This window comes from Geotrypetes seraphini, chromosome 12 (genome assembly GCF_902459505.1).
Source record: "Geotrypetes seraphini chromosome 12, aGeoSer1.1, whole genome shotgun sequence".
Lineage (NCBI taxonomy): Eukaryota > Metazoa > Chordata > Amphibia > Gymnophiona > Dermophiidae > Geotrypetes > Geotrypetes seraphini.
Window position 1 is genome coordinate 59,251,945 of NC_047095.1, and position 1,126,006 is coordinate 60,377,950.

The 1,126,006-nt window shown below is 43.0% G+C and overlaps 7 protein-coding genes and 1 pseudogene across 12 annotated transcripts; 5 read left to right on the plus strand and 3 right to left on the minus strand.

Annotated features, from left to right (window-relative positions):
* The first annotated feature begins 12,565 nt into the window (after positions 1 to 12,565).
* On the plus strand, positions 12,566 to 162,520 carry RAB3B (RAB3B, member RAS oncogene family). The gene is made up of 5 exons (XM_033915214.1): positions 12,566 to 12,811; positions 47,289 to 47,516; positions 153,648 to 153,766; positions 160,268 to 160,392; positions 162,138 to 162,520. The coding sequence occupies exons 1-5, from the start codon at positions 12,725 to 12,727 to the stop codon at positions 162,323 to 162,325; spliced, it is 747 nt and encodes a 248-aa protein (XP_033771105.1). The 5' UTR covers positions 12,566 to 12,724; the 3' UTR covers positions 162,326 to 162,520.
* Positions 162,521 to 188,911: 26,391 nt separating this feature from the next.
* Positions 188,912 to 317,705, plus strand: NRDC (nardilysin convertase). Its single transcript, XM_033916700.1, has 31 exons — positions 188,912 to 189,393; positions 195,083 to 195,344; positions 198,128 to 198,209; positions 200,101 to 200,254; positions 204,460 to 204,533; positions 212,459 to 212,554; positions 218,946 to 219,068; positions 223,969 to 224,026; positions 226,756 to 226,829; positions 228,038 to 228,107; positions 230,398 to 230,475; positions 241,677 to 241,797; positions 241,979 to 242,037; positions 242,127 to 242,181; positions 250,615 to 250,719; positions 256,763 to 256,886; positions 260,468 to 260,554; positions 261,683 to 261,802; positions 268,775 to 268,826; positions 270,322 to 270,472; positions 272,397 to 272,524; positions 275,943 to 276,105; positions 277,687 to 277,718; positions 278,517 to 278,655; positions 286,161 to 286,208; positions 290,951 to 291,003; positions 297,326 to 297,409; positions 299,981 to 300,071; positions 302,926 to 303,042; positions 314,134 to 314,223; positions 316,605 to 317,705. The coding sequence occupies exons 1-31, from the start codon at positions 189,122 to 189,124 to the stop codon at positions 316,803 to 316,805; spliced, it is 3,363 nt and encodes a 1,120-aa protein (XP_033772591.1). The 5' UTR covers positions 188,912 to 189,121; the 3' UTR covers positions 316,806 to 317,705.
* A 14,613-nt stretch (positions 317,706 to 332,318) lies between these two features.
* OSBPL9 (oxysterol binding protein like 9) lies at positions 332,319 to 519,379 on the minus strand. The gene is given in 26 exon segments (XM_033915815.1): positions 332,319 to 333,005; positions 337,156 to 337,291; positions 338,431 to 338,522; positions 340,576 to 340,654; positions 350,881 to 351,021; positions 356,011 to 356,074; positions 360,472 to 360,582; positions 363,358 to 363,442; positions 366,889 to 367,060; positions 367,653 to 367,738; positions 371,282 to 371,400; positions 371,509 to 371,621; positions 375,696 to 375,855; positions 378,137 to 378,232; positions 383,200 to 383,293; positions 401,773 to 401,811; positions 409,539 to 409,589; positions 414,438 to 414,467; positions 426,939 to 426,986; positions 434,893 to 434,988; positions 466,312 to 466,337; positions 466,340 to 466,366; positions 466,369 to 466,386; positions 490,337 to 490,415; positions 510,797 to 510,847; positions 519,329 to 519,379. Coding segments are annotated over 26 exon segments (2,121 nt in total). The 5' UTR covers positions 519,368 to 519,379; the 3' UTR covers positions 332,319 to 332,936.
* LOC117346737 lies at positions 449,123 to 460,556 on the minus strand (annotated as a pseudogene).
* An 8,419-nt stretch (positions 519,380 to 527,798) lies between the features above and the next one.
* On the plus strand, positions 527,799 to 587,623 carry LOC117346395 (calreticulin-like). The gene is made up of 9 exons (XM_033915885.1): positions 527,799 to 528,049; positions 538,788 to 538,889; positions 562,118 to 562,321; positions 568,920 to 569,014; positions 570,491 to 570,700; positions 574,775 to 574,888; positions 575,370 to 575,513; positions 581,809 to 581,901; positions 586,019 to 587,623. Exons 1-9 carry the CDS (start codon positions 527,965 to 527,967, stop codon positions 586,307 to 586,309), a joined length of 1,338 nt encoding a protein of 445 aa, XP_033771776.1. The 5' UTR covers positions 527,799 to 527,964; the 3' UTR covers positions 586,310 to 587,623.
* On the minus strand, positions 568,832 to 647,167 carry LOC117346394 (zinc finger BED domain-containing protein 5-like). Of its 2 annotated transcripts, XR_004536573.1 has the most exons (3): positions 647,016 to 647,167; positions 570,509 to 570,680; positions 568,832 to 568,968 (listed from the first exon to the last, which is right to left on the minus strand). XR_004536573.1 is itself a non-coding variant. In XM_033915884.1 (2 exons), the coding sequence occupies exon 2, from the start codon at positions 635,266 to 635,268 to the stop codon at positions 633,835 to 633,837; it is 1,434 nt and encodes a 477-aa protein (XP_033771775.1). In that variant the 5' UTR covers positions 635,269 to 635,406; positions 647,016 to 647,167; the 3' UTR covers positions 633,415 to 633,834. The 2 variants fall into 2 exon arrangements, 1 of the variants encoding a protein (XP_033771775.1); XM_033915884.1 differs by lacking the exons at positions 568,832 to 568,968; positions 570,509 to 570,680 and adding an exon at positions 633,415 to 635,406.
* On the plus strand, positions 646,364 to 958,479 carry EPS15 (epidermal growth factor receptor pathway substrate 15). 3 transcript variants are annotated; one of them, XM_033915879.1, is made up of 25 exons: positions 646,364 to 646,516; positions 676,308 to 676,349; positions 690,308 to 690,397; positions 701,956 to 702,003; positions 707,308 to 707,403; positions 730,842 to 730,907; positions 739,371 to 739,496; positions 745,791 to 745,850; positions 776,146 to 776,355; positions 780,029 to 780,174; positions 785,069 to 785,225; positions 797,783 to 797,868; positions 830,583 to 830,655; positions 846,143 to 846,304; positions 848,201 to 848,398; positions 855,234 to 855,440; positions 870,553 to 870,636; positions 883,522 to 883,615; positions 891,549 to 891,584; positions 898,279 to 898,418; positions 899,695 to 899,767; positions 912,062 to 912,141; positions 912,859 to 913,021; positions 923,998 to 924,185; positions 955,914 to 958,479. In XM_033915879.1, exons 1-25 carry the CDS (start codon positions 646,472 to 646,474, stop codon positions 956,058 to 956,060), a joined length of 2,817 nt encoding a protein of 938 aa, XP_033771770.1. In that variant the 5' UTR covers positions 646,364 to 646,471; the 3' UTR covers positions 956,061 to 958,479. The 3 variants fall into 3 exon arrangements, with proteins under 3 accessions (XP_033771770.1, XP_033771768.1, XP_033771769.1); XM_033915877.1 differs by lacking the exon at positions 646,364 to 646,516 and adding an exon at positions 647,312 to 647,700; XM_033915878.1 differs by lacking the exon at positions 646,364 to 646,516 and adding an exon at positions 647,312 to 647,700 and having other exon boundaries at positions 899,695 to 899,761.
* Positions 958,480 to 974,790: 16,311 nt separating this feature from the next.
* Positions 974,791 to 1,124,976, plus strand: TTC39A (tetratricopeptide repeat domain 39A). 3 transcript variants are annotated; one of them, XM_033915880.1, is made up of 18 exons: positions 974,791 to 974,965; positions 1,009,486 to 1,009,590; positions 1,039,933 to 1,040,064; positions 1,057,084 to 1,057,160; positions 1,064,205 to 1,064,272; positions 1,068,440 to 1,068,504; positions 1,074,856 to 1,074,955; positions 1,076,184 to 1,076,249; positions 1,077,637 to 1,077,745; positions 1,083,276 to 1,083,343; positions 1,083,451 to 1,083,510; positions 1,091,035 to 1,091,196; positions 1,094,988 to 1,095,079; positions 1,103,776 to 1,103,896; positions 1,108,814 to 1,108,925; positions 1,110,893 to 1,111,007; positions 1,117,039 to 1,117,155; positions 1,121,768 to 1,124,976. In XM_033915880.1, the coding sequence occupies exons 1-18, from the start codon at positions 974,913 to 974,915 to the stop codon at positions 1,121,928 to 1,121,930; spliced, it is 1,785 nt and encodes a 594-aa protein (XP_033771771.1). In that variant the 5' UTR covers positions 974,791 to 974,912; the 3' UTR covers positions 1,121,931 to 1,124,976. The 3 variants fall into 3 exon arrangements, with proteins under 3 accessions (XP_033771771.1, XP_033771772.1, XP_033771773.1); XM_033915881.1 differs by lacking the exon at positions 974,791 to 974,965 and adding an exon at positions 985,416 to 985,449; XM_033915882.1 differs by lacking the exons at positions 974,791 to 974,965; positions 1,009,486 to 1,009,590 and adding an exon at positions 1,036,956 to 1,037,003.
* Positions 1,124,977 to 1,126,006: the final 1,030 nt, after the last annotated feature.

Here is a 1,126,006-nt window from a genome sequence, read left to right on the forward strand (position 1 = left end):
CATTATGCAGTTTTGGGGAAGTATTGCCATTTCTTCTAATAAGGACAAACCAAAAGGAAGGGAATACCTAATTACAAAAACATCAATGAATAACGCACAGAGCACTCAGGATCAGAACTATAGCCTTAATGTAGTTTTGGGTTTTGTTTATAACTATACCGTAATCTAATTGTAATCTGCTTTGAATCCTAATTAGACATATAGGCCCAGATTCCCTATAGGGTGTCGATACTGGCAGCTGCCGATCGCATGTCGATCACATAACAGCGCCCTACAGAGAATCGCGCCTCCACAAAAGATAGGGTGCCAGAAATATAGGCCCGGAAAAGCCTGGCCTACATTTTCAGCACCTATCGATGCTGTGAATCGCACCTACATAGGCACTTTGGGTTGCCTAACAACACTCTGGAGGGGTGGGGGAAGGGGTGCCAGCAGGGAAGACACGTAGAGAGAAGGAGAGCCACTAGCGCTGGCTGACCACGAGAGGCACGTCCTGTAGGCAGTCGGCCATTGCCGGCGCATCTCCTCCCCAGCGTCTCGTGGCACACCAGTGTTGCATGGTACATTTTGCGATACACTGCTCTAGAGAATATTATATCTAAGAACATTTACTTCCTAAATTTTTCATATACGAGACTGGGGATACTATTGAAGAAATTTTGTATTGAGGTGTTTATAACCCTAAACAAAGACTTGGCGAAGTGTTTACCTGCGTGGACCAGCAGATTCAACTCTAGCTACTTTACTGGGTGGGCTGGATGAACATTACTGGTCTTTTAGCTGCAGCCATTTATTATTCGAAGTGCGAGGCTGAAGCTTTGCCTAGGGCACTGATATCTTTGCACAAGCCCTGGAGCTAAACTCCCAAGAGATTAGATCATAGTATACCACTGACCTAGGGCACTGCCTGCGCTCCATCTCGCATCCGTTTGCTAAAATGCCTTTCTGAAGCCCTTCAGACTGATATATATGCTGCCTGCCTTTCACTAAACACATTGAATTTAAAAATAGGGGAAGAAGTGTCTGTAGATTTTATGATAATTAATACACTTGGTGTGCATGTATCGATGTCTACTTTATTACAGCGCCAGAAGACTATAAATTACAAGACATGACTTCTGGGCTGTGTGCCCTAGACTCAAGGACAAGCTGGGACTTAAAGCAGGAACAGAAGCCAATCTATTGTTTTAAATTGAGTTTTGAAGATCCTAATGCGTAGTGCACAGTGCTGGGATATCTCCATTAAGCAGTTATCATGCACGTCTCTCTGCCAACATTAACCCTCTTCACCTGCTGAACATTGTTAATCTGGTGTCTCCTCTTTGCACACCTGGGATATCCGCAAAGAATTATGCATTGGACAGGAGGTCCTGCCTGTAGCGCGGCTAAAACTATGGCACAGACCAAATATATGGGAAATTTTGCAGCACTGAGGCCCAAAGACAAAAGCGGGTTTTGTTGAAAGAGGACCAGTGCTCCATCGCTTTCTCAGTGTTTAAAATTTATGATAATCCAGGGGCAGGTGAGGACATAGAAAACTTCCATCAGCCCCAGATCTAAGGATCAGCGCTGTTCCTGAAAACTTAAATGGGCCCAAAATTGCTGCTATAAAATGGGAAATGAATGAAATATGACAAGATTTGCTTTGTTTAAAAGATAAGGTTTAAGAAGCTGCTGCCTTCCGACCACTAGGTGGTGCCATCCGCTTACTGCTAGCATCTGCCTGGCTGCTCTTTCAGTAAAGGGAATAAAAAGAGTAATTTGAAAGGTTTCCCTATTGAGTTAAGCATATACTACACTTCTCCCTCCGTATTCGCGGGGGTTAGGCGCAGGGCCGGCCCGCGAATAGGGAAAAATCATGCATAAGTTTTGGGGCTGGCTCTGACCCACCCCCGTCTCCTGTGTCCCTGGCCCAGACCTTACCTAGTGGTCTAACGGTGACGCGGGGCAGAAGCAATCTTCCTATGCTCCTGCCCCGTGCAGAGCTGTCATCAAAATGGCTGTTGTGAGTTCCCGTTGTAGTCTCAAGACTACAATGGGAACTCATGGGGCAGGAGCATAGGAAGATCGCTCCTGCCCCATGTCACCGCTAGACCACCAGGTAAGGTCCAGGGAGGTTCGGGCAGCCTGCAAAAAGAAGAAGAAAAAAAATCACAAATAACCAAATTTGCGAGTAGGGAAACCGCGAATCCAGAGGGAGAGCTGTAATTGCTATAGCGCTGCTAGACGTACACAGCACTGTACATTAAAACATTCAAGAGATAGTCCCTGCTCAGTAGAGCTTACAATGTAGCAAACAAACCGGACAAGTAGGGTGTTAAGGTGGTCTCTTAGACATGGGTGCTTTACAAGCGAATGTGGGTTTGGTGTTAAAAGCAACCTCGAAAAAGTGGGCTTTTAGCCTGGATTTGAATATTGCCAAGGCTGGGGCTTGACGTACTGACTCTGGCAGTTTGTCCCAGGTATATGGTGCAGCAAGAGTGAAGAAATGTAGTCGAGTTGGCAGTAGAAGAGAAGGGTACAGATAAGAGAGACTTTCCCGATGAACAATATAGGGCCAGATTCTATAAATTAGGCCCAGGGGAAAAAAAAAATCTGCACCCGGTGCCATTTAGTAAAGGGTATGGATTTCTGTGCCCAACTTTGGGTGGAAGGACTTACACCTGCTGAAACCTGATGGAAATCCTGGCACGCCAGTTGGGCACAGACCTCTGCTGTTCAGTAACACTGCCCCTATCCTTCCATGCTCCCCACACTCGCTGTTACAGAATAGCTTAGAGCCAGATCTGCATGCCAGTCATAATTAGGGCCATTTCAGTGCAGTTTGTTAACACTAATCTTTGGACCTGATTGATTAGTTATTTTATGTCCAGATCTGGGATCCGTGTCCAGTTTTGGGCAGCCTTTATAGAATCTAGGGATTATTTTATTTAAAATAATTTATATCTACAAATCTAGGCGGGAAACAATAAAACATACAAAAGGAGTGACACAAACTCGCATTCAATGACAGCAAAATACAAATTATGTAAAAACATAAAACCTACAATGTATATGTACAGACAATCAAGTCTTCAAAAAGACATCAAGAAAAAACCAACAATAAACTACAGCAAAAATTGCACTGCCTTGTACTAAAACAGCAGAGGAAATCATCCATCCCTTGACATTAGTCACCTTCACAGACTTTTTACGCCAGGGGTGTCAAATGTCGGTCCTCGAGAGCCGCAATCCAATCGGGTTTTCAGGATTTCCCCAATGAATATGCATGAGATCTATTAGCATACAATGAAAGCAGTACATGCAAATAGATCTCATGCATATTCATTGGGGAAAACCCGACTGGATTATGGCCCTCGAGGACCGACATTTGACACCCCTGTCTTATGGCATCACTCTTCCCAAATGTCAGACTTTCCTCTTTCTGAATATGGATGGATGGACCCAAACATTTTTGCCCGGTCTAGTAGCTCAGTTGCAGTGGATGTGTATGACATAAAAAAGAATAGCCATACTGGGTCAGACCAATGGTCCATCTAGCCCAGTATCCTGTTTTCACAGTGGCCAATCAAGGTCAAAAGTACCTGGCAAAAACCCAGATAGTAACAACTTTTCCTCTAGGACAGGGGTGTCAAAGTCCCTCCTCTAGGGCAGCAATCCAGTTGGGTTTTCAGGATTTCCCCAGTGAATATGCATGAGATCTATTTGCATGCACTGCTTTCATTGTATGCTAATAGATCTCATGCATATTCATTGGGGAAATCCTGAAAACCTTACTGGATTGCAGCCCTCGAGGAGGGACTTTGACACTCCTGCTCTAGGAACTTGTCCAAACTTTTTTTCAAACCAGGCTATGCTAACTGCACATCCTCTGACAATGAGTTCCAGAGCTTAACTATTTGTTGAGTGCACAAATATTTCCTCCTATCGGTTTTATAGCTATTTCAATGTAACTCCATTGAGTGTCCCCCACTCTTTGAAAATTTGGTAGAGTAAAAAAATCAGTTCACTTGTACCCGTTCTAGACCACTCAGGATATATAGGGCGGGCTCCTGACTTGATCCCTGACTCAGCTCTTCCACACTCCAGATTGTAACAACTTTTCCGCTAGGACAGGGGTGTCAAAGTCCCTCCTCTAGGGCTGCAATCCAGTTGGGTTTTCAGGATTTCCCCAGTGAATATGCATGAGATCTATTTGCATGCACTGCTTTCATTGTATGCTAATAGATCTCATGCATATTCATTGGGGAAATCCTGAAAACCTTACTGGATTGCAGCCCTCGAGGAGGGACTTTGACACTCCTGCTCTAGGAACTTGTCCAAACTTTTTTTTAAACCAGGCTATGCTAACTGCACATCCTCTGACAATGAGTTCCAGAGCTTAACTATTTGTTGAGTGCACAAATATTTCCTCCTATCGGTTTTATAGCTATTTCAATGTAACTCCATTGAGTGTCCCCCACTCTTTGAAAATTTGGTAGAGTAAAAAAATCAGTTCACTTGTACCCGTTCTAGACCACTCAGGATACATAGGGCGGGCTCCTGACTTGATCCCTGACTCAGCTCTTCCACACTCCAGATCAGTTAGGACTGGATGGAGTCATTTTGACTCCCAGCCTTAGGACTGTTTCTACAATGATCAGAGTAATAATAATAATTTTATTCTTATATACTGCCAAAGCCATGATAGTTTGAGGCTGTTTATATCAAGATGTGCTGGACAATCAGCGAAGTGGTCGCAATATACAGTCATCGAATACAAGTCATGATGGTTCGAGTAGGTTTACAACAAGAGGTGCTGGATAATCAGCGAAGTGGTCACCATACAAAGTCATTGAATACAAGCTTACAGAATGGAAGAAGTGAAAAACTATAAAATTCTTAGGATGCAAATCGATTAAATAAATTCGTTTTTACCGAGCTTCTAAAATTGAAGTAAGATGAGGAATGCGGGATGATGTTACCCAGCCAATCGTTCCATTTACCTGCCTGGAAGGCGAGAGTTCTGTCCAGGAATCTTTTGCAGTGGCAGGCCTTTATTGTTGGATAGGTGAACAGATGAATTCTACGTGTGGGCCTAATAGTACTATCCAGATTAAAATGAGAAACCCAGTACGTGGGGTCAGACCAAATATTGATTTAAAGTAGGAAAGTTGGGAGGGAGGATCTAAAATGTTGGGGGAGGGGGGGTTAATCCCCTGGGTAGTTGTGAAATTATGCTCCTGACCAGAGAATGACATGGGGACAAATTTCTCTCCGTCCTCACAAGAACTCAATTTTCCTGTCCCATCCCCACAAGTTTTGTAGCGCTGTCCCTGCCCCATTCCTGTAAGCTCTGCCTTTACTGCACAAGCCTCAAACACTTATGATTTAAAAGTGTTTGAGGCTTGTGCAGATGAGAACAGGAATGGGGCAGGGACAGGAAAAGAACTAGTGATGGGATGGGAAAATGAGTTCCTGCGGGGACAGGGAAAAATTTGTCCCCGTGTCATTCTCTACTCCTGACCTCAGGATCCCAGCCATGGTTTGATTAAAAGGGGTAGTTGGTTAGCTGAAGTAAGATGTAATACTTTATTACAGCAAAATGTAGTCCTTCACTTGTGGTCGCTCAGATGATGTACATAGTAAATTTCATTTTAGGTTGCACGCCTCAAGGCAAGGGCTTATCTTTTAAAAGGCTGATGCTGTATAAAAGACCTTCCACCCAATCCCCTGATTCAGTATCCCTCCCCCTCTGTTTAGAAGCGTGACCCTCTAGCAGTGGTATTATGAGACTTCCACTAGGGGGCTTTGGTGACAGTTTTGAACACAGGACTTGATGGAGCTGGAATATGCAAGGACTGTTCCTGCCCCCCCCCCCTTAGGCATCAGGGAGATGCCCAGTAGGTACTTAAGGGATTAGGGTGGGGGTGGGGATTGAATAAAAGGAGTTTGGATGAATATGAATTTAAATGTAAAGGAGAAACTGGATGTTGTCAGAGAGGGCAGGCCACAGTGGAGAGAAGCACTGGGATCAGTGGAAGGGCCGCTCTGTGAATCACTGCCACCACCACCAAATCTAAAGGTAGATGTGTGTTTATGTGTGTGTGTGTGTGGGGGGGGGGGGGGTTAATGGAAAAAAAATGCCGATCAGAGGGTGAACGGATTAGATGATCAAAAGATAGGCTGGCCAGAAGCAAGATGCTGCTCCCTCAACAGTCACTGATATTAGACTCGGGAGCAGTGGGTACCAAGGGGTGGGGGTGGGGGGAGTGGAAGGAGCATAGAAAGAGGGAAGATACCATATGGAAAAGAGAGGGAGGGCAGACTATGGATGGAAGGGGAAGAGAGAGGACAGATGCTGTATGGAAAGAGAGTGAAGAGCAGATGATTAAAGCAGACACGACAAAAGGTAGAAAAAAACATATTTTCTTGCTTTAGAATAAAGTAATATTGTAACTGTATTGATAAAAGTTTTTAAACAGGAAATGGAAATAAGGCAATTTTTTTATTGGACTAAACCCCCTTCCTCAGGTCAGGACAGGATATTGTAACAGTAGTAGCATGCTGACCTGAAGAAGAAGGATTTGGCTAATTGAAAAAATGAATTAGTCCAATAAAATGTTATTTTCTTATTTCCAATTATTTGTTTTATTTCTGTTTGTTAATTTGTAAAGTGCTGATTGCTTTTCTCAGGGTTGGTTTTATTTTTCAAATTTAAATTCTGCTATCTTTATATTTTGCACAATTTTAGGGTAGAACAGAGTGTTTTATTTGGAATGTATTAACTGAAATGTGTTAACTTTGAGAAATATTAATTGCAAATGTCTTTATACTGTATTCAGTAGAAAATATGGAGCCCAGCCCCTTTTCAGGTTTTGTATTTCACAATGTGGCTGGTAATGGAGAGCTTTGTGTTGCTATTGCTCAGAAAAACAAAAAAAATTCACCAAATAGTTCCACAGTAGAAAGGGGACAACTGGAAAACAAACCACCACTGTGGAAACGATGATCTCGATAAACAGTTTATTGTGTAAAAAGTCTTCACAGGTAAAAGCGATGCAAATCCAAATAGTACACAGTATCAAATCTTTGGACCCGACATGGTCTGTGTTTCGGTAATAGACAACCTTCTTCTGGGGTCCATTCTAATTAAACCACAGAAGAATAGAAACGCTTAAGGCATCCAAAATACCATCCGATAAGGATCGGAGAACAGCCAACGCAGTCCGAACCCAACAAAGGCGGCGTTGGCTGCGCTCCGATCTTTATCACACAGTGTTTTGGATGCCTTAAGGTTGTCCATTACCGAAACGCGGACCATTTCGGGTCCATACCCCAGATTTGATACCGTGCACTATTTGGATTTTTTCCACGTATCTGCATCGCTTTTGCTCAGAAGACATGAAAATCGGGATTTTATTTTTTGTATGGCGACTTCTATGGAGAAATGTTCTAGTTCTGATCTGCACGTTGTGGGGAGGTAGACTATCAGCTCCCATGTAACGAATTCCCCTCTCCCCCCCCTTTTACAAAACCGCGCAAGAGGTTTTTAGCGCCCGTCAGTGTGCTGAATGCTCTGTGCTGCTCCCACGCTCATAGGAATTGTATGACCGGCGGAGAATTTAGAGCGCCAGCCGGCGCTGAAAGCCTCTTGCACGGTTTTGTAAAAGGTGTGTGTGTGGGGGGGGGGGGGAAGTTATTCCTCTAACTAAATTCCTAATTCTAAATTCCTCTAACTTCTCCCCCCCTCTTCCTTGCCTCCTCCTCGGACCTTGACTTACCTCAGACTCTTGACTCCTCCAATCCTGTCAGCCACCAAAAGGCTTAACAAAATGGATCACCCTATCCAACTAATCACCCCTTCTTCGTTACCTCCCTTACTAAATGCCTCTGCTCTGCTTTATCGAACTCCGCAGTATATATCATCGCCGTATGTAACACTACTGTATGAACTCCGCTATATATATGCAACTTACAGCAAATGTAACTTCTCTGCAATTGTAACCGACCTGAAAAATAACTTCACCGCAAATGTAGCATTGCCGAAAATGTAAATGTAGCTATGCCAAAAAAAAAAAGTGTAACTTCGCTATAATGTACAGTCTCTTCATCTGTTAACCGCATAGAACTTCCATGGTAATGCAGTATACAAAAATAAACTTATTATTACTATTATTATTATTAAGTTATTACTATGGTGTCTTAAACTGAGCTTTTTCTTTTGCTCTCTTTCTCATTTTACTCCTTGTTTGAGCATCATATAAGAACATAAGAATTGCCACTGCTGGGTAAGACCAGAGGTCCATCGTTCTCAGCAGTCTACTCCTGCGGCGGCCCCTAGATCAAAGGCCAGTGCCCTAACTGAGACTAGCCTTACCTGCGTAGGTTCTGGTTCAGCAGGAACTTGTCTAACTTTGTCTTGAATCCCTGGAGGGTGTTTTCCCCTATTTGAATCCCTGGAGGGTGTTTTCCCCTATTTGAATCCCTGGAGGGTGTTTCCCCCCTATTTGAATCCCTGGAGGGTATTTCCCCCTATTTGAATCCCTGGAGGGTGTTTTCTCCTATTTGAATCCCTGGAGGGTGTTTTCTCCTATTTGAATCCCTGGAGGGTGTTTCCCCCTATTTGAATCCCTGGAGGGTGTTTTCTCCTATTTGAATCCCTGGAGGGTGTTTTCTCCTATTTAAATCCCTGGAGGGTGTTTTCTCCTATTTGAATCCCTGAAGGGTGTTTTCCCCTACAACAGCCTCCGGAAGAGCGTTCCAGTTTTCCACCACTCTCTGGGTGAAGAAGAACTTCCTTACGTTTGTACAGAATCTGTCCCCTAAAAGTGGCATGGACCTCAGATTTTTAAGCAAGTGCAGTTAAGATCTGTGAGGTCTGCATTTTACCCCTTGCCCTTTTTTTTAAATTCTGTCAGAAGGGGTGAGGAATGGATATGGAAGCATTATCCAGGAGCGTGCTACATTTATTATGCTCTAACTGGCTAACACTGTTAACGCAGAGGCAGTAAGTGGTCCCGCATTAACCCTCTCCTTTACAAAGCTGCGCTAGTGTTTTTAGCGCCGGCTGCCGTGGTAACAGCTCTGACATTCATAGAATTCCTATGAGTATTGGAGCTGTTACCGTGGCTTTGTAAAGGAGGGGGTAACTCTTAGCAGTGCATGACCTGCAATTAAAAAAAAAAATCCTGGGAATCCTCCCCCCCCCAAAAAAAAAAGATGCCATGTAAATTTTCCAGCTATCACACAGTATAATTCCACATTATGCTGTGGAAGCTACAGATTTTAGAAGTTATTTTGTCTGTGTGAGCACGTTCCTTCTTGAACATTTAAGCAACCAAATTTTTAGGGGAAGTAATTTGTATGCGGACACAAGAACATATGAATAGTGCCCCTACTACAAAAAATTGCACTGGTTGCCAGTGGAGGCGCGAATTAGAGAATGACACGGTGACAAAATTCATCACCGTTCCTGTCCCCGTGGATAACCGCGGGAAACCATCTTCATGTCATTCTTTAAGGAGAGAGGGAAGAATCAGAGTATGAATGGCCACAACCACTGACCCGCAAGCTTTGCTTTGAAGAATGCTGGTGTAGAAGGACTGAGGTTGAGATAGACACTGAAGAATGACAGTCTCTGGTATCCAGAGCAGATATTGTGATGTCATAATGCCTCATTCCACCAGTGCTTAAGAGCCAATCACATCAGTGATGTCACAATGGCTTCATTATCCTTGGCTCACATAAGAATCAGAGTATGAATGGCCACAACCACTGACCCGCAAGCTTTGCTTTGAAGAATGCTGGTGTAGAAGGACTGAGGTTGAGATAGACACTGAAGAATGACAGTCTCTGGTATCCAGAGCAGATATTGTGATGTCATAATGCCTCATTCCACCAGTGCTTAAGAGCCAATCACATCAGTGATGTCACAATGGCTTCATTATCCTTGGCTCACATAAGAATCAGAGTATGAATGGCCACAACCACTGACCCGCAAGCTTTGCTTTGAAGAATGCTGGTGTAGAAGGACTGAGGTTGAGATAGACACTGAAGAATGACAGTCTCTGGTATCCAGAGCAGATATTGTGATGTCATAATGCCTCATTCCACCAGTGCTTAAGAGCCAATCACATCAGTGATGTCACAATGGCTTCATTATCCTTGGCTCACATAAGAATCAGAGTATGAATGGCCACAACCACTGACCCGCAAGCTTTGCTTTGAAGAATGCTGGTGTAGAAGGACCGAGGTTGAAATAGACACTAGAAAATGACATGGGATTATTTCCCACGGTTATCCGCGGGGACGGGGACGGTGATGAATTTTGTCACCTTGTCATTCTCTAGCGCGAATACTATTCAAATTTGCATGTATCTGTTTCAAACAAGTCTGGGACTAGCACCTTCCTACCTGCTACCACACTTCACGCTACACAACCCCACACGAACAACCAGAAACAGAAACATCTTTACATACCCAAAGATCACAGGCTGCAAATACAAATCCTTCCTGGACAGAACCTTCATGTTCCAAGCAAGCAGATAAGCAAAAAACAAAAGGAATTGACCCCAAAATATCCACAAAGAAGAAAATCAAGAGAAAACCCAAAAAAAACCTCTGTGGAGTGACGATGTTCCTAAATGGACTTTATTTTAAAGTGTCAAAGTTCCAAAGGTACACTGAAATCATCCACATAAAATAATTTCATCCACATAAAAGCCTTAAAGGACCTAGTCCGCTAGGGATACAGGACCCAAAAGTCTTCTTCAGGGGTCCTATAAAGGTGAATACGTGGGAAACAATTGTGTGGTGAGTGGAAGTGAGCTCACCACACAATTGTTTCCCATGTATTCACCTTTATAGGACCCCCAGGGACCCTTGAAGAAGACTTTTTGTCGAAACGCGGACCGTGTTGGGTCCTGTATCCCTAGCGGACTAGGTCCTTTAAGGCTCTTATGTGGATGATTTACTTTTATGTGGATGGAATTATTTTATGTGGATGATTTCGGTGTACCTTTGGAACTTTGACACTTTCACATAAAGTCCATTTAGGAACATCATCACTCCACAGAGTTTTTTTGGTTTTCTCCAAGCAAGCAGACAGCAATCCTGGCTGGGAAACTACATAAATAGAGCCAGACAGACCTACGGCGCATACCGAAAATCAATTAAAACTGTTCTATTTGACAAATTCATCGCCTAAACAAATGACCTTCTCTCACTATGATACTTCCCTTCACAAACCTGATGTAATTTCTCATGTAACACTTCTCATATAACCCCAGTTTATATGTAACATTTCTCCTCTTGCATTCTGTAATTCGCTGATTGTCCAGCCTTCTTTCAGTGTGAACCGCCTAGAAGTCTTTCGACTATGGCGGTATAGAAAAATAAAGCGATTATTATTATAGTGGAGCAGGCCATAAGGACCTGGCAGAAGCCCAGCTAGTAGCAAGATTCCATGCTACCAATCCTGTTGTCAAAAAGGTTGGAAAAACTCTCCTCCCAGAGTCCCCACCCAATAAAATCTCAATTTTAAGTAGAACATAAGAATAGCCGCTGCTGGGTCAGACCAGTGGTCCATCGTGCCCAACAGTCCGCTCCCGTGGCGGCCCCCAGGTCAAAGACCAGCACCCTAACTGAGACTATCAGTGTATATCCTTGTTCATTATGAACTTGTCTAACTTTGTCTTGAATCCCTGGAGGGTGTTTTCCACTACAACAGACTCCGGAAGAGCGTACCAGTTTTCTACCACACTCTGGGTGAAAAAGAACTTCCTTAGGTTCGTACGGAGTCTATCCCCTTTCAACTTTAGAGAGTGCCCTCTCGTTCTCTCTACCTTGGAGAGAGTGAACAACCTGTCTTTATCTACTAAGTCTATTCCCTTCAGTACCTTGAATGTTTCGATCATGTCCCTTCTCAGTCTCCTCTTTTCAAGGGAGAAGAGGCCCAGTTTCTCTAATCTCTCGCTGTACGGCAACTCCTCCAGCCCTTGTCTAAGTTCGTCTTGAATCCCTATAACAGCCTCCAGAAGAGCGTTCCAGTTTTCCACCACTCTCTGGGTGAAGAAGAACTTCCTTATGTTTGTACAGAATCTTTCCCCTTTTAACTTTAGAGAGTGCCCTCTCGTTCTCCCTACCTTGGAGAGGGTGAACAACCTGTCTTTATCTACTAAGTCTATTCCCTTCAGTACCTTGAATGTTTCGATCATGTCCCCTCTCCGTCTCCTCTTTTCAAGGGAGAATAGTATTGACTTGAGACACGTTTTAGTTGATAGAAAATGGCACCCTTGGATAACAGATATACTTGACTTTCCAACTTTTCTGAACTAGTAGGATTTTTTTTTTTGGAGGGGAAGGGGTGTTTAAAGCACCCTCGTTATAATCCTAATATCAAAATGAGAGCTATTGATTTCCTGAGCTACTTCCAGAAAACAACCAATTAAGGGAGGGGTGGAAAATTGGAAAATCTGCTTTCAAGCTCTTCCATTCATTCTAAATGATCTAAGTTCACCTCGTGAATGGTCTGGGGATGGGGTGCAAGCACTTTTCTTTTGGACGCCAACGTGACGCTCCGGGCGTGGGAGGGTCTCGAAAATGACCCCGCCCCCGAAGTGCGTCAGCGCCTGGGGAAGCCCCGCCCCCAGCGGGCGTCTAGCGTGCCTGGGCTCTGTGGCTCGCGCTGCCGCTTCTCTGACCTGAGCAAAGTTTTAGACGCGCAGCGCTGGCTTGCATTTTTATGAATTTATTTTTTTTGCTCTCTGATCGCGGAGCTTTCCCAATTGCTGAGAAAACGGAGAGGGCGTTGCCAGGGACCACTGGAAAGGTAAAGGATCGAGCCCACTATCCCCCCCCCCAACTCCCTTCGGATTGTTGTGTCTTCTGCTTTGATGCTTTGCCTGGGTTTCTCTGGTTGACCATTGATTGCATTAAAAGAGCAGCCTGGCAGATGCTATTGTTGTTCTGCCGTTCTGATGTGGTTTTTTTTTTTTTTTAACACGATTTTATAGCTGCTTGGCGAGATAAGAGTCTTATTTCCCTTGCCACCTAATTTCCTGTGTCTGGGATGCAAAAGAGTACCTTTCTCCTTTTTATTTTAAAGCTTCATCCATTGCAACCTGCTTTTCCACTTTGTTGTAAAGTTACTCTCTTGCACCCAGAGCGGTTTGGGAGGTGTTTGCATTCATTTTGGATGCATAATGTGTGCCTTTTGCGGAAGGAAAACGGCTCGGGCAGCTTAGCTTTTCCCCGACGCTGGGGGTGGAAGAGGTAAAGGTAAAACAGAGATCACTTTGGGAGGACTTAGCTCCAGTGCTAGAGCAAAACAGACCGATAAGCATCAGCAGTCCATAAGGGAGCCTTTCTCCCTGCAGTTAAGCAGCATAGCACAGCCTGTCCGGGAAGTTCCTTTCATGACACTGATGTAAGAAGACTACCGAGAAAGGGTTTTCAGACCGAAGCCCTTTGAAGGGTACCTTTATCTCTGCCCTAGCTTTTATCCTATCTGTTTGGGACTTCTGCATAAAATCAGGCTGTCCAAAAGTAAAGGTGAAATAACTATATCCGTGACATCCTGTTTGCCTGTCTTGGCTGTTTAGATTGTAAGCTCTTTCGAGCAGGGACTGTGCCTCTGGTAGCGCTATAGAAATAATTCATAGTAGTAGTGTGAAGAGTTTCAGTCTTTGGGAAGCAGAGCTGAGATTGTGATGTCATAATGCCTCATTCCGCCAATAAGAGCCAACCTCATCAGTGATGTCACAATGACTTGATGGTCCTGTACTCCTCTCTGCCCTCCAACCCAGCCAGCAGATTAACCGTTCCCCTTAACTGTCTGTCTTGGCTGTTTAGATTGTAAGCTCTTTCGAGCAGGGACTGTTTCTTCTTCTTTGTGACTGTGCAGCGTTGCGTGCGTCTGGTAGCACTATAGAAATAAGTAATAATAGTAGTCAGTATCTGATGGCACAGTGCAAACTTAACGGGAAAGGTGTGGACTGTTGCATCCAGAATCCCAGAGATTTGTTAATATCATACTCTTTATTATATTTTATTCCTAGACCATGCATCTGCCGTGGGAGAGGAGGTGGGGGCTCTTTTCCCTTATTACTCTTTGCTATCCTAATTTGGTTCACTTTCTTATATTTTTACCTCTCTCTGGAATAAAATGTATCCACCATATATTGGATTACCCTCATATGTTTCTAAAAAGTCTTCTGAGGTCACATCATCAGCTAATCACGGATCCTTTTACTAAAGCAGTGTTCTGCAAATTTTTTTGCAGCCGCGGCACACTTAACTCTGGGACGTGGCTGGAGGGCATCCGGAAATGCACGGAAGTCAATGCGATAAGGTTGCACGCATGCGTGAAGTCATCACGTCAACATGTGCGCAGAAGCCCTCCAGACAGGGCCCTGAGCGTACAATTGCTACGCCGGTGGGGGGGAGGGGCGCTGGTGCCGGCTGATTGCCTAGAGGACATGCCTCTTGCCACGAGATGTACATCCTGTAAGCAGTCAGCCAGCGCCTCTCCTCGCCAGCATCTCGCGGCACACCTGAAATCTTGCCACAGCACACTAAAACTCCACGTGCACTAACGGAATTAGAGCACGTTTTATGCTGCAAAGTTCATAGGTATAAAATGGACTTCTTAACATTTAGCACACACTAAATTTTAGTTAAAGGCCCCCCCCCTATTAGGTTGAGGTGGGGGGGGGGTCTGATAAAATGGAGGGGCATTTTTGATATTGGGTCCAAGTCGAATTGTAGATATTTTGGTGACAATGTCTAAAATTCTCATCCTAAACATAGCAATTTTTGATCTTATTATTTTGTTTCAAAAATCTATCTTTTTTAAATAAATCTTTATTGCTTTTCAAAGCTAATACAAAGTGCCATAAATTATATATACATTAATAACAAAATGAGCACTTAAATTCCATTAATAACAATGCAACAAATAACAATCTCTCCCTTCCCATCGAACAATTAATCAAGAAATAAACCAGAAATGCATCCCACCCCATCCACCCACCCTGTCCTGGAAATATATAAAAATAAAATTCAAAAATCTCTAATTTCCAGATGTTTTTGTGCCCAGGACCTATTTCTTTAGATACTGTGAAAAAAAAAAGTCCTAGATAAAAGCATACAAAAAGAATCCATAAGAATGACTGTTGCATCATTGTTAGGAAACTGGCTGCATAGACATCCCCATAGATCAGAGGGACAGCCTCAATCTCTCTCATCTCTCCCTATACTCTGCCCCGGGGAACTCTGTTTGTCGGGCAAACCTCCCTTCTTCTCTACTGCCAACTCCTGACTCTGTCCCTTCTGTCTTGCTGTGCCCTATGCCTGCAACGACCTACCTGATTCGGAACGTCGGGCTCCGTCTCTGGTGGTATTCAAATCCAGGCTGAAAACCCACTTTTTCAAAGCTGCGTTTTAAGCCCTAACCCTACCAGCTTCTAAACCACCATATTTGTTTGTCATTTCCTCCGTAGCCCTGTACCCTCTCTACCTCTTCAGCCCTCTCTACGTGAGCACTGGTTTTTTATTCGCCGTTTTTGTGCAGTGCGTCTGTCTTACTTAAATTGTAAGCTCTTTCGAGCAGGGACCGTCTCTTGTGTGTTTAATGTACAGCGCTGCGGGAGCGCTATAGAAATAATAGGTTCATAGACAGTAACGCGGAAGACAAAGGCGCGCGCCGACAACTGAGCGCAAGATGGAGGCGCGCGCCGAAGAAAAAGACTGTTTTTAGGGGCTGCGACGGGGGTTTTTGTTTGGGGAGCCCCCCCCCACTTTACTTAATACAGATCGCGGCGGCGTTGTGGGGGGTTGTAACCCCCCACATTTTAGTGAAAACGTAACTTTTTTCCCTAAAAACAGGGAAAAAAGTGAAGTTTTCAGTACAATGTGGGGGTTACAACCCCCCCAAACCCCCCACAACACCCCCACAATGCGGTGCGATCTGTATAAAGTAAAGTGGGGGGGTTCCCCCCCACACCCCCCGTCGTAGCCCCTAAAAACAGTCCTTTTCTTCGACGCGCGCCTCCGCGCTGCGCTCAGTTGTCTGCTCGCGCCTTTGTCCCGGCGCGCTTTTGACCTGACACCAAATAATAAATATTCGTAGTAGAGGTCAGTAAAGGGACTCTGGGACAAAACGCACCTTAACACCCTTTTTTTGTACTGTGAGCCCTCCAGGAAGCTCTTAAAAACTTCCTGTACCTAACTTGTACACCGCTGCAAAAGCCCTCAGGTTGTAGGCGTCTCCTATCTACAGGTACAGTTGGCATTTTGTGGTGGTTGGAACGCTCGCAATGTCTACCACATGTGCTAATTAAGAGTGGGATATGGACCTGGGTCCCTTTCTCTATGGTACAGTTTCTTTGCAGTGACCACTAGCCTACTTTTGGGACCTGCTTGCTGCTCTGATAAGAATGTCCATATACCACTTATAGCCTAAGTGGTTTACATTCAGGTACTTGAGCATTTTCCCCTATCTGTCCTAGGGTGCAGTAGGCTTCCTACTAAAAAATAAAAAACAAAAGAAAGAAAAATTTTACCCTTCCTTATGTTTTTTTCCCTCTATGGCTCTTTTCTTTCTCCAAAAGTATTAATTTTGTAACTTTACCCCTTTACTCCCCTCGTATTCAGTTCTGTCGGCATGTCTGTTCGTCTAACCCATTTTAATTAAATTTTAAATTGTATGTTGATTAGTATGTTTATTTTATATTTTACTGTAATTCGCTTAGTAAATTATGGATAAGCAATTTATCAAATTTAAAATAAAACTTGGAAACTTGGAAGTGACTTGCCCAGGGTCACATGGAGCAGCGTGGGTTTGAACCTACAACCTCAGGGTGCTGAGGCTGAAGCTTTTTTTTTTTTTGTTTAATAATTTTTATTAGCTGAAGCTTTAACCACTGCACCACTCTAGAAATCAAAATGTAGTAGAAGTGAGCCAAGTATAGGACAATCAAGCTATTGTGACATCACTGATGAGGTTGGCTCTTTGACATTGGTGGAATGGGGCATTGTGATGTCACTATCCCAGCTCTGGTTATCAGAGGCTGAAACTTTTCACACTATTTTTTTATTTATTCAATTTTCTACACCGTTCTCCCAGGGGAGCTCAGAACGGTTTACATGAATTTATTCAGGTACTCAAGCATTTTTCCCTGTCTGTCCTGGTGGGCTCACAATCTATCTAATGTACCTGGGGCAATGGGGGGATTAATTGACTTTTCCAGGGTCACAAGGAGTAGCATGGGATTTGAACCCACAACCTCAGGGTGCTGAGGTTGTAGCTCTAACCACTCTGCCACCCACTCCTCGCTTTGACAAGGTGTATTAAGCAGTTTACAGCCGGGTACTCGTGCGTTTTCTCCATATGTCCCGTCACAAGGAACAGTGCAGGGTTTGCACCCACAATCTCAGGGTGCTGAGGATATAGCTCTAATCACTACGACACATTATAATAATAATAATAACTTTATTTTGTATACCGCCATACCCAGAGAGTTCTAGGCGGTTCACAGCAATTAATAATATTACAAAAGAAAATAACATTGGGAATTAACATTTTTTGGAATGAACATGTCATTTAAGTTGACAAGAATTAACATTTTTTGGGGTGTACAGGTCAATGAAGTTGACAGAATATACAATGAAGTACAATTGGAATATACAAGCGTGTACAATAGGAGGGAAAAATACCGGTCCGTGAAGTTAGTTGGTTAGGAGGGGAAGGTGGAGGGTCATGTGTATTGAAGGGAGTAGAAGGAGCGAGTGGGAGTGTTAGGGATTCTGTCCATGGAATAAGTGAGTTTTGAGTTTTTTCTGAAGTCCAGGTAAGTGGGGGCATCAAGTATAATTTGGGCGAGCCATGAGTTTAGTTTGGCCGCCTGGAGGGAGAAGGTTTTGTCGACGAATCGTTTGAGTTGACATAGTTTTAGGGAGGGGAAGGCGAATAGATGAATTCTGCGAGAGTTCTTATTGTTGTGATCTAATTTAAAGTGGGGGGGATGAGGTAGCTTGGGGATAGACCAAACACCGTTTTGTAGCTGAGGCATGCGAACTTGAACAGTCCTCTGGATTCGAATGGTAGCCAGTGCAGTTTATGGTAGTAAGGGGTGATATGTTCCCATTTGTTTAGGCCAAATATAAGGCGGTACGCAGAGGTCGACTATTTCAGTCGCAGGTCCACGTTTGTGGAATGTACTGCCAGGATACCTAAGGTTATATAGGGACAAGATGTCTTTTATAAAACCCAATTAGAAACCTTGTTATTTGTCAAGGCTTTTTATTAACTTAATATTGAGAAAGCTATTTTAGAGCTGTGTTAGCGCATTTTTGTACGGAAAAGGTCTGGTGATAACTGTTTTTGCTCTATTTGTATGTGTCAAAATTGTGCATGTTTCTATTGTTGTTCGCTTAGGGGTCGTTTTAACGTGCACTAAAATGGCTAGTGTGCCTTAGTAAAAGGACCCCTTAGTTTTTAAGCGGAGAAGACATGTTTTAAAATAAATAAATAAACATGCTATAATCTCCTCTAAGCTGAGTACCGTCACTGTCGCATATTTAAGGGGTGGGAGGGACTCGGGGACCACTGTTTGTTTGTTTAGATTTCTCTCCCGTCCTCCGCAAAGAGCTCAGAACCGGTTACAGGTTAACATACATAATATACAGCTAAGAACATAAGAACATAAGAAGTTGCCACCACTGGGTCAGACCAGAGGTCCATCGCGCCCAGGGGTCTACTCCCGCGGCGGCCCATCAGGTCTGTGACCTGTGAAGTGGTTCCTGACCATTTCTGTAACCCTCAATCCCCTCTATCCTTTAGGAACCTCATCCTTTAGGAACCTTCCTTGAAACCCTGTAGTGTGCTCTGGCCTATCAACAACCTCCGGAAGCGCGTTCCATGTGTCCACCACCCTCTGGGTAAAAAAGAACTTCCTCGCATTTGTTCTAAACCTGTTAACGGCGAAAGATTAGAGAAACTGGGCCTCTTCCCCCTCGAACAGAGGAGATTGAGAGGGGACACGATCGAAACATTCAAGGTACTGAAGGGGATAGACTTAGTAGATAAAAACAAGTTGTTCACCCTCTCCAAGGTAGGGAGAACAAGAGGGCGCTCTCTAAAGTTGAAAGGGGATAGATTCCGTACAAACGTAAGGAAGTTCTTCTTCACCCAGAGAGTGGTAGAAATCTGGAATGCTCTTCCGGAGTCTGTCGTAGGGGAAAACACCCTCCAGCGATTCAAGACAAAGTTAGACAAGTTCATGCTGAACAAGAACGTGTGCGGTAGGGCTAGTCTCAGTTAGGGCACTGGTCTTTGACCAGAGGGCCACCGCGTGAGCGGACTGCTGGACATGATGGACCACTGGTCTGACCCAGCAGCGGAAATGCTTATGTTCTTAGAGCGCGCTAATTCGATTAGCGCACCCGAGTAAAAGAGGGGGCTAGTTCGATGAGACGTCATCGGCTCCCAATTAAGGCCCGGATTATCTTTAAACTATCGTGTTGGGTGTATAAGATATTTGCAGGAATTTGCCCTGAATATTTTAATTTCCTTATTTTCATTTCCTTTGTCTCCTATGTCTTCACAAGCTGGAGAAATTTTGTTTAGTTTATTTTCCTTCATTTGTTAAGGTTAAATATGTTTTTGTTTTTTTTTAAAAAAAAGGTCTATTTCTACATCATTTCCTTATCGAGCAGTTACAGCTTGGTGCCCTTAACCAACTGAACCGTGATTTGGTTTCTTCTGATTTGCTTTTCTGTAAGGAGCTCAAGACTTATCTATTTAGAAAGTTAATAATTGAACGTTTTCTATTACCCTGTTACAAGATACATATTTTATATATAATATTTCTTTATTGAGCAAACCAGTATATACAAAATAGAACAGAGTAAAGGGACATCCAGTAAGCCATCAAAAACTGCCCCAGCGGGCATACAGAGAGCCAATGGTAGAACATAACCAGAATCAGATGGCTCAATAACCAGAGGTGCTCAATACATTTTTCCATGTAAGACCCTCCAAACCCCCCCCCCCAAGAACAGAGTGGAACACCCCAATATCATAACACTCAGCAGAATACGCCGTAAAACACCGGGTCCAATCCCCCCCCAACACCCCCACCCACCCCCTCTCCTGACCTGTGGAAGACATAGACGGAATACACCAAATAGACAACCCTGAGACAAAAAACAAATATGGACAAAGAACATGCACAAAATAGACAAAATATAGGCACAATATAGACACAAGGAGGAGGAGAACTAGATCACAAAGGGGAAAAAGAGGAGACAAGATAGAGAAAGAGATATTAGAGAATCCAAGGCAGAAGGAGTCTGAAGAGGGAAAGTACCGAGGAGGACAGAAGACCCCTAGTTAGGCTAACAGTTTAAGAGTAGACTCCTCTCGCGATGGGGAAGGGACAGCCAAAACTCCTCCCAGACATCCTGAAATCGAGACCACCTGCGTTCATCCCGGGTACCCGCAGCCCGTCTTTCCAAGAGAGCTAAGTCATAAAGAGACCCCAGCCATCGAGAGAAAGAGGGAGCATGCGGCTCTCGCCATAGAGTCAAAATGGCTTTCTTAGCCAGCAAAAGGGCCTTAGACAGCAGCTGCCGCTGCCCAACAGTGCAACCATGAAGCTTCGCCTCCTGGTAAAAAAGAGCTACACAGGGGTTACAGTTCGGAAGCCCATGAACCAAGGAGGACAAGTAGGTCCAAACACGCTGCCAAAAGGCTCGCACAGGGGGGCACTCCCAAAACATATGCCCCAGGGAAGCAGGATTTGCAGAACATTTAGGGCACCCCGCATGAGCAGCAATACCGGCCCGGTGTGCTCTATGAGGGGAAATAAAAGCTCTGTGAAGGAATTTATATTCTTGTTCCCTATGTAGCATGTTACATGATATGGTGCCCAAGTGGACAAAACAACGAGAAATCAATTCAGACGGAACCATGCAGCCCAAATCAGCACTCCACGCCCCCGCCAACCAATCAGCTCGTTTGGTCTGTAGGGGTGGGCCCAGCACGGCAACGTAATAGCGAAGACGTGGAGCCGCGTCCTCCCCCAACGCCAAACACCTCCCAAGAGCCTGTGCTACAGATCCGCTCAACCAATCCCCAGAGAAGCTGCGAACATAATGTCGGAGCTGGAAGTAGCCAAAAGCATCCACCCTATCCAGTCCATACAGCGACCCCAATTCGTCAGAGGAAAGGAGAACGCCCCCATCGGAGAGAGCATCCCCAATTCTGCGAATTCCATGTGCATGCCAAATCCGAAACACCTTGCTATCACTACCCGGCTTGAAATGCAAATTACCCACCAGCGGGAGAAGAGGAGTGATGTTAGAGTTGATGCCCAGATGCTTGCAAAGTAATTTCCAAATGTGTCTCATATAAGACCAAACGACATGTCCCCTATAGTCGGCGTCCAACTGGGCAGCTGGAGCATGTAACAAAAACAAACCAGATATAGGATGTAAAAAATCCCTGTCCACGGAAAACATTAAAAAAGAGGAGCTCTCCATACACCAGTCCCTAATCAATCTAGTCCCACAGGCCAGATTATAGGCGCGAATGTCGAGCAGTCCAAATCCCCCCTGCGACTCAGGCAACATCAAAATCCGAAGAGATAGCCGAGGCCGCCGCCCACGCCACAAGAAGGTCCTCAAAGCACCATACAACCGAGCTAAGTCCCCAGTCCGCAACCACAGCGGAAGAGTTTGAAACAGATAAAGCCACCGAGGGACAATCATCATATTATACAAAAATATACGCCCCGCAAGGGATACCGGCAAATCCCTCCACAGGCGGAGGAGCTCAATCGTTCTTCGGAGCAGGGGTTGCACATTAATCTCATAAAGTCGCGTGGGGGATGACGGTACCAGAACCCCCAAATATTTTACCTGCTGGGGTGCCTCCCGGAGCGGGAAATCGGCCCACTCATGCGAGATACTAATATGAAGAGGTAGCGCCTCCGATTTAGACACATTGAGCTTGAGGCCTGAAAGTTCCCCAAACCGGTGAAACAGCTCCAATATTCTAGGGAGGCCTGATACCGGGTCAGTCAACATTACCATAATGTCATCGGCAAAAGCCATGCAACGCAAAGAAGAATTCCCCAACTCTACTCCTGCTATCTGAGGATGGCAGTGAAGGGAAATCAGAAATGGTTCCAAAAACAATATATAAAGCAAAGGGGACAGGGGGCAGCCCTGGCGAGTGCCCCGCTGAAGCACAAAATCCGGAGAGGCCACCCTATTAACCAATACAGCCGCTACCGGGTGGGCATATAGGGCCCCAAGAGCTTTCATAAAAAACCCCTCCAACCCATAACCACGCAACAAGGGAAATAAAAAAGCCCACTCCACCCTATCAAAGGCTTTTTCAGAGTCAAAACTAATAGCGTGGGTTGCTGCCTAGAGACACAGTGAGCCAAAGTAATGAGAAGCTTCCGAACATTATGACCTGCTAATCGCCCCCGCACAAAACCAACCTGATCAGCCCCCACCAGAGAGGGAACAAACTGGGCCAAACGGTTGGCCAGGACCCGAGCCAAGATTTTGAGATCAACATTGATAAGCAAAATAGGTCTATAGGATCCCACAAGCAAGGGGTCTTTTCCCGGTTTAGGCAATACAGTAATCAGCGCTCTATTCGATCCCAGAGGAAACTGCCCTACTGCCACTGCGCTCTCAAAGTAGCCCCGTAACGGGTCGGCCACAAACCCCTGAAGAAGACGATAGAATTCCCCCCAAAGCCGTCAGGGCCTGGAGATTTACAAAGAGGTAGATGCTTGAGAACACCCAGCACCTCCTCTCTTGTTATTGGGGAAGCCAAGACTTCCGAGTCCGTCTCCGACAACCTAGGTAAGGGCAAGGATTCCAAGAATGCCCGGATCTGCGCCTCCCGACCGACTACTTCCGCAGTATAGAGAGATTTATAAAAGGTAACAAATAGCTGTTCCATCTTAGACTGATCCGTTACCAACCCTCCCCCGTCATCTTTAAGCGCGGTGATCACGGTGGCACCACGCCTCGCCTTAGTCATCTGGGCCAACATTCTACCCGGTCTATTACCAAAACAGTGTAATCTGTACTTATAATAAAACAGAGATTTATGGGCTCTCTCATGAAGAAGTGCATGGAGTGCTCTACTATCTCGCACCTTGCGCTCAAGAACCAAGATTTTTTCCGCAAGCAGTTTCTTACGTCGCGCGCAGTAAGCTATCACAGCCCCACGGAGCACTGCCTTGGCGGCCTCCCAAAACAAAGTTCCATTATCTGCATGGTCCCCATTAAATTCCACATAGTCCCGCCACTGCTGCTCCAAATAAGAATTAAAGTCCGGGTCCAGATAAAGCGCTATCGGAAATCGCCAGTGCTTCCCTCCCCCCATGGTGCCAGCTGAGAAGCTAATATCCATCCACACCATAGTATGATCCGAGACAGCCAGTACTCCAATCTCAGCCGCTTGAACCGCATAAAAGGAGGATCGCGAGAGGAAAATATAATCTATTCGAGAGGAGGAACCATGCACTTTGGACGTGTGAGTGAAATCCCGCTCCCCTGGGTGTAGGGTCCGCCAGACATCCACTAGGTCCAGAGCCTCCAGCCAAGCGGCAAGCCCATTATCTGACCTACTGGAGGAGGATCCCTTAGAGAAATCCAAAAGCGGGTCCAGTATAGAATTAAAATCCCCAAGAAAGATTTTCTGAGATTCATGGATTTGTGATATAGACAATAATACCCCCAAGAGTTTCTTATAAAAGGACCGCTGTGCACTGTTGGGCGCATATACAGACATCAAAATTACAGGGCGCTGATGAAGAGAACCCTGGACAATAACTTAGTGTCCCTCTGGATCTGAGAGAACCCGAGATGCAGTAAAAGACGCCGATTTGCGGATCAGCAGTGCCACCCCAGCCCTAGTGTTAGAGGAGGAGGCCGAGTAACACTGCCCCACCCAGGATTGACACAATTTACCATGTTCCCGTTCATTGAGCTTAGTCTCCTGCAGGCCCGCTACATCAGCCTGATGTCTGGCTAGGCACTGCAAGATCTTAGTTCGCTTGATAGGAGAATTGATACCAGATACATTCCATGACACACACCTCAACCCCTTCTTAACAGGCATAAGAAAGAAAGAAGAACCAAACATACCAAAAGAGACAAAGAGCACATAACAGCTGCCGAGGGTCCCAGCCCAGCCCCCAGCAGCCCAGTCTCCACATCACCTCCTCACACGAATCGACAGCAGACACACAGGTCAGGAGCCGCCCCCCCCCCTCCTGATCTCCCCACGCCCTCCTCCCACCCAACCCCCCCAACAGACCAAAACCCACATCTTCAACACCCCCCTCGCAAACCCCCCCCAGTCCCACCCGCAACCAGTCCCCCCTCCCGCCCCCCCACACCAAGAACCCCCTCCCCCCTCCCATACCCCCCGAAACACACCAATCCACCACTCCAGAGAGGGTATACCAAAGGGCCCAAAGTACCCCCCCTCCCCCGCCTCCAAAACAGCCACCAAGCCGGAGATATTCAATATAAACTCACAGAAATAGCCCAGGGGCTAAACGAATATCATAAAACCAGAAGAAAAGGCAAAATCATACAGGACCCCGTCAGTCAATAAGTCCACAAGGAGCCATGGCAAAGAACTGTAAACAGTATCCGAAGCAATACAGGCAGATCCCCCTAACGGGGATCCACAGACAGAGTACATGCACAACAGGTGCTAAGTAACAGTGCAAGTGAGGATACCACCCGCTCCCCGCAGGTTGCCCCACTCAAATCAAACTGAGAACACCCAAAGTAGTGTCAGAGGGCATCAGGTGCCAGACCCCAGATCAGGGTACCATTGAAGAACTTGCGCTCTGGCCGCCGCACTTGTGTCAAATAGATGAGGTTGGCCATCATAAATCACCTGAAGCTTAGCAGGGAACTGCAGCGTGAAGCGAAGCTTTTTCTCAGTAAGTTGCTTGCAGACAGACGAGAAACCTCTCCGCATAGAAGCCACCTGTGCAGAATAATCCTGAAATATTAGGATACGCTGATTCTGAAACTGTAAATCCTTGCGCTGGCGATAATTGCGGAGAATAAGATCCTTGATGGCAAAGTTCAATATGCGGAGAATCACCACACGCGGTCTGGTCGCTCCCTCCTGTCTTCTACCCAGCCGGTGCGCCCTTTCGATGCGTAAAGGTCCCAGTCCCCACGTGCTCATCAGTTCCGCCGCCAGCCAGGTCTCCAGCGTGAGAAGCAGGCTCCCTCCTGCACAGATTCAGGGACCCCCACCAGGCGCAGATTGTTCCGTCGGGAGCGATTCTCCATATCCTCCAGTTTTTCCTCACACTGTCCCACCTTGCATCGCAACTGTTGAACTTCTGTCTGCAGTGTAACAATAGAGTCCTCCGCGACTCCAACCCGCTGTTCCACCTCGGTGACCCGAGAGTTAAATTCTGCCACTGTTGTGGACAAGGCAGCCAGTGACTCCTGCACTTTGTCCAGGCGCGTCCCCAGCACTGAAACAACTGCCTCAGTGAGGCGCGCGATTAAATCCGCTCCCTCTGCAGCCGCAGCAGCGCCCGGATCCGCCATCTTGTCCTCATGGCTGGGCCCCGATTTCGCGCGTTCGCGGTCCTTTTTGCCTACCTTAGAGGCCGTATCTGCCGTGCCTCTGTGTACAAATCTGTCCATAGAGCCCCCGGGGAGCTGAGGAAGGCACTCGGTGGTGATAATATTCGCCGAATTTTGTTCAGGGAGGCCGAAGCAGGGGGAGAACAGCGGAGCTCAGGGAAAACGCGTCCTCCCCGCTCTCTGCACGGCCCCGCCCCCCCTAAGATACATATTTTAAGTTTGTGTTATGCGCTTTGAACCTGGTTTTTCAGGGAGTTGGTGGAATATAAGAACTATTACTATTTCCATTTCTTTTCCACTTAACCAGTGGCGTAGCGAGTGTCGGAGGCACCTGGAGCGGTGGTGCCCTCCTCTCCACCCCCGCTCCTTCCCTGCCCTCCACGCCACACTCATGCCCTCTCTTCCCCCTTCTAGACTTTCTAATTTTTGATGGAGTAAAAATTTGATTCACTTGTACCACTACTGATACTATTAATTATTTCTATAGCGCTATCAGTCGTACGCAGCGCTGTCTAGAGTCGCAAAGAAGTCAGTCCCTGCTCTAAAGAGCTTACAGTTGAACACAGGGCTTCCTTATATGAAGGCGAGTTAGGGCCTTAACGCACGGAATAGCGCGCATTAAAATGCCGCACGCGCTAGCTGCTACCGCCTCCTCTTGAGCAGGCAGTAGCACGTGCTAATCCGGTGCGTGTGCTAAAAACGCTAGTGCACCTTCGTAAAAGGAGCCCACAGTGTCTCTCAAACTGTGGTGAGCCCTCAACAGATTCCGGGCCACGAAAGATTCCAGAATTTTACTTTATTTTTAAAAATTCCATTTGTAAGTATACACTAGAATAGACGCAAGAGTCCGTCAATGTTATGAGCCCAGACAAGCATCATTTTACGATGTGATTGGTCCTTGGAAACTAACTAACTAATTTTGTTTTTATTTTTTTATGCAATAGTTAACTTGAGCAACAAAGCAATCGAGGCTTTGTTACCGTTTGGATCTTCTTATTTTTGCAAACTTGGATTTTCAGCTCTGACAGAAATTAAGTGGAAAAAAAAAGAGAACGACTGTAGATGGTGGATGATGAAATGCGTGTTTGCTTGTTGACTATCGAGCCACATTATGAGTTAATTTGCCTCCCAAAAACAAGCACATCATCTCATTGATTAGCGATTCTGTCCAATCTACTTTAGTTTCACTGTTGTTACATAGCTTAAAGAACTTTAAATAAATACTGTAACTCTCAAATTTAATTTTTTTTGTTGGTTTTGCAACTTTATAATTGCAATTATAATGTGCCATGAAAAACATTTGCTCCATTTAGTGTGTCGGAGCTGAAAAAGTTTGAGAGAGGCTAATTGAAACGAACAAGATCCGTTTCTTGGTCCCGAAATCGTCCTGCAAACATTCTATCATCTATTTCAGACATCTGGAGGCAATTTCCTTAGGTAAGAAGGATTCACAGAAGGCCCAAAGAAATTACCCGTTTTATTTTCAGAATACCTTCAGTTATATATCTTTCACATGGGTCAGTGGTAACCATCACAGGAAAAGGGGGATGGACAAGAGAGGGGAGGGGGTGCGTGAGCAGGATATGTACATGGCAGGGGGTTTGAGCCAGTATTGTCTTAAAGACGAAACTTTATTAACATGATTAAATGACCTCTTCCCAAACCATCGAGAGAGTAAACACAAAACATTCTGCATCTGATTACCTCCAGCACAGGCAGGAACAAAAGACATCCTTTTAGACAGAGACAGAAAACTTATCCATTAAAATGTGTCCTTTCACTGATCTAACAGATAAGACGGACAAACTGGATGTCATGGATACAGTTAAGGGGAACGGTTAATCTGCTGGCTAGGTGGGTGGGCAGTGGGAAGTAGGGTTAAGAATTGAAGGTTATATCAAAAAAGGTGGGTTTTCAGTCTGCTTTTAAACAAGGGAAGGGGCTTGGCGGACAAACTTAGATAATTTATTCCAGGCACAGGGGGAAGCTAGATGAAAGAAATGAAGTCTAGAATTGGCAGTGGAGGAGAAGGGTAACGCTAAGAGTGACGTATCTGAGGAACGGAATTCTATGGAAGGTGGATAAGGAGAGAGAAAAGAGGAGAGATTTTGAGGGGCAGCAGGATGAACACCCTTGTAGGTCAGCAATAGGAACTTGAACTATATGTGAAGGTGGATGGGGGAGCCAGTGAAGTGACTTAAGGAGAGGGGTGACATGAGTGTAGCGAGGTTGGTAGAAGGTGAGTCGTGCAGCAGCGTTTTGCACAGATTGTTTGGGGGAGAGGCGGCACTGCGGGAGACCAGTTAGACGTAGATTGCTGAAGCATATGGGCAATTGGCTGATCCCAAAATTTATAGGGACTTGAAATTGGATCCCACTGAAAGGTTACTTGTACCCGTTCTATACCACTCAGGATTTTGTAGACTTCAATCATGCCTAGTAGACTAATGAATTTCACTCCCAAGGGGGAAAGGATTAGAGAGGAAGGACCTTAGCAGTTCTGCGACCTGGTGATCATGTGATCTTTCTGGTAGATAGATAGGAAGGGAAGCCTTTAGTGAGTTCCCCTTGCGCTTGATATTGTCTTGCACTTTGCTGGCACATTTTGGAACCTCCAGCATGACGCAACTACAGGGAAAGTCAGCAGGATGGCCGAGTGCTTTGGAGAGGCTGTGGCATGATATAGTGAAGGTGGGCACAGTGATGGCATGCTCATTATTTTACGATGATCCCTGCCAATTAATGTCTTTATAATTCTATGAGGTAAAGAAAAGATTTGCTCACCCAAAGTGTTATCTGACGTGGTGCCCCAACAGCAAAGCAGTAAACACAGCTCCCCCTCTTAGCTCGAATTCAATCTGAATTCTAATTACTTACCGCAAATATTATTTTCATCAGATGGTCTTACGTTCATTCTCTGTTGCTCATATAACATTCCTCAGGGGTGACCTTTTTTCTTGTTTTTGTGTGATTTAATTCTTGCAGAACTTTTTTCATCGTTTGCCTATAATCCAGTAATTATTATATGACCCCGGCATTGTATGTTCCACAGTAGGCCTCCTATATTACAGGTATTTGTGTCATCTCAGTAATTACTGTAATGGTATGTAGCTGTAAAGCTTTCTTGCTAATAATAATTAGTATGAGTAAGTCATTCACGTGTGGAGTGGAAGGCTTGTGCCTTTGTTAGTTTTCAGATAAATAAGGTTTCAGTCCTTCAGGGATTCACAGCAGCTTCAGTGACAAACATAAGCCAAAGGTGTATTCTTTATTTCTTGTTTAAATTCATTTCTAAGAGGCGTTTTGAAATCTGGGCTTAGGACTCAGTTCTATAAATGGCACCGAAAAATTGTCACGGACATAGAAACGTAGAAACATGATGTCAGATAAAGGACAAATGTCCCATCCAGTCTGCCCATCCGTAGCATCCACTATCTCCTCTTCTCCCTATGAGATCCCACACGCCTGTCCCATGCTTTCTTGAATTCACAGTCTGTTTCCACCACTTCTACCGGGAGACTATTCAAGTTTCAAGTTTCAAGTTTATTAATTGGCTTGTTCAATCGCTTAATCGGATTTCTAAGCGATGTACAATAAAATATACATGTAAGGAAACAAAAACATTACATACATTTAATTAATTATAACGTAAACAAAAGGTAAGAGGGGATGAAATACATTTTTTTATAGTAAAGAAAGAACATACAGGGAAAATACAAAAGGAAATTGAAAAAAACAAAAGAGAGCAAAATAATTCACTAAAATAACACTTTATAATAAAATTTAATTAATTTGCAAATGCATCTTTAAACAAAAAGGTTTTTAATTCGCTTTTAAATTTCCCAAACACCTTCTCCTCCCGTAAAAACATGGGAAGCGCATTCCAGATCTGGGGAGCTGTACATGAGAAAATAAATTGTCTTCTTGTGCTAATAACTTTTAACGAAGGAATTGATAGAAGGTTCCGTTCACTAGATCTTAAAGTTCTTTTAGCTGAATATGGGATAAGTAATCTGAATAAAAATGCTGGAGTCTTATTTTCTAATGTTTTAAAAATAATTGTACATAATTTATGTGTAATTCTATGTATGACTGGAAGCCAATGAGCCTTTTTAAGGAGTGGTGTCACGTGATCAAATTTTTTAGATTTTGTTATTAATTTAATAGAAGCATTTTGAATAATTTGTAATCGTTTAATTTCTTGTAACGCAATTCCTGTAAATAATGAGTTGCAATAATCGATTTTAGACATCACCAGAGAGTGAATAAGAATATTAAGTGCTTTGGGACAGAGAAATTTAGAAATGGATCGAATTTTCCGCAACCTATAGAAGGTGGTTTTAACAATACTACTAATGTGATCATGATAATTAAGTTTATTATCAAAAATTACTCCTAGAATTTTAGTATTTTTAACTAATTGAAGAGGAATATTTTGAATCAAAATAGGAGCAACTAAAGAAAAATTTTCCTTCCAAGGAAACAGCATGATATTTGTTTTTTTGATATTGAGGGCCAATCTGTTTTTGTCTAGCCAATGATGAATTTGCTCAAGTTTTTCATTAATTGTCAAAATTTCATTTATGTTGTTATTGTTTAGGGGGTACAATAACTGTATATCATCAGCATAGGCAAAAACATGAAATCCTATAGATTGACATAATGTCAAAAGAGGTGCCAAAAATATATTAAAAAGTAAAGGTGAAAGTATTGATCCTTGAGGAACCCCATGTGATATTGATGAAGTTGAAGAAGAAGAATCATTAAAAATTACTGTAGATGTGCGATTACTGAAGTAAGATGTAAACCATGCTAGAACATCATCTGTAACCCCAATAGTTTGAAGTCTAGCAAGGAGTAATTGGTGATCAATCGTATCAAACGCTGCTGAGAGATCAAGAGATGTTAAAAGCACCGATTGATGATGATCCAAGAAATATTGAATTGAAGTTGTCATACCAATTAGTGAATGTTCTGTACTATGGTGTTGTCTAAAACCAGTTTGATTGGGGTGTAACACATTTGTTTGCTCAACAAACTCTGAAATCTGGTTAAAGACAATTTTTTCTGTTAACTTTGCTAAAAATGGAATGTTGGATATTGGTCTGAAATTAGACAAATCATCATGATTAGCATTTTTATCTTTAAGAATAGGTCGAATAAAGGATTTTTTCCAATCTAGTGGAACTGTTTGTTGTTTTAAACTTTCTGTTACTAATACATGAATCCAAGGTCCAAAGATGTCAAAGTATTTTTTGAGAAGAAATGGTGGTATTTGGTCTGCTTTTGAGCTTTTGATGTTCAGAGTTTGAAGAGTAATTTCAATCTCCTTAAGGCTCGGTATTTTAAATTTTGAACATTTTGAAAATAATACATCTTGGTTAATCTGATCTAATTCAATTTGAATATTAGCATTTTTGAAGGATTTTCTTATGTTAGAAATTTTTTCATTAAAATAATCAGAAAGTTCCTGAGCAGTGGGAATTTTACTATTTAAATCAAATTGTTTTTTATTGTTTGGTGTGATTCCACGTACCTATAGCATTAAGTGCTATTCTACAAGGGTGGTTTGAAAAGTTCAGTAAAAAGTAAGTTAAAGAACGTAGTCTCCATTGTGGGCTATGCATTTAGTCCAGCAAATTTCTAGGTTTTTTTTGGATCGTAGGAAAAATAGCTTACAAAAGGAACTGGAATCTCTCAAGACTAAGTGTATAAGCCCTCGGTGGAGAGACTACATTATTTAACTTGCTTTTTTACCAAATGTTTTTCAAAACAACCCTTATATAAACAGTGCTTAAAGTTAGGTGCCATTTATAGACTAGCACTTAGGCCCGGATTCTTTAAATGGACTTAGTAGATAAAGACAGGTTTTTCACCCTCTCCAAGGTAGGGAGAATGAGAGGGCACTCTCTAAAGTTAAAGTTAAAAGGGGATAGATTCCGTACAAATGTAAGGAAGTTCTTCTTCACCCAGAGAGTGGTAGAAAACTGGAACGCTCTTCCGGAGGCTGTGGTAGGGGAAACACCCTCCAGGGATTCAAGACAAAGTTGGACAAGTTCCTGCTGAACCAGAATGTATGCAGGTAGGGCTGGTCTCAGTTAGGGCACTGGTCTTTGACCTGGGGGCCGCCGCGGGAGCAGACTGTTGGGCACGATGGACCACTGGTCTGACCCAGCAGCGGCAAATTCTTATGTTCAGTACTCGAGATTAACAAAGAACCCTTTTCATAGTATTGGGGAGTATCCTGCACAGCCCTGGACTTTCAAACAGATGTGATAAGGACAGATACTTAAGGAATTCAGACACAGGATGGCTCGCAGCTACCTGCTCTTAAAGACAGCTGCTTCTTGTCAATTGAGAGCCACAACATCATTCATACAAACTGTCTTTTCTCTCTCATTGACCAAGAGCAGAGAAGCAGTTCTGTAGCTCAGCAGTCCCCAACCTTTTTTGAAACATGAACCGGTTTCATGGAAGACAATTTTTCCATGGATTAGGGATGGAGGTGGGGTGAGGGGAGGGATTCAAATGCATAATCAATAAAGTGCATAATATAATTTAATTATTACATATATAATGTAAATGTAATTATTATATTTTATATTATGCACTTTGTTTCTATTATTATTACATTGTAATAGTCCTCGTGGTTTTGGGGATCCCGCGGGGTTGGAGGGAGCTCGGTTGGTGCACACGCCTCCTTTTCCTGCCCTCTATCTGGTCTTCTATGCAGCGTGCAGCGCTCCCAGCACACCACCTGTAGCCGACCCGGATGTCTTCCCCCCGATGTCAGAGCTAACGTCGGAGGGAAGGCTTCGCATCAGCCACGTGCAGCGTGCAGGACCTGCTGCCCTGCAAGGAAGTGCAGCTGGGAGGGACAGTCTTGTGGAAAGTGGGGGGCAGAAAAGGAGGGAGGGAGAGAGCAAGCGGGCATGCACGCGTTGCAACAAGGAGGAAGTGCATTGGGACATGGGAGGGGCCCAAACGTGAGACACAGAAGGGAGGGAATGTGTTTCTGGAGACAGAAGGCATGAACTTGGGAGAGAGGATGGAGGGAGGGAAAGAGATGCTGAGGTGGGGGAGGGAATAGAAAGGGAGACTTGGGCTTGAGTGTGTCAATGAGACGGAAAGAGAGATGGTATACATGGGGAATGGAAAAAAAGAAGATAATTTTTGGTCATAGGGAGGGAATGAGGTGCAAATGATAGGAAGAGAAAGATGAGAGGGAGAAATGTGGTGGTGGAAAGGGAACAGTGGGACAGATTGAAAGAGATGAAAAAGGGAGAAATGTTGGACATAGTGGTGAAGGGAATGGAGGGAGAGATGTGGCATGGTGCTGGAGAGGGGGTGATAGAAGGAGAAATGTTGGGGTCTGGGGGCTGGTGGGCAGGGGCAAAAGATGCTGCACATGGTCCGGGGGATGAGAGAGGGATAAATGCTGGACCATGGTAAGAGGAACCAATGGATAGCAACAGAAGAATTTGCAGAAAACGGGAAAGCTGAAAAAAGAAACTGGGACCAATGATGGAAAAATAAGTCTCCAGACAACAAAGGTAAAAAACGGAATTTATTGACTAAAATATGTTAGCTTTGGGAAATGTATACAGCAGATGTAAATAGGGCTTGAATGGGTGGAACTGGGCGGGCCTGGGGGGGGGCAGGTCTAGGAATCTGATTTTTACTATAGTAAAATCTGGCAACCCTAGTCCTGACTAATACCACTTTTGACTGCAGCTTGGTAAAAGGGACCAGTGTTATTGCTAAATGTGGAGCTAGTACACAAAGCTATATCTGATCTGTGCTCATCTATCCTATATTGTTAGGGTTTTGTGAAGGCTTTTATCCCACTGTATCCAAGGGAAAAGACATCCTTCAGGCTGATAAACGATTGTACAGTATAGAACTGTAATACAGTTTAATTACGGCAGAAAATGACAGGGCTTGGGCTTACGACTGCTAATGAGGTTATTAAATAATATCAAAGCTGGTGACGGTCTTAGTAATTTGGGGTTTTGGTTTTTGTTGGTTTTTTTTTTTTCAACTTTGGGTGGCACTTATTGTCCCTGGAGACAAGAATCTCTGTACGCTGTCTCAAAGTTCCTTTGCACAAGGCTGTCAGCAGATGAAAGTGTAGCGATGACCTCAGGAAGACCAGGAGAGCCTGCTGCTGCTTGAAGAGCAATAATGTGCTGGAAAGAGCTCCCAGAGGCCTCTTGTGAAATTATTTTATGAAAAGAGAATGGCTCGCTATTCAGTGCAGAGTAGAGAGATGCGCGGGGACAGAAATCCCACCCGTCCCCGCCAAAATCCCACCCGTCCCCACCCGTCCCCGTAAGGAATCCCTCCGTCCCCACCCGTCCCCGTGAGGAATCCCTCCGTTCCCACCCGTCCCCGTGAGGAATCCCCACCCGTCCCCGCGAGGAATCCCCTCCGTCCCCACCCGTCCCCGCGAGGAATCCCCTCCGTCACCATCCTTCCCTATAAACTTCAGAAATAGTTATTTTATTTAATTATGCTACTGAATTAAAGGCTCTGGTAGAGACCCATTTACAAATAAGCAAAGAGACTTTATTAATTTGGAAATATTAATTGGGAAGAATACATACTTTGTAAATGGGTTTCTACCAGAACCTGTAATGTAAATATAAAATATAAATACTCAGCTGATGAGAACCCACAAACTGTCAGCTGAGGACTTCCTTTGCAGTTGGCCTGGGGTCCCTTTTGCCAAGCTTGGCAGGCAGCAGTAGCGTCCCTGAGTCACAGATGCTGGCACCTCAGTGGCTCATGGATGCTGCCAGCGACTGCTGTGCTTGGTGGAGGGGAGTTCTGACCATCTCTAGAGGAGGTCCTCTGCTGGCGGTGCTTGGGGATCCCCACCAGTCACAGCAAGAGCCAACAAGTACTTCAACACTGTAGAAATAAAACCAAAAATGCATTTCCTTTTCTTTTGAACACAAAACAAAGATATCTGCCATATACATTTCCCAAGGCAGATGACTCTATGCAATGAACCACAATAGTAGGTTTTAGCACAGGGAGTTACGTTGAATGCCTCGCGCTGCTCTCAATGCTCATAGGCTCCCTGCGCTAAAAAACGATATTGCGGTTTAGTAAAAGGGAGCCATAGTGCAAAATATAGACAGCAGATATAAATTCTCAAAACAGACACATTTTGATCACTAAATTGAAAATAAAATCATTTTTCCTATCTTTGCTGTTTGGTGATTTCATGAGTCTCTGGTTGCACTTTCTTCTTCTGACTGTGCATCCAATCTTTCTTCCTTTCTTTCAGCCTCCTGTATGTTTCCTCTCCTCCAGACCTCATTCTCTCCCCCAACTTTTTCTTTCTGTCTCCCTGTTCCCCCTTCTTTCTGTCTCTCTGTCTGCCCCCTTTCTTTCTTTCTCCGTGCCCTCCCCCAAGCCACTCGGTTTGCTGCCACCGCCATCGGGGAATAGCCCCCAAGCCACCGCTGTCCCAAGCTTTCCCTGCAGAAGCGTCGCGCTGACCAGCATTCCGCTCCCTGACGTCAATTCTGACGTAGGAGAGGAAGTTCTGGGCCAACAAGGCATTTCTCCTCATTTCATCCAGCCTGAGCCCCATCTCTCCTTGATCCAGCATTTCCCTTCTGTGTCTGTCAGAATTACCATTCCACCTATTTTCCAGCATCACCCTTCTTTGTGTCCATCTCACCTATATCCCTATCTCACCACTTTTTCAGAATCTTCATTTGTCTCTGTCCTTGTCTTTACCCCATATTCACCATTTGCCCTTTCAATGTCTTTATCTCCCCCGCCCCCACACACACACTTTTTCAGCATTATTTCTATGTCTCTATTTCACCTCCTCTTCATGTCCCCTCTGTATCTCTATCCTTATTCAGTAGGTCCTGCTTACCCTTTCTCTTCTTTGTGTCACTATCTCCATTTTTAGCTTTCCCCCCTTTTCCTTTGTTACTGCACCCTGTAGCCAGAATCTTTCCACCCTCTCTCCACTCCGGCCCAGCCCAGTATGAAATATTTCCTTTTGTTTCCCTTCCCTCTCTCTTCTCCTCCCTCACCCACGAGTCCTGCATCTGGCCCTCTCCCTTCTACCTGCACCTGGCAACACCCCCCCTGCTCCGCGGCTCTCTTAAGCAACTCGTCAGCAGCAGTGATCAAGACAAGCTGCCGACATCGAGGCCTTCCCTCTACGAGTCCCGCCTTTGTGGAAAAAGGAAGTTGAAACAAGCGGGACTCGCAGAGGGTAGGCCCCGACGTCAGAAGCTTGTGTCGATCGCTGCTGCTGAGTTGCCAAAGAGAGCCGCGGAGCAGGGGTTGTGGCCGGAAGCAGGTAGAAGGGAGAGGGAGATAAGAAGGCTGTAGAAGCTCCGGAGCATGACACCGAACCCGGCCAGGATGATTTCTTTTTCAGGCTGCTGCTGCCGCTGCCCTCCCCCACCCGAAATGACAAAAAACAGCCTAATGCCCGCGTCGGGAAATAGCCATGCTGAGCAGTGAGCTCAGCACGTACACAGATGAAAGCCTTGCTTGCTGATTGGTCCGGCACTGTTCACCCTCTCCGAGGTGAAGAGAATGAGAGGACACTCGCTAAAGTTAGAAGGGAAAAGATTCTGTACAAATGTAAGGAAGTTCTTCTTCACCCAGCGAGTGGTAGAATCCTGGAATGCTTTTCCGGAGGCTGTTATAGGGGAAAGCACCCTTCAGGTATTCAAGACGAGGTTGGATAAGTTCCTACTGGAACAGAACATACGCAAGTAAGGCTAGACCTGAGGGCCGCCGTGTGAGCGGACTGCTGGGCACGATGGACCAATGGTCTGTCCCAGCAGGGGCAATTCTTATGTTATGTTCTTATGTTTTCAGTTTCTTTGGCTTATTTCCTCAATGTTTGAGTGTTTTGTGTTGGGGTGTTTTTTTTTATAATGTTAATGTAACATATTCATTTTAATGGACATTTTTAATGTGTTTTCAGTAGCTTTTTAACACTCACTAATTAACTTAGGGGCCCTTTTTAGGCTTTAATGTGTGCTAATGTAGGTTTTTAATGTCTGGCAAGCCAAAAACTAATGCTCCATTTTACACCTATTCCAAAAGGAGCAGACTTAGATCAATCCCAAGCAGCATAACTTTTACGACAGAATTGATAAGAGTTTGTAGTTGCCTCCCAGCTAAAACTGGAATTGGAATAACAAACTGGAATCTACTATTACCCTCCCAACATGGGTTTAGAAACCTACACATACTTGACAGATCTGGTATCTAAGTAAAAATTTAGACTCATGGTTGTGTGATGTACTAACATATCCATTGATAATTGTTATCCATTTTTAGTCAGATATCTACCTCATTAATCATGATTTTTTTAAATTTATTCACGTAATAACCTCTGCATTTAAGGTTTTCTATAGATACGTTATTACTTATTTTTAATTATTTTATATATTTTATGGTAATGTCTGTGTTTCTATTTATTGATGTATGCTATAGATACAATTCTTATGTAATGTTTGTTCATGTTTTATCATTTTACATGCAACAAGATCTAATATGTTTTATAATATAGGGTTGACGTCTGCATATTATCTTACACCTTTATGATCATTTTGCTTTTTTATTCTATAGCTGCTACTCTACAATTTTTTGTGACTTTTTTTGTTATCCTTTTTTTACCATGGTATGTATTTTATTTTCTGTTATTGTTATTGTATTTTTTCACACATCTCTTTCTTTCTCTCTCTTGTCCTTTCCTTATGGGTCACGTTTTCCATGTGTCTTTCTCTGCCCCTATTTCTTTTTTACAGTCAGTAATGCACTTATTGTAATATTGATGTTCTTTATCTTACCAAGATCACTTATTCTGTTCTGCATGCAGTTCATTGAAACTGCCATGCCATTGTTATCTTATTTTGATTTATTTTATTCTTTTAATATGCACACTTGTCCTCTTGTTGTATTTATCACAATTTTGGATAGCATCGTTTAAACATCATCATGTTTGTTTTTTTTTAAATTTTTTATCTTTTATTATGTGTACATTTGTTGTTTCATAATTTTTTTTTTATTTTTTTATTTTTTTTTTATAGTTAAATCTTTTTTATTTTATGAAATAACAATATCAGAACAAATAATCCAGCAACACAGTCAAACGAGACTTCCAGTACCAGTAAGTCAACCCCCCAATGAGCCATCCTCCCACCCACCCACCCACCCACTCCCACCCATGGGAACAGCCAGAGTAACACATCAATTAAGCAGTCTACTGCGTACTACTGGGGTCAGAGTATCGCAAAAAGGCAGCCAACAACGTAAGTATGATGCTCCTAATTTAGAGTTCAAATCAGTAATGGCCAGTCGTTCATAACCCGCCAGTTGGATCATCTGGGCACGCCAATGTGCTAATGTTGGGGTGTGCGATGACAACCAGCACTGAAGAATAGTTTTAATGCCCATGAATATTGTCTTTTGAACAAATGCTGCCGCTCCTGGACGTTTGGGCATTAGAGTAAGTTTCAACGTGAAAAGAAAAGTGTTTGTGGGCGACCAAGTACAGTTCCAAATGGATTGAACATGTAGACAAAGTCTCTTCCAATATGCCTGAATTCCCGGACATAGCCAAAACATGTGACCTAGGGAGGCCCTCGGGGCCGCGCATCTCGGACAGCAGTCGGTAGCACTCACCTGCGCCCGATAAGCCCGAACTGGGGCAAAGTATGCCCGGGCAAGGAACTTGTAGTAGCGTTCTTTTTCAGCAGGAGATACCAACAGTCTCATTCCCAATGAAAAACTTCGTTTAAGTACCTCTTGTGTAACAGTAATATGTAAGTCCTGAGTCCATTGACTAGCCAAAGAAGCATAATCCAGGTCACCGGCTAGGTCTTGTAAAAAGTGGTGATGAAAACGTAATGGTATAGGTTCTTGTGTCGTCAAACAAAGGGCTTCGGACAGTTTTTCTTGAACTTCCTTTGTCAAGTCTGATTTGGGCAATGTGCTGACATAATGATGTAATTGGTTATAAGAAAACCAATCACCAGGCTCCAGCATAGAAGAATCACATAAAGATTGAAAAGATTGGAGAGACCCATTGGATTGCAACACATTCCACAAATAATACATTCCCCTCCCCTTCCACCAAATGCTAGCAGTCAAGGGCATACCTGGGGCAAAGGCTCCATTGCCGGCGACCGGAAGACACGGGGTCATATCATAACGAACAGCCAGTCGCCGGCAGAGAGACCTCCAAAGTTTTCTCAAAGGGAACAAAAACAAGTCCCCGTAAGTCACCTCCCTTGTAGGTAAGCAACCAACATGCAATAAGTAACTAAAGTGGTAGGGAGTAAACGCTGAACATTCCACCTCGGTAGCTGTAAAATGTGACGTACTACAAAACCAGTCATTTAAATGTCGGAGTTGACATGCCTCATTGAATCTACCTATATGCAAGAGACCCAGACCCCCTTGGGCGGTTGGTAATGATAAAGTATGTAAAGGGATCCGTGACCTCCTACCCCCCCAAAGAAATCGTGATACTGATCTATGATGTTGTCTGAGGTGGGCGTGCGATATTAGTATAGGTAATGTTTGTAGAATGTAAAGCCATTGTGGGATCACCATCATATTATATAAAGCAATCCTACCCATTAATGTCAATGGATACGCTCGCCATGCCTGCAGACGCCGTTCAGTTCGAGAAAGTAAAGGCAACACATTCATGGAATAAATAGTGGCTAAGTTCTCGGGAATGAGGACCCCCAGATACCTAATGGATGAAGTTGCCCATACGAGTGGAAAAGGTTCCGGCCAAGTGTCCCTAATCATAGATTGTAATGGGAGTACCATAGATTTCTGCTTATTCAATGTCAGTCCAGAATATAAATGGAATTCATCCAATATCTCTAATGCGCGTGTCAAGGAACGGTGCGGTTGAGCCAGTGTTAGTAAAATATCGTCCGCAAACGCCAGCACTCTTAGTTGGGAGTTCCCTTCCGACAATCCCACCATAATATCATCCCTCTGTATTGTACGTAATAGTGGTTCCAAATAAATCAAGAAAAGTAGAGGGGACAAAGGGCAACCCTGACGAGTTCCCCGGCCTACAGTAAAAGTCCGTGTCAGGATACCATTCACTAATAGGGAAGCAGTTGGATTCGTGTATAACACCCTCAAAGCTGACCAAAACCAGCCTTCCACCCCCATATAGGACAACACCCCAAAGAGATAATTCCAGTTAACTTGGTCAAATGCCTTTGCCGCATCTAAACTGACCAGAATTCCTGGTGTAGATGTCGCTTGCGCTCTAGACATTGCCAATAATACTCTCCGGACATTTACCACAGAATGCCGACCCCGGACAAATCCCGCCTGCGCATGCGAAATTACATGTGGCAGGATGGGAGCCAATCGGTTAGCCAGTAAGCGAGCTAGAATTTTTATGTCAACATTAAGAAGGGATATGGGTCGAAAAGAGTCGACCTCTTCTTTTGATTTGCCCGGTTTATGGAGTAGTGTAATGGTGGCGGTATTAATATGAGATGGAAAAGTCCCTTTCTCCAATGCCGCCACATAATAGCGGAGAAGAGGTTCGCACACCTGCAGTGACATGGCTTTGTAAAATTCAGTAGAAAACCCATCAGGGCCCGGAGCTGTACCAGATCGTAAATTTTTAATCGCTGTCTGGATCTCCGTTCCCTGAATAGGTCTATTTAATACCGATCTCTGCAGGTCCGTGAACTTTGGCATGCCCGCATCTTCCAAAAAATCACAAACATCAGGGCCTACATAAGCACCAGGACTTTTGTAAAAGTTAGAGAAATGTTGGTAAAATGTCTCTGCAATGTCCGCCGGTTTAGTACAGTAAGTATTGGGGCCCAATTTAATTCGAGGAATATAACGGTCGTCCTGCCAATTTTTGGTCAATGTGGCTAATAATTTACCTGTTCTGTTTCCGAAACGATGGAACTTATACTTCCTATAAAAGAGGGAGCGCTTTGCCCGATCATGCAATAAAGCATTTAACGCTACTTGTGCTGAGTGCATCTCCTCACCCAGTAGCCGAGTGGGATGAAGAATATAACATGCTTTCAGGCGAGTATATTGATTTTCCAATCTAATAATGCCGTGGGAAATACGTTTGCGACGAGCAGCGACAAAGGAAATTATAGCTCCTCTGAGCACGGCTTTGGCCGTGTCCCAAAAGAGATCTGGAGTGGATTGATGTTGTCCATTAGTTATCAGGAACTCCTCCCAACAAGAACCCAAGCATGTCAGAAAAGAGGGATCATCCTTTAAGTAGGAAGGAAATCGCCAACGACGGCTACCCGAAGGAGGCAATCCCCAGGACACATCTAGCCAAACAGGACAATGATCAGATATCGCCAACGGCCCAATGGTGGCCTCAGTTACCCGAGAGAAGAGAGATTCAGATATGAAGATATAGTCTAAACGGGAAAAAGTCCCATGTGCCCTAGATTGGTGTGTATAGTCCCGCTCAAATGGATGCAGCAAGCGCCAGGAATCTACTAGGCCCAGGGACTTACAAAGGAAGGGTAACCCCTTAGTATTAGCTGTCGAGGTAGAAGTGGAGTGACCCGAACGGTCTACCGTAGCATCCATTACTTGATTAAAATCCCCCACTACCAATAAGGGAATGGAAGTATCTTGGAGTCCCAGAGAAATTAATGAGGCAAGATAGGATTGCGAATAGACATTGGGCCCATACGTGATCAACAGTCTAAATTCTGTTCCCTGTAGTGAAATGTGTAGTAGTAGAGTCCTACCCTGTGTATCTGCATGGCAGGAGGTGACAGCGCACTTCAAACCCTTACGGATCAGTAAACACACTCCAGCACGTTTACCCGAAGAGGAGGCGTAGTAGACTGAGCCCACCCAGCCTCTCCTCAATTTTTCTGATTCAGCGGCAGTCAATTTAGTCTCCTGCAAACAGGCCAAATCTGCACGGTGATGTTTCAATTGTTGTAAAATTTTTGATCTTTTCACTGGTGATGATATTCCGGAAACATTCCAGGAGACTATTCGAAGTGCGCTGTCACCCAGGATCCCTCAAAAAACCATTTACATAGAAATATACATTCCAATACCACGCCCAGGCTCCCAGCCTTACCCGAGCGTGGATAACACAATGCCAGGCAGTACGCAGAAAAAACAAACAATAATACAGCATGAAATTAGCAAAACAAACCCAAATGAAAAACTTTGCTATAACAATTTGTAGCTCCATAGGCTGTTCCCATTCCCCCCCCCCTCTCCCCAATCCCTACCTGAACAATCCCAGATACCTTACTAAACATATCCCGTCCGGAATATGCCAGAGGCCCGTAGGACACCAAACGGGGCCCCAATCCCCTCAATGAACATTAATCTGAAGTGTTCTTTGAGCTTTGAACCATAAACAGTGAAATGTCCATCCCAGCCAGAAGTGAAGATTGATTGACCCAGGGATACTCAAGGAGGGTCTCCCAAAGACTTAAGGCGAGTGTTGATGAATTCAGCTGCCTCAGACGCTTGTGAGAATAGGTGCCAAGCACCCTCATGGTGTATTTTCAACAGAGCTGGGTAGACAAACAGAAATCGCTGCTTGAGTGCCACCAAACGCTTGCAGAGAGGATAGAATTCTTTTCTCTTGTCTGTGAGGGCCATCGAGTAATCCTGGCTGATTCTGATAGTTGACCCATGGAGTGTTGGAGAATCCATTTTTGCCCGGTACTGGCGTAGAATGGCTGCCTTATGTTGATAGTTCAGAAATTTTGCTATCACCACTCGTGGCCTGGCATCATGCGCGGGTCTCGCTCCCATTCTATGGGCCCGTTCTAAGCAGAGGGAGCTGGAGCTCGTGGCATCCGGAAATTCTGTTTCAAGCCAATGCTCCAATTCTGCCGGTAATCGAGCATCAGGGATTGATTCCGGAACACCCATAAAGCGAAGGTTGCTGCGACGCGACCTATTTTCCAGGTCGTCAATCTTTTCGGCTTGCCTGTGCACAGTTTCCTGTAATGCAGCTATATCCAGCTCGTGAGAATTCACAGTGTCCTCTGTTGTGGAGACCCTCTGCTCCAATTCTGTCGTGCGCGCCGCTGTGTCCGTGAGCAGCTGTTCAAGGCGAGCCATGGTATTGGTGAGCACCTCCAGTTGCGGGCCCAACACTTGAGCCACCGCCGACTTTATGTCCGCCAGCGCCGCGTCCGTGAACTCGGATACCGCCGTGCTCGAGGCGGCCGCCATTTTGTGTGTGCCCGAGTTTTGTTTCTGCATGCTAGCCCGCGCCTCTGTGGATCGTGCCGCTTCTTGCGATCGGGTCAGGTATTTGTCCATACGTGCCCGTCGCTGCGCTGAGCTAACAGAGCCGGCCAGGATTAAAATTGAAAAAGTTGGCGCTCAGGAGAGAGGATCGGGGCCCGGAGCCGATGCGGAGCACGTCCTCAGCGGCTCATAGCGTGACCTCTCTTTCATAATTTTAATAATAAATTTTATATTATATTTGTGCCTATTAGGACCCCTGACGAAGGTTTGTCCGAAACACGGACCGTGTCGGGTCCCTTGATTGGTAAAAGGGTTTGCATATAATTATTTTGTCACAATAAATTTTGCCTACGTCTTGTACAGATCTGCAGTTTTGTTTTGTTTGATCTAAGTAGAGTTACCAGACGTCCGGATTTTCCAGGGGTCCGGACAGCTTTTCAAAACCCGGCACTTTGTCCGGGTTTTGAAAAGCTTTCCTTCGTGCAGTAGAGCATCTGCGCATGCGCGGTTGTCCTGCTTGACGAGAGCAGGCAGCGGGGTCGGGGCTGGGGCAGGACCGGGGTGGAACTAGGTGGGCCTGGGGGGCGGGTCTAGGCGTCCGGATTTTCCAGACGGAAAATCTGGTAACCCTAGGTATCTAGGGTAAGATTAGTGTTAAGTACAGGTGAACAATTTGATGTCTCGGCAGCTTTATGGTAAATCACACTCTATTACTAAATAGACTACCTGAAGTAGGAATTTCAGGACTGGTATTACAGCGTCGGCTCTTCCTCTGACATCACTTCCTAGGCGTAGGTTCAGGAAATGATGTCAGAGGATGAGCCGACACTGGCGCAACAGCAGATTGGGGGTTGCTGCTTGTGCCAGGAACATTACAGATGTATGGGGAAGGGAAGCAGCATGCACATACTGCAGTAGGGGGTGGGGGTGGGCAGTGAAGGAGCAGGGGGCGGAGAAGAGGATGGATGCCTGCACCCTCACCAAGACACCACCTCCTGCCCCCTTGCTTCGCCACTCTTCACTGCCCAAAAAAGCAATATTTGCTTGTTTCAACTTTTTATCTACAATAATAAAACCCTAAGCGTGCATGCGCACTCCTACTTGTGTGTTCCGTTTTCCGTGATCAGTCGGTAGATAGTAGTGCGCATGCGGGAAACTACGAGGTGACACCAGGAAATTCTTTTTCACTGAAAGGGTGGTTGATCGCTGGAATGGTCTTCCACTGCAGGTGATTGAGGCCAGCAGCGTGCCTGACTTTAAGGCCAAATGGGATCGACACATGGGATCTATTCACAAGGCAAAGGTAGGGGAGGGTCATTAGGGTGGACAGACTAGATGGGCCGTGGCCCTTATCTGCCGTCTATTTCTATGTTTCTATGCGCGCTTAGGATTCTATTTCCGTGTGAGCACACTTGCGGACCTCAAGGTGTTGTTCAGACTGGCCTGCTCCCTGCTCCCTTAGTGCCTTGCCGTAGTGTATTTTTAAGTTCAAAGACGCGGCGGCAGCTCCTCTCACAATCCCCACCTGCGTTGGAAGTCCAACGCAAGCGGGGATCGTGAGAGGAGCTGCCGCAACAACTTTCAACTTACAAATAATTCTGCCAAAGTCGGCCAGACAGCAGGAGATGAATGGCGAAGGTGTAGGGGATTCTTAGAGGGCTGGGAGAAATGTAATGGGGGAAGTTAAGGCGAGAGGGAGGGCCATAACAAAAACAGAGAGGGGTGGAAATTTGAATTAACATCGGGGAGGTGGCAAAGGGGAAAAGTCCAGGAAATCAGAAAGTTCAGGGTAGGAGGGAAAGAAGGAAGGAGAGGGTCCGGTTAGTTCCTCGGCCTGGAGGAGGGAAGTAGATAATAAGTGATGTTGTATCGATTGGAAAGGAAGGGGTGCAGCTGGACAGGGGGGGGGGGAGATAAAAGTAAGGGAGAAGGGCTGCTAGCACCCGTTAATGTAACGGGCTAAAAAACTAGTTTTTTCATAACAACTGTATCAAAATAATGGTAACATTCAATAATAACAATACAGTGGTGCCTCACACAACGAACTTAATTCGTTCCAGGAGCAAGTTTGTTATGCGAAAAGTTCGTTATGTGAAACGCGTTTTCCCATAACAATACATGTTAAAAAAAATAATTCGTTCTGCAGCATAAAATATGCTAAGATGACATAAAAAAAGATAAATTTGTCAAAATGGTGAAAATGGTGGTCTTGCTGAGGCCAAACTCTTTGACGAGGTCACACTGTTTGACCCCACATTCACTCCTTCTAATTATTTCCCGTTTCATTTCAACAGAAATCACCTTCCTGCTTTTTTTAGAAGCCATGATATATAAAAAATATTGAGTTTATCTTAAAAGGACGACTGTATACAGTGAGAGAGGGCAGTTAAGCGCAGTGACTAACGACTGCCTGCAGTGCCTGCGCGGAAGGATGCAATACATCGGCAGCTCGGGCGACTTCGTTGTGTGAAACGAAGTTCGTTGTGTGAAACGAAGTTCGTTGTGTGAAACGAAGTTCATTGTGTGAAGTTCGTTGTGTGAAACGAAGTTCGTTGTGTGAATCAAGACATGAAGTTCGTTGTGTGCAGCGTTCGTTGTGCGAGGCGTTCGTTATGCGAGGCACCACTGTAAATATATTTTTTGCTCAAATATGACAGTTCTTCAAAGCAGTCTTTAAAAAATATATTAAAATCAAAACATTTACTAACCTGAAAATCCTGCCTGTTTAAACATGTTCCTTTTGTTATCTTCATGAAAGCACTTTTCATGATGTTGTTTCATTTTCATTTGGGCCACTAGGTCTTGCATTTTTTTGGATGCAGTGTTTGCATTTTGCACATATGCTGTCTTACCCATTAAAATAGTCCCAAATTGGGTCTTTTTTATGGCCTGCTGCCATTATAGATTTTCTCCTCCAAGGAGAGAATAATATGTTAAACCTCAGGCTATACACACAAAGATCCCAGCACTTGTGGAGTATTCTGCTCAAAAGGTTTCACTTTCATTTTTTCTGCTTGCCCCAACCCTCTCACATTTGGCCCCTTGTGCACATATATAAATTTAGCATGGAAGAGGTAAGGAGTTGATTCTGTGTACATCGATTTGCAAAGGAACAATGGGGCTAAGGTCTTTTTCTTACCCCTGTATATTTTCTAAGATTTTTGCTGTAAAGAAGAAACATGTTATCTCTGCAGACACAAATTCACAGCTTTGAGAAATGAAAAACCAAGCATCTTTGGTAATATCTTCTAGACAGAAAAATTTCCCATATGTTATGAATGGATTGATGGAATTCATTTTCTCAAAAATGTAAACATTGCATGAATATACAGTCTAATGCTACATAATTAGAAACTAATCCTTATTTCATGATGAATTACTTTTGGGCTATAATGCATCTTAAATAGAAAACTATCTTTAGATTGATTTTTCCTCAAAAAAACATTTTATTACAAAAAAAAAAAAAAATCCAATTTAAATATAAAAAAGTTGATTTTTATCCACCCTGTGGCCCAGTATTAAATATCCAGGTTTAACATCAGTGGCAGGCAGTCAAAGCGCTGCCCACTGCCGGCTGAATATCGGGTGATAAATGTTTCACACTATAGGTAAGGGGCCCCATAATGCATTTTAATTAGTCAGCTAATGCACGTTAACATCTGTTTGGTCTGCACTAACAAATGTGCATCTTTGCTCTTCAGAGAGATGGGAATTGCACAGTAGAGAATGACACGGTGACAAAATTCATCACCGTTCCCGTCCCTGCGGATAACCGCGGGAAATAATCCCATGTCATTTTCTAGTGTCTATTTCAACCTCAGTCCTTCTACACCAGCATTCTTCAAAGCAAAGCTTGTGGGTCAGTGGTTGTGGCCATTCATACTCTGATTCTTATGTGAGCCAAGGATAATGAAGCCATTGTGACATCCTTGATGTGATTGGCTCTTAGGCACTGGTGGAATGAGGTATTATGACATCACAATATCTGTTCTGGATACCAGAGACTGTCATTCTGTAGTGTCTGTTTCAACCTCGGTCCTTCTACACCAGCATTCTTCAATGCAAAGCTTGAGGGTCAGTGGTTGTGGATATTCATACTCTGATTCTTATGTGAGCCAAGGATAATGAAGCCATTGTGACATCACTGATGTGATTGGCTCTTAGGCACTGGTGGAATGAGGCATTATACTCTCATTCATACTCTGATTCTTCCCTCTCTCTTTAAAGAATGGCATGAAGATGGTTTCCCACGGTTATCCCGCAGGGACGGGAACGGTGATGAATTTTGTCACCGTGTCATTCTCTACTGCACAGCTAAGCTCTGAGCATTAGGCTGCAACTTCTGCCTTTTGGAGTGATTTGATGTGCTCTTAAATGACATATTTCTCTTGTTTCAGATGGCTTCAGTAACAGATTCCAGATACGGACCCAAAGATGCATCGGACCAAAATTTTGATTACATGTTTAAGCTCCTCGTCATTGGTAACAGCAGTGTGGGGAAGACGTCTTTCCTCTTTCGATATGCCGATGACACGTTCACCCCGGCTTTTGTTAGCACCGTGGGCATTGACTTCAAAGTGAAGACTGTCTATAGGAACGATAAGCGAGTCAAACTGCAGATTTGGGTAAGAGCTGGTTTGCTTACTTTAAACTTTTTTTTCTGTTTTTACCAGTGGCTTAAAAGACTTGGTAGGTTCAATAAGAATGCCATACGGGATCAACCCAGTATCCTGTCTTCACGAGTGGCCCATATACTGTAGGTCAGGGGTGTCCAACCTGCGGCCCCGTGAAGTATTTTGTGCGGTTCCGGTCGAGGGCGATGCAGTGTTTTCCTCTGCTGCCTCCGGGTGTTCAAGTTCAAGTTCAAGTTCACGTTTATTTGATTAATCGCCTATATAAGAAATTCTAAGCGATGTACAGTTAAAACAAATTAAGGGAAGACTAACTGTCTAATTATTAAAAAATTAAAAAACGTATAACAAATTGTTAACAGCTTATATAAAAGAAACAAGTTTAAATAAAAACCATATATCTCGTTAAAAGCACATAAAACAATATTAACCTGCAATTTAAAAAAAAAACACTGTACTTTTAGTTTTATGACAAACATGATTAAGAGGGAAGGAGGGAAAAGTTACAAATATTGCTCAGAAAGAAGTGAAAAACATGTAACATGTGTTTACAGTCTTGCCGGCTCCCTCCTTTGTCTTGCTGCAGCGTTTGCGCATTTGTGCGGCCCCAGAAACATTTTTTTTCGGCCGATGCGGCCCAGGGAAGCCAAAAGGTTGAACACCCCTGCTGTAGGTCGTAAGTGCCCAAAGAGCAGCTCATTTCCTTCCTGTTCACTTCCAGGGGTAAGCAGTTGGCTTTTCCTGGGAACTAATCGGGATTTGTGGACTTTTCCTCCAGGAACTAGTCTCAGCCCTTTTCAAAGCCAGCTCTGCCAACTCCGTTGAACACACATCCTCTTTCAACAAATTTCACATCTTAATGCGTACTGCATAAATAAAAAAGCGTTCTCTGATTTATGCAAATCTCCTTGCTGTTAGTATCGTGTAATGTCCCTTAGGGCTCCTTTTGCAAAGGCGCGTTAGGGCTTTAGCGCGCGGAATAGCCGCGCACGCGCTAGACCTTAACGCCAGCATTGAGCTGGCGTTGGTTCTAGAAGCGTAGCGTGGGTTTAGCGCGCACTAAAATCCTGCGTACACTAAAAATGCTAGCGCACCTTAGTAAAAAGAGCCCTTAGTCTCAGTACCATTGGAAAGGATAAGTAACCTTTCCAATGGTCCTCCCTCCTCAATGATTTTAGAGATTTGTATTGTATTTCTTTTCACTAGTCTCTCTTCAAGCTGAACCGCCGCAAACCATTTGCCCTTTCTTCATAGGGAAGCTGTTCCATCCCTTCTGTCATTTTTGTTTTCCTTCGCTGCATGTTTTGTAGTTCTGCTATATCTTTTTTTGTGTGTGGGGGGGGAAGTTGGAGTAATCAGAACGGTACATAGTACTCAATTTGTGGTCATACACGGGAGCCCGAGACCACCATGTCGATGGGCAGAATATAACCCGGGGCTGGTTGGCCCTCGTGTCGCCCATCGGCCGGGGTTTGTTAGGTTTAGTTAGGCTGGGGGAGGGGGAGTAAGTAAGCGAGGATTGGGCGATGGGCCTGTCGATGTAGGCAATTTTTTAAAATTGATTGGTGGGAGGCAGGGAAGCGCGCGGGGGTGAGGTTTTAAAGCTGGGACCCTGGAGGACTCGGCTCCTTCCGGGGTCCTCCAGGACGGCTTTTTCCCCACCTGCCCGGCCGCTGTTTTGGCAGCTGATAGTCACTCGGGGGGTGCAGATCTCCCGAGCTACTGGTCATGGGCTCATCAGGTGACGAGCCGTGGGCCGGCGGGGAGCCTTGCCTGGTGGGTCAGGTGACTTGGATTAAAGGGGCATGAGGGACACGCCACCCTTCGGACCCTTGCAGAGGTGGCGGAGTCGAGGGCACCGAACTATGCATTTTGGTAGCTCGGGAGGAGCTCTTTGGTTATGATGTGTTAATGTGTTTTGGATTAATAAGCTGAGCCGCGGCTAATTTTTATCATCAAAAGACTGTAGTGCGTTTGTGGTTAAAGAGGGGTGGGGGAAGTTCATGAAGGTAAAAGGGTGGGGATGTGAGTATATAGGCGGACAGCAGGGCCTATGCAGACCCCGCTGGTATATGGATTTGGTAGAGCATTGTAACGTTTCGCAAATGATTCTTAACATTGCTGTTTTTGACTACTGCCACACGTTGTCCATGGTGGGCCGGATTCTAGAAACGGTGCCTAATGGTGTCTTAACTTGTAGGCGCCGCTAAGCGAGGTGGTCAGTCAACTGCTAGGTGCAGGTTATTGTACATTGTGCATTTTGTGTGTGACATCATTTGATTACCCACGCCATATGCTCTGAACTGTCTCCTGGACATCTGTTTTGTTTTTTTTAAATTTATAATTTATTCAAAGAGCAATACAAACAGACAAAATCCTTTTCATTTAGAAGAACATATCAAAACCTAAACAGATACACTCCCCCCCCCTCCGAGAAGACAAACTCCATTGGCCACTAAGGTGGTTTCCACGAGGTCCCACTTCTAACACCAAATATAAGGTGGACTGCTCGGGTCTCCCTGGTTCTCCTGGTCTCTTTGGTCACTTCCAGTCCTCCTTGGCTACTTCCAGTCCTCCTTGGCTACCTTTAGTCACTCTGGTCATGTCAGGTTATTTTGGCCCTTTGGCCATGTCTGGTTGCTTTGGGTCCTTGGCCACATCAGGTTACTTTGGCCTTTGACCACGCTCTTGCCACACAGGTTTAAAGGCTTACTGAGGGTTAGGCAAGTGCCAGCATTCATTCCCCCAAGGGTCACCTGAATACCTGTGGTTTTGAACCTGGGTGTCTTATTAGTCACCCCATGTGTTAGTTAGGGTGAAGGCCTGATTCCCTCTTCGGTACTAAGGAACTCGACGGAGGGTGGAACAACCAAAGACTCAGTCAAACTCCCCTGCAATTTTTTTTTCCTTTTTACCCAGCCCCTCCTGGGCTGGGTTTACCAGGTTTTCCACCCCAAACCTAAGCAAATGGAAGTTTTTTTTTTTCTTTCCACTGGCTAGTGATCCACAGGAAATTCCCTTGACCCTAGCAGATGAGGAGGTAAGAAGATGTCAGCTGGGAGAAGTGAGGAAGCGGAGGCCTGCTGGAGGAAAGGGAAGGGAAGGTGAAGATCTGATGTTCTGTTTTGGTTGTTGTTTTGGGATTGATTTTTATTTTTTTTACTATTTATTTATAAGTTTCCACATTTACATATCAAGTAAAACACTTGTACAGAAAGTTGGTTAGATGGAACAATTCTCTCAAAGTATAAAAACCTTCATACCTTGATTATTTAAGGAAATAAAAAATAAAAAAAATTAATAATTTCATCTAGCACAGCTCAAGTCCTCAACTTGAGATCCAAGAATTCACATAAGCGAGAGAGAGAGAGAAAAAAAGGATAATAATCATACAAGAGATATGCTAAGCATAGTGCTGAGGTAGGAGATACTTATTAAAGGTGTCAGGTCAAAAGCGCGCCGGGACAAAGGCGCGCCCAGACAATTGAGCGCAGTGCGTGCCGCTGCGCCGCTCTAAATTACTGTTTTTAGCGCTCCGACGGGGGTGTGTGGGGGGGAACCCCCCCACTTTACTTAATAGACATCGCGCCGCGTTGTGGGGGCGTTGTGGGGGGTGGGGGATGTGGGGGGTTGTAACCCCCCAAATTTTACTGAAAACTTCACTTTTTCCCTGTTTTTAGGGAAAAAGTTCAGTTTACAGTAAAATGTGGAGGATTACAACCCCTCAAACCCCCCCTAACGCTGGCGCAATGTCTATTAAGTAAACTGGGGGGGTTTCCCCAACAAAACCCCCTGTCGGAGCCCCTAAAAACTGTAATTTAGAGCGGCGGGGCGGCAGGCGCTGCGCTCAATTGTCGGCGCGCGCTTTTGTCTTTCGCGCCGTTGTCTATGAACCCTTATTAAACTTCTAGAGCACTTGTTGTTGTTCCGCCATCTATTCGGGACGTAGCCAAGAAAGCAGTTAACTGACAAGGTTAAAAAAAAACCCATATTTAACAGAAGGGTGGCATATAATACACTTACAAGGATATCTCAGGTAAAAAGTTGCCCCTAACAGAATGACCCCTGTTCTCATAAGAAGAAATTCTCGACGACGTTTCTGAGTCTCTCTTGAAAGATCAGGGATTGATTTTTCAAGTGTTGAAATAGGATCATTCTATATTTTAAAACGTGTGGCGATGCAGCCTCGCTGTTGTTAAGGCTTGTAATATGTAATATTATCGGGGCAACACCCCAGCCTCCCAGAACCTCTTGCCCAGTTAACACTGATCACGCAACAGGTTTGTTTGGGTTTTTTTTTTTTTTTTTCCCAATGAAACGCCAGCATTCGAAATTCCACCGCAAGGAAAAAAAATGTGCTTTCCCCTTTCAACACATCCTTGCAAGAATGAAAAGAGGCTTTCTGCTGAGCAATTTCATTCCTACTTGAAGCATCTCCAGGACAGAATTCTCTTGAATTTCTTTCTGTTTTTGGTTGTTTTTTTTTTTTGAAAATCATTTTTATTATGAGACAACAAGAGAAACAAGCAGAACACAGAAGTAAAATAAGCTAACAATGGTAATCAGGAGAAGAGAATAACAAGCAGCACCAAGAAAAGAATATGCAACATGACACTGCAGAACTGGCCAAGAAACAAAGGCTGCCAATTTCTCATGTCGGCTCCATCATTTTCGATTCCCCAGAGAACAGGACAGCCCCCCCCCCAAACACCAATAGGAGGGAGAAAGCACGCCCACCAGACAGCACCACTCATACAGACAAACACACTCAGACCAAGATCACACCACAGTCACACACACCCCTATCCCCTCCCCCAACCCCATTCCGAGAGACCAGAGGCAACTGCAAAAACACCCTCCATAATGCCAGGTATGCCAGCACCTCAGGGTTAGTTGAGTGAGCATGATAACACAGTTCAAAGCGGGCCAATTTGATCATCTATACGATGGGAGCTATACGATGGGAGGAAGGGAGATGGGGAAAGGCACCCTAGAAAAAGACCTGGGGGTATTGGTGGATACAACAATGAAGCCAGCGGCGCAATGTGCAGCGGCCTCAAAAAAAGCGAACAGAATGCTGGGCATTATCAAAAAAGGTATCACTACCAGAACGAAGGAGGTCATCCTGCCATTGTATCGAGCAATGGTGCGACCGCATCTGGAATACTGTGTCCAATACTGGTCGCCGTACCTTAGGAAAGACATGGCGATACTTGAGAGGGTCCAGAGGAGAGCAACTAGGATGATAAAGGGAATGGAGAACCTTTCATATGCCGAAAGGTTGGACAAACTGGGGCTCTTTACCCTGGAAAAGCGGAGACTGAGAGGAGACATGATACAGACATATAAAATCATGAAAGGCATAGAGAGGGTGGATAGGGACAGATTCTTCAGACTAGCGGGGACAACAAAAACAAGAGGTCACTCAGAAAAACTGAGAGGGGACAGATTCAAAACGAATGCAAGGAAGTTTTTCTTCACTCAGAGGGTGGTGGACACCTGGAACACGCTTCCAAAGGAGGTAATAGGACAGAGCACAATACTGGGTTTCAAAAAGGGACTGGATGACTTCCTGAAAGAGAAGGGGATTACAGGGTATAGATAGAAGGTTACACTACAGGACAAAAGCGAAAAGCATATGTGAGTTTTAGGGTAGGAGCACTATCAGGTCCTGGACCTGAGGGGCCGCCGCGTGAGCGGACTGCCGGGCACGATGGACCTCCGGTCTGACCCGACAGAGGCAAGTCTTATGTTCTTATGTTCTTATCTGATTGATCCAGTATGTCAAAGGAATTAGAGCCCTCCTGAGTCCAGTGATGCAGAATTGTTCTCCGAACCGCCAGCACAGTCAGGTAAATGAAACGCCGCTGAGGTATCGTGAAACCCTGTTCCTCCAACAGGATCTGATCCCTAACTGCCCTGCTGGGAATGAAACTTCTGTGCTATAGGGATTCTTACAAGCAGAACTGAAGTATCTGCCCAGCGCCGAATGCTGAACTTGGGGGTCCTTTTACAAAGCCGCGCTGGCGGGTTTTATCGCACGCACCGAATTAGCGCGCGCTAAACTGCCGGCCGCGCTAGACGCTAACGCTAGCGTTAGTTCTAGCCACGTAGAGCGGGTTTAGCATGCGCTAAAAAGCTGCGTGCACTAAAACTGCTAACGCAGCTTCGTAAAAGGAGCCCTAAAAGTTTGTTGTATATATTTTGGAGACCATAATACACTTAGGGCCCCATTTACAAAGCCCGTGATAAACGCACCAAAGCCCTTTCAATTCCTATGGGCTTCGGTTCGTTTTCTGCAGCGGTGTCAACGCTGCAGCTTTCTATAAGGGGCCCCCATATATTTACAAAGTCTCTCTAAGGCAGGGGTGTCCAATGTCGGTCCTCGAGGGCCGCAGTCCAGTCGGGTTTTCAGGATTTCCCCAACGAATATGCATGAGATCTATGTGCATGCACTGCTTTCAATGCATATTCATTGGGGAAATCCTGAAAACCCGACTGGACTGCGGCCCTCGAGGACCGACATTGGACACCCCTACTCTAAGGCTTTACTCAACTTGCTGGGGCAGGAATTGGCCTTTGCTGGAGGGGTTTTATCCAAACTAGTATTCAGTGGGAATCACATTCTTGAAATGGTGCAGCGAGGGTGAAAGGTGCCCCTCCCTGCCCTCTTCTCTGCCTTCCCCCACACATTCCTTCCCTGCCCCCTCTTGCCGCGCACATGCCGCTTCCCTTCCCCCATACATCTGTAACGTTCCTGGCGCGAGCAGCAACGCCCAAGCTGATGTCGCACCAGTGTCAGCTCTTCCTCTGGGTGATGGGACAATCGGATGCCAGACACCAGTGCGCTGACGATCGAGTGCCGGCAATTTGGCACAAGACACAAGCGCGCCATGGTAAAACTTAGTTTTAAAGAGCTCTGACGGGCTGTGGGGGGGAACCCCCCCACTTTATTGCATACTGTTCGCGCTGCCGTTGGAGGGGGTGCGGGGGGTGCAACCCCCCACATTATAGAGAAAACTGAACTTTTCCCGAAAAAAATCGGAAAAAGTTCAGTTTTCTCTATAATGGAGGGTTCCAAACCCCCCCCCAACAGCAGCGCAAACACTATGCAGTAAAGTTGGGGGGGTTCCCCACTCACACCCCGCTTCGGAGCTTTTTAAAACTAAGTTTTTCAGCGGCGCGCTGGTGTCTTGCGCTGAATTGTCTGCCCTCCATTGTCGGCGCGCTGGTGTCTCGCGCGTGACTATGAACCCTTCCTCTGGCATCACTTCCAAAGCGTGGGCCCGGGAAGTGATGTCAGAGTATTCAGTGGAGAAAACCCAATGCTAAAACCTCACTGTAATAGAGCACTCCACTCTGTGGTAGGGTAGATGGGTTCGGCTGGCCTCAAACAGGTGGACTGCTGGGGTAAGAGACTAGAGCAGACATGGGCTACTCCGGTCCTCGAGGGCCGGAATCCAAATGCATGCAAATAGATTTTGTGCATATTCATTGGGGAAATCCTGAAAACCCGAGTCATTGTGTAGCTGTGTTAAATTGATGCTGAGCAGGATGAAAAGAGTTTCTCTGTCCTTCTCAGCTCAGATCAGGAATCATGTCTTGGAAGACTGGTTTGGTTTATTTATAATCCGCCCTATACAAGGTGAAGTACATCAACACATTCCTTTTTTTTTTTGTAATTTTATTGATTTTCCATACTTGAAATAGTGCAATACATAATATATATATCTCATATATCATATATAATAAGTCAATATTAGCACATTTAACTTTCAAATATACATAACCAACCATTTTCTCCCATCCATCCACCCACCTAATGATAATTTAATAAAACACAGAAGCATAGATTTCCCCAATAACCTTACCCTATTCAAATAGACATATCCTTCGATCTTCCCACCCATCCCAAGTGTAAGTAATTAAAGATCAAATTATGACAGAAATACCACCCTTCCCTGGATGTGCACCAAAATAAACAAAAACTGACTGACTAATCGAAACCTACTATAGTGAAGAAATATAAGATGTTAACGGACTCACAGCAACATATTAAGAAATAGACATAAATAACATTTCAATTATTTTACCAAAAAATAAAAATTGACCACACCAAATTACATAATCAGACTGACCTATCAACATTAACATCGTCGGACCATCCTGCCATCCCAAGAGGATCAATTCACTGTGCATAACATGTAGTAGTTGAAGTCATACAAATGACGTTTTAACAATTTCTTGAAAGTTTTGGTGGAATTCAGTATGTCACATATATAGAATGGAAAGATCAATAGCGGTATAGAATGGAAATTATAAAAATTTTATTAAAATTTGGGAGCCATTAACATCCTTTTGTCATGATTGAGGCCATTTTTCTAATATTTTTCTATTAATTATGTAAGATTTAGGGTTGGGTGGGGGGTGGGTTTCCATTATATGAAAATAAAATAATAGAGGGATTCGAGGGTGGGAGGGGGAGGGTTATATTTATAATTATAAGATATAATGATAAGATGCACAAGGGCTTAGATTTATGTTTATTTATTATAAATTTTTGTACACTTGATGAAAGTTTTAAAATGAATAAAGAATTAAAAAAAAAAAAAAGAAAGCCTGCAAATTTTCTTGCTGCTTAATGAACGAAGGAAGCTTATTCCACTCATCTGGACCACTACATGGGAAAAAACCTTTTCTCTCACTGTCCGCAGACTTAACTCCTTTCTAGACGGTATAGTCAAGTTCCGCCGTGTTGCCAAACGAAGCTTTTGCACGGTGATAGGCAATCTGTCAAACCCTTGCACACTTGAGTAAACCAAGAGCAATAATTTGTACTTAATTCTAAACCCACTTTTTAACCAATACAGCTTACAATAATGCTCTGGCCTTTAGGCATTTGAAAGTGGCTTCCTGAAAATAACCAATACAAAAATTCCCATTTATTAATTTAAGAACAATAGCCTTATTGGGTCAGACCAATGATTCGTCTAGCCCAGTATCCCATCATCACTGAGGTCAATCCTAGTCACAAGTACCTGGCAAAAACCCAAATAGTAGCAGCATTCCATCCCACCAATCCAGGGGGAGCTCAGAACGATTTACATGAATTTTTTCCCTGTCTGTCTCGGTGGGCTCACAATCTATCTAATGTACCAGGGTGACAAGGGGCAGTGTGGGTTTGAACCCACAACCCCAGGGTGCAGAGGCTGTAGCTTTAATCACTGCGCCAAACCAATTATAGTGGTACCTCGGTTTCCGAGTGCACCGGTTTGCAAATGTTTTGCAAGACGAGCAAAACATTTGCAAACTTGGTGCCTCGTAAACCGAGCTTGCCTCGCTGTACGAGCGCCCCCCCCCCGCGATTCGGCATCCCCCCCAGCAATCCGGCATCCCCCCCCCGCTCGCGTCTGCACCCCCCCGTGATCCTACATCCCCCCCCCCCCGAGCATGGCAATGACATCCCTTACCCCGACTGGGCACCAGTGCCGGTGCCCGAAAGATCCTCCCTCTTCTGGCGCGGCCTGGGCTGGGCGGTGCGTCAGAGATCCTCCCTCTTCTGGGCTTGGCCGGGCTGGACTGGCTTTGAGCATTTGCGCATGCTCAAAGCCTTCTGGTCTCGCTCTCAGATTCAGAAAAGGTTACAACATCACTTTCATCAAATTACATTAAAGTCTTTTAATCCCCACTAAAATTCAACTCAAAGCAATGACTTTCACAGACATGAACTTATCTTGGTTGCCTTGCTGTAATTGCCGTTGTTATGGAGAACATATTTATATATTGTGCTTTAATTAACAAGGTGCAGAAAACATATTTTATGTTTTCCTTCTTAACAACAGCAATTACAGCAAGGCAAGCAAGATAAGTTCAAGATAAGTCATTGCTTTGCGTTGAATTTTAGTGGGGAATAAACCAGAGTCAATAAGCTAATATTAAAAGGAATGAGTTAAACATGCACCTTGGTGATAACTCAAAGTGGAAATGAATGGACTTACAAAAGGACCGATGCTGAAATCCGGTGTGCAGAATTCTCCCAAAGTGATTTAGGGGAGCAGCCATTGTTGACTGGTCCTAAAATTCAAACGTTTTGAAATCTTTCATCTGATAGGATGTTGCAACCTTTAAATAAGTTTAGAAATTGATAGAGCTGGGCATTTTTCGGTTATTGCATTCCTCCGCTTGGTTTCCTATTTTGAGACCTTTTAACAGTGGCGTACCAAGTGGGGGTGTCTGCCCCGGGTGCAGACCATAAGGGGTTAGAAACATAGAAATAGACGGCAGATAAGGGCCACGGCCCATCTAGTCTGCCCACCCCAATGACCCTCCCCTACCTTTCTCTGTGAATAGATCCCACGTGTCTGTCCCATTTGGCCTTAAAATCAGCCACGCTGCTGGCCTCAATAACCTGAAGCGGAAGACTATTCCAGCGATCAACCACCCTTTCAGTGAAAAATAATTTCCTGGTGTTCCCGTGCAGTTTCCCGCCCCTGATTTTCCACGGATGCCCCCTTGTTGCCGTGGGACCCTTGAAAAAGAAGATATCTTCTTCCACCTCGATGCGGCCCGTGAGATACTTGAATGTCTCGATCATGTCACCCCTCTCTCTGCGTTCCTCGAGTGAGTACAGCTGCAACTTATCCAGCCGTTCCTCGTACGGGAGATCCTTGAGTCCCGAGACCATCCGGGTGGCCATTCTCTGGACCGACTCCAGTCTCAGCACATCCTTATGGTAATGCGGCTTCCAGAATTGCACACAGTATTCCAGGTGGGGCCTCACCATGGATCTATACAATGGCATAATGACTTCAGGCTTACGGCTGACTAAACCCCTGCGTATGCAACCTATGATTTGCCTTGCCTTGGATGAAGCTTGCTCCACTTGATTGGCAGTCTTCATGTTCTCACTGACGATCCTAGGGTTGGCGTCATTGTTCAGGAACTTCACTGCTCTGCCGGTGTTGGGCCTTCCTCTCTGCCTGGTCCAGCCAGTCGGGTTTTCAAGATATCCCTAATGAATATGCATGAGAGAGATTTGCATATCTGTCACTTATATGCAAATCTGCATATTCATTAGGGATAGGGGGTCCCCTAGGACAGGGTTGAGAACCACTGCTCTAAAGGCTGTTTCCGGGCTGACTTCTGGTTGCGCTTTTGGGAGCGCTTTGTCCACTGTGATGTCACATTTACACTGGCTCTCTGTGTGGTTTTTGTTTTTTTTACTTAGATGCACAATTCTTTGCCCATTGTTTATGTTGCTGCATAGGGTAGGACCGGTCTGTCACTTATGTGCAAAATTGGCCACTGAGGAATGCTAGCAACTTTTTTTTTTTTTTTTTTTGCGATGTGTTCCTCTAGTTAAGAATGGCATACTCGCTAAACCAGATCAGAGGCTTTTGTAGGCATAGACCCAACTTTTTAGAATTCACTTTCCCATGGTCGAAATTGGAGAGTTACTATCTCAGCTGCAGTCCCTGGTTTCCTGTGGCAGATTCTCTAAAAGTGGGTACCAGTTATTTGGTTCATCTGTACACATTTGGATCTGCATATTAGGTGATTTTGTATTTTACTTTATAAAAATAGTTTGCTGACATTTTGGGAGATCTTCATGATCAGTACTAGGAAGACAATGATTTAGGAGAGGAGATATGGGAAATGGCTCCCAATTATTTCTAGAGTCTACTTCAAATGTGCCTGCTTTACATTTAAGATCTTGCATGGCATCTTTTCTTCCTCTATTTTGGAATTCTACAAGATCTGAGATTACCAGATCTACTCAGAAACTTAAATTATCTTTTCCTACGCTGAAAGGCGTCATCTATACAGTACTGGAAAATTAGGGAAGTCTCTTCTTTTCAAAACTACTGAGCTCTGGAACAATTTTCCTGTCCAGTTGCGTGATCTGGGCTCTCTCCAATTATTCCGGAAACATCTGAAAACTTGGCTTTTTTTTTTTTTTTCTTCTCCAAAAATGTGATCTTCGCTTCCCTCTATATTATCCCTATCGTATTCTTTTTAATTTTCTGTAAACCGTGCCAAGCTCTATCTTTATAGAGAAGATGCGGTATAGAAGCCTAAGGTTTAGTGAAGGAAGAAGGAGGGATCTTTGGGAAGAGGAGGAAGGAGAGGGAGAGAATCAGGGGGCAAAGGGAAGAGGGAATGAAAGATGGACAAATTGCAGCTTTCATGGAACAAGAGGGAGCAGGAGAGGAAAGCAAGGAGGGCATATCCACTGTTGTACACCTGGTCCTTTACTTCCTGCCCCCTCCTCCCCCCCTCCTCCCTCTGAACCTTTCACACTCCCCTGGCACTTGCTCCAAACCTTTTACTGCCCCTCGGTCACTTTTATCTTTTAGAGCTTCTCACCCCCTCAAACTCTCCATTCTCCACATTTTACCAGATGACTCCAGGGCACTAAGGATTTTAGCGCTCTCTAAACCCGCGCTACGCTTCTAGAACCAACGCCGACTCAATGCTGGCGTTAAGGTCTAGCGCGCGGGGCAATTTAGCACGCACTATTCCACGCGTTAAGTCCCTAACGCACTTTTGTAAAAAGAGCCCTCAATATTTTAAAATTATTTTTAAAAGTCTTCAGAGTGCCAACCAGCAGCCAAATAGTTTTAGGCTTAGTTACTCCTTATGGCATATTTGTCTTCATCAGACTTGTTTTTATTTTTATTTATTTATATTCTTTTTACAAGTTGAAAATACATCACTTGAAAAGAAATATAATGATCTAATAAGGAAAATATTAAACATAATATAACACACAAAATAACAACAAATAGACTTATTTTTAATTTTTACTATTCCAGTGCTCTGTGTTTTAAATATATCTTAAACTTGACTAAAAAAGAAAAACTTTTGAACTTGCTCTATCTAAGCATAAGAGCGTTTTTTCCTAATGTCGGGTGAGGACCTGTCAGCTCGATATGTTTCGCCCGAAGGCTTTTTCCAGAACGAGTCCCCTATAATAAAAACAAGATGATAAAGATCTTCTCCTAGTAAAAAGTTTACATAAGCAGATTTAGAAAAAAACTATAAAAGATTACGAGAAGTTACCCCTTCACGTTTCCTCTGCTGCATCCCGACTGAAAGTCTTTAATTCAAAGATGGCCATGGCGTTTTTTGGGGTCATTTAAATAGCATGAGTCATCAGACACGTCGTAGATGACATCAGTGACAACAGGAAGAAGTTACCTGAGTGTCATCCATTCTAGTTCTAAATTCAATCCCAAGGGAGTTCCCATGTCGAGGGTAAATATCCAGCACTGCTCACTAAAATTCAATCTCCTTTCATAATGACCTCCCTCCCTCCCTTCTATTATTTGATCAATAATCCGCCATCCAATGTCTTCTGTAGTATGAGATTTGTCCAACCAGTGTTCTCTGTTCTTCCTCAGGGTGTCTCCCCCCCTTCTGTCTGCACATCCCATAGTCCAACATCTGCCCCCCTCTCTTCTGCCTCCTCTTTTTTTCTGTTTCTCCCTTTTCTGTTAACATTTTGAGTCCTCCCACCTTTGGTCCAGGTCTTTGCCTCTCTCACTCTCTTTGTCTTCCACCTCCCCAGGGCCTGGCATCTCTCTGTCCTCAGTTCAGGGTGTTTTCCCTCTCTAACCCCTCTAGTAGTCCAGGATCTGCCCTGTCTTCCTCCTCCCTTTTGATTCAAGGCTGCTTTCCCGCCCCTCCTCAAGGTCCTTTTGTCTCCTCCCCCCCAATCCAGCGTCTCTAAGGCAACCCCCGTCCTGCCGGGGCCCTCGCGACGGGCACAGTCTTTCTCCAACGTGCAGTGCCTTACCTCCGCTGCTTCCCGCACACAGTGACTGTCAGGACCTCAGACTGGATTATCGAGCAGGATTGCAACTCAGTTCTCGCCTCCGTTCTTCCCTCTGGGCCTAACTATCACAGTTTAAAGTTAATTAACGGCAGCTTGCAGAGTGCACGTATCAGGCTGCCGTCAGCCTCTGTAGTACGTTCCCTTTGCTGTAGTCCCACACCTCCTCTGATGTCAGGGGCGGGACCGCGGCAGAAGGAACGTGCTACGGAGGCCGATGGCAGCCTACTAGGTTCGCTCTGCAGGCTGCCGTAATTACTTTAAAGGTGAGACAGTGACCATGGGGGAATGATAAAGATGCCAGGGAGAACACTGGCTCTGCGATCTACCGGCGTTGCCTTGGCATCCCTGGCATAATATTCAGCATTTAATTAACTGAGGGTATTCAGTGGTTTAGATGCAAATGTAACTCATGCGTATGTAGTAAGGGCGGGGGGGGGGAGGGGGCGGGAGGGGACAGTCCGCCCCAGACGCTGGCACTCCTCCTCCCCTCCGCCCCTGCCTCTTCCCATTGCTCCCCTCGAGACTGGCAGCCCCCCTCCCCCATACCTCTAGTTGAAGTTGCTGCTCGCGGTGGTCAACATCGTGCTCTTCGCGACCCTGTTGGTTCTCCTACTGATGTCACTTCTGGGTGCCGCATATAGGAAGTGATGTCAGAGGGAGAACCAATGGGATCGCGAGGAGCACGTTGTTGACCGCCACGAGCAGCAATTTCAACTAGAGGTATGGGGGAGGGAAAGGGATGGGAAGGGGGGCAGGCGGGATTGGGGAAGGAGCAAGGGGTGGCTCTCACCCTCGCTACGTCTCTGCATATGGATTACAGATATCCTGAAAACATGACTAGCAGGGTGTGTCCCAAGTACTGGGTTGAGAATCTTAAGAACCTAAGAATAGCCTTACTGGGTCAGACCAATGGTCCATCAAGCCCAGTAGCCCGTTCTCACGGTGGTCAATCTAGGTCACTAGTACCTGGCCAAAACCCAAAGAGTAGCAACATTCCAGCATCTCAAAGAATAGCAAGATTCCGGAACCCCAGAGAGTAACAAGATTCTAGAATCCCAAAGAGTAGCAACATTCCATGCTACCAATCCAGGGCAAGCAGAGGCTTCCCCCATGTCTTAATAATAAACTATGGACTTTTCCTCTGGGAACTTGTTCAAACCTTTCTTAAAACTAGCTACTCTATCCACTCTTACCACATCCTCTGGCAACGTGTTTCAGAGCTTAACTATTCTCTGATTGAAAAAAGATTTCCTCCTATTGGTTTTAAAAGTATTTCCCTGTAACTTCATCGAGTGTCCCTTAGTCTTTGTAATTTTTGACGCAGTGAAAAATCGATCCACTTGTACCCGTTCTACTCCATTCAGGATTTTGTAGACTTCAATTCTATCTCCCCTCAACCATCTCTTTTCCAAGCTAAAGAGCCCTAACCGTTTTAGTCTTTCCTCATACGAGAGGAGTTCCATCCCCTTTACCATCTTGGTCGCTCTTCTTTGAACCTTTTCTAGCGTCACTATGTCTTTCTTGAGATAAGGAGACCAGAATTGAACACAATACTCCAGGTGAGCGATACAGAGGCATAATAACATTATTAGTCTTGTTAACCATCCCTTTTTAATAATTCTTAGCATCCTGTTTACTTTTTTGGCTGCCGCCACACATTGGGCAGAAGGTTTCATTGTATTGTCTACGATGATACCCAGAACCTTTTCTTGGGTGCTATTTCCCCAAGGTGGACCCTAGCATCCGGTAACTGAGATTTAGGTTATTCTTTCCAACGTGCATCATTTTGCATTTGTCTACATTAAATTTCATTTGCCATTTGGATGCCCAGTTTTCCAATTTCCTAAGGTCTGCCTGCAATTTTTCACAATCTACATGCATTTTAACAACTTTGAACAGTTTAGTGTTATCTGCAAATTTAATCACCTCACTCGTCATTCCAAATTCCAGATCATTTATAAATAAGTTAAATAGCACCGGTCCCAGTACAGACCCCTGTGGCACTCCACTGTTTACTCTCCTCCATTGAGAAAAATGACCATTTAACCCTACCCTCTGTTTTCTATCCAATAACCAATTCCTAATCCACAACTGAACTTTGCCACCTATCCCATGACTCTTTAATTTTCTCAGGAGTCTGTGATGAGGAACTTTATCAAAGGTTTTCTGAAAATCTAGATACACTATATCAACTGGTTCACCTTTATCCACATGTTCATTCACACCTTCACAGAAGTCAAGCAAATTTGTGATGCAAGATCTCCCTCGGTTGAACTCATGCTGACTCTGTCTCATTAAATCATGTTTGTCTACATGTTCCACAATTTTTATTTTATATAATCATTTCTACCATTTTGCCCGGCACCGAAGTGAGTCTGTAATTTCCCAGATCTCCCCTGGAGCCCTTTTTAAAAATTGGTGTAACGTTGGCCACCTTCCAATCTTCAGGTACTAGAGACAATTTTAGCGACAGGTTACAGATCACTAACAGCAGGCCAGCAATTTCATGTCTGAGTTCTTTTGGTACCCTGGGATTAAAACTACAATCGATAAAATAATGAAAATATGAACACATGAAAATGCAGCAAGCATTGATAGCTGGAGGCATGGCTTCCACTGAAACTCTGAAGGGGGAAAACGACAGGTGTTGGTAGCGGCAGCACCCTGCTTGGGTCTGACCGAGCTCGACAACCCTTCATTATTCTCGGTAGCTGCTTTCATTAGAAATCAGACCCGGCTCAGTTGAATGGAAACAGCATAAAAATAGAAAAGGTGGAATTAGGAGGTTAATGAGAATGTGCTCTTGGAATACAACTGCATCTTTGGAGGGGAGAGCAAGGAGGCATAATGAAATTTCAGATATTATCAAACACGACATTATAAGGTTAGTACCTAACCTAATTAATAGGAAAGGGCGATCTGTCAGTTAATTTATTCACCTCCCCCAGTGGGCTAGTCTTCTTATAGCCTCCAACAAGAACATAAGAGTTGCCATACTGGGACAAACTAAAGGTCCATCAAGCCCAGTCAGTATTCTGTTTCCAACAGTGACCAACTCAGGTCACAAGTATTTGACAAGTTCCCAAGGAGTAAAACAGATTTTATTCTGTTTATCCTAGGATTTTCTCAAAGCCATCTTAATAAAAGCTTATGGACTTTTTTCAAAAAAAAGATTCACATTTATAATATTTTCATACATATTTCTATCATTCCTCCAAAATATATTTCCATATGACCCATATCGACCCCCCTACTGCCCCCCACCTCCCTTCCCCACTTCCCCCCTCCCCTTCCCACTTCCTATTCACATTGTATTGAAGTAATTAATAAAACTATAAAATAATATGAAAGTTTTCATTCCTTCAATATACATTTCAATATGACCTATTTCATCCTACCCCTGCACTCCCCAATTCTCCCCCCCCCTTTTTGAATGGAAGATGACACATATTACCAGGTATTACAAAGTTATAAATGTTTCCAAAGCTTCAAAGGACTTTTTTTGTAAGGAAATTATCCAAACCTTTTTTAAACCCTGCTATACGGGTACAAGTGGATCGATTTTTCACTCTGTCAAAAATTACAAAGACTAGTGGTCACTCAATGAAGTTACAGGGAAATACTTTTAAAACCAATAGGAGGAAATATTTATTCACTCAGAGACTAATTTAAGCTCTGGAATGCATTTCCAGAGGTTATGGTAAGAGTGGATAGCGTAGCCCTTTGTCTGTGCTGTTTCCTCCTTTTTGGTAAAAAGAAGAGTCTTTTATTTCAGAAGGCATGTATGATTGGACATAAATGCATAATGCAATTTTGGTTATTGAAAGAAACGCCTAGTTTCTGTCATTGGAAGAACCAGTTTCATCGTTTGTTGTTATTTGAGACTTGGGAGGTTAGGTGTTCGTCTAGGAAAACTCGTCTTTTTTGGAAATTTGGGATCCGTACATTCAAAATCTTTCATCTAAGGCAAGAAGTTTAATTCTCAATGATTTACATTGAAGCTATGGTGATTTACATAACATTCCAGTTCTTTATTCTTATTATTCTTTATTTTTGTCAACGTTCATCCGGGTTGGGGGGATTAGTTTATGGGTTACTTTATTTCTTTAATAAAATGTTTGAACATAAATAAGGGGGGTAGGGAAAAGGGGAGGAGGGAATAGAGGAATGGAAAGGGGGAATGAGATTGGAAATATATTGAGGTAGATAATATGGAAATGTATTTTGGAGGAATAATATAAATCTGTTTGATAAATACTTTTATGAATTTAATTGTTATGAGAATATTATGTATTATAGTTCTGTATACTTGTACATTTGTTTGATTCCTTCAATAAAATATTACAAACTAAAACTTATGTCGCTGTAACATGGTAGATTTACTTAGCGGTGTAGCGAGGGAGGTTGGCGTCCGGCATCGCCACGTTGTGTGCCCCTCCTCCACTCTTTCCTGCCACGTGAGTGGTCCTACCCTCATGTACCTCTTGAAATGTTTGCCGGCATGAGCAGTATCTTCCACTTGCTGCTTGAGCCAACCTTGGCTCCTTTTGATGTCACTTCCTTGTTCCAATGACCAGGGAGTGAAGTCAGAAGGGAGCCAAGACCGCCATAAGTGTTCAAATACATTACTGGCCGTATTGTGGTGGAAGAAGACATCTTTTTCCTTACAGGACCTACGGCAACAAGAGGGCATCCGCTAAAAATCAGGGGCGGGAGATTTCATGGTGACACTAGGAAGTACTTCTTCACCGAAAGGGTGGTTGACCGTTGGAATGATCTTCCATTTCAGGTAGATGAGGCCAGTAACGTGACTGACTTTAAGAACAAATGGGATCAACATGTGGGTTCACTTCAAAGAAGAACTTAGGGGGGAGGGCTATTTGAGTGGGCAGACTTGTTGGGCCGAAGGCCCTTTTCTGCCATCATATTCTATGGTTCTATGTTTCTATGAGCAGCAAGTGGAAGATGCCGCTTGCTCCAGCGAATGTTTAAAGAGGTACACGGGGTGGGAGAGTCAGAGAGGAGGTGAGGCACTAGCACCCCCTAGGAAGATGATGCCCGGGGCAGTCCGCTTCCTCTGCTCACTCCCTTACAACGCCTTTTGGTTTACGTCTGTGTTAAGCTGTACCAGCTTAGGGCTAGACACGCTCAGCCTGAGTGAGAAGCCTTTTTGCACTGCAAGGACTGTTTTTCTCTTTACTCAAGTCCCACAGCTCAACACATTTTATTGTGCATTTCCCCGTTTATTTCAGAGGTCAAAAAAAAAAATCCAATATCTGACCCGTGGCTATTGGCAAAAAGATTATTACAGCCTTGGAGTGCAACGGTGCTAGTTGCTAGCAGGCTGCAAATTAGACTGCTTCCCCATCACCTTTTGGCATTCATTACAAGAGCATTCTCCCCCTGGGGTTGTTTTCCTCTTAATGAAATTTAGATTTTACCCAGCAACAGAAGTCTACTCTTCCAGTTTTTAATGAGGATCAATCTACTGGTATTTTTTTCAGAAACCTCTTTAAATGTAAGTGCTGGGAGGGATGTGGGTCTTTCTGTGGTTACAATCAAAGCAGTTTACATATTATATACAGGGTCATAACGAGGAATGTGCAGGCAGTACGCACAAAAACTATTTGGGCGTAAACTGCAGCCAGTGGTGTACCAAGGGGGGTGGGGGTGTGGCCGTCTGCCCTGGGTGCAGACCATAAGAGGGTGCTCCACGGGTCAGCTTCATGGTCCAGGAACTTCACTGTTCTGCTAGCTTCAGAGGCCTAACTCTCTGCGGGGTCCTGCCATTGCGGAAGTGGAAAGAAGGCCCAACGCCAGCAGAGCAGTGAGTTAAGGCTGCTGACAATGAGAGAACGCTTTTAACAGGCTTCTTATGGACCACCGGGGCCTTCCCTCTGCCGCGTCACTGATGACTACTACTACTACTATGAATTATTTCTATAGCGCTACCAGACGCACGCAGCGCTGCACAGAGTCACAAAGAAGAAGAAAACAGTCCCTCCTCGAAAGAGCTTACAATCTAAACAGCCAAGACAGACAAAGTCTGAGGAGTGTGTGGCGCAGTGGTTGGATCTACAGCCTCAGCACCCTGGGGTTGTGGGTTCAAACCCCGCGCTGCTCCTTGTGACCCTGGGCAAGTTACTCAGTCCTCCATGGCCCCAGGTACGTTAGATAGATTGTGAGCCCACCGGGACAGATAGAGAAAATGCTTGAGTACCTGATTGTAAAAAACGCTTAGATAACCTTGATAGGCGGTATATAAAATCCTAATAAACTTGAAACTTGACAAACAGGATGTCATGGATGTCAGTGATGACACGGCAGAGAGAAGCCCTGGCGGAGCAGGCTGCAAAGAATCTCACGGTGGAATGGGGTGTGGGTGTGGGTGGGGGGAGGTTGATCGGGTCTGGAGGGGTTGCACAGGGGGACAGGAGGGAGGGATGAAAATCTGCTGCACATGGAGGGAAAGAGGAGAGAGGAAGACTTGTTGAACTTGGGAAGGGAGATGTAATGAAGAGGTAGAAAGGAGTGAAAGGTAGAAATGCTGCATAAGGTGGAGGGGAGGGAGACATGCATAGAGAAGAGAGAAAGAGAAATGTTGAACATTGGGTGGAGGGCAGGGAGAGATGATGCATGGGGAGAGAAAGAAATGTTGTACATGTTAATAGAGGGGAGGAAGGGAGAGATGCTCCATGGAGGGGAATAGAGAGGTTTCACCCAGGGCACAAGGCAGAGAGAGAGAGAGAGATGGTAGACAGTGGAAAGAAACAGAAATGTTTGATATGGCAGTGGAAGGGAAGGTACAGAGACAAAAGATGAATGTAGCATGTTATTGACTCTGTAATGTATGTTCAGGTACTCGTCGACTTACGACCTACTCAAGTTACGACGGTTTGACTTTACGACGCATTTACGACAGTTTCCCCCGCCAGCTGTTAGCAGCCCCAGTCTCCCGCACGCCCATGTCTTGCTACGCAGCAGTAATAATATAAAGAGGAGGAGGCGCCACAACAAATGTTCACCACAAAGGGATTGTGCTGTGCTTGACTTTGAAAGTAAGAAAATGTTGATAAAATATTACTTTAAGATGATTACAATATCATTACCCAGTCTAATACAGTATTAGTCTAACATAGGCCGACTTACATCCCGATTAACTTACGACCTGTCAGTCGGAACCAATTACAGTTATAAGTCGACGAGTACCTGCATCTCTGTTCCTGAAAACTTTGTGTATGTATCCTTGTAACCCATCCTGGGCTCCTGGGGAGGACGGGCTAAAAAAATGAATGAATAAATAAATAAATGGCGAGCGCGGGGAAAGAAGAAAACGTCAAATGGACAGGAGACCCTGGCGAGCAAGTTAACAGAAGACAAACAGAAACCAGAGCCTGGGACCAACATGATTTGAATAATAAGAAGACCAGACAACAAAAGGTAGAAAAAAATAATTTTATTTTCTATGTTGTGATTACAATATGTCATAGCTGGTGTTAGAGAGCTTGAGCTAGGCCCTAACAGACAGAGGAAAAGTTTTTATTTTATATTTCTATCCCGCAAGTCCAAAGTTCCAAGTCTTTGTTTGTTTTGTTTACACCACAGCACCGGCATGGGGGTGGAGAGGGCAAAGGGGGTGGGGGTGAAGAGACTACAAAAAAACCCAAAAATGCTGGGCGTTTAAAAAAAAAAAAATTGCTCGATGAGGCAGGAAAAGTGAATCGAATCAAATGGAAAAATTTTTCCTTGAATTGGGCAGCCCTAGGAGATGCTGCATTGTGTGAAACAGGAGGCTTGCAAAGAAGCAGTCTGCGCAAGGGGGAGGGGGAAGGGGCACCATCATGTGCCATTGCATAGGGCACAGCTAAATCTTGCTACGGCCCTGATTATATACAAGTGTTTTATTTTTTGCCTGGGGCAGTGGAGGGTTAAATGACTTGCCCAGAATCCAACAGTCCAAACGTCCCGCGTTTTTAGATAGACTCTTAATTCCACACAATCCCAGGTACATAGATGAAACCGCTGAGACCATCACGCGCGGCAAACCCACCCAGACAATTGCGCGCAGGACGCGTTAGCATTTATCGCACCTTAATAAAAGACCCCCTTAGTACCACGGCTAGCTCCCTAAGCCGAAAGTGACAAATTCATGGGTGAGCTGGGAGTATAGCTGGCACATATTGGATTGGATATATTTATTTTGATTGACCGCTATTGACAGTAGTATCAAGTGGTGTACGATACAGATTTTACAGATCGAAAAGTAATACAATATAACTAATCCATTACAAACATACGTAGTCATCCTATGAAAAACTCTCCAGAGAATCATCGACTATACATCAAGCTGAGATACACCAGTTATCTATCAAAATCTGTCTGTTGAAACAGGGTTGTTTTAAGTAATTTCCTGAAGGAGAGGTAGGACAAACCATCGCAAAAGGAATCAACTAATGCATTCCAAAGATTTGGTCCAGCATATGAAAATGCCCTTTTTCGCATTGATGTAAGTTTAACCTGGCAATTGAAACTGATCCTTTTGAGAAGAGTTTAAAGCTCACTGAGGCAAATGTCATCTAGGGCAGTGGTTCCCAACCCTGTCCTGGAGGAACACCAGGCCAATTGGGTTTTCAGGCTAGCCCTAATGAATATGCATGAAGCAAATTTGCATGCCTATCACTTCCATCATATGCAAATCTCTCTCATGCATATTCATTAGGGCTAGCCTGAAAACCCGATTGGCCTGGTGTTCCTCCAGGACAGGGTTGGGAATCACTGATCTAGGGGGTAGGCAATTCCAGTCCTTGAGAGCCACAGGCAGGTCAGGTTTTCGGGATATCCACAATAAATATTGTCACGGGGAGAGCCCTATGCTGAGAGAAGAAACCCTGCAGTGGACTGAGGGGCAAATGTCACCAGTCAGTAGTCCTAAGCCTGCTCCTAGAATCGGGCAGGGAAAGGAAATAACCTTGTCTATTAAACCCCAAAAGAAGGGCAGCACTGCAGGGACCCGCTTATCCTTACCTGGTAATAGTTTAGAAACTACTAGGGTAAAGAAACTAAAAGTCCCAGCAGGCACTAGGCAAAAGAAAGAGAAACTGAGAGCTGGATTAGCTCCTGCAGTTAGCCCAGCTGGAACCAGGGATAATCAGCGGGGAAGTTACCAGAGCACAGCAACAGGGAGAGCTAGAATCTCAGCTGTCCTGTAGGGAATCACCCCAAAAGGGTGTGTCCTCTAGGCCAGACGTGGGCTGCCTGTTGGGAGTACGCGGGCTGCCCGCTGCCCGGGCTCTCTCCCTGCCTGCCCCCCTCACTGAAGCCACCACCACTGCCGCTGCCACCGATTTATCCCCGCCCCACCCCCAAAGCTGCCCTGCTCCATTCCCCTTCTCCCTCCCCCACCGCCACTGATGCAGCAACAGAGATGGGCCAGGCACGTGCAGCGACTGTACAAGAGGCCGGCCCACAAGCCTTCTCCCCCTCCCCCCCTGACGTCAATTCTGACGTCAGAGAGGAAGTTCCAGGCCAACTTTGTCAAGTATAGTGGCGATTTTAAATGACATGCTTTGAAACATCAAACATATCAGCTTGAAACATATACGTTTGGAAGCTGGTAACCATTGTAGATCGGTTAAGTCAGTGCTTAAATAGAACAGTATAAAAAACAGTCCTGTCTTTGTGGTTCACCTTCCGTGCTTATTATATACAGAATATTGCACTTATGTGTTAGCTGGCTACCTATGCCGGGATATTTAATGCTGGTTCCAGGGATAAAGCCTATGGCAGCCCAAAAACCTTTACCATTGCCAGATGAATATTTATCCCTAGATTTTTATCAGGTTTGTGATGACCTGTAACTGAAGTAGCGTAAGAAAACATTGCAGTAGGTGAACTTTCCAGACCACACTGACCTTTCTTCGGAGGTAATTATTTCTGGGTTTGCATCACGCCAGCCAGATGCTATTCAAGCAAGTAATGGATGGTAATTTATATTCCATCATCAGCCTCTACTTTCCTTTATCTTCTGCTTTTTAATCTGAACATGAATGATTATAAGGACAAAATATAATGAAAGCATTACATGTTATAATCATACCCATCAAAACAGGGCGTGATTAGCCATGAAAACCTTGAGGGGGCAGCGATGTTCAGTCTTTTTAAGAGGATAGCCTTTTACTGAGATCTTAGCAGCCATATTTAGGAGGGCTAAGAACATCGGAATATCCATATTGGATCAGACCAATGGTCCATTTTCCTGCTTCCAGCAGTGGCCATTCCAGGTTACAAGTACCTGGTAAAAACCCATGTGCATTTCTCGGCATGTATTTGGTTTTAGTGCTTGCAAGTCTACTGTACATATGTGTATATAACTAAATTAATGTGCATATAATCTATACGAAGTGCTACCCAAAAGTTCAGGGAATTCAATTGTAAAAAAAAATTGCTTACCGAAACTCCTAGTTTCCACCGTCTCCTTCAAAATAGTCCCCTTGAGAATGTATACAGTGATCCCAGTGTTTTTCCCATGAGTTCATGCATCTATGGAAGTCATCTTGGGTGAACGCCTTGAGGACCTCCTGCAATTCTGCCTGGATCTCTTCAATCGTTTTAAAATGGTGCCCTTTCAATTGTAATTTCATTTTGGGGAATAGGAAAAAAAATCACCGGGGGGGCAAGGTCAGGCGAATAGGGAGGGTGATGTTTCTGGAAGTTCTGAACAGACAGAAACGCGATGAGCTTTCTGTTCATCGTTTAGCAGTCTTGGTACAAATTTCACAGAAATGCGTTTCATGTTCAATTCGTCCGACAAAATTTGTTGAACTGTCCCAAATGACTGTCCTACTACTCGTATCTCACAAACATCGCAGATAGTTTGCCTACAATCTGCAAGGATAGTCTCATGAACTTTTGCTATAGTTTCCAGTGTTGATGGTCGTTGACGGTCATCCAGAATGGTTATCGTCGTGGACAGATGTTCGTCCGTCTTTGAAACGTTTATACCAAAGAAAGGTTTTGCTATGGCACATGGGCATTATCGCCAAAGGCTTCCTGGAGCATACGATGGGTTCCTGCAACAATTTTTTTTTTTTTAAGTTTGAAATAAAATCTGATGCAGATTCTTTGCTCAGTAAAATCCGTCATATCGAAATCCGCTGAGTCGCCGAAACACAACCTTACAAAATCGCACAGAACAACACAGCGTGACCACTCAGCTGCATGCCTGTTGGCACACTGATTCACAAAGCATACTGCTAGACACCTCTAGTGGCGGAAGGGCATACTATATCCAGTTCATGCGCGCTGTTCGCATTCCCCAAACTTTTGGGTAGCACCTCATATGCATGTGCAAACATTTTAGTGCACATAGCACCCAGTAAAAGCAAATGTGTGAAATGACCTTGCCAACTCTGCAGAATTCAGTTGGGATATTTATAATAACATATAAGTACCGATTTAGGGGGGTTTAAGAGTTGTATGGGGGTGGGGTGGGTTGGGTAAAGGGAAGAAATAGGAGGGGGGGCTGAGAATACTGTTCTATTTTATATTATAGGAAGATATAGAAGAGGGTCAAAGTTCACCATACAAACCAGACACAAAAAGCACCAAAGGCCTTCAGAATTTGAGACAAACAGGGTGTTTATTGTAGGACCTGACACGGGCCGTGTTTTGGCATAAAATGCCCGCGTCAGGGGTCTGTACATAACTCTGGCAGGCTGACTGGCTATAGCAGGCTGGTCTGAATTGCCAGGAGAGATCAGCACTCAGTATACTGATAGAAAGTATATAAGGGATCTCAAAGTCCCTCCTTGAGGGCCGTAATCCAGTAGGGTTTTCAGGATTTCCCCAATGAATATGCATTGAAAGCAATGCATGCACATAGATCTCATGCATATTCATTGGGGAAATCCTAAAAACCCGACTGGATTGCGGCCCTCAAGGAGGAACTTTGAGACCCCTGGTATATAACATAAGCTTTATTGTTCACAGTTTTGAATTTAATAACATTGGCTTACCTCGGCCAAGTCACCAATAGTCCAGCCAACAATTGTCTCCTCTGGACAGTCACTCTCTTAGTGGGAGCTCTCCTCCTGGAATGTCTTTGCTTCCCAATGCTTGTATCAGCCTCTAGCTAGGGAAGCTTTCTCCCTCTCCCAGGGACCTTTCTCCCATTAACTCCTGTCATGCTATTTATCCCTCATTTTGGCTGAACCCCACCCTTCTGACTTGGCAGGATTACATCAGTCTCCCAGAGTCCTTAGTACTGGGCTGTAGAACTCGGGGCACTCTGGGACATGTAGTTCACTTTCATTTCCTAATGGATATATCTGTTTACTTATCAAAGCAGTCCCAATAATGTGGGCTTGAATTTATGCAATATTGTTTAGAATACAATTCCTGTATTTAATTTTTTCTTTATTTCTGTAATTTTATTATGTTTATGTAATAAATGAATAATTATATAAAAAAAAGCCTAATGTGGCTTTGTAAAAAGAGAGGGGGGGGGTTATATTCTACAGTACCAGTACAGGTATTAGCTGCCTTCTGTGATCGTCATTGAGGAACACCACTCGTGAAAGCCGGAGTGAATTATGTGTGCATCTCATGTCCTTTTGCTCTGATGCGGTGCGTTGTAATAACTGGGGTTCTCAGCTGGAACTGGGAAATGAGAAAACATAGTGGGTTCTTCCCATCAGGCACTTTAGACAGCTGTATGTGGAAGCCAGCATGCTGTCAGATAGCACTAATTGGACAGGAATTATTCCTGCTCAGCTCAGCTATGCTAATTAGCTTTAAGTCTCCATAAGTTAGGGCATGTCACATCGGTACATCTCCACCGAAAGGGCTCTGCTTTCTGCTCTGTGGTTCATCCCAGGTTCCGCCATGATTCAGCAGGAAAACCCCCAACTGACAGAGAAGGTGAATGCCTGACCATAAATTAGATCGTCACTGATCCTTTTATGAGTTCATTTCATATGTTTCATCTGTCATACAGGCAATTTTGCCATTTTAATAAATAATTATTTCTTCAATAAAGTGCAAATAACTTATCCTCCCTCCCTTTGCGTTAGTGGTTTTTATCATCAGTCGTGACGGTAAAAGTTTCATCGCTCATAAGAATTCCATAATCGTCAGAGCTTTTAACACTGCGGCCAGCGATAAAAATCCCTAACGCAGCTTCATATAAGGGGGGGGGGAGGGGAGGTTAGCTTTTATTCTTTCCAGGTTGGTCGAGGCCCAGAAGAAAAAACTAATTATAGACCAATCGCTAACATTCCTTTCTTAGCAAAAGTTACCGAAAAAATTGTCTTTAATCAAATATCAGAATACATTGAAAAAACTAATATTTTACATCCAAATCAGACAGGATTTAGGCTTAATCACTCTACAGAACATTCTTTAATCGGAATGACTTCATCCATTCTGTATCATTTAGATCAGGGGTGCCCACACTTTTTGGGCTTGCGAGCTACTTTTAAAATGACCAAGTCAAAATGATCTACCAACAATAAAATTTAAAAAAAACACAACGCACACTGTACGCATAGAAAATGTTAATTATCATTCCTATTCCAGGGTTTTTCAAAGAGGTCAAAGCAGATGACTCTATGCACTATCACCTCAGTAACAACCATACAAAAATAGACAAATATACCCCCCTCCCTTTTTACTAAACCACGATAGCAGTTTTTAGAGCGCAGGGAGCTGCGCTGAATGCCCAGCGCTGCTCTCGACGCTCATAGGCTCCCTGCGCTAAAAAAACTCTATTGCGGTTTAGTAAAAGGGGACCTTAGTGTAAAATATAGACAGCAGATATAAATTGAGACACATTTCGATCACTAAATTTAAAATAAAATCATTTTTCCTACCTTGTCTGGTGATTTCATGAGTCTCTGGTTGCACTTTCTTCTTCTGACTGTGCATCCAGTCTTTCTTCCCTTCTTTCAGCCTGTATGCTTCCTCTCCTCCACACCTCATTCCCTCCCCCAACTTTTCCTTCCTCTCTCCCTGCCCTTTCTTTCTCTCTGCCTCCCTTTCCTTTTTTTCTGTTTCTCTTCTTTCCTTCTGTCTCCCTGCCTGCCCTTTTTCTTTCTTTCTCCCTGCCCTCTCCCAAGACACTGCCACTGCCATCGGGGACCCAAACTGCCATCGGGGACCAGGACCCAAACCGCCACCAATAACAGGCCCGAAAGCCGACGCCAATAACACGCCCAAAAGCCGACGCCGCCCCAACCTCTCCCTGCTTCGGCCGACCAGCATCGCGAGGAACTGTTGGGGGAAATGCTGCCGGGTCCTGCCTTCGCGGAAACAGAAAGTAGGCAGGACCCGGCAGCAAGAAGAGGAAATGCTTCAGTAACATGTCTCCCGCCTTAGCCCGTAGCGAACGCTTGCTTCAGGGCTCTCAACATGTGCGTGCAGGCTTCCCTTCTCCCCCCCCTCCCCCTCCCCGGGCATAACTTCCGGTTTCGGAGGGAAGAGAAGAGAAGCCTGCACGCACACGTTAGAGCCCGGAGCATAAGTTCGCTAGGGGCTGAAATCGTAGATCAGGACGGCAACACGAGTGCGATCGACTCGAGTTGCCTTCCTGAGCTACTGGTCGATCGCGATCGACGTGTTGGGCACCCCTGATTTAGATCATCATACCTCTGTATTGTTAATCTCACTCGACCTATCATCAGCATTTGACACAATTGCTCATACCCTTTTAATAAACAGGTTACAATCTATTGGCATAACAGATCAAGTATTGCTATGGTTTAAGTCTTACTTCGAAAACCGTTCATCAAATGTTTTCTTCAATAATTCATCTTCAGATGATTTTTCATTTCCCTATGGCATACCTCAAGGATCAATACTTTCACCTTTACTATTTAACATTTTCCTTGCTCCACTCATGACTCTGTGTCAATCTATTGGATTTTCTATATTTGCATACGCAGATGACATACAGTTGATACATCAAATTGATCCTAACAACTTACAAGAAATAACAGCAATTAATGGGAAACTTGATCAAATTCAATACTGGCTAGATTCCAATAGACTAGCCTTGAATATTAATAAAACGAACACTATACTTTTCCCATGGAAGGATTGCCCTAGACTACTTTCTCCCATTTCCATTAAGGGCATTCCTTTGCACATGGCTCACAATATTAGGATTCTCGGAGTGATATTCGATAATAAATTAACGTATCATGATCACATAAGTTATGTGGTCAAATCTACTTTCTATCGACTCCGTCAAATTCGTTCAGTGGCAAAATTTTTATGTGCAAAATCTCTGAATACTTTAATTCATTCATTAGTAATATCCAAAATTGATTATTGTAGTGCATTGTTTAAAGGTATATCGCAGAAAGAAATCAGACGTCTGCAAATTATTCAGAACGCCTCTGTTAAAATAATTTATAAAGCTAAAAAATTTGATCATGTCTCTCCACTTCTCAAAAAAGCACATTGGCTCCCAGTTGCACACCGAATCTTATTTAAAATATGTCTACTTACATTTAAATCATTATTATTTAAAACCCCCGCTTTTATTTTTAGAGTTTTAATTCCTTATCGTACTTCAAGACAGTTAAGATCGCAGGATCAACACTTATTGGCAGTGCCCTCACTGAAAGTTATCAATACAAGGCGTCACACCATTTTTTCAATAACAGCTCCCCAATCTTGGAATGATCTCCCACTATTTCTTCGAGAGGAAAGGAACTTAGATAAATTTAAATCCAAACTTAAGAGCTTTCTTTTTAATGATGCTTTTAATGCATAAATTTTATATTTTATATTTTAAAAACTTTTTTACTTTCTACTTTATATATTAAATATAAATTTTATTTGTTACCCCTCCTATTGTTTTTTCCTTAAATGTAATTAAATTAAATTAAATTAATATTGATTGTAATCCTTTAAAAATCTCTCCTTTGCCTGGAAATTATATGTAGAAATTATGTATAGTAATATCTGTAATTATTACTTTTAACTCATTTTGAATATTGTTTGTCAGATTTGTCACCCCACATGATTTCTTATGAAATTGTACATCGCCTAGAAAAAGTGATAGGCGATTAATCAAATTTTTCTAATAAACTTGGAAACTTGGAATGTCACATGTTTTGCCATCCAGCTGTCTCAAGTTGAACTGGCTCCTAGAATAGTAAAGAAATCACTCAGCTTAACGATCTTAAGATTTCCTTGCAATATATTTTCCATGGTTTTTTAATTACCTTATTCTTATACCGTAACCATTCTTTGGCATAATTTCATTCCTTCAAAATGGCAGGAAGGGAATTTGAACACTACTGGGTAACATCGCTGAGATCTAAGAAATAAGATAAACTTAGTATTGTGTGTTGACTTATATCAACGAATTGAGTATATTCGTATAAAATGATTTAAATTTATGTGAGTTTGAATTGATTATCATAAATCAGAACCCCTCACGATTCGCGGTTTCACCACTCACAAATTCGATTATTCATGATTTTTTGCCCCTAGACCTTAGCTCCCTCCTGTATCCCCGAACTTACCTGGTGGTCTAGCAGTGATGCGGGGCAGAAGCGATCTTCCTACATTCCTGCCCCGTGCAGAGCTATCACCAAAATGATCATCAATGTAGTCTTGAGACAACAATGGGAACTTATGGCAGCCATTTTGATGACAGTTCTGCACAGGGCAGAAGTGTAGGAAGATCGCTCCGGCCCCGCCTCGCCACTAAACCACAAGGTAAGATTAGGGACACAGGAGGGAAGCGGGGGTGGGTCAGAGCTGGCCCATAAACTTATTTGCAATTTTTCCCTATTCGCGGGCCGGCTCTGCGCTTAACCCCTTTGAATATTGAGGGTCTGCTGCACATTTTTCCACCAGCATGCACAAGGTGAAGTGCAGCCTTCAATTTAAACAATAAGCAACATTAAAACAATTTGTTTAAAATAAACATAGTAACATAGTAGATGACGGCAGATAAAGACCCGAATGGTCCATCCAGTCTGCCCAACCTGATTCAATTTTAATTTTTTTTAAATTTGTTCTTCTTAGCTATTTCTGGGCAAGAATCCAAAACTCTACCCGGTACTGTGCTTGGGTTTCAACTGCCTAAATCTCCGTTAAAACCTACTCCAGCCCATCTACACCCTCCAAGCCATTGAAGCCCTCTCCAGCCCATCCTCCCCCAAACGGCCATATACAGACACAGACCGTTCAAGTCTGCCCAGTACTGGCCTTAGTTCAATTTTTAATATTATTTTCCGATTCTAGATCCTCTGTGTTCATCCCATGCTTCATTGAACTCAGTCACCGTTTTCCTCTCCACCAACTTTCTCGGGAGCGCATTCCAGGCATCCACCACCCTCTCCGTAAAGTAGAATTTCCAAACATTGCTTTTGAATCTACCACCCCTCAACCTCAAATTATGTCCTCTGGTTTTACCATTTTCCTTTCTCTGTTAAAGATTTTGTTCTACGTTAATACCTTTCAAGTATTTGAACATCTGAATCATATCTACCCGTCCCTCCTTTCCTCTAGGGCAGTGGTCGGCAAACTGCAGCTCGCAAGCGGCTCTTTAGCCAGTTGAGTGCGGCTCTCCCAGTAGCCAAAATTTTCCTGCACAGAAGGGCCCCTACACAGCAGCTGTTCTCACAAGCTGCCGGCGGCTACCCCGAAGTTTTCCCTCTGCCACAACTTCCTGTTTCTGATAGGGCAGATCGCCGCAGAAGGAAAGCTTTGGGGCAGCCGCCGGCAGTTTGTGAAAACGGCTCCATCAGAGCTAGATTAAAGGATAGGGCCCAAAATGGTCAGGGAGGCACGCTGGTGCAGTGCTTTAGGGCCATTTGGGCATCTCCCTCACCCTCGCTGGATTCGCAGCAGAGTCATTGCCCGACCCCCCCCCCCCTAGCGTCATCATTGCTGGCTCCCCCCAGTATCATCATCCTGGGCCCCCCCCCCCAGCGTCTTCATCCCGGGCCCTCCCCGTCAACCCTCCCACCGCGAGAAGACCGACAAACCTCCCTCCAGCACTCGTCAGCAGCCACAGCACTCTAAACAGGCTGCTTTGCAGTTCGCGGCCTTCTGCAAGTGATTCCCTCTGCCTCGTTTTTGGTTGGAGGGTGTGTGAATGGTGCGTGGGTTCTCCTATGTCTGGTTGAGGTGGATTGAATTAGTCGATTGTTCCAATAGGCTGGGCTGTCTCCGTTTATTGCTTTAAATAGTAGGCAGTAAAATTTGAAGTGTACTCTCACTTGTATTGTGATAGGGGATTAACAGACCCGTGAATATAGAAAACCGCAAATAACTTTTTCATATGTTATTCGCTGTTTTCTATTAAAAACCATCGTGACTATGGTGAAACCGCGAATAACATGGTGGGAGACCTGGCCTGTTCCTGAAGGAGAGGCAAAACACGGTGAAAAACGTGCCGGGAATCGGGGGGGGAGGAGCTAGCAAGTGAAAAACCGTGAATAATCAAAACTGCGATTGCTGAAACCGCGAATACGGAGGGAGAAGTGTGCTACCAAAGGCAGGGATAATAGATGCCCACGGCCCTATCTCCCGGGCTCTGGTGTCGGCTCACTGGCTGCCTGTAGTCAAACGTTATGTCTTCAAGGGCCTGATGCTAGCGTTCAGATCCTTGCACAACCTGGCGCCAGGCTACATGACAGCTAAGCTTCCTCCGTACGTGCCGAACCAGTCCCTCCGCTCCCAGGACAAAATACTCCTCGAAAGGCCCCTCCACCCCCCCCCCCCCCCGGTCATGCCCTTCAACTGCAAACCGCCAAGTGATGGTCCTACTCCCACTTCATACGGAGCCCCTGGAATCGATTGACCCCGCAGGTCAGATCCCCTGAAGGACTCCTCAGCTTTAGAAAAGAAATAAAAACATACTTCTTCACCTAAACCCCTGCCCATGACCGATAGACTACAAAGAAATGTATGTTGGTACCAGAACCAGTGCGTCACGCAAGGAAAACTTGTATTGTAAAATCTTGCACTGGAACTACGGCAGATCTAACCTGTAAACTGTGTGTGTGTGCCAAATTAAGGTAAAACTTGCACTTTAAGGATAACTAGGGCAAATTGTAACCAGTAAAATGTATATTAATATTAGACCCTAGTAGGGACATTTCTTTGATGTTTCTGGCATCTTCAAGATGGTAAGTAGAAAAAGTCTTGATGGTAGAACAGTTGTAATGGAGAGCTTGTTGAAAATCCGACCGATGGGAAGGGGCGGAGACTAAAGACTGGGGATTAGGGGGAAGCAGGGGGGAAATGGGTAGGGCTCGGGCATGCCCAGTGGGGCCCAGGCACTGCACATGCTCAGAGAGAGAAAAAAAAAAAAAATCTCTCTGAGCTATTGGAGAGCTTATCCGCAAATTGGGAGCTGTTGGGACAACACCCATATGTGGCTGACTATCCTGCTGTCCACGGAGAAACTGTGTGTGTGTGCCAAATTAAGGTAAAACTTGCACTTTAAGGATAACTAGGGCAAATTGTAACCAGTACATTGTATATTAATATTAGACCCTAGTAGGGACATTTCTTTGATGTTTCTGGCATCTTCAAGATGGTAAGTAGAAAAAGTCTTGATGGTAGAACAGTTGTAATGGAGAGCTTGTTGAAAATCCGACTGATGGGAAGGGGCGGAGACTAAAGACTGGGGATTAGGGGGAAGCAGGGGGAAATGGGTAGGGCTCGGGCATGCCCAGTGGGGCCCAGGCACTGCAAATGCTCAGAGAGAGAAAAAAAAAAAAAAAATCTCTCTGAGCTATTGGAGAGCTTATCCGCAAATTGGGAGCTGTTGGGACAACACCCATATGTGGCTGACTATCCTGCTGTCCACGGAGAAACTGTGTGTGTGTGCCAAATTAAGGTAAAACTTGCACTTTAAGGATAACTAGGGCAAATTGTAACCAGTACATTGTATATTAATATTAGACCCTAGTAGGGACATTTCTTTGATGTTTCTGGCATCTTCAAGATGGTAAGTAGAAAAAGTCTTGATGGTAGAACAGTTGTAATGGAGAGCTGTTGAAAATCCGACCGATGGGAAGGGGCAGAGACTAAAGACTGGGGATTAGGGGGAAGCAGGGGGGAAATGGGTAGGGCTCGGGCATGCCCAGTGGGGCCCAGGCACTGCACGTGCTCAGAGAGAGAGAGAGAAAAAAAAAAAATCTCTCTGAGCTATTGGAGAGCTTATCCGCAAATTGGGAGCTGTTGGGACAACACCCATATGTGGCTGACTATCCTGCTGTCCACGGAGAAACTGTGTGTGTGCGCCAAATTAAGGTAAAACTTGCACTTTAAGGATAACTAGGGCAAATTGTAACCAGTAAACTGTATACAGTGGTGCCTCACACAACGAACTTAATCCGTTCCAGGAGCAAGTTTGTTATGTGAAACGTTCGTTGTGTGAAACGCGTTTTCCCATAAGAATACATGTAAAACAAAATAATTCGTTCTGCAGCCCTACATTTCCCTCCCTCCACCTCACCTTATATGCAGAGTTTGCCAGCTTTCTTTTTCACCCAGCCGCACGCTTTCAAAAAGCTGTGCACGCGCAGCTGCTGAAGTTGATCAATGTTCTCCTCTCCTGCAACTTCCGGTTTCCGGTTGCGTCAGAGGAGAAGATTGAACAACAGAGCATGCGCGCATGTGCTGCTCTTTGAAAGTGTGTGGCTGGCCGAAAAAGAAAGCCGGAAAACTCGGCATCTAAGGTAAGGTGGAGGGAGATGATGGAACACTGCATTCAGACAGGAGGGTGCTGCTGTTCCCGGCTTCGGCGAGAGTAGTTCCGCCCCCCCCCGGGCCCCTCGGGCGACTTCGTTGTGTGAAACGAAGTTCGTTATAGGGAGCAAGACAAAAAGTTCGTTATGCGCAGCGTTCGCTGTGCGAGGCGTCCGTTATGCGAGGCACCACTGTATTAATATTAGACCCTAGTAGGATAAAAACTTGTATCGTACACTTGTACTGAAATTATGACTGATTAACTTGTAACCCGTTCTGAACTCTTTGGGGGGTCAACGGGACAGAAAAGGGATTAAATCACTAGGCCATGAGATTCTATCTGCTTTCATTTCTTTCTGTGTTTTCTACGAACAGACTTTTCAATTTATTTTTAGTGGTGACATTTCAGAATCCCCCCCTTCCTGATTTTTAATCAAATGCTCCCCAAAGACATTTCATTATTTGTTTACAACTTTCTGGATTCATCATCATTGCATGATGTCTGAGTGTTAATGAAAGCCAGGGCTCGTGGGGGGGGGGGGGGAGGGAAGGGGGTTTGATTCAAGAGCAACTCTGTGCTGAGAGAGAGGAACTGTAGCTCATGCTTGACTTTGCCCAGTGGTTAAAATAGCCCTGTGCAATCTAGATGTAGTCCTCAGCCATGGCACATGGATTTGTCGTGCCACTGGGGCCGGCGCGCATCTGAGAAGCTGAAAGCTATGCCGTCGGTAGTTTCACTCCCGGCAGGGTCTCCCGAGGCAGACAGGTTTCAGCAGAGATGTCAGATTAACGATGTACCTCCCGTCTGGGCAGCGGTAGATGGGCAGCGTTGGAGGTGGAGGATAGCAACGCCGTCGAATTTATAGTCAAATATATTTTATTGAGCAAACAAAGATGCAACAAAGCAATGACACCAATAAGCAAAACAGCTCAACAGTTTGGAAAAAATACCCCCCAAAGAACCCCCCCACACCCGCCCTCATTCAAACCCAAACAACCCCCCCCCCCGGGTCCTCCATCCAAATATACAGTAACAAGGAAATATCAAAGAAAGCAGGTGTACCAAACTAAACAAAAGGAATCCTAAAACAAGAATCAACAGTTAAGCACCCGGTTGCGAGCCAAAGGAGTCAAGGTAGTCCAAAAAGGTTCCCAAGTACGCTGAAAAATGTGGCCTGGGAGAGAAGAAAGATCCTTCACATCCCTCCTCTCCCACATCAGGAGAGTAATCATTCGGCATCGCCATAGAGAATAGTCCGGAGCATCAGCCTCAAGCCATTTCAACAAAATGCATTTTAGAGCAATCAGGACGGTCCACTTGAGGAGAGCTGCAACTCCCTTCGAGCGAGGGAAATAATGTGGAACAGTTCCAAATAAGAGCGAATGGTAATATTCCAAATGCCCTCCACAAAGACAAAAATAGCAGTCCAAAAGTCTTGAACAGCAGGGCAAGACCAGAACATATGTCCCAAGCCCGCCCCCGGAGCCTGACAGCGAAGACAGGCAGCAGTCTCCCAGAAGCGTGACAAATAAGCCCTTTTAGGAGAAATATACAAACGAAAGATCAACTTATACTGTTGCTCCCAAAAGGTGGTGTATTTTCGAAAGGCAGGCAGCCAACGGACGGCCTGCAAAAGTACATCAGCTGGCAACTCTACAGCAAGATCGCCGTCGAATTTATACTGTGCAGAGGAAAAGCCTGGCAATCTACTTCCAGAAAAACTTGACGATGACGTGGATACGAGTTAATGGTGCCCAACACACAATCTAGATGGTCACCTAAGGTGGCTGCTTTTGGAGAGTAGCCAAAATGCAGCCGCATTCATAGCGAAACAATAGATTCTGGGAGCCACAAAAAACTCCAAGCCATCGTCAGCATGTTCAGTCGTTTTTCCTTTACGATATAAATCTCGCTTTGTAATCCTGGATCCTACAACTTGAGGACTTGAGTTGAATTTAAGCATAAAACAATATTTTGACTGGAACATTATTTCTTATTTTTGTGTAATGCTCAAATTCGCTTTCTGTACAAATTTATACATGATTATGTAATTGAAAATTATAAATAAATATATATATTTTTTTAAAAAAATCATGTTCAGTCGTTTTGGGCCTTGTGGGCGAACGGCTGTAAAGTTAATTTCCAAAATGAATAGGCCATAACTGCACAGTCTCTGTATTGACTTTGGGCCTGATTCTGGAAGCAGTGTCTGTCGTTCCTGTGCTGGTTTTTTTTTTAGACGCCGGTAGTTGCTTTGAATTTTAATTTAAGTTGCATTTCAAACAGTTTCCTTCTTACTATTTATTATTGCTATAGCACTGAAAGGCCTACGCAGCACTGTACATTTTAACATACAATAGACAGTCCCTGCTCAGAAGAGCTTACAATCTAATTTAGACAGGACATTTCAGGGTTGGGGAGATTATGGTAGAGGAAATGATACAGTGGGTCTAGGTATCTGACATTTTAACATACAATAGACAGTCCCTGCTCAGAAGAGCTTACAATCTAATTTAGACAGGACATTTCAGGGTTGGGGAGATTATAGTGGGTCTAGGTATCTGACAGCAGTGACTGGGAGTGAAGAGTTGAAAGCAGTTTCAAAAAAGTGGGCCTTTAGCTTGGATTTGAACACTGCCAGGGAGCCTGTTCCAGGCAACGTGCTGCAAGAAGGAAGGGATGGAGTCTGGAGTTAGTGGAAGAGAAAGGTACAGATAAGAGGGGTTTGCCCAATGAGCGGAGATCACGGGGGGGGGGGGGGGGCATGGAGATAAGTGAGGAGAGATATCGTGGGCTTCAGAGCGAATGCATTTGTAAGACAACAAGAGGAGTTTAAACTGTATTCAGAAATGAACGGGGAGCCAATGAAGCGACTTGAGGAGAGGGGTAATGTGAGAATAGCGGTTCTCACGGAATATGAGTAACGCAGCAGAATTTTGAATTTTTAAATTAAGCGCCGGTAGGACGCCTACCGGTGCCTAAGGTTAAGGCATTGTCTATTGAATTTCCCCCTAAGGGTCCCTTATACAAAGGCACAGTAGCAATGTTGACACAGTAAATGCACCAAAGTCCATCGGAATTGAATGGTCTTCAGGTCAGGGCTGTGGAGTCGGTAGATAAATGTTCCGACTCCGACTCCTCAGTTTTTTGTACTTCAGACTCTGACTCCGACTCCAGGTACCCGAAATTTCCTCCGACTCCGACTCCACAGCACTGGTTAATTTGATGATCAAAACAACAGACATTAAAGTGTTTCGAAAAGAAATCAAAACATTTCTATTCAAAAAACACTTCCCTACATACTAACCTCCACCCTAGTCGCACATGCATACTCCCTCGTGAATACCACATTAGTCAACTCCTCAAACCATACCCCCAATATACATTCAGATACCTAAATAAGCAACCACCATCTGTATCCAGTAAACTTCTTCCTTCAATGTTATGTAATTATCTTCTGTTACCCGAATGTATTGTTATTCTCCACTGTATTCTGTAATTACTTGAATCTTTGTTATGTAATTCTCTCGGAAATGTCCAGATATCTTCTAATTTGTAATCCGCTTAGAACCGAATGTATTGTTATTTTCTACCGGATCCTGTAACATACTTGAATCTTTGTTATGTAATTCTCTCGGAAATGTCTAGATATCTTCTAATTTGTAATCCGCTTAGAACCGCAAGGCACAGGCGGAATAGAAATCACTAATGTAATGTAATGTAATGTTAAAATGGAATGTCAAGTTGAGAGAAATAAGCATTTTCGACACCACCTTCTTTTTGCTTTTAATCAAGGTTCTAAGGCCGCAGAAGCTGCTCACAACATTTGTGCTGTGTATAAAGTGGGTGCTATAGCTGAAAGAATCGCTCGTGATTGGTATGCCAAGTTAAAAAATGGAGTCGGTAGATAAATGTTCCGACTCAGACTCCTCAGTTTTTTGTACTTCTGACTCCGACTCCAGGTACCCGAAATTTCCTCCGACTCCTCAACTCTGACTCCACAGCCCTGCTTCAGGTATTTGCCATGGCAGCATCACTACAGTGGCTTCGAAAAAGGGGCCCTAAAGATATAGAATAATACTGAATGTGCAACCTTACACTTATGCACTTAACTGAAAGTACTTATAACCAGGCTGTGGAATCGTTAGATAAATCCTTCGACTTCAACTTCTCAGTTTCTGGTACCCACGACTCCGACTCCGAACTTCACACTAGTAGGAACACAACTATGCACTGGGCTTTATTCTGACATCTTAACGCATTGTTGGCGGTAAATAAGTAAACACGTTTTTCGCATACTATCACTAGAGAGCGGGAGCTGACAAAACTCGGTTTCTACAAATTAGCGCTGGGGTGCGGCAAAAGTGTAAACACGGCTATTCACGAATTAAAAATTACGCATTATCTATCGTTAGATGTTAGGCAATGAAGAGATACCTGACGATTCATGGGATTAGGCTCAGAAGGGAGATCAAAATCGTAAATAAAATAGCGATAAATTCAATTGTCTTTCCTTAAATTTCTTTAGTATAAAAGAGTAGCTTTTTAAAATTTTGAAATTAACCTTGCAATTGTTTATAACAAAAATAATTTTAAAAGGTGTTCAAATTATAATAAAGAATTCAATATAAGAAAAGAAACAGAAAATTTTATTCAGAAATAAGCAATGGTTCAGAAGTTACAGCTATTTTACGCAAAACGTAATTTCCTGTGCAACATTTAAAAAATTTGCCCGCTTTTTGGCATAGATCAGCAAAAAATGTGTTAATTATGACTGTTATTTTGATTACCGTATTTTCACGCAAATAACGCGCACCCGTATAAAACGCGCACACGGGTATAGCGCGCAGAAATCACGATGATATGTACAAAAACTTTGGTATACCGCGCTCACGGGTATACCGCGCATGCTGCCCGACGCTCCTTTCGCCCGCCCTGACTTTCCGACTCTCCGTTCACCCCCCCTGACTTCCGTGCACTGTCCCCCCTTGAAGGTCTGTCCCCATCCTGAAAGCCTGATGCCCCCCCCCGACGTCCGATACATCCCTCCCCCCGAAGGACCGCCGACTCCCCAACAATATCGGGCCAGGAGGGAGCCCAAATCCTCCTGGCCACGGCGACCCCCTAACCCCACCCCGCACTACATTACGGGCAGGAGGGATCCCAGGCCCTCCTGCCCTCGACGCAAACCCCCCTCCCCCCAACGACTGCCCCCCCCAAGAACCTCCGACCGCCCCCCCAGCCGACCCGCGACCCCCCCTGGCGACCCCCACGACCCCCCCCACCCCCCTTCCCCGTACCTTTGGTAGTTGGGCCAGAAGGGAGCCCAAACCCTCCTGGCCACGGCGACCCCCTAACCCCACCCCGCACTACATTACGGGCAGGAGGGATCCCAGGCCCTCCTGCCCTCGACGCAAACCCCCCTCCCCCCCAACGACCGCCCCCCCCAAGAACCTCCGACCGCTCCCCCAGCCGACCCGCGACCCCCCTGGCGACCCCCACGACCCCCCCACCCCCCTTCCCCGTACCTTTGGTAGTTGGCCGGACAGACGGGAGCCAAACCCGCCTGTCCGGCAGGCAGCCAACGAAGGAATGAGGCCGGATTGGCCCATCCATCCTAAAGCTCCGCCTACTGGTGGGGCCTAAGGCGCGTGGGCCAATCAGAATAGGCCCTGGAGCCTTAGGTCCCACCTGGGGGCGCGGCCTGAGGCACATGGTCGGGTTGGGCCCATGTGCCTCAGGCCGCGCCCCCAGGTGGGACCTAAGGCTCCAGGGCCTATTCTGATTGGCCCACGCGCCTTAGGCCCCACCAGTAGGCGGAGCTTTAGGATGGATGGGCCAATCCGGCCTCATTCCTTCGTTGGCTGCCTGCCGGACAGGCGGGTTTGGCTCTCGTCTGTCCGGCCAACTACCAAAGGTACGGGGAAGGGGGGTGGGGGGGTCGTGGGGGTCGCCAGGGGGATCGCGGGTCGGCTGGGGGGCGGTCGGAGGTTCTTGGGGGGGGGCGGTCGTTGGGGGGGAGGGGGGTTTGCGTCGAGGGCAGGAGGGCCTGGGATCCCTCCTGCCCGTAATGTAGTGCGGGGTGGGGTTAGGGGGTCGCCGTGGCCAGGAGGGTTTGGGCTCCCTTCTGGCCCGATATTGTCGGGAAGTCGGCGGTCCTTCGGGGTGAGGGTGCGAGTGGTCCTGCCGGGGGGGGGGGATGTATCGGACGTCGGGGAGTCGGCCGGGCAAGAGGGCTTGGGCTCCCTCTTGCTCCGATCGTGGATGCGGGTGCGGGTGGGAGCGCGTGCGAGCGGTCGTTCGGGGTGGGGGTGCGAGTGGTCCTGCCGGGGGGGGGGGATATATCGGACGTCGGGGAGTCGGCCGGGCAAGAGGGCTTGGGCTCCCTCTTGCTCCGATCGTGGATGCGGGTGCGGGTGGGAGCGCGTGCGAGCGGTCGTTCGGGGTGGGGGTGCGAGCGGTCCTGCTGGGGGGGGTGAATCGGGCGTGGGGCGGGGTGGGAACTATGTTTTAAAACTTTTGTATACCGCGCTCACGCATATAACGCGCGAGGGGTATGCGCGGTAGGTAAAAACGCGTATAACGCGCGCGTTATATGCGTGAAAATACGGTACTGCAGGAACAACGGTTTGATCGTTTTGTTTTAGAGCATATTTATCCATTTGATACCCAAAGACTCCTAAGGTATAATCTTTTTTTGTATTTTTTCATTTTTGCTTTTTTAACAAAAGTATGTCCCTTCATCGTTTTATTGAACAAGTTTATATATGTTTTATATAATATAGGTTTTGTATACCCCCCCTTTTGTAAAGTTTTTTTTTAAAGTTTTTCATACGTATACTATTCTTTCCATCCATTATGTGTATTAACACTGGTGTTCATTTATCTCATAACACTGAAAATAGTTAATTCTATTTTATATGTTTGCTTATTCATTGTTATTTTATGTTTTGGCTCATTTTTAACATATTCACTGTTTTTTTGTCCCATATACTCTTTATCTTATTGTATATTTTTGATTAGTTGATAATCAATAGTTTCAATGCAATTTTTATGTAAGCATGATTAGTTATATCTTTTTAGTGTATTATTGATGCAGAGTTATTATATATTTGGTTAATTTATGTTTTGCATAAAGCCTTTTTTGGTCTTTATAAGGTCTTTATTTTTAACCATGCTGGTCTTTATACGTGTTTGTTGTTTGGATTCTTTGCTGTTTTTACAATATATTTTACACATAACATTTTTTATATAACATCATTCATATTTTTAACATTTGTTGTTTTTATACATGATTATGTTTATTTATTCATCATTATTTATGTATAAAATTTATAGACTCCTGATGCAGGCCGGGTGGCCGAAACATGATCATGTCGAGTCATTGAGTTACTTTGGATGAAAGAGTTATTTTGGATGAATAAAGACATTTGGATTTATCAGATGAGTTGAAAGACACTTTTTGTGCACCATTCTGATTGGACATTTCCACGTTTGCTCTTGCTTATCTCCATGTTGGCTGTGCACACTTTATGCTTTTTCTGTACGCGCTATCCTCGTCAGAGTCCAGCAAGTCACTTAATCCCCCCATTGTCCCAGGTACACTAGATACATAGAAACATAGAAACATAGAAATAGACGGCAGATAAGGGCCCACGGCCCATCTAGTCTGCCCACCTTAATGTCCCTCCCCTACCTTTGCCCTGTGAATAGATCCCATGTGCCAATCCCATTTGGCCTTAAAATCAGGCACGCTGCTGGCCTCAATCACCTGTAGTGGAAGACTATTCCAGCGATCAACCACTCTTTCAGTGAAAAAGAATTTCCTGGTGTCACCTCGTAGTTTCCCACCCCTGATTTTCAACGGATGCCCTCTTGTTGTCGTGGGACCCTTGAAAAAGAAGATATCTTCCTCCGCCTCGATGCGGCCCGTAAGATACTTGAACGTCTCGATCATGTCCCCCCTCTCTCTGCGCTCCTCGAGCGAGTATAGCTGTAATTTGTCAAGCCGTTTTTTCGTATGGTAGATCCTTGAGTCCCGAGACCATCCGGGTGGCCATTCTTTGCACCGACTTCAGTCTCAGCACATCCTTGCGATAATGCGGCCTCCAGAATTGCACACAGTATTCCAGGTGGGGCCTCACCATGGATCTATACAATGGCATAATGACTTCCGCCTTACGACTGACGAAACCCCTTCGTATGCAGCCCATGATTTGTCTTGCCTTGGACGAAGCCTGCTCCACTTGATTGGCAGACTTCATGTCCTCACTGACGATTACCCCCAAGTCTCGTTCTGCTACCGTTTTTGCTAGGATCTCGCCATTAAGGGTATAAGACTTGCATGGATTCTGGCTGCCCAGGTGCATAACTTTGCATTTTTTGGCATTGAAGTTGAGTTGCCATGTCCTAGACCATCGCTCCAGTAGGAGTAGGTCGTGCATCATGTTGTCGGGCACTGAATCTTCGTCTGTTGTGCATTTGCCCACTACATTACTCAGTTTGGCGTCATCAGTGAATAATGTTATTTTACAGATAGATTGTGAGCCCACCGGGACAGACAGGGAAAAATGCTTGAAGTACCTGAATAAACTCATATAAAACCGTTCTGAGCTCTCCTGGGAGAATGGTATAGAAAATTGAATAAATAAATTAATTCAGCCTACAATTTGAGAGATCCAGCATCGGTGCCATATAATAAACAGATAAATAAGACTATGAGCATTAATCCCCCCCCCCTTTTTACGAAGCCACGTTAGGCTTTTTTATCGCCAGCCGTGGCGGGATTAGCTCCAACACTCATAGAATTCCTATGAGCATCGGAGCTAATAATGTTGCGGCCAGCGATAAAAAAGCCTAACGTGGCTTCGTAAAAGTGGGGGGGGGGGAGGGGGGTAACCTAGGGAGCACATAACAAATGGAACAAGAATCAAATAACACGTACCAGAGATCAAACACTGAATGAATAGGACTATATCAGAAGTCTATGCCAACATGGAGATAAGAACATAAGCATAGCCTTACCGGGTCAGACCAATGGTCCATCAAGCACAGTAGCCCGTTCTTACGGTGGACCAATCCAGGTCACTAGTACCTGGCCAAAACCCAAGGTGTAGCAATATTCCATGCTACCGATACAGGGCAAGCAGTGGCTTTCCCTGGGTCTTTCTCAATAACAGACTATGGACTTTTCCTCCAGGAACTTGTCCAAACCTTTCTTAAAACCAGCTACGCTATCCGCTCTTACCACATCCTCTGGCAACGCGTTCCAGAGCTTAACTATTCTCGGAGTGAAAAAAAAAGATTTCCTCCTATTGGTTTTAGGAGTATTTCCTTGTAACTTCATCGAGTGTCTCCTAGTCTTTGTAATTTTTGATGGAGTGAAAAATCGATCCACTTGTACCCGTTCTACTCCACTCAGGATTTTGTAGTCTACAATCCTATCTCCCCCTCAGCCATCTCTTTTCCAAGCTGAAGACCCCTAACCGTTTTAGTCTTTCCTCATACGAGAGGAGTTCCATCCTCTTTAATAATAATAATAATAATAATAACTTTATTCTTCTATACCACCACAATCTTGCAACTTCTAGGCGGTTTACAATCAAGAGTGCTGGACATTCAGCGAAATACAATAAGTAGATATTCAGAGGAAATACAGAGATCAGAGACCTCAGGAGGCAATAGTATAGAAATACAATTTGCTGAGCGAAAATGTAATATGTACATTTTAGTAGGTAATGTCTGACAGGACCTGTTGGGGATAAATAGCAACGTAAAGTTACGATAAGATGAAGATAACAGATTATATTTATAACAGTGCTGTAAGTTCAGGTGGAATAGGGAGGGGGGAGGGAGAGGGCCGCTCTTTTTTGAACCATTTCTAGCGCCACTGTATCTTTCTTGAGATAAGGAGACCAGAGCGGTCAGTACTGGATGTATGGTACATCAATATGGAACTGAAGATTGTTTTACTCACAGCAACTCTAGAACAAAAACCCAGTCATCCATTGGCTGTGCACACTTTATGCTTTTTCTGTACACGCTATCCTCGTCAGAGTCCAGTGAGTAATATTAATAATGTACTTTAGTCATCATGCAAGCCAGAGATAGAACGCTCTCCATGGTGCTGAGGTCAAATTAAGGCTTACAGACCGTCTCGTGGAATGGCAGTGACAGTTTCGTGACGAGGGAATGGAACGTTCTTATGCCGAGTCCGTCGGTGTAGCAGTGACTGTTCTCATAAATGTCTACAGCAGACTTCACTTAGAGCATAACAGGAAAGTCAGTCTTCATTAACAGGCAGCCTCACTATCTCCCACGTGACGGAGGAACTTGTCTTCTGCCCATCTCAAGAATATAGAAAATTGCCTTGTTAAAAAGGAAGGAAAAAGTATTTTATTCTCATCTTGACCTACTACATCATAAGACCTATCTGGTTTCGGAAATGTGAAGCGTGAACAGGGACCTCTGGGAAAATCTGTACGGGCATGAAAGAGTCTCTAACACAGCAGGGTGCCACTAACGGACATTTAGGAGCAAATCTAAGAAACATCCGGAATCTAAGCTTTTTTTTTTTTTTTTTTTTGATACCTCTCTGGCTGGGTCAGATAATTACGCTTGGCCACACAACAAAAATTTGTTTAAATCACTACATTGAAGCTCAGGTCAGTGATGGGGGCGAGTATGTCTCTCCTCAACAACCGTCATCTGTTTTCCATTTCCACATCAGTGAATACCAATTTGGTGAAGCCTGAATTAAACCCCAGTAGGGTAAAAACCATTTATTTGCAATTATTGGTTTTGGCTATTGTTTATGCTTTGATTTACATGTTTTAACCACAATTAAATTTGTTTATCTTACCTTCTAAAGTTTTTTTTCAATTTTTAACTTGCACCCTAACACATACACACACTATATGAAAGGTTAGAGGCCTCCCGTCCGGGCTTCCCCCCCACCCCCCCAATCTCTTACCTTCCCCAGTAACAGGCTGATGGAGGAGCTGCTATTACTCTTCAAAAGTTTTGTATCCCCAGGAACTCCTGAATCTAGCAGAGGAAGAGTTTCTCCAAGGGTTACTTATGTATTTACAGTAAGAGATTGCCCCTGAAGCAGCCACTCGGGCGAAACAAGGCCATGTCTGGCATGCATATGTAAATACCCAGGAGCATGTGTGCTGAATAAAGTCTACTGTCATATAGGACTGATCGGTTCTTCTTTATTGCTCATGTTGGATGTTACAAACAGTTTGCCTTGCTGGTTTATCAGACCGCCCAATTCAAAGGATACAGGAGGGGAAGAGGTTTCATGTGCAGTAAATGGTGCCTTTTTGTTTCGGATGGAATGTCGTATTTTTTTCTTCGGCTTTCACAGGTGAAATGTATCACGTACCTTTTAGTCTGAAACAGGTCCTTGGAAATAGAACCCACATCATTGGTGAATCTAAGGGTCCCCTATCTGTGGATCAGCAAAAATACCCCAGTCAGGGTTCTTAAGGTCCCTCCAGACATGTCCTGAAAACCTCACACACACACACACTACCACTTTCACTGTTATGATCCTGCTATTAAGATATGCTGCTGCATTTTCATCCAAACTAGCAGCAATTTTCTGTACCATACATGTCCTGGTCAGACCTTAGGTACCAGCAATACAGCATATCCTGCTCTGAATACAATGAAGGAGCTTGCTGAGAATTGGGGTGCTCTTCCTCAGCACCCAGAGGGCTGGCTCTCATGAGTCAGACTCTTGCAGAGTTCATGAGCTTTTCTTCTTCTTTTCTCCCCCAGACCCAGGTTGCTATTTCCAGCGCTTTTCACAAGCTTCATCGGTCTGTTTATCTCACTCATAGAAACCTGACATCTTCTGTATCTCTCCCAGCGTGTAGCAGGCTTAAAACCCTCATACGAAAACCTCCTTGAACTGCACACACAGGGGTCAACATTTAAAACCACTGCTGCAAAAAGATATGTGGATGATTCATTTTAAAGCCTGAGTCAGAAATGTTGTCCCTCTCTTTATAGATTTTTTATTATGTGGTTTAAAATATATTGATAGTTAAGAAATAAAAAAAAAAATAGAGAGACAACATTTCTATTACGTAGTTTAAAATATACAACCAAGCTAATGACTTCTTAATCCCAAAAATATACCCCCCTTTTTACAAAACCACAGCACAGTTTTTAACACCTGCCGCGGTGGTAACAGCTCTGATGCTCATAGTATTCCTATGAGCATCGGGGCTGTTACCGCCATGGCCGGCGCTGAAAACTGCGCTATGGTTTTGTAAAAGGGGGAATAGGAAGAAAGTAGGATTACTACAATATAAAAAAATTAGTGTTTAAGCCCGTTACATTAACGGGTGCTAGAGTAGATGTCTATCTGTCTGTTGTTTTTTTTCTTTGTCTTTCTCTCCTTGCACGCTGCCTGTCTGTCTGTCATTTTTTCTGTCTGTGTCTTTCCCTATGTCCTTAGTGCCCTCAGTGCCTCCTTCCTATGTCCTTAGTGCCCCTTCCTATGCCCTTAGTGCCCCCAGTACCTCCTTCCTGTGTCCATAATGCCCCCCGTGCCTCCTTCCCATGTCCTTAGTGCCCCCAGTGCCTGCGTACTGTGTCCTTAATGCCCCCCGTGCCTCTGTCCTGCTTAATGCCCCTTTCTAGGTCCTTAGAGCCCCCAGTGCCTCCTTCCTATGAGCAGCATGTTTCCATTTAACCCCCCTGCCACTACCGCCGCTGTGCAACCGACCCCACTGACCCTCCCATCCGACCCTCCCTCCGCTAGTCGTCCGACAAACCTCCCGGCTCCAGCAGCGTCCGAGACACAGTAAACATGCTGCTTCGCGGCCTTCTACTGCCCTAATTTCCTCTGCCGCGTCTCTGATGTCATCAGGGACGCGGCAGAGAAAATCAGGCCAGTAGAAGGACGCGAAGCAGCGTGTTTACTGTGCCTCGGACGCTGCTGGAGCTGGGAGGTTTGTGTTTGTCTCACGGTAGGAGGTTCAGCTGGGAGGGTCAATGGGGGTTTCAGGTGTGCCGGGTAGGGTCGGCGGTGTGGGGGGGGGGAATCGCAGCGTGTTACCTGCCAGCAGTCGTATTTCCTAGAATAGAACCCTAAGCACACATGCGTACTCTTACCTGCCACGAACATATAGATCAGGGAACACGCAGGTAAGAGTCTGCAAGTGCGCTTAGCATTTTATTATACTAGATAGTAAACCAACGCCCCCCTTTTTACAAAACCACGATAGCGGTTTATAGCGCAGGCCTTTGTGCTGAATGCTCTGTGCTACTCCCGACATTCATAGGAGCATTCAGCATGCCAGCCTGCACTAAAAACCGCTATCGTGGTTTTGTAAAAGGGGTGGGGGGGGGGCAAATTATTGATATAATCAAGTCCACAAAGCTTTTTGGATCCAAGAGTTATAAATCAGAGGATCTGGGGAGAATTAACATCAAAGCTATGACTTAGCTTCTGGCCCCTTTTACAAAGCCACAGTGGCGATGCTGCTGCGTTAAATGCGCCATCGCGTGAAACGGTGCCGTCGCATGATTGACACGCAATCAGCAGCTCTTAATACTCTCTCTCATGCTTTGTGGCAATGTCCTCGTATCAAGTCTTTCTGGTCTGCCATCCTATTATATCTGGGTTCATTATGGGATAGACCATTAGTGGAGTCTCCAAGGGGGGTGCTATTTGGTAAAGCTGATGCTTGTGGGGTATTTGGACAAGAAAGATGTATTCTATTTCAAAAGGTATGCATGATTGGTCACAAATATATTTTGCAATATTGGTTACAGAAAGACCGCCTAGTTATTGGCATTGGAGGAACCAGCTCCATTGGTTACTTTTATTTGAGGTGTGGGAGGTTCTTAGATTTCCTAGATGAACTCGTCTCTTTTTTTTGAAAATCTGGGACCCCTATATTCAAAATCTTTCCTCTAGAGCACGCAGTATGATTCTTAGGGCTCCTTTCACAAAGCCGTGTTAGCGCACACAACTTATAGCGCACACAACTTTTTGGCGCACGCTACACCCGTGCTACGCGGCTAGAACTAACGCCAGCTCAATGCTGGCATTAGTATCTAATGCGGCTGGCAGTTTAGCGCGCGCTAATATGCGCGTTAAGCCGCTAACGCGGCTTTGTAAAAAGAGCCCTTAATGTTTTACATTGAAGTTTTGGAAACTTTCATTGCTTTCCAATACCTGATAATTTGTGTCACCTTCCATTCTGGGGTGGGGGATGATAGTAATATGTATGGAAATTTGTTTATTTGCTTAATTCCTTCAATACAATGTTATAAATAGAAATAAAAAGAATGAGGGGGAAGGAGAGGGGGGAGGGGGAAAGGATCAAGGGGGGTATAGAAAGGAATGGTGATATGGAAATATATTTTGGAGGAATGATAGAAATATGTAAGGAAATATTGTGAATCTAATTGTAATGGATATTTCTTTGCATTAAATTATTGTATATTTATTTGATTCCTTCAATAAAATGTTATAAATTAAAACTGATAGAAAGGTTGTGGATTCTTTTATCAGATGTGTAATGAATAGCAGACAAGTGTTCCTCGTTAGCCGACTGATCTAATTTGCTTCCTTTGGAAGTGCTGCAGGAAATGAAGAGCCCTGGACAGAATTCATGGTAAAAGCCTCCAACCAGGGGCAGACAGACCACCGGGATAACAAGGCGGTGCCCGAGATCCCACTGCCGTAAGGAGTCCTCTCTTCCCTAGCTTCCATTTAGTTTAATCATATCTAATGGCTGGTTTGTGGCCTGTGACCTTTATTGCCCTGCTGCCATCCCCCAAAACTTTCTAACAGATTTGGACTGGAAAAGATTAAAACACATTACTGTATTCGCCGACACCTCATGGAAATGGATGGCGATAATTTTTGTAGTGAGGAAATACAAAGGGATCTAAACACAGCAATCCGCCTCCTGTACAACCTCAGTCATCATGATCCCACCTCCCCAGCCCTCCTGGCAGAGCACTGGCTACCGATCAACAAACGCTGATTATTTAAGGCCCTGGTAATAGTTCACAAATGATTCCACCTCAGCGCACCAGGCTACATTATCTCCAAACTACGTCAGTACACCGCTGCCCCCTCCGCTCTGAGGCAGGGAGGCGGCTATGTGTCGTCCCCCCCAGGGAGATCTCTCCAGATGGAAACCGACCGTAAATGCTCCTATAGCCATTTTGTCCCACGGCTGTGGTGGAACCAACTGCCTGCACAGATCAGATCACTGAACTCACTGATGACCTTCTGAAGAGCAGTGAAAACCTTCCTCTTCAACTGAAGTACCTTCAGCAACCAGTTCCCCTATACTCACTTCTTCTGGTGAATGCTATTATACAATCAGTCATGTCTTTGATTAACAGGATTATTTAATGAACTTCTATGGAGCGCAACAGATAACTAATAAGACAAATGCAGCTAAGGGAGCCTCGACCCTGAAGAAATAAATAATGAAACATGGTTGCTCCCTAATAAAAACTCTCTACACTAAAGAATTTTCTATAAAAAAAAGATAAGTTATTATTTTAAATATCACAGTATTGATAAGCATATCATATAGAAAAACAAAAGGCAGTCATTTGTGGAACATTATTACATGTTAAGCCCCCTATGGATCAATATAAAGGCTGTCTTTTCCTTATAATGACTGGGATAGCCGTCCAGATGATAACCTGAAACTGGAAGAACTATTATCGTTTAAATTTTCCTTTCTGGTGGGCAAATCTTTGCTCCAGTTATAGATTTGAAAGGATGAACGCTGATAGTTTGGGGCATGGTAATATATTTAAATTGGTATGGGGCCCATTGATATCTTATGTTACCTCACTATAATAGGTTTTTGATTGTGAGTCAGTTTTTTTTTTATTTTGATACACTTCCAGGGAAGGGAGGGGGTTATTTCTGTCATAATTTGATTTTTAAATACAGTCAAACCTCGGTTTACAAGCGCACCGGTTTGCGAGTGTTTTGCAAGATGAGCAAAACATTTGCAAAATCGGTGCCTCAGAAACCGAGCTTGACTTGATTTACGAGCGCCCTCCCTGCGATCCGGCATCCCCCCACGATCTGGCATCCCCCCCCCGCTCGCATCGCCCCCCCCCCCGCGATTTGGCATCCCCCATGTACCCACCCACCCATCCAAACACGTTGGCTTACCCCCATATGGCACCAGCACCGGCACCAATGCACAGGACATGCCGGTGCCCAAAGATCTGCCTTTTGCTAGGCCTTGTATTAGATAGAAAAAATCACTCTATGGACCTGTTCAAAGGGTAAAGTTAATTGAATGATGTAACACAGTTCACCAAAACTTGCTCAGAATCAAGGAGGGGAAAACTGGGGCGAACCCCAGAAAAACCACCTCACAGCCCAATCATCGCATGAAGGGTAAACGGTATCATTATATCATTCCATGTATGCTTGTAAGTTGAAAAAATAAACACTATAATGATTGAATAGATTTTAAAGTCCAAGAACTAAGCAAACTTAACTTGTAGCTTGCGGGTTCCGACGTGCACGTTTCGATCCTGCCTCAGGGAACACACAGGAATTGTTGAAAAAAACATGCGATGGGTGTAGAGTTTCTGAGAAAAACAAAGTTAAAACGTCAATACTTTATTCAAAAATTAAGTAAAAGGCTTTCTTCACATAAAAGTTAAAGCAATTTAAACTTAGCTCACGGCTAACATGGAGATAAGAACATAAGCATAGCCTTACCGGGTCAGACCAATGGTCCATCAAGCACAGTAGCCCGTTCTTACGGTGGACCAATCCAGGTCACTAGTACCTGGCCAAACCCCAAGGTGTAGCAATATTCCATGCTACCGATACAGGGCAAGCAGTGGCTTTCCCTGGGTCTTTCTCAATAACAGACTATGGACTTTTCCTCCAGGAACTTGTCCAAACCTTTCTTAAAACCAGCTACGCTATCCGCTCTTACCACATCCTCTGGCAACGCGTTCCAGAGCTTAACTATTCTCGGAGTGAAAAAAAAAGATTTCCTCCTATTGGTTTTAGGAGTATTTCCTTGTAACTTCATCGAGTGTCTCCTAGTCTTTGTAATTTTTGATGGAGTGAAAAATCGATCCACTTGTACCCGTTCTACTCCACTCAGGATTTTGTAGTCTACAATCCTATCTCCCCCTCAGCCATCTCTTTTCCAAGCTGAAGACCCCTAACCGTTTTAGTCTTTCCTCATACGTCTTCTAGACTACTGCAACATACTCTATCTCCCCTGCCCCACAACCATGATAAAACAACTACAAACAGTTCAAAACACAGCATCTATTCACTGAGGAAACACGACTACATCACGGCGGCATACCTCGATTCACACTGGCTCCCAATACAATTCAAATTCTATTGCCTACTATTTAAAACCATAAACGGAGACAACCCAGCCTACCTAAAACAAACGCCTAATCCAAACTACCTCAACCAGACACAGGAGAACGCACAAACAATTCACGCATCCCCCAATCAGAGACGTCAAACGAAAAAAACTGTACAATGGCCTTCTAGCCAACTCTCCAATTTACTGATAACGATTCCAGACTACAAATCGTTTAGAAAAGAAATAAAAACCATGCTATTCAAGACATCCTTGAAGACAAACTAACACCGCAAGACTCATCTCAATTCTCTGAAGCAACTCGTTCTTCTCTTCAATTCCTCTGGAAATGGCCAGATAACTTCTTTTGTAATCCGTCTTGAACCGCAAGGTATTGGCGGAATAGAAATCACTAATGTAATGTAATATTGTCTCTTTTTATACTTTAATAAAATAAGTTCAGTATAAAATCATAACTATTCAATCTAATCTAAACCTTAAGTTTATATACCGCATCATCTCCATGAGTATGGAGCTCGACACGGTTTACAAGAACTTAAAATAGTGGGTAGAGAAGAAGAAAAAGGATTACATGAACTTATGTGTAGAAGGGGGGAGAGAAAGGGGGGAAGGATAGAGCTACAATTTGCTGAAAAGCCAGGTTTTCAGTTGTTTGTGGAATAACTGAAGGGAGCTCAGATTCAAGGCTCGCGGGGACGGGGCAGGGACGGGGACTGAGTTCGCGGGGATGGGACAGGGACGGTGACGAGCTCCTGGGGACGGAGTGGGAACGGTGATAAATTTTTGCTCTGTGTCATTCTCTATTTCAATCCACAGACCCCCTTCACAAAACACAGGAGCATACAATATAAACTAACAAACAAGTCATTACCACATTGGAGCTGATTATTATCATTGCTGCCTGCACTGCAGGTGAGAGCTGAGTTCCACCAGGGTGCTGATTTAGGGGAGCCTTGGAAATTCTGGTGATTCGGTTAGCAAAGTACCCTGGGTTACAGCTCTATCCTGGCAATCTCAAACTGTAACAGCCTCATTACTCCAATAAGCAGGTGTTAAGAAAGTCCATGCTTGTAAAATAATAAAAGAAACAAAACTTACATTACAGCATTACCTAAAACATTCTTAGAACTGTTCTATAGCTCCACAGTTATTCCCAAACCAACTATACTGGGCATTTCCTTCCCTGCTGGGTCTCAGTATCACTTGGCAAAAATAACCAAACCATATCCAGAAAATAAAGCACATAAGAAAGAAAACCATGTCCAGCTTGGCAACACAGTTCATTCTTTTTATCTGGCTCTCAGCTGTCCTGATTAACAGTTCATAAAAGAAAAACCAAAACACCAAAATAACCCTCTCTTCAGCAGAGGTTTGTGCCTTTCTAGCATAGAAAAATAAAGTTTCAACAAACAAGGTTATTACTTCTCACTTTCAAGCACCCACTTCCATGCACTCTGGAAGTGCTGCTGGCTCCACTGGCCACTCTGCTATGTCCTTCTCCTCACAGGCTTCTGGACTCTTAGTGGCTTGAGGCAGGGACAGTTCTTCCTCTGCCATTTCCAGCTCCTTGCCTAGTCAGAGCTCAGGTGAACAGCTCCGCTCTTCATGTTCCTGCCTCCCTTCCTGATTCAGGGCTTGCCCCTTATGTCTCTCATAGCCACGCCCCCTATACCTGGGAAGGGGGATGGGGCTTGGCTCCCTTTGCTGCAGAGTATAGCTTCCCTTGTATTCCCTGCATTGAGATTGTCTTAAAGGGCCAGGCTTTTTCTTATAGGCAGTGAACCTCGCAGGCTTTACTACAGATTAATTTTGTTATGAGCTTTCCTGCCTGTTATTATCAGACCAGTCTCTGTCCTGCTCAGCCTCACTGTCTGAAGAGTAGATAATTGGCTGATGATTTTTAACATTTACCTGGTCAGCTCTTCTGGTCAGGGAATGGATGTTTTTACTTATTTTTCTTGAGACAAAGCCAGAGCTGGCACTGGGTTTGCCATAATATAGGTCTGTGTTTTGAACCCTAGGCTTCACCTATTTTCTCCCTGCTTTTCCTCGGTTCAAGGGGGATTTTCACTCTGGTGAGATTACCTACCTACTGTGGAATTCCCCTTTGAGGCTGCCCTTTAAGTACTTTTCTAGAGATGGTCAGGATCCTACCAGCCTTTATGGACTATAGACTGAATTTTCAAGGTTGTGTATAAAGTAGAGACCAGTTCCAACTGAGCTGTAACCCCAGCGGAACAGGAAGGAAATAGAACCAGACACACAATGAAATCATATCGTTTTCTATGTTACTCTGCAACTTCAAATAGGATTCAGAGTTCGTTAATTCCACATAAAAAGGCAGGATGGCTTGTGAGCAGTCAGCTGGCGATGGCCATAGATCATGTAATCTCCAGGCAGGACAACTAGATAAAGCTCCGCCACAGGAAGGCATGGAGCTGCCAAATCTGAATGACAGCAATTACAACAGCCGCTAATCTCTTTGATCTTTTGTGGACAGAAGGCAGCTGAGAAAACTGTGAGGTCATGGTAACGAGTATATTCTGCCGTCGTGAATATTATCTGATGATAAGGGCGAGGGTAAATGTTTGACCTGGTGACATTGCGTTTACAGAAACTCCTGCGCAAACCCTTTGGTTTCCTGCTTTCGCAATATCGGGCAACATGTTCTGTGACACTGAGCAAGCCGCAGTCATAAGAAAACAGATCTGAAATATTATTATCAGCACATCTTTATTCCTCTGGAAAATCTTCACTCCTCTCGTCCTTGTTGCTCCTGGGAGACTTTAATTAAGTTTGGCTGAGGATGCATAACCAAACCCAAATATCTCAGAAAACCTGGTTTAATCATTTCCAGTCTATCATTTCTGATCAGATGGAGATATGGGTTCTCTTCCTCTGGTAGGCTTGATATTTAACCAGTTCTTTACCATGCACTGTGCTCCATCAACTTTCATGCTGTATAGTGGGGAGCCATGTCGTGGAAGCGCTTAAAGGTGATAGTCAGATGTTTGAAGATGGCCGTTTTCCTATGGGTAGCAAATGTACTTCATTTAGAGCTGGGGTAATGGGATCGAAAGGACCGAGGTTTTTCAGTAGTCTGACTGCAGCATTCTGGACTCTTTGTAGTTGATGTTGTCAATGTACAAGCTATTACAGTAGTCTAGGCAAGTTGGGTGAAGTCTATGTCGGAAAAGTATCGCCGGAGATGCTTTAGTTGACATAGGTGGCAGAAGGATGAGGATACTACCCTGGAGATCTATGCCAAAAATATGAGGTTGGCATCTAGGATGATGCCTAGACTGCATACTTGGTTTTTAGGTACGAGAGTGGTGTTACCCCAGGTGAGGAAGGGTCGAGAAGCTGTACAAGGCTCTCTTCGGATCCATAATAGTTCAGTTTTGGATGGGTTTAGCTGAACTAAAAAGGTAAACGAGAAGGACAATGGAATAACCTGAAGTCCAAGTTTTACCTTTTCTTAAGTTTCACTGGTTGTCAGTTGTTTGGAGAATACAATTTAGGCTTCTAACCTTGGTATTCAAATCTGTCCGGGATCTATTGCCCAAGGTGATTGCTTCTCTGCTGCAGACTTATGTGCCTTCTCGTTTTTGAGATCACAAGACGGAGCTTTTTTGGCTGTTCCCACTCTTCGTTCTGTCTCCAAAGTTGCAAATCGATCATGTATGTTCCAAACAGCCGGACCTTTACTATGGAACTCGGTTCCAGATTCTATCCGTCTGACCTCTGATTTTTTGGCATTTCGGAAAAGTTTGAAAGCCCATTTTTTCAACTCGCCTTTTTCAAATTTGGTTACTTTGCAATCTTGTAATTACATGGCTTTTTCTTTTAAGGCACATGTGTAAGTTGTTTATTGCATGCTGTTATTTTAATAATCTGCTATGTTTTGTTTGATTATGTATGTAATATTTTGTTTTAAATATTACAAATATTACGCTAGCGTTTTGTTTTAAATATTACAAATATTTAGAGTTGTCATCGACCACAGACTACAAAACCTTCAAGAAAGAAACTAAAACCCTACTCTTCAAAAAATACATAAAACCTATTTAACATGACCAGTTCCTACCCAAACCCCACCTACACACTCTATACCCTTAATATACTCTAATATGCTTCTAATTACCCAACAAATTCTAATATGCTTCTAATTACCCTCATTTATCACCTTAAGATCTCGACAACTCTTTGGTAATTTCTTATGTAACTCTTATGACATCTCTTATGCTATGTCACAATTCTTGTAACCTCTTGAAAACCTTTATGTAATCCACCTTGAACCGCAAGGTATTGGTGGAATAGAAATCACTATAATGTAATGTTATCTGCATAGATGGTTGATATGCGGGCTACAAGTATCTTACATAAATAAAATAAATAAATGCTAGCAGGTAAGATATTCTACATTTCAGGCACCTATCGCGGCCCTAGGGAGATACCTAGGTCTGCCTAAGCTTGCCTAAGGCCACTTCCAGGTGAAACCACACCCAGCCTTGGGTGAGCTTAGGCGGCCCTACGCATCTCCCAAGACTCTTGAAAACACCTACAATGTAGGCTGCCTGCCCTGGAGTGTTTTTTTTTGTTTGTTTGTTTGTTTTTAAAAACCAACATGTACCCCTACAATCGGGACACCGTTTATAGAATTTGCCCCTGAATGTCTGGGTTATCCACGGACCTAGACAGACAGGGAATATCTATGCGCCGTGGTATGGATCAACCTGTCTTCAATGCTAACAGTGTTCCTTGATGTATTTTTGTTGTTCACCGCCTCAAATGCGTGGAGCTGGTAAGAATGCTCGAGCGTAGACTGGAGAGAGACACACGGAACTTGTAATATTCTTGACACTTTGCGCATGCCGTGAACACTGACCTGCAAAGTGTATGGTACACCGACAAATCCGTGGACAATTCCGCTCTGAGAAATACACCCCGACAAGTGCGCGCAGGACAATTGCAGCCTCCCAAGGGACGGGGCCTGAGGAGTCTCAGCAAATCAGGGCCTTCCAGATATCCACTAAAAGGGTTCCTGTAATCATGCTGTAAACCTAACCCTAACAGTAGATAGGAAGTGAATATTTTAAATGTAGTGGAGGGCGTAATTGTCAGCGCGCGTTTGTCCTGTGAGCATTTGACGGGTCACCGCAAAGTACACGCTAGCAAAGATATAAGACTGCTAAGGGCTCCTTTTACTAAGGTGCGCTAGCGTTTTTAGCGCATGCAGGATATTACCGCACGCTATACGGCTAGAACTAACGCCAGCTCAATGCTGGCATTAAGGTCTAGCGCGCGGGGCAATTCAGCGCACGCTATTCTGCGCGTTAAAGCAGCTTTGTAAAAGGATCCCTAAGATCCATCAGAAAATACTTCGAAACGGAGGCTTTCTGAATCTTAGTGCAATCCCTAATTCTATCTTGACTAGACTACTGTAATGTGACTCTAGCTCTCTGCTCTAAAACACTGCTATCGTGTCTTCAACTAGTTCAGAATGCAGCAGTTAAGAGTCACACGCAGATTATGGAAATCAGAACATCTACTGCCCGACTATATGAAACTACATTGGCTGCCCACAACCACAAGGATCAAGTTTAAATTAGGCATCAATGCCTTTAAGATCCTAAAAGGGAATACCCCCGCCTGTCTTAACAGAGTTGGCCACCCTTTTCCAGAGTGCCTCCAACAGATATTCCACCAGAAATCTTTTCTACCTAAAATTTGTGGATTAATTATATCGCCATCTGTCCTCCATTACCATCATTGTCTTTTCATCATTTCATTTCACCTCACACAGTAATTCCTCATTCACGCATTCATTTTTATTACATGTGTGCCACCACTTATTCTTGGTTGTTTTAAATAAATAAATAAAATATATATTTTTTTCTAAATCTTTTCTCTTTCCATCTTGTAGGAGACCCCATAAGACCCCTGAGGAAGGCATTTTAATTTTGCTGAAACAAGGCCTGTGTTGTCATTTGTATTTTATACATTATTTGGTTTTTATCTTGTGGGTCACTTGCGACAGTGGATTGTTTATAAGAAGACTATTTTAAGTTTCAAGTTTAATTAAATTTTAATATACCGACCATCGACGTGCACCTGGCCAGTTTACAAAGCTAAAAAAGGTTAAAATAAATTTTTTGTAGGGGGGTAGGAGGGGTAAATGTGAACATTAATTAGACAAATTAGGCATGGGTGGAATGAGGCATTATGACATCACAATCTGAGCTCTAGAATGTTGCTACTTATGATTTTAAAGTGGTTGAGGCTTGTGCATAGGAGGATGGAGCTTAGGCATTGGTGGAATGAGGCATTATGACATCACAATCTGAGCTCTAGAATGGTGCTACTTATGATTTTAAAATGGTTGTGGCTTGTGCAGATGAGAACAGAGCTTGCAGGAATGGGGCAGGGACTGGAAAATAACTTGCAGGGACGGGAAGGGGAACAATTTGTCCCCATGTCATTCTCTACTATAGAGTGCATGCACTTGTTTATGTTTCTGTGTCTCTGGAGAGGACAGTTTTATATAAAGCTTCCCTTTGAAAATCTGGGCTTGCATGGAGAGGTTCATTGGTACCTATGCACATCATAAGTGGAGGGGAATTTTTCAGCCCACTATGAAATTATTTGGGCAAATTCCTTGAACACTGACCTAATACTGCCTCCCCACTGTCTATATTCTATTAGATAATCACTCTTCTAATGGCTTCAAATGAAGTAGCTATGTGAAGCAAACAACAGACTAAATCTCCAATATACTTCACCTCAATTCATGATTCACTTCACCATTTACTTCATTATATCTCATTTCATCAAGTACTCATATATTCATGAATGCAGATATGCATATAAATTCTTCTATTGTATATCAAAAGAATCAATTAATGAATAGTCCTCTCATCTCAGAAGATGATTTCGTACATTGATTAAGACCAATGAGGAAGCTTGCTACGTGAATCTCAAACTATAATGTAGCCGCTGAAGTCTATTTTGAATTTATATGAATATTTGCATTCATGAATATATGAGCACTTGATGAAATGAGATATATTGAAATAAATGGTGAAGTGAGTAATGAATTGAGATGAAGTTTATTGGAGATTATATCCTTTTAGAAGCATTACAAAAAAACAGCTAAATATTTTATATGCTTTTCCCATTTGTGAACTTTTTTTTTTATTTGTAAAACTTTATAACTTTATGTATATTGTGTATATATTGCCCTTAATTCTCACTCTTTTAATAGTCCACCCTTGGAATCTGTGGTTTGAGCTCAAGGTGATGGAGAATGAAAATGACTTGCCCAGATTCCCCGACTCTCAGAGAGAGAAATAAGCCAAAGTCCAGAGAGAAAAAGAGAGGGAAGATTTGTGTGTGTGAGTTGAAGATAGAAAGAAGGAAGGGCTGGGAAAAGCAGGCAAGAGGTTTTATCTGAATGATGTGTGTGTGTGTCTACATGGGTGAAGGTATACGAAGTGTGTAACAGAGAGCAGCAAGGGCTAAGCTTGCCATCATAGACTTGGGTGTGTAATTTTCCAGTATCTTTCTGTGACAATTGGCTTATGATTAACAATAACTATCTGTCTTTAAAAACATACAGTTGAAACCATTCTGTGCTTTAAACATCAGACCTTAGCACCTCTGTTGAATTTCTGGATCCTCCCTGCCTTCTGTTAAGGTTCTTTGTTAAGCTCAAGTACTGGTAATTTAGAAGTAATTTGGTAATTTAGAAGTAATTTAGTGGCATTCCAATGTCTCTTCTTAGGTCTGTCTGCACTGACATGGCCAAGATCACATCTGTTTAATATAATATCATATAGGCCTTTGCTGACATTGGTTAATAATAATAACAGCTTATATACCGCAATACCGTGAAGTTCTATGCGGTTTACAAAGATTAAGCAAAGGTACAAATTGATTGACTTTAAGAGGGGAGGAAGAAAGAGGTTTAGTAGGACAGGAAATCCATTTTTGAGGAGAGAGTGATCAATAGAACAAGTTAATCGCTATAGAGGGGAGAGAGAAGAGAGGATCAGTTGTCTAGATACTTTAGGAACAGGTGTGTTTTCAGACGTTTCCTAAATTCCTCATAAGTAGTGGGTGAAAGCAATTGTTCTAGGTCTTTACCCCATGATGCTGCTTGGTGCGAGAGAAGATGTTCATGGTGCTTTTTCAGTTTACAACCTCTCACTGGGGGGAAACGAAGTTGGAATGTGAGCTTCTCTTGTGTCTGTTGGCTGAGAAGATGAAAAGGTCAATTATATATTTAGGGGCAAGTCCGTGTAGTGCTTTGAAGCAGAAGCAGGCAAATTTAAACTTTACACACGCCTCCATTGGCAGCCAATGCAGCTGCCGGTACTAGGGTGTCACTTGGTCAAACTTCCTTAGCCCAAAGATCAGTTTGGCCGCTGCATTTTGCATCAATTGTAAACGCTGCATGTTCTTTTGGGAAATTGCTAAATAGGCGATGTTACAGTAGTCAAGTAGACTCAGTACGAGGGATTGGACTAGGGTTCTGAATGCCGCTGTATCGAAATAAGCTTTAATGGATCTGAGTTTCCAGAGAGTGAAAAATCCCTTTCTGATCAAGGAGTCCACCTGGTCTCTCATGGTTAGGCACTGATCCAAAGTTATACCTAGTATCTTTATGGTAGGTTGGATAGGGTAATTAAGATTATTGATACATAGTGGTGATTTGGTGTCAAGCGGATATGGCGAAGCAACGAAGAAAGTTGTCTTTTCTGAATTAAGTTTGAGCCTAAAGGTTGTCATCCAGTGCTCCATCACGTTTATGGCTTCTGAAGCTTTAGGAATAGTTTCAGAGATAGAATTAACGAATGGGATGATGATCGTAAAATCATCTGCATAACTAAATAGTTTTATCCCTAATTGGGTTAGCTGCATGCCTAGTGAGGACATGTAGACGTTGAAGAGCAATGGAGATAGCAGAGACCCTTGTGGCACACCGGATGGATTGCTCCAGGTATCTGAAAGTTCATAATTAAAACGTACTTGATAAGTGCGGGACATAAGGAAGCCACGGAACCAATTCAGCACCTCGTCTCTGATACCAATGGCGTCTAGGCATTGCAGCAGTTTCCCATGGTCTACTAGATCAAAGGCAGAACTCATATCGAATTGCATAACCAGGGCATTAAGGCCCTTACTAAACAGTAGGCGCAGATTGTCTAAAATAGCTGCAATTACTGTTTCAGTACTGAATAATGGTCTAAAACCGGATTGAGTTTCATGTAGGAGGGAGAACTGATCCAGATAATCCATCAGTTGGTTAGGCCAACAGAAAATGATGCTGACAACCAGCACTCAGCAATTCAAGGCTGACAGGGTGCTCCTTCTAGTGGGGTCCATCCATGTATCCCCCCCATAAGAGTCAAGTACACGGGGGAGGGGGGTGGATACAGGGATGGACGCGTGGGGGAACGCTCCTACTTTGCGAGTGTGGAGTCACCGGATGATTCAACGTAGTCAATTCAGTGATGAAACAGTCATGCTGAATTAGCCATGATGAATCATCCTAGACCCCTCTCAGCTAGTGGTTAAATGGAAGAAGTCTTGATATTGCAAAAGAAGTGAAAAGACTGGAATCTAGCTATAGGAGATTTCCATCTTCTTGACTCTCCAACTCTCCAACATAGGAATAGCCTTACTGGGTCAGACCAATGGTCCATCAAGCCCAGTAGCCGGTTCTCACAGTGGCCAATCCAGGTCCCTAGTACCTGGCCAAAACCCAAAGAGTAGCAGCATTGCAGCATCTCAAAGAATAGCAAGATTCCGGAACCCCAATGAGAGCAACATTCCAGAGCTGAGATTGTGATGTCATAATGCCTCATTCTACAGTGCCTCAGAGCTAACCTCATCAGTGAGCTTACAATGGCTTGATTGTCCTTACTTGGCATACGTAAGAGGATAAGAACAGACATACTGGGTCAGACCAATGGTCCATCTACCCTAGTAGCCCTCACGATGGCTAATCCAGGTCACTAGTACCTGTCAAAAATCCCAGAGAGTAGCAACATTCCATGCTACCAATCCAGGGCAAGCAGTGGCTTCCCCCATGTCTTTCTCAATAACAGTCCATGGACTTTTCCCTCTAGGAAATTGTCCAAACCTTTCTTAAAACCAGCTATGTTAAGTGCTCTTGCCTCACTCTAGATATCAGCTCAGATTTGATCAAGATATGATCACTGTTTTCCAGCACAGTTACCTCCCGTAATATGCCCTGCATTCCACTAAAGACCAAATCTAAAATATCTCCCCCTCTTGTCGGTTCCTGGACCAGTTGCTCCAAGAAACACTCATTTATGACTTGTAAGAATTTTACCTCTCTGGCACTCCCTGAAGTAACATTTATCCAGTCAATGTCATGAGACCGGTGATGATTATGATCTTACTGTGGCTGGTTATCCTGCCGTTGTATCGGGCGATGGTGCGTCTGCATCTGGAGTACTGCATCCAATATTGGTCGCCGTACTTAAGAAAGACATGGCGTTACTAGAGAGGGTTAAGAGGAGGGCGACACGTCTGATAAAAGGGATGGAAAATCTTTCATACGCTGAGAGATTGGAGAAACTGGGACTCTTTTCCCTGGAGAAGAGGAGACTTAGAGCGGATATGATAGAGACTTACAAGATCATGAAGGGCATAGACAGAGTAGAGAGGGACAGAAAGAGAGAGAGAAAGGGAGACAGAGAGAAATATATAGAGAGAGAGAAAGAAAGAGAGAGAGAAAGGGAGAGAGACAGAAAGAGAGAGAGAGAGAGAGAAAGGGAGAGAGATAGATAGATAGATAGATAGATAGAGAAAGATTGGAGAAACTGGGTCTCTTTTCCCTGGAGAAGAGGAGACTTAGAGGGGATATGATAGAGACTTACAAGATCATGAAGGGCATAGAGAAAGTGGAGAGGGACAGAAAGAGAGAGAGAAAGGGAGAGAGAGAAATAGAGATAGATAGATAGAGAAAGATTGGAGAAACTGGGACTCTTTTCCCTGGAGAAGAGGAGACTTAGAGCGGATATGATAGAGACTTACAAGATCATGAAGGGCATAGACAGAGTAGAGAGGGACAGAAAGAGAGAGAGAAAGGGAGACAGAGAGAAATATAGAGAGAGATAGAAAGAAAGAGAGAGAGAAAGGGAGAGAGACAGAAAGAGAGAGAGAGAGAAAGGGAGAGAGATAGATAGATAGATAGAGAAAGATTGGAGAAACTGGGTCTCTTTTCCCTGGAGAAGAGGAGACTTAGAGGGGATATGATAGAGACTTACAAGATCATGAAGGGCATAGAGAGAGTGGAGAGGGACAGAAAGAGAGAGAGAAAGGGAGAGAGAGAAATAGAGAGAGATAGATAGAGAAAGATTGGAGAAACTGGGACTCTTTTCCCTGGAGAAGAGGAGACTTAGAGGGGATATGATAGAAACTTACAAGATCATGAAGGGCATAGAGAGAGTAGAGAGGGACAGATTCTTCAAACTTTCAAAAAATAAAAGAACAAGAGGGCATTCGGAGAAGTTGAAAGGGGACAGATTCAAAACAAATGCTAGGAAGTTCTTCTTTACTCAACGTGTGGTAGACACCTGGAATGCACTTCCAGAGGACGTAATAGGGCAGAGTACGGTATTGGGGTTCAAGAAAGGACTGGACATTTTCCTACTAGAAAAGGGGATAGAAGGGTATAGATAGAAGAGTACTGTGCAGGTCCTGGACCTGTTGGGCCGCCGCGTGAGCGGACTGCTGGGTGCGATGGACCTTGGGTCTGACCCAGCGGAGGCAATGCTTATGTTCTTATGTTCTCCTTGTTTACAAATGAGGTTTTTTTTCTTCTCCACTATTTGAATGTGGTTTGGAGGTTTTTCCCCCATTAGAAGAGAGTAATTTTTATATATAGACTTCTTGTAATTGAAATCACCCTTTAATTATACTGTTGTCCGATTCGCCAGCTTTCCTAATCTCTGAAAACATTTCGACTGTCTGCTCATTCTGTCCCGGGAAGACGATAGTATAACTTTACCTGTGTATTCTTTCCCTTCACTCTACCAGACCCGCCCAAAGGTATAAACTATCCTTCCCCTCTCTACACGGTATTCGCTATGCAAGCAAACTGGGAAAATCCCTTCTCTTCAGAATCACAGGTTTTTGGAACGACCTCACTACCCCGCTGCGGAACCTGGGCTCCCTCCAATTATTCCGCAAGCAACTGAATACCTGGCTTTTCACGAAAATGTAATTCTATCCCCCCTTACTCTTCTCTTCTATATATAAGTTCATGTAAACCTTTTGTTTTTCCTTCTCTTCCTATATTTTAAGTTCTTGTAAACCGTGCCGAGCTCCACATCCGTGGAGATGATGCGGTATATAAACTTAAGGTTTAGTTTAGTTTAGTTCACATATGGAATTTCTATCCCTATGGATTCCATCTGTGTTGTGCAGGATGTTTCATTTTGTTTGATTCAATTCCTTCTTTAACATAAAGCACACTCCCCCCCCCCAACAAATAATGAATTCAGATTTACACCTTGTTTTAAATCTAAGTTTAGTATGTGATGTTTCTTTTTTTTTAATAATCTTTATTAAATTTTCCAACTACAATTGTGCATGCAAATAATTCATGTACATATAATATTACAAGAAAAGCATAATAAACTTACATATAGTAATAAGCAATTATTTTCTAATCTAATCTAAACCTTAAGTTTATATACCGCATCATCTCCACGAATATGGAGCTCGACACGGTTTACAAGAACTTAAATAATAGGTAGAGAAGGGTAAAGGTTTACATGAAACTTATGTGTAGAAGGGAGGAGGAAAAGGGGGGAGGATAGAGTTACAATTTGGTAAAAAGCCAAGTTTTCAGTTGTTTGTTTTCCCCCACTCTCCCACCTATTAATCAAGAAAATAAATATGTGATGTTTCTTACTAAATGCAAATTTTATTCATCTCGTAGCAAGAGTGGTAGGGTACAAGTCCATCTGATGAAATGCCAGTAGACTGGGAAATCAGTAGCTGCAGTAGGGAATATGATTACTAAGGAGGTAAATCCATCTCGTACATATTCATTGTGGATAGGGTTACCAGATGTTTGAATTTCCCCGGACATGGCGCTTTGTCCGGGTTTTGAAAAGCTTTCCTTCACCTCCACCTACTCCTTCTTATTTTACATTCCTAATCTTGTTAACTTCAAGGACTTGCTCCTTCCTATCCTGTTAACTTCAAAGACCTCATTGTTTGTAACTTTGGATTAACTGATGTGAACCGCCTAGAACTCCCTGGTATGGCGGTATACAAAAATAAAGTTATTATTATTATTCAGGCAGGAGGGCATCCACGCATGTGCAAATATGACGTGATGATGTCATGCGTGTGCATGCGACTTCATTGCATCACATGCGCAGAGATGCTGCCTGACGAGAACAGGCAGCAGGGGGCGGGACTGGAGGCGGGGCAGGAGTGGGATGGGGGGCATGACAGGGTAGAACCGGTACGTGATGTGGCGGGGATGGGTGGGACAGGTCAGACCTGGGGGCGGGTCTAAGGGGTCCAGATTTTCCAGACGGAAAATCTGGTAACCCTAATTGTGGATGTCCTGAAAACCTGGCTGACCTAGTGGATCCAAGGATAGGTTGAGAACCAACTCCAGACTCCATCCCTTCTATCTTGCTGTATCATATGCCTGGAACAGACTGCCTGAGCCAGTACATCAAGCTCCATCTAGGCTGCTTTTTTGAGGCTGCCTTTAACTCCTAACTCTTACCAATAAGAACACATGCCATACTGGGACAGACCGAAGGTCCATCAAACCCAGTATCCTATTTCCAACAGTGGCCAACCCACGTCCCAAGTACCTGGCAGAAACCCAAAGAGTAGCAACATTCCAGAGCTGAGATTGTGATGTCATAATGCCTCATTCCACCAGTGCCTAAGAGCCAAACTCATCAGTGATGTCACAATGGCTTGATTGTCCTACACTTGGCTCACATAAGAACATAAGAATTGCCATACTGGGACAGACCGAAGGTCCATCAAACCCAGTATCCTGTTTCTAACAGTGGCCAACCCAGGTCCCAAGTAGTAAAACAGATTTATCATTTTACTGTCTGTCTTATCATTCCCTCTGAAAAATTCCTTAACCTCTTTTTGTCCTGTTTGTCTGTTTTAATTAGATTGTAAGCTCTATTGAGCAGGGGCTGTCTCTTACACGTTTAATGGACAGCGCTGCATACGCCTGTCAGTGCTATAGAAATGATAAGTAGTGGTTGCAGTAACTCCAAAAGGTGTGTCTTTGTTTTGACTTTAGTAAACATGTTCTGGTCAATACGCAAAGCAATTTAAGCAGCCAGAAGAGACACCGAGCCGGTTAAATTCCTGTGCAGGGCTAACCACTGATATTACAGGGTACTTAACCGGTTAGTGCCACTGAATATTACCACAGACCGGTTCATAGACAATTGCGCGCAAGACAATTTCGCGCAAGACAATCGCGCGCGGACAAAATCGCGCAGACAATCGAGCGCGAGACAACTGAGCGCAAGACAAATGAGCGTGAAGACAACTGAGCGCAAGACAACTGAGCGCAAGACAATTGAGCGCAAGACAATTGAGCGCAAATTATTTTCACAAATGTGCACGAGCGAGACAACTGAGCGCAAGACAACTGAGCTCAAAACAACTGAGCGCAAGACAACTGAGCGCAAGACAACTGAGCGCAAGACAACACGTTGACGTGATGACGTGTTCACGTGCTGTACGTGCGCGTGTCCTCCGATGGTCAAGCGGCCTCTAGTGGCGCGCTCAGTTGTCTTGCGCTGAGTTGTCGCTGCGCTGAATTGTCTTGCGCGCAATTGTCTTTGCGCTTATTTGTCTGCGCTATTTTGTCTGCGCGCGATTGTCTTGCGCGTTTTTGACCTGTCACCCCACAGACCGCTTAACTACTTGGAAAAACTAACGCCAGCTCTATGGAGGCTTTAGCGTCTAGAAACCGCTAGCGCAGCTTAGTAAAAGGAGCCCAATGTTTCATCGCGTTTTAGGCTATAGCTCCAATGAATGTTAGTGGATCTCTCTTTGTAATCTATTAAAGTAAACCGAGTCGAGCTCCTATTTCTAGGAGATGATTCAGTATATAAGACTCAGGGCTCGCTTCACTAAACCCACCGATCAAGTCCCGACCACTTTGCGACTCCAACTCGATTCACTAACCTTCCTCCCGATCCGATTCTGATCCGCGCATGCAAACGAGGGGGAAGGGCATCCAAAAGTAGGAAGGCCGCCATTCGCAAAACAATTTCAGGAACACCGACTGGGGCTGCTCAATCAAAAAAAAACACAAGCGACTGCTGAGGGCCAGTCGCTTGTGCAAAAACCCTGCTCTCTTGCCCCGACTCTGTGGGTTTAACCCGCGGTGCAGCCCCGCTTTCAACCCGCGGGTTAAAACCACGGGCTCGCGAAAGTTTCCAGCTCTAAAAAAAAAAAAAAAAAGTTTCCAGCTCTTCCTACGCGGTGAGCATGCGCAGACCATCTGTAGGCAAAGAAGATGGTCTGCGCAGGGAGCCGTGCGGTCGGTGGGGGGGCATGCCTCCGATCGCCCCCATTTGTGAATCAGTCGGCCTGCCTCAGATCTGCCACAAATCGGACAGGATCGGGCAGATTATTGAATCTAGGCCTATGAATTAAATTAGATTAGTGGCAGATATATTTATTTATGTATTTAACATTTATAATACTGCTGCAATTGTACAGGATAGAACTAAGCAGTTTACAATCTATAATTTTGGATGGGAAAGATGTACTCTCAAAGACCAGTAGATCATAAAAAACATGAGAATAGCCGTACTGGGTCAGACCGATGGTCCTTCTAGCCCAGTATTCTGTCTTCACGAAGAACAATCCAGGTCACAAATACCTGGCAAAACCCCAAACAGTATCAGCATTCCATGCCATTGATCCAGGGCAAGCAGTGGCGTCTCCCATGTCTGTCTCAACAGCAGACCTATGGACTTTTCCTCCTGGAGAAAGCATCTGAACAGCTAGCAAGTGGCTCCAAGTCCTCCTTCAGCAGGACCACAGAGATCCCAATAGCCTGCATCCATTACCCACTCTGCATCTCATCCTCGGGCACTTCCAGTAGAGTGAAAGAAACATTTGCCCCTGTCTACCCTCCCCTGCCCAGTATGAGGAGATGCCTATATAACTAGGGATGGCAAGGCCTCTGATGTTCTCTGCATTTGCATGTCCTTTGAAAATGCAGAATGTATAGCACTGGGGGTATCAATGTCCCCACCGTTAGTCACATTTCTGTTAGAAAAAAAGTAGCGAGAAGAAGTCCAGAGTAATTAAGCTGTAACCCAAAAGGTTATGCCAACACACACGAGATGTTTTTAATGTGCACTCTACTGTCTACGAATCCTGCCTTTGCCATGTCGGAACATAAGAACATAAGAAATGCCTTCACCGGATCAGACCGAGGTCCATCAAGTCCGGCGATCCGCTCACGCGGCGGCCCGTTTAGGTTCTCTATTATGAAAACCTGAAATTACCGTATCCCTCAATATGATTTGCAAGAAGGTGTATATCCAACTTGTGCTTGAAACCCCGAAGAGTAGTCTCCGCCACAACACCCTCAGGAAGAGAATTCCAAGCGCCCACCACTCGTTGTGAGAAGCAGAACTTCCTGGCATTCGTCCTGAACCTGCTGCCACCCAGTTTCAGGCTATGACCTCTTGTCCGTGTCACATCTGAAAATGTTAATAATGCTGCTTCTTGGTCAGGATTCCCCTTTTCTCGATGTCCATAAAACCTATATCTCATTTGCACTAGAGAATGACACGGGAACAAATTTGTCCCTGTCCCGTCACCGCGAGTTTTGACGCTGTCCCCGCCCCATTCCTGTAAGCTCTACCTTAACTGCACAAGCCTCAAACACTTATGATTTTAAAGTGCTCAAGGCTTCCGCAGATGAGGACCGAGCTTGCAGGAACGGGGCAGGGACAGGAAAAGAACTCGCCGGGACGGGGCAGGGAAATGAGTTCTTCACCCTTATCGTAATGTGATCCATTTAACACAGCGTAGTTTTCCTCATTCCTCTGCTCTAATTGTTGTTTTGCATTTGTCTTCAGAAAACTAGGGGAATCTGTTTTCCTCTGGTGTATTTTTCTTTGTCTATGTCTTACAACCATCGGTCAAATGGCAAGGATGGATTTTTCACTGAGCCACAGCTGGCCTCTTAATTTCAAAAGCCCACCACAGGGCCAAATCACTGTGCTGTAACTTGGACAGAAATAGATTTAAATTAGCCACTGCTCTCGTCATGGTAATCCAGCTGGAAACAGCAATAAAAAGGCAGATTTCCACAGGGAGACCTCCCAGCTTTTCACCAGAAAGCAGTGAACGGTATATGAATAGTCTTCTATCTGAGAATCTCTCTCTTAATGAAATCTGTTTATGGCATTATACCTGCATTGCAAAAGAAACTCGGATATGTGAAATATCAATGAATATACTATGCCACACTTTCACAAGAAATGATGATGTCACAAATAAGTGAAGGCAGTGCTGCTTTAGTTTAAAGGGGATCTTTTTTGATCAGAGGAGGCGTTTTTCACGTCCCGTTTAAAAGTTTGATCGGATTCTGTTACACCCTGAGGCAGCAAGTTGGTGAAACGCTGGCCATCGTCGGTGTACCGATCATAGATAAGTTGAAAGTTTTTTTTCATCTATCATTTGCAGAGACAGCCCTGCTTATAGTTTACGGAATAGGGAGTGCAATGGAGGTTTTCTGCCAATGAGGTTACCACCCAACCACCTTTATCCACCATTGTGGTGGTGGGAGGGCATTTGTCTGAGGCTTTTTCCTCCGTTTTTGAAACATACACCCCTTTAAACTAAAGCAGCACTGCCTTCACTTATTTGTGACATCATCATTTCTTGTGAAAGTGTGGCATAGTATATTATACCTGCATTGCAACAGAGCTTTGCAAAACTAGGTCCCAGAAACTTTCAGGGCTCTCTGCATTTTTTTTTTTTTTTTTTAAATTTATGCATTTCAAACTAAATATCACAAGCATTTCCTTCGTTAACAGCAACACAGAGTAAAAAGTACAATAATATTGAAGAAAACAGCAATTCCCAAACCAAAGAGAAAAAGAAAAATCAAGTTAAAATAATTTACCATATACAGTCAAACCTTGGTTTGCGAGCATAATTTGTTCCAGAAGCATGCTTGTAATCCAAAGCACTCGTATATCAAAGCTAATTTCCCCATAGGAAATAATGGAAACTCAGACGATTCGTTCTACAACCCAAAATCTTTAATACAAAATACTATACATACTCTATTGCAAGACCTCGCTTGTTTAGAACAATCACTACACTCCTGCAGCGTCGGAGAAAAACCATCCTCAGTTGTGATGATGTGAAGAGTGTATGTACTTGTATTGCAAGAACTTGCTTCTATATCAAGTTAAAATTTAATAAAATGTTTTGCTTGTCTTGCAAAACACTTGCAAACCAAGTTACTTGCAATCCAAGGTTTTACTGTAATCATTTTTAAGTGGCAACAATTTGACTCTCGTAGACCTCAAAAAGGAGTTTGGGAGAAAGAAAAAGTAAGAGATAAGAAGAGCTCATCTTATAAGGATAACTAAATTAGTACAGAAAAGGCTCACGCGTGTATTAACAACCGCTTAAACATGTATATTCAATGCTACCCTCAACTATGAATGAAGTTCTTAACATCCACAAAACTTCAAAGTTGCTCAGGCACAAAGAAAATGTATTTAGTCCAGAAAATGTATTTAGTCTGCATTTGAATCATCTGTTTTCCTTGGGACCTTGGCGATATGGCTTGAAAGTATGGGTCCCAAATAGAAAGATAAGTATCTGCCCCCCCCCCTCGCTTCCCAAAGGGTCAGGTCATAAACACGGGCTTTCCTTTCCAAACGGATGGAGGTTAACTGGAAATAATTTTTAGACAGCTGCATAATGGGATGCAACTTGACCTTGCAAAGATGAAGGCGATCCTTTTCGCTCTTGAGCCCTGTCGTAAGCCTCGCGGTTCCATTTCCAGTTCTGTCGTGCAGATTCAGATCTCTGCTGTCATTCCCATGCTTTGGCTATAAGCTTTTAGAAGCTATGCCAGATCTGTTCACTCCATCCTTTCGTTCAGTTTATTTCTAGTTCGCCTATATTCAAAGCGGACTACAAAAATAAACATACACAATTAAAACACATATCAGACAATATTAACAGGTAACAAGTCTGCTGACTTATAAGACCCAACGCATTACCAGATAGCATATTTCATGTACGGAGCAAATCTCATTTAAACAATCACTTACGCTATCCCACACTGAGTACCATATTTCATAAAGCAAAACAAATGTTTCTTTAACAATTTCTTAAATTCTTGCAAGTTTTTCAGATGTCATAAATTCACAGGCAACTTGTTCCACTCCATGGGACCTGCATATGAAAATACACTTTTCCTTGTACTATCCTAATGCAAGCTTCTCAAAGCTGGAACAATCAAACATGCCAGTGTAGAAGATCTCAATTGTCTCACAGGAGGACGTAATCAGACGTTCCAACGTATTAAATTGACGTGGACAACCACCATTTCCTTTTTTGGAAAGTTTGAGTAGAGATGGAGGACAACATCTGCTTCTGTGACTTGCTGTAAAACAGTTTAATCAAAAAATTGGGACAAAAAAAAGAAATTTGTACGATTACTCGAAAGACCCCTGAAGCAGGCTAAAAGCCGAAACACTGACAGTGTCGGGTCTTGTTCTTCTGGAATAAAGAAGAATGTATGTCAAGTTTCAAGTTTATTGACTTTTAATATACAGACCATCAACAAGTATCTGGCCGGTTTACAATAAAAATTTTAAAAAAAGATAAATATTTTAAAAATAATAAAAGTGCATACCAAGGACATTAACTAGACAGACTTGAAGGTGAGGGAGGATAAGAAGGATGGGGGGGGGGAGAGTTACATGTTAGAAGAAGAAAAGAAAGAGAGGGAAGAGGGTAAAACATATGGGGTGGGATCGCTTTATAAAAGCGATTGGCTGAATATGAAAAGAAGAAAAAGAAGAAGAATGAAAGAAAGAGAAGAAAAAAAAAAAAAGGGAAAATCTAAACGCAGGAAAAGGCATCGCTAAATAAGAAAGTCTTCAGGCTTATCTTAAATTTATCAAGTTGATGTTCAGATCGGAGTAGCTGTGGCAGAGCATTCCACAAAGTTGGAGCTACTACTGCGAAGTTTATTTTCCTAGTGTAAAAGAAATCTTTTATAGAAGGAATTGACAAGAGTTTCTGATCGGCTGACCTCAGTAGACGTATTGAGCGTTGTGGGATGAGGAGCTTATCTAGGTATAAAGGCAGGTGAGAAAGTCTGATTTTAAAGGTGAGCAGAGTGGTTTTATAAGTGATACGGTGTGTAATGGGGAGCCAGTGTGCTTCCTTCAAAAGAGGGGTAACATGGTCAAATTTGCCAGTTTTATAGATGAGTTTTGTTGCTGTATTTTGAATTAATTGTAAGCGTCAAATTTCTTTTTGAGGAAGTCCGTTATAAAGAGAGTTACAATAATCGAGGTGAGAAATAACTAGAGAATGAATTAGAATTTTGATTGCATCTGTCTCTAGAATCGAAGTTAGAGAACGGATAAGACGAAGTTTGAAGAAGCAAATTTTAGCAACCGAGCTGATGTGATCGTGGAAAGTGAGATCTGTCCCAGCTCTTCAAGCGTCTACACTCTTTATTGGGTAATATAGGCCCAAATTCTGTAACCGGCACCTATTTTGGAGGCGCCAAACTAGTTAGGCGCCTATCTAAATTGAATAACAAGCTCAATTAAGCTTTTTAATCGGCACTAATTGAAACATAGGCGCCTATCAAGAAAGAGCGATTCTGTAACAAGGCGCTTCTAAAAATGTAGGCGGCCTTCTAAATAAAATAGGCCCTATGCATGTTAGGCATGGGCGTGGCTTCGTGTTAGGCGCCTTGTTACAGAATCGCTACTCTTAAGCGTGCTTAATTGCTCACAGAGGCGCCTACGTTTTAGTTGTGCCTAGAGCTGGCCTATTTATTGGGCGCCTCCAAAATAGGTGCCGCTCAGCATGTTTCACTAAATGGCACCCAATTTTACTTGAAACGCGCTGAACGCACCCTAAGTCGGCGCCTAATGTTTGGGCGCTTCTTACAGAATTTGCCCCATAGTGTCTAGTAACATGTTCAAACTTATACTCCTTCTTTGAGACGCTTTACTTTTGTCAGCGATTCTCGGCGAACTGAACATACAGGCATTTTGTTGTTATCTTCAATTTTTTTGTAGTATATTTTAGACCTTATTTACCATGTAATTTTGTAATGTAATTTATTTCTTATATACCGCTAAACTCCGTTAGGATTCTAAGCGGTTTACAGAAAAATAGACAATAGGGTGCATTAAAATTATAAGTAAAATAGGTACTTAGATATTCCCTTACTGTCCCAAAGGCTCACAATCTAACTAATGTACCTGGAAAAATGACAATTAGTAGAGTAATGAAGAAATAAAATAGAGAATAGATGAGAAGAATAAGAAAATAAACATTCTAATAAGACTACAATGATCTAAAGGACTTTGAAAGGTTGAAAAAAGAGGGGAGATAAGAATAGATGCAGAGGGAGAACCGTTGAAGCAATAGAAATTTAAATGAAATTTGAATGATAAAATAAAACAAAATAAGTGGTAAAACAATAAGTGAGATTAAAAAATATATCATAAACTAAAAAGAAGAAGTGAAAATAAAATAAAAACAGGACCCCTGACGAAGGTTTGTCCAAAACACGGACCGTGTCAGGTCCCTTGATTGGTAAAAGGGTTTTATTTTTTGCATTTTAATTTTGGCACAATAAATTTTGCCGGCATCTTGTACACAGTCTGCAGTTTTGTTTGTTTTTCCAAACTTATTGGTTCCACACAACATACGTATTACGGAATTCTGAGCTACCTGTAAAGCATGTAGACACGTTACTGGAAGTGCCAAAAACAAGATTATAATAATCCAACCCAGCAAGAACTTTCTTAAAGTCATACCTGGACAAATATGATCGAAGCTGGCTTAACATCCGCAGTTTAAAAGAAGTTTTTAAAATTATATTCTGACACGTAGCCAAAAACTAAGTAGAGAATCCAACAAAACACCTAATAGGTTGCAATTTCAACTTGGCTGTTCAATGCATTGATTGTCAAAGAAACATCATCAGCTTATTCTCTTGACATTAACGTGACTTTGGTCTTAACAACATTCAACATCGATTTGTTATTAGTCATCCAATCCCTAACTGAGTCAAAAATTTCATTCATTCTCATTTCTGCTTGCAATAACGTACTCTGTTGGAAAGAAAAATTGAATATCATGTGCGTATATCCTGTAGGATACCCCATGATGCTTCATCAACTTACAAAGCAAAGTCAAATATAAATTGAACAAAATGGCTGACATATGCAGAGCCCTGCGACTTTCTTGGAAACTGATGCCCTTTGAATTCTGGTGTATGCATGGGTGCTCTCCCAACTAGATTACTGCAGTTCACTCTTTAAAGGACTTTGCCAAAATGAAATCAGGCATCTGCAGTGTGTCCTGAATATAGCCACTAAGTTAATTACTGGAGGATGCAAATACGAGGGGCTCTACACTTAGTCCAGTGATTTTCCACTTTTTTCGTTCTGTTGGAAAAATACAGAATGAAAAAAGTAGAAGATTACTGGATTAAGTGTATAGTCCTCAATGGAGACTGCCTGTAATCGGGCCAAGAAGTCATTACCCGTCACTTCTCCTTCGCCAGACATTTCTGGTCTTCTTTCCTGCTATCACCAGGCTCTGTTAAAACAATAACACTACTCTTCATTCACACACTGTTAAAACACATGACCAGGTCCCTCCATGCCCTTCTGATCATCACCAGGTCCTCCCTGACCCTCATTCTTCTCTAGGTCCTCTCCAACCCTTCATTGGCTCTCTGGGTCTTCAGGGCAGCTTCCAGTACCATTTACCAGACTCTCTGCTGGTCGCCTCCAGCCCCGCTGGTCCATCCGCCAGTCACTTTTGGTCATTGCTCTCAGGGTCTACAGGCTGCTTCCTCTTGGGTCTTCTGGCAGCTCCCGGTACCATTTACCGGTCTCTCTGCTGGTCCCTCCACTGGTCACTCGCCAGTCCCCATCAGCCTTGGACCTTGAACTCTTCCAGCTACTTGGGCCACTGCTGATCCTCTGATCCTCTGACCTTTTCGGTCCCCAGTGGTCCTGTACACTCTTCACTGGTCCCTCCACTGGTTAGCAAGCTTGAGACCCCCCTGGACTCCAAGCTCTACCGGACCCTCCAGCTACTCCATCTTCCAGACCCACTCCCAGTCACTCAATCATTTTTTCCCGGACTCGCACCCTGAGGACTCTCACAGTCCCTCAGTTGTCTTTTCCCAGATGCAAACCCTGAGGACTCCTTCCAGTTACTCAAACTTCTCCACACCCTGAGGACTCTTCCGGTCCCTCAGCCGCTCTCCATGAGGACTCTTCCAGTTGCTCACTTTCCTGGTCACTCACACATTTTCCACCATGCCCTCTGCTGGTCGTCAAGCTTCAGACCCTCTTGGATTCCAAGCTCTACCGGGCAGACCGGCCTATAAGGCTTACCAAAGGTTAGGCTGAAGCTAGCATTCCTCCCCTGGGCTCCCAAAGGAGCTCCTGCTTTCCTGAGCTCTTTGCTCTGGAACTGTCCTTTTCAGCACCTTACTTCACTTAGAGTAAGTGGACAGCTCCTAGGTGCCTTTGTAGGATTTTATGCAGATTGGCTCCTAATATCTGCTGCTAAGGCTTCCCCCTGCTGGCCCATGACAGGAACTTAACCCTGTCACACTGTCCCAACTTTGTTGGTTGGGCTGAGAAAGTTTCAGCGGCTCCTTGTATGACCATGTCTACCCCCACCTTCTCAAATCTGAACACTGATTTCCTGTTGCATTGCATATAAAATTCTAACATTGGTTCATAAAATTCATCTCTCAGGGCAACCCTCCCTCCCTTGTTCTGTGATTTTATATTCTAATAAGTGAGCCCCTCACTCTTCACAGTAGAACATTCTGCCAATCCTTTCCTTTTGTCAGATCTTCTTAGATGTCTTTCGGCAGTCTAAGTTTAATGTTACAGGGCCCACTCCATGGAATAACATAGAAATATGATGACAGATAAAGGCCAAATGGCCCATCTAGTCTGCCCATCCACAGTAACTATTATCTCTTCCTGTCTCTAAGAGATCCCACGTGCCTATCCTACACCTTCTTGAATTCAGACACAGTTTGTCTCCACCACTTCTTCCAGGAGACTGTTCCACGCATCTACCATCCTTTCTGTAAAAAAGTATTTCCTTAGATTACTCCGGAGCCTGTCACCTCTTAACTTCATCCTATATGCCCTCTCATTCCAGAGCTTCCTTTCAAATGAAAGAGACTTGACTTTTGTGCATTTACACCATGTAGATATTTAAACATCTCTATCATATCTCCCCTTTCCTGCTTTTCCTCTGAGGTGTACATATTGAGATCTTTAAGTCTGTCCCCATACACCTTATGATTAAGAGCACTTACCATTTTAGTAGTCTTCCTCTGGACCGACTCCATCTTTTTTATATCTTTTTAAAGGTGTGGCCTCCAGAATTGTACACAATATTCTAAATGAGGCCTCACCAGAGTCTTATACAGAGGCATCAATATCTCCTTTTTCCTACTTGCCATACCTCTCCCTATGCACCCTAACATCCTTCTAGCTTTCACCATCACCTTTTCAATCTGGCCACCTTAAGATCATCACATACAATAACACACAAGTCCCGCTCTTCCACCGTGCACATAACCCCCTAAACTGAACCGTTCCCTTTGGTTTTTGCAGCCCAAATGCATGACCTTGCATAATGTTATGCCCAGGGGGTAAATGGACTCAGTATAATACGTGACATGTCTCCTCAAGTCTGCTTATCTGAACTCTTTGTCCTGAGTGTTACCTTGACCACACCAAAAGGATAGTAAAGACAGATGGCCTCTGTAACACCTTCTTGATAGCATCAAAGAGACAGTGCAACACCTATCCTGACTTCCTTTGTCTACGTGTTGCTCAAATGACATCAGTAAAGACAGATGGGACTCCTGGGTTACATCAAAAGGAAAAGGAAACAGAACAAGTATCTGCTATCTTGACCTCTTTTGACCTGGGTGTTGTCAAAACAGATAACAAAAGACCACCAGCTGTCTTACTAAGAGGCCAGTAACATCAAAAGGACTGAGAAACCAAACAAGTATCTGCTATCTTGACCTCTTTGACCTGAATGTTGTCCAAACAACTTCAAAGGGACCGACCAGGGTGTGCCTGAATCAAAGGACGCTGTTTACTGCAGGACCAGCTGTTTATGCTTTTGAACACAGCAGCTTATAAGGACGGAATTCTGCTCCTGAAATCAGAATCCATGACGTTTGAAGAGAGAAGCCACGACGTCTAAAAGGGACAGTCTCACGTATTTCTTCCCACCTATCAATTGCTGCAGGGGTTTCCAATTGTGAAGGAGGTCGATGCCTGGAATTACGGTGAAGTTATTTACTTGCCTCTAACCTGAGAATCCATGACGTTTGAAGAGAGAAGCCACGACGTCTAAAAGGGACAGTCTCCCGTATTTCTTCCCACCTATCAATTGCTGCAGGGGTTTCCAATTGTGAAGGAGGTCGATGCCTGGAATTACGGTGAAGTTATTTACTTGCCTCTAACCTGAGAATCCATGACGTTTGGAGGGAGAATCCACGTCTCAAGGGACAGTCCTTTGGTCCACCCATCTATCTATTGCAGGGATTCCCAATGGTGAAGATGGTCGTTATATGGGGTCAAGGTGATGCTATTTTATATTTAATTCTTATATATGTATAATAAAGTGTTATTGTTTATTCTTTATATTGTCTGTGTGCTTTTCTGAGTGTCACTGATCATCCCACTTGGCAGAAATAAGTGGCGGAACAAATTGGCACCAGAAGTGGGGTTGATCAAATGTCGTCAGAAAAGCTAACTAGAAAACAAGGGGTGGAGGAGCAGGCTCCCAATCCCTCCATACCAAATGGGAATGACAGTATAGGTAAATTAATGGCCACTGAATGGTCTGTAGAAGCAGGATTAAGTGAATCCTGTACTTTTGGAAGTGGGGATCCACATGAATTATGTGCCTCCTTACAAAAGGTGAAAATCTCAAAAGGAGAAGAGCAAGAAGGAATTTCTAGACAAGGAAGGATGATTTTGTCAGACTGGAGGAATTTGCATGAAGCTAAACAGGAATTACAATTGAAATTAGAAGAGCTGGAAAAGAAAAGGAATAATCAGCAGCATGCCATTACAATGCTACAATGTCAGAATAAGTTGTTAATGGATAAGGTAGAAACCTATCAAATTGTAACAGAAAAGTCAGCTATGCGATATGCACGATATAAATACAAGAAACGGAGGTGGAAAGTGAGTTACAGAAAAGTTAAAATCTTAATTTATCGTCTGCCGAATGATTGGAATCCAAACAAACGGGATGGGAATATTTGGGATTCAAATTCTAATAACAGTGAGGAGGATATAGGTGTTGAAGGAGAACAGGCAGAAAGTTTAGAAGCAAAGCCTGTGAGGAAACAAAGATTACAGGGAAATCTGCAAACAGGAGAAAATCTAACTAGAAATAATGTTAGGGAGAATGTTACTCCACATGAAATCATGGATACGATGGCACGCTTTACACAGCAGCCTGGGGAACCACTAATACAACAGGTAATTCGGGTGCAGGAGCTGGGCGCAGCTGGGATTATGTGGGATGCCACAGATGCCCCTAAATTTGTTCAAATTAGTCAAGAAGTAGCAGTACAAAATGCGTTACGGGAGGATCCTTATCCTGCAAAAAATGCCCAAAGGTCTTTATTAGAGATAATTAGTAGGGGTGTCACGAAGCGATATCCACTTGAATCTGATTGGCCCTCAAATGATAAAATTTGGTATACATTAAAAGATGCTCAAATGAGAATTAAGAAGGAGACTATGAAGGTAGCCTTAGTAATAGGTCACGCTGACAGTGTCCATTAGAAATAAAATTATTAAGTGTGCTGCACCGGCATACACACAGGTAATGATACCTTTGTTGATCAATCAAATAGACAGGACTATTTTGGAAGCCTTAGAAGCGGTCCGACAGTTAGGAGATCGGGGGGACTGGGGACCTCAAAATACTTTTGATAAAAAGAGAAAAGGACCATCCAATTCAAACAGGGCTAATCAGATGTCTCGGAGGAATATGTTTTTGGCATTAATAAAAGATGGGGTAAAGGGGGAAGAAATAGAGGGAAAAATAAAAGGACATTAGGGGAAATGTATAAAAATAGAAGACTGGGAAAGAAATCTATGTCTCAAGCACAAATGAACAAAGGAGAGAGGGAGGATATTTTGGTGCCAACAGCTCCCCCTGAGGAAACTGCTTCCATTCTTTATCCTGATTTAAAAAAGCGGAAGTGTTGGGAGGATCAATGATGTGAATGCCAAACCTCAGTGTCTGCCTGTAGAGATAAATATTTAGTGGAAATCTGGGGAGCAAAAGGTACAAGCTGTAGTGGACACTGGGGTGTAGGAATATAAATATCAGGATTGGGGGGAAAATTATACAAGCAGGAAGAAAAAATTTTTACAAATTTTAAAATTGGACAATTACCAATTTGGGAATATACTGTATTAATCTATGGGATTCCCTAAAATATAATAGGGCCAGATATCCAAAAAGGGTTAACATGACAGCTTTCCGATGGAATCTATAGTTTTGGTAAATTGCTAGACATTCCTATGAGATCAGTAGTGGTGGGGAAACCAATAGTAGTACCGATCTCCACAAAAATTGTAAACATGAACCAATGCATTTTTACTATTCCTATAGTGGAGCAATGTCCAGAACAATTTGCATTCACTTGGCAAGGGAGGCAATATACATATACCAGACTATCACAAAAATACTTACATAGTCCCACTTTCTATCACAAGATTAAAGCAGAAAGTGGGCAAAAGGATGCCGAAAGGTGATAGAGAAAGCTAAACTTCCCTTCTCCCCAAAGTAAAAAACAGACTTGGGTCTTTTTGGATTTTGGAGGCAACATATTTCACATCTGGGGTAACATATGGGGTAGGTTGGACCATAAAAAAGTAGAAATAGGACAATAATGAATAAAGTTTTGTTAGATAGTATAAGGAAGTTGCACTCCAAGTAATTTTGCAAATGTGTCTTTTACCTCAAACACTAACATTGTGAACCACTGTACCTGCACGTAAACCTCTCTTGTATATTTTATAGATTAATACTTCCCTGCTTGCATTCTCTTACGATTGTGTGACAGAGCTTTGAAATGGAAGAAAAATAGAAAAGAAGACCAGTAAAACTATATGGAGCAATTAACTTAAGTTTCTATCTCTCTTTCTTTTAGAAGCTTAGTATCCAGATATGGTCAGGAGAACCAATCTCACTGTGTCATCTTTAAAATACGTCCAGCACTGTGACCTGATAGTGGGAATCCAATGGATACCACATTTGTTTGTGACTCTTTTGATTAATAGTGTGCTTATTTACAGATTAAATTCAACCCTGAATCATTACCGATGGAAGAAAGCATGCCGGAGCTCTGTGTTTGTCTGTTTCTGTTATGTGTTGTCTGTTTTAGCTTATGGGATACCCCAACATTGCACATTGGCCATTTCCAGAGTTTATTCCACACCTTCTATTAGTCCAAATGGTACCATTTCCCTTTCCAAAAAAGATTCCCCCACTTACAAGAAAGAATCTTAATAAATGGGACGCCCATGTGGGATCCCTACGTGGGTCAGGGCAAAACATTGGCTAATCTTAAGGGGAGGGTCTATAGAGTGGGCAGACTTGATGGGCCTTGGCCCTTTTCTGCCGTCATCTTTCTATGTTTCTATGTTACTATACAGCCCAATGATAATTTAGTTAGGGGTTATATTATAAAAGGATATCTGAAGAGAAAAAATTAGAAAGCTTTATACCTGGTAAAATGGTGTTCATTGGTATTTGATATTTACTAAATAAAATAAAAAAATAGTCTCTCTTTATTTAACTTACCAGGTATAAACAGTGCAGTGCACATCTCTGACAAAAGTTATTTTGGTATCACATTCTGTACGTGTGTATGGTCTCTCTTAAATGACATAATAATTAGGTCCAGCACATAAAAAGGTGTATTTTCTGAATTTCCTACAGAATACTTTTAAGTGCATTAGTGTTGTTTCTCTTATCTCACACAAATACTACCTTACACACAAGTATTGTGTCAAATGTTATCACATTCTGTACGTGTGTATGGTCTCTCTTAAATGACATAATAATTAGGTCCAGCACATAAAAAGGTGTATTTTCTGAATGTCCTACAGAATACCTTTAAGTGCATTAGTGTTGTTTCTCTTATCTCACACAAATACTACCTTACACACAAGTATTGTGTCAAATGTTATCACATTCTGTACGTGTGTATGGTCTCTCCTAAATGACATAATAATTATGTCCAGAACATAAAAAGGTGTATTTTCTGAATGTCCTACAGAATACCTTTAAGTGCATTAGTGTTGTTTCTCTCATCTCACACAAATACTACCTTACACACAAGTATTGTGTCACATGTTATCACATTCTGTACATAAAGTGGGGTTTTTTTTGTTTTTTTTTCTCGTATACCACTAGGGGTGCTTATTGTAACTAAAGCATTGAAGCTAAACAGTCATGATGAAATATTTTCCTTGGAAAATCACGTACTGGGAAATGTTATTCCATATAGACTTTCATCCCTTTGTGATAGAATTGGTCAGCTCTGCTCTCTTATTCTTATGTTCCAATTGTGAAGGAGGTCGATGCCTGGAATTACGGTGAAGTTATTTACTTGCCTCTAACCTGAGAATCCATGACGTTTGAAGAGAGAAGCCACGACGTCTAAAAGGGACAGTCTCCCGTATTTCTTCCCACTTATCAATTGCTGCAGGGGTTTCCAATTGTGAAGGAGGTCGATGCCTGGAATTACGGTGAAGTTATTTACTTGCCTCTAACCTGAGAATCCATGACGTTTGGAGGGAGAATCCACGTCTCAAGGGACAGTCCTTTGGTCCACCCATCTATCTATTGCAGGGATTCCTAAAGGTGAAGATGGTCGTTATATGGGGTCAAGGTGATGCTATTTTATATTTAATTCTTATATATGTATAATAAAGTGTTATTGTTTATGCTTTATATTGTCTGTGTGCTTTTCTGAGTGTCACTGATCATCCCACTTGGCAGAAATAAGTGGCGGAACACATGACTTAGCATTAAATTGTAGCTGCCAAATTTCAGACCATTCTTCAAGCTTTGCCAGGTCTTTCTTCGTGTTATTCACACCATCCAGGGTCTACATTCTTTCATATTTGCACATTCTGTCATCTCACCAGCAGTTTATGGTAGCTCCTAAGACCCCGTTTTTCAGCAAGCTTTTGAGTCTTCTGACTAGGTCTTGTTCCCCTCTCCTAGATCATTTAATATACTTCCCGGTTCTTAATTTGCTTCTCCTGCTGGCACACCGAACCTGTGGTACCTGTTTTATCTACTGTACCTCTTCTCTGCCATTTCTCCTTTCCTATCGAAGATCTCTAATTCCCTCTTTCTCTCTACCTGTTGTTTTGATGATTGGCTGTATTTTTATTTTTGTAAACCACCTAGACGGTGCGTCCTTTTGGCGCTATATCAAATGAAGATGAACTTGAACTTATGAAGACACGTAGGTTGTGGAACAGAAAAAAAGCATTCCTGATTCTTTAGAGAAATTAAGAAACTTTCATTTTCCCTTCTCTCAGAGCAAATGCCAACCCTAAATATAATAATTTTCCCAATTAGTGCCTGCTGAGCTCTCTGACATCTTTTAAGGTACTATTATTGACTTAACATATCTGAAAATGTGAAATTGCTCTGCTCCCAACTGTGCAGTACCATAGCACTGAAAGGTCACTTCCTCTTTCAAGTACAAAATATGGGAAAACAGCTGTTTAATGGGAGTGTCAGTGGAGTCTGTCTTAATGCTCACATTTCCACAAGTGTCTCATGCGCTCAGATCTGCCCTTTCAAAGTTTTATTTTTACTTTTCCATCAAATGCTGTATCACAGTTTTTCAAAATTTCATAGTCCCCATCCAGGTTAGCTATCTATGTCTCTTCAAATAAAAAGGGAGGGGCTATAACCAAGAGCTGATAACCTGATAACCTGCTTTTAAGGGAGCCTTAGTGCCTATTCTTTTAAGATACTTTCTTTATAAATTATTGCATTGGGGAGTCCTTTACAGTAGCTTGGAGACTTATATCCCAACCTGCCCTGCAGTGATGACATCACTTCTGCAGGTCTAAAGATGTCCTCTCCCATAGGTCAGTGAAAGTGGGCCAGAAAGATATCTGCGGGCTTTGTGTCGCTCCTCAAGATAACCTCTGCCCAGACTGATGTATATAAATGTGGTAGAAGTTGGGAATTACTCTACAGTATACCTAAGTTATTATATATGATTTGTTGTAACACCAGCAGGGCAGGATTAACTAGGATAGAATTTGTTAGGCAACTGTGTAGGAATCAGGGGGGGGGGTTCCTTCTCAGGCCAGGAAATGCCACTCAGAGGTACTTTTCCCTTCTGTGTTGTGGGTAGGGAGGGAAGATGTCAAAAGATACTGTTTGAAGCTAGATTTAATAACTTACCTATCCCAATCCAAGGTCAAAGCAAGTTCCACTCACAGTGCTTCCTTGCCCAAGGTAGTTCCTCAACTCATCTTTGGGGACCTCCAATTGGTTGGGTTTTCACGCTTTCCACAATGAATATGTACGAGGTACAGTAAATTGGTATACAGGAGAGGTAGTGCATTCAAATCATTCTTATGCAACGTCATTGCAGATGTCCTGAAAGCCCAATTGGCTAGAGATCCCTGAGGACAGGTTTGGAAACCACTGAGCTGAGGCACTGGAGGGTGAAGTCATTTGCTTAAAATACATCAGTGGGAGAGCAAAGATTTGAACTGGCTTCTCTGGTTCTCAGCCAATCCCTCTAATCCAGTATATCTCAAACTGTGTGCCAAGGCACACTAGTGTGTCTCCTGAGATTCCAAGTGTGCCGCGGCACACTGAGGAGGAAGAGAGGTGCCTGCCAGCTGACTTCCCTACGCGGTACAGCGCCAGCGCTGCCCAATTTGCTGAAGGCCTGCATGTTTCCCCCTTCTCTCTAGCGGCCTCCGGCCTCCTGACCTCCCAGCCTCACCTTTAAAGCTAATTACAGCAGCCTGCAGAGGATTGCCGGTAGGTAAAATGATTTTATTTTCAATATAGTGATTGAAATGTGTCAGTTTTTAGAATTTATATCTGCTGTGTATGTTGTGTGTATATGAAAAATGAATGAAAAAAATTGCATTAGAATTAGTAAAGGGGATTGGATCTGGGGCAGAGCTTGGGTGGGCCTAGGGTGGTCTGTGGTTGGGGTACTCAGTTGATATTTGTTAGACTTAGGGGGTACTTAGCATGAAGTAGTTGAGAAACACTGCTGTAGGAAATCAGCTGGCGCCAGTGCCTCTCCTTCTCTCCGGCCCTCTTCCCTGCTGGCACCCCCTACTGGCGTCTCAGGGCCCATCTGGAGGACCTCTGCATGTGCGCGGACATTGACGTGATGATGTCACGCATATGCGTGATGTCACCATGGCGACGTCCACGCACTTCTGGGTGCCTCAAGCCGTGGCTACTACCTTTAGCGTGCCCCGGCTCGAGAAAGTTTAAGAGACACTGCTCTAATCACTAGACTAGCCCTCTACTTTGTCAGGAAGGGATTTCTAAAGGTTAGGGGGAATCCTTTGTTTATTTAGGTCTAACCTTTGCTAATTCACACTATCCATATAGTAGTTCTAAGCGGCTTACAATAGCAAGAAACAAGCATAATTCAAATGACAATAAAACACATCAAGCTTTTTTTTATCAGCTACCAAGCATGAATGACATAGTTTAACATTTTCTACTGCAAATACAAGTATATAAGAAGCTTCACCGGGTAATATCCCATCCTGACTGTAACCTGAACCTCTGTTGAAGGAGGGTTTTAAAGGAGGCAGAATTCTGTGCCGTTTTTAAAGATAAAGGTAAGGCATTTAAAATCCGTCAAGCAAAACAACCTGAATTTCTCGACAAATTTCTCACTCCATACGCTCCCCCTAGGATATTAAGATTGACAGACCAGCATCTCTTATCAACACCATCTTTAAAAATTATTGGATCCTTCCTGAACTCATGGAGCATCTTCTGGATTGGTTAATATTAGAATGTCAACTCCTGTCCCCATTGCGATTGTGTCATATTTTAAGTATCAAGTTACCTAAGATTTATAAGGACAATAGAATTTTATTCTCCACATGGCAAACATTAGAATTTATTAATAACCTAATACCTATTCCGATTCATCAATCCACGTGTCAATCCAATATTCAAATTGGTGAGTCTAAGTTCCTCTGTAAGCATTGGCTGCAGGCGGGTATACGTACATTAGATGATGTACAGGATCATTGTCCAATCCCTTGTGCTCAGCATTTTAGACTACTGCAACAGCCTCTACTTACCATGCCCAAGCAACATGATAAAACAACTGCAGACCGTCCAGAACACAGCCCTCAGACTCATCTACTCGCTTAGCAAATTTGACCACATCACCAATGCATACTTAGACTCTCACTGGCTACCGATAAAAGCAAGAACTCAATTCAAATTCTACTGTCTTCTATTCAAAGTAACCCATGGAGCTGCACCCAGTTACCTAAACAACCGCCTATACCGTTACCTCCCACCCAGAAAAAGGAGAACTTGGAACCTTTTCACCTACCCTTCTCTCAATGGTACTCGACGCAAGAAACTATACGACAACTTTCTAGCGACACAGGCAGCTAAAATTGACCCTTCCATCTCCAAAATACTGATCAAAACAACAGACATTAAAGTGTTCCGAAAAGAAATAAAAACACTTCTATTCAAAAAATACTTCCCATCACTCTAACAACCACCTATTAGCTCATGATTATTCCCTCGAGACTATCACCCCTATAGTAACACCTAGTCAAATCTTCAAACTAATCATCTCTTAAAACTATATCACCAACAAATATTAAGAAACCTAAATAAGCAATCACTATCTGTAACTAGAAAACTTCTTCCTTCAATGTTATGTAACCATCTTCTATAACTTGAATGTGTTATTATTCTCTACCGTAATCTGTAATATACTCACTTCCTGTTATGCAATTCTACTGGAAATGCCCAGATATCTTCTAAATTGTAATCCGCCTAGAACCGCAAGGCACAGGCGGAATAGAAATCACTGATGTAATGTAATGTAATGTAAATGGGAAAATGCTTGATTTTTCACGACTGCAACAATCATTCGGTATTTCAAAGTCTCAAGCGTATAAGTGGTTGCAGTTGAAGCAGGCCATTCAGAAGGGGTTCCCTGATTGGTAAAATTTAAAAAAATCAGTATAGCTTGCCGGACCCATGCTTCCAGACAGATTTGCTAGGGCATCAGGCATCCAAGTAGTATAAATTAATATCTGACTTTTTGAACAAGAAACCTAAAACTAGTCTAAAAGACATTTGGAGCATTGAGATTAAGCAGCAGATTTCTGCTACTCAATGGCCACGGATTTGGTCTTGGAGGATGAGATGTCAGCATCTATGAGACAGACTTGGGTTTTTTTTGTTATATAGAATTTTTTGGACCCCTGTTCATTTGCAAAAGTTAGATAGTTCTAAGTCTTAATAGATGCTGGCACTGTCATCTTGCTATAGGGATACTGGATCATCTGCTATTCTATTGTCCCTTGATACTTAAATTTTGGAGATCCATATGGGGTCAAATCAATATGGTATTGGAAGTTTCATTGTCATATGACATTGTGTTGTTTGGAACTCTTTTAATACTCAATAGTCCAATTGATGCAAATAAGAATAGATTACTTTTTATCATGACAGGAGTTTCTATGCAGTTAATCACGAAAAATTGAGATAGGCTAAATTATAACTTTTGGTGGGAAGCCTTATGCCGAGTTTATAAGTTTGAACGTATGAATTCGTTACAATTGGGACACTATAATAAATTTAAAGAGGTTTGGGATCCATTAACAAAATTTTTAAGGATTGATTATTAGTATTACCCTTTGATTTCTGAATGAAGGTTATACACATCCAGGAAAGGGGGTGGATATGAACTTATCTTGTTATTTGATTGTAATGAGTGCTGTTTTATTTTTGTACCATTATTGTTGCACTTTGTGTTGGCTGTTAAAATGAATAAAGAATTGGGGGGGAAAAAATGATTAATACAAGGTGCGTAGACATTTTCATGGTCACTGCCCCACAAATGTGGAATCTTTTACCAGCCTATATTAGAGAAAAATCTACTTTAGAAAGATTCAAGGGCTCCCTGGAGAGTTTTCTTTTCAGCGATGCCTTCGAGAATGATCCACTTGTCATCTAATCCTTACGCCGCATAAATCACTAGAAATTTGCCTCTCGGACTCCAATCAGCTGGTTTTAACGCCATGCCCTATTGTTGTTAACCCTTTGATGGTCTTCTTTTTTTATAATAATTTTGTAGTTCTATCCCTCCCTGAGCCTCAAGTAAATAATGTTGATGTCAGTTACTTCGCCTATATCCCAGTTTTTATTATTATGGAAATCGTTTAGAAATTTATAAGCGTTGTATCAAATTTTTAAAATAAACTTGGAAACTTGGCATTTCACCAAACTGGGCCTATGACTCTGAATTTTGCTTTCTGATATTCCCCCAGTTGTATTTCATATATACAGAGGGAATCTAATATTTTATACCTAAGCAGATTTCACAAAACAAACAAACACAATCGTAAGAAAAAAACACCAAAACCCCCCAGTATAAAACAAAACAAAACAGCTAACATTTCCATTAATCACTTCATTCCTTCAGTCACTGCTTCTTCATCACTTGTGATGACGATCTCAAGTTCTTAGTCGGTTTATATAGTCTGATTGCGGTGGAGGGAATAGGTCTATTTTAACTTTTTTTTTTTAATCAATTTATTGTAAACCGACCAGATACTTGTGATGGTCAGTATATCAAATTACAAATAAACTTGTCTTCGGAGGAGGGCCACTTGGAGCTAAGACCTTCTTTATTCATTGCAGATGAGATCTCTTAATGTGGCAACCGTTTTATGCCCTTCAGTAAATAAACAGGATCCAGCTCTGTGGGCAGGGATGGTGTTAAGAGGTGGCAAACAGGGCAGCTTTCCAGTCTGATCCTGAAAGGAGACAGGCGGAGAAGTATCGGATATTTTGAAAGATTCATTGCAGACTAATCTTATTGCATAAAAACATAAGAACTGCTATACTGGATGAGACCAATGGTCCATCAAGCTCAGTATCCTGCTTCCAATAGTTGCCAAACTATATCACGAGTTGTGCTAATTCTGTAGGACCATCAGACTGCTTGCCAGTGAATCTTGAGCATATTGGGAGTGGATTGCCTCCTGTTCTAGTCTTTGTACATAGCGTAGGTCACCATCAACCACAGTATCATCTTCTGTGGAATTGGCAGATTATTTTTCTTCCCTTGCACCTATGTACCTGAAGGAGCCAGCTGCACCAAGCTGAAAAATCTTTAAAGGTCTGTGTTGAAGGCTTCCTTCTGCTGACGCGCCCTTCCTTGGTGTAACTTATGGCGGTGGAGTTGCCGCTGACACTATCGCTGTACCCACGGGAGCGGGGGTGCTGGCTGGCTTGAGCTAGAGCTGAAGTGAGGGGCGCCACGATGAAGAATCTTCAGAAACCTGTTCCCAGGGCCTGCCTTCTGCCGACGAGTCCCTCCTTGATGTAACTTACCGTTTAGCGAAACTGGAAGTTACATCAAGGAGGGGCTCGTTGTCAGAAGGAAGGCCTCGGAACATACAAGTTTCAAGTTTATTTAATTTCTTTGAATAATTTGCATAATCCAAATCCAATGCGATTTACATAAATTCAAAAATTAAAAACCGACAAACATAACATTCACTACTAATGTAGGGTCATGAAATGGTTAACTGTTGTTTAAAATATTGCTCTGGCCTACATAGCTGAAAACAGTGTATAATCTATTGACTTCATCTGCCTAAAATGTATGTCCCTGCCTTACCACATTGTAAGCTGAATAGATAAGAGTTTGAGCCATGATGTACCCTGCCCTTCTGTACATTTAACTGTAAGAGTTAGATAAGTGTCCTGCTAGTGACCTGCTAATGTGAGCTTAGAACCAATGAGTGTTAAGAAAAGTAACACGTGAAAAGCTTTTTCTAGAATTCAGTTGTATAGCCAGAAAAATGAATAAATATCTCTGTAACTTCCTGGTTTCGGCACTTCTGAGCCAGCTTGGAGCTCAGGGGTCCAGCATGCATGCCGTGAATAAAACTTGATCCCAATATAAACAACTGGGTATAATTCAAAAAAATGTTCCTAAAGGGCCGTGACAACAGTAGTAACACATAAAGGAACAATGACTACTTCAAACGTCTTTTATCATAAAGTGGTGCTCAGATTCCAAGATGGAGAATTGAAGAACTCAATAGGGGCAAAAGCCCTTAAGAGACTTATATGGTATCGATCATGGTGCAATGATCTATTGAGTTCTTCAATTCTCCATCTTGGAATCTGAGCACCACTTTATGATAAAAGACGTTTGAAGTAGTCATTGTTCCTTTATGTGTTACTACTGGTGAATAAAACTTGTACTTTCTTCACGCCTCTGACTTTGTGTGTCCAAGTGACCTTTCACTAATACAGTAATACATGTAAGGAAGGAGGTGGTTGACAGCAATTGACATAAATACAATTCTAAAAAAATAAAAGTAAAAATAAAACCAGGGGAAGGTCCAAAGACACAGAAGGTTGGGGAACAGATACCCGCTTAATTCTATTAGATCGTCTTCCTAGAACTATTATAGGTTAGAACAAATCTATTGGAAAGCGTCCTTGAATAGCCAGCTCTTTAGGAGACTTTTAAACTTGCTCAGTGATTTTTCTTCTCTTATATTAAGTGGAAGTGCATTCCAGATTTGAAGGGCTGTGGCAGAAAAGATCATATCTCTCCTAGAATATATAACTTTTAAGAAAGGAACTACTAGTAGAGCTTTATCTTCAGATCTTAAAAATTTTATGGGGGGAGTATGGTATTAGATATCTTTCTAAAAATGTGGGAGCTTTATTTTCACCATTAACCTTTGACTTTTATAAAATTGCATGTGGTGACAAGAAGGTGTATACTTTTATGTGACCTGACCTCCTGGGCACGAGATTTAGGACTGTGTCCCAGCTCTCCATCTCCTAGGGTCAGTATTGTTAAAAGGTTACAACCACACATTCTCTCTGTTTTGAGATTTCAGTGTTTCTAGTTCATGTTGCAGAAGTTGTCTCTGTTTGAAACCTGGTTTATTTTTGTCTTAGATGTTAATGGCCCTGTGTTAGGGCTGCTCTGATCCCCGCATCAGTGAATCATTTCTTATGCCTCTCGTATTAGCATAGCGACATAGAAAAATGATATTGAGGAGCGAGGGTGCTGAATTAATATCCCTCCTGAGTAGCTCAATTTCATAGACACAGTTCCAAATTAACAATCTTCAGCCTATAGGGTCATAAATCTGACTGACCTCATTGTTGTGGCCAGAGAACAACGAGAAGCCTCATACAGGAAGTGAAAGGGGGAGGGGGAGGAATGGATGGATCAGACTGAGTAATCTGAACTCTGAGGCACTGTTCCCTTAGCATGCAATGCAGTAGAGTTTGTATTCAATGACTTCAGACTGAAGTGCAAGGTTGCCACACCTCACAATAGAACAAAAGCATTGCTATACTGGGACAGATAGAAGGTCCTTCAAGTCCAGTATCCTGCTTCCAACAGTGGCCATTCAGGTCACTAGTACCTGGCAAGATCCCAAGAGTAAAACAGATTTTATTCTACTTATCCTAGAAATAAACAGTAGATTTTCCCAAGTCCATCTTAACAATTGCTTTTTAAACCCTGCTAACCTAACTACCTTTACCATATTCTCCAGCAACAAATTGCAGAGTGTAATTACATGTTGAGTGAAGTAATATTTTTTCCAATTTGTTTTAATTTTACTATTTAGTAGCTTCATCGTGTGCCTTTTAGTCCTAGTGTTTCTGGACAACGTAAACAAGCAAGTCACATCGACCCATTCCATTCATTCAATATTTTATAAACCTCTATCATATTTCCCCTCAGTCTTTGCTTCTCCAAGCTGATAAGCCCTGTCTCCTTAGCCTTTTCTCATAGGAAAGTTATTGCATCCCCTTTATCATTTTCATCTCCTTTCTCTATACCTTTTCTGATGCCGCTGTATCTTTTTTGAGATGCAATGACCAGAATTGCACACAATATTCAAGGTGCAGTTGTACAATGGAACAATACAAAGGCATTATTATATTCTCATTTTTGTTTTCCATTCCTTTCCTAAGAATGCCTAATATTCTATTTGCTTTCTTAGCTACCTCTGCACACAGAGCACAGGGTTTCAACGTATCATCAATGACAACACCTCCTAGTCAGTGACTCCTAATGTGTTTCTGTGGACATCATGTAGTCTGCGTTCCTCTTTCATAAGAACATAAGAATAACCCTACTGGGTCAGACCAATGATCCATCAAGCCCAGTAGCCCATTCTCACGGGGCCAATCCAGGTCACTAGTATCTGGCCAAAACCCAAGGTGTAGCAATATTCCATGCTACCAATACAGGGCATCTGCCATTTAGATGCCCAATCTCCTATGCTGCTACCTGAAGACTAATGACGGCTTGCAAAACTTTTGAATACAGGCAGTCCCCGTGTTAAGAACGAGTTCCATTTTTTTAAAACGTACTCAAGTTGAATTTGGATGTAACTCGGATCCTAACAGTACACAGTCTATAAAAACATTAAATATTATAGAAACGGTCCTCAAAACAAAATACAGCCAAACCTCGGTTTACGAGTGCTGCGGTTTGCGAGTGTTTTGCAAGAGGAGCAAAACATTTACAAAATCCGCACCTCGGAAACCGAGCTTGCCTTGATTTGTGAGCCCCCCCTGCGATCCGGCATCTCCCCCCTCCCGGCCACGATCCGGCATCCCCCATTCACCCACCCACCCAAACACAATCGCTTACCCCGCTCTGGCACTAGCACCAACGCACAGGACATGCTGGTGCCGGTGCCCGAAGATCCTGGCTCAAGGCCTTCTAGTTCTCGGACTAAATGGCTCGGACTGAGTAGAGAATGACGCTGGGGAAAAAATTGTCCCCATCCCATCTCTGCAGACTCTGTCTGATCCCATCCACACAAGTCTTGAATAGCTATTTTATGCTGAAATCATTTTATTAAAGTATAAAAAGGAACAATATGCTGTACAACTGTCATTTTATAAATCACAAAACCCATCTCCCCTCACAATATCTCCTCCACTATCAGGAAAACTGAACGCTACGTAGAAAATTAATTCTAACGGAATATCTCGGTCACACACACAGAACACAAAAACCAAATACATACTGTAATAGCTAACTAAAAATGATAAACATAAATTAAATTAAAATCCCAAGAAGCCACACCTTCCATGAAGTACAACACCAAAGAATTAGAAAGATCCATTTCCTCCTAAGCTGTGGCCCTGTTTCCTCATAGGATTGATATTTCCACTGAAGTTTCTCAAACACAGCCTCCTATTCCACTAGTCTGCCCCTGGCTTGGCTACATTCTTTGACACGCAGTAACATCCTTTATCAGAACCACAGTTCCAATAGCCAAAGGATAATTAGCCACCCTGGGCAGTCTTTGGTTACCTCACTTGTGATCACACAACCTTAGAATCCCTGGAAGCATAGACTTAAGACTTCTTATCACAGAAGAGTGCAAAGGCCTGAGGTTGCCGCCTAAGAACCTGTGGAACTGGGTTCAATTCCCACTGTAGCTCCTTGTGACTCTGGGCAAATTATTTAACCCTTCATTGCCCCAGGTCCAAAATAAGTACCATTGAGACCATCAAAAGGCAGTACAGTACTCGCGAATATGGTTTTTATAGGCAGGGGCGCCAAGGCAGGAGAGGACAGCTGGGACGCCAGTGGGTGTAAAATCACTTGTGGGATGCTCCGATCGCCTCTTCCTGTTGCTACAGTCAGGCTACACCAATCAGGAGCTGCTTTGACACGAAGCTCCTGATTGGTGTAGCCTGAATTTAGTACAGGAAGAGGCGGCCAGAGAATACCGTGAATTAGTGAGTTCGCGATTCGTGAACCACAAATTTGCGGGAGAACACTGTATATCAAATCCTATCCTCTTTCCTGAAGCTCTCCTCAGGCACTGTAGCCAGACCAGACCTTCTTGAGATGATCCTTGCTCATAGGGTTGCCAGATTTTGTCCTAAAAAAAGAGAGGATGTGTGGCTCCTCCACGTTCCAGCCCTGTTCTACCCTGTTCTATAGCCTTGCCCCATTCGACCACCCTCCAACCCGGGCCCCCCCAACCCCATCTCTTCAGGGCTGCATCTAAAGGGCATCTGCGCATGCGTGGATGCCTTTCAGACGCGGCCCTGAGCTCAATTGTTATCAAAACCCAGACATAGTGCTGGGTTTTGAAAACTTATCCTGATGCCTGGACAGTCCTCTAAAAAGAGGGCATGCCTGGGTAAATTCAGACGTCTGGTATCCCTCATAGAGCACTTGGAAGTTACCCCATCCCCCCCAAAAAAAGAAGGGAGAAGGTAGCCTCATATGTTTATGTTGATACTAGTTTTGTAGCCCGTTACATTAACGGGTGCAAGAATAGATGTGTAGACTTAGGTATTTCTTTCTTTCTTTCTGTCTCTCTCCCTGCCCCCTTTCTTTCTTTCTGTCTCTCTCCCTGCCCCCTTTCTTTCTGTTTCTTTCCCTGGCCCCCTGTCTGTCTTTCTTTCTGTCGCTCTCCCTTGCCCCTGTCTGTAAAAGGTACTCGGCTTAAGTTCATTTTTTAGTTCAAAGCCAAGACTGCGGCTCCTCTCTCGATCCCTGCCTGGTGTGGTTTGAGAGAGGAGCTGCGGCAGCGGCTTTGAGTTAAAAAATGGCGAGGAGAGTCTCCACTGCTGTCACAGGCCTGCTGTGAGGGGAGAGGGGAAGTCCGCTGTCTTTTCTACCTCCAGTGACGAAGTAAGCGCGCATGCGCACTCTTGCCGGCACATCCCGACAGATCAGATCTCAGGGAACACGTGGCGAGAGTGCGCATGCGCGCTTAGCATTTTATTATTATAGATACGTTCTTTTAAAGGGGCATGGAGCCATAAAAAGAAATAACTGATGGACAATCGATCCTCCTTTGATAAGTGAAAATATTTCAGTAAGCCTCAGAGGACACTGTCTATAAGAGAGATGGTTAGTGAAATCATGTTTTTTAAGTTTACCTATTCATGGAGGCTATTTTAGCCCCTCTATAATAAAGCTTAAAGGGCAGAGGATTGGACCAGCTAAGATAAGCAGCTGTGCACTGGAATTGACACACAAGTAACAGGGTTGGATAGATGTTATTAGAAACCTACACTTAGGCTCTTAGCAGGCTATGACGTCCTTTGCTGCACAAGATAAGAAGAATCCAGAGATTTTCTGGTACAGGAGGTTTTGAGATTGCGTGGGTTCCCTCCTTCCTCCATGGAGGGACCTGGATGGTTTTGAAAGCTGTGTCGGAACTTCTTGCAATAATTCGTATTTTGGTCTATATGAAGTATCTCAGCCTGAAGAAAACGTGGCAATCATTGTGGAACATAAGGCTGGCCTATAATGAGATAGGAGAAGAACATGGCATACTGGGGCTGATCTTCAGACTGCATGAGGCTGGTCGGCTAACTCCTACGGTTGGCACTGACCATGGATATTCAATGCTGGGCTGTTTTCCGTGACCGCCATTGAATATCTGGGGGTTGCAAGGGGGAGGTGGCCACTAAAACTGAACCAGCTAAGTCAATATTCAAGACAAATGGCCAAAGACAGGACTGCTATTTCTGTGTTCCGATCTGGCTGGTAAAATTAGCTGGTCAGCCCTGAAAATTACAGCTATTGCGTGATATATCCAGTTAACCTTTAGTCACCAGCCGTGAATTAGAGAATGACACGGGGAAAAAATCTGTCCCCGTCACCGCCCCGTCACCGGCCCACCATCCTCTGCACCGCCCCGTCACCGCCGATCCCTTCACCGCCCCGTCACCGTCACCGCCATCCCTTTCACCGCCCCGTCACCGCCACTGCCATCCCATTCACCGCCCCGTCACCGTCCCCGCTGCATCCATATAAGCCTTTTTCCTTTCACTCCCTCCTTCCAATTTGAGCCGGGAACACTAGTGATCGCACGGTCCCCGCGGCCACTACCTGCCTGCCCGGTCGATCCTGGTGTTTGGCCGGCTCCCTCCCTTCTCCTCACCTTGGTTTGTGGGTTTTCTTTTTCGGCAACCTGCGCGCTTTCCCAGGGAGCCGCACACGCGCGGCTGCTCAGTGTTCGATCTTCTGCTCTGCTGCAACTTCCTGTTTCCGGTTGCGTCAGAGCAGAAGATCGAGGCTGAGCAGCGGCGGGTGTGCGCGGCTCTCTGGTAGTGTGCGGGTCGCCGAGGAGGAGGTCTGCGGACTGGGGTGAGGAGAGGGGAGAGAGCTGGCTGGACACTGGAATCGATTGGGCGGGCGGGTGTGAGCTGCAGGGACCGCGCGATCCTTCATGCCTCACTGCGGGGGACAAGACCATTCACCGCCCCGCGGGCGGTGAATGGCCTTGTCCCCGTCACCGCAGCGACTGCTAGTTTTCTTCCCCGTTTTCGGCGGGTGACCCGCGGCTAAAATGCGGTGGCCGCGGGTAAACCGCCACCGTGTCATTCTCTACCGTGAATATTCAGCAGACATAACCAAATAGCTCACACTGAATATTCGCTTTTAACTGGCTAAGCACTATGTAACCGGTCAGTGCTGTTTCTGCCAGGTTAAATAGCACTGAATTTCTGCTGGACTGAGTCAGGATGAAGGCCCATAGAGCCCAGTAAGTATCCTACTTTCAGCAGTGCCCAATCCAGATCACAAGTGCCTGGCAGAATCCCAAAGAGTAGCAAGATTCTGGGAGGGAGGGAGAGATAAATTATATTATGATTTAACATATGTATGATTAAAAAGTGATATTAAAGTGTATATGATTGTTTTATAACTTGCTTGTTGAAAGTTTAAAAATGAATAAAGAATTATTTAAAAAAAAAAAAAAGAGTAACAAGATTCTGGAATCCCAAAGAGTAGCTAGATTCCGTGCTACCGAGCCCAGATGTAGGCAGTGGAGCGAGTCTGAATCAGCTCTATGTAATTTCTTTTTGTTCATGGAAGAATAATGCATACGTATGTACCGTGGCATAGCGAGGGTGAGAAGCCCCTCCCCTCCCCTCATCTCCACTCCCGCTTCTTCCCCAAACCCGCCTGCCATGAGCGCCCCCCCCCCTCCACAGCTCCTTCCCTGATCTCATCTGCCGCGCACACCGGTTTAGTGTGGAAGTATTCCACTGGCCAATTCTCAAAATGGCTCACCAAGCTTCCTGGCAGATTCCGACTCTGCCAAGCAAATGTATTATAATGAGGTCATTAATATTTAAATGATTCTCTATTATCGCTAGGTAATTCCCTAACCTCATTGTCCTACATTTGCGGGTAAAATTTTCCGGCATGCCTGAGCTGTCGTAGCCTTACTTTCTGGTCAGTGCCTGAGCACCGATTGGCTCAGGCATTGACAGGAAAATAAGGCTTGACAGCTCAGACCTGTCAGAAAATTTTGCCCCTTCTCCTTCACCCCTGACACCCCCAGCAGGAGGGATGCCCACTCCTTCCTCCTGCCACCATCAAGTTATATCTGTTTTTTTCCACGCCTGAGTTAAATACCGTGTTTCCCTGAAAATAAGAGTGTCTTATATTAACTTTAAGTCCAAAAAGTGAATTAGGACTTATTTTCGGGGGATGTCTTTTTTTTTTCATGTACAACAATCATCTCTCCCTTCCTCTCCTCCACCCCAATTCTTTCTCTTTCCTTTCTCCCCCCAACCATCTTTCCTCCCCTCTCACCCATCCCCTTGTGCAGCATCTTTCTATCCCTCCCTCTCATCCCCCTGTGCAGCAGAACCCCACTGACCCTCCCACTGTGACACGGCAGAGGGAAAGCCCCAGCGGAGAAGACCACGAAGCAATCCGTTCAGAGCGCTGCCGCTGCTTTAGAAGGCCTCGGAGTGGAGGTGTGTCAGGTCCCACCAGGGTGGGAGTCGCTGAATTGACGAGTCTGATTTTTTCGGCGAATCGGGCAGCACTAGTATCAGAGATGGAGTCGAGCAGCATCAGGGACATTCGGGGGGAAGGCTTAATCTTAATTAGGGCTTATTTTTTGAGGTAGGGCTTATATTAGCAGCATCTTTAAAAATCATGCTAGGGCTTATTTTCGGGATAGGTCTTATTTTCGGGGAAACAGGGTATTTAGGGCCTGATATTCAGCTCACAGGAGACAGCCTGGTTACCTCCCGCGGGCTACAGCAATCCCAGATATTCAGTGCTGGGGCCATTGAATATCCAGGGCAAAATTTGGCAATGACTGGCTATGTCAAGCAATATAGCCAATTACCAGACTAGCCAGCATACTCGATATACAGTGGCAGAGAACTGGCTATCTCCCACTGAATATCCCTGGATAGCCAGCCAAAGGGGACTTAGCTGACTAGGAATTGTAAAATTCACGCACGGAACGAAAATAGTGGAAAATCTTTGGACTAAGTATATAGCCCTCAATGGAGACTGCCCCAACTTTGTTGGTTGGGCTGAAAACGTTTCAGCAGCCCCTCGTAAATCTAAAAGAACATAAGAACAGCCTTTCTGGGTCAGACCAATGGTCCATCAAGCCCAGTAGCCTGTTCTCACGGTGGCCAATCCAAGTCACTAGTACCTGGCCAAAACCCAAGGAGTAGCAATATTCTATACTACCAATCCAGGGCAAGCAGTAGCTTCCCCCATGTCTCCCTCAATAACAGACTATGGACTTTTCCTCCAGGAACTTGTCTGAACCTTTCTTAAAACCAGCTCTGCTATCCGCTCTTACCACAACCTCTGGCAATGCGTTCCAGAGCTTAACTATTCTCTGAGTGAAAAAAAATTTCCTCCTATTGGTTTTAAAAGTATTTCCCTGGAACTTCATCGAGTGTCCCCTAGTCTTTGTCATTTTTGATGGAGTGAGAACGTTTCAGCAGCCCCTCGTAAATCTAAAAGAATTCTGACCCTGCTGAGCAGATGTTTACCAGATCTCTTTGCCGGCATTACAGTCAACGCCGTTCGCTGGAGATTAGGGTACTAAATCATGCGCACGATCAATATTAATGTGGCCTCACAAAAATATTTAATGGGCATATAATAAAACCGCTTAATGACTGCCACAAAAAGGTTTAACCCGCTTTTGCTAATGTCAGAAAGAGGGGAAATCACAGAAATAAACAATTTTCCAGGGACTCCATCACCATCAAATCTGCAAAAAAATTGCTGGACAACAAGGATCCAGCTTGTGCAGTCAGGGCATTCAAGGTTTCTTAAAATGTTGATTAATCGCCTGTTAACTTTCTAGGCCAGGGGTAGGCAATTCCGGTCCTCGAGAGCCGGAGCCAGGTCAGGTTTTCAGGATATCCACAATCAATATGCATGAGCTAGATTTGCATCTCAAGGAGGCAGTGCATGCAAATCCATCTCGTACATATTCATGGTGGAGATCCTGAAAACCTGACCTGGCTCCGTCTCTCGAGGACCGGAATTGCCTACCCCTGTTCTAGGCGATATACAATGCAATTAAATTGAAGGGAACAAAATTAAAATAAATAAGGAGAACCAAAATACAAAGCAAGACCTACTGACAAACAAGAGGATAGAGCAGGGATCTCCTTGAGGGCCGCAACCCAGTCGGGTTTTCAGGATTTCCCCAATGAATATGCATTGAAAGCAGTGCATGCACATAGATCTCATGCATAGTCATTGGGGAAATCCTGAAAACCCGACTGGATTGCGGCCCTCAAGGAGGGACTTTGACACCCCTGGGATAGAGGGTGAAATACAATAATTTTAGAAAAGAAGACATCTAAGGATAACACAAAAGGGTGGGGAAAAGTTAATTGAGAGCTGCTTTTTCATAGATTGTAAGAGAGTCCTGGATGATGGATTAAAAGTGTCTCTGTAGAGCAGGAGTGTCAAACTCAGTCACATTAAGGGGCCGAAATCCAAAACACAGGCTAAGTCGCAGGCCAGACCCCGCCCAATCTTCATCCCAGATCCCGCCCCCATAATAGTACTAATTGTAACACCATTTTTTTTCTATTCATTTTTCATATATACACACAATATAATCTTATTAACAACACATAATGGTTAACCACAAAATTAAACTACACAAAGTTATTGGACCCCTGTTCGTTTACAGAAATTGGATAGTTCTAAGTCTAATAGATGCTGGCACTGTCATCTCGATGTAGGGACACTGGATCATTTGCTGTACTTATTGTCCCTTGATACTTAAATTCTGGAAAACCATTTGGGGGTCAAATTATTACGATTTTGGAAGTTCCTTTATCGTTGTCATATGATATAATATTGTTTGGAACGATATTATTCCCCAAGAGACCGATCAATGCAAACCAGAATAAATTGCTCCTCATCATGCAGCTTATAATGAAAAATTGGAAAAGTTGGGATAACTTAAATAGTTTCTGGTTGGAATCCTTATGCCAGATTTATTAAGTTTGAAAATATTAATTCTTTACAGCTTTAAAGAAATTTGGGGCCCGTTAACAAAATATTGTAAGATGTGAATCTGAATTATTAACTTTATTTCCCTTTGATTCATGAAAGATTGTTATACACATTTAGGAGGGGCGGAGGGGGGGGTTGGTTTAAAAAGCTGTATATTATTTGTTGGAATAGAGTGCAGTATGTTATATTACTTGATTGTTAATCTGATTGCACTATGTATGTGATTTCAAAAATGAATAAAGAATATATTTTTAAAAAACACCAAAAACTACACAAAGCACACTGTATGCTTCTCAACATTCATTCCTACCAGAACACCTGCCCTTGGTCACACATGCAAATATGGGACCAAAAACTAAAAGCACTCATATATATATATAAACGAAACCTTGAGATTCAAGACTCTGCATGCATTACAACCCCAGAGAAATAGAAACAAATGCATTGCTTCCTGAACAGTGCAAAATATAGATAGCAGATGTAATTTCTCAAAACTGACACAATTCAGTCACTAAATTGAAAATAAAATTATTTCCTCTACCTTTGTTGTCTCCCTCACTCCATACTGTGCCTCAACTAGGTGCCTCCCTCTAGCGGGTGACTTACCCACACCTCACAACGTGAGAGAGAAGGCTTCCGGTTCAGGTGCAGGACACGCGTAGGAGCCGCTACCCATGACTTTGTGCACTGCGGCAGTGAAGAGGAGAAAGCCGGCTAGAAGATAACACCGGGGGCGGCAATGTACAAAATGTGGTGATCCTGTAAAGCCTTGGCCAAATCAAATCATAATTAAAAAACCCATCTACAAAGTGGCCTAAATGAGTACTTGGACGATCAAAAAGCCTGATCGTCCAAGTACCCATAACTAAAGCTGGTTTTAGACGTATCTAAAACCAGCTTAGGCCTTTCCCCTGCCTCTAAATGCCTAGAGCGAAAAGAGGCGTTTTTAGAGGAGGGGAAAGGGCGGGAGGTAGGCCAACCTAGACTTAGTTGTACAGCAGGTATAACCAAAAGTTTTAACAGGTTGCCCAATCGGCACTTATACGTTTTGACTTAGACCAAGTCAAAACAGGTATAAGTGCTGAAAAGGGGCCGCTGAGCTGATTGTGGCTGCCGCAATCAGCTCAGCAGCCTCGGCAACCTGTCCACTGCAACGATTGTGGCAGGAGAGATGCCTCTTCTCCTCTGCTGCGATCCTCCCCCCGAAGTGCTGCGGTTCCAGGGAGATCGCCATCACAGCAGGAGAGATAGCCAATCTCTCCTGCCGAGACGCGACCCCTCACCCCCCCCGATCCGATACGGGCAGGAGGGAGCCCAACCCCTCCTGCCCCTGCGACCCCCCCACCCCCGATCCGATACGGACAGGAGGGAGCCCAAACCCTCCTGCCCCGGTGACCCTTCCACCCATTCCCAATCCAATATGGGCAGGAGAGAAAGCCCAACTCCTTCTGCCCCGGTGATCACCCCACCCAATCCCAATCCGATACAAGCAGGATGGATCCCAGGCTCTCCTGCCCATGATTCACCTCCCCCATGACCATCCCCCCGAACCCGTGGAGTATCCGTCAGGGGAGATTGGGCATCTCTCCTGCAGCAATCGCGATCACCCCTCTACCTGAACTGCCACGAACCGCAGCAGGCGAGATTGGGCATCTCTCCTGCCGTGGGTTGCGGCAGTTCAGAGGTGGGCCGATCGCCATAACGATCACGGTAGGGGAGATGAGCCATCTCTCCTGCTGAAATCGTAACAGGGGGAGGGGGGATGGATTCTGTAACCGGTGTTGTTTTTGACAGACACTAGTTACAGAATCCAGCTTTTAGGCAAAGAATTGGCCCCTCCTTCGCCTAAAAGGTCTGGTTTAGGGCGTTTGGGGCTTAGGCTGTTTTTGAGTTGATAATGTGTAGGCGTGGTGGTGGTATGGCCATTTAAACTGCTGAACATAGAGGTAGGCCATTCTCAAAAAAACTTCATTTTCCCTGCTTCTACTTTTAGCCTTTCAGCGTTTAGGGCCTAGGCCAAAAGGGGACTTAGACTTTTTTTTTTTTTTAATTATGCCCCTCCACATGCCTAGCCCAAAGCGCCTACACTAAAAATGGGTGTGGTTAGGGGCAGATCATGGCTGTGTTTTTGAGTTAGGTGCCTTTTTGAGAATTAGGTGCCCTTTAGGCTTCAATATTGGCACCTAACTTTAGACAGACTTTATAGAAGCAGGGCCTATCTGTATAATGTCTGAAAATATATGAATAAGCAAATTGTATTTTTGCCTGTTGGCAAACACATACTTTGCATTAAGCGCTCTGCTCATTTCAAACATTTACCTGTGCTTAATGCACTATTCATGTGATAGAGAAATCATCCTTTGAGACTCTTGACAATGGTATTGACTCCGAAACACTGTCAGTGTCGAGTCTTCACAGTGCCAATAAAGCGTACTTTGAACTGTATACCCATGGCTGAATTATTGACATCTTATCCTCAACGACTCCTCTGTTGTGCCGTGCTTCTGTCGTCGTTGAGGCCTTTTCAAACTTTCTCTTCAGTGCCAGTGCCAATGAGAGCCAGTGAAGTTTTCAAGAATTTTGCGAGTCAGTTGTTAAACATAGCCAGAGCCCTCGCTAGATACAGTGAATCTCTGAGCGCCCATCGGAGGCTCTCATTATTTCCAAGCGCACCTCCCTCTTCCGTTGGATTTTTGTTGTACAGGCCAACCGATGTAGATGCCACCGTGGACTGTGCGTGTTGCTGCCAGATGAGTCATGTGCCAGGGCCAGTGAGGGCACAGGCAGAGAGGCAGCGGCAGTGGCCGGTTCCCAGGGTTTCCTTTCTGCTAAGCATGATAAGGGAAGGGCAGTGATGCTCTGGGTGCGCCAGCAATCTGGGTACACCATTTTTATTTTATGGAGAGAGAGAGATCATTGTTAAACATTTACCAGCACAATACGGTATAAGGGCTATTTTTTTTTTTTTTTTACCAGTGTCTCCATTTTCTAAAAGTGCTTTTCAGATGGAGATGCTTCTGATTGTTTTCTGAAAGAGTCCCTGCTGCTAATCGCAGCTGGAACCCTAGTAGCAGTGAAACGCATTGTGACAGATGAAATGAGTCCAAAAGGGACTAAGCCTCGGCTGCGCCTGTGTTTCAGAGATAAGGGCCCTGTTCCCTGATTCCTGGCCCAAGTCAATTGGAGGGGAAATTTCTACTCACTGATGGATGACATCTCCCTGAAAAGGACAGTTTATATTTTCCCGTTTTGCTCTGATAGGAGTAAATGTAATTCTAAGTCAGAGGAGCTGGATGCAGGAGACGGAGAGCGATAGGCGCAGCCCTGAGCAGTGCGCACATGGATGCATTGAAACAGCTTTGGTCACTCCATTTCTATAAATTTGTTATCCTCGAGTCTGGGAACTGGCAAGATGACAAATCTCAGCTCATTATGGGCAGCAGTTAATAAAGAAGCCTGGAAACAGATGTCCCTGAAGATATAACACTGTCTGCTCGCTTTATCCAATGGCTGAAGGAGATCATCTTTTCATGGGGGGGGGAAAGACAGGGACCAAAATATAAAATTTTCCTCTTGTAGTGGCAGCAAGCCATCCTTTGACTAGTGATCTCATATCCTGCTCTTCACTCAGCTCGAAATGTTGGCATGGTGAATTCTGCACACAATTCCTATTTTGGGTGACCTGTGGGAGGAAAGTAGACAGAGGTGTGTTTAGAGTGGATTGCCCATAGAATCTCTGTACTCTGACCATTCTGGATTTTATGGTCTCTGGGGGAGGATTTTGTCATTGTATCCAGCAGGATGCAAAAAACCCCCCAGCATTTCTAATTGTATTGGCACAGGGCAGTGAAGATTTTGCCTCTTCTGCGCCACTGGCAGGTAACCATCTGGTTCTCAGGGGCACAGATTTTACTTGCTTGTAAACGGTTCATTGCCTTGCTTAATACCGTTTGGGTTTAGATGAAACGTGTGGCTGTCGCAAAGGAAGAACGTATAAGCGCCTTAATGAAATGACTCCCTTGCTCTGTCATGGTACTGACCTGCAGCCGCCTTCATTCGAAAGGGATCCGGTCCCATGAATTAACCAATTATGAGTTATTTTCTGTTAAAAAAAATAAGTCAAGTAGTTGGATCATTAGAATCAAGGATAGGCTAATTAGATAGGCCATATGGCCTTAGAAACATAGAAACATAGAAAAAAGCAGCAGAAAAGGGCTATAGCCCACCAAGTCTGCCCATTCCAAGTATCCCCTCCCCTGAATTTACTCCCTTAAAGATCCCACGTGAGTATCACATTTTCTCTTAAAATCCGTCACGCTGCTGGCCTTTATCACCTGGAGTGGGAGTCAGTTCCAATGATCCACTACTCTTTCGGTGAAGAAGTACTTCCTGGAGTCGCCATGAAACTTCCCTCCCCTGATTTTCAGCGGATGCCATCTGGTGGTCGAGGGTCCCATGAGCCAGAAGATATCATCTTCTGACTCGATGCCTTTATCTGCCTTCATTTTCTCTGTTTCTGTCCCTTCATGACCATTCCCCGAAACCTCTAATAAATGCTATGGTGCTCGCATTGAGAGTGGAACATGAGACTGATTAACCAACTGGGCAGCGGTTCCAGCATTTTCAGCTAAGTAGTCATTCACTGTCTGTTGAACAAATTTGAATGCCAATTGTTTCTTTTCCGTCGGCTCACAAGTTGGGGCAGAGAAAACTCTTTTTCATTGCTTATTTAATTTGAAACACTTATTGCACCTTTAAGGTCACTATATGAGTACACATTCGGGGAACCTATGATGGTGTGTGGCAGGAACCTTGGGGATTTTTGCCTTGGGCTTTAAGCATCTGCAGCTTACTACCTCACACTGAGGACCCCGTATTAAAATTACCGTACTATCTCATGTATAATGCGCACTTATTTTCCATCCAAAGAAATGTCAATCTTTGGGTGCGTATTATGCATAGGTATACACACCGTGATAACTGGGCTGGATCAGAAGGTGTTGAATTACCTATGGTATTACTGTAACGTTTGTAATTTATAGAATATAATGTCTAGAATTCATATCTAATACTTACAGGTAGTTCAATGAGTTCTGAATTTAAATTCCCTATCCAGTAATTATAGCACTTGTCAAAGATTTAACATATATAGCTTATGCTGTGCCACATTTACATTAAAGGGACAGCAACAATTATGCCTGCACATTATACATAGGTATACAGTTTTTTGTATTACATTATTTTTAAAAAGTTGGGGTGCGCATTATACACAAGATAATACGGTAATAATAATATATTTAAGTGTGTATATTTTGTGTGTTTCTTCTGCCCACAACCTGTGTCCCTTTAAGCTATTGTTGTGCATCTTTTTTGAAGTATTTTTGTGGTACTTATTGGGTGTTTGACACAGGCAGAATAATGAACTTTTGGAAAGGGTGCATTTGCGATGTGCCTGAAGGACTGAACCTTATCAAAACCACATGCATTGACGTTATAATCGTGAAAAATTGCAGGCGGACCTTAGGAAATTGGAAGACTGGGCGTCCAAATGGCAGATGAAATTTAATGTGGACAAATGCAAAGTAATTGGCCGTCAGAGGAAGCTACTTCTCTGGATGTCAGTTTATGCATTGCAGTTGAGCACCTTGTAATGAAATTACACCCCAAAAGAGTATTTTATAAATACACATAGGCAGCTAAATGTCTGTAGAAAATACCAACACAAATCCTGCCGAAATCACACGTAGATTGATGATGTGGAGCAACTGGAAATATATCCAGGCTCCGTCCAAACTCCACCCGTGTCTACCTGCTCTACAGGTATATGTCAGCAAAAAATTATTCATAAAATTTCCCTCTATTTTGGGGAGAGGCCAGATATTGTGGTGAGATCTTTCTGTGGGAGACTGAGAAAATGTTTCTTAAGAGAGAGAATAAGGAAGAGATTTGGTAGCGTTTCATAACAAATTGTCCGTCTTTCTCACTTTGTGTCCGTCCCCCCCCCCCCCCACTCTTTTACAAAACTGCGCAAGAGGTTTTTAGCGCCGGTCGGCACACTGAATGCTCTGCTCCAATGTTCACAGAGTTCTTATGAGCGTCGGAGCAACGCAGAGCATTCGGCGCGCTGGCCGGTGCTAAAAACCTGTTGCGCGGTTTTGCAAAAGGGGGGTGAGTTGGCCAAACAAGGTAACCCCCACAGGGCAGCCCACCATTATCTCACAGCTGATTCTCTTCTTTTTAGGACACAGCTGGGCAAGAGAGATATAGGACCATCACTACGGCTTACTATCGAGGTGCCATGGGCTTCATCCTCATGTATGACATCACCAACGAAGAGTCCTATCATGCGGTCCAGGACTGGTAGGAAGTGGTCATTTTTATTCATCTCTTCCACGAAAGCCTAGCTCATTCTAACAGATCGGATAGAACATAGCAAATTGTGTGCCGTGGCATCGGGGAGGAGGAGAGGCGCCGGCTAACTGCCCACAGAGTGTGCTGCTCGTGGCGAGAGGCACTTCCTGTAGGCAGTCAGCTGGTGCCTGCGCCTCTCTCCTTTCTGCGTCTCTTCCCTTCCAGCCCCTCCCCCCCCGGCGGCTCAGGGCCCCGTCTGGAGGGCCTTTGCGCATGTTCAGATGTCGACATGATAATGTCACACATGCATATGACGTCACTGCGTCGACGTCTGCGCAGTTCCGGAAGCCTCGAGCCATGGCCAAGTTTCAAGTTTATTAGTTTGTGAGACGCCGTGATAAAGTGACTCCTTTCTTTGTCCGATTGAACTGGCTCCTGATTGAGGCTTGTATAAAATTAAAGACCTGTATGATTGCTTTCAAAATATTATACAGTACACTCCTCCCTCCTTATTCGCCATTTCAGCATCCACGGTTTCGACTATTTGCGGTTTTTGGTGCCGAGACCCCCCCCTAGTGAATCGACCTTACCTGGTGGTCTAGCGGTGACGCGGGGCTTGAACGATCTTCCTACACTCCTGCCCTGTGCAGATTCATCATGGAAAATGGCTGCCTTGAGTTTCCATGGTCTCACAAGACTACAACAGGAACTCACGGCAACCATTGTCGATGACGGCTCTGCACAGGGCAGGAGTGTAGGAAGATCGCTCAAGCCCCGCGTCACCGCTAGACCACCAGGTAAGGTCCGGGAGGCTGGGGTGGGTCAGAGTCGGCCCAAAAGTTATTCGCAAATTTTCTATATTTGGAGGCGGCTCTGCCCCTAACCCCCGCGAATATGGAGGGAGGAGCGTACAGCCCTAGCTTATTTAGCGGGTTCTTTTTTTACCATCTCATGGTAACTCTCACTATTACCTTAGGAACCACATGAGGTTAAGTCTCCCAACAGTCAAAGGGACTCGATCTCAAACACGCCGACTCCTTGTTCGTGTATCCAATGTGTTCAATTTGGAATTCCCTTCCTATTGAAATTAGATATTTAACAGATTACTTGTCATTTAGAAGAGCAGTTAAAACATTTTTGTTTAGAGAATATTGGATCGATGGTTAATTATATCAATTCATTTAACTCTTTTTATACAGTGGCATAGTATGGGGGGGAAGGGCAGTCCGCCCCAGGCACCATCTTGCTTGGAGCACTGACACCCCTCCTCCTCTCCGCTCGCCCCTTCCCCCGTACCTTATTAACTATGACGCGAGCAGCCACCAACTTGCCGCCCGCGTCGGGCTTTGGCACTCTCTCCGACGTTGCTTCCAGGACCCGTGCCTAAGCAGTGGCGTCGGAGAGAGCGCTAAAGCCCGACACAGGCGGCAAGTTGGCGGCTGCTCGCACCAAAGTGAAAAAGGTACGGGGGAAGGGGCGCGTGCGGCAGGGGAAGAGGGCCCCACTGCCCTGGGCGCCTTTCACCCTCACTACACCACTGTTCATACATCCAGCTGTATCTCCCGGGACCTTCCCAGTTCTTTTTTTATGTAACCCGCTTTGAGCTGAATGGCTGTTGTATGTGGACATAACAATCAGTGGTGTTGTGAGGTGAGAGTTGCCCCTCCCCCACCCTCATTTCCACCCCACCCCCACTCCTTCTCCGATCCCGCCTGCCAGGCGTGCCCCCCCTTCCCTTCCTCTCCCCCGTATCTCTAGTTCAAGTTGTCCGCGGTGGTCAGCAACACGCTCCTCGTGTCCCCGTCGGATCTCCCTCTGATGTCACTTCCTGTGCGTGGCACCCGGAAGTGGGAGAGCCGATGGGGTCGCAAAGAGCACATGGTTGACCGCCATGAGCAACAACTTCAACTAAGGTACAGGGGAGAGGGAGGGAAGGGGGGGAGCACACGTGGCAGGTGGGATCGGAGAAGGAGTGGGGGTAGAGATGAGGGTGGGGGGCAACTCTCACTATTACTACGTGTGGAGGGGAGGAATGGGAAGAGGTGGGAGTTGCCAGCTCCCCGCCAACTTGGTGCCCAGGGCATACTGCCCCCCTCGCCCTCCCTTACTATGCCACTGATAAGGATAAGTCTATTTTTCAAAACTTACCCGCAGTTATTTTCCTACAGCATCTTCACCAACAAGCATCGCATTTCTAGCAATTCTGTCTATCATAGGGAAGACAATTAGTACTGACAGAAGTGTTTTGATGTATCATGGCAGACTTGGTGATCCATGTAGGCCGCTGCAGTGGGTCATGATCTGTTATCAAGTCCAGTTAGCTGGAGAAATTATGTTAAGTGGTTCAAAATGGGCTTCATTGTTCTATTCTAAGAAGGCTACCATAGAAACATGGAAATTGCTAGAGTAACATTACCATCTAAAAGCAAGCAATCCCTTCTCCGTCCTGTGTAGATTTTCAAGTACATTTGACTAACGGTAACATTCAGTCTCATATCACAGATATTAAAGCGTTTTTTTTCATGCATCCTTTATGCAGTGTTTTGCAATTCACAGGGACCAGCTTTAAGATTCTGGCACCCACAGGCAGGACTGGAGCAAGCAGAGGTAGAGGATGGTGAGGGTTAGAAGGTCATGGTGACAGCCCATTGAAGCGCATGGCCCTGAAGCGAAGAGCAGGCCTCTATTTAGACTGTATGTTTGGTGACCTAGGCAGTTGCCTGTGTTACAGATCCGGGCCAGGCAATTGCTGTGAATTTCTAGGAGCAGCTGTGTTGGCAAGGGAGTCTTATTTTATGTGTGGGCCATGTTGTGTCCTGTTATTTACATATATTTTTTTTAAAATTCTGTAATTGTCTACAGATTGTTCTGGATTGTTCTTGCTATACAGGGCCTTGGGTGAATTTTGTCAAAGAGGTAGCAAATAAATTCTAATAAACTAATATTTTAGTACATTCTGTGTGTTGCTTTTATGGATGTGATTTTTCATAAATCACATAGATTTGGTATTTGTTCGTAAAACGGTATAGAAAGATTTTAATAAAGATAGATCACTCCATGTTCACCAGAGCTTATTGGTCCATATTGCCTTAAGGGTCATTATTTCTAATCTAATCTAATCTAAACCTTAAGTTTATATACCGCATCATCTCCATGAGTATGGAGCTCGACACGGTTTACAAGAACTTAAAATAGTGGGTAGAGAAAAAGAAAAAGGATTACATGAACTTATGTGTAGAAGGGGGGAGAGAAAGGGGGGAAGGATAGAGTTATTTGCATGTCTTATGGACCAATTTGATCCCATTCCTTCTGAGGGCATGTGCTGCCCTCAGATGTTTGGAAGAATTACAGGGGACCCCTGTGTGAATAGTGCCACAATTGGCTGGCAAAGTTTACACATGACAATGGAGTAGATACCACACTGTTCACGGAAGAGAGTGTTTATGAACATCTTGAAAAATTGAAGGTGGACAAAGTCATAGGACCGGATGGGATCCATCCCAGGATATTGAAGGAGCTCATAGAGGCTCTGGCAGGTCCACTTAAACATTTGTTCAATAAATCTCAAGGCGGTGGCTGCTGCCAAAAGGATGCTGGACTGTATAAGGAGAGGCGTAACCAGTAGAAGAACAAAGGTGTTGATGCCTCTGTACAGGTCGTTGGTGAGACCCCACTTGGAGTATTGTGTTCAGTTTTGGAGACCATATCTGGCGAAGGACACAAAAAGGCTTGAAGCGGTCCAGAGGAGGGCGACGAAAATGATGGGAGGTTTGTGCCAAAAGACGTATGAAGAGAGACTGGAAGCCCTGACTATGTATACCTTAGAGGAAAGGAGGGACAGGGGAGATATGATTCAGACGTTCAAATGCTTGAAAGGTATTAACGTAGAACAAAATCTTTTCAAGAGAAAGGAAAATGGTGAAACCAGAGGACATAATTTGAGATTGAGGGGTGGTAGACGCAATGTAAGGAAATTCTTGTTTACGGAAAGGGTGGTGGATGCCTGGAATGAAAACAGTGATGGAGTTCAAAAAAGCGTGGGATGAACACAGAGGATCTAGAATCAGAAAATAATAGTAAATATTGAAGAACTAAGGCCAGTACTAGGCAGACTTGCACGGTCTGTGTCTGTATATGGCCGTTTGGTGAAGGATGGGCTGGGGAGGGCTTCAAAAGCTGGGAGGATGTAGATGGACTGGAATGAGCTTTGACAGAGACTTCAGTAGTTGGAACGTAAGAACAGTACCAAGCAGAGCTTTGGATTCTTGCCCAGAAATAGCTAAGAAGAAGAAGAAAAAAACAACAAATTTTTAGATTGAATCAGGTGGGCAGACTGGAAGGACCATTCAGGTCTTTATCTGCTGTCATCTACTATGTTACTATGTTTTGTGAGATTAGAGAAGAGCAGATGTGGTTCCTCTTCACAAAAGTGGTTGCAGAGATGAAGCAGGAAATTACAGGCCGGTAAGCCTCACTTCAGTTATTGGAAAAATAATGGAAACATTACTGAAGGAAAGGATGGTACATTTCCTAGAATTTAATGGGTTAAAAGAATTTAATGGTTTTACTAAATAGTATCAAACAAATCTAATTGAATTCTTTGACTGGGTGACCAGAGAATTAGATCTAAGATGTGCACTAAATATAATTTACTTAGATTTCAGCAAAGCCTTTGACATGGTTCCTCATAGGAGGCTCTTGAACAAACTTGACGGGCTGAAGTTAGGACCCAAAGTGGTGAACTTGATTAGCAACCAGTTGACGGACAGACATCAGAGGTTGGTGGTTAATGGAATTCACTCAGAGGAAGGAAAGATGAGTAGTGGAATGCCTCAGGGATCAGTGTTGGGGCCAGTTCTATTCTATTTGTGAGCAACATTGCTGAAGGGATAGAAGGTAAGGTTTGCCTTTTTGCAGATGATATCAAGATTTGTAACAGAGTGGACACCCCGGAGGAAGTGGAAAAAATGAAAAAAGATCTGAAAAAGTTGTAAGAATGGTCTAAAATTCAATGCAAGGAAGTGCAGAGTGATGCATTTGGGGAGTAGAAATCTGGGGGAGAGATATGTGCTGGGGAAGTAGAAGGCTGATATGCATTGATGGGGAGAGGGACCTTGAAGTGATAGTGTCTGAGGATCTTAAGGCAACGAAACGTGTGCCAAAACAATGGTTGTAGCCAGAAGGATGCTAGGCTATATAGAGAGCGTATAAGCACCCAATCAAGTACGTCACAATGATCAGGTAAAAAATAGTACTTGTGAAAGAATGAGAGTCACTAGAGACACTACTCCATAAATCAAAATTCAATTTAATAAGTGTTTGTGTAGCCTCAGTGTGATTGTTAAGCTGCCACAACGGAAGTCCCAGATTGAATTAATCAGCAGACTCTATTGCAAACCACGCCCACACCATCATAGGCTTACACGTGTGTGGTGCAAAAAACACAAAAGTGCTTTAAGTGGATTTCATAAATAAAAATAGAAATATATAAAAATCTCTCTAGTGAATCTCATCCAAAAACTCATCAAATTACTAAATGTCTTCTCAACGTTCACAATTAATAGTACTTAGCTCAAAAATGGCATTCAGATTTCATCCATAATTCATTCAATTTCTTTAGTCCATGACTCTTTCATCTTCAATTTAAATTGTCCCCACTGGAAAAGTGTTTTTCAGGCTCTACTAAGCCTAGTTTCGGGTAAATCCCTTCCTCAGGAGCCTTCCGTTTATCACCATCCAGCCAAGGGCTAAGAAAATCAAGGTGTGAGTGAGCTGGGTTATATAGAGAGACATTACCAGCAGAAGAAAGGTGTTGATGCCCCTGTACAAGTCATTGGTGAGGCCTCTCTTGGAGTATTGTGTACAGCTTAGGATATAAGAAGACTTGAAGCGGTCTAGAGGAAGGCAACGAAAATGGTAGGGGTATCATGTTTAGTTATAGATCCCTCAACCCTGAAGAACGTTTCTTTGAAACCTGCATGTTGAGAGAGGTGGCAAGCTGATGATTTAATGCACTGGAAAAAAAAATGCACAAGATAAGTGGTGTAGAAGTTTTATTTTTTGCACAAAGAAAAAAAAGTATATGTCCCAAAAGAAAAATAGTGATTAGTAAGCACATCAATAATTGGATAAAGCAGTCGGGAGCACTTTATCCCCAACGGCGTTCTGAAGAGCCATCCATAAAAACTGTGCAATGTCAAGAAGTCTGTTTATAAATATATTTGTGAACAGTTGGGAATATTGTCTAGCATTTAAATACTGTTGAGCTAGTACCTTATACAAGTCATCTCCAATGCAGGCAGTTGCTGAAACGAGGCTGTGTCAGGCTTCATTCTGTTAATAAACCATGTTCACCATACTGGTAGATCCCTGTTGGGGGTTTTTTGTTTGTCTTCCTGATGCCTTCACACCAGGTAGTGTTCCATTTGACCCTACATTTTGACTGCCTCTCTAGTCATTGCCTAATGGTTCTTTGGGTCACTGATAATTTATTCCGGTGTTTTCTTGTAGGGCCACTCAGATCAAGACGTATTCATGGGACAACGCACAAGTCATCCTGGTAGGAAACAAATGTGATATGGATGAAGACAGAGTCATTCCCGCTGAAAAGGGAAAACACCTGGCCGATCAATTAGGTACTTGCTGTACTTCCACTCTTCGTACTGTTGCTTATCGCCTAGTAATTGGCCTCTGCCAAAAAGTAGGTTACACAAATCTACAGTTATTGCTTTTGTGGTTCATAAAATTCAAGTATAGAATGAGGTAGTTTCTAGAAAGTGCGCAAAAAATATGGATGCTAAGTGCCAAGTCTACAACAGCATTTGCATGGGAATTCTATTATAGAACTTTGTGTAAATCAGCATAAGTGCACCAAACTTTAGATACAGCACTTACGCCATGACAAATGCTGGTGTAAATGGCTGCACCTAAAGTTGGCACATAGGCATAATTTGGCAGTTCCATTTGAAGGGGGGGGGGGCAGAAGGTGGGCTGTGACATACGAAGGGCTCCTGAAAAGTTCTCAGCCCAACCAACAAAGTTGGGGCAGTCTCCATTGAAGGCTATACACTTAGGGACTGATTCTATAAATGGGCGTCCTGATTGTAGACAGTGGTAGGCGTCCTACTGATGTCCAATCAGGACGCATTTAAAAAAATAACAACCCCGAGGCAGGATGCTTACACTATAGGCATTTGTCGCAGTCGCTTGAGCTTTGCCCAAGGCTGGGCTTGTCCAATTCGTAAGTTTCAAGTTTCAAGTTTATTTAAATTTAATGGTTCGCTTAAGAATTCTAAGCGAATAACATTACAATAAATATTGGGGTAAAAACAGTTGAGATCATTTTTGTGAATTAAAAAAAACATATTCGTGACCACATAACAAAACAGACACTACTGGAGAGGTTGGGAAAAACATGAGGGATGGAAAGTTACAATATTGTTGTTTCCTCATAGATAGGCGAAGAGAATTGGATAGGTTAGGATAGAACATTAGGATTGGGATACCTGAAGGTAAAAAGTTTTCGAAATTTATGATATTTTAAATTGATGAAAGGTGATTCCTATTTAAAGGTTAAAGGAAGCTTTAAACAGAAATGTTTTTAGATTAGTTTTGAATAAAGTGAGATCTTTAATATTTCTAATGTGTAAAGGGAGAGAATTCCAGATAAGCGGGGCTTTGACTGAAAAAATATCGTGTCGCCTAGTTCCTATTATTTTCAATGATGGGACCATAAGTAACTCCTGAGTATTAGACCGGAGAGAGCGATTTGAGAAATGTGGGATTAATAAGCGGTTAATAAACTGAGGTTCGTTTGTAGTTGTTGTTTTAAAGACTAGTAATGCTATTTTATATATTATTCTTTGATTAATGGGTAGCCAATGAGATTTCATCAGATATGGAGTCACGTGATCGTATTTCTTTCCATGATGTATTAATTTTATGGCGGTGTTTTGAATTATTTGTAAACGTCTTTGTTCCTTGTTTGTTATGTTTAATAGTAATGAATTACAGTAGTCTAATTTGGATATTATAAGTGAGTGGACTAAAATATTTACTGATTTTGGCTCTAAGTACTTAGCCATTGAACGGATTAGACGCAAGCGGTAAAAACAGTTTTTAACTGTGTTGTTAATATGTTCTTGGTAAGAAAATTTACTATCGATGATTACGCCTAAAATCTTGAGTGAAGTTGCTAATTCAATTGGTGTATTGTTGATCGAAAAAGGGATTGAGAGCTTTAGGTCTTGTTTTGAAGGAAAAAATAAAGCCCTTGTCTTGGATACATTTAGTGCAAGTTTATTTTGTGCTAGCCAACTTTTAATTTGTTCTAATTTTTGGTTAATTTGAATTATGTCATTTCTAAACATTTCTTTATCAGGGTTTGAATTTTTCGAAGCCAGTGCCAAAGATAACATCCATGTGAAGCAGGTCTTTGAGCGTCTCGTGGACATCATCTGTGAGAAAATGTCTGAGAGCATCGATTCAGACCATTCCATGGTTACTGGGGCCAGAAGCCTGCGATTCACAGACAACTCTCCCTCCATCCAGCAGAACTGTTCTTGCTAGTTCCCTGCAGCACCGAGAACAACTCCTCAAAACCTTCTAGCCTTTATCTTCTCACCCTTTAGGGCTCCTTTTATCAAGGGGCGGTAGGCGGTTAACACGCGGAATTCCGCGCGTTCAACGCCTACCGCGCTAGTCGCCAATGCCTCCATTGAGGAGGCGTTAGTTTTTTGGCTTGCCGCGGGGGTTAGTGCATGATGAAATATCTGACGCGCTAACCCCCGTAGACCACCTTGATAAAAGGAGCCCTTAGTCTCTGTTAGGATATAGGTCACAACAGAATTCATTGTTTGATGCCCTGTGGTGGAGACAGATGTGTTATATTTCTTGAAGTAATTTTGAGATGTGTTTAATATTGTAAAAAAAAATGTCCCCTGGTGTTGCAAAGAATGCTAAAAAGAGCTCTAATGTATATTTTTGGGTTGTACATGTAATTATTTCATTCTTTTCTTCAATGGGAATTTTTGAATTTTGCAAAGAGATTCTTCTGCTGTGGGAACTGCATTTACTTATCCGATATCAAAAGTGAATTAAAAAAACTACAGATTGCTGACAAGTAAATATACTGATCTGTTAAAAAGGAAACATAATATTACTCCTTCATGAAACTCTTAGGTGCTTGTTTTTTGGGGGTTTTTTTTTTAAGTACTTAAATATTATAAAACACTCTTGTTACTGTACAAGGGGGTGCTGAAAAGTTCTCAGCCCAACCAAGAAGAGAATGACGTGGATATGGTTCAATCAATGACCTGAAACAATGTCAAAACACAGAATTTCATTTCTTCAAATTGGCACTTAATGAAATAAGATAACACTCTTTTCAGCTACAGTGGCAAAATAACCCTCAGAATTTTGGGAAGCTGGTTGGTTGGGCTGAGAACATTTCAGCACCCCCTCGTACCGTAAATTAATAAATGTTATTCACAAAAGGTACCTCTTATTGTATCAAGAATGATTTTTCAAATACATTTAGGATTTTAGAAGCATTCCCTTACCTTTCACTCACTTGCGCAAAGTTACACACTTAAGAACATAAGAATTGCCATACTGGAACAGACCGAAGGTTTTAAGAAAGGTTTGGACAAGTTCCTGGAGGAAAAGTCCATAGTCTGTTAGTGAGAAAGACATAGGGGAAGCCACTGCTTGCCCTGGATCGGTAGCAGGGAATATTGCTACTTCTTGGGTTTTAGCCAGGTACTAGTGACCTGGATTGGCCACCGTGAGAACAGGTTACTGGACTTCATGGACCATTGGTCTGACCCAGTAAGGCTATTCATATGTTCTTAAGCCTAGTATCCTGTTTCCAACAGTGGCCAACCCAGATCCCAAGTACCCAGCTAGATCCCAAGTAGTAAAACAGATTTTATGCTGCTTATCCTAGGAATAAACAGTGGATTTTCTCAAGTCATTTCAATAATGGCTTTTAGACCTTTCTTTTAGGAAATTATTCAGACCTCTTTTAAACGCTGCTAAGCTAAATGATTTCACCACATTCTACGGCAACAAATTCTGTGACTCCAGAATAAGGCTTGGAATGTACAGAAAGGCAACTGGAGCACCAGAATGAGGCTTGGAACATTCATTGGTTGAATAGAGAATACAATCCCCCCCAAACATTGGAGGCTGCTGGGATTGGGAGGAAACAGAGGGCTGCAAGAAGTAAATAATAGCATCATCTCCTGTGGATGTGGGGCTGGAGGAGACTAACCCCCTCTTCTATTAAACTGCGCTAGCAGTTTTTAGCGCAGAGAGCCACGCTGAATGACCCGCGCTGCTCCCAACGCTCATGGAAGAGAGGGGTGGGGGGGGATTTGTGTGGATGGAATGGAACTTAGTGGAGATGGGTGAAATTTCTGTCCCTGTGCAACTCTCTATTACAGACTCGCCCAGGCCCCTCCCACAGGTATGCCCCCTGGCGGTCGCACAGTATCTTAGGGTTGGTCAAACTCAGTTGTGAGGGCCACAACTCAGGCAGGTTTTCAGGATTTCCCAATGAATATGCATGACATCTATAACATAAGAACGCCTTCACCGGATCAGACCCTAGGTCCATCTATTCCGGCGACCCGCACACGTGGAGGCCAAGCCAGGTGCTCCCAGATGGAGAACCTGATTACCCGTATCCCTCAATGTGTTTTGCAAGGAAGTGTGCATCCAACTTGCGCTTGAAACCCAGAATGGTAGTCTCCGTCACAACCTCCTCCGGGAGAGCATTCCAAGCGTCCACCACTCGCTGTGCGAAACAGAACTTCCTGACATTTGTCCTGAGCCTGCTGCCCCTCAGTTTCAGTCCATGACCTCTTGTCCTTGTCACATTTGACAAAGTGAATAACAATATTTCTTGCTCTATTATGTAAAATCCTTTTAGTATTTTAAAAGTCTCTATCATATCCCCTCGCAGTCTCCTCTTTCGAGGGTGAACAATCCCAGTTTTCTGAGGCTTTCTTTGTAGCTCAAATTTTACATACCTTTTACTAGCTTCGTGACTCGCCTCTGCACCCTTTCCAGCAGGGTTATATCCTTTTTAAGGTATGGAGACCAGTGTTGGACACAGTATTCCAAGTGTGGTCTGACCATCACTCTGTAAAGCGGCATTATAACGGCCGCCGATCTACTCTATAAGCAAATAGATTCATGCTTATTCATTTGGAATCCACTCGTGAGTGGGCCAATTCTCATTTTGTGCCAAAGTTCTGGAACCAGATTCCCTCTATTATTAGAACATTAGATGAGTTATTATTGTTTCAGAAGGCATTGAAAACATATATGTTCTGATTTTGGTTCCGTGAATGTTATAGAGTTACATGTATACAGTGGCATGGTAAGGGGTGGGGGCAGAGGCCCTGGGCTTCATCTTGGTGGGGGCTCCAGCTCCCTTCCTCATCTCCACCTCCCCGCTCTTTCCCACTCTTCCCCCCCCCCGTCATGTACTTCTTCACTCCCCCACCCCCAATGTAACTCTAGCTCTTACCCGGCGCAAGCAACTCCAACCTGCTGCTCGTGCTGGCGTCGGCTCTCCCTCTGACATCACTTCTGGGTCCCATGCCAAGGAGAGCCAGCATGGGCAGCAAGTTGATGCAGCTTGCACTGGAGAAATGAAAGCAGTACGGGGGGGAAGGGGGAAGGGAAGGGGGGCATGCACACGGCGGGGCCCTGGACACCTCTCCCCTCGCTACTTCACTGTATGTCCAGGTACATTCTTATTCACTATTGTACTGGAATTTTGGCTTTCCACTGTATTCATATTGATCGGCTGTTTTGATAAGAGTTTGGAGCAAAGTAAATGACAAGATGAGTTTTTGTTATCTTGCAATTAAAGAGGGCTTTAATGTGTTATAATGTATGTCTTATTATTATGTATGTAACCTACCCTGAGCTCTTTGGGGAGGACAGGTTAAAGAACTAATTATCCAAGGGCTCCTTTTATCAAGCTGTGCTAGAGTTTGGGTTTTGGAGGGTTTTTTAAAATGCATTTTTATTAAAGGTAATGCAGATAACCATACAAAGATCACAGTCAAAATATAACTGCACTGTATGAGAAAATAAGCAAGGACAGACACATTTTAAAAATTTCTCCCTCCTTACCCCCTGATGCCCAAAAGAATGTTCAAGCTTGCTCTAAGACAGGGGTGTCCAACCTTTTGGCTTCCCTGGGCCGCATTGGCTGAAAAAAAAAATGTTTCTGGGGCTGCGCAAACGCTGCAGCAAGACAGAGGAGGGAGCCGGCAAGAAGGTAAACACCCGGGGGCAGCAGAGGAAAACACTGCGTCGCTCTCGACCGGGGCCGCACAAAATACTTTACGGGGCCACTTGCGGCCCTTGGGCCGCAGGTTGGACACCCCTGCTCTAAAAGAAAAAGACATGACTCTACAAACTGATCACGGGTTGAGTAATCTACTTCGGGTAGTTGGTGTCAATGAGTTCCAAAATGGTTCCCAAGTAAAACTGTAGCCGTCTTCCTCCAGGAGTGTCTAAGTTAGGTGTTCTCCGCCGTTCCTTCAGCAAATGCTGTATACGGAGTGCCGTATAAGTGTGCTAGAGGTCTTTAGCGCGAGCCATTGTGGTAAATGTTCTGACGCTCATAGACCTCCTATGCTCATGCTAAAAACATCTAGCGCAGCTTGATAAAAGGTGTGTGTGTAAATAAATAAACTGTCTCTGCCTTGAGTGGTAGGAAGAAGGATTTTCGGGGCGGTCGCTAAGCAAGGAGGGCTGAGATGTTCAGCCTGCTGGGCAGTTTTGGAAAGAGCCAGCCCATGTGAGTAGGACCCAGAAGTAATAAAAGGAACTGTGTCTTTAAAAAAAGAGGTCTTTGGTCACTCTCTCAGAAACATCAGGCATTGTAGTTTCAAGAAGGTCCTTATGTTCAAAGGTTCTCCAGCAATTGTGTTTTGAACACCTTCTTCTGGAGTGGCTCCTACTTCCTTAGGAGGTATATAATATATCTGATTAACAGGCGGAATATTTTCAGGGGAATATCTAAGTACATCAATCAAATACTGTTTCAACATTTCCTTGGGAGTCACTCCTAAAGATATAGGAAAATTAAGGAGATGCACATTGAGCCTATGGTTATAATTCTCCAATTGTTCTATCTCTCTGGTAAGCAAAACTCTATCTATAACTATTCCAGAGGATAAGGTCTGAAGATCTTCCACCTTCTCTTAAACATGGTTAAGTTCTGAATTAAATTGTTCTTTAGCTCCTTCAAGCTTTTCAGGCAGAGAATTAACAGTACTCACGAGTGTCACCAGGTCCTGTGAAGAATTGTCAACAGAGGCGTTAAGCTTCGGGAGAGCATTCCATATGCTCTCCAATGTTACCACTTATCTTCAAGCCATTCAAGTCAAGTTTCATGTGTATCCCACAATGAAAATCCCAACGGTACCCTGCTAGGTGCCGTAATTGTGGATGTCTTGCAACGTCTAACTACATTTCACACGCAACTCGATTGGTTTTTTTTTTTTAAGTTCAGAAAGTTTTATTGAAAGTTTTGCATAACAAAAGAGTAAAATAATACAAGTATGTAATAGGAGATCTTGACAATAATACTAATCAGTTAAATCGCTTGGTAATTTATGCTATAAAAAAATGATGGAAAAACAAATTTTAAATTACCAATTAAGGTTGCGCATGAATTATCAGTACGATGCCTAGTGCTGCCTAAATCCAGGTACCCTCTGATGTCTAATGACGCCTAACTGAAAAGTAGGCATAATTGGGGCGGAGAATAGGCATGGTAAACTTAGGCATCGCTAGGCGAGCAAGTTAAGCGCCAGTAAATTAGGCCAGTAAAACCTAGCCTAATCTACTGGCGCCTAGCTCAACACCTAGTGATGCGGTGACGCATCAAAACCGCGCCGACATTTGAGCACAGGACAAATGCACGCTGCCGCTTCTGCCACTTTGAGGCCTTCCCTTTTGCGCTCTAAGGAGGGATGTGGGGGAGGAACCCCCATTACACTTAGAAGTCCTCACGCAGGACAAATGCGCTCCACCGCTTTGAGGCCTTCCATTTTACGCTCTGAGGCAGGGTGTGGGGGGGGGGTGAGGGGGGAACCCCTTACTGAAAACTCCTGACGAGCGAAAATGGGAAGGAGAATGGGAGTTTTTGGTGTAACAGGAGTGTGAGGAGTTCTAAATGTAGTTGGGGGGTTCCCCCCCCCCCACACCCTGCCTCAGAGCGTAAAACGGAAGGCCTCAAAGTGGTGGAGCGCATTTGTCCTGCGCTCAAATGTCAGCACGGGATTGTCGGTGCACCGTTGTCCTCCGCGCTTTCGACAGTGTACCTAGTGACACCTAAGTCCACCTAGGGGCCACTAGGCATGATTCTATAAAGGATGCCTGGCAGTTGATTGACAACCACGCAAACTGGTACCTACAAGTTAGGTGCGGTTAGTCACCATTTATAGACTCAGGCCCTAACTGTGGATATACACTAGAGCAGTATCTCGCCAAGTTTGCCAAGCCGCGGCACACTAAACGTGGTGGCCACGGTTCGAGGCATCCGGAAGCGTGCGGACGTCAATGCGATGACATCACGCGCATGCGTGTTGTCCATCACATCGATGTCGATGCACGCTGAAGGCCCTCTAACGGGGCCCTGAGCCTTCAGTGGGGGGTGCTAGAAGGGAAGGCGTGCGGAGAGCAGGAGAGGCGCGTCCTGTAGTCAGTCACCTGGTGCCTCTCCTCGGCTTCTCGCAGCACACCTGGAATCTCAAGCGGCGCACAGTTTGCGATACATTGCACTAGAGAGTTGTTGGTCTATCTCTACAAGCTGCACGTATGTCTAAACATTTACCCAAAGCCAAGGAGTTACATGGTTTTTTTCCCAGTGCTTGCAATCTTTTTCAAAAAAATATGCTATACAATAAAGCCTTATTTCCTATCTGTGAAAGGAACAAGCACAGTGATTCAGCAATCACTAGAGTTTACTCTCATTTCTAGATACTCATCACTTTTATTCCATTTCTAATTACTGCACAACTACAGTACTCAGAATGGCTGTATTGCGGAGATAATTAACGCATACGATTAAGATGTGGAACTGATTACACAACAGACGGAGGCATGACATGCTTCTTGGGTTCCATCTGGTGGCAACATCTGTCCTGAAACAAAATGTTATATCCTGTCCCCAGAATTCACAGCAGAGCCCGGGCATGTTACAACACAACCTGAATTCCCAAAGCCGGTTGAGCATTTTTCCATCAGATTTCCATCTCTTCAAACGTTGCTTTCCGTTGCACTGCTTCCAATCTAAAATCCAGAAATTAAATTCAGATGAAAATTGGTTTTAACCTTGGCACTCGTACCTTCGCTCCCACTTCACAGCATTTACCAAACGCACATAAATTGCAGAAATGCCAATCTTCATGGATGTAATTTGGCCGCTGCTTGTTTTATTCAAAACTCTTAACGTCCAATTTTAACAATTAGCAATCTTTCATCATTTATCAAACAGCCTTAACCTCCACCCGAATCCTTCTTATTAGAACACTAGTTGGTGACGACCTAGCCTCCATCCCCCATCCCATATCACTTACCCCAAACCCCAACAGTTATATTAACTTACTCAGACTTCCATTAGAGCGAGCCTTTTGGTGATGCAGAGACTTTGCCTCAGCTGGACCGCAGTGTTGCATCCAAGCCTTTACTCTTTACACACAAATTCAACTCATTTCACATTTCTTTTTAATACATATCTTGCCCACCTTGGTTTATACCCTTCAATCCCCCACCAAAACTGCAACCTCCGCCCAAGAAACCCACAGCATCTCCCGCTATCTGAACCCCACTGCACCTCCCATGAACTTGTGGCAATTCTAGTGACATCCCCGACTTGCCACAGGGGAATTATCAGGGCAAGCCAGGATCAAATGGGTTTAGAGCCCATCAGGATAGTTTCCCCGATGAGCAGAGTAACAGGGCTGCCTATCTTAGGTCCAATTCCTAGAGCCTGGATCGTTGGCAAGCAAGCCCAACATAGGACAAAGGGAAAATATACACAAACAGGCAGGGAAGCCATTTTGTCCCTGTTCAGAAAACAGTTATTTTTTCCTGACTGCATTCTGCAGTTCCGCCAAAGGGGGAGGCAGAGAGAGAGAGTACCTGCCCATTCCTATCCCTCAGAGGTGTAGGCAGACTCTCTCCTATTTAAACCTGACCCTGAAAGCAGAAAGGAGGCCAGCAACAGAGGAACCAGCAATTGGGAAGAAGTAGCATCCTTGTCACTGCCCAGAAGGAGCAGAGCAGGACCTAAAATATTGCCTCCTAACAGCCATCAGCCTGAGGGAAAACCTGATGAGGAATTACCTGCTTTAGAGCCGACTGCTCCACAGGAGTTTATGGAGGTGGGTGACATGCTTCCCTATGAAGAAGAGCTGGTAGAAGCCATGGAGCTGGCTTAAACCTCTGGGCTTAGTAATGAAGATATTTGCTGCTGTGTGAATTATTGTTTAAAGCTGCTCTTACTAAAGCCAAAATGAATTATATAGTAGCCTTGGCAGAAAGCTGTGCTCAAGTAAGCTAATCGGCTGTAGCACCTGTGTGAAACAGGTTGGAGTTTTGGGCATTTTCCCTGTGTTTTTGAACCTTGGGACGAATATAATTATCTGTACCAGAAGGTACTGCTTTGCCACCGGTCAAGAGCTTTGGAAGCTGTGTGGGGACTGTTTTCAGAAGGATTTTTGCAAGCTAAACTTTTGAATGCTGGGGGGGGGGGGGGTCTTTTCCTTTTTGAAAGGGTTTTTTTTTTTCTTTGTACTGAAAGTTTTCAGCTAAACCATTTTTCTGGACTGTAATGTTTCAATTACTTACCTGTTTTTGGATAAAGAACTCCTTTTTGGACACTTATATAAACTGCTCAGAGATGCACTTAAATGTTTATTGATTTATGCCTTTTTCTTGCTTAGAGAAAAACCCTGCAAGTTACTGAAAACCGGGTGTGGCCCAGCAACAAGCTGCCAGAACTACAGCGGCCATCTTGGAACCTAGCAGATCCTGAAAAGTCTTTCCCTATTAAGGAGTGAACATCATAATTTGTTTTCTGCTGTTTTAAATCCAGCCACATTAACTGCTCTTACCACATCCTCTGGCAATGCATTCCAGAGCTTAACTATTCTCTGAATGAAAAAATATTTCCTCCTATTGGTTTTAAAAGTATTACTCTGCAACTTTGAGTGTCCCCTAGTCTTGGTAAATCTTGATACAGTAAAAAAAATCGATCCACTTGTACCCATTGTACACCACTCAGGATTTTGTAGACTTCAATCATATCTCCGCTCAGCTGTCTCTTTTCCAAGCTGAAGAGCCCTAACCTCTTTAGTCTTTCCTCATATGAGAGTTGTTCATCCCCTTTATCATCTTGGTTGCTTTTCTTTGAACCTTTTCTAGTGCCACTATATCTTTTTTGAGATAAGGAGACCAGAACTGAACGCAGTACTCAAATTTCATCTGCCATTTGGATGCTCAGCCTTCCAATTTCCTAAAGTCTTCCTGCAGTTTTTCACGGTGTCAGGTCAAAAGCGCGCCGGGACAAAGGCGTGAGCAGACAACTGAGCGCAGCGCGGAGGTGCGCGCCGAAGAAAAAGACTGTTTTTAGGGGCTACGACGGGGGGTGTGGGGGGGGAATCCCCCCACTTTATACAGATCGCGCCGCGTTGTGGGGGGTTTGGAGGGTTGTAACCCCCCACATTTTAATGAAAACTTAACTTTTTCCCTGTTTTTAGGGAAAAAGTTACGTTTTCACTAAAATGTGGGGGGTTACAACCCCCCAAACCCCCCACAACGCCGCCGCGATCTGTATTAAGTAAAGTGGGGGGGGGGCTCCCCAACAAAACCCCCGTCGCAGCCCCTAAAAACAGTCTTTTTCTTCGGCGCGCGCCTCCATCTTGCGCTCAGTTGTCAGCGCGCGCCTTTGTCTTCCGCATTGCTGTCTATGAACCGTTTTTCACAGTCCGCGCGTGTTTTAACAACTTTGAACAGTTTAGTGTTATCTGCAAATTTAATCACCTCATTCATAGTTCCAATTTCTAGATCATTTATAAATAAATTAAATAGCACCAGTCCCAGCACAGATCCCTGTGGCACACCGCTATTTACCTTCCTCCACTGAGAAAAATGGCCATTTAAACCTACCCTCTGTTTTCTGTCCAATAACCAATTCTTAATCCACAATTTAACATTGTCTCCTATCCTAAGACTTTCATTTTCTCAGGAGCCTCTCATGAGAAACTTTGTCAAAAGTCTTCGGGAAGTCTAGATACACTACATCAACTGGCTCATCTTTATCCAAATGTTTATTCACACCTTTAAAGAATTCAATCAAATTGCTAAGCAAGACCTCTCTCAGCTGAACTCATGCTGACTCTGTCTCATTAAATCATGTTTGTCTATGTTCCACGATTTTATTTTTTTATAATTGATTCCACTATTTTGCCTGGCACCAAGGTCAAGCTTACTGGTCTGTAATTCCCCAGATCCCCCTTGAAATCCTTTTTAAAAAGCTTCGTCACATTGGCCACCCTCCAATCTTCTGGTACCACAGATGATTTTAATGACAGGTTACAGATCACTTGCAAACCGTGTGGCAAAAGTATTTGTTTGATATAATCCAGACTAATAACGTTACAAACCCGACAGCCAATGATGAGGCACCCACATCAAACTTCCCGCTCTCTAAACTGAATATTGCGGTGGAGTGGTGGGGCTGAGGCGTCAGGTTTTGAAAAATTAAATGCAATCTAGACATATTTTAGACATACATAGGTTACAGATCACTAACAGCAGATCAGCCATTTCATGTTTGAGTTCTTTCAGTACCCTGGGATGCATACCATCCGGTTCAACCGCTAGTTGGCACCACCTTTTACATCAAAGTGAGCAACGAGGGATATACAAGCTGAATACGGTGACACCACACAGGCTTAATGCCTGTATTGGATGGTCTACATTCTTCTAATGACGTGTGTGCATGCTTATGGTGATCAGTTTCAAAGAATCTGTGATGACGGAGCTGTTCACAACCCTAGATGACATCAGTATTCATGGGACTGGTTAAATTGTCGAAAGGAGGTTGATAAGAGTTTGAGTCTGGTGTCGAGAAGTTCTGCCGCCATTTCCAGGAAGTAATGTTACACGCCGGATTGAGTCTGCAGCAAGGATTTTTGTAATTCAGACTTGTCACCCTTGACGCAGCAGATATGCGAAACAGAGATTCTTCTGTCAGGTGAGAAAGTTTGGAGTCCTGAGTATCTGCTTTTGGCAGTAAATGTGACACTGAACACCCAGGAGGAGAACTGCGGCAACGAGCACCGGGTTTAGAACTAGCGGTGCAGTGGCGATCTGGAAATTATTGACAACCAGCGTGGGACCCGCAGCCAGAGCAGGCGAGGACAGAGTTTCAGCTAAGTCTGGATTTAATTGTTTGACTTAATGAAAGCACGGCTTTATATTTGCTTCTTTTGTAGCATGGGAATGGCTGAAGACATAAACTGTTAAACTGAAGATTGGGGCAGAGAGACGTCTGAAACATTAACAAAAGAATTACACATTCAATTTTGGATGTGGAGTTGTTGGGTTTTTTTTTAAGATCCCTAAAGCCAAGCTAAGATCTTTTTCTCCACATTCATTTTTCGTCCTGGTTTTGCTTTTGTTTTATCTTTTGGAGTTTGAGGCCCAAATACTGTAACTGGCACCTATTTCGGAGGCGCCCAGCTAGATAGGCGCCTATCTAAATTGAGTAACAAGCTCAAGGGGGCATCCGCTCAAACTCAGAGGAGGGAAATTCGATAGTGACGTAAGGAAGTATTTCTTCACAGAAAGGGTTGTAGATCACTGGAACAAGCTTCCAGAGCAGGTGATCAAGGCCACCAGCGTGCTTGACTTTAAGAATAAATAGGATGCCCTAGTGGGATCCCTACGAGGGTCGAGTTAAGGAACTAGGTCATTAGTACTCAGACTTAATGGGGTGGGTCAGTAGAGTGGGCAGACTTGATGGGCTATAGCCCTTTTCTGCCGTCATCTTTCTATGTTTCTAATTAAGCTTTGTAATCAGCACTGATTGAAACTTAGGCGCCTTTCAAGAAAGAGCGATTCTGTAACAAGGCGGCCTTCAAAAAAAATAGGTGCTATGCATGTTAGGCATGGGCGTGGATTCATGTTAGGCGCCTTTTTGCAGAATCGCTGCTCTTAAGCGTGCTTAAGCGCTCGCAGGGCTGCCTAACTTTTAGGGGAAAAGTTTTCTGTATAATGGGGGGGGTTTACAACCCCCGAAAACCACCCCCAACGGCAGCGCCAACACTATTAAGTGGGGGGGGTTCCCCCCCACTCCCGTCGGAGCCCTTTAAAATAAGCTTTTAGAGCGGCGCGCTGAAGTCTTGCGCTCAATTGTCCGCTCTCAAAATGTCGGCGTGTGTTTATCTCACGCACTTATGACTGAACCATTCTGCGCGTGTGCAAGTTGCTATCGCCAGCAACTCATCTCATGTACATTTGGCAAACCTCATCTGCATGTGCAGTTTTTCCAAGAATGACTCGTCTTTTTGAAATCGTTACATTTACGGCCGCAACAGCGGCCCGTCGGATTTTATTGCTTTACAAAGGGGATATTTTTAAGAAATTTCAGGATGTGTAAGGATTAAGTAAAATTGTTTCCCTTATATTTATCAGTAGGGAGGGGGTATTTTATTATTACATATATTATATGGTAATGGAATATATGGTTGGGAGGGATGGGAAAGGGGAAGGGATAAGAATTTATGTAATGTACCAATGATTGTTTATAAGTGATGTATTTATTGTTACTGGGAATGAATATATTTAACACTTAATGTAATTTTGAAAATGAATAAATTTTTTTTTTAAAAAAGATTTTACCTCCAATATTAGAGAATCTAGCCCTCAGTCTTAAAGAGGTGTGGTTGGTTGATCAACAGCTTTTTGTCCTGACTTGGACGTCCCTTTTCCCACCTAGGCAACCTGTGCCACGGTGGGCTGTCTATGAATTACCATGATTGCATGGAGTTCAGATAAGGACAGCTTAACAACTTCTTGGTTTGTACTTGGGTTTGCAATGCTGGAAAATCAGCAAAGCAGGAAGAGCTTTCAGAAACTCTTCAACATGAGTATTTTGAAAACAAGCCAATCTTAATGACTTCTTTTATTGAAAAATGGATTATCAACAAGGTCTTGCTAGCATCTGTTACTGCTTTAAGATTTTTCTCCATTCATCTTGCATTGAAGTCTCGCAATGGCAACAGCCATGTTCCCTGTCTCTCTTCCAGACAGATGCCCAACAGCCCAACTAAACAATCCATAGAAACATAATGGCAGATAAAGGCCAAATGGCCCATCCAGTCTGCCCATTCACAGCATCCACTATCTCTTCCTCTCCCTATAGGCTAAGTCTCTTCACACTTGCATTATGATGTCATAGAAACAGAAACATGATGTCAGATAAAGGCCAAATGGCCCATCCACAGTAACCATGATCTCTTCCTCTCTCTAAGAGATCCCACGTGCCTATCCCAGGCTTTCTTGAATTCAGGCACAGTCTCTGTCTCCACCACCTCTTCCAGGAGACTATTCCATGCATCTACTACCCTTTCTGTAAAAAAGTAACATAGTAGATGACGGCAGATAAAGACCCGAATGGTCCATCTAGTCTGCCCAACCTGATTCAATTTTAATTTTTTTAATTTTTTCTTCTTAGCTATTTCTGGGCAAGAATCCAAAGCTCTACCTGGTACTGTTCTTGGATTCCTACTACCAAAATCTCTGTTAAAACTTACTCCAGCCCTCCCCAGCCCATCCTCCACCAAATGGCCATATACAGACACAGACCGTGCAAGTCTGCTCAGTACTGGCCTTAGTTCTTCAATATTTACTATTATTTTCTGATTCTAGATCCTCTGTGTTCATCCCACGCTTCTTTGAACTCAGTCACAGTTTTACTCTCCACTACCTCTCTCGGGAGTGCTTTCCAGGCATCCACCACCCTCTCCGTAAAGTAGAATTTCCTAACATTGCCTTTGAGTCTACCACCCCTCAACCTCTCCTGAGCCTATCACCTCTTAACTTCATCCTATGCCCTCATTCCAGAGCTTCCTTTCACATGAAATAGACTTAACTCATGCGCATTTATTCCATGTAGGTATTTAAATGTCTCTGTCGTATCTCTCCTCTCCTGCCTTTCCTCTAAAGTATACGTATTGAGATCTTTAAGTCTGTCTCTAGATGCCTTATGATGAAGACCACGCACCATTTTAGTAGCCTTCCTCTGGACCGACTCCATCCTTTGTATATCTTTCTGAAGGTACAGTCTCCAGAATTGTACACAATATTCTAAATGAATAAATGAAAAGTGTTGTAGTTGCAATTGGAGATTTACCTCCCACTGCTTCTCCTTTGGAACTGCTGAAAATCCATTTGTCAGAATATGACCGCCAAAGCCATTTTCAAACAATCAGCAAAAGGCATCGCCAGATCCTGGATACGAGAATACACCTCATTCATTTTCTGCAATGAATAATGCTCAGGTCCTCTGAGTTTCCTGCAAGTACCCCAGGAGTGGGGCAATAAAATTCGAAAGCCTCGTTTAACGAGCCATCCTGGCTGCCAGGCACTTTTAGTAACACTGCTGGCTGCATCACTTTTTCCCTGAATGTGCAATCAAGCGAGCATGAAAGCAGCCTCCAGGCTTCTGATTCATAGACTTACAAGTGGGAAAGTTAAAGTACACATTTTAAAAATGGGTTGAAAGTCTAAGAATTTTCTGTACAGAACGGAGATGAGTTGGGTTATGAGTCATGACAATTGGGATGAGTTCAGCCCTTTAGAGAAAACAGTTACTTACTGTAACAGGTGTAATCCAGGGACAGCAGGCAGATATTCTCACGGAGCCCAGATGTGGACAGCCTCGCAAGCAGACTTGCTTGTAAAACTTTAAGAACGTTCGCGACTGCCACACCACGCATGTGCGAGTGCCTTACCGCCCGAGGTAGGGTGCGCGCCTCCTCAGCGTCTCCTCAATTCTCAGTATTCCGCTTAGCCAACAAGCCACTCGTTTCGACATTCTGTGCCAGACTTAGTTCTACTCGTGCCTTCTCTCACCGCGGCTCATATTTTTTTTTACAGGGTCGCTGTGTTTATTTGCGCGTTTCTTTTTATATATTTCTTTATATAATATTTAGTTTCTTTCTTTTTGCTTCAGCGGGGCATACTCGCGGCTTCAGCCTGCGGGCTTCAATTTTGCTGCACCCATGTTTCATTCCACTTCTGGCCGGTTTCAGGGTTACGAAGTGTAGCCTAACCTCGGTTGGAGTCGGGCGCCCGCTGTGCTACATTTACCAATGTCGTCGAGTCCGGAAATGTCAGAGCCACGGTGGCATCGGTAGCTTTCCTTAGATCTACTCTTATTGAGGAAATCTGCAAAGCTGCCACTTGGTCCTCAGTTCACACATTCACTTCTCATTATTGTCTGGATTCTTTTTCCAGACGGGATGGCCATTTCGGCCAGGCAGTTTTACAAAATTTATTCTAAATTGCCAACACTCCCACCACCCCATTCTGGTTAGCTTGGAGGTCACCCATATGTGAGAATATGCTGCCTGCTTGTCCTGGGATAAAGCACAGTTACTTACCATAAAAAAAAAAAAAGATTTTACATTTGCCACGGGGCAGTGAAGGGAAATTGATGCTCAGATTTAAAGTGAAATGAAAAACACGATCATAATGGCACGTGCTGTAGGGAAGGGGTAAAACGCGGATCTCATGGTTGTTTGAGCGAAGGTAGTGGACAACCACTGTATAACATTATAATGATCCAGGTGAGAGATGACAAGATCGAATCAAAAGGTTTTAACCCTTTCAGGACCAAGGGACATATTTGTCCCATAACTTTAAAATCCTATAAATTTTGATTGGGATAGTCTACAGTTCTAAATTTGATATGTACGGATTCCATATGATACTGCCTTTATGTAAACAAACTGGTTCCGACATTCATTCATTAGCGTCGTTGCTAGATTGACGAGAAGATTCACTTGCCACACTGTCCATAAGCCAGAAGTGTGATTTTTTTAAATAAAAATAATGATATTTCACAAAAAAAAATCAATTTTTTGGCATCTGCAAGCCCTTTTTACCATAAAAATGTCGTCAAAACCACAAAAATTGGCCTACGATCCTTATGGTCCTGAAAGGGTTAAGGAAATCAAGTCGAGGTTAGGGCAGCTGTCTCTCGGGCCCTGCTGATCTGGGTTCAAGACCGGGTTGAACCAAGCCAAAATACATTTTTCTGCCGCAGCTCTGGGGTAAAAAAAAAAAAAAAAAATAGTAATAATACCCTTCTCAAAAACTTTAAAGAAATCTTTATCAGCATCACTCGGGAGCGTTGTTCTGCAATGAGAACTCTTAACTATTTTAATTATCTTTGTTTCTTTTAAAACGAAGGCAGTTCCTAACTTTCCCGCCACAACATCGCTCCACAGCCCTGACGCAGCGTGAAGGCGAAACGTCAGCAGCAGGAGCAATAACGACCTGCACGGAAACATTCAACTTTCCACAAACCCTGCCCTGAAGCTAAAGTTAAGTCCTTTGATTTTTTTTTCCCCCCAACATTTTCTCAGCATTGTTTATTATTTAGAACCAGATCCGATGAAGGGCAGGAGGGGGGCGGAGCATGAGCCAGAGAGGTTGATTCCCTATCCAGTGCGGTTGTTAAAGTTTCACAAGGCCCAGGGATCTGAGGCTTTGCCCCCTTTTAAAAGAAACCATAGTTAAGAGTTCTCCCGAGTGATTCTGATAAGGATTTCTTTAAAGTTTTAGAGAAGGGTATTTTTTGAGAGATTACTTTGGGCTAGATTCACAAACCTGCCTGATTGTGCCCGATCCGGGCAGGTCTGATGAATTCTCCAAAGCCCAATATGCAGATGGGGGCGATCGGAGGAACGTCCCCATCTGCCTGCCCGGATCGTTGTAAAGCGATCCCAGCGCATGTGCAGACCATCTACAGACCAGCGAGAGTCCTGACAGAGAGGGGGGGGGTTCTTCTTTTTTTAAACTTTGGAGCCCGTGGTTTTAACCCGCTTTAAGCCCGCGGGTTAAAACCACGGGTTTGCACTGCAGGGAAGGGTGGGAGAGTCAGGGCAGGCAGGCAGGCAATCGGGGCAGGCAGGCGGCTTACAACTATTTTGCATGCTGTTGCCCTCATTTGCATGCACGGATCGTAGGATGGTTGACAGAGAGGTAAGTAAATCAGGTCGCAGGGAAATTTGGTCGCTAAGGGGTTGGTCGCAAACCGATCAGTACACGATCGTTTTGCTTTGTGAATCTTTTGTTCTTTCTCATTCCTGTATATATTTTTGGTGGTAAAATGCAGACCTCCCTTAGCTGAAGTATTTCCTCAAATTAAGCACAGATCCGTGGGGGTCAGAAATAGTTAACGGTGGAACAAGGGGCTAAAACGCGGACCTGCAGACATGAAATCTGAAACCTCAGCTGTCAAGAAATAAAGATTTTTAAGGACATGCAGTTAAGGTCCGCCAGGTCCGCATTTTGCCCCTTTCCACAGGATCATTTTAGCAGCTCCAGCAAGAACTAGAACTTGCCAAGAAGACTTTGTAAGGGCTAGGACAACAATAATCCCTATGCCTCCTCCTCCAAACCCATTCATATCAGAAAAATAACCTCATAAGAACATAATATAAGCAATGCCTCTGCTGGGTCAGACCTGAGGTCCATCGTGCCCAGCAGTCTGCTCACGCGGCGGCCCAACAGGTCCAGGACCTGTGCAGTAATCCTCTATCTATACCCCTCTATCCCCTTTTCCAGCAGGAAATTGTCCAATCCTTTCTTGAACCCCAGTACCGTACTCTGCCCTATTACATCCTCTGGAAGCGCATTCCAGGTGTCCACCACACGTTGGGTAAAGAAGAACTTCCTAGCATTCGTTTTGAATCTGTCCCCTTTCAACTTTTCCGAATGCCTTCTTGTTCTTTTATTATTCGAAAGTTTGAAGAATCTGTCCCTCTCTACTCTCTCTATGCCCTTCATAATCTTCTAAGTCTCTATCATATCCCCTCTAAGTCTTCTCTTCTCCAGGGAAAAGAGACCCAGTTTCTCCAATCTCTCAGCGTATGAAAGGTTTTCCATCCCTTTTATCAGATGTGTCGCTCTTCTCTGAACCTTCTCGAGCAACGCCATGTCCTTCTTAAGGTACGGCAACCAAAACTGGATGCAGTATGGTGTGGGCACACCATCGCCCGATACAGTGGCAGGATAACTTCTTTCGTCCTGGTTGTAATACCCTTCTTGATTATGCCTAGCATTCTATTCGCTCTCTTTGCGGCCGCTGCGCACTGTGCCGTCGGCTTTATTGTCATGTCCACCATTACCCCCAAGTCCCTTTCTTGGGTACTCTCATTTAATAACATCCCTCCCATCGTATAGTTGTACCTCGGGTTTCTGTTTCCCACATGTAGTACTTTACATTTCTCAACGTTGAACTTCATCTGCCATCCTGTCGCCCATTCCCTTAGTTTGTTCAAGTCCCTTTGCAATTCTTCGCAGTCCTCTTTAGTCCGAGCTCCACTAAATAGTTTGGTGTCGTCCGTAAATTTTATTATCTCACACTTCGTCCCTGTTTCTAGATCATTTATGAATATATTAAATAGCAGCAGCCCGAGCACCGAGCCCTGTGGGACCCCACTCGTGACCCTCCTCCATTCCAAGTAGTGGCCCTTCACTCCTACCCTCTGTTTCCTACCCGCCAACCAGTTTCTGATCCATCTATGTACGTCTCCTTCCACCCCATGGTTCTTCAGTTTCCGGAGTAGGCGTTCATGGGGCATCTTGTCAAAGGCTTTTTGGAAATCTAGATATATGATGTCTACGGGGTCTCCTTTGTCCATCCGTTTGTTAATTCCTTCGAAGAAGTGCAATAAGTTCGTTGCACGATTTCCCCTTGCAGAAACCATGTTGGCTGGTTATCAGAAGTTCGTTTCTTTTAAAATGTTCATCGATGTTTTCTTTTATCAGTGCTTCCCCCAGAACTGGTATGGGAATTGCTCATTTAGAGGAATCGCCAGTGCTAATGATATATTAGCTGACACTTTCCTAGATCCTTTGTCTCCGGAGACAGCTGCCAATTCTGGTCCTACTTTTAGTTGAGAATTACGGAGCTTTTGGGTCAACAAATCAGCTCTGACAGCCGAGTCCACGTTTTAGAGCTTTAGCAGGTGTTTTCAATAGCAGCCTGCAAGTGGCAGATATAATTGGAAGAAAACGATATGTTAGTTGTCTCTCAGACAGATGCAGAATCAAAAATTGCTGAGGCTTGAAAGACATCCGAGTCATACCTTTTAAAGTGGGATTTCAGATGGGGAGAGGTTTTCAGACTTGTACTTAGGCACAGAAACAGAACAATTTACGGCAACATAATTAAACCTTCTTTTTCAGTCCAGTCAGTCCGCACAATTATATCTCCAAGCCAATAATACCCAGGCTGTACAGTGCTGTTACCTTGAAATCATGTGCACCCTAGTGTGGGCAGATAAAGATATGTTTACAAGGCTCCCTTGGACTGCAGAGGGAAAGGAGATGCAAAGCCATGCTTATGATGGTGCACACAAGTTTCAAGTTTATTAGTATTTTATATACCGCCTATCAAGGTTATCTAAGCGGTTTTTACAATCAAAATGTAGTAAAAGTGAGCCAAGTAAAGGACAATCAAGCCATTGTGACATCACTGATGAGGTTGGCTCTTATTGGTGGAATGAGGCATTATGATGTCACAATACCAGCTCTGGTTACCATAGGCTGACATTTTTCACACTATTCATTTATTCAATTTTCTATACTGATCTCCCAAGTAGAGAATGACATGAGAACAAATTTTTCCCCGTCCCCGTGGGAACTCATTTTCCAGTCCCATTCCTGCAAGGTCCGTCCTCATCCATGGAACTATAGACGACTTCAAATACTTTAAAGTCTTAAGTGTTTGAGGCTTCTGTGGTTAGGGCAGAGCTGACAGGAATTGGGCAGGGATGGGGAAATTGAGTTCCTCCGGGGTCGGGGACAAATTTGTCCCTGTGTCATTCTCTAGCATGAAACCATTGGGTCTCAGAGGATGCTTTCCTGTCAGCAAAGGCACCTGACTATCCCAATCCCTTGTCATGGGAAAGTGGAGAGAGGAAAAGAGAGAAAAAATAATTCCCTTCCCATTTACTAAATATAGTCATATCTCCTCTTCTGCCCCCTCATTTTGCACTTTTTATTTTGAACTTGAATTGTCCTTATGATGTTTTGTCATATATATATATATATATATTTTTTTTTTTAGCTGAAAGAAACTGCAGCATTTAGCTGAAATATAAAGTCCTGTTATCCAATTGCATTTTTCATCATTAATGACTTGTCTAAGTACAAGATTGTAAATTTCTATATTTTATTGTATAGGTTCTCAGTTGTTTACATAAAACCTACATAAAAATGCATGAAACAAAAATCAAACATAAATAGCAAAACACCATCAGTGCTTCATAAACCCATTCACCAACCATTCTTAGTTTTCCTTCCAGCTCTAGACGTTTGCTAAATGATAAAGCTTTCAGCTTCTTGCTATAAGATAATTATGCACCAATTGCAGTGTTCTATATTGAAAAAACAGGAGCCTAGCCAGACTCCCAATTTTAAGTGCACCTGAGCCCGAAGCATCCCCTTGCCTCTGCACCGAGGTTGTGAGATCAAATCCAAGTGCTGCTCCTTGTGACCCTTAATCCTCCAGTGCCCACCACTTTGAATGCCAAAGCCACAAAAAGATGGTATACAAGTCCCCATTCTTTCAAAGTGCGTAGACATGAGAGCCCCACTCCCCACCTAGCATCTCTCACTCCCTTCTCCTTCCCCCTCTGGCAATCAGGGATATCTTACCTCCACTCCCCTAAGCCCCAAGTACCTTTTTTCCCCTTAAATTCAACTGGTGGGAATTGGGGATCCCTGCTATCCATATAACAAATGTACCATTGCTGGATGGGCTTGAGGCCAAAGAGGGCAGTGGCCTAGCAAGGGTGAATGGTGCCCCTCCTTGCCCTCTTCTCTGCCCCCTTCCCTTTCCCCCTACCTTTTAAATTTTCCAGGCAGGAGCAACATCACAAACTTGCTGCCCGCATCATGTCAGCTATCCCTCTGATGTCACTCCCTAGCTGCGGGGCCCAGAAGCGGTGTCAGAGGGAGGCAACACTGATGCGGACAGCAAGTTCGGAATATGGTACGTGGGAAGGGGAGCACATGCACAGCAGAGGGGATCGGGAAGGAGCGGGGGCGGAGAGGATGGGTGTCAGCCCCATATCAAGACCGTGCCCGGGGCAGACCCCCCCCCAAATCCCCTTACTATGCAACTGAAAGTGGGTAAGCCTATGCCCACTTTGGCCCACCTTTGGCTATGGTTAATGTAATTAAGTCAACTGTACTTAAGTAAAAATTTTGTCACGTTTACTTGTAAAGAAATACAGGAAACATTTGTTACATTTACTTTTACCTAAATAATAATTTCACCAATTTTTACTAATTTTATTGAGTTACACCTGATGCCCACAGTTAAAAGTAAAAAGTTTAAAGTGGAAGCAAGATGTAAACGATGATTCCCTGGTAAACCAAATGAAACAAACTCTGGAACAGGATTTTGCTATTGCAAACCTCATCGTGCAAATTGTGGATCATCTCACGTTTTGCTGTTTATTTTATTTACAGTAGAATCTCAGTTACCCGGTTTTCAAATCAGCACTCTCAACCAACGCAGCAAAGCCAGTCCTAACAACCTCCTTCCCTCCCTCCATCACTTACCCGATGCTGTAGTGGCAGCTGGTGAGCAGTGGAAGTGCAACGTTGGCTAGAAAGGGGGCCCCGTGGGTTAGGGGGGGACCCCCGCAGGACCCGCGGGATTCCCGCGATCCCCGTTCCCATGCAGACCTCTAGTTCAGATATCATTGACGTCATAAGAGCGCCACCTATTGGATGTTTCCTGTACCTGAGGGAGGTTTTATGCTGAAATATGGACCATGTCGGGTCTACAACACAAACTGAATTGAATATATGATAGAGACTGTTTTAACTTTTTAATAAATATTTATTCACTTAAGTGTACGGTTCCATCCCCACTTGTACCATTCCCATCACCATGCAGCCTCTTGGATCCAGTGACAAAGAGGAACCAGGATGGTCTTACATATGTAGATGGACAAACACAGATTGTTATTATTAATAATCTGACGTGAAAATATACTGAAAGCCACACAGTCACCCCAAAGTGCAACAACACGCGCAGCATCGGGTCTCCGACAGTGACTGGTCCAGGTCACAAGTTGCAGATCACCAAAAGATCAAAATTCTCAAAGCTCATTTCCAAAGATAAGCAATGGCTTTGTGGTGATACGGCCTCAAAAGATGTGAATGAAGCTCTAAGAATTAAACTGGTCATTTTTAAATATACGGTAATGATATTTATTTATTTAATTCATTTTCTAGCCTGTCCTTCTCAAAGAGCCCATGAAGGGTTACAGATCAACATACACAATATACAGTTAACAGGCTACAATTTGCCATAGTTGTACTACATACTAGGGATCTAATACCAATATCCATAATATACAGTTTACAGGTTAAATTTGTCATAGTTACAGTGTAAGATTTATCAAAACAAGTTTTTATCCTAACTTGACACATACAGAGGATCTTGTATCAATATACATTTCTTTATAATCTATTGGTCGTGGGCAGGGGAGTTAGGTGAACATGTATGTTTTTATTGATTTCCTAAAATTGTGGAGTCCTTCAAGGGATCTAATCTGTGGGGGCAGCTGATGTGGTCAGGATAAGCAGAAAGCAAAAAAGAAAGAATAAAACCTTTCACTCTTCTTAAACCCCCCCCCCCACCTTTTATTTCTATTATTAACAACATTTAAATATGAGGGTAAAATACTAATGGAAGGTAACAGCGCCCTCTCCTGCCCGTATGCAGCACAAAACAAGGCAATATTTCCACTGTAGCAGCAGAGCCTGTACTCTGCACAAAACAGAACTATTTTAGGGGGGGGGGGTTACATTACTTTCCTTCTCTAAGCTTAAGGCACATTGAATTCAGGTACAGTAGGTGATCCCATACCCCAGTGGGTTTACAGACTAAAGGTTCTATTTACTAAGCTCCACTGTGGAAATGATGGCTGTTATTGTCATAATTCCCATAATTGATGTGAACAAATATTTTTCATAACATGTAAAAATTTGCAGTTACATTTCCCTATGAGTGCTACTTGCTTTCATAAAATATGCTAATTCATTTACAGAATATGTATTTATTAAAATCACAGCTTGATACCAGTTCAATTTATGCCTTAAATACAAAGGAAGAATCTTAGGCCCCCTTTTTTCAAACCGCATTAGGGATTTTTATCCCCGGCCACTGTAGGCAGACATAGTGAAAAGGGAAATTGAGGACTGGATAGTAAGAATTTAATCTAGATAGATGCAGAAAATATATTGAGAAGAAAGATAAGGGAAGGGAGAGGAGAAGAGAGAGTGAAATGCCAGAAGATGGGGGTGGGGTGTGTGGAGGGAAGGGAAAGAAAGGAGAGAGTGAAATGCCAAACTATGGGGATGTGGGAGAGGGAAGAGAAAGAGAAGAGAGAGATGCCAGATCATTGGGGGAAGGGAGGGGAGGGAAGAAGATGGATGCCAGACCAATGTGGGGTGGAGGGAGAGATGGAAGGGGGAGGCAGACAGTTTCTGGAAGGTGCATAAAAGAGAAGATGCCATATAGAAGGGGCAGAGAGAGGGCAGATAGTGGATGGAAGGGAGTAAGGAGACTATGAGGAAAGCAGAAACCAGAGAAGACAAAGGTAGAAATTTTTTTTTTTTTTTGCTTCAGAATAAAGTAGTATTATAGCTGTGTTGATAAATATTTATAAATAGAAAATGAAAATAAGGTGATCCTTTTATTGGACTAATTTGTAATACATTTTTAACTAATTCAGAGACCATAACCCCCTTCCTCAGGTCAGGGCAGGATACCATAAAAGCAGTATACTTTACTAACCTGAGAAACAAGGTTTTGGCCTCTGAAAACTAATTGAAAAATGTATTAGTCCAATAAATTAGTATTATCTTATTTTCCATTTTTGTTTTATTCCCCCCCTCCCTTTTATAAATCTGTATTGAGCTTTGCTATCACCAGCTGCAGCGATATTAGCTCCAATGCTCATAGGAATTCAACTTCAAATTATGCCCTCTGGTTTTACCATTTTCCTTCCTTTGGAAAAGATTTTGTTCTATGTTAATACCTTTCAAGTATTTTAACATTTGACTTATATAAAGGTCAAATGGCCCATCTGCAGCATCCACTATTTTCTCCTCTCCCTACAAGATCCTACATGAGATCTTTAAGGCTGTCCCCATATGCCTTATGACGAAGACCACTGACCATTTTGTAGCCTTCCTCTGGACCGACTTCATCCTGTTTATATCTTTTTGAAGGTGCGGCCTCCAGAATTGTACACAATATTCTAAATGAGGTCTCACCAGAGTTTTATACAGGGCATCAATACCTCCTTTTTCCTAGTGACCATACCCTATGCACCCTAGCATCTTCTAGCTTTCACCATCACCTATTCAACCTGTTTGGTCACCTTAAGATCATCACATATTATCACCCCCTAAACTATACTGTTCCCTCAAAGTTTTTCAGCCGAGTATGGAATAATCATAAACTAAAACCAGAAATATGTAGACAAAAGTTAAACTGAACTGCCAAGAAGCTCTTGCTGGCTTTGGGCCTTCCTCTCTGCTGGTCTTGTTTATTTCTTGCTTCCACAAAGGCAGGACTTTGCAGAGAGAAGCTGCTGCTGCTGCTGCTGGAAGGGGAAGACGTTCCTAGACCATGACACTGACCTTGGGGGCACCCTCTTATAGGATGCACCTGGGCTAGACACCCCCTTCCCCTTGGTACACCACTGGGCCTATGGTTTGAGGTTTGTTGTTTTTTTTTCTTCAAGGGTTAAGTGACTTGTCCAGAGTTACAAGGAGCTGCAGTGGGAATCAATTCTGATAGTATTTATATACCACTTATTGCCTAAGTACCGGTAGTTTACATTTGGGTACTCAAGTATTTTCCCCATCTGTTCTAGTGGGCTCAGACTCTTGGCAAGAGGGTCGGGACTTTAATGACTGTGGTTTACTTTTTTGAATGTTATCTGTGAGAGGTCGTACTGGTTTGTGGATTAAGTGACTTGCCGAGGGTCACAAAGAGCAGTGTGGGATTTGAGCCCACAACCTCCGGGGGCTGGGGCTGTAGCTCTAACCACTGCGCTACACATTCTCTATTACCTTTCATACAGTTCCTCATAGGAGGCTGTTGAACAAACTTGAAGGGCTGAAGTTAGGACCCAAAGTGGTGAACTGGGTAAGAAACTGGCTGTCGGAGAGACGTCAGAGGGTGGTGGTTAATGGAAGTCACTCGAAGGAAGGAAAGGTGAGTAATGGAGTCCCTCAGGGATCAGTGCTGGGGCCAATCCTGTTCAATATGTTTGTGAGTGACATTGCTGAAGGGATAGAAGGAAAAGTGTGCCTTTTTGCAGATGATACCAAGATTTGTAACAGAGTAGACACCGAAGAGGGAGTGGAAAAGATGAAAAAGGATCTGCAAAAGTTAGAGGAATGGTCTAATGCCTGGCAATTAAAATTCAATGCAAAGAAATGCAGAGTAATGCATTTGGGGATTAATAATAGGAAGGAACTGTATATGCTGGGAGGAGAGAAGCTGATATGCACGGACGGGGAGAGGGACCTTGGGGTGATAGTGTCCGAAGATCTAAAGATGAAAAAACAGTGTGACAAGGCAGTGGCTGCTGCCAGAAGGATGCTGGGCTGTATAAAGAGAGGCGTAGTCATTAGAAGGAAGAAGGTGTTGATGCCCCTGTACAGGTCATTGGTAAGGCCCCACTTGGAGTATTGTGTTCAGTTTTGGAGACCGTATCTGGTGAAGGACGTAAGAAGACTTGAGGCGGTCCAGAGGGCGACAAAAATGATAGGAGGCTTGCGCCAGAAGACGTATGAGAAGAGACTGGAAGCCCTGAATATGTATACCTTAGAGGAAAGGAGAGACAGGGGAGATATGATTCAGACATTCAAATACTTGAAGGGTATTAACGTAGAACAAAATCTTTTTCAGAGAAAGGAAAATGGTAAAACCAGAGGACATAATTTGAGGTTGAGGGGTGGTAGATTCAAGAGCAATGTTAGGAAATTCTACTTTACGGAGAGGGTTGTGGATGCCTGGAATGCGCTCCCGAGAGAGGTGGTGGAGAGTAAAACTGTGACTGAGTTCAAAGAAGCGTGGGATGAACACAAAGGGTCTAGAATCAGAAAATAAGATTAAATATTGAACTAAGGCCAGTACTGCGCAGACTTGCACGGTTTGTGTCTGTATATGGCCGTTTGGTGGAGGATGGGCTGGGGAGGGCTTCAATGGCTGGGAGGGTGTAGATGGGCTGGAGTAAGTCTTAACAGAGATTTCGGCAGTTGGAACCCAAGCACAGTACCGGGTAAAGCTTTGGATTCTCGCCCAGAAATAGCTAAGAAGAAAAATAAAAAAAATTGAAATTGAATCGGGTTGGGCAGACTGGATGGACCATTGGGGTTTTTATCTGCCGTCATCTACTATGTTACCATGAAACAATATCAAAACAAGTCTATTCATAAAAAAATGGCTAAAGTAATAATTGTTAATTCCTCAATCAAAACTGTTTATACTGACTGAGGAGCAGGTGAGTGCGAATGATTCTTGCGCACATTTTGCAGCATGAACAGCGGTATCGTATGGGGGGGGGGGTAAAGATTAACCAAATGGCTACTTGTTTAAAGTGCGATTAATAGAGGAACAGAGCCCAAAGCTTTTCCCTGAGCCCCCGCGAGCCAAGCTCTCCCGGAGCAGTCTCTCCGGAACACCCAAGCCCGTCCCTCGCGACGTCACGCCGTGGCGTCACAAAGCTCGCGCCAGGCTCACAGCGCTTCCGCCCAGGAGGCTGCGCCCTCACACGGGACCCAAGCCGGCTGAGCGAAAGCCTTCTGAGTGGCTCGCGCAGGAGCCACGTGGGCAGACGTCCTCCTCCGGTTGGCTGGCCGGGAGGCGGCAGGGGCGGAGTCGCTGTCCCCGCGGCTTCCAGTGGGGCTGGTTGAGTCGCGTCAGCTGCCGTCGGTAGGGTGGCCGAAGGGCGGCGGGGATGTGTCTTCTCTCCGCCTCGGTGAATGTTTAGGAGCGCCGCTGCGTGGTTCCTGTGTAACCAGGTCGGGAACCGAAGGGCTACCTTCTTCCTCTGCCACTCGTGCGCGCGTACCGCCGAAATGCCCGAAAGGAACAAGGCTCAGAGCGTGAGCAGCAGCGGCGCGTTGGCCGCGCGGGCCCCCGCGCCGGAGGAAGCGGTGGGCGCCGAAGCGGGGGAGCGGGGAGCCGGGGACATCGGGCCCGAGGCCGGCGACGCGGATATTGTCAAGTCTCCCAGCGACCCTAAGCGCTACAGGTAAGCGCGCGCGCGAGAGAGGGGGGCGGGGCGCCCGCGAGGACAGCTTTGGCGGCGGCGGCGGCGGCCCCGCGTTTAATTATTATAACATTTTATTGAAGGAATCAAATAAATATACAATAATATGATACAAAAAGATATTCATTACAATTAGATTTGCAAACACATTTTATCATTCCTCCAAAATATATTTTAATATATCAAAACTATTTTTTCCTATATCCCCTTTATTACTTTATATATATTAAAATCATCATTCCTATTTCCCTCCCTACCCTAGAATGAAAGGTGACATAAAATACCAAATAAATAAAAATATATATAAAAAAAAACAAAAAACATTTATTTAAATTTAATATAAAGTATTAAGAATCATACTTCTTGCTTTCCAGGATAATTTTTGTATATAAGGATCCCAGATTTTTAAACGACTTGGCTTGAATGTTGTGGGAGGAGAAGGTGGGGAGGGTCCCATGGCGCTTCGCTCAGGCTTTGCTTGCTACGTCCTTCCTTAGCACAAATGGGAGACCAGTAACGTCGTTTTAGTCTCGGGGTGATCTGGGCTCCTGATATTTATTTATTGGCATTTGTTTGAAACGCCCAAGGCGGTGTTCAGCAAGTTAAAAAAAAAAAAAAAAATCAGATCCTCCGTTTGTGTCGCGTTAGGATATGATAAATCTTGTACTGTAACTATGGCAGATTTAACCTGTAAGTGTATATTGGTATTGGATCCCTAGTATGTGTCAAGTTAGGATAAAAACTTGTATTGCAATAACTTGCACTCTAACTATGGCAAATTGTAACTTGTTAAAGGTATGTTATGTATAGAAACATGGTAGCAGATAAAGGCCAAATGGCCTATCTAGTCTGCCCACCCACAGTAACCTAGTGTCCCGCAAACTTTGTCGAACCGCGGCACACTAAATGTAGTGGCCGCGGCTTGAGGCATCTGGAAGTGTACAGATGTCGATGTGATCATGTTACGTACATGTGTAACATCATCTCATCGACATCCACGCATGCGCAAAAGCCCTCCAGACCCTGAGCCGCCAGTGGGGGGAGGGGAGGGAGGGAAGACGGGAAGACGCCCGGAAAGACGGAGCGGTGCTGGCGCCGGCTGATTGCCTACAGGATGTGCCTCTTGCTGCGAGGGGCATGTCCTTAACGCAGTCAGTTGGCGCTGGCGCCTCTCCTCTTCCCCAGCGTCTCGCAGCACAGAGTTTGCGATACACTGCTGTAACCCATTCTGAGCTTTTTGGGGAGAACAGGCCAGAAAATGTATTAAATAAATTTCCCTATCAGTCCCGGTAGGCTTACAATCTAGCTGTTGTATCTTGGACAATGGAGGATTAGGTGACTTGCCCAGGGTCACTCAATTCTCTGATTCAACTTGAAATCTCAGGGTGCTAACCACTAGGCCACTCCTCCACTCTCAAAGGATGAAGAAGCTAAAGATTAGGACTAGAGAATGACACGGTGGATGTTATCTGTGGCTAGCCGTGAGAAGCCAAGGGTAACCCGCTAAAGCAGTGGAGGGGGAAAGGCGCTCACCAAGGTATGGGGACAAGGCTATCCACTGGCCCGTGAAGCGGTGAATGGCCTTGTCTCCTCAGTTAAGGGAGGGAATGTGCGCAGCTCCCTCCCTCCTTCCTACCCACCCACCTGAATCTATCTATCTACCTCCCTCCCCCTACCTTTGCGGCATGTTTTAAGGTTTCAGACTTGTTGAAAGCTGCCGGAGCGTACGTGCAGTCGTGTGCGTGTGTGGGCAGTAGCTTCTCCTCTGATGCAACTTCCGGTTGTGTCAGAGGAGAAGCTTCCGCCCACACATGCACGCGACTGCAAAAACACTCTGGCGGCTTTTAACAAGTCTGAAACCTTAAAACGCGCCGAGAAGGTAAGGGGAAGGAGATGCACGAACCACTCGAGGGGTGCCAAAGGGCAGTGAGGTGGCAAGAGGGGGGGAGTGATGACGACGAACCCTGCCTTACAGTGAGTATGGGGGGATTTGAAGTGCGCATGCGCACTTCTACCTGCCACGGACATACGGATCATGGAACACGCAGATAGGAGTGTGTGTGCGCGCTTAGGGTTTTATTATTATAGGTTAACAATACATAATGATAACCACAAAATTAAAAAAACACAAAGCACACTGTACACAGAGAAAATAGACAAATATAGTGCAAAATACAGACAGCAGATTTAAATTCTCAAAATTGACACAGTTTGATCACTAAATTGAAAATAAAATCATTTTCCCTACCTTTGGTTATTTTATTAGTCTTTGGTTGCATTTCCTTCCGACTGTGCATCCAAGATTTATTTCTTTCTGCCTCCTGCATGCTTCATCTCCTCTGGACCTCATTCCTTTCCCCAACCAACATCTCTCTCTCTCCATGAGTCCAGCTTTTCTTCTTCTCTCCTCCAGCCCCATTGGTAACATGTCTCCCTCTCTCTCTCATTGTCCATCTGTCCTTCTCTCATTCCCTCCCTTGATGCAAAGGATGGAGTGAGGAAAGAGAGAGAGATCGATCCAGGATGCATCTCTCCCACACTCTCTACTGCCACATCCAACATTTCTCCCTTTCTCATCCTCCGGATCATGTGCAGCATCTTTCACCATTGCCCATGCCCAACATTTCTTCCTATATCACCCCTCTCCAGCACCTGCCTCATCTCTCCCTCCATTTCCTCCACCACTATGTCCAACATTTCTCCCCCTTGCACCCTTTTCAATCTGTCCCGCTGTTCCCTCTCCAACAGATTTTGGTATCATCCACAAAGAGGCAAATCTTACCAGACAGCCCTGCAATAATATTTATAAAAATGTTAAAAAGAACAGGCCCAAGAACAGAACCTTGAGGCACACCATTAGTAACATCCCTTTCCTCAGAGCGATCTACATTGATCACTACCCTCCGTTGCCTTCCACTCAACCAGTTCTTGACCCAGCTCATCACTTTGGGACCCATCCTGAGAGTATTCAGTTTATTTATTAGGTGTTTGTGTGGAACACTGTCAAAGGCTTCGCTAAAATCTAAATACACCACATCTATCCAATTCTCTGGTCACCCAGTCAACGAAATTGATCAGATTTGTCTGACAAGACCTACCTATAGTGAATCCATGTTGCTTTTGGTCCTGTAATCCACCGGATTCCAGAAACTTCACCGTTCTCTGTTTTAAAAGTGGTTCCATTAATTTGCTTATCACAGAAGTCAGACTTACTAGCCTGTAATCCCCCTACTTTTTCCTTACTTTCTCGGACCACATCCGCCCTTCTCCATTCCTCTGGTACCACTCCTGACTGGAGAGGTGGTGGTCTAATTTTGCTGCTTGAGTGGCAACTAGGCCGTTGTACATTTTTTTGCATTGTATGCCTTTGATTGGGAGGTGAGTAAAGGGTGCCTGGATGTGTTGTTTTGGGTTAGGCCAGGGGTAGGTAATTCTGGTCCTCCAGAGCCGGAGCCAGGTCAGGTTTTCAGGATATCCACAATAAATATGCATGAGATAGATTTGCATCTCAAGGAGGCAGCGCATGCAAATCCATCTCATACATATTGTGGATATCCTGAAAACCTGACCTGGTTTTGGCTCTCGAGGGTCAGAATTGCCTACCCCTGGGTTAGGCAATCGTTCAGGTAGTTTGGTCCATCACCATTTAGGGCTTTGAATAGTGTGCAGTAGAATTTGACAAGTATATGTGCTTGTACTTTGAACCAGTGTGTGTCTAGGTATGCGGTGGTAATATGGTTGTATTTTTTCAGCGAGTATATCAGTCTGAGAGCTGTATTTTGCACTGTTTGTAATTGTTTTATCATGATGATGGGGCATGGTAGGTATAGGATGTTGCAATAATCTAGAAGTTCCAAGATTAAGGAGTCTGAATTGATTTCTGTCAAAGTATTTTCAGATTTGTCTTAGGTTGCGCATGACTCCGAAGGATTTCTGCACTGTTTTGTTTATTTGGAGTTGCATGGTACAGCCTTTGTCTATCATCACTCCTACCATGTTTCCCCAAAAATAAGACGTACCTCGAAAATAAGCCCTAGCATGATTTTTGGGTAGGTCTTAATATAAGCCCTACCTGAAAAATAAACCCTAGTCGGGATTTGCCGGCAGTGCATCCCCCTGCATCCTCCACGCAGCCATCCTTCCTTCCCATCCAAATTGCCGACCGCGAACAAGCCCTACATACCGGTACATCATCAGTGACACAACAGAGGGAATTCACTGGCGGTCAAGGCTGAAGTAGCCTGTTTAGAGTGCTGCCAGCCCGACACTGATTTGGAGGGAGGTACCGGTATGTAGGGCTTGCTCGCGGGGGAAAGATGGGAGGGTCAGGGGGATCGGCTGCATGGTGGGGGGTACTCAAGGGTTCTGCACAAGGGATGGGAGGGAGGGAAGGATAGAAGCTGGGCAAGGGTTCTGCTGCATGGGGGATGGGAGGAAGGGAAGGAAGGATAGAAGCTGGGCAAGGGTTCTGCTGCACAAGGGATGGGAGGAAGGGAAGGAAGGATAGAAGCTGGGCAAGGGTTCTGCTGGGATGGGAGGGAGGGGAGGAAAGATGCTGCACATATGTGGGAGAGAAAGGAAAGAAGAAGAATTGGGGTGAAGGAGAGGAAGGGGGAGATGATCATGTACATACTCTGAAAATAAGACCTAGTGTGTTTTTTGGTGCCAAAATTAATATAAGATACTGTCTTATTTTCAGGGAAACACGGTAGTACTTTTAGGTTGGGTTGCGTGGGGTATGTGACAGTTTATTTCAAAGTTTGTTATGATTGGGGTTTCGTTGTTTTTTTTTTTTTTTTTTGAGAAGTAGGAATTTAGTTTTCTCTTGGTTTAGCTTTAGTTTGTGGTCTTTCATCCATTGTGGCACTTTCTCTAATGTTTTGCGTAGTGTGTCTTTTGTGATGGGGGTAGGTTGGTCGAAAGGAAGGAGGAGGATGATGTCATCTGCGTAGCTGTATGATGTTATGCCTAGTTTATCCAAGCAAGTACCAAGCGAGGCTATGAAGAGAGATTGAAGAGTGTTGGAGATAATGGAGAACAGGGGTTGGTCCAGGATTCTGATTTTTCTTTGTTTTTACTCTGTAGCTCCTGGTTTGTAGGAATCCTTGAAACCATGAGTGAACCCTAACTGTAATTCCTGTTGCTTCCAATGTCATGATCTACCAGATCAAATGCTGCAATGAGGTCGAGTTGTATGACTAGCATTTTTTTGCCTTTGCCTAGGTGCTGTCGGGCTGTGTCCTAGAGGAAAGCTAGAAGTGACTGTGCTGTAGTCGGTCCTGAAGCCTGATTTTGAGGGGTGGAGGAAGTTGTGGTTTTTTTAGGTAGTCGATGAGATGTTTTGCTACAAGGCCTTCCATAAGCTTGACATATAACCGTATTGACACTATAGGTTTGTAGTTGGATGGTTGATCTGTCGCACGCTTTTAGTCTTTCAAAATGGGGGTGATGATGATTTCATTGAGATCTTGTGGGAATAGGCCCTCTGTAAGCATGCAGCTAATCCATTGCATGAGGTGGGTGTGGAGTTTCAAGCTGGAGGTATGGGGGCAGTGGTTGAGGTGGCTGACCGGATGGAGTACAATTCCTATACTAACACACATTAAAAGACTTTGTCATTTGATCTTATTTTCTGATGGCCATTGTAATGAAAGATTTTTGTTTTATGCAGGTACATCAAGCTTGAAAATGGATTAAGAGCGCTACTCATTTCAGACATAAAGAGCTTAAATGGTAAACATTCTGGAACCTCAGATGAGGAGGAAGAATCTGGGGAAGATGATGAAGAATATGACGATGACGACTCTGATGGCGATTCTGAAGATGAGGATGATGACGATGACAGTGAGGAAGGCGGGGATGATGATTCAGAGGACAATGATTTGGAGGATAACGCTTATTCAAGAAAGAAGAGAGTTCGCATAGAGAAACAGGTATGAGTAACGACATTCTTCTCACTCTAAAACCCACTATGCACAATGAAATGTGCATAAATAATGCTAAAAAAAAAAACCTCTGGCAGGTTCTAAATATTGTAGTGAGAAATATATACTTTACCCCCTCCTTTTTTTTTTTCTGGCCGGGGCGTTAACAGCTCCGACGCTCATAGAATTCCTACTATGCTAAAAAAACATGCTGTGATTTTGTAAGAGGGGGGGGGGTTAGTCTCCATGGCACTCTTTTTCAAAAGAGAACAATATCTTAAAAGTGTGTTGTGGAGGGGAGGGGCTGACGAGTGCAGGGTTGGAGCAGAGCCTGGGGATCTGACTAGCTTGCTAAGTGATATATGGTGACTAAATGGTTGCTGAGGTGGCAAAGGCTTGCTAAGGAAAACTCTCAAAAACTTGTCAGATACTTTTTTACTGGACTAGCAAATGCATTGCCTACAATTTGGTTGTTGATTTATCCAAGTGGACTAAAACTGCAATTGCAGTTCTCTGCTACTTACTTATTTTATTTCATAAAATTGAATATACTGTTTTACAACCAGATATATCAATCCAATTTATCAATCAGGCACTCATAAAAACAATACGAGAAACAATTGGAGGAGGGGTATTTGTCTTTTTTTTCATAGTCTTTTGGAAGAAACAGTTGTGTAATACGAACACAATAGGAGAAGATTGCAGACCCATCCTGTTTTCTCAACTAAGTAAAAAACTGACAGGGCAGGAGGGAGGGGGATTCTTTGTCATAAATTGATTTTTGAATATTTATAATTGGGATGGGTGAGAAGATATCATTATTCAGAATAGAGAGGATATTTATGATAATATATGTTTGTGTTATACGGAATGATAATTGTTTGGGTGGATGGGGGGGGAGGAGGATTATGAACATGAGAAAGATGAATGTGCTTTTATTGTATTACTATGAGTTGCATTGGTTGTATTGCACTGTTGTAGTTTTGAAAATTAATAAACAATTTAAAAAAAACTGCCAAAACAGCCAAGTTTTAAGCAACTTCTTAAATGCAAGAACTTGTTATGCAAGGTTCAAAGATAAAGTATTCCACAGCTTAACAGCAGCTACACTAAATTTGCCAGCACTTACAAATTATGTAAATGGTGGATGTTGTAAGCCTGCCTGCACAAGAGCAGCTAATTAGAGACTCCTGTTCAAACTCTTTTCTCTTTAGAGAGATGGTTTTGACTACAAGAGGGGTAAGCAAGGCTTCATCTTTCTCCTCCCCAAACACTTCCTCAAACTCCCAAGTTCAATCCTGAAGTTAACTGGATACACACATGCTGTGAAAGACTGCCCAATACATGCTCTTTTAAATCTCTATATGCTGGCACGTAGAAATAAGGCCTTTTTCTTATGTATAATGTATATATGAATCACATTATATTCTTTTCAACCCAATGGATGTTGGAATAAAATTACACATTGAGTCAAGAATATCTGTTTTGGAGGCAACATAACTTTCTGAGCATTTAACAGAACTAGACTAATGGCCTTTTTATTAAGCTGAATAGTGTGGACTGGCGCAGTAACTGCACTGAAGCTCATAAGAATTGAATGGGTTTTGGTGCATTTGCCGCAAGGCAGTTGCTATCGTAACTTGATAAAAGGCTCTAAATTTGTCATGGAGAAAAGATCGTGAAAAGACACATTTAGTTAAAAAATGGCCCAGATCAGAAATAAGATCCTGGGACAATTGGTATAGTTTGTACATTATAGAAATGTTGATTATAGTTGAACATAATAGTTAAGAAATTACTTCTGTCAAATTGCTTTCACCTCTTCTGTACTCTTCAGTGACAGGCTGACACAGGGATTAGAAACAATTCCATGTGGCATGCTTTCCCTACCACACATTCTTCTGTACTCCTGTCGCTGATGGATTGCCTGTGGTTTTTATTTCTTTTTCTGTGTTGTAGATTTTACTGTAAAACCTACTGACTGAACCATTTTGCTTTCTTAATAGTTGTTTATTGTACTTTCAAGTGTAGAACAGTAGTACCTTTTGGGAAAACTAAATCTTATCTTTTGAAATCTGTGGTTTGATATCTTATCACATTTAGGAGGGAAGTTATCAATGTAGGTTATTACTAACCTGGGTTATTAATAACTACCGTAGTTTCACCCGTATAACGTGCACCCGTGTAAAACGCGCACACGGGTATAGCGCGCGGGAAAAATAAATTTATGTAAATAAATTAATATATAGCGCGCACACACGCGTATACCGCGCATGCTGCTCATTGAATTAAAAACTCGTTCTGCCCCCCTTGAAGTCCTGTCCCCCCTTAAAGGTCTGCCTGTCCCCCCTTGAAGTCTTGTCCCCCTTAAAGGTCTGCATGTCCCCCCTTGAAGTCTTGTCCCCCTTAAAGGTCTGCCTGTCCCCCCTTGAAGTCCTGTCCCCACCCTGAAAGCCTGATGCCCCACCCCGAAGGACCGCTGGCCCCCCCACCCCGAAGGACCGCTGGCACCCCCACCCTGAAGGACCACTCGCACCCCCCCCCCGACGTCCGATTCATCCCCAAGCCCACCCCGCACCGTTTGCGGTGGAGAAGCATCCTACCGTGGTTTCGCGATGCCAGTGAGCCCTGCTGCTTCCTCTGCCGGTGGACCCGCCCCTTCTCTGAGCCCTGCGCTGCTTCCTCTGCCGCGGTCCCGCCGCCCTTTCTACCAACTTTGGATGTCTAGCGCTATATGTCCAAACCAAATTTAGATGTATGTTTTGAAAATGCCCCCTTTGTGTTTATTGCAGTCAGCAGCTGCCCTCTGTGTTGGAGTTGGAAGTTTCAGTGATCCCGATGACCTCCCTGGATTGGCACACTTCTTAGAGCATAGTGAGTATTAAGTACTTATTATGAAACTGTTAAGTAGGTTAAAACATCAAAGAAGCATGGGATGAACACAGAGGATCTAGAATCAGAAAATAATATTAAATATTGAACTAAGGCCAGTTATGGGCAGACTTGCACTGTCTGTGTCTGTATATGGCCGTTTGGGGGAGGATGGGCTCTTCAATGGCTCTGAGGGTATAGATGAGCTGGAGTAGGTTTTGACAGAGATTTCGGCAGTTGGAACCCAAGCACAGTATCGGGTAGAGCTTTGGATTCTTGCCCAGAAATAGCTAAGAAGAAAAAATTTTAAAAATTTAAATTGAATCAGGTTGGGCAGACTGGTTGGACCATTCGGGTCTTTATTTGCCGTCATCTACTATGTTACTATGTAAGTGACCTAACTCATGTCTTGATATTCTGCAGTCTGATGCTTTGGGACTCAGGTTCTGTGCTTAAATGTTTTATTGCTGATATAATATCTGGATAAATATGAAGCTTCATGATCTTGTTTAATTGAATCCTTAATTTTTTTTTAAATTGCTTGCTTTTTTTTTTCTTGTCAAAGAAGAGGAAGAACCATTTAGCTTTTTAACAAATATTAGGTTTTAGTAATATATGAGAGGTGCCTATGCCTACATTTAAAAAAAAAAAAAGTATATGTTTATAAAATGGACACCTAGACCAATCCCCATTTGAGCACAAATGCTGTCTCAAAATGACACCTGCTCCAAGGCAGGCAAAACTTTTGTGCACGGTACCATATGATAAAGTGCTTTTTGTCAGCATGCCAGCTTGTGTGTGTACACACACATGCAGTTTTCTAACATACAACATGCTTGTCATACGGAAGGCTCGCAACAATCTGTATGATTTTTCATGCAAAGATAGTATAATGTGGGTAGGAGGAAAAGGATAAGATTTGGTTTAACCTTATTAGACGAAGCACTGCTCTTTCCAGTGGTTATTAATTCTGTTTGTATGGTGAACCTTGAATTATTCTGTAATTTGGAAAGTCTTACTTTCCAAGTGGACTAGAATACAGGGCTGCAGAGTCAGAGTCAGTAAAAATGTACTGACACCGATTCCAGCTTCAAAATAAAAACGTATTAAATTTACCATATATTATGTTGTACCTTTTAGATCTTTGTCCTAGATCTAATGTACTGGTAAGTTGCAAGTTATATTTATCAGTTCTTTAGCTCTAGACAAAGGGGTGTGTGTGCATATAAAATCTCCCCAAAAATTTAAATTCTAATATTAGGAGGAAGTCAGTCCCACAGTAGAAAAATAGAGAAGTTGGAGTCGAAGGTTTGATATAACAACTCCAACCGCACTGCTAGAATATCTAATTAGTTAAAAACTTAAGGGCTTCTTTTATGAAGGTGCGCTAGTGTTTTTAGTGCACGCACGTTATCCGAAAAACTACTGCTTGCTCAAGAGGAGTCAGTAGCGGCTAGCGCGCACGGCATTTTAGTGCACGCTATTCCGCGTCTAAGGCCCTAACATGCCTTCGTAAAAGAAGCCCTAAGTGTATTATTTTTTTATATAACTCACAGAATGTTATTATGGTGGTTACATGGATAAAAATAAGAAAAATGATTTCTGTTGTATCTAAAATGCTCCAGAAGTTATTTTGAGCATGGGAGCTATACTGGGGATTCTGCTAACTCTTTACCTGTACAGTTGTAGTGTGAAACTCCTACAGAACTCTTTACAGCCTGTCCAAACTAAGGATCAGAAGCTTTGAACCTCTAGACCAGGTCTTCTGTTTGACTGTACACTGTATTTTAACCTCAAGTATGTTGAGAGAATTTAAAAAAGTACGACTTTTTCTGTTCTTATTTTGAGTGCAGTTTGTGTTTTGTTACTCACTTCTTCTGATGCTCTCTTTCAGTGGTTTTCATGGGGAGTGAGAAGTACCCGGATGAAAATGGATTTGATGCCTTTCTGAAGAAACATGGTGGTAGTGATAATGCTTCAACAGATTGTGAACGAACAATATTTCAATTTGATGTCCAAAGGAAATATTTCAAAGAGGCACTTGATAGGTAATGAATTAATTGTAGTCTAAGTATCGGGTTAGCCTGGTAGTTTACTCTGTTGAATTTTAACCTTAATCAGAACAGGTCTCTCCACTTGTCTATGGAGCCATGAGTTTTCATGCACAAATATAAGGGCTTTTTCATCTCCCTTCTAACACAGACCAACCATTGCAGAGGTCAAGGATCAAAACCATGATTACCTCCAGAACTCTATCTTTTATTGAACAGTGCAATAAAAAGTACAATCAGCCATCCAACATTCAATGTGTTCAAGTTTAACCACATCCTTTTAACTTCCAGCTCACCTTCCATAACAAAATATCTTTATACAGAAGCAAGCTGAACATAGACAACTGCACGAAGAAATTCTTGACCAAGATGAGAAGCTTATCTCACTAATAATCTCTCATGATATCAACCAGTTATCTAATACCATACCCTTGTATACTTATACCTGCCCCCTCCCCCAAGGTTGGCCCCAGAAAGGACTCTGAGTAGGCTTTAGAGGTCAAAACTGTTAATTACCTCCAGAATTCTAATTTGGACCCTGAATGTGGCCACCAGGTGTCATAACTAACTGTTAACTTTATTATCAGGAAGATACTTTACTGGTTGTATTGATATCTACCTGAGCTCAGCTGGAACATATGTACCAATTTGCTTTCTATCGTCTAGTGTCCCTGTTGTGTATCTCCTTGCCATAAAAGATCTGTCTTGCACTCTTTTTTTTTTTTCTTGTCAAACAGTATTTTTGGAATGAGTAAACAAGTGATTCACATCTACCCTTTCCACTCAACTCAGTATTTTATAGACCCATAAGAACATAAGAAATGCCATCTCCGGATCAGACCTTCGGTCCATCAAGTCCGGCGATCCGCACACGCGGAGGCCCTGCCAGGTGTACACCTGTCGTAATTTATAGTCCACCATATCCTTACATGCCTCTCTTAAGGAGATATGCATCTAGTTTGCTCTTGAAGCCTAGGACGGTCGATTCCGCAATAATCTCATCTGGGAGGGCATTCCAGGTGTCAACCACTCTCTGAGTGAAGCAGAACTTCCTGACATTAGTCCTGAACCTGTCCCCCCTTAGCTTCATTACATGTCCTCTAGTCCGTGTCAAATTGGACAACGTAAATAATCTTCTCTGCTCTATTTTGTCGATTCCTTTCAGTATTTTGAAGGTCTCGATCATATCCCCACGCAGTCTCCTTTTCTCAAGGGAGAATAATCCTAGTGTTATAAGTCTGTCCTCGTATTCCAGTTTTTCCATACCCTTCACCAGTTTTGTTGCTCGTCTCTGCACCCTCTCCAGCAGTTTTATATCCTTCTTTAGGTAGGGAGACCAATGTTGGACGCAGTATTCCAAGTGTGGTCTGACCATTGCCCTATAAAGCGGCATTATAACTTTCTCCGATCTACTCGAGATTCCTTTCTTTATCATGCCCAACATTCTATTTGCCTTCTTTGCCGCTGCCGCGCATTGTGCCGACGGCTTCAGGGTCCTATCTATCAGTACACCCAGGTCCTTTTCTTGTTCACTCTTCCCCAGAGTTGCACCTGACATTGTATACTCGTATTCCTTATTCTTATTTCCTAAATGCATTACCTTGCATTTCTCCACATTGAACTTCATCTGCCATTTCTCCGCCCATGTTTCTAACCGACACAAGTCGCTCTGGAGTTTCTCTCTATCCTCATGCGATCTGATCGCCCGGCATAGTTTTGTATCGTCTGCAAACTTGATGATCTCACTGGATGTTCCTTCCTCCAGATCATTGATATAAATATTAAAAAGGATCGGCCCAAGTACCGAGCCCTGGGGTACACCACTAGTCACTTTCTCCCAGTCGGAGAACTTCCCATTTATGCCCACTCTCTGCTTTCGGTTTTCCAGCCATTTGCCTATCCATCTTTGTATATCCCCCTCTATGCCATGGCTTTGTAGTTTCCTGAGAAGTCTTTCATGTGGAACTTTGTCGAACGCTTTCTGGAAGTCCAAGTATATTATGTCCACCGGCTTCCCACTATCAATTTGCTCGTTCACGGTCTCAAAAAATTGGAGTAAATTCGTCAAACATGATTTCCCTTTCCTGAATCCGTGTTGACTGGGTTTCATCAAGTCGTGTGCGTCCAAGTGCCGGACCATGCTATCCTTGATCAGTGCTTCAACCATCTTGCCGGGGACAGACGTAAGACTCACAGGTCTATAGTTGCCCGGTTCCCCTCTTGATCCTTTTTTGAAAATTGGGGTGACGTTCGCTATCCTCCAGTCGTCCGGTATCTGTCCAGTTCTGATTGTCAGGTTTGCAAGTTTTTGCAATAACTCTCCGATTTCAACCTTCAATTCCTTTAAGACTCTCGGGTGAATTCCATCCGGTCCAGGGGATTTGTCACTTTTAAGTTTGTCGATCTGATAGTATATCTGGTCTAAGTCCACTTCAACTGTGGTGAGGCTGTCTTCTATTTCTCCTGCAAACACTTTCTCCGCTTCAGGTATTGTTGAGGTGTCCTCCTTCGTAAAGACTCATGAGTCGTCTCTTCTTCAAGCTGAGGAGCCTTAGCTTTTCCTCAAAGGGAAGTCATCCCATCCCTTTTATCATTTTTGTCACCCTTCTCTGTACTTTTTCTAATTCCGCGATATGTTTTTTTGAGATATGGTGACCAGAACTGCACACAGTAGTCGAGATACGGTCGTACCATAGAGCAATACAAGGGCATTATAACATTTTCATCTTTGTTTTCCATTCCTTTCCTGATAATTCTTAACATTCTATTTGCTTTCTTATTCGCTGCCGCACATTGAACTGAGGGTTTCAATGTATCTTCAACAATGACACCTAGATCTTTTTCCTGGGCAGTGACTCCAAACATAGAACCCAGTATCATGTAGCTGTGGTTCGGGCTCCTCTTTCCTATATGCATCACTTGCTCACATTAAATGCCATCTGCCATTTTGACACCCAGTCTTTCACATCGTCTTACAATTCTTCACAATCCTCTTGCGATTTAACAACTTTGAACAACTTTGTGTCATCAGCAGATTTAGTTTCAAACAATTTTATTGATGACAACTGATTTCCATGAAACAGTAAACATGTCTTCCAGAGGATAATGCAGCCAAGTTCTCCATCATAGTTGATATGAAAGTAACCCATAGTCACCAATTTTTTTGAGACCACCATGCTGGGATTCAAGGGCAAGTTGGATGCACACCTTCTTGCAAAACAGGGTCTTCATCAGGGAACACTTAGCTTAGCCTCTGCGTGTGCAGGTTGCCGGACTAGATGGACCTAAGGTCTGATTTGGTGAAGGCACTTCTTATGTTCTTATTATTATACCTACCCCTTCTCACTAGTTATTCCCATCTCTAGATCATTGATAAATATATTAAAAATCAGCAGTCTCGGCACAGAGACCCCTGGGGAACTCTACTATTTACCCTTTTCCATTGAGAATATTGACTGTTCTCTGTCTTTCAACCAGTTCTTAATCCATAATAGGATATAACCCCCTATTCCATGACTCTCTGATTTCCTCAGAAGTCTTTCATGAGGTACTTTGTCAAATGCCTTTTGAAAATCTAAATACACAATATCAAACGGCTCACCTTTTATCCACATATTCATTCACCTCTTCAAAGAAATGCAGTAGATTAGTGTGGAAAGATTTCCCTTGACTAAATCCACATTGGCTTTCCCTCATTAATCCATGCTCATGTATATGTTCTGTTATTTTGTTCTTTATAATATTCTCTACCATTTTGCCTGGCATGGAATGTTGCAACTATTTATGTTTCTGCCAGGTACATGTGACTTGAATTTGCCACTCAGCATATTAATATAGCTGTAAAGTTTCATATTGAAATTCCAAGCTGTTGCTGAGAAAACAGCAAAACAAAACCTCTAGGGCAGGGGTAGGGAACTCCGGTCCTCGAGAGCCGTATTCCAGTTGGGTTTTCAGGATTTCCCCAATGAAGCAGTGCATGCAAATAGATCTCATGCATATTCATTGGGGAAATCCTGAAAACCCGACTGGAATACGACTCTCGAGGACCGGAGTTCCCTACCCCTGCTCTAGGGGGTTACTTGCTTTTTGCCTCACCCTGTATTTATTTACTTTCTGACCTTTTAGTAAAACAGTTAATTCTGAATTATGATGTAATCATTCCTAAAGCTGTTTAGAAAAATTACTATTCTCTCTTGTTACAGATGGGCGCAGTTTTTTATTTCTCCATTAATGATCAGGGATGCGATTGACCGGGAAGTGGAGGCTGTGGATAGTGGTAAGGACGGTGTTGAATTCTCTTGCAGGATTATTCTGCTATTAATAACTTTCTGTTCTAAATTATTCAGTGTGCAAAACCTCCCTATTGCATTGGATATGGAAGAATTGATTATTAGCTCTCTAGACATCAATTCTAATTGTTAAGGACTGTCCTAGAATGTGGTTTTTTAAAAAAAATTTCCTCCAGTTTTTCTGTATCTTTGTGGTAATTTATTTCTCTCCTCATTGCTGAAATTTTAAAAACCTATTCTGCAGTAGTAAGGGAAAGCGAATAGGGGAAGTATTATGTGTGTGTTGTACTTTACCTTGTAAAAGGTGGATTATAAATAAATCAAAAGATTTGATATACTATCTTTCTGTGGTTACAAGCAAAGCAGTTTATGGACTCGTACAGGTGCTTATTTTGTATCTGAAACAATAGAGGGTTAATTGACCTACAGAGTGGTTATGGTGGTTTGGCTTCTTTCCTTTTTATTATTTTGTTTTATTTTATTTTTAAGCAATTTTAATAAAGATTTCAAGAATATCCTTGATTCAGAAAACATAGGTAATCACCTTTAAAAATATGAAGAGACATAAGAATTCAGTAAAATAAAATACAAAACACACTCCTTATATAACAAAGAAGAAATGGTAAATTGTCCTTTCTCTAGCTTTAGTCCACTAAAAATGAGGAGGTAAGGCACAATTCTGGTGGAAATTTTTAAGGAAACATAAAGCACATATCCTTATATTATGGAATGCCAGCTGCAGCAAGGGAGAAAAGTTGGCTTAGAGTCCAAAAAGGAAGCTAAGGGCCTCTTCTTTCAAACTGCGCTGCTCCCGATGCTTATAGGAACTCTGTGAACATCGGGAGTAGCGCGGGCCATTCTGAGCAGCTAGTGCAGTTTGATAGAAGAGGTCCTAAGTATACAGGTTCAATATATATTGAACTGAATGTTGATCCAAAATATTCTTTTTCTTTAATTTTAATTTGCACTGGTGCAGATTCCCTCTTAACATTTTTGCAATGAATTAACAATGAGTTTCTCCAAATATTTCATTTTTCTACTGTAGTAAAAGCTTTTTTTTTTTTGTCTATTAAGGTGCTTTATTGTTCATCAGGTTTCTCAGTGTAATTAAACTCATTGGTGCTTTGTCTTCAGCTCTGATGTATTGTTTTCCAAAATGGAGGTGAACATAACCTAGCCCATCAAAACTTTTGCATTTCTTTCTTTTGCCAGAAGTGGAACTGGTTTGGGATATTCTGACGCCTGTTGTTCCTATCTGGTGTCTTAGTATGGTTCAGGCAAGAAGTGTCATGAGAATGAATATTCTAAGAACTGCTGTGGCTCCTCTCTTGGTTGATGGTATTTTCATGCAGAAAGTGGAAGTGTAGACCAAACCTCAGTTAGAAAGAAACTGGCTTTGTTTTTCTCCTCCTTTAGGTGCATAAGTTTCAAGATAGGGATTTTTTTTTTGTATCCAGTTTTTTATTATCATTCCTAAAAATATCAAGGGCCGATATTTAGTTAGTATGGTGACTGGATTAAGATAAATGATAGCTGTGCATTTGTTTGATCTGTATATTCAGTATAATCTGTATAGGTAGCAGTGCTGTATGTATATTTGAAGGAAAAAAAATATCTATAGTGATATAAAAAAGCAGCAATAATGCATTTCTGTACCAAGACAGGGAGCCAACTCTGAAGTAACTGAAATGGTAATTTATAAAAGCCCATTTCTAAACTGTCTAATGCAACTCCTGGGACATAACTATGAGCCAACAATGGCCTACTTGAACGTGTAATTATGACCTAAATAACTGTACTGATCTACCTGTACTAGCAACTCTATTGAATGTCCGTGTCAGATTGTCCATTTTAACTTCCTGGGTAATGACCCGACCTTTTGTAATGTAATCCAACCTTGAACAAAATAGGTAAAGGCGGACTAGAAAACCTGATTAACATAACATCTATTTCTTTAGCACTCTCCAGACCAGTAGAGGTTAACTTTACGATTGGGTATATATCTAATCATGACCAGCAGGTGGAGACTGAAAACAAAACTTTGGGACAGTATATCCTAGCCCCTCCTCTCTATTTCCCTCAGTCTTCTTTCAGTCTCCAGCAGGTGTTGAGTGATCTGTACCCATCTCCCTTGGTAGGGCTGTTGGAATTTGTTTAGAGGTTTATTGTCCCTGTTTTTAGCCGGACGGAGCTTGGACGGACTCTGTTTGGGGGTTCGTCCGACCTCGGGGGTGTCAAACCCGGCGGGTCACGAGCGGGGTCCCTCCCCCCACTTCCTCCACCTCCCCATATTTTTTTAGAGGAGCCTCAGCAGTAAGCCTTGCCCCCTAAATCAAGCAAGGCATATTGCTTCGAGAGCCTGTGGAGTCTGTTCTGTGTAAAAAAAAAAAAAAAAAAAAAAAAAATCCTGAGGTAGTGCTGGTCTGGAGGGTTGTATCCCTTTAAGAAAACTGTATTTTACTGTATTTTTTCAACTAACCGGCACTTTTTTACAGCTAGGTCGCGTATGGAGCAATGAGCACTTCTAAAGGGAAAAAGTGCTCATTGTGCTCCAGACGCGAGGCACTCGCGGCCGGCCTGTGCAAGCGGTGTTCAGGCCGGTGCGGTGGAGGAGCTCCGTCGGCAGCGGCTGCAGGCGCCCAGAGCTCCCCGCCGATGGTGCCTCGCGAGTCGGCAGGGAACGGTGGAGAAGCCCGGTCTTCTCCGTCCGCCCACGGAGGGATTCCCCGAGCCGCCGACGGTCGGGTTTTAGAGGATTCCCTCTCAGCTGATATTTTGACAGCTGATGCCGGCTTGCCTGTTTTAGCGGCTGAGACTATTCAGGTCTCTCAGCCGCTGCAGGCTATGGAGGGAGCTGTTTTGGCGGGAAAGACGCCATCTTCTCTGTCTGGCCCCTCCATTTTGTCTTCCACCTCAGGTGACCTTCCCCCTGTTTTGGCTAAGCAGGGGCAGGTTTCTGCTGGGTCCCCTGCTGTGGCAGGGAGTCCCTTGGGACCCTCGGGGGGTTTTTCCCCTGATTTTTTCTTTTCATTATGCAAAGCCTATTTTCAGGCGGCTGGGGGTCCCGGTTGCGCCCAGGGGGTCTCGGGGGGTGGGGTTTCCTCCGCGCTCCCTGCGGCTTTGCCTCTCTCGTCTGACGTGACGTCCCCTCCGCCGCCTCTCTTGTCCAAGCGTCCGCGGGTGTCGTGGGACGAGGATTTGTGGTCGGAGGAACGTGTCGGTCTGGAGGAGGACCTGGACCCTTCTGAGGAATTCCAGGACCCTCTGGAGGGGACGGAAGCTGGCGGCGGGTTGTCGGGTTTCCCGTTCTCCAGTGACGAGGCGTCCGTGGTGCGCCTTTTTCAGAGAGATGAGCTGCCTGACCTTATTCAACAGGTTTCTTCGGCTTTGCGTTTTGAGGACGCGCCGCCGGAGACTTCGCGTGTGGGGGACCCTCTGTTACGAGGGATCCGTTCCGTTTCCCGCTCTTTTCCTATGCATCAGGATATTCGGGATATTATTCTTGAGCAGTGGAAAACGCCGGAGACGCCGTTTCGGCTGGCGCGCAGCATGGCTCGCCTGTATCCCATTCCTGAAGGGGATCGGGCTACGTTAGCTTCGCCAGTCGTGGATGCGGTGGTCTCGGCTATTTCCAAGCGGCATACCGTGCCTGTTGAGGGCGGTTCTGCCTTGCGGGACTCTGAGGAGCGCAAATTGGAGACCATCCTTAAGCAAAATTTTCAAGTCTCTGCCTTTGGGGTCCAGGCGGCTATTTGTGGGGGACTAGTCGCTCGCGCCGTGTTTCGGTGGGCGGAGCGGGTCTTGGATCGCGAGTCTGACGACTGGTCTCTGGTGGATCAGGAGGTAGCGAAGATTGAGATGGCTGCCTCATTCCTCTCGGATGCTCTGTATGACTTGGTGCGGATCTCGGCTAAGTCCATGGCTTTTGGCGTGGCCGCAAGGCGTGTGTTGTGGCTGCGCGCTTGGGCGGCGGATGCTGCGTCCAAAGCTAAGCTTACTAAATTTCCCTTTCGGGGGTCGTTTTTATTTGGAGAGGACTTGGATAAGTTGATTCAGACTCTGTCGGACTCGAAAGTTCCCCGTTTGCCGGAGGACCGTGCCCGCCCGGCGTCTCGGGGTGGTGCGGCCCGGGGGCGTTTGCGGGAATTTCGCAAGTATCGCCCTGGGCGTGGGGCTGCTTCTTTCCAGTCTCCGGGGTTTTCCCGGGGTCGGTTCTTCCAGCGCATGCAGCCCTTTCGGGGGGCCCGTCGGGGGGCAGGGAACCCCTCCGCCGGTTCCCCCGCTTCCCGTCCTGCACAATGACGCCTTGCCAGCGCCCCCCTTGGTTCCGGTGGGGGCCCGGCTGCGCGACTTTTTTCCCAAATGGGCCGAGATCACGTCCGATCAGTGGGTCCTGGAGGTGGTGCGGGACGGTTATGCCCTGGAGTTCGCCCGCTCCCTGCCGGATTTTTTCCTCGCTTCTCCGTGTCAGACTCCGGGGAAGACGCAGGCTTTTCGCCAGACCCTTCAGCGCTTGCTAGATCTCAGGGCAGTAGTTCCAGTGCCCCCCCCGGAGTGGGGCACGGGCAGGTACTCCATTTACTTTGTGGTGCCCAAGAAGGAGGGGACTTTTCGGCCCATCCTCGATTTGAAAGGGGTCAACAGGGCTCTCAAGGTTCCCTCTTTCCGTATGGAAACGCTGCGGTCGGTCATTCTGGCGGTTCAGCCGGGGGAGTTTCTCACTTCTCTCGATCTGACGGAGGCCTACTTGCATGTTCCTATTCGGGCCTCTCATCAGCGTTTCCTGCGCTTTGCGATCTTGGGTCGGCACTATCAGTTCTGTGCGCTTCCCTTTGGGCTGGCCACGGCTCCCCGGACGTTCACCAAGGTGATGGTGGTCGTCGCGGCAGCCTTGCGGTCGGAGGGCATCCTGGTACACCCCTACCTGGACGACTGGTTAATTCGGGCCAAGTCGTTGCAGGAAAGCTCCCGGGTTACGGCTCGGGTGGTGGAGTTTCTCCGGTCGCTGGGCTGGGTGGTCAACCTTTCCAAGAGTCGGTTGGTTCCGGCTCAGCGTCTGGAGTACCTCGGGGTGCTGTTCGACACCTCCTTGGGGAAGGTCTTCCTCCCAGAGGCCCGGGTGAGCAAATTGCAGTCTCAGATTCGCCTGCTTTTGGCGTCCCGGTGTCCTCGGGCGCGAGATTTCCTCCAGGTCCTGGGGTCGATGGCGGCGTCCCTGGACGTGGTGAGGTGGGCGCGGGCCCACATGCGTCCTCTCCAGTATGCTCTGCTCCGGAGGTGGTCTCCCCAGAGGCACGGGATGGATGTTCCGGTTCCCCTGCGAGGCTTGGCGCGCTGCAGTCTGCGTTGGTGGCTCCGGACCCCTCACCTAGTTCAGGGGGTGGGTCTGGATCTTCAGCAGTGGACGGTGCTCCTTACGGATGCGAGTCTCCTGGGTTGGGGGGCCCAGTGTCTGGGTCACTCAGCTCAGGGAACCTGGTCCACGGAGGAGGCCTCCTGGTCGATCAACGTGTTGGAGACCAGGGCGGTCCGGCTGGCGCTGTTGGCTTTCCACTCCCTTTTGTTGGGCAAGTCGGTCAGAGTCCTGTCGGACAATGCCACGGCGGTGGCTTATGTCAATCGTCAGGGGGGCACCAAGAGCACTCTGGTGGCGCAGGAGGCGGCTCGGCTCATGGTTTGGGCGGAGTCGCATCTTCTGGACCTCTCGGCCTCTCACATTGCCGGGGTAGAAAACGTTCAGGCGGATTTCCTCAGTCGTCACTTCTTGGATCCGGGAGAGTGGTGTCTCGGCGCCGAGGCGTTTCAGTTGCTAGTGCGTGCTTGGGGGCAGCCCCTGATGGATCTGATGGCTACAAGTGGCAACGCCAAAGTACCCCGCTTCTTCAGTCGTCGCAGGGACGGTCTGGCCGAGGGTCTGGATGCTCTGGTCCAACCGTGGCCAACGGAGGGGCTGTTGTATGTGTTCCCTCCTTGGCCATTAGTGGGCAGAGTGCTGCTTCGCATTGTTCGCCATCCGGGGCTGGTGGTCTTGGTGGCTCCGGATTGGCCTCGTCGTCCGTGGTATGCGGATCTGGTGAGGCATCTGGTGGCGGATCCTCTTCCTCTGCCTCTCGAGTGCGATCTTCTGACGCAGGGTCCCATTCCCATGTTCGACCCGTCTCCCTTTTGTCTTACGGCTTGGCTCTTGAAAGGGGCCGCCTGAGTAAGAAGGGATATTCCGACAAGGTGATCTCTACACTTTTGGGGTCCCGGAGGCTTTCTACCTCTCGGGCTTATGTACGGGTTTGGCGTCTTTTTGAGGAATGGTGCCGAGCGCGGGGAGTGGTCTCCTTTCGCGCTTCTCTGCCTAACATTCTAGAGTTTTTGCAGGATGGCCTGGATAGGGGCCTGGCCTGGTCTTCTCTTCGGGTTCATCTGGCGGCCCTGTCGGCTTTTCGGGGGCTGGTGACAGGTCAGCGGTTGTCAGCCATTCCTGATGTGATTCGCTTTCTTAGGGCGGCCAAGTTGATCAGGCCTCCCATAAGGCCCTCGATTCCCTCTTGGGATCTCAATCTGGTTCTTTCTGTTCTAGTGCGCCCTCCTTTCGAGCCGTTGGATGGCTGTTCGTTGAAGGACCTTACGCTGAAGTCGGTCTTTTTGGTGGCCATTACTTCCGCTAGACGGGTGTCTGAGCTACAGGCTTTCTCTTGTAGGGCTCCCTTCCTGGAGTTTTCGAAGGAGCGGGTTGTTTTGCGGCCTGTTCCTTCCTTTCTGCCGAAGGTAGTTTCTCCTTTTCATGTCAATCAATCGGTGGTCCTCCCGGTCTTGGGTAGTCGGGAGGGTTCTTCTGAGCAACGACAGCTGCGCAAGTTGGATGTCGGTCGGGTCCTCCATGCTTATGTGCAGCGGACCCGGGATTTTCGGAGCTCCGATCATCTCTTTGTGCTTCTGGCGGGTCCTCGTCGGGGGGCTGGCGCTTCTAAGGCTACTATTGCGCGTTGGATCAAGGAGATGATTGCTTCCGCTTATCTTCTGAGTCAGAAGCCGGTTCCGGAGTTTCTCAAGGCTCATTCCACTAGGGGTCAGGCGGCTTCTTGGGCTGAGTCGTCGCTCGTGCCTCCGGTGGATATTTGTAAGGCTGCGGTTTGGTCCTCCTTGCATTCATTTGTTCGGCATTATCGGGTAGATGTTCAGGCGCGTCGGGACGCGGTGTTCGGTGAGCGTGTTCTGGTATCGGCCCTTCGGGGGTCCCGCCCGTGAGAGGGACTGCTTTGGTACGTCCCAATCGTAAAGTTAACCTCTACTGGTCTGGAGAGTGCTAAAGAAGGAGAAATTAGGTTCTTACCTGCTAATTTACTTTCTTTTAGCTTCTCCAGACCAGTAGAGGTCCCCACCCTGTCTGTTGTTGTTGTTGTTGGGGCTGTTGCGCGGGCAGTTTTTGGTTTTTGCTGCGGGTTCTAGTATTTTTCTAGGGCCGGGGAGAATTGAAGAACAGCGGCTGTGGCTCGGCTGGCTTAGCTGGCGAGCTGTGGGGACCTTATTCCTTCGGGAATTTCTCCTCTGCATTTTCCAACAGCATTTTTGGGTATGTTATTTGTTACTCCTTTCGGAGTATTGTTTTTTCTCTCTGTTGTTTTCCAGTTCTTGGTTCTGCTTGGCTATTCGGCAGACTGAGGGAAATAGAGAGGAGGGGCTAGGATATACTGTCCCAAAGTTTTGTTTTCAGTCTCCACCTGCTGGTCATGATTAGATATATACCCAATCGTAAAGTTAACCTCTACTGGTCTGGAGAAGCTAAAAGAAAGTAAATTAGCAGGTAAGAACCTAATTTCTCCTTTTTTGGTATGATTTATATACAAGTTGTGTGTGTGTATTTTCTCTTTTTAATCATACTTTTACATATGTTAGATTCTAACTTAGAAATCTCTTTCAGAGTACCAGCTAGCAATCCCCTCTGATGCAAACCGGAAAGAAATGCTCTTTGGAAGCCTTGCCAAACCTGGCCATCCTATGGGAAAGTTCTTTTGGGGTGAGTACTGTCTATGCTGTTTGCCATTGTGGGGAGGGGGAAGGAAGAAAGGATCAGAGAAGTTGAGACTTGAGTGTACATGCTTATTTGCCCTTCTTTTATCTGTGACTAGGGTTTCAAAGTATGTTGCAAAAGTTGTCTCACTCCTGTGCATTTTTTACATTCTGTTGTTTAAAAAAAGAGTGCACTTCTCCCTCCGTATTCGTGGTTTCAGCATTCGCAGTTTTGATTATTCACAGTTTTTAGCTTGCTGGCTCCTTCCCCTCCACCATTACCTCAGCTTGCATAGAGAAATCGCTGATTCCAAGCATTTTCTTCACCATGTTTTGCCTCTCCTTCAGGAACAGGCAAGGTATCCCACCATGTTATTCACGGTTTCACCATATTCATGATGGCTTTTAATAGAAAACGGCAAATAACGTATGGAAAAGGTATTCAAGGGTCTGTTAATTCCCTATCACAGCGAATACAGAGGGAAAAGTGTACATTAAAATAGGTGTTTGTTTCACTGATATACACAACATTCTCTGTACTTTCAATATAAAAGAATATTCTAGAAATATATAAAAAAAGTAATTCCTTAACATCTAGACCAGACCAGGCCAGAACCTAAGGGTTATACCTGTTGACCAGCAGATGGAAATAGAGAACAAGAGCTGTGAGTTCTGTCCTATTAGGGCATGTGCAGCCTTAGCTCTTCGGTAGTTCTCTGTTTCCAGCAGCTAGTGATAGTCTAACTGTGCTGCTTCCAAACTGTTGGAATAACTTCTGAGCTAGTTGGAGAATTGTGTCTCACTTGAGAATTTTAAGCTATATTATATTAATAATAAAAATAAATACAAAAGAGAAGAATAGAAGAACTATTATGGTAGATCAGGAAGGACTCGGAATTCTGAGTCTGAGTATCTCTACCCACCAACCCCAACTGGTTGAAATGGGAGAAATGGTGTATATAAAGAGAAAAAATTTGTTAATCGAGAGAGCCAGTGAGCCAGTGCTTTCAGGGAGATTTTTTTTTTAACTCATTGTTTTAAAGGAGATCTGCCTGATTATTTTTCCAAGGGAGATTTGATCACAAGAACTATTTAATTCTTTTCTAAGGCCAGTATTCTCAAAAAACCGCCATTTTAATAGCAAATTCAAAAAAGCTAGTCTCTCAAAAAATTGCGCAGCGAAGATTCGCTAAATTTATATGTGTCGAGTTGCTGGTGATAGTGATCGGCATATGTACAGAACATACAAGGAAAGAGGTGTGAATGTGCACATGTCCCGGGAAAGCAACGCAATACAATTAGCATGTGCCTTGTTTGAGCATAAAATATGCTTATGTCATATGTGCGCGACACACGTGGCTGTAGCAGTTGGTTGCAAAAGGTGTGGTGTTGCAAAACCCGATAGAATCCCAGCACAAGTAGTTTGCATTTCAAGGCTAGTGCGGAAATATCGTTAATCATCATTAGTCATCTTTGCTTCAAATGTTTTCAATCGGTTTGTGAGGTTTCCCTGCTGTAAATCATCTGTGGCACTATATAAGCCATAAAGCATCATCCAGTATAGAAAATATGTGAGCTACAAACACTTTTCAGGGGCGGTATGTCAGCCATAGGCATGGCAGAGCTATTGGACAAAAGGAAGGGAGAGGAGGGGAAAAGCAACATCTGCTTTTGACAAGCACGCATAAAACATGCCTTTCTCTCCCCAAAACTATAATTCAGGTAAATCTTGCAATTTGTTTTTAATGTAAAATTTTATCATGAACCAAAGCCAGCAACACATAACACGAGTATCATACATGCACTCAAGAAGTGTGCTTTTACCACTTCCCTAAAAATATGTTCTTTTTTTCCATTTGCCACAGTCAACACACACACACCACAAAAATGCACTTTTCACAGTGCTGGCACTGTACAGGCACCCCTAAACTAGTCATTATTTTTGGCCACCAAAAGCAGATGCTGCTCTTAGAAAATGCTTTGGCGATTTTTAAGAATCCACCGGAATGCTCATTTCAATGTTGAAGAGCCCATTTTTATGCCATTTTCAGAGACTGCTAGAAACCTCGCTAAAGATAGAGATAATCCGTTAATCCGTCGCTAAAATGTGTGCACGCTAAACCGTCGGAAAACAGTTTAGTGACGACATTAAAGTTTTGAGAATCTAGGCCTAAGTTCTTTTACATAAGAACATAAGAAGTTGCCTCCGCTGAGGCAGACCATAGGTCCATCCTGCCCAGCGGTCCGCTCCCGCGGCGGCCCATCAGGCCCATTGCCTGAGCAATGGTCTATACCTATCTATACCCCTCAATCCCTTTTTCTTCTAGGAATCTATCCAAACCTTCTTTGAAACCATTTAATGTTTTCTTGTCTACAACAGCCTCTGGAAGCGCTTTCCATGTATCCACCACCCTCTGAGTGAAAAAGAACTTCCTAGCGTTTGTTCTAAACCTGACCCCTTTCAATTTCTCCGAGTGCCCCCTTGTACTTGTGTTGCCTCTTAATTTGAAAAATCTGTCCCTGTCTACCTTCTCTATGCCCTTCAGGATCTTGAAGGTTTCTATCATGTCTCCTCTAAGTCTTCGCTTCTCCAGGGAGAAAAGTCCCAACTGCTTCAATCTGTCGGTATATGGGAGATTTTCCATTCCCTTTATCAGTTTAGTTGCTCTTCTTTGTACTCCCTCAAGTACCGCCATGTCTTTCTTGAGGTACGGTGACCAGTACTGAACACAGTACTCCAGATGCGGCCGTACCATTGCACGATACAGTGTGCAGGCTGAAGCAATGGGCTAAATTTAGCAGCCGGTCGCCTGCATGAGGCAAACTTTGGGCATCCTACTCCAATGGAGACTCCCAACAGAGCATAATAAATGCTGTTACTGTGGAGGCTGTTGTGCCTCTTTTGGCCATTGTATCTCATGTCAGATGGGTTCTGTTCTCTTTCAACCTATTTTAGAGTAAGAAACTGAAATGTCAGTGGTATTTAGAAATATGTGGGTTTTTTAAAAATTTTGGTGAGGGGGCAGTGCTATTTGAGAACACAAATGCAGAGGGAATATCAGGCTCTTGATGGCTTATGTACTTAGGGACTGGCAGCCAATTAGTGTAAATTTTGTAAGGAGACTCTGGAGCAGGTGGCTTTTATGGATCCTTGACGACAGACAGTTTCCCCCTCCCCAGAATTTGTGCTGCTGCTTCTACTGCACAAAGCCTTTATGATAAAAGTGGTTTCCAGCTGTAGACTCTGCCTTCCATTTCAAATCTTTTAACCTGGTCGTCCAGCTTCTAAGAAGAGATGTTTAGAACTTGCTGGTGAGCTGTGAATCGCAGTCTGTAGTTTCAGCTGCAGTTTCCAATTTAGATGGTTCTCTGGGACAGTTGGAGGAAGAAATCCCAGTGGCTAAGGGGGAAGACCCCTCAATAGTTTCTACCTTACTTCAGGAGTATTCTCTGTTTAAGCTCAGGCTATACAGGCTCTTATCTCAGCAGAATGTGGGATACTCTGGCAGCTGAATTAAAGGTGGGATGAGCTATGGCAAAACTATCTCTGGGAGTCTGATTTGAAAGAAAACCTGAAACTTTAGGTAGATGCCTTAACAGTCTGTATCACTCGATGAAGTTATGCCTAGTTTGTCCAAGCAAGTACCGAGTGTGGCTATGTAGAGATTGAAGAGTGTTGGAGATAGTGGAGAGCTTTGGGGGACTCCGCAGGGGTTGGTCCAGGAATACGATTTTTCTTTGTTTGTTTTAACTCTATATCTCCTGGATTGAAAGAATCCTTGAAACCATGTGTAAACTCTACCTATGATTCCTATTGCTTCCGTTGTTTGTAGTAGGATGTCATGGTTTACCAGGTCGAATGCTGCAATGAGATGAAGTTGTATGACTAGCATTTTTTTGCCTTTACTTAGATGTTGTCTGGCTGTGTCTAGTAGAGAGCCTAGTAGTGTCTCTGTGCTTTAGTTGGCCTTGAAGCCTGATTATGAGGGGTGGAGTATGTTATGGTTTTCTAGGTAGTCAGTGAGAAGTTTTGCCACAAAGCCTTCCATTAGTTTGACGTATAACGATATTGAGGCTATAGGTCTGTAGTTGGATGGCTTATCTATTGTGCCCTTTGGGTCTTTCAGAATATGGGTGATAATGATTTCATTGAGATCTTGTAGGAATTGGTCCTCTGTAAGCATGCAGCTCATCCATTGCAAGAGTTGGGTGCAGAATTTTATGCTGGAGGTTTTAACAGGTATGGGGGCAGTGGTTGAGTTCACATGCTGCATGACTGTATTTTTTGTATAGTCTGTTTAGGTCAGACCATTGTATATTTGGGAAATCTGACCAGGTTTTATCTGCTGCACAGGACTCTTTGTGAGTGTGTGGGGGGAGAGGGGGGTAATGTGATCTCGTCAAGGTGGTTTGGGGTCCCGGTGAAGGTATTCCTGACTGTTGAGATTTTGTTTCTAAAGAATTCAGCCAGTTTGGGGGGGGGGGGGGCAGAGTCTTTTGTGGCCAAGTAGCATTTGGTGTCTATGCGTTCCCTTAGTAATTTGAAAAGTTTATTGGTATCTTGGATTTCTGTGCCTATTGTTTGTTTAGTGTCTCCAGGCTATTTTTATTTGTTCGTGGTTATTTTTTCTCCATTCTCTTTCTAGTCGTCTGCATTGCCGTTTGAGTTGGAGTAGTTCGTTGTTGAACCATTTGTCTGAGCGTCTGCAGATTTTGTTTTTAGTTGAGTCATATCCTCAAGGAGAGTTGTACTTAGTGTGATCCAGTGGGTAATGATGTCTTTGGGGCACATGGTGTCTGCCAGAATTTGAGGGGGGTCGATCTTTTGATGTGCTTCATAGGTTAAGCTTTGGCTATTTTGTTTGGGTTTGCCCCTTGGCCAGTTTATTTTTAAGTTGTATATGTAATGGTCTGACCAGAGGTATTGGATCCAGGCTCTGTTCGTGGTGTGAATTTCTGGTGTAGTGGGTTGTTGGGACATGAAGGCCGCTATGTCAAGTTGGTGGCCTCTCTCATGTGTGGTTTGGGGGTCTAGAATCTTGAAGGATAGGGCTTTAAGGAAAGATAGAAGGTTTTCTGTTTGCTTGGAAGATTCGTCTTCGATGTGAAGGTTTAGATTTCCTAAGATTAGGTTGTATGTTGATGTGAGGAAGTTTGAAGATAAATTCTTTGAATTCTGGCTTTGCTGTATTCCATTTCCCTGGGGTTATGTAGCATAGGAGGCAGGTCATGGATCCCTTTAGTGTGGAGCTTGGTAATTGGAAGGCTGGCCTGGAACTTCCTGTCCGACGTTAGAATTTGCGTCAGAGGTGAAGTCTTGTGAGTCCGGCGCTTGTACGTGCCTGGCCTGGCTCAGGGAAGCAGCAGGGAGAAATCGGCGTGGTTGTTTAGGGGATAGGGAAAGAATCGGGGAAGTGGAGAAATCGGCACGATGGCTTGGGGGGCAGGGGGAGAGAGAAAGAAAGATAGGCAGGGGGAGAGAGAAAGACAGGCAGGCGGGGGGGAGAGAGAAAGAAAGAGAGACAGAAAGAAAAGAGGAGGGGCAGAAAGACTCATGAAATCACCAGACAAAAAGGTAGGAAAAATTATTTTATTTTCAATTTAGTGATCAAAATGTGTCCGTTTTGAGAATTTATATCTGCTGTCTATATTTTGCACTATGGCCCTCTTTTACTAAACCACAATAGCATTTTTTAGTACAGGAAGTAAAAAAGTAAAAAAATTAAAATAATTCAAAAGTTCTGTAAGCACGCACAGATGGTGGTCTGTGCATGCGTCAAGATCACTGTTCAGCAATCCGTGTGGTCAGATGGGGGCGTGATTCCGATTGCCCCCAATTGCATGCGATCGCGTTGTGAATCGGGCAGCCAGCAACCTCATGGATCGGATCGCTAACGGATTGGATCCGTGAGGTTAGTGAATCTAGCCCACATCTGCAGCACAGTGAAAGGAAGGGAAGCCAGTCACCCCCCTCGCTGCACCCAGACAACATCTTTGCAAAGATGCTGCTCACGGATTCCTCTGCTACTTTAGAAGGGCCTCTTTCATGTGTTCTAATTTGATTATTTCCAAGGCAAACTTTTGACCTGATAAGTGAGAGTGAATGTATGTGTAATTGGGGGGAGAAGGAATGACAGGAGAGAGCCAAAACTCCTGCTGCCTCTAAAGGTGTCTGTTTTCCCCACGACTAAGCATTGGCCTCCAATTGGCAAACAGCAGTTCTTACCTGCTGCTTCCTTCTCTGCAGTCAGAACTACACATGGGATCTGTTAGGTGGATTTTAAAATGTATTGATAGCTTGTTTTGCTTAGAGTCCACCAAAGGTTTAATCCTGATCTGATGCTTTCCATTTTAAAACCCAGGTAATAATCTCTCTTTTCTTAATCATTCATTTCTAGGTAATGCAAAGAGCCTTAAGTATGACCCTAAGAAAAAGAAGATTGATGTGTATACCAGGCTGAGGGATTTCTGGAAGGCTCACTACTCCTCACACTACATGACTGTAGCAGTTCAATCCAAAGGTAAAGAGCTGTTGTGTATAAGATCTTGCTTCAAATTATGATATTTTTTTTCTTTTTGCTTGGGGCATCCTGTGAAGCCTTTTGTGAAATATCTATAAGGTTGCAAGAAGTACAAATATATTCAGTGGTATTCTCAGCTGCAGCCAGCTGTTTTGCAAAGAAATATTCTGAAAGAATGGCATGTGTGGATCTATGTATGTTAGTAATAGATTTTATAAAATTAGACATCTAGTAAGAGCCAATTAAGAAACCAACTGAATTTGTTTTTATAGAATATTGAGGTGATTTTTTGACACCAGAGAGGTAAGCATAATTACCCCTTTCAGTTCAATAGAGATAGTATACTGAACCATAGAGTTATCCATCTGTGCTTGCGAGCATACTGCATAAGATACCAATCACAGCTTTTCAACTCCTTCTCCTTCTCCACAGTCTCTATTGCCCCCTTCAGTTCTTTTTTCTGTAGGCGAGCACAAAGGTGTCTCCTCTGATCTGCTCTGTTTATTTCTTTATTGTTTAGCAGATGCATTCTATGATATAATCAGATTCATGGTGAAAGTCTCGGCATATTTGATCTCCACCCATTGTATGCTTTGGATCAGACAATGGGTGATTCAACCTCTAAAGCAGCACTGAGCAGGCTCTCATTCGGAGGATAGATGATGTTTGATAAGGGCCTAGATGATCTTATGGCTAGTATACCAGATTGCCGGCCAAGATTTTTACCAGACAGAAGATCCTGAGCAGCCAGAGCTGAGGGTCCTTTCGTGGGTCCTGGCACTCTCACCAGTACTCGACAGGAGCCTCTACCCAGAGAGCCTTTTAAGGTTCCAGACAAAAGTCCTCCAGGAGCCGGAGGAACTAAGGTTCAGGTTCCTGCTCTGCAGTGCCAGCCTAAAAACGGCAATGACACCAACCTTCAAGTTGTTCCTCTGAAGATTGGAGGTTGGCTCTTGGACTATCTGGAGACCTGGAAACAGATAATGACCAACTGCTGGGTCCTGGAGATAGTAACAAGTTAAGAGTTTGTGCACCCTCTCTGACTGATTTGTGGATTCGCCAGCAGGCCAGCCAGAGAAGGCAAAAAAGATTTGGACAACATTATGAAGGCTGCTAGATATTCAAGCCATAGAATCATTCACTCCAGAAGACTTGAGCTCTGGCAGATACTCCATATACTTTGTTGGGTCCAAGAGTAGAGACCTATTCTGGATCTCAAAACATGTCAAATGTAGCCCTGAGAGTTCCTCAGTTCTGTTCGTCATCACAGTGGTGGAGCCAGGAGAGTTTCTGACTGATTTGATGGAAGCTTACCTTCACATCCCAATCTTCCTGGAATATAGAAAGTTCCTGAGATTCCATGTGTTGGAGAATCACTATCAATTTTCAGCGCTTCCCTTTGGGCTGGCAATGGTGCCTCGGACTTTCACCAAGATTATGGTCGTGGTGGCCGCTCATCTTCACACCTGAATGGGAGGAGAAAAAGTGGTAGTGGTAATTGTGAAGATATTGCAGAGTCTGGGATGGATTGTGAACTTTCAAAAGAGCCACTTACTTCTGACACAGTCCCTAGAATATCTGAGGGTCTTATTCAACACATCAGAAGACTGAATCTTTTTTCCAGAAGCTCGCAAACAAGTTTCATGGTCAAATTACAGACCTGTTGGCCAAGCCAGCACCCATTGCGTGGCATTACCCATGCCTTGTCTCATTGGTCTCCTCAGAGAGACTCCTGCAAGTGCCAATCCTCTGGATAGTGACAGCCAGATGCATCATGAGCTAGTTGACAGTCTCTAGCAAAGGGACTTCCACTCTGGATCATCTTAATGACAGATGCCAACTTGTTTGGGTGGGGGGCTCATTGCAACAGTCACCCAGTTCAAGAACAATGGTCTGTGTCTCAGTGGATTATCAAAAGACTGGCACTAAGATCCGTTCATCTGTCACTGCACCGACTGCAGTCTTTGCTGGGGGACAAAGCAGTCATTGTCTTTTCTGACAATACCACTGCAGTGGCCTATGTCAACAGGCAGGGAGGCACCAGGATCACTCTTCTCTGGCAGGAGGTGAAAGTATTGTTCTTTTGGGCAGAAACACACTTGTAAGTGATCACTGCAGTGCACGTGGGTGGGGTGGACAATATTCAAGCGGATTATCTCAGCAGACAGACATTGGACCTGGGAGAGTGGTTGTTGTTGCTGAAAGCATTCCAGGCCGTTGTGAGATGATGTAGTTGTCAAACGTTGAACATCTTGGTGACTGCAAAGAACAAAAAAATGGCTCTGTTCTTTGGCCGAAGATGCAAACTCAGAAGTGCAGAGCTAGATGCCTTAGTTCAGCCATGACCAGAGACCAGGCTACTGTACATGTTCCTTCCCTGGCCCATTATAGGCCAGGTGATCCGCCAAATAGCAAATTACCTGGGAGCAGTAGTTCTTGTAGCACCAGATTGTCCCAGGTGCCCATAGTATGCGGATCTCGTACGACTACAAAAGGAGCAAAGTCTCAGACTCCAGGTACATCCAAACTTGCTCTCGAAGAGGCCGATTGCCCTATAAGATCCAGGATGCTTTGGTCTTACAGCATGGCTCTTGAGCATGTAGCGCTAGTCCAAAAAGGATATTCAGAAGTAGTCGTTGCTACTCTCCTTAGAGTCAAAAAGCCAACAACAGTTTCAGTGTATGCTAAGGTATGGGAGACATTTCAGCGCTGGTGCAATAGTGAGTAGCGATTCACATGCGTGTGCTGCGCTTTGCGCCAAGAGGTCCTTAGGAGACCCTTTTCCATCCTGGAATCTTAATATAGTCTTAGAAGGACTCTTCAAGAGATCCTTATGAGCCTTTACAGGAAGCATCTCTCATGGATCTATCGGTCAAAGCAGTCTTCTTGGTGGCAATTACATCTGCCAGGAGAGAGTCAGTATTGCAGGCACTGTCATGCAGAGTTCCTGGCTGGCCTGGAACCTTCTTTTCGACATCAGAATTAACATTGGGGGGAATGCTTGTGAGCCGCTGGCTGCATGTAGCATGTAAGTTGCGTGCGCCATGGCCCGTCCCTGCGCAGAGTTGCTGTTAGGGTGGGGGTGGGAGAATGGAGCGTGTTGGCTCTGGCGAGGTGGCAGGGTTGGCTTCGAGGGGGTTGGGGTAGTGCAGCAGGCAGGAAGGGAGCCATCAATTGGCGGCGGCTTCAGCGGGAGGGAGAGAGAAATGTGGCATTGTACTGGAGAGGAGTGATAGAAGCAGAAATGATCATGGGGCTGGTGGGCAGTGGTGAAAAATGCTGTACATGATCCGTGGAATGAGAGAAGGAGAAATGTTGGATGTGACAGTAGAGGGGGTGGGAGAGATGCCTGGAGGGACAGAGAGAGAGAGAGAGAGATGTTGGTTGGGAAAGGGAATGGGATCCAGAGGAAAGGAAGTGTGCAGGAGGCAGAAAGAAAGAAATATTGGATGCACAGTCAAAAGGAAATGCAACCAGAGACTCATGAAATCACCAGACCACAAAGGTAGGAAAAATAATTTCATTTTCAATTTAGTGATCAAAAGGTGTCAGTTTTGTGAATTTATATCTGCTGTCTATATTTTGCTTTATATTTGTCTATTTTTCTATAGTTGTTACTGATTGCATATTTTAAAACCATCTGCCTTGACCTCTTTGAAAACCCCCCCAAATATAAATGATAACTAATATTTTCTGTGCGAGGGCACTGCGGAGTCCGCCGACTGTTGGCAGCACCACCCTGGCGTGGCTCCCAAAGAGGGAAGACCCTACATAGTACTTTAGTTCACTGGTGTATTAAGGATACTAAATCAACATCAGATACACCACATATGGCCAACAGTTTTAATTCAAACAAAAAAACCCAAAGTAACAAAGCTGGCTTTCTGCCTCAGCACAGAGATGGCAACAGCCAATACTTCTGCCAAGGTTCTGGGAAGCTCAATCAACCAAAATAAATCAAAATCAAAATATCCTGTCCCAGGTAAGTATTGTTAAGTTCTGAGTTCAGCACAGTCTATAACTATTCTTTCAGGTTAAGCAGAACTCGTAGTCATCAGTTCATTATACTCCAAGGATCCCTGGACTTCAGCTTATCCCAGTCCTGGTCTTCACCAGGTCCTTGGGGTTTTTGAACAAGCAAAACAAAAACTCCAGCACTATGCAGCACTCCAGTCCTGGTGTTGCAGGAACAGGATTGCCGGGTTCACTCTCGCAAAAAGCTTTGCACAAGCACCCACAAAATTACCCAACCCTAATCCTGTAAGTTCCCAGTCTTGATCCACTACTAACACTCGCAACACACCAGCTTCTCACAAAGCTCTCTCCCAGCTGGTGTGGAGTAACTTAATTAGTGCTAAGCACAAGTTCAGTACTGCTTCTAGCCCAGCCCCAGCTGCTGTGCAACAAAAAAAAACAAAACAGTTTTCAAAACCTTCTTTGCCAGGTCCTTCTAATCAAAAATGTGTATATGAAAAATGGATTGATGAAATTACAATTAATACTATTATTATGGGGCAGCGCTTGGGCAGGTCTGGGGTGGAGCTTGGTCGGGTGGGGCTTTGGTGGGTCGGGGTGGAACTTCAGCGGGGGGTACTCGGTTGGAGTTTGTTAGGCTTAGGGGATACTTGGCTTGAAGAAGTGAGTAATACAAAGCAATGAAGAGGTAAGAGAGGGTGGGGGCTACAGAGGGAAATGAGAAACGTATATAGTGTATTACAAGTTGGAAGCGTTGGAATCGAACTCTGAATCTTTATTTCAACAGACCTTGATGCACTTTGTAGAGAGAGGCTATGTTGCAGTTTTACAAATAGTCAGATGGGGTGGGGGGGGGGGGCAGTGCAGTGACAAAATAAGTACATGCTCACTTGTTGGTCTGTTTTATTTATCCCCTTTATTGCAGAATCTCTGGATACATTAGAAGAATGGGTGAGAGAGATTTTCTCCCAGATTCCAAATAAGTAAGATTTTTACATATAACTTATTTTAAACATTTCTTTGGCATGCAGAATATTCTTTGTTTTAGTTATTCATTGTGCTTGCCTGTAGAATCAAAACCTTGGAAGATTGCTTCTCCTCCTATTTACTGTGCACCGTGTTCAGACGTTTTCCTGGCAGCTTGTAAAAGTCTATCTGCTTGGGTGGCTGTAGTATCACAAATAGCATGTCTCTCAGTCAGCTGGACATTTTTTGCCAAGGGTTTAAATTTAGAAAGCTGCTTTGGAAAGATTTATAAGCATGTGGTTCAGCTGTACCTCTGTGCCATATGAAATCCATGCATGGTAATTACGTTTTGTAACATGCACTGTCAACTGTTTAGGTTTTCAGGAGAGTTTTCTTTAGGGGATCACTGGTTATATATAAATCACATAAACTAAAACCATTTTGTGTGAGTGTCATAAATAAGTATGTATAATCCTGAAACCTACTAATTACCAGATAATTTATCATGGACTACCGTATTTTCACGTAGATAACGCGCACCCATGTAAAACACGCACACGGGTATCGCGCGCGGGGAACACAAATCTATGTAAAAAAATTTTAACATAGCGCGCACACGCATATATCGCGCATGCTAAAACCTCCTCCCGCCTACTCCGAACCGGCATCCTCCCCCCCGCTCGCTTACCCGCGTTTTACAACTTTTTTTTTTCAATCCGATCCGGCATCCCCCCTACGAACCGGCATCCTCCCCCTCCAGCACTGCAAAACATGTCTTACCCGATTGGGCACCGGCACCAGCACCAATGCACAGGACGTGCCAGTGCCCGAAGATCCTCCCTCGTTGGTTTGGGCTGGGCGGTGCAGGAGAGATCCTCCTTCCTGTGCCAGGCTGGACTAGGCTTTGAGCATTTTCGCATGCTCAAAGCCTTCTGGTCTCGCTCTCTCCGAGATTATCTCGGAGAGAGCGAGACCAGAAGGCTTTGAGCATACGCAAATGCTCAAAGCCTAGTCCAACCCGGCGCAGGAAGAAGGAGGATCTCTCCTGCACCGCACCGCCCAGCCCAGCCCAAACCAACCCAAACCAACCAGGGAGGATCTTCGGGCACTGGCACTGGCACATCCTGTGCATTGGTGCTGGTGCCGGTGCCCAATCGGGTAAGACATGTTTTGCGGTGCTGGGGGGGGAAGATGCCGGTTCGTAGGGGGGAAGCCGATCGGATTGAAAAACAAAAGTTGTAAAACGCGCACAGTTATGCACGGTTTGTAATATCGTGTATAACGCGCGCGTTATATGCGTGAAAATACGGTAATCAAAATCCATAAAGCTCACAACATTTATCAATAAATTATATTGTATGAATCACTCACTCCACTCTTCATTGGTCCATTTTTTCAGACTTTCTTGCGGTCAACACTATGCTTAGAAACATCCAGAACAGTTTTATATATTTTTATATTCCACTTATCTTGGATAATCTTAAAGCTGTTTTTCAGTTATCCAGCTCATTCATTCGTATTCATAAATGCTGTTCAATCTTCCTGAGGACACCCCGACATAGTGCCATATTTCACAATTGGCTGCATAAGGGGCGTTTTGTTTCAGGAACCAATGCAAACATTTCACGTTATCTCCTTATTCTTTTTTGAAAGAATGAGGAGATGTGTGATTTAACTAATTAGACACATGCATGTTGCTTTGGGATTTTCTTGAATTCTCTCATTACCCTTACTGTAGAGGATAGCCAAAAAATGCTTTCAGTGAAGATTTTGTGCTTGTAGGATGGACCCAGTGGTCTGTTTTTTAGCACTGTTGCAGGGATATGTCAGCTAGAGCAGGGGTAAGAAATCATGGTGCACGAGGATCATAAACCAGTTGGGTTTTCAAGATTTCCACCGTGAATATGCATGAGATTTGATTTGCATGTGATGCTTCCATTGTATACTTTCGGACAGATATTGTATATGACACGCACAACATCTATGACCATTAATCAAAAAACATGTGCATTGATTGAAGAGTAAATTTACAGACGCTTTGAACATTCGGGTTTTCGTCCGATGTTTGGTCTGACAATCAAGAGAAACTGTGAGCACTGTTTTTGAAAAGTATCGAATGCTAGTTATGTTTATTATGAGAGTTTAAGTGCCACTTTGATTTTTGATTATTCTATACCAATAGCTCTGGTACATATTCTGCCCTGCCTATTTTTACTGAGGCACTTGCTTTCTTTAGCCATTGCAAACAGTATTCTTTGTGGAAATCTTGAAAACTCAAATGTCCTGTGAGCGCTGTGGTTGTGCCCGCCCCTAAATTAGAGTCTCTTTGGCAGTATCGGCCTAAATGACGGCTTCCAGAGGCAGACGGTGGTGTGTTGGTCAGTTGGGGAGTCTAATACAGGTTTCATGCCTTCATGTAGCCTTTAGGTGAGTTGAGCACCTGGGCTCGTTCTGCATCCCTTTCTCTTCAACACTAATGCAGTATATTTTGGCCTTCAACTTTTTCCTCGACTGTTTACCTGCAAAAATAGTTTTCCTTGGGTAGCCTTGGCTTGTCTGGATATGAATACATGGGGGATCCATAGTAGGGTGTTGGCATTAGTTGTAAAATATGGTGAAACTTCATTTGTAAATAAGAACTTGAATTTGACGAAAATTGTTTCTGGGATTGGAGAATCATTTTTCCTAGGACTTGTTTTAGCTGTGAACAATAATTGTTTCTCTGTATCTTTTTCTCTTATTAAAGTGGTTTACTCCAACCAAATTTCAGTCATCTGACTGAGCCTTTTGACACACCAGGATTTAACAAGCTCTACAAAGGTAAGACTTTTCCCAGTTCCTGTCTTTAAAATTTCTTTTAGAGTTGGATGTAAGCCCAGGATGAGTATTGCACTTAGGGGTCCTTTTACTAAGGCGCGCTAGCCGTTTTAGCGCATTCTAAATGCGAACGTGTCCATTATATTCTATGGTCGCGCCAGCGTTTAGCGTGCGCTAAAATGGCTAGCACGCCTTGGTAAAAGAGGGGGTTAATAAATTAGGATACTGCATTTTTTGTTAGGTAAATTAATTTTGACACCCTTAGGGCTCCTTTTACGAAGGCGCGTTAGCTGTTTAATGCGCGCTAAGCCGACGGCCGTGCTAGCTGCTACCGCCTCCTCTTGAGCAGGCGGTAGTTTTTTGGCTAGCGCAGGGGTTAGCGTGTGATGAAAAGTTGCGCCCGTTAAACCCGCTAATGCGCCTTCGTAAAAGGAGTCCTTAGTTTTTTCCCATCTCAATTCTTTATCTGCAAGATAAGGTTAGTTATATAAACTAAACTAAACCTTAAGTTTATATACCGCATCCTCTCCATAAAGATAGAGCTCGGCACGGTTTACAGGAACTTTAATAATATAAGGAAGGAAAAGCATAACAAAAATTAGTGATTATAAAGAGGGTAGCGAGATTTACATTTTTGAGAAAAGTCAAGTTTTCAGGTGCTTTTGGAATAATTGGAAGGAGCCCAGGTTCCGCAGCAGGGCAGGAAGGTTATTCCAAAGCTCAGTGATTTTGAAGAAAAGAGATTTCCCTAATTTTCCCACATAGATAACGCCTTTTAACGAGGGGATAGATAGTTTAAGTTTTTGGGTGGATCTAGTAGTGTCAGGTATCGTAGAATTCCAAGATAGTGGAATTAGGGGGGGGAGAATGCCATGTAGGATCTTGAATATTAGGCAGGCACACTTAAAGTGAACCCTAGAAATTACTGGAAGCCAGTGAAGTTTTGGCAGAAGTGGGGAAACATGGTCAAATTTACTTTTTGTGAAGATCAACCTAGCCGCAGTATTGTGGATCCACTGAAGTCTTTGAAGACTTTTCTTGGTTAGACTTAGATAGATGAAGTTGCAATAGTCCAGCCTGGAAATAATGATTGATTGTACAAGGACAGCAAAATGTTGTTTTTGGAAGCGGGATCTCACTTTTCTCAACATGTGAAGACTAAAAAAGCAGAATTGTACCAACAGTAGTAAATAACAAATTTTTTTGTTTAGTTGTTCCTGTTAGGAAGGTTCATGCTTTGACCATCAGCTGGGCCCTACCTTCTCAGGAGCAGTTTTATAGGTAAGGTGAAAAGAGTCTTTCTTTAGCATAGGGGCTTTCAAGTTTTTTCAGTAGTGGGCCACATGATTATTTGTCTGGCTGCATGAATATTGTAGCAAATGTGGAATAATTTATACTTGTGAGTCTCATTTGAAATAGAGACTGCAGTTCTTCAAAAGGTGTGTGTGCTAGTTAATTAGGTAAACAAAAATGTTTCGCTAAAAGTCTCAGGCTGCATTCTGAGATTACAGGTTGCAATTGTTCTAGATGTTGATTGCTGGACACCCTTTTACCTTAGCATAATATGATATGATATGATCTGTATGTGGCTGTAATGAGCAGAGCTTGAAATTGGAATTTACAGCTTTTCAAGCATGCCAGTGTAAAATCTTTCCTCGCTCTTCAATATGGGGCCTATTTACTAAGCTAATAGTTAACACGGGGCCAGTTGCATAAAAAGTGTCATTAAAATCCTGTGCAATGGGGCAGACAAATTGTCCGATTTCAAAACGGTGATTGACGTTCAAATAATTTTGCATGTAAATGAGTTTCCTGGCGTTCCATTTGATCAGTCATCGTAGAAAGGAACTGACATATGTGCAGGGCCAGCAGGGGAAGCCCCAAACATCTGAGAGACAGGGGAAGCCCTGAAGGAGCCTCCTGCTGTTCGGGGAAGAAAGAGTAGTTTTTTTTAATGGGCACTGTTGTGCATGTTCTAGACATGCACAACATCTGTGCCCATTTAATTTAAAAAAAAAAAAAAGTTGTGCCGGGACACCAATCCCCCCTCCTGATGACGGCTCATACCCCTAAACATATAAAAAAACAGCAAGAGGGAAGTTCACTCACTCCTGCTGCTGACCCCCTCCCCCCCACCTGTACCTTTTAGATGACAATCTGGCAAGATGGATGCCCACTCCCTCCTGCTACCAGGGCCCCCAATGAACCCCCCCCCACACACACACACACAACCCGTACCTTTTAGGTGATAGTCCGGCAGGAGGGATGCCCACTTCTTCCTACCATCAGGCCTGCCTCTTCAAAATGGCAGGTCTTTCTGCACTGGGAGGGGCCTAAGGCTATGAATGGCTCAGGCACCTAAGGCCTTTCCCATAGGAGTGACCTTAGGCACTTGAACCAATCAGAGTCTTAGCCCCTCCCAGTGCAAAACCTGCTGTTCATCACTTTTTTTTAATGCTACTGGCACCTCTAGATCTGTCAGAGATTTCAGAGCATTAAAAAAACAGCACTCCATTTTGTGTATCATGTGGGCATCAATTGGAGTACTGATTTTAATATTTAGCTCATTGTAATGCATTTACATACGATTATCAGAGGCTGCTAAAAGACCAAAATTTGTCATTTTGTGCATCAATTAATGCAATTCTTTGTTGCTAAGCCTGTTAAAACTGGTTTAGTGACGATTGTTAAACGCACAGTGAGTTTTGTGCCTAAGGGCCACAGTGCCTTATCAATTAATATGATATCTGCTATGTTAAGAGCAAACACATAATGGGGCAGGGAATGAGCGGGAACTGCATTTTACATGTAGCGTGAGTAACTACCTCTGCCTAACAAGCAGATAACATGATGTAATTAATGCCATCTCACTTCAGCAGGTATAATTTACTGCAACATCCTATCTGTAGTGCAGTTAATGTCCAGTAACCAAATTTCTTCCTTAACTGAATGGGAAACTGCTCGGAGCTCTCTTTTTTACCACTCGAGTTTTGCAGTTATTATACATGATTTGGAGACATTAACTCATGGTGACTGCAAAGTTTTACCCCTCCTTGTGCAGTGTCCAGCACATTAATTTTAATATCTCTGGTGAAGGTAAAACAAAGTGACTAAATAACTTGGAGAATGAACACTGTAGAGTTCTATTAATATCTAACAGTAAAGTGGGGGGCAATGTGGCATCCTTTTTCATCTAATGTAAAATGCATTCTGTAATACATTGATTCTCAAATCCAGTCCCCAAGTGCCAGCAACTCAGGTGTTAAGGGTAATTTAAATATTCAAAGTAACGTACTTACTAGAGCACAAGTGTGCAAATGTCGCTTGTTTTTGAAAACTGAATTTGTGAGCCATTACTTTGACGCACAGTCCTCACCACAAATGTTGACCATATCTCCCTCAATTTTTAGGTAAATAATCAACTGAAACAATATAACATGTACAGAAATTCTCTTTGCTTCAATTTTTCCAAACCGGGTAGAAGATACAGATCTATTGCAGTGAAGATTTATAAACATTATACATTGAATCCTCTAATTTTTTGCCATTACTTTCCCCTCTGAATTATTAGGGTGAAGCCACTTCATTATATCTCTTGGCTGATAGGACATGAAGGTCAAGGTAGCATCCTTTCCACCCTCAGGAAAAAGTGCGTATCCTACACTCCTCTCAGATATGTCTAACATAAGCAACATGACTATTTTTGTGGTATGTGGTATATCGAGATAAATAACAACTAGGGGCCTGATATTCAGCCCGGAGCAATCGGCATTTTGCTGACTGATGCTGACATTATACCTGAAAGTTTAATGCTGGTCCATGTTCCAGCATTGAATTTCTAGGTATATGTTGCTGGCAAAAACATAGCTGGTTAATCTAATCTAATCTAATCCTTAGGTTTGTATACCGCATCATCTCCACGTTTGTAGAGCTCAACGCGGTTTACAGTAGGAGAAATAGGAAGGAACTACAACAGAGTCTCACCTGTCCCCACCCGTCCCCGTGAGGAATCCCTCCGTCCCCACCCGTCCCCGCGAGGAATCCCCTCCGTCCTCGCCCGTCCCCGTGAGGAATCCCCTCCGTCCCCATGAGGAATCCCCTCCGTCCCCGCCCATCCCTATAAACTTCAGAAATAGTTATTTCATTTAATTATGCTACTGAATTAAAGGCTCTCGTAGAAACCCATTTACAAATAAGCAAAAAGACTTTAATTTGGAAATATTAATTGGGAAGAATACATACTTTGTAAACGGGTTTCTACCAGAGCCTCTTTTGTTTATAAATTTTTATCAACACAACTAATATACTACTTTATCCTGCAGCAAAAAAAAAAAATAGAATTCTTTTCCTACCTTTGTTGCCTGGTTTCTGCTTTCCTCATGTTCATTCAGTTCCTTCCATCCACTGTCTCTTCCTTCTGTGTCTTCCATTTGCTCTGTTACTGTGCCTCTCCCTTTCTCCCCCCTTCCAAATTGGTCTGGCACCCATCTTCTTCCCTCCGCTCCCCCCATAGTCTGGTATCTCAGTCTTCTTCCCTGCCAGCGTCTTCTCCCCACTCTCTCTGCCCCATTTCCTTTCAGTGTCCTTCTCCCCCCCATCTTCCCCATGTCCTGTCAGCGTCCTTCTCCCCCCTCTGTCTTCCCCATGTCCTTTCAATGTCCTTTTCCCCCTCTGTCTTCCCCATGTCCTTTCAATGTCCTTCTTCCCCCTCTGTCTTCCCCATGTCCTTTCAGTGTCCTTCTCCCCCCTCTGTCTTCCCCATGTCCTATCAGCGTCCTTTTCCCCCTCTGTCTTCCCCATGTCCTTTCAGTGTCCTTCTCCCTCTCTGTCTTCCCCATGGCCTTTCAGCGTCCTTCTCCACCCCCCCCCCCGTCTTCCCTATGTGCTTTCAGCGTCCTTCTCCCCCCCCCGTCTTCCCCATGTCCTGTCAGCGTCCTTCTCCCCTTTCGTCTTCCACAAATGCTTTCAGTGTCCTTCCCCCCCCCGTCTTCCCCATGGCCTTTCAGCGTCCTTCTCCACCCCTTTCTTCCCCAGTGCTTTCAGCGTCCTTCTCCCCCCTCCTTCTCTCCCGCCCCGGGTGCAGCACAGCCGGCCAGGTCCCCTTACTTTTGTGGCACTTCCCCGACCGACTGACCGACAACAGCCCCGGTCTGACAAACCTCCCTGCCCTTAACCGCGAATCTAAATTTCCTTCTTACAGCTGCTGTAAGAAGGTAATTTAGATTCGCGGTTAAGGACAGGGAGGTTTGTCAGACCGGGGCTGTTGTCGGTCAGTCGGTCGGGGAAGTGCCACAAAAGTAAGGGGACTTGGCCGGCTGTGCTGCATCTGGGGCGGACCTCCCCCCTCCCTTGGTAGCCACTCGAGCCGCGAGGCTACTCCTCCTTACCTACCCTGCCTGCAGCACAGAGCCGAACGGAAGTCTTCCCGACGTCAGCGCTGACGTCGGAGTGAGGGAGGGCTTTGTTTAAGCCCTCCCTCCCCTCCGACGTCAGCGCTGACGTCGGGAAGACTTCCGTTCGGCTCTGTGCTGCAAGCAGAGCAGGTAGGGAGAAAAGCCGCGCGACTTAGTACATCCAGCCCCGCAGGAACCCCGTGACCTTCTGAGGCGTCCCCACGGGATCCCCGCGACCCTAGGGGGTGACCCCATGGGATTCCTGCGACCCGAAGGGGGAACCCGCGGGATGCCCGCGGGTCCCGTGGGATTCCCGTCGTCCCCGTTCCCGTGCAGCTCTCTACTTGGGATGCCAAGATATAAGAGTTTCCTTGATTCCTAAGTTGGAGGGAGACTTACATTTTTTGAGAAAAGCCAGATGTTTGCGGAAAACTTGGAGAGAGCTCAAGTTCCGAAGAGGGGAGGTAAGGTTGTTCCTGTGCGTTGGTGCCGGTGCCCGAAGATCTGCCTCCTCTTCTTTGCTGGGCCTTGAGCATCTGCGCATGCTCAAGGCCTGCAAGTTCACGCTCTCTCCGAGATGCTCAAGGCCCAGCAAAGAAGAGGAGGCAGATCTTCGGGCACCAGCACCAACGCACAGGACATGCCAGTGCCGGTGGCCAGATGTAAGTAAGAAGCCTGTTCGGGTGAGTCTCGGGATTTCAGATCGCGGCGGAGGGGGGTGCCGGATCACGGGGGGAGGGTGCCGGATGATGCAAGGGGGGGGCCTTTGGGGAGAGCAATGCCGGTTCTCGGGAGGGGGGGTAGAGCAGCGCCGCTGGCCTCGGGAGGTGGGTGTGGGTGGAAACGTATCAAGCGAGTTTCCCTTAGTTCCTATGGGGAAACTCGCTTTGATATACGAGTATTTTGGTTTATGAGCATGCTTCTGGAATGAATTATGCTCGTAAACCAAGGTACCACTGTATAGGAAAAAAGGCTTCAAGTCCATCATCTAATGCAGTTATGCACTCACACTGCTATGTAATATCAGGACTGCTATGTGGTATCAGGGATCTTTAAAGATAAGTGTTGGCTATTTTGGATATACAGTATATTTATTATAGTAGACTTCAATGTATCCAATGGTGTTTTTTGGCCAGTTAATGATCACTAATCCTGATATTACACAGCAGTGTGACAGTACATAACTGCATTAGATTACGAACTTCTGAGGCCTTTTTTCCTCCATATAGAAAAAGTTTTGTATGGTAACCATTAGATCTCTTGGGGTATTTATTCACTTTATATTTTGAAGATCCATCTTTTTGTCTTATTTATGTACTATCTTATCCTTTTAGGTGCTGCTGAAAATGTCCGGTTAGCCCTGGACAGGTGATTTAAACAGCCAGGAGCCTCTCCTGGCTGTTTAAATTGTTTTGAATATCATCAGGCCTATAATCTGTAAATTTTTTGGTTAAGTAGAGATGCCGTATTTTCATTATTCTTTTGTTGTAGTGTTATACAATTTAACCTATCCAGTGTGTTAAATCTAGTTGTCCATCAACTATTGTTGGGTATCCTGGATGGTTTAAGTATAGGGAAAAACATGTGAAAAATACTTTGGTCTGCTAGATCTATAATGATTTTGAATTACCTACCTCCTCTGTCTGTCTTTTTGGGAAATCTTTACCAGTAAGATCTTCTTTTAAATATTTGGGTTTGATAATCGATATGGCTTTGACTTTTACTGCCATATGGACAATGTCATTAGACAGGGATTTCTTGTTCTGCTTATGCAACGGGCAGTATGGAGCTAGATTGATGATGATTCTTTTTGACCTTGATTCATTCACTATTTATGACTTGTCTGAATTATGCCAATGTGATTTTGCTAGGGCTTTCAGGGTGAAATTTGGCTAAGCTTCAGACCTTACAAAATGTAGTACAGGTCAGTATGATCACATAACCCCTTTGTTAATTCAAAACCATTGGTTAGCTTTATACTACAGAATTTGGTCATTTGGTGGTCATTTGGTTTAAGCTTGTGGTCATTCTGTATAAAGTTTTACAATCTGTGTGGCCTTGTATACTGTTTAACAACTGTGATAAAACAACTAAAGACCGTTCAGAACACAGCCCTCACTCATCTACTCGCTTAGCAAATTTGACCACATCACCAATGCATACTTAGACTCTCACTGGCTACCGATAAAAGCAAGAACTCAATTCAAATTCTACTGTCTGCTATTTAAAGTAACCCATGGAGCTGCACCAAGTTACCTAAACAACCGCCTATACCGCAACCTCACACACAGAATAAGGAAAACTCAAAGCCTATTCACCTACCCACCTCTCAATGGTACTCGACGCAAGAAACTTTACGACAACCTTCTGGCGACAAAGGCAGCGAAAATTGACCCTACCGTCTCCAAACTGCTGACCAAAACAACAGACATTAAAGTGTTCCGAAAAGAAATCAAAACTCTTCTATTCAAAAAACACCTCCCATCATTCTAACCTCCATCCTACTCGCACATGCATATTCCTTCATGAATACCACCCCTATAGTATCTCCTAGCCAATTCTTCAAACCATATCCCCAAAATTATATTCAGAAACCTAAACAAGCAACCTCCATCTGTAACCAGAATATTTCTTCCCTCAACATTATGAAATAATCTTCTATAACCTGAATGTATTGTTATTCTTACCTGATATGTAAACTTGATATGTAAACTTAATATGTACTTGATATGTAAACTTAATATGTACTTGATATGTAAACTTCCTGGAAATGTCCAGATTTCTTCTAATTTTGTAATCCGCTTAGAACCGCAAGGCACAGGCGGAATAGAAATCACTAATGTAATGTAATGTAAGCTGCTCACACCTTATGTTCCTTTCTGGACATTTTGTTCAAGAGAGGCTCGGTTACTACAGTTTCCAGCATTATGTAAAGGGTCTTTCTTTTATCTAGACCCTGTTTTGTGGATTTTTTTTTTCCAACAAGTTCTCAGAGAGGAACCATCTTTGGTTCGTTTTCATAAATGCTTAAAAACTTATTTGTTTCATTGAGTTTTTGTGGTTACATTATCAGATGGGTAAAGTATAGGAGCTCTGTTAAGTTCAGATTGAGTAAATGTTAGTATTGATTGTATATCCAACAAGACGAGGCACTGGAGATGTCAAATCCAACTGAAAGGTCAGAAATCCTTTATTTGCAGTTTGTATCAAAGTTTAAAACAAGCAAAGTTCCAATCTGTTCTTGTTGGATTTGCTTTGCTTCAAAGCTTGATACCTTCTTTCCCTTTCCCAGTATTGATTGTATGGAATTTTTATCTTTTAACTGAGGCTCTACAGGGGTTGTCTATTTTTATTCTTTGAGGAGGTCTTTGGTGGTGGTGGTGGTGGGGGGGGCTGTTCTATGAATTATGGAGTTCCTTTTGATTTTTCAGAGCTTTGAAGCAGTGTATTAAGTTTAATAAACTTGTAAATTTGTAGGTTGGTTCGTAGGTTTTCTCACGTCCAGAAGATACAAAGTAAAGTTCAAAGATGTCATGTAGAAGAATGGCAACCTTAAAACAGGGTCTGACAGGGATCTCTGCTTTTACTAATGCTATTTTCTTTCCAAAGCCACATTCTCATTTTGGAGAAGCAGCCTTTCACACCTTAGACTGCATGCTCTGGCATAGTACCTGCATCTCATTAAGCCATATAGGGCTAGATGCACTAAAGATACCGACTGGATCGCTGTTTGCAGGTTCTCAAGCAGCGATTGATAAGCTATCAAGTTTGCATGCAAATGCGACCGATCAATTGCTCAGTGATCGATTGACACATGTGCAGAGCCCTAACAGCAGTGACAGGGGAAGCAGTCTCCTGCCACTGCTATTAACGGCTTCTTTTTTTTATGGTTACATATTCACAATCAGCTCCATTTAAAAAAGAAAACGCCTCCCTCCCCCGCGCCACTGACTCCCCCGAACCAAAAATAGACAGGAGGGATGCCCACTCCCTCCTGGCGCCATGGCCCCCCCGCACCAGGCACCCCCATGCCACTGACCCAAACCCCCCAAAAATGGTAGGAGGGATGACCACGCCCCCTCTACCCCCCAAACCTCTCTTTTTAAAAAATTGGAAGCAAGAAACTTGCTCTGAGGCTCCTGTTTTGGACCGCCAGTCCTAAATGACAGGCCTTCATTTGAGCCAGTCAGGCCTTAGGCACCTCCCTCTGTATACAGGATACTGAGAGAGGAGCCTAAAGCCCTGATTGGACTAGACCAGTCAGTTTTTCGATCACTAAAACCCCCTTTTTTTTCCCTGGAATAAGTGATGTTAGTGCATCAATTGCTTGGCTACTTTGATGGGTTATAGCTAAAATGGCTGGATTGGAAAATGGGTGATCGAGGGGAAACACGCAGTGGGCCGTTTTGTGCATTGGGTCAGTAAAAACGATCATTGCTAAAGCTTTGAAAACAGGTTTCGTGACAATTGCTGACTTTAGTGCATGTAGCCCATAAAGGGTCCTCCAAGTTCTTTCGCCTAATAAGGTAGGAGTTGCTGCAGGGTAGATTTGATTTAAATCACTAGTCAGAAAGACTTGATTTAAATTGTGCACGTGACTGACATTATGAATGGATTAATGTAATGAATATGTAAATGTTGCATGATTATACAGTTTCATTCTACATAATTAGAAACAAATCCTTATTTCATGATTAATAGCTTTTGAACTATAATTCTATCTTAAATAGAAAAATATCTTTAGATAGATTTTCCATCCAAAAAGCATTTTATTAAAAAAAAAAAAATTTGATTTCAGATTTTTGAAAAAATCATTGATAATTATCCACCCTGAGTTGCTACATCCAAAAGAACCATCTCCACTTGGCAAAGAGAGAGTGTGGTGCAGTGGTTAAAGCTACAGCCTCGGCACCCTAGGGTTGTGGGTTCAAACTCGACCCTGGGCAAGTCACTTAATCCCCCATTGCCCCAGGTACTTTAGATAGATTGTGAGCCCTCTGGGACAGACAGGAAAAAATGCTTGAGTTCTTGAATAAACTCATGTAAACCGTTCTGAGCTCTCCTGGGAGAATGGTATAGAAAATTGAATAAAACTCGGGCTGGGTTGATGTTACAAAGTTGAGTGACAGCCCAAAATGTACAGGTTATGGCTGCCTCGATGGCTCATTTTCTCTCTGCATCTACTGAAGAAATCTGCAAATCAGTTACTTGGTCCTCAATCCATTTGTTTACTTCTCACTACTATTTAGAGAACAGCTCCTGAAGAGACAGTCGGTTTGGGCAAGCAGTTCTGCAAAATCTATTCTCTACTTAGTCAACTTTCCCTTCAAACCTATGGGATTGTGCCAGGCTTCTGTATATTCAGTATTTAATCTCATCCAGTGATATGATCCTGGCAGCTTGGAAGTTCCACATGTGAGAATATTATGTCAGCTTGTTCTCAGAGAAAGCAAAGATACTTACCTGTAGCAAGTGTTCTCTGAAGACAGCAGGCATATATACTCTCACAACCCACCAACCTCCCCTAGTTGGCTTCTTAGCTTTTTACTGAATTGAAGGTCCTAAAAGCTGTTGCTGGATGGGAAGGCACCGGCACGCATACATTATGGGCAATACCTAAAGATTTAAAGTGACAGTGCACTTTCCAATGACCATACCGAGTTCTGTGGATGTCGTCATCCACATGTGAGAATATATGTCTGCTGTCCTAGGAGAACACCTGCTACAAGTAAATATCTTTGTTTTACTGGCACTTACACATGTAGTCTACGTGATGCCACTCTAATTGGATGTATTTTTGTGAAATCAGTGCTCCTGCTGTATGTGCCAGGAAATTCACATTTTATTTCCAGTATCCTTGTACATATTTTCTGAAAGACTCAGTGTTCAGCAGAACCCTTTTGTACCGTATTTGTGAGTGGGGGGATTTTAAGGGCAACCACCTTGATATTGTATGCAAAATGAAGCTTCATATCATTTAAGGTGTTTATTCTCCTAAGCATTATGAATTTCTCTCTGATTACCCAGTTACATAAAGTGATTCCTCTATTTTTATTTATTTATTTATACTTTTATAGATATACATAAACCAGTATATACATAAAAGGAAAAAGAGAGATTTTACATACAGATTAAAAAGGAAAAAGAGAGATTTTACATACAGATTAAAAAGAAACAAAAGCAAATAAAACTCAATATAAGCTTACCAATCTCTCAAATAAAGCCCACAATCTGGGAGAGACAATTCACATTATCATGAGATCTGATATTTAACAAGGATAAAGAAAAAACATCATCAGTGTAGTGTTATATCTTCTACGTTATTTTTAAGGACCTATGTCACTTACTCCCTTTCCCTCTAGAAAAACCGTAGCTGAGAGGAGTCGAAAAAAGTATATGAATGTTGATCTAAAAGGATCAAACATTTACAAGGATATCTAAGCTGAAATTTAGCCCCCAAAGAAAGTACAGATTGTCTCAATTGTAGGAACCCTTTCCTTCTGGTCCTAGTTAACTTTGAAACATCTGGGAACATGGAGATCTTAGAATCCATAAAGGTTACTTCTTTAAGCCTAAAGAACAGCCTAAGAAGTGCCTCTTTGTCTTGTTGAAAGACAAAGGTTACCAGAAGTGTAGAGTATGAAGTAACTTCGTCCTCTGAGGTTTCCAATATTCTTTTTAAATCCATTGGGCCCGATGAATCAGATGAGACCTCAGGTTGAGAAGCCTTCTTAGATACAAAAAGGTAATATATTCTATGTAAGGGTGGAAAACCAGTCTCTGGGTATTTAAATGAATCCTTAAGAAATTTATAAAATAAATCTCTAGGAGACATTGCTAGAACTTTAGGAAAGTTAAGTATTCTCAAATTCAACATTTTAGTATAATTTTCCAAATTCTCAACTTTCCTTACTAGCAAAAGTCTATCTTGCATTAAGGTAGTTTGAGTCTTTTGTAGCTCTTGAACCCGTTGGTCCAACTGGTCCACTTTATTCCTTCCTGAAGAGAATCAATTCTTTTTTTCTGTGCATTAAGCAGTGGTAGAGTTCCTGCACACAATTTATAAAATGAGTCTAATGCCGTCCAGATAGACTCCAAAGTAAACTCCGCTGGCCTTACCAACTGTCCTCCAATTTCTGGAGCCAGCTCTGCCTTCTCCTCAGTTGGTCTCTGCCTGAGAGTTCCGTACAACACATAAGAACATAAGAAGCGCCATCTCCATCAAGTCCGGCGATCCGCACACGCAGAGGCCCCGCCAGGCGTACCCTGGCATAGTTTTGGTCCTCAAAGCTAGATATATATTAAATAATAATACCATAAATATAATTTTATCATATTTAAATATTCATAATTTATTAAACGTTACATACACAGTAAATTCATACTGATATCCTATACCCACTCAGCTATTCCAGAGATGTACTAAAAAAGTCATTTAAAAATTTTTTTAATCTGGATACTTAATAGAAAAAACAGCATTCAGTATGCTTGTAACTCTCGTTCTCACAAGTTCAAAGTTATTCCATGTAGCATACGTATAGTTGATTTCTTGATAACAGTTAATGTCTCCTTCACACATGAAGAAATTTCATCCAGCTCGACACAAGACCGTGTTTCGCCAATCGGCGTCTTCAGGAGCTAGTACTGGTCACGGCTCCTCTCCCATTTATCACTTGTCGTTTCATCATACTTGTTCTCATCATGCAGTTCAAGCGGTCGGAGTGTCCAAACCACGATCTCTCTCCCTGCTATACCCTAACAGGAAGTGACGAGAGTTCTGTGACGCCAGTAAGCCCTCCAGCTCAGCAAGGGAAACTGCTTCTTGTCCCTTTGAGCTGCCGTAGTTTCCCTCTCGTGCGGCTGTTGGGGAGGCACTGGTCCTGCAGAGCTGAGCAATACCTTGCTCCCGAGCGCCGAGACTTCCCTCTGACTCGGCCCAGCCGGTTCACCCTGAGGGGAAGATGTAAAGAAGCCCACAATAGTCTCCTGTCTTCGTGGCAGCCGCTCTTCCCCTTCTTTTAGGCATTTGAGATAGGGTAACCCCTATAAACAGGAACGAAAAAGATTTTTGGCAGGAGAATGTGTTGCAAGCATCCTCACTGCACCGCGGCCATCTTGCCTCTCCTGTGATTCCTCTTTTTAATTAAACTTCACTACCTTTTAGACTTTTGGAAGATAAATTTATAAGATGCCTGCTTTTAGCTTGAAAGTAGATGACTACTTAGGTGTTATTTTAATAAAGAAAATTAGGTGCTTTTCTTTATAAAATATTAGTATATGTAGGCACAGACATTTTAAACCAGTCCTAGAAACTCATGCCTGTGGAGTTGGTACACCAAACCTTTGACTGTGACTCCGACTCCTCTGTTTTTCTACTGTGCGACTCCTGCTATATATAGTAAATCTAAGAGAAATTTGATTAATTACAGAAACATAGGATGTTTCTTTATATACAAAATTAGGATTAATAGACCACAAAATGTATTTATTTTAAGTCTGAACAAAGAATTGAAACAAAATAATATACCATATATAATAATGTTGTAAGTTTTAATTTTGAACCTAGAGTCTGATTTGGGGCATTTTTACTGACTCCTCCACCCCAAATTGCTTCCAAATCTGACTTTGACTTCTGAACCCTGCTAGAATTTGTATAAATGCCACACCTAGATTTCAAAAGAACGCATGCAATAAGTTTTTATGCACTTAGTTGTGCATTCCACACATGCATATACCCATTGGCAGGGTATGTGCCATCAATTTTACATACATACTTAAGAAATTGTGCCCAGAGGAAAGGAGCTCATTTACATGTGACTAGCATATCATCATTTATGTGCATTCTTAGCACATATTATCAAGGTGCCTCATTATAAAATTGCTATCTTAAATCTTCTCCCTCCCTGAATTATCTCATCTGTCGAAGCATTGTGAAGCAGGAACTCTTATGCGAGTTGTGTAGTGAAGTGGTTGGAGCTACAGCCTCAGCACCCTGGGGTTGTGGGTTCAAACCCCGCGCTGCTCCTTGTGACCCTGGGCAAGTCACTTAATCCTCCACAGCCCCAGGTACGTTAGAGAGATTGTGAGCCCACCGGGACAGAGAGGGAAAAATGCTTGAGTACCTGATTGTAAAAACTGCTTAGATAACCTTGATAGGCGGTATATAAAAATCCTAATAAACTAAACTAAACTAATCACTGCTCCTTGTGACCCTGGCTAAGTCACTTAATCCCCATTGCCCCAAGTACATTAGATAGAGTGGGAGCCCACCCGGGACAGTTAGGGAAAAATGCTTGAGTACCTGAATAATTTGTAATCCGCATAGGATATGTGGAATATAGATGATTTTTAAAAAATCTAGCAGTAGTATATAAATATTTAATCACAGTGCTTCAATAGCTTATTTTCTGCAAGATTAAAAAATTAAGTATTTCCTCGTATTTTTTTTTTCCAATAGGTTTTGGGCTCTGGCGTTATTTGGGGGCAACAGCGAGATAGGATTTGAACAGAACACCACATACTCCATCTTTTGTGTTTCCATCACATTGACTGATGAAGGCTATAAGCACTTCTATGAGGTATCTGCCTTGTTTCTCTCTCTGAGCTACTCCTCCTTTGTGATACACACTTTCTTATATGGGAGCCACGGGAGTTAAATTCTTTCTTTCCTTACTGATGAGGAATGTTTAAAAGATTGTGGCATACATGAAACAAAGTACTGCAAAATCTTGTTACAGAGTGTGTTGTCTCATTTTTAAGGTCACACACATTGTGTTCCAGTATTTGAAGATGATACAGCAAGTAGGGCCGCAAGAACGGTAATGGTCATAAAACTTATTTTTCTTTTTCTTAGGGTTTTCTTTTCTAATAAAGTATTATAATAAATGTGCATGTCTTATTTTTACAGAATATTTGAGGAAATTCAAAAGATTGAGGCCAATGAATTCCATTACCAGGAGCAGGTATGAAATTGTGTACAGTTTTTTTTTGTGAGAGAGTTAGGATTCTCTGAAACTACTTGAGGATGGGGAAAATGATTTTAATTTTAACTTAGGCAGAATTCTTATATACCATCATTGCCATGAGCTCTGTGTAACACAAAAATCATCAGTACAGAGGGAATATAAGAACATAGAAACATGACGGTAGATAAAGGCCAATTTGCCCATCTGAAGCATCCACTATCTCTTCCTCTCCCTAAGAGGTCCCATGTGCCTAACCCATGCTCTCTTGAATCTAAAAATAATGTTTAGAACATCTTCATGTAAAATACTGCTTAAAAAGTCAAGTTTTTCAATAATATTCTAAATCTAAAATTACATTCGCACCTTCAAAGGTAATGGCAGTGAATTTCACATAGCGGTCAAACAGTTTTTTATGGGTAGAAAATAAGGGAATAACAGAGCAGAAGGAAGCGCTAACTTATCTATGAAGTAACATTTTAGATACTTGATCAAACCTGGTCAAATTTAACTCGTCATATAAGAATAAGATGGAGTGCTGTCATAAAGGCTATAAAATCTTAAAACCAATGCATGCCTAAATTAGGAATCAATGAAATATTATTAAAAGTGGGGCCATTTTCTTTTTGGTCAGGATTAATCTGGTGACCATGTTCTGTTAAAGCTGCAGCTGGATCCAAAGTACCTTGGTGCTCCCTAAATAGAATGAATTGCAGTAATCAGTTTTAGAGAGCACAAAAGCATGCACTAGATCTAATCTGCCATATAAAATTCTCTGGTGAGTTTAACGATGTTTTCCCCGTGAAGCTGGGTTATATGTCCTCAAACCCGATTGGCTGAAGGGTTGGTTCTATCTAACCAGACATTTCAACTAATTGGGTTTGAGGACCCTCTATATATAATATAAAGACAAACTGCAAATCTCACAGCATACTCTGAAGAAAGCCACAGCATGAAGGTTGAAACATCTGTTCTACCTGACCAGATGTGGTGAGACCAGGAAAACTGTAATAATCAACACCGGCTGTGGAAGCCTAAAAGAACATGTAATCCAGCTTCACAGGGAGAACATCTTTAAACTCACCAGAGAATTTTCTATTCTATGGGAAAAGTGATCAATGGATTTTCCCGCCAAAATTCAAATTGGTGACTAGAGGACTTCCTGCCCTAACCAATTGAGTTTCATGACCCACTATATATAAAGACAAACCTTAAAGCATACCCTGAAGAAAGCCACAGCATGATGGCTGAAACGTCTTTTCTACCTGACCAGACATGACAAGACCCAGAAAACTGTAAAAGCATGATGCCAGCCGCAGAAGTTTAAGACAACAATTAAAAAATAATAATGGAACTCTTGAAAATGTATTTGAGGGAGATATTACATTATAATAAAGTGGAGACCTTTGAGGTCGATAATTTATATTACATTTCAAGAGATTCCAAAGAAAAGGTAGAGGAAGGTGGAATGGATAGAATAGTATCACCTGAGAGTTTGAATGTATCACAGTTTTTGGAGTCATCTAAGGACATAATTGAGAAACGAGCAACTCTTCTCGTGACCTTCAAGACAGAGCTTGAGAAACAAGATATTTTGAAATTATATTTCCTGAAAAAGCAAGAGATGTTTTGTGGTCAACGGGTGATAATTTTTCCAGATGTCTCTAGACAAACCCAGTTTAAGAGGAAACAGTTCCTTCAGCTAAAGCCAAAGGTTTTGGCAGTCGGAGCTACTTTCTTTTTAAAATTTCCATGTAAATGCCTGATTTCATATGGAAATGATAAATATGTGTTTTTTGATCCAGCCCAGGTGGAAGATTTTATTAAAGAGAAACCTTTGTTGAAAGTTTAATTTCTTATATTTAGTTCATTTTTGGAGGATGATGTACAATACATATAATAGCCATTTGCCTGTTCCTAGATAGTAGATAGAAAGATTTGCTTTGATGTTTTATTTGTACTGGCGATCAGCTTTAATGTGGACTAGGATACGGTTGAATTAGTTTCCTTATATACTATGTTAATTCCCGTTTGGGAATTTACATTTTGTATTTTTTTTTGTGTGTTCATTCATGCATGTTTGTTACAAAGATATTGTAATGAATAATCAAATAAATAAAATAATAAAAAAAAAATAATAATAATAATAATTTATGTTAGCTAGGAGCTTTAGATTGCAAAAAGTCCATCATGAATTGAAGGACTTGGATCCAAAACACGGACGTTAATGCAATCTAACACACTAAGGTCATCAACTGTAACTGGAGAAAAGTTAGTCCACCTATGGTCCCTAGTAACAGCTTTGAGGTCCAAAGAGGATGTCAGCATGACATCCTCTGCAAGACCAAGTTCCCCGAGAAGTCAAATGTCTCTGAATAGTTGTAATTTACTCATTTAAAGTAATTTGCTAAATCCTATACAGAGGGACAGATCACTATCTCTGGACATGGAGTTTTAAACAATGATTAACAATGGGGGGAATGTCACTTGTTACACATTCAAAGTGGTTTACATATTGTATATACAGGTACTTAATTTGTACATTGGGCAATGGAGGATTAAGTGATTTACCCAGGGTCACAAGGAGCAGCGTTGGGATTTGATCCCGCAACCTCAGGGTGCTGAGGCACTAGTTCTGTGGAGTGACGATGGTCCTAAATGGATTTTCTTCTTTGTGGATATTTCGGGGTCAATTCCTTTTGTTTTTTGCTTGAGGCACTAGTTCTACCACTTAGCCACTCCTCACCTCCAATAGAAATAATTTAGGTTATCACACTAATAATAAACCCACTATACTAGTGTTATCGTTTAGTAGATATTATTCTTAAAATCTATCTCCAATTTTTTCAATCTGTTTTTCTTTTTTTCCCAATCTACTATTCTTTAGAGAAAAGGCTCAGAGTTTGAGCTATTAATCCATTCGGGTCACAAAAAGTGACAAATTGACTTAGCTCACCTTTCAGTCATTGGCGAAAAACCCTTAATTACTTTTTTTTCTCTCTCTATTTCTATTTTTTTATATATATAAATTGTTCATTTTCTGTTATTTCTAAAAACAGTCACTGTCTTGCAACCCGTGTTTATATCCTGTTAGAAATTCATCATTAATTATCTTCAGTAGTTTCACCCCACTGCTAAACTGATAGCACAAAAATCAAGAGCAGCAGTTCTGTTGCTACTATTGTTTAATACGATTCAGTCTTTTCCTTTATATAGATAAAGTATGGAAGAATTCGACTTATCTTTAGATGCTTTGTTTGTAAAGTTCACCAAACACTTCTATCCCGATGATGTCTTCAATGTTTGGCGTATTCCCAAGGCCATTATTTAACAACCAACGGACCTGCGTCTCGTGGGGTTTATTCTTACCCACTGCGTCAGGGTATTTTTCTCAGCAGCCTAAATCTGTTACAGTCTTCAGCGACAGGGCAGCAGATCTGGGGGATTGACTGGGAAATTACATTACATTGCATTACATTACATTAGTGATTTCTATTCCGCCATTACCTTGCGGTTCAAAGTGGATTACATCCAAACTAAAACAAAAATTACATTCAAAATTTGAAGGAATAGAATAAGCGATGACATAGAATTTTTAAGGTAATATATGTTGGGTAAAGAGTTACCAAAGAGAAGTGGAGGTCTTTAGGAGATAAGAATAGGGTGAAATTATGGATTTTAGATAACGTTTGGTAGATAAGAGTATTAGAGAGATCTAATAGAGTGTTGGATATTGGGTTGGGATTGGTTATGCTGGATAGGTTTTGAAGAGTATGGTTTTAATATCTCTCCTGAAGGCTTTATATAGTCTGTAGTCTAAGATAACAGAGTGGTGATTTGTCTGTCCAGTTTAGCTGCTTTGGAGGCTATTAGGTTATCATAAAGTTTTTTTCATTTGACATCTTTGGATGAATAGTGAGTGGGATTTTCTGTGTCTGATTGAGGAGGATTGATTTAGTCGGTTATTCCAGTAGATTGGGCTTTCTCTGTTGAGAGCCTTGTAAAGTAAGCAGTAGAATTTGAAGTGCACTCTTGCTTCTGTTGGAAGCCAGTGCGAGACATGGTATGCCTCTGTGATATGGTCATATTTTTTAGGAAATAGACTTTGCTACTGATCTCTTAGTCTGCAGTTTGACTGTCAGCATGATGTGACCATAAACCTGACAACCCCTTGGCCCCTACTGGGATGGGAAGACACTGCTCCTGGAAGGTAACTTTGCTTTGCTCTGTTAACAGGCACTGTGGTAACTTCCAGGACAGAAGGAGTTTCTTTCTTTTTCTATGTGTGAGATTTCTCTGTTCCTTCCTGCCTTTTCTGGTCCCGTCAGAAAGGAAAGAGTTTGCAATGTAGCCGTTTTGTTACTGTGGATGCTGAGTTTTTCTCTCTGCCCATTTACAGCTCAGCATAAACTTTAATATGCTGCCCCATTCTCTGAATTATTGCTTTACTCCCCCGCCTCCCTTCACTTTGCTGAATGGTAATTAATTGCTGTTTAGCAACTTTAATTGCAGAAAGTTTCTATAAACCTTAATATTTCTATAGGTCAGGATTTCGCTTTAAAAAATTGTCAATCCCCACTCACATGGGTAGAGAGTAGTGCCATATATCAGCTCTCAAAAATAAATCAAGAAAGTAAAGTAAACAAATATAAAAAAATTAAAATCAGTAATGGACAATCACAAGGTGACATTTTAAAATCAAAACAACCTTTCAGGATCTTCAGTCTTCTTTCTCTTAGCTCTATTACCTTCTTGTCTGTCTTTTTGTTCATTTTCAGCATTCTCCTTTCTCCATCTCTTCCTGGCCCTCTAAGACATGTCCTTTGATGTCAGACAGATAAAGATTTAAGACATTTTATTTGCATCACAGTTTCTACGTGTGTTGCTGAAGTAATCATATGAAGATGTGGAGATTATATAATAGGTTAAATACATAACACCAATCTCAGTAAAGGGGGATTTGTTTTGACTTGGAGGAGAGATGGGAAAATGAAGGTAGAGGAATGTGAGGGAAGGAAAAGAGTAGATCCTGGGTTAAAAAGAAATAAAAGGAGTGCTGGATGCTCAAAAATCACCGTTAAAATCCTGTGGGTCACTGTGATGCCAATAAATGTTCTAATTTGAAAATGACGATGGATGTTGCAACAATTTCGCATGCAAATGAGTGCAGAGGTCCACTATAATTATATTCGATCAGTCATTGGAGAAAGCGACTGACATTTGCGCAGAGCCGGCAGGGGACCCCTGAAGCAGTCTCCTGCCGTTCAGCTGTTCAGGGCAAGAAGAGTAGTGTTTTGTTTTGGTTTTAATGGCCAGAGATGATGTACGTGTTTTACACACACACATACATATGTGCCATTAAAGTCATGCCAGGACAGCTTAAAAACCCCCCAACAAAAAACCTTGGCAGGAGGGAAGCCTACTCTCTTCTGCCCCGGTTACCTGACACCCCACCCCAATACCCCTGAACTCCCCCTTCTTTAAATTGAAGATCGGCAGGAGTTATGCCCACTCCACCCCCCCCACCCCCACATACCTCTAAATTGAAGATTGGCAGGAGGAATGACCACTCCTTCCTGCCAGCAGGCTTGCCTTTTCAAAATGGCGGGTCTTTCCGGTGCATCCTAGGATGAACTTGGAGGAGCCTAATTCTGGTTCAGATACCTAAGGCCCCTCCTATGGAAAGTTCTTTAGGTGCCTGGGCTAATCAGTCTTAGGCCCCTCCCAGTGCATCCCAGGATGCACTGGGAAGGGGCAGGCCTGGCATTTTGAGAAGAAAGGCATTTTGGCAAGGGGGAGTAGGCATCCCTCCTGCTGATCTTCAGTTTAGAGGTACAGGGTAGGGGGATTCGTGGGTTTGCAGCAGGGTTCCGCCAACAGGAAAGAATGAGCATCCCTCCTGCTAATCTTCAATTTCAGGGGAGTGAGGGGTCTGGGTGCCGAGGCAGGAGGGAGCCGACTTCCCTCCTGCCAATCTTTTCTTTTTAAAGTTTGGGAGGGGGGATGTTGTCGAGAGGGGGGGGAGGCCCTACACAATGTATATTTTATTATCTTTTTTTTTTTTTTTTTTATAAAAATCTTTATTCATTTTCAGAAATTACAACAAGTGTACAATAATCACTCAGAAATATATTAATTAATCACTTGACAATCTTATTTGTAATCCTCCAAATATATAAATATAAAAGAATCCCACCCATATATTAATAATTAACAATTATCAATTATTGTCATTCATATTCCCACACCCCCCTTTATCTTAACCAATACTGAGTATTGGTTTTATTATCATTTTTAATGGGGACATGTATTGTGCTTGTATAACATATGCCCAACTTCTGTGCCCATTAAAAATAAAAATTTTAAAAAAGGTGCTGTATCAGGAAAAGAAGCCAAGCAAAGAGGGAGAGAGGTACTGACATTGGGGGGTAAGCAGGGAGATAGAGATGCTTAACTCGGGGAGGGGGTGGAGAGGAAAAAGAGAGATCCAATGAGGGGATTGAGGATGAGAAGGGGAAAACTGGATGTAGAGTGGTTTGGAGGCAACAGAAAGGAGAGACAGGATAGAGCTGAGAGGGTGAGTATAGAGAAACCATCAGCTCCAACATCCATTCCATACCCATCCCATTAGTATCAAACCCAGAGTCCAGGAACTACAGTCTAGAAATAGAAAAAGGGGTCACAGCAAGGTCAAAAATAGCAATAAGGGAATCACAGGTTAACAAGAAAAACCTGAAAAAGCAAGCGATTCACAGAAAACAGGACAACATTCAGTGCCCCTAGGGAGATGTATCCTCCAATCTATTCAGTATCTGACTTCGGGCTCTCAGTGTCTGGAATCTGCAAGTATGGCTCGCAAAGGGACAAAAATAGCTTCCGTCTTTTATAGGGTATAGTACTAAGTATTGTAGATTACTGTAACAGCCTATACCTATCATGCCCAAACTACATGATAAAACAATTACAGACAGTTCAGAACACAGCCCTCAGAATCATCTACTCACTCGGCAAATATGACCACATCACCAAAGCATACCTAGACTCACACTGGCTACCAATAAAAGCAAGATCCCAGTTCAAATTCTACTGTCTACTATACAAAGTAATACATGGAACAGCCCCCAGCTACCTAAACAACAGACTACACCGTAACCTCTCACACAGACTAAGGAGAACTCAGAGCCTATTCATTCACCCCCCTCTCAAAGGAACACGACGAAAGAAACTATACGACAGCCTTTTAGCGACACAGGCAGCAAAGATCGATACTACCATCACCAATCTACTGACCAAGTCAACAGACATTAAAGTATTCCGAAAAGAAATCAAAACTCATCTCTTCAAAAAACACTTCCCATCATCATAACCTCACAAAAGTATTAGAAAATGCTCTCATGACCACCTCCATCACCACCACCAGCAACACCCTGAATCCAGACAGTATTATCTCTATTCGTCTAAACAACCTATCACTATCTACTACCTGCTATCAATTTCTCCTGGAAAAGTCCAGACTAACAATTGTAACTAGACACATTCCTGATTACATGTACTGCAATGCTACTGGAAATGTCCAGTCCTCTAACTTGTAATCCGCTTAGAACCGCAAGGCACAAGCGGAATAGAAATCACTAATGTAATGTAATGTAATGCAATGTAATCTAGCATCCTGCACGTTCCAATTGATAATTGAGAAATGTGTACTCTCCAGGTCCAATAAGTGGGGGACTGCAAGGTGGTCCAGACCTGCAATATGGTTTTGTGACACAATAAACTAAGTTTCCAAATCCATGGTAATGTTCCCCTCCCCCGAATAGTAGAAGTTCCTGGCAAGCCCAATAACAGCAATTCAGAAATGCAGGGTACTACTTGGCCCAATATGCGTCACGTGTATGCACATACCCTCTTAGGGCTCTGTTTTACTTTATTCCCTCTGATTTCTTGGAAAGCAAGCCTTTCGTAAAGCATTTTTAATAAGAACATAAGAATAGCCTTATTGACAAAGACCAAAGTGGTCCATCTGGTCTGACCATTAAGGTGCGTAGTATAGTAATGGGCTCTCTGTGCAGATTATCATCTGTTTGATCTTTTCTCCTTTAGTCCCACTTTTGGGGTTTTGCTTCTCCTTACAACTATGATCCCCTGCCACTGGGACATAAGAATCAGCCCTTTTAAAACTGATTGGCTTCTGAAGCTTACTAAAAGATCATTGAAGCAGGTGTTCAAGGGTATACAGGACTGTGTATCAGTAACATCAGTTATCACACTGTTTTTTTTTCTTCTGAGCTATCGTAATTGACGCTTTGTGTGTAGATCAGTGAAGACAGAGGAAGAAACATAAATCTTTGGAAGAATTTGAATTTTGTCTGAGATGAGAAGCAACTGCATTACAATTTCACTAAGTTGGAATGAAATTATACCCTTTTTTTACAGACCGATCCAATAGAGTATGTGGAGAACATGTGTGAGAACATGCAGCTGTTTGCAAAGGAGGACATTCTGACTGGGGATCAATTACTGTTCGAGTATAAGCCTGAGGTGAGCAGAGAGCATCACCATGTTCTTAAGTCTTTGTTTTTCAAAAAGATTCTGCAATAAACTGTAATGTTTTATAGAAATTTGTTTTGGTAAATGCAACAGTGTTTCTGTAATAGATAAGTCAAAAATAAGAATTAGTACCTTCTTTGACATACCAATTTTCTATTCTTAGTAAATCTGTCCTTCAGTTAGATGAATTCAGGTTCAGTAATCCTTGATTTCTGAAATTCCTTATTGGTCTCCTAGAAGAACTAGTATCTCTTCATAAGGCATTCAATAAAAAGTCCACTTTTAAATAAAACATTGTTAATATTCATTAATGCAAGACCACTGTCCTACACAGATACTGCAGTATGTTTTCATATCTCTTTTAAGTCTACAGGTGAGCTTTGTTATTTAAGCAAAATGGTAGGCTTATTGGCATCAGTGGAGAATCTTGGCATTGTTCTTTAATGATACAATATTAAATTTTGCTGCATGAATGAGAAGTCAATATCTTAGCTTTTTTTTTTTTTACCTGTCAGTCTCCTTCTGCTCCTTTTCAGTTCAGTCAAAGCCAAGTCTTGTATCTGAAACCACAAGTCTTCTTTTGCAGCTGTCTGGTGATTTCCCAGCTCATTATAACTTACCCACAGGCTTGTCTGCAAAATAATGTGAAATAGTAGCATAGGTCAGTGGTTCCCAACCCTGTCCTGGAGGATCCCCAGGCCAATCGGGTTTTCAGGCTAGCCCTAATGAATATGCATGAGAGAGATTTGCATATAATGGAAGTGACAGGCAATCAAATCTGCTCCATGCATGTTCATTAGGGCTATCCTGAAACATCAGCTGAGCACAAGGAAACATCAAACAAGAAACTTAAAGATCAATCTACAAATCACGTCCAATTATCAAATCCCCCCCCCCCATTCTGGGATATCAGTGATCAAAGCCTGCAATCCCAAAGAATTTATATCAAAATGGCGATCACTAAGTGAAGTTATCCTGGATGAATTGGCCCTAGTACATACAAAGAACAGAATCGGCAGACAAGCCGACAAGTGGTTCGACGGTGAGCCACTCCTATTCAAAAGGCAATGCAGACAATTTGAAAGACAATAGAGAAAGAAGAGCCAGGAGCACACAAAAACAGCATGGGAGAAGCCTAATCAAACAATACAAGGTTAAACTAAAGGAGAAGCGGAAAGCATTCTATTCAAACAGGTAGGTCTGGAAGTTCAAGACACAAAAAAACTATTCAAACTCGTAAGAGAGCTCACAGACACCAAACCCTACCTGGCCACCACTGGAAAAAAAAACCCCCTCAGCCACCCAACTAGCAGAATTCTTTAAAAACAAGATCACAACTGCCAGGACCACCTTCAATGGCACCCCAAGCCTCTTGGACGAGGTAACAATACACTCCACGGTAGGAGAGTCAGTTGCAGCAGACAGGACAAGGATAAACTTTCTAACAATACAATGGCCTAACCTGAACCGACTCTATAAAATATACAGCTGTGCAGCATGCAACCTTACAACTGCTCTCCTTACCTGTTAAAAACCTCCACTCCAAAATTCCGAACTCACCCGATGCAGTGGGTACAATCAATGCTCACAGAGGGCCAATTCCCTTAAGAACTTAGCAAAATTATCATCACCCCAATCATGAAAGACCCTGAGGGTGCAACAGATCTTCCTTCCAACTACAGACCTATAGCTTCAATACCATTGTATATCAAACTAATGGAAGACCTAGTAACACAATACCTCACAAACTATCTAGAAGACCACAGCCTATTTCATCCTTCACAATCTGGGTTCAGGACCAACTACAGCACAGAGACACTGCTAGCATCTTGACTTGACACAGCCTGACAGCACATAAGAAGAAGCAAAAGGATGCTAGTCATACAATTTGATCTCCACAGTATTTGACCTGGTAGATCATACCACGGGAATCAATTTTGCCGTCACTGCCCCTACTCTCTGGAATTCGCTGCCTAACCATTTGCGCAGTGAATCCGATATAAAACAATTTAAAGCAAAATTAAAAACATTCTTGTTCCAGGATGCCTTTGGACAACAACTGTTCTCTTAAGGACAAAAAAAAAAATAAATTATTACTTTTTACCCTAACCTATTGTATTTTCCCTTTTTTGTTGCACTTTTCTCTTACGATTGTAGTTCTTCCCCTTTTTCCTATTGTCTATATGTCTTATCAGTGTTTATTATGACACTTAGATTTTATCCAGTATCCCCAGCAGAGGGAAAAAGAGGAAGTAATAGCTATAGCAACTCGTTCTTGCATTGTAAGCCTACCTTCTAACATGATAGAAATAAAGGTTATAAGAAGTTGTAGTTTATAGTCCCTCAATTGGACGGACTTGATTCTTTGATTAGTGCTGAACAATGCTGCCTTTATCTGTGCAATAATCACCTGTAGCGTGTTTTTAAAATGTTAATTTTTAGCCCAAGCTAGCAACATGAGAATCAGCTCTTGAAGAAAGCATCTATAACCATTCATTAGAGTGCATGTACTGTACAAGCTGTTGTAACATCAAAGCAGTGAAATCAACCTCCTGATGTACGTTATAGGACCCTACAGTACTGCACTGAAATGTACAGTTATAAAGTCCTTTTACATGTTATAGATAGGAATGGTTTAAGTGGCTAGTAACATGAGTTGTGAATGATGGGGTGAGATTGCTATGAAGGGGGCGATTGGGAGAGTGAATATTTGGTTGTGGAGGTGAAAAACTTCAAGCCGTTCTTTCGATATATTAAGGGGAAACGACCCACAAAGAAAGCAGTGGGACCGTTGGATGATCATGGAATAAAAGGAGTGCTAAAGGAAGACAAAGCCATTGCCAATAAATTGAACATGTTTTTTGCATCTGTATTTACTAAAAAGGATATACACAACATACCAGAACCCGACAGGCTGTATGCTGGAGGCGAAGACTGGAAACTGACAAGGTTGACGATCAGTCTAGAAGAAGTATGCAGGCAGATTGATAGGCTTAAGAGTGACAAATCCCCAGGACCGAATGGCATCCATCTGAGGGTCATAAAAGAACTGAAAGGGACTATAGCTGAACTACTTCAACTAATAGCCAATCTGGAGAGATTCCAGAGGACTGGAAGGTGGCGAATGTTACGCTGATATTCAAAAAAAGTTTGAAGGAAGATCCAGGAAACTACAGACCGGTGAGTCTGACCTCTGTACCGGGAAAGATGGTAGAGGCGCTGATAAAAGACCGCATCATTGATCACCTCGACGGACACAATCTGATGAGGACCAGTCAGCATGGCTTCAGCAAAGGACGATTTTGCTTGACAAACTTGCTGCACTTCTTCGAGGGAGTAAACAGGCAGATAGACAAGGGAGACCCAGTCGACATTGTATATATGGATTTTCAGAAGTTGTTCGACAAGGTTCCACATGAACCACTACTTCGGAAGATTGCGAGCCATGGAATCGAGGGTGAAATACTCATATGGATTAAAAACTGGCTGGCGGATAGGAAACAGAGGGTGGGGTAAATGGACAGTATTCGGACTGGAAGAGTGTCACCAGTGGGGTGCCGCAGGGCTCGGTGCTTGGACCCGTGCTCTTCAACATCTTTATAAACGATCTGGACATAGGTACAACGAGCGAGGTGATTAAATTTGCAGACGATACAAAGTTATTCAGAATAGTGAATATGCAGGGGGTCTGCGAAGAACTGCAATGTGACATAATCAGGCTCGAGGAATGGGCATCGACATGGCTAAGTGTAAAGTGATGCATGTCGGTAACAGAAATCTCAGGCATGAATACAGGATGTCGGGGGCAGTACTTGGAGCGACCTCCCAGGAAAGGGACCTGGGAGTTCTGATCTACAAGTCGATGAAGCCGTCTGCACAATGTGCGGCGGCAAAAAGGGCAAACAGAATGCTAGGAATGATAAAGAAGGGGATCACGAACAGATCGGAGAAGGATATCATGCCGCTGTACCGGGCCATGGTGCACCTTACCTGGAATACTGTGTACAGCATTGGTCGCCGTATATGAAGAAGGACATGGTAGTACTCGAGAGGGTCCAGAGAAGAGCAACCAAGCAGCTTTGGTTAAGGGGTTGGAGGAGCTGCCGTACAATGAAAGATTGGAGAAACTGGGCCTCTTCTCTCTCGAACAGAGGAGATTGAGAGGGGACCTGATCGAAACGTTCAAGGTCCTTAAGGGGATAGACTTAGTAGATAAGGACAGGTTGTTCACCCTCTCCAAGGTAGAGAGAACGAGAGGGCACTCTCTAAAGTTGAAAGGGGATAGATTCCGTACGAAAGTAAGGAAGTTCTTCTTCACCCAGAGAGTGGTGGAAAACTGGAATGCTCTTCCAGAATCTGTCGTGGGGGAAAACACCCTCCAGGGATTCAAGACAGGGTTGGACAGGATCCTGCTTAACAAGAAGTGCGCTGGTAGGGCTAGTCTCAGTTAGGGTACTGGTCTTTGACCTGGGGCTGCCGCGTGTGCGGATTGCTGGGCATGATGGACCACTGGTCTGACCCAGCAGCAGCAATTCTTATGTTCTTACTAGCTGATGCCCCGGCGTTGCACGGGTATTTAATTATAGCAATAACACTGTAAATGGATTCAAATAAAGATACTTTATAGTGGTGAATGAAATTATTTTTTTACAGCTTTATAAAAAGTACAATATTCAAATAATAATGTGAAATATTTGACAAAATGAATACAATACAACAAACACAAAACTTGATTATAAACAACAATTTTAGTTTCACCTCCAGGAGCAAGAACATATAAATTGTTGGGTGAAGAGACCCCCAGAACATATCACCCCAGGTAGTGAGGGATCTGCATACCAAGTTTCGTTCAAATCGGTCCCACAGCTTTTTACATTTTTTCCATTGACTTGAATGGGTGAAATCTGATTTTCTGTTTGTAGCTCCGCCCACGTGTGCAGGTGGGCCACGAGACCCCCAGAACATATCACCCCAGGTAGTGAGGGATCTGCATACCAAGTTTCGTTCAAATCGGTCCCACAGCTTTTTACATTTTTTCCATTGACGTGAATGGGTGAAATCTGATTTTCTGTGTGTAGCTCCGCCCATGTGTGCAGGTGGGCCGTGAGACCCCCAGAACATATCACCCCAGGTAGTGAGGGATCTGCATACCAATTTGCGTTCAAATCGGTCCCACAGCTTTTTACATTTTTTCCATTGACTTGAATGGGTGAAATATGATTTTCTGTTTGTAGCTCCGCCCACGTGTGCAGGTGGCCGCGAGACCCCCAGAACATATCACCCCAGGTAGTGAGGGATCTGCATACCAAGTTTCGTTCAAATCGGTCCCACAGCTTTTTACATTTTTTCCATTGACTTGAATGGGTGAAATCTGATTTTCTGTTTGTAGCTCCGCCCACGTGTGCAGGTGGGCCGCGAGACCCCCAGAACATATCATCCCAGGTAGTGAGGGATCTGCATACCAAGTTTCGTTCAAATCGGTCAAGCCGTGTTTGCGTGATCGCGGCACATACACACATACATACCTCCGATTTTATATATATATATAGATGTAGGCTGGGTGGGAATCTTCTTCATGTAGCCTTGTTTGTTTAGGAGGGATAGGATATTAGCTTTTGAGGGTGTGGGGTTTTGGAAGGGAAGTGAGGAGTTCACGCTGCCTAGCGTGTCGATTTTGGTTTGCTATTGTGAGATTTAGTTTTTTATTTGTACATGTGGTCCCTAGCTTATCTTTCTTCTTTATTGTTGGACTTCTGCAATGTTTGTGTTTATATATTTTTTCCTTTTTTGGCAGAATGAAGGGTGTGGGTGGAGGGAGAGTGGGGGATTCCTGGTATATTTGTATTGAAGATTGGCTGCACCTTATTCTTGCCAAGGTGATCATGTTAAATAATATATGAACTGACTTCGCATTCAACACAAACCTGTCTATGAAGGTGATCATGTTAGGCATATTTATTATGAGATTCTCATGCTGCTTGTTGTATGAAGGATATTTGTTGGCGAGTAACATGACATGTTGCTTTCAATCTAGATAATTGCTGCTGCCCTTAATGAACTCACACCTCAAAAAGCCAATTTATTTTTGCTATCTCCTACTCATGAAGGAAAGTGTGAGCTGAAGGAAAAGTGGTTTGGGACAAAGTATAAAACAGAAGGTAAGGCAGTCCTTTTTCTACAACTGGATACACTGTGCCTGCATGTTTGGGTATTGTACTGTGCACACCTTGGAGCTACTTTCTGTATATAGTGGAGTCTTGGTTAACTGGGTCTCAGTTAACAAAAAAAATCGCTGGTGGAAAGAAAAAAAGTCTCCAAAGCACCAGCAGCAACATCCTGAGCCACAAATCCTCCCACCCCTAAGCACCAGCACGGCATCAGAGCTCTCTTCCCTCCCTCAAACCCTGAAGTGGCAGAAGCAGGAGGCGGTCCTGAGCTGCAAACTCCCTCCCTCCTCCTCTCCCTTCCTTACCCGAGCACAGCCGGTCAGCAGGAGGCTTCAAAACAGGCTTTCCTAAATTCCTCATAAGTAGTAGACGAAAGCAATTGTTCTAGGTCTTCACCCCATGATGCTGCTTGGTGTGAGAGAAGATGTTCATGGTGTTTTTTCAGTTTACAACCTCTCACTGGGGGGGAAACGAAATTGGAATGTGAGCTTCTCTTGTGTCTGTTGGCTGAGAAGACGAAAAGGTCAGTTATATATTTAGGGGCAAGTCCGTGTAGTGCTTTGAAGCAGAAGCAGGCAAATTTAAACTTTACGTGTGCCTCCATTGGAAGCCAATGCAGCTGCCGGTAGTAGGGTGTCACGTGGTCAAATTTCTTTAGCCCAAAGATCAGTCTGACTGCTACATTTTGCATCAATTGTAAAGATTGCATATTCTTTTGGGAAACTGCTAAATAGGCGATGTTACAGTAGACAAGTAGACTTAGTAGAACTTCACGATATTGCGGTATATAAGCTATTATTATTATTATTCAACAGGAAAAATTGTTCAGTCCCGCTATGCCAGATAAATCCTTGTCATCGGCATTGACATCGGACCTTGCATCCACAAAACTTGTTAAGAAGCCCTCTACTTCCAAACCAGCGTTTCAGGCCTCCTCAGCATTGAGTCCTTTGATGCAGGCCAAACCTCCACATCAATGCTTACCTTCTGTGCCAGAGTTGTCTCCCATGGGGCGTGCATCCTCTTCCAGGTCTCCTACCCCCAGATGTCCAGCAGTACCATTGATACCCGCTCAGTCTTGGGTATCGGTACAGGATTTTAGATCTCAGGTTGATGTCTTTCTGCACAAACAGTTTGGAAGTATATTTAAAATAATCTCTGTGCCAATGTTGGCACCGACCTCATCGGTTCCAACTAGGAGGAAGGTATATCATACAATGTAAACAGATCTCAGTTCATAGGACCTCCCATAACATACGTTATCCCAGGTACATATTCTGTCCAGTTTCAAATAATCATCTATACCAAACCAACGTTAGACCAGCAAAATGCTGTTAAAATATGTGTTGCTGATATAAATATAAATTTAAGTTTTTTAATAGCTATATAGATAGATAATTAATCAATAAACATTATAGTAATGAATTGTTGACATCATATTAGAATCAATTGGGAAGAAATTTAATTAATTTTATACATTAAAAAATATATTTTTAATACAATATAATTAAAATAATGAACTTTAATAAAGGTAGTAGTTAATTAAGGGAAGGAAAGGAGGTTTGGTATAGATGATTATTAGAAACTGAACAGAATACGGACCTGGGATGACGTATGTTATGGGAGGTCCTATGAACTGAGATCTGTTTACATAGTATGATATACCTTCCTCTTAGTTTAAGGGCTCCTTTTACAGAGGTGCGCTAGGGCCTAAATTCCCGAGCGCACTAGCCACTGCCACCTCCTTTCTGGTTCAGGTAGATTTCTTACATCTTCTTCCGTAAAGACCGAAGCAAAGAATTCATTCAGTCTTTCCACTATGGCTTTATCCTTCCTGAGCGCACCTTTTACTCCTTGATCATCCAATGGTCCCATGGATTCCCTAACAGGTTTTCTGCTTTTGATGTACCTAAAATGTACAGACTCTAGAGTGGATGGTTTAGATGGTGAAATACACATTTTCAGATGCTTAAACCCACATGTGCACCGGTGCATTGTCATGAAGAAGCAGCATGCCTGCTGTGAGTTTTCCTTGTCTTTTCTCCTTGATTGTCTCCTGCAAAGTGATCATTGTATTGGCTCTTCCCGGATATGATTGTCTTGTGTGGCATGAACTCCAGGAGCAAGAGTCCTTCATCATCCCAGAAGACAGTTGCCATGATTTTTGCCTGCAGATTTTTTGTTTTGAACATTTTTGGGGTGAGGATGGCTTGTGTTTTCACTGTATTGACTCCATTTTGGACTCAGGATCTCTGTGATAGACCTGTCTCATTTCCAGTTACCAAATGATGAAAAAAATTCACTTGGTTTTTCACAGAGCATCTCCAAGTTCTCCTGACAGCACTGGAGCTTCGTGGTCTTCTGCCATGGTGTTGGCATTCTTGGAACCCATCTTGCACTAACCTTGGACGCACCCAACTTTTCATGAATTATTTTCCAAACAGTACCTGCCAAGATGCCCATTTCTTCAGCTATTCGGGAAACCTTAATTCGTCTGTCTGACAGAATTGAATCCTCAACTTCCTTGCATATTTCTGTGGAAGTTGCTTCCATAGGCCATCCAGTGTGAGGGTCATCTTCAGAGTAGACTCTCTACCCCACTTAAACTGCTTGCTCCAAAATTTTACTTTGTAGGATGATGGGGCAGACTCACCATAAACTGCAGTCATGCGTCATGAATCTCCTTTGGTTTTTTCTTTCTTTTGTGAGAAATTTTATCACTGAACGGTGCTCCAAATCTAACAGTTTCTTACTTGATTCACATGAGGACTCTCCTGACATCCTGTCTCTTGTAATGTTAGACTTGCACTGAGCTGCAACTGCATGAGTAACCTTGAGACATAATGCTTAAGTACCTGAATAAATTCATGTAAACTGTTCTAAACTTTCCTGGGAGAACGGTATAGAAAAATTGAATAAATAAATGTTACAACATGCACAGACTTATTTCAACTTGTTTGCTACTTTCTTTCATACTCGGATAGATAAATTATTGAACACCCCTCGTATCTTTATTTTTTTGGGGGGGCGGGGTGCTTGTTTCAAATAGTTAAAAATGCTGCATTAAGAAGAAGAATATGTAAGCTAAAATACCTTCATATCTCTACTTTTCTGTAACCAGTATTGCTATCTTGTGATCTAGTGTCATATGTAAACTAGTGTTTACTTAATCATGCATGCCTACCTGTATCCTTTAATGTAGATGTAAAGAAACCCACCAATTCATCTGATCACAAACTCGTACATTCACTCAACCTTTCTGCTGCCATCTTCTCCATTCCCTCTGTTTCCTTAACTGTTGGTAGTAAGCTGGTATCTTTCCATGTAGACAGCTTTCAAGAAGCCCACTTCATGAGTAAAGTGCTTTTATGCCATTGGAAATGGCTTTGGAAATTGCCCCCAGTCTCGCTGAGCAACATTTTCTTGTCTTCAAATTCATATACAATGCTAATCTTGCAGTCTCCTTTTGCTGTCTCCTTTGCTGTTTCTAGAGAACATTTCTTTTTTTATGACTGATTTAAGGCAAAGAAATGGATACTAAATAATAACTTATGGTAATTGAATGCATACAGATATTGAGGAAAACTGGATAAATACATGGGCCAGTGATTTTCCACTAAATCCAGATCTACACCTTCCAGCTGAAAACAAATATATAGGTAAGTGAAACATTTTGTTTCTTCAGCTCTTCAGAAGTCTGACTTCTACAGTGAAAAATGGCGTTATAGGTAGGGACAAATGTACAGAAGGGACTTACACAATTTTTCTTAGACTATTTTTAATGAGGCACACTTTTATTCTTGGTGGCTTGTAGTTGTGAGCTTATTGGCATACATCTTAACTATGTAAATGTATAGTTTGGAACTTAATTTATTACATGAAATTTCTCCATTAAAATAACAAAACACCCCCCTCAATAAAAAACACTCAACAGCCATTTCCTTGTCTATTAAAAAAAACAAAAAAAACCCCAAATCAAAGATCGGCAGGAGGGATGCCCACTCCCTCCTGCTGCTGCCATCGCACAACCTCCTGACTTCCCCCTACCCCCTACCTTCTTCCCGAAGGCCGGCCAGAGGGATGCCTAGCTCCTCTGGCTGACAGCCCCACCTCTTCAAAATGGCAGGCCTTCCTCCTTCCCAGTGTATCCTGGAATGTGCCAGGGAGGGGCCCAAGGCTTTGATTGGCGCAGGTACTTAAGGCCCCTTGGGGTTGTCGGGGGTTTGGGCGGCAGCAGGAGGGAGTGGGCAGGAGGGGGAGGAGGATGTCAGGGGGAGGGGGATTGTGTGTCAGCAGGAGGGAATGAACATCTCTCCTGCTGCTCTTTGATTTGGAGTCTCTTTCTCGTATTCTGTGCATGTGCTGATCGCTATCACCAGCGACTCATCCCAAGCAAATTTAGCAATCCTTCGTGACTCCATGAACCTCATTTGCATGCTTGGTTTTTAGAGAATGACTTGTGTTTTTCAATTCGTTACATTTACATCCATGACAGCGGCCCGTTGGATTTAGCACGAGTGTTAGAGAATCTGCTTCTGAATCTCTCTCTCCATCTTCACATCTGCAATATCAAGGGGTAATCTTGTTTGTACAGCAGGAGAGAGAGAACATACCTCTATTTGGTATCCCTCTTCAGCTAGAAGGTGCCAAGTCAGAGCAGTTAATGGCATGTTAATAGCCTCCATTCTGCATTGAGGGGTTAAAATGCAGCTGCAAAATTTTGATTCAGTATAATTTAAGTATTCTGCATGAAATTCTTACTTACCTGTGTGTTAATTCCAACTCAGCTACTGATTTTGCCCTGAGGACCTCAGACTGTTCTGACACTGAGTATCCAGTCAAAATATTGGACAAGCAACAAGGCTGCTTGTGGTATAAGAAGGATAACAAGTTCAAGATTCCAAAAGGTAAAAGACCTATTGTAATATTCAGTCCTACCATAATTTATCTCCCCTCCTCCCAGTCTTCTCCCTTTTATTTTTATTTTATTTTATTAACTTACCTATTTTCTCTTCCCCCTAGTTTCGTGTACGTCAGTCCGTTCATGTTCTCTTTTTATTTTTACTTTTAACTCTAGATATGTTATATCTTTAATTTAAAATTTTTCTTTTAAAATTCATTTTATTGTAAACCGTTTAGATACCTGTTTGATAAAGGTATATCAAAAATAAAGACATTTGACAGTAAGTGTTAGCACTGATGCCTTGATGCTCAAAAGGTTTCCATACCAGTAAGACTCATTAAAACAGTCTTTATCCCAGGACAAGCAGGCAGCATATTCTTAACGTATGGGTGACGTCACCGACGGAGCCCCGGTACGGACCTTTTTAACTAGAAAGTTCTAGTTGGCCGCACCGCGCATGCGCGAGTGCCTTCCCGCCCGACGGAGGAGTGCGTGGTCTCCAGTTTCTTCGTTTCCGCGGAGCGAAGAAGACGCATGTGCTTTCAACGGCCATTGAAAACTCTATTTTTGCCTTCCCGCTCGCGATTTTTGATTCCTTTTTGTTCTAATTTTTCTTGTCTTTCGACTTAATTTCTTAAAAAAAAAAAAAAACCTCGTGTCTTTTTTCTTTGCTTTGCAGCCGGCCCCGGCGGGGCCTGTTGTAATCATCCAAGCCTCCGGGTTTGATTTCGCGGAGGCCGTGTTTCCCTTCATGCCCCCTCAACCGAGCTTCAAGAAGTGCCAGCGGTGTGCACGCCCGATCTCTCTAACTGACCCACACAACTGGTGCCTTCAGTGTTTGGGTCCAGAGCATCGGGCTGACACCTGCACCCGCTGGGCTACACTTAAGAAACGCACTCTCAAGAACCGGCAAATACAACAAAATATTCTTTTCGGTACCGGTTCTACCATGGATCATGCCCCGACGTCGACGGCACCGCCTAAATCGACACCGACCACATCGACGACGCCTGATCTTCCTTCGGGGTCAACAGCGCCAGGTAAACCGGCTAAGAAGCCTTCCACTTCCCTTGAGCGCCCTCCAGTTACCGCGGTGACCCCGGTCCTTCCGGCGTCCCGCCGACCCCGTAAACGCTCCGCTCCGATCTCGGTGAGTGCCTCGTCATCGGCCTCCTCATCGCCGGAGCGTCGAGCAGCACCTGTGGTACCGAAGAAAACTAAAACGGTACCAGTGCCCCCATTGGAGGACCGCATCTCGGCCATCCTCCAGGACAAACTCCAGGAGCAGCTTCAACAGCAACTCCAACAGCTCCTTCCGACCCTACTGGCACCGCTCCTTCCGGTACCGGTCCGGCCCGAGCCTCGCACCACTCCACCGGTGTCCACCCCCTCGGTACCGATGGATACTTCCATGCCGGTCTTATCTGCCCAGCCTGCACTTCAGACTTGCGCTGCAGAGGACCCCTCCCGGCCCCAAGATCGACACCGGTCGTCTCGGGACCGGGATCGGCACCACTCCTCCCAGGACAGGGATCGACGCCGGTCTTCATCTCCCGGCACCGTATCCATGCGATCTGGCAAGTCCCTTTCTAAAACCCGCCATACTGAGCCGGCCATCAGGGACCCAGACTTATGGGAGCAATCCCCACTCGGTACCGAGGAGGATGCCTCTTCTACAGATGAGGAACCCTCCATGGCTGAATCCACCTCCAAGCCTGAGCAATCCTCCTTCACTAAATTCCTTCGGGAGATGTCTGCGGCTCTCTCCATACCACTTGAGTCCGACTCCAAGAAGTCCCAGGCCTTTTTAGAAGCCTTGGACTTCGACCAACCTTCCAAGGAATTTCTTAAACTGCCCGTACATGATATCCTACGGGAAACATTTTATAAAAATTTGGAGAATCCCCTTACTGTTCCAGGTGCCCCTAGGAAACTGGACAGTTTATACCGGGTCATCCCTATTCCGGGATTTGATAAACCCCAATTGCCCCATGAGAGCCTCCTAGTAGAATCCACTCTCAAAAAATCTCAAGGTTCCAGTGTTTATGCCTCCACCCCTCCTGGCAGAGAGGGAAAAACAATGGACAAATTTGGAAAGCGCCTGTACCAGAATGCCATGCTGGCTAACAGAGCCAACAACTACACCTTTCATTTTATATGAAATACCTGGTGCAACAACTTTCTGCTTTACAAAAATATGTACCTGAACGCAAGGTCCCACTGTTTCAACAGCAAATTTCCACCCTCCTTCAGCTCAGAAAATTCATGGTGCGCTCGATTTATGATTCCTTCGAGCTCACTTCCCGAGCTTCTGCACTGGCAGTAGCCATGCGACGCCTTGCCTGGCTGAGGGTGTCTGATCTTGATGTGAACCACCAAGACCGCCTCGCCAACGCGCCCTGCCTTGGTGATGAACTTTTTGGGGAGTCTCTGGATACCACAACACAAAAACTTTCGGCTCATGAGACAAGATGGGACACCCTCATTAAGCCTAAAAAGAAGACTCCACCTGCACGACCATACAGACCTCAGTCCTCTTACCAACGTCGCTTTTCTGCTAGGCCGCTTAATCCTCCTCAACAGCAATCTCGTCGGCCTCGCCAACAACAGCAAGCTCAGGCTCGCTCTCAGTCTCACCAGGCGACCAAGCCTCTCCCTCAGACTAAACCTCCTCAGCCCTTTTGACTCCTTTCTCCAGGGCATAGCCAGTCTCCAACCGTCGATGCCTCTTCCTCAACCTATCGGAGGCCGCCTCACCATCTTTCTACAACGCTGGGAGGCCATCACATCAGACCTGTGGGTCCTCAACATCATCCGTCACGGATACTCACTAAGGTTCCAGACTCTTCCTGTAGATCATCCTCCCGTAGAGTCTGCTTCTCACTCATCCCAAACTCCACTCCTCCTCAGGGAGGTCCAATCCCTCCTCCTCCTCAATGCCATCGAAGAAGTTCCTCCAGACCAAAGAGGTCATGGATTTTACTCCCGCTACTTCCTGGTACCAAAGAAAACGGGAGATCTTCGTCCCATCCTAGACCTCAGGAACCTCAACAAGTGTTTGGTCAAGGAAAAGTTCAAAATGCTCTCCCTTGCCACACTTTACCCTCTTCTATCTCAACACGACTGGCTATGTTCCCTGGACCTCAAGGAGGCCTACACTCACATTCCAATCCATCAGGCTTCACGTCGCTACCTTCGATTCCAGATACAGAATCACCACTATCAGTACAAGGTACTGCCTTTTGGTCTCGCATCATCACCCAGGGTGTTCACCAAATGCCTGATTGTGGTAGCGGCTTTTCTCAGGTCCCACAACCTACAGGTGTTCCCCTACTTGGACGATTGGTTGGTGAAAGCGACTACATCTCCACTTGTGCTCCAAGCCACCCATCAAACCATCTCTTTCCTCCATCTCTTGGGATTCGAGATCAATTATCCCAAGTCGCATCTGCTTCCCACACAACGCCTTCAGTTCATCGGAGCAGTTCTCGATACCAATCAGATGAGGGCGTTCCTTCCTGCCGACCGGCACCGCACCCTACTTCACCTTTGTCGACAGGTGCTCCTCCATCCGTCCATCCCTGCTCGGCAGATGATGGTCCTTCTGGGCCACATGGCCTCGACAGTCCATGTGATTCCTCTGGCGCGACTCCACCTCAGGATACCTCAATGGACCCTTGCCAACCAATGGTCACAGACCACGAATCTTCTTTCTCATCCCATCTCTGTGACATCGTCTCTTCAGCAATCTCTTCAATGGTGGTTGAGCTCCTCAAATCTTTCCAGGGGACTTCTCTTTCATCTACCCCCCCATTCCATGGTCATAACCACGGATGCTTCCCCCTATGCATGGGGGGCTCACTTGGGCGATCTCCGCACCCAGGGACTCTGGACCCCTCAGGAGCGTCAACATCACATCAACTTCCTGGAGCTCAGAGCCATGTTTTATGCTCTCAAGGCTTTCCAGCATCTCCTCTACCCCCAGGTTCTTCTCCTGTGCACGGACAATCAAGTCGCCATGTACTACATCAACAAGCAAGGCGGCACCGGATCTCGTCCCCTTTGTCAGGAGGCCCTCCGAATCTGGACCTGGGCCACGGCCCACAATCTTTACCTCAAAGCTGTCTATATCCAGGGCGAACAGAACTCCCTGGCCGACAATCTCAGCCGCATCCTTCAACCTCACGAGTGGACTCTGGATCCTCCCACACTCCACTCCATCTTTGCTCGCTGGGGCACCCCGCAGGTGGACCTATTTGCAGCTCCTCACAACCATCAGGTGCCCCAGTTCTGTTAAAGACTCTTCTCTCCGCATCGTCTGGCCCCGGATGCATTCCTGCTCGACTGGACGGATCGGTTCCTCTATGCCTTCCCTCCACTTCCTCTGATGTTGCGGACCTTGTTCAAACTCCGCAAGGACAGGGCCACCATGATCCTCATCGCCCCTCGGTGGCCTAGACAGCACTGGTTCTCCCTCCTGCTTCAGCTCAGCTCCAGGGAGCCCATTCCTCTTCCTGTATTTCCTACTCTGCTTACTCAGCAGCATCAGTCTCTACTGCATCCCAATCTGTCTTCCCTCCACCTGACAGCTTGGTTTCTCTCGGGCTGACCTCTCCAGAGAACCTGTCTCAGCCTGTCCGTCGCATTTTGGATGCCTCCAGGAAACCCACCACACTCCAATGTTACCAACAGAAGTGGACCCGGTTTTCCTCTTGGTGCCTCCTGCATCATCACAATCCCACCTCATTGGCGGTGGAGACCGTACTGGACTATTTGCTCTCTCTGTCTAATGCTGGCCTCAAGTCCACCTCAATCAGAGTCCACCTCAGTGCCATCACTGCTTTTCATGAGCCTATCCTCGGAAAACCTCTCACAGCTCATCCTCTGGTTTCCAGGTTCATGAGAGGCCTCTTCAATATCAAACCACCTCTACAGCCTCCTCCGGTCGTCTGGGACCTCAATGTGGTTTTGTCAGCCCTCATGAAACCTCCCTTTGAGCCTCTTGCTACTACTTCGCTCAAACTTCTCACGTGGAAGGTGCTTTTCCTCATTGCCATCACCTCTGCCAGGAGGGTCAGTGAGCTGCATGCACTGGTCGCCGATCCACCGTTCACTGTTTTTCACCATGACAAGGTGGTTATGCGCACCCATCCTAAATTCCTCCCCAAGGTGGTTTCAGCCTTTCACCTCAACCAGTCCATTGTGCTGCCTGTCTTCTTCCCAAAACCCCATTCTCATCCTGGGGAACAGGCGTTACACACGCTGGATTGTAAGCGTGCCCTTGCTTACTACCTTGACCGTACCAGGGCTCACCGCTCCTCTCCTCAACTTTTTCTGACCTTCGATCCTAACCGTCTGGGTCATCCTGTATCTAAACGAACGCTGTCCAATTGGCTTGCTGCCTGTATTGCGTTCTGTTATGCTCGGGCCGGCCTGTCACTGGAAGGAGCTGTCACGGCCCATAGGGTCAGAGCTATGGCTGCTTCTGTGGCTTTCCTCCGTTCCACGCCTATTGAGGAAATCTGCAAGGCGGCCACTTGGTCTTCAGTTCACACATTCACTACTCACTACTGTCTGGATACCTTCTCCAGACGGGATGGACACTTTGGTCAATCTGTGTTACAGAATTTATTTTCCTAATGGCCAACCATCCCTCCTCCCTCTCTGTTAGCTTGGAGGTCACCCATACGTTAAGAATATGCTGCCTGCTTGTCCTGGGATAAAGCACAGTTACTTACCGTAACAGGTGTTATCCAGGGACAGCAGGCAGATATTCTTACGACCCACCCACCTCCCCGGGTTGGCTTCTTAGCTGGCTTATCTTAACTGGAGACCACGCACTCCTCCGTCGGGCGGGAAGGCACTCGCGCATGCGCGGTGCGGCCAACTAGAACTTTCTAGTTAAAAAGGTCCGTACCGGGGCTCCGTCGGTGACGTCACCCATACGTTAAGAATATCTGCCTGCTGTCCCTGGATAACACCTGTTACGGTAAGTAACTGTGCTTTCTGGCACAGAAACTCTCCTCCCAATCCTTGTAGCAGCCACCGAGAACCCTATTTAAATGCATTATAAGGAGCTCATTAGTATTCTAATGAGTTCTCCTTGTGTTGCACTAAAGGGGATGCTTCTCCTTTTAGGATTGTAATTTTCTGGCAGCTCTGGAACTGCCAGTAACTGTTGTGTGCTCAGAACACACACACAACACCCTCTTAAAAAAAACAAAACAAAAAACCCCCTCATACAGCCTGCAGCTAGCCACCCTTCTCCTTTCTTCTGCTCAGTTGATGGTGGCTCCAGAGCCTTGATCAGCTGAGAGTCGGCAGAGGGGAGAGCGGCTTCCCTTTCTGACTCAGAAGCTATGATCAGTTAATTGGGGTTTCCCCTGCCAATTCCAAAACAGGAGCCAGCAGGGGAAAAAACAAATCAACTGATCAGGACTTCCCTTGCTGGCTCCTGCTTTGGAGCTGGCAGGGGAAACCCCAGTGAGCTGATTGTGGCTTCAGAGTCAGCAGGGAAAATAGCAAATCAGTTGAGCTGGCAGCTGCCGCTCTCCTCTCTGCCGGCTCTCAGCTGATCACAGTTCCAGAGCCACCATCAGTTGGGCAAAAGAGGAGAACGGTGGTTCCAGGCAGGAGGAGAAGCTGTGCCAGGCGATTTGCTCTTCTGAGCTGGCATCAGGCACAGTTCCTTCCCTGTTTTACTAGGCTACTCTGCATGAATAGCACTTATATGATTTGCATGCTATTTGTGTGAGCATAGCCTGGTAAAAGTAAATCACTTCCAACTCAGTATTTTTTACCAGGTTGATGGAGCTGTGTGCATTCTGCCCTGAGACAGTAGTGAAAAATTGATGTTGATAGTTCCTTGAAGATTACAACATGTGTGGTATTTTAAGGTGATGATGGGGAAATTCAGAAGAACCAGCGTCCATTGTTGGACTATTTAATTAACTTCAAATAAATGTTTGTTTTTCAGCATATATACGTTTCCATTTGATATCACCTTTGATACAACAATCACCGGAAAAGTAAGAATATATATATATATTTTTTTGTTTTGATATTTTTATAAATTTACAACTTGCTGTCTATGTCATCTTACAAACTACTTTTACAGAGACTCAGAAACTGAAAAAATACATAATACAGAAAACAGGTTGTTAATGTAAAACTTGCCTGTCAAGTTTCAAGTTTTATTAAAATTTGATAAAGCGCCAATCATACATTCTAAGCGTTTGACAGTTAAAAAATTAAAAAGGGGACAATTAACAAACTTATTGGTGACATGACAGTACGTACATGGAAACAACAACGGGATTTCAGTACTGTCCCTTTCAAAAGTTTTCATACCTTTGCATATTCTTCACACGCTGCTGACTAAAATAAAATAATATACCTTAGTGTTCATACCAGACTACTTGTGGGTTGTAGCTGCCAACCAGCAGATGGAGACAGACTAAAAGCTTGTGGGCACTGTGCTATAAGGGCATCAGGTAGACCAGTGTCTCTCAAACTTTTTCGAGCCAGGGCACATTAAAGGTAGTGGCCATGGCTCGAGGCACCCAGAAGAGCGCGGACATTGCCATGATGACATCATGCTAGTGCCCCTGGAAAAAGTCATTGACAGCCTACTGTGAGCTATCAAAGATTCAACAGGCCCAACCCCCCTTAAAATGAGGGTCTTGAAGCATAGGCATATAATTACCCAGATAGTCATGACAGAAGGGAACCTTGTTATCCCAGGACCCTAATTTGATGCTCTGGCTACAGAAAGCAGACGTTTATCAAACAGGGTGCGTGTCACTAGAAAAGGGAGAGGTGGCTTTCAAGCAATGCTGGAGGGTTTGGCCTCAAAGGAATTCCCTTCTAATTCTCAGTCATTGAAAGTGGGGAATCATTTGTGACAGCCTTATTGGAAAGAAGTTGGAAAGATTTTTTTTTTTTTTTTTCTTTTAAACGTTCTGACCCTGGAACTTTTATTTTTTGGGGGCCTCACCAGTTATACAGTAGGGTTGATAAATGTTCATATGTGCTTATTAGAGAACGACACGGGGACAAATTTGTCTCTGTCCCCGCAGGAACTCGATTTCCCCATCCTGTCTCCGTGAGTTTTGTCCCTGCCCCATTCTGTAAGCTCTGCCTAACCGCATAAGCCTCAAACACTGCTGCTGATTTTAAAGTGTTTGAGGCTTGTGCAGATGAGGTCAGAGCTTGCAGGAACGGGGCAGGGACAGGAAAAGAACTTGTGGGGATGGGACGGGAAAATTTGTCCCTGTGTCATTCTCTAGTTCTTATGCTTTTTAGGCATGTTTCATTTTATTCAAAAAGAGTGCATATATGTATGCATATGTGCATAGCCTCATCTTAATTGGAGAGAGCTACTGCAGTTCCACAAGAAGATGATGTTTTGGAATGACTGGATGTTGGACTGTTCTCATTTCCCCATAGAAACACTATGAAGCGTGTTATGTGCGTGCATCACCAGTGAGCACATTTCCAATTTCTTTATTTCCTTTCTTACAGTCTGGTACTGTTTGATATCTTTATGAACATCTTGGCTCACAACCTTGCTGAACCTGCATATGAGGCAGATGTTGCTCAGCTGGAATACAAGCTAGTAACTGGAGAACATGGTTTGATCATTAAAGTGAAAGGATTCAATCATAAACTAGGGGTGAGTAATCATATTGCTTTTCCGTTTTTTTTTTTTTTTTAACATTAATCACATGTACTGTATTTTTCACTCTTTAAGATGTACTTTTTCCCCCCCAAAAGTAGATGGAAATGTCTGTACGTCTTATGGAGCGAATATTGCATCTGGTGGTCTAGTGGTAGACCGGGCCAGGAGGGATCCGTCCCACCAACTAACAATTTTCTACCCCCCCCCCCTTCCCGGTACCTTTTTAAATTCTGGTGGTCCAGTGGTGTATTGGCAGGAGTGAGCATTCTGCGCTCCTGCCCCACACTGAGCCCCTCCCTCGCTGGACAGCTGCCTCAGATCTCATGGCCAGCGGCGCACAAGGCAGGAACGAGCTTTTCGCCTGGGCCTAGGCCGCTCCCTGAATGGCTGCTGTCAGTTCTGAAATTGTGAACATTTTTATAGAGGGATCATTCAAAGAAGATATACTATGGGCTAGATTCACGAACCTGCCCGATCAGGACCGACCCGTGCCTGATCCGGGCAGGTCCGATGGATTCTTCAAAGTCCAATATGCAGATGGAGGTGATCGGAGGAACGCCCCCATCTGCCTGCACGGATCACTGGTGTGCAATCCTGATGCATGCGCAGACCATCTGTAGATGGTCTGCGCATGCGTCTACACCCATCCAGCCGTGAAAAGTCAAACCTTCTTTGAATAGGCGATCGTGAAGAAAATTAGTTTGAAAAGCGGGATATATGTATGAGTTTGGAAAAGAAGGTGAAAATAACATGTGCACCATTTCCCAATGAATGGGAGATTTTTCTGTGCCAATTATCCTCCCCCCCCCCCCCATTTTGTTCTTTTATAGATTCCAGGAACGGCTACGTGTTCACATTTCCCTGCCTAATAATAACGGCTGTGCGCCGACACCATCTGATTTGCTGGCTTGATTTTGGAGACACATGTCTCCAAAATCCACACAGGCTGATCTGCCTTGCCAAAAGCCGGGTCCCAGATCAGACCCAAACTTTACTTCTCCTCTTTGCGGACGGCTAAGTGCACACGGAACTGAGGAATTGGGGCTGTGCAGTATGCGGGAGAGGCAATTAATTTAAATGCGCTCTGAGCTTTTTTTCCAAAAAAAAAAAATTTTTTAACTTTTTAGCCCAGAGAACCCGTGGTTTTAACCTGTGGGTTAAATCCATGGGCTCGCAGTGCGGGGAAGGGCAGGAGAGATTTGGGGTGGCAGGCAGGAGAAAACCGGGGATGAGCAGGGCGGCAATTCGGGGCGAGCAGGCAGGAAAGATTGGGCAGCGCAGGGTGGAGGAGAGAAGGGCAACGAACAGGGCTTCTGGAGCTGGAGAGTCAGAAAGACGTTTTCGACTGGTTCCCAGCAGTCGCTTCTTGGGTTGATCAGACAGCCCAGTCGGTTTTGAAAATTTCTTTGGTGAATTGCGTCCCTGTCCACTTTGCATGCGTTTCTCCGCATTTGCATGTACGGATTCGAAGCGGATTGCAGGAGAGGTTAGTGAATAGTGCAGGAGGGAAATCTGGTCGCAAAGAGGTCACAAACCGATCAGTACACGATCGGTTTGCTTTGTGAATCTAGCCCTATATGAAGATATACTATTTTGAATTAGCGTTTCAAGTGACAATCAGTGAGGAATGGAATATTTATTAGTGCTCTGAAAGCACATGGATATGAATGTATGGTATGTTTTTCTTCTGGTGTGAGTGTGTTATAGATTTTACATGATCCCTCTATGGGTCTCTACTATTCTTTTCCTTTTTTTATTTTTTTATTTAAGTGTTCACTTGTATCCTGATGGGCTAGGTGGTATATCACATTTTAAACAAACTAATTCCTTGTTAATCTTGTTTTCATGCAAGGTTTTTTCATATACTCTTTTCCTTAGATCTTTTTCTCACCCTGCTGGTTTTTGTCTTTGTTTCCAGCTGCTGTTTCAGCTCATCATTGATTACCTGGCTGATTTCACTTCAACCCCTGCTGTTTATGAGATGATAACTGAACAGCTGAAAAAAACCTATTTCAATATCCTCATCAAACCAGAGAAACTGGGGAAGTGAGTTTAGAGGCATCAAGTACACAACCTGAACAGTTTATCTGGGTGAAGTTTTTAAATGATCTGGGATCACAGATGGTATTTGTGACTGTAATAGAATTAAACCAATTTCATCCTGAATTCTGCCCCCAGACAGCTGGATTTACCTGGATATGACCTCTGGGGGAGAGAGAAGCACCATTCCGCTGGGGGGTGGGGGGGACATTGGAGAGAGAGAGAAGCACCCGCAGGAGAGGGGGTTGTTGTAGAGAGAGGGAGAAGCACCCACAGGGGGTTGGAGGAAGGTTGAGGCTGGCATGTTTACCCCTTCTCTCCACAGTCATCCCACTGGCCTCCCAGTCTCACTTTAAAAACTAATTACGGCTTGCAGAGGATCACCGTTGTTGTAGCAATCCATCGCATGTTCCCTCTTACTGCGCCCCTCCTCTGACATGACGTCCTGTTTTGGTCTGTGAAGGACCGCGGCAGAGGGAACATGCAGCTGAGGCTGACGGCAGCCTGCCAGAATCGCTACAACACTGGAGATCCTCTGTTGCCCATAATTAGTTTTTAAAGTGAGACCGGGAGGAGAAGGAGAAAACATGCCGACTTTTGGGAAGCCCCCTAAAACTGTGGGGCTGAGGGTGTCACATGAGGTCCCCAAAATATTGGGGGTGCTCGGGCACCTATGCCCCTATGTAGCACTTCTAACCAACGTTCTCCCTTCTCCCACCACCGTGAGCTCTTACATTGGGTTGAGGGGGGAGGGTTGGATGGAGGGAAGAAAGAAGCACTAAAATGGTACAAAAGATGGGAAGGGGGACTGGGGTGAAAGGTGGGGGTGTCAGATACGAGATTGGTGAAAGGTGGGGGACAGTGCAGGGACGAAACTAGTGGGAAGCAGGCTAGGGGTGGGGTCATGTGTCCTCTCTTCTGACTTCACAAATATGGTAACCCTAAATAAAGCTTCCCTTTGAAAATCTGGGCTGGAATGGAGAGGTTCACTGTGCATGTACTAAATGGATGGTAGTTTTCAGTCCAGGGAATTTACCCAGTTTACTAGTAATTTAAATTGGGCAACTTCCTTTGACACTGTCTTAATACAGCCCCCACTCATATCCTTTCAGAAGCATCAAAAAAAGCTAATACCTGTATTTTATTTTGCTTTTCCCATTTTCAGTCTTTTTTACATGTAAACCTTTGTAAATTTTATATCTTGGACACATGGTCCTTAAATCTCACTCTTTCAGGCAGTCCACTCTTTTAAGCAGTGGAGAATGATATTGACTTGCTCAGCTTCAGGTGGTGCTGCAGAGGGAGACGTATTGGTTTGTCCTGTTTTGTAAAAGACTCCGATACCACCAATTGAAATTGGCACTTCATGTCCCTTAATGCACCAGAATAGGGTTGAAGAAATCCTGGAACTGGGTAACTTGGTAGATCTCCAGCTCTAACCATTAAGCCTCTTCATTCAAAGCATATGCTTGCTTTGTCCCCAGATTCACTCGCAAACCATTACTGCCCTGCCCCTGCTACTTCTGGAGAGATGAAATGATGGTAGGGGATGGGGGACCCCATAAAACATATGTTTGCCTTTGATCCAATATAGTTTTAATCTGACCCTGCTTAGATGTGTTCCTGGGGAGGAGGGGGAGTTTGCACATGCAGAGTTGTAATACTCATTGAATGTCCGTGTCAAACTGTCCATTGTAACTTCCTGGGTAAGTGACCCAACCTCTTATAATGTAATTCAACTTTGGAAGTGAATAGATAACCTGAGTAACATAACATAACACGTTTACATTCAGATTTTCTTGAGTATATTTAAATGTCTGTAGCCTCAATACAGTTCTTGTTACTGCTACTACTACTAATCATTTCTATAGCACTACTAGACTTACGCAGCACTGTACATCGGAACACAAAAGAGGAAGTCCCTGCTCAAAAGATCTTGGTCTAGTCAAGGCAGATTCTATCTACTGCCCACTGGGACAGACAGGGGAAAATGCTTGACTACCTGAATAAACTCATGCAAACTCTTCTGAGCTCCACTAGAAAATTGAATAAATAATCAAACAGGAGAAGAAGGTGCATCACTACATTTTATTTTATTTTTTATTTATCATTTCTATACAACCAATAAATAATGGTACAAGAAATACTGAAATACATATATTTAGTCAATACAGACTAAAGAAACTACACAAAGCAAGATACTAACTATATAGTCCTCAACTAAGGAGGTAGGCAAGACATAAAAGAAAACCCCCTGGGAAGAAGGGATACAATTTCAATGAAACATAAAGAAAAGAGCAGTAATTAGATATTAACCTACTATTAAAACTAAATTCCACACTAATCACTTGATTCATTCTGGCTGCACTGGAATCCCTTTACTCTCTAAGAAAAAACCTAATTGGGCAGGCTCAAAAAATATATATTTACAAGGAAATCTTAACTGAAAAGTTGCCCCCATTGAGATCACTTTAGGTCGAAATTGCAAAAATTCTTTCCTCCTGGATTGTGTCCATTTCGAGAAGTCCGGAAATATATATACCCTTTCACCTAAAAAGGTGACTTGTTTCAAATTAGAATGCAATTTCAACAGCATTTCTTTATCCTGTAGAAATACAAGAGAAACTAATAATGTCGCCCCACCCACTATTTCAATTTCAGAAGATTGCAATATAGCTGATACATCTAATTGCTCAGTTCCACCTTCTAAAACTTTTTCTTTTTGAGCATTCTTTAAATAATAAATTCTCTGCGTCGGGGGGAGATTCAGTTCTGGTACTTTTAAGACTGTCATAAAATTCTTAAAAAGTTCCTGAGAGGACATAAATTTACATTTTATTTTATAAAGTGACCCAAAAATGACTCTCTTTGGCTCATTTTATAAAATACCGACTGGCAATAAAATTTTATTTATTTTAAAAATTTATACTCCGCATATCCTGAAATTCTATGCGGAGTACAATAAAACATTCAAATAATAAAAACATATTCCTGCCTTATCATACTAAACATGTTACAACAAAAAAAAAAAGTAAAAAACAATTTTTACCCCCCCCCCCCCACCTATAATGGTGCATATTTTCTGGTGTGGAGTTTGAGTAGAGCACTCGTATGTACCTAGATGATGTATACTGCACTAATCTATACATGGACATTTATGTCTGCTCAAGGGCAAGTGTGAATTATGCTAGGATTTTATGACAAAACTAGGCACCTACTTGATTTCATAAAATTGATCTAAAAAGGAGCCCCTATATAAAATTGCCTTCTATGTGTTTGTTACTCCCGGAGTAATTTTATAAAAGACCGTTGCCACAGAAAACACAGGTTTTTCCATAGAAGAAATTTTAGAAAATTACCCATGTGCTGTTTGGCAGGAATTGAATCTGGTCCTAACTTTTTCCTTTTAAACTTTGTTTCATAGAGATGTGCGTCTTCTAATTCTTGAGCATGCCCGTTGGTCAATGACTGAAAAATACCAGGCTTTGATGAAGGGTCTTGGCGTGGAGTTGTTGCTCGCCTTTGTTAAAGATTTCAAAAGTCGACTCTTTGTGGAAGGATTGGTTCAAGGAAACTTCACAAGCCAAGTAAGAATTTCATAGCTTTGTAAACCTTTAAAGACAGACTTGAGAAAATCCATTGCTTATTCTTGGGATAAGCAGCTTAAAATCTTTTGGGATCTTGCCAGGTACTTATGACCTGAGATGCCCAAAAACAGGATACTGGGCTCGATGGACCTTCGATCTGTCCCAGTTTGGCAGTACTTGTGCACTGATAAACATATGCAATTGCCTTTGTGTTCCATCTTTCAGAAGCTTTCCAAAATCATTTATGTGCACATCCTCTCATCCATCTCCCAATTGATTTGTATTTTGAAGCTGAGCTGACCCAACAAATATTGTGCACTTTATTGGGGAGTTTTAGGTTTTGGTTTCTTGATGCTTTTAACTCAGCCTTTTTGTAAAGGGAAAGGGAATGGATAAGTGTTGAAGAAATGTCATGCTGACCCTTTGTGAGCAGAAGCAAGAGGGTCAGGACCACTACCCCAGCCGCTGCTGCTTACTGTAAGTGAGGGAGGGAGGGAGGTTGATGGGTTAGGACAGCTGCTGCTGCTTCAGGGGTTGTAGGGAGAGACGGAGGGGGGTTATCCGGTCAGGACTGCTGCTGCTTTGGGGGCTGGAGGAAGGACAGTTTTGTTTTTGCCAGTTGCTTGAGTCCTAGATAATTGGGATTCTACTGTCCATGCATATTTTTATTCAGAACTTTGCAACTGCTTTCAAAGGAAGAATTTGAGAATATTTTCCTCTCTTGAAATTGCGTCGGAGAAAAAAGTGCTCTGACATTTGCATCTACTTTCTGTCTGATTATATTTTTCAAAGAAACCAGTGCACTTTGAAAATGCAGAATTGTACTTATTGCTAACTACCCCCTCCCCACCACCACCAGTAATCTACCCTTGTCCTTAAGACTGTGTGTCCACATAATTCCAGTACAACCACATGCATAGTTGGATCTCTAAGGTAGAGGAGAGGATAGTGGATGGCAGACTAGATAGGCCAGTGGTCTTAACCCTTTCAGGACCAAGGGACATATTTGTCCCATAACTTTAAAATCCTATAAATTTTGATTGGGATAGTCTACAGTTCTAAATTTGATATGTACGGATTCCATATGATACTGCCTTTATGTAAACAAACTGGTTCCGACATTCATTCATTAGCGTCGTTGCTAGATTGATGAGAAGATTCACTTGCCACACTGTCCATAAGCCAGAAGTGTGATTTTTTTAAATAAAAATAATGATATTTCACAAAAAAAAATCAATTTTTTTGCATCTGCAAGCCCTTTTTACCATAAAAATGTCGTCAAAACCACAAAAATTGGCCTACGATCCTTATGGTCCTGAAAGGGTTAAGTATCTGCCTTTGTTTCTCTCTGTTTCTCTGTAATCTGCATCAGGGTTGTGGATTTTGCAATTCTTAAACACCTAAGTAAATTGCTTTTCAAAATAGACTTTATAAATAGGGTCCCAGTCATTTAGCAGCTTATCCTTTAGAAAATAGCTCCACCTCTCAGAAGAGAATTTTTGTACCTAACAAAGCTACCTTCATACATAGTCAAAATCAGAACATTAAAACACTGTTTTAAAATTTGTTTCCACTTTTTAGGAATCAACAGAATTTCTTAATTATGTTATCGAGTAAGTATTTGCTCTTTCCCTTTCTTTATTTAACTAAATTGTGACCGTTGGTACAAAAAGGCATAGATAACCTTAGGAATCTGTTTCCTGTAACTGCACTAAATCCTGAAAATGTCCTGTAGGAAATGGCAATTGTAACTAACCTCTCAGAAATGACAGTCCTTACTAAGTGACAGATTTTACAGTCTGGATTGTCATTTTTGGTGCACAAAAGGGAGAAAGAAAATCCAACGTAGTCTGCAGTAAACAACAGCAACCAGAAAACACCGAACAGACTGCAGATAATGTACAAGATGCAGGCGTTGTTTATTAGTAAATGCAGTAACATATACAACCTTATAGCCAACCAAGGGACCCGACATGGTCCGTGTTTCGGATAATACGCCTTCCTCAGGGGTCCATGGTGGTTAAGGTATAAAGCAAACTGCATAAAAGACTTGCTTGACCCCATTTGATCGTGATTGGCGTGTGTTTGTTATCTTTTATGCAGTTTGCTTTATACCTTAACCACCATGGACCCCTGAGGAAGGCGTATTATCCGAAACACGGACCATGTCGGGTCCCTTGGTTGGCTATAAGGTTGTATATGTTATTGCATTTACTAATAAACAACGCCTGCATCTTGTACATTATCTGCAGTCTGTTCGTTGTTTTCTTGTCACATCAAATATTGAGTCTTAGTCTAGGTAAGTGTGTCACTTAGTAGCCTAGACTGCAGTTTTGCTGCTTGTGAATGAGATGGCAGAATAGTGTACGATGCCAGACTGTCAAGACTAAGTGTATTTTATGGCTTCTCAGGAAGCTCCACTTTCAGCCTCTGGAGGAAGAAATGCATGTACAGTTTCAAGTGGTTGAGCTGCCCAACACTCACCATCTGTGCAAAGTAAAAGCCCTGAACAAGAGCGATGCCAACTCTGAGGTCACGGTTTATTATCAGGTAAATTCTTCTGCATGTCTTTCAACCAGAATGTCCTCTCCTCACTAAAGTGAGAAGATTTCAGGTTCAGGATGCCTATTAAGCTGATGTACAAGTTTGCCTGTTCCTTCTCTTATCAGTCCTGTTACTTACTAATAATCTTATTTGGATTTAGCTCACACTTTTGTCAGTAATAGCTCAAAGCATGTTATAGTCAGGTACAGTAGATAATTTACAGGCAGCAAATTCAATAAAATAAACAATAATCTCTGATTTTACAAACCTTTGGGCTGTGGTTCTACCTAGTGCATTTCAGGCATTTTAATAAATGCTCCATATTTATTTATTAGGATATTGGACTGTACAGTTTCAAATTGGTCTGAATTTTCAGGGTAGCCACAGAAAGCATGTGTGAATTATATTTGTACATGTTTTGGTTTGGGAAGCAGGTTAATGTACCTATTTTGTTGTTTTAGTACCAGACCTGATGGTGGCTTTATCCCAGGACAAGCAGGCAGCATATTCTTGACTGATGGGTGACGGCACCGACGGAGCCCCGGTACGGACACTTTTAGAGTGATTGCACTCTAAGAACTTGGAAAGTTCTAGAGACCGCACCGCGCATGCGCGAGTGCCTTCCCGCCCGACCCCGACGCGCGGTCCCTCAGTTTCTTAGTTTCCGCGGAGCTAAGAAGTCGCATTTTCAACGGCTGTTGAAATATTTTTCATTCGCCTTCCCGCTCGCGTAAACTTTTTCGGGTTCTTTTTGCCCTTCCGTTTTTCTTTCTTTAAAAAAAAAAAAAAAAAATTTTCTCTTATTTTTGTCAAGTTTCTTGATTTGACCCGGCGGGGCCTACTGCCATCATCGAGGCCTCGGCCTTCGATTTGGCAGAAGCCGTTTTTACGTTCATGCCCCCCCAGCCCGGGTTCAAGAAGTGCCAGCGGTGTGCACGGCCTATTTCCCTTACAGACCCGCACAACTGGTGCCTTCAGTGTCTGGGTCCGGAACATCAGGCCTCTACCTGCACCCGCTGTGCCACTTTGAAAAAGCGGACTCTCAAAAATCGAGAGATACAGCAGAGACTGCTTTTCGGCACCGACATGTCCGACCCCGCGTCTTCGGCGCCGGTCTCGGTACCTGTTTCGTCGGCACCCACCTCATCGACGCCACGCGATACCGCGTCGGCGTCGCAGCATGCAGGTAAGCCGGCTAAGAAGCCTTCCCCGCTGGAACGTCCTCCGGTCTCCATTGCAGAGAGTCCAATCCTGCCGACCGTGAGGCGCCAGCGGAAGCGCTCCGCCCCTATTGAGGTGAGTCCCTCGACATCGGGCTCCTCATCTCCGGGGCGTCGAGCGGCACCGCAGGTACCGCAGAAGAAAAAAGCGGTACCGGTGCCCTCCCTCGATGATCGCATTGCGGCCATCTTGCAGGTACAGCTGAAGGAACAGCTCAAACAACTCCTTCCAGCTCTCCTGACACCGAGCCCTCCGGTATCGGTCCCCACTGAGCAACCGGTACCGATCGTGGAACAGCCAGTATTGTCACCATCCACTCCTTCGGTACCGGTACACCAGACCTCATCGGCATCGATGCCTGTCCTCGCACCGGAGCCTAGGTCTCATCACCAATCGGTGCAGACATCGGCTCCGGTGCGACCGATAACATCGCCCGGTACCGCGTCGGTGAGGTCGGGTAAGTCGGTACAGAAGTCCCGACACCGAGAACCATCCACCCCTGAGTCTCGGGACCGTGGTCCCCATGTTCGAGACCCTGATCTGTGGGGCGACTCTGAAGAACCTCTTCAGTCAGAAGGGGAGTGTTCTTCAGAGGAGGACGAGCCTGTTCTGCAGGATATTTCCTCCAAACCTGATTCCACCTCTTTCTCTTCTTTTTTAAGAGATATGTGTGAATCTCTTTCCATTCCTTTGGAGGCTGAGTCTAAAAAGTCCAAAGCTTTTTTGGACGCTCTTGATTTTGACCAGCCTCCAAAGGAATTCTTGAAACTCCCTTTACATGACATCCTGAGGGAGACCTTTTACAAGAATCTGGAGACTCCTCTTACCATCCCGGGAGCCCCTCGCAAATTGGATTCCCTTTATAAAGTAATCCCTATTCCTGGTTTTGATAAACCACAGCTCTCTCATGAGTCTCTTCTTGTAGAATCCACCCTCAAGAAGTCCTTAGGAGCTAGTGTCTATGCCTCTGTCCCTCCTGGCAGAGAGGGTAAAGCCATGGACAAATTTGGTAAGCGACTTTACCAGAATGCGATGCTTGCTAATCGTTCTGGTAACTATGCTTTTCATTTTTCGTTTTATTTAAAGCATCTCCTTACCACCATGGCTTCCTTTGAGCAGTACCTTCCTGTGGGGAATCGTGAGGCTTTCCATCAGTGCTCTTCAGCTCTTTTCCAGCTCAGGAAATTCATGGTAAGGTCTATATATGACACTTTTGAGCTTACCTCTAGAGCAACAGCCATATCTGTAGCCATGCGCCGTTTGGCTTGGCTCAGAGTCTCTGAGCTTGATGTTAATCATCAAGACCGGTTGGCTAATGCCCCGTGCTTAGGGGATGAGCTGTTCGGAGATTCTATGGACTCAACGACCCAGAAGCTCTCGGCTCATGAAACCCGCTGGGATACCCTTCTTAAGACCAAGAAGAAACCTCCACCTTCACGGCCATTCAGACAGCAAACGGCCTATCAGCGGCGTTTTGCGGCTCGCCCCTTGCAGCCTTCCACTCAGCAACCTAGGAGGCAGCGTCAACAGCAGCGGCAAACACCTAGACCTCAGCAGCAACAACCAGCTAAGCAGCCTCCTCCACAAAAATCGACTCAGCCCTTTTGACTTGATCCTCGAGGGCATAGCCAGCGTTCAACCATCTCCTCTCCTCCCTCAACCGATAGGAGGACGACTGTCTTTCTTTCTCAGCCGGTGGGAAGTTATCACCTCGGACCAGTGGGTCCTCAACATCATCCGCCACGGCTACTCTCTCAACTTTCACACCCTTCCGGGCCAAAGTCTACCAAAAGAGTCTGCTTTGCACACTCCTCAATCTGCCCTCCTTTGTCAGGAGGTTCAGTCCCTCCTACTTCTAAACGCCATAGAGGAAGTTCCTCTGGACCAAAGAGGGCAAGGATTCTACTCCCGGTATTTTCTAGTCCCCAAGAAAACAGGAGACCTCAGACCAATTCTAGATCTGCGAGATCTCAACAAATGTTTGGTCAAAGAAAAATTCAAGATGCTATCTCTAGCTACGCTTTATCCTCTCCTCGATCACAACGACTGGCTATGCTCTCTCGATCTCAAAGAGGCCTACACTCACATTCCAATTCATCCGGCCTCCAGACAGTACCTTCGCTTCATGATAAATCACTGTCATTACCAATACAGAGTGCTCCCCTTCGGTCTTGCCTCCTCTCCGAGAGTGTTCACAAAATGTCTGGTAGTGGTGGCAGCGTTTCTACGCTCCCACCACCTTCAGGTTTTTCCCTACCTGGACGATTGGTTAATCAAGGCCATTTCATCTCAGACTGTTCTTCTGGCCACCAACCAGACCATCTTTTTTCTACAACTCCTGGGGTTCGAAATCAATATACCCAAGTCTCACCTTCTTCCTACGCGGAGACTTCAATTCATTGGAGCGGTTCTGGACACGGTCCAGATGAGAGCCTTCTTGCCGGACAACCGTCTTCGCAACCTCCAATCGCTCTGTCAGCAGGTGCTGTCCCAGCACTCCATTTCTGCAAAGCAGATGATGATTCTCTTGGGTCACATGGCCTCCACAGTTCATGTCACACCCCTGGCACGGCTTCACCTGCGCACTCCTCAATGGACCCTGGCTCTCCAGTGGTCTCAAGCGACAGACTCTTGCTCACGACACATATCTGTGACATCGTCTCTTCGTCAGTCTCTGCAATGGTGGTTGATATCCTCAAATCTCTCCAGGGGCCTTCTGTTCCATCTGCCTCCTCATCATCTGATCATCACCACCGACGCCTCCCCTTATGCATGGGGAGCTCATCTGAACGAGTTCCAAACTCAGGGCCTTTGGACTCCTCAGGAAAAGAAGCATCACATCAATTTCCTGGAACTCAGGGCAATGTTCTATGCCCTCAAGGCCTTCCAACACCTTCTATTTCCTCAAGTCCTTCTAATTTGCACAGACAACCAGGTGGCTATGTACTACATCAACAAGCAGGGGGGAACGGGCTCTCGCCTCTTATGCCAGGAAGCCCAGAGAATCTGGTCTTGGGCATCCTCGCGCCGCTTATTCCTGAAAGCGATTTATATTCAGGGACAACAGAACTACTTAGCAGACAAGCTCAGCAGAGTTCTCCAACCCCACGAATGGACTCTCGACCCATCGACTCTACAGTCCATCTTTGCACAATGGGGCACTCCTCAGGTGGACCTTTTTGCAGCTCCTCACAATCATCAGTTGCCCCAATTTTGCTCCAGACTTTACTCTCCTCACCGTCTGGCAGCGGACGCGTTTCTTCTGGATTGGTCCAATCTGTTCCTTTATGCTTTCCCTCCTCTGCCTCTCATGCTTCGGACCTTGTTCAAACTAAAGAGGGAACGAGCCACCATGATCCTGATTGCACCACGGTGGCCCAGACAGCATTGGTTCTCCCTTCTACTTCAACTCAGTTCCAGGGATCCATTTCTACTTCCACTGTTTCCATCTCTGCTTACACAAGATCAGGAAACTCTCCTCCATCCCAACCTGCAATCTCTACACCTGACAGCTTGGTATCTCTCGGGCTGACTTCAACTGATTCTTTGTTATCTCAGCCTGTTCGCTCCATCCTGGACGCCTCCAGGAAACCAGCCACTCTACAATGTTACCATCAAAAGTGGACGAGGTTTTCTTCTTGGTGTCTCCTCCATCATCATGACCCCAGGTCTCTTGCTGTGGAACCTCTATTGGATTATCTGCTTTCTCTGTCTACTTCTGGTCTCAAATCTACTTCCATCAGAGTTCATCTCAGTGCCATTACGGCTTTTCATGAGCCAGTCCAGGGGAAACTCCTTTCAGCTCATCCCCTGGTCTCCAGATTCATGCGAGGTCTTTTCAATCTGAAACCACCTCTCAAAGCACCTCCGGTGATCTGGGATCTGAACGTGGTTCTCTCCACCTTGATGAAGCCTCCATTTGAACCCTTGGCTACTGCCTCTTTCAAGTTTCTCACTTGGAAGGTACTTTTTCTTATTGCTCTCACCTCTGCCAGGAGGGTCAGTGAGCTACATGCACTAGTTTCTGATCCACCTTTCACTGTCTTTCATCACGACAAGGTGGTTCTACGTACACATCCAAAGTTTCTCCCTAAGGTTGTTTCTGAGTTCCATCTCAACCAATCTATTGTACTACCTGTTTTTTTCCCTAAACCTCACTCTCATTCCGGGGAACAGGCTCTTCATACTTTGGACTGTAAGCGGGCTTTAGCTTACTATTTAGACCGTACTAAGCCCCACAGATCATCTCCCCAACTTTTTTTGTCCTTTGATCCGAATAAATTGGGACGTCCTGTTTCTAAACGTACGCTATCTAATTGGCTTGCTGCGTGCATTTCATTCTGCTATGCTCAGTCCGGACTGACACTGGAAGGTTCTGTCACGGCACATAGAATTAGAGCTATGGCAGCATCTGTAGCTTTCCTCCGTTCCACGCCCATTGAGGAAATCTGCAAAGCTGCTACGTGGTCCTCAGTCCATACTTTTACATCTCATTATTGTCTGGATGCTTTCTCCAGACGGGATGGACATTTCGGCCAATCTGTTTTGCAAAATTTGTTTTCCTAATGGCCAACCTTCCCTCCATCCCTCTTTTTGTTAGCTTAGAGGTCACCCATCAGTCAAGAATATGCTGCCTGCTTGTCCTGGGATAAAGCACAGTTACTTACCGTAACAGGTGTTATCCAGGGACAGCAGGCAGATATTCTTGCGTCCCACCCACCTCCCCGGGTTGGCTTCTTAGCTGGCTTATCTTAACTGAGGGACCGCGCGTCGGGGTCGGGCGGGAAGGCACTCGCGCATGCGCGGTGCGGTCTCTAGAACTTTCCAAGTTCTTAGAGTGCAATCACTCTAAAAGTGTCCGTACCGGGGCTCCGTCGGTGCCGTCACCCATCAGTCAAGAATATCTGCCTGCTGTCCCTGGATAACACCTGTTACGGTAAGTAACTGTGCTTTCACTGACCAGAGTTGGGTCAGTGTAATACGATAAGTAAAAGATTTGTGGATCTTTTTCATTGTATAAAAGGTTAAGGAAAGGTATCTTTGGAGTAGTGGGCCTGCAAGCAGGAGGGATTAGGCGTCCTACCTGCTGTCGGGTATGGATGTGGTTTGTGGGGGGTAGTTCTAAGAGGGCCCGGGGGGCATCCGGTAGCAGAAGGATGTGGACATCCTTCCTGCTGATTTTTTGTAAAATGAGGAAGGGGAGGGATCCTGGAGGGAGTATCACGGTGGCAGGAGGGAGTGGGCATCCCTCTTGCCAATTTTTTAATGAAATGGTGGGGGGGTCCTGGCAGGGGTGCATGGTGCAGTTCAGCTCAGGAGTGTGTAGGCATCCCTCCTATTTTTATTCCGGGGATCATCGGGGTGGGGGGTGGGGGGGGGTGGCAACTGGACTTTTTTTTTTTTTTTAAATGGGCTAGATGCATGTGACACACACAGCCCATAGAAGAAAAAAAAGCAGGCAGACCTGTCAGTATTTGCGGTCCTCTTATGACACTGCAAATGTTAGGCCATTGATGGTCATTTTAATATTAATGAGGTGGTTTACATGCCAGAGTTGGACTTTTGTGTATGACCGCACGGAAAACCATGCGGTGAGCTATTTTCAACATCAGGTTGGCAAATTCCAACAGTCAAACTGGTTTAGCGACCATCATACCCGATCAGAGCATTTAGTGCATCTAGCCCCAGGAGTTTGTTTTTAAAGGAAGAAGCAGAGAGAGGAGCAGAGAAGGCGGTGCTAGCAGGGGAAGAGGCGCGAGCTAACTCCGCCCACCCCTGACATCACCAGCCAAACCAGCCAAACTCCCCCCATAAAAGGGGATGAGCCAACGGCGCGCAGAGAGAGGGGGGACATGATCGAGACGTTCAAGTATCTTACGGGCCGCATCGAGGCGGAGGAAGATATCTTCTTTTTCAAGGGTCCCACGACAACAAGAGGGCATCCGTTGAAAATCAGGGGTGGGAAACTACGAGGTGACACCAGGAAATTCTTTTTCACTGAAAGAGTGGTTGATCGCTGGAATAGTCTTCCACTACAGGTGATTGAGGCCAGCAGCGTGCCTGATTTTAAGGCCAAATGGGATCGGCACATGGGATCTCTTCACAGGGCAAAGGTAGGGGAGGGACATTAAGGTGGGCAGACTAGATGGGCCGTGGGCCCTTATCTGCCGTCTATTTCTATGTTTTTATGTTTCTAAATCAGTCCTGTTTTTATATTTAGATGTGTGATTTAGGCTTTTGCTGTTAGTGTGGTTATTTCTGTTTGGGCTGATAGTTTTATTTTCATTTAGTCAGGTGCCAAGAACTTGCAAGAATACTCTCTCATGGAGCTGCTTGTGGTAGGTATTTTTTTTTCACTTTGATACAGTCTGCTGCTTTTAGAAATCCTGAGGACTCTTGATGTTCATGTGGAAGCCCATAATATAAGCCTAGGATTAAGAAAATAAGGCTGAGGGACCAATTTTAGCATTCCTTGCTGCTTTAATAAGTCCAAAAATCCTGTGTGTTTTGCTTTCCCTTCACTTAAGAACAAGATCTGACCCCTTTAGTAGGAGAATAAGGGGATCCTTAGGTAGGCAATCGGTGCTGGAGCTGAAGGAAGAGCTAGAGGAGCGAGTCCTCACAGTCAATAAGGAGTTGATTTTACAAAAAAGACATTTTTAATGAAATTAAGTAACCATGTGTTTTTTGGCAAGAGAAAGGAGTACGGGCTTGATTCCATAAATGGCACCTAGAACAGCAGGTGCCTCGTAAAATGGTATCTACTACATGTCGATCAAATCTAGGCGCCATTTATAGAATCAAACCTACCTGTGCCTAAAAGCAGTTGGGTGCCAGTAGGCGGGAGTATTGCAGGCGCCTGCAGCATAAACATGGGTTTTCATTACCTACATTGTAGGTGCCTAAGTCTTTCTTTGCCTGCACCCCACCCCTAGCTACACCTATTTAGGCATTAGGCGCTGGCAGGTGCCTACTGACATCTATATTTTGTTGAGTTCCACGCGGAATTCAAATTAATTTTAATTATAATTTTTTTAATGAGCTTTTAATGTCATTCACTAATAATGCCAATTACGCTTATTAAAAAATTACGTTCCGATTCCGAACCGCTCTCTTGCGAGTCTGGTTGATTTCAAGATGAATATGAGTAAGTCGGATTTCTTTAGCACCTCTCCAGACCAGTATAGTTCGCTGATGGGTAATAGCTCACCATGACCAGCAGGTGGAGACTAAGACAAAACCTTTTGGCTGTAATACAAGTAGCTTTGCTTCCCCTTAAGCTAACCAGTCTGTTCTCAGTCTCTGCAGGTGGTAAGCTGTTGTCAGGCTTCCCTTGGTTAGTATAGGCCTGAGTGTGTGTGTGTGTGGGGGGGGGAGTGCGGCAGACGAGCAGATGGAGGCATCGCCGCTGGCAATGGCTTCAGCCGGAGGCAGACAGGGATCCCCAGCAGGAGGCAGGGAGGGATCCCTGGTGGCAATCAGGCTCCGGACCCCCAAGGGTACGCGTACCGCATGTTGAGAAACACTGGGCTAAATGGTGGAAACAATCTACATTACCATCAATGGATAAAGTATTTGTTAAATTAGATTATATTTATTTGATGTCCAAATTGACTGCGTTTAAATATGGATATTTTACCCTTTCCATTTTAAATATGTGACATAGCGAATTCCACCAAAAGCTTTAACAAAAGCCATACAAAGGGGGGGCATTAAGAATTTCAGGATATTTGGGAGCCATTAACAAAATACTGTAATGATTGAATATCAAGTTTTTCCCCTTAAACATGCACAACATCCAAGAAGGAAGGAAGGGGGTGGGGATTTTTTGGTTTTCTTTGAGAGTAACAATGTGGGGAGGGAGGAGGTTATTATATGTTTGTCTTGAGTTGACGAATGTTATTGAATAGGGAAGGGGAGGGATATGGAATTTGAAATTGAGCTTTGTATAATATTAAGTGATGTATGTAAGACCAAATGGTTGTTATATACTGTTTCACTTATTGTGAGTGTTAAAATGAATAAAGAATTTAAAAAAGGATGTGTTTTTGTAGCTTTTCATAAAATTTGGGACCTATATCTTACCTGGCATACATAAGGAATAGTACACAAAACTCACCTCTATGTATAAGTCTTCAAATTTAGAGTAGACTGATAGGTTTTGCATTTGAGCATTGCTAAATTGGATTCATGTGCTTTCTAAGAGATACTCTTGCAGGTACTTTATTACATTATTTTTCCTGTAAAGATAGTTGAAAGTGGATTCCATATAAAGAAACCTAAAGTCCATTTCTTGGAGCATGTAAAGCACATCAGACTTAAGATCTAAACAATACTAAAATAATCTTAGGCAGGTAAAAGTCATCCTTCAACTCCACTAAGTAGAGACTACATATTTTCTAAATAACATTGTTTTTTAACAGATACCACAAAATCATAATTTGTTTCCTGACAAGCAAATGCCAAAGAGAAAATTCTCTTTTTTTAAGTTCTTTATTCATTTTTTCATCTTACAAGTGCGTCAGAAAATAACAGTTGAACTTATACAATCACTTGAATATATCATTATCTTTTTTTTTTAATTCTTTATTCATTTTATAACTTACATCAAGTGCACATTAAGTATCAAACAATTATAATACAACATCACTTGAAAAATCTTCAACATCATACACCAAGAAAGATTTAACCCCCACCCCCCTCCCAAATTCATATATGACTAAAATATACTACCTGAAAATAATATCTTATGCCATTCATATAAATTTTCTTAATGAAAAAACCAAACCCCCACCCCACCCCAAATCCACATGTGTATTAAACTTGGGAAAAGTGTATCTATCATTATCAATTTCATTATTACACATGTGATTGCATCCTATATAATAAAAGGCTAACTCGCGCATGCGCAGTCCTATTTTCGTGTTCCGTGCGCTGTAGGTCTGTGGCCGAAGGAGTGCGCATGCGCGCGAATACGTCACCACCCGATCGCCTCCATAAGCCGGACCGCAGCCAGACGACGTTCTCCGTTTCTCCTGTCGCCGCCGCCGATCTCCGTTTCTCCTTTGCCGCCCTTCTCTTCCCGCGGGTCCGAATGGCGATTCAAGCAGCGTGTACATCAGTCTCCACACGCTGCTTCGGGCCCTTCTACTGCCCTGATTTGCTCTGCCGCGTCTCTGATGATGTCATCAGGGACGTGCCAGAGTAAATCAGGGCAGAAGGGCCCGAAGCAGCGTGTGGAGACTGATAAAAGCGCTGCTGGAATCACCACCTTTGTAGTCCGGCCCGCGGGAAGGGGAAGGGACAGGGGCGGGTAGAGGAAACGCTAATGCTGCTGCACAGGGAACTGGTGGGGGGGGGAGGGGAAGGGAATGCTGCTTTGGACGGACAGACAGACAGAGAGAGGAAGGGAAACACAAAGAAAATAAGAAATACACAGGGGCAGATGCACAGGGAACTGTTGTGGGGGGAGGGAAATGGAGGGGGATGGAATGCTGCTTTGGACAGACAGACAGAGGGAGGAAGGGAGACAGAAAGGAAAGAAGAAAGACACAGGGTCAGGGAGATACACAGAAAGACAGACAGGCAAAGGGGGCCAGGGACAGAGACAGACAGAAAGGACAGCGGGAGCCGCGTCAGGAGGGGTGCGGGATGCGGCAGTGGGAACTTTTCCAATGGGTGCAACTGGGCAGCTGTCGGGAACCTCTGATCAGGGGCAGAGCAAGGTAAGAGTATCATAGGGATAAGAAGGAGGAGGGAGGATAAAAAAGGAAGGGATGCCTACTGCTGGACAGGGGGAGAAGGAAAGAGATGCTGATGGACAGGGGAGGTGAAGAAAAAAAAACGGAGGACTAATGTTGGACAGGGGGAGAAGGAAAGAGGTGCTGCTGGACAGGGGGGAGGTAAAACAAAGGGAGAAGGGCTGCTGCTGCATAAGGAGAGCAGTGAAGGGGTGGTGGTGGACACAGTGGAGGTAAAAGGAAGGGAAAATGGACAGGGGGAGCAGGCAAGGGGTGGTGATGGACAGCCAAGGAAAAAGAAAGGCAGAAAGAAAGAAAGCGGCTAAGGAGAGAGAGAGAAAAAAAGACAGACACACACACATATGTTCTAGCACCCGTTAATCTAACGGGCTTAAAGACTAGTATATATAATATTTTCTATTAATCCAACCCATCAATATATCATTAAAGTCCTTATACAGTATGTTGGAAAAAGTAATTTTGACTGAACACGCATGAAGGGAAGGGAATAGACTTAGTAGATAAAGACAGGTTGTTCACCCTCTCCAAGGTAGGGAGAACGAGAGGGCACTCTCTAAAGTTAAAAGGGGATAGATTCCGTACAAATGTAAGGAAGTTCTTCTTCACCCAGAGAGTGGTGGAAAATTGGAACGCTCTTCTGGAGGCTGTGTGGTGGCAAGAGAGATTGGGCATCTCTCCTGCTGCTGGGGGGGGGGGGGGGTGCGGCTAGAAGATACACTTTTAACAGTGCTGGCACTATATTGGCACCTCTGGACCAGACACTGATTTTTGTTGCCAAAAGCTGATGCTCTTGGAGAATGGCTTGGTGATGTTAATCCACCTGAGTGCAAGTTAGACAAGTTCCTGCTGAACCAGAATGTAGACATGTAAGGCTAGACTCAATTAGGGCACTGGTCTTTGACCTAAGGGCTGCCGCGGGAGTGGGCTGCTGGGCACGATGGACCACTGGTCTGACCCAGCAGTGGTCCATTTTTAGACCTTGTTTTATTTGTAAAACATTTTTAATTACCCTCCTGATGTTGTTTTTCCTTAAATATTCTCTTACTTTCTTTAATAATTGTAGTTCAATCCTTTTTCCTTATGTATCACTTAATTGTGTACATTGATGGTATGTTTGCCTGTTAAAATTGTTTTATGTTGTCCTCCCCCCCATATTTTTTTTTATTGTTATACGCATTGAAAATATTTGATATTGCATTTATATCAAAATTTTAATAAACTTGAAACTTGAATCTTTAGTAAAATTTGAGAAATTAATTAATCTGTACATGAACAGTTTATGTAATTATCATCTTATTCTGATTTCAATTTTATTTCAGATGCACATGGAAGAGCCATGCTTTGACTTCCTAAGGACCAAGCAAACCCTGGGGTAAGGTTCTTAATTTTCAATATCATACTGGATGTTCATAGAAGAAGCAAGCAAGGATTCTCTCAGAAATTAAAATTGTCCTTTCCATCTTTAAAAGGAATAAAATCTATTGGTAATATTACTCGATCTTTCAAGTTTTATTTTTATTTTGATATACCGCCTATCAAGCCTTCTACTTTTACAATGATTTGGAATGGGATTCCCTCTTGGGTTAGAACTCTTCTTCTCTCCTTCCATATTTTCCATAAATCTATGAAAACACTGTTATTTCAACAGTTCTTAGAAAATTGTTTTAAGGAAACTCTATAGGATGTTAGATGAGGGTCTTTATTAATAAGTTATTTTCGCTCTAATCTAACTACTTTCACCTTTTGGGGAGATGACACAGTATATAAATCCAAGATTTAGGTTAGATTAGATTCTGATCATATATCTCACATGTAATCCATGTATTTTCCAACAAACTGGGTTTATCACATCAATGTCTTTAGTTTGCGGTAAATGCCACCCATAGAAAATCCCTTCAGTTTTAAATGGAGTTTGACCCGTTATGTCTAGAATAATAAGTAACATAAAATCTGCTTTACACTTTTGGGATCTTGCTAGGTACCGGTACATGTGACCTGGACTGGCTACTGTTGAAACAGGATACTGGGCTTGATGTACCTTTGGTCTGTCCCAGTATGGCAATGTTTATGTTATTATTTTTCATAAAACTAAAATATTAGTGTAAAATGACAAACAGAGGTGGTGTTTCATGTTTAAATTACTGCCCTTACTACCACTTATTTTCTGGGTAGTAAGATCTCCCGCACTAATTAGCCAATGTATCTACGCTAACCAATTAGCGCAGGGCACATCTATTCTTACCCCCAAACACATCCTTTGCACTAAAAAAAATCTTAAGTGCGTGGGAAGCGCACACCTATCCCAAAACTGCCTCGCAGCACATTAGTGCTTACTGCAGCTTAGTAAAATGACCTCTTATTATTTTATCTGCAACATTACAGTCCTCCTCCCCATGTAATGAGCCAGTCCTTCCAGTTTCTAGTGTCACTGGCAGTAGAGAATTTTGGTAGGATCCAGCCAATGGTGTAAAAGCAGCAGAAGGCAGCTTTAGTCACAAGAAGGGAAAGGGAACATAAGAATTGCCGCTGCTGGGTCAGACCAGTGGTCCATCGTGCCCAGCAGTCCGCTCACGCGGCAGACCTCTGGCAAAGACTAGGACCCTAACTGAGACTAGCCCTACCTAGTCCTGTTCTGTGTAAGCAAAGCTGAGGTGAGGGAAAGGAGACTGAACTCTGCAAGAGGCACTGGTCTGAGAAAGCCAGTGAGAGCCATGGGCAAGGCTGGTGCTTCCATTAGATGAATTAGGTGGTCAACTGGAGCACCAAGATTGGGAAGCTTCAAAAAACAAAAGGCAGATATTTTTATATTTCCTCCTTACCCCAGTCCTTAATGTGATGTCTTGGTCCCAATGGAATTTAATGGGCGAGTTCCTCTGCAGTTTGGGGTTAGTTTTGTGATATGAGCTGCGAGATCTATAATTTTGTGGCTCTTACCTTGAGATTGACCCCAAGCAGGAGAGGAAGTTGACGCTCTGTTAAGTCCCCTTCTTCTGTAGTGTCCCTCCAGACGGGCACAGACAAATGGATTATGTACCACTACCAGCAGGTAGAGATGGAGAACCACTGACATCCAAGGTATCTCTATGAGCCAGTCTGTTCTCAGTCTCCAGCAGGTAGAGGTGGTAAGTACGAGTTCCAGTTTGGAGCTAGGGATTTTCAGAGGAAGGGGTGTGTTTTCTTTTTCTCCTTTCTCAGGTCTTGTCTTTGTACATTATCTTAAAAAATAGAGTGGCGACAGGCTTTATTTTTAGATAGTTACCTTCTCAGCACTGTGTTCTTTCAGGACTGAGATGGTGGCCTATGGGGGTTCCTTGGCTTTGGCAGTTGTTTCACTTGGGTGGCCAGGTCCTTCCCCCCTCCTCCCCACACCTCTCTGGTTTTAGTGGTGCCCAGCTGCCTGGCTTTGTTTAACACAGACAGCAGCTTTTAGAGTCTTTGGGGATCTGCCTGTATAAAAAAATAGAAAAAGATCACCCAAAATGGACAACAGACTCTTGTCTGAGGCAGCAACCTGCTCTCTGCAGCCTTTACTTTGGTTTGCGCCTTTGTTTTGATTTCTCTGCACAGGTCTTAGACTTATGGGTTCTCTATCAGATAGCCGATTTCACTCTCATTGTCTCTCATTGAATAGAGAGCAGCTAAAGAGGTGCTCAGCGTGTTCATGTAGGGGTTTGATGCAACGGGAACCTGTAAGCTTTGTACAGCTTGTGTGTGTGTTGGGGGGAGGGGAGAGGCGGGTGAATCAGGTCTGGAATCAGAGCTGGGATTGTTGGGGGATGCCTCTTCCCACAGGGACTCCTTGATGGCTGCAGAACTTCAGAAACCTGATCAATGAGCTCCTTGTGATGAAAGATCTGCACCACGGAGGCAGGTCTTCCATTTACCCATCTTTTCCCTGAACCTGAAGGTCATCTTCAGGCCAGTCCCTCTCATTCTCAGAAAAAAGGAGTTTCATCCTCTGCTAAATCTTCTCTCTCCCAAGTCAACCACTGTTGCTTGGAAGGAGAAGGAAGATATGGGGGTGAAGAAGAAACACTAAGGCCTCCCCATTCTAAACCTGACTGAACTCCTGACTTGCGAATGCAGAAGGCCCAGTACATAGCCAAATTAAAATCATTTGCTCTTGGGAGCAGTGATTCTAATTCCCATGCAAGAGAGAGAAAAAGGTATTCCATTTACTTTATGGTTTCAAATAAGGAAGGGCCCTTTTGAATCATCCTCGATCTAAAGAGGGTAAATCAAGCTCTGCAGATCTCCCACTTCTGAATGGAAACCTTGATTTTGGTAATGAGGCAAGGAGAGTTCTTCTAAATGAGGCCTATTTAAACATTCATATTTCAGGACATCAGTGATTTAAGATTTGATGTTCTAGGGAAATATCTCCAGTTTTGGCCTGGCACAGCTCTTTGCACATTTTCTAAAATCATGGTAGTGGTAGTATCCCTAACCACACCCTTTCCAAAGGATATCACATGATGTGACACTACCAATAAGCCTTGACTGGAGTAACCCCCCATACTCTAGAATGCACTCCTTGTAAAGCTTCACTCAAGTCTGTGCCGGACTGCTTCTTTTTAAAGTATTTATCAGTGATCTAGAGATGGGAATAACTAGTGAGTTAATTAATTTGTTGATGACACAAAGTTGTTCAAAGGTGTTAAATCACATGAGGATTGTGAAAAATTGCAAGAGGACCTTGCAAGACTGGGACTGAGCATCAAAATGGCAGATTTCATTTAATGTGAGCAAGTGCAAAGTGATGCATGTGGGAAAGAGGAACCTGAGCTAAAGCTAGGTGATGCAAGGTTCTATTAGTCACCAACCAGGAAAAGAATCTTAAGTGTCATCGTTGAGGATACCTTGAAACTCATACAGGGCAGTTGTGTACAGTACATGCTAAGAATTATGCATTTCGAGCATATACACACACAAATGCCAAAATTCTGCCTAAATGCTCTTCTGTGAATACAAGTGTAATCCTAATTAGAGAGTTGCGCGGGGACAGAAATCCCACCCGTCCCCGCCAAAGTCCCACCCGTCCCCACCCGTCCCCGTGAGGAATCCCACCCGTCCCCGCGAGGAATCCCACCCGTCCCCGCCCATCCCTATAAACTTCAGAAATAGTTATTTCATTTAATTATGCTACTGAATTAAAGGCTCTGGTAGAAACCCATTTACAAATAAGCAAAAAGACTTTATTAATTTGAAAATATTAATTGGGAAGAATACATACTTTGCAAACGGGTTTCTACCAGAGCCTCTAATGTTTATAAATTTTTATCAACAACTAATATACTACTTTATCCTGAAGCAAAATAAAAAAAAAAGAAATATAATTCTTTTCCTATCTTTGTTGCCTGGTTTCTGCTTTCCTCATGTTCTCATTCAATTCCTTCCATCCACTGTCTCTCTTCCTTCTGCATCTTCCATTTGCTCTGTTACTGTGCCTCTCCCTTTCTTCCCCCTTCCAAATTGGTCTGGCACCCATCTTCTTCTCTCCGCTCCCCCCATAGTCAGGCATCTGTCTTCTTCCCTGCCAGCGTCTTCTCCCTACTCTCTCTTCCCCATTTCCTTTCAGCGTCCTTCTCCCCCCTCTGTCTTCCACATGTGCTTTCAGTGTCCTTCTCCCCCCCTCTGCTTCCCCATGTCCTTTCAGCGTCCTTCTCCCTCTCTGTCTTCCCCATGGCCTTTCAGCGTCCTTCTCCACCCCCCCCCGTCTTCCCCATGTCCTTTCAGCATCCTTCTCCCCCCTCTGTCTTCCACAAGTGCTTTCAGAGTCCTTCCCCCCCTTCCCATGGCCTTTCAACGTCCTTCTCCACCTCTTTGTATTCCCCATGTGCTTTCAGCGTCCTTCTCCCCCTCTGTCTTCCACAAGTGCTTTCAGAGTCCTTCCCCCCCCCCGCCCTTCCCATGGCCTTTCAGCGTCCTTCACCCCTTTGTATTCCCCATGTGCTTTCAGCGTCCTTCTCCCTCCTCAGTCTTCAAGTGCTTTCAGAGTCCTTCCCCCCCCTCCCGTCTTCCCCATGGCCTTTCAGCGTCCGTCTCCCCCCTCCTTCTCTACCGCCCCGGGTGCAGCACAGCCGGCCAGGTCCCCTTACTTTTGTGGCACTTCCCCGACCGACCGACAACAGCCCCGGTCCGACAAACCTCCCTGCCCTTAACCGCGAATCTAAATTACCTTCTTACAGCTGCTGTAAGAAGATAATTTAGATTTGCGGCTACAGGGCAGGGAGGATTGTCGGACCGGGGCTGTTGTCGGTCGGTCGGGGAAGTGCCACAAAAGTAACGGGACCTGGCCGACTGTGCTGCACCCGGGGCGGGGTGTGGCGGGGCGGACCGCCCCCTCCCTTGGTAGCCACTCGAACCGCGAGGCTACTCTCCTCCTTACCTGCACTGCCTGCAGCACAGAGCCAAACGGAAGTCTTCCCGACGTCAGCGCTGACGTCGGAGGGAGGGAGGGCTTTGTTTAAGCCCTTTGTTTAAGCCCTCCCTCCCCTCCGACGTCAGCGCTGACGTCGGGAAGACTTCCGTTCGGCTCTGTGCTGCAAGCAGAGAAGGTAGGGAGAAGAGCCGCGCGACTGAGTACATCCAGCCCCGCAGGAACCCCGCGACCCTCGGAGGCGTCCCCACGGGATCCCCGTGACCCTAGGGGGCGTCCCCACAGGATCCCCGCGACCCTAGGGGCGTCCCCACGGGATCCCCGTGACCCGAAGGGGGAACCCGCGGGATGCCTGCGGGTCCCGCGGGATTCCCTTCGTCCCCGTTCCCGTGCAGCTCTCTAATCCTAATGGTGTAGAAACAATGCCACCCAACTCCTGAACATTTGGTATGTGAAAAAAAAAAATCAATTGGCAAAAATACTAATTCGCTCCCTGCTGGAAGAACACAGTGGCAGACTCTTTGAGCCTGGTGCTTGTCATCTATTGAGTCCCTGCCCGGGGCTAATGGCTCGTACTGATGTTTCTATTACTTATTGAGTAGTGATTGATCTTTCTGTATTGAGTCTGCCACTGTGTTCTTCCAGCAGGAGCGAATTCGTATTTTTGCCAATTGTTTTGTCTGTTGTTATTTGGCTATTGGCATTTTTCAAGGTTTTTCTTCACCATTTGGTATGTAAACCATACTAACCCCCCACCCCCCCTAACAACCCTTGCAATAAATTCTGAAATAGTGACTTTATTTCATAAAAGAATGTAGACGCCTATATTCTTTTATGAAATAAGGGCCAAATTCTCCAAATGGTGTCCTGAAGTTAGTGGCAGGCATCCTACCGCCGTCTAACGAAACAATCGGATGCATGTTTTTTGTAAAAATAAAAAATAAATAAATAATAATAATAAAATGTAGGCGCCATTCTTAGGCACCTGTCTTGCACCCAAAGACGCTTTAGGCCGGCGTGGGCATGGGTGTGCTTTGCGCTGGAAGTGGCCTTAGGTGTTCGTAGGCATCCCTGTGTGCCTTTGTAGGCGCAAGACAGGCGCCTTAAATGTAATTTAAGGCGCCTATGTTAAAAATAAAAGAAAAAGACACGATTCTGGTGATCAACATGCAGCAGGTGCCTGTTTTGCACCGCGATTTCCAGAATGAAGCCCTAAGTGCCCAGTTATAGAATTGCCCCTGTAGTGATGATATTCTTTCTCCTTGCCTATCGGATTTCATCTTATGCAGTTTCTGGTTTTATTTTCCCTTTCAAGGTATCATGTTTATCCCACCTGCAGAAATACACATGGTATCCTTGGATTTTCTGTCACTGTTGAAACCCAAGCAACTAAATTCAAGTAAGTTTTTAATGCTTTTTTTTTTTAGGGGGGGGCAGTTTCTTCTTGCTTCTTTAGTAGAGGCGTGGCCTAGTGGTTAGAGCAGCTGCCTCGGCACCTGAGTTCAATTCCTACTGCAGCTTCATTGAAGTGGTCCAGAGAAAGGCGATGGAAATGGTAGGAGGTTTGCACCAAAAGACATATGAGCAGAGACTGGAAGCCCTGAATATGTATACCCTAGAGGAAAGGAGGGACAGGGGAGATATGAATCAGACGTTGAAATACTTGAAAGATATTAACGTAGAACAAAATCTTTTCCAGAAAAAGAAAACTGGTAAAACCAGAGCGTATAATTTGAGGTTGAGGGGTGGTAGACTGAAGAGTAATATTAAGAAATTCTTTACGGAGAGGGTGATTGATACCTGAAATGCACTCCTGAGAGAGGTGGTGGAGAGAAACTGTGACAGAGCTCAAAAAAGCATAGGATGAACACACAAGATCTCTATTTTTTCTTTTTTTTTATATTTATTTAAACTTTATTGAATTTTAAATAATGGTAGTGCATTACAGAAATTATAACATGAAAAGCTTACATAAAATGCACCTTAATACACAAAATATAATGAAACAACCATTTTCCCCCTATCATTCAACTATCTATACCTTAAATCCTATTTTTATTACAAAAATATACTCATCTATTTAAACCTTCAAAATATCCCTCCCTCCCCTCCCCCCCAACATGGATGTGTAAGGAAATCTAAGAAAAAAACCCCAACAATTACAATATCCTTATTTGTTAACAAATGCAGTCAATGGGCTCCATATTTTATTAAATGTATTACTCAAACCTACGCATTCCGCGTTCATTCTTTCATATTTATATGTACTGCACACACTCGCCCACCAGAACGTGTAATTAAGTCTATCATGACATTTTCAATTTCTTGTGATCATTTGAATGGCTATTGCTGTCAAAATCAAAAAAGGACGGCTTTTATATTTATCCAACACAGGCTTTACCTGTAACAATGTGCCGCAAATTATAACTTCATACGACAAAGGAATAGATGACTCTAATATAAGATTAATTTGTCCCCATATAGACCTCCAGAAACTAAGTATAATTGGACAAAAATATAACAGATTATCTAATGTCTCAATATTAATATGACAATGCCTGCATCTATTAGATTTTGAATTATCAATTTTTTGTAACCGAACTGGGGTCCAAAAAATCCTATGCAACAGAAATAACCATGTTTGTCTCATAGATGCTGACGCTGTGCATTTTAACCTCCAAGACCAAATTCGTGGCCATCGAGATGCAGAAATATACTGTTTTATCTCGATACTCCAAATGTCTCTAAGACTATTTTTTGGCTTTTTATTTGAAAATTCTGAAATTAATTTATACCACTGCCTGATGGCCTGTTAAATCTGTCTGATAGCAAAGGATTTGCAATCTATAATAAGTTTTTAAATTTTTCCATTCAGGGAACCCACTCTGAATAGCCTGCTTCAACTGCAATGATCTATAATGTTGAGAATTTAAAATACCAAATTCTTGTTGCAGCCGTGAAAACTCAAGCAAGATCTCTAATCAGAAAATAATGGCTATATGTTGAAGAACTAAGGCCAGTACTGGGCAGACTTGCACGGTCTGTGTCCTGTATATGGCCATTCAGTTGAGGATGGGCTAGGGAGGGCTTTGACGGTTAGGATGCTTTATATGGGCTGGAGTGAGCTTTGATGGAGACTCCAGTAGATGAAACCTAAGCACAGTATCAGGCAGAGCTCTGGGTTTCTGGCCCAGAAATATCTAAGAAAAGGACAATCACGATGACATCACTGTCGCAAGGAGTATCGATGGAAGAAGCAGGATTTGAACCCTGATTTATCCTATTTTGAAAGCTGATTCTCTAATCACTAAGCAACTCCTCTACTAGCTCTTCATAGCAATATACATTTTGTCACTTCATAACAGCATGAAAAGACATAAAATGAAATATTTCTGCATGCACAGCCCTAGCTCCTTTCGATATCATCTTTACACTCTGTTTATATTAAGTTGTGTATTACGATGATTTCACACACTTCATGGGTCTTGTGACTGGGGCATTTTAGTGCCATCTTATGTATTCCGTGGCAATGGATAACAAACGGGAATTGGGGAGACTTCCAGAAATCCGTGATCCTATTTTCTAAATGGGTTCTATCATGTTTAAGGGCAGTTCTCTAATTGCAGTATAAGTGCACTATGGTTTCTATAAGGTAGCTCTTAAGTGCATTAGCCATTAACTGCATGGAGGTGTACAGGTAGATGAAGCATAGGCGTGTCTTCCACTGATACAGGTAACTTATAGACATGTTGCATTTAGGCATGCCCATTTGCACCTGCCAGAATTCTTTAATGACAACTCAACCCTATCCCTCTCCACTGCAACTATTACTGATGCATAGCATGTTGTCATTTAATGGTTTCTAGATATCTGGATAAAATGAGATCTCATATGCATCTTCCCCTCTTGGTTTCACTGAATAGCCACATATTTAAACTTTGCCAATTTTATTGTTGTGTTTTTCCTTCAGCACTGAAGTGGTCGATAAGAAAATTGAGGATTTCCTTAAATGCTTTGAAGAGAAAATTGAAGGTTTAACAGATGAGGCTTTCAAAACCCAGGTAAAAATGCTGCCACTGTTCCTTATGTGTGTCCTAGTTTCATGGGACTGCATGGTTTATTCTCCAGAAGTCTCTGAAGACTGAATGCAACTGAGCTGTCTCCATCCTATGTCTTTTTTTTGAAAATGATAGGAACTGAACGGACTGCTTAATCTTGAGAGTTAAACAGCATAAAATCTGTTTTACTCTTTTGGAATCTTGCCAGATACTTCTGACCTGAATTGGCCACTGTTAGACACAGGCTTTATGAAACTTTGGTGTGTCCCAGTTTGGCGATGCTTATGTACTTATGTAACTAAGGGAAGTGAAGGCAATTATAAGATTAAGGTGGTGTTATTTGGGCTTCTTTTGTACTAGTTGTACTAGTTGCTGAGTGATCTTTTAGATCCACTGTCTGTTTCTTGTATACTCTGGTTCTTTTGTAGAAATGTATCATCACTGGAAAAGTATATCATAAATATAAAACGCTCAATAAACAATCGGTGATATACAGCTCTCCCTCCGTTTAGGTGCAGAGCCCGCCCTTGAATTGCGAAAAATCGCAAAAAAGTTTTTTGGCCAGCTCTGACCCACCCCTGCCTTTTACCTGGTGGTCTAGCGGTGATGCGGGGCCAGAACGATCTTTCTATGTTCCTGCCCCGTGCACACTGCAGAGCCGTCATCAAAATGGCTGCTGTGAGTTCCCGTTGTAGCAGCCATTTTGATGACTGCTCTGCATGGGGCAGGAGCATAGGAAGATCGCTCCTGCCCCGCCTCACCGCTAGACCACCAGGTAAAATCTGGGAGGCTCGAACAGCCGAAAAAGAGGAAAACTTAGACAAAAAAAAAATTGCGAATAACCAAATCCACAGATACTGAAACCGCGGATACAGAGGGAGAAGTGTAACAGTGTAATCCTTGGATTCTTCATTCAAAAGCAGGATGAATCGGCTAAGCAAGTGGTTGACACCATTGGACTGTGCTGACACAAAACTTGTACTCTCAGAAAAAAAACTTAGAGATCTTTCTGAGCATGCAGGCTTCCTCACTCAGTTTTTTGTTACCAGGGCTACTGCTAGGTGTGTACTCATTTGATTTTTTTAGATCATAAAGAAGGGGGTAAAGGACCTAAGTGATCAATGCTAGGAGGAAAGGAGGAGGATAGAAAAAGGGGGGGGGGATTTAGGGAAGGGAAAGGGGATCCTAGAGGGTTCTTGGGTGAGACAAGAAGAGAGGATAAGATATGGAAGAAAGGGGGAATTGGGGAGCAGAAGTAGGAAGCATCACAAGGGAAGGGAAGGGGACTGAGGAATAAAGAAAGGACAAATATAGGGAAGGAGGAGGACAGAAATGGAAAAGAGCAGGAGGAAGAGAGGGTATTGGAGGTTCAGGGATTGATTGAAGGGAGGAAAAAGAAGGGAGGTTATGAAAGTGCTGGATAAGAAGAATGAATAAACAAACCCTAACCTTCCAATACTAAGACATCACATTTTAACTTTCTCAATTACCGTATATTTCCTCATTAAAAAAAATGGGTGGAAATAAAAGTATGTCTTATGGAGCGAATATACCCTCCCTCTCCCGGTACCTTTAAATTCTGGTGGTCCAGCAGTATATCGGCAGGAGCGAGCTTTTTGCACTTCAGCCTGGCCCTGCGCTGCTTCCTGAATGGCTTCCGTAAGTTCTTGCAGTCCCATGTGGCTGATTGTGATTGACATATTTACCCCCATAGGTCTGGTCTGCCATCTGGAAGACCACAGCTGTGAGGTTGAAATCAATGGTGATGGTGGTGGGAAGGGTCTAACTTTTTTTTTCTTTCTTTCAGGGTTTGTTTTCACTTGGTGAGTCTTGCCTAACACTAAAGACAAAGCAAAGGGGAATTTCCCACTCCTCTTTTGTAAAATTTCCAGCACTGATTTAAAATCTTTATAATTAAGCAAACTAAGCACAGAAAGATCCTGGAACACCTGGACTGGAGCATCCTGAAAATTTAAAGTGGTGTTTTGATGAGCTTGCTGATAGATGCTCTCCTTCAAAACTTGCTGGGCAAACCTCACCACAGTGTCCCTAGCGCGGCAGGAGTAGGCAGTTCCGGTCCTCGAGAGCCACAGACAAGTCAGGGTTTCAGGATATCCACAATAAATATGCATGAGATAAATTTGCATCTCAAGGAGGCAGTGCATGCAAATCCATCTCATACATATTCATTTTGGATATCCTGAAAACCTGACCTGCCTGTGGCTCTAGAGGACCGGAATTGCCTACCCCTGCCCTAGGCATTTTGGGGGTGGGGGGGCAACCCATTGCATGATGTGTGCACTCAAGCTCAACCAGGGCTGCAGCCCCATCTCCACCAAGAAGCTGAGTGCAGAGCAGTTATCAAGGGCAGGAACATCCTCCACTCTTGTTGCCTCAGGCACGTTGTGGAGTCTTGAGGGAGCCGCCTAATGTTGAGCCTCTGATTGCAAGGACTCTGACTCAGACAAGGAATCAGTGCCTGGGGACATGTGGCACGAGGAACATTTGGGCCCTAGCTTATGGGTAAGCTTACAGTCCTCCTTAGTAGAAAATTTAGTTTGAGAAGCCATAATAGCTTCTTTCCAACACTTCAGAAGCACAGGTAAGGCTAATGCAAAAGTGGATGGCAAAGAATTAAGCAAATTAAGTTAGTGGGGAAGCAGGAGTTTAGGGATCAGTCTGCCATCCAGAGCTGTGATGTCACTTCCTCTCATGTGTACAAAATTTTTGTCCATTCCTTGGACTAAATCAGCACTTCGACTGTTGGGTTGGCCATGTTTTTAGTACAGTCCATCTTTTGAGCTCCTGCATTTGATCAGTTCTGCTAACACTAATCTTTTGCTGTTTGTTCTTTTAGGTCACAGCTTTAATAAAGCTTAAAGAATGTGAGGACACACATCTTGGGGAAGAGGTGGAGAGGAACTGGAATGAAGTCCTTACCCAACAGTATCTCTTTAACCGTCTTACCCATGAGGTAGGAATTTGGAAGAGCTGTCATTTGCTCTACTTCTTTAATGCAGCCGACATATCTGCTGCCTCCTATTTAACAATTTTTTTTAACCTTAATGTTCTTTTTAAGTGAGTTTGCAATAAATGAATGAATTGCTGAGAAAAGAAAAACTCTCTGATCTCAGATTTTTAAAAATGTGGACCCCTCCCTACTTCTAGGTCCCTCTTCTTGCTTCTCCATGCCCCCTTCCTCTTTGATCTGTCACCTTGAGCCTGTATAGGTATGTGTGACTCACAAATGGAAGATTAGATTAGACTTCTTTGACAATGTGTTTGCCAAGCACGTTCTAAATTCACTTCCTGTAAAATAATGTTTTGATAGTTATATAGTTTTTGGAGGGAGGCTGGGGTAGATATCTTGAATTGTTGAGGGGAGTTAACATTTAACTGAAAATTCTGTGGGGTTTTGATTTTGAAGCAGCTGCACTATGAGTTGCTTTTCTCATGCATCTGACAGGGAAGCTATGTACCGACACCAGTGCTTCACCCTTTAAAGCAATTTTGGAACTCTTTTCCTGGAATGCCCATCAGAGCTGTTGTCGTATTACCCTTGATGTCCTGAATGTCATCAAAATGTCTTTCTTTCAATATTTCCTTTATCGTTGGATAAAGAAAAAAGTCATTGGGGGCCAGATCAGATGAGTAGGGGAGGGTGTTCCAATACAGTTATTTGTTTTTTGCCTAAAATCTTCCTCACACTAGTTCCCTCTAAGCTGAGCAGGTGTCCTCCAGCTGCATTGCTACCACTAGGGGGTGGAATATTTTCAGTCGCTAAGGACAGGTATGTTCCCTGGAGTCCTGCAGAACTTGCATGTCCCTCACAATTGAAAAATGTGACAGTAAAACAGCACCCTCTATTGGTGAGACTGTGGGTGGAGGACTCCTGCTCAGCTGGTGAAAAGTTCAGGTCGTTTTCCTCTAACTTTTTCATGCAGCCTTTTCAGCACTTCCAAATAGTAAACTTGGTTAACTGTTTATCCAGTTGATACAAATTCATAATGAATAATCCTTCTGATATCAAAAAAGGTTAGCGGGGTCCAAAAAACTCTATGTAACAAAAATAACCAAGTTTGACTCATAGATGCTGACCTTGTAGACCTTAATCTCCAAGACCAAAACTGTGGCCATTGAGAGGCAGAAATTTTCTGTCCAATCTCAATACTCCAAATATCCCTAAGACCAGTTTTCTTTTTTTTAACCAAAAATCCATATAATAGTTTATACCATTTTGCAGCTTGGTGTCCCAAAAAATCCACCTGAAAGCAGAGGAACTGCAAACTATATTGAGTATTAAGACCTTTCCATTCAGGGAACCCTACCTGAATAGCCTGCTTCAATTGCAACCATTTAAAATATTGTGTTTTGTTTAAGCCAAACTTATGTTGCAATTGTGAAAAGCTAAGCAATGATCCATCTAAAATAACATCATTCAATGTCCGTATACCTGCAATTATCCATTGCTTCCAGACGATTTTAAATCTGCCTATACGTTTACAGAAGTTAGATAACACTCGATCCAATAGATGCTGGCATTGTAGATTAGAAGTGGGGACTTTAGATCATTTAATTTTCTTCTGTCCATGTGTAAATGCCTTTTGGAAACTAATTTGGCCCCAAATTAATAAATTATTAGAAAATCATGTAGGACTCTTATGACACTATATTATTTGGTACAGCAATGAGAGTTCAGAGTCCGATTTCTGCAAATAATATCAAGTTATTATTAATATTGACAGGAGTCGCCATGCAACAAATTACTTAAAATTGGAAAGATTATACTAAGTTAAATTATACATTTTGGTGGAATTCAGTTTGCCACATATATAAGATGGAAAAGATGATAGTGTTACAACAATGTTCATAATTTTAAAAAAATATGGGGACCATTGACTATTTACTCTAATGATCAGATATCTTAAGCACATGGTTAGTTTATATTTGGGTTGGGATGGGGAATATGTATCATATGGTCATGGGAATATTGATAAAGGGGGGGTATTTATTTATTTTATTATTTTAAAAAAAAAAAATCTTTATTCCTTTTTATTTCTTTCAACAAGTGTACAATATTATTACAATTAATTCACATAACTCACTTAACATTCTTAAACAATATTATTATACATGTTTTAATTCCCCCCTACCCACCTCCCATCCCTTCCCATATCAACAAAATAATCTATCCAAACATATACATACTTAGACATCCCTCTTCTATAATACAATTAATCTTACATTAACCTATCCCTCCCCCCACCCTTTCTTCCTCAAACTCTTTGCTCATTTTATTATATAAATTAATGCACAACAAATATATCTCATCATATTACATATATCCCCTAATATTTCATAACAACATATTTCCAATAAATTTACCCCCTTTCCTTTTCTATTCATACATATATACCATGTTTCTTATATCCATTAATCAGTTGAAATATACCGCTGTTTAATTAGAATATCCTATCCCCCCCACCCATCCCCATTTCTACAAATTATCCCCTAAGGAAAAAGAATAAACCTTAATCATTATAATATTCAATTAATGGCCTCCACACCTCCTGAAACCTTTTAAAATGCCCCCTCTGTACTGCAAGAAGTCTTTCCATCTTGTACATATGACATACTGAGTTCCACCAGAAACTACAATTCAGTCTAGAACAGTCTTTCCAATTAGTCGTTATTTACTGAATTCCCACACCAGTAAGAATCATCAGTAATTTATTATTTGCTGCAGGTATTTGGCATTTGGCCCTCATACACATTCCAAAAACGTTCAGAGCGGTGTACAATTTTTTTTATCAGGTACTCTTAAGTATTTTCCCTATCTATCCCAGTGGACTCTCAATCTAACTATAGTACCTGGGGCAGTGGAGGGTTGGGTGCTGAGGCAGCGGCTCTAACCACTAGGCCACTCATCCACTCCAGAAGCAGCAAAGTGGTGCATATAACATTAGTAATTTTACAATTTAAAACCCTTTTAGCATATTTTTGTAAAGATTTAATATATTAACAAATTATACGAGGATGCACAGCATATAATATGTTCATATAATGATTCAAAATGTTGTGTGATCGTGGCACCGAGGTACCCCCCTCTTCAAACCCAGCATGCACCCAAAAAGAGGGAGAAAAATCTCAGACTAGCACTATAGAACCAAAAGGTACAAATCAAAATTGCTGTTGATACTTTCACTGGCAAAAAAAACAGAACAGCTCAGGTTTAGTAAAAGGGCATGTTCAAGGACTTAGCTGAGCTCCAACTCTATCACATCTTTTCCAATCTTTCCAACAAGCAACCTTGTTTCACCAATGTTTGGCTCATCAGGGGAACAAACATACAGCCTTGAAAAGTGCAGCCACGCTGAGGTCAGGCATCAACAGAGAAAATGATGGCTATAAGATAGAGACCACATGGCCTATCCATATATATATATTTTTAATCTTTATTGAGTTTCAAACAATCATAGTGCATAGCAATTATATACACCTATAACAGTACAATAAAAGCACTTTGAAGTAATAAATATACCTAAACAATCATTTTAACCCTCCCACCCCCTAATTAATAATCAACTACTAATAACCAATTTAAATTCATCTTGCACATCCCCACCCCCCTCCCTCCTGGATGTGTATAATGAAATGACCAAAATAAGATCAATCCGTACAATAATTTATCAATGGCTCCCAAACCACCAAAAAGTTTTTATAATTTCCCTGCTGTAGAGCTAACACCATCTCCATTTTAAAAATATGGCATAAAGATTCCCACCAAAAACTAACTCAGCCTGTCCCAGTTTTTCCAATTTCTCAAAATCGGTTGTATAGCAACCCCTGTCATTATAAAAAAAAGTTTAGGGGGCGTGGCTTGGACGCGCATGGGGACGGTCGGCTGATAAGAGAGCTCCGTAGAAAAAGACCGTGAAAGTATCTAAAGTCGTCAGAAAATTAAATCAATTTTAAAAAAAAAATATAGGATTTATGGTAAATACAGAGGTTAAGAAGATGGCGTCAGGAAAACAAAATAAAAATGACTTTGCAGTGTCTGGCAGCAGTAAACGAGCGAAACCTGAACAGGAGACAGGGCTAAAAATGGCAGATACTGAGGTAATGAAAGAATTAAAAGATATAAAAGAAATGCTTTCAGTTTTAACTAAAAAAGTTACTGATATATCGGAGGAAGTATCAACTTTAAATAAGAAAATGGATCTAATGGAAGTTAAATCAAACAATCTGGAAGAAAGAATGATGGTTGTTGAGGAAGAAATTTCTTATATTCAAACGGATAGGAAAAAAATTGAAATAATTACTCAAGAGCTGGAGGATTATTCGAACCGAGAAAGAAGAAGTAATGTCCGTTTGCTTGGCTTGCCGGAAGGAGCAGAGAAAGGAAATCCGGTTGATTTTATTGAAAATTTACTACCCAAACTACTTCCGTTTAAAACAAAGTTTCCCATAGAGGTGGAAAGGGCACATAGAGTGCCGCAAAAAAGAGCAGAAAATCAACATGGACCGAGACCATTTATCTTTAAATTATTGCGCCACCAGCAGGTCATGGAAATATTTCAAATGGCAAAAAAAAATAAAGGTTTGAAATATCAAGATGCTTCTATTCACTTTGTTCCAGATTTCGCAAAGAGCACAGCTATAAAAAGGAAAAAGTTACTGGACTTAAGGCCAAAATTAAGAGAATTGGGGGCAAAATTTGGTTTAGTTTATCCGGCAAATATGAAGGTTACCATTGGAAATAAAACTTTAACTTTTAATGATGCAGAGAAGCTGGATAAATTTATTCAATCTCAAGAAGTGCCAATGTCATCTTAATTCTTTGTTATATCTAATTTTGGATCTATATTTATTGTAATATATTATTTACTATATTATATTATTTTTGTTTAAAAGAAATCTTATTTGAATATATGAAAAAGTTAAAACAAATTCAAAAAATAACAATATAGAATGTTATCAGGTAGCTTCAAATATATTCCATTTCAACGTTTTTCTTGCTTAGAATAGTATGAATTAGACATTCCATGATGGAACAAGAAGTTTTTTTTTTTTTGTGGCTTGAGTTAGTATGTGAATATGGATAAATAATAGAAAGTACACTATAATATATAAAGATAGAGAGAAAGTAAATATTTGGTGAAGGAATTTAATAAAAAATTTTCTTAGTTCCCAGAATATAAATTTGAAATGTTGTCAGCAAGGGGAAAAATAATAAGGGGAAAAGGAAAAGAAAGAAAGAAAGAAAGAAGAAAAAAAAAGAAAATATTAAGGACATGCGTTGAAAAAGGGAATGATGTTGTGGATTGATGTATTTCTGGGAGGAGTGTCTTTCGCATGGAGGGGCTGATGCGGGTCATACATTAGTCTTACTTATAGGTTTATTAACTGCACTTACATCCCTGGAAGGATCAGCAAGAGGAAATCGATGAAGTGGATATTTTACAGGTACCGGAAGAAGATTTGAGATATGGATTTTATGGTTGTGTGTTATATTAACAATGACATATTTATTAATATTTCCAAGAAGAAAATAAACTATATTTAATCACATAAGGACAATATACCACGTTGGAAATAAGAAGAAAGAAGAGGAATTGGAAGAACAGAACTTTACTTTAATTGTAAGAGCATGTACCGAAGAGGGGGAAAAAATGGCTGGTGTGTGATTCTGTGTTGGCGTCTTCCGTGTGGGAGGGACTCTTTACTCGGAGGTTCATCAATTACATAACATCATAATCCCAAATTAATATTTTCTGCTGATAATATTTATAATAGCAGATGGGGAAAATGATTTATTGATTTCAGCTGATATTAAAGATTGTATATTTTATTCATATTTAAATTATTTTTTTGCACTTCATGATTTTATTTGAATGATAATTGAAATATATATATGACTTAAGGGAAAGTTATAAAAGAATAGGTCTTCTCGGGGTATCTTATTGCCGATCTATGATGCGTGTGGCCAAGTTTACACAATTTGTCTTTAATGGGGAGGGGAGGGAGGGGGGAGGGAATAGGGGAAGGGAAATGGGTAAAGAAAGTTCCAAAGATAAGGGTTTAATAGTAAGAAAAGGAATAAATGATACATATGTGCGGATATCTGATCAAAAACTTTATAATAGTGTTTCATGTCAAATATTACTTGTTAATTTAGATGGCACTTAAAATCTATTCTATTAATGTCAATGGTCTAAACCATCCTGTTAAAAGAAAAAAAATAATGGGTTTTCTTCATAAGCAGAACGCGGATATTTACTTTTTGCAAGAGACGCACCTATCAGTGGTTGAATCTAATAAGCTAATAGGGGGTTGGGTATCCAAATGTTTCTTCGCTCCTGCTGTTGGGAAAAAAGCGGGAGTAGCTATCCTGATAAATAAGAAATGTATTGCTGATTTTAAGTTAATAAAATTTGATGCTTTAGGAAGATGGGTACATATTAAAATGAGTCTGAGAAATACAACCCTGGATTTATTTAATTTATATGCTCCTAATGTGGGTCAAATGGAGTTTTTTAAACAAATTCAACAGATATTACTACCACTGGCTGCCTCTAATTTAGTAGTAGCTGGGGACTTCAATGCTGTAATGGATCCTATTTTGGACAAAAAACCAAGTAAAATTATGAAATCACTAGGATTAGATAATTTAATACAATCTTGTAATTTAGTTGATATATGGCGTATCCTTCATTTTAATGATCAGGAATACTCTTTTTGTTCACAGGTCCATAAATCCTTTTCAAGAATTGATTATATATTTGTTTCTAATAATATAGCACAAAAAGTGATAAAAGCAATTATTGATCCTATTATTATTTCTGATCATGCTGGTGTGTGGATTGATCTGCAGAATGATATATCAGTTTATTCTAAACCAATTTGGAGATTTGATAATGCGTTGCTTGCTGACATGAAATTTATAGAAGATATTAAAGTAAAAATGCATGAATTTTTTTCAAATTAACAATTCGGATAATATAAATATTGAAATTTTATGGGACGCTTATAAAGCAACAATGAGAGGAAATATTATATCATATTCTGCATTTCTGAAAAAACAACTTAAAAAACAATTTATAGAACTGGAACAAGAAATTAAATTATTAGAACAAAAATTAATTAATAAATGGGAACATGATATATTACAAAAATTATTAAAAACAAAAGTTAAATATAATGAGATTTCTTCTCAATTTGTAAGGAAAGACATGTTCTGTCAACAGGTACAGTATTATGGAAATTCAAATAAAGCTGGAAAATTGTTAGCAAATTTTATTAAAGCAAAAAAAAGAAAATCTAAGATTATTGCAATTAAGGATAAACGGGGCAACACACACACTAGCAATGAAGATATTATAGAACAATTTCTTGATTTTTATAAGGATTTATATACTTCTGATACTTATGAAAATAAAGAACAAGATGGTATAGAATTTTTAAAATCATTTATTGGACCAAATATTCCGGATCATATAAAAGGAAGTTTAGAAGAACATATATCTTTAAAAGAAATAGAGTCAGCATTGAAGTCTCTTAGAGTTGGATCCGCTCCAGGTGGAGATGGATATACTGTTGAATATTACAGAACATTTCAAAATATATTAATACCTTATTTATTAAATTTATATCAATATCAAATAAAAAATGGAAATATATCAGGAACTATGGCTGATTCTGTTATAATTGTCTTGCCAAAACCAAACAGGGATCCGACGTTGATAACAAACTATAGACCTATATCTTTGATGAATGTAGATGCTAAATTAATTGCTAAAGTATTAGCTATAAGACTGGCAAAAGCTCTTCCTTATATCATTGATGTACACCAAACAGGATTCGTTGCTAAAAGACACTCTTCACATAACACTAGATTAGCATTTCATTCTCTAAATCTAGCAAAAAATATTAATGATCCAGCTTTTCTAATATCATTGGATGCAGAAAAAGCATTTGATAGAGTAGAATGGAAGTTTATGTATCAAGCTTTAGAATGGTTTGGTATAGGACCTGGTTTTATTAAAATGATTCAAACATTATATAGTTCCCCTGGAGCAAGATTAAATATAAACAATAATTTATCTAATAAATTTAACTTGCTAAGGGGAGTTAGACAAGGTTGTCCTTTATCTCCCTTACTTTTTGATATTGTTTTGGAACCCTTATTAATTGCAATAAATCAAACTAAGGGAATAAAGGGACTTTCATTTACCAATTTTGAATTTAAATTATCTGCATATGCAGATGATATTTTATTATATTTAAGAGAACCAGAAGACACCATTCCATATCTACTTAACTTAATAGAAAAGTTTGGAAAATTTTCTGGTTATAAAATCAATTGGGAAAAATCTGAAGTTCTTCCAATTAATATTCATTGTACCAAAGGATTATTTGACTCATATTCATTTAAATGGAAAGAAGAAGGTCTAAAATATTTAGGTATTATTATAAAAAATACAATTGATGATACAGTAAAAGAGAATGAAAAACTTTTATTAAAGAAAATAACAGAAATGTGTGAGCAATGGAATCCTTTACATCTTTCTTGGTGGGGGAGAATCCAAACAATTAAAATGATGATTTCACCTGTGGTTTGTTATCAAATGAGTATGATCCCAATATTTTTTCAGGGGTCTTTTTATAAAAAGTTAAACAATATACTTACAAAATTTGTTTGGTTCGGGAAAAGACCCAGAATCGCTATAGCATCATTACAAAAAACAATTAAGGAGGGAGGGGTAAATTTTCCAAATTTCTATAGGTACCATCAAGCCTATATTTTAAGACAGGGTATGTATTGGATCCTCCCAGATCTCACGGAAAATATACCCGATTGGTTATATTTAGAATGGCGACTCATGTTCCCTTTACATCCAGAGCATTTCATTAGTATAACAATGCCTAGGAGATATAAAGATCATAGAATTCTAATAGATACATGGAAAACATTAAGATTTATAAGTAATTTATCTCCAGATCCATTGGCTAAAACTTTAAATCAATCTATTTGGGTAAACTCCAGGATCAAAATTGGTGGGTTTAAAATAGTATGGAAACAATGGATAATAGCAGGCATACGAACTTTAAAAGATGTAATAGTAAATGGATCACTGCTTAGTTTTTCACAATTGCAACAAAAATTTGGATTAGATAAATCGCAATATTTTAAATGGATGCAATTGAAGCAGGCTATTCAGGAAGGGTTCCCTGAATGGAAGAATCTTAATGATCAACATAGTTTGCCAATCCTTTGTTTTCAAGCAGATTTTTTAGGACACCAAGCCTCAAAATGGTATAAGATTATATATGGATTTTTAAACAAAAAAAAGAGGACAGGACTTAGGGACATTTGGAGTATTGAGATAGGACAGACAATTTCTGCATCTCAATGGCAAAAATTCTGGTCCTGGAGAATACATACTACAAGGTCAGCATCTATGAGTCAAACATGGATGTTTTTATTACATAGAGTTTTATGGACCCCTACAAGATTACAGAAAGTAGATAGTAGTAGATCTAATAGATGCTGGCATTGTAAGATAGAAGTGGGTACATTAGACCATTTATTATTCTTTTGTCCCTGTATTAATTCCTTTTGGAAATTAATTTGGCCCCAAATTAATAAATTATTAGAAAATCATGTTGGACTATCATATGATACAATATTATTTGGAACAGCAATGAGAACACAGAGTCCGATATCTGCTAATAATAATAAACTTTTATTGATTTTAACAGGGGTCGCCATTCAGCAAATTACTCAGAATTGGAAAGATTATACAAAATTAAATTACACTTTTTGGTGGAATTCCACTTGTCATATATATAAAATGGAAAAAGCTATGGCGCTACAACATGGATATATTAAAAAATTTAATACAATATGGGGACCATTGACAAACTTTTCTACTGATTAGATATCATTGCACATATTTAGAGTATATAAAAGGGATAGGGTGGGAAAATTACTGTAATAATATGGTGTTATAAAATTATATTAAAGGGGGGGAGGGCGTTAAATTATAATGAACAAACATTTACTAATATTTTCAAGTGTTTTTCATAATTGAATGTATAAACTGTATTTCACTTGATGTAAGAATTTTAAAATAAAAATTTATTGGAAAAAAAAAAAAAAAAAAAAAAGTTTATTATATTGTGAGGTGAAATTTGACTTTTAGCTTTCATCATTGTGCCAAATAACATCGTGTCATACGTTAAAGCTGCTGGATTCTCCAATAATTTATTTGATCCCAAATAGATTTCCAAAATTTGAGTATCAGTGGGCAATAAAACAGTAAATGATCCAATGTCCCTGCTTCAAGATGACAGTGCCAACATCTATTAGTTTTAGAACTGTCCAACTTATGTAACTTAACTATCTGTTCTCTCTCCCTCTCCTTTAGAGTTTCTCTGCACTTGTCCCATGCTTTCTTGAGGCCCTTTTCAGGCATCCACCACTCTTGCTGAGTCTCTCCTTTTTTACCATTGTCCTATGATCCATGTGTTACAGATTAAGTCCCTCTGCTCATATCCTTTGTAGAAAGCCATAGAGTAACTGTAACCTCACAACAGAATTTTGATGGCTTCAGAGGATACAAACACAGGAGAAAAAAATCCTCACAGCGAAGAATCAAAGGACAAACAGTGAAAGCAACATCTGTGTCTAATTTGTTGAAAACAGAGGTCACCGTTGCTGTTTGTCCTTTGATTCACAGTATAACCACCAACACTTGCTGATGGTCATATTCATAATTTTTTCTAAAATACTGTTACTGTCTTGTTCCCTTTTCTCTCTAATCAGCCCTCTTAGTCTCTTCACTCCCCCACTCTTCCAAGGTTGTTTTCAGCTCTTCTGACTGAAGCTGAGCCTGAGGCAACACAGAACCCTACCACTTAACCCTGATTCTTGAGGAAAGAAATCCATTTTCCATTGAAGTATGAGAATCAACTGCTTAAACATTGTTTCTAGCTACAAACATCAATCTGCTTTGGGCTTTGCTGAAAATTATTTTCCTTTTTTCTTATTTACCCTTTTCAGATCGCTGCCCTGAAATCCTTCACTAAATCTGAAATGGTTGACTGGTTCAAGGCTCATAGAGGACCTCAGAGTAAAATCCTTAGTGTACATGTGAGTATGAAACTGGCTTGGGCATTCCTTGTTCATCTGTTTAAAGCACAAGATGCTTAATAATGGACAAGAATGATACAGGATTTCCCACCATGGTCCTGGAGCTTTACCTAAAAGGACAGGTGTGCAGCATAATCGCCATATATATATATATACTGGATATAGATGTACGCATGCTGCCTTTCCCCTATATGTTTATTTCCCAACTACCATACATACTTGAATATAAGCTGACCCAAATATAAACCGAGGTAACCTCCCCCTCCTGACTCTGCACCCAGCCCCCCTCCCTCTCTGCCAGGCTTTGTACCCTGTCTACCCTCCCTTCCTGCTCTGACAGTCTGTGCATCCTGTCCCCCCCCCCTCTCCCAATGCCTTGCAGGCCTCCACCGGGCCTGCCGTAAGCCCTGGTGGTCCAGCAGTGGGCCAGGACAGCAGGAATCTCTTCTACCTCCTGTCCTGGCTGAGTCTAAAAATTTGCACCTCCCTCCTGCCTCCCCAATTAGTAAAAGGCGTACCTTTAAAATCCTTGGTGGTCCAGTGGTGAAACGGGGCAGAAGCAATCTTCCTACACTCCTGCCCTGTGCAAAGCTGCAATCTGAATAACTGCTACAAGTTTTCTATCAAATTCTGAACCATCAAACTCAATTGATAACTCATTCATCCATCTCTCCCTCTTATTAGAATGCTTTTATGTTTCACTTGTATATTTTAATATTGTCTTTTACTTTTACTGTTCTGGCCTGAGGTAGATAGCTTGGGCTTCCAAAAACTAGTCAAAAATATGTATTGTTAGCCCTAATAAATGGTATCATTTTATGTTCCATTTTTAGTTTTAATTATTAACTTTTTGTTGATGACATTTAGACTTTAATCCATGTTTCCTCTGATGATCCAATAAGTTTAGTTAATATAACCAATGTTTGAGGCATGTGACCTACCATTAAAGCTGTACAATTAAAGTGAAGTTTAGAAGTCAAATGTTACAGGGTTTTATAAGGCTTTTAAACCGATATTATATGGTGCAAATGAGTCCTTCACAAAAGGTTCTTGCACTGATAATCCATGTGCTTAGTGCTAGTCAGCTGGACTATTGTAAGTCTTTTAAAACAGTAGCAGCTGGACCAGACTACTGGTGCAAGATAACAGACAGGAAAGAAGGACGGAGATTAAATTTCTACAATTCTTTCTCTTCATTGGCTCCCAATTAAACATTAGGCACAGAACTTTCAAGTGAGCGCAGTCTTTGGTGCAGTTCATTCGGACATTCCTCAGTATTTGGCTTCAGAGATGTTTTCTTTGGTTCTCTTGCCATTGTATGAAGTACCAGACATTGCAAAACATGAGCTAACATGAAATCCTCCTTTACTAGGAATCCATCTAGAAACAGATTCTATACAGTTTCAGACTTGGTTAAAATGTGGATATTTCTCATTGATAAATGAACAAGATATTTTTAAATTAATAATAGTTATCTGTGCTTTGGTGATAAGTTGGCTGCTGGGCATTGGATTGGTCTGATTAAGTATAACAAGAATGGGCTTTAAGCAGATCAGTCTCTACAATAATGCTGACAGTGGCATGGTATATTATATATACAAGATAAACACCAGCCCAAAAATTATTGTCATTTTGGTCCATAAAGCACTGCATCAAGCTCTATCTTTTGTAGTGGCTAATGCGATCCCAATCTAAACAGCTGTTGGAAGTACCATCTTTACAACAGATTTACAAAGTGTGTAAGACCCTTGTATAACTTAAGAACTGTGTGTGTTTATATGTAACACATACAGATTTTGGGATGTGTGGGAAATAAATATGCAGAGACCTAAGGACAACTTTCTCTCTGTCCTATGTTATGGAATATTGCCACTATTGAGACGTTCCAAGAGTGCTCTGGCACAGCAAACATATGGAGAGGATATGCTGGTCAACAGCAATTCCTAGTAACCATGGAGTCAAGTATTCAAAAGCTATCAAATTATTCTTTGCTGCATACTGTGTTCATTAGTTTTTGGTAAGATGTGGAATCATCAAATCAAGGTTTCGGTTCACCCTTTCAATGTTTTAGCTATAATTACAAAGTATTTCTAGTTTTACTCATATGCATGTCATAATTGGTTCAAAATGCTTAATCGGACCCTGGGTTTGAGTGTAAAAAAAAAGGAGGGGGGTGGGGGTAGAAAGGTGGATGAGAAGTGTGCACGAAGCAAAGGTTTTTGAAGGTAGAAATGTAAGTTTTCATTGCAAAATTGTTGGAGATTTACACACAAAGTATACAAATTCAGAGCTACATGTTTGAGACTTATTTCATGTAAAAAAAATAGTTCCCCCCCCTCCACTCAATTAATTTCATGGTCTTGTATGGCTAAATTTTTCAGGTGGTTGGATTTGGCGAGTATGAAACAGACAGTTCACCTGATACAGCGGTGGCAGAAGCACAGAACTCTTCCAGTGCGGAAGCTGCTGAGCTCACCTTCCTCCCTGCTTCACCCCTGATGGCTGAAACTGTGCCCATCACTGATATCCGGGCATTCACGGCAACACTTAACCTGTTCCCGTACCATAAGATAATAAAGTGAATAAGTGCTGAACCTGAAAGAATAGTGTCTGATACATTTAGTTAACAAATCATGACTACAGGAAGTAAGACTACCAGTGCCAGGATGGCCATAGCTCTGGCTGCTCTTGGACAAAAGGCTTGATTTGTCCACCCTTGGGTTTGCTTTTTATATCAACCAACTGGAGCTTCACGTGTCCATGAAGGGCTTTATGACATCAGGAAACCTGCCTATGCGTTTCTCTCATGCTAACTTAAAGTCTTTCCACTGACAAGTCACTATATAAAGATGTGCCTTGGGTTTGTATCTTAAGCTACATGCCTTGCTCCATTTTATTAATTAAAATTATTTGTATATAATTTTGTTTTAGTAAAAGACTTATCACTGGATTGTGAATTGCTGCTATGAAAGGAAATGTTTTTATTATGCAGAAAGACAGCATCAGATTTTTAACATTTTCTTTGTTTGCTTGGGCTCCTTTAAATATTGAAAGGGACATTTCTTCACCTTACCATGTTCTAAGAAAATTATTTGCAGTCTCCTGGCTGGAGCTGAAAGATGAAGTAGTGGTTACTGCAGCAGTAGGAATTTTCCAAGACCCTTGTGGAAACTTCCTTCCCCCAGAACAAGCACCAGCAGTAAATATGTTCTAAATATTCCAATGGCACTGTTTCTAAAAATGTTTTTCTGAACAAGTTTATATTTTAAAATCGGGCAAGGAGAAGATAAGCCAAAATAGAGAATCTCCTCTTCAACTAAAGAGTCTCATTTTTACAAAGTGACTTGTCACTGCTGGTAGAAAAGATGTACACAACTATTGCTGTTAAGATTGCAGTTCTGGGGGTTGTAAGGTGAAAAAAGTGGCATGAGTGCATTCTAAGGTAGGAAATATTTTAATTTTAAATAAATTTGTATTCCTTTAATTTTTGTAGCACAATTTTTTTCTGTATGACTCTTTAATTTATAGTTTATATTCTGCCTTTATATTACAAGGTGGATCACAACATTATATACATAATAAAATAGCAAAATAGCCAGCATGCAAAACAATCGCTGATATGCAGACATACTCATCATGGAAGAGCGCCTAGGTTCTGACCCTCTCCCCTCCCTTTGGACCTCTCTGCTTTGACTTGTGCCAAATAAGGGCAATCAGGATCGAACCTGCAGATCCAGTAATCCCTGCCTTCCCCTCTATCCTCCTACAGGGACCTAGGCAGTGGACTGGGGTCTGCCTATACCTTGACTTACAAATGCTGACTGCTACTTTCCTGCTTTGGCTAAGTATGTGGACAAGAGAGGGGATTGGAGGTCTTTTGAATGTAAGTTTTAACATGAGGTCACATTGGATAAATGTGTGGTGGCAATCTTTTGACTCGCATGCTGAGGAACTCTGCCCAGGTCCAAAGGAAAACCCCCCCAGTGATATTCCCACAACTGAACACAATCAAAGAAACCAAAAAGTAAGGGTAAAAAAATGACTCTGCGGCTGGAGAAATGTCTCTAAAATAACTTTTATTATGTCTCTACATGTGATCACATAATACAGTGGTTATTTTAGAGCCATTTCTCCAGCCGCAGAGTCACTTTTTACCCCTACTTTTGGTTTCTTTGACCTCTGCCCAGCAACACCTAGCCACCATTTAAACTCATTGATTGGGATCAGCCTGTTCTTTTTCCAGAGCTGGTTCATTGCTAGGGAACAGGTTTCCAGGGTACCTCAAAGGGCAACAGTTCAAGAAGAATTTAAAAACTCATTCTTGCAGACTTTTCCATCTACTGTATATATGATTGATTGGGAAAGGCAGAAACAACTGAGATTCTTTTGATGCTGGAAGCTGCTTACTGCCCCTTGTGTGGGGTGGGGTTTGGTTCTGAGCATTGGTAAGTGGACGCCAGCGCACTCTTTAAGCAGCAGTTGCCAATTGAACTGTTAGCTTTCACTCAAGGTGTGTAAAATAAAAAGTATATGGAAAATGACTCATGATGCAAGTTTTATATTAAAATAATTATTACCTTTATTTCCATCATGGAACTCAAGATTAGTTGTGTCATCAGGAGCTCTTTACAGTGCCAGAACGCTGGCCTTCTGATAAAGATCTCAACTTGATAATTCGTAGTTCCCCAATATATACCTTTTGTCCTGCATGACATCATTGGCTGTCAGCCAATCCATTAACAGAGGCTGTCCTTAAATTTGGACAAAGACCTTCTTTTTAACATGGCATATAAGTTCCAGAAAATCATATTTTTTGTTTACATTCATTTCTGAATATACATAAACATATAACATAGCCAAAGAAACTTTAAATCTAAACCTACTTATCTGTTCAGGAGAAACTGCATTTGAAGTGCTGAAAACTTCATGGCCCCTGTTAGTACCATAGAAAAGAGGGGCTGTTCGCCCCTTCTGCTCTGAGCTTTACAGAAACTGACAATTTCAAGTTACACTGACACATTTCTAAGTGTGGGCTACCAATGCCCCCCTTCCTATGCTGGAGACTGATACAGCAATTTCTGACTATAATTATTTCCAGATGTTGCCTCAGGATTGCTTCTTAGAATTTCTTCATGTTTAAACTATATAAAATACTAGCTGATGCCCCGGTGTTGCATGGGTATTTAATTATAGCAATAACACTGTAAATGGATTCAAATAAAGATACTTTATAGTGGTGAATGAAATTATTTTTTTACAGCTTAATAAAAAGTACAATATTCAAATTATAATGTGAAATATTTGACAAAATGAATACAATACAACTAACGCAAAACGTGATTATAAACAACATTTTTAGTTTCACCTCCAGGAGCAAGAACATATAAATTGTTGGGTAAACCCACCCTTGAGCAAGCAACATAGAGTTGTGGGCTGAGAGACCCCCAGAACATATCACCCCAGGTAGTGAGGGATCTGCATACCAAGTTTTGTTCAAATCGGTCAAGCTGTTTTTGAATTACTGTGAGAATGGCAGCTTTTTACATTTTTTTCCATTGACATGAATGGGTGAAATCTGATTTTCTGTTTGTAGCTCCGCCCATGTGTGCCGGTGGGCCGCGAGACCCCCAGAACATATCACCCCAGGTAGTGAGGGATCTGCATACCAAGTTTCGTTCAAATCGGTCAAGCCGTTTTTGAATTACTGTGAGAATGGCAGCTTTTTACATTTTTTCATTGACATGAATGGGTGAAATCTGATATTATGTTTGTAGCTCTGCCCACGTGTGCAGGTGGGCCGTGAGACCCCCAGAACATATCATCCCAGGTAGTGAGAGATCTGCATACCAAGTTTCGTTCAAATCGGTCAAGCTGTTTTTGCGTGATCGCGGCACATACACACACACACATACATACACACATACATACCTCCAATTTTATATATATAGATTGGAAATTAAGTATACACCATTCCTTCACATATCTTTCACATATCAATCATTCATTTGTTCAGTCGGGGCCCCTTCATCCATCCAACACACTTAATACATGTTATATCTCAGTTTAGAATATAGAAACTAATATGTTCTTCCTTTCTGGAAACGTCAATCGCTCCTCCTAAACTTACTTGCTCCATTTCATCACTGACGCTGAAACTGTGGATTGAAGACAAAGTTTTATTTTATTTTTCTTTCCAGCTTATGATTTATCTTTAATCTTATCTATTGTTTTGCTTTTTGTCTTTGTTTTGTTCTATTTCTATCATTTAAATTTCTCCAGAATTCTACTGTTCAATGGCTCCCCCTTCTGCTTCTATTCCTTTCTCTCCTCTCTTCTACCTTCCAAAGTATTTAGATCAATGCTGTCTTGTTAAAATGTTTATTTTATTTTTATTTTTCCTCTAACTCTACTTTTCACTTCTCTATTACCCTCCAGGTACTTTAGTTAGATTGTGAGCCTTTGGGACAGTAAGGGAACCTTTCTTATTTCTAATCTTAATGTATATTTTCTGTAAACCGCTTAGAACCTAACGGATGTAGCGGTATATAAGAAATAAATTACATTACATTACATTAACCAGCCTAAGGCACATCTGGTATCAATTAGAACCACGAAGTTTAAAGGTGGCAAGCTGAACAAAGAACCAGAGAACATAATGGAGTCACTACCTCAAGATGGAGTTCATGTATATCCTGATTTCCTCTATGATCTGGCTTAATAGCAAAATACATAAAAAGAATATTATGCTTTTCCTTAATATTAATCTATGGTGTGTTTTTCTGGCCTTGGCTATATCCATATTCAGATTTTTATTCACCAACTTTTTGTATGCTTCTATTGGGTGTGGCCTTAACTAACACATATGCTTATATCTAACTAGAGTTACCCAGAATCATACAAAAAGCAGGTGCTTTTGTAGAAAAACTACACAAAATACTGCACCATCATGTCAAGTTTCAAGTTTATTAGGTTTTAATATACCGACCATCAAATAAATATCTGGCCGGTTTACATTACAATAAAAAATAGTTAAGAAAGAGGAGTTAATATAATAAATATTTAAAAGTACATATAGTGTATATTCAAACATAAACAAGACAAACTTGATAGTGAGGGAAGAGGTTATTGGGAGGGTAAAGTTACATTGTTGAGAGAAAAGGGAGAAGGAGGGAATGGGAAAAAACATTTGGGTGGGGAAAAAGTCTGACGTCCATTCCATTAACGTACCATAGATATTGCCCCCCCCTAGAGGCCACGAGCCACTACTGCTCAGTTCCCAGGGCACAGTCGTTCTCTGAGCACAAGCAGTGTCTATATTATCTCAACAGGTGTCCTGACTATTGGAGGGACAGTACCCAGCAGTCTAAATTTTTCAGAAGCTTGTACACATGCCTGCCTGCTTCAGTAACATAAGACCACAGGTTTTTGTCTTATGGTGCAGCTGAGAGAACATTTTCTAAGTGCTCTCTCGGGCAGGATTTGTAGTAGAGAATGTCACAGGGACAAATTTGTTCCCGTCCCCTCAGGAACTCAATTTCCCCATCCTGTGAGTGTTGTTGCTGCCCCATTCCTGTAAGCTCTGCCTTAACTGCATAAGCCTCAGACACATGATTTAAAAGTGTTTGAGGCTTGCAGGGATGGGGAAAAATTTGTTCTCCTGTCATTCTCTAATTTGTAGCAATCGTGTGACCTTCCTTGTCACTTGGCTACCAGAGGAGAGAGTGCAGAAAGAGTTTCAGCAGGGACTCCTTTACCACAATTGCATTTAAATGCAAATACTGTACATATCTTAGTATATGTAATGCAAACAAAAAAAACCCACCTTTACATGTGCAACTACTGTGGGGAAAATAATACCATGGTCCAGGGCTGCATAGAAGTTGGGTGAGAGGAGGGGTCTGCATCTATCCTCCTCCCCCCCAAACACACACACTGTCTTCCTGTGACTAAGCCTTTTCCCACAATCCTATATAATAAAAAGCTAGCCGCGCATGCGCACTCTTATTTGCGTGTTCCGTGCGCTGTAGGTCTGTGGCCGAAGGAGTGCGCATGCGCGCTTATACATCACCAGCCGATCGCCTCCACAAGCAGGACCGCAGCCAGCCACCGATCTCCGTTCCTCCTGCACCATGGCACACCAGGCATGTCCCTGCCTCCCCCGCCGCCAGCCTCGGGCTCCTGGGGGCCGGCGGTGCGAGCCGCCCGGCTGGTGCTGAGGCCCCGCCTCCCCACTACACAGCGCCACCAGACCCGACAAAACGGCCCTACACTCACAGACCCGCGAGCAGGGTTGCCATGGAAACCCAGCCGGAATAACATGCAGTCGCGCAAGGGTCAGTGAGAGAGGATCAGGAGCTAAAGAGATATTGAAAAAAAAACAACAGTGTACAAGGAGAGAGAGACACACAGACACTCACAGAAGGACAGGGGGCTAAAGAGACAGATTGAAAAAATAACAAAACACAGAGGACAAGGAGAGAGAGACACACAGACACTCACAGAAGGACAGGGGGCTAAAGAGACAGATTGAAAAAATAACAAAACACAGAGGACAAGGAGAGAGAGAGACACAGGGAAAAAAATGACAAACAGACATACAGCAGCCAAGGAGACAGACAGAGAGACAGTGGGCAAGGAGACAGCAAAAAAAAAATAAAAAAAATACAAACAGCCAATGAGACAAACAGAAAAAAATAAAAAATACAATGCCCAAGGATAAATTCAGGAAAATAAACCATACAGACATACAGTGGCCAAGGAGTTAGACTGCAAAAAAGACATACAGCAGCCAATGAGACAGACAGACTGACAGCGACCAAGTAGACAATCAGCAAAAAAACACAGAAAGCAAAAAAAGAGAAACATACAGCGGCCAATGAGACAGGCATGCAACAAATAGGAAAAATATAAAAACTTTTAATAAATCAACCATACGTGAAGAAGGAATAAAAAAAAAAAAAAAAAAGGAAGAGACACAAGCTAAGCAGTAATGTTACAGCTCAAGAGTGGAGACTGAGGAAGAAAGCAGAGACAGCGCTACACAGGGAAATGGAGGGAGGAAAGAGACAGAAAGAAAAATACAGACATAAATTCTAGCACCCGTTAATGTAACGGGCTTAACGACTAATAAAAAATAAATCCCTGTTGTCTAATACCACCCTCTCATACCCAGCCCACCTGCCAGACCTCACAGGAGCAGCAGCAAAGTTAATTTAATCACGGCTGCCATCTTGAACAATGGCAGCATGCCTTGCCCCTGCTGGGACCTGTGAGGTACCTCAGGTGAGCTGGGGGTGGGAGGGTGCCATGAGACACCATGACTTTATTTGTCCTTATTGGAGGGAAGGGGGTTGGGTCCCAAGAAAAGAAGGGGGGGGGCTTTACCAGAGCAGTAGGTTGGGGAGGGAAAGGGTCTCAACAAAGGGTTTGAAAGGGAGATGCTTGTGTTTTCCTTTTTTAATGACATTCTTCCTGTTAAGAGCTAATCAGACTACATTGAGTCCACCCAGCTTTTTGTTTGGGGAGGGGGGGGGTAGCCTAATGGTTAGTACAGCAGACTGAGATCCTAGGAAACTGAGTTCAATTTGCCATGCAGCAGCTTCTCACCTGGGACATGTCACAAAAAAGCAACCCCAACTTAGATTGCAACTCTAACTTAGATTGCAACTCTCTAAGTACAGAAAAAGTACCTGCATATGTCAAATAGCACTATAGAACTGTTTAGTGCTTATCCATTTGGCTAGCACCCTGCAACTCTTTCATTTATGTTAAGGCTTTGCTGACTCCAGAGCAATAAAGCTATGGCTGCAGTGGCGTACCTAGGGGGGGGCGGGCCGCCCCGGGTACCAGCCCTAAGGGGGTGTTCCCGGCCTTGCCGTTCAGTCCCCCGCCACCCCCGAAGGACCGCTCGCCCCACTGACCTTCCTGCACCACCTGTGAAGCAGCCCGCAGCAGGATCGCGAAGTCAGCGTCAGCATCCCTGCGCTGCTTCCTGCGCCGCGATCCCGCACCTCCTCTGACGTCAGAGGAGGGGCGGGACCGTGGCGCAGGAAGCAGCGCAGGGATCGCTGACGCTGACTTCGCGATCCTGCTGCGGCTGTTCATAGGTGGTGCGGGGAGGCCAGGGGGGCGAGCGGTCCTTCGGGGTGGGTCGGGGCATCAGGCCTTCAGGGTGGGGCGGGCGGGCAGGCAAGCAGGCTTTCAAGGGGGAGGGGGTGACAGGCAGGCAGGCAGGCCTTCAAGGGGGGACAGGCCTTCGGGGGGGGTGCAGACCTTCAAGGGGTGCAGGCCTTCAAGGGGGGCAGGCAGGCCTTCAGGGGGGTGCAGGCCTTCGGGGGGGGGGTGTAGGCCTTTGGGGGGGGTGCAGACCTTCAAGGGGGTGCAGGCCTTCAAGGGGGGGAACAGGCCTTCAAGGGGGGAAAGGCAGGCAGGCCTTCAAGGGGGGCCAGGCCTACAAGGGGGGGGGGACAGGCCTACAAGGGGGGGGGACAGGCCTACAAGGGGGGGGGGGACAGGCCTTCAAGGGGGGGTGCAGGCCTTCAAGGGGGGTGCAGGCCTTCAAGGGGGAGACAGGCCTTCAAGGGGGGGGAAAGGCAGGCAGGCAGGCCTTAAAGGGGGGACAGGCCTACAAGGGGGGGACAGGCCTACAAGGGGGTGGGACAGGCCTTCAAGGGGTGGACAGGCCTTCGGGGGGGTGCAGACCTTCAAGGGAGTGCAGGCCTTCGGGGGGGGTGCAGTCCTTCAAGGGGGTGCAGGCCTTCAAGGGGGGGAAAGGCAGGCAGGCAGGCCTTCAAGGGGGGGGACAGGCCTACAAGGGGGGGAGAAGCTACAAGGGGGTGGTACAAGCCTTCAAGTGGGGGACAGGCCTTCGGGGGGGGTGCAGACCTTCAAGGGAGTGCAGGCCTTCGAGGGGGGTGGTGCAGGCCTTCAAGGGGGTGCAGGCCTTCAAGGGGGGGACAGGCCTTCAAGGGGGGGAAAGGCAGGCAGGCAGGCCTTCAAGGAGGGACAGGCCTACAAGGGGGGGGGAGAAGCTACAAGGGGGTGGGACAGGCCTTCAAGTGGGGGACAGGCCTTCGGGGGGGTGCAGGCCTTCGGGGGGTGCAGACCTTCAAGGGGGGGGACAGGCAGGCAGGCCTTCAAGGGGGGGGACAGGCCTACAAGGGGAAGGGACAGGCCTTCAAGGGGGGTGCAGGCCTTCAAGGTGGGACAGGCAGACCTTTAAGGGGGGACAGGCCTTTGGGGGGGGACCATGATTTAGAAGTACATGGAGGGAAGGGGGTGTTCAAAGAGACATGCATATGCCAAACTTTGGGGGGGGAAAGAAATAATGGGTCTGAAAATAAAGGAGAGGGAGAGAGATGATGGACCATGGGATTTAGGGAGGGAAGGAACAGAAAGGGAGAGAAATTGGACACAAGGGATGGTGTGGAGGAGGGATAGCGATACTGGATAGGAGGGTAATTAGGAAAAGAAACGGAGAGATGGTGGACTCTGGGATGGTGGGGAAGGAGGGAGAGATGCCGGATGAAAGGGTATTTAAGAAAAGGTGGATCTGTGGAGGGAGATGAAAAAAAGGAAAGATACCAGACTTCCTGGGAAGGGAAGGGAAATGGAAAGGGAGGACAGAGTTGGCAGATGGATGGTTAGCATGCAGAAAGAAGGAGACCCTGGCAAGCAAGTTATCAGAAGAAAACCAGAGCCTTGGACCAACAAGATTTGAAATATAACCAGACAACAAAAGGTAGAAAAATTAATTTTATTTTCTGTTTTGTGATTATAACATGTCAGATTTGAAATGTGTATTCTGCCAGAGCTGGTGTTGGACTGCAAACGTGAGCTAGGATTTAACAGAAAGAGGAAAAGTCCTTTTTGTTTCTTTATTTTATTTACACCACAGCGCCAGTGTGGTTAGGAGAAGCCAAAGGGGGTGAAAAAGCTATAAAACCCACCAGGAGTTTTGAAAAAAATCACCCAACTGGGCAGGAAAATCGAATTGAAAAACCAATTCAATAGGGCTGAATCGAATCAAAATTTTTTTTTCCTGTATCTGGCAGAATTAGTTTGCGCTACTGTCTTAGACTTTAGGACCTGGGATTGGGGAGAGATGGCATCCTCAGTACTTTATAATGCAAGTGAAATGAGGATTTGGTCAGACTTTTGAAGGGTCTGCAGAAAAAAAATATTGTATAGGCCGGGGACATGAGACAGCAGGAAATGGGAACTTTTCTTCCTTCTATTTTTGTGAATGGAAAGGCTGAGGATGTCAGAGAGGTCAGTTAAAATATGTGCTTTATAAGAAAATATAATAATGTGTTTTATAAAGTTTATAGCATAGCTGGCCTACCCAGTGAGGTGTTCCTAGTGGTGATGGTGGCAGCGTGTCAATGTGTTGAGAGGAAGAGGTGGTATGGGAAATTCTGCTGAGCAAACTCCGGGCCCATTTCCACCCCCCAGTTAGTCCACTCCACTCAACTGATTCACATACTGAGTGGGTCTTTGGGTGTTGTTTTGGGATCTCTTCCAGTGGTTTATCTCCTTCTGGTCCAAGGAAGGAAACTTTGTTATCCTTAGCATTGACCTACAGAATATGTTTGTAACAGCGCTGCTTGTGTGGCATTAGGCTATGTAGTGATCGAAAGAAAAAAACAGACCTTTGCACATTTTTGCACTATATGGTGGGTGTATGAGGAGATTCACATTTCCTGCACAGCTAAGTCCATGTGAAGTTACCTTGTGCTGTATTTGACATCTAGCAAGGTCTCTGTTTGAAAGGAAAGATCTAAACTTAAAAATGAAGTGGCCAGAAGTTATGGTAAAAGCAGATAGTGTAGCTGGTTTTAAGAAAGATTTGGACAAATTCCTGGAGGAAAAGTCCATAATCTGTTATTAAGACATGGGGGAAGTGTCTGCTTGCCCTGGATCGGTAGCATGGAATGTTGCTACTCTTTGGGTTTTGACCAGGTATTAGTGTCCTGGATTGGCTACCATGAGAATGGGCTACTGGGCATGATGGACCATTGGTCTGACCCAGTTAGGCTATTCTTATGTTATGTTCTCATCTGTAGGGGCCTTTGTTTTCACTTCTTATTTTAATGTATTTTTTTTCTGGGAACTTATCAGTGTTTTTTATAATGGGAACAAAAATGGAAGAGAATTAATGTGTGTGGAATGGGGGGTAACTAATTTCTTCAGCTAAATAATTCAATCCACTTCAAACAGACATAGGAGAACTTGTGCACCATTCACACACCCTCCAACCAAAAACGTCAAAAGAAAAAAACTGTTCGACAACCTCCTAGCCATTCGAGCTGCAACACTCGACCCCCAACTCTACAACCAATTGATATCAACCACAGACTGCAAAACCTTCAAAAAGAAATAAAAACCCTTCTATTCAAAAAACACATAAAACCGAACTAACACAATCAGAACTGTCCCAAGCATCACCTGCAACTACTCCATATGTACTTCTAATGTCATGACAATTTAGACATAATTTATGTTATGTTATGTTTGGAATAATGGTTACATATATGAGGTTCAATAAAATAAAATTTTCACTGCCTGTTTCTATTCTGACCATTTATTCCATTTCATGGTTATTGCAAAAAAAAAAAATAAAAATTTTTTTTACATGGGGGGGGGGGGGGGGGTGTCAAAAAATGATGGGCCCCGGGTGCCACATACCCTAGGTACGCCACTGTATGGCTGTAGCAGTAGCCCACTTGAGGTTAGCCTCCACTGAGATTTGCAAAGGTACAACCTGGTCTTCAGTCTAAGCATTCATATCAAACTACTGCCTTAAGCAGGCAACAAGGTGCAAGGGCTGCTTCAGGCAGACAGTCCTGCAGAATTTGTTCAGTTTACAGAATCCAACTCCATCTCTCTAGGGCTATCCTGTACTGCAGCTATACCAAGTTTGTTTAGACAATTCAGTTTGATTGGCTTTATATGTTGCAAGTCCCTAGTGACCCTGGTAGCTAGAGATTTCATATGTGGTCATATGGAGGTCTCAACAGGTGTAGCTTGGTGGGATCAAGGAAAGCAGTTATGCCTCCAAATGAAATTTTCAAAAATAGCACCTCTGCATATGCTTTGCCAGTAGACCCTTAAATCCAGAACCTAAAAAGCCAATGGGGGGGGGGGGATTTTTTGGCTACTTGGCATCCCACCCCCATTGTTTCAGTTTTCAACTTCTAGGACAACAGCAGCATAGACACCTACTAGAAGAGGCTTGGGGAGGCAACTTCCTGCAGCACAGGGAAGACCTAAAGGAGGATGATTGTAAGCTCTGTTAAGGAGGGATTTTCTCTTCATGGCTAAGGTAAACTGTAGCACTATAGAATTTAGTAGTAGTGCTTGTAGAGAGATCATGCTGTCATCCTGTTTGTTTTGTGTGCTTTATAGCTATTTTAGAGTACGGTGTAATAGTTTTTGCACATAAGGTTGTCTTTTGGTCTAAGGAGTTAGTGATGTTAAGGCATAGTAAGGTTGTGTAGTGGAAGGATTGGGTATTGTCCTTACTAAGGTAACATCAAAATAAATTTTAGTTTGTCATAATATCAGACAATTTTAGTAGGGTTACTATATGGCTCCAGAAAAAGGAGGATGGATTGAAATAATAGGGAAGATGGTGGAAGCTATGATCAAGGACGGCATTTGTGAGCACATCGAGAGGAATGGCCTACTGAGAACAAGCCAGCACGGATTCTGTAAGGGAAGGTCGTGCCTAACGAACCTTCTGTACTTCTTTGAGGGAATAAGCAGCCGGATGGACAATGGGGAGCCCATAGACATCATTTACCTCGACTTTCAAAAGGCTTTCGACAAGGTGCCACATGAAAGGCTACTTAAGAAGCTGTGGAGCCACGGGGTGGGAGGGGATGTGCACAGATGGATCAAGCACTGGCTGTCGGGTAGACTGCAGAGGGTTGGAGTAAAGGGCCAATATTCTGACTGGCGGGGAGTCACGAGCGGTGTGCCACAAGGATCGGTGCTGGGGCCTTTACTCTTTAACATATTCATCAATGACCTGGAAAAGGAGGCAAAGTGTGAGGTTATAAAATTCGCAGACGATACCAAAATGTGCGGCAGAGTTAGGACCAGGGAGGAGTGTGAGGACCTACAAAGGGACCTGGACAAGCTGGAAGACTGGGCAAACAAATGGCAAATGCGCTTCAACGTAGACAAATGCAAGGTCATGCATATAGGGAAAAAGAACCCGTTGTTCAACTACAAATTGGGGGGGGTATTGTTGGGAGACAGCAGACTCGAGAGAGACTTGGGTGTGCTGGTGGATGCATCACTGAAGCCATCTGCACAGTGCGCAGCAGCCTCGAAAAAAGCCAACAGGATGCTGGGCATCATAAAGAAGGGCATAACAACCAGAACACGGGAAGTCATCATGCCATTGTATCGAGCGATGGTACGTCCGCATCTGGAATACTGCGTCCAGTATTGGTCACCGCACCTCAAGAAGGACATGGCGGTACTTGAGAGAGTCCAAAGGAGAGCAACAAAAATGGTAAAAGGGCTGGAACACTGCTCGTACGCCGAGAGGCTGGATAGGCTGGGGCTCTTCTCTCTGGAGAAAAGGAGACTCAGGGGAGATATGATAGAGACCTTCAAGATCATGAGGGGCATAGAGAGGGTGGATAGGGACAGATTCTTCAGACTGAAGGGGACAGCAAATACGAGGGGGCATTCTGAGAAACTGAAGGGAGACAGGTTCAAAACAAATGCAAGGAAGTTCTTTTTCACCCAAAGGGTGGTGGACACTTGGAATGCGCTACCGGAGGAAGTGATCAGGCAGAGTACGGTACAGGGATTCAAGCAGGGATTGGATGGATTCCTGAGGGATAGAGGGATCGTAGGGTACTGAGTAAACCAACCTGGTCGTGCATGTGCAAGACCGGAGGGCTAGGACTTCGATAGGAGGGCAGAACTTAAATGGGAAACCAAGGTGGCAGGGGAGCCCTTCTGATGATTCAGACAGGCCTTGACCTGTTTTTGGCCACCGCGGGAGCGGACTGCTGGGCAGGATGGACCTGTGGTCTGACCCAGCAGAGGCACTGCTTATGTTCTTAAATATCCAGGTTTTACTTTCATTGCTTCCACTAGAAGTAAAACCTGGGTGTAGCAATCTACCCTCCTTTTTCTAGAGCCATATAGTAACCCTAGTTTTAGAAGAATCTGGTGTGTGTTGAGGTAGTGGTCTTCATAGCAGACATGTGTGAGCACTGTTTAATTTTGTCACTTCATTCTTCAACATTAGATTTAGAGATCAAGATAATATAGATTATCATCTGTAACTATTTTGCTGATCTTTCTTCATTTTTCAAACAATAAGGACTCAGGCCCCAACCCCCACCCACCCGACACTTTAGCCTCCCCAAACTGCTGAGACACTGCCTATCTATGGATGGCAGCCTCACTCAGCTTAAAAACACATTGCCTGTAGTAGCTAGTCCCACCGACGTGGGACAGGAAGTTGACGAGGGAAAGCTTCTGGGACACCGAAGACAGTGTGTTTAAGGTAGCTGATGCTGCCTGTGCCTGAAAAAATGAAAGCTGCAAGGAGAAAATTAGGAACAGATGCACCAGATCTCAGGGGGAGGTAGCAAAAGTAAAAAAAAATTGCAAGGGGTGGGGGAGAGTGCAGGGTTCCAGTGGGCCATGCAGTGATGAAACAGGATCAGAGGTCCCACATGCACAGCCTAGAATTTTTTCAGTTTATAAAATAAAATGTAAAAAGGGGATATATTCTAGGCTGACAAAATAGGCCAGGAAGGAAACAGAAAATAAAATGCTAAATGGAGGGGACGAGTTGCTGTGGCTTATAATACCCCTCTGGCACCTATTTTACAAGTCTGCTGCCTCAGACATCAAATCTTAGCTACTCCGCTGTAACAGATATGCTCCAAGGACAGGACATCATTATTACCATATTACAACCTCACCAACGTTGTATTCTCTAAGCTTTTGGACTGTGCCCTGCACAACTGAATACGGGTGGGCAGACCTGCCAAAACCACCTGAAAAACCCACCACAGCTTCCCCATCAGCACTCCACTGGTGATGGCACAACTGAGCAACTTCAGTCTCTGGCTGGGCTGGGAAACCTCTTGTTTCTTAAATGCATTGCTTAGGAAGAAGTAGACTTTTTGTTCAATTTCTACTATAAAAACCTCACAAAGCTTAGTGCAGCACTTTACTCAATTGTGCACTTGTCTTGGTTTTTAAATTCCTGCTGCATTTATGTGGTTTACTGTAGCTTGAGTTTACTTGATTTATAATCCATGAGTGTAGGGTAAGTACCTCTTTTTTAAAATTTAATTATTTTGCCCTTTATTAGACAAGGCCAAAGGGTAGGAAAAAGGCATACAGTGCTCGTCTGTAATTCGTGGTCCCGGTCATTTGTGGTATTTTCCAACCACGAATGACCGGGCAGCCAGAGCGCCGGTATGCTCCGACCGCTTCTTTCTGTACTAAAGTCAGGCCTCACCAATCAGGAGCTGTGTGTCAAAGCAAAGGAAGAGGCGGTCGGAGCATACCGTGAGTGATTTCCTTCACTCACCAGCTCTCCGGCTGCCCTCTCCTGTCTCCCCTGCTAAAAACTGTATTTGCAGTTTTTCAACATTCGTGGGGGTTCCTGGAACAGAACCCACACACATATTGGGGAGTACTGTATATGACTGAAGTCTGCTGGGACTGGTTGTTAATGCAAATAGTTATGGCTGGTAAAATGAGGTACATTACCACAGATGGCAATGCAAAAACTGAAAATGTAATTCACTGAAAGCTGAACTTAATATGCTTTTTCACTGTTCTAATAGGTAACGAGCTATTTTTGCATCTCAATACTTCAGCACCACTAAGGAATAGGCCATGTTCAGAGCTTAGTGACTGCATATGCTAGATGGTACAGGCATGTTTCACACTGGCTCCTTATTTCTGCCATTATTTTTAATTAACCAAGAAAAGCAGACAACTGAATGGAACCGTTTCAAAATAACTGGCAGAACACAAGTAAGGATAAAATATCACTGCTTGTAGGTTAACTGCTAAACATAGTTTAAGAACCAGTAACAAGGCAATTGTGGTAATTTTTTTATTAAGAAATAAATACAAATCCATAAGTTTTGAAAAATTAATTTTATGAAGCTTTTAAGATGTACTGAATAGAATTAAATTGCAATCTATGGTTACAGTTTAAACAATTCAGTCCTAGAAATTAAAAAAAATATTTTTGATTTAAACATGGAAATGCCAAAAAATTAAATCAATTTTATAATACAGTTGCTAGATAACATTTATGCATAATTTTCTAATAAATTGTCCACTTCGTACTCTATTTACATATTGAAAATAGTGACTGGCTACATATATATATAACTCAATTGAAGCTCAGCATTTAGGTATGTATAAATATGTATAGAACCATGAATGAAATCTGATATTTTGAACCTTTGACAGTGCTAGGTAAAGAGAATGAACTGCTCCCTCCAAGATGGCTTCCATCTGAGTTCAATGATGAGAGATGGCTTGGAATCGTTGATCTGCCTAAGTCCAGTATCCCTGAGATCGGAAGCGCTGTCATTGAAGGGGGATGCGTTTGAAATCAAAAGACTACGGTAACACTGGTGTAAACATTACTTTGTTGATTTGTCCCAAGGCATGAAGTTTGTGGATTTTAGTTTTCTTCTGTAAACTACTTAATGCTTTGCAATTCTTTTCAAAAGTGGCTCATCATAAACCCAACATTCTCCATCTTCGTGGAACAGCTAGAACAAAAAGATATGACTATTAGCTCAATAGGTTTTTAATAGGGTATTTTGGAACTCCAGATGAAGTTAGGAAAAAGTAGCAAACTAGCTAAGGGAAAAGAGCCGATAAAAGGAAATGTGCAAATAGCAGCATAAATCCTGAGGTAAACTTGCAAATGGCAAATTGAATCCTAACATGAATCACCACAAATTTAACAGCAATATAGAACAATTCTATAACACACAGCATGGAAAACCATTCAAACAGATGTGTCAGCATCTGGTTACAGCCTTTTCTTGGCTGTCCATATCATTTTGCCTTCAGTTTAACCACCCCTTTATTTATTCCAACTTGTCCCTATTTGTCTCAACTGCCCTTTCTCCTTTGGCTACATAGTGACATGTTTCATTGGACTTTACATCTGTGGGCTTATTAAAGGTTTAAAACTTGCAACTGGCTCATCATGATGTGAGGTACAAGGAGAATGTTAGAGAGCCGTTTTCAAAGGTATTCAAGCAGTTCTGATGTTGGATAGGAAAAAGAGACTAGGGTCTTTCCCTAATGACAGAGAATCTATGCTAAAAGCCAGAATGCTAGGAATGATCACGAAGGGGATCACGAACAGATCGGAGAAGGTTATCATGCCGCTATACTGGGCAATGGTGCGCCCTCACCTGGAGTACTGCATCCAGCACTGGTCGCCGTACAATACTGAAGGACACTGTACTACTCAAAAGGGGCCAGAGAAGAGCGACTAAAATGGTTAAGGGGCTGGAGGAGTTGCCGTACAGTGAGAGGTTGGAGAAACTGGGCCTCTTCTCCCTTGAAAAGAGGAGACTGAGAGGGGACATGATTGAAACCTTCAAGAAAATGAAGGGAATAGACTTAGTAGATAAAGACAGGTTGTTGACCCTCTCTAAGGTAGAGAGAACGAGAGGGCACTCTCTACAGTTAAAAGGGGATAGATTCCGTACAAACCCAGAAAGTGGTAGAAAACTGGAACGCTCTTCCAGAGTCTGTTATAGGGGAAAACACCCTCCGGGGTTTCAAGACAAAGTTAGACAAATTCATGCTAAACTGGTGAGACTGGACTCATTTGGACCTAGGGGCCGCCGTGTAAGCAGACTGCTGGGCAGGATGGGCCACTGGTCTGTCCCAGCAGCGGCAATTCTTATGTTCTTATGATTAAAGACATTTTGTAAGTCAGATTCTGTCAAATTAATAGGTAGATGCTGGCGAGACCCAGACAACTGAAACCTAAAACAACTGAATGTTACCCTCAGTGCCAAGGCTGAGAAACCTAGAAATTTATATTGATATTTAACAAGAGTTCCTTAAGCGCTGCCTGATTAGAGACAGAATGAACCTTGAGCAGATTGGATCTTTGAAAGATTATTACCATAAGAACAGGAACTAAATCTGTTCTAGCTCCTTCTTGGAGTATCATAATAGAGAATGACACAGGGAAAAAATTTGTCCCCGCAAACCATCTGATCCCATCCATACAACCTCAAATAGTTTTATACTGAACTTATTTTATTAAAGTATAAAAAGAAATAATATTCTGTACAATTGTCATTTTATAAATCACAAATAATACAGAGCAAAGATCAACAAAACCCCTGTCTCCCCTCTCCTCCCCCTCACAAATATCCCCTCCACTCTCGAGAAGACTGAAGTCAAATTACTACAGAATGCTACATAGAAAAATCAAGCTAACAGAATACTTCATGGCAGGAATAGTGTTAGGGGAGAACAACTAGGGTAAGTACCCCCTGGTCAAAGAGAGCCCTAAGCCAATTGGAAGCTAAAAACGCACAGCCTGGGCTTTGCAGTCCTCAGTTATGTCTAACACCAGCTCTAGCAGGATACATATTTCAAATCTGATATATTCTAATCACAAAATATATATATTTTTTTCTACCTTTTGTTGTCTGGTCATTTTATTCTTCACCAGGCTCTAGTTTCTGTTCCATCTGTCTACTCTTAACTCACTTGCCAGGGTCTCCTGACCATTTAACATGTCTTCTTTCTCCATGCTCACCATTCATCTTCCATCTCTGTGTATGTTTTTCCTCCCATATTCAGCAAGCATCTCCCTTCTCTTTCTCCTATACTTCCCTTTCTAATATGTCTCCTGTGCCCATCTCCCTACCTTCATCATCTCTCCATTCCATGATCCCCTCATGTATACAGTATCACTCCTCTATATCCCTATGCCCCTCCCGTCCAGCATCTTCCTTCTACGTTATTCTCCCCATGTCTAGCCATCTTTTGTGTCTTTATACCACTCTCATGCAGCATTCCCCTTTTTGTCCCTGTTCTATGCTCCCATCAATGCCCACCATCTCTTCTCTTTTTGTATATCTCCATGTGTCCAGCTTCTCCATTCTCTTACTCCCTTACACCAATGTGTCTCACACTTTCTCTTTCCTCTCTCCTTCCGCTATGTTCAATAGTTCACTCACTCTTCCTTCATCCCCTTGGTTCAGCTTTTCTCTTTCCCTTTCCTTCTCTCTCTTCCTCCCTGCTGGTCCTGCACCTCTTTCTCTCTCTTCCTTCTAGCCCCCTTCCCATGGGTCCAACACCTCTATCACCTCTCCTTAGCGCCCAGGTGTGGGTCTGGCACTTCTCCCTTCTCTCCAGCTCCACTCCACCCACCACATGGGCCCAGCACCTGTTTCCCCTTCCCTTCAGCTCCAGCAGCCCAAGCAACTCCCTCCCCTCTTTGCGGGTGCAACATTACTACCACCCCCTCGTGAGTCCATCAGCCCCCCTCCCTCCCTCTCACAGGTCCAACAGCCCCCCACCTTGCCTCCCTTCCGATCATTGGTAGCAACCCCCTCCCCCTAAAAAAAACCCTGCAACTCTCCTGGGTTGGCCCCTTTGCACTTCCCAGGGCAGGTCTACCACCCTCTTAGAGGCTTCCTGTAATTGCTGTGATGCTTACAGGCAGTAATTTAGCACTGTTGGACTGCAGGGAGAGAGGGATAGATGCCGACTTTAAAACTTGTGGCAGTTCTACTTGCAGCTGGAGAAGTTTAGACTCCCCAAGTCTCTTATATGGGGCACCTATGATGTTTGACGCTGAAGGACAACCAATATTTCCTCAATGGCAATGCATGCACAGTGTCTGGTACAACTCCAAGGTCCTTGGAAGTCAATGGTGCTAACGGACTTTAGATTAGACTTAGAAAAACCAAAAAATTTCTTCCCCCAACCCCCCAAAAAAAATCAAATAGAGAAAGACATCTAGGGGGCTCTGCAGAAAAAAAGTGGAACCAAGGTTGTCCAACATAGTTGCCTAAAAGTTTTATTGGATGATATCAATTACTTACGGTGTAAAGAACCAGCACATGACTAGAGGTCTGCACGGGAACGGGAATCGTGGGGGTCCCGCGGGAATCCCCCCTAACCCACGGGACTCCCACGGGGACCCCCCTCTGGCCCACGGGACTCCCAAGGGGATGGAAGGCTTTGGAAGCAGGGTTCGTCCATATAATATAATGGACACGTCAGCCTTAGTAAAAGAGGGGGTTTATAAGTTAATTACCTGAACAGAAAACTAAAAAAGGGTTCCACCAAAGAGATTCCACAAGGAAAACAGCAGCGCAAACACAAAAGAAACTGTGGAACTGATGATCCTGTCAGAAGTAATTGCTTCTTTTTATGGGAACGGGCGGGGATGGAGGTAATTCCTGATGGGGATGGGTGGGGACGGAGAGGATCCTGACGGGGATGGGTGGGGACGGAGAGTATCCTGGTGGGGACGGAGAGGATCCTGGCAGGGATGGGGGGGGGATGGGTGGGATTTCTGTCCCCGCGCAAATCCAGAGAGATATCAAGAATAGCAGTGGGAGACTATTGATTTAGATACTAAAATGTACATATTGAATGGCAGATATCAAAAGCTGTAGCAAGTGGTTCCAGTTATAAATCTCAGTTCTATTGTGTGCAGGAGATGTTTGTCTACACTGTGCACCTACCACAAAAAAAAATATAGCCAATATGGAGGCAGGCAAGCTTAATGGTGAGCTAATGGTCGGGCAACTGAGCAAGTCAAATGGACCTCATCTACCAGCATCAACTGCATCTTATGTTAACCAGATATTTCAAGGTTCAATCTCTCAATCCCTGTGTTTTGAAGAACCTTTCTCAGTTACTTACCCTGGTTTCCCACTGAATCTCTTTTTCCTTCCTTTCTCTAGCTTCAGCTCTTTGCCTCTCTTCGAGCCTGTGCTTTGCTTCTGTGGCTGCATCAATATCTTTGATTTTTAAATTGTTGGTTACATCTTTCCATAGCCTTAAATTAAAACAATTATAGGACTGTGAGATAAAGGAAGGTATGCTCCTATGGCTTTAATAATTTAGGCAACCAAGAAAAATACTCTGGAAAACTGCCAAAACCTATAATATAACAAAAAGAACAACTGGCAGAACCCGATATTAACTTCTCAAAGAACATATGCTGGCCAAAGTTGAACACTAATACTACTATGTAACTTTTATATCCCCGGGCCGCTAGGGATCCCTGCCTGCCTGCCTTGCCCACCCCCACCCCCCTCTCTCATAGCCGTCCCGTCCACAGCTGGTAACATCAACTTACAACTAAACAATAAATGTATTTGAGCAAAACACGGCTATCGTTTTATTTACCTATGATTGCATAGAGAGATGAATATCAAGTTTTACTCCCCAACAAATTCATTTCAGACTTAATGTTCAAGTTATCACCACCTTTTCTCCCTACTAACATCAATTCTGTCTTACTTACATTCAATTTCAAACAATGATTGGTCCTCCAATCTGTCACATGTTTCAAATAATCATTTAATCAAACTAATTTGCAACCAGTAAGGCTAGCATAACCCGTGTTAGCATTTTTGCAATTTAAGATAAGTTTGAAGACCTTCTTATTCAGCGATGCCTTTTCCTGTGATTAGATTTTCCTTTCTATACATATTTAATCTTTTTTTTTCTTTCTCTCCTTACTTCCATTCTTCATCTTTTTCTTCTTTTATATTCAACCAACCGCTTTTATAAAGTGATCCCACCCTATTTGTATTACCCTCTTCCCTCTTTCAACATGTAACTTTCCCCCATCCTTCCCATTTTCCCTCACTTTCAAGTCTGTCTAGTTAATGTCTTCAGTGTACACTTTGATTATTTTATATTTATTTATTTAACTTTTCTTTTCAAATTTTTATTGTAAACCGGCCAGATATTTGTTGATGGTCGGTATATTAAAAGCCAATAAACTTGAAACTTGATCACACTTTATTGAATAGCTCCAATAATATAGACTGCCCTTTTATTATGACATACTTGAATTTAACTATGTATTTATAACATATTATATAATAGATACACATCAGGATATATTCTTGTGGTCTGGACACATAATATTAATTAGAACCTTCTCACATTTAGTAGCATTCTTACCTTCGAGACTCAAAGTCCTCCTGATCCTCCAGTTTTCTCACCTTCTTCTTATCTATAGGCATTTTCTTGGTATCTATAAATAAAACATTCTCCTACATATAGGAATAAGAATTGCATAGTTACACAAACTCCAAAAGCTGCAGTTTCCAATTCTCTACTTGCTCATTTCTTGAATCTTTTGCTTCCTAATTTAGTCTTGTAAATTTTCCTTCTTATAAGTAACATTTTGTGGTACCTGTAATTACTGACATTACTTCCTGTCTTCAATAAAACTCTTATGAGCCTGCTGTTTTGTTGGTGTGGTCTCATGTCAATCTGCACACCACCACCTCAATCAGCTTTCCTTATTATTATTCCTGGGGAAAATCTGTGCAACTGTGCAGTGTAAAATTCCCCAGCCATGCAGAATTCTGCAAAGCTGCCACCATCAGATCTCTTCCCAGTCTGTCTTCCCCTTCACCCAACACAGATGGCAGGAGGAGGAGAGAACTGCTGCACATTAGGTCACTACTTCCTTCTCTGCCAACTTAGATCCAACTATTTATTTGGGAGTTCCTGGGTCTAAGTTGGCAGAGGAGGAAATGACCCAATGTGCAGTGGTTCACTTCCTGCCCACAATCTTTGTAAGGGAGGGAGAGAGCTGGCATCATCTGTTCATAGTGTACAATGGGTGGATGTAAACAGACAAAGGTAAATTCGCCATGGGAAGGGGAAGGCAGAACTAGGTGAATATGCCATTAAAGAGGGTGGGATGGTGTGGTGGGGCAAACAAAGGTACATGTACGTTTCAGGAGAGTGGGAGGGTGCAGAGCAAGGCAAGTGTTCCATAGAAGAGGGACAGAACATGGTGAATACATGCCATGGGGAGGGTTGGAGGGCAGACAGAGCAAAGTGGAATGCCATGGAGAGGGAGGCATGACAGCAGAGCTGGGATTTGGGGGATGGGAGCACCAAAACCTGAAGGTACTAGTGGGATTTTTGGGAAGGAACAGAGAAAGCTAAGAGTGTCAACTAGGGTTGGGGGAATCGAGCTTGAAGGTGTGACATTGGGGAGGGGATGGGAGAGATTCAATGGTAAGAACATAATAGCCATATTGGGACAGACCGAAGGACCATCAATCCCAGAATCCTGTTTCCAACAGTGGTCAACTCAGGTCCCAAGTAGCTAGATCCCAAGAAGTAAAACAGATTTTATGCTGCTTATCCTAAGAATAAACAGTGGATTTCCCAAGCCATCTCAATAATGGCCTATGGACTTCTCTTTTAGGAAATTATCCAAACCTTTTTAAAACCCTGCTAAGTTGGGGAGACAAAGAATAAGAGGGGTATATGCCTGGGAAGGAAAATGAGAGTTTGGACATTGCATGCAGAAGATGAACTGGAGGATTCTTGCTGAAAGTTAGAGGGAGACAAAAGTGCAGTTGAAGTACGAGATGGAACAGGGGAGGCTGAAGCTTGAAGGGAAACAGGAGGAGGAAATACAGTGCAAACACAGTACAAATGGTGCAGAGCAGAACATGAACGTTGAAAACTAATATCTATTATGGAGGTCCTCAATGAGCCCATTGAAGACTTTGGCTAATACTTTTGCTTTAAATATTTCTGTCTAACCTAACACTTTCAGCCACAGTACAATTAATTCCCAATTGTCACAGCAATTTTGTGTTTTATTTCCAGGAAAAGAGAGACGCTGATACTAATATTTAATAGTTTTACTGTGTTTTTTTTCTTCCAAATATTAACTATAATTTAATGAACAAACTCTTGAAGTCCTATATAATTTATACTTTTGAAATCTGGTCATATTAAGTATCAATTCAAAACTTATTTTAAGTTTTTGGCATTTTTTGTGGCATCCTAAACCAAGGGAACCACATAAAAGGCAGAATTGCATACAAAAGTGAGTGATGAAGTCAGCAGTGCTTGAAGAGTTCTACCGGGAAACCTTGTCAAGATTAACCCTGTAGGAATGTATTGGATCTTTTCAATAGCTCCTCCCCAGAGCAATCATTCTCAGCCTCATCTGCATCTGACTTTCAGGATATCCATAACCCATCTCGTGTGTATTCATGATCACACATTGGTATGAAGCAGGAAAAGCTGCTGATGCTAGAGTTAGCATTAGCAGGAAAAGTCTAAAATTACCCCTGTTGCATATTTTGCATACATAACACCATTCCATTCTCCTTCGATTGAACACAAGGACTTCTTGTCATTAGGAGGACTACATGGGGGAAACAAAAACAAAAAAAATATTTTACTTTCATATGAACACAGCTAAACTTACATGACCAAAGTAACTTAAAGTTTCCTTTTTAAAGATGCTTTTAATCTTTAAATTATGTTCAAATTTTACATAGTCTCCTTCCAGGTTTCCACTTTTCCCTCCCTAATGATCTTTCCATTTATGGTTCTCCTCTGTACTTTAAAGCATTGAATTGTAGTTCTGTCCCTTCTTACCTTGTGTATTGATTAGTCTGTAAGTCTGTTGGTCTAACCCATTATTTTAAATTTTAAATGATATGTCTAAATATATGCTTATATTTTTTTTTATTATCTCACTTAGTAAAACCAAATAAGCGATTCATCAAACTAAAATAAAACTTGAAACCATAAAACATCAAACGTTAACCAAAACAACAGATCAGGGATGTCCAAACTATAACCTGGGGGCCCGATGTGACTACTGATTCAATTGCTTATGGTCTTCCATGCTTTTCCTATCCAGATTCAAGTGAATAAATTTACAATTTGTAGGGCAAAGCTGCTATACTAAAAAAATCATTATACACAAAATTAAAAGACCATAACTTACTGCCATTTTAATGCACATGGGCTATGTAAAATAAAAATAATAATAAAATCCACCCAAAAGAACATATTCTCAAGAGTACAAAACAAAGGCCCCCTTAAAGAGGTACACAGAGGGGTATGCACCTCTCTTGCACTCTTTTGACAGCCTGCCTCATTTGTAGCAACATTTTAGGAGAATCAGTAGAGCTCGTTGCTCATTTCCAGTCAGAAAATAATTGTTGGTTTTTTTTCCATTTCTTTATTCATTTTAAAATCAAACAAGAAGTGCACATAAATATATCATACATTGATTCCAATATAGCACTTTAAAATCTAACACATAAAATCTAATAGACCATTAATGATAAAAACCCTACCCACCCACCCTTCATCAGTTAATCTATATAAAATATATTATACTATTATTATAAACATAATTATAAAATTTCCTCCCTAAATCCTCCCTCCCCCCTGAGTGTGCATATAATAAATCTAAAAAAGGAAGAAAAATGATGCCTATTCATTACAATACTTTTCCAATGGCCCCCAAATCTTTACGAAGTTATTATATAATTCCCTTTTTGCAACGCTATTGCTCTTTCCATCTTAAAAATATGACATAACGAATTCCACCAGAATGTGTAACTAAGATTATTGTAATTTTTCCAGTTATTGGTAATATGTTGAATGGCAACCCCTGTCATAATTAATAAAAGTTTATTGTTGTGTGATGATATTTGACTATTTTTTCTCATAATCATTCCAAATAAAACTGTATCATAAGAAAGCGCAACATGGTTTTCCAATAGATAATTTACTTGAGTCCAAATTGAATTCCAAAATAACTTAATACAACTGTGTTTTGGAGATGGTTCTGAATTGGGGCGAAAGGTAATGTCTCGTATAAAGTTGGTCTCTGCACTTGTGCATCAAGCATAGCCCAACAAATATGTAGCAACACTATCACACCTGAACTTATTAAGGTTCTCGATACCTAAAATCATCAAGAATAGGAATCTGTATAAGACAGAACTGTAGATTCCTGGAGCACCTTCCCAGAATGGATGATGGAAGCTAAAATGATGAACTTCAAAATGTTACTGAATAAATACAGAGAGGATGGATGCTTGAAAAATGAAGGAAGCGCAGGAGACTAGCCAAGTGGCACCCTAGACCATAGACAGCAAGTTGTCCAGAGGGAAAGCACAGTTACTTACCGTAACAGGTGTTATCCAGAGACAGCAGGCAGATATTCTTAACGTATGGGTGACGTCACCGACGGAGCCCCGGTACGGACCTTTTTAACTAGAAAGTTCTAGTTGGCCGCACCGCGCATGCGCGGGTGCCTTCCCGCCCGACGGAGGAGTGCGTGGTCTCCAGTTAAGATAAGCCAGCTAAGAAGCCAACCCGGGGAGGTGGGTGGGTCGTAAGAATATCTGCCTGCTGTCCCTGGATAACACCTGTTACGGTAAGTAACTGTGCTTTATCCCAGGACAAGCAGGCAGCATATTCTTAACATATGGGTGACCTCCAAGCTAACAGAGAGGGAGGGGGGATGGTTGGCCATTAGGAAAATAAATTTTGTAACACAGATTGGCCGAAGTGTCCATCCCGTCTGGAGAAGGTATCCAGACAGTAGTGAGTAGTGAACGTGTGAACTGAAGACCAAGTGGCCGCCTTGCAGATTTCCTCAATGGGCGTGGAACGGAGGAAAGCCACAGAAGCAGCCATAGCTCTGACCCTGTGGGCCGTGACAGCTCCTTCCAGTGACAGGCCGGCCCGAGCATAACAGAACGCAATACAGGCAGCAAGCCAATTGGACAGCGTTCGTTTAGAGACAGGACGACCCAGACGGTTGGGATCGAAGGTCAGAAAAAGTTGAGGAGAGGATCGGTGAGCCCTGGTACGGTCAAGGTAGTATGCAAGGGCACATTTACAATCCAGTGTGTGTAACGCCTGTTCCCCAGGATGAGAATGGGGTTTCGGGAAGAAGACAGGCAATACAATAGATTGGTTGAGGTGAAAAGCCGAAACCACCTTGGGAAGGAATTTAGGATGGGTACGCAGAACCACCTTGTCATGGTGAAAAACAGTGAACGGTGGATCGGCGACCAGTGCATGCAGCTCACTGACCCTCCTGGCAGAGGTGATGGCAATGAGGAAAAGCACCTTCCATGTGAGAAGTTTGAGCGAAGTAGTAGCAAGAGGCTCAAAAGGAGGTTTCATGAGGGCAGACAAAACCACATTTAGGTCCCAGACGACAGGAGGAGGCTGTAGAGGTGGTTTGATGTTGAAGAGGCCTCTCATGAAGCGGGAAACCAGAGGGTGAGCCGTGAGAGGTTTTCCGAGGATAGGCTCATGAAACGCAGTGATGGCACTGAGGTGGACTCTGATTGAAGTAGACTTGAGACCAGCCTCGGACAGAGAGAGCAGATAGTCCAGAATGGTCTCTACCGCCAATGAGGTGGGATTGTGATGATGCAGGAGGCACCAAGAGGAAAACCGGGTCCACTTCTGATGGTAACATTGGAGCGTGGAGGGTTTCCTGGAGGCATCCAGAATGCGACGGACAGGCTGAGACAGGGTATCTGGAGAGGTCAGCCCGAGAGAAACCAAGCAGTCAGGTGGAGGGAAGACAGATTGGGGTGCAGTAGAGACTGATGCTGCTGTGTAAGCAGAGTAGGAAACACAGGAAGAGGAATGGGCTCCCTGGAGCTGAGCTGGAGCAGGAGGGAGAACCAGTGCTGTCGGGGCCACCGGGGGGCGATGAGAATCATGGTGGCCCTGTCCTTGCGGAGCTTGAACAAGGTCCGCGACATCAGAGGGAGTGGAGGAAAGGCATAGAGGAACCGATCCGTCCAGTCGAGTAGGAATGCATCTGGGGTCAGACGATGCGGAGAGTAGAGTCTGGAACAGAACTGGGGCAGCTGATGGTTGTAAGGAGCTGCAAACAGGTCCACTTGCGGGGTGCCCCAGCGAGCAAAAATGGAGTGGAGAGTAGGAGGGTCCAGGGTCCACTCGTGAGGTTGCAGGATGCGGCTGAGCTGGTCGGCCAGGGAGTTCTGTTCGCCCTGGATATAGACAGCCCTGAGGGACAGATTGTGAGCTATGGCCCAGGTCCAGATTCGGAGGGCCTCCTGACAAAGGGGACGAGATCCGGTGCCGCCTTGCTTGTTGATGTAGTACATGGCGACTTGGTTGTCCGTGCACAGGAGAAGAACCTGAGGGTAGAGGAGATGCTGGAAAGCCTTGAGAGCATAAAACATGGCTCTGAGCTCCAGGAAGTTGATGTGATGTTGACGCTCCTGAGGGGTCCAAAGTCCCTGGGTGCGGAGATCGCCCAAGTGGGTCCCCCATGCATAGGGGGAAGCATCCGTGGTGATGACCATGGAATGAGGAGGCGGATGGAAGAGAAGTCCCCTGGAGAGATTTGAGGAGTTCAACCACCATTGAAGAGATTGCTGAAGAGACGATGTCACAGAGATGGGATGAGAAAGAAGATTCGTCTTTGGTTGGCAAGGGTCCATTGAGGTATCCTGAGGTGGAGTCGTGCCAGAGGAGTCACATGGACTGTTGAGGCCATGTGGCCTAGAAGGACCATCATCTGGCGAGCAGGGATGGATGGATGAAGGAGCACCTGCCGGCAAAGGTGAAGTAGCGTTCGGTGCCGGTCGGCAGGAAGGAACGCCCTCATCTGATTGGTATCGAGAACTGCTCCGATGAACTGCAGGCGCTGCGTAGGAAGCAGATGTGACTTGGGATAATTGATCTCGAACCCCAAGAGATGGAGGAAAGAGATGGTTTGATGAGTGGCTTGCAGCACAAGCGGAGATGTAGGTGCTTTCACCAACCAATCGTCCAAGTATGGGAACACTTGCAGGTTGTGGGACCTGAGAAAAGCCGCTACCACAATCAGGCACTTGGTGAACACCCTGGGTGATGATGCGAGACCAAAGGGCAGCACCTTGTACTGATAGTGGTGATTTTGTATCTGGAATCGGAGGTAGCGACGCGAAGCCTGATGGATTGGGATGTGAGTGTAGGCCTCCTTGAGGTCCAGGGAACATAGCCAGTCGTGTTGAGATAGAAGAGGATAAAGCGTGGCCAGGGAGAGCATTCTGAACTTTTCTTTGACCAAACACTTGTTGAGGTTCCTGAGGTCTAAGATGGGACGAAGATCTCCCGTTTTCTTGGGTACCAGGAAGTAGCGGGAGTAAAATCCCTGACCCCTTTGGTCTGGAGGAACTTCTTCGATGGCATTGAGGAGGAGGAGGGATTGGACCTCCCTGAGGAGGAGAGGAGTTTGGGAGGAGTGAGAAGCAGACTCTACGGGAGGATGATCTATGGGAAGAGTCTGGAACCTTAGTGAGTATCCGTGGCGGATGATGTTGAGAACCCACAGGTCTGATGTGATGGCCTCCCAGCGTTGGAGAAAGATGGTGAGGCGGCCTCCGATAGGTTGAGGAAGAGGCATCGAAGGGTGGAGACTGGCTATGCCCTGGAGAAAGGAGTCAAAAGGGCTGAGGAGGCTTAGTCTGAGGGAGAGGCTTGGTCGCCTGGTGAGACTGAGAGCGAGCCTGAGTGTGCTGTTGTTGGCGAGGACGGCGAGATTGCTGCTGAGGAGGATTCAGCGGCCTGGCAGAGAATCGACGTTGATAAGAGGACTGAGGCCAGTATGGTCGTGCCGGTGGAGTTTTCTTTTTGGGTTTAATGAGGGTGTCCCATCTGGTCTCATGAGCCGAACGTTTTTGTGTTGTGGTATCAAGAGACTCCCCAAAAAGTTCGTCACCAAGACAGGGCGCGTTGGCGAGACGGTCCTGGTGGTTTACATCAAGGTCAGACACCCTCAGCCAGGCTAGGCGTCGCATGGCCACAGCCAGTGCGGAGGCTCGTGAAGTAAGCTCGAAGGAGTCGTAAATCGAGCGCACCATAAACTTTCTGAGCTGAAGGAGGTTGGAAATCTGCTGTTGGAAGAGTGGGACCTTACGCTCAGGTATATATTTTTCTAGAGCAGAAAGTTGTTGGACCAGGTGTTTCATATAAAATGAAAAATGAAAGGTGTAATTGTTGGCTCTGTTAGCCAGCATGGCATTCTGGTACAGGCGCTTTCCAAATTTGTCCATTGTCTTTCCCTCTCTGCCAGGAGGGGTGGAGGCATAAACGCTGGAGCCTTGAGATTTTTTGAGAGTGGACTCTACAAGGAGGCTCTCATGGGGCAATTGGGGTTTGTCAAATCCCGGAATAGGGATGACCCGGTATAAGCTGTCCAGTTTTTTAGGGGCACCTGGAACAGTCAATGGAGTCTCCAAATTTTTATAAAATGTTTCCCGGAGAATATCATGGACAGGAAGTTTAAGAAACTCCTTGGGAGGTTGGTCGAAGTCCAAAGCTTCTAAAAAGGCCTGGGACTTCTTAGAGTCGGACTCAAGGGGGATGGAAAGAGCCGCTGACATCTCCCGAAGGAACTTCGTGAAGGAGGATTGCTCAGGCTTAGAAGTGGTTTCAGCCATGGAGGGTTCCTCATCTGTAGAAGAGGCATCCTCCTCGGTACCGAGTGGGGATTGTTCCCATAGGTCTGGGTCCCTGATAGCCGGTTCAGTATGGCGGGTTTTAGAAAGGGACTTGCCAGATCGCATGGATACGGTGCCGGGGGATGAAGACCGGCGTCGATCTCTGTCCCTGGAGGAATGGTGCCGATCCCGATCCCGAGACGACCGGCGTCGATCTGGGGCCTGGGAAGGGTCCTCTGCCGAGCAAGTCTGAAGTGCAGGCTGAGCAGATAAGACCGGCATGGATGTATTCAACGGTACCGAGGGGGTGGATACCGGTGGAGCGGTGCGAAGCTCGGGCTGGACCGGTACCGGAAGGAGCGGTGCCAGTAAGGTTGGAAGGAGCTGTTGGAGTTGCTTCTGTAGCTGCTCCTGAAGCTTGTCCTGGAGGATGGCCGAGATTCAGTCCTCCAATGGGGGCACCGGTACCGCTTTAGATTTCTTCGGTACCATAGGTGCTGCTCGACGCTCCGGCGATGAGGAGGCCGATGACGAGGCACTCACCGTGATCGGAGCGGAGCGTTTACGGGAGCGGCGGGACGGCGGAAGAACCGGGGTCACCGCTGTAGCTGGAGGTCGCTCAAGGGAAGTGGAAGGCTTCTTAGCCGGCTTACCTGGCGCTATCGGTCCCGAAGGAGGATCAGGCGGTGTCGATGTGGTCGGTGCCGATTTAGGCGGTGCCGTCGACGTCGGGGCCTGATCCATGGTAGAACCGGTACCGAAAAGAATATTTTGCTGTATTTGCCGGTTCTTAAGAGTGCGTTTCTTGAGAGTAGCACAGCGGGTGCAGGTGTCAGCCCGATGCTCTGGACCCAAACACTGAAGGCACCAGTTGTGTGGGTCAGTTAAAGAGATCGGGCGTGCACACCGCTGGCACTTCTTGAAGCCCGGTTGAGGGGGCATGAAGGGAAACACGGCCTCCGCGAAATCAAACCCGGAGGCTTGGATGATTACAACAGGCCCCGCCGGGGCCGGCTGCAAAAATAAGGAAAAAGACACGAAAAGAATTTTTTTTTTTTTTTTTTTTTAGAAGAAGAAAGTCGAAAGACAAAAATAGAACCAAAATTGGATCAAAAATCGCGAGCGGGAAGGCAAATTGAGAGTTTTCAACGGCCGTTGAAAAGCACATGCGTCTTCTTCGCTCCGCGGAAACGAAGAAACTGGAGACCACGCACTCCTCCGTCGGGCGGGAAGGCACCCGCGCATGCGCGGTGCGGCCAACTAGAACTTTCTAGTTAAAAAGGTCCGTACCGGGGCTCCGTCGGTGACGTCACCCATACGTTAAGAATATGCTGCCTGCTTGTCCTGGGATAATGTTACATTACAGATTTCTATTCCGCCATTACCTTGCGGATTACAAAAAGAGTTATAGAAGGAGGGTTACAAAGTTAGATCAAAGAGTGGGTCAGGTAGGATCAGGGGTTAGGGAGAGGATGGCAAGAAGGAAGGTATTTGTGGTTTTAAGCCTTATTCAGGGATTTCTTGAAGAGTATAGTTTTATTTCCTTTCTGAACATCTTGTAGTCTTGGGTTGTTATCAATAGGTTGGAGATTTGGTTATCTAGATTTGCTGTTTGAGTGGCTAGTAGGCCGTCGTATAGTTTTTTCCATTTTACTTCTTTGATTTGGGGGTATGTGAATGGGGTGTGTGTTTTTCTTTGCCTGGTAGAGGTAGTTTGGATGAAGTGGTTGTTTAGGTAGATTGGGCTGTCTCTGTTTATAGTTTTAAATAGTATACAATAAAATTTAAATTGTATTCCTTCCTGGATAGGAATGTTATGACCAAAGCAGCATTATAAGTCACCAGCAGTGCTATGGCTGCACTAGTTTTTCAAGAAGGCACTAAGCTAGCCTGCATGGAGTGACCAGGTTACAGTTCAAACTTCATTGAGCATAGGGTGGTTGGGTGTTTTGGATAATAGTTTTGCTAATTTTGGCAGCTGTACTATTAGAAAACTTGATATGCGAGTAATTTAACACCTATTCCAATTCACAAATCAACAAATCAAACTATATGGCTGAACTCCAAGATTCAAATTGGTGGATTTAAAGTCATCAGGAAGCATTGGATGATTGCAGGAATATGTGTATTAGATGATGTTATTTCTAATGGTAAACTGCTTGAGTTTTCATAGTTGCAACATACATATGGCCTTAACAAATCACAAAATTTTAGATGGATGCAACTGAAGCAGGCCATTCAGGTGTGGTTCCCTGAGTGGAAAAATCTTAATAATCAATATAGTTTGGAATTCTTATGCTTTCAGGTGGACTTCCTGGGAAATCAGGCCGCTCAGTGGTACAAATTAATATCAGGATTTATGAATAAAAAACCAAAGACTGATCTTCGAGACATTTGGAGTATTGAGATTAAGCATCAAATTACTGCGTCTCAATGGCCACAAATTTGGTCTTAGAGGATGAGATGTACGATGTCTGCATCTATGAGACAAACATGGTTTTTCCTGTTGCATAGAGCATTCTGGACCCCTGTTTGTTTACAAAAATTAGATTGCTTTAAATCTGATAGATGTCGGCATTGTCATCTTGAAGCAGGGACTTTAGATCATTTATTGTTCTATTGTCCATTTATTATGGCTTTCTGGAAATCAATTTGGGGCCAAATTAATAGTTTGTTAGAAAATCATGTGGCATTATCGTATGATATACTATTATTTGGCATGTCTATGAGGGCTAAGAGCCAAATATCTTCCAAAAATAAAAGCTCTTACTTATTTTAACAGGGGTTGCCATACAACAAATAACCTGCAATTGGAAAAATTGGAATAGATTAAACTACAGTTTTAGGTGGAATTCAGTGTGTCATATTTATAAAATGGAAAGAACATTAGCTATTCAGAAAGGAAATTTTAATAAATTTCAAGATGTCTGGGGGCCATTAACAAATTATTGCAATGAATAAGTATTTATTTTCCCTGATTTGTACAAATGAAAGAATGGGGTGGGGGAGAGGGGGGACTTTATTATATGATGTAAGTGTTATGAGATGTTGAAAAGATGAGAGGGAAAGGGATATTTCTATTTAATATGAATAATTGTAGAATTTCAAGTGATGTATTTAAGTTAAGATGGTTGATACTTTATGATGCACTTGATGTAAGTTATGAAAATGAATAAAGAATTTAAAAAAAAAAGAAAAAGAAAACTTGATAAGTAAACCTATGCAAGTGTTTAATGTTGTATCTTACCCTTTAGAGATGGTATTCCTTCTCTAATTGATCTCTCCTTGCTAATACTGATTAAATCATAGCATGATATCTTCAGGAGTTTGATAGTGTCACTATATGCATGTAGGGATGCACAAATATAAGACAAAACTCTCAAGATTGTCTTCATTATCAATTTCTGGCAAAGTTCCATACTTTTTCTGTTCAATATATATACAGAAGAAAATGGAATTGGAAAGATCATACTAAACTAAATTATACTTTTTGGAGGAACTCAGTGTGCCATATTTATAAAATGGAAAGGGTATTTGCTATGCAGCAAGGCAATTATAATAAGTTTAAAAAGATTTGGGAGCCATTGACTATTTATTCTAATGATCAGACATCTTAAACACCTGAATATTGGATAAGATAAAGAGGGGTGGGATTATGATTGATAAAAATTGATATATGTTAAGTATTAGTATATGGGTGGGAGGGGTGGGTCTCTTTTATAAATATTTATTTGGAGTAATACAAACAAGAATGTCAAGTGATTAATTAATGTATTTCTGAATGATTATTGTACACTTGTTGAAATTTCTGAAAATGAATAAAGATTTATAAAAAAAAAAAAAAAAAAGAAAATGCACATGCACTCTCCCCTCCCAGATATCTACAGTAATCCTAAATGAAATAAGGCAGAGGCAGAACCAAAACCAAGACATCTATCGAGAGGCAACCATCAAGATTAAAAATTTTTAAAGATTAAAGATTAAAAATAGTTTTTATAAAATGTGTTTTCTAAAAAAAACTTTACTAAATGTCCATACATTAACATCATTGGACACTTTAACTGTAACAGCATTTCCACAAAGATTTCGGAAATCTTTATTACAGTTCTTTTTCCTAGAGAAGGAGAAATAGATGAGATATACATACAAGATTTCTGCAGTAATCCGGTGTTTCTTTCCCCCATAGAAAGGCTTTGTATGAAAGTTGATGCTTGCACTGTAGCCAGTTTTAGAGCAGTTTATATTGCATTCCCCTCCCAGTTCCACCCAAGGCACTGTGAGAATTGATCTGTGGGAAATAAAACAAGGTCATCAGTCAATGAACCACTTAAGTGAGTAGTGTGTACAGTTCGAGTCACTTCATCTCAAAACAATACAGCAGAATTAGAAAAGAGTGACAAAAAGCTGAACGGCTTCTTTATGAAGAAAGGCTTTCTAGATTCAGGCTCTTGGAGAAATGGTGAGAAGGAGATATGAAGAGATGGAGATAGGCTACAAACGTATCAATAAGAAGCAGTAAAACTAGAGGACCTAATATGAGGTGGGGGTAGACTAAGGAGTAATGCAGGAACTACTTTTTCACAGAGAGGGTGGTGGATGTCTGGAATGCCCTTCCTGTAGAGGTGATGGAGGTTAAAACAGTGGCAGAGTTAAAATAAAATGTGTGGGATACACACACAGGATGATATTGACACAAAACTCATTAGATCAACAACCATATCTTTGTTCATGATGTGCAGGAGCAATGCTTTAATGCAGCCCCAGAACTGGGGAAGTGAAGCTGATGCCGGATGGACTTCCACGGTCTTTGTGCTGTATATGGCAAGACAGATTGGGATGGGCTGGAGTTACTTTGACAGCGACTCCAGCACTGGAGCAATGTGGCCAATGCTGGATGGACTTCTACGGTCTGTCTCTCGTAAATGGCAAGACGGATCAGGAACAAGTATGCGCACTTTATACCACATTCATATTATCCGAGTACAGGTCCTGCCTATCGCAGGAGGAAGGGGAGGATATCTTCTAGAGCAGGGATCTCAAAGTCCCTCCTTGAGGGCCGCAATCCAGTCGGGTTTTCAGGATTTCCCCACTGAATATGCATTGAAAGCAGTGCAAGCACATAGATCTCATGCATATTCATTGGGGAAATCCTGAAAACCCGACTGGATTGCGGCCCTCAAGGAGGGACTTTGAGACCCCTGTTCTAGAGGAACTTAGCAAGTAAAATCAATTACTAGATTGTTGGTTCAACATTGCCTTGATGATGAATGTGACTGTTGGACAGACTGGATGGAGCACATTTACTATGTTACTATGATAAAGGTTTAAAAAATCATGAGAGGTATGGAATAGATTTATTTGACAAAGCTTTTTATCTCTTCATTTTAACGTTTTTGCATTTTTTTCTAAATGTTATTTATTTTACTAAAACAAATTTCTTCAGGCTACAGATTAGCATGTGCTGAATGTAAAGAAGCCCAAGGGAATCGAATGAGTTTCCTCGCATTCAGCACACCGCTAATCAGTAGCGCTGCTTGTAAAAGGAGTCCTTCATGTTCAAAACATTTCTAACCAATTTCTTTACATTTTATTTATTTTCCTCATCTTTATAGCTTTAGACAGATATCCCCTCCCTTTTACAAAACTGCAGAAGTGTTTTTTAGCACTAGTCGGCATGCTGAATGCTGTGCGCTATCATATCTCCCCTCTTCCCCATTTACTCCAAAGTATACATATTGAGATCTTTAAGCCTGTTCCTCTACGCCTTATGATGTAGATCACAAACCATCTCCATCCTGTTTATCTTCTTCTTTAGGTGCCATCAACTTGTGCCTGAGTCCTAGCAACTTGATGAATTTCAGATCGAAAAATAAATTGATTTTGTGCTAATCCGGTAAGGTTCTCCAGTGTCATCCCTCATGGCTCTTTTCAACGTGTCCAGCCATCTGATTGCAGGTCACCCTCTTTCAATCTTTCCAAATACGATGTCCTTTTCCAATGATCTTTCTCTTCTGACAGTATGACCAAAATAAGACAGTCTTAACTTCATCATTTGGGTTTCTAGTGACATAGCTGGTTTGATCTCTTCCAGAATTGATTTGTTAGTTTTTCTGGCAGTCCACGGCATGTATAAAATCATTTTCCAACACCAAAGCTTAAATGAGTCAATCTTCTTTCTGTCTTGTTTCTATAGTGTCCAGCGTTTGCATCCATAATTGACCATGAGTGCATGAACAAGTTTGATTTTTGATTTGAATGTTTTTTCCTTGCCTTTGAATACTTTGTCGAGAACCTTCATTGAAGAGTGACCAAGTGCTATTCTGTAGAGTATTTTTTCCCTGCTAGTTGCACCTTTGTTTACAAAAGAGCCCAGGTGATTGAAATCCTTTACAACTTCTATTCTATTGCCTTCAAGCTCAAAATCATCATCATTTTCCGTGTTCATGATCTTCATCTTGTTTATGTGCAGTTCTAATCCCATGTCATGACTTTCGGCTTTGACTTTTCTCAGTAGATACAGTATGTCTTTTTTGCTGCTAGTAATAAGCATTATATCATCTGCATAGTGAAGGTTGTTTATATTTTGGCCACTAACTTTGAAACCACATTTGCTTTTCTAAAGATGGCTTCGCAGTAAAATTTGAACAGATAAGGTGACAAGACGCATCCTTGCCGACACCATGTTTTATTGGAAAGCAATCAGTGTTGCCATATTCTGTTCTCACTGCAGCTTCTTGATTTTCGTAGAGGCTCTTTATCAGCTGAGTTATGTGTTTGGGTATTCTCATTTGTGCTAGAGTTCTCCATAGTTTATCATGATCCACATAGTCAAAAGCTTTTCTATAGTTAATGAAGCAAAAGGGGCTTTTGGTATTCTTTGCTCTTCTCCAATATCTATCTAACGTTGGCGATAATGTCTCTTGTTCCTTGACCTTTTCTGAAATCAGCCTGAACTTGCTCATCATATGATTGCAGCCTTTGTTGTAGCCTGTTTATACCTTTTGAAAATGTGGTCTCTAAAATTGTACACAATATTCTAAATGAGGTTTCAATAGAGTCTTATACAGGGGCATCAATACCTCTTTTCTCCTGCTGGCCATTCCTCTCCCTATACACCCAAGTATCCTTCTATTTTTTTGCCATCACCATTTCAACCTGTTTAGCCACTTTAAGATCATCACATACTATCGTACCCAAGTCCTGCTCCTCTTTTAAGAACATAAGAATTGCCATAGTGGGACAGACCGAAGGTGCATCAAACCAAGTATCCTGTTTCCAACAGTGACAAACCCAGGTCCCAAGTACCCAGCTAGATGCCAAGTAGTAAAACAGATTTTATGTTGCTTTTCCTAGGAATAAGCAATGGATTTCCCCAAGCCATCTCAATAATGGCCCATGGACATCTCTCTTTAGGAAATTATCCAAACCCTTTTTAAACCCTGCTATAACCTGGATGACTTCTAAATATGTCACTGAATTTTGCTAAAATATAGAGTCTCTGATCCCAATCAGCTTCTGTGCAGCTGCCTTTGAGCTTTTGTTTTGAGGGTATACATTCTCCTATATGAATTCAGTTAAAAACTTGGTAGTGATTTTAGATTCATCTTTATTTGAGTCACAGCTTTCTTTTTTCCCCAAAAAATTAGATTAATCAGAAGATTAAAATATCTTCTATTTGTAGACAATTTTCAATGTCTAATGCAAAATGCCTCATTGTGACTACTATAATGCCTTTTTTTGTGGTTTGACTCAAAGTTTGTTACAGGCTGTACAGGTAGTTCAAAATTCTACAGTAAGTGTACTTGGAGGATGGCTAGGACTGATCACATTACACCCCAACTTATTACCCTTCCTATTGTTTGGCAAATTTGATCCTAATATTTTACTGTTGGTATTTAAAGCATTGCATGATGATACACCTCCAAGTATTGCTGCTTCTCTGAAGGCATATTGTCCTCATATATTAAGATCTTGAAGAAATTTGCCAGTTTCAATTAGAAGAGGATCATTCACATATGTTTTCAGTGGCTGGTCCAACTATGTGGAATGATGTTCCTCTAGAGCTGTGTCTCTCAAACTGTGTGCCCTGAAGAGATTCCGGATGTGCCACAAGAGATTCCCAAATTTTACTTTATTTGTAAAAATTCCCTTCATAAATATACACTAGAAAAGACTACTCGTACGTCACATACACAAGTCTGTCAATGTTATGAGCGTGTGTATTTGCAATGATACAACCACCCAGAGAAGCAACATTCTTTGACATGATTGATCCTTGAAAACTAATGGCAAGAAATTTTAGTTTTATTTTTTATGCAGTAGTTATTGTAATTTGAGCAACAAAACAATCAAGACTTTGTTACCATTTGGATCTTCTTATCTTTGTGAAGTTGGATTTTCAGCTCTGACAGAAATTAAATTTTTAAAAAAGAGAATGATGGGGAGGAGTCAAGATGGCGGTTAGAATTTGACGGCATCTTTCTCTCTCCAGCAATTACTTCTTTTAACTCTAATTTACTTACTTTTTCAGATGCTAGATGAGAATTTGTCCTCAAATGCCACATTCCAAGAGGAAAGGGACAGTTAAAGCCATTCCACCATCAGCAATAACGTCTTCTCCAGTGCAGCTGACAATTCACCAATTCCAATTCTCGGCTGTAGGATCGGAAGTTGCGTTCGACCCTTTGAGACATGACATCTTGCTTTCACCTTCGTTAACTAATGCACCACCATGTCCAGTAGTGACGAGGGATTTGGCATCAAGTCCTGGGAGATCTGGAGAGGTCATCCCGGAGCTGGACTCGGGTGGAGCCTTACTCTTAAGAGAATTGCATGGAGCTGGGGATATCGGAGAAGCTGAGAATTCCGCTTCGGAGCCTGCAGTGACCCTGGGAATGCTTCTGAATGCCATTAGGAAGTTGGATGTTACAGCAGGGAAAACTGCCCAAGATATGACTAAAGAGGACTCTCTTTCCTTGAATATGAATAAAGTGCGTCAAGATTGCTTAGAAAAAAATTCTCAAATTCAGACAATCTACCAATCTCAAAGAGATTGTCTCAGCAGTAATAAAAGATCAAAAGTTTATCTTGAGGAAAACTGAACAAATAGAAAACGGTTAAATTTGAGAGTATTACATTGTCCCAAAATTTTGGGTATGTCCCCTGTGTAAGTATTTAAAAAGTTTCTTCTAGAAAATTTGAAATTTCTTCTTGATAATATTCCATCTATTAATAAGGCTTATTACTGCCTTTTACTGTTGGTAAATATCATACTTACCTCCCATAACCATTGGGGAAAGTGAGAATGTAATGTTCATCATAGTCCAGACAGGAGACACAACCTGTAACGCAAGAGCAGAGGGAAACCAAGCACTAGCATTCAAAGTAGACTAGGTTACAGAGAACAAGCACATCATTTGATAAATTCTGGAACAAAACTACTTGCAGTAAGCTAAAAAATAAGCACATTTTGGTTTAAAGAAATATCTCAGTACTGTTCATTTGTAATGGGTAAAATCTGGGTTTTTTTGGTTTTCAGCTCAAATCAAATCTGACATTGGCTGGCTACAATGCCATGAGGCTTTATTTACAGCTATTCTGGAGGCTTGAGCATAGGGGAGTAGAGGTTTCCCCATTTTATGACTTATTTGCCCCCCCCTCCCAATATTCAACATCATTCCAGCAAAAGTTCTTAATCCTTCATGAATTTTCACCAATGGCAACCTAAGTCTGGCCACTGAGTGATGACTGGGGCTTTGCCTCCCACCCCTCAAGGACTGTGAGTGTTCTCTCAGCAACAGGCCCAGGCAGAGGATGACCTAATCTTGGTATTAAACTCAAAGAAGAGAAATGAGCAGTAACTGACCCATTATGCCAGTTCTACATTTCTATTACTTTCAAACCATGCTTCTTTTAAATAGTGATGTTAAAAAATGGCTGCACTCCTTCCCCCCCCAATATCTTCTGTTATTCCATATATGTCACACAGAATGATTTCTGATCCTTAAACAAATAATTAGGCATGAGGAACCAGATAAGCACATAACACAATTTTTATTTGGATGGTAAATGAAGTAGTAATGTAAAAACTTTGTTGTGTGCTTACTCTGGTTCCTTTAGCCTACAAAGTATTCAAAGGACAGACACTTTTTCTTATGCAGATGATCTCTTTCTCCTCTGTAGCCAACGACTCAACACATATTAATTCTGATTGAGGATCTAAGTTCTTGGTCACAGCTGAACTTCCTTAAATTAAACAAGCAGAAGATGAAGGTACTATGGTTTGGTGATCACAACTCAATACCTCACTCTTAACCCTATCCTCAGGTGAGAAGCTCATGATTAATACAACATCAAAAGTATCAGGAGTAGTGCTGCCCAATTCAAATCGGTTCACCGATTCACTTCGGGTGAATCAACTCACTTCGGGTGAATCGATTCAAATCGATTTAAAATCACAAAAATTCGGCTTCCCGATTCAGCTGACCCTCCCCCCTCGCCCCCTAAAGCAGGAGCGGCAGCGCTGCTCTTGTTGGCTGGCCGCTGCCGCACCTGCTTTTGAGGGTGAGGGGGGAGGGTCAGTTGCGAAGTGCTGCTGTCCGGTACCCACCCCCCTGGCATCCGCTTCGCCCCCCCCACCCTTGGCGTCTGGCTTCCCTGCACCCGTTTATCTTTGAAGGACATCCTGCACAGAAGATCGCGGCATTAGCGATGTTTGCAAACAGCTTCGGAGCTGATTCCTCTGCCGCGGTCCCGCCCCTCCTTTGATGTCAGAGGAAGGGCGGGACTGCGGCAGAGGAAACAGTTCCGAAGCTGTTTGCAAACATCGCTAACACCGCAATCTTCTGTGCAGGATGCTTTTCAGAGGTAAATGGGTGCAGGAAGGCCAGGGAGGAAGCAGGACACCAGTGGGAGGCCAGGGGGCTCTCGCATGCCTTCCGGGGTGGGGAGGGGGTGAGTAGTCCTTCGGTATGGGGGGTGGGACAGGCCTTCAGGGGGGACAGGTAGGCAGGCCTTTAGGGGGGAACAGGCAGGCAGGCCTTCAAGGGGGGAGACAAGCAAGCCTTCAGGGGTGGGAGACAGGCCTTCAAGGGGGGGGAGACAGGCCTTCAAGGGGGGAGACAGGTCTTCAAGGGGGAACAGGCCTTCAGGGGGGGGACAGACCTTCAAGGAGGGGGCCCTGGTGTAGAAGTACACGGAGGGAGGGAGGGAAGGGGGGGTTTAAAGAGACGTGCATATGCTGGACTTTTGGGGGGAATAAATAAAGGGTCTAAAAATAGAGGAGAAGAAGAGAGAGGATGGACAATGGGATTTAGGGAGGGAAGGAACAGAAAGGGAGAGAAGTTGGACACAAGGGATGGTGTGGAGGGGGGATAGAGATACTGGATAGGAGGGTAGTTGAGAAAAGAAAGGGAGAGATGGTGGACCCTGGGGTGGTGGAGAAGGAGGGAGAAATGCTGGATGAAAAGGTAGTTAAGAAAAGGTGGATCTGTGGAGGGAGATGAAAAAAAGGAAAGATGCCAGAGGACAGAGATGGCAGGTGGATGGTTAGTACGGAGAAAGAAGAAAGAAGGAGACCCTGCCAAGCAAGTTATCAGAAGACAACCAGAGCCTGGGACCAACAAGATCTGAATAATGACCAGACAACAAAAGGTAGGAAAAATAATTTTATTTTCTGCTTTGTGATTACAATTGCAAGATTTGAAATGTGTATCCTGCCAGAGCTGGTGTTAGACCGCAAACGTGAGCTAGGATTTAACAGAGAGAGGAAAAGTCTTTTTTGTTTGTTGATTTTGTTTACACCACAGCGCCAGTGTGGTTAGGAGAAGGTAAAGGGGGTTAAGAGGCTATAAAATAAACCCACCAGAATGTTTAAAAAAAAAACACCCAATTGGAAAGGAAAATCGAATAGAATTGAAAAACCAATTCAATAGGCTGAATTGAATCAAATCAAAAAATTTTTTCCTGAATCGGGCAGCACTAATCAGGAGTAATTCTTGATTCCACTCTCACTGTGGGCGAGCAGATTACCTCACTGTTCAAAAGATTTTTCTTCAGATTGGGGCATTTGAGGACGATAAAATCAATCCTGAGCCCGACTAGTTTTCGGACAGTTACTCAAGCAGTTCTAATTCCATATCTACATTACTGCAACTCTTTATATTGCAACATCACAAAGAAAGGACTTCAGAGGTTGAAGCTACTCCAGAACACAGCGGCTAGATTGATTTTCTGTAAGGCTTGATTTGAGAGGGTCAGTCCGCTGCTGATAGAACTACATTGGCTGCCAGTCAAGTATACCGTATATACTTGAATATAAACTGAGATTTTTTTATTTTTTTTTTAAATTCTTTATTTATTTGATTATTCATTACAATACCTCAGTAACAAACATTCATGAATGAGCACAAAAAATGCAAATGTAAATTCCATATAAGGAACAACAAAAATATTTAAGGAAACTAATCAACCATGTCCTAGTCCACATTATTGCTGATCGCCAGTATTTTAAAAATAAAACATCAAATTAAATCTATCTGTCTACTATCTAGGAACAGGCAAATGGCTTTTATATATATTATACATCATCCTCCAAAAGTATAATCAATATTAGAAATTAAACTTTCAGCAAAGGTTTCTCTTTAATAAAATCTTCCAGCTGGACTGGATCAAAAAACACATATTTATCACTTCCATACGAAATCAGGCATTTGCATGGAAATTTCAAAAAGAAAGTTGCTCCAACTGCCAAAACCTTAGGCTTTAGCTGAAGGAACTGTTTCCTCTTGAACTGAGTTTGTCTAGAGACATCTGGAAAAATTATCACCCGTTGACCACAAAACATCTCTTGTTTTTTCAGGAAATATAATTTTAAAATATCTTGTTTTTCAAGCTCTGTCTTAAAGGTCACGAGAAGAGTTGCTCGTTTATCAATTATGTCTTTAGATGATTCCAAAAACTGTGATACATTCAAACTATCAGGTAACACTATTCTATCCATTCCACCTTCATCTGCTTTTTCCTTGGAGTCTCTTGAGATGTAATATAGGTTATCAACCTCAAAGGTCTCCACTTTAGTATAATGTAATATCTCCCTCAAATACATTCTCAAGAGCTCCATCGGAGACAGATAATGTGTGATTGGAAAATTTAACAAACGAAGATTTTTAACTCTGATAGAATTTTCCATTTTTTCTAATTTAGCATGAATCATCATACTATCCTTTATATTAGAAACAGCACTAGCTTGTAGAGTACCTACTGCCTGATCTAGCTTTTCAACCTTCACAGCTGTTTCTCCAATTTTAATATCTTGCTCTTTAATTTTCACAGTTACATCAGATGAAAATTGACATAAGTTCAAAACGTTTTTTTGTAATGATGACTCTATTCTATTAATGCTAAGCCAAACATCATTTAGAGTGATCACTTTATCCCTGGGGAGAGCGTCCGATCCTTGCCCAGTAATCATCTGTACTGGGGTTAGTTCTTTAGCTTGCCCCAAGGATTGTCCTGAAACCTCCAGTCCAGATAATAACGATAATTGAGGGGAAGAAGAAATTATTCCTTCCTTAAAAGGGGAAGGAGATTCTTCTAACCGTGAAGAATATAATGGTTGAGGAGGTGGTGTTGGGTCCCCAGAGGATAAAGAGACAGCTTGAATGTTAGAGGTTACCTGTTCTAAATATACAGTATATGATGCATATATTTCAGATAAGCAAAGTTGTGCATTTCTTACCTTGCCCAATATTATGAACACCAATAGACATTCCTAAGAACTTTGACTTGGTCCAGATGTGAGCATTGAATTGTATTCTCTTGTTATAGCATTCGGCATAAAAGGCTGAAACTTCAAGAAAAAAAATCTTTTTCAGAATGGTTAATATAGTCTACAGGGAAGCAGTGATAAGACCAGAGCATTGGCATTGCTACAAAGAACTGAAGTTATAAGAAGTTGGCCACTAAAGAATGTCAAAGTGCATCTTCATCACAATGATATAGAATAAAACAAAATGGCCAAAAGCATTGAGACTTTCAAAATAATGAATTTCTGTGAGTATAAAAAGAAATCTAAATCTACACTGGATTAATGCAACTGTTACACAGTGTAGCTTGTATGTGGTTCTATTGGGCTTTTTCTGTAATATGAGGGGCGTTCAATAATTTATCTATCCAGTAGGAAAGAAAAGAGTTTTCAAAAAATTTTTTTTTTATTTTCAATATAGTCCACTGATAGCTCTACGTTATATACTTCATCACTTTTCCTGCAATAACTTTAACCCGTTTGAAAAGAATACTTCTGTTTGACTTACAAACCAGGACATCACAGCTTCCTTGATGTCTTCATCACTTGAAAACCACTGTCCACTGAGAGATTTCTTCAGGAAATAATCCGAGGGAGCCAGGTCAGGACCATAGGTGGATGGTTCAGTTGCTGGAAACCCACATTCTAGGATGGCAGCCTGTGATCATCATGACATGTGCACCAGTGCATTGTCATGAAGAAGCAGTATGCCTGCTGTGAGTTTTTAGCATAACTCTCACTGGTTATGGTTGTCTTGTGTGGCATAAACTCCAGAAACAAAAGTCTTTCATCATCCCAGAAGACAGTTGCCATGACTTTGCCTGCAGATTTTTCTATCTTGAACTTTCTGGGGGTGGGGGATGACTTGTGCTTCCATTGCATAGACTCCATTTTGGACTCAGGGTCTCTGTGACAGACCCAAGTCTCGTCTCCAGTCACCAAACGATGAAAAAAAAAAATTAACTTGGTCTTCAAGGAGCATCTCCAAGTTCTCCTGACAGCACTGGAGCCTGGTGGCTTTCAGACATGGTGTCAGCATTCTTGGTACCCATCTTGCACAAACCTTGGACATGCCCAACTTTTTATGAATTATTTTCCAAACTGTACCTACCGAGATGCCCATTTCTTCAACTATTCAGGAAACCTTAATTCGTCTGTTTGACAAAATTAAATCCTCGACTTTCTTGAATATTTCTGTGGAATTTGCTTCCACAGACTGTCCAATGTGAAGGTCATCTTCAATGGACTCTCTACCCCACTTAAAACTACTTGCTCTAAAATTTTATTTTGTACGATGATGGGGCAGACTCACCATAAACTACAGTCATGCGTTCACGGATCTCCTTTGGCTTTTTTTGTGAGAAATGTTATCACTGAACGGTTCTCCAAATCTAGCAGTTTCTTACTCGATTCACACGAGGACTCTTCTGATATCCTGTCTCTTGGAATGTTAGACTTGCACTGAGCCGCAACTGTGTATCAGTAACCCCGAGACATATCACAACATCAACAGTCTAGTTTCAACACTCAGATAGATAAATTATTGAACATCCCTCATATATTCAAAATAGAAACATGCTGACGACTATATAAGTTAGTCTTTTTCTGTAGCAGGAAGGAAAGATCAAACCATAACAAAACCCCATGCATATGGATTTAGAGTTTGCACATATTTAAGCAATATCCTCACTGGTTCCATTAAGAAGTGAAAATGCCTTTCTAGCAGATTAAATGGAGCAGCAGAAATCAATGCTACTGTTAGTACCTAGTAACAAAAAAAATAGGTTAGTCTAACCACAGGAAAGTGTCTGCATTCTTACAGAGGTAATATGAAGGTCATTTCATAAATAATGCACACTATTTTTTTAAATTTACATGGTTTTTTTTTTCCAAGTATTTCTTTACAATTTTTCAATATAGTCTCCCTGCTTTGCAATGACTGAGTCCCAACGTCCGGGAAGCTTCATTATTCCATCCAAGACACCGTTTTTGTTCAGTTGCCGAAAGCTCTTCCAGAGATGCAAAACGATGTCCACACATAGGTTGTTTCAACTTCGAAAGAAGGTCAAAGTCTGGTGGTCTCATGTCTGGACTGTAGGGAGCATGAGGGTAATACTTCCCAGCCGTATTTGTGTAGTTTTTCAATGACGAGTGGAGAGCTCCATCTTCCCCACGACCAAAAAAATTTCAATGAGCTCAATCAAAAGTCAAACAGATGATAATTTTTGCTTATGATCATGAAGGCATCATCATCACAGACAAAGTTCCATGTGGAAAAAGTGTCATGATTTTTTGCAAAAAATGCATAAAACCCGACCTCAGTTGCTCTTGGCTGGGCCACTCATTCTTCACGATAACACTCGCCTGCACATAGGGAATGTCGTCATTGAAAAATTACGCAAATATGGCTGGGAAGTGTTACCCTCATGCTCTCTACAGTCCAGACATGAGACCACCAGACTTTGACCTTCTTTCAAAGTTGAAACAACCTATGTGTGGACATCGTTTTGCATCTCTGGAAGAGCTTTTTTCCGCCGGTACCTGAGTCATTCGGCAACTGAACAAAAATGGTGTTTTTGGATGGAATAAGGAAGCTTCCCGGATGTTGGGACTCGGTCATTGCAAAGCAGGGAGATTATATTGAAGGATTGTTAAAAAAAAATACTTGAAAAAAACAAACAAAAAACATGTAAATTAAAAAAAAAAAAAATAGTGTGCATTATTTATGAAATGACCCTCATAAAATGAAGGAAAAGAATGAAAGTAGACTGTGGTAGAATACGAACAATAAGAGTGTGCAACATAATTTTACCAACTTACTCGGGGGATGGTGCGAGACCTGCTCTGCCACAAACGTTACATTGTTTTTGGAAGCCCATGGAATTGGCCCCTCTGAAACCATCTCCTGTACATAAATGCAAAGCAGTAGTTTTTGATACCAGACAAACTATTGTCAAGAGCCATGAAAAAGTTATTCTATTATAGCCTAAAGAAAATAGGTCGTAACACCTCGTCATAAGCGAGTCCTCACTTAATGAAGTACAGGCAATTCTGGAGGCCACATTCCCAAGGATACTGAACTATAGGCAATCCAGATGAGGGCTACCAAAAAGGTGCAGAGACTGCACTTGATGGGAAGGTGAGAAAGAGGCATGCTTTAAAGGAGAGAGGGGGTCAGGCATATGATATCGAGTGACATTCAAAACAGATTAGAAGTATAAAGCAATGCAAAAATAAATCAAGCATTATTTCTAATAGGAAAGTTCTAGAACCAGGGATCATGATATATGGAAATGAAGACTCCAGAGAAAGAAGCTTGTCAAAATAACCTCTTGATGGAAGTAGTAGGGCTAACTGGGCCTTAGAAACCAGAAGAACACTGGGATAAGCACAGAGGATCTTCAATGGAGGTAAAACAAAGACAAAGCTGGAGAACAAACAGATTCTCAATGTTGTGATAGACAGGGTTGGCTCTACCACTGAGCAACTGTTTGGTGCACATGGCCCTGCTTTATTGTCCCTACAGACATGCAAACGAGGCCCCATATCCTGAATCGCTGATGGGCTGCTCCTTGTGGTAGGCAAGGCTAAATAGGCCTTGTTTTGCTTATCTGCTACCATAATTTTCTTTATGGATGGGATGGCCACCCCAAATGTTTTTTTTCCAAAGTGAAACAAAAATAAAATGTAAACACAAATGAACCAATTCAACTTTCATGTTATTCTTAATAGCATGCTGTTTTTTCCACATATTTTGAGAACCGGGCAGATTAGCAATGATGCAGAAGCTGGGAACAAAGTCTTTAACAGGGATGTCTCCCAAATGTTAGTAGATTTGACTTTCAGGCACTGTGCTGACAGTCCTGGATAATCGTGTATAATCTCTGCTTGATGGCATGTATACTGACAGCAGAACAAGAAATCAAAGTAGCCTCCTGTTAACTTGCAATACAAGTAAGGTCTTGCACTACGAGTAGAGAATGACACGGGGAAAAAAATCTGTCCCCGTCACCCGCCCCGTCCCCGGCCCACCATCCTCTGCACCGCCCCGTCACCGCCGATCCCTTCACCGCCCCGTCACCGTCACCGCCATTCCTTTCACTGCCCCGTCACCGCCACTGCCATCCCATTCACCGCCCCGTCACCGTCCCCGCTGCATCCATATAAGCCTTAGTACTGTAATATTTAGCTTATTCCTTTCTTATAAATCAAAGTTCCTGCTGCTGAACTAGAGAAAGAGATGTTCAGCTGGCAGGGCTTTGTTTATAAATTTTTATCAACACAACTAATATACTATTTTATCCTAAAGCAAAAAATAAATAAATAAATATAATTTTTTTTTCTACCTTTGTTGTCTGGTTTCTGCTTTCCACATCTTCTCATTGAATTCCTTCCATCCACTGTGTGTCTTCTCTCTGCATCTTCCATTTGCTGTTACTGTGCCTCTCCCTTCACCCCCCCCCCCCAATTGGTCTAGCACCCATCTTCTTCCCTCCGCTCCCCCATAGTCTGGCATCTGTCTTCTTCCCACTCTGTCTTCCACATTTCCCTTCAGGGTCTGTTCCTCTCCACCCTCCTTCAATGTCTGTCCTATTCCTTTCCACCACCACCCTTCCCTCCCTCCTTTACCATCTGTTCCTTTCTACCACCCTTCAGCTCCTCTCGCGTGGCCTATCTATCTATCTACCTTCCTCCCTCTTATTTTCATGGCACGTTACAATGTAATTTGTGCAAGCCACTGGAGCCTGCGAGCTCGGTCCCTGTCCCATCCCCACAAACCATCTCGCTTCTGTGCTCCTATTTTCCCCATTTCTAATATCTCCCCTATGTATCTGCCATTGCCCCCCGTGTCCATATACCATCCCCATGGCATGTCCCCTTTATGTCTCTGTCCCTTTGCCCCATGCACATAATTTCCCCTCTTTCTGTTACCTTCCTGTGTCCAGATTTCCCCTATCTTCCTCTTCCATACCAGTGTGTCTCTTCTTTTCAACCCCATCTAGCTTTTTTCCCTCTTTCTTCCCCCCCCCCTGCTTCTAGCATCTGGCTCACCTGCCTGTCCTTCCCTTTCTTTCCTGCTGTGGGTTTTTCTTTCCGTCTTCATCCCCTTGGCCCAGAATCCTTTCCCCGTCTTCATCCCCTTGGCCCAGAATCCCCCGTGGAGCAGTGAATGGTCTTGTCCCCGCAGTGAGGCATGAAGGATCGCGCGGTCCCCGCAGCCCACACCCGCCTGCCCAATCGATCCTAGTGTTTAGCCAGCTCTCTCCCTTCTCCTCACCTTAGTTTGTAGGTTTTGTTTTTCGGCGACCTGCACGCTTTCCCAAAGAGCCGCGCACGCGCGGCTGCTCAGTGTTCAATCTTCTGCTCTGCTGCAACTTCCTGTTTCCGGTTGCGTCAGAGCAGAAGATCGAAACTGAGCAGCAGCGGGTGCGCGGCTCTCTGATAGTGTGCGGGTCGCCGAAAAAGAAAACCTACAAACTAAGGTGAGGAGAAGGGAGAGAGCTGGCTAAACACTAGGATCGATTGGGCAGGCGGGTGTGGGCTGCGGGGACCGCGCGATCCTTCATGCCTCACTGCGGGGACAAGACCATTCACTGCCCCACGGGGCGGTGAATGGCCTTGTCCCCGTCGCCCCAGCGACTGCTAGTTTTCGTTCCCCGTTTCGGCGGGTCACCCACGGCTAAACGCGGTGGCCGCGGGTAAACCGCCACCGTGTCATTCTCTAACTACGAGTACATACAGTATTTTGTATTAAGGTTTTTGGGTTCTGGAGTTTCCATTATTTCTTAGGGGGAAATTTGCTTTGATATATGAGTGTTTTGGATTACAAGCATGTTTTCAGAACAAATTATGCTCGCAAACCAAGGTTTTACTGTATTTATTTATTATGATATCAGCCAAGGTAAGCGCTAATAGCTTGCCTTGTGAAAAGCAGTGTTGCTAATATATTATTTAATGTCTTTAGACATTAATGCAGATGTTCTCAACCCAGTCCTAGGGACACACCCAGCTACTCAGGTATTCACAATACCCACAATGAATATGCATGAGAAAGATTTGAATACAACGATGGTAAGTGCATGCAAAATTTATCTCATGCATATTCATTGTGGATATTTTGAAAACTAGACTGGCTTGGTGTCCCCCCAGGACTGGCTTGAGAACCTGTGCATTAAAGTGATGCCAAAATCATGTCTATTTTTTGGAAACTGGAATAAAAAAAAAAAGCTGGAAAATTATTCCAGGCTTTGATCTCCAGCTTTTGCTTTAGTTAGCCTCTCTTTCTGTGCTACCAGTTTTCTTGTCTGGCCCCAAGAAGAAAAAAAAATATTTTTTTTTGCAAGAACTTACTGAATTCTCTTCATTTTCTGTGCCCAAGACCCAATGGCACTGAAAGATCTCTCCTAGGATGGGGTTATAAGGTTTCTTAGCCACAGATCCTTTCCTTCCAGCATGGAAGGCTGAGAGGTACCATTTCAAAACCTGTACCATTCGGTCCTTAGGGTCCTTGTGATCACCAATACTATCATCAATAAAGAATAGAGAATCACTAATAGTTTAACATAAATACCACTGGCAGGATGTTGCACCTTTCTGTCTGCTAAAATTAAAACTTATGTTGCTTTTGCATTCTTAGGGAGTCTGATCCTGCAGCCTTTTGTGTTTCTAAGCTAGCTGAAATCCTTTAGGCCTTTGGCCCTTGCTTCCTCCTTCTCCCAAATTAGACCACTAGCATCCCAAACTATACAAGGCACCACTTTTCCTAGTGTTATTTATCTCTAAATCAGGGTTCTTAACTGGGGGGTCCATGGTCAGGGTGTAATTTGTCAATCATTTTAGACTATACGGGAGAGATATTTTTAAATAAACTGTATGCAGATATTTTATAAAATATGTGCATAAATCATGACTATGCCTGTGATCTGCTCAAATTCCATCCTAACACATGCCTTCACTAAAGATGTGGAGTTTTACAGGTGGGGTAATTTTATATATGCACAAAAATAACCCTCAAAGTGTATGCAATGTGTTTAACAATAAGCAAGGACTAAAAGCATACTTCTCATCTAAATTCCCTGCCATTTCATTAACTACTGTACAAACTCAGCACTCACCTCACAAACAAATCTGGATGTGCAAAAAAATCTGCATACATTTCCAAAAGTGATCTTCTTTCAAGGATAAAGGTTGGAAGAACCACCTTTAGAGAAGAACATAAGCAGAGGGATCAATGGGAGAGCAATTCATCTGTACAGTTGCCTTTCTTTAATGGACTCTGAAAACTAAACCTCAACTTTCATGGAAACATGATGCAGTTTTTTTAAAAACAATTTCTGAAGCCTGAAGGAATGGCTTTCTTTAATATTATTTTAAGGCTTTTTTTTGTGATGGATGCCAAGTCAGGGGTTATCAATCAAGATCTTTAAAAAGATCCCATGCTGCAAATTTTGAACCTTACAGACATAAGGGGAGGAGAAGAACACACTGTGACCTTACACCAAAAGTTTCAAACTGTTCCTTCTAAGAAACTGTGTCTAAGAGAAGGGAGAAAAGGAGGGGAGCTGTGCTTATATTCCAGGAGGCTAAAATCTGGCTGATGGGAATTCTGCTTTACCGGCCTGACTACTGACAATTACATTTGCAGGATGTGATGAACTGAATGTAGTGGTCATTTATTGCCCACCCAAGTCAGTTCTACCACCACATAAAACAACTGGAAAAAGATATTTCTGGATGTGATAAAGTCACAAAGCCTTTTTCTTGAACAGTAAACAAAAAAAAAAGAAAATGGGGAATCTTCACAATAAGGACAACCCCAATTGAATCAATGGGGATATAGTGGCTCCCAATGTAAAAATCAGATTACAGTACAGTGGAACCTTGGTTTACGAGCATAATTCGTTCCAGAAGCATGCTCGTAAACCAAATTGCTCGTATAGCAAAGCAAGTTTCCCCATAGGAAGTAAGGGAAACTGCTTTGATTGGTTCCACCTCCTCCCCCCCCTCCACGAGGCTACCGGCGCTGCTCCATTCTCCCCCCCCTTGAGAAATCCGACGCTGTTCCAAACCCCTCCCCGCGATCCAGCTTTCCCCCCCTGCGAACCGGCATCCCCCCCTCCCTCCCCGCTCGCGTTGCCTCCCTCCACCGCGATCCTACTTCCCCCCCTCCCGAGCAATCATTGGTGCCTCGTAAACCGAGCTTGCCTCGCTGTACGAGCGCCCCCCCCCCTGGCGATCCGGCATCCCCCCCCCAGCGATCCGGCATCCCTCCCCGCTCGCATTGCCCCCCCCCTCCACCGCGATCCTACTTCACCCTCCCCCCGAGCAGTCAATGACACCCTTTACCCGACTTGGCACCAGTGCCGGTGCCCGAAGATCCTCCCTCTTCTGGCACGGCTGGGCAGTGTGTCGGAGATCCTCCCTCTTCTGGGCTGGTCTGGGCTGGACTGGCTTTGAGCATTTGCGCTTTGCTCAAAGCCTTCTCGTCTCGCTCTCTCCGAGATTGAGAGCGAGACCAGAAGGCTTTGAGCATGCGCAAATGCTCAAAGCCAGTCCAGCCCAGCCTAGCCCAGAAGAAGGAGGATCTCCAACGCACCGCCCAGCCCAGGCCGCGTCAGATGAGGGAGGATGTTCAGGCACCGGCACTGGTGCCAAGTCGGGTAAAGGGTGTCATTGACTGCTCGGGGGGAGGGTGAAGTAGGATCGCGGTGGAGGGGGGGGGGCAATGCGAGCGGGGAGGGATGCCGGATCGCTGGGGGGGGATGCCGGATCGCCAGGGGGGGGGGGCGCTCGTACAGCGAGGCAAGCTCGGTTTACGAGGCACCAAGTTTGCGAATGTTTTGCTCGTCTTGCAAAACACTCGCAAACTGGTGCACTCGTAAACCGAGGTACCACTGTAATTGTGTAAAACAGTATTAAAACAAATAAGCCAGTCCTCTAATAATCCCCTTCTCAATATGATCAAATCGATCATTTAAAACCTGATATGGTCATGTCTTGGCATAACATGATCATGGAAAACATCATACAATGCACTATTACAATGTAGTGCCCATATACACAGGAAGCACTGTGTGCATTTTACAGCAGCAAATCAATTGTATCTGAATTGTACATTAGCAGCTGGCTCAAGTATATTTTAATATCCATGCCACTACCTCAATGCAGTCTAAACAGTTAATAACACAAGAAACAGAAAGATAAATGGTACACTAAGAATGAATATATACTGTAAGCCTTTATGCACTCTGAAATATCTTGTAGCAAACCCATACAATATAATACATCACAGATCTTAAAGATTAGCCATCAGAGCAGTTAGTCAAGGCCCCTCTGATTGCATATTTAAATTGCAACCAGCCTAAGTTTATTGATCACACAGGCTAGAACATTTTAAAAATATTCATGATAAGTAATAACAACAAAAAAGGGTTTAAGCCTTTATCATTTTATAAGCAATTCTATGTTATAATGGGTCAATAGTGCACAGCCACTGATCCTCAAGCCTTGATTGAAGAATGCTGGTATAGAAGGACTGAGGTTGAAATGACATGGGATAGTTTCCCACAGCTATCTGCGGGGACAGTGACAAATTATGTCATTCTCTCTGAGTCAATTTGCCACCATTCCCTTCATCAAGGCTTCTCTCATTCTGCTTTAGTCTTTGGGTGGGAAGGAGTACAGGAGTGGGCCAAGGAGCACAGTTCAGATCTGCAGGTCCTTGTAATCTTGGACAGATCACTTAATCCTCAGGTACAAACTTAGATTGTAAGCTCTCCAGGGACAGAAAAGTACCTGAATGTATACCACTTCAATAACTTTCAGGCTTGCAGGCAGTGTAAAAGAAATAAAAAAAAAATCTGTTCCGTTGGGTTCTGCCACTTATGAAAAAATGACTAAAGAAATTTAAAAAAACCCAAAAAAACCAGGTATAATCACTAGGGATGAGTGTGGGGAGAGAGCTGGAGTGGCCTTTGGGGCTCATAAGAGTTCAGGGCCTCGGGGTATCATACCACTGACTCTGGCCTCGCTTGCCATAGGCAGAGTTGACAGGGGGGGGGGGGTCTGTTGATGTTAATCCTAAATTGTTGATACTTGTATTAATGTTGAGGATGATGCCTCATTGTTGGAGCTGTGAACCCTTCTATGCCACTGGTTTGCTTATTCTGTTGCTTGCATCAATAAAAATTGTTTGAACCGTAAAAAAAAATAAAATAAAATCTAGGATATGCAAAGCCTTTTCTCCAATGAGGGAATACAGAGTTAGAAAAAACATGGAGGAAAAGGTATTTTGGATTTTGCTTATAGTTTTCAGCTCTAACTCAAGGAGAGTTACATTCAGATTTAATAAGTATATACAAAGGTGAAACACTCGGTTTTCTAAGCCTATATCACAACAGTGTTCTGTGACTATAAATAGGTATGGAAAGGATGCCACAAATGACCTGGACTCAGCTTGATAGCAGTATAGCACATGTTAGCAAATGCTGATTACCAGTCATCCCTGCGAACACTTGTTTTGCTCTGGTTACCATCTTTACCGCTAATCTTTAAACAATCTCCTAGATTTCTAGTTTTAGTTTTATATAAGGTACTATAAAGCACCTTAATTAGCCAATTTGGAATTTTTTATGGGCTAGGCGTTCAGAAAAAAAAAATCAATTTTTTAGCATTAAGGTTACAAGGAATATACAAATTTCATTCAAACTCAGTTGACCATAAAAGAAATACACCCGACTCATACCTTTGTGAGGTCCATTCCCAGTCTAACTTGTGATAAAAGGTGCATAATAACACTTTTGTGTTCTTCAACTGATTCCCCTTCACCATCGTCGTCTCTGTCATCATGTGTATCAAAAAGATCTAGAAGTGATAGCAAAGCCCTCATTAGTTGGTTAGATTAGAGCAAGCACACAGCGCGATTTTACCGACATCATCTACTTCTGAATGAAACAAACATGTTGCATATACCTGCATCATTTGTGCCATTAGACATGGAGGAGTTAAGAGACTCAGTGGTGTCAGGACGCTTTAGACTGGTTCCAGTGCTGCTATGTGATAACACTTCTCCAGAACCTGAGGAACTAAAGGAAAAGAAATGCAATAATCATAAATAAAAGCTTTCAGCTGATGAGCTGGTAAGCACAAATTGGGAAAGAAATACAAAGGTGGTAGACAATTGCAAGTTACCCAAACAAGATGTATTTTGGGGACTTTCCCCTTTTCCGTGGTCCAAATCCAAATTCTGCTTCAAGGTCTGGAGCCAAGGAAAGAAACTAAGATGTGGGCCCAAACAGTGTCAGGACTCTGAAACTGTCTAAATGTCAATACTCGGCTTAAGACAAAGACCACATACCATTTTAGTAGCCTTCCTCTCGACCGACTCCATCCTGTTTATATCTTTTTGAAGGTGCGGCCTCCAGAATTGTACACAATATTCTAAATGAGGTCTCACCAGAGTTTTATACAGGGCATCAATACCTCCTTTTTCCTACTGGCCATACCTCTCCCTATGCACTCTAGCATCCTTCTAGCTTTCGCCATCACCTTTTCAACCTTTAAAATCATACCCAAATCCCGCTCTTCTGTCGTGCACATAAGTTCTTCATCCCTTAAACTGTACCATTTCCTCAGGTTTTTGCAGCCCAAATGCATTAAAATTTAGTTGCCAAATTTCAGACTATTCTTCAAGCTTCACCAGGTCTTTCTTTATGTTAGTCACACCATCCGGCGTGTCTACTCTATTGCAGATTTTGGTATCATCCGCAAAGAACCAAATCTTACCCGACAACCCTTCAGCAATATCGCTTATAAAACTTAAAAAGAACAGGCCCAAGAACAGAACTTGAGGCACATCACTGGTAACAACCCTTTCCTCAGAGTGATCTCCACTGACCACTACCCTCTGTCGTCTTCTACTCATCCAGTTCTTGACTCAGCCCATCACTTTGGGACCCATCCCAAGGGCACTCAGTTTATTTATTAGACGTCTGTGTGAAACACTGTCAAAGGCTTTGCTAAAATCTAAATACACCATATTTAGTGCACTCCCTCTATCCGATTCTCTGGTCACCCAGTCAAAGAAATTGATCAGATTTGTCTGACAAGACCTACCTCTAGTAAATCCATGTTGCATCCGGTCCTGTAATCCAGGATTCCAGAAATTTCACCATTCTCTGTTTTAAAAGCATTTCCATTAATTTTCTTACCACAAAAGTCAGACTTACCGGCATGAAATTCCCTACTTCTTCCTTAATTCCACTTTTGTGGAGAGGGACCACATCCAGCCTTCCCCACTGCCGACTCTAGAGACTCATTGAAAAGGTCAGTCAGTAGAGCCACCAGAACTTCACTAAGTTCCTTCAGCACCCTCAGATGCTGGCCCCATCACTTTATCTACTTTTATTTTAGCTAGTTCCTCATGAACACAACCCTCTGAAATTCGATCAGGGTCTACCACTCCTCTATCCCTATTCATGTTTGTCTTCGGTGGTCCCGCTCCCAGCACTTCAGCCATGAACATAGAACATAAATATTTGTTAAGCAATTCAGCCTTTTCTTTATCAGCTTCTAAATATTTCTCCCCTTCACCTTTGAGTCTCACAATGCCACTTTTGAACTTATTCCTATCACTAATATATCTAAAAAATGTCTTGTCTCCCTGTTTTACCATTTCAGCTATTTTTTTCTTCCATTTGTATCTTTGCTTTCCTGACTACACGACCAGCCTCTATTAACTTTTCCAGATATTTTTGCCTGTCTTCCTCTCTCTGCGATCTTTTGTAGTTTATGAAAGCTAACCTCTTATTCCTTACCTTCTCAGCTACTACTTTTGAGAACCAAAGCGGCCTTCTTTTCCTCTTACTTTTACTTACTTGCTTCACAAAAAGGTTTGTTGCTCTTACAATTACTCCTTTCAGTTTTGACCAGTTTTGCCTTAAACAACTAGAAGAGGGAACCCGATTCCCAGACCTAATAAATTTTTTATTTTTTGTTGGTTATTTTTTTAAGCCCTGGAATATTGGGAGTAGTTCCAGACAGGAAAAAGAATACAACGAAGAAAAAGACCACAGCCAGGAAGAGCTCCATAAGGCAAGGTGGGAACCGAGGTTTCAGTAAGAGCTCTGCCGAAAACCATCGATGCCCTCAGTAAGGCTGAAATCAGAAAAACTGACAATAGGCCCAAAGTTAAAAACAAAGAAAAATTTTGCTGAATGGCTACCCCCTGTTAATATTAATAGAAGTTTATTATTATTCGCTGAAATTTGGCTTTTAAATCTCATTGATGTACCAAATAGTACAGTATCATATGAAAGGCCAACATAATTTTCTAACAATGAATTAATTTGGGGCCAAATTACAGCAAATTACAGGCAATTGGAAAGATTATACTAAACTAAATTATACTTTCTGGTGGAATTCAATATGCCATATTTATAAAATGGAAAGGGTGCTTGCTATGCAATAAGGTAATTATAATAAGTTTTAAAAGATTTGGGGGCCATTGATTATTTATTCTAATGATCAGACATCTTAAACACCTCAGTATTGGTTAAGATAAAGGAATCAGGAATATGAATGACAATAATTGATAATTGTTAATTATTAATATATGGGTGGGAGGGATGGGATTCTTTTATATTTATATATTTGGAGGATTACAAATAAGATTGTCAAGTGATTAATTAATATATTTCTGAGTGATTATTGTACACTTGTAATTTCTGAAAATGAATAAAGATTTAAAAAACAAAACAAAGAAATTAAAGCGGGAAGGCAAACTAGACTGGACATCATCTTCACTCTGTAGAAAACAAAAAACTGACGACTTCGCGCGCCCACGTCAGGAGGAAAGGGACTTGCTAAAAGCTAAAAGTGACAGTACACTTTAGCACTGTCTGTACGGGGCTCCGTGGATGATGTCACCCCTCTGTGAGAATATGCTTCCTGCTTGTCCTGGGCTAATAGGTTTAACAGCCTAATAAAATGTAATTTAAGTTGGCAAATAAACAAAGAAGGCCTAAATTATAGGCTGAAAAGTAATCTAATTTAAAGTGTCTAATTTTAAGCCTGTGTTGGATTTCTTAAATATTTTTGAAGTCTGGTGTTAGAAATCAGTATTCAGTGCCATGGACCCACCCCTGAAGTTACCTACTCTTTAGGAACCTAAAGAAAATAGGTTCCTGAATTTAGGAACTCCACTCTCAGCTATTCTCAAAGAGACAAAATTGGATGCATAATTCTTCTAAAGCCTTTGAATGTTTAGCTGCTTGACATCAAATACAATCACATCATCCAACTGTATGACTAAAATGATCAAGTCATCTATAAAAAATGTTGCTAACAGATAATCATTTTTCTAAATGTTTTAAGATTACTTTTACCTTACAAAGTACATTTTTGTATTTACTTGGTTTCAACATATGTACTGTATTTTTTGAAATCTATTTTTAAATTTGTCATAAGCCTTGTTTTTGGAGAATAAACCGTTAGATCTGAATAGATGTGATATTAAAGCAAGCCAACATAAAAGTCAAAATCTGGTCCTTGAAAGCTTGCAAATTAATCCGATCTTCAAGATGTCCACAACATATATGAAAAACTACTGGGCATACTGGATGGACCATTTAGGTCTTTTTTTTATTTTTTAATAAATCTTTATTGATATTTCAAACTTTATAATGTATACAACTGAAGAATCAGAAAAACTGTATGAAAATACATTATCATCGGAATTATTACATTCAACAATTTTTATCCCCTTCTTATCCTAACATTGTGATAGAATTTTCAAGTGATAATGTATTATGATAGTTTGTATTTAATGTACACTTGATGTATGTATTAAAATGAATAAAGATTTGGAACAAAAAAAAAATATTGTATATTATACTATCAATATTATAATAAAATAAATAAATAAATTTACTCTTTCAAATAAATATTCCACCCCCCCACCCTCCAACCCACCCTGGATGTGCAAAGGAATCAGGTCTTTATCTGCTATCATTTACTATGTTGTTATGTTAACATTATCATGAAACATCTCAAGGTATTTTCTAATTATAACTTTCTAATCTTTATGGGGCAATAATCACAATTACTATTTCCTTATTAAAAGAGTAACCAGGGGTTTTGGAAAAGCATGGGCTACTTACTCTATACAGCGTTTTGGAGAAGAGTTGCTCTGATAGAACTCATCAGCATCATAAAATTCATCTTCACTGCTGGAGTAGGAGTAGTCGGGGACTGTATTTGGAGAAAGATTTACATGGCTTGGAGAAGTCAGACTGCTGCTAGGTGCTGACTGTCCACTTCCTACATTAGAAAAGGAGGGAAAAAGTTTCAGTTTTAGCTTGGCAAAAATTGTGAACATTTAAGCAGTTTCTTTATTACATAGGTGCTGTAATAGAAATGAAAATAAAGATTAATATTGTCTTGGAGCGAAGGAGTAGCTTAATATTTAGTGCAGTGGCCAAAGAACCACCATTGCCCAAGATACAAAATTTATCTTGTAAGCCTAGTAGGGACAGAGTACCTGTATATAATATATGTAAACTGCTTTGATTGATTGTATCACAGGAAAGGCAGTATATGAAATCTCATCCTCTTTCCCTTTTCAATGGATGCTGCAATTATCTGCAGCAAAGGAAGAAAGAGAAAACTTAGGAGAAACCACATTTTGCGGGGGGGAGGAATATGAGCCACACAGTGGCTACTAATCCTACTGCAGACAATACTAACCTTTACCTTTGCTTTTGGCTCAGTGTATTTATTTTTTTGCCTTTGTTTAATTCTGTTTCTCATGGGAAATCCAGAGCTCCTGCCTTTGAGATTTTACACGCCACTCTGTTTATTTCAAGCCAAAGGAGGGAGATGGGGCAATAGTTGGAGGAGGATGTGGGATCTAGTGATGGTTTTTTGAGGAGAGGTGAGACTATGGCATGTTTGAAGACATTAGGAACAGTGGCAGTGGAGAGTGATAAGTTGAGACATAACAGTGGAAGAGCACCGAGTAAGTTGGTGGGAATCGGATCAGAGGCAGGTAGTGGTTTTGGAGGAGGAGAGAAGATGTGCAATTTCTTCAGTAATTTGAAAAAAGGAGGAAAGGTAGCAGTGGTTTGTATATCGGAAAATGTGTTTGGTGTGATAATGCAAGAAGGAAGGGAAAGGATTAGAGAGAAGTCTGAACATCTGAGCACTTATGTGAAGACTAACAAAATATTTTGAACAGAAAATAAAACTCAGCTTTTTAAATTTTATGAAGATCCTGGTCATGCACCTCACTCAAATGCATTTACTGTGAAGAACATTTTGTAGAGTCAGTTAAATAGAGAGGTGAGGGAAAGAGGTGGCAAGCTGTAGGTAGACACAATCAAACGGATATTGAGGACTGGAAAGTAAGAAAGTAGACAAGACTTAGAAAACAAATTGAGAAGGAAGAGCAGAAAAGAAAAGGAAGGGAAAGGGAGAGGAGAGAGAGATACCAGAGCATTTGGGCAGAGGGAGGAGACAGATACCAGATCTGAAGGGAGGAAGGGAGGAGAGCGATGCTAAAAACCACCTGGTGGAGGGAGTGAGAGATGGAAAGGAAGATGACAGTGATGCAAGATCATAGGGGGAGCGGAGGGAAGAAGATGGGTGCCAGATCAATGGGGGAGGGGGAGATGTAAGGGAGAGGCAGACAGTTTCTGGTAGAGGCATAGAAACAGAGCAAATGCAATATGGAAGAGGCAGAAAAAAAGCAGACAGTGGATGAAAAGAAGAAAATGATGAGAAGATGAAGAAAGCAGAAACCCGACAACAACAAAAGTAGAAAAAAATTTCTATTTTTTTTTTTTTTGCTTTAGGATAAAGTATTATTGTAAATTTTGATAAATGTTTATAAACAAAGCCCTGCCAACTGAAGATCTCCTTCTCTAGTTCAGCAGCCAGAACTCTGATTTATAAAATGACAATTGTACAGAATATTGTTTCTTTTTATACTTTAATAAAATAAGTTCAGTATACAACTATTTGAGGTTTGTGCGGATGGGATCAGATGGGTTGTGGGGACTAGGTGGAGATGGGGACCGAGATTATGGGGACAGGGTGGAGGCGGGGACAAAGCTCACGGAGACAATTTTTTTCCCCGTGTCATTCTCTATTCATGAGTCAATACATCAAGCTCCATCTCTAGCAGTATTCAAATCCAAGATTAAAAAAACATTTTTTCAAGGCTGCTTTCACTCACCAAAGATACCTATGTCCATCCTACCATTCTCTCTGCAAGAAATTCCCCAAACTTATATGTCCTGTCTATCTGTCAAAATTAAATTGTAAGCTCTTCTGAGAAGGGACCGTTTATTGCTTGTTAAATGTACAGCACTGATATGCCTTTCAGCGCTATAAAATTGATAAATAGTAGTAATAGTAGCATATACAGGCCTGCTGCATACTCCTGTGATATAGCAAGATGCAGATCTGCTCAGACAGCAGCACCCAACTCTGATACAAATATTTTACTATGAAAGTTATATATCTTAAGTATAAATGAAATAGTATATATTCTTATGCTAAACAATTTTATTCAGAAATTGCTAATGAAAGGACTACATACCAGTACTATTGGGTGTTGGTGTTCCCAATGATGATACTACAGGCCCAACTGGTAAAGATGATGGACGCTGCTCTGCTTTGCACACTTGAGAAGGTTCTAAGAAAAGATGCAAAGTACAGTCAAATGCTAAAAACATTGATTTCACTATATTGCCAGAGTTAACTTACTTATATGGGACAATGGGTTTTATCTTATACTGTGGGCCTGATTCTATCTAGTCACCTAAAAAATTGGTACTTACTACTGCGGCACTATGCGTGACTCTCAACTGTATAGAATCAAGCTTGGCATCACTAGACATCCTAACTTTTAGGCGTACCGTATTTATGTCAGAATTTTCTTGACCTAAAAGCATGCACCAGACGTTGGACAAAGACATAGCACAGGTAGTAGGGAGGGAGAAACTAATTACAATAAAGTGGAACCTTGGTTTATGAGCATAATTTGTTCCAGAAGCATGCTCGTAAACCAATTTACTCGTCTATCAAAGCGAGTTTCCCCATAGGAAGTAAGGGAAACTCACTTGATTCGTTCCACCTTCCCTCCCCCCTCCCGAGGCCACCGGCGCTGCTCCACAACCCCCTGCGATCCAGCATCCCCCACTCACGTCGCTCCCCCCCCTCCGTGATCCGGCACCCCCACTCTCAGAGAGAGCGAGAACTAGAAGGCCTTGAGCATGCGCGGATGCTCAAGGCCCAGTACAAGCAACAGGGAGGATCTTCGGCACCGGCATGTCCTGTGCGTTGGTGCTGGTGCCGGAGCCAGAGTGGGGTAAGCGATTGTGTTTGGGTGGGTGGGTGGGGGGTGCCGGATCGCGGCATTAGGGGATGCCAGATCGCAGGAGGGGGCTCGCAAATTGAGGCAAGCTCAGTTTCTGAGGTGCGGTTTTTGCAAATGTTTTGCTCGTCTTGCAAAACACTTGCAAACCACGGCACTCATAAACAGAGGTTTGACTGTATATGCCTAATAACCAACACAAACAAACAAAAAAAAAGGAACAACACGATAGGAAGGGGGGAAATGTCTGCACAGAAGAATTGAAGAGACGAAAAAAGAAGAAGAAGAAGAAAAAAAATTTGAGGCGGGGAAGTTAAATATAAAAGTCTTATGATTAGATTTAAAGTTGCTCAGGTTATCTTCCTTTCTAAGATAATTCGGAAGGGCATTCCATAAGTTGGGGGCTGTAACTTCTACAGCACTGAAGATTCATCTAATTACACATACTCAGTGTGTTACATCTCAACAGTTGAAACCAAAAAAACACTGTGGGGTGGCAATGTTCTTGAAATGGACTTTATTGAAAATGTCAAAGTTCCAAAAATACAATAAAATAATCCACATAAAAACCTAAAGGACCTAGTCCACTGAAAGCGTAGGACCCAACATGGTCCGCGTTTCGACAAAAAAGTCTTCTTCAGGAGTCCCTGAGAGTCCTATGGTAGTAGATACGTGGAAAAACTGATATGTGGAGAGCCATGGAAAAAACACTGCTTGAAACCAAAGCAACAGTTGACAGAACAGTTAGTATCTCATTGTGTCTCTGTGCAACATGACTTTGGTGCCTTCCAATGTGTAATAGTGGAAGAAGTGCTATGAAAGCACTTCCAAAAAGGAAGAACTCCATTGGTGAGTATTCTGCCTTTTAAAATTGAGCTTTATGAATGGATTTCCACTTTAATGCATAATGGAAAATTTCCTGAAGACTTAGGTCATATCATTATCACCCCTATAACAAAAAACCACAAGGAATCAGTATCATCTATTACTAATTATACATTACATTAAATTGATGTCTTCTGTCCCGCCAATACCTTTCAGTTCTAGGCAGTTTACAACAAGAAATTAGCCTGGGCATTCCCAGGGAGATTACAAGGTTGATAGCTATAGTATGCGTCAGGATCTGGGAATGGTCGATTATAGACCTATTGCTAGCATTCCATTTTTTGTCAGATTGCTGGAAGGTCTGGTAAATGTCGACCTGATGAATTTGATTTGAGTAGTGCGTTTGATCTAGTTGATCACAATATATTACTTAAATGTCTTGATGCAATTGGAATTTCAGGCCGTGTGTTAAACTGGTTCGAAAGTTTGTTAAAAAAAATCGAACCTATCAGGTCTACAGTGAAGAAGTATATTCTCAGGTTTCGAGTAACACTTGTTAAGTCCTGTAGGGTTCTCTACTTTCTCCTTCTCTCTTCAAATTGTCAAGGTTGCGGATGATATTACCATCGTGAATCCTATTACTTCATCTCCAGAGACAAAACATTTAATATCATCTATACTTGGGCTTAGACAAAAGTTTTTGGGGGGCAAGTCCAATTAATAAAATTAAAGAGACTTCTTTGAAAATGAATGGAATGTTTGAACCCGAATATAAATTCCTGACAATAAGAGGCGAAACGGGTCCCGGACATTGGATTTAGGCAGCTTCAAGGGAGATACGGACTCCGCAGTTCGGACTATTTAAAGAACTACCTACAGCATTCGGAGCCATGAAACACTAAATAAGTGGCTTTGTCTATTTGTTTTGTGCACGGGACTTGTTTGAGTTTCTAGTTGATGATTTTTCACAAGTTCTGAGGCTATGTAAGCAATGTTAAAATAGTAACAGCACTTTATGAATCAGCACCTATCAAATAACAGAGGCCTATAATTGCAAGTTAATTTATTAGCGTTTTAAAAAATAATAACTAAATTTTTAAAAAGTAAATAAGTTTAAAATAATGATAATATGAGAATGTGAAGGTTTTTTGAACAATGAAAGAAACCTACTACCACTTAATCATTACAGGAGAACGATATATGTTCCCAAAGTGGTGTTCTGAGATCTTTTTCCTTCACTTAGGCATTTAATATAGATTGTCAATCTCTCCCGCTGCCAACCTACAACCCCCCCCCCCCCCCCCCCCCCCCCGCAGCAGGAGAGATGCCCAATCTCTCCTGGCACAAACAACCCCATTGCAGCAGCGGTGACCCCCTCTTGCAACAGGAGAGATGCTGATTCTCTTCCACCGCAAACAATCCCCCCCCTGCAGTGGGAGAGATGCCCATTCTCTCCCACTGTCGAGCAAAGCCACTGCCCACCCCCCTCCCTACAGCGGGAAAAGTGCCCCCTCTCTCCCGCTGCTATACAACACCCCCCTGCCTCCGACGCCCTCACCCATACCCCCACCCTTACCTCCATGTAGATGTCTGACCTGAGGGATGTGGACACCCACCCAGCTGGCCTGTATCTTCCAAAATGGGCCTGCCCCTCCCCGGTGCATCCCAGGATTAAATCACTCTATGGTGTATTTATCAGAACATGTTTTGATGTAATTTTGTTGTGTTTTAACAGCTTCTTTTGTTGTGAACCGCTCTGAACTGTAAGGTACTGTGGTATACAAAATAAAGATCGATTGAGACAGGCTGACGAGAGGATTTTCTTGATTAAAAACAGAGCATGTGTTTTTTGGAATTAGGTGGTATATCATGCTCTCTCCTATATTTGTGGTAATTGAAATCATTATACTGTTGCCCAATTTGCCAGCTTTCCTAATCTCTGAAAATATTTCTTCATCCGTCTGCTCATTCTTCCCAGGGGACGTAGTATAACCCTACACATGGAATATCTACCCATATGGATTCCACATTACTATCTATGTTATGCATAATGGTTAATTCAATTCCCTCTAACTTATAGCGTAACCCCCTTCTAATTTGGTCAACTCTATCCTTGCAATATAATTTTTACCCAGATAATGCAGTATTCTATTGATTGTCCTCCTTTCACCAGGTCTTCGAGATGCCTAATATCTACCTCATTATGCAGTGCTATATATTCTAACACTCCTATTTTATTTTTTAGGTGTATTGTGTTTTTCCTTGTATCTACAGACTGCTGAGGAGATGACAGAGATAATCGTTTAATTATCAAAAACGAGGTATTTTGAGGCAGATAAAGGCTTTTTAAAATAAAATCAGGAAACCCAAGATGATCACTGTGGCAGCATTTTGGCACCAGAAAATAGCCCAGGAGAGCAATATAAAAGTTCAAAAAAATTCAGAAAAGGGGTTTCTGGAGAAGGGTAACCCTATGGGAAGCCCCAGAGACCTTTAAACATCCAGTACTTGCACCACCCCAAAGTCTGCCTGCATCAACTCATACTGCAGCTGGACAATGGAGAAGATTTCTGCTTCAGACAAACCCTCTAGGATTCTTCAGCCACTTGTCTCTTCAGGCTGCTTTTCAGACAGACTCTAAAGAGTCTGAAACTGTTGATCCCACTAGCTCTCTATCTAGCTATCTATGAATTAGTGCAGGTCAGTTAGGTAGGTGCCCTACAAAAGGGTTGGCCCCCCTCCCCCGCTACATCCCTCTGATCCAGAGGACTGTATTTTCTCCCAATCAGAGCTGTCTCAGGAATCCTGGGAATCTCTGCAGCACCAGAAAACCTCAGAAGTCAAATAAAAACTCAAAAATAATAAATCATATGCAGAGCAGATGAAAAGATACCTTCTCTTCTCGCTTGCAGAAGGAAAAATTGAGGCACTCTTTGGGTTTTGGCTAGGTACTAGTGAACTGGATTGGCCAGCATGAGAATGGGCTACTGGGCTTGATGGACCATTGGTCTGACCCAGTAAGGCTATTCTTATGCACAGTGATACAATGAGGCTGAGTTGAAAAAAAAAAGAGATGATACCTTCTGCAAACCTCATGGGTGAAGGGAAGAAATCCACTTGTCAAGCCTACCGTACCCTTTACGAGTTTCCACACAGGAAATAATGGAAACTCGCTTTGATACGTTCCCCCCCCCCCTGCGCGCGAACCGGCACCCTCCACCCGAACTTGAAGTTACTTACCCCCCCACCCCCACCCCACCACCCCGTCTGGCACTGGCACGCAGCCCACAGGACATGCCAGTGCCGCTTGAAGATCTTCCTGCCTCTGCCGGGCCTTGAGCATGCGCATGCTCAAGGCCTTCTAATTCTCCCTCTCGCCGAGATTTTCGAGATTATTATATTATGCAATATCAGTGAATGAAATCGGTTTGTGGCAATAAGTGTTATTTTTTGCAGCGTACCTGGAGGTAAGGCGGTCTGAGTAGGCATTGTGCTGATCACAGATGAATCTAGGGAACTGGGTTGATATATTGCATCCACAGGATTAATTGTACTCTAATGAAAAAAAACAACAATAATCAAAATTACACATTACATTGTAGTAAGACAGTAAAATGTGTTCCAATGCCACTACTACTACTAATCATAATTTATATAGCGCTGAAAGGTTTACTCAGCACTGTACATTTTGACATTTATAGACAGATGAGAAACACCTCCTAATTCTTTAATAGAATGCCTAGATAGCAATTGTGTGCACATGTTCATAGGATACCAGCACATACATGCATTTATGCGATTCACACATTATGTGCAAACTGAGTTTTCAGCAGAATTCTATAAATCATGTGCACAAATGCCTTAGTGCATATATGCAAAGGGTGTTCACTCGGAAGGAGCATGAAAAGTCCAGCAATATAACTGAGATGGAATAATAAGACCAAGATAAGTTTACACTTGAACAAAATATTGTTGCATGTTTCTAATAAATTATTAGGACACTATTGCATTAGTAAGTTTCAGAAGGAATCAGTAAGAAGCATTAAGAGTGGCAAAATTTTTTTTAAAATTTTAGCTGCATTTGTGGTGCCTCGGTCCTTAGGCATTCCCCGGACGAAACATGCTCCGTCGGGAGTAGACTGATATTCAAGATAAGTTCACAGGCACTACTTAGCTTTACAGTCAACAATTAATGGCCGCTTTGAGAAGTTGATATTTATGGTTGTTCACTGCTATGTGCGTTGACATTAGAATTTTTCAGCATTTCAATAGTAAGGAAATGAGATGTATTGATGAAAAATTCTATAAGAAAAGAAACTTTAAAAAATAGTGATTGAGATAAAGTAGAAAAAAACAATGATTTATTAGAAACACACAACACTTACTTTATTTATTGATTTAAGTTGCATATACGAGGTTGTTGCTGCTAATGTTCATGAGAGTTTTTTAGGGTACATGATTGGAACTGATATAAGTCTCAGATTTAAATCTTTATGATTTCCATCAGTCTCTGAGCAGCTTTCTGAGACTTTTTTTCCTCTTATTTAACTAACATCTATTTCTTGGTTCAGAATAAACCAATATTTTGTTCAAGGAGAATGATAAGCCAATATTTTTGTGTGTAGCTTGGAGAATAACACTAAAAGAGTCACATAGGGGCATTCCAAGTTTATTTAATTTTGATATACTGACAATGACAATGTCTTAATGGTGGTTTACAAAAATAAAACTACAGTAAAGTGCTCTGGTTTTGTGACTATAACTCACTAACATACATAGACCTAGTGCTGGGCTTCAGGAGAGATCCTCAAGATTGAGAAAACGTCAAAAATACTGGGCATTACTCTGATTTAACTTTTGGAGATCAGACTGACTCCATGGTCAAAAAGTTATTTTTCAGACTAAGACAGCTAAGAACAATAAGACCCGTTTTAAGCCATGCTAGCTTTAGAACAATTGCACAAGCTGTCTTATTCCCACACTTAGATTATTGTAACTGGATTGGCAACCATAAGAACGGGCTACTGAGCTTGATGGTCCATTGGTCTGATCCAGTAAAGGCTATTCTTATGTTCTTATGTTCTACTATCATATCACTGAGAAGGAATATAAGGGACTGCAACTACTCCAGAATACTGCAGCACATGGCATGGAAGCACATACAAGAAGCAGAATGTGCTTCTGAGTACATGCGGCGATTGCAACTAGTTCAAAATACAACGGTTAGACTACTTTGTGGACTGAAGAAGTTTGATCATGTGACACCTTCCTATCGACTTTTACACTGGCTACCGATGGAGGCACATGTGAAATTCAAGTCTGGTTGTTTTTGCTTCAAGGTACTCTATGGTTTAGCCCATAAAGTTATATGCCTCTCAATGAAGTCTTTCCTGGAAGCAAGCAGACCCTGAGACACACCTTCAAGCAGATGAAAGATGCAAATTCTAAGTTCTCAACATCTAAGCCATGAGGACCAGAGATTGGAGTTTGGGATGTAGAAGAGACCCCTTATTCTGAATGATGAAGGTTGGAAAATAGTCCAACCTCCAAAGCATTTTGGAGAATAAATGCAGAAGCAAAAGGAATATATCTGTCTCGGTCAATAGGACACATGCAGTTCTTCTTGAGCTTCAGCAAAGCATTCCCCACTAGAAATATGGGAAGATACAGAAGATACCAAATTGAGAAGAAAGGCATACGATGCTAGTCTGCTCTGTAATCTCTATCTGGAGCAGAAAGGGACTTTGTTGAGTGAGTGGCAAAGTTGATCCACTAAGGGGGTGTCCCGCTCTCAGAAGATCTTCCAGGCTATGCTCATGTGGAGAGACCACTCGTATGGTTGCCAGCACTCTGCTCAGCATGCTACCAGACTGTTGTCTTTTCCTAATAGTAAGTTTCAAGTTTATTATGGTTTGATATACCGTTTTAGTACCAAAGCAGTTTACAATATAAAACAATTTTAAAACAAAAATAATTAAAAACCAAGGAAAGGACATATCTATGCAAATTTGAATTGTCAAGACATGGCACAAGAGTCAAAAAGGAAATGTGGCCCTGAGCACCATGCCATAGTTGGTTGCCCAGAGTTGCATCCTAACTGCTTCCTAAAGCAAGACATACTATACCATGCTTCCCTGTTTCTTGGTATAGTACACTGCAACCTGATTTTCTGTTTGAATAAGCATTATTTGATTCAGAAGTCAATCTCTGAAAGCTTTCAGAGCATTCCAAATGGTCCTGGGCTCCAGGAAGTTTATATGAAGCTGGTTCTGCTGAGACGAATGAACTTTGGTGCAGAGTACATCTACATGAGCTTCCCAGTAAAATTAGATACATTTGTTATAAATGTTTTGTGGTGTGGAGGAATTTGAAAGAGCACTCCTATCATTAAATTTTGGCAAATTGTCTACCAAAAGAGCGACTGAGTACCAAAGTGACACTGATTACATTTTTCAAGTTCCCTGTGGCCTGGTATCACTAGGAAGCCAGAGTCCATTGAGCCATCTCAAATGAAGATGTACCAAAGGTATGAGATACACAGTAGAGGTCATGTGACCTAAGCTGATATCGGGATTGTCTCCAGCTTACCTTTTTCCTCATTTTGTGCTGCATAGACCATCAAGAGAAACTAGAAACTTATTTTCTTATCCAAAAATGAATGGGTTTAGATAGGACCTTCTTAGATAGGACCTTAGCATTTCAAGCTGGTAGGCAACAATCTTGGTTAGGTAAATGTATTCAGCAAGCTATGTTATCCTATTGCTGTTTTCGGAAATGAATTGAGACCACTTTGTTCGATAAGTTTATTACTTAATGAAAGTTTTATTATTGAAATTCTATTTTACAAATATTTGTATTTTTTACTGTATTATTGTATTTCGCTGAGTGTCCAGCTCTTTTTAGTGTAAACTGCCTAGAACTTTTGGTTATGGCGGTATAAAAGAATAAAGTTGTTATTATTATTATTAACAACCTTAACATCTGGTGGGTCTCTCAAATCTGTTAGGTGATGGCAACCATGGCATCTGCCTTTGGAGCTGGTAAGAAGGCTGGAGCTTGAACCATGTCTAGCAGGGCTCCCGTGAATTCCAAATGTTGCGCTGGGAAGGGGTGGAACTTTTGGTAGTTAGTAACGAATCCTAGTAACTCCAGCACCCAAATAGTTCTTCGTACCGATTCTTGACCACCTTCCTTTGATGTACTCTTTATTAGCCAATTGACCAAGCAGGGAAAGCATGCACTCCCAGCCTGTGTAGCAACACCGCAACTATGGCAAGACATTTTCTGACTACTCAAGAGTGAACCTGAGACCAAAAGGCAATATGCAATATTGATAACTGTGTTTCCCTACTTGAAATGTAACTGGGATGTATCTATATGTGGGTGTAAGCATCTTTTAAGTTCAGAGAGCATAGCCAATCATTTGCCTGAGAGCATAGCCAATCATTTGCCTGAAGTAGAAGCAAGGTGCCCAGAGAAATCTCCTTGATCAACTGTTAAGTGTAGTTCACCGACTAAGGCAGTTTGAATAGTCTCACAAGTGTGACTCATGTGAAACCTGGATTGATGAGGATGTAATAGATTTTCTCTTTGGCTGAAAAACAACTCTTTTCGTGAGTTTTGAAATAGAGCATAGATTTAAGATGGGATGCAATTGGATGGGGATGAAATATCTAAAGGTTTTTAAAGAACTGGTCAAACAACTGTGTGTTTTCAGGCAGACGGCACTGTTGATAATCATAAGTAGTGCATGTGCAAAAAGACCACAGCAAGGCAAAGATTGCTATTAAGATAGGACTTGATCCAGGAAACATGTATTAGCTCGAATAGCCACCACATGATACTGTTATACAAGTATTTTCTGGGTTTTCTCTGTTCAGCATTTGCTGTTGCTAGTATTCAATCCTGCTATATATGCAGCTGAGCAACAGACATGCAATGGAATTACAGGTTGCAAATGTGCTAAATATTTGTTAAACTAGTTTCTTGCACTCCATATTTTCATTAGATTATTTCATTGTTCATATTGACTCCTACACCCTTTATCTTTCTATTTTTTTTTTTTTTTTGTAAAAATGGGAATTTATTAGCCTATACTACAGTTCTCCAAATAAGAATAAAAGAACAAGAAAGTTCATTTAATATTTTAAAATACTAGTCAGAGTTAAAAAAAAAAAAAAGATAAAGTGAAAGTGAAAGGATTTTTACATGCTCAGACGGGGGGATGAAACTAGTTCCCTTTGTAACAATATTCATGCAGAATCAGTTGCAACATCAAGTTTTGAAGGCAAATCATTCACTGCACTGCAGTGATCAATCATACTGTTATAGTGTGAATCACTCACTGAAACCTTCCCGGCCCAAAGATGCTGAAGACAACAGAATTGTATTGTCCCTTCATGGTGATGCAGACATTCAATAAAATTGTACACATTCAGGGGAGTGGATAAATGAATATACTCGTACTGCAGCACACTACACTGTAGACCTCAGACAGGTCAATACAAGATGTAAGTCAAGCTTCCAAGGTTGTTTCAAATAATCAACCTCCAGAATAATAAAATAATTATTCCTTCCACAATGTTTTGTGCATACTTTGCTTTCATATAAGGAAAATCTCATTTGTTTCCATTTAAAATATTTTGCAGGCTATTACATGTATGATTACCTATTTTCTTCATTTCCAGCAACAATATTCTAAAGCTGAATACAGGCAGTCCCCGGTTTAAGTACGCCTGATTTATATCAAACTCATACTTACGAACCAAGGTCCTGCCTCTACCTTCCTGTGCCAACGTGCCACTTCTTGTCAAAATGCAACCTTCCTACTCCCTTCGGAATCCTAACGTGCCTGTCATCTTTCCCTCTGTTCAGCGTACCAAATTCGTGCCTCTCGCAGGTGTTTACCTCCTCTGGCCGGCTCTTGCCTCCCAGTTACATTACGCAAAGCCCAGTTACATTACGCAAATCCCAGTTACATTACGCCTTTGGTTCCTGAACACAGCTTGCGGCTGACCCAGAAGTGACAGAAGGCTTCTGGGTCAGCCGCAAGCCATGTACAGGAACCAGCAGCCGTGACTTTGCGAAGTGCAACTGGGAAGAGAGAGCTGGCCAGAGGAGGTAAACATCCGCGAGAGGCACAAATTTGGTATGCTGAACTGAGAGAAAGACGACGAGGAGCGCATTGACACAAAAGGGAGGAGGAGGGTCACTTTTTGACAGGAAGAGAGAAAGAAGGGGTGCGTTAACAGGAAGAGGCAGGGTCGCATTGGGACACAGAAGGAAGGGAGGGAGAACAATCTTCGTATAAAGGAGGAAGGGAGAGAGCATGGACATGGGATAAAGAATGGAGTGAGAGAAGGGAGCATGAACTTGGGACATAGGATGGAAGAATGGAGGGAATGAGGGAAAGAGATGCTGAGATGGGGGAATAGAAAGGGAGGGTTGTTGGGCATGGGTTTCTGAGTGAGAGGGAAAGAGATGGTGCATATGGGGAAACGAAGCAAGCAGTGAATTGTTGGGCATAGCGAGGGAGAGAGAAATATTGGACATGGTGGTGGGAGAGGCGTGAGGTACAGATGCATGGGGAAGAGAGAGATGAGAGGGAGAAATGTTGGATGTGGTGGTGGAGAGGGAACTGTGGGATGGATGAAGAGCAAAAGTGTAAACCTATCTTTCCTTTCTATTTAAACTACATTACTGTTTCTTTAATGTTTACAGGATCCGAGTTATACACAAATTCAACTTAAGAACGGTTTACAAAACGGAATTCGTTCTTAACCCGAGGACTGCCTGTAGTTTCTCCTGAAGGACCGTAAGGGGCAAGCCATACATTCTTTTGCATTCAGAACAACATTTTTCACTAGCTCTACAGAATTAGATTAAGTGATTAAAATGACCAGATAGACAGATAGATACTACTAATTCTGTTTTCCTTATGAAGTCAAAACACCTCCATATATGTAATAAAATTAAACTCTGATAGCTGCTAATGGTAAGGAACAAGTTGAGGCAATCTCGTTTAAAGAAGAATGCTTACAGCTTTTTCTTCTTACATTTCTTCAACCTTAAACCATACAGAACTCTTGTTTAGGCAATTTTGAGGCTTTGGCAACTGCAGAATGAGGCTTGCCAAAGAATCACAGAAAAGAGTACAACTGAAGTCAGATTCTTTGGCCTCCTTTACTTCAGTACACTACCTTCTTCTGACAATTACTTCCTTTCCAATTTGCTAGCTGCCAGTGTTTTCTTCTAACACACATTCCCTTCTGCAACGATATGATCTACGCAGCAAATCCATATGTACAACTGAATCTAGAAAACTGTGCCATAGCATTTTCCAATCCTCACAACAGAATCTACAGTAATTCTGATTTGTTTTAAGGACCTTTCTGTATGCCTCCTACAGGCAATTCAAGTCTCTAAACCAGGGGTAGGGAACTCTGGTCCTCAAGAGCCGTAATCCAGTCGGGTTTTCAGGATTTCCCCAATGAATATGCATGAGATCTATTTGCATGCACTGCTTTCAATGCATATTCATTGGGGAAATCCTGAAAACCCGACTGGATTACGGCTCTCGAGGACCAGAGTTCCCTACCCCTGCTCTAAATTGTAAAATCACTTTTGGTCTCTTTCATGACATTTCAAGATAATTAGACTTAGGGGTCCTTTGATTAAGGCGTACTGTTTTAGTGCACGCTAAACACTGTGTCCATAGAATATAATGGACGTGTTGGCGTGCATGAGAACAGCTAGCGCGCCTTAGTAAAAGGACCCCTTAATTTGGAGGATCTGCTTGGCGTTTCTTTAGTACTAACAATACCCTGCTTTCAATGGCTTTGAATGAAAGACCGGCCTCCTCCCTCCCCCCTTTCCTGGACTAAATTCATACTTTATTTTTGTGAAATTCTATTCTTCATTTTACTTGTCAAATAGATCATTAGTTAAAAATTGAGCAAATGGTTAAGTTTGATTTGCAACTAATTCCAGATCTCAAACATGCTGGCACATAGTTGATTCTAAGCACATTATTTAGAGATTATGAATTAGAAATCAGTGTGAAAACTTCAGAACCTGAAAACTCTGTTACTTATTTTCAGCTTTCCATATAGAAAAACGCCCCAAAGTATAAAGAAAAACAGGGATCATTCTTCAGCTTATTGATACTCTATAATGAATCAAGTTGCTTACCTGCAGCAGCAGTTCTCTAGCACAGAATCAACCTCAGAAGTGGGTGGTAGCAACCAATAACAATGACACAGAAAAGCTCTCTCAGAGCTAGAGAATGACACGGAGACAAATTTTCCCTGTCCCATCCCCGCGAGTTTTGTTGCTGCTCCTTTCCCATTCCTGCAACCTCTGTCCTCATCTGCCCAAGCCTCAAACAATTTGTGCAGTTAAGGCAGAGCTTACAGGAATGGAGCAAGGGCAGCGACAAAACTCGCGGGGATGGGATAGGGAAATTGAATGCCTGCAGGGACGGGGAAAAATTTGTCCCCGTGTCATTCTCTACTCAGCCAATTAGATAGATTTGTGTATAACAGAGATTGCTGTAAAAAACAACTCTCAAGAATATTCATTGTGGATATCCTGAAAATCCAACTGCCTGGGTGTGTCCTGAGAGCCAGGTTGAACCACTACCCTTGTCTTCATTATCAATTCATAGTCAATCTGGTTTCAATGTTCTCTGTCTGGTTCATACATATAAGTATTGTTTTGGCTGAATGAAGAAAACGTTTACAATGAATAGGGCAATGGCTTCATAAGTCAAATAGCTTTGGGCTTTACGGAGGCTCCCCCCCCCCCCCACACACACACAATAAGGGGAATACCTGCTAAGGGAATAGGGATTAGTGCTGCCTGATTCAGGAAAAAAAATTTCGATTTGATTCAGCCCATTGAATCGATTTTTCGATTCGATTTTCCTGCCCAATTGGGTATTTTTTTAAAAACATCCTAGTGGGTTTATTTTATAGCCTTTTCACCCCCTTTGCCCTCTCCTACCCACACTGGCACAGTGGTGTAAACAAAATAAACAAACAAAAAATACTTTTCCTCTCTCTCTGTTAAATCTTAGCTCACGTTCGCGGTCAGCTCTGGCAGGATACACATTTCAAATCCGACACATTGTAATCACAAAACAGAAAATTAAATTATTTTTTCTACCTTTTGTTGTCTGGCCATTATTCAAATCTTGTTGGTCCCAGGCTCTGGTTGTCTTTTGATAACTTGCTTGCCAGTGTTTCCTTCTTTCTCCTTGCTAACCATCCATCTTCCATCTCTGTCCTTCCCTTCCGTTTCCCTTCCCTCCCCCAGAGATCTGGCATCTTTCCTTTTTTTTCGTCTCCCTCCACAGATCCACCTTTTCTCAACTACCCTTTCATCCAGCACCTCTCCCTCCTTCCCCACCACCCCAGGGTTCACCATCCCTCCCTTTCGTTTCCCAACTACCCTCCTATCCAGTATCTCTATCCCCCCTACCCCATCCTTTGTGTCCAACTTCTCTCCCTTTCTGTTCCTTCCCTCCCTCCCTAAATCCCATTGTCCACCATATCTCTCCCTCTCCTTTGTTTCTAGACCCATTATTTCTCCCCCCCCCCAAGTTCGGCATATGCACGTCTCTTTGAACCCCCTTCCCTCCCTCCCTCCCTCCCTCCGTACTTCTTCACCAGGGCCCCCATCCCCTGAAGGTCTGGCCACCCCCCCCCAAAGGCATGTACCACCATCCCTAAAGGCCTCTGCCACCCTCCCTGAAGGTCTGCCCCTGCCCTTGAAGGCCTGCACCCCCCCAAAGGCATCTGCACCACACCTCCTGCCCGAAGGACTGCACCCCCCCCAGAAGGCCTGCGTGTTCCCCCTGGCCTCCCGCGCATCCATTTACCTAATATCAGCAGCCTGCAGAGATCACCGGTGCTAGCGATCTTTGTAAGCTGCCATAGGTCTTCGGAGCTGTCTTCCCTCTGCCGCAGTCCCGCCCCTCCTCTGACATCAGAGGTAGGATCGCGGCAGAGGAAACAGCTCCAAAGGCCTATGGCAGCCTGATATTAGGTAAATGGATGCGTGGGAGGCCAGGGGGGAAGCCAGACACCAGCACTTCCTGACTGACCCTCCCCCCTCGCCCTCTAAAGCAGGTGCGGCAGCAACTGGCAAGCAAGAGGCAGTGCTGCCGCTCCTCCTTTAGGGGAGGAGGGGGGAGGGTCAGTTATTGAATCAGGATGACAATTTTTTTTTGTTTTAAATCAATTCAAATCAATTCACCCGAAGTAAATCGGTGAACCGATTCGAACCGTGAATCGGGCAGCACTAGTAGGGATACTTAAACTAATATAAAATCCCTTAAATTTATTAAATATAGTCTATACTATTACTTTACATTTGATTCTCAATGAACTGCAAAAGATCTAATATTAATCTATTTTTTAGGGTTGATCACTTTCTGATGAAAATCCCCAGTTAAGCCATGTGGTGAAAAATGTCCTCTTATTGTCTTTATTGGCTTATAAATGAAACACTGAATCTAGAGTATATTAGGGAGTTGGGTTTTTTTGTGTTCTTGGGGTTTTTTTTTTTGGGGAGGGGAATGGGAATACAGGCAGAGATTTTTAACTACCCTACTACTAGTTTACTTTTGTGAGCATGGAAAAAATGTTGGTTATGCATATGAACTTAGGAGTGTATATCATCATTGTTATGATAAAAATTAGTGTTAGGTGTACAAGTTACTAAGGTCTAGAACTTACTCACTCTGCATACTGAAGTGACTACATCCAAAATTATGATCTTACAGATTGAACATCTGAGCCCAAAAAAATTTAGAAAATCAAAAAGGATTTTCATCAGCTCTAATGTCCCAAGACAAAGTGGATAGCTTAATAGAAGGTGCATAAATCTGACAATTAAGGACTGCAGAAAAATAGATTTTTCTGTATATAAACACCAAGTGCACTATGGTTAACCCTGAATGAGTTGTCCTTTAAGACAGACTTCAAAAGAATTTGAAGGTACTAGAGTCTTGCTCTCACATCGGGTAGTAAACCTCCATTTCACCCTATAAGATTTTCTAGTGAATTCTCTTCTAGAAGCCATACAGCCTGAGACACACTCTCAGAGGAACACGATAGCTAAGGATTATTTTTCATGAAGCAGTTATTCTTGGACCTACCTGATGAAGTTGAAAAAGCCAACCAAATTCAGTCTCCTGTCCAGCAATTTCAAAGGAAATAGAACCAAATGTTTCTTGGTTAAATAGAGCTATGAAGATTATAGTTCTTATTCCTTTCCAATTTTTGTTAAGGTCTTTGTAATAAGAAATAAAAGAAAAAAATGCATATGGAAGACCTTTTTCTCTAATGGAGAGAAAAAATGTTTGATGCTAGTTTGCCTTCTGGAGCAGAAGTAGTGGATTTTCCTGAGAAGACTGGCTTCAAATAGCTCTTGTTTAGAAGTTTCCTAATCAAGAAATATCTTGCCAGAGATTAGTCAAGAGGGTCTAAAATCCAACTTAGTTAGATGGTGTAGAATGGGATAGATTTTTTACTGCATCAAGATTTACAAAGACTAGGGGACACTCGAAGTTACAGTGTAATACTTTTAAAACCAGTAGGAGAAAATATTTTTTCACTCAGAGAATAGTTAAGCTCTGGAACGCATTGCCAGAGGATGTGATAAGACCAGTTAATGTAGCCGGCTTCAAGAAAGGTTTGGACAAGTTTCTGGAGGAAAAGTCCATAGACTGCTGTTGAGACAGACATAGGATGGTAGCATAGAATGCTGCTACTATTTGGGTTTTTACCAGGTATGTGTGACTTGAATCGGCCTTCGTGAAGACAGGATACTGGGCTAGATGGACCATTGGTATGACCCACTAAGGCTAATCTTATGTTCTTACAAGACTATCTTACACAAACTTCTCCTCAATTCCTCCTGAAGATCAGATGATACAACTTCATGAGTCTCATGAGGTAGATCTTTCTGAGTCACCAGAAAGAACACATCAATGGCTAACATAGGGGAATCCAAAAATTCATGCAGACCTAGTACTCTCTAGAAGGTGAACAACTCTATCAACAAGGCCACTTAGGAGGACATATGACAGATGCTAGTATCCCTCTGCCTTTGGCATCATGCATTAATAGTGAACAATGCTGATTTCTTAGGCTTTACCCAATGCCTGACATCGGTAGCCTCCAATACTAGAACATATGTAGCAGAATCCTTTGCATGCATTGAGTGTCAAGAATGTGATAAGCTCCTATCTTCCCCATGCCTTCTACCAGTGTTGTGTCCCAAGTAAGAAAAGAACATAAGAATGGCTTTACTGGGTCAGACCAATGGTCCATGAAGCCCAGTAGCTCGATCTCATGGTGACCAATCCAGGTCACTATTACCTGGCCAAAACCCAAGGTGTAGCAATATTCCAAGCTACGGATACAGGGCAAGCAGTGGCTTCCCCCGTGTCTTTCTCAATTACAGACTATGGACTTTTCCTCCAGGAAGAGGTGAAGCACCTGAGAAGCATCTGGGATGATGAGGCCTTCATTGCCGGAGTCATCCAGGAGCTGTCACAAATCACCGAGCAGGCGCAAGACAAGACCATCCTCGAGATGCCCAAACCAGCCAAACCTACAAATTTGGAGCCAACGAATGGGGTACAAGAAGAAGCTAAAGACGCTGACTCCTGGCAGCTGGTAACCTCCTCTACAGGCAAATACAAAAGACCTCCTTCTTCTTCTTTTTCCTTTCCTTGCAAACAGGGCAGTTTTACATCAACCCCAAAAATCACCTTAAGGAACAGATTCCAGATTTTGCAGGAAGGACCTACCGTTGAAGAACAGGAAGTAGTCCAACAGATGGCTCCAGCTCCGGAACCAACATATCATCTTCCCCCGAAGAAGTGCAGAGTACTAGTCATTGGGAACACCCTGCTGAGAGGCACCGAGGGACCAATTTGCAGACCAGATTTGCAATCCAGAGAGGTTTGTTTTCTACCAGGAGCCAGGATCTGGGATGTGATAGCCTGCTTAGGACGAATTATCAAGCCCCAGGACTACTTCCCTATGCTTCTCATCCACGTCGGAACGAACAACACTACCAGGAACACCCCGGAGAAGATACATGAAGTTTTTAGAGCCCTGGGTGAGAAGTTGAGGCGGATGGAAGCGCCAGTGAGAGGTAAGGGAGGAACCAGGCAGGATCGTATCCAGTGGACAAACGAGTGGCTACATGGATGGTGCAGAGAGATGAACTTCGGATTCCTGAACTATGGAGATGCACTACTAGGACTACAGGGACCAGATGGGCTCCACCTGACCAGAAGGGGTAAGAACGTCTTTGAACACCGACTAGCACGCCTGCTTCGCAGGGCTTTAAACTAGGTAAGTTGGGGGAGGGTACCCACTCACGCACTGGTGAGGTAAGCAACCATCCTGGCGAGGTAAGCTGCCACTCCAATTTGGAGTCTGAGGTAAGTACACACATAACAAATAGTACTGTAGGAACCACACTAATTCACGCGGAACAATCATCACGGAAGCCGAACAAACACAAAGTATGGAGGGCTATGTATGCTAATGCCCACAGTTTGGGTAATAAAATTCTGGAATTAGAAACAGAAATGAGGAACGCCGACCTAGATGTGGTAGCGATATCCGAGACCTGGCTCACGGATTCCCATGGGTGAAATATGGCTATACCGGGATACAACTTACTTCATCGAGATAGAGAGGGCAAAACAGGGGGAGGGGTAGTACTTTACACTAAGGAGGACATCAAAGTTACCAGGATCACCGACGTCAGGTACACCGGAGAATCCCTGTGGGTGTACCTGGCCAGTGGGAATGACAAATGCCTATATCTTGGGGTTGTATACAGACCTCCAAGACAACAGGAAAACATAGACATGGAACTAATCGAAGATATAGAGACCATCACTTTGCGTGATGACACGGTGTTGCTAGGGGTCTTCAATATGCCTGATGCTGATTGGAACAAACTTTTCGCTACAACCTGTGGCAACAGAAGGCTACTGACCTCTATAAGGGGAGCACAACTCAGACAGATGGTGTTGGAGCCCACTAGGGATCAGGCGATACTGGACCTGGTACTCACAACGGAGAAAGTGTCACAGAGGTTTTGGTAGGCGATAAGTTGGCCTCCAGTGACCACAACATGGTGTGGTTTCACCTCAGGAAAGGATTCACTAGATCCAACTCATCCACAAAGGTCCTCAACTTTAGGGGCACTAACTTCAAAAACATGGGTGATTTCGTTTATCGGGCACTGCAAAATCAGGCCGCAACTGATAATGTAGAGGTAATGTGGTCAGCTCTGAAATCTACCCTACACGAAGCAACCAACCTATACATAAAAATGGTAAGCAAACGGTGAAGGAACAATAAGCCTCAGTGGTTCTCTGTGGAGATCTTGGACCTCGTAAAAAAGAAGAAAAAAGCATTTATCTCCTGCAAACAATTAGGAACACGAGAGAACAAAGAAGACTATCTGGTTAAATCGAGAGCCGTCAAAACAGCAGTCAGAGAGGCCAATCTCCAGATGGCAGAGAATCTAGCAGAGAACATTAAAATAGGGGATAAATCCTTCTTCAGGTATATCAGTGACAGAAAAAGGAATATGGATGGGATTGTGCGCCTTAAGAAACCAGACGGGAACTATGTAGAATCGAACTCCAATAAAGACGAATTGCTAAATGAATACTTCTGCTCAGTCTTTACCTGAGAGGCGCTAGGATACGGCCCACAGCTGCAGACAAGGGAAAGCTCGGAAGACCCGTTTTGAGACTTTGAGTTTACGTCCAGCAGTGTCTACTGCGAACTTTCAAGGCTCAAAGTGAACAAAGCCATGGGACCTGACAAACTGCATCCCAGGGTGCTTAGAGAGTTGAGTGATGTCCTAGCGGAACCATTATCCATGCTCTTCAATCTTTCCCTGAGTACAGGAAGAGTACCATTGGACTGGAAAACAGCTAACGTCATTCCACTTCACAAAAAGGGTTGTAGGACAGAAGCTGAGAATTACAGACTGGTGATTCTCACATCGATAGTGTCTAAAACTATGGAAACACTAATCAAGCACAAACTAGATACGATCATGAATGACGAGAATCTACGAGACTCCCATCAACATGGATTTACAAAGGGAAGGTCCTGCCAATCCAATCTGATCAAGTCAAGACAAAAAATGTGCAGGGGTAACTCTTTGCACAAAGGTTACTTTTGAGTGACTAAAGAAATCAGTAGCACAAAAAATAAAGTCACCACATACATCAATATGCTTAGTAAGCTTATTTCTTACTTAGAACTCTGCTCAGAGACATGAAGGCTGATTACTCGGCCTCACCTACCAATCATTGCAGTGTTCAAAAAGAAAGCTTTTATCTCCAATAATCTTTTAATGCGCTAGCTTGACCGCTATGCTAAAGATGGTAATATTTTCATAAGTTTCTTGTGAACTATACAAAAGTACTTATCTTTAAACAGTGACTGGTTCCGACGTGCACGTTTCGTTTGCTGCGTCAGGGAACCGACAATAACAGCTGAGTTTTAAAGCTGGTAGTGAAGTCACATTAAATTACAAAACTGGATATCTCAAAAAATGTGTTTCTTCTTGGTCGTTTCAATCCAATCTGATCAGCTTCTTCGACTGGGTAACAAAAAAGCTGGATATGGGGAAGTCCCTGGACATCGTGTACTTGGACTTCAGTAAGGCTTTTGATAGTGTCCCACACTGCAAGTTATTGAGCAAGATGAGTTTGATTGGAGAGAAATGTTAACTGCATGGGTTAACTGGGATTGGGAGAAACGTTAACTGCATGGGTAAAAGACTGGCTTAGTGGTAGACTTCAGAGGGTGGTGGTGAACGGCACTCTCTACGAAACATCGAAAGTGATCAGTGGTGTGCCGCAAGGTTCGGTCTTGGGTCCAATCCTATTTAATATCTTCGTAAGGGACCTGGCTCAAGGGCTTCGAGGGAAAATTGCATTATTCGCCGATGATGCAAAACTATGCAACATAGTAGGCAACAGCTCAGTGTCCGACTGCATGACGAAGGACCTGGAACATTGGTCAACAACTTGGCAACTAAGTTTTAATGCCAAAAAGTGTAAGGTCATGCACCTAGGCAACAGAAATCCATGCGGAACTTACACCCTAAATGGTGTGACCTTAGCAAGAACCACTGCAGAAAGGGACTTGGGAGTAATCATTAGCAAAGACATGAAATCTGCCAACCAAGTGGAGAAAGCTTCATCCAAGGCTAGACAAATGATGGGCTGTATCCGAAGAAGTTTTGTCAGCCGGAAGACTGAAGTTATAATGCCGTTGTACAGATTCTTGGTGAGACCTCATCTGGAATATTGTGTACAATTCTGGAAACCGCATTATCAAAAAGATGTGCAGAGAATGGAGTCGGTTCAGCGAATGGCCACCAGGATGGTTTCAGGACTCAAGGATCTCCTGTATGAGGAAAGGCTGTGTAAGTTACAGCTATACTCACTTGAGGAGCATAGAGAGAGGGGGGGATATGATTGAGATGTTCAAATATGTCACGGGTCGTATTGAGGTGGAAGAGGATATCTTTTTTCTTAAGGGACCTACGGCAACAAGAGGACATCCGTTGAAACTCAGGGGTGGGAGATTTCATGGTGACACCAGAAGTACTTCTTCACCGAGAAGGTGGTTGATCATTGGAAAAGTCTTCCACTGCAGGTGGTGGGTCATTAGAGTAGGCAGACTTGTTGGGCCGTGGCCCTTTTCTGCCGTCATCTTCTATGTTTCTATGTTTAAACCTTTCTTACAACCAGCTACGCTATCCACTCTTACCACATCCTCTGGCAACGCGTTCCAGAGCTTAACTATTCTCTGAGTGAAAAAAAAAAATCCTCCAATTGGTTTTAAAAGTATTTCCCTGTAAATTCATTCAGTGTCCCCTAGTCTTTGTAATTTTTGACGGAGTGAAAAATCAATCCACTTGTACCCGTTCCGCTCCACTCAGGATTTTGTAGTCTTCAATCATATCTCCCCTCAGCCGTCTCTTTTCCAAGCTGAAGAGTTCCATCCCCTTTATCATCTTGGTCACTCTTCTTTGAACCTTTTCTAGCGCCACTATATATTTCTTGAGATAAGGAGTCTAGAATTGAACGCAATACTCCAGATGAGGTCGCACCATGGAGCATCTTGTTAACCATCCCTTTTTTAATAAATCCTAGCATCCTATTTGTTTTTTTGTCCACAGCCGCACATTGGGCAGAAGGTTTCATCGTATAGTCTACGATGACACCCAGATTTTTTTCTTGGGCACTAATCCCCAAGGTGGACCCTAGCATCCGGTAACTGCAATTCAGGTTATTCTTCCCAATGTGCATCACTTTTTGCATTTGTCCACATTAAATTTAATCTGCCTTTTGGACGCCCAGTCTTCCAATTTCCTAAGGTCTGCCTGCAATTTTTCACAATCCGCATGCGTTTTAACAACTTTGAACAGTTTAGTGTCATCTACAAATTTAATCACCTCACTCGTCGTTCCAATTTCCAGATCATTTATAAATAAGTTAAATAGCACCGGTCCCAGTACAGACACCTGTGGCACTCCACTGTTTACTCTCCTCCATTGAGAAAAATGGCCATTTAACCCTACCCTCTGTTTTCTATCTGATAACCAATTCCTAATTCACAAATGAACTTTGCCACATATCCCATGACACTTCAATTTTCTCAGAAGCCTCTTGTGAGGAACTTTATCAAAAGCTTTCTGAAAATCTAGATACACTACATCAACCGGCTCACCTTTATCCACATGTTTATTCACACCTTCAAAGAAGTCAAGCAAATTGGTGATGCAAGATCTCCCTCGGCTGAACCCATGCTGACTCCGTCTCATTAAATCATGCTTGTCTATGTGTTCCACACTTTTATTTTTTATAATCATTTCTACCATTTTGCCCCTCCCTCATCAATGCAGCTTTTGAGTCTACCAACACCAATGCATCTGATGCAGACACAGGGTTACTGGGAGGAGCGGGGAATTTTTAAGGCCAAGCTATAGACAAGGAACACTTTTTTCCTGGAAATCTTGGCATCTTTCAGAGAGGTGTCACAACCCAGGATATAGCATCTGAGCCTGAGACATTGATATAAACTGTCATGGCAGCATATGATTAGACACTGTGGAACTGCAACATACACATTTATTAGTGGTTGCTGGTATGCCTCTCTAACACTGATGGAAAAAATATACAATGTAAAATCAAACAATGCAATTCTGTCAAAATTTGACCAGTGGTGCATACCACAGCCTACAATAATTGCTTGGAACTGCAGCTGCAAAGAAAGATGGAAACTTGAGTAAGGTTCAGAAATCCTAAGTCTAATAGGGTAAAAAATTGTTTATGGAGAGCTGATAACAAAAAAACAAATAAATAAAACACACCCACTAAAAAGGAGCCCTCCATGAGAGATGCAGGTTCTAGGACATGAGAAAAGCTTTGGAAAAACTCCCATTCCAGGTTTCATCTAATTAAGTCACTCTCTTTTGGGGACTGCTTCCTTGGTTGTCCTTGGGGAAAAATATATACAAAAAAAAGCATAAAACAAAAACAGGAAAAACTCTCCAGTGAACATAGTACAGATCCAACATATTCTGAAAGAGAGGAAGAAATGAAACTGAGACCTATCTGATGCTGATTCATGTCTAAGGAAACAGACATGCAGCAAAAATGTTTACATTTCAACAGTTTCTACCAAACAAAGTGAAGAACTATTTCAACACTCCTTAAAAAACTATCACCGCGAGCAAAAAAAAATGGTAACTACAGAAGAATCTATACGCAAAGAAAAGATGATCACTTTCAGAGCAGGTTAACCTATGAAAAGTGAGCAACAATTTAAAAAGGACACATTAGAGCACCGGAAAGCAGCAGAAAGAAAGCACGCTGTAGATGAAGGAAAAAGCAGGTGTTTCTGTGCTCAGATGACTGAAGCTAAAATGTTCTGCAAATACAGATAGATTAGATTGAAACTTACTAGAAGTCCATCTGCGTGCTTCTCCTCATTACTTTGGTCCTTAAGAAAAAACGTTAAAATGTAAACATGCATCAGTATTCTTAGTGTTTCATCAGCTGTTACAGGTGTTAAATGACTATCACATGCTTGCTCACACACTAAACACTTCATAGTGCACTTTCTCCAGATTCACATCAAACACGCTACTTTTTTTTTTTTTTTTTAATAAACCTTGGTGCTTTTGCTTATGTTCACATAGCATGTGCTAGTTTGCATTATTTCTAGTTCTTGTGCTTGGCATAACACTGAAGTACAGGCAGTCCCCGGGGTTAAGAACGAATTACGTTTTTAATGTTGTTCTTTAATCAGATTTGTCTTTAACTCAGAACTTGTAGATTTTAAGGTTCTTGCTGCTTCCCTCTGCTCCCAGCTGTCAAAAGGGCCGACTGTCCCTACCAGTGTCCCCTCTAAGGTACAGACTGTTCTTAATGTGGCCATATCTACCACAGGAGAAGTATACCATTGGAAATACTGCTCAGTGAAATAAATGAAGCCGCAACCACGTTCTTAAGTAGGGCGTCTGTAATTTGGGGACTGCCTGTATGCAAAAAAGTAGCTACTGACCAAAACCAAATAAAGCAATCCAAAAGATTCACATACTTTTGCCAAACCACAACATGTATTTTTCTAAACAGATTTTCTTATTCAGATTATGGTATAGTGAGAAATTCCCAGATTAAAAATAGCAAATTGATTCTGAAAAAAAATCATGCTCCATCTGCTGAGAAAATGATAAAATAAATAGCAAGTAGTATTACTACTAAACACACAAAAAGCAGCTGTCAACTTACATATTCATAAACAAACTAAAGTAGTATTTGAATACAGTTCTCCAAAAATATGAGGATGCCAAAATTCTGTCCACTTTTGCATTGTACAAAAAGATCGTTCAAAAATGAAGCTGAAATGTGATATCCTTTTCGCAGGAGGGTTTCCGAATACTATTTATTTGTGCTATTAAATGCATAAGCTTTCTTGGTGCTCAAGTGGGTTGTATGCTTTTAGATTTCTCTAAACACCCAACAGTTTTCTCCATATTTCCATGGTTTCGTCAAGGTACTGCTGTTTTAACTGGTCTATTACCATTTAATGGGACAGCCCAAGCTTACTAAGTTACTTTACTTAAATTTTAACATTACATCTGAAAAAGTATATGTGATCCTCAGTTCTTATTTAATGACTATATCCCCCACTCTGGCATCCTGTATGTTTGTTTCGAGCAGGGGCTGTCTCCTTTATGACTCTACAGCGCTGCGTATGTCTGGTAGCGCTCCAGAAGCAATAGTAATAGATTAATAGTAGTAGTAATGTTCACAAGGCTTCATTTAACAGGGAATGGCATCGAATGCAATTACATCAATTCTTTTAAAACTCCAGAGCAGTAGGGAGCATCATGCTTTACCCCTCCCTGCTGAAGTGGGAAAGGGTGCCAAGTCTTTTTAAGCTGCTTCTTGTTCTGACCTGTCCATCCCCTCCTTCAGATCCATATTCTACATTCTTTATGTCTACAGATTAAGCCAGACAATTCATAATTCAGAACTAATTGACCCTACAGCAATGGTAGAGAACTACAGCCAAGGTGGCGCATAAAACAGGGTTTGGGGGGGTTTGTTTTTTTCTAATCTTGGCTTATTTGGGATACTTAAAGATTTTAACTCAAAAAGGACTTTTCATAAATATTTTACTTCATAGTGAAAATACAGTGAATTAGCTTTTTAAAAGTCCTACTTTTTTTTTTTTTTTTTACTGTAAGGTTCAAATAAGAAAATTAATTTTTAGGATAGTTTCCTTTAAATTCAACAAGAATGGGGCAATGTTTTCAATGGTATGACTTGGAACAAAGTCTGAGCTATTTTTTATTTGTGGACTTTGCACCAAATTTCAAAGAGATAATACACGTTTTCCTCTGAAAACTGGCCAAGTTTGCACCTGCTTTTAATGTGGAATAATTCTGCCCAAAAAAACCGCATGTAGACTTGAATCTTCAATCTATGCAATGTTTTTGCAACCTGCACAAACACATCCCAGTACGCACATTATGGAACCCCAAATGCACTTTTGAGAATATTGAGGAAGACCATTTTCAGCTAACAATTTAACTAGATAAATGGCTACTTACCCATATAAATGGATTTGAAAAATTTCAAGCACACAAAAACATTTACGACCATAGCAAAGGAGGAAGAAAACAAACAGCTAACAGTACACTTAAAACAGACAACCTGCTATTTTGATCGTTCAATCAGTAAAACACAGTACAGAAAATTGTCAGCATCCCAAACACTTGCGTGCAATCACTTCTTCAGAAAAATGTTACTTCAAGGTATGTGCCACAACAATTATGCCATAATATGAAGAGATCAGAACGCTTTATGAAAAATTACTTATTTTTCAGAATCATGAAAATCATAAAAAGTTACAATATTTAGATTTAGGAAAACTATTATATAGTGTTTCTTTTATTTTTGCTTAGCTAATAGAATTCTCTCTCCCACTACAAAGCCTACCTGACTGATTTCAAAGGCAATCTCTGGAAAAAAAAACTCCAAAAGATTAATCTTCTCTGATGCTGACTGGCTGCTTAAATATTATAAAAAGTCAACCTGTATTTTTTTCATTTACTATCAACATATGGAAATGGACTACCGTACACTGTTTGATCTTTCTAATTCTAAAATGGTGTCAGCATGGTAGAGATCTGGAAATGTGTTCTCAGGAGCAAAACGCTCAATGACTGTACAGTTGAGAACATTCATAAAACGTGATACAAATTCTATAATCTTTAACTTGTTCCTCATTGAGCGAGAGGAGCAAGCCTAAAAATTATACTTACAGACTAAGTCATAATGTGTTTGCTTCTGCTCCTTGTCATCCTCTTAGATCATCCATTCCTTGTGAGATCATAAGCATTCTAACTCACCATTCATTGTGAGAGCGACAGCTAAGTAAGGCAGCTTCTCCAGAAAACACATCATGCACCTTCCTAAAGAATCACAAAAATCCCTCCTTGCTTATTGAATCGGCAGGGTAAGAGGAATAAGGCACATGTACCATTATGCCACAAGCAAATGAGAATAAGCTCTGGAGGGAATAAGCACAAAGCAGGTGACAAAAAAACAAACAAACTCAGCTGTCCTTACTAATAAACAAGGGAAGAAAATACTTTATGAGTGATGCTCTGTTACAAATGTCAGCCTAGGAAGCTATTTTAAACAAAGCATCACCCTTTTATATATGAAATATAGAAATAAAGAAACATGATGGCATATAAAAAACCATATCTACTTATTTGAAAATTGATATCCTAAAACAAATTATATACAATTATAATTAGAATATCCATTCCAATCCAGCCTGGCCCATCCATACCACCCAAAATCAGGTGGGATGACTTATTTTTCTAAAAAAGGGAACATTATGTTCCTCTCCACTTCGCTTTCAATTTGAGATGACTATACAACCTCTCCATAAAAGAACTTTTCCAGACCAAGGCATCACATGCTGCCACAATTCCCTCTGTTCCCCTATGTCCTTTCAGTAAAATAACATATTTATCCTGGTGGCTGTAGGGATGGAGAAAGACAAAATATCAACTATTCCCCACCCTTGCACAGAAATCTATTTTGTTTATAGGTTGTCTTCCATCCTGTCTCTGCTTACTCTTGGTCTTCTCTTAGGCTTCCTCTCTGCCTTCAAATTCCTCATCTTTTTATGAATTCTCTTCCAGTTTTCTCCTCATATCTTCTTTATTCCATGTGTTTGTCTTTCCATAACCTCTCTCATCTCACTGCTAGACTCACCCCCACTCATGCCACTCTCAGCTTTGCCCCAGCTCCTCTTTTCTGAATCCGCCACACAGCTATACACCATCTCTTTCAGATATTCCTTCCTCTGCAATCTGTGTACCCTCTATCTGCTCTTCTTTCTTTCTTTCAGATCATGTCTCCTTCCATCTCACTTTCCTCACGTACCCATGCTATACCCATGTTTCTTCTCCACTCACAGTTGCTGTCCCCATCGTTCAGCTTTGCTTCTTTTTAGAGCTGCATTCAACTGTTTCTAGCTTCTTAGAGCACAGTTATTTACTGTAACAGTTGTTATCTGGAGACAACAGGCAGATATTCTCATATGTGGGTGGCGTCATCCACGGAGCCCAGTACGGACCGTGAAAAGTGCACTGTCACTTTAAGCTTTGTGAAGCTTTAAGAATGCCCGTACAGCACATGTACGAGTGCCTTCCTACCCGATGTCGGCTTGTGGTTCCTCAGTTCCGTACGCAAGCTAAGAAGTCAACCAGGGGAGGTGGGAGGGATGTGAGAATATCTGCTTGCTGTCTCTGGATAATACCTGTTACGGTAAGTAATTATGCTTTATCCTAGGACAGCAGGCAGCATATTCTCACATGTGGGACTCCCTAGCTTACTGAAAATGGGATGGAGGGTGAATTGGCCATTAGGAAGAAAATAAATTCTGCATTACTGCTTGGCCGAAACAACCATCTTGTCTGGAATAGGATTCTAGATAGTAGCGAGATGTGAATGTGTGAATTGAGGACCAAGTATCTGCTTTGCAAATTTCATCAATAGGAGTTGAACTTAGGAAAACTACCGACGCTGCTATAGCTCGGACTTTGTGTGCTATAACACGTCCCTGGAGCTGCAGCCCAGCCTGAGCATAGCAAAAGGCTATGCAGGCCGCTAACCACGAGGAAATAGTTTGTTTGGTTACAGCTAGGCCCAATCAGGGTCAAAGGAGAAGAACAGTTGAGATTAAGATCTGTGTGGCTTAGTTCTTTGAATGTAGTAAGCCAAGGCATGCTTACAGATTGGGAGGTAAAAAGAGATCCTTGGGAGGTAAAAGAGATTCTTGAATGAGTGAGTAAAGATGGAAATATCTGCAATGGGATTGGATCCTTGGCACTAGAGAATGACATGGGTACAAATTTTTTCCCGTCTCCATGGGAACTCATTTTTCCATTCCGGCGAGTTCTTTTCCCAAAACTGCCCCATTCCTACAAGCTCTGTCCTCATCTGCAAAAGCCTCAAACACTTTAAAATCATGTGTGAGGCTTGTGCGGTTAAGGTAGAGCTTAGAGGAATGGGGCAGACAGGGACAGTGACAAAACTCACGGGGATGGGGAAATTGAGTTCCTGCGGGCACAAATTTGTCCCCGTGTCATTTTCCACTTGGCACTCACTCGAAGTAGAAGGAGGAACCAATGCTGCCTGGGCCACCAAGGAGCTATCAGGATCATGGTGGCTGACTCTTGTTTGACTAAAGTCTTCAGAATGAGAGGGATTGGTGGAAACACATAGAGGAACTTGTTTGTTCAATCTAGAAGAAAAGCATCTGCTTCAAGACGATGAGGAGAGTACTAGGTGCCTGGGCCAATCAGGCCTTAGGGTTAGTGGGGATGGGCGGACCCGCTATGCCTAAGGCCTGATTGGTCCAGGCTTCATTTCGACGAGGCGGGCCTGCCGGCTGGACGGCAGCAAGACCCAGCCGGCCGGCCAACACTTTAGAGGTTAGTTGGTGGGGGAGGTTAGGAGGGTCATCGGGGGGAGGGGGGAGTGATAGCACAGGGGAGGTAATTAGTATCGGGGTTCCGGAGGGGGTGCGGCTTTCCGGCAGGAGGGGTTGGGCACCCTCCTGCCTTCGATCGAGAGTTTTGGGGGGTAGCCTGCGTTCCGGCAGGAGTGGTTGGGCACCCTTCTGCTGGCGATCAAGAGTTTCGGGGAGAGGGTCGGCGTTCCGGCAGGAGTTGTTGGGCACCCTCCTGCCGGCAATCGGGAGTGTCGGGGGGGGGGAGCTTTCCGGCATGAGGGGTTCGGCACCCTCCTGCTGGCGATCGGACAGGCGGCCGCTATACTTATCGCGGCAGGGAGATCCCTTAATCAGATGTTTTACCTGATGATGGAAAGAAAGAGAAGAATCTAAAATGATTCCCAATACTCTAGAAGAGAACTCTATTGGAAGAACTTCCCCATTACTAAATGTAACTGTGCTTGGAATATTTGCAAATTTGGGACCAAACCAAAGCAATTTTGTTTTTGCTGTTTTTAATTTCATTTGGACCTGAAGTGGCCAATGGTGTAGTTTGGAAATACATAAATATTAGCATAAAAATTGCTCAAATTCAGAACTACTTCCTGTAAAATAAAAATTTCATCGGCATATGAGAATAAAGTTTCAATAGAGCTTAATGGAAAGAAATTTAATGTAGTCATGAATATTACAAAGAACAGGAAACAATGGTGAACCTTGAGGGACCCCAGAGTCTGAAGTCCTCATGGTATATGTACCATTGAAATTTACCATGTGTGATCACAATGACAGAAATCCTTTGAACCAATTTAACTTATTCTATTGTATTGTATGTTGTTACATGAAAACAGCTGAAACTCCAGGCGGTATATAAATTTTTTAAATAAATATGAGCTGCCTTCAACTTTGGCAACCCTATCTATTCGCCCCAATGATGTTATACTACCCATCTACCCCTCACGACCAACCGGAAACAATAACATATTTGCATACCCAAGGACCACCGGCTGTAAATACAAATCCTTTTTGGACAGATCTTTTATGTTTCAAGCAAGCAAACAACAGTCCTGGCTGGGCTACTATATCAATGGAGCCAGGCTGTCCTATGGCGCATTTCGAAGAGTAATCAAAACCGTACCGTTTGACAGATTTAACTCCTAAACAGAAGCCACACTAAATTCATAAATTCTTATTTTCCGTCTATCAATAATATTTTGTACCCTCTCTGTTTGCATTCGGTAATTTCGCTGACTTTCCAGCTTTCTACTTCAGGTTGCATACCTGAGATTCATAATGTACACTTGAGACCCATATCTCCCTCATGTCTATTTCTTATGCAAAATGCTGTAATATATCCATTTCTTATGTAATATGTTATTATATGTCTATTTCTTATGCAAAAATGTTTGTACCCTCTCTTTTTGCATCCTGTAATTTGCTGATTGTCCAGCCCTCTTTGTTGCGAACCGCCTAGAAGTCACCTGACTATGGTGGTATAGAAGAATAAAATTATTATTATTATCTTGTTGCATCTACATATTTCAATTGCATTTGCCCCCTATGAAAATATTTCATTATATTGTACTAACAGCTTGGGCATCATATCCATGTTATCTGAATATTCGAATGTGTGCATTTAAAGTGTTTCATTTGAGTTATGCTGTGCTGTATGAATGTTTTTGCATGCTACTATAATTTTATTCATGTTATGCTAATATTTATTGTTTTACAGTGCTATTAAAGTTTTACATTTCTGATACTCTCGTGTTCATCCCATTACTAGGATTCAATTTGCTATCTCCAATTTTATCTCATTAATTTTGCATCGTTTTATTTGGTCATTTACTACTGTTATGCTGGTTAAGTTTTACGTTAAACAGTACCTGCTGTACACCACCTTGACCCAATCTCTTTATAACACCAGTAAATAACTCCCAATAAATAAGATACCCATGGTACTTTGCCACCAGCCAAACCAGTTCCCCATCCTTTACCGTAGAAAAATTAACCCTCAGCAAATTCTGAGATATTGCTTGGCTAACTTGATTTGAGGAAAAACCCACTTAGAACTCAAACTTCAGATTTTGTCATACATCACATTTAACAATGTCAGTGCAGCTTTCATTGTTTTCTGCCAAACATAGTAGTTTTAACATTCATTAAAAAAAATATAATGGACTTACTTTAGCAATCTGCAACAACACAATGCAGTGTTTAATTGATTCTACCATGCTCTAGAAAACAAACAAGATCATGGGCGTTGCAAATTAGAAAATATTTACCAGAGGAAAAAATGCATTCCTGAAATTGTTAATTCCCAATAACAATATGCCTACAGTTTTAATATTTCATTGAAGGTACCTCATCGAAATTCATCATTATGCCCCTCCCACCAATATTTTTAGGATTCCTATTATACTGAACACCGTTTTTAGGCCAAGTGCTGAAACAAGCTTCAATAGCAATGGTGCAATTCCTTTTGGAAGGCTCCTTCTGAAATCACTTAATTCAGTCATCTCCCAAAAGATTGAGAATGCTGAGTCTGCAGTTCTCTTGGCCTAGAAAGTCTCTACAGCAAGTGCTTCAACTAGCCAGCTTAACTAACATGAGACACGATAGCTGCAAATTTGCCAAAATATTTTCCTATAGGAAACCAAAATGCTTTATGTTGAGAAAGATGTCCAGTTAATTCAATAGGTATAAGTCACAGAACACTAGTAGGTATATCTAGTCAACATAACTCCCATCACACTACTTTATATATTTATACAGTAGATTGTTGATAAAATTCAAAGTACTCATGAGTGTAGTTTGGGGCAAATGCTGCTGGATTGAGTGTTTCATTCTTAGTGTGACCATATGGCTCCAGAAAAAAGGGGACGGATTGAGACATCCGGGTTTTACTTCCATTGAAAGCAATGGAAGTAAGGAGAACAGATTGAGACATCTTAGTTGCTTTCAATGGAAGTAAAACCCGGATGTCTCAATCCGTCCCCTTTTTTCTGGAGCCAGATGGTCACACTATTCATTCTCCCTCCCCTTCCCCATATGTTCTAGTATCTCCCCTATGTGTTTATTCTTCTTCCCCGGTCAGCTTTGTCCCTTCTTGCCCTCCACCCCCTCAATCTTAGTTCTGTAGCTCCTTCCCAGTGCAGCCACTTTGAGCAAGAACTAAAAATGGCCAGTGCAAAATCTTGTGCTGCAGAGCTTATAGCCAGCTCTACTGGACTGGCCCTCTCTGATGCACTTTCTGCTGCTGTGGGTGTGGTTCCAGCAGAAACCAACTGGAAGCACTACAGCGGAGGCTCTCTGCCAACCATTTCTAGTTCCTGCTCAGAGCAGCTGCACTGGGAAAGAGTTGCAGGTCTATAACAGGCTTGAGGGGAGGGAGCAAAGATAAGACGGGGGAGGAAAGGGGAGGGGGTGATGCTGAAACGTGTTAGGTAGGGGAGGGAGAAGGGAAAGGGATTGGGGACTTGTATACCTTCTTTTTTGTAGTTATACAATCATATTCAAAGCAGTTTACATACAGGTACTTCAAGCATTTTCCCTATATGAGGCAACTAAAATTCAATGGAAAGAAGTACATAGTAATGCATTTGGGGAGTAGAAATCAGAAGGAGCCGTATATGCTGGGAGGTGAGAGGCTGATATGCACGGATGGGGGGGAGGGACTAGAGAATGACACCGGAAAAATTAAGTCCCACCGTCACCGCCCCGTCCCCGGACCACCATCCTCTGCACCGCCCTGTCCCCGCTGTCCCTTTCACTGCCCCGTCCCCGTCTCTGCCGTCCCCTTCAACGCCCCGTCACCGCCCCGTTGTCTCTTTCACCGCCCCGGCCCCATCCCCGTCTTCAGCGTCTTCTCCTCTCCATCCCCTCACCCCCAGCACCCTTCACGTGGTCCAGCAGCTCCCTTCCACCGGCCAGCCGTGCATTTCCCTTCCTCCCTTCTTTTCCCTTACCTTTTCTTGTTAAAACGCACCTTCTTTTCTATAAGGCTAGGAGCTGTATTACAGCCGGAGCCTTGAAGTCGCGTCGGGTTGCCGGCTAGAAAAGTCTCCTCCAATGCAACCGGAAACAGGAAGTTGTGTCAGAGGAGACTTTTTCCAGTGTGCAACGCGACTTGACTTCAAGGCTCCTAGCCTTATAGAAAACACGCGTTTTAACAAGAAAAGGTAAGGGAAAAGAAGGGAGGGAGGGAGATGCATGGTCGGCCGGCGGGAGAGAGTGGGCTGCCGCTCGTTCACCGCACGTTCCAGATGGTTCACTGCCCCGTGCTACCATTCACCGCCCCACGGGGTGGTGAATTGCCTTGTCCCCGAACTTGCGGTGATCATTTTTTTTTGTCACTGTTTTGGCGGGTTACCCGCGACTAAACGCGGCTAGCCGCGGGTAACCGCCACCATGTCATTCTCTAGGAGGGACCTTGGGATGATAGTGTCTGAAGATCTAAAGGTAAAGAGCGAATGGGACAAGGCGGTGGCTGTTGCCAGAAGGATGCTAGGCTGTATAGAGAGAGGCATAATCAGTACAAGAAAGAAGCTGTTGATGCCCCTGTACAGGTCATTGGTGAGGCCCCACTTGGGAGTATTGTGTTCAGTTTTGGAGGCCTTATCTGGCTAAGGACATAAGACTTGAAGCGGTCCAGAGAAAGGTGACGAACATGGTAGGAGGTTTGCGGCAAAAGATGTATGAGGAGAGAATGGAAGACCTGACTATGTATACCCTAGAGCAGAGGTAGGCAATTCCGGCCCTCGAGAGCCGGAGCCAGGTCAGGTTTTCAGGATATCCACAATAAATATGCATGAGAGCAAATGCCCCTTCCATTCCTCCCCTCTCCCCCACTTACAATATTTAAGGTATACACCCTTATACTTTGCTCCTTTTACTGTGAATGCTCCTCGGTCCTCTCTCCTCCCAGCAGTACATGTATACTAAGACACTGATTATATCATCTCAACCCTTATTCCTGTATCCCAATCATTGTGAATGGACTACTGTAACCTGTTCTGGGCTCCTGGTTAGGACAGGATATAAAATTGAAATAAATAAAATAAATAAGAAGGGAGGCACACAAATGCTGGAGAAGGGGGTATGAGGAAGAGATGAGGAATAGATGCTAAGAAAGGGGATAGGTGAGGCAATGGATACTGGGGAAAGGGAGAATAAGGTAAAGAAGCTGGATATGGAAGTGAAAAGGAAGAGCCTGGATATGATGGTAAGATGTGAGAAAGAGTCTGGAGGTAGAAAAGGATGAGTGATAGGAGAGGAATGGGATTGGTGAGGGGATGAAAGGTAGAGGATGAAACTATGAGTTCAAGGGGTGTAAGTGAGGGACTATAAGATGGCTGAAAGATGGGAATGAGAGACAAGTAAAAATGGGAGGACTAGAAAAGCAAGCATATAAAGTGAAGAGACATAGCTGGAGAAAGAGGAGGAGAAATAAAATCTAGCTAGAAAGATAAAAAGGTAGATAAGAAAAATAAAGAAAAAAGCTGAAACAGAAAGATTAATGAGAGAGAGAAATGAAGGGAAGAACATGGGCGATGTGAAGAAACCGAAAAAGGACGCGAGATCTTGGGAAAGGATTTAAGCAAAAACAACTGGAAAAATAAAATGAGCTGACAAAGGTACAAAATACTTATTTTTCAATTTTTAGAGAATGAAAAAGGTCATCTTTGAAAATGTGCATTAACTTATATTTTGTTCTGTACAGGAGAAAATGCATTTGTGTTTCTCTTCTTTCAGTGTTTTACTGTTAACAGACTTTCAATTAAATGTTGCCTACATATTTGTTTCTTTTTTAAAATTTATTTATATCATTTTCAAACTTATATCAAGCATAATAACTTGTACAGAAAGAAGTTAAACATAAGAACAAATTCCATCAAAGTTGATATTGCAACAAGCAGAAAAAAGAAAAAAAAGACATATATATGTTTAACTTTACTCAAGTCCTACAAAGGGATCCAAGATTAATAAAATGAGAGAAAATTAAGTAAAAAGTCAAGGATATAAAGCTGAGAGCTAATACATATTTGTTTCTAACTTGAAGTCTGTTATTTTTATTAGGTGATGCTCGTGTATGTTTTCCATGTATCACTGAGGTGCTCATATGGTAAGCTTCACAGTGCTCATTTGCAGGGCTCTATGTTGCTTCATTAGTCTATGCCAGCAGAGAGGAGGAGAGAATGCTTGATAAGCAGAAGGGATAGAAATGGGGCTGGGTCCACAGGAATTGTGACCCTACCAATTTTTTGATCCACATAGCATGATCATGAAATAGGGATGGGGAAGAAGGAACAGAGCATGGTTTATTTGGCCTTCACACACGCAAAAAAAAAATAAAATTCAACTAACTCTGAATAAAGTGCCAGGAAAGGAGCCCAGGGTGGGGGGGAAGATGGAGAAAAGGTGGGCCAGAAAGGATTACAGAGAGAGCGAGCCAGGAGGAAGAGAGAGAAAAGAGAGTATGTGCTAGGGGATGGAATGCGAGAGCAAGGGGAGTGTGTGAGGAATAAGGAAAGAGTTACGAGAGACGAGAGGACAGAGGGAAGAGATGGAAAAAAGCAAGAGGAAAGGGAGGAAAAATTGTAGAGATAAGGGTGGGAAGGAAAGATGTGGGAAGAGCCAAAAGAAGAAAGAAGGAAGGAGAAGAGGTTGGTATGGAAGAGAGAAGCAAGAAGGGAGGGGTGGAGAAAAAGGTGAAGGATAAAGGAATTATAGAGAGGTGGAGAGAAGCAAGGGGTATGAGGAGGGAGAGAGGCAAATGGAGTAAATAGGGGGATAAATGGGAAAAAAAATGACGGGAAGATAGTAAGCTAATAAATGTCCATTTTAGGGGAAGGATTCTCCCTACACTATTAATCTGACCCCTATCCCTTGCCCGACCCACCAAACAAAATAGGGAAACTACACCTACGCAAGGCACCCAATGAGCTTGATAAAATATGCAACATCTAGTCAATATGCACAAGTTCACTTATAAAAATGTTAAAAAGGCAGGTAGGAAAGGGCTACATACTGTATGTTCTCCAAGAATCTAATAAACATGATGTGTAAATAAATAAGGAACTTACACAAGTTGTCTCCTTGAGATTTTCAATTTTCTGTTGGAAAACAAGTAATTTACACTGTTATCTCTGCTTCTTATGTAATATTTCTGGGTCACTGTAAATTGTTTGGGATTATTTCTCATCTACAGATCTGAGATTACTGGCTGTTTTACATATCAAAGTTGTTACTGTGCAATACCACATGCTTCAGTGCTAAGGTAAACAAAATGTGGCTTTATGACAGGAGTGTCATGTAGATCTAAATCATAGTAATATAGTGAATTCCACTTTTAATTACTCAGCAATGAAAATAAAAGCCTGAAAGCCCATGGCACAAATCAACATTTCTGATCAAGTGTACAATCACTTCCAAATAACAGTGAATTAAATTCCACTATGAGGGCAACCATCAACAGAAAATTGACATAAAGGAGATGGAATTTAAAATACAACCTTTCTATGGTTACTATCAAAGTGGTTTAGGTGACACTTTTTTGAATCAGACCTTATAAATGGATTACATCGCTTTGTTTAGAAGGACTGTAATGATTTACACTTTCACCTCCCCATTCGCGGTTTTGGCAATCACGATTTCACATATACGCGATTTTTTGGGAGGGGAAAAAAACCCATAGTTTAGCCTTCCCCCTGGCGTCCCGGCCTTACCTGGTGGTCTAGCGGGCTTTCGGGACAGGAGCGATCTTCCTACACTCCTGCTCCGTGTAGATCGCCAATAGGAAATGGCTGAGGGGAGTTCCCGTTGTAGTCTCAAGAGACTACGGGAACTCACAGCAGCCATTTCCTATTGGCGATCTGCACGGGGCAGGAGCATAGGAAGATCGCTCTTGCCCTGAAAGCCCGCTAGACCACCAGGTAAGGCCGGGATGTCAGGGGGAAGGCGGGAGGGAGGCGGGGGTGGGTCAGAGCCGGACCAGAAGATATTCACGGTATTTCACCATTTGTGGTCCGGCTCTGCCCCTATCCCCCGCGAATCCGGAGGGAGAAGTGTAAACCTAATTGAAGATTGTTTATTAAAAATCTTGCTATATTCGTTCAGTTCTGCATCTTTTAAAGATGTTAACTGCTAGAGTTTTGCAATAGGATGTAATTTTCTTGCAAGTAAATTAAACAGAAATTCAACATACAAATTCTCCTTTGTACAAGATTAACAGTGTATGTAGCTTGCAACTACTTTTGATAATCAGGTGCCATTAATATTGCAAGGACAACATTAAAGACAAAGCCTCACTCTTTCTTGGAGGTAGGATAAAGTTCAATTATTAGACCGGTACACTTCTCTCTCTGAATTCGCTGTGATAATAGAACCGCAAACACAGAAAAACCGCAAATAACTTTTTCATACGTTATTCAATGTTTTCTATTAAAAAACATCCTGAATAACATGGTGGGAGACCTGGCTGGGAATTGGCAATTTCTCTATGCAAATTGATATAATTGGGGGGGAGGAGCCAGCAAACTAAAAACCGTGAATAATCGAAACCGCGAATACGGAGGGAGAAGTGTACACATAATACAACTATATGCTTTTTATTTGCAAGACGAAGGCACTTAAGAGGCTTGTCAAAATACAGAATACTGCCAGAGTTTAGTTTGATTTGTTTTAATACTTAATATACCGCTAAAAACCAAAGTGTTATAGCAGTTTACAATTCTAAAAACAGTTCATTATAACAAGTTACAAACTTAAAAATAACTGATTGTGGATCAACAATTATTATTATATCATCACATCAATGGGACCCACCCATTATCAAATCCACTCATTAACTATAAAAGCGACCCCAATAAATAGCTGTTACCCCAAGCATTCTGACTCTCCTTACTGCTTGGTTGAACTCTCTTATTCCTTCAGCCGAATCTTATTACTCTTTTAGGAAGATATTAAAAACTAAATTATTTGAAAAAAATGTGAAACTTATATGAATTTTAACTGTTTGTATGCTTCACTGAATATAGTGTTCATTCTTAAGTAAATTTGATGGGTTTTTCCATTGTTTGTATGTATCACTGAATGTTCAATGTAAACCGCTCAGAACTTATGGCAGGGCAGTATATAAGAATAAAGTTTGTTATTATTATCTATGTTATAATTTTTTATTTTATTTTGAAATTTCAAATAATGTTTACAAAGAAACATAACAGGATATAGAAACATAACAAATCATTTTACATAATTATTATCATTACAAAATCAGAAATTCATTAAAAGAAGAGGTGCACTATTTAATAACAGAAATTTATTTCAAAGGAAAATTAAAAGAAGAAAACATCTTCCTTCTATATAAACATCTTTTTCAAATCAGGCTCCTCAATTATTATCTATGTTATAATGCTCATTCCACAATACATAAATTTTCAGTAAAAAGCCATGTTTTCAATAATTTAAGAAAACCCAAGTAACTTTCCATCAATTGCAATTCAATTGGCAGCTTATTCCACAAGTTAGGTCCAACATAACAGAATGCTCTTTTCCATGTTCCAGTCAATCTCACTTTATCCAATGACGGTAATTGAAGCAAGTTCTTCTGAGATGAACGCAGAACTAAAGTCTTGCATTTTTTTTTTTTTTTTTAAATCTATTGTTCTACATTCATTTATATATTGGACCCTGTAGCAGTTTTCATGGGGTTTATTCCTGTCACTAAAGCATCTATCCTCCTTTGTATGCTAGGAAGTCTATTACATGTTACCTAGCAGAGAGAACTGCGTGGGCCTCAGAGCATATACAATTCAAAGAGCAAAATAGAAAATGCTTCCATACATGCAGCACAAAACAAAGTGAGTGGCATGCTTCGATGGAAGTTGAATGACTGGTACTCACTTAAGAGATAAAAATGAATCACCAATATGTCATGTGTATTTCTTCCTTTTTCAAAGAAGAACTGCTTTCTGTTCTGGTTTTATTCACGTGCACTGTGTAATGACAAAAGTATTTTAGCTATCTGATTAATCTAAAATTTGTAAAGATTTTCTTTACAAATTAACCTTCAGAAGTGTGAATTTTTGTTTTAGCATATTCAAAAATGAAAGAAAACTAGAAAACATTGCGGATTAACGATGAGAAGAAAGTAGTAGGGCCTAATTTAAAACACGTACAACATGCTACTACTATCAATGGTGCTTTGTCAGCTGTTGGACCAAAGCTGTGGAATGCTCTTCCAAGGCACATTGCGGGGCCTCTTAACCTTTCAGCAGTTTAAGAAAAAGTTGAAAACATATTTGTTTAGGCAGGCTTTCTTCATTTAAGAGGAAAGACTTTTTGGATGTTAGTGGTAGACAGGGTGAAAAAGATGCTGTTTTTAGTATTATCTTTTATGCATGGAAAAAAAAAAATTTTGTACACCGCAGTGGTAGGTGGTTTATAAATGTAGCAAAAATATAATCACACATCATTTCAATGTTAACACCTACTATTTTATGTTAGCTGCTAAAATTAAACAAAATAATCCATATAAACTCAACAGAAATGATTTCCTCTTATGCCTCTGTTAGACTTTGATATGCAATCTAGTTAACACATAGAACAAGTTGTGTAATAATGATGTAATCAATGACATAGTTTTTATCTCACTTCCATATAGGTTCGTTGGACTGCTGAAAAGCTCTTAGCCTAGCCAATAAAGTTGGTGCAGTCTCCATCGAGGATTACACACTTAATCCAGGGATCTTCCATGTTTTTCGTTCTGTCGGAAAAATATGGAACGAAAAAAGTAGAAAATCGCTGGACAACCCCCCCACACACAGATAAATCGAGGCGAATTTGAACCCGCCTTTGCATAACTTCAGCGGCAGCATCGGGGAGAACGGCGATCTGAGGGGGGGCGGCAAAAAGAGAAGCCTTTATGTAATGAAAAAGAAGAAGATCCTCTCGGCACATACCGATTGCGCGTGCGCGGCCCCCTCCCTACCTACGGCCAACTCTATCTCCCTCCCCCTTACCTGCGATTTGGCCAGAGGGAGGGGGCTGTGCGCGATCGGTGACCGCGCACCTTCCCTCCCTTAACTGTGGGGCCAAGGCCATTCACTGCTCCATGGGGCAGTGGATGGCCTTGTCCCTGTAGTGAGCACTTTTCCCCCCCACCGTTTCAACGGGTTACTCGCGGCTAGCTGTGGGTAACTGCCCCCGTGTCATTCTCTACCCCTTATCAAGCTAAGCATTTTTCATAACGACTAGATTTTTTTTAGAGAATCTAACTTTGGTCTTGGGCCTATGAAACTGCAGAGTTATATATGGCATATGGTTTAGTATCATAAAACTGTTTCCTCTCATGTTGCAAGAGACACATGTGGACCAATTTGGGAATATTTGGCTGTCCTCAGAGGTATGTGCATTATTTTCTTGGCATCTACTTTCTAGAACAGCAACCACTGTGCCTGTTGCCTTAGGGTGTTTTGCAGAATTTTGTCTCTAAAATCGAACAGTTGCTTAGCAGCGACTAATGCAGATTGCTACCTGGAAAAAAAAAGGTTGTGATCCTGTGGGAGAAGGGGTTGTTCCATGTGCAAGGCTGAACAATAAATGTCTGTTGATCATGAACATAAATTATGGTAGTTGTAAGAGGACAAAACAAATCCCTTAAGAAAATATTTTGTCCTTATGCTGTACCTCAGTTATAATTAATAAAAGAAACTACTCCACCAATTGCATCAATATGCCTTCTTTTCATGCCTAAAAAGCATGACTATTGTTTGTTCCACTACTGATAAAAAGGATAAAGAATATTAAAAAAAAAAGATAAAAAGGAGATAACATCTGTTTAAAGCACTTCTCACTGTTGAGTCACTTTCTGGGGAAGAGATGCTTGATTTTCATGTACATGAGACCTGCAGAGCCTTTAAGTTGCTCCACTTGCTACATAAAATCACCTTTTTACTCTCTCTTTTAGTATTTATTGAAAATGAATCACTCAGCTCAAGCTATGCTCCTATATAAGCCAGAAAATGTGGTACAAGAGCTCAGCCAAGGCACTCACATTCATGTAAAACCATGGAACCCAAAATTTACAGCTTATGTAATCTTACTCAAAAATAAGAGACACGTTTCCAAATAAGTTGCTCATCTCTGATGCTTATACTCTTTCAATTCATTTTCTTCTGCCATATCTTTAGCTCTACTCCAACTCCTCCTTTGTCTCCTCCCATATTTTTCTTCACTCCTAATTTATTCCTTTTTTCAGTCTCTTACCTATGTAGCATACGTGATACAGCTAAATTCACGACTGTAGGACATATGGGGTTTAACTCAGGATACTTGGCTTTTGCAGGCTTTGTGATAGAGACTGCTTTAGTGCACATGGTTGAACAACGGAGAAGATTTCTAAATAGTAGAGCTGATTTCGTTTTGGTGTCTTTAGATCTCTCTTCATGTTAACGCCAGTTATTAGACCCTATACTAAACAGATTTATTAAAATTAGTGCCATTTGCTCTGCCGCGAGAGAAGAGGACTCGGAGGCAGCTGCGTCCAGCGAGGGAGGGCGCCAGAATTTAAAAAAGGTACCTGCTGTTGGTTCTCATGGGAAGCGGTGAGGGACCAGCAGGCAGCCTTATGCTCTGCGGCAAGAGAAGAGGACTCAGAGGCAGATGCGTCCAGCGAGGGAGGGCGCCAGAATTTTTAAAAGTTACCGGGGGGAGGGGGGTATGATTTAAAAACATACGGGGGGCTGGCTGCCACTACACATGCCTACCACTAGATGTGCCCTGTACCCTGTCCCGGCCTACCACTAGACCACCAGAGGGGGAACAGGGCACACCATTTGGTTCAGAATTTTGTTTTCTTGGGTTTTCCTCCTCTACAGGTGGGTCCGCCTTATAGAGCGAAAAATACGGTAACTGGGGACTGCAAAGCCCAGACCATGCTTCTTTAGCTTTCAGCTGGCTTAGGGCTCTCTCTGACCAGGGGGCAGTTGCCCTAGTTGCACTCCCCTAATACTATTCCTGTCATGTGTAACTGCAGTATTCTGTTAGCGTGATATTTCTTTGTACCATTCTGTAATAATTTGGCTTATTCAGTTCTCTCGATAGAGGAGGGGATATATGTGAAAGGGAGGTGAGACAGGGGATTTGTTGATCCTTGCTCTGTATTATTTGTGTTTATAAAATGACAATTGTACAGAATATTGTTTCTTTTAATACTTTAATAAAATAATTTCCTTAGAAAATCATAACTATTCCAGGCTTGTGTTGATGGGATAAGATGGTTTGTGAGGACCTAGATCACGGGGACTGGGTGGAGACAGGGACAAATTTTTTTCCAGTGTAATTCTCTACACAGAACTCAAATGTTTCCAGTATTTCTATACAGATTTCTTGATTTTACCAGACAGACGTGATACATGTGGATTTTCTAGTTGGCATCCCTAGTAATGTGAGCTTTCCTTGACAAGACATTGACTGTGGCTCTATTGTCTATACTAGGTTGTTTATAGCCCAGTCACAGTTATTTACTATTTCAATACTCCTGAGGTGAGAAAACCTGAGCAGAAGTGTTTTATTTGGAACTGCTACAACCATTTTTGAGTTTGAACTCTAAAGATCCAGTTCCCCATATTTTAATGTGCCAAACACTTAGCTTGCTTTAGGATATTATAAGTGGCTGATGCTAAAAAGTCATATTTTGCCTCAGAAATAGCCAAGCACACATTTGACATTAAGAAACTTTTCCAGATAATACGCACCATTACTGCCTCCCCCCCAAAGATCAGATGCTGCGACTTCGAACACCCAACACACCACCCAAGAGCTAGCTAACTACTTCCAAGACAAAATCAAGAGTGTACGAGCAGAAATCAACAAGGTATCAAGTACTATACAACCAAAGATTCAAGCTGACCTGCTATCACTGATCCCTGCAAAGTAGACCAAATCTAAAACACCTTCAAAATTCTCTCCCCTGAAGAGATTCTCCCTCAATTATACAAGTTATCTACCAAAAGCAGCATACTAGACATATGCCCGTCTCATTTATACATCCATATTCCACATGAACTTATTCACTGGCTGTCTTCGATGATCAACAACCTCCTACAGAAAGGCCAACTTTCCACCCAAATGGGTCATATCATTCTCACTCCCATCCCGAAAAATCAAGGAGGTGACCTATCTGCTCACCAAACTATTCAAAACACTGGTCAGTAAACAACTCGCGAACTACCTAGAGAAATTCTCCTGCTTACATTCCTTCTAGGATGGCTTCAGCACAGAAACACTACTGCTCACACTAACCACCAGAATACATCAATCCATCTTCCTACAGTTTGACATATCTGCTGCATTCAACTCTGTTGACCATCAGCTACTACTGAATAAACTCAGCGAGCTATGTCTAACTGGAACCATCCTCAGCTGGTTCAATGAGTTCTCGACAAACAGAGAATACTGTGTATGGAAAGATGGAACCTACTCCCAAAGCTGGAAAGTGGACTGTGGGGTACACCAGAGATCCGCACTCTCACCAGTGCTCTTCAACATTTTTAAGAGCTCCCTAGATCAGGGGTGTCCAATAGGTCGATCGCGATCGACCGGTAGATCGCCAAGGCAAAGTGAGTCGATCACGGAGCCCATCCCAGGCTCCGAGATAGACTCACTTTGTCTTGGCGATCTACCGGGCCGATCAGCCTTCCTCTCCCCGATGTCAATTCTGCTGTCAGAGAGGAAGTTCGGGCCAGCCAATCGCTGTCTGGCTGGGCCGGAACTTCCTCTCCGATGGCACAATTGATGTCGGGGAGAGGAATGCTGGTTGGCCCGACGCAGGGCGGTTGGGGCGGCGGCGGCTTTGAAGCCTGTTTCCCGATGGCAGCGGCGGCTTGGAGGAAGGCATGAAGAAAGAAAGAAAGAAAGGGGGCAGAGAGACAGAAGGACAGAGAGACAGAAGGAAAGAAGGGAAACAGAAAAAAAGAAAGGGGGCATGAACAGAGAAAAAAAAAAAGGGAGAAAGAAAGGTCAGGGAGAGAGGAAGAAAAAGTTGGGGGAGAGAATGAGGTCTGGAGGAGAGGAAGTATACAGGCTGAAAGCAAGGAAGAAAGATTGGATGCAAAGTCAGAAGAAGAAAGTGCAACCAGAGACTCATGAAATCACCAGACAACAAAGGTAGGAAAAATGATTTTATTTTAAATTTAGTGATCAAAATGTGTCTGAATTTATATCTGCGGTCTATATTTTGCACTATGGCCCCCTTTTACTAAACCACAATAGTGGTTGTTAGCACAGGGAGCCTATGAGCGTCGAGAGCAGCGCTGGGCATTCAGCGCAGCTCCCTGCGCTAAAAACTGCTATTGTGGTTTAGTAAAAAGAGAGGGGGTATATTTGTCTATTTTTGTATGGTTATTACTGAGGTGACAGTGCATAGTCATCTGCCTTGACCTCTTTGAAAAAACCCCAGAATAGGAATGATAATTAACATTTTCTCTGCGTACAGTGTGCTTTGTTGTTTTTTTTTTTTTTATTTTATTGTTGGTAGATCATTTTGACTTGATCATTTTAAAAGTAGCTCGCAAGCCCAAAAAGTGTGGGCACCCCTGCCCTAGATAATCTCACCATCACTAACAGAGAAATTTATTTCTCTTAATCCTTCTTTATACCAATGCTGGGGATTCCACCAAAAAAGTGTCCAAAGGAATTGAAAAAATGTACTCCTGGGCAACATCTAACAAACTGAAACTAAACACAGCCAAGACCAAGCTTCTCTGGTTCCAAACTACCACACCTGCCACCCTTACTCTACCAACCGGTACAACACTAAACATCAAAAGGACCTCAAAGTTACTAGTAATCCTACTAGACTCCACACTATCCTATGCACCCCAAAAATTCAATCTCTGGGGAAAAAAACCTTTTACAGCTTAAGGCAGCCAAGACTGGTCAAACCATACTTCTACAATAACCACTTTGCAATCCTGGTTCAATGCTAATCCTAACCCAACTTGACTATTGAAACTCCCTTTACACAGGCCTATCCTCTACGCAAATGTACACGCTCCTACTGATCTAGAACACTGAAATCAGGCTGATTTTTGGCTTTAAAAAATATGACCATGTTTCTGCTCATTACACACATTCCACTGGTTGCCTATAAAGGCCTGAATCTTGTTCAAACTAGAGAATGACACAATGACTGTTTTCTGCGGTAGCCTGCAGGAACAGGGGAAGAAATCCACTAATTCCAAGGGTATGGGGACAAGGCCATTTCACTGTCTCGTAGAGCAGTGAATGGCCTTGTTCCCACTGAAAAGGATCTGCTACGAGTTGCCTCCCTTCTCACCCCTCCAGGACAGTAGCCCCCTTCACGATTGTGGGGGGAGCAGCAGCCCCCCTCGCGAGTCCAGCAGTCCCCCTCCCTCTCTATCGTAGGTCCAACAGCCCTCGCATCCTCCCTCCCTGACTCCCTGAAACCTCCCCCCCCAACAACAATTATCCTGGGTTGGCGCCGGGGCTGGCCTACCAGCCAATTGGAAGCTTCCTGCATGCAGTGCTGCTCCGGGAACCTTCTTGACATCAAGTCCCTCCTTCCGATGTAACTTCGGCAAGAAGGTTCCCGGAGCAGTACTGCATGCAGGAAGCTTCCAACTGGCTGGTCAGCCCGCCCTGGTAGGCGCAAAGTGGCCAACTCGGGAGAGTTGCGGATTTTTTGTGTTTGGTTTTGGTTTTATACCGCTGGTGTTCGGGGTGCTAGGGAGGGAGGGTGAGAGGGCTGTTGGATCTGTGAAAGGAAGGGAAGGAGGGGGCTGCTGCTGCACCCGCAAAGGAGGGAGGAGTTTGCTAGGGCTGCTGTATGGCTGGAACTGAAGGCAAGAGAGACAATTACTTGATCTAGTTTGGTGATTGAAGGGAGAAGGGAAATGGGTGCTGGGCCAATGTGGTGGGTGGAGTGGAGCTGGAGGGAATGGAGAGGTGCCAGACCCACATCTGGGCACTGAAGGGAGAGGATAGAGGTGTTGGACACATGGGAAGGGGGCTAGAGGGAAGCGAGAGAGGTGCAGGACCTGCAGGGAGGAAGAGAGAGAAGGGAAAGAGAAAAGCTGAACTAAGATGAAGGAAGAGTGAGTGAAATATTGACATTAGCAGAGGTAGAGAGGAAAGAGAGAGTGAGAGATGCATTTTTATAAGGTAGTAAGAGAGGGGAAAAGCTGGAGACAGGGAGATATACAAAAAGAGGGGAGATGGTGGGCATGGATGGAAGCATAGTAACAGGGACAAAAAGGGGAATACTGCATGGGGTGGTATATGGACACAGAGGGGTAATGCTAGACATGGTAGGGTATATGGAAACAGAGATTGTTGCTTGACATAGTGGAGAATAAGAATGCAGAAGGAAGATGCTGGCCTGGGAGGATGTAGAGGAGTGATACTGCACACAGGGGGAGGGGGGTCATAGAATGGAGAGATGAAGAAGGCAGAGAGATGGGCACAGGGGAAATACTAGAAAGGGACGTATAGGAGACAGAAAAGGAAGAAGCATGCTGAACGTGGGGAAAAACATACACAGAGATAGAAGATGGATGGTGAGCATGAAGAAAGAATACATGTCAAATGGTCAGGAGACTCTGGCAAGTGAGTTAAGAGTAGACAGACGGAAAACAGAAACCAGACCCTGAGAACAATGTGATATGAGGAATAAAATGACCAGACAACAAAAGGTAGAAAAAAAATTTCTATTTTGTGATTAGAATATATCAGATTTGAAATATGTATCCTGCTAGAGCTGGTGTTAGACATAACTGGGGACTGCAAAGCCCAGGCTGTGCGTTTTTAGCTTCCAATTGGCTTAGGGCTCTCTTTGACCAGGGGGTACTTACCCTAGTTGTTCTCCCCTAACACTATTCCTGCCATGAAGTATTCTGTTAGCTTGATTTTTCTATGTAGCATTCTGTAGTAATTTGACTTCAGTCTTCTCGAGAGCGGAGGGGATATTTGTGAGGAGGAGGAGAGGGGAGACAGGGGTTTTGTTGATCTTTGCTCTGTATTATTTGTGATTTATAAAATGACAATTGTACAGAATATTATTTCTTTTTATACTTTAATAAAATAAGTTCAGTATAAAACTATTTGAGGTTGTATGGATGGGATCAGTTCAAGCTCTCAGGCATAATACACATATGTGAAACACCAATGCTCCTGAGCACATAATCCACCTGTCCTCCTCTTCATCATTTGCCTCAACCAGGGTACGTAATACCCACCAACTGATTATCCCCTCATCTAAAGGAGTGAAGTACAAACAAATTTTCAACACCCTTTTCACATACACCGCCACAAAAACCTGGAACTCTCTCCCATCCTCCATAAGAACAGAGCCAAACTATCTCATCTTCAGGAAAAAGCTGAAAACCGACTTATTTGACAAACTCCTTGCAACTTAGAGCCACTGCAGCAGCCCCTCACATGGTAACTCAGTTGTTTTCTACCTGAAGCTTACAAGCTTCCCTAATAAGGTATCGTATCTTCCTTCTCTGTATTGTAAAATTTTGCTACATGGGCCTCTTAACCTGTAAATCGCCTTGAATTTGTTCTGGAAAAGTGCGATTAAGAAGTCCTGATTAGATTAGATAGTTCACGCTATAGCTGGATGAAGGTTCACGACACAGATACTTGGAAAATGCCGGAAGGATAATTCTATAAAACAAAAGTTAATCTTATAACATCTCCTTTAATGAGGTTCTCAGTTTGATAGAGTCAGTTATTCTGCTCCTAAGCTCAGCTGGGTTTGGGGATGTTCACAGCCCCTCGTGAGAAAGGTATGTTCTTACTTCACAATGACATTTAGTGGCCTCATTCAAAGTTTAACATTACAGGATTCCAAGCAATCTCCAAAAGTCATTTATTCAAATAAATCAGCTATTTGATATCTGCTCACAGTTTCTGCAGGTAAAAAAAAGATTGATCTCGCACACAAACACAAAATGAAGTTTAATAATTAAAATTTGTATGATGTCCCATTACACTGTTTTATAGGGTTTAATAATTGAGTTCCTATGAGCATCGGGAGCAGCGCAGGCCATCCTGCACTAGAAACTGCTATCGCTGTTTCGTAAAAGAGGGGGTAAGTGTTAACTAAGACCCCTGCACCAATTCATGGTAACTTGGTTTATTCCTTATTCTTCTTACAATGTGTAATTATTCTAGAACTAAATGTAGAATAACTGCCAATTGTGTTATGTTAGTTAGCCATTCCAGCCCATCTAGATATGTCTAGCCACAATTAGGACATACACCACAGAAGTCTGCCCAGCACTGGTCTTGTTTTCCAATTACTGGAGTTACTTCTAAGCACTATAGGACAACCCAGCCCGTCTAGCTTTCATGATACCCCGAATGAATATGCATGAAATAATTTTGCATGCCCTGCCTCCACTGTATACAAATCTATTTCTTGCATATTCATTGTGGATATCTGGGTTAAGAATCCTTTTTCTAGAGTGAATACAAAGAGCAGTGAATCTGGTGGGACAGAACATTCACTGATTAATTAGAATATATGCATGAAAAGAAGAATAATATACTGTACTTGCCTTCCTCTGGTCATCATCTTTGCAGGACTGAAATTTGTCATCAAACAACTAAGAGAAAGAATGCACGGTTAGGATGCTAGATTTACCACACTGATGTACAGCAGCTATCAATTAGGTTATAGTAACTTCCAAAAGGGTCTTTATTTCAGTCAAACCTTGAAACAATGCACATACTAGGCAATTTTAAGGCAATGGTTGATTTATTTGAAAATGTGTGGCACACCTTGTTTAAATGTGTTGCAATATATGCTAACAAAAGAACGTATGTATTTTGTGCCACGTTCAATGCACACTATTTAAACTTTTGACTTCTTAAAGGTTTTAATTAGATGGCACGGTCTACTTTAAGTAAATCAACAAAACAGAAGGAAAAGAGCTGGCACCAAGTCACAAGAAAGGGAGTGTAGTGAGCTAACAGAAGGATTGGAATCTATCATCCTGCTTTCTCAAGTTATTTCATTATTTTTATCCATTTCACTCTATAGGATCTTGCAAAAAAAACAAAACACCCCAAAAAAACCAACAAGCAACAGCAGCATCACAACAGAAATGTAAGGTCTTGCACATAGGGAAGGGGAACTCCATGTACAGCTATACGATGGGAGGGAGGGTACTGGGGAAAGGCAACCAAGAAAAAGATCTGGGGGTATTGGTGGATAACACAATGAAGCCGGCGGCGCAATGTGCAGCGGCTTCAAAGGCGGCGAACAGAATGTTGGGCATTATCAAAAAAGGTATCACTACCAGAACGAAGGAAGTTATCCTGCCACTGTATCGAGCAATGGTGGCCCACATCTGGAATACTGCATCCAATACTGGTCGCCATACCTCAAGAAGGACATGGCAGTACTCGAGAGGGTCCAAAGGAGAGCAACGAGGGTGATAAAGGGCATGGAGAACCTTTCATATGCCGAACGGTTGGACAAGCTGGGGCTCTTTACCCTGGAAAAGCGGAGACTGAAAGGGGACATAATAGAGACTTATAAAATCATGAAAGGCATAGAGAAGTTGGAGCGGGACAGATTCTTTAGACCAGCGGGGACAACAAAAACAAGAGGTCATTCAGAAAAACTGAGAGGAGACAGATTCATAACGAATGCAAGGAAGTTCTTCTTCACTCAATGGGTGGTAGACACCTGGAACGCGCTTTCCCGGAGAGGTGATAAGACAGAGTACAATTCTGGGGTTCAAAAAGGGACTGGATGACTTCCTGGAAGCGAAGGGGATAACAGGGTAGAGATAGAGGTTTACCTTACAGGACATTAAGCGAACAGGGTATGGACATTTAGGTTAGGTAGGGAACACTTACAGGTCATGGACCTGGGGGGGCCGCCGCGGGAGCGGACTGCCGGGAACGATGGACCCCTGGTCTGACCCGGCAGAGGCAATTCTTGTTCTTAGTAACAGAATACCACATAGTGCATTCCAACTACATGCTACATGTATATACAGAGACAGTATGCACAGACCTAGAGAAGGAGGTTTGACAACTAGTGTTGCTGCTGCCAGCCAGTGAGTAGCCCTCTGGCCAGTGATGCTGCTCAGAAATGCTCAGGTAGGTCATCTGCACTTTATTCTGGAAGATCAACATTTTCTGCCTGCCTGGAGGATACTGTAGAAAAATGGCTAGGATGCTGAGCCTGGCCCCACCCACAGCAGGTACTATTGCTTATCTGAGCCATTATAACTCCTATTTAGGGTCAACCGATAGGGCCAGTCCCTTTACGATTCCCTTTGCGTTGCCAGTTCCAGTACGCAGGAGACTGACTGTTCTATTAGGTAATGTTTATTTTTAGTTTGGTTTATTTTCTGACCTGGCATTAACATAAAGGTTAAATACTATAATCTTTATTTTTTGTTTGGTTATGGAGTGGCTGTCGAGATGTCTGACCAAAGTATACCTGATACTACTGCTATTATTTCTATAGCGCTACCAGACTTAAGCAGCGCTATACAGTCACAAAGACAGACAGACCCTGCTCGAAAGAGCTTAAGGCAATACCTGTGCTCTAGAGCAGTGTTTCCCAAGTCAGTTCTTGAGTACCCCCTTGCCAATCAGGTTTTCAGGATATCCACTATGAATGTGAATGAAACTGATTTGCATACACTGCCTCCATTATATGCAAATCTCTTTCATGCATACTCATTGTGGATATCCTGAAAACCTGACTGGTAAGGGGTAACCCAGGACCAACTTGGGGAAACACTGCTCTAGAGCAGTGGTTCCCAACCCTGTCCTGCAGGACCACCAACCAGTCAGGTCTTCAGGATAGCCCTAATGAATATGCATGAGAGATATTTGCATATAAAGGAGGTGACAGGCATGCAAATCTGCATATTCCTTAGGGCTATCCTGAAAACCTGACTGGCTGGTGGTCCTCCAAGACAGGGTTGGGAACCACTGCTCTAGAGGACTGGGTCTCGACTTGGATTCAAATTTGAGTAGGCCAATGTCAAGACCATCTGGTGATATGTTCATCATAACTGCAGGATAGTCATACTGGGAACAGAAAGGAAAATAATTTATAAAATAGTGTAGGATTAGGAATTATAGTTTTTGTACAAGGCAGATCACAAAATCAAATACACAATACGTGCATTACCATACCACAAAGCAACTGATTGAAAATGAGCACCTGTCGTATGTCAATCGCTACTTACAGAATTGTAGCTAGCAAGGACCCTAGGCACGGGAAATGTAGGCCAGGGTTTTACAGGCCTAATGATGCTGAAGTCCAGTGCTTCCATTAAACATACCCATTTCTGGGCTTTGGCGCCATGGACTCAGATGCCGGTCCCAGAAGGAGTCCAATTTTTTAAATGAGTTTTTAATTGGTTTTTAATGGTACAACCAATTATTATGCCACTTAAAGAAAATTAAAACACTTAAGTTAGGTGCAATCTAGGCATCTACTGGCGCCTAACATTTGGCAACTTTTTGAGAATCTGGTCGTTAGTGTCTAGATCCAACCCCTGTGCATTTTTTGGGATGTACCTTAAGAGGAAGCACACTTAAGACAGACACACTGGTGCCAATCCTTTGCTACTATTTTAGAACTAAGACAGGTCGATTCTATTCAATTTATTCATGAGCCCACTGGGACACATCAAAATGGAAGATGAAACTGTACTAACTTATGCCGATGACATTCTCCTCCTCATCCCCATAACCAAAAACTATCCTAACATTGCTTAAAAATCTCAAACAATATAGATAAAAAGTCAAACCTGGGCAATGAACAAGCTGAAACTGAACGCCACTAAGACCAAAGCCATTGGTTTCCGTACTGCACAACAGAATGTAATTTCTAACCTCACTCTTCCATCAGGCATCACTCTCATCATGGAAAAATCCACCCAGGTACTAGGATGCATCTTAGATGACACTCTCATAATGGAACCACAAATTTCTAACCTTCGGAAAAAGACCATCTACACTATGCGTCAACTGCGACTCACAAGACCATACTTCCACCCACACCATTTTGCTCTGATCGTTCAGATGATGGTCCTACCTCAACTGGACTATTGTAACTCCGCCTACCTTGGCATCAACACTACTCTCATCCGCAAACTGCAACTCATCCAGAACACAGCCGTTAGACTAATCTACAAATTAAAGAAATTTGATTCACTAATAACCTTCATCAGGCAACTACATTGGCTCACAATTTCATCCCGGATAATTTTCAAATTGTCATGTATCCTACACCAGATTCTATACGGAAACTCAGCAGCCCCTCTTATTCAATTATTCTCTGCTGCTTGGTCAACATCAAAAAGAATCCTTAACAGAATCCAACTGAACCTGCCATCCACAAAATACCTCCACTACAAATGAATTTTCCACTCTATGTTAACTTATCTGGGTGTAAAAACCTGGAATGACCTACGAGAAACCATCAGGAAAGAAACAAACTACACTACATTCAGAAAAAACCTGAAGACTCACCTCTTTGACAATTAATTGTCTTCAATTCTATATAGCACCCCCTACTTCTAGGTCCCTCCTCTTTCTTCTCCATGCCCCTTTCCCCCACTACTTTCCCCTTCCTCTTTGATCTGTCGCCTTGAGCCTGTATAGGTATGTGTGACTCATAAATGGAAGATTAGATTAGATCATCATAACACACATCATTCAGAATCCCGTAGGAGATTCTCAAATAGGATCAACTTTTATTCCATTATGTTGGTTACCAGCTTCTGAGGGACCTCAACTAGATAGGATTTGTCCCCCTAACTATAAAATCAGTCACTGCCTGAAATTTGGCAAGAGAAGGGGAACTGGTTGTCTGTATCCTTAAGGCATTCTTGCTCTATAACAGATTTGGAATGCTTAACAGTGGATATATGTCTACTTTGAAACTTCCAATTATCTCCCTTTGAAACATTATACACATATGCAGATGACATCTTTGTCCTTCTTGAGATAGATTCCTCACTGAGAATATAACAGCATGCATAACGAAACTCCAATCCTGGGCCCTCACTGTACAAATGAAGCTGAATGAGTCCAAAACAAAATTACTTTGGCTTGGCCCAAAATTAGATCAGCTACCCACACTCATTTCATTACCTTCTGGTCCTACACTGCAGATTGAATTCTCAAGCAAAGTTTTGTGCGTCATTATTGACTCTACGCTTTCATTTAATGACCATCTCAACATGTTGAGTAAAGTGAGATCCTGCTTCCACCAACAACAATTTTGCTATCCTTGTACAATCAATCATTCTTTCCAGTCTGGACTACTACAACTCCAGCTATCTAAGTCTAACCAAGAAAAGTCTCCAAAGACTTCAGCAGATCCAGAATACTACGGCTAGGTTGATCTTCGTAAAAAGTAAATTTGATCATGCTTCCCCGCTTCTGTCAAAACTTCACTGGCTTCCAGTAATTTCTAGGGTTCACCTTAAGTGTGCCTGACTAACATTCAAGATCTTGCATGGCATTCTTCCTCCTCTAATTCCACTATCTTGGAACTCTACGAGACCTGACACTAGCAGATCCATCCTAAAACTTAAACTATCTTTCCCCTCGCTAAAAGGCATTATCTATGCTGGAAAATTAGGGAAATCTCTTTTCTTCAAAATCACTGAGCTTTGGAATAACCTTCCTGCCCTGCTGTGGAATCGGGGCTCCTTCCAATTATTCCAAAAGCATCTGAAAACTTGTCTATTCTCAAAAATGTAAATCTCGCTACCCTCTTTATAATCACTAACTTTCATTATGTTTTTCCTTCCTTATATTAAAGTTCCTGTAAACCGTGCCGAGCTCCATCTCTATGGAGAGGATGCGGTATATAAACTTAAGGTTTAGTTTAGTTTATTAGTTTCTATTTCAAGAACTCAAAAGGTCTGTCCAGAGTATTGCTTCCAGTATATCCTCAGTTGGGTGGTTTGGGGTGTTTCAAGACCTATCCCCACTCTCTTGGTTTGGTATTATTACATCTTACAGCTCATTTCATGAGCTATCTGAATTGTCTGGAACATGGTATATTAACAAAATACCTGCTTGTTCATTATACTGAGGAGGGAGGAAGCCAAGATGGATAGAAAAAGTTTTAACTTGCTACCCCACCCTTAAATCTTGTGAAATAAAGTACAGGCAGTACCTGGGTAATGAACATGTTTATGTTTATTAGTATTTATAGACCGCTGTTCGATACATCATCATAGTGGTTTACATAGTACTAAACAACTCCATCATCAATAGGAAAATAAAAATACAAAAAATAATAAACAGTGTAAGATTCTAATTAAAATAGAGAACCACCCCCAAAAAAAACACAACCCATAAGATTATAAAACTTAAAATACGATTATAAAAGCAGCAACTGCAAATCTCTCCCCCCAATGTTTGTATCAATATAATAATAACTTTATTCTTATATACCGCCCATCCATAAGGTTCCGGGCGGTTCACAAAGAAGAAAAACTGTACAATCAGTGAAGTATACATAAAATTCTGTAAAGCATAATAGTAAAATAGTACTTTATTTAGCAAACTTGTCAAACAAGTATGTTTCTAAAAACATTATAAAAATACATTTGAAAAATCAAACGGCTTAACCAAAAATTTATTTTTTCTAATTGAAAGCAAATGTCTTATTCAAAAATCTCTTGTAACGACAAGCCTTAACAGAAGGGTACATAAACATATGATACTAAATATCCCCAAATATTCCTTCCATGTCCCAACACGCTCCTCTCCCTCCCTCCATTCTGAGTCCCAAGTTCGTGCCTCCCTCCCATGGGCATTTACCTTTTTCTAGCCGGCTCCCTCCTCTTCCTTCCAGTCACACACTTGTTTCTCTTGACAAAGCCACGGGTAGTAGCTCTTACACGCTGCATGTGGCTGACCCAGAAGCCTTCCCTGATGTCAGAGGGAAGGCTTCCAGGTCAGCCTTGGGCAGTGTGTAAGAACCGCTACCTATGGCTTTGCCAAGAAAAACTTGTGCGCAGATAGAAGGAAAGAAGAGGAGGGAGTCAGCCACAAAAGGTAAACACCTGAACTTGGGACACCGAGTGGAGGGAGGGAGAGGGGCACGTTAGGACATGTTTATAGCTTGGCATGGGTTTTTTGTAACTACCAGACACATACAGTGCTGGATTGTAGAACTTGGGGTATGAATGGAGGGAAGGAAGGAAAGAGGGACAGGCCATGAATTTGGGACACAGAATGAAAGTAGAGAGGGAGGGAAGCACACTACCAAAACCCTTATCGACGCCCTCATCACCTCACACTTATACTACTGAAACTTGCTACTATCAGGCCTTCCGCTTAGCCATCTTGCTCACTTCCACTCTGTCCAGAATTCAGCTGCATGACTCATATTCCATGAGAGTCGCTATACTCACATTACCCCTCACAAAGTCACTTCATTGGCTTCCCATCCATTTCTGAATGCAATTCAAACTCATCTTACTGACCTACAAATGCACTCATTTGGCTGCCCCTCACTATCTCTCTTCACTTATCTTCCCCTATGTTCCCTCCTCGTGAGCTCTGCTCAGCTGCTATGTCTCTCCTATCTGTGCCCTTCTCTTCCTCTGCCAACTCCAGACTATGTCCCTTCTATCTTGCTGTGTCCTATGCCTGGAACAAGCTGCCCAAATCCCTACAGCGGCCTCCATCTCTGGCAGTGTTCAAGGCCCAGTTAAAAGGCCACCTTTTTGAGCCTGCTTTCAACTCCCAACTCCTCTCACCTTGGGCTCTGCAAACCTTAACCCTATATAATCACGTCTATCTGGCCAAGTTAGACTGTAAGTTCTTCTGAGCAGGGACTGTCTTTAACTGTCAAAATGTACAGTTCTGCGCAGGCCTTTCAACGCTATATAAGTGATAAGTAGTAGTAGGAGGAATGGAGGGAGGGAAAGAGATGCTGAGGTGGCGGAGGGAATAGAAAGGGAGAATTGTTGGGCATGAGTGTCCGAATGAGAGGGAAAGAGATGGTGCACATGGGGAAATGAAGAAATAATTATTGGGCATAGGGAGGGAGAGAGAAGAACTACAGTACTGTACTTTATTTTGTACTTTATGTTTCTTTAATGTTTTTACAAACTGTGTACTGTACAGGAAAACAAACAACACACATCCGAGTTACCTACAAATTCAACTTAAGAATCATTTTAAAAACGGAACTCGTTCTTAACCCAGGGACTGCCTGTACATAAATACCATTTAAACTACAGAATAATTTAAAATTTTCCAGCAAGAACAAAAGATTATTGACAAACTGTTTATTTCTGCTTTTCCTATTCTTGAGGTCTAATTTCTGAAGGCTTTTCTCCCAATGTGTGTAAGGTTAAAAAAAAAATAGCAAAATTTAGAATATTAGATTGCTATGTCTATTAAAACATAAGTGTGTTTTCTTACAACTAAGAGAGCCTAACTGAAAACTAGGAGATTCTAATCATTTTATTACCGTCAAATTTAAGGAAGAAACTACTGTACCTTTAGCTGATCTATCAAAATCTGCAAATAGGCATCAGATTCTGTAAGTTTCTTATCAAAATCCTGAACACTGGGAACAAATCCTGAATCTATACCCTGCAAAAACAAAGATTCAATTAGTGACAATAGCAGCAAAAACCACATAAGCCCCGTCATGTCAAAAGTTTATTAGTTGATACTAATAGAACTATCTATTTAGCAGTAATCACTAAAAATAACTTTTAAACACTGCACAACTTAAACCTATATAAACACATACCTTCAGCATTTATGTAATTTTATAAAGCATTTTTTATGTAAAGTATGCTTAACATGCAGAGAATGGCTCTTCTCAAAATTATGTGGCTGAATACATGCATACAAGAACATATACATAAAAACTGAAAAATGAAGGCAGATAAAGATCATATGGCCTTTCCAGCAGTGACATAGCCATGGGTGAGCCTAGGCCCACTCAAAATTCTCACACCCTTCGGTGTTCTCCCCAGAAATTTTTTCCAGCCGCGTGGCATGAAAAAGTAGCCGGGTGGGGTGGGATGGAAAAAATTAACCCCCTCTTTTACTAAGGTGTGCTAGCATTTTTAGCGCGCGCAAACCCCCGCGCTAAGCGAGAAAACTAAAGCCAGCTCAATGCTGGCATTAGCATCTAGAGCACATGGCAATTCTGCACGCGCTAAGCGCACACTAAAACCACTATCGCAACTTAGTAAAAGGAGCCCTAAATGTATACTATTTTTTATTAGTTTATTATTATTTTCCAATGCTCAATATGACTTACTTTTTTAAGGTTTGACACTTGTGCTAGAATATTTTTACTAAATTTAAGAAGTATCCAATTCTAGAAGGGAATAATTAGATATTTGCCCTCTTTCAAATGGTATAAAGGTTTAAAAAAGGGAAAGGTGTTAATGAAGTCATTAGGTTCAATCTAGCCATTTATTTCTGTATGAATTTAAACAATTAAAAAAAAAAAGGTAAATAAAGCTCATCCAGTTATACAAGAATGGCTCTACAGCAGGAGTGCCCACACTTTTTGGGCTTGCGAGCTACTTTTAAAATGACCAAAGTCAAAATGATCTACCAACAATAAAATTTTAAAAAACGCAAAGCACACTGTATGCAGAAAAAATGTCAGTAAGGAATCAGGGAGGGGGCACAAACTTGGGATACAGAAGGAAGGGAGAGATACAAAAGAAAGGGGCATGAACTTGGGACAAAGGAAGGAAGGAGGGTGGGAGCATGAACTTGGGACACAGAATGGAGAGAGGGACATGTTGGGACACAGAAGGAAGAGAGGGGACACAAACTTAAGACAAAGTCTGTAAGGAAGGAGGGAGGGGCACAAACTTGGGATACAGAAGGAAGGGAGGGAAGGGGCATGAACTTGGGACATAGGATGGAAGGATAGAAGGAAAGAGATGCTGAGGTGGAGGAGGGAATAGAAAGGGAAAATTGTTGAGCATGGGTGTGAGGGAAAGAGATGGTGTACATGGGGAAAGGAAGAAAGAGGAGAATGTTGGGCATAGGAAGAGAATTGTTGGACATGTTGGTGGGAGAGGAGTAAGGTAGAGAGAGATGAGAGGGAGAAATGTTGGATGTGGTGGTGGTGGTGGTGGAGAGGGAACAGTGGGACAGATGCAAGAATGTTGGACTTGGTGGTGGAGGGAATGGAGGAAGAGGTGTCGCATGGTTCTGGAGAGGGATAATAGAAGGAGAAATGTTGGGCATGGGGCTGGTGGGCAGGGGCAAAAGATGCTGCACACAGTCCAGGGGGGATGAGAGAGGGAGAAATGTTGGATGTGGCACTAGAAGGAGTTGGAGCGATATAGCCTGGATCCCTCTATCTTTCTTTCCTCACTTCCTTTGCAGCAAGGGAAGGAATGAGAGAGAGATAGTGGACGTTGCACATGGGGGTGGAGGAGAGAAGAAGAAATGCTGTGCAAGGTGGGGAGGGGTAAAAGAGTGTGCTTTGTGTAGTTTACAGAAATCTGCTAATGGTCCCCAAATCTTCTGAAACTTGCCAAAATAACCTCTCTGTGTTGCTAATGCACGCTCCATTTTATATATATGGCATACGGAATTCCACCAGAAGTTATAGTTTAACCTATCATAATTTTTCCAGTTATATGTAATTTGTTGAACTGCTACCCCAGTCAATATAAATAAAAGTTTGTTATTGTTTGAAGAAATTTGACTTTGCTCTCATTGCTGTGCTTTCATCTGTTAGCCAGCAGGCTCTCTCACTCAGAGAATAGTTAAGCTCTGGAACGCGTTGCCAGAGGATGGGAAACAGTGGTTAGCATAGATGGGTTTAAGGTTTTGGACAAGTTCCTGGAGGAAAAGACCATAGTCTGCTATTGAGACAGACATGGGGAAGCCATGCTTGCCCTGGGATCAGTAGCATGGAATGCTGCTACTATTTGGGTTTTTGACAGGTACTAGTGACCTGGATTGGTCACTGTAGAAACAGGATACTGGGTTATTAGTCAGACCCAGTATGGCTATTATGTTGAAAATAGTCCTTAAGGTAATTTATTGATTCCTTTTTTTAAATGTCTATGCTGCACTTGTGCCTCCTCCATCTCCCCATAACTCTTTCATTCCTAAAGGGAGTTACACCCCCAGCATTAATATTTTCTTAAATCACTTGCTTTTATTTCAGGATTGTTAAGGCTGTGAATTAGCTGTTGATAAGATCAACAAACCAATGATTTATTTACACATGAGTGCTCATTCCCTGCTTTATCTCACATGGAAAATTCCTCATTCAAGACTAGAAAACCTATCATTCTCAAGGAGGTGTCTTACTATTTATGTCTCACAATAAATTACAACAATAGCACACTTCTGATGAAAAGGATGTTAATTTTGTCATTGCCTTGGCCTCTCTCTAAATGCAATAATAAAAAAAAATATTTCTGTACAGCTGTGCAAACAATATTCAAGCACTCTAATTCTTGATTCAACTCCAAATTTCCAACCATCATCTGATTTTAATTGTTTCCATGAAGGCAAAGTAAGCGGATAGTACAAGAGGGAGCACTTCCTTAGAAAATGAACCTGTACCTCCACGCTATAATGCTGACATAACACTACTTTTCAAAATTAATACATCTACAAAATTAATCTTAACATTCCCAAGGTCTTATATCGTTTTATGTATAGTCATTTCATCATATGAGAAATTAATAGCCACAGGTATAATTTGGATTTCGAGAAATAATTATTGTGAGACCCGGACAACTGCAACAATCAAAAAAGAGATTATGTACTTACCCTGGCAAATTCTTTTCCAGTAGATAGGCGAGACATTCTAGACAAGTGGGTAGTGCCATCTGCAGAAGGAATCCAGTTTGGATTTTTCTCTGTGCCTCTTCTGTACTTCACTGAGCTTCTTAGCTTCACCTATAGTTAGTTCCCAAGCACAAGGGCCACCAAACCAATGTGAAGTAGAGACACCCATACCAATCAAGGTCATCAATAACCGTTCTGCTCAAAGGAGTAACATTTAAAGGCTTTTAAATATTTAAATGTGCTCATAAACTCTTCAGCAAGGCACCATAACAGCGGTACAACGTCGCTGGAAAAGTGCTTGAATTTTAATCATAACACATTGTATTGGGCAAGGAATCTTGCTTCTACTGGAGTGGCAAATGTTATGGCTCTACAAAAGCTGTTTAACAGTAGACCACTTATCTGAAAAGGTCAGTTCACGGCTCCAACACAGTCTGTGTTTCGCTAAGCTACATCAGGAAGCCGGAAGGATAAGCTTTTTATATTGATTTTATTTGCAGTGTGCAGTGCCTAAGAAGAACAAAAACATGCTATGAAAATTGTGCAATGCAGTGGTTAGAGCTATAGCCTTGGCACCCTGAGGTTGTGGGTTCAAATCCCACACTGCTCCTTGTGATCCTGGGCAAGTCACTTAATCCCCATTGCCCCAGGTACATTAGTTAGAGTGGGAGCCCGCCAGGACAGGGAAAAATGCTTGAGTACCTGAATAATTTGTAATCTGCATAGAATTGTAGGATATGCAGAATGTAAATTATTTAAACATTATTTTAGTCTGCCTGCCAGGCAGGTAACCCGAGTCCTTTGATCTACACACTTGATGTTGAAAAAAGACGCCCTGGGGAACGGCACCAAACAAAGGCTGCAAAAAAGAAGCAGCTCAGCTGACGTCAATAACCACAGGGAGCATGAGGACCCGTCTCTCTTACTGTGATTGTTCAAAGTTGTATGCTGCTCAGGAGAGAAGACTCTTACTGCGATTGGTCAGGATGTTATACTGCTCAAAAGAAAAGACTTTTGCTGTAATTGGTCAGACTGATATGCTGCTCAGGAGAGAAATCAAATATGTGACAGAACGAGTGTAAAAAGCTCAAAAGCAGAGAGAAGAAGAGCCAAACGTTAAGAACCAATAACTTTGTAAAAAAACATTATAAAAAACCCTCCCAGACAGGAAAAAATCACCAGGACAGAATAAAAGATTACAATAATGCACACCACTCAACCTCTTTGTTTAAACCTGCAGGGTGTATGGATTGTAAGCGGTGAATCCACTGCTGTTTGTTCTTCTTAGGCACTGCACACTGCAAATAATATCAATATAAAAAGCTTATCCTTCCGGCTTCCTGATGTAGCTTAGCGAAACACAGACTGTGTTGGAGCCGTGAACTGACCTCTTCAGATAAGTAGTCTACTGTTAAACTGTTTTTGTAGAGCCATAACATTTGCCACTCCAGTAGAAGCAAGATTCCTTGCCCCATGCAATGTGTTATGATTAAAATTCAAGCACCTTTCCAGCGACGTTGTACCGCTGTTGTGGCGCCTTGCTGAAGAGCTTATGAGCACATTTAAATATTTAAAAGCCTTTAAATGTTACATGATGATATTATTTGAGAAACTTGCCCAGTATTTATGAGAAGGGGGTCTTTTGTGTTTGTTCTATTTTGAAAGTATTGCCCCCCTCAAGTGGACTGGGAAACAGCTATCACAATATGATCTGCTTTGACCTGGACACTGGGGCGAAACATCGGTCCAGCACAACGGCCATGGCACTAAACTTCCGAAAAGGGAATTACGAAGGGATGGGATGCATGGTGGGGAAGAAGATTAAGAAAGAGGATGAACAATGTAAAAACGCTAGAGCAAGCTTGGTCCCATTTTAAGGATACGGTCACCGAGGTATAAAATCTATATATACCGCGTATCAATAAGGGATCCAAGAAGAAAAAGAACAAAGAACCGACGTGGCTCACTGTAGAGGTAAAGGAAGTGATCAGAAACACAAAAAACTTTGTTTAAGGAATGGAAAAGGTCAAAAACTGTCAAAAACTGGAATAAGCACAAACAACATCAACGCAGATGCCATAAGGCAGCAAAAGGGGCCAAAAGAGACTATGAGGCGAAAAATTTCAAGCCGTTCTTTCGATATATTAAGGGGAAAACGACCCGCGAAGGAAGTGGTGGGACCGTTGGATGACCAAGGAATAAAGGAAGCACTAAAGGAGGACAAATCAATCGCCGACAAATTGAACACATTTTTTGCGTCTGTATTTACTGAAGAGGATATACACAGCATACCAGAACCGGTGAGCCTGACCTCGGTACCGGGAAAGATGGGAGAGGCGCTGATAAAGGACCGCATCATTGATCACCTTGATGGACACGGTCTGATGAGGACCAGCCAGCACGGTTTCTGCAAAGGCAAATCTTGTTTGACGAACTTTCTGCACTTCGAGGGAGTAAACAAACAGATAGACAAGGGAGACCCAGTCAACATTGTATATCTGGATTTTCAGAAGGCATTTGACAAGGTTCCGCATGAACAATTACTTCGGAAAATTGCAAGCCATGGAATTGAGGGTGAAATACTCACGTGGATTAACAACTGGCTGGAGCATAGGAAACAGAGAGTTGGGGTAAATGGACAATACTCGGACTGGAAGAGCTTCGGGCTGGAGAGGGTTTAGATGGGATGGAGTAGGTTTTAACGGTGATTTCGGCAGTTGGAACCCAAGCACGGTACCGGGTAGAGCTTTGGATTCTTGCCCAGAAATAGCTAAGAAGAAAATCTTTAAAAAATTTAAATTGAATCAGGTTGGGCAGACTGGATGGACCATTCGGGTCTTTATCTGCTGTCATCTACTATGTTAGTGGGATACCGCAGGGCTCGGTGCTTGGACCCATGCTCTTCAACATCTTTATAAACGATCTGGACATAGGTACGACAAGTGAGGTGATTAAATTTGTGGACGATACGAAATTGTTCAGAGTAGTGAAGACACAGGGGGATTGCAAAGATCTGCAACGTGACATAATAAGACTCGAGGAATGGGCATCAACATGGCAGATGAGATTCAACGTGGAGGAGAGTGTGGCGCAGTGGTTGGATCTACAGACTCAGCACTCTTGGGTTGTGGGTTCAACCTCGCGCTGCTCCTTGTGACCTTGGGCAAGTCACTTAGTCCTCCATAGCCCCAGGTACATTAGATAGATTGTGAGCCCACCGGGACATATAGGGAAAATGCTTGAGTACCTGATTGTTAAACCGCTTAGATAACCTTGATATGCGGTATATAAAAACCTAATAAACTTGAAACTTGATAAGTGTAAAGTGATACATGTTGGTAACAAAAATCTCATGCACGAATACAGGATGTCCGGGGCGGTACTTGGAGAGACCTCCCGGGAAAGAGACTTGGGAGTTCTGATTGACACGTCGATGAAGCCGTCTGCGCAATGTGCGGTCGCAGCAAAAAGGGTGAAAATAATGCTAGGAATGATAAAGAAGGGGATCACGAACAGATCGGAGAAGGTTATCATGCCGCTGTACCGGGCCATGGCGCGCCCTCACCTGGAGTACTGCATCCAGCACTGGTTGCCGGACATGAAGAAGGACACGGTGCTACTCGAAAGGGTCCAGAAAAGGGCGACTAAGATGGTTAAGGGACTGGAGGAGCTGCCGTATAGCGAAAGATTAGAGAAACTGGGTCTCTACTCCCTTGAACAGAGGAGATTGAGAGGGGACATGATAGAAACATTCAAGATACTGAAGGGAATAGACTTAGTAGATAAAGACAGGTTGTTCACCCTCTCCAAGATAGGGAGAACGAGAGGGCACTCTCTAAAATTGAAAGGGGATAGATTCCGTACGAACGTAAGGAAGTTCTTCTTCACTCAGAGAGTGGTAGAAAACTGGAACGCTCTTCCGGAATCTGTCATAGAAGAAAATACTCTCCATGGATTCAAGACAAAGTTAGACAAGTTCCTGCTGATCCGGAATGTACGCAGGTAGGGCTAGTCTCAGGGCGCTGGTCTTTGACCAGAGGGCCGCCGTGTGAGTGGACTGCTGGGCACGATGGACCACTGGTCTGACCTAGCAGCGGCAATTCTTATGTTCAAAAAGGAAACTGCCGTAAAAGCGCTGTACTTTTCTCTCTTTTGCAATACAAGCACCTAGCAGCTACAGCCACATGCGACGCGCGCCTATGATGTATACTCATACTGCACTCCAAAAAGGCATGCCCATGATATATGTGCCTACGGTGTAGCTTTTCCTGCACATTTACGTCTCTTTCTGTGAACTATTCTGTGCGAGTGCCGATCGCTATCACCAGCAACTGATCTCATGTAAATCTGGCGACTCTCCATGAATCTCATTTGCATGCATGGTTTTTTGTGAATGGCTTGTCTTTTAGGAATCATTAGATTTACGGCCGCTACAGCGACCGGTCAGGTTTTACCTATGATATTAAAGAATCTGTCCCTCAGTTCCTTAAGATGCTTCTGCAATTCAACTGCAAAGAGCATGCTGTCACAGACAGTGAAGCAAAGAGGCAATTGGCTGTTTCACCTATCACCATAGACTAACTCCCCATCAGTTTATTTCTCATATCCTCTTTCCTACAGCCATCACCCAATCTGTTCTTTTCTCCTCTCATATCCCCCATCTGAAACCTTCACCCAGTCTGTATGTCTCTTTCTCATACCCCCCATACAGCCTTTGCCCAGTGTCTCTCATACCCCCATATACTTCACTCAGTCTCTCTCTTTCCTATACCCTTCCTCAAAGCCTTCACTCGGTCTCTCTCTCTCTTGTACCCCTCTCCTATTTCCAACTGCTTCTTTCAGCCCTGCATGGTAGGAAGTAGGGGGAAATCCCGAGACTTCCCAAATCCCCTGCATCACGTGACTCAAGTATATGCAGAGTCCGGCTGCTGTGCAGGGTCAAGAAAAGCGGTCTGAAGTAGTGCTATAGAAGAAGAAAAATACAATTTGAACTTTAATCTTTATTGAAAAAAGAAGTAGGTTACAGTTAATCCCTTCCTGGTGATAAACACAAACATCTTGCCATTCCAAAATCCCTCTTCCCTCCAACATGGTGGAGGTATGTACCATATTTTTTGCTCCATAAGACGTACCTCACCATAAGATGCACCCCAGATTTAGAGAAGGTAAACAAGAAAAAAAAACCCCATTCTGAACCAAATTGTATACTCCTTCCCCCGATCTCTCCTTTCCTCCCCCTCAATCCAACACTTCCTTCCTTCCTATTTACCCCTCCCCCCGGCACCCTCCCGTAACCGATACTGGTTGCACTCTCTAGCCATTCACCACTCTGTATCCTTGCTATATATGTAACTATCTTTGCATAGTAATCCACTTAACCGCATTATATAGTCTCTTGCATCGTATCGTGCTCTACAAGTCTCTCGCACTGTATTTTCACTGTATAAATATCTCCGCTGTTTATGTACAGTCTCTTGCATTGTAAACCGCTCTGAACTGTTTGTGGTATTGCGGTATACAAAAATAAAGTTATTATTATTATTAATATATACCAGATACCTTTAAATTCCGTCCCAGCCCCCCATCATCACTTTTATATACCCCCAGCACATTTCAATTCAATTCCATTCCCCCAGCACCTTTAAATTCTGACCCAGTGCCTCCCCCCCCCCCCCGGCGGTATCTTTAAATGTTGGTGGTAGTAGAACTGAGCAGCCATTCAGAAATGGTGCCTGTACACGCAGCAGTGCGCTTGCTCGCCACTGGCCCCGACGTGCCAGTAATCAGCAGGCAGCAGCCCTGCAAAGCACCAGCGACCGGCCCAATTAGGGAAGTGCCTGGGCCCAGGTATTAGCGCGCTTGTGTGCCGTGGGCCCCGACAAGCAGCAGGCAGCCGTCCATCGACCTCCTAACATTTAAAGATACTATGGGAAAAAAATGCGCCTTAGGAAGCGAAAAATACAGTAATTCCAGGCACAAGGATGCAAATTCTAAACACCTTGGCAACCTAATGCTTGGGATTTGTTGACCCTGTTTTAGAATATAGTTCAGCATTTTACTATTTTAAAGTTTTATATAAAAGTAGCTTAAAGCATGCATAGGTTTACATACTCCTTTTCCATTGCAAAGTAACTAACAACTCACCAACACTACGATGTAGTCAGCAGTCCTTTGCACTGAATGTATTTTATTATCTCCCAGTTGGTGAGAAGTCATTTATGTGTACCTAGTACAAAGAGCTCCTAGCACTCAGGGTATCAGTCTGATCCCTGGAGACTAGAATAGTAGACTAGGAGGAGTTGAGGCAGACAGATATACAGAAAAGACCTTCAAGAAGATAGTAGAGAAGTCTGACCTCCAGTCTGGCAACTTCTTGCTGCTATAAAGAAAGGTTACCTGAAAGGAAAGCATCACCTTGGTGTGGCAAGAAGTGATTCTATAACCAGGACCTGTCATGCAGGGAATACTGAGGATATATCTTAAAGGCCTCCTTCCTGGGAGGGAAGGGTTAGGATGACTGTTTTGGTTGGAGCTTCAATTATTAGGCATTTAGAAGATGGATGGCTGGTAGATGTGAAGACTGCTTGGTCACTTGCCTGCCTAGGCAAAGGTGACAGATCTCATGCATCATCTAGGTAAGATTTCAGACAATGCTGGAAAGGAGACTGCTGTCTTGGTACATATGTACCAACGACATAGGACAATTTGGGAGAGAGGTTTTGGAAATTAAATTTACCCTCTTAGATAGAAAGTTGAAATCCAGAATCCCAAGGGTAGAATTTTCAAAAATGCTTCCAGTTCCATGAATAGAACCCAAGAGGCAGACAGAGCTCCAGAACCTCAAAAGGCATGGATAAGATGATGGTATAAGATGAGGGAATTCGGTATGCTAGAATATGAGCAACATTCTGGGTTACAGGGAGATTACTGTACATACTCTAATATAAACCAAGATTTTGGGGCCAAAAAAATGGCGGTCGGGTCAGCACTCACTCACCCTCCTCTCAGGCCTGCTGTAAAACCTGAAAGCCCAGCAATAGGCCGGGACAGGAGGGACCGCTCCTGCATCCTGCCCTGGCCAACTCTCACCTCCCTCCTCAATTAGTAAAAAGCATACCTTTAAAATCCCTGGTGGTTCAGCAGTGAACCGGGGCAGAAGCGATCTTCCTACACTCCTGCCCCATACAGAGCTGCTATCTGAATGGCTGCCATGAGTTCTCGCAATCACCATGGTCTCATGAGGTTGCCGTGAGAACTTGCAGCAGATAGAGGCTCAGCATGGGGCAGGAGCGTAGGAAGATAGATCTTGTCCCATTCACCACTGGACCACCAGGGATTTTAAAGGTATGCTTTTTATTAATTGGGGAGACAGGAGAGAAGTGAAAATTGTTAGTCAGCCGAGATAGGAGGGATCCCTCTTGTCCCGGCCCACCAGGGATTTTAAAGGAGACGGGAAGGATTAGACTTGATAAATCTCGGCAAGCTCTCCCTAACATTTTGAAGTTTGGCAACAGGCAGAAAGCATACCTCATGGCAATGATACACTGGAGCAGTGGTGTACCAAGGGCGGAGGCAGGGACAGTCCACCCTGGGTGCAGGGAAACTTCGGGGGTGCTGAAGTGATCGGAGGCTTGCCTGTGTGCGGCCACTGGCACCCACTCTCTCTGAATGTCAACTTCCTGTTCCAAAGCGGGGTACCAGTAGAGCCAACAGCTGTGTGCAGTCAGCCCGCAACCCATGACTAATCCACACATCTTCCCACTGCCTGGAAAGGGGAGGGGGGAAATGTTTCAGCCAGAGGAATAGGGTGCACCACCCCTGGTTTCCGCCCTGCCAGGTATGCCACTGCACTGGAGTATCTACATTATGTGAAGATCCTGCCCAAAATAGTGGTACGATTGCATATTTCAAAGGCAGAATAAGGCACAATGGTATGACTATTAAAGGCCTGCACAAAAGCAATGAGCAGTGATGCATTTTGCTCAGAACAATACAGCCACATTAGATTTCTAAAAGGGCTGCAGAAATTTGCCACTTCATGGTAAGAACCAGGACTTCATTGAGCATGGGGAGGTCAAATGTCTTTCTATTTTTTAACTACAGCTATGGGGTTATGGGGTTGCTACAAGCTTGATAATAATCTATGAAAACAACCCAAGACTTAGATGAGCTTATACCAGACATGGGCAACTCCAGTCCTCGAGGGCCAGAATCCAGTCGGGTTTTCAGGATTTCCACAATGAATATGCATGAGATCTATTTGCATGCACTGCTTTCAATGCACATTCATTGGGGAAATCCTGGATTCTGGCCCTCGAGGACCAGAGTTGCCCATGTCTGGCTATACTATTTCAACCCAGCATAACTGCATTGTTTCTTGACTGACCTAATGGAGCGGATAACACTTGAAAGCTTGTCAAAGAAATATCGATATTTAGTACAATAAATAGTGTCACCTATCACTCATTTGTTCATCCTTATTTCTATGCCTTCTCCTCAATAAACATTTAGAGCATTTTTACACAATAACTGACCTTGTAGATGTGTTTACAGAAAGCTTTTGTTTTCAATATATAAAAGGTATCTTCCAGCTCTTTAGCAGAGCTTTTATTCTGTATAATACTTAACCCTAGGCTACAATTAATTTCCTTTGTTTTTTTTGTTCTATTTCTATATATTACCTTCTGTAAAAAAAACACCAACCTATGTGCACGGACATATATGTTTTATTACAAACCTACACACACACACACACACAAAATTAACATAAACCTTGCTTTTGCTGGCTAGCATTTGGAGTTCAGATAGGCATCAGAAACATATATCTCACTTTATCAACTGGAGTCAATGTATACAGTACACACATTCATACATCCACATAAAGCTCCTTTGTTTTACTTACACAGTTGAATCCTTTTTCAGCCATTTTCTTTCTACTGCTACCATCATGACAAACAAAAACTCACTGAATGAGAAAATGTTGTTGTTTTTTTTAAATTTTCACCCTGCTTCCTCTAACTACACAAAAGGAGTCTGTATCATCGTCTGACTTCCTCAGTTTCTTCACAGACCCATGATATTGCAGCTCCAATTTGCTGTATTCTGTTAACTTTTCAAGAAGCTTTGCCGTGACTGGCTACCTGCACATCACATGCTGCCACGTACAGCGTAGCTGGCTTTTCAGTTTGGACCTTTGCCAGCCTGTATTTACATCGGCAGATTTAAGTTAGTTTCTTTCAACGAGCTGAAACAATGAATGCTAACAACGCGTTTTAAACCCAGATTGATTTGTTATCTATGAATCACAAATCTTATTTTACCTTACTCAAATTGGTTTATTAAGGTGGTATCTTTTTTTTTTTTTTCAATACGAAACCAACCAATGTAACAATACTACGGTAAAAGAGGCCGTTTGTGATAAATGAGTCATGGACAAATCTTTGTTACTACTGTTGCTGTGGCTGGAAAATCTGGTTACAGCCTGAATGGATTTCCTTAACCCTTTGTTAGGCACTCAATGGGTTTCGGTTTCTAAAGCACATAATTACTCAGCTGAATTTCAATGGATGGATACCAAATGAAGCCAAGCTGAGACAGTCTTGATTTTTCCCCATATGAACTTAGAGCATAATTAAGTACAATGATATGAAAGTTTTTGCCCCAACTTCCCTTGATTTCTCCAATTTTTGCATGTATCACCTTGAATGGCTTTTTTTTTTTTTTTTTTTTAAATATCATGTTTATTGAGACAAGAGGCAGCTGGATAACAAGAACAAAACACTAGGCAACAAAGCAAGCAGTGTAACAATCATGAACAAAGTGGAACAACCAGGGAGGGAGACACAGAGGTACTGAAAAGATACGTTATGAGCGAAGAGAAGTGCGAAAAGCAGCTCGCCAGCCAGCAACCCCCATCCATTTTAGAAATAGAAGAACAATCAGAATCCCCAAACGATTCAACACAGGCAATCATCACCCTGTCACAGCATATACAATCCAGACATAAACACACCCTTACACCCCAAGGCACACCCACACACATACACACACACACACAGACACTTACACACCATCTCCCCACCGGGGAATGACCTTGAATGGCTTTTGATCTTTAAACAAACAGAACCTGAGTACTTTTTACATTACTATCTTCATTTATTTATGGAACAAAATTAACCAACACCCAAATTACACGTCAAAAAGCACACAGGTAAATAATGGGCTTTTAGCACTAAGCGCATGCTAATATCTATGCACACTAAGCTTTAGTAAAATCATCCCTCAACTGCCCAAATTTAATTGATAGATTCAGCTAATTTAAAACTGCCAAAACTTGAATTGCAGCCAGCCTTTTTTTAAAAAAAATTTCAAAACTTTAAATCAAGGGGAAAGGACTAGAGACCCAGCTTTTGAAATGTTACACAAATGTCAAAAGTTGGTTCTTGTTCTTTTTTTGCCCAATAAACCCCCAATGACCAGAAAAGATCCACTGCCTTCTTTCTGTGGTTAATGAGCAACCTGACTGAGGCAGTGAAGCTCAGACACCTTTTGTCCTGGCAGCCAGTGCTGAGGATTTTTCAAAGTCAGCTGCCTGATTTCATCAACAACGCTAATGTTTCTCCTTCTCGGGTCCTTAGAATAGTCTCCATTTTATTTGATGCCAGGAGGAAGAGACCCAAAGGAATACTTTGAGTTTTCTCTGCTTAGAAAGCTTGAGTAACTGACTGCAATGTTCAGGTAGAAGGGAACGACTTGCGCTGCATTCACATAGGTATGGGTAGAGAACTTAGGGCTCCTTTTACAAAGCCGCACTAAGGCCTTAACGCGCCGAATAGCGTGCGCTAAATTGCCCCGCGCGCTAGCCGGTAGATTTTCGGTTAGCGCATGCTATAGCACGCGTTAATCCGGTGCATGCGCTAAAATTGCTAGCGTGGCTTTGTAAAAGGAGCCCTTAATCATTTATCATAGCTTCTTTCATTTTCTTCTTGGCTTCTTTTGATGCTTTCCAGTTCATTACAAATTGTCTTGCCATTTCTTGTATTTCTTTCCCATCAAGAATGTCTAAGGTTTTTGAAACTATTATTAGTCTATCTTGGTACTTGGCTGAATGGCAAACTGGATTTCCTCTAAGGTCCAATTAACATAAGAACATAAGAATTGCATCTCCGGATCAGACCCTCGGTCCATCAAATCCGGCGATTCGCACACGCGGAGGCCCAGTCAGGTGTACACCTGGCGTAATTTTAGTCACCCATATCCTTCTATGCCTCTCATAAGGAGATGTGCATCTAGTTTGCTTTTAAATCCTAGAACGGTGGATTCCGCAATAATCCTCCTCTGGGAGAGCATTCCAGGTGTCCACCACTCATATCAGGAAGTTCTGCTTCACGCAACTTGTCCTGGACTTGTCCCCCCCTTAGCTTTAGTCCATGTCCTCTTGTCCGTGTCACATTGGACATTGTAAATAATTTTTTTTTCCTGCTCTGTTTTGTCGATTCCTTTCAGTATTTTGAAAGTCTCGATCATATCCCCTCGCAGTCTCCTTTTCTCAAGGGAGAACAATCCCAGTCTCTTAAGTCGTTCCTCATATTCCAAGTTCTCCATACCTTTTACTAGCTTCGTTGCTCATCTCTGCACCCTCTCCAGCAGTTTTATATCCTTCTTTAGGTTGGGAGACCAATGTTGGACACAGTATTCCAAGTGTGATCTGACCATTGCCCTATAAAGCGGCATTATAACTTTCTCCAATCTACTCGTGATTTCTTTCTTTATCATACCTAACATTCTATTTGCTTTCTTTGCTGCTGCTGCGCATTGTGCCGACGGTTTCAGGGTCCTATCTATCAGTACACCCAGGTCCTTTTCTTGTTCGCTCTTACCCAGAGTTGCACCTTGTTCTTTCTGCCTAAATGCATCACTTTGCACTTTTCCACATTAAACTTCATCTGCCATTTCTCTGACACAAGTCACTCTGGAGTTCCTCACTATCATTCTGTGATCTGATTGCCCGGCATAGCTTTGTGTCGTCTGCAAACTTGATGATCTCACTGGATGTCATTGATGAAAATATTAAATAAGATGGGCCCAAGTACCGAGCCCTGGGGCACACCGCTAGTCACTTTCTCCCAGTCTGAGAACTTCCCATTTATGCCCACTCTCTGCTTTCTGTTCTCCAGCCATTTGCCTATCCATCTTAGTATATCTCCCTCTATTCCATGGCTTTGTAGTTTCCCGAGAAGTCTTTCATGTGGAACCTTGTCGAATGCTTTCTGGAAGTCCAAGTATATTATGTCCACCGGTTCTCCACTATCAATTTGTTTGTTCACGGTCTCAAAAAATTTAAGTAAATTCGTCAAACATGATTTCCCTTTCCTGAAGCCATGTTGACTGGCTCTCATCAGGTCGTGTGTATCCAAGAGCCGGACTATGCTATCTGTAATCAGTGCTTCAACCATCTTTCCAGGGACAGACATAAGACTCACATATACCGACAGATTAAAACAGCTAGGACTTTTCTCCCTGGAAAAGCGGAGACTTAGAGGAGACATGATAGAAACCTTCAAGATCCTGAAAGGCATAGAAAAGTAGACAGGGACAGATTTTTCAAATTAAGGGGCACACAAGTACAAGGGGGCACTCGGAGAAACTGAAAGGGGACAGGTTTAGAACAAACGCTAGGAAGTTCTTCTTCACTCAGAGGGTGGTGGATACATGGAACGCGCTTCCAGAGGCATGTGGTAGACAGGAACACATTAAATGGTTTCAAAGAAGGTTTGGATAGATTCCTGGAAGAAAAAGGGATTGAAGGGTACAGATAGATATATACCACTGCTCAGGCAATGGGCTTGATGGGCCACCGCGGGAGCGGACCGCTGAGCAGGATGGACCTCTGGTCTGCCTCAGCGGAGGCAACTTCTTATGTTCTTATGTCTGTCCCATTTGCTCATGATGAATTCCAGGTCCTCTATGTAATTGAGTTTATTGTCCACTGCTTCAAACTGTGTTAAAATTTTCCAGAATTGCCAGCTCTCTCAGTTCATCAATATTGTTATTACTGATAGTCAGCACCAAGAGGGATTTTGCCAGGGATTGAAGAGTCCTTGGATCAAACAGTAGCTTCTCTTCAGAAGGAAGCCACCGACTATCAATATGTAATTCTCAAAGTACTTCTAACCCTTCCAATCTTTCTAGGACTGTGATATAATTACCACTCAGATAAAGTTCTTGAAGCTTTTTCAGAGCTGTGAGATTCTCTGTGCAAGAAATGGTACCAATGTGTTAAGTTTGAAGCAAACTCCAGGTTGTGGATTTGAGTAATACTGTTGTCATACAAATATAGGACATTCCGGTTTTTGCACAAGGAGCTGTCATCAATGTTTCTATTTGAAAAGTTCAGGTGTGTTATCTTCTTCAAGCTACTGTACCAGAGGCTCTTCCCTATGACTCATGATGCGATTCGTGCTTCTAGCCAATTAGATCCACAGTGAGCCGAACCACGTTTCATTCACAAACTAGGTATTTTCAGCCAAAGTTATTTCCAGGGTGTTGACTCAAATCCTCTCATTATTGATGTTTTAAAGCTGCTGCTATGTACAGTTGGATTGTGGGTCTGGGAATCCGCTGGCAACTGGGGAAAGCCTTTTTAAATCTAAACCTCACTATACTAGATATTGAGCCTTACCATGAGAGAGAAATAGTCAATACAAAATTTCTACAAGAATACTCTGGATTGGGTCCACTTAGCTACCAAGAATGGCGGATGGATTCCTGGGCTGTTTGGGGTTTGATGTTTAAGGTTGATACGTTTAAAGCTTGAGCTATTCCGTTTGTTATTTGGAATAAAGCTGTGGCCAAGTTTAAATCATATTAGGTGTGGGAAGGAGATATATGCCATGTTTCTAGGTTTGTGTGCCTGCAATGCACATTGGCAGATAGAATTCTCTCTGCTCACTCAGACAGGGACACCAAAGCTTTGGTTTTTTGGTGCGTTTTATCAGACCTGCTAACCCCGGGTCCTTCTGCAGGGGGGGGAGGGGTCCCTGGTGGAGCCCTAGTGTTTTTTTGTCTCCAAAGCTTAACTCAGATGCTGAAGCAAGCTCTGCACAAGTCCTCTCTTGGGACTAATCCTAGCCCTTACTCTAATCCTCATCTTTTTGGGGGACCTCTACGGGCCCCATTTTGAGGTATTACATAGAATCATAGAAATAGACGGCAGATAAGGGCCACGGCCCATCTAGTCTGCCCACCCCAGTGACCCTCCCCTACCTATCTCTTTGAATAGATCCCACATGTCTATCCCATTTTGGCCTTATTAGTGTTATAAAACATATCTGGTCATTCCGCAGAACCAGAGGAAGAGCGATCTCATGTTCGGCTGTTTTTGGTAAGAGAAGTTTAGCTTTCAATGCCTAGCCAGAAATATATCAACTTAGTAAAATAAACATTTTGGGGTTCATAATCAAAAAATAAAGACATCCAAAAACTGTCATAAGCCAGCACTTGGATGTCCTAATTGCTGGGACGTCCAAATGTTAATTTTTGAAACCATCTTTCTGCTCTGTGTCTTATCATCATTTTCGAAGGCAATTGAAGACACATTTGTTTATTAACTAATCAAATCTTTCTAACCTGTGTAACTTTTTATATAAATATTTGTAAACCGCACTGAACTTACCGGTTATGCGGTATAGAAATAATTTATGTTATGTATGGTCAAAGATCCAGAAGGCGTGTTAGGAGGTGCATTCTGGGCATGCTTAGACTTGGATGTCCTGTACCTATAATTGAACCTTTCCTAAGATGTCCTGAACGGAACTTAGATGTTCTGAGCTACACTTGTTTTAAAAGCATCTAAGTGCCAAAAAAGTGCCAAAAGTGACTAACCCCCTTCAACCCTCCTCAAAAAAAAAAAATAAATAAATAAATAAATATATATATATATATATGAATGAAACAGTACATTCCTGCCTCTAGAACAGTGGCCTCTGGTATGGGAAAGGTTAGTAGAGCATCACACAGGTGTATTAAGTAGCCTACTGGATGGGCTAATGAGCCACAGAAAGGAGGACCCAGGTCCATAAGCCCCTCTAATCACTACACTTATGGTAGAAAGCATGAGCCCACTAAAATCCTACTACACTGTCACATAAGTGCCATCTGCAGTCATAAGGGTCAATAGGGAGGTAGATAGGTGGGTTGTTGTTTGTTTGGAGGTTTTTTTTTTTTTTTGGGGGGGGGGGTATTTATTTAAAACATTTCTAACATTTTTGTAGACCTAAGCTGTTTACAAACATAATCATCATGTAACCAACATAAAAATAAGTAAACAAACATATCTGGAACATCTTCAATCAAGATCCCAGGTCAATCGAGAGAATGCCTCATCAAACAAAGAAGTTGTTTTCAATAGTTTCTTAAATTTTTTAATATCAGAAAGCAATCACAGCTGTCCTGTTAGATTATTCCAAAATAAAGCATCTTCAGCTGATATTATAGATGGTCTCATATTGGCATAATATACATTCGATAATCCATCTGTTGATGGTCGTAACTTTTCCTCTGATCTTAATGATCTAGATCAGGGGTGGGCAACTCCAGTCCTCGAGGGCCGGAATTCAGTTGGGTTTTCAGGATTTCACCAATGAATATGCATTGAAAGCAGTGCATGCAAATCTCATGCATATTCATTGGGGAAATCCTGAAAACCCGACTGGATTCTGGCCCTCAAGGACCGGAGTTGCCATCCCTAATCTAAATGGTTGATTGTGTTAGATACCAAGGGATCTTATAATGAATGACTTTAAAAATTAATACCAGGACCTTGAAAACAATACGAGGGCTCACCATAAAAAATAAGGGGGTTATAGCGTGATGTACATATGGCACCCTTTTTTGTGAAGTTCACAACATAAGAACATAATGAATTGCCGCCTGCAGGGTCAGACCAGTGGTCCATCGTGCCAGCAGTTCACTCACGCGGCGGCCCCTAGGTCAAAGACCAGTGCTCTAAATGAGCTCAGCCTCACCTGTGTACTTTCCAGCTGAGCAGGAACTTGTCTAACTTTGTCTTGAATCCATGGAGGGTGTTTTCCCCTATGACAGCCTCCATAAGAGCGTTCCAGTTTTCTACCACTCTCTGGGTGAAGAAGAACTTCCTTATGGTCGTACGGAATCTATTCCCTTTCAACTTTAGCGAGTGCCCTCTCGTTCTCCCTTCCTTGGAGAGGGTGAACAATCTGTCTTTATCTACTAAGTCTATTCCCTTCAGTATTTGATCATGTCCACTCTTTTCAATGGAGAAGAGGCCCAGTTTCTCTAATCTCTCGCTGTACGGCAACTCCTCCAGCCCCTTAACCATTTTAGTTGCCCTGTGTAGGAAGGACTCTAATCAGGGTTGTCAGATGGCAAAAAGTAGTCCAAAAGGTAGCCCAACTTGTCCTTGGAGTTGCCCCCAAATATCCCAAACAATTGCTGCCAGAAACCCCTCTATAATTTATCAATCAAATGCTTCATACATATACAAACATTTATTTATACATTGCACATATCCCAAACAGTACATAATGATGTACAAAATAGAAAATGACACTGTGGAAAAAAATGTGTCCCTGTCCCCATGAGCTCAGTCCCTGTTCACGCCCCATCTCCGCAAGTTCGGTCTGTCTCCGCCCCATCCTTATGAGCACAGTCCCTGCCCTGTTTCCGCAAATCGTCTGATCCCATCCACACAAGCCTCGAATAGTTATGATTTTATATTGAACTTGTTATTAAAGTATAAAAAGAAACAATATTCTGTATAATTGTCATTTTATAAATACAAATAATACAGAGCAAGGATCAACAAAACCCGTTTCCCATCCCCTTCAAAAAATATCCCTTCCACTATCGAGAAAACTGAATAAGCCAAATTATTACTGCATGCTACATAGAAATATCATGCTAACAGAATTCTGCAGTCAAACATGACAGAATTAGTGTTAGGGGAATGCAACTAGGGCAACTGCCCCCTGGTCAGAGAGAGCCCTAAGCCAGCTGGATGCTAAAGAAGCACGGCCTTTATGGTCCCCAGTTATGTCTAACACCAATTCTAGCAGGATACATATTTCAAATTGGATATATTGTAATCACAAAATAGAAAATAAAATTATTTTTTTCTACCTTTTGTCTCGTCATTTTATTCTTCAAATCATGTTGGTATCGGGCACTGGTTGGTTTTCTTTTGTCTTCTCTTAACTCACTTGCCAGGGTTTCCTGACAATTTAACATTTTTTCTTTCTCCATGCTCACCATCCATCTTCTATCTCTGTATGTATTGTTCCTCATGTTCAGCATCTCCCTTCTCTATGTCTCTTATACATCCCTTTCTAGTATTTCCCCTGCCTTTATCATCTCACCATTCTATGACCCCCCCCAACCGCTGTGTACATTATCACTCCTCTATATCCCTATGCTCTCCTTTCCTGCATCTTCCTTCTGTGTTCTTATTCTCCCCCATGTCTAGCCATCTTCTCTCTGTGTCTATATATCTCTCCCACTCTCTTCCCTCACCCCCCATTTCCAGGCATCTAGCCATCATCTCCCTCCTTCTCCCCTTCCACCTCATGTGTAATTTCTCTCTCCCTCTTACCTACCCCCCATGTCCTATGTCAAATCTCTCTATCCCCCCTCCATGCACCATCTTTCCCTTCTTCCCCTCCATTATATGAAATTTCATTCTCTCTCTTCACCATGCATGTCTCCCTCTCCTCCCCCCGTGCCACCAACTTTCCTTCCTCTTACCTCTTCCCTCCCCCAGTGCCACCAGCTTTCCTTCCTGAAGTTCCTTTCACTCATTTTCTCCCCTATGTCACCAGCTTTCCTTCCTCTTCCCTCCCTCTGTACCAACAGCTTTCTTCCTGAAGTTCCTTTCAGCCCTTCCCTCTACCTGCGCCACCAACTTTCCTTTCTCTTCTCCCCTGCACTCCAAGGGTTGCTTCTTTGTGCTTTCTCAAACATCTTCAGTGGAGTCGGATGACGGCAGCGACCTTGGGAGACCCTTGATAAAGCACTTTTTTGCGCGAAACATGTCAGGTCAGACTCCCAGGTTTTGGCTGGAATTGAGCTAAATACTCTTGCACTTTATATTTATTCACTTTACAAATATTTGTTTTACAATATTTAAATATTTATTGAATTAAGGAAAGACATTAATAAGCACTTGAATGGACAGCCAATTATGAGGCACCACATAATTCTTCCCACAGTAGTGAGATAAATACAGCGGTGGAGTGGTGGGGCTGAGGTGTCCTTTGCAAACAGCTAAAACTAATGATGAATGTGGAATATATCCAGGTCCTGTTCTCCTTTAATTTTGATTCATGAATATTGAGGCTGGATAAAAATATTGAAGAAATATTAGCCATAAAGTGTTACTCTTAAGGAGATGTGCATCTGGTTTACCCTTAAATCCTAGTACGGTGGATTCTGCAATTACTTCCTCTAGGAGAGCATTCCAGGTGTCCACCACTCGCTGCGTGAAACAGAACTTCCTGATATTCGTCCTGGACCTGTCCCCCCTCAGCTTCAGTCTATGTCCTCTTGTCCGTGTCACATTGGACATTGTAAATAACTGCTTTCCCTGCTCCATTTTGTCGAATCCTTTCAGTATTTTGAAAGTTTCGATCAGATCCCCTCGTAGTCTCCTCTTCTCAAGGGAGAACAACCCCAGTCTCCTAAGTCATTCCTCGTAGTCCAGGTTCTCCATACCTTTCACTAGCTTCGTTGCTCGTCTCTGCACCCTCTCTAGCAGTTTTATATCCTTTAAGTATGGAGACCAATGCTGGTCGCAGTATTCCAGGTGCAGTCTGACCATGGCTCTGTAGAGCGGTATTATAACTTTCTCTGATCTACTCGTAATTCCCTTCTTTATCATCCTAGCATTCTATTTTGCTTCCTTCGCTGCAGCTGCCACATATTGCGCCGATGGTTTCAGTGTCCTATCTATCAGTAAACCCAGGTCCTTTTCCTGTTCGGTCTTTCTCAAAGTTACACCTGACATACTATACTTGTGATCTTTATTTTTTCTGCCTAAATGCATCACTTTGCATTTTTCCACATTAAAATTTACCTGCCATTTATCTGCCCACTTCTCCAATTAATTCAAGTCGCTCTGGAGTTCCTCGCTGTCCTTCTGCGATCTGATTGCCAGGCATAGCTTTGTGTCGTCTGCAAACTTGATGATTTCACTGGATGTTCCTTCTTCAGGTCATTTATGAAAATATTAAATAAGATGGGTCCAAGTACTGAGGCCTGGGGTACACCGCTAGTCACTTTTTCCCATTCTGAGAACTTCCCATTTATGCCCACTCTCTGTTTTCTGTTCTCTAGCCATTTGCCTATCCATCTTAGTATATCTCCCTCTATTCCATGGCCTTGTAATTTCCTGAGAAGTCTTACATGTGGAACCTTGTCGAATGCTTTCTGAAAGTCCAAGTATACAATATCCACCGGTTCTCTACTATCAATTTGTCTGTTCACTCTCTCAAAAAATTGAAGTAGGTTCGTCAAACATGATTTCCCTTTCCTGAACCCATGTTGACTGGCTCTCATCAGGTCGTGTGTGTCTAGGTGCTGGACTATGCTATCTCTGATCAGCGCCTCAACCATCTTTCCAGGGACAGACGTGAGACTCACAGGTCTGTAGTTGCCTGGCACTCCTCTCGATCCTTTTTTAAATATCGGCGTGACGTTCGCTATCTTCCAGTCATCTGGTATCTGTCCTGTTTTGATTGACAGGTTGGCAAGTTTTTGCAATAGTTCTCCGATTTCAAATTTCAGTTCTTTTAGGACTTTCAGATGAATTCCGTTCGGTCCAGGAGATTTATCACTTTTAAGTTTGTCGATCTGGTGGTAAATCTGGTCCAAGTCCACTTCTACAGTGGTGAGGCTGTCCTGTACGACTCCCTTGAAAATTTTCACTGTGTCAGGTATTGTTGCGGTGTCTTCCTTTGTAAAGACAGACACAAAGAAGGAATTCAGTCTGTCTGCAATTTGTTTGTCATCTTTGACGCACCCTTTTCCTCCCAGGTCGTCCAGTGGTCCCACCGCCTCCGTGCAGGTTTTTTTCCCTCTCAATGTCTATTTTTCTCACTTTTCTTCAGGTCTCACTATTAGCCTCTTCTCCAGCCTCTTCCCCCCTTCTTAGCCAGGATGCCTTCTTTTGGTTATAATACTGCCATGAGACTCTAGGGAAGGGGTGTCAAAGTCCCTCCTCGAGGGCCGCAATCCAGTCGGCTTTTCAGGAATTCCCCAATGAACATGCATGAGCTCTATTTGCATGCACTTTTTTCATTGTATGCTAATAGATCTCATGCATATTCATTGGGGAAATCCTGAAAACCCAACTGGATTGCGGCCCTCGAGGAGGGACTTTGACACCCCTGCTCTAGGGGTTATTCTCCTAGCCAGTATCCCCTTTCTACAGCTAGCCTCTCCTCTTCAAGTCCCTCTAACATCTCCTCCACTAGCAGTTCTCTTGAATTCCTCACATGTTCTCTGCCTTTTCATGCAACCTCACTCCCACGTTTTGTCACCCTTCTCACTTTGCCATTCCTTTCCCTGCAATTTCCCCCCCAACCATACATTCCAAAATCTTTATAAAATGGAACAGGCATCCTGGACATTTTGATTTTTGTATTATCAGCAGTTGTTTATAGTAGTTGTTAGGACTGATGAAAAACGCCAACCTTTTAGGTTTTCATTCTGTCACTCATGGCAGTCCATTAGTGATCATGTGATTTGTAGAACATCCATCAGGCATATATTTACAGAAAATCAATGATTTATATCAATACTATCCACTCTGCTTCTGAATTCATACCCCATGGATTGTCCACATCCAACTTACAGATCCAAAACAGTTCTCTTCAATTGAGAAAACCATCATGATCCCCTCCTCATCAGTGTGGTGTAACTTGGTTGATGGCTCGCCAACTTTCACATACACATATATCTTTGAATTGTGGAAAATATCATGCAACATTTAGAAGAAGGTGTAAAAAGAACGTTTTCCTTACAAAGCAGAAATACTAAAGAGCTCAACATTTAACAGCTACCAACATCATATCAAACCAAGAAATAAGTCAAAGCCAATGTAAAAACACAATCCCCAAATACCCAAAAACTAAATTTTATCAACTTTTATTGGCTAGGTTGTTAAGGTTTTAGTAAGTTATTTATGTGTATATTTATATGAAGTATTAACACATGTGTGGGGTGAAGAAAATTTTTTTAAAAAAGCATAAAATAAAAAGAAGTGATTAATGAATGTGTGGAAATATGCATATTCATTAGGGATATCTTGAAAACCCAACTGGCTGAGAGTCCCCCAGGACAGGGTTGGGAACCACTGTTCTAGACCATAGGGACATGCAAAAGCAGTCCCCCAAGAAAGCTAGGGTGGGCTTTCTGCACCAGCCCTTAAGACCAAGGACCAAAAGGCAGAGTCCTGTCTGGCAGCAACATCCACTCTGTAGAACTTGGCAAACGTGTGCATGTCGCCGCCATGCAAATCCCCTCAGGAGAAAAAGATCTAGCTTCCACCCATGAAGAAGATACACTTCTGGCAGAAAGCGCCTTAACATAAATAGGGGACAGTTGCCCTGCAAGAATGTAAGTGGACTAAATGGCTCTATACGGATCCTCCTGGAGATCGTAGCCTCAGAAGCGAGAGAACCTTGCATAATAAAATGAGCCATCTCAAACAGGAGGTCAGAAAACAAAACTCGTTAGAGACCTGCCAATAATGCAGGAGCACCCTGCACACGTCCAAGTTCTTTAGCAGTCGATCCTGATGATTGGAACCCGTCAGCTGAACATATTATCAGATGGACAAGGAAAGCCGAAACCACCTTCGGAAAAAAGGAAGGAACTGTCCCAGGAAACTCCAGTCTCAGGATCTTGAAGCCAAAGGGTGTCGACACGACGACGCCTGCCCTTCAGAAACTCTACGGACCCAAGTGAGAGTGACCAGAAAAAATGGTCTGGAGTGTTAAATCCAGGAGAGAAGCATCCTTCAGAGGTTTAAAAGGAGCCTTGGTGATTTTTGTAGGGGGAGTGGCCAAGATGGTGGCCACTCCCCTGGTGTGCTGCAGGCGAGACTTCGTTCGACTTTTCCCTGAATTATGTCTCATACAAAGCGTAAGGGCTCAGTTAGGTCGGTTCCTCCACTGGCTGGAACTTCAACACCTTTACGTCAGACTGTCCTGGACTTCCCCACCAGAACTCCTCTCTCGTCTGGACCGCGAGGCTCGGTGAAGTTTTGGGCCCCAGGACTTGGGCTTTACCTCTGAACTGGAAGTTTCTCTCTCACCTCCAAATCCCAGTTCCTCCATGTCCCACAGCTGATGCATCTGCACTTCGGAGCGGCCCTGATACTGAGGCGGTTTGCAGGTGACCCCTCTATGGAGGAGAGCGCGACAGAGTTAGGAGCAGCTGGTTTTGAAAGACAACTAGGGGCAGAAGGAATTTTGCTGACCCCTGTGGATGTAACATTGCTTGACGTCTGGAAAGTGCTCCATAGGTTGGAAGGAACTGTTCGGAAGACTTCTGATGAGACTTCAACACTTCTTAAAAAGGTAGACTCTTTAACTAAATCTTTAGAGGATATAAAAATTGAAAATGAATCAGGTGTTGGGGCTCTTAATCAAGAAATAACTGTTCTAAAAGTTGTCAATGAAAGTTTAATTAAGGACAAAATTGTTAATCCACAGAAAAAGAGCAATTAGAAAATTATAATAGACATTTAAATCTGAGATTCTTAAATTTCCCCAAAACACTGGAAATTTCCTCGGTTGAAATGTTCAGGAACTATCTTCAGCAAGTACTGGGCTTCACTCCTGAAGGTATTCTGCCTTTAAACAAAATTTATTATTTGCCTGGTTCCAAAAAACATATAGGGAGTGAAATACCAGGAGCTACTCAACGAGTTGTGGAACAACCACTTGATCTGGGAAATTTATCGGAAATTCTAGAAACAACTACACCAAAAATTGATGAGAAATCTACCTTGCTTGCTTCATTTGTATTTCAGCAGGATCTTAATGCTGTAATGAAGTTATACTTCGGTAATGCCTCAGACTCCTTTCATGGGTCAGCGTATTTGGGTTTATCCTGATGTTAATAAAGAGACACAAGAAAGGAGGGAAACTATTTCTACTTATGAGGCAAGACGAAGAATTTGGGGGCTACTTTTTAATTGGCATATCCATGTAAATGCCTCATTAAATATTTGGGGATGAAATATACTTTCTTTGTTCCAGAACATCCTCAGGAGCTTTCTAGACCTGAAAAAGATTGTCAAGGAATAAGTAGACTGTATTATATATAAAAGGAACTGATCACGTTAAAGCCAATTCTTAATTATTTTCTTACTTTTATAGTATTAAGTCCCTAATTGGACCCCTCCCCTCTATGGTTTCTGTATTGGGGTCTAAGAAGAACTGAATTTGTTTCATTGTAAAAATTATATGCTTGAAAATTTATTTTGTTCATGTTACCTGCACAAGTGTATTGCTTGTTATGATTTTCAAATAAATAAATATTAAATAAAATAAAAGGAGCTTTGGCAAAGCCAGACAGCACCACATTAAGGTCCCAGACTGGGAACAGATTCTTAATGGGTGGCCAGACCCAAAGATATTTTTGCTAAACCAAGCAACATCCAGATGCAACTCCAAAGAGAACTGACAATCCTGGGATCTAAAAGCAGATAGACCGGCCACCTGAATCTGCAGAGACGCCCCCGTGAGGCGAAAAGCAAGGACCCACGACACCAGTCGAATAGGGTCCACCTGTTCCTGGTCACAACAATGCTGGAAGGTCATCTACATCAGTGTTCTTCAACCTTTTTACACCTATAGACCAGCGAAAATAAAAGAAATATTTTGTGGACCGACATCAGTCCGTGGACCAGCGGTTGAAGAACACTAGGCTAAGTCATGGGCCAGACCCCGCCTATCTCTACCCCAGACCCCGCCCCCATAATAGTACTAATTTTAACAACTATTTTTTCCATTCATTTTTCACAGATACACAATATAATCTTATTAAAAACACATAATGGTTAACCACAAAATTAAACTACACAAAGCACACTGACAGCAGATGTAAATTCTCAAAATTTACATAATTCAATCACTAAATTCAAAACTAAAATTATTCCCCCCTATCTTTGTTGTCTCCCTCCCTCCATGCTATGCCTTACCTTCTGGCCTGCTCCCGCCTGGCCATTTTATGCCGCCCCCGGTGTTAGCTTCAGGTCGGCTCCCTCTTCCTCACTGATGCAGTGCTAAAAGCTGCGGGCAGCGGCTCCTTGCGTGTCCCGTGCCTCATCTGGAAGCCTTCCCTCTGACATTGCAACGTCAGAGAGAAGGCTTTCAGTTCAGGCGCAGGACGCACGTATGAGCCACTGCCCATGGCTTTGTGCATTGAATCAGTGAAGAAGAGGGAACTGACTCGATGATAACGCCGCATTAATCGCACCACGGACCGGTGGTTGAAGAAACACTGATCTACATCTTAGCATAAGCGATACAGTGGACGACTTTGTAGACCTATGAAGCGTAGCTATGACAACCGCCGAATAGCCTTTATATTCTAAAACTGTGTGCTCATGAGCTAAGCTGTAAGGGCAAAAATGACCCAAATCCTTCATGGCAACTGGGCCTGGGTGAGAAAGTCAGGAAAGATGCTCAGGTGCCGACCTCATTTCACCACAGCCGCATCAGATCCATGCATCACGACCTTCAAGGCCAATTGGGCGCCACCAGAAATGGCACGGCCGGGGAGAGTTGCAAACTTCCGAAGCACCCGGCCGATCAGCGGTCAAAGCAGAAAAAAACGGTTCATAGTTCATTTGCGCGCGAGACACCAGCATGCCGACAATCGAGCGCAGACAATTCGGCGCAAGACCCAGCGTGCCTCGGGAAAACTTACTTTTAAAGAGCTCTGAAGCGGGGTGTGAGTGGGGAACCCCCGCACTTTACTTCATACTGTCCACGCTGCCATTGGGGGGTTTGGGGGAGTTGAAACCCTCCATTAATAGAGAAAACAGAACTTTTTCTGATTTTGGGGGGAAAGTTCAGTTTTCTCTATAATGTGGGGAGTTGCACCCCCCACAACACCCCCAACGGCAGCGTGAACAGTATGAAGAAAGTGGGGGGTTCCCCCCACACCCCCCAGCAGAGCTCTTTAAAAGTAAGTTTTCCTGCGGCGTGTCCTCCCTTCCATGCCGGTCCAACGCCACCAGCCTCGGCAGTGCTGTTCGTAGCTTCCCCTCCTGCCCTCCATCCGCCTTGGTCCACCCGGGCAGAAACAGGAAGTTGCGCGTCATTGGAGACAGACCACGCAGGCAAAAAGCAGGAGGAGGAGCCATGCACAGCACTCCCGAATTGCCGAGGCCGGCAGATTCCCCGGCCCGGCAGCAACATCGGACCGGCGCCGGAGGGAAAGGGCACGACGGGCTGTGAAGAGAGTGAGATGAAGGGAGAGAGGTTGGACCTGGGGTAATGTGGAGAAAGAGAGAAAAAGATACTTCAATGGAGAACCACTGGGAAGAGAAAGGGAGAAATGGTGGACCGGGGGGATGGAGGGCAGGCAGACAGGGGGAGAGATGGGATGGGGGGGCAGTTGGAAGAGAAAGGGAGAGAAGTTGAATCTGAAGATGGAAGGGGATGGAGAAATGTTAGGCCTGGGGGTGGAAGGGAGAGAGATATGCAGCATCTCTTTTTTTTTTTTACTTCCATCTCATTGTTCAGCATCAAGGGGGAAGGGAAGAAGAACAACAGAAAAGAGATGGAGCAAAATGTTGAGCCAAGAGGAGAGATAGAAGGAAATAGGAGGCTGGGAAAGGAGTGAGATGGGAAATGGGAGAGCTACAGAATAAGAGAAGATGGAAAATTGATAGGTAGCTGAAAATTTAAAAAGGAGAAGGATGAGAAAGGGCAAGATTTGAGTGGACAGAGGCAGAAAAAGAAAAAAAGGAGAAAAGTTGAGAAAGGGAAAAATCAATATGTTGGAGACAGAGACTGGAGCAAGAGAAAAGAGGAGAAAAAAAAAAATGGACAGCAGACACTGGAAAGAGAATTAGAAGATAGACAAAATCAGAAAGAGAAACTGGGACCAAAATCAAAACAACCAGACAACAAAAGGTAGAAAAAATAATTTTATTTTCTATTTTGTGATTACAATATGTCAGATTTGAAATATGTAATCCTGCCAGAGCTGGTGTTAGACAGCAAGGCGTGAACTAGGACCTAAAAGAGAGGAAAAGTCTTTTTATTATTTTGTAGCCGGCGTGAGTTGAAGAGGTTGCATCCCTATACTTCTACTACGACTAATCCCCTCCTTTGCTGGTGCACAACGTGGGTTTTGGCACCGGCGATTGATCCAATGCTCACAGAAGTCCTGTGAGCATCGGAGCTGCCACTGGCGCTGGGACCCACACTGTGTATCAGCAAAGGAGGGGGCAAGTATCTTAATTAAAAATCCGGCCCACAACTTATCCTGCGTTTTAGATTCTGCCCCTTATGTGATTTGAGTTTGACACCCCTGCTCTAGAGCAGTGGTTCCCAACCCTGTCCTGGAGGACCACCAGCCAGTCGGGTTTTCGGGATAAGCCCTAATGAATATGCATGGGGCAGATCTGCATGCCTGTCACTTCCATTATAATGCAAATTTCTCTCATCCATATTCATTAGGGCTATCCCGAAAACCCGACTGGCTTATGGTCCTCCAGGACAGGGTTGGTAACCACTGTTCTAGAGCACTGAGTCTCTCACTTCCAGGCCGGAACTGCAACTGAAAAAGTGTGGTGCCATCTATTTTGCGCCATGGCCATGAGGTCAAGGCAGGGTTGCCCCCAGCACCTCACAAGCGCCCAAAACACCTACTGCGCTAGGGTCCACTCACCCGAACTCCAGACAGACGGCTGAGGAAGTCTGCTTGAATGTTGGCCACTCCGGCCACAGGCAGTGCCATCAGCATTAGGAGATTACATTCCCCCAAAAGGAAAAGAAGTCAAGCCTCCTGAGCCAAGGGAGAGTTCTTGTTCCTCCCTGACGATTAACAGAGGCCACTGCCATCATTGATCGACCACTTCTTTGGTGACAGAGTCCAACAGTCCCTGAAAAGGACGACGACCGAAGTGAGCCCCTCCCAGCCACGAAGGCTGGCATCTGCGGTTACTACCATCCATGAGGTAATGTTTAACGGAACGACTCTGGCAGAGTGATTGAGGACAAACCTAGGTCGAATTAAAATAATAAAATGGGGAGAGCAGAATCTACACAACTACAGTCATGCTTGCAGAAGAAAAGACTGCTAGAGGGCGCTAAACTAGCCTGTGAAGTAAACTAGAGGCTGAGTGAAAAACCTGAAATGGATTTCTTCTGCAGCTAAGGGAGTAAGAGGAAATAACCCTATGGTCTAGAAACAGGGCTGTCCGGTCTTTCGAGATCTACTGGCAGGCAGGTTTTCTGGATATCTGCAATGAACATGCATGAGAGAGATTTGCATACCAAGAAGGCAATGCAGGAAAATCTCTCTCATGCATATTCATTGCGGATATCCAGAAAACCTGGCCTGCCAGTAGATCTTGAGGACCGGACTTGGGCAGCCCTGGTCTAGAATGTCTCACCTGTCGCACTGGAATAAAAGTTATTTTAAGAAACATCAAGAAGTTTTTTTTGAAGAGTGACCACTTCATTCCACTTTAAACCCAGAGATGCTGAATCTTCAAAATGTTCCCTTTAACTTAACAATCACAATTTAAATACTAACACTCATGCAATTCTGTGCAGTTTTGAAAAAAAATCTGTGGGTTAAACAAAGACACACCAAAGGCCTTTAAACATCAGGTAAAAAAAATTATCCCCTTATTCAGCTTATCAACTTTCACCACCTTATAGTGGTCCTCCTCACGGAACCCAAGCAGATTACAAGAAAATAATTTGACCTTTAAAGAAAATATTCTGCATGTGTCATACCAGGCAAATTCTACTATATCCATCTCTCTTTATAATGAATGTATTGGTTCACAGTTTCTTGGGAACAAATAGAAAGAAATTCCATTCAATAAATGACCTGTACCTGAAGCTGAAGAGTGTGCCGAAGAAGGTTTCCTCTAAAGCATGGATCCACTTTCTCTCTCATCTGCATCACGAGCTACAGAAAAATCAAAATATAGTGTATTAGCCTCTGCCCCCAAAGGCTAGTTCTTCTTTATTTCAGCAGCTTATAAAATGAAGGAGGTCTGTATGATGATCAGATGACCTACTACTACTACTACTACCGTACCATTCATTATTTCTCGAGTGCTACCAGACATATGCACTGCTGTATAGGGCCATGAAGGATATTGCCATACGGGTACATTGCTATAGGATAAAGGGGAAAAAAAATGTTTGGGAGTAGTTGGTGGATGAGCATTCAGGTGACCTTTTTCATGGCGTGAAATGACAGGAAGTCAAGGTTGTTGAAATGCAAGGGGGTATAGTATATGAATTAGAGAATAACATGGTGGATGTTACCCGCAGCTAGCCGCGAGTAGCTGCGGATAACCCGCCAAAACAGTGGAGGGGGGAAAGGTGCTCACCACAGGTTCAGGGACAAGGCCATCCACCGCCCCGTGGAGCAGTGAATGGCCCTGTCCTCGCAATTAAGGAAGGGAACACGTGCGGTCACCGATCGAGCGTGGCCCCCTCCCTCCTTCCTACCTACCCACCCAAATCTATCAATCTGTCTCCCTCCCTCCCCCTTACCTTTGCGGCATGTTTTAAGGTTTCAGACTTGTTGAAAGCCACCAGAGCATACGTGCGTGTGTGGGCAGAAGCTTCTCCTCTGATGCAACTTTCGGTTGCGTCAGAGGAGAAGCTTCCGCCCACACATGAACGCTCCGGTAGCTTTTAACAAGTCTGAAACCTTAAAATGCACTGAGAAGGTAAGGGGAGGGAGAAGCACGAACCACACAAGGGGTGCCAAAGGGCGGTGAGGTGGCGAGAGGGAAGGGTGGATAATGCAGGGACGGGGCAGTGAAGGGGACGGTGGTCCGGTGACGGGGCAGTGACGGGGACAGATTTTTTCCCGTGTCATTCTCTAATATGAATGTATTTTATTGAAATTATAGTGATATAGAAACTAGTATGGATTTAATCAAATGTAGAAGTAAACAATTTTACTCAGACATCTCTACCCAAACAAAACACTCCATAAGGAAAGGAGAAACAGGTTACAGCAATGCAATGAACGGTTCCATTAAGATTATGTTCTGATTTTAAATCTTTTTTAAAAACTGCTGAAAACTCATCTATTTGTTAACTCATTTTACAAATAAGGAGATGTTGGTAGACTAAATCTTGAAAACATGAAGGCTTGATGCTTTCATTTTAAACTGTTTAGAGATGTAGAATTTGTACATTTTATGTATGTCATTCTTAAATTATGTATGTGAAATTTTTTTAATAAATGTCTAAACGTTATATAAAATTAGCTTATAATTAGAGCGAATAATGGAAGTCTTGATCATTTTATGGCCCTTTCACTAAGCTGTGTTAGGTCCTTATGTATGCCTACATAGCAAAAATGGCTCAATGCAAGATGTGCAAAAGGATTCTGTATTAATTTTGCCATCTATATGTGCTAAGCGAGCACTAATTTATTTTTTTTTTTTTAGGAAATGTGGCTAGTGGGGAAGAATGGATATGGATGCACTTATCAGCTAATGTGCTGACTGGTCAGCGTATCTATAACTGCTCCTATGGTAATTTTTTTTAATGGCTGCACACTACAACTAACATTAGCAGGTGGCCATAAATGAAACAAATATTTTAAAAAAGCCCTTTTTAACAGCTGCGCTAGAAATGGGCTTCGCGCACCAGAAAGGCCCATGTAAGGACATGTTAAGGCCATTTTTTAGCACAGTTTAGTAAAAGGGCCCTTTTGTTTCAATATGGAAAAATTATGTTCTTACCTGTTAATTTTCTTTCCTTTAGACCAGTGTTTCTCAACCTTTTCAAGCCAAGTACCCCCTAAGCCTAACAAATACCAACCGAGTACCTCTGGCCAAACTCCGCCCAAACTTCTCCTGATTCCACCCCCATAATAATAATACTAATTGCAATGCAATTTCTTCCATCGATTTTTCATATACACACAATATAATCTTAATACATAATGGTAACCACAAAATTAAAAAAAACAAAGCACACTAAGCAGAAAAAAAATCTTAATTGTAAAAATCTATACCTGTTTTGTCCCCCATTATATGGGGCAGCTTGTGTTATCTGTGACTAACAGATTATATGTCTGTACATTTATTAAGCTGTGTATAATGAGCCAGGTCTCTGTATTTCTGCAATCCTCTGTGATTAGCCTTTATGAACACCTGTGTTCTGTTCTCAGTCTTTTGGTACTTTGTTATTACTGCCTGTCTCAGGGTCCGCTGGGAGAAGCAGAATTCCCCCTCCCTCTGACTGCTCTTAAGGTAATTTGAGAGAGATGGTAGCTGTACATCAAAGTGAAGTTGCTTATCTGTAACATGGGTTCTCTGTAGACAGCAGGGGAATGTGGTGTAGTCCTCGAGAGCCGTATTCCAGTCGGGTTTTCAGGATTTCCGCAATGAATATGCATTGAAAGCAGTGCATGCACATAGATCTCATGCATATTCATTGGGGGAATCCTGAAAACCCGACTGGAATACGGCTCTCGAGGACCGGAGTTCCCTACCCCTGTCCTAGACTGATCCTATGCGTTGGTGCTCTCCCCTAGCTAAAGTAAGCTTTAACTTACTGAGCATATGCAGGATCTCCCGCCTCTCATAGGTCCTCCCCTGTGAAGCCAGTTTTGTTCCTAGCTGAAGAACTATCTAAGCAGTTAAAAAAAAAAAAGGGGGAAGGAGGAAGGGAAAGTGTGGCTGCATTCCCCTCCTGTCTACAGAGAACCCATGTTAGAGGTAAGCAACTTCGCTTTCTCCGAAGACATGGAGAGATGCAGGCACACTTTTTGGCGAGTCCCTAGCTAGAAAGTAAAAATGGGTGGAGGACAGAAATTATGGAGCAAAAAGGTTCCTGAGGACAGATTGACCAAAACGAATGTCCTGAGTTGTACTCTAGTCTAAGCAGTAATGCTCTGAAAAGTGTAACTAGAAGACCAGGTTGCAGCCTTGCTGATATCCTTATGGGTACTGAGCAAAAATTTGCTATTAAATAGTTATTGCACTTAATTGATATGCTCCTATGTTTCCTGGACTGGGCAGATTTGCTTTTTTTTGTAGCAGAAGACAATGCAGCTCTCCCTCCAGATTCGCGATTTCTTTTTGCAGGCTGCCCGAACCTCCCCGGATCTTACCTGGTGGTCTAGTGGCGACGCGGGGTATGATCGATTGTCCTATGCTCCTGCCCCGTGCAGAGCCATCATCAAAATGGCTGTCGTGAGTTCCTGTTGTAGTCTCGAGACTACAACGGGAACTCACGGCAGCCATTTTGATGACGGCTTTGCATGGGGCAACAGGATAGGAAGATCGCTTTTGCCCCACGTCACCACTAGACCACCAGGTAAGATCGGGGGACTTAGGAGGGAGGTGGAAGTGGGTCAGAGCCAGCCCCAAATCTTATTAGTGATTTTTCCTATTCACAGGCCAGCTCTGCACCTAACCCCAGCGAATATGGAGGGAGAGCTGTACAGCAAGAAATCCTAAGGAAAGAGCACATCTAGAGGCGAGTTTCCCTGTAGTGGCCAGATTATAAGCAATGAAGAGTTGGTTAGACTGACGTAATGGTTCTGTTGCTTTAAGATAGAAAAGTAGTGCTCTTCTGCAATTCAGGATATGGAGTAGTTGCTCTGCAGGAGAGCTATGTGGATGCAGGGAAAAAAGATGATAGAATTATGCTCTGGTTAAGGTGGAACCAGAAATTACCTTGGGTAGAAACTTAGGGTGGGTCTGTAGTTGCACATGCTTTTGGAAGAATTGTGTGTAAAGATCGTAGGTTACCAATGCCTGAATTTCACAAATTCTTCATGCTGAAATGATGGCTATAAGAAAAACTATCTTCCATGAAAGAAAGGAGAGAGAGGCTTCACCTAGAGGTTCAAAAGGCTCTTTCATAAGCTGGTCCAAGACGATGTTGAGATCACATGAAGGAGGTTTCAAAGTGGAGGACAGAGGCCCTTAAGGAAGCGTACTACTAGGGTTGCTTAGAACTTGGTTTGCTGTCTATTGGGGTGTGATAGCTAGATATTGCTGAAAGATGAAAATGTATTGAGTTTGTTTTCAGACCTGAATTTGAGAGGTAGAGGAAATAAGATAGTATATACTGGAGTGGATACAAAATGGGATCTTCCTGTTGAGAAGCCGCCCAATGGGAAAAACGTGTCCATTTCAACTGATAAGAATTTATAGTTGAAGGTCATCTAGCAGCAAGGAGAACCAGCACCACTGACTGAGAAACAGGAATTGTTTTTAGTGATTGCCATTCAATTTCCAAGTTGTCAGACCCCAGTTTGGGGTGCAGAATTTGGCCATCTTGTTGCGTCAGGAGGGCTAGATGGGATCCCAGAGGGATTGGTGATGCATCGAGACGATCCAGAAGCAGAGTGTACCAGATCCTGTCAGGGACAACATGGAGCTATTAGGATGAGCTGTGCTGAATCTCACATAACCTTTTGAAGAACTCTGTAAATGAGAGGGCTCAGTGGAAAAGCATATAGCAGTGGACCTGTCTGGGAAATGGAAAATGCATCCTGTGCAATAGCCCAATATGTCGGTAGAAGGGAACAGAACTGACTGCATTTTGCATTGCTTGGGGTGGTAAAGAACCCCAAAATTGAAACAGCCTTTGAAGAACAGCAGGATCTAGGTACCACTCGTGAGGCATGAGTTGGCAGCTGAGTGAATCTGCGAGTACATTTGTTTGTCCTGGAATGTAGACTGCCTGCAGGTCCGCATGAAGGGAGAAAGATCCAGAGATGGCAAGCTCGATTTGTCTGTTTTTGTGGCAGACCAGTGACTGAAAAGTTTTCAAGGCTGGGACTCGACTACTATAACTGCAAAAGACCAAGTGTGCAGCCTAGGAATAGAACTTGACGGCAACCTGTCGCTTTCTGACTATATCTCTCAGATGTTATCTTCCTGATTTTACTACCTAAAGCAACTCTGAAAAATAAAGAACTACTTTTCAGAGTTCGACTTCACCCAACTACTCTATGCCTTAGTACTCTCCCGCATGGATTACTGCAATGCGCTATTCAACAGTCTCATGGTAAAAAACATACATCATCTCCAGTGTGTTTAAAATGCAGCGATCAGGCTTCTAAAAAACCTCTGTGCCCACGACCCTGTCTCCCAGGCTCTAGCATCGGCTCACTGGCTGCCCGTAACCAAATGTTGTGTCTTCAAGGGCCTGATGAGCATTCAAATCCTTGCATGACAGCACCAGGCTACGTGATGGCTAAGCTTCCTCTGTATGTGCTGAACTGGTCCCTCCGCTTCCAGGATGAAATATGCCTCAAAATACTCTTTGGTCATGCCCTGCAACTGCAAACTGCCAAACAATGTTCCTACTCCCACTTCATACCGAGCCACTGGAATCAACAGCCCCCGCAGATCAGATCCCTTGAAGGACTCCAACTTTAGAAAATCAATAAAAACATACCTCTTCACCTAACTCTTCTCCCCCCCCCTTGACCGATGGATTACAAAGAAATTTATATTAGTACCAGAACCCAGTATGTGTCATGTAAGGAAATCTGTATTGTAAAATCTTGTGCTGTAACTATGGCAAATCCAACCTGTAAACTGTATGCCATCTAGGATAAAACTTGTACTGGAAAACTTGCACTATAAGGGTAACTAGGGTAAATTGTAACCAGTAAACTGTATACTATGTACCGTATTTTCGCGGATATAACGCGCACCTGTGTAAAACGCGCACAGGGGTATAGCGCGCAGAAATCACGATGATATGTACCAAAACTTTTCTATACCGCGCTCAGGCATATAACGCGCATGATGCCCGACGCTCCTTTCGCCCGCCCTGACTTTCCGTGCGCTGTCCCGACTCTCCGTTCACCCCCCCTGACTTCCGTGCACTGCCCTGACTTTCCGTGCGCTGTCCTGACTCTCCGTTCACCCCCCCTGACTTTCCGTGCACTGTCCCCCCTTGAAGTCCTGTCCCCCCTTGAAGGTCTGTCCCCATCCTGAAAGCCTGATGCCCCCCCCCTGACGTTCGATACATCCCCCCCCCCGGCAGGACCACTCGCACCCTCACCCCGAAGGACCGCCGACTCCCCAACAATATCGGGCCAGGAGGGAGCCCAAACCCTCCTGGCCACGGCGACCCCCTAACCCCACCCCGCACTACATTACGGGCAGGAGGGATCCCAGGCCCTCCTGCCCTCGACGCAAACCCCCTCCCCCCAACGACCGCCCCCCCCCCAAGAACCTCCGCCCGTCCCCCAGCCGACCCGCGACCCCCCTGGCCGACCCCCACGACACCCCCACCCGCCTTCCCCGTACCTTTGTGTAGTTGGGCCAGAAGGGAGCCCAAACCCTCCTGGCCACGGCGACCCCCTAACCCCACCCCGCACTACATTACGGGCAGGAGGGATCCCAGGCCCTCCTGCCCTCGACGCAACCCCCCCCCCCCCCCCCACCGCCCGCCCCCCCCCAAGAACCTCCGCCCGTCCCCCAGCCGACCCGCGACCCCCCTGGCCGACCCCCACGACCCCCCCCACCCCCCTTCCCCGTACCTTTGGAAGTTGGCCGGACAGACGGGAGCCAAACCCGCCTGTCCGGCAGGCAGCCAACGAAGGAATGAGGCCGGATTGGCCCATCCGTCCTAAAGCTCCGCCTACTGGTGGGGCCTAAGGCGCGTGGGCCAATCAGAATAGGCCCTGGAGCCTTAGGTCCCACCTGGGGGCGCGGCCTGAGGCACATGGGCCAAACCCGACCATGTGTCTCAGGCCGCGCCCCCAGGTGGGACCTAAGGCTCCAGGGCCTATTCTGATTGGCCCACGCGCCTTAGGCCCCACCAGTAGGCGGAGCTTTAGGACGGATGGGCCAATCCGGCCTCATTCCTTCGTTGGCTGCCTGCCGGACAGGCGGGTTTGGCTCCCGTCTGTCCGGCCAACTTCCAAAGGTACGGGGAAGGGGGGTGGGGGGGTCGTGGGGGTCGGCCAGGGGGGGGCGCGGGTCGGCTGGGGGGGCGGTCGGAGGTTCTTGGGGGGGGGGCGGTCGTTGGAGGGAGGGGGGTTTGCGTCGAGGGCAGGAGGGCCTGGGATCCCTCCTGCCCGTAATGTAATGCGGGGTGGGGGTAGGGGGTCGCCGTGGCCAGGAGGGTTTGGGCTCCCTCCTGGCCCGATATTGTCGGGAAGTCGGCGGTCCTTCGGGGGGGGGGGGGGATGTATCGGACGTCGGGGAGTCGGCCGGGCAAGCGGGCTTGGGCTCCCTCTTGCTCCGATCGTGGATGCGGGTGCGGGTGGGAGCGCGTGCGAGCGGTCGTTCGGGGTGGGGGTGCGAGCGGTCCTGCTGGGGGGGTGAATCGGGCATCGGGCGGGGTGGGAACTATGTTTAAAAACTTTTCTATACCGCGCTCAGGCATATAACGCGCGAGGGGTATGCGCGGTAGGTAAAATCGCGTATAACGCGCGCGTTATATCCGCGAAAATACGGTATATTAGTATTAGACCCCTAGTATGTGTCTAGTTAGGATAAAAACTGTTATTGAGAAAGACATGGGGGAAGCCACTGCTTGACCTGTATTGATAGCATGGAATGTTGCTACTCCTTGGGTTTTAGCCAGTTACTAGTGACCTGGACTGGCCACCGTGAGAACGGGCTACTAGACTTGATGGACCATTGGTCTGACTCAGTAAGCTATTCTTATGTTCTTGTATCGTAAACTTGTACTGAAATTATGGAAAATCTAGTGTAAATCATAACATGTTAACTGTATACTATATATGTTTAAGCTGTAACTAATTCTGAGCTCTTTGGGAAAAACAGGATAGAAAACTAATTAAATAAATAAACTGCATGAAGCTCCAAGTGATTGATATGTTGTCCTTGCTCCTTGTGATTCCAACGACCTTGGGTCTTGAGGGATCCTAGATATGCCTTTCAGTCGGTACTGGAAGCATGTGTTGTGATTGTAATTTGTGGTCGAAGAGGTTGAAAAAGGCAACCTGCCTGAAGCAAAGGAAACTTGATCCACCATAGAAGAGAAGTCTTGATGCACGTCGGTAAGGGAATCTGCCAGGAGAGTGGCTGAGTGCACTGATTCCATTCCAACTTGATATGATATTGCAGAGGTCTCATTCTGAGTCTGGCATGGGGTATGAGGGATAAAGATGCTTCAATATGACAAGTTTCAAGTTTTATTTAAAATTTGATGGATCGCTTAATCAGTCTTCTAAGTGATGACATGACTAAAAATTTACAACAATCAAGGGGTACCATATGTCAGTGTTCTTCAACCACCGGTCCATGGACCAGTGCCGGTCCACAGAAATTTCCTGCCGATCCACAGGGCCAGCATGTGCATCAGGCTCAAAACAGTGTTCTTCAACCGCCGGTCCACGGTGCAATCGATGCGGCGTTACCTTCGAGCCAGCTCCCTCTTCCTAACTGATTCAGTGCACAAAGCCACAGGCAGTGGCTCCTACGGGCATCCTGCGCCTGAACCGGAAGCCTTCTCTCTAACGTTGCAACGTCAGAGGGAAGGCTTCCAGATGAGGCACGGGACGTACAAGGTGCACTTAGTACTATTATAGGAGTGGGGTCTGGGGTGGAGATTGGGTAGAGATGGGTGGGGTCTGGCCCACGACTTAGCCCAGTGTTCTTCAACCTCAGGTCCACAGACCGATGCCGGTCCACAGAATAATTATTTTATTTCTGCCGGTCCATAGGTGTAAAAAGGTTGAAAAACATTGCCATATGTCAAATGTACAAAAGACGAACAGGACTGACTGTACCAAAGGGAAAGGAGGGTAAGAAATACAATATTGGATAGGAAAGAAGACAAGTAGGGGAAGGACAACAGGATGGGTAAATAGGAATCAAAAGAAAACGGAGAGGGAAGCAAGCTGGAAATGAAGTGAAGGAAATTAGAAAGAAGAGGAAAAGAGAAAAGAAGGGAAGAGTAACTCTGCAGGAAAGGAAAAGTCGAATGTAATGGAGAGAGCCTGTCTTAACCCTTTTAGGACCATAAGGATCGTAGGCCAATTTTTGTGGTTTTGACGACATTTTTATGGTAAAAAGGGCTTGCAGATGCCAAAAAATTGATTTTTTTTGTGAAATATCATTTTAAAAAAAAAAAATCAAACTTCTGGCTTATGGACAGTGTGGCAAGTGAATCTTCTCGTCAATCTGGCAACGACGCTAATGAATGAATGTCGGAACCAGTTTGTTTACATAAAGGCAGTATCCTATGGAATCCGTACATATCAAATTTAGAACTGTAGACTATCCCAATCAAAATTTATAGGATTTTAAAGTTATGGGACAAATATGTCCCTTGGTCCTGAAAGGGTTAAAGAGCTAGAGATCAAAGGCATCTCTGAAAAGAAAACATTTTAAATTACAGTACTCCTCCCGGAATTCACGGAGGTTCAGTTCCATGAACCCCTGTGAATTTCAAAAAACACGCAAATGTGTTTTTTCACCCGTCAAAAGGCAGGGGAGGCAGGAGAGGGCAGCTGGAACGCCAGCGGGTAAAGAAAATCACTCACGGTCTGCTCCGACTGCCTCTTCCTGTAGTAAAATTGGGCTACACCAATCAGGAGCTGCTTTGACTCATTTGCAGTCTGCTCTGACCGCCTCTTCCTGTAGTAAAATTGGGCTACACCAATCAGGAGCTGCTTTGACACGCAGCTCCTGATTGGTGCAGCCCACCTTTACTACAGGAAGAGGCGGTCAGAGCAGACCGCAAATGAGTGAGACCGCGAACCGCAAATTCGCGGGGGAACACTGTACTCTTAAATCTATCCAAAGAGCGTTCTTCTCTTAAGAGGGTAGAAAGTGGAGGCAATATCCTTATGAAATGATATTTAATACCCTTTTGTCTGTTGTAATGGCCTGCCAAGTAGGAAGAAAGTGACTGAGCCGGCCCGCTGACTGGGAGGTTGTCAAAAACAAGTTATTTTTGAGAATACACGTCTGGGTGATGGGAGCTTGTTTTCGATCCCTCTGTCATTACTTTTGAGTGAAGGAAGCAGATTGAGATAGTTGAATATTAGGCCTGCTGTTTGGAATATTGTTGAAAAAATTGATGATATGATTTGCAAAAATTGGAGTAAGAAGGTGGCTTGTGATATTCTTGAGTTTGGTCTGGAAGATGAGCTGAGAGTTCATGCAAGGCTGTGTTATCTTCCTTTATTTGGGATACTGTATCTTTAACCTTAGCCCCAAATAAATTGTCACCTAGGCAGGGAGTATCTGTCAAATGGTCATGCAAATTGGAATCGGCCCAGAGATATGAGGCTTTAAGCCAAGCTGTGCAACATGCTCCAATGGCTACTGCTGCTGTCCTGGAAATCATGTCATAAGCATCATAGTTAATTTTGATAAGATGGTAAGTGATTTATGAACAGCAGTAAAAATATTTGCGGTATCCTCTGGAGGAGCTCCTTCAAGCTGTTGTAGAACTGAATGTTGGTAATGAAGGATCTGAAGCTGATATGCAAGGATTTGGGTTAAATCATAGCGCCCAGATGAAGAAATTGGATCACGCAGCCAGTTAGCAGCGGGGCAGGAGTTTGGAAAGCTTGCTCCTGCCTGCTGCACCTCCACCAGGGATCGACAGAGGTATGATAGGGCAGGGAGGAGGAGGGGGGTCGAGCCTGGCAGCGGCGGCCTTAAAAATTCTGGGAGGGGCCAATGACCCGAATATAAACCGGGACCCTCATTTTTGGGCCAATTTTTTGGCCCCAAAATACTAGTTTATATTTAAGTATATACGGTAAGTAGGAAACTTAGCAGTAAATTTGCAAGCCTGAGATCATAATCCACATACCCTAGTTAAGAGCAAGGTTCATTACTCTTTCGATATTTACAAACCTAACCCATTTGGAAACACTGATTTCCTTCCCTCTGAGGAAAGACCAGAGATTTATACCTTTATCAGTCTGACCATTGAGCTCATCGTCTAATCACTAGTCTGAAAACACTCCTTTATATACTTTTTATAGAGCCGTCTTTCAAATCTTTGAAAACGCCCAGTCCACTGAATGGATTTACAACTGAGATAAGCAGCTTTGGAGCTATTTATAGATTTAATTGACACTTTTTGCACTTTGGAATCAATATTTAAAGTCAATTTGAGGTACATTAACTATGAGAGTGACAAGAAAAGCCATATTACATTCTACATAGTGTTTGCAAAAAAAAGAAAGGAAAAAAAAAAGATCCTGCCTTGAACTATATCACACGAACAGGGTTGTTTGTTTTGTCACGTAGAGTATGCAAACTAAGGACCTTAGTTTGCGTACTCTACTTGACGAAAAACCAACCCTGTAGAGAGACTTTCTATATTCAATAAAATTTCTACTGTTTGATTTGGACATCTCACTTGTCTTTTCTGTTCGTGCGAAAACAACAACAAAAAAAACAACCCTCCAACACTGCAGGTACACAGAATAAGGTTTTGTGGTTTGATAAGATTAAAGAAGAACTTTTTGGTCTCAGTGCTAAGCAAAATGTGGCATAAAACAGCACCATCATCCTGCTAACACCAATTCTACCATAAAGCATGGTGGTGGCTGGTTATGTTGCTGGAATGCTTCGCAGCAGCAAGGACAAAGATGCTTGCGACGATCAAGGGAAAGATGGAAGGTGACTGGAGAAAAGATTCACCTTTCAGCACAAAGCAAAAGCAACAATGAAGCACTTAAATAGAAGGCTGATGTCCAAGCAGTCCAAATCAAAGCACATATATGAAACCAATACAAATGCTTTTACTAATTGATACATGACTCTTACTGCTACCACAGAAGCTTCTACTAAGTCTTATGTCAAGGGGTGTGGAAGAATTACACAAGGCAGACTTTTTGATTTCTTATTACCTTATTTTCACCCATATACCGCGCACACGGGTATAGCGCGCGGGGAACAGAAATTTATGTAAAAAAATTTTACTATAGTGCGCACACGCGTATACCATGCATGCCGCCCCGACTCTCCTCTCGCCGCCCCGACTCTCCTTTCCGAAGGACCGCTCGCATCCCCACAGCCTCCCCCCTCCCCCTCCCGCATGGAGAAGCTGCCTACCGTTGTTTCCGGATGCCAGTGAGCCCAGCTGCTTACTCTGTCGGCGGTCCCGCCCTTTCTCTGACGTCAGACCTAGTGGTCCAGCGGTGGGCCGGGACAGAAGGGTTCCCTCCTGTCCTGGATGACTGAGAATTTTTTACCTCCCTCCCATCTCCCCGGTGTGCCTTTTGAATCCCTGGTGGTCCAGCAGTGAACCACAACAGGAGCGATCTTCCTTCGCTCCAGCCCCAAGAAGAGCCACTAGCTGAATGGTTGCCACAAGTTCTCGCAGAAAGCGGGAGACTGCGGGAACTCATGGCAGCAATTCAGCTAGTGGCTCTCCTCTGGGCAGGAGAGAAGGAAGATTGCTCCTGCCACAGTTCATTGCTAAATCACCAGGGATTCAAAAGGTATGCCAAGAAGATGGGAGGGAGGTAAAAAGTTCCCAGTCAACCAGGACAGGAGGGATCCCTCCTGTTCCGGCCCTCCGCTGGACCACTAAGTATTTAAAAGGTACACCAGAGAGGCAGGAGGGAGGCAAAAATTCTTAGGCAGGGCAGGGAGGGTGGGGGCTAGGTGCAGCGCAGGGAGGGAACATAAGAACATAAGAATTGCTGCTGCTGGGTCAGACCAGTGGTCCATCGTGCCCAGCAGTCCGCTCAATTGGTCTGGCACCCATCTTCTTCCCTCTGCTCCCCCCACAGTCTGGCATCTCTGTCTTCCCTTCCAGCGTCTTCTCCCCACTCTCTGTTCATCATTTTTTCCTTCATCTTCTCCCCACTCTGTCTTCCCCATTTCCCTTCAGCGTCTTCTGCCCACTCTGCCTTCCTCATATTTTCCCTTCAGCATCTTCTCCTCACTCTGCCTTCCCCATTTTTTCCCTTTAGCGTCTTCTCCCCACTCTGCCTTCCCCATTTTTTCCCTTCAGCGTGTTCTCCCCACTCTGCCTTCCCCATTTTTTCCCTTCAGCGTCTTCTCTCCACCACCACCCTTCCCTCTTGCCACCTCACCGCCCTAAAGCACCCCTCACGCGGCCCGGGAATGAATGAATCTATCTATCTATCTCCCTCCATCCCCTTACCATCGCGGCCGAGCCTGCCTGCAATCACGTGTGTGTGTGTGGGCGGAAGCTTCCCACACACAAGAGCCTGTCGGCTTTGAGCAAGTTACTTTACTAATGCCGCAATGCACCATAAAGGTAAGGGGGAGGGAGGGAGATTGATTCAGTAGGAAGGGAGCCACGCACGATCGGTGACCGTGTGCGTTCCCTCCCTTAACTGCGGGGACAAGGCCATCCACCGTTCCTTGGGGCGGTGGATGGCCTTGTTCCCGTGCCTGCAGTGAGTACTTTTTCTCCCTCCACCATTTCGGCAGGTTACCCGAGGCTAGCCGCAGGTAACAGCCACCGTGTCACTCTCTAGTCTCAAACTCATGGCCCGGGGGCCACATGCGGCCCGCCTGGTACTATTTTGAGGCCCTCGGTATGTTTATCATAATCACAAAAGTAAAATAAAACAGTTTCTTGATCATATGTCTCTTTAGCTATAAATGACAATATTATTATTAAGACTTAGCCAAAAGGAAAGATTTATAAACTATAAAGAGTTTTACCTCATGCAAAATTGTCATTTCTTTAATAAGACATTAACTATTTTTTCTGAAGCCCTCCAAGTACCAAGAAATCCAAAATGTGGCCCTGCAAAGGGTTTGAGTTGGAGACCATTGATTTAGGGTGTCAAAGATTAGGAACTTGCTCAGAGCTCTTAGGTCTGATGGAATGGAATCCCTCCATATTTTCCATGATCAGTAAAATCTCTTCCTTCTTTCCCTTAGTGGAACAGATTCAGCCATATTTGCATCTCAGGGGCTAGACCAGTGTTCTTCAATGTAAGGCCCAGGGGACAATGGTGGCCCCTAGAGAACTCTGGCACAGCTCCCCATTGTCATTTTCTTGTTGTTATTGTTGTGCTGTCTCTCTACCTAAGCTTGTGACAGAAAAGGGGAAGTGAAATGGGGGAAAAGCTGTTTGTTGGAAGGACAATGCATGAAGAGGAGAATGGATTTGGAAACACCCTTTGAGGATACCCCCCAATGAAACATTTGAAGGTGGACTAAAACGAGATTATGTACTTACCCTCATAAGCTCTTTTCCAGTAGATAGGTGAGACAATCTCTAGACAATAGGGTTATTTCCCTTTACCCGCATGGACTGCAGAAGAGATCCATTCCAGCTTTTTCACTCCGCCTCTAGTGTACTTCACAGGCTAGTTTAGCTCCTCCCAGCAGTCAGTACCCAAGCATAGAGAGGCACACTCATCTGTGAAGTACACTCACCTAAAACACTGTTCTGCTCAAAACAACTAAATAGTACCAGTAACCGCCAACATAGGCTTATGTACATTTTTTTCTAGCCCAAAGGGCTGACTTGTCTCCAAGAAAGATTGGAGAAGAATAAGTAGACTGAACTCTGAAAGCAGGCACAGCAAGAATAGGGTGGGGAGTCTAGAATGTCTCACCTATCTACTGGAAAGTGCTTACCAGGGTAAATACATAATCTCTTTTCCCAGTTCAATAGGTGAGACATTCTAGACCATAGGGACGTAGAAAAGCAGTCTCCCAAATAGTCAGGATGGGCTTGCTGCACCAGCCCTTAAGACCGAGGACCCGAAAGCCGAGTCCTATCTGGCAGTAACATCCACTCTGTAGAACTTGGAAAATGTGTGAAGAGACAACTACATTGCTGCCCTGCAAATCTCCTCAGGAGAAACAAACCTAGCTGCGGCCCACCAAGAAACCACAATCCTTGTAGAATGCGCCCTAAGAGAAACAGGGGACTGTTTCCCCACAAGAATGTAAATGGACGAAATGGTTCTACAGATCCACCTAGAGATTGTGGCCCTAGAAGCGGGAGCACCTCGCTTAAGAAAATGAGTCAACAGGTCAGAAAGGTGAAACTCATTAGTGACCTCCAGATAACAAAGAAGCACCCTGCGCATGTCTAATTTCCTCAGTAGACGATCCTGATGGTTGAGTTCAGAAACCCTACAGGCAGAAGTGATGGCAACCAGATAGTCCTGAGCGTTAAATCCAGGAAAGAAGCATCCTGAAGAGGCTCAAAGGGAGCTCTGGCAAGGCCTGACAGCACCACGTAAAGGTCCCAGCCTGGACTCGCAGAGACACTATCATGAGGCCTTTATCCAAACCAGCTTGGAGAAAGACAAGGACCTGGGACACCAGAGCCGAATAAGGGTCCATCTGTTCCTGGGCACATCTATGTTGAAAGGATTTCCGCCTTAGAGTAGGCTGACACCAAGGACGACTTCTTAGATCTGAGAAATGTATTGATCACAAGCCCCAAACTGTCTTTATGTTCTAAGGCTGCAAGCTCACGAGCCAAGCCTTAAGAGCAAAGTGACCCGGATCTTCCATGGCACTCGGATCCTGAGTAAGAAGGTCGGGGAGGTGCTCAGACGCATACTGCATTCTACCCGCATCAGATCAGTGTACCATGGTCTTCAAGGCTAATCGGATGCCACCAAAATGACGTGGCCTGGATGAGTTGCAATCCTCCAAAGGACCAGACTGATCATCGACCAGGGCAGAAAGACGTAAAGAAGAACATCCGGAGGCCACGGCTGCATGAGACCATCAAGCCCCTCGCTTCCGTGCTCAGATCTGCAGTTGAAGAAGCGCAGCGCTTCCTTGTTTTGTGATGTGGCCAAGAGGTCGACACGGGGCTGCCCTTAGGACCTTACAATCGCCTGAAACGTCTGAAGCAACAGGATCCACTCTCCGGGAACCAGAGGAAGTCCACTTGAATGATATCCACTCTAGCCACATGTGCCGCCATCAGCGCCAGGAGATGACACTCTGCCTAAAGGAAAAGAAGGCAGGCCTTCTGAGCCAAGGGAGAACTCTTGGTTCCTCCTTGCCAAGTGACACAGGTCACTGCCATCGATTGCCAGAAAAGACCTGAACAACCTGTCCCTCCAGAGACCTCTGCAATTCTTTCAGGGCCAGATGAATGGCCCAGAGCTCCAGCCGGTTGATGGACCATTTCCTCTGTGACAGAGTCCAACATCCCTGAAGGGGACGACAATCGCAGTGAGCCCTCCAGCCCTGAAGGCTTGCATCCGTAGTTACAATCCAGGAGGCAATGTGTAATGGAACGCCCTGGCAGAATGACTGTGGGCGAAGTCACCAGGTCATGCTTGTTCTGGCCTCCGAAGTCCACAGTTTCACCTATATGGCATCTCGGTGGGGCACCAATCGAGGGAGCAAGGCCTGCTGAAGGGGACGCATGTGCGCCCTTGCCCAAGGGACCACATCCGGCGTGGCCATCATGGAGCCCAGAACCTGCAGGTAGTCTCACGCTGAAGGCGCTGACTTCAACAGATCCAAAAACCGGGCACAAAGCTCCTGCTTGTGAGGCTTGGGCAGATAAACACAGCCTGCTGCCTTATCAAACAGAATCCCTAGGTATTCCAGCGACTGCGTGGGCATCAGACAGCTCTTTTTGGAGTTGATAATCCATCCCAAGTCTTCTCGTACCCGGAGCACCTTTTCCACCATGGAGCTCCCCTCTTCCAATGAGGGCACCCTGATCAACCAATCGTCCAGATACGGTGGCTTCAGAATGGCAAACATCTAGAGATGGAGATATGCTAAACAGGCATCCAGAACAGCACCCTACATTGAAAGATGGAGATGCGCTAAGTAGGCATTCAGAGCGCCATTCTACATTCAAAGATGGAGCTGAGTCAAAGTATGCAAATGGAGCCGCGCTCTACATCCAAAAATGGAACTGTATCCAGTAGGCAAATAGAGCTGCACTGTACAACAGAAGATAAAACTGTGCCCAGCAGGCAAATGGAGTTCTCTACCTCCAAAGGAGTTGTACCAAGCAGGTAGATGTAGCCGCACTCCACATGCAGAAGTAGAGTGCAGAAGTGCAGAGTGCAGAAGTAGAGTGCAGCCCTAGCTGCATGGTCAGCAAGGTTCCATTTCTGAATGTTCAGCATGGTTCCAGCTGCAGGTGGGCCACAGCTCTATTGCTGGATATAGAGCACATCTCTGGCTTCATGTGTGCCAAGGTTCCATCTCTGGATGTGCAGCAGTTGTGGCTGTATGTGTAGTGTGGCTCCAGCTGCATATGTGATAAGGCTCCATCTGTCGAGGTACAATACAACTCTGACTGCATGTGGACCACAGCTCCATCTTTGGATGTAGAGTGCCAAACCTGTATCCTGTAACACTGAAGTGGAACCTTGGCACACATGAAGCCAGAGATGTGCTCTATATCCAGCAATAGAGCTGTGGCCCACCTGCAGCTGGAACCATGCTGAACATTCAGAAATGGAACCTTGCTGACCATGCAGCTAGGGCTGCACTCTACTTCTAGCAAATAGCTGTGCTGAACCAGTAGAAGGTGCTCTGTCCTGCTTCCAGGAGGGAGCTGTCCTAAACATGCAGGAAGTGATATGCTCTCCATGCAGAAATGGAGGGATCCACAGAAGGAGCCGTGTCGGCAGAGATGGAGTTAAATTATAAATGGACCTGGGATGAACCATCAAAAGGTTCCCCACTCTATGTCCATACACGAGCCAGACTTCCAGAAATGGAGTGAACCTATAGTTGGAGTCACCCTGGAGAGGTAGGGGGATCCACATACTGTATGTACAGATGGAACTGGGTCCTAGCTAGAGTAATGCCGAACTGGAAGGAGGTGCTCTGCAGTACATCCTGAAATGGAGAGGAATTGGAGAAGTGGCTGCGCTAAAAAGGCAGGAGGTGCCATGCTCTCCATCGAAAAGAGGCGCCATTCAATAGATGGAGCTGAGCCGGATAGACTGTAAGTGCTACCTTCCATAGCCAGAGATATAGTTTCTTCAGAGATGTTCAGGCATGAAGCAAACCCTGGGAATGCACATGCAAAGAGCCAGCGGTCCCAAGAAGCCGGTATAGAACATGGTACTGGAGCAGAACATGCTCTGCGTTACACTACAGCTGAAGGAATGGCTCAATGCTAGAGAAAACAGACTGCAGCATCTGGCACAATACTGGAACAGGGTAGAATGCAGCAAAGGCCCTCCTGCAAACTCTAGAGCTTAAAAATGGCTGCGGCCCATCTATATACAAAGTTACTTAATAGCACCCCCCTGCTCCCCAGTATGCGAAGGCCTATGCCTCTGCTGTGGATAAGATCACAGGAGTGGACAATATCGGTGAACTCCCGAGGGTAGACCTGCCATGCAAGTCACAGTTACCAGGATCAAGGCCATATTTGAGGAATGTAGGACTGTGAAATCAAGACATGGAACAAGGAAATGCAGGAAGGGCAACATTTGTGATCCAAAAGTTTTCTGTTGCGTAGGTGTGCTATGAGCAGGCTCCATATCTACTAAGTCCTAATCTCCTAGCAGGTTGTACAAGCCAGAGGCAAACCCTGAAGTTGAAGAGTAAAGCACCTTGCAGACAAACCACAAAAGAGGAGAAGAATCTTGCTAAAAGAACACCAGAATGTCTACTAGAGATCAATGCCAGAACATGCTGCAGGCAAACAATAACGGAGAGAATGGCAGAGGTGCAATACAGAAGAGGCACATACCTCTTAGTGAACTGAAGTAATAAGATGCAATCAGAATAAGCAGTGCTGTATAAAAACTAGAAGCCAAAACTGTCTAGAAAAAATAAGAAGGTCTGGAACAACACAATAGGAGGCTGAAGAAAAGGAGGCAAGAGCCAATTTGTAGCCTCCCTTGTCAGTGTGCACCTTCTGATTTGCCTAGGAGGCTGTGTTGAACTGGAAGCAAAGAAATGAAAACAGTAAGACCATCTAGGCTAGCTGAGTCCCAGCCTTGCTCTGACAGAAACTACCCAGAGGCTGGGAACCTCTTAACAAGGACCAGGCTAGGACAGCCATAAAGAGCAGCGAAGACAACACAGACCCCATAGGTCAGCATCCCAATGGAGATCCTCAGGCCACAATACTGGTCCCATTGTTTGTGGAGATAGAGAATTACCAGTGTGCTTACCATCAAATATATGACAGCTCAGCTTGGTGCTCTCTATCTCCACCTGCTGGTAGATGGACACAACCCATTGCTACTGATGACAAGGAAAAAAGATTTCCCTACCAAGGACAATGCCTCCCTCTGAAGCACCAACTGAGCAAGTGCTGCAGAAAGGCAGAGGACAGAGGGTAAAAACACCATCCAGACTTCTCCAGGAAAATAGCAGGAAAGGTAATGGAAGCCGCAGCTTACCAGACCAACACCTCTGATTGTCAGCAAATCTCTTTCTGCAGTGCTCTCTGAAAAAGTGTTTTAGCTGTAAAAATCTGTTGGTCCTCTCTTCCTAAGATCACTGCCATCAACCTGTTGGTCCTCTGAAATAATTTTTATATGGAAATCTAACCACCACCACCACCACTTAGGTGGAAAGGAAGGGACTCAGATTCCTCTGAGTATCCCCAACTAGCTAAGGAGGCATTTGAGCTACGTTCCAGCTCAACTATAACCAGTATTACTGGAACAGAAGCAGTTGCACAAAGTTGGAGACAGTCATCCACCACTTGATAGAGATGGAGAAATACTGAACTGCTGCTACTTCAGAGTGTCCTTTACAGGGCAGAGCTCACAATTCTGTATTCTTTATCACCACTTGTTGGTTGATGGACACAACCCACAGGTTTTTGGACTGGTCTGATGCCAACGCTAAGGAATATTGAACTTCTACAAGGGTGTCGCTCAACCATTAATGTGTGTCTATTAGAAACACAACTTTAGGGAAAAATATACACATTGGAATTATTTAAAGTTATCTTTGCAACCAAATAGGGACATTGAATAAATTTCCTCTGTTCAATTTAGAGCTGCATGCTTTTAGTATTTTTTTGTTCTAAACACTGTGGGATGCACATTAAGGTTCTGGCTGGCTGAAGGTCAGTATAGGCTCTCTGTCTTCCCTGTTCTCTCCAGTACTTACATCAAGGGACTCTCTAAGTAAGCCTGAAAAAAAGATAATGTATCAGCAAATGAAGCCAAAACCCCTGAGAAGTGGTACAGAGATCTCAGCACTCAGCAACCACCAGTCCTTTACAATTTTCACTGCTTAATCAGACCACGGGGCTATGGAGACAAACAAAGAATTACAATGTGGATCTAGCAAAGCTATCTTGCTATAAACAGGACTTAATTTCATAGAAACAAAGAAAAATGAAGGCAGATAAAGACCATATGGTCCATCTAGTCTGTCTAACCAGGCAATCTATTATCCCCTCCTCTCCCTTAGAGATCCAATGTACTTCTCCTAAGCTTTCTTGAATTCAGATATACTTTTTGTCTCCACCACCTCCATCGGGAAGCTGTTCCAAGCATTCACCACCATTTGGGTCTTTATCTGCCATCATCTACTACATTACTATGTTACCCCTTCTATGAAAAATATTTAATGAGGCTACTTCTGAGTCTACCCTCTTTCACATTCATCCTATACCCCTTCATTCCAGAGTGTGCTTTCAATTGAAAGAAACTCGCCTCGTGCATTTATGCCAGTAAGCATTTAAACGTTTCTATCACATCTCCCCTCTCCTGCATTTCCTCCAAAATATATATATATTGAGATATTTAAGTCTGTCCCAAAACACTTTATGATGGAGGCCACGGACCATTTTAGCAGCCTTTCTCTCGACCATCCTGTTTATATCTTTTTGAAGGTGCGCTCTCCAGAATTGTACACAATATTTTAAATGGAGTCTCACCAGAGTCTTATACAGAGGCATCAATACCTCCTTTTTCTACTGGCCATTCTTCTCCCTATGCACTCAAGCATCCTTCTAGCTTTTGCCATCGCCTTTTCAACCTGTTTGGCCACCTTAAGATCATCACATATGATCACATCCAAGTTCTGCTCCTCTGTCTAGTGCAAAAGTTATTCACCCCTTAAACTGTACCATTCCCTCGGGGTTTTGCATGACCTTAGACTTCTTAGCATTAAATCTTAGTTGCCAAATTCCAGACCATTCTTCGTTAGGTCCTTTCTCACATTATCCACACCATCAGGGGCATCTATTCTATTGCAGATTTTGGTATCATCTGCAAAGAAGAAATCTTATCAGACAGCTCTTCAACAATATCACTTACAAAAATGTTATAAAGAACAGAATCAAGAACTGAACCTTGAGGTACACTACTGGTAACATCCCTTTCTTCGGAGTGATCTCCATTGACCCTCTGTTGCCTATCTCTCAACCAGTTCCTGAGCCAGTCTGTCACTTTGGGGCCCATACCGAGGACAGTCAAGCTTATTTATTAGATGCCTGTGGTGGTACACTGTCAAAGGCTTTTCTAAAATCTAAATATACCACATCTACTGCTCTCCTTCTATCCTACTGTCTTTTCATCCAGTCAAAGAAATTGATCAGATTTGTCTGTCAAGACCTGTCTCTAGTGAATCCATTGGATTCCAGGAACTTTACTATTCTCTGCTTTAAAAGTGTTTCCATTAATTTACTTAATACATAAGTCAGACTTACTGGCCTGTAGTTCCCTACCTCTTCCTTACTTCCACTTTTGTAGAGAGGGACCACACAAACCCTTCTCTAGTCCTCCAGCATTACTCCCAACTCTACAAAAGCATTAGAAAAGGTCATCCTGCAGGGACAATCGGATATTTGAAGAGACTGCCTATGTGAAACTTATACGTTGTAAATTAGACGATGTAAAGACAGGTATAAGTACCCAAAAGGTATCAAAAGTGACAAGATAACCACTGCAGAGACAAAGTAAAGACCCACACACACTCCTCCCATGTTTAATGACCCCACAAAGTTCAGAATAAAAACATAAATACCTGCCTCTGGAACATCAGCACCTGGAAAGCCTAGTAGAGCTACACACAGGTGACTTAAGTAGTCTGGGAAGTGGGCTAGTGAACCACAGAGAGGAGGACCCAGGCCCAAAAGCCATTCTAACCGCTGCATTCATGGTGAAAAATGCAAGTCCACCAAAATCTTATTGTACTGCCATATAGGTGCCACCAGCAGCCATAAGGGCTATTGAGTTTGTAGACAGATGGGTATAGTGTGTTTTGGGGGGCTCACCATAACCTATAAGGGAGTTCTGGTGAAATGTTTATGTGGCACCTTTTTTGTGACATTCACAGCAGTGCCCTGTAAGGTGCCCCACTGCTCTCTTGCCATGTCTAGGTGGCCAGTCCATCACAATGCTAGAACCAGACAGCCTGGAGTGCAGAAGCCTTGCTCACATTTAACCTGTATCTTCTTAACTTAGACGATTATTATGTAATATTTTGAAGTCATCGTGCATATTTGCTTTCTCCTCATAATGACATAACTAAACACTTCTATAGTTATGTACAGCAAAACTACATCTACAAAATTAAATAAAATAATCAATTATTTAAAAAAAAACTAAGACTTACACCTGATGAGATCCATCTCAGTTAGCTTTAGTACTAAAACACCAGCGTGGAAGTGGGCAATATTATATAGAGCAGATAGGAACTGGGCTGAGGTGTTTCCCTAGTAACTGAAGACACAGGAGAGTTCTCTCTTTTAGGCTCTTCCTATATATGTCTTATTAAATATGCATTAAAAATATGCAGTCATTATGAGATGTTATTTCACATACTATCAATTACTTTTACTAATATATACTCTGAGTAGGTTTGATGTTTTTCAGTGTAGTGAAATATAAAGTAACCTAATTAAAACATACTGAGCATTATTTTAAAAATTAAGAGCAAAACACACCAAGGATAAGACTCCCCATTTCATCTTACACAAAGGCTTTACAATAAGCTTTTTTATGAACTGCATTTCTTAAATGCCACCCTTTGAAATGTATATAGCTCCTTCTGTTCACAACATCACTGATAACCTAAATTATGTAGTAGAGCGGAATCCATAATACTACACGGAATAGATTGGAAGGGGTCACTAGGTCTTTAGACTTACCACTGCTAATAGAGAACAAAAGAGAAGAGACTTGCCGCAAAGGAGACTTAAATCTTTTACCGCAGCAAGAGCAAAGTTGCAGACTGCAAAATAATCACACTTCAACAAGAAAGAAACCAACCTCTTTAAAAGTGTTAACTTTACAACAGAAGAAATAGGATAATAACTTATGCGGTTTATAGCCATGGCAAAACAGTTATTTGCAAGCTGTGCACAGACTTAAAGAGGAGCAACACAGAGAATGACAATCTAACATCTTACCCTTTCTACCGGTGAACCATAGCATGCAATGCCGAAACATAGCAGTGCTAGATGGCATTGGAGTTAGTTACTATGCACAGATTAGCAGAATGGCAGCAGAGAAAATGATGACTGGCAGACAAGACACAGAAATGCAGATGAAAGGAATGTTAAATGTGAGTTCTTGAAGCAAAGCTCCACCTTTAAGTCAAATCTTGCTTCTAGTTCTGTTATAAATTTGGGGCTTGACATGAGCTGCAACCTTCCCACCAGTCCTGCGCCTCTCTTCGTACAAACCAATAGAAAAAAAAAAAATCCTGCGTCTTGATACGGATGATCAGCAAGGTTTTGTCAATATAACCCATCAACAGCAGGCCACCATGCTCTCACTCTCCCTTGACCGATTTATCTTTATTCATTTTTAATCTGAAAATCCTCCCAAAACTACAGTCTATCCTAGCATATATGTATTCACTGCAGTTAGATTTAATTCCCTGTCTAACCTGCAGCACTTTGGGATCCAGAATGTTCCCCATGTACTCATCCGTGTAATCCAGCTGTCCATGTTAAAAACATCCATCAGCCATCAAAGAACGTAAGAGAGCGGCAGCTGCATCAAATTACAAGAAGAAAAAAAAAACCCTCTGCTTTCAGCTCACCCTGGAAATGGAAGGTTTTCTGATCAACAGTGATTGTGAAGGTACTGTCGTCCTCATCATCTATACCAATCACAGCTCCCTGTGAAACAAAGACAGCAGAAATCCTGATAAGGCAGCAGCTACGTCATCAAGTGTACACTCCCTCCCATGCAAAGCACTTTGCTTCAGCAGCATTAAGAAAATAAAACTCTACCTGGCATTTCTGCACAGAGCACCAAACAAGCATTTCAAGGTTATTGTGAAACAGGAAATAGGGAATTTTGCTTTGCTGCCAAACAAAACTGCATTGGTTTTTGTTTTTTTTTTGTAAATCTTTATTCATTTTCAAATATTACAACAAGTGTATAATAGTCAATCAGAAAAATTTTAACAAATCACTTAACAATCTTACTTATACTCCTTAAAATATATAAATATAAAAGAATCCCTTCCCACCCACCCATATACTAATAATAAACAATTATCAATTATTGTCTTTTCCACTCACACCCCCCCCCTATATCTTATCTAATACTAAGGTGTTTTAAGATGTCTGATCAGAAAACCCCGTCAGGTATATAGCAAAGAAAACGCTAACATGTTTTAGCTGCTGGAAGAAATACAAATGGCTGTGTATATAGATATATTTTTCTGTGTAGAACAATATTAATATCATACTATCAAACATCATTGAATACAAGCTATCAAAATATGACAGCAAGTCTACTGAAAAGTATTTACTAAAAATAAAAGGAAAATTCCATATAAAGAATAAAGTTAAATAAGTTAACCAGTGTAGTTAAAAATAATGCTATAAATGTCTAGTGATCCAAATACTTCACTACTGTACTACATTCCTTGACTGATGCAAAAATAACCAATCAAGATACAATATTTATATATTTTTTAACCATTGGTAAATGAAACAAAACAAGTAGCCATGTTTACATCTGTATTTCAAGAGAAGCAGCCTTCAATGAAGACTATTTACTTCCTGCTTGCTAACATTTCTGGAAACACTACACAGCTTCTTAGTAGCATTTAGGAAAATGCATTTCAGAAATATATCTTTCACTACATATATAAAACATGAGCACAGGAAAAAATGCTTCACCTTTCAAATCACAGCAAATAGGGGGGAAAAAAGGAAAAACCCAATGACTACTTACCAAGTCCTCAACTAAGGGGGGGAGCATTAAAAAAAGGAGCCACTGATACCTTTACAATAAAAACAAATAAATCAGATACACTATTAAAGGCCATAGCCCATCAATCATCAAATTATTGTGGTCTCTAGTTCACTAAACCCATATCATTTAGAAAAGGCTGCTAAATTTAATACTGTACATTATAGAGTGGGGGAGGAAAAAAAAAGAAAAACAGATTGATCTCAAAGAAACACTTATAAATGACAGAAATCCCAAAACTGGTAAAACTATGTTTCACCCAATAAATTTTCATTCCTTCATCAGCTATATTGTTCTGCACGAGTGTGTGTTACTTCCTCCTACCAGAAGATGGAGGTAAAGTAAAAGCTGATCTTCACCGGTCCCAGCATAACCTAGCAGATACAGTATAAATCTGCTAAAGTAGCAGAAGGTAATGACACCCATGTCCCATCAACCACTGCAGCTGCAATGAACATCAAGTGAGCAAAACACCACAGAGTGGCACTCACTACTCTGCATACTCCAGGAATGTTTGAAATAAATTATCTCGCCTTTTTTAGTGCAAAGCACCCTAAGAGCCTCAGGTCTTAGTCTTCTGAGGGTGAGGTGCAGAATGTAAGGAAATCAGTTAAGACAATTTCACATTTCATGTCATCTAGGTCAATATCATTCTGCAAAAGTGGGATGTACCAAAGCAACTCTACTGGGCGGGGTAAGACAAAGCCCCTTTAATGATGGTTCTACCAAAATCAGAATGGGCCCTAGCCAGCAAATCCAACCTAGGGTTACCAGATTTCCTCTTTAAAAAATGAGGATATGTGGCCCCGCCCTGTTATGCCCCAGTCCCACCACCACATGAGCTTTGTGTCTCCTTCCCCAAGCACCGGGCCACATCTAGAGGGCCTCCATTCATGCGTGGATGTCGACTTGAAGACATCACGCTCATGTGCGCATGCATGTGATGTCATCACACTGATGTCCACACATGCGCAGAGGCCCTCGACACACGGCCCAAAGCTCAGAACCTTCCAAAACTTGGACAAGCTGTCTTTCCCATCCCCTCCCCCTACCTTAGTCTGGAATTTCTGCCTCCTCCTTCCTTTCCCTAGTCTGGCATCTCTTTCTTCTTCCCCCCCACCTCCTCATCCTGTGGTCTGACATCTCTCTCCTTGCCTCCCTCCACCCATGGTCTGGCATCTCTCTCCTTGTCTCCCTCCTCCCATAGTCTGGCATCTCTTATCTGCCCCTTCCCTTTTTTTCTCCTGGAAGTCTGGCATCTTCCCTTCCCTCATCATCTCCACAATCCAGCACCTCTTACCCGCCACATGCTATTCACACCCAACCCCCATGGGATTCGGTGCTTGCTCACTGTTCTTCCCAGCAACATTGCTGTAACTCTTCAGGCTGATGACAGCCCTGCCTATGCGGGGACAGGAAAAAGTAGCATAGAGAAAGCTTCCAGGTTGCCAAAGGCAATGTGTACTGCCAACAGCACCTGTAGGTGACTCTCTGCTCAACAACTGAGGTATGCTGCTTTCCCTGCCATCATCTGACTTTTGGTGCTCCCTGCTTGTTAATAAAGGTCACTGTAATGGCATTAGCTAACATCACTCTGACTGCTTTCCCTTAGAGAGGTGGCAAAATTTTCATCAGGACCAGGCAGATCATTAGAGTCTTCAAGTGGATGATAAGATCATACTGACTGCTGAGCAGACCAGGCACCACTTCCAGCATCACAATCATGGACCCCAAGGGCTGCAGGAAGTCCCAAACCTTGGGGACCGGACAGCTTGTACAACCTGTGATTCTACATCTTAACCTTATCCACTCCTCTGGAAGGGAAACCATCCCCTGAGCAATGTAGAAATGAATCCCAAGGAATTCCAGGGTATGAGATGGAACCAGATGCCAAGTCAATTCATAACCCAGCCCAGGAACTTTAAAAGAGCAATAACCTGAGAGATTACCACACTGGTCTCCGCATCCAAATCAGCCCGAATCAGCCAGTTTTCCATGTAGTAAAATGCCCTGTTGCCACAGATTCATAGCCACCATGACCATTACCTTGGAAAAGGTGCAGGGTGCTGTAGCCACACCAAAAGACAAGACTTGAAACTGAACATGCTGCCCCAACACACAAAAGTGAAGATATCTCTTCTAATGGACTATGATGGGACCATGTACAAAGGGGCTCTGTGAGGTCTAAGAACATCAAGAACTCCCCTGGACTGGCCAAGGTAATCACAGCATAAAGCAATTCCACACAAAAATGCTGGATTCGCAGACAAGCATTCATTTGAGGTCCAGAATGGGTTGAAAGGCGCTGCATTTTTTTTGGGACCAACCTGCTCTACTAGCAGGGCACATTCCACCACCCCTAGATCACACAAATGCTGCAGAGTAAGAGCAACAGCGAGCCACATGGGGTAAACATGAAGGCATCAGGAACAGTGAAGGTGAGCTTCAAGGATTAACTTCTCGGCCACCTCCAAAACCCAGTTAGCACCCTCATTCAGCAGGTCTAGTCAAAGCAACACTGCCCGAAAGACCTAAAGTACCAGCTCTCTTAGGACAACAAAAGGAACCCAGTTTAAAGGATCTATCCAATTCCACAGCCTGAGTCAGCAAAGCAACCAGTACATCTAGGAGCATCCTCTAGAGCAGGGGTGCCCACACTTTTTTGGCTTGCGAGCTACTTTCAAAACGACCAAGTCAAAATGATCTACCAACAATAAAAATAGTAAACATATACCCCCTCTTGTACTGTGGTGCGCTAGCCGATTTAGCGTGCGCCCATTGTATTCTATGGACGCATTAGCATTTAGTGCACGCTAAATCAGCTAGCGCGCCTTAGTAAAAGACCCCCATATTTATTTATATATATATCGAGTGCACCTCTTCTGTCCTCCAGACCTCGCTCCATTCCCCAACCAACATCTCTCTGTCCTTCCAGCTTTTCTTTCTCTCTCCTCCACCCCTATTGGCAACATTTCTCCCTCCTCTGTTCTGATATTGCAACTCTTTGTTCTTCCTCAGGGTCTCTCCCCTTCTGTCTCTTCTGTCCCATAGCCCAATATCTGTCCCCTCTCTTCTGCCTCCCCTTTATTTCAGGTTTCTCCCTCTCTATCTTCCTTCTGCTAACATTTTGAGTCCTCCCATCATTGGTCCAGGTCTTTGTGTCTCTCACTCTCTTTGTCTTCCCCCTCCCCAGGGCCTGGCATCTCTCTCTCCTCGGTTCAGAGTGTTTCAACCTCTCTAAGCCCTCTAGTAGTCCAGGATCTGCCTTATCTTCCCACTCCCTTTTTGTTCAAGGCTGCTTTCCTGCCCCTCCTCAAGGTCCTTTTGTCTCTTCTCTCTCCCCCCCCTCCCCGATCCAGCGTCTCTAAGGCAATCTCCCTCCTCCCTCGCAATGGGCCCAATTTTACCCCGACATGTGGGACCTTATCTCCGCTGCTTCCATCAGACTGGATCATCGAGCTGCTTCCCTTAGACTGGATCCCTCACCTCCGTTCTTCCCTCTGGCCTATCACAGTTGAAAGTTCATTACGGCAGCCTGCAGAGCGAACGTAGCATGCTGCCATCAGCTTCTGTAGCACGTTCCCTCTGCCGTGGTCCCGCACCTCCTCTGACGTTGGGGGCGGGACAGCGGCAGAGGGAACGTGCTACAGAGGCTGACAGAAATCTGCTATGTTCGCTCTGCAGGCTGCCATAATTCCACTAGTTTAAAGGTGAGACAGTGACTGGAGGAATGCTAGGGAGAACATTGGCTCTGTGAGCTACCGGCGTTGCCTTTGCGATCGACCGGTAGATCGCGATCGACGTTTTGGGCACCCCTGCTCTAGAGGCAAAGGAGAGCTGTCATTTTCTGTGTTACTATGTTTACCTTGGTAATCTTCTTTCTTGTAGGTATGTCTAGTAGTCCTGAAGCCCCGCCCTGTGTTTGAGCTTTGCCTGCCTTCTGTCTTAGGATCAATCTGGATATAAAGAATGTTCTGTCTCTCAGAGGATCCGAGAGAAAAATAAAATAAAAAGAAAGATGATGCATAGGTAAAGCATCATGACTATATAATCTGTTTTAAGTCTCTGCATGTCAGCAGGTCATGTGAGTAGCTAGGAACTCTATATATAATTGGTGCCAGTTGCACAAGTTTGGATATTATAATGTTATTTCCTATGTTTGTTACAGTCAGAACAAAATTGTAGTGTCAGGGATTTTCCCTGTTTTGTCTTTTATTACAGTGCTACTTGATTGCTTTTGTACAAACTGAGGGCCTAGGAGCAGCTCCCTGGGAGGGAAGTGGAGTTGGAGGACATGACTGACAGTTTTCAGCAGGCAGCTTGCTGGTTCAGGTACAGGACCCTGGCATTCGGGACCACTAGACACATCTACAAGAAAGATTTCCAAAGTAAGAACCTAATCTTTCTTTGGCCCAGTGTTCACAGCAGTGGTCAGTATTTGTTTTAAATGCTGCCTACTGTAGTCAAGCTATACCCAGATACTCAACACCACTATCTAGGCATTTGCCAGCACTAAATGCCCTGGTATAGAAGGCAGCAACAGGAGATAAGTGGATAATGGTGAGATTTAGCATCATTACCCATGTAACCATCTAACTAACACAGGATGGCTTTTTTGCACCGAATGTCACATGTTCAATTATCTCCCAGTTGGTGAGGGGTCTTAAGTGTGTGCTCGGTGCAAAGAGCGCCTAGCACTCAGGGAAGGAATCCGACCTCTTGGAGGAGCTGAAGGAGACAGAGAGGTACATAGAGGAGACCTAGAGGGATGTTGTAGAAAAGTACCACCTCCAGTCTGGTAGCCTCTGTGCTGCTTCAGATGAGGGAGATCTTCTTAAAAGAAAAGTATCACCCTGGTGAAGTAGGAGGCAATCCTTTGGCCAGGACCTACACATCAGGGGATACAATGTCCTTTCACACAAAGGATGTGTCTCCAGGGTCTTCTGCCCAGGAGGAAAACGTTAGAATGGCCATTATAGTGGGAGATTCAATCATTAGGCATGTAGACAGTAGCTGGGTGGCTGGTAGAGGTGAGGATTGCTTGGTCACTTGACTGCCTGGTGCAAAGGTGGTGGACCTAACGCATCACCTAGATAAGATTTTAGACAGTGATGGGTAAGAGTCTGCTGTCTTGTTACATGTGGGTACTGTAATCTTTCATGTTTAAAAGTGTGTTTTTAGCTAGTCTTTTGTGGGTGTGAGGTGTGGGGAATGGGAGGCAATAGGAATCCCATGGAATTTGCAGGTATCCCTTAAAGACTCACGGGGAATCCCACGTCTTTGTTTGGGGATCCTGCAGGTGTGGTACCTTCCTCCAGCAACAGGTCCAATGTAGCCGCACTTATTTGCTCTTTTCAGGCTGATGACAGCATTCCTTCATTCCTCCACATTATCGGTAGCTGACCCAGAAACCTTCTCTGACAAGCTTTGTGTCAGAGGGAAGGCTTCCAAATCAGCTGCCGGTAGCATGAAGGAATGCTGCCATTGGCCTGAAGAGAAAGGCTGGTAAGACGCTGCAAGGGCTTGGGGTGGGTGGGAAGAGAGGGAGGGAAAGGGGAAAGAGATGCTGCATGCATTGAGAGGTGGTGTGGGGAGATTAAAGAGATGCTGTATGGGCTAGGGCGGGGTCGGCAACCTGCAACTCTTCTCCCATGTCTCCCCAGACCTATTGAAGTACCTGGTGGTCCAGCAGGGATCTTCATGGTAGCAGCGTGGTCCTTTCACTCCTGCCTCCTCACGTGACTGCCTTCTGTAATAGCTGCCGTGACCTCTCACAGTACTATAAGAAATGCCACAACCACCCGTGAAAGGTCGCAGCAGCCCCAAGGCAGGAGCGAAAGGGCCGTGCTCCTGCCACGAAGACCCCCACTGGACTTCCAGGACTCGAGGGTGGGGCTACCTAAATATGGCAGAGTGGAAGGGGCAGGAGTATTAAAGGATTGAGCTGCCACGAGAAGGCCATGCTCTTAGCCCCTGCTGGACACAGTACCCAGGTAGGCCCTTAGGAGGAGAAATCATAGGTTGGGAGGGAGAAAAAAGGGTTGGGGCCTGGAGAGGGGTTGGTTATGGGTTGGGAGGGAGGGATGAGAAGTACAGAGACCTGTAAGGGTTAGAAGGGGAGAGAAGCTAGACTTTGGGGAGAGGAGTGAGAGACTTGGTATATCTTAAACCCCCTTCTCTACCCATTGAGGCTCTTTGTAAATCTTGTGAGAATTGTTGGACATGGTGAAGGAGAGGAGAGAGAAATATTGGATGTTGTGATGGCGAGAGAAGGGTGGGACAGATGAAAAGGGATGCAAGAGGGAGGAATGTTGGACATGGTGGAGGAAATGAAGGGAGAAATGCAGCATGATGCTGGAGAGAGGTTTTAGAAGGAGAAATGATGGGCCTGGGGTTGGTGGGGAGGGGCAGAAGATACTCCCTACTCCCTTTGCAGCAACTGAGGGAATGAGAGGGAGAGAGACTTTGCACACAGAGGTAGAGGAGAGAGGAAGAAATGCTATGCAGGAGTGGGGAGGAGAAAAAGAGGGAGAATGATCTAGGATAGCAGGGAGTGAGGATACTGTACAATGGGAGGGAGAGATGAGAGAAATGCTAGACCATGGTAGGACGAACCAATGGACAGCAACTGCTTGAAGAACAATTTGCAGAAGACAGGAACGCAGCAAAAAAAGAGAAACTGGAACCAACTTGATGGAAAAATACATATCCAGACAACAAAAGGATTAAAAAAAAGAATTTATTGACTGAAATATGTTAGCTTTGGGAAATGTATATAGCAGATGTTTTTACATTGTGTTCAAAAGAAAAGGAAATGCATTTCTGGTTTTATTTCTCCAGTGTCACTGACCTGCTGTTAGTGATCTACAATCTGTTGCTAAAATGATCTGTAGTACTTGAAGATTGGAGGATGGCCAATGTTACACCGATTTTTAAAAAGGATTCCAGGGAAGATCTGGGAAATTACAGACCGGTAAGCCTGACTTCAGTGCTAGGCAAAATGGTGGAAACAATTATAAAAAAATAAAATTGTGGAATACACAGATAAACATGATTTAATGACACAGAGTGAGCATGGGTTCAGAGAGATCTTGCCTTACCAATTTGCTTGACTTCTTTGAAAGTGTGAAAAAACGTGAATAAAGGTGAGCCAGTTGATGTAATGTATCTAGATTTTCAGAAAGCTTTGATGTAATAATCTATCTAGATTTTCAGAAAGCTTTTGATAAAGTTCCTCATGAGAGTCTCCTGAGAAAATTAAAGAGTCATGGGATAGGTGGCAAGGTTCAGTTGTGGATTAGGAATTGGTTATTGGATAGAAAACAGAGGGTAGGGTTAAATAGTCATTTTTCTCAACGGAGGAGAGTAAACAGTGGAGTGCCACAGGGGTCTGTACTGGTGCTATTTACCTTATTTATAAATGATCTGGAAATTGGAATGACAAGTGATGTGTTTAAATTTACAGATGACACTAAACTGTTCAAAGTTGTTAAAACGCATGAGGTTTGTGAAAAATTGCAGGCAGACCTTAGGAAATTGGAAGACTGGGCATCCAAGTAGCAGATGAAATTTAATGTGGACAAATGCAAAAAGTGATGCACATTGGGAAGAATAACCCGAATCAGTTACCAGATGCTAAGGTCCACCTTGGGAGTTAGCACCCAAGAAAAGATTCTGGGTGTCATTGTAGACAATACAATGAAACCTTCCACCCAATGTGTGGTTTTGGCCAAAAAAAGCAGGATGCTAGGAATTATTAAAAAGGGATGGTTAACAAGACTAAGAATGTTATAATGCTCCTGTATCCCTCCATGGTGCGACCTCATCTGGAGTGTTGGTGTTCAATTCTAGTCTCTATCCAATGCCTATTTAAGTGCCTTGGGTCAACATATCACCGACCCCAACGTTCACATCTTCTCCTATGCAGACAACCTCTACCTCCTATGCATAGCTAAAGACTCAGTTCCAGACACAATTCAGTACATTACTACACTAATAGAAGACTTAAATTCATGGTCTCGCCAGCGCTTCCTTAAATTGAACAAACAGAAAATCAAGGTGCTCTGGTTTGGCAGCCAAAGCACACCACCTCACTGGGAGATCACCTTGAACATGGGTGAGCAAATACCTATAAGTAGAACATCAAGGGTGCTGGAAGTAACACTCAACTCAGAACTGACCATGAGAGACCACGTCAACTCACTGGTCAAGAAGGTCTTCTTTTGATTAAGACAGCTGAGAACAATCAGATCAGCCCTAAGCCCAAAAAACTTCAGGACAGTGGCCCAAGCAGTCCTTCTCCCCTACTTGGGCTACTGTAACTCCATCTACTGCCACATCACAGAGAAGGACCTTAAGAAACTGAAGGTGTTCCAAAACACAGCAGCAAGGCTTATCCTGCCCAAAACCAAATATGAGAGGGCAAGTCCACTACTTAAGAAATCATACTGGCTACCAGGGTTCAGTTCAAAATTGCATGTATGGTTCATAAAGCCATATATGGAGAAAATTCAGCTGGACTTACTTCTGCTATCCCTGTCTTACAGTCTTTCAACGACTCAAGGACAATTCAATGCTGGAAGTTGTCACTCCCCTCCCCACGCTAGGTCTGGAGAAAAGCCCTCTTTTCAAGACCACCCTTGAATTCCAAGGACCCAAAATCTGGAACGAACTCCCAAGCAGCTTTTGACGACTTACCACACACTTCCAATTTAGGAAGGCACTGAAAACGCATCTATTCACTTCACTGCACTGACCTGTTAAAACGTGTATCATTTCTAATATTATGTAAGCCACAATGATTCCTAGTTGACATTTGTGGGATACAAGAATCAGTATGATATGGTGTCCTTATCTCTATATAGTGGCACTAGAAAAGATTCAAAGAAGAGTGATCAAGATGATAAAGGATAAATAACTCCTCTCGTATGAGGAAAGACTAAAAAGGTTAGGGCTTTTCAGCTTGAAAAAGAGACGGCTGAGGGGAGATATGATTGAAGTATACAAAATCCTGAGTGGAGTAGAATGGGTACAAGTGGATCGATTTTTCATTCCATCAAAAATTACAAAGACTAGGGGGACACTCGATGAAGTTACAGGGAAATACTTTTAAAACCAACAGGAGGAAATATTTTTTCACTCAGAGAACAGCTAAGCTCTGGAACGCATTGCCAGAGGTTGTGATAAGAGTGGATAGCATAACTGGTTTTAAGAAAGTTTTGGACAATTTCCTGGAGGAAAAGTTCATAGTCTGTTATTGAGAAAGACATGGGGGAAAAGCTACTGCTTGCCCTGGAATGTTCCTATTCTTTGGGTTTCTGCCAGGTACTAGTGACCTGGATTGACCACCGTGAGAACGGGATACTGGGCTTGATGGACCATTGGTCTGACCCAGTAAAGTTATTCTTATGTTCTTATCTCCAAGTACCACCAGCTGAGGACTTCCTCCATAGATGGCCAGAACTTCCCTCCACCAAGCGTAGCAGTCACTGGCAGAATCCCTGAGTCACTGATGTGCCAGCATCTGTGACTCGGGACGCTGCTGCCTGCGAAGCTTAGCAAAAGGGACCTCTTTTGCCACCTTCAGAAGAAGTCCTCGGCTGTCATAGGTTGAGGTTCCTCATCAGCTTGAGTATTTATGTTTACATTAGAGGCTCTGGCAGAGACCCATTTACAAAGTATGTATTCTTCCCAATTAATATTTCCAAATAAGAACATAAGAATTGCCATCTCCAGATCAGACCCTGGGTCCATCAAGTCCGGTGATCCGCACACGCGGAGGCCCTGCCATGTGTATCCTGGCATAGTTTTAGTCCCCATATATGCTTCTCAAGGGAGATGTGCATCTAGTTTACCCTTACCCGTATCACTCTATGCCACTCTTAAGGAGATGTGCATCTAGTTTACCCTTAAATCCTAGAACGGTGGATTCTGCAATTATTTCCTCTGGGAGAGCATTCCAGGTGTCCACCACTCGCTGCGTGAAACAGAACTTCCTGATATTCGTCCTGGACCTGTCCCCCTCAGCTTCAGTCTATGTCCTCTTGTCCGTGTCACATTGGACATTGTAAATAATTGCTTTCCCTGCTCCATTTTGTTGAATCCTTTCAGTATTTTGAAAGTCTCGATCAGATCCCCTTGTAGTCTCCTCTTCTCAAGGGAGAACAACCCCAGTCTCCTAAGTCGTTCCTCGTAGTCCAGGTTCTCCATACCTTTCACTAGCTTCGTTGCTCGTCTCTGCACCCTCTCTAGCAGTTTTATATCCTTCTTTAGGTATGGAGACCAATGCTGGACGCAGTATTCCAGGTGCGGTCTGACCATGGCTCTGTAGAGTGGTATTATAACTTTCTCTGATCTACTTGTAATTCCCTTCTTTATCATGCCTAGCATTCTATTTGCTTTCTTCGCTGCCGCAGCATATTGCGCCAACGGTTTCAGGGTCCTATCTATCAGTACACCCAGGTCCTTTTCCTGTTCGGTCTTTCCCAAAGTTACACCCGACATACTATACTTGTGATCTTTATTTTTTCTGCCTAAATGCATCACTTTGCATTTCTCCACATTAAAATTAATCTGCCATTTATCTGCCCACTTCTCCAATTGATTCAAGTCGCTCTGGAATTCCTCACTGTTCTTCTACGATCTGATTGCCCAGCATAGCTTTGTGTCGTCTGCAAACTTGATGATTTTACTGGATGTTCCTTCTTCCAGGTCATTTATGAAAATATTAAATAAGATGGGTCCAAGTACCAAGCCCTGGGATACACCGCTAGTCACTTCTTCCCATTCTGAGAACTTCCCATTTATGTCCACTCTCTGTTTTCTGTTTTCTAGCCATTTGCCTTCCCATCTTAGTATATCTTCCTCTATTCCATGGCCTTGTAATTTCCTGAGAAGTCTTACATGTGGAACCTTGTCGAATGCTTTCTGAAAGTCCAAGTATACAATATCCACCGGTTCTCCACTATCAATTTGTCTGTTCACTGTCTCAAAAAATTGAAGTAGGTTCGTCAAACATGATTTCCCTTTCCTGAACCCATGTTGACTGACTCTCATCAGGTCGTGTGTGTGTCTAGATGCTGATCAGCGCCTCAAACATCTTTCCAGGGACAGACACGAGACTCACAGGTCTGTAGTTGCCTGGCACTCCTCTCTACTTATTTGTAAATGGGTCTCAACCAGAGTCTTTAATTCAGGAACATAATTAAATGAAATAACGACTTATGAAGTTTATGAAGATGGGCAGGGACAGATTCAATTTCCAGCAGGGACAGGTTTGATTTCTGTCCCCACACAACTCTCTAAGGTCAAGGCCCCAAGAGGAACAGCGGAAGGTAAAATTATGTTTTTATTAAAGAAAAACATTCAAACAACAGTATAAAAACAGACTTATCTCAGCACAATTATATCAGAAATCCCCCCCCAAGAGAAACCCATCCCTAAACTCCACCACCACCCTACAAAGCCACAAATTAACCATCAAAACACATCACAGAAAGGAAAAGCAGCAAACAGAAAGTTCAATAGCAAAATAATGATACCAGCCCAATAAAATCTACAAAGTAGACCACCATAGCACCCAAATCTCCAAACCCTCCCAAAAATATTAGACTAAATAGCTAGGAGACAGAGCCTAAAAAAAGATACAAAATAATAAATATCTAGAAGGAACCCATTATAAAAGGGGAAACGTAAAGAAAGAGACCCAAAGAAAAGGAACAGGGCACACTCCCTTTAATACAAGGATCTTCCAGCCTATTCAATATCAGACCTGGGAGAAAGTGACTGCAAGTAGGGTTCCCAGATTGATAAAAATTTATTTAGTCATTTATTTAGCCCGTCCTCCCAAAGGAGTCTAGAACAGGTTACAGTAGTACATTCATAGTATGGGTAGGACAAACTTTAGCGAGACACAGACTCTTCAGCATTTACAGTATGGAGAAGGGGTTTAGATTATAGCAATTACAGTATAGACATAACATGCAGACTTACAAATACAAACTTAGTGGACATAGGGTGGTTTAAATTGCAGCCTTTCCAGTGTAGATATACCAGGAAGTGAAATAGCTTTCTTTGCAGGTGGGTGCATCTTTGTTGTCAGAGAAAAGTGGTAGCAATTCAGGTTATATTTGCGGTGGCATGCGAGTTTTAGTGAGATTCCATTTGGTATATTAGGTGGTGTCTTTGGGATTCTATCCATCCGGGGTGTAGACATGGGTCTTCAAGGAGCTGGGTTTGTAAAGAGGAAGGTTTTCACAGCTTTTCTGAAGTTCTTGCATTTATAAGTGGTCTTAGCATCCTGTGCCTCCCAGTTTACCAGTTCAGAAATGTGTGCCCTCCAGGTCCAATAAGAATGTGGCTGTGGAGTGGTCCAGACCTGTAAGATTGATTTGTGTCCCAATAAGTTAAGTTTCCTAATCCACTGCAGGGTCCCCCACCCTCTAAGGCCACCAGTACCTAATAATCCCAATAGCAGCAGCTCAGGGGTACAGGGCACTACCTGGCCCATTATCCGCCTCATATAAGCACATACCCTCTTCCAAAAAGTGCACATCCAGAACACATGGATAAAGGAAGCACTTTCCAGGGAGCATTGGAGGCATAAATCTCTGGGTAAGTAACCAATCTGGTGAAGCTGTGACGAAGTGATATATACCCTTTGAAAAAAATCTATACCTACACTCATGCAGGAGCACTATAAGCTGTCTTAGGTATATTTTTCAGACTAACCTCCACATCCCAATGTTCTAAGGAAATGCCCAAATCTTGCTCCCATCTATGTTTTATCAAAGAAAAATTTCTTAGCAGCTGTCGTGAAACCAAAGCCTTATGAATGCCTAAGATCGAAAGACGATTAGGAGAGACAGCATCAAACACATCCCGCAATTTAACATCTAAGTGAAATGCTAAGGCAGTTGAGTCTAAAGAGAAAAAATAATGTTTGAGTTGGCAAAAGGCAAACCAATGTCCCCAGCCTGGTGGGGTCCTCTGAGAAAATTCATGATAAGAGGAAAAATTGCACGCAGGATCTAACAGATGTTCTAGGGAAGAAATCCCCGAGGCCTCCCAAAGAGAAAAAGCTTTATTTTCAATCCCCAGAGGGAACTCCAGGTTCCCCCAAATGGGTAAAAGATCAAAGACTGGGGCGGGGGGGGGTGTTTCTCCTCCCAAACATATGACCAGCATTCACCACACAACTCTCAACGGCCTCACCACCCAATTAGATCTAAGGTGAGATGGGATAGAAACATGATGGCAGATAAAGGCCAAATGGCCCATCTAGTCTGCCCCTCCATAATAACCATTATCTTTTTCTCTCTCCGAGAGATCCCACATGCCTATCTCAGGCCCTCTTGAATTCAGACACAATCTCTGTTTCCACCACTTCTTCTGGGAGACTGTTCCACACATCTACCAAACTTTCTGTAAAAAAGTATTTCTTCAGATTACTCCGGAGCCTACCACCGCTTAACTTCATCCTATGCCTGCAGTATAGAAGCAAAGTAATAGGGGGCCAAGAATGCCCGCTCAAAAGAAAGATAGCCATAGTCCTCCTGACTCTCCCTCAACTAATCACAAAGATGCCGCAACAAGCAAGCTTCAATGTAACTCTTAAGATCAGGTAGCTCCAGCCTGCCCATATCCCAGACACCAAACCACTGGGATAATTTAAATTTGGGTTTTTTTTACCCGCCCAACAAAACCTGCAAAACAGTTTGCACAAACTGGACACATCCACTGCCTATAACTTAACAGGAAGCACCTGCAGTGAAAACAACCACTTAGGGAATATAGACATCTTATAAAGACTAATCCGGCCAGCTAACAATAACAGGAGAGGCATCCACATCCCCAACCTCCTCCTGATACTATCAAGTTTCAAGTTTAATTAAAATTTCTTATATCGCCTAATCAGCCTTCTAGGTGGTGTACAAAATCATAAAAGCTTACAACAGCTAAAAAGAAAGGGGACGACAAAGACTTTTGGAGACATAAAACCATAACGAGTAGAAACAAGAGGATAATAGGCAAGAACTACAATTTTAAAGATAAAAGATAACAATTTAGGGGAAAAATAGTAGGAGGGGAAGTAAAAATAAAATCACTCATAAGAACATAAGCATTGCCTCTGCCGGGTCAGACCAGGGGTCCATCGTGCCCAGCAGTTCGCTCCCGCAGCGGCCCCCCCAGGTCCTTGACCTTTAAGTTCCCACCACCTACATTGTTTGTGCCCTAATCCTGAAGTACCTTGTATAGTACCCCTCTATCTATACCCTGTAATCCCTTTCTCCTTCAAGAAGTCATCCAAGCCCTTTTTGAAACCCAATATTGTACTCTGTCCTATCACCTCTCTTGGAAGCGCATTCCAGGTGTCCACCACCCTCTGAGTGAAGAACTTCCTAACATTCATCTTGAATCTGTCTCCTTTCAGTTTTTCTGAATGCCCTCTTGTTTTTGATGTCCCCGCTAGCCTGAAGAATCTGTCCCTCTCCACCTTCTCCATGCCTTTCATGATTTTAAAAGTCTCTATCTTGTCCCCTCTAAAGGGGTAAAGAGCCCCAGCTTCTCTAGCCTTTCGTTATATGAAAGGTTTTCCATGCCCTTAATCATCTTTGTTGCTCTTCTCTGGACCCTCTCAAGCATCGCCACATCCTTCTTAAGGTGCGGCGACCAGTATTGGATGCAGTTCTCCAGATGCGGGCGCACCATCGCTCGATACAGCAGCAGGATAACTTCTTTCGTTCTGGTAGTGATATCTTTTTTGATAATGCCCAACATTCTGTTCGCCTTTTTTGAGGCTGCTGCACATTGTGCTGCTGGCTTCATCGTAGTATCCACCAATACCCCAAGTCCTTTTCTAGGTTGCCTTCTCCCCAGTACCCTCTCTCCCATCGTATAGCTGCTGAACATTGGGTTCCCTTTCAATATGTGCAAAACTTCACATTTCTATACATTGAAGATCATCTGCCATCTTTTTGCCCACTCACCCAGCTTGTTCAGGTCACTTTGTAGTTCTTTGCATTCCTCAACAGTTCTGACCCTACGGGAGAGTTTTGTGTCGTCTGCGAATTTTATAACTTCGCTTTTCGTCCCCCTTTCCAGGTCATTAATGAATATATTGAACAGCAATGGCCCCAGCACTGACCTCTGTGGGACACCACTCGTGACCCCTTTCCAGTCTGCTTCCTGTCAGCCAGCCAATTTTTGACCCATCTGTGCATGTCCCCTTCCACCCCGTGGCTCCACAGCTTCTTTAGTAGGCACTCGTGGGGTACTTTGTCAAAAGCTTTTTGGAAGTCCAGATATACAATGTCTATAGGGTCTCCTTTGTCCAGTTGTTTGCTTATCCCCTCAAAGAAATGCAGTAGGTTCGTTTGGCATGATCTTCCTTTAAAGAAACCATGCTGGCTTGTTCTTAACAGATTATTTTTTTCTAGGTGTTCACTGATACTTTCCTTGATCAATGATTCTGCCATCTTCCCCAGAACCGAGGTTAAACTCACCGGTCTGTAGTTCCCCGGGTCGCCGCTCGATCCTTTTTTGAAGATAGGTGTAACATTTGCTATCCTCCAGTCCTCCGGGATTACCCCTGTTCTCAAGGATAGATTACAATCAACCGCAGTAACTCCACTGTTTCGTCCCTGAGTTATTTCAGTATTCTTGGGCAGTTAAATCTCAAAGGCATCAATGAAAAGAAATGTCTTTAGCTTTGTCTTAAATTGATTAAGAATTGATTCTTTGTGTAAATAAGCTGGGATACTATTCCAAAGAGAAGGAGCAGTCACGGAAAAAATGGAAGATCTCATAGTGTTTATGTACTTTAGTGACGGAACAGAGAGAAGATTTGGGGATGATGATCGAACCAAGAGGTGTGTAACATTAAGGTCATATAAATCTGTAATCTGTCTTGTGAGCAGAATCCCCAAATATCGGAAAGAATCCTCTGCCCAACAAAGCAGAAAAGCCAGGACCCACTCCCTAACTAATTCCTCCATAGGGGACATAGCTTCTGAATTGTCCAAGTTCAACTTAAAAGCAGAAAAGTCTCCATATTCTTGCAAAATCTCTAATAAAATCCCAAGAGATCTGTGAGGTTCTGGTAAGTTTACCAACAAGTCATCTGCAAAAGCTGCCGCCTTGAATTCGTGGCCACTCAACCATACCCCTGCAACCTCAGGATTGACATAAATATCCCGCAAGAGCTGATCAAGTTTGAGTAAAAAAAGCAAAGGAGATAGGGAACAACCCTACCTAGTGCCTCTGCTAATAAAAAAAGAATCTGACAGGTGACCATTCACCCAAAGATGAGCTCTGGGATACTGAAAAAGAGTCTTAATACCTTGCATAAAATAGATCTGAAAGCCATAGGAGCGAAGCATTGCATAAAGGAAGTCACATCGGACCCCACTGCTACCATGCTTGAGTACCTGATTGTAAAACCGCTTAAATAACCTTGATAGGCAGTATATAAAATCCTAATAAAACTTGAAACTTTGGAGAACATACGAGAACTGTGGTGAGACTGAATAGCATGACCCAAAACTGAAAATGCTGGTTGAGAAAGGCGAAGTACTGAAATCTCTGATACGGAGGCCCAATGGGAATATGCAAGTATGCTTCCTTGAGACTGAGCGCCATCAGAAATTCTCCTGCAATAACTGATCTCACCACTTCCATGCAAAAATGTCTGACCTTCAAAAACTGTTTGACCTTCTTGAAATCTAGAACTGGTCTGACGGAGCCCTCCTTCTTCAGGACAATGAAGTAAACAGAATATCTTCCCTAGCTTTTCTCCTCGGGAGGAACTGGAATGATTGCTCCCAGCTCTAGCAGAGAAGTCAGTGTGTGCTAGTCACCCTTATGGCCGAGCTTGCAAACAGGAAGACCAAGAAAGAATCTGCGATGGAGAGGAGAACGCTAACTTATAACCTTCTTGAATAATATCCAGGACCCACTGATCTGATGTAATATTGGTTCACTATGCCAAGAAGTGAGACAGCTACCCCACAATGCAGTCTGCAGAGTGAATCGGTACCCCATCATTGCATAGAGTGAGCAGCCGGGGTACAGGTTGCTTGGGAGGCGAACCTTTTGTCAGAATAAAAAGGAATGATTCTGGGAAAACTTTATTTTTGATTATAAGAAGGTTTCCCGGACCTTATTGCTTTGTGTCCCTAAAGCAAGGATGAGCTTGCAAAGCCTTAAAGCAGTGGTCCCCAACCCTGTCCTGGTCAGGTTTTCAGGATAGCCCTAATGAATATGCATAGGGCAGATTTGCATGCCTGATACCTCCATTATATACAAATCTCTCTCATCCATTTTCATTAGGGCTATCCCAAAAACCCAACTGGCTAGTGATCCTCCAGGACAGGGTTGGGGACCACTGCCTTAAAGGATCCCTTAGGTTTATCTTCTAGAAGGCGCTGGGACTTAGAATCTCTGCAATCCTTAACCAAGTTCTCACCAAATAAGAAACGGTCTTTAAAAGGAATAACAATGGTCTTTAAAAGACATTGTTTAGACATGGCATCCGCTGCTCAGAGGCCCTAATGATATTGTAGCAGGCATCCACTAGGTTCACCAAACCTATCTCGACATCCAGGACCTCCACAGGCAGCTGAGACCCTGAGTCAACAATATTGTCAGTTGCATCCATTTAAGACATGATCGAGCTGCATAGGAGCCACATTCTGTCACCTACAATGTTGGGACAGACACCTTGAAAGACATTTTCAATGAAGTCTCCAATTTTCTATCCTGAATATCCTTAAGCACCACTCCTCCTTTGACAAGCAGAGCGGTCCTTTTGGTAACTGCTGCCACTAGGGCATCCACCCTTGACAGCTTAAACCTATCTAGTTCTTCTTGAGCCACCAGATAAAGCTGCATCATGGTTTTTGCCACTCACAGCCCTACCTCTGGCATAGACCACTGCGCCAAAATTAACTTTTGTATTGCCTCAAGTACTGGAAAAGCTCTGGAGTGGTTTCATGGTACTAGCCACGAGAGGATTAGAGGAAGTGGAAGTCTGTACCTCAGAATGAGAAATATTCAAGCTCTGGAGAGCTTTAGTAATAAATCTAACCAGTTCCTCTCTATGAAATACCCAACGTGCTGTGGGGTCATCTGCAGCATATCCTCAGTCTCCAAATCCCCAAGAGACAACTCATTGGAGGACACTGGCAGTGCTGAAACATAAGGAGACCATGCGGTGATATCAAAGGATCCAGTTCAGATACCCAAGAGAAGTCTTATCTGTGCTTGACTGATTAGAAATCTCGTAGGCATAGCATTTTTCCGCAAAAAAGCCTTATGCAACAACAAAATTAACTCAGCAGAAAAAGGCTCAGATGCACCTGAAGGCTGACCTGGTCCCACATCTTCATCTAATGGAACCTCTGAAAGAACACCTGAAGCAGAAGAGGATTTAAGCACCTACTGCCCCCATTTCCTCCTTGGCCACAGGAGAGGAATCTTGCATCGCAGAAATGGCCATAGAGAAGGCCGCTCCTCCCCAGCACAGAAAAACAGAGCCGCCTCTGCTGCCATCATGCTTTTGTCTGCCGCTGTTTCAGAACCAGCCGGCCGAACACACCCCAAATGGTGTTCGCCGCTTCCCACAGCGGGAACACCTCTTAACAGCCTCTGCCACCAAAAAGAAGAAAGCCACCATGATAATAAAATCCCCAAAGTAATAAAATATTGAAAGGCAAAATTCACGGCAAACAGAGAAGAGGAAAAGCCTGCTGAAACTAACCTCCGAGGGCAGTGGGAAGTCTGTTCCTGTCAGTCAGCAGTCGGTGAGGCCCTGGAACTAAGTAGTGTCTATTCTCTCTGTCCAATTTAACTTTTTTTTTTAATATGGGGAAAGGAGAAAAATCCAAGACACTAATACCCTTCCAATGTAGGAGGGAGGGTAGGGAAGGGACCTAGGGGGACCCAGATGTAACCTCCAAAACTGGCATCACTCAGACACCCCTTAGTTCAACTGAAGCAAGCAACAGGAACTCAGAGCTAAACTAGAAGCAGAAGCCAGGAGCTAGAAAACTGCCATCCATCCACTTGCTGGAGATGGAGCATACTGGTTGATCAGGAGGCTTTCCATCCACTAAGATAGACTTCAACTCAGTACTCTATCTCCACCTGCTGGTAGATGGACACAACCCACTAATCTCTGGATCCATCTGCTGTTGACACTAAGGAATAGGGAGTTATTTATTGTGGAAATGATTAAAACAAACATAGGTAATGAACAGGTAAATAGGAGGTTAGGAGTTAAAATAAAAATACTTACCCGAAGTCTCACACATCCCCTCCGGGAACCTCTCATCATTTTATCCTTTGACTGAAAGAAAAAATAAACAAAGAAGTTATAGTTGTAAATCTTTAAATGGCAAAGCATTTGCCTAGGCTTGCAAGCAAACACTCAACAAAGTTCCACCAGAATTGACCTGTGCTATTTTATATTTCTCTAAAAGAGGGTAGGAAAGCCTCAGACATTTAAGTATTCCACCTCAGACTTGAAGTATTCCACCTCATCCATCGGAACACCATATTAGACGAAATGGATTAACTCAAACTTTAATCACTGGTATAAAAACCTCTTCCTCCACGAAATAGTTAATCCATTTCACCTAATATGGTGTTCTACTGAAAGAGATAGAGTACTCCAAGTCTGAGACTTTTCCTACCCTCTTCAGAGAAATCTAACATAACACCACAGGTCAATTCTGTTGGGATTTTGTTGATTATTGTGCGTCTCTTCTTGTTTCTTGTCTATTTATGACCACCGTATATATTTAGGATAGTTTAGTAGGCTTACAAGCACACACGACATTTAAAAGAAATGAATAAATTTCACCTTAGTTTCCCAGATATAGCATGTGAATCCTGCTATATCAGTCCAGACAAATGGATAGTGTTCCCCTACCAATAGATGAAGATTTCAGTTCTCTACCACCTAGTGAGAGCACTGGTATAAGGGCTGGTGCAGTCTGAAACTCTCCAGTAAGTCACTGGCAAAAGTAGCTCAATGAAACTAAATTCACAAATGTACACAACTTGCTGGAAACCTTTTTGAAGCTCTCAATCATCCCACTTCACAGAAAGCAAAGCTACTTACTGTAACAGGTGTTATCAAGAGACAACAGGCAGATATTCTCACATGTGGGTGACGTCATCCATGCAGCCCGGTATGAACAGTGGTAAAAGTGCATTGCCACTTTTTTAGAAACTTCGTGACTGCCTACACCGCCCGTGCACAAGTGCCTTCCTGCCTAACATCGGCTCGCAGTACCTCAGTTCCGTAAGCAAGCTAAGAAGAAGTCAACCAGGGGAGGTAGGAGGGATGTGAGAATATCTGCCAGCTTTCCCCGGATAACACATGTTACGGTAAGTAGCTGTGCTTTATCCTATGATAAGCAGGCAGCATATTCTCACATGTGGGACTCCCTAGCTTGCTGAAATGGGATGTAGAGAGAGTTGGCCATTAAGAAGAAAATAAATTCTGTAATACTGCTTGGCCAAAATGACCATCTCATCTGGAACAGGATTCTAGACAGTAGTGAGATGTGAATGCGTGAATTGAGGACCTAGTAGCTGCTTTACAAAATTCATCAATGGGAGTAGAATGTAAGAAAGCTACTGATGCTGGGGTTGTTTTGTGCAGGTGGGCACTTTTGGAGATCGTTAAACAGGCACCCCCGCAGCCAGCTACTGTTACCAGTGCCGGGAAAAGAGGTCTTATTTAGCCTTTTAAAGATCAAGCTGTGGAACACAGCCTATGGACGTGACTCTGAAAGGGCAGGACCAAAGGGGCAGGACACGCCACTTTTGAGCCCCTTCAGAGCCCTGAGAAGCAGGAAGCAGAGAATTATTAGGTTTTTTTTTAATGGGGTAAAGAAAAACAAAGATAATTCCACCTTCTTCTACTTTGGGACCAATGGACCACCATCTTCAATCCATTCTGGTGATATCTTCTGATGATAAAGTAAACTTATCTTTTCAATCTGCTTCTCTATCTTCTCTCTTCAACCAGCTTTAAATTCTGAAGTGAGAATTGATTCGGTCTCCAAAGATGGGAAAGAGTCATCCCCCTTACAATTAATAATAATAATAAGTTTATATACCGTAAGGCCATGTACAATGTTTGGCTCCTGTTCAGATGTTATCAGGGTCAAATATAAGTTCTTTTCCTGAGGATAAAACAATTACCAGTATCTTACTAGATGTTTGGTTAGTGGTGAATCGAACTGAAACCTCTTTGCAAGGTAGAAACATAGAAACTTAGAAGATGACGGCAGAAAAGGGCCATAGCCCAACAAGTCTGCCCATTCTAATGACCCATCCCCCTTGATTTTACCTCCCTAGAGAACCCACGTGTGTATCCCATTTCCTTTTAAAATCTGGCATGCTGCTGGCCTCAATCACCTGAAGCAGAAGTTCATTCCAATGATCAACCACCCTTTCGGTAAAGAAATACTTCCTGGTATCGCCTTGAAATTCCACCCCCCCTGATTTTCAGTGGATGCTCTCTTGTGGCCGAGGGCCCTTTAAGAAAGAAGATATCATCTTCCACCTTGATACGGTCCGTGATATATTCAAACGTCTCTATCATGTCTCTTCTCTCTCTACGTTCCTCGAGCGAGTATAGCTGCAATTTATTCAGCCTTTCCTCATACAGGAGATCTTTGAGTCCCGAGACCATCCTGGTGGCCATTCGTTGTACCAACTCAACTCTCAGCACATCTTTTTGGTAATGTGGTCTCCAGAATTGTACACAATATTCCAGATGAGGTCTCACCATGGATCTGTACAATGGTATTATGACTTCGGGCTTCCGGCTGACAAAACTTCTACGGATACAACCCATCATTTGTCTTGCCTTCGATGAAGCCTTCTCCACTTGATTGGCAGTTTTCATGTCTTCGCTAATGATCACCCCCAAATCACGTTCTGCCTTAGTCCTAGCCAAGGTCTCACCATTTAGTGTGTAAGTTCTGCACGGATTTCTGCTGCCAAGGTGCATGACTTTACATTTTTTAGCATTGAAGCTTAGCTGCCAAGTCGAGGACCACTGTTCCAATAGAAGTAGGTCCTGCGTCATACTGTCAGGCAAAGTGCTCTTACTTACTATGTTGCATAGTTTGGCGTCATCGGCGAATAATATGATTTTACCTTGAAGTCCCTGAGTCAGATCTCCTATGAATATGTTGAAAAGGATCGGGCCCAAGACCAAGCCCTGCGGCACTCCACTGGTCACCTCCAACGTTTTGGAAGGGGTACCGTTTACCACCACTCTCTGAAGTCTACCATTTAGCCAATCATTGCCCATGCAGTCAATGTTTCTCCCAGACCCATAGATTTCATCTTGCTCAATAACCTGCGGTGTGGGACGCTATCAAAAGCTTTACTGAAGTCTAAGTACACGACGTCGAGGGACTCCCCCACATCCAGCTTCTTTGTTACCCAGTCAAAGAAGCTAATTAGTACTGTTTCTAAGCACTGCCAATTTTCATTGGAGATGACTACAAAAGTAACTGAACATGAGACTCAATTGACTTCAATTGGAAATAAATTGGATAAATTAGACTGTTCAGTATCTACTTTGCAATTGTTAGCAATGTCCAATATAAAAGATAACACATTATTGCATGGTCAATTGGAGAAGATGGAAAATTCAATGAGAACTAAGAACCTTATGTTCTTGAATTTTCCTATCTCCCACTATTTAGCACCATTGGAGCTCCTAAAGATGTGAGATGCTCTTCAATATGCTCAGGTGGATTCTTTTACACTTGATCATATTTATTACAACCCAAAAAGTATCGCTGATGATGGGGGAATAGATCAGTTGGTATCTCCTGATAGTTTAAATAATTCCCAGTTTTTTTAATCATCTAAAAAGACTATATAGCTAAGCGAGCTACTTTGTTGGTTATATTTAAGACAGAATTAGAAAAGCAAGCTATTCTTAAACTGTACTTTGCTAAAAAGCAGGCCTTGTTTTGTGGCCAGCAATTAAGAATTTTTCCTGATGTAGCCAGATAGATGCAATTTCAGAGGAGACAGTTCCTACAGCTTAAGTCTAGGGTTTTAGCTGTAGAAGATACTTTTTTTCTCATGGAAATGTTTTGTATCTTATGGAAATAATAAGTACCGTATTTTCGCGGATATAACGCGCGCGTTATACGTGATTTTACGTACCGCGCATACCCCTCGCGCGTTATATGCCTGAGCGCGGTATAGAAAAGTTTTTAAACATAGTTCCCACCCCGCCCGACGCCCGATTCACCCCCCCAGCAGGACCGCTCGCACCCCCACCCCGAACGACCGCTCGCACGCGCTCCCACCCGCACCCGCATCCACGATCGGAGCAAGAGGGAGCCCAAGCCCTCTTGCCCGGCCGACTCCCCGACGTCCGATACATCCCCCCCCCCGGCAGGACCACTCGCACCCTCACCCCGAAGGACCGCCGACTCCCCAACAATATCGGGCCAGGAGGGAGCCCAAACCCTCCTGGCCACGGCGACCCCCTAACCCCACCCCGCACTACATTATGGGCAGGAGGGATCCCAGGCCCTCCTGCCCTCAACGCAAACCCCCTCCCCCCAACGACCGCCCCCCCCCAAGAACCTCCGCCCGTCCCCCAGCCGACCCGCGACCCCCCTGGCCGACCCCCACGACACCCCCACCCGCCTTCCCCGTACCTTTGTGTAGTTGGGCCAGAAGGGAGCCCAAACCCTCCTGGCCACGGCGACCCCCTAACCCCACCCCGCACTACATTACGGGCAGGAGGGATCCCAGGCCCTCCTGCCCTCGACGCAAACCCCCCTCCCTCCCAGCCGACCCGCGACCCCCCTGGCCGACCCCCACGACCCCCCCCACCCCCCTTCCCCGTACCTTTGGAAGTTGGCCGGACAGACGGGAGCCAAACCCGCCTGTCCGGCAGGCAGCCAACGAAGGAATGAGGCCGGATTGGCCCATCCGTCCTAAAGCTCCGCCTACTGGTGGGGCCTAAGGCGCGTGGGCCAATCAGAATAGGCCCTGGAGCCTTAGGTCCCACCTGGGGGCGCGGCCTGAGACACATGGTCGGGTTTGGCCCATGTGCCTCAGGCCGCGCCCCCAGGTGGGACCTAAGGCTCCAGGGCCTATTCTGATTGGCCCACGCGCCTTAGGCCCCACCAGTAGGCGGAGCTTTAGGACGGATGGGCCAATCCGGCCTCATTCCTTCGTTGGCTGCCTGCCGGACAGGCGGGTTTGGCTCCCGTCTGTCCGGCCAACTTCCAAAGGTACGGGGAAGGGGGGTGGGGGGGTCGTGGGGGTCGGCCAGGGGGGTCGCGGGTCGGCTGGGGGGGAGGGGGGTTTGCGTCGAGGGCAGGAGGGCCTGGGATCCCTCCTGCCCGTAATGTAGTGCGGGGTGGGGTTAGGGGGTCGCCGTGGCCAGGAGGGTTTGGGCTCCCTTCTGGCCCAACTACACAAAGGTACGGGGAAGGCGGGTGGGGGTCGGCCAGGGGGGTCGCGGGTCGGCTGGGGGACGGGCGGAGGTTCTTGGGGGGGGGCGGTCGTTGGGGGGAGGGGGTTTGCGTCGAGGGCAGGAGGGCCTGGGATCCCTCCTGCCCGTAATGTAGTGCGGGGTGGGGTTAGGGGGTCGCCGTGGCCAGGAGGGTTTGGGCTCCCTCCTGGCCCGATATTGTTGGGGAGTCGGCGGTCCTTCGGGGTGAGGGTGCGAGTGGTCCTGCCGGGGGGGGGGGGATGTATCGGACGTCGGGGGGGGGGCATCAGGCTTTCAGGATGGGGACAGACCTTCAAGGGGGGACAGGACTTCAAGGGAGGACAGTGCACGGAAGTCAGGGGGGGGGAACGGAGAGTCGGGACAGCGCACGGAAAGTCAGGGCGGGCGAAAGGAGAGTCGGGCAGCATGCGCGTTATATGCCTGAGCGCGGTATAGAAAAGTTTTTGTACATATCATCGTGATTTCTGCGCGCTATACCCCTGTGCGCGTTTTACAATGGTGCGCGTTATATCCGCGAAAATACGGTATATATTTGTGGATCCATCCCAATTAGAAATTTTTCTTAAAGATAAACCTTTACTTGAGAAAGTTTCAGAAACGAATATATTGGTTGATTATCACTCCAAAAATTAATACTCATGTTTTTCACCACACTCTTAGCCACCCAAAATGTTCTACATCACTTGTGAATTCTACATTCTTTCAACTTTCTGATCTTTTATTCAGTTTCTTTGTTGACCCAATAGATTTGTCTGTGTACCACATTACAAGGGATACATTTGGCTATTAGAATCAACTTTTTAAGATCACTTATTTCTAATTTTACAATTTTGTTAATATTGGAACATAGCTACTATAACTTTTACAGATCATGCTTCAAAACTGGATTGAGACTATCCAATCAGCATGCGTTACTTCTGACCAATCAGTAGGCTGCTTTTGTCAACCAATCATAGTCCAAATGTCTAGGTAACAGGGCAGCTATAAAAAGCGTGGGCTTTTTGGAGTTTTATACACTTTCTGCATCAACCATAAACAAGACTCGGAATCTGACGTTGGAGGAGTATGCACGTGTGTAAGTGATGAGCGAGGAAGGATTTCTGTATCACAGCACAGTAGTAAAGATTGTACAAGAGAAGAAAGCGACAGGTTCAGTGGTAGACAAGCCTCAGTCTGGTTATCCATGTGCATCAACATCATGACAAGATCATGCATTTCAACGCACTTCATTGACCAATTGCAAGTTGATCTCACCTCATCTACTACACGAGCAGGCAGATGAGCGACATACCAGTATTAGCTCATTAACAGTTTGTCGCCGGTGCCTGCAGTTTGGTCTGCAAGGCTGCAAAGCATGCAACAAGCCACTGATGACCGACGTCCCAAAGTGCACCCAGATCGAGTGGGCACAGAATTCAAGTTGGACATGTGAAATATGTGGAAAGATGCTTTTTTTGCCTGTTTGGTAACCAGGCCCACACCTATGTGAGAAGATTTCCTGGAGAGTTCAAGTCTGAATGCCTCAATCTCACTGTGAAGCATCCTTTGAAGGTCATGGTCTGGGGCTACATGACTGCCAGTGGTGTCAAACATCTGCACATCATCAATGTAATGGTCAACAAGACCAAGTACATCACAATATTGCAAAAGTGCATGCTGCCATCAGCTCAGCAGCTGTTTCCAGGCCGGTTCCTGTTCCAAGATGACAAGATACCTTGCCATTGCTCCAAACAGGTGATCAACTGGAAGCATCAGAACAACACTGAGTCAATCGACTAGGCTGCCAATCTCCGGATCGGAATCTGATCGAGAACTTGTGGCACAAGGTATCCTAGGAGATATCCAAGAGACATCCAATATCAAAACGTGAGTTGATTGAGTCACTCATTGCAGCCTGGAACCGTGTTGTCACCCATGATCCCCTTATCAAACTGGTTCACTTAATGCCGACATGTTACAGAGAGGTGATCAAGAACAGAGGGTGGCCCACCAAATACTCGGTCATCACTCTACAGCAGGGGTCCCCAAAGTTCCTCTTTGAGGGCCGAATCCAGTCAGGTTTTCAGGATTTCCCCAATGAATATGCATGAGATCTATGTGCATGCACTACTTTCATTGCATATTCATTGGGGAAATCCTGAAAACCCAACTGGATTCGGCCCTCAAGGAGGGACTTTGGGGACCCCTGCTCTACAATACTACTACTAATCATTTCTATAGCGCTACTAGACACACACACACACAAAATGACCAAATATTAAGGATAGATGACCAAAATATGAAGGATAGATGACATTCTTATGTACTTTTTTGGCCAGCAAAGTACATTACTCAATTTATGCAGAAAAACAATTAACTTGGCAACTTTAACAAAGAAGCTCAGAAATTTAAGACCAAACTAGAATAAAAAGTTGATTCTAATAGTCAAATGTATCCCTTATAATGTGATACACAGACAAATCTATTGGGCCAACAAAAAAATTAAAAAAGTTCACAAAGTAGAAGAAATGCAAAATTCACAAGTGATTCCAGGCTTCTGCACACCACTGTAATGACTGTAAAATCAATTACCAGACAGTAAAGTAATCAAACCATATTTCAGAAATATAAATTGGCTTCAATAACTGGGAGGGTGTAGATGGACTAGAGTGAGCTTTGACGGAGACTTCAGTAGTTGGAACCTAAGAATAGTACTGGACAGAGCTTTGGATTCTTGCCCAGAAATAGCTAAGAAGAAGAAGAGAAAAAAACAACAAATTTTTAGATTGAATCAGGTAGGGCAGACTGGATGGACCATTTGGGTCGTTATCTGCCGTCATCTACTATGTTATGTTTTATTACTTTTCACTTGTTAAAAGCACACCAAAGGCTTCTATTTTTGATGATAGTTTTTTCAGGTTGATATAAGAAAAAAAAAAGAGGGAAATGATTTGTTATTTTAAATTTATATCCCCTTCTTTTCAAAGGAACCTCAAAACCGATATATGCATACAATGTACAATTTATGTCAACTGTAGTAGGTCATCACCTAGCCACAATTTGCAGTATTTCTTACATTTCAGAAAACTCTTAGGTTACTACCGTATATAAGATTTTCCAAAGCTGCAGGCCTGACTGTGTTTAGAAAAAGACAAACAACTATTACATTTCACCATACTGCTCGACTCTCAAACAATCAAACTAGGTCCTTGGACAATTACTCAGCACCTCTGGTGACTTTAAATCAAGAGACTAAGAAGCCCCTTAAAAAAATCAAGTTTCCTGCTTTGCGTTTAACTTCTGGCCACCCGTCCACTACTTCCACCAACTCACCTTCCCATTGGCTACTGCTCTGGCCTTTTGCTTCATCATTGGCTGCTCTCCTCTCCGTCAAAAGACTAGCCTTCACCCCCTCCACCCAAAAAAAAGGGGAGACCCCCCCCCCCAGTGCCCTGCATAGCAACAAGAGCCACAAATAGGCCGGGGGGGAAAAGTGAAAAAGGTTATTTTTTTCAAGTCAGTGATACCTATCCTTCCTTGCTTACCGTGTAATACGAAAGCAAACCGGCATTGTAATCCAGTACGAACCAGCGGTACTGCCACCCCTTCATAACGTTCGTCCATTTACTCAACGGCCCTTCCATGATAGACGCCATATTGGGCAGAGGAATAATTGGCACAACGTACGACGTCACTCGTCGGGCCTCTGTGGGCGTGTTCGGCGGAAGGGCGGCGTGAAGAACACGCTGCGCATGCGCCGGTTCAGAGTTCACGCTGTGGGGCGGTCGTGCTGGGTGTTTGTGTGCGTGACGGTGCTGCTGGCTCAGCAGAAACAGAGCTGGCAGGCAGACAGGCAAGAAGCACGAGGGCGTCTTGTGCTAGGCAGGGTGATGAGCTGAGGGCTTACTGACAAGCACAAAGAAAGGGACGACGAGAAACTGCAGAACTGTCAAGTCAGCGGTAACCCAGATTTCTAGTCCTGCAGCATGGAATGCAGGGGGTAGAATCAGGAGCTTTAAAATGCTACGATGCTTTGGGATTGGGCTGTATCTTAAAAAACCAGGATTAGCCAGTTCCCCCTTTTGGAACCGGGTGATTTGGCATCTTTCTCTCTCTAGTTCTTTCCATTGAGGATTTTAAATGTTACAAAACCAGAACACGTGCAATAAAAAGAAAAAAAAATATCATATAACACACCAGGAATACAAAAAGGACTATGTTAGAATGAACAACCTACTCAAGTTCTCAGTAGAAAGATTGCTTTTGTTTATATATCTACTGTATATGTGTGTGTATGTTTCAAGACAAAGCCGAATTTGTTTTTTTTCTATGGAGATTTCGTTTTCTCGGAGACTTTCAATTCTGGTTTTTGCGCTTGATACACTGTGGGCTCCTTTTACAAAGCCGCGTTAGCGGTTTAATACGTGTAATAGCCGTGCTAAACCGCCGGCCGCGCTAGCCGCTACCGCCTCCTCTTGAGCAGGCAGTAGTTTTTTGGCTAGCACGGGGGGTAGTGCTTGATTAAAAGTCGCACTGCTGAAGCTGTTAACGCAGCTTCCTAAAAGGAGTCTTCTGTGTCAACAGGATGTATCATTAAGATTCTGGAGTTCTTCTTGAATCCAAGTATTACTTGTATAGCACTAGATAAAATAGTATTGAATAAGGGTTTATATGGCTGAGGGAGTTGCAAAAATGGATGAGCTGATCTGAGTATAATTAGAGATAATGAAAGAGTGAGTATACAGTAATATAAAAAAAAGATCTTGTACAATAAGCCATATATTGTCCCAGAAATCCTCAACTTTCTTGCACATTTCTGTGGAAGTTTCTTTCACAGGCCATCCAGTGTGAGGGTCATCTCCAATGGACTCTCTACCCCACTTAAATTGCATGCTCCAAAATTTTACTTTGTAGGATGATGGGGCAGACTCACCATAAACTGCAGTCATGCATTCATGGATCTTTGACTTTTTCCCTTCTTTTGCGATAATTTTTTACCACTGAACGGTGCTTCAAATCTAGTAGTTTCTTACTTGATTCACAAGAGGTCTCTCCTGACATCCTGTCTCTTGGAATGTCAGACTCTCACTGAGCTGCAGCTGTGCATGAGTAATCTTGAGACATGTCACAACATGCACAGACCTGTTTCAACATGCTTGCTACTTTCTTTCATACTCAAGTAGATAAACTATTGGATGCCCCTCATATAGAGGCTCATTTTCTTAGCACATAGACTTACAAAGTTGCATGTGTTACTGTAGGACTTATTTTCAAAAAACCATAAGAATTGCCGCTGCTGGGTCAGACCAGTGGTCCATCGTGCCCAGCAGTTCGCTCCCGCGGTGGCCCCTTGGTCAAAGACCAGTGCTCTAAATGAGTCCAGCCTCACCTGCGTATGTTCAAGGGGGCATGTAGGAGGTGGGACTAGGGTGGGCTTATAATTTGGACATTGTTCTGCAATAATGGATCATTGTAGAGTTTATCCAGAGTTCAATTTGGACATTTGAGGCTAGACCTGTTCTATAAATAAGAGCCAAAAAGTTCCTACACTGATCAGATGACAACTGGGATGAAGGCATGGCCCGCCCTTACTCCACCATTGGTAACTGACCCCCCCAAAAAAAAAGATGTGAATGAAATAGTACATACCTACCCTGTATGACAGCTTCAGATGTTATGGCCAGTCCTATTAGAATAGCACACAGGTTTGTGGAGTAGCCTGGTGGTTGGTATAGAGATCTGTAGAGATGAGAACTCAGGCCCATATCCCACTGTTACTTCTACACTTAAGGTAGAATATATGAGCTTTCCAAACCCCACCCCAATCCCACTGAACCTACATATATGTGACATTTGCAGGTATAAGGGCTATTGGTGTGATATACAGTTAGGTCCAGTAGGTTTGATGGACTCACCATACAATGTAAGAGGGTTATGGTGAGATATCTACCTGAGACCTTATATGTGAAGTTCACTGCAGTGCCCTCCCCCCTCCCACTTTTCTGTTGTGGTGTCTGTGTGTCCATCTACTAAAAATGCTGACCCCCCCCCTCCTAGATCCCAATGGCTTGTTTTGTATGGTTTTATTTTGGATGTTTTGGTTTTTTTTTCAAAAATATAAATGCACTGAGGACAAACACATCTGAGAAATGGCTATTTTCAAAACAAAAAAAATGGACATTTTATTTAATTTTCTATACTGTTCTCTCAAGAGAATTCAGAAAAGTTTGCATGAATTTATTCAGGTACTCAAGCATTTTTCCCTGTCTATCCTGGTGAGCTCACAATCTAATGTACCTGGGGCAATTGGGGGATTAAGTGACTTGCCCAGAGTCACAAGGAGCAGCTTGGGTTTGAACCCACAACCTCAGGGTGCTGAGATTGTAGCTTTAACCATTGTGCCACACTGGGTCATGTTGCCTATTGGATTTTTGTGCATGTTCCACAAAACTTCTAAACTCAGATTTAAATGTCATATCGAAAATGGCCCTCTATATAACTTTGAAAGTCTATGTGCTTTGAAAATGAGCACATAGTCTCTTTTCTTGCATTACTTTTCAATGCACTGATACAGACCAAGGCCCTCTTCTTTTTTTTAATATTTATTAATTTTCCAAACTAACATTGTGCAAACAAACAATTTCAAAATACATAATATTACAAGAAATGCACATTAAACTTATAGACATTAATGAACAATTATTTTCCCCCACCCCCCACCAAATAATAAGAAAGAAGATACCTACAAGAAACTATCCCTGACTTAAACTCCAATGCAAATCCTTCCTCTTCCCTCCTACCCACCCTGGGTGTGTATTCTGAAAGGTCAACAGAATAAAATAAATTATCATTCCTTACAATACTTAGCCAATGGTTCCCAAACATCCATAAATTCCTTGAGTTCCTATGAGCGTCGGGAGCAGCACAGGCCATTCAGTGCGGCTCCCCACGCTAAAAACTACTAGCGCAGTTTGATAAAAGAGGGTCCAAGTGTATCTTAATTGTTTAGGTTTAATATAACAACATACAAGGAGATTGTTTTAGAGAAAACAGTGTTTTTTTGGATGAAATAAAGCAAACCCATTTTATATATAACCTAAGAAGATAAAGAGATTGACTATTAGGTTAGTTATAACCATATTAATTCTGAGAGGGTTTAACTACACTGTATATTACTTAGTTCATTTTCTCCTGGAATTATGTATGAGAATTATTTTATTTGAGATTAAGAGCTCATTTTTGAAAGAGAATAATATCCAAAAGAGTGACAGAAATTGGCAATTCCTGACTCAGGATGGTCCTTGGTGCTTTTTTTGTTCTCTGACTTTGACCCTCTCCTACACTGACTAGAAAGAGGCAGATAGACATTTTTGATTGCAAAACATCCAAATTATTTTCAAAACTAATTTTTTAGATGGTTTTCTAAGCAGTGCATCTAAATCTCAAGGGGATGTGTTGTGGGTAATTTTCGGATGGTACGAGGATGGGCCTATGATTTGGAGTTGGACATTTTCCTACAATAATGGAACATTGTAGAAAACGTCCGGGGCAAAAATTGGCCATTTGAGGCTAGATCATTTTCAGTAACAAATGGCAGAGTTACCCAAACTGGCCAGATGACCACTGGGGGTGCTAAGACATTACCCCCCCCTTACTCCCCCAGTGGTCACTGACTCTCTCCCAACCCCCAAAGATGTGAAAGAAACAGTACATACCAGCCTGTAGGACTGCATCAGATGTTATTAGAGCAGCAAGCAGGTCCCTGGAGTAGCCTTATGGATGGTGCACTGGACTATACAGATGGGAACCCAGGTCGATATCAATTCCTATAACTTTCTCACTTATATTCAAGCAATGATTTACTTATGCCACAATTTCATTGAAAGTTTAATGCACATCACATCTGAATGAGGGGAGTGACTAGCGGAGTGCTACAGGGTTCAGTCCTGGGCCCACTCCTCTTCAACATATTCATTGGGGATCTGACTCAAGGGCTTCAAGGCAAGGTAACCTTATTCGCTGATGACGCCAAACTATGCAATATAGTAAACGGCTATAATCTACAGGATGCTATGGAGCAAGACCTGCGTACTTTAGAAAGTTGGTCCTCGATCTGGCAGCTGGGCTTCAACGCCAAGAAATGTAAGGTCATGCATCTCGGTAACGGAAATCCTTGCAGAACTTACACCCTGAATGGAGAAACTTTAACCAGGACTACGGCAGAACGAGACTTAAGAGTAATCATCAGTGCTGACATGAAAGCAGCCACTCAAGTGGAGAAGGCTTCATCTAAAGCATGGCAGATGATAGGTTGTATCAGGAAAAGCTTCGTCAGCAGGAAGCCTGAAGTCATGATGCCATTGTACAGAGCCATGGTGAGACCTCATCTGGAATACTGTGCGCAATTTTGGAGGCCACATTACCGTAAAGATGTGCTCAGAGTTGAATCGGTTCAGCGGATGGCCACCAGGATGGTCTCGGGGCTAAAGGGTCTCCCGTACGAAGAAAGACTGAGCAAATTGCAGCTCTACACTCTCGAGGAGCGTAGGGAGAGGGGAGACATGATTGAGACATGATTGAGTACATCACGGGACGGGTCGAGGTGGAAGATGATATCTTTCTTCTGAAGGGACCCTCGACCACAAGGGGTCATCCGCTCAAGCTCAGGGGAGGGAAGTTTCGTGGAGACGCCAGGAAGTACTTCTTCACGGAGAGAGTGATTGAGCATTGGAACAAGCTTCCAGTGCAGGTGATCGAGGCACGCAGCATCTCAGACTTCAAGAATAAATGGGATACCTATGTGGGATCCCTACGAGGGTCATGCCAAGGGATAGGGCCACTAGGGTATAGACTTGAAAGAGCGGGTCAGTAGAGTGGCAGCATAATTACAATTATACTTAAGGGGGTCATTAGACTTAATAGGGAGGGTCAATAGTGTGGGCAGACTTGATGGGCTATAGCCCTTATCTGCCGTCATCTTTCTATGTTTTCTATGTAATAATGTCAATTACTGCACTAGAAAGGGAAAAGATCTTCTGATTCACACGCTTGCTCATTATTACGCACGCTTGACATTATTACGCACTGGGTTCTGAGGCTCTCCCCTCATTCAGATATGATGTGCATGAAACTTTCAATGAAATTGTGGCATAAGTAAATCATTGCTTGAATATAAGTGAGAAAGTTATAGGAGTTGGATTTGATTTTCTTTCTCATTCCTGTATAGAAGATTTTTTGGGGGGGACCCAGGTCGATATCCCATTCTAACTAGTACATTTGTGATGGAACAAGCAAGCCTTCCAAAATCCACCAGAAACCTACTGTACCTTCCTATATGTGACACCTACAAGCATAAGGGCTATTGTTGTAGTGTACAGTTGAGTACAGTAGGTTTTTGGTAGGTTTTGGAGGGCTCCCCATACAATGTAAGGGACAATGGTGAGATGTGTACTGGGTCCTTTAGTGTGAAGTCTACTGCAGTGCCCCCTGGGATACCCTACTGCTCTGCTGGGATGTCTGTGTTGCCAGTCTACTAAGAATGTTGGCCTACTGCACATCCAAATGGATTGTTTTTGTGTGTGTTTCCCTTGGACATTTTTTATGTTCAAAAATGGTCCTAAAAGACATGCACTGAATTCAAAAACATCTAGCAAATGTCCATTTTCAAAACAAAAAGTTGATGTTTGAAAATGACACAAAAACAAAATCCAACAAAAACTGCAGTACCGCCGGCCAAAGCAAAAACAAAAAACAAACTGCAGGCAACTATGTACGAGATGCAGGCAATGTTTATTATACCAAATATTTCATTTATGCAGTTAAAAATACCACCTTATAACAAACCAAAGGACCTGACACAGTCCGTATTTTGGAAAACATTCCTTCCTCAGAGGTCCATGGTTGCTAAGGTATAAAATAAGCTGCATAAAAGGTATAAAACAACGCCTATCTGTAATCCTTCTTCACTTGGAATGTGTGACACAAAAATAGTCAAGCAAAAGCCTTTGGTTTGTGATAAAGTGGTATTTTTAACTGCATAAATGAAATATTTGGTATAATAAACATTGCCTGCATCTCGTACATAGTTGCCTGATGTTTGAAAATGGCCATTTTCTGGATTTCTGGATGTCTTTCCCAAAATTGGATTTCGAAGTCATATTGAAAATGCTCCTGCCCATATCTTATTTTTCTTGCACTTATTTTTATAAAACAGTTTACATTTATCCAAATCTATGGGGAATATTTCTGCTTTATGCATAACATAGTAGCATAGCAAAAAACTACAAATAAAGGCAAGGTCCATCTTGTCCGCAACTAGGCTGGCTATAGTTGTACCTGCTGCTTCCTGTAGTGTGGCGCAGTGGTTAGAGCTATAGCCTCAGCACCCTGTGGGTTCAAACCCCCAGGCTGCTCCTTGTGACCCTGGTCAAGTCACTTAATCCCCCATTGCCCCAGGTACATTAGATAGAGTGTGAGCCTGCCAGGACAGATAGGGGAAAATGCTGGAGTACCTGAATGTAAACCACTTAGGCTATAAGTGGTATGTAATACTTAAATAAATAAATACCTTTTTTTGAAATGTGAAGGTAATTCAAGTAGCAAAAAAAGGCAATGACCTGATGAAGAAACCTCTAGGTTTATTACAGTGCTTAAATTTAGCACCGGAAGGTGGCAGACATGTTCTGGCAGATTATTTGTATGCTGAATTATTGTGTAAAAGCAGGTTTAGTTATCCTCAGGTCAATAGACGCACTTCGCTGCAGTTCAGCACCATCGTCTGGACAGCTCCTGCCACTTAGACCTTGTAATCAACGTTAATAGACTTTTCAAATCTACCTTGTATTTTTTTTGTTAAGAATGATGTTTTAAAGTTTAAAGCGTTTTATTCTGATGATGTAGGAAAGAAGATAATTCCCTAATGAAAGTGTTCTCTACTCTGAGGTCAAAGTGCGCATTTTCAGAGTAAGTTATTGATGCTGTCTCTTCCGTCTCTTCCAATCTAGAAGAAACAGTAAACTTTTCCAGCTGGCTAATTTACCCATTGTAATAGTTCCGCCCCACCTGCTGCATTTCTTTTCCTCCTAGCTCTCAGTAGCCTTCCTTCTCTCGTGAACAAGCTGATGCTCTCGGTATCAGCTGTTATTTAGCCTACTGTTCTCCTTCCAGCTTGCTGCTATACTGCCTGCTTGATGCTCTCCTCCTTTTATTTCTCTCTATCTGAGGTTCACTTTCTCCCTAGTCTTCCTCTGTTTGATGTCTTTCTTCTGTCCCATGCTTTCCTCCTCTCTTGTCTCTATCTGCCTGTATGCTTTCCTTCCTGATCTCTCTCTCCCCTCCCTCTCTGATGTTGTCCGCCTTCTTGATCTTCTGCTCTCTAATGTGCTCCTTCTTGCTGCCCCTCTTATCTCTGATGTTCTCTTTCTACTACTATTTATTATTTCTATAGCGCTGCTAGACGTATGCAGCGTTGTACATTAAAAAAAAAAATTGCAAGAGACAGTCCCTGCTCAGTAGAGCTTACAAACTAATCCACGGACAAACAGGACAAGTAAGGAGTTAGGGAGTTTCTCAGGCAGCCAAACTGCCCTCTCCTCTCCCTCTCTAATGCTCCTCCTCCTTCACCATCCCCTCCTCTCCCTCTCTTCTCCGATTCTCTCCTCCTTCTACCTTGCCTCTCCTCCACCCTCTCTCGCCTCTCCCGCCTTCCCCTCTGGTGCTGCCCAACGCGTGGTCGCCACCCATTGGCTGCTCCGCGCGAGACCTGCCAGCGGCCGGATCCAATGGGAAGCAGCCATCTGTTGGAGGCTCGAGTCGGGGGGTCAGCGCCAGGAGCTGCGCGGCGCTCTCAACGGCTGGTGCTTCCGCGTCGAAAGAATCCCGCTCCTCTTTCAAAAACCGCCACGCTCCGGCCCAGAGCCCCTGGCCAAGGACGACGGCGCTGCCGTGGACTGACAGCTTGTCCCTGCAGCATGAAGTGGTTAATTGTGGCCGCGCTGGTGGCGGCGGGACGCGCGGAGCCGGTCCAGTATTTTAAGGAGCAGTTTGAGGATGGAGGTAAGGAGGCTGCGTCGCTTCGCGTGCCTGGTGCCCCGCGCGAGCTCGCTTGCTCGCTCGATGTGAAGGTCTCGTGGATGGCTGAGGTGCGCGCGTGCATCCCTGCAGCTGTGAATGCGCTCACGCTGCAACCCCCACTTTCCTGGAGGATTAGGGGGAAATCAACCCCCGATTCAAGGGAGTTTCTTACAAAATCAGAAGATTTCCAGCCTCGGACTCAAAGCAAACCTTTGCCTTGATCTAAGCCTCCAAAGATGGGAAAGTTTAGTTAACCTTTCTGTCATTGAAACCTACAATCTGCAAATTCACCTGATTAGGACAAAATGCAAATAATCCAAAAAGTGAAAACTTGGGGACGTTTTTTAAAAATTATTTTTTTGTGAATCACCTAATAAACTTGTTTTTTTTTTTAATTACAGTATTGTTTTGCACTGCTTATGGGTGTTTTTTTTCTAAATGATGTTTTCTGTGCAATAACTGGAAAGTGGTGACGTTGATTTATTAATCATTTTGTGTTTCAGATCATTGATCTGAGCACACATACAATATTTAATCGTTAGACGTGTCTATTAGATGATTCAAAATTAAATAATAAATATATATTTCCCTGTCTTCTCTTTTTGGATTATTAATATTGACTTTGGGTATTATACAATATTTTTTTTCTCTCTCTCTCTATATATATATGTACATATATATTTCTCTATTTATATGAGACAACATTTAGATAATTGAGCTATTCAAGCATCCTGACAAATGAACATCTTCAAATAGGTTTCTGAATCCCTGGAGTACTGTCTTTCATTATGACAAAAGAACTGGAGAGTATTTTTGTTTAAGGGGATGTTCTTTTTGCATTTTCTTTTTCACTAATCTTGGAGCATGGTGAGATCTCTTCAGACTTATTTTTACCATCCTACTGATGTTAGTTCAGTTATGCATAGTTAATTAATGCAAGAAGAAGACCATCTCTCTATATGAAAAAAAAAAACAGTCCATCTTCCCTTTATGATTTGCTAGCTAGAAACTGAGAAATATAAATGGACACATTAACTGTAGATATAAACATGAAATAATAAAAACAGAAACCATAAGGATTACTAAAAAAGAAACTATCAGATCTAGTGTTCAGCACCATGGTCTGGACAGCTTCTGTGACAAACAAGTGGCTACTGGCTACATCCACTTTAGCAAGGGGGCTTCTTAAAAATTTGAAATGCACTAAAAAGAGGTTGGGGGGGGGGAACACAGCACGATTATAGCTGTGTTTTTATGGAACACTCCACTACACAGCTAGAGGCCAAAGGATACAGTGCTTTAATTCTTGTCTGTTTTCCTTATTTCTTATTTCATAGAAAGGGTGATGATTTAAAAACAGCAAGAATACACTAGTTAATAAATAATCTTTAGCATTGTTTCTTATATAAGATTACTAGTATCATCCTAATTTGGTAAAGTGCATATTGATCAGAAAGCAGATATTTTCTATGACCCTATATATACTGTATTTTATAAAAGGTTCTGCATTCAGTGATTTTTTTTAAATATAATACTACTACCGTTTTTAATGCATGGACTTAAACATCTATATATATGATGGTAGACAGCATGAGAAAAAGCCATTTTACAAAAGAATGCATTCAGAAAAGAGTTTTCACTTATTTCTTTGGCCATTTGTGGCCAAAGTTGGAAGCCGCAACATTCTCATCAAAAAAGTTTGGGTACAGCACAATTTGTGTCTTTATTCACAGCATTTTCCATTTCAACCTTAATCAAGGCCTAACATCAGGACGGCTAAGCATTGCCGAAACACGGCCCTTGTAGGGTCTGGGTCTCACTCAGCATGCATACAATGCACCTACTGCATTACCTTTGACACTGTTGAAGAATGTGCTCTTCATGACCCCGTTGGCTCTCCCGCTGATATCACTTCTAGGTGCTGCGCATAGGAAGTGACATCAGAGGGAGAGCCCGTCCGGGGTTGCGAGGAGCACATTGTTGACCGTCGCAAGCAACAACTTCAACTAGAGGTAAAAGAGAAGGGGAGCACAGTGGCGGGTGGGATCGGGGAAGGAGCGGGGGGCGGACACAAGGGCAAGAGAGGGGCGCCACCGCCCTGGGTACCTCTCACTCTTGCTACGCCCGTGTCCCTGGGTTAAGAATGAGTTATGTTTTTAAAGCTGTTCTTAAGTCAGATCTGTATGTAACTCAGAACTTGTAGATTTTAAGATTCTTGCTGCTTCCCTCTGCTCTGAGCTGACAAAAAGGTCAACAGTCCCTACCAGTGTTCCCTCAAGCCCAGTATCCTGTTTCCAATGGTGGCTAACCCAGGTCACAAGTGCCTGGCAAGATCCCAAGGAGTAGCAACATTCCAGAGCTCATATTGTGATGTCATAATGCCTCATTCCACCAATACCTAAGAACCAACCTCAGCAGTGATGTCACAATGGCTTGATTATTCCTATACATTCAGTCCCCGGGTTAAGAACGAGTTATGTTTTTAAAGCTGTTCTTAAGTTGGATTTGTATGTAACTCAGAACTTGTAGATTTTAAGATTCTTGCTGCTTCCCTCTGCTCCCAGCTGACAAAAGGGCCAACTGTCCCTACCAGTGTTCCCTCTAAGGTACAGCATGCACAACCACACACTGTTCTTAATGTGGCCATGCATCATTCCTGAATCTGCTGCAGGAGAAATATAGGAGTCTCTGCCACTGGAAATACTGCTCAGTGAAGTCAAATGAAGCTGCAACTGCGTTCTTAAGTATGAGTCGTACTTAAATCAGGTGTCTGTAATTCGGGGACTACCTGTACTTGTATTGCTTGTGCAAAAATGAAGAATACACACATTTTCAAGGTCTGCTCAAACCAGCCATGCCCATTTAAAGCTGTGCAATGTGCATTCTGTTCAACATTTATATGCATAATGGCAATTTACATGTGTAAATGGTGCCTAACATTTATAAAATTACTTCTTACATGCTTAAACTATGGGCTCCTTTTACCAAGTCGTGCTAGGGCCTTAACGTGTGGAATAGCGCACGCGCTAGCCACTACCGCCTCCTTTTGAGCAGGCAGTAGATTTTCGGCTAGTGCGCACTAATCCGGTGCGTGCGTTAAAAACGCTAGCGCACCTTTGTAAAAGAAGCCCTATGTTAAGACCCAAGGCAGTGGTCTCCAACCTTTTTAATGTAAAGGGCTGCAGTATGACTACGAGAAAGCTCTGAGGACCACCAAAAGATTTCAAACTTATACATTCTGTAATTACTAATTTTGTAATCTGCCTTGGCCTGCTTGTTCAGACTGAGTATTAAATATTAGCAAATTCCATAAGTGAGACACCTGAGTAATACACTTAAGAGATTATTTGCAGTTACTCGTATATCAAGTGGACAAGATTGAAATTAACACATTTACAGAATAACATAGTAAATGACTACTGCTACTACTTGATATTTCTATAGCGCTGCTAGACATATGCAGAACTGTACACAAAAAGTAGTTCATAAGGCTACCCTAATGTATACCGCATATACTCGAATATAAACTGGGATTTTGGGGTCAAAAAATTGGCCTAGAAATGAATGGGAGTCCCGGGTTTATATTCGAGCCAGTGCCCCCCCTCCCAGAATTATTGCAGGCCACCGCTGCTGCAAGGCTCTGCACCCTGCCCCCCTCCCTGCCCATTGTACCTTCTCTGCCGATCCCTGGTGGTCCAGAGGTGCAGCGGGCAGAAGTGAACTTTCCGCGCTCATGCCCCGCTGCTAACTGGCTGCTGTGAGATCGGGTTTCTTCGGCCGCTGAGCACCGAGCAGGAGCGTGATTTGGTGTTGCTAGCTGAGTGGCTTCCTTACTTGCTCCTGCGAATTCTCGAGCTGGTAAGGAAGCTGCTTAGTGCCGAGCAGCAGCACTAAATCATGCTCCTGCTCAGTGCTGCTCAGCAGCTGAAGAAACCCAATCTCGCAGCAGCTGGTTAGCAACAGGGCAGGAGTTCGGAAAGCTTCCTCCTGCCCGCTGCACCTCTGGACCACCAGGGATCGTCAGAGGAGGTACGAGGATAGGGCTGGGAGGAGGGTGGGTGGGTGCAGAGTCTGTCAGGGGAAGGAAGGAAGAGTGCTGGGTGCAGAGCCTGACAGGGGAGGGAGGGGGGGGAAGGAAGGGTGCTGGGTGCCGCCCAACTTATATTTGAGTCAACCATTTTTCCTCTTTTTTGGGGGGAAAATGGGGGTATCGACATATTTGGATCAACTTATATTTGAGTATATACGGTAATACTGGAAGGGATATGCAGCATTAAAAAACATATATAGTAGATAATCCTTTTTTCTTAAAGCTTTCAATCTGATTTACAGACAAGTACAAAAAATAGGCCTTTAAAACATTCACACAATTTGGAATTATGTTAAAGTTTGGGAACTTACCTGAGAATGGGCAAAGGTGAGAGACTTATGAAGATGTTTTTGATATATTGTCTGAACCCTGAGAGGTCTTCTGTGATGCCCATTAGTTTGTGAGGTGTTTCAATAAAGATGCAAGGGCTGATGCCACCAGATATCGCTGATGGCCAACAAAAAGTTTACACATGCATAATTTTGGTGCAACAATAGGTTGAAGCTTGCTCTCAAGCATTAGCTCTCTATTGTAGAATTAACTCCCACTACATATTTGTGTTTAGAAAGAAGGTGAAGGTTTGACTTTTCCCCTCTCTCCTAATATTGGTCTGGTGGTTTTGGTTTGGTTCTCTGAACCAGTGTCTCCAAATGGATTCATTTTGCACACACCGTGACAGTACTGAACCTCACTCCTAAGCCAGAGTATATGGAGTATAGTAGCACAGTAACTTAAATGACAGCTGATAAAGACCTGCAAAGACCATCCAGTTTGCCCAACAGTCACATTCATTATCAAAGCAATGTTGAACCAGCAAGCCAGTATATTATTACATTTTACTTGCTAAGTTCCACTATATGATGTCTTCTCCTCTCTCTGAGATATGCAAGACCTGTAATCAGATAATATGAATGTGGTATAAAATATGCATACCTAATTCCTGATCCATTCTTTCCACTTTTAGAGTCCGGCTTTTTGAGGTCCACAATAGAGGACTTTGGGGGTTGCATGCGGCCCTAGAGCTGCATGTTGGAAACCACTGACAATGCAATGTGGTACTTATGGTCTACCAACTCCCAACAATTAGGTTCAAAGCAAATTAATAGACTGATCCACAGAAATAAATTCCGGACCTAAGGAAGCAATTATTTCTGACTAATTTTAAATATAAAATTAGATCTGAAATGTAGTTTTTGGGTTGTCTATTGAAACGGCTATTCTTGAATCTTCTCTATAATGTTTTCTGGGAAATTGTTGACAAAGAATAAGAATCTACTTTTGTACTACACTGACCTAGAGTCTAATTTTGCCTATGAGTTTAATGTAAAATTCTTTGTAGGTGGCATATTGTGATCACACTTTTCTAGGCATGAGATTTGTATGTTTTTATTAATAAGGAAGAGGGCTAGGAAAGTTTGCATTTTCTGTGGTAACAAAGCTTACTACATCTGCTCCACCTGAGAGTTTACCATATGGAAAATAGGATTTCTTGTTCACAACACCATGATCAACTCAGAGAAACATTCAAAAACAGAATGCTTGATTTGACTGCCCTTTGGTTTTCATCTGTGTTACAAATTTAGGTTCTGGATCTAAGCACAGAATTTTAGTGGCCATTGGTCTGTCTCTTGTGGATAACAAAACTCCTGCTTTGGCTAATCAGGGACTTCCTTAGACTCAACCCTAAGGAAGTCCCTGATTGGCTCAGGTCTCTCCTAAGGGAGGAGCCCAATGTGCCTGAGCCAATCAGGGCCCTGGGCCCCTCCCCATGCATCATATGATGCACCGGGGCGGGGCCTAAGGCCGCATTACTCAGAAGCTGGCCTCAGAAGCAGGAGGAGAACCCTGCTCCCGACTAAAGGTACGGGGGAGGCAGACTGGGGGGGAGTGGGCCAGGCCGGTGGGCTTCCCTCCTGCCATATGTAAAGATACCGGTGGTGGGGGTGGGCCGGGCAGGCAGCGACAGCATTGGCTGTTAGTTGATGGCAGCAGCAGCATCCCTTCTACAATTTTTTTTGGGTTAGAGGAGGGTTGTTTTTTTTTTCTTTTTTTTTATTGGCAAGATATTTTGCGTATGTAATACATGTAAAATATCAGTGCCATTTAAAAAAAAAAATGAAAAAAAACCCAAATATGGCATAAGCCCTGAAAGCTGTGACAGAAGACTGTCAGGGCTGCCCTGACTCAATTGCTCACTGAGCGATTGAGTCAGGAGTTTGCATGCAAATGATTTGCACCTCCATTTGCATGCAAAAAAGATAGTGAATCTATCAGTTTTAAAATCGGTCAGGAATCAGCCAACAGTGATTGAATTTCTATCTTTAGTGAATCTGGGCCTTAGCATTCAAAGCTCTTGTTAGATGTGTCAGCATTACAATTTTATGTGTAAGATAAATTTGTATGCACAAGAAGTATGCAAGTCTGTCTCATACATATTCATTATAAGTGTCTTGGAAGCTTGATTAGTTGGGTGTGATTCATTATGGCCTACATGCTGTATGTTCAACAGAAGTTGTACATGCATCTTAATTTTTTAACAAGCCAATTAGCGCTGATAATTGGAAATGAACACATAATTGATACTAATTGCCACTAATTAGAAGTTATGCACACAACTTTCTAATTGCATTCCATAAAGTGATGTGCATAAATTCTAATGTGCAGATCTCAAAAGAGGGTGTAGCCCAATATTCCCTCTTTTAACAGGAGGCTGCGCAGCCATTCATCCCCATCACACAGCGGGTGGGGTTGGGACCAATACCTTCTGCTGCTAGTACTGCTTTCCTGAAGCAGCAGCAGCGGCGGCAAATTGAAACAGACTGGCTGTGAGATCTTCCTATAAATACCCATAGCTGCTGTCATGCCCTCTTTGATGTCACTCCTTCTTTTTCTGGGGCAGAGTCAGCAGCCACAAATATGTACAGGAAGGTCTTGCAGCTGATTTGTTTCAGTTTGCCTCTGCTGCTGCTGCTGCTTCAGGAAAGCATCAGTAAGGTTGCTACGGGGCAGGCACTGATGGAGAGGGAGCAGATGCTGGTGGATGGGAAAGAGAGAGAAGATAGATATTAGTGGAAATAGTATGAGGCAGATGCTGGTGGAAGAGGGTTGGGGTGAGAGAAGGGACAGAAGCTTTTGGGAATGGTTTGAAGGTGGGGAGGGAGTGAGAGAGAGGGGGCAAATACTCATGGAAATGGGATGGGGCATTCACTGGGGAAAGGGGTGGGGGAGAGAGAAGGGATAGACACTGGTGGGTTTGTGGTGGGGAGGGGGCAGATTTTCTATAGAAGTAGGAAGACAGATTCTAGTTAGAACAGGGGAGAGAAAGGGCAGATGTTGGGGTTGGGGTACAGAGAGGAGGGAGATGTTGGATGGCAGGGGGAGCTGTATAAGAGGAGGAAGTCAGAAACCTGGATGGAAAAGGGGAGAGACAGGAGGGAGAAGATGGAAGTGAAAGGAGAGAGAGGGAGCAGACTGTATGGAAGGGGGAAGAGACAGAGGAGGGAGATACTGATGGAAGGGGAGAGAGAGTGTGGAGATGCTAGATGGAAAGGGGGAGAGAGAAGGCATTCACTGTATAGAAGGGGACAGAAAAGGCAGATATAGGGAGCAAACATTGTATAGAAAAGGAAGAGAAAGGAGAGCAGAGTTAGTGAAAGACTGAGAATAAGGGAAAGTAAAATAGGAGAGCCAGGTTGAGGGAAAGAGATGGAAAGTTGCCAGGAGACCGTAAGAAAGAGGGAAGTTGACTAGATAGTAAGATTGAGTTAAATCTGGACATAGAGGTAGAAAAATAAATTGAAGAAAGCTGAAAGGAAAAGGAGGAAAGAAAAATCCTGACAGAGGAAAGCAGAAACCAGAGAAGTAAATGGCCAGAAAACAAAGGTAGAAAAACAGAATTTTATTTTTAATTCAGGATAAAATAGTGTGGTACCTGTGTTTATAAAAGTTAATAAATAGAAAATAGAATTAAGATGATATCTTTTCATTGGACTAATTTTAATACATTTCTGACCAACTGTCAGAGACCAAAATCTCCTTTTTCAGGTCAGGACAGCTTATTGTCTTGACCTGGGGAAGGAAGTATTGGCCTCTGAGAGCTAACTGAGAAATTATTTAAGTCCTTTCAATAATATCATCTTATTTTCCATTTTAAAAAATTTATATTTGTAATTCTTAATTTGTAATGTACAGTATGAATAATACCATCAGGGTAATGTAACAGAAAATTTTGCTCATATCAACTCAGTCCTTTGCTCATGAAAAAAAGTTTTTGCTCACATGAATTTGGTCCTTACTACTGGTACTATTAATTATTTCTATAGTGCTACAGATGCACACAGTGCTGCACAGAGTCACAGAGTAAGAAAACAGTCCCTGCTGGAAAGAGCTTACAATCTAAACAGACAAGACAGACAAACAGGATGTCATGGATACAGTTAAGGGGAACGTTAGTCAGTGGGCTGAGTTGGATGGCAGAGGAGTAGGGCTAAGGATTGAAAGCTATATCCAAAAGGTGGGTTTTCAGGGAAGGGAAAGGGCTTGATGGAGGCCCTTAGATCTGGTCATGAACAAGTCACTGCAGACCTTAGAGGGAACCCTGGTGTAGCCATAAATTCTAGTGCGCAAATCTCAAAAGAGGGCATGGACAGATCAACTTGTCTCTTCTTTGATATGTCTGGGCCATAGACTAAAGTCCACCTGTATTGTCCTAGGTTCCAACTGCTGAAGTCGTGGGCATTCCTAAAAGTTAGGTGCACTGTTATAGAATACATGTGATCCATGTACAATTTACAGTAGGTGCAGGTATTTAGGCCTGATTTTCATTAGCTTAAATGGGTGCACTTAAAGATTGATGTAGCGAGGTTGGGAGGCGCCCCCTCATCTCCACACCCCCCACCGCACTCTCTTCCCCTGTACCTGTTTAGCTTCCCCGGCACGAGCAGCATCTCTAACTTGCTACCGGCATCAGCTCTCCTGATATCACGTCCTAGTCACGAGACCCAGAAGTGACTTCAGAGAGGAGTGCCAAGGCCAGCGCAAGGAGCTGCTCACACCGGCAAAGAGCTAGAGCTACGGTGGGGGTGAGTTGAAGGTGTGCGCGTGGCCAGAGAGAAGTGGGAAGGAGCGGGGGAAAAAGAGGAGGACAGGTACCATTGCCCCCACCAAGATGGCTTCTGGGGCGTTCTGCCCCTCCCCCTACTATGCCACTGCATTTAAATATTAATCATGAGTATGGGCACTAAGCATGATTCTATATATGGCATGTGCCTTTTATAGAATTACACCGAGTGCCTTTCTGGTTAGCGCTGGTACCATTTATAGAATTTGGGGGTCTGAGTATCAAATGTTTGACTAGTTAGGTGTGTCCCAATGACTGGGTTGATAATATTTGATCTAAGTACATCTGGGGGCAGCACTATGGGAGAATTGACTGGGAACTTTCCCTTTTAAAAGGGCCATGGAACATATTAAGTATTTATTTATTTATTATTTAAGGTATTTATATTATCTAAGCATTACCCTTATCTGTCTCCAAAATATACAATCACACAATTCAAAAAAAAAGATCAAATTCTTCAAAACATATAGATAATATAACAATATCAAATTCTAATAACGTCAAAATCCATCACAGATTTAAGAAGTAAGCCTTCAAATATTTATGGTAAAGTGAAAATGAAGAGATTTGACAAAAATGTTCTGGAAGGGTGGTCCATACTTTCACGGACGGCTGTAATTACTTTACCATTAGCCTTGCTTGTCTGTTTAATTTGTTGGCCGTTGTTATCACTAAACTCAATAAAGATAGCAATAACATACTAAGCTTTTAGTAAAAGGACCCCAAGATATTATACATTTAGAGGTCAATATTTAAAAGGGTTTAATTGCTGAATTAACCAATTCCAGCTATCCGGCAGAACTTTACTGGTTAGTGCCTCTGAATACCCCTGCTAACTGTCCATTCCTTAACTAGCTAGGACAGAGGTGGGCAATATTCAGTCTGCTAACCTGCTAATTAACCACATAAAGCTGTTCTAACTTTATGCAGGGACTTAACTGGACACTGGTCTGAGTACCAGCCAGTATTCAATTAACTTCCAGGTCAGCAGACATATCTGGATTTTCATTGCTCGGCATTGAAGATCTGGGGTTAGCTCAGCCTGCAGCTGGAAATGACTTCTAACCCTCTGTTGTAGTTCCTTCCTATTTCTCCTACTGTAAACTGCATCGAGCTCTACGAACGGTATACAAACCTAAGGATTAGATTAGATTAGATTAGACTTGCAAGCCACTCACCGCTGTGGGCTGAATATTTCTCCTCATTCTGTATTATTAAGCCAATGCTTGTTAAATTATTAAATGCCAGTAAATACAAGCTTAAAAAAAAGACAGTTTCAAATGTAAGAAACCCTTATATTTGGACCCATATGCTAAAATGATTGCTAGGTAGGACAGCAAGTGCCTTTTCTTTCACTGTGCTTAGGTGGGACACGATTTCTTCTCTTCTGGAGGCTGGGTTTGTGAATGTAGAATGAGGTAAAATTTTGAAACAGTTTTAAAAACGCCTTCTGTGGAACTTTAATATCAGGTACTAGAAAAGTTAACATTTTTGGTATTTTTATTTCACAGATGAATGGCAGAAACGGTGGATTGAATCAAAGCATAAATCTGATTATGGTAAATTTCAACTGAGTGCAGGAAAATTTTATGGTGATGAAGAGAAGGACAAAGGTAAAGTAATTGATGTGTATGGTATAGAGGTTAGGGCTGAGGCAAGAGTAGGGAGTTCAAGATCCACTGTTGGTGTCTGTTGTTCCTGCTTTTTTTCACTCAAATAATATTTAAGCTCTGGAACTCATTGCTATTTGTAAATCGCATTGGAACATGATATTGCAATCAAATCAAATTTTTAAATAAACTTGAAACTAAACTAAAGGATATGGTAACAGTGGTTAACATAGATGGGTTTAAAAAAAAGATTTAGACAAGTTCCTGGAGGAAAAGTCCATAGTCTGCTATTGAGACAGACATAGGGAAGCCACTTCTTGCCCTGGATCGGTAGCATGGAATGTTGCTACTCTTTGGGTTTTGGCCAGGTACTAGGGACCTGGATTGGCCACTGTGAGAATGGGCTACTGGGCTTAATGGACCATTGGTCTGACCCAATAAGACTAGTTTTATGTTCTTATGCCTTTAGTACCCTAAATATAGGCATTCAACATTTTTTTGTGTTATTTCTTTTAACTGATCAAGTTCATTAGAGGGTTTGTTTTTTTAAAAAATTTCTTAGGATAAAAAAATCAAGCGATCTAAAATCTGCTTTCTAGGATTTTTGCTCACAAATAGCTGCCTCACACTTTTGTTTTTTCAGAAATTCTTCATTGAATAAAGCTCTCTGGGCCAGATTCTCTATATGGCACCAATATTGGCAGCTGCCAATCGTGTGTCAATCGCGAGGGCGCCATATAGAGAATCGCACTTCTGGGAAAGATTGGTGCCGGAAATGTAGGTCAGGGTTTTCCGATGCCTGTCTTTGTCATTAATCATGCCTACGTAAGTGCTTTAGGCCACCTAAGCCAGCATTAGCCACCCTCAGACTGGTGTTAGGTGATATGTGGCCTAAAGTGCCTACAGAGGCACAATTCCGGCGCCCATTTTTTTATGATACCAGTAGGAAATCATTTTCCCATAATAAAAATCTTATTAAGAAGGGAAGGGGGCGAGTTTCATTTTATTTAATTTATCTCATAAAATATTTGTCATTATTTTTATTATAATTGTTATGTGTATTGGGAGGGGAGGGAAAGGAGGGGTTTAAATTTTAATAACAATTATTTTACATATTAGGTAATACATATATTTCAGTTATTATTGTTCATAAATACAGAATAATATATTGTATTTACAGTGGTACATGAAAGGAATTCAAGTGTATGTTTTATAGATCGTTTTAAATTTCTCTGTTACATTTGTGGATGTATGAAAATGAATAAAAAAATTTAAACTAAACTTTAAATTTAAACTTCTGCCATAAGTTCAGCGGGTGGGCGACAAAACCCATGACAGCAGTGACAGGAGGCTTCTTCTGTCACCACTGTTAGGGCTCTGAGCGACTGAGTCGGGGAGTTTGCATACAAATGATTTGCACCTCCATGCAAATCATTTACATGCAAACAAGATAGTGAATCAATCGCTGTTTCAAAATCAGCCAGAGAATCAGCCAACAGCGATTGAATTGCTATCTTTAGTGAATCTGGGTCTCAGTACCTCTGTGGAGATTCCTTTGAAGATTGTTGTCTGACAACTACTGCCACAGAGTTTAGAGGTGCAAAAAAATTCCCTGCCAAAGTATGAATTGCATACTTAATGGAGTGGCTAAATGCCCTTCTTTTCTATAACCTTTTGAAGGGAGGAATGATTTTCAAAGATGTATTTTTTTTATGAGTAAACATCTGTTTACTGCTGAAAACCTTTTGACAATGCAGAAAACTTGCAAAATGGAACATTTAAACATAAAATATATTCAAATACCAAAGAAAGACAATGAATAAGATCAGAACCAATAAGTGACAGAGTCCAAAACAGACAAGCTTAGATTCTGAAGAATCTAGTCAGCCAAAGTTCAATAAACTGAGGAAAAGCCAGAGAGTCAGTTTACTACTTGAATATATCAAATTTTTCAATTAACCAGTAAATTCTAATTTTTGCTCTTGTTTGATTTACAAATGTTTTTGTTTTATTAACCTGAAAAATGTGCCAAAAACTACATGAATCTGGTTAATAAGTGTTCTTTCTTAATTACCTATGCTACAAAAGTACAGATAATGGTTATCATTCCCTTCAAACTTTGTTTTGTGACCAGGACATTGATATTTTGAAATGTACCTTTTTTTTGCAGAACATTCCAGATTGATTCTAAGCTGAGTAAACTTAGGGGGCCCATTTACTAAGGTACAAACATCCGGAAAATGCATTTTGCTAAGTATGTGGACAATTTATCAAGACATGATGGAAAAAGTACTCTACAGAAGCATCTGTTAAGATGTGCGATGGCTACAAGGCATTTTTCAGCATGCTTGTTGGGGATCAAGACAAACCTTGGGCACCTCACTTCACATGCAAGCACTCCCAAAAAACTCTGAAAGGCAAGGCAATTTTGTTTCTCACTAGAATGGTTGAATTTTCTGCTATAACATTTCTTAGAATGTTTAATTTAAAAAAATATTTAAATTAAAAAAATTTTCAATATTATTTGAAAATATATCATATATGAAATATGTTGTGAGAATCTCATACACATTAGTCATAGGTGAAATAAATTTATTGTTTTAATTACCACAATTTTATTTTGTTCTTCTACAGGATGGTACAGAGGGGAAAAGAGAGCCATGAAGTTTGCTATCCCAAGAATTTGGCGGGGACCCAGTGACCACTCAAGGAGCTGCTATTTCTGCATGGAGGACCCTTCCAAATGTCGATCAGGCAAGCATGCATCTGCAGTCACATATCCGGACATTCCTTCATCCATCGCCCTGGTGCCACATTCCCCTGAGAGAGAGAAAACAGCTGTCTTCAGAAGAGAGCAGCAAAACAGAGAGCGAGGGAGGCACTATAGATCCAGTTTACAATATCAGTGGTGCAGCTGGTGAGAGAAACCCATCCTATCTAAACCAAAAAGACCTCAATGACTTGATCAGAGATCTTGGTTTCACCAAATCCTGTGCCAAGCTTTTGATGTCTAGGCTCAAGCAGTGGAACCTGGATGAAAGTGTGTAACTCAGAGATCAGAGGAAGTGTCGCCAAGCTTTTTCCACCTTCACCCATCAAGATGGGCTCTGCTTCTGCCATAATGTGGCCAGTCTGTTTGAGGCACTTGGAATCGCCTATAACCTGAAAGAGTGGTGTCTATTCATTAACAGCTCATCCAGGAACATCAAAGCCATGTGTCCGTCTCTTCCACTGGGTCACTCAGTGCACCTCAAAGAATTTTACAACATCATTAAGACCTTACTAGGTGCACTGAAGTATGATGAGTATGGCTGTGAGATCATTGGAGACTTCAAAATGGTGGCATTCCTAATGGGTCTCCAAGGCGGGTTTTACCAAGTTTCTCTGCTGTCTCTGCATTTGGAACAGAAGGAACACAAAGGAACACTGCCAAAGGTGGGACTGGCCATAGCAGACCGAGTTCTCTGTGATGAGAAACAACATCAAATGGGAATCACTGGTGAACCACCAGAAGGTCCTGATGCTACCATTGCAAATTGGGCCTAATGAAACAATTTGTCAGAGCTGTAGATAAGGAGTTGGCAGCCTTCAAGTACTTTCAAGACATCTTCTCTAATCTGTCTGAGACAAAGGTCAAAGCTGGTGTCTTTGTTGGACCACAGATAAAAAAGGAATCTGGAGTGTAAGGAATTTCCCAAGAAGCTAACTAGGAAGGAGAAAGCAGCTTGGAACAACTTTGTCACAGTGGTTCGGGACTTCCTGGGGAATCATAAGGCTTAAAACTACATAGAGCTGGTTGAGAATCTGGTTAAGAATTACGGTAAAATGGACTGTAGGATGTCTCTCAAAGTCTATGTCCTTGATGTGCATCCTGAGACATTCAAGGAAAACATGAGAGCATACTCGGAGGAGCAAGGTGAGCACTTTTGCCAGGATATACTGGACTTTGAACGCTGCCACGAGAACATGATGGGAGAATATATCTGGGGGCTGATTCATGAAAGTGACTTAAAATATAATCACAAATCTTGAAAAACTACTCACTTCTAAATCTTCTGTGGTCATCTTTGTATAACTTCAAAATAAATACATGTTAATTGTGATTCATGTGCTGCTTTTTATGACTTTATAAGAATGAAAAGATGAAAATTAATTGTTTTGCATTTTAAATAGGTAGATTGCAAAATATGAGCATCCTGGTCACAAAAGCAAAGTTTTATGGAAATAGCAGTTATCCCAGGACAAGCAGGCAGCATATTCTTGACTGATGGGTGACGGCACCGACGGAGCCCCGGTACGGACAATTTTAGAGTGATTGCACTCTAAGAACTTTAGAAAGTTCTAGCTAGGCCGCACCGCGCGTGCGCGAGTGCCTTCCCGCCCGACAGAGGCGCGCGGTCCCCAGTTTTCTTAATTCCGCGGAGCTAAGAAGACGCGTGTTTCCAACGGCTGTTGGAAGTTTTTCTACTATTTCACTTGCCTTCCCGCTCGCGCGTATTTTTCTCTTCATATTTTCTTTCTTTCTTTCTTTTTTTACCCTATTGTGTAAAAAAAAAAAAAAAAAAAATTATTTTAATTTGATTTTTTTATTGAACTGACCCGGCGGGGCCTGTTGGCACCATCGAAGCCTCGGGCTTCGATTTTGCTACAGCAGTATTTCCCTTCATGCCCCCGTCACCGGGTTTCAAAAAGTGTCAGCGGTGTGCGCGCCCTATCTCCCTTTCCGACCCACACAAGTGGTGCCTCCAGTGTCTGGGTCCGGACCATAGGGCTGAAACCTGCACCCGCTGTAGTTCTTTACAAAAAAGAACTTTAAAAAATCGACAAATTCAGCAGCGGATCCTTTTCGGTACCGCTATGGAAAGTGCACCGGTATCGACGTCGACGACTTCTTCCAAGTCGACTCCGACTACCTCGGCACCGCCAGATCCATCGTCGGTGTCGACTCCTGTAGGTAAGCCGGCTAAGAAGCCTTCCCCTACTGTTCTAGGCCCGCCAGTCGAGCATGCAGTGAGCCAAGTCCTGCAGACTGAGCGCCGGCCCCGTAAACGCTCCGCTCCCATTGAAGTCTCTGCATCGTCATCGTCATCGACTTCACCCGAGCGTCGAGCGGCACCGAAGGTACCGAGCAAGAAAAAACCGGTACCGGTGCCATCGGGACCAACGTTGGATGAGCGCATTGCCTCTATCCTCCAGGTCCAGCTTAAGCAACAACTACAACAGTTGCTCCCGGCTCTCTTGTCTCCGACCCTTCCAGTGTCGGTACCGACTGAGCCTTCGGTCCCGTCTGTCGAACAGCCTCTGTTATCGGCATCGACTGTTTCGGCACCGCAAAAATCTTTGTCCATGCCTGTTCTATCAGCAGAACCAAAACGGCGTGCTACTCATACGGTGTCGGAACCGGTACTTGTCTCTGAACCCCGTACCGTACTACATTCTCCAGGTACCGTCTCCACTCGGTCTGGTAAATCGGTACACAAGACTAAACATACTGATACATCGACTCCACTTTCCCAGGGCCGTTTACAATCGGTACGGGACCCTGACTTGTGGGATGATTCAGATGATCCCCTCGGTACCGAGGAGGATTATACATCTGATGAGGAGGAACCATCGGTGCAGGATACTACTGCTAAGCCAGAGCACTCCTCCTTCACAAAATTTTTGAAGGAGATGTCAGACACCTTGTCTATTCCTTTAGAGTCTGACTCTAAAAAATCCAAGGCATTTTTGGATGCCTTGGATTTTGACCAACCTCCTAAAGAGTTTTTAAAGTTACCCCTCCATGACATCTTGAGGGAAACTTTTTATAAGAATCTGGAAACTCCTTTGACAATTCCAGGAGCCCCAAGAAAACTAGAATCTCTATATAAAGTGATTCCAATACCTGGATTTGACAAACCCCAACTTTCTCATGAGTCCCTGTTGGTAGAGTCAACTCTAAAGAAGACTACAGGAGCCAGTATGTATGCCTCTGTCCCTCCTGGTAGAGAAGGAAAGGCCATGGACAAATTTGGAAAGCGTCTTTACCAAAATGCAATGCTGGCCAACCGTTCAAGTAATTACGCTTTCCATTTCTCGTTTTACCTGAAGCACCTCATTCAACAGGTAACCTCTTTTCAAAAGTATATTCCGGACCGTAAACTTCCTGCTTTTCAGCAATGTACCTCTAGTCTTCTGCAACTCAGGAAGTTTATGGTCCGTTCTATTTATGATACTTTTGAACTGACGTCTCGTGCTACTGCTATCTCTGTAGCAATGAGAAGATTGGCATGGCTACGGACCTCAGAACTGGACGTAAACCATCAGGACAGACTTGCCAATGCTCCTTGCCTAGGAGATGAGCTGTTTGGGGAGTCCATGGATACCACCACCCAAAAGCTCTCCGCCCATGAAACTAGGTGGGACACCTTGTTGAAAAACAAAAAGAAACCTCCTCCTCCTCGTCCATTCAGGCAACAACCTTCATATCAAAGGAGGTTTTCTGCTCGACCGGCGCAGTCCCATCCTCCTCAACCTCGTAGACAGCGTCAGCAGCAACAACAGACTCGTCAACAGCAGCCTGCTGTCAAACCGGCTATTCAACCTAAGTCGACACAGCCCTTTTGACTCCTTTCTCCAGGACATTGCCAGTCTTCCTCCCTCGTGTCCTCTACCTCAGCCCATAGGAGGTCGACTACAAGTTTTTCTAACTCGCTGGGAAGCAATCACCTCCGACCAGTGGGTTCTTGCTATCATCGCCCACGGCTACTCCCTAAATTTTCAGACTCCTCCACCTCTAAGTCTGCCAAAAGAGTCTGCTTCCAACAAGGCTCAATCCCTCCTCCTCGCTCAGGAGGTTCACTCCCTCCTTCTTCTCAATGCCATCGAACCAGTTCCTCTGGACCAGCAAGGCCTGGGATTTTACTCCCGGTATTTTCTTGTACCCAAAAAGACCGGAGATCTCAGACCAATATTAGATCTCAGAGATCTCAACAAATGTCTGGTCAAGGAGAAGTTCAAGATGTTATCTCTTGCCACCCTCTATCCTCTTCTCTCTCAGGAAGACTGGCTATGTTCCCTCGATCTCAAGGAGGCGTATACTCACATTCCAATTCATCTGATGTCCAGACAATATCTGCGCTTTCTTGTCAATCAACATCATTACCAATACAAGGTGCTACCCTTCGGCCTAGCCTCCTCGCCCAGAGTATTCACCAAATGTCTGATTGTGGTCGCAGCTTATCTCCGCTCCCACAACTTTCAAGTCTTCCCTTACCTGGACGACTGGCTCATCAAGGCTCCTTCTCCTCAGTCCGTTCACAAAGCAACGGATCAGACCATTTACTTCCTCCGACTGTTGGGGTTCGAAATCAATCTACCCAAGTCGCACCTCATTCCGACTCAGCGGCTTCAATTCATTGGAGCCATTCTGGATACTGTTCAGATGAGGGCTTTTCTTCCTCTAAACCGCCTTCACACCATCCTTCATCTCTGTCAGCAGGTGTTCCAGCAACCTTCCATCTCTGCGAATCACATGATGGTGCTCTTGGGACACATGGCCTCCACAGTACATGTCACTCCCTTCGCACGTCTCCACCTGCGTACTCCTCAATGGACCCTAGCGACTCAGTGGTCACAAGCGACGGATCCTTGTTCACGACACATATCTGTGACCTCGTCTCTTCGACAGTCGCTTCTTTGGTGGTTGAAATCATCAAATCTATCCAGAGGTCTACTGTTTCATCTACCTCCTCATCAACTGGTCATCACCACGGATTCCTCCCCCTATGCATGGGGAGCTCACTTGAACGAGTTTCAAACTCAGGGGTTTTGGACCACCCAGGAAAAGAAACACCACATCAATTTCCTGGAACTCAGAGCGATATTTTACGCTCTCAAAGCTTTCCAACATCTTCTTTTTCCTCAGGTTCTCCTCATTTGCACCGACAACCAAGTTGCAATGTATTACATCAACAAACAGGGAGGGACAGGATCCCGTCCCTTATGTCAGGAAGCTCAAAGGATTTGGACCTGGGCGACTGCTCGTCACCTATTCCTGAAAGCAGTCTACATCCAAGGGGAACAGAATTGCTTAGCAGACAATCTCAGCAGAATTCTTCAACCTCACGAATGGACTCTCGACCCTTCGACTCTCCAGTCCATTTTCTCTCAATGGGGCACACCTCAAGTGGATCTCTTTGCAGCTCCCCACAACCATCAACTGCCCCTGTTTTGCTCCAGACTTTACTCTCCTCACCGTCTGGAACCCGATGCATTTCTCCTAGATTGGACCAATCTCTTCCTTTATGCATTCCCTCCTCTTCCGCTCATGCTGCGCACCTTATTCAAGCTCAAGAGGGAACAAGCCACCATGATTCTCATCGCTCCACGGTGGCCCAGACAGCATTGGTTTTCCCTTCTACTTCAGCTCAGTTCCAGGGAACCCATACCTCTTCCTCTGTTTCCTTCACTGCTTACACAGCATCAGCAAACACTGCTTCATCCCAACTTACAGTCTCTGCACCTGACAGCTTGGTATCTCTCGGGCTGACTCCAGCTCATGCTCTCCTGTCTCAGCCTGTTCGTTCTATTATTGATGCTTCCAGGAAACCGTCCACTCTTCAATGTTACCAACATAAGTGGTCTCGCTTCTCTTCCTGGTGCCAGTTACATCACCACAATCCCATATCTACAGCAGTGGGACTGGTGTTGGACTATTTATTGTCCTTATCTGACTCTGGTCTGAAATCCTCTTCGATAAGGGTCCACCTTAGTGCCATTGCAGCTTTTCATGAGCCGATTCATGGGAAACCCCTCTCAGCTCATCCCTTAGTTTCAAGGTTCATGAAGGGCCTCTTCAATGTGAAACCACCTCTTAAAGCCCCTCCTGTTGTTTGGGATCTCAATGTGGTTCTTTCTGCGTTGATGAAGCCTCCTTTCGAGCCGTTGGCCTCAACGCATTTTAAATTTCTCACTTGGAAAGTGGTCTTTCTAATAGCTCTCACTTCTGCCAGGAGGGTCAGTGAGCTTCATGCGCTAGTGGCGGATCCACCTTTCACGGTTTTTCACCATGATAAGGTCGTCCTCCGCACACATCCCAAATTCCTTCCTAAGGTTGTGTCTGAATTTCATCTTAACCAATCCATAGTTCTACCTGTTTTTTTTCCCAAAGCCTCATTCTAATCCAGGTGAACAGGCTTTGCATACCTTGGATTGTAAACGTGCTCTGGCTTACTATCTTGATCGCACCAAACCTCACAGATCTTCTCCTCAACTATTTTTGTCATTTGATCCTAACAAGTTGGGTCATCCTGTCTCTAAACGCACTCTATCCAATTGGCTGGCTGCTTGCGTTTCTTTTTGTTATGCTCAGTCCGGCCTGACACTGGAAGGTTCGGTCACAGGCCACAAAATTAGAGCTATGGCAGCGTCTGTAGCTTTCCTCCGTTCCACTCCTATTGAGGAAATCTGCAAGGCTGCCACTTGGTCCTCAGTCCATACTTTTACATCTCATTATTGTCTGGATGCATTCTCCAGACGGGATGGACACTTCGGCCAATCGGTTTTGCAAAATTTGTTTTCCTAATGGCCAACCTTCCCTCCATCCCTCTTTTTGTTAGCTTGGAGGTCACCCATCAGTCAAGAATATGCTGCCTGCTTGTCCTGGGATAAAGCACAGTTACTTACCGTAACAGGTGTTATCCAGGGACAGCAGGCAGATATTCTTGCGTCCCTCCCTCCTCCCCGGGTTGGCTTCTTAGCTGGCTTATCCTAACTGGGGACCGCGCGCCTCTGTCGGGCGGGAAGGCACTCGCGCACGCGCGGTGCGGCCTAGCTAGAACTTTCTAAAGTTCTTAGAGTGCAATCACTCTAAAATTGTCCGTACCGGGGCTCCGTCGGTGCCGTCACCCATCAGTCAAGAATATCTGCCTGCTGTCCCTGGATAACACCTGTTACGGTAAGTAACTGTGCTTTATTTTCCATACCTTTTAGGCATAAACAGTTAGGAAATTACACTTACTGCCCAGGAACAAAAATCATTGCATAGTGTAATTAAGCAACTGGTAAAGCAGTAAGGATATAGTCCATGAATATAAAGAGGGCCATGTACCGTTAGCTTTATACTGGTTTGTTCAAAACAGTGGCGAGTCTGTTCCCTGAGTGTATGATATTAGAAGAACATCAGGTTTTGTTTTAGTAAAGACAAGCCTCCATAGACTCCAACTAGTTCCAGAACACCGCGGCTAAGCTTATCTTCTCAAAAAGTAAATTTGACCATGTCTCACCACTACTGTCCAAGCTCCACTGGCTTCCTGTTATCTCCAGGGTCCACTTTAAATGTGCCTGCCTAACCTTCAAGATCCTACACGGCATCCTTCCTCCTTTAATCCCACTATCCTGGAATTCCTCAAATCCAATTTCTACCAGATCCACCCAAAAACTAAAATTATCCTTCCCCCTCCTTAAAAGGCATATCCCATGTTGGTAAACTAGGGTCTTCCCTCTCCTTCAGAATCACTCAGCTCTGGAATAATCTTACTTCCCCTCTTCGTAACTTGAGTTCCCTTCAACTATTCCGTAAGCATCTGAAAACTTGGCTATTCTCCAAAATGTAACCTTCTTCCCCTCTCTGGTACTCTAAGCCCTAACCTCTCTTTATACTTATTTCTATAATTCCATTGGAGTTCCGTTCTATCCCAACGGGAAGGGGTAAAACGCGGACCTGACGGACCTCGCAGATCTAAACCCGTACGGCCTTTTTTTTTTTTTTTTTTTTTTAATTTTTATTTATAAATTTTCCATTCTTACAATATTTGAATCATACAAAATATTATTAATTATTACATATCCAAAATATTATCATTAATATTTCATAGTATTTAAAATATAATATGGTAAAGATTATACAATAACATATAAAATATAAATCCCTCCCCCTTTTTATATAATATGTTTCCATTAATTAATCAAGTCCCACCCCATTCATATATAATTTTTATCATTGTGCTAAGAAACTAATCATTAGAATAATTTGTCAATGGTTGCCAAATTTTCTTGAAATTAAGAAGATTTCCCTGTTGTAACGCTAATATTTTTTCCATTTTATAAATATGACAGACAGAATTCCACCAGAACGTATAATTTAATTTGGTATAATCTTTCCAATTTTGAGTAATTTGTTGCATGGCGACTCCTGTTAGTATTAGTAATAGCTTATTATTATTTGCTGAAATCGGACTCTTAGTTCTCATTGCAGTGCCAAATAATATGGTGTCATATGAGAGTCCTACATGATTTTCTAGTAACTTATTAATTTGGGGCCAAATTGAATTCCAAAATGCGTTTACACAGGGACAGAAAAAGATTAAATGATCTAACGTCCCTATTTCCGATTTACAATGCCAGCATCTATTAGATCTAGTACTATCTATTTTTTGCAGGCGCGTTGGGGTCCAGAACACTCTATGTAATAAAAACAACCATGTTTGATTCATAGATGCTGACCTTGTAGATCTTAATCTCCAGGACCAAAATCGTGGCCATTGAGATTCAGAAATTGTCTGACCAATCTCAATACTCCAAATATCCCTAAGACCTGTTTTCTTTTTTTTATTTAAAAATCCGTATATCAATTTGTACCATTTTGCGGCTTGGTGACCCAAAAAATCCGCCTGGAAACATAGAACCTGTAGACTATATTGATTATTTAGATTTTTCCATTCAGGGAACCCTACCTGAATGGCCTGCTTCAATTGCATCCATTTAAAATATTGTGTTTTATTTAATCCAAATTTATTTTGCAATTGTGAAAAACTAAGCAGTGATCCTTCTGATATGACATCATTCAATGTTCTTATTCCTGCATTTATCCATTGTTTCCAGACGATTTTAAATCCGCCAATTCTGATCCTGGAGTTTATCCATATTGATTGATTTAGAGATTTAGCAATAGGTTCTGGTGATAGATTACTGATATATCTCAATGTTTTCCAAGTGTCAAATAAAATTCTGTGTTCTTTGTATCTTTTAGGCATTGTTATAGTTATTAACTGTTCTGGATATAAAGGGAACAGGAGCCGCCATTCTAAATACAGCCAATCTGGTACATTTTCTAAAAGGTCTGGGAGGATCCAATACATACCCTGTCTTAAAATATAGGCTTGATGATACCTATAAAAATTTGGAAAATTTACCCCCCCTTCCATAATAGGTCTTTGTAATGATACTAAAGCGATTCTTGGTCTTTTCCCACACCAAACAAATTTTGTAAGAACATTGTTAAGTTTTTTATAAAATGACCCCTGAAAAAATATTGGAATCATACTCATTTGGTAACAAACCACAGGCAATATCATCATTTTAATTGTTTGAATTCTTCCCCACCAAGAAAGATGTAGTGGATTCCATTGCTCACACATTTCTGTTATTTTTTTCAATAAAAGTTTTTCATTCTCTTTGACTGTATCTTCAATTGTATTTTTGATCATAATTCCTAAGTATTTTATTCCATCCTCTTTCCAAATAAATGAATATGGGTCAAATAATCCTTTGGTACAATGAACATTTATTGGGAGAATTTCAGATTTGTTCCAATTAATTTTATATCCAGAAAAAGTACCATATTTTTCTATTAAATTAAGTATACATGGAATAGTAGTTTCCGGTTCTCTTAAATATAATAATATATCATCTGCATATGCAGATAATTTAAATTCAAAACTGGTAAATGATATTCCCTTTATCTCCTTAGTTTTGTTTATTGCAATTAATAAAGGTTCTAGGACAATATCAAAAAGTAAAGGAGACAAAGGGCATCCTTGTCTAACTCCCCTATGCAAGTTAAATCTATTTGATAAATTATTGTTAATATATAATCTTGCTCCAGGAGAGCTATACAATGTCTGAATCATTTTAATAAAACCGGATCCTATACCAAACCATTGTAAAGCTTGGTATATAAAATTCCATTCCACTCTATCAAAGGCTTTTTCTGCATCTAAAGATATTAAAAAAGCTGGATCATTTATATTTTTTGCTAAATTTAATGAGTGGAATGCTAATCTAGTATTATTTGAAGAATGTCTTTTAGCAATAAATCCTGTTTGATGTACATCAATAATGAAAGGAAGGGCTTTTGCCAATCTTAATGCTAATACTTTAGCCATTAATTTGTTATCCACATTCAATAATGAAATAGGCCTGTAATTTGATACAAGAGTAGGATCTTTGTTTGGTTTTGGTAAGACTATAATTATCGATTCTGCCATAGTACCAGAAATATTTTCATTCTTTATTTGATATTGATACAAATTTAACAGATGTGGTAATATGATTTTTTGGAAAAATTTATAAAATTCAACAGTATACCCATCTCCACCTGGAGCGGATCCAACTCTAAGAGACTTCAATGCTGTTTCTAACTCTTTTAAAGATATAGGTTCTTCTAAACTTCCTTTTATATGATCTGGAATATTTGGTCCAATATATGAATTTAAAAAAGTTAATCCATCTTGTTCTTTATTTTTATAAGAATTGGAAGTATATAATTCTTTATAAAAATCAAGAAATTGTGTTATAATATCTTTTGTGTTGGTATGTGTGTTACCTTGTGTATCTTTGATTGCAATAATCTTAGATTTTCTTTTCTTTACTTTAAGAAAATTTGCTAATAATTTCCCCGCTTTATTTGAATTTCCATAATATTGTACTTGTTTATTGAAAATGTCTTTTCTCACAATTTGAGAAGAAATCTCATTATATTTAACTTTTAATTTTAATATTTCTTGTAATGTTTTATTTTCCCATTTCTCAATTAATTTATTTTCTAATAATTTAATTTGTTTTCCTATTTCAAGAAATTGTTTTTTTTTTTGTTTATTAATAAATGTTGAGTATGAAATAATATTTCCTCTCATAGTTGCTTTAAAAGCATCCCATAAGATCTCAGCATTAATAGTATCTGATTCATTAAATTGAAAGAATTCTTGCATTTTTATTTTAAAATCTTCAAGAAATTTTGAATCCGCTAGTAAATCATTATTAAATCTCCATATTGAATCAAAGTTTTCAACATCATAATTTTGAAGATTAATCCACACACCAGCATGATCTGAAATTATAATGGGATCAATTATTGCTTTTAGTACACGCTGCGCTATATTATTAGAAACAAATATATAATCAATTCGTGAAAAAGATTTATGGACCTGAGAACAAAAAGAAAATTCCTGTTCATTAAAATGAAGAATTCGCCATATATCTACTAAATCACAAGATAGTATCAAATTATCTAAGCCTAATGATTTCATAATTTTACTTGGTTTTTTATCCAATATCGGATCCATTACAGCATTGAAATCCCCTGCTACTATTAAATTAGATGTAGCCAGTGGTAAAAGTAATTGTTGAATTTGTTTAAAAAACTCCATTTGATTCGTATTAGGAGCATATAAATTGAATAAATTCAGGGTTGTATTTCCCAGAACCATTTCGATATGTACCCATCTTCCTAAGGGATCATAATTAATTAATTTAAAATCTGCATTACATTTTTTGTTTATTAGAACAGCCACTCCAGCTTTTTTTTTTAAAGCCGGTGCAAATAAACATTTAGAAATCCAACCTCCAGATAATTTTTTTGATTCAATTTCTGAAAGATGGGTCTCTTGAATAAAGTAAATGTCCGCATTTTGATTTTTAAGGAACGATAATAATTTCTTCTTCTTAATAGGATGATTTAAACCATTGACATTCAGGGAATACATTTTTATATCCATCTAATTAATAATTATGTTGTGACCAATATTCTATGATAATTTACAAGATTAGTTCCTAGCACATTCAATAAAAATTTATCTCCTATCCTACCCATTATTTTCCCTCCCTCCCCACCCATTATCATATTCTGATTTGGAACACGCATTGGTCATGCAAAACCTAAATCTCCATCCCCAGGCAACTAATAATTCATTATATTATTTAAAAACATATTTCTAAATTCAATACATTCTTTATACTTCCACCCTTATATAATTGTAAATTATGTCCATTTAATCTATAAAATTTTATAAATTTACTGAGAATTATATATATTTGATTCATAAAATTAAATTCAATATCATGCATACATGTAATATAATACTCTAAATAAATAAACATATTACAAATATAACTCTTATTCTCTATATATCTGTTATTCATCATGTAAATTAAATATATCCATATTTATAAAAATATTGATATTAATAATAATGCATTTCAATCATTTTCTTAGATCATCTTCATAATAAATTAATTTGAATGAATAATTGAATAAAATATACATTTTATATCAATAAATAAGTTTTATAATAAATTCATATTTTATTAATTATCTACCAATCAATTACTTAATTTCTTATTTTTCATAATAAGTTAATATGACTGAATAATTGAATTAAATAAAAATCTTATAGTAGACATCTATTTTATTAATTAATCCTGTCAATAATCAAATTATTTTCTTGTATATATTTCATAAAATTATAATTTTCTTACACAGAATTAAAATATTGTTTTTATAATATATTAATATATTTCATTTTTATATCTTATTCTCAATATAGCAATAATAAATTTTCCTTTCAATATTTTTAATGATAATTTCATTGTAAATCATTTCATTATTCATTAATCATAATAAGTTAATATGCTATATAATTGAATAAATTCTCTATTTTGATTAAAATATGTATTTTATATAAATTATTAAATAAATAATTTATTTATTTATATTTTAATAATTAAAAAAAATTTTTTTTTTTTTTTTTTAGTAATATTAATGATTGTGGATGCTAATATTTTATTAATAATTAATTTAATAAAATAATATTATATTATTGCATCCACTATATCAATAAATTATATTTCCAGTTAGTAACATTTCTTATGTCTTAATTTTTTTTTTTTTTTTTTAATAATCTTCTTTATTTTCCCTTTTTTCCATCTTCTTTCTTCTTTCTTCTTTCTTCATCTGAATTATTCTGTTTTTTATGTAATGTAACCCGTACGGCCTTAAAAATCTGAGGTCCGTGTCCGTGGCGCTTGTAGTTTCTGTCGCTGACAGACCTTGAAGAGATTTTTGCACTGACGGATCCGTCTCAGCATAGGGAGGGAAAAGTGGTAGGATCCGTCAGCGCTAAAAATCTCTTCAAGGTCTGTCAGAGCCAGAGACTAGTGCTGGAGTTTGGAGACTTCTTTTCCATAACGCATGTCCAAAACCTATGTCTCCGCTCTCTTGGCTTCTGCTCTGCCGCTCCAGCACTAGTCTCTGGCTCTGACAGACCTCGAAGAGATTTTTAGCGCTGACGGATCCTACCACTTTTCCCTCCCTTTGCTGAGACGGATCCGTCAGTGCAAAAATCTCATCAAGGTCTGTCAGCGACAGAAACTACAAGCGCCATGGACACGGACCTCAGATTTTTAAGGCCGTACGGGTTTAGATCCGCGAGGTCCGTGAGGTCCACGTTTTACCCCTTCCCTAGCCCAACTCCTGTAAACCGTGCCGAGCTCCACATTGTGGAGAAGATGCAGTATATAAACCCAAGATTTAGTTTAGTTTAGTAATGTAAATCTGAATAAATGGGATTCCACAGAACTGCACTTTTAATTATTGCTCATGAGAGAAAAATGTGAACAAAGGGCCTGATTCTATAAATGACACAACTTAATTGTTTTTAATGGGTTAAATTAGGAAGGTGTAGCTCACTGGTAGAGGTTGTGAGATCAAATCCCAGTGCTGCTTCTTGTGACCCTGGGCAAGTTACTTGGTCCTCCAGTGCCCACCACTTTGAATGTCAGCTTTGAAATGCCAAAGCCACAAAAAGGCAGTATACAAGTCCCCATTCTCTTTCCCTTAAATGACGTGGTAATTGACCATTTGCTATAAGGGGCTCAGTTAGCCCGAAACCCTTCAGGTGTCTGGAGAATAGAGAGCAGGTCTGGTTTTTGGAGTTTCAAGTCATTTTGACCCCTCATTTAGAGTAAGGCTCTTATTTCTAGTGGTAATTGGCCATGCCATTAAAAACTCATTAAAGAACAATTTTGCAGCAAATGCTCCGATACTCATTCAGTTCCTATGGGAGACAGAACATTTACTGCACCAGCCTGCACTGTCATGCTTTGTATAAGAGGGTTAGGTTGCATGTGAATATGCACACAGTGCCTAGCGCCACCTAAATTGAGGCACCCTCTGACACCTAACGATGCCTACCTGAAAGATTTGGGGTGGAAAATAGTTGTGGTTGACTTAGGTATTGTGTGTAATTAAACTCTGGAATTCTTTGCCAGAGAATGTGATGAAATCAGTTAGCTTACCAGGGTTTAAAAAAAAGGCTTGGATTTCCTAAAAGAGAAGTCCATAGGCCATAATTGAGATGGACTTGGAGAAATCCACCGCTTATTCCTACGATAAGCAGCATAAAATCTGTTTTACTACTTGGAATATAGCTAGGTACTTGTGACCTGGGTTGGCCACTGTTGGAAACAGGATACTGGGCTTGATGGACCTTTGGTCTATCCCAGTATGGCAATTCTTATGTTCTTAGGTTATAGCTAGGCACCGGTATACTTAGCAATGCCTAAGTCTGCTTAAGTGTGATCCTATAAAGGATGGCTGATTGAAAACTATGCTGAGCAATGCCTAAAAGTAAGGTGCTGATAGGCACCATTTATAGAATCAGGCCCAAAGTCTTTAGAAAACACAGGTGATTTTTAGTGTCCCTTTCCCCCCCCCCCCCCAGTGTCCAATCACAAATATTTACATTTGCTCATGGACCCTTTTTCAGATGTTGATGAAGCTTTGCATGCAATATGATTAAAAAAACAGGTCTCCACACATCCTTAAATTTATTATAGTAACCTTTTTGAACTGCCAATTTTAATACTCATGTGGATTTGGGGTGGGGAGGGGGATTCTTGGTTTTCCACTAATAATATATTTATGAATGACATAAGATATTATTTTCATGTGGTATATTTTAGTTGTATATGAATTTGGGAGGGGGGTGGGGGTTAAATCTTCTTGTTGTATGACATTGTAGATTTTCAAGTGATGCCCCCCCCCCCCCGAGTCCAGCAGGGGCTGACTTTTAAAAGAGAGCAGCGTGGAAGCTGCTGCTTACAACCACCGATCCAGCGGGCAAGCAGGAGTTCGAGGCAGGAGGCCGATCCTGCAGGGGCGTTGAGCCGTTTCTGCCCCCCCCCCCCGAGTCCAGCAGGGGCTGACTTTTAAAAGAGAGCAGCGTGGAAGCTGCTGCTTACAACCACCGATCCAGCGGGCAAGCAGGAGTTCGAGGCAGGAGGCCGATCCTGCAGGGGCGTTGAGCCGTTTCCGCCCCCCCCCCCCCCCCCGAGTCCAGCAGGGGCTGACTTTTAAAAGAGAGCAGCGTGGAAGCTGCTGCTTACAACCACCGATCCAGCGGGCAAGCAGGAGTTCGAGGCAGGAGGCCGATCCTGCAGGGGCGTTGAGCCGTTTCCGCCCCCCCCCCCCCCCCCCGAGTCCAGCAGGGGCTGACTTTTAAAAGAGAGCAGCGTGGAAGCTGCTGCTTACAACCACCGATCCAGCGGGCAAGCAGGAGTTCGAGGCAGGAGGCCGATCCTGCAGGGGCGTTGAGCCGTTTCCGCCCCCCCCCCCCCCCCCCGAGTCCAGCAGGGGCTGACTTTTAAAAGAGAGCAGCGTGGAAGCTGCTGCTTACAACCACCGATCCAGCGGGCAAGCAGGAGTTCGAGGCAGGAGGCCGATCCTGCAGGGGCGTTGAGCCGTTTCCGCCCCCCCCCCCCCCCCCGAGTCCAGCAGGGGCTGACTTTTAAAAGAGAGCAGCGTGGAAGCTGCTGCTTACAACCACCGATCCAGCGGGCAAGCAGGAGTTCGAGGCAGGAGGCCGATCCTGCAGGGGCGTTGAGCCGTTTCCGCCCCCCCCCCCCGAGTCCAGCAGGGGCTGACTTTTAAAAGAGAGCAGCGCCCAACGCACAGCCACTAGATTATTGCACGGTTTCTCCACAATAACCTATACCGACTGATAAGTTGTTACTACTGTCTATCACCATAATAACCTGTACAGTCTGATATGCTGTTAGCACTGTTTATCTCCATAATAATCTGTTTAGTCTTATAAGCTGCAAGAACTATAATCTGTAGAGTCTGATAAGCTGATAGTATTATCCAACTCCTAAACAATCGATACATCTTCCATATTGCCTGATAAGTTGATAACACTGTTTAACTTCAAAATAACTTGTATAAACTGATAAGTTAATAGCACTGTCTACCTCCCACATCTTGACAAGCATTGACAAACCAATACTGATGACACTCTAATTCTCCACTATAAGCTCTCCTGTTCTTACAAATCCTGAAAGCACTCCCCCGATCCAGAAGGGACCCCCACAATCTCAAAGAAGTGCTACTCATCTCTCAACAGAGGGAAGAAAAGCTTACCCATCTCTGAACTCACCACTGAAGGTCACAGACACTACAGAACAAACGACCCCCATCCCCTAACCTCCCAACACCACCCAGAACCTTGCACCTCACACCAGTCACCAAACAGCAGAGTCTCCTACACCTCACTCAAAAACTCACTATGCCTCTCAATATCTCTACAAGCGTACTCCTACAACTACTGCTCTTCCTTCTCCTAACCAACAGAAAAACAGAAAGTTATCATACATCCTCTATCCCAACCTTAACAGAATCCCGCAGGCCCCCCCTACCTACCAGAAGAATTCATTCGCCCAGAAATTTGATAGAATGCCCCTCACTCAACCACATCAGCATACCAACCAGCTGGGGAAAAAGACCACCCCCAAAACCAAAAACAGAAAACCTCAACCGTCATCCAAAAACCAAAGAAAATCTCCTCCACCCAAACAGCTCACCAACTCCCCAAACTCTCAGCATCTCTTTATCATGAGCATACATGAACATCAGATCAATATGCACAAAAGCAGATCTTATTAAGGACTGGATAGTTAAAAAACAACTAAGCTGCTTATTCCTAACCGAAACCTGGCTAACTTCAGAATCCGATCCCATCATCACAGAACTATGCCCAACGGGTTACAAAATAGAATTGATCTGTAGGAAAAAAAAGCGTGGTGGAGGTCTAGCCATCATACTCAAAAACAACATCAATATAAAGACCCTTGACAAACACTCCACACCACACCTAGACCTCCTAGCCTGCCAACTATCTGAAGACTCACTCACCGGATCATTAACATGCATCCTCTGTTACTCAACTCCAGGAAAGTGGAATGATAACAAACAAGATATCGAAGAATTTATTTACCAGAATTCCCTCACATCACCTCACAACCTAATCCTAGGAGACATAAACCTCCATCTTGAAGATCACACCTCGAAACAAGTAATAAATCTTCTCTCATACCTCAAAGCACTGAACTACCAGATCCTTAACCCCCAACCCACTCATGAAAAAGGCCACCAACTAGATTTCGCTGCTTACATGACCCAACACCCTCACAAACCCGAAATTCTTATCTCAAATGGGGCCTGGTGCCCCTCACTCTGGTCAGACCACTACAAATACACCTTTAACATCAACTGGCCTCAAAACATTAGCAAACAATCTCCAAAAAAAACCTCCTTCAAAATACGCCAAAAAATCGAACCCCTCACATTTTGGGATAAAGCAGACCAAGCTATCACCAACACAACCCCCAACGAATTCATATCCCATTGGCGAACCATAAGCGAAACCATCCTGAATGAACTAGCCCCAGAAAAACTAAAATTTAAAATAAGTAGACCTTCTGACAAATGGTTCGATTCCGAACTCCACCAAGCAAAAAAGCACTGCAGACAACTAGAGAGAGACTGGAAAAAAAATAAGAGCTCAGAACACACTAAAACAGCATGGAGAAATCAAATTAACCAATACAAAATCAAACTCAAGGAAAAACGGAAAGCCTACTACTCCAAAATGATAGGCACAAAAATCCCAGACACAAAAAAACTATTCAACCTAGTAAAGAATCTCACTGACACCAAACCATACCTGGCCACTCAAGGTACCCACCCACCGACAGCCATCCACCTAGCAGATCACTTCAAAAATAAGATCACAAATATCAGAGCTGCATTCATAAACACACCCACCCATCTCGAAAAAATAATAACAAACCCAACAACTGATGAAGCCATCGCAGCAGACAGATGCTGGTCCAACTTCCCAATCCTACTTTGGTCGGATATGAACCGACTCTACAATAAATACAGCCATGCATCTAGCGAACTCAATAACTGCCCCACCTACCTGTTATCAAACGCCTCCACCACATTCAAAACCAACTTGATGCTATGGATTCAAACCACACTAACAGAAGGCCAATTCCCACAGGAATTAGGAGAGATTATAATCACCCCTATCATAAAAGATCACAAGGGCCCAATAGATAGCCCCTCCAACTACAGACCCATCGCCTCAATTCCAATGTATGTCAAAATAATAGAAGGCCTTGTTACACAACACCTCACAAACTACCTGGAAAAACATAACCTACTTCACCACTCACAATCAGGTTTTCGAACCAACCATAGCACAGAAACACTTCTAATCTCACTCCTAGATATAGCCCGGCAACACATCAGTAAAGGAAAAAAGATGATACTAATACAACTTGACCTCTCTGCAGCATTTGACCTAGTAGACCACACCTTATTACTACAGATACTCGACGCCATAGGGATCTCAGGCAAGGTCTACAATTGGTTACAAGGGTTCCTCAAATCAAGAACCTATAGGGTAAAATACAATGACACCAAATCAGAGCCATGGGCAAACCCCTGCGGAGTACCACAAGGATCACCTCTCTCACCTACACTCTTCAACCTCTTTATCTCCTCCTTAGGAGCCACCTTAGATAAACTAAACGTCACATCCTTCAGCTACGCAGACGACATCACCATACTCCTCCCCTTCGACCCGTTAGAGCCCACCACCACAGAAAAGCTGGAAACAACCTTAGATACAGTAGAAAAATGGATGATGGATCACAAACTAAAACTAAACCCAGAAAAAACAAAATTCCTCCTGCTTGAAAAGGCCAAAACCCCTACCATCACAGAACTGATAATCAAAAACACCAAATACCCAATACAACTCGAACTAAAACTACTAGGAATTACCATAGACAGATGTTGCACAATGCACTCCCAAATCAACAAGACAACACAGAAAGCCTTCCTAACTATGAGAAACCTACGCAAAATCAGAAAATTCTTCAACCAAACACAATTCAGACTAATAGTACAATCCTTAGTACTAGGTCTACTGGACTATTGCAACTCCCTATATCTCCCTTGTCCAGCCTCTATGATAAAGCAACTTCAGACCATACAAAACACCGCCCTCAGACTAATCTACTCACTTAGAAAATATGATCACATAACAGCTGCCTTCTTAGACTCCCACTGGCTACCCTTACAAGCACGAATTCAATTCAAATTCTACTGCCTATTATTCAAAGCTTTACACGGCTCTTCCCCATCCTACTTAACCAACCGCTTAAACCAGGTCTCCTCAAAAAGACACAGAAGAACCCCTAACCCTTTCACCTTCCCCCCTTTCAAGGGCACACATCGCAAGAAAATGTTCGATAACCTTCTGGCAACCCAAGCAGCAAAACTCAACCAATCTGCCACCAACCTGCTGACAACATCGGACAACTTCAAGACGTTCCGCAAAGAAATCAAAACCCTGCTCTTCAAAAAATTCATCCAAAAACCCTAACCCCCTTACCTACCACCAACTCACTTCACCAACCTCTCACCTTCATCCAGAAAATTCCAGTTACCCAAAAAAAAATTAAAAAAAAAAAAAAATTGCATCCTCACTGGAAAATGTCCAGTAATCTCCTCTGAAATGTTTACATCTCTGGAAATGTCCAGACAATTCTTTTGTAATCCGCCTTGAACTGCAAGGTATAGGCGGAATAGAAATCCGTAATGTAATGTAATGTAATGTAATAATTGTTTGATATTTACTGTACACTTGATGTAAGTTATAAAATGAATAAAGAAATTTAAAAAAAACAACAAAAAAACAGGTCATGGGCTACAGTACAATAACTATTGTAATTTTAATTCTTTCTTACAGTAAAATTAATGACTAAATAACTGTTATGCTTAAACATGATTGGATTCCATTGTATCTCAAAGTGTAACCTTACTGTTTTTCCCTCTCCAGGTCTTCAGACTAGTCAAGACGTTAGGTATTATGCTATATCAGCAAGGTTTGAGCCCTTTAGTAATGAGGGTCAGACATTAGTCATTCAGTTTACAGTAAAGCATGAACAGAACATCGACTGTGGTGGGGGATATATCAAATTATTTCCCTCTGACCTCAACCAGGAGGACATGCATAGTGATTCCACTTACTACATCATGTTTGGTAAGTTATCTGAAACATCTGGAAGTTTTTCAAAAAATTTTAAAAAAAAACATACATTGTTTTGCAATTTTGAGTATCATTAGATGAGAAAAACAGAATGCATTGGTTTTCAAGGAAAAGGTGATCTGCAAATACATTTCATAGCTGATGAAGGAAAGAATCCTTCAGTATTCCTCTTTTAGAATTCTCTCCCCACACTATGAAGTGAATGTACTATAAAGTGCACAACATTTTACAAGGTATACTTTGTATGTCGAAGCAGCCAACAGTGCATGTTGTAAATGCAGCACACCGTATGCAAGTTTCCAAGTTTATTAGTTTTTAATATACCAAATGTCTGGCCGATTAACAATAAAATTTAAAAAGGTAGATTAATAATAGTAGTAGGTGTATAAAAATAAATAGAGTGAACATAGATGACAAAGACTAGACAAACTTGAAGGTGAGGGTAAGGGGGAAGGAAGGGGAAAAGTTACATAATTTAGAAGAGAAGGAGAAAGTGGGGTGGGGATAGAACGTAAAGGGTAAGGGCGCTTTGTTAAAGCAAATAGTTGCTTAAAGAAAAAAAAGGAAGTAATAAAAGAAAAAGAGGGAGAAAAAAAAAAGTAATAAAAGATGAAGAGAAAAAAAAGGGAGATCTAAGTACCGTCGAATGCGTCCCGAAATAAGAAAGTCTTTAGGCTAGTCTTGAATTTGACTAATTGTTGTTCGTCGCAGAGTTGTTGTGGCAGAGAGTTCCATAATGTAGGGGCAGTTATTGCAAAGTTTGTTTTCCGGGTGTAATAAAAGTCTTTTAGGGAAGGAATGAAAAGAAGTTTTTGGCAGTTGATCTTAGAGTGCGAGGGGAACATTGTGGTATGAGGAGTTTATCAAGAAATGAGGGTTGGTGAGAGAGTTTGATTTTAAAGGAGAGTAAGATGATTTTATAGGTGATGCGGTGGGTGATAGGGAGCCAATGAGCTTCTTTTAGAAGAGGAGTGACATGCTCGAATTTACCTATTTTGTAAATAAGTTTTATTGCAGTATTTTGTATTAATTGTAGACGTCGTATTTCTTTTTGGGGGAGACCGTTGAGAAGAGAATTACAATAATCTAAGTGAGAAATAACTAAGGAATGAATCAGAATATTAATTGAGTCGGTATCTAGGATAGAAATTAGTGATCGAATGATGCGGAGTTTAAAGAAGCAGATTTTTACGACCGAACTAATATGGTCATGGAACGCGAGATCTCTATCAAAGATGACACCTAATAGTTTTATTTTAGTTTCCATTTGTAATGGAATAGATTTAATAGAAATTGTTCCCAATAAAGATTCAGATGTTTTGATTGGAAGTAGGAGCCCACGGGATTTATCAATATTGAGGGAGAGTTTGTTTGAGTAAAGCCAGTCATTTATGATGTCCAATTTATTGTTTATGTCTTTTACGTCTGAGATGTTTGAAGTATTGACTGGGTGGAGAAGTTGTATATCGTCTGCGTAGGCAAAGATTGTGAATCCTATAGATTGTGCTAGTGTAAGAAGAGGAGATAGAAAAATATTAAATAGTAATGGAGATAGAATTGAACCTTGTGGGACTCCGAAGGTTTGTGATATGGTTGAAGAAGTTTCATTTTTTACATGGACTTTAGAGCTACGTTCGTGAAAGTAGGATATAAACCAAGAAAGAGCAGAACCTGTAATACCGCAGTCTTTTAGTCTGGTAATAAGAAGAGAGTGGTCAATAGTGTCAAAGGCTGCAGATAGGTCGAGGGAAATTAGAATAACAGATTTTTGATGGTCATGGTAGTATTGTATAGTTGAGATAAGGCCTAGTAGTGATAATTCTGTTGAATGTGAAGAGCGAAAGCCAGTTTGGCATGGATGTAAATGGGTTTTATCGAAGAATTCTGTTAGTTGGGAATGAATGATTTTTTCCGTAAGTTTAGAGATTAAAGGTAGATTAGCAATAGGGCGGTAGTTTTTAGGTAAAGAAGAATCTGAGTTGTGTTGTTTGAGTTTTGGAAAAATGAGAGCTGTTTTCCAAGCAGTAGGTACTAGGCTGTCGGAAAGAGACTTGGAAATCATTTCCCAGATGTATGGGCCGAAGAAAGAATAAAATTTTTTAAGAAGCAAAGGGGGAATACTCTCCAAAAGGTTATTGGGGGAGTTTAAAGATTGTAAGATGAGAAATAGATTTGCTAGTGAAGGCATTTTGAAGTTTGAACAAGAGCTGAAAGGTAGTTGAGTCGAATCATTGAGAGTTTGAGCAGAAAAGATGGGTAATGAAGGTCCGAGGTGTGATCTGATGTCTTTGATTTTTGTATCAAAGAACAGAGATAATTCGTCTGCAGATGGTAAAGTAGAGGTAGGTAGGTTTTTTTTTTTTGGAATATTTTGAGAGTGACTGAGCAAGACTGAAGAGGGTAGAGGAGTTACGGGTGGAAGTGATAAGCTTAGAGTAGTATTCTTTTTTAGTTTGTTGAATGGCTTTTTTGTAATGAGAGGCTTTTTCTTTGAACAGAATAAGGAAACTATTAAGGCGTGTTTTACGCCATTTGTTTTCTACCGACCGAAGTTGTCGACGGAGAAGAACCAGATTTTCATTATACCAGGGTTGTTGTTTTTTTGGAGTCTGATTTGAGGTGGGTTTTTTTTTCTAATTTGGGTGCCAGAGAATCTAATAAAGATTTTGTGGATGTTTCCCAGAGAGAGAATTGTTCAGTGATGGAGAGAGAAGAGAAATCTTTAAGGTTTAGGTCAAAGGAGGTCTGGATGGCAGAAAGGGTTATATTATTAATGTTGCGGGTGATAAGGGTATTTTTTTGTTGGACACTTTAAGATGGATTTTGTGAAATTTTCCACCTCGACTGAGAATGATCCGTTCTCTCTCTAAGCTACTCGAACCAGCCGCACTGAATACATTGATTCACTCTTTGATAATTTCATGTATAGATTACTGTAATGCCTTTTATAAGGGCATCACAAAAAAGGAGATTAGACGACTACAGATCGTCCAAAATACAGCTATTAAGATCATTAGCGGGGTAAAGAAATACGATCACGTCTCCCCTCTCTTAATTAACGCTCATTGACTACCAATTGAACACAGGATTAGTTATAAAATATTACTTTTAACATTTACAACTAGAATGAATAACCAACCTGACTTTATTAATAGTCTTTTAATCCCATATAGCACATCAAGATCCCTCCGCTCAACTTCCCAAAATCTTTTAGTTATACCTTCATTGAAATCAATCAATACTCTGCGCTCCAATAACTTTGCTGTTACTACCCCTTCTCTGTGGAACTCATTGCCTATTCATCTCCGTTATGAATCTGATATTAAACAATTTAAAACAAAATTAAAAACATTTCTATTCCAAGTTGCTTTTGGTTAAAAATGCCCTTTTAAGAGCTAAATTTACAATCAAATTTTAAACTTTTGTTATTTTTTTACCCAACCGATTGTTTTATCCTTTTATGTTTCACCTATTCTATATCAATTGTAGTTCTTCCCTTCCATCCCATAGTATTGCTATATGTCTGTGTACGTCACCCTTTTTCCTTGTTTTTATATGTCTCAATGTAATTTTACAAGTTGTTTTTACGTAATTTTATTTTCTTAACCGCTTAGAAATTTGAATAAGCGGTCAAAAAATATTTTAATAAACTTGAAACTTAAACTTGAAACCTTACTAACAATAAAACGTTATATGTGACTTTATGCTTGTGAAATGATATTTAATGTAATATTTAATGATTCACAAAATATGAGTCTTACATTCTTTTCTTTTGATATATGATTGTCATATTTATGTATTTCTACTGCCTCTTGTGGGTTTATGAGTTTCTTAATTATTTCAATTTTGAATTGTAGTACTTTTGGATTGTTTAGCTTTTCCACATATTTTCCACCCTAGGATGAGCAGGATATATATTTCCTCTCGTTTCTTCATGTACAGAGTTTTCTTTTTCACTTTTTATCTTTTTCTTTCCTTTCTTCACAACTATATTTGTATTTATCTGCAAGTGAGAGCACATGTACTATATTGTGCTGTAGCACTTTCCAGCTTAATAGTCATCTTTTTTGGACACACTTTACCACTTTTGGTTACACCTTTTCACAGCTCCATTCATCTTCATACATCACATGGATCTTCAGCCTCACTAACACATCATTCCATTGTCATATTATCATTTACAGGACCCCTGAGGAAGACTCTCTTGTCAAAACATGGATAGTGTTGGGTCCAACGCTCCCAGCAAACTAGATCCTAAAGATTTTTATGTGGATTGCTATGTTGATTTTTAAATATTTTTTAACAATAAATTCCATTTCAGGAACATCGCCTCTCCTCAGTGTTTCTTTGGTTTCTCTTTGAGTTCTTTCAGTACACTGGGATGTATGCCATTCAGTCCATGTGATTTATATCACTCTTTAACTTGTCAATTTGGCTTAGTACATTTTCCAGGTTCTTTTAGTTTCTCCACATTATCCCCCATGAAAACCATTTCCGGTTCAGGTAGATCTCTTACATCATCTTCCATAAAGACCAAAGCAAAGAATTAATTCAGTCTCTCCGCTATGGCCTTATCCTCTCTGAGCACCTCTTTTGCTCCTTGATCATCCAATAGTCCCATGGATTCCCTCACAGGTTTTCTGCATCTGATGTACCTAAAAAAAAATTGTGACTGAGTTTTTGACTCTTTGGCAAGTTTCTCTTCATATCCTTTATCAATGCTTTGCATCTAACTTGCTTAGGTCTCTTCTTATTTTCTTTATTTGGAACCTTGTTCCATTCTTTAAAGGATGTTTTTTGGCTCTGATAGCCTCTTTCACTTCACTTTTTAACCATGCCAGCTCTCATTTACTGTACTTTTTAACTTCAGAGAGTGCCCTCTCGTTCTCTCTACCTTGGAGAGGGTGAACAACCTGTCTTTATCTACTAAGTCTAGTCCCTTCATTATCTTGAATGTTTCGATCATGTCCCCTCTGTCTCCTCTTTTCAAGGGAGAAGAGGCCCAGTTTCTCTAATCTAATAATATTATTATGCCCCAGCATGTCAGCATTCATCTTCTCATACTTGTAACATAAGCATAAGTGCGCCCACCAAAAAGTAAAACTAAGGCAATCCCAATTTTTCCAGTTACAAGTAACCATTTGCATGGCTGTCCCTGTCATTTTCTCTTCTTTCCACCTTTGTTAATACATGGAATACATCTGGTCTGGGATTCTATGGTGGTATTGTTACCAATCTCTTCCCAACAATTCCTTTTGTACCTGCAGTGAGCCGCTCCAGGACCCACTCTCGTTCCTCAGCTGCCAAACTGAAAAAACACCATGAACACCTTCTCTCACACCAAGCAGCATCATGGGGTAAAGACCTAGAACAATTGCTTTCGCCTACTACTTATGAGGAATTTAGGAAACATCTAAAAACACACTTGTTCATAAAGCATCTAGACAACTGATCCTCTCTTTTCTCTCCCCTCTATAGTGATTAACTTATCCTATTGATCACTCTCTCCTCAACAATGAATTTCCTGTCCTATTAATTCTATTTCTTCCTCCCCTCTTAAAGTCAATCAATTTGTTACCTTTGCTTAATCTTCTGTAAACCGCATAGAACTTCACGGTTTTGCGGTATATAAGCTGTTATTATTATTATTATTTTTAAATAACATCCAGTCTTCCACTTAATTGAAAAGAAATCAAGCTGAGACTGATGAAAAATTGATAACTTGAACTTTACTTGAAAATCTGAGTTGCAGTTCCAAAATTTCAGACTATTTACAAAAGTCTCTCAAAGCATTTCTTTAGACACATTTCCAGTATACATTCACTTTAGTCAATCCCTCCTCGTGTTACCAATCTCTTCCCAACAATTCCTTTTGTACCTGCAGTGAGCCGCTCCAGGACCCACTCTCGTTCCTCAGCTGCCAAACTGAAACCCAAAGTCTGAACTTTGCTATAAGCAGAGTCACAATCACTCCCTTTTTACCAACTGAGGTCAGTGTCCACACAATCTTACTCTGTCCTTTCCTGGCAACAATTCTAGAGTGCAAGGTTCCTTTTGTTTATTTTTTTGTGAGTCGATCTCACCTTCTTCTCTCAGCCTAGGGCACTTGTTCCCTGACAAACTGAAATACAATACTCGGTTTTGCTGTCAGACAATTCCTCTCAAACCTTTACCCACACAAGTTGTTGTTACTTCCAGGAGTTTTCCTCAGTTCTTAGACTCTGGAGGAAGATCAGGATTACCAAAAATCTTATTTTTCCTCAACATTCCCCCTTCTCCAAACTGAATCCTTCAACATCACCCACTTAAGACTTTGTACACATACTTCTCTGGGTGACTCCCAGAACAATCTCTCACCTGCTGTGCAGCACAGGCATTCTTCAGAGGGGTCACATATTCCAGTGCCAAATTATTAGGCGCCAGTAAGCGTCTTGAAACTCAGTTAAAAATATTGCTTCAACTGTGTTTTTTACTGAGTTTGGGAAAATAGAAAATGCAGTTTTCTAACAAGCAGAGATAGCAATTTCTCTCCTTTTTTTTTCCATCTGATCTTTTAATTATTAAATTGGGGACTGAATTTTGTCTTTGCCAGGCCCAGATATCTGTGGATCAGGAATGAAGAAGGTACATGTTATCTTCACCTACAAGGAAAAGAATTACCTAATTAACAAAGATATCAGATGCAAGGTATAAATCAAATTTGTGCTCTGAATGTTTGAGAGAACACACTGTGTACTCCATGAATGAATAAAATAAGCAAATTCTGGCATGGTCAGGATTTAAAACATTTTCTGGAATGTAGAAGTGTAACAGAATTATAAAAAGTTTATTATGGTGACAATTGAATAAGGCATTTATACATGTAAAATGGCACTTTACACATGCAAATAGATGCTTATAAAATTGCCAGGGGGTTTACATGCAGGACCTGGGCATTCTTGGAGGCAGAAATGGATCAGGCATGGCCTTTGTGTGTATATGTTAAAGAATATTTATACGAGCCTCTAAAGCTATGCATTAAAGTTATGCCTGCTTTGAAGCAAGTGTAGGGTTATCAGATGTCCAGGAAAACCCAGACATATCTTCTATTTAGAGAAATGTCCAGGTGCCTGGAGAGATTTCCAAAACCCGGCAGTTTGTCCAGGTTTTGTAAGCCCCGACCTCAGGGCTGTGTCTGGAGGGTGTCTGCCCAAGCTCGGGGGAGGTTCATGTGGAGGCGGGATGGGGGGCAGAACAGGATGGAGCTGGAGGCAGAATGGGGTGGCACCAAGTGTCCTGTTTTTTTCTTAAAGGAAATCTGGCAACCCTAAGCAAGTGTAATTTTCTGTGGGGGACTGGGACAATAGGAGCATATGCAATTATGTTGCCTATGTAAACAGGTGCCTTCCAAAGGGATAATTTTACAAAGGTCTTTTCCATAAAATCAGCATTAGGCACAAAAAAGGCCTTTCATAAATCTGCAATAATGGAGAAAGCAGGGAGCAATCAAAACAAAACACTCTTCCCCCTTTACTCAAATAACAATATGAAGCATATTTATTGTTGGATCCATCAGAGTATTTGAGCAATTTGCCCAGTATCAGAGCAAGCTCTCATTTGCCATTGAAACATTTATTCATTTTATCTATTTTATCAAACAAAGTCCATCTGAATAAATTTTAAGGCTCAGAAAAAGAACTTGTCCTTGTAGCAAATGTAGCAGACAACTAATGCTGTTTATAAAATAGGCATATATACGTGAAAAGTACATGCACTAATTTACACCTTTTTCAGAGAATTTCTATGCTATTGTTGTTAGTTTATTTTATAATGGCACATAGCTGCTCTTTTATGAAATTACCCCCACTGTGCTTATGTGACCTCATCATAAATAAAAACACTCACTCAGATTTCATATAGAATTTTGTGAATTTACATGAAGTCTATATTTATGTTTAATGAAAGCTTCTATACCGCTAAGCTTCTGTAAAGGTGTTACAATACAGAGTTAGCATTTTTTGAGATGCTTTTCAATACAGACACATTTATACGATAGTCAGTCATCCTATGTATATACATAGGATGATGAATTCAGTTACTGAATATAAAATCACTCTTTGCTGGTGGAACATTACCAAATTCTGTGGTACCCATTAAATATGCAATGTCCTCTCACTTTTGTAGGATGATGAGTACACACACCTGTACACGCTGATTCTCTGTCCTGATAACACATATGAAATCAAGATTGACAACCAGAAAGTAGAATCTGGTAGTCTAGAAGAAGACTGGGATATGTTACCACCCAAGAAAATCAAGGATCCAGATGCAAAGCAACCTGATGACTGGGATGAAAGAGAACAGATTGATGATCCTGAAGATAAGAAACCAGAAGTGAGCTACTAATTAACAGCCGTTAATTACCATGTTAATGACATTATGACTGCAAAGCTGGCAAAACCTGTTATAAGAATTTCCTAGTGATACATTTTGAAACCTTTTTTTTTTTTTTTAAATCTCAGGATCTGAAGCTCCAGAATTCCAAATTCATGTATTGTGCAAGATACTGTAGGATTTCCTAAACTATATTAGTTTACAGATAAAGACAGAAAATCCAACTTAGATTTATTATTTGTCACATTTGGGGTCAGCCGAACTGGGCATCTATTGCCCAGAATTACAAATTGGAGAAAACCCCTTCGTACTAAACATTTGGCTCTTTCTGTTTATGGAAAAAAGAACATCTTGAGGGAAATTTTGGAGAAGTTTTCTATGTGAAAATTGGGTATATTGCAACTCCAGCCCAGCTCCTTCCAAGCCCGGCTTAATACATAGAAGATTTTGCATATATGTTTGTATGGGGGAAATGATCCAATACTGCTTTTCTACATGTTATGACAAGTAAATGACTGATAGGCGGTTTACAAGTTTTTATTAAACTTGAAACTTAAATAGGCTCTGCTTTTCAGAAAAGCAATGCAAGCAATGATGACTTATGAATCCAAAAGGTAGAAGCTGAGATTCTTCACATATGGAGAACTACATGCCCCAGAGGACACTGGGCTGGTTAGTTCTGAAGAGATGAGCTGAGACATAGAGAATGACATGGGGACAAATTTGTTCCCGTCCCTGCAGGAATTCAATTTCCCCATCTTGTCCCTGTCCTATTCTTGTAAGCTTTGCCTTAATCGCACAAGTCTTGAACACTTATGATTTTAAAGTGCTTGAGGCTTGTGCAGATGAAGATGGAGCTTGCAGGAATGGAGCAGGGATAGGAAAAGAACTCACCAGGATGGGACAGAAAAATGAGCTCCCACAGGGATGGGGAAAAATTTGTCCCCGTGTCATTCTCTACAGAGGCAGCCTTGGGATGAGGGTAGCATATTAGTCAGTACCTTTCACAACTAAAAATTAGTTCAAAACTTGTTAAGTATAAAAAGGTTGTTCTTTTTTCATTCAGTTAGATCATTCCACACCAGTGGGCTATATCCCCCGATGAGCAGATGGAGGTAGAGAAAAAACAAACAAATTCCGGTGATATCACCAGTATAACAGCAGGTGCAGCCTAGAGCTAGTCAGTATTTTCTCTATTTAAGTGGATGATATGGATTGGACTAGTACAGCTGGTTTGTTTTTTTGTGCCAGTCTTCCACAGCACCTGATTTTGGTCCGTAGCTGGCTGACTGAGTACCATGGACATAGAATTTTCCAGGCAGTGAGTGCCCTGGAGTACATTCTATTCCTGCTTTTGGGAGTCCCTCCTTTGAGCCCATCAGGCACCTAGCACAGATCTTAAGAGGGCTCTGAGGGCTTCTGTCTTCCCCCTCTGAGGGAACTTGTCCTCTCTGGAGCAAAGGGACCGCAGTGCTCAGGCAGCTGGTCATACCACCAACAAATTAGCTTGGTTGTACAAAAATGTTTCCATAGACTGTGCATGATTCGTTCCTCTACACACTCTAATACACTCATTAGTTATCTCCAGTCTTGATTATTGTAATACGTTATATAAGAGAGTAACACAAAAAGAACTCAGATGCCTTCAAATAATCCAAAACACTGTAATTAAACTTTTAACAAAAGTGAAAAAATAAGACCATGTGATACCTTTGCTAATAAACGCACACTGGTTGCCAATCTCACGTAGAATAACATACAAAATTTTACTCCTCATATTCAAAACACAATCTTACTATACCCCAGAATTTATTAATAGACTTCTCATTCCATATGCCAAAACACATCCAGATATTCAATGCCGGTCACCAGAAACAGCCCGGCATTGAATATTTGGGCTGGCTTCCTACTTGGGGAATCTGCCTGGCTGACTCCCCTGGTCTGAATATGGGCCCCAAGGTCTTTAACTGCTGTAATTTCTTGTGTTTTTTGTTTTTGTTTTATTTATTTTCAATATGACAAGCAGAACTTACCAACATAAAAACAGTTGCTAATACATTCCCAGTCCAACACTTTTCTTATGATGTACATTAACTCTTCTGTAAAAGGCAAGTCATATGAGGATCTCTATATCCCCCACCCCCTCCCATTCCCATGGACCATGGATAGATAGGCTGGAAGAGCCCAGACGCAAACCATTAGTGTGATTGAAGAGTGTTCTGTCCATTTTATTACATTACATTTTCATTTATATACCTCATAACCTAATATAGTTCAATGTGGTTCACAACTTTAAGAATCTGAGACAATCTCAGGAACTACAAAAAACAAATGAATGTCATGGTTATGTATTACAGAAATTTATCGAAATAAGTAGGTTTTCAAAAATTTCCTGAAATGTTTGTACGATATAGCATTAGCTATTAACTGACTAAATTCCTTGTCTCTGATCGCAGCCTGGTATGAGAATAGTCTTATCGAAAAAATTTTTGTGTCGACATTCCTTTACAGAAGGAAACGTAAAATAAGATAAAAAGTATTCGGACCATTTTGGTATTACCAATTCAAAATGATCCTTCAAATAATTTGCTGTAAGACCAAACAGCACCTTGTAACATAGTAATCCGAACTTGAATATAACCCTAGTCTCTATCAGAAGCCAGTGCAGTTTCCATAAAAAGGAGTTATAGGATCCGATTTTTTTAGGTTAAAAATTAACCTGATAGTTGTATTCTGAATCAATCGCAATCTACGTAGATTACTTTTAAGGCCAGCATAATAAATGATGTTACAATAATCAAGAGAGCTGAGAAGTAAAGATTGTACCAGCAATCTAATGGCAGAATGGTCAAAGTATGAGCGTATAGAGCGTAACTTCCAGAGAGAATAGAAGCACTTCCAGACTAACTGATTGGTGTGTTCTTTCATGGATAAATTTGAGTCTAGTGTGATTCCTAAAATCTTAATGGTCGAGCTTAAAGTAAAGGAAACTCCGTTTATTAATACATCCTGAACATTGGTCTCTTTACAAGGAGTTGCGTAGAAAAATTTTGTCTTATCCTTGTTTAGTTTTAGTTTGAATTCCAGCATCCAACATTCTATAGCCAGTAATAGAGCAGATATTAACTGGTGTATTTGGAACAGGGATTATCACAGTTATATCATCAGCATAACTGTAGTAATTGACATTCAAGTCAGATAGCCTTGATCCAAGAGAGCTCAAATAGACATTAAAAAGTAAAGGAGAGAGACGTTAAGGGTCACTAACATGATTTCTCGCTAGGTTAGTTGGCTTAGACATGCGAAAAATTAAGTCCAATTTACACAAAAGCTGTCGCTGAGATGGTAGGTGGACTTGTTTTCACTGTAAAAATATGGAAGGCAAGTTTAGAATATTTACCAGGGATTGGCAACAAAGGGCAAAAGGGCACAGCCCATGGTTTGCAAAAAGGCCTATGTAAAATAGCTGCTGTAATTTCTGATGTTGGAGATATTAACTGTGGTTCAGGATGCATAATCAGTAAGGAATTTTCTTCTGACCAGTGGCATAGCAAGCGGGCTGCGCTCCATCCTGGACGCCATGTTGGTGGGGGCAGTAGCACCCCTCCTCCTCTCTGCCTCCCCACCTCTTCCTCCTCCCCTCGCCATGCGCGTGCCCCCTTCCCTCCCCCCCGTACCTCTAGTTCACCTCCATGAGCAACAACATCAATGTGGTCCTATCGTCTCTCCTGCTGATGTCACGTCTGGGTGCTGCACATATGAAGTGACATCAGAGGGAGAGCCGACAGGGTCGCAAGGAGCACATTGAAGTTCTTGTTGCTCATGGCGGTAAACTACTAAAGGTATGGGGGAACGGAGGGGAAGGAGGGCGCACATACGGCGGGGGGGATTGGGCAGAGTGGGGTGGCAGAGACGAGGGCTAGGGAAGGCCGCCACCGCCCTGGGCGCCTCTCACCTTCGCTACGCCATTGCTTCTGACGTACTGTTAGTCATGTTATTAGGAAAAGTTACTTGTTAACTCTAATGGAAATTTAAAACGTGTTAACAATTTCTCTTAATCTAATACTGTTATAGGACTGGGACGACTCAGAATTTATTCCCGATCCAGAGTCCAAAAAGCCAGATGACTGGGATGATGAAATGGATGGTGAATGGGAGTCAGCAATGATTGCAAATTCTAACTATAAGGTAGATTACTGGAAAAATTCAGTATTTCTAAAATGGGCATAAAGGAGAAAAAAAAATCTGTTTTCAACAGTGTTGTAGTCCTACTGAAAATGTAAAACAATAAATGAAAGCTTTCTCTTTGATCTAACAGTTGGATAATTGTTTTCCAATCTGACTTAAATTTATTAAATTGAAACTTGGTTGAATGACATCTGGTGTTTTCAGCTCAACAGTTTGAACAAGTTGACTTTAAACTGTCTTTACCGTCCAAAATTTCATAATGAAACTGACTAATTATGGGCCTCTTTTACAAAGCTATTTAATGCGGGCCTTTGCGGTAACTGCCACAAAGCCCATAAGGATTTAAAGGGCTTTGAGGCATGGCTTTGCAAAAGGTATAATACTGCTGAGTTCTAGGAAAAATATGACAGTTTGTGCAGTATATACAGCAGATCTTCAACCAGTGTTTACATACTAATATAACATTTTGTCCTGTGTTTAGGGTGAATGGAATGCAAAAATGATTGACAACCCCAACTTCAAGGGCCCTTGGATTCACCCAGAGCTTGACAACCCAGAGTATATTGCAGAAGTGAATGCTTATAGATTTCACAACATTAGTGTCATTGGCCTCGATCTCTGGCAAGTATGTAACATATATAGTAAATTATCATAGATAAAGGCCTGTATGGTCCATCCAATCTGTCCAACAAAGTGGCCTACTTTAAAACAGTTGTTGTGGAGATGTTGCTGGTGGCTTAGTGTGAGTGTAACCTGTGGCACAGTAAAGAGTAGGGGGACGGATCGCCTCAGGAACTGTCTTGGTGGGGGTTCTAGCACTTGTCCCCCCTCCCCCAATTCACGCTCATGCCCTCCCTTCCCCCCCCCCATTAAATCTTCACCAGCACAAGCAATTTCTCCAGTCTGCTGCTCTCCTGACTCCCCTTTAAAATCACTTCCTGATTGCGGGGGCCAGGAAGTGATGTCAGAGGGAAAGCCAATGCCAGCGCAAGCAACAGGCCAGAGAAGCTACTTGCACTGTTGAAGATTTAAAGAAGAGAGGGGGTGGGGTGGAAAGGAGGGTGCACCACTGCCCCAGGCACCTCCTAACCTCATTACGCCACTGGATGTAGCAGAGATGGAGTTGCAGTACATGCAAATTTTTAAAATAAAATACACGTGTACACATGTAGGGGTAATTCTGTATAGATCACCTAAAGTTTGTGAATTCTATAATGGCAATTGCACGCCTAATTTACATTATAGAATACTAAAATACGTCCACATTTGCAAGCTTAACTTTAGGAGCAAGCACTTCTGCTAGCTCAGTGGCTGATGTCAATACTTGCACCTAACTGTAGACAATGAAGTGTGTAACTACAAGTACTTTATAATCTACGCATATAACTGCTAGGCATACCTCTGACCATGGGATAGGCGTCTAGTGCTCCAAAAAAACCCTCGGAGCATTTTAAAGTTAAGTTTTAATCCGGTGCGCTGATGTCCTGCGTGCATTTGTCTGAGCGGCTTTATCGGCGCGCTTTTGACTCATCACCGTTACAGTTACATGCCTAATTGCTAGCTGCATGCTCAGTTGTATTCTATAACAGGTGTACAGCATACTTAGCACATAATTGCAAGGGGGCATAGACATGGGCAGGTCCCACAGTGCTGCATTTAGGCATGCACATTTACACCTGTTATTACACAGCTTAAGTGGGCATGCCTAAAGGTTGGCATGTACATGATGACTTCCTCTTGTATTCTATAATGAACTGCATTTTGGTGCTTAATTTTCTGGCACCCTTTAAAGAGCTGACCCTTAGGGGCAGCGGAATGCCTTTTTGTTTGGGGGTGTTCTGGGCCCCCTCATTGTCTGAGGGTTGGCGCACAGTGGATCCGAGTCCTGGAGGACCTGGGTTGATTTGTGAATTACCAAAAGAGCAATTTGACACTGACTCAATTCCTGGAGTAACTGGGAGTCTTGTTCAATACGGCTGCCGGCCACATCTATCTTCCAGAGGCACACAGTCAGAAGCTTTTCTCTCAGATTTTGTGTCTCCCAGACAAGCTAACTCTGTCAGCATGGGACTATCTTCAAGTCCTGAGTTCCATGGTGGCCACAATAGATGTGGTTCCTTGGGCAAAGGCGTTCTCTCCAGCATGCATTACTCTCGCACTGGTCTCTGCAGATGGATGCTTTACAGAAGGCTCTACCTTGGATGCTGGATGCTTTGGCCAGCATGGATTGGTGGCTCCGCTCTCAGTCCCTATCCAAGGGAATGCCTCTTCGGATAACTTTCTGGGTTGTCACAATGACAGGTACTAGTCTCCTCAGCTAGGGAGCTCATTGCAACCGTTGACCGATTCAAGAGCATTGGTCGCCCTCTCAGAGGAAGTGGTTGATCAACAGACTGAAGCCGTGTGCTATTTCGCTAGCTCTGATGAAATTGCAAAAGACTCTGGAAGGTCAAGCGGTCAGAGTCTTCTTCGACAATGCTTCAGTAGTAGCATATGTTAATCACTAGGGTGGAACTAAGAGCATATCTCTGTGTATGGAGGCCTGCATGCTCTTCAACTGTGTGGAACATTATGTGCAAGTGCTATCAGCGCATGTTGTGGGAGAGGGCAATGTTCAAGCCGACTTCCTCAGCAGACAGACCCTGGATCTGGGCAAGTGGACACTGTCGATGACAGCTTTTCAGGCCATTACTCAGCATTGGGGTCGACTGCAATTCAACCACCTGGTGATGGTGAAGAACAAGAAGGTGGACAGGATCTTCAGTCGAAGATATGAGCCCAGCAGTGAGGATCTAGATGTTCTAGCCAAGCCATGGCCTCAGAGCCAACTGTTGTACATCTTTCCTCCTGGGCTCATGATAGACTGAGTTCTTCAACAGATTGCAGTCATCAGGGAAAGATCATTCTGGTGGTTCCAGATTGACCATGCAGTCCATGATACACAAATCTGTTGTATCTTCAAATAGGCAATCTTCTCAAGTTGCTGGCGCATATAGACCTCCTTTCGCAGGGTGCAGTATGCGTGGAGGATCCGGATTGCTTTGCTCTTATGGCATAGCTCTTGAATGCAAAGTATTAGAACACAAAGGTTATTCAGAAGTGGTCCTTGCCACCTTTCTAAAGTCTAAGAAGTTGACTACAGTCTCCACCTATGCTAAAGTGTGGAAGACGTTTCAACATTGGTGCTCTCAGGAGCGTGTGGAGCTATTTTCGGCTCCAGCTTCTGTCTTGGTAACTTTCTTTCAAGCTGGCCTTGTCAAAAGGCTTACTGTGGATTCCCTTTGGGTTCAAGTCACAGGACTCTCTTGTTTCAGGGCCCGAGACCACAAATCTACTTTGGCATCTCATCCGAACATAACCCAATTTCTGAAGGGTGCTCTCCATATCATACCACCAGTCAAGACCCTGTTCCCTTCCTGGGATCTAAACGTAATTTTGAGGGGTCTCACCAAAGCTGCATTCAAGCCGCTGGAAGAAGCATCTCTGCTGGATTTAACGATCAAGGCTGTATTTCTGGTGGCTGTGACATTGGAGAGATGAGTCTTGGAGCTTCAGGCTCTTTCTTGTAGAGAACCTTTCCTTAAAATCTCAGACACTAGAGTTTCTCTACACACTGTCCCTTCTGTTCTGCCAAAGGTAGTTTCGGTGTTTCATGTTAATCAAGAGGTCCGCTTACCTGCATTCCAGTCCACAGGTTCTGAAGAAGTTAGATGTGAAAAGAATACTTCTTTAGCATCTTGAGTTTAGGTTCTCTGACCATCTGTTTGTGCTGACTCATTCAGCTAAGCAAGGCACACTAGCCTCCAAGACCACAATTTCCAGATGGATCCGTAAGGCCATTTCGTTAGCCTGTATTATCTTCGGGAAATAGTCTCCTGTTTCAATCAAGGCGCATTCAACAAGAGGTGGGCTTTGTAGTGGGCCAAAGATAGGGCAATCTCCCCAGAGGAGATTTTTAGGGTGGCGACTTGGTCTACTCTACATACATTTGCTAAGCTTTACAGAGTGGATATTGCGGGAAGAGAGGACTCTGCCTTTGGGTCCTCAATACTACATGCTGATGCAGTCAGTCCATCCTAGATTTCTGGGGCTGCTTTTGTATGTCCCGCTTGTCCAGAATGACACACCTATTGCACTGGAAAAAGAGATTAGGTTCTTACCTTGCTAATATCTTTTTCAATAGATAGGTGTGTCATTCTGGATCTCCGCTCTGTCCTTCTTGCGCCTGCCTACTGTCTCATACTGATTGTTCTTCGCCAAGTATGTATCTTGGATGTCAGTCAGCCCTTTGGGCCATGAAGAATTGTGTATAGTACAGTGTCTACAGGGGTACTGCCTAAGCTCCTTTTGATGCTTTTGTTGGCTTCGGTTGATCTTTGATTATTCAAGTATTGCTTTGTTAGAGCAGAACTGTTTGTTTTGGATATCACAATTTCTTCCTTCACCTTTTCTCAGAGGAGACCTTGCTTGCTTGGAAACTAACTGTAGGTGGCAGTAGAGTTTCCAGTGAAGTAAAATTCCAGAGAAGATTCCTTCTGCAGAGCTGGTGACAATGGGGAAATTACCCACTTGTCCAGGATAACATACCTATTGAGCATAGGAATTTTGACGCCCTCATGAAAGCTCACGGTTTGAAAAATAATAAACCATGCAAAATGACATCAGCGCAAGATTTTAAAAATTAATTAAGATTTATTGAGTTATTGTTTCTATTTTTCCATTATGAGATCAAAAGAATCAAGCATAATTGCTTAACAGTTGCGCTAATGGGAGATCGTTATGGTTGCCAAATGCTGGCCTTTTAATAACGAACTCACCTTAATATCTCAGGTCATTCTATTATATACTTTTAGCTCAGTGACATCATCAGGTTTGACAACCAATAAAATAACAAAGGAGGTGTTTCAAATTAGACAAAGACAAAAGTTTCAGAAAAGTACATTTGTTTGCTTATAGTCGTTTCTGAATATAAATCATAATTTTCACTAAAGTATATTAAGATAAATTATTTGTTAAAAAGATGCTGAAAAGTTCTCAGCCTTAGAGGAAAAAAGCTCTCTATAAATTGACAGGTTCAAATTACATAGCTGTAGCCCCAGGAGGAGGAGAAGGGGCTGCCTGAGCTTACAGTCTCACATACAAGCCTTCCTATGTTAGAGCAGGAGTCCCTGACTTAATTACTTCCAGATGTTGCTTTAGGATTTCTTTAGGTTGCAGATATAAAATATGTTTTTTCCAAAACCCATTCCTTTGTTCAACACACTGCCACACACTCATTCCAATCATATTTGCTTGATTTATACTTTGCTTGGTCAAGCCTTCCATACATTCATTCATTCAAAACTATATTTAATTCCTGTTATATCTTAGTTTGGGACATGTTACTAACTAGTCTAAAGCAAGCACATGTGGTATTAATTAACACCACGCTGCTGGGAACAAAGACTTGGAACACAAAATGGATTCCGTCCTCTGGTTTCCTTCATGATCTGGCCAAACAGCAAAGTACATAAAAAGAACACCATTCTTTGCCTTATATTAATCTGTAGTGTGTTTTACTGGCCTTAACTACATTTATATTTAGATTTTTTTTTTCACCCTTTTTCATATGCTTCCATTGGGCGTAGCCTTAACTAACACATATGCTTGTATCTAACTAGAATTACCCAGAATCATACGAAAAACAGGCGCTTTTGTAGAAAAACTCCACAAAAAATACTGCACAATCATGTTCTGCCATCCATTCCATTACCGTCCCATAAACATCATTCCCTACTGGCCACGAGCCACTACTCCTCACTATCTATCTACTGGTTAAGATATTAGCAAGGTAAGAAACTAATCTCTTTATAGGTGCATATTTATTGCCTTAATAAACTATCAGTGAAAACAAGACTAAAATCCCCCAAAATACCAAGACAGAATTGTTCTTAACAAAATATGAAAGCTGTTGAATCAATAACATGACATGAGAATCATCAAAAACAGCCAGCTGTCCAAATTTTACATATACTGTATATAGGGATTTATTAACCGCCTTTTTCATAAAGAAATTCACCCAAAGTGGTTTACAATACACTGAATAGTAATCAGGTTCTCTCAAGTATTTTCCCTATCTGTCCCAGCAGGCTCACAATCTTAACTGTGCTACCTGGAGCAATGAAGGGTTAAGTGACTTGCTCAGAGTCACAAGAGCAGGCTGGGTTCAAATTTGAAATCTCAGGGCTGAGGTAGCAGCTCTTACCACTAGGCCACACCTCCAAGCTGTATTTCCAGGCACTGATATTATTACAGTGGACCCGACTCAGTGCCGAGTTTCACGAAGACATTGCATCAGGAATATCGGTTGAAAATGCTGTTTCGCCCCAAAATTATGATGGCTTGTAGCTATAGCACATTCAGCACCTTGCTGTGAAAATTTGCTGTAAAGCAGTCGCTTGTGCCCGTGTTTATGAACTACTCTTTACATGGCTCAAAACTTTTGTAGAACTGAGGTTGGTGGGAATTAATTGACAGTAATTATGTTTGTGCTCCTGTTCTACACTTTGCCCTCATTTTTGCTTGTCCAGATAAGGAATCACATTACCGGTAATCATATTATTAATATTATGAGGATTTTGTTTGGTGAGATGTTATTTTATTAAGTTTAAGATAAAATAAAATTGAGTCGGAGAAGCTCATTTCTACCAACATTCAAGTAGAATACCAGTTTTATATGCCAACAAATATGTTGTAATATTGTTGCTTGCTATTCTTCTGTAAATGGATGAAACAGAACTGTTTTAGCCAAGTCAATAGGTTTACTTAATATGTAGATCATTTGATGGGAAAAAGCAATCTTTAGGGTTTTTTTTTAGGTAGACTCAAGTAAGCCTTGTATGAACAGGTGATACCAGTAATGCCTATATACATTTTCACAGGTGAAATCTGGCACTATCTTTGATAATTTCCTCATTACTAATGATGAACAATTTGCTGAAGAGTTTGGAAATGAAACCTGGGGATTAACTATGGTAAGCAGACATACCTTACTTGGTGAATATCTATTTCACACATTATTTATGCAGTAGACTTTTTGTCAGACATGACATGAAGTGCAGCAAAGTAGCATCTGGCTACAAAAAAATTTTGTCCACTTCTGTTTTTATTGTAGTAAAAATAACTAGTGTTTACTGATAAGTATTTTCTAATCAATCTGTGACAGTTAGGGGGGAAGTTATCAAAATGCATTAGGCGCTTTAAGTTGCTTTATTCCTTAGTGCAACTTAAAGGGCCTTAATGCAGCTTGATAAAATTTATCACAGTGATAGTTAAGTGGCCATGGGTTACATAGTAATGAGATGGAAAACATTTGTATGTTTTGCATCTCATTATTATGTAAATACCATAACACAACTTGTGGTGATATATTGCAAGTTGTATAAGGGCCAAAAAATAATGATAAAATAACCCCAGCTTACAGCCCACCCCCACAAAGGCCTTACTCGCCCCTAGTTCCAGACCCCACACCAGCCTCAAGCCCTGCCCACCCCCACCCCTGAAAAGATTAAATGCCCCCCCAACTCCTCCATCCTGCAGTTGGCTTTAGACCAGCGGTCTCAAACACACGCCTGCAGGCCGCATGCGGCTCTCCAGGTGCTATTTTGCGGCCCGCAGTCTGGACGTGATAATCAGCTGCTCCCTTGCTGCAGTTGATTTTTCCAGTCAAAGCTGCGGCCTGTGGCGGCTCCTGGCGCCATCTACATCAGCATTTCTCTTCTCCCTTCCCTTCCTTGTGGAGCAGCACCGTGTCTGGCCGGCTCAGTCGATCATTCAGTTCAAAGCCGCAGGTGGCGGCTCCTCGCGCTATCCACTCCTGCATCGGAAGCCTCTCTGACATCACAACATCAGAGAGGCTTCAGATGCAGGCACGGATCTCACGAGGAGCCGCCACCCACAGCTTTGAACGGAACGATCGACTGAGCCGGCCAGACACGCTGCTGCTCCACAAGGAAGGAAAGGGGGACCCTAAGGAAATGCTGCTTCTGTACAGGGAAAGGGAGAGGGAGGGAAGGGGGAAGAGAAATGCCTCTGCTGCACAGGAAAGGGGAAAGGGAAATGCTGCTTCTGTTGCTGCTGCACCCAATTGGGGAAAGAGAGGGAAGGAAGGAGAAGGAAGACATGGGAGAGGAGAGGAACAAGAGGTGCCAAGTTCATGGGAAGGAGGGAAGGAAAGGAGATACCAGACCATGGAGGGGGAGAGATGCCAGGACATGGGGGAAGGGAAGGAGACAGATGCCAGACCAGGGGAAAGGAAGGAAGGAAGGAAGGAGGGAGGGAGGGAGAGAAAGGAAGGAAAGAGATGTCAGATCATGGAAAGAGGACGGAAGAAGAGAGAGATAGGAAGGGAAGGTAAGACATGGAAACGTAGATTTTGAAAAGAAAGCAGAAAAATTGAATATTAAGTTAATGCCAAAGATGGATGCAAAGCAGAAAGTGAAGACGGAGAGAAAAACAGTCAAAAGACAAGAAGGCCCTGGAAACATAGTTAAAAGCACAGAAAAATAAAGTCACCAGCCAACAAAGGTAGGGAAAATGATTTTATTTTCAATATAGTGATTGAAATGTGTCAGTTTTGAGAAAGAAGATATTAAACTTTAAATGTGAGGGCTGCAGAAAAAAATAGAGTACTTGGAGGGCCACAGAAAAAAATAGTTAATGTCTTATTAAAGAAATCACATACACAACCTTAGATGAACATATTATTCCTGTTTAGGACCTCAGCGGTGCAAGCTGTGAGAGCATTTCATTCACAGAATTGTTTGCACTAAAGTCTTCATCAGTCTTATTTTATATATATTTTTTAAATTATTTTTCTTATTTAAATATTTTAATTATAGAAAAGTTAGAAAAGTACTCATCTCTTTTAGAGAAGCATAGCAGGGGTTCTTCACCAACATAGGCTATGTTTCGCTCAGGGGGCTTTATCAAGGTATTTTCCCCTTTGTTATGCCGGTTCCATGAATACTGCCGATAGTGTTCATGGAACCGGCATAACAAAGGGGAAAATACCTTGATAAAGCCCCCTGGGCGAAACATAGCCTATGTTGGTGAAGAACCCCTGCTATGCTTTTCTAAAAGAGATGAGTACTTTTCTAACTTTTCTATAATTAAAATATTTAAATAAGAAAAATAATTTTAAAAATATATATAAAATAAGACCGATGAAGACTTTAGTGCAAACAATTCTGTGAATGAAATGCTCTCACAGCTTGCACCGCTGAGGTCCTAAACGGGAATAATATGTTCATCTAAGGTTGTGTATGTGATACCAATTGAGTTTAACCTTGGAAAAGAAATATACTCTTTATTGCCTTATTTCCTTGTATTTATTAAAGAAATGACAATTTTGCATAAGGTAAAACTCTTTATAGTTTATATATCTTTCCTTTTAACTGTTAAATTCCTTTTAACTTTTTAAATTCTTTATTCATTTTTGAAACTTACAATAAGTGCAACAGTATATAACATAATTTTTACTTAAGTACAACAGTTAATAATCTATTAAAATCTAATTCAGATTCCATATCCCTCCCTCCCCCTACTTAATAACTTTCTTCAAACACAAGAAAACACATAATAGCCCCCCTCCCTATTTTTATTTGGACTCTTAAGAAAACAAAAACATCCCTCCCTATCCCCCTCCTTGGATGTGCATATTTAAGGGAAAAAAATGGTATTCAATCTTTACAGTATCTTGTTAATGGCTCCCAAATATCCTGAAATTTCTTAAAATTCCCCTGCTGCAAGACAAGTATCCTTTCCATTTTAAATATGTGACACAGAGAGTTCCACCAAAAGCTATAATTCAGCCTATCCCAATTTTTCCAATTATTCATAATCTGTTGCATGGCAACCCCTGTCATAATGAGTAAAAGCTTATTCTTGTTAGAGGATATTTGGCTGTTAGCCCTCATTGACATACCAAACAAAATGGTATCATAGGATAATGCCACCGGATTATCCAACAAACTATTTAAGAACATAAGAATTGCCTCTGCCGGGTCAGACCAGGGGTCCATCGTGCCCGGCAGTCCACTCCTGCAGCGGCCCCCCAGGTCCATGACCTGTAAGTGTTCCCTACCTAACCTAAAACATCGATACCCTGTTCGCTTAATGTCCTGTAAGGTAAACCTCTATCTGTACCCTGTTATCCCCTTCGCTTCCAGGAAGTCATCCAGTCCCTTTTTGAACCCCAGAATTGTACTCTGTCTTATCACCTCTCCGGGAAGCATGTTCCAGGTGTCTACCACCCGTTGATTTCCAAAAAGCAAGTATCAAAGGACAACAGAATAGCAAATGATCTAATGTCCCAACTTCAAGATGACAGTGCCAGCATCTATTAGACTTAGAGCTATCTAACTTCTGTAAACGAACTGGGGTCCAAAATGCTCTATGTAACAGAAAAAAACCAAGTTTGTCTCATAGATGCTGACACTGTACATCTCATCCTCCAAGTCCAAATTCCAAATGTTCATTGTTTCTGTTGGAAGAATTGCAAGCAAACAAGGCAGGTCAGATCTCTTCAGGTACTTTTTCCAGGGGCAGTAATCAAAAGAAGACCCCCGCAGGGTTTGTACCAATAATCAAAAATATAAAGTATGCAAGGAGTTGCTCTAGCATGCTGATTTTTGATTATTTATCCCAAAAGATTGAAAATATAAACATATTGCTTACTGTATGATCTTTTTCAAGACACTTTGAAAAGTATGATTTAGAATGTACTCTTACTCTTAACAACTCTAGAAACGACAAATTATTTACTCTTTAATATCCTAGTATTGACAATTGTTCTTCCATTGTAACGCCCATTTATAAATCTTTTGTAAGCCACCTTACTCTTTAACAACTCTCGAAATGTCAAATGATCTACTCTTTACTACTCTAGTAATGACAATTGTTCTTCCATTGTAACCCCCGTTTATAAATCTTTTGTAAGCTGCCTTGAACTGTAAGGTAATGGCGGAATAGAAATCTCTAATGTAATGTAATGTAAGTCTAAAAATTAGCCGTCTCATGAAAACATCACAACCGTTTGCATTTTTTTGGTTCGTGACATTCACTTTTTACGATTTCCATTTTAATGTGTAGGATGGAGAAAAGAAAATGAAAGAAAAACAAGATGAGGAAGAAAATAAGAAAAAGGAAGCAGAGGAGAAAAAAACAAAGGCTATAGACAAAGTTGACAAGGATGAAGGCAAAACTACAGAAGAAAAAAATAAGGAATGGAAAGAGGAAGAGCAAAAGCAAGAGGACGGGAAAGAAAAGGAACATGAGGAAGTTGCTGCTGAGGAAAAGACAAACGTGGAAGTTGATGAGGAAGGTACATATGAGGAAGCTGGAGAGGAAGGAGCAGAATCCAAACTTAAAGATGAATTGTAATATAAGCCACAGCTTCCCATGTAGTTTTCAGTCTCTAGAGCACTCAGCTCTGCGCTCTGATGGACTACCTGTTTCAGGTTTCAGAGGAATTGGCACAAATCATTCATCTCCGAGGGCTTGCTGCACTGGAGGAGTTTTTTCCCCATCGATAGTCTATGAGAAAAACACTCACTGGGGAACTGTAAAGTCCGCCTAAAGTTAGGTGCCTACATTGGCGCACCTATCCAATGTAGGCGCCTAACTTAGTTGATTAATAGGCTTAATCGGCACCATTAATTGGCACTTAACACCTCATAATTGACGTTAATTGGAATTGACAGGCACCTAATTTGGTAGGTATGATGCTCTAAAAGTTAGACGCCCTGTTCAGAGCAGCTACCTAAAAGTGGGCGTGGTTAGGGCCAGATCATGGATGCTTGGGAGTTAGGCACCTGTTTTGAACTTAGGCGCTCGTATTTAGGCCACGAAAACCCTGGCCTAAATACAGTCTGTCTAAAAGTTAGAACACGTAGCGACGCCTAACGCCGCTTAGGTGGCAATAAGCATGATTGAATAGAGTTTGGCCAGCTTTTATAGAATTGCACTTAGCGCCTAACTAGGCGCCAATTTTTTAGGCAACCTATATAGAATCAGGCCCTTAGTACATTTAGTCTATTGTGTTACGAATAGCTTAAGTTTAGGACAACTTTGTATTTACAATCTATTTTAAAATTCTACTTTGAAAATTACCAAAACTTCACTTCCTGGCTTTCTTTTGAAAGAGGTATGAAATGCAGTTCTGGGAATTTTTCAATGCTTGGCTATCGTACAAAACAAAGGAGCTGAAAACATGCACAAAATAAATGTGTAAATAAGAGGCAATGCCTGACTATAAACCTTGCTGCCCTTGTGCTCTGCAAACACTTTTCTTTGGTTCCATCAGATATGTTATTCACGTGTGTAGTTTTTAATGCAGTCTGTTCTACTGTATGTTTGCCTGGAAACCTCTTATCCACCGGGCACAAAATGTGTGGAAGAACAAAACTTCCCAAGGTTTAGAAATTATGTCACATATTTATAGAGACCTTTTTTTTTAACTTTAGATCAGACTTGCTCACAAAAGTCAGTTTCCAATGTGAAGAATTGCACTGCTGTACATTCACAAACAACTGTAGTTTGTCTTTTTGATATATATTTTTTGTACAATAATTGTGGGGCATGGGATATGTCATGCACAACATCTAGAAAACAGGTGTATATGTACAATCATTTTTAAAAAAGGCAAAAAACTTACAGCTGTAATTTTGGGATGCATTAAACATCTTTTTTTCCCTGTTTCGGGTACTAATTGTCTTGCTTTGCTTGTGCAGCCTTCATTTTTTTCAACTTTAAACAAACCTAATCACCATCTCCAAAGTACTGGAGCAGGGGTCAGCAACCTTTTTAAAGCAAAGAACCATTTTATCCTAAATGTTTGAACCCAGATGTACAAAGAGCCACAATGGGTAGAGAAGGGGATTTGAGATATTCCAGGTCACTCATTCTCTTCCCTTCCCAAGGTCTAGATTCTCTTCCCTCCAACTCCTCACAGGTTCCTGTACCTCTCATCCCTCCCCCATCCCACAGGCAAGACTCTCCCCTTTCCAGGCCCCAACCCTTTGATCTCCCTACCAACCCACAATTCCCCCTCCCCCCAAGGGCCTGTCTAGGTACCAGGTCCAAGTGGGGGATCTTCGGGGCAGGAGCATGGCCCTCTTATATAGCAGCTCAACCCTACAATTCCCCTGCCCCCTCTACCACCATGTTTAGATAGGGCCCCCCTTGCCTACCAAGGTACCTGGTAGTCCAGTGTGGGTCTTCGTGGCAGAAATGCAGCCCTCTCATTCCTGCTTCCTCACGGCTGCCTTCTAAAATTACTGCTGTGACCTTATTTTCTCTTCTTTATTAATTTCCAGGTACTTTAGTTAGATTGTGAGCCTTCGGGACAGTAAGGGAATTTTTTAAGTACCTTCTTACTTCTCATTTATAATCTTAATGTATATTTTCTTCAAACCGCTTAGAACCTAACGGATGTAGCGGTATATAAGAAATAAATTACATTACATTACATTTTGTATTTCCTGTAGTACTGCAATACAGTACAGTACAGTACTGCCACAAGAGAACATGGCAGCCACTTTAGAAGGCAGCTGCGAGGAGGCACGAGCAAGAGGTCTGCGCTCTTGTCACAAAGACCCCTGTTGGACCACTAGGCACTTCGGTAAGACTGGGGAGCCATGTGAGAAGAGCTGCAGCCACATCTGAGAAGAGCCGCATGTGGCTTGCGAGTTGCAAGTCGCCAACCCCTGTATACAGAAGTGACTTGAGGAGAAGGGTGATGTGCTCTTAACCATAATGCCACTGCTGCACAAAGGCTGGGAGGTCTTCCCCCACTAAAGCCTGTGCATGTCATTTCCACAGTATACTCAGCAATGGCCATCCTGAGGAACAGAGCTAGGCTTGGGATTCGAATCTAAGCTCTCATGCACAGAAGCACACAGCACTGCTACTGAGCTGTCAGACTGGCTGGGATTTACATGACTGAGCTGACCCATATCAGCAACTGAATTAGTGTTTTAAAAAGATAAATAAGAATTTGTATTTTGCTCTTATTTTAGATATTGACCTGTTTATATGTTACACACTATCTTTTAAACACTGTAAATAGCCTCTGGAAAAACCCAGACATGACTTATTTTTTGAGGTTTGTCTGGGTGCCCAGATGTTTTTTTAAAAATGAGAGAGTCTGGGTTTAGCCAGCTTTCCCGACTCCCCCAACTACCTCCTCCCCAGGCCCGGACATTGTAATTGAATCTTTGGGCAGCTGGCAGCAGCAACAAGGTAAGCCTGCTACCACTGGCCTGCCCTGAAAGTCACCCCTCTACAGCAACTTCCTGTTCCCGTGTAGTCTGAACTTGCAGAGAGGTGGCTTCTGGGCCAGGCCAGTGGTAGCAGGCTTACCTTGTTGCTGCTGCCAGCTGCCCAAAGATTTAATTACAGCGGCTGAGCCCAGGGAGGAGTTAGGTGGGGAATCAGAAGCAAGAGAGGTCATGAGATGAAGCAGTGTTAGAGGAGGGAAGGGGGCTGGAGAAACAGCAAGGAGGGAGGGCTGGATAAGCATTGTGGAAAGGAGAGAGTGCTGGAGAAAAGAGTATGGAGTGCTGGATGGAAGGAGAGACAGAAAGCAGATTTGAAGGAGAGAGAGGGGCACCTGTGGGAGAGGGAGTTGGGGATTGGAAGGAGAGAGAGAGAGAAAGAAGCACCCATAGGAGAGGGGTGTTTGAAGGAGATAGAGAAGCACCCATGGGGAGGAGGGTTGGAGGAAGGGAGAGAGAGGTGGGAAGTGGGGACCAAGAAAATGGCAGTGGCTCCTATGTGCGTCCCTTGGCTGAGCCGGAAGTCTTCTGACATCAAAGAAAGCTCCTCTTATGTCAGAGGGAAGACTTCTGGCTCAGCCGCGGGACACACGTAGGAGCTGTTGTCCACAGCTTTGTGTAGAGAAATGACTGTGGCTGGAAGGAAGGAGCTGGCCAGAAGGTAAACACCCACTTGAAGGAATCACGTACTTGGAGCACAGAATGGAGGGAGGGAGAGAGAGGGGCACATTGGGACTCAGGAGAGAGGGGGAGGGATGCATTGGAACTCAGGAAGGAGGGAGAGGGATGAATTGGAACACTGAAGGTAGAGCAGGACCCCTGTTCGTAAGTACAAGTCCAATGTAAGTTGGATGTTCGTAAAACAGGGACTGCCTGTATATTAAAAGCAAGAAGCTGGGAAGAGAATCAGTTGAACCACTAGACAACTGAGGGATAAAAGGGGCTCTCAGGAAAGACAAGGTCATAGCAGAGAGATTAAATGAATTATTTGCTTCGATCTTCACCAAGGAAGATGTGGGGGAGTTACCAGTGCCAAAAACGGTATTCAATTCTGATGAATCAGAGAAACTCAAACAAATCTCTGTAACACTGGATGATGTAATGGGTTAATTTAACAGTAGCAAATCACCTGGACCAGATGGTATACATCCCAGAGTGCTGACAGAATTTAAAAATTAACTTGCAAAGCTATTGTTAGTAATTTGAAATTTTTCTCTAAAATCCAGAATACTTGTAGTATCGAAAGAGTGGAGGTTAGCCAACGTGATGCTGATTTTTAAAAAGAGTTCCAGAGGTGATCCGGGAAATTATAGATTGGTGAGTCTGACATAGATGCCGGGTAAAATGATGGAGACAATTATAAAGAACAAAATGACAGAACATTTACATATTAAAGTGCAAAAACTCTACTTGAAAGGCTAAGAGTCTCAATCCAACGGAAGAAAAAGCCTCAGGTCTTATTGGTAGAGCCCAATGCTCAAACCACCTCCGCTCACATCATCGGCAAAAAACTTCCGTTAGAAGTGACTATATGCCACAGCAGTTATCTTATATGGGACTGAAATTATTAACAAGTACGTAGTAGTATTATTTTTAATCATCTTTACAGAACTGTGGATATAGTGGATGTCCATAAGCCCTGAGGAAACGGCTTGACTCTGTGAAACGTTGGCTAGATGAAGGACTCCTCTAGATTATATATTTACACAGTTTTTTTGTAATGTTAATAATCTCAGTCCCATATAAGATAGCTGCTGTGGCATATAGTCACTTCTAACAGAAGTTTTTTTGCTGATGATGTGGGCGGAGGTCGTTTGAGCATTGGGTTCTACCAACAAGACCTGAGACTTTTTCTTACGTTAAATTGAGACTCTTAGCCTTTCAAGTGGAGTTTTTGCATTTTAATTATTAATTTTCCCACGTTACCATAATCATGAATCTAATAGAACATTTAGAAAAGCATGGATTAATGAGAAAAAGCCAACATGGATTTAGTCAAGGGAAATCTTGCCTCACCAATCTACTACATTTCTTTGAAGGGGTGAATGAACATGTGGATAAGGGTGAGCTGGCTGATATTGTGTATTTGGATTTTCAAAAGGCATTTGACAAAGTGCCTCATGAAAGACTTCTGAGGAAATTAGAGAGTCATGGGATAGGAGGTAATGTCCTATTATGAATTAAGAACTGGTTGAAAGACAGAAAACAGAGAGTAGGTTTAAATGATCAATATTCTCATTGAAGAAGGATAAATAGTGGGTTCCCCAAGAGTCTTTTCTGGGACCGCTGCTTTTTAACATTTATCAATGATCTAGAGATTTGCTGATGACACAAAGTTGTTAAATTGCAAGAGGATTGTGAAAAATTACAAGACGGCCTTGGGAGACTGGGCATCAAAATGGCAGATGATGTTTAATGTGAGCAAGTGCAAAGTGTTGCATGTGGGAAAGAGGAACTCAAACTATAGCTATGTGAGGCTGGGCTCTATGTTAGGAGTCGCTGTCCAGGAAAAGGATCTAGCTGTTGAGGATACATTGAAACCCTCAGCTAAATTTTTGGCAGCAGCGGCTAAGAAAGCAAATAGAATGTTAAGAATTATCAGGAAAGGAATGAAAACCAAAGATGAAAAAGTTATAATGCCCTTGTATGGTATGGCTGCACCTCGAATACTGTGTGCAGTTCTGGTCGCCATACCTCAAAAAATATTTAGCAGAATTAGGAAAGGTATAGAGAAGGGTAACGAAAATGATAAAAGGGATGATCGGATGACTTCCCTATGAGGAAAGGCTAAAGCAGCTAGGGCCCTTCAGCTTGGAGAAGAGACAGCCCAGGGGGTGATATGCTAGAGGTCTATAAAATACTGAGTAGAGTGGAAAGAATAGATGTGAGTCGCTTGTTTTTCTCTCTTCAAAAATACTAGGACTAGAGGGAATGCTATGAAGCTACTAAATAGTAGCTTTAAAACAGACCAGTGAAAATATTTCTTCACACAACTTGTATAATTAAACTCTGGAATTCATTGCTGGAGAATGTGGTGAAATCAGTTAGTATAGCGATGTTTAAAAAAGGTTTGGATAATTTCCTAAGAGATGTTCATAGGCCATTAATGAGATGGCTTGGGGAAATCCACTGCTTATTCCTTGGATAAGCAGCATAACTTGGGATCTAGCTAGATACTTGGGACTTGGGTTGGCCACTGTTGGAAACAGGATACTGGTTTTGATGGCAAGTCTTATGTTCTTACCTAATGCAATCCTATTAAAACATCCCTGTTCCCAAGCAGCGGCAGTAACACGGTTTACAAAATTCAGCAAAGGCCCTCTGACAGACCTATGGTGTCTTGCTCTCTCCTCTTACAGAGCTTCCTGTTACCACCAAAACCTGTGCAAGGGGACAGAAGGGGGTGAAAGTGCAACACCCCATCCCTCCACAGGCCTAGTGCCAAATTTTGTTATCAGCATTGATTCTGCTGCTGCTGCTTGGAGAGTGAACCACTTAATAGGATAGTGATGCAATGGTGGCAGGCCTAGACTAAGGCATGGCAGTGGAAATAATGCTTGGCATCAAAATTTGGCACCAGAAACACTTTATGTTGTTTTTGCTTAAATCCAGGCCTTTGTAACTTTTTCTGAAGACTGCAAAAAATCAGGTTACCACTTGGTGGCAGTCTATCATGTCCCAAATTTAACTAGATTTTTCTTTTTGAAATGTTTTGACTTGTTATTCTCCCAAACAAATTACTATATATAATATACTGCAAAAATAGTGCATCTAAAAGAAACAACTCCTTGTTATTGTCATATAAGTGTGGTAAGCTTTTGGAGCATATTCACTGAAACATTAAAATCAATGTTTTCATTTTAGAAGTTCATAATGAATTTTAAAAATTTTATTGGTTTACTGTGGACACATTCAGGCATCCCGTGGTGGGGATGGGATGATTCATCATGAAATAGGATTAACTCCCTCCCATAAGAATTGTGAATAATACAAATGCTAATATCCATTGCACTTTAATAAGAACATAAGAACATAAGAAATGCCTCCGCTGGGTCAGACCTAAGGTCCATCGCGCCCAGCAGTCCGCTCACGCGGCGGCCCATCAGGTCCAGGACCTGTGCAGTAATCTTTTATCTATACCCCTCTATCTCCTTTTCCAGCAGGAAATTGTCCAATCCTTTCTTAAACCCCAGTACCGTTCGCTGCCCTATAACGTCCTCTGGAAGCGCATTCCAGGTGTCCACCACACGTTGGGTAAAGAAGAACTTCCTAGCATTTGTTTTGAATCTGTCCCCTTTCAACTTTTCCGAATGCCCTCTTGTTTTTTTATGTTCTGAAAGTTTGAAGAATCTGTCCCTCTCTACTCTCTCTATGCCCTTCATGATCTTGTAAGTCTCTATCATATCCCCTCTAAGTCTTCTCTTTTCCAGGGAAAAGAGACCCAGTTTCTCCAATCTCTCAGCGTATGAAAGGTTTTCCATCCCCTTAATCAGTCGTGTCGCTCTCCTCTGAACTCTCTCGAGTAACACCATATCCTTCTTAAGGTATGGTGACCAATACTGGACGCAGTACTCAAGATGCGGACGCACCATCGCCCGGTACAGCGGCAGGATAACTTCTTTCGTTCTTGTTGTAATACCCTTCTTGATTATCCCCAGCATTTTATTCGCTCTCTTGGCGGCCGCTGCGCACTGTGCCGTCGGCTTCATTGTCATGTCCACCATTACCCCCAAGTCCCTTTCTTGGGTACTCTCATTCAATAACATCCCTCCCATCGTATAGCTGTGCCTCGGGTTTCTGATTCCCACATGCAATACTTTACATTTCTCAACATTGAACTTCATCTGCCATCTCTCTGCCCATTCTCCCAATTTGTCCAAGTCCCTTTGCAATTTTTCACAATCTTCCTTTGTCCGAGCTCCACTAAATAGTTTGGTGTCATCCGCAAATTTTATTATCTCACTCTTTGTTCCTGTTTCTAGATCATTTATGAATATATTAAATAGCAGTGGCCCGAGCACTGAGCCCTGCGGGACACCACTCGTGACTTTCCTCCAGTCTGAGTAGTGTCCCTTCACCCCTACCCTCTGTTTCCTACCCGCTAACCAGTTTCTGATCCATCTATGCACGGCTCCGTCCACCCCATGGTTCTTCAGTTTCCGGAGTAGACGTTCATGAGGCACCTTGTCAAAGGCTTTCTGGAAATCTAGGTATATGATGTCTATGGGGTCTCCTTTGTCCATCTGTTTGTTAATTCCCTTATGTAGACTTTGGATGAATTTTTTTTATGAATTTTTGATACTGGGTAATTAAAACATTTTGAATTCTTTTTCTCACCTGGTTTGATTTTATGCCAATGGTTTATGGATTTTTTCATGAATAAATGTAAAATATTGGACATAATGATGTACAGGGCAGGTCTTATTTAGACCTTGTGTCTGGTGCTCATCACTCATGAGATCTTGCCCCCAACAGTGAGCTTTGCCCGTACTGATGTCTCATTACTATTGTCTTAGATACTTTTTCTAGTATTTATTTGAGTCTCATATTCTGGCATACTCTCACCAGGTGTTGCCAATTGTGTTTTGAATATTATGATTCATCTTGGCCATTTAAGAGCCACTAGTTCAGTGGATGTTTCATCGTGGTGGTAAGGGGTAAAACGCGGACCATAACTGCATGTCCTTAAAAATCTTCATTTATTGACAGCTGAGGTTTCAGATTTCATGTCTGCAGGTCCGTGTTTTAGCCTCTCATTCCACCGCTGTAACTGTTGCCGTTTCTAACCCCATGGATCTCTGCTGACGGTTTTATTAATAATAATTAATTTGAGGAAACACTTCAGCTAAGGGAGGTCTGCGTTTTACTCCCAGAGGCCCACCATTTTGGATCAATGGGCTTTGAATGTGGAGTCACCATGCTTCCCTCCTGCTTCCATCTTTGAAAAAAGGTATAGGAGGGTGTTAGGGTAGCATTCAGTGGCAGAAGGGAGTAGGCTTCCTTCCTGCCTTTCCTGGGGGGGGGCACCTGACACAGGAGTGGGCCTTTGGTGGCAGGAGTGGGCATCCCTTCTTCCATTTTTTCTCACACAGGGGATAGGGTCACCATGGCAGGAGAGAGTGGGTACTTCTACCATTTTGCAGCTGCAGGGGGGTAGTCGATTTGGCAGGAGGGAGTGGGCATCCCTCTTGCCCTTTTTTTCTCATGCAATGGGGGGGGGGGCGTCATGGCAGGAGGGAATGGGCATCCCTCCTACTGATTTTCACTAGTGTAGGGGGAAGGATTCCTACCTCCCGCTCTTTGGTACCCTGTCCCTCTTTATCTTCCTAGCTCCTTTCCTATAACCCTTCATTGTAGCTCCTTTTCAACCTAACCCTATAAACCGTGCCGAGCTCTACGCTTGTGGAGATGGTGCGGTATACAAACCTAAGGTTTAGTTTAGTTCATCAGGGCTCATCAGGAAGGCCAGTTATCGGCAGGGGATAGGCTTTTATTATGGGGCAGATATTATGCATATGTAACATGCACAGCATTTGTACCCATTACAAAAAAAGGTGCGTGGCAGGCGGCTTTCCCCTGCGTCTCTCCTGTTCGGGCTTTCCCTGCCAGCTCTGCACATGTGTGAGAGTCGCTCTCACAGTGATGAATCAGACAGGAGAGTCGGGGATTACGATGAATCTCCACATGAATCATTTGCATGCAAACTTTTTAGTACATGAATAGCTCTTTTTGAATCAGCCAAAAATCGGTTTGGAGCATATCCATTGGCCAATCAGACCTTAGACTTAGTGGGGATGGGCAGACCCACTATGCCTAAGGCCTGATTGGTCCAGGCTTCTCGAGCCTGGGCCAATCAGGCCTTAGGCTTCGGTGGGATGGGCCGGGCCCGCTTCATTTCGACGAGGCGTACCTGCGAGCTCAAGATGTGCAAGACCCATCTAAGAACAGGTTTGGTGGAGTGGAGGTTTGGGGGTTGTTAGTGCAGGGGAGGGGGGTGCGTCTTTGGGCAGGAGGGATTGGGCACCCTCCTGCCAGCTATCGATATTGTCAGGGGGAGATCGTATTGGTTAGGTTATCTAATATTGAGAACGTTTTGTTGATTTTAAGATTATTTTCTGTGCTGATCTGTTTAGAGTAGTACTCTTTCTTCTTTTGCGTCAGTGGTGATTTATATTCTAGGACTTTCTGGCGCCACTTAGTCTTGTTTTATGAGGAGGGGTGTTAATGCCAGTAGCACTCAGTTTATCAGCAAGCTCTTTTTAGGGACATAAGTGCTTAGTCAAACCACTTCTGATGATCTTTGGATTCCTTTGATGCCTTTGAGTGGGATTTCTTCATTGGTCATTTTCCAGTGGTCCAGGAAGTCTTGGTTAGGGATGGGGGGGGGGGATAGTAATGAGTTATCTATTTCATTCCAGTATACTTTGTTTCTATAATAAGAAGCTACTCAGTGAGTTAGTTTGGTTATTGATATCTCTTCCTAGGATATGGTGAATTATAGGAGTAGGTGGTCTGACCAAGGTACTTAGGATTGAGACTTAAATTGTAGGTAGTTTGTGCTTTTTGCTGAAATGGAGGATGCGAGTAGATCTAAGTGATGGCCCTTTTTGTGTGAGTGTTGTTGAAACAAGGGTTTGAAGTCTAGCTCAGTTAAGAGATTTGAGGAATTTCATGGTTTGAGAGTTTGTAGATTGAGTCTAGGTGGAGGTTGAGGTCTTCTATGATGAAAGTAGAGTCATATTGTAATGTTGTTCTTGAGATGATGTTTGAGATTGTGGTTCAGCTTCTAACCACTTTCCAGGAAGTATGTAGAATAGTATGCAGCTGATGTGGTGTTGGTAAGAGTTGCAGTTTGTCTACCATTAGTAGTTTAGTGAGGTGAGAGTTGTAGATTCCATGATTTAGATGTGAAAAGATGATTTATGCAGTATCACCAGACCGCCACCCCTGCAACCAGTTCTCGATAGGCGAGTGATTTTGTAATCTATTGGGCAGAGTAGTTGTAATCTGGGGTCATCTTGTATTGGTATCCATGTTTCGGTTAGGAATAGAAAGCCAGGTTGTAATTCATCAAGCGGATCTTTTATAATTTCAGTCTTGTTGACCACTGATCTCACATTAACATATCCACATGGAATCGAGGTGAGTACAACTTCATTAGTGTAAATGGTTGGGATTCTTATTTGGTTGTCTGGGTTGGGTTTAATGATGTGATTAAGAACATAAGAATAGCATTACTGGGTCTGACCAATGGTCCATCAAGCCCAGTAGCCCGTTCTCACGGTGGCCAATCCAGGTCCCTAGTACCTGGCCAAAACCCAAGGAGTAGCAACATTCCATGCTACCGATTCAGGGCAAGCAGTGGCTTCCCCCATGTCTTTCTCAATAACACACTATGGACTTTTCCTCCAGGTGCCATTTTCAGGGCTCAGACTATTAAAATGTCTGCCCTATACTAGTCCTACTTCCCAACCACTGGAGCTGCCTTCAAAACCCACTCCAGCCCATCCTTATCAGACTTGCCATATATGGGACACAGACAATAGAAGCCCATCTGGCATGTCCTCATGTTCCAACTCCAACTAATGATCAACAGAATTTTTTTTTTTTTTTTTTGGTGGAGGAGAAATTAATGTCTCTTTTTACTAAACCACAGTAGAGATTTCTACTGCAGCCCAGAGTGCTAAATGTTCTGATGCTACTCCTTCTCCTATGAGTGTCAGAGCAGTTATGGTAGAAACCTCTTACTGGAGCTTAGTAAAAGAAAGCTTAAGCTTTCATTTGCTAATAGAAAATAGTGCTGAGAGTAGGGTTCAGTGTCTGTATATACCCTAAAATGATTTCCACAGGGTGGGGTGGACAGAATAAGGCATTGAGGTTAATACATATATGGAGAATGCTGAATTTTGCAGAATGGGAGGGGGGGGTTACACCTAATTCTCTAATCTGATAATATATACATCAGAATCAATTATCTGTTTGTGGACTAGGCACTTATGGGCCACTGAAAAGTTCTCAGCCCAACCAAGAAGAGAATGATGTGAAGCCATGAAACTTACAAGTTATTCCACACTTTGCTTGACATTTTTTCATTTCAATGATATTAAATGAAACAAAAAGTCTAAACAAAAAAAGTGTGGAATAACTTGTAAGTTTCACGGTTCTACATCATTCTCCTCTTGGTTGGGCTGAGAACTTTTCAGCGGCACCTCATAGTTATGTAGAAGTGTCAGTACTTTAATTTGTAATGAATAACTGGAAAAATTAAATATTATTATTTGTTAATACATAAAATTTATTACATAACGATATTTGTGCATACAAGTAGAAGTTAAATTGTGCTAATAAATTCCAAATTTGGATAATGCACATTGGTATGACTTATTTGGTGCCAACTATTACCAGGCTTTATGATAGTCTCACTGACAAGAAAGTTTCAACAGTAACTTGTAAACCTCTTGCGATTGCCCTCACTATGCAATTGATCAACATTTCTCTGATCTATTTTATGATTGAAACAATAGAAGGAGCAATTCTACACACAAAGTGGACTGTCGGAGGACTTTGGAGAAGGATCTGTCAAACACACCTTGGGTTCTGCATCCACAACCCTGTATGTCATATCTGCCTGTCCAAGTTAGACTGTAAGCTCTTTTTTCAAAATATATAATTTATATTCTGCATATGCTACAATTCTATGCGGATTACAAATTATTCATGTACTCAAGCACTGCGGGCTCCTATGCTATCTAAATGTACCTAGGGCAATGGGGTTTAAATGACTTGCCCAGGGTCACAAGGAGCAGTGCGGGATTTGAACCCACCACCTCAAGGAGCCGAGGCTGTAGCTCTAACCCCCTGCACCACATACTCCCACAGGGACCACCTTCTGAGCAGGGACCGCACGCCTTCCAGCACTAGAGCAGTGATAAATAGTAGTAGACACCTGATTGGTATAATTCCAAATAAATTTTTAACATGATGTAATGATTTCTAATGCAGATGATGATGATAGAAATAAAGCATCCTCTGCTCTCAGGAAGACAGAGATTCTCTTGATCGATACCTGCAGATCCAGTCAGAAGACATCAGTAGTACAGTATTGCAACCTGGCTCGATTCAAAGGAGCTTTGTTTTGATCAGAGTTAACACTTCACTTCCTGCCAACGCAGCTGCTGAATGCCTTTGTAGCTGTTTTCCTTTAATAATGACTCATATGCACATCGGCTTGAATGACAGTCATTTTCAGAATTCAGTTTTACTAAAAGCAAAGTACTGTAGACAGAATTGCAGAGCAGTTATGTGGTTCAGATAAAAACACTATTAGCATTTGGATGAGTTCAATTGACTACCAAAATCTTCAGAGGACCATTAAAACATACCTATTGCAAAAATCTCTATGTTCTTAGACTATCATTATATAAAATGTCTATATTGTTATAATTCCTGGAAATTAACAGTTATTTTACATTTTATAATCTACCGAAAGGCTTTGGTGGACTATAAATCAATAAATGTAATGTAATTGCAGTCTTGGTACTTTCACTCAGGTAAAATTTTATGGGGACTTCTCTGTACTTTCACTTAAGTACTTTGACCAACACTGGTAACATCAACTTTGGGAATGAAAACATGGTCAGATCATGCCCCATGCTGGGTGGACCTGAGGAAGGAAAGTAGCCTCTTGATAATGATCTATTGAGGAAGAAGGCACTGATGAAAGCCCACAACTCTTTAAGGGCCCCTATGGGCTTTGCTGCATTTGCCATGAGAGAATCACGACTGTGGCTTTGTAAAAGGGGTTCGAATCCCATACTGCTCCCTGTGACTCTGGGCAAGTCACTTAATCCCCATTGCCCCAGGTACATTAGAAAGAGTGGGAGTCCACTGGGACAGTTAGGGAATAATGCTTAAGTAATCTGCATAGAATTGTAGGATATAAGGAATATTAGATTAAGGAGCATTTTGAACAACTTGAGGAGTCATTGGTGGCAGTACCAATTATAAGGGATATCTTTAAATGTGTTTACCACGGAGAAGGTGGTGCATCAAAAAATGGCATACAGAAGTGAATAATTAGAGGTCTCGGTAAATTTGCAGTTAGAGAATGACAAAGGGATAAATCTTCCTCAGCCCCGTGGGATCTCTCTATCCCTGTCCCATCTCTTCGAGCTCTGTCCCATTCCTCATCTGCACAAGCTTTAAACATGTATGAATGCACAAGCTTTAAAAGCATAAGTGTTTGAGGCATGTGCAGTTAAGAACATAAGAATAACCTTACTGGGTCAGACCAACGGTCCATCAAGCCCAGTAGCCCATTCTCACAGTGGCCAATCCAGGTCCCTAATACCTGATCAAAACCCAAGGAGTAGCAACATTCCATTCAGAATCCTAAAGAGTAACAAAAGATTTTGGAACCCCAAAGAGCAGCAACATTCCATGCTACCAATCCAGGACGAGCAGTGACTCCCCCATGTCTTTCTCAATAAGAGACTATGGACTTTTCCTCCAGGAAATTGTCCAAACCTTTCTTAAAACCAGCTATGCTATCCGCTTTTACAATCTCTGGTAACGCGTTCCAGAGCTTAACTATTCTCTGAATGAAAAAATATTTCCTCCTATTGGTTTTAAAAGTATTTCCCTGTAACTTCATTGTGTGTCCCTTAGTCTTTGTAATTTTTGACTGAGTGAAAAATTGATCCATTTGTACCCATTCTACTCCATTCAGGGACAGAACTTGTGAGTATGGGACAGGGATATTAAGATCCCATGGGGATGGGGACAAATTTGGCCTTGGGTTTTTTCTATTTGCAGGCAAGACAAGAGGTAGGGTCCAAGAACACATTGAGGGAAATTAATTTCAATGATTCTGGACTAGAATTGCTGTAATTTTTCAGTGCTCCTGATAACACACCTTACTTTTTTTTTTTTCTCCAGTTTATTAAGCAGACGTAAACTTATAGATAAAAGATTTCCAGGCCAGGAATTGCAAGAATGGTCTTTGAAAAAGACTGCTTCACTACTCCATCCAATATAGATTAGGTTGTTTGGACATAAACAGTAGTTTGTTTAACAAAGATTAAACCTCTTTTGTAAAGGAACTCTGTGAACAATGTTCAGAATTTAAATATACATAGTAACATAGTAAATGATGGCAGATAAAGACCTGAACGGTCCATTTAGTCTGCCCATAAGTGATGCATGTCAATAACAAAAATCATATGCATGAATACAGGATGTCCTGTCAGGGCAGGATTAATTCGTTGAGGGTCCCTAGGCACACAAGTACTCAGGGCCCCCTGCCCCACCCCACCCCATCATGCGCCCAGGCGGGAACAGGAAGCTGCGTCAGAGGGAAGCTTTGGGCAAGCAGCACTGCTTGCACAATTACAGTTCCCGTTGCCTTTCTTACCCGCGTTGCTTGCTTGTCTTACTTTCTGTCGATGGGGGGGGAGGGGGGTTGCCGATCGATACTGGAGGGGTCCATTGCCGTTTTGGAAACAACAATGTTGATGCCTTCCTTCATTGGGCCCCCCGACCATTTCGGGCCCTAGGCACATGCCTACTTGGCCTATTGGTTAATCCTGCCCTGTGTCCAGTGCTGTACTCGGAGAGAGCCCCCAGGAAAGAGACTTAGGAGTGCTTGTAGACAAGTCAATGAAGCTGTCCGCACAATGTGTGGCGGTGGCGAAAAGGGTGACCAGAATGCTAGGAATGATTAAGAAGGGGATCACAAACAAATCTGAGAAGGTTATCATGCCGCTGTACTGGCCATGGTGTGCCCCCACCTGGAATACTGCCTCCAACACTAGCCGCTGTACATGAAAAAGAACATAGTACTACTCGAAAGGGTCCAGAAAAGAGTGCCAAAAATGGTTAAGGGACTGGAGGAGTTGCCTTACAATGAGAGGCTAGAGAAACTGAGCTTCTTCTCCCTTGAAAAGAGGAGACTGAGAGGGGATATGATCGAAACATTCAAGATATTGAAGGGAATTGACTTAGTAGAGAAAGAGAGAGATTGTTCACCCTCTCCAAGGTGAAGAGAATGAGAGGGCACTCTCTAAAGTTAAAAGGGGACAGATTCTGTACAAACGTAAGGAAGTTCTTCTTCACCCAGCGAATGGTAGAATCCTGGAATGCTCTCCCGGAGGCTGTTAAAGGGGAAATTACCCTCCAGAGATTCAAGAAAGGGTTAGATAAGTTCCTGCTGAACCAGAACATACACAGGTAAGGCTATACTCAAATAGGACACTGGTCTTTCACCTAAGTGCCGCTGCGTGAGCGGACTGCTGGGCACAATGGACCACTGGTCTGACCCAGCAGTGGCAATTCTTATGTTCTTATATGTAAGAAAATCAAATGTGGACTGGTAGACGTGTTTGAGGATATACAAATTTTCACACAGGAATAGGAACAGTTTACTGAACGATGTGTATCTTGTACTGGATGTTTGTGGCACTCTTAAAAGCTTCTAGTGCAAACTGTCAAAAGAGATTCAGCTTGATGAAAGCCATTAAACTAAGATGAGAAGCTGGCTAGAAGCAGAACACCTTGGTGATTTAATGAGGATTTAAAATACATCTACACTCAGGAAATAGTGTTAATCTGGACAGTGTTTGTAATTTATGGGAAACAGAGAGAGGAAGAAAAGAGCTTTCTCACAATAATTTGTACATACCGGGTTCTTTTTCTGTATACTTTCAGTGACATCATCAATCATATCTTCCAGGTTTTCTCAGGCACAGACAGCCTCTTTCTCTTAGAATAGCAGTTGAGTCTTTCATTGTACTGGTGGATGACCCCTTGCCTAAACACCCACTGAGAGCCAAACAAGACACAGCAGTGCATATGAACCAACACCATGTGCTGCATGTTTATTGAGGTGGTATTTGACATATAAAACAAAAATATTCCCATTTTTAGACTCCAGTGGGGCCTGAATATAGTTTATTGTGCTTGAACTGACATGCGGGTCTAAGAAATATAAAATTGGAAGGAAATGCCATAAGTTCACAGAATAGATTGCAAACATCCAGTGGCGTACCTAGCATATGTAAAAACAACACTTTCAATGGGAGACTAGTGTGGTCATAAGATGTTATAGTAGTACAAATTTTTTGCAGAAGCAATGAGAAACCAGTGCCAGCTCTTAATTGCTCAAAAAGAAGGAAAAAACCTCAGAAAAGGCCCTCCCACCGCCACAATGGTGGATGTAAAGGTGGTTAAGCGATAACCTCATAGGCAAAACCTTCATTCAGAAGTGAGCAATTGAGTAAAAAACTGTGCTTCACATAAATGCTGAATTATAGATAGAGGAAAAAACCACTTATCTTGAGGCTGATCGGCACACCGACGGAGGCCAGCGTTTCACTGACAGGCTACATCAGGGTGTGACCCGACCAATCAGTCTGCAAAACAAAGAAGAAAAACAAAGGAACTTAGCAGTTTCACAATAAGTTTACTTCTTTCTATAACAGAACTAGAACGTACCTTGTAAAGAGCGAATACAGACGCTTCAAAAAAAAGTCCAAAAAATGGCTCCCATGGAGCGGCTCCGGGATTTCGGATTTTAAATCTTCGCGGTGGGAAACGTCACCACCGGAAGTGAGTTAAAGAATGACGTGGCAGCTGAGAAGAATCAATTTGATAAAATTTGATTAAAAAACTTTCAGATATCAACCTTACAATTTATCTAAGGACGAGTTTACTACTTTAAAAATCTTGCAATCCAATAAGGACATTAGGATTTGCAAAGCAGACAAAGGAGGGGGCGGTAGTGGTGCTTGACATGGATCACTACAAAACGATGGCATTAAGATTATTACAAGAACCCACAGATTACATAGAATTACATGAAGATCCTACTCCCCATTTGGCAATTCAAATTAGGGATTTCACTTTGGAAGCCCTGGACAAGGGGATTCTAAATAAAAAAGAATTTGATTATTTGAACATCTCTGAACCCAGATTCCCAGTCTTCTATGTCCTGCCGAAAATCCATAAAGATCTGAGAAATCCTCCTGGACGTCCCATCGTGTCGAGCCGCGGCTCCCTATTAGAACCTTTGTCTATTTTTGTTGACACTTTTCTACGTCCTCTTGTATCAAAAGGTTTTTCCTATTTAAGAGACTCTTCTCATTTTCTTTCCAAATTGTCTGAAGTAAAGAATATTAAAGAGATAACTTTTTTTGTGACTTTTGATGTGAAGTCCTTATACACTATTATTCCTCAGGCAGAAGCTGTTGACATTATCAGTGATTTTTTAAACAGCATTTCAATACCTCGGATCCCTGTTGATTTTGTGATCAAACTGATGTCTTTTGCAATGGAAAAGAACTACTTTAAATTTCAAGACAAGTTTTTTCAACAAGTCTCTGGGGTAGCCATGGGAGCGACCATGGCTCCCTCTGTAGCTAATCTGTTTATGCAGAATTTTGAAAATCTCTGGATAGTTTGTAATCCATTTTCTAACAAGACGACGATGTGGCTGCGATTCATAGATGACATTTTTGTCATCTGGACGGGGACAAGAGACGAACTTGATCATTTTCATTCATGGCTTAATTCCAGACATCCTAAAATTGAATTTAGCATGATATGCCATTCACACCAGATTTCTTTTTTGGATGTCATGGTTATTAAAAACAACGATACAATCAACACTACTGTGTTTAGAAAAGCCACCGATAGAAACACTTTTCTTGACTTCGAGCAACCATCCATTACCACTGAAACGTAGCCTTCCTACATCCCAGTTTTTTAGGTATCGTCGCCTATGTTCAGAGCTGTCTGACTATAAATTGCAAAGTAAACACCTGTACACCAAGTTAAAAACCAGGGGCTACCCAGAGTATACCCTCAGAAAAGCTTATAAACGAGCCAAATATTTGAATTTGAATCTTTTGTTTCTTCCCAGAGACAAAACAACAGAAGATAATATAGCTACATGTATTCTGCAATATTCCCCGAGTATGAACGGTATCACCAAGATCTTGAGGAAACATTGGGAACTTATGGCAGCACATCCCATGCACACTGAGACTCATCTTCGAATAGCATTCACCAGACAAAAAAATCTGAAGGAACTACTAAGTCCTGCTGATATCAGTTTAGCCTCATCTCAAACAAGGGGACCAAGTACTGAATCAACAGGACATTCAAAGTGTGGCAAGTGTTTGACTTGTGCTATTACCGTAGAGTTTACCAATAACTTTGTACACCCAGGTACAAGAAAAATTTATAGACTTAACCACCTTACTTCATGCTCTACCATGTTTGTAGTATATGTCATTTTTTGCCCCTGCCTAAAGATCTATGTAGGACAAACCACACGGACCTTTAGAAGGCGTATTACTGAACATAAGAGCTGCCTACTTAACAACAAGTTACAAGCTCCCCTGGTAGTACATTGCCTCGAGTATAACCACACTTTTGAGGATTTGCGCTGTTTTGTCATCGACCACATAAGAACATAAGAAGTTGCCTCCGCTGAGGCAGACCCTAGGTCCATCCTGCTCAGCGGTCCGCTCCCGCGGCGGCCCATCAGGCCCATTTCCTGAGGAATGGTCTATACCTATCTATACCCCTCATTGGAGAAGGAATGAACAATCGCCCTATTCAATTATTGCGAGCTGAGCAATTTTGGATTCACCTACTCAACAGTGAAGAGCCCTCTGGGCTGAATCAGAGACTGGAATGGAGTGCTTTCTATTAGGTAGTTACATCAGATTTTCATCCTTTTTTCAACCTTTTCTCAATTAAACTTTTTTAAGTTTTTATATTTTATTTTTGGTCTTTTCTGGATATCAGAACATAGTAAAAAGGAAGAAGAAAAAGAAACAAAAATTATATATATATAAAAAATCGCAGAAACCATTTGGTTTTGTTAAAATTAAATAAAAAATGCATGTTTCATTTTTATTTTTATTTACACACACATATATTTTTTCTTTTGTGTTTGTTTTGTTTTTGTTCTTAGTTCATTCACTGTTGAAGATCATCCTTACAACTTTTGCCGATCTTTTTTGTCAGATTCTTCTCAGCTGCCACGTCATTCTTTAACTCACTTCCGGTGGTGACGTTTCCCACCGCGAAGATTTAAAATCCGAAATCCCGGAGCTGCTCCATGAGAGCCATTTTTTTGGACTTTTTTTTGAAGCGTCTGTATTCGCTCTTTACAAGATACGTTCTAGTTCTGTTATAGAAAGAAGTAAACTTATTGTGAAACTGCTAAGTTCCTTTGTTTTTCTTCTTTGTTTTGCAGACTGATCGGTCGGGTCACACCCTGATGTAGCCTGTCGGTGAAACGCTGGCCTCCGTCGGTGTGCCGATCAGCCTCAAGATAAGTGATTTTTTCCTCTATCTATAATTCAGCATTTATGTGAAGCACAGTTTTTTACTCAATTGCTCACTTCTGAATGAAGGTTTTGCCTATGAGGTTATCGCTTAACCACCTTTACATCCACCATTGTGGCGGTGGGAGGGCCTTTTCTGAGGTTTTTTCCTTCTTTTTGAGCAATTAAGAGCTGGCACTGGTTTCTCATTGCTTCTGCAAAAAATTTGTACCACTATAACATCTTATGACCACACTAGTCTCCCATTGAAAGTGTTGTTTTTACATACATTGGTTTTCAACACATCTGAGTTGGTTGTACCTAGCATATGTGACACCCGGGGCCCATCATTTTTTGGCACCCCCCATCTGTACGAAAAACATGATTTTTAGTAACAAGCCACACGTCACAAATGAGTACCTAGGAAAAGCACAGTTACTTACCGTAACAGGTATTATCCAGGGACAGCAGGCAGATATTCTTGACTGATGGGTGACGGCACCGACGGAGCCCCGGTACGGACAATTTTAAAGTGATTGCACTCTAAGAACTTGGAAAGTTCTAGCAGGCCGCACCGCGCACGCGCGAGTGCCTTCCCGCCCGACGGAGGCGCGCGGTCCCCAGTTAGGATAAGCCAGCTAAGAAGCCAACCCGGGGAGGTGGGTGGGACGCAAGAATATCTGCCTGCTGTCCCTGGATAACACCTGTTACGGTAAGTAACTGTGCTTTATCCCAGGACAAGCAGGCAGCATATTCTTGACTGATGGGTGACCTCCAAGCTAACAAAAAGAGGGATGGAGGGAAGGTTGGCCATTAGGAAAACAAATTTTGCAAAACAGATTGGCCGAAGTGTCCATCCCGTCTGGAGAAAGCATCCAGACAATAATGCGATGTAAAAGTATGAACTGAGGACCAAGTAGCAGCCTTGCAGATTTCCTCAATAGGATTTGAATGGAGGAAAGCTACAGATGCTGCCATAGCTCGAACTCTATGGGCCGTGACAGAACCTTCCAGTGTCAGTCCGGCCTGAGCATAACAGAATGAAATGCACGCTGCAAGCCAATTTGACAGCGTACGTTTAGAAACAGGACGTCCCAATTTATTCGGAACAAAGGACAGAAAGAGTTGGGGTGACGATCTGTGGGGCTTAGTACGGTCTAAATAGTAAACCAAAGCCCGCTTACAGTCCAAAGTATGCAGAGCCTGTTCTCCAGAATGATAGTGAGGTTTCGGAAAGAAGACAGGCAGAACAATAGATTGGTTGAGATGGAATTCAGAGACAACCTTAGGGAGAAACTTTGGATGTGTACGCAGAACCACCTTGTCATGATGAAAGACTTTAAAAGGTGGATCAGCAACTAGTACATGGAGCTCACTGACCTTCCTGGCAGAGGTAAGAGCAATAAAGAAAAGTACCTTCCAAGTGAGAAACTTGAAAGGAGTGGTAGCCAAAGGTTCAAATGGAGGCTTCATTAAGGCGGAAAGAACCACATTGAGATCCCAGATTACAGGAGGGGCTTTGAGAGGCGGTTTCACATTGAAAAGACCCCGCATGAATCTGGACACCAAGGGATGAGCCGAGAGAAGTTTTCCATGAACTGGCTCATGAAAAGCAGCAATAGTGCTGAGGTGGACTCTGATGGAAGTAGACTTGAGGCCAGAGTCAGACAAAGAAAGAAGATAATCCAACAAGGTCTCCACTGCAAGGGAAGTGGGATCATGATGATGAAGAAAACACCAGGAAGAAAACCGTGTCCACTTCTGATGGTAACATTGCAGAGTGGCCGGTTTCCTGGAGGCATCCAGAATGGAACGAACGGGCTGAGACAAAAGAGTATCATGAGAAGTCAGCCCGAGAGAAACCAAGCTGTCGGGTGCAGAGACTGAAGGTTGGGATGCAGAAGGGTCTCCTGATGTTGTGTAAGCAGAGAAGGAAACAGTGGAAGAAGAAAAGGCTCCCTGGAACTGAGTTGAAGTAGAAGGGAGAACCAATATTGCCTGGGCCACCATGGAGCAATCAGAATCATGGTGGCTTGTTCCCTCTTGAGCTTGAACAAGGTTCTTAACATGAGAGGCAGAGGAGGGAAAGCGTACAGGAACAGATTGGACCAATCGAGGAGAAATGCATCCGCTGCCAGACGGTGAGGAGAGTAGAGTCTGGAGCAGAATAGGGGCAGCTGGTGATTGTGAGGAGCTGCAAAGAGGTCTATCTGAGGAGTGCCCCACTGAGCGAAGATGGACTGTAGAGTTAAAGGATCGAGTGTCCACTCGTGAGGCTGGAGAATTCTGCTGAGCTTGTCAGCTAAGGAATTCTGTTCTCCCTGAATGTAGATAGCTTTCAGGAATAGTTGGTGATCTGTGGCCCAAGTCCAAATTTTCTGGGCTTCCTGGCACAAGAGGCGAGAGCCTGTCCCACCCTGCTTGTTGATGTAGTACATCGCAACTTGATTGTCTGTGCACAGCAGGAGGACTTGAGGAAAGAGAAGATGTTGGAAGGCCTTGAGGGCATAAAACATCGCTCTGAGTTCCAGGAAATTGATGTGATGCTTCATTTCCTGGGCTGTCCAAAGTCCTTGAGTTTGGAACTCGTTCAAATGAGCTCCCCAGGCATAAGGGGAGGCGTCGGTGGTGATGACAAGTTGATGAGGAGGTAGATGGAACAGAAGACCTCTGGAGAGATTCGAGGATATCAACCACCATTGTAGAGACTGACGAAGAGATGATGTCACAGATATGTGTCGTGAGCAAGGATCCGTTGCTTGGGACCACTGGGTAGCTAGGGTCCACTGAGGAGTGCGCAGGTGAAGACGTGCGAAGGGTGTGACATGAACTGTGGAGGCCATGTGACCCAAGAGTATCATCATTTGCTTGGCAGAGATGGAACTTTATGGGAGTACCTGCTGACATAGAGATTGAAGAGTTTGAAGACGGTTGGACGGCAGGAACGCTCTCATGAGGACTGTGTCCAGCACCGCTCCAATGAATTGAAGTCTCTGAGTGGGGATGAGATGAGATTTGGGAAGATTTATCTCGAACCCCAGAAGTTGTAGAAACAGGATGGTTTGGTTGGTGGCCAGGAGCACTGTCTGAGATGAATTGGCCTTGATTAACCAATCGTCCAAGTAAGGAAAGACCTGAAGGTGGTGAGAGCATAGAAAGGCAGCCACCACAATCAGACATTTGGTGAACACTCTCGGAGAGGAGGCAAGACCGAAGGGCAGCACCTTGTATTGGTAATGACAATGATTGATCATGAAGCGGAGGTACTGTCTGGAGGCCAGAGTGACGGGTACATGAGTGTATGCCTCTTTGAGATCGAGGGAGCATAGCCAGTCGCCTTGATGGAGAAGAGGATAAAGAGTTTCCAGAGAAAGCATCTTGAATTTCTCCTTGACCAAGCATTTGTTGAGATCGCGAAGATCTAGGATGGGTCTGAGATCCCCTGTTTTTTTGGGGACCAGAAAATAACGGGAGTAGAATCCCTGCCCCTTCTGATCTAGAGGAACTTCCTCTATGGCGTTCAGAAGGAGGAGGGATTGAACCTCCTGAAGAAGGAGAGAAGACTGAGAGGTGTTCAAAGCAGACTCTCTTGGCAGACTTTGTGCAGGAAGTGTCTGAAAGTTGAGAGAGTAGCCGTGGCGGATGATGTTGAGGACCCACTGATCCGATGTGATGTTCTCCCAACGGCTGATGTAACAAGAAAGACGTCCTCCTATGGGTCGAGGGAGATGGGTAGATGGTGGAATACTGGCTATGCTTTGGAGAACCACGTCAAAAGGGTTGGGTAGACTTTTGTGGTGGAGGAGGCTTCACCTGTTGCTGCTGGGCTGGTCTAGGAGGTTGTCGCTGTTGTTGGTGCTGACGTCTAGGCTGTTGAGTAGCCGGTGGCAAGGGACGAGCAGCATAGTGGCGCTGGTAGGCGGATTGTTGGTGAAAAGGCCGAGCAGGTGGAGTCTTTTTCTTAGTCTTCAGGAGAGTATCCCACCGAGTCTCATGGGCAGACAGTTTTTGTGTAGTGGAATCCATGGACTCTCCAAAGAGCTCATCACCTAAACAGGGCGCATTTGCTAGGCGGTCCTGATGATTTACATCGAGCTCCGAGACTCTGAGCCATGCCAACCGATGCATGGCAACAGACATAGCCGTGGCTCTAGACGTCAATTCAAAAGTGTCATAAATTGACCTAACTAGGAATTTTCGTAACTGGAGAAGAGAGGAAGAACAGGCATGAAAAGCAGATTTTTTGCGGTCAGGGAGGTACTTTTCAAAAGCAGCCATGTTTTGTATGAGGTGCTTTAAATAAAAGGAAAAATGAAAAGCATAATTCCCTGACCTATTGGCTAACATGGCATTTTGATATAAACGTCTGCCAAATTTGTCCATGGCCTTTCCTTCTCTGCCAGGAGGGACTGAGGCATACACACTAGCTCCCGCTGATTTCTTAAGAGTGGATTCTACCAAAAGAGACTCTTGCGGGAGCTGAGGTTTGTCAAAACCAGGAATGGGGATAACTTTGTACAAGGAGTCCAATTTACGAGGAGCTCCTGGTACAGTCAGGGGAGTCTCCAGATTTTTATAAAAGGTCTCCCGTAAGATGTCATGGAGAGGAAGTTTGAGAAATTCCCTTGGAGGCTGGTCAAAGTCCAGAGCATCAAGGAATGCCTTGGATTTCTTAGACTCAGTCTCCAAGGGAATAGAAAGAGATTCACACATCTCTTTTAAGAAAGAGGTAAAGGATGTGGAATCCTGTTTAGAAGAGGGATCTGCAACAAGTTGATCCTCTTCATCAGAGGTACACTCACCCTCAGACAGAAAGGGCTCTTCAGAGTCACCCCACAAATCAGGGTCCCTAATATGAGAGCTACGGTCTCGAGATTCCGGAGTGGAGGGTTCCAGGTGTCGGGATTTGCGCGCCGACTTACCCGACCTCATAGACACGGTACCGGGAGATGTTACATGCTGCGTCGGCACCGAAGTCTGCACCGCCTGGTGTTGAGCTCTCGGTTCCGGTGCTAAGATTGGCATCGAAGTCGATGAAGCAGTGTGGACCGGTACCGACAAAGTGGATGCCGATAAAAGAGGGCGCTCCACTGTCGGTACCGGTGGCTCAGAACGGACCTGGAAGGCTCGGTGTCAAAAGTGCGGGAAGGAGTTGTTGCAACTACTCCTTAAGTTGCAATTGCAGGACAGCAGCAATCCGCTCGTCCAGCGAAGGCACCGGTACCGCCTTTTTCTTCTGCGGTACCTGCGGTGCCGCTCTACGCCCCGAGGATGAGGAACCCAATGTCGAGGGGCTCACCTCAATAGGGGCGGAGCGCTTCCGTGGGCGCCTCGAGGTCGGCAGGACTGGACTCGCTGCTACTGAGACCGGAGGACGCTCCAACGGGGAAGGCTTCTTAGCCGGCTTACCTGCGGGATGCGACGCCGGCGCGGTATTGCGCGGTGTCGACGAAGTAGGTGCCGACTGAGATGGGGCCGATGTCGGTGCCGGTGCTGCGGAATCAGACATCTCGGCGCCAAATAACAACCGCTGTTGGATCTGGCGGTTTTTTAGAGTTCTCTTTTTTAAAGTCGCACAGCGGGTGCAAGTGGACGCTCGGTGGTCAGGACCAAGACACTGCAGACACCAGTTGTGCGGGTCTGTGAGTGAAATTGGTCGAGCGCACCGCTGGCACTTCTTAAACCCGGGTTGAGGGGGCATGAAGGTAAAAACGGCTTCTGCCAAATCGAAGGCCGAGGCCTCGATGGTGGCAACAGGCCCCGCTAGGGCGAAACCGAAAAAATGAAAAAGAAAACAAAATTAGTTTTGTTTTGTTTTTTTAAACAAAGAAAAGAAAGCAAAAGAAGGAAATAATATTTCCAAACAAGTTTACGCGAGCGGGAAGGCAATAAGGAACAAAAGTTTTCAACAGCCGTTGAAACGTGCGTCTTCTTAGCTCCGCGGAAACTAAGAAACTGGGGACCGCGCGCCTCAGTTGGGCGGGAAAGCACTCGCGCGTGCGCGGTGCGGCCTGCTAGAACTTTCCAAGTTCTTAGAGTGCAATCACTCTAAAATTGTCCGTACCGGGGCTCCGGCGGTGCTGTCACCCATCAGTCAAGAATATGCTGCCTGCTTGTCCTGGGATAAAGGCAGCATCTTACATATTGCAGTAAGCAGTACAACATCAATACACCCATTGTAAAACTAAACAAGCCAGACTAGTACAGATCAGTCCTACACTGTCAATCCTAACAGAAAACCATGTCTTTCGAACACAGAACACACCTTCGCCTAGTATGGAATATGTCATCACAAATTAACAACTCCCCCTTTTACAAAACTGTAGTGTAGATTTTAGCCACAGTGGTAACAGCTCTGATGCTCATAGAATTCTGAGCATCAGAGCTGCTACCACCACGGCTGGCACTAAAAACGCTCCACAGTTTTGTAAAAGGGGGGATAAAATAGAAATGCATAGACAAAGGTTAAATTGAACCAGCTAGACTCTGCATACAATGACACATGTCTCCTAAAGCAATAAATAAATAGAACATTTTTTTCTACCTTTGTGTTCTCTGGTTTCTGCTTTCCTCATCTTCTTGTTACTCTCTTCCTTCCATCCACTGTCTGCCATCTCTCTGCCCCTATATGGCATCTTCTCTCCTATGCCCCTTCCAGAAACTGTATGCCTCTCCCTTCCATCTCTCCTTTCACCCCCATTGGTCTGGCATCTCTCTCCTCTCCTTCCCTCTCCCACACCTCTCTTCTGCAATCCCTTTCTTCCCTCATTTTCCTTTTCAATTTATTTTCTGCATGCATCTAGATTACGCTCTTACTACCCTCTCATCAATTTCCTTTTTTACTGTTTACCTACAGCTTGCCACCTCTTTCCTTCACCCCCTCCAGTATTTCCTTAACTCAATCCTTTTCCCCATCATGTGCTCTCCTTTTATTTATCCCCTCCTTCCATCATGTGCCCTCTTTCTCTACCCTTTCCATCAAGTACCTTCTCCTCTCTCTGTCCACTTTCATTGTCTGCTCCCCTCTTTCTCTCCTCCCATTTCCTTCCTGCATTTGCTCCCTTATCTCTCCCATCTGCATTTCCATCCAGCATAGGCTCCCCCTCTACCTGCCACATTACCATCCAAGTCTGCCCTTTCTCTCTCCATCTACCCCTCTTCAATCAGCATCTGCCCCCTTTCTTTCCCTCCAATCCAATTCCATCCAGTATCCTTCCCCCTTATGTCTCTCACCCCTTTCCCTGTACATCAATTCCATCAGCACCACACTTCCATTCCACCCTTCCCCCTTTCTCTCCCTGCACCACTCTTTCATTCCAGCAGTCCTGCTCCTTTCTCGCGATGACTGTAGCTTCCGGCTGCCGGTCCACCCCACTCTGACATACTAGCTCTGGAGCAGAGTCGGCAGCCGCGTGCTGGAAGGTCCCGCGATGACTCCAGGCTTTGCTCCGTAAGAAGTAAGTTACGTCGGAGGGGGTTGACCCGGCAGACGCAGGGAGTTGTGGCAAGGACCCGCGATGACTGCGTCTGCCGGGTCCACCCCCTCTGACATAACATTTCTTCCAGAGCAAAATTGGCAGACGAGTCATCAGGGGACCTTCCTGTACCTCAATGCAGCTGCTGACTCTGCTCTAGAGCAGTGTTTTTCAACCTTTTTACACCCGTGGACAGGCAGAAATAAAAGAATTATTGGACCGGCAAACTACTAAGACTGAAATAAAAAAAAACACATTTCCGCCTTGTCTCCGCAAGTTCAGTCCCCGCAAACCATCTGATCCCATCCGCATAAGTCTCAGTTATGATTTTATATTGAACATATTTTATTAAAGTATAAAAAGAAACAATATTCTGTACAATTGTCATTTTATAAATATAAATATACAGAGCAAGGACCAACAAAACCCCTGTCTCCCCTCCCCTTCACATATATCCCCTCTACTATCAAGAAAACTGAACAAGCCAAATTATTATAAAATGCTACACAGAAATATCATGCTAACAGAATACTGCAGTCACACATGACAGGAATAGTGTTAGGGGAATGCCCCCTGGTCCGAGGGAGCCCTAAGGCAGCTGGAAGCTAAAGAAGCACTGCCTGGGCTTTGCAGTCCCCAGTTATGTCTCTAGCAGGATACATATTTCAAATCTGATATATTCGAATGACAAAATAGAAATAAAATGATTTTTTCTACCTTTTGTTGTCTCTGGTTTCTGCTTTTATCTTCTTTTCACTCTTTTCCTTCCAGCATCTGCCCTGTCTCTTCAATCCAGCATTTGCCTGTTCCATCCACTGTCTGCCCCTTCCAGAAACTGTCTGTATCCCCCTGCCATCTCTCCTCTAGACTCCCCCCCCTTTGGTCTAGCATCTATCATTTTCCCTCTGTTCCCTCGTGGTCTGGCATCTTTCTCCTTTCATCTCTCTTTCCCTCCCCCCTGTGGTTTTTAGCATCTCTCTCCTCATTTCCTCTGCTTAGATCTGATATCTCTGTCTCCTTCCCCGTTCTCTGGCATCTCTCTCTCCTCTCTCTCTTTCTTTTCCTTCTCTAGTCTTCCTTCTTTATTTTCTGCGTCCGTCTAAATTAAATTCGTTCTTACTATGCAGTCCTCAAATTCCCTCTTTTCACTATGTCTACCCACAGCATGCCACCCCTTTCCTTCACCCTTCCACTATCTCACTAACTCTATTTTCTTCCCCCATCCAGCATATGTCCTTTTTCTTTATTCCTCCTTCCATCCAATAAGTTTTCTCTTTCTCCACTTCCATTCAGCATTTGCTCTCCCTTCTCCCATTATCTGCCCTCTTCTCTCTCCCCACTTCCATCATCTGCCCCTTCTCTCTCTTTCCACTTCCATCATCTGCCCTCTTCTCTCTCCCCTTCCATCATCTGCCCCTTCTCTCTCTTTCCCCCCACTTCCATCATCTGCCCTCTTCTCTCTCCCACTTCCATCATCTGTCCCCTTCTCTCAATCTCTCCATCCACCACAGGCCCATCTTTCTCCCTTCCTCACCTTTCCGATTTTGGCAACAAGATCGGCAAAGCCCCCCCCTCCGCGATGGCACTCAGCGGAAATTCAGATCGGCAACAGGTACTCAGTCAAAAGCTTCCCTCTGAGTGAACTGCCTGGGCGGAAACAGGAAGCTGAGTCAGGAGAAAGCTTTTGACTAAGCACGTTGCCGATCTGAAGTTCTGTTGATGCTGGGAGGAGGCCGAACTTGAGTGCTGTCACGGGGAGGGGGGGCGCCGATGCCGCTGAGTGCCATCGTGGAGGGGGGGGGGGCGCTGATGCCGCTGAGTGCCATCACCGGTGGGAAGGGCGCCGATGCCGCTGAGTGCCGTCGCCATTGCAGCCCAGGAATTTTCCGGACCTGGCCGGCTGGGCCCCCCCCCCCCCGCCCTCCTCTTGGTATGCCACTGCATACATCCAAGAAATGGTTAAAACCATTTCGGGTAAGATCTAGCAATTCATTCAGTGGCTGGAACCCAAATACTCACTGAATAGTTAAAATTAGGGGTGTAGCCAGCCCTCCAATTTTGGAGGGTGCCCAGGGTAAAATGGGGGAACAACACATTTTCTCTTTTCTTTTTCTCTGTCCCCCCTCCCATGCTAAACATACCCTTGCTGGCGGGGACACTGAGGCCCCACCAACCAACGAAACACAGTTCTCAAGCCTCTCCACTCTTTGTGCTGCTTCTGTAATATGGAAGTAGACACCTTGCCTCCAGCTGCCGATTTCAGGACTCCACAAGCATGCTCAGTCCTTACGCAAACTGAACATGCGAAAGAAATCCTGGTGTTAGTGGCTGGAGGCATGCCACCGACTTCTGCATCACAGAAAATATAAATTATGTACCACTCAATATTCAAAAGGGTTTAACTGGGCAGAATACACTGAATACCGCTGCTAACAGGCCATCTTCTAACCAGTTGTTAAGGGTGGGCTACAGACAAAGCACCTACTTAGCCAATTAGTGGCGATTTTCAGTTTGTTAACCAGCTACCGTATATACTCGAATATAAGACGAGATTTTGGGGCCAAAGAAAATAGCCCTAAAATGGGGGTCTTGTCTTATATTTGGGTCATCGCCTACCCGCCCCTTTCCTGGACTTGTTGCAGGCTTCTGCTGGGCCTGCCGTATGGCCTGGTGGGGGTGGGCCGAGACAGGAAGGATCCCGCCGACTCTGTCAATTTTTTTTACCTCCCTCCCACCTCCCCCTGCATACCTTTTTGAATCCATGGTGGTCATGGTGTACCGGGTAGCAGTGAGCTTTCAGCACTCCTGTCCTGCTCTGAGCCCCTCCCTGAATGGCCGCCTTGAGTTCTCGTGGCCCAGTGTACTGGGCATGAGCGAGCTTTCATGCTCCTGCCTGATGCTGAGCCACTCGCTGAATGGTTGCTGCAAGTTCTCACAAGTCCCACAAGAACTTGGAGCAGCCATTCAGTGAGTGGCTCAGGGCCAGGTAGGAGTGCGAAAGCTCGCTCCTGCCCAGTACATTGCTGGACCACCAGGGATTCAAAAAGGTACGTGGGGGGAGGTGGGAGGGAGGTAAAAAAATTTGACAGAGTCGGCCAGGACAGGATACGGGAGGGATCCCTCCTATTATGGCCCACCAGGTCAAACGGCAGGCCCCGTGGAGGCCTGCAGGACATAAGGGGGACAGAGTGCAGGGCCTGGCAGGGGAGGGGGCAGGGCATATGAATATTATCCTACCCCCCAGCTTATATTTGAATCACACTTTTTTTTCCTCTTTTGGGGGGGGGGGGAAGAGTGCCTCGTCTTATACTCGGATCAATTTATATTTGAGTATATACAGTAAGTAACCACATAACAATTCCAAACAATCCAATAGGCACAGATAAATTAGGCCAGGAAAACCCTGGCCTACGAGTAATATACCAGCACCTAACATTATGATGCCTATCGGCACCTAAGTCAAATTAGGTGCTGATAGACACGATTATATAAAAGACACCTAGCGGTTGATTGATAACCAAGCTGAATGGCGCCTAGCTGTTAGGTGCTGTTTATAGAATCAGGATAGTCAGACGCAGGCTCTCAAGCTAACATTTTACCCTTATCAAAATAGAGAAAAAAGGGGGTAATAATATATGTTATATTTCCATTATAATAATAAGCGGAAAATTATTCAATAAATTTTTATCACCAATCTTTGACATATTGTGCTTTAATCTTCTAAAAAAATCTCATTAAACATTGTGTATACCTGAAATGGTCTCTAGATCATAGGAGGTCCTATGATCTGAGTTCTTAAAATTTATGACATGCTCATCCCTCATAGTATATTCAATGTTTATAGAATCAGGGCTATGGTCTTCTGCATTCATTTTTCTGTTTCTTTTTCGCCTGCAGCAGTATCGCCTTCCAAAAAGTCTGCTCCACAATTCCACTCCCATGGCCTCAGGCACCTTTCTAAAATGCCTGTTGTTGAATCTACTGTTTCATATAAGCTGGAATGCAGTTAAGCCAGGATAGCCACTGCGTTTAAGAAGTGATGAGGATGGCAGGATGGGAATTAAAAGCAATGTCAGAAAGTGGTTTTGAAGCAGGCTTTCGATGTGGCCAGGAAGGAAGTTGGGCACACTAAATTTTAAGTTGCAAATGCAACAGGCTACTAAGATAAACTTAATCTTAAAATTAACCACACCACAGAATCTAATAAAGGAGTCATCAATGGCCTTATCTTATTTCTATGCAAGTTTCTTATCTAACGATTTCTTGGCAGGACTATATTCAGAAAAATACTACATCTTACTAGCTAAAACCACATTAAGAGAATAGGTCACATACCAGAATTCTATTGATGAAGTTGAGTGGCTCAAAGAAAGTCACAAAGATACAGTATATGTACATGACATTTTCCATAAAGCAATGTTACTTACCGTAACAGTTGTTATCCAGGGACAGCAGGCAGCTATTCTCACTAGTGGGTGATGTCATCCGACAGAGCCCCGATACGGACGTCTCACAAGCATGTCTTGCTTGAAGAAACTCAGAAATTTCAAGATGCCTGCACCGTGCATGCGCCAGTGCCTTCCCGTCCGATGGACCGGGCATGTCTCCTCAGTTCAGGTAGCTAGCCTGAGAAGCCAACCCAGGGGAGGTGGGTGGGACGTGAGAATAGCTGCCTGCTGTCCCTGGATAACAACTGTTACGGTAAGTAACATTGCTTTATCCCAGGACAAGCAGGCAGGTATTCTCACTAGTGGGTGACCTCCAAGCTAGCCTCAATGGGATGGTGGGAGTGTTGGCAACTTAAGAGAATAAATTTTGTAACACTGTTTGGCCAAACTGGCCATCCCGTCTGGAGAAAGTATCCAGACAATAATGAGAGGTGAAGGTATGAACCGAGGACCAAGTGGCAGCCTTACAAATCTCCTCAATTGGTGTCGATCTGAGGAAGGCTACAGAGGCTGCCATTGCTCTGACCTTATGGGCTGTGACCCTACAAGGAAGGGATAATCCAGCCTGGGCATAGCAGGAAGAGATACAAGCCGCCATCCAGTTGGAGATGGGTACGCTTCGATACAGGTCGTCCCAACTTGTTCGGATCAAAGGAGACGAAAAGTTGAGGAGCAGTTCTGTGTGGCTTGGTGCGATCCAGGTAGAAAGCCAAAGCACGTTTACAGTCCAGAGTGTGAAGAGCCGATTCTCCAGGATGAGAATGAGGCTTTGGAAAAAATACTGGAAGTACAATGGACTGGTTGAGATGAAATTCAGAGACCACTTTAGGCAGGAATTTCGGATGAGTGCAGAGGACCACCTTGTCATGATGGAATACTGTGAAAGGTGGATCCGCCACCAAGGCCTGAAGCTCACTGACCCTGCGAGCAGACGTGAGGGCCACCAGAAAAACCACTTTCCAGGTGAGATACTTAAGTGGAGCCCTGTTGAGAGGTTCAAACGGAGGCTTCATGAGTTGAGAAAGGACGACATTGAGATCCCAAACCACGGGAGGAGGTTTGATAGGAGGATTGACATGGAAAAGACCTTTCATAAATCTGGAAACCACAGGATGAGCAGAAAGAGGTTTCCCCTGTAGAGGCTGATGGAAAGCCGCAATAGCACTCAGGTGGACTCTTATAGATATAGACTTGAGACCAGACTGAGACAGGTGTAGAAGATAGTCCAACACAGAGGATAGGGAAGCTCGCTGAGGCTCCTTGGCAATGGAAATACACCAGGAAGAGAATCTAGTCCACTTTTGGGAATAGCATTGTCGAGTAGCAGGCTTCCTGGAAGCCTCTAAGACATCCCTCACCGCTTGAGAAAACTGGTGAGGAGTTACGTTGAGAGGAACCAAGCTGTCAGGTGGAGAGACTGCAGGTTGGGATGAAGCAGTGATCCTTGATGTTGAGTAAGCAGAGAAGGAAACACTGGAAGAAGGACTGGTGTCCTGCTGCTGAGTTGAAGCAGAAGGGAGAACCAAGGTTGTCTGGGCCACCGAGGAGCTATGAGAATCATGGTGGCTTGGTCCGATTTCAATTTGACCAGAGTCTTTTGAATGAGAGGAAATGGAGGAAACGCATACAGAAATCGATTCCTCCAATCCAGCAGAAAGGCATCTGCCTCGAGGCGATGAGGAGTGTAGATCCTGGAGCAAAACTGAGGCAGTTTGAAGTTGTGGGGAGCCGCAAAGAGGTCTATCTGAGGCGTCCCCCATTGTGCAAAGATCTGATGAAGGGGGTTGGAATGGAGAGTCCATTCGTGAGGCTGGAGGAGTCGACTTAAGTTGTCTGCCAAGACATTGTCCTTCCCCTGAATGTAGACAGCTTTGAGGAAGGCATTGTGGCGAACTGCCCAATCCCAGACTCTGAGAGCTTCCTGGCAGAGGGAGGCCGATCCCGTGCCCCCCTGCTTGTTGACATAGTACATGGTGACCTGGTTGTCTGTGCGGATGAGGATCACCATGTCGTGAAGCAGATGTTGAAAAGCTTGAAGAGCGTAGAAGATTGCTCTGAGCTCCAGAAGATTGATCTGATGGAGGCGGTCCGCACTGGTCCAGAATCCCTGAGTGCGAAGCCCATCCAGATGAGCCCCCCAGGCATAGGCCGAGGAATCGGTTGTGAGAACCTTCTGATGAGGAGGAGTGTGAAACAGCAAACCTCTGGATAGATTCGAAGAGGTCATCCACCAAAGTAGAGATTGCCAAAGAGCAGGAGTGACTATGATGTGTCGAGTCAACGGGTCTGACACTTGAGTCCATTGAGAAGCTAGGGTCCACTGAGGAATTCTGAGATGGAGCCTGGCAAAGGGTGTCACATGAACTGTAGAGGCCATGTGGCCCAGGAGGACCATCATGTATCTTGCTGAGATGGACTGGCGAGAAGATACAGACTGGCAGAAATGAAGAAGAGCATCCATGCGCTGAGGAGGAAGGAATGCTCGAAGCTGAATGGTGTCCAGTACTGCCCCGATGAAGGGAAGGGACTGGGTAGGCTGCAGATGGGATTTGGGGAAGTTGATCTCGAAGCCCAAGCTCTGCAGGAAGCAGATCGTGGTCAAGGTCACCGAAATGACCTCTGGAGCAGAGGGGGCCTTGATGAGCCAGTCGTCGAGGTAGGGAAATACCTGAAGACCCCTGTTCCGGAGTGCAGCGGCCACCACCACCAGACACTTCGTGAAGACTCTGGGAGACGAGGACAGGCCGAAAGAAAGCACTCGATACTGCAGATGTAGATGTCCCACCCGAAATCTGAGAAATTGGCGGGAGGCCGGATGAATGGGAATGTGAGTGTAGGCCTCCTTGAGATCCAGAGAGCATAACCAGTCGTTCCGCTCGAGGAGGGGGTAGACAGAAGCAAGGGTCAACATGCGAAACCTCTCCTTTACTAAAAACTTGTTGAGGACTTGAAGGTCCAGGATGGGTCGTAGGTCGCCCGTCTTCTTCGGGACGAGGAAGTACCGGGAGTAAAAACCCCGGTTGTGCTGGTCCACCGGGACCGGCTCGACGGCCCGAAGCCGAAGCAAAGCCTGAGCCTCCTGAAGGAGAAGGGCGGTCTGCGTTAAGTTGGAAGGATACTCTCTTGGAGGGTGGTCCGGGGGGACCCGATGGAAATGAAGAGAGTACCTTCTCTTACGATGGAAAAGACCCAGAGGTCGGTGGTAATAGCCTCCCATCGATGGTAAAAATGATGGAGGTGACCCCCGATGGGAAAAATAGGGGGATGCAGAACGAGGTCGGTTATGCTCCCTGGAAGAGAGTCAAAAAGGCTGAATAGCCTTCGGTGCAGCCGGCGGCTGAGGTTTCTGCTGAGCCTTCTGGGGAGGCTGTCTCTTCGCCGGTTGTCTCGCAGCAGGAGTCTGACGAGGGGTGTAGCGCCGCTGATAAATCAAAGGCGGTCTAGAAGGTCGAGACTGCTGAGGCTTGGGCTTAGGCCAAAGGATAGATTGAAAAGATTTTTCATGATCCGAAAGTTTCTTGGTAACAGTCCTGATAGACTCGTCTAATAAATCAGCGCCCGCACAAGGCACATTGGCAAGTCTGTCTTGGAGGTTCGGATCCATATCAATTGTCCGAAGCCATGCCAATCGACGCATGGCCACGGAACAGGCGGCAGCACGTGCCGAGAGCTCGAAGGCATCGTACGAGGACTGCATCAGCTGAAGACGTAGCTGGGAAAGGGAGGCTACCACTTCCTCAAACTCGAATCGAGCCTGAGCATCAATGTAAGGAGTAAACTTGCGGAGCACCGGCAAGAAGAACTCCAAATATGAAGAAAAAAAGAAATTATAATTGAGCACTCGAGATGCCATCATAGAATTCTGGTAGATTCTCCTACCGAACTTATCCATCGTTCTCCCCTCTCGTCCCGGTGGTACAGAGGCATAGACCTGGGAGGGATGAGAACGCTTGAGAGAGGACTCGACAAGCATGGATTGGTGAGAGAGTTGAGCGCCCTCAAACCCCTTATGATGAACAATGCGGTATCTTGCATCCAATTTGCTCGGGACCGCAGGGATGGAGTACGGCGTCTCGAAACATCGCATGAATGTTTGATCCAGTAATTTATGCAGAGGAAGTCGAAGAGACTCCGCAGGAGGATTAGGCAAGTGCATGGTGTCGAGATACTCCTTAGAATACCGAGACCCAGAGTCCAAAGTCACATCCAAGTCATCCACCATTTGCCGGAGGAAGGAAGAAAAAGACAACTGGTCCGCCAGTATCAGCCTCCGAGACGGGCTGGAGGAAGTAGAAGCCTCAGGATCCAGGGAGACTTGGGAGCGACAAGGAGAATAAGAGGTAGATGGCTCCTCGTACTCCGGCCCCTCCTGGGGAGATAAATCCGATGAGGAGTACCCCAGACGTGGCAGCTTCTTCTGTGGCAAAACCTCCAAGTGGCGCGAGGAGTGCCGAGAGGAGTGTCTGGATCGATGCCCCTCCTGGTGCCGGGAGGGAGAGCGAGAACATCTATACTTCGCATGGTCCCCTGAAGCTTCCAGTGAATGTATGGGACTGGAAGCGGTAGAGCGAAGGGGCGGAATGGAGGCCGCCTCCCGTGTTGCAGCCCAGGCCTGGTATGGAGTGCGGAAGAACTCTTCCTGTGATTTACTATGCCCAGGGCTTCGATCATCAGTCGGGGGAACGGCACCGTGATGGCGCGGAGGCGTAATGGGCTCTAAAGGAGGCATATCGCTAAAGGAAGCCCGCCTCGAGAGACCAGCCGCCCTTCGCCGCTCCTCCTCGTCAAGCAACGAGATCGATCGATGAGGGGGAGGGGGCGGTCCGCCCCCTGGGACCGGGACGTCACCCTGGATGGAGGCGATTAATCTGGGCCCCATAGTCTGCATGAGCTCGACAAACTGAGCTTCCAGCAGGGACCGCAGCGAAGCCGATATGGAGGGATCCGTACCGAAAGGGAGTCCTCCAGCACGGTCTTCGCGCTCCTTCGTGGTCGAGTGCTTCTGCTTGGCAGCTTTCGGCACTTTAATGACCACAGGTGGAATAGTGGAAGGCGGTACCTGAGCCGAGGAGATGGGGACAGGCACCGACGTCGAACTCGTGGCCGAAGTCGGGGTAAACGAAGCCGGCTTCAAAAGGCCCGGAGTCGCAGTAGTCGTCGCTGGTTTCGCATGGACAGGCGAAGCGGCCGATGAAGTCGAAGCCGAAGGTTCTTTAGCAGCTTCCATCTTGAACATCGACTCCCACAACAGGCAGCGCCGCTTAAACGCTCGCGCTGTTAGAGTAGAACAAGGCCGGCACGATTTCGGGAAATGTTCTGGACCAAGACACTGCAGGGAGCGTCAATGCGGGTCCGTCAGCGAAATCGCGCGCTGGCACTTGCTACACTTTTTAAAACCGGTGATTGGCCGGGACATAGGCCGAAAAAGCTCCGCCGCTAGATCGAAGGAGCTGGGCCTGAGCCACGTGGCCAACCCGGCCGACTCGCCGGAAGAAAAAAATTTTTTTTTTAAAAAAAATAAAAGAAAGAAAACACACGAAAAGAGGAAAAGAAATCCAAAATCGCGGAATTAGAAGGCAATAAAACGGGAATTCAGTCAGCGCAGAATTGAAGTAAAACTTCTCAGCTCCGCAGAAAGAAAAGAACTGAGACACGCCCGGTCCATCGGGCGGGAAGGCACTGGCGCATGCGCGGTGCGGGCATCTCGAAACTTCTGAGTTTCTTCAAGCAAGACATGCTTGTGAGACGTCCGTATCGGGGCTCTGTCGGATGACATCACCCACTAGTGATAATACCTGCCTGTTTGTCCTGGGATAATTCAAGGTCTGTTATACCTTCAACATAGTTATTAGAGCTTTCTCTGATTCCATCACCAAATTTAATTTTTTATTTTGACATCACTTTTTTCTATATAACTAAATCTTCATCTGAAGAGAAAACATTATTTAATAATTACCTATCACAATGTTTAATTCAGCTGTCAGGAACCATGATGCTTCATATCTAGAGACCTGTTGGCCTAAACTCAAACCTTGTGCTGTAATTCACTGACTTGACTTACATAATTACACAGCAATACAATCAATTTATCTCCTGTGCTCCAAGAATACTCTGGAAGACCCCCAGCCACTGACATCAGCTGGTTTTAAGAAAGGTTTGGACAATTTTCCTGGAGGAAAAATCCATAGTTTGTTACTGAGAAAGACATGGGGCAAGCCACTGCTTGCCCTGAATTGGTAGCATGGAATGTTGCTACTCTTTGGGTACCTGGCAAAAACCAAAACAGTAGCAACATTCTATGCTACGGATTCAGTGCAAGCTTTCTTGAATTCAGATATATTTTTTGTCTCCACTGCCTCCACCAGGAGGCCATTCCACGTATTTACTACCCTTTCCGTGAAAAAGTATTTTCTGAGGTTGCTCCTTAGTCTATCCTTTTCACCTTCATCCTATGCCCTCGCAGTCCAGAGTTTCCTTTCAATTGACTCACCTCATGCTCATATTTGCCATGCAAAGTCCATTCTTGTTATTTGTGGTAGTATAGTTCCCAGGAAAGTTCATGAACCACAAAATCATGAATAATGAAATGCTATGTCTATGGGAAAATAGAGGTTAAGTTCCAGCAGTACATTTTGTGCCTCAAAACCATGTAAAGTGAACAATGGACCCTTTAAGAAAAATAGGGTTAGGTTCCTGTATGGGATAACATTTGATGAAAACCCTAGTAGAACATGTAGAATTTTGCAATCATTTTTTAAAAAAATTTCAGTACTTATTATAGAAGTAACATTTTTAAACAAAATAATTGTACGCACCAGTGCTGAAAATAAATACAGTAATGTATTGTACAATATTGCACTACCATAGTAAGCACTCTGCTCATCAACTAATGCAATACAGCATGGTTTTCTCACCATTACATTAGTTTCTTTTATTCCACCAATACCTTGTGGTTCTAGGCAGATTACAAAAGGATGAGATTCTGGTCATATCCAGAAGATCAAGTCAAAAATAATAAGAGGTGAGGAAAATGCTCTCAAAAATATGCAGAAGTGAGAGGTCAAAATCAATGACGAAAATATAACTAGAACCAAGACATCTCAATATATGAATCAAATAGTGAAACTTAAATATGAATGTTGGGAACGTAAAATAATGCAATTTTTCACATACACTCAGATTTGTGTAATCCGATCAAGAGCCGTGGCTCCTATAGCCGAACCCACCGTCCCATCACTGTGTATGACTTTGATATATGAAATAGTGAGTGAGGCTGCTATTGATTATTAATTTTGTTCTCAATGGCAATAAGAGGAAAAACCACTCCACGTAGCTTTAAGATGTGTTAGCAGGTCCTGACATGGACCATGTTTCGAGGGTCTGTTTCAAGGAACCCAAAGGAGAAATGCAAAACTTCAAATGCCAGAGAAATAGTTACTATGTGATTCGGACAACAACTTGTGTTCATAAGTTGAAACGGTCTCTTCTAATTGTTTCAACTTATGAACACAAGTTGTTGTCCCTGGGCAAGTCACTTAATTGCCCCAGGTATATTAGATAGTGAGTCCACTAGGACAGACAGGGAAAAATGCTCAGCGCCTGTATAAATCCATGTAAACTGTTCTGAGGTCCCCTGGGAGAATGAATAAATAAAAAGTTTAAATCAGTCTCTTCATTAAAATTCATTTATTCAAGGAGAGAGATGATTTTTCTTGTTACAGCCCCACAAACTTGGAATTCACTCCCACTCAATAAAAGAGAAGAAAAATTACTCAGCAAGTTTAAAAGTCTCTTAAAAAGCTGGCTATTTAAGGACGCTTTTTAATGGATTAATTCTAAGTTACAATAGACTAGGAAGACAATCTAGTAAAAATTAAGCAGGTATCTGTTCCCCAACCTTTTGTATCACATGACCTTCCATTTTATTAAATTATTTTTTAGAATTGTATTTAAGCCAATTGTTGTCTGTCTCCCATTTTCTTAAATGTACTATTGTAATTAGTATTAATTGTTATGTTTGTCTGACTTTTTATTTTAACCTAACTTTTAACTTATGTAAATCGCATTGGATTTGGATTATGCGATTAAATAAAATATTTTAAATAAACTTGAAACTTGAAGTTGTTTTCCCCTTGACCCCAGTCAGTAACACTTTTACACCAAGGTGTATTTCTAGTGGCATTGCAGTTATCTGCCTAGATATTTAAAGTAGTTGGTGAATACTTCTCTGTGGCTTTTAATTAGGTTGTTTCACAGAGCAAACACAAATTGCTGTAGTTCTGGGAATGCAGGGGAAGGTGTTAAACTGGTTTAGGTCTTTTTTGACTGATAAGAGAATTTCAGCCTGAGATCTCTCAAGATGTCTCAACATGAGCAAAGGTTGTCTCAGGGTCAGTCCTTTCACCAATACTTTTTAATACTTATATGCTTTCTCTTTGCAAACTTTTAGCAGGGTTAGATGTGTCTTATAGATTATATACAGATTTCCCCCCTATTATAAAGGTCTTATAGGGACTCTGGCTTTTCTGAGACTTTGCTTGATTACAATCAACAGTTGGATGACTGCCAATCGATTAAGATTGAACATATCGAAAACTCAAATCCTAATTCTTTCAGATCAATTAGATGTGAATTTACCTTTAGAATGTACGAAGGGAGACATTGATTGGCATTTTTAATATGACGTCTAAATCTGAGTTTAGACCAGTGTATCACAAACTATGTGCCACGGCACACTAGTGTGCCCTAGCAGATTCCAAGTGTGCCCCGATGAGATGCCAGTAAGGAAGAGAGGCGCTAGCTGACTGTATCTAGGATGTGCCTCTCCTCCTCACCAGTGTCTCTCCTCCTCTCCCCCTGGATCCCCCCACCAAAGAGACGGCTCCAGAGTTGCAGCCGGAGGGCCTCCAGCGCATACGCGGACGTTGACGTGATGATGTGTCGACATCCCGCACACTTCCAGGTGTCTTCTGGCTGGGGTATTGAGTTTAGTGTGCTGCCAGCCAGAAAAATTTGAGAGACATTGGTTTAAACATTTTGCAGAATATGCACAAAAATCCAATACCAAACATGCCCTTTTCAAAATTGCAAAACATCTGTCTAGCTTGTTTTTCAAAAATGGATGTGTTAGTGCTCTGCGTGTTTATCCTCTGTGTGTCTATCTTTATGAACCATTTGCGAACCCCCCCCCCCCACACACACACATCCAAATGAAAAAACTCAAAGAACAAGCCATTGGGATAATAATAATAATAATAATAACTTTATTCTTGTATACCGCATTACCATGGAAGTTCTATGCGGTTAACAGAAGAAGAAACTGTACATTTACAGCGATGTTACAATTTCGTTAAGGTTAGATTTACATTTTGGATGATACAAATTCGGTCAGGTTACCTTTACATTTTTTGACAATAAATATGCTTGAAGTTATTTTGGCAGTTAGGTTATATGTTCAGAACGGTTACAATTGCTATAGTTAGATACAGCAGCGTTACAGATTGCAGTGTTGCATGAGGTAGTAAGGGTTTAGGGGGAGAGGTCAGGAGGGGAGGGGGGAGGAGGGAGGGTTGATCAGAGAAATTTGTCAAAGAGGTAGGTTTTGGTTAACTTCCGGAATGTTTGATAGTGGGGGGAATTGGAGATAAGGGTAGAGAGGCATTTGTTCCATTTGCCCGCTTGGAATGCTAGAGATCGGTCAAGGAATTTTTTGTAGAGGCAGCCCTTCATGGAGGGGAAGGAGAACAGGTAGGTGTTTTGTGTGCGAGAGGAGCGTGCAATTTCAAGGTGTTCGGATAGGTAGATTGGTGAGGAGCCTGCTAAGGTTTTGAAGCAGAGGCAGGCGAATTTAAAGATGATTCTTGCCTCCACCGGCAGCCAGTGGAGTTTAGCATAATAGGGGCTGACGTGGTCGTATTTTTTGAGGCCGAAGATGAGGCGGACGGCGGCATTTTGTACTATTCTTAGGCGTTTGATGGTGTTTTTGTAGGCTCCTAGGTATATGATGTTACAGTAGTCCAATATGCTTAAGATTAATGATTGGACCAGTAAGCGGAAGGAGGGGTGGTCGAAGTGGTGTTTAATAGTGCGGAGTTTCCAGAGGGTACAGAAGCATTTTTTGACCTGGGCATTGGTATGGTCTTCTAATGTTAAGCATCTATCTAGGATGACTCCGAGTATTTTTATGGAGGGGTTGATAGGATAATCTAGGCCGTTCAGTTTTATGGAGGTGTTTGTTATTTTGTGGGTAGGGCTTGCTAGGAAGATTTTGGTTTTTTCGGTGTTCAATTTTAATTTAAATTGTGAGGTCCATTGTTCTAATTTGGTGAGGATGGAGGATGTGAGTTGTTCCGTCTGTAGGGTGAGTGAAGTTAAGGGGATGATGATGGTGATGTCATCAGCGTAGATGAATGATTTAAGGTTTAAATCAGCTAGTGTACGTGCTAGAGGTGCCAAGTAGATGTTAAAGAGGGAGGGGGATATTGGGGAGCCTTGTGGGACTCCACAGGAATTACGCCATTGATGGGAGAAGATTCCATTGCTGTGGACTTGATAGGTATGGCTAGTTAGGAAGCTAGAGAACCAGTGGAGTACTTGGCTGGAAATGCCGATGGAGTCAAGGCAACGGAGCATAATATCATGGTCGACCAGATCGAAAGCGCTGCTTAGGTCGAATTGGAGTACTAGGGCGCTTTTGCCCAGGGAGAATAGTTGGAGGAGGTAGTTAGAGGAGCTAGGACTGTTTCCGTGCTGTGGTTTGCGCGGAAGCTGGATTGGGAATCAGGAAGGATGTTGAACTTTTCTAGGTAGTTCATGAGGTCATGGTTAATGAGGCCTTCCATTAGTTTTTGGAAGAGTGGTATGTTGGCGATGGGTCTATAGTTGGTGATGGAGGAGATGGGTTCTTTGTTGTTTTTGAGGCGGGGGGATACGAGAATGTGGCCGAGTTCAGTCGGGAAGTGGCCGGTGGACAGGCATAATGAGATCCAATTGAAGAGTTCGGCTTTGAATTGAGGGGGAGCAGATTTAATAATGGTGGGTGGGCAGTTGTCTAATAGGCAGTTGGAGTTGGCATATTTTGAAAAGAGTTTGAGAAAAAGGTTCCAGTCTGGGCTTTCAAATGAGCTCCAGGTCATGTCAGCCCTTGAGCCTGTTGTGTCTATTGCTGGAAGGGTAGGAATTGTCTCAGTGTTGGGAGTTGTAAGTGATAATTTTAGGGTTTTGATTTTATTGGCGAAGTGGTCAGCTAGGATCATTGCGGGGGGCAGGAGTTCTGAGCTGGAGCGTTTATGTGAATCTGTGTCTAGGAGGGAGTTGAGTAGTCGGAAAAGTGCTTTGCTGTTTAGAGTAGGGGTGTTGATGAATTGAGAGTAGTATTTACTGCGTTTTTCAGCTATGGATTTTTTGTATTCGCTGACTTTTTTCCGCCAGTTAAGTCTGTCATTGTCGGTCCCTGATTTGCACCATTTTCGTTCAAGTTTCCTTACTTCGCATAGGAGGGGCCAGCATTTGTACTAGACTGGTCACATAGACATTGCAACACAGCAGTGGGGCATCATAAGGTGCACTGTAGTGAACTTTACATAAAAGGTCCCAGGTACACATCTCACTATAACCCCCTTATGGTATATGGTGAGCTCTCCAAAACCCACCCAAAACCTACTGGACCCGACTGTACACCACTCTAATAGCCCTTATGCCTGTAGAGGATACCTCACATATGGGATTTAGGTAGTGTTTAGAAAGCTCACAGATTCAACCATAAGTATAGTGGTTAGAGTGGAGTATGAGCCTGTGTCCCAGTCTCTATAGTTGACTACACTGTCAACCAGGCTCTCTAGGAACCTGCTTGCTGCTCTACTAGGACTAGCCATAATATCTGAACTGGAATATCTGAGAGTTCAGTATGATACAATACAAGGTCATATTTTTCTTCCAGAGCCATGCAGACAGAAGTTTCAGAAACTGACCCTGGATCTCTTGGTGCTCCTGGACCCCACTGCCTGGCATTACCTTCAAATATTAAGGTTCACGGCAGCATCCCTGGAGGTTGTATCCTAGGCCAAGGTACACATGCAGCCTCTTCAAGAGTTTCTCTTGTCTCAGTGGGCCCCTCAGCGTCATCCCCTTTAGATGAAGCTCTTATGGATGGAACTAGCATAGAGCAGCCTGCACTGGTGGATTCAGGGAGATGCTCTAGTGAAGGGCATGCCCCTTCGAATCATGGATTGGATTACTCTGACCGATGCCAGTCTTTTAGGCTGGGGAGTTCATTGCAAAGACTGCACCATCTAGGGTTGATGGCCTCCTCATCAAAAGGGTTGGTCAATCAAACATCTAGAGCCTTGAGCCATATGGCTCTCCAAAATACCCTGGAAAGAAAAGCGGTCAGGGTGTTTTCCAACAACACCACTGTTGTGGTTTATGTGAATCAGCAGGGAGGAACAAGAAGTGCTCCCTTGAGTCAGGAAGCATGGCTGCCATTCCAGTGGGCATAAGCGCACCTTCCAAGCTCTCTCCGTGGCTCACATAGCTGGAGTGGAAAATGTACAAGCAGACTTTTTCAGTTGCTAAGCCCTGCATCCAGGAGAGTAGTCCCTCTCGCAGAGGGTGTTTTGTCTCATTTTGTGTCATTGGGGCAGACCAAAGATAGACTTGATGGCTTCAACCAAGAACTCGAAAATCGTGCTTCTTCAGTCGAAAAGCAGAGGCAGGAAGCTTAGGTCTAGACACGTTGATTCAGTCCTGGCCAACTCAGGAACTCCTTTACGTCTTCCCGCCTTGGCTCATTGTGGACTGAGTCATTCACAGGATTGCAACTCATCTGGGCCTGGTGATCCTGGTAGCCCCGGACTGGCCTCGCCATCCGTGGTATATGGATCTCGTCCATTTTCAGTGGGATAAAAGCCTCAAGCTTTTGGGACCAGTTCCTATGAAGAACCCCCCATACTTTAGTCTTATGGCATGGCTCTTGAGCGCAAGGCCTTGATTCAAAGGGGCTACTCCAAGTTAGTCAATGCCACTCTTTTAAGGTCCAAGAAGCCTTCTACTATGGTGGCTTACGCCAAGGCTTGGATGGCTTTTCAGCAGTGGTGTGCCAAAGAACAGGTGGAGTTGTTGTGTGCTCCCATTCTGGTGGTTTTTGCATTCCTGCAGGCCTGTCTAGAAAAAGGCCTGGCAGTGGCTTCCCTCAAGGTACAGGTGGCAGACCATTCCTGTTTTAGAGCACATAGTGGTTCCAGTTCGCTTACGGATCATCCAGATGTGACAAGGTTTCTCAGGGGAGCACTTAGTTTGCAGCCACCCCTGTGACAGCCTTTTTCTACGTAGAATCTAAATGTTGTGCTGAAGGGGCTTACTGAAGTTCCTTCTGAACCGCTTAAAGATGTGTCCCTTCTAGACCTTACAGTCAAGACAGTGTTCCTCATGGTAATTGCCTCAGAAAGGTGTATTTCTGAACTGAAGGCTCTCTCTTGTAACGAACCCTTTCTCTAGATCACGGTGGCAGGGGTAACCCTCTGTACAGTTCCTTCCTTTCTTCAAAAAGTTGTTTCAGATTTCCATGTCAACCAGGGAGTTCATCTGCCTACTTCTCATCCCACAGGATCAGAGCAGAAGAATAAGATCTAACAGAGACTAGATGTGTGAAGGGTCTTACTCCAACTACTTAAAAGCATCAATGAATTCCATCTTGTCTTCTTTTTCTGTGATTTCTTGGCTTTCTTTCTATTCTAGAGTGTTTTATTTTTTAGCTTCATCACTAATTATGGTTTTGATGTCATTCTATAACTCTTTGGGCTCTGTATTTCCTGTGCAAGAAAGGCAAATCTGTTGTTTAGTTTTATCCAATACTTTGATGGAATATTTTCAAAGTCCTATTTTAGGAGGTCTCTCCTTGATCTTGCATGTCAAAAGCTTGTGGTCGCTTCCACAATCAGCTCATGATTTAGTCCTTGCAGTCAAAATGGCAGATTTCCATCTCTGTCCTACGCAGATGTAGTCAATTTGATTTCGATACATACCATGTGGAGAGGTCCATGTGTACTGGCGATGTTTGTGGTGTTTGAAATGCGCATTAGTGATTTACAGTTGGTTAATTTTGCAAAACTGTACTAAGTTATCACCAACTTCATTTCTTTCTACTATGCCGTGCTGATTCTTCAGGTATACTTCCTACTTTTGCATCCTAGTCCCCCATAATGATCAGTAGATCTTGTTTCGGCATTTGATCATTTTGAAGTTGTTCGTAGAACAATTCTATATTCTCATTTTCTGCATTTGTCAATGGAGCATATAATTGGATCAAGGTGACATTAATCAGCTTTCCCTGCAGATGGATTGGCATGACTCTGTCACTGATAACATTATATTTTAGTACCGTCCAAAGCTCGTTTGATTGAAAATGGCCCTGTCCATTTGAGTTCACCAATCCCTATCAAATTGATTTTTTCCATTTAATCTTAACAATTTCTAATTTTCCTTGATTCATACTTACGTTTCATGTTCCTATGTTGAGAATATCTTTATAGCTTCTGAACTCCCTTTTCTGTCTAGCACCAGAGTATGTTGCCTTGTTAGTTACCGTTTAACAATAAAATGCCCATTTTCAAACTCTCTGCTACTTGGAGCTCTGGGGTACCTGGTTGAAATTTGTTTGATTTAAGGGATACTTGGTTTGAAGAAGTTGGGAATCACTTCCTTAGAGCAGTGTTTTTCAACCTTTTTTGGGCAAAGGCACACTTGTTTCATGAAAAAAATCACGAGGCACACCACCATTAGAAAATGTTAAAAAATTTAACTCTGTGCCTATATTGACTATATATAAAGTAATTCTCTTGAATAGGAATCAAATAAACACAAAGAAAGTATTTTATAATTACTTTATTATGAAATATTAAGTAAACAGAATAGTGAAAAATTATAAAATACTTTATTCAGTGCGAAACCTGGGCCTGTTTGGCTGAACACAAAGCTGATATTCTGGCTGGAATCGAAGAAAGACACACAAGTAGCTCTTCGTCAACAGCTCTCAGTCTCTCTCTGTATTTGGTTTTTATAGCAATCATGCTTGAAAAGCTAATCTCACACAGATATGTAGAGGAAAATGGGAGCAATGTCAAAATAGCTTTGTTTGCCAGAAGGGGGAACTCCTTGGCGGTATCCAACCAAATCTGTCCAAAGGTAGATCAGCAAATCTTAGCTTGAAACCACGATTTTGTCTCAGTTTAGTTAGTTCCTCCTGCTCCTGTAAAGTCATGTCCTTTCCACCAACTGATGCTGAGCTATAAGGGTCTCTAACCCAGTCAAGGCATTCAGTGGAGACTGAAGAGAAATAAAATGACAACTTCTCCTCAAGAGTTTTTAAATGTTTAACTATTATCTCACACAGTGCAGCAGTGTGAACACCTTGCCGTTGCTTGGTGAGTGTGAACATTTCAAGATTGCCACTTTCACGTGTTGATGCCAGAGTTGCACCTTTGAACGGAATCCATTTATTTTACCTGTACTTGTAAGTAGGTTTTCACTTCGGCCTTGCATTTGTGTGTTCAGTTCATTCAGATGATAAAATATATCTGCCAGGTATGCCAGCCTTGCACACCTCTCATCACTTGCAAGCTGCTTTGTGTAATCTGACCTCTCATTTGTCAGAAACACTTTAAGTTCCTCCCGCAGCTCATACACACGAACCAAGACCTTGCCACGCAACAACCACCGGACCTTCGTATGAAACAGCAAGGTTTTATGCTTCGCTCCCATCTCCTCACACAAAGCTGCAAATATGCGACTTTTCACGGGTCGTGACTTTACAAAGTTTACCATGCACACAACATCATCCAACACATGAACTAGGACTGCTGGTAAAGTCTTGGCTACGAGGGCCTCGCGGTGTAAAAAACAATGCGTAACAATCACATCTGGATTTCTTTCCTTCACTCTGCTTACAAAGCCTTTGGTGCGCCCGACCATGGCTGCAGCTCCATCGGTGCAGACACTTGTGCAGTTTTCCCACTTAAGTCCTCCTTTTTCAAGGTATTCTGATGTGACCCGAAAAATTTCTTCTCCTGTTTTTTCTGGCAATACCTTGCAAAAAAAGAAGTTTTCTCTAATTGCATCACCATCAACAAAACGCACATTGGCCAAGAGTTGAGCATGTCCACTGATATCAGTAGACTCGTCAAGTTGCAATGCAAATTTCTCACTGATACGGATCTTTTCCAAAACCACACTTTCGATGTCTGCAGACGTGTCATTAATACGTCTGGAAATTGTGTTGTCTGAGAGAGGGACTTTGGCTATTTCCTTAGCTGCTTCAGGTCCGAGCATCTCCTCTACAATAGCTTTGCAGGCAGGAAGTATTAATGTCTCTGCCACAGTGTGCGACTTTTTTGACTTGGCTATAAGTTCAGCAACTTGATAGCTAGCTTTAAGAACTCTTTCATTTACCTTTGTGGTTTTTCTCATGAAAGTTGCCTGTTTCTCCGTGTTGTCACGCAGGCGAACAAAATAGTCCGCATTCTTGTTTTGAAGCGAAGGGTGTTTCGTTTGGAGATGGCGTTTAAGTTTGCTTGGGACCATAGCACTGTTAGCTAGCTTTTCACCACACACCACGGACAGTGGAGTTGGTTTGTTTGCATCTCCAGTGAAAGTAAATCCAACTGAAATATAGCTTTCGCTATATTGCCTTGCGCCAGAGAATTTGCTTGTGCTAACCATCTTTGCTTTCTTTTGACCCCCACTCATACTTGGGCTCTCATCTGGCTCCAAATTTTGTTCAGAGTCTAGTTCTTTCCTTTTCAAAAACTTGTCCATCACTGCAGTATCTCACTGTCACTCAGGACTTACTGCGCTTGTCTCCTCCAGATAGCCGCTGTCCGTCACACTCAGCACTCTTCTGATCGATCCCCGATGAGCCGGCGGATGACAGCTCCAGATGACAGCTCTGTAAAACTAAACAAGCCAGACCAGCACAGATCAATCCTACACCGTCAATCCTAACAGAAAACCATGTCTTTCAAACACACAGAACACAGAAAACACCTTCGCCTAGTATGGAATATGTCATCACAAACTACCCCCTCACCCTTTTACAAAACTGTAGTGTGGATTTTAGCCACAGTGGTAACAGCCCTGACACTCATAGAATTCTGAGCATCAGAGCTGCTACCACCACGGCTGGCGCTAAAAAACGCTCCACAGTTTTGTAAAAGGGGGGATAAAATAGAAATACACAGTTTCAACGCTGTAGCTCAGAGGTGCCCAAACTTTTTGAGCTTGTGAGCTACTTTAAAATGACCAAGTCAAAATGATCTACCAATAATAAAATTAAAAAACACAAAGCACACTATACGCTGAGAAAATGTTAATTATCATTCCTATTCTGGGTTTTTTTCAAAGAGGTCAAGGCAGATGACTCTATGCATTGTCACCTCAGTAACAACCATACAAAAATAGACAAATATACCCTCCATTCTTTTTATTAAACCACAATAGCAGTTTTTAGCGCAGGGAGCTGCGCTGAATGCCCAGCGCTGCTCTTGACGCTCATAGGCTCCCTGCGCTAAAAACCACTATTGCGGTTTAGTAAAAGGTGACCATATTGTAAAATATAGACAGCAGATATAAATTCAGAACTGTGCATTGTAAGTGAAGGGAAGTTTTCATCTCTGGGAATTTACCCAGTTAACTATTAAGTTATTTGGGCAAATTCCTTTGAAAACTGTGGTAATACTGTTCAATATCAGGAAAGGTTTCACTAAATCTACTACACTAACCAAAGTCCTCAAATTCAAGGACACAAATTTCAAAGAAATGGGAGACTTCGTTCACCAGGCGCTACAAAGCCAAGAAGAAACCGATAACGTGGAAGACATGTGGTCGACTTTGAAAGCAACCATACAAGAAGCAACAAACCGCTATGTAAAATCAGTAAGTAAACGGCGAAGGAACAATAAGCCACAGTGGTTTACTGTGGAGATCTCAGACCTGATCAAGGAGAAGAAAAAAGCATTCATCTCTTACAAACAATCAGGGAAGCAGGACTCTAGAGCAGACTACCTGGCCAAATCAAAAGCCGTCAAAACAGCAGTCAGGGAGGCTAAATTCCTCATGGAGGAGTCTCTAGCAAAGAACATCCAGAAGGGAGATAAATCCTTCTTCAGGTATATCAGTGATAGAAGAAAAAACTCAGGCGGGATTGTACGTCTTAGGAAACCAGACGGAGACTATGTGGAAAAGGATTCGGAAAAAGCCCAACTATTAAATGAATACTTCTGCTCAGTCTTCACCCGAGAAGCGCCAGGGCTCGGCCCTCAGCTACAGACAAGGGTTGGCTCAGTTGACCCGTTTAGTAACTTTGAGTTTACGCCCAGCAGTGTCTACGGTGAGCTGTCAAAGCTCAAGGTTAACAAAGCAATGGGGCCGGACAACCTGCACCCCAGGGTGCTTAGGGAGCTAAGTGATGTCTTGGCGGAGCCACCGTCCGCGCTCTTCAACCTCTCCCTTAGTACAGGCAGCGTCCCGTTGGACTGGAGGACGGCTAACGTCATTCCACTCCACAAGAAAGGCTCAAAGATGGAGACAGCAAACTACAGACCAGTGAGTCTAACATCGATAGTGAGCAAACTAATGGAAACTCTAATCAAACACCAATTAGATAAGATCCTGGATGAGGAGAATCTACGGGATCCCCGACAACATGGATTTACTAAGGGGAGATCCTGCCAATCCAACCGGATCAGCTTCTTTGACTGGGTAACGGGGAAGCTGGATATAGGGGAGTACCTGGACATCGTGTACCTGGACTTTAGCAAAGCATTCGATAGCGTACCACACCGCAGGTTACTGAGCAAGATGAGTTCTATAGGATTAGGTAACACATTGACGAAATGGGTTGGGAGCTGGCTTGGAGGTAGGCTCCAAAGGGTGGTGGTGAACGGCACCCCCTCCGAAATGACGGAGGTGATTAGTGGAGTACCACAGGGCTCAGTCTTGGGCCCAATCCTATTCAACAACTTTATAAGAGACTTGGCAGAAGGGCTTCGAGGTAAAATAACATTATTCGCCGATGACGCCAAACTGAGTAATGTAGTGGGCAAATGCACAACAGACGAAGATTCAGTGCCCGACAACATGATGCACGACCTACTCCTACTGGAGCGATGGTCTAGGACATGGCAACTCAACTTCAATGCCAAAAAATGCAAAGTTATGCACCTGGGCAGCCAGAATCCATGCAAGTCTTATACCCTTAATGGCGAGATCCTAGCAAAAACGGTAGCAGAACGAGTCTTGGGGGTAATCGTCAGTTGAGGACATGAAGTCTGCCAATCAAGTGGAGCAGGCTTCGTCCAAGGCAAGACAAATCATGGGCTGCATACGAAGGGGTTTCGTCAGTCGTAAGGCGGAAGTCATTATGCCATTGTATAGATCCATGGTGAGGCCCCACCTGGAATACTGTGTGCAATTCTGGAGGCCGCATTATCGCAAGGATGTGCTGAGACTGGAGTCGATGCAAAGAATGGCCACCCGGATGGTCTCGGGACTCAAGGATCTACCATATGAAAAACGGCTTGACAAATTACAGCTATACTCGCTCGAGGAGCGCAGAGAGAGGGGGGACATGATCGAGACGTTCAAGTATCTTACGGGCCGCATCGAGGCGGAGGAAGATATCTTCTTTTTCAAGGGTCCCACGACAACAAGAGGGCATCCGTTGAAAATCAGGGGCGGGAAACTACGAGGTGACACCAGGAAATTCTTTTTCACTGAAAGAGTGGTTGATCGCTGGAATAGTCTTCCACTACAGGTGATTGAGGCCAGCAGCGTGCCTGATTTTAAGGCCAAATGGGATCGGCACATGGGATCTCTTCACAGGGCAAAGGTAGGGGAGGGACATTAAGGTGGGCAGACTAGATGGGCCGTGGGCCCTTATCTGCCGTCTATTTCTATGTTTCTACTGCCTCCACTTTGCTAAATTTAAAATAAAATCATTTTTCCTACCTTGTCTGGTGATTTCTGGTTGCACTTTCTTCTTCTGACTGTGCATCCAATCTTTCTTCCCTTCTATCAGCCTGTATGCTTTCTCTCCTCCACACCTCATTCCCTCCCCCAACTTTTTCTTCCTCTCTCCCTGACCTTTCTTTCTTTTTTTCTGTTTCTCTTCTTTCCTTCTGTTTCCCTGCCTGCCCCCTTTCTTTCTTTCTCCCTGCCGTTCCCCAAGCCACTGCCGCTGCCATCGGGGAACAGGACCCACCAATGGATAACAGGCCCCAAAGCCGACGCCGACGCATGCTCTCCCTGACGTCAATTCTGCAATCGGAGAGGAAGTTCCGCGCAGCCAGGCAGCGATTGGCTGGCCCGAACTTCCTCTCCGACTGCAGAATTGACGTCGGGGAGGAGAAGACTTATCGGCTCGATAGATTAGATCGCCAAGACAAAGTGAGTCCTGGGTGATCAACTCACTTTGCCTTGGTGAGCTACTGGTGCCCCTGCCTTAGAACACTGCCTAGGACCCTGGGGGAGCCCGGGCCCCCTGTCAGCTCCGGGCCCCTGAATGCAGGACTGGTAGTACTGCCCTGATGGCGGCCCTGCGGCACACCAGGCAACATCTCAGGTTGGGAGGGCAAATAGGCACCTATTTTGAGCTGTCTTTTAAAGCCTCATAGGCACTTATTGGGCCTTGTTACTAAGCTGTGGTAGGTTTGGTCTAAGATTAGCTGACCTTTATCTTTGGCAAATCTCATACAATCATACTTTCTTAATCAGAAAGCTTTATGGACACTACAAAAATTGGCTGTTGTTGGATTGGAATCTTCAAACCTATGCTGGTCCTGCAAAATCGACAAAGCAGTTCTTTGGCACATACTCTGAATGTCAATTAACTAATAAATTCTGGAAAAACATCTGGGATATTATTTCCAAAATCAGCCCTGCATTGCCACCACTTTTGCGGAAAGTGATCTTCTTTGGTTCTCTTATACTAGATGCCCAATATGATCCTTATCAAAAGAGACTTTTTGGATGTAATGCTCTCAGTGGCTTTAAAATCTGTTTTATTGAACTTGCAAGACAATAATTTTCTCAATACTCATTTTTGGTGGCAAACTTTACTGCAAATTCATAAATTTCCGCTACTACTACTTATCATTTCTATAGCGCTACTAGACATATGCAGCGCTGTACATCAAAACATAAGAGAGAGTCCCTGCTCAATAGAGCTTACAATCTAGTCAAGACAGACAAACTGAACAGGGTGTATCTTTACACTATACTTTACACTAATGGCTATTTATACACGATACGAGGGACTGCTGTAAAGTTCTCTGCCCAACCAACAAAGCTGGGGCAGTCTCCATCGAGGGCTATACACTTAATCCAGTGATTTTCCATTTTTTTCATTCCATATTTTTCTAATGGAATGAAAACATTGGAAAATTACCAGACTCGATGGAGACTGCCCAAACTTTGTTGGTTTAGAAGATAAGAACTGTCATACTGGGACAGACCGAAGGTCTATCAAGCCCAGTATCTTGTTTCCAACAGTGGCCAAGCACCTAGCTAGATCCCAAGTAGCAAAACAGATTCTATGCTGCTTATCCTAGCAATTCCCTAAGCCATCTCAATAATGTCTTATGGACTTCTCTTTTAGGAAATCATCCAAACCTTTTTTAAACCCCGCTAAGCTTATTTCACCACATTTTTCCAGAGTTTAATTACATGTTGTGTGAAGAAAGCACAGTTATTTACCATAACAGGTGTTATCCAGGGACAGCAGGCAGCTATTCTCACGTATGGGTGACGTCATCAGCGGAGCCTGGATGCAGAAGCTCGCAAGCAGACTTGCTTGAAGAAACTAGAACTTTCGAGTCGACTGCACCGTGCATGCGCGAGTGCCTTCCCAGCCAGCGTAGGGCGCGTCTCCTCAGTTCAGATAGCTAGCAGAGAAGCCAACCAGGGGAGGTGGGTGAGTTGTGAGAATAGCTGCCTGCTGTCCCTGGATAACACCTGTTATGATAAGTAACTGTGCTTTATCCCAGGACAAGCAGGTAGGCTATTCTCACATATGGGTGACCTCCAACCAACCAGAATGGGATAGTGGGAGTGTTGGCAATTTAAGAGAATAAATTTTGTAATACTGTTTGGCCAAACTGTCCATCCCGTCTGGAGAAAGTATCCAGACAATAGTGAGAAGTGAAAGTATGAACCGAGGACCAAGTAGCAGGCTTGCAAATTTCCTCAATAGGTGTAGATCTGAGGAAAGCTACTGAAGCTGCCATTGTTCTAACTTTATGGGCTGTGACTCTATTGTGTAGGGGTAATCCAGCCTGGGCATAGCAGAATGAGATACAAGCAGCCATCCAGTTGGAGATGGTATGCTTAGAGATAGGATGTCCCAACTTATTTGGATCAAAGGAGACAAAAAGTTGAGGAGCAGTTCTGTGTAGTTTGGTGCGTTCCAAATAGAAGGCCAAAGCACGTTTACAGTCCAGAGTGTGAAGAGCTACTTCTCCAGAATGAGAATGAGGCTTCGGAAAGAACACTGGAAGAACAATAGATTGATTGAGATGAAATTCAGATACCACTTTAGGGAGAAATTTTGGATGAGTACGTAGGACCACCTTATTATGATGAAACACCGTGAAAGGTGGATCAGCAACTAAGGCTTGCAGCTCACTGACTCGTCGAGCAGAAGTGAGAGCAATGAGAAACACCACTTTCCAAGTGAGATACTTCAGATGAGCCTTGTCAATTGGTTCAAACGGAAGCTTCATCAGTTGAGCAAGGACAACATTAAGGTCCCAAACCACAGGAGGCAGTTTGAGAGGAGGTTTGACATTGAAAAGTCCTTTCATGAATCTGGAAACCACTGGATGAGCAGAGAGGGGTTTCCCTTCAATAGGCTGATGGAAAGCTGCAATTGCACTGAGATGGACTCGGATCAATGTAGACTTGAGGCCAGAAGTGGATAAGTGCAAAAGGTAATCCAAAACAGAAGATAAGGAGGAATGCTGAGGCTCCTTATCATGAGAAAAACACCATGTAGAAAATCTAGTCCATTTTTGGTAATAGCATTGTTTCGTGGTAGGCTTCCTAGAAGCCTCTAAAACGTTTCTTACAGATTGAGAAAACTGAAGAGGGGTCAAGCTGTCAGGTGTAGAGACTGCAGGTTGGGATGAAGCAGAGATCCCTGACTCTGTGTAAGCAGAGAAGGAAAAACTGGTAGAAGGTATGGCTCCCTGCTGCTGAGTTGAAGTAGAAGGGAGTACCAAGGTTGTCTCGGCCACCGAGGAGCAATCAGAATCATGGTGGCATGATCGTTCAACTTGACCAGAGTCTTGAGAATGAGAGGGAATGCATATAAGAAGAGATTCGTCCATTCCAGAAGAAAAGCATCTGCCTCGAGGCGATGAGGAGAGTATATCCTGGAGCAGAACTGAGGCAGTTTGTAGTTGTGGGGAGCTGCAAAGAGGTCTATCTGAGGTGTTCCCCACTGTGAAAAAATGTGATGAAGAAGCGAGGAATGGAGTGTCCATTTGTGAGGTTGCAGAATACGACTCAAGTTGTCCACCAAGCAATTCTTCGCCCCCTGGATGTAGACAGCTTTGAGGAAGGTGTTGTGATGGATTGCCCAGTCCCAAACTTTCAGAGCTTCTTGACAAAGGGAGGCAGATCCCGTCCCTCCCTGTTTGTTGATATAATACATGGCGACTTGGTTGTCCATCCGAATGAGGACTATCTGGTCATGAAGAAGATATTGAAAAGCATTGAGAGCCTTGAGGATCACTCTGAGTTCCAACAGATTGACATGACATTGACGATCCATACTGGTCCAGTGGCCTTGAGTACGGAGACCATCAAGATGAGCGCCCCAAGTGTAGATCAAAGAATCTGTCATGAGGACCTTCTGATGGGGGGGGGGGACACGTTTGAAAAAGCAAGTCTCTGGAGAGATTGGAAGAGAGCATCCACCAACGGAGAGACTGCTGCAATGAAGGAGTGACTGTCATGTGTTGAGAAAGTGGGTCGCAAACCTGTGTCCATTGAGATGCCAGGATCCACTGAGGAATTCTGAGGTGAAGTCTGGCAAAAGGAGTCACATGTACTGTGGAGGCCATATGTCCTAGGAGTACCATCATGCGTCTCGCTGAGATGGAAGACACTGTATGACAGAGTTGAAGAAGAGCTTCCAGACATTGTTGTAGGAGGAATGCTCTGAGTTGGACAGTGTCCAGAACAGCTCCGATGAATTGTAGATTCTGTGAGGGCTGAAGTTGGGATTTGGGAAAGTTGATTTCGAATCCCAAACTTTGTAGGAACCACGTAGACCGTTGGGTCGCTACAATAACCCCTTGAGATGTGGAATCTTTGATGAGCCAGTCGTCGAGGTAGGGAAATACCTGAACACCATGATTCCGTAGAGTTGCTGCTACCACTACCAGGCACTTGGTGAACACTCTGGGAGATGAAGCCAGGCAGCACTCTGTATTGATAATGTAGATTCCCCACCCGAAATCTGAGATATTGACGGGAGGCCGGATGAATGGGGATATGAGTGTAGGCCTCCTTGAAATCCAGAGAGCATAACCAGTTGTTCTGCTCGAGAAGGGGATAAAGGGATGCCAGGGACAACATTCGAAATTTTTCTTTGACCAAAAATTTGTTGAAAGCCCTGAGATCCAGAATGGGCCGCAGATCGCCTGTCTTCTTCGGAAGAAGGAAGTAACGGGAGTAAAACCCTCTGTTCTGCTGTTCCAAAGGAATTGGTTCGATGGCATGGAGATGAAGCAGAGCTTGAGCTTCCTGAAGAAGAAGAGCGGTCTGGGAAGGATTGGAAGGATACTCTCTTAGAAGAAGCTCTGGTGGAACCTGAGAGAAATGAAGAGAGTATCTTTCTCTGATGATGGTGAGCACCCAGAGGTCGGATGTAATAGTCATCCATCGGTGGTAAAAATGATGGAGACGACTCCTATAGGGGGAAGAGAAGTCAGAGTCAGAACGGTAGAGGTTATGCTCTGTTTTAAACAGTCAAAAAGGCTGAGTAACCTTAGGTGCAGTAGAAGGTTGAGGTTTTTGTTGCTTCTGAGGCTGCTGTTTTTTAAGAGGAGGGCGATTGTAAGGAGCCATCCTCGGAGCAAAACACTGTTGATAGATAGGAGCAGGGCGTGTAGGTTTGGCAGGAGCTGGCTTTGGCCTAGGTCTGACAATAGAAGCAAAGGATTTTCATGTTCAGACAATTTCTTGGTGGCTGCCTCGATATATTCATCAAAGAGGTCATTGCCCGCACAAGGAATATTAGCTAAGCTGAAGATTAGGGTCCATGTCAATGGTACGAAGCCAGGCAAGGTGACGCATGGCTACAGAGCAAGCAGCTGCCCGGGCAGATAACTCGAAGGCATCGTAAGATGACTGGAGGAGATGTAATTGGAGTTGTGATAAAGAAGCAAGGACTTCTTGAAATTAAAAGTGCTTTTGAGTATCCAAATAAGTCAAGAATTTTGGTAATAGAGAAATGAGGAACTCAAAATAAAAGTAATAAAATGAAAATTATAATTGAGGTCTTTAGAGGACATCATGGCATTTTGATAGATGCAACGTCTGAATTTGTCCATAGTTTTTCCTTCCCTTCCAGGAGGAACGGTGGCATAAACCTTGGAAGGATGGGACCTCTTCAAGGAGGTCTCGACTAGCAGGGACTGATGAGATAACTGTGAGTTGTCAAACCCTTTGCGATGTGCAGTTTTATACCTAGAGTCCAATTTGCCTGAACAGCCGGTATGGTATAAGGGGTCTCCAAGTATCGACCAAAAGTCTGAGACAAAAGCTTGTGAAGAGGAAGCTTAAGAGACTCTGCCGGAGGTTGAGGGAGATGCATGACTTTGAGGTACTCCTTAGAGTATTTGGAATCAGCATCTAATTGAAGATCCAAGTCAACAGCCACCTGACGAAGAAAAAATGAGAAAGAAAGCTGATCCGCCAATGCTTTGCCTCGAGAAGGACTTGAGGACGTCGAGGCAGCCTGGGTTGAAGATGAAGCTTCGGCAGGAAAAAAGGCATCAAAAGAATATGGAGACTTGGACGAAGCAATCGAAACCGCTGCATCCTCGAGGTTCGGAAGTGGAGACCTCGAGCGAGGAGTCAGCAGTCTAGTCGAAGTAGAAGTAGAGTGAGGCTTAGTTGAAAAGGGACGTTCTTTAGAAGAAGAATTATGCCTGGAAGTATGCCTCGATGAAGGCCTGGATCGTCGGTGAGAACGATGCTTGGAAGCAGATCTCGAAGATCGCCTCAGAGACAGACGCAGCTGATGTCATCAAAGAATGGATAGGACTGGAGGCTGTAGAGCGAAGCTCCAGAGGCTTGATGGAGGAACCTCAATGCACTCCCAAAGACTCTGCTCCTTGGATAGAGTGTGGGAATCCTGCCGAGGCACTTGCAAAGATTCTGCTCCTTGCTTCACGTGCTTGGATACCAGACCAGACACTCGCAGAGACTCTGCTCCCTGCAAAGAGTGTGTAAGTTCAGACTGAGGCAAAGGAAGCGGCTTGACCTCGCAGGAATCTGCTGAATGCCCAGGCTGGATGAGAGGAAAAAGCTTCGGTCCCATATTAGTAAGGAACTGAATGAATTGCTTCTCCAACATGGTCTGGAAAGAAGCTGGCAAGGATGGATCCGCCTGAAACCGGACCACCTGCTTTGGCTGGAGGCTCCACTGAGGCAGTGTAAATGTGCTTCGACTTGGAAGTCTTAAGCACTTTAAGCACCACCGCTGGAACTTTCTGCTAAGCTATCTGACCTGAGGAAACAGGGGAAGATACAGCAGGTGTCGTCGAAGAGAGAGCCGCTGCAAACGACGAAGGTCTGATGAGGCTCGAGGTGGAAGCAGTAGAAGCAGGAGGAGTCTCGGTCAAAGGTGCCTTTGATGTCAAGGGATTGGAGGAAGAATCCATCCCGAACAGCTTCTCCACCAAAAGATGATGACGTTTAAGGGCTCGAGGTTGAAGAGTAGCACAGCGCTCGCACGACTTTGGGTGATGTTCCGGCCCAAGGCACTTGAGGCACTGACGGTGTGGGTCCGTAAGGGAAATTGCACGCTGGCACTGGCTACACTTCTTGAAGCCCGTGAAAGGCAGGGACGTAGGAGGAAAAATAGCCGCCTCAAGATCGAAGCCCTTGGGCTGTGGCCAAGCGGCCTGCCCCGGCAAACAGACGGAAGATTGAAATTTTTTTTTTTTTAACTAGAAATAAAAGAAATAAAGGAAAAACAGCGATTCGTGAAGAAAAAAAATACAAACCGTGGTTCAGAGATAGCACGAAGTAATGAAGTTAAACGCAGAGAGTCAAAGATGGACTTCTTGGCTCCGCGGAAAACTGAGACGCACCCTGCGCTGGGCGGGAAGGCACTCGCACATGCACGGTGCGGTTGACTCAAAACTTCTGGTTTCTTCAAGCAAGTATGCTTGCGAGCTTCCGCGTCCGTGCTCCGCTGATGACGTTACCCATATGCGAGAATAGCCTGCCTGCTTGTCCTGGGATAATGGATAATATGGAAATATATTTTGAAGGAATAATAGAACTATGTTTGACAGATATTTTTATGAATTTAATTGTTATGAGTTAATTATGTATTATATATTTGTATACTTATATGATTCCTTCAATAAAATGTTATAAACTAAATAGCGTGCTACAAAAACAGCTTCCAGTCGCTGTTATGTAATGAGCAAAACAAACACCCCGCCCGCAACTTTTCCATAGACCGTTTAAGCAGCAGCACTGGCTGAACTCAAGTGAAATCACTGTAAGGGGAGCAACGCTTCCTGCGAAGCCCAGCGCCGGCTCGGAACTCCAGGCCCCATCTTTACGGCGGCCGGCTCCGGGTCTTGCGAGCAAGGGGCGGGCGGGCGGCTCCAACTCCGCGCTCCCGAGCCGGGTTTTGCGGCGGAGGCGGGTGGAGTTGGTGGAAGTTGAGCGAGCGGGTGGCGCTCGGTCGGTGCCGCTCCGGCGCATGATGGGCTGAATGGGACAGGCGGACAGCATGGCTACCAACTTCTCCCTCACTCAGGTAACCCGGGGGCTACACGTCAACGCGGCGAAGGGCCGGAGTCGGGTCCCGGGCGGCGGCGGGGGGGTCAGCGCAGGAGCCGCGGCGGAAAGTTGCTGGGCTCCTCGGGTCTGTGGCGGAGGCCGGGCCGGCTCCGTTTCTCGCTTCGTCCCGGAGGGGAGGGGAGGGGAGGGGGAGGGGAGGGGAGGGGGCGGGAGGCGCTCTTTGTGCCCCAGCCCTTCGGAGGGTGCGTGTGAGGAGCCGGGAGGCCTAGGCGGTGACTGGGGTTGCGGCGCCCGACTCCGAGTGACACCAACTCTCGCTTCCCCTTTCCTGTCACTCCCGGACCGCTGCCCCGCGCCCTTTGACGACTAATGGTACACTTCCCCTCCCCCTCTGTCTCTAAATGTCCCGCCGCCGAACGCGCCTGTCGTGTCTCTAGCGCACCTTCGGATACGACGGGGCCGTTTTCCGAGGCATTCCCCCCCCTCCTCCTCCTCCTCTCTAAACGGGCGTTTACCTGCGTTAGGGTCTCCCTCGGAAAACGGCTCTCCCTCTTGGAGGGTAAACTGAAGTGAGCGGCGCGCGCTGGCTGTGTGCGACGTGGTCTCCTGGCGGGGGGAGGGGTCCCGGCGAGGGAGGTTGAATCTGTTGAAACGTCCCGTGTGTTTACACTCCTGCTCTCGTGAACTGATTTTTTTTTTTTTTTTTTTTAAGCGTGTAGGGGGGGGGGGGGGGTTACTTTAGTAATCCACGTTGTGACCCCTTCCCCCTCCCAACTGTATTTTCGAAAGGGAGGCTCTTCCGTGTGAGCAGTTGCCTTGGGGAACTTTTTAAAAACCGGCTGTCTCGCGGGCGCTCGCGCGCTGCCTTCGCGTTCGTTTCAGAGGGCGCTTTTGACACCCTCGGTTTTCTTTTCCTGAGTCCATTGTCTGGCTCATGAATTCGAGAAGCGAGGTTTGGCAGCGGCCGGGGCTCTTTGTCGCGCTGCTTTAACAGCTCGTTTCCTTCAGAGACTTCCAAGCAGTTCTCTTTCCCATAGAGCTTCTCTCCCCCCCCCCCCCTTAACTTTTCCTGCTGGCTCTGCAACTACAGGAGCTGCGGCGGCAGAAATGGCACGCGGTGCCGTGGAACCGGCATTTCCTTCTATCACTTCTGTTGGTAAACATGTGTGCAGGGCTGCTGACAGCTGCAAGTCAGATGAGGTTAGCTCAAAACAGAATACTGTACAGTATTAAGGTTTAAAGCAGAAAGGGGGGATGCTGCGATGCCTTTTATTTTCCTTTCTATCCTATTTTATAAAGGCTGGGGGCTTATGAGAGTGACATGTTAGTGTGGTAATATCCCTACATAATCAGGTTTCATGTTCAGTGTCTTAACATCAGGGTTTTGGTGTTTTTTTTTTTTTTGTTTTTTTTTGCACAAGCCCTTCAAGTAAGCCCACTTCAGGAACTAACAGCTTTTCTTTCTTTCATAATAAGGCTGTTCATTATCTAATTACTTATTTTTGCTGAAAAACATCAGATCCTCCTATTACTCATTGCAAAATGTTATTGTGGTTGGCTTTGTGCAAAATACTGTTAAGTCCACAAGAATTAGTACTACAGGAAAATAAATTATATATATATATATATATATATATATATATAAAAGGCTGATCTGTTAATATGGTGTGTGTATATGTGGATATCATGGTGTATTTCGGTCCATGTTTTATTAAGAATGTTAGTGTGTGTGTGCGCTTGCCTAGGTGATGAAGCAAAGCGATCCTTTGGTTTTGAGCATGGTGGAAGGAAGTGAACATATCGAAACAGCATAGACTCGGAATTGAAAATGAGAAAACCAAGAAGCTGTTTCGTGCGTAAACCAATTGAGTCGAGGGCTACTTTTGTAATGTAATATATAGGTATGCATCGCATAAAGTCCATATTACGTTCTGTGAAAGCGGATGTTAGTGTGATTTGGATGTTGTGCAAACATATACTTAGCACTGCTAGGTCTAATGGCTACTCTAGTGTACCATTAGGGGTCAATTCTATAAATGGCATCCCGATTGTAGGCAGCAGTAGGCATCCTACCGCTATCTAACCAGCCAATGGGGCTGCACATTTAAAAAAAAATACAACCTGAGGCAGGCTGCCTACATTGTCATCTTTGCAAGCCTAAGGAGGTGTGTAGTGTCGCCTAATCTTGCTCAAAGCTAGAGAATGACACGGGGAAAAATTCTGTCCCTGTCACCGCCCCATCCCCGAACCATCATCCTCTGCACCGCCCCATCCCCGCTGTCCCTTTCATCACCCCGCCCCCGTCTCTGCCGTCCCCTTCACCGCCCCGCTGTCTCTTTCACCGCCCCGGCCCCATTCCCGTCTTTAGCGTCTTCTCCTCTCCATCCCCCCACCCCAGCACCCTTCAAGCGGTCCAGCAGCTCCCTCCCGCTAGCCAGCCGTGCATTTCCCTCCTTTTCCCTTACCTTTTCTTCTTAAAATGGCGATTTCTATAAGGCTACCAGCTGTATTACAGACGGAGCCTTGAAGTCGCGTCGGGTTGCCTGCTAGAAGTCTCCTCCGATGCAACCGGAAACAGGAAGTTGCGTCAGAGGAGACTTTTACCAGCAGGCAACGCAACACGACTTCAAGGCTCCGGCTGTAATACAGCTGGTAGCCTTATAGAAATCGCCATTTAAGAAGAAAAGGTAAGGGAAAAGGAGGGAGGGAGATACATGGACGGCCGGCGGGAGAGAGTGGGCTGCTGGTTCGAATGCTCGGTCACCGCGCGTTCAAGATTGTTCACCGCCCCGTGCTACCATTCACCGCTCCACGGGGCAGTGAATGGCCTTGTCCCCGAACTTGGGTGACCAGTTTTTTTGGTCACCGTTTTGGCGGGTTACCCGCGGCTAAACGCGGCTAGCCGTGGGTAACCGCCACCGTGTCATTTTCTACTCAAAGCTAGGCATTAGCTCGCCCAGAAGTGGCCTTACGTAGGCGTCTCCCTAGGGCTGTGACAGGCGCTTGAAATGAAGGCTAGTAAAACACTGGCTTACATTTCAAATAGACGCGGCTGCTGATCTGATCGCGGCAAGGGAATCTCCCTGACATGATCAGTTTAGTAGCCGTGGCAGGGAACCCGTTCTCCCCCCTACCCCCTCCGAGAAGGCTACTGGTAGGAGGGATGCCCTTAGGGGTGGGGGGTTCTGGCAGGAGGGTCTAGACATCCCTCCTGCCAGTGATCTTTGGGAGGGGGGGCTCTTGCAGGAGGGAGTGGGCATCTTGCCTGCCAGGGGATGTCTTGGGGGTGGCAGCAGGAGGAACTGGGCACTCTTCCTGCTGCGGACATTTGGGGGTTCTGGCAGGAGAGACTGGGCATCCCTCCTGTTAGTAGTCTTCACAGGAGGGACAGGCTCCCTGCTGCGGCTGCTAAACTGATCGCGGCAGGGAGATTCCCTTGCTGCAATTCGATTCTCTAACCGGCGCCTGTGACATGGACTCTGGTTGGAGAATCATGGTGATTCTGGAACTTGGCTACAAGACAGTATCACTGGATGATTTTACTGTTCCTCCCTCATCAGCACAATTCAGCTAATTTGACAGCACAAGTGATCAAATTCACACTCCAAAAGGGAAAAATCTGATTTGTGAAATCTTCTGCAGCTATGGCATCAGGAAGACAGTCTAAATTGGAAACATTTGCTGCAGGAGCCTCAGCTAAAAAGGCTAAACAAAATCCACCCACTCCTTCAAAGGTGCCTTTACCTAAGGACACATCAGAATTGTTGGAACAAGTTATATCTGAGCTGAAAGCTATAAGGGAGACAATGCAGTTTAATACTATGAACTAAAGATATTAAAAGAAGAAGTTCAGAATCTTAGCCAGAAGTTACAGAAGGGTGTCAGTTATGGAAGGCAGTTTGAATAAGCTACAAACTGAACATAAAGCAGTGGAAAGAATTGGAGGAGGCTAACCTCAGGGTGCTACAGCCTCAGCACCCTGAGGTTGTGGGTTCAAACCCACGCTGCTCCTTGTGACCCTGGGCAAGTCACTTAATCCCCCCCATTGCCCCAGGTATGTTAGATAGTTTGTGAGCCTGCCGGGACAGAGAGGGAAAAACTGCTTGAGTACCTGAATAAATGCATGTATGAGCTCCCCTGTGAGAACGGTATAGAAAACTGAATAAATAAAAAACCCAACAGAAGTCGGAGTAATAATATTAGATTACTAGGGCTCCCAGGAAGGGGTAGATGGATCAGATGCTGTATCTATTCTTGAGGATTTATTGCCTAAGATGCTCTCCCTCAACCTGAAGAAAGAGCACATTGAATTCCATCTAGAGCAGGGGTGCCCAACGCGTCGATCGCGATCGACCAGTAGCTCAGGAAGGCAACTCGAGTCGATCGCACTCGTGTTGCCGTCCTGATCTACGGGCCGATCAGCCTTCCTCTCCAGTGTTCTCCCTAGGGCCTTTTAGCTGGGCGGTCCGCCCAGCTGTCATCTGCCGCTGCTGAACATTAAAAAAAACCGGCTTGGAGATTTCAGCCCCTAGCGAACTTATGCTCCGGGCTCTAACGTGTGCGTGCAGGCTTCTCTTCTCTTCCCTCCGAAACCGGAAGTTATGCCCGGGGAGGGGGAGGGGGGAGAAGGGAAGCCTGCACGCACATGTTGAGAGCCCTGAAGCAAGCGTTCGCTACGGGCTAAGGCGGGAGACATGTTAGTGAAGCATTTCCTCTTCTTGCTGCCGGGTCCTGCCTACTTTCTGTTTCCGCGAAGGCAGGACCCGGCAGCATTTCCCCCAACAGTTCCTCGCGATGCTGGTCGGCCGAAGCAGGGAGAGGTTGGGGCGGCGTCGGCTTTTGGGCGTGTTATTGGCGTCGGCTTTCGGGCCTGTTATTGGTGGCGGTTTGGGTCCTGGTCCCCGATGGCAGTTTGGGTCCCCGATGGCAGTGGCAGTGTCTTGGGGGAGGGCAGGGAGAAAGAAAGAAAGAAAAAGGGCAGGCAGGGAGACAGAAGGAAAGAAGAGAAACACAAAAAAAGGAAAGGGAGGCAGAGAGAAAGAAAGGGCAGGGAGAGAGGAAGGAAAAGTTGGGGGAGGGAATGAGGTGTGGAGGAGAGGAAGCATACAGGCTGAAAGAAGGGAAGAAAGACTGGATGCACAGTCAGAAGAAGAAAGTGCAACCAGAGACTCATGAAATCACCAGACAAGGTAGGAAAAATGATTTTATTTTAAATTTAGTGATCGAAATGTGTCTCAATTTATATCTGCTGTCTATATTTTACACTAAGGTCCCCTTTTACTAAACCGCAATAGAGTTTTTTAGCGCAGGGAGCCTATGAGCGTCGAGAGCAGCGCTGGGCATTCAGCGCAGCTCCCTGCGCTCTAAAAACTGCTATCGTGGTTTAGTAAAAAGGGAGGGGGGTATATTTGTCTATTTTTGTATGGTTGTTACTGAGGTGATAGTGCATAGAGTCATCTGCTTTGACCTCTTTGAAAAACCCTGGAATAGGAATGATAATTAACATTTTCTATGCGTACAGTGTGCGTTGTGTTTTTTTTAAATTTTATTGTTGGTAGATCATTTTGACTTGGTCATTTTAAAAGTAGCTCGCAAGCCCAAAAAGTGTGGGCACCCCTGATCTAGAGCCTCCAACAGTCATAATGGTCCCAGGCCCATGATATTCAGGGTACTGCATTTTAAATAAGCTTTGGATATTTTGACTACCGCTAAGCAAATGAGGTTGGTAAAATGGCAGGTCTCCTGCTTGATTTTGCTAGTCATGGCTGGCTTAAGAAAAACGTTCCTGCTTCTCAGACCTCAGCTGAGACAAATGGGAGCAAGATATAGGCTGCTATATCCAGGGCTGTGGAGTCGGTAGATAAATGTTCCGACTCCGACTCCTCAGTTTTTTGTACTTCAGACTCCGACTCCAGGTACCCGAAATTTCCTCCGACTCCTCGACTCCAACTCCACAGCACTGGGTAATTTTCAGATCGTTAAAATGGAATGTCAAGTTGAGAGAAATGAGCATTTTCGACACCACCTTCTTTTTGCTTTTAATCAAGGTTCTAAGGCCGCAGAAGCTGCTCGCAACATTTGTGCTGTGTATATAGTGGGTGCTATAGCTGAAAGAATCGCTCGTGATTGGTATGCCAAGTTCAAAAATGGAGTCGGTAGATAAATGTTCCGACTCCGACTCCTCAGTTTTTTGTACTTCTGACTCTTGACTCCGACTCCAGGTACCCAAAATTTCTTCCGACTCCGACTCCACAGCCCCGGCTATATCCAGCAGTAATGAAAATAACCTTTAATAATAAAATCAGTCATTATGAAGACCTGACTAAACTACAGGACTTTATTAATCAGCATTTAGACCCGATGACATAGAGAGTGATATGAAAGGTATATTCTGTTATCTTTATTTCAACTTTGGATTTTATTTTAACTTTATTTTTGCTGTTGTGCGGTCTGGATATGAAGGGGTTTCTTATTAGTTGTACTTAAATTATACTTGAGCATGGCTTCCTCTTTGGATTTGAAGCCAGTTTTTTATCCATGTGAGTTTTTCACCCTTGATTCCATGGCTCGCAATTTTCCGAAGTAGTCGTTCATGCGGAACCTTGTCAAACACCTTCTGAAAATCCAGATATACAATGTCGACTGAGTCGCCCTTGTCTATCTGTCTGTTTACTCCACTCAAAGAAGTGCAGCTAAAACCATGCTGACTGGTCCTCATTAGCTCGTGTCCGTCAAGGTGATCAATGATGCGGTCCTTTATCAGTGACTCTACCATCTTTTCCGGTACCGAGGTCAGACTCACCGGTCTGTAGTTTCCTGGATCTCCCCTCGAACCTTTCTTGAAGAGTGGAACATTTGCCACCTTCCAGTCTTCCGGAATCTTTCCCGATTTGATCGACAGATTGGCTATTAGTTGAAACAGTTCAGCTATGGTCCCTTTCAGTTCCTTGATGACCCTTGGATGGATGCCATCCGGTCCCGGGGATTTATCGCTCTTAAGCCTATCAGTCTGCCTACACACCTCCTGTAGACTGACTGTCAATCTTGTCAGCTTTTCGTCTTCGTTTCCAGCATATAGCCTGATGGGTTCCGGAATGCTGTGTACATCTTCGGTAAATACAGACGCAAAAAATGTATTCAGTTTGAATCGGTGATTGCTTTGTCCTCCTTTAGCGCTCCCTTTATTCCATGGTCATCCAACGGTCCCTTCGCTTCCTTTGTGGGTTGTTTCCCCTTAATATATAGAAAGAATGGCTTGAAGTTCTTTGTCTATTTTTCCCTTGTAGTCTCTTTTGGCCTCTTTTACCGCCTTATGACACCTGCTTTGATGTTGTTTGTGCTTGTTCCAGTTTTCATCCATTTTTGACCTTTTCCATTCCTTAAACGAAGTTTTCTTATCTCTTATCACTTTCTTCACCTCTACAGTGAGCCACGCCAATTCTTTGTTCTTTTTCCTCTTTGATCCCTTGTTGATACGCGGTATATATAGATTTTGGGCCTCAGTGACTGTGTCCTTAAAAAGGGACCAAGCTTGCTCTAGGTTTTTTACTGTGCTTATCCTCTTCTTAATCTTCTTCCCTACCATGAGTCTCATCCCTTCGTAATTCCCTTTTCGGAAGTTCAGTGCTGTGGCCGTCGTTTTAGACTGATGTTTCTCCCCTGCGTCCAGATCGAAGCGGATCATATTGTGATTGCTGTTTTCCAGCGTCCCTTCTATTTCTACATCTTGTGCCGGTCCTCGTAGACCATTTAGAATTAAGTCCAGAATTGCATTTCCTCTAGTGTTTTCCTTGACAAGTTATTCCAGAAAGCAGTCACCTACAGCGTCCTATACAAAATCCAGCCCTTAGTGACTAAGTAGCAAAGATACTTATGCATATACAGTGCTTTATTTCAGGTAATTATCTGGCATTTGTAAAATATGAGTTATTTATGAATAAATTAAAATACTTTTATTTAGTAAATAGGTGCCATCAACTCGTGTTCGATTCCTAACAACTTGATGAATTACAGATCTAAAAAAAAGATTGGTTTTCTGCTAGTCCAGTAATGTCTTCCAGTGTCGTTCCCACGTTTGTTTTCAACATTCAGCCATCTGATTACAGGTAACCTTCGCCTGTTCCTTAGATCTGCCCAAACAAAGTCCTTCTCCATGATCTTTCTCTTAAGACAGTGTGACCAAAATAAGACAGTCATAACTTCATCATTTGGGCTTTGAGTGACATAGCTGGTTTGATTTCTTCAAGAATTGATTTATTAGCTCTTCTGGCAGTCCACAGCACACAAAAAAATCCTTCTCCAGCAGCATAACTCAAATGAATCACTTACTACTACTAATTATTTCTTTAGCGTTAAGATCAAATGAATCACTTACTACTACTAATTATTTCTATAGCGCTTTACAGAATCACCAAGGAGACAGTCCCTGCCCGAAGGAGCTTAACAATCTAAACAGACAAGACAGACAAACGGATGCAATGGATACATTTTAAGGGGAATGGATAATCTGCTGGCTAGGTTAGTGGGCAGTAGTGCTGCCCGATTCATGATTCGAATCGGTTCACCGATTCACTTCGGGTGAATCGATTCAAAACAAAAAAAAACAAAAACGGCTTCCCGATTCGCCTGACACTCGCCCCCTAAACCAGGAGTGTGGCAACTGCCGCATCTGCTTTAGAAGGCGAGGGGAAGGGTCAGTCGGGAAGTGCTGCTGTCGGCTTCCCCCCCCCCCCGGCTTCCGGCTCCCACCCCCTCGGCCTTCCGCTTCCTCCCGGCCTCTCCACACTGTTTACCTTCCAGCCAGAACAGCCTGCAAACAAGATCGCGGTGTTAGCGATCTTAGTACCGCTTCGGAGCTGATTCCTCTGTCGCGGTCCCGCCCCTCCTCTGATGTCAGAGGAGGGGCGGGACCGCGACGGAGGAACTAGCTCCGCAGCGGTACTAAGATTGCTAACACTGCGCAAGCTGGAAGGTAAATAGTACGGGGAGGCCAGAGGGGGAAGCGGAAGGCCAGAGGGGGTGGAAGCCGGATGCCGGGGGGGGGAAGTGAGCAGTTCTTTGGGGTGGGACAGGTAGGCAGACCTTCAAAAGGGGATGGACAGGCCTTCAGTGGTGGGATAGGCTTTCAAGGGGGGGAGGCAGGCCTTCAAAGGGGGGGACAGGTCTTCAAGGGGGGGGACAGGCAGGCCTTCAAGGGTGGGATGCAGACCTTTAAGTGGGGACAAGCCTTCAAAGGGGGAAAAAGGCCTTCAGTGATGGTGGCACAGGCCTTTAGGGGTGGGGTGCAGGCATTCCGTGGGGGACAGATCTTCAGGGGAGGGGTCCCTGGTATAGAAGTATACGGAGGGAGGGAAGGGGGGATTCAAAGAGATGTGCATATGCCGGACTTTGGGGAGGAAGAAATGGGTCTGAAAATAGAGGAGAGGGAGAGAGTTGATGGACAATGGGTTTTAGGGAGGGAAGGAACAGAAAGGGAGAGAAGTTAGATGCAAGGGATGGTGTGGAGGGGGGGGATAGAGATACTGGATAGGAGGGTAGTTGGGAAAAGAAAGGGAGAGATGGTGGAACCTGGGGTGGTGGGGAAGGAAGAAGAGATGCTGGATGAAAGGGTAGTTAAGAAAAGGTGGATCTGTGGAGGGAGACGAAAAAAGGAAAGATGCCAGACCTCCTGGGGAGGAAAGAGAAACGGAAGGGGAAGACAGAGATGGAAGATGGATGGTTAGCAGGAAGAAAGAAGGAGACCCTGGCAAGCAAGTTATCAGAAGACAACCAGAGCCTGAGACCAACAAAATTTGAATAATGACCAGACAACAAAAGGTAGAAAACTAATTTTATTTTCTGTTTTGTGATTACAATATGTCAGATTTGAAATGTGTATCCTGCCAGAGCTGGTGTTAGACCGCAAACGTGAGCTAGGATTTAACAGAGAGAGGAAAAGTCTTTTTTGTTTGTTTATTTTGTTTACACCACAGTGCCAGTGTGGTTAGGAGAAGGTAAAGGGGGTGAAGAGGCTGTAAAATAAACTCACAAGGATGTTTGAAAAAAAACCACCCAATTGGTCAGGAAAATCGAATCGAATTGAAAAACCAATTCAATAGGCTGAATCGAACCGAATCGAAATTTTTTTTCCTGAATCGGGCAGCAATAGTGGGCAGTGGGGAGTAGGGTTATGGATTGAAGGCTGTATCAAAAAGGTGGGTTTTCTTCTTTGTCTTGTTTCCTTAGTGTCCAGCTTTTGCATCTGTAATTGACCACTGAGAAAATGAGTGTATGAACAAGTCTGATCTTTGTTTGGAGTGTTATCTCCTTATCTATGAATACTTTGTCAAGAGTCTTCATTGAAGTGCGACCCAGTGCCATTCTTTAGAGTATTTCTTCTTTGCTAGTTGTTTCTTTGTTTACAAAAGAGCCCAGCAGATAAAATAGAAGTTGTAGATTTCAATTACCTTTAAACTCAAAATCTTCATCATTTTTCATGTTCATGATCTTTGTCTTGTTTACGTTCAGTTCTATGTTATGATTTTTGGCTTTGACTTTTCTCAGTAGATACAGCATGTCTTCTTTGTTGCTGGTGATGAGCATTGTATCATCTGCATAGCGCAGGCTGTTTATATTTCAGCCACCAACTTTGAAACCAACACTCTCTTCTTCAGATTTGCTTTTCTGAAGTTGGCTTTTGCAAATAGGTTTAACAGATTAGGTGACAAGATGCATCCTTGCCTGATGCCACGTTTTATTGGAAACCAATCAGTGTTGCTATATTCTGTTCTTACTGTAGCGTCTTGATTTTCATAAAGGCTTTTTATCAACTGAGTTATGTGTTTGGGTATTCCTATTTGTGCTCGAGTTCTCCATAGTTTATCATGAGCCACACAGTCAAAAGCTTTGCTGTAGTCGATGAAGCAAAAGTATAGGGGCTTTTGGTATTCTTTGCTCTTCTCTTGCTCTTCTCCTCCAATGTCTATCTAACATTAGCAATAATGTCTCTTGTTCCTCAACCTATGCTGAAACTAGTCTGAATTTCAGATAGTTCTTGCTCAGCATACGATTGTAGCCTTTGTTGTATTATTTTCTGCAATATTTTGCTGGCATGTGGAATTACTGCATTCATTCTGTAATTGTTACAATACTTGGCGTCACCTTTCTTCGGTATAGGTGTGAACAGATAGGTATATATGGTAAATAAGATTCGCACATGTTTCCATATCAAATATTTATTTATTTAGTTAAAAACATATCCTGCTTAATCCTATATAGTTTAGTAGCTTTCAGTGTAGCTGTTCCTTTCACAGCTTGCACTCCCTCACCTGCCATGCCAGGCTCTGCATCCAGTTCCCCTCTCTCACTCTCTCCTCTGCCCGTCTTTGTATCCAGTTCCCCTCTCTCACTCCCTCCCCTGCTGGTCTCTGTACACAGCCCCCCTCCTACCTGTCCTGCTAGTTTCTGTACCCTGTCCCCCCTCCCTCCCGATATGCCTTACAGACCTCCACCGGGCCTACCATAAGTCCTGGTGGGCCAGGACAGGAGGGATCTCTCCCATCTCCTGCCCCAGCCAACTTTAACAATTTTTATCTCCCTCCCGCCCCCACCTGCTTATCTCTTAAATCACTGGTGGTCCAGCGGTGGGCCAGGACAGGTGGGATTTCTTTCGTCTCCTGCCCCGGTTGACTTTAAACAACTTTTATCTCATTCCCGCCCTCTCCGCGGACCTGTTAAGCCCCTGGTGGTCCAGTGGTGAACCGCAGCCAATCAGCTAGCAGCTCTGTACGAGCAGGAGTACTTTTCCTGCAGGAAAATATGCATTGTTAATTAAGGGGAATCAACCTGTGTTGTGTCATGTTTATTTCTGTTTACAAAGCCAACTCCTGATGGCTCTAATTGACCACACTATATAGCTCTCCTGGAGATCCTTTGATAACCACATAACTAGTCTTCAGCAGGTTCAATAAATCTTGATTACAATTAATGTGGATTTAATGGGATGTACTTTTTAATCCAGTCATGTATTTTCTGCAAATAGCTGGCTTTGCAGTAAAGATTTAGATTGGGCATGGCTAATTCTCCCCTTTTGTAAGGATAGGTCAGAATTCTATATTTAAATCATGCTCTTTTTCCTTTCCAATGGAATTTTTGTACATGCATTCGAAGCACAGTTTCTTTTCTTTGAAGGTATGTACTGTAGTTATAGTTTGTAGAACATAAAGCCTCTAAAGTGATCCATCATTGTGAGAACAAAGGAAGTCCAATTTTGTAGCAGTAATCATCAGTAAAGGCTTCACTTTAACATCATTAAGTTTTTCAGGGGCAGTGGGAAGTTGAATTCCCAAAAACGTTATTTCTTCTTCCCATTGAAAGAAAAACCCTCTCTCTTTGCGCCTCCTTTGTATATTGACAAGTGGAGCTACCTTTTTGTCATAATTTTCCTCCTGCTTCACAAAGCCATGCTAGCATCTTTAGTGCCGGTTGTCGCAATAACAGCTTTGATGCTCATAGAATTCCTAAGAGCGTCAGAACTGTTACCACTGCGGCCGGCGCTAAAAACATTAGTGTGGCTTTATAAAGGAGGGGATTAATTTGAGCCCAGCATATTGCCTAAATTCTTAAAATGCATCTGATACTGATGATAGAGAATCTTTGGAGTTTGTCAAAATTAGGAAAATATGAGGGGTGTTCAATAATTTATCTACCTCAGTAGGAAAGAAAAGGGTTTTCAAAAAAATTTTGTTTTATTTTCTATGTTGTCTCCTGATAGCTCCATATACTTCATCCACTTTAACCTCTTTGAAAAGAATTCTTCTGTTTGACCTTCAAACCAGGATGTCACGGCTTCCTTGAGTATCTTCATCACTTGAAAACCGCTGTCCACAGAGAGATTTCTTCAAAACTCATAACAGGAAATAATCCGAGAGAGCCAGGTCAGAACTGTAAGGTGGATGGTTCAGCTACTGAAACCCACATTCTCAGATGGCACCTATGATTGTTGCGACACGCGCACCGGTACATTATCATGAAGAAGCAGCATTCCTGCTGTGAGTTTTTCTCATCTTTTCTCCTTGATTAACTCCTGCAAATCAATCATTGTGCTGGCGTAACTCCTCCCCGGTTATGATTTGTCTTGTGTGGCATGAACTCCAGAAGCAAAAGTCCTTTGTCATCCCTGAAGACAGTTGCCATGATTTTGCCTGCATATTTTTCTGTCAAACCTTTTTGGGTGGGGGATAACTTGTGCTTCAACTTCATTGACTCCATTTTGGATTCAGGATCTCTGTGATAGACCCAGTCACCAAATGATGAAAAAAATTCACTTGGTTTTCACAGAGCACCTCCAAGTTCTCCTGACAGCACTGGAGCTTCATGGTCTTCTGCCATGGTGTCAGCATTCTTGGTGCCCATCTTGCACTAACCTTGGACATGCCCAACTTTTCATGAATTATTTTCCAAACTGTATCTGCCGAGATGCCCATTTCTTCAGCTATTCAGGAAACCTTAGTTTCTGTCTGCCAAAATTAAATCCTCAACTTTCTTACACATTTTTGTGGAAGTTGTTTCCATAGGCGTTCAGTGTATAATCATGACAAAGAAATTCTCAGAGAAAGTAAATCAAGCATTGGTCTCTCATACCTAAAGACCACCAAAAATTATCATATTGCTCCATCTCTTTGTTTATTGTAGACCTAATTTGCACTAAGGCCTCTATTGATTACCCCAGTTAAACTGCTTTCTCCAAACTTTTACTTTGTAAAATGATGAGCAAACTCACCATAAACTGCAGTTATGTGTCATGGATCTCCTTTGGATTTTCCCTTCTTTTGTGAGAAATTTTAATACTGAACAGTGCTTCAAATCTAGCAGTTTCTTACTTGATTCACATGAGAACTCTCCTAACATCCTGTCTCTTGGAATGTTAGACTCACACTGAGTTGCAACTGTGCATAAGTAACCTTGAGACATTTCACAATATGCACAGACTTGTTTCAACATATTTGCTACTTTCTTTTATACTCAGGTAGATAAATTATTGAATGTCCCTTGTATCATCATCAGAGGCTAATGTTTTAATTTCCTGTTTCCTGAATTGAACGCTACTAATTTTGTTTTAAGTCTCTGAATGAGTGGTTAAAAAAATAATGGGCATAGTGGGTGTCCCTTGGCAGATCATACATTTCTGCAACATAGTTCCAATGACTACTGCTGTCTTGGGGTTACAGTGAAGAGCTAAGTACAAACCCTCAAAGTCCATGTGATTTTAAAGTTTGAAATAGAAAAGGCCAAGACACTATGTCATTACAGTTGGCATTACAGTTCCTAGCCAAAGCTTCAAAATTATGATTCACTTTTCAGGCCACCATAATTTTTCAAACATATGTTGTATGTCTTCCTTTCAGAAGTACCACCTGTTCATGTGTAATCAATAGAGGCCTTAGTGCAAATTAGGTCTACAATGAACAAAGAGATGGATAATTTTTGGTGGTCCTTAGGCATGAGAGACCAATGCTTGATTTGCTTTCTCTGAGAATTTCTTTGTCATGGTTATACAATTCTGTATCTAATTCTAATAAACAATAAAACTCGCTTGTACCATTAGACCATGCATTTTGTGCCTCAGCCACATTGGTCTATGAGTGGATTGTGTCCCTTTTCTGCCAGCAAATGAATAGAGAATTGAGATTTTCAGCAACATTACTGGATATAGGCTGGTGTTCTACTGGAACTTTCCAGATTTTCTCTATCTTCAGTTGGTAAGGTTGTCTAGGCTGGTGCTGGTACTAGGCCTAATGGTTTTGCTCCTGTCCTTGGACCATCAGCAGGGGGCTGCCAGTTGAGAATGATGCTATTGCTCTGCAGTCCCAACCAACACTTGAGTATTTGCTGGATGGCATTTAGGCTTGGACCCTATGATGCCCTTGTCTACAGAGGTAGGGATCCCCCCATACCCCCTGTCTTCCTCAGACCTCCCTCCTTGGTGGCATCTTGTAGCTTGTTTTGTTTTCCTTCTGTTGAAAGAGAGGTTTGGAATAAAAAAAACAACAACCCAGTTTAAGAGAGTAACCCAAAGCAGTTACAATACACTGAATGGTAATCAGATATTCTTTAAGTATTTTCCCTGTCCTGGCAAGCCTATAATTTGACTGTGGTACCTGGGGCAATAGAGGGTTAAGTAACTTGCCTAGAGTCACAGGGAGCAGGCTGGGATTGAGCTCACAACCTCAGGGTGCTGAGGCAGCAGCTCTAACTACTAGGCCACTCCTTCCTTCCCCTGTTTGGTTGAAAGATCTAGACATTATTTCCAGTGATGTTGACTGAATTAATTTCTAGTCTAAGGTCAATCGTCTGACCCTTTCTGCTAATCAATGCTCACTGGCTGCCTGTTGAACATCGAATTAGTTATAAAATTCTACTATTAACCTTTACAACTCACAATCAACCAGAGTTTATTGATAGTCTCCTTGTTCCTTATTATCCTGCAAAATCCCTTCGTTCTATATCACAAAATCTCCAAGTTGTACCATCTTTAAAACTAATTAATACATTGAGATCCAAAAATTTTGCCGTCACTGCACCTTCTTCCCTTTGGAATTCGCTGCCTAATCACTTACGAATGGAATCGTCGATAAAGCAATTTAAAGCAAAACTCAAAACATTTTTATTTGAGGATGCTTTTGGATAAAACTGTCCTTCACAGGACTAAATCAGCTATTGTCCCTACCCTTACCTATTGTTTTATTCTTAAGTGTGCTTTCTTCAAATATTGTAGTTCAGTCCTTTTCCCCCAATTGTGTGCAGTTAGTATACGTGTTTTGTTAATGTCTACTAATCCAACATTGGTTTGTATAATATTTTAACTCTAATTTGTCTTGTTTCTTTTAAAGATATCTTTTTATTATTGCTGTACACCGCCTAGAAATTTGAATAAGCGGTATAAAAAATGTTTTAATAAACTTGAAACTTGACTCAAGTTATTATTCTATTTAATGCAATTATTTGGATACCTTTAAAAAAAAGGACATATTGGGCTTTTAATCATCCTGGGTAGCCAGGTTTTGAAATTTATTTTTTATTGTTCTTTTTAGTCTTTCCATCATGGATATGCTTTATTTCTACTTCTTTTTACTAAGATCAGTACTGTACATTCAACTACTTTACCTTCTTTCATTTCACTGGATCATATTTTAAACGGTAAAGATTGTTTAGGCTTAAACATTCCCATTCTTGTCAGGAATAGAAAAATACTCTGTAAGATCTACTCGACTGAGGAACCTAAATATCCTTAAACCTATTCTGTCTTTAAATAACAATATAAGATCTTTTACAGAATCTCTTACCCCACTACCAGTCCTCTATTGCAATGTAAGATCAGTATGTAACAAGCAGGAAATAATTAGGGATTTATTATCAGACTTCGACCCTGGTCTAATGTTCATCACTGAATTCTGGATTACCCAGGATGATATCCTTATTCAAAATGAGCTTTGTCCATGGGGTGGGGGATTTGTCTGAGCAGAGCCCCTTGAAAGGCATCTACGATCTCCCTACTTCTTGCCGATTCTGTAAACAGAACTTTCCAGTCCTAATTTGGCAGGTTGGACTTCTCTTTTAGGAAATTATTCAAACCATTTTTAAACCTTGCTAAGCTAACTGCTTTCACCACATTCTCTAGCAATGAATTACAGAGTTTAATTGCACGTTGTGTGAAGAAATATTTTCTCTGGTTTGTTTTAAATCTACTACTTGGTAATTTCATCACATGTCCCCTAGTTCTAGTATTTTTGGAAAGAGTTAACAAGCGATTCACATCTACCCTTATCACTCCCTCAGTATTTTATAGACCTCTATCATATCACTCCTGAGCCTTCTCTTCTCCAAGCTGAAGAGCCCTAGCAGCTTTAGCCCCTCCTCGTAGAGAAGTCGTCCCAAAACCTTTTATTATTTTTGTCACCTTTCTCTGTACCTTTTCTAATTATGCTATATCTTTTTTGAGATACAATGACCAGGATTACACACAGTATTCGAGGTGGCCTATACAAGGGCATTATAACGTTTTCATCTTTGTTTTTCATTCCTTTCCTGATAATTCCTAACATTCTATTTCCTTTCTTAGCCGCCACCTTAGCCTTGGATTTCTTTCTCATACATTTGGGGGGGGGGGAAGAGGGTCTCCAGTATGTATATCTACCCTTACCTCTGATAAGGAAGACTTTGATGGCAGGACTGAGAGACCATGATCTTCATTACACCTTACTGTCTGAGGCAAATGTGGTTCCCTCTACTTTTAGATTATAAAGTACTGAACTCTCCACAGACCTCTGAAGGCTGATTTTTATTGTTGGGAACTAGAGTTCTCTTTTATATCTCAACCTCCAGTCCCTTGCCCTCAAGGCTTGGACATTGAGAGGTTACTCTCACCTCCAGGACGAGGGTGTCTTCAGAAAAGATTTGTCTGATATGAGAACAAAACCCTAGATTCTTTCTCCTGCTTATACAAACCTGCTTGAATATCTTCTACACCTTTCTGAGTCTAGTCTTAAAACCAACTCTTTAAGGGTTCACCTTACTGCAATTGGCACTTACCATTGCTCTATAGAAGCCCATCTCTATTCATCTTTTAGTTCTCTTCATGAGAAGTTTGTTTTTACTGGAGCCCATAGTCAGCCCTCTCTGTGTCATGGGATCTCAATATATATTCCTTTTTGAGCTGCTGGATACTTTGGCTGAAATACCTGACTGGAAGTTATTGTATTTGGTGGTGATTTCATTCCATTGGGTCAATAAGCTCCAGGCTCTAGTAACTGATCTACCGTACATGAAATTTCATCACAACAGAGTAGTTCTCCATACAGATCCTAAGTTTCTTCCTACTGTAGTGTTAGAATTCCACCTAAACCAGTCAGTTGTTTTGCCAACATTTTTTCCTGAACCTTCATGCTCATTCTGATGAAAGCATTCTGGACTTCGAGAGCCTTGGCCTTCTATCAAGAGCAGACTAAAGTCTATAGACATTCCACCTAGCTTCTTGTGGGGTTTTGTTTTTTTTACCCAAATAGGTTGGGGGCAGCTTTCAGGACACACATTCAGTTGCCTTCAAATTGCATCTCCTTTACTTGGAGCCCAAGTTGTCAAAGCTCAGAGTGTCAGAACCATGGCTGCGTCAGTAGCTCACCTGAAATCAGCCTCTATTGTGGAGATCTGCAAGGCTGTAAAATGGTTTTATGTCAATATATTCACATGTCACTACTGCCTTGAGCAAGATTCCTAATGTGACTGTTTGGTCAGTCAGTCTTGTAGAATTTGTTTGAGGTCTAGAATTCAACTCTAGCCTCTTAGGCTGGTGAGCTTCATTAATTTTTAAGCTGGGGTCTTTTGGCTTCTAATAAGCTGAAGGAGAACTGCCAGATATCTTCCCTTGTGGCGCCATGACACTGGAGCCATGCCACTGCTGATCAGTGTGTGCCAATGATATCATTCCCCACAGCCCACCTTCAAAACTTATTGGGGTATATCCTCAATGGCTCTGAGCATTCCAAATGCATTTTTTTTTTTGTCTATTGAGAAGTGACTTGTCCTTCAAGCATGCACTGTTCCCACATCTACTTTTCCCTTTCTGTCCTGAGCCTGGGTAGAGAGGCAGAGAAGCAGAAACCTACCCCAGAAAGATAATGAGGGCCGCCAAAGAGGTCTCCAGGGGCCACCATTGGTTCTCAGGCCTTGCATTGAAGAACAGTGCCCTAGACCCAATTTTGCTTCTGGTCCAGACTGTACTCTTCATGTTCTTGTTGCTGTTAGCCTAAGCCTGTTGCAGGCCTTGCTCTTATTTTCCCTTTTTGTTTGGTTAAGCTTGGTAGCTAGGGAATTTCATATGTGGAAGTATTGTGTCATGCTGCTTGTCGCAAAGTTACTTACCTTTTTCAGGTGATAAATATTTCCACTTTCCTATCCTCCTTCCCTAAGTGTTGTATTCTCTTATCTTTAATATTAGACTTCCTTAGACCTGCTTGGTGCTTGCATGTAGGAAGGTGTATGCATGCATGGTTCTGGTTCTAAAAGCTGGAGAGTGCATCTGTGGTGGGTTTTGTTGGGTGATGTCACCCCTACATTGGAATGTGTTCTGCTGGCCTCAGAATATCTGCTACATGTGAGTAACTTCACTTTGTAGTGATAATGGAATGATAATATTAACTGAAAATGTTGCACTTGGACAAACCACTTCTAGAATGACAGTAACTGGAAAGAGGTATTTTAGTTTTCTAATGAATTCCAACAGTAAGATAATTTTTTTTATTTTTATTTTTTAAATAAAATCTTTATTCATTTTTATAACTTACAACAAGTGAATCAAGAAATAACATTTGATTTTCTATTGCATCCATCGTAAATTAATGAAATTTATCCCCTCCCCTCCCCATCATTTCATATACATTCACTTATATTATACAATATTTTTTTTTTATTATTCATCCAAATCTTTAAGAAAGAATCAGAAACCCCCCAACCCTACCCCTAATTATCAATTATATTATGGGGAAAAATGTTATTTATTCATTCCAATAATCTGCCAATGGCCCCCAAACATCTTGAAATTTATTAAAATGTCCATTCTGCGTGGCTAGTGGAGTCGCCATTCAACATATTACATTTAATTGGAAGAATTGGAGTAGATTAAACAGTAAGATAAATTTTGATGAAGATTATATGTTTACTCACTTCTATGTCACTGGGCAATAATTAGAGACTGGGTGGCAAAGGATGATTATATTTGCCTTTCATATAAGAGCTAAGTCTGCTCAGTTAGATAACAACATTCACATTCCCATGCATGGGTGTGTACATGTTAGTTGAAATTTTTAGAGTTTGCAGATGCATAGGTTATGAAATACTTCGGGTCTTTATCTGCCATCATCTATTATGTTACTATGTTATGTTAACTTTATTAATAGCTTTATACTGTTACATGTGTAATATTGTATGCTAATGGAGGAGTAGACAAGTAGAACGGGAAGCTAAGAACCAGGGAAGTCAATTTTAACAGAAACAGAGAAAATGTAGTAACACAGAAACATGATGGCAGGAAAAGGCTAAATGGCCCTTCCAGTCTGCCCATCTGCAGCATTCATTTTCACCTCTCCCTTAGAGATCCCACATGTCTGTCCCATGCTTTCTTGAACTCAGATAGTCTGTTTCCACCACTTCTACCACAAAATTATTCCATGCATCTACCATCCTTTATTTAAAAAAAAGAATTTCCTTAGATTATTCCTAAGCCTATCACATCTTGACTACATCCTATGCCCTCTCATTCCAGAGCTTCCTTTCAAATGAAAGAGATTTGCCTCATGCACATTTATGGCACATAGGTATTTTTATTTATTTATTTATTCCATTTTCTGTACCGCTCTCCCAGGAGATCTCAGAATGGTTTACATGAATTTATTCAGGTACTCGAGCATTTTCCCATGTCTATCCCGGTGGGCTCATAATCTATCTAATATACTGGGGCAAAGGGGGGATTAAGTGGCTTGCCCAGGATCACAAGGAGCAATGTGGGTTTGAACCCACAACTCCAAAGTGCTGAGGCTGTAGCTTTAACCACTGCGCCACACTCTCCCTTTCATTTCTTTCCTATCCCGCCTTTCCTCCAAAGTATACATATTGAGATCTTTAAGACTGTTACCATATGTCTTATGACAAAGACCACCAACCATTTTAGTAGCCTTCCTCTGGACCGAATTCATCAATGGGGATTGGTGGATTCTGGATAACTGTAGTTTCTGGTTGCTTGAGAGTTACTCTAAAAATTAGTTTGGTTTCCCTACCCACCTCACTCATATGCTACCTCCCCACCTCTTGTAGATCCAGCATCTGTTCTTTCCTTCTCCCCCTGACTCCCTCCCCCCATTCCTGAAGTTGGAAGTGATGTGGCAGAGGAAAGGCCCTGCTAGGGCTGGCCAGAAGCAGCCTGTTTACTGGTGCTTCCTCTGTTCATCGGCTGCCGCTACAGCTTCGGATGAGGGAGGGAAGTGGGTTTGTCAGGATGCTCTGCTGCTTTGGGAACGGAGGGAGGGAGAGGGGTTGTCGGGATCGGCTGCCTGCTGTTTCAGGAATGGAGGGAGAGAGATTTGTGGTTGCCACGTTGCTTCAGGAGCTGGAGGAAGGGAGATTTGTGACTGCTGCTGATGCCTCAGGCTGGAGGGAGGGGGTTTGTTGGATCAGGAGCACCACTTTGGATGTTGTCTGAGGAGCGCGGGAGATTAATTAATTAATTTATTTTGTCAACAATTTTTTTTTGTTGGTTGGTTGAGGGTGCCAGTTAACTGAGTTTCTACTGTATATCTCTTTGAAGGTGCAGTCTCCAGAATTGTATACACTATTCTAAATGAGGTCTCACCGGAGTGTTATACAGGGGCATCAATACCTCCTTTTTCCTACTGGCCATACCTTTTCTATGCACCCTAGCATCCTTCTAGCTTTTGCTGTCACCTTTCCAATCTGTTTGGCCAACTTAAGATCATCTTGTACCATCACATTCCTCTTTTGAGTACAAAAGTTATTCACCCCCTTAATTGTACAATTCCCTTGGGGTTTTGCAGCCCAAAAGCATGGCCTTGCATTTCTTAGCATTAAATTTTAGCTTCCACATTTCAGACCCTTCTTCAAGTTTTGCTAGGTCCTTCCTCATGTTGTTCACACAGGTGTCTGTTGCAGATTTTGGTATCATCCGCAAAGAGACAGCCCTTCAGTAATCACTTACAAAAATGTTAAAAAGAACTGGTCCAAGAACAGAACCTTGAGTCATACCACCGGTAACATCCCTTTCCTTAGAGCGATCTCCATTGGCTACTACACTCTGTCAATTTCCACTCAACCAGTTCCTGAAACAGTCTGTCACTTTGGGGCCCATCCTGAGGGTACTCAATTTATTTATTAGATTCCTGTGTGGAACACTGTCAAAGGCTTTCCTAAAATCTAAATACACCACATCTAGTGCACTCCTTCTATCCAATTCTTTAGTCACCCAGTCAAAGAAAAGGATCAGATTTGTCTGACAAGACCTGCCTCTAATGAATTCATGTTGCCTCAGATCCTGTAATTCAAGAAGATACATCACTATTCTCTTTCAAAAGTGTTTCCATTAATTTACTTATCACAGAAATCTGACTTACTGGCCTGTAGTTCCCTATTCCTTCATTGTGGAGCGGAACCACATCTTCCCTTCTCCAGTTCTCTGATACCACTCCCGACTCTAGAGAAGCATTGAAAAGTTCAGCCAACGGAGCTGCCTGAACTTCCCTTAGTTTCTTCAGTACCCTCGGATGTACACCATCTGGCCCCATTGCTTTGTCTACCTTTAATTTAGCTAGCTCCTCAGGAACACAGTCCTCTGAAAATCGATCAAGGTCTACCACACCTCCATCCCTATTTGCTTTTGTTTTCTGTAGTTCTGCTCCTGTTGCTTTAGCTGTGAACACAGAATAAAAATATTTGTTAAACAATTCAACCTTATCTTTATCAGCTTGTACATATTTCTCACTTACACCTTTGAGTTTTGCAATGCCACTTTTGCACTTCTACCTATCACTAATATATCTAAAAAAAGTTCCCCCCCCCCCCCACATTTTACTATTGACTATTTTTTTTCTTCCATTTGCATCTTTGCTTCACATTTTGTATTTTAAGAATTTGTTTATTTTTTGGATCAGTTTGGTGATTTATATGTGGGACCCCTGATGAAGACATTTCTATAAGCCGAAACATGGACCTTATAGGGTCCTATTCATCTACTTGGTTACCTACTTACTACACTGTTTATCTGCTGTTTGCCATATTGTGTTTATGGAAATAGCTGTCTGATATAATTTCAGATGATTAAGTGAAATCATCTGCAGATAGACTTTTACTTCCCTCTACAGATTATTATTTACCTGGGACTATTGACCTTCATTGACAGCTATATTTGTTTTTATTGTATTTTATTGTTTTTATTGTCTCATATATTCTATTGCAATGTTTCTCATTGACAGCTATATTTGTTTTTATTGTATTTTATTGTCTCATATATTCTATTGCAATGTTTCTCAACTCGGTCCTGGAGTACCCCCTTGCCAGTCAGGTTTTCAAGATATCTACAATGAATATGCATGAAAAAATTTGCATGTAATGGAGGCAGTGTATTCAAATCAAGTTTATGCAAATTCAATGTAGATATCCTGAAAACCTGACTGGAAAAGGTAAAAAACGGACGAAAACTGGAACAGACACAAACAACAACAACGCAGGTGCCACAAGGTCAAGTTTCAAGTTTATTAGTGTTTTTGATTAATCGCTTAATCACACTTCAAAGCGATGAACATAAATAATAAACATTAAAATTACAGTATTAAGGAGTAATACAATACTTAACATAAGTTTAAAATCAAACAGGACTATTAACAAACTTTACAGACAAGAAAAAGGGGAAAAAGGGAATTGAACTACAAAATATTAAAAATAGAATAGTCAGGGAAAAAAGGTGGTAAAAGAGGCCAAAAGAGACTACGAGGAAAAAATAGCCAAGGAGGTGAAAAACTTCAAGCTGTTCTTTCGATATATCAAGGGGAAACAACCCGCGAAGGAAGCGGTGGGACTGTTGGATGACCATGGAATAAAGGGAGCGCTAAAAGAGGACAAAGCAATCGCCGACAAACTGAACCCATTTTTTATGTCTACATTTACCGAAGAAGATTTACACAGTATACCGGAACCCATCAGGCTATATGCTGGAAACAAAGACGGAAAGCTGACAGGATTGACGGTTAGTCTAGAGGAGGTGTGTAGGCAGATTGATAGGCTTAAGAGCGATAAATCCCCGGGACCGGATGGCATCCACCCGAGGGTCATCAAGGAACTGAAAGGGACCATAGCTGAACTGCTTCAACTAATAGCCAATCTGTCGATCAAATCGGGAAAGATTCCGGAAGACTGGAAGGTGGTGAATGTTACGCTGATCTTCAAGAAAGGTTCGAGGAGAGATCAGGAAAACTACAGACCAGCGAATCTGACCTCGGTATTGGGTAAGATGGTAGAGGCGCTGATAAAGGGCCGCATCATTGATCACCTTGATGGACATGGGCTGATGAGGACCAGTCAGCACGGTTTTAGCAAAGGCAGATTGTGTTTGATGAACTTGCTGCACTTCTTTGAAGGAGTAAACAGGCAGATAGACAAAGGTGACCCGGTCGACATTGTATATCTGGATTTTCAGAAGGCGTTTGAAAAGGTTCCACATGAACGACTACTTCGGAAAATTGCAAGCCATGCAATCGAGGGTGAAATACTCACGTGGATTAAAAACTGGCTGGATCATAGGAAACAGAGAGTGGGGGTAAATGGACAATACTCGGACTGGAAGAGCGTCACCAGTGGGGTGCCACAGGGCTTGGTGCTTGGACCCGTGCTCTTCAACATCTTTATAAATGATCTAGACATTGGTACGACGAGTGAGGTGATTAAATTTGCAGCCGATACGAAGTTATTCAGAGTAGTGAAGACGCAGGGGGATTGTGAAGATTTGCAACATGACATAATCAGGCTCGAGGAATGGGCATTGACATGGCAGATGAGGTTCAACGTGGATAAGTATAAAGTGATGCATGTAGGTAACAAAAATCTCATGCACAAATACAGGATGTCCAGGGCGGTACTTGGAGAGACCCTCCAGGAACGAGACTTGGGAGTTCTGATCGACAAGTAGATAAAGCCATCCGTGCAATGTGTGCAAAGGATGAACAGAATGCTAGGAATGATAAAGAAGGGGATCACGAACAGATTGGAGAAGGTTATCATGCCGTTGTACCGGGCTATGGTGCGCCCTCACCTGGAATACTGCGTCCAGCATTAGTCGCTGTACATGAAGAAGGACACGGTATTACTCGAAAGGGTCCAGAGAAGAGCGACTAAGATGGTTAAGGGACTGGAGGAGTTGCCGTACAGCGAAAGATTAGAGAAACTGGGCCTCTTCTCCCTCGAACAGAGGAGATTGAGAGGGGACATGATCGAAACATTCAAGGTACTGAAGGGAATAGACTTGGTAGATAAGGATAGGTTGTTCACCCTCTCCAAGGTAGGGAGAACGAGAGGGCACTCTCTAAAATTGAAAGGGGATAGATTCCGTACGAATGTAAGGAAGTTCTTTTTCACCCAGAGAGTGGTAGAAAACTGGAACGCTCTCCTGGAGTTGTCATAGGGGAAAACACCCTCCAGGGATTCAAGACAAAGTTAGACAAGTTTATGCTGACTCAGAACGTACAAACTCTAAATATAGCTCTATCTTCGATATCTCATGCATTCAAGCACAGAAAATTTCACCATACAAGTCTTATCAATCACTATAGACCTCAGTGGGTGCCACCTGTATGTATATTAGAGTTTATACACATACAGAACCCAGGCACCAAAGTTCTTCATTGGTCTCAATATTTCAACTATTTTTTAAAATACTTTTTATATATATTTTCGACTTTTATAAATATTATTATAAATACTCATCTTAATCTATGTGGGTGGGGGTAGGCACTCCGACCTAGATCTATGTTTTGCCCAAAGGGCTTTATCAAGGAAATCCCCCCTGCAAATATATAGAAAAAATATATAAGTCCTAAAACCTATCCATTATATATATATAACTTATAAGCTTCTTAAGTATCTTCCTAGCTATATTTAAATATATTTAAATAGCCCATACCTTAGAACAAGCGACTCATGCTTCCCGCGTCTATAGATTTAACCAAGAAACATGGCCGCTAACGTGCTTGCAATAAATACCCAGAATCCTTAAATGTGATGACATCAATCTTAACATGACCACGCCCCCTTCTTGTTTTTATAACAAAATGACAACTACCTTCCTTTTATATGTCATCCACTCTATTTCTGCGTTTAAACCCATTGGAGTGACAGAGTTCACTGCATATATCCATTTTTGTTCTCTAAAATTTAATTTATCCTTATAGCTACCACCCTCCCACCCAACATGAATCTGATCGATGACGCGCCATTTCAAATCCCCAATTTTATGGTTTTTCTCATACCAATGATGAACCAAAGGCGTCTCCATATTTCCCGTATTAATTCGGGATTTATGTTCAGTCAATCAAACATTAATTTTCCGGCTCGTCCTCCCCACATAAATCAGACGACATGGGCATTGAATCATATATACGACTAAAGCACTCTGACAGGAGGTGTTCGAGGTGGCATAATAAGTTTTACTCATGGTAGGATGCTTCCTTGCTGAACCCACTAGAGCAGACTCACACCACTGACATTGGCCACAACTAGAGTGACCAAATGTTTCCTCTCTCCTCAGTTGTTTAATCTCAAAACGATGGGTGGAAAGAATTTCCCCCTTCGTCCTTCCTCTCCTGTAGGATGCAGTAGGGTCAGACTGAAATTGAGTACTCAGCTGTAGAATTGACCAGTGTTGTTTAATACTAGCAAAAAAAGCTGCACTTATTGCAGTAAACGGAAGTACAGCGATCATACAAATCATCTTGTGTCTCAGCTCTCTTTTCCTGTAACAATAAGGGGCGTTGAGCATACTTAGCCTGCAGATATGCCTTATGGACAGCTTTTTTGGGGTAACCCCTCTCATAAAACCGAGTACTCAGCTGCCTAGCTTGACCCTCAAACGCCTCCTGAGTGGAGCATAGCTTCTGGATCCTTAAAAATTGACTGATAGGAATATTAAATTTCAAAAAGTATGGATGATAGCTAGAAAATGGAGAAAATGATTCTTATCTACTTCTTTTCTATATAACGTAGTCTGAATATGCTGATTACTATCCCTAGTTAGTAAAAGATCTAAAAATGATATCTAATTTTTATGGTAGGTCATTGAAAAAGATAAATGTTGGTCGAGAGTGTTTAATCATACTAAAAATTCTTTCAATTCGGATTCTGACCTTCCCACAAGATCAAAATATCATCCAGATATCTCATCCAAAGAATAACATGATGAAACATGGGGGCTGGATATACCAGATCTTGCTCAAATTTAGCTACATATAAGCTCGCTACCGAAGATGCCAAAGTGGCACCCATTGCCACCCCCTGTATCTCTTTATAAAACTCCCCATTGTACCAAAAGTAATTTTGTCTAATTACTAACTGAGCTAGCTCTGTAAGCCACCCAATATCAAAATGGCCTAGGTCTTTTTGTTCCAAAACTTCTTTAATAATATAATGAGCAGATTCCTGAGGAATTTGGGTATACAAAGATGCTACATCTAACGTAGCAAAATACGTAACCCTACTGACTTCTGCCAACTCATCTAAAATACGCAATAGGTGGGCAGAATCCTTCAAATAAGATGATATTTTCTGCACTTCCGATTTCAAAAAATAATCAGTAAATTGAGACAAAGGCTCAAGTACTGAATATTTTGTAGAAACGATAGGGCAGCCCAGAGGCAACTGTAAACTTTTATGAACCTTAGGTAACATATATATTCTAGGAGTAGAGGGGTACATTTCTTGAAGAAAGTGAGCTTCTTTTTGCATGATTATTTTTTCTCAGCTCACACTCATCTACTAAGTTCTTCACTTCTAACTTCAAGTCCTCCACCGGATCCTTCATAAGCTTCAAGTATGCTCTCTCATTTGACAGTTGACGATATACTTCTTTCTGATAGGCATCCCTATCTTATAACGTAATGGCCCCACCTTTGTCAGCTCTCATAATCATAATAATTTGAATTGTTTTGAAGTTCTTTGAGAGCCATCAATTGATTTTTAGTGAGGTTATAGTTCCTCTCCTGTCGATAATACTGTTCTTCCAGCTTTCTTAAATCATTTAGCACAAGATCTTGAAATGTTGCCAAAAAAGGTTTAAGGACTCCTGCTGGACACCATTTAGAAGTCCTTTTCATAATGGAAGAATCCATACTGGGAGGATTTTCCTCAAAAAACACTTTTAATTGAAGAACGTATGCAGGTAGGGCTAGTCTCAGTTAGGGTGCTGGTCTTTGACCAGAGGGCCGCTGCGTGAGCAGCCTGCTGGTCACGATGGACCACCAGTCTGACCCAGCAGCGGCAATTCTTATGTTCTTATGGCAAGGGGGTACACTGGGACTGAGTTGAGAAACACTGCTCTATTGTATGCTGTTAATAAACCTGGGAGTTTCCAGTTCATCAACTTCACTTTACCGGTGTTTTGTTTTGTGGGTGTTTTTTTTTTTTGTTTTTTTTTAATACTATGGCAGGCATTTAGAAAAAAAATCTACCAACTACTGCAACTGAAAATTTACATGTAAGCTTTCCCAGGGCAGTTTTCAAGTGGGAGTACTCTGTTACAAAAATCCCGCAGAGTCTGCACAATGAAAAGCAAGTACAGGGGTGCCTTGATTTGCGAGCATAATTCGTTCCAGAAACATGCTTGTAATCCAAAGCACTCGTATATCAAAGCAGATTTCCCCATAAGAAATAATGGAAATTCAGACAATTCGTTCCACAACCCAAAAACTTTAATACAAAATACTGTACTGTATAAAGTAAAAATATATACAGTAAAACAAATTAACCTGCGCTTTACTTTTGAAAAGAATTGTGGCTGGTGTAAGGGAGACGAGAGGATGAGGGTTATTCTGTGGGCATGGGTTAACAGGCTAGCTGGACATATATTCAAGTATCTTTTCGGATATTCTCTTCAGTCAGTTTGAGATCTTTTGCGTGCCTACTGCGGTGAATTTTGACCAACATCTGTCAGCTGGGATTCCTTCGTTCCCCTTGTTTTTGGTTGGGTAATGGTCTGTATTATCTGCTGGGTCTATGTCTGATTGCTGTGATGCTTCCGTTATACCTTTTGTGGAGATTAGTGAGTTGTAGATTTTGAAGAGACATTTTGAAGAATTTTTTTTATATTCGTTAATCATCTTGTCATAGTATGACTTTTTTTACTGCTTCATTTACTGCTAACTGGTATTTTATTTTTTTCTTCCAGTTGATGTAGGTTTCTAGTCTTTGCTCTTTTCTCCATGTTCTCTCTGCTCCTTTCCTCTTGGCCTTTTAACTGTTCTGTGAACCATGGATTATTTTGTTGTTTCAGTTTTCTTGTGCTTATTGGTGTAATCTTATCTAGTACCTTATTAGCTATGTTTTGCCAAGCTGTAATGCCGCCTTCTAAGTCTTCATTTATCGGTTCTAATTTTCCAGTAACTTCTATCCAGAATTCCTCTATGGGTATTTTACCATGTTTTGTAATTTTGTTTAGTTTCTTTCCTTCTTTTTTTTTTTTTTTTGTATCGTCGTTTTAGGTATTTTTAGGAAGACATTCAGGAGATGATGAACTGACCAGATAATTGTCTCCCATTGAATATGATCCTATCAGCTTGTGATTTGGTCTGTTTGTTGAGTGTGAAATGAAATCTAAACAGCAAAGAGGGGAATGAGGTAGCTTTTAACCTGTTTTATATAGCTCTGGCAGCATATACAATGCTGAATTTAGCATTGAAGGGTAATTGGCAAAAGTTTTACTTGTGTAATTGGGCTGTATGAAAATTGCCATCCCTTGATGTGGCTTGCATTCCATGTGTCGCTCTATTCACACACAAAGCAAGTGCAAACATCTGTGTGCTCTGTACCCAAGACCATTTTTAATCAAAGTACTCTTTGGGAATTGGTGCAAAGTTTAAAGGTAAGAGTATACATAGTCTTTCTTTTTCCCAAGTCAGAAACTTGCCCTCCTTTTGATGTCAGCTTAATCTTTTACTTTATTTTCTTGTAGTGCTTTTTTAAAATCTGAGACGTCTTTTATTGAGTTATCTTTTTTTTATTCTTTACAGCTGTCAAGTGGAAACCCTCTATATGAGACGTACTATCGACAGGTAAATTTTAAATCCTCTTTCTGCTGGTTTTGAAACACTAATGTAGTTTATCAGCTTAATTTTTTTCTTAATGATTTTTTGATGATACAGATGAAACCAATGACTTTTTTTTCAGTCTTTTCAAAAAATTGTTGTAGCTAGCCATTCATTTTGTTTATGGGAAATTAATTGTCAGGTTTTGAATGAAGAAACTGTGTTTTGTGTGATTAAGGCATTTTTTGAAAATCTGCAAATCTGTTCTATCTGTAATACCTTGCTGGAAACTATGCTTGGGAGGAAAATCTAGAGGTATGTGATATAAACTTAGGGAAAGCTTGTCAAAATCCAGTCCTGGAAGGCTGAAAACAAGCCAGATTTTATGCATATCTCTAATGGGTATGCATGAGAGAAGTCTGCATACAACAGATTTAGTGAGCATGCAAATTTCTCTCATGCATATTTATTACTATATTTTAATATTTTATTATATCAAAACCTCTTATCTAATACATTATCACCACACATTTTCATAAAGTGAATCGCCTACACTCTTATACAAATATTAGCATAAAATTAATCAATGAAGGTCTCCCTCCAAAGATAATGAAAACCTGGATTTGTTAATAATCTCTGAATTGTAGTCTCTTACAGTACATCAGTCCAATATACGCATTGCAATTGTACTTGCTGCCTTCCAAAAGGAGTAACTCTTGTACAGTGTCTGTTGTTGTAATGCCACTCAACTGATCACACAAATCTTGTACTTAGCCTGCCCGACACAGAGCTATATTTCGCTGAGTCAGCATCATCAGGAGCTGTAACTGCTTCAGGTTTTCCTACGTCCTTTATGTGTCTATAATATAAATAACATTTTACAATGTGATCCACACAATTCCTCTCCACTTTTCAACATATTATACATTAATAAACAACAGTAATTACCTTTAATCCTTCTCATTTATCATAAAGCAGCAACAGTCAGAGTTCTACACCTCTGTTCCAATTTAAAAACATAAGAAGTGCCATCTCCGGAATAGACTCTAGGTCCATCAAGTCCAGCGATCTGCACACGTGGAGGCCCCGCCAGGTGTACCCTAGCATAGTTTTAGTCCCCATATCACTCTAAGCTTCTCATAAGGAGATGTGCGTCTAACTTACCCTTACCTATGTCACTTTATGCCACTCATAAGGAGATGTATATCTAACTTACCCTTAATCGTTAAGGATCCAGTTCTACAGGATCTGCCATGGTTTGCATTTACTCAGGGCAGGAACCTGTCTGAGGTGTTTTCTGCCAGAGTTCCCATACTGAAGTGATTATGTGGTCACTTTAAGTGCAATACATGTGTTTATCCCAGGACAAGCAGGCAGGTATTCTCACTAGTGGGTGATGTCATCCGACAGAGCCCCGATACGGACGTCTCACAAGCATGTCTTGCTTGAAGAAACTCAGAAGTTTCGAGATGCCCGCACTGCGCATGCGCCAGTGCCTTCCCGCCCGATGGTCCGGGCGTGTCTCCTCAGTTCTTTTTCTTCCGCGGAGCTGAGAAGTCTATCTTCAATTTTGCGCCCATTGAATCTCTTTTTGCCTTCTGTTTTTGCCGCGGGTTGAGTTCGTTTGGCTCTCCTGTGCTTTGTTTCTTTCTTTGATTTCTTTTTTATAAAAAAAAAAAAATAAATAAATTTTTGCTTCCGACACCGAGTCGGCCGCGTGGCTGAGGCCCCGTTCCTTCGACCTTGCGGCGGAGCTTTTCCGGCCTATGTTCCGGCCGATCACCGGTTTTAAGAAGTGTAGCAAGTGCCAGCGCGCGATTTTGCTCACGGACCCTCATCGACGCTGCTTACAGTGTCTGGGACCGGATCACTTTCCGAAATCGTGCCGGCCTTGCTCCACGTTAACAGCGAGAGCGTTTAAGCACCGCTGTCTGCTGTGGGAGTCCATGTTCAAGATGGAAGCTTCGTTGGATCCGTCAGCTTCGGCATCGACATCGACTGGTGCTTCGACGTCATCGGCGAAACCCTCTGCCTCCCCGGCTGCTTCGGGCCTTTTGAAGCCGGCATTGTTCACGCCGGTTTCGGCCTCAACCTCGGCGCCGGTGCCTTCCTCCGACTCCTCGGAGCAGGTATCGACCCCTACAGTTCCACCGGTGGTGCTTAAGGTGCCGAAGGCTGGCAAGCAGAAGCACGTGGCACCGAAAGAGCGCGGAGACTGTGCGGAAGGGCCCCCTTTTGGTGCGGATCCTTCCATATCGGCTTCGTTGCGGTCCATACTGGAGGCTCAGTTTGTGGAACTCATGACCACCATGGGACCCCGGCTGATTGCCTCGATCCAGGGTGACCTCCCTGTTCCGGTCCCGAGGTGCGGGCCGCCCCCTCCTCCTCCGCCGCGCCGCACGACCTCGTTGCTCGGCGAGGAGGAGCGGCGAGCGGTGTCCGGGTCCTCGAGGCGGTCCTCGGTTGGTGCTATGCCGCCTTTGGAACCGATTCCCTCGAGGAAGGCCTCCCTTAGTGATATGCCTCCCTTGGAGCCTATCCCCTCGAGGAAAGCTTCGTTTAGTGATTTACCTCCATTGGAACCTGTGACCTCGCCCCATGACACTGTGTGGCGTCCACCTTCGAGGCCTCCCAGTCCGGGGCATAGCAGAAAGCAGGACGAGTTCTTCCGAACCCCCTATCAAGCATGGGCGTCGTCGGGGGAGGCACCAGCTCTTCAACCTCTTCGCTCTAAGGCTTCGAGCCCAATCTGCTCCTTGGAGGCTTCTGATCAGGTTTCTCACAGAAGGGCTCGATCCCCTTCCAGGCATCGTGAGGGGCATCAATCCAGACACTCCTCGAGGCATTCCTCTCGACACTCGACCGTCTCGCCTCAGAAGAAATTGCCTCGGATGGGGTATGCTGCTTCGGCTGGGTCTCCTCCTCCGGGCCCGGAGTTCGAGGACCCCGAGGTTTTCTACTCTCCCTGTTGTTCTCAGGCCTCTATGGAGCCCGAAGCCTCGTCTTCTTCTAGCCCTTCTCGTAAACCGGCGACGGCTGACCAACTGTCTTTTTCCTCATTTCTCAGACAGATGGCGGATGACATGGACATTACTCTCGATGCTGGATCTCGATACTCCAAGGAGTACCTCGACACCATGCACTTGCCTCGTCCTCCAGCCGAGTCCTTGCGCCTCCCTCTGCACAAGCTCCTCGACCAGACTTTCATGAGGTGCTTTGAGTCTCCTTACTCTATTCCTGCGGTCCCTGGAAAATTGGATGCTCGGTACCGCACAGTGCATCATAAAGGCTTCGAGGGTCCTCAGCTTTCTCACCAATCCCTCCTGGTCGAATCCTCGCTCAAGCGGTCTCATCCTGGCCAGGTCTATGCTTCAGTGCCTCCGGGACGCGAGGGCAGAACCATGGATAAGTTTGGTCGACGCATCTATCAGAATTCGATGATGACGTCCCGAGTCCTGAATTACAATTTCCACTTCGCCGCCTACTTGGAATTTTTTCTGCCTGTGCTTCGGAAATTCACACCATATATCGAGTCCCAGGCTCGGTTTGAGTTTGAGGAAGTAGTTGCTTCGCTGTCCCAGCTTTGGCTTCAGTTGATGCAATCTGCCTATGATGCTTTCGAGCTCTCGGCCCGAGCAGCGGCCTGTTCTGTGGCGATGCGCCGATTGGCCTGGTTGCGGACCATTGACATGGACCCGAACCTTCAGGATCGCCTGGCAAACGTCCCGTGTGCTGGGGCGGATCTTTTAGACGAATCCATCGAGACAGTCACGAAGAAATTGTCCGATCATGAAAAGTCCTTTCATTCCATTCTTAGGCCGAAGCCTAAGCCTCAACAGACTCGACCCTCTCGTCCACCGTTGATTTATCAGCGACGTTATCAACCGAGGCAAACTCCGCCTGCGAGGCAACCGGCGAAGCGACAGCCTCCTCAGAAGGGTCAGCCAAAGTCTCAGTCGCCTGCTGTCCCTAAGGCCACTCAGCCTTTTTGACTGTTTCGTCGAGGTCATAACCAACCTCGTTCTGCCTCCCCCTGTTTTTCCCATCGGAGGGCGCCTCCATCATTTTTATCATCACTGGGAGACCGTAACCTCCGACCTTTGGGTCCTTACTATCATCAGGGAAGGATACTCTTCATTTCCATCGGGTCCCTCCGGACCACCCGCCAAGAGAGTATCCTTCCAACTTGACACAGACCGCCCTTCTTCTTCAGGAAGCCCAAGCTTTGCTCCGGCTCCGGGCCGTCGAGCCGGTCCCTGTGGAGCAACACAACCAGGGGTTTTACTCCCGGTACTTCCTTGTTCCGAAGAAGACGGGCGACCTGCGCCCCATTTTGGACCTCAGGGTCCTCAACAAATTCCTAGTCAAAGAGAAGTTACGCATGCTGACCCTTTCTTCTCTCTACCCCCTCCTCGAGCAGAACGACTGGTTATGCTCTCTGGATCTCAAGGAGGCCTACACTCACATTCCCATTCATCCGGCCTCTCGCAAGTTCCTCAGATTTCGGGTGGGACATCTGCATCTGCAGTATCGAGTGCTTCCCTTCGGCCTGTCATCGTCTCCCAGAGTCTTCACGAAGTGTCTGGTAGTGGTGGCCGCGGCACTCCGGAACCGGGGTCTTCAGGTTTTCCCCTACCTCGACGACTGGCTCATCATGGCGTCCTCGGCCTCGGAGGTCATCTCGGCGACCCTGTCCACGGTTCTGTTCCTGCAGAGTTTGGGATTCGAGATCAACTTTCCCAAATCTCATCTACAACCTTCACAGTCGCTCCCCTTCATCGGGGCGGTCCTGGATACCATCCGCCTCAGAGCATTCCTTCCTCCTCAGCGCCTGGAAGCTCTTCTTCGTCTCTGCCAGTCTGTGTGTTCTCGCCAATCCATCTCAGCGAGACACATGATGGTCCTCCTGGGCCACATGGCCTCTACAGTTCATGTGACGCCGTTTGCCAGACTCAATCTCAGAATTCCTCAGTGGACCCTGGCGTCTCAATGGACTCAGGTGTCGGAGCCGTTGACTCGACACATCGTCATCACTCCTGCTCTTCGGCAATCTCTACTTTGGTGGATGACCTCTTCGAATCTATCCAGAGGTTTGCTGTTTCACACTCCTCCCCACCAGAAGGTTCTCACAACCGATTCCTCGACCTATGCCTGGGGGGCCCATCTGGATGGGCTTCGCACTCAGGGATTCTGGACCAGTGCGGACCGCCTCCATCAAATCAATCTTCTGGAGCTCAGAGCCATATTCAATGCTCTTCAAGCTTTTCAACATCTGCTTCACGACATGGTGGTCCTCATTCGCACAGACAATCAGGTCGCCATGTATTATGTCAACAAGCAGGGGGGCACGGGCTCGGCCTCCCTCTGCCAGGAAGCTCTCAGAGTCTGGGATAGGGCGGTTCGCCACAACATCTTCCTCAAAGCTGTCTACATTCAGGGGAAGGACAATGTCTTGGCGGACAGCTTAAGTCGTCTCCTCCAGCCTCACGAATGGTCACTCCATTCCTCGCCCCTTCGTCAGATCTTTGCACAGTGGGGGACGCCTCAGATAGACCTCTTTGCGGCTCCCCACAACTTCAAACTGCCTCACTTTTGCTCCAGGATCTACACTCCTCATCGCCTCGAGGCAGATGCTTTTCTGCTGGATTGGGGGAATCGCTTTCTGTATGCGTTTCCTCCATTTCCTCTCATTCAAAAGACTCTGGTCAAGCTGAAGTCGGACCATGCCACCATGATTCTAATAGCTCCTCGGTGGCCCAGGCAACCTTGGTTCTCCCTTCTACTTCAACTCAGCAGCCGGGAGCCATTCCTTCTTCAAGAGTTTCCTTCGCTGCTTACTCAGCATCAGGGATCTCTACTTCATCCCAACCTGCAGTCTCTCCACCTGACAGCTTGGTTTCTCTCAACATAACTCCTCACCAGTTTTCCAAGGCGGTGAGGGATGTCTTGGAGGCTTCCAGAAAGCCTGATACTCGTCAATGCTACTTCCAAAAATGGACTAGATTTTCTTCATGGTGTTGTTCTAACTCTAAGGAGCCTCAGCGAGCCTCCCTATCCTCTGTGTTGGACTATCTTCTCCACCTGTCTCAGTCTGGTCTCAAGTCGACAACTATACGAGTCCACCTGAGTGCTATTGCGGCTTTCCATCAGCCTCTACAGGGGAAACCTCTCTCTGCTCATCCTGTGGTTTCCAGATTTATGAAAGGACTTTTTCATGTCAATCCTCCTCTCAAACCGCCTCCAGTGGTTTGGGATCTCAATGTTGTCCTTTCTCAGCTTATGAAACCTCCTTTTGAGCCTCTGAGCAAGGCTCCACTAAAGTTTCTCACTTGGAAAGTGGTTTTCCTGGTGGCCCTCACATCTGCTCGCAGGGTCAGTGAGCTTCAGGCCTTGGTGGCGGACCCACCTTTCACAGTTTTCCATCATGATAAGGTGGTCCTCCGCACTCATCCGAAATTCCTACCTAAGGTGGTCTCTGAATTTCATCTCAACCAATCCATTGTGCTTCCAGTGTTTTTTCCAAAGCCTCATTCTCATCCTGAGGAATCGGCTCTGCACACTCTGGACTGTAAACGTGCTTTGGCTTTCTACTTGGATCGCACCAAACCACACAGAACTGCTCCTCAACTTTTCATCTCCTTTGATCCAAACAAGTTGGGACGACCTGTATCGAAACGTACCATCTGCAACTGGATGGCGGCTTGTATCTCTTCCTGCTATGCCCAGGCTGGATTATCCCTTCCTTGTAGGGTCACAGCCCATAAGGTCAGAGCAATGGCAGCCTCTGTAGCCTTCCTCAGATCGACACCAATTGAGGAGATTTGTAAGGCTGCCACTTGGTCCTCGGTTCATACCTTCACCTCTCATTATTGTCTGGATACTTTCTCCAGACGGGATGGACAGTTTGGCCAAACAGTGTTACAAAATTTATTCTCTTAAGTTGCCAACACTCCCACCATCCCATTGGGGTTAGCTTGGAGGTCACCCACTAGTGAGAATACCTGCCTGCTTGTCCTGGGATAAAGCAATGTTACTTACCGTAACAGTTGTTATCCAGGGACAGCAGGCAGCTATTCTCACGTCCCACCCACCTCCCCTGGGTTGGCTTCTCAGGCTAGCTACCTGAACTGAGGAGACACGCCCGGACCATCGGGCGGGAAGGCACTGGCGCATGCACGGTGCGGGCATCTCGAAACTTCTGAGTTTCTTCAAGCAAGACATGCTTGTGAGACGTCCGTATCGGGGCTCTGTCGGATGACATCACCCACTAGTGAGAATAGCTGCCTGCTGTCCCTGGATAACAACTGTTAGGGTAAGTAACATTGCTTTATTGTGAATATATATTGGAATGTGATTGGATAATGGTACCATCTAAAGGGCATGATTTTCATCTGAGAGCCTATTCAGATTTTAACACTCAGCAAGTGATATATGGCAGGGCTGCCCAATTCCGGTCCTCGAGATCTACTGGCGAGCCAGGTTTTTAGGATATCCACAATGAACATGCATGAGAGAGATTTACATACCAGGAAGGCAGTGCAGGCAAATCTCTCTCATGCATATTCATTGTGGATGTCCTGAAAACCTGGCCTGCCAGTAGATTGCGAGGACCGGAAATGGGCAGCCCTGATATATGGCATCAAGTGCCCTTGCGGGAAGATGTATATTGGGTAAACCATGTAAAGTCAAACTGAGAATTGACCAACACCTGAGTAATCTGAGGCTGCTCAAATTGGATACCCCATTGGTGGGCCACTGGGTTGAAGCAGGACACAAAGTGGAGGATGTTAGATTTGTGGTATTACTTTGGGTTAACTTGATCAGAGGGGGAAATGTATCCGAAGCCTTATTGTGCAGAGAACAGCTTAACAAAGAAGTAGACTTGGCATGTGTTATAATTGAGAGGAGGAGGGACTAACAGGGATTGATTCAGTTAGGATGAAGAGGATGGAGGTAAATTTAAGTGAATGTAGGTTAGCTGGGGTAGCTATCTTCAGTGCTTGGATCCTTAAGTTGGAATGGAGGTGTAGAACCCTGACTGTTGCTGCTTTATGATAAATGAGAAGGATTAAAGGTAATTATTGTTGTTTATTAATGTATAATATGTTGAGAAGTGGAGAGGAATTGTGTGGATCAAATCATAAAATGTTATTTATATTATAAAGACATATGAATGTAGGAAAACCTGAAGCAGTTACAGCTCCTGATGATACTGACTCAGCGAACCACAGCTCTGTGTCGAGCTGTCTGAGTACATTTGTGCGATCAGTTGAGTGGAATTACAACAAAAGACACTGCTTTGTGGAATACAAAAGTTACTCCTTTTGGAAGGCAGCAAGTACAATTGCAATGCGTATATTGGACTGGTGTACTGTAAGAGACTACAATTCAGAGATTATTAACAAATCTAGGTTTTCATTATCTATGGAGGGAGGCCTTCATTGATTAGTTTTATGCTAATATTATTATAAGTATATAAGTGATTCACTTTATGAAAATGTGTGGTGATAATGTATTAGACAACAGGTTTTGATATAATAAAATATTAAATTATGGTATAGAAAGGCTTTTATGTATTTGTATAAAGATTTATATTAATTGGAAGCTATTTAATAGAAACATAGAACATGACGGCAGAAAAGGGCCACGGCCCACACTAATGGCCCACCCTCTAACTACCTCCATGAAGAGATCCCACCTGCCAATCCTATCTTTTCTTAAAATCTGAGAATTAGTGTGGGCAGACTAGATGGGCCGTGACCCTTTTCTGCCGTCATGTTCTATGTTTCTATTAAATAGCTTCCAATTAATATAAATCTTTATACAAATACATAAAAGCCTTTCTATACCATAATTCAATATTTTATTATATCAAAACCTGTTGTCTAATACATTATCACCACACATTTTCATAAAGTGAATCACTTATATACTTATACAAATATTAGCATAAAACTAATCAATGAAGGCCTCCCTCCATAGATAATGAAAACCTAGATTTGTTAATAATCTCTGAATTGTAGTCTCTTACAGTACACCAGTCCAATATACGCATATTGAGCCCTGAGTGTATTGATTGGTTCACCAAGAAATGCATATTTATTAGGGATATCTTGAAAACCTGGCCTGTTTGCAGTCCTTGAGGACTCAACATGGACAAGCCTGTTTTAGGGTTTAAGGTTATTTGATTTTCAAGTTTATTCATATCTGGGTTATTGCTTTACTGAACAGCCACTCATATTGATGGATAATGTATTATCAATTTCCATTAACATATATACAGTAAACTTACATGAAAGGACACATGGAAGCATATATACAGCTTTTGACTTCCAGAAGTGTGCTAGCTAATCTGTCTCAATTTTTTCTGTGCTGATAACTAGTTTTTATTTTGAGGCCTAGTTTATATAAAATTTGTTTTAAATGGTTATGAATCTGAATTTCCTTTGAGCCAGCAGCAGATTAATCCAGAGACTAGTGGATTCTGTCTATCTACCAGCAGGTGGCGATAGAGAGCACTGAATTGAACTGTCATATTGGATGGAAAGTCAATCGATATACTCTATCTCCAGCAGGCTGATGGGAGTATTCTAACAAGCTCCTAGTTTCTGTACTTGTCTGTTCCTGTTCTAGGTTTCCTTGTTCAGTAGAGCTATGGTGTGTCCTAGCTGAGCAATGCTGGCTTTAGGGGTTATACCTGGTCACCTCAGGTCTCTTCCCCCCTTAAATCCTCTGTTTCTGTGCAGCTTCTCTCCTTTTCGCCACTTTAAAAAAAAAAGTTAACTGACAGATGACACTCCAGCAGGAGCTGATTTCACTGACAGAAAAAAACGTCTTCTTGAGGCTGGAATTCTTTTCTCAGCTATTTTGGAGGTCAGTGAATGTGCCTTTAAATTTACTAATTGACCCAGGTGCAGTGTGATGCTTTTATTTTTCTGGTGTTAGATGGCGGCTGAAGCAGTAAAGCACTGTTTGTGCTGTAGTAAGTGATGAGCAACATTAGGACAATATCTGGGGTGTGTGTTCAAGTTCTACCATGGAGGGTATTTTTTCCAGTAATGGAATGGTGGTTTCCTTGTGAGGGAGAGGCGGCCACGTTCTCAGTTCCTTGCGGCCATCTTGTTGCAGTAGGAGGCTGTTGCCTTGGTGTCTGATTTCCCTCCTTCGGGATCCATTTCACTCCTTCCTCTGGTTTCTGGGATAGCTGCCTCTTTGCAAGCTGATTTGGCTGGGACCAGTTCCTCTCTCCCTTTTCTCCAGAGTTTATTTTGCTGCTCCATAGAGCGTACCTACTAGTAAAAGGGTCTGTTGGTGGTGATGACATGTGTAGCTCTTCTTTGGAACAGCCTTGGGTTCCTCATGACCCAGTTCTTTCTTGCTAGTCCTGACAGGCTGACATAGGGGCGAAACAGGTGATTTGGCTCAGTTTCTAAGGTAGGGTCTTTATTTCCTCCATCTCTCTCCTTCCCATAGGGATGGGGTTGTGTCGTTCTCTGATGTGTTTATGGGGAAACTGGAGAAAGGGGAGTTCATGTTTAATAAGGCAGATGAAGGGCTTTTCATTAGCAGAAGCTGCCATCTTTTATTACAAAAGCATTGCAAGTGCTAAATATTTTGGAGTCTGAGTCCCAAACTCTGGCTTTTGCTAATCCTAGGTTGGCCTACATTAAGTAGCTGCTGAAAGCAGTTCCCATACATGAGGCCATGCAAGAATTGATTTTAGTGTCGTGGGTCACTCTGGATGACAGTCTGTGGGCAGCCAAGGCTAGGTCCCATCTTTATCCTATTTCTCAGGAGGAAAAGAACAAATTGAAATTGCCTATGGTAGATTTTTTTGTGGCGGCAGTAAGAAGAATGACCACTCTCCTGGTGGAAGGTGGTATAGATTTGATAGATGTTGTGGATAGGAAGCTGGGATCTTCGTTGAAGATGTGAAATATCTGCTCTTTCCTTACAGGCTGATATTTGCAATTCTTATGCTGCAGAAGCTTGTCTTAGCTGGGTGCAGCAGGTTGTAGATTCCTTGGTTGAGTCAGGGGCGCAGCTTGCTCCAGAATTCCCTGATTTGGAAGTGGGACTAGCTTACTTATCTGATTCCTTGTATGACCTCACTGGGGCTTCCGCAAAGCAAATGTTTTTAGTTGTGATGGTGTGGCGATTTTTCTGGCTTCACCATTGGGCAGTGAATGTTTCTTCTAAGCATCATCTGGTGCAGTGATCTCAAACTCGTGACCCGGGGCCATATGCGGCCCGCCAGATACTATTTTGAGGGCCTCAGTATGTTTATCATAATCGCAAAATTAAAATCAAACAGTTTCTTGATCTTATGTCTCTTTAGCTATAAATTACATTATTATTATTATTATTAAGACAGTCAAAAGGAAAATGGAGCAGGGAAAGCAGTTATTTACAATGTCCAATGTGACACGGACAAGAGGACATAGACTGAAGCTGAGGGGGGACATGTCCAGGACGAATATCAGAAAGTTCTGTTTCACGCAGCGAGTGGTGGACACCTGGAATGCTCTCCCAGAGGACGTAATTGCAGAATCCACCATTCTAGGATTTAAGGGTAAACTAGATGCACATCTCCTTAAGAGTGGCATAGAGTGATACGGGTAAGGGTAAATTAGATGCACATCTCCCTTGAGAAGCATACAGTGATATGGGGAGTAAAACTATGCCAGGGTACACCTGGCGGGGCCTCCGCGTGTGCGAATCACCGGACTTGATGGACCCAGGATCTGATCCGGAGATGGCAATTCTTATGTTCTTATGAAAGATTTATAAACTGTAGAGTTTTACCTCATGCAAAATCGTCATTTCTTTAATAAGACATTAACTATTTTTTCTGCGGCCCTCCAAGTACCTACAAATCCAAAAGGTGGCCCTGCAAAGGGTTTGAGTTTGAGACCACTGGTCTGGTGAAACTTCCATTTAAGGGTAAGCTCCTGTTTGGGGGAAGACCTGAAGAAATTGGTTAAGGACCTCAGGGGACTCTAAATCCCAGCTCTTGCCTGAGTATGAGGTTCTCTTTATCATCTCAGGCATGTCTCCGCTTCAGAGATAGTAAATGTTATAGATTGGAGGGAGGCTCCATTTAAATAGAAATCCAGGTTCTCTCAGAAACAGTCCTTTCATGCCAACAAATGGACGGACTACCATCCAGCCTTCCTGAGCTTCAGCATCTTGTCCTTTGCAGTGATGAGGTTCTGGCTCACTCAGCTATCAGCATTGGGAGGACGACTGAAATTTTTTGTCAGTATTTGTTTCAATTTGTCACTTTGTATTTTTCAGATTTTCACCTGTTGGGTTTACAGTTGTTGTTGGTTTGTTTTTTGTTTTTTTAAATTATTCTTGTGTATTGGAAAGGAGTGTTCTGGATTTCAAGTTTATTTAAAATTTGATAAAAACACTTATAAAAAAAATTCCACTTTCCTTACTTATGTTTTAAGAGAAATATTGATTGACCAGGAGGCATTCCATCCAATAGGACCAGAATTTGATTCAGTGCTCTCTTTTGCCACCTGCTGTTAGATAGGCAGAATCCACTAGTCTGAATTCATATGCTGTGTCTAAAAGAAAGATATTTATCAGGTAAGATATAATTTTACCTTAGGCTTGTAAAGTTGGACAAATGAATTCTGCTTAGGGGTAATTTTATCACAGGATACCTGTATGGAAAGTCCAATCCAGGTTTATAAATAAAGATATAGACACTTATGTGCCTTTATAAAATAAAATAAGCATGTTTATATTTGTTAGAATTTACTATACTACTTTTTATAGTAGTATAGTAGTATACAGAACTAGCCTCATTAGCACACAAGTACTCATGCACAGATTAACATGTGCTCCGAAGGTGTTAATATGGATGTGTTCAGTATGTTTATGCATAATTTAGAAAATGTGGATGTATATTGCTACTGCATGCCCAACCTCTACCCCTGGGAGTGCCTACACACAGCTTGTATATGTGCTGTTGTATCAATGTATGTGTGCTTATATATGTCGTCATAATTTTATAGGCCCCCCTTTCTATATACAGTGGTACCTTGGATTACAAGCATAATCTGTTCCAGGAGCATGCTTGTAATCCAAAATGCTCGTTTATCAAAGCGAGTTTCCCCATAGGAAATAATGGAAACTCGCTTTCATACGTTCCCCCCCCCCCCCCCGAGGCCAGGGCGCTGCTCCCCCCCCCCACTCGCAAAGGCCCCCCCCCCCCGCGTGATCCGGCACCCCCCGTGAGAACAGGCACCCCCCCCTTTGGCACCGGCACGCAACCCACAAGTGCCGGTGCCAGTGCCGCTTGAAGATCTTCTTCTTCCCAGTCTCTGCCGGCTTTGAGCATGCATCTGCGCATGCTCAAGTCCTTCTAATTCTCTCTCTCGCCGAGATTCTCGGCGAGAGGGAGAATTAGAAGGGCTTGAGCATGCGCAGATGCATGCTCAAAGCCGGCAGAGACTGGGAAGAAGATCTTCAAGCGGCACCAGCTCTTGTGGGCTGCGTGCCGGTGCTAAAGGGGGGGTGAGTTAAAGTTGGTCGGGCGGGGGGCTCCTGTTCTCGTGGGGGGGGCCCTTTGTGAGCGGGGGGGAGCGATGCCGGTTATCGGGGGGTGCTCGCAAATCGAGTCAACACTTGGTTTGCGAGAATGTTTTGCTCGTCTTGCAAAACACTCGCAAACCGGGTCACTCGCAAACCGAGGTTTGACTGTATAAGACATGTCTTAACACGACAAAGTGATATATACTGTAATTACTGCATCAAAGCCCAGCTTTGAACCAGTTTGTTCACTGACTAAGGGTGTGGATTTCTACCTTAACAAATGTCTAAAAGACTCCAGTAAGAAACAATTGCCATCTTTTCTAGTGTTTTCTAGTCATCCATTGAGAATTAAGCTGACTGCTGCGTATCTTATATTCTGCATCTCTAAGTAATTTGTTCTTAATGCATGTCATTAAAATATTACAAATCTTCTGCAGGTTGATTCAGGTAACACAGGAAAAGTGTTGGCCTCAGATGCTGCTCTCTTCTTGAAAACATCAGGACTGACAGACTTAATACTTGGAAAGGTATTTGTACTCCCCTGCAGTCCCACATAAATGTGTGTGTCATTTAATTTGAAGAAAAAATTCATTAAAAAAAAGTGAACAGGATTAATAAATACATGTTGCTTTAAATTTGGCTGGAGCTCAGCTATGATAAATATATTTTTTAAAATCTCAGCATCATGAGTGAGCTTTAACAGTAGTGATTCCTGAGTTGTGGTTTGGTGCCGCCAATGAAATCGTAGAAAGAGTTGCTCTTTCTCCCTATTTAGGCTTCCTAGATTGGAAACCCAACAAAAACACAAAAAGACTGTGGGGTGGTTGGCGCCAAAACAAATCGGTCCAACTTCACACAGCCAAGGACCTTGATACCACAAAAGTAAATAATGAAACAAGCAAAAAAAAAGTGGAACCAAGTCCTGGACTTACAGGAGTAAATAATTAATGTTTATTGGTGTATATTAAAATGCATTACAATATCATAAAAGTCATACTATAAACTCTGGCCAATGCCAACAGTATATAAACTGTAAAAATAGTGCTATATATAAAATCAACAGGCCCTACATGGTCTATGTTTCAGCAACACGGTTGCCTTCCTCAGGGGTCCTTAGCACAGTGGGCTGGAAGTCAAGCAGCCAATTACATCATAGAGGACACCTGTTAATTATAACTGCAGCAGCAGTAGAATGGCCATGGCGGCTTGCTCTGAGATAAGGAGCTTGCTGCTCTTGCTATGCTTCAATCAGCAGATGAGCAAACTGCCTTTTCCTCTGTCCCCCTTCACAAAAGCTGTGAGGCAAGGCAGCTAGGTAGACACCACTTTCTTACTGGAAGAGGTTTTCTCTTTTCTCAGAAATGTTTGGAAACCCATACAGAATACTAGGATCTGTGAGCACACACTGGAAAGACAGATGTTAGTGGTTCAGGTATAATGTTTGTTTATTATTAATGTATTTATATTCTACCTATACCTACACAGTTCAAGACAGCAAAACAGAATAGCACATCTGGAATTACATTAGCAAATATATTTGAATCAATGTTACGGATTGGTTGAGATACTGAATTTTCAAGAAAGAAAAGTTTTAAAGAAAATTATTATCACATGGTCTCAAAAAAAGAGAGTTGGTTACATATCTTAGCTATATGACATTGAATTGTGGAAAGTTGTCTGATAGATTTAAGGTTTTTAAACATTGGGTAACTCAAGAGATGGAGATTACAAATATTTATGTATCAGACAGTCTTTGTAATGGAACCATAGATCTAACAAATACATGGAAGCTTCTCTTTACAAGATATTTAAAATAGTCACACAAATTTTAAATTGTATATGGGCAGCTACAGGAGGCCAATGTAGTTTAGAATAATATTGTTTAAGACTCTCATATATTTATCTAGGGCAAAATTAGTCTATGTTGAGGAATCATTTTCTGACTTTAATATCCCATCTATGTCTGACCACCTCACTCTCATTACATCCGTAAAACTTACCACAGCACCTTGTGACCCAGTTCCATACAGGATCTTAAAACATCATCTTGCTTTCTTTGCCCCTTTCCTACACACCATGATCTCCAACAAGGAATCACGAGTAGATCGGAGAAAGTCATAATGCCGCTTTATAGAGCAATGGTCAGACCACACTTGGAATACTGTGTCCAACATTGGTCTCCCAACCTAAAGAAGGATATAAAACTGCTTGAGAGGGTGCAGAGACGAGCAACGAAGCTAATAAGAGGTATGGAGAACTTGGAATATGAGGAACGACTCAAGAAACTGGGACTGTTCTCCCTTGAGAAGAGGAGGCTGCGAGGGGACATGATTGAGACGTTCAAAATGCTGAAAGGCATCGATAAAATAGAGCAGGTAAATAAATTATTTACATTGTCCAACACGACACGGACAAGAGGACATGGTTTGAAGCTAAGGGGGGACAAGTCCAGGACAAATGCCAGGAAGTTCTGCTTTACACAGCGAGTGTAAACACCTGGAATGCTCTCCCAAAGGAGGTTATTAAGGAATCCACTGTGCTAGGATTCAAAGGCAAATTAGATGCACATCTCCTTACGAGAGGCATAGAGGGATATGGGTGACTAAAACTACATCAGGTGTATACCTGACTGGGCCTCCGCGTGTGCGGATCGCCGGACTCGATGGACCATGGGTCTGATCCGGAGATGGCAGTTCTTATGTTCTTATGTTCTCTCACAAAGTATTATCCCTCATACTTGGAAACTGGCTGTTAACTGTCTCAAGCTAAAAAAAATGTCAATTTACATGCTACTGACTGCACTAATTACCAACCTATTTCCAATCTTCAATTTTGTGCTAAAATGATAAAAAACACATCTTTCACCTCCTAGAATATTTTTTTGGGAAAAAACAAACACTCTTTATCCAAATCGGACAGGTTTCTGTCAACACTATTCCACTGAAACATCCTTTATTGGCCTCACTACTACTGCCCTATATCACATCAATCACAGTAAATCTATGCTTCTCTCGATCTCACAGCAGTGTTTGACACCATTGACCACACACTGCTCGTATCTCATCTCAACCAAATCAGTATCACAGGAACAACTTTGGCTTGGTTTGCCTCCTATCTCTCTGATTCGCTTTCAGGACCAATCATCCAACCCATTCACCCTGCCCTGTGGAGTACTCCAGGGATCTATCCTTACCTCATCTCTATTTTAACATCTTCATGGCCCCCTTACCCTTGCACAATCTATCGAATTCACATCATTTACCTATGCAGACGACATCCAACTTCACTACTAGATTCCACAGATGCATAGGAGATAAACAAAAACTCAAAATTAAGTAAGATTACACTCTGGCTCCACAAGTACCACTTGTCACTTAACCCCCAGAAATCCAAAGTCCCTTTTTTTTCCCCCCCCCCCCCCCCAACAACATCATTTAAGATCTCACTTCGCCAATAGTTCTTTCTAACACCCCAATATGTCTTTCACCAACACTCAAGATCCTGGGTGTTATTTTTGACCCCAAATTGATCTTCTAATCTCTGATTTCATCCATTGTCCAATGCTGTTTCTGCAAATTGTATCTCATTTGCTCAAAATCCAGTCTCCTATATCCATTCACACTTTAAAGTTCTAATTTACTGTCTGATGGTCAGTCACATTGATTATTGCAATTCTGTATACTACTGTATCAGATTCAGAGACCTTTAACATCTAATCGCGAGAAGGAAAAAAATATGACCATGTAATTCCCCTTCTGAAAACAACCCACTGACTCCCTTTATGCTACCATCTCGCCTTTAAAATCCTACTTTTACTTTATAAAACCCATTAATCTCACTCCCCCCCTTATTTGGATAATCTAATCCCCTACATACCCTCTTGTACCCTCCGTTCCCTTCAGCAGAATCTACTTGTCTTCCTACCTTTCAGACACCTCATCTGCGATTCAAAAAGAAACATACCATAATCAAATTAAGTTATATAATGAGCAAAAATGTGTATAAAGAGTGTTCAGAAACTCATAATGTGTGCACAAATTCTAGACCCAAAATATTCTTAACATAGACAACATAAACTTAAAGATAAATATTATCATTCATTCAATGCTTCTGTTCAAGATAACTTCCGTTGTTGATTGGGATCCTCCCATAGAAGCAGTCTTTTTAGAAGTATTCACCATGAAGAATTTGTGCTTATGTGGAAGGCTCCCGTTCAACAATGGAAGTTAACCTGCACAGAAGCATTGAATGAGCCTAAACTTAAAGGTAAGTAATATCATCATTATCTGTATTTGTGTGCAATATAGAAAAGTGGGTGATTATGATAATGCTATAGAAATAAATTATTGTTGTAACAATACTGGGCGCATTATGGTTTTCATACACATTTAATTTTTATTGTTATATAAATTGACTTGTTCATGGGGTATTTATACCTGAACCACTAAATTGGCTTTTGAATGGGTTTGTGGTTATGTCAAAAGTGGACTCCTGAGCAAATTTATTTATTAGTGAGGATCACACACTGAAATACAAGTTACCCTAGGACAAGACGGCAACATATTCTTACATGTGAGTGGTCATCCGCGGAGCCCAATATGGACAGTTCAATAGTATAGTGTCACTTTAAAAGACTGAAAAGTCTTAAGAGTGCTCGTACCGCACATGCACTGGTGCCTTCTTGCCTGACGTCGGCTCACAGGATCATCAGTTCTCAGTTTTCCACAGAGCTGAGAAGCTGTGCTTTTAGGAGTTTCTCCAAGTGTGTAAAACTTTTGGTATATCAGTGCTTTCCCGATCATGGGGTTTTTTAATAACTTTATTTTCTTCATAGTTTTTCATTTTATTCTTTTATCTTTCATCTAGTTAAAATTTTTTCATTTTTGACCTATTTTTCGTTTTGGCCTTCAGCATCATCTCAGCCTGGTTTCAGGCCCAGTGCTTTGAGTCATTTTCAGTCATGTACTCAACCACCCCAGACTACTGAGTCCTTTGATCTAGCGTTGGTGTCACCCTTGATTATCCAAGCCTCCAAGTGGCTTCAAGTGGTGCACCCGGTGTAACAGGACTAGTTCGGCTAGTGACCCATGTAATTGGTGTATCAAGTACCTAGGTCCTTAACACTGTCGAGACTTTTGCCCGCGCTGCTCTAGATTACAGAAGATGTCACGTAAGGCTGATCAGCTTCAATTTCAGAGAGAACGAGAGCCAGAAGGCCTTGAGCATGCGCAGATGCTCAAAGCCCAGTTGGAGGAGAGGCACGATCTTCGGGCACCGGCACCTCCTGTGGATTGTTGCTGCATGCCGTTGCCACTTTGGGAGGGTAAGCTTTTAGTTTTTGCGGGCGGGGGATGCCAGTTCGCGCAGGGGAGGCGGGCGTTCACGAGGGGGGGACGATGCCGGTTCGCAGTGGGGGGGGCAGCATTTGCAGGCGGGGGGAGATGCCGGTTAGCGGGCGGGGGAACTCGCATATCGGTTTGCGAGTCATGATTTGCGAGAATGTTTTGCTCATTATCCCAGGACAAGCAGGCAGCATATTCTTGACTGATGGGTGACGGCACCGACGGAGCCCCGGTACGGACAATTTTAGAGTGATTGCACTCTAAGAACTTGGAAAGTTCTAGTAGGCCGCACCGCGCACGTGCGAGTGCCTTCCCGCCCGACAGAGGCGCGCGGTCCCCAGTTTCTTAGTTTCCGCGGAGCTAAGAAGACGCGTTTCTTTCAACGGCTGTTGAAGACTTTTTTCATAGCGCCTTCCCGCTCGCGTAAACCCTTAAGGAAATATTGTTTCCTTCATTTTCTTTTATTTTCTTTTCTTTAAAAAAAAAAAAAACTTTGGGTTTTTTTTTCACTTCTTTCAATTTCGCCCCGGCGGGGCCTGTTGCCACCATCGAGGCCTCGGCCTTCGATTTGGCAGAAGCCGTTTTTACCTTCATGCCCCCTCAACCTGGTTTTAAGAAGTGCCAGCGGTGTGCACGACCAATTTCACTCACTGACCCGCACAACTGGTGTCTACAGTGTCTTGATCCTGACCATCGAGCGTCTACCTGCACCCGCTGTGCGACTTTAAAAAAGAGAACTCTGAAAAATCGGCAGATCCAGCAGCAGTTATTGTTTGGTGCCGAGATTTCTGACTCTGCGGCACTGGCACCGACATCGGCCCCGTCTCAGTCGGCACCCACCTTGTCGACACCGCGCGATACCGCATCCCTCAGGTAAGCCGACTAAGAAGCCTTCCCCGTTGGAGCGTCCTCCGGTCTCAGTAGCAGCAAGCCAAGTCCTGCCGACCTCGAGGCGCCCACGGAAGTGCTCCGCCCCAATAGAGGTGAGCCCCTCGACCTCGGGTTCCTCATCCTCGGGGCGTAGAGCAGCACTGCAGGTACCGCTCAAGAAAAAGGCGGTACCGGTGCCTTCGCTGGACGAGCGGATCGCCGCTGTCCTGCAGGTGCAGCTTAAGGAACAGTTGCAACAACTCCTTCCTGCACTTTTGACACCGAGCCTTCCGGTCCCGGTCTGGTCTGAGCCACTGGTACCGACAGTGGAGCAGCCCCTTCTATCGGCATCCACTTTGTCGGTACCGGTACATTCTGCTTCCTCGGTCTCCATGCCAGTCCTCGCACCGGAACCGAGAGCTCAACACCAGGCTTTTCAGACTTCAGCACTAATGCAGCCCTTAACGTCTCCCGGTACCATGTCTATGAGGTCAGGTAAGTCGGCACGCAAATCCCGACACCTGGAACCCTCCACACCGGAATCTCGAGACCGCAGTTTTCAGGTTCGGGATCCTGATCTGTGGGGTGACTCAGAGGACCCTCTTCTCTCTGAAGGGGAATGTTCATCTGGTGATGAGGATCCTTCTGCTTTAGACCCATCCTCTAAACCAGATGTAACCTCTTTCTCATCTTTTTTAAAAGAGATGTGTGACTCTCTCTCTATTCCCTTGGAGGCTGAGTCAAAGAAATCCAAAGCTTTTCTTGATGCACTGGATTTTGACCAACCTCCAAGGGAATATCTCAAATTACCTCTCCATGACATCTTGAGAGAGATGTTGTACAAGAATTTAGAGACACCTTTGACCATCCCTGGAGCCCCCCGCAAGTTAGACTCCTTATATAAAGTCATCCCGATTCCTGGGTTTGACAAACCACAGCTCCCACATGAGTCTCTATTAGTGGAATCCACTCTAAAGAAATCCACGGGAGCTAGTGTATACGCCTCAGTCCCTCCTGGCAGAGAAGGTAAAGTCATGGACAAATTTGGCAAGAGGTTGTACCAGAATGCGATGTTGGCCAACAGGTCAGGGAATTACGCTTTCCACTTCTCATTCTATCTCAAGCATCTCATACAAAATCTGACTGCTTTTGAGAAGTACCTCCCTGACCGTAAAAAATCTGCCTTTTGCCAAACTTCTTCATCGCTCTTACAACTTCGAAAGTTCATGGTCAGGTCGATCTATGACACCTTTGAGCTAACCTCTCGGGCCACAGCTATGTTGGTGGCCATGCGCCGACTGGCATGGCTCAGAGTTTCAGAACTTGATGTCAATCATCAGGATCGACTGGCTAATGCACCTTGCCTGGGGGATGAGCTGTTTGGAGAATCCATGGACTCCACTACTCAAAAGCTTTCGGCTCATGAAACTAGGTGGGATACTCTCCTCAAAACAAAAAAGAAGACCCCACCTACAAGGCCTTTTCGTCAGCAATCGGCCTACCTGCGTCGATTTGTGGCTCGTCCTTTGCCACCGGCAGCTCAACAACCCAGGCGTCAGAGGCAACAACAAAGGCAAAACACTAGACCTGCACAGCAGCAACAACAGGTGAAGCCTCCTCCTCCACAAAAACCTTCACAACCCTTTTGACTTGGTTCTCCAGGACATAGCCAGTATCCCTCCATCTGCCCATCTTCCGCTGCCTATTGGAGGACGCCTTACTCATTTCATAAGCCGTTGGGAAACCATCACCTCGGATCAATGGGTCCTCAACATCATCAGCCACGGCTACTCTCTCAACTTTCAGACTCTTCCTGCCCAAAGTCTACCAAAAGAGTCTGCTTTGAACACTCCTCAGTCTTCCCTCCTTCTTCAAGAGGTCCAATCCCTCCTCCTTCTGAACGCCATAGAGGAAGTTCCTCTAGATCAAAAGGGGCAAGGCTTCTACTCCCGTTATTTTCTAGTTCCCAAAAAAACAGGAGATCTCAGACCCATCCTAGATCTTCGCGATCTCAACAAGTGCTTGGTCAAAGAAAAATTCAGAATGCTTTCTCTGGCCACTCTTTACCCTCTTCTCAATCAAGGCGACTGGCTATGTTCCCTCGATCTCAAAGAAGCATACACTCACATACCGGTCAATCTGGCCTCCAGGCAGTATCTACGCTTCATGATCAATCATTGTCATTACCAATACAAGGTGCTTCCCTTCGGTCTTGCCTCCTCTCCAAGAGTGTTTACCAAATGTCTGATTGTGGTGGCTGCCTTTCTGCGTTCCCACCACCTTCAGGTGTTTCCTTACCTGGACGATTGATTGATAAAGACCAATTCATCTCAGACAGTACTTCAGGCCAACACCCAGACCATCCTGTTTCTTCAATTTCTGGGATTCGAGATCAATCTACCCAAATCTCATCTCATCCCCACTCAGAGACTTCAATTCATTGGAGCAGTCTTGGACATAGTCCTCATGAGAGCGTTCCTGCCATCCAACTGTCTTCAAACGCTTCAATCTCTATGTCAGTAGGTGCTTCCACAACGTTCCATCTCGGCCAAGCAAATGATGATACTCTTGGGTCACATGGCCTCCGCTGTTCATGTCACACCCTTCGCACGTCTTCACCTGCGCACTCCTCAATGGACCCTAGCTACCCAGTGGTCCCAAGCGATAGATCCTTGCTCACGTCACATATCTGTGACATCATCTCTTCGTCAGTCTCTACAATGGTGGTTGATATCCTCAAATCTCTCCAGAGGTCTTCTCTTCCATCTACCTCCTCATCAACTTATCATCACCACCGATGCCTCCCCTTACGCCTGGGGAGCTCACTTGAACGAGTTCCAAACTCAAGGACTTTGGACACCTCAGGAAATGAAGCATCACATCAATTTCCTTGAACTCAGAGCGATGTTTTATGCCCTCAAGGCCTTCCAACATCTTCTCTTTCCTCAAGTCCTCCTCCTGTGCACAGACAATCAAGTTGCAATGTACTACATCAACAAGCAGGGTGGGACAGGCTCTCGCCTCTTGTGCCAGGAAGCCCAGAGGATCTGGGCTTGGGCCATAGATCACCATCTATTCCTGAAAGCTATCTACATTCAGGGAGAACAGAATTCCTTAGCGGACAAGCTCAGCAGAATTCTCCAGCCTTACGAGTGGGCAATCGATCCTTTCACTCTACAGTCCATCTTCGCTCAATGGGGCACTCCTCAGATAGACCTTTTTGCAGCTCCTCACAATCACCAGCTGCCCCTATTCTGCTCCAGACTCTACTCTCCTCACCGTCTGGCAGCGGATGCATTTCTCCTCAACTGGTCCAATCTGTTCCTGTACGCTTTCCCTCCTCTGCCTCTCATGTTGAGAACCTTGTTCAAGCTCAAGAGGGAACGAGCCACCATGATTCTGATTGCTCCGAGGTGGCCCAGGCAACATTGGTTCTCCCTTCTACTTCAACTCAGTTCCAGGGAACCTTTTCTTCTTCCACTGTTTCCTTCTCTGCTTACACAGCATCAGGAGACCCTTCTACATCCCAACCTCCAGTGTCTGCACCTGACAGCTTGGTATCTCTCGGGCTGACTTCTCATGATACTCTTTTGTCTCAGCCCGTTCGTTCCATTCTAGATGCCTCCAGGAAACCAGCCACTCTGCAATGTTACCATCAGAAGTGGACACGATTTTCTTCCTGGTGTCTTCTTCATCATCTTGATCCCACTTCCGTGGCAGTGGAGACATTGTTGGATTATCTGCTTTCTTTGTCTGACTCTGTACTTAAGTCTACTTCCATCAGAGTCCACCTCAGTGCTATTGCTGCTTTTCATGAACCGGTTCATGGAAAACTTCTCTCAGCTCATCCCTTGGTGTCCAGGTTCATGCGGGGTCTTTTCAATGTGAAACCACCTCTTAAAGCCCCTCCTGTAATCTGGGATCTCAATGTGGTTCTTTCCGCCTTAATGAAGCCTCCATTTGAACCTTTGGCTACCATTCCTTTCAAGTTTCTCACTTGGAAAGTACTTTTCCTTATTGCTCTTACCTCTACCAGGAGGGTCAGTGAGCTACATGCACTAGTTGCAGATCCACCTTTTACAGTCTTTCATCATGACAAGGTGGTTCTGCGTACACATCCAAAGTTTCTCCCTAAGGTTGTCTCTGAATTCCATCTCAACCAATCCATTGTTCTGCCTGTCTTCTTTCCGAAACCTCACTCTCATTCTGGAGAACAGGCTCTGCATACTTTGGACTGTAAGAGGGCTCTAGCTTACTATCTAGAGCGTACTAAACCCCACAGATCAGCTCCCCAACTCTTTCTGTCCTTTGATCCGAATAATTGGGACGTCCTGTTTCTAAACGTACGTTGTCTAATTGGCTGGCAGCGTGCATTTCATTCTGTTATGCTCAGACCGGACTGACACTGGAAGGTTCTGTCACGGCCCATAGAGTTCGGGCTATGGCAGCATCTGTAGCTTTCCTCCGTTCCACTCCTATTGAGGAAATCTGCAAAGCTGCTACTTGGTCCTCAGTTCATACTTTTACATCTCACTATTGTCTGGATGCTTTCTCCAGACGGGATGGACACTTCGGCCAATCTGTTTTGCAAAATTTGTTTTCCTAATGGCCAACCTTCCCTCCATCCCTCTTTTTGTTAGCTTGGAGGTCACCCATCAGTCAAGAATATGCTGCCTGCTTGTCCTGGGATAAAGCACAGTTACTTAACGTAACAGGTGTTATCCAGGGACAGCAGGCAGATATTCTTGCGTCCCACCCACCTCCCCGGGTTGGCTTCTTAGCTGGCTTATCCTAACTGGGGACTGCGCGCCTCTGTCGGGCGGGAAGGCACTCGCGCGTGCGCGGTGCGGCCTACTAGAACTTTCCAAGTTCTTAGAGTGCAATCACTCTAAAATTGTCCGTACCGGGGCTCCGTCGGTGCCGTCACCCATCAATCAAGAATATCTGCCTGCTGTCCCTGGATAACACCTGTTACGGTAAGTAACTGTGCTTTTTGCGAAACACTCGTAAACCGAGGTTTGACTGTAGTTAGTTTTATGAGTGTGAAAATAAATTGCCCAGAAATGACTTCTGTTTTACCTTGGTGTCATTTATTTCTTTAGATATTATCAGAACACTAATAAGCTGGTAATTTAAAAAAAAAAAAAAAAAGCTGCACAATATATTTGTAAGTCAACTGCACAGAAGAAACAAGACTTGTATAAATATTTATATCAATATAACATCTTTATTCTTGGCTGTAACGATTTGGAGAAACACTATTAGAAGGTGCTAGAATTTAAGACCAGCACTCCCAATTAGTTAAGTTTCTGCTTTGAGTTTGTGAAAGAATAATGATAATAACAAAGATAATATAATAAAGTGCCTCAGTCATTTGTGGCCTCTAGTTGAGGACTGTTAATGCGATTGGTAGGTAGTAGGGGCAGAAAAAAAAAATTCCCTTATAGTTGCTGATGAAGGCTATTACTGCAATATCATAAGAACATGATTGGGACAGACAGAAAGTCAGTCAAGCCCAGTATCACAAGTTCCTGGCTAGATTCCAAGGAGTAAAACAGGATTTATGTTGCTTATCCTAGGAATAAGCAGTGGATTTCCCAAAGTTCATCTTAATAATAGCCTGTAAACTTTTGTTTTAGGAAATTATCCAAATCTTTTTTAAACCCTGTTAGGAAACAGAAACCTGTTCAGCTGAGCTGGAAATCTAAAAGAGCTGAATGAGATAACTGCTATGAAATACGGGGTTCTGTATTGCTCCTTTTGAAAGTTTCAGGTTTACATTTTAGACCAGAGTATTACTCGTACCAGCAGATTTTTGTAAGTTGTTCCTTAAATGTTTTCATTTAAAAGTATCCTTTTCATTTTCTGCATAGATCTGGGATTTAGCTGATACAGATGCAAAAGGTTACTTGAACAAACAGGTAAGGATTATTTTATTGTATATTCAGGGAGTTAAACATTAAATATATAATTTATATATATATATATATATATTTTTTTTTTTTTAACTTATTTTATTATTAATTTTAAACATACAGTATCAAGAATTAATCTTGTCTCGAGACTCAAAGATCTCCCGTATGAGGAAAGGCTGAATAAATTGCAGCTATACTCACTCGAGGAACGTAGAGAGAGAGAGGAGACATGATAGAAATGTTTAAATATATCACGGGCCGTATTGAGGTGGAGGATGATATTTTCTTTCTTAAAGGTCCCTCGGCTACAAGAGGGCATCTGCTGAAAATCAGGGGTGGGAAATTTCATGGCGACACCAGGAAGTTCTTCTTCACCGAAAGGGTGGTTGATCATTGGAACGAACTTCCACTTCAGGTGATTGAGGCCAGCAGCGTGCCAGATTTTAAAAGGAAATGGGATACACATGTGGGATCTCTAGGGGGGTAAAATCAAGGGGAGTGGGTCATTAGAGTGGGCAGACTTGATGGGCTATTGCCCTTTTCTGCCATCATCTTCCATGTTTCTATTATAATGAAATGGTGGGTAGGGGGAGGAGGGGTTATTTATTTATTTATGTATTCATGATATTAATGAAAGATATACAAGTGATGTATGATTGTTCTTATGTTGTATTTTTGTGCACTTGTATGATTAAAATGAATAAAGAATGTTTAAAAAAAAAACAAACAACAAAAAACTAACAGCTCTGAAATGCGTTTCCGCTTTCACTTAGAAGTCTAGGTCCCTTTGTTTTATTTTGGAAAGCTCTGAAAACGTTCTTGTTTACTAAACACTTTGGAAACTAAGCCATTCTAGATTTCAATCTTCTTTTATATTTACTAGTCATTTATGTACTATATTTACAGTATTGTAAACTGAGTTGAGCACCTTTTGGTTGAAGACCCGGTCTATAAAATTAAGGTTTAGTTTAATACAAGATCACATCAGAAGAGTAGTTTTTGCAGCAGCTGCGCACGTGCAACTAGTGAGGGCCCTTCTGAGAGAGAGCTTGGAAAAGCACCATGAAGGTGAGGAGAAGCGATACCTAGACAGCTGCCCTGTTTGCCTTCTAACTCTGGTGGGCCCCCTACCCTTCAATCCGGCCCTGGCTGCTGCCTTATAACCCTGAGGTTATGAGTTTGATCCCATCCTACGCTTTGTAACTCTGGGCAAGTCACTCTCCATTCTCCAGGTACCATAGTTAGAATGTGAGCCTGCTAGGACAGATAGGGAAAATACTTAAGAGTACCTGATTACTATTTAATGAATTGTAAACTGCTTTGGGTGAATCTCTATGTAGGGTGGTTAATAAATCCCAATAAATAAATCGCCAGGACCGGATGGTATACATCCCAGGGTACTAAAATAACTCAAACATGACTTGCTGTTAGTGATCTGTAGTACCTGAAGATTGGAGGGTGGCCAATGTTATGACGATTTTTAAAAAGGGCTTCAGGGGAGATCCGGGAAATTACAAAATGATAGAAATGGTAGAAACGATTATAAAAAAATAAAATTGTGAAACAGGTAGACAAGCTTGATTTAATGAGACAGAGTCAACATGGGTTCTGCCTAGGGAGATATTGCCTCACCAATTTGCTTGACTTCTTTGAAGGTGTGAATAAATATGTGAATAAAGGTGAGCCAGTTGATATAGTGTATCTAGAGAGAGCCCCCAGGAAAGAGACTTGGGAGTACTTGTAGACAAGTCAATGAAGCCGTCTGCGCAATGTGTGGCGGCGGCAAAAGGTCGAATAGAATGCTAGGAATGTGAGATCCAAGATGGCGATCTGAGAGCAGGATGCGCTGAGCTGCGTGTCCCAGGATTGCGTTCGTTGTAACTTTTCTAGCGGTTTTTACTTACCGTGATGCCGAAGAGACGGGGCCGGAGTGCCGCTTCTGCCTCGCGGCGTCCTGGAGCCCCGGGTCTCGGGAATATACATGAACTCTTGCGGCGCATGCAGTAGGTCACAGCGACGTTGGATGGCGGCCCGCAGAGGACACAGGGAGGGGGAACCCGTTGTGGATGCTCCTGGGCCCGATACTACACTGAGCCCCGACGTTAGGGCACCGCTCCCGCAGCCCCAGACGACCAGCTCTCCCAGGGGCGGGGAAACCCCGGATTCACTGGTTTTCTCCTCTCCAGAGGCAAGGAAGGATTCACTGGAGAGTTTGGAGGTTGGGGCCCACCTTTCCAGGGCCCCCATGGAGGTATCTGGGGGAACACCATCTCAACATGAGGGGGAAGGGCAGAAGACACCCCTCGAAGGACTTCAGGACGGTGAGCACTTTACATTTACACAAACTCCAATTGTACTGATTAAACCTGCAGAAGTGACTTTAGACTCTATTTGGGACTTAATGGCTGGTTTTGTTAAAAATATTACTCCTACATTTCAACAAATTGAAGGGAAAATTAAGGAACACGATAAGGAACTGAAGAACTCAAGAGAAGAAACGAATACTTCTAACTCATCTATTCAAAAAATAGAAAAAGAAATTGTATCATCGAAACAAATTCAAGAGACCTTAGTTAAAGACAATATTAACCTAAGGAAGAAGATTGAAATGCTTGAGAACAACTCACGTAGCAATAATTTAAGGTTAATTAATTTTCCAAGACTCGAGTTAGTAACACCTAGAGATATGCTTAAGAGATATCTAGTGGAGAATTTAGAGATACCCGAAGATTCATTACCACCTTTTCAAGGGTTTATTATTTGCCTGATAAAGAACAAAATCAACAACCAAAAGTAAAATCTTCAGATCAAGAACCCTTAAACATTTCACAGATTTTAGAAACATCTGAGAAGGATTTAGCATCACCAGCCACTATGATCATTACTTTAGCTTTGCCAATTGATAAAACATGGTTGTTAAAACTTTACTTTAAAAATAGACAAAAAAGCTTTTTTGGTTATAAAATACAAATGTTCCCAGATTTGGCATGGGAGACGCAAAGGCGCAGCCGTGAATTTCTTCTTTTGAAACCTGGGGTTTTATCTTTGGGGGCAACCTTTTATTTGAGACACCCGTGTAAATGTATTGTTTATTACCGTACTCTTAAATATGTGTTTTTTGAACCATCACAACTGACCAATTTCGTGGCTATGTCTCGTCTGAATGTTAACAATCTTTGAGCCCTATAATTTGGATATTGTGACCCCATCTCAATGCTATAGCTCTCAGTTTCTTGTTATTATTACTGTTTTTCTTTATAATTTCGCCAATTTTCTTTAATTCTTGGATCTTAATTTGTGGACTTGAGCATAAATAGTATATTTGTTAACTTAGGAATTATATTACTATTGTATTTGATATCTATTCTATTCTTGCTTTCTGTACAAGTGTAATACTTGAAATTTAAGTTGAAAATAATAAAAATATATATAAAAAAAAAAAAGATATAGTGTATCTAGATTTTCAGAAAGATTTTGATAAAGTTCCTCATGAGAGGCTCCTGAGAAAATTAAAATGTCATGGGATAGGTGATAAATTTCAGTTGTGGATTAGGAATTGGTTATCGGATAGAAAACAGAGGGTAGGATTAAATTATCATTTTTCTCAATGGAGGAGAGTCTTGTTAAGAGTTATTGGGTGGTCGCATCGCGTGGAAAAGACTTTAGTTGAGGGATTGTGGCCCTGAGGAAACCCCCTATGGGTGAAACATGTTGGCGTACTTATCGCTTACCATCGCCACCTAAGTTAAGTACTAATATAGTGGGTATGAAAGTTAAATCTATTCTATCAAACTTAAGTTAAGAAAATTATTGTTATAAGTGACCCGGTGAAGATTGAATGCATAAAGCCAGGTGTTATGAAATGTTGTTGAACATCTGGTGGCATTTCTGAGGGCCTGAAGAGTAATATTTAATAGAAGGTACTTAAGAGATGACTGAAGGGGTTCATCTTTTAACATTGAGATGAAATTTAATGTGCATATATGCAAAGTGATACACATTGGGAAGAATAACCTGAATCCCAGTTACTGGATGCTAGGGTCCACCTTGGGGATTAGCGCCCAAGAAAAGGATCTGGGTGTCATTGTAGACAGTATAATGAAACCTTTCATCCAATGTATGGCGGCTGCCAAAAAAGCAAACAGGATGCTAGGAATTATTAAAAAAAGGGATGGTTAACAAGACTAAGAATGTTATAATGCCTTTGTATCGCTCCATGGTGCGACCTCATCTGGAGTATTGTGTTCAATTCTGGTCTCCTTATCTCAAGAAAGATATAGTGGTGCTAGAAAAGGTTCAAAGAAGAGTGACCAAGATGGTAAAGGGGATGGAACTCCTCTCGTATGAGGAAAGACTAAAACGGTTAGGGCTCTTCAGCGTGGAAAAGAAATAGCTGAGAGGAGATATGATTGAAGTCTATGAAATCCTGAGTAGAGTAGAATGAGTACAAGTGGATTGATTTTTCACTCAGTCAAAAATTACAAAGACTAGGGGACACTCGATGAAGTTGCAGGGATATAGTTTTAAAACCAATAGGAAGAAACATTTTTCACTCAGAGAATAGTTAAGCTCTGGAACACATTGCCAGAGGATGTGGTAAGAGCGGATAACGTAACTGGTTTTAAGAAAAATTTGGACAAGTTCCTGGAGGAAAAGTTCATAGTCTGTTATTGAGAAAGACACGGGGAAAGCCATTGCTTGCCCTGGATCAGTAGCATGGAATATTGCTACTCCTTGGGTTTTGACCAGGTACTAGTGACCTGGTTTAGCCACTGTGAGAATGGGTTACTGGGCTTGATGGACCATTGGTCTGACCCAGTAAGGCTATTCTTAAGTTCTTCTGTAAGTGTGGTTAATAAATCCCAATAATAAAAAACAAAAAATCCTTTTCTGTATAAGGAGGGGGTAATTTTGACATGTGATTATGACTAAGAGGAGGTTTCCAGTAATAAAGCTGGAGATCTAGAATACTGAATCTAAACTTCATATTAACCTTCAGGCCCCTGTATCTCCTGTTCTTCAGTTGGAAAACATTTCTTAGTGAAGAATTCATTGAAAACATTTTGAGAGCCAACTGAAAGGGAAAATGAGAATTCTTTGCTTGTTTAGTTTGTAAGAATTAATGTGGTGAATCCCCATGTTGAAACGAAAAAACGAGCAGTGGAGATGTTCCAAGGTCCAGGTGTGCAACTTTATTGATACACACTTGTTTCAGCCTATCAGGCCTACATCAGGAGCCTAAACATTTTGACACATGTGGTAAATTCCCATGTTGAATACGCTTACTAGTCATTTTTCTCTTGTTTTCAGGAATTTTATGTAGCACTGCGTCTTGTCGCTTGTGCTCAGGATGGGCTGGATGTTTCACTTGCTAGTCTAAACTTGGTTGTCCCACCACCTAGATTTGTAAGTATATATTGCATTCTCATAATAGCAGCTAACCATATGTCATGTATTTTTTTTTTTTCTATTTGTATTTAGTGACCAAAAATTTCAGTTCTAATTAAATTTTGAGAAATCAATAGCAGTTCCTTGATGTGTTTTTTTGCTGTGTGGCAAAGGCTGTTTGAAATATCTACTTAGACTTTGCAGTGGTCCTGATACCAAGATGAATTTAAGATCAGGTGCAAATATCTGGCAGAAAAGGCCTGCAACTTAATAACATATTCAAAAATCTTGCATAAAATTAAAGGAAAACTCTTACAAAATATTGTGGGTCTGAAATTTAAAGAATTTATGCTCTTAAGTTATCTTCCTAAAATGGCCTCTCTGAAAATTTAATAGGCTGAGTGCCTAGATTGATGCTCAAAATTTCACTAAATTTCTTAATTTATGAACATGAAAATTGGATGGCAACAGGAGCAGATTTTGGATGGGTACAAGAAAGCGCGTAGCAGTGACTTTAGCACTATTTAGTTTTAACATTTCTATTCCACTTAAACCTAAGCAGATTACAATTTATGTAAATTACATTGGCTTTTGTATTATGCTCATCAATCTAGGCAAATGAATAGCAGGCTAAATTTATAAGCATAACTTTTACGCTCCTAAATTAAGATGAATTTTCAGGTGAAAATAGGGTACACGTTGAGGAGCTCAGCCTGTTTGAATATTGTTTTTTATGTTTCTAAATTTTCTGTTTTGAATGTTTAAAGTTTTAGTATGAACAGGTTTTCCGACATTCACAGGTAGTTGATCTGATTTACCTTAATTTTGCCTACTTACTATATATATATATATATATATATATATATATATATATATATATATATATATATATATAAACATAATATATATATATATATATATATATATATATATATATATATATATATATATATATATATATAAACTGTTTGCCACAAATCTCCAACTATGTAAGTTCTACTCAATTTGTAGCATCTCTCAATCAATGTATGGAATTCAGTTTAGAATCTTTGTAATGTTACTAGATTTAATTTTTTAATGATACATAATTTATTATGTTTATTATGTTAAATCCTTCCCATATATCGTATCCGAAAAAAACTCCTGTATAATGTATTCTAAATTAATTTTCCTATGTACTGTTTTCCTGCCTTCTTCTATACTATGTTTATAGCCTAATTAATTTATTTTTCTCAAGTACTTTAGCAAGATTGTGAGCCTTTGGGACAGTCAGGGAACAAGTACTTTTTCTTCATTTTAATTAATCTTACTTAATTGCATCTCTTCTGTATCTACTGTAAACCGCTTTGAACCTCACGGTATAGCGGTATGCAAGAAATAAAATTACTATTATTATTATTATCTTTCTAATCATTGTAAATCCCATAGAACTTCACGGTCCTGCAGTATATAAACTGTTATTATTATTTGAAGACATATGACTTAAGACCTAAAGCTGTCTACAGATTATAATCATCTTTTTTTTTTTTTTAATCTTTATTCGTTTTCATATCTTACAACAAGTGTATAATATTCAATCAAGAATTTTACAAATCACTTGACATTCTTATTTGTAATCACCAAAGCATAAAAAGAACCCCTCCCCCACCCATCCCATCCATTAGGAATAAACAAATTAAAACAAATATCATATATCCCAATCCTACCCTACTTATATTCTTATATAATAAAAAGGTGTGTTTTTTTTTGTTTGTTTTTTTTAAAATATTTATTCTTTTTAAATTCTTACATCAAGTGAAATACATGTATTATCCCAGGACAAGCAGGCATGATATTCTCACATGTGGGTGACGTCATCTACGGAGCCCCAGCGCGGACAGCTTTTCAAGCAAACTTGCTAGAAGTTTCAAGTTTGCACACTGCACCACGCATGTGCTAGCCTTCTTGCCACTAGAGGGCGCATCCCCACCTCGTGGTCCTCAGTTCTTTTTCATCCGCGGAGCCAGAAGCCCTGTGGAGAAATTGTGCTAAATTTGCCTTCTGTCGCCGCGGCTGTGTGGGGTTTTTCGCACGGTCGCTGCGTTTTTTCGTCTCTTTTTGCTTTGTTTCTTTCTTTTTCAAAAAAAAAAAAAAAAAAAAACTTCGTATTCGTTACTACCGGGGGCTCCCGGTAGCCGTGGCCGAGGAACCTCGCTTGTTCCCGGCTCGCTTGTGGGCCCATGTCCCGGCCCGTAACGGGCTTTAAAAAGTGCGGGCGCTGTGAAAGACTCCTTTCTATTACTGACCCGCACAGGTGCTGTTTGCGGTGTTTGGGGCCCCAACACCCGACGGCATCCTGCGATAAGTGTGCCACCTTTCAGAAGCGGGCGCTTAAACGCCGAAAGGCCCGCATGGCGGAACTTTTCTCTGTGGAGTCCCCGCCGGGGAAGGCCTCGAGTTCGGCCTCGGCTTCGGCCCCGGCCTTGACCTCGGCCTCGACATCGGCCTCGGCCTCAGCTTCGGGACCGTCGGCGTCGCCTCGGGCCTCGGTGCCTTCGAAGCAGCTGCCCTCTTCCAAGGCCTCGGGTAAGTCTCCGCTTCCCTCCTCAGCTCCATCTAAGAAGCCATCCTCGGGCTCGTCGGCGGGTGGGTCCGCCTCAGTGAAGCCCAAGTTGCCATCGTCCGCTGCCCCGAGGGAATACTCGAGACCGAGGTCGCCCTCTGAGGAGCAGCGGCAGGTCTTGCCGCAGGGGATGTCAATCCCCGTGTTCCAGGAATTGCTCCGGGCGTTGATCGCCTCGGAGCTCACCGGGGCCATTGACCAGCTGCACCAGGCTTCGGCCTCGGCAGCTTCGGCCTCGGAGGCTTCGGCCCCGGTGGCCCCGCAGTTGGCGACCTCGGTCTCGGGTACCGGGGCCTTGGCTCCCGAGGCGCCCACGGCCTCGACCTCGGTGGTTCCCTCGGACCCGGCTTCGCGAGATCCGCCGGAGCGTAGTGTGCGGCCGAAGGACAAGGGGCGCCGAGTACGAAGACTTTCGTCCTCGTCCTCGGGGTCCTCGAGGGGTTCGTCTCCCTCGGGCAGGTCTCGAGCGAGGCGCAAGCCGAGGAAGGCTAAGAGGTCTCGGACCTCGCCTCGGCGGCGTGGTCGCTCGTCACCGGCCAGGGGCGGGGCCTTGCAAGTTCGGGATTTGCGGGTTGATAACCCCATTTTGTTCCGGTCTCCGGCCAGGGAGAGCTCTCGGGCTTCCTCGTCCGGGCCGAAGGGGCGGACCTCGGTGCCTCGGACCCCGGGGGGATCCCCGAGGGGTTCCTCCAGGCGCACCCGGTCTCCGACTCCGTCGAGGTCGCAGGACTGTGTCTCTTTGGGGTCGGGGTCGGGTAGGGAGCCCAGATACTCCAACCAGGCCTCTCCCTTCGGCTCTGCCGGGAAGTCTCGGTCTCCCTCTCCTCCTGCTAAACCCTCGTCCTTTACGAGGTTTGTGCAGGATATGGCTGCGGCTTTGGGTGTTGACTTGTCGGAAGGGTCCACTTACACCAAGGAGTTTTTGGAGGAGCAGGATCTCCCTGCCCCCCCCAGGGAGTCGCCGCGCCTTCCAATTAACAAGGTCCTCTGTCAGACCTTTCTGAGGAATCTTGAGGCTCCATTGACGGTCGCTGTGGTCCCCGCCAAAATGGAGTCTAAGTATCGCACCCTTCCCATCAAAGGGTTTGAGAAGGGCCAACTTTCCCACACTTCGCTTCTGGTGGAATCGGCAGTCAAAAAATCTCAGCCTTCCCGGGTCTCGGCGACGGTCCCGCCTAGTAGGGAGGGCCGGACCCTTGACAAATTTGGGCGCCGTCTCTATGCGAACTCTCTGATGGCGACCAGGGTCCTGAACTACGCCTTCTCGTACTCTTCCTTCCTCCGTACGATGGTGAAGGACCTCCCCTCCTTTCGGGAGGTGATGCCTGAGTCGCATAGGGACCGGTTCGCCACCTTTAGTTCCAACCTGACCCAGCTGCGCCTCTATTTATTCCACGCGATTTATGATGCATTTGAACTCGCCTCGAGGGTCTCAGCCTGTGCAGTGGCCATGCGCCGGCTGGCGTGGCTCCGTACCCTCGAAATGGAGGCCAATTTGCAGGAACGCCTGGCTAATTTGCCTTGCGTTGGCGTGGAATTGTTTGATGACACTTTGGATGCGGCGACGGAGCGACTTTCCAAACAGGAACGCTCTTTGGCCTCTCTGGTGAAGCCGAAGCCTAAGGCGCCTGCTCAGCGCCCTTTCAGGCAGCCTCCGAGGAGATACCCTCAGAAGTCCACACCGGCCTTCTCCAGACCGCCCCCTCGAAGACAGCCCCAGCAGAGTAGAGGCGGCCCCTCTAAACCTGCCGCGCAGGGGGCCGCCAAGGCCGCGCCGTCCTTTTGACGGGATAGGCGGTTGGGGGCGGGCCCCCACCGCAATATCGAGCCACCCCCTCCCCATCGGGGGTCGGCTGACGGCCTTTGCCGGGGCCTGGTCGGTGATCACGTCGGACGCCTGGGTGCTCGGGATAATCTCAGACGGCTATTCGTTGAACTTCTCCTGTCCGCCTCCGGACTTGCCCCCCGGGGCTTGCCCTCCCAATCGGAACCAGCTGCCCCTTCTCCTGGAGGAGGCCAGGGCCTTGTTGAGCCTCAGGGCGGTCGAGGTGGTGCCTCGCGATCAGATGGGCCTGGGATTTTACTCCCGTTACTTTTTGGTCCCCAAAAAGACCGGGGACTTACGCCCCATTTTGGACCTCCGGAAGCTCAACAAGTTCCTGGTCCGAGAGAAGTTCCGTATGTTATCGCTCCCGGTTCTCTATCCTCTTTTGGAGGAGGGGGATTGGATGTGCTCCCTGGACTTGAAGGAAGCTTACACCCATGTTCCGGTGCATCCCGCTTGCCGCAGGTTTTTGCGGTTCCAGGTCGGGGATTTGCACCTGCAGTATCGGGTTCTTCCCTTCGGGCTGGCATCCTCCCCTCGGGTATTCACCAAGTGTATGGTGGTGGTGGCGGCGGCCCTGCGCTCGCGGGGTCTACAGGTCTTTCCCTATCTGGACGATTGGCTGATCAAAGCCCCGTCCAGGGAGGGGGTTATTTTAGCGACCCGACAGACTATCAGTCTTTTACAGGGCCTGGGGTTCGAAGTGAACTTCCCCAAATCTCAATTGCGTCCGGCGCAGTCTCTCCAGTTCATTGGAGCCGTGCTGGACACGGTTCGCCTTCGCGCTTTTCTCCCCCCGCCCCGGCGGGAGACTCTGCTTCGGTGGAGTCGGCATTGTCGAGGGCAGTCGCAGGTGTCGGCCCAGCACATGATGGTTTTGCTGGGTCACATGGCGTCGACGGTTCACGTCACGCCGTTCGCTCGCTTATACCTGAGAATCGCGCAATGGACTCTGGCGTCGCAGTGGCGCCAGGATCGCGATCCGGTGTCTTCCCGGATATCAGTAACTCCTTGTTTACGTCGATCGCTCCGTTGGTGGACCGACTCTTCCAATTTGTCAGGGGGTTTGCTGTTTCGCGTTCCTCCTCACACCAAGGTCTTGACGACGGACTCTTCCGAGTACGCGTGGGGAGCGCACCTGGACGGTCTGAGGACGCAGGCTCTGTGGTCTGCCGAGGACCGTCGGTGCCACATCAATGTGCTGGAGCTTCGCGCCATTTTTCTGGCGGCGCGAGCTTTTGTCCACCTGCTGCACGACCAGGTAGTACTCGTGCGGACGGACAATCAGGTAGCGATGTACTATGTCAACAAGCGGGGGGGTACGGGCTCTTGGCCTCTATGCCAGGAGGCTCTCCGTCTTTGGGACTGGGCAATTTCCCAGAATATCTTTCTGCGGGCGGTCTACATTCAGGGAGAGCAGAACCAGCTTGCAGACAAACTCAGTCGTCTTCTCCAGCCGCACGAATGGTCTCTGAACTCCCGAGTACTTCGCGAGGTTTTCGACCGCTGGGGAACTCCTCAAGTGGATCTGTTTGCCTCTCCGGAGACTCGCAAGTTACCCCTCTATTGCTCTCGGATCTACTCTCCGGATCGTCTCGAAGCGGATGCCTTCCTCCTCGAATGGGAGGGGAGGTTCCTTTATGCGTTTCCACCGTTCCCTCTGATTTTGAGAACGCTGGTTCATCTCAGATCGGCCGGAGCCTCCATGATCCTCATTGCACCTCGGTGGCCAAGGCAGCCCTGGTTCTCCCTACTTCTTCAACTCAGTACCAGGGAACCTCTACTTCTACCGGTGTTTCCCTCTCTGCTGTCTCAGAGTCGGGGTTCGCTGTTGCATCCCAATCTTCAGTCTTTACATCTGACTGCTTGGTTTCTCTCCCTCTGACTTCGGTTCCGGTGTCTCGGGCCGTGAGGGACGTTTTGGAGGCCTCGCGTAAGGTCTCGACTCGGCTTTGCTATACTCAGAAATGGACCAGGTTTTCTTCCTGGTGTTCTTTGAATAGTCTGCAACCAGATTCGGTGCCTGTGGCTTCGCTTCTGGAATATCTTTTGCATTTGTCTGAGTCTGGCCTGAAAACGACTTCCATTCGGGTGCATCTCAGTGCCATTGCAGCATTCCATCGGCATCTTGAGGGTCGTTCTCTCTCTCTTCATCCTCTGGTGACACGTTTCATGAAGGGGCTAGTGAATATCCATCCTCCTCTGAAACCTCCTCCGGTGGTGTGGGATCTTAATGTGGTCTTGGCTCAGCTTATGAAGCCTCCCTTTGAACCCATCGACAAGTCGCATCTTAAGTTTCTTACTTGGAAAGTAGTCTTTTTGATTGCACTCACATCTGCTCGTCGAATCAGTGAGTTACAGTCCTTGGTTGCGGATCCTCCTTTCACGGTCTTTCATCATGATAAGGTGGTTCTCCGCACCCATCCCAAATTTTTACCTAAAGTTGTGTCTGATTTCCACCTCAATCAGTCTATTGTCCTTCCGGTGTTTTTTCCGAAGCCCCATTCTCATCCTGGTGAGGCGGCGCTTCATACCCTTGATTGTAAGAGGGCGTTGGCCTTTTATCTCCAACGCTCCAAGTCTTATCGGAAGGTTCCTCAATTATTTTTGTCCTTTGATCCTAATCGTTTGGGACACCCGGTTTCGAAGCGCACCTTGTCCAACTGGTTAGCTGCTTGCATTTCTTTTTGCTACGCTCAGGCTGGTCTCCCGCTTGCGGGTCGCGTTATGGGTCATAAAGTCCGGGCGATGGCAGCTTCTGTGGCTTTCCTCCGATCTACACCTATGGAGGACATTTGTAAGGCTGCCACTTGGTCTTCGGTTCATACGTTCACCTCTCACTACTGTCTGGATACTTTGTCCAGAAGCGACGGCCGGTTTGGCCAGTCGGTGTTACGTAACCTGTTTTCATAATTTGCCATCCTCCCACCTGCCCTTTTTTGGTTGGCTTGGAGGTCACCCACATGTGAGAATATCATGCCTGCTTGTCCTGGGATAAAGCACAGTTACTTACCGTAACAGGTGTTATCCAGGGACAGCAGGCATATATTCTCACAACCCGCCCACCTCCCCGGGGATGGCTTTCTTTGCTATGTTATGGAACTGAGGACCACGAGGTGGGGATGCGCCCTCTAGTGGCAAGAAGGCTAGCACATGCGTGGTGCAGTGTGCAAACTTGAAACTTCTAGCAAGTTTGCTTGAAAAGCTGTCCGCGCTGGGGCTCCGTAGATGACGTCACCCACATGTGAGAATATATGCCTGCTGTCCCTGGATAACACCTGTTACGGTAAGTAACTGTGCTTTACATTCAATTATGAAAAAACACTTGAAATTATTAATAAATGTTCTTACAATGTAAATTAAAGAAACCCTTTATTAGAATTTTATATCATATTAATATTACAATAGTTTTCCCTCCCTTCCCCCTCTATATGTTTTATACATGTGTTATGATATCTGATCAATAGAATAATTTGTCAATGGTCTCCATATTTTATTAAATTTTTTTATATAACCTTGTTGTAATGCCATTGCTTTTTCCATTTTATATATATGACAAATTGAATTCCACCAAAAAGTGTAATTTAGTTTAGTGTAATCTTTCCAGTTCTGAGTAATTTGCTGTATGGCGACCCCTGTTAAAATTAATAAAAGTTTATTATTGTTAGCTGAAATCAGACTCTGTGTTCTCATTGCTGTTCCAAATAATATTGTATCATATGATAGTCCAACATGATTTTCTAATAAATTATTAATTTGGGGCCAAATTAATTTCCAAAAGGAAATAATGCAGGGACAAAAGAATAGTAAATGGTCCAATGTCCCCACTTCTATCTTACAATGCCAGCATCTATTAGATCTATTACTATCTAATTTTTGTAATCTCGTAGGGGTCCATAAAACTCTATGTAATAAAAATAACCATGTTTGACTCATAGATGCTGATCTTGTAGTATGTATTCTCCAGGACCAAAATTTTTGCCATTGAGATGGAGAAATTATCTGTCCTATCTCAATACTCCAAATGTCCCTAAGTCCTGATCTCTTTTTTTTGTTTAAAAATTCGTTTATATTCTTATACCATTTTGCGGCTTGGTGTCCTAGAAAATCCGCTTGAAAACAAAGGATTGGTAAACTATATTGAGTGTTAAGATTCTTCCATTCAGGGAACCCTTCCTGAATGGCCTGCTTCAATTGCATCCATTTAAAATATTGTGTTTTATCTAATCCAAATTTTTGTTGCAATTGTGAAAAACTAAGCAGTGATCCATTTACTATTACATCTTTTAAAGTACGTATACCTGCTTTTATCCATTGTTTCCATACTATTTAAAATCCACCAATTTTGATCCTGGAGTTTACCCAAATAGATTGATTTAAAGATTTAGCCAATGGATCTGTTGATAAATTGCTTATGAATCTTAATGTTTTCCATGTATCTATTAGAATTCTATGATCTTTATATCTGCTAGGCATTGTTATACTAATAAAATGTTCTGGATGTAAAGGGAACATGAGGCGCCATTCTAAATATAACCAGTCGGGTATATTTTCCATAAGATCTGGGAGGATCCAATACATTCCCTGTCTTAAAATATAGGCTTGATGGTACCTATAGAAATTTGGAAAATTTACCCCTCCCTCCTTGATTGTTTTTTGTAATGATGCTAAAGCGATTCTTGGTCTTTTCCCAAACCAAACAAATTTTGTTAATATAGTTTAACTTTTTATAAAATGACCCCTGAAAAAGTATTGGAATCATACTCATTTGATAACAAACCACAGGTAAAATCATCATTTTAATTGTTTGGATTCTTCCCCACCAAGAAAGATGTAAAGGATTCCATTGCTCGCACATTTCTGTTATTTTCTTTAATAAAAGTTTTTCATTCTCTTTTACTGTGTCATCAATTGTATTTTTTGTAAGAATACCTAAATATTTTAGTCCTTCCTCTTTCCATTTAAATGAATATAAATCAAATAATCCTTTGGTGCAATGGATATTAATTGGAAGAACTTCAGATTTTTCCCAATTGATTTTATATCCAGAAAACTTTCCAAACTTTTCTATTAAGTTAAGTAGATATGGAATGGTGTCTTCTGGTTCTCTTAAATATAATAAAATATCATCTGCATATGCAGATAATTTAAATTCCCAATTAGAAAATGTGATTCCCTTTATTCCCTTAGTTTGATTTATTGCAATTAATAAGGGTTCTAGAACGATATCAAAAAGTAAGGGAGATAAAGGACAACCTTGTCTAACTCCCCTTAGCAAGTTAAATTTATCAGATAAGTTATTGTTTATATTTAATCTTGCTCCAGGGGAGCTATATAATGTTTGAATCATTTTAATAAAACCAGGTCCTATACCAAACCATTGTAGAGCTTGATACATAAACTTCCATTCTACTCTATCAAATGCTTTTTCTGCATCTAATGATATTAGAAAAGCTGGATCATTCAAATTTTTTGCTAAATTTAGAGAATGAAATGCTAATCTAGTGTTATGTGAAGAGTTTCTTTTAGCAACAAATCTTGTTTGGTGTATATCAATAATAAAAGGAAGAGCTTTTGCTAATCTTATAGCTAGCACTTTAGCAATTAATTTAGCATCTACATTCATCAAAGATATAGGCCTATAATTTGTTATCAATGTCGGATCCCTGTTTGGTTTTGGTAAGACAATTACCGTATTTTCGCGGATATAACGCGCACCCGTGTAAAACGCGCACACGGGTATAGCGCGCAGAAATCACAATGACATGTACAAAAACTTTTGTATACCGCGCTCACGGGTATACCGCGCATGATGCCCGACGCTCCTTTCGCCCGCCCTGACTTTCCGTGCGCTGTCCTGACTCTCCGTTCACCCCCCCTGACTTCCGTGCACTGCCCTGACTTTCCGTGCGCTGTCCCGACTCTCCGTTCACCCCCCCTGACTTCCGTGCACTGCCCTGACTTTCCGTGCGCTGTCCCGACTCTCCGTTCACCCCCCCTGACTTTCCGTGCACTGTCCCCCCTTGAAGTCCTGTCCCCCCTTGAAGGTCTGTCCCCATCCTGAAAGCCTGATGCCCCCCCCCCCGACGTCCGATACATCCCCCCCCCCGGCAGGACCACTCGCACCCTCACCCCGAAGGACCGCCGACTCCCCAACAATATCGGGCCAGGAGGGAGCCCAAACCCTCCTGGCCACGGCGACCCCCTAACCCCACCCCGCACTACATTACGGGCAGGAGGGATCCCAGGCCCTCCTGCCCTCGACGCAAACCCCCTCCCCCCAACGACCGCCCCCCCCAAGAACCTCCGCCCGTCCCCCAGCCGACCCGCGACCCCCCTGGCCGACCCCCACGACACCCCCACCCGCCTTCCCCGTACCTTTGTGTAGTTGGGCCAGAAGGGAGCCCAAACCCTCCTGGCCACGGCGACCCCCTAACCCCACCCCGCACTACATTACGGGCAGGAGGGATCCCAGGCCCTCCTGCCCTCGACGCAAACCCCCCTCCCCCCCCAACGACCGCCCCCCCAGCCGACCCGCGACCCCCCTGGCCGACCCCCACGACCCCCCCACCCCCCTTCCCCGTACCTTTGGTAGTTGGCCGGACAGACGGGAGCCAAACCCGCCTGTCCGGCAGGCAGCCAACGAAGGAATGAGGCCGGATTGGCCCATCCGTCCTAAAGCTCCGCCTACTGGTGGGGCCTAAGGCGCGTGGGCCAATCAGAATAGGCCCTGGAGCCTTAGGTCCCACCTGGGGGCGCGGCCTGAGACACATGGTCGGGTTGGGCCCATGTGCCTCAGGCCGCGCCCCCAGGTGGGACCTAAGGCTCCAGGGCCTATTCTGATTGGCCCACGCGCCTTAGGCCCCACCAGTAGGCGGAGCTTTAGGACGGATGGGCCAATCCGGCCTCATTCCTTCGTTGGCTGCCTGCCGGACAGGTGGGTTTGGCTCCCGTCTGTCCGGCCAACTACCAAAGGTACGGGGAAGGGGGGTGGGGGGGTCGTGGGGGTCGGCCAGGGGGGTCGCGGGTCGGCTGGGGGGGCGGTCGGAGGTTCTTGGGGGGGGCGGTCGTTGGGGGGGGAGGGGGGTTTGCGTCGAGGGCAGGAGGGCCTGGGATCCCTCCTGCCCGTAATGTAGTGCGGGGTGGGGTTAAGGGGTCGCCGTGGCCAGGAGGGTTTGGGCTCCCTTCTGGCCCGATATTGTCGGGAAGTCGGCGGTCCTTCGGGGTGGGGGTGCGAGTGGTCCTGCCGGGGGGGGGATGTATCGGACGTCGGGGAGTCGGCCGGGCAAGAGGGCTTGGGCTCCCTCTTGCTCCGATCGTGGATGCGGGTGCGGGTGGGAGCGCGTGCGAGCGGTCGTTCGGGGTGGGGGTGCGAGCGGTCCTGCTGGGGGGGTGAATCGGGCGTCGGGCGGGGATGGGAACTATGTTTAAAAACTTTTGTATACCGCGCTCAGGCATATAACGCGCGAGGGGTATGCGCGGTAGGTAAAAACGCGTATAACGCGCGCGTTATATCCGCGAAAATACGGTATAACAGAATCAGCCATAGTTCCTGATATATTTCCATTATTTATTTGATATTGATATAAATTTAATAGATAAGGTAATAAAATATTTTGAAATGTTTTGTAAAATTCAACAGTATATCCATCTCCACCTGGAGCGGACCCAACTCTAAGAGCTTTCAATGCTGATTCTATTTCTTTTAAAGATATATGTTCTTCTAAACTTCCTTTTATATGATCCGGAATATTTGGTCCAATAAATGACTTCAAGAATTCTATACCATCTTGTTCTTTATTTTCATAAGTATCAGAAGTATATAAATCCTTATAAAAATCAAGAAATTGTTTTATAATATCTTCATTGCTAGTGTGTGTATTGCCCCGTTTATCCTTAATTGCAATAATCTTAGATTTTCTTTTTTTTGCTTTAATAAAATTTGCTAATAGTCTTCCAGTTTTATTTGAATTTCCATAATACTGTACTTGCCGACAGAACATATCTTTCCTTACAAATTGAGAAGAAATCTCATTATATTTAACTTTTGTTTTTAATAATTTCTGCAATGTATCATGTTCCCATTTAGTAATTAATTTTTGTTCTAATAATTTAATTTCTTGTTCCAATTGTATAAATTGTTTTTTAAGTTGTTTTTTCATATATGCAGAGTATGATATGATATTTCCTCTCATTGTTGCTTTATAAGCGTCCCATAAAGTTTCAATGTTTATGTTATCCGAATTATTGAATTGAAAGAATTCATGCATTTTTTCTTTAATATCTTTTATAAATTTCATGTCTGCAAGTAAAGCATTATCAAATCTCCAAATTGGTTTAGAATAAACTGGTATATCATTCTGCAGATCAACCCACACACCAGCATGATCTGATATAATAATAGGATCAATAATTGCTTTCATAACTTTTTGTGCTATATTATTAGAAATGAATATATAATCAATTCTTGAGAAGGATTTATGGACCTGAGAACAGAATGAATATTCCTGATCATTAAAATGAAGGATACGCCATATATCTATTAAATCACAAGATTGTATTAAATTATCTAATCCTAATGATTTCATAATTTTACTTGGTTTTTTTATCCAAAATAGGATCCATTACAGCATTGAAATCTCCAGCTACTACTAAATTAGAAGCAGCCAGTGGTAGTAATATCTGTTGAATATTTTTGAAAAACTCCATTTGATTTGAATTAGGAGCATATAAATTGAATAAATCCAGGGTTGTATTTCTCAGATCCATTTTAATATGTACCCATCTTCCTAGTGGATCGAATTTTATTAACTTGAAATCTGCAATACATTTCTTATTTATGAGAATAGCTACTCCTGCATTTTTACCAATGGCAGGTGCAAAAAAACATTTGGATATCCAATTATCTATTAGTTTATTAGATTCAATTCCTGACAGGTGCGTTTCTTGTATGAAATATATATCAGCATTTTGCTTATGAAGAAAATTTAATATTTTCTTTCTTTTTATTGGAAGGTTAAGACCATTGACGTTAAGAGAATAAATTTTAAGAGCCATTTAAATTAATAAGTAATATTTGAATTATAATTCTTTTTTTTTTATAATTCTTTATTCATTTTTAAACTTTCAGCAAGTGCACAATATAAGTAATACATAGATTTACTAACATCACTTGATAAATCTATCAAGATCATAACAAAGGTATATATATCTAAACCCTTCTTCCCCCCTCCCTTTCCATACAATTATTTAATTGAATCAATCTTTGTCATATTTCTTTTTTACATTTTTATTTTATTTTTTTTTTTCATTTATATAAACCCTCCCCTTTCCCTTCCAATCATAAATAATGTTAAGAAAATGGTGTTTATTCATTACAAAACAATGTCAATGGCCCCCATATTTCATTAAACCTTTTATAATTTCCATTTTGTATTGCTATTGAACGTTCCATTCTATATATGTGACATAGTGAATTCCACCAGAAATTAAAATTGTCTTGTGTGATCTTTCCAATTTGTAGTAATATGTTGCATGGCAACTCCTGTCATAATCAATAAAAGTTTGTTATTACTTGCCGATATCTGACTCTTTTTCCTCATAGATATGCCAAATATCACAGTATCATAAGTTAATGCTACAGGATTATCTAATAAAGAATTTATTTGATCCCAGATCGAATTCCAAAAGGCTAATATATAGGGACAGAAAAATAAAAGATGATCCAAAGTCCCTACTTCAAGCTTACAATGCCAGCATCTATTAGACATTGAACTATTTAATTTTTGTAATCTAACAGGGGTCCAAAATGCTCTATGCAAAAGAAAAAAACAAGTTTGTCTCATAGATGCTGACAGTGTACATCTTATTCTCCAAGACCAAATTTGTGGCCATTGAGATGCCAAAATTTGATGATTAATCTCAATGCTCCAAATATCCCTAAGACCATTTTTAGGTTTTTTATTAACCAATTCACTAATAACTTTATACCACTGTGCGGCTTGGTGACCCAGAAAATCTGCCTGGAAGCATAAAAATTCCATGCTGTATTGAAAATTTAAAGTTTTCCATTCAGGGAACCCTGCCTGAATGGCCTGCTTCAATTGCAACCATTTATAAAATTGTGATTTATTCAGTCCAAATTTATTTTGCAATTGTGTAAACTCAAGCATCTTTCCATTTGAAATAACATCATTTAAAGTTCGTATTCCTGCATTTAACCAATGCCTCCAGACAATCTTAGTTCCGCCAATCTGAATCTTGGAGTTTAGCCATATAGATTGATTTGTCGATTTACTAATAGGAATTTCAGTTAAATTACTTACATATCTTAGAGTTTTCCATGTATCTAATAAAAGTTTATTTTCTTTATACAATCTGGGCATCTTGATACTGAGAATGTGACAAAGATGTAAAGGAGACAGGAGTCGCCATTCCAAGTATAACCAATCTGGAGTGTATTCAATGAGATTTGGGAGGACCCAATACATACCTTGACGTAAAATATAGGCCTGATGATACCTATAGAAATTTGGGAAATTTACCCCACCCTCCTTAATTGATTTCTGTAAAGATACCAAAGCAATTCTAGGTGTTTTGCCAAGCCAAACAAACTTAATAATTATTGCATTCAATTTTTTATAAAAAGAGTTCTGAAAAAATACCGGAATCATACACATTTGATAGCAAACCACAGGCAATATCATCATTTTTATGGTTTGAACTCTTCCCCACCAAGATATATGTAATGGGTTCCATTGTTCATATAATTCCGAAACCTTTTTTAATAAAAGTTTTTCATTTTCTTTTACTGTATCTTCTATTGAATTTTTAATCCAAATTCCTAAATATTTTAATCCATCCTCTTTCCATACAAAAGGAAATGAATCAAACAGATTTTATGCAATGCACATTAAGCGAAAGAATTTCAGATTTATTCCAATTGATTTTATATCCTGAAAACATTCCAAATCTTTCAATCAATTCTAACAAACATGGTATAGTTGAACCTGGATTGCGCAAATATAATAAAATATCATCCGCATAAGCAGATAATTTGTATTCCCATTCTTTCAAGGGAATACCCTGTATCCCCTTTGTCTGATTAATAGCTATCAATAAGGGTTCTAAAACAATATCAAACAGCAAATCTTTGATAAAAATTTTGATCAGACATCCACACATGTTTAACATCTATTCCTTTTTTTATTATTAACCCCTTACTTATATGATTTTTTTAAATATAATTTCTTTCCCTTTTTCCCATCTCCCTCCCTCCCTATTTAGCAAAAGTCGTGTATACTTGGCCTCACGCATATTAAGTTCAGCTATAACATACTCCAGAAAGACCTTAAAACTTTCCAAATTCCATTTAAGTCATTAAAAATTAAATTAATTATTAAGATGTAATTAATAATTCATTTATTATATTATTAATGAATTAAACCATTTTTATATATATTTCTTAGGATATCATGAAATTCTATATTCATTATCTTTAAATCTTCAATATATATATATATATATTTTTTTTTTTTTTTTAAATTTTATTTTATATTTATATCTCTCTTTTCTTGTTGATTTTAGATTAAATATTTTAAAACACATAAATATAGTTTGTATCTTTAACTGTATTCTAAAACATTTAAACGCTTCATTTTTTCCCCTTCTTCCCATCTTGTACTTTACCCTTGAAATTTTATTAATATGGAAATATAATGTTATATGAAGAATGATTCCATTAGTAAAGACCCCTTTCCTCAGGAGTGGCCCCCGTGGAATCACCCACCAACAAATATTTCATATTTTTTATTTTTTTATTTTCTATTGTTTGTCTCTTTCCCTCTCTTCTCTCTCTTTTCTTTGTTGTTTTTTCCTTTTTCTTGTCTTCTTTCTTCTTCTTTTCTTAAGGATAGTTGATTAATAGTTTTTTGATCTTCTTTTACTTTTGTAATCCAAGTTCTGTATTCCTTTCCTTTTTTTATTTTATATCATACATTCCTATTATGTTCAGGTTTGTGTAGAATAATCCTTTTTCTGTCTTCCTTTCACATAAACTTTCGGGATTGTAAGTTTTCCAGGATTTTAAGCTTTTAAGATTTTAGGAGAGAGAAGAGGAAAAATATTCAATATATTAAAAAAAAACCTATATATATGTCCGGTGTGCGGTTTGCGATTCCACAGCAGCCCCCCCACAGGAAAAGAAGAGCTTCACCCAAGAACCATCCTCTCATTTTTTTTTCTCTTCCCCCACAATATATTTCATATTTCCATCAGTTTATTCTGTCTATATATAATTTTTCAGAACAGACTTTTAAATATAGTAATTGTTCTATAAAATTCAAATATCTATTAACTTTCTATCTTTCCATGTTATATATTCTATTACATTTCCTGTTAAACTCTCAAATATATAACTATATATTTCATTTGCATTTTAGAATATCTATTACATTCTAATTCTATTATAAGAGAGTCGTTGAAAAAGAATATATTTGAAGCCAATTAAAAACATTCTAAAATCGTTGCATTCTAAAATACAGTTTTCTTCTCCTTTAAAATGAAATAAATAAAATCTTTTACTTTTCTATATAATTAATATATGGTGGTATAATTCAATATAATTTTCTAACATTTCTAATCAACAAGTTTCAAGTCATATTAATTAAAATTAGGATGACATTGGCACTTCTTGAGTTTGAATAAATCTCTCAAGTTTTTCTGCATCATCAAATGTTAAAGTTTTATTTCCGATGGTAACCTTCATGTTTGCGGGATACATTAATCCAAACTTTGCACCCAGCTCTCTTAGTTTTGGCCTCAATTCCAATAATTTTTTCCTTTTTATCGCTGTGTTTTTTGCAAAATCAGGAACAAAATGGATATAAGCATCTTGATATTTAAGCCCTTTATTTTGCTTTGCTAGTTGAAGTATTTCTAAGACCTGTTGGTGGCGCAATAGTTTGAAAATAAAGGGTCTTGGTCCATGTTGATTTTCTTTTCTTTTCATAGGCACTCTATGTGCTCTTTCTACCTCTATGGGATATTTTGTTTTTATTGGAAGTAGTTTTGGAAGTAAATTTTCAATAAAGATTGCTGGATTTCCCGTTTCTGCTCCTTCTGGTAATCCAATCAAATGGACATTACTTCTTCTTTCTCGATTGGAATAATCTTCAATCTCTTTAGTAAGTGAATCTATTTTTTTTCTATCTGAACGACTGTAACATGCTTCTTCTTCTACAATCGTCATTCTTTCTTCTAGGTTATTAGATTTTAATTCCAGGAGATCCATTTTTTTGTTTAGTGTCGATACTTCCTCCGATATATCAGTAACTTTTTTAGTTAAAACTGATAGCATTTCTTTTATTTCTTTCAGTTCTTTTATAACTTCTATATCTGCCATTTTTAACCCTGCATCGTGTTCCGGTTTTGCTCTCTTGTTACTGCCAGACAGTGCAAAGTCATTCTTATTTTGTTTTCCTGTTGCCATTCTCTTATATTTTCTTCGTAATTTATCTGAATTTTTCTTATTCTTTAAATATTTTGGACTTTTATGAGACTTTCAAGGTCTTTTTCTCCGGAGCTCTCTTATTAGCCGACCTTCCTCATGCGCGTCCAAGCCACGCCCCTAAAAAAAAAAGGTGTTTAAGGTGTCTGATCATTAGAATATGTAATCAATGGCCCCCAAATCTTTCTAAAATTATGATAATTTCTTTGCTGTATAGCAAGCACTCTCTCCATTTTATAAATATGACAGACTGAATTCCATCTTAATATGTTTTTTGTTGCACAGGATTGAGATAAGCATACAACTGGGTGGTGATAGCAGCTAGTGTAGTGATGGTGCTGTGAAGGTACTGCTGATCTAGTAGAACTCAGAAAGCAAAGTTGCTTACCTGTAACAGGTGTTCTCCGTAAACAACAGGGGAATGCAACCACGCTTGTTGGTGAAGCCCACTGACTGAGCCTGTGTGCTGGTGCTGTCCTAGCTAGGTAAGCTTTGAGCTTACTGGGCATTTGCAGGAGTCCATACCTCCACAGCCCTTCCCCTCTGGATGACAGTTTTGTCCCTAGCAATGAAAGGACTGAAAATGAGGGGATTGAGGGTGGGCAAGTGTAGCTGCATTCCCCTGCTGTCTACGGAGAACACTTATTACAGGTAAGCAACTTTGCTTTCTCCAGAGACAAGCAGAGGATAGGGGATATGTAGGCACACTTTTTGGTGAGTCCCAAGCATGAAAAAAGGAAATGGGTGGAGGAGAAACTAGTTACAATGCAAAAAGGTTTCGTAAGACTGATTGACCAAATCAAACATCTTGTGCTAAGCCCTGATCCAGACAGTAGTGCTTTGTAAAAGTATGTACAGACCCAAGTTGCTGCTTTGCAAATATCCTGAATGGGAATGGATTTTAAACTTGCTATTGAAGCAGCTGTAGCTCTTACTTTGTGAGCTCCAATTGTTCCAGGTGGCCGAATGTGCACGCTTGTATAGCAGAAGTTGATATAATGAGCTATCCAAAATGAGAGTTCTTTTGGATGATCTTTTCCCTTGGGTGGCTGGATTATAGGAAATGAAAAGCTGGTTTGTCTGATGGATGGAAGAAGTTGCCTTGAGGTGAAAAAGCAATGCTCTTCTGCAGTCCAATGTATGAAGCTGTTGATCCACTGGAGAGGAATGCAGAGAAAGAAAAAACTATGGCAAAGTTATAGTTTGGTTGCAATGAAAGTCCATGACAACTTTAGAAAGGAATTTTGGATGGGTTTGTAGTTGTACTTTAGTAGGAAAAAATTGAAGATAAGGATAATACGTGACTAGTGCTTGAAGCTCACTAACTCTTCTGGCTGAAGTTAAAGCCATGAGAAAAACTGTTTTCCAAGTAAGAAAAGAAAGTGAAGCGACCCTAATGGTTCAAACGGGTCCTGCATTAAGACATCTAAAACCAAATTCAGATCTCTTATTGGAGGCTTGAGATTATGAAGACCTCTGAGAAAATAAGAAATGAGTGGGTGATGTGAAAGTGGCTTACCATCCACAAAAGTATGGAAAGCCAAGATAGCTGCCAAATGAAATCGAATCGAGTTATATTTAAGACCATAATCGGACAAATGCAGGAGATAGGACAAAATGTGTTTAGTTGGACAACTCGGAGGATCTTGCTGGTGCGCTTGAGACCAGATGGAAAAACATTTCCATTTAGATTGATAGGATTTCCTAGTAAAGTGGCACCTTTCTGCTAGAAGGACCATCTTCACCTGCTGAGAAAGTGGTAAATGCATTAGACTTGAACTTTCAATTTCCAAGCTGTCAAACTGAGACTGCGAAAATTGGGGTGTAATAACTGTCCGTGCTGCTGAGACAGAAGACAAGATTGGTCTCCCAGTGGAATTGGGGGCGCATCTAGGAGGTCCAGGAGGTGGATACCAGATTTGCCTGGGCCATCGATGAGCAATGAGTATGATGTGAGCATTGTCTGTGGCAACGTTCTGAAGGACCTTGGATATCAGAGGGAACAGTGGAACGGCATACAGGAGATTGTGCCACCAATGTATGGAGAAAGCGTCCCTTGCTTTTGCCCGAGTCTTTGTATGCAGAGAGCAAAACTTGCTGCAGACTGCATTGTCCTGGGATGAAAGAGAACACTGTGGGAGTTCCCTAACAAAGGAATATTTGATGTAGGATAGCAGAGTCGAGTTTTCTGCTGAGAGAGTCTGCAAGGACATTGTGTTCTCCTGGAATATAGACGGCTTGCAAATGTTAGAGTGTTAGAGTGTTAGAGTGTAGATGATATGCTCTTCTGCAGAGGAAGAGATCCCAACCTTCCCTGCCTGTTGACATAGAACATTGTTACTTCATTGCCCATTTGAATCAAAATTTGTTGTAAATCCAAGGACGGAAAGGCATAATATACTGCATGGAGCTCCAAGTGGTTGATATGCAGAGTCCATTTGTTCATCAACCTGAGTTTATGGCACCTCCTCTATGGCATTGCTGCTTAGAAGAAAGGAGACCTGCTGAAAGCTGCAGAATGTGTTGATGAGGAACTGTAGAAAGGGGTGGAAGTTGAGAGGGTGTGATGTTGGGAAGGAAATTGAGGAAATATCCCTGGGCAACTATGCTGAGGACCCATTGGTCCGATGTGATGCCCTGTCATTCTGAAAGGAAATGAGTTAGCCACCTTCCAATGGTAGATGGTTAAAAACTAGAAGAAGGCTTAATAGCAGGAAGCTGAGGCATAGTTGGTTGCTTCCTGTCTCTTGAACGCTGCTTGGGAAGGAAAGAAGAAGAAGAAGACTGTGATCTTTGAAGGGCAGGATGGTTATATGGATCAAATCTGTGTCATTGGTAGTATTGCTAAAAAAAACTGCTGATGGTAAGCTGTTCGGTAAGAGAAAGAAGCCAAGGGCTGTCTAAACTGGTGGAATTGCTCCGAGGTATACGCTGAGAGTTCCCTACTAGTTGAGGTGTCTAGCTGCAAAGGAGCCGCAGTGAAAGGCCTCATTCATTTGGCATGAAACTTCTTAGAAGTTTCCAGGCCCAAATTGCAGGTGTCTTTTATAAACATTTGCACAATTGTGAAGAAAAGGTATAGTCTTTCTTTCAAAGTTTTGAAAAAGCGCAAGTACCTCTCAAAATATTTTCCTTAATTGCCAACGTGCATACAGTCATCTCCGGTGCTATCTGTCCTGTTGGAGAAACCACACTTGGGTAGTAATGTTGACTAATCCCTAATTTATAATCAGGCCTCACAATGCCCACTCAGCACTCATATAGACCAGCACAGATCATGAGCAGATGGGTTCAGTGCAAGATTTGTTTCCCACAATCAGTACAGGTCAAGTGTAGTTGTCCTCTTGCTGCCTAATTGAAATCAGCTTAAGATGTCAACTCTGGTACTAGTCACAATATCCAATGAGTCTTCTCAATCTCTCACTGCCTTATCCACAGCATCCTTGTTTGTTCTTCAAAAGATGTTTAATTAATTCTTTTAAGTCTACTATAAGGCTCTTCCATCTGTATAAAAATGTTCTAACACTATTGCATTTTATAAGTATTAAATGTGTTCAGAAATAGAGAATGACACGGTGACAAAATTCATCACCGTTCCCGTCCCCGCGGATAACCACGGGAAATAATCCCATGTCATTTTTTAGTGTCTATTTCAGCCTCAGTCCTTCTACACCAGCATTCTTCAAAGCAAAGCTTGCGGGTCAGTGGTTGTGGCCTTTCATACTCTGATTCTTATGTGAGCCAAGGATATTGAAGCCATTGTGACATCACTGATGTGATCGGCTCTTAGGCACTGGTGGAATGAGGCATTATGGCATCACAATATCTGCTCTGGATACCAGAGACTGTCATTCTGTAGTGTCTGTTTCAACCTCGGTCCTTCTACACCAGCATTCTTCACAGCAAAGGTTGCGGGTCAGTGGTTGTGGCCATTCATACACTGATTCTTATGTGAGCCAAGGATAATGAAGCCATTTTGTGACATCACTGATGTGATTGGCTCTTAGGCACTGGTGGAATGAATGAGGCATTATGACATCACAATATCTGCTCTGGATACTAGAGACTGTCATTCTTCAGTGTCTATCTCAACCTCAGTCCTTCTACACCAGCATTCTTCAAAGCAAAGCTTGCGGGTCAGTGGTTGTGGCCATTCATACTCTGATTCTTCCCTCTTTCCTTAAAGAATGACATGAAGATGGTTTCCCACGGATTCATGTTAGGTTAGGTTAACCGAATATGTTTTTTGAATAGTAGTGTTTTTATTTCTTTTCGGAATGCTTTAAAGTCTGTTATTGTAGTCAATAGGTTGGATATGGAGGGGTCAAGTTTCGCTGCTTTAGTAGCTAGGAGGCTATCGTATAGTTTTTTGCGTTGGGTACCTTTGAGTGGTGGGTAGGAGAATGGGGTCTGGGTTCTCCTAATTCCTATTATGTTTCTCCTGGTAACTAGCATAAGTAATAATATGGCACCACGACTGCCTTCAGTGTTTTTCAGAGCAGCACTAGTTTTTTTGTTTGTTTGTTTTTTTAATTTCTTTATTCATTTTTTCATATTACAGCAAGTGTATCAGAAAAATACATATAATCTTATAAACACACACTTGATTTTCCTTCATGAATACTTTAAGTACAATATATCATATTTATATTCACTAGTTTTTTAATCTAAGGTCTTATGAATCTGTTGGAATTCCTGAATTGCTTGTTGGACCATTTCCACAAAATTTTTCCATGCATCCTAACATAAATAAATTTGATCTTTACATGCTGTTGTGTGGCAGAAATCTCCAGTGCACACTGACGGTAGAATCTCACAGGTGGGCAGTGATAACATTGAATGCAAAGCAAGAAAAAGTAGCCCAATCTATTATAAGAGTCATGTTTGAGATTTTAATAAAAGGTATAATTTCTACTGTTTATATGTATCTTCTGCAACCTCTATTATAGCAGCTGAGGTTGAAGAATCTGGTGAAACCACACTGCTTCCCCCACATCTGGCAATATAATTTTGCATACATAAATTTCAGTTCCACGCTATGTTAAAGGGAATCCTACATAATGTTCCAATCTTATAAAGGCCTTGCAAGATTTCCTGATCATTATTGGGCTCAGAAATGGAAACTAAAACTACTGATGGCATAAAATAATAAAGCAATTTTCTCTGTCTGACTCTGAGCTAAGAATGCTTAAGGGGATTGGTTTATGGATTAAAACTCACACCCCTCTACACTTGGAGCATGCTTGTTAACGGAAAAAAGCATTATTTCTCATCTCTAACAGTTGTTTTTCTTTAGACAACAAAATAGATCAGACACGTGGTTCCTCCTTCATTCTTAGAACTTACTGAGGGAGACCATGGCATGCAGGAAAGCAATGTTTTTATTGTCTGTCCTTTACACCAGCATGTGCTTAATTTGATTTGTGGAATTCGATAGTAGTATAATTTTAAGATATAGTGAAATAACAGTATATTTTTAAAATTGTGTGTGCTGATTTTAAATACAGCCGTCCTTCTTCTAGCATGATACTGGTAGTCCTCTACTGGTGGGTGGATCGGTGGGAACTGACATCCCCTGGGCTGTAAAGGTGAGTTACTAATTGTACATGTTGATTTTTGTATTTCTTTTTTGTATGTTATATAAACAGTCTTTCTTTGCCAACATGTTCTCTCTGGTCCATCCACACCACCTGCTCAGATTTACAAGCCCTTCTCTGAGCATTCTGATTTTTTTTTTAATTTAGATTCTGCTGCAAGTTCATTTGGAAAAATAAAGTTGGAAAATTGCAAATGGGCAGCAAAGTTAAATTGTAATTTAATCCCTGTATTTATAGGATAGATTAATTTACAACTTCATGTAATCTAAAAATTCTGCATTTAATATTGCTAATACCTGCAATTTTCCATTTGCTAAATGCATATGAATTTGAAGAAATAATAAAATACAAATATGGGATATTCAAATGCTCAAAAATGATAACATTCATGAACAACAAATGAGGATTACATACCTGCTTTTCTGTCTGTGAAAGGACACCTCTGGCAAGGTGGAACATACATGGATAACCATATTTCTCTGAGGACAAGCAGGCATATAATATTCACATGTGGTTCATGTTGTCCATGGAACCAGGTACAGACACTGCCAAGTGCACTCTCAATTTAAATCTTTAGCGGTACCCCATACAGTGTGTCAGTGTCTTCCTGCCTGATGGTGGCTCATGGGACCATTTGTTTTTAGTTTTCCATGGAGCCAAGAAGCTGTGTTTTTGGTTTCTCCTCAGAACATCAAACTTGGAAATCTTTTTGTGCATTCCGATTTTATTCTAGTTTTCTTCATAATTCTTCATTTCTCAGGTATTTTAGTCATTCCCTCAAATTTGGTGAGATTTTCTTCATTTTTAATTTTTTTTGGCCTTTGGACCATTTTGAGACTTTTTTCATTCCAGGGATTGTGGATGGTTTTTGGCATACTTATCACTTGAGCTCTCTGGGCCATTAAGCCTTTGATTTAGCATTGACTTTTTCCCCCTCCATGTCAAAGAGGGTGCCGAGTGGATTCAAGATGTAATCGGACCATTTCAGGTGTTGACCCCCCCCCCTTAATTGGTGTGCTCAGTGTCTAACTGACCATCAGGACATTTATTGTGACCTCCCTCTGCATATGCAAACAGGGCACTTTAAAGTCCGACAACTTCAGCGTGAAAGACTTTTTGGTTTGACTTCAAGCATGGCAGGAAATTCTGGACCCAATGCACAGCTTGGCTGTACTAAACCGCATAGAGTTATCCTCTTAGCTCTTTGTCACCTTTGATCTTAATAGGCTAGGAGTTACTGTATACAAACCCCCCCCCCCAAAAAAAAAAAAAAATGCTCCACTTGGCTAGCGGACTGTATCTCCTTTGTGTATACTCAGGGTAGGCTGATGCTGTAAGATCATGTAACAGCCCACAATGTGTGGGTATGGCTGCCTCGGTAGCTCACTTTCATTCTTTATCTATTGAAGAAATCTGCAAAGTGGCTACTTGGTCCTCAGTCCTTATGTTTACTTCTTACTACTGTTTAGAATACAACTCCAGAAGAGACAGTCAGTTTGGGCAAGCAGTTCTGCAGAATCTGTTATCTATTTAAAGCCAACTTTCCCTCCAGCCCTGTAGGGCAGTGTCTCAAACTGTGTGCCACGGCATAGTGGTGTGCCAAGAGAGATTCCAGAATTTTACTTAATTTTTTAAAAAAATTAACTTCATAAGTATATACTAGATGACAAGTATGTTGCGTACTTAAGAGTCTGTCAATGTTATAAGTGACTGCATGCGTAAGGATACTATCGCCCAGACAAGCATCATTCTTTGACGTGATTGATCCTTGAAAACTAACGGCAAGTAATATAGTGGATTTTCAGCTTTGGCAGAAATTAAATTGAAAAAAAGAGAATGTCTGTAGATGGTGGGTGATGAAATGCATGTTTGTTTGTCAACTATCGAGCTGCGTTTTGAGTTAATTTGCACTCAAAAACAAGCACATCCATTGCACTGATTAACAATTCTATTCTGTCTACTTTAGTTTCACCGTTGTTAAAATTACCCATGCAGAGCTTAAAGGACTTTAAATAAATAACTCTCAATTTTAAATTTGTTAGTTTTGCAATTTCATAATTTTAATTATAACGTGCTGCGAAAAACATTTGCACCGTTTAGTGTGCCAGAGCTAAAAAAGTTTGAGACTCACTGCTATAGGGTTTTGCTAGGCTCCTGTATGTTTAGTGTTAAACCTCTTCCAGAGACATAATCCTGGCACATGTGAAAATATTATGCCTGCTTGTTTTCAGAGAAAGCAAAAATACTTACCTATAGAAGGTATTCTCCGAGGACAGCAGGTGTATATTTTCGCAACACACCCATCTCCTCTAGTTGGCATCTTAGCTTTCTTACTGAACTGATAGTACTGACTGACATGTGTGCAGTATGTGCACTGCTTAAAGATTTAAAGTGACACTGCACTTGGAGTTGTTCATACCGGGTTCTGTGGATGATGTCACCTACTGTGGATGATGTCACCTACTGTGAGAATTTTTGCCTGCTGTCCTTGGAGAACACCTGCTAGAGGTACGTATCTTTGCTTTCTTCCATTTTTGTAGAGGAAAAGGATTTTTGTATCCTTGTTGAAATTTCCTGCTTTGAAGACCTTTTGATTCTGTTGATTTTTCAGTACTTTTTTTTTTTTTTTAATTTCTTTATTCATTATAAATTTTCAAACAAGTGTACAATAAATCACTTCATAATATACATTTCCACTTGAAATTATTACAAATTTCACACCACAAGAATTTTCAGTACTTTTGATAATGCAACATTAGTACTTTATTGTAACATCAAATGATCTGTAAAAATATTTTTTTCTTCATGTATGTGCATAAATTATATTCTTTGTTTTGTATAATAAGGGGAAAGGAAATAGGACTTGTATACCGCTTTTTTGTGGTTACACATTCAAAGCAGTTTGCATATATATGCAGGGGCAATGGAAGATAAAGTGACTTAGCCAGGGTCACAAGGAGCAGTGCTGGGATTCAATCCCATGACTTCAGGGGGCTGAAGCAGCAGCTTTACTACTAGGCCACTCCACATCTCATTGCTGGCAATCTGATGGATACTGCGTGTGTGTGTACCTTAAAATAAAAAATACAAGATTTCTAAATACTTGTAGCCTGTAGGGATGCTTAATTCTTGTTCATTCTTCTTGAAAGTCTTCTGTCTTTAGTACTTCCCGTTGGGTTTTAAAGAGATCCTGCATTGGATGCAATTCTTTTTTGTCTGACTGCAGAGGAAGATGTGGATAAGTATTACTCGGGCACATAGTGAATTTTGGAAACTCAGGGGAGTGGAATTTAGACTGTTATAAGAACAGGAGGGGAATGGTTTCTTGGGTCCCTGACTTAGGTCTCATAACAGCAGCATTTGTACCTCATGGGCTGGAACTGTAGAATCTGCTGCCTTTAGATTTGAGACAGAAAATAAGTTACATGTTTTTCAAGGTAAAGATGAAAGTGTGACTATTTCAGCAAATCTAATTATTTATACTAGAACTGCTGTGAGTGAGAGAGGAAGATTTAAACTTGTGGCTGTGGGAGGGGTTGGCGTTTTTTAATTCATCCTTTTTTTTCACAAGGACAGAAGAGCACTATTACAAGAAAGCCATTTGCTATAAAACACTAAATAAAAGTGGAGAAAAAAAGACCTCAGTTGATGTCGCTCAAATTGGCACCATAATAGTGCCACCGACAACTCCAACCATCACTGGCCAAAAAACCTTCACTCTGAAATACTGAAAAAACAAAAGCAATACAGCTTTTCCTTTAAAAAGTAAGTGCAACTGCTATCTTAGGAACAATTCAGAAACTGCTGAGGGTGATCATAAAATGAATCCCAATATAGTACTGTTTCATTTCACCAACTGTCTTATTTTTTTTACTGGTCTCATTTCAAGCATGAAAAATTCACTTCGTCTGCGGTTTAAAATTCAGACCTCACAGGGAATCCTTGTTTTGCCTCTGCTGTATCAGGGGAATTAACTGTTCCTCGGCCTCAATCTTCATAAAAATGGTGCAGGACTAAGAGAAGTCAGCATTTAAAATCTTCAGTATGCCACCAAGCTTCACCCATATTCCAAAAAGGAGAGCCAATCAGAATATTTAAAAAATGCTGACCATTCTATTTTCACACTTAATCCCTATACTGTAATTCCAATTCTACAGAAAACAATTCACTTCTGCTCTTGTCACAATACATAGTGATGCTAGACATACGTAGAGTTATATATTAAAACATTCAAGAGACAATCTCTGCTTGGAAGAGCTTGCAATCTAATCAACAGACAAAGCAGGACAAGTAGGGGGTTTGGGAGTTTATCAGACATGGTTACTTTATAAGTGAGTGGGGGTTAGGAGTTAAAAGCAGCCTCGAAAAGGTCTCATATCTTCTTTGTAAAGACTGAAGTAAAGAATTCACTCTGTCTCCCCCAACACACCCGATAATGTTGTTGCAATGAGCCCCTGCCTTCTTGGCAAAACTACCTTCACACTCTTCTCTAGCTCTCTCCACCAGTGCTCTGCATCCAACCCACCACTGTCTACGCTGTAATAATTTAGAAAACAATTCTCCAGTTCAGTTTGTTATAATTGCTCCAGTACGACACAACATAAAGTATAAAAAAGAAAAATCATGCATCATTGATGCCTCAAATTTCTCTATGTATACAAGACTGATGTATCGGTCTTGTCTTCAACAATCTGGTTTTGAAGGGAAAAAGGGCTGAAGGAGGAGAGGAGACTGTGTATCAGGGTGGAGGTAGAGAGTGGCATGGGTAGACTCAGAATAGACTACATTGGGTTAGGGTAGGGAATGTGAAGGCGTGTGACCGCAATATTGGGGTGGAGGCACTTGAGGGAGTGTAAAAGGCTGTACTGGGCAGGGTAGTTTTTTATGGACAATCTGAAGGACCAATCGGGGCACAGGGTAAATTTCTGACTAGTGATACTGGAAGTATGTTGTTTAGTGTCATCTGAGCAACATGATGTCCAAGTTTCACTTTGTTTTGCAAGGATCAGAACACTACCTATAGGCTGTTCTGAGGAAAGAGTTAAACTGACACCTACTTTTCATATTTTCTCTTAAAATCAAGTAATTTCTTTTTTGCCTCAAGTCTAAAGGCAGCAAAATACTATAGAAGCAGCCCAAGAAATGCAAATGTGGCGGTTTTGGGGCGTTGAAGGCTTTCAAGAGAAGGAAGAAAAAGGAAGCCTTACTGGTTAAACCTAAGGCTGCATCGTCTTAATGTGGATAAGCTTCAGCAACAGACGGAGCTTATGCTGGATTCCTGGAGGGCATTGCCCCTTTCTCTGATGGTGTGCATTTGCATGGTTAGGATGTTCATCTTTCCCAAATGGCTGTATGTATTACAGACTCTGCCGTTACACTTGCTGAAGAAAGACTTATGCATTCTTTATAAAGGAATTACTTGCTTCTGTTGGGCAGCCAAGAAACCAAAATTGCAGGAGTCTCAGTTGCTGGGGAATTGGCGTGGGGGGGGGGGGGTGGTTAGGATTACCAGATGTGAGGGTCTATAATTATGCGTGTTTACTTCACCATTTGGGAGATTGGGTGAATATGACCAGCAATTACACCCCTCTTTTGATGGAACGTGAGTTTTTTGCTCCTTATGACGTGTTTGCGCTACTACATAGTCCTCGGAGGGCACTTCCCCCTTCTGTCCGATCCAGTATAATATTTAGTGCATTGCAAGCGGCCTGGCGTTGGCTTATGCAAGCCCTGGGTGGGGATCTGACGGTTACTGATCTCTTGCCCTTGCGGGGTAACCCGGCCTTCCCTCTGGGTTGGGAATCCAGAGAGTACCTGTCCTGGGGAGCGAAAGGAGTTTCTTGTTTAGAACATATTTTGGGGGACGATGGGGGAGCTCTTGACCCGGGCAGATTTGCTAGCCAAGGTGGGGGAGACCTGGGGTGCGCAGTTTGCGTGTCATTAAGTGGAGCACTATGTGGGATCCCTCGACAGAGCACAATTGCGCTTGCATTTGGGGGCCAGGCTGCGGGAGAGGGGGGGTATCCCTCTTGGTGTCTAGCATTCATGCTAGTTTGCAAGAGTTACAACCAGCCAAGGATTACCAGAGCATCCGGGGTAAATGGGAGAGGGAATTGCAAATTAATTTGGGACATTGGAATGTAGCCCGTACCTTGAGGGCGATGCCTGGGATAACCCCGTGTGCTTGGTTGAGGGAAACGCATTATAGGGTGACATTACGCGCCTATTACACTTGTACCCAGTTGTATTACAATGGGGGTCTCCCTACACCACTGTGTCATAAATGTGGGATGGGGACACACACTTTGGGACATGTCTTCTGGACCTGCCCCATTATCCAGTGCTTCTGGAGGCGTATAATCTCTTACATGTCAGGGTTAATTGGGAGAGCCCTGCGCAGTAGCCCGGCCCACTTTGTTTTTGTTTTGGATTTGCCAGAAGCTTTTGGCCATTTGCTCAGGGGGCATCGGGCTCTGTGTAGGAAGATAAGTTTACTGGCCAGGAAATGTATTCTTCAATGATGGATGGTCCCTGACCCTCCGGTGTTCTGGCATTGGCAGAACCAGTTGCATCAGTTGGCCATCTGGGAGGCGCGCGAAGCAGGAGGGGCTAGGAAGCGAAAGATGTTGTTCTTGACTATCTGGGAGCCATATCTGCAAGCCTTGCATCCAAAGGGCTGCAGTGTGGTCTTAAGATGGGTGTCCTAATCTGGGCGCTCCGATAGTCGGGCTGGGAGAGTACTGGCGAATACTGGTGGGGCAGGGTGGAGAGTACCATTGGAGGGAGGATTGGGGAGGGGGTGAGGGGTATGGGAAGGTTCTGGCACTTAGACACGGACAGGATTAAAGGGTTTCGGTGGGGGGAGGGGGTGGTGCGGCATCTTTGGGGCTCATAAGAGTCCAGGGCCTCGGAGTACCTTTCCGCTATCCTCATTCTCCCTCGCCCTAAGTAGAGTAGGCTGGTGGGAGGAGTTTGGTTGATGTTCCTCTTCTTTTGCCCATGCTTGTTGTCAAATTATATATGATGCATCTTTGTTTGTACTGAGCACCTTTGGGGTGTCTTGGCATTGTATTTGTTGTTGTTTGCATCAATAAAAATTGTTTGAACCTTAAACCTAAGGCTGCAGGAATATTAAAAATTTTAAGCATGATTAATCGTGCTGTGCGTTACGATTAATTGCAATTATATGTAAGAGATTTTTTTAAAGAAAATACCCACAAAAAATCCTGAAATCAAGCAAAAAACACTTGTTCATCTGTAGTTTCCTCTCTGTCTTTCACATACTACCTAATACTCCATTTTCTTTTTCTGTACTCAATCTCTCAGCCCGCCTCAGCCTCATCCTGGTCTCTCCTTTTTCATACTTCCAGGCCAGTGTCTCCTCTTTTCTTTTCCTTCCATTCATCCCTCATATCCAGAATCTCTTTATTTCCCTCTGTGCATCCAGTTTCTTCCTCTCATCCTCAATCCCCTCACTGGATTTCTCTCTTCCCTCCCCACCCCTTCCTCAAATTCAGATCTCTCTCACTTCTTGCCCCCCCCATGCAGCACCTCTTTCCCTCTTTTCCCCTCTTGCATCACCTCTCTGCCTCTACCCCCCCCCCCCCACAAGTGTAACAACTCTCTCCTTCTTACCTTCTGTGCCGGACCCTCCCCTTCTCTGGGTCTGAAAGAAGCTGCGGTATCAACATTAGTGTGTCCATGCTGCCGCTGGCTCTGTCTGACCCAGAAACAGGAAGTTATATCAGAGCTTAATGTAACTTTTTGTTTTCGGGTCAGGCAGAGCCAGTGGCAGCATGTGCATGCCAAAGCCAGAGAAGTGTCGGGTCCAGCACAGGAGCAGCAGATCAGGTAATCGCATTAATCATGATTAAATTTTTAAATCAGTGCTAAATCTGCAGCCCTATAAAAAAAACTGTTGGAGGTTCATAATTTTATGATGCTTTATGCCTACTTGCAGAATTTCAGAAGCAACAAATTTAGTTAATCACCTTTTTATTGTATTCTCTATTAGGCTGTTGCCCCATGCTCATTTTGGGTTCTTAGCCCATTTGGAGCATATCTTCATTCTTGCTGCTATTTGTGATAAAGGGGTTCTAAGCCTGAGACAAGTAGGTCTTTATAATTTATAGCAATTTTCTGCTCCTCCTCTCTCAAAAGTTGTAATTTCATTCCCCTCGCATTTAGCCAACCATTTTAAAACGCATTTCTAGTTGAGGAGTAAGAAATGAAACCCTGTCCTGTTGTACAGGAGTATGCTTCATTATTTGGAGTCTTTGGACCAACTTGTGTACTTTTATCTGCAGGTTGCTCAGGAAATGTATGTTTCAAATGTCTTCTGATGTGCCAGCCTTAGAATCTGATGTTTTGGTTTTTTTTTTTTTTTTTAATTTAATATTTATTGAAATTTTCAATATATTCAAGCATATTATTTTTTTTTAATGGCTATCACAGTTAGAGGAAAAGGCCAAGTATGATGTTATCTTTGACAGCCTGATACCTGTAAATGGATTCCTCTCTGGAGAGAAGGTGAAACCTGTGCTGCTAAACTCCAAACTGCCCGTGGATGTCTTAGGAAGAGTAAGAATATCTTTGAAAATGTTGTTACCAATTTTCTTCTTATCTATCATGACTGCCAATAGATTCTTAACCTTTCTAGTTTATCTTCGAAAGGTAAAAAGGCTTTTATGATACTTTGTATTTGTCCTTTGGGGTGAGTAGGGTGGGGTAGAGTTTAAAGAGGAATCTGAAATGGTTTTTTAATGCACATTTTGCATATTTTGTAGGGTATGCCTTATTAGATGTATGCGTATCATTTTTCTTTCTACTAATAAATTTCTGCAACTTTCTGCAATTTGTTTTTGAAGCCAAGACCATGAGCTTCCAACCCAAGCAAATCCTTTTCTAGTCTCAGAGCAAAATTAAGCTGACATTCCAGCAAACATATTTGTGAGTGATAGCAGGCAGCAGCAAACTGAAGCCCAATATCGGTTGAGTTCCTTTGTAGCAAATAGAATATTGAAACACTAGATTATGATGATCTTCAGCAGTTAAAAAAAGTTATCATTTTTAAACATAGGTAAATGAAGTTAGCTGACTCGTATGCATTTTTCTAGTAGATAATATATTAAAAACCTGGCATATATAATGTCCAATAAGTGAGTCTGTGATAGAAAAGCTATCTTTATAACTGTTCAGATAGAGAACATAAGAATAGCCTTACAGGGTCAGACCAATGGTCCATCAATCCCAGTAGCCCATTCTCATGGTGGCCAATCCAGGTCACCAGTACCTGGCCAAAACCCAAGGAGTAGCAATATTTCATGCTACTGATACAGGGCAAGCAGTAGCTTCCCTCATGTCTTTCTCAATAACAGACTATGGACTTTTCCTCCAGGAACTTGTCCAAACCTTTTTTAAAACCAGCTACGCTATCTGTTCTTACCACATCCTCTGGCAATGCGTTCCAAAGCTTAACTATTCTCTGAGTGAAAAAAAATTTCCTCCTATTAGTTTTAAAAGTCTCTCCCTGTAACTTCATCGAGTGTCCCCTAGTCTTTGGAATTTTTGACAGAGTGAAAACTCGATTCACTTGTACCCATTCTACTCCACTCAGGATTTTGTAGACTTCAATCATATCTCCCCTCAGCCGTCTCTTTTCCAAGCTGAAGAGCCCTAACCGTTTTAGTTTTTTCTCATACAAGAGGAGTTCCATCCCCTTTACCATCTTGGTCGCTCTTCTTTGAACCTTTTCTAGCGCCACTATATCTTTCTTGAGATAAGGAGACCAGAATTGAACACAATGCTCCAGATGAGGTCGCCCCATGGAGCGAAACAGGGGCATTATAACATTCTTAGTCTTGTTAACCTTTTTTAAATAATTCCTAGCATCCTGTTTGCTCATTGGTGGAAGGTTTCATTGTATTGTCTACGATGATACCCAGCTCCTTTTCTTGGGCACTTATTCCCAGGGTGGACCTTAGCATCTGGTAACTGTGATTCAGGTTATTCTTCCTAATTTGTATCACTTTGCATTTGTCCAAATTAAAGTTCATCTGCCATTTGGATGCCCAGTCTTCCAATTTCCTAAGGTCTGCCTGCAATGTTTCGCAATCCGCATGCATTTTAACAGTTTTGAACAGTTTAGTGTCATCTGCAAATTTAATCACCTCACTCATCGTTCCAATTTCCAGATCATTTAAATATAAGTTAAATAGCACCGGTCCAGTACAGACCCCTACGGCACTCCACTGTTTACTCTCCTCCATTGAGAAACATGACCATTTAACCCTACCTTCTGTTTTCTGTCCGATAACCAATTCCTAATCAAAACTGAAATTTGCCACCTAACCCATAATTCTTTAATTTTCTCAGGAGCCTCTCATGAGGAACTTTATCAAAAGCTTCCTGAAAATCTCTTTTAGTGGGATGAAGGGCTCTCTATCTGGTTGTACTAGTGCTCACCAACTCTTGCCTGGCTGTGTGTTGCCATTCTCTGATGCACTTTCATAGCAGACATTCTAATCAGTCCTTCATCAAGTTTCAGTTTTATTAGGATTTTATATACCGCCCATCAAAATTATCTAAGCGGTTTTACAATCAGGTACTCAAGTATTTTCCATATCTGTCCTGGTGGGCTCATAATCTGTCTAACGTACCTGAGGCTATGGAGGAATGAGTGAATTGCCCAGGGGCACAAGGACCAGTGCGGGGTTTGAACCCACAACCCCTGGGGGCTGAGGCTGTAGCTTCAACCACTGCGCCACACACTCCTCCTACTACTACTATTTGGATTACTCCTCTAAGCAATATAGCACTTTTGGACAATCAGTGCTTCAGGATCTTTTTACTTTAACAGTAAATGCATCAGCCTATTAAGTTCTTTTCTGGTTTGCTTTATCACTAAATTTAAAGGGACAATTGCAAAATATCTTTCATCTTGGCAGTAACCACAATATCTCTGCTTAGCACAAGGAAATGCTTCCCTGTCTTTTGTAGTTGGTACTAGTGCTGCCCGATTCAGGAAAAAAAAATTGATTCGGTTCAGCCTATTGAATCGATTTTTTTTGATTCAATTCGATTCGATTTTTCCTGGCCAATTGGGTGTTTTTTTTATTGTTTTTTTTTTTTTTTTTTTTCCCAAACATCCTGGTGGGTTTATTTTATAAAACACATACTTCCCACTTATCTTAAAGTGCAAATGCTATTCTAAGTACATAGGAATCGGCCTCAGTAGCGGAGCCTACGCGTAGTCGTAGTCAATGACTGGGGTATTCAGCGTATTTTGTTTTCGCTCCTTTTTCTCCAATCATTGGCCATATTCCCATATATTTAATTTCATTTATAAAATTCTAATGGTTTAAATCTATAGTTTATTTATTATATAAGTTTTCTTTTTTTATCAATAGGGTTTATTTTATAGCCTCTTAACCCCTTTTATAGCCTCTTCATCCCCTTTGCTTTCTCCTAACCACACTGGCGTTGTGGTGTAAACAAAATAAGCAAACAAAAAAGATTTTTCCTCGCTCTGTTAAATCCTAGCTCACATTTGCGGTCCTAGCTCACATTTCAAATCTGACATATTGTAATCACAAAACAGAAAATAAACTTATTTTTCTACCTTTTTGTTTTCTGGTCATTATTCAAATCTTGTTGGTCCCAGGCTCTGGTTGTCTTCTGATAACTTGCTTGCCAGGGTCTCCTTATTTCTTCTTTCTCCATGCTAACTATTCATCTTCTATCTCTGTCCTCCCCTTCCATTTCCCTTCCCACCCCTGGAGGTCTGGCATCTTTCCTTTATTTCGACTCCATCCACAGATCCACTTTTTCTCAACTACCCTTTCATCCAGCATCTCTCCCTCCTTCCCCACCACCCCAGGGTCCACCATTTCTCCCTTTCATTTCCCAACTACCCTCCTATCCAGTATCTTGTCCCCCCTCCACACCATCCCTTGTGTCCAACTTCTCTCCCTTTCTGTTCCTTCCCTCCCTAAATCCCATTGTCCACCATCTCTCTCCCTCTCCTCTGTTTTTAGACCCATTATTTCTTCCCCCCCAAAATCCGGCATATGTACGTCTCTTTGAATCCTCCCTTCCCTCCCTCCCTCTGTGTACTTCTACATCAGGGCCCCCCTCCCCTGAAAGCCTGTATCCCCCCGAAGGCCTGCACCCCACCCCTGAAGGCCTGTGCCACCATACCTGAAGGCCTGCATCCCCTCCGAAGGCCTGTTCCCCCTGAAGGCCTGTGCCACACCCCCTCGGAAGGCCTGCGTGTTCCCCTTAGCCTCCTGCATATCTATTTACCTAATAACAGCAACCTGCAGAAAAGATCACCGGTGCTAGCTGCCATAGGCCTTCGGAGCTGTTTCCTCTGCTGCAATCCTGCCTCTGATGTCAGAGGAGGGGCAGGACCGTGGCAGAAGAAACAGCTCCTAAGACCTATGGCGGCTTGCAAAGATCGCTAGCACTGGCGATCTCTGCAGGCTGTTGATATTAGGTAAATGGATGCGCGGGAGGCCAGGGGAGGAATCCAGACACCAGCACTTCCTGACTGACCTTCCCCCCTCATCCTCTAAAGCAGGTGTGGCAGCGGCCAGCCAGCAAGAGGCAGCGCTTCTGCTCTTGCTTTAGGGGACGAGGAGGGAGTGTCAGTTACCAAATCGGGAGGCCGATTTGTGTTTTGTTTTGTTTGTTTTAAATCAATTCAAATTGGTTCATCCGAAGTGAATTGGTGAACCGATTCGAATCGGGCAGCACTAGTTGGTAGTGATGAAATAAATGTTTGTTAATTGAGTAGAGGACACCACCACAAGAAATCATGCGCATGTTTGGGAAGCTTTCAAAAAGCTTGCTTAATTATAGGAGCCCAACTGACAGCATGGGCTCCTGTCTGGAAGATATCATCACAAAGTGTGATGGATAGAGAACCCATGTTACAGATAGAAACTCTTTCTCTGTCAGCTAATGATGTGTTATGTGAGGGTCCTACAGCTTATCCAGTAGAGCAGTGTTTCTCAGCTTCTTCAAGCCAAGTACCCCCTAAGTGTAACAAATTTCAACCGAGTATCCCTCGCCTAAGCTCCGCCCCAGACCCAACCTCCATAATAATAGTACTACTTGTAATGCAATTTCTTCCATTCATTTTTCATATGCACACAATATAATCTTATTAATACATAATGGTAACCACATTATTAACCCCCCCCCCCCAAATCTTACTGTATGCAGAGAAAATGTTAATTATTTATATTGGGGGGGGGGGGGGGGGGTTCTCCAAAGAAGTCAAGGCAGATGATTTTAAAATATGCAATATCACCTCGGTAACAAATATAGTGCAATACATAGCAGATATAAATTCTCAAAACTGACACATTTTGATCACTAAATTGAAAATAAAATAATTTTTCCTAACTTTGTTATCTGGTGATTTCATGAGTGTCTGGTTGCACGTCCTTCTGACTGTGCATCCAATATTTTTCTTTCTGCTTCCTGCACACTTCCTCCGGACCTCATTCCCTTCCTCAAAAAATATCTCTCTCTGTCCCTCCATGAGTTCAACTTTTCTTCCTCTTTCCTCCACCCCTATTGGCAACATGTCTCCCTCTCTCTCACTGTCCATCTGTCTTGAGAGATTCAGACATCTCTCCCAATCCCTCTACTGCCACATCCAACATTTCTCCCTTTCTCATCCCTTGGATCATGTGTAGCATTTTTTACCACTGCCCACCAGCCCCATGCCTATTTTTCCTATCACCCCTCTCCAGCACAATGCAACATCTCTCCCTCCGTCACTATGTCCAACATTCCCCCCCCCTTGCATCTGTCCCTCTGTTCCCTCTCCACCACCATATCTAACATTTCTCCCTCTTCTTCTGTTCCCCATTCATCTCTGCTTCACTTCTCTCTCTCTATGCCCAATTTTCCATTCTTTCTTTCCCCATGTGCACCATCTCTTTCCCTCTCACTCACACACACTCATGCCCAACAATTCTCGCTTTCTATTCCCTCCCTCCTATATCCCAAGTTAGTGCCCCCTTCCTCCTTCCATTCTGTGCCCCATGTTCATGCCCCCTCCCTTATTTCTGTGTCCCTCGTTTGTGCCCCCCCGCCTTCCAGTCTTTGTCCCCAAGTCATGCTCCTCCCATATTCCAACAATCTCCTCCCCCCTTCCTTCCTTTGTCTCAGATCATGTCCCCTCTCTTCCTTACTTGCTTGAGCCGCACTCATTCCTTCTGCCTTCAGCGGAATGTTGCAGGGACATACAGATAGTGGTTCACATGCTGACCCACAAGCCTTCCCTTTGACGTCAACTCTGATATCATAGAGAAGGTTTCCGGGTCAGCTATGGTAGCATGTGAACTGCTGCCTGCACGTCCTTGCAACGAGGGCAGAAGGAAATAATTGGGACTCCCCCCCCACCGCTGATCCAGAAGGCTTTCCTCTGATGTCAGCTCTGACATTGGAGGGAAGCCCTCTGGGTTGGCTTCAGTGGAGGGGGTGGGCAGGAAGAAGGGATCTCTGGCGGCTTTGACAGGCGAGTGGTGGGCAGGAAGGAGGAATCCCTGGTAGCGGTGGCTTTGGCAGGTGGGTGGAGGGCAGGAAGGAGGGATATCCGGCCGTGACGTCAGAGGGCCGGCAGGCAATATACTCTGTGACGCGCACTCCTATCAAGCTGCTCATGTACCCCCAACAAGCGGTTTGCTAAGGGTACCCGTACCAAGTGTTGAGAAACACTGCAGTAGAGGTCTTATTTGTCCGTTATTACACACTACTGTGGATCTCTACAATTTTTTAACTGATTTTTGTAAGACAAGAATAGAAGGAAGTAAAAACTTTTTAAAGGAGAGAAGAGTCATCAAAATTTCCTTTTTTTAGGTTTGGGAACTAAGTGATATCGATCATGATGGACTACTAGACCGAGATGAGTTTGCAGTGGTAAGTTATTTTATTTCAATTTGGTAAATCTTTTAAGGTTGTTTACCCTATTGTGTATAGGAAAAAGGATGGCAAATAAGAGTAAAAAAAAACTAACTGGCATAGGTAATGTCTATTTTATGATGTAATCTGGAAGTGTATTTTGTATACTGTTTTTCGACATAAAGGGTAAATACTTTGTGGTCTTTTATACATTCCTTTTTCTAAATGGTTTCTTCTCCCACTGTTTTGCAACTCAGTTCAAATTGAGAGCTTTTTTGGGTTCTGTGTTATTAAAATAACTTAGTTTTGTCACTTTAAGGGCAGTATTCTATTTATAAGAACCCATAAAGTGCTTTCCTGTGCAAACAGCATACAGTTCCTTATGGATGGTTCTATACCCAACTCACAAATTGGATTGCAGAAGTCAAGCATTTTTCTCAGATCCATTTCCTTGTGTCCCAGGGCAGTGCCCTTTTTCTTCAGTCTTAACTTCTGCAAGCAAGTTAGAAAATGTCTTTTCATTTGCTCTTCATTGAATTTCTTATTTTCGGGTTAAATCCAATTTTTTTTCACAAGGCTTTCCTATGCTAAGAGGACACACACATACACACACTCACTCACTCTGTGAGAGTGAATGGGGTCAAGGGTTTCAGGCTCTGTGAGCCTGAATAAAAGGAAGCCCAAAAAGACAAGTTGCTGGAGCCACCCTTGCTTGTCTGAGATATAAAATCCTCCTCCATTACCAGCCATAGTGAAAAGCTGATGTAGGCACAGCACATGGCAGTTCTGTGGGTACAGATTATCCCAGGACAAGCAGGCAGGTATGCTCACGTAAGGGTGACGTCATCTGACGGAGCCTCGATGCGGACGCCTCACAAGCAGACTTGCTTGAATAAACTAGAAGTTTCGAGTCACCCGCATCGCGCATGCGCGAGTGCCTTCCCGCCCAGTGCACAGGGCGCGTCACCTCAGTTCTTAGTTTTCCGCGGACTTTGACTCTCTGCGTTCAACTTTGTTCACTTTTGCCTTCTCTCGACCGTGGTTGGTGTTCTTTATTCACGAATCGCTGTTTTATTTGTTTTTATCTAAAAAAAAAATATATATATTTTTTTGTCTTCCGTCCGTTCTCCAGGACGGGCCACTAGGCCGCAGCCCACGAGCTTCAACCTTGCAGCGACTGTTTTTAGGCCTATGTCCTGGCCTGCTACAGGCTTTAAGAAGTGTAGCAAGTGTCGGCGTGCGATCTCTCTTACGGACCCTCATAGATGCAGCCTCAAGTGTCTTGGGCCTAAACATCATCCCACGTCGTGCCTGCCTTGCCAAACACTTCAGCCTCGTGCTTTTAAGCGTTGTTGCACTCAAGTAGACAAGCTCTTCGAGATGGAGTCTTCGACTGATCCCTCGACTTCGAAGGCATCTTCGGCTTCGACTTCCATCGAGCCTCCTTCCACGCCTCCTGCTTCTACCTGAAGCCTCATCAAGCCTTCCTCGTTTGCAGCGGCTCTTGCTTCGACGTCATCTGCTGTATCTTCCCCTGTTTCCTCAGGTCAGATAGCTCAGCAGTCGGTTCCGCCGGTGGTGATTAAAGTGTCTAAGACTACTAAGTCGAAGCACACTCACACTACCTCGAAGGAACCTCCAGTCAAGGCAGGTGGACCGGTTTCAGACGCGGATACCACCTTGCCGGCTTCTTTCCAGACCATTTTAGAGAAGCAGTTTCTTTAGTACCTTACCATTATGGGTCCTAAACTGCTTCCTATTATCCTGCCTGGGCATTCAGCAGAGTCCCGCGAGGTTGAGCCGCTTCCTATGCCCCCGTTGGAATCACACACTTTGCAGGGAGTAGAGTCTCTACGAGTGTCTGGTCTGTCACCTAAGCACGAAAGGCAAGGAGTAGATTCTTTGCGAGTGCATCGACAGGATTCCTCACACTCTCAGCAAGGAGCAGAGTCTTTGCGAGTGCATCGAGGTTCCTCCTCCAAGCCTCTGGAGCTTCGATCTACAGCCTCTAATCCTATTCATATATTGGCATCAGCTGCTTCCGTCTCCGAGGCAAAATCTCCTCGATCCTTGAGGTCTGGTTCTAGACACAGTTCTCACCATCGTTCGAGATCTTCATCAAGGCATTCTTCATGGCATCGTTCCTCGCAGGATATTCCATCTTCCTCGAAGCCTCGTTCTACTCCGACCTCGACCAGACCACCGACTCCTCGTTCGAGATTTCCAATGCCGGACCTCGAGGATATCCCGACCTCGATTGCCTCGACCAAGTCACCAGGTTCCTATGAGACTTTTTTCCATGCTGAAGCTTCTTCGACACATGCTGCCTCGACGTCCTCGAGTCCTTCTTGAGACAAGGCATTGCTGGATCAGTTGTCTTTTTCATCTTTCCTACGACAGATGGCTGTAGATTTGGATGTTAAATTGGATACTGGCTCCAAATATTCTAAGGAATATCTTGAAGTCATGCGTCTTCCTCAGCCTCCGGCAGAGAGTCTCATGCTTCCACTTCACAAGCTTTTGGACCAGACTTTTACTCGATGCATGGAGACTCCATTTTCTATACCAGCAGTTCCTGGAAAATTGGACTCGAGGTATAAAACGGTGCATCACAAGGGATTTGACAACTCACAGTTATCTCATCAATCCCTACTAGTTGAATCTTCCTTGAAAAGATCCCATCCTTCCAAGGTCTATGCTACAGTTCCCCCTGGAAGGAAGGGGAAAACTATGGACAAATTTGGACGTCGCATCTACCAGAATGCTATGATGTCCTCTAAAGTCCTCAATTATAATTTTTATTTCATTAGTTATTTTGAATTTCTTCTTTCACTACTGCCGAAATTTTTGACTTACATGGATAATCACATGCATTTTGAGTTTCAAGAAGTCATTGCTTCTTTTTCTCAGTTGCATCTCTATCTCCTGTAATCATCTTACGATGCCTTTAAGTTATCTGCCCGAGCAGCTGATTGCTCTGTGGCTATGCGTTGTCTTGCATGGCTTCGTACCATTGACATGGACCCTAATCTTCAAGACCGCCTGGCTAACATCCCTTGTCAAGGCAACGACCTTTTTGACGAGTCCATCGAGGCAGCCACTAAAAAATTATCTGACCATGAAAGTCATTTGCTTCAATTGTCAGACCTAAACCGAAGCCAACACCTGCCAAGCCTGCACGTCCGGCTGTTAAATATCAAAGGCGTTTTGCTCTAAAGTCAGCTCCTTATAATCGCCCTCCTCTGAAAAAACAGCCACCTCCAGAAGCAACAGAAATCCCAACCTTCTGCTGCACCTAAGGCTTCTCAGCCTTTTTGATTGTTTAAAACAGAGCATAACCTCCACCGTTCTGTCTCTGTCTCCCTTTCCCCCTAGAGGAGGTCGTCTCCATCATTTTTACAACAGATGGACCTTAATTACATCAGACCTCTGGGTACTTACCATCATCAGAGAAGGATACTCTCTTCATTTCACTCAGGTTCCACCGGAGCTTCCTCCAAGAGAGTATCCTTCTAACCCATCCCAGACCGCCCTTCTTCTTCAAGAAACTCAAGCTCTGCTTCGTCTCCATGCCATCGAACCAGTTCCTTTGGACCAGCAGAACAGGGGGTTTTACTCCCGTTACTTCCTTGTTCCGAAGAAGACGGGCGATCTGCGACCCATTCTGGATCTCAGGGCTCTCAACAAATTTCTAAAGTTTCAAATGTTGTCCCTGGCATCCCTTTATCCCCTCCTCGAGCAGAATGACTGGTTATGCTCTCTGGATCTCAAGGAAGCCTACACTCATATTCCCATCCATCCGACCTCCCGTCCATATCCCGTCCAGATCTGCCTCCCTTTGTCAAGAAGCTCTGGAGGTTTGGGACTGGGCGATCCGTCACAACACCTTCCTCAAAGCTGTCCACATTCAAGGGGCGAAGAATTGCTTGGCGGACAACTTGAGTTGTCTACTGCAACCTCATGAATGGACTCTCCATTCCTCATCTCTTCATCACATTTTCTCACAGTGGGGAATGCCTCAGATAGACCTCTTTGCAAATCCCCACAACTACAAACAGCCTCAGTTCTGCTCCAGGATATACTCTCCTCACTGCCTCGAGGCAGATGCTTTTCTTCTGGACTGGACGAATCTGTTCCTCTATACTTTTCCTCCATTCCCTCTCATTCTCAAGACTCTAGTCAAATTGAAGAACGATCATGCCACCATGATTCTAATCGCTCCTCGGTGGCCGAGACAACCATGGTACTCCCTTCTACTTTAACTCAGCAGCAGGGAGCCATACCTTCTACCAGTTTTTCCTTCTCTGCTTACACAGAGTCAAGGATCTCTGCTTCATCCCAACCTGCAGTCTCTGCACCTGACAGCCTGGTACCTTTCAACATAACATTTCTTCAGTTTTCTCGCTCTGTAAGAGACATTTTAGAAGCTTCTAGAAAGTTTACCACTCAACAATGCTATCATCAAAAATGGACTAGATTTTCTACATGGTGTTTTTCTCATCATAAGGAGCCTCAACATTCCTCCTTATCTTCTGTTTTAGATTATCTTTTGCACTTATCCAACTCTGGCCTCAATTCTACATCCATACGAGTCCATCTCAGTGCAATTGCAGCTTTTCATCAGCCTATTGAAGGGAAACCTCTCTCTGCTTATCCGGTGGTTTCCAGATTCATGAAAGGACTTTTCAATGTTAAACCTCCTCTCAAACTGCCTCCTGTGGTTTGGGACCTCAATGTTGTCCTTTCTCAACTCATGAAGCCTCCATTTGAACCAATTGATAAGGCTCATCTGAAGTATCTCACTTGGAAAGTGGTATTTCTCATTGCCCTCACTTCTGCTCAACGAGTCAGTGAGCTACAAGCTTTAGTTACTGATCCACCATTCACTGTGTTCCATCATGACAAGGTGGTTCTTCGTACTCATCCGAAATTCCTACCTAAAGTGGTCTCAGAATTTCATCTGAACCAATCTATCGTCCTTCCAATGTTTTTTCCAAAGCCTCATTCTCACCCTGGAGAATCAGCTCTTCATACTCTGGACTGTAAACGTGCTTTGGCCTTCTAATTTGGAACGCACCAAATCACATAGAACTGCTCCTCAACTTTTATTCTCTTTCGATCCAAATAAGTTGGGACATCCAATTTCTAAACGCACCATCTCCAACTGGATGGCGGCTTGTATCTCTTTCTGCTATGCCCAGGCTGGATTACCACTTCACAGTAAAGTCACAGCCCATAAAGTCAGAGCAATGGCAGCTTCTGTAGCTTTCCTCAGATCGGCGCCTATTGAGGAAATTTGCAAGGCTGCTACTTGGTCCTCGGTTCATACTTTCACTTCTCATTATTGTCTGGATAGTTTCTCCAGACAGGATGGACAGTTTGGCCAAACAGTATTACAAAATTTATTCTCCTAAGTTGCCAACACTCCCACCATCCCATTTTGGTTAGCTTGGAGGTCACCCATATGTGAGAATACCTGCCTGCTTGTCCTGGGATAAAGCACAGTTACTTACCGTAACAGGTGTTATCCAGGGACAGCAGGCAGCTATTCTCACAACCCACCCACCTCCCCTGGTTGGCTTCTCTGCTAGCTATTTGAACTGAGGAGACGCGCCCTGTGCACTGGGCGGGAAGACACTCGCACATGCGCGGTGCGGGCGACTCGAAACTTCTAGTTTCTTCAAGCAAGTCTGCTTGTGAGGCGTCCGCATCTGGGCTCCGTCGGATGACGTCACCCATATGTGAGAATAGCTGCCTGCTGTCCATGGATAACACCTGTTATGGTAAGTAACTGCGCTATACTGTCTATTGGAGATAACAGGGTGGGTCTGAATTTAGTAAAACTAAGGGTTTCTGGGGTTGTGTCAAGGGTCCCCCTACCTCTAAAATCCTATTTTCATGATTTTTGAAAAATTTGTTTTGCTCCCACTGGCCATTTTTTAGTGCCAAAAAGCACCCGCAACAGCCATCTTTGATTTCCTGATTTTATTTTAAAAGCCTTTATCTGCCTCAAAACACTTTGATTTGAATTAAATTGATTATAATTGACTCCTCAGTGATTTGATCCCTATATCATGCTAGCAGTGTTCTAGATGGTCGCCTGAGAAGTGTCCATGTATCACATCCATGGTTCTGGGGTCACTAAAACCTTCAGAAAAGGGCAGTAAAGCCCTGCTGGAGCTGTATAGGGGCAACTCTGCGTCGCCTGTGAAGCACATCCATGTGGTTGTTGCTGACCCTGGGAAGAGGTGCATGATAGATTGACAAGAGGTCCCCAGAGGATCCAGGTTAGGTCTGTGACCCCGATTTTGTATCTTGAAATACCATACCAGAAATATAGAGTCATCTGCACCCTCAGGGTGCCAGCTGGTAAGTACTCAGAGGAATTTCCTTTCTCAGAGTGAGGTCCTGGGGTAGCCGGTAGTCTGGCAGGACCAGGAGGTCCAGTCCAAAGTGAACTTGGATGATTTAGGCACCGATTCCATTCCACTGCTCTCCAAAATGACATCCTCAGTGGAGAAGTCTGGGTCTCAATTTGGGGCAGACCATGATGATTCACTGATAGCCCTAGACAAGAGAGAGGATCCGATCATGCACAGACTTTTCAAACTGGCAGCTTTGACTGAGGTCATTACAGTGTGTCTGCAGGAGTTGGACCTAGAGTTCCCCGAAGGTGTCTATTTCCCAGCATCCTCTGTTATGCAGTACCAAGTCACAGCTCACATTAGAGAATGACACGATGGCTGTTACCCACGGGTAGCTGCGGGTAACCCGCCAAAACTGGGGGGGAGGGGGGAGTGCTCACTGCGGGTACGGGGACAAGGCCATCCACCTCCCCGTGGAGCGGTGAATGGCCTTGCCCCGCAGTTAAGGGAGGGAACCACACTTGGCCCCCTCCCTCCTTCCTACCTACCCAAATCTATCTATCTCCCTCCCTTCCCCTTACTTTCATGGCAGGTTTTAAGATTAAGTAACTTGTTCAAAGCCATCGGAGCCTGCGAGTAGTCACGTGCATCTGTGGGCAGAAACTTCTCCTCTGACGCAACTGTTCGCAGGTTCCGACGGCTTTGAACAAGTTACTCAATCTTAAAACGCATGAGGGGTGCTGAAGGGCGGTGAGGTGGTGAGAGGGAAGGGTGGTGAAAGAAAGGAACAGACGCTGAAAGGAAATGGGGAACAGATAGTGGGGAGAAGACGCTGAAGGGAAATGGGGAAGACAGAGTGGGGAGAAGATGCTGAAGGCAAATGGGGAACAGAGAGTGGGGAGAAGACACTGGAAGGGAAGAAGACAGAGATGCCAGACTATGGGGGGAGCAGAGGGAAGAAGATGTGTACCAGACCAATTGGGGGGGTGAAGGGAGAGGCACAGTAACAGAGCAAATGGAAGACGCAGCGAGAAGACAGATAGTGGATGAAAGGAATTGAATGAGAAGATGAGGAAAACAGAAACCAGACAACAAAGATAGAAAAAAAATTTCTATTTCTATTTCTTTTCTTTTCTTTTTTTTTTTTAAGCTTTAGGATAAAGTAGTATATTATAAAAATTTATAAACAAAGCCCTGCCAGCTGAACATCTCTTTCTCTAGTTCAGCAGCCAAAACTTTGATTTATAAGGAAGGAATAAGCTAAATATTGCAGTATTGAGGCTTGTATGGATGCAGGGACAGTGATTGCTGGGATGGGGTGGGGACAGTGGTTGCGAGGATGGGGCGGGGACAGTGGTCACGGGGATGGGGCAGGGACAGGTGGTTGCGGGGATAGGGCAGTGGCGGGGACAAATATTTTCCCTGTGTCATTCTCTAGTTCACATGCTTTCCTTCGCTCTTTGAAATTACCAGGATGATAACAGTGCATTGGGAAATGACAGAGAGCCCTCTAACTGGAGCTAGGGAGATGATAAAATTATATCCCTTGGCTGCTGAGTTTCAACGGCTATTCACACCTTCTAAGGTGGATTCTCTGGTGGCATAGGTTACAAAGAGAACTTCTCTGCCTAGTGAAGGGGGAGTGGTCCTCAAAAGACAATTTGAGGCAATGGCCTTGGGCCTTAAATTGGTGGCTTTGGCATTCTTTGTGGTGCAAGCCTGTCATAAGATGCTACACCAGACACCGGTTGCGACTGAGACCATTGCCCCTTGGTGGTACTGGCTGAGTTGGATTATGCGGCTGACAGTATGACATGCTCAGAGTCATGAGTAAAGTCTCAACGTACTCTTATCTCAGCCTGCAGAATGCTATGGATCAGAGAGTGGGCAAGAGATTCAATGTCAAAAGCTACTTTGAGCAGACTTTCCTTTTAAAGGTCAGATGCTCTTTGGAAAGGGTCTGGACAACCTAATAACTTGTGTAATGGATTATCATCCCAAGTCCTTGCCAGACTGTAAACCATGAGGCTTGGTGAATTCTAGCTGTGGTTCCTTTCGTGGCTACAGGAGGCTGAGTTAGGGGTCCATGGGGCCCATGCCCTGTGGGTTCTTTCAAGGATCTACATAAAAGGTTTAGTAGCTCCAGGAGTGCTCCAACATCTGGCTCTCATGCAGCAGCCATTTTTAAGAAGTCACAATGATGCCAGGTCAACTTTCAGACTTCCCCACATAGAGAGAGACTTTTGGAATTCTGGGAGACTTGGGCATAGATTTCCACAGACCAGTGGGTACTGAACATCACACGAGAGCAATACAAGCTAGAGTTCAGTCAGCCCTTTAGGACAATTTGCCTGGACTCTTCAGCAGGGCAACTGGAAAAGGCTGCCAAAGTCAGAGCCACTGTGCACAGACTGTTACAAATTGGAGCTGGACGGGGGAGCAGGGAAGTGGTGCTGCTAGACAGGTATTGATGGACAGGGGGAGCAGGGAAAGAGGTGCTGCTGGACAGGGGATAGGTAAAAGGAAGGTAGAAGGGCTACTGCTGGACAGGGGGAGCAGGGAAGGGGTGCTGCTGGACACGGGGGAAGTAAAGGGAAGGGAGAAGGGCTACTGCTGGACAGGGGGAGCAGGCAAGGGGTGGTGGTGGACAGCCGAGGAAAGAGAAATACAGAAAGAAAGAAAGAAAGACAGACAGCGGCCAAGAAGAGAGAAAGAAAGAAAGACAGACACACACACACATCTATTCTAGCACCCGTTAATGTAACGGGCTTAAAGACTAGTTTATATATAATTTTAAACTGTCTAAATTGTATATTTCAAATGGTATGTTAACTCTGCAGCTGAATATTCATGGTTTTATGATCATGATTTTTAATTTTAATATACAGTATATCTTCTGCTAAATGTGTTTTTACATAGTACAACATCTCAAAGGTCATGAAAAAAGGCAAGCAATTGTTGAACAGTACGGACAAATTCAATATTAATAACTATTTATCTTCATTTCTTTAATGAAGACATACTTTTTTCATTCCTGTCTAAGTGCAGGCATGCTGTGTTAATATATTGATGATATCTTAACTGCTTTTCAAATGCTGTTTCCAAGAGTATGCTCAGATGAGCCATTATGGCAAAAAGGATATTGCAGAGCTAATCTGATAACATCAGTAAAATGGTTAAACTTGGTTAAGTGCCAGCTGAATTGCTTTTCCTGCTGGAGCTATCCTGTAAAATATGCTACATTCACTTCTTTTTTGTCTTTTGGCTACTCTTGCTTTTTCCCCCAAGGACTGAATCTCATTTATTGGTTGAAACTGTCGGAGAGTGGGGATGAATGGGGTGTGGTACTTGATAGCTTGAGAAAATTGACACACAGGGCTAAATATACTAAAGTCAGCGATCGTTGCTAAACCTCTTTTCACAGCTTTAGCAACTATCGCTTTTACTGACCTGATACATAAAATGGCCCACCGCATGTTTTTCCCCTCATTCTCCCATTTTCCAATATGGCCATGCAAATTAGCTAAAACCCCATGCAAAGTAGCCAAGAAATTGATGCACTAACATTGCTTGTCTATTAAAAAAAGAAAAAAAAAAAAGAAAAGGGTTTTTAACGATCGTAAACACCGACTGGTCTAGACCTGTCAGTAACCGTTACCTTCATAGAAAAAAGGGAGTAAACGGATGGTATAAAGAAAAATAATAAATGGAATTTTTTTTTTTTTTATAATTCTTTATTCATTTTTAAACTTTCAGCAAGTGCACAATATAAGTAATACATAGATTTACTAACATCACTTGATAAATCTATCAAGATCATAACAAAACCCTTCTTCCCCCCTCCCTTTCCATACAATTATTTAATTGAATCAATCTTTATCATATTTCTTTTTTACATTTTTATTTTTATTTTTTTTTTTCATTTATATAAACCCTCCCCTTTCCCTTCCAATCATAAATAATGTTAAGAAAATGGTGTTTATTCATTACAAAACAATGTCAATGGCCCCCATATTTCATTAAACCTTTTATAATTTCCATTTTGTATTGCTATTGAACGTTCCATTCTATATATGTGACATAGTGAATTCCACCAGAAATTAAAATTAAGTCTTGTGTGATCTTTCCAATTTGTAGTAATATGTTGCATGGCAACTCCTGTCATAATCAATAAAAGTTTGTTATTACTTACCGATATCTGACTCTTTTTCCTCATAGATATGCCAAATATCACAGTATCATAAGTTAATGCTACAGGATTATCTAATAAAGAATTTATTTGATCCCAGATCGAATTTCAAAAGGCTAATATATAGGGACAGAAAAATAAAAGATGATCCAAAGTCCCTACTTCAAGCTTACAATGCCAGCATCTATTAGACATTGAACTATTTAATTTTTGTAATCTAACAGGGGTCCAAAATGCTCTATGCAAAAGAAAAAACCAAGTTTGTCTCATAGATGCTGACAGTGTACATCTTATTCTCCAAGACCAAATTTGTGGCCATTGAGATGCCAAAATTTGATGATTAATCTCAATGCTCCAAATATTCCTAAGACCATTTTTAGGTTTTTTATTAACCAATTCACTAATAACTTTATACCACTGTGCGGCCTGGTGACCCAGAAAATCTGCCTGGAAGCATAAAAATTCCATGCTGTATTGAAAATTTAAAGTTTTCCATTCAGGGAACCCTGCCTGAATGGCCTGCTTCAATTGCAACCATTTATAAAATTGTGATTTATTCAGTCCAAATTTATTTTGCAATTGTGTAAACTCAAGCATCTTTCCATTTGAAATAACATCATTTAAAGTTCGTATTCCTGCATTTAACCAATGCCTCCAGACAATCTTAGTTCCGCCAATCTGAATCTTGGAGTTTAGCCATATAGATTGATTTGTCGATTTACTAATAGGAATTTCAGTTAAATTACTTACATATCTTAGAGTTTTCCATGTATCTAATAAAAGTTTATTTTCTTTATACAATCTGGGCATCTTGATACTGAGAATGTGACAAAGATGTAAAGGAGACAGGAGTCGCCATTCCAAGTATAACCAATCTGGAGTGTATTCAATGAGATTTGGGAGGACCCAATACATACCTTGACGTAAAATATAGGCCTGATGATACCTATAGAAATTTGGGAAATTTACCCCACCCTCCTTAATTGATTTCTGTAAAGATACCAAAGCAATTCTAGGTGTTTTGCCAAGCCAAACAAATTTAATAATTATTGCATTCAATTTTTTATAAAAAGAGTTCTGAAAAAATACCGGAATCATACACATTTGATAGCAAACCACAGGCAATATCATCATTTTTATGGTTTGAACTCTTCCCCACCAAGATATATGTAATGGGTTCCATTGTTCATATAATTCCGAAACCTTTTTTAATAAAAGTTTTTCATTTTCTTTTACTGTATCTTCTATTGAATTTTTAATCCAAATTCCTAAATATTTTAATCCATCCTCTTTCCATACAAAAGGAAATGAATCAAACATAGATTTTATGCAATGCACATTAAGCGAAAGAATTTCAGATTTATTCCAATTGATTTTATATCCTGAAAACATTCCAAATCTTTCAATCAATTCTAACAAACATGGTATAGTTGAACCTGGATTGCGCAAATATAATAAAATATCATCCGCATAAGCAGATAATTTGTATTCCCATTCTTTCAAGGGAATACCCTGTATCCCCTTTGTCTGATTAATAGCTATCAATAAGGGTTCTAAAACAATATCAAACAGCAAAGGAGATAATGGACATCCTTGTCTAACTCCTCTATGTAATTTAAAACTCTCAGATAAATTATTATTAATGTATAATCTTGCCATAGGGGAGCTATACAAAGTTTTAATAATTTTAACAAAACCAGGACCCACACCAAACCAATCCAAAGTCTGATACATGAATGACCATTCTACCCTATCAAAAGCTTTTTCTGCATCTAATGAAAGAGCAAAAGCTGGTTCATTCATCATTTTAGTTAAATTTAATGTATGAAATGTCAATCTTGTATTGTTAGAAGAATGTTTGTTAGCAATGAAACCTGTTTGATGTACATCAATTATGTAAGGAAGAGCCTTTGCCAATCTTAATGCCAGTGTTTTAGCCATTAATTTTCCATCTACATTAATTAATGATATTGGCCTGTAATTTGAAACCATAATGGGATCTTTATTTGGCTTTGGCAAAACAATCACCATAGATTCTGCCATAGTACTTTTAATACAACCTTTATTAAGTTGAAACTGATATAAATTTAGTAAATAGGGTAATAAAGAATTTTGAAATGTTTTATAGAATTCCACAGTAAAACCATCCCCACCTGGAGCGGATCCAACTCTAAGAGACTTCAATGCTGTTTCTAATTCTTTTAATGATATAGGTTCTTCTAAACTTCTTTTTATATGATCAGGAAGCTTTGGACCCTCAAGAAGATTTAAAAATTCCATACCTTTTTGAACTTTATCAATAGAAGACTTGGAAGAATACAACTCTTTGTAAAAAGCCAAAAATTGATTTAAAATGTTATTAGTTTGATTATGCATATTTCCTTTCTCATCTTTTATTGCACTTATTTTTATTCTTCTCTTTTTTGCTTTAAGATAATTTGCAAGTAAACTTCCTACCTTATTAGATTTTCCATAATACAAGGTTTGCAGAGAAAACAAATCTTTCCTTGCCATTTTTGAAGAAATTTCATTATATTTGCCTTTAGCCTTTAATAAAGTTTGCAAATTTTCGTGATTCCAATCATCTATTAATTTGGATTCCAGCAATTTAATTTCTTTTTCCAAATCTGAAAATTGTTTAATAAGTTGTTTTTTAATATACGCAGAATAAGAAATAATATTACCTCTTATAGTAGCTTTAAATGCATCCCATAAGATTTCCGCATTAATATCTGCTGAGGTATTTATTTGGAAAAATTCCAAAATTTTTAACTTAATTTCTTCAAGAAAAGTTGAATCTGAAACCAATGTATTATCAAACCTCCATAATGATCTATTGTATTCATTATTATCTAGTGTAAGTGTAATCCACACTCCTCCATGATCAGACAAAATAATTGGATCAATGGAAGCTTGTGTCACTTGTTGCTCTATGGAATTTGATACCAATATGTAATCAATTCTTGAAAAAGATTTATGAACTGGTGAGCAAAAAGAGAACTCCTGATCATTTAAATGAAGAATACGCCATATATCTTTCAAATTACAAGTATTCACCAAATTATCTAACCCTAATGATTTTATATTTTTGCTTGGTTTTTTTTATCCAAAAAAGGATCCATAACAGCATTAAAATCTCCAGCTACTATTAAATTAGAAGCAGCCAGTGGGAGTATTAATTTTTGTATATTAATAAAAAAATCATTTTGATTCGAGTTCGGGGCATAGATATTTAATAAAGTCAAAGTATTATTTCCTATTCTCATTTCCGCTCGTATCCATCTCCCTAAAGGATCAAAATCTATCATTTTAAATGAAGCTAAACATTTTGTGTTCACTAATATAGCCACTCCTGCCTTTTTCCCTATTGCGGGAGCGAAAAAACAGTGTTTCACCCAATTATCTTCTAGCTTTTTGGATTCAACCACTGATAAATGTGTCTCTTGAATATAATACACATCAGCCTGTTGCCTTTTAAAAAATGCTAACATTTTTTTCCTCTTTACTGGGTGATTAAGGCCATTAACATTGAGTGAAAAAATTTTAATCTCCGTCAATCCAAATAATTTTTACAAAAGTTCTTCCAATTATTATATCTGAACAAAAAACTGAAATCATTTGAAATGAATAAACACCACCTTCATTTATATCTCCCAATCCAACATCCCTACCCCAATTATCAAATCCCTTTAACCCCCCTCCCATCCCTCCCTCTCCCACCCTTAATATTGGCTGATAAAACCTGGAACTGCACATACAAGACCAAGTAAAGCTAAACTAAAAGCTCTATACAGACTTCAATTATAAAACAATATTGTATGTAATAATCATATGTATTTTTATAAATAATTTATGTAATATTCTCAAAATATTAAAAAATCAAAATAAGAAACTAAATAAAGATCTTCCACTCATATTATAAATGATAAAAAAGAATGTGAAACTCTATATGTCTGCTAAAAGTATCAGACTTGTAAGAAACCTATAAATGAAAATTAAGCATTAATAATATATTTTCCTTTTTTTTTTTTAATTATTGTTATTATTTATTTTTAAATACATATATTCCCTTTAAATATTCTCAAAGAAGCCTACTAAACCACTAGAGTCCCTTGAAAATCTTTGCTAACTGAAATCTTTTGTACTGAATTTTTATCAAAACCTCCATTAACTCATCATAACCTATGATCTAAATCTGCCACTTAAGCTCTGTATATTAATATCTTATCTTCATGAATATATTGTAATAACATATATCAGATATTCTAATATCTTATTAAGATATGTAACAGCAAAGGAACAATTCATTTCAACTTTAAAGTCATCCTTTGAGAAAGAGATATTAAATGCTCACAGAGAAACAAACTGCCTTTTTCATCAGCATTCCATTTCACAGTTTCCATTCAAAATAAACAGAGCCAAACTGTCAGTTAGCAGATTCTCAAATATATTAAAGATGAATAACAAATAAAATCAAATAAAAACCAAGAAGAATCAACTCCAACTCCAGGAAGTGAATAAGTCAAATTAAATTGACATCGGCTGCTCCCTTTGATTTAAAAACATTTCCAACTTCACAGGTTCATCAAAGCTCATAGTTTTGTTGTCAATAGTTATTTTCATAATTGCAGGGTATATCAGGCCAAATCTAGCTCCGATGTCTCTTAACTTCGGCCTCATGTCTAGAAATTTTTTCCTTTTATCTGCCGTTGTTTTAGTGAAATCAGGAACGATGTGGACTTTGGCATCCTGACATTTTAAATTTGCATGTTCTTTAGCCATTCTTAACACCTCTAAAACTTGCTGGTGTCTTAGCAACTTGAAAATTATGGGGCAAGGACCTTTTAAAGTATCCAGTCTTTTCATTGGTATGCGATGTGCACATTCAACTTCTATCGGGTAATTGGATTTGAGGGGCAGGACTTTCATCAAAATATTTTCCACAAATGAAACCGGATTATTTTTCTCCACCCCTTCCGGTACGCCCAAAAGTCTCAAATTACTCCGTCTCATGCGATTCTGGCAATCCTCGACTTCCCTGGTGAGTTATTTCATCCAGCTTTTTGGCGTTTTTTAGAAGAATTTCTTTTATCTCTTGTATTTCTTTCCAGAAATCAATGTCACTTTTCTCTCTTGACAACGGACACTTTGAGGGTGTTGCCGGCTCTGGCTTAGATCTCTTAACACTGCCGGTATTAGAAATCCCCATTTCAGACTTGTTTTGTTTTCCTGAAGCCATCACGTTGTATTTTCCTTCGTTTCTTCCGTTAAAATGAAAATTTTATTTCAGTATTTTATGTCATTAATGTCTGTATGTACAGAGTCTGTGCCCTACCCGACCATCCTCGTGCACTCCCAAGCCACTCCCAATAAATGGAATTTTTTATAATTTATCAGTGAACACTACGGCTTACTACCAGTTCAAAAAGCATTAAATAATATATATAAACCAAGGGAGGATGCATCATAATATAGGACAGTGTTCTTCAACCGCCGGTCCACAGAAATTTTCTGCCGGTCCACAGGGCTGGCACCTCCATCGGACCCAAGAGATTGTTCTGTAGCCATCGGTCCTCGGTACGATCAATGCAGTGTCTTTGGGCCGGCTCCCTGAGTGCTGCAGTGCACAAAGCCGTGGGAAATGGCTCCTATCTACGGCCTGCGCCTGACCTGGAAGCCTTCTCTCTGTTGTCGCAAAGTCAGAGGGAAGGCTTCTAGATGAGGCGCGAGATGCGCATGAAGAGCCGCTTCCCACAGCTTTGTGCAATGCAGCACGGCCCGAAGACCCTGCATTGATGCACCATGGACTGGCCTGAAGCTAACACCGGGGGGGCAGGCCAGAAGGCAAGGCACATGGAGGGAGAGAGACAACAACAGTAGGGGATAATGCTTTTATTTTTTTTATTTAGTGATTTTACATCTGCCATAATTGTCTGTCTTGAACTGTCTGTTCAGGAAGAAATGCATTTGTTTGGTTTTCTCTGGGGGTTGTACCGCTTGCAAAGTCTTGCATCTTAAGGTTTATTTGTGAACATTAGTACTTTTAGTTTTTGGTCCTGCATTTGCATGGAGTTATCTATTTTCTGGTAGGAATGAATGTTGAAAAGCATACTGTGTGCTTTGTGTATTTTAATTTTGTGGTTAACCGTTATGTGTTGTTAATACGATTATATTGTATGTGTGTATATATGAAAAATGGATGGAAAAAACGGTGTTACAATTAGTACTATTATGGGGGCGGGGTCTGGGGCAGAGATTGTGTGGAGATGGGCACAACTTAACCCAGTGTTCTTCAGCTGCCGGTCCACAAAATAATTATTTTATTTCCGCCGGTCCATAGGTGTCAAAAGGTTGAACACTGATATAGGACATCAGATCATAGGACCTCCTATAACATATGTTATTTCAGGTCCGCATCCTGTGACCTAAATTTAATCATTTACATCCCATCCCTCCTTCCTAAACCCTAATGAAAAATAACTATTCAAACTACTTAGAACACAACAATTTGTGCACATCCTCCCTTAGTTTATTTATATATATATATATATATATATACACATACACATACAGTAAAACCTTGGATTGCAAGTAACTTGGTTTGCAAGTGTTTTACAAGACAAGCAAAACATTTTATTAAATTTTGACTTGATATATAAGCAATATCTTGCAATACAAGTACATACAGTATACATGTGTCACATCATCGCAACTGAGCTGATGGTTCTTCTCTCTCTGACACTGCAAGAGTAAAGTGACTGTTCTAAGTGAGCAAAGTCTTGCAATATGAGTACATACAATATACACATGTCACATCATCACAACTGAGCCGAAGGTTCTTCTCTCTCTGACTCTGCAGGAGTGTAGTGACTGTTCTAAACAAGCAAAGTCTTGCAATACAAGTACATATAGTATTTTGTATTACAGTTTTTGGGTTGTGGAATGAATCGTCTGAGTTTCCATTATTTCTTATGGGGAAATTTGCTCTAATGTACGAGTGTTTTGGATTACAAGCATGTTTTTGGAACGAATTATGCTCGTAAACCAAGGTTTTACTGTATGTGTGTGTGTGTATATATATATATATATATATTTTTATATATATATATATATATACACACACATACTGTATATACTCAAATATAAGTTGATCCGAATATGTCGAGACTCCCTTTCCCCCCCCAAAAAAGGAGGAAAAATGGTTGACGAATATAAGTCGGGCGGCTTAATATTCAAGTGTCCTGCCCCGTCAGGCTCTACACACAGCTCCCTTCCTTCCTCCCCTCCCCTGTCAGGCTCTGCACCTATCATCCTCCCCTCCCCTGTCAGGCTCTACACCCAGCACCCTTCCCTCTCTCCCCTGCCAGGCATTGCACTAGCCCTCTTCCTTCCTTCCTTCCCCCCTCCCCTGTCAGACTCTGCACCCAGCACCCTTCCTTTCCCCATCAGACTCTGCCCCTCCTCCCTCCTAGGCTCTGCCCCCGCCTCCCTCCCTGCCCTAGCCTCATACGGTACCTCATCTTGGCGATTCGCAAGTGGAGGTGCAGCGGGCAGGAGTGAACTTTCCAAGTTCCTGCCCTGCTGCTAACTGGCTGCCGTGAGTTCCTTCGGCCACTGAGCGACATGAGCAGGAACGCGATTTGGCGCTGCTGCTTGGTACTGAGAGGCATCCTTACTGGCTCCCGTGAATTCTCTCAAATTCGCAGGAACCAGTGCACATATCTCCCACCCCTCAACTGCCAAGTGCAACATTTCTCCCTCTCATCTCTTGGCTCCTGAATAGCATCTTTTGTCCTTCCCTACCAGCCCAATGCCCAATATTTCTCCTTTTATCAACCCTCTCCAACACCCTGCTGCATCTCTTCCTCCCTTTCCTCTACCACCGTGTTCATCATTCCTCCCCCTGCATTCCTATCCTACACTTCCCTCTCCATCACAACATCCAATATTTCTCCCTCCTCTCCACCACTATCATGTCCAACAATTCTCCCTCTTTTTGCCTTTCCCCATATATACCATCACTCTTTCCATCCCTCCCATCTATGACCAACAATTCTCCCTTTCTTTTCCCTACCCCACAGCTGCATCTCTTTCGCTACCTTCCAACTACCTCACTCATGCAGCATCAGTTTCCCTCCCTTCCTAACACCCCTTCCTTGCCTTCCCACCACCCTTCCCCATCCCAGCAGCATCTGTCCTTCTCTGCCTTCTCAAACCCTCCACTCTGAGCCCGTAAGCATATTTTCTTCCTCCCTCTCCAGCAGGATTCTGAAGCACAACTTCTCTCCAGCTCCTGACTCCCCCACCTACCTCCTCCCTAGCCACTGTAATTTTAAATCTTCTGTTAAAAATATCTGGAAAAGTTAAGAGAGGCTGGTTGAGTATTCAGGAAAGCAAAGATAGAAATGGAAGAAAAAATAGCAGACACGGTAAAAAAGGGAGACAAGACATTTTTTAGATGTATCATTGATGGGAAGAAGTGCAAAAGTGGCATTGTAAGACTCAAAAGTGAAGGGGAAGAATATGTAGAAGCTGATAAAGAAAAAAACTGAATTGCTTAACAAATGTGAATAGGGATGGAGGAGTGGTAGACCCTGATCGATTTTCAGAGGATTGTGTTCATGAGTGGCTAGCTAAATTAAAGGTAGACAAAGCGATGGGGCAAGATGGTGTACCTCCAAGAGTGCTGAAGGAACTTAGGGAAGTTCTGGTGGCTTCGCTGACTGACCTTTACAATGCTTCTCTAGAGACGGGAGTGGTACAGGAAGACTGGACATATTCGTCCCTCTACACAAAAGTGAAAGAAAGGATGAAGTAGGAAATTACAGGCCAGTAAGTCTGACTTCTGTGGTAAGCAAATTAATGGAAACACTTTTAAAACAGAGAATGGTGAAGTTTCTGGAATCTGGTGGATTACAGGACCAGAGGCAACATGGATTCTCTAGAGCAGTGGTTCCCAACCCTGTCCTGGAGGAACACCAGGCCAATTGGGTTTTCAGGCTAGCCCTAATGAATATGCATGAAGCAAATTTGCATGCCTATCACTTCCATCATATGCAAATCTCTCTCATGCATATTCATTAGGGCTAGCCTGAAAACCCAATTGGCCTGGTGTTCCTCCAGGACAGGGTTGGGAATCACTGCTCTAGAGGTAGGTCTTGTTGGGCAAATCTGATCAATTTCTTTGACTGGGTGACCAGAGAATTGGATAGAGGGAGTGCGCTATATGTGGTGTATTTAGATTTTAGCAATCCTTTGACAGTGTTCCATATAGACATCTAATAAATAAACTGAGTGCCCTCGGGATGGGCCCCAAAATCAAGTTTCAAGTTTATTTAAGAATTTTATAAACCGTCCAATCGGTCTTCTAGGCGGTGAACATTATGTTAAAAACATGTATGGGGTAACAATACATCTGTTAAAACAATAATCATTGTTAAAACATTTAAAAACAATACATAACAAAACAGGAACCAAAAAAGGGAAAGAAGGGTAGAACTACAATTTATCAAGTAAAAGAGAGAACATATAGGGAAAGAACAATAAGGGAGGGAATAAAACTATGTAGCCCTAAAAAGGGCATTTAGGTCTCAAAAGCATCAAGAAAAAGAAATGTTTTTGAATTTGTCTTAAAATGGTGAAAAGTTGAGGGGGCGTGGCTTGGACGCGAATGCTGACGGTCGGGTGAAGGAGAAGCTCCGTAAAAATAAGCTTATTTTGCAGAGTTTGCTACAAAAAAAATGATTTCCCATGATCTTCATGATGAAATTGATTAAAATCTACCTCCTTAGCTGAAACGGAGAGACGTTTTGAAGACGAAATCAAAAATAAAAGTGCCGTTTTTCCTATCCTGAAAGGGGAGGTGTGAAAAGCAGAAGATTAACGAAATTTGAAACTGCTGGTGAGCTACCTAGCAACAAAATCTTCTTTATAAATAATATATGAGGAGGTTTGTGCCTGTCATACTATAGAGATAGGCTGTTTTAAAGTGGCTCTCTCTGCCGGTGATGAAACAAAGTATGCTGTGAAACCTACTTGGCAACGGTTTTTTTTTTTTTGAACTGTTTCCTTGCTGCCAAAAGGAATTGCGAATGACTAATGTAAACATAGATGTAATATAATGTCAATCTCCTCTACTGAAATTGAAAAGATCCCGATATAGAGGATTGTTAGATTTTTCTTTCTCTTCAGCGCTTGGGCTGAAGAAAAAGGACAGAATAAAGGATAAACGTTTTTTTTTGACCTGAAGAAAGGTAATATCGAGGTAGTTGAGAGGCGCTGAAAACTGATGGAGACATATGCTTCAAGAATACTAAAGTAAAGAAAAGGATATACTAGACGGAATACTGCTCTCCTCAGTAAGGGCTGCGATTGGGCTTATAAGAGGAGAGCCAGAAAAAAGGAATACCGAGTTTTCAGCGCTGATGCAAAGTGTCAAAAATAAAAAGTGACTAACAGATTTAATAAAATAAATCTGTAAAAAGATTGACCAGCAGTATCTAAAATCTAAAATTCTAAGGAAAAGAAAGACTGTTAATTTGAATGTTATTGCCTTCATAGAGGCAAAGATAAGGCTTGAAGGAAGAGAAACATAGAGAAGGACTACCGACATTTTTTTTTTTTTTTACTCACAGTAATAGAACTTAAGACAAATAACTGACAGTTGCTCTAAGAATACTGAAATAAAAGTTTTGAGCCTGTTCTAAATATAAGATTGAGACAGATAATTAAAAAAAAAGAGAAAGGAAGAAAAAAGGAAAAAAGGCTGAAAGAAAAAAAAAAAAATATTTTAAAAGATAGAAACAAATCCTGAAAGAAAAATTACTCATCAATTTTTTATAAATTGAAATAGCAAAATAGAAAAAACATAAATTGAAGACTCAAAAGAAAAGAGACAAGCGACAAAATATTGAAACTGATACAAAGAGACAGTGAAAATAGGCTGAGATAAAGAGAAGAGAAGAATAACAGAAGATGACATCTAAAAAACAAAACAAATGTGATTCAGAAGCAAGTGGATCCGGTATTGGTAGCAGCAATAAAAGATCAAAACCAGAGCCAAATAACACACCCTCAAAAGTTCCGTTACCATCGGATGAAAGACCCGACGTCTTAGAAGAATTGAGACAAATTAAAGAAATAGTATTAGACAGCAATAAAAAACTAAAAAAAGCAATTGAAGATGCTGCAATTCTCACCAAAAGAGTGGATATAGTTGAAAATAGAATAAATGACCTAGAAAACAATACAGAACAACTGAATACAGACATGAGAAAATCTAAAATAATATGGAAAGAAGTTGAAGAAATTAAAAAAGACTTGGAAGACAGCCGAAATCGAGAAAGAAGAAATAATTTAAGGATCATCGGGATTCCGGAAGGGGTAGAAAAAAATGACCCTATAACATTCCTGGAACAATTTCTACCTAAAATACTACCTTTAAAATTCAAAGCTGCATTAGAAATAGAAAGAGCACACAGAATACCAACACAGAATAAAAACCTTCAATCAAGACCAAGAACTTTAATATTTAAACTTTTGAGACACCAACAAGCAGTAGAAATCTGCCAACTCGCAAAAGAAAACAAAAACCTCAAATGTCAGGACGCAAGAATCCACATTGTCCCTGACTTTGCAAAAGAAACTGCATCAAGAAGAAAACAATTCCTAGACATGAGACCCCAACTACGAGCTCTAGGGGCAAGATATGGCCTTCTTTATCCAGCAGTAATGAAAATCACCATAGCCAACAAAACTCAAAACTTTTCAGATCCTACAAAACTTCAGGATTTCCTCGATCAATATGAACAGCCAATGACCTCTTAAACAAGAACTTAATATCGAATACTGCATTTGTATTTATATTTATATTTATATTTAAACTAATAAAACATAAAGATTAGATATGGAATACAAATGTAGAATTCGATACAGAAACAGAACTTTCAACACCAACTGAAAAGAATGGGAAGAATATGGAACTATGTTTTGAACTGCAAGAACATTCTAAACAAAGAAACTGGAAAAAAAAAAAAAAAGTTTGTCACATGTTGTCATATGTAATAATCTCCTTAAAGAATAGGGAAAGAATATAATTCATACATAATATTTAAAAATGAAAACATTTCTTGTTACTACTTAGAATTCACTGTTAGTAAACATTTACTTTATTATACAATACAAACCAAAACAAAATAATAAACTCAAAAAATAAATTATACATTGGGAATTTATAATAGAATGAAATAAATTAAAACATTTCTAAAAGGGGAAATAAATTTAAAAAGATAAAATAAATAATAATGGTAGTAAATATAGTTATATATTGTAATAGCTTATAGGAGTTATATACACCTAACCTCAATATGCGTATCCAAGTGGTCATATTAAAAAGGGGAGGGAAGGGAGGGAAGGGAGGGAAGGAAAGGGGGGAAAATAATGGAGAATGGGATAAAGAAGAAAAAGGATATATTCTAAAATATTTTAAGTACTGGGAAAAACAAAATTTAAGGAAAATAATTCATATAATTTTAAGAAAAATATATCAAAAATACATAAATGGATCTTAAAATAATATCCTTAAACGTTAATGGTCTAAATCATATGATAAAAAAGAAAAAAACACTATTATTTTTAAAAAGGCAAGATGCGGATTTATGCTTTATACAAGAGACCCACCTCTCAAATATTGAATCTAGTAAACTACAAGGAGGTTGGGTCAAACATTGTTTTTTCTCACCAGCTACAAAGAAAAAAGCAGGTGTTGCTATTCTGGTAAATAAAAAATGTACTGCTACATTCAAATTAAAAACAGCAGATATTAATGGAAGATGGATAATTGTGGAAATGAATATGGGAAATACTACCATGACGTTATTAAATATATACGCCCCTAATTCGAACCAAAATGAATTTTTTAAAACTCTTCAACAATTGATTTTACCACTGGCTACTTCAAATCTAATAGTAGCGGGGGATTTCAATGCTGTTATGGATCCTATATTGGATAAAAACCCAAGTAGATATATGAAATCAATGGGCCTAGATAATTTAATACAAACTTGTGATTTAATAGATATTTGGCGTATACTTCATTTTGATGGACGGGAATTTTCATTCTGTTCTCATGTTCACAATTCTTTTTCAAGAATAGATTATATATTTATATCAAAACATCTAGCACATCAAGTAACAAAAGCTGCCATTGATCCAATCATTTTATCTGATCATGGTGGGGTATGGATTGAAATTAAGATCACAGATCAAAACACAAATAGACCAATATGGAAGTTTGATAATGCATTGCTTGCTGATCCAATATTCTGTGAAAATTTTCTAACAAAAATGAAAGAATTTTTTCAAATAAATGATAAAGATGAGATCTCTAAAGAAATATTATGGGATGCATTTAAAGCATCAATAAGAGGACAAATTATTTCTTATTCGGCATATCTTAATAAACAAAATAAAAAACAATATACTAACTTAGAAAAAGAAATAAAAAATTTAGAATTAAAACTTATAGAAAAATGGGATTATTCTACACAACAAGAACTGTTAAAACTTAAAGGTAAATACAATGAAATATCATCAAAAATGATAAGAAAAGATTTATTTTCTCAGCAGGCACTGTATTATGGAAACTCAAATAAGTCGGGAAGAATACTAGCAAATTACCTAAAAGTGAAAAAAAAGAAAACAAAAATAATTGCTATAAAAGATGAAAAAGGTGATACACTAACAAAAATAGAACCAATCTTAAAACAATTCCTAAAATTTTATAAATCTCTTTATTCTTCCGAGACTTATTTAAATAAAGAAAAAGAAGGTTTAGAATTCTTGAAACTATTAAAGGGTCCAAAAATTCCTGAACATATAAAGCGAAGTTTAGAAGAACAAATATCACTAAAAGAATTAGGAACAGCTTTGAAATCCCTTAGAGTTGGATCCGCTCCAGGTGGTGATGGTTATACAGTAGAATTTTATAAAACATTTCAAAATTTTTTATTACCCTATTTATTAAATCTTTTTCAATATCAACTAAATCAAGGTTGTACTAAAGGCACTATGGCAGAATCATTAACAATAGTTTTACCAAAGCCAAATAAAGATCCCACTTTGGTATCAAACTACAGACCAATTTCTTTAATAAATGTAGATGGAAAATTATTAGCAAAAATACTTGCGTTAAGATTGGCTAAAGCTCTTCCCCATATTATAAGTATGTCTCAAACAGGATTTGTTGCTCAAAGACATTCATCTCATAATACTAGATTAGCTTTCCATATGTTATACCTAACAAAGAAAATGAATGAGCCAACTTTTGCTGTTTCATTAGATGCAGAAAAGGCTTTTGATAGAATAGAATGGACATTTATGTATCAGACATTGGATTGGTTTGGAATAGGTCCTGGATTCACACAAATGATACAAACACTATATAACTCCCCTTCTGCTAGATTATACATTAATAATACGTTTTCAGAAAAATTTAATCTACAAAGAGGAGTTAGACAAGGATGTCCTTTGTCTCCTTTATTGTTTGATATTGTTTTAGAACCCTTAATATTAGCAATCCAACAAGTAAAGGAGATACAAGGTATACCTCATTCGGATAAAGAATATAAAATATCAGCTTATGCTGATGATTTATTATTATATTTGAGGAACCCAAAATCTACCATTCCACATTTACTTGAACTGATTGAAAAATTTGGAAAATTTTCAGGATATAAGATAAACTGGAACAAATCAGAAGTACTTCCATTAAATATACATTGTACAAAAGGTTTATTTAAATCATTCTCTTTTGTTTGGAAAGAGGATGCAATTAAATATCTTGGAATTTGGATTACAAAAAATTTAGATGACACAATGAAAATTAATGAAAAAAATTTATTACAAAAAGTAACAGAGATGTGTGAGCAATGGAACCCTTTACACTTATCTTGGTGGGGAAGAATACAAACTGTTAAAATGATGATATTACCCGTAGTCTGTTACCAAATGGGAATGATACCAGTTTTCTTCCAAAATTCTTTTTATAAAAAATTAAATAAAATATTGACAAAATTTATTTGGCTTGGGAAAAATCCCAGAATTGCTTTAGTGTCATTACAAAGATCAATTGCGGAGGGAGGGGTAAATTTTCCCAACTTTTATAGGTATCATCAAGCCTATATCTTACGTCATGGTATGTATTGGATCCTCCCAGAACCCACTATAAATATACCAGATTGGTTTTGGCTAGAATGGAGACTTATGTTTCCATTACGTCTTAGTCATGTAGTTAGTATCACGATGCCAAGGCTATACAAAGAACATAAAATATTCATGGATACATGGAAAACTTTAAGATACATAAGTAATCTAACTCCTATTCCAATTAGTAAATCAACAACTCAAACAATTTGGTTAAACCCCAAGATCAAAATAGGCGGTTTCAAAATAATCTGGAAAAACTGGATGACAGCAGGTATTCGTATTTTAGACGACATAATAAAAAATGGTAAAATGCTGGAATTTTCACAATTGCAACATAAATTTGATCTTAATAAAACACAATATTTTAGATGGTTGCAATTGAAGCAATCCATTCAAGTAGGGTTCCCTGAATGGAAAAATCTTACTAATTATCACAGCTTGGAATTCTTGTGTTTCCAGATAAACGCAATAGGACATGAAGCTGCACAGTGGTATAAATTAATATCCGGATATATAAATAAAAAACCAAAAAATGGTCTTAGAGACATTTGGAGCATTGAGATAAAGCATCAAATTAATGCATCTCAATGGCCACGACTTTGGTCTTGGAGATTAAAATGTACGGTATCAGCATCTATGAGACAAACTTGGTTTTTTCTTTTACATAGAGCTTTATGGACCCCTACACGTTTACATAGAATTGATAGCTCTAAATCTAATAGATGCTGGCACTGTCATGTTGAAATTGGGACATTAGATCATCTTTTATTCTTCTGTCCATTCATCTTAACATTCTGGAAATCAATTTGGCCTCAAATTAATAGGATGTTAGAAAACCCAATAGCCTTGACATATGATACTATATTATTTGGAACAACAATGAGAACAAAAAGTCAAATATCATCAAGTAATAACAAACTTTTATTTATTTTAACTGGAATAGCAATACAACAAATCACATTTAATTGGAAAAGACATGACAGGTTAAATTACACTTTCTGGTGGAATTCTGTTTGTCACATATATAAAATGGAGCTTACCATAGCAACACAAAAAGGATATATTAATAAATTTCAAAAGATATGGAGACCATTAACAGATTTTTGTAATGAATGATTAACTTTTCCCAAGATAGAAATTTGATTAGAAGGGAATGGGGTGGGACTTTATTTTTGGTTTTTACACACTATATTAATGTTGAATGAATTTACAATAAAGATGTTTTTAAATATTATTGATTGAATGGGAGGGAGGGAGGGGGGATTAACACATTTAAAAGAAATTATATAAATTTAGATCTACTGCATAATATTATAAATTTTGTATAAAATTAATTTTCTAAAAAATGTTAAACTTGATAATAATAAGTGTGTTTATCAAGTGTATATGTTTAAGATTCTAATATGTATATTTAAAACACTTGTTGTAACAAAAGAAAATGAATAAAGATTATAAATAAAAAAAATGGTGAAAAGTTGATTCTTCACGTAAGTGGACCGGAAAATTATTCCAAAGAGATGGAGCGCTGACAGAGAAAATGGTGGACCTCATTGTGTTGATAATGACGGGCTGGGTCAAGAACTGGTTGAATGGAAGATGACGGAGGCCTGTTCTTTTTAACATTTTTATAAACAATATTGCTGAAGGGCTGTCAGGTAAGATTTGCCTCTTTGCAGATGATACCAAGACCTGTACTAGAGTAGACATCCTGGATGGTGTGAATAACATGAAGAAAGACCTAGTGAAGCTTGAAGAATGATCTGAAATTTGGCACCTAAAATTTAATGCTAAGGAATGCAAGGTCATGCATTTGGACTGCAAAAAACCAAAGGAATGGTATAGTTTAGGAGATAAAGAACTTAAGTGCACGACAGAAGAGCAGAACTTGAATGTGATTGTATGTGATGATCTTAAGGTGGCCAGACAAGTTGAAAAGGTGACGGCGAAAGCTAGAAGGATGCTAGGGTGCATAGGAAGAGGTATGGCCAGTAGGAAAAAGGAGGTATTCATGCCCCTGTATAAGACCTTGGTGAGACCTCATTTAGAATATTGTGTACAATTCTGGAGACCGCACCTTCAAAAAAATATATATAAAAAGAGGATGGAGTTAGTCCAGAGGAAGGCTACTAAAATGGTGCGTGGTCTTCATCATAAAACATATGGGGACAGACTTAAAGATCTCAATATGTATACTTTAGAGGAAAGGAGGAAGAGGGGAGATATGATAGAGACATTTAAATACCTATGTGGCATAAATGCGCATGAGTCGAGTCTTTCATTTGAAAGGAAGCTCTGGAATGTGAGGGCATAGGATGAAGTTAAGAGGTAATAGGCTCCAGAGTAATCTAAGGAAATACATTTTTACAGAAAGGCTGGTAGATGTGTGGAACAGTCTCCCAGAGGAAGTGGTGGAGACAGAGACTGTGTCTGAATTCAAGAAGGCATGGGATCTCTTGGAGAGAGGAAGAGATAATGGTTACTATGGATGGGCCGACTAGATGGGCCATTTGGCCTTTATCTGCCATCATATTTCTATCTGGTCTTTGGAGGGGGGCATATTAAGTGGCTTCATTCCCTCCCTTCTTCCAGTCTGGAGCTTGTTTCTGGAAATCCTGCTTGCAGGCCCATTCTTGAGGTTTGGAGATGATTGTTCAGTGATGGGACCTTCAGGTACTCTCATGGTTTATTGGTTATTCCTTCCTCCCTCTCCCTCCCTTTCCTATACTGCTTGTGACTCCTATTAAGTAAAAAAAATAAAATTGTGTGTATAGATATGTTGTACTGGAAGAATTCACATTCTGTTTGCAACAGCACTTCTGGACTTCTGGTGCATGTGGAGAAATTTTGATAGGAGGCCCGAGGTCAGTGGTTCCAATAGCAGGGCTGGGGAGGAGGCACAGGCATTGCTGCTTTGCAACAGGTCATTGGTGTCTGCAGTTTCAGTAAATTTCTAGGTGGATTCCAACAAACATATATAATTTATAACAACACATACATTAACCCCCTGTTTTACTAAGGAGTGCTAACCGATTAGCGCGCACTAATTGAATTAGTGCGCAATGAATGCTAATGCTCCATAGACTAACATGCATGTGTTAGCATTTAGTTCGTGCTAAATCAATTCGTGCACCTTAGTAAAACAGGACCTAAAACAACAATTAAAGTTCAAAAACTTAATAAAAAAATACATAGTAAATCGGCATTGATAACCTCCCTAAACAAAAATGTTTTCAACAAAATCTTGAAACGGTCAACATTTTGAGATTGAGAATGATGATTGCAGTTTAGTCCATCAGTTTTATTTTTACAGCTCTTTAGCATAACTATGGAAAAATCACCAGTTTTTTGTGGAGAACAATTTCACATATAATAATAACAGTTTATATACCACAGGACCGTGAAATTCTATGCGGTTTACAAAGATTAAAAGATGGTACAAATTGATTGAACTTAACAGGGTGGAAGCTAGTGATTAACAGCTCAAGGGATCAGTTATTGAGGAGAAAGAGTTGTACGGGTCAGTTGCCATATGAGAAGGATATTGAAAAAAAAAATTTGACAACAACCTGTCCCAAAACAAAGAAAGATTCTCAGTTAATCGGCATTTTCAGCTAACTAGAAAAAATTGTCGGCAAAAAAAAAGGTCTCCCGTGCCCTTCAGACAATGTCCAAAGTCATTGGGGGGGGGGAAGTGACCCAGAAAGAAGGGAAGAACAGATGCTGGATCTACAAGTAAGGGTGGGGGGATGATAGAAAGAGGTAGGAAGGGAGACAAAACTATTTTTATTGTAACTCTCAAGCAACCAGAAACTACAGTTATCTGGCATCCACCAATAGTTGAGAGTCTACTGTAGTGCTAATTTTATAGAGCTGCCCAGATTCTATGTACTGTTACCAAATGTTAAGCCTTCATCTGACAGCTGGCAACCTTTAGCTTTTCTTTTAAGATGTTGCACAAATCAAACAGTTCTACTTCAATCAGTGCTGTTCTTTCTGTTGCTGCCTGTGCTTTCACTTTCTCAAAATATTTTTGACTTGAATATGAAAGGTGACGTTTAAGTAATACTAGATAAGCATTCTTGTAACTTAGAAAGGATCAAAGTGAAAGCCTGAAAAGTGTTGCTTGATGCTTTAATTGATATTAATAGCATCATATACAAAATTGCTCAATGAGATTTCTTTTGAATGTCTAAATATATATTGGAAGGGTGCAGTCTATTTTAATTAACATTTTGTATGGTATTGGTGGGATCAATTAAAAGAGATATTAATGACTAGAAGTTTTTTTTCCAGTGATCTGAATCAGGACCTTTTAGGGGACTTTCTTTCAGTACTATTTGTGATTCTCTTAACTAAAGATCTAAAAAGTTAGTTGAAACTATTTCTGTATTCACAAAACCTGGATTGTTTCTGATGTGAAAAATATGTGCTGTAAAGAGAACAGGCAAAAGTGGACCAAATATAGAGTCACAGGTTTTGTATACCATGATAATTATGGCATTAATTTCAGAATTAACCGTGCAAATATCTTATATGCATATTCATTGTTTTAAAGGCCATGTTTCTGGTGTATTGTGCCCTTGAGAAGGAACCTGTGCCAATGTCATTGCCTCCTGCCTTGGTGCCACCTTCTAAGAGAAAATCATTCAGTGTTCCAGGAGCAGTGCAAGGAATTTCTCCTCTCCCCTCACCACCCTCTGTTAAGGAGTCTCACCAGTCCTTGCCACCTGTAGGAATTCTACCTACAAAAGCACCAGTAATACAGGTATGGATGATGAAGTTCTGTGTATTTGTACACAGCTACAATGATCATAATCTTTGGTCTTTTTATTTCTGTGTGGTGTTGCTTCTAAACTTTTCAGGCAGCTTTGAAGAAGAGAGTAAATTACCTGCACTGAGTATATAGGTATACCTTGGGGTAGGCATGGTGGCTGCATTCCTCAAATGTTGCAAATGCTAATGATAAATTGCTCCTTGCCACTCCGCTGTTAATATGAATTTCTAGTGCAACGTGTCTAGTAGTCCTGAACGCTAGGGTTATACATCTTAACCCACGAGTTGATAGCAGAATGCTGCCAATCATCTTTGAACTCCACCTCCTTCTGAGGAAGCTGTTCTGCCCCCTCAGTTTTTTTTGTGCAAGCAAGTTGTTTAGAAGTGTTTCTGCTCTGTGGTTTTATTGTTTTCAGTTTTCTTACCCAGGGACCGGTCCCTAAAGAGAATCTGGAAAATTTGTGCTGCCCTGTCAAGCAAGGATTATTTGGATGGTGGTCGTCACCACGCTGCTTAGAGCTAAGAAGCTGTCGAAGGTGGCAGCTTATGCTAAGGCCTGGAAGTTCTTTCAGTACTGGTGTGCTGTGGATAATGTAGAGCAGTGTTCTTCAACCTTTTTACACCTATGGACTGGCGGAAATAAAAGAATTACTTTGTGGACCAGCACCGATCTGCAGACCGGCGGTTAAAGAGCAGTGGGCTAAGTCGTGGGCCAGACCCCGCTCCCATAATAGTACTAATTGTAACACTATTTTTCCATTCATTTTTCATATATACACACAATATAATCTTATTAACAACACATAATGGTTAACCACAAAATTAAACTACACAAAGCACACTGTATGCTTCTCAACATTCATTCCTATCGGAACACAGATAACCCCTAGGCAAATACGGGACCACAAACTAAAATTACTAATATATTCAAATGAAACCCTAAGATTCAAGACTGCATGCAGTACAACCCCAGAGAAAAAGAAACAAATACATTTCTTCCTGAACAGTGCAAAATACAGACAGCAGATGAAAATTCTCAAAATTGACACAATTCAATCACTAAATTGAAAATAAAATAATTTCCCTACCTTTGTTGCCTCCCTCCCTCCATGTGCCTTCCCTTCATCAGGGCAGTTGGGTGAGGCTGGGTGTCCTGCCCTCTTTTGTTTACAAACAACTCCTTGAGAAAACCAGCCATCTCTCTTGTCTTCCTTCCCCTCTGCAAGAAACATACCAGCGCTCCCACCTGGATGTTTTATGCTGCCTGCGGCCGGCTCCCTCACTGCCTGGGCTGCTGCAAAGCTGAGATTTACCACCACTACTTGCTCCATAGAAAGAGAGAGAAGCCTGAATAAAGATCTGATTTCCTCTCCTATCCTTGTGGCTCTTCCTCACTCCCTTTTTCTCACTGATGGTCTGTGGCCGAAACAGGCCTCGGGCCTGAGATCAGTGCACAAAGACACGTGCAGCGGCTCCTTGCGCGTCCCGCGCATCATCCGAAAGCCTTCTTTCTGATGTTGCGACGTCAGAGAGAAGGCTGCTAGTTTCGGCGCAGGATGCGCATAGGAGCCACCGCCTGCACCTTTGTGCATTGATCTCATGCCCGAGGCATGTTCGGCCACAGACCGGCAGGAAATGTCTGCGGACCGGCGGTTGAAGAGCACTGATGTAGAGCCCTTACGAGCTCTGATTTTGATAGTCCTGGACTTTTTGCAAGAGGGACTTCAGAAGAGTCTGTCGATTGGATTGCTAAAAGTGCAGATAGCAGGCATTTCCTGTTTCTAAGCTCGGGGAGAAAGAGACTCTCTGGTCTCTCCCCCAGATGTTGCCCAGTTCATTAAAGGGGCTCTTCGGTTTTGTCCTCTGGTACGTCTTCCAATCTGGAATCTTAACACCATATTACAAGGTCTCAATAGAGCTCCATATGAGCCCTTATGGGAGGCTTCTCTTCTAGATCTTATGGTCAAGACGTTTCTGGTGGCAATTACGTCAGTGAAACAAGTCTCTGAGTTACGAGGGTCATTTCATAAATAATGCATACTATTAAAAAAAATTTACATATTTTATTTTTTTCAGGTTTTTCTTTACAATCCTTCAATATAGTCTCCCTGCTTTGCAATGATCGAGTCCCAATGTCTGGGAATCTTAATTATTCTATCCAAGACACCATTTTTGTTCAGTTGCCGAATGGCTCTGGTACCAGCAGAAGAAAGCTCTTCCAGAGATGCAAAACAATGTCCACGCATAGGTTGTTTCAACTTTGGAAAAAGGTCGAAGTCTAGTGGACTCATCTCTGGACTGTAGGGAGCATGAGGTAACACCTCCCAGCTGCATTTGCGTAGTTTTCCAATGATGAGTGGAGAGCTCCATCTTCCCCATGACCAAAAATATTTTGATGAGCTCAATCAAAAGTCAAAAATGATGATTTTTGCTTATGATCATGAAGGCATCATCATCACAGACAAAGTTCCATGTGGGAGAAGTGTCACAGCAATGTATTATTGTGATTTTTGTGCAAAAAATGCACCAAACTTGACCTCAGTTGCTCTTGGCTGGGCCACTCATTCTTCATGACAAAGCTCGCCCGCACATAGGGAATGTTGTCATTGAAAAACTACACAAATACAGCTGGGGTGCATGGGTGTTACCTCATGCACCCGTCTTTTCCATTAAAATGGAAAGATCTAACGCCTTAACATAGATAAATTGTTGAGAGACCACGTCTCTTCTAGCTAAGTAGCAGGGTCTCCCACTGACTTTTGATGGGGGGAGGGGGCTCACTGCAATGGACACCCAATCCAGGAGCATTGGTCAGATGTGGTTGATCAACAGGTTGGAGCCTCGAGCCATTTCAGTCTGGTGGGACAAATGGTCTGAGTTTCCTTGGACATTGCTGCTATGATGGCTTATGTCAATTGCTAGGGAGGCACCAAGGGTGTGCAGCTGAGGCTGGAGGCTGTGCTCTGTTACAGGGGGCAGAGTGTCATCTTCAGGCTGTTTCAGCAGCGCATGTATTGGGAGTAGACAATGTCCAGGCTGATTTTCTCAGCATTCCAACCATTGTTCATGATATCTGAAGGAGAGCCAATTTCAGCACGAGCAGCAGGTTGCAGATGCTGCTCGTGCCAGTGAAGTTAGAGATATGGGAAGGTGAAGGGAAGATGTGCATGGTAGGAGGGGAAGCAGGGAAGGATAAGGGATGCCATTATATGCAGCTCCTAGGTGTTTTGTGGCTTGATGGAACTATGGTTGATTGGTGTACATTATGATGGGTAGCAGACTAGTTTCCAGTTACTCTTTGGGTAGCCTTGTTCTTTTCCGCATATATAAAGGGTTTGCTTCTTGCATTGATTTTGCTGAAAGTTATCAAGTGCTTCCAGCTAAGAAAGTTTAGGAGACTATTACTGGATATGGTCCCTAATTTATCCATATGAATAAGAGGCGCTTTATGCCAATGTAATGCCTGTAAATATGGGTTTTTCCCAAGAGTTAATATGCCTACTGCTATTACTTTTGAAGGAAATGCAGTGAAAGCAGATAATATAAAATGTTTCCATTCTATTTGAGTGACTCCAAACAATTGAAAAGGAAATAGTATTTTTATACACTTCTGGTATGCATTGGCTCCATCACTGATATAAAGATGATTTTTTTTGTTCTTCCAGTGGGTTGTATCACCAGCAGAAAAGATGAAATGTGATGAGATCTTCATGAAAATTGACAAAGACATCAATGGTTATGTTTCTGGCTTGGAAGTCCGTGATATATTCCTTAAGACGGGATTGCCTTCTACAGTACTTGCACATATATGGTAAGAGTGGTGAAACCACAGAAACTTGATTTTTAGATAGGCATGAAAACAGTTGTTTTTATTTACATCATCCTTTTTTATTTTTATTTGAATTTATACATACAGTTAATTATTTTAATTGTCACTTTAGATGTCTTGCAGCAGCTGAAAATTCTTCCTAAGATGTTCCTGGCTATTTTCCTATGTGCAGTGTTATCTAGAAACTAATATATTTTATCAAGTACCTTATTCCTATTCACAGTTCATACTTTTATGCTTTGTCAGTGAGTGAATTTAAATAGGGTATACAAGTGGATTTGAAGATATCCTCATGTGGCAATGGGACAAACTCTGTGAGTTCAAACTTTGTGGAAAGTTTTGAGCATTCACAGCCCTGCAATTTTGCTCAGCTGAATGGATGCAAAAACAAAGTTCTCCCAAAATTTCAAAGCATGTTTTTTTTCTTCTTTCCCTTTTACTTTTTCATTCTTATATTGCAACTAAATGCATGGGGTGGATGTGGTATTTTGATACTGAATAACCTTTTTCTTAATTTTTAAAATGTGTGTTTTAAATATCATTTTTCTTTGCCCTTTTTTATCTTTATCATTTTACAGAAATCATTACAAGATAAACTCATGCCCTAGTAATACAGCAAGGAAACTACTAATATAATACAGTCAAAGAAATGACAAATAAAAATTTCAGTTCTTCCTTAGACCACTAGGAAGAGGGGGAGTGAAAAAAAAGAAATAGATGAAAAAATAGTTAAAACAGTTTTAACATTGAGAACCCTTCCTATTAACTAATTCGCATTAGAGGTTTCTTCTGTGGCTCGGAGTGCTAAATGCTCAGACCCTGCTCCGACGCTCATAGAATTCCTATGAACGTCAGAGCAGTGGCTTTGTAAAACGGGCCCATAATGCTTTTACAATAAAGAGGAAAATGGAAATAAAGACTCATACAACCAACACTCTGACTGCCATTATGACACAAATCAAAAACTGGATGTCTGAGAATGACTAGGGGGAATTGAAAGTCAGATCCTTTACTTTCCCACAGTGAATTGTCTCTTCTGGGGGATTTGGGGTCACAAACGGAGACTAGGAGGCCAGGAGATTGTAGTCCTCTTTGAGCAATGGGAAGACCTGATAGTATGTTACTTATTTAAAGTGACAGCGTTGCTGTGGGAGTTAAACGTAGAGTCGCTGCAGACTGTGGTGGTACAGTGCTTTATTATGAGTGCTTTCCAGGTGCAGACGTCATTTTTTTTTTCATTGCATCTGGACCTACTGCCCTAATTATGGGAGCATTTGGAGGTCCCAGAGGGTTCCTTAAGGGGGAGCTAAGACAGTGTCAAGGCTGTAAGCCATGGCTCCTGAATTTTAGCAGTTATTTGTCCAGCCTAAGGTGGACTCGCTGGTAGCTCAGGATATCAAGCAGACTTCCCTCCCTAGTAAGGGGGATGTAGTCTTGAAGGATGCGCAGGACCACAAGAGTGGATGTAGTCCTCAAATGTCAGTTTGAATGCCTTAGCCTTGGGATTTAAGGTGGCTTCAGTGCCTCTTTTTGGCACATGCCTGTAATACAAGACTCCATCATACCACAGGTGTCATACCACAACTAGTCATGATAGGGATTGACTATGTATTGACTGCCCTGTATAAAATTAGAGTTTTGAGCAAAGTCTCATCCTTTTCCATCTCTGCCTGCAGAATGCTTTGGCTCAGACAACAGACAGGAGATTCAGCCTCTAAAATCACCATAAGCAGACTCCCCTTTAAGGGGCAGATGCTTTTTGGAAAGGGTTTGGGTGATCTTATGGCCAGTAAGGTAGATCATTGTTCTAAGACCAAAACATACAATAATGGGAGGTGAAGGTATGAACCGAGGACCAAGTAGCTGCTTTGTAGGTCAGCATGAATAGGCTCGATGCCATAATGACCTGCGACACTGTCAAAGTCCTCTGATGCTGATGACGATGCAGCGGTGATAGTGATGCCGACTCCTTCGATGCGTGTTGCTGAAAAGAACAGATATGATGGCACCTGCCACATGTTTCAAAAATCTAATGAACGAGCAAGATATCGACAGGGAAACCATCTCAGCCGAAATTGAATCCGAGACTGAGGCAATGCCAAGAGGCCCCACCGACTAAGTGCCCATGAGTGATCATGAGGTGAAGAAAATTAAAGTCATTGTCTTTCTTTTTTTTTAAACGAGAAAAGATAGTAAAAAATAATTAAAATAGAATACATGTGAGTGGGAAGGCAAAAAGATTGTTTGAAAACGCGACTTCTTAGCTCCACGGAAAACTTAGAACTGAGGAGCCACATGCCTATGTCGAGTGGAAAGGCCTCGCGCATGCACGGTGTGGGCTATCACAAACTTTCTAAATTTCTTAAAGTGGCGGTGCACTTTTAAAGTGTCCGTAAAGAGGAATAATTAATTTAATTTTATAGACAAGTAAACATACACATCCTGGGGGGTGGGGAGGTAGGGAATAAAATTGGAATTGATTCAAGGTTTTAATGAATAGTTTCATGAAGGTTTTATTATAATTGTTTATTAGCTGGGAGGGTGGGGGAAATTTTGTTATGCAGTAGTATTTGTAAGTTTTGTTGTGCTTACTATGTAATGATCAAATATGTGAATTATTTTATTGCGCATTTGTAGTTTGAAAAATCAATAAAGAATTTAAAAAATAAAAAATAAAGTGTCCCTACCGGGGCTCTGTGGATGACATCACCCACATGTGAGAATATGCTGCCTGCTTGTCCTGGGATAAATCTACAAAATGATCCACCTGGAGGTAGCTGGATTCAAATTGATATCCATCAAAAATTATGTCCAGCACCCAGCAGTTCAAGCTGATATGCATCCACGCCTTCTAGAATTCCGTTAGCCTTCCCCCTATCTGTGGGAATTTGGCTACAGTTCTAGTGTCATTGGGACTTATTGGAGGTGGTTGTGGAGCATGATCCGGAGGACTGGGCACGTCTAGAATTACCATACCTTTCTTTGGAACCATGTGCCGCTGTCAGGGTTGAGAATCCTCCAGAGTACTGATGAAAGTACCTGGAGCCACAAAAATTATTCTGCATAGACCCTCAAGAGGTCCGAGGTCTACTGTGGAAAACAGCTACCTTTTGCCTTGAGAGTGCATTCTACTAGAAGTGTGGTATCTTTGGAGACCAGAGTAATTCCTCTTGAAGAAATTTGTAGAGTAGCTACACGATTCACCCTCAGTATATTTACAGAGGTTTATGGGGTAGATTTGGCAGTGAGAGAGGATTCCGCTTTTGGTCCTCAGTGTTAAGGGCAGGATCTGTCCCACACTAGACTCAGGAGACAGTTTTGGTATGTCACCTGCTGTCAGTACTTATATGTCCTTTGTACCAGAAGGCAAGATTAGGTACTTAACCTTGATAATCTTCTTTCTAGAAGAAGGACGAATGAGTCCTGACACCCCACCCTGTCAATCTGGAGTTTGCCTGCCTACTATTCAGACAAACACATGTATCTAGAGCTGGATGTTTTCTCCGGTCAGTCAAATGTATGCAAAAAAAAAAAGTGAGACTCTACAAACTCCATTAGTTTGAAGCTGGTTGCATTTTGATGGGTGATTACTGTTCCACAAATGATGTTTATTGTTTTTTTTAACCTTGTTAATTATTTCTTACGGAGCAGAACAGAAATATTTTAGCAGGGAGTCTCCCCATTCTTCCTCCTTATTTCTCTGTTTTAGTGCTGTCCAATTGCTTTGGTATAAAGTGAAGGGGGGCTGTAAATTTGTCCCCATCCTCGCAGTATCTCGTGAGTTGCCCCTGTCCTCATCTGCACAAGCCTCAAACACTTATGATTTTAAAGTGCTTGAGGCTTGTGCAGATGAGGGCAGAGCCTGCAGGGATGGGATAGGGATAGAGATAAATCCCATGGAGTTGGGGACAAATTTGTCTGTGTGTCATTCTCTACAGCACTGGAGAAGGAGGCGGAGCTGAAGAATGAAAATTTCATCTTTCTGCAATCAATGTGCAAGTAGAGGAATATCATCTATTGTCAGGATTCATATGTCCTTCCAGAAAGTATCTAATCTTCCTGTATGAATTATTACTCCTGGCAGAATTCTGCGCAGCTGCGTAGCACAGAATTCTTTTCTGTGCATATCTCTTTTTGATTATACCCTGGTAGAGGGTGTTACAGTAATCAGTGTTGGAAATAATTAGGGAGTGGATAAGAATATTTAGTGAGGGAGGATCGAGTAGTGAAGCAATAGAGCGAATGAGTTTTAACTTATAGAAACATTTACTGACTACTGAGCTGATCCAAAATGATTTGAGTAGTTTTACCTTTATGTCCAAATGGATTGAGTTAGAGTCTGTTGATAGGATCAGCTAGACGATCAGTATCTGAAGGTGGAAACAGTACGCATTTTGTTTTGTTAATATGTAATGATAACATATTCTGCTGAAGCCGTGAACTAATTTTAATCAATTTGGAGATGATTTCTGAAATGTCTGATTTATTGCTTGGATTGAGGAGGGGTGAAGTAATTGTATGTCATCCTATTGATTGTGTAAGAAGGGGAGCTAGAAAGACATTGAATAAGAGTGATGTCTGCACAATAAAATTGAACTTGGTTTCTACACATCTTTTTGACTGTGCTGGTTTTTTGTTTTGTTTTGTTTTACTACCACTTAGGATAGGGGAATTCTATGTAAAACACTAATAAGCTTTGCAGAATTTTTGAATATTGTGTGCAGAAATTTCAAATGTTTTGCACAGAATTCTGCTAGGAGTAAATTATGTTGAAGTGATAATTTTTTGCAGATGTTTTCTTCCTCTTAAAGTAATTTAATCAGAGTCTGAAGCTGCTAGGATTTAGTGTATGTATCTTTATTCTCTTTATATACAGGGCGCTCTGTGACACGAAAGACTGTGGGAAGCTTTCTAAAGAGCAGTTTGCCTTAGCCTTCCATTTCATTAATCAGAAACTGACAAAAGGCATCGATCCTCCTAAGGTTCTCACAGATGAAATGATCCCTCCATCAGACAGGGCTTCTGTACACAAAGTAAGGAATGACTTTTCTATGAAATTCTAAAATATGTTTCCTCTTGTTAAAGCCTGAGACTGATTTATTTTTAAAACTGCTGGGAAGATGTTGATTGGCACACCTGAGTTCAGATGGAGCATGGTGTAATGCTGGTTTCATCTACATGGCCACCAGTTTGAAGTGGGTCAGCTCATGCAGTTGGTGATTCATACCTTACTGTATGTTCAGAACATATTGGCACTGTATCTTTGCCATATATGTGTCAGTAATGTTCTTGGCTGATGATCATTTTGAAAGCTAAAACTGAACAAAGGTTCTGTCTATGCTGTAGAATGTTATTTGTGTATGCATTTTGGAAATTTCACTTAATGTCTGTCTAATGCTAAATATCTATTATCATGGAGTCTGCTGGTTTTGGTAACTGAATTGAAGAGAGCTTATTTAGACTTTTAAAGCTTCAAAAACTCAAGTAAACACAACATCCATAAAAGAAGCATGGACCAGTCAATCTTGGAGAAAAAGAATTCTGAGTCTTGGCTAATAGGCTTTTGGTATCCTGGTCAACACTTGCTGATAAATAAAATGAGCTCTGAAAAGTTTAGGTTTGGTTTCCCAGCCAGCAACCAGCCAATGGGTAATTTTATCCTGGAGATGAATGCATGACTATGTGGATGGTGTCACGAGAGTGTTTTGGCTTTCTGGACCATGGGATGATTTTTCCATTGGCTGCTGAGCAGGGATGGTGTGCATCTGTCAAAGAAGGGAAGAAGTATCTTCAGTAGTAGACTGGCTAACCTACTGAAGTGGGCTTTAAACTAGAATTATTGGGCAGAATGGTCAAAGCCCCCAGGTGAGTAAACGCTCTCAAATAAGTGAATCTCTAAATACCTCTGCACAAATGGGTAAAAGGGGTAATGTCTGGAAAGCTGTATATACTAATGCTCGAAGTATGGGTCCCATAGCTTTGTCCACCTTCAGTTTTTCAAGTTGTTCATTAACACTTTCTTCCGTGAAGGGTGTGGTATGCACGCCATTCTCAGGTGTAACTTTGCTAACCAGTCACGGTCCTTCTCCATGTTTTTCTTTTGTGAATACCAAACAGAAGTATTTGTTTAGCATGTTTGCTTTGTCCTCATCACTCTCCACATAATGGTTCATACCTTCTTTCTCCTTTCACTAATATACCTGAAAAAAATTTTGTCTCTCTTTTTTATATTTATAGCCATTTGCTCTTCCGCTTGTGCTTTCTCCAGATGTATCTCTCTTTTGACTTTTTTCAGTTTCATCCAATATTCCTTTCTGTACTCCTGCTTTTGAGTTTTTTAATATTTCATGACCTCCAATTCTTTTGCCTTTATTTTTTCCACCACTACTTTGGAGAACCATATCAGTTTCCCTTTTCTCTTATTTTTATTTATTTTCTTCACATAAATGTCAGTAGCTCTTTTTATTGCACCTTTCAACGTGGACCACTGTTTTTCCACTTCTCTTACGTCTTCCCATCCAATCAGCTCTTTCTTCAGATACTTTCCCATGCTACTAAAGTCCATATATTTGAAATTCAGGACTTTGAGTTTTGTGTGGCCATCCTCCACTTTGGCTGCTATATTGAACCAAACTGTATGATGATCGCTACTTCCTAGGTGGGCCCCCATTTGGATATTAGAGACACTTTCTCCATTTTTGAGCACCAGATCCAGTATCACTTTTTCCCTCATGGGTTCCGTCACCATTTGTTTGAAAACAACCCCTTGAAAGGCATCCACAATCTCCCTACTTCTTTCCAATTCCACAGATAGAACTTGCCAGTCCACATCCAGCAGTTTGAAATCACCCAGCAACAGCACTTCCCCTTTCTTTCCCAACTTTTGTATATCCGTAATCAGATCTTTGTCAATTTGTTGCAATTGAGTCGGTGGTCTGTAGACAACACCCAAGTAGATAGAAATTCCATATTCTCTTTTCAAAACAATCCATTTTGCTTCTTCCTTTCCCCAGGCCCCCTGCATTTCAGTCGCTTGGATATTTGTCTTTACATAGAGAGCTACTTTCACCTTTTTGACAATTTCTGTCTTTCCTAAAAAGATTATAGTCCAGTATGTTGGTGTCCCATCCATGAGAATCACTGAACCATGTCTCTGTGATAGCAATGATATCCAAGTCTGCCTCTAACATCAGGGCTTGCAGATCCTGATTTTTGTTGCTCAGACCGTGGGCGTTTGTGGTCATTGCTTTCCAGTTACTATTCCTCAACAATCTCATTTTTTTATATAGTTTTTAATTTCAGCTCATTTCCTGTTGCATCACTAGGAAGTGAATTGCTAATATTGTTGTTTTCATTGCCATCTTTATTATCATCAAATCTTGTCTTTTGCTGGGGGTGGCCATCGGAAGTAACCTCCATACATACGCCATCCCCATCTTCTAGTTTAAATGCCTAGAAACATGTCCTGAATGTCTCAGCTAGGATTATTTTTCCTACCATGGTAAGGTGCAGCCCATCATTACAAAACAGTCTCTTGGTTTTTCTTCTATTTCTCCATCCTCCTATGTACCTAAAGCCTTCTTGATGGCACCAGACTTTGAGCCATCTATTGAAGTTCTTAGTATTTTGTACTCTTTACTCTCTCTTTCCATAAGTATGTAGTATTTCTGAAAAAGCTAGTCGTTACAAAAGGTTTTATCCCCTCTCCCAGCTCCTGAAAAACTTTCTGCATTGCAAGTCGGTTTTTGTTGGCTAGGTCATTTGTTCCGAGGTGGAAGGTTCAAATTCTTTGCTTCTTTTCTAATTATAGTCAGTATTTGTCTGGCATTCCTGGTAGCTGAGGGTCCCGGAAGGCATTTCACTATTTTGAGTTTCTTGTCCTGTGTTTCAAGGTTAATCTCTCTGATGATGGAATCCCCAAGCAGCAATACTTTCCTGGTTTTGAGCTTTTTTATATGTACTTTGGGGGTTCTTTACTTCACAAGTTATCCTCACTGGTTCTAGTTCCTCCTCAGTTCTTTTATCTAGACTAGAGCATCACAATGCACTTAGAAGGACAACGCAGACACTTCCAAAGACTTAAGTATCATCCAATACACCGCAGTGAGGCTTATCTTCAACCTAAAAAAAATTTGACTGCTTAACTCCATTCTTCCAAAACTACACTGGCTGTCAGCTGTGAGAAGAGTCTTCTTCAAATTTGGATACTTCTTCTACAAAGCACTATATGGCCTACTCCCCAACTGCCTTACTGAACCTTTCCTGTTCTCCTGGCTTAGCCACTCCACATGGCATCAGTCATTCTTTACCTTCCTCTCAAAGGCTGTACCCAGAAAAGGTTAGCAGACTCCAGAGATCCAGAACTGAATCAACTGATTAGAGTATCAGCTTCTTACAAGCACTTTAGAAAGCTTCTAAAAACATGTCTTTTAGCTAACTCCTGTAATACTTTGTAAGATACATTCAAACGTAATTATACTGTTAACTGTTAATGCTTAAATTGTTGTAGCTCACTGACAGTGGTTAGTCTGCCTCTTTTCTAAACTGTATAGAGCCATACTGTATGTATGTATTTTGTGATACATAAATAAAAATTTGTTACGTTATCATCTAGCTCACATTTGCAGCTGAATCCTGTGGTACCATTTTACCCTGATGCACATCCTTCCTAAACCTGGAAGCAGTACTACTTCCATATATATAGGATGTACAACTTTTATGGCTCACTCAGTGAACAAATTTCTTTGGATTGCAGATTGTCATAATTCTGATAGACCCACACCTTTGGGCTGTTCAGCTATATGTAGCCTTTAGTTTAAATTTATGCTTTATTCAGTAGCCCCAAAATATACATTTGAGCATACAGTAACAACAAATGATGGCAGAATATGACCCAATTGTTCCATTTAGTCTTGCTCTTGCCAGGTTGAGATTCTTCCACTTTTGAGATGGGATGAGTATTAAATTAAATGCTCAGTACTGATTTATTGTGTACTTTTTGCATGTTAATATATTTGTTTGGATGTGAAACAAACTTGTTTGTGCAATCAATCACTCTTTTGGAATCGACCAAAAATTGGATCACAGTAGACCCATGCGGTATTGCCTGGAGAATGTGGAATATAGGGAAAAATGAGATTGGCATAAATCATCTGTTTACACATAATAGGTGTACATTGATAGGGTCTTGTATTTCTGGCTCTGATTAGTATGAGTGCTTTTTCTTTTTTAAAAAATTCAGCTGAAGACTTCAATGAAAGTATATCCAGTCTGTTTTCCATCATCAGCAATATTTTTATAGGGAACCAGAGTCTGTCTGTGTATAAAAGAGCTCATTAGTCTAATGAAAAAAAAACCTAACACCTTAAGGGTTTATCATTTGATAGGGTAGATGTGCTTATTTCCTTAAATTCAAATCAATTAATATCCCAGTGCTCTAACAAACTAAAAAAATTATTTTACATACCTCAGAAGCAACTCGTTTCATATGGGGATATATTCCTCACGACTCACTCATTGCATCATTGGTCTCAATTTTTTAAACTTATTACAATAGAAAAGATGTCTCTCGAATACAAGGGAGCTGAGGTTGTGATATTCATTTAGACCTTAGCCATTGGAATATTCTGCAGGCCCTTAGGAGGGTTCCTATTTTGATCATGGGAGCATTGTTTCGAGAGTGTTATGTGAGAGTTCTATATAGGGCCTATTTTACTCAGGTGCAATTACACAAAATTGGGGGTATCGACACGCCTATCTGTCTGAAATGTGGCTGTGATCCCAATACATTTGTTCATTCCTTTTGGGATATTTGGACTTCCAAGTCTTTTGGCAGTCTATAGTCCACTACTTATGGGGCTTATTTTTGAGTCCAATTGCGGGTACTGTAGTGCAATTAGTTCTGGACCTGTCTGGGGCCTTCTGTGGCCTTCCTAAGGGGTTCCCCTCTGGTGTCATAAGGTGTGTCTTCTTGCTCGCAAATGCATTTTATAATAGCTGGACTGCTTCTGAGCCTCCCTCTTTTTGGACCTGGAGATCTATGGTGCATAATCTGGCCACGTGGGAGGCCTGAGAAGCGGTTGGTCATCCTCGTCTTAGGCGTAGTTTTCTGCTGGTTTGGGGAGTCTATTTGGATTCCTTATTGCCTAGAGGACGCAGTCTCCTTTTGAACCTTCTTGCTTAGCTTTGTTGCTGTGCCACGTGCTCGCCTCCGGGATCGGTCACTGCAGGCACTTCTCTTTTTTTTTTTTTTTTTTCTTTCTTCCTTTTGGGGACTTTTCATTACAGCTACCTGGGGCCACAAGAGTACGGGCCTTTGGGATATTAGTGACCTGTTGGTCATCTTCTGTGTGTTTATCTGGGGGGGGGGGCGGTGATTGAGGTAGGGTTTTTTTTGTTAGCTGGGTGGGGTTGGGGAGGTGGGGTAGGGGATTTCTTATTCTGCTTTCTTACCACACAACCACAAATGTTGTATTGTTGAATGTTGCTTCTTTTGTCTTTGTTTCTTTTTTTGTTGCTTGTGCTTGGCATTCACAATAAAAAAGATTTGAACTTCGATTAACTGGTACTCAAGCAACCGGCACTCTAACCCAACTGGCAAAAAAATTGCCGGAAAAAAAATCATCCCCTGAAGCAGCAGCAGTCCTGAGCCACAAACTCTCTCTCCAGCCTCAAAGCAGCGGCAGCGAATCCCCTCCTTTTCTCCCTCCCTCCAGCACCGAAGCATTACATTACATTAGTTATTTCTATTTCGCCAATACCTTGCGGTTCAAGGCGGATTACATAAAAGTTTTCAGAAATTATATAAAAGTTTACAGGAATAGCATAAGAGATGTCGTAAGAGTTACATATGAATTACCAAAGAGTTGTCGAGATCTTAAGGCAATAAATGTTTGGGTAATAAGAATTACCAGAGAGTTGTCAAGATCTTAAGGTGGTAAATGTTGGGTAAATAGAGGCATTTAGCATTAGTTGGGTAGTTGAGGGCATATTAGAGTATATTAAGGGTATAGAGTGGGTAGGTGGAAGCAGCAGTAATCCTGAGCCACAAACCCCCCCTCCCCTCCAGCCCTGAAGCAGCAGCAGTGGCGGTGGTCAAAAGAAACGTCCTGATGGGGCTACCTACGAGCAGCCTGTTTTCAGTGCTGCCTCTACTGACCAGCTGCTGGTTTGGGTAAGGGGCGTAGGGGTTCGTGGCTCAGGACAGCTACTGCTTTGGAGCTGGAGGGAGGGGGGGTGGTTAATATTGATCATTGAGATCTGGCATTAGACACTTCTTTCCCCCTGTCTTTTTGAGCACAGTACTCCATCTCTTCAATGGCTGGTCTCCACATGCCTCATTGGCTCCTCAGTTCTTCAAGGGCTGATAAAATTAACTCTGCAAGCTGTCCATCCCTTCAGGGGAGGGGATGGATGGATGGATGCTGGACCCATAAGTGGGGGGAGAAGGGGGAGATATTGATGAAGAATTGGAAGCCGAGATGAAGCGAGAATCCAAAAGCGGTAACGCGGTTATTATGGGAGACTTCAACTACCCCGGAATAGACTGGAGTCTTGGAAGCTCAAATTGCACTAGGGAGACAAAATTCTTAGAGGTTATACAAGATTGTTTCATGGAGCAGCTTGTCAGAGAACCGACGAGAGGAAATGCCACTCTGGATCTAATCCTAAATGGGCTAAGGGGACCTGCTAAAGAAGTAGAGGTAGTGGGACCGTTGGGAAACAGCGATCATAATGTGATCAAGTTCAAGGTTGAGGTAGGAATACCGAAAGGAAAGAGAACCATAGCGACAACTTTAAACTTCAGGAAAGGAAACTACGAAGCAATGAGGGAAATGGTAAGGAAGAAACTTAGGAACACTTCAAAAAAATGGCAAAAGGTAGAACTTGCATGGTCTTTTCTCAAGAACACGGTGAGCGAGGCGCAAAATCTATATATCCCCAGATTCAGAAAGGGGTGCAAAAAGAGTCGAATAAAGGACGCAGCGTGGATAACCAAAACAGTGAAGGAAGCGATAGGCAATAAGAAAAATTCATTCAGGAAATGGAAAAAGGACAAAACTGAGGGGAACTGGAATGAGAACAGGAAGTATCAAAAAGAATGTCACCGAGTGGTTCGAAAAGCCAAAAGAGAGTATGAAGAGAGGCTAGCCAGGGAAGCAAAAAATTTCAAACCGTTCTTTAGATATGTTAAAGGGAAGCAACCGGCTAGGGAGGATGTGGGACCGCTGGACGATGGTGACAAGAAGGGAGTGGTGAAGGAGGAGAAAGAAGTGGCAGAAAGACTTAACGCGTTCTTTTCATCTGTATTTACAAACGAAGACACATCCAACATTCCGGAACCTGAACAATTCGTCAATGGAAATCAGGCAGAAAAATTAACAACCATGGAAGTGAGCCTTGAAGATGTACACAGGCAGATAGATAAATTAAAAACAGACAAATCCCCGGGTCCGGACGGAATCCATCCAAGGGTTCTGAAGGAATTAAAAGAGGAGATAGCAGAACTACTGCAGCAAATTTGCAATCTATCCCTGAAAACAGGCGTGATCCCGGAGGACTGGAAGATAGCCAATGTTACGCCCATCTTTAAAAAGGGATCAAAAGGTGACCCAGGAAATTACAGACCGGTGAGTCTGACCTCGGTACCGGGGGAAAATGGCAGAAACACTGATAAAAGAAAAAATTGATGAACATTTTGAAAAAAACGAATTGCTGATGACCAGCCAACACGGGTTCTGCAAGGGAAGATCATGCCTAACTAACTTATTGCACTTCTTCGAAGGAATTAACAAACGGATGGACAACGGAGACCCCATAGACATCATATATCTTGATTTCCAAAAAGCCTTTGACAAGGTGCCCCATGAACGCCTACTCCGGAAACTGAAGAACCATGGGGTGGAAGGAGATGTACATAAATGGATCAGAAGCTGGTTGGCGGGTAGGAGACAGAGGGTGGGAGTGAAGGGCCACTACTCGGACTGGAAAAAGGTCACGAGTGGGGTCCCACAGGGCTCAGTACTAGGGCCGCTGCTATTTAATGTATTCATAAATGATCTAGAAACAGGGACGAAGTGTGAGATAATAAAATTTGCAGATGACACTAAACTATTTAGTAGAGCTCGGACTAAAGAAGACTGTGAAAAACTGCAAAGGGACTTGAACAAACTAGAGGAATGGGCAACGAGATGGCAGATGAAGTTCAATGTCGAGAAATGTAAAGTATTACATGTGGGAAACAGAAACCCGAGGTACAACTATACGATGGGAGGGATGTTTTTAAATGAGAGTACTCAAGAAAGGGACCTGGGGGTGATAGTGGACTTGACAATGAAGCCGTCGGCACAGTGCGCAGCGGCTGCTAAGAAGGCAAATAGAATGCTAGGCATCATCAAAAAGGGTATTACAACCAGAACGAAAGAAGTTATCTTGCCATTGTATCGAGCGATGGTGCGTCCGCATCTGGAGTACTGCGTCCAATATTGGTCGCCGTACCTTAGGAAGGATATGGCGATACTCGAAAGGGTTCAGAGGAGAGCGACACGTCTGATAAAAGGGATGGAAAACCTTTCATACGCTGAGAGATTGGAAAAACTGGGACTTTTTACCCTGGAGAAGAGAAGACTTAGAGGGGATATGATAGAGACTTACAAGATCATGAAGGGCATAGAGAGAGTAGAGAGGGACAGATTCTTCACACTTTCAAAAAATAAAAGAACAAGAGGGCATTCAGAAAAGTTGAAAGGAGACAGATTCAGAATGAATGCTAGGAAGTTCTTCTTTACCCAGCGTGTGGTGGACACCTGGAATGCGCTTCCAGAGGGCGTGATAGGGCAGAGTACGGTACTGGGGTTCAAGAGGGAATTGGACAACTTTCTCCTGGAAAAGGGAATAGAGGGGTATAGATAGAGGATTACTGCACAGGTCCTATACCTGTTGGGCCACCGCGTGAGCGGACTGCTGGGCACGATGGACCTCAGGTCTGACCCAGTAGAGGCATTTCTTATGTTCTTATGTTCTTATGAGAGAAAGTGACCCAGAAAGAAGGGAGGAGCAGATGCTGGAGCTACAAGGGGGGGGATGATAGAGAGAGAAAAAGAGAGTGAGGTGGGAAGGGAGACAAAACTATTTTTAGATTAACTCTCAAGAAATCAGAACTTCAGTTATCCGGCATCCACCAATCCTCATGGGTGCCAGATAACAGAGTTTACTGTACCTATTTCTGTTAGAATATATGCATTACTTAGCTTAAAAAGGAAGGATCTGTGTGCTGACATAGGCCATGTTTCAAGAGACCACTCGCTGTGGTGTGGTTCTACATAAAAATACATTGTATAGATCCATGGTGAGGCCCCACCTGGAATACTGTGTGCAATTCTGGAGGCCGCATTATCGCAAGGATGTGCTGAGACTGGAGTCGGTGCAAAGAATGGCCACCCGGATGGTCTCGGGACTCAAGGATCTACCATACGAAAAACGGCTTGACAAATTACAGCTATACTCGCTCGAGGAGCGCAGAGAGAGGGGGGACATGATCGAGACGTTCAAGTATCTTACGGGCCGCATCGAGGCGGAGGAAGATATCTTCTTTTTCAAGGGTCCCACGACAACAAGAGGGCATCCGTTGAAAATCAGGGGCGGGAAACTACGAGGTGACACCAGGAAATTCTTTTTCACTGAAAGGGTGGTTGATCGCTGGAATAGTCTTCCACTACAGGTGATTGAGGCCAGCAGCGTGCCTGATTTTAAGGCCAAATGGGATCGGCACATGGGATCTATTCACAGGGCAAAGGTAGGGGAGGGACATTAAGGTGGGCAGACTAGATGGGCCGTGGGCCCTTATCTGCCGACTATTTCTATGTTTCTATGTTTAACCATTAAAATGTTTTACTTAAAGGGATCATATTATAAAACTCAACAAATAAAAATAATTAACCTATCTATGATCCAACAACGGTCATAGTACTCATTCAAAATAAGAACATAAGAATAGCCTTACTGGGTCAGACCAATGGTCCATCAAGCCCAGTAGACCGTTCTCACAGTGGCCAATCCAGGTCACCAGTATCTGGCCAAAACCCAAGGAGTAGCTACATGCCATGCTTCCTCTCCAGAGCAAACAGTGGTTTCTCCCCATGCTTTCTCAATAACAGACTATGGACTTTTCCTCTTAGAACCCGCTATGCTATCCTCTCTTACCACAACCTCTGGGAATGCGTTCCAAGTTTCCAAGTTTATTTAATCTTTGATATACTGTTGATCAAAACATACCTAAATAGTTTACAGTTATCAAATATTATTAAAATAAAAGTTAAAAATAAAAATAGAGGGGGGCAAGCAAACATGTAGACTTACTGAGCTTAACTATTCTCTTGAGTGAAAAAAAAATTCCTTCTATTGGCTTTAAAAGTATTTCCATGTAACTTCGAGTGTCCCTGTCTTTGTAATTTTTGATGGAGTGAAAAATGGTGCTTCACTATCAGAAGATGCCTTTTAAGGAGTCTCATGGTAATCCTCAACCAGTGGATGGGCCCCATTCAAATGAGGGAAAATCAATCTAATTCAAGGTTTAACCATACAGAGACAACTGTATTCAACACAAAAATCCAGTGTTGTTCCTTATAGTTTAACAACTTGGCAAGATACTTTCCTCCCACTCCATCGCTCTCTTCTCAATTACTCGCCATTTAATATCTTGAAGAAAACTTTTTTCATTTAATTGTTACAGCACTGAGATATTAATGATTTGTGGTTGAGGCTCCCGCTTTGAAGAGAGTGATTGTTTGACTTATTTCCTTAAACAGTATTGTACTCTGAAGTGCACTTTAGTTTTAGGTTCATTTATAAGAACATAAGAGTTGGCATACTGGGAGAGACCAAAAGTCCTATCTAGCCTAGTCTCAAATACCTGGCAAGATCCCAAAGAATAAAAGATTTTATGCTGCTTATCCTAGGAATAAGGAATGGATTTTTCCAGGTCTATCTTGACTTTTTTGTTTTTGCAATCCACTTTTGCATTTCAGTTAACATTGTTGGTTTTAGAAAATATTTTTACTACTACATATGCTTCTGTGGCTGTACTAACTAATAATCTTTTTGTATTTTTTTCCTTTCTGCTTTATTCTAGTTTAATGGACTGTTATTTCTTCTCTGCTTTGCACCTCCTATACTGTACATTTCCTAATCCTCTCCTATCTGACTTTATCTTCTCAAGGTTAGAGGCTTTTTATAAATATCTTTTTATGTTGGTCACACTTGTGCATAGTACTAAAGAGCAAATGTCTCCTTTTTAGTGACATGTTATGTTCAGGTGCTTAAATTCCCTCTGTATAAGAAATATCTAACTTTGAGCCCTATCCTTGTTTTAATTCTTTCTACCTTTTTTTTTTTTTTTTGCTCTGGCAGTTTTGTCCTTCCCTTTTTAAGCTTTCAGCTCAGTCACAACTGGTCTCTACTTGACTCTACTTTGCTGTGAACATTCATTTATACCTATTTAGAGGGTTTCTATATTTTCAACATTTTTTGCCCCTTATTGTTTTAATCATAACAGCAGCAAATCTTGGCCAGGAGCCATAGATTTTAACTCTCTCCAGACTGGTTCACTCTGAATTTAGTCACTAGATGTCACCAGTGTGTGATGCTTGAGACTCTAGCCACACTGGGGACTATAAGGTCTGCTGATGCAATCCTGACTGGATTCAGGAACAGATGGTGGGCTTGAGAATTGAGCTCTGATTCTGTGTTGCTTCTTTTAAGTGGCGTGCATGAGCAGTTGCTCATATATTCTAGGAGTGTCATTCACAAATTTTGCGTGGTTGCTCACAAAAATACTGGTAAATCTGGAAAATTGTTGATTTTAGAAATTGTTGCACATGCGCAAAAAAAATTGCGCACACCCGGCCAATCCTTAGAGGGAGCATAGCTCATATACTCCTACTTCAATGAACAGCACTGCCATATAGCCTTTCAACTGGTCCTTGTGCTTGTATGTGTTAGAAAGTTCTTGAGATGGCACACTGTTTTTACAAAATGTTTTACAGGCTATACGTTAAAAATTGTCTGAGTTTCCAATGCACAAAAGCTCCGACACATGATTAAAAAATTACCGTGGTGAGAGCAATTTTTTTTTTTAACTAGTGATGCTCAGCGCAATATGCATATTATATGCATGCTATTTGTGCAGAACATTGCCAGTAAAAGGGAGGAGAAACTGTGCCTGGCGCTATCATTAGGCATAGCTTCTCCCCCCTATCCCTCCTGTAAAAAAAAGAAAACATGCCTAATGCTGCTGCTCTCCCTGCCAGCTGAGCTGGATTGTGGCAGGGGGAGCCCTGATCAGCTGAGCGGGCAGGACTCCCTAAAGCATTCTATAGAGTATATGTTTGTGCTTTGTTATGAATAAAACCCATCAGGTCAGCATCTAAGGGAGGGGGGGGGCAAGGTGTAGCTGTTGGTTTGTTTATTGTTCTTGTTCCCTTCTCTCACCCTTCTTTCGTCTCTGGAATTTATTCAGGCCATGTGTCTGAATTAGTTATTCTACCACTATGCAGATAAAACTCCATTTTTATATATTTTGTATTTCCTGTAGAATACAGTGAGATCAAGTCCTGTAGCTGATTTCTCTGCTATTAAAGAACTTGACACCTTAAACAATGAAATAGCCGACTTGCAGAGGTACGTATAATTGCCACTTATACAAACTGATTCAAATGTTTAGTTTAAATTTGCAAATTGCCTTCTCATACTATCTACAACAAAACAGTTCACACAGAGCATGGTAGAATAATAGGAAAACAGAAAACAAAGGGCATAAATTAGATAATTTACAACTAACATTTCAAGACAGAGTCAGGGTACTGGAAAATGTAGACAGATCTGTGCATTAGTTCATACCAATTGTGTCCAGCACCTCCTTGAATATGAAGGTAAAGGTAATCCCTTTATTCAGTTTCATATAATCAACTTTCCATCTTGTAAGAAATTTCATAAAGGTGCAGCAAGAAAAAAAACCCCTGGTACTTTGACAGCTGGGCTCTGTCTATTTGAACTACTGATGGGAAGAGGCAAAATAATCAAATGGTTGACCAAGTAGATGCCACCACTCATCTGATCTATGAACAAGGAATAAAATCTTATTCTTGATGTAGTACACAGTCAAGGTACATGGGCTTGTTGTGCTACTGGGGCTTGAGTGCATCTATGAAAGCTATGAAACTAAAAGTTCACTACTAGCAGGGCCTCCCAAGGTGGACAGGTTTCAGTGGAGATGTCAGATTAACGATGTACCACTCATCTGGGTAGCAGCAATGGGTAATTGTGGAGGTGAAAGATAGCATTTGATGCAACGATGGTGACAACATTGAGTTTATACTGAGCAGAAGAAAGGCCTGGCAAACTACTTCTGTATTCTGCTAAGAAAACTTGATGATGATGAGCCATAAAGAATTGACGTATAAGGCTGGAAGATGGTCTTCTAGGTCGGAAGGCACTCACCATGTTACTGGGGAAGAGCTGATTGTCACCCAGAGTATGCCTAGTGTTTGTGAAGCTGACAGATCAAAGCTTTCAGGATGTCCTGATGTTGATGTTGATGTTGCTGGACAGAAAAGGTGATCAGAAGCCATAAAGGTATTATCCCAGGACAAGCAGGCAGCATATTCTCACTGATGGGTGATATCATCGACGGAGCCTCGGTACGGACCACTTTAAAAGTGCATTGCCACTTTAATTCTGTAGAAAGTTTGCGATAGCCCGCAGCACGCATGCATGAGTGCCTTCCGGCCTGATGTAGGTGTGCGGTCCCTCAATTTTTTAGTTTCCGCGGAGCTAAGAAGACGCGTTTTCAAAAATTTTTTCGCTGGCTTCCCGCTCTCGTGGATTTCTTTGACTCTTTCTTTCAGTCATTTCTTTCTTTTCTTTTGCCTTTAAAAAAAATAAATAACAATTTTTGTTTTTTCTTTCTCACAGGTTAGGCTTAGCGGGGCCTGTTCAACCACCTTGGCCTCTGATTTTGATCTTGCCAGGGCCATTTTTCCTTCAATGTCCTACCCGCAGACGGATTTTAAAAAGTGTGCTTGCCCCATTTCTTTAACTGACCCACATCGCTGGTATCTCCAATGTTTGGGGCCTGAGCACCATTCGGAGACTTGTTTCCGCTATTCTTCTCTACAAAAAAGAACTTTGAAGAACCGCTTCATCCAACAGCGACTTCTTTTTGGTGTCGCGATGGAAGGAAACTCGACACCACTACCAATGTCGACGGTGCCATCCAAATCGATGCCGACAGAACCAACTCTGGTGTCGCAGCCTTCTGTGGGTAAGCCAGCTAAGAAGCCTTCCCCCACTCCATCTGAACCTCAGGTCAAAGTAGCAATGAGCCGACCTCAAAGAAGCCCAAAAAGCGCTCCACTCCGATATCAGTGAGTGCCTTGTCATCAGCCTCCCATTGCCGGAGCGTAGAGCCGCACAAAAGTACTGGCAAAAAAGCCAGCGGTACCAGTGCTTATCCTTAAGCAAAAAATTGACAGTTTGCTTAGGGAGGAACTGGGTGAGCATTTCCAAATGCTGGTGCTGACCCAGCTTGTGCCTATGTCGACACCGACTCTCCCGGTGCCAGTCCGGTCTGAGTCTATGGCACCGGTTACACCTTCAACTGATACTCCATCAGTGCGGAGGTTTTCCACACGGAACTCGGTACCTCCAACTCACCAGCACCGGTCATCCTCGATAAAGACATCACCAGAGGCGACTCCTGTGCATTCCTGGAAGGCATTATAGAAGTTAAAGCATATTGAGTCTTCTGCACTGTGTATCTGTTCAGGATTCAGACTTGTGGGGAGACTCTGAACAGGATCCTCTTCTTTCTGAGGATGTGGGTTCTTCTGATGATGATTCACCTCAATTTTCCTCTCAAGAGCCTCATGTGTTTTCTGAAAAGTCATCTTTTTCCAGGTTTCTTCATCAAATGTCAGAAACTTTATCCATTTCAATCGAAGCTGACTAAAAGTCTAAACAGTTCTTGGAGGCTTTGGATTATGATAAACCGCCTAATGAACTGCTCAAGCTTCTTCTTCATGAGATTTTACGGGAAACTTTTTATAAAAATCTGGAAACGCCACTTTCTATTCCTTGTAAGTTGGATTCTCTGTACGAAGTGGTTCCTGTTCCTGGGTTTGACAACCCCCAACTTCCACATGAGTCTCTCCTAGTGGAGTCTACCTTAAAGAAGTCTTTGGGGGCTAGTGTTTACGCATCTGTGCCCCCTGGCAGAGAGGGCAAAGCCATGGATTGGTTTGGCAAACGTTTTTATCAAAATGCCATGTTGGCCAATCGTTCTGGCAACTATAATTTTCATTTTTCTTTTTACTTCAAGCACTTGATTAAACAGATTTCACTTTTCCAGAAATACATTCCAGAGCACAAACTTCCTGCGTTTCAACATCATATTTCTGATCTATTTCAGCTGAGGAAATATATGGTATATTCTACTTACGACACATTTGAACTGCAGCCATGTCCTTAGCCATGAAACATCTGGCCTGGCTTCGTGTGTCTGAACGTGATGTGAACCATCAAGATAGGCTTGCAAATGCTCCATGTCTTGGAGATGAGCTTTTTGGTCCTTCCATGGACATGGCTACACAGAAGTTGTCAGCTCATGAGACCAGATGGGACACTCTAATGAAGCTTAAAAAGAAGCCTCCACCTCCTCATCCATTCTTACCAATGTAGGTTTGCTGCTAAGCCTGCAGTTACTGCTCAGTGCCATCGAGGAAGTTCCTCTCTCAGCAGAACCAGGGATTCTACTCCCGTTACTTCTTAGTTCCAAAGAAGACGGGAAGACTGCGACCCATTGTTAGACCTGCATACACCACATCATCACCAACATGGAGGAGAAGACCAACAAACCCTTCCAGGACTAAACCACACCCCCAACCAAGAGCACTTGTCTACCCAAAAGAAACAAATAATGCGCAAACAGAATACACCACACTGGGATCTATTCACAGAGAAAGGTAGGGGAGGGTCATTGGGGTGGGCAGACTAGATGGGCCGTGGCCCTTATCTGCCGTCTATTTCTATGTTTCTAACATGTGCCTACATAAACATCAGAGCTCTAGGCTCAAAGACAGAACACATAAAAGACTGGATAAAAACCGAAAATCTAGACTGCCTCTTCCTCACTGAAACCTGGCTAACTTCAGACTCGGACCCCTGGATAACGGAAGTTTGCCCAAAGAGATACAAGATAACAGTGGTCTTCAGGGAAAAAAAAGAGGAGGAAGGTCTAGCCATCTTAGTCAGAAACTCCCTAAACTTAAACATACTAGACAAAATGTCCACCCCATACATGGATCTACTAGCCTGCCAACTTTCATGCACCACACTAAAAGGATCCATAACCTGCATGCTCTGCTACATAACACTAGGGAATTGGAACACAGCAAGACCAGAATTTGAAGATTTTATATATCAAAACTCACTAACAGCGACTTACAACCTAATCCTATGAGATCTAAACCTCTATTTCGAAGACTATACTAAACAAGTAGAAAACCTACTATCTTATCTCGAAGCCTTAACTTACAAGATTTTAGACCCACAAACCACACACGAGAAAGGTCACCAACTAGATATTGCAGCCTTCATGACCCAATAACCCACCAGCCCATTCTACCAGAGATTCAAACCTCAAATGGAAAATGTTCCAGATCATCTGTTCAGACCATTACACATACACCTTCAATATCAACTGGACCAAAGGCAAAACCAAACCCAAATCCCAAAACTTAACCTACAAATCACATGTATATATCGATCCCTCCAAATTCTGGAATAAAATAGACACTACAATCCAAGAATGTGACCCTAAAAACTTCATCTCACAATGGTGCAATATAAGTACAACTACCCTAGACAAGCTAGCCCCAATACAAATAAAAACCAGAATCAGCAGACGATCAGACAAATGGTTCGGCAATGAACTACTCCTACTCAAGCTACTCCTACTCAAAAGACAATGCAGATAACTAGAAAGAAAATGGAGAAAAAGTAACCAAGAACACACAAGAGCAACATGGAAAAAACTAAACCAACAATACAAACTAAAAGAAAAAAGAAAGACATACTACACAAACCAAATAGGCAAAGAAGCCCAAGACACAAAAAAACTGTTCCAATTACTAAAAGAACTCACAGACACCAAACCCTTCCTAGCCAAAAATGACAACCCTCCCCCTTCAGCCACCCTTTAGCTGAATACTTTAAAAACAAAATTACAACTGCTAGGACAAACTTTGCAGGAACCCCAACCCACCTAGAAGAGATCATAATGCCCCCCACAGAAAAAGAATCAGCTGCAGCAGATAGAACCTGGTCCCACTTCTCTACAATACAATGGTCTGACCTTAACAAACTCTATAAAAAAATACAGCCACAAAGCTTGTGACCTCAACCAATGCCCTCCATACCTATTAAAAACCTCCAGCCTAAAATTCCACACTCTCCTCATGCAATGGATACAAACCATGCTCACAGATGGCCTTTTCCCACAAGACCTCTCCGAAATCATCGTCACCCCGATCTTAAAAGACCCAAAAGGAGAAACAGATCAACCATCCAACTACAGACCCATAGCCTCAATTCCACTATATGTCAAGCTAATGAAAGGCCTCATAGCTAAACTCCTCACCAACTACCTAGAAAACCACAATTTGCTCCATCCTACACAGTCTGGATTCAGAACCAACTTCAGCACTGAGACACTACTAGGATCCCTTCTGGACACAGCTAGACAACACCTCAGCACAGGCAAAAAAAAATGCTGATTATTCAACTAGATCTCACCGTAGCATTTGACCTGGTAGACCATGACATCCTGCTACAAATACTAGATATAATAGGAATCACAGGCAAAGTACATACATGGTTTCAAGGATTTCTACAATCCAGGACCTACAGAGTAAAGACAAACAAAGAAAAATCAGAACCCCTGTGGCATGGTCCAACCCCTGTGGCGTACCCCAAGGATCGCCATTGTCCCCAACACTCTTTAATCTCTACTTTGCATCCCTTGGCACCTGCCTAGACAAAATAGGCTTAACTTCCTATAGCTATGCAGACGACATCACCATGCTCCTTCCTTTTGATCAGCCAACGCTCACCATGATAGACACACTACACAGAACTCTAGAAACAGTGGTAAAATGGATGAAAGACCACAAACTAAAACTAAACTTAGACAAAACAAAATTTATAATACTAAAAAAAAAAAAATCCCATCCATAACAAACCTAGTAATAAACTCAATCACATACCCCATTCAACCCACTTTAAAACTTCTGGGATTGACGATAGACAGATGCTGCACCATGCAACCACAAATCAACAAAACAATACAGAAATCATTTGCGGTCATGAGAAACCTAAGGCAAGTTCGAAAATTCTTCGACAGAAAACAATTTCAGCTCATGGTCCAGTCCCTAGTCCTAGGTATCCTTGACTACTGCAACATCCTATATCTCCCCTGCCTCGCAACAATGATTAAAAAAAACTACAAACAGTACAAAACACAGCCCTGAGACTAATCTATTCACTAAGAAAACACGACCAATCACCGAGGCATACCTCGACTCACACTGGCTACCAATTCAAAGTAAGAATACTATTTAAATTCTGTCTATTATTTAAATCCATAAATGGTGACAGCCCAGCCTACTTGAACAACTGCCTAATTCAAACTACCACAACCAGACACAGGAGAACCCAGACACCATTCATATACCCTCCAATCAGAGACATCAAATGGAAAAAACTGTACGATGGCCTACTAACCACACAGGCAGCAAAACAAGACCACCAGCTCTCCAATCTACTAATCACGACCCCAGACTACAAAACTTTCAGAAAAGAAATAAAAACCCTGCTATTCAAAAAATCCATGAAGACTAACTAACACCGTATGAAACATTTCAATCCTCTGAAGCAACCCGCTCTACTCTGTAACACCTCTGGACATGTCCAGAAATCCTCTTCTGTAATTCTGAAATCCTCTTCTGTAATCCGTCTTGAACTGCAAGGTAATGGCGGAATAAAAATCACTAATGTAATGTAATCTCGGAGCTCTCAACAAATTTCTAATCAAGGAGAAATTTTGGATGCTCTCCATCGCCTTGCTTTATCCTCTTCTCAATCAGAATGACTGTCTATGTTCCCTGGATCTCAAGAAAGCCTACACACATATTCCGATTAATCCGGCTTCCAGTAAATATATCCGTTTTCAGAGAATTCACGGGAGCCAGTAAGGAAGCCTCTCAGTGCCGAGAAGCAGCGCCAAATCACACTGCTGCTCGTGCCGCTGAAATGGACTAAGTGGATCCATGCAGCCAGTTAGCAGCGGGGCAGGAGTTCAGAAACTTGCTCCTGCCCAATGCACCTCCACCAACGATCAGCAGAGGACCCGCTGCACCTCCACCAGATTGGCAGAAGTTGGAGTTTAGGGCAGGGAGGAGGAGGGGGCAGAGCCTGGCCGTGGCAGCCTTAAAAAATTCTGGGAGGGTGCATTGACCCGAATATAAACCGGGACCCCCATTTTTGGGCCAATTTTTTGGCCCAAAAAGCCCAGTTTATATTCGAGTATATACGGTAAATAATCTGCGCTATGCAGATGATAAAGCGCTCATCGCCAGAAGCAAAGAAGACATGCCGTATCATAACATGGGATTAGAACTGAACATAAACAAGATGAAGATAATGAACACAGAAAATGATGGCTTTTGATCTTGAAGTTCCAAGTTTCCAAGTTTAATATGTATTTGATTAATCACTTATATCGACTTCTAAGCGATGTACAAAAGATAAAAATATTGAGTTACAATAATCAAAGGGAAACAAATTATATAAATATGACTGATAGGACAAAATTAATTGATACAGAAGGAAGGGGTAGGTGAACAAATACAATTTAAAATAGTAAAGAAAACATATAAGGGAAAAACGTTAGGGAAGGGGAGAGCTAGCAGGGAAGAAACACTGCAAAAGAGCACTTTGTTGCTCTTCAGTGATGGCTTTCAACAAAGTATTCAAAGACAAGTAAATAACAGTCCAAACGAAGGTCAGACTTGTCCACGCACTTATTTTCTCAGTGGTCAATTATGGATGTGAAAGCTGGACTCTACGGAAAGCATGACAGAAAGAAGATTAGCTCATTTGAGCTTTGGTGTTGGAAAAGGATTTTATATATGCCATGGACCGCCAGAAGAACTAACAAATCAATTATTGAAGAGATCAAACCAGCTATGTCACTTGAAGCCCAAATGATGAATTTACGACTGTCTTATTTTGGTCACAACATCAGAAGTGAGAGATCACTGGAGGAGGACATCATGTTTGGGAAGATCGAATGAACCAGGCGAAGAGGGCAACCTGCAATCAGATGGCGGGACATGTTCGAAACAACCATGGAGATGACAGTGGAGGACCTACTTCAAGGTGTTAATGCTTTTCTTTTATTCATTCTAGAAACTAAGGACTTGAAGGACAGCCCAGAGAGATGGGAGGAACAGCAAAAGAATGCAAATGAAGCTCCCTACAAGAGTCTCGCGAAAAGAGGTTGACTACTGGCGTGTTCAGGAATAGAGTGTGTGTCTACTAGAAAGAAGATTAACAAAGTGAGAATCTAATCCTTCCTTAAATCACATCTGAACTTGGTACCAGCAGTAGTCTTGTCATGTTTCAGCTTAGCCATAATGCCAGATTACTTTGTTCATCTCATGTTTGTTTATCTGTTACTACTTATATGTACTTTATAACAGTGGTATTCAACCCAGTCCTCAGGGACCACCCGGCCAGTCGATTTTTCAGGATATCCACAATGAATATGGATGACAGAGACTTTGAAAACCCAACTGGCCAGGCGGTCCCTGAGTTCTGGGTTGACTACCACTGCTTTATAAGGTTATTTAATTGCTGTAAACAGAGTCCAGCCTTCTTAGAATGATGACTCGATATACAAAGTTAAGCTTTAGTTTAGTTTATTAAAGAAGGTTATTAAAAACTGAATTGTTTGTTAAATATGTTATGATTGAACTGTTTTATAGTTTGACTATTATGTAATTTTGCTGATAATGGCAGTTTTTTATTTTTGTAACAAAAACACTTTCACCAAAATGGAATAAATACAGGTATAACAGTAATGAAACATAAGCAGAAACCAATCTTAACGGAGGAAAAAGCCTCAGACAAGGGCCCGCCCACCTCCACAATGGTGGAATAGCGGTGTTCGGGCGGTCACTTCACTGGCACAAAACCTCCTGTTTTGATGGTCCTAGCAATTAAAGGAGAAAGTTAAGTCATTATCTTCTTCTACTTCACTCAACTCTGAAAGCAATTTTCAAACACATTGCTAGGACCATCAAAACAGGAGGTTTTGTGCCAGTGAAGTGACCGCACGAACACCGCTATTCCACCATTGTGGAGGTGGGCGGGCCCCTGTCTGAGGCTTTTTCCTCCGTTAAGATTGGTTTCTGCTTGTGTTTCATTACTGTTATACCTGTATTTATTCCATTTTGGTGTATTCCATTTTGGTGAAAGTGTTTTTGTTACTATTAGTGGTTTTCACCATATCCGAGTTTTGTTTTGTTTTTTGCTATAGTTTTTTATTTTTGTACATCACTTTGAACTGAAAAGTACTACGATTCATAAATACATTTTTATGTTATATTATATCCTGTTATTTGTTGAAAGGCTTTCTCCAATTGTATGAAAAAGCATGTCTATGCAGCACAGAAATAAAATGTCATTTTCTTAATGCCTCAGCATATATTTCTCTACAAGGAAATGTAGAATGTCTCTAGTTTGGATAACATCATCTTTAAGAACTTGAAAGAAAAAAGATTATATAAAACCAATTAGTGGATTCTAGATGAATGGTTAAAACCTTTCAGGAATTAAGATGCTTTATTTTGAACCTAAAAGTCATTTCATTATTGTGTGCAAATGAGGCATTTTATTGAATCTGTATTAGTACTACAGAAAATTTCCTTCTCCGTGTGTAAATATTATTGCTTTCATTTGGCTGTGTTTGAATATTAAATTTAAAAAGAAATTCAGTAGACTCTGTTAACCAGAACTCTCAAACAACCAGAAAAAAATCTAAGAAATACTATAATACTTTAAATAAAAATGAAAATAAAATCAATTTCTGGCAGAAATTTAAGTGTAAACTTGGCATATTACACCTAAGTACACCCATTCTTTGCTTACCACATATCCGGTAGTTTGTCTGGAACAGTTTATGGTAGGGGTGCCCACACTTTGTGGGCTTGCGAGATACTTTTAAAATGATCAAGTCAAAATGATCTACCAACAATAAAATTTTAAAAAAACACAAACCACACTGTACGCAGAAAAAATGTTAATTATCATTTATGTTCCAGGGTTTTTTCAAAGAGGTCAAGGCAGATGACTCTATGCAGTGTCACCTCAGTAACAACTAAACAAAAATAGACAAATATACCCCCCTCCCTTTTTACTAACACGAGATAGCAGTTTTTAGCCCAGGAAGCAGCGCTGAATGCCCTGCGCTGCTCTCGACGCTCATAGGCTCTCTGCGCTAAAAACCGCTATTGCGGTTTAGTAAAAGGGGGACATAGTGCAAAATATAGACAGCAGATATAAATTCTCAAAACGGACACATTTTGATCACTAAATTGAAAATAAAATCATTTTTCCTACCTTTGTTGTCTGGTGATTTAATGAGTCTCTGGTTGCACTTTCTTCTGACTGTGTTTCCAATATTTCTTCCCTTTTTTCAGCCTCCTATATGCTTCCTCTCCTCCAGACCTCAATTCTCTCCCCCAACTTTTTTTTCCTCTCTCCCTGCCTCCCTTTCTTTTTTTTCTCTCTTCATGCCCCCTTTCTTTCTTTGTTTCCCTTCTTTCTCCCTGCCCTTCCCCAAGCCACTGCCACTGCCTTCGGGAAACAGGCCCCCAAGCCACCGCCGCCCCAAGCTCTCCCTGCAGAAGCGTCGGGCCGAGCAGAATTCCTCTCCCCAACATCAATTCTGCCGTCGGAGAGGAAGTTCCAGGCCAGCCAGGCAGCGATTGGCTGGCCCGGAACTTCCTCTCAGACTGCAGAATTGACGTCAGGGAGAGGAAGGTTGATTGGCTCGGTAGATTGCGAAGGCAACGCGAGTGGGCTCCGCGATCGACTCACTTTGTCTTCGCAATCTACCGGTCGATCGCGATCGACTTATTGGGCACTCCTAGTTTATGATATGGCATAGTACGGGGTTTGGTATAGTTAGGCCTATTTCTAATAATAGTAACTCTCAAGCAACCAGAAACTACATTTATCTGGCATCTATCAATCCCCATTGGAGAGTCTACTCTATCATATTCATATAGGTGGTTTGCAAAGGAATCTGTAATGAATCTTTTTTGCCCTTCTATCCAAAATTGGAGATCAGATTTTGAGAGAGAGATTTTGCAGATGCTGTTTAGTATCCGAGTGTTGCACTGAGAGGTTCAGTATAAATTCTTGTGTAGGTATATGTGCACCCTAAATAGGTCAAACAGCAAAAGTGAATACCTTGGAATATTGTGTTAACTATGTAAATGTGGTAAGAACCTAGGTCTGTAGTGTTTGGATATCCCCAATTGTTTTAAACATAAAGGGTAAGTGCTAAGCTCAACACAGGTGAATGTTCTGTGCTCATATTAAAGAGGTTTGCTTAATATTGGGGGATGCTCAAATATCCACAGAGCTGGCACCTATGGTTGGCTGAATGATATAGCTGATATGACCATTACTAAGCTCAATGTTTTATTTTTAAAGGAATACTTCCTTATAGCAAGAAAATATTTATTGCATTACTGGATTGATGAATCCCCCCCACTACTATCTTGGAAAATACAAATGAATGAATAATTTGGTGGGAATGGAAAGATTGTTGGTGAAATTTATTTATTTTTTTGTAATACTGATGTCTGAGTATATTCTGGGAATAGTTTATTGGATCTTTTAACTTCAGATAATATCTTTGCATAAGTCACAATGCATAAAAAAATTTGAATGAATTGTATTTGTGGAAGCTGTTGAAACATCCATGCTTGATGGAATTTTATGCTTAATTGTATGGCGAAAAAGCGAGATAAGTGAAAATAATTTTGTTTGGAAATGAGATTGTGTACTTATTCAAGTTTTAGTGATATGCTTAGCACAATAAACAGGTTGATCATAAGGGGGCCTCATGCTCTAGCAGCAGGTTAGGATCTTCCATGCAAGTCAAGTAAAACTACCTAGGCTTTCTGTTACTTATTAAGAAATGCTCTGTATTGGCGCTATCAGATGTCGCTCTGCTTGCATGGCTGATTATGCTGTTATCTACAGAGAACACATGTAATAGGTAAACATGTTGGTTTTATTTAATCTATAATAATAAAACCCTAAGTGCGTATGCGCACTCCCACTTGCGTGTTCCGTGATCAGTAGATCCCTGGTAGGTAGGAGTGCGCATGTGCGTCTAGGGTTCTGTTTCCTCTAAGCCAGTTCATCATCGTCACACACCCCTCCCCCGCCGCACCTGAACCTCCGTTGACCCTCCCACCCAACTCTCCCACCGCGAGATGACCACAAACCTCCCACCTCCAGCATCATCTGCAGCACTACAAACACACTGCCTCACGGCCCTCTACCACCCCGATTTCCTCTGCCGCGTCCCTGATGATATCATCAGAGACACGGCAGAGGAAATCAGGGCAACAGAAGGCCGCGGACGCTGCCAGAGCCGGGAGGCCCGTCGGTTGACTCGCAATGGGAGGGTCAGTGGGGTCGGCTGCACAGCAGTGGTAGTGGCGGGGGGGGGGAAGATGGAAACATGCTTCTCATGGATTATACTGCAAATGGGGATGGGAGGGAGGTAGGCAGGCAGGCTGGCTTTGGAGGGTGGAGGTGGGACAAAGTCTGGAAGGCAGTGAGGGGGACATAGGAAGGAGGCACTGGGGGGCACTGAGGGCACTAAGGACATAGGAGGCACTGAGGGCACTAAGGACACAGGACAGAGGCACTGGGGGCAATTAGGACATGGGAAGGAGGCACTGGAAGCAATAAGGACACAGAATGGAGACAATGGGGCACTCAGGACACAGGACAGAGGCACTGGGGGCAATATGGACATGGGAAGGAGGCACTAAGGACATGGGAAGGAGGCACTAAGGACATAGGAAGGGGCATTAAGGACATAGGAGGCACTGAGGGCACTAAGACATAGGATGGGACACTAAGGACATAGGAAGGCAGAACTGGGGGCACTAAGGACATAGGATGGGACACTGTGGACATAGGAAGGGGGCCACGGAGAGACAGGCAGGCATGGTGCAACAAAGAAATACAGGCAGGCAGGGGGCCAGGGAGACAGAGACAGAAAGAAAGACAGATAGGGGGCCAGAGAAAGACACAGACAAAAAGAATGACAGACAGACAGCATGCAAGAAAAGAGACAAAGAAAAAAAAAACCCAGACAGACACCTACTCTAGCACCCGTTAATGTAACGGGCTTAAACACTAGTCTGTTATATTTGCTTTATGGCTTCTGCAAGTTTACTTTAGGCTTCTAATGAATAGCATGTATGACTGCTAGTCTATGTGGACTGGCATAGAAACCCATTAGCTTTAACACTTGAACCTGTTGCTTTCTTAAGTCCCTCATGAGATTCTGCCTCCTTGGTTACTGTCTCTGTGGGAAAGATGTGTGCTATGCGTGTTCTTTTGAAGAAATACAATTGAGCAGCCTTTTGGTCAACCTCAAGAGTACTGAGGATAACTATGTTGTGAATATACCATAACTGATTTCAGTCAATATAAAATCTAAGTTTGCTTGAAGAAAGATATTTACTATGCAAGCTTTTGGTATAAGTAAATAGACTAATAAAGAAATCATCTCTGCTAGTTTCTTTCACTTTTTACTGACTAATTTTGAATCAAAAGTGTTATGAGCTGTTCTTGTTTGCAGAGAAGAATAATAAAAAGGATGAATCAGTCACAAAGATAACTAGATTTTTTTTTCTGATCATGTGTGGGACTTACCATACAGCTTTGCTATCCTATGGAGGTGAATATTCAGGGTTGATGTTTTTCTCATGCCACTGAACTGAAAATTTTTTAGCTTGCTCACTTCTTTTCTTATAAGAACATAAGAAACGCCTTCACCGGATCAGACCGCGGTCCATCCAGTCCGGCGATCCGCACACGCGGTGGCCCATTTAGGTACTCCTTTTTGGAGACTCGAATTTCCCGTATCCCTCAATATGATTTGCAAGAAGGTGTGCATCCAACTTGCGTTTGAAACCCAGAACAGAAGTCTCCGCCACAACCTCCTCCGGAAGAGCGTTCCAAGCGCCCACCATTCGCTGTGCGAAACAGAACTTCCCGACATTTGTCCTGAACCTGCTGCCACTCAGTTTCAGGCTATGACCTCATGTTCGTTTCACATCCAAAAATGTTAGTAATGCTGCTTCCTGGTCTATTTTATAATCAAATCCTTTTAATATTTTAAAAGTCTCAATCAAATCCCCTCGCAGTCTTCTCTTCTCGAGGGTGAACAGCCCCAGCTTTCGGAGGCGTTCTTTGTAGCACAAATTTTCCATTCCTTTGACTAGTTTCGTGGCTCACCTCTGCACCCTCTCCAGCAGAGTTATATCCTTCTTAAGGTATGGAAACCAGTGTTGGACACAGTATTCCAAATGCGGTCTGACCATTGCTCTGTAAAGTGGTATTATGACCTCTTCCGATCTACTCGTGATCCCCTTCTTAATCATGCCTAACATCTCCTCCCCTTTAAAAAAATTCACCTCTAAAAATGAGTTCAACATTGTAAACAAGTTGTTAGCTTAGCCTAAGAGCTTTAAGATGCTCCTTAGGTGAAAGATGTCTATCACTGTGCCCAGAAAAATTGCAGTGTCTATTTGTGATGAGATAACAATATATAATTACTCCACTGTATCATTGCTTCCAAGAGTGAGGTGCTACAAGATAAAAAGATAATATAGTCTTTGCTGTTGGATTCTTACATTATGGTGGAAACTAAAAAAATAAAAAATGTTTAGTCTTGGAGGCACTGCAAGATCAAGCCCTTTTTATGGCAATTACTGCCATGAGTGTTAGTAGAAAATTTGAGAAACAGAGATCAATGTAGTGTCACTAGTGTATGAAAGTGTCCAGCACAAATCTTAGCATGTGCTGGGAACAGAGAAAAACATGAAGATAAAGTCACTGTATTGAGATAGATACAAGTTAAGAACATAAGAATAGCCTTACTGGGTCAGACCAATGGTCCATCAAACCCATTAGCCCGTTTTCACGGTGGCCGATCCAGGGCAAGCAGAGGCTTCCCCCATGTCTTAATAACAGACTATGCACTTTTCCTCCAGGAATCTGTTCAAACCTTTCTTAAAACTAGCTACGTTATCCGCTTTTACCACAACTTCTGGCAATGTGTTCCAGAGCTTAACTATTCTCTTTAGTGAAAAAATATTTCCTCCTATTGGTTTTAAAAGTATTTCCCTGGAACTTCATCAAGTGTCCCCTAGTCTTTATAATTTTTGACGGAGTGAAAAATTGATCGACTTGTACCCGTTCTACTCCACTGAGGATTTTATACACTTCAATCATATCTCCTCTCAGCCGTCTCTTTTCCAAGCTGAAGAGCCCTAACCTTTTTAGTCTTTCCACATATGAGAGGAGTTCCATCCCCTTTATCATCTTGGTCATTCTTCTTTGAACCTTTTCTAGTACCGCTATATCTTTCTTGAGATAAGGAGACCAGAATTGAACGCAATACTCCAGGTAAGGTCGCACCATAGAGCGATACAGAGGCATTATAATATTTTTAGTCTTGTTAACCATCCCTTTTTTAATAATTCCTAGCATCTTGTTTGCTTTTTGGCCAGTGCCGCACATTGGGCAGAAGGTTTCATCGTATTGTCTACAATGACACCCAGATCCCTTTCTTGGGCACTCAACTCTAAGGTGGACCCTAGCATGGGACTCCAAAATTGTGGCTCAGATAGGACTTTTATCTCCATCTATATGCTCTGAATGGGCTGCTGAATCTCTACTGATATAGTTGCAGTGGTTGACCAGGTACTGGATAAAAAGCAGCAGTTGATTTTGGACAAATTAGTGATTGAGTACAAGAGACTGAAATGTATCTGTAGGTCCTGGATGTGAGAGCAAATAAAACAGTTGAAGGGGAAAAATGGATGACTTTGAAAACCATTCAGGGCATAATAATCTTAGACTGATTAGTATCCTAGAGACATTGGCTGATGTAGAACTTGGAGGTTTCTTGAAAAATGAGGAAAATTTATGTGTGCCCATGAGGAGGGTGTGTGAAAATTTGTTGGGCTAATTAGGTAATGGGAATTTAGAGATGTTTTAAGTGATGTAAGGACATTATAATAAAGGGTGATACAGGAGGGGAAATGGTGGATTTGTATGAAAAAATGTTTACTGCCTGCTTGTATATTTGAACAGCGATGAGGGTAAGGTTTGATTGTTTTACTATTAGACTTGTTATTGTTGAGATTTTATGATTTTTATGGAAAAAAAAATAACTTTTGTTCTTAATCTTTCCTTTTCTATTTTTAATGGAGTTCTTTTCTTGATGAATATGAACTATGTATTGTAAACTGCTTATAAATAGAAATAGAATAGAAATAGCTAAGAAGAAAAAAAAAAAAATTTAAATTGATTCAGGTTGGGCAGACTGGATGGACCATTCGGGTCTTTATCTGCCGTCATCTATTATGTTACTATGTTAGATCCTTTTAGGCTGTTATGCGGTAATTAAAGTTCTTAATAAACATAAACATACTGTAGATATGGTGGGATAAGCCAGGATACTGGAATGTGGCCATACTTATGAAAATAATGGGGAGAGATTTGGGGTTAGGAGGAAGATAAGGTGAATGATAAGAAGAATGAGTGACTTGGGGAGTGACTTGGGGAGGAGAGAAATGGCCATCAGAGATCAACGAAGGATAAAGAGGGGATGGAAGGTGAACCCTGGTAGCTCAGACCCAGAACTGGAAGTTTGGTGGCTGGGAAACTCCCAGTTAAATGTAATGTTATGTTATGCTAAATTAATAGAAGAAGTGACATGCTGTAAGTGGGGAAATTAATTTTGTGGCATGGGTGGGAGATATCTTCTCCAGTGAAATGACACAAGACATTAAATGGCCTCCAGGGAGAGGGAGTGAGCATTGCTGTGTTGAAGAAATCATCAAAGCAAAATAGCACATAAACCGAGGAAAAGGGTAGGAGAGGAATTCAGGGCCTCATATAGCTTGGAAAATTCCTGTATGCAGAAATGGTTTTAGTTGAATCTCTGGTTCATTAATGTTTTTCTGTGGCTCATGTTAGACTTATTTGTATGTTGGCATGACATTGGGGCAACCCCCTCAAAGCTAATGTTACTTGTGCAGCCCACCCAGACCCAATTATAGTAATTAACCACAACTACAGGCTAAAGGGAACCAACCTCTGAGCATGAGCCAACTCAGATGTCTCACGGAACTTATCTGCTAGAGGGCACTAATCTTTGAATACATTAAATATCTACAACTCCCACCCAATCTATCTTAAACAGTGAACTAACAGAAATGAGTTGGTATCTCATAACAATTCTCTACAGATCAGCACCAGATGAACTGAAGCCTACTCCACCCCTCTCAACAGTAGAGCAGATAACCCCTCTGAACACATAGTATCATCATGGAGTCATCCTATGATAAACTGTGCTGCCCACATGCAATGGGTGATCCCAGTGCTGGTTGGACCACCCAGACACCAAAAGCCACACCACAGTCACGTACCCATAACTAACAACCAACCTAACGCCAAGGAGAAAATCTCAAACTACATAGCAAGAATTCACACCTGGGCAACTACTAACAAACTTAAATTAAATGCCACCAAAGCCATCTGCTTCCACACAGCTCAGCAGAACGCCCTGATGAGCATTAATCTTCAATCCAGTACCATCCTCGCAGTGGAGAAATCTTCAAAAGTGCTAGGCTGCATCCTGGGCGACACCTTCATGATAGAACCTCAAGTCTCTAGCCTCAGGAAAAAGACCATCTTCTCCATGCGCCAACTAAAACTCATTAATCCATACTTTCATCAACATCATTTTGCGCAGATCGTCCAGTTGATGATAATGAACTCGGCCTACATTGTAATCAGTACCACATTAGTTCACAAACTACAGCTCATACAGGACACAGTGGTTAGACTAATCTTCAACCCAAAGAAATATGACTCAATCTCAGCCTCAATCTCATCGCGGATCCTCTTCAAAATATCTTGCATCTTACATCACTTAATTCACGGAAACTCAGCCGATCCCCTTACCCAGTTATTTTCAACAGCCTGGTCCACCTCTAGGAGAATCATAGACAGAATTCAACTAAGTCTGCCTTCTACAAAAAAATCTCCATTACAGGCGAATGTTCCACTTAAAAGCTTGGAACGACATACCAGAAATGATCAGAAAAGATATTAATCACACGTCATTCCAGAAAAAGCTAAAAACCCTCTTATTCGACCGCTGAATCAACACATCTCTCCTTGAATTGAACCTAACCTCATCATGTTCTGGACACATCAGACTACTCCTACCTGTCAACAGAGCCTTTCCCGCTCCCCTCCTTTCCCTTCCCTCTAACAAGGCCTCCTTTCCAAGCCCCCCCTCCTCTTTAATCCTCTCTGTAAGTAGCCTGGAGCCTGAATAGGTATGAGCAACACACAAAGCATTTCTGTACCAAGACAGGGAGCCAACCCAGATGTAAATGAAATGGTAATTGTAAAGCCCATTTCTAAATTGTTTAATGCAACTCCTAGAACATAACAATGAGCCAAAAATGACCTATTTAAATTTATAACTTTGCATTTGTAACTATGACTTAACAGTATTAATAACTGTACTGATCTACCTTTACTAGCAACTTTATTAAATGTCTGTGTTAAACTATCCATTGTAACTTCCTGGGTGACTGACCCAACCTCTTGAAATGTAATCTGACCTTGAACTGACTAGGTAAAGGTGGAATAAAAATCCTGATTAATAAAACATAATATATTATTAGCATGTGCTAAATTGTTAGCATGTCTTAGTAATTTCTTCTCATTCCAGTTAGTTTGTACTATTCTTAGCTAGCTCCTCTTTTTTTTCTTTTAAATTTTCCCATATTTTATAGGGTTTTACCCTACCCCAAGTGACATGTTAGAGCAATGGTGCCCACACTTTTTGGGCTTGCAAGCTACTTTTAAAATGACCAAGTCAAAATGATCTACTAACAATAAAATTTTAAAAAAACCCACAAAGCACACTGTACGCATAGAAAATGTTGTCATTCCTATTCCGGGATTTTTTCAAAGAGGTCAAAGCAGATGACTCTATGCACTGTCACCTCAGTAACAACCATACAAAAATAGACAAATACCCCCCTCCCTTTTTACTAAACCACGATAGCAGTTTTGAGCGCAGGGAGCTGCGCTGAATGCCCAGCGCTGCTCTCGAAGCTCATAGGCTCCCTGCGCTAAAAACTGCTATTGCGGTTTAGTAAAAGGGGACCATAGTGTAAAATATAGACAGCAGATATAAATTCAGACACATTTTGATCACTAAATTTAAAAGAAAAAATTATTTTTCCTACCTTTGTTGTCTGGTGATTTCATGAGTCTCTGGTTGCACTTTCTTCTTCTGACTGTGCATCCAATCTTTCTTCCCTTCTTTCACCCTGTATGCTTCCTCTCCTCCAGACCTCATTCCCTCCCCCAACTTTTTCTTCATCTCTCCCTGCCTCCCTTTCTTTTTTTCTGTTTCTCTTCTTTCCTTCTGTCTCCCTGCCTGCCCTCTTTCTTTCTTTCTCCATGCCCTCCCCCAAACCATCAGGGAACAGGCCATCAGGGAACAGGCCCCCTGGCCAACCAGCATTCCTCTCCCCGACGTCAGTTCTGCCGTTGGAGAGGAAGTTCCGGCCCAGCCAGGCAGTGATTGGCTGGCCAGAACTTCCTCTTCGATGGCAGAATTGACTTCGGGGAGAGGAAGGCTGATCAGCCCGGTAGATCGCCAAGACAAAGTGAGTCTATCATGATCGACTCACTTTACCTTGGCAATCTACCGGTCGATCGCGATCGACCTATTGGGCACCCCTGTGTTGGGAAGGGGAATGGACTTTGAATAAGCTAAGTCTATTATTTATATATTTATATAAAATAATTGAAATAAGTAAATAGTTGGGAAATAGTACTTGGAATCATAAAGAATCCCACCACCTGTATCTATTGATAAGGGTGAATATCTGAATTCCTAAGATGTACTGTTATAAAGAAACTGGACTAAGAAAGAATTTATAAAGCATTGATATATTATCTAGCACTATTATTCTATCTAAGTTGGTACAAATGGTTTTAGCATTTAAAAATTTTTTTATTTTGAATGGGGACGTACTGCCTGCTTCTGTTGATGTGTTGGATGTGCTGGCTTGTTTCTTGTGTGGTGGATTTTGGTGTTCTTTAGATTTGCAATCTCTTTCATTTGACCTCTCATTAATTTTCACTTTCTTTAAGCCCTGCTAATACAAGTGCTTGGCTTTGGCAGACATGTGCTATTTATTCACTTAGTCCCCTGGGTAAGGCTTAGTCAATAACAGTAGCAACACATCAGAATATCTAGTACAATACACATCTGCATGCTGTTTTCCTTTTTATCCAGGCATACTTAGAACAGGATCTGGTTTACCTGTCAGGATTAATATACTGAATAAATATCTGTGTCTGCTCTGTGTGGTTGCAGGGACCGTGGTAGTTCATTTTATACACATTTTTTTTACTATCTTTTAGATCTGTTGTGAAGAGAGTAAGAGCATTTACTGTAAAAGTGAAGCAAGGCAATTGGAAGCCTGTGCTGTTACTGGTCAGTGAGGTTGTTTTGTATGGTTGCTCTTTGTGCCCCAAGATTTTCTCTCACACATTTCTGAAATAAATGGAGTAAATGAGTCACATTTAAAAAGACCAAATGTGGAATGGGAGAAATGTGCCACAGCAATGCTGCAGGTAGTAAGGGATTGTTTAATATCTCCACGGCATCGCTCCTCATCTAACGAACGGTAAGTTAATTCATCCAAGCATAGAATACATCACTAAGGCTAAACTTAAGTTCCTTTAGAAAGAAACAAATGTAACTAATTGTTACATTTTATATCTTTAAATGTGATCTGGTATTGTTTCTCTTTTTAATTTTGTACATTATTGTGATTGGTTTTTACTCAAGAAGAGGGTGTCTAAATAGTATAAATAAATTAGTTTTCTCAGTGTTATGCTGCATGCAGATCTATGAAATTGGTTTAGTTTAGTGATCAGAGGTATAATTGTCTATTTTTTTTTTAGTAACCGGTGTATAATTCTGTAATGTATGTAGGCAACTTAACCAGAAGAACAAATGCCATTTTTTTCTGTGAGGATGCATGCAGGCTACAAAAGAAGTGAGGCTTATTTTACTTGACAATAAAATTCACTAACATAACTCTATTTTCTATAATTTAAGGTGTGTTAAAGAAAACCTTATTAGCATGTTTTTTTTCTTCTATAAAACAGTCTCCTATGTTAATGAGGCTGTTTGACTTCTAAGGAAACATACTATTTTGAGTTCCAGGTCTTGTTTTGTGCTTTCACACCTGGGATAGTGATAGGTTCCTGAATTGCAACAGACTTCATGAAATAATTATGAAATGTATGAGAACATAAAGCTTTCTTTGTGTTTGTGTGTGTGTGTGTAATTGTAATTGAGCTTGGTTGCATAAGAGCCATATTCTGCTTTTGAGTATGGTGATGATAGATGCCACATTTTATTTAAAACTGAGAAGAGGTGTTAATCTGCTTCGGGTAATAGAAAGTCTGTGAATAATCTTGGGATTTTTTGTAGTACTTGCCAGTAAGCCCAACCGTTAGGCAAAACTAGGCATTTGCCCATGGCAGCATTATCTTGAGGACAGTGAAGAGCAGCTGCAGTCAAAGCATAACAATGTCCTGACAGCCACACAAACTTCAACTTGAATTTTTAGAGGATGTTTGATAATCATGATAGTTGAGTTTAATTATCAAAGTCTTAGGGCTCCTTTTACTAAACTGCGCTAGCGGTTATAGCACACGCATGCCTCCATAGAGCTGGCGTTAGTATTTTCCACGTAGCGCGGGGGTTAGCGCTCACTAATCTTCAGCACACACTAAAAACGCTAGCGCACCTTACTAAAAGGAGCCCTTAGTGTGTGGGGGGGGGGGGGAGAGGGTGCCAGAGGTTCATCTATGGCACCCACTACCTTTGCATTGGCTGAGATTTGTGGTTCATGAAATGCCTTATTTAATGTGGAAAGGTTAATGTTTGTGCTTAGAAATTCTGCTACTTTTTAATATGTTTTCCTGGTAATGGTTCTTAAAAGATAGAGCCCTCACAATTATTGACTCTATAAGGATGAATTTTAGGTTTCTACAATTAGCTATGCATATCAGTAGACTACATGTTTTAATTATATGACGGGTGCTGAAAAGTTCTCAACCCAACCAACTCTTCCGCAAACACCTAAAAACCTGGCTATTCTCAAAACTGTAACACTTCCCCCCTCTTAGGCCTCTCACCTTCCTCCTTTACACCTAACTCTTTAATCTCTCCACTGTAGTTCCTCTCTCATCTTTCTTCCTGTAAACCGTGCCGAGCTCCGCATTCGTGGAGATGGTGCGGTATATAAACCCAAGGTTTAGTTTAGTTTAGTTTAGTTTAGTCAAAACATAGAATTTTATTTCTGCAAATTGGCACTTAACAAAATAAGGTAACACTCTTAATCCCAGGACAAGCAGGCAGCATATTTCCACATTTGGGCGATGCCATACACAGAGCCTCGGTACGAACAGCTTTAAAAGTGCATCACCTACTTGCTGGTCCTGCCACACTAACATAGGTACATTTGACCATATGCTGTTTCACTGCCCAAACATTTCCAACTACTGGACACAAATATGGTCTGTGATATGTGACTTACTGCCAATACATTATGAACTGTCGTATTCAATTGTAATTTTTGATTGGTTTGCTCTTGATGACAGTCTAGATAAATATCAGAAGAAATTATTATCTTGTCTATTACAACTGGCTTTTAAAGCAATACTTGACTGGAAAGACTTGGCTACCTTGAACTCAAATGTCTGGTAAAACATAGTTTGGCTGTATGTTAAATATGAGAAAGTGGCGGCTGAAAAGAAAAAGACACTAGAGGTCTCTAACAAGATTTGTCTCTTTAACAAGATTTGATCACCTATCACTGCTGTGTTATTACTACATTGATTACTATATATCTCACTGTTATCTGTCTTCTTATTAAAATATTGGTTTTGGATTCTTCATTTGAAATGGATTAGTCAACTCACTAGATGTATACAATAACTTTTATATGTAGTACTTGGTACCCGTGTGTAACTTTGCTTATTATACATGCAGTAGTGCACCCCTGATGTACTGGGGTTTTTTTTTCTGTTCTTGTTTATGGTTCCATGTTTTATGTACTTTATGATCTATAATAATAAAAAGCTAAGCGCGCATACTCACTCGCGCCGCGTGTTCCCCAATCTGTTGCGCTGTGGCGGCACGAGTGCGCATGCGCGCGTATTACGTCACCACAGCCTCCCTGCTCTCCACCTCGCGCCGCTGCTTTTAAAATTCCCTGCTGGGGAGGGCAGGGATGTGGGAGTGTGAGCTACTGGAGGGCCCGGTAAAGGTCGGAGTCGCTGCTTCCAGCTGGCTGCACCCACAGATGATGGAGGGGGGAGGGGTTGATGTTGGCTCCCCCAGCTCAGATGCGTCGCAGCCGTTGGGCCGGGGGAGGGGGGGCCGCCGAAGAAACGAGATGAAGCAGCCGCACTTTCCTTGACTGTGCGGCTCGCGCCTCTTTCCCTCCGTCGATGGCGCCAAAGCCCCGGGTTGAGGAGAGCCCGTGCGTGTGGCGATGCGCATCCGACCCTTGTTGCCCAAGGAGGTGTCTACACAGCCACCAGTCGTGCCTGCGGGCGGACCCCCAGGGCCGGCGGGTTGAGCCTACCATCCAATCCTCCCACCGCGAGATGAACACAAATCTCCGGCCTGCAGCAGCTCCATAGCACTCTAAACATTCTGCTTCCAGCCTTCTACTGTCTTGATTTTCATTGCCGAGGAAATCAGGACAGTAGAAGGCCGCGAAGCAGAATGTTTAGAGTGCTGTGGAGCTGCTGCAGGCCGGAGGTTTGTGTCCGTCTCACGATGGGAGGGTCAGTGGGGTCGGCTGCATGGCAGCAGTAGTGGCTTGGGGTGAGCGGGGGGGTAGATAGAAACCTGCTGCAAATGCCGAATTCTACTGTAAGGGAGAATGGGGGGGTAGAAATTAAAGGTTCTACTGCACAGGGGGATGGGAGGCAGGCAGGCAGGCTTCGGGGGGAGGGTGTGGGTGGAACAAAGTCTAAAAGGCATTGAGGGGGGCATTAGAAGGAGGCACTGGGGGCACTAAGGGCATAGGAAAGGGCACTGAGGGTACTAAGGACACGGGAAGAAGGCACTGGGGCACTGAGGGCATTAAGGACATAGGAAGGGGCACTGGGGGCACTAAGGACATAGGAAGGAGGCACTGAGGGCACTAAGGACATAGGAAGGGGCACTGAGGGCAATAAGGATATAGGAAGGAAGCACTGAGGGCACTAAGGACATTGAATGGGACATTAAGGACATGGAAGGCGGCACTGGGGGCACTAAGGACATAGGATGGGACAAAGAAAAAAAAACCCAGGCAGACAGATATTACTCTAGCACCCGTTAATGTAACAGGCTTAAACACTAGGGGTTGCTTTGGGGGGGGGGGAGTGTGCTTGGGACAGACAGCTTTGCTCTTGCGGGAAGACAGAAGGGGCTATGAAGAGACAGGGAGAGGGAAAGGGGGCTGCTTTGGGGGAGGGGTGGGGAACTGTGCTGGGGATAGACAGCTTTGCTGTGGGGGGAAGACAGAAGGGGCCATGGAGAGACAGTTAGGGAAAGGGTCTGCTTTGGGGGGAGGTCTGTGCTGGGGGCAAACAGCTTTGCTCTTGGGTGAATACAGAAGGGGGCCACGGAGAGACAGGGAGAGAGAAAGGGGGCTGCTTTGAGGGGAGGGGTGTGCTGGGGGCAGACAGCTTTGCTTGGGGGGGGGGAAGGAGAGTGGCCAAGGAGAGAGAGAGAAAGAAACACAGACAGACAGACATATCCCCGTTAATGTAACGGGCTTAAAGACTAGTAAATAAATAAAAAGATTGAACTAAAAAAAAAAAGTGCATCACCTCTTTAAGATTTTAGAAACTTTGCAACTGCCCACACCGCACATGAGCAAGTGCCTTCCCGCCCAACGTAAGCTCATGGTACCTCAGTTCTTCATTTTCCGTGGAGCAAAGTTATGTTTTTCCGCGGAATGAAGTCTGTTTAGTTCTTTTTGCCTGCTTCCTGCTTCACATATTTTTTCTATTTCCTTTTTCGCCTTATTGTTTAAAAAAAAAAAAGAGAGAGAGACTTTCTTCCTCTCTTTTTCCTCATGGGCTTTGCCCTTTGAGGGTTCGTTTTTCTCTTCAGCAATTGAGTTTAATCTTGCTGATGTGGTCTTTCCATCCATGTCTAGACAGTTAACGGGTTTTAAAAAGTGCTGTAGGTGTCAGAAGCCTATTTCCCTCACTGACCCGCAAAGTTGGTGTTTGCAGTGTCTTGGGCCTGAACACTGGTGGAAACTTGTGCCCAGTGTTCCACCTTGCAGAAGCGCTTGATTAAAAGCCATAGACTTCAACAGGAAAAATTGTTTGGGGCTGCCATGGACATTGATAAGACCTCGCAAACATTGAGATTAAAGACTCCTACATCGGTACTGGGAGATCTTGCACCATAGGTAAGCCAGCTAAGAATCCGCCAGCTTCCTAGCAAGCATCACAGGTTGCACCAGCATCGAGTCCCTTGATGCAGACCAAGCAGTGTCGCTCACTTTTATGGCTTGCCTCTTCTTCGAGGTGTGCATCTTTGCGGCACTGATGGTACTGGAAGATAAGCCAGAGGTACCGGTGCTTTCTTTCTGGGAAAAGCTTGATGAGTTTTTCTAAAGGGAACTGGGTGACATTTTAAAACTTCAAGCACCAGCATTGACTCCCTCGGTACCGGCCTGGTCTGAGCATACTGCCTTGAAGTCCCATGGTACCTCAGTCAGCTCTCCGGTAGAGTGTCAGCATGGATCTTCATCCAGTCACCATTGATCCTCTTGACACTCTACTTCTAGACATCGGTCATCACATCAATGGTCAAGTGCGATCCATTTCATTGAGACATCCTCCTCTTTCACTCGACATTCAAAGTCAAAGAAGCAATGATCTCCATTGTGTACTTCCAAAACATAAGAGAGCTTCATGTCATACTTTCTCAGATCGGTACTGGAGTCATCAGAAACATCGATCTCCTCGATGCACACATAAGAACATAAGAATTGCCACTGCTGGGTCAGACCAGTGGTCCATCATGCCCAGCAGTCTGCTTACGCGGCGGCCCATAGGTCAAACACCAGTGCCCTAACTGAGACTAGCCTTACCTGCGTACGTTCTGGTTCAGCAGGAACTTATCTAACTTTGTTTTCCCCTATAACAGCCTCCAGAAGACCATTCCAGTTTTCTACCACTCTCTGGGTGTAGATGAACTTCCTTACGTTTGTACGGAATCTATCCCCTTTTAACTTTAGAGAGTGCCCTCTCGTTCTCTCTGTCTTGGAGAAGGTGACCAACCTGTCTTTATCTACTAAGTCTATTCCCTTCATTATCTTGAATGTTTCGATCATGTCCCCTCTCAGTCTCCTCTTTTCAGTCTTCCCACTGTATGGGAACTCCTTCAGCCCCTTAACCATTTTAGTCACTCTTCTTTGGACCCTTTTGAGCAGTACTGTGTCCTTTTTCATGTACGGCGACCAGTGCTGGACACAGTATTCCAGGTGGGGGTGTACCATGGCCCAGTACATGGCCCATGGCATGATAACCTCCTCCGATCTGTTTGTGATCCCATTCTTAATTATTTTTAGCATTCTGTATGCCCTTTTCGCAGCCGCCACATATTACGCGGACGGCTTCATTGACTTGTCAACCAGTACTCCCAAGTCTCTTTCCTGGGGGGTTTCTCCAAGTACTGCACCAGAAATCCTGTATTTGTGTATAAGATTTTTGTTACCAACATGCATCACCTTACACTTATCCACATTAAACCTCATTTGCCATGTCACGGCTCATTTCTTGAGTGTGTTTGTCATGTTGCAGGTCTTCGCAATCTTGCGTCTTCACTACTCGTCTGCAAATTTAATCACCTCGCTCGTCGTATGAATTTCCAGGTCATTTATAAATATGTTGAAGAGCCATGGGTCCAAGCACCGAACCCTGCAGTACTCCACTCGTGACACTTTTCCAGTCTGAGCATTGTCCATTTACCCCTACTCTGTTTCCTATCCGCCAGCCTGTTTTTAATCTAGGTGAGTATTTCACCCTCAATTCCATGGCTCACAATTTTTCAAAGTAGTCGTTCATGCAGAACCTTGTCGAACGCCTTCTGAAAATCCAGATATACAATGTTGACCGGGTCACCCTTGTCTATCTGCCTGTTTACTCGACCCGAAGAAGTGCAGCCAGTTCGTCAAGCAAGATCTTCCTTTGCTGAAGCCGTGCTGGCTGGTCTTCATCAGATTGTGTCCGTCAAGGTGATCAATGATACGGTCTTTTATCAGCCCCTTTATCATCTTTCCCAGTACCAAGGTCAGACTCACCGGTCTGTAGTTTCCCAGATCTCCCCTCAAACCTTTCTTGAAGATCGGTATAACATTCACCACTTTCCAGTCTTTCGGAATCCTTCCTGATTTGATCGACAGATTGGCTATTAGTTAAAGCAGTTCAGCCCTCGGATGGATTCCATGCAGTCCTGGGGATTTATTGCTCTTAAGCCTATCGATCTGCCTGCATATCTCTTCTAGACTGACTGTCAACCCTGTCAGTTTCCCGTCTTCATTTCCTGCGTATAGCCTGTTGGCTTCCAGTATGTTGTGTATATTCTCTTCGGTAAATACAGACGCTAAACATGTGTTCAGTTTGTCGGCCATGGCTTTGTCCTCCTTTAGCACTCCCTTTATTCCATGGTCATCCAGCAGTCCCACCGCTTCCTTCGCGGGTCATTTCCCCTTAATATATCGAAAGAACGGCTTGAAGTTTTTTGCCTCCTTGGCTATTTTTTCCTCGTAGTCTCTTTTGGCCCCTCTTATCGCCTTATGGCACCTGCTTTGATGTTGTTTGTGCTTTTTCCAGTTTTCGTCCGTTTATGACCTTTTTCATTTGTTAAACGAAGTCTTCTTGTTTCTCATCGCTTCCTTCACCTCTACAGTGAGCCACACCAGTTCCTTGTTCTTTTTCCACGCGGTATATATAGATTTTGCACCTCGGTTACTGTGTCCTTAAAAAGGGACCATGCTTGCTCTAGCGTTTTTTCAGTGCTTATCTTCTTCTTAATCTTCTTCTCCACCATGAGTCTCATCCCTTCATAATTCCCTTTTTGGAAGTTCAGTGCGTGGCAGTCGTTCTAGATCGATGTTTCGCCCCTGTGTCCAGGTTGAAGCGGATCATATTGTGATCACTGCTTCCCAGCGTCCCTTCTACTTCTACACCTTGGGCTGGTCCTCGTAGTTCATTTAGAATTAAGTATAGAATTGCATTTCCTCTCGTATTTTCCTTGACAAGTTGTTCCAGGAAGCAATCTCCTACAGCATCCAGGAACTTGGTCTCCCTACTGCAGCTGGAGGTGCCTAGGTTCCAATCTATTACCGGATAATTGAAGTCACCCATGATAACTGCATTGCCTCCCTTGCAGTTTTGTTTAATATCGTCTGTCATTTCTCCCTGGGGAGCGGTAGTAGATGCTGATCTTCATTTCCATTTCATTTGTTCCGGGAATTTTGATCCATAGAGACTCTACCTTATTTTTCATTTCCAGCGTATTCTCTCCGGTAGACTCAATTCCCTCTTTGATGTATAGGACAATACCCCCACCTTTTTTATCTACTCTGTCTCTGCGGTATAGCTTGTACCCGGTAGCACAGTGTCCCACATGTTTTCCTCATTTTACCATGTTTCCATGATGCCGATGATGTCAAGGTTATCTTTTTGTGCCATAGCTTCCAATTCCCCCATCTTATTCCTTAGGCTCCTTCCGTTCATGTACATGCACTTGAGTTTGCGGCCTGCTACTTTCTTGCATTTCCTTCCCTCTTGTGTCCCTTTTGATCCGTCAGGATTTCTGTCTTGCCTATGATCCGGTGAGTCTTCTCCGCTATCTTCCTGCACGGTATTCTCTGGTATACCATCGACTCTTGGTCGACTGTCTGCTTTCCCCTTCTTTCTAGTTTAAAAACCTCAATTTCTCTCTTGATGTTGCTTTCAAGTAGCCTTATTCTGTCTCCATCTTTCCTGAATAGCTTGCTCTTCCCCCAGAACATCATTCAGTTGCGCACCAGCGCCACACCATCTCCAAAGCTTCTTTATGACTCTGATTTACAATCTGACACAGATACTGAACTCTCTGGTTCTGCAACTGAGGCTTATGATTCCCCCTCAGAAATCTCCGTCAAAGACAAGATCTCCTTCCAAAACACTGTCTTTTACTAAATTTATTAGACAGTTAGGCAAAGACCTACCTATTAAACTGGAAGCTGACTCTGCTTTCAGTTCTGAATATTTAGAGGCTGTGGACTATGATGAGCCTCCCAAAGTGCTCCTTAAATGACAATTGCATGCTATTAAAGAGACTCTACACAAAAATTAGGAAATTCCCTTGACTATTAAAGCGGCTCCCATAAAGCTGGATTATATTTATAGAATCATTTCTTCTCTGTTGTTTGATAAACCACAGGTTCAGCATCAATCCTTGGTTGTGAAATCAACTTTAAAAAAGTAATTTGAGTTGAAAGTCTATTGCTCAGCCCCAGCAGGATATGAAGGCTAAGTTATCGATATTGCTCAAGGGTTGTTGGGTAAGATTTGCTTCTTCGCAGATGATACCAAAATCTGCAATAGAATAGACATGCTGGATGGTGTGAATAATATGAAGAAAGACCTGGAGAAGCGTGAAGAATGGTCTGAAATTTGGCAGCTAAAATTTAATGCTAAAAAAGGCAAGGTCATGTATTTGGGCTGCAGAAATCCGAGGGAACGGTACATTTTAGGGGGTGAAGAACTTAGGTGCACAACAGAAGAGTGGGACTTGGGTGTGATTGTATGTGATGATCTTAAGGTGGCCAAACAGGTTGAAAAGGTGACAGCAAAAGCTAGAAGGATGCTAGGGTATATAGGGAGAGAGGTATGGCTAGTAGGAAAAAGGAGATTATTGATGCCCCTGTATATGACTTTGGTGAAACCTCATTTAGAATACTGTGTACAATTCTGGAGGCTGCACCTTCAAAAAGATATAAAAAGGATGGAGTTGATCCAGTGTAAGGCTACTAAAATGGTATGTGGTCTTCATCATAAGGCATATGGGGGACAGACAAAGATCTCAATCTGTATACTTTGGAGGAAAGGCAGAAGAGGGGAGATATGATAGAGACATTTAAATATCTATGTAATGGAGGTTATTGATGCCTCTATATAAGACTGGTGAGACCTCATTTAGAATACTGTGTACAATTCTGGAGGCCGCACCTTCAAAAAGATGTAAAAAGAATGGAGACAGAGATCTCAATCTGTATACTTTGGAGGAAAGGCAGGAGAGGGGAGATATGATAGAGATATTTAAATATCTAATGTAAATGTGCATGAGTCGAGTCTCTTTCATTTGGCAGGAAACTGCAATGAGAGGGCATAGGATGAAGTTAAGAGGTGATAGGCTCTGGAGTAATCTAAGGAAATACTTTTTTGCAGAAAGGGTGGTAGATACATAGAACAGTTTCCTAGAAGAGGTGGTGGAGACAGAGACTGTCTGAATTCAAAAGGGCCTGTGATAGGCATGTGGGACCTCTCGGAGAAAGAAAGAAATAATGGTTACTGCGGATGGGCAGACTAGATTGGCCATATGGCCTCTATCTGCTATCATGTTTCTATAGCCAATCAAGTTCTCCTAATATGCATGGACAATCAGGTGGCAAGCAGGAACAGGTTCTCTCCTTTGCCAGGAAGCCAAGAAGATTTGGCACTGGGCTATTGCTCACAATGTATTCCTTAAAGCGATCTATATTCAGGGAGAGAGGAATTCTCTCACCACAAACTCAGCAGATTTCTGCAACCACATAAGTGGACGCTCAACTCCACAGTCTTGCATTAGATATTCTCTGTTTGGGGGACTCCTCAGATAGACCTGTTTGCGTCCTCCCACAATAACAAGCTGCCTCAATTCTGCTCCAGACAATACTCTTCACAATGTGTAGAGGCATTCTTCTGTATTTGTCACACAAATTTCTTTATGCGTTTCCACCAATTCATCTCATTCTCAACACATTAGTCAAGTTCAAACAAGAATCGACTATCATGATCGTAATAGCTTCTTGATAGCCCAGAACAACCCTGGTTCTCCCTTCTACTGCAGCTCAATCTCAAGGAACTAATAATCCTACAGATCTTTCCATCTCTTTTCACACAGAGTCAAGAATCTCTTTTACATCCCAATCTCCAGTCCTTGTACCTGACAGCTTGGTACCTCTTGGGATGACCTCAGCTGATCTTTCTGATTCTGTCCAGCTCATTTTGGATGCATCCAGAAAACCACCTAAGCAGCAGTGCTACCATCAGAAGTGGACACGGTTTTCTATTAATATTGTTCTCTGTAGACTCATGATGCCTCCCTTCAGCTCATCTCAAATATCTCACTTGGAAAGTAATATTTCTTATCTCCATTCTGCTCGTTGAGTGAGTGAGCTTCAAGCGCTGGTGGCAGACCCATCTTTTACAGTGTTCCACCATGACAAAGTAGTGCTTCACACCCATCCAAAGTTCCTCCCAAAGGAATTGAATTTCATCTCAATCAATCGATTCTGCTTTCTGTGTTTTTTCCCAAGCCTCATTCTCACACTGGAGAAATGGCTCTTCATATTTTAGACTGTAAACAAGCTTTGACTTATTACTTACAGCGAACTCAACCACATAGACCATCTCCTTTGATCCTAACAGGTTGAGACGGCCTGTATCCAAAAGAACTATTTCTACATGGTTGGTGGCCTTTACTGCCTTCTGTTAAACTCAGACTGGAGGGTCGTGTCACAGCTCACAAGTCTGAGCTATGGCAGCTTTAGTTACTTACTTACATTCCACTCCTATTGATGAGATCTGTAAAGCTGTTACTTGGTCCTCAGTTCATACATTCACGTCTCACTACAGTCTGGAATCTTATTCCAGATGGAATAGTCACTTCGGCCAAGCAATTTTGCAAAATTTATTTTCTTAATGGCCATCACTCTCCATCCCATTGTAGTAAGCTAGGGAGTCCCACATGTGAGAACATGCTGCTTGCTTGTCCAGATATTCTCACAAACTACCCACTTCCCCTGGTTGGCTTCTTAGCTTGCTTACAGAACTGAGATACCGCAGGTTTATGTTAGGCGGGAAGGCACGCGCGCATGCACAGTGTGGCCAGTCGCAAAATTTCTAAAAACTTAGTGGCGATGCATTTTTAAAGCTGTCCGTACCGGGGCTACGTGGATGACGTCACCCATATGTGCGAATATCTGCCTCCTGTCCCTGGATAATACCCATTACTGTAAGTAACTGTGCTTTTCAGCTACACTAGCAAAATAATGCTCAGAATTTAGGAAGTTGGTTGCTTGGGCTGAGAACTTTTCAGCACCCCACAAGTTGTTCATAGAATTGCTATAGATAGAATAATAGCCAGGAAAGATGTAGTAAATCATGTATAACTCTGGTTATATAGCATGTTCCTGTTTAGGTAAGGGTTAAATATGAGGACTGGATGCTGATGCAACCACTCCCACGATTCCCAGCAGCTTGCTTCAGCCAATTGCTCTATACAGAAACGGTGAGATCACTGAAGAAAAAATATTTCATTGAATTTTTCCCAGTCATTCCTCTTGCTCTCTTTGTACTTAGGAATGCTAAAGTGAGAAAGATTTTAAGACATTTTGGGCCCTGCTACAGATTTTCTAGAAGTGGATTATTTCTGTTTGTTATTACCATTTTATGCTTACAATGTATTTGAAAAGAGATTCTGTATTAGGAGGCTGGATTAGCATGCCTGCTATAGCTGATGTTCTCAAGTATTCCTGCATTATGTGTTGGTCTTCCAGGGAAAAAACAAATGTGGAACAGGATTTGAATGAGAGAGAAGCAGCAATCAAAGAAAGAACAAGTGAGGTCCAGGTAAGTGAGCTATAAAATTGTTAGCCTTTGATCTTTAACTTTGCCAGAGCTTGTCTTCTACTGATAAACAATGGATGATACCACACACAGTAGCATGAGAAAGCAAATGAACAAGCTTATGGAAAAATAAAATAAACCGAACAGTCACCTTTATTTTCTGACAATCTGCAAGAATAATGACATCATTCCCAAAGGACTCAGGATCTCCCTGATTCCTACCCTCCCCTCTTTCTGTTAGACTGTCATTTCAATACTTTGATGTTTTACTCTCATATATTGATAGCTGTCTTCATTTGCTTATCCCTGATCTGAAGAAAGATTACATTTGAAAGCTAATCTAACCATGCTTTAATTAGTCCAATAAAAAAGTATATTTTTGTTTTGTTTTATTTTTTTATTTCTACATATCTTTAAGAATGGACTAATACGGCTGCCACACCATTTCTCTCAAGATGACTCTAAACTACATTTTAGTGCTTGTCTGGAATAAATGAGAGACCTTAATGACATAACAGATTAACTTAAAAGCTTACACTAGGAATAAAAATATTTTTGTGTAAGACTGTGTGATACTTATTTTAAGCTTTTTTTTCTAATATTTTTATCATTCATTTTGAATGTATTATTGAAGCATGCTATTTGGTGATTCACTTGGTGTTTCAAGGAACACCTTTAGACTTTCTGTTTGTTTCTTGATATATATAGACTAGTCTTTAAGCCCGTTACATTAACGGGTGCTAGAAAGCAGCCCCCTTTCCCTCTCCCCCTCCAGTTCCTCCCTAACTGTCTCTCTGTGCCCCCCATTTTGTGTGTCCCCCAAGCAAAGCTATCTACCTCCCAGCACACCCCTCCCCCAAAGCAGACCCCTTTCCCTCTGCCCCTCCAGTTCCTCCCTGACTGTGTCTCCGTGGCCCCCTTCTGTCTCCCCTCCCAAGCAAAGCTGTCTGCCTCCCAGCACACCCCTCCCCCCCAAAGCAGACCCCTTTCCCTCTACCCCTCCAATTCCTCCCTGACTGTCTCTCTGTGGCCCCCCATTTTGTGTGTCCCCCAAGCAAAGCTATCTACCTCCCAGCACACCCCTCCCCCAAAGCAGACCCCTTTCCCTCTGCCCCTCCAGTTCCTCCCTGACTGTGTCTCCGTGGCCCCCCTTCTGTCTCCCCTCCCAAGCAAAGCTGTCTGCCTCCCAGCACACCCCTCCCCCCAAAGCAAACCCCTTTCCCTCTACCCCTCCAATTCCTCCCTGACTGTCTCTCTGTGGCCCCCATTTTGTGTGTCCCCCAAGCATAGCTATCTACCTCCCAGCACACCCCTCCCCCAAAGTAGACCCCTTTCCCTCTGCCCCTCCAGTTCCACCCTGACTGTGTCTCCGTGGCCCCCCTTCTGTCTCCCCCCCAAGCAAAGCTGTCTGCCTCCAAGCACACCCCTTCCCCAAAGCAGGCCCCTTTCCCTCTCCAGCTCCAGTTCCTCCCTGTCTCTCCGTGGCCCCCCTTCTGTCTCCCCCCCAAGCAAAGCTGTCTGCCTCCAAGCACACCCCTCCCCCAAAGCAGGCCCCTTTCCCTCTCCCCTGCTCCAGTTCCTCCCTGTCTCTCTGTGGCCCCCCTTCTGTCTCCCCCCCCCCAAGCAAAGCTGTCTGCCTCCAAGCACACCCCTTCCCCAAAGCAAGCCCCTTTCCCTCTCCAGCTCCAGTTCCTCCCTGTCTCTCTGTGGCCCCCCTTCTGTCTCCCCCCCAAGCAAAGCTGTCTGCCTCCAAGCACATCCCTCCCCCAAAGCAGGCCCCTTTCCCTCTTCCGCTCCAATTCCTCCCTGTCTCTTCAGATGGGATCAGACAATTTGCAGCGATGGGGACTGAGCTCGCAGACACAGAGACAAATTTTTTCACCATGTCATTCTCTAGCCTTGTCCTTCAAGCACCCGATTTTCTCTTCTCGCGGTCTGGCCAGCTCCACTAGTCCCTTGCCGCCGCCACCCTCTTCCCTTCCCTTCCCTTCTCATGGTCGACAAACCTCTTGGCTCCAGTAGCGGCCGCAGCACTGTAAACACGCTGCTTCGCGGACTCTACTGCCCCGATTTGCTCTTCCGTGTCCCTGATGACGTCATCAGAGACACGGAAGAGCAAATCAAGGCAGTAGAGGCCGCGAAGCAGCGTGTTTACAGTGCTGCGGCCGCTACTGGAGCCAAGAGGTTTGTCGACCGTGGGAAGGGAAGGGAAGAGGGTGGCGGCGGCAAGGGACTAAGGTAGCCGGCCAGACCGCGAGAAGAGAAAATCGGGTGGGAGGCTCAACAGGGATTGGGGGGAGGGGCGAAGACGATCTGCACCCTTGCTTTCTCCCTAGCTCCCAGTGCCCTACCGGTCTGTACACCGCGATCTGGAGAGCAGGGAGTCCAAGGCTGGCGGCTGGAAAGCAATGCGAAGCAGTACTGGGAAGCTGTAAGGCTGGGGACTCGCGCATGCGCACTCCTGCAAAGCCACGGACATACATCTCAGGGATTTCAGATCACGCAGGTCTGAGTGCGCATGCGCGTCTAGCGTTTTATTATATTAGATGGTTGATGGAATGATTTACAGAAAAAAAAGTTATATGTATTTCTTTTAGGTGAATAGTTAAAGCCTAAGTAGTCAAGATCTTTGATCTTTTTTGTTTGCCAATAGGAATTTTTGCTTTATATATTTGTAACCTTCCTCACCCCTTGATATGGGCTAAACTTCACAATGTTTTTCCTTTTTATTTTATTTTTCTTATTTTTATTACAATGTTAGTATATTCTTTCCATTTTTTCCTTATGTTTCATTTTATGGGAAATGTAAATTTCAAAAACTCAAATTAAAAAAAGGGCTCCTTTTACTAAGGTAGGTTAGCGGTTTTAGCGTGCGCTTAGTGCTAAATGCTAATGCCTCCATAGAGCTTGCGTTAGTATTTTTCGTTTAACGCATGGTTAGCGGACGCTAATCTTTAGCATGCGCTAAAAACACTAGCGCACCTTAGTAAAAGGAGCCCTTAATGTTTTATTTATTTTGTTGGCACAGGGGAAAAAATGAGCAACATCTATAATTTTTAAATCCAAGTGTAGTTAGAACTTTGATTAAAAATAAATAGTAGTAATTGTTTGTTTAAAATCTGTAAGTGTTCTGGCTGGTTGAAAGTTTGCATAGAAAAATGAAGGCAAATAAAGACTATCGGCCTCTTTTACAAAGCCGCACAGCAACAGCCCCAAAGCCCTTTAAATCTCTAAAAGAGGCCATATATGGCATATCTAGTTTTCCCCAAGTATACCAACCACTACACCTTCCTCTAAAAGGAGGGTATGCCTGCAGGAAATTGTGCATGACATTTTTCAGGTGACCTGGAGACAGTTAAAGGCCATTTGATTGGTTGATAGCTCAAGCAGTAAGTTCAAAGAGGAATTTTAGCTGAGATGAGTGAAATTTCTGTTTCCCCACTTTTTTTTGCAAAAGCAAAATGTATGTGTGGGTACTCAGAAATACTGATTCCAAAATAAAACATTCTCCCTGGATAGGAAGGGTGAGTTGTGAAAATATTTTTGTAGAACATTTTGCTTTAGTAAACTTGCCAAAGTTTAGAGAGAAAGGTGAGTAAAACTGATCTGAACACTTACCAGTGAGCTATAAATATATAATCTTCACGTACTAAAATCTGATTAAATAAGAGCATAAGACTAACCTTACTAGGTCAGACCAATGGTCCATCAAGCCCAGTAGCCCGTTCTCATGGTGGCCAATCCAGGTCACTAGTACCTGGCCATAACACAAGGAGTAGTAATATTCCATGCTACAGATCCAGGGCAAGCAGTGGCTTCCCCCATGTCTTTTTCAATAACAGACTATGGACTTTCCCTCCAGGAACTTGTCCAAACCTTTCTTAAAACCAGCTATGTTATCCACTCTTACCACATCCTCTGGCAACGCATTCCAGAGCTTAACTATTCTCTGAGTGAAAAAAATTTCCTCCTCTTGGTTTTAAAAGTATTTCCCTATAACTTCATCAAGTGTCCCCTAGTGTTTGTAATTTTTGACGGAGTGAAAAATCGATCCACTTGTACCTGTTCTACTCCACTCAAGATTTTGTAAACTTCAATCATATCTCCCCTCAGCCGTCTCTTTTCCAAGCTGAAGAGCCCTAACCGTTTTAGTCTTTCCTCATACGAGAAGAGTTATATCCCTTCTATCATCTTGGTCGCTCTTCTTTTAACCTTTTCTAGCACCTCTATATCTTTCTTGAGATAAGGAGACCAGAATTGAATGCAATACTTCAGATGAGGTTGCACCATGGAGCGATACAGGGGCATTATAACATTCTTAGTCTTGTTAACCATCCCCTATAATCTGTATAAGATGGAAAGAATGTTAGCGTTGCAGAAAGGAAATTTTATTAAATTTCAGGAGGTTTGGAGACCATTAATAAGAGTATTGTAATGAATGAATAATCATTTTTCCCCAGCTGATAAAATTGTACAGGGGTGGGGGGGGGATGAAGTTTAATTATAGATTGTTGGGTTGGATTAATAAAGAACAATATATATATGTAATCACATATGTAAGAATAGGGTTGGGAGGAAGGGATTTATTTTTATTTTTAATTATGAAATTACTAAGAATAGATACTCAAGTGATATTGTATAAGTTTCACCGTTAATATATGTTGTACTTGTTGTTAGATTAAAAAAATGAATAAAGAATTTTAAAAAAACCCAACCATCCCTTTTTTAATAATTCCTAGCATCCTGTTTGCTTTTTTGACAGCCGTCGCACATTGGGCAAAGGGTTTCAGTGTATTGTCTACGATGATACCCAGATCTTTTTTGGGGCGCTAATCCCCAAGTGGACCCTAGCATCCGGTAACTGTGATTCAGGTTATTCTTCCCAATGTACATCACTTTGCATTTGTCCATATTAAATTTCATCTGCCATTTGGATGCCCAGTCTTCCAATTTCCTAAGGTCTGCCTGCAATTTTTCACAATCCGCATTTGTTTTAATAACTTTGAACAGTTTAGGGTTTTCTGCAAATCTAATCACCTCACTCGTTGTTCCAATTTCCAGATCATTTATAAATAAGTTAAATAGCACCGGTCCCAGTACAGACCCCTGCGGCACACCACTCTTTACTCTTCTCCATTGAGAAAAATGACCATTTAACCCTACCCTCTGTTTTCTGTTTGATAACCAATTCCTAACCCACAACTGAACTTTGCCACCTATCCCGTGGCTCTTTAATTTTCTCAGGAGCCTCTAATGAGGAACTTTATCAAAAGCTTTCTGAAAATCTAGATACACTACATCAACTGGCTCACTTTTATCCACATGTTTATTCACACCTTCAAAGAAGTCAAGCAAATTGGTGAGGCAAGATCTCCCTCGGCTGAACCCATGATGACTGCATCTCATTAAATCATGTTTGTCTACGTGTTCCAGACAGAAGTAAATGTTTATCCTTTTTATTTCTCTAAAGTAGAAACATTTTTAAATAAAATTGCATTGCCTCTGAAGAATATAACATCTTATATTAGTTGATGATTACATTATTAATTTTCATTAAGAAATGGCTTAAACCACCATCCCTCATCCAGGTCTCAGTGATCATAATAACGGCCTGATACACAGCTTTCACTAAGAGTGAGCCTGGCTTGTCTCTGTGTTCATAGCATCATTGTCTAGTTTTCTTTTGTGCATTTTCAATTTAACCTGCCTGAAAGAAAGACCTGTAAGCTCTCTCTCACCTACATCAGCTTGTGCAGCACATGAAAAGATCTACTAGTTTTTAGCTGAGTTTCTCGCTCCTTAATGTGGTTAATGGATAGCAGATCTGCATCTTTTCATGTTATATCCAAGTACGCCCAACCAAGTGGTCTGTTAGAGCCCATAATGTTGAAGCCATGGTGATATCAATTGTCTATATAAGGTTCATTTCCATTGAGATTTTCAAAACTGTTTGGGAGCTCAGTCTATATGTTCATGTTTGATATGGTGCTATTAGATGTATGCAGTTCTAAACAGTGTAGATAAATATTCAGAAAGAATATGGCCTTGCTTCTAAGAGCTGTAACTGAAGCAATGAGAGATGATGACTTGCCCAGGATAACAAGGGTTGTCAGTGGCAGATGCGGGAATTGAATCCTGGCAGGAACTCTGTTCTACACAGTCTGTCTGAGTAGAAACCCTTTCCCCCGGACTTTTTATGATTTTTGGGTTGTTTTCCCTGATTAATGCATACAGACGCAGTTGTTTTTTCCTTTCATCTTTAGATATAGTAAAGAGACTTTTCCCAATAAAAATTTCTTGGCTGTTGACTGTTCCAATTTTTGATGACCTATGATTCTGAACTACTTGTTTTTATAGAATGCAAATTTACTTACCTGTTACAGATATTAGAAGACAGCAGTTTACTACCCACAGAGAATCTACTTTTCTATTTATAGTTGTTCCCTCATCTCAGTCATAGTTAATATATGGAACAAAGGGGAGTTTCAGTGCAGGAACTAACACATTGACAGTGAGAGACTTTTGCATATTCCAGGAAATCCATTTCTGCATTTAATGTGCTCAGATACCCAGGTTTTTGACTGAACTGTTTTCATTAGACACTTTGTTATAAGGAAGCAATTGCTTTCTCTGTCAACAAGCAAGAGTGAGTCAAGCACACCCAATTTTGAAGGTGATGTCATCCAGTAATGCTGGACAGAAGAGTTCTTCCAGTGCTCAGACCTAGTGCAATGACCTTGTGCAATGGTCTCTTTCTAGTTTCCTTAGATTTGCTTTCTCTACTTGGTCAAACCTGATTCAAGTAGTTTTTCATCTGCATGTACTTATTGTTAGTTGTTTCCTCCTAAAAAAAAAAAGAAAACAATTATTTTTCCTCCTTGCTCATAAATGATACAGATGAAATTAGAGTTAAGAAGATAAATCTAGTCCCAAATGGCAGATAAAATGGAATGTGGACAAAAGCGATACATATTGGGAAGAATAATCCAAATCATAATTACCACATTAGGGGTCAGCATCCAAGAAAAAGATCTAGGTGTTATCGTAGACCATACACTGAAACTTTCCACCCAGTGTGTGGCAGTGGCCAAAAACGCTAACAGAATGTTTGGAATTAGAAAAGGAATGGTAAATAAGACTAACCCCCTCTTCTACTAAACCGCATGAGCAGTTTTTAGCGCAGAGAGCCCTGCTGAATGGCCCATGCTGCTACTGACTTTCATAGGAACTCAATGAGCGTCGGGAGCAGCAAGGGCCATTCAGCCCGGCTCTCTGCGCTAAAAACCACTAGCATGGTTTCGTAGAAGAGGGGGGTGAGAATATTATGATGCCTCTATCGCTCCATGGTGCGACTTCACCATCAGTATTATGTTCAATTCTGGTCACCGTATCTCAAAAAAAGATATAGCAGAATTAGAAAATGTTCAAAGAAGAGCGACCAAAATGATAAAGGGGATGGAACTCGTCTTGTATGTGGAAAGACTAAAGAGGTTAGGGCTCTTCAGCCTGGAAAAGAGACTGCTGAGGGGAGATATGATTGAAATCTACAAAATCCTGAGTGGTGTAGAATGGGTACAAGTGAATCAAATTTTTACTCCCATCAAAAATTGCAAAGACTAGGGGCACTCAAAGAAGTTAAAGGGACAGGAAAATATTTTTAAAACTAATATGAGGAAATATTTTTTTTACTTAAGAATAGTTAAGTTCTGGAACTTGTTGCCAGAGAATGTGGTATCGGCATTTAATGTAGATGACCATGGGGAGGTAACCTACTTGTTTGGAATGACACACCTATCTACTGGAAAATATATTAGCAAGGTAAGAACCTGGAAGTGGAGATGAAAGCATCCGAGGAAAAGGAAGGACCAAAGCTTGAAATCCCCCAAAAATTGTTGGAAAAGTTGATAGGCTGGTCGCATAGTCAGGAAAGCAAAGATACAAATGGAAGAAAAAAAATAGCTTGTACGGTAAAACAGGAAGACAAAAAACATTTTTTAGATGTATGAGTGATAGGAAGAAATGCAAAAGTGGCATTGCGTGACTCAAAAGCGAAGCAGAGAAATATGTAGAAGCTGATAAATAAAAGGCTGAATTGCTTAATAAATATTTCTGTTCTGTGTTCACGGCTGTAGAGCTAGGAGCGAGACCGCAGAAGACAAACATGAATAGGAATGGAGTAGTGGTAGACCCTGATCGATATTCAGAGGATTGTGTTCGTGAAGAGCTAGCTAAATTAAAAGCAAAGCGATGGGGCCGGATGGTATACATCCAAGGGTGCTGAAGGAACTTAGGGAAGCTCTGGTGGCTCCGCTAACTGATCTTTTCAGTGCTTCTCTAGAGTTGGGAGTGGTACCAAAGGACTGGAGAAGGGCAGATGTGGTCCCTTTTCACAAAAGTGGAAGTAAGGAAGAAGTAGGGAATTACAAGCCAGTAAGTCTGACTTCTGTGATTAGAAAATTAATGGAAACACTTTTAAAACAGTGAATGGTGAAGTTTCTGGAATCCGGTGGATTAAAGAACTGAAGGCAATGTGGATTCACTAGAGGTAGGTCTTTTCAGACAAATCTGATCAATTTCTTTGACTGGGTGGTTTAGAGAATTGGATAGAGGAAGTGCACTAGATATGGTTTATTTAGATTTTAGCAAAGCCTTTGACAGTGTTCCACACAGAGGTCTAATAAATAAACTGAGTGCCCTCAGGATGGGCCCCAAAGTGATGGGCTGGGTCAGAAACTGGTTGAGTGGAAGACGACAGAAGGTAGTAGTCAATGGAGATTGCTATGAGGAAAGGGATGTTACTTGTGGTGTTCCTCAAGGTTCTGTTCTTGGGCCTGTTCTTTTTAACATTTTTATAAACGATATTGCTGAAGGGTTGTCGGGTAAGATCCGCCTCTTTGCGGATGATACCAAAATCTGCAATAAGGTAGACACCCAGGATGGTGTGAACAACATGAAGAAAGACCTGGCAAAGCTTGAAGAATGGTCTGAAATTTGGCAGCTAAAATTTAATGCTAAGAAATGCAAATTCATGCATTTTGAGCTGCAAAACCCAATGGAATGGTACAGTTTAGGGGGTGAAGAACTTATGTGCACTACAAAAGAGCGGGATTTGGGTGTTATTATATGTGATGATCTTAAGGTGGCCAAATGGGTTGAAAAGGTGATGGTGAAAGCTAGAAGAATGCTAGGGTGCATAGGAAGAGGTATGGCCAGTACTAAAAAGGAGGTATTGATGCCTCTGTATAAGATTTTGGTGAGACCTCATTTAGAATATTGTGTACGATTCTGGAGGCCACACCTTCAAAAACATGTAAAAAGGATGGAGTTGGTCCAGAGGAAGGCTACTAAAATGGTGCATGGTCTTGATCATAAGGCATATGAGGTCAGACTTAAAGATCTCAATCTGTATACTTTGGAGGAAAGGCGGGAGAGGGGAGATATGACATTTAAATAGCAACCGTAATCCAAAAAATGTTACTCGCCAGAGATGGGCTATGGTCCCACGATAACCATTTAATGCAAAAAGGTGGAGAAAAAGCCTCAAATTGCATAAATTATCAGCAGTCATAAACGTTTGAAAACTGCATATAGTCTTTTCATTGGCAAAAAAACTCCACCACCACCAAAATGTAATTATCAATTGGACACTACACACCCATCACTATGCACAGGGAAAGAAAACCAAAATGTTTTACCATATGTTTTGCTCCATAAGATGCATTTTTTCCCCCAAAAAGTGGGTGGAAATAAGGGTGCATCTTATAGAGCAAATACCAAACTCTCCTCCCCCCCCTTTTTGTACTCCCGGTCCAGCACTGGCAGGGCAGTCTCTTTGCAACCCACATGAGCTGCTCAGACCGCAGCCACCAACCAGGATACGCTGCAGTTCCTGAAGGAAAGCGCTTCCATCCCGTGAACACCTGTCACAAGAAGCCGCTTCCCCTTCGCCAACCTGCCAGGCCTCCAGCCTTACCCTCACTGACTCACTCTGCAGCATCGGCACCTCTGATTGGCTCTGCCAATGGCAGAACACTGCGTGCCTTGGATCCAAGATGGCTGCCCCAGAGCGCAAGAGCGGGTGTCCTGAGTGATGCGGCGGCAGTGGCCTTCCTGACCCTGGGGTCCAGGCAGGGCCGGCATTAAGGGGGAGAAAAGAGGGCAGCTCCCCCGTGAGCTGGCTAATCCTCCCCCTTTAAGGACCTGCACTTCAGCACGGCTGCCGGTCCACCCCCTCCAAACTTATTCCGGAGCAGAATCAGCAATTGTGCTGAAGTGCAGGAAGGTCCCGCAATGACTGTGACTTCTGGCTCTGCTCAAGAAGAAGTAAGTGATATTGGAGTGGTGGACCGTGGACCGGCAACCGCAGTCATCGCAGGACCTTGCTGTACGGCATTGGTTTTGAGGGAGAGAGAAAGGAGAATAGAAGGGTAGTGGAGAGAGTTAAAGGGGGCAGGGTGGTGGAGGGAGAGAAAAGGGGCAGATGCTGATGGAATTGGTGTGCAGGGAAAGGGGAGAGAGACTTAAGGGGAAGGATACTGGATGAAATTGAGCTGGAGGAAAAGAAAGTGGGCAGATGCTGATGGAAGTGGGAAGGGAGATGAGAGAGTGAAATGCCAGACCATGGGGATGTGGGAGAGGGAAGGAGAGTAGAGAGATGCCAGACCATTGGAGGAGGGAAGGGAAAAAGATGGATGCCAAACCAATGGGGGTGAAGGGAGAGATGAAAGGGGGAAGCATACAGTTTCTGAAAGGGGCAAAGAAGGAGAGAAGATGCCATATAGAAGGGGAAGAAAGAGGGTAGACAGTGGATGAAAGGAAGAGAGTGACAAGAAGATGAGGAAAGCAGAAACCAGAGAAGACAAAGGTAAAAAAAATTTCTATTTATTTTTTTGCTTTAAGGGACATGCATTGCTGTTTCTGTGGTGTTGCATTGTATGCAGAGTCTAGCTTCTTGGTTGTTCAATTTAACCTTTGTCTACATATTTCTCTGCATGTCATGGTGCAAAACCAAATCTGCCTGCCCTGTCCCTGCCTGCCTGCCTGCCTGTCACTAGGCCTACCTGCCCTGTCCCTGCCCGCCCTGTCCTGGCCTACCACTAGAACACCAGAGGGGGAACAGGGTAGAAAGCCTGGCAGGGAGGGGGGGCAGGGTGCAGAACTTGGCAAGGAGTATGGGGTTCGGTGCAGAGCCTGGTTGGGAGAATTTGGTTCAGAATGTTTTTTTCTTGTTTTCCTCCTCTAAAATTAGGGTGTGTTTTATAGTCAGGTGCGTCTTATGGAGCGAAAAATACGGTACTTAGCTTCAAAACATGGTCTAGGAAGTTGCCATCACAGCCGTTGAAAACACACTGGCCCACCTGATTTAAATACCTACGTGATGTAAATGTGCACGAGTCGAGTCTCTTTGAAAGGAAGCTCTGGAATGAGAGGGCATAGGATGATGTTAAGAGGTAAATAGGCTCAGGAGTAATCTAAGGAAATATGTTTTTACAGAAAGGGTGGTAGATGCATGGAACAGCCTCTTGGAAGAGGTGGTGGAGACACTGTGTCTGAATTCATTAAAGTATGGGATAGGTATGTGGGATCTCTTAGAGCAGGGGTGCCCAACGCGTCGATCGCGATCGACAGGTCGCTCGCTCAGGCGACCCCAGTCGATCGCAGAACGGGTTCCCTTCTTCCCTTCTCTTTTTTCCCCTCCTGACTGGCCCGCTCCTGAATTCTGCTGCTGCCTCCGCTGCTCAACATTTAAAAAAAAAAACAAAAAAAGGCTTGGAGAACTTATGCTCCGGGGGCTAATATGTGCTTGTACCGGCTTCCCTCTGAAACCGGAAGTTATGTCCGGGGAGAGGGAGGGGGTAAGAAGGGAAGCCGGCACGCACATGTTAGAGCCCTGTTCGCGGGCTAAAGCGGGAGACAGGTCAGTGAAGCTTGCGATTTGCTCTTCTTGCTGCCAAGTCCTGCCTACTTTCTGTTTCCTCAAAGGCAGGACCCGGCAGCATTTTTCCCAAAATGTCGATCTTGGGCCGATCAGCCTTCCTCTTCCCGACCTCAATTGTGCCGTCGGAGAGAAAGTTCTGGCCAGCGGAACTTCCTCTCCGACGGCAAAATTGACGTCGGGGAGAGGAATGCTGGTGGGCCCGAAGCAAGGAGAGCTTGGCCGGCGGCGGGCAGCTTTGGGGGCCTGTTATCCGATGGCAGCGGCAGAAGCAGTGGCTTGTGGGTGGGCAGGGAGGGAGAAAGAGGGCAGGCAAGGAGACAGAAGGAAAGAAGAGAAACAGAAAAAAAGAATGGGGGCATGAAGAGAGAAAGAAAGAGAGGGCAAGGAGAGAAGAAGAAAACATTGGGGGGGGGAATGAGGTCAGGAAGAGAGAAAAGCATACAGGCTAAAAGAAGGGAAGAAAGATTGGATGCACAGTCAGAAGAAGAAAGTGCAACCAGAGACTCATGAAATCACCAGACAAGGTAGAAAAAATGATTTTATTTTAAATTTAGTGATCAAAATGTGTCTGAATTTATATCTGCTCTCTATATTTTACAATATGGTCCCCTTTTACTAAACCGCAATAGAGGTTTTTAGCGCAGGGAGCCTATGAGCGTCGAGAGCAGCGCTGGGCATTCAGCGCAGCTCCCTGCGCTAAAAACTGCTATCGTGGTTTAGTAAAAAGGGAGGGGGTGGGTATTTGTCTATTTTTGTATGGTTGTTACTGAGGTGACAGTACATAGAGTCATCTCCTTTGACCTCTTTGAAAAAACCCCAGAATAGGAATGATAATTAACAATTGTATGCGTACAGTGTGCGTTGTGTTTTTTTTTTTTAAATTTTATTGTTGGTAGATCATTTTGACTTGATCATTTTAAAAGTAGCTCGCAAGCCCAAAAAGTGTGGGCACCCCTGTCTTAGAGGAAAAGAGAATGGTTACTGCAGATGGGCAGACTGGATGGGCCATTTGGTCTTTATCTGCCGTTATGTTTCTATGAATTCCTATGAGCGTTGGAGCTGTTACCACAGTGTCCAGTGCTAAAAACCACGCTACAGTTTTGTAAAAGGGGAGTTTATTTATTTGAGAAATATATAAGGTAGTAAAATTAGATGAATAAGCTGAAAAGGATATGTTGTATTAAATCTCATAACAAGAATTTGTGTTAATATAGTTTTAAAACTGTAAACTGTTTTGGACTTGAATAAGGATAAAGCGAGTTAAGTGTTAGATTAGATCTTATCTCCTTTCTTCCAAGCTGGGGAGAAAGCATATTTCTTTCTTTCACATACATCAGTCCTTCCTTCACAAGTTCTGGTTTTGACTAGTTGTAGGTACACAGGATGCTTCTGCTGATGCAGAGGAAAAGCCAGTAGTAGTTCTAAATTGATTATTATTGTGAATGTGTTTATATCCTAAGATTTATTTTATTTTCTGTTGAGTTTTTTTTTTTGATGAAATTGCTTTTCACCTCAGTGGCATGTACCTCACTTTGAGCATTTATCTCAGTGTCCCGTAAACATTTTATAGCTCTGGCAAACTAACGGAGCAATTGTTTTCCTGTGGCATACAAAAAAAGGATGCGTGGCCCTATTCTGCCAGCAGCTTCACCCTCATGCCTGCCCTGCACAATATTTGTCTCATCTTCCCTGAGTTCGAGGCTGTGTCTAGAGGGCCTTAGAGCATGTGTGGATGTTGAAGAGATGACATCACACGCATGCATGCTCAGGGAAAACGAGATGAGGTTCGTGTGGGGGTGGAGAGGAGGAGAGGCTCTGGCACTAGCAGTGACAGATTCGTATACACAGCATGTGTTCTTGAATCCCTAGCGGCACACCCAGAATCTCTTTGGAGCACACAGTTTGCAATACACTGGTTTATCTGAACTTAGTTTGTAGAATAGGAAGCAAGGTGCCAGGCCAGGAGTATGCGTATAAAGAGATAGACCCAGAGCCAGTTGTGAACTGTCACTTTACAACAAGGGTTCTCAAACCTCTCTTGGGGGAACACCAGCCAATCAGGTTTCCAGGATATCTAGAATGAATATACATGCGATTGATTTGTATACACTGCCTCCATGGTTTTTCAAATCTAGTACATAAATATTCATTGTGGATATCCTGAAAACCTAAATGGCTGGGGTTCTCCCAAGGCAGATTTGAGAACCATAGCACTAAAAAATATTTTGGAAAATATCTCCCTTCTCTCACATTCACCCACATGCACATAAACACTCCTCATGTTGAACAGTAGAAAACTATTTGGGTTAAGGCAGATGTGTAAAATTCTGGCCCATGGGGTACTAAAATTTGGCCCGCCCAAAAATTCCTACCGTCATTGAGATTTGGCCCGCCATTCCTTCCCTCCCTCCATTAGGTTCAGCACAGCTCCTGCCGCCGGCGTAGCACATTCCCTCAGCCACAGTCCTGTATGTCAGAGGAGGGGCGGGACCGAGGCAGAGGGAATATGCTGCGAAAGGGCTCTGATTTCGACGTGGCTCCTTTTAACATTGGTGGAGCTGCGCTGCACCTGATGAAGGGAGGGAAGGAATAGTGGTTGTGTGCTGTTGGGCCCCTCTTTGGCCTCAGACCCTCTCCTACCTCAGTATCTGCGCGTTGTGGACGCTTCTTCCTGTCTCAGACTCCTGGGGGAAGGTGCCTGTCTTCAACTGCTGGGATGGAGGGAGGCAAGCGAGTTATCAGAAGATAACCAGAGCCTGGGACCCCAACATGATCTGAATATTACCAGACAACAAAAGATAGAAAAAATAAATTGTATTTTCTTTTTTGTGATTACAATATGTCAGGTTTGAAATGTATATCCTGCCAGAACTGGTGTTAGATAGCAGGCGTGAACTAAGACCTAAAAGAGAGGAAAAAAATCTCTTTTTTTATTTATATCACAGAGCCGGTGTAGGGTTGGAGAGGTTGTAACCCTATACTTCTACTAAGACTAAGGGGTCCTTTTATTAAGGTGCACATTTAATGCATGCTAAATCGGTTAGCGTACCTTAATAAAAGGACCCCTAAATATCTTAATAAAAAATTTGGCTCATGACTTAGCCTATGTTTTAGATTTTGGCCCCTTATGTGATTGAATTTGACACCCCTGGGTTAAGGAGTAGCATGGTCATTCTCTCCTGTCTATTCCAGGGGAGGGGAGAGGCGGTAAACACTGGCTTAGGAGTCGAGAAAATAGAAAGTGGTGGATCTTTGCTCGAGATTGTTCACTTAGAAAATACACCTTGATTATTTAGAAACCAGTAAAAAAAAAAAAAAAAAAGTTTTTAATTAGTTTTATATGTGATGGTCTTTCTTTTCTTGCTGCTGATTTACTTGTACATTGGCTGTCGACATCCAATATTTCCATTTCTTTTCACTTTTAGAAAAACAGAATGGTTACATTTTGGAATTGGCCTAGAGAAGTCCTTACCTTTGTACTGTATTATATGAAAATATGCCATGCTAATGTTAACAATTTAGACACCTAAACATTGCTTTTCCTCACTTCAGGATTTACAAGATGAAGTGGAAAAAGAGAGCAATAATCTTCAAAAACTGCAGGCTCAGAAACAGGAGGTGCAAGATATTCTTGATGGCTTGGACAAGCAAAAAGCCAAACTAGAGGAACAACTGAATGATATTCGACAGAAGTGTGCAGAGGAGTCCCAGCTGGTATGTCTATGCAGTTTTATACAAGTATATACTTAATGTGGGCGTTTATAGTCATGGCAATGTGCTCATTGCATATGGCATCAAATTTGACTCATCTGCAAACTATAATAGATGAATTGGAACAGGATTTTTTTATGGTACTGAACCTGTGGCTTGAAAGTCATGCCACTTTTCAAGCCTTTAATTTGGCCTGCTTAGAGAGAGTTTTACATAGGTCTCATAACCTTAATTAAGCTTAAGACGTTATTTGAATTTCTAGTGCAATAGGAACATCAGTCTTGACCAATGGGTTTTAGCCCTTCTTAACTGTGAAGTGTGTAAAGAGCCTCATTTCACCTCCCCTCACTCTGGGCTGTGCTGGAACTCCTTAGTCTTTCTCTCTACATGCAAAGTTGAAGGAGCTTGTCTGTTGTGCTTGGGTTTATTTTTCAATTATTGATCGGATTTTTATCCAATCGTGAGGATTTTTGTGCTGCAGAGGTTCTCGGTTCCTTTGAGACATCTCTGGCTGCAAGGTTAGAGATCTGTAGCCCACAGGCACCCGCTTTGCTGGATTCCTGTGTGGCCGGCCTGCTTTAACAGATCGGAGGCTCAGGGATTGTTCCCTTGGGAGCAAGTTTGCTCCAGGTATGGTCCACAGTGGGTTTGAGTGCAGGCTGTTTGGCTCCTGTGATGGTTTTGATCTTGGATCAAGGCTGGCTGCTTTCCTTCCTCCACAATGTCGTGTGGGCTTCAGTGGAGGTCTGAGGATCCACTCTCACTAGGGGTCTGGATGGCAGTCTGAAGAAACAAGCAATTTGGACGTTTCTAGACTTGTCTGAGGCAGAAGTTTTATGTCTGGTTAGCAGCTTCAAGCACAATTATGGCACAGTGACTAGGACTAGTATAACCTATGGGAAAAAATTTTATTTGGGGGGGTGTCTAAATGTGAATTTTGTGAGTTTCTGAGATTAGGGACAGGTCCCTCCACCTCTAAAAACCCCTTCCTTGTGGGTTTTTTGTTTTTTTAGTTTGTTTTGAGCTTTCATGGGCTATCACAGCAGACATTTTGGATTTCCCAATTTTCTTTTAAAAGCCTCCATCTGCCTCAAAAAACCTCATTTTTACTTAAAACTGGTGGGAAAAGTCTTCTCTGGCAAGGATACTTCAGATTCATGCCAAATTTGTGGCAGATGCCTGTCAGAGGATAGTCCTTCCACAGGCGGCGCTGCATGTGAGTGGGGGGGGAAACTATGGGTTTGCCTCCCCTAAGTCCTCTGAGGTGATGGGAGCCCAGGGTATGCTGGTCCCAGGCCAGAAATACTAGTTGGAAATAGACAAGGAAGAGCTAGTGTTCCCAGCGATGGGGCATCATGGGAGCCTCTACCAGGACCCTCTGGGCAACTTAGCCAGGGTTTTGCTCCTGAATTCATCCATATGAAGCCTTTTTAAGCTACAGAGGCCGGGTTAATCCCTACCATACATTATCTGTCTCAGTTTGTTAGTGTTTCCTCTTTGCGTAATTGCAGTGGTAAAAGGAGGTGGTACAAAGTTGAACATTGAGCCACATTTTCTTCCTGTACCTTCCCATACCCTTCTGTTCATTTGAACCATGCAGTCCTCCAAACAGCCCTATCATTCAATTGAACAGTAGAACCTAGGCTGGAAGAGGAGGAGATTGCGACCCAATGCTCAGCCATTCACCTCCTCTTACTCCTCCAATTTTCATGGAGGAGAGAGGAAAAATACAGGACTAGTGACACTGGTGTCTGTGAAATTTTCTGCACAAACTATACATTGTGCATAATGTCCCCAGGAGTATTTCAGTGATTACCGGTATAAAGTTATTTTGCCAAAATTTGTTAGCAAATGTGGTATAATCTTTTTTCAGAATGTAATGCTTTTTTCACCTTTCAGATCTCTTCACTTAAAGCTGAAGTAACAAGTCAGGAGTTGAAAATCTCCACATATGAAGAAGAACTGACCAAAGCCAAAGAGGAGCTTAATAGGTTGCAGCAGGAAACTACAGAACTGGCGGAATATGTAAAAGAAGGAAAGGAGCAGTTGGCACCTCTTGAACAACATTTACTGGAGTCACAGCAAGAAATAAACTCAGTAAGAGATCTCAAAATTTTTAAAGAGATATTCATTGCCTTTTTTTCTAATTTTCCTTTTAATCTGTTCAGCCATATACAGTAATTCACCATTTTTCCTTTAAAGGGGAGAAATAGCAGAGTGGAAGATATCTATAATTTCATTTAACTTGGTAATATTTTTGGGCGGGAGAGGCGCAAGCACTGCCAAACTATCTTGAAGCCTAAGTGACCCAGTAAAACAAGCCCCAGAATGTCTTTACTGTTAGAAACTGAAATAAGAGTAAACAAAGCTTCCAAATGTGTGTTTTCATGTTTGTACCTGGGTTAAGATTACAGAAATAGAAATAAAAAGGTGTAGTTATAAAATTGAATGTTGATGATGATGATGGTTGTGGAGGCATGGAAGACATTGTTGTAGTTATTGTACAATTAAGGGCTCTTTATGCCGCATGCACTAGCCGCTACCGCCTCCTTTTAAGCAGGCAGTATTTTTTCGGCTAGCATGCCCTAATCCTGTGTGTGCGCTAAAAACACTAGCGCATCTTTGTAAAAGGAGCCCTAAGTCTTCCAGATTTAGAGAGACTTGTTTCAGTCTCTCCAAGTCTTCATCATTAGATACTATTCCTGGTAAGGGTATCTCTTCCACATATTCCTTGTCTTCACTGAGGAATATGTGGAAAAGATACCCTTACCAGGAATAGTGTCTAATGATTAACACTTGGAGAGACTGACACAAATCTCTGTAAATCTGGAAGACTTAATAGTGCAATCTGACAAACTAAATTAATTAATTAACTAAGAAGATGGCGGCCAGTTAAGTCACCTGCTGTGCCATCTCCCTTCCTTGTTTCTATTTGACTGATTTTTTTTCTAAATTCCTCCTACATCTTTACTTTATTTTTCATCATCTTTTAATTTGTCCATCGTTTTTGATCTAATTTGAATTTTTGGCCCTTTAGTTCATTTATTTTATTCATCTAATTCTCTTCATATCGGGCAAACAGCTTTAACGGCCTCGACAGCAGTAAACATTCTTCTCACCTTTGAAGTAGAGTAGGGAGTTTGCCAAGGTGATAAGGAGATGGAGGTTTGCCCGCCGAGACGAAAGCAATGCTTCAGATCAGAGGGGTTGGCCTGTGAGGACGTGCTGCGGGGACGCAGCCTTCCTATGTTGCTGCAGTGATCAGGGAGAATGATCGGCCGTCGACTGTGGCTGATGCGCTGAGGACAGGGGTTAAGCGGATATCTGACCTGCTGCCTGCCTCCGGGATATTCTTCCTTCTTGTCGGATTTTTACTTTGGAGATCCGCTGCTTCTGTTGATCGGGTGGGCGTCTGCTGGCAGAAGAGTCTCGGTCGTGCCATCTGGAGTGCGCCTGCCCCTGTCGTCAGAAGCCAGTGACGGTCTGTGTGGCTGGACATCGGGGGACCTCCTGTGATCTGTTTGGTCCTCCAGCTCTCCTTGGCATGATATCTTCAGCTGTTGGGACCCTTCTGCCTCGCCTTCGATGGAGCCGATGTTTACTCCGGTTGTCCACTGCCTTTGACTGCTTTTCTACTTACAATCTTCAGCTGTTGGCTCCCTCCTGCAATGAGGATCCTGAGATCTTCTTTGGCCAATGATGGATTAACTCGGCCATTGTATCCTGCTGTTGCCTTACACTGGATTGAATCTAATTGGACCTTATTTCATTTTTTTTTTTTATAATTTTATTTTCATTTCTCTATTTTTAAAGTAATTTTTGTTTTCACCCGTAATGAATACTTGTTAGGATGTATATCTTGTACCTATCTCTCTCTCTTCCTTTCCTATTTAAATATGTTCCATGGAGTTCCTTTCTTTATTCAGTTGTTACACTGTAAACCGCTTAGGTCAGTAAAATGCAGGAGCGGTATATCAAATTCTTAATAAACATAAAGGGTAACAAATCACCTGGACTGGATGAAGTACATCACAGTGCACTGTTAGAATTAAAATAAAATTGGGATCAGTAGCATAGAATGTCGCTACTATTTGGGTTTCTGTCAAGTACTTGTGACCTGGATTGGCCAGTGTTGAAAGCAGGATACTGGGCTAGATGGATCACTGGTCTGACCCAGAATGGCTATTCTTCTGTTCTTATGTTAATGGGACATAGGGGAAGGCAGTGGGATCTTACCAGGTACTTGTGACCTGGATTGGCCACTGCTGGAAACAGGATACTGGGCTTGATTGACCTTCGGACTGTCCCAGTATGGCAATTCTTGTGTTCTAAATCAGCTGCCAACAGAATCATAATTTTAAAATTCAGTGAAGTGATTGATTTTCAGCGTGTAAAGTAGGTATCCTTATTGCCGCTCCAAACCAGTGGTTCTCATCCCAGTTCTTGGGACACCTAGCCAGTCAGATTTTCAGGATACCTGCAATGAATATACATGAGAGAGATTTTCATGTAGTGGAAATAGTATATGCAAATTTATCTCATACATATTTTCAGGTATCCTAAAACTCTAAAGCTAGCAAGGTGTGTCCAAGAACTGAGTTGAGAATCCCCACTGCAGACCATTCCAGACATGTGAGCACATGCTGTTCTGCCAGCAGGTGGAGCCTGAGAACTACTGAATTATGACATCACTGTCACATAGCATTCTGTGCTGCCTGGATCCAGCCAGTATGTTCTCTCCTTCCAAGTTAGATATCCCCTGCTGTTTGGCTGGCCAGGTAGGTCAATTTAAAAAATAAAAACCTGGAAAGAAAAAATTATCAAGGTAGAGAAGAAGTAAACTCATAGCGTTCTTGGAGGAAGGCACACTTCTGTTAGCAACTGTATGGAACATAGACACAGCTTGTAAAGAAACTCCAGAAAGTCTTGTAGTAAATCAGAATACCTTTTTTTTTCTTTTTGGCCAGAAAGGGTGTCCAAATTGCATAAGAATGGCAAAGTAGGTACACAGAGTTAAGTATATTCATTTGTTATGCAGATAATTCAAACATTTCTTAGTCCCTCCTGCCTGCCTGCTCATTAGAGCAATTGCAGTTCACAACCTATCAACTGCTTCCTGTGTTACTTCCATTTTCCCTGCCCCTGTTTACTTCTCCCGTTACTCTTATTCTTCAGACCTCCAACCCTATTTACAATTACCCATACAATTACTCCTCTCCTCATATGCTCACCCCTCGTGCTACATCCTTAAACTGGTCACTTGAACAAAGGCCCAAATTCACTAAGCAAACCGATCAGTTTGCGACCCCTTAGCAACCCCGTCCTGATTCACTTACCTGTCTTCCAACCATCCTCCGATCCGTGCATGCAAATGAGGGCAATGGCATGCAAAGTAGGCAGGGACGCGATTCACTAAACAAAACTCTGCAGTGTGTCAAACTTTGAAGTCTTTTTTGTGCCTTCCTGATATTTTTATTATGCTTTTCTTCATATTTCTTCATTTTTGTCATTTTCCAGTATTTTTGGCCTACGGGCCACTTTGAGGCCCTTTTCAACCCAGAGAGCATCAACATTTTTCAGTGTTATATGATAGTATTTCATGTTGTTCTTTTTATGCACTTGATGTAAGTTTGAAAAAGAATAAAGAAATTAAAAAAAAAACAAAACATTTTTCAGTATACAGTACTTTTTACTCAAGCTCCCCGGGCCATTGAGCCTTTTGACTTCACATTGATCATTTATCCCTCCATTTCAAAGAAGGTGCTGAGCAGCTTTAAGAAATGTACTCGATGTAATTGGACTATTTCAGGCTCTGACCCCCCACAATTGGTGTGTTCAGTGTCTTAAGTCCTGATCATCAGGACATTTGTTTAGAACTCTGCATATGTAAAAGAGATAACTCAAAATCTGACAAATTCAGTGTGATAAACTTTTTAGTTTGGCATCGACACCAAGCATGATGAGAGATTCGGGGCCCAACGTTTAACTGGTATCAACACTGCATGCACCGATGCTGCATAGAGCCTTGAATATTGGTCTCTCTTCAGAGACAAAACTCAACATTGTCTTTATCCATGCTTCAAGCATCAGGGGACACTTCAAGTAAGAATTTTAGGAAGCATAAACATTCCTCCCCTTCTCAGTTTGGCATGATGTCCTCCCAGACATCCACCCCCCTTGATGCTTAGTAAGCGATGCACCAGGGATCGCTCTACTTCACTGCAGATCATGTTTTCTCCTAGATGTGCCCAGACAACCAGCACTGCAGACTAGTGCTGCCCGATTCAGGAAAAAAAATTTTTGATTCGATTCAGGCTATTGAATTGGTTTTCCGATTCGATTCGATTTTCCTGCCTAATTGGGTGTTTTTTTCAAACATCTTGGTGGGTTTACTTTATAGCTTCTTCACCCCCTTTGGCTTTTCCTAACCACACTGGGGCTGTGGTGTAAACAAAATAAAGAAACAAAAAGAACTTTTCCTCTCTCTGTTAAATCCTAGCTCACGTTTGCGGTCTAACACCAGCTCTGGCAGGATACACTTTTCAAATGTTGACATATTGTAATCACCTTTTGTTGTCTGGTCAATATTCAAATCTTGTTGGTCCCAGGCTCTGGTTGTCTTCTGATAACTTGCTTGCCAGGGTCTCCTTATTTCTTCTTTCTCCATGCTAACCATCCATCTGCCATCTCTGTCCTCCCCTTCCGTTTCCCTTCCCTCCCCCAGATGTCTGGCATCTTTCCTTTTTTTCATCTCCATCCACATATTCACCTTTTCTCAACTACCCTTTCATCCAGCATTTCTCCCTTCTTCCCCACCACCCCAGGGTCTACCATCTCTCCTTTTCTCTTCCCAACTAACCTCCTATCTAGTATCTCTATCCCTCCCTCCACACCATCCCTTACGTCCAACTTCTCTCCCTTTCTGTTCCTTTCCTCCCTAAATCCCATTGTCCATCATCTCTCTCCCTCTCTATTTTTAGACCCATTATTTCTTCCCCCCCCAAGTCCGGTATATGCATGTCTCTTTAAACCCCCTTTCCCTCCCTCCCTCTGTGTACTTCTACACCAGGGGCCCCCTCCCCTGAAGGTCTGTCCCCCCTGAAGGCCTATGCCACCATCCCTGAAGGTCTGTTTCCCCCTTAAAGGCCTGTCTCCCCCCCACTTGAAGGCTTGTCCCCCCTCTTAAAGACCTGCATCCCACCCCTGAAGTCCTTCCTGCTTGTCCCCCCCCCAAAGGCCTGCCTGCCTGTCCCCCCTGAAGGCCTGTCCCACCCCCCACCCCGAAGGACTGCTCACACACACCCCAGAAGGCCTGCGTGTTCCCCCTAGCCTCCCACTGGTGTCCGGCTTCTCCCCTGGCCTCCCCATACCGTTTACCTTTGAGGAGCAGCCTGCAGACAAGATCACGGTGCTGCGATCTTTGCATTGCTTCGGAGCTGTTTCCTCTGCCACGGTCCCACCCCTCCTCTGATGTCAGAGGCAGGATCGTGGCGGAGGAAACAGCTCTGAAACAGTGCAAAGATCGCTAGCATCGCGATCTTGTCTGCAGGCTGCTCCTCAAAGGTAAACGGTGCAGGGAGGCCAGGGGGAAAGTGGAAGGCCGGGGGGGGGAGAAGCCAGACGGGAAGCCGGACAGAAGCACTTCCCGACTGACCCTCGTCCTCTAAAGCAGGTGCAGCAGTGGCCAGCCAGCAAGAGCAGCGCTGCCGCTCCTGCTTTAGGGGGGGAGGGTCAGCCAAATCGGGAAGCCGATTTTTGTTTTGTTTTAAATCGATTCGAATCGATTTACCCAAAGTGAATCGGTGAACCAATTCGAATCGTGAATCAGGCAGCACTACAACAGACTACTTCCATTCCGATGTCTCTTCTGGTGCACATGCCAACTTTTCATGAGGAGATCTGAGCTATGCTCAAACAAGAGTTTTCAAGGCTACTGCAGATTCAGTCTTCACAAGCTTTAAAGGCTTCCATGCATGCTTCAGCCCAGCCTGAAGATATGTCAAGAAGATGTTGATCGAGGATGAGGTCACACACCTCTGCTCAACTTTAAGCGACCGGGTCGGCACGGACCCATTCCACGCAGCCGCCATCATTAGCAGAGGACTTATCTCCTGGGTCAGAACATTGACTCCTGCCTCGATGCTCCTCTCGAAGTAAATCTCCTGTTTCATCTAGGTTAGAGAGTATTTTGAGGAGTCTGCCTTAGATATCGCCAACCACTCTGATGAGGATCTCTTAGACTTGTAAGTAAAAGAATCCTGTGGCATACCTTCTGATTCTTTATTTATTTATTCAATTTTATATACCGTTCTCCCAGAAGAGCTCAGAATGGTTTACATGAGTTTATTCAGGTACTTGAGCATTTTCCCTGTCTGTCCCGGTGGGCTCACAAACTATCTAATGTACCTGGGGCAATGGGGGGATTAAGTGACTTGCCCAGGGTCACAAGGATTAGCATGGGTTTGAACCCACAACCCCAGGATGCTGAGGCTGTAGCTTTAACCACTGCGCCACACACTCCCCCAGCTCCCTCCTCCTCACAGCTACAGTGTACACAAAGCCACTGCTAGTTACTGGTACTTTTTCCTTGTAGTTGGACTGTCTCAGTCAACATGGTAAATTGATATCACCTATCAATAGCATCCTTTCGTCACAATACTGTGGATGTCTTCAATTCGGTCTGTTTCTTCTGATTGCAAGGATTGACATATCTCAGATTAATACAACCCCCTTCTGTATAGATTATAGTCTAGCATAATTATATACTCCAAATATATATTCCTCTGTGCTTCTTAATATTGTGAAATTGGTTGGTTATTTTTACTCTACACGAGGATATTTCTTGTTTGTCAGATAATACCATAGTAAAATGTTGATGTATTCTCTCCCATAACAAGCTACTAAAAGTTGTACACCTATCTTTTGTTTACAGATGCAAGCAAAACTCTTTGATCTTAAGGTAGTAGAAAACCATGACAATCATCGGGATGATTGGCACAGCTACCAGCAGACTGAACTTGTTAATGGTGCTGCAGATGATTCCAGCCTCAGCAACAGCAGCAGTGAAACAGCTAACCTTAATGAGAATGCTGAAAGTCAAAATCCAGAAGAGGCTGAACCAGTGAAGCATGATTCTCCTGTGAGTATTCCCATTAAGTTTTTTTAAATTTAATTTTTTGTACCGTTCTCCCAGGGGAGCTCAGAACGGTTTACATGCATTTATTCAGATACTCAAGCACTTTTCCCTCTCTGTCCTGGTGGACTCACAATCTATTGCATTAAAACAGAAGTATGTGAATGAGCAAAGCCAGGGCTAGTCTATTTACTTGGATTTTCTTTACAGTAAAAGGTCAGCTTCCAAAGCTGAGATAGCTTCAGAACAGAGTCTTGCCCCTAAATGACAGAAGACCAGCTTTCTTTTAGATCCAGATTCTCGAAATGGTGTTGATTTTTTTAGGTGCCCAAATTCCATTAAGAATGCCAGACAACATTTTTAACTGAGTTTTAAGGTGCCTTTCGGCGCCTAAAAAGTCAGCACTGGAATCATGCCTACAGAGGTGTCTTAGGCTGCCTAACACCACTGTGGGCATGGCTAACATTGGGAGTGGTGTTAGGTGGCCTAAAGCAGTGTTTTTCAACCTTTTTACACCTATGGACCGGCAGAAATAAAAGAATTATTCTGTGGACCGGCATCAGTCCATGGACCAGCGGTTGAAGAACACTGGGCTAAGTCGTTGGCCAGACCCCGCCCATCTCTACCCAATCTTCACTTCAGACCCCGCCCCAGAATAGTATTAATTGTAACACTATTTTTTCCATTCATAATGGTTAACCACAAAATTAAACTACACAAAGCATACTAACAGCACATGTAAATTCTCAAAATTGACATAATTCAATCACTAAATTCAAAAATAAAATCATTCCCCCCTACCTTTGTTGTCTCCCTCCCTCCATGCTATGCTTTACCGCCTGGCCATTTTATGCCGCCCCCGGTATTATCTTGCCGGCTCCCTCTTCCTCATTGATGCATTGCACAAAGCTGCGGGCAGCAGCTCCTTGCGCGTCCCGTGCCTCATCTGGAAGCCTTCCCTCTGACGTTGCAATGTCAGAGAGAAGGCTTCCAGTTCAGGCGCAGGATGCACATAGGAGCCACTGCCCGTGGCTTTGTGCACTGAATCAGTGAGGAAGAGGGAGCTGGTTCGAAGATAATGCCACATCGATCGCACCGTGGACCGGCGTTGAAGAACACTGTTTTGGGCCTGATGCACATGCTGGCCCTGTGGACTGGTACCGGTCCATGGACCGGTGGTTGAAGAACACTGGTCTAAAGTACCTCTGTAGGCATGATTCACATCATAACTAGGCACTGAAAATGTAGGCCAGAAAAATCCTGGCCTATATTTCCAGCGCCTACCTTAACCAGGGACGCGATTCTCTACTTGGCACCGTTGCGCGATTGACACGCAGTCAGCGGTCATTTTCAGGATGGCCACCAAGAACAGTGCCAGTTAAAGAATCTGGACCTTAATGTTTATTTTTGAATTAAATCTTATCCAAGGACAAGACATCCAGAACCCTGCATGGACATTCAAAAAGTGTACTGTCACTTTAAAACTTTAAGACTGCTCACACCATGCGCCTTCCTGCCCAACATTGGCTTGTGGGACCAGTTTTCTGCAGAGCTGAGAAGCTGTTTTTTTAGAGTCTCTCAGTGTGTCAAACTAGTGAATTTTTTTGTGCCTTCCGATTTCATTTTCCCTTTATTTTTGGTCATATTTTTATATTTAACTTCATTTTCTTTCATTCGGTTTAAACATTTTGAAGTTTTTACTGAATTTCTTTTTCTGGCCTTCAGGCCAGAAGTGTTGACACTTTTTCGGTTTCCTATCTATTCAACTTCCTTGAACAATAGAATCCTTTGACCTCACATTGGTGGTTTCTCCATCAATGTCCAAGGCTCCTGTCGGCTTCAAGCAGTGCACTCAGTGCTACAGGACCATCTCAGGCATATACCCGCATAATTGGTGCCTAGGTCCTGACCATTGAGACATTTCCTGCACACTCTATTCTAGTTTGCAAAAGAGGTCACTAAAAACCAGGAAGTTGCAATTTGAGAAACTTTTCAGATCAACTTTGCATACATTGATTATTATGGCTGGAGACTTCAACACTGACGCTCAACCTCGAACTACTACTGGCACTGATGGCATCGAGAATCCATTCCACTACTTCATCGTTGGTGCCACCATCATCGGGGAGCCTCGTAAGAAGCTAAGAAGCATAAATTGTCTACCCATTCAAACGTGCATTGATCAAGCATCATCACCCTCGACGCACTCTAAGCATTAACACACCAATGCCAGTTCGCCATCTCTTTAGTTGGTGTCTCCTCTGAGGCGTGCCTCGACATTGAGATCCTCAACACTTTGACCCTCAATGCAGCCAGCGCCTAATGTATCCTTGTCAATATCGGTATCGGTGCCATCTCTGCAAGAACAGCTTCAAGCTCTGTTGCTGATAGAACTAGCTGGGATATTGCAGTGGTACCCTGTGCTAATTCCTGCATTGACATACTCATTCTCAGCCCAGTCCGAGCATCGCCCTCAGACTCCATTGCGACATCGATCTTGGACACCATGACATTGAGTGTGCAAGTCAAGGAGATATCCATCTTCTAGAGAGCACAGCTCATCATCACATTTTCAAAGCTTTCCTCAATGTTCATCTCGACAATCTACATCTGCAAGGGCTGACATCAGAGAGTATGATTCAGACCTGTCACCATGTTCTTCTAGCAACTATCCTGACTTGTCTGCAGATGATCCATCTCCTCCACCTCCTCATCAAAGGTCACCTCCAGAAAGTCTGTATTTTCAAAGTTTATCAGACAGATGGGACAGGTACTTCCAATTAATATGGAATCTGAGTCAGAACCTCGAGCAGAATTCATAGATACACTTGACTATAAAGAGTGGCCCAAAGACTGCATAAATGTTCCTCTCTACAATCTTATGAAGAAGCCTTATTCAAAAACTGGGAAGTTCACTCTGTTCCAATGACTCCACAAAGTTGGATACTCTTCACAGAATCCAATCTTGCCCAGGCTTTGATAGGCTACAATTACAACAATAGTCCTTGGTTATAGAATCTACCTTAAAGTAAGCAAACAGTTCCAGAATTTGCACAAATACTTCACCAGGCAGAGAAGGCAGAACATTGGATAAATTTGAACGGAGAGTCTTTCAAGGCTCCATGGCGGCTAACAGAATTTTAAACTATAATTTCTACATGACATTTTTTATGAAATCACTTATCCAGAAAATGTCATCTTTTGAACAATACAGTAGACTCTATTATCCGGCACCCAAGGGTAGATGGCGGATAACTGTAGTTTCTGGTTGCTTGAGAGTTACTATAAAAAATAGTTTTGTCTCTCTTCCTACCTCACCTTACTCTATCATCCCCCCATCCCACTTGTAGGTCCAGCATCTATTCTTCCATTATTTCTGGGTCCCTTTCTCTCCCCCCACTTGTGGGTCCAGCATCCATCCATCTCCCCTGCCATTCACCCTGCAGGACCAGTGTCTATGCCCCTTCCTACCCCCCCACACACTTATGGGTCCTTCGTCCATAGCAGCCAGTCCTGACAACACCTCTCCCTCCTTCTGGCCCCCTTGAAGCAGCAGGCAGCCTGCCCTGACAAAACCCCCCCTCCTTTATTCAAAGCAGTAGAGCTGGTCGTGATGGCAACTCCCTCCTCCCTTACCTGAAGCAGCAGAGCCAGTCCTGACGAACCCCCGCCTTCCCTTACACAACGCAGCAGAGCCGGTCCTACAAACCCCTTCTCTCCCTCCCTTACTCGAAGCAGCAGAGCTGGTCCTGACAACTCCCCTCCCTCAATTACCCAAAACAGTAGCGGCAGCCAGGGAGCAGAGGAAGTGCCGTAAACAGGTTGCTTCCGGTCATCCCTAGAAGGGCCTTTCCTTTTTCTTTTTTTTGTTACATTTTTAGTCATTTGTTCTTCTGCTTGCACTTTCGCCAGACGGATCTTCTCTTGGTTTCTTTCAATTTCACCTGGTAGTCCTTTCTGTACTTCGCTTCTTGGTTTTTGGTTTGTTTTTTTTTTAAATATTTCAGGAACACCAACTCTTTTGCCTTTATTTTCTTCTCCCACTAGTTTGGAGAACCATATCGGTTTCCTTTTTCTCTTGGTTTTATTTATTTTCTTCACATAAAGGTCAATAGCCATTTTTATTGCTCCTTTCAGCTTAGACCACTGTTTTTCCACTTCTCTTATGTCCTCTCATTCTAACAGCCCTTTCTTCAGGTACTCTCCCATTTTACTAAAGTCCGTTCGTTTGAAATCTAGGACTTTGAGTTTTGTGTTGCTACTCTCCACTTTAGCTTATATATCAAACCAAACCATTTGATGATCACTATGTCCCAGCTGGGCACCCACTTGAACATTAGAGATATTCTCCCCATTTGTGAGGACCACATCCAATATCACTTTTTCCCTTGTGGGTTCTGTCATCATTTGTCTGAGCAGAGCTTCTTGAAAGGCATCCACAAACTCCCTACTTCTTTCCAGTCCACATCCAGCAGATTAAAATCACCCAACAGCAGCACTTCTTTCTTTCCAAACTTTTGGAAATCTGCAATCAGATTTGTTGAGATTGAGTTGTTGAGATTGAGTTGAATGTCTGTAAACCACAAGATAGACGTTCCATCTTGCCTTTTAAGGGCAATCCATATCGTTTCCTCCTCTCCCCAGTTCCCTTGTAATTTAGTCACTTGGATATCTATGTTTATATAGAGAGCTACTCCTCCACCTTTTTGACCATCTCTGTCCTTCCTAAAAAGATTATATCCTGGTATGTTTGCATCCCTCCCATGTCTCTGTAATTGTAACAATATCTAGGTCTGCCTCTAACATCTGGACTTGCAGATAGAAACATAGAAACATGATGGCAGATAAAGGCCAAATGACCTATCTAGTCTGTCCATCCGCAGTAACCATTATTTCTTTCTCTCTCTGAGAGATTCCCCCCCCCACATGCCTATTCCACACCTTCTTGAATTTAGACACCGTCTCTGTCTCCACTACTTCTTCCGGGAAACTGTTCCACGCATCTACCACCCTTTCTGTAAAAAAAGCATTTCCTTTGACCTATCACCTCTTAACTTCCTATTTCCTATCACCCCTTAACTTCCTATTTCCTATCACCTCTTAACTTCATCTTTTCATTCCAGAGCTTCCTCTCAATTGAAAGAGACTCGACTGGAGAGGAAGTGACATTACCGGGGAAGATGGACGCTTGAGTTAGTGGCTCCGTCTGATAGCCTGTAATAATCCAAATAAGCGGTGCCTTACCTTAGCATTTCTTGAGTCCCTGGGGCAGACTTCTATGCACTGTTTCACAGCGGTGCTCATGTCTTTGAAACGAAGGATAGAGGTTGATAAATCAGCGAGCTGCACGCAGTAGAAGATTTCAGCCTGGCCACCACATGATGGAAGTACCCACGTAGCCGATGCATGACGGTCCTCTGCGCAGCCCTTGATGATTCCACATGGTGATATGGATGACAGAGTTTCGGCTGTGGATGTTGGATTGGTCCCCCTACCTATGCAGACTTGAGAGAGTTGTTAACAGTGGTAAAATCGGAGATCACGAGGGTAGCTATGCAAATGAAGGAAGCGGTCCATTAGCTGCATCAAGATCTTGCAGAGCTGGGCAGCAGGATCGTTACTACAGAACTCCATATGGATGCATGTAAAGAAAAAGTGGTGGGTCCCCAGCGGAACCTGAAGAATTTGCACCTGTAGCTGTCTGACCTGTTGGACAAAATGGAGGACATGGAGAATCAGGCTTATTGTAACAACCTCCAGGTGTGCGGGGTGCCCGAGACTCCATAATATAAAGATGCTAAAGCGGTTGTCGAGAAGTTAGCCTGCTGGTTGCTGCAGGATGACTATTAATCCAGGTGTGGAGCGGGCACACCGGACTCTTGATCCTAAAGTAGTAGACCAGTGTCCCGCAAAATTTTCTGGCTGGCGGCACACTAAATGCAGTGCCCTAGCCGGAAGGCACCCGGAAGTCGACACGATGGGGGGAGTGGTAAGAACTAATCGGGAAATTTGGAATAGTTTTGTTTCCTTTTATCAGCGCTTGTATTCCATGGAAGGAGAGTCATCCCCTGCTGCCTTTGATAATTATCTGGATTCCTTGACCCTAGGGAAAATAGATGGAGATGCTGACTGATTGGGAGACCTTTGACCCTTATAGAAGCTCAATCAGTCCTGCGTGGGATGCATGTGGGCCATACCCGGGGTTGGATGGGTTTTCCGTTAAATTTTATAAACAATATCGGGATCTTCTTTTGCCTTTCCTGTTGCATTTCTTTAATTCGTTGGCTCCATGGAGCTGTCTCCTTTATTTCATGAGACTGGTGGGCATAACAATGTTGCCGAAGGAGGGTAAGGACCCTCAATCTTGCACTTCTTACTCTGATCTCCTTGTTGGGAGTCGATACCAAAATCTTTGCCCAGATATTGGTGGATCGCTTGATGTTTCGGTGCCAAGACCAGTCTGGGTTTGTCGTGGGTTGCCAGGTGGGAGACAACATCCAACGCGTGCTTAACTTATGGGAACAGCTCCTTTAATCAGGAGAGGAGACCCTTTTACTTTATATAGATGCAGAGAAGGCCTTCATATTTCGGGTATTGGAATGGCTGGGAGTGGGGCCACGCTTGCTGGGATGGATTCGGGCACTTTATAATGCTCCATTGGGCTGTGTAAAGGTTAACAGTGCTTACTTGATGCCTTTTTCTCCAGTTCTGTTCGCTTTGGTTATCGAGCCTTTAGCTCAGTGGATCTGGGAGAATAGGAATGTTAGGAGTGTGGGTGGGGACCAGGACTACAAAATAAGCTTATTTGCTGATGATTTGCTGTTCACTCTCACTAGACCAGGGTTTCTTTGCCGGCAGTGATGCGGGAGCTTTCTGAGTATGGAAGGGTTGCCGGTTTTCAAATTAAAATGGAAAAATCGGAGCTTCTTAATCTTACCCTCTCAAACGATACAGAGATTACTTTGCACCAGATGTTTCCATTTAGGTGGATTTCCAGCTCGCTCCGCTATCTGGGAGTGTATTTCGGGTGTCACATTTCTGATCTTATTACACTGAATTATTTGCCACTGATTTGCGGGGTTCGTAGGGACTTGGAAGGGTAGGGGGAAGGCTTTACCTTTCATGGCTGAGATGCATGGAGGCTATAAAAATTCTTCTTCTTCAGGTCCTCCCACTTTGGGTGGACAATCGACAACTGAAACTATGGCAACGGTGCCTTATGGCTTTTATCTGATGACGACAGTGCCCCCAGGTGAGTTGAAGGATTCTATGTTTGGGGAAGCGATTGGGGGGGGGTTGGCGGTTCCTTCCTTGAGAAAGTACTACCAAGCTTCACAGCTTTGGGCGCTACTGGAGTGGCAGGCCCAAGACTGTAAGACTTGGGTACTAATAGAGTAGGCGGGAGCTGGGGCGGTACCTCTTTTGCACTTACCTTGGGTTCCTGGAGGGGATAGGTTTCAAGGCACCTCCGGTGGGGGAGTGGGCTGTCTGTATGACACTCAAGGTATAGTAGTCAGTGAGGAGATTGTTGCTACTTTGGAGGCGATATTCATGGTTCACCCCCTCCCCCCCTCCAGTACAATTTGTACTGGATTTGTCCCAGGTAGCTGAATTTGTCCCAGGTAGACGGGCAGAGTGTTTGAGGGGTTGGTTTGTGTGGGCCAGTTCGTGGATTTAGCTTTGGGTGGACTTTGACCCTTTGGTGAGCTACATCTTCAGTTTGGGCTTCTGCCCCTTGATCTATTTCCCTACCTTCAGGTCAAAAAGTACCTGGTAACGTCAGGGATGTTGCCAGAGCTGCTACTGGGTAAGACTGCTTTTGAGCATTTGTTAGGTTCAAAGATGCAGAAGGGAGCGATTTCCTCCTTTATCAGTGCTTGAATGTACAAGGGGAGGAACCCTTGCAGTATATGAATGCTTTGGAGGCGGTCCAGCTCACCTCCTCAACTTGTAGGACTGGGTACTGACCTGGCAGCATACTGCTTCCATGGGTATAGCTACACCTTTAGTGGAGAATGGCTAGAAGGCTTTTTTTCCAGTTGTATCTGACGCTGGCACTTCTGGCCAGAAGGAAGGGGGAGATGGCTGCGGCTAGCCGTGTCTAGAGCAAGCATATTATCCCAGGACAAGCAGGCAGCTATTCTTGACTGATGGGTGACGGCACCGACGGAGCCCCGGTACGGACAATTTTAGAGTGATCTCACTCTAAGAACTTTTAGAAAGTTCTAGCTCGGCCGCACCGCGCACGCGCGAGTGCCTTCCCGCCCGACAGAGGCGCGCGGTCCCTCAGTTTCTTAGTTTCCGCGGAGCTAAGAAGACGCGTTTTCAACGGCTGTTGAAATTTTTTTATAACTTGCCTTCCCGCTCGCGTAAACTTTTGACTTTATTACTTTCTTTTATTACTTTACTTTTATTTTGGTAAAAAAAAAAAAAAAAAAAAAACTTTTTTTTTCTTCAATTTCGGTTTTTCCCCGGCGGGGCCTTCTGCCACCATCGAAGCCTCGGCCTTCGATTTGGCGGAAGCCGTTTTCCCTTTCATGCCCCCTCAACCGGGTTTTAAAAAGTGCCAGCGGTGTGCTAGGCCTATATCTCTCACGGACCCACACAACTGGTGCTTGCAGTGTTTGGGTCCTGAGCATCAGGCCTCTTCTTGCACCCGCTGTGCTACTTTAAAGAAAAGAACATTAAAAAATCGCTTAATTCAACAGCGTTTGTTATTCGGTGCCGAGATGTCCGACCCCGTTCCTTCGACTCCGGCTTCGGCACCGCTTCAGTCGGCACCCTCGTCTTCGACGCCGCGTGATTCCACACCGGCATCCCAACAGTCAGGTAAGCCGGCTAAGAAGCCTTCCCCGCTGGAACGTCTTCCGGCCTCGAGTGCAGTGAGCCCAGTCCTGCCGCCGGTTAGACGCCAGCGGAAGCGCTCCGCCCCTATTGAGGTGAGTCCCTCGACATCGGGCTCCTCATCTCCGGGGCGTAGAGCGGCACCGCAGGTACCGCAGAAGAAAAAAGCGGTACCGGTGCCATCCCTCGATGACCGCATTACGGCCATCCTTCATGTGCAGCTTAAGGAGCAATTAGAACGACTCCTTCCTGCTATAATGACACCGAACCTTCCGGTGCCAGTCCGCACCGAGCCATCGGTACCGGTTGTACATCAACCCGTGTCGGTACCGGTTGTCGAACCTGTCTTACCTGCTTCTACTGTCTCGGTACCGCTTCACCTAACTTCATCGGTATCGATGCCAGTCCTTGCACCGGAGCCGACAGCTCACCATCAATCGGTACAGACTTCGGCACCGGTGCGACCGATAACATCGCCTGACTCGGTATCGATGAGGTCGGGTAAGTCGGTACGCAAAACCCGACACATGCAAACATCGACACCTGAGTCTCGGGACCATTCTTCCCATGTCAGAGACCCTGATCTGTGGGGGGACTCAGAGGAACCCTTTCTTTCTGAAGGAGAATGTTCCTCAGAAGAGGAGGATTCGGCTCTCCCTGACCCATCCTCCAAGCAGACCACTTCCTCTTTCTCCAATTTCTTGAAAGAGATGTGTGAGTCTTTGTCCATTCCTTTGGAGGCTGAATCCAAAAAGTCTAAAGCTTTTTTGGATGCCCTTGATTTTGATCAGCCTCCAAAGGAATTTTTGAAGCTTCCCCTTCATGACATCTTGAGGGAAACTTTCTATAAAAATTTAGAGACTCCTTTAACTGTTCCAGGGGCCCCACGTAAACTGGATTCTCTATACAAGGTAATTCCCATTCCTGGGTTCGACAAGCCTCAACTTCCACACGAATCCTTATTTGTCGAATCCACCCTTAAAAAGACTTCAGGAGCCAGTGTATATGCATCTGTCCCTCCTGGCAGAGAAGGAAGGGCCATGGATAAATTCGGTAAGAGGCTCTACCAAAACGCTATGTTAGCAAATAGAGCTAGTAATTATGCTTTTCATTTTTCTTTTTATTTAAAGCATCTCCTTACCACCATGGCTTCCTTCGAGAAGTATCTTCCTTCAAGAAAACATCCATCTTTTCACTCCTGCTTGTCGTCTCTATTCCAACTTCGTAAGTTTATGGTTAGGTCCATATATGACACCTTTGAACTTACATCCAGAGCGACAGCTATGTCGGTGGCTATGCGCCGTTTGGCCTGGCTTCGGGTATCCGAGCTTGATGTTAACCATCAAGATCGGTTAGCCAACGCCCCATGCCTAGGGGATGAGCTCTTTGGGGATTCCATGGACTCTACCACCCAAAAGCTCTCGGCTCATGAGACGCGCTGGGATACCCTGCTCAAGAATAAAAAGAAGCCTCCTCCACCGAGACCATACAGGCAGCAATCGGCTTATCAACGCCGTTTCACAGCCCGTCCATTGCCTACCACTGCTCAACAACCTCGACGTCAGAGGCAACAGCAACGTCAGCCTCCCCGACAGCAGCAACAGCAGCAACCTGCGAAACAACCTCCTCAGCAGAAGTCACAGCCCTTTTGACTTCTTTCTCCGCAGTATAGCCAGTATCCCTGTTCCTGTTCTCCTGCCTCAACCAATAGGAGGTCGACTTTCTCTGTTCTTCAGCCGGTGGGAAGTAATCACTTCGGACCAATGGGTCCTCAACATCATCCGCCACGGCTACTCTCTCAACTTTCAGACTCTCCCACCTCAAAGCCTGCCAAAAGAGTCTGCTTTGAACAGTCCTCAATCAGCCCTCCTTATTCAGGAGGTCCAATCCCTCCTCCTTCTGAACGCTATAGAGGAAGTTCCTCTAGATCAAAAGGGGCAGGGATTCTACTCCCGTTACTTTCTAGTTCCCAAAAAGACAGGAGATCTCAGACCCATCCTGGACCTTCGCGATCTCAACATTCATCTAGTAAAAGAAAAATTCAAGATGCTTTCTTTAGCCATACTTTATCCCCTTCTAAATCAAAACGACTGGCTATGCTCCCTCGATCTCAAAGAGGCTTACACTCACATACCGATCAATGTAACCTCAAGACCATATCTCCGATTCATGATCAATCATTGTCATTACCAGTACAAGGTGCTGCCCTTCGGTCTTGCCTCATCTCCAAGGGTATTCACCAAATGTCTCATTGTGGTGGCGGCTTTTCTGCGCTCTCACCACCTGCAGGTATTTCCTTACCTGGACGATTGGTTGATCAAAGACACTTCTGCCCAAGCGGTCCTTCTGGCCACCAACCAAACCATCCAGTTTCTGCAACTTCTGGGATTCGAGATCAATCTACCCAAATCTCATATCATTCCCACTCAGAGACTTCAATTCATTGGAGCGATCCTGGACACACTCCTCATGAGAGCTTTCCTGCCATCCAATCGGCTTCAGACCCTTCAGTCTCTATGTCACCAGGTACTTCCTCTGCCGTCCATCTCAGCAAGACAAATGATGGTGCTCTTGGGACACATGGCATCCACAGTTCATGTCACACCTCATGCCCGTCTTCACCTGCGCACTCCTCAATGGACCCTTGCGACCCAGTGGTCCCAAGCGTCGGACTCTTGCTCACGACACATATCTGTGACATCATCTCTTCGTCAGTCTCTGCAATGGTGGTTGGTATCCTCAAATCTATCCAGAGGTCTTCTGTTCCATCAGCCTCCTCATCAACTAGTCATCACCACCGACGCCTCTCTGTACGCATGGGGAGCTCACTTGAACGAGTTCCAGACTCAGGGTCTTTGGTCAGCCCAGGAAAAGAAGCATCAAATCAATTTCCTGGAACTCAGAGCGATGTTTTACGCCCTCAAGGCCTTTCAACACCTTCTCTTTCCTCAGGTCCTTCTGTTGTGCACAGACAATCAGGTTGCGATGTACTACATCAACAAACAGGGTGGGACAGGCTCTCGCCTGTTATGCCAGGAAGCCCAGAAGATCTGGAATTGGGCCATAGATCATCATCTCTTCCTGAAAGCTATTTACATTCAGGGGAAACAGAATTCATTAGCGGACAAACTCAGCAGAATTCTCCAGCCTCACGAGTGGACACTCGACCCTGTAACTCTACAGTCTATCTTCACTCAATGGGGCACTCCTCAGATAGACCTCTTTGCAGCTCCTCACAATCACCAGCTGCCCCGTTTCTGCTCAAGACTTTACTCTCCACACCGTCTCACAGCAGATGCTTTTCTCCTCGACTGGTCGAATCTGTTCCTGTACGCCTTCCCTCCTCTACCTCTCATGTTGAGAACCTTGTTCAAGCTCAAGAGGGAACGAGCCACCATGATTCTGATTGCTCCGAGGTGGCCCAGGCAACATTGGTTCTCCCTTCTACTTCAACTCAGTTCCAGGGAACCTTTTCTTCTTCCTCTGTTTCCTTCTCTGCTTACGCAACAGCAGGGAACCCTTCTGCATCCCAACCTCCAGTCTCTACACCTGATGGCTTGGTATCTCTCGGGCTGAACTCGACTGATACTCTTTTGTCTCAGCCCGTTCGTTCCATTCTGGATGCCTCCAGGAAACCAGCCACTCTACAATGTTACCATCAAAAGTGGACGAGGTTTTCTTCCTGGTGTCTTCTTCATCATCTTGATCCCACTTCCCTAGCGGTGGAGACGTTGTTGGATTATCTTCTTTCTTTGTCTGATTCTGGCCTGAAGTCCTCTTCCATCAGGGTCCACCTCAGTGCCATTGCAGCTTTTCATGAGCCAGTCCATGGAAAACTTCTTTCAGCTCATCCCCTGGTATCCAGGTTCATGCGTGGGCTTTTCAATGTGAAACCACCTCTTAAAGCCCCTCCGGTTATCTGGGATCTCAATGTGGTTCTTTCCGCTTTAATGAAACCTCCATTTGAACCTTTAGCTACCTCTCCTTTCAAATTTCTCACTTGGAAGGTGCTTTTTCTTATTGCCATTACCTCTGCCAGGAGGGTCAGTGAGCTTCATGCACTGGTTGCAGATCCACCTTTTACGGTTTTTCACCATGACAAGGTGGTTCTGCGTACACATCCAAAGTTTCTCCCCAAGGTTGTTTCTGAATTTCATCTCAACCAATCCATTGTTTTACCTGTTTTCTTTCCAAAACCTCATTCTCATTCTGGGGAACAAGCTCTGCATACTTTGGATTGTAAAAGGGCTCTTGCTTACTATCTGGAGCGTACGAAACCCCACAGATCAGTTCCCCAACTCTTTCTGTCCTTTGATCCGAATAAATTGGGACGTCCTGTTTCTAAACGTACGTTGTCTAATTGGCTTGCAGCGTGCATTTCATTCTGTTATGCTCAGACCGGACTGACACTGGAAGGTTCTGTCACAGCCCATAAAGTCAGAGCAATGGCAGCATCTGTAGCTTTCCTCCGTTCCACTCCTATTGAGGAAATCTGCAAGGCTGCTACTTGGTCCTCAGTTCACACTTTTACATCTCATTATTGTCTGGATACATTCTCCAGAAGGGATGGTCACTTCGGCCAATCTGTTTTGCAAAATTTGTTTTCCTAATGGCCAACCTTCCCTCCATCCCTCTTTTTGTTAGCTTGGAGGTCACCCATCAGTCAAGAATAGCTGCCTGCTTGTCCTGGGATAAAGCACAGTTACTTACCGTAACAGGTGTTATCCAGGGACAGCAGGCAGATATTCTTGCGTCCCACCCACCTCCCCGGGTTGGCTTCTTAGCTGGCTTATACTAACTGAGGGACCGCGCGCCTCTGTCGGGCGGGAAGGCACTCGCGCGTGCGCGGTGCGGCCGAGCTAGAACTTTCTAAAAGTTCTTAGAGTGAGATCACTCTAAAATTGTCCGTACCGGGGCTCCGTCGGTGCCGTCACCCATCAGTCAAGAATATCTGCCTGCTGTCCCTGGATAACACCTGTTACGGTAAGTAACTGTGCTTTTTCGTGTGTGGGTCCTTGCAAGTGGAATATTTACAACAGCAATCTAGTTTGAGTAGTTTTAAGAAAATGTTGAAGAAACATCTCTTCTGTAATCTGAAGTATGGGACTTGATTTATAGTTTTTTGATGCGAGGCACTGGTAGCCTCTTTGTAATTTTAGGAGGCTTTACATTATTATTACTATGTTATATTGATGTTTGATTTGTTGTATTGTATGTGATTTTGTTTGTGTATGTACTTTACTGTGACCCACCTTGGGAAAGGCGGGGTATAAATAAAGAAATACATATACAAGACCAAGCACCATTTTAGTAGCTTTCCTCTGGACCAACTCCATCTTTTCTATATCTTTTTAAAGGTGCGGTCTCCAGAATTGTACACAATATTCTAAATAATCTCCATTTCTACCTTTTTTTTATTTGAACAATTTGTTCTTTATGTTTTTTAAATTCATCTTCCTGTTCTTTTAACATTTTCTCATGGGCCCCTACCTGTGAACTGACAGAGACGCAGTCCGCCTGTACCTTAGTCATCGTCTTTTGGAGGTTAGAGTCCATGATTTCAATAGCCCTCCACAGTTCATCTAATTTACTACTGCTGGCTTTGTCAACTGTCCAAATTGAATGTTACTCACAGAAGTTGAATTGTTTCCTGCCTCTCTTGAGAGCCGATGTCTGGGCTCCAGTGGGGTGTTCTTTCACCACTCCTTCTCTTCCCACTGCTCCTCCGGGGCTAGACAGCAAACCACCTTCCTGGATAAGCTGGTTAGCCACATTCTCTGCAGGGCTTCTTCCGGGTTGGGAAGGACTTCGCCCCTAGATCAGGCTAAGGGAAACCCGATCATCACTGAGGTTCGCCGAGGTCGGTGTTCCTCCCAGAGTCGGGGGCGTCTCCTTCAGCTGGAGAGCAAGTCTTCCATCTAGCATCATCTGCACTAGAGGCTTGGTGGTTCTAGACGCTGGAGGTGTCGGCCGGGTAGCGCCCTTCCTCTTCCCCATTCGGGTCACATTCTGCACCTGGTTCAACAGCGCAGTTCAGGGCCCCGAAAAAGATTAAAAACAAATTCAATCACCGGCAGAGAAAGGGGACAACTGCCGGCGATATCTAAGTGCCGCATTCAATGGAAGAGGGAAGAGGTATTCCCCGTTAATGCAGCTGCGCTAGAGAGGAGCTCACCACCCAGCATCTGCTCTGAATGCCATCTTGATGAACTTCATTTTTAGATAGAATTAAAAGCCTGATTTTTTTTTTTTTTTACACATTTGTTTGCAATAGGTGAGAAATAGCCCTAATGTTATCCACAGTGCTGTCAATGATACAGATGAAAAGGAGGACCCAGATGTAGCCAGTCCTGAAAAGGTATGCTTCTATAGTATAGTGAAATAAAATGCTGATTTAACAAGCTTAATGCTGTCTTTCTAGAGACTTAATTCAATGAATAGATACAGAGCCCGAATCAATTAATATAATATGAGGTTAATATTCAAAGCAATTTAATCAGCAAGAAATGGCTCCTGACCAATTAGATCACTTGTTCGCTAGTGCTACTGAAAATGTCCAGTTATCATCCAACATGTAACCAACTACATAAGAATTAACCATACTGGGTTAGACTAGTGGTCCATCTAGCCCAGTATATTGTTTCCAACAGTGGCCAATCCAGGTTACAAGTACCTGATAGAAACCCAAATAGTATCAACATTCCAGGGCAAGCAGTAGAGCTGCCCAATTCAGGGGAAAAAAAATTTGTTTCGATTTGGCCTATTGAATTGATTTTTCAATTTGATTCTCTTTCAATGACAGCTTTTTAAGTTTAAAGTTGAATCAGTTTTTATTATTAAAATTAAACAAGTCAGATTAATACAGATCAATCCTGCACAGTTAATGCAAACAGAAAACCATGTCCTTTTCATACACACTGAACACAGATATACCCTCGTCCATTATGGAATAAGTAATCACAAACTAAAGATAGAAATATGTAAACAAAAGTTAAGCTAAACAGCCAAGAAGCCAGACTCTGTATACAATGCAACACCACAGAAACATGTTCCCTAATACTATGCAAAATATAAAAATAGCAGATGTAAATTTGAAAACACTGACAAATAGCAATCACCATTTTACAAATTAACAAATAGAAATAAAACAAAAATGGAAAATAAGAAAATACCATTTTATTGGACTAATCCATTTTTAAATTGAGAAAGACATGGGGGAAGCCACTGCTTGCCCTGGGTCGGTATCATTGAATATTGCTACTCCTTGGGTTTTGGCCAGATATTAGTGACCTGGATTGGCCATCGTGAGAACTGGCTACTGGGCTTGATGGATTGGTCTGACCCAGTAAGGCTATTCTTATGTTCTTAAATTAGTTTACAGAGGCCAAAACCTCATTCTTCAGGTCAGTACAGTACACTGCTGTTATGGTATCCTGTCCTGATCTGATTAGTAAAAATAAAAATCTATTGAAATTAGTCTGATAAGATTACTTTATTTCCATTTAGAAATATTTATCAAAAAAGCACCAAAAATAATCTTTTTTTTCTATCTTTTGTTGTTTCTGCTTTAATCTCATCAGACCAGACCAATCACCACCAGTACGTTCAGGAACTTTCCGGCTATTGACCCTGGAGCCCTCTCCACTGCTCTCATCCCTCTCCTCAGCTTCCATATCACACAATACTGTCATCGAAGCTGTCCTCTCCTATAATACCATTCTCTCCTCTGTTGTAGGTACCCTCATTCCTCCAACTTCATGCCCTGTTAGGTGTGCCAAACCCCAACTCTGGCTGACCTCCAACATCCACTACCTGCGCTCCTGTGCCCACTCCGCTGAACGTCTCTGGCTTAAATCATGTGAACACGCTAACTTCATACACTTCAAATTCATGCTGACATCATTCCAGTCTGCCTTCTCACTTGCCAAACAAGAATACTATACCCACTTACTACCTCTCTTAGCTCCAACCTTTGCTGTCTTTTTACCAAACTAAACTCCCTACTCAAAGCACTCTCACCTCCTATCCCTCGTTCAGTTTCTCCCCAGACTATGGCAGAATTCTGTTCCTTCTGCTAACCTCCCCTCAACACCTTCCACTAGCTCCTCCTCCTCTGAAATCACCAAAGAGGAAACCACACATCTTTTCTCATCCTACAAACCTACTACTTGCTCCTCCGATCCAATTCCCACTCACCTACTCAGCACTATATCTCCTACTGTCATCCCTTCCATCTGTCATATTCTCAACTTAACGCTGTCCACTGCAGCTGTCCCTGATGCATTCAAACATGCATTCAAAATTCAGTCTGTCATATTTATAAAATGGAGAGAGTGCTTGCTATACAGCAAGGAAATTATAATAATTTTAAAAAGATTTGGGGGCCATTGATTACATATTCCAATGATCAGACACCTTAACCACCCCCCTTTTTTATTATATATAGTTATAAGTAGGGTGGGATTGGGATATATGATATTTGTTTTAACTGGTTTATTATTATAGGGTGGGATGGGTGGGGAGGGATTCTTTTATGCTTTGATGATTATAAGTAAGAATGTCAAGTGATTTGTAAAATTTATTTTTGATTGAATATTACACACTTGTAAGATATGAAAACGAATAAAGATTTTTTTGAAAAAACAAACATGCCGTTGTTGCACCCCTCCTCAAAATGCCCTCACTAGACCCCATGTGCCCCTCCAACTATCACCCCATCTCACTCCTCCCCATCTTATCCAATTTACTTGAACGTGCTGTTCATCGCTGTTGCCTGGACTTCCTCTCATCCCAAGCTATTCTTGATCCGCTTCAGTCAGGCTTTTGCCCACTGCGTTCCATGGAAACTGCTCTTACTAAAGTTTCCAATGACCTGTTCCTGATCAAATCCAAAGGCCTCTACTTTATCTTCATCTTTCTTGGTCTATCTGCCGTCTTTGATACTGTTGATCACCAGCTATTCCTTGATTCGCTGTCCTTGCTGAGATTCCAGGGCTCTGCTCTCTCCTGGTTTCTTCCTGTCTCTTCCATTGCACCTTCAGTGTATGCAATGGTGGTTCTTCCTCCACAGCCATCCTGCTATCAATTAGTGTACCTGAATGCTCTGTCCTTGGACCACTCCTTTTCTCAATCTACACCTGCTCACTTGGAGCACAGATCTCCTCCCATGGTTTCCAGTATCACCTCTATGCTGATGACTTACAGATCTACCTCTCTACACCAGCCATCTCTATTGAAACCAAGACTGAGTCTCAGCCTGCCTATGTGACATTGCCGCCTGGATGTCTCCCCACCATCTAAAACTGAATATGGCTAAAACGGAGCTGCCCATCTTCCCACCTCAACCCATCTCTCCACTTCCCCTGCTCTCTGTCTCTGTGGACAACACTCTCATCCTCCCTGTCTTGTCTGCTCGCAGTCTCAGGGTCTCTCTCCTTCTCTGACCAGATACAATATATCGCTAAAACTTGCCGCTTCTTCCTCTATAATAATACTAAAATCCGACCTTTCCTCTCCAAACATACTACCAAAACCCCTCTCCTAAAGTCACTTCATTGGCTTTTTATCTATTTCTGAATACTATTCAAACTCCTCTTACTGATCTACAAATGCATTCACTCAGCTGCCCCTCATTATCTCTCTTCATTTCTCTCTCCTTATGTTCCCCCCTGTGAACTCCGCTCAGCTGGTATGTCCCTCCTATCTGTGCCCTTTTCCTCCGCTGCCAACTCCAAATTTTGTCCCTTCTGTCTTGCTGCGCTATATGCCTGGAACAAACTGCCCAAATCCCTATGGTGAGCTCCGTCTCTGGCAATGTTTAAGTCCAAATTCAAAGCCCACCTCTTCAAGACTACTTTCAACTCCTAACTCTTCTTACCTTGGGTTCTGCTTCCCCAACTCTATATGTCATGTCTGCCTGTAGTTAGATTGTAAGCTCTTCCGAGAAGGGACTGTCTATTTAATGTCAAAATTGCATCGCTGTGGACGTCCTTCAGCACTATAGAAGTGATAAATAGTAGTAGTAATATTACATTACATTACATTACATTAGAGATTTTTATTCCGCCTGTGCCTTTCGGTTCTAAGCGGATTACAAAATTGGAAGAGAACTGGACATTTCCAGGAATATCAGGAATATAACAAGTTTACATATCAGGAATATAATATGTTTACATATCAGGTTTAAATCACAGGTAAGGATAGCAGTAAGTTAAGGAGATTATTACATAGTGCTGAGGAAGAAATATTGGTTACATATGGAGGTTGCTTACATGGCGTTGAGGGATGTTGTAGGAATGATGAATATGAAGGAGTAATTGTGTATGTGTAGGCAGGAGGTTAGAGTGATGGTAGGTGTTTTTTAAATAGAAGCGTTTTGATTTCTTTTCGGAGAACTTTGATGTCTGATGTTTTGGTCAGCAGTTTGGAGACTGTTGGGTCAATTTTCGCTGCCTGTGTCGCTAGAAGGTTATCGTAGAGTTTCTTTTGTCTGGTACCATTGAAAGGGGGGTATGTGAATAGGCTTTGAGCTTTCCTTGTTCTGTGTGTGAGGTTGCGGTATAGGCGGTTGTTTAGGTAACTTGGTGCAGCTCCGTGGGTTACTTTGAATAGAAGACAGTAGAATTTGAATTGTGATCTTGATTTTATTGGAAGCCAGTGAGAGTCTAAGTAAGCATTTGTGATGTGGTCGAATTTGCTAAGCGAGTAGATGAGTCTGAGGGCTGTGTTCTGAACGGTTTGTAGTTGTTTTATCATGTAGTTTGGGCATGATAGGTAGAGGCTGTTGCAGTAGTCTAAAATACTAAGTACCAGGGATTGGACAATGATTCTGTATTGGTCTCTGTCGAAGAATTTTCTTATTTTTCTAAGGTTTCGCATGGTGTAGAAAGCTTTTTGGATGATTTTGTGAATTTGTGTCTGCATTGTACAGCGTCTGTCTAGTTGTATTCCCAGGATTTTGAGAGTAGTCTGTATAGGGTATAGTCTGTATAGGGTAATAGTAATAGATACTCTCCTATAGTCATTAACTCTAACATGCTGTTAGTGAAAATATCCACGTAGTACAGTCACACAATGTTGATGAAAAAACTTATCAAACATATAAGCCAATGGTCTTCAAACATTTTTAAGCTGGAGCCATTTTGAATTCTAATGAGCTAAAGAAGAGCTACCAAATATCTTTTCATGTGGATTCATGACGCTGCTGACCGGTGTGTGTTAATATCCATCCCCACAGCCCACCTTCAAACTTCATTGGGGTATACCCTCAACAGTTGTGAGTATTTACAAACTCATTCTCTTGTTTTTTGAGAAATGCCTTGTCCTTCAAGCATGCACTCCTTTTTCCGTTTCTGACCTGAGCCTGCTTAGAGAGGCAGAGTAGAAAAAAAGCCCAGAAATACAATGAGGGCCACCAAAGAGGTTTCTGGGGACTGCCATTGGCTCTGGGCCTCGCATTGAAGACTACTGATTTAAGTAGTCTGTCTCAAAGTGCCATGTTGAAAAAAACTTATCAAACAATATAAGCAGTCTGTGTCAAAAACTTCTGTGCTGCAGCTCCTGTTTTCTAACTTACATGACACATTTCACCTAGTGGTTCCCAGAAATGGACTTTGCACTGAGTTTTGTTGTCATTGCTTAGAAGGCTGATCCTCATGATTGAAAATAAACATCTTTTATTCTGCAGTAGAGTTTCCCTAGCCTCTGAAACAATGACAATGAAATGGCAAGAAGTCTGGTTCTGGAGACAGCTGGATATCATATAAATTGGACGACAGGAGCTGCAATATATAAGTTTATACATATATATATATAGTCTAGAGAATGACATGGGGGACAAATTTTTCCCCGTTCCACCGAGTTCTTTTCCTGTCTCTGCTCCATTCCTGCAAGCTCTGTCCTCATCTGCACAAGCCTCAAACACTTTAAAATCATAAGTGTCTGATGCTTGTGTGGTTAAGGCAGAGCTCACATGAATGGGACAGCGACAAAACTCGTGGGGATGGAATGGGGAAATGACGGGGACAAATTTGTCCCCATGTCATTCTCTAATATAAACTGCTTATATTAATGTTTAACAAGTTGGGTTTTTTACACCATGGCACAAAACGTTATGAACATTGTGTGACTGTTTTGCATGGATATTTTCACCTGGATCACTGTTGAGTTAATGTTTATAAGATAGTATCTATGATTAAAATTGAGTCTGTGTAACAGGAAAATAGTCACGGGAACAAGGGTGAACAATATGAAATACCCTAAACGTTTACAGTGTCTTCCTTATTTTATCCAGTAAAAGCCCTACTGAACACCTATCCTTTATTGTTAACCCTCTCCTCCCCACACACACTGATAAGCTCTCCATATCCACTGGGACATCACCCCTACAATACCCCTTCAGTTTTTGCACTTTCCAGTCTGCCATGTTCTTCATGTTCGAATACCTTGCTTGGCAGCAGGAGAGCCACCAATACAAATGTGTGCACCTCTGAAACATCAGTCACCTGAGTAATCCCTCATCCCCCAATAAAAATTGTGTCTAGTCTATGCTAACAACAAATGTTACGACTGTATATTGATGGTTTGGATTTAAATTTTGAGCATATCTCATTTTTTAAATATTTCTCTATTTTATTTTATTTTATTATATATATATTTTTTTTGTCTAACCTAAGTTTCTCACAACTTCAATGGAACATACATCACTCCATCCTATAATATTCATTGGGGGGGTATATATTGTAAGAAATGGTTTCCGAAATATTGGGTATATCCTTTTATAAATATATTAGAGGTATAGGATGGAAGAATGTTTGGAAATTTGAATGAGGGGGGAAGTATATAATAAAGAATTATAGTTAATATGGGTATTTAGGGTATTGAAGAATGGATTGACTGCAGGAGAATTTAGTGTTGGTTGCAAGAAAGATTAGAGAAAGAAAAATGAGTATGTTATTGCCTGTGGGGAGTTTATTTTTTGCTCAGTAATATGTGCGTTTCGAAGTTTGCATTTGTGTTAGGGGAGGGGAGGGTGGAGGATGGGAATAGGGGGGATGGGGAAAGAGGGGAGGGGGGGGAGACTCATATATTGGTTTAAGGAAAAAGAAAAAATTTATATTTTATGTTTAAGTGGATTATATATGTATTTTATATTTTATTTGCAAAATGGGTTTTAAAATTTTTTCTTTGAATGTAAATGGCCTTAATCACCCTATAAAAAGGAAAAAGGTATTGGAATATATTAAACAACAAAATATAGATATATGTTTCTTGCAAGAGACACATTTGTCTGGAACAGAGTCTATGAAGCTGACAGATAAGTGGATAAAACAATGTTTATTTGCACCAGCGGTAAAAAAGAAGGCAGGAGTTGCAATATTGATTAATAAAAAATGTTCAGCAACATTTAATATGGTAAAGGCAGATCCTCAAGGAAGGTGGGTACTTGTTGACATGAGCATGGGCAATATTACATTGGCGTTACTAAATATATATGCCCCTAATTCGAATCAAAGTGAATTCTTTAAATCTCTACAACAATTAGTTTTACCACTGGCTACTACTAATTTAGTGGTGGCTGGAGATTTCAATGCTGTTATAGATCCAATAATGGATAAAAAGCCTAGTAGAATAATGAAATCAATGGGATTAGATAATTTGGTACAAGTATGTAATTTAAAAGATATATGGCGTATTCTTCATTTTAATGATCAGGAATTTACATTTTGTTCACATGTTCATCAATCGTTCTCAAGAATTGATTATATTTTTGTTTCAGATCAGATGGTACAGCAAGTTATAAAAGCTGATATAGAACCAATAGTAATATCTGATCATGGTGGTATATGGATAGAAGTTAACTTAGTAGATCCAGATAATTCCAAACCTGTATGGAGGTTTGATAATACATTGCTTGCTGATTCTAAATTTTGCACAGAATTTCAAAATAAAATAAATGAATATTTTAGACTTAATGATTTAGAGGAAATTTCGATTGGAATTTTATGGGATGCTTTCAAAGCAACTATGAGAGGACAAATTATATCATGTTCTGCATATAAAAAGAAACTGTTAAGAAAACAATATGTGAATTTGGAAAAAGAAATTAAGAATTTGGAATTAAAATTGGTTAATAAATGGGAACAGGAGACATTTCAAATATTGTTAAAAAAATGTGAATATAATGAAATTTCCTCTGGGTTAGTAAGGAAAGATATTTTTGCTCAGCAGGTGGTGTATTATGGTAGTGCAAATAAGGCTGGAAGATTATTGGCAAATTATTTAAAAGCAAAGAAAAGGAAGGAGAAAATAAGCATAATTAAAGATGAGTTTGAAAATTCTCATTCTCAAATTGGAAATATATTAAAACAATTTTTAAAATATTATAAGTCATTGTATTCTTCGGAGTCTTATTTAAATAAAGAGAAAGATGGGATGGATTTTTTGAGTTTAGTTGAAGGTCCTAAGATTCCTGATCATATAAAAAGAAGTTTAGATAAACCTATATCATTAAAAGAGTTACAAATGGCATTGAAATCCCTTAGAATTGGGACCGCTCCAGGTGGAGATGGATTTACAGTAGAGTTTTATAAAGAATTTCAAATTTCCCTATTACCGTATTTATTAAAATTATATCAGGATCAACTGAATAAAGGTTGTATATCAGGCACTATGGCAGAATCTTTAACTATTGTTTTGCCAAAGCCAAATAAAGATCCAAGATTGGTTTCAAACTACAGGCCTATATCTTTAATAAATGTAGATGGTAAATTATTAGCTAAGATTTTAGCATTAAGATTGGCTAAAGCTCTTCCGCATATAATAGGAATGAATCAAACTGGATTTGTTGCTCAAAGACACTCTTCTAATAATACTAGACTGGCATTTCAGATGTATTATTTAACAAAGCAAATTAATGATCCGGCTTTTTCGGTTTCACTAGATGCTGAGAAGGCTTTTGATCGTGTAGAATGGAGTTTCATGTATCAAGCTATGGAATGGTTTGGTATTGGATCCGGATTTATACAAATGATACAAGCATTGTACAGCTCCCCAACTGCTCGCTTATATATAAATAATAATTTTTCGGATGCTTTTAAGTTGCAGAGGGGAGTTAGACAAGGTTGTCCATTATCTCCTTTGCTCTTTGATATAGTTCTTGAACCCTTATTATTAGCTATTCGACAGGCAAAGGACATACAGGGTATTCCATGTGCTGGAGTGGAATATAAAGTATCTGCTTATGCAGATGACATCTTGCTTCATTTGAGGAATCCGGAAACAACAATCCCATGTCTACTGAAGGTCATAGATACATTTGGAAAATTCTCAGGATACAAAATAAATTGGACTAAATCAGAGATTTTACCTTTAAATGTGCATTGTACAAAAGGTATACTTGATTCTTTCCCTTTTATATGGAAAGAGGATGGAATAAAGTACTTAGGTATTTGGCTGAATAAAACACTTGAAGAGACAATGAGAATAAATGAAAAATTTTTATTACAAAAAGTTACAGAGTTGTGTGAGCAATGGAATCCTTTACATTTGTCCTGGTGGGGAAGAGTACAAACTGTTAAAATGATGATTTTGCCTGTGGTTTGCTATCAATTGGGAATGATACCAGTGTTTTTTCAGGGGTCTTTCTATAAAAAATTAAATAGTATTCTGGTTAAATTTATTTGGCTGGGTAAAATTGCAAGAGTGGCTTTAGTGTCTTTGCAAAGACCAATTGAGGAGGGTGGGGTAAATTTTCCCAATTTTTATAGGTATCATCAGGCCTATATCATGCGCCAAGGTATGTATTGGGTCCTCCCAGAGCTTTTGGAACAATTACCAGAGTGGTTAAGGGTGGAGAGATCACTTATCTTTCCACTTAGGCTTGATCTTTTGCTTGGTATAAAAGTGCCTAGAATACGTAAGGACAATAGAGTATTAATGGATACTTGGAAAACATTAAGGTTTGTAGACAAATTAACTACTGATTCTATTTTAAAATCGAAACAACAGACTATTTGGGTAAACTCCAAGATACAAATAGGCAGGTTTAAGGTTGTCTGGAAAGATTGGATTAAAGCAGGTATAAGATCATTAACGGAAGTAATTGATAATGGTAAGATGCTTGAATTTTCACAATTGCAACATAAATATGGTCTGAATAAAAAACAAAATTATAAGTGGTTGCAATTGAAGCAGGCTATTCAAGTGGGGTTCCCTGAATGGAAATCTTTAAATGATCATTACAGCTTAGAATTCTTATGTTTCCAGGCAGATTTTCTGGGTCACCAGGCCGCAAAGTGGTATAAAATTATATCTAATTATTTGAATAAGAAGCCTAAAAATGGATTAAGAGATATTTGGAGCATTGAAATTAAGCATCAGATTAATGCATCTCAATGGCCACGTATTTGGTCTTGGAGAATTAAAGGTACGATGTCAGCATCTATTAGGCAAACATGGTTTTTTTTTGTTGCATAGAGCATTCTGGACCCCTACTAGATTACAAAAATTAGATTGCTCTAAGTCTAATAGATGCTGGCATTGTAAAATTGAAGTTGGAACTCTAGACCATCTTTTATTTTATTGTCCATGTATTCAGGCATTTTGGATATCAATATGGGATCAAGTTAATATGTTGATGGAGAGTCATGTGGCTTTATCCTATGACACAGTGATTTTTGGAATGTGTATGAGGGCCAAATGCCAAATATCTGCAGCAAAAAATAAATTATTGTTGATTCTTATGGGAGTGGGAATTCAACAGATAACAACTAATTGGAAAGACTGTTCTAGATTGAATTGTAATTTTTGGTGGAACTTAGTTTGTCATCATATGTATAAGATGGAAAGATTTCTTGCGATACAGAGGGGGTATTTTAAAAGATTTCAAGAGGTGTGGAGGCCATTAATTGAATATTATAACGAGTAAAGTTTATTCTTTTTCCTTAGGGGATAATATATAGAAATGGGTGGGATGTGAGGGATAGGGAGGGAAAAATATTGGAAATATGTTGTTATGAAAAATAAGGAGATATATGTAATAGGATGGGATACTTATTGTTGTGCATTACTGGGTATAATAAAATGTTTAAAGTGTTTGAGGAAGAAGGATGGGGGAAGGGACAGATTTCATGTCAGATTAATTGTATTATCAAAAAGGGATGTATAATTATATATAAATTTGGAAGGAATATTTTATTGATATGGAAAAGGGTGGGAGGTGGGGGGGAATAAAAACATGTATAATAATATTATTTAAGAATGCCAAGTGTGTTATGTAAATTAATTGTAATAATACTGTACACTTGTTGAAAGAAATAAAAAGGAATAAAGATTTTAAAAAATATATATATATATTTCTCTATTTACATAGTGTATGTACTATTTTACAGAATTTTTGTAGGTATGTAGGTTTATGCTACCATTTTTAAAAGGGTTGTTTGCTTTTGAGACATGCATAAATTAGCAGTTCAATGTTTATCTTGTGTAAACCTCTAAGGACCCGATGCGTAAAAGCTTGCTGTGGAAGTAAGACTAGTTGTAGCCACTTTACTTTCAAGATAGCTCAGCCTCTGATGCACCAAAGAGTTCTTGGTGGCTGTCATCAATCACGTTAGCAGCCACTGAGAATCCTATGCAAATGCATTACAAGGAGCTTATTAGTATTAAAATGAGCACTCCATGTAATGCACAGCAAGGAATGCCCAGCTCTTACCATGCAAACATTTCCGGTTGGTCTGGTGCTGTTGGTGAATTTCCTGGCAGGAGTGGTTTGCCTCAATTTGAGCAGTTTACTTCAAGTTTTAGTCTTATGTGTGTGTGTCCTGTACCTAACAGCCGCATCTAAAACCCATTTGTACAGTAACTTAAAAAAAAAAAAAAAAGGCTTCCAAACTTTCAACAGCAAAAGAGGTCTCAGCTGTGACTGGAAAATTTTTTTTTTTGCTCTTGCTGCTTACCAGAGCTCCACAATCACAGCTTTGCACTGTACTGGGATTGCACACAAGAACAGTTTCAAGTTTATTAGGATTTTATATACCGCCTATCAAGGTATAAGCGGTTTTTATAATCAGGTACTCAAGCATTTCCCCTATCTGTCCTGGTGGGTTCACAATCTATCTAACGTACCTGGGGCTATAGAGGACTGAGTGACTTGCCCAGGGTCACAAGGAGCAGCGCGGGGTTTGAACCCACAACCCCAGGGTGCTGAGGCTGTAGATCCAACCACTGCGCCACACACTCCTACCGCTCGGCTCTTGTGCATAGGCAGCAGGCTCAGTTCCTCTACCTTTCACTGCAGCACTCACCACAAATAGTGTGCGTATAGTTTGCGTGCTGTTTGTGCTGAGCATTGTCCGGTAATTGTTTTCCACCGGTTTGCCGAAACTCTGTGCATCCTGCCTTAAGCCCCCATTTTACAAAGATATGCATATCTCAGATCCAAGTGCATGCAAACAGCATGGTCTGGGAGTGGTTTGGGTGCTACAAGGACATGTTGCGTTGTGAAAGATTTTTTCCCTTGTCCTAAAAGATCAATGCCAGGAGTTACAAGTGTTCTAAGCATGTTTAGGTTTTGGCAAACTGCTTCTGCTGTTTAGCACTCCACTGGAAGGGATTGGGGTAGGTTGCCCTTAATCCCCCTCAGAATCCAAACATGTAGAGGATACTAATCTCTGTGACTGTGCTGAGAAAGTAGACCTTTCTATTTCTGAAATGGCAAAGATCAGCACATGCACATTTGTTTACATTCTATAAATTAAAATGTTGGTGCCAGTTTTCAACCCACGCAGATTTCCCCCTCTCCCCCAATATGTTTATGCTGCTTCCACTTGGCACACAGCATCTGTTTCTGTTGTATTTTAGAACAGCCTCTATAGCAGCAGATTTTGTTCGAAAATACTAGTGAAACCTGAGATATCCCAACACAGCCATTTTAATTCCAACTGCTACGTCCTGTCTAAAATGAGGTTTCTTATCAAAGTATAGCATACCAGCAGGTTTCAGGGGAATTTGAAGGCATTTTTACCCTTGAATCCACCAGTGACTTTGAAAAGTATAAACTCTTAAATTTGGCTGAAAGTTTCCAAATATTCAGCATCAAGCCTGATTTTACAAACGGTTTTCTTATAGTCACAAAATACGGGACTAACTTTTCTCTTTAGCTTTTTGTGTTTTAATATAAACTTTTCAAAAAGATGCACATTTCTTATGTTCGATATGTACTACTTTATATTGGTCTTTTCAGGCAGAAGATCCATTTGATAGGAAATTAAATCCATTGGTTAATTCTGTGTCAGAATCATCCCTTGATTTCTTCCAGTCAGACCCCTTTATTGATGGTAAGTAAACTTATCTGGCACAGGATCATTGCTTTTTTTATTTTTTAATCAAGAAGCTTAATTTGGTTGGGGCTCAGACCTCATTTGATTCAGGAGGAATGTTTCTCAAGAAACATCTTGTTTCTTTCATGTTGCAAAATAAAGTGGATGTTTGCTTTACCATTAGTAACTATTACATTAGCCAGGATCTATATTACTACCTTTTGGAAGGAATTTGGGGTTAGCCCCTGCCTTTTCAATAACAGTTCAAGATGAGTTACATTTAGAAACAGTAGGTCCCCAGAAGACTTACAGGCAATGTTTGTACCTGAGGGAGTGGAGAGTTAAGTGAACTTGCCCAAGATCATAAGAAGCATCAGTGAAATTTGAATACTGGGTTTTCTGGTTCTAGACCAGTGGTCTCGAACATGCGGCCCACCAGGTCCTATTTTGAGGCCCTCAGTATGTTTATCATAATCACAAAAGTAAAATAAAACAGTTTCTTGATCACATGTCTCTTTAGCTATAAATTACAACATTATGTAAACCTATATTACTTATAATTTTAATGCATACTATTGTCTATTTTCTGTAAACCGCTTGGAATCCTAACGGAGTTTAGTGGTGTATAAGAAATAAATTACATTACATTACATTACATATTATTAAGACTTAGCCAAAAGGAAAGATTTATAAACCATAAAGAGTTTTACCTCATGCAAAATTGTCATTTCTTTAATAAGACATTAACTATTTTTTTCTTCGGCCCTTCAAGTACCTACAAATCCAAAATGTGGCCCTGCAAAGGGTTTGAGTTTGAGACCACTGTTCTAGACCTACCCCTGTAACTATTAGACAACTACGTACTTCACTCCAGAAGAGAGAGAGAGAGAGAGCAGCAAAAAATTGAATTAAGCAATCTTGTAACGTCCTGGGTCCCATCTGTTCCTCTCATTGCATCAATTCTTGTTCAGGCTGGGCACTTTGCCAGCATTCTGCTACTATAAACCTATCTCCTAGGTAACCTTTAGTAAGATTCTTCTGTATATGCTTTATCCAGTTCAGAGCCCCTGCATGGTTCAGCAGGTTTAAGAGCAAAGGTGTCCTACCTCAGCCTTTGCCAGGTTGGGTTTTGAGAATTTCCATAATGAATATGCATGAGATCTATTTGCATACAGTGGAGGCAGTGCATGCAAATAGATGTCATGCATATTCATTGAAGAAATCCTAAATATCTAACTGGATTGTGGCCCTTGAGGACCAAGGATGGACATTCCTGTCTAGCAATTTCACTGAACAGGTTAGTCCTTATTGTTGTAGAAATTCATAGAACAGTAATCTTACAGCAAAATAATTCCACTTCTGTTAGATTTCTCAACAAAAATCTTTGGGGTAGTAGTTATAAGGTAGAATTACCAGCAGTCTGAAGAACACTTTGATCTATTATGTTTCATGGTGTTATAAACAAAGCAAGTTCAAATGATTTTTAGACTTCTACCACAGAAACACTTAAGCTGGCTTTTAAAAAGTTGCGTTAGAGGTTTCTACAGGCCTGCGAGGTAAATGCTCCGATGCTCATAAAATGATTGCGAAGTAATGCATGAAAATGTATCTCATGCATATTCATGGTGAATATCTTTAAAATCTTATTGGCTGGGTGTTCCCAAGAACTGGGTTAAGAACCCCTACTTTAGGAGGAAGCTTCTTTTTGAAAGGATTTGGAAAACTTGATGAGGAGTTTAGGAGATATCAAGGTGCTGTGGCTCCTACAAGACTGTGCACACATCTACCCCGAGGGATGTCATCCTGGGAACACAGAGAGTTTAGTAGGTACACACTGGATAGAGCAGTATTTCCCAACACTCTCCTGGAAAACCACTAGCCAGTCAGGTTTTCAGAATAGCCCTGATGAATATGCATGGGGTAGATTTGCATGCCTGTCACCTCATTATATGCAAATCTCTCTCATGCTTATTAATTAGGGCTATCCCGAAAACCCGACTGGCTGATGGTCCTCCAGGACAGGTTTGGGAACCACTAGGATAGTTAGTGCCACTCAGCCGTCTGTTTGTGGACATAAGTGAGTCCTTTTATGGTGGACGCAGAAGCAACTGAGTGTCCAAAACAAGGATTTCAGGAGTTACTCATACACAGCAAAGAGACCTTGCCTCTGTGCAAGTAAGATGGTAGGAACTTTTCTTTTCTGCTCGTTTTCTTTTCATTTAAATTTGATCTATTTTTCTAACCATTTGTGAGTTTTTTCAATGCTACTACACTTCTCCCTCGGTATTTGCGGGGGATAGGGGCAGAGCTGGACCGCGAATTGAGAAAAACCGTGAATATCTTCTTGTCAGGCTCTGACCCAACCCCGCCTCCCTCCCGCCTTCCCGGTCTTACCTGGTGGTCTATCAGGCTTTCGGGGCAGGAGCAATCTTCCTACGCTCCTGCCCCATGCAGCTTCCAGTATGACACTGTGAGTAACAGGTTTAACAGCCAGGAAACCAAACTTAGGACAGGGGAACCTTTAAAACTGACTTTTTTTTAGGTTCTGGGGTTAGAGTTAGGTTCCCCCACCTCTAAAATCCGAAAATTGCTAAGTTTTAATCCCCAGTGTAGCTCCCTTGGGCTGTTTTTGGCACTAAAATCGCTACTACGGTGACCATCTTGAATTTCCTAATTTGCAAATAAAAGCCTCTATCTGCCTCAAAGCACCTCGATTTTGCTTAAAAACAGGTGTGATGGACTCCTCAGGCCAGGATACCTTGGATTTATGACGACAGTGCAATGGATGGTTGTCTGAGGATCGTCCATGTTCCACATGCCGCATAGTACATGAGGGTGGGCAGGAGCCACTTGCTTAGCCTCCTCTGGTCCCTCGGGAGGTGTTAGTGCCCAGTTGGTCCAAGGGCCAGGGAAAAAGTCCAGTTTTGAACCAGGGAGCAGCACAAGTGTTTCCCCAGCAAAGTGCAGCCATGACATGGCCACAAAACACCAGAAAGGAGCTTGTGAGCGTCCACAGGAGCCATCTGAACATCCTGGTCAGGGATTTCCCCCTGAATTCACCAATATGATATTTGAAACTTACATGATTAACAAGGACTGCAAGGAACTCTCAGGGATCACTGCTCTGCTGGTGCCTGGGATTACCACCCCTCCCCCCATCCCTGAGAGCACAATTCCCCAGCAACAGTGCCAGTGACGACTGGGATGAAATAGGCTTTGTTTCAATGCCTTTACTCTCCCATTCAGGATCTTTTGTAGCAGATGATGATGCTTTGTCTCTAGGGGGCCAGATCCAGATCTGGTAGAGGCCCCTGATTTCGGAGAGAACCCGAATGTGCACAGGCTGTTTAAGCCCTCAGTGCTTTTGGAGATGATCACAGAATGCTTCAAGGAATTAAAGATAGAGATTCCACAGACCTCTTCTGCACAGTGCTTGCTTATGAGCAGCACAATGGCACAGACCAAAATGCTTATGGACCATTGGGAGGTCCCAGAACTATGGTGAAGCTCTGTCCGATGGATGTGGAATTTAACCAGTTTTTTTTGTTACTCCAAAAGTGGAATAACTGGTGGTGCAGGTTACTAAGTGTACCTCCCTTCCCTGTGAAGGAGGCATGGTATTAAACGATGCCCAGAACCCGTAGGCTAGATTTTGTTTATAAGAAGCTCTTTGAGGTTTGAAAGCAGCTGCATTGTCTTTTGTCTCCCGGGCTTTCCAGTTACAAGTTATCTACACAAGGTTTGTTTGATATGTCTTTAGAAACAATAAGCTGGGCAAAGTGGACAGGGCTAGGGATGGTTGGCAAAATAGGCTTGCTAGATTCCTATGTTGCCTAAATAGTCCTTTGTCTATTTTATTTGGCATACGTTTGTGCCCATGTTCCACGTTACCACGTTTCATTTTCTCTGCTTACATGTACAGTGTCTGTTTTCAGCACCTTTTTTTCTGTTCTTACAGATCTGGTCTGACTTTGAGTGTCTGTTTTTACCATCACCCACCAGGACAGGCTAGCCAATTCGCCTTATTTGGGGGACGACTTTTTTGATGCTTTCAGGACCAGGCTGGGACATGCTTTCTCGGCAGTTGTCTATTCAAGGGACCAGATGAGACTTTCTGGCCACTTCCAAATAGCAGTCTTCCCTTTCACAATGGAGTTTTGCGATTAAATTTTTTCCTGTCTTTCTCATTCGGAGACTGTTTTCAGTTCCTTATGCATCGCTAAGAGCTTTACCTCTCTGGCTTTTTTTATAGGGCAGGTTTTCGATACTCAATGTTTTCACCCTGCTCTCAACCCCTTTTTTCCTTGCGAGTCTATTTTGGATCTTGCATAGTCGTTCCTTGGTTTTTTCTGCTGATTGCCCTCGAAGGATTCTCTTCAATTAGTGGAGTTAGGGATTCTATCCCTTTTCTATTTGATTCTCAAGTACACCGGAGGACTGTTATTTTTTTTCTAAGATCTCAGAGCTCTTATCCTTTTTCTGGTCGAGAGGTACTTCAGGACTATTATCTTACCACCCTACTTGATTCTATTATATTTTTTATTTGTTATCCTCTTGTATTTTCCCTTAATGTCTTCTCTTTACTTTTAAGAATTGTATTTCATTCCTCCTCACCTAATGTTATGAATATGTTAAATTGAGTGTAATTTTGTCCTTTTTTAAGTATTTTTATTTATTGTATTGTCACCTAACAAAGGTAAATTTTAAAATGTACATCGCTTAGAAGTTTGATTAAGCGATTAATCAAGAAACCTAATAAACTTGAAACTTGATAAACTTGACTAGTTTCTCCTCATTCAGACCTCATGGCTCTGCTTCCTGAATTTCAGGGAAGCCTCCACATATTCTAATTCATACAGCTTCCAATATATACTTTTCAGTTAAACTCAGCCTTTGCCATTACCAGTATAGATCCTTCCTTTAGGTCTGACTTTTTTTCCCAGACTCTTCATGAAGTGTCTGATTGTGATGGCCACATCTATTCAATCACACGGCCTTCAGGTTTTTTCTTTTTCTAAACATCTGTTTTTTTCCAGGCTGTTTCTTCTTAGGAAGTGGTTCAAACAACATCTCAGACCATCTCCTTTCTTCTGGTTCTAAGCTTTGACTTTAAATTCCCCCTTATTCCTGTCTATATTTCATTGGGGTCCTCCTAGACACCACTCTCATGAGAGTATTTCTTCTTCCAGCTCACTTTCAGACTCTCATCCATCTGTGTCTGCAGTTGTTTCCTTTTCAACCCCTTTCTGACAGACACATGATGGTTCTTCTAAGTAACAGGGTTTTCCCTGTTCCTGTTATGCCACGGGTAGGACTACATTTTCGTACTCCTCAGTGGACTTTTGTTTTCCAGTGATCTCAGGAAAGAGATCGTCTCTCCAAGCATGTATATCTCTGACATCGTCTCATCTGCAGTTTGCTTCAATTATGGCTGATCTCCTCTAGTCTCCCCTCCTTGCATGGTCATTATGACTGATGCATCTTTTTCTGCATGGAGGGTTCATATGGACAATCTGCACCTTCAGGGTCTTTTAACTGCTAAGGAACGGAAATTTCATATCAGTTTCCTAGGCTTCAGAGTGATGTTTTAGGCCCTCATGGTTTTTTCATCACCTACTCTGCCCTCAAGTCCTCCTCCTTTGCACAATCAATCCAGTAGTTATGTACTACATAAACAAGCAAGGAGACTCGGGCTCTCTCCTGTTGTGTCAGGAGGCCCTACACATATGGACTTGGGCTTCTACTTGCAATCTGCTCTTGCTTCATGTCTGTATTCATGAACAGCAGAATTCCATAGCAGACAACCTCAGCAGAATTCTTCAACGACTGGACTCTCAATTCTTCAACTCTCCAGTCCTCAATAGGGCAACCCACAAGTAGACTTGTTTGTGTCTTTTCACAATCATCAGTTGCCCCAGTTTTGCTCCAGACTTTCCTCCCTTCTCCGTCTGACAGCAGCTGTTTTTCTCCTTGATTGTACGGATATGTTTCTAAATGCATTCCCTCCATTCTTCTCTTGTTGAGCATTTTATTCAAGCTCAAGAGAAAAGTAGCCACCATACATCTTTTTTCTCCATGGTGGCCCAGGCTACATGGGTTCTCCCTTCTCTTTCAACTCAGCTTCAGGGAACTCGTACCTCTTCTGATATTCCATACTCAGTTCAATCCAACTCAGAGGTCTCTGATTCATTCTAATCTACACTGAATTTCATTGTCAGTTGCTTTTTCTCGGGCTGCGACCTTCTCGGCCTATTTGTTATCTTCTGGATATCTCCAGGAAACTAGCCACTTAACAATGTTTCCATTAAGAGTGGTCATGATTTTTCTTATTGGTATCTTTTTATCTTCATGTTCTACATTCCTACATATTGGAATTGCTCATGCATTCTTTCTACTTTTGTTGCTTTTTGTCTCGAGTCTATATCTCTTGGACTTCTTTCCAGTGCTATTGCATTTTTTTCCCTTTGTCAGTCGAGGGTCAGCCTCTTACTTCTTCTCCTCTGGCTTCCAGATTCATGACAGGGGTTTTTAATGTGTAATCACACCTCATGTTTTCTCCTGTCATCTGGGCCCTATTGTAGCCCTTTTCACTTGGTTTCCAGGATTATAATAGGGTTTTTTCCCCTGTGAAACCACCTCTCTAATCCCTTCATGTCGTTTGGGACCTTACTGTAGTTCTTTCCAGTTTGTTGAAGCTATTTTTTGGCGGTTCATCTTTAGTTTCTTGCCTGGCAAGTGTGTTTCCTTATTGCTCTCGCCTCTACCAGGAGGGTTGGTGAGTTACCTATATTAGTAGCAGATTCATTCTTCACAGTTTTTCATCATGCCAAGGAGGTTCTTCGTACCCATCCAAAGTTTCTTCTAAACGCTGTCACTTTTCTTTTTACCCAGTCACTTGTTCTGCTTATGTGTCTTTCTACACCTCATTCTCCTACTGCAGAAACTGCTTTATATACTTTGGACTGTACCTGAACTTTGGCCTGCTACTTTGTCCAGACAGAGCCTCAGCGAACTTTTCTCTAACTTTTCTTTTGATTCACAAAAGTTAGGTTATCCTTATTCCAGAAAACGTTTTACGCCTGGCTGGCTGTCTACATTTCATTCTGGTATGCTCAGTCTGGCCTGGCACAAGACAGTCGTGTAACAGCCTACAGAGTTTGAGCTCTGGCAGCTTTTCGTTGCTTTCCTTAGATCTATACCATTGAGGACCTCTGTAAAGCTGCCACCTGATCCTCAGTTCATACCTTCATTTCTCACTATTGTCTGGATTCTTTCTCCAGACGGGATGGGCACTTCGGCCACTCTGTATTTCAAATTATATTTTATTTGGCCACACTCCCACCATCCCATCTCTGTTAGCTTGGAGGTCACCCATCAGTGAGAATATGCTGCCTGCTTGTCCTGGGATAAAGCAGAGTTAATTACCGTAACAGGTGTTATCCAGAGACAGCAGGCAGATATTCTCACAACCCACCCATCTCCCTGGATTGGCTTCTTAGCTGGCGTATTTTAACTGAAGGACCACGTGCCCTCATCGGGCGGGAAGGCACTCGCGCATGCGTGGTTCGGGCTATCGCGAACTTTTTGAATTCTTAAAGTGGCGATGCACTTTTTAAAGTGGTCCATACCGGGACTCCGTCGGTGTTGTCACCCATCAGTGAGACTATCTGCCTGCTGTCCCTGGATAACATCTGTTACGGTAAGTAACTGTGCTATCTTTGTGATTTTTCAAAATAAATAAAATTTCATGAGAACAGTTGTAAAGATGGCATACAGGTTTGGTTGCACATGGACTAACAGATTTATCAATGAATAAACTTTCAAGGATAAGAGTTCACTTTGTGAAATGCATGCCGTGTATCTTTAGTGATTTTTTATTTTTTTTAATCATCAAATTCTAATATATGAGAATAATTTTAAGACTAGATCTAATTATTTTGTTCTTTGTCAGGCGATCTCTTCAAAGATGATCCATTTGGAAAAACTGGTCAGTATATTTGCAGCTTTTCAGATTATTGAGTTGTAAATGTTAAAAAAAAACCTGTTTACCAGTGTGGTGGCAAAGATGACAGCTTTATAGACAAACAGAATGGGATTATCTGGGGAAAGGTGAGACTGGGGGTGAGTATTAGTGCTCATTCTTTACAAGGAAGCTGCTTTGTTTTCAAAGGTATGGGCATGCATCCCATAATACTTATGATAGAAGTAACAGTAAAAATGTAGGTGGGTAAGATAGGCATCAATAATTTTCAGGAATAACATGATTGATGTAGCAGTGTTCAATGTTTGTGAATCTTTTAGCATATTTGATAAGTTAAACTTTAATTTGTAAATAAATTGTCAGAACTGTGGTCCTGAAAACTGTGTTTTAGCCTGTGAATAACCTGTTGTGGTGACATATTTGGAGAAGTTCAAACCACTAAAAGGCTGGTGTAATCCTCAATAGCAGAGACATGTTATTAAAAATTAGCCTGGCTACAATTATAAGAAGTTATCTTTTGGGGGAAGTCAAGTAACCAGTTTCAAGACGGCCACCTGATTGCGTTTCTCTCACCAGCCTTAAACATAAAACCTATTTTTTAGCCTACCAATTGGTTTACTGATAACTAGACTGCACCGAACCATTTTCCTTTGAGAATGTTTTCGAAGTCATCTAAGTCTGATGCGGTATATGCAATCCATACAGCTCTGCTAATACCGACCATGCAGCCTCAATCTCTGACGACTTACAAGCACTAAGAGAACTAATGCAGAAGAATATAACAGCCACAGCAGATATCAAATCTGAAATTAACAACGTCATCCCAGTTAACGCAGTATAATGTTCTCGTTGAACTACTTGAAGAGCAAGTATCGGCCCATGATAACTATGTAAATACGCAAAGCCAATTGAACAAAATAGATCTGCTACAACAAAACATGGAAGATATCTCTAACAGAATGAGATGGAATAACATAGTAGATGACGGCAGATAAAGACCCGAATGGTCCATCCAGTCTGCCCAACCAGATTCAATTTAAATTTTTTAATTTTTTCTTCTTAGCTATTTCTGGGCAAGAGTCCAAAGCTCTTCCCAGTACTGTGCTTGGGTTCCTACTGCCGAAATCTCCATTAAAACCTACTCCAGCCCATCTACACCCTCCCAGCCATTGAAGCCCTCCCCTGCCCATCCTCCACCAAACGGCCATACACAGACACAGACCGTGCAAGTCTGCCAAGTAACTAGCCTAGTTCAATATTTAATATTATTTTCTGATTCTAAATCTTCTGTGTTCATCCCACGCTTCTTTGAACTCAGTCACAGTTTTACTCTCCACCACCTCTCTCGGGAGCGCATTCCAGGCATCCACTACCCTCTCCGTAAAGTAGAATTTCCTAACATTGCACCTGAATCTACCACCCCTCAACCTCAAATTATGTCCTCTGGTTTTACCATTTTCCTTTCTCTGGAAAAGAGTTTGTTCTATGTTAATATCCTTCAAGTATTTGAACGTCTGAATCATATCTCCCCTGTCTCTCCTTTCCTCTAGGGTATACATATTCAGGGCTTCCAGTCTCTCCTCATATCTTCTGGCGCAAGCCTCCTATCATTTTCGTCGCCCTCCTCTGGACTGCCTCAAGTCTTCTTACGTCCTTCGCCAGATATGGTCTCCAAAACTGAACACAATACTCCAAGTGGGGCCTTACCAATGACCTGTACAGGGGCATCAACACCTTTTTCCTTCTACTGACTACGCCTCTCTTTATACAGCCCAGCATCCTTCTGGCAGCAGCCACTGCCTTGTCACACTGTTTTTTCGCCTTTAGATCTTCGGACACTATCACCCCGAGGTCCCTCTCCCCGTACGTGCATATCAACTTCTCTCCTCCCAGCATATAAGGTTCCTTTCTATTATTAATCCCCAAATGCATTACTCTGCATTTCTTTGCATTGAATTTTAGTTGCCAGGCATTAGACCATTCCTCTAACTTTTGCAGATCCTTTTTCATATTTTCCACTCCCTCTTCAGTGTCTACTCTGTTACAAATCTTGGTAATAATCTGCAAAAAGTCACACTTTTCCTTCTAACCCTTCAGCAATGTCACTCGCAGACATATTGAACAGGATTGGTCCCAGCACCGAACCCTGAGGGACTCCACTACTCACCTTTCCTTCCTTCGAGCGACTTCCATTAACCACCACCCTCTGGCGTCTGTCCGACAGCCAGTTTCTGACCCAGTTCACCACTTTGGGTCCTAACTTCATCCCTTCAAGTATGTTCAACAGCCTCCTATGAAGAACTGTATCAAAGGCTTTGCTAAAATCCAAATAAATTACATCTAGCATATGTCCTCGATCCAGCTCTCTGGTCACCCAATCAAAAAATTCAATCAGGTTCGTTTGGCACGATTTACCTTTTGTAAAGCCATGTTGCCTTGGATCCTGTAACCCATTAGATTCAAGGAAGTACACTATCCTTTCTTTCAGCAACACTTCCATTATTTTTCCAACAACTGAAGTGTGAGGCTCACCGGCCTGTAGTTTCCTGCTTCATCCCTGTGACCACTTTTATGACTAGGGACCATATCCGCTCTCCTCCAATCCCCAGGAATCACTCCCGTCTCCAGAGATTTGTTGAACAAGTCTTTAATAGGACTCGCCAGAACCTCTCTGAGGTCCCTTAGTATCCTGGGATGGATCCCGTCTGGTCCCATCGCTTTGTCCACCTTCAGTTTTTCAAGTTGCTCATAAACACCCTCCTCCGTGAACGGCGCAGAATCTACTCCATTTTCTTGTGTAACTTTGCCAGACAATCTCGGTCCTTCTCCAGGATTTTCTTCTGTGAACACAGAACAGAAGTATTTATTTAGCACATTTGCTTTCTCCTCATCACTCTCCACATATTGGTTCCCAGCATCTTTTAGCCTAGCAATTCCATTTTTCATCTTCCTCCTTTCACTAATATATCTGAAAAAAATTTTGTCTCCCTTTTTTACATTTTTAGCCATTTGTTCTTCCGCCTGTGCTTTCGCCAGATGTATCTCTCTCTTGGCTTCTTTCAGTTTCACCCTGTAGTCCTTTCTGCTCTCCTCTTCTTGGTTTTTTTATATTTCATGAACGCCAACTCTTTCGCCTTTATTATTATTATACACCATATTGGCTTCCTTTTTCTCTTGTATTTATTGATTTTCTTCACATAAAGATCCGTAGCAATTTTTATCGCTCCTTTCAGCTTAGACCACTGTCTTTCCACTTCTCTTATGTCCTCCCATCCTAACAGCTCTTTCTTCAGGTACTCTCCCATTGCATTAAAGTCCGTACGTTTGAAATCTAGGACTTTAAGTATTGTGCGGCCGCTCTCCACTTTAGCCGTTATATCACACCAAACCGTTTAATGATCGCTACTTCCCAGGTGAGCACCCACTCGAACATTAGAGATACTCTCTCCATTTGTGAGGACCAGATCCAATATTGCTTTTTCCCTTGTGGGTTCTGTCACCATTTGTCTGAGCAGAGCCTCTTGAAAGGCATCCACAATCTCCTTACTTCTTTCCGATTCCGCAGACGGAACATTCCAGTCCGCATCCGGCAGGTTGAAATCTCCCAACAGCAGAACCTCCTCTTTCCTTCCAAACTTTTGGATATCCACAATCAGATCCTTATCAATTTGCTGCGATTGAGTCGGAGGTCTGTGGACTACACCCACGTAGATAGAAGTTCCATCTTCTCTTTTCAGAGCAATCCATATCGCTTCTTCCTCTCCCCAGGTCCCTTGCATTTCGGTCGCTTGGATATTGATCTTTACATAGAGAGCTACTCCTCCACCTTTTTGACCATCTCTGTCCTTCCTAAAAAGATTATATCCCGGTATGTTTGCATCCCATCCATGTGATTCACTGAACCATGTCTCTGTGATAGCGACAATATCTAGATCTGCCTCTAACATCATGGCTTGCAGATCATGAACTTTGTTGTTTAGACTGCGAGCATTTGTGGTCATCGCTTTCCAGCTATTTTTCAGTGATAAATCTCATCTGGGGCAGCCTCCTTGGAGCGGCTGGGGCACGGGCAGTGTGTCTGGGAGGGAATGCATGGATGGGAGAACATCGCAGGGGAGGAGACATAGGCATCTCCCCCTTCTGCTTCTTTTCCTTTCTCTTCTCTCTTCTACCTTCCAAATTATTTAGATCAATGCTGTCTTGTTAAAATATTTATTTTATTTTTATTTTTCCTCTAACTCTACTTTTCACTTCTCTATTACCCTCCAGGTACTTTAGTTAGATTGTGAGCCTTCGGGACAGTAAGGGAATTTTTCAAGTACCTTTCTTATTTCTAATCTTAATGTATATTTTCTGTAAACCGCTTAGAACCTAACGGATGTAGCGGTATATAAGAAATAAATTACATTACATTACATAATCTCCTTTTTCGTATGGATTTTTGTTTCGTTTCACTTTCCGTTGCAATACTAAGAAATGAGTTGCTGATATTGTTTATGTTGCAGTCTTTACTACTATCACATCTTTTCTTTTGCCCTGGGTGGTCTCTATAATTTTGCCGGGGGTGGTCTCGATACACCACCCCCACCTTCTAGTTTAAATGTCTAGAAAAATATTGTCTAAATTTCTCTGCAAGGTTTCTTTTTCCTGCTGTAGTAATATGTAGCCCATCAGTGCAATATAGCTTCTTGTCCTTCCATGTATTTCCCCATTCTCCTATGTACCTGAAGCCTTCTTGATGACACCAGGCTTTGAGCCATCTATTAAAGTCATCTGTGTTTTTCACTCTTTGCTCTCCCTTTCCATATGCAGGCAGTATTTCAGAAAAAGCTAAAGTCTTTACAAAAGGTTTCACGCCCTCACCAAGCTCCCGAAAAGCTTTCTGTGCTGCAAGTGTGGAGTTATTGGCCAGGTCATTTGTTCCCAGATGGATAACAACATCAGTGTTAAAATCCTGTTTCTTCCTTAATTATAGTCTGTATTTGCCTGGAACTCCTGGTAGCTGAGGATCCTGGAAGACATTTCACTATTTTGGCCTCCTCGCCTTGTGTTCCAAATTAATGCCTCTGATGATGGAATCCCCCAACAGTGATAGTTTTATGTTTTTGGCTTTTTTATTTGTGCTTAGGGTGCACTTGTTCTCTTGAGTTACCTTCATTGGTTCCAGTCCCACCTCCCTTCTGTTTTCTTGAGTATCGCAGTGCACTAGTGGAGCGAAGGAATTGTGTAGAGTAATATTTGTGAAGGTGGATGTTTCTGTGTTGCATGTCGCAGTCTTCCTGAGCCTACTGTGACCCATTTATTCCTGGGCTGTTTTATTCTTTGAGGTAGAGGTGGTGAGTTGGTATGATTTTCTGGAGTGATGGAAGCTGCTTTTAATTGTATTCAATTCCTGTTTAAGTTTGCAGAGCTCCTCCTTAATAGTAGCAAGTTGAAGACAGATGGGGCAAGCCTTAAGCCTTCAAATAATATGTCTTGGAATTGCATAGATTGCATAGAATAAAGGTCATCTTGATTGGTTGTGAAGTGACTTGATTTGAGTAGTCCTGATTATTTGGGTCTCTATATATGAAAAGTGGTCCCTGGGGTAGGTGGGACTATAAGTCTTACCCTTATTCCTATGAAGGGAAAGGGAAAGAGGAAATACGATTTATCAAAGGAAAGACAAGGGTTTATTTTTTTTGTGTTTTTTTTAAATAATGTAAGAAATTGGATTACCTGAAAACATCCAATACTATCTCTTTCTTATAATCATTCATTCTGAATATATTGAATATTCAATTTGACCTTCCTTTGGAGATTGAGCAGGTTCACAGAGTCGCATCAGGAGCTCACAATAATTAGCAAACACCAAGACCATTAGCTTTAAGAATCCTTCAATAACCTCAAATATTGCAAATACTGCAAACAGCTAAATCGAAATCATCTTTGAACATCGACAGTAAGAAAATTATCTTTGTACCAGACTTATCAAAATATACTGCTTATAGAAGAAAACTTTTTCTATCCATATGTCCTCAGCTAAAAAGTATTGATGTGCAATATGGCCTCTTTTATCTGGCAAAAATGCGTATTACATATCATAACACAACTAAAAATTTTGAGAATCTGTCTGAACTTGACTGTCCCTAGACCTCACTCAAAAAATTGCAAATCTTGTTCTAATAGCCCTGAACCAGAGGGTAAGAGATGCCCTCTGGTTGACTACAGTTTTAGCAACTAGATATGACTATATACGTAGTTTGATGCATCTGAGCTCAGGAACAAGTGGCTCTATGTAAAATGTGATACTAATACTTTCTCATCTTGCATTACTTACAATTTATGGAATTTTTACAAAGCCAACCAAGAGTTTAACCTCTTCTGCTCCAACCCCTAGTTTAGCTGTCTAATTGTGTTTGGAAACCTCAAAATAAGTTTTCTTTTTGCCATCTGAAAAGTCTTGTGGATACAGATATTCTAAAGAACTGCTGCAGCTGATCTCATTGGGTCAGCAATATTGATGCCTGATCAAGCATAGGACCTCACCTGCATATACAATAAATCATCCCTGGTCTCTAATCCAAACTCTTGAGAATTTAATGTTTGCACAGTTATTCAGGGAAATGGTTTAGAAACTTTATAAATAAGGACATAGCAAATTGCTGCCTTACTGAAACTATTTTATTTAAATTTGTATATTTACATTTTATTCTCACAGATCCCTTTGGAAGTGATCCCTTCAAAGGTTCCGATCCTTTTGCATCCGACAGTTTCTTCACCCAGCTGTCCAGTGATTTTTTTGCTTCCTCAGGCACTGATCCCTTTAGCACAAGGGTGTCCAGCAGCAATCTTTCATTGGTAAGTTCATCAGATATTGTTGCACTTGCAAATCATCCAACTACTTCATAATACATATTCTAGAGTCCACTTTCAATAGGTTCGTTGACGTTCACATCTGCTGTTGGCGGGGCCATCTGTAATGTGCAGAACTGTTTCATAAAGGGTGCTGCTCACTCTAGTCCATTTACATGGTACTATTTATAAATTTGTTATACAGTAGAATCTCAGTTAACTGACTCTCGGTTAACCAGCACTCTCACCCAACTGGCAAAAAAATCGCTACTCAAACAAAATGACCCCTGAAATACCAGCGGCAGCAGTCCTGAGCCACAAACCCCCCTCCCTCCCTCAAGCACCAAAGAACTAGAAGCGGCAGCAGTCTTGAGCTACAAATCCCACCTCCCGACCCGAAGCACCAGCATGGCAGTGTCCTGAGCCGCAAGTCCCCCCTTCCTCAAGCCCCAAAGCAGCTGAGACACAAACTCTCCTCCGTCCCACCCAGAAGCACCAGTGTGGCAGTAGTCTTGAGCTGCAAAACCCTCCTACCTCAAGCCCTGAAGTGGCAGAAGCAGGTGGCAGTCTGAAGCCACGAACCCCCTCACTTGCTTGCTCCCTCCTCCCTTCCTTACCCGAAGTGCAGCCAGTCAGTAGGAGGCAGCCTCAAAATAGGCTGCTCGTTGCTAGCTCTGACCAACCAGCATCGACGTGTTGGAGGAATAGTCCTGCCGGGGCTGGCAACGAGTAGCCTGTTTTGAGGCTGCCTCCTGCTTGACCAACTGTGCTTCAGGTAAGGAAGGAAGGAAGGGAGCGAGTGAGAGGGTTCACAGTTCAGGAACACTGCCTGCTTCTGCCACTTTGGGGCTTGAGAGAGAGAGGAGGGCTTTGTGGCTTCAGACCACTGCCATGCTGGTGCTTCAGGGTAGGAGGGAGGGGGGATCGAGAACTGTGTTCTAATAAAGCACTCTCAACCGGGAAAACAGTTATCCATCATCCACAAATCCCTGTGGGTGCTGGATAACTGAGATTCTACTGTATCATTTCTCTAATAGAAACTCATTCAAAATAATTTACAAAATTGCTTCTGATGCAAAATACTGGGAAGAATTATTCTAATATTCACTGCAGCCAGAGAGGAGACACAGAAAACTATAGTTGCTGAAGCTTTCTTATTTTCGAAACTTTGAAACTGATCAGTCAAAAGTTAAAATTTTGAGATGCGAGATTGGTTTGCATTTTAAAATTGGTGCATAATTTTATTTTTCTCACAGTTGCTTTTAATGTTGTATTTACTTAGATAGAAGCCTTGAAGAATGATCCGTTTGCTCCTGGTGGGACACTTACTTCAACGACTAATAAACTTGGTACAGGTACTGAATTAAATTAAAGCAGCATTGCATGTGCTTAATCTTATACTGTATCATTTGCTTAATATATGTTACTTCAAAGCACCGTATCTTATCTCAGGAATGAGCAGTCAGATGAAAAAAAACGTTTTCAGAGATTAGAAAAGCTGGAGAATTGGTTAACAGTATAATAATGGGTGATTTCAATTACCACCAAAATCCCTGGAAGAGATAATTATAATCACATACACACAAAAGACATCGCCTTCTGCTGAGATAGAAAACAGAAACCAGACTGTGGTGGAGAAAAAGGACCTCACAACCAGTCAAGGAACTCATCAAAACAGCAAAAGCTGCCTAGCGAATGAGCCCTCCAACTCCACCACCTCCAATATTGATTCTTGTTTCATCCAGCAGCAGGAATGGCAGAAGTAGAAAGGTTTATCACTCTTTAGAGAAGTCAAGCAGCAGCACAGGAAGGCAAATACTGAATTACATAAGTCCTTGAAATATACAGCAATAGAAAAACAAATATCCAGTAGCATAAGAATAAATCCCAAATATTTAGCTTAAATAGACGAACATATCCATAGCTTGAAAAAACATGCAAAAGGGCTGAGTCCAAGTTCAGTTATTAATGTCCATTCCATGTGAACCAAAGTCCATGCGCCGTGCAAAAACGCAGGGAACAATTGTGCTGGGCAAAATGGTTTCAAGTGGAGTTCAATTGCTTTGTTAATAAATGAAGAGGGAACTGTTCTCTACTGCACAAGGGGAGGAGTTCAGAGTTTTGAGTGACACCCTTCTTCAAAGTTCATGACTACTGGAAAGCAACAGCTATGGTACAGAATCCTAGGTCTTATAAGAGAAAGAAGATTAACAAGGTAAGAATCTAATCTTCCATTCTTTTTTTTTTTTTTTTGATTTATAATTTTTATTAGTTTTCAAATTTTACATAAAGTGTACAAAATATTAAAATACAATTGATGAATATACAATATCACTTTTATATCTAATACATCATATTTTAAATATATTTTTATCCCCTCTCCCTCCCCCCACCCTTCTAGTACTTTCCAATCATACATTACATATTTTATTTCATATTATATCATATTATGTAAAAATTATTTTCACTACCCTCCCCTTCATGTGTGTCACAAAGAAGATATTGAAAAGAAGAAGAGAAATCCTACTATTTATTCATTACAATATTTTGTCAATGGCCCCCATATTTTTATAAATTTAGTATATGTCCCTCTTTGTATTGCTATTGCTCTTTCCATTTTGAATATATGACATATTGTATTCCACCAAAATGTATAATTTAGGTTATTATAATTCTTCCAATTGTTGGTTATATGCTGAATGGCAACCCCTGTCATGATTAATAAAAGCTTGTTATTTTCTGGTGAAATTTGACTTTTTTTTCTCATCATCATTCCAAATAACACTGTATCATATGATATTGCTATATGATTTTCCATCAATTTATTAATTTGTGGCCAAATTGTATTCCAAAAACTTTTGATGTAGGGACAATGATACAGTAAATGATCCAACGTCCCTGGTTCCAGATTACAGTGCCAGCATTTATTGGACTTAGAGCTATCTAATTTTTGTAAACGTGTAGGGGTCCAAAAAGCTCTATGTAATAAAAAGAACCAAGTTTGTCTCATAGATGCTGACACTGTACATCTCATTCTCCAAGACCAAATTAGTGGCCATTGAGATGCATTAATTTGATGCTTAATCTCAATGCTCCAAATATCTCTTAGACCATGTTTTGGTTTTTTATTCAAATATCCAGATATTAATTTATACCACAATGCGGCTTGATGTCCTAGGAAGTCTGCTTGAAAACATAAGAACTTTAAACTATATTGATTATTCAATGTTTTCCATTCAGGGAACCCAACCTGAATGGCCTGCTTCAATTGCAACCATTTAAAACTTTGTGTTTTACTAAGACCAAATCTATGTTGCAATTGTGAAAATTCCAGCAGTTTACCTTCTGAAATAACATCATCTAGAGCAGTGGTTCCCAACCCTGTCCTGGAGGAACACCAGGCCAATTGGGTTTTCAGGCTAGCCCTAATGAATATGCATGAAGCAAATTTGCATGCCTATCACTTCCATCATATGCAAATCTCTCTCATGCATATTCATTAGGGCTAGCCTGAAAACCCGATTGGCCTGGTGTTCCTCCAGGACAGGGTTGGGAATCACTGATCTAGAGATCTAATGCCTGCAATAATCCAGTTCTTCCAAAGGATTTGAGCTCCGCCAATTTTGATCTTGGAGTTTATCCATAGAGATTGATTAGTTGATTTGTTTATTGGGACAGGTGTTAATTTACTAATAAACCTCAACGTTTTCCAAGTATCCATTAATATTTTATTTTCTCTGTATCTTCTAGGTATGTTAATACTTGGAAGATGAACTAAATTTAGGGGAAACATAAGGCGCCATTCCAAATACAACCAATCTGGTGCATTATCTATAAGTTCTGGGAGGATCCAATACATACCCTGACGTAGAATATAGGCTTGATGGTACCTATAAAAATTTGGAAAATTTACCCCTCCCTCCTTAATTGATTTTTGCAAAGTTACTAAAGCTATTCTAGGTGTTTTACCAAGCCAAAGAAATTTTGTTAAAATGCTATTAAGCTTTTTATAAAAGGACCCCTGAAAATAAATAGGTATACTCATTTGATAACAAACTACAGGCAACATCATCATTTTAATAGTTTGAACTCTCCCCCACCAAGAAATATGTAAAGGGTTCCATTGCTCACACAATTCCGTAACTTTTTTTAATATAAATTTTTCATTCTCTTTTACGGTATCTTCAATTGTATTTTTAACTTGAATGCCAAGATATTTAAATCCTTCTTCTTTCCATATGAACGGAAAAGCGTCAATTAATCCTTTTACACAATGAACATTTAAAGGTATAATTTCAGATTTATTCCAATTAATTTTATAACCTGAAAATTTGCCAAACATATCAATTAATTCCAATAAAGATTCTGATAAATGTGGGAGAGGAGGAGAAAGAAAGAATGCTTTTTTTTTTTTTTTTTTAATAAAAATGTATTTTCTGTGGCTTTGAACTTATAAGGTGCTGAGATTCCTATTATCTGAAATTAGTCTTCTCCAGCCCACAAAGAAAACAGTCTGAAACTATAGTTGCATTACAGTCCACATATAGTTGGATGGAAGAAAAAAAGACTTCAGAAGCCTTTGCAGAAATTAATAATGAAATGTCTCGGAAGATTATGCTTAATGTTTCTTTCATTGCTCTTTAAAAAAAACAAACAAACCCAACTTCAAGAGCCATTTTTATGAAATAAGAATAGCCTTACTGGGTCAGACCAATGGTCCATCTAGCCTCCATCTTCACGGAGGCCAATCCAAGTCACAAGTACCTGGCAAAAACCCAAATAGTAGCAGTATTGCATATCACGAATCCAGGACAAGCAGTGGCTTCTCCCATGTCTGTCTCAAGAGCAGACTATGGACTTTTCTTCCCAAGAACTTGACCAAACCTTTTTTTAAACCAGCTACATTAACCTCTTTTACCACATCCTTTGGCAACGCATTCTAGAGCTTAACTATTCTCTGAGTGAAAAAAATATTTCCTCTATTGGTTTTAAATTATTGCTCTTAACTTTGAGTGCCTCCTAGTCTTTGTAAATCTTGATGCAGTATAAAAATCAATCCACTTGTACCTGTTCTACACCATTCAGGTTTTTGTAGACTTCAGTCATATCTCCTCTCAGCCGTCTGTTTTCCAAGCTAAAGAGCCCTAACCTCTTTATTCTTTCCTCATACGAGGAGTTCCATACCCTTTATCATTTTGGTCACTCTTCTTTGAACCTTTTCTAGTGCTGTTATATCTTTTTTGAGATAAGGAGACCAGAACTGAATGCAATACTCAAAGTGAGGCCTCACCATTGAGTGATACAGAGCCATTATAACAGTGTTGTTTACCATCCCTTTTCTAATAATTCCTAGCAACTTGTTTGATTTCTTAGCTACCAACACACATTGATTTTAACTTATTGTCCACGATGTCACCCAGATCTTTTTCTTGAGCGCTGACCCCCCCCCCCAAGGTGGACCCTATCATCTTCATCTAATAACTATAATTTGGATTATTCTTCCCAATGTGCATCACTTTGCATTTGTCCACATTAATTTCATCTGCCATTTGGACACCCGGTCTTCCTGCAGTTTTTCACAGTCCACATTCATTTAAATCAGTGTTCTTCAACCTTTTTACACCTATGGACTGGCGGAAATAAAATAATTATTTTGTGGACCGGCAAACTAATAAAACTGAAATTTTTAAAAACCCCATTGCCGCCATGTTCCCGCAAGCTCGGTCCCATTAACCATCTGATCCCATCCGCACAAGCCTCAAATAGTTATGATTTTATATTGAACATATTTTATTAAAATATAAAAAGAAACAATATTCTATACAATTGTCATTTTATAAATATAAATAATACAGGGCAAGGATCAACAAAACCCCCATCTCCCTTCCCCTTCACATATATCCCCTCTACTATCAAGAAAACTGAATAAGCCAAATTATAACAGAATGCTACACAAATATCATGCTAACAGAATACCGCAGTCGCACATGTCAGGAATGGTGTTAGGGGGAATGCAACTAGGGCAACTGCCTCCTGGTCAGAGAGAGCCTTAAGCCAGCTGGAAGCTAAAGACGCACTGCCTGGGCTTTGCACTCCCCAGTTATGTCTAACATCAGCTTTAGCAGGATACATATTTTAAATCTGATATATTCTAATCACAAGAGAGAAATAAAATTATTTTTTTCTACCTTTTGTCGTCTCTGGTTTCTGCTTTCATCATCTTTTCACTCTCTTCCATCCAGTGTCTGCCCTCTGTCTCTTCAATCCAGTATCTGCCTCTTCCATCCACTATCTGCCCTCTACCCTTCCCCCTCCCATATGGTATCTGCGTTGTTTCTATGCCCCTCTCTCCTACACCAGATCTAGCATCTTTGTCCCTCTTTCCTTATTTTTCATCTGACCCCCCTTCCCAGCATCAATCTCTCTGTACCTTGTCATTCCTCTGTCTGTCCCCTTTCCCTCATCTGATCTCTCCATTCCATTCTCTCCTTCCCCTCCTCTAATCTCCCTGCCAGCTGTTTCCTTCCAATGTTCCTCCTCCCCTGTCCAGCAGTACCTTCTCTCTTTCTTCCTCCCCTTATCCAACAGTAATTCTCGTCCCTTCCCTTCTCCCCTGTCAGTAATAGCCCCTTCCCCTATCTTGTCCAGGAGTACCCCTTCTCCCTTTCCTCCTCCCCTTATCCAACGGTAATTCTCATCCCTTCCCTTTCCCTTCTCCCCTGTCAGCAGTAGCCCCTTCCCCTCCCTTGTCCAGGAGTACCCCTTTTCCCTTCCCTCCTTTCCTTTCCAGCAAATGTTTCCTCTATGTAGGCTAGCGGCAGCTCTGTGTACTTTTAACTTCGGCACACAGCTGCCCCTAAGCAGTATTTTAGCCACGGTTTCATGAGGCAGCCTCGGGGCCTTTGGTAGGCTGGCCTGCTTCGATGATGCGATGTGGGCCGGCCTAGCAAAGGCCCTGAGGCTGCCTCATGAAACCGCACTAAAATACTGCTTAGGGGCAGCTGTGTGCCGAAGTTAAAAGCACACAGAGCTGCCACTGCTTTTCTGGGGGTACGGAGACATACTCGGCAGGAGTCGTGATGGCAGGCAGGAGTCGGTGATGGCAGGCAGGAGTGCCGGCATAACGACGGCAATAGGAAGTTGCACGTCACCTGAGGCCAGCACCTTTTGCTGCGGCGGGATCCCAAATCCTTCGCGGACTGGCAAGATTTTTTTGCGGACTGACACCGGTCCGCGGACTGGCGGTTGAAGAACTGTGATTTAAACAACTTTGAACAGTTTAATGTCATCTGCAAATTTAATCACCTCACTCGTAGTTCCAATTTCCAGATCATTTATAAATAATTTAAATAGCATCAGTCCCAGTACAGATTGCTGAGGCACACCACTATTTACCCTCCTACATTGAGAAAAATGGCCATTTAAACCTACCCTCTGTTTTCTGTGCAGTAACCAATTCTTAATTCACAATTCAACATTGCCTCCTCTTCCATGACCCTTTAATTTTCTCAGGAGCCTCTCATGAGGAACTTTGTCAAAATCTTTCTGGAAATCTAGATATACTACATCAACCAGCTCGTCTTTATCCACATGTTTATTCACATCTTCAAAGAAGTCAAGCAAATTGGTGAGGCAAAATCTCCCTCGGCTGAACCCATACTGATTCTGTCTCATTAAATCATGTTTTGTCTACATATTCCACAGTTTTATTTTTTATAATTGTTTCCACTATTTTGCCTGGCACCGAGGTCAGACTTACTGGTCTGTGATTTCCCAGATCTCCCCTGGAACCCTTTTAAAAAATCGGTGTAACATTGACCACCCTCCAGTCTTCAGGTACTACAGACAATTTTAGCGTCAGGTTACAGATCTTTCAAGTTTTCAAATTCCTACATATGCTCTGTATTCCTAATAGGTGCAATTTAAATCTTGATTCCATTTCCAAATTTTTCTTGTCATAAAATCTGTGCTGGGTACAAAAACTGCCTATATAGAGGTAGGAAAACTTAACTTTAGACTCCATAGGACCATTGTTTTATTTTTTTTATTCTTTATTCATTTTCAATCTTGCATCAAGTGTACAAACATTAAAACAATACAGTTAAACACATCACTTGACAACCATTCTATTTTATCTTGTAATATATAAAATTACCACCCTCCCCTCCCATAGGACCATTGTTTTAAAGGATAACATTTCATGCTTCTTCAAGGATGTGAGCCCAACTCCTTCATTTTTTAAAAATGTTTTCTTTAAACCTGCATGTTTTATGTAAAAAAGAACTGGAGTTAACATCTTCATTTATATTTGCCATACATCTGTCATAAATGTACTTAATGCTTCCAGAAACCTTGCTTACTGTGATCATTCAGATGTTGTCGCCATTATGAAAATCCATGGAGCTTCCCCATATGATATTCACATATCTGCTCTCATCCAGCTATATATGGATAGTAATGTGATTATAGTTTCAGATTGTTTTCTTTGCGTTTTGACAATTTTTTGATCTAATTGCCTTCTGGTTTTTATACTTGTGTTTTTTCATCTCAACTTAACCAGCTCTTAAATTGAAACATAGAAACATGATGACAGATAAAGGCCAAATGGCCCATTTAGTCTGCCTATCCGCAGTAGTCATTATCTCTTCCTCTCTCTAAGAAATCCCACGTGCCTATCCCACATAGAAACATGATGTCAGATAAAGGCCAAATGGCCCATCTAGTCTGCCCATCCGTTGGATGTCTCCTAAAAATAAAATATTCAGTAAAACAACTCAATTACATTTGTTTCTAATGGTGACCCTACTGATGGGACTTTGCTTTGCAATTTGTTTGTAATCTTCATTGCTTTTAAAATTACTAAAAGCTATTCTACAGGTAAATATATAGGCAATTCACCCCTATTTAGGTACTTTGAGGCAGTGTGATAAGTGGGATAAGTATATTGCAAATATATAGTGCAAATAAATATAACAAATGGTTTGACACCGAACTTCTAAAAACGAAACAACTAGCTAGACAACTGGAAAGAATTTGGAAAAAAACAGGAGAATTGGCAAACCGCAACAAATGGAGAGCTAACAAACAACTGATTAAAAGACAAACGTAAAGCATTCTACTCCATTAAAATCAACTTATCTTGCAACGGTTCACAAGGAATCAATACAAAAGAGCTGTTTAACTTGATCACAAATTTATTTGACACCACTCGCTACACTCTACCAGTATACAACATTAAGTTACCCTCTGCGAATGATTTAGCACTACATTTCGATTTAAAAATTAAAAACCTAAGAAACAACTGTTCAACAAAGGACCCTAGCGATCATCAAATAGCTAACATACAAGGAAATGAAATACCAGCAGATATGATCTGGAGTTCCTTTCAAGACTTAGAATGGAATAACTATATAACAAATACTCTAAATCATATTGCGGTTCTGGACTCATGTCCCCCGGAAATTATGAAAGCGGCGCCATTAGAATTTAAACTATCGTTGCTGCACTACTTAGCCCATAACCTAAAAAATGGGAAGTTTCTCACTAATAATGGTCACATAATAATAACCACAATCCTAAAAATAGTAAAGAATCATGAGCTCTAGTAACCAACTATAGACCAGTAGCATCCATTCCATTTATTGTAAAAATCATGGAAGGATTGGTACACACCCAGTTGATGGAATATCTTAATCAGTTCTCTCTCCTACATGAAACCCAATCCAGTTTTAGACTTTTATTCAGTATGGAGACAGTATTTGTGGTTATCTTAGATAATCTGCGTCTATTGTTTAGCAAGGGCCTCAATGCCCTGATCATGCAATTTGATATGAGCTCTGCCTTTGATCTGGTAGACCATGGGAAAATGCTACAATACCTAGACGCTTTTGGTATCAGGGATGAGGTGTTGAACTGGTTTTGTGGCTTCCTTATGTCCCGTACCTATCAGGTACGTTTCAATTATGATCTCTCCAAAACCTGTGGAGCAATCCATCCGGTGTGCTGCAAGAGTCACCGCTATCCCCATTGCTTTTCAATGTCTACATGTCCTCACTGGGCGTGCAATTAACACAGCTAGGGATAAAATAATTCAGTTACGCAGATGACTTTACAATCATCATCCCATTTGCTAACTCTATCTCTGAAACTATTCCCAAAGCATCTGAAGCTATACATTTGATGGAGGAATGGATGACTGACTTCAAGCTCAAACTTAATTCAAAAAAAATGAAATTTTTTGTTGCTTACCCTATTCAGTCTTCCATGAAGATACTGGGTGTAACCCTGGATCAATGCCTAACCATGAAAGACCAGGTGGACTCCTTAATCAGAAAGGGTTTTTTCACTTTCTGGAAACTTAGATCCATTAAATCATATTTTGATACATCAGCATTCAGAATCTGGTACAATCCCTCGTACTAAGTCAACTTGATTACTGTAATATCGCCTATTTAGCAATTTCCCAAAAGAATATGCGACGTTTACAATTGATGCAAAATGCAGCGGTCAGACTAATCTTTGGGTTAAAGAAATTTGATCACGTGACACCCAACTACCGACAGTTGCACTGGCTACCGATGGAAGCACGCATAAAGTTTAAGTTCGCCTGCCTCTGCTTTAAAGTACTATACGGACTAGCCCCTAAATACATAACTGACCTTTTCTCCTTCTCAGCCAACAGACACAAGAGAAGCTCACATTCGAACTTTGTTTCCCGCCCAGTTAGAGGATGTAAATGGAAAAAACACCATGATCACCTTCTTTCACATTAGGCAGCATTATGGGGGTAAAGATCTAGAACAATTGCTTTCGCTCGCTACTTATGAGGAATTCAGGAAGCGCCTAAAAACACATCTGTTCCTGAACTATCTAGACAGCTGACCTGTACATCTCTTTCTCCTCAATAACAGTTCTCTTGACCTATTAACTACTATCTTTCACCTCTTTTAAGTTCAATCAATTTGTATTCTTCTTTGAATCTTTTGTAAACCGCATAGAACTTCACAGTATTGCAGTATATAAACTGTTATTATTATATTCAAACTTTAGCTCCAAGAGCCCGAAGCCACATTTTGAATGGCTTTGCGAACCTACCGTGAACATGATAGACACCTTCAGTGGTAATAATCACTAGATTTAGTTGGGATGGGGGGGGGGGGGGGGCTAGGGGATGATTTTTTTTTTTTTTTTCCTTTCACATAGTAGGAGTGTTTGAGTCACAACACTTTGACTATTCTCGCAGTAAATGGGATGGGGAGGCAGTCTTGGGATGACTTTGGGGGTCTTCTCTTGGTTACTTGTATTAAAACTGACCCATATGTGCGCTCTGTGTTTTTAATTTGTATTGTTGCTATATTTTGTTCTTTGCAGTTTGGTTCACAATAAAATAGATTTTTGCTAAATGTGACGGGAATGTGCATAACTTAAAGTGTTTTGTAAGTTGTATGCATTAGTGTTCTTCAATGCAAGACTTGGGGGATAATGGCAGCCCCCATTGTCTATGTGGGGGTTTTTCGGCTACTCTGTCTCTCTCCCCACCAGGCTCAAGGCAGAAAGGGGAAAGTAGATGTGGGAAGAGTCGCATGCTTAAAGGACAAGGCATTTCTCAATAGACAAAAAGGACTGTGTTTGAATTCTAATGAGCTGAAGGAATGCCTCCAAATATCTTGCCATATGGGGACAAAATAACGCTGAACATTATGTATCAATGATATCCATCCCCACCAGCCCACCTTCAAACTTCATTAGGGTGCATCGTTAAGGTTACGAGCATTTCCAAAGTGGCCCCAGCTTAAAATTAATGAAGACCACTGACATAAGTGGAAGCCCAGCCTAAATTCTACTCGTGCTTTGTCTGTTTATACACCAATCACCTAAAATGGAGCTAATTATAATATATAAATAGAGTTATCTATATCTAACATATAACCATTCAATACCCGCTATTATTAAAGCTCTAATTTTCAAACATTTATTAATTTAATATATACTTTTTTGTAAGAAATTATATCACAATACAATATAACATATTGAGCTCCTTTTACTAAGCTGCGCTAGCGGTTTTAGCGCACGCTAGATGCTAACGCCTCCATTGAGCTGGCGTTAGTTTTTGGTGCGTGGTTAGTGTGCGCGGCATTGTAGTGCGCGCTAAAAACGCTAGCACACCATAGTAAAAGCCCATTATATCAATCACCCAACATTTATCAATGAAACCCTCCCTTTCCTTTCAGTCCCCTCAAAAAGTTTATTCATTCATTCGTTGTTCAAATCCTCCTAAAAAAACTTTGGTGCAAAATTTGCCTTGTTGTTAAACCACAGTCTTCCAATATCAATTGTAGTTTATGGATACTTTTCCAAATTCAATGTTCTGTCCATGTTCCTCTTCAAAAGCAACCACAATCAATTCAACTTTCAGGGAATTGGAAGGAAAGGGAGGGTTTCATTGATAAATGTTGGGTGATTGATATAATGTGTTATATTGTATTGTGATATATAATTTATTACAAAAAAGTATATATTAAATTAATAAATGTTTGAAAATTAATTCGTTAGAGCTTTAATAATAGCGGGTATTGAATGGTTATACGCTTTATAAGTTAAGCAAATATTTGTAAAATAATGCATTGGCATCCTGTTAGTTTTGCATGGTAAATGTGCATATATAAATGTTATGTACAGAAGACTCTCTGTTATCTGGCACCCATGGGAATTGGTGGATGCCAGATAAGAGAGTTACATATAAAAATAGGAATAACTGTTACTGCTGTCCTCCAATTCCAGATTCCCCCCCCCCACCAAGGCCACCATCACTACTACACAACACTCCAAACTCTCCCCTGAAGCCACTGGCGCTGCTAGAATCTCTTGAGAGGGTGGGAGCCAGAAGGCCTTGAGCATGTGCAGATGCCCAAGGCCCCACAGAGCCAGCTTAGAACTTTGGGGGCAGGCTTTTTCAGCACTGGCACATGGTAACCATAGTGCCGATCAATGAGGGGAGAAAAGCAGCGCCAGTGGTCTTGGTGGTGGGTTCGCAGTGGAGGAAAGGAGTGCCAGTGTGGTGGGGGGGAGTTGGAGTATTGGATAGCAGTGCTGGTGGCCTTTATTGTAAACCTTTACATAATTTGCACTCCTAAATTATAAAATTGCCCTTATAATACCACAAATACATATTCAAAATTTACCCTATGAAATTCTGTTTAAAGAACTTTTAAAGCTGCAGTACTTTTACATTTAATTATCTAAAAGCTGAGAAAATGGGCAGAAATAGGTGAGGAGTGGCCTAGTGGTAGAGTTGCTGCCTCAGCACCCTGAGATTGTGGGATTGAATCCCAGCACTGCTCCTTGTGACACTGGGCAAGTCACTTAATCCTCCATTGTTCACCACTTTGCATGTATAACCACAAAAAGACAGTATACAAGTCCCATTCCCTTTCTCCACTTTGTATCCTGACTATAAACTAGTTCCAGTCTCAAAACAAAGAATATGGAAATTTTAAACCTGTTCACACTCTGGTTTCTTTATGAATTGTTTAAACACATTAAAAAAAATAATATAAGAACTAGAAAATGTTCCCTTGGGCAAAACCTAACTGCTTTATTGTTTTTCTGCTAAATCTGAGTGTTTGTTCCCTTCCATTTGCTCATTTTAGAGACTGACGATCCATTTGCTACCGTCTTTGGAAGTGATTCATTCGGAAGTGGTTTCGCTGACTTCAGTGTATTGTCAAAGGTAAACTGCAGTGATTTATATACATGCTTATGTACCTAAGGCCCTGCCCATAGGAGGGGCTTTAGACGCTTGTGCCAATCAGGACTTAGGCTTGTGGGGATGGACTGGAGAGGGGCGGGCCCGTATCATTTGGATGGAGATGGGCCAGACGGTGAGAAGACCCAGCCCCGGTAACCTTTCAAGGTGAGCCCAGGGGGGTTCCGGGGAGGGGAGGTTTGGGGGTTCCGTCGGGTGGTCCGGGGAGGTGGGGTTTGTTGGGGGGGATCCGGCAGGAGGGATTGAGCACCCTCCTGCCGGTGATCTTCTGGGAAGGGTGGAGTCTGGCAGGAGGAATTGGGCACCCTCCTGCTGGCGATCTTCCGGAAGGGGTGGGGGGTCGGTAGAAGGGGTTGGGCTCCCTCCTGCATCCAGGCCTAAGTGCAAATCCTATAACAGCAATTATGTGCATAATTACCATTAGAAAATACTAGTTTATGTTCACATCTACACACTTAGGTTTAGGCACAACCACTTATACCCGAGACTGGTATAAATCCTCACACCTAAATGCTGTTGTGACAAAGATGCATTGCACAATGAAACCCAAATCTTGTATTCATCAGAAACTTATTTTTTGTTCAGTATATTTTTAACTTTTGGTTTTTTTTTCCAATTCTTTATTCTTTTAAAAACTTACAATAAGTGTAACAGTAAATACATTATCTTTTGTAATAACAGGGCAGCACTGTAGATCAATTTGCTTCAACTACAACAGAATCTATCAACAATGAGTTTAGTAGTAAAAAGGTATTTGAAGAGGAACCAGCCAAAACGGAAGAGATTCCTCCTGCATTGCCACCAAAAACTGGAACACCAACAAGGCATTGTCCAACTACACCTGGTAAGAGCACTTTAGATACTTATGGGTGTTACTTTATGAAGACTGTCATTGCCATTTACATAGGGCACTTTTATGAAAGTTCTCTCATGAAGGGAAATGGAAAGAATATGATCCAGAAGTCAAGTAAAAGACACAGAAGAGGAGGAAATAATGTCGCTTGCATATATTACTACTGCTACTATTTATCAAACTGAAAGGTATATGCAGCGCTGTACATTTTGACATTTAATAGACTGTACCTGCTCGGAAGAGCTTACAATCTAACTTGGACAGACAGGCATGACATATAGTGTATATAGGGTTGGGGATGCAAAACCCAAGATGAGAGGAGTTAGGAGTTGAAAGCTGTCTCAAAGAGGTGGACTTTTAACTGGGCCTTGAACACTGCTAGAGAAGAGCATATAAGAATTTAAGTATATGTGTATCTAACTAAAATGGGCCAGTCTCAACTTGGAAACGTTCTCTGTTATCTGCTATTTTAACTGTTAGGGTTGTAGCAACATGGTTTGAGCATTTTAAGATACCTATATCAAAAGTACATTTAGTACGGCAAATGCATAACACATATATTATAGAAGGAGGAAGTGGCGTTAATCTGAAGAATGGCAGCTTGACTTTTGAGCTTCATTGGGGCTTGATTGTAAACTAAGCTGAAAATCTTCCGACTGTGAGTTAAACTGCGAATTTGTACCTGCCGGCTTGGGCAGTGCATGGCGAGTAAGAAGAAACTAAAAAAATTCCAATTCTCTGGAGCAGAGAGCGTCAAAACCAGATCGCACGTCAGAGGATCACTGGTGGGGTCAGGGAAAATGGCGCAGCAGACTGGTGGCTCCCGAAAAGACTCCAACCATTCCTGTGATGGAGGGCACAGAGCTGACAAGATACTGTGGAACGTTGGTTTCGGGAACTAAAAGAAGAAATAGTTGTAGTGTGGACCAATGTCAAGGCAACTCTTGCTGAGCTTCAGATAGAGGTAGAGGAGCTGGGAGGCCGCATGGTGGCCTCTGAAGATGGCATTGAGCATATGGCTGCGGCACTGCAAGAAACCACTACCAATGCTGAAACGGCAGCTGCCCAATTAGAAGACCTGCAAAAAGAGGGGGCGTGGCTTAGCGCGCACACAAAATGGTCGTGTGATCGCAGCGCTCCTCTTACCTGGGCAACCGTTGAATAAATAAAGATTTCCTTTTAAACTGTTTTCGGCTGAAAACATTGGAGAGGACAGCGGGAGCATGGCGAGCACCCGACAGAGTAAGAGTGAAAACAGAGGGGCTGTGAAAAGGCAGAAGCAGGATCAAATTACCCCGAGTAAGGTTCCGCTTCCTGCTGATGTATCAGAGGAGTTAAGCAAAGCTGAAGTTATGGGGGAACTGAGGCAAATCAAACAAATGCTGACAGAGACTGTGAGTAATATGGCAGAACTGAAGGAAGAAATCCTGAATATACACAGACAAATGGAAGTAGCTAATAAAAGAACAACAGAGTTAGAAGTTAAAATGGAGAGCTTAGAATGTGAAGGAAAAAGATGCAAAAATGACAGTTTGGAAATAATTCAATTGAAAAGTCAGCTGGAAGATTACGAAAACCGTGGAAGAAGAAAGAATATAAAACTTTTTGGAATACAGGAAAATTTGGAAGGGAAAAATGCAATACAGTTTTTAGAAAATTTAATTCCTAGATTATTGCAGTTGGATTTCAAACAGCCTTTGGAAATAGAACGGGCACACAGGATTCCAATAAAGAGTCTGGAAAATCAAGGGAGACCAAGACCATTAATATTCAAGATGTTAAGATACCAGCAAGCAATAGAAATTTTAAATGCTGCCAAAAAAGATAAAAACTTAAACTATAAAGGATCCAAAATATGGTTTTTACCAGACTTTGCTAAAAATACAGCAAATATTAGGAAGAAATTCCTTGATCTGAGATCTCAATTAAAGGAAAAAGGATATAAGTATGGGTTATATTACCCAGCAAAAATGAGGGTATCTTGTGGGGATAAATCTTTGTATTTTGTTGATCCGGAAAAACTAAAGACCTTTCTTTCAAAATCAGAACCTATGTCATTTTAGCACAATGGGTGTTGAAATGAAGGGATAAATATTAAGACTGGATTGGTGGATATTGAATAAAAAATTAAATATAAAGAACTATGGGACTTTTGTTTGTTGGAAAAAGAAGAATATGCAACAAAGAACAGGAAATAAAAATGGACAAGTGAAAAAGAAAATAAAAGAATGTAAAGAAGAAAGTAGAAAGAAGGATAGACTGGAAAGACATTAAAGTGAAGTTATTAGACTGAACTTTTAGGAGACTGAAAGATGGATGGTTGGAGTAAAGAATGAACAAGAAGGATTAAAGGACTGGACAAATTAACACAAAAGGAAAAGTGAAGACTGAATAGAAAAATAAATAGATGTGAAGAAGAAGAAAGCAGGACTGATAGACTAAAAGGATATTATTAAAAAAAAAATGAATGACAATTGGCAGTCAAAAGTCTTTAAGGGTGGATGGATGGAGATAAGAAATAAATATGAAAGTTCAGTTTATTTAAAAAGTCAGAAAAGGAGAAAGTAAAGAATGAAAGGACAATAAGGAAAAGATTGCAGAATGTACTAATGATAGAAAGGACAAGTTATATGATATTTAAATGCAAGTAAAGGAAAGGAAAATGAATAATATAAAAGAAAGATACATAAGAATTTATTGGTAGCTGAAGGAATGTAAAGATTGATGTTGTGATAATATAGTTTTAAAAAGATTGGATTTAATTTGGAGAAGAGGAAATATAAAAAGGGGGGGAAAAAATTATTTTGAAAATGAAATACAAATGTTTAAATACAAATAGGGGATAAAAACTTATAAAATTTAATTTTTTTTTTAACAGAAATATATGAAGAGATGGATATTTGCTGATAGATATTTAAAGGAGGATAGGAGAAGATGGATTAGATAATATAAGATATAGGAAAATGATACTTTTTATTAAATATATGACTATGATAGAATTTTCTTGAATGAAATAAAATGTTGGGGGAATGAATTAGAGATTGGTGAAATGATAAAAATGCATTAATGGAATGTTAGGAAATAAATATGGTTATGTGACTAAATGTTAAATAATAGATAGAGAAATTAATTACTTTAAAATGGAAAAAAAAGAAAAAAGGTTTTATGATTAGAAGAGAGATATAATTAGATATATTGTGGAGAGGTAGTGAGTTTGTCTCAATAAAGGGGTTATTAATAAATATTGGTTGCCTGGGGGGGAGGGGGGAAGTTGGGATTACTGTCCAATGTATGTCCTTAAGCAGTCATTATATTGGGGGGGGGGGGAAGAAGGTGGGTATTAAAGATATTACTAGGATGATTAAGGAAAAGATTAATAAGGGATTGGGTAATTTGGAGGTAAGAATGTGTGCCATGGGGAGAAGTTTTTTAGATCTTAGTTATGGAAGAAGGGAAGAGGAAGATTATGATAAGGAGTATAAAATATATTATGTCTTTTAAGATATTTTCTATTAATGTCAATGGCCTGAATCATGTAATCAAAAGGAAAAAGGTATTATCATTTTTAAAGAAGCAAAACGCGGATGTTTATTGTCTGCAGGAGACCCATCTTAATATAAAGGAATCACAGAAACTAACGGGTGGGTGGGTGAAAGAATGTTTTTTTGCTCCAGCAGAGGGTAAAAAAGCAGGAGTAGCAGTTCTTATAAATAAAAAGTGTATGGCCAATTTTAAGATAGTAAATTCGGACCCACATGGAAGATGGCTACATGTTGATATAAGTATGGGAAATAATGCCCTGACGTTGTTCAATATATATGCCCCTAATTCGAATCAATCAGAATTCTTTAAAAAATTGCAGAGTATGTTGTTACCACTGGCTGCTTCTAATTTAGTGGTGGCTGGAGATTTTAATGCTGTAATGGATCCATTAATGGATAAAAAACCAGGTAAAAGTATAAAATCTTTAGGTTTAGATAATTTGGTTCAATCATGTGATTTGAAGGATATATGGCGTATTCTTCATTTTAATGATCAGGAATTTTCATTTTGTTCACAGGTTCATAAATCATTTTCAAGAATAGATTATATTTTTATTTCATCACATAAGGTGCAGCAAGTGATTAAGGCTTCCATTGATCCCATTATCATTTCGGATCATGCGGGAGTATGGATAGATTTACAATTAGATCAATTAGAAAATAGAAGACCTCTTTGGAGATTTGATAATGCATTGCTTGTGGATGAAAAATTTTTGGAAAATTTTAAAACACAAATTAGTGATATCTTTCAAATTAATTTAGTGGAAGATACATCTATTGAAAATGTATGGGACTCTTTTAAAGCGACTATGAGAGGTCATATTATATCATATTCGGCTTTTGTTAGGAAACAGATTAAAAAACAGTATATAGAGTTAGAAAAAGAAATTAAAATACTAGAAACTAAATTGGTAAGAAAATGGGAACATGATGTATTACAAGCTCTTTTGAAAGCAAAAGGTACATATAACGAATTAGCTTCAAAAATGATAAGAAGAGACTTGTTTTCCAAACAGACAATGTATTATGGAAACTCTAATAAGGCGGGAAGATTATTGGCAAATTATCTTAAAGCAAAAAAAAGAAGAACTAACATTAATGGGATAAAAGATGATAATGGTATAATAACCAATCAAACGGATATAATTTTAAAGCAATTTCTAAAATTTTATAAGGACCTGTATTCTTCCGAGCCTTATTTGGAGAGGCAAAAAGATGGTAAAAATTTTTTAGATTTAATTATTGGACCTAAGGTTCCTGATCATATAAAACGGAGTTTAGATGAACCTATATCATTAAAAGAATTAGAAACAGAGTTGAGATCTCTTAGAGTTGGATCTGCTCCAGGAGGTGATGGTTATACAGTAGAATTTTATAAAACATTTCAAAATGTCCTTTCCCCATATTTACTAAATTTATATCAGACACAACTTATAAAAAGGTGATATTAAAGGTACTATGGCTGAATCAATAGTAATTGTTTTGTCTAAGCCAAATAAAGATCCTACTTTGGTTTCAAACTATAGGCCTATATCTTTAATAAATGTGGATAATAAACTTTTGGCGAAAATTTTGGCTTTGAGATTAGCCAAAGCTCTCCCACATATTATAGACACGCATCAGACGGGTTTCGTTGCTAAAAGACATTCCTCTAATAACTCTAGATTATTGTTTCATATGTTAAATTTATCAAAAAAAATGGATGAACCGGCTTTTACAGTTTCCTTGGATGCAGAAAAAGCGTTTGATAGGGTAGAATGGAATTTTATGTATCAGGCTTTAGAATGGTTTGGTATAGGTTCTGGATTTATACAAATGGTAAAAACATTGTATAGCTTCCCGATTGCAAGATTAAATATTAATAATATGATATCTGATGGTTTTCAATTGCAGAGGGGAGTTAGACAAGGTTGTCCTTTATCTCCTTTGTTATTTGATGTTGTATTAGAACCCTTATTGTTAGCAATACAGCAAGCAAGGGGGATACAGAGTATTCCATATTCTGATATGGAATATAAAATTTCGGCTTATGCGGATGATATTTTACTTTATTTGAGGAATCCAGAGTCTACCTTATCTTGTCTATTGGAATTAATTGATATGTTTGACAAATTTTCAGGTTATAAAATTAATTAGAGTAAGTCTGAACTTATACCTTTAAATGTTCATTGTGTAAAAGGATTATTTGACGCTTTTCCGTTCATATGGAAAGAAGAAGGATTTAAATATCTTGGCATTCAAGTTGAAAATACAATTGAAGATACAGTAAAAGAAAATGAAAAATTTGTATTGAAAAGAGTTACAGAGTTATGTGAGCAATGGAATCCGTTACATCTTTCTTGGTGGGGGAGAGTTCAAACTATTAAAATGATGATCTTGCCTGTGGTTTGCTACCAAATGAGTATGATACCTATTTATTTTCAGGGGTCCTTTTATAAAAAGCTTAATAGCATTTTAACGAAATTTCTTTGGCTTGGTAAAACGCATAGAATAGCTTTGGTATCTTTGCAAAAATCAATTAAGGAGGGAGGGGTAAATTTTCCAAATTTTTATAGGTACCATCAAGCCTATATTTTACGTCAGGGTATGTATTGGATCCTCCCAGAACTGATAGATAATGCACCGGATTGGTTATATTTGGAATGGCGCCTTATGTTTCCCCTAAATTTAGTTCATCTTCCAAGTATCAACATGCCTAGAAGATACAGAGAAAATAAGATATTAATGGATACTTGGAAAACGTTGAGGTTTATTAGTAAATTAACACTTGTCCCAATAAACAAGTCAACTAATCAATCTTTATGGATAAACTCCAAGATTAAAATTGGCGGAGCTCAAATCCTTTGGAAGGACTGGATTATTGCAGGCATTAGATCTCTGAATGATGTTATTTCGGAAGGTAAACTGCTAGAATTTTCACAATTGCAACATAGATTTGGTCTTAGTAAAAAACAAAGTTTTAAATGGTTGCAATTGAAGCAGGCCATTCAGGTTGGGTTCCCTGAATGGAAAACATTGAATAATCAATATAGTTTAGAGTTCTTATGCTTCAAAGCAGACTTCCTAGGGCATCAAGCCGCATTGTGGTATAAATTAATATCTGGATATTTGAATAAAAAACCAAAAAATGGTCTAAGAGACATTTGGAGCATTGAGATTAAGCATCAAATTACTGCATCTCAATGGCCACTAATTTGGTCTTGGAGAATGAGATGTACAGTGTCAGCATCTATGAGACAAACTTGGTTATTTTTATTACATAGAGCTTTTTGGACCCCTACACGTTTGCAAAAATTAGATAGTTCTAAGTCCAATAAATGCTGGCACTGTAATCTGGAACCTGGGACGTTGGATCATTTACTGTATCATTGTCCTTACATTAAAAGTTTTTGGAATGCAATTTGGCCACAAATTAATAAATTGATGGAAAATCATGTAGCAATATCATATGATACAGTGTTATTTGGAATGATGATGAGAAAAAAAAGTCAAATTTCACCAGAAAATAACAAGCTTTTACTAGTCATGACAGGGGTTGCCATTCAGCATATAACCAATAACTGGAAGAATCATAGTAACCTTAATTATACATTTTGGTGGAATACAATTTGTCATATATTCAAAATGGAAAGAGTAATAGCAATACAAAGAGGGACATATCCTAAATTTATAAAAATATGGGGGCCATTGACAAAGTATTGTACTGAATGAATAGTAGGATTTTTCTTCTTCTTTTCTTCTTTTTCTTGTCTTATTTATGGCACACATGGAGGGGGGTAGTGAAAATAATTTTACATAACATGTTATAATATGGTATACAATATGTATAAGGTGATTGAAAAGTACTTGAAGGGTGGGGGGTGGGAGAGGGGATAAAAAAATTTGTTCAGAATATTATGTAATAGATATAAAAGTGATATTGTGTATTCATTAGTTGTAACTCAATATTTTGTACACTTCATGTAAAATATGAAAATGAATAAAGAATTATAAAAAAAAAAAAAGAAGACCTGCAAAAACAAATAGAGGACTTGGAGAACCGATCAAGGTGTAATAAGTTGCGGTTTAAGGGAATCCCTGATACTGATTGATATAAAGATTCCAGGCAAGTGGTTCAAGAGATTTGTACTTAGTTGCTGGGTGCAGATGAGCCAGTTGAGTCCTCAAAGATTGTTTTGCATTGAGCCCATCGCAGTTTGATATCCCGGCTATAGCAGGGAGCAACCGGGATATCATAGCCTGCTTTGGTAACTATTTGATCAAGGAATGGATCTTGCAGGCTGCAAGGCGCAATACTTCCTTTAACTGGCAGAATATAACAGTTGGAGTTTATCAAGACCTTCCTACGGCAACGCTCCAGAAACGGAAATTGTTTCATGAGATGACTCAGCTATTGAGAGCGGAGGGGCATCGCTACAGGTGGCTGTTCCCTTTTGGCCTTTTATTAATCATCAATGGGAAGACACGCAAAGTGGACACGGTGGCAGATGCATGGATGGTGCTAAAAGACCTGGGCTGCAACTTGGTTCCTGATCAGCACCTGAGAAAAATTCCGGCTCGGGGAGCTGGGCCTGCCGGATCATTGCAGTGTTTCTGGCCATGGGAAAAGCGGGGTTGGCAGTTTTGTTGAAACCGGGACAAGATCCTCAAGCTTGTGGGTCTTATCGGCCAATTTCTCTCTCAAATTTGGATGCCAAGATTATTGCTAAGGTGCTGGCATTGCAGTTGGGGAGGGTTCTTCTGAATCTGATCCATTTGGATCAATCAGGGTTTATTCAACGAAGTCAAGTGAGTGATAACATTTGACGTACTTTGCATCTTTTGTGGGCAGCTCAGCGTGGGTCAAATAAGGCGGTGTTGATGATGATTGATGCCGAAAAGGCTTTTGACAGGGTCTCCTGGGGGTTTTTGTGGGAAGTTATGGATCATATGGGACTGTCGGGTTCTTTCAGTAGTTGGGTACAGGCTTTTAATGCTTCCCCGAGGGCTTGCCTTTGGATTAATCGGTACTACACTGACTTTTTCCACATCGCGAGAGGGACGCGACAAGGCTGTCCGCTCTCACCGCTCTTGTTCGTCTGCAAAGGGGTAGAGGGAAGGCTGTTGCAGGCTGCCATAGACTTGCATTGCAGCACAAGTCTCTGTGGTGTCTGAGTGTCACAGAGTTTGCCGATTTTGGGGGGTCTTAAAATTGGGGTTTTGGGGGGTTTCCCTGCATGCCCTGGTCCCCCCCCCAACCTGTAAAACCCTAATTTCACCATTTTTAGCGTTTTCCAAATCCAAAATGTGGCCCTGCAAAGGGTTTAAGTTTGAGACCACTGAGCTACATGGTCCTCCATGCATACATTCACATCCCACTACTGTTTGGAAAATCATTCCAGATGGGATAATCGGTTCGGCCAAGCAGTTCTAGGGAGTCCCACATGTGGGAATATGCTGCCTGCTTTTTCTAGGTTAAAGCACATTTACGTACCTATAACACAGTGGTCTCAAACTCAAACCCTTTGCGGGGCCACATTTTGGATTTGTCGGTACTTGGAGGGCCACAGAAAAAATAGTTAATGTCTTATTAAAGAAATGACAACTTTGCATGAGGTAAAACTCGTTATAGTTGATAAATCTTTCCTTTAACAGTTAAAGGAAAGATTTATAAACGCTAGAGTTTTACCTTATGCAAAATTGTCATTAACTATTTTTTCTGTGGCCTTCCAAGTACCCTATTTTTTCCTCACATTTAAAGTTTAATATCTTTCCTTTCTCAAAACTGACACATTTCAATCACTATATTGAAAATAAAATCATTTACCCTACCTGGTGACTTTATTTTTCTGTGCATTTAGCTATGTTTCCAGGGCCTTCTTGTCCTTTGACTGGTTTTCTCTCCGTCTTCACTTTCTGCCTTGCATCCATCTTTGGCATTAACTTAATATTCAATTTTTCTGCTTTCTTTTCAAAATCTACGTTTCCATGTCTTACCTTCCGTTCTATCTCTCTTCTTCTGTCCCTATTTCCATGGTCTGACATCTCTTTCTTTCCTTTCTCTCCCTCCCTCCTTCCTTCCTTTCCCCTGGTCTGGCATCTGTCTCCTTCCCTTCCCCAACTTTTTATTTTTTTCACCCTGCCCCCTTCTTTCTTTCTCTATCCATGCCCCCATTCTTTCTATGTCTGTCTTTCTCTCTCTCTCCGTGCCCCCTTTCTTTCTTTTTTTCTTTCTCCATGCCCGCCCTTTCTTTCTTTCTGTCTTTCTCTCTCCATGCCTCTTTCTGTCTGTGTCCCGTTTCCCTTCTTTCTTTCTGTCTCCCTGTCCTCCCTTTCTTTCTTTACTTCTCCCTGCCCTCCCCCAAGCCACCACCATTGGGGAACAGGCCACCACCGCCGCAATCAAGTAACAGGCCGCTACCGCCACAATCGGGGAACAGGCCAGCGCTGAGGTCATAACTCTCCCTGCTTATCTTCCCCAGCGCGGGGCTGACCAATTCACGCTACCCGACGTCAATTCTATCGTCGGGGAGGAATTTCCGGGCCAGCCAGATTGGGGACCCCTGCTTTAGGCGAGGACAGATCGTGGGCCGCAAAATAGTCCCTGGAGGGGCCACATGTGGCCTGCGGGCCGCGTGTTTGAGACCGCTGCTATAACAGATGTTATCTGAGGACAGCAGGCAGATATTCTCATAACCCTTCCACCTCCCCTAGTTGACTTCTTAGCCTTTTTTTTTTTTTTTTTTTTACTGAACTGATGGTCGCATTAGGTGACGTCAGGCGGGAAGGCACCAGCACATGCGCGGTATGGACAGTCTCAAGACTTTAAGTGACAGTACACTTTTGTACCGAGCTCCTTGGATGATGTCACCTACATGTGAGAATATCTGCCTGCTGTCCTCTGATAGTAAGTAACTGTGCTAGAACAACAGGCATTTATTCTTACAACCCACCCACCTCCCTTAGTTGTCTTCTTAGCTTTGTTACTGAACTGATGGTCCCATGAGCCATTGTCAGGCGAAAGGCATTCAACTCTGCATGCGGTATTTTATTAATAAGAAACATAAGAAACGCCTTCACCGAATCAGACCTTTGGTTCATCCAGTCCGGTGACCCGCACACGTGGAGGCCAAGCCAGGTGTTCCCCGATGAAGACCTGTTTACCTGTATCCATCAATGTGATTTGCAAGAAGGTGTGCATCCAACTTGCCCTTGAAACCCAGAATGGTGGTCTCCGTCACAACCTCCTCCGGGAGAAGGGCACCGTCTGAAAAATTTAAAGTGAAATTGTACTTGGCATCTGTGGATGACATCTCTCACATATGCTTGCTGTCCTCGGAGAGCACTTGCTAAAAGTATCTTTGCTATTTTGTTAAAATTGATATGCATTTCTATTTTTAATTTAATCTCTTTTGCATGTTAAACTTATTTTGCCATTTTCTTTAGGAAAGCGACCTACAATCAACAAGCTTGAATCGTCTGATTCTTCTAAAAGGAGTGATCCCTTTCAGGCTGTCTTTCTGAGCAGTAGTGTTCACATAGAAGCTGAAGCAGATCTGTTTTCTGATCCCTTTGCCCCCACACCTTCCAGTAAAGAGGATGTTGAATCAGGGAATTTTGCTAACTTCAGTTCTGTAAGTACAAACTGTCTTTGGAAAAAATAAGATGCAAAATTCATATCATCTTTCTCAAAGCCCCCAAATAGAAAGAGAAAAGCAGTTTTCTGCACATTATTATTTATGGGAAGAATGTTTACATATGGTGTATTGCTGCTGTTTTGTGGCGGGTATTGTTTTACTATACAAATAGCAAGCATTTATTTTGAGAAGTGTTTCATAATTTCTACAAATCTGAACTTTCAGTAGCAGCTTCAGTGATTCAGGCTGCTAATCTATGTTTTAAGGTTAAAAAAATCAGATTGGGAATTCAAGGCATAGTGTGGTCAGCATAATGCATAGTTCCTACGTGTGTCTTAAACATTCTGGAATTGGTAAAAGCAGTGCATTTTTCTCACAGTATTAGAATGGACTCATGAATAGAAGGGCACCAAGCACTGCTCTTCAGACTCTGCTTGTCCATTAAAAGGGTATCCATTGTGTTATTTAGAAGGAGCTAAGCATTCAGATCTTAATTGCTTGCCATCCTTCTGTTCATAAAAAAAACTATTGGTGTGGGAGCAGATAAAGAAGATAGTAGTTTGTTGACCCTTGTGAATGTGTGATTCTCCTGAGTTTGAAGCTTCCTGTAGCCATTTGTACTTTCCTAGAGCAGTGTTCCCCAACCCTTTCAAATCCAAGACACACCTACATTAACAAAAATGTGTGACATAAACTCCATGGACATAAAGAGGATTAATATGATCAAAGGAAAAGCTAGGGAAGCCCTGAAGAACCCTACGAGAGCATGGGAAGACTCAGATGAAGCTCAGGAGATGGAAGATGAAGAGGAGTTGTGTGTATCTGTACTGCACAAAGTAGGGCTTGGTTATTCATGCCTTACAAGCTGCCTGTTAAATCACACACTCCAGGACTCATTTGACTACATGAGCACTCAAAAAGGAGCTCTGACTGATCAGTGCCAACTATAGGCACCAGCAAAATGAGCCCCTCCTTTGGGAGGTATATTTCTCAGTATAGCATTTTGGCCATTATTTTTCCTAAGTGAAGACTAGGGATGTACATTTGCTATTGCCCATTCAGCTTATTAAGATGCTTTAAAAAAATGTAGTAAATACAAAATAGTTTAACACACAACCTACAAATTAACATATGTATAGATTATCTGTATACGTTCTAATGCACGTTAAAAAAACAGTTATCCCAGGACAAGCAGGCAGGTATTCTCACTAGTGGGTGATGTCATCCGACAGAGCCCCAATACGGACGTCTCACAAGCATGTCTTGCTTGAAGAAACTTAGAAGTTTCGAGAAGCCCGCACCGCGCATGCGCCAGTGCCTTCCCGCCCGATGGACCGGGCATGTCTCCTCAGTTCTTTTCTTTCCGCGGAGCTGAGAAGTTTTACTTCAATTCTGCGCTGACTGAATTCCCGTTTTATTGCCTTCTAATTCCGCGATTTTGGATTTCTTTTCCTCTTTTCGTGTGTTTTCTTTCTTTTTTTAAAAAAAAAACAAACAATTTTTTCTTCCGGCGAGTCGGCCGGGTTGGCCACGTGGCTCAGGCCCAGCTCCTTCGATCTAGCGGCCGAGCTTTTTCGGCCTATGTCCCGGCCAATCACCGGTTTTAAAAAGTGTAGCAAGTGCCAGCGCGCGATTTCGCTGACGGACCCGCATCGACGTTGCCTGCAGTGTCTTGGTCCAGACCATATCCCGAAATCGTGCCGGCCTTGTTCCACTCTAACAGCACGAGCGTTTAAGCGGCGCTGCCTGTTGTGGGAGTCGATTTTCAAGATGGAAGCTGCTAAAGAACCTTCGGCTTAGACTTCATCGGCCGCTTCGCCTGTCCATGCGAAACCAGCGACTGCTCCTGCGACTCCGGGCCTTTTGAAGCCGGCTTCGTTTACCCCGACTTCGGCCACGAGTTCGACGTCGGTGCCTGTCCCCGTCTCCTCGGCTCAGGTACCGCCTTCCACTATTCCACCTGTGGTCATTAAAGTGCCGAAAGCTGCCAAGCAGAAGCACTCGACCACGAAGGAGCGCGAAGACCGTGCTGGAGGACCCCCTTTCGGTGCGGATCCCTCCATATCGGCTTCGCTGCGGTCCCTGCTGGAATCTCAGTTTGTTGAGCTCATGCAGACTATGGGGCCCAGATTAATCGCCTCCATCCAGGGTGACATCCCAGTCCCAGGGGGCGGACCGCCCCCTCCCCCTCCTCCTCATCGATCGATCTCGTTGCTTGACGAGGAGGAGCGGCGAAGGGCGGCTGGTCCCTCGAGGCGGGCTTCCTTTAGCGATATGCCTCCTTTAGAGCCCATTACGCCTCCGCGCCATCACGGTGCCGTTCCCCCGACTGATGATTGAAGTCCTGGGCATAGTAAATCACAGGAAGAGTTCTTCCGCACTCCATACCAGGCCTGGGCTGCAACACGGGAGGCAGCCTCCATTCCGCCCCTTCGCTCTACCGCTTCCAGTCCCATACATTCACTGGAAGCTTCGGGGGACCATGCGAAGTATAGACGTTCTCGCTCTCCCTCCCGGCACCGGGAGGGACATCGATCCAGACACTCCTCTCGGCACTCCTCGCACCACTCGGAGGTTTCGCCACAGAAGAAGCTGCCACGTCTGGGGTACTCCTCATCGGATTTATCTCCCCAGGAGGGGCCGGAGTACGAGGAGCCATCTACCTCTTATTCTCCTTGTCGCTCCCAAGTCTCCCTGGATCCTGAGGCTTCTACTTCCTCCAGTCCGTCTCGGAGGCCGGTACTGGCGGATCAGTTGTCTTTTTCTTCCTTCCTCCGGCAAATGGCGGATGACTTGGATTTGACTTTGGACACTGGGTCTCGGTATTCTAAGGAGTATCTCGACACCATGCACTTGCCTAATCCTCCTGCGGAGTCTCTTCGACTTCCTCTGCATAAATTACTGGATCAAACATTCATGCGATGTTTCGAGACGCCGTACTCCATCCCTGCGGTCCCGAGCAAATTGGATGCAAGATACCACATTGTTCATCATAAGGGGTTTGAGGGCGCTCAACTCTCTCACCAATCCCTGCTTGTCGAGTCCTCTCTCAAGCGTTCTCATCCCTCCCAGGTCTATGCCTCTGTACCACCGGGACGAGAGGGGAGAACGATGGATAAGTTCGGTAGGAGAATCTACCAGAATTCTATGATGGCGTCTCGAGTGCTCAATTATAATTTCTTTTTTTCTTCATATTTGGAGTTCTTCTTGCCGGTGCTCCGCAAGTTTACTCCTTACATTGATGCTCAGGCTCGATTCGAGTTCGAGGAAGTGGTAGCCTCCCTTTCCCAGCTACGTCTTCAGCTGATGCAGTCCTCGTACGATGCCTTCGAGCTCTTGGCACGTGCTGCCGCCTGTTCCGTGGCCATGCGTCGATTGGCATGGCTTCGGACAATTGACATGGATCCGAACCTCCAAGACAAACTTGCCAATGTGCCTTGTGCGGGCGCTGATTTATTCGACGAGTCTATTGAGACTGTTACCAAGAAACTTTCGGATCATGAAAAGTCTTTTCAATCTATCCTTCGGCCTAAGCCCAAGCCTCAGCAGTCTCGACCTTCTAGACCGCCTTTGATTTATCAGCGGCGCTACACCCCTCGTCAGACTCCTGCTGCGAGACAACCGGCGAAGAGACAGCCTCCCCAGAAGGCTCAGCAGAAACCTCAGCCGCCGGCTGCACCGAAGGCTACTCAGCCTTTTTGACTCTCTTCCAGGGAGCATAACCGACTTCGTTCTGCATCCCCCTATTTTTCCCATCGGGGGTCGCCTCCATCATTTTTACCACCAATGGGAGGCTATTACCACCGACCTCTGGGTCCTTTCCATCGTAAGAGAAGGATACTCTCTTCATTTCTATCGGGTCCCCCCGGACCACCCTCCAAGAGAGTATCCTTCCAACTTAACGCAGACTGCCCTTCTCCTTCAGGAGGCTCAGGCTTTGCTTCGGCTTCGGGCCGTCGAGCCGGTCCCGGTGGACCAGCACAACTGGGGTTTTTACTCCCGGTACTTCCTCGTCCCGAAGAAGACGGGCGACCTACGACCCATCCTGGACCTTCGAGTCCTCAACAAGTTTTTAGTAAAGGAGAGGTTTCGCATGTTGACCCTTGCTTCTCTCTACCCTCTCCTCGAGCGGAACGACTGGTTATGCTCTCTGGATCTCAAGGAGGCCTACACTCACATTCCCATTCATCCGGCCTCCCGCCAGTTCCTCAGATTTCGGGTGGGACATCTACATCTGCAGTATCGAGTGCTTCCTTTCGGCCTGTCCTCGTCTCCCAGAGTCTTCACGAAGTGTCTGGTGGTGGTGGCCGCTGCACTCCGGAACAGGGGTCTTCAGGTATTTCCCTACCTCGACGACTGGCTCATCAAGGCCCCCCCCCCTGCTCCAGAGGTCATTTCGGCGACCTTGACCACGATCTGCTTCCTGCAGAGCTTGGGCTTCGAGATCAACTTCCCCAAATCCCATCTGCAGCCTACCCAGTCCCTTCCCTTCATCGGGGCGGTACTGGACACCATTCAGCTTCGAGCATTCCTTCCTCCTCAGCGCATGGATGCTCTTCTTCAACTCTGCCAGTCTATATCTTCTCGCCAGTCCATCTCAGCGAGACACATGATGGTCCTCCTGGGCCACATGGCCTCTACAGTTCATGTGACACCCTTTGCCAGGCTCCATCTCAGAATTCCTCAGTGGACCCTAGCTTCTCACTGGACTCAAGTGTCAGACCCGTTGACTCGACACATCATAGTCACTCCTGCTCTTCGGCTGTCTCTACTTTGGTGGATGACCTCTTCGAATCTATCCAGAGGTTTGCTGTTTCACACTCCTCCTCATCAGAAGGTTCTCACAACCGATTCCTCGGCCTATGCCTGGGGGGCTCATCTGGATTGGCTTCGCACTCAGGGATTCTGGACCAGTGCGGACCGCATACATCAGATCAATCTTCTGGAGCTCAGAGCAATCTTCTATGCTCTCCAAGCTTTTCAACATCTGCTTCACGACATGGTGGTCCTCATCCGCACAGACAACCAGGTCGCCATGTATTATGTAAACAAGCAGGGGGGCACAGGATCGGCCTCCCTCTGCCAGGAAGCTCTCAGAGTCTGGGATTGGGCAGTTCGCCACAATGCCTTCCTCAAAGCTGTCTACATTCAGGGGAAGGACAATGTCTTGGCAGACAACTTAAGTCGACTCCTCCAGCCTCACGAATGGACTCTCCATTCCAACCCCCTTCATCAGATCTTTGCACAATGGGGGACGCCTCAGATAGACCTCTTTGCAGCTCCCCACAACTTCAAACTGCCTCAGTTTTGCTCCAGGATCTACACTCCTCATCGCCTCGAGGCAGATGCCTTTCTGCTGGATTGGAGGAATTGATTTCTGTATGCGTTTCCTCCATTTCCTCTCATTCAAAAGACTCTGGTCAAATTGAAATCAGACCAAGCCACCATGATTCTGATAGCTCCTTGGTGGCCCAGACAACCTTGGTTCTCCCTTCTGCTTCAACTCAGCAGCAGGGCACCAGTCCTTCTTCCAGTGTTTCCTTCTCTGCTTACTCAACATCAAGGATCACTGCTTCATCCCAACCTGCAGTCTCTCCACCTGACAGCTTGGTTCCTTGCAACGTAACTCCTCACCAGTTTTCTCAAGCAGTGAGGGATGTCTTAGAGGCTTCCAGGAAGCCTGCTACTCGACAATGCTACTCCCAAAAGTGGACTAGATTCTCTTCCTGGTGTATTTCCAATGCCAAGGAGCCTCAGCGAACTTCCCTATCCTCTGTGTTGGACTATCTTCTACACCTGTCTCAGTCTGGTCTCAAGTCTACATCTATAAGAGTCCACCTGAGTGCTATTGCGGCTTTCCATCAGCCTCTACAGGGGAATCCTCTTTCTGCTCATCCTGTGGTTTCCAGATTTATGAAAGGACTTTTCCATGTCAATCCTCCTATCAAACCTCCTCCTGTGGTTTGGGATCTCAATGTCGTCCTTTCTCAACTCATGAAGCCTCCGTTTGAACCTCTCAACAGGGCTCCACTTAAGTATCTCACCTGGAAAGTGGTTTTTCTGGTGGCCCTCACATCTGCTCGCAGGGTCAGTGAGCTTCAGACCTTAGTGGCGGATCCACCTTTCACAGTATTCCATCATGACAAGGTGGTCCTCCGCACTCATCCGAAATTCCTGCCTAAAGTGGTCTCTGAATTTCATCTCAACCAATCCATTTTACTTCCAGTATTTTTTCCAAAGCCTCATTCTCATCATGGAGAATCAGCTCTTCACACTCTGGACTGTAAACGTGCTTTGGCTTTCTACCTGGATCGCACCAAGCCACACAGAACTGCTCCTCAACTTTTCGTCTCCTTTGATCCGAACAAGTTGGGACGACCTGTATCGAAGCGTACCATCTCCAACTGGATGGCGGCTTGTATCTCTTCCTGCTATGCCCAGGCTGGATTATCCCTTCCTTGTAGGGTCACAGCCCATAAGGTCAGAGCAATGGCAGCCTCTGTAGCCTTCCTCAGATCGACACCAATTGAGGAGACTTGTAAGGCTGCCATTTGGTCCTCGGTTCATACCTTCACCTCTCATTATTGTCTGGATACTTTCTCCAGACGGGATGGCCAGTTTGGCCAAACAGTGTTACAAAATTTATTCTCTTAAGTTGCCAACACTCCCACCATCCCATTGAGGTTAGCTTGGAGGTCACCCACTAGTGAGAATACCTGCCTGCTTGTCCTGGGATAAAGCAATGTTACTTACCGTAACAGTTGTTATCCAGGGACAGCAGGCAGCTATTCTCACGTCCCACCCACCTCCCCTGGGTTGGCTTCTCAGGCTAGCTACCTGAACTGAGGAGACACGCCCGGTCCATCGGGCGGGAAGGCACTGGCGCATGCGCGGTGCGGGCATCTCGAAACTTCTAAGTTTCTTCAAGCAAGACATGCTTGTGAGACGTCCATATCGGGGCTCTGTCGGATGACATCACCCACTAGTGAGAATAGCTGCCTGCTGTCCCTGGATAACAACTGTTACGTTAAGTAACATTGCTTTGCAAACATAGGTAAAAAAACAACCAAATAATCATGAAAGGGTGGAGCCAAAAATTGTTTGCTTGAGATAGAGCAGAAAACCTAGAGCTGGTTCTGCCACTAGTATCTTCTGAGATGCCAAGAGTAGAGGGGTAACATTTATTTCATAGCACGCCTGATCAGATCTAAAGGCACTTCAGAATGCCATTGCACAGTTGGTTGAGAAATAGTGTTCTATTTGTTTTCTCTAGAGGTAAAATGGTGTGGTGGCCGTGTTAGTCCACTTTCCAAGATAGTATAAAGAAATAAAACAAACAGGAAATAAGGTGATACCTTTTTTATTGGACTAACTCAATTCATTTTATGATGCGCTTTTGAAGGTAACCGTTCTTCAGAGAATGGCACGCATCCTTGTGTTGGGACAAACTGCAAACTGTGCAAGTACATCTCAAAGGATCCCATGGCCATTCATATGGGAAAACATTCAGCATAAAGGGATCCTTCACATGTTCGTCTTCTAATGTGCTAGACATCATTCAGTGCAAAGAGGCATATTACATTGGTGAATCAAGCCAGAATCAACCTACATAGATATCATATTAAGAATTGCAATATCAACCAGAATGTCACCTCTTGTCGGACAACACTTTGGGAAAACTGACCACTGCACCAATGATTTTATGGTGAGAATTCTAAAAGGGAACTTTGAAACATTCCAAGAACGTAAAACCTTTGAAATCAAAATGAGGTATTTTGACACCTACCAGACAGGACTTAACAGAGATCTGGGCTTTCTCTCCTATAAAGACATTTAAAACTGCTCTGCTACCTTTCTGACTCCCACCCCTCTCTCCTCCTATCCCTGAAATGCTTTCATGTTTTCCTTGTATATACTGATATTTGTCAACATTTGCTTATTTCTGGGTTACCTTCAGAAGCTCATCATAAAATGTATTGAGTTAGTCCAATTAAAAAAGTTATCACCTTATTTTCTTTGGGTTTTTTTTTTGTTTTATTTCTTTATACTACTCTAAAGGTAAGCAATGCACTCACCAAGCTGGCTGAGCTGCATAATTTGCTTTCTTGTAGTTCATCTGAAAGACACAGGCAAAACTATTAATGCACTTATTGAAAAAATGGACAAAGTCTAGATCAATTAATTTTCTTAATACTTTTTTTTTAACTAATAAATATAGAGGGTCATTTTGGAACAGGGCACCTAAGCAAGAGAGTTTAGGGAATGTTGTAACAGCACTTAATTAGGAAAGTTTGGGGAGATCTGGCTTAAGGATTATCATATTCAGACACCAAGTTAATAACAACATAAGAATAGCCTTACTGGATCAGACCAATGGTCCATCAAGCCCAGTATCCCATTCTCACGGTGGCCAATCCAGGTCCCTGGTCAAAACTCAAGAAATAGCAATATTCCATGCTACCGATTCAATGCAAGTAGTGTCTTCCCCCATATCTTTCTCAATAACAGACTATGGAATTTTCCTCCAGAAAATTGTCCAAACATTTCTTAAGACCAGCTACGCTATCCACTCTTACCACAACCTCTGGCAATGCGTTCCAGAGCTTAACTATTCTCTGAGTGAAAAAATATTTTCTCCTATTGGTTTTAAAAGTATTTCCCTGTAACTTAGACTGTCCCCTAGTCTTTGTAATTTTTGACGGAGTGAAAAATCAATCCACTTGTACCCGTTTTACTCCAAGTTTCAAGTTTTTATTAAAATTTGATTCCGTCGCTTATCATAACTTCTAAGTGAGTTACAAGTAGGATATAAAGGATTCTGTGGACTTCAATCATATCTCCCCTCACCTGTCTCTTTTCTAAGCTGAAGAGCCCTAACCTTTTTAGTCTTTCCTCATACGAGAGGAGTTCCATCCCCTTTATCATCTTGGTCACTCTTCTTTGAACCTTTTCTAGTGCCGCTATATCTATCTTGAAATGATGAGACCAGAACTGAACACAATACTCTAATGCATCAGTCATTACTTGTACCTATTTAATGTTACTCATACAATTAGATAGCATTTGTATTCATGAAAGCTACTTAGGCATATATGTTGCACTTGTTTTATGAAGACAATATATGCATCTGTGCCTTTTATACATAAAATAGGCTTCCAGACATTACCTGCAGAATTGCTAAGCTATTGGTATGTAAGAGCCACAAAAATGCCTGCCTTGCAGGATCTCCACAATGAATATTCATCAAAAAGGTTGTTTTGCAAAGCTTAGTTTCCTAGAAAACTGAAACCTTGAGGATCCTTCTTCTATTTAGGGTGATATTTCCTGATCTGATGATAATACTTTATTCTGTTACGTCTCTTCCGGAATCAATAGTAAAGATGTCTCATCCCAACCCATGAACCAAGTCTTGCAGAAATCCACACTTTTTTTTCATTGCTCCTCCCCCTTGACTGAGGAACACAGAGCCCCTTGTAGTTTTCATTTCTGCAAGCAAACCGTGCAGAAGTCTTTCTGATCTGCTGTGCCTTTTCTTATTTTTTTGCTAGAAGCTTTCTTTTTTGGGTGGCTTTAGTGCCTTTGGAGGGGTTCTCTGCCTGGGAAAGGACTCCTCGGAGCCGGACTGCTGTGGACTTGTGGAGCCAGCCTGCTGTGTGCCACCTTTGTAGCTCGGGTCCATCTCTCCAGGAGCGTGCTTACCTTCTGACTCAGTCAGTGGTTTAAGCGTAGGTGATGGAAATAGAGACTGTGTCTGAATTCAAGAGGGCCTTGGATAGGCAAGTGGGATCTCTCAGAGCTAGAAAGAGATAATGGTTACTGTGGATAGGCAGACTAGATGGGCCATTTGGCCTTTATCTGCCATCATATTTCTATGGATGCACCCTGAGTAACAGCCCTTGGGGTATCAGGACGCAGGCTGCATTTTCCCATCCCCGATTGCGTGAGGAGGTTCCGAGGTAGTGGAGGTTTTGGTCAGGGTCTGTCTGACTGGCATCCTGAAAATTGAGCTGTTGGTGAATTTCTGAGGTAGAAAATCCATTCCCTTCACTTCAGCTGCACAGTCAGAGCTGACAAGCAGGCACTGTAGAGACTGTAAGTACAGCCTCATTACTTCTTATGGGAGAATTGGGGGGGTCTGAAAACAGGATTTTCAGTGCTTTCTGAGGTTAGGGGTCAAGTTGCCCACTCCCAAATCACTACTTTTTTATTTTATATAGTCTCTACGAGGTGTTTTAGGTGCAAATTTTCTAGCGGTGGCCATCTTGGATTTTTAGCAATTTATTTTTAAACTTCTCTTTTCTGCATCATGGACTCCTCCACTAATATAGATGTGAATTCATGTGTGGATTGCACCAGATTACTGGCAGAGGAGCGTCCGTGTACCCTGTGCTGCAGCACACAAGGGGCTGGGGTGGGAGCTTCAGGCCTCACCACCTCAGGGTCCTCGAGGGCTGGGGAGCTGTTGTGGATGATGGTACTTCTGTCGACTGTTTAGATCAGCTTCTGTCTACCATGTCATAACGGATGCCATAAAGGAACTGAACTTGGAGGCTCAGCCCTTCACTTCCCAGTGTACCAACATGAATTGTTCTAATACTCTGACGTCCTTTTTTCCGTTTCATCCAGATCTCACAGCTCTAGTTACTGAGCAGTGGGAGATGCCAGAAAGCTCCCTTAGGCCATGGCTAAGCTTTATCCTATGGTGCTGCATTTTCTTTTCTTTTTTTAATTTCAATTTTTTTTATTAAGCCATTCCAAAACAATACAATAGCAGAAAAATGATGGCAATAAAACCCCTGACAGAGCAAGGGGGCATAGCATAGCAAACATTAACGCACCCTGGATCTTTGGTACATACTAAATAAAACAAAACTATACCCCCCCCTCAACCAATCCCACCCTCTTCCCACCTCCCCAGGAACAGAATTTGTGCAGCTGATGCAGCAAAAGAACATCATCCGAAGTCCCTTCAAGAAATTAAACGTCCAGAGTCAGTCTGTGCATGAAGCCAGGTGTCAAATGCAGACCAGATTTTACCATAGTTCTGCAGGTGATTCCGCCTGAGCGCAGTCAGTTTAGACATTTGTTGTATATAGGTCACCTTTACTACTAGTAGCTTCCAAGCCCGCCCTTTGTCTACCCTGTGTTTATCAGTATCAGCTGGCTATTTCTGCCTTGAAAGTTTCTCCTTTCAGCCAACAGATATGCCCTATGGGGAATTCTTATTTATGAACGAATCTATATCTCTATCAAAAGCAGGTTTCCAGTTTGTGCTTGTTGCACACAGCATGTTGATTCCTTGTTGTTGCCTCTGTTCATTAATTTTTCTTTTATATTGCATAGCAGACCAGAACGCTGTTGTTTAGCAGGGTGATTCCCTATGCCCCCTTTCTTGTTATGTTTTGATTGAGTGATTTTCGGTGGCTTTGGGACTCAATTACAAGGGGCTCTGTGTTCCTCAATCAAGTGTGAGGAGCAATGCAGAAAAATGTGTGTATTTCTTCAAGACCCGGTTCACAGATTGGGATGAGACACCCTTAGTATTGATTCTAGAAGAGACTTACAGAAAGATTACCAAAGATAACCTAATCTTCCAGGTAGTATACCACAGGTAGTTTACCACTGAATTGAAATCAGCTTTTCTAAAGTTCCCTCTAAAGCAACTTCCATTGTACAAATTATTTTCCTAAAGAGAGAAAACCTTGCACCTTGATTTCCAGGGTTTATTTGATTCCATTTCATTTGTTACCCCAATATTTAATCACTGTCTATAATAGAATAGATTATTACAAATTCTCTCTGCAGGCCAATACATCAAACTTATTCAAAATGTTTAGTACTGAATTGTTTTTTTTTATTGTCAGTTCAGCTATTAAAAAAAAAAAAGATTTTCTGTCCATTAACCTTTTATACAAAAGGATCAGAAGGAAAATGTGATTAGATCTGAGAATCAATTCTTATTAAAGGCCACTTGGAAACAATTAAAATTGTCTGTGATGGGAAACTTCTGTTGTCATGATGCCAGTTCTATTCCTGTTAACATTTATTTTGAAAAAATAGTGACCCATACACACACACATATATCTATAAAGAGAGATTATATGATATTCTTAAAACTAAGATATGTGTTCATTGCATTGAATTTGTGCACAAATTATTTCTAAGAGTTCTGTAATATGAATTACCTCTTAATCTTAAGAAGGATTGTTGTCCCAAAAGTCGCCTAACTCATATGTAAGTTTTACAGATTTCTGTTGCAGGCAGAGCACATGATATGCTGGATGTGCCTTATAGATCTTGTTTGTTACAGGAAAGCCCTTAAAAACTCAAAGTATTTTGCAGGGTTAATGTGCAGACCTTAGTCGGCCATATTCTATAAATGACGCCCTAATCACAGCCATCTAGCAATGCCTAAGTTTGGGAACCGTGCCAAACTTAATTTTTAATTGACTTAATCAGCATGGTAATTGACCACGCCAGTTTTCAGCCAATCAAAAAAATAAAACCAATTTAAGAGTCGGGTGCCAAACTCTTAGGAAATCTAGCAACGCATAAGTGGAGATGCCATCCAATGCCTAGGGACGCCTAATGATACTTATGTGGTTAACTTTGGCATTGTTAGGCAGCCGCCATAGGCGCCACTCACCTAATTTGGTGGTGCCTATGTTTAGGAAGCCTAAGTCTGCTTAGGCACCGCTAGGCATGATTCTATAAATAGTGCCCTTTTTTTGGATTGACAATTGTACCGAGCAGCGCCTATAGTGTAAGCACTGTTTATAGAATCTGGTCCTGTGTGCTTATCTTGGGATCTTTGCAGGGTGATTGGTTTCTCTAATGACTGTTATATAGAAAAGGTTGCCTGAGTACTTGGCAATATTTTGTGCATATTTGCTCTGTTCTTTTCAGCTCCTTATTTTCTTGTACAAAGAGCTTGTGCTAAGAAGTGTGACATTGGTTTAGGTAATATTTACAAGTGTGCATATTATACAGCATTTCATTGTCATTTGTGAACAAATGTTTTATCATAGATTCTGTTTACTTGATTGTAATAAAAAAGAAAGAAAGAAAGAAATACCAGTGTTCTCATCTTTTCAGTTCTTTTTCCAGGCACTGTTAAATCACTTTACCTTCTTTCACTTATGTTTCCAGTATGCTGCTTATTAGAGAATGACACGGTGGCGGTTTACCCGCGGCCACCGCATTTTAGCCGCGGGTCACCCGCCGAAAACGGGGAAGAAAACTAGCAGTCGCTGCGGCGACGGGGACAAGGCCATTCACCGCCCGCGGGGCGGTGAATGGTCTTGTCTCCGCAGTGAGGTATCAAGGATCACGCGGTCCCTGCAGCCACCGCCCGCCCGCCCGTAGCATTTAGCCAGCTCCCTCCCTCCACCTCACCTTAAATTTCGAGTTTTCCGGCTTCCTTTTTTCCGAGCCGCACGTGTTCAAAAATCCGTGCACGCGCGGCTGCGCGAGTCAATCAATCTTCTCCTCTGACGCAACCGGAAACAGGAAGTTGCAGGAGAGGAGAAGTTTGATTGACTCGCGCAGCCGCGCGTGCACGGATTTTTGAACACGTGCGGCTCGGAAAAAAGGAAGCCGGAAAACTCGAAATTTAAGGTGAGGTGGATGGAGGGAGCTGGCTAAATGCACGGCTTTTTGAACGCGTGCGGCTAGGGAATAAGGAAGCCGCAAACTCGGAACGAATATAAGGTGAGGTGGAGGGAGGGTGGGGGCTGCTGGACCATTCTTCATTACTTTGCCATACTAATTCCATTCTATGTTAGGTGCCACGGACTCAGATTCGAGTCCTAGCGATAATGAGTTAAAGATCCCAAAAGAAGCCAACTTCTAAATCCAGTGGTTAGAGCTACACTATACTCTTTGTGACCCTGGGCAAGTCACTTAATCCCTATTGCTTCTGACACAATGGGCAGTTCCAAAGACCAAGACTGGCCAGTGTCAAAGACAGGATGCTGAGCTTGATAAACCCTTAGTCTCCACTGTTTTTAGTGATCAACAAAGTTCTATGTTTCTATAATCACCCTAATTCTGTTATCATTGGACTAGATATTCAAAATGATTTAAATGGCCAGGACAGGCTCCTGGCTGTTCAAATCATCTGTCCAGGGCTAACCAGGCATTTTCAATCTTCATGTTCAGCCCAAATGGTGTCACACAATTCAGCAAAAATACCCAATGTTGTTCCTCATAATTTAAATATTGCTCATAGAAGGAACAACATTGGGTATTTTTGCAAATGGAAGTTGGAGGGTTAATTCCCTTGAAACAGCCAATTGAGTGAAACATGAATTCATGCTGGGACACAAGATAGGTTGAATTTGTTTTAAATTTAAAAAGAAAAATGATCAATGAAGAATACTATAATGGCAAGAAAATATAATGATAAAACAGCAACTAATTTTGCCTATTTTTATATATTAAAAAAGTACCGTATTTTCACGCATATAACGCGCGCGTTATACGCGTTTTTACCTACCGCGCATACCCCTCGCGCGTTATATGCGTGAGCGCGGTATACGAAAGTTTTAAAACATAGTTCCCACCCCGCCCGACGCCCGATTCACCCCCCCAGCAGGACCACTCGCACCCCCACCCCGAACGACCACTCGCACGCGCTCCCACCCGCACCCGCATCCACGATCGGAGCAAGAGGGAGCCCAAGCCCTCTTGCCCGGCCGACTCCCCGACGTCCGATACATCCCCCCCCCCGGCAGGACCACTCGCACCCCCACCCCGAAGGACCGCCGACTTCCTGACAATATCGGGCCAGAAGGGAGCCCAAACCCTCCTGGCCACGGCGACCCCCTAACCCCACCCCGCACTACATTACGGGCAGGAGGGATCCCAGGCCCTCCTGCCCTCGACGCAAACCCCCCTCCCCCCCAACGACCGTCCCCCCCCCAAGAACCTCCGACCGCCCCCCCAGCCGACCCGCGACCCCCCTGGCCGACCCCCACGACCCCCCCACCCCCCTTCCCCGTACCTTTGGAAGTTGGCCGGACAGACGGGAGCCAAACCCGCCTGTCCGGCAGGCAGCCAACGAAGGAATGAGGCCGGATTGGCCCATCCGTCCTAAAGCTCCGCCTACTGGTGGGGCCTAAGGCGCGTGGGCCAATCAGAATAGGCCCTGGAGCCTTAGGTCCCACCTGGGGGCGCGGCCTGAGGCACATGGTCGGGTTGGGCCCATGTGCCTCAGGCCGCGCCCCCAGGTGGGACCTAAGGCTCCAGGGCCTATTCTGATTGGCCCACGCGCCTTAGGCCCCACCAGTAGGCGGAGCTTTAGGACGGATGGGCCAATCCGGCCTCATTCCTTCGTTGGCTGCCTGCCGGACAGGCGGGTTTGGCTCCCGTCTGTCCGGCCAACTACCAAAGGTACGGGGAAGGGGGGTGGGGGGGTCGTGGGGGTCGCCAGGGGGGTCGCGGGTCGGCTGGGGGGGCGGTCGGAGGTTCTTGGGGGGGGCGGTCGTTGGGGGGGAGGGGGGTTTGCGTCGAGGGCAGGAGGGCCTGGGATCCCTCCTGCCCGTAATGTAGTGCGGGGTGGGGTTAGGGGGTCGCCGTGGCCAGGAGGGTTTGGGCTCCCTTCTGGCCCAACTACCAAAGGTACGGGGAAGGGGGGTGGGGGCGTCGTGGGGGTCGCCAGGGGGGTCGCGGGTCGGCTGGGGGGGCGGTCGGAGGTTCTTGGGGGGGGCGGGCGTTGGGGGGAGGGGGGTTTGCGTCGAGGGCAGGAGGGCCTGGGATCCCTCCTGCCCGTAATGTAGTGCGGGGTGGGGGTGGGGGGTCGCCGTGGCCAGGAGGGTTTGGGCTCCCTCCTGGCCCGATATTGTCGGGGAGTCGGCGGTCCTTCGGGGTGGGGGTGCGAATGGTCCTGCCGGGGGGGGGGGGGGATGAATCGGACGTCGGGGGGGGTGAACGGAGAGTCGGGACAGCGCACGGAGAGGCGGGGCAGTGCACGGAAGTCAGGGGGGTGAACGGAGAGTCGGGACAGCGCACGGAAAGTCAGGGCAGTGCACGGAAGTCAGGGGGGGTGAACGGAGAGTCGGGACAGCGCACGGAAAGTCAGGGCAGTGCATGGAAGTCAGGGGGGGGGTGAACGGAGAGTCGGGACAGCGCACGGAGAGGCGGGGCAGTGCACGGAAGTCAGGGGGGGGTGAACGGAGAGTCGGGACAGCGCACGGAGAGGCGGGGCAGTGCACGGAAGTCAGGGGGGGTGAACGGAGAGTCGGGACAGCGCACGGAAAGTCAGGGCAGTGCACGGAAGTCAGGGGGGGGTGAACGGAGAGTCGGGACAGCGCACGGAGAGGCGGGGCAGTGCACGGAAGTCAGGGGGGGTGAACGGAGAGTCGGGACAGCGCACGGAAAGTCAGGGCAGTGCACGGAAGTCAGGGGGGGGTGAACGGAGAGTCGGGACAGCGCACGGAGAGGCGGGGCAGTGCACGGAAGTCAGGGGGGGTGAACGGAGAGTCGGGACAGCGCACGGAGAGGCGGGGCAGTGCACGGAAGTCAGGGGGGGTGAACGGAGAGTCGGGACAGCGCACGGAGAGGCGGGGCAGTGCACGGAAGTCAGGGGGGTGAACGGAGAGTCGGGCAGCATGCGCGGTATAATCGTGAGCGCGTTATACCAAAGTTTTTGTGCTTATCATCGTGATTTCTGCGCGCTATACACGTGTGCGCGTTTTATACGGGTGCGTGTTATTTGCGTGAAAATACGGTACTACATAAGGTGAATGTCCATATTGCTGTCTGTTGTTCTGCTGAGCACTGGCATTGAAACAGCAAAATGCATTTATTGCATACTTGTCCTCTGTCGGAAACATTATGGTGGTATATTAGTTGTGTTAATAAAAATTTATAAACAAAGCCCTGCCAGCTAAACATCTCTTTCTCTAGTTCAGCAGCAGGAACTTTGATTTATAAGAATGGAATACGCTAAATATTAGAGTACTAAGGCTTATATGGATGCTGCGGGGACGGTGACGGGTCGGTGAATGGGATGGCAGTGGCGGTGACGGGGCGGTGAAAGGGATGGCAGTGACGGTGACGGGGCGGTGAATGGAATGGCGGTGACGGGGCGGTGCAGAGGATGGTGGGCCGGGGACGGGGCGGTGACGGGGACAGATTTTTTCCCCGTGTCATTCTCTACTGCTTATGACAAACAAGGCAGATTTAGTCAAAACAGCAGGTCTTTCCCCTTTTACCTTGCTATCTATCTCAAGCTAAGACAATTTATTTTGTGTTTATCATCTGCCAGATCCCTTAATTCTTTCCCTTCCTAGTATCTTGAGGGAATTACCATACAGACTCTACTATGTATCATGCTCCTTATAACAATGTTTTTGGGGTTTCTATTTGTTCCCATAATCCCAGTTAACTTTACCCCAATGTCTCTTCTCTGCTCTACTTCCTTCAGCAAGATATAGTATTTCCTGACTTCCTTTGTAACAGCATAGAAATGAAGGTCAGCAAACAAAAGAAATTATACGAGATTTCAAGACTTAACACTCCTTTGTCAGGTCCAGAGAAATGCAGGTTATTATTCTGTTTTAGATTTGTATATGGGAGTGTTAAATTCCTGAATACTAGTCAAAATATATCTTTCTAGTCTAGGAAAATGGTTTCACCTTTATTTCTGTGCATTTAATTAGGTATAAATATAGTATTAGATTCAGTCTTCCTGATCATTATTTAGCCTGTCTGGCTCCAACTTTCCATTGGAGCAGAAGCATTAACTGGAAAATGACTCTAGCAATGTAGTTTTTCTTTTCTGGACTCAACTTGATTGTAAACAGTTTTGCTTGTTTTTTATTGAAAAATGTTGTATCAAGAGTTTAATAAACCTAAACGTTGATATCCCTTGATTTAATCATTTTCATCAGTTCTGGAAAGTTTAATATTTTGCTTTTCTTTTTATTTGCAGCAGCTTGTGTATGTGTGTTCTATAGGATTGTTTGAATTTTCCAAAAATGTTTGCTGTTTGTTCATTAAATTACATAATAGAATGGATGGTAGATGGCAATAGCTGAACACTGTCCCATTATTTCAGTCCAGTTTTGTTTTAGAGAAAATATTGGTATTCAATAGACTGCAGGGGCTGATGGTTGTAGTTAGGCACTTCTTCATTCTCACAATCTCCTTTTTTTATTCAGATATTTCTTTTCATTTGTGTTTTAGAATTTCAGAGACTTTAAGAACATCATGCTGCCAATTTATTTATTATTCATAGATTCATAGATTATTTTTAGATTCCAGAGCAATTAAAATTGTCTTACAAAAATAACCAAAGCCTAACCAGCATAAAAATGCAAAAAAAATACACACAGATGCTAATAATGGTCTCACGTTGGAATAGTTCTTTAGTACTATGCTGCAAAGGTGTTTGAGGACTTTAGCAAATTATTATTGTTTCATAAGATGAAATTTTTGTCAGCTAGTATCAGTCATATCACACATTTCTGATACCTATCATGTTGATTTTCTGTCCTGCTTCATTTTATTTCATACTCAAAAGCCTTCAGGTAATTTATAATTGCCAGTCACAGATGGAGATTGTAGCTTGTACAGGCAAACCATACCATTTCTAGACTTTCTCTGTAATTTTGGTCTCATGCAACCTACACACTGTATCAGCAAACAGACATTGGCATCCATAAATTGAAAGGCTCACTTTTCCATGGTGAGTTTGTAATAATCCACTACTCCAAAATGTTCAAAAGTATCAATAATGACCAAAGTAAACTAAGTAATCTATTTACCCACTTATTCAAAAATGAAGGAAAAGACTTCAAGCACTCCTAGAAACAAGGTTTAGAAAATGCTTTCATACCTTGGATCAACTACTTAGAAAGCATTTTCTAAACCTTGCTTTTAGGAACACTTGAAGTCTTTTCCTCCATTATAGAATAAGTGGGTGAATAGATTTATTTAGTTTACTTTGGAGTTTATAATAATTTGAGATATTCTTCTGGGACCCATTGATTCTGCAAAGCCAGAGATCCATGGCAAGAGATTGGAGCAGGCTACAAATTTACAGCACACACATTGGTGTTAAGACATTTTCTTCTTTTCAAGGGAGGAACATTTTAGCTTATCTATCTTTTAAATTTACCAATCTTAAATTGTTTTTTTAATGCCTTCACTTTTTACCTGTTTATTTCTAGTGGCTCTTTTCTCCCTACGTTTTTATTTTGAGAGAATAAGAGACACTTATACATTCATGTTAAGCTTGTTACACAACTCAAAATCAGGACAAGCCTGTAATATCAAGTTGAGAGCTATGTGAACCCAAAAGGGTTTTTTGCAAGACCTAAGGTGCAAAAGTGCAAATTGAGTGCAAAACACACTATAAACAATGAAATATTTAAAGTATACTCATGTACAATACAATATTGCTACATTATACCACATCCAATTTGAGGTTCAACTTTCCAAAAGAATTTTGTTCTCCCCTTGCATGCAAAAAATCCCCAATGCTAGATAAAGTCTTAAGCAGAAAACAAAAGTACTTATCTCACAGATAGAGGCATGCGTGGTATCACAGCTAAACCATTATTCGTGCTGCAAATTTGAAGGCTCTACAGAGTTCGTTTCGGAGGTTTCAACCTCCTTCCCCGGGAGCAACAGCACTCGGCTTCTGCAAGTTAGAAGGGGGAGTGTAGCAGCATGGAAAGTCAAGTTGAAGCTCAAGTGGAAAATGGCGCTTCGGCGAGGGGAACACCCATCAGAACTCCGGCAGATAATGGGCCAACGTGCTGACGTCTGAAATGTAAAGATGTCAGAGCAATAAGACACAGACGCGGGGAAAAAAAAATGTAGAACAGCATGAAGAAACAGGCAAAAAAGGCCACAAAAAACATTAGATAGTGGAATGCCATTCTGTGCAGTCATTTAGCCCTAATGGGTGAACACTTTTTAATTGAAAAATCCAGAATTGTTCCCAAAGGGCCAAACACAGCATTTTACTGCCACTGTAATCCTCTGGGATCTGCTCGATAACTAACCATTTGAGATCTGAAAAGATATGTTGGAACTGTTGACAGTGGGGTACCATGGGGACCCAGTATGGATCCGACTTTTATGTTCTATCAATCGTGACCGAATTTGACATTTGGTGTGGCCTACGTACACTAACATACAGGGGTATACTATAACGTATACCACCCAACTAGATTTACAATTGGTTATTGCTCTCAAAGTATAGGTCTTCCGGGTTACTGGGTTTGTCCAATCAATGCCAGATATAGTTAGATTGCACATATCACAACTGCCACATGGAGTGTGGCTCCCTGAGTGGCCCATACTTCTTGATCTTATGGAGAAGGTGGACTGAACCAATTGTTCTGCAGTGTTCCTTGGTCTAGTGTAAACAATGCAAGGAATGTCTTGAAATCCCAGCACTAATTGCATCACATGCCAAAGTTGCCTTACACTAGAGGCTATGGTGAAAGCTTGTTCAGAAAAAGTGACCACACAGACAGTTTTATCCTCTGTTTCTCTGTTGATGGGATGAAGGAGCAGATTCCGATTCGCATACAAGGCCCGCAGATAAGTTCTTTGAAGAACCTTATGAGAATATCCTCATTGAATTTTATCCATCATACAATATCTGGGCTTGAATTTTATATTCTTGTTTGGTGGTACACAATCTGCAAATCCGAAGAAATTGGCTTATAGGTAACGATTGTTTGAGCCGCGTTGGATGACAACTGTTAAACTTTAGATAATTATTAGTGTCTACCTCCTTCCTGTACACTGTAGTTATCAAAATAGGTGGGTTGCTTAATCACCATGACACCCAAGTAAGCGATCTTCTGCGAATCTGACGTCATCGTGAATTGGAGATGTATGTCCAAGGTATTAATCCACTGGAGAAACTCATTAAGAGATGTCTCAGATCTGGACCAAATCTATGAACCGTAGCCAAGTTTTAATATATCCAAACTGTTCTGATGTATAAAGATGTTTCTCCTCAAAATTGGCTACGTATAGGTTTGCCACACTAGGAGCCATGGCAGTGCCCATGGCAACCCCATGTTTCTGAAGAAAAAATTGCCCATTAAACGAGAAATAATTGTAATTCAGTACAAAATCAATCAACATAATAAACTCAGAGGAAATACGATCATGAGTCACTTGATTGACAAAAATATATTTAAGCAGGTCGTGAGCAGCTGTCTGGGGGATGTTTGAATAAAGTGCTTCCAAATCCATAGTCACTAAAATGTCCGATTGTGTAACTTCTGAACCCGATTAAAGCAATTTAAGAAAGTGGGTTGTGTCTTTGATGTACAACCTAGCCTTGCATATCAATGGTTTCAAAAACCAATCATCAAATTTAGATAATGGTTCCAATACAGTGCCTCGAAGGGACATAATGGGTCTACCTGGTGGGAGCAAGACCCCCTTATGCACTTTAGGTATATAGAACACTGGTGTCCGAGAAAAAGATGTTTTCAAAAATTTGCATTCAGCTTTGATTATGTGGTTCTGGGCATAGGCTTGATTAACCACCTCCGAGATACGTGCCATAAGACCTGTGGCAGTGGCAGGGATCTCCTGAATCCCACTGCAAATCAGCCGGCAGGAAGGATGCCCACTCCTTCCTGCTGGCACCTCCCCAGACCTCTGACCCCCCCATCTGAAAGCCCATCTAGATCCCCCCCCCAGTATCTTTATAAGCAGAGTCAGCCAGAGGGCTGCTTAGTCCCTCCGGCCGGTAGGCCTGCCTCTTCAGAATGGCGGGCCTTCCCCTTCTCAGTGCATCCTGGGATGCACCGGGGAGGGGCCTAATGTCCTGATTGGCCCTGTCGTCTAAGGCCCCTCCCATAGGAGGGACTTTAAGTGCCTGGGCCAACCGGAGTCTTAGGCCTTCTTCCCAGTGCATTCTGGGATGCACTGTGAGTGGCCTAAGACTCCGATTGGCCAGATTCTTAAAGCCACTCTGGCCTTAGGGATCTGGACAATTGGAAGAAGGCACCTAAAGCCCCTCATATGAAATTACATTGGCTGCCCATAACCGCAAGGATCACATTTAAATTAGACATCAATGCCTTTAAGATCCTGAGAGGGAATGCCCCCGTCTACTTAACAGAGTTGGCCATCGTACTCCACCAGAAATCATAGTAAAGGACTATTATACATAGTAGCAATCTAGCTGAAATTTACTGAATTCCACTTTAGAGACTCATGGTTGGCTAATATACTAAGAATATGTTCTCTTGATCTATTTCAAAAAGTTAACTCGAGGAAGCAGATCATGATCATGTACATTCCTAGCGATAATCATGTTACCAAACAATACCAAATCTTTTACTAAGCAGGGCAAAACATCTACTGTCAACAACCAAAATTGCACCTAGTAAGTGTCATGGCATCTATATTTGACATGTTGCTGTGAACCTAATTTAAAATCTGAATTATTTAAAATTGGTAACAGCCTTGCCAGTTCCAAGATTGATCTATCCCTTTGGTTATTGTTATTATTGGAAGTAAAAAAACAAAACAAACAAACACCTCATGAATCCAGAAGATACACTTGCAATAAGGACTATCACTTTCTACACCTCCAGTGGTTATACATTGCATATAGAAGCAACTCTGGAAACAGTTTAAAGGACATTCAAGTATCTCACGGGCCGCATCGAGGTGGAAGAAGATATCTTATTTTTCAAGGGTCCCGCGGCAACAAGGGGGCATCCATGGAAAATCAGGGGTTGTGGAAACTGCACGGGGACACCAGGAAATTCTTTTTCACTGAAAGGGTGGTTGATCGCTGGAATAGTCTTCCACTTCAGGTTATTGAGGGCAGCAGCGTGCCTGATTTTAAGGCCAAATGGGATAGACACGTGGGATTTATTCACAGAGAAAGGTAGGGGAGGGTCATTGGGGTGGGCAGACTAGATGGGCCGTGGCCCTTATCTGCCGTCTATTTCTATGTTTCTATGACAGTAGTCCAAAAAGGACAGACTTATTCACATAAATATATGCCAAGCTAAGTGCAGTATTTAACTCTTAGAAGATTTATTAGAACTCCAGAATGCTGGGTAAATATCAATTCAGCTCTGACAATAATGTAGCTCAACAAAATAGCTATGAAGGAAATGAATTTTCTCAAGGGAAGAGAAATGCTTATTAAATTCATCAGGCATTCATATATAAAAGGCCAAAAAATAATTTCAATTGTACCTAGCAGAGGGAAGAGTGAAAGTCAAGTTTTTTCCAACATGATGCATTTTATCAAACAGCACCACTCCTGGATCTCTTGTAATCAGATACAGATGTTTGATTTATCAAGGCTGTTAGCTAGATTAATATCTTTGACTGTAACATTTGGGGATTTGAAAGTAATTTTAAACAAAGCTAATGGAACTTGCTTTTGAACCATTAAGGCTTTTAGATGTCCTTTTATTTTCTTTTTCCTTTTCCTTATGTTTTTGATTAGAAGAATAAATTAGTCAAGCTTTCGCACTATTTCAAAATTTAATTCTGCTTCTATATTTAGCAAGAAATTGTTTTAAATGTTATTGATAATCTGAAAGGAAACTATTAAATGCTTAACATTAAAATTGCATTTATGGAGGTTTAGAAAATTAGAACCTTGTTCTGTATGAAGCAAGTAACTGCATACTTTTAAAGTTGCTAGCATCAAAACAATCTGTGTTGGTAGATCAGGGTTTTGTTTTGTTTTAAAGTTTAAAGTGTTAAGTCAGACCAAGTTTTAAAATATTTTTTTTTACTTTTTAAAACCCTAAAAAAGTGGCAGCCTTATATCCTGTTAGAGCTGAAATTGTCTGTTGAGGATGGATACAAAGCAGTAGATACTACAGAACTGATAAATGGCCTCCTTAATTGCTGCACATAGAAGAAGGGCACTACTGTACAAGCAATGAACACCATCCTTAAAAATGCTGGTATGGTAAATACCATGGGACAACAAGAGTAAAAAGCGAAATAGAATATCAATTTTTTATTTTTTTTTTGCCATCAATCCTCCTGCTATCTTTTTCCCATTTGGACCGTGCCTCCCCTATTACAAGTTAATGGGGCTATTTTGAATTGCTAGTATAACTTTTTTTTAAAACATTTCTCTAGAACTACTTACAATAGGGAGGGAAAACTAAGGCCCCAAGATGTCAGTACTGTACTTTGAAGCTCTTTAGCCTTTTTTCAGAGGAGGAGTTGATATATCCTACCTCAAATGGTAGCACTTAACCCATGATCCAGATCAGTATGAGAGTTAATAGAACAGCAATTGAAAGAGTAAATTCTTGATCTTTTGTTTGAGTTGCTGTGTATTTTTTGCACATCATAAAATATTTCATATAGTCTCTTTACATCCCATTTCTTTCTTTATCCACATTTGCTACTGTGTAATTTTATTGATATAATTTGCTGTTTTACAGTAAGTATACTGATATTTTAAGCCTTTATTGTCATAGGAACCATTCCAAGTTAATAGTCAAAATGGTTTGTTTTTCACTCCCAAATCCTGCTTCCACCCCCACCCCTGTTTTTGAAATCTACCCCCCTGCATGCTTTATATAATATTTTGACTCTTCATAGCAATAGTTTATAACAAACACATTGTAAACCTGAGGTTTGTGTTTGTGCACTGCTGCCGACCTTGAGATTAGACATTGATGGTTTGAAATTTAGGAAGCTAGCAATTTTTTAATTTTTTTTTTTTTTTTTTTTTGCAGGCTTGAGTATTTGTGATGTTTATATTGGTTATTTTTAGATGTATAATTTTGTATACTTTTGCCTTTATTTTTCTTTTATTTTTTATTGTGTGCCACATACGTATACTGATGTGCAGTTTATATATAATTTAATTTGTGGCGAATCTCTTCATAAAGGCAGCTAATCCCAATAAATAAAATAAAAGCACTTTTCATCTTCATGTGTTTATTTTCAAGTTTTTGTTCTTTACATTCTCTTTTCTATCTCCATATAAGTAATTTCATTCAGTATATCTGGTGCTCTTCTGTACTTAATTTCATTTGATAAATATTAAAATATTCCTCACAAAATGTGTGATTCTGTTAATAGGGGAGATAATTAGGAAATTTTGCAATTTTATATGCAGTGTTAGCTTTGTGTTGAGATACCTATTTAACTGCTTTGGATAACAATACTAAAAGCAAGCTTCTAGATATGACTTTGAGGATTTGATGTACCAATTTGTAGACAGATTTTCTAAATATGGTTTTGAAATACCGTTATAAATGAAGTCAGAAGACAAGGTTAGAGTGTTCAGAGTTATGAAGAAATTCAGTTTGAGGGAAAGTAAGAATACAGAATATTAAAATGATACTCTTTATAGCTAGTATTTCTATTCCTAACCAGGTTTGTAATTCATCTGCAAACTGACATATCAGATCATATTGATCCTTGTTTATTTGTATTTCTTTATTTAGACCCCGCCTTTCCCAAGGCGGATCACAATAGAGTACAACACACTTCGATAATGAAAAGCGGGCTGGCCTAGCGGATGCTGGACAGGGGGAGCAGGGAAGGGAGAAGGGGTACTACTGGACAGGGGGAAGGTAAAAGGAAGGGAGAAGGGCTACTACTGGACAGGGGGAGCAGGGAAGGGGTGCTTCTGGACAGGGGGAGGTAAAAGGAAGGGAGAAGGGCTACTGCTGGACAAGGGGAGCAGGGAAGGGGTGCTGCTGGGCAGGGGAGGTGGTAAAAGGAAGGAATAAGGGCTACTGTTGGATAGGGGGAGCAGGGAAGGGGTTCTGCTGGACAGGGGAAGGGAAAAGGGCTACTTCTGGACAAGGGGAGTAGGGAAGGGGTGCTGCTTGACAGGGGGAAAGACAGAAAGAAAGACAGCGGGCAAGGAGAGAGAGGGAGACAGAAAGAAAGACAGGGAGCCAGGGAGAGAGACAGAAAGAAAGAAAGGGGGCAGGGAGAGAGAAAGAAAGACATACAGAAAGAAAGAAATGCCTAAGTCTACACATCTATTCTAGCATCTGTTAATGTAACAGGCTAGAAAACTGGTACATTATAAAAGAACAGTCTTTGAAGGCAGCAAACAGACCAGATAACCTAATGAATATCCATGGGAGAGATTTGTAGGCCCACTACCTCCATTTTATGTAATTTTTTCTCATTATTATTCATTAAGGATATCCTGAAAATCTGATTTGTTTGTGGACTTCAAGGATAGAACTTATTAAGAATAATTGTGGATGATCTTGATATACTGTGAATCTCTTTGGGCCAGATTCTGTAAATGGTGCCATTATCGGTGGCCACCTAAAAATAGCCAATTATCATGTGTCAATCATGCATTGGCGCCATTTACAGAATCGCATCTTTTGTCAAAGGCCAGGGTTTTAAAGGCCTACATTTCTGGCGCCTACCTTTGATGAGAATTGTGTTTATGGAGGCACCTTAGAACACTTAAAGTCATTTCCAGCGTTAATTACACCTACTTCAACCTTAGGTGTTCTAAGGCACCTCTGTACACACGATGACAACGACGGTAGGTGCCTACATTTTTTTTAATGATTTTTAAAACGTTTATAAATGGCTGGGCACAACTTAAGGCACTGTTCATAGAATATGGGCTTATATGTATAAAGCTTGATAGCTTTATGTTCTTTAGAGATTTTTGGATGTTTAATGCATTAGTAAGTGTCATTGGATATAGTGCAGGTTTTAACACTGAGCAGCAGACATCCATTTTTAATTTGATTGTCATAAGATCATCTACTGAAAATTCTCTGGTTACCCAGTCAGATATTGATCAAATTTATCTGACAAGACCTGCCTCTAGTGAATCCATGTTGTCTCAGGTCCTGTAATCCACTGGGTTCCAGAAATATCACTATTTTAAAAACGTTTCCATTCAGAGCATATTCAGGATCCACTGCTCAGCACAGTGGCTGCATCTGCTGTTGCTGCTTATGTCTAGTCTCTTCTTGTATTTAGCACTGACTGCCAGAAGCTGAAACACCTCACTTTCTTACAATCCCACTTTATTCTGGGACCAGTGAGTTATTTCCCTCTACCCACTAGAACTTTGTAGGAAGCCTCATAATTTCAAAGTCTTAAACCCCCTCCTCCTCATACCTCATCACTGTGCCAGTATCCCAGCTCCTCGGTATTCCTTCCTACAAGCCAGGGTGTAGGAGTCTTGTCTTTTCTGCTTGTGTTTTATTTTGCATAGTTTCAGTGTTTTGCTTTTGTGGTTTTCGCCCTTGTGCTGTGGAGGTTCCCTGTGAGGACATCCCTTGCCTGCGGGAGATCACAGACCTTTGGAAAAAGTCTGCTTCTAGGGGGTTCCCTTCTTCTTGGTAAGTCCCCCTAGACAGCCTGCACATCAGAACCATTCCCTTGGGAGCTTGCTCACTCCAGGTTCGTCCACTAGTGGGTAGAGCACATGCTGAGCAGTTCTGTGGAGGCGCAACCGGGATCGAAGTCAGATTGCATTCCTATGCCAGGCATCTGCGCAACATGTCCAAGGGTGACTCCAGCTGTGGTGGTCAGGCCAGTAGGGCAGTCAGAAGACTTCAAATCCAGATTTCCAGTTCACTGAGGCAAAGGATCTCCCTGTGAGCTGTTTACAGCTCTGTCTGCAGTTTCTCTCATTCAACACCTGTCACAGTGAGTACATGCTGCAAGTGTTGTTTCCCTGTCGGCACATGTTTCTGTGGGTACAGCTTGAATCAGATTTTTTTTGTATGTGGGGGGTTCTTTAAAAAGGTTTTTTTAGGTGGTTTCCCTGCATGCCTTAGGCCCATCTCTAAAATCCTAAAATCTCTGTTTTTGAGGGTTCTCTGATTTTCCCAGGCCCTCAGTGGCCATCTTGGACTTTTCCAGATTTTGATTTTAAAGTTATTTTTTATACTTGCCAGTTTCATTTTTGAAAGAAAACCACATAGATGATCTCCACAGGGCAGGATGTCATTGGTTCATGCCTTATTTGCAGCTACCTTGTCATTCTCGCCTTCTCACACAGGTTCCAATTGCGACGCAGGATCCGGACTGATTTAGTCTTCTGGCTCTTGAGTGCGCAGCCTTAACTAACTGGGGTTATTCTTTGGCTGTGATTGTCAGCCTATTTGAAGGTGTAACCAGACCTGGTGCGCCCTGCGACAGGTGGATCTGTCTCTCCCATTGATTTTTTGGGTCTTGGAGTTTCTGCAGGATATCCTAAAGATGGGCCTAGCGGTAGCTTAGCTCTATGTACAGATTGCCGTTCTGTCGTGTATGGGCCCTCCTTCTCTGAAGGGCTTGTTGGCAGCTCATCTGGATGTAGCTCGTTTTCTGAGGGGAGCTCTGCGGCTTCGGCCTCCATTGTGCCTTCCCTGTCTGAACTGGAATCTTAATCTGGTTCTTTGCTCTCTGGTTCGTTTGCCGTATGAGCCTCTGGAGCAGTCGTGTCTGATGGATCTCACGATCAAGACAGTCTGCCTGATGGCTATTACTTCAGCCTGCAGGGTCTTGGAACTCCAGGCCCTTTCCTGCAGGGATCCCTTTCTGCGTATTACAGATTCCGCTGTGATGCGTACTATCCCTTCTTTTCTCTCGAAAGTGGTTTCCACTTTCCATGTGAATCAGGAAGTTTGGCTTCCTGCTTTTGCTTCCTCTGGGTCGAGAGAGTAGGACCGGGTGTTATGGTCCTTGGACATGCGCAGACTTTTATTGCATTATCTGGAGGTCACCAATGAGTTTTGCCTCTGACCATCTATTTGTTCTGGCAGGTCCTGCCCACAAAGGTAGTCCAGCTTCGAAGGCTACCATTTCCAGGTGGATTTGCATGGCCATTTCCATGGCTTACGTGGTGGCCAGAAAGAAGCCCCCCCTTGCGGTGCGGGCTCACTCAACCACAAGTGTTTCGTCCTCTTGGGCAGAGTCGTCGCCTGTTTCTCTAGATGAGATTTGAGGGCCGCTACCTGGTCTTCCTTACATACTTTCACCAAGTTCTACAGGATCGATGTGGCGGCCAAGCAGATGATGCTTTTATTTATTTATTATTTCAGAAATTTCTAAACCGCCTATACCTAAGCGGTTCACGTTTAAAACATTCATAATAGTTCAGAAGACAGTACTTTACATGAATGCATTCAATTACATTACAAATCGCATAGTAATTTATTCCACTTAAAAGCAATGTCAGAAAACTCAAAAAATTCACATTAACTATACACACTGGTGTCTCTGTTTTGGCAGCAGCTCATCAGTCCCACTGCTTCGGGACTGCTCTGTTTCATCCCACTGGTCCCAGAATAAAGTGGGATTGTACAAGAACAAAAGATTATGTTCTTATCTTTGCTAATCTTTCTTCTAAATCCATACTTTATTCCGGGAACCCGCCCCATTCTTTGCTGATTGTCTGCCTTTACAAGTACTGGTAAGCTGGATTTCTGTTTTCTGACCAGTCTTTATAAGAGTGTCATATGAATTGGTTTAGCACTTAGTTGGGGGGTCCCTAGTTCAGGCACCCCCTTCTTACAGTGCAGGCTGTGTCTCCCTATAGCAGTGTTTGTCATTCAGGTATACTGTTTAATGATCTGTTCTCTCGTTTTTCATTGTTGATATGAGCAGAACTGATTTACTTGTTGGGGAATTCTCCCCGTTCCCTTCTCTCTTGTTGCCCTCTACAGATATTCTTGGCTGCTTTTGTACTGACTGAGGAACTGGATACTGGCACATTGATGAGGTGTGAGGGGGGAGGCCTCTGAAATTCTGAGGCTTCCTACAAAGCCCTGGCGGGTAGAGGGAAATAACCCACTGGTCCCCGGAATAAAGTGTGGATTTACAAGGAAGAAGATTAGCAAAGGTAAGAACCTAATCTTTCATTCTGTCTTGCACCTGATGACTTCCTTACACTGTATTTGTACCACTCTCCAACAGTGGAAAGCATTCTGCAGGGCTGAGAGAGACCGACCCTCTTCTAGCAAGATTGACTCTCTAGGGCAGGGATAGACAATTCTGGTCCTCGAGAGCCAAAGGCAGATCAAGTTTTCAAGATATCCACAATGAATATGAGATGTATTTGCAAGCACTGCCTCCTTGAGAAGCAAATCTATCTCATACATATTTATTGTGGATATCCTGAAATCCTGGCCTGCCTGTGGCTCTCGAGGACCGGAATTCACGACCTTAGAATTACATGGTTCTAACTGTACCGAAAGTCATTCTCAGGAATTTGAAGTGGAAGTTTGTGGGGAATTTGGTGTTCAATGACATGTGCGGATTTACCATGTAATTTCTTATGAAATGAAGGAACAGTTAAGTTGCAATAAATCCTTGTGAGTGTTTTAACATCTACATGTCAGATAGAACCCGGAAGTCATCAGAGTTAAAAATACTGAAAATTGTCACTTAGAACCCTGTAATTCTAAGGTCGTGAATTGCCTACCCCTGCTCTAGGGCAATATTGCACTCGAAACTGGTACCTTCTGCAGTGATTGCAAATTCTTCTATGCTGTGAGTAAACTCTGCCAGCTGTCTAAGAAGTCTGCCCTCTCTCTTTGCAGGCGTTATAGCAAAGTACGCCAATTAAACAATCTACCGAGAATTCCAGAACTGCAACCAATCATGCCACCATCATAACCCTTCCCTATCACCCTAGTTTAATAAAAGTACAAGAAGGTCATGAAATCCATAAGAGCTCTGGACAAGTACTGATAATTGTTCTAAGTTATTTACTAGGTGCATAGTGTATGTCCTTTAACAACTATGTAGGTTAGCAAAGTTCATGGAACAGCCTTGGTATTTACTGCAGTGTGTATTGACAAAAAAGAGTAAGTTACAATGTAAGTAGAAAGAATAAGTGTAGATGCAACATTGACTTACAGTCAGTCATTTGACAAAATCTGATAGATGATTGGATAACTTTAATTCTTAGACATTTCCAGTTGTGATTAGTTTCAAAGCCTTTCAAAATGCAGGAATAGAGGTGGGTGGGGAGGATAGTGATACGTCAATGTACAACCTTGCTTAATAAACCTACTTCCATGGCAAGTACAAATCTTGATAAGATAATCTCTCTCAAAACGGCCATAACAGAACCATGCTGATAATGGATGTATGCAGATGACATGTGTTATGTCCAAGGCAGCCTTGATGGTCTGAGAATGCTTTGCTTAATATTAAAAAAATCAAACAATTGAAGAGGCAAGTTATAAAGTCTGTTAAGTACACAAAGCTGTTTTCTAGATAAACGCAAATTTTATTTCCAAGAAATCTATCTAACACAATAATTTTTTTTTTTTTAAATGAATAGTATATATCTTATGAAGAAAGCCCTTTAGCTCAAATTTCAGATACACTATGGCTATTTATAAAAGGCAGTTTGGGGGAAATTCTATAAATGGCACTGTAGTTAAAAGAGAAACGCCATTTCAAACGGTGCTTATATAAGATTTCAAGGTACCTAAACAAAGGGCACCGGAATTGCATCTCCAGAAGCACTTACCAGTGCCTAAGAATACTGTAAGCGTGGCGTTAGGCGCGATTCATGTCAAAGTGCAGGAGATTTAGGCCTTTTAAAACCTTGACCTACATTTCTAGTGCCTACCTTTGCCGGAGGTGCGATCCTCTAAACAGTGCCATTGCCATGCGATCGGCAGCCATCACCAACAGCGCCGTTTAGAGAAAAGAAATGTACTTAAGTTTTGGAACTCACCTCTTCAATTGCATCATGTGAAGTATTTTCCATTTCTTAGTCCAGACATGTTTCTTTTGAAATTGCAGTGTCCTACTGAAGAAGATATGATTGAATGGGCCAAGAGGGAAAGTGAGAGAGAAGAGAAAGAGAGACTTGCTAGACTAAATCGGCAAGAACAAGAGGACTTGGAACTGGCCATAGCACTCAGTAAATCTGAGATATCAGATGCCTGAAGAATTAATATAAAAGCTACACAATTTTTGGCACAAAGTGTGTCCTTTTCTGAGTCCTGGGCCTTTGTGGTGTTTGTCAAAAGTACTCAAAAAGTTTCAGATTTCACTGCTTTTGATTCAGACATTTTATCTTTCACATTCCAGTGTTTTCTTAAGTAAAGACATTGTCAAATATACCCCTTTCTGCTGCATGCCTAATTAACAAGTGTCTAATTCTTTTTTTAAACAAAATATAACCTACTGCATTAGTCTCTAGAAGAAAAGACTTGAAATCCTGGCATGCTGCATTGGTTGTTCTGGTGATAAAGCTTTTTACCCTCCACAATTAATGTTCTCTATTGGAAGAAAATTGGCTCTTTTGAGATTGAGATGGGAAATGCTGATATTGGATCAGCCTAATGCCATAGAAATCAGTGCTGGGGCTTCCTTAGCACCACAGCTCCCAAACTTGAAGGCTGTTTTAGAGAAATCGAAGACGTGAACTGGGAATGTATATTGTGCTCACTCTAGGGATAAGAAAACAAGAAGGCAGCTGGTCCACTAGATGTACCATCTGGCAAAACAAAGAAGCAGACCAAACAAGATCTTCACAGACCCAGGCATATTTGCACTTACAGCTTTGGTGTTTCTAGCACTCATTTCACCAGCTGATTTGCCCCTGACGCAGCCATATAAGTGAAATGTGGCCACGTCGGGCACATTCTTGTGTTCCTGGGAGTAAAAACATAAGAATATCCTTACTGAGTCACACTAATGGCCATAAAGCCCAGTAGCCCGTTCTTAGGATGGCCAATCCAGGTCCCTAGTACCTGGCCAAAACCCAAAGAATAGCAACATTCCATGCTACCGATCCAGAGCAAGCAGAGGCTTCCCCCATGTCTTTCTCAATAACAGACTATGGACATTTCCTCCAGGAAAACTAGTTATGCTATCCGCTTTTAATAAAGACCTTTCATTTGGATCTTGCTTGGTCTGTGTCTTTGTTTTGCCATATTGTGCTCACTCTGCCTTAATACTGCACTTTAGTATTTTATATATGGGATGTGAGAGAAAACAAAAAGTTGTGCCTAGCATGACAGATCTCTAATGAAGACTGGGCAAGAATACAGAGGCTAAACAGGAAAAGAAAAGATAGCAGTGATTGTCATAACAGAAAGGAAGTTAAAGGTGGCAGCCCGTGTTTCCTGTAAATAAATAAAATCTAAAGAAATGAAAGCACATCTATTTAGTAGGGAAATGAGCTTCTGACTAAATGACACCCCCACCCAGAAGCAGGATTTGCAAGTATCTCAAAGTTGTGTATATATGCTATTAAAGCTAGTCATCCTACATCCCATTCCTCCTTAACCTTGCTATTGGGTATTTCAGCATGGTTGCGCATAGGAAAACATTCTCTCTTCATTTGAGCAATGAGGACAGCTTGCAGCTTAGTCTCAAAGGAGTGATCATTATAGTCATATTTCCTATACCCCATGACTTTTGGTTACTTCCTGATTTTCAAAAACATTTGTATTTATGCAGAGGAACCATTAGAAATACTTGGAATGGATAATGCATTATTGTATACATATGTAAATATATACAAGTATATATATGTTGTCTCCTTTTAAAAAGAAAAAAATACTTAGACTAACAAATGTTCAGCACCACTGATGATGATAAAAATTTGACAGCAGTAACTGAAATTGCTATGGCCTCCTCGTTAACTAAGTGCCATTGTCTTCTCTTAAACTATGCTGGTAGATGAGCTGAATATATTTTGGCAATATGAAGTAGGTTACATGCAGGTATAGCAAACTGTTTTTTCCTTTACAGTTTGATATTTGCTGCAATCCTTAATAATATGTAACTTATTGAATGCCAGTTAAACATTTTAGAAATTATCTACCTGGTTAGAATTTGATTCTGTGTTATCTCAGATAAACTGGAATTGAAAGAAACTCACTGATTGTCTTATAATTGTGATCCGTAATACATTCAAGTATTGCAAACGGTGCTTACCCCTCTACCCCGTTTCATCGAGGAAAAACGTGCCAGTGGAAATTGGATTCCCTATCCAACTTAGCAAATTGAAAATGCACTTCTTCTGAGGCTTAAAAGATATGATTTAAGTCAGGAGTTCTATCGTTTGTAATCTTTAATTAAAGAGCATTGAGACATCCCAATTCTGAAGAGGGTAGCGATATTAGAGCTACAACAAAACACAAGGATTTGAGGTGCAACTGAGAGCAGAAAAGGTGAGCCAGAAAGTAACTTCCTTGGTACAGCAAAATGGAGGAAACCAGACACGCCATCCAGTCATTTACAACAAAACTAAAAACAAAAAAAATTTGAAAAGGAAATAACATTAAGGTTCTAGAAATTGAACCTTCATCCTGAGAAGCATCACTTCTCCTTATCTTTTAGTAAATAATATTGTTATAACTAACTGTATGGGTTACCTGACACTTTGGGCATTAATTAAACAAATAGTTCAGCTCCAGTAAGGTGCCAGTGCAGATCTTCAGGACATGTAAAACAGGAAATGGCTAAAACTTCCTCTTGCACTAAAGAAAAAATAAAGAAACACTCATTTGCACAGTAAACTCACTCTTACAAGTATTAAAGTTAATAATTTATCTAAAGCATTACTATGAGAAATGTACACTAATCGTAACTGTTGTACTGGACTACATACTTATCTTTTGTTAAAAATGTATACTCACTGAATCAATTTATGATAGTAAAGTGTGTATATATTATATTCATGCTGACTTGTATTGGATTTAGGTTTTGTTTTACCTGAGTTGTAGCTATGCTGGAAAAAGACAGATAAACGACTGCTGCAGTTGTGAGAGCATCACTTCACATAAGTTTTAATTGGCTTTTTTTAAAACTTGCTCAGGTAGGTTACAACATTGTTAATAAACTTTTCATTTTATGTTTATAAATTTTAACTATGGCCTGTAATTATGGAAATAAAATTTAAGCACATAATGAAATATAAATTGTCTGATACATCTGTTTTATATATTTTTTTAAAAAAATTAAAATTATTTTATTTCATTATTAATTTTTAAATATATTAAAAAGTATTTAAATTACCTGGTTTCATTATAACGTTTTGTGTTTTCCAAAGAAAAAATGGTGACCCAGGAAAAGTTTATTAAAAATAAGAACATATAAAAACAATGTTCTACGGCTTGTAGTAAAAACAAGTCTTCTGTTCAACAATGTGATTAATCATATGGTTCATAAAACCAGTCTGCTTGTAGGTGGAAGCAAGTCATCTATTCTGCAATATGAACTATCATGTGGTTCATACAATCAATCTGAAGTGGCACCTGTAATCATATTGCAGAAGTTTCATTGAATTTTTTGAGTGGCTGTCGCCTGTACTGGACTTCAGAGCATCAAGTAGTGGCAATTGATTTCTTGAACATTAATTTGATTTTATTTCAGCTGTTTTTTTTCATCTGTCCCAGAGAAAAATGGAATCCTGTGAGTCCAAGAAATGCAAGCCTGCACCAGAAACATATCAGTTATTGGTATGTATAGAAGGGGATTGAAGGGTACAGATAGAGGGTAACTATACAGGTACTAATGAATAGGGAATAAAGAATTTAGGTAAGGACTTACAGGTCACGAACCTGGGGGGCCGCCGCGGGAGCGGACTGCTAGGCACAATGGACCCTTGGTCTGACCCGGCAGCGGCAATGCTTATGTTCTTATAACTAGTGCTTTGCAGGTTTTTGTGTTGATCATGGTTCATGTCATAAGTACCAGCTTTTGTTATATAGAGATCTCCATGGTCATGAAGAGAGCAGAAAGGAGTTCTTTGCTTAGAGTAAATCTAATCAGGGTTCATTGGCACTAGAGGCATTGGTCCCCATGGATACAAGAAATCCATTTGACATTGAAAAGACAAGCTTAGTTGAGAATCGGTAACAGTTCATCAATGAAGCCCCATCCAAAGAATTCAGACTTCACTAATGGCATTAATAGGGGTATCAGTGCCTTGTAATGAGCAGAGGCTGAGAAGCATCAGTCTTCCGAGTACGATTCCAAAAGGATGCCCACCATCATTCCACAAAAGCACTCCATGGCAGAGGACCTCTTAACTCTTCAATACCAAGAGTTTAGTGATGTGAAGGTTTTAAATCCACCTCCTGATTTCCCAGTTACTGAGTATCTGTAACATTGAATTGTTTATGATCTTTAAACAAAATGTAACATTAGACAAAAGGAACATGAGTAAACAACATGATAGTTTTTTAAATTATTCATTTATTTAAGGAAAAAAGTTATCCAACAACCACTTGAAATATATGGAAAAGGTAACTACCCCTAAACTTAACTAGTGTGCACCACCTTTAGCAGCAATAATTGAACCATATGCTTCCTATAATTTGAAATCAGTCTCTCACATCACTGTTGTGTTATCTTAGCCTACTCTGCAGAACTGCTTTATTTATGGCACATTAGATTTTTGGGCATGAACGTTAACCATTCATGTACATTATACTTGCTTTTGTGTTTTGGGTCATTGTTTCACTGCATAACTCAACATTTCAGCTTAGGTTCATAAACAGATGACCAGATATCCAACTCAAGAATTTTTTGGTATAGTACAGAATTTATTATGTATATTTTACTGGCATAAAATATATAGTAACAGTAGTATTGTAAATGATGGCAGTCCCAGTCCTTAATGGTTTATCTAGTCTGCCCAGTAAGGTGGCAAGTTACACAACCTCTAATTGTTTAAAGGTCATTTAAGTTTTGCTTCACTTCCATCCTCTTTCTGTGTAGGCCCATCTGTTTTTGAATCCTATCATTGTCTGAACCAGCTTGATCAGGAGAGTATTCTAGGCATCTACCACCCTCCATTAAAAATTATTTCCTCATGTTACTCCTAAGTCTACTACCTCCCTATAACCTAAATTCAAATACTCCAATTCTAGTACTTAACCATCTGAAACAATTTGTATATTAATACCTTTCAAGTATTTAAATGTCTGTATCATATCTACCCTATCCCTCCTTTCCTCTAGGGCAGTGGTTTTCAACTTTCCTAATGCCATGACCCTTTAATACAGTTCCTCATGTTGTGGTGACCCCCAACCATAAAATTATTTTCGTTGCTACTTCATAACTAATTTTGCTACTGTCATGAATCGTAATGTAAATATCTGATATGCAGGATGTATTTTCAGTGTTATAAATTGAGCATAATTAAAGCATAGTGATTAATCACAAAAACAATATGTAATTATATATTGTGAAATATTTATTTCTAATTACAAATAAATGTATGTGGTCATATCTGCATATGGGCAGACCCACTTGGAGATGGATAGAGGAGCGGTGTCTTGGTTCCTAAGACCAGTGTTCTTCAACCTTTTGACACCTATGAACTGTCAGAAATAAAATAATTATTTTGTGGACCGCCACCAGTCCACAGACTGGCAGTTGAAGAACACTGGGCTAAGTTGTGCCCATCTCCACTCAATCTCCGCCCCAGACCTCGCCCCCATAATAGTACTAAGTGTAACACCATTTTTTCCATTCATTTTTCATATATACACACACAATATAATTGTATTAACAACACATAATGGTTAACCACAAAATTAAAATACACAAAGTACACTGTATACTTTTTAACATTTATTCCTACCAGAAAACAGATAACCCCATGCAAATGCAGGACCAAAAACTAAAGTACTAATATTTACAAACAAACCTTAAGATGCAAGACTCTGCAAGCAGTACAACCTCAGAGGAAAAGAAACAAATGCATTTCTTCCTGAACAGACAAATCAATCACTAAATTAAAAAAACAGACAAATCAATCACTAAAATAAAAACATTTCCCCTATCGTTGTTGTCTCTCTCCCTCCATGTGCCTTGCCTTCTGGCCTGCCCCCTGGTGTTATCTTTGGGTTGGTCCACTGTGCGATCAATGCAGCATCTTCAGGCCGGCTCCCTGAGTGCTGCATTGCACAAAGCTATGAGCAGCGGCTCCTCACACGCATCGCGCACCTCATCTGGAAGTCTTCCCTCTGACGTTGCGACGTCAGAGAGAAGGCTTCCAGTTAAGGCACAGGCCGCGTGTAGGAGCCTTTTCCCACGGAAAAAAAAAACCTGTAAAATCTAAGCTCAACTCAGCATAAATGTATGTGGAGAAAAAAAGCCTCAGCTAATGCTTCAAGGGCTCAAAAAAAACTCCACAGACACATATTCTGCAGATAAATCACACTGTCCATGTATTATTTAGTCCACAGGATCAGTCAGCATCAAGTCTAAAAACAAACACTATTGTGTAGTAACAACAAGCATTATTGAAACTAAGCAAAAAAACTTAGCCGTAATCTCTTCCAGTCACACCACTCCTGCTTGTTACTACACAATAGTGTTTGTTTCTGGACTTGATGCTGACTGATCCTGTGGACTAAACAATTTTGTAAACCGCTTAGTTTTTTATGCGGTATATAAATTTTTAAATAAATACTGTAGTGGTGTTTCATTTTAGAAAGGGGAACTATGGTAAAATGAGGAAAATGGTTAAAAAGAAGCTAAAAGGATCAGTTGCAAAGGTTAGGACTGTAAACCAGGCGTGGATGTTATTTAAAAATACCATCGTAGAAGCCTAGACCAGAAGTATTCCACATATCAGCAAAGGTGGAAAGAAGAGGAAATGAGAGCTGGTGTGGTTAAAAGGTGAACAGAAAGTGGCTTTTAGAGCCAAAAAAATCCTTTAAAGAATGGAAAAAGGATCTAAATTAAGAAAATAAAAAGAAACACAATCGCTGGCAAGTTAGATGCAAAGCATTGATAAAGACAGCTAAGAAAGAATATGAAGAGAAACTTGCAAAAGAGGCAAAAACTCAGTTTTTTTAGGTACATCAGAAGCAGAAAACCTGTGAGGGAATCTGTGGGACTATTGGATGATCAAGGAGCAAAAGGGGCGCTCAGGGAGGATAAAGCCATAGTGGAAAGACTGAATTAATTCTTTGCTTCGGTCTTTACAGAAGAAGATGTACGAAATCTACCTGAACCAGAAATGGTTTTCAAGAGTGATGATGCAGAGGAACTGAAAGAAATCTTGGTGAATCTGGAAGATGTACTGAGCCAAATCGACAAGTTAAAAAACAATCACCTGGACCAGATGGTATACTTCCCAGGGTACTAAAAGAACTCAAACATGAAATTGCTGACCTGCTGTTAAGGATCTGTAACCTGTTGCTAAAATCATTTGTAGTACCTGAAGATAGGAGAATGGCCAATGTTACACCAATTTTTAAAAAGGGCTCCAGGGGAGATCCTGGAAATTACAAACCAGTAAGCCTCACTTCAAGGCCAGGCAAAATGGTAGAAACAATTATAAAAAATATAATTTTGGAACACATAGATAAACATGATTTAATGAGATGCAGTCATCATGGGTTCAGTCGAGGGAGATCTTGCCTCACCAATTTGCTTGACTTCTTTGAAGGTGTGAATAAACATGTGGATAAAGGTGAGTCAGTTGATATAATGTATCTAGATTTTCAGAAAGCTTTTGATAAAGTTCCACACGAGAGGCTCCTGAGAAAATTAAAGTGTCATGGGATAGGTGGCAAAGTTCAGTTGTGGATTAGGAATTGGTTATTGGGTAGAAAACAGAGGGTAGGGTTAAATGGTCATTTTTCTCAATGGAGGAGAGTAAACAGGGGTCTGTACTGGGATTGGTTCTATTTAATTTATTTAGAGATGATCTGGAAATTGGAATGAAGAGTGAGGTAATTAAATTTGCAGATGACACTAAACTGTTCAAAGTTGTTAAAACGCATGCGGATTGTGAAGAATTGCAGGCGGACCTTAGGAAATTGGAAGACTGGGCGTCCAAATGGTAGATGAAATTTAATGTGGACAAATGCAAAGTGATGCACATTGGGAAGAATAACCTGCATCACAGTTACCAGATGCTAGGATCCACCTTGGGGGTTAGTGCCCAAGAAAAGGACCTGGGTATCATCGTAGACAATACAATGAAACTTTCCGCCCAATGTGCAGCTGTGGTGGCCAAAAAAGCAAACAGGATGCAAGGCATTAATAAAAAAGGAATGGTTAACAAGACTAAGAATGCTATAATGCCCCTGTATCCCTCCATCTGGAGTATTGCGTTCAATTCTGGTCTCCTTATCTCAAGAAAGATATAGTAGCACTAGAAAAGGTTCAAAGAAGAGTGACCAAGATGGTAAAGGGGATGGAACTCCTCTTGTATGAGGAAAGACTAAAATGGTTAGGGCTCTTCAGCTTGGAAAAGAGACGGCTGAGGGGAGATATGATTGAAGTCTACAAAATCCTGAGTGGAGTAGAACAGGTACAAGTGGATCGATTTTTCACTCCGTCAAAAATTACAAACACTAGGGGACACTTGATGAAGTTACAGGGAAATGCTTTTAAAACCAATCGGAGGAAAATTTTTTTCACTCAGAGAATAGTTAAGCTTTGGAACGCATTGCCAGAGGTTTTGGTAAGAGTGGATAGCATAGCTGGTTTTAAGAAAGATTTGGACAAGTTCTGGAGGAAAAGTCCACAGTCTGTTATTGAGAAAAACGTGGGGGAAGCCACTGCTTGCCCTGGATCGTTAGCATGGAATATTGCTACTCCTTGGGTTTTGGCCAGGTACTAGTGATCTGGATTGGCCACTGTGAGAACGGGCTACTGGGCTTGATGGACCATTGGTCTGACCCAATAAGGCTATTCTTATGAACAGTCTCCCGAAAGAAGTGGTGTAGACAGAGACACTGTCTGAATTCAAGAAGGCATTGGATAGGCAAGTGGCATATTTAGAGAGTGGAAGAGATAATGGTTACTGCGGATGGGCAGACTAGATGAGCCATTTGGCCTTTATCTGCCATCATGTTTCTATATTTCTAGTTCAGTTTTAATATGTGAACCCTCCTGGAACATATATATTTAGATACAGGAGGTATTTATAAGTGACCTGCAATAGGTACAGTAGGTTTTCTCTGTTCCTGGATGGCTCACTATACAATATGATGGATGTAAGGTGGGATTTGCACCTGGGTCTCTTAATGTGAAGTCCATTGCACTGACCACTGGGCTGCCCCTCAGCACTGCTAGGACGTCTGTATGGGCAGTTTACTAGGAATGCTGCCAAACAAACATTCCTATGGCTTGTTTTTCTACATTTTTCCCTGAGGCTTTTTTTCCCCTTCAAAAATGATTCTTAGTCATAAAAAGAGCTAGCTGAAAGTCATAATTGAATGGCAAATTAGATGTTTTTCTGGTTCATTTATGACTATGAGCTAGATGTTTTTTGAGACATTTTCAGCAAAACATCTCAATTCAAAGATGTCATATTGAAAATGCTCCCCCCCCCCCCCAATATGTATTTGGTAGAGGAAAGTAAGTGTGCTGTTCCTATACCATAGTTTTAATATATATAATTTGTATGGTGAGGTGTGAGGGGCAATGTCTCGGCTTCATTGCTGGGAAATGTGGACAGTATGTTACTGAACTGAGGCCCCGATGTTCTAAACCAGGGGTGTCCAACCTTTTGGCTTCCCTGGGCCGCATTGGCTGAAAAAAATGTTTCTGGGGCCGTGCAAACGCTGCAGCAGGACAGAGGAGGGAGCCGGCAAGACGGTAAACACCCGGGGGCAGCAGAGGAAAACACTGCATCGTCCTCGACCGGGGCCGCAGATTGGACGCCCCTGTTCTAAACTTACTGTTAAAATCCTTTGGGTTGTTGTGGTGCCAGTAAATTTCCCGATTTCAAAAAGATGAGCGATGCGGCAAAAACTTCACATGCAAATGAGCTCCAGGCGGTCCATGGAAATTCAGCAAATCAGTCATTGGAGAAAGCAACAGAATAGTTCAGGTTCAAAGGCATAAATGCTACATGGAAGGCATGCATGAGCATCAGTCATAGGCATGCCTTATTCTAGCAGAAGGAAGACAACCAAGATGGCTGATTGGTGTTCAATCTCGTTTATTGTATCGAAAGACTCGATGTGAGCCGCGGCAATGGGACACTGCTACATAACCACTTTTTGCTCTAATCCTTTGTCATATGCATATCGCAATACAGAAATAAGAATTGAGGATTGAATACCCACACACACCACATCTTGTCCTAAATTCAGACTCCTGAAACATGATCATATCGAGTCTTTCTATACAATAAACGAGACTGAACACCAATCAGTCACCTTCGTTGTTTTCCTTCTGCTTTCACATGCTGTGGAGGTAGTATCTCCTGTGTTTTCTATGCCTTATTATAACGCATCATGAAATCCGGCGAGTTGACAAGAGCCGGGGACCAGCTCGAGCGCTGTGTTGGGGGGAGGGGGAGGTAGGCGCGGGGACCGGGTTGTGCGCTTTCACGCTCAGTAGAAGGATTACGTCGCCCCCGCTGCGGCTTCTGTATTACCTGAGCTGCAGGTACAAGGGGTTGGCTCATGCTACGGGGTCATGCCGAAGATGACAGCACAAGTCAAACAAAATATGCAGGGGTAACTCTTACACAATAAGGTTACTGTTGAGTGACTAAAGAAATCGGTAGCACAAAAAATAAAGTCACCACATTCATCAATATGCTTTAGTAAGCTTGTTTCTTGCTTAGAACTCTGCTCAGAGACATGAAGGCTGATTACTCGGCCTCACCTACCAATCATTGCAGTGTTCAAAAAGAAAGCTTTTGAATCTTAAATATTCTTTTAATGCGCTAGCTTATCCGCTATGCTAAAGATATTAATATTTTCATAAGTTCTTGTGAACTATACAAAATTACTTAACTTTGGACAGTGACTGGTTCCGACGTGCACGTTTCGTTTGCTGCGTCAGGGAACCGACAATAACAGCTGAGTTTTAAATCTGGTAGTGAAGTCACTGAAACAGAAAATAAATACTGTAAATACTTATATAGTGGGATGTAAATGCAAGTTATAAAGTAATACAGCACTATCGTATGGCTATTAACTGGAAGGGCGCACTCACCATTAGATTGCAAAACTGGATATCTCAAAAAAGTGTTTCTTCTTAAACGTTTCAAACAGGGCTAGCAAAATACAGACGCTATTTATAGGTAATGCAGAACCGGTGGGACTGTCACGTCAGAACGTTGAGACGTCACTGTCCCGGCCTGCCGAATACTATTGCATCATCAAACTTTCTGATTGGAACAAAAATCCTCATTCTCAAAAGAAAACCTGTTATTCACTAATGAAATCATACTGAAAAAGTGAATGAATAAATGAAAATGGAATCAGTAATGTACAAAATGATCACAGAAAAGCTCTCCACTCAACTTCACTATTTAACCCCCGGGGAAGCAGAGTGCCCAAGGTATAGATCCATTTCTGCTCTAAGGCATACAGTTTGGCTTTCATATCGCCTCCCCTAGGGAGAATAGGGGCATCTAGAATGGAAAAACGCAGAGAGGAAATAGGATGTTCATGTTGAAGCCAGTGTGGTGTAAGAGGAGCTTCTACAACTGCTTTAACAATCCTGCTCACGTGTTCCCCGATGCGTACACGTATCTTTCTGACAGTGTGCCCTACATATAACATCTGACAGGGGCATTGAATAATATAAACTACATTTTTCGTGTTACAGTCAGTAAGGGCTATAGATCTGCGATTAATCACCCATTCAGGAAGTTGTAAATCTTCCAACTTGACACTATACTGACATATAGAACACACTGTGCATGGTGAGTGAGTGCCTTTCTCATGTTGTCTAAATGATTCGGAACGATAAAGGGCTTTCGTAAGGTGTTGTTTCAGGTTCCATGTTCGTGAATAAGCAAATTTTGGAAAGGTGTTGAAACATTCATGATACTGTAAAATACCCCAATGTTGTAGTATAATGTGTTTTATCTGAAAAGCATGTTGAGAGTATGGCAAAACACATACTGTTTCAGCTTCATTGGATTTGGCAGAAGGGGATAACACTTCCCTATTGGACCAATATGCTCTTTTATAAGCTTTCTTTATCACAGAGGTAGGATAACCTCTTTCTTTAAATCGCACTTTCATTTCTTCAGCTTTACATTCAAATTCAGTCCTGGATGAACATAATCTTCTTAACCTTAAGAACTGGCCCGTAGGGATATTTCTACGTAAATGCCTTGGATGATGGCTGTCGTATCTAAGAAGATTGTTGCGATCTGTTGGTTTCCTATAGATGGAAGTACTGAATTCCCCATCCACGATAGAAATACTCATATCAAGGAATGGTAAAGAATGGGTATTAGATTGGGCAGTAAATTGTAACGTGGGGTCTTGTTGGTTCAGCCACTCTAAAAAATGCTCTAATTCAATATTTGTGCCCACCCAGACTGCAAAAACATCGTCTATATACCTTTTCCATAATAGAAACTTTGCAAAGTGTTGAGAAGGGTATAGATATTGATCTTCAAATGCTGCCACATAAAGGCATGCTATAGTAGGTGCCATCTTTGCTCCCATGGCTGTACCACAAATCTGAAAGAAAAAATGTCCATCAAATTCAAAATAATTCTTGCTCAATGCCAGCCGCGCTATGGTGACTAAAAAGTCAATCCGCTTGACAGATAAATTTTGAAGACTCAAATAATGTTGTATAATGGAAACAGCTGCTTCTTGTGAAATGTTCGTGTACAGGGCAGCAATGTCAAGGGTGATTAAAATTGCATGATCTGGAATGTCCTTATAAGTGTTCAAAACATTTATCATGGAGGCCGTATCTTTTACATAAGATGCACTTAGAGGAACTTGATCTTTAAGTTGAAGATCCAAAAATTCCGATAGTGGCTCTAAAATAGAGCCTATGCCCGCTACTATAGGGCGTCCCGGAGGGTCTATCAAAGACTTATGAATTTTTGGCACAAAGTAAATGACGGGTGTAATTGGATGTTGACATATAAGAAATTTATATTCACCTTCAGTAAGAACTCCTGATTCTAAAGCTTGTACTAATAAAAAAGAAATAATTTCTTGTAATTCTTCTAAAGGATCATGGTCAATAGATTGATAATATGCCACATCAGATAACTGTCGCCATGCCTCTCGCGTGTATGCACTGGTATCCATGATGACTATTCCTCCCCCTTTATCTGCAGATCTAATCACTATGTTCTTGTCTGACATCAAATTATTTAATGCTGTTCTCTGTGCTGATGTTAAATTATTTCTGATCAGAATGGATTGAGTTTCCAAAATGGCTAGGTCACGTTCAACTAACTGTTCAAAAGCTTTAATATGGGGATCAACAGGTCCAGGAGGACACCACTTAGATCTAAGGCTTGGGGTAGTTAATATTTGCTCATTGTCCCCCTCATTCTGCTCACTCATTTGATCAGTACCATCTTCACACTTATTATCAAAAAAATATTTCAGTTTGAGCTTACGCATGAATTTATAGAGCCCTATTCGTGTGTCTAAAGGATTATATTTTACAGTTGGAACATACGATAACCCTTTATTTAGGAGTTCTAATTCAGGCTCTGTCAAAGGTCTACTTGATAAGTTAAAGATATTGGATTGGACTGCTATGGTCGTGTCGTTTTTTGCCTGGTCGATCTTGAGCTGGTTGCTTTTGCATTTGTGGACAAAAAAGGCTTCTTTGAAGTTGTTGTACCTGAGCCTGTGACTAAAGATACAGTTTTTGATGTAGCCTGTGTATTTTTTCTTTCAGATTTGTGGTACAGCCATGGGAGCAAAGATGGCACCTACTATAGCATGCCTTTATGTGGCAGCATTTGAAGATCAATATCTATACCCTTCTCAACACTTTGCAAAGTTTCTATTATGGAAAAGGTATATAGACGATGTTTTTGCAGTCTGGGTGGGCACAAATATTGAATTAGAGCATTTTTTAGAGTGGCTGAACCAACAAGACCCCACGTTACAATTTACTGCCCAATCTAATACCCATTCTTTACCATTCCTTGATATGAGTATTTCTATCGTGGATGGGGAATTCAGTACTTCCATCTATAGGAAACCAACAGATCGCAACAATCTTCTTAGATACGACAGCCATCATCCAAGGCATTTACGTAGAAATATCCCTACGGGCCAGTTCTTAAGGTTAAGAAGATTATGTTCATCCAGGACTGAATTTGAATGTAAAGCTGAAGAAATGAAAGTGCGATTTAAAGAAAGAGGTTATCCTACCTCTGTGATAAAGAAAGCTTATAAAAGAGCATATTGGTCCAATAGGGAAGTGTTATCCCCTTCTGCCAAATCCAATGAAGCTGAAACAGTATGTGTTTTGCCATACTCTCAACATGCTTTTCAGATAAAACACATTATACTACAACATTGGGGTATTTTACAGTATCATGAATGTTTCAACACCTTTCCAAAATTTGCTTATTCACGAACATGGAACCTGAAACAACACCTTACGAAAGCCCTTTATCGTTCCGAATCATTTAGACAACATGAGAAAGGCACTCACTCACCATGCACAGTGTGTTCTATATGTCAGTATAGTGTCAAGTTGGAAGATTTACAACTTCCTGAATGGGTGATTAATCGCAGATCTATAGCCCTTACTGACTGTAACACGAAAAATGTAGTTTATATTATTCAATGCCCCTGTCAGATGTTATATGTAGGGCACACTGTCAGAAAGATACGTGTACGCATCGGGGAACACGTGAGCAGGATTGTTAAAGCAGTTGTAGAAGCTCCTCTTACACCACACTGGCTTCAACATGAACATCCTATTTCCTCTCTGCGTTTTTCCATTCTAGATGCCCCTATTCTCCCTAGGGGAGGCGATATGAAAGCCAAACTGTATGCCTTAGAGCAGAAATGGATCTATACCTTGGGCACTCTGCTTCCCCGGGGGTTAAATAGTGAAGTTGAGTGGAGAGCTTTTCTGTGATCATTTTGTACATTACTGATTCCATTTTCATTTATTCATTCACTTTTTCAGTATGATTTCATTAGTGAATAACAGGTTTTCTTTTGAGAATGAGGATTTTTGTTCCAATCAGAAAGTTTGATGATGCAATAGTATTCGGCAGGCCGGGACAGTGACGTCTCAACGTTCTGACGTGACAGTCCCACCGGTTCTGCATTACCTATAAATAGCGTCTGTATTTTGCTAGCCCTGTTTGAAACGTTTAAGAAGAAACACTTTTTTGAGATATCCAGTTTTGCAATCTAATGGTGAGTGCGCCCTTCCAGTTAATAGCCATACGATAGTGCTGTATTACTTTATAACTTGCATTTACATCCCACTATATAAGTATTTACAGTATTTATTTTCTGTTTCAGTGACTTCACTACCAGCTTTAAAACTCAGCTGTTATTGTCGGTTCCCTGACGCAGCAAACGAAACGTGCACGTCGGAACCAGTCACTGTCCAAAGTTAAGTAATTTTGTATAGTTCACAAGAACTTATGAAAATATTAATATCTTTAGCATAGCGGATAAGCTAGCGCATTAAAAGAATATTTAAGATTCAAAAGCTTTCTTTTTGAACACTGCAATGATTGGTAGGTGAGGCCGAGTAATCAGCCTTCATGTCTCTGAGCAGAGTTCTAAGCAAGAAACAAGCTTACTAAAGCATATTGATGAATGTGAGGATGACAGCACGGCTGGTGTAGAGTGCCGAGCCAAGAGTGTGGGGCCGTTTCTGGCCGAAGTTTATTTTTAAGTATAAAGGTGCCACGGTGGCTCCTCTCATGATCACCGCCTTCATCGGAATCCTTCTCCGACGCAGGTGCGGCTCGTGAGAGGACTCGCTGCAGCGGCTTTTAACTTAAAAGCAAACTTCGGCCATTATTGCTGGATGGAGGACTGCACGAGGTGGAGAGCAGGGAGGCCAAAGCTTTTCCAATTTGTCTGGCGCGCATGCGCACTCCTGCCGGCCAAGGACCTACAGATCAAGGAACACGGGGTAAGAGTGCACATGCGCGCTTAGCATTTTATTATAGTAGATTATAGTAGTAATATTAACTCTGGCACTGACTATTCTCAGAGAAATTATGTAAAGAAGTCCCAGACTTTGGGGGAGGGAAGGAGTATGATAATTGAGATGAGATGAACTGCTGAGCTCCACTACTTGCTTTTGTGGTGAGTAAATGATTTTTCTTAAAATGCAGAAGTTCAACAATGAAGTAAATCTGGAACTAAGAACGGACATGCCCCCAGCCCTACTTCAGTGCCAGGTTTGGATCTCTGCCCAAGCTTCCTTAGTGTTTGTTCACTTGTGTAATTTGAACAGCTGCTGGGTAGCAATAGAGAATCACAGGTTAGGGATGTGCTTACACATGGAAGGCGGCCCTGCAGCCCCTCCCTCTTTTGAAAGGTGGCTGATAACCTGGATTGCAGCGACCAGAGCAGGCCCTGTGCAGACTGCTGAGCCGCGTGAGCAGAGCTCCAAGGGGCTTCCAAAGTTCAAATAACTATTCCATCATCGGTTCAAGAACAAGCAAATAAAACCACGAAAATCAGCCTTCCCCTCGAATCCTTAATCTCCGTCTTCATCCTCCCTAATGTTTCATCAATGTCAGAAAAGTGTTTCTGGCTCGGCTCAGTCCCTCCGTCCAGCCTGAAACCTGGTAACCTTTTTGTTGGGTGCTGATTGAGTTTAATCTTTATAGAACTTAAAAAATGCATTAATAACTACAAAGTGTAACTTAACGATTTCTCATGTGTTTAATTACTGTAATTAAGGGGTGATATATATATTTGTCAAAGATTATAATTTTGATTGAATTCAAGTACTATTGTAGTGTAATATGATTGTATAATATGTTGCACTTGTTTTTTTTGGCTTCAAAATGAATAAAGATATTTTTAAAAATTACTGTAATTAACTGCTGTGAATGGTAATTGGTTTAGTTAGGGCGGTATATAAACTTATATGGTGTGGTATGTTAATCAGGTTTCCTACCTATTCAGTTACATTAGATGCGGTTGGGTCCTAAGGCTCCAGAAAAAGGACAGATTGAGACATTTTATTTTTATGCCACTTATCCTACAATTTTATGCAGATTACAAATTATTCAGGTACTCCAGCATTTTTCCCTATCTGTCCCGGCGGGCTCACACTCTATCTAAAATGTACCTGGGGCAATGGATTAAGTGAGACTTGCTGGGAAGGGGTAAAATGCGGACCTGACGGACCTCGCAGATCTAAACCCGCACGTCCTTAAAAATCTGAGGTCCGTGCCACTTGTAGTTAGTTTCTGGCTCGTGACAGACCTCGGTGACAATTTAGCGCTGACAGATCTGTCTCAGCATAGGGAGGGAAAAGTATTAGGATCCGTCAGCACTACAATGTCACCGAGGTCTGTCAGAGCCAGAAGCTAACTATAAGCGGCACGGACCTCAGATTTTTAAGGACGTGCGGGTTTAGATCCGCGAGGTCTGCATTTTACCCCTTCCCAGATTCGCCCAGGGTCACAAAGAGCAGCGTGAACCCAGAACCTCAGGGTTTTACTTCCATTGACAGCAGTGGAAGTAAAACCCGGATGTCTCAATCCGTCCTCCTTTTTCTGAGCATCAACCCTACCCAGGAAGCTGCAATGTTATAAGATGAAACTGTAAGAACATCAACAAAACAGAAAATAATACATATGTGTAACATCAAAACATTGCATTAAGACGCATATTGAATCATAGCAGATCCGTAATGTAATGCCCCAAACCAGGGGAACAATAATACAAATGATTAGTATTTCCAGGAAGAGGGAAAAAGAAAAAGGGAGGAAAGAACAGATCAGGATATCTTGTACTTAAACACTGATGTAAAGTCTGTACACAATCAAATGATAAACATGTACCAACATAATATATCAATAACATTAAGATAATGAGACATAGAGGAATTATGATTTCGATTATAATGTCAAATATAGTCAAAGGGCATAATAATGTAAGAGTTTCATGAATTATAAGGGCTAATCTGGAGAATTAAGTGGTAAGTCAGCATATTGTAGTAAGGGGCCCCAAAGAACTAAGAACATTATTAACAGTATTCTTCGCATGAGTAATATAGGGCAAATTTTACTAAGCTGCGTTAGCGTTTTTAGCGCACGCAACATTTTACCACGAGTTAAACCCGCACTACGGCGCTAGAACTAAGGCGTCTTTTTATCAAGGTGCGTTAAACCGCCTGTCGCGCTAGTTGCTAACACCTCCATTGACGAGGCGTTAGTTTTTTGGCTTGCCGGCGGGGATTAGCACGTGATTAACCCCGCTAGCGCACCTTGATAAAAGGAGCCCTAAAAGCTCAATGCTGGCTTTAAGATCTAGCGTGGGCAGCAAATTAGCGTGCGCTATTCGGCGCGTTAAAGCCCTAACACGGCTTAGTAAAAGGAGCCCATATTCGCATGCACCTAAGACGCAGTGCAGTTACACGCGAAAAAAATCACGTAAAATTAAACTCTTATCAAACAGGTGCAAAATTAGCACCAGCAGGATTAGCTGATCTGGATCCTGGACTATACTAAAATGTCTTTCCTTCCCTCTGTTGTTTTTACATAGGAAACATGGAAAGCGGAACAGGCCGGCATCGCGTACGAAAAATTACACCGATTATAATCACAATGCTAATAAATGTAGGTTTATGTAACCTGGGAAGTCAAGGCGACATGCCCTACAATGTCACATTGTCGCTGAAAGCCCAGTGGGCGAAGCCGCTCCTGCTCCGAAGAGCTTACATCTTCCTGCCCGACAGGACCGACGGGTTCTCCACTCGCTCACGGCTTCCAAAGCAACACCCCGAGGCTACGAGAAGCCACCAGGGTAACCGAAAGCAGACGCGTCTCCCCGCCCCTCCCGCAGCGCGATCGAAGGAGGAGGGCACTTGCACGCCTAAATTAGCCGCTGCTGGGCCCGGTGGAAGCGGACGATGGAGCCTGCATCCGTCCGAGGAGGGACGAGCCCCGAGATCCGGGACGCCAGGTCAGCTCCGGGTCCCTTTTGAAGCGCTTGCGGGGGAGCCGGGCCACTTTCTGGGACTCCCTGCCCGCTTTAGCCCTCTGGCCGGAGTCTGGTTGGCCCTGAAGTAAAGCTTAGGCTCAGCCATGGCCATGAGCTTTGGGGAAGTGAAAGCCACCCTAGACGTGTATTTGCTCAGTGAAGCCGGCCAAAGGCCCCCTTCTTGCCCCTTGAATTATTGCCTGGGGGGCGGGGAGCGGGTTGTGATTGCTTTTCGGGCACAAGCAGGGAAGTTAGACGCCTAGTTTCACTTTTCTCGGAACTGGTATAATCCTCTAGTACCTCCTTCCTTCCGCAGCAAGGAATGAGGTGCATCTGCTTGGACCCAGGCATGGTGTAGCTGTTCCATTTGTTAGAAAACATCTCTCAGGGTGTCTGTGGGGGGGAGTTTGTGGTTTTGAATTAAGGTATCAGTATGAAAGGGCAGAAACATGTAAAAGAGGAGTAAAATACTTTTGTATACCAACCAGATACCTCTGCCATGAAACAAGGCAAAGATTGTCAGTGCCACAGAGGTGTTGAGACAGAGCCAGGAAGGGGGAAGGGGTAAAACGCGGACCTGACGGATCTAAAACCGCACGTCCTTAAAAATCTGAGGACCGTGCCACATGTACTTTCTGTCTCTTACAGACCTCGATGACATTTTAGCGCTGACGGATCCTAATACTTTTCCCTCCCTATGCTGAGACGGATCCGTCGGCGCTAAATTGTCATCGAGGTCTGTCAGAGCCAGAAACTAACTACAAGTTGCACGGACCTCAGATTTTTAAGGACGTGCGGTTTTAGATCTGCCAGGTCCTTCAGGTCCGCGTTTTATCCCTTTCCGACGTAAGGTGATACTACATCTGTGTAAGTTATTGGTGAGACAGGGTAGAGGCAGCCTAGGAGGGCTACCAAAAAGGCGCAGGGATATTGTGTACCAAAACCCCTATGAGATGAGGCAAAGCGACCTCAGGCAGCCAGCTGGGATAGGGAGATACGTTCTTCGTTTGTTCTTATATACGAAATCAGTCTTATGTGCACATAAGGTCTCGGTACCCGTGGTTTCGACTATTCGCTGTATTTGGTGCCGGGACCCCCTCCTAGTGAATCAACCTTACCTGGTAGTCTAGCGGTGACAGTGGGGCAGGAGCGATCTTCCTGCACTCCTGCCCCTTGCAGAGCAATCATTAATTCATTAATATCCCAATTTATATCAAGTGTAATAAGGATCCTGGTACTTTAACTCGTGCATTTTGGTCATGCCCTTTAATTAGGTCATTCTGGTTTGCCATCCTGTTATTTTTAGGCTCATTATGGGGTAGTTCGGTTGTAGATTCATCAAGGGGAGTAATTTTTGGAAATGCTGCGGCTTGTGGGGTTTTTGGTAAAAAGAAGTGTCTCTTATTTCAAAAGGCGTGTATAATAGGACATAAATGTATTATGCAATTTTGGTTATCAAAAGAAAGAAGCACCTAGTTTTTGGCATTCGGCTAGGAAAATTTGTATGTTTATGGAAATTTGGGATCCGTATATTCAGAATCTTTTAACTAAGGCAAGAAGTTTAATTCTTAATGATTTACATTGAAGCTATGATTATTTATTTAAAATTCCAGTTCTTTATTTTTATTATTCTTTATTTTTGTCAACTTTCATTGGGTTGGGGGGGTTAATTTTTGGGTTATTTTATTTCTTTAATAAAAGGTTTACACATAATTCAGTGGGGTAGGGAAGGGAGGATAGGATGGAGAGGTGAATAGGGAAAAGGGAAGGGGGGTAGGAAATAGGGGGAGGGTTTTGAGAGATGCAATGGGTAATTTGGAAATATATTTTGAAGAAATGAAAGACATTTGATGGAAATTAATATGATGAATTTTAGTGTAATGACTATTTTATTGTATTATATTATTGTATATTTACTGATTTCTTCAATAAAATGTTATAAATTAAGACAGCCAAGGAGAAAACAAAAACACTGTGGAGATGTCCAAAATGCAGGCTTTATTGAAGATAGTCATAAAATCCACATAATAAAATGTCTAGGACCCATACGATAGTCCATGTTTCGACAACCCTGTCTTCCTCAGAGGTCCCTAAGAGTCCTAAGTCAAAGAATTCTCGAGCAGGACTGTTCTCAGCCTTTGATCCACTTTTGGGCCGGCTCTGATCCACCCCCGCCTTCCCCTTGGCATCCTGGACCTTACCTGGTGGTCTAGCGGTCTTTCGGTGCAAGCACAATCTTCCTACGCTCCTGCCCCGTGCAGATCACTCATACATACATACACTCATCTCTCGAGACTACGACGGGAACTCACGGCAGCCATTTTGTATGAGTGATCTGCACAGGGCAGGAGCGTAAGAAGATCGTGCCTGCCCCGAAAGACCGCTAGACCACCAGGGGAGGTCCGGGAGGTGGGAGTGATTCCGGTTTTAGGAAATCACGAATAATCGAAATCGCGAGTCCTAAAACCGGACGTTGTTACATCTCATAACAAAAGCCAATTTTTTAATTAAGTTAGAATTTCCCATAGGTGATATTCTATAAGTTACAACTAAGTACTGCAGTTCTAAAGTGCAAGTGGGGCTTTCACATGGGTGGACCATGGTTTTGTCTTCCAGTTAGGCATGCACTTCAAGGCCCTCTTGTACTAAACCACGATAGAGGTTTCTACTGCGGCCCAGACTGCGAAATGCTCAGATGCTGCTCTGACGCTCACAGGAATTCTATGAGCATCAGAGCATTTAGCGCTCCGGACCGCGATAGAAACCTCTACTGCGGCTTAGTAAAAAAGGTGTGTGTCTGTGTGTGTGTGTGTGGGGGGGGGGGGTAAGTGTGTCACTTGATGCACCTAGGTACGCCATCGTTCATTTGCATTGACCTGAATGCACCTAGTTTAATGCTCTGTAATAGAGTCTTGGAGCCAAGATGGCCCTAAGCACATGGTGTCAGGGTGCCCGGACTGAGACACCAGTTTATAGAACTGTCTTTGTGAGGTTTGTCTCTTCGTTTGAAATCTTTTGAGATGTGGATGTTTGGAAACAGACTATGCCTTAATATGCAGAGAACAAAAGATATTTTCTTGCAAGGGCCCTCTGCCTTGCTTTGCCACCTTAATGGTTACTGCGGACGGGCAGATTAGATGGGCCATTTGGCCTCTATCTGCCATCATTTTTCTACATCACAATATCACATCTATAAGAAAAATGCTTCTTCCACTCTATGTTTCTATGACCTCACAAGGCAGGTGTAAAGAGCCGTAGCCTATAGGGAGGAGATAGTGGATGCTGGGGATGGGCAGACTGGATGGTCCATTTGGCCTTTATCTGCCGTCATAAGAACATAAGAATAGCCTTACTGGGTCAGACCAATGGTCCATCAAGCCCAGTAGCCCATTCGCACGGCGACCAATTCAGGTCATTAGTACCTGGCAAAACCCAAGGTGTAGCAATCATTCTATCCAGAATCTCAAAGTATAGCAAGATTCCGGAATCCCCAGAGTAGCAACATTCCATGCTACCAATCCAGGGCAAGCAGTGGCTTTCCCCTTGTCTTTCTCAATCTGGGAATATTTATGGATTCTACACCGATTAGGAATACATATGGCCTTTGCTGTTAAAATTATGGGGCCCTTTTACTAAGCTGGGGGGAAAAAAGCGTCGTCTATTATTTTTCATGAGCTGAGGCCTCTTTTAGCGCAGCCATAAAATGGCTGCATTTCCTTTTCTGCTTACTGATGGCCACACGCTAATTTCCCAATTAGTTTATGTCAACAATATTAATTAAAACACTCCTGTTAGCCCGACATAGCATGCTGTGCTCTAGGTCTGACTGGCAGCAATGTGTAAGTGCCAGATAAACGAGACCAGCCAGAGATCTTGGAGTATCCTTTTCTGGTGTAATTCAGCCCCAAGGAGGGTGAAACACGGTCGTGTCAGGAGTGGCTTAATAAATATTGTTTATATTTTCGTCACGGTGACCTGCTGCGTTTTTGTTCCGACTGGATCGTACAGATTTTGCATATCGGTTGTCTAATCAGCACTTGGCCATTACCACGTGAGCCCCTTACCGTCATCGGTTTTCTAGGCAGTAAGGGCTCTGCTTAGGCGCTGCTAGACGTGATTCTAGAAATGGCGCCCAGTGGCGGATTGACCACTGCGCCGAGCAGCTGCCTGTTTATAGAACCTAGACCGTACAGTCACAGCGTTTCATTGTGGGTGCACTTCAGCGCATGGCTTGTGATCTTCTGAAAGCAGTGGCTTAGTGAAGGGGTCATGGCGGTCATGTTGGTAGGGGTGCCGGCACTCCTCCTCCTCCCCGCCACTAACCACGCGCATGCAACCCTTCCCCGTACCTCGTTAACGTTCCCGGCGCAAGCAGCAACCACAACCTGCTGTTCGCGCCATCTTCGGCTCTTCCTCTGACATCACTTCCTGGACCCGCGCCTAGGAAGTGGCGTCGGAGGAAGAGCCGATGCCGACATGAACGGTAGGTTGGGATTGTGGCTCATGCCGGGAACTTTAAAGAGGTACAGGGGAAGGGAAGGGGTGAGCATGCCTTGGAGGAGCAGGGGAGGGGTACCACCGCCCCAGGCGCTTCTCACCCTCGCTGTGCCACTGTACATATTGATGCTGGCATTTTATAGATGCTGTTCTTTCTCGTTCGAACAGCCTGTTTTAAGCTTTTAGAGAGAGACACAGGGACAAAGTTCAACCCCGTCCCTGTGTCATTTTCTATTCTGCATGATTCACAGCCACTCTGTTCTCTCTTTTCAACGAATGGAATACCTTTTCCTTCTTAGCCCATATTTTATATTATAGTTTTTATGTACACTGCCCAGAAGGCTGTCTCCATTAGGCGGTATATCAAGACTAATAAACTTGAAACTTTTATACCGCATTCTACCCTAGAATTAGGTCCCGAAGTGGTTTACAACAGGAACACACATTAGTTAAATTACAAGACAGCACACACACACAAAAAAAGAAGAACTACTGTAATTCAGGACAAAATCTGCCGAAATAAAATGACTTAAGTATACGGTGAAACAGAACATAAGAATCAATAATTGAAAGCTTAGTCAGGAGATTGAAAGCTCCATCCAATCCTTCCGCAAACACCTGAAAACTTGGCTCTTTTCAAAAATCTAACACCTCCCGCTCTTTGGTTCTTTATCTTCCTAGCTCCTTTCCTGTAACCCTTCATTGTAGCTCCTTTTCAATCTAACCCTGTAAACCGTGCCGAGCTCAACGCTTGTGGAGATGGCGCGGTATGCAAACCTAAGGTTTAGTTTAGTCTAGTTTTAGTTTAGGAGAGCAGTGCAAATAGCTGCAGCTTCATAAGATAAAAGCTGTGGGGGAGAGTGTGGTGTAGTGGTTAAAGCTACAGCCTCAGCACCCTGAGGTTGTGGGTTCAAACCCTGGGCAAGTCACTTAATCCCCCATTGCCCCAGGTACATTAGATAGATAGGAACAGACAGGGAAAAATGCTTGAGTACCTGAATAAATTCATGTAAACTGTTCTGAGCTCTTTAAAAGTAAGTTTTCCCGCGGCGCGCTGATGTATTGCGCCGAATTGTCTGTGCTCCAATGTCAGCGCGCTGGTGTCTCGCGCGCTTTTGTCCCGTCACCAGTATCGCTGCTATCCTTATTTGAAGTCCATTCTGTCCACCTATTCGCTCTTCTACCTCTCTGAGCAGCCATTGCTTATCCTTCTTGCCTTGTACAGCTCTGGCACAATGGGATCCACAGGCTGTGGTTGTCTTGTACTGCTCTTGCAAGTGTTTTAGAATAAAGCAAAGCTACAGGCACCCACATGGCTCAAACTTTGAGGGAGTTGCACATTGCAAGCAGATGGTCGCACTGAGGCAGTGCCATAGCGAGGGTGAGAAGCGGTGGCGCTCCTCCACTGCCCTCATCTCTGCCCCCCCTCGCTCCTTCCCCGATTCCGCCTTGCGACCCCCATCGGCTCTCCCTCTGATGTCACCTCCTATTCTCGGCACCCAGAAGTGACATCAACGGGAGAGCCGACGGGGTTGCGAAGGGCACGTTGTAGACAGCCGTGACCAACAACTTCAACTAAATGTATAGGGAGTGCACGTGTGGAGGGGAGGAATGGGAGCAGGCGGGGTCCTGAAGAGGAGGATGGGGGCTAGCACCCCCGCCAACTTAGCATCCAGGGCGGACCGCCCCCTCGATCCCCTCCCTTACTATACCACTGCACTGAGGAGGTGTCTAGAGCATGGAAAGGGTCTAGTGGAGCTGAGAGACATGTATAAGAGAAGGAAACAGGATAATGGAAGAGAATTCCTAATGGTTCGTGCAGGAACCTGAGAAGCAGAGGAATGGAGTTCAATTCCCACTGCAGCTCTTTGCAACTCTGGGCAAGTCACTTAACCCTTCATTGCCCCGGTTGCACAATAAGTACCTGTATATAATACCACTTTAATTGTATAGTATATCAAATCCCACCCCATTTCCTAATGAGATGTCGGGGGGGGGGGGGTTATAAGCTGATGGGATGGAAGGGGACGTGTATGGGAAGAGGAATACTGCAATTACCGAAAAAGAAAAAATGTGATCATGTCACTCCCCTCTTAAAAGGAGCACATTGCTTACCTATAAATTATACCATCATCTACAAAATAGTACTATTGACACACAAAATGTTAATGAACAAAGCTCCTGCATTCTTAGAAAGACTTCTATGTAAAATCTTTTTTTTTTTTTTTTAATCTTTATTGATTTTCAAACTTTGACAGTGCAATACAATTAATTGAACATAAAATACTGCATAAAACACACTATTAACTACACAAGTAATACATAAAACAATCATTTTCTCCCATCCTTCTCCAAATTATTAATACAATAAGACATATGATGTGATTACAATATTATAATTAAGTAATTTAAATCCTCAAAATACATTTCCCTCCCCCACCCACCCTGGATGTGTAAGGAAATCGAGGAGAGACTTATGACCCTTATTGTGAGGTAACAAATGTAGTCAATGGGCTCCACACTTTATTAAATGAACTACTAAACCCCATACATTCCGCATTCATTCATGTATAATCAATTTTTATTTTCAAAAAAATACAAATACAATCAACCATTGAATACAACCAATTGTGCAACCAAGATACAAATGATACAGATCCAACACCCCAACCCGTCCCCTCCCCCCCCCTTCCCACTCTCCACAACCAGACTCAAAGCAGAATATTTCAGGGCAGTAGAGTAGACTTGGACTCAGATAGCCCACTGCCAAGGAAAGAAACCACAAGCTCCACATTCCCCCGAAACCACAGACCAGAGAACATGAAAAGAAGAAAAAAGAAAAGAATAAATAAATAAATTACGGGACTAGGTTGGAAAGTCAAATAAAAAAAGAAATTGGCCCCTCACGCATCCAGGACCCCCCCGTTAGAAAGACTTCTAATCCCACATGCGCCTACAAGATCTGTAACTTCTGAGGAGAAATCTCTCCTCTCAGTCCCCTCATTAAGATTCGTTTACACGCGGAGGGATACGATCTTTTCCATTACGGCACCACAAACTGGTTGGCGGGTAGGAAATAGAGGGTAGGGGTGAAGGGCCACTATTCGGACTGGAGGAGGGTCACGAGTGGTGTTCCGCAGGGCTCGGTGCTTGGGCTGCTGCTATTTAATATATTCATAAATGATCTAGAAACAGGGACGAAGTGTGAGATAATAAAATTTGCGGACGACACCAAACTATTTAGTGGAGCTCGGACTAAAGAGGACTGCGAAGAATTGCAGAGGGACTTGAACAAACTAGGGGAATGGGCAACGAGATGGCAGATGAAGTTCAACGCTGAGAAATGTAAAGTATTACATGTGGGAAACAGAAACCCGAGGTACAACTATACGATGGGAGGGATGTTATTAAATGAGAGTACCCAAGAAAGGGACTTGGGGGTAATGGTGGACATGACAATAAAGCCGACGGCACAGTGCGCAGCAGCCGCAAAAAGAGCGAATAGAATGCTAGGCATAATCAAGAAGGGTATTACAACCAGGACAAAAGAAGTTATCCTGCCATTGTATCGGGCGATGGTGCGTCTGCATCTGGAGTACTGCGGCCAATATTGGTCGCCGTACCTTAAGAAGGACATGGCGTTACTCGAGAGGGTTCAGAGGAGAGCGACACGTCTGATAAAGGGGATGGAAAACCTCTCATATGCTGAGAGATTGGAGAAACTGGGTCTCTTTTCCCTGGAAAAGAGGAGACTTAGAGGGGATATGATAGAGACTTACAAGATCATGAAGGGCATAGAGAGAGTAGAGAGGGGCAGAAAGAGGGAGATAAAGGGAGAGAGAGAGAGAGAGAAAGAGAAAGATTGGAGAAACTGTGACTCTTCCCTGGAGAAGAGGAGACTTAGAGGGGATATGATAGAGACTTACAAGATCATGAAGGGCATAGAGAGAGTAGAGAGGGGCAGAAAGAGGGAGATAAAGGGAGAGAGAGAGAGAGAAAGATTGGAGAAACTGTGACTCTTCCCTGGAGAAGAGGAGACTTAGAGGGGATATGATAGAGACTTACAAGATCATGAAGGGCATAGAGAGAGTAGAGAGGGGCAGAAAGAGGGAGATAAAGGGAGAGAGAGAGAGAAAGAGAAAGATTGGAGAAACTGTGACTCTTCCCTGGAGAAGAGGAGACTTAGAGGGGATATGATAGAGACTTACAAGATCATGAAGGGCATAGAGAGAGTAGAGAGGGGCAGAAAGAGGGAGATAAAGGGAGAGAGAGAGAGAGCGAGAGAAAGATTGGAGAAACTGTGACTCTTCCCTGAAGAAGAGGAGACTTAGAGGGGATATGATAGAGACTTACAAGATCATGAAGGGCATAGAGAGAGTAGAGAGGGGCAGAAAGAGGGAGATAAAGGGAGAGAGAGAGAGAGCGAGAGAAAGATTGGAGAAACTGTGACTCTTCCCTGAAGAAGAGGAGACTTAGAGGGGATATGATAGAGACTTACAAGATCATGAAGGGCATAGAGAGAGTAGAGAGGGGCAGAAAGAGGGAGATAAAGGGAGAGAGAGAGAGAGCGAGAGAAAGATTGGAGAAACTGTGACTCTTCCCTGAAGAAGAGGAGACTTAGAGGGGATATGATAGAGACTTACAAGATCATGAAGGGCATAGAGAGAGTAGAGAGGGACAGATTCTTCAAACTTTCAAAAAATAAAAGAACAAGAAGGCATTCAGAAAAGTTGAAAGGGGACAGATTCAAAACGAATGCTAGGAAGTTCTTCTTTACCCAACATATGGTGGACACCTGGAATGCGCTTCCAGAGGACGTAATAGGGCAGAGTACGGTACTGGGGTTCAAGAAAGGATTGGACAATTTCCTGCTGGAAACGGGGATAGAAGGGTATAGATAGAGGATTACTGCACAGATCCTGGACCTGTTGGACCGCCGTGTGAGCGGACTGCTGGGCACGATGGACCTCGCTCCCATAAGAACATAAGAATTGCCGCTGCTGGGTCAGACCAGTGGTCCATCATGCCCAGCAGTCTGCTCACGCAGCAGCCCCCGGGTCAAAGACCCATTTTATATTAGGGAAGAAAAATTGCTTAGTAAGTTCAAAGATCTTTTAAAAAGCTGGCTCTTTAAGTGAGCTGCTTAAATTCTATAAAACTCAAATATTCTACAGTGGGCTAAAATCCTTTAAATGAAAATTGAATGGGCAACATTTCTTTATCCTATTGTCTTAACCTTTTATGCATTGTAGTTATATCCGTCGTCCTCTTGTTTCATGTACTGTCACAGTCTTAAAGTACCGGTATGCATATTTTTTTAAAACCCTGTTTTTATCACTATTTGTAAATTGCATTGGAATATGATATTGCAGCCAAATCAAATTTTAAATAAACTTAAACTTGAAACTGAGGGAGTCAGGGGAAGGGGATGAGCATATGCTGTGAGGTAGGGAAAACAGAAGATAATGGTGGGGAGGAGAGAAGGGGGAAAGAGCGTTGAAGAGGGGGAAGAGCTGTGAGGTGGGGACGGGGGAGAGACCGGTGTTGAATGGGGGATGATGGGAGGGAGGGAGGAGCGCGGAGTGCATGGAAGTGTGTTTCTGTGTAGGTGTTGGGCTACCTGACATTTGGGGGGGGGTTATGTTTTCAGGCGTTTTCATTTGGCAACCTGCCGAGTCCAAGAGGAGTTGAAGGTCGCAGCGACTTTGTTCAGCTGTTGGCATCTGTAGCAGCCACCGTGAAGGTAGCCATGTTGCTAGAGATACCTTTAGCAAAAGAAGACGTCACTGCTGCAACTTCAGGCACTGCTTAAGTAAAATCACCAAAAACCAGAAGTTAAGGTGTACTATTATTCTACCCCTGGGGGAAAGCCACACCGATAACATCAATATTTTATACCTTCACAGGAACAAAGAGGCATCTTAACTATTATTGGTTAATCAAGAGCTGACTCTCAACGCATCTGAATGGTATGCTAGCAATTTCCAACCCTCCCACAGTCAGTCTTTAACAAACAGACTGGGACAGACGCTATTTATTTTTCTTCCTCTCCCCCCCCCCCCCTCGGTCTCCCATTAGTTGCACTGTTCACAAAAAGTTGGTTTTCAGTCTGGTTGTACCTGAATCATCATCATCACTGCAGGACCGAAACGTGGCAGGAAAACATTTGAGGGATTAAGTTATCAAAAGATAGTGGGCGGAGGTGACAAGTTATGTTTTGGCACAGCGTGGGTGGAAATGCAGCACAGCTTAACCTAACTGAGATAGCACTGACCTAGACAGTCACCTGTGATTCAGGTTAAATTCTACATATTACGCTATGTAATAATAATAATAATAATGGTGATAGGTGCAACTATGATGTATTAGAATAAATTGTATTGGCTGTACTACGGTGAGAGCCCATCATGCCCTTAAAGCAGACATGGTGTGTGTCTGTTTGTGAGCAAAGAAATATAATCACGTCCCTCTGCTTCTTATAAAGGAGCACTGAATCCCCATATCTTACCCTATAGCTTTTGAGATTCCTACGGATACACAACATTTTTATTTACAAGAGGTCTTCCCTCTTTTCTTGACGGGTCACTTATTCTGAGTTTGGGCCACAGATTAAAATGTCTGTGACTTATTATATGCATTTTAGAAAGCTTTGAAAATGTAATATTCTTGTGTGCACCGCATAGAATATCTTTCCAGCAACATTTTTTTTTTTTGTCATTCCCATTTCTCTCTCTCTCTCTCTTACATAAATGCTTAAATTCTACCACGCAGTCGGACTTTACTTTTATGGTACCAGTGCTCTGGAATATCCTCATAATCTGTTTTTGAACTGAAACTTCCTTCAGGAGAATGTGGTGCATGATTAGCGCTACAGCCTCAGCACCATGAGTTTGTGGGTTAGAAGTCCAACAGCTCCTTGGGACACTGGGCAAGTTGCCTAATCCTTCACTTCCCAAGTACATTAGATAGACTGTGAACCCATCAGGACAGATAGGGAAAAATGCTTGGGTGCCTGATTTGTAACCCATTCTAAACTAAACTAAACTAAACCTTAGGTTTGTACACCGCGCTCTTATCCAGCCCGTCCTCCTCAGGAGCCTAGAATGGGTTACAAAGGTACATTCACAACTAGGCTGTACAAGTTCTAGAGATACATTCAAGTGTACTGGAGGCATAAAGAGATACATTCACGTGGATTGCGGGCATTGGATTAGATCTATGTTTCTATGTTTCTATACACTCGAGGCACATTCTCAGCTAAACTGGAGACATGAGACTAGTAGGACCTTGGGGGGTTGGAAAGGTGCCCGTACGGAACAATAAGGCGCAATCAGCAATGAGGCTTAGGTGATTGGCTTGAGTTATAGACTGCTATATTCAGGCCTTTAAGGTCACAAGGCAGGTATGCGCTGGCTTCAGAATAAGTATGGTATATGTACCCAACACTCGTTTAGCTATTCATTCTTCCTCCTCCCCCTTCCTTCACTACTTTCTTCCCTTTTCCCTTCTTTTCCATTATCTTCCCCCTTCCCCTTCTGTTGACTGCCAAGTTTATTTTTTTTGGTGCCATAGGCAGTTTAAATCTCCCCTAATTGTTAGAATGAACCTATAGTTTTGTAATTATAACTGTAGCCATTGACATCACACTTGCATACTAATGGGTATATAGACAATTGCATGCCTTTTTAATGTGAGCCATCAGACATGATATACATTTTTTAATAGGGGTAGGAACAGCTTTCTTATGTACAGTCGCAGAGCATTCCAAAGAACCTTTCTAGTAGGGGGAGCAACGGCCACCTTATGTACAGTCGCAGAGCATTCCAAAGAACCTTTCTCGCAGGGGGAGCAACAGCCACCTTATGTACAGTCGCAGAGCATTCCAAAGAACCTTTCTAGCGGGGGGGGGGGGAGCAACGGCCACCTTGTGTACAGTCGCAGAACATTTTGGCTGTGCGTGAATAAGATCTAATGGAAGTTTTTAAATTAAGGTCCATTATAGCTCTCTTACACGCAGATGCAAAGTGTTTTGATTTGTATCTCGATAAGATTTAGGTAAGTTCAGTGGTGTAGTTAGGGGGGGTGGGAGGCCGTCTGCCCCAGGCACAGTCTTCCTACCCTTCCTCCTCTCCTTGCCGCGCACCCTTTGCTTTTCCCCATACCTTTTTTACTTCCCCGGCACGAGGTTGCTGCCTGCGTCGGCATCGGTGCTCTCTCTGACGTCACTTCTGGGACCCACGCCTAGGAAGTGACGTCAAAGGGCGAGGCAACACCGACGTGGGCTGGAGAAGTTAAAAGGGTACTGGGAAAGGGAAGGGGGCATGGGTTCGGGGCAGGGAAGAGGGTGAGGGAGGCGTGTCACCCTCCCGGGCACCACTCACCTTACTATACCACTGCTTACACACAAAGTTGCAAAGGGTTTTGATTCGTGTCTCGATAAGGTTCATGTAAGTTGTATTGATAATCATTCATGTTTCTGTGTATGTTTATGATCAATTTCTGATTGCTTGTTTAAGACACTTTTATACAGCTTGGTTTTTATAATAATTTTGTATTTATAGATATATATATATATCTTGTACAAGATCCTTTATCCGACATCCTTGGGACCAGGCGTATTTTGGTTTTTGGAACTTTTCAGTTTTCGGAACGGTAATGTCACAAAAAGACAGACCATAAGACCATATTTTTTTTTATTTCAAGATAAGGCAAACATTCAACACTTCAAGCACTTAAGACACAAACATGTTCCAAACTATGGAACTGCTTCTAGTTTTTTTTGTGTCATAGGAAAAATAGCCTACAAAAAACTGGAAACTCGCTGGACTAAGGGGTCCTTTTATTAAGCTGCGATAGCGTTATTAGTGCATGCGGCATTTTAGCGTGCGCTAAACCTGCGCTACGTGGCTAGAACTAATGCCAGCTCAATGCAATGCAATTCAGTGTGCGCTAAAACCGTTATCGCAGCTTTGTAAAAGGAGCCCTAAGTGTATAGACCTCAATAAAGACTACGTTGTTTAACTTGCTTTTCAAACCACTCTTATACATCGACCAATGAGCAATAATCATCCACAGGAGCCCAAATCCCCCTAAACTGCCAAGCCCAACATCGTTTAGCAGCAGTCATCTCTTCATACTTACGTACTTAGGTAAGTTCGTTAAAACACAGTGCAGCCCTGTCCTTCTGCTCCGATTTGCCAAACCCATAAGGATATCAAATAACCTAGCCTTACTCTTTTGTACCAAATGAGGCAAAGCTGCAGAACATAACATAACAATTTTATGAGTTAGCTTGTCACAAAATGCAAAAATATCTTGAACCCCCGCATCAGACCAAAGTCCAGAAAACCTTCACATTATCACACCCAGGCAGCACAAACACCCTTTTGCACTTGATTGCCAATAAAGACGGTGTATTGTTGCTTGCCGAATCCTGTTTTTCTACAGGTTTCACTTGTTTTCATTTGTTGTGATAACCATGGAACAAACGTCTCCTTTGATTCCCCTAAATTTGAATACAAATACTAAGTACATGTATACGGTGTCTGGGGAACCCCCAACATTTCTCCAAATAACACCCAAATATCCTAATGCAGCAGAAACTTTTGCCTAAAATTTGAATCGTTTCTGAGTACTTTATTTTTCAACCGGACAAAGCTCCAGTGCATCAAGCTCGTAAAACAGTTGAGCTCTTAATTAATGCAATCCCAGAATTCATTGAGCCAACAGCTGTCGCTTAAATCGTCTGTAGTACCTGAAGATTGGAGGGTGGCCAATGTTGCGCTGATTTTTAAAAAGGGTTTCAGGGGAGATCTGGGAAATTACAAACTGCTAAGCCTCACTTCAGTGCCGGGCAAAATGGTGGAAACAATTATAAAAAATAAAATTGTGGAACACATAGACAAACATGATTTAATGAGATGGAGTCAGCATGGATTCAGCCGAGGGAGTTCTTGCTTCACCAATTTGCTTGAAGGTGTGAATAAACATGTGGATAAAGGTAAGCTGGTTGATGTAATGTATCTAGATTTTCAGAAAGCTTTTGATAAAGTTCCTCATTAGAGGCTCCTGAGAAAATTAAAGAGCCACAGGATAGGTGGCAAAGTTCAGTTGTGGATTAGGAATTGGTTATCAGATAGAAAACAGAGGGTAGGGTTAAATGGCCATTTTTCTCAATGGAGGAGAGTAAACAGTGGAGTGCCACAGGTGTCTGTACTGGGACTGGTGCTATTTAACTTACTTATAAATGATCTGGAAATTGGAACGATGAGTGAGGTGATTAAATTTGCAGATGACACTAAATTGTTCAAAGTTGTTAAAACGCATGCGGATTGTGAAAAATTGCAGGTGGACCTTTGGAAACTGGAAGACTGGGGGTCCAAATGGCAGATGAAATTTAATGTGGACAAATGCAAAGTGATGCACATTGGGAAGAATAACCTGAATCACAGTTACCGGATGTTAGGGTCCACCTTGGTTATTAGCGCCCAAGAAAAGGATCTGGGTGTCATTGTAGAAAATATGATGAAACCTTCTGCCCAATGTGCAGCGCCGGACAAAAAAAACAAACAAAATGCTAGGAATTATTCAAAAAAAGGGATAGTTATCAAAGCTAAGAATGTTATAATGTCTCTGTATCGCTCCATGGTGCGACCTCATCTGGAGTATTGCGTTCAGTTCTGGTCCTCTTATCTCAAGAAAGATATTGCGGTGCTAGAAAAGGTTCAAAGAAGATCGACCAAGATGATAAAGGGGATGAAACTCCTCTTGTATGAGGAAAAACTAAACAGATTAGGGCTCTTCAGCTTAGAAAAGAAATGGCTGAGGGGAAATACGATTGAAGTCTACAAAATCCTGAGTGGAGTAGGACGGGTACAAGTGGCTCAATTTTTCACTCCGTCAAAAATGACAAAGACTAGGGGACACTCGATGAAGTTACAGGGAAATACTTTTAAAACCAATAGGAGGAAATATTTTTTTCATTCAGAGCATAGTTAAGCTCTGGAACGCGTTGCCAGAGATTGTGGTAAGAGCGGATAGCGTAGCTGGTTTTAAGAAAGGTTTGGACAAGTTCCTGGAGGAAAAGTCCATAGTCTTTTATTGAGAAAGACATGGGGGAAGCCACTGCTTGCCTTGCATTGTAGCATGGAATGTTCTTAGGTTTCAAAACTTTCAACTAATGAAGTCTCCGTCAAAACTCACTCCAGTCCATCTACACCCTCACAGCCTTTGAAGCCCTCCCCAGCCCATCCTCCACCAAACGACCATACATAGACACAGACATAAGAACATAAGAATTGCCGCTGCTGGGTCAGACCAATGGTCCATCCTGCCCAGCAGCCCGCTCGTGCAGCAGCCCCAAGGTCAAGGCCAGTGCTCCAAATGAGTCCAGTCTCACCAGTTTAGCATGAACTTTTCCAACTTTGAAACCCTGGAGGGTGTTTCCCCTATAACAGACTCCGGAAGAACGTTCCAGTTTTCTACCACTCTCTGAGTGAAGAAGAATTTCCTTACGTTTGTACGGAATCTATCCCCTTTCAACTTTAGAGTGTGTCCTCTCGTTCTCCCTACCTTGGAGAGACTGACCTTGGAGAGAACAGACTGACTTTCTTTACTAAATCTATTCTCTTCAGTATTTTGAATGTTTCGATCATGTCCCCTCGCAATCTCCTCTTTTCAAGGGACAAGAGGCCCAGCTTCTCCAATCTCTCACTGTACGGCAACTCCTCCATCCCCCTAACCATTTTAGTCGCTCTTCTCTGGACTCTTTCGAGTAGTACCGTGTCTTTCTTCATGTATGGCGACCAGTGCTGGATGCAGTACTCCAGGTGAGGGCGCACCATGGCCCAGTACAGCGGCATATTAACCTTCTCCAATCTGTTCATGATCCCCTTCTTAATCATTCCTAGCAATCTATTCGCCCTTTTCCCCGCCACAGCACATTGTGCAGATGGCTTCATGGACTTGTCAATCAGAACTCCCAAGTCCCTTTCCTGGGAGGTCTCTCCAAGTACAGCCCCGGACATCCAGTACTGGCCTTAGTTCTTCAACATTTACTATTATTTTCTGATTTGAGATCCTCTGTGTTCATCGCTCGCTTTTTTGATTTCCGTCACCATTTTCCTCTCCACCAACTCTCTCGGGAGCGCATTCCAGGCATCCACCACCCTCTCAGTAAAGAAGAATTTCCTTACATTGCTCTTGATTCTACCACCCCTCAACCTCAAATTATGTCCTCTGGTTTTACCATTTTCCTTTCTCTGGAAAAGATTTTGTTCTACGTTAATACCTTTTAAGTATTTGAACGTCTGAATCATATTTCCTCTAAGGTATACATATTCAGGGCTTTCAGTCTCTCCTCATACTTCTTTGGGTGCGGTTTATAAGCTCTACGATTGTGAGTTGCTCCTTTGTGCATTTGTGTGTGTGTGAGGGAAAGGGGGTGTCGGTGTCTCCAGGAGGGTGGGAGAGGGAGCAGTTCTGTAGAAGGAAGCCGGCAGAGCAGATGTGTTGAAAGGGATGGCTGGCTTTTCTCTCCATAGGCTTGTTTGCTTACCCTCCCCTACTATCGTAAAATCCTGTTTGAATTCTGACAGTGAGCAAAGCATCAGGTACTTTGTTATCATTCAAAGAGCTTTTTAGGATACGATATGCTGCAATCAAAGGAGGGAGGTGGCAGCTTAAAACCTAAAATCCCAACACCGGATCTGAAGCATTAACTGCACATACAATGGAGAGTTCTGTTTCTAACCAAGGCCCAGGTAATGGAAACCTGTTCTGCCAATCCACGGATGTCTCGGTCCCAGACTGCTGGGTTTAAAGTCATTTTCACACGTATGTAGCCTCTAATAAGATACCGGCTAGCATGAAAGCATGCACTTTGACTTTACTGGGAGGCGTGTTCAGGAGCAGAGATGACAAAATACACTAATCTATGCGCATACTTTAAAATGAGTAGGGGTGGCCATTTCCTCCTCCTCCAGCTGCAGATGTCTGCACCTTAATTCAAGGGTTCATTCAAAGATGGAAATATTGTATCATAAACTTGTGCTTTTGGTATGAAATAAGTTGATTTTCATGTTGTACACTTTCCTATTAATTTTTAATGTGTATATTAATTTAAACATTGCATTAAAATATCCTGATTTTTTAATGGGTGTGAAGAATGGTATATGGCACATGTTCTGTATCTCAAAATCTAGAGCTGATAGGAGAAAACCGGTGCCATTTTTGCAATCAGCAGGTCAAATATACCCAGAAACAGGTCTAACGTTGAGTTGACCAGTGTTATTATTAACCTACTGCATTTCACAAGGCAGTTTGTAGGCAAATGGACTTTCTCTTCCTTGATCTGACCCATCCCATGAGTGTCTCCTTTTTCTCAGATCAAAGCAGTTTTGCGTGCACTTACGGAGCTCCCGGACACCGTGATCAGAGCAGCACTCGTGGAGAATTACACTGCATCGGCTGTAATTTCAGAGTCTTTCAGAGCCGAATATGGAAACAGGATTTGAGATCAGAAGAGAACGTGCTTTGAAGCGATCATAAGGAGCCATGATTCCTAGCATTTAAATATAACATGCAAATCAGCAAGAAGAGATGTGCATAAATCAATTAGAAGGGTAATCTAATCTAAATCTTAGATTTATATACCGTGTCATCTCCCCGAAAGCAGCTTGACTCGGTTCACATAAAAATTGATAAAGTGAAATTAGTTAGATTAGAGAGAAAATAACTTCCCAGAAAGTGAAGGCTGGAACTCATTGCTAGAGGATGTGGTAACAGCGGTTAACTTATCTGGGTTTAAAAAAAGGATTGGACAAGTTTCTGGAGGAAAAGTTCGTAATCATCTATTTAGAGAGACTTGGGAGAAGCCACTGCCTGCCCTGGGATCGGTAGCAAGGAATGAGGCTAGTGTTTGGGTTTCTGGATTGGCCACTGATAATCTGACCCAGTTTGGCTATTCTTAAGTACTAATTTTAACTTCACATCTTTTGGCTTCTCTGAGCTGGCAGAATGACATTTCTCAATGCTTTATGATGTGTGTTATCTAACCAGAACCATTTCTAGTTCTTTAATTATATCGCACAGATCTGAAATACTGGTGCAGCTGGTTGTGGCATAATATCACTGAAACATGAAGACGGATAAAAGCCAAATGGCCCATCCAGTCTACCCATCCACAGCATCGACTATCTCCTCTCCCGATCCCATGGCCTTGTCCCACGCTTTCTTGAATTCAGACACAGTCTGTCTCCACCACCTCTACCAGGAGACTATTCCACATGTCCACCACCCTTTCTGTAACAAAGGAATCCCTTAGATTACTCCTGAGCCTATCACCGCTTAACTTCATCCTATGCCCTCTCATTTTGGAGTTTCCTTTCAATTGAAAGAGACTTGCCACATGTGTGTTAATGCCACATAGGAATTTAAATATCTCTATCAGATCTCCCTTCTCCTGCCTTTCCTCCAAAGTATACATTTTGAGTTCTTTCAGCGTGTCCCATATGCTTTATGACGACGACCACCAACCTTTTGGGTAGCCTTCCTCTGGACCGACTCCATCCTTTTTATATCTTTTTGAAGGTGTGGCCTCCAGAATTGTACATAGTATTTTAAATGAGGTCTCACCAGAGTCTTTTACAGGGGCATCAATACCTCAACTTTCAAGTTTTATTAAATTTTGATTTTACGCAATATCAAATATTTCAATGCGTATTACATAATTGAAATGTACAATAAAAAAAAACTGGGGTGACAAATACAAATACAAATAAGACAAAATTATACAAACTAATCATTATGTATTATTAATACAAACTGAAACAAGTGGGTAAAGAAAAAATGGAATTACAATTTAAAAAAAAAAAATTTTTTAATAAGGGTTTATACATAAGGGTAGGGTAGGTGAGAAAAATGATGAAGGAAAGAAAGAGAGAAAAGAAAAAAAAAAAAAAAAACAATAAAAAAAAGTTTTGCATGTTTGATTCCAAAAGAATAAATATTGTGTTTATTATCATTATCTATTTATGTATTGAATGCATCTCTATAAAGAATGGTTTTCAAACCATGTTTAAATTTGTCTAGTGATGTTTCGTTACGTAAATAGATAGGTTGAGGTGCTTGTACTGAAAATATAGTTCTTCTTCTTGTCCCAATTATTTTTAATGAAGGGATAGTTAGTAAATTTTGTTGTGTTGATCTTAGCGTCCTTAACGAAGAATAAGGGATTATTAGTCTATCTTTTTCCTCCTTTTTCCTACTGGCCATACCTCTCCCTATGCAGCCTAGCATCCTTCACCTTCTCAACCTGTTTGGCCACCTTTAGATCATCACATGCTATTACACCTAAGCCCTACCCCTCTCCGTGCACAAAAGTTCTTCACCCCCTAAACTGTACTGTTCCTTCAGGTTGGTGCAGCCCAAATGGATGACCTTGCATTTCTTAACATTAAATCTTAGCTTCGCTAGGTCTTTTTTTTATGTTGTTCACACCATCCGGGATATCTGCTCTATTGCACATTTTGGTATCATCCACAAAGAGGCAAATCTGACCTGAGAGCCTTTCAGCAATATCGTTTATAAAAATGTTAAAAAGAACAGGTTCAAGAACTGAACCTTGAGGCACACCACTGGTAACATCCCTTTCCCCAGAGTGATCTCTGTTGACCTCTACCCTCTGTTGCCTTCCACTCAAATATCAAATAGGTAACAATAAATGACAATTACATTACAAAACATTTGCAAACAAAGCAAAAACATACAACTAAAAGTGCCACAAGTTATCCCAGACCTCGTTTTTAACTCTGTTCCTGCAGGAATGTAGTAGAGAATAACATGGGGACAAATTTTTCCCTGTCCCCATAGGAACTAATTTTCCCATCCCGTTCCTGCAAGCTCCGTCTTCATCTGCAGAAGCTTCAAACACTTTAAAATCATAAATAGCAATATTCTAGAGCTCAGACTGTGATGTCATAATGCCTCATTCAACCAATGCCTAAGCTCCGTCCTCATCTGCGCAAGCCTCAAAAACTTTAAAATCATAAGTAGCAACATTCTAGAGCTCAGACTGATGTCATAATGCCTCATTCCACCAATGCCTAAGCTCCGTCCTCATGTGCTCAAGCCTCAAACACTTTAAAATCATGAGTGTTTGAGGCTTGTGTGGTTAAGGCAGAGCTTACAGGAATGGGGCAGGGACAAGGACAGCAACAAAACTTGCAGGGACAGGGAAAAAATTGTCCCCGTGTCATTCTCTAGCATGTATCTCTAAACTAACTAGTCTCCTGTGCAAAACTTGACTTCTTTGCCTCTTTGGTAACAGTACTGACACTCCTTTGGTAGAGGTGGTGGCTCCAGCCCAGCCTTCCTCATTCTCTTCCGCTTCAGAGTTATTTGGAGTGAGAGAAAATCCCCACGGCTTAGAAGAATAGCCGCAGAGTTTAGAGAGCCATAAAATCAGAATTCGGATCATGAGTCTTGTCAGCTGATGCTGGGCAGTAATCAGCTTGAAAGACCGATGCATTATGTCGCAGAGGACAGACTGGGGAGTCGCTCTGGGTGGGATCCAGTTTCAGAACATTCCATTCATGTTACCTCGTCCAGAGCGTTTGCATTAGACCAGGGGTAGGGAACTCCGGTCCTCGAGAGCCGTATTCCATTCGGGTGTTCAGGATTTCCCCAATGAATATGCATGAGATCTATGTGCATGCACTGCTTTCAATGCATATTCATTGGGGAAATCCTGAAAACCCGACTGGAATATGGCTCTCGAGGACCGGAGTTCCCTACCCCTGCATTAGACAAACACTAAACTCCTGTTATGGATCCTAGCTCATAGTGCCATGGAAATGATTAGTAGTAGTAAATCCATATCTGACCTCCGGGTTCAAATTCTTCAAGCGCGGTTCCAACTGCCGCTCTCATGAGAACATGGGTTAGACCAATGATCCACTTAGCCCAGTATTCTGTTTCCACAATAGCCAGTCCAGCCCAGTTACCTGGCAGAAACCCAAATAGTAGCAACATTCTGTGCTACCAATTCTAGGGCAAGCAGTGGCTTCCCCCATGTATGTCTTGATAGCAGACCATGGACTTTTCCTCTAGGAACTTGTCCAAAACTTTTATTTTTTTAAACCCAGCTATGCTAACTACTTTTACCACACACCCCTGGCAACAAATTCCAGAGATTTAAATATTTCCTCCTATGTGTCTTAAAAGTATTTCCATGTGGCTTCATTGAGTATCAACTAGTCTTTGTCATTTTTTATGGAGTGAAAAATCGATCCACTTGTACCCGTTCTTCTCCACTCAGGATTTTGTAGACTTCAATCATATCTCCCCCTAAGCTGTCCCTTTTCCAGGCTGAATAACCGTATCCTCTTTAGCCTTTCTTCAAATGAGAGGAATTCCATCCCCTTTCTCTGTCTGCTGTAATAACTCACGGCTTCTTTTACTAAGCTGCTTTAGTAGATGGGCTTAAAGCAATGTATGCGAGAGGTTTTGGGGTTTTTTTTTACAATACACAAGCCCATTTCTAACGTGGCTGTCAAAAAGGATTTTATTCTGTTTATTGCATTTCTGGCAGTGTGCTAATGGCAACATTGACATGCGGCCATTTATTCATTTATTGGGATTTTTAACCGCCATTTCATGAAGAGATTCACCCAGAGCAGTTTAAAATACATTGAATAGTAATCTTGGGTGTTTTCCTTATCTGTCCCTGCAGGCTCACAGTCTAACTCTACCTGGGGCTATGGCAAGTTAAGTTGCTTGAGCAAACAAAATTGTGGAAATCCAATGTTCTTGACGCTTCTTTTATTCAGTTAATATTTTAAAATACAATGTCCACATTTGTCATTGGGTCCTCGAATACTGTGTGCAGTTCTCGTCGCCATATCTCAAAAAAGATATAGCGGAATTAGGAGAAATATAGAGAAGGACAATGAAAATGATTAAAGGGATGGGACGACGTCCCTATGAGGAAAGGCTTAAACAGCTAGGGCTCTTCAGCTTGGAGAAGAGATGACTCAAGGGTGATTTGATAAAGGTGTATAAAATAATGAGTGGAGTGGAAGGGGAAGGGGTAGATGTGAATTGCTTGTTCAATCTTTCCAAAAATACTAGGCCTAAAGGGCATGCAATGAAGTTATTAAGTAGTAGATTTAAAACAAACTGGAGAAAATATTTCTTCACACAACGTGTAATTAAATTCTGGAATTTGTTGCTGGAGAATGTGGTGAAATCAGTTAGCTTAGCAGGGTTTAAAAAAGGTTTGGATAATTTCCTAAAAGAGAAGTCCATAGGCCATTTTTTGAGATGCCTTGGGGAAATCCAGTGCTTATTCCTAGGATAAGCAGGATAAAATTTGTTTTGCTACTTGGGATCTAGCTGGGTACTTGGGGACTGGGTTGGCCACTATTGGAAACAGGATACTGGGCTTGACGGACCTTTGGTATGTCCTAATATGGCAACTCTTATGTTCTTATCTGCACAAGCCTCCAGCACTTTAAAATCATAAATGTTCGAGACTTGTGCAGTTAAGGCAGAGCTTGCGGGAATGGGACAGGGACAGAAGTTGGAGGAGGGATTGGACAGGGATCTTAAGATCCCACCGGGACAGGATCAAATTTGTCCCTGTGTCATTCTCTAATCCATACCGCATCTTTCCTGTGCTGTGTTTTGTTTCTTTCATGATCCTCAAGAACTTAACTAAGAAAAATTATCGTGTCACAGAAATTCTGCAGCTACAGCCCTTGAAGTCTCGTCTAGACACAGAAAGAGCTTCAGAGTAGAGAATGACACGGTGACAAAATTAATCACCGTTCCCGTCCCCGCGGATAACCGCGGTAAAAAATCTTCATGTCATTCTTTAAGGAGAGAGGGAAGAATCAGAGTATGAATGGCCACAACCAATGACCCGCAAGCTTTGCTTTGAAGAATGCTGGTGTAGAAGGACTGAGGTTGAAACAGACACTACAGAATGACAGTCTTTGGTATCCAGAGCAGATATTGTGATGTCATAATGCCTCATTCCACCAGTGCCTAAGAGCCAATCACATCAGTGATGTCACAATGGCTTCATTATCCTTGGCTCCAATAAGAATGAGAGTATGAATGGCCACAACCACTGACCCGCAAGCTTTGCTTTGAAGAATGCTGGTGTAGAAGGACCGAGGTTGAAACAGACACTAGAAAATGACATGGGATTATTTCCCGCGGTTATCCGCGGGGACGGGAACGGTGATGAATTTTGTCACCGTGTCATTCTCTACTTCAGAGCTCCAGCAAGAGGGATCCATAGACGAATGTACTCGTATAGGAACAGCCGAGCCGGTTCAAGCACACACACACTTGTTCTTTCGCTCTCATTTGATTGTTCCCTTTGGGGAAATGACCTCAAGGCATTAATTGCTCCTGTTTATTAGATCTCTCCTACACGTACAGCTCATCTCACTTCGTCTGTTCCACACTTCCAACAATATTCTGCTTTGGCACGGAAATTCTGAGCCCAACGTGTGTTTGATTTCCTTCTCTCCTGAGATCAGCCTGCTCATTTCCAGAAGTGGGGGGAGGAGGTGGTGCAGTCACCTGGCACCTGTAACAGTAGGCCTCGGAAGTACACAGTGCAATGGAGCTTGCACGGCAGCCAGTGGCCCGGCTGTTTGTACTCGTCTCGTGCAGACAGAGCCAATCAGTAGAGAATGACGCGGGGGCAAATTTTTGCTCGTTGCCGCCGGAACTCGTTTTCCTGTTCCATCCCCGTAAATTCTTTTCCTGTCCCTGCCCCATTCCTGCAAGCTCCGTCCTCGTCTGCACAAGCCTCAAATATTTTAGAATCATAAGTGTTCGAGGCTTGTACGGTTAAGGCGGTTCATAGACAAAACCGCCGAAGACAAAGGCACACGCCGACAACTGAGCGCAAGACGGAAGCACGCGCCGAAGAAAAAGAGTGTTTTTAGGGTCTCCAACGGGGGTTTTTGTTGGGGAACCCTCCCCCCCACTTTACTTAATACAGATCGTGGCGGCGTTGTGGGGGGTTTGGGGGGTTGTAACCGCCCTTATTATACTGTAAACTTAACTGTTTCCCTGTTTTTTAAGGAAAAAGTGAAGTTTTCAGTAAAATGTGGGGGGTTACAACCCCCCAAACCCCCCACAATGCCCCCACAATGTGGCGCGATCTGTATAAAGTAAAGTGGGGGGGTTCCCCCACCACACTCCCCGTCGGAGCCCTTTAAAACAGTCATTTTCTTCGGCGCACGCCTCCACGTTGCGCTCAGTTGTCTGCGCGCGCCTTTGTCCCGGCGCGCTTTTGACCTGACACCGTTAAGGCAGAGCTTACAGGAATGGGGCAGGGACAGGGACAAAACTTGCAAGGATGGGACGGGAAAGTAAGTGTAGTGGGGTGGGGGGGGGTGGAGGTTCCCCCACCCCCCTCAAAAAGACAAAATAGTATCCACGTGCTATTATCCCGCGTGCGACTTCAAGGCTCCAGCAGGGATAGAGAGATAGCCGAGAGGTTCGGGGTATGGTTTCTGTGCTGGGCTTGATGGGCGACTAGTTTGGCCGCTCTGGAGCAGAAGCAGGGCAGTGAGCGCGGTTTGGTGGACTGTGGAGCCAGTCCAGGGGTTGGCCCTGGCGCTGCAGCTCCTGGATCACCAGGTGACGAGCGTCGAGAAGAACGGAGTCTGGCTGTACACCCACCCGCTCAATCAAGCTCCCCTTTGTGCGCCATCGAAGCAGATGCAAATTCTTCAGCTTGACATAAACTTCGGAGGACTACACAGTCGTGGTGGACCAGGAGGGATTTAAAGGTACGATGCACACATGCATATTTTGATAGGCTGACTTGGTGATTTGGTGGCAAGTGCTGTGCAGAGGATCTGGATTTGGTACCTGGTATCAGGCCTCTGCTTCATGGATTGGCTGGAGCTGGGAAAGCCATAGAGGCAGCTCATATAGTGCTTTTAAGCATGGGAACTTAGGCTTGTATGGATGCTGCAGGGACAGTAGTCATAGGGATGGGGCGGGAACAGTGGTCACGGGGATAGGGACAAACTGTTTCCCCGTGTCATTCTCTAATCTAGATTAACATTGACCATGACGCTGTGAGGCTGCATTCTAAGTTTGCGTCTTGAAATAGGGGATGACGTTCAGTGAATTTAAGACGACTGGTTGGCTTCCTCTTATATGCCGACAGAAAAAAAAAATATGATGCAATGACACACTAGTACTGATCATATTTGTATTGTAAGGGATTAACAAAAGGCAAGAGGCTTTTATGGACGGCCATTTTTGATTTTCGGCAACCGACGTATGTGGCTTTATCGTATATGTAGAACTGATTTAAATATTTGTTGAAAGCATTAGCAGAAACGTCAGTTCTGATGAAGGATAATTCATTTCCTGAAACCGAAGTTTCTAAACGTGCTAGGGGTTTGGGTTTTTTTTTTTTTTCCTACTAGGCAGGTCTCTGTTTACCAAGGGCAAGGAGGAACTGAAACCCTGTTCTTACAGAAATCAACATATAGTGCTTATTTCCAAGGGCTTTGCAGGGAGTTGAATCCAGCATGATAAAGGTGCCCCTTCCCCATCAAAATAACCCAGAATATTCCAGCTTTAATGCTTCTCTTGTAACTTACATAACTTTTCTCCAGCTGTTTGCAAATTTATAAACTCTGATGATAAGGTTTCTTGTTTTGGTATGGTACATTAATAAAACACAGAAAATGAATAATAAGAGCATATGAAGGCAGTGATGAGGAATTTTTTTTCCCCTGGAGATAGTCTCGTTTACTGTGGATGCTGGTGACAGAGGTCACTTTGTTTGAAGGAGACTCATGGATTTCTGCCATATCTCTTCCAGGTTAAGGGTCGCTCAGTTCTTCAAAGAACTTCTGGGAGTGCTAATAGACAGAGGCTGTACAATGCAGCCAGAAATTGTCAAAACAATAAAAAAATAATTTGGAGTCATGAGAAACCTGAAGCAAGTCAGAAAATTCTTCGACAGAAAGCAATTCCAACTCTTGGTACAATCCCTACTCCTAGGTCTAATAGACTACTGCAATATACTATATCTCCCATGCACAGCAACCATGATCAAACAACTACAAACAATACAAAACATAGCCCTAAGACTGGCCTACTCACTGAAGAAATTCGACCACATCACAGAGGCATACCACGACTCACATTGGCTCCCAATACAAGCGAGAATACACTTCAAATTTTACTGCCTACTATTTACAGCAATAAACAGAGACAGCCCAGCGTATTGGAACAATCGATTAGTTCAATCCACCTCAACTAGACATAGGAGAACCCACACACCCTCCAACCAAAAACGTCAAAAGAAAAAAAATGCACGACAACCTCCTAGCCACTCGAGCTGCAACACTCAACCCACAACTCTACAACCTATTGACCATGACCACAGACTAAAAAACCTTCAAGAAAAAAATAAAAACCCTTCGTTTCAAAAAACACATAAAACCGAACTAACACAATCAGAAATGTCCCAAGCATCACCTGCAACTACTCCATATGTACTTCTAATACCATGACAATTCAGATGTAATCCTTAACAACTCAAAGAAATGTACTACTCCCTAAATACTTCTAATCTCCGGACAGTCCATTTGTAATCCGCCTTGAACCACAAGGTAATGGCGGAACAGAAATCCCTAATGTAATGTAATATAACATTGAGATAGGAACTGAGACATCCGGGTTGGGATGTACTGAATTCTGGCAGTGTGTAGTAAAAAAGTTCTGCCAAATCAGAGCCTTTTGTAAAATACAGTACACGTACAAAATGCAGGATTGAATGTGTGTTTGGTGGCATGTACAGCAGGGGCATCCATTTTACGAATTTACAGCGGCACAAAAACAGCAACATCGCCTCAGCATTTCCCACAGGTAAGCACCATCTTTGCAACTTCCACATGTAACGGTCCCATTTCATGCCATATCTAAGTACCACCAATTAGGTTGTGAGAGGCTGTACCTTTCTCCTCTACCGCCAACTCCCATCTCCGTCCCTTCTACCGTGCTGCGCGGCATGCGTAGAACAACCTGCCTGACTCAGTACATCAGGCTCCGCCTCTGGCGGTATTCAAGGCCAGACTAAAACCCCACTTATTTGAAGCTGCATTTAAACATTGACCCAATCAACATTTCTGTCAGCCATTCCCTTAATAGCCCCCTACCACCTTTTAGCCCCCTCTGTGTGTCTGTCGTAATTAGATTGTAAGCTCTTCAGAGCAGGGACCGTCTCTTGCGTATACAGTGTACAGCGCTGCCTGCGCCTGGTAGTTCTATTTAAACATAGAGATACTTTGAAAATAAAGGCCGTAGTCTCCATTTTTGCCACAGGCTGTGGTAATAAATCAGGATAGTTCCCCATGGCTCCATTCTGCACTGGCATCACGAGACCAGTAAAGTCGTGATCATGGGTCCTGGAAGAATTACTCAGAGCTTTGCACTGTATTTTGTGACCTTTGTAACTCGAGGGATACTTTGAAGCACCCTCAGAAACCTCTGGGGCAGGGGTGTCCAACCTTTTGGCTTCACTGGGCCGCATTGGCCAAAAAAAATGTTTCTGGGGCCGCGCAAACGCTGCAGTAAGACATAGGAGGGAGCCGGCAAGACGGTAAACACCCAGGGGCAGCAAAGGAAAACACTGCATCGCCCTCGACCGGGGCCACACAAAATACTTCACTGGGCCGCAGGTTGGACACCCCTGCTCTGGGGTGTTTGAAGTAACAATGTCTTCCAAGGAAAAAGATGGTTTAATCCCTCAAGCTCTCGTTACACTGCTGCTAGTCATCAGGACATTACATTGAGCTAGAATTGATTCTGTAGATGTGAGATATTCTCTAATTAGATAATTACGCTCCCGTACTATCAGAGGCTCTGGGTTCAAGCTCCACTCTGTTTCCAATGGAGTACAATTTATCGCATATGTCTCTTATCTAAAAAGATGGTAATTAAGACACTGTTAGAAGCCTGATCACTATACTGGCAACAATCTCACACATTCACTCAAAGTGAAAATGAAAGTGACTTTGAGTGGATGCATGAGATTGTTGCCAGTGTAGTGATCAGGCTTCTAACAGTGTCTTAATTACCATCTTTTTAGATAAGAGACATATGATATCTTTATTCGTATGTTATCAGATATTGGCTTAAACCAAGTAGTTCTGAATTGGTTGAATAAATTCGTATCACTACGATCCTATGAGGTATATTTAGAGGGTGAGACATCATCTTCATGGAAACCTAATTGTGGGGTGCCACAGGGTTCCCCTATGTCGCCTATCATGTTTAATATCTACGGTATATGACCTCACTGAAAAATTTTTGTCTCACATCTGCAGAGACTATATTCACTTACGCAGACAATATTTTTATTTTATTGGAAGTCGACCCCAATCTCAGCAATTTAGTTTCAAGTATAGATTGCTGCATTTCTAAACTTCAGATGTGGGCGTTGTCCATTCAAATGAAACTGAACGCTGCTAAAACTACATTGCTTTGGGTTGGGCCAAGATTGGACAAACTCCCTGCCTCTGTTACATTGAAAACAGGTATTTCGCTACATATAGATTTTTCTTCTAGAGTTCTGGCCATTATCCTGGACTCATCCCTCACATTCCATGAACAGATAAATTCTTTGGCAAAAAAGTGCTTCTTTAGTCTGTATATGTTAAAAAACTTAGATCATTATTCCATCAAGAACATTATTCAGTGTTGGTACAGTCCATTGTGCTTGCCCAGCTGGACTATTGTAATTCTGTTTATATGGGCATCAAACAGGGTAGTCTAAAACGACTACAGTTAATACAAAATACAGCAGCTAAACTTATTTTCAGGAAAAGAAAGTACGATCATATTTCTCCTCTGTTGAGAAAACTTCACTGGCTCCCAGTTCATTTTAGGATCCAGTTTAAATGTGCATGTGTTTTCTTTAAGCTTCTCTATGGAATATTTGACCCTTTGGTCCCCTTATATTAGAATACCTTCAGAGCTTGCCACTCAAGGAATACACAAAGAGATAAGCTATCGTTCCTCTCCTTTAGGAGAATCAAATCTGTCAGGAAGCTTAGCCAATCCTTTGCTTTCAAACTGGTAGAAACTTGGAACAGACTTCCTGACTCTGCTAGATTGATAGGTCAGCTACAACAATTTCGTAAAGTCCTAAAAACTTTGTTGTTTACTCAATACCTAAATGGCTTACCACAGAACTGATAGCACTGCAACATTTATTTTCCCATGTTCTCTGGTATTTAATCACTTGTGAACAGAGTTGAGATCCGTTGGGAGATGACCTGGTATATAAATGGAAGACTAGACTAGACGAGAAGTTGAAGGAGATCCCAAATTCAATGGAACCAAGTGTCTCTCAGTAAGACCTGGCAAATTAGGAGTACTCACAGTCAACGATGTTGGTTTGGCTTTATGCTTCCCCATTATTCAATATCTCGATCTTCCAATTAAACCTTCTGGTCACTAGGGCTCCACTGAGGCTCAGAAACTGCTGGGATTTATCCTCGGGAAGGGCAGCTCATAATGATGATGTCAGCGAGACACCTGGAAATGCTGGAAACTGTCCCGGTTCACAGCAGTACAATCAGGCACATCAGGCCACCAAGTAGAGCTCTCCAAACCTTCAAAGCTGCTGGGATTTATTCTCAGTAAGGGCGGGTCGTAATGATATTGGTTAGCTACTTGAAAATGCTAGAAACTGTCCCACTTCACAGCGTTACAATCGGGAACACCAGGCCACCAAGTAGAGGTCTCCAAACCTCCCTGTATGCAAATCTATCTCGTTCATATTCATCATGGGTACCCTAAAAATCCGACGTGTACTAGAGCTGCCTCTCCCTGGTTCAGATTCTGTCCAATTGATCATCACTGAGGCAACAGGAGCAGAGTATAAAGCTCTTACAGCCAAACCTCTGCAGTACATGGAAAAGATATGTCTGGCTGACACTATCAAAAACTTTCTGTGTGTCAAACAAGTGATAGCATCTTACTCCTTTGGCAGCTCTCTGTAGAAGCGATCAATTTCTCGATGTGTAACTGAATACCAGCCATAGACAAAGCCCACTTGTGGTTCTGCCGTCAGAAGTTTAAGTTTCTCAGTATGTCCCTTGACGAGGGTCATTGCCAAATATTTTTGTGTCACAGTTAAGCAATGAGTTAGGCCTGTGTGGATTGGGATAGTGGGTCCTTCCCTGGTTCATGAATCACAGTAATAAATACTTTAGTCATTTTGGAAGGAAGGGAGGCTCGAGTCGCAGCCAATTGAAAAGGGATAACAAGAGGGTAGAAACTATCGGTAAGTCATAAGAACATAAGAAACGCCTTCACCGGATCAGACCCTAGGTCCATCTAGTCCGGTGACCCGCACACGCGGAGGCCAAGTTAGGTGTTCCCTGATGAAGACCTTGTTCACCCGTATCCCTCAATGTGATTTGCAGGAAGGTGTGCATCCAACTTGCCCATGAATCCCAGAATGGTGGTCTCCATCACAACCTCCTCCGGGAGAGCATTCCAAGCGTCCACCACTCGCTGTGTGAAACAGAATTTCCTGACATCTGTCCTGGTCCTGTTGCCCCTCAGTTTCAGTCCATGACCTCTTGTCCGTGTCACGTTTGACAATGTGAATAATGATGTTTCTTGCTCATATAAGATCTTGTAGGACTCGCCATTGAGTTCATCTTGGACCTAGTGCCCTATGTAGGGGATGACCCTCTTTATCTCTCCTACCGTCAAAGGATCATTTAACTCCTCAGTCTGGTCTTCAGAAAGTTTTGACAACCTCAAGACCTGCTACCTCATAATGCCCTTTCTAATACAATGTGGCAAATAATTACTAAAGACCTGGGCTATTTTATATTATTTCGTAAATTCCTGAAAACCTTGTTGTTCTCACAATTTTTAAATGGTTTAACTACAGCCTCTTATGCTTTTCTTATGTACTTTAGTTTTTAATTAGTTCTTCCTTCTCTCATGTTTTCTGCTATGTATTCTAGTCTTAATTATATGTGAACCGAGTCGAGCTCCACTGGGAGAAGACCCAGTATATAAACCAAAGATTAGATTATTAACTATATCTCCACAAGGCAAATGAACAGTGTTTGAAAGTTTAAACAAAAGTCAAGGCTTTGTGAGATTAGCAATCATCCTCCCGGCTTGTTTCCATACTTAAACAGCTGAAATTTGTTGTCCTTCATGTATAAAAGTTCATTGCTACTTAATTGGTCATAAACTAGTGTCCTGCAGACTTTTGTTTTTTTTGCTCTGGAATACTAACTGAGAAAATGTTTTTCTGTGGCACACCCACAATTTTGTCTTCCAATGCTCTCAATCATCTACATGACAATGCCTTTATTTTCAGCTATTCTGTATCTCATTTGTTTCGTATTATGATGTTTCTAACTATTTTTAAATTCGGAATAGTAAAACCTTGGTTTGCGAGCATAATTCATTCCAGAAGCATGCTTGTAATCCAAAGCACTCGTATATCAAAGCAAGTTTCGCCATAGGAAATAATGGAAACTCAGATGATTCGTTCCACAACCCAAAAACTTTAATACAAAATACAGTAAAGCCTTGGTTTACGAGCATAATTCGTTATGAAAACATGCTTGTAATCCAAAGCACTCGTATATCAAAGCAAATTTCGCCATAGGAAATAATGGAAACTCAGATGATTCATTCCACAACCCCCAAAACTTTAATACAAAATACTATACGTACTTGTATTGCAAGACCTCGCTCGTTTAGAACTGTCACTACACTCCCGCAGCGTCGGAGAGAGAAGAGCCATCGGCTCAGTTGTGATGATTTGATGCATGTATACTTTATATACTCGTATTGCAAGACCTCGCTCATTTAGAACAGCCGCTACACTCCTGCAGTGTCAGAGAGAGAAGAACCATCGGCTCAGCTGTGATGATGTGACGCGTGTATACTGTATGTACTCGTATTGCAAGACTTTGCTCGTTTAGAACAGTCACTACACTCTTGCAGCGTCAGAGAGAGAAGAACCATCGGCTCAGTTGTGATGATGTGATGCATGTATACTTTATATACTCGTATTGCAGGACCTCGCTCATTTAGAACAGCCGCTACACTCCTGCAGCGTCATAGAGAGAAGAATCATCGGCTCAGTTGTGATGTGTGTATACTGTATGTACTTGTGACCATGCTTCTATATCAAATTAAAATTTAATAAATGTTTTGAGTTACTTACAATCCAAGGTTTTACTGTATTTTATTACAGTCTCTTCGTTGATACAGACACTTTTTCCTGTGTAGTGATCTTTCAAGCGTAATAGGCACACAATGTTACGATCGGGACTCCTTTCTCTTTCGTGTGTCTATGAATCTTATCATCTGTTTTTCTCTTCTTTACTGTTTACCGGTCTTTCTAAATAGCTATCTGGAAATTCACAGTTACTTTAATCTGACAGTACTTCACTGTTCCCAGATTTTACTTTTACGCATGCGTAACCATTCTTTCACTCAAGACACTATTTAAAAATGTGCAGCTCTTTGTGGCGTACAAGTCTTTGAAGATGCCCATATGGTAGGAACTCAATGCTACTCTGTTCTTTCTCCTGTTTTTTCCATTTATGCATTCGTCTTTTTGCTTTTGCAGGCGATGATATGTCAAAAGCTTTAAATGTTGACTCTGTTTTCTCCAATTTGTAGATTTCACCGTTGCTCATTTTTCACTTTTAGATTTGCTTTGCATGCGAGTCTCTAATGCATAATCACTCCATACACAAGCATAGGATTGATTCTAGCGTAAATTAATAGAACACACTAATGTTTTACGTCAGTTGTCAAAACGCATGCAGACTGTGAAAAATTGCAAGCAGGCCTTAGGAAATTGGAAGACAGGGCATCCAAGTGGCCCAAACATAATCCTCTGAAAATCATTCAGGGTCTACCACACCTCAGTCCCCAGTGTTTCAGCTGTGAAAACTTAACAGAAATATTTGTTAAGCAATTTAGTCTTATGTTTATCAGCTTCTACATATTCCTCCCCTTCATCTTTGAGTCTCACAATATCACTTTTATACTTCCTTCTATCACTAACATATTTTAAAAATGTCTTGTCCCCCTGTTTTACCGTGTTGGCTATTTTTTCTTCCATTTGTATCTTTGTTTTCCTGACTACTCAACCATTCTCTCTTAACTTTTCCAGATATTTTTGCCTGTCTTCCTCTTTCTGTGATTGTTTGTAGTTTATGAGAGCTAATCTCTTATTACTTTTAAGAACCAAAGCAGCCTTTTCTTCTTACTTTTACTTACTTTGTTTTCAAAATGGTTTGTTACCTTTCAGTTTTGCTCATTGCTTTCCTACCACATCCAGATGTTCCCATCTAGACAACAACTCCTTAACATAATCTTTTAAAGTCTAGAACCTTCACTTTTGTGACTTGTGTGAAAAGTAGGCACCGGAAATGTAGGCCAGGGTTTTGAAGGCCTACCTTTCCGGGGCCTACTGAATCATGTCTACAGAGGTGCCTACTGTCACCTGACGGCATTTCCAGCGATAGCCATGCCTACTTTAGGTATTCATGTTGTCTTGTCTCAACACAAATTTGTGTTTCACCATAATCTTCCTCAGGGGTGGTATGAAATAAAGCTTGTTATAAATGAAGAGAGACAATTTTGCAGAATTCAGGGGGGGGGGGGTCCCCATTTAGGACTATGCTATAATAGTGCCAAACACTTGTAGTTCGGTATCTCAACCTTGACACCTTTGGAGCCCTGTATTAGGAATCTGTAGGCTGGAGTTCTTGATGAGTGGTAGCTTGCTGTGTATGAACAACTGCATTCTGGGAAAATTCACCAGGACCTCCAGATAGGAACCAAGGAGCTAAAGAAGGTCCACCCAAGGGTGTTGTTGCATGCATGTTTGCTAAATTAAGAGAGTGATAATTATCACCGTTAATTTTGTTTTCTCATTGTTTTGTATACAGTCCCTCAAAATTGGATCTGAACGCTGCACTTGGAGAATGTATGAGTGCTCTGGATTTATTTTTAAGCAACAAGTTCTCGGATGCGATGGCTCACCTGCAAGCTAAGTATGGTTTGATTACTTTTACCCATCATTTTTATGTACAGTTGCTTTCGTTGTGTGCAATGTTTCCCAACTCAGTTTTGGAGTACTCGGTTGCCAGTCAGTTTTTCCCACTGGTAGTTAGATATTGAAGGTTCATAGAAGTCTCAGCTTTTCTGTGGAGAAAAGACCAAACTGTAAGAGCCAGTGGAGTCACTTCACAGATTCTCTGAAGAGGTGAGATTCTGCTGACAGTTCAATCCAACAGAAGGGTGAAGAGAAGCCTAATAGTGAAAGGAGAACTAAGGCGAGGACAGTATGGAAGATGATTTAAGGAGGAATTCATCAACAGGCGCTAACGGTGTTAACACCTACTAAATGCGTTGACACCTGTTAATGATTCGTGTGCTAAACACAAAAGGCTCGATTTTCAAAACTTCACGATAAAAACCGATGGGCTGCCATCCGCAGCCGTTTATTGTAGCGATTTCAAAAAGGTGAGTCATTCTCCAAAAGACACGTACGCAAATGAGGTTGGCGGAGAGTAGCAAAGGTTCGCTAAATTTGCACGTGCCCAACGCTGGTGATAGCGACCGGCATATGTGCAGAATAAATGCACAAAAAAAAAACCCAAAACCCTGAGGGGCTGGCTTCACGCCCTGATCACCCATGTCAAATAATTAAAATAAATCCAAAGCCACACTTTGTCATCCATTCTCACTCTTAATGCACTACAGCTAACTGGGATCTCTCTAAAAGAAAGTGGATTTGTGGGGGGGGGGGTTTCTAGTGGCAGTAGAGCCTATAGTTTCAAGTTTTATTCGACTTTGATGAATCGCTTATTTAGTTTTACTAAGTGAGATACAAAAATTAATAAAATATAAACATGTATTTTTACACACAATTTAAAATTTAAAATAGTGAGGTACCAAATTTTCAAAAAGAGAATTTTGAAAATTTGGGACCCCCTATATTCAAAATCTTTCCTCTAGAGCACGAAGTAACATAATTAAGCAGTGCCTCTCCTGGATCAGACCAGAGGTCCATCATGCCCAGCAGTCCGCTCATGCATTGGCCCATCAGGTCCAGGACCTGTATAGTAATCCTCTATCTATACCCTTCTATCCCTTTTTCCTTCAGGAAATCATCTAATCCCATCTTGAACCCCAATACCGTACTCTGTCCTATCACATCCTCCGGAAGCGCATTCCAGGTGTCCACCACCCTTTGGGTGAAGAAGAACTTCCTAGCATTGGTTCTGAAACTGTCCCCTCTTAATTTTTCCGAATGCCCTCTTGTTCTTGTAGTTTTCGAGAGTTTGAAGAATCTATCCCTCTCCACTTTCTCCATGTCCTTCATGATCTTGTAGGTCTCTATCAGGTCCCCTCTAAGCCTCCACTTTTCCAGGGAAAAGAGCCCCAGATTCCATACCTTTTATCAATCGCGTTGCTCTTTTCTGAACCCTCTCGAGTATCATCATATCCTTCTTAAGGTACGGCGACCAATATTGGGCGCAGTACTCCAGATGCGGGCGCACCATCACCCAATACAACAGCAGGATAACTCTTTCGTTCTGGCTGTAATACCTTTCTTCATAATACTTAGCATTCTATTTGCCTTCTTAGAGGCCACTGAGCACTGTGCCGACGGCTTCATTGTGTTGTCCACTATTACCCCCAACTCCTTTTCTAGGGTACTTTCACCCATTACCAGCCCTCCCCCCCATCGTATAGCTGTACTTCAGGTTTTTGTTTCCTATATGCAAGACTTTACATTTCTCTACGTTAAACTTCATGTGTATGATTCTTAATGTTTTACATTGAAGCTTTGGAAACACTTGGTAATTGGTGTCACTTTTCATTCTGGGGGAGGGGAGGGAATAGGGGGATGATTGTAATTTGTTTGGAAATATTTGAATGGTATATTTGTTTAATTCAATCAATACATTGTTATAATTGGTACTAAAAGGAATGGGGGGAAGGAAGGGGGCAAGGGAACAGAGGGGGGGTGTAGAGAGGAATGAAATAGGTCATATGGAAATATATTTTGGAGGAATGATAGAAATATGTATGGAGATATTATAATTGTGAATCTAATTGTAATGAATATCTCCTTGCATAATTTTATTGTATATATTTGATTCCTTCAATAAAATGTTATAAATTAAAATAGTGGGGTAGACAATTGGACATACAGACCAACTAATACAAAAGGTGAGAAGGAATAGAACTACCATTAAGTGTTTTTAAGACATACAGGCAAAAAAACACAATAGGATGGGGAAAAAGAAAGAAAAGAAAAAGGAAGAGAAAAAAAAAAAGTGCAATTAGAGAAGGAATTTTATATAAGAACCAAACATATTTTAAAGGTTAAAAGCATCGTTGAAAAGAAAGCTTTTTAAATTACTTTTAAAACGGGCCAAATTGTTTTCCTCTCTTAAATGTTGTGGCATAGTGTTCCAAAGCTGTGACGCCATCACTGTGTCGTCGTATTCCAAAAATCCCCCCCCCTTTTACAAAACCGTGATAGCGGGTGTTTAGCGCAGGCTGGCGAGCTGAATACTCTGCGCTGCCCCCGACGCTCATAGAGTTCCTACCAGCGTCAGGAGCAGTGCAGAGCATTCAGCGCGTCATCCTGCGCTAAAACCCGCTATCGCGATTTTGTAAAAGTTGTGTGTGGGGGGGGGGGGAGGGGGGTTAATTAGATGCAACTGCTGAATCCTACTGAGTAGAATTTTTGCGTAAACCCCCGAGTTGCGTTTGCTGGATACGTGGCCAAAGTTTGGAACTACTTAAGAACATAAGAATTGCTGCTGCTGGGTCAGACCAGTGGTCCATAGTGCCCAGCAGTGATACAATCTATAGTATCCAGTCAACCATAAAGATACTTGGTGTAATTTTAGATCGTACCCTTACTATGAAAAATCAGGTTGACTCGTTGGTTTGAAAGGGTTTCTATACTTTATTTATTTAATTTTCTATACCGTTCTCCCCAGAACGGTTTACATTAATTTATTTAGGTACTCAAGCATTTTTCCCTGTCTGTCCTGATAGGCTCACAATCTGTCTGATGTACCTGGGGCAATGGGGGGATTAAGTGACTTGCCCAGGGTCACAAGGAGCAGCGTGGGTTTGAACCCACAACAAGAGGGTGCTGAGGCTGTAGCTTTAACCACTGCACCACTCTAGAAATCAAAGTGTAATAAAAGTGAGCGAAGTATAGGACAACAAGCCATTGTGACCTCACTGATGAGGTTGGCTCTTAGGCTTTGGTGGAATGAGGCATTGTGATGTCACAATACCAGCTCTGGTGATCAGAGGCTGAAACTTGTCACACTATTTATTTATCCAGTTTTCTATACTGTTCTCTTAGGGTTTGAGTTACTTGAGCATTTTTCTTTGTTCCGGGGCAATAGGAGGATTAAGTGAGTTGCCCAGGGTCACAAGGAGCAGCCGTGGGTTTGAACCCACAACCCCAAGGTGCTGAGGCTGTAGCTTTAACCACTGCGCCACACACTAAGAACTATTAGAGCATACTTTAATATTAACGCCTTTCGATTGTTGGTTCAATCACTTGTCCTTAGTCAGTTGAACTATTGCAACATTGTTCATCTTGCTGGTACCCAGAAAAACCTTCATAGACTGCACATAATTCAAAATATTAGAAGTTACTTTGGATCGTACTTTATCATTTAAGGCTCAGACAGATTTACTGGTCAAAAGATGTTTTATCACTCTTTGGAAGTTGCGTACCATTAGAAAATATTTTGATTTTATATCATTTAAAATACTGGTTCAATCATCAATTCTTTCAATGCTGGATTACTGTAATGTTGTTTATTTGGGTGCTCATAAAAAAACAACTAGTAGATTAAGATTAATTGAAAACACAGCAATTCGTTTGATTTTTAATCTAAAAAAACATGATCATATCAGCTCATGTTATCAAAGGCTCCACTGGTTGCCTTTGAGGCCAGAGTGTTATTTAAATTTGGATGTATTTGCTACAAAGTCTTATTTGGGTTGGCCCCATCTTATCTTGTTGCTCATTTTAGATTTTTTATATGTAAAAAAAAATATACGTAGAACTGGCTGCTTTTATTTTCCTTCAGTGAAAGCGTGCCGTTTTAAGAAATTTTTAGATAGGACTCTGGCGTTTCAAGCAGGAGTAATGAATACATGCTTTGAATGCTCTTATTACTCCAGCCCTCACTTATCAGCAATTTCGGAAAGATTTTAAGACCTGTCTATTTAAACAGTACAATACTTAATAGATATCAATATCAATTTGATAAATGGATTTTTATTATTTTTATGGAATAAGGCTTACAGAAGCTTATCTATTTTAATATAAATAATCTGTATTGTGCATACTTTGTTTGACTGAGTTAGGGTCGTACTTTGTCAGTTAGTATCTTTTATTGAATTGTGTTATTACTTTTTATAAGACACTGTTCTCTAGCTCTGTATTTTAAATACTTTGCAATTTATGGTGTAAACTGCCAAGAACTGATGGTGTGGCAGTATACAAAAATAAACTATTGTTATTATTATTATTAACGCAGCAGTCAGATTAATTTTCAACTCAAAGAAGTATGATCGTGTCTGATGCTTATATGTTTTCTATTTGCCATTTGGTATTATACATTTTGCAAAGATCACATATTATATATTTGCTCTGATTGTCACTTATTATTGTCTGTGCACATTGCAGATTTATTTTATTTGCCTTTTGTTTTAAACTAATAATCTTTCAATAAAAAATTTGAACTAAAAAAAAAAAAAAGAAGTATGATCGTGTCACTGATTTTTATCATCGAATTTAAGCTCGGCTGTATTTGTTTGAAGGCACTAAGGCTCAATTCCTGAGTATCTTATGGAATCTTTTATCATTACAAACTCTAAACATTCTAGAAAATCTCATTCATTATTCTCATCCCCTTCTGTAAAGGGATGCAAATATAAGAAATTTCAGGAACGATTGCTATCTTTTCAGGCAGCCTCATGGACTAGGGATGTAACTCATATATTCATATTCCCAAATTCGTATCAACAATTTCCTTAAAAACGTATCTTTTTAGGGAATCTTTCTGAAGCTAGATATTGGATATTTATTCATTTGTACTACTAGTCTTTGTGAACTGCATAGAACTTAATAGTATTTGCGGTATCCAAGTGAGTTTTATGTTATTTTATGTCTTAGGTCAAAGAACATAGTAACATACATAGTAGATGACCATATCACCAATGCCTACCTAGATTCACATTGGCTACCTATACAAGCACGAATTCAATTCAAAGTAATAAACGGCACTGCTCCCACCTACCTAAACAATCGCCTAAATCGGAACCTTACAACCAGACAAAGGAGAACTCTGACCCCATTTTCCTACCCTCCATTCAAAGGTGCAAGAAGATGCATGATAACCTACAATAGATAAGCATCTCCAACTTGCTGACAGCAATGAGCGACTTCAAAACATTTCGAAAAGAAATCAAAACCCTGCTTTTCAAAAAAATTTATCCAAATATCTTAACTCTCTTCCTCGTCCTTCCCCCCATGTAAATTTCCCCCTCAACTATCTACCTCTCTTGTAATTCCTCCTCAAAGACTCAATTGTAATTTCTCCTCAATGACTCAATTATGTAACCAGTCCCCCCCCCAAAAAAAAATTGTAATTTTCCTGGAAATGTCCAGTTATCTTCTAATGTAATCCGCCTAGAACTGCAAGGTACAGGCGGAATAGAAGTCACTAATGTAATGTAATAAAGATCTGAATGGTCCGTCCAGTCTGCCCAACCTGATTCAATTTAAATTTTTTTAATTTTTTCTTCTTAGCTATTTCTGGGCAAGAATCCAGTGCCCTAACTGAGTCTAGCCTTACCTGCATAGGTTCTGGTTCAACAGGAACTTGTCTAACTTTGTCTTGAATCCCTGGAGGGTGTTTTCCCCTATAACAGCCCCCTATAAGAGCGTTCCAGTTTTCTACAGCAGTTTTCTGTCATCTACTGACCAGACTTGAAAGGATAGATTAGAAAAACAGGCCTGGTATTTTAGTACGAGGCAGCTGTTTGCTGGGGGGGAAGGCTTTTATTTTTGCATCTAGCACTGCCCAGAGGATGAATATATGATGATACCTTAAGATAATGACCACCTTAAATGAACCGAACTGTGAGTTGCACAGCTGGGAGCCTCCCAGGGATATTTAATTCAGGATATAGAGGCTGGACTGATTTACTGGTGATTTAGATGAAGATAAGTGGAACATGTGGCATCAATTAAATGCTGCTTTTAGTGTTATCTAATTTTCCTGTGGTCTGGGAAGGGTTTATTCATGTTGCTCACACAGACGGTGGATCAGAGAGAGCTGCAGGAAATTGTACTTAGTGAAATACGTTGAATCGTACCCTGGTGGCTGGAGCTGACGTGTACATACAGGACTGAAATATCCAACCATCTGCTGCAACACCGGCCTTTGCCAGCGCACCTATGATTGGCTCTCGTTCAGAAAAAAAAAGAAATATTTATATATCTGTTCAGGTTTAGTGTTCCACTTGACTCCACCTGTGTGCCTCAAAGCCGATTACAAAACATTTAAATGCACCTGTATCCTATCTCCCCCGTCCCTCTTTCCCTCTAGGTACAGGGGTCTCAAAGTCCCTCCTTGAGGGCCGCAATCCAGTCGGGTTTTCAGGATTTCCCCAATGAATATGCATGAGATCTATGTGCATGTACTGCTTTCAATGCAAATTCATTGGGGAAATCCTGCAACCCGACTGGATTCGGCCCTCAAGAAGGGACTTTGGGGACCCCTGGTCTAGACCAGGGGTGGGCAACTCCGGTCCTCGGGGGACCGGAATCCAGTCAGGTTTTTAGGATTTCCCCAATGAATGTGCATGAGATCAATGTGTATGCACTGCTTTCAATGCATATTGATTGAGGAAATCCTGAAAACCCGACTGGATTGCGGCCCTCAAGGAGGGACTTTGAGATCCCTGCTCTAGGACAAGGGTGTCAAAGTCCTTCCTAGAGGGCTGCAATCCAGTCGGGTTTTCAGGATTTCCCCAATCAATATGCATGAGATCTATTTGCATGCACTGCTTTCATTGTATGCTAATAGATCTCATGCATATTCATTGGGGAAATCCTGAAAACCCGACTGGATTGTGGCCCTCTAGGAAGGACTTTGACACCCCTGCTCTAGGGTATAGATGAAGATGACCGGGGGGGGGGAGGGCAGATATGAAACAGATGTTTCAATAATTGAAAGATATTAAAGGACAAAGAAATCTTTTTCAGAGATGAGAAAACGAGAACTAGAGGATGTGAACTGAAGCTGCAAGGAGCGAGAATTCACGGGAGCCATTAAGGAAGCCGCTCAGCATTGAGCAGCAGCGCCAAATTGCACGCCTGCTCGTGCTTCTCAGCGGCCAAAGACACTCACGGCAGCCAGTTAGCAGCGGGGCAGGAACTTGGAAAGTTCACTCCTGCCCACTGCACCTCCACGGGGGATCGGCAGTAGAGGTATGAGACTAGGACAGGGAGGGGGCAGGGTGCATAGCCTAGCGGCGGTCTGCAATAATTTTGGAAGTGGGTGTATTGGCACGAATATAAACCGGGACCCCAATTTTTGGGCCCAAGAATCTCGGTTTATATTCGAGTATATACAGTCCTCAAGCATTTTCCCTGTCTATCTTGGTGGGCTCACAGTCTATCAAATGTACCTGGGGTAGTGGGGGATTAAGTGACTTGCCCGAGGTCACAGGGAGCAGTGCAGGATTTGAACCCACAACTTCAGGGTGCTGAGGCTGTAGCTCTAACCACTAGAATGTTAGGAATGATCAGGAAAGGAATGGAAAACAAAGATGAAAATGTTATAATGCCCTTGTATCGCTCTATGGCAGGGCTGCCCAATTCCAGTCCTCGAGATCTACAGGCAGGCCGGGTTTTCAGGATATGCACAATGAACATGCATGAGAGAGACTTGCCTGCACTGCCTTCTTGGTATGCATATCTCGATCATGCATGTTCATTGGGGATATCCTGAAAACCCGGCGTGCCTGTAGATCTCGAGCACCGGAATTAGGCAGCCCTGCTCTAAGGGACGGCCACACCTCCAATACTGGGTGTAGTGCAGAAGACTCGAGAACTTTGGAGAGAGAGTGTATTAGGCGTAGCCTGGGGCAACATTTTTGAACAACGGAGCTGATTTGCTGACGAAATGTTCATTTGCTGTCCGAGATAATACTAAGCATGTGGGGCTCTCAGCCGAACTAGAAACCTCTACCCAGTGGCGTAATAAGGGGGGAGGGGAGGTCCGCCCTGGGTGCCATGTGGGGGGAGGGGTGCCGGCACCCCTCCTCCTCTCTGCCCCCTTCCCTCCCCCCGATACCTCTAGTTGTTCACCACCACGAGCAACCACATCAACGTTCTCCTGGTGACTGCATCATCTCACCCACTGACGTCACTCACGTGGACGGGGAAATTGAGTTCCTGCGTGGATAGGGAAAAATTTGTCTCCTGCCATTCTCTACACTGCACCACTCTAGAAATCAAAATGTAGTAAAAGTGAGCCAAGTATAGGACAATCAAGCCATTGTGACATCACTGATGAGGTTGGCTCTTATTGGTGGAATGAGGCATTATGATGTCACAACACCAGCTCTGGTGATCAGAGGCTGAAACTTTTCACACTATTTATTTATTACATTTTCTATACTGTTCTCCCAAGTAGAGAATGACACATCCCCACAGGAACTCATTTTCCCATCCCGTCCCATCGAGTTCTTTTCCTGGCCCTGCCCCATTCCTGCAAGCTCTGTCCTCATATGCACAAGTCTCAAACACTTTAAATCATAAGTGTCCGAGGCTTGTGCGGTTAAGGCAGAGTTTACAGGAATGGGACAGGGACAGAGACAAAACTCACGGGGATGGGAAGTGGAACTTGAGTTCCTGCGGGGACGGGGTGGTGTGTGCAGATGTAAAAATTAACAAGGGACAGCGGAGCATATCCCATGGTAAACTCTTTTTTGATGTGGAAAGCATGGGTTAGCGCTTGTCTACAGCTTAGAGAAAGGGCTTCTTTAGAAATGTTGAAATACCTACGTGGCGTAAATGCGCATAAGTCGAGTTGCTTTCATTTGAAAGGAAACTCTGGAACGAGAGGGCATAGGATGAAGCTAAGAGGCGAGAGGCTCCGGAGTAATCTAAGGAAATACTTTTTTACAGAAAAGGAGGTAGACGCATGGAACAGTCTCCCAGAAGAGGTGGTGGAGACAGAGACTCCTCTTCTATGAAACTGCGCTATTGACATCTACCGTAATTGCAGGTGTGTAGATGTCAATTTACACTGTGATTCTATAACAGAATCCTGGCTTCCAGATGCAGCTCTTTCGTCACCTGTGAAGATTATCCAGTGGTGACCAAGAGGAGGTCAAAAACCATAGGCTGGTTAGGTTTACCTCAAGGAAAGAAAAATTTGACGGAGGTTAGTGCATAAAAAATCTGGAATCTGGCAAGTTGCAGGTTGCAAGGCATCGAGGTTATTTTAGCGTAGGGAGATTGGTCCGATTTGTTTATTGCTGGAGTAACTAGAGCGTTAGATCACAGACAGGTACTGGGTGTGCCCTGCTTGGATTTCAGCAATGATTTTGGTATTGACCCACATAAGAGACTCGTAAACAAACTGAGCAGCCTTGGTGCCGATCTCAAGGTGAAAACTGAATTAGAAGCGTGTCGAGTGATAGAGGAGAAAGAGAATGGTAAATGGCGTTCACTGGAAGGAAGAAAAGATGAGCGAGTGGGATGCCTCAGGGTCTGACCTGAGTTTGATTCTCTTTGGTATCCTTGCGAGAAAAATTGCAGAGGAGGTCAAAGGAAACCTCTCTGCCTTTTTGTACAAGACTTAAGATCCGCAGCCATGGGCTCGCCTGAGGGGCTAGTTTTGTTTCGCTACTTAGATGCTACTGATTTTTTTTCTAAAGAGTCAGGTCCAAATTCTATATATGTTGCCTGAAAAAATCAGTGCTTAGAACGATTCTATAACTGCCTCCAGAGCTAGGTGCACGTATAGAATCACACGTAGCGCCTGCTCATCCAAAAGTCATTAAGACACGGGCATTTATGCCAATTGAAACCAGGCCTAAATGCCTGTACCTACTGTAAATTGCGCACAGATCGGCCATATTCTTTAATAGGTAGCCTAGGGTTACCATATTTTTCTTGGCGACATCCCGGATGCATGGCCCCGCCCCATTCTGCCTTCTGTCCCTCCCCATTCTGCCACAAGCCCCGCCCCCCCAAATACCCCCTCTCATTATTCCTGACCTCTGGGCCGTGTCTGGGGGCCTCCGCGCATGCTCAGAGGCCCTTCACACACGACCAGAGCTTTCCGAAAACCGGACAACTGCTGAGTTTTGGAAAGTCCGTTTGAGCGTCCAGACAGTCCTCTAAAAAATAGGGCATGTCTGGGTTTTCCTGGACGTCTGGTAACCTAAGTTAGCCTAACTTGTAGGAACGTCCACAACGCGCTCATGCCCCTCCCCTGGCCATGTCCGCTTTTCAGATTAGTGCACTAGAATTTAGGCACACCAATTTATAGAATACGCTTGGAAACTTATGTGCATAAATTCTAACTGATGGCCATAATTGCTTGATTATGGAGACAGATTAGCAGGGGCATAATCAAAACTTTAAAACATCCCAAAAAGCACCTAAGTTGGCACTTGGACATCCACGTGCTGATTTTCAAAACTGCTTTTCGGGACATCTGGTGGGACTTATTTGCCACTGTAGGTTTAAAGGGGTATGTTAGGAAGCAAGCTATGGGTGGGTTTAGGGGCAGCTTAAACTTGGATGTTTTGCAGTGATAATCGAAGTTTTTGCAGGACGTCCTAGACCAGGGGTGGGTAACTTTGGTCCTCGAGGGCCGGAATCCATTCGGGTTTTCAGGATTTCCCCAATGAATATGCATGAGATTTATTTGCATGCAGTGCTTTCAATGCATATTCATTGGGGAAAATCCTGACTGGATTCTGGCCCTCGAGGACCGGAGTTGCCCACCCCTGTCCTAGACGGAACTTAGATGTTTTCATCTAGACCAGACATGTGAAACTCTGGCCCATGGGCCAAATCTGGCCTGCAGTGTGATTAAAATTTGGCCCGCCAGACAATTAAAATTTTGCACTAAAGATGGCCCCGCCGGAAGACATCAGCTGAAGATTCACTGTGCTCCCACTGCAGTCGACCTGACTAAGTTCATGTGCCTTCGCCGCTCGTGGTTGCCTACACCCTCCCGGCTGCCGTCGCTGCTCGGGTCCGCCTGGTTTTCCCGGCTGCCTGCACCCTGGTCCTCCAGTGAGTTCATGGCATATGTATTGCTATTTGCTACCATCTCCCTCTGGGACCCGGAACAGCAACAGACCCTCCTTTCTCCTGACCTGGTCAGCAGAAGATACCGGACCTAGAGCAGCTGAAGGGCTGCCACTCTTTGCACTCAATACAGCCACTGTCTGGAAAAATTTGATGATTATAGCCTGCTCTGGATCATCCAAGTTATCCTGTTTCTTCCGCTGCATGACAACCTTGCGAAGACCTGATCTAGTTACTTCGCCGTTGCTGTTGCCTCGTCCTCCCGGCTGCCATCGCAGTTTGAGTCCACCTGGTCCTCCCGGCTGCCTGCACTCTTGTCCTCCCGGCTGCCATCACAATTCAGGTCTGCCTGGTCCTCTCAGCTGCCTTGTCCTCCGGCTGCCTTCACCTGCTTTCCCTGTGCTGAGAAAGGTAATGTTGTGGAGCTATTTGAAGCCTATTCGATAAAGAAAGTAAACACCTATATTTCTTTATAGAAAACTAGCATTATAAGCCAACTTATGCACACCCAGCCATGAGGTGGTGTAAATGCTGAAGCCTGGATTGGAAAAGGAGAATGGGTAGCTTAATGGTTAGTACAGCAGCTTGAGAACCAGGGGAATCCAGGTTCGATTCCCATCGTGGCCTCTTGTGACTTTGGGCAAGTCTCCATTGCCCCAGGTACAAAAAAAAATTCCTGCATATTGCTTTTCTGTGGCTACAATCAAAAAGGAAAGGGAAGAGGAATGGGGACTCGTATACCACCTTTTGTGGCTTTGGCATTCAAAAAAGGCATCAGCTGTAGATTCACGTGCCTGAAGTCTCGCAGCCGTCACGCTTTGCAACTTTTATTAAAGGACGCATTTAACGCGCGTTTAATCGGTTAATTTACCTTAATAAAAGGACCCCTAAGTATCGTACTTAAAAATTCAGCCCGCGACTTAGCTTATGTTTTAAATTTCGGTCCCTTATGTGATTGAGTTTGACACCCATAAGAACATAAGACCATAAGAATTTGCCTCCGCTGGGTCAGACCAGAGGTCCATCGCGCCCAGCAGTCCGCACCCGCGGCGGCCCATCAGGTCCATGACCTGTCATGTTTACTTGATTTAGCCCTATAGCCCCCTTGTTTTTATCTTTACTCTTCCCATACACTTATCTACCCTTATCTGTATCCCTCAATCCCCCTATCCTTCAGGAATCCATCCATTCCCTCTTTGAATCCCCGTAGCGTACTCTGCCCTACCACTTCCTCCGGGAGCGCGTTCCATGTGTCCACAACCCTCTGTGTGAAGAAGAATCTCCTGGCATTGGTTCTAAACTTGTCCCCTTCCAGTTTCTCCGAGTGCCCTCTTGTGCCTGTGGTTCCCCATAGATTGAAGAATCTATCCTTGTCTACCTTCTCCATGCCCCTCATGATCTTGAAAGTTTCTATCATGTCTCCCCTAAGCCTCCTCTTTTCCAGGGAGAAGAGTCCCAACTTGTCCAGCCTGTCAGCGTATGAACAGTCCTCCACGCCATTTATCATTTTCGTAGCTCTTTTCGTAGCTCTTCTCTGGACCCCTGACCTAGACCCTGTTTTAGAAGCGTCTAAGTGCCACAAAGGTCCCCCCCAAACTGACCAAATCTGTTCTCTAGGCGAGAACCGGTCGTCCCAAATTGCTAACCTCCAACACTGCCTCTCTGACATGAAAACTTGGATGTCAAACAACAAACTTCAACTTAACGCCTCTAAAACCGAACTCTTATGGATCAGGAAAAAAAACACCAAATACCCACGTCCTACACTAGCATGGGACTCCACTCTACTAACGGCAACAGATCAGGTTCGCAGCCTAGGAGTAACCCTAGACGGACACCTATCCCTATCTGCCCACATATCCCAAGTAATCTCCACCTCTTTCTACTACCTTCGCCAACTGAAAAGGATCAAACCCTACATCTCCACACCGGACCTCGCCCAACTCCTCTACGCATATGTTCTCTCCAGAATGGATTATTGTAACTCCCTATTTAATGGACTAACCAAAAATAATCTCAAACGCCTTCAACGGGTCCAAAATGCAGCTATCCGCCTCCTACACAACCTCAACTACCACGATCCCATCTCCCCAGCACTCCGTGCTGAACACTGGCTCCCAATTAGCCAGCGCTGTGCCTTCAAGGCCCTGACAATTGCCCACAAGACAATTTATTCCTTCACCCCCTCCTACATAAAATCCAAGCTTCCCATCTACACCCCCACTCGCACCCTCCGCTCAAAATCGGAGATACGCCTATGCACCCCCCCCGGAAGATCCCTCCTCACAGAAACTGCCCGCAAACGGTCCTACAGCCACTTCATTCCACACCTCTGGAACCAACTCCCCCCTCAACTCAGACAACAGAACTCATTATTAACATTCCGCAAATTGATAAAGACCCTCCTCTTCAACTAAAGATCACCCTCTGTCTCTCCCCCCCTTAAACCCCCTCTCTCATCTCTCCCCTGCCTATCTTCTCCCTAAATTTCAATATAGTCCTCTCCTAGTCCTTACACTGACAAACTGTATCTAAACTCATAGAACTGTTCTTAAACTAAACTACTTATATGTAAAGTCTACTCTTAATTTGCTTATTCTCCCTTTATTTAAATTACATCACATTCTTATAGTCCAAACATTTAAACCTGTTGTACTTCTTATATGTCAAATTACTCTCCATTGTGTATGTTCACTTGTAGACCGTTCTGAGCTACTGGGAGGACGGGATAAAAATCTAAATAAATAAATAAAATAAATAAATAAATAAATAAATAAATCTGTCCAATCTAGGCAGGAATGTCAATCCCTAAAGACGCCATCTCCTAGTAACACCACTGGAAAGGAAAGCATTCTGTATTTCCTCCTCCGGAGCTTTTAGGATATTTATTGTCAAGATAAGGGATTTCAAAATCATTCATTTTACACCTGAAGACTTGGCTATTCCTCGCTGATCTGTGTAGGACCCAGAGCATAGAAGCCAACTTTTCAAAATTATTGAGGGTACCATGGATGGTGCTCAGAGCTGACTGCAGTGGTCCAGAGCAATTATGAATCTGTCAGCGTAATGTGTATTTCATAACCCTCCTGCTCTCCCACACCCTCTGATATTCTTATTAAGGCACATTACCTGTGGAGGCGATAATGGGAAGACCTAAAGGGTTCCCCTGCTTAAAAAGACTCCATTTATTCATATATAGGTCCTCAGATTGCTGTAAATTGCCTATAGAACTTTTTGGAAGCCTATCCAGACTTCTTTTCTACTCTATTAAATGCTTTTTTTTTCTGCGTACAGAGCTAGAATCACGCCATGCCTCCCCTTAGTGAGATGCCTATGGATTGCAATGATCAGGTACCTCGAAAAGTAAATCTTTTCACAAGAAAGAGACTGCAAAGATGTTGCCTCTCTATGCATCATGTACAAGGAACTGTGTTCATTAGTTAAAATACAGAAGACAATGAATTAAGGGGTATTACTAATATTCCATACAAAAGAGCTAGTAGACGACAGACCGAGCCTAATGACTGAAGTATCTTTAACCTTTCCGGATTTAGTACTATTGGAGAACATAAGAATAGTCTTACTGGGTCAGACCAATGGTCCATCTAGCCCAGTATCCCGTCTTCATGGAGACCAATCCAATTCACAAGTACCTGGCAAAACCCCAAATAGTAGCAACATTCCAGAATCTCAAAGAGTATTAAGATTCCGGAACCCCAAATAGGAGCAACATTCCAGAATCTCAAAGAGTATCAAGATTCCGGAACCCCAAATAGGAGCAACATTCCAGAATATCAAGATTCCGGAACCCCAAATAGTAGCGACATTCCACGCGGAATCCCCATAGAATATCAAGATTCCGGAACCCCAAATAGGAGCAACATTCCAGAATATCAAGATTCCGGAACCCCAAATAGTAGCGACATTCCACGCGGAATCCCCAAAGAATATCAAGATTCCATATGGAATCCCAAAGAGTAGCAGCATTCCATGCCACCGATCCAGATTGTTAGCTTTGTGGGGATAGCAAAATACCCATTGTACCAGAATGGAACTCCCTGTGAATTACTACTGAAAAGACATGAGTGAAATCCAAATACAAGTAATTCCCTTTGTTGTCGATAGTAGGATGAAAGATGTGGTCATGTATTAGGATTGGCTCAGGTTGTCATTTTCCATGTAAACCGCTCTGAACTGATTCTCCAGTCAATAGTAGCGGAATAGAAGCTTTCAATCAACAATTTTCTCAACTCAGGTGGCAGGAAACATGCTGCATTTGAATTTTGTTCAAGCCAGGTTGGGATTGCAGTATCTTGGCCAGCTCACTCCCTTGTTCTACAAGATTAGGGTGTGAGTCAGAAGGTGCTCCCTGAAAAGAAGTTAATAATCAAAGGGAACAATTGGATCACAAAGGTTTGATGTTAGGATTTACACCTGCTATTTAGAGAAGGGAAAATATAGTGGAACTGATGGAGGAATGTAACAAGGAAATGCCTGCTCCCTTAGACAATATTGCACCAGAAGTCTTCACTAGGAGATATGAAGCAGCTTTAAAGAAAGGACTTTCAAATCAGAATTTATATATCCATTTCATGATGTCTGAAGTAGAGAATGACACGGGGATGGGTTCCCGTGGTTAACCGCAGGATGGGGACAGAGCCCACAGGGACAGGGTGGGATGGGGACAGGGACAATCTTAGTCCCCATGTCATTCTCTAAAAACTTGAGACTAGTATCACTATGGAAAAACTTTTAAAACATCAGGGTTTCAGGATTTCCCCAATGAATATGCATTGAAAGCAGTGCATGCAAATAGACCTCATGCATATTCATTGGAACTCAAATTCTTAAAACCAGCTATTAAATATTTAATACAAACAAGTATTATCTGAATCAATTCAGTTTTAATCTTATCTTATTCAGTTTTAGTGTTAACTTACCATTACTTAATTTATTAATAAATATCGGAATAATTATCCCCATCACTCACACTCACTTCCCAACTTTCACACACATGCTTTATGAATTGAAGAACAAGACCATCATGATGACAGAGAGGTCTGCTGGTTGTGTTTAAGAAACTGATTTTCATGTGCTAGAACCAGGGGTAGGGAACTCCAGTCCTCGAGAGCCGTATTCCAGTCGGGTTTTCAGGATTTCCCCAATGAACATGCATGAGATCTATTTGCATGCACTGCTTTCAATGCATATTCATTGGGGAAATCCTGAAAACCTGACTGGATTGCGGCCCTCAAGGAGGGACTTTGAGATCCCCTGGACTAGATGAACTAACTAAGATCCAGTTTTGGATAAAAGTAATTACAATAACTGTAGTATGTGTGTGAAAGTTGGGAAGTGAGTGTGAGTGTGAGTGATGGGAATTAGGTTCACTGATTAAATTAATCTTATATTTATTCATAAATTAAGTATTGTTAAGTTGCAAAAGTACTGTAATGAAATGAACTGTGGGAGATAATAATTGATTCAGATAATACTTGTTTGTATGAAATATTTAATAGCTGGTTTTAAGAATTTGAGTTATCTAATAGGCAATTATTTAACTAAGTGGAAGAAAACCCCAAGCTTAGACTTTATGCATATTCACTGGGGAAATCTTGAAAACCCGATTGAATTCCGGTCCTCAAGGACCGGAGTTGCCCATGTCTGTTTTAGACAATTTTTTTTTTTTTTTTTTTTTTTTAACCCTGCAGAAGCTGTTTTTGGATTTGAATGAACAACTATTAAATGGCATCATTTGTGTCTTGTTTGCCTTTGATATGGCAACCAGAGTCTTGTCTGCTGATCAAACTCCTTCCATCTACGACATCCTTCCATCACATGCCCAGCTGCTCAAACATCTTACATAACATGAACATAAAAATGTATTTGTAGACCGTACTACCTTAGGAGTTCTTTGAGGTTGTGGGTTCAAATCCCACACTGCTCCTTGTGACCCTGGGCAAGTCACTTAATCCCCGTTGCCCCAGGTACATTAGATAGAGTGAGAGCCCACCAGGACAGATAGGGACAAATGTTTGAGTACCTGAATGTAAACCACTTAGCTTATAAGTGGTATATAAATATAAAAAAATAAAATTGACACAGTGACAATAAAAACAAATGACCTAGAAACTACAAACATTTCTTAAATAAGTAGATTTTCAATAATTTCCTGAACTGCTGGTAAGAGACAGAACTAACTAACACATTAACAAACTCTTTCTCACAAGAAGCTGCCTGAAAAGATAAGAGTCATTGAAAATAGCTCTTGTATAAACGACCCTTTACCCATGGAAAAGCAAGCAAATTTTAATTATGTCTTGGGCATTGTGAATTAATGAATAAAAAATGATCCGCAAGATAATCAGGTACTAAACCATATAAGACTTTTTAGCATATACAACCAAACTGAAATCTGACTCTGGCTTCGACTGGTAACCAATGTAGTCTTTGGTAATAAGGTATGATATGAGCTGATTTTTTTTCAGATTAAAAATTAATCGGATTGCAGAGTCTATGATGCAGAATCTATGAAGATTTTTCTTACTGTTACTGCAACAGATTCAACCATGATCGAAACATTAAAGATAATGAAGGGAATAGACTTAGTAGATAAAGACAGGTTGTTCACCCTCTCCAAGGTAGAGAGAACGAGAGGGCACTCTCTAAAGTTGAAAGGGGATAGATTCCGTACAAACGTAAGGAAGTTCTTCTTCACCCAGAGAGTGGTGGAAAACTGGAACGCTCTTCCGGAGGCTGTTATAGGGATTCAAGACGAACTTAGACAAGGGCTGGAGGAGTTGCCGTACAGCGAGAGATTAGAGAAACTGGGCCTCTTCTCCCTTGAAAAGAGGAGACTGAGAAGGGACATGATCAAAACATTCAAGATAATGAAGGGAATAGACTTAGTAGATAAGGACAGGTTGTTCACCCTCTCCAAGGTAGGGAGAACGAGAGGGCACTCTCTAAAGTTGAAAGGGGATAGATTCCGTACAAACGTAAGGAAGTTCTTCTTCACCCAGAGAGTGGTGGAAAACTGGAACGCTCTTCCGGAGGCTGTTATAGGGGAAAACACCCTCCAGGGATTCAAGATGAAGTTAGACAAGTTCCTGCTGAACAAGAACGTGCGCGGTAGGTCTAGTCTCAGTTAGGGTGCTGGTCTTTGACCAGAGAACCGCCGCGTGAGCAGACTGCTGGGTATGATGGACCACTGGTCTGACCCAGCAGCGGCAATTCTTATGGCCTTATTTAATAGATCCTGCTCATTCACTACACTATTTAGGTTCTCTTATATGAACATAAGAATTGCTGCTGCTGGGTCAGACCAGTGATTCATCATGCCCAGCAGTCCACTCACGCGGCGGCCCCTAGGTCAAGACAAGTGCTCCAAATGAGTGCAGTCTTACCAGTTTAGTATGATCTGTCCAACTTTGTCTTTCTTGAAACCTTGGAGGGTGTTTTCCCCTATAACAGACTCCGGAAGAGCATTCCAGTTTTCTACCACTCTCTGGGTGAAGAAAAACTTCCTTACGTTTATACGAAATTATCCCCTTTCAACTTTAGAGAGTGTCCTCTCATTCTCCCTACCTTGGAGAGGGTGAACAGTCTGTCTTTCTCTACTAAGTCTATTCCCTTAGTGTTGAAGCTTGTGTAGTTGAGGACGGAGCTTAGGCATTGGTGGAATGAGGCATTATGACATCACAATCTGAGCTCTAGAATGTTGATACTTAGGATTTGAAAGTGTTTGAGGCTTGTGCAGATGAGGACGGAGCTTAGGCATTGGTGGAATGAGGAATTATGACATCACAATCTGAGCTCTAGAATGTTGCTACTTAGGATTTGAAAGTGTTTGAGGCTTGTGCAGATGAGGACGGAGCTTGTAGAAACGGGGCAGGGACAGGAAGAGAACCCGCGGGGACGGGACAGGAAAATGAGTTCCCACGGGGACGGGGAAAAATTTGTTCCCGCGTCATTCTCTAATGGTAATGTTTCATTGACCCTGGCCAATTGTTTCAAAATCTACAGACTTTATAGGTCTTTGCAATCTGAGGACAAACTGCTGCTTGAGGTTCCATCCTTTTGACACGTGCGATTGGATACTTATTGCTCATGCATTTTCTAAATTGAGGGGGCCGTCCTTTGGAATGCTTTGCCTGAAGTGAAATTTAGAATACAACTCAAAGGGCATTTGTGTACTCGGGCTTTTGCTGATGGTTAGACAATTGCTATTTTTTGTGCATAGTAAAGCAATGTTAGGGCATCGATCGGTGGGCTGGTTTTAATATTAATGACTTCATTGTAATACTAATGAAGTCATTTGCATAGTAGAGTCAGAGGCTGCAAGGGACCCACAGAGAAGCACATGGTGAGCAATTGAGTAATTCAGTTGGTTAAATAACGCTGACGCTAAACCGGTTCCATTGATTTAGCGATGATCATTAGAGCTCGGTGACTTTAGTGCCTCCAGGCCTCATTCAGTCCTGGCGTTGCCTTATTGTAAGCTTAAAAGATGGGTTTGCTTTTCTTAGGCAAATCAAAACTACATCTCCCAGGTATTCAATGGGACAAAATGAGGTTTGGGCCATGATATAATAAGGTGGAGGGAACGAACAGCCCCAGGTGCTGTCTTGGTGGGGGCGCCAGCATCTCTCCACCCCCCATGCCACACTCGCACTCTTCCTTCTCCCTCCCCGTACTTCTTTAAACCTTCGCCAGCGCGAGCAACTTCTCCATCCTGCTGCTTGCGCCGGCCCGGATCCCCCTCAGACATTACTTCCGGGTCACAGGGCCAGGAAGTGACGACAGAGGGAAAACCAACCCTGGCACGATCAGCAGGCTGGAGAAGCTGCTCGCGCTGGTGAACATTTAAAGAGGTACGGGGGGAAGGGAGGTCGCGAGTGTGGTGGGGGGGACAGGGAAGGAGCAGGGGCTGTGGCAGGAGCGGGGGGGGGGTGGGCACCACCATCCCTGGTTCCTCCTACGCTTGCTATGACACTAGGCCTGAGTGAGACGGCAACTTCAGGTTCAAGTATTAAAAGCTGTGGAAACGGAGAAAGTCACTGGATGACAACTGTGACACGCTGGGTGTAACTTTTATTTTATTTTATTTTTTTTTTTAAATGGGGCATTGGCAAATAGCTTCCGCCATAGATATTCCTGGGAGTTGCACCGACCTGCTCCTTTAGCAAACACTTTCCAGATACTCTAGGAAACGGTGATAAGCATCTGTACCCTAATGCTCACATTGTGATGCAGTGACCGAGGGTCATTTCATTAAAACTGAGTTTTAATGTGGGTTGTTTATTTATTTGGGGGGGGGGGGCATTAGTGAAAAAACAAAATAGAGAATATCTGTCCTGAAAATAGGAGCTGGTCTTTCTGTAATTCAGGCTGTGCTATTTTGTACAAGCCAGTATCAAATGGAGGAGTGGCCAAGACGAGAAAATCCACTTTTCCTGCCAGGTTCTTCTACTGTCTTGCTGGTAGGTGGTGAGCAGCACAGGTGGCTTGTTTACATCTCCTGGTGACACAAGATTTCAACACCGGAGGAAGTACGGCGTTACTGAAAAATGTGCAACGTAATATTTAATTGGTCAGAAGTTAACCTGATAAAGAAATGTTTGTTAGAAATAAATACAGAAAACCAAAGGAAAACTGCAGAAGAAATGTGACTTGATGCAGGCTCTTTATTTTGACAAACGAAGGCTGTTTTAAAAGAAAAAGACACCTTGTTTCCAAAGAAAGGGGGACCCGGCACCGTCCGTGTTTCGGTGAACACATCTTCCTCATGGGTCCGGCCTTTCTTTTGGACAATCCAATTGGGCTGTGGTGCCTGAGATGCTAAACGCTTGAAGGTGGTGACTGTAGAGAAGTTTGTCTTGGCGCTAAGCTGAGAATGAAGTAATAGCGCTACGATGAAGTTACTGAAGGCGGTATAACAAATTTGAATAAAACTTGAATATTGACAGAGAGCATTTCATATGGTTGTAACCGAATTGCTTGGACAAGATCGTTATTCACGTTCAAAATGTGTGAGGGTGAGAAGAGAAAAAAAAAAAATCTAGCAGTGTCAGAAATGATGTTTCTTCTCAGAACTGCAGAATAAGTCCTTTGTGCAGTGTTCATTTATTTAATTTAATTATTCAATTGTCTATGCCAGTGGTTCCCAGGCCAATCGGCTTTTCAGGCTAGCCCTAATGAATGGAGCAGATTTGCATCTGTTGCAAATCTCTTTCATGCATATTCATTAAGGCTAGCCCGAAAACCCGATTGGCCAGGGGGGGTCCTCCAGGACAGGGTTGGGAACCACTGGTATAGAAAATTGAGTAAATAAATAGTGTGAAAAGTTTCAGCCTCTGATAACCAGAGCTGGTATTGTGATGTCATAATGCCTCATTCCACCAATGCCTAAGAGCCAACCTCATCAGTGATGTCACAATGGCTTGATTGACCTATACTTGGCTCACTATTACTACACTTTGATTTCTAGAGTAGTGCAGTGGTTAAAGCTACAGCCTCAGCACCCTCAGGTTGTGGGTTCAACCCCATGCTTCTCCTTGTGACCCTGGACAAGTCACTTAATCCCCCCCATTGCCCCACTGTGGGTTTAAACCCACGCTGCTCCTTGTGACCCTGGCCAAGTCCCTTAATCCCCCATTGCCCCAGGTACATTAGATAGATTGTGAGTCCACCAGGATAGACAGGGAAAAATGCTTGAGTGCCTGAATACATTCATGCACCCTGTTCTGAGCTCCCCTGGGAGAACAGTATAGAAAATTGAAATAGTGTGAAAAGTTTCAGCCTCTGATAACCAGAGCTGGTATTGTGACATCACAATGCCTCATTCCACCAATGCCAAAGAGCCAACCTCATCAGTGATGTCACAATGGCTTGATTGTCCTATACTTGGCTCACTATTACTACACTTTGATTTCTAGAGTGGTGCAGTGGTTAAAGCTACAGCCTCAGCACCCTGAGGTTGTGGGTTCAAACCCACGCTGCTCCTTGTGACCCTGGGCAAGTCACTTAATCCCCCCATTGCCCCAGGTACATTAGATAGATTGGGAGCCAGGGAAAAATGCTTGAGTACCTGAATAAATTCATGTAAATCATTCTGAGCTCCCCTGGGAGAAACGGTATAGAAAATTGAATAAATAAATTTAAAAAAAGATATGATTTGAGGTCTATAAAATACTGAGTGGAGTGGAACAGGTAGACATGAATTACTTGTTTACTCTTTCCCCAAATACTAGGACTAGGGGGCATGCAATGAAGCTACAAGGTAGGAAATTTAAAACAAAACTAGAGAAAATATTTCTTCAGTCAACATGTAATTAAACCCTGGAATTCGCTGCCAGAGAATGTGGGGAAAGCTAACTGCTTCGACAATGTTCGCTGGCAATAAATTCCAGAGATTAATTAAACATTGACTGAAGTAATATTTCCTCTGGTTAATTCTGCCGGGACTGCCTCGTGTGTGTTTCTGCTTAGTGGACAGCATGGAAGACATCTAGAAATGATAAGTAGTACTGTAATAACTGGGATTAACTGAAATAACACATCATACCATAACTAAGGTGATAGAGAATGACACGGGGAAAAATTCTGTCCCCGTCACCGTCCCGTCCCCGGACCACCATCCTCTGCACCGCCCCGTCCCCGTCTCTGCCGTCCCCTTCACCGTCCCCGCTGTCTCTTTCCCGGCCCCTGCCCCGTCCTCGTCTTCAGCGTCTTCTCCTCTCCATCCCCCCCACCCCCAGCACCCTTCACACGGTCCAGCAGCTCCCTCCCGCTGGCCAGCTGTGCATTTCCCTCCCTCCCTCCTTTTCCCTTACCCTTTCTTCTTGAAACTGGCAAGTTCTATAAGGCTACGAGCTGTATTACAGCCGGAGCCTTGACGTCGCGTCGGGCAGTGGCGTACCTAGGGTATGTGGCACCCGGGGCCCATCATTTTTTGACACCCCCCCCCCCCCCCCTCATGTAAAATTTTTTTTTTTTTTTTTTTTGCAATAACCATGAAATGGAATAAATGGTCAGAATAGAAACAGGCAGTGAAAATTTTCTTTTTTTTTTTTTTTTTTTTCCAAAGTATTTTTATTGAGAATGGCAAAAGGTCCAGACAAGCAACCATGGTCTGTACAGAAACTTATACATTATCAAAAAGAACACAGAATGAGAGTAACAGCAACAACAAGCATGAACAAGCCTCTCCCAAGAGAAAATTGCCAATGAGAGGCATAGCAATACACAACAAAAGGCCAAAACTTGGGGCAAGCAAACAAATCCCACCCCAGAACCCACAAGAATAATAAGCCGGACTAGACCCTCAGCCATATTTTATAATGAAAAAAACCCCCACAAGCAACAACACCCAGACCGCTCACCAGACACACCAATCCGCACAACAAGCACCCAAGAAACACCCAGCCACCACCCAGACAAAACTACCAGACACACCTACCCCACCAAGCCCAGACCCAACCCCCCCTCCCCAGAGAGTGCAAGCGCAAAGTGGACCGTGAAAAGGGCAGCTGCAGAAGTGGAAAGCCCCAGATAAGTAGGTTAGCTAAAGAAAGCCCACAGATAGAAGAAATCAGGATAACAGAAGTTCCAACAAATGCTCCCACAGAAAATTTTCTTTTATTGAACCTCATTTATGTAACCATTATTCCAAACATAACATAACATAAATTATGTCTGAATTGTCATGACATCAGAAGTACATATGGAGTAGTTGCAGGTGATGCTTGGGACAGTTCTGATTATGTTAGTTTGGTTTTATGTGTTTTTTTAATAGAAGGGTTTTTATTTCTTTTTTTAAGGTTTTGTAGTTTGTGGTCGAGGTCAATAGGTTGTAGAGTTGGGGGTCAAGTGTTGCAGCTCGAATGGCTAGGAGGTTGTCGAACAGTTTTTTTCTTTTGACGTTTTTGGTTGGAGGGTGTGTGAATGGTGCGTGAGTTCTCCTATGTCTGTTTGAAGTGGATTGAATTATTTAGCTGAAGAAATTAGTTACCCCCCCCCCATTCCACACACATTAATTCTCTTCCATTTTTGTTCCCATTATAAAAAAACACTGATAAGTTCCCAGGAAAAAAATACATTAAAATAAGAAGTGAAAACAAAGGCCCCTACAGATGAGAACATAACATAAGAATAGCCTAACTGGGTCACACCAATGGTCCATCATGCCCAGTAGCCCATTCTCATGGTAGCCAATAGTGCTGCCCGATTCAGAGAAAAATATTTCATTCGATCCGATTCACCCTGTTGAATCGATTTTTCGATTAGATTCACTGTTAATGACACCGCTTTTTAAGTTTAAACAAAGTATAACAATAAATTTCACAACAACAATAAATTTCACAAAGTACTTAAAAAAAAAAAATCACATTTTTCCATTAAAGCAGTTCTGGAGACATTTGCTTTAACAGTCTTTTTTCCCAGTCCATAAGCAAGCAATATGAAAAAGATTTCCTTAATTATCTACTCAAACATTTTTGCTATTTACTTTCATTGTACCTATACTATTATTCAGTAGAAAAAATGGACTTAACTGTGCAGGAAATGAATCTCCTCATACACCCACCATATAGTGCAAAAATGTGCAAAGGTCTGTTTTTTTCTTTCGATCACTACATAGCCTAATGCCACACAAGCAGCGCTGTTACAAACATATTCTGAAGGTCAATGCTAAGGTTGACAAAGTTTCCTTCCTTGGACCAGAAGGAGATACTGACAAACCACTGGAAGAGATTCTAAAACAACTACCCAGAAATAACACCCAAAGACCCACTCAGTGTGTGAACCAGTTGAGTGGAGTGGACTAACTGGGGGTGGAAATGGGCCCAGAGTTTGCTCAGCAGAATTTCCCAGACTACCTCTTCCTCTCAACACACTGACATGCTACCACCACCACCAACACTAGGAACACCTCACCGAGTATGCCAGCAATGCTTATAAACTTTATAAAACACATTATTATATTTTCTTATAAAGCATATATTTTAACTGAACTCAGCCTTGCCATTCACAAAAATAGAAAAGTTCCCATTTCAAGCTGTCTCATGTACACTTTTCAAATCTAACATATTGTAATCACAAAACAGAAAATAAAATTATTTTTTCTACCTTTTGTTCTCTGATCAATATTCAAATCTTGTTGGTCCCAGGCTCTTGTTGTCTTGCTTGCCAGGGTCTCCTTTCTCCGTGCTAACCATCCGTCTGCCATCTCTGTTCTCCCCTTCCGTTTCCCTTCCCTCTCCCGGAGATCTGGCATCTTTCCTTTTTTTTGTCTCCATCCACAGATTCACCTTTTCTCAACTCCCCACCACCCCAGGATCCACCATCTCTCCCTTTCTGTTCCCAACTATCCTCCTATCCAGTATCTCTATCCCCCCTCCACACCATCCCCTGTTTCCAAGTTCTCTCCCTTTCTGTTCCTTCCCTCCCTAAATCCCATTATGCACCATCTCTCTCCCACTCCTCTGTTTTTAGACCCATTATTTCTAACCCCCAAAGTCTGGCATATGCATGTATCTTTGAACCCCCCCTTCCCTCTCTCCCTCTGTGTACTTTTACACCAGGACCCCCCTCCCCCGAAGGTCTGTCCCCCCTCCGAAGGGCTACACCCCACCCCTGAAGACCTGCACCCCCCGAAGGACTTTACCTCCCACCCGAAGGTCTGTCCCCCTCTGAAGGCCTAAACCCCACCCCTGAAGGACTGCACCCCCCCCCCGAAGGCCTGCACTCCCTTGAAGGTCTGCACCCCCCCGAAGGCCTGTCCCCCCCTTGAAGGCCTGTCCCACCCCCTTGTAGGCCTGTCCCCCCTTTAAGGCCTGCCTGCCTGCCTTTCCCCCCCTTGAAGGCCTGTCTCCCCCTTGAAGGCCTGCACCCCCCTTGAAGGCCTGCACCCCCCCTTGAAGGCCTGCACCCCCCCTTGAAGGCCTGTCCCCCCCCTTGTAGGCCTGTCCCCCCCCTTGTAGGCCTGTCCCCCCCCTTGTAGGCCTGTCCCCCCCTTGAAGGCCTGCCTGCCTTTCCCCCCTTGAAGGCCTGCACCCCCCTTGAAGGCCTGCACCCCCCCTTGAAGGCCTGCACCCCCCCTTGAAGGCCTGTCCCCCCCCTTGTAGGCCTGTCCCCCCCCCTTGTAGGCCTGTCCCCCCCTTGAAGGCCTGCCTGCCTTTCCCCCCTTGAAGGCCTGCACCCCCTTGAAGGTCTGCACCCCCCCAAAGGCCTACACCCCCCCCCCCGAAGGTCTGCACCCCCCTGAAGGCCTGCCTGCCCCCCTTGAAGGCCTGCACCCCTTGAATGTCTGCACCCCCCCCCGAAGGCCTGTCCCCCCTTGAAGGCCTGCCTGCCTGCCTGTCACCCCCTCCCCCTTGAAAGCCTGCTTGCCTGCCCGCCCGCCCCACCCTGAAGGCCTGATGCCCCGACCCACCCCGAAGGACCGCTCGCCCCCCTGGCCTCCCCGCACCACCTATGAACAGCCGCAGCAGGATCGCGAAGTCAGCGTCGGGTACCAGCCCTAAGGGGGTGTTCCCGGCCTTGCCGTTCAGTCCCCCGCCACCCCCGAAGGACCGCTCGCCCCCCTGGCCTCCCCGCACCACCTATGAACAGCCGCAGCAGGGTCGCGAAGTCAGCGTCAGCGATCCCTGCTGCTTCCTGCGCCACGGTCCCGCCCCTCCTCTGACGTCAGAGGAGGGGCGGGATCGCGTCGTAGGAAGCAGCGCAGGGATGCTGACGCTGACTTCGCGATCCTGCTGCGGCTGTTCATAGGTGGTGCGGGGAGGCCAGGGGGGCGAGCGGTCCTTCGGGGGTGGCGGGGGACTGAACGGCAAGGCCGGGAACACCCCCTTAGGGCTGGTACCCGGGGCGGCCCGCCCCCCCCCCCCCCCCCCCTAGGTACGCCACTGGCGTCGGGTTGCCTGCTTGAAAAGTCTCCTCCGATGCAACCGGAAACAGGAAGTTGCATCAGAGGAGACTTTTTCCAGCAGGCAACGTGACGCGACTTCAAGGCTCCGGCTGTAAAACAGCTCGTAGCCTTATAGAAATCGCCAGTTTCAAGAAGAAAAGGTAAGGGAAAAGGAGGGAGGGAGATGCATGGCCGGCCGGCGGGAGAGAGTGGGCTGCCGGAACGAACACTCGTTCACCGCGCGTTCACTACTTGTTCACCGCTCCGTGCTACCATTCACCGCTCCACGGGGTGGTGAATGGCCTTGTCCCCGAACTCGCAGTAACCTTTTTTTTTGGTTACCGTTTTGGCGGGATAGCAGCGGGTAATAGCCACCGTGTCATTCTCTATAAGGTGACCATACGTCCCGTTTTGAACGGGACAGTCCCTTTTTCAGATCCCCTGTCCCGTTGTCCCCACTCACAGCTTTGGGACGCCAAAATGTCCCGTTTTCAGAGAGGGTGTCCAGAAGCTGTGAGTGGGGACAACGGGACATGGGATCACAGCCTTGATTCGGCAGCATCATCGCTTGGGCCCCGCTGACCCTCCTATCTCTCCCCCCCCAAGTGAACCCTTCTAACCCTCCCAGCGAGATGACTGAGCAGCAAACTTCCCTCCAGTAGCGTCGGCAGCCGCAGCACGCTAAACAGGCTGCTTTGCGGCTTTCTCCTGCTGGACCAAAGTGGAAAGACAGGAGGCAGATGCAGGACTATGGGAGGTTCAAATAGAGGGAGAGAGAGGGGGAGACCTGGAACAAAGGTAGAAAGGAGAACTGACACTGAATCTGGGGAGGGTAACAGAGGGAAAAGAGAGCGAGACCTGGACCCAAAGGGGATGGGGCTGGATTCTGAAAGAATTATTGAATGCAAAAGAAAGAAAGATTGGATGCACAGTCAGAAGGAAGTGCAACCAGACACTCATGAAATCACCAGACAACAAAGGTAGGAAAAATGATTTTATTATCAATTTAGTGATCAAATGTGTCTGTTTTGAGAATTTATATCTGCTGTCTATATTTTGCACTATATTTGTCTATTTTTCTATAGTTACTGAGGTGACATTGCATATTTTAGTCATCTGCCTTAAAATCTTTGAAAAAACCCTGAAACTCGTAAATGATAATTAACATTTTCACTGCGTACAGTGTGCATTGTGGGTTTTTAAAATATTTTATGTTTACTATTATGAATTAATAAGATATTGTGTGTACATGAAAATGAATGGAAGAAATTGGGGGTGGGGCTAGGGCAGGGCTGGGGGTGGGGCTAGGGCGGGATTGGGGACGGGACTGAATATTAATAGATGTCCCGTTTTGATGAAAAAAATAAATGGTCACCTTAACCATAACAACAAAAGAACCAGAGGTCCAACTTCGTCTGCAGTGAAAAAACAGACCAGAGCAAACAAACCAAAACTGCAGACTTGTACACGGTGCAGGCAAATTTTATTTTGACAAATAAATCTTAACTAAAAACCTTTTACCAGACGGGGGACCCAACACGGTCCTTGTTTCGGACAACCTTCATCAGGGGTCCATGGTAATAAAGGTAAAAAGAAAAATATCACAAAAAGAAGCCTGGAAAAATAGCGTTTGGTAGCACACCAGTGAATTTCTGAAATGCACTACAAGTTCGTCACAGTAAAAAAAAAAAAAAGGGAAGTTTTCTGTAGCAGTTACTGAGGTGACGTTGCATATTTTAAAATCTGCCTTGACCTCTCTGAGAAAAGCAGAATATAAATGTTAATTAAAATTTTATCTGCATACAATGTGTGCTAATAAGATTAGATTGTGAGTGTATGTTAACTGCAATCCTTCCAATTGTTGGTGATATGTTGAATAGCGACTCCAGTCATGATTAATAAAAGTTTATTGTTAAAAGATGATATTTGACTCTTTTTTTCTCATAGCTGTTCCAAATAGTATTGTATCATAAGATAGTGCTACGTGATTTTCCAATAAACAATTTTCTTGATCCCAGATGGAATTCCAAAAGGCCAAAATATAGGGACAATAAAACAAAAGATGATCCAAAGTCCCTATTTCAAGATTACAATGCCAGCATCTATTAGACTTTGAACTAGAGAATGACACGGTGACAAAATTCATCACCGTTCCTGTCCCCGCGGATAACCACGGGAAACCATCTTCATGTCATTCTTTAAGGAAAGAGGGAAGAATCAGAGTATGAATGGCCACAACCACTGACCCGCAAGCTTTGCTTTGAAGAATGCTGGTGTAGAAGGACTGAGGTTGAAATAGACACTAGAAAATGGCATGGGATTATTTCCCGCGGGGACGGGAACGGTGATGAATTTTGTCACCGTGTCATTCTCTACTTTGAACTATTCAACTTCTGCAATCTAACTAGGGTCCAAAATGCTCTGTGTAATAGAAAAAAACCATGTAAACTTAATTTCACCTTTTGGTGGAATTCATTATGTCATATGTTCAAAATGGAAAGATCAATAGCTATACAAAAGGGAAATTATAAGACATTTAATAAAATATGGGGGCCGTTGACTTCTTTTTGTGATGATTAAACACCATTTTATATCTTGAAATATACACCGTAAATAGTAGAGAGGGGAAAGGGATCTTATACGATTGTGTTAATTAATAACAATAAGAGGGAGGGGGGTTGGGTCTTGGGTTTTTATATATACAACTGTTGTATTTATTGATAGACTTATAAGTGATGATTACAATAATTTGTATGGTTTTTAATTTGTACACTTGTTGAAAGATTAAAAATGAATAAAGATATTAAAAAAAAAAAAGATTGTGAATGTATGAAGAATGAATGGAAATAGTACAATCAGTACTATTATGGGGGTGGGTCTGGGGCGAAGCTTTTGCCCCGCCCCCTCCATACAAAAAAAGCGTTCCTCTGCCTATGGCTTTTTCAACCTATTTAATAACAAAAATGTTATTTAGACCTCTTTTTTGGGGAAGACCATTTATCTGGTCCTATTTTTCTTGACTGACTTTTCTTTGCACATCACAAGAAGAAAGGACAGTGTAAAAATCACAGTTCTCGTCTTTTCCCACAGAACCAAGGACAGCATGTATCATGCGTTGACCTATGCCACCATTTTGGAAATGCAAGCAATGATGACTTTTGACCCTCAGGATATAATAAATGCTGGAAACACAATGAAAGAAGCTCAAGCGGTCTGTCAAAGGCAAGTCCCACGTTAGCTATGGTAGACACTGAAGCCCTATCAGGAGCATTAAATGCATAGAATCTTTGGGTATAAGTATCATGCCAGTCCTCGTAGCAGGGCATAAGGCAGGTGAACAAGCTGCTTCATATTTGGTTTCATATCTTAGCTCAGTGGTCTCCTAGTGTGGCCCTCAAATAGTTGGCTAAAATGCTCTTCAAATCCTGTAAATGTGTTCATTTCAATCTTGCTCACTTGATATAGTAACTGCGAACAATCTCTTAAGTCTCATTAATGGAATTTGCCACTGTTGACAATCCAAAATTAAGTGAGTTTTTAAAGTATATCCTTGAAATGCTGTAGAATCAATATTAGTATTAATTTTTAATGTTTAATGCCCAGGCTGAGCAAACAGTCTTACAAAATTAGTGGTATGTGTAAGCTTGAAATTTTGGGGTGGCCCTCGGAGCTTGGTTGGAGACCCCTGTCCTAGCTGAAGTTCTGGATGACCAGTGCTGTGTTACCAGAAGTCCGAATTTCCCCAGCCATGCCCTCCTTTTGTGGATATGTCTGGGGGTCCGGATGGCTTTCAAAACCTGGCACTTTGAAAAGCTTCCTCTAAATCACGTCGGGCAGGAGGAAATCCGCACATGCGTGGATGCTCTGCGATGACATCACACTCACGTTCGCATGATGTCATCGTGTGGCATCTGTGTATGTGTGGATTTCCTCCTGCCTGATGAGAGCAGGGGAGGGGGCGGGACTTATTCATAATGGGGTGGGCCTTGGGGCGGGACTTGGGGTCTGTATTTTACTATAGTAAAATCTGGCAACCCTAATTATAGTGCATTTTGTACTTTTAACTTAACACTGGTTTATGATGGCTGTATACGGGGGTGAATGTAGGTTTGTGTGTACAAAGGGAGTTGCCATCAGAACAATAATATTAGAACAATTTAAATAAGTAAAAGTGAGAACATTGGTAGATTTTCAGTGGGAGGTACACAAAGCCAATGAATGATGCTTCCATGTGAATGTGTTAGGAATATTTATTTATTTAAAAAATTTGCATACCGCCTAATTGCTAAGCGTTTTCCAAGCATTTCCAGAGGTTGTGATAAGAGCGAATAGCCTAGCTCAGGGGTGTCAAATGTCGGTCCTCAAGGGCCGTAATCCAGTCGGGTTTTCAGGATTTCCCCAATGAATATGCATGAGATCTATTTGCATGCACTGCTTTCATTGTATGTTAATAGATCTCATGCATATTCATTGGGGAAATCCTGAAAACCCGACTGGATTGCGACCTTCGAGGACCAATATTTGACACCCCTGGCATAGCTGGTTTTAAGTAAGGTTTGGACAATTTCCTGGAGGAAAAGTCCATCGTCTGTTATTGAGAAAGACATGGGGGAAGCCACTGCTTGCCCTGGGATTGGTAGTATACTACCGTTTGGGTTTCTGTCAGGTACGCGTGACCTACAACTTTGAAACCAACGATTGTGGTACAGCAAGAGGCTAGAGACGCTGACTCCTGGCAGCTGGTAACCTCCTCTACAGGCAAACACAGAAGACCTTCCTCTTCTTTTTCTTGCAAACAGGGCGGTTTCACATTGACCCCACAAATCACCTTGAGGAACAGATTCCAGCTTTTACAGGAAGGACCTGCCAATGAAGTAAAGGAAGTTGTCCAACAGATGGCTCCGGTTCCGGGGGCAACGGGTCAGCTCTCCCCGAAGAAGCGCAGAGTGGTGGTCATTGTGAACTCCCTGCTGAGAGGCACCGAGGGACCAATTTGCAGACCAGATATGCAATCCAGAGAGGTTTGTTGTCTACCAGGAGCCAGGATCCGGGATGTGACCGCCTGCTTAGAATGACTTATCAAGCCCCAAGACCACTTCCCCATGCTTCTCATCCACGTCGGAACAAAAACACTGCCAGGAACACCCCGGAGAAAATACCTGAAGATTTTGGAGACCTGGGTGAGAAGCTGAGGCGGATGGAAATGCAGGTGATCTTCTCCTCGGTCCTTCCAGTGAGAGGTAAGGGAAGAGCCAGGGAAGATCGTATCCAGAGGGCAAACAAGTGGCTACACGGATGGTGCAAAGAGATGAACTTCAGATTCCTGAACCATGGAGATGCACTACTAGGACTACAGGGACCAGACAGGTTCCACCTGATCAGAAGGGGTAAGAACGTCTTTGGACACCAACTAGCCCGCCTGCTTCGTAGGGCTTTAAACTAGGTAAGTTGGGGGAGGGTACCCACTCACATACTGGTGTGGTAAGTAACCATCCTGGTGGGGTAAGTTGCCACTCCATTTCTGAGTCTGAGGTAAGTACACACGTGGCAAACAGTACTGTAGGAACCACACTAACTCAGGCGGGAAAATCGCCACGGAGACCTAGCAAACATAAAGTATGGAGGGCTATGTATGTTAATGCCCACAGTTTAGGCAACAAAATTCTGGAATTAGAAACAGAAATGAGGAACGCCGACCTAGATGTGGTAGCAATATCCGAGACCTGGTTCATGGATTCCCATGGGTGGGATATGGCTATACCGGGATACAACTTACTTCGTCGAGACAGAGAGGGCAAAATGGGAGGAGGGGTAGCACTATACACTAAAGAAGACATCAAAGTTGCCAGGATCGCAGACGTCAAATACACCGGGGAATCCCTTTGGGTGAACCTGGCCAGAGGGAATGACAAATGCCTATATCTTGGTATTGTATACAGACCTCCAAGACAACAGGAAAACATAGATATAGAACTAATCGAAGATATAGAGACCATCACTCTGCGTGGAGACACGGTACTGTTGGGGGACTTCAATATGCCTGATGCAGATTGGAACAAACTCTCCGCTATGACCAGCGGCAGCAGAAGGCTACTAATCTCCATAAGGGAAGCACAGCTCAAACAGATGGTATTGGAGCCCACTAGGGATCAGGCGATACTGGACCTAGTACTTACCAACGGAGATAGTGTCACAGAGGTTTCGGTAGGCGATACGTTGGCCTCCAGTGCCAACAACATGGTATGGTTTCACCTCAGGAAAGGTTTCACTAGATCAAACACTTTCACAAAGGTCCTCAACTTTAAGGGCACTAACTTCAAAAGCATGGGAGATTTCGTCTATCGGGCGCTGCAAAACCAGGCCACAACAGATAATGTAGAGGTAATGTGGTCAGCTCTGAAATCTACCCTACACGAAGCAACCAAACTCTATATAAAAACAGTAAGTAAACGGCGGAGAAACAATAAACCTCAGTGGTTGTCTGCGGAGATCTCGGACCTGGTAAAAAAGAAGAAAAGAGCATTTATCTCCTGCAAACAATCAGGAAAATAAGAGAATAAAGAAGACTATCTGGCCAAGTCTAGAGCTGTCAAAACAGCAGTCAGAGAGGCCAAACTCTGGATGGAAGAGAATCTAGCAAAGAACATTAAAAAGGGGGATAAATCCTTCTTCAGGTATATTAGTGACAGAAAAAGGAACACAGATGGGATAGTGCGCCTTAGGAAACCAGACGGGAATTATGTAGAATCGGACTCTGATAAAGCCGAACTACTAAATAAATACTTCTGCTCAGTCTTTACCTGCGAGGTGCCAGGATCCGGTCCACAGCTGCAGACAAGGGAGAGCTCGGAAGACCCGTTTCAAGATTTTGAATTTACGTCCAGCAGTGTCTACTATGAACTTTCAAAGCTCAAAGTGAACAAAGCCATGTGACCAGACAAACTACATTCCAGGTGCTTAGGGAGTTGAGTGATGTCCTGGCGGAACCATTACCGCGCTCTTCAATCTTTCCCTAAGTACAGGAAGAGTCCCATTGGACTGGAAAACAGCTAACGTAATTCCACTCCACAAAAAGGGATGCAGGACAAAGGCTGCAAATTACAGACCGGTGAGTCTCACATTGATAGTGAGTAAAATTATGGAAACACTAATCAAACACAAATTAGATACGATCCTGAACAATGAGAATCTACGAGATCCCCATCAACATGGATTTACAAAGAAAAGATCCTTCCAATCCAATCTTATCAGCTTCTTCGACTGGGTAACGAAAAAGCTGGATATGGGGGAATCCCTGGAGGTCATGTACTTGGACTTCAGTAAGGCTTTTGATAGTGTCCCACACCGCAGGTTATTGAGCAAGATGAGTTCGATGGGATTAGGAGAAACGTTAACTGCATGGGTAAAAGACTGGCTCAAAGATAGACTTCAGAAGGTGGTGATGAACTGTACTCTCTACGAAACGTCGGAAGTGATCAGTGGAGTACCGCAGGGCTCGGTCTTGGGTCCGATCCTATTTAATGTCTTCGTAAGGGATCTGGCTCATGGGCTTCGAGGGAAAAATACATTATTTGCAGATGACGCCAAACTATGAAACATAGTAGGCAAAAGCACAGTGCCCGACTGTATGACGCAGGACCTACTTTTACTAGAACATTGGTCCTCAACTTGGCAACTAAGGTTTAATGCCAAAAAGTGTAAGGTCATGCACCTTGGCAGCAGAAATCCATGCAGAACTTACACCCTAAATGGTGAGACCTTAGCAAGAACTGCAGCAGAACGGGACTTGGGAGTGATCATTAGTGAAGACATGAAGACTGCCAATCAAGTGGAGAAAGCTTCCTCTAAGGCTAGACAAATGATGTGTTGTATCCAAAGAAGTTTCGTCAGCCGGAAGCCCGAAGTTATAATGCCGTTGTACAGATCCATGGTGTGACCTCATCTAGAATATTGTGTAAAATTCTGGAGACCACATTATCAAAAAGATGTGCGGAGAATTGAGTCGGTTCAGCGAATGGCCACCAGGATGGTGTCAGGACTCAAGGATCTTCCGTATGAGGAACGGCTGGGTAAGTTGCAGCTATACTTACTCGAGGAACTTAGAGAGAGGGGAGACATGATCGAGACGTTCAAATGTGTCACGGGCCGTATTGAGGTAGAAGAGGATATATTTTTTCTTAAAGGACCTACAGCGACAAGAGGACATCCGTTGAAACTCAGGGGTGGGAGATTTCATAGCGACACCAGGAAGTATTTCTTCACCGAAAGGGTGGTTGATCATTGGAATGACCTTCCACTGCAAGTAATTGAGGCCAGCAGCGTAATTGATTTTAAGAAAAAATGGGATAAGCATGTGGGATCACTTCAAGGAAGAACTTAGGGGGGTGGGTCATTAGAGTGGGCAGACTTGTTGGGCCGTGGCCCTTTTTTGCCGTCATCTTCTATGTTTCTATGTATGAATAATGCAGTTTTTGAATAAAGGAGCACTCTGCTAATTGCCATTTCTGGAGGAGGTTACACTGACTTGTCCTTTTACGCGTGACAGCTCTTGGACAGGCTGTTTGAATTCAATGATAAGAATGACTAATTTGAGGTACAGATCCAGTATTTTGTAGGGTTAGGGTCAACTGTGGTTGCACCTTGGCCTTTTCATTGCTTAACTAACATTCAGACTCAATAAGGCCTGAGAAATATTATTGTATGAAACAAAACACTGTATATATTTATAACGAGTAGAAAAACACTGAAATTCATGTTGGATAATGAGTGTGGCAGATGGCAGCGAAAGAGTTAAAGGCATGATAGCGAAGGGAAGTACAGTAATTCTGTGGTTGCCCTAAGCGTCAGTTTTGCTTCATGGTTAATCCTGGGCTGATTGTTTGCAAAGTTACTCACCATCTTTTGTTCCTCAATTTTTAACAATCATAAAGATGGCTATTTTCACGCAATTGGTTTTTTTTTTTTCTAACAATAGGTAAATTGGCTAATCATCTAACAGGCCGAGCTTAGCCAGTGCCACCTGTATCACAGTGTGTTTGGAGAAGGTACATATTAAATTTTTCATGCCACCAATAAAATGTGCTTAATTAAAAGCTTTATTTAAAGACTTTTTTTTTCCAAAGTGGCATTTTCCGTTCTTTGCTTATAGAAGATATCTTTATTGAATAAAGGCCAACCTGTGATTTTGTTATGAATTTTTTTCTAACTATTCGTTATGGTTACAATGAGTCAGAATTAAGTGACATTTAAAAAGCTTTACAAGGAAGGAGGGTGTGATTGTGTCAGTTCCTCATTGACTACCTTGAAATTTAATTTAAATGTTGTTTGTTTTTCGGAGTTCTGATTTAATAACGATGGAAATAAAGCATCGTCTAAAAGTCACTGGCATGCATAATGACATAGAAACATAGAAAGATGACGGCAGAAAAGGGCTATAGCCCATCAAGTCTGCCCACTCTACTGACCCACCCCATTAAGTCTGAGTACTAATGACCTAGTTCCTTAACTCGACCCTCGTAGGGATCCCACTAGGACGTCCCATTTATTCTTAAAGTCAAGCACACTGGTGGCCTTGATCACCTGCTCTGGAAGCTTGTTCCAGTGATCTACAACCCTTTCTGTGAAGAAATACTTCCTTACGTCACTATCAAATTTCCCTCCTCTGAGTTTGAATGGATGTCCCCTTGTGACCGAGGGTCCTTTGAGAAAGAAGATGTCTTCTTCCACCTCGACACGTCCCGTGATGTATTTAAATGTCTCAATCATGTCCCCCCTTTCCCTGCGAGGCTGGACGGGGCAGTAACTTAAGGACAGCTTGTGGGGAGGACATTGATAGGAAATTCCTGGGGAGGTTGGTCCTCCAGAGGCATCTTTTATGGGCGTGTTTCACAAAAACATGTGGGATGAGGTTGGTACGGATCTAGGACCCCCACCACCACCAAACAAAAAACATAAAAACTCACTACCGTTAAGTTCTATGCGGCTCACAAAAAATTAAAAATACAAATGAATAAGCAACAAGAGTCTAACTTCCAGAAGATTCTATAAAGAGATGCGTTTTTAGAACGCGTCAAAACTGTTGGTAAGAGTTAGAAAACGTGAATATACGAGTCAGGTCCCTAATCCATGAAGCTGCCTGAAAGAGCGATAGACGCTCCTGGAATTTTTTTTTTATATTTACAGCCCTTTGCAGATGGAAACGAAAATAATACATGAGATTTTCTGGAATGTTTGGAATTCGGAATGATGAACGATTCCCTAAGATGCTCTGGAATGAAACCTGTTAATGCCTTACAGCAAATACATCCAAACTTAAATTTAATCCGTGCAGCATCTTTAAAGGCTCCTTCCAGTGTCGCTCGTGGGCCAGTTTTCAGGTGCCTCCAAAACCGCACATCGGCTTTGCCCTTCGAGACCGGAGGCATTTTCTGATCCTCCAGCTCTCCAAACTAAGGGCTCTTTTTTTTTTTTTTTTTAATTCTTTATTTATTAGATTATTCATTACAATATCTTTGTAACAAACATGCATGAATGAACACAAAGTAAAAAATACAATGTAAATTCCCAACGGGAATTAACATAATAATAAGGAAACTAATTCAACCATGTCCTAGTCCACATTAAAACTGATCGCCAGTGCAAATAAAACATCAAAAGAAATATTTCTATCTACTCTCTAGGAACAGGCAAATGGCTATTTATATATTGAACATCATCCTCCAAAAATATACTAAATATAAGGAATTAAACTTTCAACAAAGGTTTCTCTTTAATAAAATCTTCCACCTGGGCTGGATCAAAAAACACATATTTCTCATTTCCATATGATATTAGGCATTTGCATGGAAATTTTAAGAAGAAAGTAGCTCCAACTGCCAAAACCTTTTGCTTTAGCTGGAGGAACTGTTTCCTCTTAAATTGGGTCTGTCTAGAGACATCTGGAAAAATAACCACCCGTTGACCACAGAACATCTCTTGTTTTTTCAGGAAATATAATTTCAAAATATCTTGTTTCTCAAGTTCTGTCTTGAAGGTCACGAGAAGAGTTGCTCGTTTTTCAATTATGTCTTTAGATGACTCCAAAAACTGTGACACATTCAAACTCTCAGGTGTTACTATTCTATCCATTCCACCTTCCTCTACCTTTTCTTTGGAATCTCTTGAAATGTAGTATAGATTATCGACCTCAAAGGTCTCCACTTTACTATAATGTAATATCTCCCTCAAATACATTTTCAAGAGTTCCATTGAAGAAAGGTAGTGTATGGTAGGAAAATTTAACAAACGAAGGTTCTTAACTCTAATAGCATTTTCCATTTTTTCTAATTTAGCATGTAGCATCATACTATCCTTTATATTAGAAACAGCACTAGCTTGTAAATTACCCACTGCCTGATCTAACTTTTCAACCTTTACAGCTGTTTCTCCAATTTTATCATTTTGTTCTTTAATTTTCACAGTTACATCAGATGAAAATTGACATAAATTCAAAACGGTTTTTTGTAAAGATGACTCTATTCTATTAATACTAAGCCAAACATCATTAAGAGTGATCACTTTATCCCTGGGAAGAACATCCGAGCTTTGCCCAGTACTCATCTGCACTGGGGTTAGTTCTTTAGCCTGCCCCAGGGACTGTCCTGAAACCTCCAGACCAGATAAAGACAATGATTGAAGGGAAGAAGAAATTATTCCTTCCTTGAAAGGGGAAGGAGATTCTTCTAACCGTAGGGAATATGATGGTTGAGGAGGTGGTGTTGGTTCCCCAGAGGATAAGGAGACAGCTTGAATATTAAAAGTTACCTGTTCCTCAACAGGAGGCAAGATGGGAACCACAAGATGGCGATCCATCGGGCCTGTTGTTGCAGCAGATGGTATTGCCTTGGCTTTCCTCTTACCCATGCTGAGGAGATGGTAGTCCTGCTCCCTGCTCCTCTTAGGCTCCGAAGGGGCTCAAAAGGGGCAAACCCCTTTAGCCACGCCCCTTCGGCTCGCGACCCGAGGCTCGCGACCGCGGGCCACTTACCGCGGCTGCACCGAATATCAAGGCTCCCCGGAGGACCCTCTCAGCTGGCTGGGTCGGGCTGCTGCGGGACTGCCTGTCCCGATGAAGACAGTGCTAAACAGCACTAGCGACAGGCTCCCTCGGCAGCTGCACCGAATATCAAGGCTCCCCGGAGGACCCTCTCAGCTGGCTGGGTCGGGCTGCTGCGGGACTGCCTGTCCCGATGAAGACAGTGCTAAACAGCACTAGCGACAGGCTCCCTCGGCAGCTGCACCGAATATCAAGGCTCCCCGGAGGACCCTCTCAGCTGGCTGGGTCGGGCTGCTGCGGGACTGCCTGTCCCGATGAAGACAGTGCTAAACAGCACTAGCGACAGGCTCCCTCGGCAGCTGCACCGAATATCAAGGCTCCCCGGAGGACCCTCTCAGCTGGCTGGGTCGGGCTGCTGCGGGACTGCCTGTCCCGATGAAGACAGTGCTAAACAGCACTAGCGACCAGGGCTCTTTTTACTAAGACCCGTTAGGGCTTCAACGCGCAGAATAGCCCCGTGCGCTAGACCTTAACGCCAGCATTGAGCTGGCGTTAGTTCTAGCCGCGTAGCGCAGGTTTAGCACGGGCTAAAATGCTGCGTGCGCTAAAAACGCTAACGCAGCTTGGTAAAAGGAGCCCTAAAACTGCACTGAGGAGCCGTGCTGATTGGTGGGAGAATGATGTTCACAGAGGAGATGCAATGTTCCTTTGCAATATTCTGGGCGCGTGTCCAATGCAAAATCGTGCCGTCCCTTGTTAGAGAATTCATTATTCCCAAGGCTAATGAAAAACGAAAGAATCCGTTCCTAGAGCTATCTAATGGTTAATTCCCAGCTGTTTGCAAATGTTCATTATCTTCCGCACCCTTCTGATAGAAAAGGTTAATAGACCCCCCCCCCCCCCCCCCAAACTGGCTTTCCTGTGCTGTGCGGAACTCGGTAGTAGGTACAATTATTTTGAATTTCTAACAAGGGACGAATAATTGGAAAAATTGGGAGAGGCTGAATTACAGCTTTTGGTGGAACTCTTTGTGTCCATTCAAAATGGAAAGGACAATTGCCATGCAGCAGGGAAATTTTAAGAAATTTCAGGTTATTTGGGAGCCATTAACAAGATACTGTAAAGACTGATATTACTGCATAGAATAAATATTAATTTTTTCCCTTTTGTTGAAACACGTCCAGGGTGGGGTGGGGGTGGGTGGGAATATTTTATGATTTCTTTTGCTTATGAATAACTGTTGGGTATAAGGGAGGGGGGTTATTTGATGCGAGTTAGAATTTGATGATGTTAAAGTATAAAGGATTGTATTATATGTTACACTTTTTGTGAGCTTTAAAAAAGAATAAAGATTAATAAAAACAAGGGACCGATGACTCACCAGCCATAGCCCAGGCTCTTATCTGGAACTGGCAAAGAGTTTTTGTAGCTTTATTTGGAAATTGTATTTCTTTGAAAAACTTGAAATAAGAGGGTAGAGGGCAGATACAGACTTAAGGGGCTCCTTTTACGAAACTGCGCTAGCAATTCCTACGCAGCAAATGCAACGAAGCTCTCTCAATTCCTGTGGGCTTCAATCGCATTCGCCCTGTGAGAATCGCCGGTGCGGCTTGTAAAAGGAGACCTAAGGTTGGTAACTCACCCAGGTCAATGTCAAAAGGCAGAGCGGGCCTGTTTGGATTAACCTATGTGTGGCAGCTGTCTATGTAATGCAAAGCCACCCACTGGTACTATGCCTTCCGCTGCACCTTGGACCACGCCTGGATTTTTAACTACCGTGGCTGACTACGAGTGTCCGGGCTTTGCAGTCCTACAGGTTTTAGCCATAGCAGAATGCTTAGGGCTAGATTCACTAAGCTTTGCGAGCCTTCTCCGACCAGTTTGCCAGCCTCCAACCCCGACCCGATTCACTAACCTTCTGCCCAATCCGATCCGATCCTGGAAATGAGGGGAAATGTCACGCGAAATAGGAAGGCAGCGATTCACTAAACAGAAGAAGGAACACCGATTGGGCTGGCCGATCCAAAAAGAAGCAACTACTGAGGACCAATCGCTCTCGTCCTGGCCGACTGTCCTGCTCTCTGCCGCCCTGAAATCCCAGCATCTAAACAAAAATAAAACCAATTTAAACACATCTCCCTTGTGCAAAAAGCACAAGAAGGCAAGCTCTGCCGACTCTCCTGCTCTCTGCCGCCCTGTCCCTGCCGGCTCTTCTGCTCTCTGCCGCCCTTCCCTGCAGTGCGAGCCCGTGGTTTTAACCCGCAGTTTTAACCCGCGAGTTAAAAGCGTGTTCTGTTCCATTAAAGCCCCCCCTTGTTTTGACCTCGCTTGTGCGTCGAAGATGGTCTGCGCATGCGGCAGGATCGTTCTGCAGTGATCCGTGGGGTCGCTGTGGGGCGTGCCTACGATTGCATTGATTTGCATGATGACTCGTAGTAAATCGGTCGCCTGGGAAGACTCGGCCACGGATCGCCCACGGATCGGATCGGTGGTTTAGTGAATCTAGGCCATAGTGATTGGAAACAAGACCTTTCACAAAGTAAGAGTATATGTGATAAGCTGACAGTGATTGTTCTAGTGATAACAGTATGAGGATTTGTTCATTGTTTTTACCTTTAGTATACAATTGAAGCTGGGGGGCAGACAGCAATCATGCTTTGCTCTGGGGGGGGGACAGAAGGGGGCTACGGATTCACACGACATCCGCACAACTCTTCCCAGGACATGGAACTTTATTACAGTAAATTCATTTCATTAGATGTTGGATCCAGCATGTGGTCAGTGGCATAGTCACAGGGGATCTTTGGGGGGGGGAGGTCTATCTCCCCCACCCCACGTTGTATTCAGGCCCCCTCCAAACCTGCACTGCACCCGTTAAATAGCTGGCGGGTATGCCAGAGCCCCACAGGCCAAAGAAATTCACTGCCGAGCTGCTCCCCTCCCCCTCACACTGCTGCACCAACCCGGAAGTTGGTGGGGTGCCTCCAGCTGCCAACTCTGGCACTTTCTGAGCAAAACATGTGCCTTCATTTACTCTCCTGTATTTGGGTTGTAATCATACCTTTTTTTTTCTTGTTGGAAACCATCACACTGTCCAAAGTATTGGGTATATGTGTAATCCATATATAAATTGGGTTTGATAATGAAGGTGGTATTTTGACCTGTTTGCTTTTCATGCCAGTATTTGATGATGATATGTTTGTCTTCTGCATGGCAACTGAGGCTATGAAGGAGGAGGAGTTTCTGAGAAGTGGATGTAGCTGGGGCTGTGAAGAATGGGGAGGAGTTTCTGAGGACCAGGAAGTGATGTCAGAGGGAATGTTGAGGTCGGCAACAGCAGCAGGGCTAGAGATGCTGCTCATTGCCGGCCACACCTGTAGGGGTATGTAGGGGAAAGAATACGGATGGGGGTGCACAGGGTGGTGCACCACCCCTCAAAAGCCTCTTTCCCTTGCTACACCGCTGCAGTGGTGTGGAACGTTTTGAGGTAGTTACGGGAGGCTGTCAAAGAGAACAGAGCTTAGTGATGAGGGAAGGCAGTGTTCAATTCACAAACATTTGGTCATAGTTTCTGAGGGAAAGGGAACGGAATCCACCCTTTAACACCCTTTCTTCTTGGAGGGAGGCATCAGGGAGCCAGAGATATATAAAGGGGTAGGGGTGGGAGGCATCTGTCAGCTGAGTTTTCCCCCTCCCCTCCAATCGAGGGAACACTTTAAAGAGGTCAAAATTCCAGCTTCACTAACACACAGACCACATTCTAGTTATATTTGGGTCAAATATACTGTCAGGTCATCCCTCAGAAACGGTGACGTGAATGTTTCTTGCACACTAACCAATAAAGCTTGCTTGAATTCTGTTAGGATAAAAGATGCCAAATTCCATTCAAATGATAATTTTTTTCAAGCAACAAAATATTTACTTTTCCGCAGAGTCTAGGTAGGTCACCCAAAGCTGGGCACCTGGGTCAGATGCGTCAATTGAGATGAATTGGCAACAGTTTGGACTTAACGCTCCCATCTGCCCTAGGTGCTCACAGCCACACTTAAACGTTGTCGCAATGTTGCATGCAACTCCAAAAAGGGGCGAGACAACGGGAGCCTCTCTGCCCACCCCGCCTCTTCCAGTTCCTCCCCTTCAGGCGCGCGCCCCTCTTCTCTTCCCCCATACCTCTGGTCGAAATTGTTGTTCGCGGCGTCGACAGCGTGCTCTTGGTGACCCCCGTCGGCTCTCCCCCCCAACGTCACTTCTGGGTGCCGCACATAGGAAATGATGTCAGAGGGAGAGCCGACAGAGTTGCGCGGAGCACGTTGTTGACCGCCACAAGCAGCAACTTCAGCTAGAGGTATGGGGGGAGGGGAAGGGAATGTGCGTGACAATTGGGGAAGGAGCGAAGGGTGTGTGCGGCAGGTTGACAGCGTGGGGCGCCTCTCCCCCCTCGCTATGCCACTGGCATGGACAAATCAAAAGGAATTCCCAGAGGTTAGGTGTAATTTTATAGAATACTAGTCTTTAAGCCCGTTACATTAACGGGTGCTAGAATAGATGTGTGTGTCTGTCTGTCTTTTTAAAAATGAATCTTTATTCATTTTTAAACTTACAATAAGTGTGATAACATATCCATACAAATAACCATAAATATATCACTTAATAATCAACAATGATACATATAATATTCTCTTATCTCCCCCCTCCCCACCCTTATCTATCATATAATCAATACTTATACAACATGTAACAATAAAAATACCCTCCCTCCCACCCCATAATTGAACTTGCAAATTAAAGGGAAACAAGATTTTTCTAATCATTACAATACTTTGTTAATGGCTCCCAAATATCTTGAAATTTCCTGAAACAACCCTGTTGTATTGCAATAAGTCTCTCCATTTTATAAATATGACATAAGGAGTTCCACCAAAAATTATAATTTAATTTATTCCAATTTTTCCAATTATATGTAATTTGTTGAATGGCAACCCTAGTCATTATAAGTAATAATTTGTTATTATTTGTAGAAATCTGACTTTTTGCTCTCATTGCCATATCAAACAGCACAGTATCATATGATAATGCCACAGGGTTATCTAATAAACAGTTAATTTGGTCCCAAATTGATTTCCAAAAATTCATAATGAATGGACAATAGAATAATAAAGTCCCTGCTTCGAGATGACAGTGCCAACATTCATTAGACTTAGAGCTATCCAATTTTTGTAAACGAACAGGGGTCCATAAAGCTCTATGTAACAGAAAAAAACAAGTTTATCTCATGGATGCCGACACTGTACATCTCATCCTCCAAGACCAAATTCGTCTGTCTGTCTTTATTTCTTTCTCTCTCTCTCCTTGGCCACTGTCTGTCTGTCTGTTTTTTATTTGTTTTGTCTCTCCTTGGACGCTGTCTGTCTGTCTTCCTTTCTGTCTGTCTCTCTGGCCCCCCTGTCTGTCTGTCATTCCCCTTTCCCTCTTCCCCGGCCCCCTGTTGTGCTATGCCTGCCTGCTCCGTGGCCCCCTTCTGTTTCCCCCCAGAGCAAAGCATGATTGCTGTCTGCCCCCCAGCACACCCCTCCCCCCAAAGCAGCCGCCTTTCCCTCTCCCCCTGGCCCCTTGTTGTGCCATGCTTGCTTGCTCCGTGGTCTCCTTCTGTTCCCCCCTCGCAGAGCAAAGCATGATTGCTGTCTGCCCCCCAGCACACCCCTCCCCCCAAAGCAGCCGCCTTTCCCTCTCCCCCTGGCCCCTTGTTGTGCCATGCTTGCTTGCTCCGTGGTCTCCTTCTGTTCCCCCCCTCGCAGAGCAAAGCATGATTGCTGTCTGCTCCCTAGCACACCCCTCCCCCAAAGCAGCCCCCTTTCCCTCTCCCTTTGTTGTGCCATGCCTGCCTGCTCCGTGGCCCCCTTCTATTCCTCCCCCCCTCCCAGAGAAAAGCATGATTGCTGTCTGCCCCCCAACACACCCCTCCCCCCAAAGCAGCTGCCTTTCCATCTCCCCTTGGCCCCTTGTGCCATGCCTGCCTGCTCCATGGCCCCCCTTCTGTTCCCCCCCCCCGAGCAAAGCATGATTGCTTTCTGGCCCCCAGCACATCCCTCTCCCCAAAGCAGCCCTTTTTCCCTCTCCCCCTGGTGTGCCATGCCTACCTGCTCCATGGCCCCCTTCTGTCCCACCCCTCCCAGAGCAAAGCATGATTGCTGTCTGCCCCCCAGCAGCCCGCTTTCCCCCTGCCTACCTGTATTGCTCCCTCTTCTGGCCCACCGGCACGAACCGCTGCTCCTGCTCCTCTTCAAAGCAGCCTGCTGAGGATCGCTGGCCAGCTGTAGCGAACCTCGCAGGCCGCTCTCCACCTCGGTAGCACGTTCCCTACCGAGGTGGAGAGCGCCTGCGAGGTTCGCTACAGCTGGCCAGCGATCCTCAGCAGGCTGCTGTGAAGAGGAGCAGCGGCGGCAGCGGTTGGTGAGTGAGGGCGGGAGGGGGGAGTCGCTGGCGTGTTCTCCTTGCCTCCGTGTTCAGAAATGGAATGCGGCACGGAGGCAGACACCACGGTGGCATGCGCACTTAGGGTTTTATTATAGTGGCCTAAAATGGGCGCCAGTATTTATACCAGGTTTTAGCAGGTGTAAGTGCTGGGCACCTAACATTAGTTGCAAAATTTGCGCTAAGTTAGTATTCTATAAGGGACATTCTATATAGAAAGCCTTTATAGAATGCCAGCTTAGCGCAAATTTTCCTGACACTTACCCCCTCTTTTACTAAAGTGCACTAACCCATTAGCGCACGCTAAACGTTAACGTGTCCGTAGACTGACATGCATGCGTTAGCGTTTAACGTGCTCTAATCGCTTAGCTCACCTTAGTAAAAGAGGGCCTTAATTTTGGCCATCATTTACTGACTCTTGCCCTATATGGATTCCAGTTAATCAAATAATTTTTTTCTCTGAGGCACTGATGGGGAGAAGCAAACGGGACTCTATGTTTTTCTCAGTCCCTATTGTTGTTTTTTCCCTTATATGTTTCTTTTACTGCCTTTTAAACTTGTATTTCTTTTCCTATTCCCTTCCTCTTGTGTCATTCGTTTGTCTTGTGAGTCATAATTATATCATCTGTTTCCCTTTAATTATTGTAATTTAATATTTTAATATTTTGTACATCGCTTAGAATGTGGAATAAGCGATTAATCAAATACTTAATAAACTTGGAAACTTGGATCAGAGGTGTCAAAGTCCATCCTCGAGGGCTGCAATCCAGTCGGGTTTTCAGGATTTCCTCCATGAATATGCATGAGATCTATTAGCATAACAATGAAATCAGTGTATGCAAATAGATCTCATGCATATTCATGGGGGAAATTCTGAAAACCCGACTAGATTGAGGCACTCGAGGAGGGACTTTGACACCCCTGGGGTACATTTTGCTTCAGCTGGGGGAGGAGCAAATTCGAATCCTTTTATGTTTAAATCATTTTTATTAAGTTTCACAAGAGTAAGTATGCTCATTACCAACACAGTTTCATAACATAACACGAAACCAATCCCCACCCACCCAACCTACCACCCACCCACCCTCCTTCCCACCCTGGCAGCAGCGGTAACAAGGTGGATTAAATGTATAGAAGAAAAAGTAAAACAATTAAGTGTTCCAAACTTGGTTTTGAACGTAAGGAGTAAAAGTCAAGCTAAAGGGGTACCAACATTGATAAAACAATCGTCCAGTTTTAGTGGACATATCCACAACTTCCCGTCGTTCCAATAACATTTGGTGCAGCATTAGCGCTCTCCATTGGGGAATAGTGGGCGGTTGTGGCGAAAGCCATTGTAACAGAATGCATTTCCGTCCCAGCAACACAGTTTTTCGGAGGAAGGCTGCACACCCTGGCCTAGGTGGGTGAAATCGAATCTGCAAAGTGAAGAGGAAACTGGGGTGCAGTCTCCAAGAGCAATTCCAAAGTTGTGCCACCAAGGTCACCAATCGTATCCAAAATGAAGATACCAGGGGGCAAGACCAGAACATATGTCCAAATGATGCCATAGGGCAGGCACATTTCCCGCAACAGTGTCCTGTACCGATCCCCATCACATGTGAATTCGAATCCTTTTTATTTTTTGCCTTCTGTAGCTCACGACTGAGTTTAGCATGTTAAAGGCCTCTCTTGTTGTTTTCTCTCTGCATCTGGCTTGTGTTTTACCAGACTAATCATTTTCTTTTCTGACCTAGGTTTAGAAAGAAATCGACTGTGGCAGATTCTTTTAACACTCTGGTCCATGGCCTGACTCTTGAACAGTTTACTGAAGGTATTGTGCTCATTTCTAGGTGTTTCTTTGTCCCGTGATTCATGTTACAACAGCCGCAATTAAAAATATCCTGAAATTTGCTAGAGGTGTTGCTGAAATGTTAAGTTAAGCTATTTGGTGATTCCTATGTACAGTCCAGTTTTTATTTATTTAAAAATGTTATAGCCTGCTACATCCACAGTTCTGAGTGGGTTACATAACAATATTCACTTATGGTGAGAAGTTCAAATATGTACAACTCTTTTAGTCTGTCAGGCTGATACGTTGTTTTGAGCTCTGCTCAGCTGGTAAAGTCCCTGTGCCCTTCTCTTCAACTGCCAATGCCAGACTCCGTCCCTTCTGCCTTGGAACAAGCTGCTCGAATCCCTACGGCGGATTCTGGCTCTGGCAGTCTTGCAGGCCCATTTAAAAGGCCACCTCTTTGAGAGTGCTTTTGACTCCTAACTCCTCTCACCTTGGATCCCGCATCCCCTATCCTCTATGTCATGTCTTGTCTATCCAAGTTTGATTGTAAGCTCTTCTGAGCAGGGACCGTCTATTAAATGTCAGCCCACCTTTTTGAGAGTGCTTTCAACTCCTAATTCCTCTCACCTTGGGTCCCATATCCCCTATCCTCTATGTCTTGTCTTGTCTATCCAAGTTAGATTGTAAGCTCTTCAGAGCAGGGACCGTCTATTAAATGTCAGCCCACCTCTTTGAGAGTGCTTTCGACTCCTAACTCCTCGCACCTTGGGTCCTGCATCCCCTATCCTCTATGTCATGTCTGTCCAAGTTAGATTGTAAGCTCTTCAGAGCAGGGACCGTCTATTAAATGTCAGCCCACCTCTTTGAGAGTGCTTTTGACTCCTAACTCCTCTTACCTTGGGTCCCTTATCCCCTATCCTCTATGTCATGTCTTGTCTGTCCAAGTTAGATTGTAAGCTCTTCCGAGCAGGGACCGTCTATAAATGTCAAAATGTAAAGTGCTGCATACGCCTTTCAGTGCTATATCGGTGATAAATAGTAGCGGTAGTTTGAATCCCTTTTAGTAGCCTTAAAAAGATTTCATATGCATCTCAAGGAAATGGTGTCATAAGTACATGAAGTTCCATGGTAGCACACTGGAACCAAATAGGAGAAAATTTCACTTATCACATACCCCCTCCTTTCCAAAGCCAGAATTCTATGAGCATCGAAGCTGTTACCACAGCGGCCAGCACTAAAAATGTTAGTGCAGCTTTGTAAAGGTGGGGATAGTTGAGCTCTGGTATTTGTTGCTGGAGGATGTGGAGGGGAGTGGGGACTTGTCCACTGCCTTTTTCTTGGCTTGGCACGGAAGGATTAAGTGACTTGCCCAGGGTCACAAGGAACAGCACTGGGATTTGATCTCACACAGCCTCAGGGTATAGAGTCAGTAGCTCTGCCAGCGGGCCCACCCCTTCCTTCCACCCTAATGGAGCTGGGCTTACATGGAGGTGCTGGAAAGTTCTCGGCCCAACCAAGAAGAGAATGGCGTGGGTATGGTTCAATCGGTGATCTGAAACAATGTCAAAACCGAATTTTCCTTTCTGCAAACTGGCTCTCCCGCTGATGTCACTTCTGGGTGACATCAGAGGGAAAGCCGACGGGGGTCGCAAGGAGCACATTGTTGACCACCACAAGCGACAATTTCAACTAGAGCAGTAGTCTCAAACTCGCGGCCCGGAGGCCACATGCGGTCCGCCAGGTACTATTTTGAGGCCCTCGGTATGTTTATCATAATCAAAAAAGTAAAATAAAACAGTTTCTTGATCAAATGTCTCTTTAGCTATAAATGACAATATTATTATTAAGACTTAGCCAAAAGGAAAGATTTATAAACTAGAAAGAGTTTTACCTCAAGCAAAATTTCATTTCTTTAATAAGAACATAAGAACATAAGAAATGCATCCGCTGGGTCAGACCTGAGGTCCATCGCGCCCAGCAGTCCGCTCACGTGGCGGCCCATCAGGTCCAGGACCTGTGCAGTAATCTTTTATCTATACCCCTCTATCCCCTTTTCCAGCAGGAAATTGTCCAATCCTTTCTTAAACCCCAGTACCGTTCGCTGCCCTATAACGTCCTCTGGAAGCGCATTCCAGGTGTCCACCACACGTTGGGTAAAGAAGAACTTCCTAGCATTTGTTTTGAATCTGTCCCCATTCAACTTTTCCGAATGCCCTCTTGTTTTTTTATGTTCTGAAAGTTTGAAGAATCTGTCCCTCTCTACTCTCTCTATGCCCTTCATGATCTTGTAAGTCTCTATCATATCCCCTCTAAGTCTCCTCTTCTCCAGGGAAAAGAGACCCAGTTTCTCCAATCTTTCTCTATCTCTCTCTTTCTATTTCTGTCTCTCTCCCTTTCTTTCTATCGCTCTCTCTCTCTGTCTCCCTTTCTCTCTGTCCCTCTCTACTCTCTCTATGCCCTTCATGATCTTGTAAGTCTCTATCATATCCCCTCTAAGTCTTCTCTTCTCCAGGGAAAAGAGACCCAGTTTCTCCAATCTCTCAGCGTATGAAAGGCTTTCCATCCCCTTAATCAGTCGTGTCGCTCTCCTCTGAACTCTCTCGAGTAACACCATATCCTTCTTAAGGTATGGTGACCAATACTGGACGCAGTACTCAAGATGCGGACGCACCATTGCCCGGTACAGCAGCAGGATAACTTCTTTCGTTCTTGTTGTAATACCCTTCTTGATTATCCCCAGCATTCTATTCGCTCTCTTGGCGGCCGCTGCGCACTGTGCCATCGTCTTCATTGTCATGTCCACCATTACCCCCAAGTCCCTTTCTTGGGTACTCTCATTCAATAACATCCCTCCCATCGTATAGCTTTGCCTCGGGTTTCTGATTCCCACATGCAATACTTTACACTTCTCAACATTGAACTTCATCTGACATTAACTATTTTTTTTCTGAGACCCTCCAAGTACCAAAAAATCCAAAATGTGGCCCTGCAAAGGGTTGAAGTTTGAGACCACTGCACTAGAGATATGGGGAAAGGGGGGTGCACATAGCAGGCGGGATCGGGGAATGAGGGGGGGGGAGGCACGTGTGGCAAGCAGGACCAGGGAAAGAGCAAGGGGTGGGTGTGTCTCAGGACCAGGGAAAGAGCAGGGGGTGGGTGTGTCTCCAAAATACACACACAGATTGTAGAATAGTATATGTTGAATGCTTTACATGGCGAGGGGCCTCTCACCCTCGTTATGCCACTGTTTACATCTGCTAGTGATCTGGAGGAAATGGTCACGTTTACATTTACCACAATATATATAGGCTTCTGCTCGAGCCACAGCTCTTTACATCTCAGTCAGAAAGTTTCTGAAAAATTATAATAAAATAATTTTATTTCTATGGAACTCAAGCGCTCACAGTTATACTGCCATTAGAATATATCTTGGCGTATAACTTTTATTAATCTCTTTGAATTTATCTTTTACTGTATCTATTCACTATAACTGTTTACGACAAAAGTCTTCTTATATCTTATATATATTATAGGAAAGGATGGGAAGGGGGGGTGATAAGAGTTTATGATTTGTATCATTGCTGATTATTAAGTGATATATTTATTGTTAATTTGTTTGAACATTTGTCACACTTATTCTAAGTTTGAAAATGAATAAAAAAATTTTTTTTTAAAAAGCCTTCTTATGTCATTATTGTAATAGTACTTAGCTTGACGGAAGATCTCCGTTTCGCTCTCTCAATTTGCAACCGAGCTTCTTCAGGAGCAATATAGTTTGATGCAGATAAAGTTAGTGAACTTTAGTACGAATAATGGGTGTAGTGGAGTTTTAATAGAGTTTTGGGCGGTTATATGCAGTCACAAAAACAGATCGATATGGGTGTGTTTAGATATAATGCTTATTTAGGTAGTAATGTTTTAACCATTTATATAGTAAAAGTAAAAACAAAATGGCATCCAAAAAGAATATGTAATTTTAATAGTAAAATAAAACAAAACAAAATAAAAGTATTTATAAACGTATTTTGGTAAGGTTATAATATGCAGACTGTAATAGGATGGGGTAACCTTAAGAACATAAGCAATGCCTCCGCTGGGTCAGACCTGAGGTCCATCGTGCCCACGCGGCGGCCCAACAGGTCCAGGACCTGTGCAGTAATCCTCTATCTATACCCCTCTATCCCCTTTTCCAACAGGAAATTGTCCAATCCTTTCTTGAACCCCAGTACCGTACTCTGCCCTATTACGCTCTCTGGAAGCGCATTCCAGGTGTCCACCACACGTTGAGTGAAGAAAAACTTCCTAGTATTCGTTTTGAATCTGTCCCCTTTCAACTTTTCCGAATGCCCTCTTGTTCTTTTATTATTCGAAAGTTTGAAGAATCTGTCCCTCTCTACTCTCTCTATGCCCTTCATGATCTTGTAAGTCTCTATCATATCCCCTCTAAATCTCCTCTTCTCCAGGGAAGAGTCACAGTTTCTCCAATCTTTCTCTCTCTCTCTCTCTCTCTCTCTCTCTCTCTCTGTCTCCCTTTATCTCCCTCTTTCTGCCCCTCTCTATGCTCTTCATGATCTTGTAAGTCTCTATCATGTCCCCTCTAAGTCTCCTCTTCTCCAGGAAAAAGAGTCCCAGTTTCTCCAATCTTTCTCTCTCTATATATATATTTTTGTCTCCCTTTCTCTCTCTCTTTCTTTCTTTCTCTCTCTCTCTCTGTCTCCCTTTCTCTCTCTCTCTCTGTCTCCCTTTCTCTCTCTCTTTCTGCCCCTCTCTACTCTGTCTATGCCCTTCATGATCTTGTAAGTCTCTATCATATCCCCTCTAAGTCTCCTCTTCTCCAGGGAAAAGAGTCCCAGTTTCTCCAGTCTCTCAGCATATGAAAGTTTTTCCATACCTTTTATCAGACGTGTCGCTCTCCTCTGAACTCTCTCGAGTATCGCCATATCCTTCAGTAATTGTTAGAGTTTCAAGTAAATGAAAAATTGGTGTGAAATAGTATTTATGTTTAGTAATCTTAGTCTTTATTCTTTGTTGTTTCGTGCTGATAAAATCAACTATATTGCTCCTGAAGAAGCTCTTTTGCAAATTGAGAGAGCGAAGCGGAGATCTTCCATCAACCTAAGTACTATTACAATAATGATATAAGAAGACTTTTGTAGTAAACAGTTATAGTGAATAGGTACAGTAAAAGTTAAATTCAAAGAGATTAATAAAAGTTATATGCCGAGATATATTCTAATGGCAGTATAACTGTGAGCGCTTGAGTTCCATAGAAATAAAATTCTTTTATTATAATTTTTCAGAAACTTTCTGACTGAGATGTAAAGAGCTGTGGCTCGAGCAGAAGCCTATATATATTGTGGTAATTGAGTGCGGTGCACAAGATATTTTTGAAGGAGTTATTATCATGTTTACATTTAGACATGCAAATTCAAGTTTTTGCTAGTATTCTATAATGGCCTTGGTGTCACGCCATTGGTGCGCCTAGTTAAAGAAGGGCTCCCTAAGAATTGTCTCTACCGGCACAGGTTTTCTGAATTCTGGCCTAGGTGGGACAGAATGGTGACACACTTTAGGAAGTAGGGCCAAAGTGAGAGCGGAACCCTTTTCTGTCCTGGAGATTACTGAAGGCATAGAACTGTTCAGGCAAAGCTCTTCTTGAAGGGGTTTAGGAAGGTGCTGGGCCTACAGTTTGGTTAAGAAACCACCCGTCCTACTATTGATTATTTCTAGAGACATATGCAACGCTGTACAGAGTCATGACAGAGACGGTCCCTGCTCGAAAGAGCTTACAATCTAAACAGCCAAGACAGACAAACAGGATGTCATGGATCCAGTTAAGGGGAAGGTTAATCAGCTGGCTGGGATGGAGGGCAGAGGGGAGTACAGGACAATCAAGCCATTGTGACATCACTGATGAGGTTGGCTCTTATTGGTGGAATGAGACATTATGACATCACAATCTCAACTCTGCTTCCCAAAGACTGAAACTCTTCATACTGCTACTACTACTGCTATGAATTGTTTCTATAGCGCTATCAGACGCACACAGCACTGTACAGAGTCACAAAGAAGAAGAAACAGTCCCTGCTCGAAAGAGCTTACAATCTAAACAGACAAGACAGACAAACAGAACACCAGGGCGGGGGATACAGTTGGGGGGATGGTTAATCTGCTGGCTAAGGTGGTGAGCAGTGGGGAGAAGGGAGTAAGGTTTGGATTGAAGGCTATATCAAAAAGATGGGGTTTCAGTCTGCTTTGAAACAAGATAAGGGCAGAGGCGTGACGGGCGAACTCGGGTAGCGTATTCCAGGCGTATGACATAACAGAATAGAGAGACTGAACTAAGCCTAATTTCCTCCCGGTGCCTCTATGGTCTTTTTATTTCATGGAGAGATAACAGCTACACATAGAGAGAGGTACGGCCAGTAGGAAAAAGGAGGTATTGATACCTCTGTATAAGGCTCTGGTGAGACTTCATTTAGAATATTGTGTACAATTCTGGAGGCTGCACCTTCAAAAAGATATAAAAAGGATGGAATCGGTCCAGAAGAAGACTACTAAAATGGTACGAGGTCTTCATCATAAGGCGTATGGGCACAGATTTAAAGATCTCAATCTGTATACTTTGGAGGAAAGGCGGGAGAGGGGAGATATGACAGAGACATTTAAATACCTACGTGATGTAAATGCGCATGAGTCGAGTCTCTTTCATTTGAAAGGAAACTCGGCAATGAGAGAGCATAGGATGAAATTAAGAAGTGATAGGCTCCAGAGTAATCAGAGGAAGAGCTGGTGGAGACAGAGACTGTGACTGATTTCAAGAAAGCATGGGATAGGCACGTGGGATCTCTTAGAGAGAGGATGAGATACCAGATGCTGTCGATGGGCTATTTGGCCTTTATCTGCCATCATGTTTCTGTAAGTGCCATGGATAGAACTGGGACTGACTCGTGACATAAAGCTTGTTGGCAAATCTGCTTCTATGGGTGATGTGGTCTTTGATTTGCAATGAACTATTCAGCTTGTATTTGTGATGGCCTTTGCTCTTCTCTCAGTCTCTGTTTCTTTTTCTCTCTGCAGAGGAGATCCATGCTGAGGTTTGCTATGCAGAGTGCCTGCTTCAGAGAGCTGCTCTTACATTTTTGCAGGTATTGTACTCCTAAGGAATCACTGGAGACTGGTCGAGGAGGGAAGCGCATGACGTGTTCATGACAAAATGGCAGAGCTAGGAAGTCTCTTAATGTTCAGGGTTGGCACTGCCATTGGGCGACTTAGTGTTCACCAAGAGCAGTGTTGTTCAGTGCAAGGCCTAGGGGGCCAATGGCGCCCCCCCCCCCCCCCTAGAGATGTCTGGAACAGCCCCCATTGTCTTTCTATTTTTGTTCTGCCACTCTACCTAGTTTCAAAACAGAAAGGGGAAAGTGGATGAGTGGAAGAGCCACATGCTTGAAAGACAAGGTATCTCTCAATAGACCCAAAAGAATGTGTTTGGAAATAGAACCTTGAGGATACCTCCCCTCCCCCCAGCGAAGCTTGAAGGCAGGCTGGTGGGGATGGATGTCTTTGGTACACACTGGCCCCACATGGGACATTTGGCAGCTCTCCTTCAGCTCATAAGAATCCAAAGTGGCCCCAATTTCCAATTTGGGGGGGAGGGATGCAGAAAATGTCCCTGCCCCCCCCCCCCCAAAGTCTGCTAAATGGCTGTTTTTGATCTTCCTTCCAATTCTCCCCACTGTTGTTGCCACCACATCCCACATCACCCCTGGACCAGCGGCAGAGACGGTGGTCACAAAAGAGAAAAGAATCCAGTGTAGTTAGGGTTACCGGATGTCTGGATTTCCTCCTTTGACAGGGGTCTGGATGGCTTTTCAAAACCCGGCACTGTGTCTGAGTTTTGAAAAGCTTCCAACAAATTGCCGTCTGGCATGTGCGCGGATGCCCTCCTACCCTACGAGAGCAAGTAGCGTGAGGAGGGGGGGCAGGGTGAGATGGGGGGCGGGCTTGAGCGCATGTTGCAGCAGTGGTGGAGCTTGTCTTCCCCCTCCCCCCCCCCGGCCTCATTTCTCTCTGCTTTCTGCCCCTTCTTCCTTCCCTACACCAGCACTCAAGCCTGGGTTGATAAACGTTCATAAATAGAAAATGGAAATAAGGTGATCTTTTCATTGTATAAATGTTAATACATTTTGACTAATTTTTGGAGACCAAAATCCCCCTTCTCAGATCAGGACAAGATATCATAACAGCAGTATATGGTACTGACCTAAGGAAGGCGGTATTAGCCTCTGAAAGCTAATTGAAAAATGTATTAGTCCAATGAAATGGTATTATCTTATTTTCCATTTTTTGTTTTACCCTATATACTCAATCTGTGTATAAGGTGAGGAACTCTTTTCCCCCCCAAAAAAAGAAGAATAAAGGCTGACTCAAATATAAGATGGGGGGGATTAATATTCATGTGCCCTGCAAGTATCTGTGCCCTGCCCCCCCTCCATCCCCTGCCTGGCTCTGCACCCAGCCCCCTCCCTGCCTGTACCCTGTCTCCCCCCTATCCCAATGTCCTGCAGGCCTCCACCGGGCCTGCCGTAAGACATGGTGAACCGGAATAGGAGGGATCCCTCCTGTCCCGGCTGACTCTGCCAATTTTTTTTTTTTAACTTCCCTCCCGCCTCACCCTGCATACCTTTTTGAATTCCTGGTGGTCCAGCAGTGTACTGGGCATGAGCACGCTTTCGTTATTCCTGCCCAGCACTGAGCTATTCACTGAATGGCTGCTGCCAGTTTTCACGAGTCCCGTGAGAACATGGGGCAGCCATTCAGCGAGCGGCTCAATGTCAGGCAGGAGCAAGGAAAGCTCTCTCATGCCTGGTACACTGCTGGGCTGGGAGAACTCAAGGCAGCCATTCAGGGAGGGGCTCAGAGTGGGGCAGGAGTGTGGAAAGCTCACTCCTGCACGGTATACTGCTGGACCACCAGGGATTCAAAAAGGTATGCGAGGGAAGGTGAGAAGGAGGTAAATAAAATTGGCACAGTCGGCCAGGACAGGAGAAGGGAGGGTCCCTCCTGTTTCAGCCCACCCCACCAGGCCATATGGGCTGGCGGACGCCTGCAACAAGTCCAGGAGGGGGGCAATGACATGAATATAAGCTGAGACCCCCATTTTTATTGGCTCAAAAATCTGTTTATATTCGAGTATATACACAATATTTCTATTTGTTAATTTATAAAGAGGTAATTGTTATTTGTCAATTTTTTTCAAATTTACACCTGCTATCTTTTTATTGTAAACAGTACGTATTAGGAGGCATGTGTCACTGTTTCTGTGGTGTTGCATTGTATGCAGAGTCTGGCTTCTTGGCGGTTCAGTTTAACTTTTGTCTACATATTTCTATTTTTAGTTTGTGAGTGCTTATTCCGTACTGTGTTCTGTATGTATGAAAAAGATATTGGGGGGGTTTTTAGTATTGACTGTGCAGGATCAATCTGTACTAATCTGGCTTTTTTAGTTTTATAGTGGGTATACTGATGTTCTAGTGCTCACAGCAATGTTTAAGACGCTGCCTATATACCCTTGTTGTATGACTCGCACATTATTACTAAAAATCATTTTTTCATATAAGGGGGGTGTTAAAAAATGATTTGCCCCATCTGTCAAATATGCTAGGTACACCACTGTTTATGACAATGCCAGGAGGTTATGCATGCATGAAAACTGAGCATGTGCAGAAGGGCTGGTGTCAGCGTCAGCTCGAGGCAAGTGCTACTGGCTGCCATTTGGAAGAGCGCTGGCTGCCCAAGGAGGGGGAAGTCGTCTGTTAGCAGGGTTTAGGCATCCCTGCCAGCCACAGCGAGTGCTAGAATTTTGGGTGGGCTCTGGCCCACCCAGGCCTATCCATGTCTACACTATTGTTAGGTTGAAAGAAGCGACAATGAAGCGACAATGCCTTAAAATACAACCAGTACAGCAAAAGAGGCAAGGGAGGTGTCCTGTCAGCCAAAGAAATCAGTCATTATTCAAACGTATAATCCCAACAAGGATCCTAGTTTCGGCGTCTGAAAAAACACCTTCCTCAGGGGACATTAAGGGCTCCTTTTACATAGGCATGCTAGCCGCTACCGCCTCCTCTTGAGCAGGCGGTAGTTTTTCGGGTAGTGCGCGCTCATCCGGTGCGTGCGCTAAAAACGCTAGCGCACCTTTGTAAAAGGAGCCCTAAGCTAAGCATATAAAAGAAATAAGCAACAATAAAGAAATATTAAATATAGAAAACGTTAATAGAATGACATGCGTGTGTGAAGAGAACATACAGTATACATACATGGCATATTGCTTTCAGAACACAAAATAAAAACGTCTATGAATGAAGCAAAATATAAAATCACCATAATGATTTCAGTTTAAAACCTGAAGACTTCAAGTAAACCAACTTAAAACATGCTGTTAAGTAGAGAATGACACGGGGAAAAAACCTGTCCCCGTCACCGGCCCACCATCCTCTGCACCGCCCCATCACTGCCGATCCCTTCACCGCCCCGTCACCATCACCGCCATCCCATTCACCGCCCCGTCACCGTCCCCGCTGCATCCATATAAGCCTTTTTCCTTTCACTCCCTCCTTCCAATTTGAGCCGGGAACACTAGCGATCGCACGGTCCCCGCGGCCACTACCTGCCTGCCCGGTCGATCCTGGTGTTTGGCCGGCTCTCTCCCTTCTCCTCACCTTGGTTTGTGGGTTTTCTTTTTCGGCAACCTGCGCGCTTTCCCAGGGAGCCGCACACGCGCGGCTGCTCAGTGTTCGATCTTCTGCTCTGCTGCAACTTCCTGTTTCCGGTTGCGTCAGAGCAGAAGATCGAGGCTGAGCAGCGGCGGGTGTGTGCGGCTCTCTGGTAGCGTGCGGGTCGCCGAGGAGGAGGATCTGCGGACTGGGGTGAGGAGAGGGGAGAGAGCTGGCTGGACACTGGAATCGATTGGGCGGGCAGGTGTGAGCTGCGGGGACCGCGCGATCCTTCATGCCTCACTGCGGGGGACAAGACCATTCACCGCCCCGCGGGCGGTGAATGGCCTTGTCCCCGTCGCCGCAGCGACTGCTAGTTTTCTTCCCCGTTTTCGGCGGGTGACCCGCGGCTAAAATGCGGTGGCCGCGGGTAAACCGCCACCGTGTCATTCTCTACTGTTAAGATTCTTAAAAAGCAAAACCTTGAAAAGTGTAGAGAAATAAGTTATGGAGTACAGAAACGGTGAAAGATCGGAGAGGTTCATGGAATTCCATCTTCCAGTTTCCTCCACAGCTCCCTCTCTATGTTTTTCTTTCACGCAGGATGAGAACATGGTCGGCTTTATCAAGGGAGGGATCAAAGTCAGGAACAGCTACCAAACATACAGGTAAATTATTATTATTATTCTTTATTCTTATATACCACCATACCCAGTGAGTTCTAGGCGGTTTACATCAATTAGCAAATGATCTGCATTGACAAGCAGATTTACAACAAAATTAGAAGCAGATTTACAACAAATTACAAGCAGATTTACGATAAATTACAACGATTTACAACTGCCTGCAATGAGGGGAAGATTTACATCAGTATAACAGAAATTGCAGGTTTGGTCGAACTAGATAAGGGAAGTAGAGAGTGTGGAAGGGAGGGTCTGGTGAAGGAGGAAGGGGGCAGGGGTGGGGTAAGTGTTATGTGGGGTGAACGGAATATTAAGGGTTGTGTTTGCTGAATAGGTAAGTTTTTAGTAGTTTTCTGAAGGCAAGGTAAGTGGGGGCCTCGAGTATCATCTGGGCTAGCCATGGGTTCGACTTGGCTGCTTGGAAGGCGAAAGTTCTATCGAGGAATCTTTTGAGAGGACAGTGTTTTGGCGAAGGGAAGGTGAACAGTTGAATTCTGCGTGATGTCCTGTTGTTGCAATAAAGGTTAAAGTGGGTATTTATGTAACTTGGAGAAGAGCCGTTAATCGATTTGTAACAGAAGCATGCGAATTTAAAAAGAACTCTAGATTCAAATGGTAGCCAGTGTAGTTGGTGATAGAAAGGGGTGACATGTTCCCATTTCTTTAGGCCAAAGATGAGGCGCACTGCGGTATTTTGGATTATTTTTAGTCTCCTGGTAGTTTTCTTTGTGGTGTTGAGGAAGATGATATTGCAGTAGTCGAGAATGCTGAGGATGGAGGATTGTACAAGTAGACGGAATGCAGTGTCATTGAAGTATTTTTTTATGGTGCGAAGTTTCCAAAGTACCGAGAAGCTTTTCCTAACGATGAGGTCAGTATGGTTATTTAGGGATAGGTTTTTGTCCAGCGTGACTCCCAGAATATGACTGCATTGCTTTAAGACAGTGGTTTTCCACCTTTTTACACCTATGGACCGGCAGAAATAAAAGGATTATTCTGTGGACCGGCGGTTGAAGAACACTGGGCTAAGTCGTGGGCCAGACCCCGCCCATCTCTACCCAGTCTCCACCCCAGACCCCGCCCCCATAATAGTATCAAGTTTCAAGTTTTTAATTTTTTATTACTATTTGATGGATCGCTTATTCAGTTTACTAAGCGATGTGCAGCTTTATAAAAACAGATTGTGAAAACAGACAAAATAACTTCGGACTTGCAAATCTAAAACAGACATGAGTCGTGGAGGGTAGGGGGGAAAAGTTACAATTCTTTGTTAGAGAGAAAAAAACGGAAAGGGGAAAAACGAGAGGGGGTAAAAAAAAATTCGGGACCTTGAAACATCTGGTCATAGGTCGAAAGATGAAAGGTTGAATGCGTCTTTAAAAAGGTAAGTTTTTAAAAAATTTTTAAATGAGGGAAGATCTTATTCTTTTCTAATGTACACTGGTAGTGAGTTCCACAGTTGGGGGGCCATGACCGAAAACATATCGTGTCTTCTAATGCCTATAATTTTCAGGGATGGAACAGATAGGAGGTTTTGAGATGTCGAACGGAGAGACACATACACAATATAATCTTATTAACAACACATAATGGTTAACCACAACATTAAGCTACACAAAGCACACTGACAGCAGATGTAAATTCTCAAAATTGACATAGTTCAATCACTAAATTCAAAAATAAAATCATTCCCCCCTACCTTTGTTGTCTTCCCTCCCTCCATGCTATACCTTACCTTCTGGCCTGCTCCCGCTTGGCCATTTTATGCCGCCCCCGGTGTTATCTTCAGGCCGGCTCCCTCATCCTCACTGATGCAGTACACAAAGCTGTGGGCAGCGGCTCCTTGCGCGTCCCGTGCCTCACCTGGAAGCCTTCCCTCTGACGTTGCAACGTCAGAAAGAATGCTTCCGGTTCAGGCGCAGGACGCGCATAGGAGCCACTGCTCGTAGCTTTGTGCACTGAATCAGTGCTGAAGAGGGAGCTGGCTCGAAGATAACGCCGCATCGATCGCACCGTGGACCGACGGTTGAAGAACACTGTTTTGGGCCTGATGCAAATGCTGGCCCAGCAGGCAATTTCTGTGGACCGGCACCGGTCCATGGACTGGTGGTTGAAGAACACTGCTTTAAGAGAAGCAGAAACACGTTGGTGCAAAGATGGTATTGCAGTCCAGCCGTCTCGGATGTTACGCTAAAGTCGATGAAAACAAGCTCTGTTCTGGCTGGCTGTGAATATTATGATGGGCAACATCGATGACCTGAGTGCGTTAAAGCAAGAGAAGGTAGGTTTAGGAAGCTGTACACTTCTCCCTCCGTATTCGCAGGGGATGTGGGCAGAACATAGCCATGAATACCGAAAAACCGCAAATAACTTTTTGCATGTTATTCGCGGTTTATGGGTAAAATAGACCTGAAAAAGATGATGAATCACGAATAACCCGACCTGCGATTTTTGCTCCGTAGAACGCCGGGATCAGCGATTTCCTCCATGAACCACCGGGAGCGGCGATTTCCAATGTGAAACGCCGGGTTCAGTGATGGAAATTAGGGGGCGGAGTCAGCAGCCGAAAAATTGCGAATCCGCAAATACGGAAACCACTGATACGGAGGGAGAAGTGTACTATTAACAATAAACATTAAAATTTCCATATTAGTGGGGAGGTACTTGCAGCGTGGTTTGGTCAATACAACTTACCCTTGCAGGTGGAATAATTATGGGTGCATTGCAGAATAGATGGTAGCCTTTCACACGACTGGCGTGTCTCCTTTTGCTGACTAAATCTCACTGGCTTCCAATTAACCACCGTATTACTTTTAAAACTTTACTCCTAGGATTTAAAACCCTTCCTACTAATGAACCCCAATTTATTAATAAATTACTCATCCCTTACAGTACGTCGCGTTCTCTCCGGTCCACTCATCAAAAGCTCTTGGTAGTCCCCTCCCTGAAAATTATTGGAGCTCGACGACATGATATGTTTTCAGTGATGGCTCCGCAACTTGGGAACACTTTACCTCAGCATGTAAGAGAGGAAAATAATTTGAGTCGTTTTAAAAGTAACTTAAAGAGTTTCCCTTCATAGATGCTTTTAATCTTTAAATTATGTTCAAATTTCACAATAGCTTCTTTCAGGTTTCCATTTTTCCCTCCCTAATGTTCTCTCCTTTTATGGTTCTCTTCTGTACTTTAAAATATTGAATTGTAGTTCTGTCCCTCTTTACCTTGTGTATTAATTAGTCTGTAAGTCTGTCGGTCTAACCCATTATTTTAAATTTTAAATTACATGTCTAAATATATGCTTTTTTTAAAATTAATGTATCTCGCTTAGTAAAAGTAAATAAGCAATTCATCAAACTAATTTGAAACTTGCTGTAATAACAGTAGAAATAAAACCTTACTGTTTGTCTATAAATGAAAGAGGGAGAATCTCTCACAGGGAGGTGAAACGTGGGTTTTCATGAACTTCTCCTAACGAGCATAGTGCACCATCGGGATAATACTTGCTGCTTTGGGCCACGGATTTGGCTCATGCCTTCACAGTAGTAATTCGAGGAGAGTTAAATTCAGGTACAGTAGATATTTCCCTGACCTCGGGGGGGGGGAGGATTACAGTCTTAAGTGTGCATAAGAGATTTGTTCAAGATCACAAGCAACCTCGATGGGATTTGACCCTTAGCTTCTTTGGCCTTCATAGGGTTACTAGACGTCTGGATTTCCCTGGACATGTCCGGACGGCTTTTCAAAACCCGGCAAGCAGAGGTGCTCATTATATCAAAGGGACAGGAAGGAAGGGAAGAGAGAGGGAAGATATTTAGGATTTAGCTCATGCTTTTTTTCGGTTGTATTTCAAGCTGAGTTACAGTGGGGACAATATTCAGTGCTATTTCACCATCCGGGAGCCATTCCCAGTTGGCTAAATAGCACTTTCTCAGCTATCTGCCAATAATCAGCGGGAGATGATATCTGCTGTATCACATGTTGAAATTAGATGCTTAGAGGGTAAATCTGGAAGAGGAGGACTGTGTGAAAAGTCCATAAAAAAAGCCATTAACCCTTTCAGGACCATAAGGATCGTAGGCCAATTTTTGTGGTTTTGACGACATTTTTATGGTAAAAAGGGCTTGCAGATGCCAAAAAATTGATTTTTTTTGTGAAATATCATTATTTTTTTTTTTTTAAATCAAACTTCTGGCTTATGGACAGTGTGGCAAGTGAATCTTCTCGTCAATCTGGCAACGACGCTAATGAATGAATGTCGGAACCAGTTTGTTTACATAAAGGCAGTATCATATGGAATCCGTACATATCAAATTTAGAACTGTAGACTATCACAATCAAAATTTATAGGATTTTAAAGTTATGGGACAAATATGTCCCTTGGTCCTGAAAGGGTTAAAGACAACATACAGTATATGCCTCTGTGCCTCGAAAAAATAGACTCCCAGAACTAGCCCTAGAGCAAAAATCATTCATTCAATTTTTTATACTGTTCTCCCAAGGGAGTTCAGAATGGTTTATATGAATTAATTCAGGTACTCAAGCATTTTTCCCTGTCTGTCCCACAATCTGTCTAATGTACCTGGGGCAATGGGGGGATTAAGTGACTTGGCCAGGAAGGAGCAGCAGGTGTTTGAACCCACAACCTCAGAGTGCCAAGGCTGTAGCTTTGACCATTGCACCAAACACTCTTCTCCTTCTCACACACAAATTTACACTTGCTCTCTATGTGTGCGAATTACAATTCTGCCCCCCACCCCACCCAAATGTCACCCATGGGAGCACCAATATATAAACTGAGGGGTTATTCTCCAGAGGTCACTCAAAGTTAGGGCCTGAAATCGGACTATTCTATAACTTGTGCAAATTTGGGTGCTAAGCGACAATTCCTGCGTGCAAGTGTGTAGAATTAGGGGGTTGTGTAAAAGAGGTACGATCTTTAACATTAATAATATTATCAGATGTATACTGCTAAACTCCTTAATTCATTGTACGCAAAGCCTCTCTTTATTGTATTTACATTTTCTTTATTGTATTCACAATCTCTTTTACTGTAAACCGCCTAGAAGTCGCAAGATAGCTCGCGGTATATAAAAATAAAGTTATTATTATTATTATTATCTTTCTGTACGCCTGCTTCCATATGTGTTTGCCCGTCACCATTTTCTGGTTTGCATGCAAAACAAACCTGTATGAAAGTGCCCCTTTTTAAAAATTGAAAGGAAAGTTGGTTTATAGACAAAACCGCAGAAGACAAAGGTGCGCGCCGACAACTGAGCGCAAGACGGAAGCGCGCGCCGAAGAAAAAGAGTGTTTTTAGGGGCTCCGACGGGGGGTTTTGTTGGGGAACCCCCCCACTTTACTTAATACAGATCGCGGCGGCGTTGGGGGGGGTTTGGGGGGTTGTAACCGCCCTCATTATACTGGAAACTTAACTGTTTCCCTGTTTTTTAGGGAAAAAGTAAAGTTTTCAGTAAAATGTGGGGGGTTACAACCCCCCAAACCCCCCACAACGCCCCCAGAATGTGGCGCGATTTGTATAAAGTAAAGTGGGGGGGTTCCCCCCCCCCCGTCGGAGCCCTTTAAAACAGTCATTTTCTTCGGCGCGCGCCTCCACGTTGCGCTCAGTTGTCTGCACGCGCCTTTGTCCCAGCGCGCTTTTGACCTGACACCGGAAAGTTGACTTCAGAGGCTGTAGAGAGTAAATCTGGAATTTGTAATCAGAAATGGACAGCATTTCCAGTGTGAACAGACAGCTGTGATGGAATTTGACCTTTCATAGATTCATCTGTTATAACGAGTGTGTCCTGGATCTTACTGATGCTTGGGCAGATAAGTCATCACGCTTGTCCGATAGATTTCTGGAGAGTTTTGGTGAGCTCCTTTCATCTGACTAGAGCAAAATAAGTGGTGGCACCTGAAAAAAACAAAATCAGATGTCGGCTAAAAGTTTTAGTGAAAAGTTGATAAAAGGACCTTGAGCCATTTATGAGAAAATGTGTTTTATTATGTCACACAACCCTACTGCAACACAAATCATTGAAGCAAGACATTGAACTATTTATTATGTTAACCTAATTTGAACACATAAATGTGTCGCCTACGGGTGATTTGGTGATTTTTCAATTTCCATGTCCCCTTGAGTCAGAGTTGACTTTTGGTGACTACACAGTGAGAAACACCCCCGCCCCCCACCCCTCACGGTTCTGTTTCTGTGTACGAGTGACTGCATTGATCATTTTATTCCGTGAAACTTTTGAACTGTATTTCAGACCAGCTCGGCAGCTTTCATCAAGTCATAACAAATTAACGCATGCCTTGTCCTGTTTTTTCTTGAAGAGAACTCCATGATCTGGAACAGGGCTCCAACTACGTGAAGGGGAAAAACCATTGCCATTTTGAAGGAGGTGTCAAACTGGGCATTGGAGCATTCAACCTGGTAGGTGACAGAACTTCACTGTCAGTTATGTTTTGTCTACTATATCAGTACAGCTATCTAGTGGGTTATCTGTGTTCCATTTAGGTTTGTATACTGGAACAACATCTGTAATAAGCAGGGCTGAATGTTAAGTGGCCAAAGTAAGCAGTTTTTCAATATAAAAGATCTATGTTGGATTCATGACTGGAGTCGACATCTTCCAGATCTCATAAAGTTAACTATGTTAAGGATGGATGAATCTGGTAGCCCTATGTTCAATATGTTCTATGTTGGATTCATGACTGGAGTCGACATCTTCCAGATCTCATAAAGTTAACTATGTTAAGGATGGATGAATCTGGTAGCCCTATGTTCAATATGTTCTATGTTGGATTCATGACTGGAGTCGACATCTTCCAGATCTCATAAAGTTAACTGTGTTAAGGATTGATGAATCTGGTAGCCAACGTATAGGCGCTACCACTTATTTTTTGTAGAAAGTAGGAATAACAAATAATGAGATCTCTTATCTACCAAAAAAATGAAGGGAAAAACCTCAGAAGTCCAGAGGTGGGTCAAAGCTATAAAGCAATATGTATTAACACCTCTAAAATGGACTATATTTCTTTCATTGGCATAAAAAAAACCTCCAATCGTTGAGCATATAATATTATCCCAATGTGCAATTCAAAATTCATCAACTGGCAAGTACTTATCTCCCAAAGGGGACTTGTTTCACTAAAGCTTCTTCAGGGGATCCAACTGCTGCTTTAGTGAAACGGGTCCCCATCGGGAGCTAAGATAAGCGCTTGCCAGTTGCGCCCCTCTTTGTCCTTTCCTCCCTTTACACTTCCCCCTCCCCATTCGCGGTTTCGACATTCGCAGTTTCACATATTCGTGATTTTTTTTTTGGGGGGGGAACAGTCAGAGAGCAATTTTGCAAAGGCACCATGAGCCCGATTCTCAAAAACTGGTGCCAGAAAAGATTAAAGTGAGCAGCGGGTTGGGGATGCTGATCGCGCCACAAACATTAAAGAGGTGTGAGGGAAAGAAACAAGCACGCACGTGCAGTACTGGAGGGGATCAGGGAAGGAACGGGGGGCGGAGTGGTTCTGGCTGCCCCCACCCCCCTTACTACGTCACCGACAGGAGTTATAATGATGATATTGATTTTCTCCAGGAGCCTCTTTAGATGGTCCCAGAGACCGACAACTGTGACTATGACAGCGATTCTCTGTTCTCTCCGCAGACGTTATCCATGTTACCTACCAGGATTCTGCGACTGCTGGAGTTTGTGGGCTTCTCTGGAAACAAGGTACAGAAAAAACACTTCCGAGGCTTAGGTTGGGGGAAAAAAATGGATGGGTCTCCTTCCATAAGGCTTCTTTGGGAAATGCCCTGCTTCAACTGTTAACTTATCTTCATTCAAATTTACTCTTCTGCCTTTGACCGCCACGGCAGGGCAAGGCCGTGTATAATCTATCTGTTAGATGCAAGCAAGGGAGTACAATTTTTAAATAGGGCAGCGTCAACCGATCCTTGAACAATAAAAACCTTACAAAGTTGACACTTGCCTTCGTATCAAGTAGGTTGGATTACTGCAATATTCTCTTTCTAGGATTAAGTCAGGCCAGCATCGTTTACAGTTGACTCAAAGTACTGCCGCGAGGCTTTTAACAGGTAGCAAAAGAACGGATCGTATCACTCCAGTTCTAAACAAATTTCATTGGCTACCTATAGACCAATGCATTAAGTTCAAGCTATTGTGTATAGTATTCAAGGTGTGGCATTTGAACTCTCCATTTAGAGAATGACACGGTGACAAAATTCATCACCGTTCCCGTCCCCGCGGATAACCGCGGGAAATAATCCCATGCCATTTTCTAGTGTCTATTTCAACCTCGGTCCTTCCACACCAGCATTCTTCAAAGCAAAGCTTGCGGGTCAGTGGTTGAGGCCATTCATACTCTGATTCTTCCCTCTCTCCTTAAAGAATGACATGAAGATGGTTTCCCCGCGGTTATCCGCGGGGACGGGGACGGTGATGAATTTTGTCACCTTGTCATTCTCTATCTCCATTGTATTTGGCAAATAAGTTGGTATGATATAGTCAACAGAAATCCTTGTGTTCTTCTAACAAAGAGCTGTTTTTATTGCCGGGTCCGGGTAGGGTTTCCAGATTTTCCCGAAGGAAAATCCAGACCCATGACCACGCCCCCAGTTCCTCCCAGTTCTGCCTGTGTCACGCCCCCATCCTGCCCCCAGCCAGCTTGTGTGGATTCGACGCAATGACGTTACACACACGGACAGCTGTCCGGACCCCCGGACATGTCCTCAGAAGGAGGACGTGTCCGGAGATATCCAGACGTCTGGTACATTAAGTTCAAGCTATTGTTCATAGTATTCAATGCGTGACATTGTATTTGGCAAATAAGTTGGTACGATATAGCCACTGTCTGCCTCGGCGCCCTGAGGTTGTGGGTTCAATCCCAGTGACTCTGAGCAAGTCACTTAATCCTCCGTTTCCCCAGGTCCCACAGTCAGACCGTGAGCCTGCCAGGACAGGGAGGAAAAATACTTAACACCCGATCACTATTCAGTGTATTGTGAAGCCGCTTTGGTTGAATCTCGTCATGAAAAAGGCGGTGGTTAAACCCAAATAACTAATCCAGCAGTGCTGACATGTTTCCAATCTCTCGCAGGAGTATGGCCTGGCCCAGCTGCAGGAAGGGGCCTCTTTGCACAGCTTCAGGGCTGTCCTCTGTACCATGTTGCTGCTCTGCTATCACACCTTCCTCAACTTTGTCTTGGGTGAGATTTTTGCTTTACTGTTTTGTAACAGTCTTAAAAAGAAGGGAGGAGAGAATGACATGGGAACAAATATTTTCCATTCCCCGCAGGAACTCATTTTCCCCTCCCATCTCGGTGAGTTCTTTTCCTGTCCCTGCCCCATTCCTGCAAGCTCTGACCTCATCTGCAGAAACCTCAAACGCTTTGAAATCCTAAGTAGCACCATTCTAGAGCTCAGATTGTGATGTCATAATGCCTCATTCCACCAATGTCTAAGCTCCGTCCTCACCTGCACAAGCCTCACTTTCAAATCCTAAGTAGCAACATTCTAGAGCTGAGATTGTGATGTCATAATGCCTCATTCCACCAATGTCTAAGCTCCGTCCTCACCTGCACAAGCCTCACTTTAAAATCCTAAGTAGCAACATTCTAGAGCTGAGATTGTGATGTCATAATGCCTCATTCCACCAATGCCTAAGCTCCATCCTCACCTGCACAAGCCTCACTTTAAAATCCTAAGTAGCAACATTCTAGAGCTCAGATTGTGATGTCATAATGCCTCATTCCACCAATGTCTGAGCTCCGTCCTCACCTGCACAAGCCTCACTTTAAAATCCTAAGTAGCAACATTCTAGAGCTGAGATTGTGATGCCATAATGCCTCATTCCACCAATGTCTGAGCTCCGTCCTCATCTGCACAAGCCTCAAACACTTTGAAATCCTAAGTAGCAACATTCTAGAGCTGAGATTGTGATGTCATAATGCCTCATTCCACCAATGCCTAAGCTCCGTCCTCACCTGCACAAGCCTCACTTTCAAATCCTAAGTAGCAACATTCTAGAGCTGAGATTGTGATGTCATAATGCCTCATTCCACCAATGCCTAAGCTCCGTCCTCACCTGCACAAACCTCACTTTCAAATCCTAAGTAGCAACATTCTAGAGCTGAGATTGTGATGTCATAATGCCTCATTCCACCAATGTCTAAGCTCCATCCTCACCTGCACAAGCCTCACTTTCAAATCCTAAGTAGCAACATTCTAGAGCTGAGATTGTGATGTCATAATGCCTCATTCCACCAATGTCTAAGCTCCGTCCTCACCTGCACAAGCCTCACTTTAAAATCCTAAGTAGCAACATTCTAGAGCTCAGATTGTGATGTCATAATGCCTCATTCCACCAATGTCTAAGCTCCGTCCTCACCTGCACAAGCCTCACTTTAAAATCCTAAGTAGCAACATTCTAGAGCTCAGATTGTGATGTCATAATGCCTCATTCCACCAATGTCTGAGCTCCGTCCTCATCTGCACAAGCCTCAAACACTTTAAAATCAAAAATGTTAGAAGCTTTAAAATCATAAGTGTTTGAGGCTTGTGCGGTTAAACTAGAGCTTACAGGAATGGGACAGGGACAGAACTCATGAGGACGGGATGGAGAAATCGAGTTCCTGCGGAGACGGGGGAAAAATTTGTCTCCGTGTCATTCTCTAGGACCCTCCAGACGAAACTGAAGCACACTAAGAGGCCAAAGAAGAAAGCTCCTTGCGCACATGTCTGCGTGCCCGGCTTCAACTTGTCATAGAAAAAGCTAAGTATATGCAAATTTTATGGGCACAGAATATGCATTTAAATCATGGGGGAGGGAAACCTGCCAGATACATGTGCACAAAGGTTTTGAATTAAGTACAGATTCTTGTGCACGTGTTGGAACAAATAGGAGAGTGTCAGAACACATCAGCGTTTGCTCTTATGTCTCAGCCTTACAAAAATGTCATGCACATAAAATTTTTGCAAGGCCTTTATTTATACACAACCAAACAAAGGCTGATGCTCACATTTTATATAATTTACCATCCCTATCATAACAGACAATTTTTTTACCTTTATATGGTGCATCTCTAGAATTTGTTGCCAGAGAATGTGGTAAATTTATTAACTGTAGCATGGTTTATAAAAGGTTTAGATAATTTCCTAAAAGAAAAGTCCGTAAGCCGTTACAGGCTGTCCCCGGGTTACGAATGTCTGACTTATGTCGGACTCATACATACGAACGAGGTCACCCTCTCCTGTTCCCATCTCCATTCCTCCGCTCCCCGTGGCCTTCCCAAAGTGGTGGCAGCTGGCTGGCAGGAGCATCACTGAAGAGAGAACGCCCAAGGTTGGCCTCATTGGGGGCCTTTCCTCCGTTACATCTGCTTCCTATGATGTCACTTCCTTTAGGCAGACACAGCAGAGGCCTGCCAAAACCTGGACATGTCTGAGTTTTCCTGGATATCTGGTAACCCTACGGGTGGCGAGAGGAGTCAAGCCTACAGCTCTGGGATCTGTCTTGCCCAAGCAGCGACAGCTCATTTTCATCTCCACCCTTAGCGAGCAGAGGTTTGGGCGGGCAGCAGTAGGAATGGAAAAGAGACTCCATTTTATCCCATAGCTGCAGTCCACACCCTGACCAATCTGATCCCACCCAAAAACATTGAGGCATAATCAAGGCAGGCATTAGGGGGTGGTGACGAGAGCAGTCATCCAAGGTCTCCAGGCCACAAGAACCCCCCAGCCTGCTTCAAGCTGAAGGAGGGCTTTGGGAGGCCCCCACCCCCTCCCCAGTTTCTGCCCTGGGCCCATTTACAACTAATACTGGCCTTGGGAAAAGTATAATGCCAAAATGACTGAATTTAATTTAAGATGGTTCTGGACTAGGGTTTAGAGGTCTGCATGGGAACGGGGATCGCGGGAATCCCCCCCCTAACCCACGGGACTCCCATGGGGACCCCCCTCTGGCCCACGGGACTCCCACGGGGACCCCCCTCTAGCCAACGGGACTCCCACGGGGATGGAAGGCTTTGGAAGCAGGGTTCGTCCATATAATATAATGGACACGTCAGCCTTAGTAAAAGAGGGGGTTTATAAATTAATTACCAGAACAGAAAACAAAAAAAGGATTCCACCAAAGAGATTCCACAAGGAAAACAGCAAAAGAAACTGTGAAATTGATGATCCTGTCAGAAGTAATTGCTGCTTTTTATGGGGATGGGCGGGGATGGAGGTAATTCCTTGCGGGGATGGGTGGGGACAGAGAGGATCCTGGCAGGGATGGGCGGGGATGGGTGGGATTTCTGTCCCCGTGCAACTCTCTACTAGGGTTACCAGATGTCTGGATTTTTAAAGGACTATCCGGGTGTCCGGACAGGTTTACAAAACCTATCACTTTGTCTGGGTTTTGAAAACCATTGCGCGCATGCTTGTAACATATACAGATGCCCTGAAGATGCGCCCCCAAAGAGATGAGGTTTGTGTGGGGCAGGGTTGGGGACGGATTGGGGCAGAACAGGGTGGGCCCACGCATCCTCTTTTTGGGGAGAAAAAATATAGTAACCCTATTCTAGACTGATGTCTAGACCATGGGTCGGCAAGTCCGGTCCTCGAGAGCCGGGAGCCAGGTCAGGTTTTCAGGATATCCACAATGAATATGTATGAGATGGATTTGCATGCACTGCCTCCTTGAGATGCAAATCTATCTCATGCATATTGATTGTGGATATCCTGAAAACCTGACCCGGCTCCCGGCTCTCGAGGATTGGACTTGCCTACCTCTGGTCTAGATTATAAAAAATGGAGCCACTTTCACAGTGGTCTGCTTTTAAAGCAGTAGCCCAAATGATAGAACAACGAAAATGATAAAAGGTATGGAAAACTTTTCATACGCTGACAGGTTGGAAAAGCTGGGGCTCTTCTCCCTGGAAAAGCGGAGACTCAGAGGAGATATGATAGAAACTTACAAAATCATGAAAGGCATAGAGAAGGTAGAAAGGGACAGATTCTTCAGACTATGGGGAACCACAAGCACAAGGAGGCACTCAGAGAAACTGAAAGGGGACAGGTTTAGAATGTAATGTAATGTAATTTATTTCTTATATACCGCTACATCCGTTAGGTTCTAAGCGGTTTACAGAAAATATACATTAAGATTAGAAATAAGAAAGGTACTTGAAAAATTCCCTTACTGTCCCGAAGGCTCACAATCTAACTAAAGTACCTGGAGGGTAATAGAGAAGTGAAAAGTAGAGTTAGAGGAAAAATAAAAATAAAATAAACATTTTAACAAGACAGCATTGATCTAAATACTTTGGAACCAATGCTAGGAAGTTCTTTTTCACTCAGAGGGTGGTGGACACATGGAACGCGCTCCCGGAGGTTATGATAGGGCAGAATACACTACGGGGTTTCAAAGAAGGATTGGATAAATTCCTGAAGGATGCAGGGATTGAGGGATACAGATAGAGGTAGAGAAAGGTTATAGAAAGAGTATTGATAGAAGAATAAGGGGGATTAAAGGGCCTAGACAAGAAACACCTTACAGGTCATGGACCTGATGGGCCGCCGCGGGTGCGGACTTCTGGGCGCGATGGACCTCTGGTCTGACACAGCGGAGGAAACTCTTTATGTTCTTATGATAGACACGTTTGACAGATAGTAAATCAGACAGCCCAATAAATACATCTTTATTTTATAGCAAACTACTTTCCCACGTCTCATTATGTCCTTATAGCTTTCACACGGTGCAGTACATGCAAGCAAGGCCAAGAAGAAACTGTGTACTGTACATATATACTCAAAGCGTTTTTTGCTACTTCAGCTTGTCTGTGGTGTTCTTTGCTCACATGTTTAAAGACGACTGTTTTCAGTCCAATTCTTTATATGTGAGTTTGCTAACCATTGGACCCCTGAGGAAGACGTGTTCGCCGAAACACGGACCGTGTAGGGTCCGGTTGGATTTTTATCACTGTATTTTTTTTTATCATTGTACTTTTTAAATTGAATTTTCATGTTTTTATATGTCAGTGTATAATAAATTATCTCCAGAACATCTGTATCCACAGTTTTTTGTTTTCATCTATACACAAAAACACAAAGATTCTCACATGTTCCGAGTTACATATGAATCTGAATTAAGAACGGCTTTAAAAACGTAACTTGTTCTTATACCGGGGACTGCCTGTATTAAGGTGGATTTGGGGAAATCCACTGCTTATTTCTAGGATAAGCACCATAAAATCTGTTTTACTTTTCCGGGATCTTGCCTGGATTGACCACTGTAAGAAACAGGATACTGAGCTTGATGGACCTTCAGTCTGTCCTAGTATGGCAACTCTTGTGTTTTTATGTTCATATTTGTCTCAGCAGGCAGCCTTAAGTCAGCCGTATTCCTGTTCCAAAGCTTTTCTGTCTCCAATATTTTATAAAACTAAATTGTTTCTGGTTTCTTTAGAGTTGTCTCTCTCTGTATCTGACTCTAATATGGTCCTCCTCCGATACTAGTCTGGATGATAGCATTACCCACAATGCATCCTGACATTTGAAGCTATAAGGTCCTAAGATGGCTGCTTTCCTATTTAATTACGGCTGAAGTTGTTCTCTCTGTTGACAGACGAGACATTAGAAATTTGCCAAAATGCTTGAGGGACCTGAAACAGAAGGCAAACATTTGTATCTTTTGCAGTTTGTGAAACCTTTGCTTTAAACGTTTTTATTGCGTTTTGTTCTCCACCAATGCAGGCACAGGAATGGGAAATATTGAAGAAGCAGAAAGACTACTTCAGCCATACTTAAAACGTTACCCTAAAGTAAGGTTTCTCCTGGTGTGGCCTGGCACTTGCTCTGATCTAATGTTGTTCTGTTTTGTCTCAAGCACATGCTACAGGAATAAAAATGGTTTTATTTTTTCTTATAGGGAGCCATATTCCTGTTTTTTGCAGGCAGGATTGAAGAAATAAAAGGCAATATTGACACTGTGAGTAGTCTAACTTAAAACTGTGTTTTCATTTTTTTTATTTAAAAACCCAAGAATGCGTAGCTGGTTTTAAGAAAGTTTTAGACAAGTTCCTGGAGGAAAAATCCATAGTCTGTTATTGAGAAAGACACGGGGGAAACCACTGCTTGCCCTGGATCGGTAGCATAGAATATTGCTACTCTCTAGGATTCTAGAATCTTGCTATTCTTTGGGGATTCTGTATGGAATGTTGCTACTCTATGGGTTTCTAGAATCTTGTTACTCTCTTAGATTCTGGAATCAAGCTATTCTTTGAGATTCTGTATGGAATGTTGCTACTCTTTGGTATTCTAGAATCTTGTTACTCTGGGATTCTAGAATATTGCTACTCTCTAGGATTCTAGAATCTTGCTATTCTTTGGGGATTCTTTATGGAATGTTGCTACTATGTGGGGTTCTCGCATCTTGTTACTCTCTGGGATTCCGGAATCTTGCTATTCTTTGAGATTCTATATGGAATATTGCTACACCTTGGGTTTTAGCCAGGTAGTAGTGACCTGGATTGGCCACCGTGAGAACGGGCTACTGGGCTTGATGGACCGTTGATCTGATCCAGTGAGGCTATTCTTATGTTCTTATGTGTTCCTTTTGGAAAATCCAGACCCCTAGCCCCACTCCCAGACCCGTCTAATCCCGCCCTAGCCCCACCCCCTGATGCCTGCTCTTGTCAGGCTGGGAACAAGTCCACGCTTGCGTGAACACTACGTGATGACGGCACACGCGGACTTACTGCCCAACACAGCTTTTCAAAACCCGGACAAAGTGCCGGGTTTCGAAAAGCTGTCCGGACTCCCGGACATGTTCTCAAAAGGAGGATATGTCCGTGGCAATCCGGAAGTCTGGTAATCCTACCCATAGTGGGTTAGAGCGATGGAGACTGTAGCTGTTTGTCTTCAATGTTAGTTGGGTTTTTTTATTTGATGAGAGAGATTAGCTGGAGATGTCAGATGGTATTTAGTCATTGATGATACCAATCCTGGGTCTTCATTGGATCAATGCACTTTCTTTAAAGTAGATCATCCGTTACGAGTTACTTCTTTATTCGTGTTTCCCTCTGTTTGAGGTTGCATTTATAAGAAGTTCTTACAACAACTGTACGCCTATCAGGCAGCCAGTTGGGTTAAGGAGTTACGCAATTTGTTTGCGCTGTTGCGTTTGTACAGACATTTTAGAAAATTATTAAACTTTATCTGTGAAGTTTTTAGGAAATTAATAGCGATAATAGTCATTCTGTAGGTCACTGGGAGATGTACAGTCTCTTGGCTTTGTAAACTGCATTGAGGTTTTGCGGTCTAGAAATGAAATGTAATAAAAAGTGTTCTGCAATATAGAGTTACAAGTAATTAGTTTCTGTAGTTAATTACTTTCTTCCAGTAATCAATAAAGTAGTTAACTACTTAGTCTCTATCCCAGTGATGGTATTTAATTACTTTTGAAGAGTAATTAGCGTATGACATGACAGATGATGTAGTTTAGTGGCGCAGTAAAGGGGGCAGGGAGGACGGACCGCCCCAGGCTCCATTTTCGTGGTGGCGCCGGCAAGTCTCCTCCTCTCTGCCACCCCCACCCCCTCCTTGTGGGACCAAGACATGATGTCAGAAGGGAGCCAAGGCTGGCGGAAGCAACAGGTGGAAGATGCTGCTCGCTTTGGCTAACATTTCAAGAGGTGGTGGGGGGCGCATATGGCATGGCAATGCCAGTCATTACTGCCCCGGGCGCCAACCTCCCTAGGTAGACCACTGATGTGGTTGACATGAGTTGGTCAAACCTCCTTGAACTAAGCATCAGGAGATGAAGTTGTGCAATATTCAAATTGGGGTTGAGTATAAGATGGATATTTTACCTTTTCACACACCGTAAGGCTTTTACCGTAAGTATTCTTGGATGTGGTATCTACAAAGGAAAAGCAGGTAACTGTAATCAGTAATTTAATTATTATAACTAATTACTTCAAGCAACCATGAATAATTTCTTCTGAAAATGAAATAGCACATCACTGCATGATCTTTCGTAAGACCTGGGAGCAGTGTTCCCGCTAAGCTGCGCTGGCGTGCGCTGGCGCACAAAATATTACATCGCAGCGCACAAGTTTCACGTCACAGCGCACACTCGAGCGGAGGTGAGAGGAAGCGGCGGCGGTCTGCCCTGATCGCCTAAGATGCAGCAGCGGCGGCATCCCCGTAATTTACGGGGATCATGAAAGGAGCCGCCGCTGCTGCATCTTAGGCGATCAGGGCAGACCGCCGCCGCTTCCTCTCACCTCCGCTCGAGTGTGCGCTGTGACGTGAAACTTGTGCGCTGCGATGTAATATTTTGTGCGCCAGCGCACGCCAGCGCAGCTTAGCGGGAACACTGCCTGGGAGTTTCGTTGCAGCACTTCGTCGGCATTTTCCTCCCTCTGTCTGTTGTCTTCCTGGTATAAAGAAAATGGATTTGGACCCCAGTTCGGTTACAGAAATTAGATAATTCCAAGTCTAATAGGTGTTGGCACTGAACCTGGGACATTAGATCATTTATTATTTTATTGTCCCTTGATACTTCAATTTTGGAGATCCATTTGGGATCAGGTGAACAAAGTAATGGAAAATCCAGTGGCACTAACATATGACACTGAGCTATTTGGCACTATGATGAGAGCTAAAAGCCAAATATCATCCCATAATAATAACCATCTCTTTATTAAGACAGGGGTTGCCATACAGCTTATTCTAAGGAATTGGGAAAATTGGGATAGACTGAACTATTCAAGTTTCAAGTTTCAAGTTTTATTTCACATTTGATGAATCGCCTAATTCGAAATTCTAGGCGATGTACATAATAATATAATATAGAAACTTTAACCTAATTACAAAATCTATTAAGACTCACATGAAAGATAGGGAAGGAGGGTAAAGTTACAATGTGGGAGAAGAAAAAAAACAAAAAACCAGGAAAGAACAAAAGGTAGGGAGTCTCTCTGTCACGTTTTTAAGATGGAATGTAATATGGCCATACATCAGGGACATTATAAGAAGTTTCGGAAGATTTGGGCGCCATTGACAAAATTTTGCAAAGAGCGATTGGTGATTATGCCCTTTGGTCATACACGTCCAGGGTGGGTTGGAATGTATTTTTCAATTTCTCAATTTGAGTGTAGTTTTTGGATATAATTATGGGGGGGGGGGGGGTGATATATCTTTTTGTCATAGATTATAATTGTATTTAAGTGCTTTTATAGAGTTATATGAGTGTATTTTATTTTGCACTTATGCCTTTAAAATGAATAAAGAAATTTAAAAAAATGAAAATGGTTGAAGATGAGAACTAGAGACCCATCTAATCTCTTAATTTCCCATACCCAGTTGACCTCCAGCTTTCTCATCACTTCTTTGCATCTAGAGCTCTTCTGTACGAATCCCATTCTTTCTTTTCCTCTGTCATGTTTTGTCTCCATTACCCCCCCTGGGAAGCCTTCCCATGGATCCACCTCCTTTTCCATTAAGAAATATTTTCTCATGATATTCCTTAGAGCCTGTTTTACAAAGCCACGCTAGCGGCTGTAACGCTGTAACGGCCCCGAAGCCCACAGAGATTAAAAGGTCTTTGGGGGCTGTTGCCGCATGGCAGCTGCTAGCGCAGCTTTGTAAAACGCCCTTAGTCTACCTTTCTGAAGCTTAGTATCATAACCTCTTGTTCTAAAACGCAGGAGACAGATTTACATACAATGGAAGTAACAGGCATGCAAATCTCTCTCCTGCATATTCATTAATATATAATGCCTATTGGGACTTATCAACACCCCTCAATAGCTTTAATATTCTATATAAATACTAGTATTTTAGCCCGTTACATTAACGGGTACTAGAATATATGTCTGTCTGTCTTTATTTCTGTCTCTCTCTTTCCCTCCCGCTGTCTTTCTTTCTGTCTGTCTCTCTCCCTGGCCCCCTTTGTCTGTCTTTCTGTGTCTCTCCCTGCCCCTGTGTCTTTCTTCTTTTCTTTCTGTCTCCCTTCCTCCCGCTGTCTGTCTTTCTTTCTATCTATCTGTTTCTCTCCCTGCCTCCTATGCAGCAGCATTTTTCTCCCCCACTTCCCTGTGCAGCAGCCACAGCAGTATTCCCTCCCCCTCCATTTCCCTGTGCAGCAGCCACAGCAGCAGCATTCCCTACCCCTCCATTTCCCTCCCCCCACACCATTTCCTGTGCAGCAGCAGCATTTCCCCTACCTCCCCTTTCTCTTCCCACGGTCTGGCCGGCTCCCTTACTGCCCCTCCCCCTACCCTTCCCGCGGTCCCGACAAACCTGCCGATTCCAGCAGAGACGCGGCAGAGAAAATCAGGGCAGTAGAAGGCCCCGAAGCAGCTTGTGTAGAGTGCTGCACACGCTGCTGGAATCGGCAGGTTTGTAGGTGGGACCGCAGGAAAGGAAGGAATAGGGCAATAAGGGAGCCATGTCTCTGTCTCGCAGCGGGCTTGCCGGCTCCAGCCAGCCAAAGTTCATTTTTTAGTTCAAAGCCGACCCTGCGTCTCCTCTCTCGATCCCCGCCAAAGTCTGAAGTCTTCTCCGACTCTGGTGAGGTTCGATAGAGGAGCCGCGGCGGGGGCTTTGAACAAAAAAAATGAACTTTGTCTGGCCGGAGCCGGCAAGCCCGCTGCGAGACAGAGAGATGCGTGTTAAGCGCGCATGCGCACTCTGCCGGCCACGGAACTACAGATCAGGCAACACGGCGTTAAGAGTGCGCATGCGCGCTTAGCGTTTTATTATTATAGATGTTAACACACAAAAAGCTAATAAACCAATCTAATCTCATTTATTAATACAGATTCAAAAATTGATGATATAACTTTATATTACATCACAGTAAACACATACATTAATCAAACAAACGAAGCCCTCATCCGCATCAGCCGCCTACGTGTGTGTTGGTATGATGAACAACCGGCAGCGGAGCCGTAACCAGCGAAAGTGCTGAGGACGCCCTTGAGGCGAAACACGGAAGCGTGTCGAGCGTGATTATTGTTCAGGATTTACCAAATATCGGTGACATCATGGAATGAGTTGTGTGAAAAAACTGAATCAACTGAAGAACAACTGCAATAAGAAACAATAATAAAATAATAATAACTTTATTCTTGAATACCGCATTACCATGGAAGTTCTATGCGGTTAACAGATGAAGAGCAAGTGTCGCTGTTAATACATGGAGAAACGGGCGAACATTTCAACGAAGTGCAACAAGAGATATTTGAACTGACTTTAATGAACTGGAGGGCTTCGTTTGTTTGATTAATGTATGTGTGTACTGTGATGTAATAGGATAAGTTATATACTCAGTTTTTGAAGCTGTATTAATTAAGTTTCAAGTTTAATAAATTCTTTGATTTGATCGCAAAATCATATTTCGATGCGATTTACAGCAAATAACAAATAGCAATTAACGAGATTATATTGGTATATTAGCTTTTTTGTCTGCATATTCTATTGCAAATGCAAGCAGTGTCTCACTTCCGGCTCACCACACAATTGTTTCCCACATATTCACCTTTATAGGACCCCCCCAGGGACCCCTGAAGAAGACTTTTTGTCGAAACGCGGACTGTGTTGGGTCCTGTATCCCTAGCAGACTAGGTCCTTTAAGGCTCTTATGTGGATGATTTATTTTTATGTGGATGGAATTATTTTATGTGGATGATTTCAGTGTACCTTTGGAACTTTGACACTTTCAAATAAAGTCCATTTAGGAACATCGTCACTCCACAGAGTTTTTTGGGTTTTCTAAGGTTCATTACATTTAATATTCTGCCATTCCTGAAGAAATCAAGATAAATCCAGAAAAAACTGACTTCAATGAAGTTACAGTCTCCAGGGAGTGATCAGATTTTACATAATGCGCTCAGAGATATGAAACTCCAAAAGAGGGGGTGGGGTGTCACTACCTTCGCGGTAAGAGTTCACCGTCCAGTCATTGCGAACTTTATATATATATATGATCACTCTCTGAGACTTAATTGGGTTTAATTTTTAAATTCGTAAGAAATTTAAGAAATTTAAAATTAAACCCAATCAAGTCTCAGAGAGTGATCATATATATATATAAAGTTCGTAATGACTGGACGGTGAACTCTTACCGCGAAGGTAGTGACACCCCACCCCCTCTTTTGGAGTTTCATATCTCTGAGCGCATTATGTAAAATCTGATCACTCCCTGGAGACTGTAACTTCATTGAAGTCAGTTTTTTCTATATTTATCTTGAACGCTTTTCTGACTTCCTTTATTGAATCTACGTTCCCTGATTTTTCTAAGGAAACGGATTCCTGAAGGAAGAGCAGGGCAGTTTACAAATAAAATAACAGGAGGAGAAAAATGGCAGTTCAATTGGTGGCCCTTCAGGATGGGGCGCGAAAAGTAGGCGCCGTCGCCTCGTGTTCGAGTCCTAGCGGCTGGATGAATTACAGATCTAAAAAGAGATCGTTTTTTGTGCTAGTCCGGTTAGGGTCCTCCAGGGTCATCCCCAGCCATCTGGTTGCAGGTCGCCCTCTTCACCACGAAAACTAAGACCACAGATGATGCCGGATTCTGTCAAATTCCCAAATTCTTTCTCTTCCAATGCAAAGGAAACACGGACCCATTTAATTGCACTTGCTAATCTGTCGGTAGAGTTGCATTACTTGACCTGCACTGAAGCGAATATGACATTATGTCGATAGATTGGCTTTAATACGACACCTTCTTAAAGCAGGTGTTCAGTTTGAAAAACCTCCAGCCCATTTGCTCTTATCAAATAATAATAAGAACAAATGATTGATATTGAGGTTGAAAAGGGTAGTGGACGATAAAAATCATGGCAGCCCAATTCACATTTCTTTGAACTATAAGAACCCCCAGACCGCTTGCTGAAACGTATTTGTCAATATAACCACAACAATTCCAAAATGACTCTTACCAGCCCAGTGGTCTTCATCCAGACAGCCATTAAAATGGGGTTGACTGTAGCTGGATCACTGATATAAGAACCTACGAATAGCCTTATTGGGTCCATCAATGTTCCATGTAGCCCAGTAGCCCGTCTTCACGGAGGCCAATCCAAGTTACAACTACCTGGCAAAATCCCAAATAGCAGCATTCCATGCCACCGATCCAGGGCAAGCAGTGGCTTCCCCCGTGTCTGTCTCAGCAGCCGACGATGGACTTTTCCTCCAGGAACTTGTCCAATCCTTTTTTTTTTTTAAACCAGCTACATTAACCGCTCGTACCACATCCTCAGGCGATGCATTTCAGCGATGGAACCGTCACATTCTGACCCCCATGATCGGAATTATTGATTTTTCTGAGCCTAACTTGTCCTGCTCTCAACACATCCACCTCCGTCCTTTCTCCATTCATTGCTTTATTCCGTGTGCTTGTGCCGTCGCCATCCAGGCTTCTTTCAGCTTAATCAGGTATTGCATAACCCGACAGGCATTACGACTGTGTTTACCGCTCTGTTGCTCTCTGTATGATCCTCAGGCCATTAGCAGATTTGAGGAGTGCTGCGAGGCCCAGCAACACTGGAAGCAGTTCCATCACATGTGCTACTGGGAGCTGATGTGGTGCTTTACGTTCAAGCGTCAGTGGAAGATGGCCTACTTCTACGCAGATTTACTCAGCAAAGAAAACACTTGGTCAAAGGTAAGAGAAAGCCAAAGCCCACATGCTAAACAAACAGAAATAATACCCAGCCTTTTAATTAAGCCACAGCTGAAGAATTGCAGTACTATTTCCTTGTGTATTCCAGAGTCAAGTTTTAAACATTCCCCCCCCAAAATGCAATATTTCAATATTAATTCTTTTTTTAAAAAAAATAATTTTTATTAGAAGAACAGCTAAGATATAATACAATACCAAAACAATCTCCATAACCCACAACCAACAAGGTATCACGTATATATAACCACAGGGCCACACATAATACAAAAGATGTACCATAGTTCTTTAGAACAATGTTTTTCAACCTTTTTACACTTATGGACCAGCAGAAATAAAAGAATTATTCTGTGGACTGGCATCGGTCCGTGGCGGTTGAAGAATACTGGGCTAAGTCGTGGGCCAGACCTCGCCCATCTCCACCCCAGACCATGCCCCCATAATAGTACTAATTGCACCTTGCACGTCCCGTGCCTCATCCGGAAGCCTTCCCTCTGACGTTGCAACGTCAGAGAGAAGACTTCCGGTTCAGGCGCAGGATTATCGTAGGAGCCACTGCCCGTGGCTTTGTGCACTGAATCAGTAGGAAGAGGGAGCTGGCTCGAAGATAATGCCGCATCGATCGCACCGTGGACCGGCAGAAATAAAAGAATTATTCTGTGGACCGGCGGTTGAAGAACACTGGGTTAAGTCGTGGGCCAGACCCCACCCATCTCTACCCAATCTCCATCCCAGACCCCACCCCCATAATAGTGCTAATTGCACCTTGCACGTCCCGTGCCTCATCCGGAAGCCTTCCCTCTGACGTTGCAACGTCAGAGAGAAGACTTCCGGTTCAGGCGCAGGACGCCCGTAGGAGCCGCTGCCCGTGGCTTTGTGACTGAATCAGTTAGGAAGAGGGAGCTGGCTCGAAGATAACGTCGCGTCGATCGCACCATGGACCGGCGGTTGAAGAACACTCTTTTGGGCCTGATGCACGTACTGGCCCTGTGGACCGGCAGGAAATTTCTGTGGACCAGCACTGGTCCATGGACCGGTGGTTGAAGAACACTGCTTTAGTACATGGCTAAAACCCATTAAACAACCCTAGCCCAATCGGCAGATCATGAAACGTTGGCCATCGCCGGCTTCACATTAATTCAGTGAGGAAGCTGAAGAGAAGCTAGCATCACGATGTGACGTTTTGCTCCACTTTAAAGCAAAGATAAACGTTGCTTGCTCTTGATTTTTGGACTTTCTTTTAAGTCGCATGTAAGGGGTTGTTTCGCCGGTGATAGACGACGTTTCCCCTGCAGCTTCTGGGTTCTTTTGCAGTTCATTCCAGTGGCCATAAGGGGTTAAGCTTTTGAGCATTTGTGCTACCAGCGCAAATTTACTACTGGTTTACAAATTACATATACATTATCTTGAGCTCCCGACGATCACTAAAAAACAAACAACAGGTGTAACACAGGAAGACCCATTTAGAACAAGGTCTCGAACTTCATCCTCCCCACACTGGATCTCAAAATTCCAGGAAAGCAGGAACAGACATTAGCGGTTCATAGACAGTAACGCGGAAGACAAAGGCGCGCGCTGACAACTGAGCGCAAGATGGAGGCGCGCGCCGAAGAAAAAGACTGTTTTTAGGGGCTGCGACGGGGGGTTTTGTTGGGGAGCCCACCCAACTTTACTTAATACAGATCGCGGCGGCGTTGTGGGGGGTTTGGGGGGTTGTAACCCCCCACATTTTAGTGAAAATGTAACTTTTTCCCTAAAAACAGGGAAAAAGTTAAGTTTTCAGTAAAATGTGGGGGGTAACAACCATCCCACAACGACCCCACAACGTGGCGCGATCTGTATTAAGTAAAGTGGGGGGGTTCCCCACACACACACACCCCCGTCGTAGCCCCTAAAAACAGTCTTTTTCTTCGGCGCGTGCCTCCGCGCTGCGCTCAGTTGTCGGCTCGCGCCTTTGTCCCGGCGCGCTTTTGACCTGACACCGACATTAGCAGGTCAAATATCGAAAAAAGGAAGACCTTAAGTTGATAGTCGAATTCACATCAGAATATTCTTGAGAAGTGCATCACAAAACTCCAGAGAAGCAGTAACAACCACAAGGAGGGATTACCACAAAAGGCATTAATGAATAGTTGCGCTTTTTTTTTACATTTTCTTAAAATTAATCCTCCCAGCACAAAATCGCAGGATACCAGGAAGGGCATTCCAAAGTTTAGCACCTACCATAGGCATCATTGCTACTCCAATCCTAAAGTGCATCATTGCCATCTTACCCTAGTCTAGACTCAATTTCATACTCTTTTCTGATCTTCGCTATCTTCTAGGTTGGGAGGGTGGGAGAGACAGGCGGATGAAAGCAGAGATGTGATGAGAGCTCTTTGCCCGTTGCCGGCACAAACCTTTGATTCTGGGAGAACGGGTGGATAGAAGTAGACACGGTGGGAGCTCTTGCTCTGCTCCTGTCGCAGACATTTGATTCTGGCGGAGCAGGTGGATAAAGACAGAGACGAAGTGGGAGCTCTTGATTTGCTTATGCAAAAAAAAAAAATAAAAAATGATGGCAAAGAGTAGCGAGGAATTAGAAGCGTAGCAGAAACAGAGCAGGAGCTCCTGCTTTGAACCGCTGTTTTGGGGGGTCTGGTAGTAGGCCGGATGCAATTATGTTGCAGGTCCATTGGCTGAAGGATCTCATTCCACGAGAGACCTCAAATAATTTTTTTTTAAATTGCGTAGAGCTATAATTTATTTCCACATATGTATCATAAGAATTTCAAGATAGCATCCGAGAGTGATCTCGCATTAATACACCCAGTTCAACAAACCCCGTGGTCTGAAGATTTTGCTTTTTTAAGCTCCAACATTCAGCTGACGATGGTCAACATTTTTATGTCCGCTGCTGGCTGTATTCCTGGATATTCAATACTGGGCCATGTTTGGATAACGACCTGAAATATCCGGTTATATATTGGCTGCAAAAACCTACCTGGTTGATATTAAAAATGATTTAACCAGCCTGAAACGGCTGCTGACCAGCTAAATTGCTTGTCCAAGGCCATCCACTAGTATTCAGCAGCACTTAAAAACATAAGAGTTGCCATACTGGGACAGACCGAAGGTCCATCAAGCCCAGTGTCCTGTTTCCAGCAGAGGCCAATCCAGGTCCCAAGTACCTAGCTAGATCCCAAGTAGCTTATCCTAGGAATAAGCAGTGGATTTTCCCAATAATGGCCTATGGACTTCTCTTTTAGGAATTAATCCAAACCTTTTTAAACCCCGCTAAGCTAACTGATTTCACCACATTCTCCGGTTATCACAGCACCTACTTGAAAACTGGCTATTTTTTTTTTTGGGGGGGGGGTGGAGTCAGCACGTTGGCCAATTAAGTGCTAATATACAGCATTTAACTGCATAACATGGCCCACATAAAACACAGTCCTGTCATTACATGGTACCCCATGGTCGATATTCAATGCTGTAGACCAGACATGACCCCAGGAGCATAACCAGGTTATTTGTAGGGGGGCTCGAGGGTATACTGGGAGGGCCAAGCATTCCCCCTCAGTCTCCCCACTGTGCTGGCACTACCTTCACCACAGTTGCTGCCCCCTGCTATCACTGCTGTTGCTGAGCCCAGCAATGCTAAGGTAACCTGCTTAGCTGTGTAGATCCTTGAACTCCATTGAGCTGGTGCAGAATTTCTCCCAGAACGAGTCCAGCGGCATCAGGCTTCCTTCTGTCTTTAACCTGGATTTTTTTTTTTGTGATCTCTGATACAGGCCACGTATGTATACATGAAAGCCTCCTACCTCAGTATGTTTACAGAAGATGATTGTAAGCCATTCGGGGATGACGAAGTTGAGCTCTTTAGGTAAGATCGGCACAGTTCCAGTACACTGAAAGCATAAACCCAAGCTCCTAAGTGTGCGTCCCCGTCTGAAACCTGCCTCTCATGCCACCACTTTTTAGGTTAGTCAGAAATTTTGAGTATAAAGTTTAGGATCTCAGCTCTAATAAATTTCCAGACGGGCCAATTTAAGAGCCTCTCTCTTAAAGTTAGGAGCCTAAACCCACGAATATTCACTTCACAGTGTCGTCTTTGCTCTCTCTCTCTCTTATAATCTATCCTAGGGGTACGCAATTCAGGTTTTCAGGATATCCACCATGAATAGGTACGAGATGGATTTGCATGCACTGCCTCCTTGAGATGCAAATCTACATGGGATCTATTCACAGGGCAAAGGTAGGGGAGGGACATTAAGGTGGGCAGACTAGATGGGCCGTGGGCCCTTATCTGCCGTCTATTTCTATGTTTCTATCTCATGCATACTGATTGTGGATGACCTGAAAACCTGACCCGGCTCCGGCTCTCGGGGACCGGAATTACCTACCCCTGATCCAAACTTGAAGGGAATTGCTTTTGTAGTTTTGATCTTAGGTTTGCTTTTCTGCCTCAGATTCAGTTCAGTTCAGTCTGATAAAGAGGAATAGTTCATTCCATTTGATTGAATATAAGCACATGTGGTCCTGGAACAGGCAGAGATGGATTGAACCCTAGCCAAACATATATTTATAACACCCTGGGGTATAGGTGTCATTAAGTGAGTCCTAAAAAAGCCCAAAGCCACTCACTGGAAGAGGCCATCTCTGCTGCCCTTGACTTCCTGCTCTTTTCCATTGCAGACCCTCCTCTCCTTTCCTCCCTCCCCTTCTCTATCCCTAAGTCTGGCACCTCTACCTCTGCCCACTCCACCCTCTTGCTCCTGGTCCTTCAAACTTTTGGTAGGCTGCCAGCAGCAGAAGCGCTACACCTCTTCTAGCTGACCCCCATCTTCCCTTGCAGTGTCCCGCCTCCTCTGATGCAACATCCTGTGGGTGTAACGAAGAACCAACGATGATCTACTTGTATTTGTAGCTATATATTGGAAACTATGACCTAACTGTATTACTAGTTATACTGAATGTCCGCATTAATTTGTCCTCTGTAACTTCCTGGGTAACTGACCCAACCTCTTGAACTGAATAGGTAAAGGCGGAATAGAAAATCTGATTAACGTAACATAACGTGGCAGAGGGAAGGTATCAGGGACAACCAAAAGAAGCATTTCTGGTACCAGGGGAAAAGAAGACATGCCAGACCCTCAGTGGGGAGATGGAGAGGAAAAAATGCCAGGCCCGTGGTGGTGGAGGGAGGGATACCATATCTCTGGTGGGGATTTCCCCGGACATATTCTCCTTTTCGAGGACATGTCCGGGGGTCCGGATGGCTTTTCAAAACCTGGCACTTTATCCGGGGATTGAAAAGCTTCCTAGAAATCGCGGGCCTGGGGTAAAATCTGGTAATCCTAGGAGAAGGGGAAGGGAGAGATGCCAGATCTACAGTGAGGAGGGAGAAAAGAGAGATGCTTAAATAGGGAACGGTTATGTAACTTTTCAAACGATCCAAAAACAAGAGAACACACCATGAAACTAACAAGCAGCTGACTGAAAACAAAATTATAGTGGATGTGATCAAGGCAACTACCACAGCGAGGTTCAAAAGAAGTTTAGACACGTTCCTGGAGGAAAAGTCCATTAAACGTTACTCAGCTGAGAGACTTGAGGAAACCATTGCTTATCCCCTGTACATGCCATGTAATGTTGGGAGTACGAAGGATTTGTAGCAGCAGTGGGTTGTGCTCCTGAGTTTGCCCCTGAAGGAGGACACGAAACGAGGTTCTCTGTAGGGCAATCAGCCACAGCTCCACTTTCAAGAGAGATGAGCAGCTGCGTGCGTCCACAGAAAGGCGTTTCCCTCCTTACTTGGAATCATTGTGGATTTTCTGCAGTCCTTTTTAAGTAGGGTATAAGCAATATTTAATATTTAAAGTTTCTCTCTCACTCAGCACTTTAGTTACTAAAAAGATATACACCCGATGGTGAAGATATATGATGTTTTTGGGTACGTCCTATGGTGCCCATATATTGTTGTGGGATAAACCTTGGTGGAGACTCTATGGTTAATTAAGAAGTTTCCCCATGAACTGATTTTTCACCAAACTTATTGTAACAAGTGCTTGTTTCACTATCGATTGTACTGTGTGAGATTTGGGAATCTTAAGAGCAGGTTTTTCTAAGAATACATTAATCTAACCTCCTCTGGATTTTTTGAGGCTTTTTGAATATTGAGTTATCAGATGCAGACATGCTTTTGGGGTCCGCCGGCCACTTTTGCAGGATGCTGGGCTGGTTGGACTTTGGTATGACTCAGTGTCGTTTTCCATATGTTCTTATGTCAGTTTGCGCGGTAATCGTGGCAGTAGGAGATGCAATGGAAGGAGAGAGGTGTGATCTGAAGGGTGAATGTTTAACATATTAACTCTGCTCCACTCCCTAGAAATGGTTTTGCTTAATGGGAACGAGCAGAGAACAAAAACCATTACAAAAGCATTTCCGTACAGCGGAAAGTATGCTGTTAGCCACAAGTGTATAATACTTTAGCATCAACTTGGGTGCTCTTTGGAGGTAAACAAATCTCCTTTATATCAGCACTAAATGAACTGTAGAGAAACCAGCTAACCCCCCATTAAAACTTCCCTGTGTAAGTCTTCGGTGAAACTCATTTGGAACGCTGCGTACAATTCTGGAGGCTGCTCCTTCAGAGAGCAAAAATATTTCATTTTGTTGTATTTCCTATGTTGTTATGGGGTAGGGGGGTCTGTAGCGTAGCTGGTTTTAAGAAACGTTTGGACAAATTCCTGGAGGAAAAATCCAGTCTGTAATTGAGAAAGACATGGGAGAAGCCACTGTTTGCCCTGGATCGGTAGCATGGAATGTTGCTACTCTTTGAGATTCTAGAATCTTTTGTAACTCTTTAGGATTCTGAATGGCCAGGTACTAGGGACCTGGATTGGCCACCGTGAGAACGGGCTACAGGGCTTGATGGACCATTGGTCTGACCCAGTAAAGCTATTCTTATGTTCTTAATGCTTGTTTCATGGCAATTTCATCAAGAGGTGGCTGCAGCCACTACACCAACAAAATAATAAATTTGGGCAAACTGTCCCAAATCTCACCCTCCCAAGAGCATTTCCTGACCCCCTCTAATTACACACACCCCCTCCGAATTAGCATTAGCCAGTGTATCACCCTCCCCATCCTTCAATCCCTCTAAGTGTCAGCATCACCTCAACTGCACTTCCACCCACCGATATCACCCCAAGGAAGAGGCAAACAGTCCTTCCCCTCCTCCCCCAAAACCAAACATAAGCAGGAGTAACTTGAGGTAACATTACATTAGGGACTTCTATTCCGCCTATACCTTGCAGTTCAAGGCGGATTACAAAAGAGCTAACTGGACATTTCCAGTGAAGTTACAACAGTTTTGTTTTTTTGTGTTTTTTTTTTGGTTACAAGGGAGGAGAGGTAGCTGGATTAATTCCGGAAGAACTTGCAAATTGGATATTAAATTGACTGTACGTTACTGTGTGATATAACAAATAGATTACAGTTAGAGTACAAATAAGATTACGTTACATTTCAGGGATCTGAATACTTGGCTGGTGTTTTGGGGAGGAAGAGATTATTTAAGTGGAGGTTTTGGGGGAGAATTTATCTAGGAGGAGGGGGAAGGGTTGGGTTAAGATATCTGGATACAATTTTTTGAAAAGTAGGGTTTTGATTTCTTTTCGAAAAGTTTTGAAGTCGCCCGTTGCCATCAACAGGTTGGAGATGGAGTGGTTAAGTTTTGCTCTTGTTTATGCTGGTGTCAGTCTCCAAATGGCTGCTGGGACCTTCCACGGCTGTCTCGCCTGACGAGATGCATTGAGCATCGGCATCAGGAAGCCAGGTCTTTTCGGGGGGGGGGGGGGAATATGGTGGCCCAGAAGGATTCCTTCTTTTCCTGCTGCAGTGGGGGGAGGAAAGGGATGGAGAGTTTTGGTTTCTGCAGCAAATGTACTGGCATTTTTGGCAGAAACCCAGAGCTGAACACAAAATTTAGTCGGCCTGTAATTGGGCATATAGTAAATAATCTGGAAAGGTTGACAAGGTCTGTGTTGCATTATTAAATGTTGTTCCAACCAGCAGAGAATCCTTGGGTAGAGTTCATGAACTGAAATCTTGATGCAGCAGCATTAAAATACACTTTCACTAAAGTCGCCTTCTATCCTGAGCATCACAGCTTATCCTACAGCGACCTCTGCTGGAAAGTGTCTGAGTAGCGACAGTTGTTTTCTTTCTCAGGCAGCAGATGACAGTGGCCTACTTGAGTTGAGGTGCTGGAAACTACATTGGAAGTTTCTTGATGTGTATTAGTGTTTTTTTTTGCTGAACTGAAGGGAGCCAGGCCAGTGTAGGTATGTGGCAGGTCCTGTGTGGAAAGCTTCAAGAACAATGCAAGGATCACCCCTTGGAATACACCTCACCCAGGACCCAGTCACCCCAACTAAACTTTGGCCTCACCCTGGTACAGAACAAAGCCCTAGACCGATCAAGTCCACTAACCCCTGTCCCGATCATCCTCCGATACGCGCATGCAAATGAGGGGGAATGGCATTCAAATGTAGGCAGGCAGTAATTCACTAAGAAAAATGAGGGACACCGATTGGGCTGACCGATCCCAAAATAAGTGACTGCTGAAGACCAGTCGCTCAGGTCCTTTCCGACTGCCCTGCCTTCTGCCGCCCTGCTCTCTGCCCCGATCTGTTGCCAGTATATTTTCAGAAGAACAGGTGTGTAATGAAATGCTGTTTTAAAAACAAATAGGAAGATAGATGTAAGACTACCAAAAAAGAATACTTTGCTCCAAGCTGAGGATGTGCAAATTATTTTTGCAGGGTATTTATCTGCCACGATTTCCTGCTCTCTGCCCCGCAGTGCAAGCCCGTGGTTTTAACCTGCGGGTTAAAACCACTGGCTCGAAAGTAAAGTTAAAAGAAAAACAAAAAAATCGCTGCTTTTGTAAGCATGCGCAGACCATCTCCAGGCAAAGAAGATGGTCTGTGCATGCTTCAGGATCGTTCACTAGCAATCCGTGTGGTCGGAGGGGGCGTTCCTTCGATTGCCCCCATTTAGGATCGGCCACGATTGGCAGGTTAGTGAATTTAGCCCAAAGAGGTTCCATGTTCTAAACAAAGCTTGGTGACCTGGCGTAGGGAGTGGAACTGGAATGAATGAGGAAGCAGCTGCATTTTTAAGCCGTAGAACTCTGCACCCTCCAGAGGCGATAAATAATTCTTACTGGTAGTCTATTCAGCCACTTTAGCTGACTCAGTGGTTGAGTTTGCCTGAGGATATGACGCAGTACAATATGTTATAAATATAGTCCTACACACCGACAATCAGAGGAAATAACTTTAACATTCAAAGTTAGTTTTGCCAGGCTTAATAAATCGGATCGCCTCGTGCCCTCCTTTCTGGAATAAGGTACAAGCGCAGGGTCTGAGTCGTGAGCCGAAGACTGTCCCTTTTCAGCTGAAATTGAAAACCTGTACAATTTGGGATTGAAGATGTAGCACGTGAAACTTTGATCTTGTCCCAAATAGGAATGATTTAAATCTCTCATTAAAACTAATAACAATAATAAAATCACCAGTGACTGGTTGAAAGACCATTTTCTCCTTTAGTGGGTGTGTGGTTCTCCATTTAGCACTGCACACGCTCAAGGAGCTACAGCGCCAAGCAGATGAGTAAGCTGAAATACTTCTTAAAAAGTAGATTAATGTGCTTGCCATGTTAGTTCACTTGAATATGTATAAAAACGATCAACAAACTGATGGTAAGAACATAAGAATTGCCACTGCTGGGTCCCGTGGCGGCCCTTAGGTCAAAGACCGGTGCCCTAACTGAGTCTAGTTCCGGTTCTGGTTCCGCATGAACTTGTCTAACTTTGTCTTGAATCCCTGGAGGGTGTTTTCCCCTATAACAGCCTCTGGAAGAGCATTCCAGTTTTCTACCACTCTCTGGATGAAGAAGAACTTCCTTACGTTTGTACGGAGTCTATCCCCTTTCAACTTTAGAGAGTGCCCTCTCGTTCTCCTTACCTTGGAGAGGGTGAACAACCTGTCTTTATCTACTTTGTCTTGAGTCCCTGGAGGGTGTTTTCTCTTATAACAGACTCCGGAAGAGCGTTCCAGCTCTCCACCACTCTCTGGGTGAAGAAGAAATTCCTTACGTTTATATGGAATCTATCCCCTTTTAACTTTAGAGAGTGCCCTCTCATTCTTCCTACCTTGGAGAGGGTGAACAACCTGTCTTTATCTACTTTGTCTTGAGTCCCTGGAGGGTGTTTTCTCTTATAACAGACTCCGGAAGAGCGTTCCAGCTCTCCACCACTCTCTGGGTGAAGAAGAAATTCCTTACGTTTATATGGAATCTATCCCCTTTTAACTTTAGAGAGTGCCCTCTCGTTCTTCCTACCTTGGAGAGGGTGAACAACCTGTCTTTATCTACTTTGTCTTGAGTCCCTGGAGGGTGTTTTCTCTTATAACAGACTCCGGAAGAGCGTTCCAGCTCTCCACCACTCTCTGGGTGAAGAAGAAATTCCTTACGTTTATATGGAATCTATCCCCTTTTAACTTTAGAGAGTGCCCTCTCGTTCTTCCTACCTTGGAGAGGGTGAACAACCTGTCTTTATCTACTAAGTCTATTCCCTTCATTATCTTGAATGTTTCGATCATGTCCCCTCTCCGTCTCCTCTTTTCCAGGGAGAAGAGGCCCAGTTTCTCTAGTCTCTCATTGTACGGTAGGGTGTCTAGCTTTCAAAAGCTATTATAACCTGATGACAGAAGATTAGCTTTGTAATGTGTCACCTGCAAATTATGCGTTGACCCTTATTTACGCAAAAGAAAAGTTTGTGATTAGAAAAAAAGGAATTTGAATGATTTGAAGCAGATAGAAAGGCCCAGGTTCTGTAAAGTTCAGAACCTAGATTGGCATGCCAGACTGATCGAGGTGCCTAACTTGTGACTCCTTTTACTGAACGGTGTTAGAGGTTTTTAGCAAGGGCCGGCAAGGGAAATGTTCTTACACTCATAGAATTCCTATAAGTATAGGAGTGTTGACCTTGCTGGCCTGCGCTAAAAGCCTCTAGTGCCATTTAGTAAGAACATAAGAATTGCTGTACTGGGACAGACTGAAGGTCCATCAAGCCCAGGATCCTGTTTCCAACAGAGGCCAACCCAGGTCCCAAGTGCCTAACTAGATCCCAAGTAGTAAAACAGATTTTATGCTGCTTATCCTAGGAATAAGCAGTGGATTTCCACAAGCCATCTCAATAATGGCCTATGGCCTTCTCTTTTAGGAAATTATCCAAGTCTTTTTTTAAACCCCGCTAAGCTAACTGATTTCATCACATTCTCTGGCAATGAATTTCCAGAGCTTAATTACACATTGTGTGAAGAAATATTTTCTCCGGTTTGTTTTAAATCTACTACTTAGTAGCTTCATCACATGTCCCCTAGTCCTAGTATTTTTGGAAAGAGTAAACAAGTGATTCCTATCTACCCTTTCCACTCCACTCAGTATTGTATAGACCTCTGTCATATCTCCCCTGAGCCGTCTCTTCTCCAAGCTGAAGGGCCCCAGTCGCTTTAGCCTCCCATCATAGGGAAGTCGTCCCAAACCTTTTATCATTTTCATCGCCCTTCTCTGTACCTTTTCTAATTCCGCTATATCTTTTTGAGATATGGCGACCAGAAATGCACACAGTATTTGAGGTGCGGCCATTACCAGAGCAATTCAAGGGCATTATAACATTTTCGTCTTTGTTTTCCATTCCTTTCCTGATAACTCTTAACATTCTATTTGCTTTCCGCCAAAACACATTGAGCTGAAGTTTTCAACTAGGGTTACCAGACGTCCGAGAAAACCCAATATAGGCTCCATTTACAGAATTCCCGACCCCCACTGCTCCTTCCCACCCACCCCTGCCGCATGCCTGCAGCCCTTCCCTACCCCGTACCTCTTTTCATGTCCCCGGTGCAAGAGCATCGCCAACTCGCTGCCCGTGTCGGCGTTGGCTCTCCCTTTGAAGTGATGTTAGAGGGAGAGCCGACACCGGCACAAGCGGCAGGTTGGAATTGCTGCTCTCCCAAGCAGAGAGATAGACGTATAGTGTGGGGGAGGAGTGGGGGTGGCAGAGAGGCGGAAGGGTTCCATCGCTCTTACCAAGACGCCACTGAGCTGCCCCAACAGAGGTCAGAGGAACACTATAACCATTTCCCTCCCTGATCCCCTCACTTGCAATTCTGATAAGGCATGCATGCCTTGCCTCTGTAAGTGAAATGTTGCCAGGCGCTCTGCTTCCACTAAATGTAGGATTGTATTCCAATTTGCTGACTTGTCATTTGACAATGTCATCTTTAATTAGAACACTCGTTTGAATATGTCCAGAGCATGCCCTAGATTATGTAAAAAAAAAGAATTGTTGTCCTCGGATGCCATTTATATTCAGTGTCTCGTTGTGGTTTATGTCCCCAGGGACATCGCTCTCATCCATACCAAGAAACACTGCAGCTTTTGTTCGTGGATGTTATTTTGTCTTTGCTTTTATTTATTTCTTTTTTTTTTTTAAATTCTGTTTTTCAGGACTGTGTCAAGTTTCAAGCTCAAAATTGCTGGGAAATCGTTACCCACTGAAAAATTTGCCATCCGGAAATGTCGCCGTTATCAGGCCAAGAACCCTGTTCGACTGCCTGTGCCGCCTCTGGTAAGATTGAATAGCGCGGTTAATCGATAGAGGGGTGGTACTATGCAAAGGGAATCAGAGGTTGAAAAGGTTTCTGTTCCTGAGACATGGGGGGAGGGGGAGGGGTGAATCGTCAAGGGGCTCTAACCAGTTTAGCACGCTCTAAATGCTACAATACCCATTATGTTCCTGTGAGTATCATAGCATTTACTCATTGTTAGCATACAACTCAGGGGTGCCCGTGAAATATTTTGTGCGGCCCCGGTCGAGGGTGATGCAGTGTTTTCCTCTGCTGCCCCCGGGTGTTTACCGTCTTGCCAGCTCCCTCCTCTGTCTTTCTGCAGCGTTTGTGCGGCCCCAGAAACATTTTTTTCGGCCAATGCGGCCCAGATAAGCCGAAGGGTTGGACACCCCTGATATAACATAACATAACAAATCCACATAGCGCAGTAACCTCTCAATTTAACCTGGTCAACAGCCATTGAGAGAACGTACAAGCCCTTCCCAGCGTATTATAATCACATTCAGAAGAATTAGTCAAATAAGTAGGTCTTTCGCATTTTTCTAAAGGAAAGATAGGAGTCGGAGTTTGTTATCAGGACAGAAAAGGGTTTATCCCATGATCCCGCTTGAAAAGATAACATTCTTTGGAAAAATCTAAACTATTTTTTTTCATATTCTTTATTCATTTTCAAAATTACAATAAGTGTTAAATATATTCATTCACAAATTCTTATCCCTTCCCCTTCCCTCCCACCCATATAATTCCATAATCATAAAAAAAACCATATAATAATAAAATTCCCCCCTCCCTACACCTAAATCTAAACTAAACTAAACCTTAGGTTTCTATACCGCATCATCTGGTGTCAGGTCAAAAGCGCGCCGGGACAAAGGCGTGAGCAGACAACTGAGCGCAGCACGGAGGCGCGTGCCGAAGAAAAAGGACTATTTTTAGGGGCTACGACAGGGGGTGTGGGGGGGAACCCCGCCCCACTTTACTTAATACAGATCGTGCCGTGTTGTGGGGGCGTTGTGGGGGGTTTGGGGGTTGTAACCCCCACATTTTACTGAAAACTTAACTTTTTCCCTGTTTTTAGGGAAAAAGTTACGTTTTCACTAAAATGTGGGGGGTTACAACCCCCCAAAACCCCCCACAACGCCGCCGCGATATGTATTAAGTAAAGTGTGGGGGGGGGCTCCCCTCAAAACTCCCCGTTGCAGCCCCTAAAAACAGTCTTTTTCTTCGGCGTGCGCCTCCATCTTGCGCTCAGTTGTCGGCCCGCACCTTTGTCTTCCGCGTTACTGTCTATGAACCTATCATCTCAACATTTGCAGAGCTCGACATGGTTAACAAGAATTAGGGTGGAAAGGAACTCCAGTGGCGGGAAAGATGAAGAGGAAATTTAGAGGACCAGAGTAAACAGAGAGGGAGGAAGAGTTACATTTTTGTAAATGCAAACTTTTACAGCAGGAAATGTAAATAATAGAAAATGCCAAGAAAAACGTTTTCTGTCAGTAAATTTAAAGTGATCAGGAATATAATCAGGAATAAGGCCAAACAAATGTCTTGTAACAGGTACAACCTGTACTAAATCGGTTATCACCCGTTGATGGTTGACCCCCCCTTAGTGTGAGCATGAGCAGTAGGTAGGAGATCATGTGGGGGAGGGGAGAGGATGCAGGTGATAAAGAACTCCTGTCCAGATTTGTCCGGATATGTCCTCGTTTTGAGGACATGTCCAGAGGTCCAGACAGCTTTTCAAAACCCAGCACTTTGTCTGGGCTTCGAAAAGAAATTGCGTCAGTAGGGAGCATCCGCACCTGCGTGGATGCAAAGCGGCGATGTGATGTCATGGCATTGCATCCATGCAGGTGCGGACGCCTTCCTGCCCGATGAACAGGCAGCGATGGGTGGGGGGGGGATTGGTGGAACTGGGAGGGCCTGGGGGGCAGATCTAGGGTGGTCCGGATTTTTACTGACACAAAATCTGGTAACACGGCCCATGGTGGTCAGCCAAGACTTGAGACCCCAAGAACAGTGTATGAATTCTTGCACCCTGCAGCTCGGACTCACTAAGATCCACACAGTGAAGGGGAGACAAGTGGAGGTGGGGGGGGGGCTCTCTTAGAAAGTAAAGAGCAGTGTGAAAATCCCAGGGCCATGGGGAAACCTGCTACTTGGGATATGTCGGGCCGAGCTTTAGTCATGTTAGAGTGGAGGTAAACCCATGGGGGCAGAAGACTTCAAGCTGGGTGTTCATTTTTTTTTTTAAAGGCCACAAAGCTCATTAAAATGCCAGAGAAAGCCAACCCGGCCAAGTTTCAGCACTCAAGACTGCATCCGAAATGCTGGTGATTGTAAATTAGTCTCTGATGCAGCCTTGAGGGCTGAAACTTGGCCAAGTCTTGCTGTTTTGAAATATTTTAATAAAGTTTGCAATCTTTTTTTTTTAATGAAAATTCAGCCTGAAGTCTTCTCCTATCTTGGCTTTAGCTCTACTGTTGCAGCTGGTTTTTGGATTGTGGCAATTTACCTCTTTATTAGAGAATGACGCGGTGGCTGTTACCTTCGGCTAGCCGCCGGTAGCAGCAGGTAACCCGCCAAAACGGTGGGGGGGGGGGGAAGTGCTCACTGTGGGTATGGAGACAAGGCCATCCACCACCCCATGGAGCAGTGAATGGCCTTGTCTCCACAGTTAAGGGAGGGAAAGCGCGCGGTCAGCGATCGCACGCGCCCCCCCCCTCCTTCCTACCTACTGGCTGCATCTATCTCCCTCCCCCCCTCCTTTATCTTCGTGGTGCATTTTACTTTAATGTGTAATTTGAGCTGCCAGAGGCTGCCTGAAGTTGTGGGCGTCTGCGGGCGGAAGCTTCTCCTCTGACAGTAGTCGCGGAGACAGGGCGGGGACAGTGGTCACATGGACGGGGACGGAGTGGGGACAGTGGTCGTGGGGATGGTGGTGGGGTCACAGGGACGGGGCAGTGACGGGGACAAATTTTTTCTCTGTGTCATTCTCTACTCTTTATTATTTAGGCACGTTATAGTCAAGAATGTATCCTTCCACTGGAGGCTAGGAAAGCCAGTTTATCCTCGGCAATATAGTTATGCTCCAGCACCTACATTACCCTGCCAGTTGGATCCATTTTATATTTTCTGGCCAGGTTGCACCAATTCTGGCCTTCTCTCGTTGCACACGTGAACCTGTAATAATGATTCCCATGACAAATGAAGGATTACAACTCTGTGCAAGGGACGGGATGAAATGAACACATCATAGACCCTAGACCAGGGGTGTCCAATGTCGGTCCTCGAGGGCCGCAATCCAGTCGGGTTTTCAGGATTTCCCCAATGAATATGCATTGAAAGCAGTGCATGCAAATAGATCTCATGCATATTCATTGGGGAAATCCTGAAAACCCGACTGGATTGCGGCCCTCGAGGACCGACATTGGACACCCCTGCCCTAGACCCTATTTTGCATAGGGACTGAATGAACGAAATGGAATGTCCAATCAGGATGTTCACATTTCCTGAGTATTTTAGAAAAGGCTCTGCCAAACGTGGAAGTCACATACTGTATATTGAAACAAATTTCTCCACTGGCTTTTGCACCTGCTCTGAAGAACATAAGAATTGCCGCTACTGGGTCAGACCGGTGGTCCATCGTGCCCAGCAGTCCGCTCACGCGGCAGCCCTCTGGTCAAAGACCAGCGCCCTAACTGAGACTAACACTACCTCTGTACGTTCTGGTTCAGCAGGAACTTGTCTAACTTTGTCTTGAATCCCTGAAGGGTGTTTCCCCCCTATAACAGACTCCGGAAGAGCGTTCCAGTTTTCTGCCACTCTCTGGGTGAAGAAGATAGGAACATGAAGTGAGCACAGTATGGTTGTTTCAGCCAAGATATGATGGAATGAGAGAATTAGTGTCCCCTAGTCCTACCATTTTTGGGAAAGAGTTTTTTTCAAGTTTATTAAAAATTTTTATACCGCTTAATCAAATTAAGCGATTCACATCTACACTCACTCATTATTTTATAGACCTCTATCATATTACCCCGAGCTATCTCTTCTCCAAGGTGAAGAGCCCTAGCCGCTTTAGCCTTTCCTCATAAGGAAGACATCCCATCTCTTTTTAATTTTTGTCACTCTTCTCTGTACTTTTTCTAATTCTGATATATCTTTTCTGAGGTTCCGCAACCAGAACTGCCCACGGTATTCGAGGTGCGGCCCTACCAGAGCGATTCAAGGGCAATATAACATTTTCGTCTTTGTTTTCCATTCCTTTCCTGAGAATTCCTAACATTCTATTTGCTTTTTTAGCAGCTGCCGCACATCTAATCCTAATCTTTGTATGTCCGCACAAACCTAAACAGGCTCCAGGAGGAAAAGGGTAGCTTGGGCATAGAGGGGAAGGAAGGGGGAAAATGGAGAAGAATCTAATCGTACTAAGTAAAAGAACAGGTGCGTGTGGTGATCTTGTAGGGTTTCAACGTATCCTCAACAATGACACCTTGATCCCTTTCCTGGGCAGTGACTCCTAACACATCACATAGCTATTGCCCGGGTTCCTCTTTCCCACGTGCGTCACTTTGCACTTGCTCAGAGTCAACCGGGATAGGAGGCAGGAGGGATTATGGCAGGACCGGGGGTGGCCTGCAACAGGTCCTGGAGGGGGTGAGTGGGTGTCGACCCGAATATAAACTGAGACCCCCCCCCGTGTTTAGGCCATTTTGGGGGGGCTCAAAAATCTCAGTTTATATTGAGTATACTGTAGATGAGTTGGCATGTTAAAGCAATCTTTCTAATTCTGCTGTTGCAAGACAGCTGCAAACTCCCACATGAGGATCTGTAACCGGAAAAATGAGAACTGTAGACCTTCATTTACTGCCCGTGCTTCTCTGCTGCTAGTGCAAACTCGCTCTGCTTTCTTTTAGGAAATGATGTACATTTGGAACGGTTATGCTGTGATCGGGAAACACCAGGACCTCACAGAGGGGATGCTAGAGACCCTAAACCAGGCAGAAGTAACTCTGGAAAACGCTCCAGGTAACAGCAATTCTGCTGACTACCTCCAATACCCGATCTTGCCTTAAGTTCAGCCAAACCAGTTAGGACACTTAGATCTTCTAATCAACATTTACTTGAAATACTATTTTGTAAATCTGTTAATTTGAATACATAGGGAAGGACATAATCAAAACAAACGTCTAAGTTGAGTTTGGTCGTATGGCGTTAGACGCCCAAAGTTGGCAGTGGGAAAATGTCCATTCTCCCAAAAATATGTCTAAAAAAAATTTTTTTCCCCGAAAATTGTCTGTCTGGACATCCAGGCTTTTGTTCATCCAGACCGCCAGTACAATTATCTTTATATCACATTTTCGACCAAAATTTTGTCCAAGTCCCAAACACCCAGAACAAGACCATTTGGACATGAAAAGGCTAATCTTCTAATGGACTGGCCACCCAGGCGTGACAACAGAGCAGTGGGGCACCTTACAGGGTACTGCTGTGAACTTCACAAAAAGGGTGCCACATAAACATCTCACCAGAGCTCCCTTATAGGTTATGGCGAGCCCCTCCCCCCCAAAACCCACTATACCACTTGTCTACAACCCCAATTGTCTGGATTTCCCTAGACATGTCCTCACAGTTATGAATGGAGTTCGGAACCACAGAACCTTAGAGGGAGCCTAACCATGTCCTTCAGCAATTCTCAGCTGTGAAGGACTTTCCAGTGCTTGTATGCTCTAGAACAGGGGTAGGCAATTCCGGCCCTCGAGAACCACAGGCAGGTCAGGTTTTCAGGATATCCACAATGAATATGCATGAAAGAGATTTGCATCTTAAGGGAGGCAGTGCATGCAAATCCATCTCATGCATATTCATTGTGGATATCCTGAAAACCTGACCTGCCTGTGGCTCTCGAGGACCGGAAATGCCTACCTCTACTCTAGATTTATGGCCACAAAGAAATAGGCGTATGCAATTTTTATTTCCAAAATGACCTGACACGTCCATGTTTCGGCCTAACGACCTATGACCTGTTTCTTTGTGGTTTGTCACTCCTGTGAAGGTGCTTCTCTTGTTGCTCTAGATCAGGGGTCTCCAAAGTACGGCCCGCGGGCCCCATCCAGCCCGTGATACGATTTTGTCCGGCCTGCGGAAGAACTGTGCAGAAATGTTCCAATTGGACTAATTTTCCAATGAGAATCCACAAAAAAAAATTTTTTATTCAAAATATATTGATATTCCATATTATGTTAATATTAATATTATTCACAACTTTATTTAACATGGAATCCTAATTATATGCTTTGCAGTATTTCTTGGTCGGCCTCGATTGACAGTGTCAATTTGCGGTGTTGTAGGTAGCTCTGGCGTTGTGACTAATCTTTAAATTCAATCTGGAAATTCGTTACTAGTCGCTACGGTTAATTGTCCATAAGAATACTTGCAGTGGCGCAGTGAAAATATGAGAATTTGCTGGTCATTAATATACGATAATTTAATCTCACAAACTCTGTAATTAGTTTATAATATTTTCTGCCTTCAATAAAACTCATATATCTTGAGATATTTATCTTTTTTTTTTTTTTTTTTATCATGGCCCACTGAAAAGTGTTGAACAACCCAATGTGACTCTCGAAAAGTTTGGAGACCCCTGATTTAGATTAATGGCAACCAAAAAGGAAGTATTGAAATAATTGGGAGTGTGTGGCGCAGTGGTTGGATCTACAGCCTCAGCACCCTGGGGTTGTGGGTTCAAACCCCGTGCTGCTCCTTGTGACCCTGGGCAAGTCACTTAATCCTCCATAGCCCCAGGTACGTTAGATAGATTGTGAGCCCACCGGGACAGAGAGGGAAAAATGCTTGAGTACCTGATTGTAAAAAAACCGCTTAGATAACCTTGATAGGCGGTATATAAAAATCCTAATAAACTTAATTAATTTCAAAGCGATTCTGTTTGTGGATGAGTTCAGAAAACCAGTTTCTAACCCCGTGTTGTCTCGCAGTTTCAGAATTTTTTTTCGATGACCAGTGCTTGGTGAAGCTTTTGAAAGGTCTTTGTCTCAAGTACTTGGGCAAGGTATCGGAGGCAGAAGAATATTTCCGTTATATCCATTCAAAGTAAGTTTCCATCTTCAGCACTGAGCCAGGACTCGCCCACATTGGGCTCAGGGCCATGCAGCAGCAGCCCATCCGTACTGTGGCTAGCAGGGTTCAAGCCCTGCTAACTAAAGAGCTCCACCTGCCCTCTGAATGCACCGGTGTCAGGTCTAAAGCGCGCCAGGACAAAGGCGCGCCCAGACGAGCGCAGCGCGCGCCACCGCACCGCTCTAAATTACTGTTTTTAGTGCTCCGACGGGGGGGGGGGCCTTGGGAGGGGAACCCCCCCACTTTACTTAATAAACATCGTGCCGCATTGTGGGGGCGTTGTGGGGGGTGTGGGGGGTTGTAACCCCCCACATTTTACTGAAAACTTCACTTTTTCCCTGTTTTTAGGGAAAAAGTTCAGTTTACAGTAAAATGTGGAGGGTTACAACCCCCCAAACCCCCCATAACGCCGGCGCGATCTCTATTAAGTAAACTGGGGGGGCGCCCCGACAAAACACCCCGTCGGGGCCCCTAAAAACTGTAATTTTCTTCGGCGCGCGCGCCTCCGTCTTGCGCTCAGTTGTCGGCGCGCGCCTTTGTCTTTCGCGGGGTTGTCTATGAACCAAGTAAAGCACTGGTTCACTGTAAAATTGGTTTTGCGACGGAGGGGAGCTGGAGATGTCGCCCTTTCATGTTTCACAAACTACTACTACCACTATTTATCATTTCTATAGAGCTGAAAGGCGTACGCAGCGCTGTTTGTAAGCAGTGTGAGCCAGTAGGCTTAAGGCAAAAATAATAATAAAAAAATAAATGATGGGAGCATAGTGAGGATCTGAGTCCCTTCCACATTCACAGGTAACCAGTGACTCACGTGCTTGGGACAGGGTTACCAGAAGCCCGGATTTACCCAGATAGGATCCTCTTTTTAGAGAACATGTCCAGAGGAAACCTGAAGTCATGATGCCATTGTACAGAGCCATGGTGAGACCTCATCTGGAGTACTGTGTGCAATTCTGGAGGCCACATTACCGTAAGGATGTGCTCAGAATTGAGTCGGTTCAGCGGATGGCCACCAGGATGGTCTCGGGGCTAAAGGGTCTCCCGTACGAGGAAAGACTGAGCAAATTGCAGCTCTACACTCTTGAAGAGCGTAGGGAGAGGGGAGACATGATTGAGACATTTAAGTACATCACGGGACGGGTCGAGGTGGAAGATGATATCTTTCTTCTCAGGGGACCCTCGACCACAAGAGGACATCCGCTCAAACTCAGGGGAGGGAAGTTTCGTGGAGACGCCAGGAAGTACTTCTTCACGGAGAGAGTGATCGAGCATTGGAACAAGCTTCCAGTGCAGGTGGTCGAGGCACGCAGCATCCCAGACTTCAAGAACAAATGGGATACCCATGTGGGATCCCTACGGGGTCATGCCAAGGATAGGGTCACTAGGACTTGAATGAGCGGGTCAGTAGAGTGACAATATAATTACAATTATACTTAAGGGGTCAGAAGACTTAAGGGGGTGGGTAAATAGTGTGGGCAGACTTGATGGGCTATATGGCCCTTATCTGCCGTCATCTTTCTATGTTTCTAAGAGGGCTTTTCGAAACCTGGCACTTTGTCCGGGCTTTGAAAAGCTTCCAGCTTGGGACGGCATTTGCATGTACACGGATGCAATGCGGTGATATCAGGCGCAAGTTCGCGACGCCATCACGCCACACCTGTGCACACGCAGATACCCTCGCCGAAGTGCTTCAAGCACAAGAACAGGTTGAGTCCGGATTTTACAATACAGTATAATCCCGTTATAAATTACTTTAAGGGATTTAAGTCCGTTATATCCACAGTTGCATTCTAATACTCTACACCAGGGGTAGGGAACTCCGGTCCTCAAGAGCCGTAATCCAGTCGGGTTTTCAGGATTTTCCCAATGAATATGCACGAGATCTATTTGCATGCACTGCTTTCAATGCATATTCATTGGGGAAATCCTGAAAACCCGCCTGGAATACGGCTCTCGAGGACCGGAATTCCCTACTCCTGCCCTATGCTGTCTATTAAGATGTTTTAATGGGTATTCCAGTCGGGTTTTCAGGATTTCCCCAATGAATATGCACGAGATCTATTTGCATGCACTGCTTTCAATGCATATTCATTGGGGAAATCCTGAAAACCCGCCTGGAATACGACTCTCGAGGACCGGAATTCCCTACTCCTGCCCTATGCTGTCTATTAAGATGTTTTAATGGGTATTCCAGTCGGGTTTTCAGGATTTCCCCAATGAATATGCACGAGATCTATTTGCATGCACTGCTTTCAATGCATATTCATAGGGGAAATCCTGAAAACCTGACTGGAATACGGCTCTCGAGGACCGGAATTCCCTACTCCTGCCCTATGCTGTCTATTAAGATGTTTTAATGGGTATTCCAGTCGGGTTTTCAGGATTTCCCCAATGAATATGCACGAGATCTATTTGCATGCACTGCTTTCAATGCATATTCATTGGGGAAATCCTGAAAACCTGACTGGAATACGGCTCTCGAGGACCGGAATTCCCTACTCCTGCCCTATGCTGTCTATTAAGATGTTTTAATGGGTATTCCAGTCGGGTTTTCAGGATTTCCCCAATGAATATGCACGAGATCTATTTGCATGCACTGCTTTCAATGCATATTCATTGGGGAAATCCTGAAAACCCGACTGGAATACGGCTCTCGAGGACCGGAATTCCCTACTCCTGCCCTATGCTGTCTATTAAGATGTTTTAATGGGTATTCCAGTCGGGTTTTCAGGATTTCCCCAATGAATATGCACGAGATCTATTTGCATGCACTGCTTTTAATGCATATTCATTGGGGAAATCCTGAAAACCCGACTGGAATACGGCTCTCGAGGACCGGAATTCCCTACTCCTGCCCTATGCTGTCTATTAAGATGTTTTAATGGGTATTCCAGTTGGGTTTTCAGGATTTCCCCAATCAATATTCACGAGATCTATTTGCATGCACTGCTTTCAATGCATATTCATTGGGGAAATCCTGAAAACCCGCCTGGAATACGGCTCTCGAGGACCTGAATTCCCTACTCCTGCCCTATGCTGTCTATTAAGATGTTTTAATGGGTATTCCAGTCGGGTTTTCAGGATTTCCCCAATGAATATGCCCGAGATCTATTTGCATGCACTGCTTTCAATGCATATTCATTGGGGAAATCCTGAAAACCCGACTGGAATACAGCTCTCGAGGACCGGAGTTCCCTACCCCTGCTCTACACTAAAAGATGTTCTAAAGCAGGGATCTCAAAGTCCCTCCTTGAGGGCCGCAATCCAGTCGGGTTTTCAGGATTTCCCCAATGAATATGCATTGAAAGCAGTGCATGCACATAGATCTCATGCATATTCATTGGGGAAATCCTGAAAACCCGACTGGAATACAGCTCTCGAGGACCGGAGTGCCCTACCCCTGATGTATACCCTAGAGCAGGAGTAGGGAACTCCGGTCCTCGAGAGCCGTATTCCAGTCGGGATTTCAGGATTTCCCCAATGAATATGCATTGAAAGCAGTGCACATAGATCTCATGCATATTCATTGGGGAAATCCTGAAAACCCGACTGGATTGTGGCCCTCAAGGAGGGACTTTGAGACCCCTGTTCTAAAGCATTATGCAGTACTGTGCTGGAAAGAAAAAAAAAATCTGTCATTTTCTTCTGGGCTGCATTTCTTTCAGAGGTTTTAGTGATGTTCGCATCAAGTTTTCCAACGCAATACATCGGTACGTCTGCTTCGACGGCATCATTAGCGTTAATGTTCAATGTAACATTGCATCAGTGTCAACGCCATGCTTGCTTCACGTGTAGATGGTGGAAGCTCAGATTTGCTTATACCATAGTTGCGTACAAAATTCGCTTGTGTTTTCCTTTTAGTTTCGATCAAAAGAACAATTTCGCATTTTAAATCTAATGTTATAGAGCGACGCTTCGTAGCGGACTTCTCAGCCATTTTGAAAATAACTGTTAACGGGGATGCGCAGACGTTTCTGGCGCGTGTCGTAACCTTGACCTCATCGCTTACTACATCCCTCCAGCCGCCAGCGTCGTCTGCCGACGCACAAGCGTGCCTGGTGATGAACAGCCGTATAGACCAATCAGTGTTTCCTGCAGTTACGCCAGGCCTATTTTTAGAGCGTGACGTATCTGCACTGGCTATCACCGGCACGCCGCGTACCTTGTAGGCGGAACCTGCATGTCCGTTATAGCCAAACAAAACTACAGCTAAAAGCGGCTCTGGGGACCAAATTGTCCATTATTTGTGAAATTCCGTTATATGCAAGTCCGCTATATGCGGTGCTTTTCTGCATGTTCGTAAAGGTGCATGGTCAGAACAAGCTGACCTCGTCCGCTATAGACGATATTCCGTTATAAGCGAGTCCATTATAACGGGAATATACTGTAGTAAAATTTGGTAACCGTAGCTTGGGGAGGCTAAGGCAGAGGAGAGGGGGGGATTGGCCCTAGGCTGCAGAAATTTTCTGTCTTCCTTCATCCCCCAGGAAACTCTGAATTGCACAGTCTCCTGCATTCTCCTCTCTTCTCCAACCCTCACCCACTTGCTCTCTCTTCCTACTGCATCCCCCTTCACACAACACTCTATTGCACTTATGGTGACCAGGTTACCCATTCCAGAAGGGAGACTTTATGGCCAGTCCTGGTTTTAAAATTACATCCCAAAGCAGTGGAATATTTGTGGTCCATGATTCTCTTCATTGAAATCAGTGCTGCAGGTCCCATAATGCACCAGGATGAGGATGGAAGAAATCTAGGACTGGCCAAGAAGTCTCCTTCCTGGAATGGGTAACCTGGTCACTGCTTCTCTGTGCATTCCCCTTCTTATCACGTCAGGAGTTAGGGAATCTGTTTCCCACACCTCTGACTGTTGATTGGCTCATTCTTTTGACCACGACCAATCAGGATGTTAGGAATTAGCAGCTGCAGCAAGCAGACAACTTTCTCTGGCTTCCTCGCCACAGACCTGCTTTTGCAGGTCTTCTCCCATACTCCCGCTGGCAGCTGCAATCTCCTGTTGAGTGGCCTTCCCACCCAGCAGCAGCAGGAAACAACTTTGTGGCCGCTAATCCCACAGACATTTTATGACGGCGTTTTCCTGCTTCTTTTGCCTCCGGCTGCCAATGGGCTTTGTCAGTGGCAGAGCAACGAGCGGGGTGGGTGAAGCAATGAGCGGAATGCGCATGGGCAGTCTCTAAATCTCCCACTTGAGTGGGTCAGCCCCCTTGGTAGCTCTGTCACTGCAGCTCCTTGTGACCCTTGGTGGAGTTACCAGATGACCGGGGAAACCCAGACGGGTCCTCTTTTAGAGGACTGTCCTGGTGCCTGGACAGATTTCCAAACACTGGCAGTTTGTCTGGGTTTTGGAAGGCCCTGAGCTTGGAGCCGCATCTGGAGGGCCTCTGAGCATGCGGGGTTGTGATACGATGTTGTCACACACATAGATGTGATGTTATTGTGTCGCATCCACGCATGATCAGAGGCCCTTCAGACGCGGCTCTGGGAAGAAGTGATGAAGTTTGTATGGGGGGGGCGAGGCTGGGGGAAGAACAGGACAGGGCTGGGGGAGCAGAATGGGACAGGGACATGTGTCCTCTTTTTATTATGAAGAAATCTGGTAACCCTATCCCTGGTCAAGTCACTTAACCTTCCAATGCCCCAGGTATAAAATAAGTGCCTCTATATAATATGTAAACTGCTTTGATTGTAACCACAGAAAAGTAGTCTATCAAATCACAACCCTTTTCCCTTTCTCACAGACAATCACTGTCCTAGTCCCTGCCCTGTTCTCACCCTAATTTGTCAGTGTGACATGGTCCAGTTGCTGTTCCACTCTACTAGCCCGGGTTTTGGGAAGGCTAAGCCTCTCATCCCAGCACCTTTGTCGGCACTCCATCTCTACCTTCTTGATCCCATCTGTTGGAAGCATCTCCTGCCCTGTGGGAACTTGTCATAACGGCATTGAAGACACCTACTGATGCTTACTTTCCTTGTCTTGCAGTGATAAGAAGATAAAATATGATAATTATCTTGTTCCAAATGCGTTGCTTGAACTTGCTCTTCTCCACCTGGAACGTGACAGGAAAGAAGAAGCAGCCAAGCTACTGGACTGGGCCAGGTAAGGAAACCCAACCTGACTTGATTCTGAAGATGAGAGGTTGGCTTGGCGGACGCCTTGTTGAGGACCACTGTCAAGGGCCTTAGAGAAACGCGGGGGCTTGAAAACCTCCAATAAATCAAGAGATGGAAATAGAACCCCTTCAAAAGCTACAACTCCAACAGAATTGGGTTCTTCAATACATCAAATAAGATGGCTTATAATAATGGGAAGAAAAGGATCTCGGATACCAACTCAGGGACCGACATGTATGTAAACTTATTCTGAGACTTATCGGTTCCTGATTTCAATCATTGATCCTTGAAAAACCACCCGACCATTTTTCATTGCTGTGATATAATCAAACTACACCAAATTAACTATTCATTCAAAAAGTGTTCATTCAACTAGTAAATCAGGGGTGTCAAAGTCCATCCTTGAGGGCTGCAATCCGGTCAGGTTTTTGGGATTTCCCCAATAAATATGCATGAGATCTATTTGCATGCACTGCTTTCATTGTATGCTAATAGATCTCATGCATATTCATTGGGGAAATCCTGAAAACCCGACTGGATTGCGGCCCTTGAGGAGGGACTTTGACACTCCTGCAGTAAATAATTTCAATGAATAATACCCAAGAGCATTAAACCCTTTGGATTGCTCTGCCAATGTGAAAAGAATCAAAAATACTTCTTAATCACAAAGCAATATACACGTATTGGCCACTGTTTGCTAGTTTACTCAGTATAACTCTTAAAAATTTAAAGGCATTAAACCACTTATCTTAGTCAGTCCATTCCCATCAAGATCTGTTTTGCCGACACAATCGGCTTCTTCCGGGGAGTACACAGACTAGATTGAAATTTTAAAGCCAACACTTCCGGAAATCTCTAAAAGAACATATAAAAACATTCAATGACAATCAAGTGAACAAACAACAGATACTTGACTCGTAGACAAAAATAATAACATCTAACCTTCCCATCTCCCAGGGGGAAGGCAAGAGGTTCATGGTGCACAGCTAACCACAGTGCTAGATTTTATTACACTTATATTATTTGGATTTTGGGACAGCCTTTTTTTCAGTTGAAGCTCAAAGTGAGTCACAAAAAAAGATATAGCGGAATTAGAAAAGGTTCAAAGAAGAGCAACCAAGATGATAAAGGGGATAGAACTCCTCTCGTATGAGGAAAGACTTAAAAGGTTTGGAAAAGAGACGGCTGAGGGGAGATATGATTGAGGTCAACAAATCCTGAGTGGTGTAGAACAGGTAAAAGTGAGTAGATTTTCACCCTTTCAAAAAGTACAAAAAACCAGGGGGCACTCAATGACACTACATGGAAATACTTTTTAAAACAAATAAGGGGAAATATTTTTCACTAAAAGAACAGTTAAGCTCTCTGGAACTCATTGCCAGAGGATGGGGTAACAGTGGTTAGCATAGCTGGGTTTAGAAAAAGATTTGGACAAGTTCCTGGAGGAAAAGTCCATAGTCTGCAATTGAAACAGACATGGGGAAAGCCACTGCTTGCCCTGGGATTGGTAGTATGCTACCGTTTGAGTTTCTGTAGATACGCGTGACCTGGATTGGCCGCTGTTAGTAATAGGATACTAGGTGGACCATTGTTCTATTCTTATGTTCCTATCTCTGTTTTGAAAGATATTCAAGTGCAGTATTTTCCTGTCCCTGGAGGGCTCTCAATCTGGGTTTGTATCTGAGATACAGTAATAGAGGACTGAGGGCTAGATTTTTTTTAAAAACACACGACAGGCTGCTGTGACTGGTTATAGTGATGGGCACACAGACCACTAGAGGGCGTGCTAGTTCAGCAGCAGATTTACCTTCTGCAGTGGATAATTGCCATGTACTGCAGCAGGATTATCCTTGAAATATAGGTAGTATTACCTAATACATAACCTAAATACATAGTAATTACAGTCTGTGGAATCAGATGAAGAGGGTAAAAATAAAAGGTGTTTTGATGCTGCAGTAATAGATCAGAGGCTGTGCTGCATAGAAATCTATTGAGTAATAGAACTCCAGCTCTGTATAGCGCAGTGGTCTCAAACTCAAACCCTTTGCAGGGCCACAGATAAAGGCCAAATGGCTCATCCAGAGCATCCACTATCTCCTCTTCTCCCTATTGGCTAAGGCTTTTAACATTTGCATCTCCTCTTCCTATAGGCCAGTGGTCTCAAACTCAAACCCTTTGCAGGGCCACAGATAAAGGCCAAATGGCTCATCCAGAGCATCCACTATCTCCTCTTCTCCCTATTGGCTAAGGCTTTTAACATTTGCATCTCCTCTTCCTATAGGCCAGTGGTCTCAAACTCAAACCCTTTGCAGGGCCACAGATAAAGGCCAAATGGCTCATCCAGAGCATCCACTATCTCCTCTTCTCCCTATTGGCTAAGGCTTTTAACATTTGCATCTCCTCTTCCTATAGGCCAGTGGTCTCAAACTCAAACCCTTTGCAGGGCCACAGATAAAGGCCAAATGGCTCATCCAGAGCATCCACTATCTCCTCTTCTCCCTATTGGCTAAGGCTTTTAACATTTGCATCTCCTCTTCCTATAGGCCAGTGGTCTCAAACTCAAACCCTTTGCAGGGCCACAGATAAAGGCCAAATGGCTCATCCAGAGCATCCACTATCTCCTCCTCTCCCTATTGGCTAAGGCTCTTAACATTTGCATCTCCTCTTCCTATAGGCCAGTGGTCTCAAACTCAAACCCTTTGCAGGGCCACAGATAAAGGCCAAAATGGCTCATCCAGAGCATCCACTATCTCCTCTTCTCCCTATTGGCTAAGGCTTTTAACATTTGCATCTCCTCTTCCTATAGGCCAGTGGTCTCAAACTCAAACCCTTTGCAGGGCCACAGATAAAGGCCAAAATGGCTCATCCAGAGCATCCACTATCTCCTCTTCTCCCTATTGGCTAAGGCTTTTAACATTTGCATCTCCTCTTCCTATAGGCCAGTGGTCTCAAACTCAAACCCTTTGCAGGGCCACAGATAAAGGCCAAATGGCTCATCCAGAGCATCCACTATCTCCTCTTCTCCCTATTGGCTAAGGCTTTTAACATTTGCATCTCCTCTTCCTATAGGCCAGTGGTCTCAAACTCAAACCCTTTGCAGGGCCACAGATAAAGGCCAAATGGCTCATCCAGAGCATCCACTATCTCCTCTTCTCCCTATTGGCTAAGGCTTTTAACATTTGCATCTCCTCTTCCTATAGGCCAGTGGTCTCAAACTCAAACCCTTTGCAGGGCCACAGATAAAGGCCAAATGGCTCATCCAGAGCATCCACTATCTCCTCTTCTCCCTATTGGCTAAGGCTTTTAACATTTGCATCTCCTCTTCCTATAGGCCAGTGGTCTCAAACTCAAACCCTTTGCAGGGCCACAGATAAAGGCCAAATGGCTCATCCAGAGCATCCACTATCTCCTCTTCTCCCTATTGGCTAAGGCTTTTAACATTTGCATCTCCTCTTCCTATAGGCCAGTGGTCTCAAACTCAAACCCTTTGCAGGGCCACATTTTGGTTTTGTAGGTACTTGGAAGGCCTCAGAAAAAAATACACTTCTCCCTCCGTATTCGCTGTGATAGGGGATTAACAGAACCGCAAAATTCAGAAAAGCCGCGAATAACTTTTTCATATGTTCGCTGTTTTCTATTAAAAACCATCATGAATATGGTGAAACCACGGCCTGTTCCTGAAGGAGAGGCAAAACACGGTGAATAAAGTGCTGGGAATCAGCGATTGTCTCTGTAAACGCTGGGAATCAGTGATTTCTCTATGCAAGCTGATGTAATTTGGGGGGGAGGAGCCAGCAAGCTAAAAACCGTGAATAATTAAAACCGCGATTGCTGAAACTGCGAAATACTGAGGGAGAAGTGTAGTTCATGTCTTATTAAAGAAATTATCATTTTGCATGAGGTAAAGCTCTTTATAGTTTATAAATCTTTCCTTATGGCTAAGTCTTAATTAATAATATTGTAATTTATGGCTAAAGAATCAGATGATCAAGAAACTGTTTTATTTAATTTTTGTGATTATGATAAACATACCGAGGGCCTCAAAATAGTACCTGGCGGGCCACATGTAGCCCCCGGACCATGTGTTTCAGATTTATTGGGAAATTTCTAGTGGCAAATTTCTAGTGGGGGGGGGGAGTGAATAACGATATTTGTAGGAAATGTTCCGTTTCCCCACTCAGTCTAGGTAGAGTAGACAAAAAAAAACCAAGTCAAAGAGTCTTCCAACAGCCCTTTAGAGAATCAATCCCCCCCCCCAATAAGAAAAGCACATAATATGGGGGAAGGGAGAAGACCAAGAGTCCAGTGTTTGTTTCATTTTATTTGCATGGCACAGCAGAAATGTCTTGTTTCTTTCAGTTTGTTTGCTGTTAATCACCAGACTTTAGAACCAGAAACAGAGTGGCATTGTTCAGCTGACGCCTTGTGCCTTGTGGTGTGGGCAGCGGTAGAAAGCGTGACGGGCGGCGTTCAGCTGTTCCGCAATATCCCACACAACACTGGACAGATTTCATGGTGGTCTGGAGGGTTAGAGGGGGGAGGGGGGACCGGTGCTCAAAATATGCATTTTTGTAAAAAATCCTTTTCCGTTGTTTCAGACACCGTTACAAAAACTACTCTATGGAATCGCGAACTCACTTCAGGATCCAGGCCGCCATGCTCCTCACCAAAGCAGGTGCAGAAAATGGCGTCCATTCGGCTTCCCCCATGTCTTGCAAGAAAGCAGCAACAGAGAAAGAAAACCTAAAGACATATTTATAATCTTGAGCAGGGGCTTTTTGTGCCTTGAGACCATTACAGGAAAACAACTCAACAGGATGGGAAAAGAAAAATGAAAGCCAAAGGACTCAGTAAATGCTGCTGAGTTTTTGTTTTTTTTAATATGGAGACTCCATTGGTAAATGATTTCTTTATAATTATTTCTTTTCCCTCATCCCCACAATCTTACCACATTTAATTTACAGAAACCATCTAAATTATACGATATATGTACTTTATGGGTATGAAAGAACGCCCTGCGCCTGTTCACAGTGCTACAATGGGACCAAATTCTTCGAAGGATTCAAGGATAGATAATGCACCTTATCTGGCTCTGATTTTACAGAATTCCTTTTCACTTTGGCTTTGACCGTGCGTGAAATAATGCCAGTTTTATGTCACAGCTACGTGTACCTGAGAAGGAAAGCAAAATCTTTCTAAAGAGATGCTGCCAAAGGAGCCAACCTTTTCAAAGTATTGGGGGGGGGGGTGCGAAACCCTATGGAAAGCACCTCTCCCTGGAAACAGTAAAAGAGTTTCTTCCAAACTGGGATTGCTCAAACATCCACAGAACTGGCCCCTATGGATGTTGCTGATCTCTGGCATGGTCGGGAGGGGGAAACTCTCCAACCCCCCACCACCAACCTCAAGGTGTTTCTGATTAGTTCTGCTTACTTTGGGGTCTGTTAGAACCCACATGGGAAGGGGAAGATAGAGTTCCACTTTCACTCAACACTGGATGGGATTTGTGGCATGCCGGGAACTGCCCCTGTGACTTAATTCATGCTTCCCGGTCAACAGACTTCATCTGACTCGGTGAATCTCATGCTTCCTTTTCCATGTCATTATCTAAGTCAGGGTCTCGCAAACTTTGTCAAGCCGTGGCACACTAAACGTAGTGGCCACGGCTTGAGGCATCCGGAAGTGCGCGGACGTCGGCATGATGATATCGTACATGCATGATGTCGCCGCTTTCACGTCCACGAATGCGCATGGGCCCTACAGATGGGCCCTGATCTGCCAGTGGGGCATGCCAGAAGGGCAGATGTACAAAGAGGAGAGGCACTGGCGCTGGCTGCCTGCCTACAGGATGTGCCTCTCGCCACGAGAGGTATGTCCTTTAGGCAGTCAGCCGGCACTGGCACCTCTCCTCCCCAGCATCTCGTGGCACACCCGAAATCTCAGGCAGCACACAGTTTGCGATACAGTGATCTAAGAGTTAAGTGGAACTGTGGCAGGGAAGCAGGTGTGATCTATTTTTAATTGACTCCAAACCTAGTGAAATAGAATTAGCGTGTAACAAAATCACTTATTGTGAACACAATTTTGTGGAAAAATTATATATCTTTACCGTTATTTGATAAAGGGAAACGTCTTAAAGATTGAATGCCTTCTGATATTAGAGAGAATTTTAAGGCCTGAGAGGTTTTGCTTGGCCTGTTGTCATGGATTGTGCCGGAGGCTTTAATTTCTGTGCGTTTACCTCATACTGTGACTCTCTGGAATCTGAGAGAGAATAAACGTTAATCAATTTGTTTATGTCCAAGAATAGGTACGGGAAAGAATTATGCAGAACTTATGGAAAATTGAGTTCATCAGGCCAGGGAGAGGGGCACAACGGAAGGGCTGAAAAACCCCTATTGTGTGTGCAAAGTCCCACATCACATCCTGCTGTTGTACTGCAGAGGCAGCACATTGGAGCTGGACCATTTGGGGGGAGGGGGGGAGTGAAGATTCTGGGCCCTGTAGTGTCTCCAAGCTGATTGAAAATTATAGTGCTGGGGCAGGGCTACCACAGAAGCAGATGACCCAACAAACTATGGTGTGGGTCACCCCTCATTCCTACCCCAAGGGTGGCGTTGGTGCTGGATCTGACTTGGCTGAAAGATTAGGTGCAAGTAGGGTTACCATTTGGCTCCAGATAAAGGAGGACGGATTGAATCATCTGGGTGTACTTCCATTGCTTTCAGATGTCTCAATCTGTCCAACTTAGGGATTCTATTGCATTGCACAAGGCTTCTATTTAGTGAAACATTATAGAGGAGGTTTTTTTATGCCAGTGATTATACTAACCCCTATAAAGCCTCCTATGCATCTACAATTTTTATATATTGTTGGGATGGAGGAGGGGATATGAGGCTTTTTCCTACCTCGTGATAATTTTCACAATACCAAGCCGGTTGGTCAGTGCTTGCTAATCCCCATTTTGTTTCTATTTAAGGTTTGAGATACTGTGTGTGAATTACTCCTTAGCATTCACGTAGCATGTGTGTTTATTGTGCTGCAAATATTTTGAGAGTGTGGTTGTTTGTGACTTTCTATAGTTTTTTCATGTAGGCTTGTGTGTGTTGGGCTCCTTTTTCTGGAGCCATATGGTAACCCTACGTGTGAGGAATAGATTAGTCAGGGCCCTCCCCATAAAAAAAAAGTATATTTGGTAAGTGTTGGAAAAAAATGGGTATGAAAAATCAGCTACTGGGTAAAACCCAGCACTGTCATTGGAGAGTTGGAAAATCATCCAGTTAGTGGTGCAAAATCAGGAGATTCAGGGTTTTCAACCAGTTTAAGTATCTACGGGCCTCTTTTACTAAGCTCAATAGCAAGACCAATGCAGTAAATGTTCCGACGTCCGAAGGGATTAAATGGGCGTTGGAGTATTTGCCGTGCAACGCTCATTAGCACCAATTTGTAAAAGGGGGTCTAGGTGAAGATCTCATGTCTCACTGTTCAACAGCAAGCACTAATTAAGAGAAATCAAAAATCCCTATTTTAAAGATTATTTGAAAGTGAAAATGTGCAATTTTGGGCTATTTTGCAAACCATCATATGTTAAAATCAGAGTGCAAAAGAAGAAACCTCAAAACAGAACAGGATGCTGTGCATCAGAGGTGTAGCCAGACAGCCAGTTTGGGGTGGTCCTGAGCCCAAAGTAGGTGGGCATCTCTCTTTCTCTCCTTTCCCAATCCCCCAGCCGTGCAGCCTCTCTCTTTCCCTCCCTTCCCAATCCCCTAACCTGTGCAGCCTCTCTCTTTCCCTCCCTTCCCAATCCTCCAACCCGTGCAGCCTCTCTCTTTCCCTCTCTTCCCAATCCTCCAACCCGTGCAGCCTCTCTCTTTCCCTCCCTTCCCAATCCCCCAACCCGTGCAGCCTCTCTCTTTCCCTCCCTTCCCAATCCTCCAATCCGTGCAGCCTCTCTCTTTCCCTCCCTTCCCAATCCCCCAACCCGTTCAGCCTCTCTCTCTCCCTCCCTTCCCAATCCTCCAACCCGTGCAGCCTCTCTCTTTCCCTCCCTTCCCAATCTTCCAACCCATGCAGCCTCTCTCTTTCCCTCCCTTCCCAATCCCCCAACTCGTGCAGCCTCTCTCTTTCCCTCCCTTCCCAATCCTCCAACCCGTGCAGCCTTTCTCTTTCCCTCCCTTCCCAATCCCCCAACCTGTGCAGCCTCTCTCTTTCCCTCCCAACCCATCGGCCTGTGCAGCATTTCTACTTTTCTTCAAGTCACCGGCAGTGGTTCCTACACGGTGCCGGAGGCTGACCCAGAAGTCTTCCCTCTGATGCAAAATGCAAATGCATCAGAGGGAAGGCTTCCAGGTCAGCCTCTGGCAGCATGTAGGAAGTACTGCCAGTGGCCTGTGGCTGCTGGGATGGCAGGCCTAAGCCCAAACTGGGCCATGCCCCTGCTGTACATGGTCTGCTATGATATCTGGCGAAGCACAGCAAGACAGCACAGGATTTTCCCAAATATGTCATGAGCTGCAACACCTAAGTCACCCATGGAGACACCAAGCCAGTCGGGTTTTCAACATATCCATGATGACTACGAATGAGAGTAATATACATGCATTGACTCCATGGTATGCAAATCTATCTCATGCATATTTATTGCGAGTGTCCTGTAAAAAACCTGACTGGCTGGGTGTGTGCCAAGTAGAGAATGACATGGGGGACAATTAGTTCCCCTTCCCCATGGGAACTCATTTTCCCCTCCCATCTTGGTGAGTTCTGCCCCAATCTTGCAAGCTCTGACCTCATCTGCACAGACCTCAAACGCTTTAAAATCCTAAGTAGCAACATTCTAG

Bases quoted from the DNA above. Each gene is read 5' to 3' on its own strand.
- TTC39A (XM_033915880.1), top strand. From the start codon at position 974,913: ATGGAGCCTGCATCCGTCCGAGGAGGGACGAGCCCCGAGATCCGGGAC. The intron at 1,083,511-1,091,034 runs GTGAGTAGTCTA...TATGATCCTCAG, and splicing joins TAAAAGGCAATATTGACACT to GCCATTAGCAGATTTGAGGA. The intron at 1,111,008-1,117,038 runs GTAAGTTTCCAT...CTTGTCTTGCAG, and splicing joins TTCCGTTATATCCATTCAAA to TGATAAGAAGATAAAATATG.
- EPS15 (XM_033915877.1), top strand. From the start codon at position 647,608: ATGGCACGCGGTGCCGTGGAACCGGCATTTCCTTCTATCACTTCTGTT. The intron at 647,701-676,307 runs GTTAGCTCAAAA...TATTCTTTACAG, and splicing joins ACAGCTGCAAGTCAGATGAG to CTGTCAAGTGGAAACCCTCT. The intron at 848,399-855,233 runs GTAAGAGATCTC...TTTTGTTTACAG, and splicing joins CACAGCAAGAAATAAACTCA to ATGCAAGCAAAACTCTTTGA.
- NRDC (XM_033916700.1), top strand. From the start codon at position 189,122: ATGTTTAGGAGCGCCGCTGCGTGGTTCCTGTGTAACCAGGTCGGGAAC. The intron at 286,209-290,950 runs GTAGGTATTTTT...ATTTTATTTCAG, and splicing joins CTCTCATGGAGCTGCTTGTG to ATGCACATGGAAGAGCCATG. The intron at 297,410-299,980 runs GTAAGTTTTTAA...TTTTTCCTTCAG, and splicing joins ACCCAAGCAACTAAATTCAA to CACTGAAGTGGTCGATAAGA.
- LOC117346394 (XM_033915884.1), bottom strand. From the start codon at position 635,268: ATGGACAAGTTTTTGAAAAGGAAAGAACTAGACTCTGAACAAAATTTG.
- LOC117346395 (XM_033915885.1), top strand. From the start codon at position 527,965: ATGAAGTGGTTAATTGTGGCCGCGCTGGTGGCGGCGGGACGCGCGGAG. The intron at 528,050-538,787 runs GTAAGGAGGCTG...TTTATTTCACAG, and splicing joins GGAGCAGTTTGAGGATGGAG to ATGAATGGCAGAAACGGTGG. The intron at 570,701-574,774 runs GTGAGCTACTAA...ATACTGTTATAG, and splicing joins CTGAAGATAAGAAACCAGAA to GACTGGGACGACTCAGAATT.
- RAB3B (XM_033915214.1), top strand. From the start codon at position 12,725: ATGAATTTATTTTTTTTGCTCTCTGATCGCGGAGCTTTCCCAATTGCT. The intron at 12,812-47,288 runs GTAAAGGATCGA...CTCTTGTTTCAG, and splicing joins TGCCAGGGACCACTGGAAAG to ATGGCTTCAGTAACAGATTC. The intron at 47,517-153,647 runs GTAAGAGCTGGT...TCTTCTTTTTAG, and splicing joins GAGTCAAACTGCAGATTTGG to GACACAGCTGGGCAAGAGAG.